A 1,153,433-nucleotide genomic window follows, 5' to 3' on the forward strand; every position below is an offset into this window, starting at 1 on the left:
TACACACTAAAGTAGACAATAGACTTATCTATTGAAAAATGGAAGGGACTTGGCATCATGTTTCGTTCCTGAATAACAGAGCCTCTGCAGTGGAATTTAGAAGCTTTTGGAATTAGAACATTTGTGCAGGAAAACAGGAAAAGAAAGAGGAGAGAGATTAACAAGAACAACAAGAATAATAAGAATTGGACAAAGTTGGAAGTGGGAACATTTGGGACATCCAGATTTGAAAGGTTTAAGAAATAAAATTGGAGTTTTTACTCCCAAGTATATAAAAATCTGGATGGAAAAAATGGGCCTTTTTGAGATAGACTCCTTCCAAGATTGGACATTTAAAATTAAAGAAGACTGGTAAAGGACTATGGTTTAAATAAATGTGGGAGCTCCAGGAAGACATCAGATGTTGATTAATATGGGGAACGCAACCAGGAAAAGGGGGAGGGAAATTTGGAATCCAAAGGGTGTAAAATCATATTTTATTTTATTATATTTTAATCTATTATGTATATTAAAGGGGGGAACGCGCGGAAGGGAATAGGTCGATCTTAGAAGATGGGAAAATATTTTTAAATTGGGTTAATGATAATAAGGTTAAAATTTGGGATAATAAATTGCTGAATTTATTTGTAAGAATTGGAATATAAGAGGGGGAGGGGAGGGGAAGTCCTGGAAAGATGTTACGGAAAATAAGATCTTAAATTTGGATGTTGTTGTTTTTTTTATATTGTTATAATTGGAAACTCTTAATAAATATTATTAAAAAAAAAAAGAAAGAAAGCTTCAGCGGCTTCTTCATCTTCCCACATCTGACCTCCAAAATGAACATTGTGTACTGTTTATTGGAACTGCTTATTACTTCTATTTGGCAGGCAGGAAGACATACTGTATTTTTCCATGTATAAGATGGCCCTATGTATAAGACGCCCCTTATTTTGGGGGACTCCAAATTGAGAAAACACCCCCTCAGCACTACCCGTGTATAAGACAAGCCCCAATTTCAAACCTAATTTTTTCGTTTAAAAAAACCCTAGTCTTATACACGGAAAAATACAGTAATTGAAATCTCTGTGCACTGCAAGCAAGTCTGTTTGGATCTGGGTGCAAACCTGAAATATTTCTGTCTTGAGAAGTTCTCGGTGTATGCAGTAAATTTGTTTACATTTCAGAATTGGCTGAAAAGCTTGGTTGTGTTTCAGGGACTATACACTGATTTCGTGTTGTAATGACTGTCAGCCCACTAGAAGTGGGAATGTGCAGAAGTGTTGCATTAACCAACATGAAATAGGAAAGACCTTTTGCCAGCATACTGTTACTGTCAATGCAAGCAAGCGTCTGGCCTCCCATTGTGCTAGGTGCCTGTCAGCTATAGACCTGCAGCACCTGCTATTGGAATACCTAACAGTGCCTTGCAGTGCATTTGTTCCTTGTACAAGAAGGTGCTGCATCAGAGCTGCAATGCAACCACAGTTTGGAAGCCAGCAACCGAGTGTTCTAATATATAATGCACTTAAAGTTTGGGAGAAACACTGTTAAATTATATATAAGTCTGACCTAATATTACAATGCGGATTAGAAATGTGGCCAGCTATGTAAACAAGTAAAAAGATTACACTTGCCAGCACAGAAATTGATATTAGTGCAGTTGTCACCTAGGATGACCTAATTTTCAGCTGCAATTTAGGAAAGTGCTTATTAGTGGCTGAAATCAGTGGTGTTTATCTGCCTAAATTTAACCTCCTTTTCCTTATCAGCCTGGGTTTTTTTCTTAATTCAGTGCAAGAAAGAGTTACTTGCACCGTGCATGGGCGTCTTAAGACATCTCTCATTTATGCCAAGAACGTGAAATAATGTGCACACTTGGGAGGCATGGTACAGTGGTGCCTCGCAAGACGAAAATAATTCGTTCCGCGAGTCTCTTCGTCTAGCGGTTTTTCGTCTTGCGAAGTACGGCCATTAGCGGCTTAGCAGATTAGCGCTATTAGCGGCTTAGCGGCTATTAGCGGCTTAGCGGCTTAGAAAAAGGGGGAAAAGGGGAAAAAACTCGCAAGAACTCGCAAGACGTTTTTGTCTTGCGAAGCAAGCCCATAGGGAAATTCGTCTTGCGAAGCACCTCGAAAAACAGAAAACCCTTTCGTCTAGCGAGTTTTTCGTCTTGCGAGGCATTCGTCTTGCGGGGCACCACTGTATCAACAAATGAAGATGGCAACATAACTCTGTTGCGCCACTCCTCACTGCGTCAAAATCATCCTTCAATCACCCTTCTGAATTGTCTGACGGTACCTCACATTAGCATCTCTACACAGCATCTCTATGCAGCTAACTAAAGAGTGAAACTTAAGATTGTATTTTGAACCTAGAGATACTTTGGCTACCCCGGAGCTTTCAGGGGAGGAAGAAGGCCCTACCATGGCACTGAAGGGCATGAGATTATCAAAGAAGGATGAGGCGATACATTTCCTGTTGTCAGATCTGTCTGACAACTTCGTCAAGATCTGTGAAAATATTTTACGAGCTGCTGGAGGCCAGAGTTGACCGCAAGGAAACCCAGTTGTCCAAAGTCACTTAAACAGCTAATGAAGCATTGGCGGTTGGCATCAATTACTCAACTAAAATTAAGAAGCTTTCAGATTTGACCAAACAGGTCCAGCTCCGGCTGAAGGGGCAAACAACAATCCCTGTGGCTTGAACACTAAGAGAAGGGGCATTTTGGGGGAAAATTGAGGCCCCAATTCTACTGTGTCATAAAATGATGGTTTCACCAAATTCTACTTGAAACCCCACTAAATGACACAGATTTTTGAGAATCCAAGCAGCAACAATCACCCCAGAGACATAGTAGTAAAATTTTCCCACCTTTCAGTGAAAGAAACCATTTTGAAGAAGCTACACACCTGAGAAAATCTGGAGTGGGAAGGAAACCATGGCATGATTCTGTCTGATTTGTGGCCTGTGGCCCAAAACTGTAGGAGAGGTTTCAAGCTCTATACAGAGCAATTACAGAAGGTGGGAGTCCCTATTCCAGTTACTGGTGACAGTACACTGTTGAAATATGATTATTTCCTTGCTGGTTATAGATGCTGCCACCCCACTCTGCATGGAATTCAGAGCTCACTAGTGAAATTCAATAAAACCATATTTAAAGGCTGGAAAAAGTGCCCTAGTTACTACTTGTTTTTAAAGGAATTTTATGTTTCCCATATAAATATTCTTTTAAGTAGGACTATCCTGAAGTGCATCTGGGCGAGACACATCTGAATACATCAACTGAACAAAATTAATTGGAATTCTAAACAACACAAAAGGAAAGTAATCTCTGCAGCGTTCCTTTGATTTGCATCCATAATTTGCTTTTTCTTCCTCTTTGAATTGCAGCAGGGCACCGGAAAAGATTGAGCAATACATATACTACCTCTGCTTTCATATCACCCCATAAATATTTTTTATTGTTTGTCTTCCTCATTTAATTGATACAGGAGCAAATAAGGACATGGGCAAGACAGGCCCAGGTCAGGTTCACAACAGGCAGATTAGATAGCAGATAGCAGATGAAGCAGAACACTGGTGCAGAGATGGTGTTTCTCTTCCAGCCTAGCATTAAAGTTTTTGAGCTGGAGCTGCTTGACTCAACCCCTGACCTTAGATGACTCCTATCAGCTATCTTCACCCAGAGTTGCCATCTCCCCCTCAGGCTTTGACTTCTTTTGCCTCAGTGCCAGAGGTCAGAATCTCCCTTGGTGCAGACATTCCTTCTTTAGCTTCTTCTGAGAATCCTGGTTCCTCACCCCCATATTGAGCCTAATTCAGGGCTTCATGTAATGATGGGGCCTTCAAGTCGTCCTCTGATGAGGAATCCCTCATCTGGGACGTGGAATAAACTAGTTAAAAGAGTTCTTCCAGACTAGAGCGGTTTCATTGTGCCGGAGGAACACTCCTGTGCAATGAAGTGGAAGCAGCAGCGCTCCTCATGGAATACTTCATAAGAATTGTAGCCCTACAATGTCCTGTGTCCAAGGCAAGGGTTCACATTCTCCACATGGCCTGGTGCAATTGCAGAATGGCCCACTTTTAAACAGATTAACCACTCAGTTTACATTCGCATTAAGGGGGCTAAGCCTCTGCAACAGATAATTACAATAATTATTTTAATTAAATATGAATGAATTGATTGAAATAATAGTTTAAATTAAATAATTAAAACTTCCAATCATCCCCTGCCTCTCAGTGTTATAAAGAAAGCACAGAGTCTGAATGCAAGATACCATATTTGCCATTTGAACTAGAGGGTAAGCAGGGTCTTCTTGTTGGCATCTGTCTGTCTCACAAGACAATGGAAGACTTCAGGGGTGAAGTCAAACGGCTGGAGAGTTACAGCATCTGCTGTGGCTGAAGAGAAGAGAGAAAGCCGGGTAAACCTTGGTTTACTCAACAGCTGCAAGTGTTGCTTTCTCTTCCCACGTTCCTGATATGAACGGGTTACGAAGACATTTGCGTGATTCTGGCTTGGAATGACAAGAGCAGGGGAGTGTTTGGACTATTTCCCAGTAAGGCAACAGGAATGCCCTGGGGCTTGGAGGAGAAGAAGAAAATCAGATGGAAAGTACGTATTCACAGTTTAAATCCTAGCAAAATCGAGAGAGGGTGGGTGGAGAAAGCTGTATGTGGGAAGTAGATTAGTATAACTTTGTCATGAATCATGCCCAAACAGCAATATTTTTATCCCTTGCTGCCCTGTGTGCGAGGCAGAATAACTTGATTGTAAGGCGTTTAAAACTCATGTGCAGTACTTAATACATGAAATGTGGAGCTTTAGTGTGAAGGTCACATTTGACTGAGACTGTGAATGGAAAGGTTATTCCTCCTTTGCTGCAAACAGGTGGCTAGTGCTCTTCAGTGTGTTCATAGAAGCCTTGAATTAATCCATTGAAAGTAGGCATTTCTCATTTGCAGAGGAAAAGCACACAGGCTGCTGCTGTCATCAAAAAACCAAGGAGACACGGAAATACCACGTTCCTTTTCTCCACCTTCCTTGCAAGCAAGGGAATTAAGACAATAGAGAATGTGTCTATCCAGCTGTCTGCTACTGCCAAAGCAATGGTGCCAGAGGTTACTTACTGTAGGGAGAAATGGCATCTGGGAACTGTAATTTGGTGTTGCAGCTGAGAGCATAGAACGCGTAGAATGTAAGGAATCCCAGCCCACATGATTGCTAGCAAGCAGCACTTTTCATCCTTGCAGTAAACAAAGTGCTTCAGTCCATGCTGGCCTTGCCTGTCCTGCTTCTCATGCCAAAGATCCAGAGATAAGCATTTGTAGGATTTTAATTTACATGTTTAGTTAAGGGTGTTACCGGTATATGCTAATATAACTTGGCCCAGTAACAAATCAGCAACCTGTGCAGATCTAAAATATTGGGGGGGGGGCAGGTAAACCCTGCCCCACATAATCAATCGCATTACATGGTGTACACACACCATTTGAATGGCAAGTGCCCATCAACTTTGGGGTGACCTGGCCCCCTCAAATATTTTATGGGGGAACTGAAGCCCCCTCGGTCCCCAGGAGTTTGCTCCTATGCTAACTAGACTTTGGGAAGGAGATTGAGGGACTCTAGGAACCTGCCAAAGCCCTCTTGCCTCCTTCCCAAAGCCCAACTCCTTGCCTTGCTTACCCACACGAGGGCTGCAGGGTGGATGGGAGGCATCAAATGTTGCTGAGGACTGCAAAAAAAAAAAAGGCCTCAAGGGCTGTGTGCGGCCCTCAGGTTGCATACTGGACTGTCTTGCCACGACGACTATTGCCAACATTACAAAATTCCAGCTGTTTTTCTACTCAGTCTTCACCAATAATTTATCAAGCCTTATCCAAGCCTACACCTATGTCTTGAAGGTGCAAGATCCCTCAGTTAGCAGAACCATCTGCTGCAAAGTTTTGCTAAAAAGTACCATCTCAGATTAGAAGTAAAGAAGAGCATGTTTGAATACTCTCTCCTATAAATAGCCTTCTGCATATAGAACACTTGCAAGTTAGGGACACAATTGCTTTTTTAAATTCAGTTGTAGTGGAACAATGGAGACAAGTTTTTCCTACTGTTTGGGGATAGGCAAGTTGTGGTAATATCACAAATTTTATGGTCTTTTTTTTACTATACCAAATATCCTTTGCTTATTAGGGGCCACCCCACATTTTCTTCAAAAAATTGCTTTGCACAGATAACTACCATAGAAAGTGGGGGGGTCTGTGGCTTGGCTTTTGAAAAATAGGGGGTCCTCAATAATTAGCTAATTGGGAGCCACTGGTTTAGAAGATGCTCCAGGTTAGAAAATTAATGGACCTATACATGAGGCTGTCTTTGAAGATTGTCTGGAAACTGTACAGAATGCATGTAAGATGTCATCTTCCCTAAGGACAACAAGTTAGCAGTTACATGGGGAAAATGCAACAGAAAAGAAATAAGTACAGTTTGTTGTAGCACAGCGAGAAGTAGAGTGGGTCTGCTTTTAGCAAAGTTCTAGCAGTGATTTTAGTTTGGCTGTCATTTTGTTTAGGTTGGCTAATGAACTCATTTTGTTCAAGAAAGTCAAGTGTCTTAGAATTTTAGTTTGAGTTAAAGCCACATTGGTGAGAAATGAAGTCACAATCATGGGTCCCAAGTCTGGAAGTTTTGCGGGAGACAAAGGGAAGCAAGTCCAAGCCCAGGTGAGAGTGCTAATCATTTTTATATACAGTGGTACCTTAGGTTAAGTACTTAATTCGTTCCGGAGGTCCGTTCTTAACCTGAAACTGTTCTTAACCTGAAGACCACTTTAGCTAATGGGGCCTCCTGCTGCCGCCGCGCCACCGGAGCACAATTTCTGTTCTTAACCTGAAGCACTATTTCTGGGCTAGCGGAGTCTGTAACCTGAAGCGTATGTAACCTGAAGCGTATGTAACCCGAGGTACCACTGTACACATCTAGACTTCTACTTGTAAAAAAGTTAGTGAATGCATGCTTTTAAAGTCAGTTTTGTTTTCTTCATTGATCTCCCATACATTTCCTAATGTGTTCTAGACTGCAATTTTAAGATTCTCTTCCTTTTTCAGATTCTCTCCTCCCCCCACCCCCTTGTACACATACAGAGAGAGACTGGGTTTTCAAAGGATTCCAGAAAAGGATTCCAGCAAAGCTAATTCAAAACCTCCTTTAGTGACGATTATTTTTCTATGGAAAAACACACATCTTATGAAATACTTCAGCCTAATGAGTCATTGTATTCTGAAAATAATGCTATGGGTTAAAACTACCTGGAGAGTGGAATTTCCAGTGGACTAGATAATTACCCCAATCTTGAAAACTTCACACAGAGCCCTGTGAATAGGAATAACATTGGAACCGACAAAGCAAAACTAATTTCCACAATTGTCCACACACTTCCCTCTTCAAGGGATTTGCTCAGCACACTGAATTTCAGACTCTACCCTGCACATTTTTTTATTTGCAATGGGGTCACAAATCGAAATAAAGCTATTGATCAGTTTATGTTTTTCAGTTGGGTATAACTTGGAGATGTTAACAGCTGAGATCAACATCAGATAATACTGGATTGGGGTTTCTGTGTAGGACAGGGGTGGCAAACCTGTTACCCTCCAGATATTGTTGGACTGCAACTTTCAGCATCCCTGACCATTGGCTATGTTGGCTGCAGTTGATGGCGTTGCAATATGACAATACAGTGGTACATTTAATAAATGTGACCTTTATTAAAGAATCTATTGAGATCCTAACACTCAGCCTGTCTATGCACCTACAGTGGTACCTCAGATTACAGACGCTTCAGGTTACAGACTCCGCTAACCCAGAAATAGTACCTCGGGTTAAGAACTTTGCTTCAGGATGAGAACAGAAATCGTGCTCCGGCGGCGCGGCTAAAGTGGTGCTTCAGGTTAAGAACAGTTTCAGGTGAAGAACAGACCTCCAGAATGAATTAAGTTCTTAACCCGAGGTACCACTGTACCAGAAGGCCACAGGTCAGTCAACCCTGGTGTAGAAAATTAAAAAGGCAGTGGCTGGAAGGGGGTGGAAGCTAAAGTCTAAACATCTGGAGGCCCTCAAGGTAGTAAAGATTCAGTAATGAAAGCAGGAAGGTGAACCAAAGAGGGGGAAGGGAGGGGAAATGGGTTAGATCGAGGATATGAACTCATGAAGAGGCACAACCAATGAGAAGGTAAATTTCTGACTAGCCTGTTCTATACAAAGGGATTGCTGGGAGGCTGGAATCGGCAAAAGCCGACAGGTTCGAGTGAGCCTGCATTCCAATACAGGGCAGGACTGAAAATAAATTGCTCCTGGTACTGGGAAACTTCCAAAGAGGGAAGAGTAGTCTGAAGGTGTCTGATACAATGAACGGTGTGATCAGTGAATATGGAACACATTCTCAGATAGGGAACATCAGCATTGTTGTCTTCTGCTGGTCCAAAACCTGATCCTGGGCCTTTAAAGGATTGTGGCATTTAGTGAAATACATTCCTGACACTTATTCTAAACATGTCTATCATGTCACACTAATGTGCGAAGTGATTCAGAACAGAGTGAGACTGGCTTCCAATAAATGGTGCACAGGATTGCCCTCCTTTGCTGCTCGAATGCTATATATGTGTGGGGAGAAAATGAACCCTGTATTTATGATGCAAGTGAGTTCTGGTATTTCTTTGGACCATGCTTTTTTATCCAAAGCTTTCCATGCCCCCAACTTCCATTGCTAATCATACCTGTGACTGTCAAAAGCTTTCAGACACAAGCAGGAACTGCTCTGGAATGTATATGAAGAGCTATGCATCACTTATACTGTGGATGGTTTTTATTATTCTGTTCAGTTTTGGGTTTAATGCCAAAGAATCCCCTCTGGGGGTGTTGTGGATTCAGCCTGTCAGTTTCTGCCTTTTTTGGCTCCCAGTTTCAATCAAATCTAAATAGAAACCTGAAATGTCCCAAAATGCTTTGCAATTGCTAGGTATGTCTGAAACTAGGAGTCTTCTGTAAATGGGAGGTGTTTTTCTATCTCTCAATGGAAGCGGCAATTTGAAAGGCATCTCCCTGAAATCCAGGTGCCACTGACATTACCTGAGCTTCCAGTGACAAAGCTGGATCTAGAAGCACCTCTGGAGTGCAAGCCTACTCCTGTATAGGGAGCACAAGTCCATCCGAAGGCAAGCAACTGACCAAATTCTTGGACACAGGAACCATTCAGCCACAGTGCCTTTTTCTTACCAGGATTTAAGCTAAGCTTGTTTTCCTCATCCATCTGGCACTTCTGTTTTAAAGGGGTGTTTGCTGCTGTCTCATTGCTTAATTTTGGAATTGGAAGTCTTGTTCTGAAAATCTAACCCTCCTGCTACCAACTTCTGTTCCCTGGAACTGATGTAGGAGAATACCATGGCCAATGTTATCGACAGCTTAAGAGAGATGTACAACTGCAGCAAGGATTTTATATGCGCAGAAGTGGAAGGAAATGGCAATACTCACAAAAGAAGAATGGAGCAACAAACTAATGGACTATGCCAAAATGGCAAAATTACCTGCTAGACTAAGAGCCTCTACCGATGAGGTTTTTTTGTAGAAGAATAGAAACCCTTTTCAGATTACAAGTAAATACTTTTATTTCTTGTCCAATACAAGATGGATTTATATCTCGTGCAACAGAAGAACAAGAATATGTTATTTTCAGGTTTATATTTTTATATTTTATACTTTGTTTCATGTTAGAAACAAGTGGACAGTTCAGACAGTGGAGATATAACGTCTTATTGATATGCGAAGTCACAGAAACATAAGAATGGTAGTGTATGATGTTCTTAATATGTATTATGTGAAAACCCCATAGATGATAGAGAGAGAGAGAGAGAGAGAGATAGATAGATAGATAGATAGATAGATAGATAGATAGATAGATAGGGTTTTCACATAATACATATTATGCATATGTGAGAGAGAGCAGGAGCAACGTTGTCCCGTGTCCCACTCTCTGCAAATGTAATCCATCCAGGGAGCCAAAGCCAACTTAGCCCCATGGCCAGTCCTGAAGCCAGGTTGGAAAGCATCTAAATAATCTCTGCCATCCAATAATGCTTGTAGCTGTCCTATCACAACCCTCTCCACCACCTCCCCCAATAGGGTATTTGCGACAGGTTGATTGTTCCAATCCCAAAGGTCAAAATCCAGTTTATTTGGGAGAGGCCGCACTACAACTTCTTTCAATGGAGCAGGGACCATCCCTTCATACATTGGATTGCTCTGCATCTGTCCCAAGGGTCAAACTACATAGTGTCACGAGTTTGTGGAAGTCCGTTTGGATGATGTTATTGGATCCCTTCCAGGCCAGTGATTCTGTATCCAGCGAGGGTGAGAATCTAGTAGAAGAGGTTGCTGAACCAGTCAGACATTTTTTTTTTGTAAGAAAATGACTTTAACTGCCCACAGAAGGAGTCTCTCTCTCTGTCTCAATTTTTATTGACAGCTTAATTTTTAAATTTTTATTGGAATTTTATTTACAACATAACACAACCCCCCACCCCCAATACACTAATCCACCCTCATTAAACATGAACATAGTGAGCATAACATACGACAATACAAACAACCAAATAAAAGACTTCCTTTATCCTGTATCTGGCCTCCTTATTTACTTCTTATAAACTGTTTCCTTTATGAATAATTATTAAGATTTTTCTAATTATAACTTAAATGTCCACAAAGCCTCCTGCAGACATTAATCGAAACAAGTCCAGGTATGTATTTTAGGTCACTGTTTTGTGAAGTATTCTCTGTATTTCCCCCATGCCTTTTGAAATTCTTATCTAGTGTGATCTCTAATTGCCTCTGTTAATCTAGCCAGTTCAATATACTCTTAACAGTTTATTTTGCCATTCCTTTTTTGTTGGCAGTTTCTTTTTTCCAGTTTTTAGCAATTAGCTAAAAATTGTTAATTGATAAGGGATCTCATCGGGATCTCAAAGAAGGAGATAGGTTGCAGAAGCTGCAGTAAGACAATGGTGCTCTTCAGGAAGAGAGGTGAGGCTTTTCCCCACTCCCCTCGCCTGGACTGATGACACATCACCTTTGGTGGAGAGCAATAGCTGAAACCTGGGCTGGGTAGGAGAGTTGTTGCAGGTGTGAGCTGAAAGCTGGATGCTAGGAGCTGGAGACAGACACATGTCTTGCTCTCATAGAATCATAGAGTTGGAAGAGACCACAAGGGCCATCGAGTCCAACCCCCTGCCAAGCAGGAAACACCATCAGAGCACTCCTGACATATGGTTGTCAAGCCTCTGCTTAAAGACCTCCAAAGAAGGAGACTCCACCACACTCCTTGGCAGCAAATTCCACTGTTGAACAGCTCTTACTGTCAGGAAGTTCTTCCGAATGTTTAGGTGGAATCTTCTTTCTTGTAGTTTGGAACCATTGCTCCGTGTCCGCTTCTCTGCAGCAGCAGAAAACAACCTTTCTCCTTCCTCTATGTGACATCCTGTTATATATTTGAACATGGCTATCATATCACCCCTTAACCTCCTCTTCTCCAGGCTAAACATGCCCAGCTCCCTTAGCCGTTCCTCATAAGGCATTGTTTCCAGGCCTTTGACCATTTTGGTTGCCCTCCTCTGGACACGTTCCAGTTTGTCAGTGTCCTTCTTGAACTGTGGTGCCCAGAACTGGACACAGTACTCCAGGTGAGGTCTGACCAGAGCAGAATACAGTGGCACTATTACTTCCCTTGATCTAGATGCTATACTCCTATTGATGCAGCCCAGAATTGCATTGGCTTTTTTAGCTGCCGCGTCACACTGTTGGCTCATGTCAAGTTTGTGGTCAACCAAGACTCCTAGATCCTTTTCACATGTACTGCTCTCAAGCCAGGTGTCACCCATCTTGTATTTGTGCCTCTCATTTTTTTTGCCCAAGTGCAATACTTTACATTTCTCCCTGTTAAAATTCATCTTATTTGTTTTGGCCCAGTTCTCTAATCTGTCAAGGTCATTTTGAAGTGTGATCCTGTCCTCTGGGGTGTTAGCCACCCCTCCCAGTTTGGTGTCATCTGCAAATTTGATCAGGATGCCCTTGAGTCCATCATCCAAGTCGTTGATAAAGATGTTGAATAAGACTGGGCCCAAGACAGAACCCTGTGGCACCCCACTAGTCACTCTTCTCCAGGATGAAGAGGAACCATTGATGAGCACCCTTTGGGTTCGGTCAGTCAGCCAGTTACAAATCCATTGAGTGGTAGCATAGTCAAGTCCGCATTTTACCAGCTTCTTTACAAGAATATCATGGGGCACCTTGTCAAATGCCTTGCTGAAATCAAGGTAGGCTACATCCACTGTGTTCCCTTCCCAGGCTTGTAATTCTGTCAAAAAACGAGATCAGGTTAGTCTGACATGACTTATTTTTCAGAAATCCATGCTGACTATTGGTGATCACAGCATTCCTTTCTAGGTGCTCACAGACTGTTTGCTTAATGATCTGCTCCAGAATCTTCCCTGGTATTGATGTCAGACTGACTGGGCGGTAATTATTTGGGTCCTCTCTTTTCCCCTTTTTGAAAATAGGGACAACATTTGCCCTCCTCCAGTCTGCCGGGACTTCGCCTGTTCTCCAGGAATTCTCAAAGATGACTGCCAGTGGTTCTGAGATCACATCTGCCAGTTCTTTTAATACTCTTGGATGCAGTTCATCTGGCCCTGGAGACTTGAATACATCTAAACTAGCCAAGTATTCTTGTACTATCTCCTTAGTTATTCCTTAGTTACTCTTCTGAGCATAAGGTGCATCTGTGGCTATCTATTGAAGAAGCAAGATAATCTGGGGTGTGTATGCTGCGAGCTGTTCCACCCAATGCTCAGGTTGTTTATGAAACCATACACCGTATATCTTAAAGACACCACAGTCTCCATTGACCTCCATACCCAGGAAATTGAACCCTGGAGAAAGTGCATGGGTCCTCTGGAATTTCTCACCAGACTGGGCTGGTGTGTAACAATATTATGTGCATACTTTTGTAGAAAGCACACACAGACCCTTTTACAAAAAGTACACTTAAGCTAGCTGCAGTTCAGTGGAAGGAAAAGCAGAAGTGCAGAACCATGATACAGATTAAGTCCCAGGGCTAATTTCCAGCCGAAAGCATCTCTCCTGGCCTGCTATTTCCCAATAAGGGGCTGTTTACAGTAAATGGCAGGACCATGCAGAGGGGAGCCAGGTACACTTGCCCCAGGCCTCATAGGGCTAAGATGGCTGCCCCCCCCCCCAGGACAGGCTGCTTTTTTAATTTGAGTTTATAACTTTATTCTAACAAGACTCTTACCCTGGGCCTCAGACGAGCTCACAGGCCTGGTAAACGGCACCTTAATGGGTAAATACTAGTAATTGGGGCAGGGAATGTTTTAAGTAGGAAACTGTCCAGAGCTTCCTGTGCATTGTGATGGACAGAAAACTTGCTTTAAAAGAATAAGCTGTTACTGTACCGGTGTTGAGTTAAAAGTGTAACTGTGTACGTTTTGATGTCTTTGTTAACTTTGTTAACATATTTCTCTACAGGGAAGTTGCTAGTCTGCTGTTTGTAGAATCAAAAAATTGTAGTGCTGGGAGTGATCCCGAGGGTCTTCTAGTCAAATCCCCTGCAATTCAAAAATCTCAACTAGATCATCCATGACAGATGGCCATCCAACGTGTTGTTAGAGAGAGGAAGTGTTGTGAGTTTGGGGAGTTAGTCTGTATGGTGCCTGAACCCCTTCTAATTCCTGGAGTCCTGGATCCAGCAAGGGTTAAAATCTGTTGTTTTAACTACCAGGAAATTTCTTTGTGAGAGAATAGTGATAGTTGCCACCAAAGGACCTAAGGGCATTAGTATAACAAAATAAGTGATGATGCCCTTACCTGGCTTGTACTTAGAAGGGCAATAACTACTGCAGTTGTGTGTGAGCTGAGCTAGAAGCAGGCAGCAGCTAGAGAGACAGGCGTGCTTAATTTCTGCTTGATTCAAAGGCTGTGACTATGAGAGAAGCAATAATTTCAGGGGTATTAAGGCTGTGAACCTTTCCACCTTGGGCTCAGGTTGTATATATGTGAAAATAAATATTATATCATAAAACACCACCATTTTCACTGTCCCTCATTCCAAAGAAACCAAACACTGGGCAAGCACCTGGAACCCTTGGAATATCCCACCACTCATAGATTGGGGTGGTGTGCAACACTGGTGTTAGAAGTGGGATTTGTGTTTCCTGGAGGAGGACCTGTGAGTGAGGTGTGCCTGAGTTGACCTGGAGGAAGAAAAGGCAACACTCCTGGAACAATTCAGATGGATGCTCCAGCAGCAAAGCCTGCAGCTCATGGAACAGCAGAGCCAGCAATCTAAGTTGTTTGAACAGCAGTTGAATGCTATGTACCAATGAATGGAGCAGCAGTACAAGCAGTTGGATGGCAAGCAGAGTTTGAGTGGCAAGCAGAGGAGTCTAAGACCATCCTTGGAAAGAAAAAGGAGATCCCATGTGAGGAGGTGGGGGCCATGCCTTATCAGATACTACAAGGGGTTGAGGGTTCTCCAGAAGTCCAGCTTCAGAACACCAAGGCTGAAGGGATCCAGGAAATGGATGAGCAGCTGAGAGGCTTGGGCTCCAAAGAGAAGCAGTTGGTAGCTGAAGCAAAGGAGGAAGACAGCTCTTTAGAGAAGAATGGGATGGCTGGGACTGAGGTCCAGCTGCTAATTGATTCCACCAATCCTTGAGTATCAACAGCGGAAGATGAACGGCCAGCGAGGGAAGGAGAAAGTGTTGCAGAGGAGGGTAAGAAGGCTGCAAGTGAAGAGATGCTGCTGATAGACTTCCTCACTCCATGGGAGAGGTGTAGGAGAGGTGCACGAGGCAGACATGCATGGCCAAGAGCAGGGGTCGGTCAGCAACCTTTTTCAGCTGTGGGCCGGTCCACCATCCCTCAGACCATGTGGTGGGCTGGACTATATTTTGAAAAATAAAGAAGAACAAATTCCCTTGCCCCACAAATAACCCAGAGATGCATTTTAAATAAAAGGACACATTCTACTCAGGTAAAAACACGCTGATTCCAGGACTGTCCGTGGGCCAGACTGAGAAGGCGATTGGGCCACATCCAGACCCTGGGCCTTGGGTTTCCTACCCCTGGCCAAGAGCAACCAGGGCTTTTCCCCCAGACAGAACTCACCAGAACTCAGTTCCAGCACCTCTCAGGTGGGCACCATTGCCATGATAAGAGAACAAGGGAGGCGTTCATGTTGAGTTCCGGCACCTCTTTTCCCAGAAAAATAGCACTGAGAGCAACTGGAGCCTGCAGAGAGCTTTTATTTTCATAATATACATCACTGCTTGATTGTAAAAGAAAATCTCAAAGTGGTTTACAAAAAGATAAAAGTATTTTATACATGTTTAAACTAAAGGTCAATATTTACATGTAATACCAGTCCATAAGATTGGGGGGGGGGGCAGAAACTGCTCCTTGTTGTCACAGAACAAATTCTTAGCTAATAAAAGCTCTACAAATTACACACCTGGTAGCCAGTGGTGTAGTGGGGGGGTGCAGGGGGGGCCGGCCGCACCGGCCGCAACATCTGGGGGGGGGCGCTCGCCGCCTCCGGAGTCGCCGAAGAGCCTCGGGAGTAGGCTGTAGCAGAGCCCCATGTCTCACGGAAGCGATGAGCTGTGCACACGTCCGGGCTGAAGGAGTCCAGCAGGCAGCGGCTCTCAGCGTTCGCCGCGGTCCCCACGTGTCAGGGCTGCGAAGGGTGCGCCAGGCAGCCCCTCCTCACAGCCCCGCCACCGCCGCAGCTGCTGGGCCATGTTGCATTTTCCTCGCCTCTCTGCCCTCCTCCTCCTCCGGGCAAGCAGCAACTCGCCTCAGATAACCTGACACGGACCCGCCGCCGTGGCTACCTTACCGTAAATACCCCAGCCCAGGCAGCAGCAAGAAGAAGCTGGCAGCGGCGGCAGGTTAGGGGTTAGGGGCGCAAATTACTTGCCTTGCCCCGGGTGCTGACAACCCACGCTACGCCGCTGCTGGTAGCCAAATTTGCTCTGGCAGCTATGTAGCTCCGTTTCAGCTATGTTAATGCTTTCTAATTATAAAACTATGCTGTAAAAATTTTATGCTGTAAACGTTTAGAGGTTATGTGGTGTAATTTCAGAGGAAAGCTTTGCTCTTCCTCTCTGTTGTTCATTGTAAAGGTCTTTACACAATAATTTGATTGATTGATTGTTGAATTTGTTTTGTGATCAATCAATCAAATGGAAACCAGATAACTGAGAATTATGTATTGGATTCAACCCCTCAAAGTTGCCTATTATGTTCTATGACTTTCTACCAACGACCATGTTGTATTCCACCATCCCTTTAGAGTGAAATGGGAATGGAATATCCAGTGATGGACCAACTCCAGACTTGCCATTGTGACTAGGTGGATAATTTGGTTTTTGTTTTGTGTGACACTTTTTGCATGGTTTCTGGAAAGTGCAATAGCACTGCTAGACCTGGGTCACTCTGGAGGAAGATGTTATTGCGCTATGGAAGGAATAGCCTGGGAAACATTTGCACCAATGTCTTGTGCAACTGGGCATTGCCACTACATGTAATAATAATCCTCCCATCCTGTGCATCCTCTCCAGCAGATAGCTGGTAAGCTCTCATTAGAGTGACACAGTTTGGCCAAAGTAGAAGACAGCTGCATGCCACACATGCCTCCAAATGATGAAGAGATTCCAGGCACTTGTAAAGCAACATGATATTCCCGCCCCCCTCATGGGCTGCCAACAAAGCAAGAAAGCTATGGCCATTATCTTACAAAGGAACTTGTCGGACAAGTTCAGCAATGCGTGGTCTGACAGAGTAGGACAACACCACCTGAAGATGAAGCATTTCCATAACTTTTTTCTTTCTTTTTGCATTGTACTTGCATGCAAACAGCAAAAATTACACCAAAACAAGTATGATTAAGTACTTTTTTTTTCCACAGCAGGCAGCTCTTTTTGGTCCTGAACTCTGAACAATGACAACATTTCCCCCCATTATTTAAACCCCACCCATCTGACTTGCCCCAGACACTCTGGACAGATTCCAACATACATATAAAAAAACATGATAAAACATTTATTATTATTTTTTAACTTTCCTATCCAGGACTGCCTTCAGATGTATTCTAGAGTTACATCTCCTTGGCTCAGGGGGTCCAATAACTCCATACCCTCCAACGTTTCTCAAATGATAATAGGAACGCCCTAAGAAAAAGCGGGACATTCTGGGATCAAATCAGGATGGCTTTTGTAAATCTAGAACAGTCCCTGGAAAACAGGGCACTTGGGGGGGGGGTGTCTGTGGCAACAGGGCCACCGAAGAGGCGAGAGACTGGGCAAGTGTCTGCTGGATATATTTCCCACTGGACCGCAGGGCAGCCCTGAAGCTGGAAAACAGTGTTTTGTTTAACCGTCCGCCACGAGAGACCTAAACAAGCGCGGCGCCCTTGCCGCCCTTTCCTCGGCTCCCCTTCCCGCCCAACCCGGCCCGAGGAGCGGAGTCCGGGCTTCTGGCAGCAGCAGCAGCCGCCGCCGCCGCTTCCCTCAGGTGGGCGCTCGCTCCGCCTCCCGCCCTCCACCTGTCCTGCCTGCTGCTGCGGCCGGGAGGAGGAGAGGAAGGGCCGGTCCCCCAGCGTCACGTGCGGGCGTGTGTACGGCGGCGGCGGCTGGGAGTCAGTGACTCACTGCTTCCTGCGGCCAATCCCACGGGCGGGTTCCGAGGCCGGCCCGGAGGGCGGGCGCAAGGCTGGGCCGCGCCACGCGGGGCGGCACACTGGCAGCCGCTTCCTTTTTCTAGCGCACTCGCTCGTCGGCTGCTGCTGCTGCTGCGGGCGCGAAAGGGAGCTCGGCTCGCTGAAGAGGGTAAGTAAGGCTCTCGTCGCTCCGCGCCTCCCCTCTCCCGCGCGCTTACCCCGGGGAGGAAAGGCCTGTTGAACTCGGGGAGGAGACGGCGCTGGAAACGGCGCGCTCTCCGCCCCGGACCCTCCACTTCCTCGCCAGCGACTTAGGCTCGGAGAGGATGGAGCCGAGGAAGGGACTCTCTGGTGGGGACCGAGGGGTCTTTGAGCGGGGAAAGAGGGCAGTGGAGAAGGAGCGTCCGCTCCCTTAGCGCACCAGCAGTAAGAAGTGAGGTGCGGAGATTTCACTCTGGGACACGGCGGGGAAGGGCTGCTGGGGCTGGTCGTCGTCGTCGTCATAATAGAAAGAGTCATAACAATAGAGGTCAGAGTAGGGCATCCTCCTCTCCAGTGGCGTAGCGTGGGGGGTGCAGGGGGGGCCGGCCGCACCGGGTGCAACATCTGGGGGTTAGGGTTAGGGGGCGCAAATCCACGGGTTAGGGGGCGCAAATCCATGGGTTAGGGGGCGCAAATTACTTGCCTTGCCCCGGGTGCTGACAACCCACGCTACGCCACTGCTCCTCTCACCGTTGCAGTTCCACTGATAACCTTCTTCTAAACCCCCTCAAAAACAAAACACCCAACAGAAACCTTGCGTGGTTCGCTGTGGGGAGTTTCTGGTCCGGCTCATCCTGATCTAATGGTTCTTCCTTCTTTTGAACTAAAGCGATGGCTTGGCTGGTGGAGGACTTGATGTGTTGTGACAGATCGGGGTTGTTTGTGTGTGTGGGGGGGGGGAGCTCTTTTGGGCAGGGCGGGGGACGGCGCGATGCCCTCACCCATCCAGGCTATTTGCATGCGAAGCGCACGCTCCCCCCCCCTCCGAAGAGCAGCTCCGGCTCCCCCTGGGCATAACCCGAGCGCCCTGGGTGGGTGGGCTTTCCTTGGGATCCCTTGAACCGCGGGCACTTTTTCCAGTGGTCCTTGTTGCCGGCGCGGACACGTGGGAAGCGCTGCTCTGGTCGGATTAAGGAGGCAGCGGCTCGAGGCCCAAGGGAAGGGAAGCCAAGGTGTTTCCCGGCCTGACCTACAAAACGGAAGCGGCCTCGGAGCTCGCCCTGCCTGTCTTATTCGCTGGCTTGTGATTTTGCCCGGCCCGGGGGCGGCGAAAAATAGGGATACCGGCGCGGTTTGTTTGCCGGTGGAGCCCTGCTGGGCTCTCGAGCCTCTGTTGAACTTGCAAATCGCGAGCGCTCTCCTCCACCTCTGCGCCGCCTTCCTTCCTGCAAGTGGTGTCCGTGGATGCGCTTGGCCCTTCGGGAGGAGTCCCAGTGCTTTTAGGAGGCTGTGTGCCTCCATCCGTAGTTGGCACCTGAGACACGACTGCAGTCTTCCCTTCCAGGCTGTTGCAATGGGCTGGCATGAGTCGCAACTTGTAAGAACAAGTTAGCACCGAGGATGGAAAACAGGCGATGGGACATCATTTTTCTGCGTTGAGCAAGTGATGGCAATCTGCTGGGAATTGGGTGGTTCTCAGCTGGGTGTCTCCACACCCCTGAAGGGTGTAGGAAGGGGTTTATTCACGCTTGGATAATGCAACTGGAATGGGGTGACTGGATTAAGCATAATTTGCCTTTTGCAAAACGCACTTCGCTCCGAGACCTCTCTCCTGTGTGCCTGTCTTTGTGGCGGCTGCTGGAGAAATCCACCTACTACCAAGGGTTAAGTTTCGGCTCCTTCCCAAGACTCCACCCACTGTGATTAAAAGAGCCTGAAAGCCCGTGAAGACTGGCAGAAACTCTTAACTATTTGATATTAACTGATATGGCCTGACACACCGAATTGGCAGAGAGGGAACACTCATTAAGGAGAGGAGCTTGGGAAAAATTCCACGCTTGCATTTGTCAAACAGTATTTGCAGAAAAAACACATTTGGCCAGCTCTGAACCCAGCCCAGTCCCCAGAAGTATGAATGAATTACTTGCAGCAATATTATTCTTGCAGCAATAGGAATAATAAAACAGTTTGCTAAGTCCTGTTTCTCCAGCTGCTGTTTTTCTTTCCATCCTTTATTTCAACTTTCCTGCGGTAAAATATGGTGCAAGCCATTTTCAAAATCCAACCAGTGTGTTTCTTAAGTTATTTCCTCCCCAGTCCTTTTTTCTAGTTTTACATTTAGATTATCTGATCTCCCTCTGCCTCCAAAAACTTTGCATTCCAGTGGTCTGTGGAGTTGTAAAAGCTGGGTTGACATTTCTTTTTTTTTAAATAATATTTATTAACATTTTAAAGACTGCAAAAGAAAGACAAAGAATTAAACAAAACAATACAATACAAAACAAAAACACCACACAACACCAACCCCCAAACATTAAATTAACAAAACCAAACAAACACAATTTAAAACACATCTAATAAGTTCAATATTTTAACTTTCATTTACTTGTTTCAACGACCTCCTCACACCTCCCTTTTTGTATTCCACTTTAATTAACTGTTTCAGCAATTCCTTTCCATCTTCCTCTGTTTTCTGTCCTGTATTTTATCTTAACATATTCTAACCTTATTTTTTCCCTTTAATATATAATTGTCTTAACATATTTTAACTTTATTTTCCCTTTAATACCCTAATAATCTATTTGTACTTAATTCCTTGTAACATTTCTACTAAAGCCATATAGCTCCTTTCCAACATTTTTCTAACACTCATTAATTTTACAATATTTTTATAAATAGTCTTTAAACTTTTTCCAATCTTCTTCCACCGACTCTTCTCCCTGGTCCCGGATTCTGCCAGTCATATCCGCCAATTCCCTATAGTCCATCAACCTGGTGATCATCTGTCCGATGCTCTTAATTCTTTTCCAAGTCCCTTCTGCGAGTCTTCTTCATATTTATACATGAACAGTGGTGCCTCGCAAGACGAAAAGAATCCGTTCCGCGAGTCTCTTCGTCTTGCGGTTTTTTCGTCTTGTGAAGCAAGCCCATTAGCGGCTTAGCGGATTAGCGCTCTTAGCGGATCAGCTGATAAGCGGCTTAGTGGATCAGCTGTTTAGCGGCTTAGCGGATCAGCTGATAAGCGGCTTAGCGGATCAGCTGATAAGTGGCTTAGCGGCTTAGCGAATCAGCTGATAAGCGGCTTAGCTGCTTAGAAAAAGGGGGGGAGGAAAAAAAACCCGCAGGAACTCGCAAGACATTTTCATCTCGTGAAGCAAGCCCATAGGAAATTCGTTTTGCGAAGCACCTCCAAAACGGAAAACCCTTTCGTCTAGTGGGTTTTCCGTCTTGCAAGGCATTCGTCTTGCGGGGCACCACTGAACTTTACTTTGTCTTCCACTGATCTTATTTTCATTTTCCTTCCTTTGAGGCTAAAGTGTAGATCTCGGGGAAACTCCCACCTAAAGATGATTTTATTCCTTCTCGACAGGGCAACCAAATCTCCGTAGTTAAATCTAAGATCCGAAAGGTATTTCAGGACGTCTTTCAAAATTTCCACTCTTGACTGTTGTTCTTCTAAGTTCCTCTGGTATTTCCAACAGTCTCTTATTTTGTTCTTCTCTTTTTTCCCTCCTCTTCCAAGTCCGAGAGCCCTCACAGTTTTAATCTCTTCTTGACCCAAGTCCCAGTCCCAAAAGTCATCAAATTCCTGTGTAAGGAAATCTATCAAGCTTTCCTTCTCCAGTTCAGGTAGGGCTCTTATCCTCGAAATCTGATTTTCTTTAAATTCAATCATAGCAGGCATCAACTTTTGGTCATCAAATTGCATCTGTAAGGCTGGGACTCTCTCTCTCTCCAATTGTGTTACTTTAGGTTCAACGGCAATAACTTTCTCCCTAGCCTTCTCCGCAGTTTGCCATGTCAAAGTAGATTCCTGTGTCAGTTTCTGAATAGTTTCTATATTGGTGTTCACTTTTTGTCCCAAATTGTCAATTTTGGTAGTTACCACATCCACCTTTTTGTGAAGCTGTTCCAGTGAGTCACTTATCTTACATAATACAACCACTAAGGCCTCTTCTGTCAACATTCTTAACCGATTCAAGGTCCCCAGAATCTCACAGGTTTTTATCTTGCAGCTGGAAATTCCCCCAGCTCAACTCTTGTGACAGTTTCAAAAGCTTCCTCTAGAGGGAAACAGTTCCTCTAGAGGGAAACAGTTTCTATTTGTATTAGTCCTTTTAAACTCAAATCAATAAAGTTAGTTTCAATTTTCTGTTACTTTTACTCCTTTTTAAATGCAGACGGAGACCATGGAAACAATGTATTCCTCTTATTTAACTAACTGTCAGTGAACGTTCTAATCACGGTCAGTCCTGTTGGCAGCCCATTTCCAGGATCGGAGCGGTGGTATATTAACTCTGTTCGCTCTCTCCTGCAGGTATACTCAGTCCAAAACTTTTCCCCCTCTTCTCCTGCCACCAAGGGGGGTTTAGTATTTTTTACTGATGGAAATTTAGTCCTTTCCGAGACTTCAGCTTGCATCCTCATTGCTTCAATCTATTTACAAAAGGGGAAGGTGGACTTCCTGTTTTAGACATCCCCGTTTCGGCACCAAATTAAGACGTTTAAAAATCCAATTCTCCGCTCTACTCACGGGTAGTTGCTTTAAGATCAAATTGTCCACAGGAAAAAGTCAGCGCTCTCCGGCAACAGCTATGCAACTTCACTCCGTGGAAGAAGCAGTCAATTCAAAGCACCGCGCTGCTCACCCCACGTCGTTCCGGATCCCCGAAACTGGATTTCCCCGCGAGTAGGGGAGGCGCAAAAGGTGCCAGCCGAATCCCACGTTCACAAGCTTCGCCCGCCTGTGATTTCTAGTGGGTCTCCGCCTTCGCCGTGGCGGCCAGACCCGGATTCCTACGAAGCAAATTCCTCCCGATCAGAGGAATTCCACCATTACCAGAGGCGCTAACCCGGAGGTCCAGCTGGGTTCACATTTCTGATCAGCCATGAAATTTACTGGCCTCAGGCTGGTCTCTCGCCCTGCAAAATAGGAAAAGCAACAAAAGTGATCAGTCTCATGGAGGTGCTGTTGGGATACACTTGATTATGCTGTAGGTCTAGGTGCCCAAGGTGCATTTTTACAAAGTGCACACCAGCAGTCTTAGATTTGCCACAGGGAATTGCAGTTAATTCAGGCTCTATAATAATTCCAGTACCATACAAGGGTTCTTCACGTGTCTGCTGCATTCACAACTTAAAAATGCATATATGACAAATATGCATGACAAGGCCCTAAACGGCATGTAGGATTCAAAGGTCTAAATGGATTATTCTGGCAATCAGTCTGGCTAATTGCTACATTTAGGATTGGGGAGGTGTTTTCCTTCCACAGGGCAACCTAATTTGAGAAAGATGCTAGGTAATTACTGTTGCCTGTAGCATGTGCTTGACTTGTTCATGGTACTTGACGTGCTCTGTTAGGCACCTTTTGTATGGCCAGCATCGTATTGGCGTTGTGTGTGTCAATCTGGGAGGTGGCTGGTATGTCATTGAGGTGGATAGGTGGACCAGATGGATACAGTATCTCTTATAATGCTCCTATTAAACTCACTGATTGAGGAAGGGAGGAAGCAGGTTAAACCATGGGTTTCACAACCATATCTTATTGCCACAGGGCTGGAAATGATACATTATTTGGCATGCTTATATTGGCAACTATTAGCTACTGTTTCCCCCATTTGTTTTATGCTTTCAGTGTGACAGGCATATGTTCAGAAGGTTTAGTTCAACTTTCCACGGATAGGCAAAAACTGACCTGTTGAACTTCTGCCTCTTACTGCTGTCAAATGCATGGCCTCTGCTATCTCCCCTCACCTCCCACAAGTCCTCTAACCATCTCAGCCCTGAACCCTTCACCTTGGAAGATAGGGTTATCTTGTTCTCTCTCTCTTTATGCTTCTTGCCATGCCTGTGATGTATAGGTTTTATTTAAAAAAACAGAAACAGCTCTCATGGTTTGCCAATGTCTTTAAGAGAAGGGCTGTGCAACATTGGCTGGGTACTAAGTATTTGTATAGACATGACCTTGTGTATTAAGGGATGTAGATGGTTTGGAATATTTACCAAAATTTATTTCAGATGATTTATGAAAGACCTTGCATGTATACAGCTCTGGGATGGAATGCTTCCTGAAATAGTTTTCCTTGTAACCTCCCTGTTGGATCGCTGCAGTGGGGCTATCCCTTGAAGATTGCTTAGAACAGGCATCCCCAACCTGCAGCCCTCCAGATGTTTTGGCCTACAACTCTCATAATTCTAGCTAACAGGACCAGTGGTCAGGGATGATGGGAATTGTAGTCCAAAACATCTGGAGGGCTGAAGGTTGGGGATGCCTGGCTTAGAAGCTTCACTTAGTACAGGATATTGCTGCCAGGATTTAGACTGTGACCTGGTTCGGCCATATCATGCCAATTCTAAAGCAATAAAACACACAGGATTTAAATATGCATTTCAAGTAATGTACTATTTGTTTATTATTGAAGTATTTATAAATGACATTTTCATTAAAAATATTACAAAGTACAATGCTGTCATAAAAGCAAGAATGTCAGACATCAGGAAAAGCTGGTTAGCAAAGAATCTCAGGTTTAAAAGGCCTGCCTGAATTACACAGTTTTTGACCTTCAGAGATGCCTGCATACATCACCTTTATTTACAACATGGAATAAAGGTGGTATAGAAATGTAAAAGGATTAGTTCAATTCATTTATTAGCTAGCCCATTCAAGTAATTCACGTTGACACTGAGCCTAGGGAAAGAACATTTTGCTGCCTGGTCTAGTCCTGTTTTTTGTGTGGGTGTAAATGAGGAGTCTGGATGTGTGGTTTTAAGGAGAAGTGGAAGCTAGCAGGTGCATTTGAGTCTATTCTTGCATTGACAGCAATTGTTTGTGTGCAAGCAGTATTTAGATTTAGTACTCTTTAGTTGGCTGCCCACTTGGGAATTAGTCCTACTGAAATAAGTAGAGCTTACGTCTGAGCAAATGTGCCTAGGTCCAGACTGTTACCTGGTGTGAAAACTGAGATCTTGGAATGAATGTTTTTAACTACCTTATAGGGTGCGGCAGAGCATTGTCTTTGGTGCTATTTAATGAAGCCACTGAGAGTGGTCATTAGGAGTTTTGGGACAAGTTACCATCACTACGCTAATGACACTGAGTTCTTTTCTTCCATAACAACTGAACCAGGAGAGGCCATGCAGGCTCTGCACCAATGCCTGGATGCAGTGGTGAGCAATATTAAAAACTCAGATACATCAGCTAGGTGCCAAATGGCTCCTTAAATCAATGCTACAGTCACCAAAGCAGAATGTCTAGTTGCCATTTGGGGGCCAGACGGCTCAAATGTTATATTTTTCAACATGACTTTTTGGTTCTTGAAATTCATTCTGATTGCGCAGATAAAATATCACAGACAGAATTCTACAGGATGTGTTGTTAGTGTATGAAAACAGGCAAGAACCAAGGATCCCCAGGCATGCAGATGGTGGAGACATCAGGCGCCATCCTGGTGCCCGGGCATCTTCACTTTGTCGCAAGAAGCCAATAGCCACGTAGTCCCCATTTCTGAAAAAATGGTCACTTCGCTATGCTGAATGGAGTCACACTCCCCACTAAAGGAGCAGCTTTGCAGGCTGGATCCAGCTTTGTCAATGGAAGCTCAGGTAGCCTCAGTGACTAGAAGCTGCAACTGGTACCATAGCTCAGACTTTTGCTGGACTGCGAAAACTTGACTGCAGTTGTTCTTGCATTGGTTACTTTAGCATCAGATTACTGCAATGTGCTCTGTGTAGGGGTTCCCTTGTACTTGATCTGGAAGCTGCAGTTCATGCAGACTGCACGTGAGAGCCATCAATTAGCATCTGTCAGCTTATAACACCTTTTCATGCGTTTCTCAATTTGCTACAGGGCCAAGTGCAAGGTGTTATTATCAGCATATAAAACCTTTAACAGTTTGGAAACAGTTTTCTTGTAATATCGCCTTACCCCATATATGCCCACTCAGCTGCTTTGATCTCCAGAACTTACGGTGCTTCAGAGATGCCACAAAATACCTGCTCCAGACTTGTAGGAAATTGATCTTTTCATGTGGCAGCACTTAAATTTTGGAACTCCCTCACCATTGACATCAGGCAGACATGTTCTCGCTGTTTTTGGCAACTCCTTAAAATGATTTTTTGGCTAGCCTCCCCCGACATGTAGAATGTTGGTTTCCAACTTATTGAGGGTTTGTTTGTTTGTTTTTTAAAAATTATGATAATATTTATTAAGTTTTCATTTTTCAACCAAACATTTATATCTTTTCTTCACCTATAATTTGACTCTTTCGAGCCTCTAACTCCCCTCCATCCCCCAAACCGTCTTTCTATCTTCTTTACATAATTTCCTCGCATTTCCAATTCCCCCTATCTACCTACTTTCATTCCTTAAAATTCCTTCTCATTGTAGATAAGTTTCTATTTCTAAACTGCAAAAACCTTTAAATCAGTACTGTTAGTGTTGTCAGAGATTTACAATGTTCTTTCAAATATAAAATAAATTTACTCCGGTCTTTTTCAAACAGTTGGTCTCGCTGGTCATGGATTTTCCCGGACAGTTTTGCCAGTTCTGTGTATTCAATCATCTTAGTTTCCCATTCTTCTACTGTTGGAATTTCTTGCTGCTTCCATTTCTGGGCTAAAATAATCTTTGCCACCGTTGTGGCATAAAGAAATATATTACACTCCTTCTTAGAGATTTCATCACCTAATATGCCCAACAAAAAAGGTTCTGGTTTGTTCTGAAAAGTGTTCTTAAATATTTTCTTAAGCTCATTATATATCATATCCCAATAAATTTTTACCTTAGGACAAGTCCACCACATATGGTAGAAATTCCCTTCTTTTTCTTTACATTTCCAACATAGATTGTCACTTGTACTATACATTTTGGCTAATTTTGTTGGTGTCAAGTACCATCTATACATCATTTTCATTATGTTTTCCTTTAAAGCAGTACAAGCAGTAAATTTTATTCCTTTCTTCCATAAACTTTCCCAGTCCTCTAGTTGTATATTATACCCAAAATCTTTTGCCCATTTTATCATAACACACTTGACTTGCTCATCTTTGGTATGCCATTCTAACAGTAGATTATACATCTTTGATTTAAAAATTTATTATGAAGCGTCTTGTTTCTGTTGGTTGAAAGAGTGGGTTTTATTATAAAATACTGATTTATTGGATTTCGAAGGTTTCGACAACAGATTTGGTTGGCACGTCTGACAAAGTAAAGGCACACAGAAGCTTCCTAAATCATATCATAAGGAAATTAGATGAGGTTTGGAAGAGATAATAGAAATTTGCTGGAATAATAACTCCAACTTCAGGATGTTTTTAAGGAAAATGTTAAAAATAACGGCAACCAAGTAGCATAATTTTTTTGTGAAATAGACTACCTGTTCATTAGCCCAGAGCACCATATAAGCCAATTCAGGGGCAGGCCAAGTTTTGGCCTAAAGAATCTTTCTTTTTGTTTGTTTTTACTGTACCTCAGAGAGTCACCAGCTGGAACCAGGTGCATAATGGTGGCTCAGGTAAGAGGGGCCAACAGGCTTTTATTATTAAGGAATGGGATGCCTCTGAGCATTTGATCATTGCAGAAATTTGTTTTTAGAAGCGGAACTGACCTCACAGTCCTACCACAAAAAATGTCTGTCCTGGTATCCCACTCACACCAGCTTTCTGAAGTTTGGAAGGGGTAGAGTTTCTTGTTAGGGTGATCAGGTGTAAAAGAGGACGGTGCTCCTGTGCCTTTAATGGCTGTATGAAAGAGAAATTTTTAGCAGAAAAATATCCAGAAGTATTAAAAGGTGCAGGAGTCCTATCCTCATCTGCCTCTGCCAACCCTACTATTTGTTGCTGCTGCTTTGATTAAACAGTTGACAGTCAGAATTGTTGCTGGCCCACTGTCAATTTAGTCAAGTTAATAGGATGCTTTTAAGCAGAGGTTGGATGGCCATTAGTCATGGATGCTTCAGTTGGGATCCCTGCATGGCAGGGGGTTGGACTAGATGACCCTTGGGACTCACTTCCTGCTATACAGTTCTTTGATTCTACGACTATATACTACATATAGAAAAAAAAATCTGATTATATAAATATTAAATACAGCAGGTAACTAGCAGATAAAATCATCAAAAAGAAGGGGGGGGATCAAATGATAAAGCAGTATAATCCAGTGATCAACAATTGGAAAATGCCTAAACAAAATTGGGTTTTCAGTAAGGGTTAAAAATATTCTACAGACAGATGGAGCCTCCTGGATGGGTAAGTATTCCAGAGAACAGGCACATTGCACTGAGAGGTGTGCATGTTTGTTATGAGAATGAAGGTAATCCATTACCTCACCTGGTCCTAAGTTCTAATCCAGGGGTCAGCAAACTTTTTCAGCAGGGGGGCTGGTCCACTGTCCCTCAGACCTTGTGGGGGGCCAGACTATATTTTGAAAAAATATATATGAACGAATTCCTATGTTCCACAAATAACCCATAGATGCATTTTAAATAAAAGGACACATTCTACTCATGTAAAAACACACTGGTTCCCAGACCGTCCGCGGGCTGGATTTAGGAGGCGATTGGGCCGGATCCAGCCCCTGGGCCTTAGTTTGCCTACCCATGTTCTACTCAGATCTCCAATACATCCCATTCTGCTTTCTGTTTATACTCCTAATCTAGCACCATGATAGCATTTTCAGCTGGAATAGCTTCCTTCCGACTTGTTCTGGATCCAGCTTTGGAAAAAAGGTACACTGGCTACCGGTTTGTACATGGTGTTTCCATATGTCAACCGACACCTGTTAGATCACTCAAAGGCTCAGCCTCTGAAGCAGCACTGTATGTGCAGTGTTTAAAAAGCGGCTCATTCTGTTACTTAATTGAGTCACATCTGCAATACTTGCTGCTTGATTGCATCGTATATTTACTAGATGCTATCCTCGTGGTGCCTGTCATGATGCATTTCTTAGATCAATTCATTGATCTCTCTGTAATGTTAGGACTAGAAGTGCATGGATTATGTCATCTGAAATGTGGTGTTTGTATTTGGCAAGGTTTTCAGGCACTTACTTGCATTATGTCATTCTGAGATCCAGTGGTGGAGCCAAGAGTGTCTAGTCCATGGCAACTTCAAGGTGCTTAGCTATGAACTATGAATTCCAGACACATTCAGAAGGCTTACTAAGAGAAATTGAAACTGTTTGGCCACTACGCTGTTTCTAGTACTGTTTGCAGAACAGAACAAAAGCAGCTGCAGTATGAATGAATATGATGTCTTTGCTCATGCAAGTTCAAAGTTTAAAATATTGACCTTCAAAGCCAAACATATGGGTGGGGCAAGGGAAGATGCACACTTGTAAATGGCTAGGCCTTAGAGGACTGGGCCCAGTCTAACGATGTGCCCAGAGAGGCTGTGTACATAACTTTCAGCAAACTGCTTAAAAGTTTAAGCAGAAGGTGCTTGCTTAGTGATATTTGCCCCTCTCTTTGAAATCTAAATTGATAATACAGAGGTGAGAATTGTGGCCATCTGGAGGGCATCAAATTGGCTGTCCTTGCATTAAAAAGTAATCTGTACCAAAGTGAAAAATGTCTGTCTACTGTTCACATATTTAGAGAAGTCTGCTCTAGTATTGAAACTGTTCGTTTTATTTGACCACTGCAAATGAACATCATGGCCTTTTGCAGTTTGTTTTATTTCAGTCATATAATTACCATATTTTATTACTTCAAACCATGCAATTTGCGGCACCACATATGATGCCCTAAGTTAGCAGTTGCTGTGATGCCTGTTGTTTTCTTAATTTGTCCTTCCCTGGCCGGTACAGTGTAGAACCAACTACCACCGGGACACTACTGCTAATTTCCTTCTGCCAATTCCTTTGTGCTCTGAACTAAGCCTTTTCTCATTCCTTGTTCATATGCATGGCAGCAAGGGTCTTTCTGCATGTCATGATACAAATTTTCAGAGCACTCCTTTGAGATCTGTGGCTTGAAGCTTAGTCACCAATCCTGAAGAAATCCCATTCAGACTGTTCTTAACTCTGACATTAGGAAAGTTGATTCTGCTTATATAATTGTTTCACTGCAACTCAAAATGTGCAACCAAGTAGCATTTTATACATAGGCAGACACATCCCTGTATCTATTTTTATGGTAGCCTTTCAAAGTCACTTGAATTGCCCTTTCCTTCTATTTTTTGTTCTGCTCTAAAATAATGCCTTTCTCAGAGTGTCATATATTAAAATGGATTTGCTGTATGTGGGTCATTCCACACAGCCAGCTTCTTCTGCAATCTCTTCTACTTTTTTTTTTAGCAAAGTCTGGAAGCCTCAGGGTTTAAATGACCCCCACCTCACATTTCTTTAATACAGCTTCTTGGAAATCCCTTTTAACCCTCCAAATCAGGCATAGGCAAACTGAACCCTCCATATGTTTGGGGACTACAACTCCCACCCTCCCTAGCTAACAGGACCAGTGGTCAGGGATGATGGGAGTTGTAGTCCCAAAACATCTGGAGGGCCGAGTTTGCCTATGCCTGCTCCAAATTCAGAAATTCACCATGCCCATCCCAAAAAAGTATTTAAGAGGTGGCAGTAATTGACTAGTTTGTGGGTTCCTTCTGCTCTTTTTCTTGTGAAATGTCCTGAAGCAGAATCCCAAAAGAGCTTGTGGTTTAAAAACTTGCATGTGCTGAAGCTTGTGGGTTTGATGAGCACATCAGCATATCAGCGCAGGCTTCCTATCTACTGTATGTGAGTAGCAAACATTTAGCAGGGCCTAATGCTTTAATCTCTTATACTTCTCCTGTTGTTGGCATCCGTCTGTCTCAAGAGGCAATGGAGTGCACCTCCAGGGATGAAATCAAACTGCTGCATTAGCAGCACCCAAGTGACCTGCCTGTAACAGTGCGCACAGAGGTCCTGGAATGGCCAGACAACAAGACCCCCCTCTTGGCCTCGCTGACCTGGTCCAAAGGAAAGCATAGCAATATATTTAGCACCAGCTTGGCTGCAGGAGTTGCAGGAATGGGGCGTATGAGGCACCATCCAACCGTCTTAGCGACTCCACTCCCGATTTGTGTGGGCCTTAATCCATAGCTTTCTCCCGAAGACATCCCACAAGGCAGCAGATGACCCAGTATAAAGTAAATCATGTGCCTATAGCAGCTGGTTTGGACACAACTTTTATCTATGCAAAAAAGGGCCTATATTGGGGTATACAGAGAAGGTGTTTTCTTTCTATACCTATAGAAACGCTGTGTGTGTTGATGTTTGGGTTTGGCCTCTGCTACTGTATATCTGACATTCATGAACACCTCTGAAATCATGTCTCAATTTCTCAGCTATTCAGTCACCTGGGAAAAATCATATTCCTAGAAGCCAAAATATGTATTTTTTTTGCCAATTGCATCTGCAACTGAGAACAAATGTTAATTATAACTAACAATAGACTTTGTGTACTGACATAGATCCCAGCCTCAGTATCCCGTAGGCATTTTCTGACATTTGCAGGTCAGATTAGTCTTTTCAGGAGGTCACAAGCTTTAGATACTAAATAGATTATAAATATTTGGTGGAGGGATGCAGAGCCAGAGCCACACTCATTCAGTGCACTCTTAGCATTCACATGGGCTACTTCAAATCAAGTTGGCATGTAGGCCAACAAGTTGGCATACACACTGCATATGTTGAAACTGAGTAGGAAACTTCTCTTTCCCTACCCTGGCAAACTGTTGTTGACATTACTATATTTATTCATTTTACAATGCAAATGACATCTTGGAGAGAGTTGCTTCTCTCTACATTCTTTTGCTTGATGGTTGGTAAACAGAGGTTGGCAAATAGAAACTGTGAATTCCACCCATTGATGGTAGTGTCCATTATCAGTAAATGTTAGTGGGGAAGCAGATAATGGGGTTCTATTGAGCAGTCACCTATTGCTGGAAGAAAACTAGTTTTGTTTGAGAAGATTTGTGAAGCTCCTCTGGATATACAGTCAACTTGACTCACATAGAAGAGGTCGCTCATCACTAGTGCTGTTTTTGACATATAAAACCATAAATGGCTCAGGACCCCAATACCTTAAGGACCACCTCTCCCCATATGAACCAACCCAAACCCTGCAATCATCGTCTGAGGCCCTTCTCCATGTGTCTCATCCACATGGAGGTCCCGTGGCAATGGCTCTCACTTTGTGGAATGCTCTCTGCAGGGAGGCTTACCTGATGCCCCCATTACATATCTTAGGTGCCAGGCAAGAACATATTTCTTTAACCAGGCCTTTGGGTGATTGACATTCTGTGTCCTTTTAAATGTGTTTGTGGGATGGGGGTTATTGGTTTATTTTTGTTCTTGTTTTTATTATTTATTTTGTGTTTTCATCTTGTGTTTTTCTGTTGTGATCCACTCTGCGATCTTTGGATGAAAGGTGGTATACAAATTTAATAAATGAAAATAAAAGCCTCTTTCTGGGCAGACTGACACTGGTTTACTCAAATGGCAGCTGCGCTATAAAGTGAGAAAAAATGTTTCCAAGGTTGAAGCCAGTTCAGAGGCTAAAGCTTGTATACCTTAAGCACATTTTTGCCCACGGTGAAAAGAGCCAGCGTGTCCTACTTTTTGTTTTTTATTAATAGAGGTTGCTTTAATTAGCAAATGTAGGTATACAAGATGGGATAGAGAAAGGGTTCGTTTTAGCCAGAAATTAAGACTTTTCTGTGGCTGTCTTTCTTTCTTTGTGTTTATGAGAGTTATTTAATCCCCACGGCCATCTCTCTCAAATTGGCTAGTGAAACAGGTGTCAAACTGGCAGCCTTTCTAGCTTTTGTGCAGGTCTGGATAGGTAGGTAAGGGCAGGAATCCATAAGCCTGAGATGTATGTTTTGTGCTTTATTGAAAAGCCTTTTCTTTTTAAAAACACAACAACCACAAAACCATCTTTTCATTTTTATGCTGGGCATTGCTTCTGCTATGTTGGTCCTCAAGCCCGGGGAAAAAGAGAGGTTACTTTATTAACCCCTTAATAAGTAGTATTATGTTCATGGTAGTGTGTAATGTGTAGGTCTCACTGTCATAAAAACCATACTCCGAGGTCCAACACCTCCTTGAAGTATGAGCTGCTTTTCTAGGAGTCAAGATAAGAGCAAATAATTGTATTGTTCATGCTGTTTTAGGGCATGCTGCATGCTGCATGTTGCTGGGTGATGGGATTGGTTTTTAAAACACTTGTGTGCAAGTAGTTTAACTTTATAGCAGTTGTCCTCATGCATTCCCCCACTACCTAAACTCGTTGAGTAACTCTCTGTTAGAAACCTGGACTAAAGACCCGAGCTATAGTACACAATGTAAAGAGAATAACTTAAAGCTCCTCTTTTATTTACAAAGAAATTTATGTTCCTAGAACCTCAGTTTATGCAGTAGCTACTCTAACTGTCTTGGCACATAAGTATGGATATTCTTTTAAGGAAGAACCCTGGGTGCATTACGCTGCTTTTGTCTAGGCATTTCTTTTGGGTGTATTCATGAGCACAGCTGTTTTGGTGTCCTAAATATGCCTCATTTTAGGCATGTAAGAAAGCTTTTGATAACTTTGCCAATGACACTTCATTGTGCTGCTTGATAAGATGCCATTTGAAACTCTGGCATTCAGTAGTGGAAAGTGCTGGCGGTAATGGTATGTGTGGTGGCATCTAGCAGTGGATCTTAGTCTCTGCAACCAATAAAGACAAAGGGGCATTTCGGCTTCAGAGTCTGACCACCTGTCATAAATAGTGCTGAAGGGGTTGTGGTTCATCATCTCCTTAGTGGTCTAGCTTTTACTTCATTCTACATTTTCTAGAAAAATGCCTCCCAACATTAAATAAAAAATGTAATCAAGAGGCTGGCGGGGGTGGGCAGGAGAGGTCATCTGTTGCCTGACTACCTACATCCACAGAAGGTGAAACAGGAACAGAACAGGAACAGCTTGTCCTTTTCTTTGTGGAGAGATGGTTGAGATGGAAGCAGCAAAACAGTTGCCCATTAATACCTTTGCAATTGTGTGACTTGCTTTGTGAGCAGCTCACATCTCTGGAGAGGGGTGGTGGTCTTTGTCAGAGAAGAGGGTAACAGTGTGTGTTACTAAGCAGCATGTAAGTCTTCACCACAGACACACATTCCCATCTCTTCCTCTTAAAACTCTTCCACAGTCCCATGACCAAGACGGGATGAGAAGAGGGATTTGTCTGACTTCTGCGGCCTCCAGAAAGGAAATGAATGGATTTTGGATTAAAGGGGAAATGAATTAGAAGGGGACCTGGTGACTCTGTTTTCAAAAGCATTTAAATAGGTGGGAGGCACTGGAATGGTAATTCAGAGTTCACTTCTTGCACCAGAATGTTGCCTCTGTAGAAGGGTGTATCTGGTCACGGTGTTCCATTCAAAGCTTTTTCTAGCCAGGTAGAGTCCAAGGAATAAAGGAAGGTACTGTACTCTAGATGCCAACCTCTGATGAGCGTCCTTGGCAGCTAACGCTTTGAAGATTTCATCTTTGAACATGGTGCTTTCCTTTAGCTATCATAGCCAATATTGCAGCAGATTAGAGGCCTCTTGGGTGGCTGGAGCCAAAAGAAAGAGTCATGAAAATAATGGGAAGTGTGGGAGGGACATTTAGCATCTTGACTTTCTGGAAGCACTGGCTTCCTTTGGCATCAGTTGCAACATGAACCAGTATGTTCACAATAGGCTCAAGTTGACTTTCATCTCTATGATACAGATAGTTGTAGTTTGCAGAAACTGTCCAGCATTTTTTGTGTTGTATTCCAGTTAGCCCACTTTTTAAAAAGTCAAAGAGAACCCTTGTTTTGAGAGCTATTCAGAGGGGTAACTATTAAAAAGAAAAAAATCTATGTACTAAATTCAATAGGGCTTGAATCCTAGGTAAGTGTGCATAGCAGTGCAGTCAAAGTTGGTTGTCTTAACTTCCAGTGCAGTGAGAACATCATTGTAATGGGGAGAGGGGAGTGATTCAGTGTATTCTCCTTTTTATAGACCATTTTAGCTAGCAATGGCTGTGTTTGATCTTTGGGTGTTTTCATGTGTTTAAAACAGAGCATGAACTTGAAAAATCAACATTGGTAGAACACTCTGAATACATCTTAAAATATATTTCTAAGTAGATGGAGGTATATAATTAAGGCCAGCTTGGAAACTTCCAAATTGGTAACTTCCCATGGAAGCAATTAATTTTAAACTCCTTCCTAGTTGTGTGCATATATAAAACCTTTTATATATTTTCCATTTATGTAAATAAAAAGTAGGATGAAGAATGGCAAATGCATTTTGTGTGGGCTTTTTGAGAATATTTTTCTCCCTCCCTCCCTCTCCCCCTCTCCTGAACAATTACCATCCATTATATTAAATATATTGCACCTTCCCTCCTAAGTAATGTGATGGAGCTTTACTTTGATAACCCTCCCCAGATGTCATTAGCTGATTTTGAGTGGTGTTCTATTCCCATTGCGTGCTCTTGCTCTTTACTGCATGCTATTAAAGCAACTGAGCACCAACAGTTTCTGCTTCCCTTCCTTCACCTCCACTTGGCCAGAAATGCCCAATGCCTCATTAGTTTTCATCAGGAATTTGGATGGTTTGAGATCCCTCCAACAACTGAAAGTCTTCTGCTCCCTATGAAAACTCCGCCCTTTCCCCCTTGCTGCCCTGTAGGCCCATCTGCCTCCCACAATATCCCGTGTAATCCTGTATTAGCACTGATGTCTCAGGTGCTGCAGCCCTATTAGTATAATGTAAATCAAACTCAATGCATGGTTGACATGACTATTCTTGGTAGTGTATAGTTCCCTAGTGAATTTCCAGCATAGGGTTGTTTTACTGCATCTTCACCTTTGTGTGCATGGGGGGAGGGAATGCTAATCTTTTTACAGAAATACTTTGATCCATTTTCACTAGCTGATTTACAGCTGAAAATTCCCTGAATAGTTTAGGCAGTCACACCTCATCCCATGTGTGGCTCTGGATTCCTTAGTATTCAAAGCAAATACCTCATTAAGCCTGGGCTCCCTCTTAGAGACAAATCTGCAGTTTCGCTCCTATCCCTAGTCACTTTTTGCACCTCTCGAATTGGATTTTCCCTACTTCAGTTCTTAAAATGTGACCTTTATTAAAGAATCTATTGAGATCCTAACACTCAGCCTGTCTATGCACCTACAGTGGTACCTCGGGTTACAGACGCTTCAGGTTACAGACTCCACTAACCCAGAAATAGTACCTTGGGTTAAGAACTTTGCTTCAGGATGAGAACAGAAATCGTGCGGCAGTGGTGCGGCAGCAGTGGGAGGCCCCATTAGCTAAGGTGGTACCTCAGGTTAAGAACGGACCTCTGGAACGAATTAAGTTCTTAACCTGAGGTACCACTGCACTTCTATCCAAAAGTCCATAGAAAGTTTCCTTCAGCTTACCTGAACTCTCTCCCCCCCCCCCCCAGTTTCATATCTCTTTTGCTCATCCTTTCCTGAAGCCCTGCTAGATGGTCCATTTGCTTCCTGTCACCTTTCCATCAGCTGCCCTTTTTCTCAGCTTCTGTTCCACACCTCTTGGTTCCCCTTTCTTTTATGTTTACTACATGACATTCTTCACCTGCCTCCCCTTTTTCCCATTGGTTTATAGCCCCACCAATATTCCACAACGGACATATTCATCCCAAGTTCTTTGAATGTTCTGAACATTTTGTGCTATCCCAGATGACTGCCGAGAGGAAGAGTCTTTCTGCCAGTTTCTCTTCCATTATGCAATAAATGCTGCCTTAGATTCCTATTTTGAATTTGTCTCAATCAGCATTCAATATTAACCAGGTGCATTTTACACCTGGCTATTGGCCACTTGTGAACAAATTAAGCTGCCCAGGCAGCAGGATAGCTCCTGATGTTTCTACCATATGGCGATGCATGGCTGGGATTATTGGATCTAACCTGTTTTCACACACTAACAGCACATCTTGTAGAATTCTATTTGTGACATTTTATCTGCACAAGCAGAATGAATTTCAGGAACCAAAAAGTCTTATTGAAAAATACGACTTTCGAGCCCCAAAATGGTAACTATACATTATGTTTTAGCGACTGTAACCCTGGTTTAAGGAGTTATTCAGTAGTTACATTCTTGTTCTTGTTCTTTTCTTCTCGCTACCTCTTTTGCCAGATGCCTGGTATTGCATGAAGACATAGTCTTGAGTTCATCATTGGTACAGTACCTTTATAGTACCTTCTGGTATTTAAGTATGTTGTGGTGTAGCATTTAAATGGCATGTATTTAAAGGGGGTGGCTGCTACGTAGACAACAAGCAGCGACCAGTTCCTAGGGCTTTACTACCACCAACTCGAATGCATAGATTATTTTGACTGTCAGGGTGTTTGTCCATGTGATACTAGCTTGAGGCACGGCCATCTTTGTTAGCATGAATTTCAGAACAAGTACTAATTTGTTTCCAGTGTATCTGGTTTATAGTACCGTACATATGTTTAGGATACCAAAACTATCTTTTTAAAGGAACTTTGTGGAGAGACCAGGCATACATTCCATAAAATTGAAAAATACTGCAGCACTTGGAAAGGGGGCACCAATTAAATGGGTTTTCCACAATCTTTGAAAAGGGTGTTTAAAACAATGAGAGGCTGATTCTGTTTCTTTTGCTGACACAGTTTCAAAGTTTGCTTGCTTTTCCCCCTGGGAAAGTGTTCAATTCCTTACATGCTTGAATGTTGCTAGGCAATTGCCTCTTTCATTTTGCTTTGGCTACCATTTGCTTTTCAGAAATTGGCATTGCTCATTTTTGCCATTAACTGTGTGACTAAAGCCAAGGGGGAGATGGTGGATGCAAATGGAGAAACTGCCTGTTCTTCTGGCACTAAAATGAAAATAGGAAAAGTAGATTTTGTTTTCGGGAGTTAGCTGTAGTGTGCCTGTATTTCTTCCACCCATGGGCATGTAAGGTAGCTGAGCTTGCTTTTAAAAACACATAGAAAATAGAAAGCGTTAAACGCCTACTAACTCTTAAGTATTCCCTGCATGGTAAGATATTCCTGCCTGGTTTACGGGTCTGATATTCCTATTCTCTCACCAGCAACTTTTGTTCACTGGAGTGACACTTCTTTACAAATCAGTTGTACAGCCAATTTATTGCTGTTTAGCTGCCAAAGAAAGACAACTTCTGTTCAAAAGTTGCACTGAGGCTAAACTTCAAACTCAACATTTAAGAATTTTGTTAGCTAGAAATTAGGAATGCTACCTGGGGCTGCTGATGGTGTTTGTAGCCTAGAACACTGGAGGGCACCAAGTTGGTGAAGGCTGCCATACAGGCCTGCTTCAGAGTAGACTTGTATAGGATTGCATACTATTTTTTTCTATCATTTAGGTTAATCAGCTAAACCTTTCAGTTTACTAAAAGCTGCTCTGGTCAAGTCAGGTAGCAGTTTTGTAACTTGTACCTGTGTAGCCAGTGTGGGGTCCTCTACATGATGTTGGATTAAAATTTTCTTCTGTTCTGCTGGCATGACCAATTGTGGGAGCTGATTTGAGTTGCAGTTCAGTGACATCTGGGTGGCAGCAGGTTGTCTTCCTCTTGTGTGTGCTTTCTGAGCATATGAGCAATATTGAGAGGATATTGCCCTCTCCATTTGGTGTGAATTTGGCCCAGAGGGAGTGGGGAAGGAAAAGAGCAGCTGCAATACTGTCAAGAAGGTGGATCTAATCAAGGGGGGGGGGTAATATCTAAATAATACATCTTTCTCATGGGCCCCCAAATACGAAGCCAACCCAGTCTACATAAAACAAGGTATCTTGTTTTGCTTTTTACTAATATGCATATTTTATAAGTAAAAACCATATGCTTGATTTAAGGTTTTATTTAGTTGGGGGCCAGCCATTCTAAAAATACATAATAACCCACCCATCACAAAGACTCAGGGCAGGTAAAAAACCAACACCCTGTTTCACCCAGTAACACTGAATAAAGCCAATTGAAATTTTCCTAGCATGTTCCGAGACTCAAACGCCAGCCCCAAAGATAAGCCTTACAACACTTCTTTAAATTAGCAAGGCTTAGGACTGCAATAGAGGGCGTTTCATAGCTGGGAAGAGCTAAGTATCACAGAGATGGTATCACTAAAGCCAGAAGAGAAGTAATAACGAATAGGGATAAGATGGAATCATTGCCTTTGAATACTCATTAATTAGTTTTTATTGTGCTGTCTGTCTCTGGTCAGGTAGGGTTTTAAACAAACAGGTACAGGTTTCCATTCTGTTCACTCCCAAGAGACAACAATCATATTTTGTTGTTGGGTAATGCAGGTTTTTGATATCACTTAACCAGTAGTCCTGTTTATTTGGATTTTTTGTATTTTTAAAACTTTATATCCTGTGTTTTCTTACTGAATGCAAAAATATAGACTACAATAATAATAAAAAATTAAAACAAACACCACAGCAACGAAGTGCATAAAGGGGCCAAAGAAATAAAGAGAAAATTCAAAATGTCCTTGTCCCTAGTAGAAGAGCAGGTCTTCATTGGATGGATCTTAAGTTTTGCAGAACTCATATGAGAGAAGGTATACACTAAAATAATTGGGACTAAAGTTGTTCATGGCTTTAAAGTTAAGGAGCACTTTGAATAGGGCTCAACGCAGATTATATGTCTTCTCAATCTAAATACACCATTCCAAGGTGGTGCTGGTCCTGATGGAGGGTGAAATGAGAGTTAAGGATGTCCGTATGTCTCTCTCTTCTCCACCCTGTCCCAGGACCATCTGTGAGAAATAGTGAATGAGAAAGAGTTACACGACCTTCCTCTAGCATTTCTGATTTAGTTGAGATTGGAGCCTCTCTTCCCCATTATTCTGAGGTTTGATACCCTGCATTATGTCTTTCTTGGCCCAGGGGTCACCAGCCAACCTTTTGGGCCCATTTTTTTTTTTGCCTTGCAATGGCAGCATACACACATTAGCTGACTTTGAGTGTTTTAAGGACACAATATAAGGAGAGATTAAAAAAGAAGCCAGCTGTGTGGCACCTTCTAAGTAGCACCTTCTGTGTGGCACCTTCTAAGTAGCTAAGTACCTCACCAGGCTTGTGAGGTTTGTGGGAGCAGAGGAGAGGCAGTGCCAAGTAAACCCCAGTGTGGTGTAGTGGTTAAGAGTGGTAGACTCGTAATCTGGTGAACTGGGTTCGCGTCTCCGCTCCTCCACATGCAGCTACTGGGTGACCTTGGGCTAGTCACACTTTTCTGAAGTCTCTCAGTCCCACTCACCTCACAGAGTGTTTGTTGTGGGGGAGGAAGGGAAAGGAGAATGTTAGCCGCTTTGAGACTCCTTTGGGTAGTGATAAAGCGGGATATCAAATCCAAACTCTTCTTCTTCCTGAGAAACAGTCACTGTTCTTGGTCTGTTTGAGAGAAAGCTGCTGTGGAGGAGTGGCTGGCTGAGTGAGCAACTGGAACATCTGATCCTAGTTCCCAGTGACTGCTAGGCTGTTGGGTTGGGACAGATAAAAGGAGAGCCAGCTGTTGATGGTGTATAGACCCTGATGGGGAGCTTGTTGGTATGCTATCCACCTCTAGATGTGACCCTGGTGGTGGCAGCCTCTAGTGTGGTGCTGCAGAATCTTAGGACACTATTCTTTGGGGACTTCAATGTCCATGTTGTTTCTGCCTTATCTAGACCAGCCCAGGATTTTGTGTTTGCCATGATAACCATGGGGCTTTTGCAATACATCCATGTGTCAGACACATGCTGCAGGATCTGGAAAAAAATAATACAGTGAATGGGGTGGTGGTGAGTTATCGTGGATGTTGTGGATGGACCGCTCCCTAATGAGGGTTGCCTTGCCTGTGACCCTCCCATCTACCCCCAGAGATTGATGGAAATGGAAGGATTTCCCATGTGGTGCTCCTGCTAAAGCCGTAGGTTCAATTTGGAATAGTGAGACAGGGAAGGCTATTGATGAGATTGCCCTAAGCGCCTTATCCAGCTGCAGAGAGTTTGAGAGGCTCCTTGGCTTTTTGAGAGCACAAGGCAACCAAGCAGGTCAGATGCCACAGGTAAGTCCTGCCCTGAAAATGGCCAGGTTGAGATGCCAAGTTGATTACTACATGGTGGTGGCATCGGCCGAAAGATCATATTTCTCTCAGCCTCTTTCACACCTTTGGTGAATCGCCCAGCACTGCTGCTGAGAGTAGCAAACTGGCTGGTTCAGAACAGGGTTGCATAATAGAAAACGGGCCACTGAGTAGCCTGCTGGGAGGCATCTCTATAAATCACTTTGAGGGCAAAATCATTCAGATCTGCGCTGAACTCGATGCCATGATTGGTTCAGGTCTGTTGCAGGTCCCTAAAGCACTGTCACTTTGTGGGATCAGTTTTTGACTGTTGCAGCCAAAGGATGTGGGCAGGATGCTTGTGGTGGTGAGGCAGACTGTGTGGTCTTTTGATCCCCACTCAGCATGGCTGATAAAATCTAGTAACAGGGACTGACTGTATGGGTCCAAGGATTAGTTAGTGCCTCACTATGAGAGACAGTTGTGCACTGCCTTGAAAGAGGTGGCGATGCAACCTCTCTTGAAGAGGTCACTGCATCCGGAGGTTTTAGAAAACTGTTACCATGTCTGTAATATTCCCTTCCTGGGCAAGGTGATTGAGAGGGTCTTGGCCAGCTAGCTGCTAGTATGCCTGGAGGAAACAGGCTATCTAGTTTCATTACAGTTTGGTTCCAGGCCTGGTTTGGCCACCAAAAAGCCTTGGTCACCCTGATTAATGACCTATATCAGGAGAGAAACATGCAACCCACAGGGGCGGGAGTTGTCATGGTGGCACTAGTCCTGCCTTCAGGCTCACTACCAGAAAGTTGTATTAGGGCTTGATCTAGACATTAACCCCCTCCCCATTTTTTTTTTCAGGAAAACATGTTGTAAAGCTCATAGTGGGAAATCATGTTGCCAAAGGTTCAAACCCTACAGCGCTATCTGGTGTCACAGTGTTATAACGCATTTAAAATGCTTTTTTAAAAATAAAACTAATGTAGCTGAGTCCTAGGAGACATTTGCTTGACTCTGTGGGTTCCCTTAAGGGTCCATTCTGTTTCCTATGCTATTCCACATTCATATAATATCATTGGAAGGTTTCATTCAGGCATTTGTAGCAGCACTCTCTCTTCATTCTGTCTGAATTGGGAAAGGCTGAGAAGGTGTTAGACTAGCGTATGTATATATTCTGAAGAATGATTACAAATTTAGAAACTCGTGGTAGGGGTGGAATATGTTTATCTTTAAATGGGAGCCACTCTCAGTAAGTACTATGTAGACCCAAATGGATGTTTCAGAATTCCAACTGATAAGTTTATATCTGTCGTGTAGGATCAGGCCCCGGGAAAAAATAGTTTCTCCCTGGGAAAGCCAGTATTGATGAGATCACAGCCTTGATCTGGAGTCCTATAAGGGAGAAGAAACCCACAGTGATCTCACCCTGCAATCGCCTATTGATGCTCAAAGGAATTTGATTGCCTAACACTTCTTATCTAAATTGATTAAGGGAAACAAGGCATTGATTGACTTGCACAGCACATAACCAATATTTTGAATACTCTGCAGCAATATGTAAATGCTGTTAATCATGCTATCTGGGTTGACCCAGCTAGATGGGTGGGTATAAATAATAAAATTATGATGCTGATGTTTAAAACTGTGATTGGGATGGTGTTTGTGAAATATTTTAGTTTGCTTCTTTTGATGGCTTGAGCAACCCTTTCTTACATCATGGATTTGTTTTAAGAGCTCATTGTAAAATTCACAGTTCCACTGTACTTATTAATGAATTTGGTCATACTGAACTGTCTTGAAGTTTCAGGATGTTAACTTGGCAGCTCAAAGACTTTGTCCTGAGTTTGAAGCCCTTTCGGCATTGTGGTTGGGAAGCTGCTTTTATAGAGCTGGCAGTAAGATTAAGGGGACAAGAAAAGTAAAAAGGCTTTGCTGTGCAGTGTCATGCTATCATTGCCGTTGACATCTTGGGCATACAGCGCTAGTGGAATTGACCCTGCTTCGCAAATGACTACCCGGTTAGGGTCAACGTTAGATTTAATAAATATTTATATCTCACTTCCTATTACAAAAAGTCTCAAAGCAAATTACAACAAAGTAAAAATATAATAATAAAAATAATGTAAGCATGTTAAAAACATATTCAAGAATGTAGTACTACTGTAAAAGGGTTCTTTTCCAACAAAACCACTCCACCCTATCTAAGATGAACACCAAAATGAGACAAACATAAAAACAAACATGAAAGCAAGATTTCTACTCTAACCTTCCCCTGATAGGTTGGCTTTCCATTTTCAGGGAGATGTAGTCATTGAACTGTGTGCATTCTAGAATTCTTACAACCCTGTTAGAGGAGTTCTACCATTGGTTCCTTGCATATTTTTGATCTGGACCTTGTTTAGACATGAAAGAAGCAGAGAGTTTGGAAAACAAGCTTGGAGGACCAATTTGCATGGCCTCTTGGCATGGTTAGAGGAAAGTGGGGCCAAGAATCAATGCAGTGAGTTCTGTTTGTGTTGCTGCTTGCAGCTGTGTGAAAAACATACCAGCAGGGCAGGTCAACCCAGGTCCATGGAAGCCACGTTCCTGCCACTGATAGAAGCTAAACCACCTGGATAAAGTGGTCCTATGTCAGGAGTTGCTAACCTTTGTTTAGTGTGATAGCTGCTTGGCCAAGTCTCCAGGGTCTGTATGCTAGTAGTGGGTGTGGCCACACCCCATGCTTTCATGCACATGCACACACATACACAGCTCTTCCCTCAGCTTTTCAGTACAGATCACTTGATGAAAGATTATCACCTCCTCTCTGTTCTTAAATTGACCAGTCTGAAGACCAGGGAGGGGGCCATTTGCATTCCAACTTGTTTTCTGGCTTCTGCCCAGCCCATCACTGTCTACTTTCCTCCCCGTTTTTCTGCCACCAGCAGAATCAGTAGGATCTTGGGAGGCAAGCAGAAAATTTGCTCAGGGAGCTCATTAAGGATTAGCCAATCTTGAGCTAGTGGTTAGCTGTGATCTACATGGGTTGAACTGACATTCAGCAGATCTAGGGACACCCAGTATAGTCTGGTCTCATTATTATCTTTGCATTTGTCTACTTCCCCCTCCTAAATCCATACATAATAGGTTTAATGCTTAAGACTGCCCTGCCACTTCAGCAGATGGAAATGGAAAAGAAAAAGCTGAGCGTAACAACAGAGAAGCTTCTTTTTTCCCCACAGCATCTGATTGTAGAGTATTTAAGTTGCACTGGTGAGAATAAGGGCACTCTGATATTATTAAGTTGATCTTCACCATAGTAGTGATCCTGAACACTCTGAAAGCCATGTCCATGAAATCCAGCAGGGCTTTCTTCTGGGTAACCATTTTTACAAGTCAGGCATGTGTGTGTGTGTGTGTGTGTGTGTGTGTGTGTCTGTTTGGGTGTGCAAAGATGAAATTGTGACTGGGGTATGCATTGCATAAAATAGAAAATGAGGCTGATGTTAAATGTCCTTAAACTGTTGCCTAATGTACACTACAATCAACTTGCTTCCCTGCAACAATTTCATTGACAGTTGTGTGAAGACTTCCACTCCCTTTTTTCTTTGCATATTTTAATATGTCCAATTTATTGCCCCTCAGGAGAGATCCTTCTCACCACGGTGGAGATGGCCCTAAACAATCTGACGTTGAAGGCTGCATCGCTTTATGATGAGTGGATTAAAGATGCTGGTAAGTCTTGCTCCACAGTAGTGACTTTCTGTTTTATGGTATTTAACAACAGCTGAAATAGTATTATTAAGAGTATCTATGTAAAACTGAAATGTGCAGTTGTTTGCCAGTAGGTCCTTGGGCACTTGGCTATTCCAGGATACGTGGGCGTATTGGAAGCTTTGGGAAGGAACAAGTCGGGTGTTAATTTGGGATAATTGAAGATGGAACACAAAATGAGTAATCGATTGCACCAGATGTTTAACAAGTGAGAGATTACATGGTATTGACTCACCCATGAGTTGCTTCCAGAGGAACAGGATTTAATTTTATGAGTTACATGTTGCACAATGTTTATCAGTCTTTTCAATGTACAAAAAGGTCATGCATACCATCTTACACGTGTATTACCTAACTGAAAAATGAATAAGCAGGTCTCTGCATCCTGTGATTGCTTGAGAGTGCAGAAAAAGCACAATGCAATACTGTCCAAAGGCCCATCTTGTCCAGAATCCTGTTCGCAGTGACCAGCCAGATGCCTGTGGGAAGCCCACAAGCAAGACCTGAGCGAAATAGCCAAATTATGCATGCTTGTTCACACACAGGGCCTAATGCCACGTTTAGAATACCCCAACAATATGTCAGCAGGATGTACAAATACTAATAAGCTCCACACTAATAAGCATCCTATGAAGACATTAACTGACGGTCCCAAAATTGCTTCTGGCTTTGTTTTGCAAACATTCAGTCAAACATGAATATTGCATGTGAACAATTTGTGCATAATGTTTCCTAATAATGCCTAGGAGGAAAGGAAGATGTTGCACTTGCACACTTCTGCCATTCACAAATATTAATACCTAGAAGGCACTGAGTGCCCTTGCTCTGTGTTTTCGCATTCTTCCACAGAATACCAAGTTGTTTTGTCTCCAAATGAGTCTCCTTTATGAAAGTGTTATGATGCCCACAAAGAATACTTCTTGGATTACTGAATAAACTCAGTGTAAAGAAGACTGTATTATTGGGTATAGGGAGAGACCATAGCTGCTATTTTTAAGCAGTGTAGCAATGAGGTTATTTAGGAATCCCATTTGCTAATGGGGGTAAATTTAGTACCTGTTTTTACGAGTATTGCATTAATGTAAAAGGGAAAAAATGAAATATTCTTAGCAGATTGAGGATACTAATGTATATTATATACCAGGCACGTCCAACTAACAAGAGACTGCGATCTACTCCCACTATAAAAAAACTGGCAGTGATCTACCCATTGGATTGACCAGAGTTGTAGAGTTTTTTCTTGGGAAGCTTCATCAAAGTTGTTTTTAGGGAGGATTGACCAGAGTTGTTGAGCTTTTGGGGGAGGGGAGCAATTGATCAGGGTCCCGCGATTGACCAGGGACACCCAGCGATCGACAGGTAGATTGTGATTGACCGATTGGACATCCCTGTTATATGCCATTAATGATAGGGGTGGGTGTTGGACATTCTTGGTGATGTCCCAGTCATTGGGAGGGATTGGTGGAATATATACATGTCCAAGTTACTTCCTTTTAAATCTTGTAAGTATTTTGCTAGACTAGTCAAGTGGCTCATTGAAGGCTAACACTTTATTCTGTTTTGCCATTTGACAGCAATAAAAATACAGGGAATGAGTAAATCAAAGATCCTTCTGATGATTCTGGATTTCAACTGACCATTGGCTGTGCTGGGTAGTCCAGTAACATCAGGCAAGCCTGAGGTTGGCCACTGCTGAAATAAATGATGCAACTCATCAAACACCAAAATAGTGGCTGCACTAGGTCTCAAATCTAGCCAAAATAGCAAAATTTAATGATGCATTTCAAGAGCGTGTGACTTCTGTTTGTAGTATTCAAGGAAAAAATAACACGGTCATGCCATTGTCAAAGGTTTCTCATTGTTGCAACTTATGGATGCAGGTTTTTGTTTCCTTACGTAAGGTATGCTTTTTGTGTAACGTGGGGAGAAGCTGAGGTAAACAACAAATGTGCCTGTACAGGTGAAAACGTTCGTTCAAATGAACAGCCTATTTTTGCTTAATAATATACTTGATGATTGATTAATCATGGAAGCTGACTGACTTGGTCCCTTTTAAACTAAATCTCTTCCAGATCCACGAGTCGATGGCTACCCGCTTATGGCCTCACCTTTTCCACAGACACTTATTCTTGGAGCATATATCTATTTTGTCACCAACCTGGGACCAAAGTTCATGGAGAACAGGAAACCTTTTGATTTGAGGCAATTGATGGTTTTTTACAACTTCATTGTAGTGGCTCTTTCAATTTATATGACTTATGAAGTAAGTATTGCCTAAGAATAGACTCATTATGCCGATTAGATGTGCACAAAGTTTTTTTTGTTTTTGTTTTCCTAAAAATGTTAATGGGTTTCTGCTGTGGGCCAGATTGCAACACCAAAGTTTAGAAACACTTTCATCAAATCTGAATGCCACGATGTGACCCTTTGTTCCCAGGGAAAATTCATTGTCCCTCTTAGCTTTTTGAAGCTTAGGGACTGCCTTCTAAATCGTATTTCCCTCTACCACAGCCTAGCAGTTGGGAAATGCAGCAAATATTTCTCCCAACACATGAAGCAAATGGATGAGTCCACACTAGGCTTCTATCTCTACTCCTGGGGAAAGTGTGTGTTTGGGGGAGTAAGAATCTTCCTTCCTCCCTTTGTTAACTGTACACAAGTTCGCTCCCATCAACAACATTATCCTAAAAATGACGTGGCTCTGTAATATGTAAAGTCAAAGTTGACTAACCTGTGGGCCCTCCTAAATGGTGGACTTCATCTCTCATCATCTCCGATCGTTGGCCATGCTGGCTGGAGTTAATGCGAGTCTTCACAACATCCAGATGGCCACAGGTTTCCGTTCCTGTTCCATAATATTATTGGGCAGAGTAGAAGGACCTGGAGCAGGCTTTGCAGGCTTCACACACCCAAGTCCCCACAGTGGGACCCCACAGTGACAAGTGAACAAATTAACCAGGTGGCATCTCTGCATCTCTTCTTCGCTTCCCTATATTTATGAGGAGCCAGGTGGGAGAGCCCCATTCCTTATTATTTCTGCTGGGTAAAATCCCTGTATAGTGATGTCACCTCTGTGCCTGGCTTTATATATATATGAGGCAGTAGATGTATGGACAGGGAAGCACAAGGTATATTTTGCCTGTGAATTGGGAACCTAACTGGGAAGTTGTAGGTATAGTTAGGTGAACTATACCTGTAGGTGCAGGCTGTTGAAATAAGAAGCATGACTTCACTGAGCATAGGAAACTGTTTTATACAGAGTTAGACCACTGGTCCATTTGGCTCAGAATCATCTTCTCTGGGTGGCTCTGTACGGAGGAGACCTGTTACATGCAAAACATGTTCTCTGTCACTGAGCTATGCTATGAAACTGCTTTTGTGACTTTATATTTTTTTCTTGGTAGATACTTGAAACAGTCTTTGACTTCTGGGCTGTCTTGTCAATTTTTTCTTCAGTGACGGCACTTGATCCGTGTATCACAAAAATTGCTTTCTTTTGTAATGCTCATGGTGATCTCCATATTATAATTTTTGCAACCTTTTGTTTCAGTAAGATGCTCCTGATTATACAGCCTTGGTAATACGGATCTAAATGTTTGCATACCTAAAAATATATTTAGTAGTTTCCCTGCCAAATGCACCTCTGTAAAAATAATGGACAACAGAAACAACTGGAAAAATAAATAAATCCACTTCCAGTTACTATTAACTTTGCCCGGAACAACCTCTTTGCTGCCCTAGTGACAGGGCGAGTAGCTTTTTACACACCTGTTGTGATAGAAGTAAAAAAACAAAAAAACAAAAAAAAACCCTACTTCTGAACCCTTTAGATATACAAAGTTCATGGTGTTTTCCCCCCCCCCCAATTGCATAATCAATGTTTCATTTTTTTTGACTGAACACTATGTATGTGTATTGGGCCAATCTGTATAATCTAAAACATACACATGGATTGTGTTCAGTACAAAAAAAAAATGAAACATTGATCATGCAGTTGGAAAAAAACACCCCTGAACTTCGTATATCTAAATAAATTATTGTTACTGTTATTGTTATGAATCATTATCTTCTTCCACCTACAGTTCCTTATGTCTGGCTGGGCTACAGGCTATACCTATCGCTGTGACATAGTTGATTACTCCAGGTCACCTATGGCTCTAAGGGTGAGTCATGAAATGACTTTGTCGTGGTTCACAAAGTTCCAGGAATGTGTGCTGTCATTTGACTGCATTGGCTACAACAGAAGAGTTGCAAATAAATGTGTGTATGTATGTGTAATGAAAAGAGCAGCCATGAGAGGCATGGACACCAATGCAGCTTTTTACACACATGCAGAAAAGATTGGCTGTGTGTGTGTGTGTGTGTGTGTGTGTGAGAGAGAGAGAGAGAGAGAGAGAGAGTGTGTGTTTAAGTAGCACCTTCCCATTGCATTGCAGAAGTTTTAAAAAGGTGTTTGTGGGCACTGCATGCTGCTGTGTAGGAAATATACAGAATCTCCACTCTCTGTGTGTACAGTTGTACCTTGGTTTTCGAACGGCTTAGTTGCCGAACAAATTAGTTCCCGAATGCCACAAACTTGGAAGTATTCCGGTTTACGAAAGTTTTTCAGAAGCTGAACGTCCGACGCGACTTCCCCTTGACTGCAGGAAGCTTCTGGAGCCAATCGGAAGCCGCACCTTGGTTTTCGAATGGTTTCAGGAATCGAACGGACTCCCGGAACGGATTAAGTATGAGAACCAAGGTACCACTGTATACCCTCTTTTGTGTTTCCTTGGATTGTATCACCTGGTGAATGGTGATGAGGTGCACCATGAAGCTGTTGCACATAAATTCATCACCGAAAGCTTGAAAAACCTTCATAAAGTTCAACTAAGGTAAGATTTGGGCTCCATTATGTTTTCAGTTTTTAACTCATCTTTTTCTTCTCTGCAGATGGTTCGTGCCTGCTACTTGTATTATTTCTCGAAATTCATTGAATTGCTAGACACGGTAAGCACGATCGTAGAATCTAACAAGTGAATGAGGAGCACCTTTGTATACTTCAGATTGTTCTTTGCGTATTGTATTTCTCCTTCGCCATGAGGTGGGGTTGTGTTAACTCCACTGTGTGGATGTAAACTTTCCACGTGCTGTAATTTATTTGAGTGGTGAGGACACCTGGAGAACCTTTTATTTTTTCTTCCTCATTGAGAGAAGCAGGGAAGTTTGTGTGGGTGGGAAGGCTTCCATAATAATTGCTTCCCATAGTGATGATGTCTGTAGTTTAGTCAACTATGTTTAGCCTTCAAGTTTCTAAGACTTTGTTCATGGAGAATAAGGCTCTCAGTGACTACTAGTCACCATGGCTACATTCTCTTTTTACTATGCCTCAGAATACAGTGGTATCTCAGTTCTCAAACGTCTCTATTGACAAATGTTTCCAAACCTGAACACCAAAGACTCGGAAGTAAATGCTTCCATTTTCAAACACGCCTCGGAAGTCAAACGGCTTCCCCAGCGTGTTTTTCAATTTTCTCAGTTGAATTTGCTGACAGCCCTTTGCACCTCAGTTTTCAAATGTTTCGGAACTTGAACAGTCTTCTGAAATGGATTATATTCGAGAACCGAGGTACCGCTGTACCAGTGGCTGGGAATCATTGGTAGTGTTCTACTCAGATCCTGCTTCTGGGCTTCCCGGGGACATCTGGTTGACTACTGTTAGAACAAGTTTTAGGAGTAGATGGGTACTTCAGCCTGATCCAACAGGGTTCTTCTCAATGTGTTATGATTAGTCTCTAAGAAATCAGTGTAGTGTTTATTGAGCTGATACATAGCTTGCAGTATTGCACCAGACTCTCCACTCCAAAAAATAAAAATAAAAAAACCCAGTAGCAGATGAGCTGTGGCTAGAACAACAGCAGCACAAGGCTGCTTTCCAGACAAACTATGTGAAAGTTGGTATGTCTTTTTAAAATACTGGACACCAGTGCAGCGGCAGAGCAAGCCGATTGGGCGCCTGGGACGGCACATGTGCCTTGTGCCCAGGGCCGGGCCAGTCACCCATGGCGAAGGGCAAGCTGGGGCACTCTGTGGAGCCTCCGAGGAGTCTGCCTGCCTCCTCCCCCTCAGCTGCCCTACAGCTGAGGGGGAGGCAGCAGGCGGACCATTTGGGGCAGCGCGGAGCCTGCAGGTGCCCAAGCCACCACGTCACTCCCAGGAGAGACGTGTGGCTCGGGCGCACTGCAGGCCCCCCATGAGTGCTGCCCAGCATTTTGTCACTCCCCTCAGAGGTGACACTCGGAGCAGCCCGCCCCCACCGCACGCCCTTCGTCCACCCCTGCACCAGTGTGTGTGTGTGGTGGGGAGACACACAGTGCAAGTGACAAATCACAAGGGTGCATTGTGAACAGATTGAGCTGTAGATTGTGTGGAAAAACTGGTGTTCTATTTACTGTACTCCAGTGACTCTGAAACCACCTGCATCTTCTGTAAAACAAAAGCCAACAGATTATTTATTTATTTACTCTAGCAACTATTTGGGGCAGTAGTATGTGTAGTCAGTACTAATAGTCATGGAACGGCAGTGTGAATAAATGCATTTTTATACATGCCATGAAAACATGATGAGCTATTCAGCGCACAGACTGAATTGCGCATGCTGCTGATGTTAAGTGTGACTTGCAGTAATAATACCTCTTTAAATCGTTCCAGATCTTCTTTGTGCTCCGAAAGAAGAATGCCCAAATTACGTTTCTCCATGTATTCCATCACACAATCATGCCTTGGACCTGGTGGTTTGGAGTCAAATTTGCTCCAGGTAGTTCCGATTCTAAATTGAAACTTGCTTTTATAAATAATACAATGTTTCTAAGTGGAAATTTCTTTCTTTCTGCTGCTTTACGTGTGGGGGTTTCCTTAAAATTCTATGCATGCACCCCACCTGCTTTAGAAAGTCATGTATACGTATCAGCTTTTCCCAGGTAGGTGGTGTTGGTATTTCACTCTGCAAATTTTGTCTCTGGCTGGTTCCTGCAACTGGGTAGCTAAACAAAGGACAACTTGCACAAAGCTTTTTGTTTAAAGTGACACAGAGGAAAAGGCGAACAATACAAAGATTCTGAAGCAAGTGTATCATTTAAACCTATTAAGGTTTCTTACTTGACTCAACACATTGACTGGTTCCAGCACAGAATTAGGTGCTCTTAAACATATTGGCTTAAATTAGCATAGGAATCCCAAGCTCTCTGTTGGATTAATAACTTTGTTTTTCTCCCGATTTTAGCTTTGCAGCTTTAGCAGTTTATTGATAGTGGCGTTTGACCAGTAGTTCCATCCGATTTCTAGTTTCTTTTCCCACCCTATTATGTAACCCTTGAATGTTCTCAGGCCCCAAATCCCTAGCAAGCTGCAATCTTTTGGAAGCATTAGCATAGATGCAACAAGTTATTTACTTTGAATTATGCAAACCCCTTTCTTTTGCATGTTGGTTCGCCTTCTCTGCCTTTGAAGGGTGCCTGTCGAAACTGGAAACACCTGGGCAAAAAAAGGAGGTACAGAAAGGAGAGCAGTGGGGCATAGGGAAAACTATATGTTTTCCTAACTTCCTAATGCAAAGACCATGTAAAAATAATAATAATCCCATCTAAAGGTTGCATTGTGCTTTTACAGGCATTCAGAAGGACTATTTTATTTTTAAAAAATTAGAAGACAATTTCTGACCCGTGTTCTATTGCCAGATTACTATTGTTCTCAGATTCATATTAGCTGCATGCTGGGACTTGACACATTTCATAGATAGCGTCTCTTGAAGGGGTGGGGATGGTAGATGGTAATAATCCGGACATCTCATCTAACCTGGGGAGCCTGTGGCACTGTTGCCTTGGGAGAAGCCTGTTAATAACAATGGTAGTAATGATGATGGTAATTATATTATTAATAATATAGTGTCATTAGTTTATTCACTGCCTTCTACACAATTGCCTCAAGGAGATATACAGTGAAACAGCAAAAATAAAGTTATTATCACAGCAGATATATTTAGAACAAGACAAGTTTGGTTTTCATAAATGTGTGCTCTCTTCTTTGGAAGGCTACATTAGATCTTGACAAATGAAATAATGCCCTCTATTATCCCTTGGAAGAGTAGTGATGTATTCCATCCTATTTACTCTTCTTTTTTTGGCTTTTAAAAATGATTAGCTTAATGCTGCCTAATACTAATTTATGTTAATCCAAGTGTTTGCCATGAGGTCTTTTTTAATGGATCTTTCTGTGGACAGAAATTGAGTACTTTTGAGTGAGATGTCCTTGTGTTAATCAGCATTGTGAACCCTCCCAGTTAATGTGCTTTGGGTTTTTTTGCTTTTAAAACTTTTGGCCTTCGTTATAGGATAGTGGTCGTCCAAAATGGCAATAGAATCATCCAAAACATCACAATGGTCCAGTTCCCACACTGCAGTAAACTAGTTAATAGTTTTACCATGAAGCTGCTGATCTGGCCTCCATGCTTAGCACTTAGGAGAAACAAACCTGGCTTAGGTTAGAATTTGAAGTAGCACTAAGGAGATTGTTAACTCATTGCAAGCATTTCTGCTTGTCTAACGGAATGATACCACCTCTCCTTCCTCTTCATGCTGTTCTGGGCTTCTCTCAAATGCCTCTGCCACCAATTTGGGCAGGGGAAAAAGCCACATTGTGCTAGCAGAACTTGTCACACTGCCTCCCAGTAGTTCAACTAGATAGGGGAATCTAGCTCCAAGTGTTATGTCTGAACTAGAAATCTCCCTGCCCACCCCCCCGCCAGAAAAGATGACTATCAGTAAGTCAAGAACGAACTGTGACCAGTTCAGACATAATAATAAGTAAGGAATTATCATTTGCTCTTCCTTGCATGTAGATGGGAGAGAAAGCATCCCAAATGGGTAGCAATTATTTACTGAAGGAGTAGCTAACCTGTGGCCCTCCAAATGCTGTTGGGACCCAGCTCCCATCAGCCCCAGCCAGCCTAGCCAAGGATCAGGAATGGCAGTGGAGTTGAAGTCCAACATCTAGAAGGCCACAGACAAGTCACACCTGGTTTACTACGATGTGAACAAGGTCAATAACTGCTAGTTTGTGGCACAAAGCAGAAATAGTCATCCACGTGCATCCACCTGAATTTTAACTGTAGTCTTAGTTGAGTGCTGCCACAGCCCAGATTGATGTACCCAATAGCAAGAGGTTTTGAAGGAGTGGGTCTTCTGTGGAGTGCATGTCTTATTTCGCTCCTTGGGTTTGATGGGCTTTAGAATAAAGTGAAAAGTGTTTAATAATAAGCAGTTACCAAGAGGAGAACTGCATTTCCCCCCCAGTAGAGAACACAGTGTGTTTAGATCTCATTTGCGAAACGACATTAAAGAACAGGAGATCCTTTCCATACACTTTGCATGTATTGCCCTACTATGCACCTGAAGAAGGCAATTGCCCATAAGAGTTAATGCCACTATAAGCCAGCAGTAAAACATTTAACAATATTCCCTTACACACACACACACCCCTCAAGTTCTGTGTGGGATTATTTGGCAGGCTTCCTTGCTTGAGTAATTTGGATATTCCTGCTAAACTGGCTTCATGAAAATGCAAATCCTTCAGGCACTGTTACATATCAGTAGGTTGCGAGTCTCCATTTTTGGCTTAGGAGAGATTGCTTTTCTGGTTTCTGCATGCGAGTTTTAATTATTCCACAGCACACACAGAGAGAGATGGTTTCTGTCATTGCAGCTTATGTGTGATGGACGTGACTCTTTCTTGTGGTAAGGTTAGGCACTTCAGAAATTAGGAGAATCTTCAAGGCTGCCATCCCAAATACATAAAGCCAACTGCCCTTTATTAACAGAATTTAGTATGCAGTATTTTGCACAAGTCCTATGTGTCAAATGTGGGCCACCCTGCCCATTATGATGAAAACCACCAAATTATATTGTTGCCATTTAAAAGGGGCCAAGTGTCAGTTCTCAGTAAACTAGTTTTGTAATCTGGAAACTGCTTATGACTCTATTCTAGAGCGAGACTTCAGCCTCACTCAGCCATGGGGGAAATGCTTGCTTGTGTTGCACCGACCAGCTACTTTCCCCTGATTTTTTGTTTATTTAAAAATCCTTATTTTAATCTTTTAAATTTCATAATCAAAAGTACACAAAACAATTTTTTATATAAAAAACACATTTATTTCTTGTTTTGATTAACTGCTTTTAGATGTCCTTAATTGCTTTTAAATGTTTTTGATATATTTTTATTTTAATTGTGTTATTTTACTACGATGTTTGGCGCCCTGGGGGAAAATAGTAATTTAATTAATAGTACTTGTTAATAATAATAGACTTTTTAAGCACCACATGCCTTTTGCTCGTACAAGCTGCCCATTTGCTTGTGCTGCAGAGGGAGGAGCAATCAAACCAAGAAGTGCTTCTTCCAAACCAGGACATCTATGGTTGCCACCTTTTGGAACGAGACAGGATATTAAGCCATTTGGTTTAATAGTATGGCTTGTCCCAAAGCTGAAAATGAAATGGGAAACTCTGGTTAATGATACAGTTTCTGGATTTATTGTTTGTACCACAAAGGGTCTGGAAAAGAACTTGTTCATAGTTCTGCTGCAGTTAATCCTTTCTTTCAACTTTTTGTCTGCATCAACTTACTTTTCTCCACTTTTAACTGATGCACCAGTCTGGAACCCGCATGCATTTCCAGAAATGAGAAGTGCTGAACACCTCGAAGTTCATGGTTGTGAGGCAGCCTAAACAGGGGCAGGATGCAGTTAGAATGTGAGTTTGAATATAAACATGAGGGTATGGGAGAGGGAGTTAGGGAAATCTTAAAAATATGGCACAAGATATGTAAGATAGCTGGAAACGAATGCAAAGGTGCTTGGACCTATTCCAAGTGTGCATGTCAAGATTTCCAAAACTGGTTCAAGTTCTTATCGGAAGACAGTAATTTCAGAGTAACATAACTAAAACAAGTGAGGACCTGCAAAATCAAGCTCAGCATTTATTTTGCCTGAACAGGTGCAGATTAGCTGCAATTTAAATACCGTCCATAGGCTGAGGACAGAATTCCCAAATTAGGCCACCATCCTGTGTCTCAGTATTGCAGGGCAGGAGACACCCAGATTGACTGATTATGTTATTGCATGTGAAGATATTGATTGCAGTGTTGAACCTGGATTGGGGATACTAGTGTTTAAACTGTCACTAAACTGCCTTCAGCCCTGAAGGTACACTCTTAAACCATCTTCCGAGACAGTTGACCACTTGCCAGCTCTCAACCTAGCCCAGGAGCAGCTAATTTGGTTCCCTCCCAAGGTTGCTGAACTCCCTTACTCCCAATAGCCCCAACCAGCAAGGATGATTGGTAGGCATGATAGGAGTTGGAAGTCCAGCAGCTCTTGGAGGGCATCACAGTAGCTTATCTCTCAAGGTTATTTTGAGGACAGAGTGGGTGGTATGTGTGCTGCCCTGAGCTCCTGGGCGGAAAGATGAGATATTAATGTCAGGAAAATATATACACAGTATAAAGCATGAAAGTCCGTGGACTTTCCATACATAGGTTTTGATTAGGTACAAGGATATTGCTGTTTCTACTGAAGTACTAGAGCGCTCCAATGCCTGCTTTAATGTGTGCAGAGGGCTTATAAGAGCTGTTGCTTCTCTGTAGTCTCTCCACCCCAGGAAGATGTAGAGCGGGCATAGAGGCTCTGTAACAACAGAGTAGGCATATATGATTAAATCCATAGATACATTTACAGCCACTGCATGAAGCTTCTGCATCACAGAATTATTTCTGTTAATGACAGCCATGCCATTATGGATGCATACAAAGCGATCACAAGGTTACCAGAGACAGCCTCAAGTTTTGCTTTTCTTTGCCTCATATCTCTGATTTGTCCCAGATGATGTACTTTGGATTGGTAGTAGATTGTTTCAAGACTGGATTTTGTTCTACTCACAGGTGGCTTGGGAACATTCCATGGTATGTTGAACTGTGTTGTGCATGTAATCATGTACACCTACTATGGACTCTGTTGCTTGGGACCAGCTTACCACAAATACTTGTGGTGGAAGAAGCATCTGACGACTATACAACTGGTGGGTAACTTCAGAACACATAGGGGAAAGCTAGATTATCTGTTAGGGGTAGGTTGACTTTAGGTAAAGGGACCCCTGACCATTAGCTCCAGCTGTGGATGACTCTGGGATTGCGGCGCTCATCTCGCTTTATTGGCCGAGGGAGCCGGCGTACAGCTTCCAGTTCATGTGGCCAGCATGACTAAGCCACTTCTGGCGAACCAGAGCAGTGCATGCAAACACCATTTACTTTCCCGCCAGAGCAGTACCTATTTATCTACTTGCACTTTGATGTGCTTTTGACCTGCTAGGTTGGCAGGAGCAGGGACCAAGCAACGGGAGCTCACTCCATCGCGGGGATTCGAACTGCCAACCTTCTGATCGGCAAGCCCTAGGCTTTGTAGTTTAGCCCACAGATGCATATGAATGCTGTAAACGGCTGTGAGCTAGCTGAACTCATTGTATGACCTGTGCACCTTGTTTCCTGAACTGCTACCATTTAGCCTGACCTCCCAGAGAAGATTAAAAACTCTTTAACAATGGGGTTTTGGATGCAGCAGATCCAAAGAAACATCCAATTTGGGGGCTGCCAGGAACTCACCACTTGCCTAGCCAAAACTGAGGTCTCTGTCATGGTGAAAACCTTTCAACCATTAGGACTCTTCTCCACCAATAGAGGCCCTCAGAGAGGCACCCTAGCTCCTTCTCCACAATTTATGGGGTGGTGGTAACTAAGTAAAGCAAAGTAAGGTAAAGTAGTTCCAGTAGCCTGCTTTGAGAGCTGAGCATCATAATACCCTTGCCTCCCCATCGCTAAGGATCTAGAACTAGTTCCGCATAACTATCCTTACAGTGGTGCCTCGCAACACGAAAAGAATCCATTCCGTGAGTCTCTTCGTCTTGAGGTTTTTTCGTCTTGCGAAGCAAGCCCATTAGCGGCTTAGCGGCTTAGCGGATCAGCTGATAAGCGGCTTAGCGGATCAGCTGATAAGCGGCTTAGCGGATCAGCTGATAAGCGGCTTAGCGGCTTAGAAAAAGGGGGGGAAAGGAAAAAACCCCGCAGGAACTCGCAAGACATTTTCGTCTTGTGAAGCAAGCCCATAGGAAATTCGTTTTGCGAAGCACCTCCAAAACGGAAAACCCTTTCGTCTAGCGGGTTTTCCGTCTTGCGAGGCATTCGTCTTGCGGAGCACCACTGTACTTACGTTTGATGCTTTACACAGAAAGTTTCCTCCTTCGTCTGCTGCAACTCCCCCACCTCCACTGTGTGATTAAAAAACAAATACCTAATGATTTACTATGTTTTTTTCTGTTTTAGATCCAGTTCATTATGGTTACCGTCCATATAGGACAAATCTACTTTATGGATCATTGCCCATACCAGTATCCAATCTTTATGTTCATCATCTGGCTCTATGGCACTTTGTTTTTAATTCTGTTCATGCACTTTTGGTACCATGCTTACACCAGAGGCAAAAGACCCCCCAAGACTTTACAAAACGGCATTACCAGAAACAAAACTGAATGAAAGATTCTGCCACAAAACATGATTGAATGTTTTGACTTGACAATCAAGATGCATAGGTGTACAGCACACACTTGTTTTATATGTGGTTTTCCAAAACAAAACAAAAAACCTTGTATTTTTACTATAAATTATTTGGGATATAATCTTTATGTGGGAGGGAGGGTTAATCTAATGATTAAGAAGAGGCACTGACCTGAAATTTTCAGCACCAATGTACATATTTTTTAAAAATGTATGAAATAAGTTAATACTGAGTTGCACTCTTGGAGATGCATATGAATATTCATTATGGAAATGAAGTGTGCCTGATAAGTATACAAAAGTACTTTGAACACTGACAAAGATACAATTGTTTTGGGCTGGTGTTGTAAATTACTAAGGTCTAAAGGCTACTCAATGAAATGGAATTCAGCTTATCAACTATAGACCTCATTGTCAAATACAGCTACTGTAAACATTAATGTATTTTATAAAACTGTACCATATGAAATACTATGACTATTTAGTCTTAAAAATGACTTTTGTAATTCTAAGGTGCCTTAGGGTATGAAAGAGGTATTGTTGGAAAGGTTGAACTGGTTGCAACGATAATCTCAAGCCTCTTGTTTGAGGGACAATGGTTGTTGCACCCTGTACCCTGAGCTTAAGCTTGATTTGAACCGAATCGTATGTACTTGAGAATATCAATACCTATGGGTTGCATGTTTCAAGGAAAACTGAAGATGGAGAGAAACTTCCCTTGGATTCTGACCACTACTTAACTTGCAGTGAAAATAATTTGAAGTTTACTGATACTTCCACATGAATGTATGTTAGAATTGGGCTGTAAAATGATACAATGCTTATATCTGTGTATGAAGGACTATGTACTGCACATCTGGAGCTAGTGTAAACTCTAAGTCCCAAAATGTAAAACATCAAGTTAGTTCCTCTTTGGCAGGAGTGGCAATTCTGTGGTGCTACACCTGCTGCTAAAATCAGTCCCAGCCTCCGAGCCCAAGTGTCAGGGATGATGAACAACAGCTGGAGACCACGCAGGTTGGCTACCTCTGTTTTGTAGACATGCATTTATGCAGGTTGAGGTTCATGTTGCAAAAAATAGATCCTATGAGAACTCTGACCTCCACCTCTTTTTGAAAGGCTAACCCTGTCTCCTTAGCAGTAGTTAGAACACATTCTTCACAGGCAAAAAGGGCCTCCCTAGGTTTTGTCCCTGGCATCTCCATTGAAGGAATCCTGTCAAGGGAAGGACTCCTGTTTGAAATCCTAGAGTGCCAATCATTTTTTTTAAAAAAAAATTAATGAGTTTCTTACAAAAAAAAAAAAAAAAAAGAGGAAAAAGGGGCATACACACACATATAATATAAACATACATGTTTTGGTTTAAGGGGGGAGGGAGTAAACAATGAATATTGTATTACATCCTCACCAACTCTCGCATTCCAAAATATAATAAAGATCACCCATCCTTCAACAAACTGTTTTAATATACAATTCATTTTCCGCTCTTTCAACATAGCTCAGTTTATTCCTTCCTCTCCATAGATTGAAATCAACATATTTCCTTCTTTGGGCAGGATAGTAACCATTTCACTGTACACATCCTCTAAATTTAGAAACACAATGCAAGGGCTTTTGGGTTGGTTTCATAACCAGTTGTTTGATATTGTCTAAACCTTGATTCTAAAAGATTTAGATTCTTTCAAGTAATCTGCATGGGGTGCAACACCAACATATATGTTATACATATGAAAACATAAACAGTACTGAAGTAGATGAGCCAAGTAGTTTAGTTTCTGTGTAAGGCAGGAGACAAATTATAGAAACATTCTAGCGGTGCAAGGGTATTGCAAAGTTGTGCCTCCACTGCCACTATCTGCACCTAAAGGTAAAGGTTAAAGTTAAAGGACCCCTGGATGGTTAAGTCCAGTCGAATCATGCACCTAAAGATACTATGGAGCTGGAAGAGGTTGCAACATGGGAACTACAGTGATCAACAGTTGAATGAGAGGAAGATGCGTAAAACAAACCCGAATGGTTTGTTTTGAAAGGTTTTTGTGTGAAATTATGCATGGCTTTTTGCCCTCTTGGTAATAGAATAGGGGCCACCCGGTGGATCTGAATCCCGGGAGATGCATTACAGACGCACGGAATTCGCTGTCCACAAATTGTAGTGCCGGTGGTTTTAAAAAGGGCCTGGCAGGGAATGAGGCTTCCAGCGACTATTTCATGCCCATGATGAGAGGCCGTACCATATGGCTCCGAATACCAATTTGCTGGGAATCGCAAGGAGGGGGCAGTGCTGTTTGCGCTCAGGCCCATAAGCATCGGGTTTAGTCAGTCAGGGTGCAAAAAACAACAGCCCCGCCGCAGGAATGGAACAGCGGCATAAGTGACCTTGGCTGCGCGGGCGGCGGAGGCACAATAACGTGACTTGCCCGCGGTGTAATGGAAAGAAGCGCGCGAGAGAGCCACCCCCGCCGCAGCTGCAGACCCTGGAATTCAGAAGCAGCTCCCGCGGCGCGGCGCTCTCTGGATCCGCTCCAGCAAAACATGCGCAGGGTCGCCTTCCGAGTTTCCAAGAATTCTCAATCAGGGCACGTTCTGCTTCTCCTCTCAGCCCGCCCCCGCTGTTGCCAACCGGTAGTAAGGGAGAGAAAGCCCATTGGCTATCACCCGCCGCTATGCAAAACGAGCCCTTGACGTTTTTGAAGCACAGCCAATCAGTTCTTTGCGTTGTGGGGACGCCGAGAGAACAAGAGGTTATTTACATATATGCGTGTGCGTGTAGAAAAGAGAATGAGACTGAAGGGTTAAGACGCGCCCCTTAAAGTGCCACCCTCCAATCGGGTGCGTCCCGAGTAGCCACGTGATCTCAACACGGCCCAATCAGGATTCGCGCGTCTTTGATTCAAACTTTTTCCCTCGCGGGGGTTGCGTAGTGTGTCGGCTGGTCGCCGTGGAAACGGGCCGGTGAGTACTCTCCTGTCGTGGCGGCCGATGGAGCCTCGACTGGTGGGGCCTGGGCCCTACCGCGCCACCCGGCTGGTAAGTGAACGGCGGCTCAGCGGAGGCCGCGCTTCTTTGCCCGGGGCTCCGGCTTCCCTTTGCTCCCGCGAGCGTGAGCGAGAAACGCACTTTGCACATGCTCAGGGGCGCATTCATCTTCATATTGCCGCTCCTCCAGGGCTGGGCCTATCTCAGACGAAGCCTCGGCACGAATGCATCACTGGAAGTTTGGGGACAAGAGTAATGGGGCTACCAGGTAGCTAGAACTCTAGCCATCCCGTTCTTCGGCGACCAGTCCCCACAATGAACGTGGGGATTCAGGCGCGCTGTGCCACTTACGCAGGAGTTGCCCTTCTAGAAGGACCACAGAGGCAGCTGGCAGCATTTCCTGTTTTCCAGCATTAATCTAGGAAGATGCTCTATGTCAGTCCAGGTCAGACCTTATGGGCCAGCAGTGCTGCTTTTGATTGTTAGTAGGTCTTCTGGGTCTCAGGTAGAAGGTCCTTCCTATCAAAGACTAGGTGATCCTTAGCAGATGAAGCCAGAAGTTAAACCCAGAATCTCCTGCAAGCTAAGCACTGAACGATGGGTCCTCCAGTCTTTGTACATTTGAAGTTTCTCTTCTCCCAGACTTCTACTGATTTATGACTTTATTTATTAAAAACAAAATAAAAAAATTCCTTCCAGTAGCACCTTAAAGACCAACTAAGTTAGTTCTAGGTATGAGCTTTCATGTGCACGCACACTTCTTCAGATAATTTAATTTATTTATTAAATTTGCATACTGCCCTTTATCTGAAGATCTCAGGGCAGCTCACAGCATAAAAATATAAAATAAAAACACAAAATACATAATAAGAACAAAACAAACCAATACCACCTGCCCCAAATACATTTAAAAGGGCATAGAATATTAATCTGCCAAAGGCCTGTTTGAAGAGGAACCTTTTCACCTGGCACCTAAAGGCATAGAATGAAAGTAGAATGAAATAAAAAGTAGATAGAATGAAATAAAAACACAAGTAGATAGAATGAAATAAAAACCTCCCTGAGGAGAGCATTCCAGAAACTTGCAGAAGCAGCTTTTTTTAGCCAACCTACTTGCCCCATTCAGAGATTGGTTCCAGGATACCACTATTTTTGAGTGGGATGTCATCACATACTGATAAATTCAGGTTGCACAATTTTCGTGATAAAGCAAGTGATGGGAAAATATCGTGGAAACTCTGGGATAACACTTGCTTTGATGCAACCATTTAATCTCCCTGCAAACATACAAAGATGCATGCTCAATAAGCAGGTCATGCGGAAGTGCCAAAATTCTCCAGTTTATCTGCTGTTCCCCTGGGCCAGACCAGTGAAGCCTCAGTGGAAAAGACCCTCTTCTTTGCATGCCAGGATTTTGAAATCAAAAGCTGGCCTGTGGGCAAAGGTTCTCTTTGCTTTATTATGTCTCCATCACAACGGAGTTACATTCTCTGCATAACCATACCTTCCATCAAGGCAGTAGATGGTTGGCACAACACACTAAAGAGGTGACACAATTTTGCAGACTTCAGGAAAGAAGCACACAGCCACTTTCCCCCTGCTTGGTACGTTTTGCTGCTGTGCTGTGCTGAGCCAAGTCTTCTCTTGGCTACAGCTTGTGTTTAGTGGCTTGGTGCATTGTGCGAACCAGGCCGTGGTCTACACAGGTGAGTTTTATCTTCTGCCTCTACCACCACCAACCCTACAGAAATTCAGTGTGGAGTACCTAAGTCGGTTGGATGGCACCTTGTACACCTTCCAGCAATTCCTGCAGCCAAGCTGGTACCAAATGTATTGCTCTGCTTGAAGGAGTATTGAAAAATAGGACTTTCAAGCCATCTGGCACCAAAATGGCAACTAGTCATTCAGTTTTGGTGACTGTAATACTGTTTTAAGGAGCTTTTTGCCACCTAGATTACGTATATGAGTTTCTAACATTGCTGTCCACTACACACATACACATATCAGTGTATTTCATTTTGTTTCCCTTCTATCCCCCCCCCCTTTATCTTCTGTTCTTTGGCGATCACTTGTAGCCGAGAAAGATTGTCTTCCATGAACACAATCTTAACAGTAAATCAGTAAGTGACTGTGGAGGCCAATTTTGGATCTACATGCCCTTCCAGAGTGGGGACATAGGTTTCCAGGCGGGAGTTGATCATGGTGAGGGTTTGCCAATCGTGCCTTCCTCTTAGCTCGTTTCTCCCTTTCATCTTTGCTTTCAGCCTACTCAGATTAAAGAGCTTTCCATCTGTTCGATATATTATTTTTACTCTGGTGGGGAGTTTCCTTTGGAAAAAGTGTAGGATCATGGCAATGAAAATGATAAATAGAGATGGGGTGCTAACACAACCTTGTTTAACACCTGATCCCACTGTGAATGGTTCACTTTGAGAGCCATTGTTACCTCTGATTGTTGCTGTCATATTATTGTGGAGGAGCTGAAGGATGTTCACAAATTTATCTGGGCAGCCAATTTTCAGAAGGGCACAGGGCATTGCGATTTACAGTGTCAAAGGCCTTAGGTCAATAAACAGCATTTACAGGGGCTGGTTTTGTTCTCTACATTTTTCTTGCAGCTGTGTTGATTGTCCCCCTAGAAGGTCGAAAACCATATTGGGATTCAGGAAGGGTAGCCTCGGATATTTTTAGAAAACTGTTTGCTAAGATCCTTGCAAAAATTTTGCCGGCTGCCACTAATAAAAAGATGCCTTGATAGTTTCTGCAACCCGTTCTATCACCTTTTTAAAGCAGATTGATAATTTTGGCATCCCTAAAGTCTGCTAGGCTCTCATCTCTCTCCCAGATTTTTTTGATGAGCTTGTGAAGTTGTTGTGTAAGTTCAGTTCCCCCTACTTTGAAGACTTTGGCAGGTATCCCATCAGGTCCGCTGGCTTTGTTGTTTTTCATTTGGTTAATAACTACACAATTCTCCCAGATTTGGAGATACTACAATTACATTGTCTTGTCAGTGTCTGGATAATTAACAATCTCTTTGGAGGTTGTTCAGTTGTATCAGCTTGCAGAGTATTTTGCACCGAAGTATAATTGCTAGTTGAGGGACGCGGGTGGCGCTGTGGGTAAAACCTCAGCGCCTAGGACTTGCCGATCGCATGGTTGGCGGTTCGAATCCCTGCGGCGGGGTGCGCTCCCGTCGTTCGGTCCCAGCGCCTGCCAACCTAGCAGTTCGAAAGCACCTCCGGGTGCAAGTAGATAAATAGGGACCGCTTACCAGCAGGAAGGTAAATGGTGTTCCGTGTGCTGCGCTGGCTTGCCAGATGCAGCTTGTCACGCTGGCCACGTGACCCGGAAGTGTCTTCGGACAGCGCTGGCTCCCGGCCTATAGAGTGAGATGAGCGCACAACCCTAGAGTCTGTCAAGACTCGCCCGTACGGGCAGGGGTACCTTTACCTTTATAATTGCTAGTTTCTGCCTTTGGGGGTAATTTCTTGTAGTTTAAGGAGAAATCCCCCCCAAACCCTTAGCTTTGGGGTATAAGGAAATGACTTTTTTGGTATGTGGAGAAAAACTTGTAGGTCTGGGGGCAATACTTTTCCTGCTTATGAAGCCCTCCACTTCCAAGTAAGTTTTCTTTACCTGCTTCCTTTGACCTTCCCTAGCACTGCCTATGTCTGAGCAAACAAGCACTAGTTTGGTTTTGGGTAAATCTTTTTGTATACTTTGTTGTCTTCTCAGTGGAATGAGACTATTGAGCTCTTCCGAGGTGGGATGCCTTTACGGAAGCACCGCTGTCGCTTCAAAAGCTATGAGCGCTGCTTCACCGCTTCGGAGGCCGTTGACTGGCTACACAGGCTGCTGCAGCACAATCAAAATTTCAGCCCAGAAGTGACTCGCACCCAAACAGTTCAGCTCCTCAAAAAGTTCCTGAGAAACCATGTTATCGAAGATATCAAAGGAAGATGGGGCAAAGAGGATTTTGAGGACAATGGTCACCTATATAGGTAAATAAGTGGATACTATTGTTATTTGGGTTGAAATATGAAAGAGGGAGACAGACTTAACTGCAGGAGATTTTGTAATCTACAGTCATACCTCAGGTTACAGACGCTTCAAGTTGCGTTTTTTCAGGTTACGGATGCTCCAAAACCCAGAAGTACCAGAACGGGTTACTTCCAGGTTTTGGAGGTCACGCATGCTCAGAAGACCAAATCGCAACCCGCACGTGTGCAGATGCGCTGCTGCGGGTTGCGAACGTGCGGGTTGCGAACGTGCATCCTGCACAGATCACATTTGCAACCCGAGCATCCACTGTATTGTGGTTTTGCAGCAGCTTCTTGCAACTTTTATCAAATTAAACTCTTGTTCTTTTTTTTTTTTTAATTTGGTACACATTGTTCACACCTATATTTCAAGTTTGGAAACACATGTTTTCAAGCAGCAATACAAAAAAAGTATCCATGATAAATGCACAATTTCTGAAAAAAATTATGAAAACATCCCTGCTACCTTTACATTTCTAAATACAAAACTGACTACCATATTGTTGGTTCTGTGTAGCAAGAGAAGTTCATTTTCAAAAAAGGTAAAATTCAGTCTTCAGGTGTGAATGGTATGAATGAGAGAGAGCCCCCCTTTTTAATTTCTTAAGTCGTTTTTAGGTGATAAATGGAAGTATAGCAGAAAGGTATCATTACTATATATGTACTTTCTGGTGGGAAAGGTTCCAGTTTGTGCTGTCTGCTTTCTGTCAATCTTCCCACTCAGTGAATAAATTGGGATTCATGGAACTGATACTGGGTACAGCTTCTGGCTGCATATATGCTTGGTGGCAGCCCATGATGAATTCTTACCCCGAAATGCTTTTAAACCTGCCCTAGCTCAAGGCAGTAACTGGAGTTGGTGTTCAGATAACATTTGAAAGCTCAAAGGTTGCTATTTGTAGACTGCAAACATTAAGGCATTAAACACGCCTTCATAAAAAGGAAATGGGTAACAGGTCATGTAGCAAAGGCTTTTAAAACCTTAATCAAATGTTTGACTACACCCAAGGGTTATTTTTACATAAAAATGAAGCAATGTGCAGTATAAACAGCAAATATGGATTGTCCAAGAGTCTTTAATTAAACTGGTATGACCTATTAGTGTTGGATGAGATCCATTGATTAAGAGTACAGTGGTACCTCAGGTTACATACGCTTCAGGTTACAGACTCCGCTAACCCAGAAATAGTGCTTCAGGTTAAGAACTTTGCTTCAGAATGAGAATAGAAATTGTGCTTCAGCGGTGCGACGGCAGCAGGAGGCCCCATTAGCTAAAGCGGTGCTTCAGGTTAAGAACAGTTTCAGGTTAAGAACGGACCTCTGGAATGAATTAAGTACATAACCCGAGGTACCACTGTACATTTATTGGACCCACCAGTTACAATAAATTAGGAGTTTAAAATAATGTGATAATATCCTTGGTCACTGTAGGCAGGAGATTACACGTTTGTGTACCTTGGCAATGATTACTTTCTAGCATGAAGGAAATAATTGGCCGACATTAATATGACTTAGATGTTTCCTGTGTTTTGACATTTGCGATGCATCTTCTTAGCATTTTCTGAAACAATGCAGGCTGGAGTTCCTGCCTTATGACTCTTGCATGCCTGCAACTTGAGCCACGTTAAGAGTCACACGTGTTTATCCCCGTGTGCCGCCATCTTGCATTTTCCTCAACGAAGCAAAGTTCTCTTGTACAATGGTTAAGAATTGTGCAGCTGTAGTATATCTAGTACCTTGTCATGCATGGTAGACTAGTTACAGCCAGACTAGACTACTGTAATATGGTCTGTGTGGGGCTGCCATTGAAGATGACTGAGTGTGCATTTGGGCATGTGGAGTGTTGTGTTATACCTTTTTATCCAATACTGGCATATACCTACAGGATCCCCTCTCCTGGCATGCCCCATGGAGGACCTTAAGGTCCATAAATAGCAACACCCTAGAGGTCCCGGGCCATTAGGAAGGTAGATTAGCCTCAATCAGAGCCAGGGTTCTTTCAACACTGGCTCCGGCCTGGTGGAACGCTCTTTCTCATGAGACCAGGGCCCTGCGGGACCTGATTTCTTTCCCCTGGCCTTTGGCTTAGAATCAGTTTGATTCCCTCCCCCTCTTTTTCCTTTCTCCTCCTGTAAAGAGGCTGCATCTTAATGTTTTAATGTAGCATTTTAATCTTGTTTTTTAAATTGTATTTTAATCAACTTGTTTTTATTATTGGTTGTTAGCTGCCCTGAGCCCGGTATTGGCTGGGGAGGGCAGGGTATAAATAAAATTTATTATTATTATTATTATGTCATTCTAAATTACATTCACACCAGTGGTCATGGTGTGGCTCAAGAATTTGTGTCATTGGACAATGTCGATACTTTCCACACACATGTGCTTCAATCCATCCTTGATTCCCCCATGTAAACAGCTAGAAAGTACTTTATGCTCGTATACCACACCAAATTTTGTCACTTTTCTCCTGTGATTTTCCAGGTTAAGGGGATTGCAAACAGATTTTTTTCCTGGAATAAAAAACAACAACACATGGGAATGGTTGCTAGCCATGCACTATATGCCATTAGTTTTCCGGAAGTGGTCTTTATGTTACGTGTAAACTCAAATATAGTAGAGAAATTAATAGTTAGGGAAATGCTGGGGAAACAGAATAAACTGCTGTGTGAATGCAGCCTGAGAAACCAAAGGTGGTATAGAATGCAACCGCTTGTCATTGGGGCTAGGCAGTCAGAGCTCATACTGGTTCTGTAATAGTTGCACTGGCTTATTTCCATTTGAAAGTACTGGTTTTAAGCTTTAAAGTCCTAAATGGTTTGGGGTGAGCATTATCCTACTAAATGGTTTGGGACGAGCTGCCCCAAGTTGCTGGGGAAACCCAGCCAGGTGGGCGGTGTATTAATAATAATAATAATAATAATAATAATAATAATAATAATAAGTGTCACAGGCTGCTGAGGTTCATTGAGACTTTACAAAGGGCTGAGCCTTGGTAGGCCCTTCCCTGGAGGAATTCTTGCCAAGAGAGGTTCAGCAGGAGCCATCCTTGCTTGTTTTTAGGGGTCTTGTAAAAACTGTACCGTGGCTTTTCAAACCTGAGATTCTCTGCCAGCCAACTTTACCTGATGGGTTTTCCCTCTCCCCACCCCCCTTTCTTTTTTCTTTCTGTTTTCTTCTCCCCCTAATGCCTCAACAAATGAAACGGATTTGTAAAAACGTTACATGGAAGAAGAAGAAGAAAAAAAAACAAAAAACGAGGCACTACACTTCTGTAAAACAAGAAAATCCTTAATAAAAAATATTTTAAAAAAAGAGTTCAGATGTAAACAACAACAATAAAGTTCATAGAGACACTAAAATGGATAGAGAATGAAAGCTGCTCATATAAATATGAAGGAAAACGTTAATACAACCATATATTATGGAAGGAGGCAGGTACAGTTTAGTCTTACAGAGTCTTTGCTTGTGTGCTGGATCAACAGCCACCAGCCTGCCATGAATTTCTTTTGGGTTTCTTGCCCTCTCGCGACACACAGTTTTGAATCAGATTCTCATAAAGTGCTATGTCCAAAACTACATTATATCAATTTTGTTCCTTTGCAGTTCCTAGCTATCATTATTCTTGCTGCCATTAATAAATAACCAATAAGTAAATGTTTCTATAATAATGCTTGGTTGTCTCCATTGAATATACCCAAAATGTTACTTCAGAATTCTTCTTTTATTTACGTTTTTCTTTGGTTTTATGATCAAGGTGTCTCCCCTGCCAGGTAAAAGGCGGAGATTACAAAGCTAGCCATACATAGATTCTTCTTCACAAAGGGCGGCAAATATGTTCCAGCAGCCTTAAGGGTTTTCAACGCAAAGCCCGTTTCCCAACTCCTGTATGCAGCAAACGTCTGGCATAATGGGGACCTGCCAAAGCTAGATGGCTTTCAGGCAAAATTTATACGATCTCTGCTGCAGGTACCTAACTGCGTCCCCAACTCCGTACTTTTGTTGGAAGCTGGTGAATGCCCAATTTCAGCTAGAGCGTGGTGGGCTGCCCTAAGACATTGGCTCAGGATTTCAGTGTTTAATCTAGGGAAGGGTCTGTACCAACATTTGCCCAATGAGGAATTTGTTAGCAAATGGCAGAAAACCATGGCTAAAAAAGCCACCTCTATTGGTCTGTCTCCCCCCCAACTGTATTACCTGGGCTATGAAGGCGCCCAAAAGGCTTTAAAGCAAAGATTATGGGACAATGCACACAGTGACTTGCGATCTCGATCACATGCAGTCTGTAGTCCACTGGCAGCAGGAGTTCAATATGGGTATGTCTTTGAGTTAACATCTTACATCAAAAACCTGACAGTACCTAACTATTGAAGGCTTTTTACCAAGGCCAGACTGAATGTCTTCCCCTCTGCAGTGCTGGATGGTAGGTTGAGAGGAGTTCCCTACCAGGACAGACTTTGCTCGTGTGCTCAAGACATCGATTGCATAAATCATATTTTGTTACATTGTGCGAAGTTTGAGCAGGCCAGGGCTGAATTGATTCTACCTTTGCTGGTGCCTTTCCCGGGAAAGTCAGAGGCTCACTATGTCAGGTTCCTACTGGAAGACCGGACAAAAGCTAGAACTTTGGCAGTGGCAAAGTTTCTATCGGTGGTTGCAAGAACAAATGAGCCCTATATTCCAAACAAAGTGCTTGATTAACCTGAAGGTAGGCTGTATGAACTCTGTATTGATTTGTAATGTTTTGTTGGTCTCTGGACCGTAATAAAGATTGTTGTTGTTTCTTTGGTTTTATTGTAATACTGTGTGTTACAATTTGAATGTTACAATACGAAACACACAGTATACACAGTTTTATATGAAACTATATAATACTGAAACGAATACAGTGGTGCCTCGCAAGATGAAATTAATCCGTTTCGTGAGGCTCTTCGTATAGCGGTTTTTTCATCTTGCGAAGCAAGCCCACTGACAGCTTAACGGATTAGCGCTATTAGCGGTTTAGCAGCTTTTAGCGGATCAGCTGATAAGCGGCTTATCAGCGGATCAGCTGATAAGTGGCCTAGGGCTTAGGAAAAGGGAAAAAAACCCCGCAGGAACTCGCAAGACATTTTCGTCTTGCGAAGCAAGCCCATAGGGAAATTCGTTTTGCGAAGCACCTCCAAAACGGAAAACCCTTTCGTCTAGCGGGTTTTCCGTGTTGCGAGGCGTTCATCTTGCGGGGCACCACTTTAAATAAGTCCCTGCTCACTGGTCTACCTTTAAGACCAATTGGGTATTTGCATTTTTCATAGAATCATAGAATTGGAAGAGACCACAAGGGCCATCGAGTCCAACCCCCTGCCAAGCAGGAAACACCATCAGAGCACTCCTGACATATGGTTGTCAAGCCTCTGCTTAAAGACCTCCAAAGAAGGAGACTCCACCACACTCCTTGGCAGCAAATTCCACTGTTGAACAGCTCTTACTGTCAGGAAGTTCTTCCGAATGTTTAGGTGGAATCTTCTTTCTTGTAGTTTGGAACCATTGCTCCGTGTCCGCTTCTCTGCGCAGCAGAAAACAACCTTTCTCCCTCCTCTATGTGACATGCTTTTATATATTTGAACATGGCTATCATATCACCCCTTAACCTCCTCTTCTCCAGGCTAAACATGCCCAGCTCCCTTAGCCGTTCCTCATAAGGCATCGTTTCCAGGCCTTTGACCATTTTGGTTGCCCTCCTCTGGACACGTTCCAGTTTGTCAGTGTCCTTCTTGAACTGTGGTGCCCAGAACTGGACACAGTACTCCAGGTGAGGTCTGACCAGAGCAGAATACAGTGGCACTATTACAGTGGTGCCTTGCAAGACGAAATTAATTCATTCCGCGAGTTTTTTCGTCTAGCGAATTTTTCGTCTTGTGAAGCACGAAATCCCATAGGAATGCATAGGAATCCCATAGGAACTAGCCTCCTTCTCAGGGGAGTCCCCTGTCTCCTCCTTGGTGGAGACGGTGTGCTCTGTTGCTTCCAAGAAGAGCTCCAGCTCTCTAATTCTTTGGAGCGCAGCTACACGTTCCTCTAGTTGCTGGACTTTGTCTTCTAAGAGGGCAATCAACATGCAATTGCTGCAGGTAAAGCTGCCGGCAACCTTTGGCAAGATGGCAAACACTGCGCAGGAACTGCAGGCGACTGCAGCTGTTCCCTCCCCCTCCATCTTGAGAACGTGTCGTTGGGGGTGGCTACAGCAGTCCTCCATCATAAAAAGCATGAAGACAGGACAAATAACTCCCCTCCAAAAAAACCCTAGGTCTCCCCCAACAAACGTTTGAGACTAGCTCCTCTAAATCTAAAAGATGGATCAAACTGTGCGCGCCGCTGCCCTGCAAGCTCTGATAAGCTCCTCCCACAGCTAATCACCTGCCTCAACAGAAAAGTGAGCAGGGTGCAACTTTTGGAGACCCATGGTTTGGGATGGTGACTGTCCATAGAGCCAAAAATATATTTTGAAGTATTTTTCCTGTACAGTGGTACCTCGGTTTTCGAACGCCTCCATTGACGAACATTTCTGAACTTGAACGCCGTAATCACAGAAGTCAATGCTTCAGTTTTTGAACATACCTTTGATGTCAAACAGGAAACGCAGCTTTTGTATTGAGTTTTCCATATTGAGTTTCCGGTTTTGGAACTCGAATGGTCTTCCGGAACGGATTACGTTCGAAAACCGAGGTACCACTGTATCCCTGTGGTGCTTTCTCCCATAATGTACACGATGCTGAGTAAGCATCTTATCTTTTTATTCTGTGAACTGGTATGAAGGGAGGTATACAAATTTAATAAATAATTGTGTTTCCACTGTATTGTTTTCTCTTTTATTGGACTGTCCTTCCTTCCTTCCTTCCTTCCTTCCTTCCTTCCTTCCTTCCTTCCGTTCCATTTGTCTTCTTGGCATTTGTTCTACCTCCTTCTGTACCAGAATTTGAAACAAATATATATTTTTATAGAATAATGTAAGGCAGGGCAAAGGTAACAATGGGTGGATCAAAATATGTGACTCAAACCTTTGTACATTTGGCTACATTCCAGCCATGCAGAAATCCAGAGGCTTTTGCACACACATGCCTCTCTCCACCTTCCATCAAGGCTCAAGCAAGAAGCATTATCATAGTTCAGCATCACATTCCAGACTGGCAAAACCACTCAAGGAGGATATGGAATAGAGCAGTGAGAAAGCATGGTTCTCAACTAGTTTCCCTTCTTAAAAAAAATGTAAAGGAACTTTCAGATTTCAGCAGTGCTTGGTGTTAATTGTTTAGCAGTCTGGTATTATTTTATCAGTTTATTTATTAAGAATTTTGTATGGCTGTCCCCGTAGAGTGAATTAACTTGCCAGAGATCAATGCAGTAAACTGAAGCTGTGGTTTTGGAGGCCTATATCTTATCTACCAAAGCATGTTGTTCTTCTTAACTTTCAGGACAATGGATATATTTGGAGCACCATCTGGTGGACAATTGCAAACCGTTTTTCTCTCTCTCCCCCCCCACCTGACCTAGTAATTATTGCAGGTGGGAGATTAATTGCTTTTACTTTTGCTGTCTTTATTGTTAAATTGCTTTGGGATGTTTTATGGCGAGTGATTCATAAATGAATAAAATAGCATAGGAACACATAGGGGAAGCTTATTTACACAGCAATCGATGATGCCTAAAGCCTTAATCTTAGCTTTGTTATTTACAGAATAATGGCTTGGGTCAGTTGCCCTTTCTTTTTTTCAAAGACAGAGAAAAGAGAGTAAAAGTTATCAGCTGGGTCTGTGGTTTGACTTGATTTAGGGTCAAAGGATAACACTCCAGCTGATGAGCTGTACTAATTTTGAGCTGCTGTACAATTCTATAAGCAACTTAATGAGAGAAACTGCTCCCTAGAAGAACATACTAGCTCCTGGCTTTTCACCCATCCACTTTCCTCATGTGGGCATTTCCCATTGGCTCCATCTACACTATAGATTTAAAGCAGTATCATACCATTTTAAACAGTCATGCCTTTCCCCAAAGAATCCACTTTCCTCATGTGGGCATTTCCCATTGGCTCCATCTACACTATAGATTTAAAGCAGTATCATACCATTTTAAACAGTCATGCCTTTCCCCAAAGAATCCTGCAAACTGTGGTTTGTTAAGGGTGCTGATGTTGTGAGGCGCTTATTGCTTTTACAGAGCTACAATTCCCAGAGTGGTTTAACAATCAACCCTCTACCCAGGAAATTCTGGGAACTGTAGTTCTGTGAGGGGAACAGGGGTCTCCTAAGAGCTCTCAGTATGCTTAGCAAACTACAGTTCCCAGGATTATTTGGGGGGAAACCAGGACTGTTTAAAGTGGTATGATACTGCTTTAAATCTATAGTGCAGATGAGGCCCATTACTTTTTTCATTAACCAGCCCAGCTCTGGAAAGGGTCCATGTTGATGGAGCAATAGAATATTATTCTGCTGTTTCCATCAACTAAGTCTGTGCATGATATGAAAGAGTTCCAGCCTTTCCTTTTGCACATTGATGACTTCGTTGGATTCATCCCAGAATCAGCTTCTAGGTCAAGAAGGCCAGTGTGTAAACATTTCACATGTGCCTCAAACAATTAGATTGCAACCAGAAGATGTGAGTCCTCTCTCTCTCTCTCTCTCCCTGCCCCTCACAATGTTCACAAGCTGGACTCAGTTGTGGCTTTAACACTTTGTTTTTCATTTTAGATTTCCTCCTTTCTCGCCACTCAAACCATATCCCAAACGATCCCCGTACCGAAAGGAAGTTGTCAAATTCCCAAACTGGAATGATTTTGAAAGAGATACTTTCCGAGAACAGATCCCAGGGAAGCCCCTCATGTTGGTAAGATTTCCATCTGTATGAATATCATTTTGATGCGGAAGATGCTAACTACAAGCTCCTGTTGACTGACATATCTGTGAAAGGCATCTTTTGGTTCCTCCCAAGGGGCGAGTGACAGAGGAGCCAATCAGGCTCTGTGGAGAAGTGTTGCTACACCCAGTTCAGTCCTTGACACCTTTTGGAGCTGACTTCCACCTGGGTGTGGACCAGACAATCCTGGGCTGTGGCTTTGGTATTGCCATCACCAACTTTCCCTTCTTCCCTCTGGGTAGAGAACATAATTGCTATGGACTATGATTAGTCAATAGTTGCAGGAGCTGGAAAAGAATCCTACTCACGACATATGGGGTGGTATGGATTTTGCCTTCCCTACAGCAATTAAGAGCTTATGGTTAATCTTACTATTTATTATTTATTGAATGTATACACTGCCCTATACCCAGAGGTCAGGGCGGTTCACAGGAAAGATCAACAGAAAAACAACAATGTATATAATCAAAATATTTTTTTTTTTAATAAATATTTATTAAGGTTTTTTTTATAAAAGAAATGCACAGATAATAGACAACATTAGTTATGTCATAACAAAATCTCATAACTTTTTTGGACTTCCTCACGTCTCCTGCTCCCACTTACATCGTTGAATAATTTTTTCAAGCAAATTATCATCTTATTTACCATGTATATAATCAAAATAAAGACAGTAACCCAATAACACCCCCCCCCCAAAAAAAAGAGAGCTGCATTTTATAAGGGCATTGGATGTCAATCAGATCAACCAAAGGCTTGGTTAAAAAGGAACATTTTTGCCTGGCACCTAAAGGTGTATAATGAAGGCACCAGATGAACCTCCCTGGGGAGAGCATTCCACAGGCAGGGAGCCACTGCAGAGAGGCCCGTTCTCGTGTTGCCACCCTCTGGACCTCTCGAGGAGGAGGCACACGAAGGAGGGCCTCAGAAGTTGATCTCAGGGTCTGGGTAGGTTCATATGGGAAGAGGTGGTCCTTGAGGTTTAAGGCTTTATAGGTCAAAACCTATAACCTTTGAATTGGGCCTAGAAACCAGTTGGTAGCCAGTGCAGTCAGACCAGGATCGGTGTAAAATGCTCAAACTGTCTTGCTCCGGTGAGCAACCTGGCCGCTGAATTCTGCACTAGCATGTAGGACACATTATCTTCTCTGCACTGTTGCTTAGAAATGTACTGGAGAATTGGCAATTATTTGCAACTAACCTCTCTGGATCGGTGTAGGATTAGGGTCCTTATTAAGGGAAATAATTATTATATACAGTACTAAAACTTGTTATCTTTCTCGTCTCTTGTAGAATTCTGAAATGTGGTTCAAACGTCACAGTATTGCAATTGGAGAAGTACCAACGTGCAAACTCATACATCGCCGACAACTAACAGAATCAAATCTGGAAGATATATGGAGGTCCATGACTCTATCGCAGTAAGTAGATTGCATGAACCTTTCTCTGTCAACCTAAGCTGAGAGTAAGTAGCAGAAAGCAACATGCTGTGCTTTGCATGCATGCATAAATAAATAAATATTCCAACTTGCCACTAAGAAAATACAAAGTCAGCAATTCAGTAATCCATAAACTGAAATTCTTTTGCCTTTTTTCAGCTGGCTTGTTGACTCAAGCCCCTGAACTGCAATGCCCACCTTTTAAAAAATAATAATAATACAGTGGTACCTCGGGTTAAATACTTAATTTGTTCTGGAGGTCCGTTCTTAACCTGAAACTGTTCTAGAGGTACCACTGTTTACTATAGAATATTGCTGGAATGTGGTGCGTGATGCCTTTAGTTATTTTGGTTAGTTATTTTAGTTATTTTGGGTTGTTTCGTTCTCTAGAGCGTGGACACTCTCACTGGTTTTTCCCAACTGGGGGGAGGTTGGCATTTATAAAATGCACTTTGATGGGTAAAAACGGGTTTTCCATTATGACATGCAACCTCAGTATTATAGTCACATGTATCTAAAATATATGGGCGCTGTGTCTGTAAAGTGTTCGTTTTAAACCAGAATGTTGTTTTTTCTATTGGTATTGCAAGCTTTGAGGCGGCTTGTGATGCCTATTAAAACATACTGCATCTGTCTGAACTTTTTGTATTTCAGTAAAAGTACTTCATTGTGATGTGCGGTGCTTCTACAAGTAACTATGCTGCCAGTCTGATAAACCTGTTTGTTTCCCCACCTCCCACCCTCTTACTGCAGCTTGCAAAAGACTTTAGGCTTGGATTCTCTGAATGACATGTTGGACATTAAACTTGTGAATCCAAAGCATATAATTCAGAATGTGTATAATGTTAACAAGCAGGGGGTTGTCATCCTAGAAGATAAATCAAGTAAGTAGAGTAATTTGTTTAGTTTGTTACAGCTTTTCTAGGATTTGTGCTTGATAATATGGTAATTCAGTGGGGAAAGGGGAGGAACATTCTGTAGCTGAATCATAAAGATAGACTTTTCTCCCCAGAAGAAGAAAATTACTATATACCATCAAAGAGTATTGGGGAGTGTCATGTTATTTACAGTTACAGATAGGTAGCCGTGTTGGTCTGCCATGGTCAAAACAAAATAAAAAAATTCCTTCCAGTAGCACCTTAAAGACCAACTGAGTTAGTTCTAGGTATGAGCTTTCGTGTGTATCTGAAGAAGTGTGCATGCACACGAAAGCTCATACCTAGAACTAACTCAGTTGGTCTTTAAGGTGCTACTGGAAGGATTTTTTTTATGTTATTTACATTTATTTAGTTGTTTGTGGGGCTTCTCAAGTTTGGACTATTGTACATTTTTGAATGATTTCTGAGAAGTTATCCACGAATACAACTTCATGTCCTTTCCATAAGACATTCTGAACCAGTAAGAGCATTAGGTGGTAATTGTACACTATTTTTATGGAGGTAAACAAATCCATAATTAAAAGACAGGCTGTTCTTTATTATCATCTAAGTAGATAAGTGGGATGTGGGTGGTGCTGTGGTCTAAACCACAGAGCCTAGGGCTTGTTGATCAGAAGGTCTGTGGTTAAATCCTCTCGATGGGGTGAGCTCCCGTTGCTCAATCCCTGCTCCTGCCAACCTAGCAGTTCGAAAGCACATCATAGTTCAAGTAGATAAATAGGTACCGCTTAGGCAGGAAAGTAAACGGCGTTTCCGTGCGCTGCTCTGGTTCGCCAGAAGCGGCTTAGTCATGCTGGCCACATGACCGGAAGCTGTACTCAGCCAATAAAGCGAGATGAGCGCTGCAACCCCAGAGTCGGCCACGACTGGACCTAACGGTCAGGGGTCCATTTACCTTTAAGAAGATAAGCAGAAGTGTTAAAGTTTCATGATTCAACATCACCTTGCTGAGTAATTTCCTTTTATGTGATGCCAACCTGTTTGAGGCTGATTACACAACCAACAAACATGGCGTAATTGTTTCTTATTAAGGCTGGCTTCCCCCCATGACACATCCTTTGTATGGACATAAACTGTGGGCGTGTAATCTGAAGGCAGCATGAGTTTTGTTTTTCTGCAGTTGTATCTGTTTAGAAGGCTCCCTGTCGCTCCGCAAAATTAAATACTTCCCTGTTTCCAAACTTGACGCATATGTGCACATAGGTCTTTGTTGCACTATGGTGATTCTGCAGCGTATTGTTGTGGAATTCCTTCCTGCGGGAAGCAGTGGTGGCCAGCAGCTTGGATGGCCTTAAAAGAGGATTAGACAACTTCACAGAGGTTAAGGCTGTCAATGGCTAATCTGCCTCCATGGTCAGAGATAGCAATGCTTCTGAATACCAGTTGCTGAAGATGCCAGGAGGGGAGAGGGCTCTCGTTCTCAGGTCTTGTTGTGGGTTTCCCAGAGGCATCTGGTTGGCCACTGTGAGAACAGGATGCTAGACTACATGAGCTAACCTAGGTGATCCTGTGCTGCTGAAGCATTTTGTTGCTATTATTGCGGGCTGCTTAACAGATCGTAATCCACTGCAAATGTTTTTATTATAATGTAGTATTATTTATTTTTAAATTTTATTATTATTGTTATTATTGTTATTAACACACAAAAATGGAGGTCAATTGGAAACCTTTATTGTACAACAAGTGACTAACCTGTAACAACAACAACAACAACAACAATTTTTATACCCTGTCCTCCCCAGCCAAGGCCAGGCTCAGGGCAGCCAACAAGCAACACTAAAAACAAGCTGAATGAATACAACTTTAAAAAAAGATTAAAATACAACAGTAAAATATTGAAACAGTAAAATATTAAAATGCAGCCTCATCACAGGAGGAGAAAGAAAAAAGAAAGAAAGAGGGGGAGGGAATCAAATTGGCTCCAAGCCAAAGGCCAGGCAGAACAACTCTGTCTTACAGGCTCTGCGGAAAGAAATCAGATCCTGCAGGGCCCTGGTCTCATGAGACAGAGCGTTCCACCAGGCTGGAGCCAGTGTTGAGAAAGCCCTGGCTCTGGTTGAAGCTAATCTAACTTCCTTAGGGCCCGGGACCACTAGGGTGTTGCTATTTATGGACCTTAAGGTCCTCCGTGGGTCCTAATAGCACTTGTTCTGCAAAGGTGTTGGGTTGGATCCAATGGCAGACCTACTCAGAGTAGGCCAATTGAAGTTAATGGACATGACTAACTTGGGTTCAATGGGTCTAAGTAGGACATAGTTGTTTCCACCTGTGCCGTATGTGAAGTGGTTCTTGGGATGGAAATGAGCAGCTGCCGCCAATACAAACTGTCCAAAGATATAGAGCAGGGTTTTCCAAACTTGGGTCTCCAGTAGTTTTTTTGGACTACAATTCCTATGATCCCAAACTGCTGGGTTCTGCTAGCTAGGGGTCATGGGAGTTGTAGTCCAAAACCAGCCGGAGACACAAGTTTGAGAAACCCTGACAAAGAGTGACTATGTCTGTCCTCAGAGATAAATGCCGTTCTTTTTTATGGCTCAAGACTGAGGCGGAGACTGTATTGTGTACTTCTCTGATGGAAATCGCTGTCCTAATCACCATCGTCACTACTATTTACCTGCCCTTTCCCCGAAGTTCCCAGGGCGGGTTACATCTATTAAAGCACAGTGTTGAAAACCTTTTAAAACAACTTGCAATCACAGAAATAAGGCGGGTCCTGAAAATATACACCCCAGTTTTCAAAAGCCAGGGTAAACAGAAGAGTCTGCAGGCTTTGTTGAAAGCTGTATAACAAAGATTCCAGATGTACCCCTGTTGGGAGGAAGTTCCAAAACCTGGGTTGCCATAGAGAAAGCCTTCTGCCAGGCTACCACCCTGGAGTTGACTGGGATGACTCTATGGCTGTTGATTTCCTCCTGGATGAGGCTTTCCTGTAGCTTGTAAATCTATTCCTCTGCTTCGTAAAAGTCAGTGTTGATCTATTTAACGATTTTTGAAAATTCTCACATCTCTATTCACTGCAGAGGAGCTGCCTCACTGGGTTCTATCGGCAATGAAGTGTCTGGCAAGTTGTAAGTATCAGTTTGATTTCAGTGTGAATAGGGAAACTCCTCCCCCTTTTCTGTTTTAAGAAAGCCATTTTGACAAGGGCAAATAAGGCTTCATTCATCATTACGAGCCGCAGTGTGAGGCCGTCTGTTTGTCACGGGCTAGTTGGACGCAGAGGAATAGTGGGAGGAACCAGCTGGGGAACCACCAAGGGAAGAAGGCTCAGAGCCCGTGGATTGGTAGTAGGACACCGATGAGTGGTCAGAGGGAGAAAAAGGAGAAGACTGGGAAGAGGACGGGTTGGAAGCTGAAGGCAACAGGGCTTAGGGAGCAGGGAAAGTGTAGCAGAGAGAAGTCGAGAATCAGAGGTGGAATCTGAAGCAGAGAGGAGGGAGGCCAAGAGGCAGAGATGAGTCGGGTTGATGAAGGATCACTGGTGTCTCCCCCTCTTGCTGTGACAAGCTCCCCTCCCGGCATCCCAGGACCAGAAGAAGTATGACGAGGGAGGAGCAGAGACAGGCGTAGTCTCAGATTGCTTGGGAAGACCCCGGGGTAGGGGGAGGATAAGGCAACTGTGGGAAGGCAGAAACCTTCATTCTTAGCAACTGATTCATGTGGGCAAGACCTGCTGGAGAAGAGCCGCTGTGCTCATTTGGCCTGACACTCCTGTGCAGATCCTGTTTTTGCTAATAGAGAGTTAACTCCAACTTGCTCGGTCAATAAGGCTTCATTCATCACCACACGCTGCATAGTGTTGTTCCTTCCCTGTTTGCTCAGTAAAGACAGAAGTCCAAGCTCACATGGGTAGAACTTAGTTCATAGTAGAGTATCCCATTCCTACTACCTTTGCTGTTTGACTTCAAATTTTGTATTACTGGGGAGCCCTAGGAACTGCCCAGTGGATCAAGACGTTCAAGACAACAAGAAAACTGTCTTGCATGGAGTCACAGAGAGCATAATAGGTTAGGATTCTGCTTCAGCATTGACTAAGCCCCAGCTGAGCAGCTTTATAGCCCTACCCCTTCCCCTTCCTCTTCACACGTATAGCTCTGGGATGCTTGGCTGCTTATTTGGAAACATTGGCTGCTCATCAGTTATGGGTATCTTGTGTGGTAGTCCTCATCTTAAATCCTCATGCTGGGCATTGGCCTGCTATGTTGTATCACATGATCAACCATTACCCAGCATTGACTGATATGGGCAGCTACTTCTGTGTGATGGTTCCATCTGAAGCAATCTTTGTGAAGATCTCCCTCCATGTACAATGCTTTCATGGGATGTGAGCCACTAGAAGCCCCTGGGCCAAATCCCCCACCCGCCCACTATGCCAGAGTATATGCCATGTGGTCCTCCTCACATTGCCATCCTGTTAATAATGTCTGTCGGCCAGCACAAGCCATTCATTTCTTCTCTGTCCTTTGCCCCCATCACAATAGGGCCCAGGTGTCCGGATCTGAAACAACCGACATACTCAGGATTTGAAAGAGATGTCTTCAGAACCATAGCGGATTACTATGGCCACATGAAGGAGCCTCTTCTCACTTTCCAGTTTTTTGATCTCTTCGTCAATGTTCTAGGTAAGAACTCTTTCCCTCTGGAGGTCTGTCACTCTTTGACTATTTCCCCCCTGGAACACGTGCAGAGGAGGGCAACCAAGATGGTCAAGGGTCTGGAAGCCAAGCTTTATGAGGAATGGTTGTAGGAGCTGGGTATTTTTAGCTTGGAAAAGAGGATACTGAAAGGAGATATGATTGTTGTTGTTGTTGTTTAGTCGTTTAGTCATGTCCAACTCTTTGTGACCCTATGGACTAGAGCACTCCAGGCACTCCTGTCTTCCACTGCCTCCCGCAGTTTGGTCAAACTCATGTTAGCAGCTTCGAGAACACTGTCCAACCATCTCATCCTCTGTTGTCCCCTTCTCCTTGTGCCCTCCATCTTTCCCAACATCAGGGTCTTTTCCAGGGGGAGATATGATAGCCATCTTCAAATATATTAAGGGCTGTCACGTGGAAGAGGGAGCAAGCTTGTTTTCTCCTTCTCTGGAGGGTAGGACTTAAACCAGTGGCTTCAAGTTGCAAGAAAGGAGATTCTGACTAAACAGCAGGAAGATTTCTGACAATAAGAGTTGTTTTACAGTGGAACGGACTTCATCGGAAGGTGGCCGACTCTCCTTCCTTGAAAGGTTGGGTGGCCACCTGTCATGGATGCTTTAGCTGAGATTCCTGCATGACTGGGGTTGGACTAGATGACCCTTGGGGGGGTTACCTTCCAATTCTGCAATTTTAAGATTCCATAAGCAATCAGGCAATTTCGAGGTGCTTTGGGCCCAAGTTGTTTAGGGCTTTGTGAATTACCACGAGACCCTTTCTCACTCCCAATGCCCCTGGAAGAACACTGCCAGTGCCCCACCAGTGCCAGTGCCCCACTAGGTTTTTCCAGCCACTCTGGGCGGCTTCCAGAGGAATATAAAACACAATAAATCATACGGACGTGAAGGGTGTCAGTCTGTGTGGAGAGGGGGATTGGTTGCCCCAGGTCTCATGTAGGTGTAAAGTTACTCCACTGCTGGAGGCATGACTATGGTTTGAAAGGAAGAACTTTGACCTGGGATTTCTCCCAAGCCTGGAAATGAAACCTCTTTTCAGGGAGGCAGTGCAGATGAGAAGAGCAGAAAGGTTGCAGCTACTGCGGTTTTCTTGAAACTCTAGTAATCTACTTCATCCTAAACATGGTTATGCTAATTCCCGAATGATATAACTATTAAAGTCAGAGTTTACCAGTCTTGAATTATCGTGTTTACTATCTCAGCAGATGTTTTGAAATTCAAGGTTGCAGTGATGTGTGAACTGAATCATTTCGTAGTGATTCAGAGCTGCTGCCATTTGTCTTTGCCTGCAACCGCAAATTTATTTGGTGGTTCGCACTCAGCCCTGGGAGTGAACCCTGAGCTACTGGATTTGTCACGAATGCACAACAATTTTGCCGCCTTCTCCAACACCTGTGCAGGAAGCCAAGCTCCGGCACACCATTTTATTCCAGAACATATGCAGTTATTGCTAATTATCCTTGCAAGGGACCAGGGCAGTTGCCACCACTCCTGGCCAGGTACAGGGCGGCAGTCCATGCACGTAGCTTCTCTCTGGGAGATTGTCAAAAGAGATTAAAACTTTTGCATCGTGTTTTCATTTTTTGCACTGGCTGTGAGCTAGGCAGAATCTACAGCAGGGATGGGGAAATGGTTCATCAGGCAACCATGTGCTGCTCATTCAGTTTGAAATCAAAGGCACAGTGATTTGCAATCCCCATTGATTAGCCCCATGCACAGTACTCTATACAAGCCCCAGCAAGACTCATGCTCTACCATAGTGAGTTCATATATTGCTCAGTTGTAGGGCCAGGGCATTTAGCATGGCCAGAACAATCTTGTGAGCCAAATGAGGAAGCCTGCAACCTTAATTAGGCCGGTTCTGCTGATTTCAAGGTTATAAGTACCTAGAATATGCTAGGCTCGGCGATCTATCAGTGCAGGGCAGCAAGGTTATGGACTGAACCTCAAAACCATTTACCACTGAAAGAAGAGTTTGGATTTGACATCCCGCTTTATCATTACCCAAAGAAGTCTCAAAGCGGTTAACATTCTCCTTTCCCTTCCTCCCTCACAACAAACACTCTGTGAGGTGAGTGGGGCTGAGAGACTTCAGAGAAGTGTGACTAGCCCAAGGTCACCCAGCAGCTGCATGTGGAGGAGCGGAGACGCGAACCCAGTTCACCAGATTACGAGTCTACTGCTCTTAACCACTACACCACACTGGCTCTGGGAGCCACACTGGGCTATAGGAGCGAAAACTTAGGCTTTTTATAGAATTTATTTTATGTTGTCTCTGCTAATATGACTTTGAAACTTCATTATGTTTGACTTGAGTGAGGTTACAGGGAACCAGGCAGAGGGCCTTCTCGGTAGTGGCGCCTGCCCTGTGGAATGCCCTCCCATCAGATGTCAAGTGAATAAACAGCTATCCGACTTTTAGAAGATATATGAAGGCAGCCCTATTTAGGGAAGTTTTTAATGTTTGAAGTTTTATTCTGTTTTTAATGTTCTGTTGAAAGCCACCCAGAGTGGCTGGGGAAACCCAGCCAGATAGGCAGAGTAGAAATAAATTATTATTATTATTATTATTATTATTATTATTATTATTATTATTATTATTATTATTATTATCATCATCATTATTACTATCACTATCACTCTCACTCTCACTATCATTATTATTTCTCATGCAGTTGGCAGAGTTTGGCTTGCATTCTCCATCAATTAGAAGATTTCTGTGTTGAAATAAAAAAAAGATCTATGAAGGATATGTTTGTGAATTGTACATATACTTTTTAGAGGTATATGTACTATATTGGCTGAAATTCATTTCTCCTTTATATAGCTCTCTCTCACACACCCCTTAAAACCTGTTGGATAAGAGTTTGACTGGAAAGCTAAATGGTATGTTTGGAATGGGATGTGAGATTTATGTACATTACTATCTTGAGAATTCTTCATGGTAATTATTATATATAGTAGCATCTATGTGCAAAGAACAGGTGTGTCTAGATCCTGCCCTGAAGGGGCCTACAATCTAAAAGAGGTGCAGGGAAACCACAGAGAAAGGCGGCAACAGAGGGCAATGAAAGCGGGAGATGAATATGTACTTAACTTCTGTGATGGACAGACCTTGGGTCATCTTCCTGCAGACCCAGAAGTGACTGGGTGGAGTGTCAGCCAATCAGGAGGGAGAGAAAAGTTAAGAGAGAGAACCTGTTAGCAAAACTGACAGATAAGGCTTGGTTGGGGCCTAGACTTGACTTGCATGTTGCCCTGAGAGACTTTGGCTTGGAGTAGAAGTGATACTGCTGGTCTCTTATGGTTAGTTCCCTCCCGGCCTTTCAACAATAGATTATTGTTTCTTCTGTGCCCTGCCACTCACTATGGTTAAAGCTAATGAGGTTTCTCACTGCAAATAGCCAGAGCTTGAGCTGATTTCCAAACTATGGTTAACAAGGCGATTCTGGTTTCTGGTAAACATAGAATAGTGTGCCAGTAGATGTAGTGCCTGCAAGAATTAGACTCCCCCCCCCCCCCTTTGGAAAATAAGCTATGAAAAGCGTCCGACATTGAAGTGTGCTCTCCTGCCATGTTCTCCAACCCAGGTCTCCTGCAGAAAGAGAAGCTGGCCATTGAAGCTCTGCGGGTTTGCTGCCTCCTCCTTCCGCCAGCGAACCGCCGAAAGCTGCAGCTGCTGATGACTCTGTTGGCCAGGATTGGCTCAAATAAAGATTTGCCACCCCTCTCAGATACAGTCGGGACGAGAACGCTGGTGAGCGTCTTCTGGGAACTGAGAGACCGAGCTGGGCTTGCAAAATCTTCCTGGAATTGCTTTGGGGGAAAGACTCTCCTTAGTTACAAAAAAGAAAGCAGCAAAGTATTTAACCAAGGGTGTGGCGTGGAAGTTCTCCCTTTCTCTGCTGTGTAACATGAATCACCAGGTTGCAACCTGCAGTAGACGCTGTGTGTTTGACAGAGCTGACAAGAGTTAGCAGCTGTGGGTTCTCCCACCCAGTTCCCATCGCTGCCCTTTTGTCTGTCTGTCTCTCTCCCCACGCATTTCCTGCTGCACAGCATCAGACATACTGTGTGCTGCAAGGAGTGGGAGCTGATAGGGAAGGACAGGGCAGGGGGAGGAATCTCTCCTCCAGTTTTGTTGGTGCTCATTCTCAGGTTGCAGCCTGGCTTTCACCTTGCCTTCTCTAGGAAACCTCTCCCCTCCCCAGTGGCAGCTTCTGTCTTGTTCAGCTGTTGACAATTCCGGAGGCAGGTCTTCAATGGCACCAAAAGTGCTCAGCCATCTTTGAGGGTGGATGGGACCAGGAAGCCCAGGGGTCAGCAGGTGTTTGATGGGGAGCCACTGATGGATCTCTGGCTCATGTACAGTAGGTAGACAAAAATGTCTCAAATTGCTTTTTAAAAAAATGACCCCTAATGCACATTAGGCGGCTGAAATGAAGAAAACTTGGAGGTAGCCAGGAATGTTGTTGTGTGTCAAAGGTCTGTGAGCTGAGATTGGTCCTGAAAGTTGAAACGAATCCCTGGGCTCAGCAGCTGCTCAGAGGCACCCTGCTGTTTAATTCAAAGTGTACATCTTTTGCACCTGGGTCCTGTTGGTGAATTTGGGGGGTTCTAGTCAAGCACAAACTACCTCCTGAAAATCTGAAGTCTGTGCTCCCCTGTTGCAAGCCACTTTGAGAGTGTTTGGTATGGCAAAAATGGGGAGGACCCATGAATAAGAAAGTGTTGTTGTGATAACCAGTCTTCTTTTGTTTCAGATGGTTCAGTCCTTTTCTCGCTGTATTCTTTGCTCCAAGGATGATGTGGACTTGGATGAGCTTCTGGCTGCTAAACTGGTGTCATTCTTGATGGACAAATATCAAGAGATCTTAAGCGTACCTTGTGCCCTGAAAGCTAAAATAGAGGAGCATGTAGCACATCTCCAAAGGGTCCAGGTGAGAGTTGTAGAACAGAAATGTCTTCTCCCCAACTCAGTTCTTTATTACCTTCTTAAAACCAAACCAGTTCTTCTCATGCAACAAATAAAGTGACATGTAGTTATAATCCAATAAGCATTTATCAGGGAGTAAGCACCACTGAATTCAATGGGTCTTGTTTGTTTTGTCCATATCTTCCATTGCCAGACTTTGGCCATTAATGCTTGTGAGCCTCTGGACCATCTGTGGGCAGCAGGCAGCTCTTTCAGGCCTTTCTTATAGCCTGCTACAGATTGCCCAACCAGGGTTCCACTATCAAAATAACCCCATACTAGCATTTCCCCATGGCCTGCCAAACAGCTGGGGGTGGGGGGAAAGGATGAAGGAATCATATTTGCAAGGGACAGCAGAGGCACACGATGGCATAACTAAGATTCCATCCTACGCCTTCCAGTTGCCCAGCTGATATGGTAACGGGAACAACCGGCAGGGCTTGTGCTCCCTCATGCTTCTTGGTTGCTTCCAGTTCAGTCAGTTGGACGTGGGGTGGGAGGTAGGGTACAAGGTTGGACGAGGAGGAAGGGCACATGTGTGACAGTGTGCAGGGGAAAGGCTGTGTGTGAAAGAGAATTGGACCAGGGGTGGAGACCCCACCTTCCAGCGACACATTTAAAATGCCATAGAATGTTAATCAGCCCAAGGCCTGGTTGAATGAAGGCTCCAGGCATCCCTGAGGAGAGCATTCCATGAACTGGGAGCCACCACAGAAAAGGCCCATTCTCATTTTGCTGCCCTCCAGACCTCTTGTGTGAGAGGGACACTTGAAGAAGGGCCTCAGATGATGATGGCAGGGTCCACCCCTCTCCTCATCTTCCCACAACACAAGCGACCCATGCAGGGCTCCCTTTCCCCTGCCCTCGAGTGTGCCCAGAGGAGGGGAACCAGGATAGAACAAAGTTTTGTGAGGATCAGTTGAAAGATTTGGGCCTGTTTAGCTTAGAGAAGGGAAGGCAAAGGGGAGACACAATAGCAGTCTTAAAATATCAGAAGGGCTGCCTCGCAGAAGATGGCGGAGGCATGTTCTCTGTTGCTCCAGACAAGAACCAGTGCATAGAAGTTGGCAGGGAAGCAGGTGCCAGCACCAACACTAATAGCAGAAACTGCTTTAACAGTGGAACAGACTGGCTTCGGAGGTGGTGGTGCACTCTTCTTTGCTGGAGGTATTTAAGCAGAGGTCGAATGGCCATCTGCCAGGGATGCAGTAGCTGTATCCTGTGTTGTGGATCCTGAATTGACCACAAAGTTGCACTGGATGGGGAGCCTCCAGCCTGCAGGCCAGTCTTGGTGTCATAGGCTGGCTGGCTGCAGAGGAGTGGGAGGAGGCACCAGCTTTTGGTGGTGAGATGACAATGAGGGAGCAGACTGGGAGGAGGAGGTTTGGAAGCAGAAGAGGTAACAGGGTTTAGTGAGCAGGGAGAGGCTGTGGCAGAGAGCAGTTTAGATTCCCAGGCTGAAGCGGAGGCTGGGAAGGAGTGGAGTCAGGCTGCTGAAGAATCCAAGAGGTCTCCTCCTCCTGCGACCCCTAAAAAGACAGAGAAATGAAAAGAGCAGAACAGAGATTGGTTGTGCACCAACACAGTTTGCGATTGCTTGGAAAAGACCCCAGAGAGGAGGAGCCTTAAAAAGGGGTGGGATAGTAGGGACCTTCAGTCTTCACAACTGCCTCTTTGGGGCAAGACCTACTGGGAAGTCCCTGGAATCACTAGGCCTGAGCTGTTTTGGATTCTTTGAATAAATAGTAAACTTAGTTTTTTAAAAAAATATTTTAAAATATTTTAATAAATAGTTAACCTTGTTTTTTATTGCTGACTTACGCTTGACTCAGGCTCCTGACACTTGGTGGCCCACCAGCCTTCCCCGTTTGGGGACCATTTGCAAGGCCATTTGGTGCCAAACATAGCCTCTCACCCCTTCACCTGACATCACACAGGTGAAAGCTGGGCTTGCCCAAGGTCTGATCTGTGCAGCTCCCAAAGCACCGGCAGCCAGCTGGTTGTTAGGAGCCTCGGAAGCACCACACAAAGCCGGAACCCAGTGCTAAGCAGGATCACAGCGGGTGGCGCTGTGGTCTAAACCATTGAGCCTCTTGGGTTTGCCGATCCGAAGGTCAGTGGTTAGAATCCCCGCATGCGACGGGGTGAGCTCCCGTTGCTCTGTCCCAGCTCCTGCCAACCTAGCAGTTCGAAAGCACGACAGTGCAAGTAGATTAATCACTGTAGCTGGAAGGTAAACAGCGTTTCCGTGTGCTCTGGCTTCCGTCACGGTGTTCTGTTGCGCCAGAAGCGGTTTAGTCATGCTGGCCACATGACCCGGAAAGTTGTCTGTGGACAAACACCAGCTCCCTCGGCCTGAAAGAGAGATGAGCGCCACGACCCCATAGTTGCCTTCAACTGGACTTAACTGTCCAGGGGTCCTTTACCTTTCTACCTTTACTTACTCTCCTTTCACCTCAGCTGAACTTGCTTAGCGCTGGGCCTTGCCTTATTTATCTTGTGCCCATCAAGTGGTGGGAAGATGGAGGAAACAACTGCTTTGCCAGCCCTCTACTGGAAATTACCATGCAAGGAATTTTGACAGGTGGGTGGCAGTTCTTACCTGTCAACTTTGCCCACAGGGCTGATCCGTAGAGCCAAAAAGTTCTCTCATCCCGGTCCTGGACCTTGGAAGCGCCTTTCTAATCCTTTAATCCTTTGGCATCACCTGCAACACAAGATGAAAATAACTCATCCAGTGGCATCTACCCACAAGCCAAGATGCAAATGTCTTTCTCACACAATTTATTTTTTACTATTACTCCTGCATTTGTGTGCTGCTTTTCAACCGTGTCCCCAAAGCGGCTTACAACATCCGTTCTGAAAAGCTAAGATGAAAGGCGCAGTTAATAAAACGCAGCACAAAAGACAAGGCAATTTCTAAAACGAGCGTAGGTCCCTGTGGAGAGAGGCCTGGCAAAATAAAAATATTTCGCTTCTTCTGCATCTCTCTTGCAAGAGGGAATTTGACAAGCAAGCGATAGCACCTAAAGGTCCTGCAGTGGTGGCTGTGTATATCTCCTGATCTCAAATCATAACCATCGAGAGAGGCATGCACAAAAGATTTTATCCTGGGATACCAAATTTAAGCTCCTTTTCTCAGCATACCTCCCACCTGTTCTAACACAGATAAAATATCCAGGAGCTGATGCAGATTCGACCTTGCCTGCACCATCGTTTTGTCATCAGATCAGCGCAGATGAGTTTGAGCACCAAAGAACAAATGGCTGCCAAGAACCCTTGGTAGGTTTGTTGGAAGAAATTGCGATGAATCGGGAGATGTCCATCAAGGAGAAGAAGAAGAAGTTGAAGCAGGTAAAATAAATGGTCAAAATTTCTCTTTTAAAGCTTTCCTCTTCACATTGTTCCCCACCCCCAAAAAAGGATTTTGATGTGATATTTACTCTTATCTATCATAGGGAATGGTAAATAGTCGTTTTCCGGTCTTCGTTTCTTCCTCTGTCCCTTCTATCTGTCGCCTTTGAATCTGCTTGTGTTGGTTCTGATCCTGTAAACTCGCTGGAAGATTTTCATGGCAATGAGAACATCTGCAAATATTTGTGTGACAAGAGCATACGTATTGCATATGTAAATATTCCCACCAGTGCTACAGAAAAAAAAGCTTGATGTTTGTAAAGGGAAACATTTACAAAGCAGGGGTGGTTTAGGGACCAGGGATCCCCACCCCTGCTCTCTTTACATGAGACCAGGATCCTGGTCCTGGCAGGTTTCCTAGTCATTTTTGAAGCACCTCACCCCCACAACAAACACAGTTCTGTATGTGTGTGGGCCCTGTACGGAATTTAGAATTGTTTTTAAAACCGCTTCTTTATTCCATTTATATCCCACCTTTTTCCTCCAAGGAGCTCAGGGTAGCATACATGCTTTCCACAACAACCCTCCGAGGTAGGATAGACTGTGACTGGCCCAAGGTCACCCAGTGAACTTTATGGCTGAATTGGAACTGGAGCTCTGGTCTTTCAGGCACGGACAGGAATTTTTCTGGCAGGCTAATTTCTCCCTCACACACAGATGAGAAGAATATGTACATTTTGTCTCATATCTCAGCTCTACAAGTGCCAGTTCTTCCGATCTGGGTTTGCCTCCTCCCTTTTGGATGCTTATGCATTGCAGGGCTTGGACTAAGGCAATCAGCTATACAATTCTGTAACTGTTCTCCCAGTCTGACACGCCTAAGTACTACACCGTGCTGGTTCTAATTAATGCATGTAGTTTTGTATCCATAATTAAAATACATCATAAACAGGGCTATTAAAACAGTGTTACAGTTGCAACAACAATAAAAGCAGGAGGTTCAATTCAGGAGATTAGGAAGAGGATAGGTATGTCTTCAAGAGTTGGTGGAATTTCAATACCAAAGTGGTGTGCTTTATTTTAGCAGGGAGAACATTTCACAACACTGGTGCCACCAACCGAAAAAAACCTGCTTCTGTGTCCTCACAAGCCTGATAGCCTTCAGGATGTGGCAAAACCAACTGGGTTCCATTTGTTAACCATAATACCCTTTCTAGACATAATAGGCCTCCTGGTTCACATGACAGTATGGGATGTCATTATCGTAAGGTCCCTAAATATAGGCTTGCCTAGCAGAAATGTTATACCAATTTATGGTTTAAATGCAGTTTGTGTGGTGTTAAATAACACACCGTACTTTCATGGCTGAGACGTCATCAGTTACAAACTTGAGGGTAGTGAAAATGTGGAACTTCTCCAGAATGAGACAGTTTAAAAATGGTTTAATTCCCCTTTTAGGGCTCACAGCCCTCAGAAGGCAGCTTACAGGACTTGAAAATACAGGTGAGAGCCGGAAAGGGTCCACCACCTTTTATGTGGGACAAGGGTTAAGATGCCCCTCTGATAGTATTTTTCTTTTCTTATGCTTTTTCTCTTTGTTTTCTTTCTTTCTTTTATATTTTAGTGTGTTTTGTTTTCTCTTCTATTTTTATTGAACTTCCTGACAGTAAGAGCTGTTCGACAGTGGAATTTGCTGCCAAGGAGTGTGGTGGAGTCTCCTTCTTTGGAGGTCTTTAAGCAGAGGCTTGACAACCATATGTCAGGAGTGCTCTGATGGTGTTTCCTGCTTGGCAGGGGGTTGGACTCGATGGCCCTTGTGGTCTCTTCCAACTCTATGATTCTATGATTCTGTTTAGATTAGTTTGGCTTTTATTATATTGTACGTTGAAAAGTTTCACATTGAATTTTTAAAAAAAAGAAAATACAGTTACAACACACACACACACACACACACACACACACTGAAAAATTAACAGCTAAATGTATTTCTGAGTACAAACTATTTAGCCAAATGCAGACTTGAATAAACATGTTTTAAAGGTTGGTTGGTTGTTTTTTTAAAAAGAGACCAGCAATGGTGAGGCCACACCCCCCTCCCTGGGGAAGGATTTCAAAGGGTGTTGCCATTGAGAAATCCCTATAAGCTCTTGCTGGAGGCCCAGAGAGGAGGCTTTCAGATGCTTGGGCCAGCTCATACAGGTGTACTAGTCCTTCAGATAACATCCCCCAGATGTTATCATTTTAAAGTCAGCACTTTAAAATGGGGGAAAATGGGTGACCAAGTTAACCAGTACACAAGAGGTGAGATAAGATAAGTATGCCCAACTTTTGCAAAGGTTCCCACTACCACATTGCTCCACAGTTTCAGTTTCCAAATCCTCTGCAAGAGCAGCTTCAGGCACAGTATTACTGTAATCTAAGATGGATTTAACCAGGGGGTGGATCACAGTGGCTAGGACTGTTTTTCCGAAACTGGGCTGCACTACTGACCTAGCCCTTGTCAGTCAAAAGCACTCTTGGCAAGCAACACCACCTGCAGCTCCCTAGTACCTATTGTGGGAGTGCTCACAGACTGTAGTGTCACCCCATCAGAATCAGATTCAAATCTCCATGCAGATTAGCAGATTTCCCCAGCTGCAGTACTTTCCTCTTATCTGGATACAGATCCAGCTTTTCGAGTCCTCTTCCATCTCAGTACTGCCCCCAGATGGCTCAAGGTCTCACCTGCCTCCCTAGAATTAAATGATGGAAGTTTAACTGCATGCCATCTGTATACAGTGGTACCTCGGGTTACATACGCTTCAGATTACATGTGCTTCAGGTTACAGCCTCTACTAACCCAGAAATAGTGCTTCAGGTTAAGAACTTTGCTTCAGGATGAGAACAGAAATCATGCTCCGGCAGCGCGGCGGCAGCAGGAGGCCCCATTAGCTAAAGTGGTGCTTCAGGTTAAGAACAGTTTCAGGTTAAGTACGGACCTCCGGAACGAATTAAGTACTTAACCCGAGGTACCACTGTATTGATGAAGCCTCAGCCCAATCCTCTAAATGACTTCTCCCAGCAGCTTTCTGTAGATGTTGAAAGGCACGAGGGGACAAGATGGGACCCCAGATGTTAGTGAGCAAAGAGTGGAACAAAAGCCTCCCAGCACAGCACTGTTATGCAGTAAGTCCCTCTGCCGTAATGTTTGGCAAGAGATGAACGCATTCCCCACCACCCCTTGTAGTCAGAGACTGGACATGTTCTGCTTGAATAAGCAAGTCACTTTCAAATGGCCCGAATAAATTCATTAGCTAATCTTTGCATGCTTCCTTTCTAGTTTCAGAAATCCTATCCTGAGGTGTACAAGGAGCGATTTCCTACTCCTGAAAGTGAAGCGGTTCTGTTTCCAGAAAAAAGCAAACAGAGACCGATGCTGTTGGGGTGGGCGTTTAAAAAGCCTTTCCAGCCTTTTCAAAGAACAAGAAGCTTACGGATGTAAGACTCTGAATGAACTGCATCTCATTAATGACCAGATTTGTGAATCTGGTACAGCTGGAATTTCGTTGACTACTGAATTCACATTGAACGAGGGAAAAGAATTCTGGGCAGCAAACTGCTGTGCTGAGCCATTATCAGTATTTTTCTTTTGTAAATCTACTCAGTTGGAGCCAGACTTAGCTATGCTTAAAGTTGACCCATGGAAAACAAGGGGACAAATTAGTCATGATTTCAATAGGCCTATGGTAATGACTAAAGTCTGGATCCAAGCTTTTGTGTTTCTTTTTTTAAACAATGAGCTGGTTTGATTATCATATCTCAACAACATAAGATTGGAACAAGCTTTTTGTCTGTGCATGCCATCCCTTTGGCTCCTCCCTTCAAACGAGCTATAACCAAACAAGGAAGCCTAATTAACCATAGTTTTCTATTTTATCTGAACTGGGGAGCTGTGGAACTTTGGAAGAGGCTGGGATCTTAAACCAGGGTTTGAAGTTCGCTCAATATCTTGGCTATTTTCAATGATGGTTAATTAAAGACTCCCTGCTTTAATGACACAAAGGGGGAAGAGTGAAGGGGTTGTGTTCATGGGATAAATGCTCATTTATATATCAGTTACTACTTGGAGTGAACTGGTTGACATGACACTAAGCCATACCATGCCTTAGCATGAGCTCATGTGCCTGAGGGTTCCTGGAGAGAAAACTGGCCACTGTCCTTCTCTGGTGCTGCTGCTGCTGCTGCTGCTCTGAGCATGCCATGATTTAGCGTGTCATCTGAACCCAGGTTCATGGTTTGTCTCCTCTAGGCAAACCATGAGCTGGAAACTTAAGAAGAAGCATTGAGTGGTTTGCCTGGAGTGCAGTGGCAGCAATCTCTCTGGAAACCTTCATTCTTACTTTGGAAAGCCTTAAAAGAAGCCTAAACTACTGTGTATATAGGCAATGTCGAATTTCTGAAGGGTGTAAAGTACTGTAATTACTTGAATGAACCTGAAACACTGGATAATTGTACTAGCTGCAGATCAGATAGTTAATTAAACTTTGTACTACTGATTTCAACAACAGGCTTGTGTTCTTGGTCACAGGCATGATGAAGAACAGCCATTTCAGAAAGGGACCTTGAGGTGCAGGATCATGCCTTCAGGTGCTCTGCATGTGATCTTGATTGTAGAGCTAGGCCAACCATGGAGAAATATGTTGGTCTTAGTTGGGGGGGGGGGCAGCGAGCGTTGTGGTGCCGCCTGCCTCTTGCTTGCGCAGCTACTGGTGTGTTTTTTGCCACAGTCTGGAAAGTTTGCCTCCATCGCTTTCTACAGTTTTTGTCTCACAAACTCCTGCGTTCTTTCTCACCCATGTAGGGCTTGTGTGGGTGCTGTCCTTGGGGAGAAGATGGCCACACACTTGAAACAATCCTATTGCTACAGAGACACCCCTTCCAGTTTGTACCTTTTGGTGCAGAAAACCCAACAGGAGCATATCATGATTGATGAATGGGTTCCAGCTCCTCTAAGCTGGCATTCCTAACATAAAGACATGCAGGTTTTATCCTGCTTCCACTCCTCCAAGGTGCTCAGGCCCACAAACTTGTGTCATCCCCCCCCAACCCTTTATCATTGCAACAGCCCTGTGAGGTAGGTTAGGCTGAGAGAGAGAGAGAGAGAGAGAGAGAGAGAGAGAACATACGCAAGCAATAGGTCCAAGGTCACCTAATGAGTTTCATGGTTGAGCACTAACTTGAATGTGGATCCTTCAGCTCTGTCTCTGTGTGTTCATACTGTAAATGTAACACTTTTGAATGTACCCCAAGATGCTGCACTTCTGAAACATTTCAAGGAATAAATCTTCCATGGTTTAAAGGGTTTTTTCTTCAGGCCCATTTTTATCTCACACTTCATGGGAGGGAGAATATCCTGCTGAACTTTGTTGGCTTGCTTAGACAAAACTTGCAGCTGGTCCCCTTCGAGCTGAGCCATGCCTGCACTCCTAAGCACATATTCTAGAAATTAACTCTGTTGATTTACTTCCAGGTAAACTTAGCGCTGAGTTGCAATGGAGGCAGAGGAAGCAACGTCATTTACAATATAGCAATTTTGTGAATAAGTTTTTTTTTTCTTTTTTTGAGAAACCCCTTGCTCGCTGGATAAGGGACTCAAAGCAATTTCTTCAGCCTCTTTTCAGTGTGTCATTGTGTTCAGTAGCTCGAGGCGTGATACCAAAACATTACCCCCTACTCGGCACAAATCCCAACTTGATTTACTGACAAGAGGCACTACAAGAGGGCATGTGCTATTTCATTGAATATTTCTACCTGCTAGAAAACTGACCCACGGCAAAGATCTATTTCCGCTTATTATTGGATGGTTTGCCTCCTCTCTCCCATTCTGTGGTAGGTCACTCATTTTTTCCTGAGAATGAGTCTTCCCTTTAAAGGTCTGTTGCAGGAAGTGAGGAACCTGTGGTCCTCTAGATGTTGCTGGATTCTCAAAATCCGTCAGCTCCAGTCAACACAGCCAATGGTCTGGGATGATAGAAGTTGGGAGTGCAACAGAATCTGGAGGACCACAGGTTCCCTATCTACCATCTAGTCCAGTGTCCCAAACTTGGGTCTCCAGCTGTTTTTGGACTTTAGTTCCCATCGTCCCCGACCACTGATCTTGCTAGCGAGGCATGATGGGAGTTGTACAAAAAATAGCCGGAGACCCAAGTTTGGGAAACACTGATCTAGTCTATCCAACAGTGGCTTAAGACTAGCAGAAAGCCTTCTGCAAGGCAAAAGGGGTGGGGAGAGAGAGAGAGAGAGAGAGAGAGAAATTTATTGTGGCACCTATAATTTCTTGTTGCAGAAGCTTGTTGTCAAAAGACTGTGTCTGACAGCAAACAGGGCACAACCGGCCCTCTGGAATTTGTTTTGCTATGGGTATTAACTTCTATATGAGAGAAACTAGTTTTCTGCTGGCCACTAGGCTTGTCAGGCCCTGCTCATACCAGCACAAGGATGTTGGGACTGGCTGAAGCTCTAGAAGCACCCAATATGGTAGGAGGTAATATTGTAAGTCTCTTTGCATCTGATGTTCTGTTCAGTTCCCCCACCGCCTCCGTCTTTATAATCATTTTGTTTCCAGGTGTGCTAAATGCTGTCCTGGCATTTTTGGCGAACCTAGTGCTAAACGTCATCATGATCTATTGCAAAGATCCATCGTTGGGTTACTTATAATGCTGATGTGTCAAGAAAATTATGTAAGCAGGAGCCGTCACATGGCACTTCCAGTTCATTGATTCAGGGAATAGTTGCTGGCCAGAGGCTCTCTTTACGTGATTAACCTCCTGTGCAATGTCAGTTTTTTTGCCCCAGAATACGTTGGCTGTGAACCTGCATGATTGAACGAGGGAGGATGCTTTTGAAGCTCAATCTCAAATATAGGTATGTATATTTTTGGTTTATTTTGAGGAGTTCTGTTCAGTGCATGAAAACTTACGGTGCAATCAAAACTCTTTCCAGCAGAGGTCAGTCCCGTGGCAGCTCACAGTAGCAACTAAAGTAGAGATGTGCGTGCATAACCTCAATGAAAGAGGTAGAAGCTACATACATAGTGGCATCGCTTAGCTTTCTGATGCCCCGTGCTACTAATATATTGGGTATTTAGAGACTGAAAGTGGAAAAAAATAAAGATATTCTTTGCCACTTGTTTGAGAGTGGTCACTCCTCATTATAACATTTCGGTTTATTTTTAACTTCTTATTTATGTATCACAGAAATAGTCCTAGGCTAAAAAAAAAGCTTTAATTTAAAATAACAAAATATTAACCAGCTGCAGAATAAGTTGTGCCTCAAAATGCAGCTGTGATTCCTGCATTGCAGAGGGTGGGGCTCGATGACCTTTGGAATCCCTTCCAGCTCTTGATGCTATGATGTTTAAAACGATAAATAGAAAAACAGGCTTTCAGGCATTTAGAATGTTATTTATTTATTTATTTGCTTGCTTGCTTGCGGACCTTTTATGTAAAGTGTAAATGATTCTATACATGCTTACTGAGAAGTAAGCCCCACTGAGTTCAATAGGTGTTACTAGAGATAGAGGAGAAAGAAAAATCTGCCTATGTAGGTAACAAAGATAGGTAAAGGTAAAGGTACCCCTGCCCGTACGGGCCAGTCTTGACAGACTCTAGGGTTGTGCGCTCATCTCACCCTATAGGCCGGGAGCCAGCGCTGTCCGCAGACACTTCCGGGTCATGTGGCCAGCCTGACAAGCTGCATCTGGCGAGCCAGCGCAACACACGGAAACGCCGTTTACCTTCCCGCTAGTAAGCAGTCCCTATTTATCTACTTGCACCCGGGGGTGCTTTCGAACTGCTAGGTTGGCAGGTGCTGGGACTGAACGACGGGAGCGCACCCCGCCGCGGGGATTCGAACCGCCGACCATGCGATCGGCAAGTCCTAGGCGCTGAGGTTTTACCCACAGCGCCACCCGCATCCCTGTAACAAAGATATGTAATGTAATGCAAATATGTAATGCATTAATAATGGGTAGACTTACAGATTTTAACACACAAACACCGCATTTTGTTTGTTGCCTCGTCTGCTTTGCATTATTAGGGAAAACACTACTTATAATAAAACAATTCATTTATTTATTCCTGGCTGTTCCACGGATGCAATCAATTTTACGTTGGCCTTGTTGAGAACGCTGTCTCTTGGCCAGCTGTAAACAATGTTCTCAGGGAAGGTGGAAGGTGTTGCAATTTGTTTTGATGCTGAGTACACAAATACTTCCGTTGCTTGTCTTATTAGCACATACGCTCTCGACCTTGCCGTCCTTTCCTCGGGCTATACGGCTCATTAGGATAAGAAGCTTTTTATCAAGTACCTACAGCATCATAAAAACAAGGTCATTGTGGAGATGACATCAATACATAACAACACTCAGATGTAATTGACACTCTTCAAGTTTTGAAGAGGAAATTGGTACGGGCCGATTTGGCGGCAGGGAACCTTCCTCGCATGAAGGTCTGTATCTGAGGTTTACCACCATCTGATTGCTGTGATTATTACAGTGGATTTTATTTCTTTTTTTTGTTTATGTTGTGGAGGGGGTAGTTTGATCCCGAAGAGGACTGGGAAGAGCACAGTTAGCTGGAGCTGGGGAGCATCCTAGCAGAGATTGGGAAAGCATCAGTGGGACATGAACCAAGAAGGGTCAGGGAAGGAGCATGGAGGATGGTGAGTTAGTTCCTGGGGAGGGACCAAGCAGGTTGGCAGAGAAGCATTCTGCTCTAGTGACACGGGACACAGCTAGTCAGATCCCTCCTGTCATAGAACCACCTCCAGCACCCCCCCTTGGGAGGCTGCTGAGATCAAATCTGACGCCAAACAGGCATTGACTCCATCTCCACCTCCTAGGACACAGAGACACCAGAACTGACACAAATGGACCTTGCAAGCTCAGCCCAGCTGTAGTTTCTGTTTGCTTGCCCCGTCTTGGGATTCTGGCTGGCATAAGGAAGGTGCAGGAAGCATGTTATTTGATGGATCAACACCTTAGCTTGCTCCTGGACGTGTATTCTCCTGCACTCCTGCTGTACCTTGTAATTGTGCCTTGCTTATGCACAGCTCTGATTTAAGCATTAAAGTCTTTGGCAGAAACCTTTGGGAGTTTGAGTTCTTCATCTGGCAGTGAGGGCCAGGACAATATTGATTGAATTTACATCCTTTGCTTCCTCCCACAAATCCAAGAGCTTTCCTATCTTCCTAACAGCCCCACAGCTACAGATGAGCTGATCTTCCCTGTTTATTTACTTTGTTGTTCCATGCATATTTTAATGGGGATTTATTGTATTTTAATTGTAAACTGCTGAGGAAATGTGGGGAACTGAATTTAAAATGGAACAGGATGTTCTATCCCATCCTACACCTTGTGTTGAAGGGGGAAATAGTAACAGCGACAGAGGCTGTCTGGTACAAGGAACTCATGGTTAAAGTCAGAATATTTATGACTTGTGCATTCCATCAACGTTTCTTAAGTCCTTACTTATGAGCAGGAAAGCACATCCCTCATCATTCAAAACTGTTCATTGCTCAGACTTACTGACAGTTTGCTTTTGATCACTGCTATTAGCCATTCACTTTACATACAAGAAACCATTTGGAATTCAGCTCTTGAATAATTTGCTGCAGCAACCGGGCTTTGGGACGATTACAAAGAAAATGGTTTGAGAATTGGAGCCTTACGACCCGCCTTATGTGCATTTATTCAAGAGCATGCCCTACTGTTTTCATTGCGATTGCAGTCCTAGGATGACCTGGGTGAGTCCCATTGAAACAAATGGACACTATGTGACATTGATCCCTGGTTGGTTATGATCTTGGAGTATCGATTTTCTCATGGAGTGTGATGGAAATTTGAATCCAGATAAGTACAAAATGTTGAAAATGGTTCTCCCTTTTCGTATATCTAGATTGTGTGGGGTGGAGTGGGGATGGATGTGGGTTGGCCTCTTCAGATGCAGCAATTTATTCCCATAGGCTGACTTCTCATAGAATTGTAGAGTTGGAAGGGGCCATGAGGGTTATCTAGTCCAACCCCCTTCTCAAGTAATCCTGTGATGCTATATGCATAGAAAAGTACATCACATCTTTCACTTAGCTTTGACACTGAGATTTATAAGGATGGGTGAATCTGTCAATTTCAGTTTCTTAAATCCTTTTTTTTTTTTTTTTAGTCCTCATGAAAGCCCTCATGTGATTTTTCTCCCAATATATACATTTTTGTTTGCAATTTTGCATAATCTACAGTTTCCTCATATATAATGCTTTTTCGTCTGTTACTTTCATAAATATATGCATTTTAAGGCATGCTTTATCTAGTATATGCATTTTATTCAATACATTACTTGTTTGGAGAAGTGCAAATTTTGATGGGTGTTTGTGTTCTAGTTTGTATATTGTTTCAGAAAGTGTGTAATAGGTAGATTTGCCTTTAAATGAAAACTGAATCACATTTCTGCCCCAGTTCTAGATTTGAATGGGCTCAGCAAGAATCTCAAAGCCCCTGTGTACATACTCATCTTCAGACCTTTACACTGAAAATCAGTCTTTGTATAACTACTATGTGTCTGTACTTAAAAAGACCACTCTCTGGTGTCTTGTCCACCCCACTTCTCCCCATCCAGCAGCAGGGAGCAAAAACCACACAGAGAGAGTCCTCTGGAATCCTTACCTGTCTCTATTAGCAGGTGAAAGGAAATATCTAGAAATGGAGAGGGATGACTCACATATTGGAGTCCTTGGACAATGCACCCATTGAGACTATTTTTAAAATAATATATAATTTAAAGAAACCCAGCACGGAACCCATCCCATACGTTGTGGAAACGAGACCAAACAAAACAAAACATTATGCAAGAGTCAATCTTGTTCCAGGTCTAGGCTTATTATAATTAAGCATAAATACTTAAAAGGTCAACAGACTTGAATCCTTTCCTCCTTCTTGTCAGATACTTTAACTGAACATTTATTTTAAAGGCAAAAGGGATGGACTGTTCAACTGCAACACCTATAAGGGACAGAGGATGTGGCTGGGATCCAAAGAGAGAGGCCCAAGCACACCTGGACCACTCCTTTCAGATGCAGCAATGATGACTTCAGAGGAAGGGCCGTAGGTAGCTCAGTGGTAGAGCATCAGCCATGTCCCAGGTTCAAGGCTCAGCATCTCTGGAAAAGGCTGAAATGTTGGAGAGCTGTTGCCAGTCAGTGTGGACAACACTGAGCTAGATTGACCAGCAGTATAAGACTGTGAGGAATGTTGAAGCAAGAGTTTTGGTGCCAAACTGGTTTTCAGATGTCATGCAGTACAATCAGATGTTCCTGTTGAAGAAGCTCAGCCTACAACTGAGCAGGACGTAAGGAAAGGCTTACAAAGCAAAACAAAAGCATTATCTTTATTTTAAAATTGCTCCATCAGAAGTTGGCTTAAGGGAAGGCTCTAGACACTTTAAGAATTACCATGCTTTTCCTTTCCTGTTTATAAACGTTTGAGGACTTTAATAAAAATAAATAAATCACCCACCAAAGTATCTTCCTCATGTAAGGAAGAGGTAATAACAGAGGTCTGGTCACATTGACAGTAAGATTACAGAAGAATCCACTGACCCAAGCCTGCAGAACAACCAAAAGTTAACTATTTTGCCACTCCATGATTTCAGTAGGAGAGTTAGGCTGAACTCCTTGCCACGTTTACATGAAAGTATATTCTGCTGGCCACAAGGTGGGTGGGGTTGCTTTCAAGTAATCATGCATGGGATTGCACTGTAAAGCATATTCATTTTATTTGTATGTATTATATGTTTACTTCCCTCCCAGCAACAACATATTGACATTCTTAATCACTTTTTTTTGTTTTTAGTTTTTAAAAAGCTACAGTTCCCCGAGTGGTTTAACAAACAATGCTGCTTCCCAGGGAACTCTGTGAATTATACTATGTGAGAGGAATAGGGGCCTTTTAACAACTCTCAGCACCCTAACAAACTACAGTTCCCAGAATTCTTTGGGGGAAGCCATGGCAGTTTAAAGTGGTATTATAGCATTTTAAATGGATGGTGTGATTGTGGCCTTGTTGGGCCTTCCTTTTCTTCCAAGCCTCTGATTGGTTCTCAGAACCAGAAGTCACCTGTATTCCTTTTCCTTAATTATTACAGCTGCCTCAGCGACTCTAACAAAGAGAACCACCCTGCAGTAACAATATATGCTGTAGTTGAGCCAGAGGGGTTGGCAAGCTTTCAGTAAGAACTGCTACTTAACAAAGGAACTTAATCTTTGCTTTAATAGAAACCAAAACTGAGGCCTAGAGCTTCTAACAGCAGCCAGCCATCCTATCAAATACACAGACAACATCCAGGGGTGACATCTTTCTCTCTTGCCTCTGGAAGGCGGAAGGCCCCTCCTACAGCTATGAACTTGTTCCTTTTCCCTGCACCATTGCATGTGCTTTATCACAACACAGACAATAAACAAATTGACTCCTGCACAGTGAGCATCTTTCTGAAGCAAGCAATTTTCAGAAGAAAAGCAGCAGAAAAGCACAGGTGAACAATTATCCCATCAAGCTCTCATTTTAGCAACTGTCTTCCTTTAACATTTTCCAGGATGTGAAAAGGTGAGTGGGAAAACACCTGAAAAATATAGAATATTGATGAATGAGGAGTGCATTTCTGTGCTTTGCTGATATACACTATTGGATATGCTATTGAAAAAAACAGTGTTGTGTTTTGTCACACATATTTGACTGCCACTTTGATATTGTTCTGTTTGTTTTGCTAGGGTTACATGATAAAATTTTAAACCATAACGCTGTTCTGAGTTTGAGAGGTGGGGTCAGTCTGGATGATACCCTGAGTCCCTTCTAGTTATTGGAATCCTGTATCTGTGAGAGTAGAATGTATAAGAACAAGCTTGCCAAGCCAGTTCCTCTATTAAGGTAATGCTTTTGGTTAGTTAGTTAAGTAGCATAAACAAAGAAGTTGTTCTGTGCCATAGAACAAATGGGTGGGCCTTCCCCCCAACCTCTGCTCATTTAGCAGTTAGGTAGGAGAGCAAAAGCCACTGCTGTTGATATGGGTTGGAAGCAGGCCTGAAACGAGACAGAGACATTCTTGATCTGTACTGGGCTTTGGGGCTCCCCTGGAAGCTTAATGGGGAAGCAAGATCTCCTGGGGTGTTAATGTTTAGAGCCCCTCCATCTTGTTCTCGGGTTGTATATATGTGTAAATAAAACAATATACAGTGGTACCTCGGGTTACATACGCTTCAAGTTACATACGCTTCAGTTTACACACTCCGCTAACCTAGAAATAGTGCTTCAGGTTAAGAACTTTGCTTCAGGATGAGAACAGAAATCGGGCTCCGGCAGCGCGGCAGCAGCAGGAGGCCCCATTAGCTAAAGTGGTGCTTCAGGTTAAGAACAGTTTCAGGTTAAGTATGGACCTCCAGAACAAATTAAGTACTTAACCCGAGGTACCACTGTATCCTAAACACACAACAGAACGAACTTCATTCTAAGGAAACCGAACCCTGGGTAAGCATACCTGGAATCTCTCACTGCTCGGAGATTGGGGCTTTGTTTTGGTTTGCTAGGTTATAAAGTAATGTGTTGTGGTTCTGTATGGCATTGTTCTCAGTTCATCAATAGTCCTTCTTTCATGTCAAAAAAAAAAAGTGCAAGAAGACTAATAAACTTGAAATCAAGGCTGCTGTACGTAGTCGAGGTTTCTGCTAGGGTTTTGCATTATATCTGGTTAGGTGGGGGAGGCTTTGTGGAGCTTGGGGGATGAGAGCATGGAAAAATTGCGTAGCTCCACTTGCTTTTGTGTATTCCACCCCCCTTTCTGTTATGCATCATCTTAGTTGCCATTGTCCCATTGGTGAAAGCTGTTGTATTTGGCAAATCCCAGGGCACTTGGCAAATCAGGCTTACTGAACTTTACACAACTGGTTTTGCTGGCTAGTTCCGTGTCAGTTAAACTCCTTTCTTAGATGCACTTCAGCCTTGACCGTTTTTTAGATTCTGTAAACAACTGAAGTAGCTAATGCGTCCAAATAGTACTTATACACATGTCAGTCTCCCCAGAGACGTGGATCTTGTATGTTGCAATACAGGAGTTCAATTACAATAACAGTAACACAATATCGGTTCTTTTACTTCAGCACTGACATAATCCCAAACCAGTGCCATAGATTGAAAAGGGCCTTATACCAGGAAATTTTGGGGGTGGCAGGTGCCATATTGTGCCAATTCCAGTAGGTCTGACCTTGGTTAGCCTGTTTGATAATTTGACAGTGGTCAAGGTGGTTAGCAAACAGTGTTTCTGTGCAACAGCAGAAGTTAACTTTAGTGAAATGAATACCTGTCCTTGTGGTATTGTTGGGGGTGGCAATTGTAGCAAGGCAGGTGTAGTGGGTGGTTGGCTCCTTCCTGGTTTTGGAGCAGGTGGGAGAGGTTTCTCCCCTCCTTTCTAATCATGGCGAGACTGGGGATGCTCACGAGGCTTTAACAGCCAATCTGAGTGGGAGCTGGCTTGTGCAGGGGCAGGGCTTTGTGGCAGACCAGACGGAAAACTTTCAGATGTAAATAGAGTGGTGATGTGCCCTGCTTTACAGAGGACAGTCCTCTAAATGAAATAGTCATCTGTTTGAAGGCCTGTCCAGTCATAAGCTGAAAGATAAGGAAGAGCAAAGGTCTTCTAGTTGCTGATTCCTGGGCATCAGACCAAGCAGATGCAAAGGTAACCTGGTTGCAGTCTTCTCTGCTATGCTGAGATATCTATTTAGGTTTAAATTATAGCCCTTTTCTTATTTGTTTTTAATCTATCCAGGTACTCTATTAGCTTATGCCAGGCTGGGGGACCTGTGTCCATTCACATGTTGTTGGACTCCCATCATCCTTGATCAGGTTCAGGCTGCCTGGAGAGCTCAGTTGATTAGAGCATGCTGATGATAATGCCAAGGTTGCAGGTTTGATCGCTGTATGAAACAGCTGCCTATTCCTGCATTGCAGGGGGTTGGACTAGATGATCCTCAGAGGATCCCTTCCAACTCTACAATTCTATGTGTCAATATGATGTTGGGAGTCCAACAATATCTGGCTTAGTGAAAATGGTTTGCTCATGTGTTCTCTTTTTGGGGGTGCCGGGTGATGCACAAGTGGCCACCCTAGAAGGGCAAGGTTAGTAAAAACCGTACCGTGGGGGCTCTGTGCTTTGTGCCAATAGGGCTCAGAGGGTTTTTGGGATGTCTGAGTGTATGCAAACAATGGGTGTAAAAGGAAGCTTAGTGGAGAAAGGGGCTTTCATTCCTGAGCGTCTGAAAGTGCACATAACAAGGTAGGTGCTTCTCATGCTGCAATTGCCCAGTTAATCTTTAGGCTACTGGCAGATGCTGTTTTGTTTCTAACCAGAGCAGTCGCTGCTGCGCTGTTATTTTTATAGCCCTGCTCAATTACTTTTTAACAGCAGCCTGCCACATAGAAAATAAGCAGGTATAGCTTTTCCTAGCATAGAAATAAGTAGCGGAAAAAGCTGCAGCTGCATTGCTAACCGTTGGACAGGCTGCTGTTTAAAGCAGAGGAGCAAGACCAGTAAAAATAATGGCACAAGTCATTGAGGAGTGGGGGGGCAGGGGAGGGTCTGGCAGAAGGGAAAAGACCTCAGGAAGTGATTGAAGAGAAAGTTCAACCATGTTGCAGGTATGCAGGGAGTGCTTTAAACCACCTTAGAGTGGAGACCTTTGCAAACTTTTTAGGACATCAGGACCATTGGGGAAAAAAGAGCATAGTTAAGATTGTGCTGTAAGGATGCCTGTCCCATCTCTGTAATGCTGTCCCACATTTGCATTGTAGTGGGGACCCTGCAAAGTCACCTCCGTGATAAAATCCCTGGATGAGATGCAGTACAGAACCACAGTTGCAATTCTGATTCCACCTCATTGTGCAAGGGTACCGTATTTTTCCGTGTATAAGATGATATTTTTTCCTTAGACATAATAGGCAAAAATTGTGGGTTGTCTTGTACAGGGATAGCAGAGGGGGACAGGCGATTGGTAGCAGCAGCCAGCAGGAGATTGGCAGCAGCGATCGGGCGTGTGATTGGTTGCTGCAGCAAGGCCTACTGATGACTGGCTGCGGCTGCGGCAATTGGATGTTGACTTATGACAGCGGCAAGGCATGCGTGCAATCAGCTGTGGTTGCGTCGATTGGGCAGGTGGGCTTTTGGTGGCGAGCGTGCAGACGATTGGTGGCTGCGGCGATGTGTGCGATTTGTAGTGGTGGGCAGGCTGTAGAGTGATTGGCAGCAGTGACCCCCCCCCAAAAAAGCTCAACAACTTTTTTTTTAAAAAAAATATATTTTATTAAAGTTTTTAAACATAAATGCAAAGATAAAAAACAGTATAACATATATCATAACATACTTTCGTAACATCTTTGGACTCCCTCACATCTCCCGCTCCCACTTGCATCATTGTCAATTCTTGCCTGCAATTTATCATCTTGTTTACAATCTTGTGTCACATTCATTTAACTCTAATCTGTTAATTCTCCAATAGGTTTATAATTTTTCCTCAACTTACTTGTCATCTTAATTCCATCTAGTTTAGTGGTGCACAATTATTTACAAATACCTAAGTACAGACATTCCTTTACCCTGGCCAGATTAAACGTTCTGCCCTCTGCCCTGCTGTTAGGCAGATATGAGGGCAAACCATATGAGTCACGTGTTTGCCCATGTGGCTCATCGGAAGTGGAAACAAGTTTGCATGTATTGCTGCACTGTAGCTATTACGAGGATCTACGCCTGACCTTTATTGCCCCAGTTCTACAAAAGCTTAAAAATGAATCAGAACTTCAATGTATGAGAGCCTTGGTAGAAGATAAGGTTCCTGTAATTACGATCAATGTTGCTAAATTCTGTGCAGCCGCTATCAGGCGCAGAAAACAAGAGCTTTCCAATGTCAACATGCAGGCGAAGGCAAATACTTAATCTTATTCATGCTGTCCAATCTTAAATTGTTGTTATGGCCTAATCTGTATTGAAATTGTCCTTTGTTTTTTCTGGTGTTATGTTTCGCTGACTAGCTGTACGAACCAATCTGGTCTGTGACCGTTTAATAAAATTTGATTTGATTTGATTTGATTATTTATGATCTAGCATCCTTTCTTAACATTCAACCAAATTACAATGTTTTTTTAAATAAATCTTAAATTTCTTCCAGTCTTCTTCAACCCTCTCCTCTCCCAGGTCTCGGATTCTGCCAGTCATCTCGGCCAGTTCCATGTAGTCCATCAGTTGCATCTGCCACTCTTCCAGTGTGGGTAGATCTTGAGTTTTCCAGTTCTTAGCGATGAGTATCCTTGCTGCCGTTGTTGCATACATAAAAAATGTTCGGTCCTTCTTTAACACCTTCTGGCCGACAATACCCAGAAGGAAGGCCTCTGGTTTCTTGGTGAAGGTATACTTAAATACCTTTTTCAGCTCATTATATATCATTTCCCAGAAGGCCTTCACCCTAGGGCAAGTCCACCAGAGGTGAAAGAATGTACCTTCATTTTCATTACATTTCCAACATTTATTATAAGACAAATGGTATATCTTGGCAAGTTTAAAAGCTCAACAACTCTGGGCAATCTCTCCCCCCCCCCCGCAAAAGTTGAACAACTTTGGGCAATTCCCCCCCTTTTTTGCGGTCCCAAAAAATAGGGGTCGTCTTATACATGGGGGCGTGTTATACACGGAAAAATATGGTAATTCTTCAGTTGCACAAAACAGCTGGCTCTCAGTTTACATCCAACCCTTGTAGTATGTGCTAGCACCTCCAACCCACCATGGACTGGGACCTTTGCAGGATCAGACTGTCCTTGTGGTCTCAGCAGCATTAAAAAAACACAGTGAGAAAGTTCATGCTCTGTTGGCATTTTGTGTTTCTGTTTCAGAACTGACAGCAAGCAAATCTGGATGCTTGCTTGGAAAACAAACAATCCATATACGTGAATCCAATCCCCAAATCGTATCTTGTAAAGCACAGCTGGTATCCTTACTATCGTCAGAATTAGAGCTCCCTCGGCCAGCATTTGGCACCAGGCTACTAGTCATGCGGAGGGGGAAACCTCTCTGGTGCTTCCTTGTGCTCTCAGCACAAATCCCTACTCACCATTGCATTTCTGTTGTAGTATTCAGATTCTTCTGCATTTGACATTACTCTAGCCTTCATCAACCTGCTGCCCTGGCCATGGTGGCTGGGAATTATGGGAACTGGTGTCCAAAACGTCAGGATGGTATCAGGTTGTGTGAAGGCTGCTGAAGCCATGACATGTCTTAATTCCTCACATACTTTCCTTCCTTCTGTTTTGTGTGTGGAGAGAAGAGTTCTGGCAATCACATAAAGATCTTTTATGTCCTTCAAGCATCTGGCAAAACAGCAGGCTAAATTATTAAGCCTTCTTCACAGCTATTTAACAGCAGTGTATTTCTGCTTCAAGTCCTTTAATGTGGAATTTTTGCTTACAGACACTGTGGGGAAACATTTCGGAAACATTTCCAAGCTTGTCATATATTCAAGAATATCCAATATTTAAACTTGAACGTATTTTGCATAGGGGAAATTAGTGGACTTCAAATGATTCCTGTGTGGTGCTGGATCGTATATGCAATTCTGAGCTGATCTGTGGGCTAATTGTGTAAACCTCTGATGTATTGGCTTCCTGCTGTATCAAATGGACATAAAATTAATTACAATTGAATATTTTGAGACCTTGTATGGCAAACTCAGCAGAAATACAAGGCTAGCATCTGATGGATACTGAGGGATCTGTCTATTTCAGTTTCACATCTGCTCAGTCATAGGTCTGTTCCACCCTGGGTTTTATTGTGTTGGTTTTTTTTTAAAGTATGGAAAATTCATACTTAAATTCTCCTAAAAATAAGCTTTCTCATTGTAATTGAATTTTGTGATGCAGTTTCAGAGAAGTGTGTAATCCAATTTATAGCTGCATTCTGATCTGCATATAAGTCACAGGTTGGTGAATTAATAAGGTTTAAAATGCAGCTGAAACAAATTTCTGATTTGTCCCTACAAATGTTTAGAAAAGCTCATGCCACAATATGTGTGTCTGCAGCACACCACAGCAGCCAGTGTATGAATCTGTCTTATGCTAGGCCAGAGCGTTTGCCCATGTAGACTAGTACTGTCCACTCAGGCTGGCAGCAGGTCGCCAGATCTTTCCCAGACCAACAATTGAGCATTGTTCCTTCAGAACATGCGCTCTGCCGTCCAATTTATTGTGGGTTTTTTTGGGGGGGAGGGGTGTATGTCTGTATGTCAGCCTTATCAGGGACACATCTCTAAACCTCTAAATCACTCAATTATGTGAGTGGAAGCTCCTCATGAGGGTCTTTCGTGCCTCTATGCTAGAGTCATTTTAAAACATATTCCCAGATGATTGTGACCTGTTCACAGTTAAATGGTCCCATGCTTCTTGGAAAACATCTAAAGCCTTTGTGGGGAACCTGTGAATGCTCTCCAGGCATTGCTGAACTAACAACAACTTTACTATTTATACCCTGCCCATCTGGCTAGGTTGCCCCAGCCACTCTAAGATGTCCATCTTCCCTGGCCACTGGCCATGCTTGCTGAGGCTGCTGGGAGTTGTAGTCCAGCAACACTGAGAAAAAAATCAAATAGGCATCTCCCCACCACACACCAAAAAAGCTTTCCTGGATGCAAACTGATAGTGATTTAACAATCCCCAGGTAATGGGGACAGTTTGACTATACAGTGGTACCTCAGGTTAAGTACTTAATTCGTTCCAGAGGTCCGTTCTTAACCTGAAACTGTTCTTAACCCGAAGCACCACTTTAGCTAATGGGGCCTCCCGCTGCTGCCGCGCCGCCGGAGCACAATTTCTGTTATTATTCCGAAGCAAAGTTCTTAACCTGAAGCACTATTTCTGGGTTAGCGGAGTCTGTAACCTGAAGTGTATGTAACCCGAGGTACCACTGTACATGTATTAGGTCACATCCACACCATATGCTTAAAACATATTTATACCTATCACGGCTCCCCCCAAAGAATCCTGGGAACTGTAGTTTAACCATCACAGTGCTTGGATCAGAACCAGGCGCTGCCTTCACTGATGGGAACAGACCCATACTCCCTGACATAGTGCATGTTTGCAATCCCGACATTCCCCCAGGACAAGAGTCTCTTGTGAGTGATGACGCCATGCCTCATCTTTAATGGCTTGGTGGGAAGGTCAGGGAACCTTACTGGGACATATTTGATAATTTCACCCTGAACTGTAATTCCTCAGCTCTGCGTCTGCTACTGAATCTGTACTGTGACCTGCCTGAATAAAGATCTCTTTCTTACTTATGAGTAAGAGCCTCAGTTTGTTTAAAAGCCTTCTGTGTTTAAAAGTTAAAAAAGATAAATTTAACTTAGAAATCTTACCAAGGAGTTCCCTCTGTCCGCAGTTTGCTGGCCAGGTCCACATCTCTCATGGAGAACCTGCCGGCTAGCCTGAAGAACAGCCCCACCTGGGACAAAGTTGTTGAGTTGCCAAGATCAATTGGGAGCAGCCCGCTTGGAAGAAAGGAGGATCGTGCTATATTTTCCCTTCTGTTTTCCTGGAATAGATGCTAAACTAACTGGCCTATAATTTCATGGTTCCCCCTGGATCTCTTACCAATAATTATTTCAGTACTATCATTTAGTGTTTAAGATGCTTCCTGCTTGGATGATTGGAAAGGAAATAAAAACCAATGAAAAATAAATCTATTTTTGCTACGGTATCACCTCCTCCTCCCCAAAGCCCTCCATTTTGCCTATTGTGAAGCATGCTGGTAACATTTTGTCTTCTACTCTTCCTGGGGATTATTACATTTTTTAAAGAAAAGGTGCATGCACACCTTTGTAGTTTGTGCGTGCCTAGAATGGGGGGAAAGTGGGAGAGAGGTTGAATTTCCCACATCATGAATACATTCTGTCAACTTGTGTGGATGGCAAGTGGAGGAATAGCCATTAATATTAAGACTGAAAAATGTGTGGAGGTTAATGTGCCAATTGCACCCACAGGAAAATTGAATCTGTATGGCCCATCTACTGTATGAAGTCCCCATCTGGAAGCACCCTAAATTAACAAAGGACATTGTTAAGTAAGACTCAACTACCAGTTCCTTCGGTTTCTACACGTTGAATGTTGTGCGAGGGAATCATCTCTTCCTTTGCCTCAGGCAGCAAAATGTCTTGGGCTGGTCCTGCTAAAATGTGTAAAATTGGGGCTGCACCTATTTTCATGTTTACTTGGAAGTAACTCCCAATAAGATCCATGTCACTTAGTAGAACAGTAAGGTGAATTGATGTTGACATTGGAAGATACAGATTCTCAGCCTCTAAAGAGTTGGGTGTTTGACATGGGAAAGGATGAGACAGAGAGATGATTCATACAATTTAACTGGCATATTTCAAAGATGGTTTAAGTTCTCATAATGTCTTTGTACCTGATGAAAACTGAACCTGGAGGTTCAGATTCACCATGTAATGTGGCCCCTTGATCATTGTATAGAGTAGCATCTTCCTGTTGCTGGTGGGCAACTTAGGGAAATTCATTTTCCATCCACTATACTTTGGCAATGCTTGGTAGACCAATTAAGTTTCTCACAATCTGAAATGGAGTACAGCATATGTTTCTGCTGTTTGTACTGCTGGAGAATGACTACACTTCAAGATAAAGCACAATCTTTATTGGTATCCACACAGGAAGTTATCAGACCATTGGATCAACTAGTGGTTTGTTTCTTTGTTTTTGCCAACACTGACCAGTAATGACTCTTCAGGGTTTCAGACAGGAGTTTATCCCATCTCTACTGGAGATGCCAAGGATTGAACTTTGTACTTTATGCATGCATAGTATGTGCTGTTCTACTTATATTTCAGGCTGTTCATCCTGCCCCTGTCCCCCTGCATTGAGCAAATTTTAACTTATAGGGATATGGGATACAGAGTCTGTGATGTTCAAACCCCTATAGTTAATCAGGATCTCCTGTACCCAGATGTTCACAACAGATTAGTCTCTCTAATGGAAGTGTGCATCCTCTAATCATCCAGATTACAGACATGACTCAAACAGAAGCAAGAAGAGTGTGCTATATGAAAGGTGCCTGTAGGACAAGGAATTAATTTAACAAGGGAACCCAGATGGCTCAGACAGTGGGCTACAGAAGGGCAGAGATTTTTGGAAATGCAAAAGATGAAAAACTGCTAATCTATAGGTACCTGGGCAGCCAGAAGATATTGACATTATAAGTTTATTTTAAAAGCCTGTGTTTGCAAAGATGTAAGCATGCCTTCAAAATCAAACAGTGGTGGCTTGGGAGGTGGTCCAACTGGCTTTTCTGCAGCTTTCACAAGGAACATTTGTCCACAAGCAAGACTGTTGTACGTCGTTGCTTCTCTGAAAGGTTATGATTCTAAGCTATTTGTGCCAATGCTAACATTCCTTTTATGTCAGTAGAATGCCACGTTTTTGAAACATTGCCCTGATGTAGATGTTGGGATATTCCATCCTTCCTGTCTCATTTGGTGCCAGGGCCGTGAGTTATAGATGGCATTTGTACAAGCGGATCATTTGTGGGGCTTGGATGAAATTGGATCTGTATTGACTGAACATCTAATATTGAGCTTTGAGACTTTTTTTTTTTTGGTACAAACTGAAGGTTGGGAGAAACATATGACGAGGGCTTTTTTCAGCCAGAACTTCCAGCACCTCTCAGGTGGGTGCCATTGCCATTATAAGAGAACAAGGGAGGCATTCATGGTGACTTCTGGCACCTCTTTTTCTAGAAAAATAGCACTGCATATGACTGACTCCTGCTCCACAGACAGTCCTCCTCTGAGAAAACTAACATGTCAGGAGGAAGGCTAAGTAAAAATGTTTCATAAGTGCAGAGATTTCTATAATAATTCAGACCCTCCCAGAAGACACTGATTATCTGTATCCACATCAGTCCAATTTCAGTTTCTGATTTGGCATTAACCTGCTTTGGGTTGGTCACTCTGATAGATGGCTCCCACTGGGAGGACAGTGGGGTGATGAAGCCTACTGATTCCTGGACCTCTGAGAAGCTTTTAAAACCATCAAACATGATCTGGGGAACTTGTCTATGGTGGTGCTTTAGTTGCTGCTGCATTGCTTTTTAGATATTTGTCATTTTATTGGTCCTCTTAAGCCACCTTGAACTTCGTAGGAATGGCGGAGTATCTTTTTCTTAAGCAAAATGGGAAACAGTTAAGCTGAGCAGTTTCCACATCTGTAATCTGATGTGGATAAGTAGCTTTACCACAGGGGTGGGAAAACCTGTGGGCCTCCAGATATTGTTGGACTCCATCAGCCCCAGCTAGCATGATCAATGGTTAGGGGTGATGGGAGTTGCTGTTCAGCATCATTTGGAAGGCTGCTGGTTCTCCATTCTTGCTTTACCACACCAGGCACCATTTTACTAGGCTGGCGGGTATCCTGCTCTTCTGTGTTTAAAATGAATGGTGATTTGGTGGAGCAGAAGAAGAGAAAGGCAGCACGGGAAATGGAACCTACATAAGAGAATGAGTGTTGTCAGGATAGGAACTGGGCTCTCCAAGGCCACATTGCACTTGTTCCTACATGCTCAGTTCTTGTCTAGGCTGAATTTAATTGAGCTTGCCATGGATTTACCCCAGAACCTGTCATCACTGCAAAGATACAGTCTTGGGATATGCAGACATTACTGGTCATTCTCAGCTTTGGTCTGCCTGACCTTCTCTCTGCAACTGTTGGCTACTTATATTTTTGCTTCCTTTGTGATTTCCCCTCTCTTCCATTTCTTGTACATGGCTTTCTAAAACCTCAGTTCATCTGTAAGTTTCTTATGCAACCACAACAGTTTCTTTAGATGCCCCCCACTTGTTGGAATGGTCTGCCTTTGGGACTTCATTATTGAACCTTTAAGAAACACCCATCCATATTGGACTTTCTTCTCTTTCAGTATTTCTGACCATGGGATCTCACCCAATAGTTCTTCAGCTTTTTGAAGAATAGTTCTTCAGCCTTCTTAAAGTCCAGATTACTCTTCCTTACCTTTGTATCATGAAACCCAAGAGCACACAGTCACTTCCTCCCATGGTTCACAGTACTTCCACTTCCACTTGAGGGGCATGGGTGGTGCTGTGGTCTAAACCACTGAACCTCTTGGGCTTGTCAATCAGAAGGTCGGTGGTTTGACTCCCCGCAACGGGGTGACAAAAGCACGCCAGTGCAAGTAGATAAATAGGTACTGCTGCAATGGGAAGGAAAACAGTGTTTCTATGCACTCTGGTTTCTGGCATGGTGTTCTGTTGCACCAGAAGCAGTTTAGTCATATTGGCCACATGACTCAGACAGCTGTTTGTGGACAAATGCCAGCTCCCTCAACCTGAAAATGAGATGAGCACCACAACCCCATAGTTGCCTTTGACTGGACTTAACCTTGACTGGCCTTAATCTTACCTTTTACCTTTATTCCATCAATCAGTTGCCCCCTTTTGGTGAGGGTCAGGTCCAAGATAGATGACCTTGTTGCTTCTTCCACTTTCTGGGAAATGAAATTGTCGCTGAGGCGCTGGAGGAATTTGCTGGGATTTACATTTTTGGCAGAGTTTGAGTTCCAACAGATATTGGGGTAGTTGAAGCCTCCCATAACTACTATATATCTCCTTTTTTGAATATTTGGTAATCTGCCGTAGGAAGGCATCATCAAGGTTGAGCCAGAGCCTTCTGTGCGAATTAAAAATTAAACCACCCTCCTCTTCACAGAATTTAGATTTGACCATCTTCCTGGAAACAAGGGTGCTGAAAAGAGCAGATAACATAATGTGATAATGTGTGTGTGCGTGTGTGTGCGTGTTTTAAAATGGCCAGCAGTACGGCAATTTAGCAAAACATGGATGCTTTGGCTGTTTCTTCTGTAACAGCATACAAAAAGGGAGAGCTGAATATTTGTGGTGGGCTGGAGGAAGGTGAGGGGAGAACAGTACTGCTATGATCCTTCCTTGCACATGTGATTCAAATTAAATCCAGAGCTCAGATTTCCAGCTGTTTTGTTACACGGAAGCAGATCACCTGTTACTCTGTTTTAAAAAGAGAGGGAGAATGGGAGAGACTGCTTCCCTCCCCCACCAGACTCCTGTCACAGAAAGCAATTCCATCCTAAGCAGCTTAGCGTGTGGGATATCGTCTCTTTTTTATTGTTCTGTTGCAGTGCTTTCTGCCCTTCAGAGCCAGTTAGACTTGTTAGGGAGAAGCCAACCGATTGGCTGATTAAACGAGCTCCGTTTCATAAATTATAGTTCGGCATGCACTAGCACGCGTCTTGGGGCTGCCGTAATCCCAGGGGCCCGTCTGTTCCTGACTCCATGCCTGTCGGTTCTGCATCGTACATGATGTTGCACTGGAATTTCCTGTCGTAAGAAAAGCTGGCTGTTGCATCTCCAGGACGACTCTGTGAGTAACTCTGATTTCTTAAACCCTTGCGTTAATTGTACACTTTAAGCAAGAGCTCCTGTAATTGGGCAATGCCACATTAGCATAAGGGACAACTTTAGTGGCTGAGGGGCTGCGTTGCCTCTGAATTAACTTCGCGCTTCTCAGTCCCTAGAGAGTTAAGTCTATCTACTATGTGCAGTTGAACTGCAATCCACGGCTGTATTTATTTTGGAAATGGTGCTGTGTTTGATTCTATGTCTGTGCTCTCTTTCACTTATTAGAAAGGGATGAGATTGCAATATTTGTGACTTTTCCATGCAGATGCTGCTTTGGATCGAAGACACATAAAGTATGTGTTAGGAAGGAACTGTATTTTCTTTTTCTTTATGAGTGCTCATTGAGATTACTGTGGAGAGGGTTCCAGACACCGAATGATTTTTTAAAAGCCACAATAAACACCCCCCTCCCAAGTTTCTTCTTTTAAATATATAGTCTTTACCAGCTAATGGCGAAGCCTTAAGCAACTTTTTTTTATTGAAACGCTACTTTGTGCTCACCCCTTTTTATAGAAAACCAAATGCCACAAGCACTTAAGAATTTGAGCTGCAATTTTATGTGCTCTTCCTTGTGGCTAAGTTCTGTTGAACTTACTTCTGAGAAGCAGACTGCAAGGCTTTTAGATACAGTGGTACCTCGGGTTACAGACGCTTCAGGTTACAGACTCCGCTAACCCAGAAATAGTACTTCAGGTTAAGAATTTTGCTTCAGGATGAGAACAGAAATTGCGTGGCGGTGGCGGCCCCATTAGCTAAAGTGGTACTTCAGGTTAAGAACAGTTTCAAGTTAAGAACGGACCTCCAGAAGGAATTAAGTTCTTAACCCAAGGTACCACTGTAGAACCAATTATTTCATTGTAAACCCACAGGTGAGGCCATGCCTCTTAACTTCTGTATGACACCTAGTATAGTGATCAGCCTGATTTTAAGTAATAAATTAGGAGAAGGAACTTAAAATAATAATTAAAAAACCATGGAAACTGCTGTTTGGGATTTTCAATATATGTCTGAAGTTGCAATCATGTTTACTAGGTAGTAAGTCTAACAGAATACAATGGGGCTCACTTCTTTATAAACCATGCTTAAGAGTGTCCTGCACTTTAATGAAAGCATCCCATAGATTCCTGTATTGGCTTTTGCATATTGCCAGGTGCTGCAGAGATTTTAAGACACTGCAGCAGGCATTTGGCTTCCCTTCCAAACAGTAGAACAGAAAGTGGTCTGGGGTTGTTGTTTTTTGTTGTTGTTGTCTAGGCATGGACAAACTGGGCAATTTCAGTTCTCTAAGGTATTTGGAGGCTGCGTCTTGGTTCACGTGTTCATTCGAGAAGTGCAAACCTGGTAGTTTTTCATTAAAATGCAAACAAAAACAATTTTGTCCTCCATCTCTACTTGTGGCAAATATAGTTGGGCTATGCTATTATTGCAGTTATTCTTTTACGGAATTTTGTATGGAAACCACCAGTGTGTCATGTTCTCACAACCATTACTGTCCAAGAGAAACCAATATTCATAATGCTTTCTAGGAATTTTTAAAACAGGGAAAGTGTCTGTTTGTGTTGCAACTGTGGAACTTTCTGTTAGCATAGATTAGAGTCCGGGCAGTTTCTTGATTAGTGATTCTCTCCCTTTCCACAAACACCTCCCCCAGTGCATTGGTGGAACAGAAAATGTAGCCTGCAACTTGAATTCCTGTGTTCCCAGGTTAGGAGATTTATCTACTTAAGTCCTTCTGCTTTGATGACTGTAAATGGTTGAAAAAGTTTTAGTTCTCTCTTTGCATTTCAAGAGACGTAATTGAGTAAGATTTGTGCTAAATGCTTTTGACCCTTCGGACGAACATCATTTCCTGGTATGATGCGTTGCTTGCACTGCTTTGTATTTCCTTTGCACATTTTTTGCTGTCCAAAATGTTACATTTAATCCTCCGCTTCCAAGGGACAGATGCAAGGGGCAGTTTTCAGCACAAATGTATCAGAAGGGGAGGGAGAGCGCGGCAGACGTAACCCAGTTTTTATTAGATGGGTTACAATATATACAAACTATTCTGCATGCCTTCAAGATAGCTAATGCAGCCGTTTATGAAGCTATGCCTGTAACTCTGTCATTAGAAAGTTTGCAATGGCAGTGAAACGAGCTTTTCAGATAGATGCTATCAGCATGTGCTGTGAATCAGCCAAGCCTGCACCATGATTGATGCTTTTGGGGCTAATCTAGATCACTGGATCGTGCCTTTTGCATTTTACCCTTTCTAGGAAATTTATTTATTTATTGAATTTCTGTCCCACTCTTTCTCCCAAAGGAGCCCAGTGTAGCAAACTGGTGGAAAATGCTATTCAAAACATGTTTAGAACATTTTAAAAGGATTTTTAAAAATCCGAAAACATTTAAAGGCATTAAGAACACCTAAAAACATGTCAAATAATTGCATCACAGTTAATAAATTTAAGATAGCCGGGAACAGTCTCTTTCAGCCACCTAAATACCTAGGTGAACAGGAATGTTTCTTCCTAAAAATTAGTGAGGGAAACAGACCTTTCCCACCAGGGAGGACATTCCACAAACAGGGAATCATCTCTGAGAAAGTCCTGTCACCTGTCAGTGCAACCCAGGCAGCTCCTGGCAGTGGCACCCTGCCCAGAACAGGTTGCTCACTTAATTCCCTCCAGCCAGGGCACCTCCATCATATCAAGATTCAGCCTTATTGGCTATATCCAGTCCTTCACTGCTTCCAGACATTGGACCAACACCTGCACGGTCTCTCCTGAGTCAGATGGAATGGAGAGATAGAGCTGTGTGTCATCAGTATACTGACAACATGGCTTCCCCCCAAAAAATCTTGGGCAGTGCTGGACAACACCATGCTCCAGATCCCTGGACGACAGCTCCCATGGTTTCACATAGATGTTGAATAGCAGAGGAGACAGAAGGGATGCCTGTGGGACCCCCACAACTCAACCACATGTTTGAGCAATATTCACCTAGTGCTGTTTTCTAGTAATGGCCTCATAGGTAGGAGCAGAGCCACCACAATACAGTGCCTTCAACTTCCTCAGTTGCTATCCTGATTAGACATCTTCAAATAGAACCAGATAAAGCAATGAATATACCTTTGTTTCCCAGAGTTTCTTAGGAAAGAGGGATTGGTTGTAGCTCTGAGAATTGTCAGGTACCTCCTGACAACTTTCAGGGCCCTTAAGAAACTAAACTGCCCAAGATTTTTTGGGGGGAAGCCATGGCTGATTAAAGTAGAATAATGCTGCTTTAGTGCGGGTGGGGCCCAGAAGAAAAAAACTGGCCCCATAAAGCTCTGTTGGAGCTTCTAAACCTTCAAAGAAGGGAGGAATGCAAAACCACGCTTTGGTTCATTCATGGTATCCCTTTCGTGATTTGAACTTTGTTGCATACATAGCTATGGTTTTGGCTATGTACTGTGTATCCACATCTGGACTGCCAACTGCAGAGGCCTTTTGGGATACTAGACTAGATAATTGGGTTTGGATAAATGAGATTCTTTTTAAAAAGCATCTCTAGTGTCTCTCTTCAAGGCAAAGTAGAAAATCTAATGCTTTTTCCATCATTAGCATGTTTAGGGTCATGTTCGCAGCACTTATAAACATTGGCAATGTGAGTGTGACATTTTACTGGTTAGAAAATAGATACTCGGACAGAGACTGTTTTGGAAAGTTTTTGCAGGGAATGTTTCTGGTCACAGACACTGAAATCTAACTTTCATTGCTACAGTGCTTCCTATTCAACCTGTTAAACCATTTTGCAACCTCTTCCCCAAGCAGTTATTGCTAGCCTGCCACAGAAACAATTCTTGTTCACAGAGGTGGAGTTAGCTTAAGGTTACCAGATTTTTTTTCAAAGAATCCAGGGACACTTTTTTTTAAAAAAAAAAAAGAGAGAGAAAAAGTTATTTTTAAAAAGTTGTTTGTTTTTTTTTAAAAAAAGAAGTAACATCTTCTCTTCTGTGGTCTCCTCTGTTGCATGGCCTTCCTCTGGGCCCCAGCCTGCTCTCTTGGAGTGCTCTCCTACCTCCCCTACCTCTCCCGGAGTGCTCTCCTACCTCTCCCGGTGCTCTCCTACCTCCCCTCATAGGCGTCAGCGGCAAGTTCAGGGCTCCCCTCTTTTCTCTCCTTCCTTCTCCTTCTCCCTGCGTTGGCTCCAGGCTTCTCCTGGCTCCAGAGCACCGCTGGGCAGTCGGCTGGGTGGCCAAGCGCTCTCGCTCCCGGCTCGATTTGGGTCATGGGGCGGGGGTCAAAGGTTCCCCCAGTTGGCATGCTGGGCATCCCTGGTTCCCCCTCAGCAATGGCAGTGGCAGTCTCAGCAGCCCGGAGCCAGCCTGGTAGTGTAGTTGGCTCTGGCTGGCTTCAGGAGTTGCCTGCTGCCGTGGCGCCCGCCATTTTGCCTCGCCGGAAGTCCCCATATGATGTGTCTTGTGCCGTTGAACCAATCACGCAACATTCATTCCCTACTAATAAATCTGCAACACTTAAAATAAAAATCCGGGGACGTTAAATGAAATCCCGGGACATCCTGGGGATGGATGTTCTCCGGGGACAGATTTTTAAATCCAGGGACTCTCCCCAGGAAATGGGGACGTCTGGTAACCATAAGCTAGCTGCTCCGGCACCCGGAGTGGCGCACATGCTGTGCACCGGTGGGGGCTTGGCGAGACTGCTAGGGGAGCGCCACCCACAGTAAGCATCCCAGGGGGTGGCATGGCAAAGTCACCCCCCTCAGGGATGACACCCGGGGAAGGCTTCACCTACTGCACCCCCTTTCTTTGCCAGTGCTTGTTTAAACAGGTATAGGAATAAATTATACTTTTGGGGGTTATGCAGTCATTGGAAGTTTGCTTCTTGGACTTGGTCTCAAATGGGGATTCTAGGCATTGCTCTGGATCCGGCTTCCTCAACCTCGGCCCTCCAGATGTTTTGAGACTACAATTCCCATCATCTCTGACCAGTGGTCCTGCTAGCTAGGGATCATGGGAGATGTAGGCCAAAAAACATCTGGAGGGCCGAGATGGAGGAAGCCTACTCTGGATGAACTGGAGGAGTGAAAGGCATATGGGTGCCTGCATTGCTTATTACGTGCCTCTTGGTGGGTTTGAGGATTGTACTCAACGCTTTGGTCAAAGCTAACTTTTTGCCCTGTTGCTTGCTCTGCTGTTCCAGGCTTTCCACCTGTGGTGATGGGCTCTGATGATGGTCCATCTTAATAGAATGCAGCATATGCAATGTCTTAGGTTTGCAGGCATTACATCTCTGCAATTGTCACATGACCCCTGCCATTTTTCAGCTATGGTATCCCGCCTGTGTGATACTCCCCCAAGTGCCAAATTTGGTGCACGTTTTTTATTCAAGGTAAATAACTTTTTATTTGTGTAGGCCTCCGGCCTTCTAGCATGTGCCACCGAAGCTGGTTTTAACCAGAAATCAGTACTTTATTTTTACTGTTTTTGCTGCTCAGATATATTTCTGTTGAGTCAATAGAATGCACTGCTGTTTCCACTTTGATTAATTTACCTAAAACATTTTTTTATTAAAAAATTAAGTAAAGCATTTTAATTCTACCCTTTGGCTGAAAAAGATTTCCAGAGTGGTTTACAGATGACCAGATAGTTCCTGGCATCAGCCTTGCCATCTGAAAGGCACAACACAAAAGGAAAAAGGGACTGAAAGTTTCTGTATTTGATATCTGATCTGGAAGTTTTATTAAGCTGGAGGGTTGTTTATAAATGTATTACAAACTCTATAGTGCGGGTAAAGCAAAATCCTATGAAATACTATCCTGTAAACCAACACTTGGTTTGAAATAAAGGCTTGAGGTATGTATATCTGCCTTAAGAGTTTCCACTTAGGCCTGCTTTTTATCTGGAGAAAATTCAGCGTCATTTGCTTCAAATGAGCTCAGCGATCTCTTTCTCTTGAATCCTCTTTCATCTCTTTGCAGCTTAACGCTTTCTTTGGAAAAACACACACACACACACACACACACACACACACACACACACACACACATTAATCACAAATGTATCTGCTTTTTTGTTTATCTCTTTCTGCTTTGGGGAGTATACTTTCTCAGGACAGTCTCTTCTCTGCCAGAAAAATAGCTGGCTGTATTTTCCCTGCTTTGATATAAACAATTTATTGTATAAAGAAAATGTTTTGTCATATTTCATGATATAGTGCTATTAAAGCTATTTCTGGATCTATCCAAAGCCGTCTTGGAGAAACACAAGGCTCTTGTTTTGAAACTTTCACGTTGGCTGCAATTAGGTATCCCATGCTATGATGAAGACAGCCATTGTGGTGATGGTGTTAGCATGGTGACAACAGTCTGGGTTTCAATCCTCACTTAGCCACAAAGCTCAGTATCATAATCTCTCAGCCTCACAGGGTAATTGTGAGGATAAAATGGCGGGGAGGTGGTAGAGGGAAACCTTTGTTGTTGTTTCCAATCTCCTTGGAAGAAGGGCAGGGATAAAAATGTAATAAACAATACCACAATGTAAGCAACTTGCAGTGATTAATTTCCAACACACCACAGCTCAGACTTTCTAGAAGCCACTGAAATACAGTGGTACCTCGGGTTAAGAACTTAATTTGTTCTGGAGGTCCGTTCTTAACCTGAAACTGTTCTTAACCTGAAGCACCACTTTAGCTAATGGGGCCTCCCACTGCCACCATGCCACCGCCACACAATTTCTGTTCTCATCCTGAAGCAAAGTTCTTAACCCGAGGTACTATTTTTGGGTTAGTGGAGTCTGTAACCTGAAGCGTCTGTAACCCGAGGTACCACTGTAATTGCCTCCTTCACACATAACACTAAGTCAAACCCATGGCTTAGTGTGAAAGAACAAGTAGGCTGGTGCACACCGAGAAAATCGTGGCTGATTTGCTCCCTTCACTCAATTCTGTTGCGGTGCTGCCAGGAGATGAGCCATGATTTGGCTCAGTATTGCATCAGAACCTGGGCTCATGAGTTATCTCCCCAAGCCCTAAGTGGCTTTGGCTTTGTATACCTGAAGGCGTGTCACCGCATTGTTCAGCCCAGACACTGAGGTCCAGCTCTGAGGGCCTTCTGATGGTTCCCTCGCTTCGAGAAGTGAAGTTACAGGTGTGAGAGGAGCTTAGCAGGCACACCAAGCCATCGTTTGGTTTTGTGTTACCTGCAGGCCAGGCCAATGTGTGTTGCAGTGCTTTGAATGCTAGAAATGTACAACATGGATGCTGTTTTCCCACAGGTTTTGTGGAAGCCTTTGCACAAATAACTATATGCATGAGGGCTTCTAGGCTACAGTGCTATATTTGTACATGCAGGATCAGGGATGAGGCTGATCAGTGTGGCTGTGCTCATTGATCACATATTGATAAACTTGGGAGCTGTAATGCTATAATATTTCCCGTTATCAGTTCTAGTTGTATAATAATAGTGCTGAGATAGAAAAGTGTTGCCTGTTAAAAGTCCTGCAGGTGGACTGGTATCTAGTGGGGTCAGATTTGGGTCTGTGTTGGCCAGTTCAGATTTCCTCTCTGTCAGATTTCTTTTCTATGATTCTGTTTCGGATTGCTTTTTCTGCCATGCCACTTCACTGAGGAAATTATGAACTTGATGCAGTGCGGGGGAAAATTGAAGGATTTTGTCTCTCACAATCTCTTTGGTGGTACCATACCTTGCAAATACAGTTTTGCATTGTTTGATTACTGATTTAATTGTAGTGTCCTCAGGCTAATGTACTAATCTAATCAAGTAAATTTTTCTTAAAAATTCAAGTAATCCTGGTTCCCAGCTTCTGCCAAGACCTGTTTTAGAATTTAATGGGTCTCTTTTTATTTTTAAATTTTGAAGCTATGACCATGTTTGATATAGAACTATCTCTTGTGTCTGTTTGCAGGTTTAACATTAACCATGAATTAATTAATTAACACACGGTAACCTTCATAAAGAAAAATTATGCAATTTGCCATAGTTACAGTCACTTTTAGAAAAGCCAAGATAAATCCTTTCAATTGATATTCAGGAGGAAAGGACCATGGGATTTTGGAAATTGACCTTTTGAACTTTGCTGTCTTGTTAAACTTAAATTGTTTTAAAACCAAAAAATGAATACCCAGTGCAAAGTGTACATATGTCACTTAGAGCTAGTAGTCTTGTGCCAAGTAGGTGGGCACCTTGTTGGCAGAGAAAAGTTCCCATGCAGTTTGTTTTGCAGCAAATACTATATGGTACAAATATGGTTTACAAGCTATAAGGAACACCATTTCAGATAAAACCACAGCGGACTTTGCCACCAAACTCTGCCAATTTGTCCTTACCCACAACAACTTCAAATTCGGTGATGACCTGTTCCTTCAGATCAGCGGCACAGCAATGGGCACCCGCATGGCCCCACAGTATGCCAACATCTTCATGGCAGATTTAGAACAACGTTTCCTAAACTCCTACCCACTCAAACCTCTCTTGTACCTACGATACATTGACGATATTTTTATCATCTGGACACATGGTCAACAGACCCTGAACACCTTCCACCAGAAATTCAATGATTTTCACCCCACAATCAACCTAACAATGAATCAATCTATGCAAGAAATACATTTTTTGGACACTACTATAAAAATACAGGATGGGCACATAGACACCACCTTATACCGTAAACCAACTGACCGACAAACATATCTACATGCCTCTAGCTACCATCCCAAACATACCAAACAGTCCATTGTATATAGCCAGGCACTACGTTACAGCCGCATCTGTTCCAATTCTACAGACAGAGACTCTCACCTAAGAGATCTACAGCAAACCTTTTAAGAACTAAAATACCCAACAGATGAAGTTAGACAACAGATCAACAGAGCCAGACTGATACCCAGAGAGAACTTGCTGCAAGACAGACCCAAAAAAGAAAATAACAGAACACCTCTAGTCATCACATACAGCTCCCAAGTTAAAACAGTACAACGCATCATCAGAGATCTGCAACCTCTCCTGGACAATGACAGTTCTCTTTCTCAAGCTCTGGGAGGAAGACCTTTCATTGCCTACAGACAGCCACCCAGTCTTAAACAACTCCTAACCCACAATAATACTACAACCAGACCTAACACGGACACTGGCACCAGAGCCTGCAATAAACCCAGATGCCAACTTTGCTGCCACATACACCCGGACAACACCATTACTGGCCCCAACATCATCACACATACCATCTCGGGACTATTTAATTGCTCATCGTCTAACATTGTGTATGCCATAAAATGCCAACAGTGTCCTTCAGCTCTCTATATTGGACAAACAGGCCAGACCTTACGCCAAAGAATAAACGGACATAAATCGGACATCAGGAATCACAAGGCAGAAAAACCAGTAGGAGAACACTTCAATCTCCCAGGACATTCTATACAAGATCTCAAAGTAGCTGTTTTACTACAAAGGAATTTCAGAAATAGACTGGAAAGAGAAGCTGCTGAATTACAACTTATCACCAAACTTAAAACCATGGAGAAACCTGGTCTGAACAAAGACCTTGGATTCTTATCTCATTATACATGACAAAGCCATTTTTCACCTTTTCACCCCTTGCTTTTTCCTGTAAGACCTATTGCAGTCGTTAAGAGTCGTCAACAGGCTCATCACAGCTATCTGCCAATCACCCATTCCCACCACCCTTCTGAGTAATACCCCTCCCCACCTTCTCACTATATAGAAGGGTCTGGAAACTTCTGTTTCAGTGTATCTGAAGAAGTGTGCATGCACACGAAAGCTCATACCTAGAACTGACTTAGTTGGTCTTTAAGGTGCTACTGGAAGGAATTTGTTTTGTTTTGACTATGGCAGACCAACACGGCTACCTATCTGTAACAGCAAATACTATGTTATTCTAAAATGTACATGGTTATTTATGTAATTTACCTAACTTATGAATTTAACATGTTTAAAGATGTAATTCTTTCCACACAATTTCAATGCAAAGGCCATTCAGGAAATGCATTTTAAGTAGGAAAGCTCCCATAATCAGTTATGTATCATTTGCTAACTGAACACACACGCCAGTGAATACTCATCATCAGTATTCACTGGTTTGATTTCCGTTCCAGACATGGGAAGAGTAAGTGAACACCATCAATTTCCATTTCTGTTTCTGTTTTTGTTTTTATGCAGAAGCTATATAAGAAGCAGATAGTTCTATACAAGTCAGTCACTAAATGATTTGAGATTCCCAAGAGAAAGAAATATATTCTGCACACTCTTGTTAATGTGAAATAACCTGAATTAACTAACCTGAATTAACTAAGCCCACTGAAGGACATGGAAGCCTAAACTGTATGTATTCACTTTTTAAAAAAGATACAGTGAAGCTTAGGGTATTTAATCCTTTCATCTCCCCCTCCCTGAACAAAATGCCATGCACGATGTATTAACTTAGCTTGGGCTGATACTTGAACATCTGTGCTTCGTTTTGACAGATGGCTCGTCCTCTAATGTCCCAGACCAAAAGCACAGTGTGCTGTCATTGGTCATTGTGTGTGTTTTAAAAACCTGGCTCAGCTCCAGCCTATTGGTGTATGACATTTGTAGCTGTGTCCTGCCCTGTGCCTGGAGATGTATAATGGAAGCTATCATATGGTCAGATCTTATCCGGGTCTAATTAGGGCAAATGGTTGTAATTTATTGCCCTGGCTATTTACAGATGACATTTTACATAATGGTTATATGGCTGTCGCTTGCAACAACCCATGTAATGTATTGCAATAACAGTTACTTGGGAGCAGTGCTGTAACAGTCAGGGGATGATGTCTTAACAATAATCCCTAACTGAGGTTGATGCTGTATAAAGAAAAATAGGTTCTTCATACAGTTGAAAATACTTGTAAATTTACTAACTTCCATCCATAACCAGTGTTAGGAGTGAGCTGGATATTGTTTTTTAGATAGAGCTGAATTGTTGCTATTATTACTTTAGAAAGTAAGAATTTTCTATCCCAAAGAGTAAATCTCTTCTTGAAAACATCCAGATTTTAAGTTCCTTGAAGTACTGGTCACAGAATCTGTATGCTGCATACATTTTTACAAAATTCCTCTCTCCCATTGCAGTGTGAATAATAAGTGCAACAATAAGTATAAATAATGGGATTTTAAAAAGCAGTAAGGAAAATGGCTGGGGCCCAGACTGCCTGAAAGATAACATTTCCCTATATGAACCTGCCTAGGTGCTAAGATCCTCAGGTGAGCACCTTCTATCGGTCCCATCAACTTCAGAAGCAGTGGTGGTGGTGACACGAGACGGAGCCTTTTCTGTGGCTGCTCCCATATTGTGGCATTCCCTCTAAAGAGAGGTTAGATTGGCTGCCTCTTTGTTATCCTTCCACTAGCAAGCAATGACCGTCCTATTCAGACAGGCCTTTGAAAACTAAGGGGCAGACATTGCAGTTTATGGGGCAGCTGTCAGGACAAACTGTGTTTTAGTTGCTGGTTCTGTATATGTTTTGATATATTTTAACTATTGCTTTTAACTAGTTTGTTTTTCTTAGTTTGCATTATGTGTTTTTAAATGCTGGAATCCCAACTTGAATTCCAGCGTGGGAGAAAGGCAGGATTCAAATACATTAAATATCTAAATATTAAGGAAGATACACTGAATAAAAGATAAATAAGAACAATGGGCTGAGCCATAGGCTGTTGTTGCTGTTTTGCAGGTGTGAGTCAATTGCATACTGGCAAATTCAGGTTGGGCAACAGGAGTGGATTTGGTACTTATGTGCCACAAAGCTATTTGCACACACACACACACAGGCTTTTTGTGGTAAGGAAAGTTTTGGAAAAAATTGCACTGGAAAGTGGGGAATGAAAACTGCAACATGTATAACCTCCCTGCAAACAAATCAAGATGAATGCTCTATAGTTGAGTTATCTGGAAGTGGCCTGAGTGCTCTTGTACATCACTTTTCACCGAGCTCATTTGTAAAAACAGAAATTGCAGGAATCTACATCACAGGGTTGCTGCAAGTATAAGCAAATTAAAATGAAGAGTGCAGTGTCCCTCTGTGTTCATACTAAAAAGAGAAGATGTGGTTGCCACTTGTTTTTACTAGCCCTGCTCTTATCACCTGTTTAGTTTCTGTATGCCCAGCTGCTTTTAAAAGCGCAGGAATGGAGTCAATAAAATCTGGTAACTGCAAGCTCTGATGAAAAGCAGCTATGTCAGACAAAAACAGCCAGCAATCTGATGTTAAGGGTGGTCTATTAGATGATAGTCCTCCATATTAAATTGCTGTAATCGTACAGTGAGAAACAGAATTACCAAAAATCTGAAAAAATAGTAACTGAACATAGGCATAAAATAGATGTCTGCATTTGATTTGATCAAAATATATTAGTGGTTTTTATGCAGAAACATGAATTGATGGTCTTTTTATTAGCAAGGGACTCACTTAAATTGGCAGGCAAAAATGGAATGATTAAAAGGCAGAAATAAATTGGTTTCTACTTTTGGGTGGTGGTGGTGGTGTGGTGTTCTCTCTCTCTCTCTCTCTCTCTCTCTCTCACACACACACACACTCTGTGTGTGTGTGTGTGTGTGTGTGCGCGTGTGTGCGCGCGCGCGCGCTACAGTTTCTAGCCAGGCTCACTTTTAAGTCAGTGGGCTTTTTAAATGAGAGCAATGAGATCTCACCTTGAAATATTTCTGAAAATATTGCCCTTTCATTCCCACTAGAGATCATCAGAGAAGGGAAGAATTGGCCTTGGCATCTTTAAACTTGGATTAGTGAGAGCATTTTTTAAGGATTTGTTCTGGCTTTTTAGAACAGTGGGGAATTCTAATTTTAGGCTTAGAAGGATATTAGGATCTCAGATCAATATCGGGAGAATTTCAAAGTATTAGGAGCGAAATGTTACATAAAGGATGCAATCTGTTGAGTTTCTGGGAGCTGGCATGTTATGGTAACATATCTGCTGAGAAGCAGCCAGGGATTCCAGTGTGTGTAATCCTCTTTATACAGGAACAACGGGAAGCTACTTCATCCTGAGTCAGACTATTGGTCCTTCAAGCTTTGCGTTGTTTACTCTGGGCTCTCAAGGGTTTCAGACAAGGGCGCTTTTCCCTGTCTGAAACCTACTTGGGAGATGCCAAGGACTGAACATGGCATATATATATATATATATATATATATATATATATATATGCAGGTTTTGGTGTCCTCGGGTGTCTTCCCGTGTAAAAGTTGGGGTGTCTAGGCGACGTTTCGACGAGGTCTCACTCGTCATCTTCAGGCTGGTGCTTTCGGCTTCTTGTTACTGGAACAGAGCAGGATCTCAGTGTTTGAGTTCCTATAAATACTGTAGAGGGGGTGTGGTGTATAGCCTCCAATGTTCTGGGCAGAGAGGAAGTTCCCAGGCTAGTGTGCCTTTTCTTCTTTTGTTCCTTAATTACTTGAGAGATATCTTGAGTGATTTCTTGAGTGATATCCTGAGTACCACTTAGGTGGGTCATTAGGTGTGGATTAGTTGTTAAAGTCTTTGTGTCTTGACCTCTTGAACTTTGTGAAGAGTTTTCCTGAGAAGATGGCTGTACTGTACTTAGTTGTGCTCTGGCTTGGCTTCGTGTATAGGGGCGAGCTGTGGTTTTGTGGCTTGTGTCAGCCAGATCTGTGTAGGGATTGCAGGGGGGTGCAGCATCCGGAGGTGCCACCATGGATTGGCTACTGGATGGTGTCTGTAATTCATCTGTGGAGAGGGTCTGGGTTTGGGTCTGGTGTGGTTGATTGGTGTTGGCATTCTGTGTGCCTCTGGATCTGGTGTCAGTTTTTGTGGGGAGGGCTAATTTCCAGATGTCTGGCAAGCGGGATGTGTCGTCACGCTTGTTCATGTTGTGAGGGTGTTTCTCTATCTCGATGGCTTCCATGATTATTCTCTTGTGGTGATGTTCCGTGTTAAAGAGCAATTTGGAATCTGCAAAATTAATTTCGTGTCCTGTTTCTTTCATGTGTTGGAAAAGAGAGGAAGTTTTTTCTTCTTTTTTGACGGCATTCTTGTGTTCTGCGATACGTGCATTTATTCGTCTGTTTGTTTGTCCAATGTACGTGGCTGGGCAGACTTTGCAGGGTATTTCATAGATCCCTTGGTTTTCCAACTGGATTTTATCCTTGGGGTTTCTGAGGATATTGGCTATTTTTTTGGTTGGTGCAAAAGGCTGTTTTGATATTGTGTTTATGGAGGATTTTGCTAATTTTATCTGTAGTGCCCTTGATATAAGGAAGGAGGGCCATGCCATTGTTTTCTTCTGTGTCTTGGTTTTTGGGGGGTGTTTCCTTTTGGATTAGCTTCGTAATCCTGTTTTGCTGGTATCCATTGGCAATTAACACGTTTGAGAGATTCTGTAACTCAGTTGTCAAGTGGTCTTTGTCAGCCAGGCGTTTGGTTCTGGAGATGAGAGTCTTGGCTACGGAGTTTATTTGTGCAGGGTGGTGGTGTGATTGTGCATGTAAGTAGCGGTTGGTGTGTGTTTTTTTTCCGGTAGATAGTGTGTCCTAGGGAGCCATCAGGTTTTTTGTAGATTAGGACGTCAAGGAAGGGAAGTTGGTTGTTGGCTTCTATTTCCATAGTGAATTGTATTTTGGGGTGTAAGTTTCGTATATATACGAAAGCATATATATATATATATATATATATATATATATATATATATATATATATATATTTCCAGTGCATATGGAATAAATTTGCTGTGTTCCAGTAAGGTGACCTACTTGTAAGCAAGCAACAACACCTAGATTGGAGCTTTTCAGTTAGTTTCTCTCTACAGCTCTTATACCAAGGCGCCCCCCCCCCATTTATTTTTTGCTATTGGGGAGCAGGCTGGAGAACAATCAGCTATGTATGTATACAGTGTTGGCTCCAGAATTGAGGGGGGAAGGGGCTCTTGGACAAGATCTACTTCATAGGCCCACCTCCTCACCACTGTTGCTACCATTTGATCTCCACATAAGGTGATCTCTCCATCTTTCATTTTCCAAACCAAGCCAGGCTTCCATCTCCAAAAACTGGCTCCTCCTGATTGCCATCATGTAAGGCCTCGAATTATAATCCACCATTTGCCTCTGTAAGGTTACGGCTCCCCCTTTCATCACTTTAATCACAACAGGTTTCTCCTTCTCAAATTCTTCAATTTGTTCAGTTGGAAGAGGTTCCTGTGCTGAGTTCTTGTCAGCTTCTTTACTAATGCCCACTTTTGTTCCCAAGATTACAAAATTGGTAGCCATAACATTTATCTGGTCTTGCAGCTTTCCCAACAGATAAAATGTCCTGTTCAGTTCACACTCGACTTCCTTCCCGACCGCCATCCTTAAACTGTCCAAGGTCAAAAACTAGTTTCTCAGAGCTTTTATCTTTAAAAGCAATTTCCCAGCTGCATCCTTACGACAATGTCCCAAAGCTCCCTCTAGAGGGACACAAGTTCCTTTTATCACTCCTTCCAGCACGGTCCCAAAGATCCCATACGTAAAATTGCAACAGTTCCTTCCTTCTTTTTAAACGTAAAATTGTAACAGTTCCTTCCTTCTTTTTAAACACAAAAACAGACAGTAGAAACAAAGTCCTTCTTTTGTATCTTGACAACTAGCTTGACAGCTGTCAGATTTAACTATTCACCATCAACGGGCTCTCGCAGACCACTCCCGGGTTTAGGGAAGTGGCGCTTCAATTCCCGAATTTTAACCTTCTAAAAAAAGAGATATTGATAGTAGTTTCAATCAGTGGAATTTAAATCCTTTACGTAAGACTCTCCATGACCTTAGTTAACAAATTCTTTGCTTCAGTATATTTACAGAAAGGGGAGGTGGACTTCCTGTTTAGACCTTCCCCGATCGGTGCCAATTTAAAAATACTTTAAAAGTCCAATTTCCGTTCTACTCACACAATTGAAATCCAATTGTCCACACTAAAAAGTCAGCACTCTCCAGCAACGGCTACGCGGCTTCACTCCGTAAAAGTAGCGGTCGATTCAAAACACTGCGCCGCTCACCCCACGTCACTTCGGAACCCCCAAAAAGGGGTTTCCCTGCGGTGGGGAATCTCAAGTGGGGAGAGTGCTGTGCATATGGGGTGATGATGTGTAGACCCCAGAAATAGTCCTATTGTCTGACTGTATCTGTGTATTTCATTATGCATTTGAATTTGGAATCCCAGTATCACGCCAGACCGTTTTCGTGCCATTTGTACAACACAGTCCCTCCGCCCTTCTTGCGGGGCAGGCGGGGAAAGCATTCTTCATTGATTTTCCTTTTAAAATATGTGTGCCATTGATTTGGGAGGAAAATATTTTCTCAGTCAGAGAGCCGAATGTGTGGGACTCTGACCAAACCTTGAACATTGCCACGTTCACAGGTCCATCACTAGTCTTGGAGATCTGTGAACAGAATGGATGTATATAAAATAAACAAAGAGCACTGAAGCAAAATCTTGTCCTGAGCCAATAAAGAGTAGAGCAAACAAGAAGCGAGAACCCTTGAGCTTGGTGGATATAGTTTCTTTTAATTAACTACATTGATGGAGAGCAGGCTTTTAAAGGTCATTTCCATCAGCAGTGATATTTGATGTCTGTTGACAAATGAATGCTTTCTGCATTTTTCCCATGTCTTTGGCATGCTCTCAAATGGCTGAAGAGCACACAGTCATTGGGAAATGCAGCAACAAAACACTTAACTGTCCTTGTTCCACCATAGGCAAACATCTGAAATTCTTGATCGTGCTGTAGATTAATTTGTTTTTTCCTTCTTAAATGTTTACTCAACACACAGCTTTCTCTTTGCCTGCATATAGATATTTGACAGTAGAAAACTCAGAGTTAGTTGTCTGTTAGCCTGGAAAGAAGTGTAAGATTCCTCCACCAACTACCATACTTCTAAATACATACTTCTAAATACATACTTCTAAATACATACTTCTAAATACATACTTCTAAATACAGTGGTGGTTTGTGCCTATTGGGACAAGTAAGGTGGAAGGTAGGGAGCTAAACAATAGGTGCAGCCAGAACCAATGAAAGGCAGGACTGGATCCAATGGCAGGGAGAACCAACTAATCCTAATTTTGACCCCATTTTCTTCTCTGTTGCGTTCTACAAGGGCAACATGGAGATTAAGGAGGAGCACACACAGAAAGATTGTTCAATTATATTTTAGGATGCAGGCAGGTGGGTTCAGGAGGAAGCTGCTCTTTAGGTATACTGGATGAGAAAGCTATAGCTCTCCAGAAGTTATTGGATTTTATTCCCATAAGCCCTAGCCAGCATGGTCATTGGTCAAGGATATTGAGAGTTTTATTCCAGCAGGATTTGATGGGTCATAGGATCCCTACCTCTGATTCAGGGCTCTCTAGGTCTGTCAGCGCAAAGGTTTCTGTTTGTGCAATGGAACGTTCTCCCACATTGCTCCCTCCAGGTTGCCTAAATCTGTTCTAGGGACTCCCTCAGTCCTCTGGAACTGATTTGTGGGAAGAGATGGGAATTCCTTGGTAGTTGAATACTATGCCAACAGTTTGTAGCATGCCTGTACACATACTGGTAATCATTCCAGGTGTTCTGAAACTGGCAAAAAAAATGTTGCAGCAGTGTTTCTGTGGACATTCTAGATACTGTGTTCTGGACCAAGTAAAGCTTACTGAGACTGCCAAGAAGCAGCCTTGTGAACAGTATGTCACACCAGTCCATTCTTGATGTAACCAAAGCATGTGTCACTATATGATTTCCCCAGAAACAGGTGCTTATGGTGCACCTGCCTCATTCTGGGCACTGCTGTTCTCTGACCACCCAGAAGCAGCTGCCAGGAGTTAAGACCCTGTTATAACTGTGGCATCCAAGTCAGAGCAGATGGAAGCAATTTTATCCACAAAATGTTTAGTAAAACTGTCGCAGCAAGTGACTGGGCATATCCTCTTCTAACAACATAAGGACTTTCATGATGTTACACATTCCTTACGAGTAATTGTTCCACTGGACCACTCTGTGTGAACACAATGATGGCAGAAAAGGAATATTTCTTTCCTGCTATTTCTGCCACAGAACAGGCCCTCAGGTGGGCTCTAGCATGTGTTTCAGTCAGGCATGTCTTTTTTACTCCACTGTTGCATTATTTTCCACTCTTCCCATTTCATTTCCTGACTCCCTGAAAAGGTCAGGCTGACTCTGCCGACAGGAAGAGGATTATTGGGAGTGCTTTTGTATTGTTATAAGAATTTAAGGTCTCAGATATATAGAAGAAGAGGAGGAGGAGTTTGGATTTGATATCCCTCTTTATCACTACCTGAAGGAGTCTCAAAGCGGCTAACGTTCTCCTTTCCCCTCCCTCCCACAACAAGCACTCTGTGAGGTAAGTGAGGCTGAGAGACTTCAGAGAAGTGTGACTGGCCCAAGGTCACCCAGCAGCTGCATGTGGAGGAGCAGGGAATCAAACCTGGTTCACCAGTCCACCGCTCTTAACCACTACACCACACTGGCTCTATAAATTAAATGTTCATAAATTTACAAGGCAAACACATAAATGTACAAGGCAAACACATAAATAAGTATGTAAACCACATGTCTGAAAATAGTACAGGAGAACAACATTTGGGTGGGTGTGATACCACACAGTGGGAGGAGCCCTGATGGGGTCTGTTGTGCCCTTTGAAAGGCCCAACAGAGCCTAGTTGCAGCTGCAAGAGGGTCTAATGGAGCCTGTTGCTGCTGCTGCTGCAGGAGGGTCTGATTGGGCCCAGCCAGCTGTGGAATATTGAGGGGCCCCAGCCCCCTCATTGAAAATAAGTGTCAGGGACATGCCCAGTAGAGAGGAATCTCCAGAGGAAGAGGAATTGGCTGCACCTGAGTCGCCAAGAAGTAGGAGGCGGAGCAAGCGATTAGAGCCGAGGCGGGCCAGCAGGAGGAAGGACGTGGCGTATATCTGGCCTTGGGAGGGGTCAGAAGCCAGTTGAGTCAACTGACTCCGACAGTGAAGGATGAGTTGTGGAAGCTTGGACTGCTGTAAGCCTGTTATTGAGAAATAAACCTCTGCTACTTAAACTGCCAGCGTTCCATGTCTTGTGTGGGGGAAGCGCTAAACATGACAATAAGGGGCACTCCCCCCATAGATGGTGTGCCTGTCCTACAGCCAACATATAAAATGTGTATGACAGATCTGGTAGCCTAGTTTTTGGAGACTCCAGAGAAGTTGAGACCGACCTTGTTAAGCTTGCCAAGAAGCCTGGTAGTCTTGCAACAACATTTTCCTCTAGCACAGGGAACTCTTTAGAAAGTCTGTTTTAATTGCTGGCTGAGAACAAAGGCACACATTGGGAGATTATTGCATTACAAAAGGAGGGGATCAGCCTTAAAACCAGCTGTCTTCTGCTTAGGGCTGCATCAGTGTAGAATAAAATGTCAAGCGTGTTTGTGAAGGCACATTTAAGCCGCATGAAGACTGAAGCCTCTTAGCCAAAAGTGGTCCGGCACAGGAGGGGTGGAAATCCTCCTGGCCTGTGGGTGTAATACTAGCGGCAGGGAGCACCATGATCCATGTAAAGGTGAGGGCTTAGAAAGAAGATGAACTGGTGGCGAATGATAAATGTTTGCATATAAAGCGGAGCCTTGCTTATTTTGATGAGTCAGAGTTGAATGAGGTCACCGAGTACTTGTACATTTTTTATTGGAATATTAATGTCTGAAATTACAGACAGCCTGTCTGTGGCTGTACGCACTTCAGTCCTGATATGATTCTTTTGAAGATTCACTGGAAGTTTTTCAAAAGGGCTGAAATATATAGACTGCAGAAATATATAGAAGACTCTTCTGTTGTGCTAAGTGGGGAGGCAGAGCAGAAGAAGGCCAGCTTACCTTAACTGCCAGCCAGGTAATTTAGGGAATGTGTGGGTTAAACCACAGAGCCTAGGACTTGCTGATCAGAAGGTTGGCGGTTCGAATCCCTGCAATGGGGTGAGCTCCCGTTGCTCGGTCCCTAGCAGTTCAAACCTAGCAGTTCAAAAGCACATCAAAGTGCAAGCAGATAAATAGGTAAACAGCATTTCCGTGCGCTGCTCTGGTTTGCCAGAAGCGGCTTAGACATGCTGGCCACATGACCCAGAAGCTGTATGCCGGCTCCCTCGGCCAACAAAGCGAGATGAGCGCCGCAACCCCAGAGTTGTCTGCGACTGGACCTAAAGGTTAGGGCTCCCTTTACCTTTTTAACAATGCAATAGACAGCCTTGTGCCTTTCTAGGACGCTTTAGTATTTCAGGACCCTTTAATATGCACGCCTCCAGAGACCAGGCGTCCTAACCATGAGCAAAATGGAAGCTGGGTGTCTCCTCTCCTTTTTTCTTTATGTGCAGGAAAGGAGACTTGAGCTTTTATCGCAAGATTTAAGCTTTTGCTCCTCTCCCCTTCAGTGCTGCTGCTTTAGTGGTGCTTGGCCATCTGGAATGAGTCTGCGTGCCACTTCTTCCCACAGTCCCATGGAGAGATAACCTGCAAAGCTGTGTCAGGGGGAAGGCCCTCCTCCCCTTGAGCCTGCAACAGCCTTGCCCAAGGGAGCACTGAACCCAACCAAAGTCTCTTTTCATGATGTTAAACAAGTATTGCCATATATTTCTTAGATTTCTTGGATTTATTTCCCTGCTTTTATTTATCTGCCTTCAGACCCATTTAAGAATTAAACACTCTAAAACAGAAGGCCACAGGCACCAGGCTGTGGTTTTGAAGTTTGATTAAAGACCGGACAAACTTTTCTTCCTTTGCTTATGGTACTAGATGTTCTTCATTTCAAAGAATGCACGACATCTGGCAATTACACTTTCTGACCTCAAGGTTTATTATTTTAACTTTGCAAAAGGGCTGGAGCCTGGGGGGGGGGAAGCCCACTACATACTGAGCACCCAAAGAGGTTTATTCCTGCTCAGCACGTGTTGTCAGCTTTTGAAAGTGCTCATCACCCGTGAGAGTGTAGGAAGCTGCTTCATGCATGGCCCTCCTTCCCAATACGTGATCTCAGGTGACAATGCTATGCATCCATATGAAGTGTGTTGACCAAGCTATAGACACCAGTAGAATGTCTCTCAGAGACAGAGTTCGGGGGAAACACTGTCCTTCCTTGTGTCCAGCAAGATGGATTTGCAGAGTGTGGATTGGTTGGCCCTCAAGGGTCATCATTTGTGTTTCTCAGAGCAGGGCTGATTGGTGGCCCTTGTATTGGTCAGACAGACAGCTCTCAGAGTGGGTTTTTAAATCTGAAAAGACAACCTTGTTAATTAAAATAACAACAGACCAACAAATAACGTTTTGAGCAGATAAAAATGCAAGTGAGGGGCTTGCTTGGGTGTGGCACTGTAAGTCTCCTTCCCTTTATTCTTCCATGGAAAAGGAAGGAGAGGAGGCTTGAAGTTCATCTCAGAGAGATAAAAAGCATGATGCTCATTCCAGTGGCTGTACATGTGTCCCAGAGCAGGTCCTATCATTAGGTAAAGTGAGGTGGCTGCCTCAGGTGGCATTTAAAAACCTAGGAACCTGCTTTATCCCAAATCGTTTGCCTCTTTGTCTACAGCAGGGGTCAGCAACCTTTTTCAGCCGTGGGCCGGTCCACCGTCCCTCAGACCATGTGGTGGACTGGACTATATTTTGAAAAATATATATGAATGAATTCCTATGCCCCACAAATAACCCAGAGATGCATTTTAAATAAAAGGACACATTCTACTCATGTAAAAACATGCTGATTCCCGGACCGTCCACGGGCCAGATTGAGAAGGCGATTGGGCTGTATCTGGCCCCCTGTCATTAGGTTGCCTACCCCTGTTGTACAGTGACTGGCAGCTGCTTTGCAGGATTTCAGACAAGGAACATTTGCAGCCCTGCCTGGAGATGTCGAGAGATACCAAAATTGACAGATTTGCCTATCTGTAGGCACTAGGAAAAACTGGACTGCTCTTATTTTGTTGAGGCCACTAGCATTTCATTTCCCCTCAACTGCTTCTCTTTGTGATTCTTCCTGTGACTTTGAAAGGAAGTAGAAACAGACAGAGACATTTCTATTCAGGCTAGCTTACTTTCACCTGCCACTTTGTCACTGGTTCATGGTGGCTAAAAGGCAAAAGATTTATATGGACAGAGTTCGAGATGGTATACAGAAATGTAGCAACAGAAACCAGACCTCCAGTGTAATGGTCTTGATGTTAGTTAGAAGAGTAGCAATGCAAATAAGAGTGAAGTTCAGAAGATGATGGGAATGCAAATGAAATGAGTGAATGCATCACAGTTTACTTGAATGGTACGCATCATCATCTAACACTATGAACCTATATAGGTCTACTCAGAGGCAAGCCCCATTGAATACAATGGGATTTAGGGATGCGGAAATAAGTACTTCCAGTCTGTATCAGTTTTGCAAGTAATTATTCATAAGTCCGTTCCATCCCATGTTTATCTGCATTTTTTAAATAAAAAAGTATGAACACTTGCATTACTGTTGAATTCCCCCCTCCATGATACACATTGTCTGTATGTCTTATCCCAAAATAGCATTTAAGCACACCTTCTTAGATGTGTGTTGGGTAAGATTTTTGAATCAAGAACTGTATTGCAAAATTTGGAATACTATAAAAATGGAAGGATGACTGTGTTCAGATCTGCCTATTAATCTGGAAACTGCAAATCAGATCAATTCAGTTTAAAATGTGAACTGGATAAAATTCTTGAGTATTCTTAATGGGACTTTCTCTCAGGTAAACATGTATGGGACTGCATCCTAAATCACATATTCATCCAGATCAAAGGCTTCAGAAATGAACAGCTGTTTTCTACATAGGTGGTGTAAATTCAGTACAGTGGGTTGTATCCAGCACATACAGGGAATAGATCCTCAATGCACTTAAGTTAGTAATGTCATTTGATTCCTATTGGCCTACTCCAAGTATGACTTAGTTGGAAGTAACCCAGTGAATTGTCACCCTTTCTTTATACTTGGCACGTTTGATGCAACATGTTTTATTTACTGTACTTGTAATCTGTGAAGTTGCAGCCACAGTATCGTGGCATTGATAAATGGCCGGTTCTCTCAGTTAGGTTTAAGCAGGGTGGTCTCCTTTGCCAAGCCTGACTGGTTGATGATGAGATGGACTTGTCTCAGGTCCTTCCCTTTGGCAGTTGTAGATTGCAGAACACCAGGAGAGGCTGCAGTGGTTCCTGCTTATGGGCTTTCTTATAAGCAAGGCAAAGCGTTTTAAGCAAAGCTCAAGAAAGGCTCAAAGCCTAACATGTGTTGAAGCCCTGAAAATGCAGGAAATCCAGCTCTTCTTGTGTACAGTCAAGAAGGCACTGTTTCTTCTGAAATTGACACATCATCTCTCTCCCCACCACCCACCCCCGTCTTGGATGACGAACTTTCATTAATGTTCCCATGAAAGGAACATTATGTGATTATTGATAGCCTACCCCCCTGATTTTTTTCTTAGTCCAAATATAGTCCAGAACTATAGTTATGCTGTTTGATGTTCCAACACAAGAGCAACTAGCGGGCCCTGTAAAGAGAGCAGCCTGTGATTCACTGTGTTTAGTGTTCGTTTCCTCTTTGTTTTGCCATGCATGCCTGATCCAGCACCCATTTGTTTGAGAAACAAACACAAGGCTTCATATTCTGCTACATTCTCTGTAACCTGTGGGCAGTTTTCTGCATCTCTGATGCAATGAGGATTCCCTTTTGCCTTGTTTGCCCAGCACATGTGAGAAAACCATTTGCATGGCTCTGAAAATTGCCCTTTATTTTTACAATCTGCTCTTTGCATTCTTGCCATTCCCTTTAAGTGAAAATTCACCAGCATTTATAGGAATAATTTCTCCTCATGTACACATTTTTTGAAACATTTCCCCACTCAACATCATGCATTTTGTGTGACGTTTTCGTTAATAGATTCATTTTTACGCAAAATTGTATGTGAATTCCAAAGGATGGCTGTGCTTTGGTTTTTGAAAGTGCAAATTAGGTAGGTTATTGTCTAAATGAATTGCACTTTTTCCTAATTCCTCCATTATGTTCTCTTTACCACTCCAAGTGGGATTTCAGTGTAGAATGTTCCCACTGCTGGGATTTAACTCTCAAGACAGATGACGAGTGAAACTTCTAGCTTCTAAAATAGTTTATTGAAACACACTGTCTATACATACAAATTCTGCAGAGCACTGGAAACAGCTTGCACAAGCTTTCTGCCTTTCTGGTGTGGTGGTGAGAACTGAATGTAAAAGAGGAGTCTCCCTCGTACAGCTGCTGCTAACAAGTTTCTACTCTTCTTCATGGGGCCTAACCTGCCTCCTGTCCAAGACCAAACCACAGAGGCATTTACATATAAGTAAATAAGTAATATTTTATTATAGCAGTCTAATGTTACAAACTCAGCAGCTAGGAAAGAGAAGACTCTAGTCCACGTGTCCTTACAAGGCGAAGGAGTAGCATCAATATATCTGGTGTGAGAGCAAGAAGAGTCCAAGATTAGTAGCAGGACTGCAAAGTTCTATGCAGAGTTCCAGGACTGCACAGGATCAGTGAAGTTGTTCCAACAAGTTTCCCTGTTTACCAGCCAAGCTTTTAAGCAGAGGTAGGGAAAGCTCAGCTGCTCGCGAGTCCCAGCCACACAGAAGTCCCTGGCCTGAAGGTAGACCTAATCCTAGTGGGATTAGTCTCCTTTCTTCTCTTGATGCACTGCCTCTTTCTTGATGCATGCTACTTCCTCTGAACTTTTCCGCTGTGTCACAGCGGTTTGTGCCCAGAGCTCCCCTCATCCTCCACATGCTAGGAAGGCGCAGCCCCTGGGTCTCCTGTTTTGACAGGTCTGGGCCTGCCCTGGGGGTACTGCTGCAAAGCCTCACCCTCTTCATTCTAAGACCTTGTCCTCAAGTGCCTTCCTTTCCTGGCCTGAATCAGAGCACTCAGAGGGACCAGTGCCCTTGCCAGACAGGAAGTAATATCTGTGCAAGCTGTTTCAGACTGAAATGTCAAAAGTTCAGTTTAAAAGATTAAGGTACTTCTTGCATTCTGTTTTTGAAATGAGGCTTTCCAATTACGGGGGTTATCATGATGAGATCCTGCACTTCAAAATCTGCCGCTGCATAACTGACAATAAGCCAAGGAATGGTGTGCTAGCGTGAAGTACTAGCTTAATGTAGCATGAGAGGTTTGCACTGCAGGGAAGGCAAGAGGTGGACACCTTTGGGCCAGGGATTGGGTTTTCACTTTCCCCTCTTAGAACTTATCCCATATGGGTTACCAGCAGGCAAAGGAATCATGGAATTAGTTTTTGTCAAAAATGGATTATTCTGCTTTATGGGAGGTGCTGTCATTTGCCTTTAGATAAATTTCCACCTTTTGTCACATTGGAGTATATTAGCCCACTCATTTGTTAATGAAAGCCGCTGACAATAGGACTCCAAATGGGAACGAAAGTCATGCTATTATAAAATAAAACAGTGTTATGTAGCCAACAAGCACCAATTATAGAGGCTTAACTGCACTTCAAGGAAGTCATATCTTGCACAATGGAAAGCCTTATGTGTTAAACAAATGATCCAACTCAGACCTCCAGCTCAATGCAAATAAAGTACAATTTAACTGTACAGCAAATTTGAATGAAGTAATAAGTTTCCATTCTGGCAATTTTTTTGGTTCCATTAAACTTGGGAAATCAATAGTTAGGTTCTATAAACTAGGAAGCATGTAAAAAAGGAAAAACTTATTCTGAAAAATGCCACTAAGAGGATTTATTTTAGCTCAAAAATGTTTCAGAATACATGTTCCTCCTTCAGTACCAAGTTACAAAAAAATGAAAAATACAGATGTCTACTATTGACAAATGAACAACATTATATACAAGGAAATTTCAAGTGCTTGAAACATTACAAAGAGGTAAAATATGAGCAGTGTTTCAGAGCATGCTATCAAAGTAAGCAGTGGATGAGGCAATTTTTTGAAGAAAAAAATGGTCTACATAACCTGAAACCGTCTGAAAAGATGCTAATTTTTTTTTTTAAAAAAAGATCATGTGTAAAACATTGTTGGGAAATGAAAATAAAACCCAGAGTACAGACCATGGTAGGCTAACTAACATGTACGTCATCACATTGTTTGAAGAAGGCCGAGCGCTCTGGAGAAGCTGACCACTGAAGCCACACTGTGCTTGGCTCCACGTATGGCCTCATCCGCCCCAACAACAAATATTGGAGTCAAAGCAGTGCTGGATTAAATCCTGTGGAGGCCCCTAGGCAGTTGAACTCTCGGGGCGGGGGGGTTGCAGATTATCTCCTAATACGTTTGGTGGGATAGCATTGAACTAAGAAAGCTTGATTGTAATTTTCTTTCAAGATCAAATCAGTATTATTTTGATCCATTGTGTGGACCCCCTAAAAGGTGTGGGGCCCATAGGCTGGTGCCTAAGCTGCCTATTTGGTAACCCAGCACTGGGCCAAAGACACCTCAGCCCCCTAGAGTTGGTATGCCTGGGCAACCCTATAATAGGAGTTTCCTGGGCACTTAGAGGGATTAAAACAAACAACACTATTATAAAATCACAAATCACTTTTAGTGATAAAGTCTACTTTTCCAGCCATTCTTCACAGTGTGGTTAACTTAGAACACAAGGAGGTATATTCACAATGAGAGATGGGATAGATGTTTGATTCAGTTGGCATTTAAAAGCAAGCCTTCCTAATTCACTTTCCAAAACAATATGCAAACCCGGAACGCAGTCATCCTTCAAAATTTGCCCTTCTATTAATTTTGCATTGCAGTTTTCCAGCCAAGTAATATGCTCAAAAATGCATATTCTGGGGTATAGTGTGCATAAAAATAAACACATCTGAGCAAAAAAACATGCACAAATTGATTGCATTAGAAAAGAGTGCTTTGCAAATATTTGCAAATTAGGCAAAATTGTACACAAAGCCTTTCTATTTGGAGAAATTCACTGATGGATATTCATGATTTGAAAAAAATGATCATAAACTGATGCAGAAATGTAGAGAAGTATGGAAAAATGAGAAGCTGAGCGAAACCATAACTGATGGATTTTCCCATCCCTATTGGCAATGTAGTATCATGCAGGAGAATAATAATAATAGTAATAATTTATTATTTATACCCCGACCATCTGGCTGGGTTTCCCCAGCCACTCTGGGCGGCTTCCAACGAAAATATTAAATTACCGTAATACATCAAACATTAAAAGCTTCCCTAAACAGGGCTGCTTTCAGATGTCTTCTAAAAGTCTAGTAGTTGTTGTTCTGTTTGACATCTGGTGGGAGAGCGTTCCACAGGGAGGGCGCCACTACCGAGAATGAAAGGGAAGGGTCAGCATCTGGTAATTTTTTTCTGTGGTAACTGATGGTGTTTGCTTCTAAACTCAAATAACAATGTCAAAAGTGGAGAACCTGTTACTGCAAAAGTTAAGAGTCCTAAGCAATACTCTGTAGCCCAATGTTGTTGTTTTTTCATTTTTCCTTATGGCTTCCTTAAACTAGAAGGTTCTCTACCATCCCTAACTGCAAACAAGTTCTTGCTTTCTTATGAATCCTGTCAAACTGGATACTGTTTACATTACTCTAATCCAAAGATAAGACGCAACTTACTGGGCTGGGGTTTGGGATCCCTGCCCGCTTACGTACCATGCGGAACTTGTATCAATCTTATGTTGACGCTGCCAAATGCCAGCAACATAGTGAAATTGCACACATTTGGAAGCATAGAGTTCTCAAGCTGTGTTTATGTGTGAAGAGAGACAGAGGCTGAGCAGGGGTAAGTGTTTCCCTTTATTTTATGCCTTTATATGAGGGTCTGCATCTCTGGCATCTTTCAGTGTAATATAATCTCATTTGGTGCTGGAGGAGGATGATGGGTGTAAAGAACTTTTGACCAGAAACCGGTCAAGGCTACAGCTTTATTTTTCATCCCGCAGCTTAATGTACAAGCCACTTACAAAATCCAGCAACATCCGAAGCTTAGAGACAACGGGTGAAATGGCACAATTTACTTCATATGGGAAAATTGAACAACTCAACCTGTTTCTCGACCTCCTGCCCCTTAAAAATATATTTGACCATTTCAAAAGTCAACCAGTCAGTAAAAATGGCTGAATAATTTGGTATGAACAAATTACAAATATAGGACCAGATCCTATTGGTTTTAAGTGTGAGAGAGCTAGACATGTGCTTAATTTCCCAATAAAACCAATGGGGCATTGGCACCACTGATTTCAGTGAGACAGCAGCAAAGCACATGTTTCACTCTCCCATTGGAACTAACAGGACTGAAGAATGCTTAGCTCTGGCTGTATTGTGTCCATTGCGTCTTTCTATTCATTTTGCTCCAATCCATTTAGGGTGAGCTGATGCAAATGTCTCTGCCCCCCAAATATTTCAGTAGGTGGCAATGATGTCTGTACCAACCATGAGAATGTACTGTATTTTTTGCTCTATAAGACGCACCAGACCATAAGACGCACTTAGTTTTTAGAGGAGGAAAACAAGGGAAAAAAATTCTGAATCAAATGTTGTTGAAGAGGCTTTGTGCGGCTATCCCTGAAGCCAGAAGAGCAAGAGGGATTGCTGCGCAGCTCTCCCTCTTGCTGTTCTGGCTTCAGCGATAGTTGTGCAGCCTGCATTCGCTCCATAAGACGCACACACATTTCCCCTTACTTTTTAGGAGGGAAAAAGTGCGTCGCATAGAGCGAAAAATATGGTATTTAAAATTTAAAACTGGCAGGTCCTTCCAACCCTACTTACAGCTGAATGTGTGAATGGATTCAAATAAAAAAACATTGTGTTACAGAGGTGATATCAGTTTGCTTGGGTCTTCCTGAATCACTTGGATGTGCACAAACCATCGCTTGATGGTACAGTCATAAAATGATGAACCTGAATACATGGATTGATTGCAAGTCTCTCTTGTAGACAGGCATCATTTTTACCTTTTATTTCCATGGATAATTTATAGTCTATGAGAATGTTTATTCTGTTTTTGTTTTTATACTTTGTATGAATGTTTTTACTACTTTTGTGGTCACTTTGGGTCACTTTGTGAAAAAAGTGACTAATAAATGTTAATAATAAACAAAGGAATAAATAATACAATAATGTTTTTTGGCCTACCCAGAGAGCTGTGAACGTTGCTGCTGTTTTACCTCTTTCTAGAAGCATTTCTGCCCATTATCAGCTGGTTGTATCCACTGCTTCATTTACAGACATATCTTTCAAACCCAGCTCGCAGCCAGTTTTGGAGGATCTCATTTGGCTACTGAAGCAAGAGAAAAGGGCTGACATTTCCACAAATCCCACTGTGCCTCCTTGCCATTTTCTGTACAGCCACATGGTAGAGCTATTGTGTCACTAATCACACAGTTTTTGCTATAAATAAATACTGAAGTTCCATCCCAGAATGAAACTAGTTGAAACCCTAGCCAAATTCTGGACGTTGCCTTTTGATACAATGGAAAGAAGGTAGAGGCAAAGAGCACAGCTGATCAGCAGGAAGTTGCAGTCCCCTATTCAAGTTGCTGGGTGCTTCCTATCCCCTTTCTGATACCTTGTGGCAAGTGTTTTACAGATTTGATAAAACTGCTTCCAAAATATAGTTCTAGGGATTTCTGGGGAAGCCTACCTTCTGTGCCCTTTCACACTTTCTGAGGTGGCTGCGTAGACTGGGGGACTTTTTAATTTTTTTAAGAGGCTGGAAGTTCCCTGCACTCATGATCAGCAAGACCACATCCTCCCCCTAAAACAGTGCTTCTCAAACTTGGGTCCCCAGCTGTTGTTGGACTACAACTCCCATTGTCCTTAGCTAGGAGGACAAGTGGTCAGAGCTGATAGAAACTGTAGTCCAACAACTACACTTGATCTTAGCCAAAAGGCCGAGAAGCGATTTTAAATTTGGAGGTTTATGTATAATATGTTGGTATGGGAAACTGTCGTGTAACGGGCCAATGGCCATAATAAAGATCAATCAATCAATCAAATGTAGTCCAACAACAGCTGGGAACCCAAGTTTGAGAAACATTGGTGCCTGTAATGACTATTCCTTTTCAAGCCATCACCAACCATGGTGGCTCCTGGAAGTTGCTTGCCAACAATGGAGGATAAATCCTGCAGCCTCACCTTACACATGTGTTGCAAGTCTGGATGCTGCTTGGTAATTATGACTACAGTTTTTCCTCCACAGCTGCTTTGAGCTTTTTCAATAGCCATGTGTCCTACAATACCAAGGACAAATCTGTCCTCTATTTCAGTGTTTCCCAACCTTGTGTCTCCAGCTGTTTTTGGACTACAATTCCCATCATCCCTTGCCACTGGTCTTGCTAGTCAGGGATGATGGGAGTTGTAGTTCAAAAACAGCTGGAGGCACAAGGTTGGGAAACACTGCTCTATTTGAAGAACCATCTAGTTCAAAGATCATAGGAAGACAGAGCCTGATGGGTCTTGAATATGTCCACTGACTCTTAGCACCTTGTCAGCAGGCAGAAAGGGCACATAGGTCACCTGGCAAGATGTACTGCATTTTGTTTATAGGTTTGCATCTGTATGTATAGATGAGCTCCTATACTGTAAATCTCTGCCATCTTGCTTAGAATTCCTGCATACTTTCCCCAGTAAATGGAAATTAAAACCACTACCATCATTTGGCCACTAGGGACAACTTTTGGCTTCTCTGGACTTATTGACAAACCTGTCCAAATACTTTATTTTTCTGCCATAGTAGGCAATTTCATTTCAGCCCTGGCTCAGTTAGTTTCACCCCGGTAAGTGACTTGAATTTTGCTCTGGCAACATTAATATTAAGAAATGGATTTGTTCTTGGAACACTTTATTAATTAAGCAAAAAAGAACAGCGTGGATCATAGTTTTCATAGCAGGCTTTATGGCAGTCGAAATATTTTCAGAGTCCTCTTTAAACATGGTGCTCCAGGGCTGCATTAACTAGATGTGCATATGTGTGAAGGTGAGAGTGATGGTGGAAGTAGGCATTATGAGAAATCATGAACTGGCAAGCGAAAATAGAACGGCACTGAGAAAAGTTCACATGCAGGGCAGTCTTCCTCAACCTGCTGTTGTCCAGATGCATCTTTCATCCCTGACAATTGGCTGTGATGGCTGGGGCTGATGTGTCTCATAGTCGAAAACCTCCAGAGGGCACCAAGTTGGGGAAGGCTGTCATAGGTGTCCACCTGTAAATGAAAGTCAAGAAAATTAATTTGGAGCATTTAACACAACACTTGGGAAATTTGAAAATACACCCCCACTTTCTTTAGTGAAATATTGCCTCCTGTGGCTTCTCCAAAAAGGATATGTAGCGCTTAGAATAAAATTATAAAATGTACTGAAGGAATGGAGCCATGCTGTATCAACCCATCACAGGGGACCAATGTAATATATTCTGGGAAATGGAAATGATATTGTCCTCATTTGCACCACCTTAGAATGCAGCATATGATGGACAGCTCCATTTTGCAGACAAAATCAGCAAGTATAATGAATACATTGATGGGCATTGACCTGGGTACAAATCCAAACTTGGTTCTAATGCTCACTGAGTAACTCCTGGCCATTCTTTCCCTCTCAATGCAATCTCAATACAGGCTTGCTGTGAGTGTATTTAAAAGCAAGCAAACAAACCGATGACACCTCATGAGGGCAGACTGAGATTAGTGCCCAATTGACCTAATGAACCAACCTCCTTACAAGCAGCTTGGTGGGCAGATCACGTCCAGAGAATTTAGATAGCTAAGCCAAAGGAAATAGAGGAAACGAAACTACAGTTTTGAATATGGGTAACTAAAACTGCCTACCATCAGGGCTTAGCATTTTGGTGTTATGGAATGCCTTCACCAGCACATGGAAAAACTGAATGTGCCATCTTTACAGTCACATTATATTGGCAACTTGTAACTAGGAATGGAATTTCTCATTTTCCCAGTCACAGGTTCAGTTCAGTTCACATCCTTTTGCTCATTTTTAAAGAAGTCTTCATGAAAATTCATCAGCATTTATAGAAGCATAGAATTGTAGAGTTGGAAGGGACCACAAGGGTCCATCTAGTCCAACCCCCTGCAATACTCACTGCAAATTTCTCCAAATAGACCTGTGTTTGTATGCAATTTTCCCTGGTATACACCATTTTGCAAAGCAATTTCCCCCAATATAATGGATTTTTAAAGATATTTTCATGAATTTATTCACTTTTATGCATGCTTTGTCCATAATTACTTGGCTGGAGAACTGCACTGCAAAATTTGCCAAAATGTGAATTTCGAAGGATGTCTGTGTCCTCATATTGTTTTGGAAAGGGTGAATTAGGTAGGATCAATGTGAACTGAATTAAATTTCTCCCCATCCCTATTTGTATCCATGTTCCAGCCCCTTCCTTTTCTCCGTATTAGTGTTCGTTAGCTCCATTCACTTCTTTATTACCTCAACCCGCTCCATCTCATCTCTTTCCACCCTTCTCCTTCTTCCATCTCTCTTCCCCCCCTTCTTTCTAGCCATCATCCCTTCCCTCTTTGTACACACTTTCTCACTTTCTTCGATGAAAATGTAACATTGCTTACTCTCCGCCTCAGTATAGATGTGTACTTGTTGTTGTTGTTCAGTTGTGTCCGACGCTTCGTGAACACTGTCCAACCATCACATCCTCTGCTGTCCCCTTCTCCTTGTGCCCTCAATTTCCCCCAGCATCAGGGTCTTTTCCAGGGAGTCTTCTCTTTTCATGAGGTGGCCAAAGTATTGGAGCCTCAGCTTCAGGATCTGTCCTTCCAGTGAGCACTCAGGGCTGATTTCCTTCAGAATGGAGAGGTTTGATCTTCTTGCAGTCCATGGGACTCTCAAGAGTCTCCTCCAGCACCATAATTCAAAAGCATCAATTCTTCGGCGATCAGCCTTCTTTATGGTCCAGATCTCTCACTTCCATACATCACTACTGGGAACACCATCGCTTTAACTATAGAGGCCTTTATTAGCAAGGTGATGTCTCTGCTTTTTAAGATGCTGTCTAGGTTTGCCATTGCTTTTCTCCCAATGTGCTTAGACATGTACTTAGAGGACCTAAATTTCTTCCTCAAAGGGGAGAAGCCACATTGTGACTACCTAGTGCTTTTACTGTTCTTTATAAGCAACTCCAGAAACCTTTTGGGTGGAGGAATGTGGCAAAATGTTTCATTTCCCCCCTGTCAGTTGTACAGCATGCAGAATGAAAACCTTCATTCTGAACCTGAAGGGTCTGCAGAGGCTCTTGAAGCACCGAGTTGTGTTTCATAGGTTAGTGATAACAAACAAACAAATCTGGAATAAAGAAGCCAGACGGAAAGGAGCAACCTTTTCTTTGAAAGGTGGGGGGATCATTTTGAATATAAGAGCAGGTCTGCTGGACCATGCCAAACGTCTATCTGGCCCAGCATCCTGCACCCTTCAATGGCTATTGGGTGCATAATGAAGCAGGATTCAAAACCAATAATGTTTTTCGGTTGTTTGCTTCCTTCAGCATATTCAGAGAGAGAGGCTGCTTCTAAGCCTGGAGAAGGAAAGATGCCTATGAGTTGCTTGCTGTATAGAACTTCCAGATTCAGAGTCAATCTGCCTCTGGACATCCTGAAGCTGGTGAAACTCACAACAGGAAAGGGCTTAATAAACCTCCCCCCTTTCTGCAAGCAGCACTTTTGTTTCAACAAAAGCCTCTGGAATTCCCCCCCTCCATCTGACCATCAGTATCAATACACATGTGTTCCGGCATGTGGGTGGTATTCCTACGCAGAGCAGACCCATTGGAGTTAATTGACATAACCAAGGTTCATTAATTTAAGTGGGCTTTAGTCTGAGTAGGACTTAGTTGTATGCAACCCAGGCTGCCTTAAGGTGGACAGACACCCTCGTCACAAAGGATTTCCTATGCATTTCAGCAGAAATTTCCAGACGTCTCTCTTCTTCTCTCCCTTCCCTTTGCAAGTTTCTCTTCCCCACCACCCCCAGATGGTTCTCAATAAGCCCTTTCCCCTCACAAAGGAGAAAAGATGGGCTGCTGAGTTCTGGGCTTTCTCTCTGGTATGCAGGAGGTATAGAGGCATTAATAATAGGTGGCTTAGCTGAAGTGCCTGGAGGATTGCTTGAGAGAGAAAAGAGCATGAAAAAATGAACTCTTAAACAAAGGCTTTCCTTATTAGAATTGTGGGGGGGGACCCCAGATCCCCTGGTTATTGGCCTGAGCAGAATGCTGGATTCTTCCCGTTATTATGTGGATTGTGGGTTACCCTACAATTGCTCTATGCCACAAGTAGGCAGACGTTGCCAAATAAACATCACTGTGTTTGTTCCAGAGCTGGAAACCTGCATAGGTTGGTGTTGGTCAAAGAGCATGCTAAGAGTTCTCTCTCTCTCTTTTTATTGTTCACTTCATTGTACTGTCATACTATAAAGGTGGAAGTGAGAGAGCTATCATTCAATTTGCACTCTCTCTGTGAGCTGCCTTCAGAACTTAGCTTTGCTATTCCTTGCCTGTTAAAGCTTTTGAGCTCTGTGTGGCCTCTTTATGCTTCACAAAGGGTCTCCACTCTGGCTATTGTGTTAGGTAGCTTTTACTTTTGTGGATTACTAGGAAATGAACAAAAGCACACTTCATATCTTCTAAGTCATTTCATTAATGCCGGGCTGGAAAGCTGATTAGGTGATGCTGGAAGAGATATCTGGCAATACGCCTATTCAGTCTGTGTCTACATTCAGCAGCAGAGAGGAATGGTTTACAGTGGTACCTCAGGTTACAGATGATTCAGGTTACAGACTTCGCTATCCCAGAAATAGTACCTCAGGTTAAGAACTTTGCTTCAGGATGAGAACAGAAATCGTGCTCCGGCGGCACAGTGGCAGCAGGAGGCCCCATTAGCTAAAGTGGTGCTTCAGGTTAAGAACAGTTTCAGGTTAAGAACGGACCTCCCAAACGAATTAAGTTCTTAACCCGAGGTACCACTGTATTATTATTATTATTATTATTATTATTATTATTATTATTATTTTATTATTATCAAACCTTTATTAGGCATTATGCAAATAAAACCATAAAAGAGAAAATAACATATAAAAGCCTTGAAATGTATATAAAAAAGGCAGCAGATGGCTACATACATATATATATATATACATATAAAATCAGTGGTTTTCCTTATTATTATTATTATTATTATTATTATTATTATTATTATTATTACTATGGAGCTAAATAGAACTGCTCCATGTCTATATCCCAAAAGGTAGCTCATTCAAATGAAAATCCTCTATGTGTTATTGTTATTTACATTCTGATTTCTAGGGGAAATTAATGAGAAAAGAGGAGTTTCTATTCTTTCCTTCAGCTTCATCTCTGCTCTTCTCAAACTAGGGTTTTAAAAATTCCAGTGAATGTTCTGCTTGCCAAGCGCTTTCTGTGTGAAATACAATATAAAATAAAAATCCTGAGATGCCACATTCATTTTTGCTGTTGCTGTGTTGTTGTTATTTTTTTTTTTTGGGGGGGGGAAGAACAGTAGCTGTGTTAGTCCTTTGCTGCAAAACCAACCAAGAGTCTTGGGGCACTTTAAAGACTAGCACAAACATCTATAACATAGTTCAGTTGGTTAGAGCATGGTATTGGTTGCAGGTTTGATCCATGTACAGGATAGCTGCATATTCCTGCATTGCAGAGGGTTCCTCAGGGTCACTTCCAACTTCATAACTCTATGATTCTAAGGCCTATAGCCTTATGGGATTGGAAGATCTGGGAGCACAGTTAGGGAGCCTTGTAAATGGTTTCCCCTTCTCCTTTAATCCCCACAACAACCCTGTGAGGTAGGTTAGGCTGAGAGGCAGTAAATGACCCAATAGCCCTGAGTGAGGATTTGAACCCTGGTCTCCCAGGTCCTAGTCCAACTTTCTAAATGGTATACCACGCTACAAAGACTCTAAACTTAGTGAATTCATTGACTGGGGTGCAGAAATAAAATGAGTTTTGGAATTAGTGTGTAGGATTATGGAAGTGCTTGAATCCCCCTGAGCTCAAGAGGTCTATCTGGAAGCCCCCTGGCTCTCCTGTTGCTTATTCAGCATTATTTAATATGCAAAGAGATGATGTGGAACGTATTTTCAAACTTTTTTTAAAAAAAGCATATGCAGGAATCAATACCATTATGTTTTCAGAGAATAGCTGCTTTGATTTACTACATAACTACTTATTTATTACGAGTTTCTGTTTTTAATGAGTAAGAAGTACCTAAAAGTGAAACCCATTACATATTCATATATTCTGTGCTTCAGCAGCTATAGTAAAGGCAATGTTCGCTATATATACGGAAGGAGAGGGTTTAAAATAAAACTGCGCTGATCTACGTGACATGCTTGCTTAAGTTATTTCAAGCACATGTGAAACTGCAAACTGTATATAGGCTGTTGGCAGCCTGTTTTGCTGGAAATGGAAAGAGGCACAGCTTCTGAATATTAAAACATGAATCTGTCTTGGTCCCAGATGGTTCAGGGCTGACAATCTGTGCCTGCCACATGTGGGAGACATATAAGTAGGTTTTGGCAACAGTGGTAGGATCCTGATGTGATGGATACTAACTGTTAGGATCCAGTTAACAATGGTTAGGGTCCAAATGGGCTACACAGTGAGTCAGAGCACACATTGAACCAGTATTGAGAAAATAAGTTCAGGTGGGTGGGTGTCATACACCAATATTGTTGCTTCCACTAGCTAGCACTCTTCATATGTGTCATATAAGGACAGGCAGGTGACCTGTGTAGATTGGCTTGATCAAATGGGCTGGGTGAGTGTCAATTTCAAACGAGGAACCTTTCTGAGCTTCCAACAAGCACATCCTGTAAAGAACTATCCCATCTATGCTGAAATGATTTAGAGTAGGTGGTATTCCCTCCCTCCCTATGCTTAGCTTCACCTTCTGATTCCCATTGGCCCCTGATGACATTGACTATCTATATGAGTGTGTCAGGGTCCATTCTGGGCCCTTATTCAGCAGCAGGTAGCCTTTATATGCTTTCTAGCTTTCTCTCCATTTTCCTGTGACTGAACCCTGCGAGGGTTCTGTTAAGTTGTGGGTGAACATATCAGAAGACACAGCGATTCTTCAGACAGCTCTTGTTTATTCACAGGGTTCAGCCAGCCTGCTTATATAGAGCTCCACTACAACGCAACTGTAACAACTTTCTGTAACTATCCAATCACTGAACGTCACTTTCAATCCCTTATTTGCATATGTGGACCTGAGTGAAAACTATCTACAGTATCCCCCTGCTGACCCAGGGTGAGAACTTCAGTACATAACAGGTTCCCCTTTCTTCAGGCTTCCTTGGTCCCTACTGCCTCTTTAGTCTTGCTGTGACTTGTCCATTCCCCAATGGACCATTTCCTCTGGAATTTACTTTGATCTGTATAATGCTGTGAATGGTTGATCCACACTGCATGGTTCCCTGTTCTCTAACAGCTTCCCCAACAAAACTCAGAATTCCAAAGGTACTGCTGCCTGGTCCTGATAAATTTTATTAATCTCTCTATTTAATTTACATCCCACCCTTACGCTGAAAGGAGCCCATGACAGCCCCCAAAGACTGTTCCAAAGCCACTAAAGGAAGTATATTTATATGCTGACCAGTTCTAACATTGTTGTTGTTGTTTAGTCGTTTAGTCGTGTCCGACTCTTCATGACCCCATGGACCAGAGCACGGCAGGCACTCCTGTCTTCCACTGCCTCCCGCAGTTTGGTCAGATTCATGTTTGTAGCTTCGAGAACACTGTCCAACCATCTCGTCCTCTGTCGTCCCCTTCTCCTTGTGCCCTCCATCTTTCCCATCATCAGGGTCTTTTCCAGGGAGTCTTCTCTTCTCATGAGGTGGCCAAAGTATTGGAGCCTCAGCTTCAGGATCTGTCCTTCCAGTGAGCACTCAGGGCTGACTTCCTTCAGAATGGATACGTTTGATCTTCTTGCAGTCCATGGGACTCTCAAGAGTCTCCTCCAGCAGTTCTAACATTAGTGGGGCTATAATTCTATGCACTCACCAGGGAACCATGCCTAATGAGCATAGTAGGACTTACTTCTGAGTAAACATGCATAGGAAGGTGCTTGCAATGTATTGTATGTATAAAGCACCTTTTCTTCTGCAAGGCAATGTACATGTGTATTTATGTGTCTGTGTACACACACACACACACACACACACACACACCAATGGTAAAAAGTCAGCATTTGTAAAACCAATAAATAGATTAAAATTAACAACCAGATTTTTTAAAAAGCAACAGTATACATTTACATTTTTTATATTAAATTTGTGTAAATCTCAATTTAAAATACATTATAAAAAGTACAGGAAAGCTAAAGAAAAGCACAGCCAATTAAAACACAGATTTTTTGAAAAAGCATGATCTTGGTTTCAAAATGCAAATTTGTTTCACATATCCGTACATGAAGTCAGCAGTTTAATGCATTTGAACAAAAGGCTTGTTCTTGTTCACTCCATCTGGCAGGTACACAGATAATTTCTGCACCAGCAGAAGATGGCCGAAGACATGGAATGATGATGCGAGAAGTGCTGATAGGGAAATTTTCTCTGAAGTTGCCTGACTTAAAGGATTTGTGTTGCCTGAACTGACCCTTGAAGGTGCATTGAACAGCCTCACTCACTGCTTGCCATACACACTTAGCTAAGATGAGTGACAAAAAGCAACAGACGCCAATACACAGGGCAGCTCAAAGTAAATTAAAATGCTGGTTTCTTGAGGCTGTACCAGTGGAGGTGTTAGGTTGTCATGCTGATAGTTATTAGTCCCAACATCTTTTAGGGAAGCAGGCACTGCTAGGTTGCAAATGTATTGCACTGATTTCCCTTGCTAACAGTATTCCACAAAGTTAGCCTGGGGCATGAAGTTGTTTTTCTGGGTTTTTTCATGGGAGTGGGGCAGGACACACACACACATATACAGTGTTGTGTGTTTGTGGGGGTTAGTCCTTTCTAATTTCTGGGGTCCTGGATCCAGCAAAGGTTAAAATCTAATGAAGTATTCCATTGCTGAATTAACCAGGTCCTCATTACCACCTACGTATGGTTGCTACATGCCACCTAAGTATGGGCAAAGGAAGTTGCTTTGTGCCAGAGGGCAAATGGGTAGGCCTTCTACCTCACCTGGCTAGTAGTTAGAAGGACAATAGCAAGGGTTGTTGTGTGAGAGAGCTGGGCCAGAAGCAGGCAAAAGCCAAAGAATGAAAGCCATACTGGATTTATGCTGGAATCCAAGGCTGTGGCTATGGGAGAAGCAAGACCGTTTGGGGGTGTTAATGCTGTGAGCACCTCCATCTTGGGCTCAGGTTGTATAGATGTGTAAATAAACCATATATCATAAAGACACCACAGCTGCTGTCTTTCATTCCAAGGAAACCAAAACCCGGGTAAGTGTCTGCATCCCTTGGAATCTCACACTGCTCAGAGATTGGGGTGACATGCATCTAGATCTAGATCTCCTGTTTTTCTTCCATCATGGATTCACCCCCTCCCCCAGGTTCTTCAAATAATCTGAATTGCACAAATTGCAAGCCAACCAACTAATGTGAATACTTCATAAAATGGATATTTCAAGGCTTTGTCCTTGAAATATGCACATTGTACCTCACTCATGGCTTAGTCAATTAATGCATTTGTATAGTGCCATTACCAAATTAATAGATGCAGTCCACACAAACAACAGCTTATTAAACAAGGTGATACAGTGGTACCTCAGGTTACAGACGCTTCAGGTTACAGACACTTCAGGTTACAGACTCCGCTAACCCAGAAATAGTACTGCGGGTTTAGAACTTTGCTTCAGGATGAGAACAGAAATCATGTGGTGGTGGCAGTGGGAGGCCCCATTAGCTAACCTCAGGTTAAGAACAGTTTCAGATTAAGAACAGCCCTCCAGAATGAATTAAGTTCTTAACCTAAGGTACCACTGTATTTTATTTTGAGGGAATGTGAGGGATCCATTTGTCTTCATGTCTAATTTAAGCCCCATTGATTTCAGTGGGTCTACTGTAAGTATAACTAAGCCTGGATCCAACCCAACAAACATAGTTTCACCCCTGCAAAGTACACACAGATCCTTATTAAAAAACAACTTGGGTTATAACTTCCATCGAGCATGCCTGAAGGACTCAAATTTCTCACTTATGACAATTAAGTCTCTGGCGTTTCAGAATGGACAGCGTCAACAGATGTAGTGAACCAGACCAGATGATGTTGTATAGTTGGGCATGGACAAAGGATGTGACTAAAAGGATGTGACTAAAAGGAGCCAAAGCTGAAAACAAAGGATGTTTTGCACAATGATCACAAAGCATGAAAAGCTGGTCTTGGTCCCTCACCATAGTCTACTGAAGTAGCAGAATCAACTATATTTGTTTATTTAAAAATGTATACACCACTTTTTGAGGAACTTCCTGTGCAAAGCAGCTGTTGTTGTTTAGTCGTTTAGTCGTGTCCGACTCTTCATGACCCCATGGACCAGAGCACGCCAGGCACTCCTGTCTTCCACTGCCTCCTGCAGTTTGGTCAGACTCATGTATGTAGCTTCGAGAACACTGCCCAACCATCTCGTCCTCTGTCGTCCCCTTCTCCTTGTGCCCTCCATCTTTCCCAACATCAGGGTCTTTTCCAGGGAGTCTTCTCTTCTCATGAGGTGGCCAAAGTATTGGAGCCTCAGCTTCAGTATCTGTCCTTCCAGTGAGCACTCAGGGCTGATCCTTGAGAATGGATAGGTTTGATCTTCTTGCAGTCCATGGGACTCTCAAGAGTCTCCTCCAGCACCATAATTCAAAAGCATCAATTCTTCGGCCATCAGCCTTCTTTATAGTCCAGCTCTCTGCAAAGCAGCTACCTGCAATTAAAAACAAATCCCCCTGACATTAATATATGAAAATATGAAATGCTGTACAACCAAACAGCATAATAAATGGAGTACAGAAATAAAATATAAAACATAAAAGATTAACTTGAGAAGACCCTGCAGGCTCTAGTCCAATATTCTGTTTTTGGAATGGCCAACTGAGATGCCCACGGGAAACCCACAAGCAGATTGCTTTAGCTCAGGATATTGCTCCTCAGGTTTATTCAGGATTTTCTTTTAGTGTTTCACATTTCAGATCTTGGACTTGAATATAGCATTGATTTGTCATGGCTGTGTTTCTCTTAATGAGGCTAAAATTAAATAAGATTTGTAAGGAATTTTGTATATGAAAACACTAGGGCAGAGCTAGAAGAAAAAGGAAGTAATTTAAATGTTTCAGGCTTAGCAACCTGGCACATTGTATATTATTTTTATTTATATCTTGCTTTTTTCATTACATCTGTGTGTCCGATAGCGAAGGAAGATTACTTAAATAGCAACACAAGAATAAGATGCTTTTAAAAGGCAATGGTGGTGGCCTATGAAGGCTGTGGTGGGATGATGTTGAAGAACGTCCTCTCCTTAGGTCTTAGATCAGGGATGGGAAACCTGCAGCCCTGCAGATGTTGCTAGACTCCACTTTCCATGATCCCAGACCATTGGCCATCCTGGCTGGCCTGATGGAAGGTGGATTCCCCAACATTTGGAGGGTGCATTTGCTGCTGCTGTAGTTGTTTGGACTTTGATGATTCAGTGAAGAACATATGGAAAAATACTGCAATGAGTGCTGTGTAGAAATTCAGGGTCATGGAGTACCACAAGAAAAACGCTCACAGATGACCTAGATTCCTCTGTGCATCACCATCTTTTCTGCAGCCCCCCTGTTCTGTTAATATTTCATCCCTGTATCGGTAGATCGTTTCCATTATACTATGTATGCTGGCATAGCACTGTAATGTTGCCGAATTTCTGCATCAGCTGGCTCAAGAGCCTTTATTGACCTACAATGCACATACTCTGATTGGAAATAAGCAGTGCCAGGTCAAGTGTCCGCTGCTGCTGCCTCTTGCTATTGAGTTGTCACTGCCAGCCTCTTAATGCGACCTTGCACTTCAATTCTCTAGTGAAAATGGGTACCTTGCCATGTCTAGAGGGAAGGTTGTTTATAAATAATATATACTTGCCATGGAGGACAACTTGTTCCAGGAGAACTGGATACGGAGCGGAAGAAATGTATATTTGTAGAGAAGAGAAATTGAGAAACAAAGCATGGAGCGGGGACACACACAACAATTTTCTCATGCTCCTCTAGGCATCTTGTCGGATATCTTATTCCTCCAAGCAAGCAGAAATGCTACTTTGAATACAATCCAATACAGTGGTACCTCGGTTTACGAACTTAATCCATTCCGGAAGTCCGTTCTTAAACCAAAACTGTTCTTAAACCAAGGCGTGCTTTCCCTAATGAGGCCTCCTGCCGCCGGTTCCATTCCACTGTTTGGATTCTGTTCTTAGACCGAGGTAAAGTTCTCAAACCAAGACACTATTTCCAGTTTTGCGGAGTTTGTAAACCAAAATGTTCTTAAACCGGACTGTTCTTAAACCCAGGTACCACTGTATTGTTATTTCCATATATTTTGTGTGCAGCAGTTCATAAGCACACACACACACACAATGACTATTTCAACTTGTAAAATGAGCTCTGTGGTAGACTGTTTTAATTATTAAGCAGACTAGTCTTGTGCAGTAATCCCTAAACTGGTAAAGTAATTAAAAGTATCTTCTGTTTAGATCTTTGCCCTGCCGTGCTAATTCCCTGTTACCATGTAAGGAGAAAAAGCTCAATGTAGATTACTTATTTATTTATTTTTTTAGAAAATGGTGGGGGAGAAGAGAGTAGGGCAAAGAGATGAAAATTCAAGGGATGGAAGAGTACAGCTTGGCATAAACACAGGTTGACGCTCCCATTTCTCTTGTAACTAAGCAGAGACAGTGGAGAATGATTTAAAAAGTGAAGCGAGTTCCTCAGATATGACTCTGACAAGAAGTTGGATCCTGGTTAATATCTCCATCAGATAATTTATCATACGAACATCAATGGCAAAAACTCTAGGCCAAGCAGCATGTAACTTCTGGAAAAGGATGCTTATGTGGAAATAAGACAAGAATAGCAGGCTTAGAGAGGTTTTGGGGGTTTTTTTGTTTTTAAATCAGGGTTATCTGAAGAAGAAGGAGGGAAAAAACCTCCCCAGGTTAACTTTAAAAATTGGGCCTCACAATGGATTTGCTGAAGAGGGCAGGGAGAACTGCTGTCAGTCAATGTGAAGACCAGAAATGGCCTCTGGCCCTCAAAATGTTGGTGGAGCAGGACCAGTCAGCATGCTCAGTGGTCTGGGTGACAATGGAAGCCCAGCAACTTTTGGAGAACCAAAGGTTAGCCAGCCTTGGTGCAAGCAGTGTTTATGCATGAGACCAATGGTCTGTGTGAATCTAAGACAGCTGTTCCTAAAACAGCATGGAGCTAAGATCTGCTTTTCGTTCCGGAATTAAAGTCAGGCAGACTATCCATTCCAGAGAGATGGGATTTTTACTTTTATAGGTGAACAGCATATATGAATGATGTCTGTCTGGCTCCAGCAACAGCTTCTTGCTGTTTTCCAGTTTGTTTCCACCCATGCCTCATCCCCACACTTCTACAGCAGCTTCTCGCTTTTACTGCAACAGGTAGTTAATTAGATTACAGGACAGCTCGGTTCCCTGGAGCCCAGCAGCGGGATAGCCAAGAGGTCTCTGCTTTTGCTTCCTCTCTCCCCCCACTCTGCTGGACTGGCTGGAACTAAAAAGCACTCACCAGATGGCTCTTGATATTTCAAAGGAGCTGTCACAGTAGCTGACAAATGACTCTGCGACTTTCCACAAGGCCATTAAAAAAAGAAAAGAGAACGAAAGAAGGTGCACAGAGACTCGGTCTTTACGGGGGGAAATCCTTCATGCGAAAGCAACGGGGCTTACGTGCCGAAACATTTCCCCCATTAATTGGCAGGGTTGTAAATATGAAATTCCTGTGAGCATCATACTTGAATAGCAAAACAGCAGAGGTCTGCCAAGTTTGAAATGACTGCAATCTCCCTGCAATCCAGAGACAGTGATGACAAGGAGGAGAAGCAGGTGTCTTGTAAATGAATCTTCATTACTGCTAGGGTAAAGGGGAGGACTATTGCCATAGATTATAGACTGTGTACCAGGTTCCTGTGCATTTTATAAGTCCGCCCACAATAGATCAGAGGTGGGGAAACTTTGCCTTGCAGATAAGAATATAAGAGGAGCTGTTCTGGATCTGGGCAAATATCAAATACAGCCAACCAGATGTATATAGGGAAATATTTCCTGTCCCTCTCATTTACTCACATGTTCACTCATAAGTGTGTTCCTTCCCATTTCTGCAACAATCTGCAGTTTTTGCAAAAGGAAATCCTTATAAATTGCATTGAAATTTATTTTCTCTCAAACTTGGCATTTCTAAATCTGTTGTGATACCTTCTTTTGAGTCAGTAACTCTACCGGAAGTTTTCTTAACATATAAGACTTTCTGAATCAAATTATTCTTAACTATGACAGATTTGAGTATGTGTTAGGTATGTGACAGAGGGCAATATGATCAGTTCATGTGCTAACCTCACCCCTGATGCATTCCTGATGCAAATACAATCTTTAACTCATTCTTTGTCAATTAACAAGTAAAGGATTTGCATGTGAATCTTGAAGGTGAGGGTGAGCTTCAATAAAATCCACATGGAATTTGAGTTTTGCTGCTATGCTTACCTTTTTTTCAGGGTGGCCAAGAGGTTGTGTAAATGTCCTTTAATTTTACAACTCTCCAGTGAGAGTTTGCATTTTTCAGCCTTCCTGGGTGTTCACACACTCTTAAAACCTCATGACATCCTTGGATGGGTGTTCCTGTAAGGCTTGAGAAACTAGGCCATCTGCCTGCCATGAGACAAAGCTCTTTGTTGTTGTTGTTGTTGTTGTTGTTGTAACCAAGAGAAGCCTTTTACATTTAAAGAAACCAGTGCAGATATGGGGTTTTTTTTGAAAAATATTTATTAAGTTTTTTATACAGATACAACAGAACCAAAAAAAAAAAAAGACAACATACAGAAAAAGTAAAATTAACAATAATAAGAAAGAAATAAAAACTCCAGCTTTTCAATTCATACTTGAATAACTTTTTTTCCTGACTTCCTCACACCTCCCTTTTTTGTGTTCCTCTTTGCCCAATCAAATACAGCAAATTCTAACCCTCTTTCAGAAATCATTTCTAATTATTAAAATCACTCTATTATATCTCCAATCTTTCCTCCTTATGTTTAAAGACCCTTAACATAATATTTACCTTTGACATAATAGAACTTTTGTCATTCACCTTATTTCTGTTACATTTTTGCATGCTTTTTCACACAGTATCACTAATGCCATATTACAGATATGTAGTAGAGATAAATGGAAGGACTTACCTAAAAATCAAATCAACGAGTGCACTAATTTCAGGTGCTTGGTAGCCAGCTGCCTGCACATCCTGCATTCCAATTAAAGCCCATGGGAAGATGTCATCAGGTGACTCCTCCCATGTGGCTTCTTCAGATCAGGAAGCATGAACAGCCAGGGAGGCTGCAAAGTCTGGGAGAAATGTTTAGTGCAAAGAAAGAAAGAAAGACAGATTGGTCAATGCACAACAATAAGCTCAGGCCCGTACCCACCAACATTCTAAAGAGAATGTTCAGTGAGAATAAGGCAGAGAAATGATTTTATTTCCCCCACAGGGGATGAAACTTTTGAGAAATTGGACAGACTTCAGCACAGCACTAGTTTAGTTATCAAATTACCAATGGTGGTTCACAGCCAGTGCACTACAGATATAATTACCTATAGATAGCCACTATTTGAACATGTGCCCCTTTTTTATAATCCAGGTTTTTGTGCCGAAGCAGGATCTACAGTCATATCTGACGCTTCACTTATTGGTGTGCAGTGGCTCTGGGGGGAACTTTTTAATACTGCTCTGAATTGTGAAAAATGTCAACAAAGAGCTTTATACAGTATCTATTGGGTCAGGCCAGGGGGATGTCATTATTATTTTTTGGAGGGGTGGAACGAAATAATAGGTGCTGAGTTCTGCAACGTCAAATTGCTCCTTGCCATGGCTGAAAGGAGAGTGCATTATAATAGTGCGCCATCTGTGACTTTGAGATAAAATTCCCATTATCAGCTCTTTCTCAGTCTCTAAACATTTCTGTGTTTGTGGACTGGAGCAGTGCTATATAAAAATAATAATCTAGGGCCAATGCACTTTTATTTCTTCAAGTTGCTGGCAATTTTTTTATCCATGTGTCAAAGTATTTCTACAGAGAGATGTTAAAATGCACGGCACTGTCCACATGTGTAGGTTTTCATTTGGTTTTTATATACTAAGCTTTGCATGGTTCTCAACTAAATTTCTTAGAGCTTGTGATTTGTAGTAGCTTTGAAGATGTGCACATAAAATATAAAAGTGATTTTATAGCAGTGTTAGCAGCAATAGCTATGTATTGGAAATTAAAACTTGTTTAAGGACATTCCCTCGCCAGTGGCCCTTGGAGTCACAGGGTCCTTTCTGGGTATGTGTGTAACATTTTTCCCATCTCAGCCTTTCCTGGTGTTTTATCCTATTTTCCCATCACACTCTTCTCCTTCGTTATTCAATTAGGATATTTCTCCCTCCAAGGCAGAAGTAGCTGTATCCCCCTCAAAATGGGGGGGGGGGAGGCAGAAGCCCACCCCTTACCAATGGTGGGGTACTGGGGGGGTCTTTGCTAGTGGTTGAAATTTTCCCCACCCAAGTCTTTACTGGGGATCCATGCTCTTTTTCTCCACCACTACGTATGATTCCTATTTGTACCCATCCCAAAGGTGCACTCGAGTCATCATTCTGAAATTTATCAGGTTCCACCCCCTCTGAATAACCATGCCTGCAAGTTGCATTCGATTCTGGGACAAAATCAAAGAAGTTGTAGATTTACCTTAATAAAATAAAATAAAACTGTAACGGTGCTCTGCACCCCTGCCTACAATTTGGCAAGCTTAATCCAGACTGGGAAGGGCTGCTCAGTTTGCAAATCTCATTCAGTTCCATGAAAAGGGAGGGGGAAAGTTATTGCCATTTTTTTTATTTCCCATTGTAATGAATGGGGAGCGTTTCATTTTCAACAGATCTAATTTGGTACTGAATAACGACTCAAACTGGAAAGATGCCGGTTGGACTGCTTTCCAAGGCTACAGAAACATGTCACTTTTTGTGGGCGGTATACACCTGTAGCATATAGCCTTATAACAATGTGCATCATATTGTTTAGTCTGCACTATGTCTTTTATAAAGCTTTATTGCTGCACATCATTTTGTTAATTCTTTATGAAAAGTGACATGCCATTGTTCTGCTGGCTTTGTAAATGGTTTGAATAGCTTTATTTGTGCTTGAAGCGTTCAGCAACAGTTAAGGTGCACTTCATTTTAATCTTGCATGTAGTAAATCTTTGCCTGTAATAGCCACTTTACAGTTTTTCTCCCTTCAAGAATCATTTACCTATAACGGGCTGCTGATTTCTCTTTGATAGCACTATGCTTCTACCTTTCATAAATCAAAATGCATCCAATGTTCTTCTGATGTATGTAAAATAAATAATTCCCAATGGATTTTAGTCTCTCAGGCCCTGTTTGACCAATACCATCTTGCTCTTGGGGGCAAATTGAGGGCGGATCTAAACTCGTGGTTTATAACATTAGAAATGTGTTATTAAAATGTGACAACAGAGGGCACTGCAGAGCAGCGAGCCACTGACAAAGGGAAACTGCATTAAACATTATAGAATGTTATATTTTATAACGTTTAGAAGATCAGTGTAGATCCAGCCTGAGAACCTCCTTTTCAGTGACTATTGTATAGCACCTTGGAATCTGTTTAGGAGGAAGGGCAGTCTAGAAATCTTTTAGATAAATAAATGAGACAATATGACTCTGGCTTTGTGTTGGAAGGGCTCTGTCTGTAGTCACTTCCAACACTTTGCTTCCGTGGCAGTCATGATATGAACAGAAGACTTGATGATGATAATTCCCTCAAGCAATCAAAGCAACCAAAGAAGCACTCTTCAATATAAATGACACCAATAATTTAAAAAAGTCTTCCATATTGCAAAATCTATTCATTCCATACAATCAGGGCTGGATTGACTATTAGGTTTACAAGGCTGTACCCTCAGGCCCACATTTTCCTGGTTTAGTCTTGAAGCTCACAGGGAGACCTTGGGCCAATTACTGCCTCTCAGCTTTGCCTTCATTAGGGGAGGGAGTTGTGATTGTGAGGACAGAAGGGAAGGGAAATACATCTATGCATGTCATCTTGCGCCCCTTGGAGGAATAGCATCATTCATGGCTTGCTACAGTCAAAGCCAGGAAAATAAATGTTTGAAGAAATGAGTGTAGCGAATGACATATGGCTTTCCCTGAGCTGTAACCCAGTCATTTATGGAAGATCAGTTTTATATTTGATGAAATGTTTTCATTGTTTTAGAGTTTGGGTGATTGGTTTTATTGTTCCAAAGCTTGTTTAATTGATTTTATTGTTCTAAGAGCTTGTGTTTCTGTGTTTTATTCTGTTTCCCCCCTGTACACCATTTCAATGGCTTTATGCCATGAAGCGGTCTACAGTGGTACCTCGGGTTAAGTACTTAATTCATTCCAGAGGTCTGTTCTTAACCTGAAACTGTTCTTAACCTGAAGCACCACTTTAGCTAATGGGGCCTCCTGCTGCTGCCAGAGCACGATATCTGTTCTCATCCTGAAGCAAAGTTCTTAACCTGAAGCACTATTTCTGGGTTAGCGGAGTCTGTAACCTGAAGCGTATGTAACCTGAAGCATATGTAACCCGAGGTACCACTGTACATATTTGATTATGATGATGATGAAACAATTTCGTGAAAGAGAAGGCTAACGAAAGCTACTAGCCATGATGGTTACACTCTGCCTCCACAGTTGGAGGAAGTAATGTTTCTGAATACCAGTTGCTGGGAATCACTGGAGGAAAAAGTGCTTTATTGCTCAAATCCTGCTTGCAGGTTTCCCACAGGCATCTGGTTGGCCACTGTGAGAACAGGATTCTGGAATAGATGGGCCATTGGCTTGATCCACAGGCCCTCCTTATGTACACATCTGCAAGGGAAAGAAACAAACTGAATGAGCTGTTCACTATCTTTATTAAGTTTGCACACTCTGATGTTACTTTGGTTTTTTTGTCTCTCCTATCCCTCCAAGGTGCCATACATAGATCTAATCCAAGGTTGCTGTCAAGGTATCTTTACCCTCTGGAAAGGCAGGCTTAGATACTAACCCGCTGCTGCTATGTGTCTGGGCTTTCTTGTTGCTTTTACCATTTCATTGTTGGAGCCTGGCATTCATAATTATGCCTTATGATCAGGTCACTCTTGTTTCTCTGGCTTTCTCCGTTTGGTCTCATACTAAGCCTCTTGGGTGGTTTTTCTCTCCTGCATCTCTGCATTGCTGCAAAATACCCCAGGTTGGTTGTTAATGCTCTCAACAAAGCATTGCTGGCTTCTGCCCCCTTGTTGTGTCATCAGTGCCCTCCATCTGCAAGAGCACAGTGTCCTGAAGCATTTTCATCCAATTAAGATACAGGGACACTGGCAGCCATTGAGGAGAGTTTAAAATAGGCAAGAATTATAGACATTGCAAAATGATCACACAACAGGCTTAAAAGTAGTTTTCTATCAAACACAGAAGTTGAACTATGTGTATAAATTATCTAGAGGTCAGCCTGAATAGCTCATTGACCACTGCATCTCCTGTGAGTTAGTTTCCCTAGTGTTATACTGCTTGATGTGGGTAGACCATTCCCAGAAGCAGATACTGATGCAAGCCTTCAACAGCCTAGCATCCTCCAGACATTTTGGACCACAACTCACATCAGTCCCAGCCAGCAGTCTGTGCTGGTTGGGCCTGGTGGGGCACCAGGTTGGCAAAGGATGATTGGTAGAATATGTTATAGATATTAGCTTAAAATGGCATGGTTTACACATCAGCAAAGTTTTGTTTCTAGTCAGCCTTCTTATCACAAGACCTATAACCGAAGTGGCCAGTTTGTTGGAGGCAAGGGAGGGCATTGATGAGAGCAGCAATATGGAATTATTTGAAGCAGAAGCTCCATCCTGCAGTACTGAGTACACTCTGCCTATGTACACCATTTATAACTGTATTTGCCAGTGGCGACCAGTGTTGTGTGCTCTAAATGATGTGGATTTCACCTGCCATAATCTCTTGAGCATTGACCATGACAAATGGGGACTAATGGGAGCTGAAGTCCAGCAACATCTGACTACCTCAGCATATGTTGTAGTGCAGGCTTTACGTAGGGCTGCCATACATCTGGAATTTCCCAGACATATCTGGGATTCATCCATCGGAAATAGCGTTCAGACGGAATTTCTGAAAATCAGTAAAACGTCTGGGGAAACCCAGATAGTTGTATGGCAGCCCATGTTGGAAGTGTTGATTTTTATTTTTGTGAATTTCCTAGGAAAAAGCTTAAAAACCTTTTGGAGATTTTACAATAAAAATAAAAATCAACTTCCCTCAGCACCACCTAGCATGGTCAGTCATTCAGGATGATGGGAACTGTAGTACAACATCTGGAAGGCACCAGTTTGGGGAATGCTGTTTTAGTGATAAGGTCTAAAATAGGAGTAGAAACTAGAATATTCAATGGCAAGATGAAACAGAGAAGTACAGAGTCGACTCTTGCGTCAGAGGTAAGTACAGAAAGAGGCTCCCCAGACCTTGAGGAGCTGTTCCTTTGAACTAGCCTTCCTCCAAGAGATGGTTGTTGTGGAGACCAAAAACAGTTAATTATTTTGCTGTAGTAATTCCATTCCTCCTCATGCCATAATTGCATGTTCTGTTGTGAGCCAGTTTCAGATGAACTGGAGGATGGAATGTCCTGATCTCAGTCCACAGCTACAAATAATTTCTTTATCTCTTTCTCTGTTCATGACATTTGCTGAACCCTGTTCAGCGAAAACAAATGAAATAAAAATCCTTTTTAAGGGCTGTGTGGGTGGAAATAACTAAATGTGTGCATCCAGTATTACAAAATGTTGCCACTAAATGTTAATATATATTTTAGAAATAAGATTTATTGAGAGGTGTGTGTGTGGGGGGAATATCTGACTTCTGGAAAGCGTTCCGATGCGGTCATGAGATTTCCTTATTTTGAAGTGTGGCAATTTTGGAATGACAATACATGTTCGCTCCACATGGGTAGGTCATCCTGACCAAGGTGCACCAGAGTCAAAGGAGGGAGCATGACTTGATCCAAACATTCATGACAAACACCAAGGCCAGAGGAGGATGCTGCCATTAAGATGGCTAAGAGAACATGTTGAAAGTAGGAGTGGAACAGATTCATGAATCCCTGGCAAAGGAGTAAAGTAATATAGCCTTCAAAACTGGGTGGGCTGGACATATGGGGATGCGGCATAATCACAAAATTATAAGTTCCCTATGCAGTAAGGCAGTCAAGTCAGGGTCCTCCAAAATCTGGTACAGTGGTACCTCAGTTCTCGAACATCTCTGTTGACGAACATTTCGTAACCCGAATGCTGAAAACCCAGAAGTAAATGCTTCCGTTTTCAAACGCGCCTCGGATGTCGAACGGCTTCTGCTGTGTGTTTTTCAATTTCCTCAACTGAATTTGCAGACAGCCCTTTGTGCCTCAGTTTTCAACGTTTTGGAACTCAAACGGTCTTCTGCAATGGATTACGTTTGAGAACCGAGGTACCACTGTACTAGCAGTGGCCTGGCAGGAACTGATTTGGAGAAGAGGAAGCAATAATGGCAATAGTAAATAGCACAATGACCAACAATTGGGTGTGGGGGGGACACAATGGGAGGAAAACTTTTAGTGATGGCTTGGGAGGCAGGGAGGGTCAAAGCTGGAGGGCCCCTTCCATTGAGCAGAGTGAGGCGACCACTTCCAGTCATGGATACGATGGAGTGGGGTGCAGTAGGGCTCCCCAGCCATTCCCATCCTCCTAAGACAGTGTTTGCTTTCCACTGGCCTCTCTTCCAATGTACTGGTTGGAAAGGCCCCTGAACAAACAAGCATGCAAGCCTAGGCCTTGTGTCGCAGCAGACATTCTTTGCATGCACTCTCTGTTCTGTTCACATGGCACACATTTGTGCCCACCACTGAACATAAGAATATAAGAATATCCTGCTGAATCAGGCCAATGGAGCCTTCCAGTCCAGCATTCTGTTCTCATAGTGGCCAATCAGAGTGGCCAGTGGGAAACCCGCAAGCAAGAGCACTCTTTCCTCCAGTGGTTTCCAGCAACTGGCATTCACTACTTTGCCTAAGCATTTGTTTGAGCAGCAGAGAGCAGGTTCCAGAAGAGGGGCAAGTGCCTGGCAGAGAGGCATTGGATGTTAAGAGTTTTGTAAGCCACAGAGGTTGTTCTGTGCCTCCTAAGCTAGCCTCCTACTCTCAGGCAGAAGACCTGAGTGAAGGGTGGCACCCTTGAACACTTTTCAAAGCTAACCTTTCATGACTTCAGAATCAAAGAGCCAATTTATTAGAGTTTGTATGCTTTTGATAGGATTACAGCTCATTAGACTAATACAATGAAATCTGTTGGATCTAATTATTTACTATTGAGAAAGCTGTAGCTGGCCTGTAAGGAGCTCAGTGAGATTTTTTTTTTTTTTTAATTAACACTTAATTTCTACCTCCTTACAGAATTGATGTAGACACAATCATGGTAGGCAAATTTATATGTAGTTTTATATGCATTTTGAGCTGATGCATCTGAACTGGCAAGTGGCTGCCAAACCTCTCTCTAACATATGTTCATTTTCCCAGAGGAATATGGTGGGATCTTGAAGTACAGTGGTACCTCAGGTTAAGTACTTAATTTGTTCCGGAGGTCTGTTCTTAACCTGAAACTGTTCTTAACCTGAGGTACCACTTTAGCTAATGGGGCCTCCTGCTGCCGCCACGCTGCTGGAGCACGATTTCTGTTCTCATCCTGAAGCAAAGTTCTTAACCTGAAGCACTATTTCTGGGTTAGCAGAGTCTGTAACCTGAAGCGTATGTAACCTGAAGCGTATGTAACCTGAGGTACCACTGTAGTAGGAAAGAATGTTATATTTCAGTCTGCAGAAAGGAGGTACCATTTGTAGATGTGTTGCCATGTTAAAATACCCCACAATAATTTACTCATCAGAGATACGGGTGTTCTAGCTCAATCTACTATGTAAGCTTTCTAATTGCAGGGAAATTTCTTTTTTTATGTTGAAGAGAGTGTTAAAAAATGTTGAAGAGAGTGTTAAAAAATCTTCCACTTGCAGTTTGAAGTGATGCTATTTACTTTACCACTAAATGACCTTCAGGGTCATTTAATGATCCGATGACTAAATGATCAGATGACTCTTGATATCCCTTCCAACTCTACAGTTCTATGATTCTACCCCTTTTTAAAAACAAACAAATAAGCAAAACCCCAATAATAACAGGGCCATATATGTTTCCTGGGGGAGAGAATCTCCCAATTTTTTCCTACTGACAGATAATTCTGCCAGGAGCAGGGGGTGCTGTAAAGTTCTCTCTCAGCATGCACCCTGCCTGTCATAATAGGATATATTTTGCCAGTTGATCTGCTAGGAAGGAAGACTCATAAGAAGGGCCTTGTTGGACTTCATTGGACGAGACCTTACCTTGTTGATTACCCAGTTTGAGAATATTTTGGCTTTGGCTGAGGAACAGGATTAGTAACTGGAGATGGTGTGCATCTTTGTTTAAAAACAACAGCTCTGGCACCAAAACAGCAAGTTGCCACTACACACTCACACTTTCCCTACCCACCTGTTGCAAGACAAAACTAGACCCCTGCTTTTTGCATCAGGTAGAGAAGGGGATAGCTGCTGAATACTCTTGTCTCTTATGGCCTAACAATACATTACATTAGCTGTGTGAATTGCAGACACGTGATTTTTGTTTCTAAACACTCAATAACAGGAACAGTTGGTGTGTGTGTTTTATTGGCACTGCAATATAGAGGGAGGTGGGATTTTAAAAATAAAAATAAAAAAACATTCCCTTTCCAACCACAATCTCAGTGCAGCAATTATCATTAGGACAAAACGTCTTGCCGTGTGAGTGCTTTGCCTTTTTTAAAAACAACAGCAACCTGCGATCACAGGAGGGGTGCCATAAACCTCCCCTCCTTGTGTGTTGTTGTGCTGATGACAACCTCTCCCACCCGCCTGGCATTTTGATTTTTAAATAATAAATCCATAAACAACCCTGTGACATGACTGCAAATCATGCCACTCATGTAACATGTAGCTAGGCCCTAAGAGAAATAAATGGGCACCATCTTCTGGGGTAGATGTGGCATCCCCACAAAGGAAAGATTGTGTGTGTGTGTGTGTGTGTGTGTGTGTGTGTGTGTTGCATTGTCTGGCTGAGGACTGAATAAGCCTGGGAAGTGTCCCTGCTTGTCTGAGAGTTCATGTACAAATCCTCCATTTTTTGTTTGCAGCACATTTGATGTAAAAAGGTTAGGCTTTGTCAAAGCCTTATGGTTTCACGACAGGAGTTTTCTCTTAATTTTCTACATTGTTAACATCCAGCTTTATAGATAAAAGGCCTCCCAAAGGCTCACACTTTCAATTATATTCAAGCTGGAGCATTTTAATTAAAAAAAAAATGAGGGGAAGCCAGTCCCTAGCCATGCAATGGAAAAATTGCTGCTTTGGGGAGAGCAGCAGAATTGCTGCCATTTCATTACCGCGATCCTGTTATTTTCCCAGATAGTTGCACACCCCATCACTCAAATTACATAGTGGAATAGTCTTTGGCAGTCCCTTAACAGAGGCAGAATGGAGTAGAGCTGCGACTTGTAACAATTCTGAAACCTAATTGTGCCTGCTTCACAAGCCCCTTTACCAATCTTTTTTTATAATGGTGTAATAGAAACATAAGAAAAAGCCCTGCTAAATCAAATGGAAGGTCTTTCTAGCCCAGCTGCCGGCTTCCCACAGAAGCCAATTGGGAGCGGGGAACAGAGGGACACATAACGCTGCTTTATACTGGGCCAGACCATTGCCACATATATCTCATTATTGCCTTCACTGGCTGGAAGTGCTTAGGTACATCCATTGAGTTGGGTTGTGGGTTTATCCAGCTCTGGATTGTCCATACTGACTGGGAGCAGGTCTCCAGGATTTCAGACAGGAAGCCTTTTTAAGTCACTGAATCATAGAATTATAGAATCACAGACTTGTAAAGTTACAATGGACCCCAAGGGTCATACATGGAGATGCCTGGGATTGAACCTGGGTCTTTCTGCATTCAGAGCAGATGCTCTGCCTCTGGGCTATGGCTTTTCTCTCTCTTAAAGGTTTCAGAGAGGGGTCTTCCTAAACCCTGCCTGGAGAAGCAGAGGATTGAGCCTGGGGCATTTGGTGTGGAAAGCAAATGCTCAACCTCTGAACAAATCCCTTCCAGCATCTTGTGGCCACTGAGTATAGAGGCTTCATTTAACTACCATGGCTAAAAATTATTTATAGTTCTGCCTTCAATAGAGTTGTGTAAACCTTTTAAAACTCCCACAGTGTTCTCTTTTAAGTAATAATAATAATAATAATAATAATAATAAATAATAATAATAATAATAATAATAATAATAATAATAATAATAAATAATAATAATAATAATAATAATAATAATAATAATAATAATAATAATATATTTATACCTCGTCTTCCCCAGCCAAGGCTGGGCTCAGGGCGGCTAACAACCAATAATAAAAACAACTTAAAAACAACTTAAAAACAAGATTAAAATACATTAAAACATTAAAATGCAGCCTCATCACAGGAGGAGAAAGGAAAAAAGAAAAAGGGGGAGTGAATCAAATTGACTCCAAGCCAAAGGCCAGGCGGAACAACTCTTTCTTACAGGCCCTGTGGAAAGAAATCAGATCCTGGTCTCATGAGACAGAGCGTTCCACCAGGCTGGAGCCAGTGTTGAAAAAGCCCTGGCTCTGGTTGAGGCTAATCTAACTTCCTTAGGGCCCGGGACCTCTATGGTGTTGCTATTTATGGACCTTAAGGTCCTCCGTGGGGCATACTGGGAGATAGCTCCAGCAACATAAATGAGGCATGAATGATACATTGGACAGCTTCATGCAGGGCTGAGCCCGGCAACTCCATCAAAGCAGAGCTCTGATGTTCTTTCAGTGGCAGTCACCCACCAACTGAGCATTAAATAGGAGTTGCAGCACTATCTCATTTTGCTAGCACTGCTCTCCATGGACTTCTAACTTGGAGGAGCCCAGCCTCTGTTTCTCTGATGGAGCTGGAGGACTGTCTAAGTATTCTTTAAGTATTCTGAGCTAGAGTTTTCAGAGTCAGAGAAGGGCAATTGATGTCCTCTGACTGGAAAGGTACTGGCACAAGTTTCCCCTTGCACATTTGCTTCTGGTTGGCCTGGTGGTTATTGGCTCACTGGTGCACCCATGTATTGAAATGCCCTCCTGGCTGAAATACAAGAGGCCCCTCGGTGATGGCATCCCCCCAGCTCTTGAAGACACATCTGTTTAGGCAAGCATTCTCCTGGACAGAACTTGTGATTTTATTGCTTTAACTCTTTTGAAAAACTGTTTTCATTGTTATGCTTCTTAATTATTTGTTTTATTGTATATTAAAATGTTATAATGTTATTGTGTTAATTAGGGATGGATGTTATAGTTGTAAATCACTTAGAAGCCATTGGGCTATATCATCATCATCATCATCATGATCGTCTGGAGCTTGTTTTGAGGGCAGTTTCCTCTCCTGTTTCCACTGTTGCATACCCTTAAAATGTTGTAATTGCACATCTAGAAAGTGTAGTGTGTGAATATGTCTTTAATTGTTTGTCATTCACCTCATGTAGAGTTTCGAATTCTGACTTGGACTGTGCATTGTGAATTAGTTGCTTTGCTGGTAACTTGATTGCATGGTCTTATATTGCAACATCTACATAATGCCATGATTGTTAGTCTTATCACAGTCTCAGTAGTGGCCTAATAAACTGGCATGCCTGAAACAGATAGGTCGAAGTAATGGATGCTCATTCAATGTATCAAAATGTGACTCTGCACCATCCTCAAAGAGGTCTGTTTTATGCTTGAACACATCTGCTTGTCTTCTGGGTGTTGCTTTGCAGGATAGTTTAGTCCTGCATTTGGGAAGCTTCCCCTTCCTTGTTTTCCACTAATCCAAAGTGATTGCTTATGAGCACCACTTATGACTCCCAACAGATGTATAATTAGGGATTGCAGATGGATTTTCAAACTGTAAAGTGTTCAGCTAAATTAAAATATTCGGGTCAGCTATGTGCAAATGGAGTAGCTTCTTTACTTTTGGCCATTACACGAGGAGCCTTACGCCTCCAATAGCAGTGAATCCCATGAAGGATGGGATGGGGGCATCTATGGTGGAGGAACTGCCACTTCCTAGTCTTGCACCAGCCTGGGTGTAAGGTGTGTGTGCGCTTTTTCTTTTTCTTTCCTGCTGAAGTTCCCTCCCACCAATTTCTCTCTTAATGACTTCAGACGGTGGAGTGAGATGACTTATGTCAGCTCCAAGGCTGGCTTAGTTAGCTGCTGTTTTGGTGAATGCTGTGGAGGACTTCAGTTCCTGTGGATCTAAGGCTTCCTCAATTCACCTATGATCCACCCTTTACCCATCTCCTATCACCATCAGAACACCATCAGTAAAGTTTGCAACTGCTACAAAACAAGGTGGCCTCAGGTACTGAGCCTTCTTTCCCGGCCATAGACATCCCGATACAACCAGCGAGGCAGTGCCACAGCTTCCTATGACACCTCATCTTTCCTCCCTCGGAGTTTAGGATTCCTTCTTAGGAGACTTTTCCAGCCATTTGTTCATGACCAGCACCTAGTGAGTGAGATGGAGCTGAGTAAATGAGCTGAATGCTAAAACTTTCAGTAGGGAGCTGCTAACCCAGAAAGAGTCTGGAGAAGACCAAGAGGCTTATATCTGCACTTCAATTTCATTTTCTTCCTCATTAACTGCTGCATTCCTCCTTGTACCCAGTTCTGGGCTCACCACTAGGCATGTTGCCACCTGTGCACTTGAGGCTTGGGGGAAATGAAGAGAGAGAACTGGGGATAGAGGCAGGGATTGGGCTGTGGATGATTGGTGGCAGAACTCAAGTGAGATATCTCTGAGCTCAGGTGCTTCAGATTGCCCTGGGGCTTCTCCCAAGTCCTCAGTTGTACTGGGGGTTCTCTGTGGGGCCCTATGACTCTTCCCCAGAGGAGGTCTGCCTGGGTCTGGGTCACACACTTATATCTTCATATTTCCTTTTTTTTTTTGGGGAAATAATTTTTATTAACAGGCCAATCAAATCACATTAATTCCGAATCACATTAATTCCAAATTACACAGCCAAATTTTAAAATTTTGTGGGGGGTACCCATACTTCGAGCTCAGAAAGGGATCCAAACATCTCTCTTGCTGCTGCTTTAATGTACACAGTTCTGTCAAAATAGTATTCACAGTTCTGTTCAATCTTCTCCTTGTTATTTTCCTCATCTTCTTGTTGTTATCATATATTCCTTTCTTTGTGATCTCTGGTAGTCTCCACAAGCGGGTTGAAAACAAACGTCGTTATATCCTGTGTGGATTTTACACTCCTCCAAGAGCCATATCAAAATAGACAGATGCCATTTCCGTACCTCCGTACAAAACATTCCCAAAGTCTGTCCATTAATTTCCACAGGCCTGCCAGTCTCTCTTCAATTTTCTCAGGGGGCCCTGCCAGGTCAAACTCACAGTCCGATATAATAACAAACCATGGTCCTCCTCCCCCTCAATCTTCCTGTGGCCAGGCCTGTCGTAACAAATCCCTTTTTAACTGCGTCACAAAGAGCTTTCATTCCTTTCCCGATGTTCCCACAAGCCATGTCTTTGATTAGTAATATTTTACACACAGTTCTTAATTATCCTGCTTGTAATCAGTAATTGCAATGATTCTTTATTGGGGGGGGGGTGTTATTAGGTACTCACATAAGATAAAAAAAGAAAAGTTCCCCCCTCCTTTCCAGTCCCGCTCCGACATACCGATCCTTTGATGAATCTTCTTCTTGATTTATTGTTGAGTCCAGCCCGTTGCTCCACTTCACAGAGATCACTTTAATTGGCAGTCTTATCTCCCGATCTTCACTCGAAATATGTGCATTTGCTTCTCTCTAATTGTTTATTTTGAGCTCCTGCAACCAGTACGCGCGATCAGAGACAGCTTCAGGGAGAGCCATCTCCCACAAGGGCTGTGTGCCTTGTGCCCTCACCCCCAAGGCAGTGTTCCCCATTCCCTTGGGGTAACAAGGGAGGCTGCATACTCCCATATCAGCCTCTTAATTACGTCGTGTGAGCCGGAGAGATGTTATTGTCAGCCATCTTTCAATGTGCCCCTAGCGGCCCCCCATATCTTCATATTTCCAAGCCCCAATTTCTGGGCATGGCTTGAGATAAAAAATGCAAGTGGTGCTGAAGGGTGCAGGGATTTTGCAATAGATTTGTGTTATCATTGTTGAATAAAAAAGCATACCTGCCTGGGTGCTAGCATAAACATTCATGAACTCTGTTGTTAAATATGTGAAATCCCAGAAATCTGATCAGTACATTCTAGTGAAAGTGTCTGTAGGACAGGTGCTTGAATTCATTTGTTGCTCCAGTGAAGGTCCAGGCATAAACAGTGTCTGTAGAGTGCCTGCAACCCCCCAAAATAAAATTAAAAAGGCTCAGTTTTTGCTTGCAAATTTTATTTAATTTTATGTGAGTTTTTGAGAATGGCCATTGACAGTGGGAGATCTTCACTCTAGTGCACATCTCCTTTTAGGTGAGGGTCTTTCAGCCAGCCAGCCACTTCTTCTGGGAAAGGAGAACCTAACCACTCTCCTGTTCTGGCCAGCTTACATAAAGCTTTGGTTAGTTTCAGCTCCCCAGAGAGACAATATGTCTTGTATCTGCCTTAGCAGGGGCCCTTAGAACTGTTGAAGGTCCTGTATGGTCTCTGCTTGACTGGGATTCTGTCTGCTTCCCTCACTTGCTGCTGATTTTGCCCTGTAATCTCCCCTCCCAGTCCCTGCATTTGTGTTTAATGCAGTGTGTTAGTGACATGTGCGGGCGATTGTGTGCTGGTATGAGATTTAGTTCTGCCTCAAGGTGCTTGCTTCCCCATTATGGCATTCAGTGTTATACATGACATGCAGTCCACATTGTCACCTCAAGTGGATGTCACAAATCATTTGGCTGATTTGCATTCACATTTTTGCACATTGTCCCAGTCTGTTTCTGAATTCAGATAATTGAAAAATCCGCCCTTCTAGCTGGAATAAGGATGAAGTGGCAATGAAGCTCTGTGGGTCTGGGACCCATGAAATCTAATCAAAGACAGCTGTTTTAATTGGCTTGTGCATTAAAATGCTCTGGCGAAACCAACCTGTCTGACTAGGCAAGGAGGCTCTTACTTTATTGCGGTAAGCTGTAAAACTGTCATTTCAATCTCCATTATTAAATTGGAATTTTAAAGATGCATTTTAGAATGTCAAGTCTCCATGGACGAGCCTTAAAAAAATAAGTGAGATAGCACAGAACTGTCTTTCACCATTCATTCCCCCAAATCTCTCCCACTGCCAGAAGAAATTCCACACACCCCTCTTTTTTACTATGTATTCAAGCTCTTCTTCACGCAACATTTAGTCAATATACTGATACTCTCTAGAAGGCATCTTTATTATTTTTCTTCACTGTAAACTCAATTACATTTTAAATGATTTTTAACTTGCACCAAAGCAGACCATGAAGCATATCAATGAATACAAGTACAACTCTTTTCATGCCTTAATTGTTCTTGTGGTAGTCTGTGCAAACACTGGAGCTCTGACAATGACCTGTGCCTAATCATTTTGTGACCACATAACTGTACCAAAAGGATTCCCTGCGGAACTATTTCCAGGATGAGTTGGTACCCATAATAGGGGCTCCAGAACTGACAATTTGTGATTACATTTTCATTATATGCAACAGAGTCCCTCGCTTTTCAGCTGCAGCCTCTAAGGTAATCATGTATGAATGGCTGTTACACTTCATTTTGCCTTTTTAAATGGCCTTTTAGATTATTCCTTGGGAAAACATGGTTTTGAGTAGCTTTATAATTGCATGCCAAACCACACCAGATAGATTCTCTTTTGACTGGAGTAAAACCCTTGCTTTTCATACATGAGCTTGCATCTGCTTATCTCTGTCCAAAGCAGGAATTGAGCAAGATTCGCAGGAAGCAAATAGGAGGGTAGATCAGTAGTATGTCTGCTGGTGCATCTAATGAAGTAAGCATGCAAGAATGTAAGACGAGCACTGCAGGATCAGACCAAAGGGCCACCTGGTCCAGCATTTTGGGAGAATTGCAATAGCTCATTGATAGCAATTCAAACTGTGAGGGGTTTCTGCTACTGCATTAATCAATACTGTAGGTAATGTTTAGTGTCATAGGCCCTTATTTGCATGGCCTTAAGATTTTGCTGTAAAATATATATGTTGATGCTTTTATTTCTTTTGTTTTCATTTAGCTTTTTATCTTCTCTTTTTCATTTTTTTTATTAAAAAACCCTTTAAATACTGAGAGCCAGTGTGGTGTAGTGGTTAAGAGTGGTAGTCTTGTAATCTGGGGAACCAGGTTCGCGTCTCCGCTCCTCCACAAGCAGCTGCTGGGTGACCTTGGGCTAGTCACACTTCTCTGAAGTCTCTCAGCCCCACTCACCTCACAGAGTGTTTGTTGTGGGGGAGGAAGGGAAAGGAGAATGTTAGCTGCTTTGAGACTCCTTTGGGTAGTGATAAAGCGGGATATCAAATCCAAACTCCTCTTCTATTCTTCTTTATTCCTGAATTAAATTAAGACAACTTTGATGTTAGCAATAACTCATCTCAAGTAGTCTATGAGCTAAAAAATAGATTTGAATTTATAAGATCCAGGTTTGAAATAGATCTATTAAGCAACAAGGTTAAAATATTGTCAAAAATGTGTAAGTTGCTTTTGGAATGGAATACGAAAGATGAAGAAGTAAAATCTGTAATGATACATTGGGCAAAGGATATTGGTTATAACAGAAGAAGATTAGAAGAAGTTAGAAGATTGGGTAAGATTGTGGAAAGATGGAATAAACTTTACCGCATGCAGTTCGCTTAAAGAAAATATAATGAAAATGATGGATAGATGGTATTTAACACCAGTGAAATTAGCAAAAATGTATAGAACAAATAATAAATGTTGGAAATGTAAAGAAAAAGAAGGTACCTTTTACCATATGTGGTGGGTTTGTAAGGAGGTGAAGGTCTTCTGGGAAATGATATATAATGAACTTTTAAAAATGTTGAAATATACGTTTACAAAAAAGCCAGAAGTCTTCCTGCTAGGTATGTAGGTAGAGAAATACATAAATAAGATAAAACTTTGTTTCTCTATGAAACAACTGCAGTGAGAATGTTATTAGCCCACAGATGGAAACAAGAAGATTTACCAATGAAAGAAGAGTGGCAGATGAAATTATTGGACTATGCCAAACTGGCAAAACTGATGGGAAAATTCTGGAACCAGCAGGATCAGACTTTTCTGAAAGACTGGAACAAATTTTTGTTATACTTGAAAGACAATTGTAAAAAATTAACTTTGCTAGTAGGGTTACAAGAAGTTTTGTAAGGTTAAAACTATCACTTACTATTCATTATAGTTAATTTAGTATTTACACAAGATTTAATGATTTAATAGTAATAAGAAATAGAGGAAAATGCAGTATCCAGAGAATAGGTTTGAAAGCCATCAATCAGGGAGGGGAGAAGTCACAGGCTTGGGGAGCCAAATTATTATATATAAAAGTCTACTATGAGCTAAAGATAATTGTACTCTGTTACATTCATTACCTTTTTTGAAAAAAACTTTTTAAAAAACCAAAACACAAACCTGAGGGATGCAAGGGTACATTTGCTGTTTTGTTTTCTGTAAAATACAGTTGTGAAAATTCACTGCATGAGTAACTATCTTTAGATATTTTTTGTGTTTTCCACCGCAGAATATGATTGTTCATCAAGTTGATTCCCCTTGACATTAGTTGGCATGCTTCTATATAATCAGAGTAGTTCATTGAACAGCCTTCACTTCCTGGGTGAATTTCCAGGATAAATGAATTAATAAGTTATGGGTCTGGGCATGGTGCACATGGTGCATGTTTTGAATTGTGCATTGTGGGCATGACCTCTGATCCTTTGGTTTGATCCATTCTGTACTCTGTTTGCTTGTTTAGCTGCCTATTGATTATCAGGCCACAGTCCTGGTTCTGTGCCTAAAGAGTGATTCCATTGAAACGCTTTCTGACCTTATAATGAGAAAACATGGGAATAAGTTCTATGGCTTATAGTTAGAAAAGATCCAGATAGTCATCGTTACAGAAACTACAGCAAGAACCAAAAGAAAGAGAGAATGGGAGAACTCACTATCAACAGGAAACTGCGGGGTAAACAGAAAGGTCTGCAAAGGCACCTTGTTGTCAGTGCTTGCCTGATCTCCATAGGGAGCTCATTCCACAAAATATAAATCTGCATATACGAATTACATGCAAATCTAGAACCTGTTTTTGCCTCCTTTTTGGTTACATGCTTCCTATTTTCTGCGTAAGCAGTCTCCCTACCTGATAGAGCTGGGCAGCCAGTGGAAACCTAGGGTTTGCTAGGGACTCTACTACACTATTTCAGCAAATACTACAAACTTTCTCCAAGCTGAGCATGTCCCTTTAATGGTTGTTGTCTGATGATTTCCTGGCACCTCAAAAATTTCCAAGGTGGTGCTGAGGTTCCCAGAAATTATGGTAACCTTACTCTTTGCCTTCAGCCTACTCAGATTAAAGAGCTTTCCATCTGTTTGATATATGATTTCTACTCGACAAAGTGTAGGATCTGCAAGCTATAAATACGCCTCAGCAGGCTTGGTCTTTTGTTTGAGCGAAGAGCTTGCATGCTGCTGTTCCCTGCCCCATTGTGCGGTGCCTTCCCCCAGAACCTTCTTTCCCTAGTTGACAGGAGCTAGGCCTGACAACCTTATTAAGCAGCTGCGGTCCTCAACATTGTTGCAGCCTGCCACCCTTGCGCTAGTGCCACATTTTATGCAGAGAAATGAGTTGTTGCTACCAGAAAGCTTCTGAGTCTGGACAATAAAGCAGATCCATTGCAAAAGCAGTTTTCCAAAATAGATCTCAACAACCTCTATAATTCTCATGGAACTTTGCAAGGGAAGCAATGAAATCTGCTTCAGAAGGATGAGCTCTGGAATGAGGAACGAGGTCATCCGAACTTGGGCTCACATGTTTCTGCAGCATTATTTCGGGTATCTGTTAGCTAATCTGTATTAGTATGCAGCTCAGAATTTTGTTTTTTAAAAGGTATTAAATGGTTTATAAGCACTTTAAGTAAGCAAATAAATAATAAAGTGCAAAATACCTCTTAATTCTGCATTGTGTATGAGGGCTTGTTTCCTTTCCCTTTTTTAGGAGGAGGAAACTAATTATGTTTGCTGTCAATTGCTTCCCAATTAGTATGGAAGAGAACCTCCTGAAGCAATGGCCTGAGCTACAAGCTGTGTCAGTAGGGATGATTTTCTTCATTATGTGATGCTGGCAATTGAAATTGAAACTGAAGAATGTTGGGGGCCAGTAAGCCAATTCTGGTAGGGCTGTAGGTGTATTTGCATTTTCACGTGGCTCTCTTATCTGCCAGCTGTATTACTAAGTGCCAAGCTGCACATGAACCAGTCATGCAATTAGCAATTGTGTGAATGGCTTTTGGCAAGTGTGTGTGTGTGTGTGTGTGTGTGAAGTGCATTCTGGAACAGACCCTCGCATCAGAATAGAGGAGATTTAGCTTCTTGCGCCCCAGTGCAATCCCAGTTCAGACCAAGTCTTCTGCACCTGGTGCTGCATTGGAAACAAAGCACCTACTGGAGTGAATGGGAGTCCCCCCCCCAATGCAAATTGCAGATGTGGGAGACCCAAACTAAACTGAGACCACAGAAATGGAGGAGGGCCAAATTCCCCCCTATCCTGCCATGCCAGTGTTGCAATTCTGAACTGCGCCCATGAACCTGCACTTTTAAAACGACAGACTTCTGTGAGTGGGAATGGATCTCCTGGTTATCAAGGGCAATGAGGACAGGTTCCTCATCGATGGCACCTGGTTGGGCGACCCAGCGTCAACATCTACCTTGCCACTGGTGGTAGACCCAAGAGCCCAACTGTCTTCACCAAGGTCCCCAGCCGGTGCAGCTGTATTTTAATGAACTGAATAGAATGGAAGTTTTTGAGTCGGGCTGCGTGGAGAACATATGTATGAACTTAACAGTACTTTTTTTAGTTACTATTTTGTTAATGTTGTTTTATAGATTATAAATGCTGTTTTGATTTGATAATCATATAATATGGCTTTTGCTGTAATGTTTAGCTTATCTTTTGTTAGGAGTCTTTTATAGATTGCAGTTGTTTTACTGATGATTTGATGTGCTATTACGCTATTGTCATTTATTGTTTGTAAGCTGCTGTGGAATTCGTTTGAATGGAGAGCGGCTTAGAAATACAACCAATTGATCAAGCAGATTTACACATTTGCAAAACTGGCGTATGAATAGCGCCTCATCTTGTTTGGTCCTAAGGCACAGTGGATGAGCAGATGAAAATGCACCTCTCAGAAAGTTTCAGAAGAGCTTCACTGCAGTAACTGATATCATTTAATGATGATAAAAGAATGTAACAATGGATGGTGCTAAGCAATTTCCTTCCAACCTGGCTCACTTCTGGTATTCCAGCCATGTTGAAAGAAGATGGCTTAAAGAAGGCTGTTTGCTTCCCTGTCCACGTAATGTTCATTTTCATGTAAAAGAACAGACCCGCTTTATATTTGAATGGGCCGCACAAGTGATTGTGTCAGGATGCCCTTTGCACAGTCTGGCCTGTGCAAGTGATCAACTGGGTGTGTTGAAGGGGAAGGCATGAAGCAGTAGCCAGAATGCAGAGCAGCAAAGGAAGGCCAGAAGGGCCAGAGGCTGGTGCATAGTTCAGGCAAGATGGATAGTTCCAAAAGGCAGCTTTCCAGAGGAAAGGAATGCACAGGACTCTCTTGGGCAGCTACTGCATCTAGCAGGATGCTCAGGTGGAAGAACCAACTCTGAAGCAACAGTAACATAATATAGTATATTGTCCTCCAGTTCATATTGTCTGGCTCAGCTGCTGGCCCTCTCTGACCATAATGTGGGTGATGCTGTAGAGCAGCAAAGACCTGGTTTCTTAGAGGGTCAGGCTGGAACACCTTGGGGAAAAGGTGAATCTATGGATCTACCATATACCTCCAAATGAATAAACTAAACACAGATGAAAACAAACAAATTAAATATACATCCTTTTAGAGCTGTTCTGGTGGCATAGAGAGTAGGACATGCAAGGTATCTACCAGATCCCCTGGTGTGAGACCTTTGGTGCTTAACAGGACGGCTACCCCACCATGTCTAGTCATTTCAGGGGTTTTGGTTTTTTAAAGTAATCATATATTTAATTCTCTTCCATTAAAACTATCGAGACATAGAGCTGTTCATCTTTCACTGCAACAGCCCTAAAAGTCCATGTATGAACATTCTCTTTTCTTGTTATTGCCTTTTGCCCTACACCCTACTTTCAGTGAAAATGCAACAATCTCTCTACTTGTCTATCTGACTTATTAAAGTGCGTTCAACGTTGGGACCAAAATAAGTCTTCCTTCCTTCCTTCCTTCCTTCCTTCCTTCCTTCCTTCCTTCCTTCCTTCTCCTCTAAGAGTTTTAAAAAATCTGAGAGAAAGAAACCATAAATGCCTTTCAGGATAATATTTTTTTAAGTCTTTTCTCTCCACCCTTTAAAAACATCATTACCTCAATGCTCATACTAGCAGCCCCAGCGAGAAGATGCTTCTCATTACCAGCTCTCTAGATTCCAATAATATGTGCAGTAAAACAGCATGAAATTAAATTTCTTGCTAATTTTGCCAAACTGCTACTGCAGAATAGGGGTAATCTGTAATAAAAATATGTAAACGCAGTATTGGTCTTCAACACAAGCAGCACGCTTGGGCTTCCTGTCTGTTTTCCTCTCTGCCCCCCATTTCATTTAAGTGGGTTGTTTTCCTTGTTAGTTAATGCAATATGCTAACCCCCAGATGAACTGCCAGACACTGGCAACATATTCAAATGCTGGCAAACACATCTATGCAGGTTCTAGATTCAGGTAGGTAGCCGTGTTGGTCTGACGTAGTCGATATATATCCAGTAGCACCTTAGAGACCAACTAAGGTTGTTGTGCTGGAGGAGACTCTTGAGAGTCCCATGGACTGCAAGAAGATCAAACTTATCCATTCTTAAGGAAATCAGCCCTGAGAGCTCATTGGAAGGACAGATCTTGAAGCTGAGGCTCCAATACTTTGGCTACCTCATGAGAAGAAAAGACTCCCTGGAAAAGACCCTGATGTTGGGAAAGATTGAGGGCACAAGGAGAAGGGGACGACAGAGGACAGATGGTTCTTGAAGCTACCAGCATGAGTTTGACCAAACTGCAGGAAGCAGTGGAAGACAGGAGTGCCTGGCATGCTCTGGTCCATGGGGTCACGAAGAATCGGACACGACTAAACGACTAAACAACAACAACAACAACAACAACAACAACAACAACAACAAGTTTGTTCTTGGTATAAGCTTTTGTGTGCATGCACACTTCTTCAGATAGATATCTATGCAGGGATATCTACAGTCCAATCCTGTGATGTGCCGCAAGCCCTATGTTGGTTGGGTTTATGGGTCCTTTATGAGGTTAGTGACAACTACCGTAGAGGCTGGTCCCCAGTGAGATTGGTGGTAGGGGAAAAGGCAGGGAGGAAAACCACAGGCGGAGTCAGAGCCAATGATAGGCAGAGCCAACTAATTCTGGATTTGTCCTCAACCTTCTCCATGCTGAGCTTTGCAAGGGCAGCGTTGAGCTGGTGGAGCAAGCTGATAGCCCTGGGAATGGTTGTAAGGAAGGAGGCAGCCAGGCAAGCAAGGGCAGAATGAGTTGGTGGGGCAGTGGTCCATTCTTCCAAATGGACCAGCCCACAGTGGGTTTCTATTCCCAGTAACAGGTGAGAAATGACACTTTTATAAAAGATCACATTCTAATCCAGGGCTTTCCAAGTTTCACGGAAGCCTATCATATATCAAGTGGTGCTTTCATGTCAATTTGCCATATGCTTTATCAAAACAAGCCAAAACTGATTTATGGGGATCACATTAGTCCATGGTCAAACTGTACAGAGGGATGTAAAATAAAAAGTATTTGTGCTCTTTCTCTCTCTTTCGCTCTCTCATACAATTTTTCTAACTGGATAAGTTGGGAAAGAAAATCTAATTGAATACAAAGCAAGCTGTCTTGTTCACGGTACTGACACAAAGACACAAAATTGTCTGTGACATAGATGGAATAGGACGGTGTTTTTATGTCTTTTTTTAGTTGATTATCCCCAATGTTTTGTCTGCGAAGGTGGTGTAGTTATGATATGTTTAATATTGTTTTAGGTTATTATCTTTTAATTTTTTGTATATTTTAATCTGCTGTACGACACATGAGTCTTTGTTCTTTTCTGTTCGTTTTTTGAAAGCAGTGTTTAAGAAGTTTATCAGACTAACCTAATGAAGTCATCAAAACAAGGACAGAAAAGCAGGCGCCCCAGTCACTTTCCCAATGGTCACTGCATCTGAAACTTTTCAATGTATAATTAAAGAAATCAAGACAGACACTGATGCTGAACAATCAGACTAGACAGCAGCATCTTCACTTTTTAACACATTGATTAAGCACACACGGGGCCATTCTGAACAAGAAAACTACAAAGAGGTGTGTTTTGTTGTGGTTTTTAGCTTTGATGATGCTTGCTTAAGGGGTCATTTTCTGTTCCTGTTTTGTTTTATGTCTTGGATTCTACAACATGTCTTCTACAACATGTAGGATTGCCGCTAAAATGTGACCCAGTGTGGTGTAGAGGTTGCAGTAGCATATATACTGAGGAGATCTTGGATTATTATGGACCCAGCTATACAGCTGTAAATAAAATGTTTTAAATGTGTTGTAAAGTGCAATATGTCTGTTGTCTTTGGCCATGGAGTTTTCTTGGCAGGGATACTGGAATGGCTTGCCGGTTCCTGCTCCACGTGGATCACTTTTGGTCAAAACTCTCCACTATGATCTGTCCATCTTGGGTGGCCCTGCACGGCATAGCTCATAGCTTCTCTGAGTTATTCAAGCCCCCTCGCCACGGCAAGGCAGTGATCCATGAAGGGGAGAGAGTCTTGAGAGTCCCGGTCGGAGCTAGACATTACAAATTAAGGGCATTTGCAGATGACCTAGTATTGACTTTGCAACAGCCAGACACTAGTACCAAAAGAGTATTAGAACTAATTGAGATATTTGGTCAAGTGGCAGGATTTAAATTGAACAAACAGAAGACGAAAGTGTTGGAGAAAAATTTTACAATGGCTGAAAAAGAGAAGTTTCAGAGTGAAACAGGTTTAGTGATAACGAAAAAAGTGAAATACCTGGGGGTAAATCTAACATCTAAGAATGTGAATTTATTTAAGGACAATTATGATAAATGCTGGACAGAGGTAAAGAAAGATCTAGATATATGGTCAAGGCTGAGACTTTCCTTGTTAGGCCGAATTGCTGTTATTAAGATGAATGTGTTGCCTAGAATGTTATTTTTATTCCAAACGTTGCAGATTTTGGACAAGATGGACTGTTTCAAGAAGTGGCAGAAAGACATATCTAAATTTGTCTGGCAGGGCAAAAAGCCCAGAATAAAATATAAGATCTTAACTGATGCAAAAGAAAGAGGGGGGTTTGCCCTGCCGGACTTAAGACTCTATTATGAATCGGCAGCTTTTTGCTGGTTGAAACAATGGCTGCTTCTTGAGAATACAGACATTTTGGATTTGGAAGGGTTCGACATTAGATTTGGTTGGCATGCATATTTATGGTATGACAACGTAAAAGTACATAAGGGCTTTAAAAATCATATTGTTAGAAAAGCATTATACAATGTTTGGATGCGGTATAAAGATTTGTTAGAAAGTAAAACTCCCAGGTGGTTGTCACCAATGGAAGCTAAAGAGGTGAAAAAGCTTAATATGGAGTCTAAATGGCCAAAATATTGTGAAATTTTAGAACAAGATGGTGAAAAAGTTAAATTACAGAGTTATGAGAAATTAAAGTCTAAAGTACGAGATTGGTTGCATTATCATCAGATAAATGAGGTATTTAAACAGGACAGGAAAATAGGCTTCCAGAAGGAGAGGTCCAAACTAGAAACAGAATTGTTAGAACCCAATACTAAGAACTTGTCAAGAATGTATAATTTGCTGTTGAAATGGAATACACAGGATGAAACGGTGAAATCAGCTATGATTAAATGGGCACAAGACATCGGTCATGACATTATGTTTGCTGACTGGGAACAGTTATGGACCACCGGTGTTAAATTTACGGCATGTAATGCCTTAAAAGAAAACATAATGAAAATGATTTATAGGTGGTACATGACCCAAGCCAAGCTTGCAAAAATTTACCATTTGCCCACTAATAAATGCTGGAAGTGTAATGAGACTGAAGGTACTTTTTATCACCTTTGGTGGACCTGCCCGAGGATTAAGGCCTTTTGGGAAATGATCTATAATGAAATTAAGAAAGTCCTAAAGCGGACGTTTTCTAAGAAACCTGAGGCTTTTCTCCTGGGTATGGTCGGCCAGTTGGTGTTAAAGAAGGATAGGACGTTTTTTATGTATGCGACTATAGCAGCAAGAATTCTTCTCGCAAAGTACTGGAAGACACAAGAACTACCTACTCTGGAAGAATGGCAGACGAAGGTGATTGAATATATGGGAATGGCAGAGATGACCGGCAGAATTCGTGACCAGGGGAAAGAGACAGTGGAAGAAGACTGGAAGAAATTCAAGATATATCTTAAAAATTATTGTAAAATTGAGGAGTGCTAGATGTCAGGGAATAAGAAATAGAGAATTGCAGCTGTAACTAATAAGTTAAAGAAAAAGGATTGTAATGAAAGTGAATTAAATAATTAATTATTGAGAGTTGCTAAAGAAATGTAAAAAATAAGGATGCAGTAAAAGGGAGGTACGGGGAAGTCGGAGAAATAAGGTGTATGAAAACAAGATAACGGAATTATACATGTTTATATGTTTGTATGTTTTTAGTTTGTTTATTGTTTGTTTTTAATTATGTGTTTGGAAAACAAATAAAAATTTATTTATTTTTTAAAAAAGAGACTCTTGAGAGTCCCATGGACTGCAAGAAGATCAAACCTCTCCATTCTGAAGGAAATCAGCCCTGAGTGCTCACTGGAAGGACAGATCCTGAAGCTGAGGCTCCAATACTTTGGCCACCTCATGAGAAGAGAAGACTCCCTGGAAAAGACCCTGATGTTGGGAAAGATGGAGGGCACAAGGAGAAGGGGACGACAGAGGACGGGATGGATACTGTTCTCGAAGCTACCAGCATGAGTTTGACCAAACTGCGGGAGGCAGTGGAAGACAGGAGTGCCTGGCGTACTCCATGGGGTCACGAAGAGTCAGACATGACGACTAAACAACAAAGTGCAATATGCAAATGTGACACCAGATGGCGAGAGTGAGCTATGAGAAATTCAATGTATAAAATAATAATAATAATATCTTACAAAGTTAAGTCAATATTATTACTCTCATATTACTAAGGCTAAAAGATAGAGGCGTTTGCTTAAGGCTGCTAAATGAGTCAATCACAGTGGTGAAATTTGAAGCAGAGACTTGCTGATTCATCGCTCAGAGTCTTAGCAGCTATGTTACACCAGCTCCTCATATATTTAATTATCTTTGAATTATATACATTATTATTTGCCTAAAATTTCAGCTTTTTCTCTCTTGTGACTAAACACTTTGTATGCCAGCAAGGCAGCGTCAATAAAGTAACGCGAAACTGGCTTCCAGTGTGTTGTGTGCTTAGTTTTTGCAATTTGTACAGTGGACGTCTCTCATGATGTTAAGGCACTTGGGCAGAATGTAATATTTAGGGCAGTTCCATTCCTTGATCCAGACCAGGATTCCAGAACATTCTGTGCTAAGCATAGACTACTCCTCCCAGGACTTACAACTAGGCAGATGGGTGAAAGGGAATTCTGGCAGGAAAAAAACCTGCCTGCATATCGCTGTAAGCAAGGAAGGAGCTGCTACCTAATAAGCATCGTATGAGCTCCAAGTTCTCATTCCTAAAGAGTCCCAGGCCTCTGAACACAAAAGGGGATTAGCATTAAACCATAAAACCAAGAATGAGGTTTGTTTTTCTAATGACGGATCTTGAAGATAGCAGCCGATAAGGAATTGGCAGATAAGCATTTTATCAGTTAATGCTAAAAGCAAGCAGGAATGCTGTGTGGTTTTTAATGAAACTTGTATTTATGTGGATGTTGCAAGCTGAGTCAAAATGTGGGAAACTGTTCAAGTAAACAAGTGGCACTCATTAACCTTAGGATTTTGCTGAAACGCCTATAAACCTTGTTACAATCCTATTTACAGCTGACTTCTGAATAATGAAATATAAGAGAGCCTTGGCAAATGGGGAGACACATTTGAACCTGACAGCTAGGGAGCTCATTGGACCCAAAACACAGATGTACAGGGTAGCTTCAGTCAAGGGCTGCTCAATATGTTTTTGCACCTGAGGTCCCAGAGTGTTGGCAAATCCTTGATTTAGCCTGACTCTCCTTTGTTAGCTAGATTCGTGTTTTGTACAGCTGGCCATGTAGGTGTGACCTGCATTTCTATTTCTAGACAGCAACATTTTTGTAAAAAAACAACCTACTACTGGTCATTAAATGAGCTTATTCAAATATCCAAGTATCCAAAAGAGCCTAGAGAGATTTTCAGTCAGCACAACACAAAACCAGTCCGCAAAAATTGTAGCACGTTCCACACCCCCTCTGTTTCAAACTATGTATTACTGCCATTCAGTTGTAATAATATGTATTTTCTAAGTTACAATCTGTTTTATTTTAGCTCTAATAAAATAAGAAGATTAGCCACGCAACTCGGAGATTGTAAAACACATGTTGAAACTGAATTATATCTCCTGTGCAATCAATATGCACTGCCGTGCTAACATGTGGCCTTTTGGCCCCCTCCCCCAGAAGCCATCAGTAACATTTGTAAAAAGAATGAAGACCCATTATTTTGTGTGTGTGTGCCATTCAGTTGTCAAACAAACTTTACCCTAAAGGAAGATGATAAAAGCACCCCCACCTCGCTTAATCTGTCTTCAGTCTGGTCTCTCTTTCTATAATAAGCAACCAATTTCATGCTTAGTTTCTGAAGCATGCAAACAGCTGGTTTCCGTCATGACCGTTTTCAATTGTTGCGACACTGTGTGTGTTTTTTAAAGATCATGAACTCCCTTTCCCTATGGAGAGAGGCATAATTTAAATGCATAATGCTTGCCGTTTATTTTCAATAATATAAACTATACAACAACTTTGGCATAGAAATGGTGTTGCCTTTATAGTCCCTCAGCTTGGATTAGCAATTTGACCTTGACTATCATCGGACTGTGACAAGAATATAAAGCAGGAGATATCTCTGGAGCAAACACTTTGAAGAACCTGCCTAGAATAGCATATTTTCTAGTGATGCACTTCATTAGGGGGGTGGGGGTAGGAAATATATCCTGGCAAACAAGGCCAGGATGTTTTCTTTCCTCCTGCTTTTGCTTTTAGATTTGAGACGACAAAAGTACTCGAATGTGACATGTGGAATTGGAGCACCTTCCAGACTTTTTCTTCTGTTTACAACAAATAAATCTGGTTTTATTGACTAAGCAGTTTGCTTGTAGCCCTGCTCACTTTTTACTTAACATAATTCAGAGCTGGATTTAGATGTTAGTTCCTGCTGCCGGCTATTAATGGGCTGTAATAACAATATGAGTGAGCCCTCATCATTGCTAGAATCTGCAATGGCGTTCGCGTGAGGCAGATCCATTTCTTCCTTTAATAACTCGCTAACTGTATGTTGCGTATGACCAAGACTTTTTCACTTGTAATTTTTATTGGTGTGTAGAACGCTATGATCCTCTCCACCCCTTGCAGCTTGTTCCTGATGTGCTAGAGAAATCAAATGCCTGTAAATGGCATTTCCAGCTGAGATTTAAAGAAAGCATATATCAGATCCTGCCAAACCCAACACTAGTCAATGGATGACTCAGGCAACGCATGTCGAGCAATTTGGAGCAAGTGGTTCTCTCCGTGCCAGTTGCTGCAGAAGAGCTGTGCTTTAAAATTAACAATGTGAAACGACATCCAGCATCTAACCTTAAACGGCAGGCATAAGATGTGGGTGAATTATTCAGCAATGCACAAATAATCTGCCATTCTTGATTGCTGTGTACCTTTTAAAATAATTGAGATGTTTGTCTTCAGTGTGCCTTTGGCCCAGACTCACTGGACTGCTCATAGGCTAAATTGAGCCAACCAGAATGCATTCACTTTGCTTTTGAAGGGGGGATAGTTGGCTATCTGGTCTTTGTGCGGCTTTCATAGTCTACAGATATCCATGAATTCATCCCAGGTTTTTTTATTTTTTTAAAGAAGGATGCTTCATATTCACATACCTGTGAACATGTCCAGTTAATCCTGGCAATTCCACAGTGCATCAGGTTTTGTGTGAACATGCTGGGACATGCATTTACCGAACATTGACCCCGTCTGCATGGTAGAGGAGCCGGTTGTTCCCCTCTCCCACAGTGTATATTTAAAGAAATGCAGGATGTATAATTTCTATTGAAGGCTGGTTCATTAGGACAGTGCCCCACCAAACTCAATCTGTCCTCAGCCAGACCTCCACCTGCCTGCCTTCTTACCTGAATCCAGTCCAGGTGATGCCCTGCCTGTCAGCTTCATTCTCCTTAGTCTCAGTGTTGCCCTTGTAAAACTCAGTAAGAAGGAGGATGGGGACAAAACTACAATTAGTTGGCTCTGCATTAGCTCCGGCTCCAACAGCTGTTGGGATCCCTGTCTTTTGCCTGTCATGGACTGGTTGGATGCAGAGGAATGGTGAGAGGAACCAGCTGAGGAACCACCAAGGGAAGAAGGCTCAGAGCCCAGGGATTGGTGGTGGGAGAATGATGAGTGGTCAGAGGCAGAAGACTGAGAAGAGGAGGTGTCAGAAGCTGAAGGGGTAACAGGGCTTAGTGAGCTGGGAGAGTCTGTGCCAGAGAGAAGTCCAGAATCAGAGGGAGAAGCTTAAGCAGGACAGGAGAGAGGCCAAGAGACACAGATGAATCAGGCTTGTGAAGAGGCAGGGTTGACTATCCCCCCTGCTGCAACAAACTCCTTTCCCCCTCATCTCCCAGAACCAGAAGAGGCATGAAGTGGGAGGAACAAAGATAGAAACGCAGGCACAGTCTCCAATTGCTTGGGGGTGAGGAACCTGCAAGGGAGGAGACTTAGCTGGCTGTGGGGAGACGGGGACTTTTATTCTTGGCATCTGCTTCTTGGGGGCAAGACCTGAGTTGTTGTGCTCATTAGGCCTGAGACTCCTGTGCAGATCCTGTTTTGTTAACAGTCAACTCCAGTTTGCTTGTGTGATTTAGTGCTGGCTTGCTCCTGTCACTGCCCCACCAGTTCTAATGGGCATCAGCCACTGTTGACAATTTCTTCATTTCTGTACCACTGTTCAATCCAAATTTCCCACCCACCAAGTGGTGAACGGCATATAAATACAAAATATACAATAGAGTGCAATAATATGCCACAAGCATATAAAGTAATGTGATATAAGAGAGCAGGATATGGTAGCTCTATGTATCTATGAGACAATTGGTTATCTACAAAATTATGGAATATTGTGAAGTCTTTTCACATACTGCATTAGATCAAAAATAAGCCCACAACTGTAGTTGGGAGTGAAGTTCTAAAGAGAGAGGGGAATGTGAAATTGTCCAAACAAATCTAGGGTAAAGAATACTGTCTAGATTTTTTAGTGACGTATCCACACTTATCAATGTTGAAAGCACCAACGACGCTTATTTGCCATGTGTCTGTTGTCTGTGTGTGGAGATCCTTGCATTCCGAAGGACCTATGGATTGTTGCTCCACCATTGCTTTTGTGCTCTAAGAGAGCACAGCATAATTTTGGGTTGTGTGAAATAACAACAGAATATTTCTCTTCCGTCCGCAGGACTTTGAATGGGCAGGAGACGGAACATCTGCAGATAAAGCCCATTCAGGATCAGCAAGTGCAGCAACATGAGCAAGAACTCAAATACTTTATACGTCAGGAGTAAAAGTGTAAGTGGTTCTGTAATAATCTCTTCTTTATGAATTAATTCAGCTGATTGTGGTTTGAAATAACTTGTGAAAACTCTGTCATGAACAGGATGTCTACAAATCAAACTAAAATTATTTCTTTTGGTTGTTTGTTCTCTTTCACTGTTTTGTGTACCTCCATTTCTTTTTTTCCTGTACAGAAAATAATTTCCGGGGGAGGGGGGGAACCCTCCTATTGATTTATGGAGTGGGATTCAACTAATGAGTCCTGTCAGTGGAAGCTCTGAGCAAGGACTTCCACTTGCACAATGTGGCTTCCCCCCATGACCACTACGCCCCCTGACATTTGGCTTGGGGTTGGGGTTGGAAGGACCCCTGGAATAGCATGCAGCAGGGGGAGAAGGGTGGGGATTGTTCCACCTGGCAAGCCAAAACGCTTGCCCTGATGGAACAATAACCTTAGCATGTTGTTGAATTCTTCCTATGGCACTTAGGCTGAAATCTTAAACTCACTTATTTGGGAGTATGTCCCAATGAGCTCAGTGTGACTTAATTCTGAATTGGATAGGATTGTCCTGTTAATTCCTTGGCATTTTTTGTTGGTCTATACTGAAGCATGTGTGCGGAATGCCTGCAACAAGAATATAGTTTATAGAGGCAATAAAAAGTTTATCGAGACATTCATATGCAAGAAGCATATATACAAACACCTTCTACAGTGGTACCCAACATGGTGCCTTCCCGATATTATGGACTACCAATCCTGCCATCCTTGATGGTTGTATTATTTTAATGGGCCACACATAGTTCAACATCTTACCATTTGGCAAAATATTTCATTACACTTTTGAGATACTGCAAAAGGTATTATCCACACCCTTAGACCCCAGGCAGCCAGAGAATCCCAAACACTTAATCTGCATGCATGGGGTTTCCATTCCATTTCAAATGTCACTGTTATAACAATTATTTTGCTGTGAGAGCAGGACCTTGAAATGTAAAGTAAATGAATGCCTTTAGCTAATTATGGGAGATCAAGGTCAGGATGATTACTCTGACGAGAGGAGAAAATGATTTTGTTTAAATAATAATAATAAAAACACCTTCGCAGTCATGTTCTTTATTGACTCAAAGGTGTTGCCGCAATTCTAGGATTTCAGCTTCATCTGTAGCCCTTCTCTGATTTCATGGGCCTCACAATGTCACTGTGAAGGCATTATTCTCTGCATAAGAGATCTCTGCAGGTGTGTGTTCTGACTCTCAAATTGCCAGGGTTATGCACATCAAAACCAAAGTGAAGCCATTGGTTCTGGCTTCCCTGTTCTTTTGCTTGTGTTCTTTTCATATAAAGGCAACCATGAAAGGTGCTTTAGAGCTTTGCTTCTACTCTCTGTAGCTCTGCAGAATTATGCAAAAATGCTACCATGCCGTTCACTTAGAAGAGAGTGTTTGAAAATGTACCTGGTATATTTTTTTAAAGAGAGAGAAAAACGTAGTGCCTGGTATTGATATGGGGTTGCAGCCAATGCTGATCTTACTCAGAGTAGACTCATTGAAATTAATGGACACAAGTAACTTAGGTCCATTCATTTCAGTGGGTCTACTTTGAGTAGAACTTGCAGTGGGTGCAACCCATGGCTTCAAATCCCAGCCAACCTGATGCCCTCCAGATGTTTTTGTGCTGGCTGGGGTTGGTGTGAGTTGTGCTCATAAATAACTGGAGATCACTGGGTTGGTGAACGGTCGTATGAAAACACCAAGCTGTGGGGCAATTTTCTTCAGCATGTTATCAAGGAAGAGAACTCCGCAAGGGAGGGGACTGCTCTTTTTTGGCAGCAAACTCATGCTTCTTATAACACGTAGTTCTGCTCTGAAGCAAGAACGGCGATCAATTTGTCATGCCTATGTAAACCCTGCATTGGCCAAAATGCTCATTTTCCTTATAAATCACTTTGCCCTTTCTCTTTCCCTGGCACTTTAATGTAAATAGCAAGACAGAAGCTCAACTGCTTCTGAGCGCCATGTATGAAAATGTTCCATTTGATCTTGGATGGTGCCTTGAGACAGAGAGGTGGGTGTAACTCCTTAGGTATTGTTGGGCTTGAAAAACTAAGGGTAGAGCAGGAAAAGGAAGAACAGAAGTCCTGAGTTCCATAGTTCATGTACTGTGCATATTATATTTCCCATTTCTGTGAGACTAAGAATGAGATTTAACTTGGCTTTCTCTCCTATCCTTCCATCTGCTAATTTCTGCTAATCTGTCTCCTGTCTTTCTTTCTCTCTTTTCCCCCTTCAAATTATAGCTGTATTGCTTTAAAAACCATTTCCTTATTAAATTTCTGGCATGATTTCAGCATGGTATAGATTTCTGTGAGATATTATAATTCGAACTAGCAGGGAGGGTTTTACATAGGAGGCAATGCCAAACCTGTCCCAGGTTTGGATTTCCTCCTTTCATGCTAGGGCTTTGAAGGAGTGAAGAGCTAGGCCAGGAGAGGGACAAAGAGGCTGTAGTCTTCCAGAAGTTGTTGGACTTCAACTCCCAGCAGCCCTGGACAGCATAGCCAATGGCCAGGGATAATGGGAGTCCTGTATCTGGAAGACATCACAGAAGCTTCTTCCCTTCCCATGCTGCTGGGATAAATGAGGAGCCATGTTTCCTGAAACTGGGGCAGTGCTGGTGAAGGTAGTGTGTGGCACTACCCACATGGCCTGAAGCCCATAATGTGATTCTGTTGGTGTGTGGAGGAACTGTACTTTACTGGTTTCCATGCCATGGAGGCCCAAAGGATGATAACTACAAGAAAGTTGGCCATTTTCTTTTCTTTATGCCTTCTGTCCTGGGTACAGAAACGTGAGGTAAATATGGATATGGCTCACTTGTGTGAAACAGCTTATTTGGTGGAGTGGAAATGTAAAATTGGTTAATATATATGTGAAGGAGTGGGGAGGGAACCAGCAGTGGAAAAACCGAACAGTAACTTAAATGGCATAATGTTGCAAACTTAGCAGATTAAGTAGAAGCTGCTGCAAAGACAGAAAGAGACAGGGTGGTTTTGTCAACTGCCAGGTGATTGATTACAAGATATGATGCCAAAAAATCAAAAAGGTGCTCAACGTGAAAGCAGAACAGATGTGTGCAGAATGTTCAAAAATTGCTGAAGAAATCCAAGCAGACCTGGATCTTTTCTCTCCCTCCATCTCATCTTTCTGAGCCAGAGTTCATATTCTGGTTCCCTGTTGACTGGGTTTATTTCTTTTTAATTTTTATTTATTAAATTTATATCATGTTCATGGTAGCAGACAAAAAGGTGGCAAAACTTTGAATTAAAAATAAAATAAAACATTCAAAAGCATATAGGATATGTACTCTGCTAGCTAATCATGTCAAGGTTTCCAGGAACTGTATCTTTCAGCCATAAATACCTAGGTGAATGTGAGGGACTGAGAAGACACAACTGCGCAGCAACACCATCAGGGATTTTCCTACAAATTGTAGGGCTCAAGATGGTTGCTACTGAAAAGAGTGCTCTTTCAGGTACTTGGGTCGCAACCCAAGTCATTTAGGGCTTTGCACAGCACTACACACAGTGGGTATTAGGCCTGGTAGCTCACTGGCAGGCAGCCGGTACAACCCTTTCATGGCCGATAGATAATACATGGTCCCGTTGGGTTGTCCCACTTACCAACCTGACAGCTTCATTCTGCACAAGCTGCAGCATCTGTACCATCTTCAAGGGCAACCCCACATAGAGTGCATTACAGTAGTCCAGGCTGGAGGTCATGGACAACTGAGGCCACGTTATCTTGGTCTAGGGATGGCTGGTGAACCAGCCTAAATTGGATCGAAGCACTCCTATCCACAGAAGCCTCAGCAACAATCTGGAACCCAGGAGTAATCCCAGAGTATGGACCTGTCCATTCGGGGAGAGTCCAGCCCTTCTCAAATCATGAGGAAATATAAGGTCAGGAACGAGAAGAGAAGATAAGGCTAAAAATACTATGTAGCCTGGAACTTGCCAGAGACTTGGCATAAGAACATGAGAATCACCTGCTGGATCAAGCCAATGGCTCATCTAGTCCAGCATACTTTTCTCACAGTGGCCAACCAGATACCTGTGGGAAACCCACAAGCAGCACTCTCCCCTCTTGTGGTTTCCAGCAACTGGTATCTAGAAGCATTACTGTGGAGGCAGAGCATAGCCATCATGGCTAGTAGCATACAAGAGATATGGTACCCAGAGGAAAAAAGGAACATCAGAAGCGGGAATGCACACAGACAGTACACCAGGGTCAGGAACTCATGAAGGTGCAGGAATGCAAGAGGCACGGGGCACATGAAGAGACTAGCCACAGCCAGGAACATGAAATAATAGCAGAGACGAGTGAAATATAAGGACTTCAGGAATAAGAGACGGGGGGGAATAATTCCTGTCGCTCAGGCAACTGAACAACCTGCAGCATTGATATATGGGGCAGTCACTCCCAGTTAGGCTTACAGCTGTGCCAGAATGTCTGAAAAATTCTTTTTTGGCCATTCAATGAGTGGGCAGGTGCAGAACAAATCTCTCCTGAAAAATCATAGGGGATGGGAGAAATTTATCTGAAATGTTTGGAAGAGATTGCTGTTTACCTTGCTTAACTTTACAAAATGGCTAAGCCGTTTCCATTTTCTCCAGCTTTTCTACCATACTAATGCCACTCACTACAGTAGAAGGCTCTCTCTCTCTCTCTCTCTCTCTCTCTCTCTCTCTCCCCCCCCCCCCCCACCGTTTTGTGCCATCTGCAGTGCCTGGAATGACTTGGGAGCAACTCCACATTGCACCACATGGCTCCTGACGCATTCTGGGAAGTGTGGCTGTTGGGAAACAATGTGAGGCTTCCCCCCAACCCCTGTCCCTGGCCACACATCCTGGTGAAACCCAGCAGAGGAAGCTGCAACTCTTTAAGAAACCTTGGCAGAAATTTTTGCCACCCAAAAGCAGCAGAAACTGGAGAATTCTAGCCTTATCTAGGATTCCTAAAGGCCAATGAGACTAAATGACACTATGCTGCTTTCAAAGCAATCACTAGAAGAGGACACTTCATGTGAGGTCCATGTATCTGGGAAGCTCAGTGGCCTTGGCTGCAGCAAAAACTTTGAATCCTATTCTTCCAGCTTAGTTTCTCCTTAGTGGCATTTCTACTCATCTCTTCATTATTTCATTTATGTCTTAATTCAGGGCGCTTTCAGATGTGGAAATTATTGCATTAGTTTTCCTGCTTATAATGCAAGGGTTCTACCACAGTTTCTAACATTCCTCGTACACTGCATTACCACTTGCGCAATGGAAATGCAGCTTTTTTATCAATATAGCATCATGTCACACTAAATTTCATTCACATCTGTGGATGGGTTTGACACAACAGCACACGTCACTGGTCATGTCCTCAAAACTACCATCATTTCTGCACATATGCACTTCTCTTCTCCTATGATTCACCCAGGAAAACTCCGGAAACAACTGTATGCTGGAATATCACCTTAATTTCATCCTATGATTTTCCTGACTAGCAGTGCTGCAAGTTCAATAAACTTGTGTCTGAGTACTTCTTGGCATAAACAAGTGTCAGATATGCAGACTGCAAGCAGATTCTGGAGCTGGAGAAAACACTGAAGCAGTGAGATAGTCTTGCATTACAAACTGAACCTTCTAAATGTATTCACAAACATCATTTCAACAAAACTCCCAGTGGTGTTTGGTTAAGATTAGGAGATAGTGACTCTTCCTGACTGGTAGAAAGAGAGATGAAATCGTGCTTGTTGGAGGAAGAGACATAGAATGCATATCTTCAGCGATGTGGTAGCGTAGAGGAAATGGATGTGAAGAGGAGTAGGCAGGAATGAATTGGGCGCATAGAGACCTGCACATGCCACGTAATCACATGCCACGTGGCACATGCCACGTAATTTGATATCTACATCCTTACAGAAGATTGATCCCATCAGCCTCTGTCAATCTATGGGTGGTGACATCATCCCAAAGGAAGGAGTAAGGATGCTTCAGGGTTCCTGGATGCAGCCCGTATTACCACTGTTTGGTATATTATGACAGAAGCATTTGTCTCACCCTGTCTCCTCTGTGATAGTGGACTCACTGGGAAAATAAGAGGGCAAAACGTTTAGAAGCAAGAATAACTAGGCTATTCTGCCATGTTAAAAAGGATGCGCCATCTGCAAAGGATGCAATACAAGGCATTCCAATAGGGGAAAACAGGGAAGAATTATTGTGTATACCTCAGACACTTTTTTATTTTTAATTTGACATCTGTGCCGTTTTGTGTTCCTGAAAAATTGTATATACAGTGGTGCCCCGCAAGACGAATGCCTCACAAGACGAAAAACTCGCTAGACGAAAGAGTTTTCTGTTTTTTGAGGTGCTTCGCAAGACGAATTTCCCTATGGGCTTGCTTCGCAAGACGAAACGTCTTGCGAGTTCTTGTGAGTTTGTTTCCTTTTTCTTAAAGCTGCTAAGCCGCTAATAGCCGCTAAGCTGCTAAGCCATTAATAGCTGCTAAGCCGCTAAGCCGCTAACAGCCGCTAACAGCCGCTAATAGCCGCTAATAGCCGTGCTTCGCAAGACGAAAAAACCGCAAGACGAAGAGACTCGCGGAATGGATTAATTTCGTCTTGCGAGTCACCACTGTATATGAATGGTTCACATAGCCACTGCCCCATTCATGTGAGTAGGCCCGGTACATTTTTGAAATACATCATGCATAGGTAAATGTTACTATGCACTAGGCAGATATTTGACTATGAATGCTAGAGAAAAATGACCACAGAAATGGCTGCTGGTTATATCCATTATAGAGACTGGCTCACACTTCAGTTTCCTCCTGTGATTGTTGTCAGATGAGTTCACAAAGGCTGCTCACCTTACATGTGGGCCATTTCTCATTGCATGCCCACTGTCAAGTTTATTAAATGCCGGGGGGGGGGGGAGCCAGAACACACACAAAGAAATTTATCCTGGAATTCATTTAGTATGGCAGTATATTGCCAGGTTGAACCACAAGTTTGGGGCAAACTTTTTTTGGTTCCAAAAAAGTGTTTTAGAGGTCTCCAAGGTGTTTTGCAACCCAGTTTGCTTCTTTCATGCCTGTATACTACTTTAGCAACAATAAAAATAAAAATTGGGTTTCCTAGTAATACAGTTGCCATTACATAGCTGATCAAATTTAGCTGTAGCAATGATGTAATGAACAGCAAGCAAAAGCTCATGCAACCTTTTAAACATACATACATATATTACTAGGTATGATTTTAACATAAATTCCCACTCAAGTGAGAGCTGACATCTGGCAAAATGCTCTGTGGAAAGCAAGGTAGTTAAGTGAGGAAGGTAGAACCAACATGCTGAGTTAAAAGGGACTTCAGGAAAAGTTCCAGAAAGTGGCTGCTGGGTATCTGGGGTCATGTGCTCCTGGTGCCAGTGAACATGCTCCCACAGGAAGCTGTTAAATGGGAACCAACTGGTGTGAAAAAATGAGGGCGTACTGGGGAAATGCTAGAAGAAAGGAGCACTTCCTCAGAGAGAGAGAACAATCAGTCTCAACACTATGGAGCAGATGGCAGTGGCAGCAGCAAATGTCATGGAGGAATCAAGAGACTGGTGCCTGCCCTGCATGTTCATGTTGGCCCGAGAAATAAGTATCAGGATGGAATTGAAGAGTGTGCATTCATATGCATATTGGTTTTTCATTTGTTTTATACTGAAAACAAATGAGAAAAACAAAACAAAAAAGGAACATGGGAAATAAATGTAATTAAACTTTTACATTTGTTTTCAACTAGCTTGCATTGCAGACATACTGCAGAGGTGAGACAGCTTCATGCAGGACTCTGTCTTGGATAGTGCATGAGAATAAACCTCAGGTTTTGCTTCAGCAGGAGTTACTCTCAAACTGAGCCTTGTTTATGAGCTGTAGCTAGCCCTGCTTAGGGCTTATCCACGCTTCCTTCCCTCTGCTCTTTCCAGGCACAGTCTGTGATTTAAAGCTCATACTCGCCAACATTTTTCTGATGGAAATAGGGATGTCCTAAGGAAAAGCGGGACATTCTGGGATTAAATCAGAAACCAGGATGGCTTCTGTAAATCCAGGACTGTCCCTGGAAAATAGGGACATGGAGGGTCTGAAAACTCATATCCAAATTTCATTTTCTTTTGCTCCAGAGATTTTCCTGTGAAAACCCACTCTCTAAAGTTCAATCAGAGCAAATGTCAATGCACAGAAAACCCGAATAGATGTTTGCTCCAGTTCAGCTTCAAAGAGTGCATTTCTGTTAGGGAAGTTTGGGGCAAAGAAAACAAAACAAGACAACGCGCTCGGACATGAACCGCTGCCTGGAAAAAGTGAGACAAAAGGTAAAGTGGATGAGCGCTGAGAGTTGCTTTTTCATACAAAGGGGCCCAGTCTTTTCAAGGAAATGCTTACTCCAACAGAGTGGGTGAGACTGTGGTTCCACTGGAGATTCTCAAGTGTAGTTTAGAGGAGAGCAACACAATATCCCCAAACCAGAGGAGCACTGGCACCTTAGGCTCTTCCTGTGGATGTGTTTCTGGTAGGCTGAGTGCTTCTGGGATTTGCTCTGAGGACAATTTCTCTTCCCACTCTGAATCCGCAGCATCGGCCCCTGAAGAACTGAAGTCTGACTCCAGGGTCATGCCTAGGACACAAAGTAGAGTTCACAGGAAGGCCATAAAGAAGAGAGAGAGTGAGCAAAACAATACAATATATATCATAGTGGGGAAGACTGCAGCTAGGTGACCTGCATGCCTGCTTGGTCTTCTATCGATCTGCTACTTGTTGATGGGCAACTTCCCTCCTCTCCCTCTCTTTATTGTTGAACTGGAATTGGGCAGAATAGCCATTCAAATAGAGGAATCTTTCAAACACAGAACTAGCAAACAGAGGACTGCCCACTGTAGAGTAGGGCATATGGCCACCCTACACAAAACCCATCACTGTAATAGATCCTAGGGGTTACAAAAGAATGAGTCAATGTGACAAGGGCAATTCTTTTGAACACGAAGCAGAGCCTAGATAATAAATGCAGTAAGATACACCCCCGACATTGCTACTCTTCTGTTTGTCAGTATCATTGAGAGAGATGGAATGAAAGTGATCCAGATATGCGGCACTCTAGTATAAACTCTGATTAAACTATCACACTTATGTCTGAGTACAACTGAGCAAATTTATCAGCAAAGAATCATGTAAAGCTATAATAAGGAGCTGAGAGTGCATCTTCAGGGCCTAATAAACACAAACTGTTCAGAGGAGCCTGGAACAAGGTGACTCAAAGTGAACAACAACAACATGCTGCCACCAACACCATGGAATATGCATGCTCTGTCCCATTTGCAAAAGTCACCTTCTTCTACTGGTAGAGACCCATGAGACCAAAACTAAAGATGGCAGGGGTGATGTGGGGTGATTTTCTTGATCCCCTTGATTATGAGCTCATGTGCCTTGATCAGGTGGTGTTCTGACCATAATAATGGCCTTTTCTCAATGCCTCCAATCTCCAATTTTCGAGTGCAAAATGGTATTCAAAATGGTTGAGAATGACAGGTGCATATTGTAATTTATAGTCTACTCATGTTCATCTTTTTGCGTGTATGTCATCTAAAACAAGGACTTCTTCACAGCATGGACTCCAGCTTGTTCACTTTTCTGTGATCTGGAATTCTATTGTGATCAGGAATTCTATTGTGTTTTTCCCCCAGCCCCAGAGAAACCCATCAAGTCTTCTGCTGTGGTTTATGATTCAGGGGCACACAGGTGGCTGCTGGTTGTCTGGGTCTTTCAAAATATTGAAACCATTAAATAATGTATGCAAACATCCTCCAGTGACTAACGGGAGGCTTTTATAATTTGCATGTGCACTGCAGATAATGTAGAAATATTTTAACCTAACCACCAGTCCTATGTAGACAGCCAAGCCTTACCCAATTCATTTTAGTGATTTTAGGTGTGCCCAACACCACATCAGACTGAACAGATATGTTGATGCTGAACTGAAAATGTAGGTAGATTCCATAAAGTAACATTTACTGGGAAGTGGGGGGAAAATATATGACTGTTTCCTAAGCAGAGGCACTGTTCTTAAAGCTCCTTTATTGCTTCAGTGGGTTTAAGTATGATGTGAATAACAACTGGGCAATATATGTACAGAGGTACCTCGCAAGACGAAATTAATTCGTTCTGCGAGTTTTTTCGTCTTGCGGTTTTTTTCGTCTTGAGAAGCACGGATTTTGGAAAAGCTTGAAAAATCACCAAAGTCTTCAAAAACCTCAAAAAAGGCTACCACACCGCGTGCTATGAGTTGCTCCTCGAAGTCAAGTCGCAACGGCACCCCCCTGAATGCACGGTTTTAAGAAAAAGGAAACAAACTTGCAAGACAAAGGAAACAAACTTGCAAGACGTTTTCATCTTGCGAAGCAAGCCCATAGGGAAATCCGTCTTGCGAAGCAACTCAAAAAATGAAAAACTCTTTCGTCTTGCGAGTTTTTCGTCTTACGAGGCATTCGTCTTGCGAGGTACCACTGTATTAAACTGAGCAAAACCATGAAATGCCGAATTGCAGGCTCTGTCCTTGAACTCCTGGCCCATTCTATTGTTGTTTCTGTGTCAAATAACACATATGCCACCTTCCTTTTACTGGCTGCTTTTGAGCAGAACGTGAGCTTGCATACCAAGTGATGCATAACAGCAAGGTGCGAGGATGAGTACAAGGATGTGTGCTGAATTGTAGCATGCAGAGCATGTAATGCATTCTTATTTATTTTTGTATACTACCATAATAAATCTACTTTGCAAATATTAGGTTTGAATGTATTAATTGATGTATGCCTGTTGTGTTTTATGAGTGGGTGACTGTAGATATAAAATCATCAAAAAATAAAATAAAAACATGACTCAAAAGAGTGCTGGGCAGGGCCTTAACATCTCTGTAATCTTCCCAAGGAGAAATAGGTCTCTATTTTCAGGGAGGCTCAAGGGAGTAAAAGTGTTCAATGCATACTCCCCTTTACTAGTACTTTAGGTAGACAGCAGTGGGGATTTTCCTTTCCAGCAAGGCCTTCTTTTTCCTAGGAACAAGTGACACACTTGTCATGTAGCCTATCAAAGTTGGTGACATTAATGAGAGCTAATAAAACTAATTCAGCGTTTATTTCACTTGACTTAAGTGACAGTGTGCCGTACTCTGAATTAGCTCTACTCACTTTCAGTGCTATTATTACATAGTGAAGTCTGATTGGCTACAAGACCTGAAATCAAGAACTTATTAGAAAGAAAAACTAGCGCCAAAATAGCAGTGGAAGGAGGCTGAATAAACTATTTGAACAGGTGTGAAAGGATATTTGTATTAGATAGACATCCTCAATCTGGTATCCCCCAGCTGTTTTGGATGACATTTCCTGCCAGCCCCAGCCAGCAAAACCGGACTCTCATCAGCCCCAGCATCATGCGTCTATCCTGGCTGGGGCTAATGGGAACTGTAGCTTATAGTTCAAAACAGCTGGAGGGCACTGTGTTGGGGGGAAGGCTAGTGTTAGGGAGCACCCGGGCCTGCCAAAACTCTTCTTTCCCATCTGAATGCTTTGCCTGTGCATGCTCAACTCAGATTTCATTTTAATTGAAAATGGCAAAGATTCATCACCCTCTTCAGCTTTTCATATAGCTTTCTGATCTGCCTTCAGAGACTATGTCCAGACTGGGGAAAATATTAGTAACAATGAATAAACATCATCAGCTTTTAAGATTTGATGGATGTCAGGCTATCTTTTCCTGACTTAAGACATCTTGCCATTGCAAGCCTTGAGAATTTCCCGTGAAATTTCCCCGTGAAACCAAAAACCTTTATCTGTCTCTCACCAAATACTGCAGAAAAACTTAGCAGCTACTAGATAAGAGAATGGGTCTTTATTAAAGCATTTTAAGGTTCTTTTTATATAATCAAATTTTTTTGTAAAGTTTTCAACATAGAATACAATAAAAGCCAAGCTAAACTAGATAAAAACAAAAAGCAAAAACCAAGCCCTCTGTCAAGTTTGTATCTTAACCCTTATCCCACACAAAGTAGGGTCTCACCTGTGAGCTTCCCCCTTTTTAGTATGGGGTGGGGCAAAGATTTCAGCTACACCTGTTCTGTTCAGCGGCACTTAGTTCTGAGAAGACATGCATAGGATTGCACTATCAGGCAGGATACATGATAGAAGTTTACAAAATGTATGCATGGTTTCATATGAGCCAACTTTAGGGGCTGAGGTCCTTTCAGCCCCGCCCCCAATAAAATATTTGAGGGAGCTGCCCCCCAAAAGCTGATGGGTATTGCAAGTGCACGTGCCACATATTATGATCGATTATTCAGGCCAGGGCTTACCTGCCCCTTCCCAATATTTTGTTCAAGTTGGGACCCCCTGCATAGTTTAAAAGAATGGCCAGAGCACCCCCACCAGTAATCCTAGACCACCTGGCTATCCAATGAAATTGATTGTCATTGGGTTACACAAAATATATTTAAAAATATGGAATTGGAGACAAAACTGGAATTGGTTGCCTCTGCATCACATTGACTCTGGCTCCACCTACCATTGGTGTCTCCCTGCCTTCTGGTCCACCAGCCTGTTGATCAGTGGTTATTCCCCATTTTAGCTAAAAGGAATATCCATTTCAGGAGCAGTATGCCATTGAATGCCAGTTGCTGCTGGTCTTCCCATAAGAGCTGGCTGACTGAGGTGGGAAGAAGGAAGCTGGATTAGATTAGACTCTGATGAGTCCAGTAAGGCCTCTTCCTTTCTTCTCAGCTCATCAATAGTATTCCTGAGCTTTCCATGCGACCATTTAAAAACTCAACAGAAGCTAAGAAGCGCCGACCTGATTTCTCTCCTTCCCTGCGTGAGCTTTGCAAATATTTTTATTTAATGTCCAGCTCCTCTTGTTCTAGGGCAGAATGTTTCATATCATTGATCTACCAGCAGGTGGCTATTTCAACATTACACGATGCACGCTGAGAGCCAGAGATTGCATAGCAAAACCTGTGTCGGAGAAAAGGCGAGGAAGCATTTGCACAAGGGGATGGGAGGAGGATAATTTTGCAGCAAAAACCCGAGTGTATGGGCACAGTCTTCAAATTATTTGTCATTCCACAGTCTTCACATTACTTATCACCACTCTCCCTCCTGTCCCATAAAAAAACCACTAACAAAAACAAGCGGGGAGTGGAAACAATAGCCACTTCATGAAAGGAGGAAATACCATTTCTCCCTGGTGTCAATAAATAAATTTCCTGAGTGTAGCTGCCAGGTCAGTCCCTTAAGATATCGAAAGCAAGAGGGGAGATTGACAGCTTTAATTGGAACACTGTCTATTGCTGCAAGCATGCAAGTCTTTAAAACAGAGTCATAAAACTAACAGACTGATCTTTTGCAGTCCTTCTTCCAACTGAAAGGAAGCATGTAGATTTGAATTTACTAGCATTCACCACTTGTTTCTTCGTACACCTCTTTTCTTATTCTTGACATTCAGTACAGTCTGTGGATTCCAAGTACTTTAGAGTAGGGACCTGCCTCAAGAACATAGCATAAAGAATGCCTTTCTGGATCAGACCAAAGGCCTATTTAGGCCAGCATCCTGTTTGCCTCACTGACAGATGGTCATGGAAAATTTACAAGTGGCACTTGCTGGAAGTGCAACACCAGGGATCATTCAGTTTGTAAGTTAAGGGTTAATTTTGTTTGTATTAAAGTCAACTAGCCAAGGAGGAGATGGGTGGAGGTGTTGCTTAGCAACCCGGCATGGGGACATAATCTCTGCTGATGTAGCATGTGTCCTGATTGGCTCTACAGTTCTGAGTGAGTTTTCCTCTGTATGTTTGGTTGAATGACTTCCTGCTATGTACAAGTCCTGAAGTAAGAAAGACAAACCTTGTTTATTTATCCTCAAATTAAATGAAGGAAATGGCCATGAAATTCACCAGAAATTATTGTGTCTGAAGACTTGTTTTGGTAGCACATGATGGTTCACCACATTTAACAGTATATGTTAGGATTTAATGAAATCCTTTACTGGAGATGCTGTGGTTTGAACCTAGAGGTTTAAGCATGCAAAGCATTTTCTAGAAATGCATTATATGCTCCAAATGAATAGACCACTGAATAAAACATAATGAATTATTCATAAACATTCACCTGTTTGGTTTTTGTTTACAACCTGTATTTGAGTGAATTATAACTGTCTTCATTCAGTCTTTTAACCATTTTCATGCAATTAATATTGGATTTGAAGATCCAGGTTGTTTTTCTTTGAACATCCAGTTCACCTGCATTTATCTGTGCTTCTGTGGATAGTGAGATGCTTGAAAAAACAGGTTTTCAGCTTATGTGTGTCCTTGCTTACAAACTCAGAGCCTACTTATTTCTTTTACCTGGAAAATTTCCTTCAAGCTTTTGAACATTTCTCTCAGCTACTACAAACATTAGTCAATTCATTAAAAGCTAATTCTAAATTATAACTTTTGAGATCTCAATGTGCTAACAGACCCCCCAAGTGTCCCTGTTTTCTAGGGACATCCCTGATTTAGAGAAGCTGTCCTGGTTTCTGATTTAATCCTGGAATGTCCCACTTTTCCTTATGATAGCCCTACTTCCATTGGAAAAATGTTGGAGGGTATGGAGTTATCCAATCCCTGAGCCATCTAAAGGCAATCCTGCATAAGGAAGTTTTTTTTTAAAATGTTTAATGTTTTATTATGCTTTTATATATGTTGGAAGCGGTATAAATAGTAAAATTATCATTATGGGGTGGGGTGTTCCTATTTTCATTGGAGAAATGTTGGAGGGTATGTGGCAACCTATATTCTGCAATAGAAAGGCAGTCAGATGTTCATTCATATTATACAAGTTTACTTAAAAGAAGGAGAGCATTATTAAGCCATAAGTGAGAGTTGAATGCATGACTGGACTTGACTATTTAATTTACAAGCTGGACTTTATTTATTAGCTTGCTGAAGAACTAGTTCTGACATTCCTTTCCTGTCCTCCAACTGTGCTTATCATGTACGCAAATAAAATAAAGGAGTAAAATGGCATTTCTTTTTTCAATTAAGTAGTATGATATTCTCATTAGGTGAGTCCCATTCTCAAAACCTTTATGGAACTGAGATTGCAGTTTATGCACTGATAAGTTAACCAAACAGGTTAATTGCTGAATTATATATAGAAACATAGTGATGGTTGTCTGTTAAGAGTGAGTTGGCTGAATTGCATTCCATCATTATAATGAAGAATCAGCTGGGTGGGGTGGGGTGGGGTATAAGTTATAGGGTTTAAGGTTATAAAATGGTTCAGTTGACTGATCTGAAACTTGGCAGTATAGGAAATGAAAGATTGAGGATAGTTGATGGTGAATTTAGGGCTTAAAAAGATAAAAGGTGGCTTCTTTTGAGCAAGTTTTAGAAGACATCTGAAGGCAGAGCTGTATCGGGAAGTTTTTTTTTATGTATAACATATTATTTTTTATATTTTGCTGGAAGCCATTCAGAATGGCTGGGGAAACCCAGCCAGATGGGTGGGGTATAAATATTAAAATTATTATTAAGTTAAATATTTGATGAGTGACTGTCATGAACTAGAGCTATCTAGCCGAAAGTCAGTATGCCAAGTTCAAAGTCGGGGCGGGGGGGGGGAGAGGTTGGTCAAAGGCCAAAGGTCAAGAAGCACAGTTCTGTGTCCATCCAAGTAAGCCAAGTCCAGCAGTCAGGATGCAGTCCAGAGTCAAACCTTAGAGGTCCAGGAGCATCCAAGTCAAAATCCATCAACATAGGCAGTTGAACAGACCCAGCACCTCTGCTTTGCTTCCCTTTTATGCATTGCATGCTGACTGCAGCATCTGGGCTTGATGAAGCATGTGACCCTCACCTGTTCCAAGCCTCCTCTAGCTGAGGAATCACACCTCCTCCCAGAGCTAACGAGCTCCACCCGGCCAGCTGAGAGCTGGGCTGGGAGCCTTTGCCTGCCTCAGCCTTCTGGAGCGCCACTCCTGCTGCTCCCTATACCTCAGAGCCTGCCGTGTTTGTGGGGACAGGGGCCCCTCTGGCTCTGGCAAAGGGTCCTGCTGCTCTGGTTCCTGTGTATTGACCTCCACCCCCTCGCCATCCTACATTACCCTGTGAGTACTTACAACACCAACTTCTCCTTCCGCATCCCCTGCTTGCCCCGGTTTGGCCCAGTCCTAGCTACACCCCTCACTGGGATCCTCTTCCTCCTTCCCATTGTCCTGCCAGTTCACAACACTGGCATTTTAACAGGTGCTGCACATATTATCCCCCATAGGCTTTGCCGGGGTGGTTTCCCCAGGTGAATTTCTTCATTCATACTGCATCTTTTTTGGGAAATGTCTTTTGTTAGGTCAAGGGGAGTATCCGCTGTGTGTTTTCTCTAATAGTAGTGTAACTTGTTTGCAGTTTTTATTTAAAAAGACATTTTTGTGGTCAGTAATAGTCAACGGATTTGTTTGTTCTGTTGTTGCTAGAGAATGGTTTCTGGACTGGCCCGCCTTAGCCTGTGGAAGTATAGAAGTCTGTTGTTGCTAGGCGAGATCATCACAGACCAGGCCTCAGTCTTGAAGAGTTGGCAGTACAGGTAGGGCAAGAGGTTGGAATAGATGAGAAAGGAGACAGGGAAAAGAAACCACAAGAAATGAATAAAAATGCTTCGAGAGGAGTGGAAGGTATCGGTGAGGTGAACAGTGGCTAGATTTCTGACGCACAGGTTTTGAAGGCACAGCACTGCCAGGCTGCACCCTTACTTCCGGAACCCAGTGCTGGAAGTGCGCTCCCAGAAGTACGGTACATTGGCAGCTTCTAGAAGTGCAGCCATAGCGGTCTGCAAAGGCTCCTCCTCCTCCTCCTTCTACGGAGGGGAAGCAGCCTGTGGCCCAAGGCAGCGGGAGGAGCAGAAGTCCAGATGATGTGTGCAACAACATTGTGCATGATGCCCAGACATGACATTGTGAACGACATCAGTCCTCACAAATTCTTTTCCGAGTCTGCATACCTGCTACTGACTGAGCTTATCTGATATGCTTCCAGCACTCGAAATAAATTTAAAAATTGTCCAGTAGCACCTTAGAGACCAACTAAGTTTGTTCTGGGTATAAGCTTTCATGTGCATGCATACATCTTCAGATACACTGAAACAGAAGTCACCAGACCCTTATATATTAGTGGGAGGGTGGGGTGGGTTTTTTCTCAGAAGGATAGTAGGAGATGGGTGATTGACTCAATGGGTATGGTAAATCTGTTGATGACTGTTAACGACTGCAATTAGTCCTACAGGAAAAAGCAAGGCATAGTATGCAGATGACAAGCACTGTGGCTGATTCTCTTCCTAGCCTGCAGCCAGCTATGGACCTTTTGTTGTATTGTAAAGAATATACTGCTGTATTGCAGATTTCTCTTTTTCATTGCAGATGTGCCGCCCTCGCTGTTAGTGGCAGGACAGCAATCAAGACAGGGCTACTGTGTGAACAGGGCAGAGTAATCTTTAGCAGATGGGTCTTGCCATCAAATTCCATAGTTTAAATTACCTTGTCAAAATCTTTAAAATGTCAATTCAATCTTCCTGTAATGTGAGCTAAGATGGCACCTGCAATACAGAAAAGGCATTCTGAGCTTCTTCTCAGTTACAAATGAGGTTTTTCTTACTCAAATGGATGTTTATATGTTGTATGGCTGGTTGAAAAGAATGATTTTTTAATGCCAGAAAGCTTGAGGCCAATGAGTCTCATAGAATGACAATGTCGGGGGGGGGATGTCTGTTTTGGTATCCGCTGTTAAATAATAAAAAGTAGAAATGAGGACTTCTGCAAACTCCATAACCTAAAGCCATAAACTTGATTGATTGAATTTATATACCGCCCTGTACCCACAGGTCTCAGGGTGGTTCACAGAATAAACTCAAAATATAAAACCATAAAATACATAATAAAAAACAACCCAATTACACCCTCCCCCCATTTAAGGGCAAAATGAACCAGGAAGTTCTCCTATGCAAGCCTGTCAGAGAGAGAAAAGAGGAGAGCTGAGCCCTAAAAATAATATTTCCAAATTTGATGAATGGGGATTAAAATGGCAAATGCAATTCAGTGTAAGCAAATGTAAAGCATACCCTCCAACATTTCTCCAGTGACAATAGGGACGTCCCATTCCATAATCATAATTTTACTATTTATACCCTACACAACTTTTTGGGTTGCCCAGCACTCTGGGCAGCTTCTAACATATAAAAAACACAATAACGCCACAAATATTTTTTTTTTTTAAAAAAGAAACTTCCCTATACAGGATTGCCTTCAGATGGCTCGGGGGTTGGATAATTTCATACCCTCCAACATTTCTCCAATGAAAATAGGGACACCCTAAGGGAAAATGGTACATTTTTGGATCATATCAGAAACCAGGAATGGCTTCTCTAAATCAGGGACATCCCTGGAAAATAGGGACACTTGGTGGGTTTCGTGTAAAGTGTTGTGCACTGGGCAGGAAATCCTAATTTCACATATATGCTAATAAAATATGAACTGGTTGTGACTTACTGGGAATGAGTCTTTGCGGACACAATGGTTAGCTCCATTAAGATTGCTGGCCCAGTGTGCAGCTGCTGCGAAGAAAGCAAATTCTATGTTATGGATCACTAGGGAAGTGATTGAAAATAAAGCAGCCAATATCATAATGCCATTACTGCTGTTGTTATACAGTTGACAGCTAAGGGAATTTAACAAATGACCCTTAAAAATAAAAAGTAACCAAGAAGTGATTGGAAAGTTTTGAACTTTAAGATTCTGTGGCAAATTAAGTGTTCCTTGCCTAAATTTCATTTTTGAAATTTGCCAGATAACATTCTGTGTATGAGTAAGAATTAATTTCAGCTTTGCTTGTAACCCTCTGGAGCATATCTTCTTCCCTAGCATTAAGTAGGGACATCCAGACCTCTCTCTAGTGTTGCTAACTTCTGACCGTGTTATGGTGAGCAGCAAGACAAAAGCCTACAATGAGCAAATTTATTGAACAGTGCAATTCTTTTAAATATATATATATATACACACTTTAAAAAAATTAGTTTACAAAAATATGTGCATTGTCTCTTTTTTCAAGCTGTATTTTCTAAGATCCATTTCATTTGTTGTGAGACATTCATGTTGCATGCAGTATTAGGTTGGGAAGAAAAGAGGGGGAGGGGGAATGGTGACTGGGGTGGGGTGGTTATGCTTCTAGTCTTTTCTTTTTTTAAAAAAAAAATTTTTTTTTTAAATTTCCATTTACCAAACCAATCATATCATATTAATTATTCCAAATTATATCAATACATATCACAAAGTCCAAATGTTAAACCGAATGTTAAACCGAATTTTTTGTGGGGGGTACCCATGTTTCGAGTTCGGTAGGAGTCCAATCATCTTATATTTCTGCTGCTTTGATGTTCACAGTCCCATCTTCTCATCTCCTTGTCGTTATCCTTTTTCTTTTTAATAAACTTCGGGTTGTCTCCATAAGTGAGTTAAAAGAAACAGCCTTGTTTATATTTCTGTGTGAACTTTGTAATGCTCTCCCGTAATTCATCTCACATAGATCCAAGAGTCCAAAATTCCTGTTCAAGCAGCAGTCACCATTTTAGTCAGTTCCAGTTCACCCTCCCTAAGACTGCAAATCTTGCAACAAGGTCTGCCTCTTAATGGCGGATCGCTTTGTAACTACGCCACAAGAAAGCTTCCCTTCTTTCCAGATCTTTCACAGAGTAAAACCTTTTGTTAATATTTTTCGTTTCCACACAGTTTATTTTTCAGTCTCACTTGCTATCAGTCATTGTGACGGTTCTTCTAAGGGGGGGGGGGGGTTGTTAGGTAAATCATATTGAAAAAGAAGAAAGTCCCACCCTTCCCGTTCCATTCAACATACCGACATGGCTGTGATCCTCTGTTCATTCCGTCCCATCACTCTATCTTCTCAGTGGTAGATTTATTTAGCAGATAATACACTCCTGACCTTGCTCGAAACATGTGCGTTTACTTCTCCAATTTTTTTGTTTTAAGCAACGCAACTAGTTTCGCTCTTGAAAGAGGCGTCTGGGAGCTTTCCGCCCAGTGCCCCCCCTCCTCCTTTCGGACTCGGGGGTGATTTATGGGCAACTGCGGGTGAGGCAGCATCTTTCCACCCCCTGGGAAGAAGAGGGAGGCTGATATACTCCCCATAATCAGCCTCTAATTACCTCGTGCGAGCTGGATAGATGGTATTGTCGGCCATCTTCCAAGGCGCCCCTAGCGGTCTCCCAGTTATGCTTCTAGTCTTCTGCTTAGTGTAAGTGTGGGGTTTTGTGTCAGTGTCACTTGTGTGGGTTCTCTTTCTATTTGCTTGTTATATTTCCTTGGAGGTGAGAGTGGTTGGGGGTGGCCTAGGGTGTGGTTGGTTGTCTTTGGTTGACTGTAGTGAGATTTGTTTATATGTGTGAGGGGATGGATTTTTGGGTCAGGTAAGCTAGAGCGCTGCTCTGGTTTCGCCAGAAGCGGCTTAGTCATGCTGGCCACATGACCCGGAAGCTGTACGCCGACTTCCTCTGCCAGTAAAGTGAGATGAGTGCCGCAACCCCAGAGTTGTCTGCAACTGGACCTAATGTTCAGGGGTCCCTTTACCTTTAAGCCATATTGATTCGTATGCTGTCAACGAATTCTTGTTGTTGTCTTGTTGGGCTATGTATGTATGTGATAAAGGAGAACCATATTGCGGTGAAGGCATTTTCTCTTTGTCCCTGTGTCAGTTTCAGTTTATTGGTTAGTTTTTCTAGTAAGGTTGTTTCCCATACTATTTGATACCATTGGTTCATACTTACTCCTGACAGGTCTCTCTAGTGTTGGCTATGATGCTTCTGGCTGCTGAGAGTAGGTGGGTTATGAGCTCTTTAAAATGTGAGTGGGCATTATTATCGTGGAAGATGTTCAGTAGGGCCAGTTCTGGGGTGACTTGATTAGTTATAATTAGTGGAGAAAGTTCATAGCTTGAATAGCAAATCCCAGGCTCATTTTCCTGCACTGCTGGGTGCTCTCTCTCTCTCTCTGTGTGTGTGTGTGTGCGCATGTGTGTGAGAGTTATACAGTAAACAGATACAGAAATCACCGAAAGACTGTAAAAGTAGAACCCCATGATGCCATTCATAGCAGTCACTTCCCAGAACAGAACTTCACTTTCAGATACATTTTCTTTCAATGAATTCATTTGAGCAAAAAGCATACAAGAGCATTCTCAGTGTGAATGTTGCTTACAAGGCTTTCAAAGGAACTGTACCATCAAATTAGGTATTTTTGTAATTACCAAAGTGCCTCAACCACATAAACTTTAAAAACGTTTTGGATTCATGCAGTGTCTATACGTTTTTGGCTTCATTTGCCATATTGTGGGATTTATTTGTCAAACTGAAGCGAACAACCAGAGCTTTAGAAATCTATGAAATCAACATTTATTTTTATTTTTTTAAGCTGACCTTCCTTTGCACATGCATCAACTTCAACTATCATCTTTTTTTTTTTTTTTTTGGAGTGGCTGTCATTGCACAGAGAAATTTGAAATTGATGATTTTAAAAATGAGTTTCAAGGTTAGGTTTTGGAATGCTGTGAAGTCAGAAGTCAGGCACAGAAAGAATAGTTGCTCTCTTGAGATCAGCTAATGTACTTTCCTAGTGACAAAGAAGAGAGCAGTGGTGGTGTCAGCATAGACCCAAGGGTCTGCTCCGTCACATTGCAAAACAAACCTGACATTTAGAACAATCTCATTGCTAACATAGGATTGCCCTGTCCAACTTTGCTCTGGAGAGACCTACAAACTAGCAAATGACACGATCTATAACTGATACAGGATCATTTCCATATAGGTGTAGCAGCAGTCTGTTGTGGCAAAGAAAAAGTCTCATGGGCACCTTAAAAACTAACATGTTTTCTTGCCATGTGAGTCTGCAACTTAATCAGATGCCATTCAGATGAAATGGGCTCTAGTCCATGGAACCTTATGCTATAATAAAACTTGCTAGGCTTTAAGACTCTGTATGTGTGTTTGTAATATTTTTAACAGGCATTAATCATCCCTAAAGCAGTAAATGTCATTGTTAAGAAATTTGCTAGAAAGCCAACCATCTCAAAATCTGTGTTCATGGAATATACATAGCTTGCTGTGCCTCTTGTTTTGTGATGGGTATGAACTATATCTGCTCTGTAAGTTTGCTATAAAGGGCTTTCTTGAACAATACAATCAAATTTTCTGGAGACAAACTGATTATCCGATTTTACAGTATTTAGCAGGACTGCTTGAAATTGATTGTCTGATGACCCAAGGAATGTATTCCTATCATCTTGCAATCTGGCATGTTAATTAACCCCATCTTGATTTTTTCTTCTTCTGGCAAGCAGTGTATAAGCTTTTTCTGCTGTATCATAAGCATGTAATGTTGTGGGTGCAGCAGAAATGATCTGAAACATTCCAGCTCTTAAGTAAGAACTACTCTATTGGTTATGAAGCATTTGAAAATTACATGGCAAAAGCTTAAGAATGATGCAGTACAAAACCAGCATATACTTATCTCAGCTTGTCATTTGGGCCTGACACCTGAGTAGTACCTCTTGCAGCATCAAAAACTGTGTGTATACTGTTTGTTTGTTTGTTTGTTTGTTTATATAGTCATGCTTCAGTAAATAGTTCTTGGGTATCTTTCAAATGAACACTGCTTTAAACCCCCCACTCCACAATGAGTGATACCGAGTGTCCCAGAAGTGGACTTCCACACCCTGCCTCATGCAGTTCCCTTTGCCCCTCCCCCCAAAAAACTTCCAGAGGAGCCCCCAACTCTACAGAGCTGTGGGGCACACAGAAGGAGGAGAGGGAGGAGGACTCCTGTTGTGCAGGAGGCACCCCATTCCACTAACAGATGAGCACAGCTGGAAATTGTCCATTATATACTAAAGAAGTTCTGCAAAACTGCACTTGCGTTGCTCGCACTCATATGAATCATTCTGTCCCAAAGCACTTAATTGCTGCTGAAAAATACAGTGAGCCACAACAAATAATGTGTCCACTGTGCTTCTTTATTGTTGCTATGATGGCTGTACCACCCATTAACCACCATTAAGAAACGTTGGGCTGGAACCTCCAGATTAAATTAGTTATACTTCAGGCTTAATGGAGTTAATCAGACTCATGTTCTTCATGACTAACCATATACATTGCTCACTTAGGGAGCAATCAAAACTCAGGATCTGCCAGGATGAGTGGACTTTGGAATTTGCAGATCTCAGACTTAACTGGTCCAGTGGGATATATGCCAGCTGAAGTTGTTCATCCTGGCCCAGCCAGAGATATGCCAGCAAAGGTTCTCCATCCTGGCTTACTCAGAGCTCAGGGGAACATTCCAGGTAGGTGTGTGCCAGAGTGGTGGTGGGCATGGCAGAGGTCTGACAGGGAAGAGGGAAAACTTACCTCTACTCCAGGCTCCGCCTGGCTTAGCCATGCAACTTAACAACCTATAAGAATGTAAGGAGAGCCTGCTGGATCAGGCCAAAGTCCCATCTAGTCCAGCATCCTGTTGTCACAGTGGCCAACCAGATATATGTCGGAAACCCACAAGCAGGATTCAAGCAGAAGAGCACTACCTCTGCCCTGTGGATTCCACCAACTAGTATTTTAGAAGCATTGCTGCCTCCAACTAGGGAGGCACAGAATAGTAGTAGTAGTTCTTCTTCTTCTTCTTCTTCTTCTTCTTCTTCTTCTTCTTCTTCTTCTTCTACTTCTTTATACCCCGCCCATCTGGCTGGGTTTCCCCAGCCACTCTGGCACTGGCACTGGTTTGCTTCCAACAAAAGATTAAAAATAGATTAAAACATCAGTCATTAAAAACTTCCCTAAACAGGGCTGCAACCTATAGCCTTCTCTTCTGTGGTTGGAAGTGGTTACACTGGCAAAGATGGTGATGTAAGTCAAACTCCATTTTGAAGGCTTCTTTTCCATCTGTCGGGCTTGGGCTGGCTGAGCTGGCAATAGCCCCACTCCTGAATAGAGTTTATAATGGGGTGAGTTACACTGGCACTGGTTTCCTCTAGTATGGATTGCTCTGCCTATCTGGATCCAACCCACAGGGCACAATTTTCAGGGATCCGGCACTGTAGGATTAGAGCCTTTCCAAAGGAGGATCATGGTCTTTGCAGGGTTGCGTTTTTGGTGAATCAGGTGGGTACTACATACCTGGGCAGTTTGCACAAAATAAAAGAGCCCACCAGGCATCTGATTTAGGGGATGACTGGAAATCAAGGAAGAGGGCACAAGAAAGTGGTACCCACACAGCTCCAGTAGCTGGATTGAACCTTAGCCTCCATTTGAGTTTTGTATGTTTCACTGTTACTTGTGTCAGTTTGCATTAACCTCTAGTATGTTTATTCCAAATTCTCCCTGTTGAGAAATATTGGGCAAAGATACAGATCTTTTCTGTATAGCTATAGGGGCTGTCATTGATCACAGCATGTGCAATGTCATGATTTATTTAGAGAACGTATAGGTAGTTTGTGGGTGGGGGAATAATGGATGAGACAGCTGGTGGTAATTCCCAATAGCTAATCCCCTGTGCACCTATTTATTTCTCTTTGAGACAGTTTGTAAGCAAACTGTCTGTAGCCTGAAATGTGTAAAGCTTTACAATGCTATCCTTAATATGACTCACTTTCCTTTTATTTATGCAACACTCTAAAAAAAATGTGCCAGGGATTTTGCAGAGCAAATAAATAACATATGATTCCTGGCAACTGGACCTTTTGAAATCTCATTTTAGCAATGGTGTCATCGAATGAAAACAGTGTTTCAGTTTTTCACAAATGCTGAAATTGGAGCTGTGAAGGAGCCATGGTACTGGAATCTTTGCTGCTCGAGCCATTTGAGAAGTCAAGAAGGCAGGTTCCCTTTCCCTGTTTATCCTGTTCTCACAGTGTCCAAACAAATATAATCAATCAATCAATCAATCAATCAATCAATCAATCACCTTTATAGCCCACTATATATTTATAACCTACTATCAAACTGCTAATTTCAAGGTTGCTAGAGACAGAACTTTCAACCGTCAAATGCCTGGGGAAACAGCAATGCTCTTAAATTTATCCTGAACATTAATACTGAGGGAATGCCTATGGGAGATGCCTAAGGGGAGCCTGCAAGCAAAACCTGAGTGCAAGAGCCCTCTCCCCTCCCATAATTTCCAGCAACTGGAAACATACTGATTCTGATCATGGAGGCAGAGCATGGCTATCATGGCTAGTAGCCATGGATATCCCTCACTTCCATGAAATTAATCTAGTCTTCTATAAAACTGTCCCAGTTGGTGGCCATCACTGCCTCTTGTGGGAAAGAGTTCCACAGTTTAATCATGCACTCATAGCTGCCAACTTTTCCCTTTTCTTGCGAGGAATCCTATTCAGAATAAGGGAATTTCCCTTAAAAACAGGAAATGTTGACAGCTATGCATGCACTATGTGATGAATCATGTGTTCTGAATCATGCAGCATTCAGTTTCACTGAGTGTCCATGAATTCTAATGTTATTTTTGTTTATTTATTACAATTCTATACCACCTTTATCTTCCAAGGATCTCAAGCTGGTGCTATGAGAAAGGGAGAAAAACTGTTCTTTATTCAGTTTGTCCATGCAATGCATAGTTTTATACACTTCCGTAATACCACATCTTATTCACATTTTCTCTAAACATAAATGCCCCAAATGCTGTAACCTTTCCTCATTTTGTACAGGCACAGCTTGACGCAGAATGTTCCCCAATGCCTAACAAATCCAAAGCCCTCTTCCCAACATAACCACCTGGAGACATGCCTATCTAGCTGGCCCTGCGCTTGGTAGCATTTCAGAGAATGCTACCTTGGAGGTCCTCTTGTAATACAATGACTTCCACCTGTGCTGTGGGGCTTTCTTTCTCCCCCTCTCCCCCACACTTGGTATATACCCCTGAAATCTTTTCTGGGTCCCCCCCAACCCTCTGGAGCAGACTATTTTTTGGGGCGCAGAAGCTACAGCTTGATAAGTGCCAATGCAATGCCACACTAGTAAACAGGGAGGAAACGGTATTCTTTTTGACTTACTGACAACTTGTTCTTGAAAAAAGGAGAAGGAAATATACTCGAAGGATCAAGGATCTATATTTAATCAATTCCCAAGCCTGCTTCAGTCATGTTTCACACCAAAAAACCTCATTCTCAGCTAAAATATTGACATTTCATGCCTGCTTTCCTTGCTTAAATAAATGTCTCAATTATCTTCAATGGATTATTTTCATTGCTCTCTTATGTAAGATTGCATTATTGGAAAGATATCACACTTGATGAACTGTTACTGTTTTTAGGATCTATGAATCCTGATGGTTAAGCTGTGAATGGCTGTAGGCTTGCCCCACCCTACAAGGGCTCTGAATTCTTGAAAGCAAAACACAGTTTCTATGCTGCTTATGTATGTGTTTGCTGTGTAGTCACAAATGTTTTCCTCTCCAGAATTCTAGTCCAGGCACACACAGGTTGCTTTGGACTAAAGCAATCTGTATTCCCATGGAACATTTTAACATTGGCTAGTGTAGGGCTCCATCTGGTTTTCACATCACTGAGGCAACTGGTCATAAGAGACCACTGAGGGCACTCTTAAGTTAAGACACTTGCAGTCCTCCCGGCCCAAGATGTCCAGTGACACCAGAAGGCAGTGCCCATTGGAAGTGGTAGGCAAATGGTAGGTAGAGCCAGAACCTTCACCTTATTGGTTTGAAGAAAGAAGGCAGGCAAGTGTGGCCCAACTGAGGGTAGACTGAGGTTGGTAAGGAAGGGCCTCTGCTGCCAGAGGGGCATTTTGACACCCTCCTTTTTGGTATAGAGCATGTGGAGATATACGTCAGGTGTGGCCAGGTGCAGGGCAGGCAGTTGAGAGTCAGAACCACAGACAGGTTGGCGTGGAGAACCTCCAGGATCAAGGCAGGCACCAAACTCTCTGAGAAGTAGGAATTGGTGGGAATGGGGACCGACCAGTGTGGTCATGTCTCCTACTTTATAAAGGAGTGTTCTCTGTTTAACAAGGTATCAGAGGACCGTCTTCTATTTGAAGGGGTCTCTTATTTGGTTCAAGCTTAGTTTAAGGATAATGAGCCACAAGAGGGGAGGAGAGGGATACGCCTTGATGTTGCCCATCACCTGGACAGCAAACTAAGCAGGCACAGAGGTCACATTCTTCCTCTTTAATGGTGAGTTGATAGTATTCCTACTATTTCTAAATTTAAATATCTACATTAAATTAGCATATGCAAATTTTATGCATTCATCTTTATCCTCTTTTGGGGATGGGTGATACATTTCCATTTTCTTTGATGATACTCACACTAGAGTGGACTTATTGGTTGGAAGATATCCTGTGGTCTCTGGAAGAGTTCAAACAGGAGGCCTGTACTACTTGCTCCAGAGCTTGTGAAGTAGTGGCTTCTTTTCTTCACACTTGACCAAGCTCAAAAACTCTAGGATTGTTTTTCTCTATATGCCCATTAAATGGCAATATTAATCCATGGAACAGGTTGGTTAAATGAGGGAATGGATGTTCTTTCTTCTCAGATTTCTACTTTCTCTTAACCCAGGGATGGGGAATGTTCAAGGTCTGAGCTGTTTGGCCCTTGAGATGTTATCAGCACAACATTCCTCCCTAGGCCACACACCTCAATGGTCCTGCTCTTCACCCTCAACCACTTTTGCTTGTGTGGAGTGTTCCATTGAATTGTGATAATGTCTCTTGCCTGCCTAAATGGAGGGTGGGGGGGGGTCTGGTGTGTATGTGTGTGTTGAAACCCCTGACTTGTGTTACTGGAATGTATCGTAAAATACAAAAATAAGGAGTGGCATCCATGGCTTTGCCCACTTTTGTCTCTGGTCCCCCTTTTGATTCTAGCTGCAGCCACCACCTGTGGCCCTGAAAGGTTGCCCACAAGGTTGTCCTCATAGGCTGAAGAAAAAGAAGTTCCCTACTCTGTCTTAAATAGTGGGAAAGAATCAAGCTCCATAGTCCTGATCCAAGCATTTGTGTGCTCACTGTCAGGTTGAGCATGTAACATACATTATAGCATGAGAGGAGATATCCTCTACTGACCCATTTGGTAGCCCACCTGGGTAGTTTCTGGCTCAGAAAACTCACCAGGGAAATAAATGAAGTAGCACAGGATTGCAGTATATTTGTAGAGAGCATTAGTTCAATAATTTTGCACATTGACCTTGCTTCTTGGCAGTAACTTGGCACTAGAAGAACCACAATAAATCAAAGAGCAACTCCTCCTACAGGGACTTCCAAGGCTATCAAGTAGCTGATTATGCTGAACAACAGTTCGAAACCTCACTGCTTTGTTCAAAATGGCACATTAAAATACATAAAGGCCTGCAGCTGTAAGTTCTGTGTCCTTTAGCTTTTTCTGCCCAAAATAATGCTGAGTTATTTTTAACATGTATTATGCAAATTCTGAGTAGACCGGACTTCAATTTGCAAATGGAAAAGAAAAAAAAAAAGAAAAATCCCGTTCATAAATGCCACATTAGCTGTTGGGTCATACATTTTCATGACAAGTGCATCGAATCAGCTCTCTGGCCATAAGGAAGGCTATACCTGAATGATTAATCAGTATTTGTGTCAGGGACTGGCAGGATGCTGATGAGTGTGTGCCTTAGGGGAAGGGGAGTTGGAGTCTTACTCAGGAGATAGGGTCAGTGGTTTCTGGCAGCCTGTGCCAGCCAGAAGGCAAGAATCAGGCAGGGGAAGTTTCAGAGGTGGAGGAAGGGGAGGAAGGGGAGGAAGAGGCAGCTTCCCCACCCTCTCATGCACCATTGTCTCCCAGAACCAGGAGAAAGAGCAGAAGGGCAGAGGAAGTTGCCACACAGGAGGAGGCTCTGGCTACGTTTGTGTAGCCCATCATGGGAAGGTACATAAACTGGTGGAGGGGTGGGTGGGTCCCCATTGCTTAAACTGTTCCAAAGGGTATAGGCCAGGGAGCAGTTGTCTAAACGCTAGTTTGGTGTGTGTAGGTATCTAGACCTATAAAAACAACTGTAAGCGTTAGTTTGATCTCTCTGCTGTGTGCATTCTTTTGTCTGGAAGCGCCCTTGACAATATATTAATTAGTGACTACTAAGAAGGACATACAGGTGCTGAATCAGGAAGATTATGGGCATCAAATGATAGGACGGAGTCTCAAAGACGTGCTCTCCCAAGCCCACATTCCCAGCAACTTTACACTCCTGTCTCAGCGACATCTGCACTGGCTTGCTCAGGTCTACAGAATGGAAGATAGCAGAATCCTCATTGTCTCTGACAGTTCATCTCTTTGTAGCAGGATTTTAGCGCTTCACTTAACAACCATTAGAACCTGGAATGTTCGTTTTGCCATAATAAAACAGACCTAGTATTGGAAACATTAATATACTCAACATGACATATTTCTCGTTCCCACTTCCATTTATTCTTTCCATACAGCTATGAAGGAGTAGTGTAAAATAAATGCATGGAAATAGTAAGCTTGTTTCAGTTGTAATACTTTTATTTACATGCTGAGGTTGTGGACAACATCCTTGTCCTTCCTGACTGATTAAAGCAGCCAGAGTAGGCCTGGTGGAATGGGCAAGCAGCATGGTGATTGTCTGATTAGTCTTAAGATCCTATTGTGAGACCTTTGTTGAAAAAGCCCATGCTCTGTGTTGGATCATTTCTGACCAGTCCCAAATTTGCCATAATTGAGCATGGTTCTTGAGCACATAGTAGCATTTCAGTTTCAGGAGTTCTTGGATGAAGTAGATTAGTCCCATTTCAATTTATCATGAAGTCTGGAAGAGCTTTGGTCATCTTGGTTGATGCCATGTTCAGCTCTGATGCTAGAACCTGCAGAACAAAGCAGCAAGGCAGGTCAGAAGTTGCAGGACCATGGACAGCTCTAAGTGAGCCACATGCTCCAACAAAGGTTAAAAGCAGCTTCCTGACACAGAGTTTAATCCATACTTGCAGCTGCTTGCATCCCCTTTTCATTTACATGGTCCACATGATGTTTTCTCCTTCATAGTGGCATCCTGTAGTTTTTGAACAGTAAACCTGGATTTTTCCAGTCTGATGAAACTGTGAAAAAAGAGAGCAGAACCAGATAAAATCTAATGTTACCTGGCTGTGGAAGTGCTGGAGCACATAGCGTGGGGTCATTACAGTTGGTGACCTACACCAGGAGCTGAACTGGGGGTTGGGGTACATCCCTGATGGTTCTGCTGGACCTCTTAGTGGTGTTCAGTGCTATTGGCCACAGTATTCCTCTGGACCACCTGAAAAGGATGGGTTTACAAGTGTTCCAATCTCTCCTTGGGGGTTCCAGAAGGTAGTAGGAGGACTCCTGCTCATCACCTGGTTCATTAGTTTATGGTGTCCCTCATGTTCTTAAACTTTAACATGGAACTGTTGGGAGAGGTTTTCCAGAGATTTGTTCTAAGGAAACTGGATGTTCTGAACCAGTGCCTGGAGGAAGAAATGGAATAGATGAGAGCTAACAAATTAAGGCTTAATCCAGATAAGGCAGAGGTGTTCCTAATTAGGAAGTAGATGGGTTTAGGAATTAGGATCTAGTGTGTTTTGAATGAGATAGTAGTCCCCCTGAAGAATCAGGTGTGAGAACTTGATATGGAGATGCCATCTCCACTGGTACCAAGTTTAGTTCTGCCCTCAAGTGTAGATTGAACATGTAAATCGACTCATAATAACTTTTGAAAGGGCTTTGTCAGGGGAGGAAGGGATGTGTGTAGTATACTTAATGGGAAAATGGACACACATTTACTCATTTATACAAATCAGTGGGTGCTAAATTGTGCCTCGCCTTTGTAATTATGGTTTTCATTTTCATTAATTGAGAGTATTGTTGCAGTGGCTGTGCTACCTTTTTTTATTAGGAGATTGCTTGTTAATGGACCAAAATGACTGGTAGATGTTTCTTTAATGGGATCTAATGGTTGGGACATATGCCAAGATCTCTCATGTTTAGAAGGGAAAACCCATCACAGCTTAAAGAAAATAACACACTTTCCCTCCAGCTGAGGCAAGAGAACTAATGAAGGGGTGTGTGTGTGTTTGGTGTATGGGGGGGAGGGAGAGAAAGGTGTTGGAGTGAAAGGGACAGTTTGAAACAGAAGGAGAAAAAGAAGGATGGAGAGCTAGCTGAAGGCTAAAAATATATTGCAATGACAATATGTCTGTTGCTGGACTTCTGATGTGGGGTTGTGGATCTGATCAGAGCACATACAGAGACTACCACCACGTATGCTTTCTTTATATTTTTGTATATAACCCAAATATTACAAAAACACCACATGCACAATTTTAGAAAAAGGTAAAACCAATTAACCATCATTGGATAAGAATAAGGTCAGGAGTTCTTTCAGCTGGTTCATTTGCACAAATAATTGCCTGTGCAAGCACTGCAATTCTGGAGGTGCAGAAAGCCTCACTCACAGAAGCAGCTGCTGGGTTTTTCCTGGTTTCCTTTTCTGTTGTTGCATAAGGCATTTATGTGAGCAGTTACTTGAACAAAGCAATTAATTCATTTAGACTTTCTGTGCACTTGAAGACTAGCAGTTGCGTGTGTAAAGAATTTCTGTTGAAAAACATTGTGTCTGAGGTGATACCAAAATTCCCTCTGTAGTCTTATATCTGTGGTGGCCCCTATCACATTGCAAACAGTCAACTGATGAATTTGTGTATGTGATCCCACTGTAGGTAAAAATGAAAAGACCAGGGAAAAAATTTGAGAGCAGTCGCTTTAGCACTGAACATCAGATTGCACAGGTCTTCAGAGGAATTAACCAAACAATAATTGAGATAAATATGATGAGGTTTTAATTGCAAGCTAGAAAGATGGATAGATTATAATAGATCACTAAAATTGTAAAGGCTGCAGTGAGTGGTAGATGGTGAGTGATAGATGGGAAATGATTTGTGTTATCCTTGGCACTAAAAATGAATGTGTGCTGCCAAGAATACAAATGAAACTTCTAACTGGGAATTTGCCACTCTGGAGACTAATATAAATATTTTCTGGAATGCTCCTTATAAACAATTGGTGATTCTGTTTGTAAGGTTCTGGTAGCACAGTTTTCTTGGAAGGCCTGAATCTTGGCTGCAGTTGCATCCTTGACTGATCTGATCTGTCAGATTTCTTGGCCAGAAATCAAGAAAGGTTTATACAGGCATGGGGAACCGTGATAGAATTTAAAGCAGGTAGGGGCTTGTCAATTCAGCACTGGGAATTGCTGCAGTTTACATACTTAGTTGGTGCTCATCCAGCAGGTCTGGCAATCTGAGTGGATTCTTGCATTCTAACTAACTGGGGAAAGAGTAAGTATAAGTTATAGGTTCTCTCAGTAAAGTGCTCATCATGAAGAAGAGTTACCAAATTCTTAGTTTTGGAGCATATAGAATAGCTGCTCCTTGGTGTTCATCTTGTGCACTTACTCCAGAGTAACCCTAGGAGCCAATCCTCACTCTGATAGCTCCAATGGGCCCAGAGGGCGAGAAGACTTCTCAGGAGCTAAAAATATCCCCTCTTGTACTGATAGGGTAGTTTTGGGATGCTGGAAATAGGGACACTTGCTGCTGCAGAAATAGTACAGTGGTACCTCAGGTTAAGTACTTAATTTGTTCCGGAGGTCTGTTCTTAACCTGAAACTGTTCTTAACCTGAAGCACCACTTTAGCTAATGGGGCCTCCTGGTGCTGCCGTGCTGCCAGAGCACGATTTCTGTTCTCATCCTGAAGCAAAGTTCTTAACCCGAGGTAATATTTCTGGGTTAGCGGAGTCTGTAACCTGAAGCGTATGTAACCTGAAGCGTATGTAACCCGAGGTACCACTGTAATGGGTCGTCAACCCCCCCCCCCCGACTCTGGACCATTTTTTTTTTTTAATAAATATTTATTAAGGTTTTTAAATATAAAACATAATAAACAATCTTACTTCTTTCACAACAATTTCATCACTTCTTTGGGCTCCCTCACGCCTCCCGCTCCCATTTACATCGTTAAAAAAAAAATTTTTCCAGACAAATTATCAACTTGTTTACAATCTCATGTCCACTCACACATATAATCTAGCGCTTCTTCCAAAAAGTTTTATATTTTCTTTAGTCTCACTTATCATCAAATTTAAATCTAGTTTAGTGGTGACCAGTTTTTTATAATCTAGCATCCTTCTTAACATTCAACCAAATTACAATGTTTTTGTAAATACATCTTGAATTTCTCCCAGTCTTCCTCCAACTTCTCTTCTCCCAGATCACGGATTCTGCCGGTCATCTCGGCCAGTTGCATATAGTCCATCAGCTGCATCTGCCACTCTTCCAGTGTGGGTAGATCTTGAGTTTTCCAGTTTTTTGCGATGAGAATCCTTGCTGCCGTTGTTGCATACATGAAAAATGTTCGATCCTTCTTTAACACCTTCTGGCCGACAATGCCCAGAAGAAAGGCCTCTGGTTTCTTTGTGAAGGTATACTTAAATACCTTTTTCAGCTCATTATATATCATTTCCCAGAAGACCTTCACCTTAGGGCATGTCCACCAGAGGTGAAAAAATGTTCCTTCATTTTCTTTACATTTCCAACATTTATTATCAGACGAATGGTATATTTTGGCAAGCTTAACTGGGGTCATGTACCATCTATATATCATTTTCATAACATTTTCCTTCAGAGCATTACATGCGGTGAAGTTCAGCCCAGTGGTCCACAACCTTTCCCAGTCCTCAAACATAATGTTATGCCCAATGTCCTGTGCCCATTTTATCATAGCCGATTTAACCATTTCGTCTTGTGTATTCCACTTTAGCAGCAAGTTATACATTCTAGATAATACCTTGGTCTTTGGTTCTAACAATTCTGTTTCTAACTTCGATTTCTCCACCTGGAACCCTAACTTTTTGTCATTTTTAAAAACTTCTTTAATCTGAGCATAATGTAACCAGTCTCGCACCTTATCCTTCATTTTCTCCAAACTCTGCAATTTCCAATTGTCTCCATCTTTTTCTAATATTTCCCAATATTTTGGCCATTTGGCCTCCATATTGGGTCTTTTTCGGGCCTTGGCTTCCAGAGGTGAAAGCCACCTTGGAGTTTTATTTTCCAATAAGTCTTTATATTTTGTCCAGACATTAAACACTGCTTTCCTGACAATATGGTTCTTAAAGGCCTTATTGATCTTAACTTTGTCATACCATAAATATGCATGCCAACCAAAAGCATTGTTAAAACCTTCCAGATCCAACACGTCAGTGTCTTCGAGAAGTAGCCAGTCTTTTAGCCAGCAAAAAGCTGCGGCTTCATAGTACAACTTTAAGTCTGGCAGGGCAAAGCCCCCTCTTTCTTTCGCATCTCGACTCTGGACCATTTAGTTTAGTTATAGAGATGACTGGATGCTTCCATGTATTAAAAATGTCCTTACGTTTAACAAATAGGTACCAATGAGAAGGGTTCAGTTTCACCTTCTTTGTGGCATGCAATATCTTTGTGGGTGGGGTGAGATTACTCATGCAGCCAGAGTCCAGAAATGGTACTACCATGTGATGAACTGTTTGGCTAAAAAGACAGTGAAATAGGCTTTTGCTTTACACATTTGTTTAGAATGTTAGAATGCAAGTCCACATATATTTCCCCATGGGGAGTGGTATGTACCCTGGAACATATGGTTCCTTAGTAGCAGAGAGACACACATGCTCAGCCTTGGATGTTCTAAACAAGCGTGGAGAGAGGAGAACTAACTTGTTTGCACTTCCCCTCCATATGGAGGAACTGTAAGCTTCTCAAGCGTATGCAATCAAAGAGTGAAACTGCTGTTTTCGCTCCCATCTTCAGCGTTTAACTTGATTGCATTTGATATTTTGTTGGAACAATAGTAAATTATTCATTATTAGAATAATGGAAGAGATATAAAACTTGCCTGTCTAATCAGTCTTTACAGTCTTTACAATTAATCTTGTGAGATTGCTGATGTGTGCAGTGCACTGGTTTCCCAAAAGGATTCATTTAGATTGGGATGTTCTGCAATGGGGGCGGGGGCGGGGGGAGAGAGAACTGTAGTGTCTTTAAAGTGTCAGCAAGCTCAAAAGCAGTTCATTTGCAGAATGTAACACTTCCCCCTCCTAAATCAATCTAAAGTGAAATCTCTTATGAAAGACAGTGACTTCAATCGAACGTCATAGTCACTGGAGTGCTAGGCAGAGAGCAAAAATAAAAAGAAACATGACATTCTTTAATTTACCAAGGCCATGGATTAATTTGGGGCTGCACATTAGGTAAAAAGAGCCAAATTGTATAATATTACCTAGCAGGGTCCATTGTATTGCCTAGCAAGGAGGTGGACCTCATGCATTTTTTGGATTTTGTAGAAGAAATTTGCCATGATGACTAATTTAAATTCCATTAATTTCAATGTGAACCAAGTTCAACTGATTTATAGTGCAAGCCTGAGCATGTCTACTCAGAAGTAACTCATATTGAATTCAGTGATGCTTACTCCCAGGTAAGTGAGGTTACAACTGCAACCTTTGTTTGGATCCAGCCCATTGTCTCTGTCAATTTGTTACACGCCAAGCAAGTCCTATGGCATCTTTAAGACTAAGTGAGAATCTGAGAACTGAACAATTCTTAGTGATCAGATAATAGAACAATTAGAATCCTTTTCATAAGACAAATTCCTTCCAGTAGCACCTTAAAGACCAACTAAGTCAGTTCTTGGTATGAGCTTTCGTGTGCATGCACACTTCTTCAGATACCTATCTGTATCTGAAGAAGTGTGCATGCACACGAAAGCTCATACCAAGAACTGACTTAGTTGGTCTTTAAGGTGCTACTGGAAGGAATTTGTTTTGTTTTGACTATGGCAGACCAACACGGCTACCTATCTGTAACTTTTCATAAGAGACAGCCCAAATCTATAGATAGTAAGAGTCTTGTGGCACCTTTAAGACTAAGAGATTTATTTTGGCAGGAGCTTTCATGGACACAAACCTGCCCCTATAAGTCAGTAAGGTGCTGTGAGACTTCGTTCTTTTTGTAGCAAGACACTAACATGGTAATCCCTCTGGAATTTGTAAGATGCTAGGCATCTTTAACATGCCAGCTCCAATTTTGGTTTGCTAATTTAATGGACAATGTGAGATGCTTCTCAGCGCAGATTACATTTTCTGCTGACTGCATTTCTCCTTGCTTCCTTCGGTGCATTATGCCTACTGAATGTCAGGGCTCGGTCATGGGAACTGGGAGTCCAGACTAGCAAGGAATCAGAATCAGAGAGCAAATCAAAGGCAGAACCAGAGAACAAGCTGAAGAGCAAGAACAGAAGCTTGGGCAGATCACCTGCTTTGCATGCAAAAAGTCCCGGGTTCAATTCTCAGTGTCTCCAGGCAGGGCTGGGAATTTTCCCTGTCTGAAATCCCAGGGAGCTGCTGCCAGCCAGTGTAGACAATACTGAGTTAGATGGACCAACAGTCTGACTCAGTATAAAGCAGCTTCCTACATTGCTCCTAAACACAAGGCTAAACCTTATCGTCCAAGCAAGGCTCAGCTGTGGCAAGGTGCCAGTTATGTTCTGTTATAAGAATTTTAAGGTCATATGTATATATGTATATATATATATTCATAACTGTATATATAAACCACATATCTGAAACCCCATAGCTTCCTGTCAAGAAACTTGTAGTGGCTAGTGTCATTCCTGCTGTGGAACCTCTTTGCTGAAAAGCTGTCACATGTAGTCCTGTCATTCACCTCAGGAGGCAGCTGCATGCAGTTCTGATATTTCACTGTGAGCATAGGTACCAACTCTGTGGGCAGCCCCCTGAAGGTATGTGGGGCTGGGGCTGGGCCCCACCAATATTGAGGGGCTGGGCCCCCCCCAGGCCTCCCTGTGGAGGCGGAGGGCCCTGCTGGGCCTCCCCGCAGTGGTAGTGAGCCTCGTTGGGCCTCCCAACATGTGTAATATTACACGGGTGTGTTGCACAAGTGATGTCATGCACACACGACAAGACCCCCAATGTCCTGTGGAACTTGGTGCCTCTGACTGTGAGGTTGCTGTTATATGCTCGCCTCATGGCTTGGAAGAGGTGTTCCAGACCCACATTTAGCAGTGACCCAAACATCGAGCTATTGTTTCTTTTCTTCAGTTTTTATATATTTTATAATGTGAGTGGTTTATAAATCTTTAAAAATAGAATGCACAGATAGTTCTCATCTGCAGTGAAGAGGATGAAATGCATGTCTGCGAGAGAATCAGAGAGATTTTCAAGATCTGTAGCTCTTCTGCAAGGGATAACTGAATCTTGTCTCTCCAGTGAACCTCTCTGCTTGGATGGACAGTGTTATGAACAGCACGAGGTTATGTTTTCTCTCCTCCATCTGGTTTTGGCACACTGGGAATCCCTAAGTGTATATCTTTAGTATCTAACATTCATCACTCGCTTTCCTTCTATCTTCCTGCAGACAGACAATAGTTTTAAAGAGGCTTGAGAGTGGTACAATAAAGGCATTGCTACCCACACTGTACACATTATTATTTTAATTATACTGTGAACTCTTGCCCCCATTATCACATCCCCGTTGTATGGATGCTATTGAATTTTGGAAGTGTTAGGTAAATTTAAGGTACAACATTCTTTTAATCTGGCCAACTGGTTGGAACTTAATAACATCATCTGAAGGTTCATCAAAAAGACGTTGCAGAATTTGAGATTTTTTACCTGTTTCCCTCAAAGGAAAATATCATAAGCAACCTTTATGAAATTCACAATTTTTAATTTTCATTCTGAAATTTAATTGCACTGTCAGTTTTTTTTGTTTTGGTTCTCGTTTGTGGTGTAGCTGGATAATGAGTGGCATAATGATAAACAGTGGATTACAAAATGAAGGTGCTGCATAAATAATCCTGATCTTTGCTTAAAGTTAATTATAATTGTAGATAATTTTTCACCACACATCACTGGGACTGCTTCTGTGAAGCTGATACAGAGTTTATTCCATCTATTTTACTGCAGCTCTCACTCGCTTTGTGTACTAGGCACAGTTCACTGACGACCTCTGCTTTTGGTGTTGTTTATGCTGGCATAACCTCCTTCTGCAGTAGTTTCAATAGCACTGAGCTGATTTAAATTTGGAAAACGATCCATGTGTGTGTAGTGGGGGGTGAAAAGGTTTAATTCTCTCTCCACCAGTCCTGCTGCTTGGATCATACTTGGAGCCCACCATTGGTGCTTTTTAGTGGGGGAGGGAAAAGTTAGATTACGGAGTTCTCACTTCATGTCTGCTTCAGCTTCTCTGGGTCTCTGTGTTTTATTGGAGCACAGCTTGACCAAATTGCAACTTTCGCATCAGAATGAGAGAGCAGCCCTCTCTGAATCTGCTGCTGACAGTGAGGTTCCTGTTTCCTATCCCCTGTCCTTAGGAAATGATTGTTCCTATTCTTGTCTTTTGATGACATCATATTTGAACTGTGGCTCGTGTGATTTGTTGATGCTCTTGTCGTTCAGAATCCTGCCCCTTTCCCAAGACTCTGGCAGTGAAATGAGTGAGCAGAATACATATTATTGTCTCTAGCATACTTACATAGGAATATATGCATTTGAAATATAAGGCATTGATGCAGGGCACGGCCTGCTGTTTCGCACAATGCCACCATTGCACCTTCGCACATTCAGCTATTTGTAATGGCGCGTGGTGCTGCTGGTGTCAAAGCTCTCAGCTGCAGCTCCTCTGTGGTCAGGAACCTTCATAAGGCACTCAGCATGGACAGCGGCCTCTACAGACCCAGTCCTCCACCTCCACCAGTTTGCAAAGTTGCAAAATTCCAACCTTTCACTCTGAGCACCCTCTTTGAGAAAAGTTCCTGGCATTTCTTCCCTGCCTCCCAGAATAGGGGGGACACAAGTGCGCCACTATTTTCATCTTTGTGATTGTTGTAGGGTCAGCATGTTGTGAAAAATCTTCCAGTGGAATTGTAGCTGTCTTCTAGTTCTTGGGGTTCCCCCTCTCTTTTCTTTTGAATTACATATTATCTTAACCTTTCATTTGCATTTTATCATTCTTTGTAACACAAAAGACAGGAGATTCATTTTCTCCAGAGTTATGAGTATGGCAAGCACATTTAAAAATAGTCTCAGGGTATTACTAAAATGTGTTCCCATCCACAATGCTTTTATCTTTTGCACCTTTTCCGTTTATATGCTAGACATTAAAGATGAACAGAACTCTAGTTTGTGGTTTGATGGTTCCAAAGAGATATGAAAACAATTGGAACAAATATAGATATAGGTAGGTTGTTTTTCAAATGCACAACATAACCGATGTGCTGTTATTAAAAAAAAAAAGTGAACAGATTAACCCAGCACTTTGAGCCTATATTGCAACATAAAGTACAATATATAAGGAATCCACCACCTGCAGGTTTATTATATTGTTTGTCTGCTTTGTGGGGGGGGGGGGGAATCAAAAGTAAAAGAAGTGAAGAATATTGAATGCATATAACACTATTTTTTCTTGCAGTTCTATTACAAATCACAAAAATAAGTTTACCCTATAGCTGCAGAGTAATGCTAAGTTTACAAGAGCCAGGATCTAAGAAGCAACTCATGCTAACCCTGTAGATTTTTTGACTTTTTGCTTTGAACAGCTGACTCCAATGCCACCAGTGAAAAGCAGTTTGTCAGATGGCTGAGGGCTGCTGTTAGAGAATAGCAAGTCTGAGACTTCCTTGAGCTCATAGAAATAGTTTCACAGTTATTTGTTCTTTGGCTAGAATTTCTGATTGTTGCATTGAGCCATGTCTGATCTAACCGTGATAGATCGGAATCTGTTTGCTTTTCATGTAGCTAGGCTTGGCCTATGGCAACATTTGATAACCTGGTGCCCTTCAGATTTTGTTGACTACAACTCCCATCATCCCCAGGTCGCCCTGTGGACTGGGGTTGAAGGGAGTTGTAGTACAACAACTTCTGGAGGGCATTGGATTAGCAAAGGCTGGCCTATGATCATGTTAACATTTTGAGGCAAGAGATGCATACCCTCCAACATTTTCTCACCCAAAACTGGGCCATGCCCCCACACGATGCCACCCCCCCAACTGCTGCAGCTATCCCCACTTGTTGTCTTACCTTTGCCAGCTCTCTCTCCTCTTCCACTGATGCTACTGCAGCTGCAGCAGCTGGGCCTCAGCCTCCTTGTGCACCTGCTTCCATAAGTGTGCTTCTGGATGTGGTGCGCCTTCCAGGAGTATGGCGGCTGCGGCAGCTGTGGCGGCAGTCACAGAGGTGGAGGCTGTGGTGGAGGCTGCCACAGCCACCATGGAGGTGGTGGTGGCGAGGCAGCAGAAGCAGGACATCTGGGATTTCAAACAGAAGCTGGGTTGGCTTCTGTAAATCCAGTATGTCCTGCTTGAAGCGGGACTGTTGGGTGGTATGGGGGATGATTGGGGGACCAATGACGAAACATCACTGGGACCATGCACATTGTTTTGCTAGCCATTTGGAGTTCTGTGTACATCACATTATTATTCAACACTGAAAAACACTTCTGGCAATCAATAGCACTCTGGTTTGGGAATATGGGTTTTGCTTGTGATTTGACAGCAGTTTTAAGAGCTTGTTGGGAATAAAGAGACTGCAAGCCTTGCATTTTTGGAGCAGTAATGAAGGCAGTCCCCTTAAGAGCAAAAATAAGCAAATAAAATAAAATTGGGGCACAAGTCTATACAACTGTGTCATTGATGCATGTATTATGAAAAATGGGTGGTTTTTGTTAACTATGCATACAATCTATTTCTTGACAAGCTCTTTCTTGAAGACCAGATGCTGAAGCAATGGCACTGTGTGCTGTCTTTCAAAATAAGGACTACGCAGTTGGATCAGAATATATCCGTATCACTGTGAAAAGAGAATGCAGCCGAGTAAAGGGTAGACCATTCCTGTTGCTGTAGGTTGGCTTTTGTTGTTGTTGTTGATAAATGGAATACATTTTCATTAATCTGTGGTATAATTAAAACTGTCAGCTCTGATTATACATTTTCCGCCTGTTCAATTCCTCTTCATCTACAGTGAAGCCCAAAGGATTTCCAGTGCTTGGCATATGCATTGCAAAATATATAGCAGCCAAAATGAAGGGTCTGTTGAAGCTTGGTCTTACCTGAAAGTGTGTTGATGCACTCCCTCTTCTGCTTCTTCACATTTCTCTTCCATCTGCCTTTGACATTTTAGAAATTTAGCAAGATTCCAGGGGGTTCCAGGCACTCACTTAGGCTTTGTGCTCCTTTTTAGCTTTAAGAAATATGGTTTGTTCACCTATTTACACCATCAGTCTTCATGGAGGGAGTCCAAAACCTACAGCATGGTCATCTCAAGAGGGGCTTGTTCCTCACAGCAGTGCAGCCATGGAGTCCAAGGCAGCTTTCCAAGCAGACTGCTAAAAGATGGTTCTCCATCTTTTCCCTCTCCTTTCTTCCCAGCACACCTTCCTCAAGACTCTCTTTTCCTGTCACCTCACACACAGTTACCATGGCAACCTTCCAAATCCCCATTCTCTGTTCACACCTCAGGGCAAGTGGGGAGGACAGTTCTCTTGCATTGCCAACGGCCCTCAGTCGCCCTGTATTGTTCCTAATGGCCCTACCTTGGCCAGGTCATTCTGTATAGGTTAACTCAGGAATTCCTCTGCCATTTGTATTTCTCCTTTCACATTCCAAAAAAACCCTACCATTTATTAATATCTAGGGTTTAGGGAGTCAACCTTCCAATCTGTAACAGTATGTTGGTATGTTGTTCTGCTTCTTCAAATTTCTCTTCAATCCAACTTTGACATTTTAGTAATCTTACAAGGTTTACATCCAGGTGAAACAATTATTTCCGCCATTAATCTTGATCACTTCTTCTGAAAATAGCAGAGATATAAATAAATATTATTAACATTATAATTCTTCATATGTTAGTTGTTTCAGCTGATCCTGATATTTTAAGAGGATATCTTACCTAATTGTCAGGTCTGTTCCTCTATAATGTTGATTTTTGTTACTGTGGGCTTGAGCAAGGGGACTTTCACTGCATACCCATTTTCTGTGATTCTGAAATTGCTCTTGCAGGGGGTCAAGAGGACCCACAGAACATCACCAAGAGGGAGTAGAGAGGGGGCCATTCTGCCTGACAAGCTGAAATGCTTGCATAGGTGGAACATTTGTCATGGTGTGACTTTGAATTTCACCCTTTATTTCTATGTATTTGACTTTTATTTATTTTACTATTGACTTTTATTTGTGATATGTTCTGGATGCTGTCAACCGCTTAGAGATTTTCTTTGAAATATGAAGTGGTATATTCATTTTCAAAATAAATTATATAAGAATTATAATTGATGCATGGAGAAAGTGTTGATTCTGCAGTCTAACATCTTTTAGTAATGCATGGGCCATATATATGTGCCAACCACATCCATCTGCCCCACATCTATGTGACATCAGGTGTTGCGCAAGTGAAGATGCAGCTGCAAAGGAACAGCCAGGAGCTTAAACTGTGCTCCTGCTGGTTCCTTGGCAGGCAGGGCTTGCTGACAGCAACAACCATCCCCGCATCTTAAGACAATAAATTACGTCAATTAACTAAGTGCTATACTTTCTTTTGTCTGCCCTGGCTGAAAGCCAAAAAACAAAGCATAATCTAGGACCAATAAAAGACAATTACATATTTTTCGTTTGTATTTCCAGAGATTGTATGAAAGATCATTGAAACACCACCCTATCGTCTTCTGCTGTTTATGTAAGAACTCATTACAAACCCAGTTAATGGTAAATCAAACTTTATGCACAGAGTAGAAACAAACTTAGCCAGCTGAACCACACCTCTGAGTCAGCTGTCCAGGAGCTGGCCTCCTGGATCATAGCTGCTTCTCCTAAAGGGGGCATATGACAGATATTGAGTTGATTACACCACTGCCAGCCCACAAAGAAGACATTGCCTCTGGCAGCATGCCCCACTTTTAACATTGTTGATCCAAGGGTTAGAGATATCTAGCACACAGCTTAGCACCCAAAGCCTTAACTGAATTCTAACACTTTGCTGGATCTGGAGAATATAGTGGTCTGGCAGTTTCCCAGAATTAGTCGCCTTAGTATTTAACCAAATACTTCCTGATTCCAGGAATTTAGGTACCCACAAACTCATAACAATACTGTGTTTGCCAATAGGCCTTTAAACCCATGTTTGTTCTATGACATGGGATTGTAACGTAGGGACTATGGTATTTCCTGGATAGACAGGGTCCCTGATTTGTGTTCACAGAGCTCTTGGGTGGCAGATGGACTGCCTGCCTGAGCATAGATGCACACACATGAGCACTTTTATCTGTAAGCCCAGAATCTGACATCAACAGCGTGCCAGGAAGGAAGTGGTGGAAATGGGGACACTGATCTGATCAAAGTCTAATAGGCCCTAAGGCTTGGTTTATCCCATCCATACAAACTGATTAAATAACACTGACTAGCTTTAGTGGACATGCTGGTGAGTCTGTTCACTTGAGTGGTTGTTGCCTAATGAAAGAAGACAATGATGGGGGGTGGAGAGAGATTTCCCCAACTCTGCTCGAAACAAGTGTTCCTCCCCTTAACCCATTTCTCTCATATCAATTCACCTCCAGTGCTGTGTCGTACCAAAACTGCCTTGTTCCAGAAGCTGTGTTTACGCCATCTTGGCACTCAAGATAACCCTTCAATTAATTGGAAGTTGCTATGGCTATGAGCTCATACATGTGTATATATGCTTGCTTTGATATACACTAATTGGCCTAGCTTTGAGGGCACTCTTATATGTGAACCTGGGATACTGGGCTCAGAGCCCAGAGAAGAGAAACTGTCTGTAATGTTTTGGGTATTTGCCACCTACAGGGTCAGGTGGCTAATGTAGACTGTATAAAGAATGTGTGTAGTTATGCCTGGGTGCAGAAAAGCCCCTCTCCTAGCTGTAGTGTCTGTCCTGCTTCTATGAAAGAGAAGGTTAGGAGGACTGTTAGGCTGCTTTCCTGTAGGTTTTCGCCTACTTCTAATAAACCACTGGACACGATCACTCTGGTGTTTCTAGCATCCTTCTTTGGACTTCCTGCATCTCCAGACTCTTTCTAATAGGGTGGTATAGGATTTGTCCTTTTCACAATATTTCAGGATGAGCACTTTGTTTCATTTTTTGTAGGATATTTTTTTCAAAGCATATTGTTTTATATTTTTAAGTTGCTCAATACATTTGATGTAGTAAACAATGAATAAATCTTAAGAAAATAATATAAAAACAATACACAACTCCCATCATCCGCAGCCAGTTTAACCAATGGTCTGGAAAATGAGATGATGGTCTGGATAATGGGAGTTGTAGTCCAAAAACATCGAGGGACTTGGGTCTGGAGAACAGTGGATTAGATGGCATTTTCTGTTTTTATTGTTGATGAAGATGTTTAAACATCTGATGATGTTTTGTAGAGGAAGAGGAAAGCCGTAAAGAATTTGGTAGGTACAGACGGAAGAATTATGGCAATGTTTATGAGCTAATGGCCCAGAAGCTTGTAATTAAATACCATAAAAGCAACCAATTCCATATTTTTCCATGGAAACCTTAAAATTGCCTGAGTCATTGCTGTCTTGAGTGTTTCGACATCAGCGAGCATACTTCTGCTCTCATTAAAATCTCGTTCTGTCTAGCACTAAACAGCTTGAAGTTTCCTTTTTAAAGATACACATGTACATTATCACAATCGGCAAGTGAATGACAATTCCCTTTTGACCTGAAAGGGAACAGGATATGAATATCCTTTTTGTTTCCCCTGTATGCTCATACATTCTTAGCAATACTGTTCTGTGATGCAAAGGGGGGGGGAGCTCTCTTGGTGGGCTTGGTGGAGATTGCTTCTCAAAAAAGAGCCTTAATTTAATGAGTAAGTAGTGTAGCAGATCACTTCATGATGTTAGTGTAGCCGTATCTCAAGGTACATCTATGTGTCCTAAGTAGGTCATTTCTCTTTTATTTTTTTTTTAAATATTTTTATTAATTTTACAGAATAAAAAAGAACAAAGAATAAAATACAAAAGTTTCATAAATCATATTTCTTTTACAGAATCTTTTGGACTTCCCCACATCTTCCCGAATCTGCATTATTTATAATACCAATTTCAGCATTTTGTTATCTTATTTCATCACTTATTGTATCTTTCATTTTGTCATGTTACCCATTTCAATATATTTATAACCCAATGTTCATAATACAAAGTCTTCACCTATTTATTATCTTATTTCATTACTTATTGTATCTTTCAGTTCGTTATTGTATCTTTCAATTTCATGTTACCAAAGTCAAAGTTATTGTGACCATGATCTTGTTCTGTGATGCAAAGGGGGGGGGGAGCTCTCTTGGTGGGCTTGGTGGAGATTGCTTCTCAAAAAAGAGCCTTAATTTAATGAGTAAGTAGTGTAGCAGATCACTTCATGATGTTAGTGTAGCCGTATCTCAAGGTACATCTATGTGTCCTAAGTAGGGATGTTGCTCACTTCTGAATTAGTGCTAGGACAGGTTTGGTGCTTATAACTCCCTCCATAAGGTAAAGGTAAAGGGACCCCTGACCATTAGGTCCAGTCATCTCGCTTTATTGGCCAGGGGAGCCAGCATACAGCTTCCGGGTCATGTGGCCAGCATGACTAAGCCGCTTCTGGCAAACCAGAGCAGCAGACGGAAATGCTGTTTGCCTTCCTATCGCAGCGGTACCTATTTATCTACTTGCACTGGCGTGCTTTCGAATTGCTAGGTTGGCAGGAGCAGGGCCATAGCAGATTATAAAGCTATCTTCTAACATGCAATCTGAGCAGGCAAATGTTCCATGCATTGTATATTTCTTGATTTCCAGTCAATTGCTTGGGCTTCTACCCCCCCCCCCTTATTCCACAATAACCCTAGTTCAGACGCTCTGCGGTGTGGATGGCATTTAAACACTGCTGGAATGTTGGGTAAGCAACTGAGAGTGGAACCTGGTACAATGAGGAGGAGAAACAATTTGCAAAACCTTGGCTATGTAGCTTTAAGAGAAAGGATGGCAGGCAGAAGGAGCTGTGTAGACAATTGTAGCTGCAAGGATTTTATTTTCAGTTCACAGAGTTCAAAACACAGGTTGAAATCTAAATGTGCTCTCTAAATTTAAGCCCTCAGCAACCACAGCTATGTGACCTTAAAGGGAACACTAGTGGTTACCATGTGGATTTGCCTCTTGATAGGAACTCAGAAAAATAACACCACTTCACTTGTATGCTGTTAAAGATTGGGGCTACGTTCAAATAAATAAAAGCAACCTGTGCCGGGGTTTAGGTTACTTCTTAATATTCAGGGGTGCTGTCTTCCTCCCATCTCCTTCCCCCCCTCTGCCCAAGGAAATCTGCTCTCAATGAAGTCACAAGGTATATCCCAAAATTCTCTGCACTCCTTATGCAACCTTAAAATGAAGAAATCTAGGCTTCCCTGTAGTTTGTAAGTAAGTACCACTTTCCTCCCCACACTTTGTTTATTACAGTTTTAGCAAGCAGCATAAAAAAATGTAACTGGTGTGAGGTAAATCAATAAAAAAAGGTTAAAATAAATGTTTACCCAATACAATAAAATAATAAAAGTGAAGTAAAATGAATACGGTAAATAAAATAAAGCTGTTAACGACTATTTGTAATTCTTTACCATCTGGATGGATCCAGTAACAGGCAGTCAAACCTTGGAGAGGGAAATTAAAAAAGATGTAACAGGCCTGACAAAATCATACAATTTCCGGTGATCAGTAAACAAAAGGAATTATATCTGAGTGGCTTAGCAATGGTTGAACTTGGGTGATCTTCATGAGTTACAGACAGGAACTAATGGGTCAATTTAAGGATAGCATGGGCACGTGTCCCAAAATGAGCAAAACTGAGATGGGCTCAGTGAGATGTCTGTATGGATTTTCTTCTTCCTTGAACCCATTTCAGAAGTGAAGATGCTGTTGCCTGCATACTAATCCCCACCAAGAATCATGGAGACCCCCAACTCCAATGATCCTTGCTGGGAAATTATGCTGACATTTCCCACGGGAGATTGATTTGTTTGGGGGAGAAGCAGGCTGGTGCTTGCAGCCTAGTGCTTGCCCCATCCCAGTTAATTTTCCCATAAAATATGAATTGCAAATGGCTAATTAGCTAACTGCTGAGCCACAGGTGTGTTATTAGAAAACCACCTAAGCAGGACAGCCTTCACTGTATGCAGTTAACAAATTAGTAGTAAGATACCCGATACAGTGGTACCTCAGGTTAAGTACTTAATTCGTTCCAGAGGTCCGTACTTAACCTGAAACTGTTCTTAACCTGAAGCACCACTTTAGCTAATGGGGCCTTCCACTGCCGGAGCACGATTTCTGTTCTCATCCTGAAGCAAAGTTCTTAACCTGAAGCAATATTTCTGGGTTAGCAGAGTCTGTAACCTGAAGCGTATGTAACCTGAAGCGTATGTAACCTGAAGCGTATGTAACCCGAGGTACCACTGTATATACAATTAATTTAATATTTTCAAAGTTATTTAATAAGTACCATTTGGAACCTCTGGGATAGGGTAATCTGGGGCTTCATTATTCTTTTCCCAGAACTTAATTCCAGAAATCATTCTTTTTCCCAGCTCCACCATAAGTTAACATCACTACTTTTCTGAGTCCTCTTCCATCACTTGTGCAAGTACTTAGGAAGAACATCTCTCTGACTGCAATCCAATACACACATATCCCTGGGAGTAAAGCCCATTGAAAATAGTTAGGTTTAATTCTGAGAACAAAGAATACTCAATCCAGTAAAACCATAGAACAACAATAAACAAAAAATTATAAAAAAGCACCCAGAGCTTCATTAAAAGCTGGTGCTAAAAAAATTAGTGTCCTGAGAATTCTTGAGTAAGGAGGTGTGTTTTTAACAAGTGATGAAATACTAACGTTTTAATTTAGTCTGCAATGTTGCCAAAGGGAGATCATTTGAGAAGGTGACTGTCACCACAGATAAGGCCCTCTTCTGAGTTTTCATAAGATGGATTTCTGCCAGATGTCTTATGGCTACATATATTATAGTACCTTTACACAAAATGTATTGGAGGTGCAGATACTTAACCCATGGCATTACAAACCCATCACTGTGATAGATATATTGGTGGAGCCAGTGTCTCTGTCCAAGTATCCCAAATTATTTAAGATGTTTTTAAAGAAAGACATTAATATTATTAACAAGTTTGTATCCAAAAGGGATAATTCATATTAACAAGTTTATCTGGCTGAGCTCTTGAAGAAAGCAGTGTAACTTCAGTGCATACAGCTTTGATTTCAGCCTTATGCAAGGAGTTTGCTAAATCAATGAGAACACAATTAGTGACCAAACCAGCAACCAGAGCCTTAGATATCATGTCTGCCTTTACTGAAGTGTTAAATTAGCTTCATGTTTGAGCGAAATCTCTGGAGAATAATTCCAGAAGCAATAATCTGTTTTTTGAGGCTTCTCAGGGTGGGTGAAGAAGATTGGTTGTTTTTGTCTTGTACGTGTATAAAAACTGACATAGACAGAGCTAACAAAGCGGGTGCTCTGTTAAACTCCAGGTCCAGAGAAACCCAGCACCAGTGGTCAACCATGGTGGGCACTGGCTGAGTTCATCATGGGCTTGGCCCAACTCAGCTGCTCCACAACTCCCTGCCTGCCCTGCAGGGGCCGCAGACAACCACTGGGGTGATGGGTAGGCACCACTGCCACTTTTGACTGAGAACCAAACTAGGCTTCCATCTTTGGTGGCCTCCTGGCATCTTAATTTACCTGACGTATGGTGCCTTGGCCTACAGATCTGTGTTATGGCACTATCTGAGGGCCTGTTGTAGAGAGTGGTGAATGCTATTGCTGTCACAATAGTTGGTGGCAGGAGGAGAGGGAAGTAGCTGCATGGGGTGGGATGTGTTTGTGGGGGCCAATCAGCAGCACTGTGCAACTGAAGTCTTGTATTGGCCCTGCCTAGAGATCTAATAACATAAGCTCTAAATGTTATAGCCAATGACATTTGCTAGAAGTTTGCTAGAAAATACAGTTTCCATTCTCTTTTACCTCATTTCCTATTGCCGTTAGGATTTAAGATACAGTGGTACCTCGGGTTAAGTACTTAATTCGTTCTGGAGGTCTGTACTTAACCTGAAACTGTTCTTAACCTGAAGCACCACTTTAGTTAATGGGGCCTCCTGCTGCCGCTGTGCCGCCACTGCGCAATTTCTGTTCTCATCCTGAGGAAAAGTTCTTAACCTGAGGTACTACTTCCGGGTTAGTGGAGTCTGTAACCTGAAGCGTATTTAACCCAAGGTACCATTGTACTCTTATCTTCAAAATTGTTAAGAAGCCATACATTCTATTATGGACAACTTAACAGGTCTTCAATTTCCTGGGCAACTTTACTTTCTCCTTCAAAAAATTAAGAGGCTTATGAGCTGCATTTTCTCACCATCTCAAACTCATTAAAATTCTTGCTATTGGGCTTTCAGTTTCTTAAATGGAGTTTATCCAGTCCACTTCACCTTTGCTTATTATGCACCTCAACCTCAGATGTGGTCATTTGCATTCCTATGTGTTCATTCCCTCTGCTATTCTGCCTTTGTGCTCCTTCAATATTATTGTTTTTATTAAAAACCGAGTCAAAGTTTTCAGTAGATTAAAAAAAACCACAAACTTGTCTCAGCAGAGCTTAATTCTACTCTTCCCCTCTTGCACTTCATTTTATTGCATTTTATTTATTTAACAGCCAGTGGGCTCCAGTGCCCTGGTCTTCAGTTAGTGGGCTGCAGCCCATATTGGGTCATGATGGGCTGCCTCACAGTGATCCCATGACTATCTTCTGTAAAAGGGAGAGGAAAGAGAGATGGAGCTGGGCAAGGCAGGAGTGGAGACCAAGAAGAGGAAAAACCTTGCTAGATCTAGGGACATAGATTTACAAAAAAAAAAACAAGTGGTGGTACCAACTACCATGTTTCAAGTTAAAGACTAGTTTTGAGTGTGGAAAAGTTGAAGGCCACTTAGGCTTGGACACTTGAGATGTGTTACTAGAGATGTATTACTTCGGTCATGGACTTAGTGGGTGAACCTAGGTAAATCATTATCATATTCAGTGCCCCAGCTATATTATGGAAATAACACTGGCATACCTCACAAAATCAGTTATTATTATTACTATTATTATAACTTGTACAAATGCCTGATGTAAATGAGGCAAATACGATGGCTTGGACCCAAAGGTGACCTTGCATAAGCAAAAGGTGCTTCTATCTGTGCTCTTGGTGATTCTCCTTTTCTGCTGCAGCCCCAAGCCACATGGCAGTTTGGTCCAAGGGGCATCTACCTCTTATGGAGAGATGGGAATGACAAATGGGGCACAGTAGCTGCAGAGGAAAAAGAAAGATAATGGAAGTTAGGATTGAACCTGTTTCTGGTGGTCAGATGCAAAAGACGTTGTGGCTACTGTCCCCTTAATAGTTGCATAGAAAAGGGCATTTCACTGGGTGTACCTTGTCATGCAAGACACACCTGCTGAAGCCCCTTCTACACAACTATTAAGAGGGGGAGAATGCATGTCTTCTTTTTCCCTTGGCCAGCTTAAAGCCATTGTGTTGTATATTAAAAGTACTGTATAAATTATATATAAACTTACATTCAAGTAAGTTTTATTCAGAGTAGACACACTGAAAATGAACATGACTAAGTTTAAGTTCTTTCTTCTTTCTTTGTTAGTGCCATGAATTTCAGTAGTTCTACTCTGAGTAAAACTGACTTGAACACCACGCAATGTGTCACATTATATAGCCTCTTGAGTTATGCCATTTTTTAAATCCACTTTTATTTTTTGTTTGGATTATGGCTGTTCTCACATTTCCCCAGGATTTCCAGTCTCTCTCCCCCCCTTTGGCTCACTCTTTACTTCTTGCATGCAACCTCTTTTCAATAACCAACTTCTCTAAGCTCAGGCTGAAATAAAATAATGTCTAAATGCAGAAGCGATAAAGCTTGGAAATGCAAGGTTCACCTAATCGTAGCTATCAGAACCATTACAGCAGAAGGCCAGCTTTCCAAACACTTGAAAAGCATCTGCAATCCATTTGTAGAATGCTCTGACTAAACACTTGGCTGTTAATATACCTGCTCAGCCACAGGGATGCTCTCCTCTTCTTCCTAGTCCCCCTTTTGTGTATGTGGTCTGGTGTTTTTTTAAATGCACAATTTACTGGTTGTTAAAAGAATTTTTTGTAGCTATACAAGAAGCAAACATGAACGACAAAAGTGGAGGTGGGAACAGGAGCCTGACGATTCATAATACCATGACACATGAAACAGACATGGCTAAGCTATTTACTGTACTTAACCAAGAAATTGTTTGGACCTTTGTAGCAGTCCCCCTTTTCTGCAGAATCCTACCTTACAGCCATAAAATCACAGGATTGGATGGAACCTTCAAAACCCATTTCCACTAATCCCACACTCAGGGGTGGAGGAAGGGGTGTGTGGTGGGGGTGGACTGCCCTGGTGTCACCACATCTTAAGGCCGCCTGCCTGTTCCTATTTACCTAGGAGTGAGCTACAGTGGACTCAATGAGACTTCTCAGTTGATGTGCACAGATCTGCACTGCTATATCTATCTATCTATCTACTAGCTAGCTAGCTCACATGTTTGAATATTAAAATACACATTCTGGATCTCAAGGTCTTCTGTTCCCACATAGTTCTGCCACATGTATGAGAGCCCAGGGGCTAAGTTGTTCAGTTTCAAGGCTGAGAAACTGTAAGCCTGGAGAGAACGGGGGAGTGCCATTGTTTCACAAATGAAAGCCTGGAATAAAAGTTATGCGACATCCAGCCTCTCAATGCTTTCTAGTTTTAAGATCTGCTTTTCAGTCATGTTTCTGGGCTTGACTGCAGGAGATGAATTTTACAGTTGTTTTGTACAGTCATGTGCCCTTGTTGCTTCTGCAGAGAGGATGTGAGATTGATTCTGCTTTTATGAAGCTATTTTTCCATGGCTGGTGATACGGCTGCTCTTTAGTTGCAATAATGTACACTCAGTAGTAGGATGGAAATATAACAGCACACTTACTGAGCCTTCACCGGAAATTTCTTGCAGCTTTGCCGATCTGCAGAAACTTGAGAACCTGCCCTATCATTTGTTTTTCCTTTCTATAGTATAGAGAGATCACATCATATGCTGGTACATATCTTTGTTTCTCATGTGTGAATTTAGGATTGCCATGTGATCCTAATTTTGAGGAGTGTCTTTTCTATTAAAAGTATTCTGTTAATCTAGAAATTCAATAGCTACCAAAATCAACCAGGCGATGGAGTGACTCCCTTATCAGGAAAAGTTGCAGCATTTAGGACTTTTTAGTTTAAAGAAAAGATGAGTAAAGTAAGAGGTGGCATGATAGAAGTTTATAAAATTATGCAAGGAATGGAGAAAGTGGATAGAGAAAAGCTTTTCTCCCTCTCTCATGACATTAACACTAATGGACATCCAGTGAAGCTGAACGTTGAACCTTATTTTTCTGGCGTTCTGCAGATTCCACTGTTTAGTCTTTTAGGCGTTATGTTAAATGTGTCAAGGTTGGGCATGATCACCCATTTCTGCAAGCACGTTATGATGTCCAGATGGAGTTCAGGACAAACAATACCATTTGATTCTGATGACTGCATATGTTGGCCCAGAAAATGTAGTTCATACTTCTGCATCATGCAGTGGAAATTAGCAGAAAATAACCAAGGTTCCTTGTTCCAAACCGTGCAACTTATTGTTAAAAGTTGGCATGACATCCCTGTCAGGAGCTCATCCTACACTCGAGTAGGACCCTGGCAGAGACACATGCTTGATTGGCATGCTCTCTTCCTCCTGGTCAATCGTTTGGGAGCTTCAAAAGCTTTCTTCTGCCCGAACATCACAACGACTGATGCCAACAGACATCGACACACTTAGGGATCCACAGAGTGTCCGCAGTTTGCATAACAGAACTCAGCAACTCAGCATTTTGGCTAATCTACTTTATGGTACATATAAACACATACGGAGCACTGCAACATGGCTCCCTCTCTCTCTCTAGCATCAGACAGCAAAGGACAATAGTCCCACTTCATGGAACACAATAACACAAACATCCTGTCTCTGTCACTTCCCACTCTGTGGAGTCAAAACATACACCGTCATGTGATAGACAACAATCCCATGACTGCAATCATGGAGCAGGAATTCAACAATCCCTTCTGATAGTTCATCTCCACTCCTCTCTTTCTGTCTGCTCTGTGACAAATATCTGCTACTGCTTTTTAGTGCATGACTCATGGAATGACAGAAATATGAACAATTGCATAAATCAGTGAATGAGGGATGAGCACTGCCTGCTTTCATTGCGGGTACCAAATGCATACTTAGGTGATCTGCTTAGTACAAATCAATGCACCATTTCATTTCAAACTAAAGGAGGTGAAATGATAAAATCATTCCGGAGTTAGGTATAGAAGGACATTTTGCTAGCATCAAGAACAACAACAACAAAAAACTTCCAGTAGTTTGACAGAAAAGAGGCCTGCAGGTAGGAGGTAAGAGTTGTGGGTGGCAGTGGGCCCTTCTGAAGCCCTTGTGGCACAGCAGTTGCCCTGGGATTTTGGGTGCTGCTTCTACTTGATTAACATGTTTAGTATGTACAGATCCCTTTGCTTAAAAAAATCTGGCTGTTCCACATTATGACAATGACAACAAAGAATATAAGGAGTAAACCCTACACAAATCCAGAGTGGAGTCCCTAAGACAGTTGGATGGTGCCTTGTACGCCTCCTTCTGGCAACTCCTGCAATCAAGTAGGTGCTTTCCTTTGGATCACATCCGCGAGCCCGAGAAGGGGGTCTTGTTGTCTGGGCAGCCCAGGAGCTCCATCAGGACTCAGTTGAATCTTGCCCTTAGTTTTTTCCAACTTAATGATCAACACATATCTGGGAGCAAGCTTTAAGCCTTGGTCTTTGTGTGTCCCCATTTCCCCACTCATCAAGATCTGAAATGGTACATAAAGTGAGAAGGGAGAAATAAATGTTTCTGTTCGCCTGCATATTTCCTTGTTTTCTACCATAGAAATGAAGGCTGTTTCAAGTTTTCTCATGCACATTCTCAGTCTGGATTTTTCTTTGGTGAGCAGAAAATATTACATTTGTACTCTTCATATTCTCCCCACCACCAACAGAATCAGTATACTTGTTACTCTGAACAATATTTTTAATGAATCAATCTATGTACTCTTTTTTGTTTCTATTGTTAAGCCTGACAAAATGACTGTCATGCAAATTAATTGATACGAAACATTCCATTAAGACACTGCTTTTCAAGCTTTCATTAAAACAATGTTTTATTTATATTAGTCACCTATTAGCCTAGTCCTCTAGGTGATGTGATGTACAACAGTTTTCTCAGCAAAATTAATGTGCAAATCATCAGCTACATTATCCCTATAGTGGTAAAAAATTGTGTTTTCAAATGCTATCAGAACAGAGACTAAAATAATAAACAACATCTCCTTTAAAATAAATCTTGATGTACAGTGGTACCTTGGGTTAAGTACTTAATTCGTTCCAGAGGTCCGTACTTAACCTGAAACTGTTCTTAACCTGAAGCACCACTTTAGCTAATGGGGCCTCCTGCTGCTGCCGCGCCGCCGGAGCACAATTTCTGTTCTCATCCTGAAGCAAAGTTCTTAACCTGAAGCACTATTTCTGGGTTAGCAGAGTCTGTAACCTGAAGCGTATGTAACCTGAAGCGTATGTAACCCGAGGTACCACTGTATAATATTTTTTAAAAAATAAAAGCTGCTAAGAAAATTTTGAAAGAACTAGATTAACTAAAACATCCTTTTCTGGCACAAAAATGATACCACTGCAGGTGGGCCTTTCTAGGGAGATTGCTTGACAGTTAGGAGCCCCCACCGAAAGGCCCCTTTCTCTCACTGCCACTCTCCATACCACTGAATTCAATGGGACATGCTCTCATATAAGTGTGTATATTAGAGTGGCTAACCTTGGCCTTGCAGCTGTTAGACTCCACCTCCCAACAGCCCCAACCACCATGGTTAATGAGCAGGGATGATAGGACTTGGCAATATCTGGGGGTACTACAGGTTAGTCACCCCTGGCGTAGCCTTAATCTTCCCCCGAGCTTCGCTGTGCACCCCAGCACATTTCCTACATCCTGGTCCTGTTTGTTACCTATACCTGCCACTCTAACAGTGCTACACCATATTTCATTTCCCCACAACCTATGCCTCTCTCTAGTATATATTTCTCTCCTCTGTCTCACACATAGAGCTTCTGAGTCGAGCAGCAGACAGGGACTGCCAGCCTAGCAGAGGCTCAAAGCAGCATCTTGAACAGCTGTTTACTTGGTTGAACTTCCAAGTCCTGCAGGTCTTCACCTTGTTCTCAGTTGACAGCCGAGTCACATCTGCCCGTGACCCTTCTAATTCAGTGCCAATTATGTGTTCCTTGATTTTATAATGAACCCCTGGACTGCTGAGAATAAAGGATGAAGACAGCCTAATTCCAATGACCATCTGTGTAACTTCTCCTGGAAGCAAGAGATAAAAGTCATTATTTAGCTTTCCTGTGAGCATCCATTTAGGTGGCCCAGGAATTCTTGGTGGGGAAGGAAGCAAGGACTCAATTATGCACATTTTAAAAATAAGAGAATGGTAGAGGGAGAGGTGATTGGAGGGTAGTTGCGAAGAGGGGTAGGGGAGAGGGGCGGTGCTATGATGGAAGTGAATGAGCAAGATTCTAGGCTATTAAACAAGCCTGGACTGACAACCTTCAGCACTTGGGCATAAAATTGACTCTGTAGCTTTTCATAGGCATAGCAAGTCATAAAAGAGTTTGCATTCTCCTATCACTTTGAAATCACTTCTGAACAGAAAGCAAAGAGGCCCCTTTTTTGGGGAAGGAGGGAAACAGTTGATGCGTAGCTTCCAAATCCACACTTCTGTGCTTTGCATTCAGGCCTTTTAATAGCAAATATGATCTTTTATTCAAAGGTCCTAGATTTCCAGGTCAGGTCCTAGATTTTGTCTGAGCACCAGTCTGCTTGGCTGTGTACTCAAGCATCTTTGTTTTCTCCCCTTGTCCACCTGCTTCCAGCCTTGGGCTATCTTCTGTTTCCAGTTCCTTGGACAGACTACTCAGCTGTGATCTTGGATTCAATTGATTCTGGCTTCTGTTCTCTCCCTTCCCCCAGTGTAACATTGGGTTCTGTGTGTGGATATTCTTACTTCTTCTGACTCCAGCTCTCATCAGCAGACTCCTAAAATGTGCAAACTTGCGAAAACTTACTTCTGGTGGCCAAACCTTGATCTGGGGGACTTTATTCCAGCACCTACCCTGCATTGTCAAATGCATCATCAGGACCTTTTACCTGGTAGCAGATCATCACCCAGCTCAGGAATTACTTTGCCCTGACCCTTTCTGGCTGTGTACACTTCCAGGCCAACCCCTTATCTAGGTCAGAGTTTGGTAACATGGCATCCTGAGTGAGGACAAAATTTGGAGCCCTCCTTCCGATATTTCTTATGTTCACAATAATTTATTTTGGTATAGTTGCAATTTAAATGGATCTTCTCAGTAGGTACCCATATAAATATAGGTATTATTAATAATAATAATAATAATAATTTGGTGCCTGCTCAGCTTAGCACCCTGTGCAGGAGAACCACCCTCACCACTTTATTTTAATTTTTTAAAAAATGAATTTTATTAGTATTTTCCACACAACAACAACACGAAAGATATCAAAAGATAACAATACACAACACACAAAAATCAACATTCGAAAACTAAAAAAGGAAAAAAGGAAAAAAGACAACAACAACAAAATATTATATTAACTTGTAAGACACCCTCACCACTTTAACTCCAGCACTGCCCTTATTGGAAAACATTTAATATTAATAATAAAAAATACTTGAACAACATGTACTTTGACTGCTTTTTGATCCTTGATTGCTTTTACCTTCTTTAAAACATCTCTTTAAAAACATCTCCTTTCGTGGACATGGGGTTTTACTCAGAATTGGCCTATTGAAATTAATGAACCAAGCTGAGTCATGTTCACTCATTTCAGTGGGACTGCTCTGAGGTAAACTCCATTGAATTGCCACCTGTGGTAAGTGCACAGTTGACCTTAGTGTTAGGCAGAGTGAGGAGAAATATAAACATGCATGTGCAGCCTATGGTGACACTGAAATGTGTTGATGATGTATTTTCTAAATATAAGTTGCTATCTATATTTAAATGTTCATGGAATGCTAAATAGAGCAGTTTATTGGTCTAACAATTCATAGCCTATTTGAAAAGTGCTCCTTCCCCATGTTAAGGCTATAATCCTATACTGGAAGTCATAGGATTGTGTTGTTAGTCTCTTTCTCCCTCTCCCCCTCATTTTTGAAAAAAAACCCCCAGCAATTAGACAAGGCTTACTTAAGTGTCGCATATGCAAATAATCAGTGGGAGATGGGTCGGGGAAGTCTTTGGAACAACCCTGTGAGGTAGGTTAGGCTCAGTCAACACATGTGGAATTGCACATACTTAGAGCATTTTTTAATGTTTGGGGATTTTTTTTTTTTAAAAAGATGGCTAGCAAACTTTTTTTTTGCAATTTGTTGTAAAATATCAGGACAGTGGAAAGTTGCAAAACAGCAGTCCATGTTGGTAACATATGTGCAGAAGCAGGAGTTATTCCCAATGGATTGGCTATGTGGTGTGTGTGTGTGAAATATAAGGGCCCAATCCACTTATAGTGTACAGGCCCCAGGAAATCCTATTAGCACCCGTGCCTGTAAGGCACTTGGCACTGGCTCAGGAATGAAATTGCTAACTGTCGAGACAATTGAGCAGGGGGGACAAAATGCTACTATACATGTAAATAAAATATCAGTATTGTTTCAGTGAAGAAGTGTACAACTAAGGTGATCTGCCACAAACCCGTTCAAAAAACAAACCAGCGAAAATTAGGGAGGTCATTATGCCTATCACCTGTTAGTTATCTGAGGGTATGCCCAGAATATAAATGGGTTTGCCTTCATTAGGAATGCTTTGTGAATATTCATTTCATCTTCTAAAAGCGATTAAAGGATCAGAGGAAGTTTATTGCAAGGCACTTATAATAACTGGGGTGATCTGAAACATGAAAGCAAGTCATCTAAGAGACAGTGTGGTTTATCTTGTTAACAACATCAATTAAATGAAGATGATCAAAGTGTGTAATACCAAGCAGGATCTGAAGGCAGCAGATGGGCAGCTATGGCTTTTAATTTCTTTTAATAAAGGAGTAAGAGGACTTTAAATAAAATGGGAGTAAACCATTAATAAAAAGTAAACCAAGTTCATAATTTAAGCTTTGGCACACAGAATTTAGTTGAAAGGAAACTAAAAATTAAAAAGCCTGATAAAAAAGTAAAATAAGTCAGTAAGGCAAAGCTGTGGGTTTTCCATATGACTCATGACATCTAGACTTGGTAGTATTCAATCAACTTCTTTCACTCCCTGGATTAAATATCTTAAAACTGTTCATCAGTTTGAGCCTTACTTATCTGCCCTGACTTACATTGCTCTTTGACGAACAATCTAAGACTGTGAACTTTCAATCAATGCCATCCAAGGTACTGAAATGTCTGCTATTCTAAGACTGCACCTATCCATCTGTGAACTGAGAGGGTGGTAGTAGAACTTCCTCTATTATTTGCTTAACTGAGCTTTCATTCTGCAGTGATCAGAATGAACTTTTAGAAGCCTTTTTCATATGTTCGCGTGTGCACACAGTTTGCATCCCCTCAAACTGTGCACTTTAAAGGACTTTAAAATTATCAGTGCAATTCCCTATTCTAGCCAATCAGGGATACACTTTGATAACCACCATCTCCTCTCCCCCACTGACATACAAATTACTGAAAGGGAATAATGCTTCCAATTAATATTCAACATAACAGGCGTAGTTTAGATGGATTTGTGAGGCATCAACATTTATTAATAAATAGAATTCTAGCAGTTGTCCTGAGTCAAGGAACTGCAAAAGGCAAAGCAACTATGAATCTTGTATACAATGAATAAAAATGAAACCAGTGGACAGGAGCAAATTCAGTAGCATTAAATGTAAAAATCAGATGTTCTATAGACTTGAGTTTCTGGTAATTGAAGATGGCATTGATATACCACTGCCAGGGCAAAAAGGCATTGCAAGTGATGGATTTCAGTTTATCATTTTGGAGTATCAGCAGCATGAATTGGCTGAGTAAAGAGTCCATGTAGTACAGACAACTTGTAAACTGCTCAGCATCTCACAGGGGCCTGCTGCTTTAAAGAAGGCAGGCTAGTGAGAAGAATAAAAATTGCCTATGTATATATTTAGAGTTGTGAAGTGCCTTTACAGCCACTGTCTTGGCAAAAGGTGTTTATTTGCTTTAGCCTCATCGTGTTGATAAAATAAAAAAGGAAGATAAGTATAATTCTCTATGAAGAATTCTCTATGAATGTCAAATAGGTTTGATGTGACAGTTCAGTTCTATACATGTCAGCTGAAAAGTAAGCCCCACCGAGTTCAGTTGCACTTACTCCCAGGTAAATATATATATATAGGCTTGCAGTCTGCATGCTTATGTAATTTGTGGAATTTATCACACTTCACACTTCATACTTGTGTACTTCAAGGGAGCACTTAACACCTAAGATCATAACAGAACTTGCACATCATTTGTTTTGAAACTGAAGCATCTTCTGTCTTCATTGTTCCTAAATGCTTTGCTTTGGAGCATCAAGAACAACAACTCACTGGTGTTCTTCCTATATGCTCTCTCTGAAGTGACCCTAGGAGCCAATCCTCAGTGGGTTGGCGCACCTTCTTTCAGTCTGATTAGCTCCAATCAGCACAGAGGGTTAAAAGACTTCTCAGTGGCTTCAGAGCTCCCCTTTCATACTGATTGGGTAGCTCTAGGATACTGGAGACAGGGACCCTGCTACAAAAGTAGTGATGGGTCTTCATTCCCCCTACAAGCCAGACTATTACACTTCTGCCAATGACGCTGCAGAAGAGAGCATGGTTGAGGGTGGACACTTCATTTGCAGATGGCACTGGCCGGGCCTGTTCAGAGTCACCATTGCGACGCATGAAACAAGAGTGCAATCTATAACAACACACCCAACACTCCTCTGCAGCTGCACATTGCAGGGGAAATGGTTTTACTATTTTGGACTAGTTCCGCTATATCTGTTTGGTGCAACTAGAAGAACATGATATACAAAGGGAGGAAGCTGCATAGGGAAGATTCACCCACATACACACCTTCCTCCCCATCACAGTCATGCTCCCTTTCATTAAGTAACGTTTGCCATTTATGGGGTGACGGGCATCTGTGGTGAGCCATACTGAAGGCCTGCAAAGGTCACATGCTGCCCTTGGGTTCCCACAGATGTGTGATGGTGTAGTGGTTAAAGAGCAGTAGACTCGCAATCTGGTGAACCGGGTTCGATTCCCTGCTCCTCCACATGCAGCTGCTGGGTGACCTTGGGCTAGTCACACTCCTCTGAAGTCTCTCAGCCCCACTCACCTCACAGAGTGTTTGTTGTGGGGAAGGAGGGGAAAGGAGATTGTTAGCCGCTTTGAGACTCCTTCGGGTAGTGATAAAGCGGGATATCAAATCTAAACTCTTCTTCTAAAACATTGAGGTGCCTGGCTTTCACACTGAATCTAGTCCATCATGCTGTTTTAGTTTTATTTGTCATCTTTTTTTTCTTTTTTTTTAGAGGACTATCACGTAATATGTTTCTTTGGAATGCTCATGAGTATGAAACATGCTGAGAACTTTGAAAATAAAAAGATGACCTCTCTGCACCTCCTATTTGAACAGTACAGTCTTTGAACATTAGCATATCAATGGACTGAAAGCATGTAGCTAACACTGTGTGTTCTGTATCTCTAGCTGACATTTTTGTGGTTGTACAAATTTGTATGTGTGGTTTTCTGTTTTCGTTGCCAGTGGCCTGAGCAATGGAATAAACCTGCAATATTAAAACAAAAACAAAAACTCAACCTCCCCCCCCCCAGCAGTTTCTTGTTTCACGAAACGGAATTGAATTGGGGAAAGTGTTGAGAGTATTGTTTATTGTTCTTTGCAGTTGGGAATGCACGACTGCTTAGCCAGTTAATGTACCATGTGATTTAAGGAAATGACCCTGAAAGAAATATAGTACTCCAGGTGCTTTTAAGAAACTAGCAAATCACTGAAGCCTGAGTAATGCAACAAACAATCAACACCATGGTGGCCTCTGAAACATGCTCCCATGTTAGGTGCATTTCAGAGTGGCAAGGTGCTTGTGTGAACCACATAGTGGCAGCAACTTCCACTTTGCCAACAAAACCCAGTTTTTTTAATGGGGGGAGTGGCATGATTGTTACCACTGCTACTGCTACAAGCAGCAGGCTAAATATAGCTGTACCAACACAGCTGAATTTTAAGCAGCAAACACACTGCTGATGGTATACATGCAAGGAACCTGAATGTACACTGTCTGCCACTTTACATATGCACATTTTGTCTACCATTGACATGAGCACAAAGTGATGACTTTTGTGTGTAAATGAGCCATCAGGTAACAATCACTGCAGACAGTGCTTCAGCGTTAATTCAAAGGCAATATCCTGATGCTGAACAGTGCCTAAAGTCAACAGTAAAATCTCATTCCTGTAAGAAGTGCAAAATATGTCAGAAAGCAGTAGATCAGACTGATATAGCAACACAGTGGTGTTGGGTGCCCATTGAGGCTGGTGGGGAAACAATCAGGGAGGCCAACACACTGTAGGGGGAGCCAGAACTGACAACAGGTGGAGCCATCCAATTCTAGTTTAGTCTCTCTTCTCCTCCCTGCTGTGTTCTACAAGGGCAGCACTTAGTTGCAGCCATTGGTAGCCCTACTCAGAGTAACCTGCTGAAATTAATGGACATGATTAACTGGCCCATTCATTCCAATGGAAGCTGATAGACGGGGCCACTCCTTGGATGAATTTAAGTGAGAAGGCTGGCAATTGGGGCTGGATGAGGGCAGACTGAAGTCTGTGGGGCAGTGCATAATTGACCCTTAACAGACCAGCCTCCAGTATGGCTGGATTGATCACCCCATGGGGATAGCCTAGGTGAAGAGGTGAGTGTTAAACTGGTGTCTAAATGTGAATACTCTAGGTGTATACAATTCTTCCAGGTTGATGTCACTAGGGATTGCTGGGGGTGATTGAACCTGGCGCCTTCTGCATGCAAGGCAGATGCTGTACCCCTGAGTTGTTGTTGTTGTTGGCGGCAGCATCTGTCTGTCTTGAGAGACAATGGAGTTTGCCTCTGGGGATGAAGTCAAACCTCTGTGTTAGCACCTTCCATGGAGTGCATGCCTGGGCAGTGTATATGGGGGTCCTGAGCTGCCCAGGCGACAATACCTTCCTCTCAGCCTGATGTGGTCCAAAGGCAAGCAGAGTAATATGTTTGGCGCCACCTTGGCTACAGGAGTTTCTAGAAGGAGGCATGCAAGGTGCCATCCAGATACCTTAGGGTTGCCACTCCAGATTTGTGTAGGGTTTGCTTCTAAGCCTTTTCTTTCCCCAAAGATGTCCTGCAAGGCCACAGAGGTTTAGAATCAAAGTTTTCCTTCTCCTAGATGGGCTACCTTCCGAGGTTAGCATGCCCCTTCTGCCCCCCACTTCCCTCAACAGCACATGTAGAAATCACCTTCTTGACCACTGGACTCGCTATTGGTTTCATCTGCTCAATCTTCCCTGTAATATAACCTCAGCATTTTAACTTCAGTCTGTAACCCACTGAGGCATTTTAACTTCTTTTTTAAGCAAGCAAGCAAACAAACAAACAAAAACGTATCTTTGCCTTGACCGACTCTAAGTGAAGTTGCTGGTGAAACTGTCAGCACTTGGAACACTTGAGCTCCAAGACGCTCCATCTCACTTATTCCCTGAGTCACATTTTCTAAAAGTACAGGGTTCTTAAGTTAGGCATTGCACAGTAGGGTGCACATCACATCTCAATGCTACACTGTTTTATTTATCATCTGCTATGTTTGCTTCCTGTAAGGCTGAGGTTCTGGAGGGGACTTGTGATGTTTCTAGGAGTTGGTGCTTGAATCTTATCTGGAGAAGTGATATTTATTGGACTGTTGCTTGAGGGATGCATATATCTGCATTCATGTTTGGATTTGTGTGTGTGCATGGTTATCTTCTGTTTTTCTCTCTGCCATTTCTCTTATCAGTATTTTAATTAAATGGAGCGTTTTCTGGTTATAAGCATCCTGAAAGTCTTTCAGATAAATTTTGCTTATAATTCTGTACAAGCCTAAAATTATGTGCTTATGTGGACCTTTTTAATATTCCAGTCTTCAATGAAGTCACACTGCATACTCATTATTTTTATTCAAAGCTATACTTTAACTAAGCTGGGTGCTTGTTTGTTTTTGTTGGCTACTTTTCTTTTTCTGGAACTTTCCCATTCCATTTTTGTCACATCGGCTAACAAAAAATCCTTAATAGATTTAGGATTATCACTGAAAGGAAAAAAGGCTTGGGCCACATTTACACCACACATTTAAAGCACTATGATACCACTTTAACAAACATAGGTAAAGGTAAAGGGACCCCTGACCATTAGGTCCAGTCGTGACCGACTGGGGTTGCAGCGCTCATCTCGCTTTATTGGCCAAGGGAGCCGGTGTTTGTCCGCAGACAGCTTCCAGGTCATGTGGCCAGCATGACTAAGCTGCTTCTGGCAAACCAGAGCAGCGCACGGAAACACCATTTACCTTCCCACCAGAACGGTACCTATTTATCTACTTGCACTTTGAAGTGCTTTCGAACTGCTAGGTGGGCAGGAGCAGGGACCGAGCAACGGGAGCTCACTCCATTGCCGGGAGTGGCTTCCCCCAAAGAATCCTGGGCATGCTTAGAGTTGTTAAAAGCTATAATTCCCAGAGTGGCTTAACAATCATCCCCTCTTCCTAGGGAACTCTGTTCACTATGCTTTTGGACACCTCTTAAGATATTGCAACCAAATTTTGAATTTTCATTCCTGAGATCAAGGAGCAGGTTTTCAGCTGTTGGGATATAATTGGATGCCATTCTGAACCAAGAGGGTAGACTGAACCTTTCAAAACTGTTCTGATTTTCTTAGAATTTTCAAGCAACACCAGGTATAAGAGTGCTAGTATAATTTAAAACAACAAAATCCACCCCCCAAATCCCAGACCAGCAAGAAGGCCCCCTTTTCTGCCTCCATTGCATCTTTAAGTAGCTACCCAGTGCAGCTTTTGTGTTGTCTTGGGACTGTTAGCATCTCCAAGGAATGCAGTTTTAAACCCCTTGGAACCCAGTGTGAATTGTTTACAAGGCACTTTGAAGGTAAAGTGACATGCTTCAAAGCAAGCTTGAAACTATGTATCTCTGCCCCCTGGCTTATTGAAGTTTGCCAAGGGGGTATGACTGAGTGGATCCGCTGGCTAACACAACCTTGTGGGAGGGAGTGGTCTCTACTGTCTTGAAGGAAGCAGTGGCTCAACCAGTTCTTAAAAACAAAAAAAAAGGGGGGGGGGAGGCCACCCTGGACTTTGTGTCAGTTACTGCCTGGTCACAAATACTCGGTTTTTAGGGAAGGTAATTGAGAGGGTTGTAGCACAACAATTGCAAGTACACTTGGATGAACTTGGTTATCTTGACCCATTTCAATGTGGGCTCACGCCTGGTTATGGGACTGAACCAGCCTTGGCCACCCTGATGAATGACCTGCATCAGGAGAAGGGCAGGGGGGAGTGCAACCATGTTATTTTTACTTCTTCTCTCAATAGCCTTTGATATTATTGATCATGGAATCAGAGGTGGATTTAGGGCAGTGCAATTGGTTCCATGGCACTGGGTGCCTAGCCTAGGAGGCGTTGCAAGGCGTCACAATTATGATGTAGTGAACTGATCAGAATGGAGAGTGAGAGGTGGGGTGTGTGTGCCAAATGTTGGCCTTGCACAGGGTGCTGCTGAAATTTGAAAGACCAAAGTCTGCCCCTGAGCCAACTTAGTGAGAAAGATATTTGAGGCACTGCTTTACAGTGGTTCCAAATCTACCTCCAAGGTTGCTTTCAGAAAATAGTATTAGGTGATTGAGGTTTGGCCCCCTGGCAGCTGGGCTGTGGGGTGCCACAGGCTACCACCTTGTCCCCAATGCTGTTTAACATATATTTGAATCTGTTGCGAGTGGTCATTAGGAGATTTGAGGTGATATGCCATCAGTATGCTGATGTCACCCAGCTCTATTTCTCTGTGACATCTGAGTGAGGAGAGGCCAAGCAAGCTTTGGACTGGTGCCTAGACTCAGTGGCAGACTGGATGAGGGCCAACAAACTGATTCTGATTCCTGACAAGACAGAGGCACTATGAGTGGGTGGTTCCCAAGTTTACTGTAGAATAGATAATCGGCTAATTGCCTCCAAGGCCTTGCTCTACTTGGTCTTCTGCATAGGCCATGCAGCTGTGCATACTACTTGTTAAGTTGTGGCTGAACATACAGTGGTGCCCCGCAAGACGAATGCCTCACAAGACGGAAAACCCGCTAGACGAAAGGGTTTTCCGTTTTGGAGGTGCTTCGCAAAACGAATTTCCTATGGGCTTGCTTCGCAAGACGGAAATGTCTTGCGAGTTCCTGCGGGTTTTTTTCCCTCCCCCCCTTTTCTAAGCCGCTAAGCCGCTTATCAGCTGATCCGCTAAGCCGCTAAGCCGCTTAACAGCTGATCCACTAAGCCGCTTATCAGCTTAGCCGCTAAGCCGCTTATCAGCTGATCCGCTAAGCCGCTAATAGCGCTAATCCGCTAATCCGCTAATGGACTTGCTTCGCAAAACGAAAAAACCGCAAGACGAAGAGACTCGCGGAACGGATTCTTTTCGTCTTGCGAGGCAGCACTGTATCAGATGACACAGCAATTCTTCAAACAGCTCTTGTTTATTCAGAAGCCAGAACAGAACTGAACTGAAGAGCTCAGTCAGGCTGCTTATATAGAGCTCCAGAACAACGTAACTGTAGCAACTTTCTAAAACTATCCAATTGCTGAATGTCACTTTTGATCCTTCATTTGCATACAGACTATCCAATCACTGAACGTCACTTTCGATCCTTCATTTGCATAACTATCTACAGTATCCCCCTGCTGGCCCAGGGTGAGAACTTCAGTACATAACACTATTATCTCCCCTTCCCCTTCTCATGAGGTCTCCTGCTTTCATGGAGATGGGCTGTCCAGCCTGTCATCCAAGGGACACAGTTGTTGCTTCTTGTTCCACCACTCTTACTTGTTTTCTCAGAATCTCTCAATGGAAGCGCTTCACCCCTAAACTGAGGTCATGGGAAATGTGTATTCTCATTATATTCTGAGCATTGATGCTGAAATCTGCATATTTTCATAAAGCAAGCAAGTGTTTTTGTCTGGTTTACTGAAAGGAGTGATTTGTAGTAGGAATTGAGTTCCTTTATTGTTCATGAATTACCAACATTTGAATGTTTGGGTAAGATTGTTTTTCCAGTAGTCATAGAGCATGACAATAGTGTGAAAGAAAGAAAGAAATGCACAGTGGGAAGTTGTTGTTTTTGTGTGTAAGCAAACACTATTTATTGCCTGTTGACAACTTACCCATTCACAGACGTTAGCACTAGCTGTGTCATTCAAACTGATGAAGTGTGGTTGTTAATCCATCACTTCCCTACCATTTATCCAAAGGAAAACCCGCCATATCTCCTCCCCCCCCCCCCGCACACCATATTATGCTGAGTTTCGGATAGCTCAGTCGGTGGAGTAGGAGCCTCTTAATCTCAGGGACATGGGTTCAAGCCCCACATTGGGCAAAAGATTCCTTCATTGCAGGGGGTTGAACTAGACAACCCTCATGGCTCCTTCCACCTCTGCAATTCTGTGATTCTATGAATGCATTGTTTTCTACAGTTCTTCCTGGAGGCTGTCCATAATATATTTGGGCCCTGATATGAGGCATTGGGTGCAGACCCTAAGGAGAGCATGCTGGGTAGGTTGGTTGGAAGTGGCACATTAATCTCTCTCATGGGGCTTGCAGCCCACCCAACACAACCTGCTAAAAACTGAAGCTCATTTGAGCATGTTGCAATGGAACAAGAGTCAAACTCAGTATTACAAATAATTCAGAGACAGCGATTAAGAATTAATCACCAGTCTGTGCTGCTGGCCATGTTGGCTGGGGCTGACAGGTTTTCCTGGGGACAGATGAAAATCCTCTCAGACCTGTGCTTGGCAGTCACAGGGCAAATGGAAGAAATCACAACCCCAACAGCAGTGTGGATGAGCCCTCCCTAAGTGTTATGAACTGAGTTGAATAGGATCCAAAATGCAGCAGTCTGATTGGTCCTAGAACAATAGGACCCAGAATGCAGCAGTCTGATTGGTCCACAGGAGCCACCCAATCCAGCTCCAGGAGGAAGTGAATCCGCAACCTGATTGGCCCAGAGGAGAATCCCGGAATTAGCCAATCACGTGGGGCCCATTGTGTAAATAATGTATATAAAGCAGACATTCTGGGGGAACTTCCATTCCTCCTCACCATTATGAGCTGAATAAAGAGCATTAAATCCACTCTCGACTCCGAGTATATTTCACTAAGTGTCTTATGCAGGTTGCAGCTCACAGCCCATTTACTCACCAGGCTGCTGTTAAAATAAGCAGCATGTGAATATAATATCTGGGGACGCCTGAATATTATTGTGAATTGCTTATTACATTTAGTATATTCTGTTGATTCCTATAATATTTTTGAACATTTTAGTTAGGAAAGGTAAAAATGGGTTCTCCCTAACACATATTGCTATTTGCATACTCTCCCTATGATTAAGTGGCCATAAGCTGCGCGCACACACACACACACCTGTGTGAGAGAATGTATTTGATCTGCTACTAAAAACATCATTCCTCTTTTTTCCCCATATATGTCCAGAGCACAGATAAAATAGTTACATCCACTTTTCCTTCCGTTTGTACAGAGTGCTAAAAATAAAACAGAATGGTAATTGAACCACTCTTTCAATGACATAAATAGGCTTTTTCATGGCATTTTCACAGCAATCAATATCTCTGATTCATTTGCTGCCCTCCCAGTGCACCCATAATTCCTATAATTTTCGCATTTCCTTCAGAGTAGCCAAGATATTTGTCATGAGTGCTGAGTTTGGATTGTGTGATCTGTTTAAAAGATAAAAATGTGGAACGCTTAAAACAGATAGGCAGGTTTTTATTTGTCAAATGTGATTTCAATGCATTGCCTAGGAAGCAAGCTGGTCGTCTTATCTGGTTTTTACAGTGTCCCCTATTTAGCCAATCTGTCATAAAGACACCTCTGATTTGAACTGGTCAGACTGACGGAGACAGCCTTCTACACAATTTCCTTGGGATGCTGCCGTCAGCGTGGGGAAGAAGCTATTTGTACAGTTACAAAATAAAGAGCTTGTCAGTGGTCTATGAAGGAGAGATTTATTTAGCAAAATAAATGTTTCCATTTCCAGGAACAATGGGTGATATCTAATTCCTGTACTTATCATTGTAGCAACAGTTGAGGCAGCCATTCATTGAAAATGAGGCGAAGTGATTTTTGCCAATTTCCCCTTGCCCTGGAAGCCCCCATCACTCCCCCAAATCTGCTCTGGGGGATTGGGGGTGGGTTTCAAGAACAGATTTGAGATGTGTATGCTGGAGACTGCTAAAGGGAGGAGGATCAGTAACATCCATCTATTCTGCAGTTCAAAATGCAAATAAGGATAGGAAGTCAGTGGGCTGCTGGGAACTCTCACCAACCTGAAATTGGGTATGAGTTACATCAGAGAAGAGTGAGTTCTGAGGATCTCAGGTACGCAGGGAGAAGTGGATTTCTGCAGTTTTAAACTATACTACCAGTTCCTCTGCGCTGCAGAAATGTGGGAGTACTGCAGAACTTAATCCAGAACAAGATCGTAAGAACAATATTAGGTGTGCCCAGAAGCACGCCTTTAGATTTCCTAAGCAATGAAACTTGAATTATTCTGGTACAAATTAAGGCTCTGCTGGGGATATAGCTCAGTGGCAGAGCATTTGACTGCAAATTAAGGCTCTGTTGTTATTTTTGAATTTCTAAATTACTATCGACACTAAAAGAAAGACTTCAAAAAATGCATTAGAGAGCAGAAGTTTAATTCTATCTGTCTACATCATATGCCTACCAGAGATATCAGAGGTTAGTGTAGATAATTCACTAATGTAATTTCAATAATATATTTTCATTGATCTAAAACGTTTGTTCCCATAAAAAAAAAAATCGTAAGAGGAATTAAAGATGTGTAAATATGACATGATTTCTCATTTCTGACCATCATTCATTTTATCATTAATCAAGGGCAGTCCTGGCTACAGATAGTTCAGTAATGTAGCCTAGAGGATATCGAGTCAAGGATAATGGTCAAGTAGGTCTAAATTAGAGGTGGTGGAGAAACTCATTTCTCCTAATTCACACTTAACCAAAACAGTGCACAAACAGAAGCAAAGCTGGTGCCAAATATATTGCTTTGTTTTCCTTTGGACTACATCACCGAGGCTGAGAGAGGGGTCTTTTAATCAGGGTAGCTCAGGACTTCCATACACACTGCCCAGGCTTTCACCCCAGAAAGGACACTTTGGCCCTGCAAGTGCAGCAAAAAAGCCACAAACAGGGGAGGCAGCAGTGAACTGTGCTGCAAAATTCTGCAGACTTTTGGATTTTGTGATGCAGTACTCCAAAAGGTGTGCATCTGGGGAAAGTGTGAATAAAAACGAATATATTATTGAAAATAGCATACCTTGATACCATTTATTAGACAATGGCTACATGCAATCATTGCTATATTAGGAGAAATGAGCAGTAAAATGGAGATTAATTTTTCTGAGGATTAAGAATTGCAAACTGATGCAGAAATGTAGTGAACTTGAATTTAAGAATGGAAAAATGAGAAGCCAAAATTTTCAGATTTGTCCATCCCTATTCCTGATCATAGTATTTAACAGAAAACCTCCAGAAGGATCCTTATCCTATGAGCTACTGCACCACCCTCCCCAGTTAATGCATAAAAAGCATTTGTTGATGTGTATGTGGTACTGTTCCCTGCTGTTACTGTGGCACAGGTGTGCTTTGCTGCAATATTCCATCTGGACTAGTGTGACCACAGATCCTTATAAGAAGATTTTCATTCTAATGGCCCATCATATAATCCTGCTCTAGCCAGTTGTTAAAGGGCACACATAGGTTCAGAGTTCTTCATTGCTCTATGCATTTAATACTTTTAAAATAAAATATATAGTACACCCAGATTAATGGGTGCAGTTTAGGAAAGAAACTGCAGAGAATTATTAAGGCAATATTTGTTGCTGTTGTTTTTCTAGGTGTCAGAAGAAACACTGTACTCGCACGATGAAGCGGATGGTGCTCCTCAAGGAATGGACCAATATCGTGTCAGGAGACTTTCCTGCCGTAATCTCCAGCTTCCCCCTTTGGCGTTCAGGCAGCTGGAGCAGGCAGATTGGGACAGAAAGGGTGATCCAGAGACGGTGCCGAGGCCCACCAGTCTTCCGCTGAGAACTCTCCCACTAATTGCTATCACAGCTGCAGAGTCTGTCAGGTAAACATTGATTTGGAACCCTGCTTCTGCTTCTGTTCGGCTGCTGAGAGACTGCGTTCTGGCAGCCGATGTCCTGGGTCCCTGTGATTAAAATGTTTGGCTCTTAATCACGGAGCGAATTAAGGCAGCTATAATGGAGAGCATATTGAAGACAGGTTAATAAGATGGCAGTTCTATACCCATTGTTTTCATAGTAGTGGCAGAAAGCATAAGGCAAATGTGTGATGTGAATAGCACAGCTGATACCAAGCAGTCCCTCTGCTAACACAGGGACTGTCCAATCTTATTGGCCGAAAAAGAAGAAGAAGAAGAAAATGTATTTCAGCCTTCTCTCTGTGAGGAAGGCACTGGGGGCATAGTGATTTGGAAGCAATGGAAGGGTTTAAAAGAAGCACATGACTCCACCTTTGAATTGGCAGGTATTCTGGATTTTGATCCTGTAGCTGAATCTAATTCAGTGTTTCCCAAACTTGAATCTCCAGCTGTTGTTGTACTACAACTCCCATCATTCCTAGCTAGCAAGACCAGTGGTCAGGGATGATGGGAGTTGTAGCCCAATAACATCTGGAGACCCAAGTTTGAGAAACACTGATATAATTGGTTGCAAGACTATGAGACATCATGTTGCTTCCGTGATCCCTGATAGGCTGTGATCACCTCAGAGAGAAGAATCTTGGGAGGGACTGTTATAACCACCGATGTGGAGGGTAGGAAGACATCCCACATGCACATACCCACCCACCAGTGCTACTGCTAGCATTCAAGCACCAGAAAACTTAGGGCATAACCTAGAGCTAAATACAGCAAGGCCAGGTAGCTGCTGATGTGGCTACTTCTAGCTAGAAGCTATGCATCTATGGTGGCCTGTTTCCCCCAACACCCATTTATGGACCTGGATATGAGCTGCTGTGGTTGCAGCTATTTTGATAAGTCACAAAAGTGTTGGTGGTTGCTGCAGGAGCTCTAAAAAATGTGAGCTCTGGGCTTCCAGAGCTCAGCATCTTGCATCGGTGCTAGAGGTGGGAGGAAGTGCTTTCAGCACAGCACCGGGAACCTATCCATCATACTGGAAGATTCCTGGAACCATGACATGGATGAGATAGTTTAGATGTGAAAACATTCACCCAGGAAGCTTGATTTCATGCATTACATATGAGGCAGCTGCGTTCTGAAACCGATCAATATAGAGTCGAAATGTCTAAGAAAATGTCATAGATCGACGACAGAAAATATCATGAGTCTCTGACGAGACTCATGCTTGCATCGCATCTGGAAGAGGAGATGTGAAAGTTTGCCTAAAATGTTTCCTAAAGTAATGAAAAAGGGGGTGTTATTGTTAGTAGATATGCTTGCTGGTGCTCGCTGCTGTTTTGTAGGCTTATGTACTGGAATGGGATAGCTGGTGCATGAGAGGTTTCTCACAGCAGGTAGATCTCTGCAAGACATAAAAAAGAACACCATTGTCCTGCCTAACAAGCTTTGTTCAGGCATCATGCTCATTTAATTTGGTTTTGATTTACTAGGAAATAAATTTATAAATGAGATCAAGGGGGGAAAGAAAAGAGGAAAGTAATAATTCTGCATTGCACAAACAAACAACCCAACAGAAGCAATTACTGTTGTGCCTGTTTCTTTTCAAAAGCTATAACCTTTATTTCTTTACTGTGGAAAATTAAATGTTAGATGCATGAATCATCTTTGCACTTGCCACACACACACACACACACACACACACACACACACACTGCATATGCAATATGTACAAGAAGGTATCCTCAGTAGTCCCAATATGCATCTGTAATCTGAAATTCTGTGTGTGGACCACCATCTCAGGAGTCTTGAAAAATCCATGTATTATATGGAAACTTGAAGGCTTTCATAAGGCTACAAAGAGCTTTGTGTCTTTGATGTTGTGAAAGAAAACTTAATGTGAGCATGGGTGAAAAGTTCGCTTAGAAACCTGAAACGCAAAGGGACTGAGCAGTTCCAAGACGAATGCTATCAAGATGATTCACACACCAGTGTTTTTGCTCACACGATAACTGCAACTATAATGCAATAATTTGGTTGAATGAAATAGCTATCAGATCAGTTGTCACTTAGGGAGTTTTCTAGTGTTTTCTAATGATGGAGTTTTCTAATGACCGAGAACCCTGCCAAAAATAAAAATATGTAACACATAGTCTCTCTAGACCGAAGTATCAAATGTGGTACCCTCCAGATATTGCTGGACTCCAACTCCCATCCTCTTGATCATTGTCCATGCTAGCTGGGACTGATCGGAGTTGATGTCCCACAACATATGGAGATCCTCAGATTCCCCAGCCCTGCTCTAGATGATTAGTGATAGTATGAAATGACTCTTTATAAAACAGGAGACACTTTCAATGAATAGATTCTAATAATTACATATTTTGCCTTTTTGTGTAGTCATCACATAGCAATTCCACTGTCTGTCGTTCCCATCAAGTGTTGGGTGCCTTCGTAATGTTACGATCAGTCCACTATTCCAAGCGGTGTGACATTAAAGGTGTGTGCTACTTGCCTGGGTTTGGTTCCTTTTGGAAGAAAGTCGCTGTCGGCTTATCGCCATTGTGGTTGTTTTTAAATATAAAGTACTGGTTGAGCATAGGTGAAAGCAGTTAGATTACACATTCCCACATAGCTAAAGGCTACTGTTTCTGTATAAGACCTTCAGGGAGGCAGCCTGCACATCAAGACACTTAAGACTCAGCTTTCTGTGTCTGTCTTCACTCAGTCTGTCTCAAACCGCAGTATTACCCTCTAGTCCTCTTCACAGATACCTGGCCTTCTCCCTCTGGTTAAGGAAGTGGTGTGGAAGAGGGAGGGCAGGCTGTCATTAAGGTATTTGTGGAAACTTGAGGGAAGTATTTTAACACTGGCTCCCATCAAAGGGTGTGCCAGGTGAAATCTGACTGGCAGGTTTCAGGCCTATTATCCCTCTCTGTCTAGGAGCTGAAGGTGGAATAAACTGCAGAACAATCCCGTGAGGTAGGTTAGGCAGAGAGATTGTGACTGATCCATGGTCACATGGTCAACTAAGAAGGGATTTGAACCTGGAGCTTCCGGGTCCTAATTCAGCCCTCTAACCACAAATCCCATGTTTGCATAGATCCTAGTACCTAGGCCTAGACACACTGGGTCTAAATGGTTTAGGACTTAACAAGTCAAAAGCCTTCACTTCTTCCAGGAAACCAACTGGAAATCAATGCAGCTTCTTAAGCAGTGGTATCATGTACTGCACTTACCCTGGTCAAGGGCGCCACGTTTTATTATATTTCTACTGGGTGGAATTCCCAGGCAGCCTTCGACGGCAGCCCTACCCATAGCACAGAAATCTGGAAGCTGCCTTGCAATGTCTGACAACAACAAAATTGCAGTAAAACGCACACACAATCCCACTTCTTGGCCCCCAGCATCCTGGAGGGATTTTGTTGTTGTTGAAAAATGTAATTAATAAATAAAATCCACTCTTCTTTAGTCCATTCTTTTATCCACAGACAGGTGTTTATCTTTAAAATTTGTTGTTATCTGACCCAACCACCCCTTCAAAATGCTATTTTCAAATTCAGGAGTACAACTGAGATGGGGTGCCACCAGGTTGCTTTCAAAGCCTTTTCCTTGGTGTTGCAATAAGGGCTGTTTTCACAGTGATCTCTCTGCTCAAGCACAGTGTGATTGATTTAATCTGATGTGAAATGTCTCGATAATGAGATGTCAGCTGAAACAACAGGAGAACTTAAAAGTGTGTTTGGAAATAACTGAGATGTGGAGGAAAGCACTTGCATAATTCTTGTATGTTTGGGTGTATTATAAACTCAAGTGGTTTTTTTTTTTATTTGGGTGCCTATCAATAAGCAAATGTTTTAAAAGGATACTTTTAAAGTTGTTTATTTTATTTCTGGCCATTTGTGCCTCGTTTTCTAATGTTACATTTTGGCATTTTTGTTTTGAGGATAACCAAGGCATGAGGAATTTCTGAACAAGGTACCATAACTGGAATGTGAAATAGCTCCCCTTCCTAAATTGCTAAGCATACTATATTGATCACTTACCTAAAAAGTAAACATATTGTTAGTTTAGTCAAGAAAGCTTTAAATTCCATGGGGCAGGTGCAAAGTATCTCTGAACCTGAACCTGAACCTGACTGTACCAGCCAGGAAAACAGTCTTCCCCTTGAGTCATGGCTGTGTTATCCCTCTCTAATAAGAGCCAGCACTGCAAGTTGATAAACTGGGCAATTCTACCCAAGCAGAATCTCTTCAATCATTTTGGATTGCCAGTTCCCTGGAATGCAGCCATTCGCTGGCAGGAAAAGGATGGGGGAAGATTTCAGATTGGTTTGGGACTTAGTTGCTAGAGGATGCTGGGAGTGTTCAAGTTTCTGGAAGCTGATCTAGTTGAATATTGGAGAGCTCCATGCATCTTCATGTTCTCCACTAACATGATTTCCTTTCCCCATAAGCATATGGTTGCAAAGGCAAAAATCTCTTGTGCCCCCTCCTGCAAATCTAAGTGACTCTTCATAGGCTGCCCCATATTGTCTACTACCTAGAGAAAGGAAGTAAGAAGGCAATGCTTTGCTTAGTTGCAAGTGGGCACATTGTGATGCATGATCATGGTACAGGAATAGGCCAATTGCTCTGTTTTTCACAGCTAGGTTTTGGGTTGCCTGTTTCCTGGTTTCTTGCTGGATAAAGCAACAAAGGTACACAGCACCAAAGGCTGTGTGTGCAGACAAGACAATCAGAACCATGGATTTTGTGGGGAATCAAATGAGATGCCCTTGGGGGAATATTTGATTATCTGGTCATTATTTGCCTACCCCTAATTTATATGAACCAGAAGAGAGTGGATGTGTTCAAAAGTACAGTTTGCAAAAGAAATAAATGAATGATATTATTGTTGTATTTTTGGTAAGGTGCTGTTGATGTGCATGACACCCATCAGGGTCCTTGTCCCAAGGAATTTACTGTCTGGAATTGGGCACAGGAGAAGCAGCAGAGGAAGGGGAGGGGAGGGGTCAGCTGAGGTTTCACGTGCTTATCCTGAGCTGCAGCAGGGTATGGGAATGAGAGGGCTGAATGCCTCAAGGAGTGATTTGAAGGAAGGAAGATAGAGATAGGTCTTGACTGGGTTGTATATTGTCTGTAACAGCAGGTAGACCTGCAATTACCACTAAAGCAAATGTAGGAAATGAAAATAATAGAAATATGCAAGCAAATGACACATTTAGCAAGGAGTGTGTGTGTGTGTGTGTTTATATATATATCTATATATATATATCTATATATATCTGATATTTTACAGCTGCAAAGCTTCCCCCTGCCATCATAGTATGCTTCTTCTAACTGTAATTTCCTGTTGCTAATTCTAACTTTCTGTGTCATTCAGGCATTACTCATCTGGCACACATAATCTGTGTGGCAAATTGTCAGTTTGAAGTACTGCTTTCATTTATACATAAATAAATGAAAAGAAAGGTGTTGTGTGGTGTGTGTGGTGTGTATAATATGGAAACAGACAGAAACACCATCAGCTCACATTAACATACACCATTGAGTCAGGATAGATAAATTATTTTTATTCTTAATAAATGAATAAAATAACAGACAAAAGTCACCACAAAGGTCTATGGTTTTTCAAGTTTTCTGACATAACAATTCAGATTTTGGAGTTGGATCCATAGTTGGGGTGGGGAGATGGAGGAGGATAAATATGGGGCTGGGAATGACTTCATGAACTGTCCTAAAAGACCTTACCCATCCTGGAGGAGATAGGATGGTATATATATATATATATATTTCTAAACTGTCCTTAATCCCAAAGGGATCCTAGGGCAATATACAACCAAAAGAAAAACAGTAACCCAACATGTGTATTTAAAACCATAAAACTCTAGATCTTCCAATTAAATAGTCTTGCTGATCAAAACAATTATCAGCCCACCCCTCCCCTGACAGAACAGAATTGCTGTTATCTGGCAAACATGTGGTAGCAAGTGGGACAGTCAAAGGTCTAATGGAAGGGAGTGCCTCAGTGTGACAGCAGAGAAGGCCCTGTCCCAGGCCAGCACATACTGGACCACAGGTGTAAGCATCACCATGAGTAGGGCCTCCCCCAGAGATCTTGTTAGCAGGTTGGTCTGCAGCTCTCATACTGCCATAAGAGCATAAGAAGAACCCGGCTGGATCTGGCCAATGGCCCATCTAATCTAGCCTCCTGCTCTCACAGTGGCCAATCTGATGGGGGAAGGGGAAGAACCTCAGTTTGCTATGTGTTTTTATTGATTTTTATTGATTTAAGGGGGGCAGCTGCCCCTCCCTGCTCCCCCGGCTACGCCTATGTCTGGGGCTCTCCTACACTGCCATCAATAGTGCCAAAAAAGAAAATAAAGAAGGAAGTAAACAAATAGGTTCTATTTTGGCACTGCAAATTGGATGTGGTGGGACACCTGATGCAAAATGGTACCTGGAGTGGAGCCTGTAAAATTCGTTCTCTTTGATTTCTGTACGAGTGCACACATTTTTTAATTAAAATATATATAATACCATTCCCCCATCTTTTCTGTTTGGATCTGCTGTTTCTGAACTGGGTTTACCTTCTTCGTTCTACTGATGCGAGTCATCTCACAAAGTTTCAGTTATACCTATCAAGCTGAGCTTACTTCCCTGTACTAGGAGTTCATGCTCACCTTACTTATTTTCCATTCTCTGTGCATTAGTGTACAGACATCAAAAGGCTTGGATTTTCTGCTCCAACATCTCTCCTGCTGTTTTGTTGTGTGGTTTGCTAGGCATCTCCATATCTTCCTCCATTATCTCCCCAGAACCACTCAGGTGTCTATAGTAATTGCTGACTTTTGTATTAATCTTTAGGCTTTTGCCTGATCCCCTGTAGGATTTCTTTTAGAGCCCCTGTGATCAGGTCCAGCATGCCAAAATGTATGCTCCCCATTGCAGAGGCTGTTCTTGTTTGATACTGCACTGAGCTCAAGGTTCCATGCAACTGGGCAGGAGGAGTCCTTGCTGACTCACAGCTCTAAGCTGGGAGGGAGAATCAGGGCTCATGCTTCTTTTTCTGAGTCTCAGAGATGCTCAGAAAGTAGAGAAAAATTTCAGCCTCTCTTCAAGGTCAAATACAAAAAGGATGGGAAAAGACCCCATTCTCCTGCCTAGTTGCTGAACTCACCAGGTTAAATGATGTGTTTGCCAACTGCAAGATAGCAGTAGTCTTTGATGGTCTTTGCCAAACACATTTCCCCCCAGTCTTCATGAGATGCAGCTCATCTCTTGTCCTTCATTAAGGTTGTTTCACTGGGCAATATTCTTATATTTTACTGCAGAACTTTAAAATAAAGAGAGTTATGGATTTAGGCTTCTTGTTTTAAGTTGCTACTACTTTCTTGCATGGTATACACACTTCTGTTTCTTCTGGAAAGCTTGAGCATAACTCTCAGTGATAGATATGCAGAAATTCAGAAGGCATGTTTGGGCCATAACTGAAATGCTCTGAAAATGAATTCAGGGAGAGAAAGCTGCTCTCTCCTGGTTCATGACTTTGCAGCTCAGCAGGGTAGCCTCTGCACTGAAAATAAGTGGGAACCAAGATGAATATAGTGTTGAAAGTTAAAGATCAGAGAGGCTTGCCATTTGATTTATTTTCAGGCATCGAGGACGTTTCTTGGGACTTGAAGTCTCATCTGTCTCCAACAGCTTCATGCTGATTTGGGTCCTCTCCCCCTTTGGCAGTGATTGTACACACAATGACTCACCAAACAGTAAGAAGGAAAGAACACAGCAATATGTTGATTACCTGGAATGTCTGGGTGTTATTTCCTCTTCATAACAACATTGCCCGCAGAAACACATGAGCTGATTCCCACATTGTTGCTGTCCCCTAAGCTAAAATACCAACAAGCGATTGCCTTCATTTTGTAGGCGAGGGAAATTTTAGTCACTTGCCCAAGGATACATAGCAAAATAATGAGGAACAAATGTGGGAAGTAACATTCAGAGTGCCTTGTTCCTTTTCTACTTCTTTGAATGTGGTCAGCATGGAAGGCTGGCTATGGAAAACGCCTCTTGATATAGTCCTCCTTCTGGAAGTGAAGAAAATGCCTCAGTATAACGTTGAGCTGTGATTAAAATTGAATAATCATTTTAATGTATGTATCTATTTACCTATGAATCTTCATATACTGTTTTCCAGCTTCACAAATTCATATAAAGAATTCAAAGTCATCTCGTAAAACCAATACAGTAACAAGTTTTCATATTATTTTGGTTGTGTTAAAACACCTGGAATGGCAACTTGTAGCATTTGATAAAGATCTGGGTTTAAGACACTCAACACTTTGGCCTTTGATACTTGATATGTATATACTGTATATACTGTATATATTATGACTCAACCTATTCTTGTGATTGTAGTTCGTTTTAAGTCATTTTTAACGTTCTGATTTTAATTGCTGTGATCTTAGGCTGAAAGGAATGTAATATTTAAGAATAAACCTTACACGAATCCAGAGTAGAGTCCCTAAGATGGTTGGATGGTGCCTTGTACGCCTTCTTCCAGCAACTCCAGCAACCAACCGTATTGCTTTCCTTTCCTTCGGACCACATCAGCAAGGCCAAGAGGGGCAGCCAGGACCTCTATACACCCTGCACAGGTTTGCACCCAAGGGAAGTCACTTTGGTGCTGCTAACACAGCTGTTTGACTTCACCCCAAGAGATGTACTCCATTGTCTCTTGAGACAGATGGATGCCAACCACCACAATTATAAATAGTAGTAGTAGTAGTAGTTACAAGAGGGTAGATTTTATATAAACTCCATCAGAATAGTTTGATAATGGAACCTATTTCCTAGAGAGGGAGTGAGCTTTCTGTTGCTGAATATCTTTAGGAAGGTATTAGACAGCCATCCGTTGGGGAGACACTAGCACTGCATTTCCTGAATTGAGCAGTGGGTTAAATTAGATGACCTCCAAGCTCCCTTCCAGCCCTCTTATCTACTGCACATCACAAGGGTTTATCTGAGGAGGAGGAGTGGTTCTTTCATTTTGTGCAGGTGCATGGGAAGAGAGAAACTTGTAAATGGCTTCCTCACTTCTCAGAAGTGCTGTGGAAAGCTAAAGGATTATCGCTTCCACCTTCTCTCTGATGTGCTGCCTCTGTTTTGCTGAACAGCTTTCCTCTTGTTGAGATAGACAGGTGAATATTATTTAGTTGTTCCTGGAACAACTGAAGACATTTTTGTTTCAAAAAGATTTTTGAGCTAGGGGATTGGGAGTTAGATCTCTACATTGCTTATTCATATTGTCTTAAAACCTACCTTTACTTGTGTTTTGTATTGTTTTAAAATCTCTTTTTGTTATTTTGATTGTTTAATTTTAAGTTACCTTGGCACTTTTGTAAATGGTGCAATAATAATAGGATGATGATGATGATGATGATGATGATGATGATGATGATGATGCAATGGATGAAGGTTGAATGGCAATCTCAACACTTTCTTTTTGTCCAAACTGTCAATTTTGCTTTCTCTAAGTTTCCCATTTATTCACTGTTAAGTTTAGTTTTCTACATTTCCACATCAGTTTGCAATTTTAAAAAAGACCTCATGATAGTTCAGAAGCATTTTTCTTTGAATTTATCCTAATGTGCACAGCTTTGTATGCAATTTTGTCTGAATGTACACATTTTTGCAAAGCATTTTCTCCTCACATAGTGTTATTTTCACTAATATATTCATTTTGAATACTCCACACATTTGATAATTGCATGGCAAAATACAGAGAATTGTGAATGCCAAAGGATTACTGCTTTTCAGTTTGCATATTGTTTCAGAAAATATGAAATAGAGATGTTCGCCTATAAATGTGAACTGATTTGAACTTCTTCCCCATCCCTCTATCACATACAATTTCAAGAAATGGGGAAGGGGCACAATTTACTCCACTCTCAAGCTCCCTGTGCCAAATTTTTAAATAAATACTTTTAGTGGGCACTTTCTTTGCCTTATGCCGCTGAAGGAGACAGCAGCAGCTGATTTTTCCACCTCTGGCAGCAAAAAAGGCTTGAGTCAGCTCTGCTGCTTATTTGATTTGATTATGCTTTTAAAACATTTCCATTCCTCCTTTCAGGAAAGCAACTTGCAAGGCGGCAATAATTAAAACAATTAAGTAAAAAACAAAAAAGCAGTAGTGAGAGAACACAAGGCATAAAACAGTCAGCAGCAAACCCATCAATAAATCAGCATGGGTAGCACTGAAAATTTCATCAGCTACAAGCAGTTGCAGCAGGCGCCTATTGGATAGTACTTGTGATGTCACTGGAAACAAGCAGCACACATACACCAATCCCTATTCACCAATTCATTTTCTGTCTCATTTTAAAGCTCTGCTCATCTCCACAGCACAGAAAACTGGGTGATAATGGGCTGTTTTTTACATTTATACAAACACAAGTTTTGAAGAGGTCTCATTAAATAATTTACTTCTGTCTCACAGTTTGGAAGGTGTTGTTTTTTTTCTTTTTTAACCTGGAAGTAGCTATCCTATGAGGTATTAGGATTATTAGGAGAGTGGGCACCATCAGTGGGTCATGGATTTATTGACAAACTCAACATGTTAGTCTTTACATTTTGCATTCATGTATGATGCTCTCCATCTGTTCTACATTGGGTTATTACTCTGGCTTGAATATATTTTGAGTTTTACTGTGAAAGCATGCTGTCTTCAAAGCATTCTTCCTGAGAATTCTCTCTTGAAATCTTACTGCTAATTCCTGTAAGCATACATTAGTTTACTGGCTGGTCATACCATGATAGTTGCTGGTGTCTAGATAAGAAGGCTGCTTACAGATGAAGGATTTATTGAGATGTCAGGAGTGCTGATTTAGCAGAGCAGAGACCTGCAAGCTGCTTGAAGATTGTGCTGGGTGATGATTGAAAAGAAATGAGCGTGGGAGGCACAGTCCAAAACGGGGTCTGCAGCACAACATTTGCATATATAAGTTTGTACATCGGAATAAGGAGAAGCTCTGAATCAGTTTCTGAATGCATTGGTGGACTGGATGAAGGCCAATAAGCTGTACTTGAATCCTTGGAAGACAGGGACTCATTGGGTGGGTAGTAACCCTGTATGGGAGGTAGGCAAGTTACTTGTTCTGGATGTTCTAGATTTGTTGTTGTTGTTGTTTAGTCGTTTAGTCGTGTCCGACTCTTCATGACCCCATGGACCAGAGCACGCCAGGCACTTCTGTCTTCCACTGCCTCCCGGAGTTTAGTCAAACTTATGCTGGTAGCTTCGAGAACACTGTCCAACCATCTCGTCCTCTGTCGTCCCCTTCTCATTGTGCCCTCCATCTTTCCCAACATCAGGGTCTTTTCCAGCGAGTCTTCTCTCTCATGAGGTGGCCAAAGTATTGGAGTCTCAGCTGAGCACTCAGGGCTGATTTCCTTAAGAATGGAGAGGTTTGACCTTCTTGCAGTCCGTGGGACTCTCAAGAGTCTCCTCCAGCACCATAATTCAAAAGCATCAATTCTTCAGCGATCAGCCTTCTTTATGGTCCAGCCCTCACTTCCATACATCACTACTGTGAAAACCATAGCTTTAACTATACGGATTAGTGGTTCCCAATTAGCTAAGTACTGCAGATTCCCTGTGTTTCAAAAGCCAAGCCACGGACTCCCTACTTTTGAAAATCATGATATATCTATGGTAGTTTTAGTTATGTGAATGGTGTCACAGACCCCCTAGGTGGGTTACGCGGACCCTTGGGGTCCGCAGACCACCAGTTGGGAACCACTGTTCTAGATGTTCTGGATGAGGTTGCCTGAGTTGGCGAAGCTCATTTGACTGCAGCAAGAAACAGCATTTAAGACCATCAGTCCTGTATTGTGCAATGTTCTGCCAAATTCAGCAGGTGTTCCAACTTTTAAATGCCTGATGAACACTTTTCAGGGGCTGCACTCCCTCTAAAGGAGCTTGGGGATACTCCTGGATACATCTTAGTCCACGGGTCAGCAAAGTTTTTCAGGAGGGGGCCAGTCCACTGTCCCTCAGACCTTGTGGGGGCCCGGACTATATTTTGAAGGGGGGGAAAATGAACAAATTCCTATGCTCCACAAATAACCCAGAGATGCATTTTAAATAAAAGGACACATTCTACTCAGGTAAAAACATGCTGATTCCCAGACCGTCCGTGAGCCGGATTTAGAAGGCAATTGGGCCGGATTCAGCCCCCGGTCCTTAGTTTTTCTACCCATGTCTTAGTCACTAGAGGCTCAAGTGTCCTCTGTAGCCAGGAGTGCCTTTTATCCTGTTCACCAGGTCAGCCATTCCTGGACACGGATAGTCTGATTGCCATAGTCCCTGTGCTGGTAACCTCAAGGATGGCTTACTGCGGTAAGCTTTATGTGAGGCTGCCCTTGGGCTTGGTTCAAAGGCTCTATCTGGTGGCCAGACTGCTGATAGCTTTTGACACTTGAGATGTCTGTTTTTAGGACCCACCTTATTTTTATGGTTATAAGTTGTTTCTAATGGTTTTAATGCAGTAACCCACCCTGGGAAGTGAAGGGCGGGAAATAAGTTAATAAATGACAACACATGACACTGTTGCTAAAACAGCTGCATTGGGAGTCATCTACTACCGGACCAGGTTCAACATCTTTGTACTAATTTACAACGTCTTTAACGTTCTAGGTCCAAGGTACCTTAGGGACCACATGACCCCTTATATCCTTGCTTGATCACTGAGGTCATTTGCAGGAGTGTTAATGGAAAGGATTGCCTGTAGACTGAATGTAGTTCTTGCCTTTCTGCAGTTACACTTACCGTGAACCTCATTATATGATGCAGCACTGTACCAAGGGTGTGGGACAGTGCCTTGCAGATGTGTACTTGCTGTATTTAATTATAGAAAACAGAGCCATAAGCAGCTGTCAGAGGTGACCCAGGAGTCGGGAATGGAGCCAGGAATCGGAATCAAGGGACCAAGGAGCTTAGGCCGGCATTGGAAGCCCCTGCCCCCAAAATATTTATTTCTTCCAAGAGCTTCCTATTTTTATTTTATTTTGGGATTGTTGTAAACTCTCTCAGATTAGTCATACTTCAAAATGGAAGGTAATATCAACTGAGAGGGCATTCCTTCCACTCCTCATTTGCATTCCAATCTTCCATACGGTTGCAGTTTCCAAATATAAACAAAAAGCCCACGAGTGATACTATTCTATGAAACTGCAGCAGAATAAAGAATGGGGAACGAGGGGAGGAAGAGGAGAGACTACAGCCACTATTACTGCAGTGGGCTTGGTAGGGAAAGCAACTGATATTACTTCCAAAGTTCAGACGCAATAATTCAAAGACACTCTTACGTTTTGCTTGAAGCAATTAATATTCTGCCAGCCTTCAAGTAGAAAAATGTTCTTTCTTAGCGGGATGCAGCTGTTTGCCAGGCTAAAAGTGTGCATAATAAATGTCAGCACTTAACTATACCTGGCCATCACTTTTCTCTTCTAGATGAATGTCTCTTGGGTCCACCAGTTGGGCAGAGATGGGGAATCTGTGGCCCATCCCATTTTTGTTGGATTCCAGCTCCAAGGCTGTCCCAGCCAGCATGACAAGGGGCAGGGATGGTGGGAGCTGTGATCCAGAAACACCTGGAGGGTTATAAGTTTCACATTGCTGGTGTTCCAGCTTTCATAAAAAATCTCTTTATGCAGAACCCCACTTTCAACCTTAAAAAAAAAAAAAAATTGGTTAGAACTTCATCTCCTAGCCTTGTTCCAGAGGAAGGCTTTGCTCAGGCCAAGAGTGCCTGTGAGCAATTGCAGATACCTTTCTGTCCTCTGCAATCTGTCAGAAGGATCTTACTAATGAGCTGTGAATAGGTTAACTCTTCATAGGTGCTTAAGTTAGAAGCTGTGGAGGCCCAAACCAAATGCATTTCAGCACATGTTTTTCAAGCACACATGCCTGGTTCGGTTAATTCGTATATCTCATCTGCAACTTTATTCCACCTCCCAACTCAGTGCAGGTTTACCTCATTCCAAGATGAGACTGTGCTCGTTTTTGTGTTGATGACCTCACCCTAGCTCCACACCACCGATTCAGTGATATATTTGGTTTTTGTTCTTCACCGTCCACATGCCATCACCCTCTGAGACGGGCAGGGGATCTTTCTATACTAGCCTTTTACTTGGAGATGCCAAGGTCCTTCTGCATACACCATTGAACTTACCACCTCTGGAAAAGCTCAGGACAGGCCCAAATAGCTTCTTGCCTGTGGCCAATTTAAAAACAAGAACCCTCCCCCCCCCATATCCACAGTGGGGACTAATCTCAGATTGCCAAATCAAGTGGGCAGATGGGGAGTGGTATAGCTTTGTGCCACTTGGGAGAGGGATCACCACCTTAAATAGGCAGCTAGCAGAGCCTGCTCCTTGTGCTCCATCTCTCAAAGGGATTGAATCAAAATTACTCCTTATTCCTCCACATAAGGAAGGTTGGGGAGCACTGTCGCAAATCTTATTGACTGTTCAGTTTAGGTTGGTCAGTCTCAACACTCAGCTGTCAATTCTCATTCTTCCATGCATATACCACCTTAGCAATATCTTCATGGTTTCTCATTGGCCCTAGACTTCCCATCATGATCTTTGCAGAGCTTGCCAATGCTGCATTGAGATTCCACATGGTTTCCAAAGGAGAATGCCACACTAATAGATCCCAATGGAAAAATGCCCCACTTAACACTAATACATTGTTTTTGTTGCCTTGTTTAGTATAGCCATATGAAAACTGCCATTCCTCTTCTTCACCAGAAAGTGCACATCAGTAGGTTTCCTGAGTAGTCCTGTCTGGTGAAACTTTGTTGGAGAGGCTTTAGTGTTAGGAGGAACTTAATGGGAAGTAGCACTTTTAGAAAGTTATGCCATTAGCCCTTCAAGTTGTGCTCCTTAAACATAAGTGGGTGTGCACAGTTTGCAGTCGCTTAGTGGCACACACTCTCTGCACATCATTAGAAGCACTATTTCCCTGCCCCCCTAATTCCTAAACATGTTCCCAGTTTCATCCTTGATACTGCAGACAGAAGCCAGTGATAATATGCCTTGTGATCTTTTGCTTGAGGCACTCCAGTGAAGTGAAAAGTTCTTGAAGGTCCCGTTTCTTGTTTCATGGTCTGGCAGGGGCAGTGATGTGCTGTGGGGAAACCTGGATGGTAGTATTTTTATATTTTTATTTTACCCTCAAGGCTTCAAGATGTAGGCAGAGAGCATCGCTCTCTACCTGACTTGGTTTCATGATGATGCCTCATCATTCTAGGGAGCCATCATGAAGTCAAATCAGGGTGATGGCAATTCTTTTGGTCTAGAGTGATGGCAATTCTTTCTGTTTGTGTGCAAATGGCTTCTCTTTGTGGACAGTAAACTTGGGGATAACATTTTACTGAATTTACTCAAAGGGAATGATACATTCTACAGCAGTTTATCAGAGGTAGGACTCACCCAAAGTAGCAGAATAGCATCTTTATTTCACCCCTTAAGGTTTTTTCTTTTATTTTGCTGCTGCAGCTGTCTTGGAAGCCTTACTCCACAGTGCCCCAGGCCTAGCATTGTGCTGGATCACATGGCATGGGTTGGGAAATGGCAGCAGCCATAAACTACGATGGAGTATTTTCAGAGAAAATTCTGCAAGGTGACCTTTTTTTCCCAGGGAGAAAGTGAGAAAAAGTAAGATCTGAAATTTGTTCAGAAACTGTCTTCCAAGAAATTAGAACTGAGTCTTATTGCTGCATTCACTCTGGAGTCTTGAATAATAATAACAAGGATAACAATAATAATAATATCTACTAGTTATCAGGAAAACCTTTGTTCCTGCTAGTAAGATCCTATCTGCATTTGTTTGCAGGATTAAGTCTACATCTTCAACTTTTGCCAGCCTCCACTGATGCTACTATAAAAGGCCAGCATTTCCATTTAATTAAAGTATGCATGAATATAATGGTTGAAACACTGTGATCTCTCCAATGAAAGTTAGACTTTTACCTGCATCTGATGCTAACAATTAAGAGCAAATGGATTCCCGCTACTGTTCTGCAGAGGGCAACTTCCAATAAATCTTGTAGATGACCTTGCTGCACCATTTTCTTAGTGTGCAACAAACCATCTTAGCTTAGGCCCTATAAATATTAAATAGTACTTATTTAAAGGTAGCACACATGGCAAATGCAGGTATAGCTAGCTCCAGTTTCCTGATAGTAGCCACTCAGGGCTGATAATTACTGGGATCAAAGCAGGCAGAGAGAAGAAGCCTTAACCCTTTCTTCCACTGATGTGTTCCTGAAGAAAATGCTCTACCTAAGTGGCTATTTACCTTGGGATGAAAGTTCCCATTTAAATCTATAATTTCATAAGTTTAAACTGCTGCAAACTGTGCCACAATACACTGCTAGGCAATATACAAAGGGTACTTCCAGATGGATGTTTATTGCGGGGGTAGGTACTCCTCATCCATGCAATTACTTTGAAGTATCCACACAGCATCACTGACATCAAAATGTCAGTCCATTTTTATTTCCCCCACTTAATCTTGATTTACCCTTTCTGCTGGAAGCCTGATGGTAAAAATATTTTGCCAGTGAGCTGTTTGTGACACCAGAATGACACATTTGCAATAGCAAACCCATCTGGAATCACCCAACATCTGATGGATGATACATGATTCATTTGCACATTAATTCAAGAGGTGTGGATCAAGACATTTTGTGTAGATAGAACTCCTCAGATTTATAAGTCTCAAAACATGGCCTTGCATCTGTTAGCTGTACCAAAAGAGGTTCCCTCTCGAGTTCAGAGGCCACTTTAGTGGAGCTATCCAGCCTTGTCTTGCTTATGATCCCATTATTTGAAGGTAATTGCTTCAGTTAGGTTATAATGCATATAATCTGAAAAAGAAGTAGTGGATCATCCATCCCCTAATTAGTGCCCTCTGGATGTTTGAGCTGCAGCTCCCAATATCCCTGACCATTGATCATGTTGGGTGGTCATGTTTGTAGTCAGGGCTCCGCTCCCCCAGCCGGAACCTGTGGGTGCCATTGCCATTGTAAGAGAACAAGGGAGGCATTCATGGTGAGTTCTGACACCTCTTTTTCTAGAAAAATAGCACTGGTCGTAGTTCAACAGCAGCTTCAGAGCACCAGGTTGGGGAAAGCTGACTGGAAAAGATGGCATCTCAAAGAGTTAGACATACTTATTCTCACTGATTTCAGTGTCCACAAGCTCACCTACTTCTGTCCTATTTTACAGTCTATTTATTTAAGGGAATTAAGATTTCAGTTCTTTTCTGTCAGCTTCTCTCCTTGGAGTTTGTTTGCATCAGTGTGCCTGATATTAAAAATGAATAATTAAAAATGAATACAGGGAAATGATGTCTGCCTGTAAAACAAAGAAAATTTTCATTACAGCTTTTTCTTTTCTTTTTTGAGCCAAATTTGGCTCTATCCACTTTGTTGAATAGGAAGCAAATCCTCCATCTCTCCTAACACGTTCAATCTCTGGTCCTCTTCCAGAAAACAATCCTTGCTATGTGGGAATGTTTCCTGTCGGTAGGCTTCGTTACATGGCAGGTGGAAGATCAGCTCCTATTCATTTGAATTATTAATCAGACCTAGGCAAGAAGTGTCACATTTTCTCGGAGGAGGTATATGAACTGCAATGGAATAGGAAAGGAATAGACACAGCTTGGCTCCAAAGGCAGCAGATGTCCCTTTTATGCCAGATTCAAGTACCAATTGCTTCAGAGCTCTTCGCTTTGGCCGGCCTCCCTGTGAACACTGATCCGCAGTGCCAATGTTTTCAGCAATAGGTGAGAGATCATGCCTTCAATCTGCTTGCATCGAAGGCTGGGCCAAAACCCATCTCCCCAAGTATCCTGAAAATATTCCCCTCCTGGGAAATTTGAGTCAAATTTTCTTCTGCTTTTTTGGGAACAAACAAAACAAACAAAAACAAAGTTCTGTTGAAATTTCCAGAAGGCATTGCTACTTACCTTGCATGTTTAGCCCTTAGTTTGTGGCCTGACATTCCTGACACCTGAATGACAATTCCTTATTAAGACTACAGGTTGATGGTATGAAAAGCCACTGAGAGGTCAAGGGTAATTAACAGGGTTGGAATATAGAAGCCTTTCTGAAAATGCTTTTTTAAAAAGCGTTTTTAAAAATACCTTGAATTTTCCATAAGGCTCACCATCACCATCTATATATACAGTATATACATTGTATATTGCACTTAAAACACACTTAAAACGTTTTATTTGCAGCTGTATAGCTGAGTCCAGGGTCACCTTTCCTCTGTCTTTCTTCCAACAGAGGCCATGATACAAGGCGACCAAAGCAGTTTCTGTGCCAAAACTGGGACTAAACCCCAATTGAAATGGATATAGAAACAAAATTTCCCTGTAGAGTACCTTGATCTGGGTAACAGTAATATAGATTACACTTAAGTTAAAACACTCATAATAATTTATTATAGAAGAAAGCAGAGAGCAGACGCACTGAAACTTGCTTAGGATCTGGCAATAAGCCACAATATATTGATCTTGAAATTTGCCATTTCAAGCTCTTTAAGAACGGTGTGTGACCACACTCAGTGTGGTATAGAAAGGAGAGCATCTCTTGTTAGTGAGACTCCTTGGCAGACATGTCTTTCATGTACCCTTTGGCATGTGAGATGCATATTTTTAGGACCCATCCTGTTCTTGTGATTTTAATTTGTTTCAAACTGTTTTTAGTGTTGTATTTTAAATTGTTGTGACCCACCCTGGGATCTTAGGGTGAAGGACTGGTAAATGATGCAGTTGCTGTATTCTAAGAGTAATGTGCATTGGGATCTTTTGGCAGAAGTGGTAGACTCTTGTGGCAGATTGATTCAGTGATTTACACTCACACAGGTCTTAAAAATGGGTGGTGTTTATTGAACACACACAGAATCAAAATACACACACACACACACACACACACGAGTGCTTTGGCTTGGAAGAATTGGCTAAATAATCCTAACCATGACTATACTAACATACACACAACACACATGCAAGAATCAAACACGCACACAAGGCATAAGGGTCTGAAATAATGATGGAAATAACTTCAGGGTTCAATGCTAGGCAGTGTGGAGGTTTAGGGGGAAAGGTGTGTTCAGCACTGCTTGAAAAGGCAGACTCGGTACTATTATGTACTGCTGAAATGCACCTAGTGGAGTTAGGGCAGGACCAAAATACTTCTTGAAAATGTAGTGATGGCACAGATAGGAAGAGGGAGCAGGCTTGAAGGCTATAATTTGTAGGGTGAGGACCTACAAAAGACAAGATAGAGAGAAAAAGTTACCTTTCCTAGCCCTGATGGGCAATAAAATTGGCATGCATTGGAACTCCTGGGTCAGAGAGAACAGCAAGGAAAGCGAGACAGAAGTAGCCCTGCCTTATTAAACTTTCTAAAGCACCATTTCAGCAAGCAAGGTTCCAGGGAGACAGCAGACTGGAGGCAGTGAAAGAAAACAGGGTTCAGGCAGTAGGCAGAACTGAGCAAACAGAACAATTTGATTGTGAAGCTTGGAGTTTATGTACCCTCCTAAACAAAGGCTTCAAAGCAAGCTCCTAAACTGATTGGATGTAGGAAGGCAATAATCCCTGGGCAGTCTTGCCTTTTCTATACCTGCTGTAGGCCTGCACTTAGTTTCTTTTCTGGAGACCAGTTGTGTTGGTCGCTCCTTAGTTGGCATAATTAAATTTAGACTCTTGTGCGATGGGCCCGTTTCCAGAGGGCTACCTGATTGTAGTGTTGGCATGGTCAGATTTCATTGCCCAAGGACAAAACTTGTGACATCACCTCTGACGAGTTGGCCAATTTCCACCAGGCAAGCTGCCAGCACCTCCTTGCTTTTATTGCAAAGTAAACCATACTGAAGCCATTTGAAATCCTATAGTCAGTTCTGGAGTGGAGTAACTCCCAGGTGCTTATAGCTAGCAGCCTGCCAACACTCTTCCCCTCCAGGCTCTCCTCCCCTCTCCTCACACACACAGAGCACCCATAGAAGCTAGTTTCTGGTGGTGCATTCGCATGGTGCTTTGGTATATGTGTGAATATGGGGATCACATGGGCTAAGATGGTCATGTGAGGGTTTTTCCCTACCCAGCTGAGTTTTTCATCAGAATGCATGTTGTTGTTCTTGTTGTTGTTTATTAAATTTATGTGTTACCAAATTATGCTAGCGTATGCTCAAGCAAAGGGTTCTGTAAGAGAGGATGTCTGCAGATTTGTATCTCTTTCATGTAACTCACAACTACTTGTGTGTCCCATATTCTGCATCAAAATCTACATTTACCATAACGTTGCTTCTGTTGGAGTGAAGCAAATCTCAATCTGTTCATTTTTTGGCAGAAGGCGGGGAGACATCCTGTGTATCAAACCACTCTTCAATAGCAATGATACAACTGATCATTAGTTTGCCTGTCATACCTAGTCTTAAGCTACGGTATATTAGGTTATACATTATAGAGAAAGCTGCATCAGCTTGACCATGATCCAGAGGCCTACTTTAGACACAGCCCAATTGCTTTTGCACATCCAGTGGACATTTGGCTCTTCCCTCTTAGGAAAGTAGACTCCCACATTATAACAGAAATTGCTTCTAAAACTACTCTTTCAAAAAGTGCTTTGACATACTTAGTTGGAAGGCCTGCTGTTCAGGAAACACAAGTCCAAATCCCTACTGGGTGTGTAGAGATAATTGTGTGGTTCTTCAGGGCTCTAATCATTGCCAAAAATAACATCATAATCAGTTTATAACAGCTCAGACTCTGCTTTGATCATTCAGTTTCTGAATGATTTCCATAATCATTCATTTATTTTTGCTCTTTTCTATTACATAATCAATTTGCAAAAGATCACAGGTCCTCTGCTGCAACCTCCTAACCATAGTCATCTTGTCTTCAGTTTTACTTTTTAAAACCTTTCTTGACCACCTTTCCAAGAAGCCCAAGGGGACTTTCACAATGATTAAAATTAGAGCTGATCTGAAATTCCTCAGAAGAGATTTTTTCCCTGAGAATATTTTTGAGAATTTTTCTTCTCACCATTTCTGAAGAGAACCATTGTGCCAAATGTTCTCCAAATGTTCTCCACCATATCATTGAAACTGCTGTGATTTCCTTCAGAACAGTGGCTTCAGGCTAGGCTTCAGAACAGTGGCCAGGCATAGGAATTTCATTTTGGCCCATCCTCCCATAAACTTTCCTCCTACTGATTCTCATCCTCAAAGAGCCAGACCCACCCCTCTGAAATTCAAGCTTAAATCTTCCACCAACAGAAGTTCCTGTCTGAAATCGCTTAAGCCTGGGACCTGTTGGTGAAGGACAGGTAGCAGCAGCAACAACAACACCAACTACCCTTAAGATAGCACAGCTTGGCTTTCCATTTGCTGTAAGTCCCTAAATATACTGCCAGACACTTTTCTGACTATGACTCTGGAGTAGGGATTGGGAAGAAATTTGATTCATTTAAATTTGATTTGAGGGAGAACCCTATCAAATTCACACTTTTCAGATCCTTTGCAAATTTGTGTATATTAGGAAATGTGTATATTGGGAATGCTGATGGGTTTCATGCCAGGGCATACTGCTCAGAAGAAGTGAGAAGTCAGAGAAGGCTCAGGCATGCCCTGGGATGCAACAGATAACCAGGAAAGGAGAGGAGAGGGCTGAGAGAACGTGAAACCTCCCAGTCCCTCCTGGGACTTTGCTTAGAGAACAGCTCCCTAGTAGGCTTCTGCTCACCTTTGCTCCAGATCCAAGTTACTCTCACTTAAGCCCCAGCTTTAGCTCTACGTCTGATTTGTCCTATGCCAAAGAATGGAGAACTGATGATGGATGTACATGTTGCTTTAAGTGGTTAAAGCAACAGTAGGGCTTCTTCTTCTTCTTCTTCTTCTTCTTCTTCTTCTTCTTCTTCTTCTTCTGATGCATATTGGCCTGTAATATAAGAGCTATAGTCTGAATCCAGGTCCTTCACCCTTGATTTTTTTTAAAAAAATATATCCTAGCAAGGGTATTTTTAAAAATAAAAATAAAAATGGATGTTTTAAAAACCAAGCAATGCAATTAAAGTAATGTGCATTTAGGCTCTAATAAAGTTCTGGGCAATCTTGGCTCTACAGCCACTGCTGCTGCTGCTAATCTTGGAAGTAAGAGGTGCCCTCTTCTTGATTCTCCTAGGTGGGGTTAGAGATGGAGAATTCCAACAAAAGAGAAGTGAGGGTGAAAATTGTCAATGTCACTTATTTGTCCTGGGTCCAGAACAGAAATGAATCTAGTGATTATCTATTGGCATTTGTTGTTGCTTTCAGTACTCTCCTCCTCCTCCTCCTTCCTTCTTCTATCCAGTGAGTGAGTTTCAGTATCCAAACAATATGTGATTGATTACATTTCCTCCCACTCCATCCTATTTGCAATGCATTTCTTTTGCATTGAAATTAATGGGGTGGAATAACATAATAGCTGAATTGATCCGCTAATAATAAAGTAAAAAATAATTGATTCGATAAAAACAATTTAATTTAGAACTTGCAGTGGATCATATTCTCAATTTTTAAACTGATCAATTCTGGATCCACTCCTCAATCTAGATCAGTGCTTCACGCATCTAAAAGACTTCTGCAATGCTTGCAAACATGCACATTGAACTAACTGGTCCTGGCCTTCCGTCCATGGCAGCAAATTACCCGTCATATAATGTGAGATTGTTGGGGTGGAAAAACGAAGGCAAGTGTGATAACAGAGGACAGCATTAAGTGCCTGGTGAGTTCTAAAAGGGAAAGATAGGAAATGTCACAAACCCATTGCCTTTTATGATTGCTAAACTGTCACATGTTCTGGTAAACTGCTTCAGGCTGGATTCCTGAAATGCACTCTATGTAGGGCTCGTCTTGACGTTGGTCTGGAAACAGCAGCTGGTGCAAAATGTGGCAGCTCAACTTTTCACTGGAGTAGGGTATCACCAACACAATTCCCTGTGGTTGAAAGAATTGCACTGATCGCCAATTAGGTATTGATCTAAGTTCAAGGTGCTAGTTTTGGTGTATGAAGCCCTATATGGCTTAGGACCAGGATACCTGAAAAATATTCTCAGCCTTTTAAGTTGAGATCTTTTCCACTCTGCAATTGGAATAATTTTAAAGATGCTTTAGGGACGTTTTTGGTGTGTTTTTAAAATTGATGTATAACTTGTTTGCCAATTCTAATAATAATAATAATAATAATAATAATAATAATAATAATAGTTAACCTGAGGTTTTATTTCACATAAACACACTAACTTAATTTGGCTGTATTTAATTTTAATCTTTTAAGAGAACTGTTATTTTGCCTGGTAGCTGAATAGCAATGGTTGCTGCTTAATAAGGCTAATAATTCTATATAATGAGGACACCTACAGATGGCTCAGTGGTGCCTGGGTCGTTAGTGTGCTTTCTTCATATGGCTAGGGTGTTCGCGAGGTCTGAGGCAGGGTGAGGGACCCAGAAGTGGAACAAAGCCTTCCTACTGTGAGCTTCTGGCTGTTATTTTTGCTCTTATTGTGGAAGCTACACAATACTGGAAGTGTCTCTTAACAGCAGCAGGAGAAAGGGGATTGAAATACATTTCTGTCCCTGAATGGAGAATGCTGGTTCCTCTTCCTGTCGAATGCCTTTTCATCATGGGGAGGGGGCCTGTACAGTGTCCTCCCCACTAAACTGTAGATCTAGGAGTCCTACAAATTAACAAGAACAAAAGGCTCTCTACTGAGGCATCCCAATTAAGAGGTTTCTACTGTAGCCCCCATGTAGTTGAAACAACCAGTCCTTTCAACGCTTTGATGAAAAAGGTATGTCAAACATCATTTAATTAAGAGGAAGGCCCCATTAGCACATTTTTCATTACTGTGAGACATTGCTCCCTTTCAATCAATATGATACAGGGACAAGCAGAAGAAAGGAATCCCAGGGTGAGAGTCTTTGTCGGAGCAGGAATTACAAGTGGATTTAGCTGATATCCAGGGATAGGCCTGAGTCTGAAGAAGGAATGAGAATCTTCAGTGTGCAATGAAGTCCAGGACTGGAGTCCTAATTCAGAGAAGGCTTAGGGTACTTGGAAGCTGCCGAAACCTGTGAAACTTCAGAAATGGGTTAGTGCTTAGTATAAGTAGCAGAAATAATAAATTTGTTTTGTTGGTAGCCACATGGGAAAGCCTCTAGGCAACATGCAATAAAGCACAAAATCATAAAAACATTCAACATGACATATAAAATGTACTGCATATGTATTTCTGATGCGCATATAAAATGTTATACAAATTTAATAAATAACATACATTTGTGGGAGAGGGTTAATGATTTGTTTTTACTCTTGTTTTGTTGTGCAGTATATGTTCTCATTTTATATTTTTATGTTGTGACCCGCCCTGGGATCTTCGGATTAAGGGTGGTATATAAATTCAAGAAAGAATAGATGGGCTTAGCAGGGTGGTTCTCTCCCCCCTGGTTTTAATATGTGCTTGAACACAAACATGTTCCCAACTCCCCTGCATTGTACATTGGTCTGCAACTTGCTGTCTTCATATTTTCCTACACATAAAAAGAGCCCTGCTGGATCAAACCAAAGTGTCTTGTAGTCCAGCATTCTGTTTCCAGAGTGGCCAGTCTGGGAAGTCTCTGGGAGACCCACAAACTGGACATGAACACAATATCACTCATGTTTCTTAGTGAATTGCATTCAGAGGTACATTGCCTCTGAAACTGGAGCTAATATAGCCATCAAGACTAGTAGCGACAGCCTTATCCTTGGTGAATATGCCTAATCCCCCTTTAGAGCTGTCCCAAGGGCATTTTTGGAAACTTCTTTGCATAGCAAATGTGGCTTACTTTCCAGACTTTGTGCAGTGGCTTTTGCTTCTTCCACTGTGGATCTACTGTCTCCATGCACTTGTCAGTCAAATTCCCCTAGTAGCATCTGTACAATGTTTAAGGGGTCTTCAGGCAGTATTTATTGCATGTGGTGTGAGTGACATGCAAAAGGGAACCCAAAACAATGGTCCATTACTTCTATCTTCTTCAGTTACATTTGTAATAAAAGCATCCTTTTTAAAATGCCTAAATGGCCTTGGTCCTTTATACATGAAGGAGTGTTTGCACCCCCATCTTTCAGCCCGGACACTGAGACCAGCGCCGAGGGCCTTCTGGCAGTTCCCTCATTGCGAGAAGTGAGGTTACAGGGAACCAGACAGAGGGCCTTATCGGTGGTGGCGCCTGCCCTATGAAATGCCCTCCCTTCAGATGTGAAGGAAATAAGCAGCTATCTTATCTTTAAAAGACATCTGAAGGCAGCCCTATTTAGGGAAGTTTTTAATATTTAATGCTGTATTATTTTTAACACTCGATTGGGAGCTGCCCAGAGTGCCTGGGGAAACTCAGCCAGATGGGCAGGATATAATTTATTTATTTATTTATTATTATTATTATTATTATTATTATTATTATTATTATTATTATTATAAATTGCCACTAAAATTCATAAGACTTTTGTAAAAGATTGTTACATGGTTATGCACAATGAGGACAGCCAGAGCTGCCTCAGTCATTGGGGGTGGGGTGAGGCTGCCACCTCTGGCAACAGAAGCCTCCAATGTGTCGTCCCCATGAGTACGCCGCTGCCTCCACGGGAGAAGTGGTGCTGGCAACAGTGCCAACGATGAGCGAGATGATGCTGATTTCTTGCAAGGTTATCGGTGAAATCACACGAGAAATTGTGACATGTGTGAGATCCCACATGATATTGGGGAGATCTCATTGGAAATGGACACAATCTCGCCCAGAATTGCTGCAGAGGTGGCAGGGTGGGTGGTGCAGGCAGCAGCGGCAGCGGCAGGGTAGCGTGGCTCCTCCCATTTTGCTTCAAGCAGTGAAATGGAGACAGCTGATGGGGCACTGATGGAATGCACCCACCACAAGCAACCTGCATGGATGAAGCACTCCTCTCAAGGGCTGTCATAGAAGATGGAGCACACTTATTTTCCTTTCCTCCAAAAGACAGGACTAGAAGCTGCTTGTGGAATTTTCAGGGAAGCAGGTTTCAGCTCAGCATTGGGAGAAACATCCTAACTGGTAAGAGCTATTTGAAATCCAGCCTCCCACCCAGTCCAATGTTTTGACAAGCGATGCCTAGACATTCATTGTAGGTGGCAGAGGGGGGAGGATCCATTTTGACCCCCCCCCAAAAAAATGCAGGTCTCAAAATATGTGAAAGAAATTTGCAGTCCTTATTTTCACTCTAATTTCTTAGTATGCGAACACATTTTGAGTATAATATACTCTTTGTCAGAGACAATAGCCATGTCTTATCTCCTGAATGAAGAGTTTCTTTTTGAGGGGAGAGCGCAGGGGAGGGAACAGGTCCTCTTTCAGGAAACAAGGCGCGACTATTGTTTTTGACAAAGGGTATATCACACTCAGAGCTCATTAGGAGTATTTAGAAACTGGAGTGCAGATGAAGCACCATCTATATCCAGGGAGCTTGTCTGAGATTGATACTGCTGCCCTCCTTTCCCCCCATGGTGTATGACCGCTTTTTAGGGTCAGTGGGAAGGTAAACGGTGTTTCCGTGCGCTGCTCTGGTTTCACCAGAAGCGGCTTAGTCATGCTGACCACATGACCCAGAAGCTGTCTGCGGACAAATGCCGGCTCCCTCGGCCAATAAAGCGAGATGGGCACCGCAACCCCATAGTTGTCCACGACTGGACCTAACGGTCAGGGGTCCCTTTACCTAGAGATGTGTGGGAACTTGGTGTTGGAATTCCTGAGTTGAAGCACCACGGTGCAGGTGACAAAGGATTAAACCCTGGTCTCCCCACATTGCAGTTGTGATGTAAACTGTGCCATGGTGAGGCCTTAGTCGACACGCCTCTTCCTAAAGAAAACATTCTAAAAAGGAAGTATGTCAGAAGCTCCAAACACTGAACATCCATAACTCATCCCATTTGAATCTTGTTCAAGTAGTACCTCTAGCTTGGAGGTAAATTTGGAAAATCACATACGGAGAGAGGCACATCTACACTGACAGTGAGAAAAGAAACGGCATTGTCATGCTTCATTGAGAAGAAAGGGGCGTTTCAGAAGAACATTCAACTCCTTTCTACCTAGGTCTTTTACAGTCGTACGCATGTTTTATGCAATCTCATGCATGTCTACTCAGAAGAAAGCTCCACTGAGTTAATGTGTACCAGAAGTGTTGCCAACATGGTGCCTTTGGGCACAGTGATGCCCTTGAGATCTTCCCCTGGTGAGGGTGGTTACCTTTTTCTTCCCTGAAAAGTACATAAGTGTGGTAGAAGAATGAGCGACACTTACCCCTATTTCCTCTTTCACTTCTATGTGCTTTCTTATGGATTGGATTCTACTAGAGCCGACTTTTGCCCGGATTCATTGGTAAAGGATGCACACTTTCCCCACTTCTTGTCTCCCAGGGGCTGGCTGAACTGGGGTTGAGGAGCGAACAGAGAACTGGCCTTCGTGGCATTCACTCTGAAGCCCAAATGTGCTCACAGGTACAAAAAGGCTGGTATCCCCTTCCTTGCGTCTCTTCACTTGGCCTTTTCTATCATGGGTCATCAGCCTATGAACTATGATAGTTCAGAAATAGTTCAGAGAGACTCTGTTTGCCATCAGTGGGTGGTTGGTTTCACTTGTGCTGGCCCACCTCCAGCCTGAGGAACCTTCAGAAGGGAGGTGCTGCCATGGACATTATGTGTATGTTTATTTTAATGAGATGAATAGAGTGAAAGATTATGGGTCATGGGGGTGTGGAGAGAGTGTGTGTGAACTGAGCAGGGCTTAGTTTACTTTTTTGGTTGCTATTTTGTTAATGTTGAAATTGTTTTATAGATTATAAATGCTGTGTTGATTTGTTAATTATATAATATGACTTTGGCTTTAATTGTGATGTTTAGCTTATTTTTTAGTCGTTGCTTTGTTAAGAGTGTTTCATGGATTGTACTTGTTTCACTGATGACAGATAGCTCAGTTGGTAGAGCATGAGGCTCTTGATCTCAGGTTGTGGGTTTGAGCCCCACGTTGGGTGAAAGATTCCTGTATTGTGGGGGGTTGGACTAGTTGGCCCTTCTAACTCTAGGAGTCTATGATTCTAATTATTCTGTGTGATTTGTGCTGTATTTGTGATGTTCTATTATGTTCTATCATGTTATTATAATTCATTGTTTGTAAGCCGCTTTGGGATTCATTTAAATGAAGAGCGGAATAGAAATAAAATCAGTCAGTCAGTCAATCAAAACCAAATGGCATGTCAGCAAGCAGGGACCTGCCTGCAGTATTCATGGTGATAGGCAGTAAAGAGGTGCCTTGCATTTTCTAGTAGTGGTAGTGGTTAAGCCATTGCAAGGAGTGTAACATTTTATAATGTTGTGCTTTGATTTGTTTATTGTAACTGCTACTTTATGAATGGGCATATTAATATCCTATTACCTGCCTAAAGCCTTTGGGCATGGATAGAGTGAAAAATCTAAATTAATAAATCTGTGTATTCAGATGGCAAACTAACCAGCCAATATGAAAATGAGATTTCCTGCATAGTTTATTTCCTCCTTTCTTAATCGTCTGCCAAGATTCTTTCCGTTCTTGAATATGAGATATAACAGGACAGTAAAAAAATATAAAAAATTGCTTTAATTCAATTTGTTGATTATAGTGAATGAGTGATAACATATTTGATCAGATAATACACTTTCCTAAGTGCTGTGGTCTTTTGATTGCTTTCTGTTTCGTATAGTTCAGTCATAAAGTCAGATAAATTAGAGATGGGGGTGTGGGAAAACCTTGTCCTTTATCCAGTTAATTCTTTTTATGGTACTGGAAATTGAGACAGAGCACTTGAAATCTTTTCTCGCTCTACATCTCCCAGCCAATGCATTTTCAACCATTTCTTTTGGGAGAAACATCCGTATTTTCAAGGAACCTAAAGACAGACCAGATGCTTCTTGATAACTACCTACATTTTTCCTCATACTGTTTCTTCCGTGTACACTTTTCTTTTGGCTCAGTGTTTTAGTATCTTGGTTGTTGAATATTTATACATGGTCACTGTCAAACTCATGTAGTTTCTTAATCCATTAGCTATATTCAAGGCAGGCCCAAGATACTTCTCTTCTTCCAGTGAAGGTTGAGTAGGTGGTTTCCCCCTATTCTACATACAGAAGCTGATCCAACTGCCGGTTGACTGTTACTCTGAAACTAGTGATGGGACATCATCCTCTACTGTGCCCAAGGGCACCAGACTAGTTTAAGAGTCCACAGGGCCTGCCTCTTGGCTTCTGCTGCCTGAAGTGGCTGCTTCAACCCTAGCTACATTTAGGGACTTATCAAATTAGTCATAGGGAACCATGCAACGGGAACACAGGAAACTACCTATAATGAGTCAGGCCACGGCCCGTCTAGCTAGTATTGTCTCCTAGTGTGGGTGATTCAACCCATCTCACCACCTGAGGCAAAGCGGGAATTGCCACCTCCTGGCCTGCTGAGCTGCATGCACCCCATTTCTGCTATCACCACTGCTCCCTGGCTCTTACCAAACTCAGGGGGAGCCGGGGAGCTGATTGGCTCCCACCACCAGGGGTGTGGAAGACAAGTAGCAAAGCCACATGCTGAAGCGCCTCCCTCTTAGTCCCAACCAGCGTGGCAAGTGGTCAGGGGTGATGGGAGATTGGCAAGATCAACATCTCGGAAGATCACAGGTTCCCTATCCCTGATCTACAACCACTGATAGTGACTCCCCAGGGTTTCCAGCAGGGCATCATGATGATGCTCTTTGCCCCAGTTGTCCCAGGCCACATGGGTGTTTTCATTTTATTTGCTATATGCAAACCATTGAACTTGTTTATATGTAGACCTTTCACTGAAATGAATAGGGGAATCCTTGCCCTTAAAGGGGAAACATTTGGGTAGGCATTGGAGCTCTCATGCTCATAGCTACTGCTGAACAAGGGCTTTTGAAGTCATTGGGTGCCCACCATGGATCTATGGCTATCTTTTCCCAGCCTCATAGCTGACTAAGTATAGTAGGGGTTTGTTTTTGCAATTCTTTGGGCCATTAACATAATAATCTAGTGAGTTTACTAGCAAACATGTTATTTTATGTTTGATTTTCCTGCATGCCTCAAATGACGTTTTCTTTTCCAAAAATAAATCTTACTCATGTTTATATAGCTTCTTTGTATTTTTCCCTTTGGTTAGAGCTGCTGCAGTCACAAAAAGCCTTCACCTGCTTTGAAGTACATTTATTTTCATTTTAATAAAAAGGAGAAGTAATCGGCAGAGTTGTAAAGGCTCCAGAATTAAAAATTTAAAAAGTGGAGGACAGTCAGTTGTTACTACTCATTGCTTTGGAGTCTCGGGAACCCCTATCTGTCTGGTTGTAAACAAAGGGATTATCCAGAGTTTGATGCCTTTGTGAAATCTGATAATCTGACTGCTGATGGTACCCAAATACCATCCTAGAAGAGGCCTTGCCTGTGACAAATGTATAGGTCACCCAGAGCAGTCTGTGGGACATAAACAGATTTTGCTTCTAATATTTCCTTTCAAGATACTGAGGAAATTTTTAGATTCAAAGCCTGAAGCCAGATCCCACAGATGCCATTAAGCAGGAACTATAACTGATTCAATCACTGTTGCTAAAAGCTATCTCAGAGAGTAATTCTGAATCCAAAGGAATCTTGTGGTAGGGGCAGGTTCTCCTTTTAAATGACTATATTGAAAATGGTTTCATAATTAAAAAGACAGAAAATTATTTTAAGATTTATTGTGTCAGATATATGGATCTAGTCCATGTTGAAAGTAGGCTTGAGTTACAACTGATGTGAGAAAGAAAATATTTATTTAAAACTTTGTAATATTTTTCTAGGGTTCCAGACCTTGTAAGAGTTGCTTTTCTAAAAGGCCCAACCAGTGTCTTTAAGGTGTTCACTTTTGATGAGCAGGAAAAGATGGCTTGATTGATGTGCATTTGGTCCACTTACCTACATTAAATCTTACCTTTAAATTTTTAATTTGCTTCTAGTAGTTCCTTTATTTTTCATATTATGGAAGCTTGTATTCTGTGTGGGGCTGCCTCTCATATTTGGTAGACCAGCAGGGCAGTTTTCCTTGCATTTTCCACAGCTTGGACATCTAGGGCAGATGGGAAACCTGTGTCCCTCCAAGGATGGGGAAGAATTACATTTGGTCTTCATCTTTATGTGAATTGACTTAATTCTCATTTCCAGCACTACTACATGTATTGACAATCCTTCAGATTTCACACTCCTTAGAATTTTATGAGACAGTTATTGGATCGTAGAACATACACATTACAAATACAATTCAGAAGGTGTACATTTAAATAAATTTTATATTTTTAGATTCTGATTTTTTGTACTGATCAGTTCATCCTTACTCCATATATTGCTGGGCCCCATCTTCCACTATCTCTGAGCATTTGCTATGCTACTGGGAAAGATGATAGTTGGAATCCACCAGCAACATCTAAAAGGCTCCAGGTTTCCTAAACTAGGAAGATAGCCCTTGACTCAGATCTGCCTTGCTATAGCCTCCGATTCAATCAAACACACCAAACACTCTCTCTTACATGCTGTTCAAATGGTAACTCACAAAATTGCCTTTCATGTTAAACTGCCAGGTTTATCGCAGCTACTTAATCTTAATCCCACGCTCAGTAAACAAACCAACATGGTGGGTTCATTTTATTCCCAACACATTTCCCTTCACTACCAGGTTACTCATTACCATCAGCACCTGAATGCAATAAGCAGGCAACTTATCAATTCAAACCATGAGGACTGTGTAGAGACAATTAAGGTAGCCAGGTGACATAGAGTTTATTTCCTAGAGTTCCTATAAATGATGACAGATACATAAACACCAAGTCCTTCTATTTTCTGGTTTAATTACAGTATATTTATTATTTCTGTATATTGCTCCTCACATTTAAGCCCATGTAGACCTATTAAAAAGCATTTCCAGGAAAATATTGCAGGGACCTTTCAGAGTACCATACGTATAAAATGCAAGGAAATGATGGGGTTGTCTAGGAACTACATTAGACCATTAGTGCATAATGCCATAATATGTTTTAATGAGCACTTGAGTAAATGCATAAGCATTAGCATGGAAGTTCTGTTAGAAGCAATAGCAATAATTATGAAGTTTCCATTTTAAATTCAGAATAATTGCATTTAGGGATGTCCAATAAAAGTATTTGCTGTAATGTAGTTCAGAGAAAATAAACATGGTACAACAGAAAGGGAAGAATCTCACTGATGTGAGTATCTGGATTCTCACAGACTTCAAATCACATTGGAACTCTGTATGCCTGTTCAGCAAGAGCTGTATGCTCAGTACAGAACAATTATGATAGCAAGGAATAATACAATTGTAGAGTTGGAAGGGACCCCGAGGGAAATATATGTTGACATTTAACATGTACTGTTACATGATTTATGTAACTTATAAAGCACTTCACCAAAGTTGTTGAATTGGTCTTCTAAAACTTCACAAAAAGATTTGGGAGAAAATTTGTTTTTGTATCATGGTGGGAACCTCCCTTTTTTAGCCGCAAAATAGCACCCAAATCTACACACATGCACACATCCAAACACATTCTGATCTCAAGAAGAATGATTCCAACAAAGCCACTTATAATTATTTGACTATTGTATCCAGCCAGTTAGGAATCATGTAGCCAAGCAGCATGGTGATTCAGCATGTATCCTAGCCAGACTTGGCTGTATGAAACAACACACAACACAAAGCTATATAAGAGTGAGGGCAATGCTACCTGCTCTCAGTTTGACTGAGAGAACACATTCATCCCATATAGCTCCTCCCTGAACATGTTTTGTAGCAGGTAAGTTTTCCATTAGAACATCCCATCACCATTTTGACTAAGCCGTAATTTTATATATCGGGGAGGGTGTGTGGCTCAGTGGTAGAACATCTGCTTTGCATGCAGAAGGTCCCAGGTTCAATCCCTGGCATCTCCTCATCTCCAGGTAAGGCTGGGAGACAATCCTCTCCGAAACCCTGGAGAGCCACTGCTGGTCAGCATAGACAATGCTGAGTTATATTGACCACTGGTCTGATTTGATGTAAGGCAGCTTCCTATGTTCCATTAAGGCTGTAATTCTAACCCCATGTACTTATTATTTTATTATTTATTAGATTTGTCGGTTGCTTTATCTTGCCTAGGGCAACCCAAAGCAGCTTACAAACAAACAGACAATTAACCCCACATAGATACAGTCAAACCAAGGGGAGAGAGAAATACATTAAAAACACCCTGCCCACTTCTAAAAGGCCACAGATAGTTAAAGCCCAAAGGCCTGGATATAGAGGAGAGTTTTTGCCTGGCACCTAAAGATATATATGTAGTGAAGGCGCCAGGTGAACCTCCCTAGGAAGAGCATTTCACAAACAGGGAGCCATTGCAGAAAAGGCCTGCTCTCATGTTGCCACCCTCTAGACCTCTCATGGACTTCTCTGTTGGCTTTTAACTTCACTAGTCTTCATTATCTCCTTTCCCCCACTCTGCAACAGCCCAGCTATGGCTGCAAGCCTACACACATAAGGTGAGAGGAACGAAATGGGACTTGCTATTTGGTTAAACATACAAAAGGGCTGGACCACATCCTTTTCTTTACAAAACGTGTGTGTTGTGTCTCAACAGCCAGAAACGCAGTGGGGTCCTCTACAACAGAACCTTTCCAAGTTGAGAAATAGAGGGTATGAGCATTTTAAAGTCTTGCGACTAAGCCCCATTGAATTCAATAGGACTTACTTCTAACTAAACATTGTTACGAATGTGCTGCAGAACAGACATAAACACTTTAATTAGCATGTAAAAGGATAGACTGGCGCTGGAAGGAACAAGGTGCAAAATTCATCATTCCAAATCTGTGTTGGGGACCACGAGAAAATAACTCCTTCAAATAAAACTGGGACTTATATAGGATTAGGCAAGTCACTCTACAACATCATGTGTAGCAGGCACAGGTAAAGGGTCGCCCTACAGGTATTTTTGGACTCCAGCTCTCAACATGAACTTCCAAGTTCAGCAACATCTGAAGTTGCCCATCCCTGATGCATAGAGTGTGGAGGAATGGGAGGAAGGACGTCAGTAATAGAGAGTTCTACTAGTATTAGAAATGTCAGCAGAACTTCAGCTTTCATGATTTTTGTCTATTGCCTTTCAAAGACAGATTTGAAAGTGTAAATTAATCCAAAGACAATTTCACATCCTGACTACAATTAAGAAGGACAGCCATCTGGGGCTCTAATTATTCATCAAGGAAACTTAGACACCCCCTTCCCCTCAGCTATTTTTATGACCCCTTAGACAGTGTGCTATTCAAAACATTTTGGGAGGAGCAAATCTTTTGTGTGTCTTCTGACAACTGCTATTTTTGTCATCATCCCATTCCTTTTTACAATGAGCAGTTTGATCCGTGTGTTGCTTACACACACACACACACACACACACACACACACACACACACACACCTCTGCCTGCCCCTTCACTGCCTTTTTGTCCTTGAGACACAATATGCAAATCATTTTTCTCTTGCTTTGAAAGCTATCACAACTCCAGCTTTGCTCCAGTGGGCGGTACCGATGAGATTCGAATAATTTGTCTGATGAATGAGATCCACAATTAATTTTGCTTGACACATCTAACATTTTCAGCTGAGAACACTGATGCTATGCAGAAAACAAACACAAGAACAGTTTCAAATCCAGATTACCATTTTCAAAAAAAAAAAAAAAAAGTCTGGAGAATCCATCTTCTGTGAACACTACTGTAGTTGTATTAGGCAGAGTCAACACAACTTATGAACAGGGTTGGCTCCAGGTTTGAGTGGGGTCCTGATAGTGCATTCTGGTGCCCCCCCCATAAGTGTGTCCACCCACAGCTGTGGTCTTGTTCACAGCTGAGATTGGGTTGCCACCAACCATTTCAACTTTCCCACAGTTTCTCAGACTTGGCTACTGCCAGCAGATGAAATGGAGGGTAGGAACAGGCCAAAGTGATTGCCTGCAGTAATGAATGCAGCTGTCCAAGGTGCCAAGTGAGGATGCCGCCCTCTTTATGATTCTCTAAGCCAAATGTAGTCTTACTACCTAGGAATGGGGGAGGGATGTGTTCAACTGGCAAGCTAATGTGAACCTACCAAATTTTATTTCCTGGAACAATGAGCAAACTGAAACATAGCCAGCCTTTGATACTCAGTGCAGTTCTTCAGCCAAAAAATGGCACAAAATCACATATGTTAAGGGAAATTGCATACACAGAAAATATATCCATGGAGATAACATATAGAAGTGTGTTTTGTTAGAATTTTTGTCTGGATTTTTTTTAAAAAAACCATACAAATTGATGCAGAAAGGGGGCAACTTGAACTTAAGATTGCAAAAATCACAGTCAGTCATCTTTATTATCAGCCATGTACTATGGCCTTCCAGGCACTTGACATCTGCTCTTACAGTCGTGTGCAGGCACAAAACATGAATTTTCCAAACTCTGCTGAGCCACCATAAAATAATATGAGCTTTCTGGATCAGGCCAGTAGCCCATCTAGTCCAGAATCCTATTCTCACAGTGGCCAACCAGATGCCTGTGCAAACCTGCAAGCTGGACATGAATACAACAGTACTCTGCACACCTGTGACTCCCAGCAAGTGGTATTCAGAGGCATGATGCCTCTAACAGTGGAGGTGGAACATAGCGATCATGGCCAGTAGCCATGTGATAGGCTTGTCCTCCACAAATTTGTCTATAAGATATATAGAATCAAGGAATTGTGGAGCTGGAAGGTTCACCAAGCTCATCTAGTCCAGGCATAGGCAAACTCCAGCCCTCCAGATTTTGGGACTACAATTCCCATCATCCCTAGCTAACAGGACCAGTGGTCAGGGATGATGGGAATTGTAGTCCCAAACATCTAGAGGGCCGTAGTTTGCCTATGCCTGATCTAGTTCACCCCCCTGCAATGCAGGACTCACTGCTTATAGGGACATATGAAGACATAGAGACATAAAGATATTGGCTGCATTCTACTTAATGGATTGCAAGTTGTGTAGGCCTGTAAAATGATCAGGCCACGTAAACAAAACTGGTATTGTTGTAGAAAGCATTTGTTTTCCCCTTTGATTCTTTTTTCTTTTCTTACATAAGAAGCATTGTAAGTAGGTTTGAAAGCGCCTCTGAGTTTACAAGTGCACTTTGATTTGCAGCACGGAAAAAGGAGGCAGCTGGTTAGAAAAAATAAGATACAGCCCATTAGGTGTAAGAAGATAGCCATGCATCTTTTGCGTGTTATTTGTATAATATCTCTGCTACATACATTATGGAAATGTGAAATCTGCAAAGGCTGCATGGCTCACATAGCATATGAATTCACTTGCATTGCGTATGGGATTGCACAGGGCTTCTGAGCTAGACCAGGATGCAGATTTTGCCTTTCCCTGGAATAATATTGAATGGCTTTTGGTGGAACTAGCTGAACTGGGTCTATTTTAAGGCATTGCATATTACTTTCTCTGTCAGCTGTTCTCTGTGGAGATATTTTAATATAACTTGGGTTGATCCTGTAGTTTTCTTTTATCAAATCCTCTGTGTCTCTCCAATCTGAAGTGATCCTTCTCAACTGGGAATGTATTGATTAAATAATTATTATTAAAGAATGTGAAGGATTTCAGAAAGCACATACATGTTGTACAATTTGAAACTGAGACAAATCTGGTTAACACAAATTTGTGCCTAAGAAAAAGCTGTAATATGTGTAGGGTTTTTAATGTGAAAAAGTGATCTATCACACTTCTGTATAAAAGAACCGTGGGAGAAGAGGGACCTAGGGCTGAGATTGCATTTGGGGGAAGAGCTTTGCCTCTTCTTCCCATGTTGTTTTCCTGATGAAAGATCCCATTACTTTCCTTTCCCAAAGCTGCTGTTTTCCATATTGGGGAAAATGTATGGATACACATAAGTTTCTCTAATGGGGCAAGTAATAGCTTTTGGGAACAGGGTAATTTGCAGCACAAGCCCAATGTATTTACTCAGAAGTAAATCCCATTGTGATCAGTGAGAATTACTCCCTGGTAAATGTGCATAGGATTGCAGCCTAAATCAGAAAAAAATGTCATGGGGAAAAGGTTAACTCTCTTTAAATCACCATGTTTTGATTTTATCACTAAGCAACTGACTAGAGGAAAAGCGAATGGGGTTTCAATAGCACATTTACTTGGGAGAAAGTCCCATTAAAGTCAGTGAGTTTTATTTCCAAGCATGCATGCGTAGGATTGGTCTGTAAATTGTGTAATCATGTAGGACATTCAGAGACTCTTCAGTGTTAATTTTTCTCTCCCTACCACTGTATATGACTTCAGAAAGCATGTTGAAGTTGACAAATTAATGTTAGCCTTATCTTACATTGCCCCTTTGTTTGAAATGGACGATAAATGCTTTATTTAAATTTATGCTGCAGTATTTGTCTGCTTTGGTAACACTGTCCTCTCTCTCTTACGACATGTGGTTTTCAAATGTATCTGCATCTTTTATTCTTAATCAGGCCTCCGTGATTTAAAAGCCTTGCTTTCTTCTGTTTATTCATTCATGTTTCCAGTGTATTTCTGTAGCGATTATCTGCTGAATTCTTTTTCCACTTTCAGAAGAAGGATGCTGCTGCCGTAAACCAGATACTGTGTGAAAACTGTGCAACTGCAAAATACAGAGCTGGTTTGTCTGAAGTTTTCAATAAATATACCATAGACTTTAGAGAGCTCATTATATAAAGACTGGCTAAGATTTAGATCCCACATTACCAGAGCAGTGCGGCTGCCACTTTCCTGGAGCTGTGTCCCATTGTACTCCCACTCAGGTAACACAGGAATAGAAGAACAATATGGAAGGACAGGGCAGGGCATTGGAGGAATTACATCAGCATTAGAAACCATTTAGTTCTTCCCCTATGATCCTATCCCTCTGAGGTAGTTCCTCCAATCTGATGCTACCAGAGAGGTGTAGGAAGCAACCATAAGAAAACATCAACCACACTTTGTGGTTTAGTAGGAACTAGGCCTTAGTCAATGCCATTCAAGAACTCATTCAATTCCTTAGCAAAATGAGGTCCATTGAAAGTGTATTGGAAAATTCAAGGACGTTGATCTAGGCTGAAAGTCTGTCCAAACTTAGCTGAGAGTAATCCCCATTGAACACAGCAAGATTTACTTTTTAGTAAAGCTGCATAGGATTGCACTGGTAGTGACTGCATCTGTTGGCTCAGGGAGTGGGTGGCCCTGCCATGGGTGTTCCCACCTGATAACTGCTCCTCCCATTCCGCCTGCCCACCTTTTGTCATAGCCTCTGCTAATTTTAGTTAGCCTTTCCTGCACCTTTTCCATTCCTACAATACCCTTTTTGAGATGGAGGGGGGATACTGTGCACAGTATTCAAAATGTGGCTGCACAATAGGTTTGTAGAAAGGCATTGCAATACCGGAGGCTGAATTTTCAGTACTATTCCCCAGTGTGGGTTTTGTCTCTTTCTCAGTTGCCATATACTAGGCTGGTGTTTTCATTGCACCATCAGCCTCGACATCTCTTTCCTGGGTTAATCCACGAGCTCAGATTTCATCAATGTATATGTGAACTTTGAATTCTCTGCCGTTGTGTGATTACTTTGCATTTATTTACCCTGAGCCATGTTCCACTTCTTGTTGCCCATCCACCACTTGGAGTGGCACTCCAAGTCTGCCTGAGTTTTCCATTTCTAGAATCACTGGGTATTATCTATAAATTTGGTTACCACGATGGTCATCACTAACTCTGGATCACTTATGAACAAGTTAAACAGCACTGAATACTATGTAAAGTCTCAGGGGGACCCCATGGCTTACTTCCCTCTATTTCAAGAATTTTTCATTGATTCCTATTCTCTGCTTCCTCTTGTTTAATCATTTACTTGTGCCTTCTGATTCCATGTGTTAAGTTTCTCAGGAACCCTTGCTGATGGCGGTTGGGAAGCTCTACCCTGTGGTCCAAAGTTGGCCCATCACATGTCCTACTTTGGCCCACGAGGCCATTTCCCCCAACCATGACTACTCTACACCTGGTATCAGGTGAAGGGCAGATAGGGATGCATGTAGATTGGCTGCACAACTGAGCATCCCATGAAGAGCTTGATCATGTATACCAAGGTTTCCCAAACTTGGGTCTCTAGCTATTTTTGGACTACAACTCCCATCATCCCTAACTAGCAGGACCAGTGATCAGGAGACCCAAGTTTGGGAAACCCTGGTGTAAACAATCCCTGTAGATGAGTACAGTTGAAGTAACTGCTCATCTCCTGTTGGGCAGTCAGTTCAACCCTGCTGGAATGGCTGTGATCCAAGTATTTACTTGTGTTTTATCCTGTATTTTATTCTCTGAACCACCCTGAGATCTTTTGATGAAGGGCAGTATATACATTTAATTAATTAATTTAATAATAATAATAATAATAATAATAATAATAAAGCAACCTGGTGTACCAGGCCAAAAAGACTTCCCATCTCTTGTTTACCAAATTACCCCATCCACATACTTGATGACACTTTAAAGGAACTCCAAAAGGCTGGTGAGGCAGGACTTCCTTTTCCAGAAGTCATGCTGTGTCTTCCTCAGAAAACTTGTTCTTCTATATGCTTAATAATTCTATCTGTAATAATGCTGTTCACCACTTTATTCAGATGCTAAGCGGTTGCCCTATATTTTTCTTGATCCTTCTGCATGCAGTTAAAAAAACCAGAAACTGGCATTGTATTGGCTAATTTCCAGTTGTCTAGGAAAAAGGCCAAGTTTAGGGACAAGTTGCATATTTTCATTGGGAAGATCAGGAATTTTATATTTGAGTTATTTAAGAAAGCTTGGGTGGGTGCCATCTGGACCAGTGATTTCCTAATTTTTAATTCATTTGCAAAGCTCTAAGACTTCATATCTTGTTATGTCTCTTGAAAAACATGCATGAAGCCCCAGATGCAGGGTATGAAGATTTTAGCATTTTCTGGGCACAGAACCAAAACATTAGGGTAGCATTCCAGCTGTGTGCAAAGCATGGGGTCACTTGACTGGAGCACATTTGTGAAAAATAAAGATGGCAGGCTCACCTCAGTAACCCTCTAATAGTGAAGTGCCCATCCATTTGAAAGTGAAATAGAACCACTTTCAAATATGGTAGTACTTTCTACATGCTGGGGCTAATGGAAGTGGTGGTCCAAAACATCACTGGTGAAGACTACCCTAGGCTGGTCTAGAGGAGTCTTTGGCCAGGTTCAGCAAAACTCTTCTTCTGTGCAATATCTATTTGCCTTGGTTTATGTGGATGTAATCATTGCATGAACTGGTTTAATCATGTGTCTGAATGCCTTCCTGAGCCGGAGACACAAATTCACATTTAGCGTCAAATCTATTATTTGGATAGATTCACGTTTATGAGAGGGTTGTTTTTTTTAGGTTTGTTTGTTTTTAGAGACAGAAAAGAAAAACAGGGCATTTCAGATGCTTTTGTGTTGATCTTGTTCCTATCCCTCATAATAACCTGGGATCTAGATGCTCTCATCGCAGGTAATCTGAAACACAGAGAAGAGGATTCACAGCTGCTGCTCCCTAAAGGAGACCTCTCTCGCCTAGTACTATGAGTTTATTTTAGAATAGTAGCATTTTACTGCTTAAAATAAAATCCACTTTGATTAGCCGGGTCTGTTTTTAAACAGTGGAATCATTTTTTATTTTTATTTTTGTCACGCACAGAGAATCAGCTGCTCAAAGGCATTTTCCCCGGCATTCACAAACTCCTGAAACTGGTGGTTCATAATAATAGAAGAACTTGACCTATCCTTTATTCGTAACGGAAGACGCAGAACTCGTTATAATTAAAGCTCCGCGGTGTTAATTCGCAGCCAGGAGTACTTAGAGAAAGGCGGGGAGAGGAAGGGCTGGGGGAGAGGAGCAGCTTAATATTTCAAGCCTTAAGTGGAGCACTTTGGAGAACGCTGGTGCACGGAGGACCTCTGCCTCCCTCCCCGTTTCGATTGCAAAAAGACACACACAGAGAGAAATAGTTCCCCAAATATATGGATGCGCAAAAGAGGCAATGGGACAGCTTTCGGCTCCCTGTTTCTCCACACCCCCCTCCTTAAACCCAGACTCCCTTTCGCAGCGACGTCGACTTTGTGCAACTTTGCCACCCAAAGTGACTTCTTAAGGGGGGGGCGGGTGGAGAGAGAGCGAGAGAGCGGGGTGGGTCTGTCTAAAAACGAGAAGTGACCGAATGGCAGCCTCGGGGAGGCGAGCGCAGAAAGGCAGCGAGAAGCCCCTTTCCCGGGAGCTCGCAGAGGCGGAGGAGACGCGATTGGAGGCGATGGAGCTGGAGGAAAACTCCGCTTAGGTCAGCGCAGCAGTCTCGGCCGCCGCGCGTCCACGCTGCTCAGCCCCAGGCGCCCACTCCGGTCTATGCCGGCTGCTACGGCGGCGGCGGCTGCTTCCCTGGCTGCAGCCGGGCGCTGCTCTGTCTTCCTCCTCCGGTGCTCTGGGTTCGCGCTGGCTGCCGCCGCCTCCGCCCCTTGGGCAAGTGGCAGCCCTAAGGCCAGGCAACGTCGTCTCCTAGCGGCCGAGTTGGCGAGCAGACGCCGAGGGAGTGCCTTTCTCCGCCGCCTGGCAGCAGCCGGCGCAGGGAGCTGTCCAACTTTTCAGCAGCAGCAGCAGCAGCAGCAGCAGCCCGGTAGTGGCGCAAGGCGGGCTTGAGCAGGCGAGGCGAGGCGAGGGCAGGCGCGCAGGCAGGCAGCCCCGCCGCCGTTGCTTAGCGAGCGCGCCCGGCGATCAGCGAAGGAGCGCGTCTGCAGCTCGGCAAGCGGCAAGGACAGCGGGTGCGCGGCGCTTCTGTTCGCCTTTTGCCCCGTCGGCGGCGGCGGCGGCCCCAGCATGGAGGCTGAGGAGAGCCGCCCCAGCCTGGTCGAAGCGGCGGAGCCCGGCGGCGGCGGCGGCGGCCCCGGCGACGGGAGCCCGGCGGCGCCCAAGCATTTGTGGCGCCACGAGCACCACTGCCGCTACCAGCTCCGCCAGCAGCACCACTTCCTCGTGCACCAGCCGCAGGCGCCCCAGTGCCCGCCGCCGCCGCCGCCGCTTCCCGCGCCGCTGCCGCCCGCCCCTCCTCTCCCTACAGCCGCCCGGGGTCGCGTCGTCGGGGGCAGCGGCGGCGGCAGAGTGAGGCACCGGGGCTATTCGGACACGGAGCGCTACCTGTACAGCCGCGCCATGGACCGCGCGTCGTTCGCCCTGGAGACCGGCCACCGGCCCGGCCTGAAGAAATCCAGGATGTCCTGGCCCTCGTCCTTCCAGGGCTTCAGACGGTACGCGGGAGGGGCGCGGGGAAGGGGCTCTGCGCGCCGAGGGTCATTTCAGCCACCCTCCTCCATCCCACCCCTTCCGACAGGTGAGGGAAGAAGGGAGGAGGATCCTTGGACGGAGCGCGGGGGGGGGCGTTAAGTTGTAGAGAGGGCGTTGGGTGTTTGTGGGGGGAAGTATCCCCCCAGGGGAGGGGAGCTTTAAGGGACGGGGGTCAATAGAAAGAGAGCATGGGGCGGGTGCAAGCATGGGAGAGACGGGAAGCCAGGGGTAATTGACAGGGCCGTAGGGGGAGAGGGCACGGGGGGGTATCGAGGGGGTCATTGGGGGGAGGTGGGGGGATTTGGGAGGCAGGCAGTGAGGGAGGAATGATGAGGCACAAGAGGGCCGCTGGATGTGGTGCTTGGAGTAGTGGGCACTAGCTTGGGCATTGGATGCGAATTAGAGTAGGGGTCTGGTTGATCTGGGCAATCCTTTGAGTTGTCTGTTGACCCCCAGATCTTTCTTGCCCATAGTAGGCCCAGGCTAAAAGGGGGTGGGGTAGAGGTAAGCGGGGTTGAATCCAAGCAAACTAGTTTCCCTTTGCCTTGCAAGTAAGGCAAGTATCTTTTAAAAGACTCAGGAACCAAGCACGTGGGTGAGTTGAGGTGGAACTGTGTAGTAATACTCCCCTGGTATCTGGTGCTGTGAGCAGGTCCACAGCAAAGGATCCATCTATCCTTCTCCATCTTCCCTCCAGTCCCCTCAACCGCTTCATATGCACACATCACTTTATGAAAACATTTCAAGGATAACCTGCTTTTTATTACAGCGAGTCCTCTGGGATTCCAGAGGGGTCTGAAAGGGATGGAGAGGCACAGTTCTGCACTCCCACACATGGTATCAAATTATTGGCGGTTAATTTGGTGGGAGAGCTTCATAAATCGACCCTTGATTAGATGCAGTTAATTGATTTCCAGAAAGAGATATGAAGCGGGGAAAGGGCTGCTGAATTGCTTCCTATGGAGTGAACTATAGGTTGTGTTGTTGTTGCTGCTGTTACATGGTGACTGACAGATCACAGAGTGACATCACTGTTTAAGAACAACTTCCTCTTGCAATCAGTCAGCAGGAGAGCTGCTACTGGCAGGCGACAACAGCTCCATTTATGATCTCTGACTTTGTTTGCAGTAAGCAGGTCCATGCCATTTTCTAGAGTGTACATTACAGAGCAGTAGAATGAGGGAAATGGGATATTAATTTTTCATTGGGGTAGCTGCCTTGATTTATATATAATCTGGGTTAACGTGCTCTTACAGCACTCTGCACAGGAGGCACAAATACCAGAGTTGACATTTCAAATTGCATCGCACGCCGCACACATCTCTGCTACAAACTCGTGACCTTGTTCATGGTGGTGTCATTGTGCCCCTCTGGTAAAGGGGGAAGCATCGCTTGGATAAGGCAATTCCCTAGCACTCTCTTTTTACGTTGCTATAGTCGTTTTTAAGATGAAACATTCAGTGATACAAAGAATCCAGTCCTTGTGGTTATTAGCATTAGTGATATCATGTTGCTGTTATTTCCCTCCTCCCCCAAACTGTAATTTCATATCTACATCACTAGTGTGATCTGTAGTGGGTCAGGGTGTCTGGTGGAAAAACTCTGAGAGAGACTTAACAAAGTCTAAATGCTGAGATTAGGCACACTGCTTAGTGCACACTCACCTAGGAGTAAGCCCTGCTGAACTCTCTGAGCCTCTCTCTTACTTGGAAATCTATGTGCATAGGATCATTCTGAAATAAATAAATGCTTTTATTAGAATTATAATTACATGGAGTTTAAACCTTCTGGGGACAAAAGAAGATTAATTGTGGAAAGCTTGTGACACAGTGCTTTCAAGAATAATCCATATTGGCTCTTAAACCAAGTGCTCAGTATTTTCTGCAGGTATTAATCCTCCAGTTAATGACAGCGTAATAAATTAAAATGTTGATATTTACTGTTTCTTTTGTCTTGTTGGAGTTTTAGAACTCAGTCCCTTTTCCAAATTAGGGCTGCAGGTGTGTTAGCCAGTGTGTGTCATTGACTTCATCTTCCTTTACGGCTCCATCTTTCACCAACTTGTAAAATAATGTTTGTTGTGTATAAAAATGAATTGATATTTATGGAAAACACATTTCAAAGGCAATACTCCTAACTTTGAAATGTAAAATGTACTCGCGCATTCAAGACACTCTATAAATTACACAAAGCTTTTCTCCAAAACTGAGACATTTTAAAAAATAATTTAAAACACACAGCATTTGGACTTCTTCAGATTTCAACCAGCAAAGGCATATTTAGAAGTTTCTTATGAGTCAAGGTGCTTTGTATTTTTTTATATTTTTAGTATAATTTATAACCTTTAATAAAATACCTTACTTTTTTAAAGTTGTACGATCATTTGCAGAAATGATCAGAATATTGTTCACCTTTTTTATGTCCTTCAGGACAAGCTGTTGAGTAGCATAAATTAAAATGGTTGTTTGTTTTGCTATAAATTCGTAAAAGAACAACCACATCCACACTCTGTATATAGTGACCTATAGAAATGACGTAGATTATATAGCTGTTGAAAAAATGCTATATGCTGATGACTTTAATCACTCAGGTGAGACAAGCATTCATTATGCATATAATAGCGAGGGGGAAAACTGGTTATGAGTTATTTTGAGGTCAAATGGAGCCTTCCACACATTTTGAAGAGTGCATCTATGATTTAAGTGTACACCTTAAAAAATCCAAGTGTGACTGTTGCAAACAAGTGTTTGAAAACTTGAGTATCATACTCGTATACTTGTCAGATAACTTAGTTTGGCTACACCATAAGAACTGAGTTAAGGTGGTGGAAAATATTGGTTTGTTTCTGAGAAAAGTGTGAAACAACCTTATAGAACAATTTAAGATGAAGTTGTCTGTGGAATTGTCTCCACCTGTTTGCAGAAAGTTCATTCCTGCACAAAAGCATTCTGCAAAGACACGGAAAGTAAAAGCCAAAAATGTTGAAATCTGAAGCAAATTAAATGGCAACATCTTAATGCATGTGATGACAAGGAGAAAAAATGTTGAACCTCAAATGCTTTAATTTGTTTTCATCACAAACAAGAACCAAGATCACTTCATGGGAGCTCCTTGTCATTAAATGGAATGTCTTGACTAAATAAATGTGCTTGGCATGTGCCCTGCACCCAGAGAGACAACGTTGCTACAGGTGGACTGCAGTCTACAGGCTAGAGGTTACCAGGATGGGAATGCAATGGCTATAGGTCTGTTTCTGATTCTGCTTCACTGGCATACCATCTTGAACTAGCAGATTAATCTCCTCTTGTCTCTTATTTTCTCACTCATAAACTTAAGTGGCTATGCTAAAACACATCCATTTGTAACAGGATGCATGTAGATTGCAAAATATATAATTGCACTTTAGCCTTGGGTAGAACTGGCATTGAAGAGTGTGCATTCTGTGTGCAGATTACTTTCAGTCCTAAACATATACAAAGCAACAGGATGTCTCTGTGTGACCGGGGACTTACTGAAATCTACAAAGCCTGCCTTTCCACATTTCCCCAATTTTGGCCAAATGATGGCGCCCCATAGATTTGTAAAAACAGTAGCTCTCTCCCCCCCCCCCCCCGGTAATTCAAGCACTGGCCATTTTAGTCAGATATATGAAGACACAACCTGGCTCCAAAGTAGTCCTTTCATGCTCTGCAAGCGTTTTTATCCAGCAGAGAGGCTCTTGCTTGTGAAAGGGGAAACAATTCAGCGATTCCCCTTCAGCCTCCTGCCCCAGCCAACTCAGATGCTGTTCTAGAGGGTCCTCAAACCTTCAAGAGCAGATTTGCAAGGGTGCAGAGGCTGTAGGGGACATTGGGGAATATCTGTCTCCCAGCCCCCCGGCAGGAGATTTCCACGAGTAGAACTCTACTCAGGGACTCTCTGGATCCAAACAAGCATTTGCATTATGCTGAACCTCTATCTACTGCAGTTAAAGCAGCTGAAGTTATTCCATGATTATGGGAGTCAACGTGGTACAGTGCTTACTGTGAAACAGGGCCTTGATCAGTGAGAAATAGATTCAAATCTCTGCTCAGTTACAAAGCATATGGGGCAGGGGGAAGGGGAAACCTTGGGCCAGTCACTCTCTCTCAGCCTAACCTACACTACAGGGCTGTTGTCAGAATAAAAGGGGGGAAATAACATGCATTGACCTAAACTCTTGTGAAGAAAATAAGGGATAAAGATTAGATAGGATTTTGTAATGGGCTAAATAAAATGAATACATAAGCTGTAATCCAATTGCACTCATATTTGGAAATAAACCCAGTAGATTTTGCACTGTTTACATGCTTCTGAGAAAAGCCAAACCACTATGCATTTGAATTCTGCATTTATTTTACACGCCAGACTTAGAATTCTGTTACAATGTGGGAGGTGTCAAATAACTCAGGCCCTTTTGATGGGCTTGATGTCTTAAATTCACGGTTTACTTAAGAAAGAATACTTGGTTTTAATAACATTTTGGTCAGACCTTCGTGATCACAGCAGAACAAAAATAATGTGGGAAGAAAATGGGTATATTCTTTGTGTAAAGAAGTCCTGCGTTTGACTCAGATCTAAGAGCCCACTTCGTTAGCAGTGCAGGGAAGGAGTGCTGATTTTCTAAAGCAATTCCTTCTCTGCTCATCGTTTAACCACTTAGGTATAATGCTCAGGTATGATACTGGTATGAGGCTCAGGACTTGGAAGGAGAAGCAAAGGAATGAGCCAGAAGGATAGGGATCCATGAAACTATATGCCTGCACAGAGCAGGAGTATTCTTTAGGGCAGTGATAGCCAACGTGGTGCCTTTGAGATGCTGTTGGATTTCAACTACCAGTGTTGGTGGGCGGGGGGAGGGACATGTCCATTAAGGATGACAGGGCACTTCCTCACCAACCTGAGTTTACCCATGACCAGCCCCCACCTGCCTACCTTTTTACAACCAGTTAAGCTGGATGCAAACTTTGTCCTCCTCGGTCTCAGTTTTGCCCTTGTAGAACTCAGCAGGAAGAAAGATGGGAACAAACCTATAATTAGTTGGCTGCACGTATCACTGGCTCTGGCTCCACCTACAAACTACATTGATAGTTGCAAGTTTCCTAATAACAAACATTTGTTAGTTGGCTTGTCCATCTCCTTCCTATGACCCATTTCCACCAGTAAAATGTTCAAAATCTTCCATGTTTACAAGAACCACCAAGGTAAAGAATAATGCTTTTCTTTGGCACAAGCATTAAGGCAAGGTAGAAATGCTGATGAAAGGACTTAATTTTTGCTTCTTGCTAGAATTCCCAAGGAACGAAAGTGGCATACAAAGATTAGATCAGCATAAATATGTTTGCTCAAGCGTATTCTCTACTGACGGCAGTGCGGATGGCAGTGTAATAATCCATTAAACAAACAGGGAGTCCACTTGATTCTGTTTGTGGTCTAGATAACTGTGTGGCCCAATCCTCTGTGTGTTTATTCAGAAATTAATCCCATTGAGTTGAATGAGTTCCAAGGAAATGTCTACTGATTGTAGCCTTGGTGGCCCTATTGATTGAATTAGTTTTCTTGTAGTACAGTTTCTGTAGTGTCTATTGTATTGTATAGTATTGTAGCATCTATTTCTAAGGGAACAAGAAAGGACGTGTTTCACTGTTTGTTTCTCCTGTTTCTCCTTGTCTCTCTATTGCTTTTCTGGTGGAAACTTGCTGTAAATATCTCCAGAAGCTCTAATGGTTTACAGTTCCTTTTCCATATTTTTACCATTGTTACTGGCACAGGTTCGGGACACAAGCTTAGGTGACATCACCTATGTACATGGGTTTGAAATGGAGCAGTCTTGGCTGCCAGATTCTCTACTCCCTGTGCTACCAAATCTGCTGACTCAAAGAGGGAACTATAAGCATATGTCACCAAGACTGGAATACTGTAGTCCTATATACGGCTGCCTTTAAAAACTATTCAGAAACTTAAACTGGTACAGAATGTAGCTGCCAGAATGCTTGTGGGAGGGGGCCAGTTCAAGCTTACTGATCATATTACACCAATACTTCCTGAAGCCTTGAATTGGTTTGGATCAGGTTATCTGAAGGATTGCCTGCATCTATTATGACCCTCCTCAGTCCCCCAAACTAGCCTTGAAGGTCCTGCTTTCTAGCCCAACATCAAGGTCTATCAGATTGCCACCTTCTCAGTGGCAACCCCACATTTCTGGATGCCCTCCCACCTTAGATATACATATGGCTTTGGGAACATCCTTAACAGCTTTTCCACTTTGTTCATTGTTTTATTAATGTGTGCTGTACATGCTGGCTGTTGGATGCTTAGGTTTCCTCTTCGAGTTTTAGGATTTCTTCAGTTGTATCTACATCATTGGGCTTGTTTTTCTGTTTCTGTAAGTTGCCTTGGGAGGGACTCCCCCCACCCCTTGCTAAAAGGCACTATATTAATTGACTGCCTGACTGCCTGAATGAATGAAGCCAGGTGCCTGCTGCTTTTGAGTGAAATCCAAGCAGGTGTCTGGGATGCAGAAGATAGCTGGTAGCAGGAGCTCTGGGCCAGGAACCAGTGACACAGTGCCTTGTAATGTACTGCTTTAGAAGCCTCCTGCACTCATTAGTCTATCTCTCTGCCTGCCCTTTATCTAGCCTAGCCTAACCCAACCTCATCTCAGAATGCTTACTCAGAAATAACTTTCTATCTTCAGTACCTCCATCTGAGATTAACTGGTTCTCTTGTAATTTACAACTCATCAACTGTATGCTTAGGGAGAGCCTAGACTTCAGTTTTTATGTGAATGGGAGCAGAGTTTTTAGGGACTCTCCTCATGTTCCAGCATTGGTATGCGCTCTCCTTGAGTGGTTTTGCCTGGCTAGAATGTATAATTGAACTCTGATAATGACTCTTACTTACCTGAGTGGGGGATAGAGAGGGGTGCATGAGTATGTGGAGAAACTAGCCTGCCATATGCAAAAATAATAGTTGCTCCATGCACCCACTGGCATGTGGCCCCAAGAAGGCAGTGTACCCCTCAAGTTGAAAAAGGTTCCCAAGTGAACACATGGCCTCCCAGAGATCAAGGCCTCTGCATTCTGCCATGGTCCTCTGTGGCTTAGCCCCAACCAGCATGAGACCAGGAGGACCATGCTGAGAACCTACATAGTGGCCATAAACTCCTCTGAGAACCTGCATGCTCACACCAAGTTTGTTTTGGTTTAATGTCATGTGAGAACTGGGCCTATATTTGTTTGATGCAATGGACGATTTCTATAACCACGATGCACCCTGCGTATTTTGTTTATTTTGAAATTCCTCTTATATCTGCTTTGAACAAGGTCACCTATATTTTAATAACTACCATTGCCACCCATTTAAAGGAAGCCTAATTGATCAATTATGTGTGTTTTAGTTGATTAACCACTCAATTAGATTTAAATAAATATGCACATGAGTAAAAATTGCTTTGAAGCAAAGGGAATAATTGGGGTGTGGGGATTGTATCTAAGGAAGTTATACACAGGGTAGATCCACTGATATTAATGGACCTAATTTAGTCATTTCCAAAGCTCCAGTAGGTCTACTGTGAGCATGACTAACACTGGATAGAAACCCCCACCCTTTGCTTTTTTAGATGAAGCACATGTGTTGGATCAGATATTGTTTTACAAAAGTCATTCCCTCCCCTGTGAGGAAAGAAAAAATCTTTTAAAGCTGATGAATGTCCTCTGCAGTTTTTAGAACTGCTTCCAGGGCTTTTTTCAGCCAGAACTCCCCGGAACTCACTTCTGACACTTGTCAGGTGAGCACCATTGCCATTCTAAGAGAACGAGGGAGGTGTTCATGATGAGTTCCAGCACCTCGTTTTCTAGAAAAATAGCACTGAGTATGCCCGTGACAAATAAGACCACCATCACCCCCCCAAAATAAATCTCCTGGCTGATTAATCAGGGAACCATATATTTTTAAGCCAATTGATCTAACTAATATGGCAAAACTCAGCTAACAATGGCTAAAGCTTTCATACTTCCCTGCTTTGCAGACTAGTTTGAACATTTTATCAAATACTGATAACTGAATTGGTTTGTGGTTTCAGTATGAACACATACTTCATTTCGTTTCACTTTATATATTGATTTACTGCTTAATACCAGAACAGTCTCTAAACAGTTTTCAAATAAATAGCATTTGTTATATGCTATAGTTATATGCTAGTGTATATACAATCTATATCTCAAACAATGAAACTAAAACACAGCAATACCAAGTAGTAGTAGTAGTAGTAGTAGTAGTAGTAGTAGTAGTAGTAGTAATCTTAATCATAATACATTTTGAGTCAGGCAAATAACTCAGTTGCCTGGCCACCAAGTAAGTACCTGTAAGAAGGATAAAAGATATATGTCTCTCGATATATGTCTCTCCCATTTTCCTCCTCCTTTCCTTTATGATGCTCTTCATGCCAAGGCTGGGGTTTTACAGGGCAGTTCACGGAACAATATTATGAAGTGTCTGATCAGCTGCCTTGCCTGGAAACTGTTCTATTGTTTTATGCCTAAATACTGGAGTAAGACATTTAGCCTACCTACTGCCTATGAATGCTTTTCCATTATTTTTTCCAGGACTAATTTATGAATAGTCATGGGGCAACACCCACAATTATTAAAGTAATATACATAAAGATCTTTTTTTATTAACAAAACTCACTGTTATAGTTTGTAGTTTAAGGGGTATGTAATATTTATTGAAGACATTAAAAACTGAAGGGCTATGAATGCTGAAGCAGTCAGTGAAAGAAAAGTTTAAATTAAAAGCAGTAATGTTCTGAAGTATCTGTGTTGGCTGCTTGAATCCTCTTTTATGGGCAGTTGAGTTCATCACATTAATGTCACTGCAACTGTTATTTCCCATCTCAGAAATATAAATGCAGACCTTTGGGGGCCTAATATTGCTTGTCACACAAGATTTTATTAAGGAAATTATTTTTATGGCACCGATTCATACAATGTAACATGGCACTGTGCAATAGTATATACAATAAAATAGTGCAAAATGATTTACAATGACTGTCTGAGCAAAAAATTGAATAGGCTTGTCGACATAAAACTGGCTTCAAGAGAAACCTGAAAATCAAAACTGAGGGTGCCTGCCCAATTTTTACTGGAAGAGTGTTCCACAGCATGGGACCACTAAATGTCTGGCTTTTAGCAGAGGCCAGTCAAGCTACTGAAACAGGATGACCCTTACATCCTCATGGTTCTTCACTGGCTCAGTGGCAGAGAATGATTTGACTCTCTTCCCCCTCCCTCATGGAAACCCTCTTTCTTTCCACCCATTGCCCATTGTGGTAAAAGGGTTCGCTCACCCTCCACCCCAGCGTAGGGCTGGCTGCAAGATACTCTTTGTCACTTACTCTGAGGTAAAACTGCCATTTTTATCCCTTTCTGGAACATGCAGGCAATTCAGGAAAATGGTCTACACTTGGCTTCTTTACAGGGCTTCCTTTACGCTCCATGAAACCAGGCTGATGTGTGCACTGACCTGGGTGAGGGTTGGGTAAAACCTATCAAGATTCACTTCCAGGGTTCCAGTGAAATGCATTTATTTAAGAATCAAGACATTCTGAAGTAGGAGATTGCTTTTTGAAAGAAAAGAAAATACTTAATTACCCAGCTAACCTTTATTTAACAGGAAACCTAAAAATAGAAGAGATTATGTTTCGAAGCACCTTACAAGCAGATGAATGGAAGACACCCTGGGTTTTTGTGGTTTCAGATGTTGGCCTTGACTCTCTGCCAGTCTCACAAAGAACCAAGAGAACTGGGGAATCCCAGACAGAGGGAGAATTCACATGCTTCAATTTGCTTGCAGCGGCCATTTCTTCAGGCTGATTCTGCACACACCCTGATTAACTGAGTCATTGGGGTGGAGAGAAGAGGCATAACTTTGGATGTGGAATGATGAAGAGGTGCAGGCTCATTTTCAGTCAGGATAATTTGTTGTGGGTGCCACACACACTGCACAACAAAATATAGACCATGACCTATTCTACTGGCTACAAAGGAATGCTTTCTTTCAGGGCCAATTTCAGTGAGGGGAGGGGACACTGTGGGTTCCAGAGAAGGTCTCTCCAGGCACATGAGAAAATAAGAGCCTGCTGGATCAGGCCAACAGCCCATTCTGTACCAGTGGTTACTGTGAAAAAAGCTGGTACTGTCACTGATTCTTTTCTCTTCTTTAGAAAGTTTTGTTGGTTTTATAATAAAACTACTTTGTTCAACTTTGGGGGGGAAACTGTAGAATGTTACATGCATACCTCAGTCACATATAAGAAGGCATACTGATCCAGGACACTGAGAATTAACTGAATGTATCACTGAATGTATCACCAGTGCTTTAACTATCCTTGGCATAGCCTCTCCATCAGTAAGTAGCTGGAGGTCTGACAACGACATCACTTCTATTTACCTAGCTAAGTTATGGGAACCATGCATTGTCAAAATGATTGTGTTTAGCATGATCCCCAATAACCCTTCTCTGTTGCGTTAGATGCTCAGAAAGAGCCAAGCTTCCCCTTGCCATCCTGTCAGGGATGGACCTTTGGGGTCTTTGCAGTGAGAAACGATCTCTAAGCAGACTGCAGTAAACAGCACGGCAGTTATGTCTTTCTGTGTAAGAGGAGGGTCTAGATCAGCGTCTAGTGACAGAAGGACCAAAGCAGGGTTTGGGCTCAATGACTTACCAATAATATTAGAAACAACCTCGAAAATACTCGGCCAAAACCCAGGGCTAATTCTGTGGGAGAGTTTCTCCTCTCCATGGATAAACTTGGTGAAATGGTTTGCTGCTCCCCCATTTTGTCTGCCCACAAATAGGCTGGATAATTTCAAGAGGCTGTTTCTGCACAGATCTACTTTAAATCTTCAAAGCAGATTGAATGACTCAGCTCAAAGGAAGGGGTGTTAGCTATACCCTGGATTCTCTGTTGATGACAATGGGAATAGAACTTTCTCTTGATTGTACTCTTATATATTGGCTGATACATGCAATCATATCCAATTGCCTGAATTACTAACCGTGTTGAGAACCCTGCTTGTCTATTGTTCCAGTTTAAATAATAACTTTGCTCAATTTTGTAGTCAAAAAGGAACCAGCAGATAAACTGATTTCGGTTGCTTCTGTTCCTGCCTGAGGCTTCAGCATCATTCATCATTTCCACTCAGTGATGACATTGATGTAAATATACTAACTGAATCACAAGTGAAATCCATAAATCTAGGTCTCGTTTCTCTAATGAGATTTCTATCACACCCTGGTACACTGTAAAATAGGAATGGATGTGAGGGAAAATGTACACTGAAAGGAGGTAAACACACACATAAAAACCCGCAGTTTCTTTGAAAAGTGAAACCTGTTTAACATGGAGAATTGTGTTTTAATCATTCCCTTTTAGTGTGTATAGGGTTGCAGCCTTATTGTATTGGCTCTATTCTTCCGGCATATTAACTGTTCCTTGGCTAGAGATAATTATACTCTGCAAGCTGTTGCATGCAATACATGAAGGGTATTTTGTCTTCTTTTCTTCATGCGGAAACTCCTGCAAACTGAATTGATGACATCACAAACTTTATTCTTGAGACCTGGGAGCCTTCACAGTGTAATGAACAACCTCTCTAGAAAGTCAGCTCTCCAGGAGCTGGCATCCTGGGTCCTACTTTCATCCAAACTAAAGAAGAACAACATCTATAGGTCAGTTTATTACTGTGATGAAGCAGGAAATTAATTGCTCAGTTGCGACAAACTGACCGTATACTCAACATTCTAAACTGAGTGGATTTGCCGGGGTGTGTGTGTAGATAAATTCCATGCTGTAGCCTGAGAAGAACGGGGAACCTTCCTAAATTATAAACTCACCTTTTCATTAATCATTTTTCTGAATTAGATTGCAATCCCAAGACGTTTACTTGAAAGTATTTTTTATTAAAATCAGTAGGACTCACTGCCAAGTAGGTAAATGCACTTAAAATCATGGCGTGAAGCGAATTGATTATTTCAGAAGCCACTTTCCTTTGCTGTGTCCTCAGGATCTGATGTGTCATTAGCATGCTTATACACTCTGTCCTGTCTATTGGCAGAGGATTGGTAGAGGATAGGTAACTTGCAAGAGTATTACCAATTTAATACCATGAATAATCAAAAGAGGAAGCAAAAGGTTTTAGTCTCCTCATGCTGAACCTGAGGAGGAGAGGGCAAGGAGCAGCTAGCAAGCCTGACTCTAGCATAGGCACATTCCAGTCATCACAAACCATCATTTATTATGATGTCTGAATTCAACCAATCTGTCAATATACATTTCATCTCCTTGGGGAATCATTGCTTTGGTGGCTAACGAATGCATCCAAATAGAAGAAATCAATTCTATTCACAGTCAAATAGAAGAGGGCTTTATGCTGAAAGTTTCTCTGGCATCCCTGGAGTCCTTTACAGTCCTTAAGTTCACTTAAGATATGGACTGTGTTTTTAAAAACCCAGTGCATGCTAATAATCTTTAAAAGCTAGCCATGTTTTATTCCTTTTTGTAAAGCACCTCTTCTCATATTTTAAAAGTAGCTGTCATTTGCTAAGCGCTACCCAGCAGTGATGGAACAAGCACAGCAAGTACAGAACTGGCATGCATAGACTACCAGCACAATCAGCTGGTATTAATACAATTCCCCCTCTACCCAATTATAAATCTTAGCCTGCAGGCATATCACACTGGGCAATGAGGCACTCAGATTTCATAGGAGCAATACGCTAAGACTAGGATTGGTTTTACTTGGATAGAAGACCACCAAAAGAGACATATTTAAAGGAATATGCAGTGTGCATGGCTGCACTAAAAATGGGAGGAAATAAAGATTTTAGAACCGTTTCTTTACGTGGGTTTCAAGGGCTTTCCTGTTGATATCAAGCCTAGTGTCTGGACTCAGCATGTACAGGCAAATGCCATGACCCACAGAGACTAGACAGCTCACCATTACTGCTGGCCTCCTTTTTATCCTGCCCCCCCAACAGCCTGGCACAGCAAAAAAGAGGTGCCACATGTGGAGGCTGCAACTGCCACTATCTGAATTTTCACAGCATGTCTCTGGAACCAAGTGTAGGGCCCAGAAGCATTCTGGGAAAATTAGCAAGGCAACCGCTACAGGCATCTCACTCAGTGTTCCTCTTCAGAGCACTGGACTTCACTGCCACACAACCCTCCACTTCCTGGTAAGCTATCTTATTTGAAAGGGAGGCTACTACAGTGGTGTTATGATTATAATTGAAATGATCTCACCACAATAATAATGTATGCATCAGAGTAGTTGTACATAAGAGCTCTTCTGAAACAGATCAAAGACCAAAAGCGGGATAAGAAGGCAGAGTCTTCTCTATTGGTTGCTGTCCAGCAGCTGGTACTCAGAGGCATTCTGTTTCTGAAGTTGGAGACTGTGTGCAACCTTCATGGTTAGTAACCATGTATAGATAATCCTCTATGAGTTCATCTAATTCAGCGTTCACCAATCTGATGGGAATTGTTTGCAGACTGTTTGCATATGCATGTTTGAGTGAATATCAGAAATGTGGTGACTTTCAGCCCTGAAGTTGGTAACCATACTACTAACCAAATTTAACATCATTTTATGACATGCTAAAAAGTAGATAGTGCATGCAATGGCACATCCAACACAGTCTGAAGTATCTAGAACTCAGATTGAGGCTGGAGAGGGCATGTGTGCAGCCATGCTACAGAACTAGTTTACACAACTCTATCTTCTTTTTAAGCAGCTATCTCATGTAATCAAAAGCATCCCGTGAACAAACCACGTTTTGGTTACATTTTTCAAGACTGTATTGTTACAGAATTGTGGTCTGGAGGTTACCTGTTATTTTATATCTGTAAGATGAGATTCTGTAGAAGGAAAGGCAGCTGAAGTGGTGAAGCCAGTCTCCTTGTTAAGTTCATGGCTTATAGCCAAGTTTGACAAGTTATTTGCTTGACTAAAGCATACAAGTGACTGGTTGCCACAGAAACTATTAACTGGAGCTGCTTCTGTTGGATAAAAGAGACCTGATTTGCTCTCTGCACTGAATCCAAAGCTATGCTGTGACAGAAAGCTAGGCTAGACCAGAGTCTGGTGATGCAGTGCAGTGGAATTCCACCAGAGTGGAGTAGCTTAGAAATGCTGAGCTGGAAACCTCATCCTGATCGGCTGTGGGTATACAGCTAGCCAGAGGGGATGAAGACAGCACTTTGGGGGCGGGGGGAACAGCAGAGAGAGTTAGAGAGCTGGGGAAGTTGAGTGTTGGTTCTGGTGTTCAGCTGGTTCTATAGCTCCTGAGCTGTGTGTGTAAAATCTACTCTGAGGAGAAGGAAGCCTCTGAGCTTAGATTGAAAGACAGTGATCGGTGTCTTTTAAGAATATTCAAACAAGAGAAAACTGGAAAGCTGAGTTGGGGACGGGAGAAGTACAGGTGTGAGGAAACACTCTACTTGGGTCTCATTTCAGTCAGAAGGGGAGTGATCTTCTGGAAAGAGAAGAATCTCAAATCAGGACTGTGGAACTGGTGTCCCTCCAGATGTTGGATTTCAGCTACCTTCAGCCCCATGGCCAATGCTCTTGATGATGGGAGTTGCTGTCCAACAACATCTGGAAGGCAACAGGTTCCCCATTCCTTTTCGAAATCAAGGTAATAGATTGGGCAGGGGAATATGTGATTATGCATTGCCAATATTAGTAGTTTTTAATTAATGGTGCTGTTGACTATATATCTAAGAGCACAACCTTTAACTTTAGGCATAGTTGTATAGTTTATGGCTTTCTATTTTGCTGCTTTAAGAAAGTTACGGGTTGCCCAGAGGACATGGTTAATGGGCAGTCTATACATGCAGCATCATCTGAGGCTGCCAATAAAACAAAACAGGTTTTGAGTCAGAAATCAGCCTCTCTTTGTCTGTCTACCAGCTTCTTGGAATCCAGAAAATATAGCTTCTGCTAACTGAAAACTGAAAACCCTTAACATGGCTTTCTATGTTTATAGGATATTTGTCTGCACATCTCTTGACAAGGGCATGACCTGCTTTAGGAACAGTCTCCTGTTCTAGCATATAGGGCAGAGCTTGTCTTATCTATTCCATAGACATGGTTTTGAGGGTGGATCTGCTGACTGAGCCATTGGAAGTTGCAGTCCGAAACATGTTTGTGAAGAGTCTCTGTGGCAGATCTTAATAACCGGGCAGGTATATGTGGGAGGAGGTGATCCTTCAGGCAATCTGGCCACAAGCCATTTCAGGCTTTAAAGGTTAATACCAGCCCTTGGAACTGGGCCCAGGAACAGTCTAAGCTGGAAGTATTTCACTCATTTTATGTCCTTGATTGCAATTCTATATTCTTTGCATTAATTAGCAAACTTACTTTCTTGGTTAAGTAAACTTGTTCATTCTGATCAAGGGGCATTCTAATTCATCCTTTACTTGTCTCCATTTGTTCTTTCAGCCAAGTTAAATGAAGAGTTTTTGTAGGACTGATAGGTGGTTAGAGATTGAAATATTGAAGAATTGTAATAACTTGCTACCTGACCTAGATCTCTCAAATGAAGCAACTGTCCATCTCCATAATGTATTAAGGATCTACTTCTCTTTAACCTAGCAGATGATGGCAGATGCTGCTTTTACCCAATAGCTACAATCTGCTTGTCATCTACACCCATTCTCTCTTCACTTCTCTATGTATAAATGATAACTAATACTCGTATTAAGTTCCTCTAGCACCTGGTGTGGGAAATCTCTAGGGTTGCAAGGGGCCTTTGGCCTAATTGCTGAGGTCCTCTAGAACAGTGTTTCCCAACCTTGTGCCTCCAGCTGTTTTTGAACTACAACTCCCATCATCCCTGACTAGCAAGACCAGTGGCAAGGGATTATGGGAATTGTAGTCCAAAAACAGCTGGAGGCACAAGGTTGGGAAACACTGCTCTAGAACATCAGAGGAGTTCTGTTAGATCAGACTAAAGTTCATTCTAGTCCAACACCCTGTTCTCATAGCAACCAACTAGATGCATAAGGGAAGGCCCCAAGGAGGACCCAAGTACAAAAGCACTCTCCCCACCTGCAAAGATCAATTCAGATCTCTTGAAAGAACAATATGGGTCTCTCCCAGCAAAAGGGCAGGGCAGAAGGACAGACCTTCCAAGTTTTCCTATTTTCCAGGGACAGTCCTGCTTTTCATTAGGACGTTCCTATTTTTCATTGGAGAAATGCTGGAGGGAGAAATGTTGGAGGGGACGTCTCTATTTTCATTGGAGAAATGTTGGCTGATATGGAAAAGACAGAGAGGTGAGGGAGAAAGGAAAGGAAATGCTCTCCTCTGCTCTTAACCTGCTCTAGCCCATCTCTGCTCTAACCTGTATTCATTATTATTGGTTTGTTCTTAGTGCTTTTACTGGACTTGATGTGTGTGGTTTTGTGTTACTGCCGCTTCTTATCTGTTTTTCATATTAGAGATTCATTGTTTTTTAAGCTTATTGCTGTTAATATTTTATATTAATCATTGGAAGTTGCCCAGGGTGGGGTAGGGTTTCCCCCAAAAGGTGGCTTATGGAAAAATAAACACCCTTAGCTTTTATATATGTATATTAGATATATATTTTTGGAAAATTCAATAAGCACATTTTTATATAAATATAAAAGGTATATCTAGTCCTAAAAACAAAGCTGGATCCAACTGGACAGTCATTTAAACCAGATGATCTTCTGGGATACCAGGTTCTAAGAGGAGGAAGGAAAGAGGAATATATAAAGGGCTCCTTGGATGCCACAATTATTTATCCATCTCTCTAGTTCATGCAACTATTGTCTCAACTGTCAAATGCTATCAAGTGTTGACTGCTGCATGTCAAACACTGTTTAGTACTGATTGTTGTGGCATGCCAGCTGTCAGGTACAATAGCAAAAACTGGCATATGCCGATTGCCAAGGCTGAATATCAATTGTTTGCCAAAATTCTGCAGAGCCATAGAAGATTTTTTCAGACATACACTGTTCAGAAAGCAGTTTGCAGGATAGACAATACAAACAAACAAACAAACAAACAAACAAACAAACAAACCCATAACAATACATTACAATACAACATTATCATTTCAACTGTAACAGTTCATTTAAAACAGAGCTTTCCAAACTGTGTGACACGGCATGTTAGTGTGTCAGCTGCAATGTATAGGTGTGTCACGTGAATGCTTCCTGCACTCCTCCTGGGGCTAGAAAGGGGTTAGTTTAACCTCCAGTTTGCTAGTAAAAATGAATTGCTGTGTTGCAAAATGATGCATGTCTAAAAAGTGTGTCACCAGCATGAAAAGTTTGGAAATTTTAAATGAGCATAAAGCACACACAAATAGAGGTCAGTTAACCATATGAGAGGGACACGGGTGGCTCTGTGATCTAAACCACAGAGCCTAGGGCTTGCCGATCAGAAGATCAGCAGTTTGAATCCCCACGACGGGGTGAGCTCCCGTTGCTCGGCCTGTGCTCCTGCCAACCCAGCAGTTCCAAAGCACGTCAAAGTGCAAATAGATAAATAGGTACCGCTCCAGCGGGAAGGTAAACGGCGTTTCTGTGCGCTGCTCTGATTTTCCAGAAGTGGCTTAGTCATGCTGGCCACGACCCCGAAGCTGTACGCCGGCTCCCTCAGACAATAAAGCGAGATGAGCACCACAACTCCAGAGTTGTCTGCGACTGGACCTAATGGTCAGGGTCCCTTTACCTTTTTAACCATATGAGACATACATTAAGAAATCCATTCAACAATTCATAATGAAGAGTTCTTGCAATGAAATATCTTGCCCACAAGGAGCCAACAACAAAAGAGTGTGTGTGTGGGGGGGGTTAAATTAACCATGAGACACTTCAGACAGGCCACCCTTAAGCAGAAAGCGATCCAGGGTTCCAGCTCCTGTGGCAGCAAAGAGGGCCCCCATCCTCATGGCAACTCTCCTTTTACACTGCCTTGAGATTCCAAGAAAGACAAAATGGAAAAATCATCAAACCCTGCAGGGAGAATTTGTGGGGCATTATTTCAGTCAAAGCAACCATTCATGTTGGGCACGTGTCAGATGGGCACATGAAGGGGCTGAGGTTCACAGAGCTTTCCTGTAAAATTTGCTACATTTTACAGGAAAATCTAGCAAATCTGTGAGATCACTTCCTTTGTCTGACTTGGCAGGAAGCTGTAACACTGCATCTGGCCTTCCTTCCTGGGCAGCCTCCTCTTTCTTCATCATGCTTTCAAAGTGACCACAAGTGCATGTCAGAGCTCTGCAGCTCAGGCACCGTTCTTGAACTTACATTTTCTCCTTTTGTAACTTAGATAGTTCTTATAAACCCACCTTCATCTTGTTACTGTAGTTGCTGCTTTGAGATCTAGATTATGTAAGTAAATACTACTTTTATTTCTTCACAAAACAATGTGTATGTGATTGTTGTTTTTATGGGATAGAAAAGGGGTAATACCAGCAGAATCCAGTCTGGCTTAAAACGTCCTGGGCTTTTGCTTCTAGAAGTTTAAATAAACATTGTCTTAACTTCCAAGTTTAAGCTGCAAAGGATGGTACCCTGCAGATCTCACCAACACAAGCAAGGAAGGATAATAACTAAACAATATATCCTCTCCTAGTGTCTAAATCAATTTCTACAGAATTTGGAATGGAAGTGGGATTCACTTCTGCCTTATTCTGTCTATTGAATCTGTGCCCAGGTCCCGATTTCCCTTTCATTTTACCTTTTTCTCTAGCCTCAAGCTAATCAACACTGATTAACCCCAAAGAACTGGACTTGCCCCCCTCCCCTGGCTTGTTTATAACCAAGAATGATCACTAACTTTCACAGCCAGAGAATGACATATCACAAGCCAAGCCCTGGAACATCAGCCCAGCTTTCATTGCACTGTGTACACAAACGTCCTCCCCTCGCAGTTCAAAACTTTAGAAAATGCTTAATCAAATCCTTCATTGACATGTTCAGTATTTGCCATGCTCTGCCAGTTTTGTCAATTTTGCTCATGGGTGGCCACATTTTTAGCCAGACATGCAACAGGATATATTTTCCATCCTAATAGAGGCGAATGATGAAAATACATAGAATTCAATATATATCCTAATGGCCTGAGCACATCAGCAAGGGGGAATGATGCTTACAGAAATTATTTGCACCATCTGTGCCTTTTTGTGTCTTAGTTTTCATTGGAAATCTTTCATTGCCTGTTGCTTAGGCCTATTTGTGTGTGTGTCTGTGCTTCTGCACTACAATGGTGTTTTGTTTTGTTTTGTTTTGTTTTGTTTTTGTTTTCTTTTCTTTTGTATTGTTACGGAAGGGTAATTGCTCAGTGGTGAAGCAAATGTGCTGCATGCAGAAGACCCCAGCTTCCATCCCAGGCATACCTGGGCCAGGTTGAGAAACTTTCCATTGGAAACTCTGGAGAGTTACTGCCAGTCGATCTAGGCCAGCTTTCCTCAACCTGGTGCCTTCCAGAAGTTTTAGACTACAACTCGCACCAGCCCCAGCCAGCACAACCATGGGCGAGACTGGGGAAGGCTGGGACCAGGGAGAAGAGTCAGTGGAAGAAGATTGGAAAAAATTTTAAGTATATCTTCAAAAATATTGTAAAATTAAGGACTGTTAGGAAGATGTTGGAAAAAGAAAATTAGATGGTTTTGGTTGAAATGACACAAAGGACTAAGTAAAGACGAGTTGAGAAATTGATGAAAAGAGAGGATGTTAAATTGTAATATGTTATGTTAAACTACTTAAATGAAAATAAGGTTGGAAGGATTTGCTGAAACAACAATCTGAATTAGAATACAAAATTGGGAGGTGAGAGGAGGTCAAGAAAATAAGTAAAGGAAGAAAGTTATGCAAAGGATTAATTAGTTTTTTCTATTTTTATCTTTCTTTTTTGGTGTTGTTATGTTTTTTTGTATTTTGTATTTTGTAATTTTCTCTTCTTCTTTTTGTTATTTTTAAATTTTGAATAAATATTATTATTAAAAAAGAGAGAGAGAGACTGGGGAAGGCTGATGTAGGCAGCACTGAGTTAGATGGCCCAGTGATCTGACAACAGTAGAAAGCATCTTCCTATGTCACTTCTTTCCACCAGTGCTTGAAACGTCCCTGCATTGATGCATTTTACCACATTGTGAGAAATCCACTCTTCTTTCATCAGAACAGCCTCTTATTGATATTTTACCTCTACTTAACTGCAGCTGTTCATATCCTCGCGACGGGGTGAGCTCCCGTTGCTCAGTCCCTGCTCCTGCCAACCTAGCAGTTCGAAAGCACGTCAAACTGCAAGTAGATAAATAGGTACCACTCCGGTGGGAAGGTAAACGGCGTTTCCGTGCGCTGCTCTGGTTTGCCAGAAGCGGCTTAGTCATGCTGGCCACATGACCCGGAAGCTCCCTCGGCCAATAAAGCAAGATGAGCATCACAACCCCAGAGTCGTCTGTGGCTGGACCTAATGGTCAGGGGCCCCTTTACCTTTAACTAGCAGCAAAGATTTGATGATGAGAATGTAACAGTGAACTGGATGCTTTTTTTGTGGAGGGGAGAGACTGAAGTGATTCTGAACACAAAATGAAAGAGGTTGCTGGGGTCCCCCGACCCCACTTCCATGAGAAAATAAAGAAAAAGCTTAATCATTCTGCTAGTTTCAATTGCTAAGAAATTGATTGTCTCATACATGGTATATAAAACCAACAGCTCTTAAGGATGTTGCTAGGTAGAGTGATTTTGATTGAAAAGGGGAGCATGTTTGTTTGTTAAGCTATATGGATACAGCCCTTCATAGGACAACTTAAAGGAGGCACAGTGGGCGTCAGCAGGATACACATACGCCTGCCCACTCCCACCCCTGCCCTGGCCTGCCTCCTTCTCATGGTGAAAATGGCATGCATATTAGCTGTTGCACATGACTTGAGCATGTGCAAATGGAGAGTTGCCTGTACCATAAAATAAGGCAATATATAAAACCTAAGAACCACTGTGGGTGGTGGTCAGCTAAGTTTTCCTCTGGCCCATTAATTTCAGTGGGTCTACTCTGAGGAGAACTCAGTTGAACACCATGCTATTTATTAACTTTAAATTCCACACAGGGTGGAATTTAACATCGCACTATTAAGTTAACAAATGGACTTGTATGAGAGAGAGAGAGAGAGAGAGAGAGAGAGGGAGATTTGTATCTTTCTAAAATGAGTAACTTCATCTTGTAGTGATGGCTGCTGGTTTTTCTTTTTAATTTTGCTATCACCTGAGATCTGCTCCTCACAGAGCAATTGGGGTTATTCGTCCTATTAATATTAATTCCGGCTTGCAGCTTTACTTGTTTTGGGAGCCTTTGGGAGCCACAAGGTGATGTATGACACATATTTAATCTGGGGACTTATAGTTATTTATTTATTTTAATGCATTATGTCTATTCATGCCCCTCTCCAATCCGGTTTAGGGCCTGATCCAGCACTTCAGAGCAGCCCCAGGCCAGATCCAGCCCTGAACTGAATCAGGGGCCTTGCATAGTCTTTAATTAGGATTTAAAACTCTAATTAAACACTTTGTTAATTAAACATTCAGTTAGGAGGGCAGGGAGAAGGAGACACACACAGGCAGTGTATTCCCCTCCCCCCTATTTTACTCTCACAACTACCCTGTGAGGTAGCTTAGGCTGAGAGATGGTGCCTGGCTCAAAGTCGCTCAGCGAGCTTCATAGCTGAGTGGGGATATGAACTCTGCTCTCTCAGGTCCTGGTGCTGCAGTCTTTTAATGCAATTGGGGGGGGGGGCAGGCGACCCTACTTTCTCTTCTTCCCAACTTCATCAGTGCCATAGCAATATATTGCTACTGGCCACCCCAATTTCTGCTGAGCAGTAGCAAGAGATTCCAGGGGTCTTGACATTTAACCAGGGTTTGTGTTTCCTTGGATAAAATGAATGTAGAGATTGGGGAGGGGGGTGTCTACCCTCCCAAATTCATAACAATATTTTCATGCCATCCTTTGGTCTGACTTGTTTTCTGCAGTTTGGTGGTGTGGAGTCATAGTTTTGCATGAGACCCGTTCTTTCATTTTCTGGTGTAGTCAAATTCATGCAGCTTTAATTCTGAAAAAGAAGTTGCTTCGTGCAGAAAAGAGTTGCGCGCTAGTCATGTTCCTGTTTCTAGATGAGTAATGCAACCCTGCGTTTGCCGCCAGATGTGCTATGATTTCACAGCCTACTGTTAGTTGCTGAGATTAAGGAAGTATCTCCTCCTGGGCTGCTTTGGGATGAAGGGCTGGATATAAATTTCATAAATAAACAATAAATAAATCAGTAGCTCCCTGCTTCCTCAGAACTTCAAGGTAGGATAGCACTCTGTGCCTAGGGATGGGGGAATTTGTCAAGTTCACTCAGTTTCTTATTTTTCCAGTCATCAGTTCTCCACATTCTCATATCAGTTTGCCTTTTAAAAAAATAGTATTCATGAAAATTCATCAGCATTTGTACCCAATTTTGCCTAATATACACATTTTTGCAGACCAATTCCCCCCAAATATTATGCACTGTTTATGTTATTTTCACAATAAATGGGCATTTTATGTTACCCCAGTGGATGCGTTTTTGTACACATTACTTTGCAAAATTTGAAGAAGTGCAAATATATTTCAGGTCATATCTAGTATCAGACAGTGAAAATTAGGTAGGTTTGCTTTTCAGTGTGAACTGAATGGAATTTTGCCCCCCTCCCTGTATCTTGTTTCTTTTAGAAGTGTAAACAGTAAGGGAACAGAGCTGTTCCTCTCCTTAGTGGTGTCTAAACTGTTAAACATTTTATCGATCAAAGCACAACTGTCTATTTTGCTACTGGCTTTTTAGCACTCATTCTAAAAGTCGTTTTTTTCCAAAGGATTTTTTTTCTATTATGTTGGCTCATGTTTCATGAAGTTGCTTTATATTCTGCTGAGACTTACATTTACATTGTGGGAAGAGGTGGGGGAGCTTAATTAGACCTTGTTTCACAAAATTCATTCACAAAATGAATTTTTAACTTCAGCTTTGGGTTTAAAGGGATTATTGCTGTTTTTAAAAATGTAAGTGCTAGCACACTGGCAGAAGACATGAAAAAGCCCCCAACAGAATTTTAAAGGTAATCCCTTTCAGTTCTGTCCCGTTCATTCGTGTTATGTGTATTATCTCTCTCTCTCTCTCTCTCTCTCTCTCTCTCTCTCTCTCTCTCACACACACACACACACACACACAACACACACACACACACACACACACAGCTGCCAACCGAGGATAAAACTTCATGCCTGTGATGAAGTGGATTATGGTCCATGAAAGCTTATACCACAATAAGTTTAAGGTGCCCCAAGACGTTTTGAATGTTTATATCATATAGGTTCACCATGGCAAGGATAGCATGCTGAATCCCAGAGGGCAAATAAGATCCACATTATAAAGGAGTCAGATTAATTAATTTTTGTGCTGCTATGGCTTATATTGCTGCATCAGTACAGTATAAAAGAATGTTGACTGGAAGCAAACACAGCAAAGAGTCTTGTAGCATCGTAAAGGCTAAAACATTTATTGTGGAATTCACTTTCACAGACTAGAGTCCACTTCATCAAGTTTGTACCATCGTAAAGTTGTTCGTCTTTAAGGTAGTCTGCTTTTGCTGCAGCGGAGTAACACAGCTGCCCTGCTAGAGAAAGTGAACTTGTTTGAGAAATGCTAGTTTCTGTGTTTATTTGGAAAAACAATAATCTGTGATATTCTTTCCATTATACAAAATTTTGAGCATCTGTCAGGCAGCACATCTCAGTGGCAATTATGACTCCCCCAACTATATGGTAATATTCTAGAATGTTTCCCCTTAAAACACAGACTTACTGCCCCAAAAGTCAATCCCTCCCTCCCCCTGCCCCCATGTTCACAAAATTATCTTTATTTAGCTATGTGCTGGATTCTAACAAAGCAGCAAAACCCATGCTCACATTCAGATCAAAATGCACATGCTTTGATCTCTTCCACTGCTGGTTTTAATTGCCTTTATATGTTTTTAATTATTTTTCTTGATAATTTCAATATTTCTCCTAAGCTGCTTGGAGGTTTCATTGCAATCAAGTAGCATATAAGTTTTGCTGATCAGTTAATTAAAGTGCTCTTCCTCTGCCTTGCTCTTTTTCAATAGGATGCGCATTTAGGTGTAAGACGGCATCAACCTGGTTGTTACAGCAATGGGGATGCATTCTCTCTTCTGCACAACTTCCACCTGCCCTGTGGGAAGTTTCACAAGGGAAGGGCCATTGTTCAGTGGCAGAGACCATGACTTGCATACAGAAGGTCCCGGGCCCCAATCCTTGGACTCTCCAGTTGCAAAGGTCAGGGAGCAGATGATAAGAGTGGCTAGGGAAAACCAACCAGATGGGCGGGGTATTATTATTATTATTATTATTATTATTATTATTATTATTATTATTCCCCAGGAAATCTACTGCCAGCTGGATGTAGGCAATGGGGTTGGGGCTGGACTATAAATAACTTACCTGGTTTGAGGCAATTTCCTATATTCATTTCTTTGCAAAGGAAAGTGTCAGGGCGGGGGGCGGAAATGTGAAAAGCAGGGAGCTTGTTTTGGCAAAATGCTCATGAAATCAGCCCCCGCCCGCCCCTGTCTCAGCTCAGCAGTAGTTCTATCCCCAAGCAGTCATCTGTGTTTAGGAATCCCAACTGGAGAATATACAAGTTCACATTTGCTCTTATGCATGAATTCACTTTGCCCTCCGGTAGTAACCTCAACACATTTCTCTACAAGTGCTATTCGGTAAAAGGCAAGATGATCAGTGCAGCTTCATTCAGGCACCAGGAAAGAGAGCAGGAAGGGATTTTCAAGGCAAATTTCAAGACAAAGCCAGTTTTTCTTTTGCTTTGTTCTGGATGTGAGCAGGCTGTTCTAGCTGTACCCCAGTGACCTAGTTCTGGGGGACTGATCTAAAGTAATGCTTTCCAGGGGGTAGGATAATGGAAGCAATTTACCCCCTCCCTTGCATTCTTTTACATTTGCTTTCATGGTTTTCTCCCAGCCAGCCATGTAATCTGCCATGTTGCCTGCTTTCCAGCAGTGCCATCCTGATGTTCTTGTACAAGGATGGGATATATATATATATATATATATATATATATATATATATATATATAAATAACCTGGTTTTGATTATTCCAGAGCATCACAAATGAAGACCAGCACTCTAGAAGCTTGTATGGATCTTCATTACTTAATCATCTATATTAGTTTGGACATCATTGAAATGTTCCAGATTTTATCAAGCCTGATGGAGCAGTAGTCTTTTGCTATGCATATTTTTGCCACAGTAAGCAATTTTGCCACTACCCCAGAATCTACAACTGGAATTTTAAGTAACCCAGATGTAGTATTTTAGGATCCAAAGGCTATGTATGTCAGTGATAATACTTCAATTTTCTTTCCAGAATACCTGAGTTATCTTCCCCCAAAGCAAATGTAATAAAGTCTGCTCTTAATGCAATGCATCTCCAACAATTATTATGTGATGTACAGTATATCCTGCTTAGTCCATGTTGCATTAAGTACCATTGTTATTCCATTTTAAGAAAATTTGCTCAATTCATGTTTTCAGTGCTTCTCTCCTAACAACAATTCCCATCAAGCCCAGGAAGTGTGGTCAGTTCTCAGTGTCTATGGTAATTGTTGTCCAACAATGTCTGGGGGAACCTAGGTTGGAGAAGCTCCTTTAGGTATGGAGCAGGGGCTGGCCAGCTACAGTGGTACCTCAGGTTACAGACGCTTCAGGTTACAGACTCCACTAACCCAGAAATAGTACCTCGGGTTAAGAACTTTGCTTCTGGATGAGAACAGAAATTGGGCGGCAGCAGCGGGAGGCTCCATTAGCTAAAGTGGTGCTTCAGGTTAAGAACAGTTTCAGGTTAAGAACGGACCTCCAGAACAAATTAAGTTCTTAACCCGAGGTACCACTGTACTTTTATCCAATATTTACTTCACAAGTAAATCAAACTTCCCTTCGTGGGGGAGCATTCAGAAATTCAGCATACTTCCTGCCGTCTGTTGTGGTACAGTCCAAGACAGGCTTTATCACTTGATTCTCCTGTGTGTGTACACAATCCTGAAGATGAGATTTCACAGCCACTTTTTCTTCAGGTGTCCCCCCCCCCTTTAAACAGAGTGAAAAGATTGTGAGGTATTGTTTTTATTTATCTAATCATATATTAATCCTCTTCCACAGAAATATACAAAATACAATAAAAACAGCTTTTTAAACAAATGTTAAAAACAACACAGAAAATAAAAGCAGATAAATTTAAAAACAGTGCTAGATTGACACCCACGGCAGAGACCTATTCATCTGATTGAGAAAGCTTGTTTGAACAAAAATGTCTTCAATTGTTTTCAGAAAGTGCATGCAGCAGGTGCCTGACAAATGCTATTCTAACGGAACAGGGACAGCCACAGAGTCTGGGTGCCAAAGCATTGATTCTGCATATTTCACCATCTCAAAATGTTATTTAGTTTATTGTCAGTTTGAAAAGGGTGGTGGGTTGGAGAAAAGAGAGAGAGAGAAAGAGAGATCATTATTTGGAACGTATGAGGCAGACTGAATATGAAGTGAACCTGTTTTGATTGCCGAGGATTAGTTCTCTTTAATTAACAAGGGCCAATGTTGCTTCTTAGCATGCAGAACAGACACCCTCAAAGTATTCTCCTTGAACACTGGTGTTTAAATATGCATTTATAGTGCCATTGAGTTATATTCTTTAAAAGAGGTAGATGATTAAAAGAGAGAGGAAGAATGCTTAAAATGCCTACAGATTCTGTAATGCTGTTTATAATGATAGTCAAAATCAGAATAATTGGTCTGAATTACAATAAAAGGAGAGAAAGCACACAGCAACCCAAAAGCTTATGGGCTAGGGCACAGGGAATGCTGTATTCCATCTGTAAGCAGTCACGGCCATCCTGAACCACACATTCTTATGGACAACCACAGTGCGTTAACTGGTGGATAACAGAGATAGCCCGCAGCAAACAAGCAGCAGCAGCAGCAGCAGCCCCTGAAATGTATCTGTGGAGAATAGCTTGTGTTTGCAAATGAAATAATATTGGGCCAAATGACTGGGGGTGGGGTTGAAATCTGCAAGAAGAATCCATCAGGGAAAACTAGGAGATCCAACCAACTCAATATGCTGTCACACTCCAACTCGTTCATCCGGGATTTAAAAACCCCTTGCTTTGAATTTACAGGCATGTCTTGATGTAATTGGACACAAACTTCCAGAAACAGAAGGAGCTGGTGGTGGTGTGATTTCTGTTGGCACTTAGCTAAATTGTGAAATTTGCTCCCACAATGGAGTGCTGGCTGCCAGTTTGGACGGCTTTAAAAGAGGAGTAGACAAATAGGTGGAGGATAACCATGAAGGCCATGTTCGACCTCCACTGCCAGATGCAGGATGCTTCTGAGTACCATTTGCTGGGAATCTCAGGTGGCAAGAGTGGCATTGCACTCAGGTACTTGCAGATTTCCCATAGGCATCTGGCTAGCTGTTGTGAGAACAGAATGATGGGTGAGAGGGGCCTTTGGCGTGATTCAGCAGGGTCCTCCTTATGTTATTAAAGCATAATATCAGACACAGCAGCCAAATTTTAAGAATGGGAAACGTGTATATTGCGTACAATTTCTTTTTGTTTTCTGGTCCTCCCTTTCTAAGCAACTGTGCCTCATGGAACCCTAAAACAATGCCTTGTTTTCCCTTCTTAGTGGTTTTTTTTGGGGGGGGCAGTTCTTTGATGTTACAGGCAAAGCAGCTTCTAGGGAACCTGGAGCATTTACATTTCTGGCTGCACCCGCAGGTGTTTTTGCTTCACAGAGCACGGTTCACTTGGCTTATGAAGATAGCAATCTGAAAATGGTAAAATCTTCCAGTATTCCTAAGGGTCAGAGCATTCTTTTCCTTTAGGCTAGACAAATTTGTTTTTCTAGAATCATCTGTGTCTGCCAGATAATGGCTAACATCTTATTAACACCTTGAAAACTCACAATCGGAGGATTGCTTGCAGATTTATAGAGATTTTCCAGAAATTAAATTCAATATACCTCTTGGAAATGGCCTCAGCCATTTAAAGAGGCAATGGAATCTGCACTCATGACTAAACATTACCGGTATTTACTTGAGTGCAGATTCCATTGCCTCTAGAATTTCAAACATCTTCCACATCCCCTATGTAATATTTCAAAGCAACACTGCACTCAATCCCAAACCTGTGTTAGACATGCATGAAATAGACAATCAAGTTGCTTGCCATTATTTCATTTACCGCTTGAAAGATGAATTTTGCTCGTGTTTGGGATCTAACATAGTTATTTTAGGAGTTGGAGATGTGTTTACCCTCCTCCTGTAAGGTCCCAGCCCAAACCTATCTGCTGTCCCACAGATCAGATTGGTTTTCTGTCTCTTCCCCTCTAGTGAGGCTCAATTCTTGATGTGTTTATATTGTATGTGGATGGAGGTTTTTGTTTTTGCAGCGGAGAGCACTGATTCCTTTTGCTCTGGTACAACATCCTCCACCTCCACTTTAGAGGCTAAGGAGCTCTTACCTTTTCAGATTCCAGCCACTCTTTGTTCTGTCCTGACCTCCAGTGAGCAGCCACGTACTGGGTATGATGGACACCTAAGAGTGGCTTAGTCAGGCAGTGGGACAGCAGATAGGCTTGGGCTGGGACCATACAGGACCTTGGATAGCTCCAGGCATACAATTTGCTCCCATGAGACACTGGCAAATGAGTTACTTTGGGAAATGTGGCTCAAAGGTTACTGTCTCTAGAGGTGTATCTGGCTCAAGAGGCTCAAGGTTTCAGATTCGATCCTCTTATGCATATGCTTGCATTGCAAGGGGTTGGACTAGATCAGCCTTTCTCAACCTGTGAGACCCCAAATGTTGTTGAACTACAACTCCCATCACCCTTAGCTAGAAAGGCCAGAGCTCAGGGATAATGGGAGTTGTAGTCCAACAACATCTGGGGACCCACAGGTTGAGAACCACTGGACTAGATGATCCTCAGGGTCCCTTCCAATTCTACAATTCTTTCGATTCAATTATTCTTTTGTTAGCTGCCTTGAAATGTTTTGTTGAAATGGAAAAGCAGAGTATAAATATAATTTTAAAAAAATAATTCACTTGCCTTAGTCATAGGCTTTAGGGTGGCAATTGTTCTGTGAAACTGTGATCTGGGTTATAGTCATCATTGTGATTTATTAAGCATTTAAAGGTAAAGGGACCCTTGACCATTAGGTCCAGTCGTGATCAACTCTGGGGTTGCGGCGCTCATCTCGCTTTACTGGCCGAGGGAGCCGGTGTACAGCTTCCGGGTCATGTGGCCAGCATGACTAAGCTGCTTCTGGCAAACCAAAGCAGCACACGGAAACACCGTTTACCTTCCCGCCGGAGCGGTACCTATTTATCTACTTGCACTTTGAGGTGCTTTCGAACTGCTAGGTTGGCAGGAGCAGGGACCGATCAACGGGAGCTCACCCCATTGCGGGGATTCGAACCGTTGACCTTCTGATCGGCAAGTCCTAGGCTCTGTGGTTTAACCCACAGTACCACCCGCGTCCCCTATTAAGCACTTACAGCTGTGTAATAGCTACAAGAGAGCTAGGCACTGCCCACTGGCATAAAGTACCGGTACAAGATAAATGAATTTGAAAAGGAGGAGATGCAATGCAAAGAAATCCAACCCTGCAAATTAAAGTAGGAAGAATAAATGCTGAGAGAGATAACATTTAAGGGAGAAAGGGGAATATCAATCACAAACAAAGCTACAAGAAAAAAACAACATGAAAAAGTGTTTGTAAAAATAAGCTTTAATACCGGTACCTTTTCTTTAAAAGCATGGTGTAGTAGTAAGAATGCTGGGCTAGAATGCAGGATAGCAGACCATAAAGAATTTAGGACAGTCAGCAATTTGCAGCCTGGTCTACCTCACTGGATTGCAATGAGGATCATATGGAAAATCATGTACACAAAAAAGGAAGTACGGTACTTCTTCACACAGTGCATATTTAAACTGTGGAACTCATTCTCATAGGATAGCCAGCAACCTAGAATGTTTTAAAATAGGATTAGACAGTTTAAGGGAGGAACAGGCTATTGATGGCTATGGATGGAGTTAACTATGCCTCTGAATACCAATTGCTGGACACCACCAGAGGGGAGAGTGCTCTTGTTCTCAAATCCTCATGTCACAGACTGGCTGGATGCAGAGGTGTGGTGGGAGGCACCAGTTGGGGAACCCCCAAGGGAGGAAGGCTCAGAGATAGGGGATTGGTGGCAGGACAATTATGAGTGGTCAGAGGGAGAAGACTGGGAGGAAGTGGTGTTGGAAGCTGAAGAGGTAACAGGGTTAGTGAGCAGGAAGAGTCTGTGGCAGAAAGCTGTCAGAGTCAGAGTCAGAAGCAGAGGCTGGAGAGGAGGGAGGCCAAGATGCAGAGATGAGTCAGGCTGGTGGAGAAGCCAGAGTGTCTCCCAGAACCAGAAGAGGTATGAAGAGGGAGGTGCAAAGATGGGCACAGGAACAGAGTCTCAGATTGCTAGGGAAACCCCTGGGGGAGGAGACTTAGGCAACTGTGGGGAGGTGGGGACTGAGTTGAACTTGTTTCTTTGAATAAAGAGTTAACCTCACTGATGCCTTGTGATTTATTGCTGGTCTGCTCCTGACACCTGCTTGATCCAGCTGGTTTTTCTAATGCTCTTGTTTACCCTTCCTTTGGAGTGGTGGGGGCGGATTGCTGGTTGGCTTCGTGCTCCCTTATGACTGGACATATCCTGTGATAGGGAATTTAGGAGTCAAAGACAGTCAGCAGAACGGAATTAAAGCTCAGGCCTCATTATTCCAGATGCCTTTCTGCTTATCCTAGCCAGTTATTGGCTGCAGCTGTCACAGTTTGCCCTGACTTCTTTTGGTATCCAAATCTTAATCGCTTACATCTCAAACCAGGAGAGGTCAAAAAGAAAGAAAGAAAGAAAGAAAGAAAGAAAGAAAGAAAGAAAGAAAGAAAGAAACCCTGTTGTGTTAGCATCTTACATCCTGTGTCTGACACGATCTGAAACCTCCTTGAACAGCTCTTATATCAAGCTCCAACTGTCAGGCTTATTAAATCACCCACAGCTTGCTTCAGAATGACATATGGGTGGGAACGCTTCCCCCAAAGTGGGTTTTGCCAGATATTGTGGTTTTGAACCACACAGTTTACAAGTTTGATTTCTTTCCAGCTTGAAAGTCTGACCCTGCAATGTCTTGTTATGAGGCTCTGAGTTGAGCAACAATGGAGGAGGTGATGCTGACGTTTTTACTGTTCCCAACATAACCATTTTTCAAAATCATTTAATCTAACATACTGCATTTGTTTAGACACCTTGATGAATTTTGTATCACGTAATGTTCCATGATGCCAAGAATCTCTGCAAACCTCTACAAGTGAATGACTCTCCTGGTATTGTTCAGATCATAAGCCTAGAATTTGTAATTTATAAATGTCAAGAACCCAAATCTTCCTGGGTAAGATACCTGAAACACACTGCATGGCAATTCCAGTAGAATGAGAACATCTTAGGGAAGAATTGTCTTCCCTCCCCCTGAGACCAGGGAGGGTTTAATGCCCACCAATAACCCCCATTTATCCACAGTGGATTTCAGAGAGTAATAGCATACCCACTAACCCAGTATTCCAATGTGTGAGTGTTGGGGGGGGGGGGAGCTCCAGAGAATCTGTGTCTTTGTTTTAATGATCAAACTGCTTGACAGCGACCTTGGAGCTCATCTATTCCAGCCTCTGCTCAATGCAGGATCTGTACTGCAGAATAATAATAATAATAATAATAATAATAATAATAATAATAATTTATTATTTATACCCCGCCCATCTGGCTGAGTCTCCCCAGCCACTATGGGCGGCTCCCAATCAAGTATTAAAAACAATACAGCATTAAACATTAAAAACTTCCCTGAACAGGGCTGCCTTCAGATGTCTTTTAAAGATAGGACAGCTACTTATTTCCTTCACATCTGAAGGGAGGGTGTTCCACAGGGTGGGCGCCACTACTGAGAAGGCCCTCTGCCTGGTTCCCTGTAACCTTACTTATCGCAATGAGGGAACCGCCAGAAGGCCCTCGGCGCTGGATCTCAGGATATAACTACAGCAGCCCTGACAAGTGGTCAGCACAGCCTCTGCTTAAAAACATCCCCTCCATCTCCTGAAGCAGCCTGTTCCACTATCAAGGAGCTTCTACTATTAGGGAGTTTCTCCTAAAGTTTGGCTGAAATCTACTTTCCTCGTCATTGCTTTGTATGTGGCTTTAGGAAGGGATCAGAAAAAGCCTATTCTGTAGTTCTTTTCTACTGCCCAAATTGGGTTAGTGCCCTCATCTACAGCTCTTTGTGTACAACAGCAAAATGCTATTTTTGGGAGAGGGACACAAAACAGTGTAAGATCAGATGGGAACCCATGTTCAAAACATTTGTGAACAATGACTCAGGAGTATCTCTGATTTTGTGGAGAGCTACATAGGAAAGCTTTTTGAAGTGCATCATATACCCAGTCCTGGCAGCTGCAAAATGAAAAGGGGGGGAAAAGAGAGATTCAATGAAATAAACATTTTATGGCACATTATTCTGAGCAGTAGTGCATTGCACTGGTGCCGCAAGCTGAGCCAGGATATGCCATATAAATGATAATTATGATGACAATGATATTTTTAATGGGTAAAGGACCCCTGGACGATTAAGTCCAGTCAAAGGCAACTATGGGGTTGCAGCGCTCATCTCACTTTCAGGCTGAGGGAGCTGGCGTTGGTCTACAGACAGCTTTGTGGGTCATGTGGCCAGCATGACTAAACCACTTCTGGCACAACAGAACACCACAGCGGTACCTATTTATCTACTCACACTGGTGTGCTTTTGAACTGCTAGATTGGCAGGAGCTGGGATAGAGCAACGGGAGCTCACTCTGTTGCGGGGATTTGAACCACCAACCTTCCGACCTTCTAACCTCTGAGCTCAAGAGGCTCAGTGGTTTAAACCACAGCGCCAATGCTCTTAAGATGTGCTCATTTATTGGGTTTTTTATTTTTGTAATTTAAACTTGAATATATTGAAGAGCAGGTATTTTCTTGCTGTGAATCTTGCCCTCTCTCCAGTGATGCCCCTCCCCCAATCATTTGACAATGCTTGGAGCAGAAGTTATCAATCTTTTGGGACCAGTGGGCACATTGGGAATTTTGAGAAAGTGCTGTTGGCACCAGTCACAAAATGGCTGCCACTAGGGCTTAGCGTAACACAAAATGGCTGGCATAGGCCTGGCATAATGGCAGCTACATATAAAAGAATAGAAAAAGAGGCAAAACCACAAAATAGCATGGGCATATACCATCCAGGAATAAAGAACACAGTATGCACATCAGCCACTGCCATACTCACTCACAGAGAGACTTTTTGCCTCTCTTCTCAGCACCAGCCTTTGTCATCCAGTGAAATGTGGGCATGTTTGAAGTCTCTGTGTTACAAGCAGGAGAGGCTGAGCCAGTGCAAAGAAAAACTGAGCAGGAGCACAATCAGGTAGGTGGGTGAGTTGGAGGCATGGACAAAAGAGCAGGTTCAAGTTCCTCTCTGACTCAGTTTTTAATCAAAGTCATAGAAGAACTTTCAGGATTGCATTATTTACCGCCGAATGAGGCAAATATTACAAGCCCATCTGAATTCACGCCGTGAGCTCTGCTTGGATATTATTCCGATCTATCAAATACTTCTCTCCCTCTTGCCACATGCCCCCTTTCTCTCCTTTAGAGCTTGCAATCCCCTAACATCTTGTACATGCACACCAAGGACTATTTTTTCTGTTCCGTTGTTGAAATAGAACAATATTTTGTCCTAGTCTTTGTGACTGTGGAGGCAGTAGCTGAAAAGAAAGGCAGAGCCAGATTTTCAGAACCAGCTTGGTTGCAGTGAGCTCAGAACCACCAGATCAGTTCTAGTTCAGTGCCATAGGTTGCAATCCTATAGATGAAACAGCAAGCAAGTTGTCTCAGCGCTAGCCTGGAGCAACTGTTAGAGTTTTATCATTTGAACTAGACCAAAGTTCCACCCACTGAGTGCTGCTCCAGTTAGAAGTCCAGCACCTTTTTACATAGCCATTGTTTCCTCCTAGAATGTGGGGTTGAGTTGTGAGGACTTATTTTTTGGAGGCTGTTCAGCATTTTGCTGATCCTCCAAGGAGCCTGAGGTCTATTTATTGGAATTCAGATGCAGAGGTGCCTCCTTGGGAGTTGCTGTGCAGGGCTACTCAGGAAGAATTGGGGAGCAGATCTGTTTTCCTCCTCTGCCCTACTCCTCCTCTGGCCCAGGCGCTCTGTATCCAAGGAGTCCTGGTCCACAGCCATGACATTGATTTGGATTCATTTTCGTAAACAACCCTGCAGACACACTTGTGTGAGAAAGAAATTTGTCTCACAGGGCAGATCACGACACCTGTCTCATCCTGCAAATGGACCACCATTCTACCCATTTCCTCCCTCTGCAAACAGACTAATACATAATCCCCAAATGAGGAGATGATCAGAAAATTCAAACATGGGTGGGTGGAAGTTTGAGTTACCCGTCCAATGACTTTGCTAACTATACAGTCTTGAGAGGGAAGAAAAATATGTAGTACATTCTGGAAATTGATGTGACCTTTCCACAGAAAGATTTTCCTTAATTATGTCTCTGTGCTTAACAGGGCCGATCTGATGCTGATTTCGTAGACATGTCTCTTCTTCTTTTTCCCCCTTCCTTTTTTTTACACATTCATACACAAGCCATTAGAACCAAATTGAGAAATGCAACATCTTAAAAGATCAGCAAGCTATTAAGAAATGTGTTTTATATTATTAGGGAATGAGTTTGTTTGTTTTGGCAACGCACTATTAGACTGAGAAATGGCTAGATTTTCCCTATCTTCTCCCTCATTTTCTTCATTCTGGCCCCACTCCTAGGAGCCCTGCTCACATGAGACATAAGCAGGTGGAAGAAGAAGCAGGGTTGGGCCTGCTTGGAACTAGTTTACTCCGTAAATGCCCCCACTTTGCAGAAATGGCACTGCTACAGGTGTCACATAGTACCCATTCTGCATTTGTATGAAATCAGTCCTTTATTGTTTCAGCACATACACGGTGGAACTCCCTGCCTATTGACACCAAACAGGCACCTTCACTGTACTCTTTTTCAGTGCCTGCTAAAAACATTTTTGTTTAGACAACCATACCTTGATATGTACAATATTGACGTGTGTTTTAATCTGTTTTAAGTTCATTGCTGATTTTATTTCATTTTTTTTAGAATGTTTTAAATAGTTGTTTTTGACTTTTTACCAATAATTCTATTGGGGTTTTTTCTGTTTGTAAACTACTTTGAGGGTTTTTAAAAAACAACTAGCACTGTATAAATTTAAAAAAATGCTTCTCCCTCATTTTCTTCATTCTGACCCCACTTCTAGCAGCTCTGATCTGAACATATAAGCAGGTGGAGGAAGAAGTAGGGTTTTCTTCCTGCCCCTGCCCCCTGGGCCTTCATTTGTTCAGGAGAAACCGTAAACAAGGCCTGTATGCATAGAATTTGTGCAGGCTGCAGCTTTTCTCTGCATCAGAGCAGTGGTGCAATTAGGTAGTTCCCTATACAGGATTGCTGTCAGATGGCTTTGGGGGTGGGGTGGATATCTCCATACCCTCCAACATTTCTTCAGTGAAAATAGGGACATCTTAAGGAAAAGCAGGAACATTCCAGGATCAAATCAGAAACCCGGTCATCTTGTCTAATTTAGGGATGTCCCTGGAAAATAGGGACACTTTGAGGGTCTGGTTGTGGTTTAACTTGTAGCATCTGATTCTCAATAAAAGCCCCTTTACCTTTTGACACCTGAAATGTATATTTTTAGGACCCTCCTTATTTCTGAGATTTTAAGTTGTTTCAAACTGCTTTTAACATGGTGTTTTAATTGCTGCAACCTGCCCTGAGACCCTGGAGCGAAGGGTGGAATAATAATAAAAATAGTAATACAATTTATCTACTCAGCACTTATTAACAGTTTGCATCAATTTGAGTTTCATATCAGAGTACAAATGACACTTGTGTGCTTCAGCACTTTGTTTTTGATACATAGAGATACTTTAGAATCTTTCTATTTTAGTGATGCCTAGTAAATGCCCAGACTCTGTATTTCCCTTCTGAAAGAACACAGACCGTGTGGCTTCTGTGTGATTTGTAAGAAGTGAGCCCCCTCTGCTGTAAGTTAAGAGCAATTGCTACATTTTCAGGAAACATATTCTCCACTCTTTAAAAAGAAGGGCTCTCTTATTGCTCCAACTGCCTCAGTATTGACTACATGAATGGGAGCTGCTCATAGAAGTCATTGCCAGCCATTAAATCACAAGAGCCAGTTTAAAAACACCAAGCAACAAAAGCGTTTTAACACCCACTTAAGAGTCATCAATGAAAGGCGCCACCTGCATTTCCAAGGAGAGAGACTCTCAGATTCTCTTGATTCATACAGGTGGATGTGGGTGAAGGCTGCCCTTCAAGTAACCTCTTCCCAAACAGCTCCTAGCTTCAAATATCGAAACAAGCACCTTAAACTGAGCACAGAAATAAATGCAGCTGGTACACAGCTGGTGCCACATGACTCAAACACTTGGTCTCTAAAGGTATCCTGTCAGCTGCATTCAGTGTCAGCCTTTAAAGGCAGCCCCATGTAGGGAGCATTGCAGTAACATAGCCTAGACCAGAGGTTTTCAACCTTTTCAAAATGGCTCCCTTGACCAAGTACAATCTTTGTGCGGCACCCTTGTGGGGCTCAGGAGCCCAGTTATGTCACCCCTTGTCTGCAGAGCTGGCAGCCTCTCCCCTTTTTTGAACACCCTCCTTTGTGGTGTGTTCCCTCAGCCTCCTCTCCTCTCCCCTCTCCTTGGGATTCCTCTGGGCAGCCACTGCTGCCACCTCTTGTCTCTGAGCTTTCACCTATCAATTGAAAATTGAAATTCACTTTAGAATTTCCCTTTCCAAATTCACTTTGGAAAGGGAATTTGCCTCTCCCCCCCCCCCCCGGTAGTTCCTCCAGCAACTGCTTCACCATGGTTAGAGTGCTTCAGGTGGTAGGGGGCTCTGATTTATCACAGGGGGAGTCATTTTCTTCAGGATGGGGAAGGTCAGAGACTGTGGGAATGCTTTAAGGCAGACTGGTTTCCCCAGGTATTTCCCCCTTTTCTCCTCCTTAAAATAATATTCACACAGTCTTCTAAAAGGTAAAAATAGCATTTCTCACTCAGAGCTTCTGTCACAGAATATCAGATACAGCAGCTTTGTTCAGGCAGGCTTAAAATGGTAATTCAGTTCCATAGACATGCTTAAGTCTAGCTTAAGAAGGAGCACTGATGCTGAGAAGTAGCAGGTGGTTCATTTGTGGCATGGTGATGAGATGAAGAGCAAGAGTGAAGAGAGGCCAAAGAGGACATGCCCAGCCAGGTGAGGAGATTATATATGACTATGCCCTCCCTCTGTCATGGCACAGTGTGAGTGGCTCTCAGAGTTCTCTCTAGTGAACATACAAGAAAACTCTGTGAGTTTCAGTTCCTATCGTGCGCCTATCTAGCAAACACAGATTGTTGGTTTGACTGCCTTGTAAACATCCCACACTCAGGGCTCCCAGAATCAGAGCCTTTGCATACCTGTCGCCAGAGAACAACAGTGGAAGAGACCTGTTGCCCTTCTGGGCTTCTCTGAGGCATCGGCTTGGCCACTGTGAGAAACAGGATTCTGGACTAGGCAGTGGTTGTTTTTTTTATGTTGTTAAAACAGAAGTTTTGTAATGAGTTTCCTACAAAATATTTATACTAGAATCCATTACAGAAATCATGGTGAAAATAATTTAATGACTGGAGAAAGCATTTGTCTTCTACAGTGCTTTTAGGAAGAAAACAATTATGTTCATACATGGCTTTTAGGGAGCAACATGTTTTTAGTCCTTGCACACAAACACATGGAGCCTCATGTGGTGCTTTGTCAGCAACAGTCCCCACCGCCTAAGAGGTAAGCTGATGTTAAATCTCAACAGTGGCTTATCTCTTCAACTGTGAGACTGTGAGCTATGGCTGTGCATTCTCTAGCCTTACAGGTGGGATCCCAGCTTTTATCTTGTCTTGTCATCACCTCCATGAGGTTGGCCTTCCATGTCCCCATTTCACACTTAAGCTCCGTTCACACATAATGCTAAGCCAAGCCATGGCTTGGCGAGAATGCATTGCTCTGAGAGATAAGTAAACCAAGAATAAACCTTGGCTACAGCTTGTGGTTTGGTGCAATGCAAACCACTAGTCTGGATTTGAATAGAACACTAAGCTAAGCCATGCCTTGGTTTACAGCAGTCGCAAGGTCAGGGAGAGGAGCAAAGTGGCTGTGATCTCCTCTCTGGGAAGCTGCATGCTCATACATTCATCCTAAGCCATGCTTTTCCTTAGCACTGTGTGCTAATTGGCTCATTGGGACCTGAGACTGAGAGCCAACTACAGTGGTACCTCGGGTTACAAACACTTCAGGTTATAGACTCCGCTAACCCGGAAGTAGTACCTCGGGTTTAGAACTTTACCTCAGGATGAGAATAGAAATCGTGTGGTGGTGGCGGCGGGAGGCCCCATTAGCTAAAGTGGTACCTCAGGTTAAGAACAGTTTCAGGTTAAGAACGGACCTCCGGAACAAATTAAGTTTGTAACCAGAGGTACCATTGTACTCCCCTAAAGCCACTCAGTGAATCTATGGTGTACGTAGGACCTGAACCCAGGTGTCCGAGATTCAATTTTGTTTATATACATTATCTTGAACATGCAAATGAAACAAGCATTCAACTTGCTAGGATACTGGAACTGGGGTTGCAAGAAGGCAGCAATTTCCATTCCAACCTGCATTTGTAACAATCATAACTGTTACTCTTCCACTGTAGTTTGGTTTCTACCAAACACTACATTGTTTGTCTTGCTATCTAGTGTAAGTTAGCACACAAGCTGGAGCAGTTTCTGCTTCCTCACCTGTCAGACTTCTCCAGCATCCCTTACTGGAAACATATTTGAAGACTTCTACATAGCAGCAGACATTAAGCTTACACCCTGGCGTTTCAGTGGTGGGCAATAACCCAAGCAGGGGTATGACTGTGAACAATAAAGGAAATGCTTTCAGGGGACTTTTAAAATGTCATTACATTTATAAATGTATAAAGCATTATAAATTTATAAAGCTTTATAAATGCTGCCAAATGTCATAATTCCTTTTTCTCTCACCATGCAGTCCTCTCCATTGCAATTTTTGGAGGCACAAACAACTCTTGCAAATCATTTTAGTTTTAAATTACATTGCTGAAATATAATGTAGAGCACGGGTGGCCAGCTCCCAAGAGACCGTGATCTACTCATGGAATTAAAAACTGGCAGGGATCTACCCTCTTTTGGGGGGTTCAGGTAAAAGTTGTTGAACTTTTTTTAGGAAGGAAAGCCCTGTTTTTGGGGGGTGCTGGGAAAAGCTGTTGAGGAAAGCCCCAATTTCTCAAAGGAGAAAGGGGAACAGCCACTCACTAACAGATCGCTGGGGAAACATATAGCTTCACTGAGTAATCTCCGTCTTCCACTCTGTAGATCGTGCAACAGTGGAGGGCGGGACAAGGGGGTGGGGCCGGATTCTGTTTTACCAACGCTAAGGAAAGGGACCCAGCGATCGACCACAAAGTACAAAAACCTCCCAGGGATCTACCAGTAGATCACGATTGACCTGTTGGACATCCCTGATGTAGAGCAATCACTCATTGATTTATTTTTTCCAACATCATTCATCGCCAAAGCTGGGAGTTGTTCACATACAGCTATGAATGCATTTCTTTCCCCTAGGCAAAGGCTGTGTGTTAGGATTCTAGCAATTACTTTCTAAAAATACCTGGTGTTGTTTCATCTGTCACTATTTCACTATATTGTATCCTGCCTTTCTGAAAGCAAACCTCCTAGAAGACTGACACTAATACATAATAAGCATAGTAACGTTATTTTAAAAGGCAGTGGTGATTTGTGAAGGTTTGGGGCGGGGTAAGTGATGCAGGTCGAAAACACTCACCCTCATGTTTTTGTTTTTGCTTTAATGCACAATCAACAACATAGGAATTAAGGAGTCCACTTTCAGCTCTAAAATAAATGTATAATTATTTGATTAATCCCTCCTCAATCTGAATTTACACAAAAAAACTTTGCAGTCTATATTGGCTCCCCAGTACATTTTCGAGCACAATTCAAAGTGTTGGTGCTGACCTTTAAAGCCCTAAATGGCCTCGGTCCTGTATACCTGAAGGAGCATCTCCACTCCCATCGTTCAGCCCGGACACTGAGATCCAGCACCAAGGGCCTTCTGGCAGTTCCCTCACTGCGAGAAGTGAGGTTACAGGGAACCAGGCAGAGGGCCTTCTTGATGGTGGTGCCCGCCCTATGGAATGCCCTCCCATCAGATGTCAAGGAAATAAAAAAACTATCTGACTTTTAGAAGACATCTGAAGGCAGCCCTGTTTAGGGAAGTTTGATGTTTTATCGTGTTTTTAATATTTTGTTGGGAGCCGCCCAGAGTGGCGGGGGGGGGGGACCCAGTCAGATGGGCGGGGTATAAATATGTTGTTGTTGTTATTGTTATATTTCGTCCCAATCTCAATACTTGGTCTTGTACTTCTCATCACCTATTAATCCCTTACTTACTTTCTGTTTGGTTTTCATGTGTTTTATTACTTTGACAGAGTGTCCCAATATCTGCTCAGTTGTCTTTTCCTCTTCTTGTCTTGGGTCCCAACACTTCCACAGACATCAAGGGGTGTATAAGTCAGTTGCGTCTCCCCTGTAGCATTTCTCCCCAATTGTGAAATAGGATTACTGATGGTTTGCTGAACTTTCCCCCCTTTCATTGCCTCTACCCAACTGCCTGTTTCCTTTGGAAGAAGCAGACCGATGTTCAAAATCGTGACACATATAAAGCAAATGTAACATTTGCTAGATATTCCATCTGGTGGAGAATAATTGTGCTTTCTGTCTCGGTCCCAAGCAATGGCCCAGCCACTGATACAGACAACAGTGCTATCACATCTCGGGTCCAGGATAGCAGTGCAGACATCAACCCAGAGAACAAAGGGCCAAAGCTGGTAAGGTGGGGGAGATTCAGGAAGGCTTGTTCTTCACCCAGTATCCAAACTTCCACCTCAAACATCTACAGGACGCTTTCCTCTACCTGGTCAGTTGCTCTTTGCACTGACTTTGTCTCCTGCATTGAACACACACCCTTAAAAATGCCCAACTTTCATTGGCTGCCAGGACTGCATGCCCACCCTCCATTTTGTTCTGAGATGCAAAGTACGTCTCTCTCTGTGTGAGCCCAGTGGTGGCTGATATGTTGCTTTGCCTGTTAATGGGGTGGTTAGTGGTTGATGGAAGGCATGTCCCCATTATTTTATGGTTCTCTCTCTCTTTTTCTGCTTTTTTGGAAGTCACAGCCAGGGACACCAACAGGATTTCCTGGGCCCAGGACAGTGTATATGGACTGCGGCCCCTACACCCTAAAATCTACAATATAATGTCAAAAATAGCTACTTCTTTTTATTATTATATTAACTAGCCATGACGACTATGCTCTGCCTCCACAGTTGGAGGCAGTAATACTTTCAAATCCCAGTTGCTAGAAATTACAGGATGGGAGAGTGCTCTTGTGCATGAATTCTGCTTGTTGTTTTCCCACAGGCATCTACCGTATTTTTCGCCCTATAGGACACACTTTTCCCCCTCCAAAAATGAAGGGGAAATGTGTGTGCATCCTATGGGGCAAATGCAGGCTTTTGCTGAAGCCTGGAGAGCGAGAGGGGTCGGTGCGCACCGACCCCTCTTGCTCTCCAGGCTTCGCGCAGCTCTCCGCAAGCCGTGGGAGCCCGCGCCGGGCTCCCATGGCTTGCGGAGAGTTGCCTGCATGCTGAAGCCTGGGCACGCAGAGCTCAGCGTGCCCAGGCTTCACGCAGCTCTCCACAAGGCGCAGGAGCCTGGTGCCAGGCTCCCACGGCTTGCGGAGAGTTGCCTGTTCTGTGGGCTGGGGTCGGGGAAAGCTCGGGTATTCCCAGACCCGTGCCTGGGGGAAAAATAATTTTCCCCCCTTTATTTCCCCCCCAAAAAACTAGGTGCGCCTTATGGGACGGTGCGTCCTATAGGGCGAAAAATATGGTATTTGGCCACTGTGAGAACAGGATGCTGGACTAGAGGGGCCATGGGCATGATCCCGCAGGCTCTTCTTATGTTACTATGTAAACATTATGTATCAGTGCCATTTGGGGTGGTAAGACTAGAGTGCACATAGCAGTGGCTGGTGGTCCTGCCAGAGCAAAACTGACCCACTCTATTGTGCCCACCCAAATATCTGAGGTAGGCTTACACTGCTACCTACATGATGCTTCAGGTCAGGGATATTCCATGCGCAGAATTTTTTGCTTGCTATCTGGACCACACGTTTCCTAGCTCACAGCCTTTCATAAGATTAGGCCTTTTGGCTGACAGTGGATTGGAAGAATGCCAAGTAGCACATTACCATGCTTCACTGCAGCTTTATTTAATTACCCTAAAATGTATACGCTGCAATGGCTGATCTCCAGCTACTACGAAGAGAAGGGAAATCCCAGTTCAAATGCCTGTTGCAGCGTACCTGGTCCTCTGCTGTTGCATGGGTGAATCCTGAGTTTGTCAAAAATGAGGTTTGGGAGAAGGTTATGTAAGCCATGGGAAATATGCCAAGCCTTCCGTCTTTTTTTAGGAGGTTAAGATGTGTAGGTTCCCTTGTCAAAATATTGTTCATGTGCCATCTGCCTGCAACAGATATGCATGAGAGCCAGTATGGTGGAGCTGGAAGAGTCCAACTTGGAACAAGGAGAGCTGATTGGCTATGAAGCTCACTAGTTAACTTTGGGCTCATCCTGACCCAGGCCATACGGTTGTTGCAAGAACTGAATGGGGAATTGCAGTGTATGGAGGGAGAGGGAGGGGAGAGAAGCCATGTATGCCTTGCTGAGGACCCCTGGCCTACCTGGCAGCAAGTCAGTGTGCCAAGTCCAAAGTTCAAAGTCTGAGGTCAATCCACACAAGTCCAGAGTTCAAATTCCAAAGTCTAAAGGTCAGGAAATGCAGTCCAGGGTCAATCCAAATAGCCAAGTCTGAAGTCCGGCACTCAGGATTCAAACCCAAAGCACAGTCTCATAGAGGTCCAGGAGCATCCAAGTCAAGGTCCTAAAATATGGGCAGTTGAGCAGACACAGCACCTCAGTTCTGCTTCTGTTTTGTACTTTGCACACTGATTTCAGCATCTGGGCTTGATGAGGCATGTGACCCTCACCTGTTCCAAGCCTCCTCCAGCTGAGGAATCACACACCCTCTCCCAGAGCTAGCAAGCCCCAACTGGCCAGCTAGGGAGCCGGGCTGTGGGCTCTTGCCTGCCTCAGGCTTCTAGAAGGCATGCCAGGAAGAACCTTCTGACACTGTGCTGTTTGACAGTCGAACAGTTTGGATGGCCATCTGTCGTGGGTGCTTTTGTTGAGATTCCTGCAATTCAGGTGGTTGGACTAGATGAACCTCAGGTTATGTACAACCCAAATCTGCAATTCTATGATTCCACATCAGCTTCAGGAATAGGAGTTTGGGGTATTTGTGTGTGCGTGCAATACATCCTTATTGTGCTAATTGAAAAGCTAGTCGACTGAAATCAGTGGGGTAAACAACCTCACTGTGTTTTAAGCCACTAATGTGTATATTAGACTAAAAGTTCAGAGCTGAGACCAGAAATGCAGGATCAATTAGACCAGGAGCTTGAGCTCTCCCAGCAGAATCCTTTTTTCATCTAGTAGTGGAGCTGAGACCACCTGCTCAAGAAACAGATGTCCTAAGGATCCTTGGACCCCAAGTGAGTTGTTATTATGAGGCCATTATCATCTCACCCAGTTTTCTTCCTATCACCACCATTTATGATCTATGGGTTCTATAATTTCTGTCTTAATGGGATTTTTGCATCTTATCATCTTGATTTCACCTTGTACAGCCCTGTGTTTCTAGAGACAGACCCTCCTTCTCCAAGCAATATCTCTTCGGAGCACAGCCACTGCATGAATGAAGCAGAAAATTTGCTGCATTAAAGTTTCATTCCCCCCCCCCAGTTGACCGCTAGAGGGAGTATTCCACCTTGCAATACCAACAAATGCATGTGGAAATTTACTTTGCCAAAGTTTCAATTACTAGCTTTTCTCACCTATTGCAGATGGATGCATGACAAATAGTTTTTTGCTTTTCAGTCCTTTAAAGTTGCATGGAGCTATGTAAAACCATCTAGATCTGTGCCTGCAGTTCCGTAGTAGCGCTGCAATAAGTTACTCTCATGTATTATTTCTGTTTATTTATAGATATGGAACCTCCCTAACCTTTGGAACAAGGTGATTGTTATCATTAGTATTCTGGCCCCTACGTGCTGTAAGGTGTTCTAAAAATGTTTCCCCTGAGCATTCCCTGAGTTTTCTCCCTCTTCTGCAAATGTCAGGTTGGTGTTTTATTGAGGCTGTGTTCAACAACATGTACTTGACACAATTATAGTGTTTCTGTGGCAGGCTTATTCTGCTTTGCTAGTTTGTCCTGCAGTGCTTCCCCAATGCTAAGCCATTGTTGCTGTCTGGAGGGGCTATGGGGCAATGGAAGTGGGACAAAACCAAAACAGAAAATTTGTGGCATGAAAAGTTAAGAGGATTTGAGCAGGAAATTCCAGGGTGTGCACTGATTGGAAATGAAGTCATCGCTGCCCCAAAACTTCCATAGGCTCAAATAGTGTTGAAAGCAGGATCACAAGGTGGTATAGTAGTTGATATGTTGGACCAGGGCCTGGGTTCAAATCCCTGCTCAGCTCACTGGGGGCCTTGGGCCAGTCACAGTCTCTCAGCCTAACCCACCTCACAGGGATGTTGTGAAGATAAAATGGGGACAAAGAGAACCATTTGTGTCATCTTGAGCTTCTTGGAAGAATGGAGGGATATAAATGAGAGTTATGATTATCCCAATAGCATCACAATCACAAAAGCATAATAAAAATGATGCCTGGAGGGTCCCTAAGGCTTCTATGGCTGAAAGTATTTTCCCGATGCCTACCTTTTACATTTTTCCAATGCAGCAGGAGATAAAGCAGCTATGGTTGCTCTCACTTGATTCCTCCCCAGTTCTGTCAGAGCCCCCACCTTCACTTGATGTATAACCTGGATATCTGTTTGCCACAGCAAGTAGGGAGTAGCAGGCAGCAGGAACCTCACTCCATGGGGAGGCTTATAGTCTAGCGTCCGGCTTGCAGAGATGATGCAAGTCCAGCCCCAAGCAGCAATAATCTTTTAGCATGTTTCCAGAATGCTGTGCCTGTTGGCTCATGTTCCAGGTGATGCCAGCTCAATACAAGCCATACTGTGAAAACACATCTGGAATCTCTGTGAATGTGGAATATGGACGTTGCAGATTTTTAAAGGCGTTTTTTTTCACCATGCTTTTCCATCAGTAAGGCTCCCGGAACAGCTTATATAAAATCAGGAGAATCATTCATGATGATAAGGTCAATAAAACAATAAAAGCAGAGCAGATAATCATTTAGCAATAAAGCTGTATTAAAACCAAATCAGAAAAGCCTTGGCAAATAAAAAAGGGGTTTGCCTGGCGCCAGAAAGAAAACAAACCCAGTCTGAGCCACCCTGGGGGAGCATTCTGAAGTCTGGGCACCACTTCTACAGAAATCCTGCCTGCAGTTATCACATGCCTGACCTCTGGGCGAGAAATTCATAGAATAACAGGCAGGTTCATGTAAAGGTAAAGGGACCCCTGACCATTAGGTCCACTCGTGACCGACTCTGGGGTTGCGGCACTCATCTCGCTTTATTGGCTGAGGGAGCCAGCGTGCAGCTTCCGGGTCATGTGGCCAGCATGACTGAGCCGCTTCTGGGGAACCAGAGTAGCGCACGGAAATGCAGTTTACCTTCCCGCCCGAACGGTACCTATTTATCTACTCAGTGGCGTAGCGTGGGTTGTCAGCACCCGGGGCAAGGCAAGTGATTTGCGCCCCCTAACCCGTGGATTTGCGCCCCCTAACCCTAACCCCCAGATGTTGCGCCCCCCCTGCACCCCCCACGCTACGCCACTGCGGAGTCGTCCGCCATCCTGAGCCAGCGGACCGACCGATCGCTCGCCCGCCCGGAGCCGCTGCGGCCGGAGAGCTGCGCCCGATCGCTCTGCGCCCTCTGCCCGCCGCTGGCTCTAGGCCAAACCCCGGGCCCGACTCGGGAAGCAAAGACCGCGCATGAGAGGAAAAGATGCGCAAACCCCCGGCGCAGGCGCCCCGCTTGTTGACACGGGAGGGGAGGGGGGGAGAGGAAACGCTGCTGGTGCCGCTGCTCCTCGGCAGCGGCTCCTCCTCTTAGCCCGCCCTGCTTACATTTGCGCCAATCCCCACCCACTAAAGCCTTCGCGCCTCCCAATGGGAAGCCTTGCCGGGCGGCGGCCTCTGCTGCCTGAGAGTTCTAAAGCCACGCCCACTTTCCCAGAGACTGGCTGTTCTGAGGGATCCAGGGCAGGGCCGGCGTGCGCGCGCGCTTCTTGCTGCCCGGGCGCTTGCTCTAATCCCGCCTTCCCTGGGAGGGAGGGACGGCGGTGGCCGCGAGCGTCTGGGGTGGGGCGCGCGCTGGCTCTCCCTGGCGGCCCCCGCGCCTGGCGTTCTATCAGCGCGCCCGCCCGCCTCCTCTCTCTTTCCCCACCCATCCTCCACGTGCTGCGCTCTAACCCGGAGTTAGAAGGGAATTAGAACACGCCCCCCGTGTGGGGTGGTTTTTTTTTTTGCTGCTTCTTCTTTTTTTAGGGCTTTAAAGTTATGCTTAATATCTGCAACACATTGAGTGCTCGTCCAGAAAAGTTGAGACTCACCCTCCAGTGCTATGCTCATGAGGCGCTTTCCTTCTCGTTGCTTAGGACTTCGTAGCAGCGGGGGAACCGCCAAAAAAGCCCCTTCGGGCGCGCGGGAGGAGCGAGCCGCCCGCTTTCCCGCCCTCGCCGGCCTCCTGGGGCGCACGCAGTGCTCGCGCCCTCCGCAGCCCGCCCAAACGCGCGCCAATGCCGGGCGGGCGACGCGCCCCCTCCGGGAAGCGCGATGTAGGCGCCGCTCCTGCACCCGACGGCCTTTTCTGCAGGGCTTCTAGCTGCAAGCGAGTGTGCGCGCAGAAGGCGGCGCCTGGGCTGGGGAGCGCGCAGCCTCGTCCTTTCCATCGCAGCCAGCACTGTGAGAGGGAGAGTGAGCCACCAGGACCAGGTAGGGGCAGAGAGCTCCGAGTGCGCCCCCAAAAATGTTGCGCCCGGTGCGGCTGGCACCCCTTGCACCCCCCACGCTACGCCACTGTATCTACTTGCACTTTGACGTGCTTTTGAACTGCTAGGTTGGCAGGAGCAGGGACTTCCGATCGGCAAGCCCTAGGCTCTGTGGTTTAACCTACAGCTCCGCCCGCGTCCCTGCAGGTTCACGTAAGAGGAGCCTTATGCAAGAAGATAGGAAGGTGTCTTGTACTGAACTGCCCCATTGGTCCACCTACACAGAAAAGCAGCAGCTCTCTGGGATTTCATACCTGCAGATGTCAGGGATCAAACCTGGGATTTTCTGTATATCAGAGCTGTTACCCTTCCTCAGGGCCCTTCTTCAGGTACAACACCTGCCAAGATGATTGCCAGGTGTATGAGAAGCACCCATTTCACAATGAGCAGTCCACAGGGGAGCACCCTCTCTCTGCCAGGAGAGAGACAGGTTGTATCTTGCTATATGGTTGAACTGATGGCTCACAGAGGGCTCCCCCCCTTCCATTGCTCCATCTGTTTCTCCCCACCCTCCATTTTTTATCCTCCTCTCTTTCAGTGCTCCCAGGCTAGGTCAAGGCAGCTATGAGAGGCATTCGGTTTGCTCCAGAAGGGCTCTTCTTCTGTTCACAACAGCTACAGCTTTTCCCACTCACCACGGTGCTCTCCTTTAAGTCGTGACTTTCTTGTAGCTGGGGGGGAAACGCACACTGTGCTTTGCACAGACCTGTGAGTGCAGTTACCCGCTTCAGTGGCATGAAGAGGCAGGCTCCTCTTCCGTTGCCCAGGGAAGTGCATTATTTCCACGGCTGCTCTGTGTGCTTGTCCATTCGGAGCTCAGCGATGAATCATCCTGTGTTTGGGAACGAGGAGATGGCTCTCTTATTTTAGTTGGCTTGTGAGAATTGCCTTTCAACAACAGCGCCAGCTCCATATGCCTCTGAAATAAATGGCATGCAGAGCATGACTTGGGGTCACTGTCTTTTCCTAGCCTTGAAGCTCAGGAAGCTGGGCTTTTGTAGCTCCCTTTCCATGCTGCTGCTTTCACCTTGCCGCGTGTGGTCCAATGACAAGCCCAGGTAACTGAGTCATTGGGTAGCTTTCTCTCTGTGTGCATGTCTTGTTTTCTCTTCCTTGCCCTCAGAAAAATGATTATGTAAAGGCCTTTTGAATCTTCCCCAAAACTCAAGGGCCAAGTGCAATGTCACTTTAGTGCAGTTTCCCATTGGACAGTTAGGCTTCTTCTGATCCCAGCTTAGGCTTCGTGGAGCACAATTACAAAATCAACAACAGATTCTGTATGGTGGTTCATCTCTGAGGCGTTGCTACTGTCGTAATTTACTGAAACGCCGTGGGGCGCCTCTTGTGTTATATAGGGGAGACCTGCAACATTTTGAGTGCTGCTGCTCAGGGTTCCAACAAGCCAGCTGTGCCCTCCATCCCATCCACATTCTTTGCTTCCCTCAACAGCCATTCAGCATTCTGTAGCCACTGAGCATGCTCAGACTTTATTGGACTGTGTTTTGGGGAGAGAGTGTGTATTTGCTGGGCTGGCTATGGCTGATGGGAGTTGTAGCCCAAAATACTTGGAGGGGACCAGTATGGTAAAGGCTGCTGAGGTAGATAGACGGGTAGATATTTGTACACCTGCAAACCTTGGGCTCCCACCCAGTCTGTAGACATCTCCACCTAGTGTGTGTGATGGTTTTAGCTGCATAAGGATCCATATGTGGGAGATCCATTTTGCTATAAGTTTAAGCGATGAAATTCGAAAAGAATGATTAGACATGACAGGGCAACCACATGTATGTTTTATGGGGTGGTCATTTTGTCACATGAATAATAATAATAATAATAATAATAATAATAATAATAATTTATTATTTATACCCCACCCATCTGGCTGGGTTTCCCCAGCCACTCTGGGCGCCTTCCAACAAAACACTAAAATACAATAACCTATTAAACATTAAAAACTTCCCTAAACAGGGCTGCCTTTAGATGTCTTCTAAAGGTTCGGTCGTTATTTTTCTCTTTGACATCTGGTGGGAGGGCTTTCCACAGGGCAGGTGCCATTACCGAGAAGGCCCTCTGCCTGGTTCCCTGTAACTTGGCTTCTCTCAGCGAGGGAACCGCCAGAAGCCCCCCGGTGCTGGACCTCAGTGTTGGGGCAGAACGATGGAGGTGGAGATGCTCCTTCAGGTATACTGGACCGTGGCTGTTTAGGGCTTTAAAGGTCAGCACCAACACTTTGAATTGTGCTCGGAAACGTACTGGGAGCCAGTGTAGGTATTTCAAGACCGGTGCTATATGGTCTCGGCGGCCGCTCCCAGTCACCAGTCTAGCTGGATTAGTCCAATTGCCGCATTGCAGTAGTCCAAGCGAGAGATAACCAGATCATGCACCACTCTGGCAAGACAGTCCGCGGGAATAGGATTGCATAGGGGAGATGCACAAAACCTGTCCCCTCCTCTGCCTTAACTCACAAGCACTCAGTTTGTTTAGGAAGTACACACAAAAGCACACTGTAGACTGGCTCACATTCAGCCCTTGAGCCAGCCAGAAGCAAACTGCACAAAGCAACAAAGCACAACAAACTATGGCAGGGACGGTGGTGTGTTTCATTCCCCACTCCCCTATTTTTTTTTTCATTTAAAGATTGGCCACCCATCCACATGTACACCCACAGCTCCACTCCTGCTTTATATGTGACTTGGGCAGACAGAAACATAGCTTACCCCCATATCTAGTTTCTCCTTTTGCCTGCCATCTGACAAGGCCTTCAATTTATCTTGCACCCAGAAACAGATTTTTGAGATGCTACTGGGGGTGGGAGTGCTCATGATGAAGTCTTGGGCAGTAATTGGCTAGAAGTGCCTTTATGTTAAAGAGAAAAATACAGGAAGTTAGATCAAAGGCCTTTCTACCTAACCCAACATGCTGGACTCACACTGGCCAAATAGATGCCATTGGAAAGCCCCCAAAGAGGACATCGTGTGCAACAGCACTCTCCCATTTGTGTTCCCCAGCAACTGATATTGGAGGTATACATGGTCATCATGACTTAGTAGCTGTTGGCAGCCTTTCCTGCCATTTGTTTTCCATGAAATTGCCTAATCACCTCTTAAAGTCATCCAAGGTGATGGTCATCCATAACCACATCTTGTGTTTGTGAATTCAGTAATTTAACAACGAATAAGTATTTACTTTTGTTTTTTTATATATATAATATTTATTGGTGTTTCAAAAAGTTACAAGAATAAAAAAGAAAGAAAAAGAAAAACAGAAAATACAAAATACAGAAAAAAATAAAAACAATTAAAAACAAATCCATCTTTCCATATCTTATCTGTCATTTGCTTCTTTCCTTGACCTCCTCACACCTCCCTTTTTTGTATTCTAGTTCATTAGTTGTTTCAGCAAATCCTTTCCTTCTTTGTTTTTATCTTACTAATTTATCTTAATATATTGTAACTTTACATTCTGACCTCTTAACAATCCATTTTTACTTAATCCTTTATAACATTACTGCTAAAACCACATAGCTTCATTCCAGCATCCTTCTAACATTCCTTAATTTTACAATGTTTCTGTAGATAAACTTTAAATTCCTTCCAGTCTTCTTCTACCGACTCTTCTCCCTGGTCTCGGATTCTGCCAGTCATTTCCGCCAGTTCCATGTAATCCATTACCTTCATCTGCCATTCTTCCCGGGTGGGTAGAATAAGTATTTACTTTTGTCTACCCTGAAGTTCAGTGTCAGATTGCCACTGGAGCTATAATGAGGAGATTTCTGAAACCAAGTCAAATACGCAAGCATCATTCACAGCTACAAAACAGAGTTGCTTAGTTAAGTAGATTATTTCTTTCAGATACATATTTGGACACCCACCTCTCAATCAGGTGGCATAGTTTTATATTCAAACACAATTGGAAGGGAGGAATAATGCATTGCTAAATGTGCTTTATAACTCTTCTTCCTTCAATGACTCCTTTTTAAAAAATACTCATTAATATTAGTAGCCTAATTTCCCCTCTCTCCCACTTAGAATTTAAAGGAAGTTGCCTTCCTGCTGGAAATACTGTATCTCTAAGTTGTCATCTGGAAATTGAGGCCTATTTATGTTCTATAAATGCCAAATATACATACGACACAGTAGGATCTTTAGATCCTTAAAAAAAAAATTGAAACCAGAGCTGCATAGCTGCGCCCGAGAAAAATGGGACCTTCATGGTAATACACTTTCCACAGAGCAGATTTTAAATGTTAAGTCTAAAAATAGAATTGTCCATGAAAATGACTGATAAACATCTGATTTAAAACTCTAGCTAGGTCTGCAAATAATTAAAACAATTTGATTGGAGAACCAGTGTAGGATAAGACTAGGAATCAGGAAGTTGCTGATTCTAAATCCGCCTCTGCCAATGAGATCACTACGGCACCTCTAAAAGCTATTCTTCCTTGGCCTCAAATTTCCATGCTGCAATGGGGACAACAGCCATACATGTTGCAGTGGGTACAACATGCAAGGCTGTTGCTAGATTCTTAAAGCACAAACCAATAGCACCAATCTGCATAAATGTACAGGGAGCCGATGGGCAAATTAGGATTGTGGTTGGCTGGAGAAGGGATGGAGAAATCTGTCCATTTCAGATTCTGTCTTTTTCTTATTTTTCCAATCATAAATTCGGTTATCCACATTTCCACAGCAATTCACAAATTTCCTCTTGAAAATTCGTCAGCATCCCATGCTAATTTATCATAATAAGCACATTTCCTGGTGCAGTTTTGACTAATATGTGCATTTTTGCAAGCAATTTCCACTAATATAATGCACTTTGGAGGTAATTTTCACCAATCAATGCATTTTTTCACACACTTCCCCCAATATATGCATTTTTGGTACACATTATTTGGTTAGGGATGTGTATTGCAAAATTCAGAGAAGTAGAAACTTCAGAGGATATCTGTGCTTCAGTTTGTATCTTGGTTTGTGAAATATTGAAGTTATTCAATACCATAATTGAATAACTGAATCCCTAGGCTGGGGTCACACTGGTACTGTACCTTTTAGCATCCCTAGCTGTCTCCAAAGCATTAAAAAACAAAAATTAAGTGGGGGAGGCACAGGAGATCTGGGTCCCAATAGACAGGACATTAGGCCACCTCCAACAAACACCCTGTAAATATGAGAGAAGTACTTTGAACAGTGGAAAGCACTATATAAATTATAAGTACTATTCTGGTGAGCATTGATTTGATTAAATAAATATATTTCAAACATTTCCCGAATGCAAGCGTTCTATGTAAATATGTTCATGAGTTTTTATGGTGTATCACGTGGTGCTAGCAATCAGCAAATTACTTTGACCAGCATAAATATACTGGCTGGCATTCCAGTCCTTTGTAACAACCTCCCTGCCTGAAACATTGATCAGCTGATTGACTGACTGGTTTGTGGCCTTAGCCAGTTCCGGGGACTCCTGCTCACAGGATTAAACAAATACACATAATAAAACTATAATCCAGTACAGGATTAAATGCCTTTGCAATGCCTTGTTGCATTCTGGCACATTAGTTGGAATAGTCAGGAAGCAGGCCTCAGTAACATACAGTGTATTATGTGTCTGAATGTTTAATCCATTTCAAAACCTTGCTGTATTCACAAAGCTATTATGCTGGAAAGGAGGGTGTGCTTCCAATCTTCTCTTCAACATGCTGAACAATGTCTGTGGTTCCCACAACAAGTGCTCCATTTGCACCCAGACTGGTGTGGTGATTAGAGTGTTGGACTGGGACCTGGGAGGCCAGAGTCCCTACTCCGCCATGAAGGTTGCTCAGTGACCGTGGGCCACTCTCAGCCTAGCCTACAATACAGAGTTGTTGTGAGGATAAAAAGGGGAGCAGAGAAAACCACATATGTCCCATTCGGGTCTTTGGATATAAATGTAACAATTAAATAAACTTCAGAATCAGAGATCCCATTGAAATCGATGGTAGAAGTTCATCATGCTTTAAATTAATTCAGTGATTTCAGTAGGAATTAAGTTAACTAACTTAGCCAGGATCCATCTTATATTCGCTGACTAAACTACATATACAAAAATGGGGAAAGAGGCATTGTTTTTTGTATTGTTTTGTTAATCAAACTATGCTATGAATATTCTAGTGTATGTTCAGTCATAAGTGAGTTAAAGCAGTTTGTGTTTGCGGGGGCAGAGCCCACAAAATGAAGCTGTGTGAAATTGAAATCCAATCCAATAGTGAAGACTCAGGTCTCTTTGGTGGGGCAAATGGGTAGGTGGGGTTGAAGGGGTGAGTCAATGTGTTCACACACATATTCATAGCATTCACTTTATGATGAGTTTATGACATTGTTTGAAGAAGCCAAGGCACAGATGACCAAAAAGTGGATCATGTAATTCATCTAAGAGCCCAAGATGGTCAGCTGACATTTGAATGTGGCAATGGCTTTTATAAGTCAATAAAAGGCTGAATAAGAGGGTATTAAAATTTTTGTTCTAACCTGGCTGTTCCTTTAGCCTAATTCTGACAGCCCTTGCTGCAGGAAGAAGAGCTAGAGTCAGAGGGGAAGGACATGATCTTGTTGTTGAGATCTAGACACCACCTCCATAACGCATGTGTAAATGTGCAGCGGTCTCATAAAGTGAGTCTCATGAATAAGTTCACTCTGCCTAGTTGCCTAGTCTCTAATAGCTTAGAGAGGGGGGTATGGCAGCTATTGGGACGTCTTCATTGCTTCCATTCAGTTCTGCATCGTTGCCTAGCTCATGACCCTTGGAATCCTGACTTTTGCTCCTAGTGCTTGTTATGAGCCAATACCATTACTGGCTTGAATAAAGTTTTCTTCCTTACTCTCACGTGACTCACACTCTCCACAGCTGGTATTCATGGGGATACTTCCAGTGACAATGGAGGGAGAACATAGGGAGGAATTTGTCTAATCCTTCTTTTAGGCCATCATGACCTCTTGTGGGGCCAAATTCCATAGTTTACTATGCACTGTGTGAAGCAACATTTTGCAGTGATTTTTCCCATCGAGGTCACATTTAACTGGTGCTGCTAACGTGGTAGAGAACCCCACAGCTGTGTGTTCCACCCGCTTGCAGCCTACATGGCTCTTTCTGCATGTGAGCATGTATATGGAATGGAAATGGTTGGCATAAAGAAGCTAGAACGGAAAAATGTCTGTGTGCGCTGAGCTCTTAGGGCAGGGCATGTGGATCTGGAGATGCAGCAGTAAAGAAGCCACATACTGTGCTAATAGCCAAGAAAGTGTTTGTTTTGTAGCAACTGAGCAGAGCCACTGCTGATGACTTAGCCATGTTTGCTTTTTCAGGGGAACAGCAGTCATTTGCATCTGTCTCTTTATGCCCTTAGAAGAAAAAAGGGCGAAAGCTACACAAAGCCCAGGGTGCAATGAATGAATATTATTTTCATTGCAAGGCATGTTTGGCTTGTAAAGGCCAGGGGGGGAAAGTTGCCTACGCAAATCACATTGCAAGGATTTTTTTCAGAGCCTAAGGTAAACATTCTGTGTTTAAATTGTCGATTGCTCATTGTGCAATGCTAGAAGAACTACTTGAAATTCAAGTTAAACTTTCACTTCCTCTTAGGGTGGACACAGCTTAGATCCATAACCCTTTGTCCTGGCAGAAGCCTGCTCTTGTCTCAATTGCTATCTGAGTGAATTTAACTTGGGAGTTTAATGGTATGTTATAAAATTTTCAGCATTGACATGAATAAGTAGATAAGGCTTATGTGTTCGACAGACTTTACAGTTCTTCAGATTTGTGATGATAGGCCACTAATGATTAATGGTGCTGTCATATACAATTGGCTAATATAGCAATATATATATATACTTTCCATGGCTGTGTTATAACATTGTCAGGCTTTTAAATACACCAGCGATGATTTTTAATAAATACCAAGAGGATGTTTGCAATTAAAATTCAAACAAAGGACATTTTCTTCTTTTTCAACTTTGCTTTTTCTGGCAAGTAGATGAGTGCTAATGAAGGAACCTCCAAGCAAAATTGGCTAGGACACGTCTTTCTCTGTTCAGAAATATATATTCTTCTCACCCCAATGAAGACATATTATTTCAATATTTATTTATACTGGAACCTCCCAGTGTAGAATAATAATAATAATAATAATAATAATAATAATAATAATAATAATAATTTCCTTGCTAAACTTCTGCTGCTACTAATTTCCTCTTTCTAGGAAAGGAGCTCTTTAAACATGCCCCCACAACATGCAAGTTGATGGTTTGGTGGCTTGTATGTTGCTGCGTATGGATGGATGGATCCTGCTGCTGGTATGATAGAATGTTTAAGACCTAGTAGCAAGTTGAAGACCAGATCATTCCTTAGGCTAGCGGCACTATCTATGGTGATGTAAACAGCAGCTGACCTCGGGAATTGAAGTAGCTTGCAATGCCTGGCAGACGCCATCACCTGCAGTTCAGCTGAAAAGGCTATGCTTTATGAGGGGGTGAAAGGAGGCCTCATTCCCATCTGCATTTTCACCACCAGAGGCAGTCATGGGATCCAATGATAGGACACGTGTCTGGACAACACTCCCTGATCCTGTGGGAGTTGCTAAGCTCATGTAGTTCACAGAATCAGATTGGAAGCCTTTTCTGGGGCTGGTCCTATCATTAGGCAAAGTGAGATGATTGCCTCAGGTGGCAGATGCTGAAAGAGGGAGACAGCAGAGGAAGCTCCCCCAGCCATTCCCCTCTCTTGGAGAAGAAGATGCACCTTCTTGTCCTCCACCTCAGGAAGCAAACTATACTGGCCTGGCCCTGGCCTTTTCTGTTGCCTTGGCAACATCACTTGCTTGACACTGACTTGGCAACCCACAATACAAGCCTTACTAGTGAGTTGCTTCCAACCAAACCACTTGAGAAATCATAGCCTCAACAAGAAACAAGATGGATTTACTGTAAAATAATAATAATGAAAGAAGAAGCAGCAGCAACTGGTAATTTGTTGAGATTTAAATTTTATTGATCAAATGTCGATTTTCAAGGCAATAGATATCCATGTTCTTTAAGTACTTTGGTACAATAAATAACACATTTTTTGCATTTTTTGAAATACTTGTTATGATTGCAATTGTCTGCATCATTTTCATACAATTTTAATACTAAACTATTATATCCAGTTACAAGAAACAAAATGGCATCTGGAATTTGGTTCTTATTACAAAATAGTTTATGCATGAATTTGATACTGACATGAGGGAGACTGCAGTCCTTTACACACTTACTTAGGAGAAAGTCTCACTGAAATCAATACTCTCAATTGACATGCACAGAATAGGCACTTTCAGGTCTATCTGGTTCAGCACATATAGTCCAGAAAAGTCTGGATCCATAGCAGTAGTAGTAGTAGTAGTAGTAGTAGTAGTGGTAAAGTTAATCTTACATTAAATAAATATCCTCTAGTAAATAATAGTTTGGGAGAACTAAAGGCCAAGTTAGATGTGATTTCAGTAGATCTGTAATCTGATCCCCTCTACAACTTTTGAAAATGATAAGTGCACCTCTTTCATAAATGAAAAGTACTATATAAATACCACTACTGCTGCTGCTGCTGCTGCTCTTGTTGCTAATGATAAACAGCACTTTACATTGATGTAATAAGAAAATGCTGTACATGCTGAGGTTGAAGAGTTGTTAGCTCATGGTTACCTTCACTGACATCCAAAGCAGAAAAGTAATGGTGTTTATAAAAGCTTTTTCCCTTCCTCTGTAGCTAGGCAGCACTGGGTGCAGTTCTGAGAAATGAAGCCCTGAAATTTCATTCAAACTTCTTGCTGAAAAATATACCCATCCATCAAAAGTAGCCAAAAGCAGCTGAAGCGTGCCCTTTATATAATAGCTTTGAGCAAAGATGGATCTCTTGTTCAAAATGAGATCTTAAAGAGGAAGAGACATGGTGATTACATTAACTTAATTACTCTGAGCCATTCTAAAACAATAATTGTAACATTTAAGAAATAGTTAATGGTAACGGGAAGCCACCAGCTTGGGAATTAGCGATATCTAATTAGATGGGTTGTACACCACATCCTGGCTTTTATGTTGGGCTTCTGAGGCACAGCAAGAGTTTCTCCTTTTTTTCTTTTCTGTCTTCAGGAGGCTGACTCAATATATTCTGGTGCTTGAGGTGGAAAACCTGTTGTTCTTTTATTTTGATTGTTCAAGAAAGCTTCCCAGTAGATTTCCCCCCCCCCCATGAGTCAGAGAAGAACGCAAGAAGAGTCTTGCTAAATCAGATGGAGGGTCCGCCTTGTTTCAGAATCCTCAAGTGTCCAGTCCTAGGCATCCCAGAGTTTGAAGGCAGTAGTTGTTCCCTACTGTTGTTGGGTGCTTCAGATTCCTGCCCCCCCTTTCGGTTCTGCGATATCGTTCTTTTAAATGAAGCAACTGGAAATGATCCCAAGCAGTTTCCCAACCCTGCTGTCCTTGATGACACCCCAATAACCCATCTCTTGAGAGGGCTGATTTGACTTCTTTGTGGCAAAGTCAAAAGTGCACTTTGATTAAACTTGGAGTAAGTAGGGACGCGGGTGGCGCTGTGGTCTAAACCACAGAGCCTAGGACTTGCCAATCATAAGGTTGGCTGTTCGAATCCCGGCGATGGGGTGAGCTCCCATTGTTCGGTCCCAGCTCCTGCCAACCTAGCAGTTCAAAAGCACGTCAAAGTGCAAGTAGATAATTAGGTACCGCTCTGGCAGGAAGGTAAACGGTGTTTCGGTGCGCTGCTCTGGTTCGCCAGAAGCGGCTTAGTCATGCTGGCCACATGACCCGGAAGCTGTCTGCGGACAAACGCCAGCTCCCTTGGCCTATAGAGCGAGATGAGCGCCGCAACCCCAGAGTCGGCCACAACTGAACCTAACGGTCAGGAGTACCTTTACCTTTACCTAGTAAGGTAAATTAATCTGGGATGTTGAGCTAATAAGAACAAATTCTGGTTCAGACTAATGGGTCATTGAGTCCCGCATCCTGTTCTCAGAAAAGCCTACCAGATGACTTTGGGAAGGCCACAAGCAGAACATGAGAACAATAGCACTCTCTTCACTTGTGATCCCCAGCAACTGGGGGCCAAAGGCATTCCACCTCTCCCACTGACAGTAATCTACAGCCACCAACTAGTGGTGCTAGTTGGTTAGGGAAAAAAGCCAGGTATCATTAGGGTTAAGAATTATTTGTTCAACTCAACAATGCCTAAAGATGATCACAGTAGAGTGGACCAAAAGGATCAAAAGGATCTGGAAAGGCAAGCCACATTACCATTATTATGGTTTGACAAAATCACAGTAGTATAAATGAACCTGTTACCAAAAATATTATTCTTATTTTTAAATATTCCATTAGAACATGGAAGTGTCGTAATGGACAAATTACAAAATAATATTATGCAATTCATCTGGAATGTCAAGCTCGATATTAGGAGAGAAGAAAAGAGTGGCACAATCCAGACAGATTTATAGAATGGCGAAGTTTGTGAATTACTGTATGGGAATCTACACTTTCAAGATGAGACGCAACCATATGTCTTGTTTTCACAAATTTAAGACTTTAGGATAATAATAATAATAAAGGAAGCATCCCTATTATAACTGTGCTTTGTACATGTACAATACAGTCTGATGTTTTGTTTAAATATCTATAGAGATACACACACGCTCACTTGGACAATTAAAAGCATTATATTTCATCTTGTATTTTTTTCTAATCAAATATTTGTTCGCCTTTGGGAAAGTTGGGGTATGTGGATGCATTTGCTTATTTATTATTTATTTACTATTTGTTGTTTCTTTATTACACTTAATACACACCATCATGCAATAGCTTTAAAACATGAAATGCCAAGATACAGCACTCTAATAAAACAATGTACAATCCCCCAAAAAATGTTCTATCCAGCGCAGCATAATCCCCAGTCATTAACCCAAGCTGCAATGCCATATAAATCACAGGAGCTGAAAACAAGAAGAGCTGAAACAACCAGCAAAATGCAGTAGCTAACCCCCCCGGCCCAAAAAATCTAACCAAAGCTCAGGTACTGTGGGGAGGAGGGTGGGACGGAAGTGCACCCTTGACATCCCCAGCCCCTCCCTTCAGAATGAGCAATAAACAGATGGAAATGATAGCCAAACATAACCAGCGTGCCAATGTTTAAGCCCTCCTCCCGGCCCTTTCTGTGTACATAATCAGGAGTCACTCTAGCAGCTGCAGTGCATTAGTTCCAGCAGTTTGACAGGCAGCCTCATTGCTCTGGCACAGGAGCTGTCGCTCCACGCTCTGCCTTCCTCTCTGTGTTCACTTGCAAGCAGAGCCGGCAGGAGTGAGCGGAGTCCGCCAGAGTGGACTGTCAGAGGAGTGGCAATGCCTACCAGCTTCGGCGGAAGAGTTAGCCTGCTTTCTCCCTTTGCACTTCGTTATCTGGACAGAGACGCTCTGAGCGTAGGCAGAAGCATGCCGAAATCTGAATAGGCTGGATCAGAGTCGAAGCTCTGTATGGTTCCCCAGAACAAAATTAGCAGGAGGAAATACTTCTCCCTCTCTCTTTTAAAAAAGCAACAACTCCAGAGCAGCCAAAACAAATATCACGTTGCATTGTAGAGAGACTTCGCAAATATCAGTTGCTTTGGAAACATGGCTCAGCAAACAAGCCCAGACACCTTGACCGTACCTGAAGTGGATAATCCACATTGTCAAAATCCGTGGCTCAACGAGGATCTTGTGAAGACCCTGAGGGAAAACCTGTTGCAGCATGAGAAGCTCAAGACATCCAGGAAGTCTTCGTCTATTTCTCCTAAGCTGTCGCCTGTCATCTCCCCTCGAAATTCTCCAAGGCTCTTGCGCAGGATGCTTCTGAGCAGCAACATACCGAAACAGCGGCGGTTCACAGTGGCACATACCTGGTAAGAACAGGACTGTACCTGCCTCCTCTCTCCCCTGTCTCCAGGTTTGGAATTGTATCTCATTTTGCATGGGTGGGGAAACATGAGCTGGAATTTTAATGGAAAATCCCTTTTAAAAAATCACAAGCAGAGTCACAGAAGAAGCCATGGGCATGTTTCCATATCTTTAAGAGCAGTAATAGATTAGGCAAGAGACCCAGTTCCCTTATGCTGAAGCTGCTTCTGATATTGATTGAAATGAATGCCATTCCAGATAACAAAAGGAGAAGCCAGCAGGGCTGCACTGACTTTTCTCATTTCTTTTCCCAAGTTCATCCTCGACCCTTCCTCCTTTCTCTGGACAGATTTAAGGGAGGAATGTGTGAAAAGAAAACATGGTCTGATTCACTGCTAAAAGTTGATTTAAATTCTCTTCCCTCTCCCCAGTTGTTGTATTGGGTGTGCATGGGGGAGATGGGGGACCCACATCAGAAGTAGATGGGTGTGGAGATGGTGAGCAAAACTGTACATCTCTCGGTCCTTGTATTGAAATAATTGCTGTGGGAAGTGAGAAAGGAGATATTTTGTTAGTGGAAGAGCCTTTTAGTTGCACTGTGATTATGAAATATGGGGGGGGTATTTGTGCGTGAGTACAGTTGGATTAGAAGCAGACAGATGTTTTGCTCTGTTTTAGCCATCTTTGTGCATTTCTTTCTTTTCTAGTAAAACCTGTTATTTAGGTCTTTCCCTGAGAATAGTCCATTGACTTTTGCACTGATCATTTCTTTCTTCTTTCTTTTTGCATAGTTTTGCTTTTTGTTGGCTACCTGTCATTCAAACATTTTCTTTTGAGGAAAAAAATGAAATAAAATGTGGTGCCAAGCCAAGAATCGTGATGTCATAGAAAAAGAAGAATGACAAGCCTAGAGTAGTTTTTTTTTAATTAATACAAATGTAATCATTTTAATTAAATGAAGAAGAGTGTTTTAGCCTAAAGGGCATGCACTGCTGTTGTATGACAGGTATGCACTGATTAATTACCTGAGGCTGCATGTCCATCTCCAACTTAAGATGGAGATGGAAGAATACTTGTAGAAGCTAAGACTAAACTGCTACTTAATGGAAACATGTATTTCAATGAAGCACAGATTTCAATGAGACATAGGGTTTTACCTTTGAAAGTGTAACTTGGCATGAAGCCAATAGGAAACGATGTGTGGCTTGTGGATAGAAAGCATTTAAGATTCAAGATGCATCAAGGGAAAGACTCAGAACTTACTATCAGGAGCTAACAGGGTTAGAACCCGGACTGCATTGTTCTTCCCACCACAGGTATCCTGTGTGTTGAGTCACCAGGGAACATCTCCCTAGCCAGTAAAGGATTTTCAGGTACTGCGATTTCACCAACCCTAGTTAGTCATTGGCCCACCTCAGCAGGAAGAGTTACAAAGGCTTTTTGTTCAGGATGGGATTTTACTTGGGCAGCGATAAGTCCCCTGCCTTGGCTTGCTCTCTGCCTCAGACTCCCAGCTCTGATTCCTGGCTTCATCCCCACCCCTACACCCCCCTGTTATTTTGATCCCCAACTCCTGCTTCCCGGCTCCAACTCAATGGCTGCCTAAAACTCAATGATGGCACCCACCCATAGGAATATCCAGGGGCTGCCATCACGTGCCTGCAGGTCCGAAAGAACTTTGATATCTTTCACTGGCATCCAAGAGCAGCCAGTAAGGCAGCACAGGTAAGGCCCATTGCTCTCCTGGCTTCCCAACATGGTGGGGTGCTGCTGCTTATTGAGAAAGGGTGCAGAGGGGCAAGGCAGAGGAAGCTGGGCACAGGGTGGTGGTGCACATCAGCAGCAGCATTGGATTGGCTCCACCACACCACAATTCCCCCACGCCTCACCCCTCCACTCTCGGTAAGCAGCAGAGATCATGTTGGGAAGCTTGAAGAGCAATGGAGCCTAGTCTGTATTGCTCACTGTCTGCTTCTGGTACCAAAAAAATCTCTGAGTTTTGGGAGGATGCTGCTGGCATCCATGAAGTCACTTGTTCATGGAAGAAAGGGCTATTGATGGCTACTAACCATAATGGTTATGGGACACGGGTGGCACTGTGGGTTAAACCACAAAACCTAGGACTTGCCGATCAGAAGGTCGGCGGTTCGAATCCCCGTGACAGGGTGAGCTCCCGTTGCTCGGTCCCAGCTCCTGCCAACCTAGCAGTTCAAAAGCACGTCAAAGTGCAAGTAGATAAATAGGTACCGCTCCAGCGGGAAGGTAAACGGCGTTTCCGTGCGCTGCTCTGGTTCACCAGAAGCGGCTTAGTCATGCTGGCCACATGACCCGGAAGCTGTACACTGTCTTCCTCGGCTAATAAAGCGAGATGAGCGCCACAACCCCAGAATAGGTCACGACTGGACCTAATGGTCAGGGGTCCCTTGACCTTTACTTTAACCATAGTGCTTATGCTCTGCCTCCACAGTTGGAGGCAGGAATACTTCTGAATACCAGTTGATGGAAACCATAAGAGGGGACTCTTGTGCTTGAGTCTTGCTTGAGAGTTTCCCACATGCAACCGTTCAGCCACTGTGAGAACAGGATGCTAGACTAGATGAGCTATTGGCCTGATCCAACCAACTCTTCTTATGTTCTTACATTTTAATGAATGTGTTAGAGTAGATGAAATATGTCTCAAGCTGACTGGGGGGGGGGAGAGAAAGCTTGAATCAAATTGGGATCTAAACGTCAAAATTCGCGAAGCATGATAGTATGAACTAGTTTGACACAGCAGCTTTGTATCATGACTATGAACATATTGGAGAGGCATAACTTTTGAATACTCATTTGGAAATATAATACATTACCTTAATTAGAAGTAAACCAAATTCATTTCAGTCACAAGTCATCCTCAGTGGTCTATTATAAACATGCATACACAACATAACATGTACAAAGGATGCATCAATTTGAAGTATGCTGTATAATGAGAACTAAGGGGAAAATAAAGAAATATGAATCACAAAGCCTGCAATTAACATAAATATACTGTAATCATAATGTTATTAAATAACTAAGAATATTAAAACAAGATTAAAATAATATTTTAAATTGGGTTGTTGTTTTTAGTATTAAGTGGAATTAAGCTATTTACAGCTTCTGAATCTGAAGGTCTCATGTTGTCATCTTAAGTAGGAGTCACTGATAAACCTAAAGAAATGTATTGTTGTTGTTGTTTAGTCATTTAGTCGTGTCCGACTCTTCATGACCCCATGGACCAGAGCACGCCAGGCACTCCTGTCTTCCACTGCCTCCCGCAGTTTGGTCAAACTCATGTTGGTAGCTTCGAGAACACTGTCCAACCATCTTGCCCTCTGTCGTCCCCTTCTTCTTGTGCTCCCAATCTTTCCCAACATCAGGGTCTTTTCCAGGGAGTCTTCTCTTCTCTTCTCATGAGGTGGCCAAAGTATTGGAGCCTCAGCTTCACGATCTGTCCTTCCAGTGAGCACTCAGGGCTGATTTTCTTAAGAATGGATAGGTTTGATCTTCTCGCAGTCCATGGGACTCTCAAGAGTCTCCTCCAGCACCATAATTCAAAAGCATCAATTCTTCGGCGAGCAGCCTTCTTTATGGTCCAGCTTTCACTTCCATACATCACTACTTGGAAAACCATAACTTTTACTATATGGACCTTTGTTGGCAAGGCGATGTCTCTACTTTTTAAGATGCTGTCTAGGTTTGTCATTGCTTTTCTCCCAAGAAGCAGGGGTCTTTTAATTTCGTGGCTGCTGTCACAATCTGCAGTGATCATGGAGCCCAAGAAAGTAAAATCTCTCACTGCCTCCATTTCTTCCCCTTCTATTTGCCAGGAGATAATGGGACCAGTGGCCATGATCTTCGTTTTTTTGATGTTGAGTTTCAGACCATATTTTGCAGATGTATTACATGACCCCAAATCCTTGATTATGCAGAGTGAGATTTTTGAATCCACTGAAAAGCATCCCCCCCCCCCCGCCATACCACAAGCTGCTATTGAAATCCCATTGGTTTCAAAAACAGTTTGCCATGTTGCACAGAGATGGGGCAGTGGACATCTGCTTAGGAAACAGAAGCCCAAAATCATACTGGACATGCAGAACAAGCCACACCTCCAGCCAAATTCTTTGGAAGACAATTGGTAATTGCCCCCAATTACCACTTCTATGCTAGGATGGTTTGTTTGGCATAATATGAGAACTGCTTATCATGGACAAAATAGCTGTCAGATTAGAGCTGATTTCAAGGATGATTTCTTGGGAAATTATTCCTGTTCCTGTTATATCTTGACTCTAAAAGTGGGGTGCATAAAGTGCCTGTTAAACTCAGTCCTAAATTATATTGTGATATTGACACTGGCAGACCTCGTGCTTTCACCTGAGCTGAAAATATGTTGGGGAAGAAATTACAAATGTAATACTGCGTGTTATTCTTTCCATGTATTGATCTCTGGTCACTCTGAAAGGAGAATATGAAAGTGAAAATTGCAGTTTGATCGCTGAGATCATCTGGACTGCTGTTAGGCCATATTCACAGCACACATTTAAGGCACTATGATACCACTTTGAACAGTCATGGCTTCCTCCAAAGAATCCTGAGAGCTGTAGTTTGATAAAGGTGCTGGGAAACCCAGCCAGATGGGTGGGGTATAGATAATTTTTTATTTATTTATTTATTTATTTATTTATTTAGAAACCCCCACCCTATTCCCCATTCCAGAATTACAGTTACCAAAATTCCATTGGAAGAGGGATTGATTGTGCTTCGAGCCCCAAAACCCATCCCGAATGGAAATAAAGACACAGTGGAGACAGAATTTAGTTTAAATGTTAATGGGCAAATTTTGGCCACAACTTTATTAAAATACACAAATGTGACTTGTATTGGCTTAGGCATTGGTATCAAACTATATCTGGCTCCTGGCCCACCCTGCAGGAAGTCTGGAAGGGTAAACAACCAGCAGGGGGCTCTCAGTCAGTGTATATTGACTGGTGCTTACCCCTGGGGTCCCCGGGGGTCCTGGCATGGCCCTAGCCCCTCTCCGGGCTTCGGACAAGATCCAGACCCCCATATTCCTTTAACAGAATAGTCATTAAAGGGGCAGGTGATGGCCGCACCGCCCCTCCCCACATTCCCCTAATCCAATGCCTAACTGCCAAACCTTACAAAGTTGTGACGATTGCTAAGAGGCAGGCAAAAACCAAGTGGCCACAGCCAATCCGCCACATTGGAAAAAGTTCCTACCTGGCCCCCATTCCAAAAACAGGCGACCAACCGAAGTCCAAAGCAAGGCCAAACACAACATAATTAATGGGTGGGCGGGCGGGTGTTCGGCAGCGCGAAGCAAAAGGAGGTCCCTACGTCGTGCTGCCAAATAGATACCCCCAACCCCCAACTTTGCCACGCTGCTGATTGGCTAAAGGCCATTGGCATAACTGTGGCACCACCCACAAGCCAGTTAGGGAAGAGTTTCAGGGCTGAGCACAACATAGACCCTCTGTTAGGAGGATCCAACTTGTCAAACTACTCTGGAAACTGTAACTCTGAGAGAGGAATAGGCATCTCCAAACAACTCTAAGCTCCCATAATTCTTTGTGAGAAGTCATGGCTATTTAAAGTGGTATCATAATGTTTTAAATGTGTGGTGTGAATAAGGCCTTAGTTGTCCCCCATATCTCTGAAGCAGAGGGCTCCATCTGCACTATACGTTTAAAGCACTATTATACCACTTTAAATAGACATGGTTTCCTCCAATGGATATTGGGAACTGTAGTTTGTTAAGGGTGCTGAGAGTCGTTAGAAGACCCCTTCCCCCCTCACAGCACTGCAGCTTCCCAGAATGGTAGTTCTGTTACAGGAATAACAATTCTCGGTAGCCTTAACAACCACAGTTTCTGGGATTCTTTGGGGGAAGCCATGAGTGCCTAACGTGGTGTGATGCTGCTTTAAATCTATAGTGCAGATGGGATCTAGAAATTGAGCAATTCGTCACGCCAGTCCCATGTTGCAGAATACACGCTGTGCAATATCGTCCCAGCAGGCACCCTTGCTTTTGACTTTCAGGCATCCCTTGAGGACTTTTTCATCCTGACAGGTTTATTCAGTTGGATATATAGATACAGATCTTCATTCATTTTAGATGAGCCTGTCATTCTTGTGATTATTTTGCATTCTTATACGATATGTTATGATGTGTACCGCCTTGATATTTTAGGTGAGTGGGTGGTATACAAATATGTCTGCAAATAAAAATAAATAGAATTGGTGGTTATGTTGGAAATGAATTGCAAGTGAAATGTTAGTTAAATGAAATGTCTGTTAACGCATTGCTCTTTAGAACTGAAAAATTTCCAAGTAAAGTAATTCTCAGCAAACAAGAATTCTTCTGAGGCTTCCTTTAAAACAGAGGAACAACATCTCCATGACACTTTTATTGCTGGATGCAAGCAGAGGCTGTAACTTCTGCTGTATGAGTTGCTAATGAGTCACAGGATATGCATGGGATTCTTTGTCACGTCTTTTTGAATTAATAAAGATGGTCCTTTTATACTGTTACTTTGGGGCTGCTTCCCTCAAATCACAGTGCTGGTGCAAGACCTGTGGTAGCAAATGAGAACTATATTGCAGCCTTATAAGTGCAACCAACAACAAAACACTGCAGTGTGAAGTGTTCCCACTTTAGCCAGTCAGTTAGCCACGCCATCCTTCCATTCCATTCCATTCCATCCTCCCAACCAGCACTTTCTGTCCAGCCCATCAGTTTTCTGTGGCCACTGAGCATGCTTGGTCTTTCTTGAGTTGTTTTTGATTCTCCCCAGCTATTTTTTTTCTAAAGGGTTTTAATACCAAGGATTTTCCAGAGCCCACCAATACCTGCCTCTTTGATTTGCAAGGCGCCATTTTGGCTACATAAGGAATGATCACTCAGAGAATGAATTTATATTAGTACATAGAGCAAGAGCCAACATTAAGCCCTCAAGAAGTTATTAGACTACAGCTCCCATCAGAGAATGGGAGCTTTGGCCTAGAGAATGTGGCCAAAGGTCAGGGGTGATGGAAGTTATAGTCCAGGACTTCTGGAGGTCATCTTGTTGATGACCTCTGGTATATAAGATAACCTTTTCTCTTCAGCCTTGTCTTCCCATCCTGCTGTGACAATCTTCCCTCCCCCGGTCTCCCATAACCAGGAGAGGCATGAAGAGGGCGAAGAAGTTAGCTTCACACAGACACAAGTCTCAGATTGCTTGGGGGAAACCCTGGAGGGGAGGGAATTGGGCAGCTCTCGGGAGGCAGGGACCTTCAGTCTCAGCAACTGCTTCATGGGGGCAAGAACTGCTGGAGATAAGTTGCTGTGCTGATTTGGCCTGACTCGCCTGTGCAGATCCTGTTTTTGCTAATAAAGAGTGAACTCCATCTTGCTCGGTGCAATTCACAGCTGGCTCACTCCTGTCAGTATACCCCATGGCCATGTGAACACGCTTTGAGTTTAGACATGATGAGCTTTTTAGCAAACCAAGTTATTTATCTCTTTCCCCCTGTCCTTTTTCATAATAGCTGGCAGTGGTTACACATTGTAACTTTATACCAGAAGAACTGTCTTAGTGGATGAAGGCAATGATCTATCCTGCTGGAAATCCTGTTTACAGCTGTGGTCAGTTGGAGATGTTTGAGGAATCTTATTAAAGCACAGGCGTCTGACAGTATACACCAGCCCCTGTCAAATTGCATCCAGCCTCTGGCAATTTAAAATGTAAAGATACTCTGCAACTCTTAGAGAAGGGCTGCTGAAATGTCTGTTTCTTGACAACTTGTCTGGGTCTGAGTTTTAGCTCGTTTATACTGTTGACCATCAATGTCAGACAGAAGGAAGTTCCCACCGATCAATATAGTCATTAACAATGTTTCCCAACTGTGCTCTATCTATATTCTTTTTGAATCAGGGTGGGCTGAACTATACACAAACCTTAGAATGCCAGCACCACTGAATTATACATGGTCCTTTTGATATTCGCTATATTGATTTCCTTCTGAGTCCTAATAATTCTTTCTACCAACTAAAGAGGCTTAAGCTCTATCAAAAATAAATTGCTAGGCTGTTCTTCCATAGCAGCAATAATTAATTCATTACCATCAATTTTGCATTTTTGGATCGTGAATGCCATCTGGCCTTGTAAATATGTCCACTCTCTTTGTGCTACTGGAACATTCTGTAACTCCATCATCCAATGTAGATCCTTTGTTCAGATTCATTGGGCAGAGTTTGGGTAAGTTAAATACCTTGGTAATGCAAACATTAACAACATCAATTCTATCTATCTAACTAGAATACATAGATTTAATATCAGGGTTGGCCCAAGACATTGCGCTGCTTGAGTGAAATGACAAGACAGTGCCCTTTCAATCCATATGCAGAAACCAACCAGACTGATAGTTTGAGAGATGCTGGTAAAGAGGCATCAGGCTAGCTTAAGGGTACCGGGAAGACCACATGTCACACACAACTCTGTTCTTCAGCTCTCCATCACCACTCCCTGTCTCTCAGCACCTGGGAAGTACAACTACTATCTCATGCTGCTTAATGGTAGGGCTGGCCCACTTTAATTTGCTGTGAAATATTTGGAAACAAATCAAAGGCTACTAGACATGGTGCTAATATATTACCTCTGGGATCTGGATAACAGTAGCTGGGGAGCAATAGCAATGGAAGAGGATTGCTGTGTTCATGCTCTGCTTGTGGGCTTTCCATAGGCATTTGGTCAGCCACAGGGGGAAATGGGATGTTAGACTTGATCCAGCAGGGCTCTTCTTAGGTTCTTTAAAATGGCTGGTTACAAAAGAGAAAAAATAATAATGAATGCACAAGACATCCTTTGTAGATTGGAGGAGTTCCATGTGTACCATCAATTAATCTGTGCTGTTCAGAAGCGAAAGCGGTGTGGCCCCATTGTGGTTGCAGCTGTGGCCATGGCATGGGGTAGTTGTCTTCTAATCAAGTCACAGGGCACCTTGATGGCAAGATATTAAGGCTCTGCTAATCACTTTTGAGAAACTCTGCCATTGACCATCCAGTCATTGATGACCAGTGCAGTGGGGAGCAGGATCTTGCTGGTGGGCTGCATCCTGACCACCGATGGACTATTTTGATAAGTGAGCAGGGGCCACCCACCTGTCGGTCACTGACATAACAAAGGCACCAGGTAGCCCAAAGTTGTTGTTTTTTTAATCCTTTGCAGACATAGCTCGATCCAATCCTTCAGAGGAAAATGGTTTGCCCCAGTGGTTTCAGTTCAAAACACAGAAACATTTTCCCTTCCCAGGTGTGTCTCAAGCCGTGGCTGCCCCATTGTTGGCTTGAAATCAAGCCAGTGATTAAAGGAATTTTTGTGCTTGCAACAAGCCCTGCTTGGGAGTTTACTGCATCTGCCATCTCATTTGGGCTTCCTGTAAGCACCAATCAGCTGGTTGGTGTTAACAGCATGGAGCATGTGGAAGTCCCAAATGGGAACTCCGTAGTGCAGCTGATCCCACTGGGGTTTGCTGTCATCCCATATCAGCTGATTGACACTAAGAGCATGCCTCACTTGCCAAGGAACAATTTGGAGCACACTTTAAGGCTGACACGTGATATCAGGTGTGGGGCAGGCAGGTGTGGTTTGCAGAAAATGGCTTAATGGGGCAGATTCTGACCCAGGCCATACCCAGTTTGGCTCTGCAGATCTTGGACAGCCCTCCATCCTACATATATATATATATATATGGTAGGGGAGGGAACTTACCTTTTCAACAAGATCTGCAAGGTGGCTATCGAAAAGAATATTTAGCACTAGGAAGTATTAACAAAATACTACAGTTATTAAACATTTGATTTTTAAGTGAGTGGCCTTTACCTTCTCCTGCTGTTAAGTTTTTAAAATAAATTTTATGCCTCTCTTTTTATGCCACAACTTTAATAATGTAGGAACTGTTTACCGTTACACATAAAAGCTAATATAAGGGCAGAGCAGTTTCATATATACTTTTCCCTTCTTGAGAAGCCCTCTGAGTCTGATCGATGATCAGTGCTGTAAAAATAAGCCTGGCAATCATCACCTGTAAAAAGGTGTTGTCACAATTACTATCTCGTGAACGCTTTTTAAAAGTCTGAGTACACAATATTGCCCAGATGACTAATACCCTCAAAAGCATGTTATTCCATGGCCTCTGCTGAAATTGATCATATTTTAAAAACATAGATATGTTTCCTGAACAAATGAGGCACTGCACCAGCAGATAGGAGAATAAAGTCCAACAATTGCCACAATGGTGTATTATCTAAGCATATGGCACTGTACTGCTGTCAGGAGATTACATGCGACAGACATTGTGTTGGTGCTGCTGCATTGGCAATAACTACTGTGACCATGTACAGCCTAAGCACATTGTTATATGCAGTGGAGATGGTTGTTAAGAATAGGGGAAGAACTGAGTGTGGTACCTGCAGCATCCTACAAGCATTTCTGCTGTCATGGAGGACAGCAGTTGGTGAAAGTCTGTGTACCTGATATTTGCAAGGCAGCTACCAATATTTTGAGTTCTGTCTTTCCTTGTGTTTTTCTTTCTCTTCATACCTTTTCTAAACTTAAGTGTGCAAACTACATTTGAAGAGTTATATTTAAAGGTTATATTTGTAACATTTGTTGATGTGTTGGAAATGATGAATTGGCTAGGTTTATAGTTTGATCATTGTAAATAAACCAGTTGGTGTTTGCTAATGTGGGTGCATTTAATTACCTTTCTGGATCATTGTCTGGATCTTAGCAACAAGCTTCAGATCCACACACTCCCTCCTGTTAAGGGTTGCTAACTTAGGCTCCCACCCTTACTACATCTATCTACTCAGAAGTACTGTATTTTTCGCCCCATAGGACGCACCGGCCCATAGGACGCACCTAGTTTTTTGGGGGGAAATAAAGAAAAAAAAAATTTTTCCCCCCAGGTGCAGGGCGGGGGGGGGGGGGAGCCAGAGCTTCCCCCAACCCCAGCCCCCAGAACAGGCTGCTATCCACTAGCCGTGGGAGAGCTGCGCGAAGTCGCGCGGTTCTCCCACGGCTAGCGGAGCGCTGCGCGAAGCCCGAAGCTTGGGGCGTGCTGAGCTCAGCGTGCCCCAAGCTTCTGGGTGCAGGCAAGCTCTCCGCTAGCCGTGGGAGAGCTGCGTCTCTCACGGCTAGCGGATAGCTTTCTGAAGCCTGCATTCGCCCCATAGGACGCACACACATTTCCCCTTCATTTTTGGAGGGGGAAAAGTGCGTCCTATAGGGCGAAAAATATGGTAAGTTTTATTGAATTCAATAGGGCTTACTCCAAGGTAGGTGGTATTAGGATTTCAGTCTTAGTCTTGAAAACTCTGCTGAATTTCCTAGTTCTATCAAACTACCATACAAAATGTGAAATAACCCAATATATTTCCTAAGTCTACTTAATAGATCAGCACTTAAAAGAGCTGTTAGTTCAGATTTGCTTTATTTTGCAGGAGGAGCCTACATATGTTTTTTTTTAAGCCTTGTGTTTTGGAGATTGGAAGGGGATGGAGGGCAGGAAGTAAGCGGGGAAATAAGTATGCCCTTCCGTAGTACCATAACAACAGTACTTTAGAAATATACAAATGAATAATGAAAAGATAAAGCATGATTCTATTAAAATGGGTTTCATTCCCAAACTTGGGTCTCCAGCTGTTTCTGGACTACAATTCCCATCATCCCTGACCACTGGTTCTGCTAGCTAGGGATGATGGGAGTTGTAGTCCAAAAACAGCAGGAGACCCAAGTTTGGGAAACACTGGAACATTCCTCAGCCACCATGTGCAGGAAAACCATTGGGAACAGACAGCTATGCCTCTTAATAAGGCCAAGGTGCCATTCCAAAGCTATATTTACATGTCCAGACCCATCATCAGGGACTGGCATAGTTGGGCTCCTGCCAAGCCATGCCACTGCTGCCTCATGCCCCACCCCTGTGGATATGTTTAATTAGTGAGTGGCCATGGCAGGGCTCTTGAAAGGGAGCTGAACTCATGGTTGGTTCTCATCTATGATTGCCCCCACTCTAGTATACAGTTGTACCTTGGAAGTTGAACAGCTTAGTTTCCAAACATTTTGGCTCCCGAATGTCACAAACCCAGAAGTGACTGTTCCAGTCTGCAAAGTATTGTTGGAAGCCGAACATCCGACATGGCTTCCGTGGCTTCCGATTGGCTGCTGCAGCCAATCAGAAGCCGCACTTTGGTTTTGAACATTTTGGAAGTCGGATGGACTTCTTGAACAGATTCCGTTTGACTTCCAAGGTACGACTGTATTGCCCAAGATGTAATGCTCCCAAATGATGTCAGGTCAAACATTGCACGTTGGGAACTTCCATGTGATGGGTGGCCACAGTGGATCAGAGCCAAGCAGTTGCTCACCTCACATTCAGAAATGCTGCCACTGGGAAGGGGAATGTAGCAAGTGACCAGCAGCAGAGGAAATGTGCAGTGGTCCCCAACACCACCAAGCAGAGGCCCAGGTTGCCATCAGATGTGAGCCCAGCAGCGGCAATATGCTTAGGGCCAAGTGAATCCTGGCACCAGCCTCATCTCTATCCTTAGAAATAATATTCTACGAGAGACCAACATCAAATCCATTCTATGCCTGTTCTTTTAACTGCCCCTTTTCCTGCTACATTTCCTTAATTCGCTTATTAGATATCTCATCCTGTCTTCCCTGTCTGAAATGTCCTTTCTATTAGTTTTTCTATTCAGCTAACAAAATCAACACTACATAAAGCAATGACACTAAGTCAATTCAAAGCAATAACAATAAAGATGAGGACCCCATGATTACAAGTCAGAATAACCTGACAGGGAAATAGTATGCCTCTTTCTCCCAAGACGAAGATGCTTTCTTTTGTTAGATATATTTATTTTTGTATACATTTGCAGCCACATAAGACCATAAGACAAGCCTGGTGTTTCAGGCCAATGGCCTATGTAGTCTAACATCCCTTTCTCACAGATGCCTATGGGAAACCTGCAAGCAGTATTCAAGCACAAGAGCACTCTCCCCTCCTGTGTTTCCAGAAACTGGTATCAGAAGCATTGCTTATTATACCTTAACTTTTTGATAACATGGGAACTGTGGACCTATAGTGAGATGTCGTTCCACTTGTAGATGGAGCCAACCTTACCATTGGACAAGGTGAGGCAATTGCTTCAGGCAGCAGCCCACCTCCTTAGCCCCTTCACCCTTTCTCTCTATTGGCGATTAGAACTGTGTGTGTCATAGGCCTATCATACACTCCCTAAACTAGCCTGCTGCCTCAGGTGAATGGGAGGATGATGTCCCATTGCCAGTGCTGAAGGAAGGTGGAATTGAGTGTTCAGTCAGTTTCTGTTCATAGAATTGGAGGCCACCATCTTGCCCTCAGGCTCAGGCAGCACAACGACATGGGACAGCCCTGCTTCTATTCTTTTTATTATTAAAACCTATATACCACTCTTTATCCATAGATCTCAGGGCAGTTCACAACATAAAATTACAATATAAAAAACACAAAGTACATAAAAACAAGATTTATACAGGCTCCCATCCACTACCACTTTTTGCTTACTGAAGTTCTTAAGAAGCAAGGCACACATCCTCAGTATGACAGGGCCTGCTCCAGGCTTGAATGGGCCCTTGGCATAGTGCCACTGATGACACTTTCCAGTACTGACTCCGCCTCCAGTGCCTCTGCCCCCATTCCTTCAGACTCCCCAACTTTGCTGCTGCTGGCCTCAGCCACTTGGGCCTTCCAGGATCTGCAGCCACGGGTCATTCAGCTACCAGAACTAGCCTAGTGGTGCTGGGATGGGGGTTGAGAGGCTGTCCAGAGCCAATCCCAGCAGTTTTGTGCCAGCTTTTACTGGGTGAACACCAGGGGGCCTGAGTTGCAGCAGGCACCACCAGCAATGTCATAAGGGCCAGTGTCATCATGAGGCCAAGCAGAGTAGATGTCAGGCTTCATGGGCCTTTCTGTAGAGTATGGGCACCAGCAGCTGCCCCCAACATACCAGATGCTGAAACACTGGACCTGATAATACCCAGCTGGAGCCTATCAAATATTCAGAAGAACCATCCACAGTCACGGCACAAGTGACAGCTGCTCTTGCTAAAAAGGAAGAAGAATCTGTAAAAAATGTTCCTTGAGGCATACTAAGTCTGCTCTCTCTCGAGCAAAGGCAGCATGAAAATATACTGTAAAAAGGGGGGGGGGTTTATAAAAAGAAAAGAAAAGAAATACACAATTGCCAGAGCTAGTGACATGTCATTTCAAGTTAGAAGAACTCTTGTAACATCTAAATAGGGGCGTATAATATGCTCTTCACATTTGTAATGTTTCTGTTTTCCACCATTAATTACTTCTAGGCAGGCAGGCAGGCAGGCAGGCAGGCAGGCAGGTAGGGATGGTACCCAAGTGATGTCACAGTGAACCATTTCATAAGAAAAAGAAACATTTACTACCAGTATTCCAACTTTTAAAACCCTGTGCATTGCATCAAAGAAATTGTTTGAAATTCATTGACCAAAGTGACACTTGGGAATCGTCTGCTAGATCACCATCATTCAGTCATATCAGTCTGACAGTGGTTTTGCCAGTGTTACAAAGAATTATGTATGAGCTAAATTGGAATCTTAGATGGGCAATGTTTAGATCAGCTTCCCCCATTCTGATGCCTTTCAGTTGGAGCATTGCTGCTTCCAACTGTGGAGGTAAAGCACAGCCATCTTAGCCAGTAGCCATTGATAGCCCTCTCCTCCATTAATTTGTCTAAGCCTCTTTTAATGCCATCCAAGTTGGTGACAGGAGTGCCTGGCGTGCTCTGGTCCATGGGGTCACAAAGAGTCGGACACGACTAAAGAACTAGACAACAAAAGTTGGTAGCAATCTCTGGCTCCTGGGTGAGTGAGTTCCATAGCTGGACTATGTGCCACCTGAAGCCGTATTTTCTTTTATCTGTCCTAAATCTTTCAACATTCAGCTTCATTGGATAGCCACAAGTTTTGAGAGTTCTAGCGTTACAAATGAAGTAATACATGCTGCTATATAAAGATGGGGTAAGGTGGGGGAGTAAGGACATTCAGTCTAAAATTGCCGAACTACACCAGTGGGAATGCACAGCCACCTACCCACTCACCATGGTGCTACTGTATATATAAGTATGCATACACATAAGAGATATTTTAGTCTTCTATTACAAGTTTCAAATAATAGTGTTGATGCTGAGCGCTTAGGAAAGGGGTATCCGGCAAGGTGTACCATTTCAGGATGAATTCTAGTGTCAACCCACATCCCCACCCATGGTAAACGTTCTCGCCCTTACTTAAGCAGTAAGATACCAAGGTGATAAGTGCTTGCTAACAAAAAGCTGTTGGTAGGGTGTCTCTTTAATGCTTAGGAATGCAGCCTGCTTAATGACATTGATAAAGTAAGCTGTCACCTACGGACTTTTGCTTACTATACATTGCTCCATACACATACTTGATTCTCACTTCCTAATAAAAACACAGGAGCTGCTATTTATAACCAAATGAAACAGGTTTCAGCAGAAGTTGCTTCCCAAGGCAAAATCTCCTTTCCACTCCAGAAAATATTTCAATATTGGTTTCCAAGATCCAGTGGATTCTAGGCTCAGAAAGGGTAGAAATGTATTTCAGCTCTGTTGTCGAGCAAAAGGAAAATCAAGGAGCATGGGTGTAGCCAGGATTTTTGTTGGGGTGGGCAGACCTTTTGTTGGGGGGCAGAACTCCCATTTGCTATGTATTTTTATTGATTGGGGGGGGGGAACAGCTGCCCCTCCCAATCCCCCCTTGGCTACATCCATGTCTAGGAGTTTGTTCTTCAACAGCCAAAGGGAACAATTGATCCCTGCCTGGAGAGAAAAATCAGAGAAATGCTCAGTGCAGCTCAGGCAGAGTGCATGGTGTCCCTGGAGCTCGCAGGTCTCCAGTGGGCTCCTATACTCCATCTGCATCTGGGAGCTGCCATTTTTGTTTCCCACAATGCCCCAGAGTGATGCTCTGGGGAAATGTGGATGGTTCCCGGGTCCAGCTGTTAGGCATGACCCAGTTAAGCTAGAGAAGGCCCACCCAATGTAAAGTACTTTGCTTGAGGGCCCACAAAAGTGGAGCTGCCCACCCCCCAACTCTTCCTTCCAAAGACCAGCTGGTTGATCATTCAGCCTGATTTGATTGCAGGAAGCTTACATGGAGCTTGGACTATATCTGGCGTTTTCATTTGCACATTTGTGCGATTGGCTTGTAGGGAGGTTATATGACAATGAGAGCATTTGTCCTCCTTTATTTCATACAACTGTACGAGATGGAAGGGATCCCAAGGGTCCTAGGTGCCAACCCCCTGCAATGGAGGAATCACAGTGAAAGAATTCCTGATTGTTTGTTTACTGCATTTATACCCCACAATTTCCCCAAGCAGGTCGAGGTGGCATACATTACTTTTTCTCTCAGTTTTATCCTCACAATAACCCTGTGAGGTAGGTTGGGCAGAGATGTAGTGACTGGCCCAAGGTCACCCAGTGACCTTGGCTGAGCATGGGTTTGAACCCTTGTCTCTCAGATTACCTATTCTGACACTCTAACCGCCACAACACACTGGTTTGAGTCTGCCTATTAATCTTCCCACTGTATGGCATTTCCCTAACCGCAAAAAAAGTTTGTGTTGTTGTTTTTCAGTGCATTTGTTGTGCTACAGCAACTGAGCACTTTATCCAGCTTTAACTACACAAACCTAAAGTTCTGGCTTTCATTCCTCCTGCAAGATAGTGACAGTCTGGAGGCGACCCCAGTCCCTCCCCATCTGGCCTCTGCCTGCATGTGTTGCAGCTGTTGCTTCTCTTCTCCCCAGGGCCACAGACGTGAGCGTGAACCTGAAAACCCAGCCAGGGGAAGCGGGACAGAAGAGAGATCCATTGATATCTCCCCACACCGAATGGGGTGGGGTGGAGGCAGGTGCGATTAGCATCCTATAATAATCGTGGCAGATCCATTCTACACTTTAGACTTCCTCATGGCTGGAAGAGGGGCTTATTTATTCAGATATCCTTCCTGAGATCAGTATCAAATTGTGTTGGGTCTGGTGCAGATCCAAGGGTGCAGGTGAATCATGAATGTCCCGAGAAGGATGAGAAGAAGAGCCCTCGGCTTTCCCATTCTTGTCCCTGCCGCCTGAGAGCTCCCTAAGTTTCCACGTACGAGAGCAGTTTGGAATTACAAAGTGGCAGAAAGAGCGGCTGTTCCCTTAATCGTATCTCAGAGTCACAAAGCGGGTGGGGTGGGGATAAGAACAATAAAAGAAATGCTAAGCTAATCTCCTCCTTTTGTCGTTTCCTCACCAAGCACAGCAAAAGCCTTCCTCATACGTTATTCATGTTTCTGATTTCTTTTATGAATGAGGCGGGGGGAGGGGGCGGAGACAATTCCTTTGATTTTCTTTCGTCTCTGTGCCTTCCAAATGGGTTTTCTGCTTCCCTGAACCTGTGAGAATATTTATCATACTGGATTAAGCAGGCTCGAGATGTGAGGGAGTTCCAGGAGGAGAGCGGTTACTAATTAGCTAGAGGCTCTCCTGCGTTGTTGTTGTTGTTGTTGTTTTCTGTGCCCATTTAATCTCCACGTATCAAGTTGCAAGGCTCTGAAGAATCCGGTTGCATCCTCCAGCTCGTCTTGATCTGCGTCACGCTGCAGCTTTCTTACGTGCCAGCACTGGGTGTTGTATTTGCATAAGAGCCATGTGCGCATGGCCCAGCATGTGCTCTCTCCACCTGGTGCAGCCTGCAAAGCATAATTTAGGGCAGGGGTGGGGAGACATAGGCCCAGGGACCAAACACAACCCTCCAGGCATCTCTATATGGCCCCTGGGCTTCTGTCCAGGACACACACACACCCTCTCCCTTACTAGACCAGCTCCACAACTTCTTTTGAGTGCTTTTGCCTGGCGAGGAAATTTGCATGAATGGTGATTCCTGCTTTCCTAGATGAAGGTTGGAGCAGTGCTTGTCTGCATGTGGTGGGGATGATGATGATGATGATGATGATGGTGTTGGCTTGCCAATAACACACATCTATAAGACTGCATGTGTTGGAACCAAGGTTGCAGGTTTGATCCCTGTATGGGAGAGCTGCATATTCCTGCATTGCAAGGGGGTTGGACTAGATGATCCTCAGTGTCCCTTTTGGCTGTAAAGTTCTATGATTCTGTGACTGTTTCTTCACGTGCAGCATTCATCATGAAAATATATATATATATCTTGGTGGGGAAAAAGTGTTGGGTGGGAAGTAGTCCTAATAGTGGTCCTACAATTCTTTTCTCTTTTATTTTCTTTTGGAATATCTTCTATTTTACACTTCATTAACAAGTAAGATGTATACAGTAATAAAAGAGGAAGTAATCCACCATTTTATGACGGAATAATTCAATCTCACATACATTTCAAAAAATAATAATTCGGGGAGTACACACATTTTAACCTAATTTATTTTGACCAGTGGTGACATTTCTTTTCCCACTTTTCCGTCCCTTAAAACGATGTCACACAGTGTTTCCCTTTTTCCCTTTTTGAAGCTATAATTATGCTTCCCCTCTGTTGTCTTAGGGCCGGCTACAGGTTGTTGTTTTTAAGGGAGTGGTGTACCCTGAACAAGACACCTCCCTCGAGTCTACCCTCATTGCCACTGCTGACCGTTCTTGCTGCTCCTGTTCCTCATGATTGCTAATGCTCACTTGCCAGGCAGAACCAAGGAGCAAGCATGCTCATTGTTCTTTGCTCGCTCATCACCTCTGAGCCAGAGCAATAGAGATGGAAACAAGTCAGTTGCAATGGCCAAGAGGAGGAGCAGTGGCTTTGGGGCTCCTTGCTGAGGTGTAGGCCCACGACAACATTTGACACCAGCCCTGCTGTCACCATCCAAGCTTTGACTGTAATATCATTGGAACCAGGATTCATCTTGGTGGTAGTGGTGTCTTGCTTCATGGAGTGTCATGTGTACTGATAGTCATGTATAAATGATAACCCTCCTCATTGAGAAATGAAACCCCACTACAACATAGCCAGTGGGATCCATAGCTTGCCTGATTCCTTTCTGCTCACAGATCCAATTGATTGCACGAAGCTTTCTGTATATTGTTGTTTTCTGGTTTTGGTCAACACCTATGTTCCCTGCTCATTCTGCACGTGAGAACTGAGCATATGTCACAATGCAAACGAATTACAGTGGCATCTTGGTTTAAGAACAGTCCTGTTTACGAACAATTAGGTTTACGAACTCCGCAAAACCGGAAGTAGTGTCCCGGTTTGCAAACTTTACCTCAGTCTAAGAACGGAATCCGAACGGTGGAAGGGCACCAGTGGTGGGAGGCCTCATTAGGGAAAGCGTGCCTTGGTTTAAGAACGGTTTCGGTTTAAGAATGGACTTCCGGAACGGATTACGTTTGTAAACTGAGGTACCACTGTATTGATATGATGGTTAATTGTATATATTATGGTATTGTTTTAGATTCCCCAGCTGGAGAATGTCATTCTACTACTACTACTACTACTACTACTACTAATAATAATAATAATAATTCTTACATATCCTTTGGTTGATAGATGTCATTGTCAAGCCTTGGGTGAGAGGTTACATGGAAATATCTTGTTAGAAGTACTAGATTTACACAGGGTATCATTATTTTAATTATACAACAAACAAGATGTGGATTGCCAGATTAATCTCTGAGGGAAAACTGAAGCGATTTAAGCAGTTTGTTCAGGGAAGCATGTGTTAAAATGTTTATCTCAGCCTATTGTTGTTGCTTCAGTATTCTTTTTCAGTCTCTCTTTCACCCTTAAGCATAAAATCTACCTTGCTGGGAATAAAGCAATTAGGCTTTGGACGGAAAGGGACTTTTGGCTGTATAAGAATCCATTTGTTTTTCTCATGTGGACATAAAGTAACTCCAGTCCTCCACTTTTGAAAGTATTTGTGACTTTCAACTGTCTAACAACAGCAACAATTAAAAGGCTTTATCCTCCCCTCCTAAATTATGGAAATGTTAAATAACACAAAATGCAAATAGAAAATATCGTATTTAAACAAAAACTCAAATGCAGAGAACCAGAATTGGGGGGGGGGGGATGACGAATGCATCAGTAAAACAGCACACAAAAAACTCCTTAAGGTCCTAAGCTGAAAGCCAAGGGGGGAATAAAATGTCTTCTACCTTGTACCAGGAAGATAAGAGTGGATGTACCAGCCATGCATTCCACAGCCTGAATGCCACTTCAGAAAAAGCCATTTCTTTTTCACTGAACAAATTACAGGGTGAGTCCTTTAAAAGAGGCCCCATGGATACAGAGTACACATGTTCCACCCGGCCTCAAGACTCACCCTGTATATTAGGTGGGAGAACCTAGAAAAGGGCCTAATGTTATGTAAGAAAAGCCCTGCTGCAATAGGCCTTGAGGAACCTCCCTAGACATTTTGGGAGGCATGACAGAACCCAGGTCATATGAAATTCATGCAAAGCAGAATGAAGGTTATTTATAGTACAGCAAGGGTTGATAGAAATCTTTCCCCATCTTTGTGTTTATGCCTCCCAACCCCACTATTGTCCTGAGCACACCAAAAACCCCATCATTTTTCAATTGACTTGCCTAAAATTCAGGACAAAGCGCCCCTTTCAGAAATTCCCCCCAGATGTCAATTTTGCCTTTAAAATCCCAGTAATGTCCAGGAAAATCCAGACATATGGCAGCCCTGCCATTGGGAAGTAAACAGCTAGGAAGAAAGCATGCGGGGGGAGGGGAGAGGGCGAATGCAGCTGACCCTATACTTTATATCAGGGATGGGGAGCCTGTGGCTTTCCAAATGTGCATCCCATAATGTAATACAGTGGTACCTCAGGTTACATACGCTTCAGGTTACAGACTCTGTTAACCCAGAAATATTGCTTTAGGTTAAGAACTTTGCTTCAGCATGAGAACAGAAATCGTGCTCCAGCGGCGCGGCGGCAGCAGGAGGCCCCATTAGCTAAAGTGGTGCTTCAGGTTAAGAACAGTTTCAGGTTAAGTACGGACCTCCGGAACAAATTAAGTACTTAACCCGAGGTACCACTGTAAAAGAATTAAGGTCTTATATATATAATAAATGTACCAACGAAGCACATACATAGATATGTGGACCACACGTCTGGAGCAGCATAGGAAGACCATCCTGAAACCATTTTGACTCCCAAACTGACCAAATGTTTTCTCTACAAGTGAGGGAACCTTCCCATCGTCTCAGGAATTGGGTAATCACCATCTCAAAGGAATGGCCAGACTACCAGGAAAGGCAATCAGATAAGGCATTATCAGATAACCTAGCAGACAAGAAAAACAACAACATTCAAATTTTTGTTGTAGACCACCTTTTCTGTGATGTAGGTATGACGTTTGTGAGGGGTGGTCTTGGGCTCCAGGGCAGGGAATTTAAAATGTCTATATAAGGGCAGGCACACCTTTGTTCTGGGTCCTCCTGCATGTGAGGGGAGCACCCTGTTGCAACAGCTTTAATAAAGATCAGGCTTACTAGCTGTTTTGCTTCTCAATATTCTCTGGTTGGCCTCTGTTATTTTCTCCTACCAATAGGGAACCCACTTAAGGACTCTGAAATATACTCGGACTATACAGGGTCTTGGATACCCCATAAGGGAAGAAGGGCAGATTTTGTTTACAACAATAAATACATAGGTGATATGAGAAAAGAATATAGTCTCTTGTTTTGCTAATTCAGGTTTCAAATATCCTAATTAAAAGTTTTGTGAAATGCATAGGAGCCTGTTAATGGTGCAACATACTGTTCTTGAAATGTTAATGAGCGTCCTCTTGTCTTTTTAAATAGAGCTCTTTTTTCTTTCACTGTCAAAGAATAATTGATTTCTGATGAATAGACTTTTTTGATGAGTGTAATACCAAATTATTTTGCCTGTGGAACAGAGTGACTCATAATTCCTATGCAAAGCTGCACGTAAGCATCACTTTAGTTTTCAAATTAAACATTCTAATGTCTGCTATGTATCCCACTACTTTCTGAGCTACTTTTGGCTGGGATGTGAGGCAGGGCCTTATGTTGTTGTGGCACGTCATTTTTGGTGCTCCTACACTAGAGAATTTACGCTGGCCCCATCTCTCTTATGTTTTTCAGGTGGGTGGCTAAATCATTTTTATTTGGCTAATATCTTATTGTAGACTAAAGTTCCGTTTCCCTGGGTTATACCCAATTAAATCTTGTTAGTGCCAGGACAGCCACCAGCACAATGGGACAATATGTGCTGTCCTGCTTTGAGTTGGGGGGCTTGGAGACATGCAGGGAGAAGGAGAGGAAGTCCCATTGCACAGGTGGAAGTTATTGCACTAATAACATTACCATCCAACATTTCTCCAATGAAAATAGGGACATCCCAACCATAATTATAACTTTACTACTTATACTCCACACATCTTACTGGGTTTCCCCAGCCACTCTGGTCAGCTTCCAACATATAAAAAAAATAAGAAAACATTAAACATTTTTTAAAAACCTTCCCTATACAGGATTGCCTTCAGATGACTTGGGAGTTAGATAACTCCATACCCTCCAACATTGCTCCAATGAAAATAGGGACATCCTAAGGAAAAGTGGGACATTCTGGGATCAAATCAGAAACTGGGACAGCTTCTCTACATCAGGGAAGTCCCTGGAAAATAGGGACACTTGGAGGGTCTGTAATGGGATGACTTTGCAGCTCTGGGTTTATTGTACAAAGAAAAGTTGGGCATAATTTTTAAAGTAAATCAATAGCAATTATATAAGTACAGTAAAAAATATGTCTTATAGATGGTAAATAATATTTGGAGAGAAAAAATAGCAATGAAAATCTTTGTCCCAGAGGGAACTGTGATGACTTTAAAGTAAAGGTAAAGAGACCCCTGACCGTTAGGTCCAGTCTTGGCCGACTCTGGGGTTGCGGCGCTCATCTCGCTTTATTGGCCGAGGGAGCCGGCGTACAGGTTCCGGGTCATGTGGCCAACATGACTAAGCCGCTTCTGGCGAACCAGAGCAGCACACGGAAATGCTGTTTACGGTACCTTCCTGCTGGAGTGGTACCTATTTATCTACTTGCACTTCGTGCTTTGGAACTGTAGGTTGGCAGGAGCAGGGACCGAGCAACGGGAGCTCACCCCGTTCACAGAGATTCGAACTGCCAACCTTCTGGTCAGCAAGTCCTAGGCTCTGTGGTTTAACCCACAGCGCCACCTGCGTCCCTGTGATGACTTTAGGTAGATGCAATAAAATCTTTGACCAACAGGCTAAATTAAAACCTTTTAAAGAAATGAATATGGATGACTCTTCAGTAAAGGTAAAAGTGAAGGACCCCTGGATTGTTAAGTCCAGTCAAAGGCGACTGTGGGGTTCTCGCTTTCAGGCCAAGGGAGCCGGCGTTTGTCCACAGACAGCTTTCTGGGTCATGTGGCCAGCATGACTAAACCGCTTCTGGTGCAACGGAACACCGTGACAGAAACCAGAGCACACAGAAACATTGTTTATCTTCCCTATTTATCTACTTGCACTGGCATACTTTCAAACTGCTAGATTGGCAGGAGCTGGGACAGAGCAATGGGTGCTCACTCCATTGCGGGGATTTGAACTGCCGACCTTTTGATTGGCAAGCCCAAGAGGCTCAGTGGTTTAGACCACAGCGCCACCCGCGTCCTTGTGATTGTATTTCATCACATGATAAGCCTGGTCATCTGTAACATCCTGTAGTGGTGTTTTTTTTAAGAACCAATATTTTGCTTCCTCACATACACACCATGATAAATTACAGTAAGCCGTTGTAGCACCCTGCTTGTGGTTAACGCTTAGCTGGAATGAAATATTCAACGCAGCAATAGAGAAATTAAAATAATAATTTATTTGTCAGACAAATAAATGAGAGGCTCAGTGGTATATGGTTACCAAGCTCTGGCCTGGCCTCCTGCCATTCTGGCCAGCACTTATATTCCCTTAATCCAGCCCCTTTGCTCCTCCTGTGGCTGCCTCTGTCCAATCAGCCTGGTTGAAATTCCTATTGGCTGTTTGGTAGAACCAATCACAAAAGATACACCCACAAAAGATACACCCACTTCCTTGCCCTTATAAGGGAGACAAAGAGCTATATATATGACATATAAGTAATAATATATCTTACATGGAATCTTAATTACCAGCTCACCTCTTGCCCTCCTTGCCCTATTGCCTTCTAAAACAAATGGTTAATCTTACATTTTTATGTTCAACAGATGTCAAGGATCTTGAGTTTCACATCAACGTTGAAAGATTTCCTTCATTTAAGGTTTCTAAACAAATGCCTGACAACTATATATCAAGACTACTTAGATGGCGTCTTCTGTCTGGCAGGGGGGCTAGGCTCATTTGCCCCTCTGGTCTCCTATTGCAATATGACTCTATGAAATAAGAATCTAGCATTTCTTAAATCCTTTGCATAATTACATTTAAGCCAATATATTTAAGCTAATATATTTCATACATTTATCATAGGTAGCCTCTTAAAAGAATAAAGCTTTTCAAAGTAAAAAGGAAGGAACTCAGTAAAACACAGCTTTTAAAAAGAAACCTCTTCAGTGTACACCTCCCCCTTTCCCCCTCCTTTCCCAGCCAGCTAGATGCTTCTCCCATTAGCTCTTCTCAACATTTATTGCCTTTTTAACTCTCTCAGTTTAAGAAACAGCTTTAGAAAAGACTTTTCAAAAATGTTCTCTTTTCTTCTAGCCAAGCCAGTTGCCTTTTTCACTGCTCTTGGCCTTTCAACCTTAGAAAGAAGATCTGGCTCATTTTACTGGGAGGCACATTGGTATTATTTTACTATTTACCCATTCTTAATAGTGTTTTCTCAGCCTTTTTTATCTTCTGTATCATGTAGGATCAGTGTCCTCGCTCTCAGCCTTTAATTTCCTCTTTTTATGACTTTGAGAATTGTTTTTCTACTATAAATCAATGGGGCCCCCTTGTCTTAGGAGAATGGCCAAGGTTTTCTCTGCCTGGCATGAAACATTTGAAAATCTAAGCCCATTTAATTTAGGAACCTGATCAAGATATAAGCCAATATAAGTCTTGATTAAAAATGCAGTCTATATTCAGATGCCACACCGTCACTTCAGAATTTTTCTCCTTATTCACCCTATTACAATCCAGTCCTAACCATGTCTACTGAGAAGTAAGCCCTGTTTAATCCAATGGGGCCTACTCCCAGGTAAGTGTTGGTAGGATTGCAGCCTTACTTAGGTACTTTGTGGCTTGTGAAAATGTCTTACTGCTGTGAATTAAGAAAAGTTTGCATAAAAGTATATCTATTAACTTCAATGTGTAATTTTATTTGTTTGTTTATAAGATTTATATCCCGCCATTCATCGCAAGTGATCTCGGTGGGAGGCATTCAACGAAAAACAATTCTACAAACATACAATAGAATTAATCCATCAAACAATAAAGCCATCTCAAAACCTGATTTGTTTAATAATCACAGTTTACATCAAGGCTTAGTTACTTGCTTGCCATCTGGGTGCACTTAATAAAAGATTACCTGGGGTAGGTACCATAAATGGCCAAATTTGAAATTTCAGGGAAAACACAAATTCACAAACACCTTGCTGAATTCTGAAGCTTATTCAGTGAAATGATGGCCAATATCTGTGGTGGACAAAAGGAACCCCACCTGTATCCGATGCTGCAACCCACCATTTCCTGCATGCAAAATGCTATTTGATTGCTGTTACTGACTTTGTTGAACACTGTTGCTGGGAAACAGGTTAATCCGGTTTGACTCTGGTGAATCCTGACATATGACAATTTCCTGGAGAGGACCTTCATATATCCCTTTTCAGTACTATAAACTTATAATTTTGTCATTCTTTCTGGGCATAAATCAATGTACCCCCCAAACAATAAAACTTTTTAAACGTAGGTTAATTTGTGTCCTGAAATGTATATTGATTCCCCATCCTTCCTCAAGTCATAAGAGCCTAGATATTGATGTAGACTTTTCAGAAACAATGAAGGCACAATTTCAAAAGGCTTTACAGCATGGCTGTGCCCCAAGATACAACTCTAAACATAATGAGGGTTCCTGCAATGCAGCTCAAACACTAAAAGGACCCAGTTGCATATAACATTGTGCATTAAATTCTCATTTAGATGAAATACCTATACATGCATACAATAGGTAACCATGACATACATATATCAATGTCCTGAAAGCACCATGGAGCGCCAGTTAAAATGCTTTTCAACTAAGTGCAGTTTATGCACAATCAAAGTTCTAATTTCTTTTTGAAAGAGATTGTTTTTCTGCTGAGCTCCAATAGGGTTGTTGCCAGCTTGAAATCTTACTCTTCTTTGGAAATAATGATGCCTTCATCCAAGTTTAGTTTATTATTATTATCAGGAACTGAACAGATCACCACCTCCTCTGTCATCAACCCAGGAGCTGCACTCAGTTGAAATGGATTTTAACCAGTGTGCTTTCAGGTCATTAAAATAATAATAATAATAATAATAATAATAATAATAATAATAATAATAATAATAAATTTAAAAAATTATTACACCCTGCCCATCTGACTGGGTTGCCCCAGTATATTAGGATTATCTATTGCATTTATGTATGTATGTATGTATGGGAAGTTAATACAGTGGTACCTCGGGTTACAAACACCTCGGGTTACAAACACTTCGGGTTACATACTCCGCTAACCTGGAAGTAGTACCTTGGGTTAAGAACTTTACCTCAGGATGAGAACAGAAATTGCGTGCTGGCGGCGCGGCGGCAGCAGGAGACCCCACTAGCTAAAGTGGTACCTCAGGTTAAGAATGGTTTCAGGTTAAGAACGGACCTCTGGAACAAATTAAGTTCGTAACCAGAGGTACCATTGTACACACTTCTATATGGAAACGCCGTTTACCTTCCTGCCAGAGTGGTACCTATTTATCTACTTGAACTTTGATGTGCTTTAAAACTGCTAGGTTGGCAGGAGCAGGGACCGAGCAACGGGAGCTCACCCCGTCACAGGGATTCAAACCACCGACCTTCTGATTGGCAAGTCCTAGGTTGTGTGGTTTCACCCACAGCGCCACCCTCGTCCCTTAATAATAATAATAATAACAGCTTACAAATAAAATAAGAACCACAGGGGGGAAATCATTAAAAAGCAATTAATTAATTAGAATTAAAACTGTATACATATATAAAATATATTAAAACCATACCAATAATTATAATAAAAACAGCACCAAGCCTTTCATTAAAAGCAGTCAGTTCCCAAAAGCCTGTTGGAACAATAAAGTCTTCTGCTGGCGGAAGGACAACAAGGAGGGAGTCAGTCTAGCTTCTCTAAGGAGGGAGTTCCAAAGTTTGGGAGCAGCCACTGAGAAGGCCCTCTCCCGCATTCCTTCCAGGCATGCCTGTGAGGGTGGTAGGACTGTGAGAAGTGCCTCTCCGGGAGATCTCAAAACCTGGACAGGTTGGCATGAGAGAATACAGTCTTTCAGATAGCTTGGACATGAAGAGCCATGAAGAGCTTCATAGGTCATAACCAGCAGTTTGAATTGTGCCAGGAAACAGACCAGTAGCCAGTGAAGCTGTCGTAATGTTGACTAGTCCCAGTCAACAATCTGGCTGCAGCTCTTTGAGCCAGTTGAAGTTTCTGAGCACTTTCCAAAGGCAACCGCATCTAGAGTCTGTTACAGCAATTCACATGGGATGTAACTCAGGCACTGGCGGAGGAAGAGGAATGCGGGGGGAGCGCACCGCGCCCGGCAGTGCAATCCCGGCAGGGTGCTATCGTGGCTGCCCCCCACCCACACTGGGTGCCCTGCCCCTGCAGGCGCCCCGCCCCCAGGATGCGTGCCACACCCCCAGGATGCATGCCAGCCCCGCCCCACCTGTTTTCCGCCCTCCAGTGCCAGAGCATGAAGCTCTGCCACTGAACTCAGGCATGTGCCACTGTGACCAAATCAGACATCTCAAGGAACAGGCACAGCTGGTAAACTAGCTGTAACTGTGCAAATGCGCTCCTGGCCACCGCAGAGACCTAGGCATCCATGTTCAGGGCTGAGTCCAGGAGTATGCCCAAATGGCGAACCTGTTGTCTCCTGCCAAAATGAATGGAATTCATGCATTTTAACCATGTGCTGTAAATCCTGTTGATTTGCATCTTGGGCACAATGAACTTCCTTTGCATAAGCAGAGAATCAAGGACCATTGAAATCAGAGATTTCTCACAACTAAGCCATCTTATGTTTCAAGATTCCAGAAGATTTCAGGAAGTAAATACTTTAAGCAGGAACCTGGTTTCATGATTTCAAAATAATCTACAGATACAACTTCGGGTTGCTAGTCTGGGGGGGGGGGGATTTATTTATTTATTTATTTATTTATTTATGTCTCCGACTTGTCTGCAATCAGACTACGAAAATTGCCACCCTTGAAAAAAGAGCCCTAATGGATTATAGGATATGGTCTCTTGGTTCTTGGTAGCTATTGGTGCTGTAGAAGTGCTGTCAAAGTGAGCATTTTGCAGCTGCAGAGCCTGATATGGCTTCTGGGTGGTGGTTGCCACATACAGAAAACTTTGAAGAAGAGATATTACAAGAACCAATATAATTATTATTTCATTGAAGGATGTACTGCAAACATACTTCCAACCAACTGTGTTTTAAGATCTGGATGACAGCTTCCAGTTCACTAAATTGCTTATGAGATTGATCCTTAGTGTGTCTTTTAAAAAGCATAACTAAAAATATTAGAACTATTAGTAAAGAATTTTTTTGATCCTGTAACAGTTTTTCTATGTAAGTGCATTTAGGTTTTCCAAATCCTTCCTCCATAGGGAAAATTTTGATGAAACTATTTTTTTTTTTCATTTAATGAACAGAGAATTAAAATTAGCTTTTCTCTCTTAAAGCAAACTAAAACTATATTTTTTTATTGCCCATGCCAAACATTCTCATTATAGGTAATTTCTAGCCATGTTTAATCACTTTTTAAAAATTACATTATTATTATTATTATTATTAAATTATTTTTGTGGAGCAAAACATCAGAAGGTGGCAATTTTGCCCCAACAGAAATAAGTTCAAGATATGCACCCAACAAAAAATGTTCCAAGTGGGTGAGATAGTTAAATTGCATTTCTCAAAAAGGACCATATCTAGCATAATTTAAAAATTTCATCAGCATATGGCAGACTTTTCATTAGAGTCACCTATTCATGTGTTAAATAGGCTCTTTGAGAAGAAAAGTGTTAATTGGAATTGTAGCCTGGCCTGCGCAGCATAAGCAATTTAGGAAGGAAACGGAATGGCTTACGTAAGCGCATGCTGGCATGGGAGACCATTTAGAGCATGCAATTAAATGTGTAAATCAAATATGGCTATGGGAAAATGTCATATTTCGTTTTTACTGTTAATCAGAAAGGAAATGGCTGAAAAAAGCAAGATCAAGCTGGGCTCAGTCAACGGCTGAGAAATTATTAATATTATTTGACAGAAATAGAGAAAGGCTGCAGAAATATATACATTTTCCCCTCTCTCCTATTCCTCTGAGTTTGACGCTGCTAAAGTATGTGGTAGGTCAGAGTTAATCTCAATGACGCAGTACGGTTTGCGAAGGACTTCAGGGCTGCTGGAGTCAACCAAGTAGTTAATTAGATATTATACGAGTTATCCCCAGGACTGGAAACTTATATATGGTCATTTGTCATGCCCGATGCATGGATCACAAGAGAACTTCATTTTCTGTCGCATTGCTGCATGGAAAACTTGTCTGCTGTGGTTGAAGTTAATATAGCTATGTCTGTGGTAGCAATGGGATATTGGTTATTCATCAGGGAAGGCCTGTTGAGAGGGGAAAGGATTACAGCACCCTACAAGATGCTAGGATTTAGAACATCCAGTCAATTTTTTAAATCAATATAATGTATATCAACCACCTACTCTATAATTATATTTCTATATGACAGGTATTGGCCAGCTGCTCCACACTGTTATAATAATCTATAATTTAGATTTTGCAAAGTGGGAAACAAGAAAGCCTTTTGAAATATGTGCTCCTTCACTTCTTGCCCCCCCCCATTGAAATTAATTTTCCAGACATTTTGCATTTTTGGAGTGAAGACTTAAGTCGGGAGCACATTTTGTGTAACTGTAGTTCACTGGTAATATGAAATCTCTATCCTTGCGTCTTCAAAAAGTACTTATAATGAGAACAGATAATTTTAGGCATGCTCACTGGGCAGCTGCTACTGAAAAGCACATGTGAAAATAACGTCTTAGTTTTGTGGTTGCTATGAACAACCATAGTGTTTATTTGGCCGCTGAAATGGAAAAATGCTGGCAGGCTAAGGACTAAATTGCTACAAGCAGCTGATCTCACAATGACAAGGGAGAGCTAAAGTTCATTGGAATACATTCATAAAGAGGCACAAAGGGTGCTTGGAAGCATGTGGGGGATACTTGAGAGAAAATCACTTTTGACCAGGTTTAATCAAATTTTCTGTCCTTCGTGTGCAATCTCAGATTTTGCCCTCAGCTGATCTGAAAAAGCTCCCCCTCTGCTGTTGCTTTACAATGTACCTCGTACCTGTCTATTCAGAAACAAATGTCACTGAGTTCAGTAGGACTTCTTTCCAGGTACGTACATATGTTTTAGGGATGAACAGAACTCGGACCAAGACTATTTTGCATGTGACCCACAATCTGTTTTGTCCCATTTTCAACGTTATGGACACTTTTTAAAAAATGACACAAAGTTCTCTTCCTCTTTCTTTCTTTCTTGCCTTTATCAATACACAAGGGCAGCCATCTTTCCTACCCCAACTCATACAATGATTGTGTCATATAGGGACAACACCTCTGATGTACCACCACTTCCGGGGTCATTTTCAACATATACTAAAGGCACCACTGCTTATAACCACCTCAAATGGCTAGAAATTGTTAGAGGGAGATAAAAAAGAAGTACAATTTAATTTAACTCCATCATAGTTAACACACCTGGAAAAAGATATAATGAACGCAATGTGGTTTACTCCTGAGTAGACATGCCTAGGATTATACTGCAAGATTCAGTTCTAAACTACAGTACTCATTCAAAACACTTGGCCCAAACAGAGAAACAGCTTTTTGGAAATTTGGAGAGCTTGGTGTTCCTTTATACAGGAGAAGACCAGTGGAAAGCTCCAAGCTTTCCAAAGATTCATAGGGCAGAAACCAGAGAATGGAAGGAATGCCTATACCCCACTGAAATAACCAGAACTGATGTGTACATCTGAGTGCTAATTATCTATTCTTTGGGTGCTTCCAAATGTGTATTTACTGTGGATTGGTGCTACTCAAGCATGCAAGGGTTTTTTTTTTTTTTTTTTTGCAGTACAATATTCACCTGCCATCAAAATCCCAGCCCGTATTCTCTCCCCCTCGCCCCCACATTTAATATGGGTTTATCCCTTTTGGGGAAAATCAGATAACAGTAATGTTTTTAAAAATTGTCACTGATCCATTTATATTTCAACAACCCACTTGAAAATTAAAACCCCCCATCTTGAAGTACCCTGAGCATCGTCCTGAAGTATTATTCCAAATCAAAACAAAACACTCAAGAATCCATCATTATAAGATCTTGCATATGGAGCCACAATGAGCATCCAGATGCACTTGTAAGAATTTCAGAAGATAGCCCCAAAGCAGGGATTGTGCAGAAGCAGTGAGCTTAGAGGTTTGGCTCTAGGGACATGGGTGGCGCTGTGATCTAAACCACTGAGCCTCTTGGGCTTACCGATTGGAAGGTCGGCAGTTCAAATCTGCTCAGTGGGGTGAGCTTCTGTTGCTCTGTCTCAGCTTCTCCCAACCTAGCAGTTTGAAAGCACAGCAGTGCAAGTAGATAAATAGGTACCACTGTGACGGGAAGGTAAATGGCGTTTCCGTGCACTCAGGTTTCCTTCACGATGTCCCATTGTGCCATAAGCAGCTTAGTCATGTTGACCATATGACCCGTAAAGCTGTCTGTGGACAAACGCCGTCTCCCTCGGCCTGAAGCAAGATGAGTGCCACACCCCATAGTCGCCTTTGACTGGACTTAACCATCCAGGGGTCCTTTACCCTTTGTACCAAGAGCTTTGGCTACCGTCTCGTTCACACTCACTGCTTGCACTGGCCAGAGCAGAAGGTCAGGGCGAGGGTGACAAGTTCCTCTTTGCTCCACAAGCTCCTAGGCTGGAGCAGGGTTGTGGGCATCATGTGATAGCACCTGGGCCAGATCTGGATCCAGGGGATCCTGTGGTGGCCCATCAGTTTGGGCATCTCCTAGTGAAGATGCCACTGCTGAGGGCGGCATTGTTTGGGCAGGCACATTGCCATGCTCCTCACCAGCAGATATTCTCTGCTGGCAGTGGTGCCCTTCCCACTGGCTGTGGCTGGTGACTCCATGCAGGGCTTGGTGAAGAGACACCTCTGCATCATCCAGATCTCCTCCAGCACAGCTGGATTGCTCAGCCCACTCATTTCTATATGGAGAAAACAATGTGCTTTATGGACAATATATTTGTTCTCAGTCAGATCCTTGTCTCTATGCGAGGGGAAGAGTCACAGGCCCATCTCTTGCTTAGCAAGAGAAATGGGGAGAATGCAATGCCTGGAGTCGAGAAAGGGCACGTTACAAAAGAGTGTCGACATCCGTAAGCAAAATGGATGGAAAGCACCATTGTCTATTGAGAAGAAATGTGGTCCAATAGATGTGCTGGAGCCAGCAGTGAAAGCAGTGAAATGTGAAATACATTATTGCACATAACAAAAATGTTCGAAACCTTAACACAGCAGCAATCCACTCTGGCAGTACAAAGCCTGTTGTCAGCTGGGCTTAATGTCAGCAATTCACCGAGAACAATTTGAAGTTATTTGATATAGATGCATGTGGGATAAAAGCCTTTTGTGTGTACACTCACCCCCTTCACCTGTGGTTACACAAGGCAAGAGAGTGTGGGAGGAAGCAACACTTAGCCTGGGTACTTGACGGTGGTAACCATGTGGGTAGGGAAAAGCTTGAGGAGAGGTAGTGGGGGCGGGGGTTGTATTGCTTTTGTGTGGTACCCTCCCCAGTTTGAACAGGTGCCCAATCCTTATCACTCCCAGCATCTGTTAGATGCCTTTCTGAAAAATATAGACATAAGTGATCTCAGGTGGTTAACTTTGAATTTTATGCCCTTCCAAATGAACCCAAGAATCTTCATCTAGCTAGATGGTGGGGCTTTGCAGAATCTACCTGATCTAGAGTGGCTGTTACAGTTTAAGGTGAAACTGGCAGAGGAATGAGGAGTTTTAGCAATATTTTAATTTGAAGATACAAAGAGAAAGAGGCGAGGGAGGGCTGCTTGGGCTGAGCTGTAATCTCTAAAAAAGTAAAATTCGCAAACTGAACATCAATATTAGTATATTTGTTCTTGTTTATTTAAACATCTATAGACCACATGTTTCACGAAAATCTAGCAAGGCACTATATAAAATGCAGGATTACGGTAATAAAAGCATCAGTAATAGTATTCAGATAAAGCTGTTGCAATTTTTTCTTTTTCTTTCTTTTCTTTGGTCTGTAATGGCACTGTTTTTGTGTCAGCCCAATGTCTCATGTGCTCTGACAGTGCAGCAATTGTTAATGCCCTTTTCTAGGAACTTGTGGACTGCAACTGGACTTTTTTAAAAAAAAATCACCGCTCTTTCAACAGTGGCTTCTTATTGCCTCAAGCTGAGGAAACCAAATGGTCCAAAAAAAGTTGTTGTTGACAATCTAGTAACGTCAGTGATGTCGCTATTATAGCAAGATTTTTTTGCATTAAGTGCCAGAGGAATATTGTGCGTAATCCAGCTAATATTAAACATTTTAAAATTGTAGTCATTAAACAAGAGGAAAAAAAATAAGCACATAGCTCTTCTAGCACAACCAATAGCCTTAAATGTAGTTAAATGTAGTCTGGATATTTCAAACCATGTATATTGTGCACATTGTATGATATATAAATAAATCCCCTGAAATGAAGTGTTTCATTTTGGATTTGTTTTATTTCTGGAGTTAATGGTTCTTTCTGTCCCAAATAAAAGCAGGCATCCTGTTCATTTCAGGTTTAAAACCTGAAAAAGGAGCCTGGAAAATCAAGAGGAATAATTTTGAACATCTGGCTTTTCCATTCTCTTTTGCCCCATCCTTCTCCTCCATTTCCCCTCCCCTCCCCTTTAATTTCATTGCAGCAATTTTTCTGTTTTCCAGCAAATGAAATTTTGTCTGTATTTTAAGAGTTGTTGTTGTTTAGTCGTTTAGTTGTGTCCAACTCTTCATGACCCCATGGACCAGAGCATGCCAGGCACTCCTGTCTTCCACTGCCTCCCACAGTTTGGTCAGACTCATGCTTGTAGCTTCGAGAACACTGTCCAACCATCTCGTCCTCTGTCGTCCCCTTCTCCTTGTGCCCTCCATCTTTCCCAACATCAGGGTCTTTTCCAGGGAGTCTTCTCTTCTCATGAGGTGGCCAAAGTATTGCAGCCTCAGCTTCAGGATCTGTCCTTCCAGTGAGTACTCAGGGCTGATTTCCTTAAGAATGGAGAGGTCTGATCTTCTTGCAGTCCATGGGTAGACAGACATAAAACAATGCTATAGATAGGTAGGCATAAAACAATCTCCAACAACTTGCAGATTTGTATATACATATGCACACTTAGCGGCAGTGAGGGATGCAGCCTGGGGAGAAGAGATGCTTTTTAAGAGTAAGGACTGCTCAATAATGAAGGCTGCTACCCTAAACTCCCAGTGTTGATGGCTGGGGTGTGTGTGTGTGTGTGTGTGTGTGCACTATATGGGCAGGCCCCTGGGCCGGACTTTGGACATGCCTGCCCTAAGGTCCCAGGGCGAGTTACAACAATTAGAAACATCATTAGTATTAAAACACAATATTGAAAATGGCGTGAAACGACTTAAACGTACCTGCAAGTCATTTCCCCCGATAGGCATTAGGCACTTGCGTCAGAGTAGGGATGCAGCGTAAATCAGTTGCATTGAGCAACAGCCTGCATTTGCAATAATGATCTGCTCTCATCCCCATTGGCTTAGTCATTACACGTTTAACTTTTCCAATTAAGATTGTGCAACTATCATTCCACAGCTCCAGCTGATGAAGGAAGATATCTCCAGTCACATATAACATGAATGCAGCTCTCTGCACGTCATTGGCTGGCTCTTCCACAACAGGTTTTTCTCTTCACCTGGGCGTCTGATGGAATAATAATAATAATAATAATAATTTATTTATACCCCCCATCTGGCTGGGTTTGTGAATGTGAAAAGGTTTACATCTTCATTGTAAGGTCACTTCCAGACAACCTGTTAACTGAGCATTTACCCTGATTTGTTTATGCAGAGATTAGATGACACTGCAGTCTAAGCTTCTAGCACACACTTTCCAGTGCATTTCTCTGCCAGAAAGAAAGAAAAAGGGAGGGAGGGAGGGAGGGAGGGAGCGAGGGAGGGAGGGAGGGAGGGAGAAAGAGAAGTCCTATTGGAATCACTAGGTTTAGTAGTTCACTTCTCCCAAGGAATCATATATAGGATTGCTGCACCATCCATCATCATCGTCATCATCATCACCTTCCGTATTTGTATGTGAACCCGTTTGCATCAGGGAAATTTCAGTTTGTGTTCTGTATTTTGACTCAGATTTCTCATCTGACTCAAATGTAACTTGAGTGTTGCTATCCTTTAGTCACAATACGCCTCCCTTCTCCAACCATTATACTTTGTGGGATTTTATAGAACCCAGAAACAAAACTACCATGTTTCAAAATGAGTCACGGGTTCTTCCTTGCTGACACAGTGGCGTAGCGTGGGTTGTCAGCACCCGGGGCAAGGCAAGTAATTTGCGCCCCCTAACCCATGGATTTGCGCCCCCTAACCTGTGGATTTGCGCCCCCTAACCCTAACCCCCAGATGTTGCGCCTGGTGCGGCTGGCCCCCCCCTGCACCCCCCACGCTACGCCACTGTGCTGACAGCATCTACTGCTTCTCAGTCTACGGGGTTACTCCTACCAAAGAGACCTTATTTGTTGTGAACTAGGCATGACACAGAAGATCCATTAACAGGATTTCTTGAGGTCTTTCAAAAATGATTATTTTAATAGCAATGTGGGCCGAGCAATTCAGATCAAATCCATGGCATGGGTGGGGTGTGTATGGGGAGGGGCGCGCCAGGGGGTCTTAACCCTTTCCATGCACATCATTTCCTCCCCACTCCCCAGATACTGCCGTTTTTCCCATGGAGCGAATTTTCTCTTAATATAGTTAAGCAACTTCAGGAGAGATTTAAACAGGAGGAAATGATGTGGGTGAAAAAGTTCAAATTAAGACTGTGCATTTGCTATTACTATTTAAACAACAACCCTCCCAGTAGATCATTCCTACAGATCTCCCACCCAACGTGGGTTTAAAAGAAGATACTGGTTAAGAGTGTAAGAAGAGCTGCTGGATCAGGCCAATGGCCTATCTAGTCCAGCAATGGCCTATCTAGTCCAGCATCTAGTCCAGCAATGGCCTATCTAGTCCAGCATCTAGTCCAGCAATGGCCTATCTAGTCCAGCATCTAGTCCAGCAATGGCCTATCTAGTCCAGCATCTAGTCCAGCAATGGCCTATCTAGTCCAGCATCTGTCCACTGGGCAGCCAGATGCCTATGGGAAGAAGTCCTGTTTTCTGTCCTGAATCTGCCAACATTCAGCTTCTTTGGATATTCAATAGTTCTAGTTTATTAGTGCAAGAGAAAGACCTTTCTCTATCCACTTCCTCCCTACCATGCATAATCCTATACACCTCTGTCTTGCTTCTTCCTTGCTCCCCTCTTCTCTAACTCAAGAAGTCCCTAAAAAGCCAAATAAGTTTCTTCCATCCCCTTGACTGCCCTTTCACGAACTTTTCCAGCTTCAAATGGTTAGCCTCTTCTTCCCTTCCAGGACAAAGGAGGTGGTCCTTCTGAAGCCGTACTTCAATTTGAAGTTTTCTGTGCAAGGCCCAACTGTTTTGTTTGCATAATTACTTGAAATGCTGCGAGACTCTAGGACAGGACAGAGAAATTTCTATTTATGTCCATCTCAACAGTGCTGCTCCACATTCCATTTCATGCTATTCTGTTTACCCTTTTCTGATTACATGGACCATACTTGAGTTAGGAAACAGAAATCGGACAGCCACCTCCCAGCTACTGTCTGATGGGAGGTTGCTCCTGGCCAAAGCTCAGCCCACTCTCTCCCGTTGAAGAACAACAGCTGCTGTGAGACAGGGATTCATATATTTCCACAAGGCTGCCCCCTCCCCTAACCATCAGCCTCCAAATTCTTACCTTGCCAAATCATGGTTTATTTGAGTGAAACAAAAAAACCATGATCCCAGATTCAGATGCAATTCTGAGGTTGTGGTTTATTGCTCCCCGTCTTGTAAGAGGAGGAGCAAAGTGTAAGCAGCCATGAGCTATGGTTTGCACGGCAGTGGTGTGCAGACTGGGACAAACTGAGCATAGAACTGAGCACCTGGTTATCCTTCATGGCTAAATGTGTATTTGAATAGTTTATAATCCATTGAAAGCTCTGAATGTAAATATTACATTTTCATCTAATGTGCAGTGTTAGTACTGTATCCTGAAGACTGTTTTGCTTACCACTTACATATTTTATTTTTGTTTCTTTTTATAGGTAAGTACCATTACAAACAATACATTTTGGGGTAAGTCGTTTGAATTGAACACATCTCTCTGCTGGACAACATTTTCTGCTACCTTGATGATTTGAATCAATTTCCATCAGTTAACAGGCGGAAGCTGTTGGGCAAGAATAGCCAAAAAGTGACTCTTAGACATGCACAAAGGTCAGCCCTTGAATTGTATGTTTGGTTGCGTTTAACCAAGCGAACTGTGTAACTGTATCTTGAATCTCATTTTGTGGTGCTTTCTCCTTTGAAACAGTCTTCTGCCCTGCAGGAGGCTGGGAAGGAAAGGGTTGCTTTTTTAGATTCCTTTATGTGCTATTATTGGAAGAGCTTGAAGTCCTTTTGTGCAGGCAGGATTTTTTGAAAACCATCTGCATGATTGCTATTTATCTGAACGATGTAACATTATGCTATTTGAATAGCCAGAGATCCAAAAAGACTGAAATTTGTAGTGCTGGATAAGCTGATCCCTAATTACATGTATCAAATTAAGCTATAGTTAGTAACTTCATTCTCTTTGAAGAGTCTTTGGTTTTAATATTCACAGTGCCAAACTCACATTCCTTGTGGTGAAAACTACTGTGCTTATTTATAGGCCCTTTGCTGTCTTGGTAGTCATCAAAAAATGTCATGGTTTTTAATGAAAGTTTAGGTGCTCTGGTCTACCAGCACATCATTATTGCTCTGCCTTGTTTAAGTCCCAATGGAGACTGCCTAGACTGCATTTGGCCTTCTTTTCCATAGGCTGGCCTGGTGACATTAATGAGATGTAAGGAGTCTCTTCTAGAAAAATAAAAACATGGCTGCCTGTGTCCTTCATACTCTTGTGTCCAAGCCATTAGTAGATGTAGAGCATAGCTGTCAACTTACAGATTTGAAAATAAGGGACCAGCAGCCAAAATAAGGGACCTGCAGCCTCACCTGTTCCAGGCACTCCAGTCTTCCTGTCCTTCTGCAGTCTGGTCAAACTCATGCTAGTAGCTTCGAGAACACTGTCCAACCAACTTTGTAACCAGAGGTTCAACTGAATAAAATCTGAATCACATGCACCACAAGGCCTACGCAACCTCAACTTAAGATGGCTCCCCAGCCTGGCTTTGCACTGCAAAGTTTGCAGCAGCACGTGCAACAAAATGGCGTCCAGCATTCAAAAACCCCCTCAGCTTGCATTAACTAGCCACACACAAGGCATGCAAGCTCCACCCCCCAGTCGTTCTTAGACTTCTTATTGGGTGAGCAACACAGCCAAGCAACACAGTTGGAGCCTCCCTCCTCCCTGGCCAGCAGGGAAGGAGGGAGGGAGAGGAGCTGCTTCCTTTGAAATTTAAGGGACATCATTTAAGGGACATTTAAGGGACATCCATCAATAAGGGTCAGCAGCGGGACATGGCGCTGGAATAAGGGACTGTCCCTTCAAATAAGGGACACTTGACAGCTATGATGTAGAGTGTAAAGTGCATTGTTCTTTAAAAGAGCTCTATGACCAAAGTGTGATTGGGCATGTATTATTAATTAATTAATTGCATTTGTATAGCACCCTTCATCCGTAGATCTCAGGATGATATAATGAAATCTGGGGAACGACTGAGTTTTGTGGAGGTTTGGGATATATCTTGCCCATCTTACAAATTCCTTATGCATCCCAGAATTATGTGTTGAGTTTGATCTTGTGTGCATGTTTGTGTAAAGCAAAGAGTATGGAACCTTTTTGAGCTTGAAGACCATACTTGGGCAATCTTCCAGGGGGCGCATGACCATGTTGAGCAGGCCCAGGTGCAAAAGTGGATGGAACAATCAATGTGAATGTTACTTTTGTGCAGTAGGCTGGTTTCTGCATAGCCCCTCTCTCTGCCTTCCATTGAGGTTAGCAAGAGTAATTACCAGATTTCAAGGATACACTCAAGCCAGGCAAAACACCTCCCGGAGGATGCAAAGCAAGCCTCACGAAGGGTATGGCCTAGTGAGAGTTGCAAAGACAAAACATAAAAACAAAAAAACCCCACATCTGCCTTCCACACAGTCTCAAATAAGTTTCTAAATTTGGTTTTCTTTGTAGATTTCATTAAGCCTTCGCCCTGCCACAGACACACATAATTTGAGAATGGGCATACAGTGGCATAGTGGTAAATTCTGAAGGGCAGGTACACTTTGTGGCAACTCCCATAGCTGTTCCCCTGTAGCTATGGTCCTTCTAAGGTAAAGGTAAAGGGACCGCTGACCATCAGGTCCAGTCGTGGCTGACTCTGGGGTTGCGGCGCTCATCTCGCTTTACAGGCCGAGGGAGCCGGCGTACAGCTTCCGGGTCATGTGGCCAGCATGACTAAGCCGCTTCTGGCCAACCAGAGCAGCGCATGGAAACACCGTTTACCCTCCCGCCGGAGCGGTACCTATTTATCTACTTGCACTTTGACGTGCTTTCAAACTGCTAGGTTGGCAGGAGCAGGGACCGAGCAATGGGAGCTCATCCTGTCGCGGGGATTCAAACTGCTGACCTTCCAACCCTAACCCTAACCCATTAACCCACAGCGCCACCCACGTCCCTTCTAAGACTATACAGCAAAAATGTTGGTTTGGGTTTTTTTACTAATGATGAAATTATAGTCCTGATAGCAAACCACCTTTTTCCACCACCCCTCCCCCTTGCTTAATGTTCAGTCTGATCAAATCGCTTGCACACTGTTCTGTGACATTTTAGTTGGGCATAATAAAAGGGGCAGTTTAACCATTAGTGATGCACAGAAGCAGCTCCATTGTAGTTCAACTACTTTTTAACTACACAGCTTAACACCAGGGTTGCAGGTTTGATCCCCATATGGGACAGCAGCATATTCCTGCATTTCAGGGGGTTTGGAGTAGATGTTCTTCAAGGTTCCTTCCAACTCCTATGATTCTAAGTATTTTATATGCTTTCAGCTCTCTGTGTTCTATCAGTGTTTGTTTTAATTTTTGTGAGCCACCTTGAGTCCTGGTTGTGGGAGATAGGTGGGATCTAAATAAATGAACAAGTAAGTACAGTAGTAAGTTAGTAAGTGGAAGTGCTTTGTCCCTCCTAATCTACTGTATCACTGGCTGATGATACAGAAGCATCAGAAATAGTCCTATTCCAATGCAGTTTGAGGCCTCTAGAAATACATGGCTGCAATTTCCTCTCTGATCACTAGATGTCCTCTTTCTTCTTCACAATGCAACTTCTGCTCCTGTAGAAAGCTTGGTTCTTTAGTTTAGACAGCAATCATGGCAGCTGTAGCTGAATGATTTGCATGAGGTAAATCACACTAGGCCTACAAACGGTAAGCTCAGGTTCAAATCCCTGCTGAGCCATGAAGCTTGCAATTACAAGGCACATTCACTCTATTTAAATCTACCTTGCATGGTTGCTGTTGGGCTGAAGTGCTCCTCTGAGCAACTTGGAAGAAAGATAGGATATACATGCAACAAACGAAATAAGCAAATGATTGGGTTGTTTCCAAGAGGAAACAATTCTCTGACCCCATTTGCCAGTGCTAACGTAGTGCTCCTGAAACTAATTTAAAAGATGTATAGGAACCAGAGCTTGACAGTGTCCCCATCCACATACCCATATTTTTCGCTCTATAGGACGCACCCGACCATAGGACGCACCTTGTTTTAGAGGGGGAGAACAAGAAAAAACAAAATTCCCCCCCCCCTGCTCAGCGCCCCTTCAGCGAAATGGCAGGAGAAACGGAGCCCATTCCATTTCTCCTCCCGCTTTGCTGAAGGGGCGCTGCGCAGCTCTCCCTCTCTGCTGAAGCCAGGAGAGTCTTGCTCTCCCAGCTTCAGCAAAAGGAACCCGAAGCCTTCGGAGTGCAGCGCGAGTTCCCACTGCGCTCCGAAGGCTTCGTGTTGCTTTCACTGAAGCCTGGAGAGCGAGAGGGGTCAGTGCGCACTGACCCCTCTCGCTCTCCAGGCTTCAGCGAAAGCAACGCGAAGCCTTTGGAGCGCGGAGGGAGCGCTCCCTCTGCGCTTCGGAGGCTTCGCGTTGCTATCGCTGAAGCCAAGGAGCCTGCTTTCGCTCCATAGGACGCACACACATTTCCCCTTAATTTTTGGAGGGGAAAAAGTCCGTCCTATAGAGCGAAAAATACGGTACCTTCTAATTATTTTGAGCATTAAATGCTAGTTCTCTTCTCTGCCAAGTCATGAGGCTGTTAGTGCTGCTGTTCATGTAGCTTGTGGTTCTAGCAATGTAAGAAGAATTGGATGACTATTTGTGAGCTTTTCCATGCTGCTGTAGACATTGACTCATAGGCAGGAAGATGTCACGGTACGCTTCTGTGTGGAAACAGAGATTCAAGCTTGAAGTAGAATTTTGCAAATTTTTGCCTCATTGGCGTCTTGGAATGCCCACAATGAGTGCAATTTAAATTGATCTAAGTAAACTTCCGAATCCCCCACAGAAGAAGCCCTGAGCCACAGGGGAAGGTTTGCAAAAGCCCTGACTAAAGTTTGCTTTCTTAGCTCAAGGGAATCAAAGCAACTTCTTCCAGAGCATAGTAGCCAAGGGGAAGGAAGGTGGGCCCAAGGCCCAGAAAAGGTGGTTTGAGGCTGGCATCATGTACCCGCCTGCCTACTAGGATGGCCATGTGTCCTACTTTACAGAAGAAGACAGTCCTGTGAAGGGTCATAGCTCGGTGGTAGAGCATCTGCTTTGCATGCAAAAGGTTGCAGGTTCAATCCCTGGCATCTCCAGGTAGGGCTGGGAGAGAACCCTATCTGAAACCATGGAGAGCCACTGCCAATCAGTGTAAACAATACTGATCTAGATGGATCAGGATTCTTACTCAGTACAGTGGTACCTCGGGTTACAGACGCTTCAGGTTACAGATGCTTCAGGTTACAGACTCTGCTAACCCAGAAATAGTACCTCAGGTTAAGAACTATGCTTCAGGATGAGAACAGAAATCGTGCTCCGGCAGCGCGGCAGCAGCAGGAGGCCCCATTAGTTAAAGTGGTGCTTCAGGTTAAGAACAGTTTCAGGTTAAGAACGGACCTCCAGAGTGAATTAAGTCCTTAACCCGAGGTACTATATAAGACAGCTTCTTGTGTCCCTGTGTCTTATATTTGGGCTATGCAGTCCAAATATGGTTTAAAGATTAAAAGACATAAGGAGGGGGAGCATGGGCATGGAAGTCACCCATACATGCAAACTGAGCAGGCAGGTACACAGCTTACCTGGTCGAAGTCTTGTTCCCCACTATGATAATCATAGAATCATAGAATTGTAGAGTTGGAAGGGACCCCAAGGGTCCTCTAGTCCAGCCCCCTGCAGTGCAGGAGCCTCAGCTAAAGCAGTCACAACAGATGGCTATCCAACCTCTGCTTAAGAACCTCCAAGGAAGGAGAGTCCACACCTCCCAAGGGAAATGTATTGTATTCTGCTGCAATACCTTTCTGTTTTATTGCTTCTAAAAGAATCTGTGTGGATAATTTTATGCAAATCCACACCCCCTTTTGCCTCTCTTTTTGGTGACAGGTAACAGGCCCGGTCTCCCTGTGGGTTGTTTTCAACAGGAGCCGCTAAGCAACATCCAAAGACACCAGTTAAACTGTGTGAAATTCAGCATCCTGCTCAAGTCCATTTACATAAATGATTGTTTTCTTTCAGCTTCAATGTGTGACAAATTAGCACCTAATTATGCTTCTTTTGGAAGATGCCAAGAATGAAAAGGTGTGTGTATGTGGGAAGAAAGATACTACTTTTTCTGGAGCCATTTTCTTGTTTCTGTCTTTCTTCCTGACACTGATGGTGTAGCAGCTGCATGAACCCTGGCAAAATGTGAAGGAAAACAGGAACTACCTTATACCAAGTTAGACAGTTGGGATGCCTGGCTCAGGATTGTATACCCTTCCTGGCAGTGGCACTCCAGGCTTTCAGACAGGGGGTGTTCCCTGCCCACCCACAGATGCTGGGGACTTAACCTGGGATCTTCTTCTGTGTGCAAAAGAGATGCACTACGTCAAAGCAAGGATCCTTCCCCAAATACAATGAGGGCTGTATCAAAACCTGTTTCTATAAAGTCTAGAAGGAGACCTCCATGGAGTACTTGGAGACAGTGTTGAGGTCTTCGGAGGCCTCTCTGTGCATTCCAATGTAATACCAGCCTGCTTTAGGGAAACACTAGAAGACCCTTCAGTCTACTAAGGAAATTAAGGCTACAGATTTTGCTTACCGTTCTCGAATGTAGAGAGCAACCTCAGATTTTTCACATTCTGAGGATGTGTCTCACCTGTCATTGTGGTGAGAATGCAATGACAAACTGAGAAACTGTCAAGGCATCTTCAGCCATTCACAGATTTTGGAGCACTACTGAGATAATGAGGAACCACCATGGAAGAAGTGGACAATCAGCCCTTCCTGTTAGCTAGGCCCCTTTACCTGGAGCAAGGCCTGCTAATGTGTAAAGCACTGGCCATGAACAGGAGTCTGCTTGTGGGCAGAGAGAGAAATAGGATATGAATCTTCTCTCCAGTTGATGCTAAAGATGTCCAAAACTCTTTGCTTTCAAGGCACTATTTCCTGGATACGTTCTGTTGGAATTAGGCACAGTATTTACATAACAAATTTCTTTCAATTGGGTTTACAGAGAATAATTTTTTCATGGATTATGACTCTTGTTTTTGAAGTCAGATGGACCTAGTTGTATATCACCCTATAGCATACCCTCCAACATTTCTCCGATGAAAATAGGAACATCCCATTCCATGATTTTACTATTTATACCCCGCACATCTTACTGGGTTGCCCCAGCCACTCTGGGCAGCTTCCAACATATATAAAAACATAATAAAACATCTAACGTTAAAAAACTTCCCTATACAGGGGTCAGATAACTTCATACCCTCCAGCATTTCTCCAATGAAAATAGGGACATCCTAAGGAAAAGCGGGACATTCCGGGATTAAATCAGAAAGCAGGGGGGCTTCTCTAAATCAGTGTTGTCCCTGGAAAATAGGGACACTTGGAGGGTCTGCTATAGTAAGTAGATAAAGATGTTTTATCATAGACCTGGCTTGCCAATCTGAGAATACTGTGGTGGCAGATGTTCGCAGCACCTGATATTCAAATGTGTACTACTGCCTCAGAGAAAAATAGGTGTTGGCTGGTACACAGATTAGAAAGTTAGCTATCCCCTGTAAGCTGAGATGTCTATCAAAACTTTGTATTTATTATTTTGCATATTGAGAGCGAAATGGTTTTGTCTACGTTTTTGCAAATACCTTAAAGAGGAAAAGGAAGTCAAGGCATTTTAACATTATGCTAGCTGATGTTTGTACTTCATCCCAACAGTTGTTGTTTTTTAAAGATACTATTGCAGAACAATTAGGAAACATAGAATCATAGAGTTGCAAGGGACAACATGGGTCATCTAGTCCAACCCCCTGCCATGCAAGAATATTTTGCCCAACGTGGGGCTCGAACCCATCACCTTATGCTCCAGTTAGGAAGAAGCATATCAAGTTGCATCATACTGAATCAGACCATGTCTACAGTAATAGGCAACAGCTCTCTAGATTTTCAGATGGTGAGTCTCTTCAGGTCTATTTCTATACCTGGAGATAAATTTCACAGACTGTAATAATTACAATAAACTCAAAATGAACACCTTTCATCATTTCCCCCCACTATATTTTCTGCAGCAGAACATTAGCAAGTGTTTTGTTCCTTGATGCAGAGCCCACATTAATGGTATATTTTCCACTTGCACTTTATTCCTTATTCTGAAGCTGTTATGATTCCACCTAATCAGCAACAAAGGATCAAAAGCACAGGAAGGAGAGACATAAATATTTAAAACCTTTACTTGCAAGCAGGAAAAGGCTGGCCATTTTTTAAAAAGCAGGCCTGAAGCTCTTCTTGAGATACAAAACTGCTCTGTTGATCTTTGTTTGACATTTTTAGGTTTATATAACATGTGGCTCTAGCTGCTGTATCTCTGGAGCTGATCTGAAGCTTCACACTGTGGGTTGTCAGTATGTTTTTATTTCGGGTGGGGAGAGGGAAGGGAGAGCAAGGACTGCTTAATTCGAGGATGGGGGAAACCTATGACCTTCCAGATGTTGTTGGGACTCCAACTCCCATCAGCCCCAGGAAAGAAGCCAGAGGTGATGGATGTTCAGGTGGAAACTTTTCTATTTAATCATTCAAGGCATGACTTGGAATCTAGCACCACCATGAGTTCAGAAAGTAAAAGGCAGATTGAGTACTTCTTAACTAAAATAGCACTTCATTGTAATTTGTGGGTCTCTTTTGCAATAAGGTTTGATTATCTTTTCTAAACACATATTCACACGAGTAATTCATTCAGCAATCAGGCTGCAAATGTGTCGCTTTAAAAGGTTAATGCTCTACTAACAAACATTGAATAACGATATGCTTTGTAACCTTAACACGATTTTCTTCTTGACACATTTTTATTCTGTGCGCAAATCAACAATCTGTAAGAACAATGGAAATGTTCCGATGGAAATGATCCGGGTTGTGTTGTGAGTTTTAATATGACATTCAGGGCCAGCCCTAAATGGATGCTGGGGTGCGGGGTGAGGAATGACGTAAGAACTGCATGTGTCACAGAGACGGCTTTACACTCCCTAAACTAGCCTGCTGTTCTGTCACCAGTGTTGAAATCAGATTCAACTGGCAGTCTGGTTGGTTTCCAGAAGTGGAATTAGGTGAGAGAGGGCACCATCTGTCTTTCGCCTGATGCAGCAGCATATGACCCTGATCAAATTCCAGTGATCTTATTACCTAACAGACTCAAGCGAACTTTTATTAAATCACCATAAACACTCTGACGCTTGGGCATTGGCTTTATTATGATATGATCTCTGCATTCATTTCAATCCAACTTTTTATTTCTGCTGTAAGCCGGGAGTGTAAAGGCTGTGAATGTTTTGAGATGAGAGTTATATATACAGATGTCTGAAGACCTAGAACAGGATCTGGATTACAAATAAAAACACCAATTTGTATAAGAATTGGAAGGAAATTAAAGGATATTTAGATAAATTGTCTCTATGGGGAAGGAGATCCTTGATAAAAATGTCAATTCTTCCTAAAATGCTCTTTCTTTTCCAGACAGTCCCAATAATTATTGGTACAAAATGTTTTAAAGGCTGGCAAAGGGAGCTTTCTCATTTTATTTGGCAGGGTAAGAACCCAAGTCACACTCAGCTGAACGAAGTTTGTATCCTCCCCTTTACTGGAATCTTGTGCAGTCAAGGTTCCAGTCCACATGAGGATTTTAACCATGTTCAGCTGAATAAGAACATAAGAGCCCTACTGGATCAAGTCAAAGGGTCATCTAGCCCAGCATCTGGTATCCTATTCTCAAAGTGGCCGGTATCATGGCTAGTAGCCATTGGAAGTCTGACCCTGGATTCTTTTGTCTGGTGGCCATCACTACATTCTCCCCATAATATTTTATTAAAGCATATATATGTGTGTGTGTGTGTGTGTGTGTGTGTGTGTGTGTATACACACGCACTACAATAAGATAAGAGAAACTAGTCAAAAAAAAAAAACAGAGAAAGAAATAGAAAAGAAAACACAAAACTCCCTTGTTTGCTTAAAACTTTCTTTGTCTCAAACCATAAAACTGGCTTTTTGTTCTGCCTCCAACCCTTTAACAATTGACTTCCCTTCCCTTCTTCTTGAAAAGCAGCTCTCACACTGAATGGAAATTTCTGGCAGATGGAGAAATCTTACTCAGTTGTAAATCATAACCGTCCCAGAAATAATTAAGAAAGGGAGGCTTTTGCAGATCCCAGGCCCATATAGAGCCCACATAGGGCTCTTAATGTGGCTTTTGAGCGAGCTGCTGATTCCTCAGCTCTCAAGTTGCTTAACCCCATCAGAGCTCTCTTAAGGCAGAAAACTGCTTTATCAGAGCACCAGAGGTTAATCCCCTGTTCACTTGTTTTCCAGAGTGAACTCGATAGCTGAGACTTATGTCTGCTATCAGCAATCACCATGTGATTATCCCTGTCATGTTCTCTACCCCAGAAGTAACCATCGTTGCATTCTGAGCTTACAGTGGAACCTCTATTTTCAAGCATCTCGGAAGCCGAACGTTTCGGAAGCTGAACACCAAAAACCTGGAAGTAATTGCTTCCATTTCCGAACGCGCCTCAGAAACCGAATGGCTTCCGCTGCTTGTTTTTCTTTTTTGCGTGTCGAGGTCCCCAAGCCACCCCCTAAATAAATCACAATCTACACAGAATTTTTGTTTAAGGTTTTTGGCATAATTTTGGCCACAACTTTATTAAAATACATAATGTGAGTGGTTGCTTAGGCATTGGTTATGACTATCTGTCTCCACCAGGGACAGAACTGACTTCCACAACCCTGTGGAAGGAGACCCTCACCTCTCCCCGCATGCTCCCAGGATCTTGTGCAGCCCAAGCCCCTTACCAGGGATCCGGACAAAAGCATGGCAAGCCGCTGGATTCCTTTAACAGAATTCCCTTGCAGCAGCAGCATTGGAGGGGCAGGCACAGCCAATCCTTACCCCTCCACCAACCAGTTTTAACCAATGCCTAACTGCAAGCTTGCAAGTTGTGACGATTTGCTACTCAGTAGGCAAAAACCAAATGGCACCAGCCAATCAGCCAAATGGACAAAATTCCTACCAGGCCCCTGCCCCAAAAGCAGACGACCCCATGACAGGCATAGCAAGGTCAGACACACAAGCCCTAACTTAGGGAGGGTGGGTGCGTGATCCGATGCATGCAGCAAAAGGGAATGTTAAATGCTGCATGCCAAGTGTATAAACCCTCAAGCCATCCCACAAATTGGCAACATCATAATTTGCCCAACAACGCAGAATAGCCAATCACAATCCTGGACATTTAAACAATCCCACCCATCAACCAAGAGGGGGTGTCCTGTTAGACCCCACTGCAACACGTGCTCTCCATGAAGGAGAACATGCTTTCTCAGTGGATTTTGCTGAGTGCCCATTGCTCTTCCTTTTTTTAACATTTTGGAAGTCGAACGGTCTTCCAGAATGGATTACGTTCGAAAACCGAGGTTCCATTGTAGCGAATTCCCTAATTCTTGTGAAGTGCTTGTGAAGAAGTACTTACTTTTGTCTGTCCTGAATCTTCCAACATTCAGCTTTGTTGTATTTTGAGAAACGGAGAAAAACCTGCCTCTCTCCACACACACTGCATAGTTTTATATGACTCCATCATGTCGTTATTCACCTAAACTGAAATGCTCCAATTATTGCAACCCAACCCCTGGACCATTTTGGTTGCCCTTTTTGGAACCTTTTCCAGCTCCATAATATCCGTTTTCGAGGTCAGCCAACCAGAACTATATGCCGTTAGAATTTCCCTGTAGACCTTTCTGCTAAATATGTGAAGGTCAGGCGAGGGGACGGGGCTTTCATCAAGGTTGCATTTGTGTTAAAAAGGGGGAGGCGGAGTGTGCCATTTCAATGAAGGAAAGGTAGAGCGAACCATATATATATGACGGGTGAAATAAAATCAGAGAGGTGATTAAAGCCTTCCTAGCTCTCTGAGGCAGCCTTAGGTAGGAGCTGTCAGAACAGGTCAGCCAGTGAAAGCATCACAATCTGATGCTTGAGTGCGCTTGAATCTGTGCCAGTCTTTACTGTAGATGGAACCTGTTATCTATTAATACATTAATGTGAAAGTCTTCAGGACCTTGTTTTGCTTTACATCAAGGTGAAGCGCCTCAGCAACTATGAATTAAATTCTTAAACGCAATGAATCAATCAAAGCTGTCTGTGTATGCCATCGCTACCAACCTGAAACTCAAGAACTATGACTTTGAAGGGGAAGGGGATGATGATGATGATTTACATTACATTTTAATGAATCATCTTTAGTATTTTGGCAACTCCCTTCATCCTATGGGAGCAAACCTGCTTCTGTAATGCTGCCTGTGGAGCTGTGCACTTCTAGACCCCCAGTACGTTGTCTGTATGTAGGGTCCTCCCTTTGAGGAATGGAAAGGCCCTGGAGGGCATGGAACCTACACCACTCCCTTTCTCAAGAGGAGGAGGCAGAGGCTGAGATGCTGAACTGGGGTGAGGAAGATGGATGGCTTTAAAAGAGGATTGGACAAATTCATGGAGGATAAAGCTATCCATGGCTACTAATCATGATGGCCATGCTCTTTCTTCACGTTTAGAGGCAGTCCTGCTTCTGAATACCACAAGAGAGGAGAGGGTTCTTGTGCTTAGGTCCCCCTTGAGTGATTCCACGGGCATCTGGGTGGCTGGTGGGAGAACAGAATGCCGGATCCATCAGGCTCTTCCATGAAGATGAAATAGGTTGGGCTGACTCACTTCTCTTTCCTCCCTGTCTGCCCCCTTTGGCCTTGTCAATGACAGAGACTTGAGTTTGCATTCATATTAGCAATTGCTCCATTGTTGTTTTTTTTAAAAGGACATTCAGGTAAAAAAATTCAATAGGGTGGTAGTTACTAGATCTTTGAGTGCAACCATGCACAAATTTGCACATACAGTGGTACCTCGGGTTACATATGCTTCAGGTTACATATGCTTCGGGTTACAGACTCCGCTAACCCAGAAATAGTACCTCGAGTTAAGAACTTTGCTTCAGGATGAGAACAGAAATCGTGCTTCAGCAGCACGGCAGCAGCAGGAGGCCCCATTAGCTAAAGTGGGGCTTCAGGTTAAGAACAGTTTCAGGTTAAGTACGGACCTCCGGAACGAATTAAGTACTTAACTCGAGGTACCACTGTATCTTGCACATTTATTGAGTAGTTTTGAGGAGTTAGCAGTACTACTCTTGGAATAGACAATGGCACATTGGCAGTAAGAATGGCATTGGTTCTTGCTTGATTTGGGAAATATAGCATGGACCAAGTGTGTTTGCTCCTTCCAGAAGATCCCAGGTTCAATCTCTGGATTGGGAATGTCCCCCATCTGAAAGAGCTTCTGCCAATCAGTGTAGACAACACTGAGCTAGATGGAAAATTGGTCTGACTTGGTGTAAGGCAGCTTCTTAGGTTCCTATCAAGGGTCCAAGATGCATTATTCTTCCACAGAACAGCTGGTTCTGTTGGGAGGCATTAACTGTTGTCAGCTGATATTGCATGGCCCAGAATCATGGCTGGACAGCTGTCTCTTGTTGCGATGCCCAGACTCTGGATTTCCTGCATCAAGCAGGGGGTTGGGCAGGACTAGAGGGCTTGCAAGCCCTCCCTCCAGCTGTGTGATTCTATGGCTGGCAAAAAACCAATAATCTTCCACCCAGGGTTTCTCCTCTCCCCATAACCCTTCCTAGTCTAATAGGCATATATAAGAGTTAGTTTAAACAAACAAAACCTTCTATTAACATAAATTACATTGGCTCCATGAGAAGATAAGTGTGTGGCTGGGAATAGATTTGCTGAGTAATAAAGGCACCAGGTTACTTCCCCAATAAAACCTGGTGATTAACAAGTCAATTCATTAAGTGTTCCTGCAGACTTCCATTGAGTTCTGTTCTATGGCAGAAGAAAGGCGTTGTACACCATTTCAGTGAAGAGACGTACGGTTAATGAGCTGCCCTTAGCAGACCCCAAGAGCCTATGCAAAATATTCCAGATCTCAGGTGGGAGAGGATTCTCATGGAACTGCACCAATCTATTGCCACACACAAAAGACTCAAGCACTTCTTTGTCAAAACTGCACCTGCTGCAACCCAGGAATGACCTCAGGGGACCCGCCATGCTGCTGTATGAATAGAGAGAAAGGAGAATTAACTTATAAATTAATTCCTTTTTTAAAAAATCTTGGATCTATCTCCTGCTTTTACGGCCTAAGGAAATTCTGGTTTTATTGCAACTTCAGGTAAAGACAAACCTGAATCCCAGACCAACAGTAAAGCCAACCTATAGGAACAGATCATACAAGTTCCATAGCAGTAACAAACTATCCAGCAATTTCCAGGAATAAGTCAAATAGCTTATCGGGTCCCTTCCAACTCTACAATTCTATGATTGCCTCCTTAGAGGTCAGAATACTGTTAACAGAATTTATATACTGCTTGACTGTAGCAAAGTCGCCAAGCAATTTACAGTTTACAAGGAAAACCTGTAAGTGGTTTATTTGTCCACCTGTTCCAATGCAGTTTTCTATTAAGTGTGCTTAAGGATTGTAGCTTTTAGTAAGCAACATATATGACTGGGTAGCTACAGAGAACTATTTCACAGTATTCAAAAGTATTTTGAACTCTGTTTAACCCTGGTATTACTGCACTTTTGACTCAAAGAAATATGTAATCCCGAATGTTTTCCATTTCTGCCTTGGCAATGCAAATCGCAAGGATTTTCCTGAATTTCTTAGTATTAACGAAATCTCCTTGTGATAGTAGATTTGATTATGCAATGAATATTATGCTTAAATGCCATTTTGTGTTTGCCATAGGAAGGATTACCAGGAGTTTGATGTATTTAATGCACTACTTGTATTATACAACAACCCCCATAACAATTGTATGATGAATACCCACTGGGTGTTTGATAGATCCTCCCTCTGCTATAGCTCAGTGGTAGAGCACATGCTAAGCAGGGGTAGGCAACCTAAGGCCCGGGGGCCAGATCCGGACCAATCGCCTTCTCAATCCGGCCCACGGACGGTCCGGGAATCAGCGTGTTTTTACATGAGTAGAATGTGTGCTTTTATTTAAAATGCATCTCTGGGTTATTTGTGGGGCATAGGAATTAGTTCATTTCCCACCCCCACCCCCCCAAAATAGTCCAGCCCACCACATGGTTTGAGGGACGGTGGACCGGCCCACGGCTGGAAAAGGTTGCTGACTCCTATGCTAAGGCATGCTGAACATCCCAGGTTCGATTCCTGACATCTCCTGTTAAACTAAAAAAGACAGACTGAAACACAGGAGAGCTAATTTACGTTCCAACTCTACAATCCTATGATTCTATATACATAATACTGAGCTAGATAGACCAGCAATCTGACTTGGTATAAAACAGTATCCAGTGTTCATGCAACACCTTTGATCCAGTGGGCAGTCTACACAACAGAACACCCTTGCTAAACCTGAGCAGGTGTGGAAGAAAGAGAGGAAAGGAAAATGCTAACTTTGCATTGACTCTAAAATTTTATTTTTGAGTGTGTGTGTTTTTTTTGGGGGGGGGGTTGGATAAGGATAAAGCCAGCTTGAGAGCTTTATTGTAGCCAAATCCACACAACATATAAAAAATGGGATTTCTTACTTATGTTCAATGATGTGTCTAAATTCTAAAAGGATATTACAGTAGGTGCCAGGCAGGCCTCTACAGGGTGGGTATTTCACGTAGGGCTTCTGGGCAGTCTCCCATCCTAGCACGGACTCGATCCAGACCTGATTAACTTCTGCAAGCGAGCTGCTTCATGCACCATTGGACCATGCCCTTTTAAGCTTGTTCAGAATATTTTAGAATGCTACAAACTATCATTTATAGAAGCTTTCATTCATCAAATTCAGCTTCACCTGGAATGAAGGCTGCCTTTGTAGCAGGCTCGGAGAAACTCAATCCCCTGTCTGAAATACTTAAGCTGGCACAAAAATCTTGGTAAACTCCCCCAGTCCTTCAAGGCATTGTGAGGCCATTACCTGCGGGGCTGCAGATTTCACCAGAAGCCTGGAAACATTTTGGAACCATGGTTAGTTCTTGCTGAAGAACTGAATGGTGCTACCTTTAAATCCAGCCTGGAGTGACCTGAAGCGCTTCAGAGAATTACAACTGAAGGCAATGCCTAGGTCAGCCAAGGCAGCTAATTCCTGGGATTCTGCCAAGCATCAGTTCAGGGATATTCTTGTAGCTTCTGCACCTGAGACTATTAATGGCACTGAGCATGGTTTATTTTTTGAGAGCTGAGCAATATGAAGTATCTCTGGATTGCCTTTCTCAATATGTTTCCAGTTGTTGTTTTTAATCCTCCGCAAAGGCCCTGCTGTGCGTTCCTCAGTTGCATGAAGGAGTTGCTATTAATGAGTTCTGCTTTGCCCGACATTAATTCTGATCCCCTTTAATGGAAATATTCTGAACAGAGGCTCTCCCATATTGATGTTGCAAAACATGATGATATTACACCAAAACATGCAGCCTGCCCCTCTCTCTCTTGGATATGCAATCTCTCAAGTCATTTTTAGGAATCCTTAAAAAAAAAAATCATTTTCCCCTACCCTCTAAAGTAGTTTCTAGTCCTCATAATTGCTGAGAGATGTTTGAAAGTACCATGAACGTTACAAAGATTTGAAACAAGGACTGGGACCCGGAAAGGCATATAAAAGGGCTTGTGCATGACCAGCAATACTACTTTTAATTAAAGCTCCCGCCTTGCCCCTACCCTACTAACGTGAAACTTCCTTCAGTTTACTATGTGATTTGGGGTGCAGGTAACAATTTAAGAAACAGTTCTGCAACCTCCCTGAGCAATGAAGAAATAGCTCTGGAGTTTTCTGTATCCTGGCCAAGAAGCTAAAGCCTTATTTACGTTCCCACAGAAAGATTTGTGACAGCGATAGGATTATGGTGCCAAGGAGTCAACGTCTAAACCTCCTTCAATGTTTTTGGTGATATCACCAAAAGCTGTGTTTTGCCCCTGGTCTTTAAGGTGCCCTTTATAAGACTCCATCATGCTAACATGCCCTGTAATTGGAAAACAACAACAGTTTATGATTTAGATTGTCACATGCTCACTCCCGGTCAGACTGCTTTAGATTAAAAGGAGAGCAATAAAAGCTTTGGAGGTTGGGAATATTTGACTCACATTCATTTAATAAATCTCATTAAGGATTTAACAATCAATTCATTATTCAGTGGCAGTTGCAACTTGCGAGTGTATAGAAAGGATATTAGTCAGCTTCTCCACATGACCAACTGTACTTCTTCCCTCTATTTAATTTCTGCATGAATCTGAATGCCCTGAGGCAGGAAACCTTGTCTTCTTCAATATGATCAATGCTTACATCTCTCCACTAGCACAGACGTCACAGGCAGCCAACTATGGCTCTTTCCTAACACCTTCCTTTTCAGTTTCTACTACTGCAAGGATAGGGAACATGAGGCCCTCAAGGTGTTGTTGGATGACAGCTCCCATTAGTATGTGCAATGGCCATGGATGATGGGTTTTGTAGTCTAACAGCATTTGAATGGCACCATCTTGGGTACACGTGGTGTAGGTTAACAGTCATTGAGAGGAAAGGGAGGAGAAAACAACTGGGATAGGCCAGGTCTAAATCCATCCCAAGTAAGGGTGGGCACTGCAATGACATCAGCAGCACTCCTGCCATAGCCTGAAGTGATGTGTGCTTTGCATTATCTTGCTTCCTAATCATGGCCCTTAAAGCTTGCTGTTTTCCCAATGATGGCCGGTGGCCTAACAATCTGCTGGTGTGCAAGAAAGCAAAGGCGGCCCCTGATTTTTACACGCCCACCCACACTAAATAGCTTTAGGAACAATCTGTGCAGAACTATAAGTCGTTTTAGGACTTTAGTCACCAGGAAAAGCACATCACTAACCCAAATATGGCTAGCCAAACAGGGATTTCTATGATGTATCTACTGTTATAAGTTTGGAGGGGGGATCAGTCTAGATCAGAGCTTTCCATACTGTGTGTTGTGACATGTTAGTGTGTGTCAGCTGCAGTGTGTTGGTGTGTCACACAAATGCTCCTTGCGCTCCTCATGGGGCTGGAAAGGGGTTACTTTAACCTCCAGTTTGCTAGTAAAACTGAATTATTGTGTTGTGAAATGATGCATGTCTAAAATTTGTGTCACCAACATGGAAAGTTTGGAAAGCTCTGGTCTGAATGATATCCTGAGTTCTGGGGATTCTGTATCCAGTGAGGGTTAGAATATTAGAGGTTGCTGGACTGAACAGGCAAGTTTCTTCAAAAGACCATAGCTGGCCACTTGCGTGACCCCATCAGCATCTAAAATAATTAGCTAGTTTGCTATAGCTACAGTTAATTGAATGATGGAGAACAATAAGTCAAAGTGGGCTAGACTAGAGAATTGTTGTGTGTGTGTGAGTTGGGCTGAAAGTGGGCGGACCCAGAAACATGTCTTGATCTTATTCTGAATCTAAAACTATGACTAACTAAAGAGCAAGATCTTTTGGGGTGTTAATGCTGTGAGCCCCTCCATCCTATGCTGAGGTTGTATATATGCACATAAAACCTTATGTTCTGTCTCTGTGGACCTTCATTCTACAGAAACTGAACCCTGGAAAAACACTTGAAACCCCTGGAATATTGGGGATGGTGTGTAACAATCCACATAGTATATATTCTAGGCTATTATAATCTATAAATGGATTCAGCATATCACACAGTAGTTGTGGCATATACCCATTTTAGTGAGAATGGCAACTGGGTGAAACTGAAGTACAGTGGTGCCTCGCAAGACGAAATTAATTCGTTCCGCGAGTTTTTTCGTCTTGCGATTTTTTCGTCTTGCGAAGCATGGACTTTGGAAAAGCTTCAAAAATCACCAAAGTCTTCAAAAAAGGCTACCACACCACGTGCTATGAGTTGCTCCTCGAAGTGAATGCACAGTTTTAAGAAAATGGAAACAAACTTGCAAGACAAAGGAAACAAACTTGCAAGACGTTTTCGTCTTGCGAAGCAAGCCCATAGGGAAATCCGTCTTGCAAAGCAACTCAAAAAACGAAAAACTCTTTCGTTTTGCGAGTTTTTCGTCTTACGAGGCATTCGTCTTGCGAGGTACCACTGTACTTAAATTTTCAATGCATTTTTTTAAAAGAAAGAAAGATAGAAAACCCATTGCTTCCTTTTTATAATTTTTGTCCTCTGGCAAGCCTGCAATGATTTTTAAGGAAAATGCTTCTGTTAGGTATCTGACAAAGAATATCAGTTTTGCAAGGTGGGGGGAGGGACACAGGGAGAAATGATACCTTTGATGTTGGTTTCTCCGCATAAATAATTTAAACTTGAGTGCAAATGGTGTATTAGGCAGCCAGTTTCTATTAAACATTAATGACCGTACATTTCATAGTCCATCTTCTCCAGCTCCATCCTCTGTCTAAACCACATCACTGCAGAAAAGACCAAGAGATAGACTATGGATTTGGCAGGTCTAAAACAGACATGAAATATCATCAGGGCAGAAGCATCTATATCCACTCCTGCCTCCTTGCATTCAAGAAGATCAGCCTTTACAATCCAAGCTGATAGCCATTTTTAACTCATTTTAAACAACTTTCTTTAACCCATGTAAGACAATTATTGTACTTTCTCACCTCGAACAGACATTTTTGGCCCAATTACAGTCACATTATGTTGTTGGTTCAGCGTTATCATGTGTGGATTATAGCCACCTTATTGTTGGTCTCCAGAGGGCATCCATACATATTGTCTTTTTCATTTCATTCTCTGTTCTTTTTCAGTTTATAAAATCATTCAGATCATACATACTGTATATAAAATATATATCAATTGCAGATCTTTGATTTCAACAAATCATATCAACAAACTTTTCATTCCAGTATGTTTAAAAAGTGCAAATTCAATCAAGTAGGCACCAAACTGTTGAACTCCAAAAATTGCTTTCTCCAAAACCAAGAATTGGTTTTTTTAAAAAAAATAAAATAAAGCCTTTTTTCATATTTTCTTTATCTAGAAATGTGAATTGATCCAGAGAGTTCCAAGGTCAGAAAACTTTGGAATGCTTTAAGATGAATCTTTCTTTACTCACAATGTTTTCAAAACATGTTATCCTATTCAATAAGGAAGAAAGCGTCCAGCCAAATCTTATGCTTGCTTACATAAATCCTGTGGCCCTACAAATACTGGGACTCCAACTCCCATCAGCCCTGGCCAGCATAACCAGTGATTAGGGATGATGGGCACTGGAGTCCAGCAACATCTGGGATGCCACAAGTTCCCCTCCCCGATATAGAAGTACGGTAAATCTTGCAGTGATCAGTAGGACTAACTCCCAGCAGTCTGCATCCCTAAGCTGCTATCTGAAGAACATTTACTAAGGAAGAAGTCCCACTGAGCAACCTGGGACTTACTTCTGAGTAAGCAGCCTTAGGATTGCACTGTTGATATGCTAGCTGTGCTGACCAACCAGCAAAACTCTCAGAGCTGATCTGAAACCAGACAGCTTGGTAAAATATTTTCTTTGCTTGCTTTTAAACTCTGTTTCAGGGTGAGTTGGAACTGGTGGGATGGCAGTAAAATTTGTCTAATGAGTTAGGCAAAAAAAAGAAAAGCTTCTTCAATATGAATCACTACATGTATATTAAAGGCCTATTTGTTACCATCTTTAAGATTATATATTAACAAGAAATATAAGCCTGTGGACTAACTTCCCCAAGGGAGAAGCTCAGCTAATTTAAAACTGTTGTGAATAAATCATGAGTAAATGTACTAAAAGTGATGATAAGTGAGATTAAAGAAAACATAAACCTTTTGGAGAATTGCTAGATTATATTTAAATGAGTGGATATAAGATCGTAAACAAGTTGATAATTTGCTTGGAAAAACCTTTTAACGATGTAAATGGGAGCGGGAGACGTGAGGGAGTCCAAAGAAGTGATGAAATCATGATATGATATAAGTAAGGTTGTTTATTATTTGTGCATTTGTATCCAAAAATTTTAATATATATATATATATATATATATATAAAGTAAATGTACTAAAAGAACTAGGATTCATTGGCAATGAGAGGACTTTGATAACCCTTGTAGATCTTTTACTTTCCTAAATTTCTTTGAAACAAAAACCACAGCGCCCCAGTGTCTGGCTTTGATTGTAGGACTGACTGCAGACAAGCAGAACATATAACCATTGGTATTTATTTTCTTCTTCTATGGCTGGTTGTAAGCCAAGATGTGAAACAAGGTGGGTCAAAATGAATTTACAAATTGGGGTGTCCACTAACCATAGTTAAGGGTTACACTGAGAAAACCATGGTTAGCACAGATTCCCTGACTCTCCAGGCCAAGGGTAGCTAATGTGGTGCCTCCCAGCTGCTGTTCAACAACAATTCCCATCACCCTAGCCAGTATGGCTAATGGCTAGGGATGATGGGAGTTGTGGCCCAACAGCATCTGGAGGGTGCTAAATTGGCTGTTCTGATCTGGGCTCTTGGCTTGCACTTTGAAAAGCCAGTTTCACTGGGGGATTTCTTGTGCATGGGTGCATGGGGAGGGCTTAGCTTTGCAACCTAAGCCATAGTTGCAGTGTATGTTTGTGATCGTGTCCAGGGTTATGGCAACAAGTTATGGTTAGTGCAAACAAGGGCAGCAAGCAACATTTAACTGATTGAAAAATCCTGGCAGAAGAAAAAAAAGGTATTCCCAATTTATCCCACTGGGCATATGCAAGCAATCATCCAAAGAAACTTCAAGAAATGCAGAAGGAAGGACTTGCACAATGTGTGATTAACCTATACAATTTACTATAGGTACAAGATGTGCTGTTGAACACCAGCTTAGGTAAAGGTAAAGGGACCCCTGACCATTAGGTCCAGTCGTGGACGACTCTGGGGTTGCGGCACTCATCTCACTTTATTGTCTGAGGGAGCTGGCGTACAGCTTCCAGGTCATGTGACCAACATGACTAAGCCGCTTCTGGCGAACCAGAGCAGCGCACGGAAACGCCATTTACCTTCCCGCCGGAGGCTTTCGAACTGCCAGTTTGGCAGGAGCAGGGACCAAGCAACGGGAGCTCACCCCATCGTGGGGATTTGAACCGCCGACCTTCTGATCGGCAATCCTAGGCTAGATAAGTGTTTGCAGTATAATGTTATTAATAGCTATGGTTCTATGCTACCTGTAGGATCAGGGACAGCCTGCCTCTGAATGCCAGTCACTGGGGAACAGTAGGATAAACCTGGGGCCATTGTGTTCTGCTTGTGGATGACCCAGAGGTATCTGGATAGCTGCTGCTGTTGGCAACAGGGCGCTGGATATTTGGTCTGAATCCAGCTGTGCTCGTACGTTCTTTTCAGAGCCTGGTCCATAGGATAAAGATGCTTGCCTTTTAATGATTCTTATCTACACAGTTAATAAGATTTTTTAAAAAATCAGGTGTGCATGTGCCAAATACATGGAAACCCCCTTGGGATGCATTAAGCTCTGCAAGTACTCAGTAACTCTCCAATCTTTGCCATAGTATGAGGAGTGAGTGCACTGCATTTTGAATTAATCACTTTTGGAAAGGTTTTGTTGACTTACATCCCCCCTCTCCTGCACCCAGGATAATATGACATTGCACTAAAGCAATTAGTGACACAGTATTATGCAGAAATAAATTGGTTTGACTGTGTTTCTTGTAATCAGTATAAATAATATCGCACATGGTGAAATGGGATGGAATATTAACAGGTCTGAAATTCAAAATGAGAGGAGTAACAAAGCAACATTTTGGTTTTAAAAACAGCTCTTGGCCATCTTCAAAAGATATATCTGACTGAGCTTTAAATACTTATGCTAATGTTTTATTGCTGATGGATAATAATGAATACATTTTTAATATGGTGCCAATAGTCAAGTGCAATTTTGTTTGCCCAGGCAGGCGCATTATGTGACCCATGAGAGCTGCAAAATAACCAGACGGTACAATGGTGATGGGATAAAATCAGGCCAAATCTTTATTGACAGCAGCAGGCAGGGCAAGGGTTGGCATGGCATTGGGTCCCAGGATCAGTTCATCATTCCACAAACCCCATGCTGATGGAATGGATCCGCTGATAGCCAGACCTCAAAGGTTACATTTACGCCATTTCCTTTACACTCGGCAACATATGATACAAACCTCTGACACGTTGCAGCTACCACACCCACTAGCTGGTGCCGTGTCTGTCTCATTAACTAGTCATTGTGCCAACAGAGTCCGTTTCTAATAATAACAAGGAAAAATAGGACACCAGAGGCCATTAATCTCTCTTGGAATGAGTCTTAATAGCAGTAGAAAGGATGAACCGTTAAACCAGTACTAAGTGTAACTTGGGGCGTGCATGAAAACACTTTATATAATGTAAACATTTTGGTTAATGTCACATAAGAACATAAGAATAGGCAGCTGGCCAAGGTGATAAATTGCTGGCAAAATTTTATTGTGAGGAATGCAGGAGCGGGAGACATGAGGGAGTCCAAAGAAGTTAAGAAATTATGTTAAGATACATGTTATATTGTTTCTTTTTTGTGTATTGTATTCAAAAATTGTTAATAAATATTTATATATATAAAAAAAAGAATAGACAGCTGGATCAGGCTAATGGCCTGTCTAGTACAGTGGTACCTCGGGTTAATAACTTAATTCGTTCTGGAGGTCCGTTCTTAACCTGAAACTGTTCTTAACCTGAAGCCCCACTTTAGCTAATGGGGCCTCCTGCTGCCACCACGCCACTGCCACATGATTTCTGTTCTCATCCTGAAGCAAAGTTCTTAACCTGAGGTACTATTTCTGGGTTAGTGGAGTCTGTAACCTGAAGCGTCTGTAACTCGAGGTACCACTGTACAGCATCCTGTTGGAAACCAGGAAGCAGAACTTGAGAACAAGCACTCTCCCCTCCTGTGATTTCCAGCAATGGACATTCAGAAGCATTGCAGCCTCCCATCTGTGGTGGCGGAGCATAATCACCATGGCCAGTAGCCACTGACAGCTCACTTCCTCTCCCACAGTTAAGACATGGGAAGCATCAGTTGCAGCCTGATCATATTTTTTTTTTTATAATAATTTTTATTCAGTTTTTAAAACACATAATTAAAAGACAAACACATCACAAAATACAGACAAACATAAACAAATCAAACATAAATAAATTCATAATCTTATTTTCTTGTAACTTCTTTCAATCGACTTCCCCATACCTCCCTTTCGCTGCATCCTTATTTCAGAAAGAATTTTTTAGCAACCCTTTAGTCAATTTATCCATTTAGTTCCCTTCATTAAATTCCCATAAATTTGTTGATTACAGCTGTAATTCTCTGCTTCTTACCCCTTGACATCTTAACACTCCTCAATTTTACAACAGTTTTTAAGATATATTTTAAATTTCTTCCAGTCTTCTTCCACTGCCTCTTTCCCCTGGTCACGAATTCTGCCGGTCATCTCTGCCAGTCCCATGAAGTCAATCACCTTTGTCTGCCATTCTTCCAGAGTAGGTAGTTCTTGCATCTTCCAATACTTTGCCAGAAGAATTCTTGCTGCAGTAGTAGCATACATAAAGAAAATCCTATCCTTCTTTGGCACCAATTGGCCAACCATGCCCAAGTTGCAGCCTGATCATAATCATGCTTGCTTAGAAGTGGATTCTGCCAAGTTCAGTGGCAGGTTATTCCTGCATTGCAGGGGGTTGGACTAAATGATCCTCGGGGTCCCTTCCAACTCTACAATTCTATGGTTCTAGGTGCTCTCTAATACGTGTGCATAGGATGAGCAGTTTTTACAGTTGCGTTTGGATGCAGAACAGAATGAAGATGACTTAGGGTGGCCAGCTATACTTCACCAGAAAAGAGGGCACTTGGGTTGTGTACACACCATACAATGAATGCACATCTTCCTCACCCCCCCCCAAAAAAAAGAATCCTGGGAACTGTAGTTTGCACGTCACAAAGTTATAGCTCCCAGCATCCTCCTTAACAAACTATAATTCCCAGTATTCATGAGCAGGTGGGTGAATGTGCTATGGGACTGAATTTTTGCTATGGGACTGAATGCTGGAAGGATGTCTTTGAAAGGTTAATGTGCTGATCCAAGCTGTATTTTCTGTGGTTCATTGGTACACTCATACCAGGCAAACAGAGAGTCTCCTGTCTGCGGTGTAAGCATTTATTTATTATTTTTCACTGAGTGCATTTTGAATGCCCTCCCTTAATCAGTTTTAGTTGTCACCATTTGTGTATGTTAATTGCTGCTTTCCTTTATTTCCTTTTAATTGTTTTATCGCGGAGGGAATTGGTATGAAATCAAAAGGTTAAGAATGAGAGATCAACCATGAAATTCTCCATCTCCTCAGTGAGGGTAGAGAAACTGGGGCAATTAATAGGATATTCAAACCTATTTTATTTATTCCCAATAAATTTTATTTATTGGGAATAAATAAAATAGGCTGAACCTGCAAATAGGGAGGAATAATGCACCATTACTTCAAGGTATGGGAGCCTCAATAGTGAATGCTTGTCTATCCATAGTAGGCCGGTGTTAGGGCTGGAGTCAGATGCAGGTCAGAACAATGAGGCAAAGTCAGCTGTCTGTGAAGTTAACTCTTTATTCAAGAAAACAGCATGCAACTCAGCAATACTTCCCAGTAGGTCTTGCTCCTATGGAGCAGTTGCCAGGACTGAAGGTCCTTCCATACCTCTCTAAGGCTCCTACTCTCCTGGATGTCTCCCAAGCAGTCTCAGACTGCCTCTGCACACCTCTGGTCTCTGTTCTGCCCTCCTCATTCTCCTGTGCATTCATTGAGACCAAGAAAGAGGGGGGGGGGAGCTTGTCACAACAGGAGAGGGAGAGTCCTTGGATTCTACAGCAGCCTCTTAACCCACCTCCTTTGCTTCAGCCTTGGAGTCTGAACTGCTCCTTGCCACTGGCTCTCCCAGCTCACTAAACCCTGTTGCCCCTTCAGCATCCAGCCTCTCCTCCCAACCTTCTCCCTCTGACCTCTCCTCAGTGTCCCACCACTGATGCCCTGGCTCTGAGCCTTCCTCCTCTGGGGTTTCCCTTGGGGGTTCCTTGGCTGGTGTCTCCCTCCACTCCTCTTCGTCCAGCCAGTCCCTGACAGCTGACTGCTGCTGCAATTGCATTTTATTATTAAGAAAGATCTGAAAAAGCACCGGTGGGCAGCATTAAAAAAAAAAAAAGAAGAACGGAAATGCACTGGGCCAATGACAGGATCCCCTAGATGGTCTATAAGAATGGGCTAGCAAGGGTGGTAATTCAGGAGAAAAGGGCTAAGATGAAAACCACTTATGCCTGAAGGTAGGTAAAGGTAAAGGGACCCCTGACCATTAGGTCCAGTCATGACCGACTCTGGGGTTGTGGCACACATCTCGCTTTATTGGCCGAGGGAGCCAGTATACAGCTTCCGGGTCATGTGGCCAGCATGACTAAGCCGCTTCTGGCGAACCAGAGCAGCGCACGGAAACGCCGTTTACCTTCCCGCCAGAGTGGTACCTATTTATCTACTTGTACTTTGACGTGCTTTCGAACTGCTAGGATGGCAGGAGCAGGGACCGAGCAACGGGAGCTCACCCCGTCACGGGGATTCGAACCGTGACCTTCTGATCAGCAAGTCCTAGGCTCTGTGGTTTAACCCACAGTGCCACCCACGTCCCTTATGCCTGAAGGTAGTGCGATACAATAGGGAATATCCTTGCTGAGACTATATCCGAACAACAGCCTCCACACAGCTGACTGAATGACTTACTTCTAAACCACAAGGGCAGGAAGCATTCTTGGGGGATGAAAAAAGAGGTACACAGTGTTGCAGCACTGTGTGCCGTAGTCCCAGGGTAGGCGCTTCTCTGCACTTTGTCACATCTGCTGGCCTTGCTAATTCCCTGCTGTGCTCTTGAGCAACTGGAAATCAGTGCTAAGATCATCACAGCCCCTCTGGGACTGGTAGTGATGAAGCCACAAACATCCTCCATCTGGAAGCACCCTGGCAGATTAAAGAGTTTATAGCAAACAACAAGCCAAACGCAGGTCTACAGTGTGCTGTTGCGACATCCACAACTGGTTTGCATGAACCCGAAGAACGATCTGCAAGTCGAGGGCAACATTCAACATTGCTACTGAGTTTGCAGCTTCTCATACCGCCTTGGAAGCACTGGCTTCAGAAGGATGTTGACAAAATATAAAGCAGCCTCCACCACTGTGGGCAGGGGGCATTGAGACAGAGTTGCTGCTATTGTTGCTTATTAAATTTGTATGCCACCCTTCACCCGAAGATCTCAGGGTGCTTGACAGCATAAAAATACAAGATCAAAACACAAAATACATAATAAAACAAGAACAGGAACCAAAACAAGCAATCAAAAGTGCACATGGAAAAAATGGATCTGTTCCAGCCCACATGCACTCTGGTGTGTTCACAGGATGGTATGATGGATGCAGCTTCTTTTATTCAAGAGGTGAGGCAGAAGCTGCTTTTATTCTGATGAGGCAGATGCTTAATTTTGGAGATGAACTAAAACAGGCATTTGCTGGAGGTGTTTGTATCTTTTGAAGCTGCTGTTTGGGAGATTTTTTTGGAACTCCCAGAGCTGCTATTAGACCCACAGTGGGAAAAATCTCTATTTAGTGGGGTTAGGGTTGCCACCTTTGTTCTGGTCTGGCAAAATACAGGACAAAGCAAGATGGGGCAGCAGTTGGGGGCCGGTTTTTGTTTTCATCTGGTGCTGAAGTGACTTCAAAGCAATCCATTATAATCTATTGCAGCCTAACAGGATGGCCCCTCTGGAATTTGACATACACACACACACACACACACACACATACACACACACACACATTTGTAAATCTTTCTGTGCTTGGCTACCTGGAGGCTACTGCATCTGCTTTAAAAAAGGTCCAGTCGCAGACAACTCTGGGGTTGCGGCGCTCATCTCGCTTTACTGGCCGAGGGAGCCGGTGTTTGTCCGCAGGCAGCTTCTGGGTCATGTGGTCAGCATGACTAAGCCACTTCTGGCAAACCAGAGCAGCGCACAGAAATGCTGTTTACCTTCCCGCCGGAGGAGTACCTATTTATCTACTTGCACTTTGATGTGCTTTGGAACTGCTAGGTTGGCAGGAGCTGGGATAGCAACGGGAGCTCACTCTGTTGCAGGGATTTGAACCGCCGACCTTCTGATCAGCAAGCCCTAGGCTCTGTAGTTTAACCCACAACACCACCCAGCATCTGCTTTAGGCCCTGTCTGAACTATACATTTAAAGCAGAATCACACATGACTTTCCCCAAAGTTTCCTGAGAGTTGTTAGGAGACCCCTGGGTGCTGAAGCAATCAAGGCCTCCTTTCTTGGGAACTCTGGGAATTGTCACACTCTGAGGAGAATAAGGATCACCTAACAACTCTCAGTGCTCTTAATGAACTACCATTCCCAGCACTCTTTGGGGGAAGCTGTGGCTGTCTGAAGGTGTAGGATGTGCAGGGTGCAATGGGAACAAGTATGCTAGCTCCAACCTTCACTGTGAGATGGAGGGCAACTGTCTGAAGCAGGGAAAGACTGTATTTGCTTAAGCAGGACTGCTGGGATGGGACTGTTGTATGCTAACAGCTTCTGCCTCCCTTGTTGCATTATTCACACACAGCCCACCACCACGTAAGATCACACTTTTGAAGGGGTTGGGGAAGTGGTTCCTATGCCATGAAGGCTGCAGTGGCAGAGGAGGACAAATCCAACCCTGACTTCTGACTTCAGAGCAATCTGATCTCTGAGGAAAGCTGAAAGCAGACATGTCAGAACTTCCAATTATGGAAAATATGGCTAATCCAACTAATGAAACACCAAGCCTTCAGCATTAGCAAAGACATCACCACATTTTCCATTTAGAATTGTTTTATTTAATACTCACAACTGCCCTTTCTAATAAAGAAGATTAAAATTCAGATGAATGTTAAACATTTATTTCGCTTACAGAGTTGTATAATGTTATTAAGTATTGAGATCCCAGAGAGACACTGATGGTCAGAGTAGATAATACTTAATAGACAATTCTGGGACAAATAGTTTAACCTGTATGGGCAAGTAGTTTAACCTGGAATAACCTGGTAGGCTCCTATGTTGGAATGTTTTGCTTCCTTTCTTTATGCACTGGCATGGGACTTATCTCTTGATATTGATTTGGCCTTGACAATTCAACACCATATGGGGCACTTCTTAGTGGGCAAGAATGATCAACTCGAAGTTTTTGCATGAAAGCAAGTTTGGGGGATCTTTTGCAGTGAATCCCGGAGCACGTCAGCCATGGTCCAATTCCAGTGGTGCTGTTAGATAATTTTAGACTCTGAACCTAATGGTCTTAAGTGGGTTATAGGGCTCCATAAGTGTTATTTCACTTATTGCAAAACTCTCCTTCTCATCTGCTGAGCGAGGACCTAGACTTTTGTCTCCAAACCCTGACCTTACAGTACCACCATCTATTTATTTCCCCGCCCCCCTCTCTTTCATGCATGCCAATTCATGCACACATGGGGGGGGGGATGATGTGCTAAGAGACAATGCAAAAAAGGGAGCAAACAGACACATGCCAAGCCAATCTCTCAGTAACTTTCATGTCAGGGAGCACAGCAGCAGGTGGAGCCAGAGCCAATGGCAGGCAGAATAATAGAATCACAGAATTGTAGAATTGGAAGGGACCATGAGAATCATCTAGTCCAACCCTCTGCAATGCAGGAACTTTTTGCCCTATGTGGGGCTCAAACCCATGGCCCTGAGATTAAGAGTCTCATGCTCTACCAACTGAGCTATTGCAGCTTGAGAGCCAGCTGGTTTTGTCCCTGTCCTCTTCCCTGCTTAGTTGTACAACACAGAGACTGAGGAGGAGGAAGCTGATAGGCAGTGCCACTTCCTGGAGTAGCTGTAAGAAGGCAGGTGGGTGAGGTTGGTGGGGCCATGCCCCATTTCCCCTAAGGTACCACCAGCCTCCACCAGGGTGGCAGGAGTGCAGCTTATGTGCGTGGTGCTTTCCCCTTCGCCTCTGTCTGGCACTGTCTGTGCATCCTGATCAGACTTGTACAGAGATCTGTGTTACTGGAAGGAGGTTACACACAGGAGCTTGGTTGCATAGGGTGATGAAATGAGAATGTTGCTTCTGGTGTATGATCTGTCATGGCTGTTCTTCCCCATTCATTGCTTCATGCTGCAGTGATCATAGAGTTGGAAGGGATCCCAGGGGTCATCTAGTCCAACCCCTCAATGCAGGAATCACAGCTAAAGAAACCTGTTTAAAAACCTCCAATGAAGGGGAGTCTGCTGCCTTCCAAGGCAGTCCATTCCAAGTGGAGCAGCACTTACCACTAAGTGCCAGGCACGTGTGAACTCATCCTTGCGTGTTTGTATATATTGATATTTTTTACACTCTCCGGCCGGTGGTTGCGTGCTGCGTTTCTTTATTACGCATATTGTTATATGGGGCAGAATCTCCCTCTCTTGTACTGCGCCAAGAACCCAGACGCTTTTAGGCAATCCCAGCGTTTCAGTTTAAAAAAAAGGGGAGGGGAAAAAGGAAGAAAAAAAATAGTGTCGCATCCACGGCGTACAAGACATTCTACAGCAAGATGAGTCATAGCCTTTACCAACAGCTTGGGGAGAGAATGCAGGCTCTGAATGGAATTGGCCAAAGGCTGTGTTCGGCTGAAATGGTGCTTTTCCATTTCATTTTCATTTTGTTTTTTCCATTCCGTGTTTTCTTTCAATGTACTTTGCAGAGGTGTGTGTGTGTGTATTTAACCAACCAACCAACCAACCTGCAGCTCAAACGAGAAAGGAAACTGAATCGCAAACGTTTCTTTGATGGAGGCATTTATTATTTCACTACAGTATTCCTGCATGCTCATCCAACCTGCACCCCGCTTGACCCGTCATGTACTGGAAATGCAGCTGGGTGGGGAGCGGGGGAGAGAGAGAGAGAAGGAAACTTGGAGCAGCGTGACTCGCCTGGCAATCGCCTCGTCGCCACACCCCCTTCTATCTTCCCGGCGCCCCGGTTTCAGCAGCCGGTGGGGGCGGGAAGGAGGAGAGCGCCCGGTCTACCTCCTACCAATCGGCAGCAGCAGCTGCTTTGTTCCTAACAAAGGCACCTTCGCCCCCAAGATCCCTTTAGTCCCCAATAGTTTGCTGCCTGGTTCTCGCTCTCCGATGACCACAGGGCCGCGGGCTCCTTGGAGAGGCGCGCAGCTGCTGCGCGCAGCAGCCCGGCGCGCCGGCGTAGAGGAAATAGGCAGCGCCAAAAGAGCGCGCTCGCGGCGCCTCTTATCGCGGACACTCCTCGGCAAGGAGCCTTTTATGACCGGGCGAGCCGTTTATGGGATTGTTGTCCTTGTGTGTGACGCTCGTCGTACAGGATTTCCTCCCCAAATAGCTGAGTGGGGAGCCTGATCCGTCACGACGGCTGCTTGGGCGATGCAAAGCCCGGGTGGACCTGGTGAGCGTCCCCGCCCCGCTCCCGCCCCTTAGCGAGGGGGGGGGAGAAACAAAAGAGGGAGGTTGAACGTCATGTCATTCCAAAAGAAAGAAAAAAAAGCAAATCTTGCAAAATAGGCTGGTGGAATATTTGGCGTGTTGCTTGCTTTTAAGGAGCAGGGCTCATGGAAGGTAGGCAAGCCTGGTTTTGTGTATTATTTTTAATTTTTTAAAAAGGCACAGCTCTATTTTCTGCCACCCACCTTTTGCTATAACGGAGCGGCGCCCCTCTCGGAGCCGTCGGTGAAAAGCGCCAGAGGAGCCGCGGTGGCAGGATGGAGAACCCACCTAGAGGGGCCCCTTGACGCGAGCACATCCTCTGTCGGGCAGCCGCGCTCGCTGCAGCCTGGAGCTAATTCTGCTGCACAATTCTCGTGGCACAGACTCGCCTGCAAGTGTCCTGAGCCCTTCCGTAAGAAAAGGAGACAAAGGGGGTCGAAGGGGACGCAGGAGGAGGAGACCAGCAACATCCTGCTGCCTGCACAGTTTGGTCCGGAAGGTCTAAGCCTGGTTTTGCCTGAACTTCACGCTCTACCTATCCAAGGATGTGGCCAGACATTCAGGAGTAAGAATAACCGGTGTTGAGAAGCCTATTGCTGGCGGGGGGGAAACTGGAAAAAAAAGAAGAGGAGAAACTCCAGGGAAGGGATTCTTTGATTACTTAGGACTTGAAACTCTCCGCCTAATTCTGCCAAGACGTGAAGGTGCACACAAAGTAGAATATTTAGTTAGAAAACAAGGCTCTGCAGCAAAGGAATCGATCACTTCCATCACGACCGTCGGTGTGTTTACTCAGAAGTAAGCCTCAGTGGTTTTAATGGGACTTATTACCTCCTAAGTGTGTGTGGTATTGCAGCATTAGTCATTTTTTCTTCCAGGTAGAAGACAGCTTTATTATGCGGTTAAATGGCAACTTGGAGTCGGATCATGACAACAACTTCAGTGCATAATGGTATTTCATTGTAGTCTTATCTTATGGAGCAGGAAAATAGCATAACACACTTCCTTAAGGCTTCCTCGGATCAGGCAGAGAGTGGAGAGCCTACATTTCCAGATGAAAAGTTTGCTCTGTATTGGATCAGCCTCCATTCTTTGTCTGGTCTTTCTTGCAAAGAGAGGAAACACAATTAAAGCAACCACTGATGAATATGTGTTTGAGAAGGAAGAAAAAGCAATACTTGTTTCTAAAGGACAGCATGGCAAAACCATGTGAAGTTTTGCATTTCCTCTTAAAAACTGATCTAGCACAGATGGCAAGAAACTCTCTTTTGACTAACCTTTTCCTACTGTCTAAAATGCTGCTGCACAAGAAGATGCTTTAATTTATACCTGGGATTTATCAAGGGGAACCGTTGCCTTCATTTAGGATAAGTTGTTAAACATATATGATTCCTTTTGTGATTTTTAAAAAACGAAATACTAGTGAATTGCATTAATGGATGGACGCATAGCTAGAAAACCTTCTGGAAATTCTGCCCTTGAATCCTGGAGATTCTCACTTATGTGGAATACAATACTTTTTTGCAATAGCCCATGACACTAACTGATGCTGCAGTTGTTGCGGAATGTATCTATGAATTCCGTAACAGATAAAGCTTTTGGACAAGGAAAAGACTGAGGCCGATAGAACCATGAACATGATGCATGTAAACAATTTTCCATTCAGGAGGCATTCGTGGATATGGTGAGTAAACTGCTGCACACTTCATTGTGGAGTTATCCCAATACTTGTTTGCTGTACGCTGTGACAGTCGATTCCTTAGCACCAAGGGATGGCGATGCAAGTGAGGGACTGTAATCGAGAGGTGCATTAAAAATAAATAAATCCCACCCTGGGGATGTAATGCAAGTTTTACAACGCAAGAGAAACCCAGCAGGGAAAATGTGTACATTTTATGATGTCATTCTTGTTTTTCCTTTAATCCAGCACCATGAAAACACATTCCCTCCCCTTTCTGTCGCCTTGTTGAATTTGATGACTTTAACAGAAAATAGAACTTCTGTTTTTGTTTTAACTCTTTCAAGTTAATTCTTAGGTTCAGTGTTTTTCCAGACAAGTCTTTTCCTGCTTCAGTGAAGGGGTATTTGGTGAAAAGGGCTGTTTTTCCTCCCTTGTCCTTTCTGCTTTTCCTCCTCCTCTCCTCCCTCTGCCCCACCCCCTTTTTGCTAAGGGTATGCACCAGAATACGAATGATGCTTTCTCTAAGAAATGCATGCCAAGGGACTATTTCCCCCTCCCTTCTTTTGTGTGCAACGTCAAAGAAACATCAGGGATTAGTTGCATATTTTAATTATTTTTTGCTCCCTTATACAATCCAGGCAGTGTGACTTAATATAACCCTTTCTATTTTGTTATATAATAAGATGGGTTTGCTTACACGGTTGTTAAACAGTATGCTCTAGAAAGTGGATAAATCTGCTTATTCTAGAGCATACTGTTTAACAATGCCTGATAATACATAGGTATGGGAAGATTGATAAAAGAATGACTAGGATTTTATTTATTCTTTAGTGGTGGGAGGAGGCTTGCTTTCAAAAAGGTCCTAGTACCTATGCATTGTCAGGCATGGCAAGATTCCATGTTATTTATTTAAAAGTGGTGCAGAGAGGGAGCCTCTTGGATTGCTGTAACACATAAATTATGAAGATTATAATGGAGTAACAGGAAGAGGGGTTTTTCCAAGTGACCCAATTAATGTGGTGCTTGGTTAAAAGCTTTATTAATTGATGCTTCTTGTCTTGAATACTGCTCTCCTCAGCACCGAAGCAATACATTTAAAGGCATTGGGTGGCAGCATCAGCATCCCTGAAACATCATACGTAACTGTAGAAATCCAAAATTTCCTTTTCTTCTCCAGTGAACATTTCCACCCGCATCCTTATGTCAGTTTTCCTTACATATACCATTTTTAAAAATCTGTCACATATAAAAGAGAGCATATGTGATCAGTAAATGAGTCATTAAAATATCAATATTTTAAAAGTTATTCCCGTCCCCCTGCATTTGAGCTTCATTTTTCTTCTGCCAGCCTTCTAACTTTCCATCTGTGATAATAAAAGTTCTTTGTGTGTGAAACTGAAGCAGGTGGGGAATTTGATGCAATGCCTTGCCACCCTCAGCTCAATTCGGGATCATCCTGGGTCAGTGTTGCAATTGTTGCTGTCTTACCACATTCCGTATTTTTCGCTCTATAACACACACGTAGTTTTTAGAGGAGGAAAATCCGTAGGCATGCCACCCATAGGCATTTCCTCCATAACACGCACAGACATTTCCCCTTACTTTCTAGGAGGAAAAAAGTGAGTGTTATGGTGCAAAAAATACGGTATTTATTTACACGTCATGGAAAAGACCACTCACACCTGACATTGATCCAGTCAAAAGCTGGGCAAAGCCCCTGAAACTTTATGATGGATGTGCTTTGGCCTGGTCCTACTACAAATAAGCAGCTTACCTAAAGGGAAATTGGTAAACCATGGTTTGCCTTACCATTAAAAATGGAGCTTCAGGCAACAGATTCCAGAGAAAGTGCAATTCCCCTCTCTCCATTTTCCATCTGTGTGTGCCATTAAAAAGAAGGAAAAGCTCTAGTTCAGAACAGGTAGGGGTAGCATATTAGCATCCCCATTCATGTGCAAAGACTGTCTAAAGCAAGCATTGGGTAAAGAGAAAAAGAAAAGGAGCTACACTCAAACCTTTGCAGGGGAAGGAAAGTCTTTGTGGATTGAAAAATAAGACCCACAGTGGTGCTTTTAGGGATGGGGAGCTCTTACAATGGTAGTTGAACTACAGCTCCCATCAGACCCAGCCAGCATGGTAAGGGATGAAGGGAGTTGAAGTCCATCAACAGCTGGAGGGTCACAGGTTCCACGTCTCTGCTTTAGCTGAATGATCCCAAAGCCACCTTCAGGCACTGAATGGAAAAGGGCTATGTGGCATTAGCTTGGAAGCATGACACCTCTCAAGAAGAGCCCTGGGACAAAGACTTATCATCCTATGGAAAAGCCCCCAGGCAGGACATGAGCACAATAGCCCTTTCTCAATGTTGTTTTTCAAGTGATTGGTTTCCATAGGCATGCAGCCTCTGATCCTGGATTCAGGCCTGGGTTTGCGATTGGATTGGCGTTGATGGGTTACCTTTATTGGAAGAGAGACAAGGAATGTGACCCTGTTTGTGTTTTTCATATTTGTGGCTTGGGCGTAGAGAGTGGGACACTTTGTTAAAGTGGTTTTGCTTGGATCTTCAGGTCAGTTTCATGTCACAATATTTGTTGACAGTACCTTGGCAGCTTGGCTGTTAGATGGTGAGATGCCACAAGGCTCCATCCTGTCCCTAGTGCTGTTTAACATGTATAAGAACTTGTTGGGAGATTTGGGGCACAGTGGCATCAACAGGCAGGTAACAGAGAAATTGTCACGGTCCGGTTTATGGGCGGTCAAAGTCTTGGTGGAGGACGTCGGGACTGGGGGCAAGACGGTGGGGTGGGAGCAGGAACAGGAGTCCAGAAGCCAAGGGTCCGAGGGTCAGGAAACAAGGAGTCAAGGGTCTGAGGATCAGGAAGCAAGGAGTCAAGAAGCCGAAGGGAGGAAGCGTGTTGCTGTGGCAAAGAGCCAAAGGGAAATGTTGACCTTATATCCCTTCCCGGCTCTTGCCACCAGGTGCTGTGAGTTACCAACTGGCCTCACCTGTGCAGCTGCGCCTTGCCTCTTCAGAACAAACTTAGGAAAGCCCAAGTTCTGCGAAGCCCTACTGGTCACAGGGCCTGCTCCTGCACACACTCCTGGCAGAAATAGGGTGAGATGGTCATGGACCGGATGCCGTGTTGGGCTGAATGATGGCCAGTAAGTTGAAACTGAATCCTGACCTGCAGAAGGCAGGTGTGGTTCCTGGTTCAGGAAATTAGGCTCCAGGGCTGGTTCTTGATATGGTTAGACATGGCCCAGCCTGGCTCATTGGCTGCTCTGCCTTTTTCTAACATTGGCTAGGGTGGCTTTCAAATATCTCTTTTCTGTCTGCTCTCCACATATGCTCTCTACATATGTGTATCATTGATACAGGATGTTCAGACTCGCTTTTAGCAGTATCCAAGTGTCATAGCTCAGCAGCAGAGAATATGCTTTTCCTGCAAAAGGTTCCAGGTTCCAACTCCCAACATTTCCAGCTAGGACTAGGATGGGTTCCCCCCTGAAATTCTGGGGAGCTGCTGCCGGTCAACCGTGGGCAGTGCTGACCTAGATGAATTAATGATCTGACTTGGTCTAAAGAAGTATCCTATGTTTCCAAGATAGTTCTTAGAACATGAGACCGAATGAGGAATGGACTCTATGGGTGGAAGGACAGAATTACTTTAGTAGCAATTGGTAGAAAGAAACGAACTGGTTAACATGGGGCAGGTGTGATGCCTTGGGGGCACTGCCCATCTTGAGACTCCTGGTCTTATAACCCGGTCAGTTGCCATTTCTGAGTGATCTGGCAACAACAACAACAACAACAACAACAACAACAACAACAACAACAACAATTTATTATTTATACCCTGCCTATCTGGCTGAGTTTCCCCAGCCACTCTGGGCTGCTTCCAATCAAGTGTTAAAAACAATACAGCATTAAATATTAAAAACTTCCCTAAACAGGGCTGCCTTCAGATGTCTTTTAAAAAGAAGATAGCTGCTTATTTCCTTCACATCTGAAGGGAGGGCGTTCCACAGGGCGGGTGCCACTACCGAGAAGGCCCTCTGTCTGGTTCCCTGTAACCTCACTTCTCGCAATGAGGGAACTGCCAGAAGGCCCTCAGTGCTGGATCTCAGTGTCTGGGCTGAACGATGGGGGTGGAGACGCTCCTTCAGGTATACAGGACCGAGGCCGTTTAGGGTCAGCACCAACACTTTGAATTGTGCTCGGAAACGTACTGGGAGCCAATGCAGATCTCTCAGGAAATGTGTTATGTGGTCCCGACAGCCACTCCCAGTCACCAGTCTAGCTGCCGCATTCTGGATTAATTGCAGTTTCCGGGGAGCAGAAACCTCTTTGCTCCCTTTACCTCTCCCTCTGGAAGGTTGTGCAGATTGAGTCCAAGAGAAAGAGGCAACTGTTGTGGTTGGGGGTGGGTTGCACTCGGGGGGGGGGGCAACCCCAGCAAAACCTGGAACTGGCACTGATGGTTTGGGATGACACTGTAAGGCAGGGCTGGGGAACCTCCGGTCCTCCAGGTGTTGTTAGACTTCAGCACCTGTCAGCTCCAGCCAGCATGGCCAGTGGTCAGGGATTGATGGTACTTTAGTCCAGTAACATCTGGTTCCCTACCCCTTCCATAAAGAAAAGGCTGTGTTTCTTGGGAGATTTTTAGTAGTAAGGAAGAACACTGTTTTTACTGGGATAAAATCTGTCGAGTTTAGAATGCATTTGTGAAGGATGTTCAGTGTGTGTGTGTGTGTGTGTGTGTGTGTGTGTGTGTGTGTATTCTTTATTTCCAACACCTTCAACACTAACACTAATGATTTCCTCATGCAGCCTTATGTTAATACCAAATCAAATAAAAATAAGCATGCTGCTTAATTACAGGATCTACCTTATAGCCAGATAAGGATTGTAGATCTTTTCCTGGTTCTTAATATAGAAGGTAGGTTGTAATACTTTGTGGTTTTGGATGTGATTGTTTGTTCTTCCCACAGGACAGTGAATAAAAACATTCTATGTATCTTGTACAGCTTTTAGGGGGGAAATGCAGTAAGAATGTGCAGTTCACAATTCACCGGGTTTACACATCTGGGGCTCTGTAGAGCTTTAAGTCGAAACCGCCTTGTCTGAGATGCAGCCCTGTGAGCTACACAAGTCCTTAGGCTCAGCAGCAGAGCATGTGCTTTGCATGTGTGAAAGGTCCTAGATTCGATCCCTGGCATGTCCAATTGAAAAATGTTTACTGGAAGAAGCTATACTTGAGTAAGCTGTACTAGGTTAGACGGACAAACTAGTCCAATATGGAGCAAGGCAACTTCCTATGCTCCTTTGTTTCTCCTTGAGGCGTAACAGAAACTAAAAATGTGCAGCATCATGCTGTACAGTTGTTGGACAGTATGAAGCCTCTGAGTTGGCTAGGCATGGACTCTGGTCACCAGGACCCTGACCACATGCCCTTGCCGTGCCAGGAGGTGTCTTTTGGCTGATTCACCTCCTGTCTTAGGGAATCTGGGATGGGACAGACACACTCCAGCTATTCTTCTGAGCATGACCATCCTCTAGCGTGGACTTGATAAGGTGTTGGGATGTGTAGCTTAAGATCATGGCCCACTTTGTTATGTTGGCCAGTTTAATACTATACCTGGGTTTTGTTTTGTTTTTAAAACTCAGAATAGGTTGGTTTGCTTATGCACAAAGGATTGTTGGAAGATTCAAGATGGATAAAAGAAAGAACTTGTTCACACAATAAATGGTAAAACTATGAAACTTGTTCCCGGGGAGACAGTTCAGACAATTTCATGGAAGAGAGGGCTATTGATGGCTACTAAACACTACACAAGAGGGACGCGGGTGGCGCTGTGGATAAAACCTCAGCGCCTAGGGCTTGCCGATCGCATGGTCGGCGGTTCGAATCCCCGCGGAGGGCTGAGCTCCCATCTTTCCGTCCCAGCTCCTGCCCACCTAGCAGTTCAAAAGCACCCCTAAGTGCAAGTAGATAAATAGGTACTGCTTTCTAGTGGGAAGGTAAACGGCGTTTCCGTGTGCTGCGCTGGTGCTGGCTCGCCAGAGCAGCTTCGTCACACTGGCCACGTGACCCGGAAGTGTCTGCGGACAGCGCTGGCCCCCGGCCTCTTAAGTGAGATGGGCGCACAACCCTAGAGTCGGACATGACTGGCCCGTATGGGCAGGGGTACCTTTACCTTTACCTTTTTTAACACTACACAAATCCGGAGTGGAGTGCCTAAGACAGATGGATGGTGCCATGTATGCCTCCTTCTGGCAACTCCTGCAGCTAAGCTGGTGCCAAATGTATCGCTCTGCTTTCCTTTGGACCACATCAGTGAGTCAGAGAGGGTGGTCTTGTTGTCTGGGCAGCCCAGGATCTCCATATACACTGCCCAGGCTTGCACCCTGGACTTTGGTGCTGCTAATGCAGCAGTTTGACTTCATCCCTGGAGGCACACTCCATTGTCTTTTGAGACAGATGGATGCCAGCCATGCCAACCACAGTTGGAGGCAGCAATGCATCCGAATGCCAGTTTCTGGAAATCACAGCAGGGGAGAGTGCTCTTGTGCTTGGATCCTGCAATCAGGTTTCCCACAGGCATCTGCATGGCCACTGCGAGAACAGGATGCTGGACTAGATCAGCCTGATCCAGCAGCTTCTTCTTACGTTCTTATGATTTTGCACAAAACTTTGTTGCTACTAGGACATGGTGATGACTGCCCGTTTTTTTTCCATGTCCCCCATGTTGCTTCCATCATGCACAGAGGAAGGGCATGGTTTCCAAGCATCAGTAGCAAGGCAATGTGCAGGTGTGTTAGAGAATTGGTTTCATTCATATGAATAATACAATAGTTATCATGTATTGTTAGCAAGACGTTTGACAGTGTTTCACTTGGTATTCACATTGATGGGCATATTTGTAAAACACTCTCCTGAAAATGTTGGCTGAAAAGGCTGCTATAAGAAGAGATATAATGAAATATTAATAGGAAGCATGGTCCTTAATAGGAAATGTGGTCCTTAGGGCATTTTGTTATCCTAATTTTAGTTCTGTTCTGTTTGGCACATTTCTGCATAACTTAGAAAACGTGTTCATGAGATCGGCAGATGTCATGGCACTGAGAGGGATTGCATCTACCTCTGAGCCTCAAATTGTGATGTTAATCTGGACTGTTAGCTTGTAAGTATGCCAGAACCTTATAACGATGAGTGCTAATCCTGGCACATTCTGGGACAAAACAAATGAATATAAGTGAAAAATGGAAATTAATATTAAAGACTAATGGGGAGAGACAGGCGGAGGACTTAAAATGGTCAGTCAGTTGAATGGAACATGAGTCAGCGATGAGTCAGAAGAGGGGAGAAACCTTGTAATTAACGACAGAGAGACAGAGTAGTATCCAAGACATGAGGATTAGTAAAGGTCTACTTCTCACTGCCTTGGCCCCAGCTAAGTACTGTATTTTTTTATTAAGGAAGAAAGCAGTGAAATTAGAGTGAATTGCTATAGACAATAGGACAAAAGGCAGTGGATTCAAAAAGAAGGAAAGTGTATTTTAAAGGAGTTGTATGGTGGTGGGGGAACATAGTAATTGTGAAAATAATTGCCCAGTCAAGCAGGTGATCAGTGGTGTATGGGTAAATGCTGAAGTGCAGGGTCTCATTGTGACAGCCCCCATAGCTCTACCTCAGAGGAAAGCCCAGAATCGAAGACTGCTGCATTCAACTTCTACTTAATCATTATCTTCCTTCTCTGAGCTCACCTATGCTAGTTTGTTATAAACAACAACAGTGAATCTCGAAGGACTTTCTAAAGCAAGGCGAGTCTGTTGTTTACTCTGGCGGACGATTTATTTGTTTATTTATTAACTGCCCTTCACCCCAAGGTCCTAGCGCGGTTTACAACATTAAAACACAATATTAAAAACAGTTTAAAGCAACTCACAGTCACAGAAAAACAAGGTGGGTCCTAAAAACATACACCTCAAGTGTCAAAAGCCGAGGGAAAGAGGTGCATATCTTAAGCATTCTGTGGAAGCTGTACAATGAAGGTGCCACGCAAACCTCTGTGGGGAGGGAGTTCCCCAGTTTGGGGGCCACCACAGAGAATGCCCTCTCCTGGCCACCACTCCTCCCTCCCCAAACATCTGAGGATGGAGGAACTACCAAGAGGGCCCCGTCTGCCAATTTCAGCACCTAAGAGGGTTTGTAGGGAAGGAGAAGGTCCTTCAGACATTTGTGGATTGAAACACCAACATGAGCATGTTAAATTGGGCCTGGGAACGAAATGGCAAACAGCACAGCTGTTTTACAGCTGTTTTAAAGCAGTCAGTAATCTGGCTGCCGCATTTCAGATCAGCTGAAGTTTCCAAGTTGTCTTCCAGTGCAGCCCCATGTAGATGATGTCACTCCTGTTTCACCCCCATGTCCTCCCTCCACTGCACCACTGTGGGAGTAGCTCATTAATAAGGCAAGGTTGATGTACACCAGTGGTTCCCAGACCTTTTTCACGCCGCCACCCCCCACCCTGTTGGTTCCATAGACTCATCCCCATCGCCTCCCACTCTACTCTATAAAAGGCATTACTCAGAATGGCAGTTTGCACAACCCAGTAAGGAAAATAGTAACAGAAAACATTTCAAAATAGCATCAATTAATTGCACATTTGTTCAGAACCCATTCAGAAACTATTCAGTTTAATTATTTCAGCAATTGGATGAACTTGATCCAGCTTTTCCAAGTCTGATAATCATTTGCTTACTTGGTGAGAGATCGTAGAATTGTAGAGTTGGAAGAGTCCACGGGGGTCACCTAGTGGAATCTTTTGCCCAAAGTGAGGCCCCACCCCTGCCATTAAGTGTCTCATGCTCTACCAACTGAGCCATCACTTCTGTTAACTTGCTGGTCTTTTGCAAACTGCATATACAAGCCTGGTCTCTCACCTCCTAGCCCAGCACTAAGCTTTATGTGGAAGTAAGCAGTGTGTGTCATTGCTTTTTTCCTTGGCATTTGATGACTTGGCTAAAAGAGCCCTGGCCAAAGATTTCTGCCTTTTGCCTTGCATGGCCCACAGTCCATCCCCCACCCCTCTAACCAGCTGTTCTTGTTATGCAGGAAACAAGGGTTTGGTGTCTGGCACATGGCCTGAGCCCTGTCTCTGGCAGACACAAGATATAGCGAAGGAGTTCCTTGTTTCAGGCTGGGAATTGGACCTTGCCCATCCATAAAAATAGCCGTTAAAGGCTTGACGAAACCAAATCTAGGCTGGTTAAAAATGTTTGCATGCAGTACTTTTCAGATGGGGCTGGTAAATGAGAAAGGTACGTAATCCCGAGGCTCAATACCAATCTTAATATGCTTCGCGCACTGTTAAGGTCACTGCTCAAATGCAGTACGGCACCTTTTCTGTGTGCAATGGAGCACAATATAATAATAACTAGAGCCAGGGCTTTCTCGGCTGCGGCTCCAATCTGGTGGAACGCTCTGTCACAAGAGACTAGGGCTCTGCGGGACCTGACATCTTTCTGCAGGGCCTGCAAGACAGAGCTGTTCCACCAGGCCTTTGGTCAGGGCGCAGCTTGACTCCCTCCTCTGGCAATCTGCACAGAATTTTGCTTAACGGTTGCCATCAATCTGATTTTAATTAATTTTTATAATGAAATGTTTTTAGAATGTTGGATTATTTGATTGTTGTTAGCCGCCCTGAGCCCGGCTTCGGCTGGGGAGGGCGGGATATAAATAAAAATTATTATTATTATTATTATTATTATTATTATTATTATTTAATAAGCATTCTGAGATAATACTGCTTCTTTTTTCTTCCAATTTTGCTCAAAGAACGTCTCTTATCAGTTCTAGTTACAGGTAGGTAGCCGTGTTGGTCTGCCATAGTCAAAACAAAATAAAAAAATTCCTTCCAGTAGCACCTTGGAGACCAACTAAGTTTGTTATTGGTATGAGCTTTTGTGTGCATGCACACTTCTTCAGATACACTGAAACAGAAGTCATCAGACCTTTATATATAGTGAGAGGGTGGGGAGGGGTATTACTCAGAAGGGTGGTGGGAATGGGTGATTGGCTGATAGGTGTGGTAAACCTGTTGATGACTGTTAAACGACTGCAATAGGTCTCTAAGGTGCTACTGGAAGGAATTTTATTATTATCTTTTCAGCGACAGCTAAAGAACAATTTGCTTTCTAGCAACAGCAGCAGCAGCAATGGATCAACAAGCAAACACTTGTTTCCCCAATGATTCTTACAGGATACTTCCAAACTAACCCCCCCCCCCAACTATTTTGCATGTGAGATTCAGGTGCATTTCAGCAAATTCAGGTTATGCAATGAGAATTAACAACATTAATTTTGCGGTAAGGAAGATGACAGGGCAATGCTTGAGAAGCTGCTTGAGGCAATGTTGTGTAACAGATCAGAATGAATGGTCCAGTGGCAGCCAACGTCATCTAACCACCCTGCAAGCTTTGTGCCAACAAATTTGGATGAACGCTCATCAAATGGATTGTATGAAAGGAACCCTAATAACACACTGCTCTCTTTATAAAGATTTTCATTTGGGCAACAGATATGTGCCCGTAACTAACTTGGTCCAAAGAATGAGTTTACATTGCAGCTGGACGAGCCCATTCCTAGCACAACTCTGCTCCTAGCAAAGTAGGAATAGAGTTTCACAAGAGTATGGTAAAGCAAAGGTAGGGAAACTCCAGGCTTGTGGAACCTACATTGCAGTAGTGCCCTGTTTGCTGAGTGCAGCATGAGCATCGCAGTGGAGTAAATCTGTTGCTCCTGTCAGTATTCTCCTATCCTTGCTGTCATCCTGCCTCTGCCCAGTCCAGGTAAGCTGCAGTGATACAGGTGTTGACTCTGCCCTGCTACTTGGTTTGTTTGTTTGCTTGTTTGTTTACTAGAACCTCGAAATGCACTGACCAGATCAGTGAAAGACATGCATTTAGCATTAAAGAATTCTGAGCCCCAAAATTTATTTGAGTATCGGAACTCGATGAAGCTCGTGGCTCTTCCATTCCCCATCTGACTTCACTTCAACCATAAAATTTCGGAAGAGGGAATATTTTGTTACTGCTGTCATTAAGCAGTCCTTCCTATCTTACCAAGTCACCTGGAAATCTACCCATAGATTGAGAGATCTACGTTCTGCCCATGCTTGTCTGGGAGACAACTCTGCCTCCATCCCAACAAACAAGCACAGATTCCCTTCTGGAGCTTTCACTTTATTTGTTTAAATATTTAATCGGAACATTTTGAGCCCCCCCCCCAAAAAAACCCAACAACAAAACAGTGTAGGGGCCATGTTGGTCCATAAAGGGGGGGGGGAATCTAAAATTACCTAAATGTCAGTGTTGTTATTATGAGCAACCAAATGTCACCAAATACTGAAGACGCTTTCAGGTTCTCCTAGATGGCTAGATGTTAAACAAAGCAGTCAGAGTAGGGGAAAGGGGGGAAAACACACACATTTGGCTTGATGGTGAAGATGCAGAAGTCACAGTCTGAAGATGGAGTTCAGGAAGAGATAGCAGAAGAAATTGGATTAGGCAGGCTTTACTTGGTGCTTTGCAGATTTCAGGTTATACCTATGACTGCACAAACAAAGAAACAAGTATTGGCTGATAACTCTGTTTTTTAAAAAATAACAACAACAATAATAATAAAAATCTGGCTTTTTGTGCTATACCATTCAAAGGCAAATCGCAACATAAAAACTAGATACATTTAAAAACAAAAAACAAAAAACCCAGAGGTGGAAAGAAGACATAGTCCCTACCAGAGAAGAATGGCAGGTTAAATTGATGGATTATGCCGAAATGACAAAAAATGATCGGAAGAATTAGAAACCAGGAAGACCTAAATTTTAATAAGGAATGGGAAAATATATAATTCACCTTAGAAATTGTTGTAAACTATTAAAATTATTAGTAGGATTGGGATGTTACTTGTAGTTGAATGTTAAATTATGGTTGTAATGGAGATTTAATAGATTTGGATTAATAGAGAAGATGCAGGAGGAAAAAAGTTAAGTACCCACAAAGGGGAGGAGGGAAGTCCAGCTGAAGCTATGAGATTCACTTTTTATTTTGGTTGTTTGACACTTGTTTGTAAATTTCAAAATCTGAAAAATTAATTTTTTTAAAAAACCAACAACCCACAAAAGTATTTCTTTGAATTTTTTAAAAGCAGCTTTAAAACCCTGTTTTAAAACCCAGATATTTCCTATAATAAAATTGTATTTGCTACAAGAAATACAACAGCAAAGGGTGCTCTTTTGGGGGGAATGGGAGTTCCTGAGAGTGGCAAAGGCCTTAGCTAACCTGTCCTGCTGTATCTCGGATAGTGCGGGGCTCCTGATCAGAGCGGCAGTAATAGAACTGCAGTATTGACATCTTTTGCCATGTCAGCCTTGCAGCTAGAGCCTGTTCCTGGAGTTCATCTGTGGGCATCATGTGTTGTTTCCTTGCGCTGCAGTCACCTATCGGTCTATTACCTGTAATAAACAAGCCACTTACGTTTGACTAATTAGATCTAAGACAGTAAATGGCTTTGATGCAAGTATTCCCTCTTAATTGAATAAGTCTTCTTTTAACAACACTCAAGTAGGGCATGACTTTCTAAGGACTGTTTTGACTACCATCGAACAACTTGCAGCGCCAGGCTAGAATACAAACGGGATAGCTGTGCAAAGTGATGGCTAATGGAAATTTCGTTTGGCAATGCTCAGATTTTAATTCTCTTACAATGTAGTCATATCTATCTATCTATCTATCTATCTATCTATCTATCTATCCAGAAGTAAGCCACAGTGAGTTCAGCGGGGCTTATTCCCAAGTATAAGTGGGTGCAGGATTTCAGCCTTAAGGGTGTTAATTAAATGCCACCTTTGCCAGTAAGTATATGCTCTTCTCTATCACTTTTGCATTGCTTTTCCCATTCCCTGCCCACCCTCTCCCAAAAACAACAACATGGCAATGATGCACCGTTGATCACATTCTTGACAATTCGCCCTTCTTTGGGATCAAGAGAAGGAAAAAAGCATCGTGCAACAGACTCAAGCCCTGATTGATTGCAGCTCCTTGCTGTTTTCACGACTGGCTGGCTCCATCCTGTTCTTACGTCACATTGTTCTGACAGCCAGGGTGATGTAGTGTTCGCTGCACTTGGAGCAGGGAGAGATCTGTGTTCAGGTCTTCACTTAACCAAACAAAGCTTACTGAACGCTGGGCCAGTTTCACACTCTCAGACCAAGCTGCATCTCAGAATTGATGAAACAAGTAACCACTTGTTGCCTTGAATACTTTGCGGAAAGGTGGAATATAAATAAACAAATAATAATCAAAATTTTAAAAATAACACCTGCAACAGAATCTTGCAGAGTGGAGTGCTGCTGTTTAGGATTCTGGCTACTTCATTCCATTAGACTCCATTCCTTCTCCCATCTTCTGGTTTTCCATCTCTCTCCTGTCCAGCAGTCAGCATTTCTTGGACACTGAATAGGCTCAGTCCTCAATGAATGGTTTTGTGGTGGGTCACTCCTCCCCCTTTCCTAAACTTTCTTTTGTACTTCTCTTGTACTTCTGGTAACTCTGGGATTCTTTTAAATCCTGCTAATATCTCCTCCTGTGTCCGTGGTACTGGTCTGGTCATTTAACCCATGGCACTCAAAACCCACACATTGAAATTAGAGGGAATGACGTGCGTTGTCCTAAATTTCTAGAAGGAATGTTGGAGCGATATAAATACAGTGGTACCTCGGGTTAAGAACTTAATTCATTCTGGAGGTCCGTTCTTAACCTGAAACTGTTCTTAAGCTGAAGTACCACTTTAGCTAATGGGGCCTCCTGCTGCTGCTGTGCTGCCGCTGCACAATTTCTGTTCTCATCTTGAAGCAAAGTTCTTAACCCGAGGTAATATTTCTGGGTTAGTGGAGTCTGCAACCTGAAGTGTATGTAACCTGAAGCGTAGGTAACCCGAGGTACCACTGTAAATTCATGGAGCCACACTTGAAGTTTATGCTAGGAAAAAATAATTCTCTAATGAGCATATAAATGAGTAAATCTTCAGGTAAATATCCACAGCAGAGACCTACCTTTTGGCCAGTACATCAGAGCTGAATTTTTCTCATCTTAATGCAGGCAAGTTGGGTTATTTCTTTCTCTTTTTTCTTTTTTGTATACAGTAAAGGGATTTCTCAAGGTACAGGAAGCCTGTACCATCGTTCTGTTTTGTTTTAAAATCTATATCCCATCCAAATGTTCTCTAAAGGCAGTCTACAAGACAATGTTTTAAAGCATACAATAAAAGAAACGATAAAATCCAAAGTCAGCCATCAGTTAGACATAGTCCCTGGCAGCAGCAAGAGCATTCTAAGGACTTCTGCAGATGACCTACATACTGAGCAGTCAACCTGATTTGCTTACAGAAAGCATATGCAGAGCTTAAGATTACATCGGGTCTTTATTGAGCATTAGTTCCAATTTGCTTATGAAGTATTTTACCGCCCTGTTAATCATTTGTTCGTTCCACACCTTTTCACGCATTTCTCCCATCTCTTTCCTAACCACCCCCCAAAAAAGTACATTTCTTTCTTTAACGTGACATTTGTTGCACCAGGGTGACAGAGCACTTTAATCCACTTTTATGTTTTCCAGACTGAAACTTCACGGTGCACTGTTGAATCCCTCCTGCAAAATAACAACAGTTTGGAGGCACCCTTAGACTGCAAATGCCTGCTTAAGGAACATAAATGCTTTGGCCAACTTCCTGTATTCCAAGACAAGAGCAAACAAATGTGTTGGGAAGAACCCACCTCAGAAATGGTGCTGCTATTGAGAAAGCCCTTTAACTTCTTAACTGCAAAACCTGAGCTATCTCTTAGAGGAGCCTGGAGTGCATGTGGAAGGAGGCAATACAAAGGGTACCTTAATAGCATTCATCATGGTTGCAGCTGATATGAGCTGGTTCGCACATGAAGCTTAGTCAAACAATGGCTGAGTGCAAATGTGTGGGTTCTCAGAGAAGAGATCACAGCTGCCTTGCTCTCCTCCAGTCCTGTTGCTGCTGCAGTGCTGTGAGCTAAGCAATGGTTTGGCATATCATGTCATTTGAAGCTCAGGGTCATGGTTTCCTCTCTCTAAGCAAACCGTGAACTGTAACCAAGGTTTGCTATTTGTTTATGCCTCATGGTTTGTCTGGAGGAGGAAAACCATGAACTTGGGCTCAGCTGACATGCTAAACCAAACAATCGTCTAGCTTGCAGCAGGACCAGAGGAGGTGCAAAGTGGCCACGATCTCATCTCTGGGAGCTTACACATTTGTGCTAAAACCATGGTTTGGCTTAGCATTACGTGTGGGCTGAGCCAAATCCCACCAATGGTGCGGCTTATTTCTTTTTTTGAGAAGCCTGATCTTTATTAAACTGTTGCAACAGGGTCCTCACTCACCACATGCCGGAGGGAGGAGAAACCCAGAACAAAGTTGTGCCCACCCTTATATAGACCTTTTAAATTGCCCACCCTCAAACTCCAGACCACTCCCAGAAACATCATACATACATCACAGAAGGGGTGTATCCCAGGACCACCTCCCCCAATGCATCATACATACATCACAGGGGGCGGTCTAAAACAGAATCCTGAGTGTGTTGTTTATCTCCTGTCTGGCAGGTTACCTGATTGCATTATCTGGATTTTGGCCACTCTTTTGTTTTTTTTTTTTTTAAATGCATTTTTTATTAAAGATTTTCTTAGTTTACAAAAGTATGTGCAGTGTCTCTCTCTCTCTCTCTTTTCCCATCCATGTAACATTTTTTACAAATCAGTTTCATTTGTTGAGACATTAGGAAGAAGAAGGTGAAAGGGGTGGGGGGAAAGATGGGTGGGGGTGGGGTCGGGTGGCGATGTTTCTGTTATACTTAATATATGTGGAGTTTTGTGTCAGCGTCGCTTGTGCAGGTTCTGTGCTATTCACTTGTGTTCCTTTGGTGGTGAGAGAGGTTGGGGTTGGCCCAGGGTGTGGTTGTTTGTTTGTGATTCACTGTGGTGATCTTTGTTTTCATGTGTGAGTGGGGTGGGTGGGTGTTTTGGATCAGATTAGTCATATTGATTTGAGTGCGGCTTACTTATGTACTTTCCAGGGTTCATTGTATTAAATGATGTTCCCTTTGCCCATAGGATTGACAAATTTTAATATCCTGATCCCAAACGCAACAGGTGGAAGCAAGACATATACAAGACATATTCCTTTTTGAGGCAAAATGCAAGATGGTGCCCCCTCTCCTGACAGCCATTCCGTGTACAAAGTCAGGCACCCTGGTGATGGGGCAGCATCCTGAGAGCAGGAGGCTGATTTAGGGGGCTCAGGGTTGGCTGAGATCTCCGTGCCATTCAGTTTCTGCCATCTGAGGGGAGTTTGTGCCCAATGGCAGCGCTGGCTTTTGATGCCTTGTTAGGTTTGAGGTTGCCCATTAAACTGCACTGGAGATAGAATTCCAGTTGAAAAACAAATAGGAATTCTGTATACTCTGAATACTGCAAAAAAATGTATATTGGAAAAGGAGGTGGGAGATATTTGCTGCTTTGCCTCAGGTAGCAAAATATCTGGCCCTATAGATACTCAAAATTGACTTGTGGGGGTTGTCAGCCAAATTGCTCTCCCTGAGGGACACATCTGAACACTTGTCCTTACCTTTAAATCAGAAATATGTGGTGTTACAAAACAGAGACAGTTCTGGATATTGAGCACTTGCATTTTAATAACCACATTGCAAAGAGTTTTGTGCTTTCAGATGGCATGCACAAACATTAAAGGAAACTTTTGTGTTCACCTGTGTTTTCTTTACTTCCTCTCCAGAGGTTTGATCTGCCCTCAGGAGTATCCTTTGGTAGGTTGGAATACAAAAAGGTAGCATATTTCTTTGATCTTCTAGCTGAATAGAGGATTTGAATTTAAGGTACATTTCAACAATAGGTCGTTTCCAGAGAGCAATTTTGCAAGAGGTCTTATGGCAATTCCACACCGTTTTTAAAAAATAAAAGGCTGACATTATTGACTGTGCTGGGCCACAGCTGTGGATCATTTTATGAAATCCCTTTCAGAACGGGAGTATGTTGGGCATGAGAGAAACAGAATGTGTATTTTGTAATTTGCACCTCTCTTTTAAACCATAGCTCCTGTTCAGGTTTCCTGCTAGACTTCTATGTCTTCTTTCAGGATACTCTAAGGTTTTCTCCCCAAAAGGCAGTTCCCACTGAGTGTACCCAGTCTTCATTGGGCAGTTCCCTTCCCCATACTTAGATTCCCACCCACTCTTTTTGGGGGGTAATTCTACAAACTTTGAGATTCCCCAGAACTTACTGATATCTCCTCTTGTTCATGGGTGGTACGTAGAGAGCCGCACTTGGAGAATGAGTTTGCTGTTAGTATATAGGAGTCTCTGAACACAAGAAGAGGCTGCTGGATCAAACCAAAGGGCCTAAGAGTCCAACATCCTGTTTTCACAGTAGCGGAAAGCCTGAAAGCCTGAGTGCCACAACAAATGGTATTCAGCCTCTGGCAGTGGCGGTAGTACACTTGGATAGAGAATGGTATTCCAAGTAGCACATTTCAGGCTCTGCTCTGCTCAGGCAACTGTCAGGCCTGGAGTCATATGCAGGTCAGCACGAAGAGGCAGAGTCAGTTGTCAGTGAAGTTAACTCTTTACTCAAGGAAATGGCCAAAGAACAGCTTAGTTTATGAGCAACTCGCATTAAGAACGCTGCAAACCCGGAAATAGGTGTTTTGGTTTGTGAACTTTGCCTTGGAAACAGAACATGTTTCGTTTCCTGCTGAGTGTAAATTGAATCCCCCGCCACTATGGGAAAGCACATCTTAGTTTAAGAATGCTTTGGTTTAAAAACGGACTTCCGGAACGGATTAAGTTCGTAAACCAAGGTACCACTGTACAACTCCGCAATACTTCCTAGTAGGTCTTGCCTCTATACAGCAGTTGCCAGGATTGAAGGTCCCTGCCTTCCACCGCTTCTAAGGCTCCTCCTCTCCCAGATGTTTCCCAAGCAGTCTCAAACTGCATCTGTGCACCTCTGGTCTTTGTGTTCTGCCGTCATTATTCTGCACATTCTTTGAGATCAAGGGGAGCTTGTCGCAACAGGAGAGGGAGAGTCCTTGGAATCTACAGCAGCCTCTTAACCCACCTCCTTTGCTTCAGCCTTGGAGTCTGATCTGCTCCTTGTCACCAGCTCTTCCAGCTCACTAAACCCTGTTGCCTCTTCAGCATCCAGCCCCTCCTCCCAATCTTCTCCCTCTGACCTCTCCTCAGTGTCCCACCACTGATCCCTTGGCTCTGAGCCTTCCTCCTCTGGGGTTTCCCTGGGGGGTTCCTTGGCTGGTGTCTCCCTCCACTCCTCTTCATTCAACCAGTCCCTGACAGCAACACATGGAGAAAATGTGTGCTGGCTCCTGCCCCAGCCTTCTTGCATTAAATGGGGAGGACCGAAGGGAGCTTCTGAGTTGAATTCAGCTGAATGCATTTAGAAGCCCCCCCCCCCCCCAGTGATTGGGAGTCCTGAGAAGGAACAGCCTCCCAATTGTGTGGTGGCTTCCAGCTACTTTCAGCTGAGTGTGCTTAGAGGGCTTGGCCTTCAGACCCTGGGACTCAACCTGGAAAGGGGGGGGTGACACTGGGGCTAGGGCAGGGGTCCCCAAACTAAGGTCCACAGGCCGGATAAAGCCTGAGGGACTCGTTTATCCGGCCTGCAGCAACCCCTGCCACCCACTGCCACCGCCCACTCTTACTGGCGCTATGCAGCTGCCCACTTCCGGGTTGGAGGAGCACTGGAAACAGCTTGTGCGCATGCGCAAGTGTTATTTGTGCATGTGCAAGCATTATTTCCGGTGCACATCCAGGTTGGAGGAGGCCTATGCACATGCGCACAAGCTATTTCTGGTGCTCCTCCAACACGGAAGTGTGCCGGAAATAGCATGAGTGCATGCGTATGGGCGCACACTCCCCCACCCTCTGGCCCGCCACGCGATCGGCGCTGGAGACACCAGCCTGAGGCGCAGTAAGTTTGCTGACCCCTGGGCTCTGGGCTAGGGTTTGCCTGTGTGATTCTATTGTCCTGTTCACACATTTACTTTAAAGACAGATCCCTTCAAATAAACATTTGCTGTGTGTTTATATAAACTGGGGGCTTGCGTTGTTGGGTGACTCATCCGTATCCTCTGGTAACATATGGGTATATTACCATATAATCTTCATAGCCGTATATCCCATTTCCAGCTTTGCAAAGTCTAGTCCTGATGTAAGGTTTAGTCTGTTTCATCCTGTTATCATGGAGCCAATTTATACACTTTATAATCTGTAAATGGTCACTTTAACCAAAATGGCAAAATGCGATAAGCGCAATTATTTTAGTTCAGATTTATTAAGTGCAGATTTATTGAGCTCACCATCCAACACATTTCTCTTCTGCATGGTTTTTTTAATAGTCTTTTGACCTTCTTAATCAGTTACAGGAAAGGGAGAGGTATGGGCTGGTTTGCACTGTAGGTTTCTCTTCTCATGGTCATAGTAGCCACTGAACTTTCTTACACTCTAAATGCTACACAACATGGGCTCTCTAATTATGGGCACAGCCATTCCATCCATTTCAATCATGTTCAATGCATATTTAAAACCCAAAAGAATCCTGGGAATTGTGGTTTGTTAAAGCTGCCCTGTGAGGGTGAAACCACAGTCCCCAGGATTCTCTGGGGGAGAATCATGCTTTAAGTGCATGATGAGGATCTGCCCTATGAGTCTGGAACACTGGGATGAAGGGAGTTTCAGGGGGAAAGTGAGTGGCAGGGCAAGGGTTAAGCATTCCTTTATCCACTGTCCTGGATGCTATTCTTCCCTCCCAAGAGCACTTTGCATAGGAGAAGTTGCCTCCAGGACTTTGTTGGGCACAGCTGTAGTGCTGTGCATGGTTTGTTACTCATAATAAGCGGAGGAAATGTATTTGGACAAGAGCTGGGTAAGGCAGCCTTTGCCAGATTACAACTCTGTGCTGGCTGATGCAAGTTGCAGGCTAAAGCATTGGTTGGGGGAAGACACCAGGTTGGAAAAGGCTGAATTTCAACAAGTAGAATGGAAAAGAGTTGAGAGATGCAACAGGAGTTACATCATTATTTATTATTAGAATTTATATACCGCCCTATACGTGTGTGTGTGTGTGTGTGTGTGTGTGTGTGTGTGTCTCAGGGTGGTTCACAGAACAAAATCAAAATATAAAACCACAAAATATATAATCAAAATATAAACAACAACAACAACAACAACAACAACAACAACAACAACAACAACAACATAATAAATTTATTATTTATACCCTGCCCATCTGGCTGGGTTTCCCCAGCCACTCTGGGCGGCTTCCAACAAAATATTAAAAATACAATAAAACATCAGACATTAAAAGCTTCCCTAAACAGGGCTGCCTTCAGATGTGCTCTAAATGCCAGATAGTTGTTTATTTCCTTGACACCTGATGGGAAGGCGTCCCCCCACCCCACCCCCAAAAAAACACATTTTAAAAGGGTATAGGATGTCAATCAGGTCAACCAAATGCCTGGTTAAAAAGAAACATTTTTGCCTGGCGCCGAAAGGTGTATAATGAAGGCGCCAGGTGAACTTCCCTGGGGAGAGCATTCTACAGGCGGGGAGACACCACAGAGAAGGTCTGTTCTCAGGGGGGTGGTGAAAATCTCATTTAACAACCAACAAGGATGGAATCCTATACCACGCTTCATAGGATTGCACTGTAAAGTCTGAAATCAAAGCAATAGAGTGAAATAGTAAGGAGTACCAGGAACTGGGAGGAATAATTCCCCTTTTTTCGGGGGTGGATGGAAAGCTTTGCTTTATGGCTGTTCTTCAGGACTAAGTACTCTGAGAATGCTGATCACTCAAGATGGAAGGAGTGCATGATCTTCACTGTCTGTTACTCACACGTTGAGATCAACAATGCTCTTGTCATTATAATTTGCATTAGTGACACTGATATTTATTTTTCAAGAGCCATTCTTTATGCCAAAAGAGACTTTGATTATGTTACGATGCCTAATTCCATGGCAGGTTTGAGTCATCATCTGTCATTGGAGAAGGGCATCAGAGTTCTTTTCCACTTAAAGAGAGAACAAGAGGGGAAAATTTGGACACGATATCCCAATTCCCAAATACCCTGGTGAATAGAAAAATGTGCATCATGATCTTTTTAATGGATTTCTGCACAAATTCCCCCAGCTTTAAGATGAGTGATACAGTAACTCAGGTAAGATTATGACTAGGACTGTGACATTCACGCTTCGCCCTCATATGCATGCAAGTAATGTGGTTTTAAAAATGGTTGAATTCATTCCCCTTCTGTTTTCACGAATTGTAGCATACAGGGACCGTGGTCCCCTGTCTTGAATTTTGTCCCCAGGGAATCTCACCCAACACCTACTTACACAATTTTATGGGCCAGGAAAAGCCTTTTCTCTGCCCTTCTGGCTTATTAGTTGTTTTCAGAAGTTTAGTAGTTTAGGTAGTAGTATCAGTTTTAAGTATTTTAAAGATTACTGTTTTTCAGGGGTGGCTTTAATGTCTAGTATTTTATATTTATTGTCATTTTATATTTAATGTCATTGCTGGGTTTATTGGGATTTGTTGCTGTTGCTTTATGTACGTGTGTTTGTTTAATTTACTTACGTGTATTGTATATTTTGATTTACTTGTAAGTTGCGTAGAGGCAGTTTGCATTAGGTGGCACTTATCTAAACAACAGCAACAACGATATACTGCCCTTTTTTTGCCTAGTTTCAGTGCGGAGATAAATTTTAACTAGCTGCAGTCAGGTGAATGAGTTGTGATAACAGATAACAGAGGAGCTCTTTGGAAAGAACAGACCATGCTTAGAAGTGAGTTGAAAGCAAAATAATGTATCAACCCCTAGTTGGGAAGGGAGCCAATCAGAGGCTCCCTTAAGTGCTAGGCTTGTTTGGTACCCTCCTTCATGCTGCCCTGATTCAATTTCTATTTAAACATTTGTCTTCTGAGCTAAATCAATAAGTAAATAGGGAGCTCTGGGATGAGTATGACCCCCACATGTCCCCATGACCAACTTTCTCTGGCAGAGGGTTTTATCTTCTAGTGTAGGTTTCCTGTGTGATTCAAAGCCGTAATTTCAGGTATATGGTTAACGTTGCAGTAGATGATGAAGAAGAAGAGTTTGGATTTGATATCCCACTTTATCACTACCTGAAGGAGTCTCAAAGGGGCTAACATTCTCCTTTCCCTTCTTCCCCCACAACAAACACTCTGTGAGGTGAGTGGGGCTGAGAGACTTCAAAGAAGTGTGACTGGCCCAAGGTCACCCAGCAGCTGCATGTGGAGGAGCGGAGACGTGAACCCGGTTCCCCAGATTACGAGACTACCGCTCTTAACCACTACACCACACTGGCTCTCACATTGCCTATACTTTGCTTTGAGCCCTTCAGATAATAGGCTATAAATCCCTGTCCTGTTTTCCCATCCAGCTGGATACTCAAGATATAATCTGTTATATACAAAGCCATTATATATTAATAACCCCAATGTGTTAAACTTGCTGCATCTGCCAGTTCTCTTCCTTTCTTTGAGACATGAGCAGCTGCCATTTTCTTCCATGTCTGCCCTTAATGTCATCAGCAGGCTTTCATGTGATGGATCTTCTCTTATTTCCTCCGTATCTACTAGCATCATAAAGTCTGCAACCTGCCAGGCACCTGTTGGTTTGTGACTACTTTCAATGTGCTGCTCATGCCTCGGCCTCCATTGCCCTTGACATTTTTGTAACTTTAAAAAGACTTGCATAAAGCTTCCGAGACCACCCTTTTTGGCATACCAGGATTTGACACCAGTCAGATGAGCACACAGAAAGTTTACAATGTTAATAGCATGCTGTGTTAGGGCTTCCAATGCATCGCAGTACAAGATAAGAAGGATGGCGAGGGGCTAGAGGACTTTTCATAGAGCTAAAAAGTTTTAATATGGAAGAGTTGCATGTTGTTATTATTATTTACTTTGGATGAGGACAGTCTCTAACATTGCAGTCCCATGCAAATCTATGCAATGGGGCAGTCAGCCTAAATCCATCTTGTGGCTATTTATCAGAAAAAGCCAATGTGGTGCCTGTCAGATGGTTGTGGCTTTTTGAGCAACTTTAGCTTTATCTAGCCAGTGTTTGAAATTCTCCAGGTGTCAAACACATTTTGCACCTGACTATCAGTCACTTGCAACCAAGTGAAGATGCCTTGGCGCCGGGATAGCACCTGACATCTCCACCATCTGGAGGTGCAGCCCTGGGGATCCTCGGTTCTTGCCTGTTTTCATACACTAACAACACATCCTGTAGAATTTTATCCGTGTTGTTTTATCTGCACAATCAAAACGAATTTCAGGAACCCAAAAGTCATATTGAAAAATACAACTTTTGAGCCACGTGGCCCAAAAATGTCAACCAGGCATTCCGTTTTGGCAACTATAACCCTGGTTTAAGGAGTCATTTGGTGCCTAGCTTATATATTTGAATTTCTAACACTGTCCCCTGCAATGACCAGAAAAATTGCTCTGGGAAGTTTATGAGCAGGACATGAAGGCCATAGCATTCACTGGTTGTTGCCTAGGAGAGCATTTCCCAACCTTGGGTTTCCATCTGTTTTTGGACTACAACTCCCATCATCCCTTGCTAGGAAGACCAGTGGTCATGGATGATGGGAACTGTGGTCCAAAAACTGCCAAAGACCAAAGGTTGGGAAACACTGGCCTAGGACCTGGTATTCAGATGGTTCGCTCTCTGTGTTTTGTTTGTGCATGTTATCATCATGTCCCCTAGCTCTAAAATACAGTAGGTACATGGTTCCTCCCCAACCCCCCGAAAGATACTTGCAGTCCTGATTGTGTTGCTGTGTGATGGCCTGACATGTGTCGATGATGATGTCTGGCAGCTTTTGAAGTACATTCAAAAGAGCTGTTCATCTATGTTAATATCCTTTTTCTCCCCAGGTGAAGTCCTCTTTATTCCCCCCAAGCCTTTTAGAATGAATGGCTCTGTATTTCGGTCTTTGCAATAAATGAAGTGTTTCAATGATGTTTGTGTTGGTTTTATGCAGATAGCTGTATTGATCTTCTTATAATTTATTTGACTGATTGTTTATATTTGATTTTTTAAAAAGAAAATATTGCACAGAGGTTATTGTTAATGTAGGTGCTATGAATGCCCAAAATAAATAAATAAAATATTTTAAAATACAGAAACAAATGAATAGGGCATCGAAAGTGGACTTTACCCTCTCATCTATCAAGCACCACCTTTTGATTCAATGGACTCTAGTGGTAGGAGTGGTTTAGCAAGGTGGGCAGGACTTATAGCTGTACCAACATTTTGGAAGTGCCAGCCCCCACTTTTTCTGCATCATGAACAATTTATTATCTTATATGCACCGTTCCCCCTAATCAACAACCTTCTACCTTTTCAGCTTTCCTTGTAGTGGGGTCACTCCAGCCCACCACACATTTTGGTTTGCCTGTTCTGCACTTCCCCCAAACTTTATAAACATCCTTTTTTGTGATGCTTTTGAACAGATTATAAGAACCACTGTATAGGTTCTCTTTCCATTGTTGTTGGACTGAATGTTGTAAGGATGTTTGCAATGAGCAGCTGCTGCCTGAAAATATCAAGCCGGTCATTCCTCTTGAGAGCTTGTTGATGAGTACTCAGGAGGAACAGCAGGTAATGATGGCAAGAGCTAAATGGTGGCGTTGTCAAAAGACAGCACAAAGATGCCCTGATCATGAACTATTATAAGAATCCTTGCGTTGAATTAGGGGAGGGGTCCATCCTGCCCGGTGCCTGGCAGTGGCTGTCTAGGGTCTCGGGCAGAGAGGGCTTTTCCCAGCCTGCAAGCTTTTAATTGGATGTGTTAGAGATTGAACTTGAGACCTTGGGCATGGAAAGCATGTGCTCTGCTACTGAGTTCTGGCTCTTCTCTGAGCACAGGGCAATCACTGCGTCACCACTTAAGAAGGTGCTGCCAGTAGTTACGCCGCAGAACAGCTAAGTATATCCCTTTGCACTGTTGCTGGGGGAAGCAAGAGAGCCAGGGAAGGACGAGCATTTGAAATGTGCCTGGCTTTGGAGAAAGAGAGAGAGAGAGAGAGAGATCGGGGTGGGGAGGCAACAGCAAAGAGAAAAATGGAAAGAGAGAGAAAAGAGGGGGAAAACAAAACAAAAACCAAGCTTGGCAGCAGCATGCCTTGTTTCTTTATGAAAACAGTACGGCTTTATTCAGTGTGTGAAAAGACCAAATGGAACTGTAACACTTCCCTCCGCAAAAGGCACACTGTGGTGTGATCTCTTGGGATGAAGAAGGGAAAAGCTTTGTATAAAGACGTTATTTGCGACCATCTCTTTCAAACGAATAATGTGCCGCATGTTGTATTGCCATTATATTCTTTAGTTAAATAAATAGTTCTGAGAAAGACATGTACGAGTGAATGTAAAGCTTTAAAAAACAACAATTTGGAGGAAGAGTTATTCATGTGAGCTGTTAAAATACATACGGTCCACTTTTCTGCACAGTTAAAGCAGTTTATAAGTTATCACAACCATAACACTTAAAATAAAAACACTAAGTGCATTTTAAAAATTCATGCCAGTTTGTTGCATTACCTACTCCCGGAGGCCTGAAAATTACTTATGCGGTTCTTTTTCCAGGCACAAGAACTTCCACCAAACAGTTGGATTGCAGTGCTTTTGCAGAAGAATACGAATTGCAGTTAGTGGTTCTGCCTTGGAGAACTAGCAGAAGCCATAGTTTGGCAGCCAGGGTGAAAGGGCAAACTATGGTTAGCCAGGGAAGAGAAAACTGCAGGAAGGCATGAAAGGAGGAGGGGTGGGGAAGAGAGGCTGCAAAGGACATTGTATGGGGGAAAAAGATGGCTGCCCCAGTGGTAGTTCAGAAGGTAGGGACTGAACATTATGACTGATGGCTTTTCCTGGAGTATTTTAAGAGAGGTGAAGTTGCAAGCTTCTGCAAAGAACTTGCATTTTTTGGGAAAGGAAGATAGAAAAGGGGCAGTCCTTAGGCCACCTGTGAGAGCAGAAAGCCTGACTATGTGGCCTGATGCAGCAGAGTTCTTCTCACATCCTGTAGCAGCCACAGGTTTCACATGGTTGTCCATAAAAACAGCTTCAGTGCTGTTTTTGTGCATGCAATTGGGACAACCATTTGGCCATGTTTTGCAGTTGAATGGTGTGCCCACACATGCATGCTGGAATTCTACAGATAATGGTGCACAGCCATGGGTTGTTTGAGGAAGAGAAGTGATGTTGGGAACATGGCTACAAGTGCAGTCCCACTCCCAAATAAACGTGGGACTGCTCAACATCCAAGTAATGTATCAACAGGGCTTTATTTTTCATGATGGGGCTGTAGGCCATGAGTTTTAGGCCAGCGCTTCTGTGTGAATGACTGTAGCTGGGCAATAAGCATTGCACTTGCCTTCCGTTTTGAGATGAATGTCCTTGCAATGTTAGCTGAGTGTTAAATCACCTATAAAATGGTAACGAGCTGAGGGATTTTGCAGCGGTGGTAAAAGGGGTCTGGGAAGCAATTGGCCAAGAGCATTTTGTGATGCTAAGGGAAGTGCACAAGGCTTGCAGTGAGGGCGAGAGTGGAACTAGGAGCGATAAAATGTTGTAGGCAGGTTAGCTTCTGTGAAGGAAAGTGAAAGGTCGTTGGCAGAGAAAAACCCTCCCAGGAGGAGCAAGGATGAGAAGCGGAATGGAAAGAGGAAAAGGAGGAGAGAGAGAAAAGGAGGGGGAAGGAACTCAGGGAAAGGGTGCAAAGTGAGCAGTAGGCTGAAAAACACCAGCCTCGGTTGGGTACTCTTGTGCGCTGCTTTACTAAAGGTAGTTAGTTCTCTGTTTGAAAAGATGCCAGAGGACCCACCTCTCTTGGATGGGCTTCCTGGTCCAAGTCTGGTATAAAAATAAAGAACTGTAGGAAGGGGTGGCAGGGGCCTTGAAGTTGCCAATCAATAAGCATGGAGTCTTACACTTCAGTTCTCCTGCGGTTTTAATGGGTTCATGCTGTGGTCACCCACTGTGATGCACGCACCTTCCTTCCTCCTTCCTTCCTTCCTTCCTTCCTTCCTTCCTTCCTTCCTTTCCTTGCTGAGAATTTCCTCTCCAGTATTTGGGCATAGAAAGTCATGGCCAGAAGAATGGCAGAATGTGGAGGGAGAGTCATTTAATGAATCATTGGGGGCGGGGGGCGGGATGGGCAAAACCAACATGGTGGTATGGTGGTCGCAATACAATGGGGCAGGTGAGAGCAGTGTGAAAGGAATGTCAGAAAACAGGACAGAAGTGCTAGCCTTATGGTGAGTTAAACTGGTGCAGGAAACCCCATGTGTGAATGCAGCCTCCGTCTCTGCATTGGTGTTAAGTTGTGGGTGAACATATCAGACGACACAGCAATTCTTCAAACAGCTCTTGTTTATTCAGAGGCCAGAACAGAACTGAACTGAAGGGCTCAGTCAGCCTGCATATATAGAGCTCCAGTACAACGTTACTGTAGCAACTTTCTAAAACTATCCAATCCCTGAACGTCACTTTCGATCCTTCATTTGCATAACTATCTACAGTATCCCCCTGCTGGCCCAGGGTGAGAACTTCAGTACATAACATTGCCCTTCTAGAACTCAGCATGAAGATGGATGGGGACAAAAGTAGTGTTTGCTGGTTCTGCCTGTCATTGGTTCTGGTTTCACCAGCTACTGGGCTCCCTGCTTTTCGCCCTACCAGTCCCAGTGAGCACAGGCCACCCCTGGGCAGGAGTTCTGGGAAAGGGTGTGAGTCAAGTGAAAAAGTGAGCTGGAAGAAGGGGACCTAAGGGAACCAGAAACACGAAGCTGAAGAAAGCAGCAGTGGGGGAGAATGTAGGTCAGGGGCGCTACCTGCCGGATGAGTAAGATAACCCACCTGTTTGGTCTCCCATTTCAGCTTTATCTGCAAACAGAAATGAATAAGCATCCATTTCGACGGATGAGTCATTCCTTTTAACTTGCTCCCAATAACATTCATGCTAGTTTCCTTAAGCTCTCGTAGTAGGAGAGCGGCTGTTAGCTTTTGAAAACCAAATGCTGAATGAAAAAATGGTGTGGCGAAAGACTGCCATTTCCTAAGGTCAGAGATTACTGGAACTGCATGTGTAATAGAGCTGATTATCGGGAGCAAAAAACAACACACCCACCCACCGCTGCAATACATAACAGTACGTGGAGAAAAGCAAATTAAAGAACCCCTGTCTTTTAATGAGTTTACAAGACAATGCCAGTAACAACAACAATTACAAAAAAGAGATTAGTGTATGAGGAGGGATGCAGGAGCTCATTATTTTCCCTCCTGCTTCAGTAGGTTTCTCCAACTCACCTTTCTATAGATAAGATATGAAGTATATGCTTTAGTGTAAGTACAACATACAGCTTCTGGTTTCTTTAATTCTCCTTTGCTGGCAGTATGAGACGGTATTTCCAGAATTTCTGCCACCAGCTTGACTGTTGCATCTGGCCCTACTGCACAGCAGTGTTTCTGTCTTGGCGCCTCAAAGATGTGTAGCATATATAATGCTTATAGACCGACATATTCTGAATATGTCACAGATGAGAGCTTTCTGAGTACACTGTTGACTGGCATGTATTCTGGTGTTGCCAGAATTAAACTAAGGCTAAGCTATAGTGTTAGAGTGATAGCATGTTAAAGATGCTTGACACACCGCCTCCCTGGACTAGACTGGAACTGTGGCCTCCAAGAAGGGATCAAGATCTTCCCCTGAAACTGCTATTTGTCCCCAAGGAGGTGACATTTGCAGTCCACAGCATGGGGAGTGGTTGGCAGGAAAGCAGTCCATGGGAAAGAGTTAAATTCTCCACCTGCACCATGGCCTCAATCCCCTGGTGCATCTGTTTTTCTTAGGAAAGAAGTTTGTGCAGTCTTTAGCACACTTAATGGAACCCAAGTTTTGATGACTAGACTCCACGTTGGGTCAAGATCACGCTCCTAGGTCCTTGTGCGTGGTGATGACATCATCAGTCTCCCAGTCTGCTGACATGAAGTGCATGAGTTGCATTATCTGTGGCCTGAGATTCACCTGCAGCATATAGAGCTCCCCAAGTTACTGTGCTTCTTCTAGAAAATAGCACAAAGTGTGGGAGGGACTGACTCCATTCCTTGTCCGAAAGCTGCTGCAGAGTCTTGGGCCCCATCTACACTACACATTTAGAGCTATATCATGCTACTTCAAATAGTTATAGCTTTCCCCAAAGAATCCTGGACATTGTAGTTTGTTATGGGTGCTGAGAGTTGTTAGGAGACCCCCTATTTCCCTCATTCATTCTCTCAGTACCCATAATTCTCTGGGAATAGTGAGTAGACTGTTCTGAGAATTGTAACTCCATGATTTGTGGGGAATCCTAAAAACTTGCAGAACCCTAAACAAGCTGCAGTTCCCAGGATTCTTTGGGGGAAGCCAGGACTATTAAAAGTGGTACAATACTGTTTTGCATGTCTAGTGCAGATGCTGCCTAAGTCTCTAATGCCTGATGCTCTGGCATTGACTTCCAGATCCTCCAAGCGTTCCTCTTTTCCAGGGACAGTCCCGAATTTACAGAAGTTGCCCCGATTTCTGATTTGATCCTGGAATGTCCTGCTTTTCCTTAGGACATCCCTATTTTCCTTGGAGAAATATTGGAGAGTATGGAGTTATGTGAAACAAGGAAACAACTTTTAGAAGACATCTGAAGGCAACTCTGTATAGGGAAGTTTTTTTAAAAAATGTTTAACATTTATTATGTTTTTATATTTCTTGGAAGCCACCTGGAGTGGCTGGGGTAAACCAGTCAGATAGGTGGGGTATTGTTATTATTATTATTGAATAGGCTGTCTCTATTTTTCATTGGATAAATGTTGGAGGGTACGGACTTTTTCACTGCTGTAAATCAAGGCTTAGAAGAGCTCTAATTGAGATTCATTTTAAGACCAGAGATGAACCTCGGAAAGTTTGGGGTCTAATTTGAAATGGATCTGCTTGGGCAATATAACTTTAATCTATAAATGCCCGTGTTAAATGTCTTCTGCCAAATACTAATTGTCTTTCGACAGAGGGTAGGGGAAACTCTGGCCCTCCAGTTACCATCTGCCTTAACCAGCATAGTCAATGGTCAGGAATCATGGGAGTTGTAGTGCAGCCACATCTGAAGGGCTGCAGGTTCCCCATTCCTGGGTTACACCATGACAGCATGTGTAGGAGATCTGCAACATCATACATCCATCTGAAGCTATTAAGGGCTATGCTTAACAGAATGGCAGACTACCCAATACAAGTGGCTCTAATTTGCATAGCATTTTTTCCCAGAAAACATACACCACTGGTGTATTCATATCACATCAGGGTTGTGTGTGTGAGTGTGTATATACTAATGAGCTATAGTGAGACAACCTTATCTAAAGTTAATATGTAAACCCTTGATCTCCTTAGATTTTCATTAAACTTGAAGCTCAGAGACTGTGATCATTAAAACTGATACATAGGACACAAGCCAACGAGGGCCACAGCGACACATTCCACTTGGGTCTTCTCTTCCCTATCAAAGAAGGCTATTGTATGCCACGACAAAACAAAAATGTGTTTGACCAATTGTGTTCTTTTTTTGAAGACGATTGACGGCTGTATAGTTTGCTTGCCAGCATAAATATTATCTTAACTGAGAGGTACGTGAAGGTAGCTTATCACTGAAGGAGAGAGATTGATGGGTGGGTTTTGTCTATGACAAAGATGACTGTATCAACAGTTGACTGAAGTGCATGATTTTAAGTACCAGTTCATCTCACCTAATTCATTTCCTTGAAAATATGACAAGTGCCTGGCATATTCTATGATACAGGATGCCTCATCTGGCATTGATTAAAAATGTGCCATTGAATATTAATTACTAAAAAGCCTGCTCATATTCAGGGATTCACTCAAGAATTGAGATCTGATTTACTTTTATATTACAGTTATGCTAAGAGGAAGGAATAGAAGATTTACCGTAAATACCGGTAACTTCTGCTCAGTATGAGTGTGCATTACACAAGCGGAGACAGGATATTTGGGGTGAGTGGAGAAGTGGGTTGAGATTCACCATGGGTCCTGTTGTTCTACATCTTGGAGGGTTGTTGCACAAACCTGGTGATGCTCCTGAAAATAAACTGATTTTTTAAGTGTTTATTTTGAGCACTAAAAAATCCTGAGGGGGTTTTCAAGTGAGTGATGATATGCACTCAAAAAGGCCATTTTTTGCCTAGATGCTGCTGTCCCTTTCCCCAATTCTGGGAAAGGTGAGTGTGGTAAAGTTGGCAGTGAAGGGTTTTCTTGACGCAGGAATAATCCTCAACAGCAACTGCCGAGCAGTGATGTAGTGACAGACAAACAAGAAACTACCCCAACATTGGTGATGTTCCCTATAACTTCTTTCTCCTCACAATGGGAGAATGAGATTATACCTTCCTGTTCTGCCCAGTGGACACACCTATCTTGCTATCAACAGACAGAGATCCACACACAGAGATGTTAAAATGCAGTATGTTGATTTCTTCCCCGCCCCCTTTTCATCTGGGTAAAAGGTAAAGGGACCCCTGACCATTAGGTCCAGTCGTGGCCGACTCTGGGCTTGCGGCGCTCATCTCGCTTTACTGGCTGAGGGAGCCGGGGTACAGCTTCCGGGTCATGTGGCCAGCATGACTAAGCCGCTTCTGGCGAACCAGAGCAGCGCATGGAAACGCCATTTACCTTCCCGCCGGAGCGGTACCTATTTGTCTACTTGCACTTCATGCTTTTGAACTGCTAGGTTGGCAGGAGCAGGGACCGAGCAACGGGAGCTCACCCCGTCGCAGGGATTCGAACCTCTGACCTTCTGATCGGCAAGTCCTAGGCTCTGTGGTTTAACCCACAGCGCCACCCGCATCCCTTTCATCTGGGTAGTGACCATGTAATTTGAGCCTATCACATTGGATTTGTCTCTCTGTGTGTGCAGCCTTCTCAAACATGCATGTATGCATGTGATGCGCCTAGCATGTTCTAGGCGTTGGCTAGAATTGTCATTGCACAGCACTTTCTCATATGCCAAAGATGCACCTCTTTACCCTGGCCTTCGAAAATTAAGATATTTTGTTTTGTGAGACCCACCTCTTCTTTTGAATTTCTATTACTCTGTTTGATGCAGAATGATTTTACTGGTTTTATGATTGCAATGGCTTTATTTGCAACCCGCCCTGTGAGCTTATGGTGAAGGCTGGGCCAGAAAATTAATTTTAATTAATTAATTGCTGACTTACGGGTGTTTGGGGGCCTCAGAGGTGGGGCAGGGCATTCAAATGAGCAGGGTGGGAATGCTGACATTGTATAGAAGCAAACAAATGTGTGTGCACACACACACTATGTGGAAGAGCCATAGCCTGCTGGTTCAGCCCATGTTTTACATGCCAAAGGTTCCAGGTTCATTGCCTAGAAACTCCCAAGTAGGATTAGGAAAAACCTCTACCTGAAACCTTGGAGGGTTGCTGCCAGTCAGTGCCTGCAGTACCAATCTACATGGATCAATGGTTTGCCTCAGTATCAGGCAGCCTCCTAGGTACCTCTAAAGCAGGCTTTCTCAACCTCGGTTCTCCAGATGTTTCGAGACTACAATTCCCTTCATCCCTGACCACTGGTCCTGCTAGCTAGGGATCATGGGAGTTGTAGGCCAGAAACATCTGGAGGGCCGAGGTTGAGGAAGCCTGCTCTAAGGAGAAAGCAAAGGAGGTCCTCATCCCAACTGGCCACTGCAGACATTACCTTGCAAAACAGCTGAAAGCCCTAAGCGTTGGAACAATTATTGGCCTAATGGTTCTAATTTGTTAAAAGATTATTGGAATAAAAATGATTTATTATACAGTTGTTTAAGTAAGTTAGATTACACATTCTAAAATGCTGAGTGAAGAAAATACTTATTAAGCACGAACTTGGCATCTCCTGATGAAGCATAATCATATTAAAAGGATCAATAGCGAATAATATCTGCTGGTGCCAGCAGTATAATATATTTCATCATGCACCTTGTAGCCCATATTTGTATCGCTGAAAATGGCCTTTCAGCAGATTACATTGGATACCAAAGTGAATTTTCACGGGTCGTATTTAACTCGGCTACTTGCTCCACAAATTCCCTTTTATTCTAACTTGGATAATTGAATGACTAACCATGCTGAGGACTACAAGAAAGTACAGACCCATCAGGCACAGAGAATGAAGGAATGCAGAAATGAACAAGAAACTTCCATTCTAGGACAGATAGGGGATCCAGACACCTTGAAATCAAGGTCTCCTGTAGTCCTTGTCCACTACTTCTAACATGGGTCTGGGTTGACAACTTAATTTCCAGGGTGGGAATGTAATTTAGGAAAGGCTTTTAACCAAAATGCAAGCTCTTCTCGAGAGACTTCCTGTGGGCCAGGATGGGGAACAGGATACAGCAAGTAGGCCAGATCCTGAGATTCACCCGCCCACCCCGCCCACCATGGGCCACTTGGATGAGCGGGCAAGGGTTCAAAGGAACAGTCATATGACTTAACTTCAAAGGAAGGAATTAAAAGTATGTTCCTAATTCGTTCTTTTCTTCCATTGCAGGAACAGTTTGGATTCAGCTTGCATCATTTGCAAAGGGAAGTCCCTGTTGCAATTGGGGCTTGCCTTCAGAGCTGCATTTAAATGCAAGCCCTGCCTGTGGCAGGAATTCTAATTGGGGGCTCCTTAGTGCCACATTTAAATGTTGCCAAATGCGGAGAGCTGGTGTGGTGTAGTGGTTAAGAGCGGTAGACTCGTAATCTGGTGAACTGGGTTCGTGTCTCCGTTCCTCCACATGCAGCTGCTGGGTGACCTTGGGCTGGTCACACTTCTGTGAAGTCTCTCAGCCCCACTCACCTCACAGAGTGTTTGTTGTGGGGGAGGAAGGGAAAGGAGAATGTTAGCAGCTTTGAGACTCCTTCGGGTAGTGATAAAGCGGGATATCAAATCCAAACTCTCAAATCCAAATCCAAACTCTTCTTGGAGATGGGGAAGGAGAGGTTGCTGTAGGAATTACTCATGGGGTGATGGAGGCTGACGAAGGGACTGGGGTCAGTGCGCAGGAACCAGAGCAGCAGGGCCCATCACCATCACTAGAGGGGCCCCTGTCTCCATGACCACAGCGGGCTCTGAGGTATAGGGAGCAGCAGGAGTGGTGCTCTAGGAGGCTGAGGCAGGCAAGGGCCTACAGCCCAGCTCTCTAGCTGGCCAGGTGCAGCTCGCTAGCTGTGGGAGGAGGGGTGTGATTCTTCAGCTGGATTAGGCTTGGAACAGGTGAGGATTACATGCCTCATCAAGCCCAGATGCTGCAGTCAGCAGACAAGGCATAAAGGGGAAGCAGATCTAAGGTGCTGGCTCTGCTCAGCTTCCCATGTTGGTTGGACCATGACTTGGATGTTCCAAGGTGTTCTTTGGGACTGTGGGGGTGGAGAAATGATCTTCAGTTGCCCTGACCCCTGGATCGGCTGAAGCGGTGCAAACTTGGCCTGAGTGGACTTTGAACCTGTTAGGCTGCTGGACTGCACACTAGCATCTGCTGTGAGGATCATGTGTACCCATGAGACTTGTTGCCAGGTACCCTGTGGTTCAGGATGTAGGAGTGCACTCTTGGTTGTTTCATTGTAGCCATGGTTTTACCTGCCCCACACCTGATGTTTAGTGTGATGCGGGTGGGCCTGGCTGGGGGAGAACAGCCTTGTGGACTGAATGATGAACACTGGTGGGTCTGATTTGACCCAGAGGCCAGTGGTACCCCATGCCTGCTTTGGAAGAGCAGAGGTCAGATGTGAATATTGCTTTGCTAGCATAATGCCACTGCTCTTGCTCCGGCCAGCATTGTAAGCAGCCACAGAACAGGAAGGTTACACCAGATCTAGGAGGGTTCAAATGATGATGTCACAAAAAGCTACCATCTACAGATGCAGCATAGCATTACGGTTCAAAATTATTGCGTTGTACAGAAATGGGTGGCAAATTGGAAAAATGATGATTTATCTCTCTTGTTCTCTCTCTTATAATGTCAGTCTTCTAACGAGCTGCCAGTGGAGAACATAATCCCCCTGTGATGCATATATAATTTTGCCATCATGACGCCACTGCTGATATTGATCAGATATATTGGATCAAATGCTTAAGGTTGTGCAGATGCAATCTGATGCTGTGCTTGTATGCAGTTTGGTTTGCTGTATACTGTACCAAGGCTGGGCAGAAAAGAGATTGGGATCTCTGGGTGATATGCAGGTGATCGGCAAGGATTTCTGGTAGTTCAACAGTAAAATGACTTCCCTCCCCAAATTAGACCGCTAGCATAAGGAACATTGTATGTATTGTGTGCAGAAGGATTGTGAGTTCAGCTCCGTTTTGGTACCCAAAACAAATTCCTGTGCTCAGCAGCTTCTCAGAGGCACCCTGTTCTTTAATTCCAGGTGTGTCTCTTTTGCACCTAGTTCTGATTTGTGTATCTCAGGGTTACCTAATACAGTTTATTTATGCCTTGTCTGTGCATTTGCTACAGTTTGCAGCTGTGAATAAGAGACTGTAACAGGTCTGTGTCCTATTGCTATTGCCATATAAAATGGATTTTTGGAGGACATTCGGGCTGTATGTTGGAAGGCCAGATGAAAGATAATTCATATCACTTTGGGCTTTTTGATATTGATAGGATTAATTTCAGATTTCGTTCTGTGAGTGAGTTTGCATATCTGCGCTATTGGCTGGGTCTGGGTCACAATTAAAAAGGTTCCTTGTTTTTCCTTTTCCATGTACAAAATGTGGAGAAGAATATTATGTGTACTTACAAATCCTGTGGTCATTGTTGCCATTGTAGTGGTGATGGAAATCTCTGCATAATGAACCCAGGCACTTCCAGTGTACATGCGATGTTTCTCCAGGAGAAGGAGTCATTTAGAGAACTAGACTGTGAGCAGTATTCAGCTACATAGTTGTGTCAGTGCAAGGATGAGCACCAGCAATGGGACGTCCTCCCTCTCCACACCTCCTGCCACCGTGCACCCCACACTGTCCCAAATTGGCTCTGGAGGCTTCAGGAAAACCCCAGAATAAATTTGGGGTGGGTGGGAGAGGTAGAACATTCTGTCACACAAGAGAAAATATTTGTGTTGAACTCACCTTGGCACTACTTTGAATGCAGTGCAACCCTCTGGTGGTTGTTGTTTGTTAAACAACAACAACAACAACAATGTGAATGAGTCCTTAAAAGGTGTGTGAGTTTTAGAAATGAAACTTCATAGGTGAAATAGCATACTAAAAGAACCCCCTGAAATCTGCATTATTGAATTTGGTTTTGGACAAAAATATGGATATTTACTGGTGGTTGCAGCTATGACTATTGCTACTTTTAGTTTTAACTGAAAAACTCGCACATAAATTAAGGACTGAGGTGAACTAAACACATGGATACATTTGTGGTAGAATGGAGGTATCTTCTTTCTTTTACAAGCAATCCAGACAGCAAAAGGAAGGGCCTTAACATGTACTCGGATATATGGCTGTTGTAATACTTTGGCTTTATTTGATGTGATATTGTGTCTCTGCAAGGTAAGGATCTTCTAGGCTAAGTTGGAGTTTTCCATATGTGATTGATTGATTGCATCTACAACACACCTTTTTCTTCAGAGAGCTCAAGGTGGCATACATGGTTCTCCCCTCTCCTCAGTTAATCCCACAACAACCCCAGTGAGGTAGGTTAGAATGAGAGGCAGTAACCCAGTGGGCTTCTGAGTGGAGATCTGAACCTGATATTCCTAACCACACTGGCTCTTTAGGTTGTTGACTGCGTGGTTTAAGTGACATGTGTCTGTATTTTGGGGGGACGTTTCATCACAGAACGTATGAAACACAGTTAAAAAATGAAAAGAAAAGAAATGGAACTATATTTCACAAACTGAACTCGCACTTTCCAGACCTTTAAAAATAATAATGTATTCAGATGCTTATGGGAAGCCCACAAGCAGGACGGCATAGCAAAAGCCCTCTCCTGTTATTGTTCACTTGTACTTAGAGGCATGCTGCCTCTGAAACTGGGTGCAACGCATAACCGTGGTGATTACTAGCCACTGATAGCCTTTTCCTCCATGATTTCATCCATCCCCCTCCATTAAACCTATCCAAGTTGGTTGTCATCATTACATTTTATGTCAGCGACTTCCATTGTGTAACAATGCACTGCATGAATACGTCCTTTTTGTCTGTTATGAATCATCCAACATTCAGCTTAATTGAGTGGTTCCTGGTTCCAAATGGAGCAAATCCTCTCTCTATCCACTTTCAATCAGGCATAATTTTATATGCCTGTGTCATTTTCCACCTAACTTACCCTTTTTTTCTAAACTAAAGAACCCCCAAACATTGTTAAGTTCCTCATAAGGGAGATAGCTGGATAGCTCAGTTGGTTAGAGCAGGCATAGGCAAACTCAGCCCTCCAGATGTTTTGGGGCTACAATTCCCATCATCCCTGACCACTGGTCCTGTTAGCTAGGGATCATGGGAGTTGTAGTCCCAAAACATCTGGGGGGCTGAGTTTGCCTATGCCTGTTCTACAATATATTTTTCTATGAGTCACTCAAGGCAGCTGATAATTTTGGTTGCCCTGCTTCAGCTCTACAGCATCCCTTTCTCAAAGATAGTCCTGTAGGTGTCTTATTATCTGGACTTTCAGTCTCGATGGGAATCTTTCATTCCCCTACAGAAATTTGAACAGTGCCCCTCTATCCACAATGACGGTCCCTTTCAGTCTGGTCGTGAACTTAGCTCCTGCCTAGTTAGCAAGTGGCAGTTGTTCCAAATCAGGGTGTCTGCCTGGCACTTGAAAGCCCCTCCATCTGGAAGGGCCCTTAGCTGATGAGAAGCCCTTGCTAAAGTATGATTATAAGATGGTTTGATTAGCAGGATCATCTGTTTTGACCTTCGCTTTCGTCATCTTTTCTTCAGTCATTAGTGCAATCCGGAGAACGAAGGCGCAACTTGACCTCTAGGCATCAATCACCTGTTGATTGCCTTAAGAGGGAGCTGAAAGTAGGGATAAAGTAGATGCCCTTAGTAGAAAGGGAGGATTTAAACTGATTATGATAAATGTCATATTTCCAAAGATGCAAACATGCATGCGTATACAGCTCCCTCACCCTGCCCTGTTTTCAGTTTCTGTTTGGCTGGCAGCAATTGGAAGGAGGCATTGGTGGGTAGTTGAAGGGTTAAACATTGCCACTCTCTCCTACTCATTAGTTATCCCCCACAAATGCTTCCTTGCATTAGCATTATGAGGCATATGCAGGGCTGAGAACTCCTTTTTCGCCTTGTAAGGTTCAGTTCTGGAAGCAGAAATTCATCTGTTATGTCTGAGATCAGAATTATACATTGCAAAGCAACATGTGGAAGTAGTCTTACCCCTTTGTAGAATGAAAGGATGATTTGTGGAAAACAGGATTATTTGCAATTAATTAAAATGTTCATGTACCCACAAAGATGTCCCCATGGAGGTTGTCTTGTGAGCTCTAGACCTGAACTCAGTTGGCTTTCTTCAGCACCTTTCCCCCATTCATTTCTTGAGTTTCTGGTACCTTCCAAGGTAACAGTATTCGAGGCATTATAGTATAATTGAACAAAATTATGTATTCAATGGCTTCCTCTAAATTCTGAATACCTAAGCTAAGTGAGCTAAGCAGTCATCTGGAGATCAGGGCTGGGAGGTACTCAGAAACAATCTTCTGTTTAAGAAATTATAAGCCCAGTTTGGGGTAGAAACCGAAGGTGGCCATTGGTGGACCATAACCAAGCAGCAAGACACAGTGGAGACATGCTGCCTTTCAGCCTGAGAATAGCTGGCAGGAGCAGCTCAATTTGACTCACTTTCTCATTATTTTGTGTGGTTAAACAGGCAGCAGATTATATATTTTTTTGTAATATGCTAATGTTTTATTTGGGTCATAATAATGCTTGCAGCTCTTATTGACATTAGTAGCAGCTTCCAGCACACATCTGAGGACAGAATGGACAAGTTTGACATTGCAAATTACTATAGAGATGCAGGGCCTTGATAAGTAAGTGACAGACAGTAAACAAACGATTCTTCAGTTTATTGTTACAAGTATTGGCTGCCATCCTAAGCACATTGACATGGGAGCAGGTCCCATTCATTCCAGTGGGACTTAGTGCCCAGTTAAGTGTGTTTAGGATTACGGCTGCTGTTTCCTTATTAAACATCAAACATTTATTTTGTAATAGGGCCAGACGTGTTGCGTTGAAATTTAACCTGCTATTGTGTGTGGTTTTTGCAATAAGTCATAGGGATGCTTGAGGAATTTGGTGGGCTCGTTTTCTGAAGCAGGCTGTCTTGATGTGAACCTTCCTGACTAAGTCCCCATCTGCATTGTACATTTAAAGCAGTGCCATAGCCCTTTAAACAGCTATATCTTCCCCCAAAGAAACCTGGAAGCTGTAGTTTGCTGAGAACCACTCCCCTACTAGAGCCACACTTTCCCAAGTGGTTTAACTATGGTAATTGTAGCTCTGTGAGGGGAATAGGATAGATGAGTTGCTTTTTAGGGGTGCTTGCATGACATTAGCTCCTCCATTATCTTCTCAAGGAGGAACTTCAGAGGACACCTAGAATGCAATATGAAAGAAAGCCATTGGCCCAAGACACTGGACGAAATGCTTGTACAATTTTGGCATTCTTGATAATGAAAGCATAAGCCAGGAGTTTTAACTCAACCATTTTTAGGGTCTCTTCTTCTATTTTGTTTACACAGATGCAGGGCCAGGTCACACGCTGTTCCACCACCTCAAGAGGCCAGCATAGAGATATTTTATACACAGGAAACCTGGCAGCAGAAGTCCACACAGGCCTTCGCTTGTCCTGTGGGGATAATTGCTCACCTCATAAGGGTGCTGTGACGCTGAACTGCAAAGGACTTTGAACAATACAATGACGTCTTAACGGTTGTGAAGCATTTTATATGTGTTGCTACATCACAAAATAGTTGATAGTAAAAATACTCTTAATAATTTCCCATTATTCCAGAGGTCCCCCCCTCCCCTTTTGGCTCTACTAGTTTCACAACATCTTGCTTATCAGAATGACCTTAGGCCTTCAGTTCTGCCTCTCTGTGTTTTTACTATTGTGTTTTTTTCCTATTTACAGTAGTGACTTACAAAGCCAAATTCCTTTCCCTTTGTAAAACAGTGCAGCTATGGAACAGCAGAAGGGGAGGATTGGGTTCATGAACCATGGAAGGGATAGCCAGCCTCGTTCCCTCCAAATGTTGTTCAGCTCCCATCTGTCCCAGTCAGCATGGCCAACAGCCAGCGAGGATGGAAACTGCAGTTCAACAACATCTTGAAGAATCCAGCTTGGCTATCCAGGATTTGCTGGGAGGCATTAGGATGCCGCTGAAAAGTAGGGAATGAAATCTATAGGTGTAGATGGGACATTTTATAAAATATTTTTTTTTTATATATATAAATATTTATTAAAGTTTTTAAATATAAATGCACAAATAATAAACAGTCTTACTTCTATCACAAACATAATTTCATCACTTCTTTGGGCTCCCTCACGTCTCCCGCTCCCATTTACATCGTTAAAAGTTTTTTCCAAACAAATTATCAACTTGTTTACAATCTCATGTCCACTCATTCAGATATAATCTAGCACTTCTTCCAAAAAATTTTATATTTTCTTTAGTCTCACTTATCATCAAATTTCAAATCTAATTTAGTGGTGGCCAGTTTTTTATAATCTAGCATCCTTCTTAGCATTCAACCAAATTACAATGTTTTTGTAGATACTTCTTGAATTTCTCCCAGTCTTCCTCCATCTTCTCTTCTCCCAGGTCACGGATTCTGCCAGTCATCTCGGCCAGTTGCATATAGTCCATCAGTTGCATCTGCCACTTTTCCAGTGTGGGTAGATCTTGAGTTTTCCAGTTTTTTGCGATGAGTATCCTTGCTGCCGTTGTTGCATACATGAAGAATGTTCGGTCCTTCTTTAACACCTTCTGGCCGACAATACCCAGAAGGAAGGCCTCTGGTTTCTTAATAAAGGTATACTTAAATACCTTTTTCAGCTCATTATATATCATTTCCCAGAAGACCTTCACCTTAGGGCATGTCCACCAGAGGTGAAAGAATGTTCCTTCGGACATTTTATAAAATAAAAGCTGGGATTTTCAGGAGGGGATCTTTGCAGCAGAACACACATCTTGCATGCAAAAGGTCCCAATCCTAAGCATCTCAAGGATCAGCAGGTAAGGGGAAAGATCCCTCTCTGAGGCTTTGGCAGGGTAGACAATACTGTGTTAGACAGAACACTGCTCGTGACTGCATCTTCCTGTGTTCTTGAGATGGATGTTGTTTCACACTACCTCTCTTGGGTACTCCTTGGGGGTGGAAGAGTGGGCGACAGTGGGTGGCACAGACACTCAAATTTAAAGAGGTGCTGATGGGGCTGGGTGAGGTCCCTGTAAGAAATCCTGGAGAGCTGCTGCCAGCCAGTGTGGACGATACTGAGCTAAATGTGCCAATGGCCTGACTTCCAATGCTCTTACGTTGGAAAGTGTCGGGAGAAGGTCTTGATTTATTCCACAAGCTCCGCCCTTAACTTCCCCCAATTTTAGCTGCATTGTGGCCTTTGTCATAGCTAAGGGGACTGGCACAAAACAAAAGGAGGCTGGGGACCCCTCCCAAATATTTGGGCACTCAGCTGCTCTGGGAAATGATACTTATGAAAGGATGACTGCTATGCTAGAGCTGTTGCAAATGGCGGTGTTACGCAGACACCGCAGGACCATTACGGTCGCTCCAGGGCCTGCAGCCAACTACCTGGCTGTTTACGCAGACACCAGTTTTCTTCATGTCAGCAGCTGAATCCTGGCCAAATGCACCAATCTCCCCATTTTAAACACTTCCAGATTTGAGTCACCAGTAAATTTCCCTTAGCCTCTTGCCTCCTTAATTCCCTTCCTTCCTTCCATCCTTCAGTTCCTAGCTGTCTGCTTTTTAAATCTCATTCCTTGGCACCAACCTTTTGGGGCTTGGATGCATATTTGGAAATCCTAATAAACTCCCATGGGCACCACAAAAAATCCATTTTGCAGAATAAAAGAACCTCACCCCCCCCCAAAAGAGGAGATATACATTCACACCCCAAAACAAATAAAACAGGAAAAAAATCAGGCAACTACCTCAAAAGGCAACCCCTCCATAGAACCAAAGAACCACTTTCTCATTGAAGAATTGGTGGTGTAGGGAGCCTTGGGTTCCAAAGGGGAGTGTCTGTGAGGGACCCCATTTTAGGCCCTTTGGCCATCCTACCTCTTAGCCAATCTCTGCCAAGGGCTTCCTTACCACCATGAAACCCAAAAGCACGTTTGCAGTATAGATTGCAGGCAGAAATCCTGAAGGTTCAGATGCCAAACAACAATCCAAAAGGCACTCGGATTGCTTGCTTTGAACTTGCCCTTCTGAAGCAAATGTGAAATGTAATTCAGAAGTAAATGAAATGAACTGTGGATAGCAACATCGGTGCAATTAGCTGTGCCTGTTGATTTCTTGCATCTTCTCTCTAAGTCAGGAACTTTTTGTACCTGATTATTTTTTCATTGAGGCTGGTTAGGCATTTCAAGCAAGCCGCCACCCGCTTCTTTCTCAGATTTGATGTGGAATTTAGCTGTTCCATTCTTGGCTGGAGAAAACAGCCATCCAGTCATAGCTTCTATTTTAATTATTTTCAAAATGTTTTAGATTTCTTCAAATGGTTGAGTAATAACTGTGACCTGGTTCACATGCCATTAAACTATGGTTTAAATGTGATTGTGCAGTGTGCTGCTGCATGCTTCTGAAATTACGGGTGCTTTGCAGCTGCGGAACAAACCATGGTCTGGCTTAGCATAATGTCCTGGACTTGTGGTTTGTTTTCCCCATACAAACCACAAGTGTGACCTAACCTCAGTTACCACTCATGCTTTGTTTGAACACTACCAAGCATTGAGCCTGGGTTCAGACACAACACTAAACCAGACCATGGTTTGTTTCCTGGCAGGGGTGGGAGAGGCGCAAAGTCCCCATGATTTCAGCAGTGTGCACCAGCTTAGTTTTGTTAAATTATGGTTCAAAGCGATGGGCAAACAAGGCCCGTGCATTTTCTTTAACGTTAATATCAGGATCTTTCTCTCTTCTTTCCTGAAATGAGATTGTGCATCGCTGTTTGCTGAATGACACTGAAGAGAAAAGCCTTGGTTAGGTTGAAAGATAGTTGCAGATTGTTCTTCAAGAGGATGGCAGGAGTTGAATAAGCAGGAGTGTTATTTCTGTTTCTTTCTGCTGTGCTTTTTATTGTGCCAATGAAATATAACTTTATGACAGTGGAAATACATTCTGCTGATACTCTGTATGACACAGCTGGCATTGCTGTTTGAAGAAGGTGACAGTTGTTCTTCTGCTGGCTTAATTAATCTGGACAGTAGTTTCTGATCATTTTCTTAGGGCTGTTTCCAAACTGGATAAATCAGTCTGTGCTAAGTTTAGAGGTCTCAATGTCACCAACTTTAACTCTTTGGGGAATACTCTACTGGATTGCTTTATTTCATTGCACCAGCATCCCCTCTTCTAATATATATATATGGATATGAATTTGCCTTATTTATTCTGATGGACCATTGGTTCATCTAGAGTTGCTTTGTCAGGCTCATCAAAAGCACCCGACATGTTATACTTTATCCCTGACCATTAGCCATGTTGACTTTGGCTGATGAGAGTTGTAGTTCAGGAACATCCGAAGGTCTTCACTTGATCTTGGTATACATGCACAGTGCTTGTTGCAGTGCTTCAAAATTGTGTGCTTTTATGGCTTAGGTAAAAATTGTACTGAGTTCTTCCTCTGTCTGGCTTCAGGTTGAGTTTTATTATCTCGGCTATTGTCTGCATGTCAGACTTTCCACTGTTACCTCGGTCAGCTTTTGACCCTGCTTATAAACGCCTTTATTGTTTCCAGCGCACTTCCATATTGTTTCTAGGTTTCCTGTTCTCCTTGTCTAAGCCTTGCCTGGCAACTCTCATAACTGAAGGTCAGTGTGGTTCTTCCCTTCGCTCAGGCCAGCTTGTCTTAGAGCTCCCTCTTCTGTTGACTGTTGAATAGCATAAGAGTGCCTTGCTTGGCTGAGGTCAACCAGCCGTCCATCCATGTTGACTCTGAAATTGGTCAGTTCTGGATGCTGCGACTTGTGCTGGTGGGAGTTACAATCTGTTAGGTTGGGAAAAGCTGGCCTGCTCTCATTCCAGGTTGGTGTGTTAAGGTGTGTGTCTTTCCCTCACAGTGTTGAATGAAGACTTAGCGTTCATTCTGGGCAATGTGGTGTTTAGGATATTCCGCCTGCTTAAGAATGGGAAATAGTTAGCATTCAGCAGTTTAAAGGCTGTCCAATTTTCAGACACAGTTGCCAGTTAAAGCGGAGTCATACCTCAAAACAGGGGCAGGGAGCCTCAGGTCCTGGGCCAAATGCAGCCTTCCAGTCCTCTCTATTTGCCCCCTGGGACTCTCCCAAGGCTACATCCTCAGCCACACCCCTCATTACTCTCCTTTGTATTTTTGCAGGGCTGGCATGTGCAATTGATCGCTGACAATGCTTCTTGCTTGCCTGGATGGAGGATAGAGAGGGTGTCTGAGCTTGTGTAAAGGTAGTCTACAGTACAGGGGACCTCAGGTTAAGAACTTAATTCGTTCTGGAGGTCCGTTCTTAACCTGAAACTGTTCTTAAGCTGAAGTACCACTTTAGCTAATGGGGTATCCTGCTGCCGCTGTGCCACCGCACGATTTCTGTTCTCATCCTGAAGCAAAGTTTTTAACCTGAGGTACTATTTCTGGGTTAGTGGAGTCTGTAACCTGAAGCGTCTGTAACCCAGGGTACCACTGTACTTTTGCCTCTGTACTTTTGCCTCTCATGTACTTCACTTTTGCCTCTGGCCCTGCCTGCCACTGGCATACGGCTCCCAGAAGATTGCTGAGAAGGGAATGGGGCTCCCAGTTTGAAAGACTCCCCACCCCTGCCTTAGAAAAACACATCTCCCATTTCCCCTCATTTGCAAAACCATCCTGCTGTGGTTATGAAATATTTGGAGACATATATATAAATCCACTAATGGGTTTCGCTACAAATATTGTTAGTATCTGGTGTCCGCCTACATAAAATATGCTGTAAGTGGCTAGTCAGGCAAGGGTAGGTGCAAGAGAGGCAATTTCCTGACCCTCTCTCAGAAACGAGTCCTAATAATGCTGCTGGAGCATATGGCAGGAAGAGTGCTGTCACCAAAACAAATTCAGGGTTAGGCAGGTGGACATTTATGAGTATCACTTTTGGACTATGCAAATACTCTCTTCTCTTTTTCCCAAGCTTAATTGTTTTCCTTAATGCTCAGTTCATCTGAAACCTGATGCAAGCACTTGCCAAACTAGGAGAATGCTGGATGGAGGCCAAGAGTAAAACAGATACGCAAAAGCTGAGCACTGTTAGTAGCTGCAGCTGAGATAATTTTTACTTGCTGGGTATGGGTACGTTGGTCCTCGGTGCCTGTGATGTGATCTAGTGTGTCATGTTTTGGGGAGTGCATGGGGCATCTGCCATCCAGTTAGGAGTGAAAACCAGAGTGATTAAGGAAGCAGCGTTGAGTAGACAGGGGGGTGGAGGGCACAGAATCAGCAGAGATTTGCAGAATTAAAGGGAGGTCCTAAGGCAGTGATGAAGTATCTGTGACCCCCCAGATGCTGTTGAACTCCAGCTCTCATCAGCCACATCCAGTTTGGCCAGTGGTCATGGATAATGGGAGTTGTAGTCTAGCAACACCTGGAGGGCAACATATTCTCTATCACTGGCCTAAATACAAGGTGGGCCTGGAAGGAAAGTAAATTCAGAACCTAGCAACAGGAGGTGCTGCGCATTGTGGGCTGAAAGTTGTCTAGTAAAGCATACCCTCCAACATTTCTCTCATGAAAATAGGGACACCCTATTATTATAGAGATATTTATTGGCTGGCTGACTGACTGACTGTTTATACCCTGCCCATATGACTGGGTTGCCCCAGCCACTCTGGGCAGCTTCCAACATATATAAAAGCATAATAAAACATCAAACATTAAAAAACTTCCCTATATAGAGCTGCCTTCAGATAGCTTGGAAGCTGGGTAACTCCATACCCTTCAACATTCCTCCAGTGAAAATAGGGATGTCCTAAAGAAAAAAACTCAAGCTACCAGCATGAGTTTGACCATGCTGCAGGAGGCAGTGGAAGACATGAGTGCCTGGCGTGCTCTGGTCCATGGGGTCACGAAGAGTCGGACACGACTAAACGACTAAACAACAACAACAACAAAGAAAAGTGGGACATTCTGCGATCAAATCAGAAACTGAAATGGCTTCTGTAAATTTGGGACTGTCCCTGGGAAATTGGGACACTTGGAGGGGCTGGTAAAGCTTCTTGATAGTTGGGAGTCCGGTAGTCAGTAACCTAAGGAACATACGGGTAGAATACCAGGACCTTGAGTCAGCTTCCGTATCTTCAACATGCACAGAATGGGAAATTTTCCCAGGTACGAAACGATGATAGCAAAAATCATAACTGGAAAAGTCTTCATTATATTCAACACTCACAAGTACTTTGGGGACTCAGCTACACTGGCAAAAAAAGCGCTTTATATGCGTTGTGTTTGCATTCTAACACTGCAACACCATTTTTGCTAATCCAATCTCTCAGATTTTGCAATGTGTTTAACTGAAACTCTTTTTTGATGTGTCTAATTCCAGCCTGTGTCCGCTCTGGATATTACACACACACACACACACACACACACACACTAGCTTATTATTGTTGGTGTCATTATTGTTAATCGCTTTGAGATGTTTCACAGGAAGTGAGTAATAAAGTGAATTAAATAAATCAGTAACTAAAGTAAGTGGAAACCTTAAGGGGGTGATAAAGCCAAGAGGTGAGGATATGAATGTGATGGAAGGAAGAGAGCAAATCAAATCAAATCCTGGGCCAAACTAGGCCTGGGTTGCTACTGGCAGGGTGTGAGGGATCAATATGGTTGGTGGGAGCACTGAGCCTTGCCATTCTTCCTCGGTGGCTACCTTTCCCCGCCAGCAGCTGAAACTTTCTGTGCTGCTAAGGATAATGGCAAGATGAAGAGAAGTTCCCTGGCCTAGATCAGGCCACACTTCATTATGATCGACCTTCACAGAGACGAGGCACAATTCTGGCCATAGACTTCTAGCCACCATTTTTGTTTGGCCCACCAGTGAAGGATCATTTTTCGAACAGCCATCTACAACTTAGCCTATCTTTTTTCTTCAAATACAGCTTTGTATTTTACATCTACATTTTTCTATTTTGTTGCATTAAAAATAAATGCATATCCTACCCTCGAAATTGCTGTTCATGAAAATTTTCCTTCAACATACTGTCACACACTTGAAAAGTATTTTCTATTTTTACTTGTGTTTGTGTCTTTTTCCTGTGCCTTTCCATGCCCGGAACAGCTTCCTTCCCTCCATTTTCCAATCAATTGTCCTTTCTCAAAAAGTCTTTGCTCTAAGACAATTGTTTGGCAACCGTTTATCTTCCACACTCGTCTTTCATTTAAAATCACCATATGCTTTGAATAATATTTTAAATAATATATGATCATGGAACTTAGGAATTATTTTCTGTGATAGTGTTGTTTTATAGCACAATCTTGTGCATGTTTACTCAGAAGTAACTCCCCTCTTTGTTCAAAGGAGTATACTCCCTGGTAAGCGTGCATCGGATTGCAACCTTTTTCTTTTCTTTTCTTGTTTGCTTATCTATTTTTTATGGAACGAACTGGCTCACACACCCACATTGGGGCTCCCCCCGCCGCCGCCGGAGTTCACTGGAACTCAGCTCTGGCACCTCTCAAATGGGAGCCACTGCTATTCTAAGAAAACAAGAGAAAAGTTCTTGGTGAGCTCTGGCACCTTTTTTTCTAGAAAAATAGCACTGGGTGTAGTGGAGAGGGACTGCAAAGAAGCACAACTGTGGGATTTATTCACAGCAATAGCAATGACATCATCTGACAGGGTAACAGGTGAACTTTCCTTGCTCTAGCAAGTTAATGAGGTGATAATAAGCCTTTCAGGAAAATAACAAAGCAGAGGCTGGGCACTTCGTTCCCTTCCTTTGGTGCGGTTCCTACTTCAAGCTAGGAGTCTAAATTGTAACGTAGCCTTGTGTGCAATAGTTAGCATTCCTGTTTCAAAGCTAACTGGATACATTTCAGCTGACTGAATGCCTTTTGTTAAAGCCTGAGTATATGCAGTGAGAAGTAAGCATCGCTGTCCTGTGAAGATTATTCCCTGGTAACTACTATGCTTAGGATCACCATAAGTGTGTGTGTGTGTGTGTGTGTATTTATACAGTGGTGCCTCGGGTTAAGTACTTAATTTGTTCTGGAGGTACGTTCTTAACCTGAAACTGTTCTTAACCTGAAGCACCACTTTAGCTAATGGGGCCTCCCACTGCCGCCACGCTGCTGCACGATTTCTGTTCTCATCCTGAAGCAAAGTTCTTAACCCGAGGTACTATTTCTGGGTTAGCGGAGTCTGTAACCTGAAGCGTATGTAACCTGAGGTACCACTGTATAGGCATTTATCTTTCACTTTTCAGGCAGATCTCACAAACCCGTTTACGTAACATTATTATAACAAGAAGCACCATTTTTTAAAAATAATAATAATGACAATGTTACAATAAAAGGAAAAGATAACTTGATTGTTTCAGAGGAAACTGCTACTGCTTCTTCTCACTTCTCTCTCCATAGGGGCCACTATGGGAGGTGGATAGTGGCAACTATCCTTTCTTCTCCCCTCCCCTCAGGACAAGATGGTCCTTCACATACTCCTTTGGTGGCAACTAAGGGAGAGAGGGGCCACTGTGGAAGGTGGATGGTAGAAATTTAACGTGTGTGTGTGCTTCATGTTCCGGCACCAGGGGCGGAGAGCAGGCGGGGGCGGGGCTGGCGTGCATCCTGGGGGCGGGGCGCCCAGCACAGGCAGGGGGGAACCGCGATGGCACCCTGGGGATTGCACTGCCAGGGGCGGGGTGCTCCCCCTGCACTCCTCTTCCTCCGTGTGTGTGTGTGTGTGTGTGTGTGTGTGTGTGTGTAAGATCAGCATAGCTGCCTGCAGTTTTGGACTCTCCTTGGGGGTGCATGCTTTTCCTTGAAGCTAAGGGAACTCTCATTATGAGCTCCCACCAGGAGCCAAAACTGAAATAGGATTGTGGAAGAGCAGCAGCTTATTCAGATCACCTCATATGTGAGTTGTGGCCTCCACACAAATTTCCAGTTGCCTGGGGCAGGGGTTCCTAGTCACAACAGTCTTCCCCCTTTAAAGGGAACAAATAGGACACATGATGTTCACATGCAATCAGTCATTTGTGCAAAGGCCCAGCTAACACAGGCAGCTATTGGCTCACTGCTCCCCCACCAAGCTGTTTTAGCTCTGTTCTGGCTGCACGCATGAACCGCAGTTAAATGATTATCTCAAATTTCCTGATGTCCATTGGTTACATGTGCGCTTCCAGACATGGCTTTCCTTTGCCGGATCTCAGTGATTATTTTAGGATTATCTCTCAGTCTAGTTCTTTTGCTCTTCCCAAAACGTTTTCTTTCGTTACCGGCAGCACTTACAACAGTAAAAAATAAATAAATAAAAAATGGTAGCGCTCAGATTCTTCTTTTATTTCTCTAAACAGCTGCAGATGTAAGGTCTATAAAAATGCGTGCGTTCACATCTTTAGGAAGGAGCTGCTCTTTCAGGTGACTTCCCCATCTGCCCAAGGAGTCAGCATTAGGAGCACACAGTATGATTTTACAAACCAGTTTAAAGACTGAAATGTGGTGTTCATTTCACAGTAGCCAATTATGCCTAATAGCTACAGATTGCTGCTAATGCACATGCCACGGTTGATTGATAACAAAACACTCTAATGAGCCAAGGTTTGTTCTTGGCTTCGCAATCATAGTTTGTTTGAGGGAAACAAACCACAATCCATGGGGATTGTGGTTTGTTTCCTCCATGCATTATGGGGAGGAGTTAAATGGGTGTGACTTATTCATTCTTTTGACCACTGTGGCCTTGGTTAAATGTAATTTTCATTATTATGTCCTGTAGCTGATGCAGTTTGAACTCAAGCAAAGAAAGTGTACTTTCGAGTTTGTTTATTTTAATGCACACACACTCTACTGGTTTCCCCCTTGGCAAACACATTTAATTCATTACATAACAGGACACTCCAGTATCTCATCCTTAAGCTCAATGGTCTGCATTTCATCAATCACACTGAAATATTTTGCTGTCAGTGTGTATAAACAGAAGGCTGAAAATGCCTGTTGCCTAATCAGCGAGCTTTGCGATGACGCAGGAAAGTGACGTCCATTCATTGTGAGATATATATTTATATATATATGGAGAGAGAGGGGGGGTCTTATTTACTGTTTTAGAATGAAACTTTGCTGCAATTGGCAGAGGCTGAAACATAATGGAAATTGAACTTGCCCAACTTTTCAGAACAAGTCTTTCCGGATAAATGTTACTCCATTCTGTGTTTACTTTCGCTTCAGGACATGTATGATATAGTGGCAACTGCGGAGCCACACTGTAACAAAGTGTGAATGACAGTATGGCATTGGGTTTGTTTTTTGAAATGAGATGCAAAGGACAAACACAAACTGGATAGAGAGGCTGAGTTTTGCATTGCTGCACAGCTGTACCACATGCTTCTAAGTACCAACCCATGGATAATATAGTGGTTAGATCCACCAGAAAAGTCATCCGACCTACATGCACAAATATCTGTGTTAAATGCATACATTAGTAATAGGTTTGCTTTTCTTATGATTTAGTAATGACAGATCACCTTGCCTGATGCCTGGAATGACGCTACCTTCCAACTTCTTTATAACATATTTTGGGGGTGCATGGGCAGGTTGGAAATGAACTTTGAGCACCGAATGCAGTTTCTGGGTTGTATGGCTCAGGATATCCTAAAATTAGACAGAAGTGTGTGCATGCATGCTCACGAGAAAAAGTATACATACATCTTTTAGGTAACATCACACCTGGTGGCTTCCCTCTTACGATAATCATTTCAATCAACATCTTCCAATATTTTATCTCACAAAAGCAAGCTCTGGTGCATTACGGTCACTGGGTTATCTGTAGGCAACAGCTGGCATGAACCACAAATGTGAGAGCCATGAGGAAATAATTCTGCTTTCAGCCACGTCTCGGCTTACTACTTCAGGAAAATTGGGCAAGGTCTAGTTTACTTGGCTGTCATGGACTTGGGTGTGTTGTTACCTGGGTGCCCTCGAAGCACAGAAAGAAATGTGGTGAAGGGAGTAGGGAATCGAAGAAGGGTTGGATCAGGTTTTATACAGAGGCAAATTCAGCAGCAGTTTCTACGATCGGCTTTCTACACTGAAGCATTTTTGGAGCTTCTCCAGTTATTAAAATTGCTGCTGAGTGTATTGCACGTTCACCTCTTCCATGTATGCTCAAAGATCACCATGCGGCGGAGGGCTTTGTTTGTTTGTTTTTAAATGGTACAGAAATGATATTGTAAACTGTTCCTTAACAGATCCACACTGCTGTGCTGTAATATGGAGAGTGAAAAAACAGGCTTTTCATTGGGTTTTTGAATAGAAAACCTCCTCCTGTTCTTAGTGGTTTTCAGCTGCAGTCCCAAGCCTGGCTTTTTGGGCCAGGAGAGAGGCAGCTGCAAAGGAGGGAGGTTCCTTTTGATTAGCCCCACCCCTGCCCTGAAATTAATGGTGTGTGGGTGTATGCTTGTGTGGAGTGTTTTTAGTTTGGTCCAGAACAGGAAGACAGGAGATATTTGCTAATATTGATGCCTTCTTTTGGTTTTATGGTGATGTAATGGTTAGGATAAGGTCCGTATAGTTAAAGCCATGGTTTTCCCAGTAGTGATGTATGGAAGTGAGAGCTGGACCATAAAGAAGGCTGATCACCGAAGAATTGATGCTTTTGAATTATGGTGCTGGAGGAGACTCCCATGAACTGCAAGAAGATCAAACCTCTCCATTCTTAAGGAAATCAGTCCTGAGTGCTCACTGGAAGGACAGATTGTGAAGCTGAGGCTCCAATACTTTGGCCACCTCATGAGAAGAGAAGACTCCCTGGAAAAGACCCTGATGTTGGGAAAGATTGAAGGCACAAGGAGAAGGGGACGACAGAGGACGAGATGGTTGGACAGTGTTCTCAAAGCTACAAACATGAGTCTGACCAAACTGCGGGAGGCAGTGGAAGACAGGAGTGCCTGGCGTGCTCTGGTCCATGGGGTCATGAAGAGTCGGACACGACTAAACGACTAAACAACAACAACAACAATGGTTAGGATCCAAGGAACCATGCAGTGAGTTCTTTGTGTTTGAGTAGCCCTCCATGCCAAATATTACATCTATATTTAAACTGAGTATGATTTGAAAAGCAGTTTACAATATAGCCTGAGAATGTGCTGCCTGCCCAATACCTTTGGCTAAGATACCGCTAACTATTTGGAGACCTCAGCCTATCACTTAAGTATTATTATTATTATTATTATTATGAAATTATTAAACTAAAGTTGAACATCAGGGCATTAGAAAGTGTTGAAATATCAAAATATGATCGACAAAAAGAAACATTTGCTCCTATCAGGATTTGGATACTGTTTAGTTATTTTTTTAAAAGTTGCTGGACTTGTAAGAAATCCCCTGTATGATAGTGCCAACATTCCTGAAATGCTGTCTGCTCAGCAAAAATCAAAACAATAGGAAGTAAGGTATTAAAATGCCCTTGAATAGCTTAGTCCTTCCCTTGCCACTATGATTAATGTTTAACATTAGCAAGCTATGCTTTGCAAATGAATGTGTTGTATTAGCCAATCCATCACTAGAGGAGCAAAAAACATGTTTCTGAGTGATATGAATGAGCGTGGATGATATAGCAGATAGTAATGAAGACCCACAGGGCTCTTTTCAGATACTGTGTGTCTAAGGCATTGGAGGGGAACTGGATCTGACTGGTGGGTCAGATCCCGCCCCCATACCCCCCCCCAAGTTTGATGGGTGGGTAGGACTGCCCACCTATCACTGTTTTCACAATGACCTCAAGCGACCCATTTTGCCCATGCAGTTTGAAACCCAAGTTTGTGGGTGGAAAAATAAAAGTTGGTGAAATGCTATCCAAGCGCTGACTGTTGCTAGTTCTGAAGCACTGCTTGCAAAGCCCCTTTTGTCCAAGGCCCACCTTTAGCCTCCTCACATCTGACGACATATAGGACAACAGGAATAGGGCATGTGGGGCTGGCTTGGCTGAAACAGATTTGCAGGCCAAACAGGGAGATCTAGTGATGCTAATTAGGCCGTGGCCCAGAGGTTTCCTATCCTGGTCTGAGGCAATCTGTTGACAAATGAGTTGCTACTATAGGAACAGTTAAAAACATTAGATAATTTATTTGGCTTTATTAAGTTAATGGTTACAACAGATAACCATTATTATGCCTATACCTGTTTAGCTATTTTCATTTCCTGATCATACCAGAACAGCTGGGGCTATCCTGCATTCTGTCTGACCACAATTCCCCATCTGACCTCTGAGTCTAGAAATAGATGGCTCTCGCATCCAGCCATGGTTAGTCCCTATTCCTCCAGGCACTGAGTCATCATGCAGTCTATTTTTTGAGATATTAAGCTGCAGTACGGTGTTTCTTGTAATCATTGTGGAGTCAAACTCAGCTTGGTTTTAATGGTGTGTGTTTTTTTAAAAAAGATTATCATCGGCAAGAATTTTGATTCACAAAATACCGTGTTAAGTGCTACAGAGTGCTACCTCAGTTTAAGTCTCAATTAACAGTGTAATCCTAAGAACACTTGCTAGGGAATAAACGACATGGAGCTCAGTGCTTAAAACTGCACTGTGGGGAATCTGGAATCCTTCATGCTTTGTTCCACAAGTGAAAGATTTATAGGTTATGTATGTGCAAAACTGTCCCTGTTTACCAAGGATATTGGTTTACCACTTCATATTTTCTGATTCCCATCTCTGCTTCTCTGTTGCCTTTCGCATTTGTCCTGCCTGTTTCTATTTTACTTTTTGTGTGATTCTTAAAAAAAGAAAAGAAGTTGAACTTAGTGTGGCATGAGGGGAGCTTTAACGCTTTCTCCTTCCATGCTCTAAAATCTGAATTGAGGAATACTGTCGCTGGTATCAATAGAATTGTTTTGTTCTTTGGCAAATAGAAGGTGTGGATTCCTAAGTGCAAGCTTTGATTCCCCCTGCCTAAAAACAACACTACTCCTCAACTATTTCATTGGTCCTCCCATCTCCTGGCCAAGGAAAGAGAAGCAGCAACCTACTTTGAGTTCTCATTTGCACGCTCTTATGAGCTGCTCAGCAACATCACGCACAATGGGGAGAGTCTGAGCTATGTCCAATCCTGTCAGGTCCTTGCCCAGTTTCTTTGCATTGCTGTCTTGTCTTTCATTGCCAGTTTCGTTTGGAAACCTGAAGTGTCGTTGAACCACTGCCACCTGTGTGTGTAGCGGACATTTCTTTTCTGACTTTCAGAGAGATGCGATCATACAACTTTGCTCTCTCTGTGGTTTAAAATTAACCAGACTAAATTCCTAGAAAGGAAGGTGGTCTGGGGAGATGGGGAGGCGTCCTCCAGAACAAAAATGCCTCCCTCCAAAGCCCCTTCCTGCCTGTATTTCTCACAGACGGGAAAAAGGCATTGATCTGTCCTATGAGCTGAACTGGTGTTGCATTCTGAAATCTGATGAATCTCCCCATTTTCTGCATTTGGATCAAGGGGAGTCCAAGGGCAGCTGGGGGAGGGGATGCCTGGGTGTGTGTGCAGCTGATCTATCACAGCACCAGGATACTGCAGTTGCTTACACATTCCTAATTTGCTAAAATTCGGGAAGTTTATGTATCCCCGAGCTCAAAGTTCATATGTCCCTGGGCCCCCAAAGCATTGGGATATCCAGTATCATACACCTGCACAATCACAACAATAATAGTTATTCAAAGTTAGCATGCTTCCACAATACTCATGAATGCATGAGACATCACATAGTCTATACACACACACACACACACACACGAGTTGTATTTATTGATTTGGGCTTTTCTTTTTCCCTCTGGCTTGCCTGAATGCAGTACATAAATTCAAAGATTTCTGTGCATAAAATACTGCAGTTTTGTATGTTTCCTTGAATAACTTTTGCACTTGAGCAGGAGGAAAGGCTCAAGCAGTGATACTGATGTAGAATAGAATAATAGGATCATAGATTTGTAGAGTTGGAAGGGACCCTGAGGATCATCTAGTCCAACCCCCTGCAATGCAGGAATATGCAACTGTCCCATGTGGGGATCAGCACCACGCTCTAACCATCCAGGCATAATGTCCCTCTTTTCATCTGAGGAATGTTGGAGTGTTGCAGTTTTGCTTCTTTCTTTCTTTCTTTCTTTCTTTCTTTCTTTCTTTCTTTTGATCAATCAATCAATCAATCAATCACACAAGGGGATTAGCATCACATCAGGTCTGGCCCTGAGTAGAGGCTAGGTTCATATGGGATATAGTACTCAAGTAAACTCACACAAATTCATCAAAAAAGGCCAGTGCATTAGGTTGCAGTCCAACTGCCTACCATAAAAGCTTATCCAGACAGTAAACATTGCTGAATAACAGCCATTGTATAATAAAAATAGCCATTGTTCTTAAACTTTAACACAGTTATGCTATTTGTTATACAGTTTTCCTAAGCTCAAAGAGCTTGACATCCCAAAAGCAGTATCTAAAGGTGCATGGAATTTAAACACAAAGTACTGTATTTTTCGCTCGATAACATGCACCTGACCATAACACGCACATAGTTTTTAGAGGAGGAAAACAAAAAAAAAACAAAAAAAATTCTGAATGAAACAGTGGATGTATCATTTTTGTGCTTCATGCTGTGGCCACAGACATGTGATTTGACGGTGAGTTTGGGGTAGCCCAATGCAAAAATCCTGAGAATCCATGTGGATCTGTGCTTTGTAACCACGTTTTTGCACCATTGTGGCCCCAGGCAACAGTGGGTGCATGATTTTTTTGGTGCAGGCTGTAGCCATGGACATGTAATGTGATCTGATGGTGAATTGGGGGTGACCCAATGCAAAGATCCTGAGGATCCATGTGGATCCGTGCTTTGTAACCACGTTTTAAGTGGGGAGGGAAGGAAAAACACAGAAGGGACAAGGAGCACGAGAGGGGTGTGCGGAAAAGCAGCTGGCTAACAATGCAGGAGAGGGGTTTAACGGGAGGGAGGAAAGGAAGGCAAAAGTTTCACCCCACCCACCCAAGCCAGCCCCCCCCCTCTCCCCCACCTGCATATTTCTCCTGCATGCGGAGAAGCAGCTGGCTAACAATGCAGGAGAGGGGTTTAACGGGAGGGAGGAAAGGAAGGCAAAAGTTTTCCCCAACCCACCCAAGCCAGCCCTCTCTCTCTCTCTTTCTCTCTCTCTCCCACCTGCTGGACGCAGCAGCGGAGCATGGAGAGGAGGAGGTGGTGGCTGTCAGCTGCACTCCTAGCCAACGGAACCTGAGCTGCGTGGGCTGGAGTTTGAGCAAACACAGCAACCGAAAACAGTGGGCAGTAAGACCCTGAGGCAGAAAGCAGGAAACCTCCTCTCTTTAGCCTTCCCTCCTCCGCGATCTGATTTTTGCCTAATTTTTGCCCCTGTACTCGGGCCAGTCGGCTCCAGGGACCACACATTCGCTCAATAACACACACAGACATTTCCCCTTACTTTTTAGGAGAAAAAATGTGAGTGTTATAGAGAGAAAAATATGGTAATTTGCAATGGGCAATATGAGTTTCTTGGTCTAAGCTTCTCCTCTCTTGACTTTTGTTCGGCTCAGTAATACACCCTATGTTGAAATCAAGCATTTTGGGGTAGAAAATGAGAGGGTTCCAACCATTATTTCAGGGGGAAATTCAGGGTTGGAGCGACAAAAGTCACTGGACCAACACAGAGCTCTCTCCAGATTCTTAAATTTGAAACCAAAAATTCAGTTGGAATAATAATAAATAATTTAATTTATTATTTGTACCCCGCCTATCTGGCTGGGTTTCCCCAGCCACTCTGGGCGGCTTCCAACAGAGATAAAAAATACACTAAAATGTCACATATTAAAAACTTCCCTGAACAGGGCTGCCTTCAGATGTCTTCTGAATGTCAGGTAGTTGTCCATCGCCTTGACATCCGATGGGAGGGCATTCCACAGGGCGGGCGCCACCACCGAGAAGGCCCTCTGCCTGGTTCCCTGCAACTTGGCCTCTCGCAGTGAGGGAACCGCCAGAAGGCCCTCGGAGCTGGACCTCAGTGTCCGGGCAGAACGATGGGGGAGGAGACGCTCCTTCAGATATACTGGACCGAGGCCATTTAGGGCTTTAAAGGTCAGCACCAACACTTTGAATTGTGCTCGGAAACGTACTGGGAGCCAATGTAGGTCTTTCAAGACCGGTGTTATATGGTCTCGGCGGCCGCTCCCAGTCACCAATTTAGCTGCCGCATTCTGGATTAGTTGTAGTTTCCGGGTCACCTTCAAAGGTAGCCCCACGTAGAGCGCATTGCAGTAGTCCAAGCGGGAGATAACCAGAGCATGTACCACTCTGGCGAGACAGACCGCAGGCAGATAGGGTCTCAGCCTAAGTACCAGATGGAGCTGGTAAACAGCTGCCCTGGATACAGATTTGACCTGTGCCTCCATGGACAGCTGTGAGTCCAAAATGACTCCCAGGCTGCGCACCTGGTCCTTCAGGGGCACAGTTACCCCATTCAGGACCAGGGAATCCTCCACACCTGCCCGGTGAATTGGAACAATTCACCATGTTATAGGGTAAGGCAGACAGGTAATTAATAAATAAATGCCCAACTGTACCAGTTGACTTTCTAATTTTGATCCCCCTCCTATAAAGATCCCTGGTGTATTCCCATCCTGGTGCGTCTGTGCTTTAAAAATAAATTAATTCTGAATTCCCGTCCCTTCAGATTACAAGCAGTTAATGATCATTCTCATAAATCCGCATTTTATTTTGAATGCTGCTTTACATCTAAATAGAAACAATGGCTGTTCTGTGCACTGAAACCCTTAATGGCAACTCAGTGCTTACCAGTAATCCATTATCTCTTACTGAGGTTTTGGTGTACGCCTTCTTCACCGCACAATATGGCCTTAATGAAAAGGGACAAAGTATGATTTCCAGGCTCCCTGATGACAGGAAGTTTTTTTTTAATATATACTTGATAGACCTGACAGAGCCCAATTTGAGAAGAGCGTTTACCATGGCCCGTTTCCATTCTATACCCACGGCCTTCCTGCAGGGGATTTATTCTAAGACCCCTATTACTCAGCGTCTATGTCCATGCACAATGAATGAAGTAGAGGACTTCATACATTTCTTTTTCTACTGCCCTATTTATGAGCTAATAAGAACTAAGCTCCTCCGCTTGATCCCGTCCACCATTACATCTAAGGAAGACTGTTTGAAATCGCTTCTTGTGGACGCAAATCCCCAAGCTTCACGTGGGGTGGCAATCTTTATAGTGCAGGCCTTGAAACTCAGGGCTACTCTGACTGGGTAGTGTGTCCTAGACCTGGTCCTGTTTTAATTCTTTCATTACTTTTTAACCTAATGTGCCGAGCCTATTTTGGGGCCATTATATGCTTTATATACATCCGCATTCTTGATTCCCGGCCCCGGCAACTAAATTTTTACATTATTGTCTTAGGGTAATTTAAATGTCATAACCCCAGTAATATCGCTTTGAATTTTGTTTGGTTGCTTGTCTATAGCATTTTTGTTTTATCCTGCTATGGCTGTATGCTAATGCAATAAAGGTTTGATTGTTATATTATTGGAATGCTGCAATACTGAGTACAAGTTTGAAGGCATCATGTTTTTCTGATCTGTTAGCAGCCATGGAAACCTCCCCTCCCCTTTCCTGTTTCCTGCAAGCTGGAAAGGATGCTGAGATAGTGAAAAGAAAATCAGGAGGGCCGAGGAAGAGAACAGGAGAATATGGTTTCCTTGGCAACAGTTGCCATGAAGCAGTCAGAGGTGGCATCTGTCTCATCGTTTGTTAAACCAAACTGGGCTCCCACCGTATCAAACAAATCTCACAGTGGTGGGGAACTACTGCCAGCTATACACACACACACATACACACCCACCCACCCACCCACCCACCCACACACAGAGAGAGACACCAATAAGAAAGTTAGGTGGTGTTTTCATAAATGGCTTCCTTTACTTTAAAAAAATAGATTTTTTTAAATTCTTCTAATACAAAACAATAAATTACAAATGTAACACATTGGGAGGCAGAGGAAAACTGTGCCCTAACCAAAGATAACAATTAAGTAATATTAACAGCACTTGTAATAACTCCAACATAATATGCATATTTCTTTATTAATTTGGGAAGCATTTATAGCCTGCCCATCAATCAATTTCTCAAAAAAATGTAAAGCAATAAAATAGAAAAGGATAAAAATAGGTTAAAAAGAAAATATCAGTACAGATATCGAGACAGAGATACAGTCAGCATATCTTATAAACAAAATATGGAAGCTGTAGGTTGAAAAGTGAAATACCATTGCTGAAAAAAATCACCTTTCAGACATTTTAAAATAAAATAAAATGAACATTCATTGTTATTTTTCCCCTCTTTTGTAACATTCATATCTTGTATTTCCACCAAGATACTCAAAGCAGCATACATGGTTCCCCCAACATCCCGTTTTATCTGCACAACAACCCTGTGAGATAGGTGAAGCTGAGGGAGAGAGTCTGATCTGGATTAGGGTTTTTGAACGGGCTATTACTGCAAGAAAACCCTCTGCACGATTAGTATCATATGTTGATCGGCCCTGCATGAATAGAATTGTAACAGTACAGTGGTATCTCGGGTTACATACGCTTCAGGTTACATGCACTTCAGGTTACAGACTCCGCTAACCCAGAAATAGTGCTTCAGGTTAAGAACTTTACTTCAGGATAAGAACAGAAACCGGGCTCCGGTGGCATGACGGTAGCAGGAGGCCGCATTAGCTAAAGTGGTGCTTCAGATTAAGAACAGTTTCAGGTTAAGAATGGACCTCCGGAACGAATTATGTACTTAACCCGAGGTACCACTGTAAAGGGTTTTTTTCCTTACCTGCCTTGGTCTTCTGGGAGTCTCAACTGGTATGCCATTTTACCCCCCCCCCCCCAATCAGTAGTGGATAACATATTGTAGAAGTAAGAAAATACAAAAGAGTTTTACACAGTGCTATGGAAGATGGAGGTTTTTAGATTAATAAGTGTAATAAATATCCATTATTATGAGTGTTTTGAAGTTACTTTTATGGTATTTAGGTTAGAGTGAGTTTTTAACGCGGCAATCCTTGCGGAGCTCAAGAGAATCAAACAGCTGACATCCCTTGTTATCAACATTTGATATAAATTGACGTCAGAGCTCTGGGAATGCCTGAGGCAACTCCAGAGCCAGCTTCCTCGCGCATTCTCCTGACAATGAATGCGTCTGTGCTTTTAATTGGTTAATGTCAGGGCGAGTTCAGACTTGGAGTAACATGAAAACATGACTATATTTTATTCTTTTCAAAAGCGCATTTACGGAGTTGTTGAATCCCTTTAATGACCTTTGGAGAGAATATGCCTTTTATGAGAAGAAACTGTTGTTGTTTCTTCAGGAAACAGCGCTTGATTAGCACTTCACAACAAGCTCAGCCATATTTTGAAGCAGGCGTCCAGCATGGAATAACTAATACTCCGTGTGTGAGGGCCCCCAAGGTTGCAGGCAGTGGCTTTGGGCCACTTAATGTTAAGGAGTTCATTGTTGTGTATACCCGAAACTCCAGGGGTTCCCAGGCTTTCCTTGGAATGAAGGTCAACAGAAACCCTGGTGCCTTGCAGATAAATGGTTTTATTTACACAACCTGAGTGTAGAACATAGGCGCTCCCATCATTAATGCTTCAATATATTCTCCTCCTCCTTGAGGGTTCTAGGGGAGCCCCAAAGTCCAGATCTGTGTGCCCAGATTCTAGCATTGCTCCACCAACTCTCTCCAATACAGCAGCGTGCACACCCCAACACACACAGCCTGTTGTTCTTCATCCTAGGATGATGAGACATCCCAAACAGGTGAGATGGGGAAAGGCCCACTCACTTGTCTCTGTCACAGCCCCTTGGGGCATGAAAACAGCAGTACAGTGGTACCTCAGGTTAAGTACTTAATTGGTTCCGGAGGTCCGTTCTTAACCTGAAACTGTTCTTAACCTTAACCACCAATTTTGCTAATGGGGCCTCCTGCTGCCGCTGCACCGCCACCACACAATTTCTGTTCTCATCCTGAAGCAAAGTTCTCAACCCGAGGTACTATTTCTGGGTTAGCGGAGTCCGTAACCTGAAGCGTATGTAACACGAGGTACCACTGTACGTAACTGGTCAGCCAAGACCATTAACTTAAGATAGGAACTGGTCTTACTGGTTTACCAGGTTTCCTCTTGTAGGTGTTCGGGGGGGGGGGCTGCAGAGGGTGGAAGGTGAGTAAGGGGAAGTCACATTACACAAGCAAAAGATTCATTCTACTCACACAATGTCGCCCTGTTTGTTCACTCTCCCAAAGCTCAAATAATATATGGTAGTTCCATATGCACCTCAAAGTATATCTTGGAGTGCAGCATATAAAACAATATTCATAATACCAGGGCTGCTATTTCTACCATATTGGTTGAAGGACAGAGAATTGTGTATACCCAGAAGTCTATTTTTTGCAGATAAACTAGGTGAAATATCTCCAGGTTCTTTCTCTAATATTACTTACTTATCATAAATCTGCTGTGTTACTATAACATTTTGGTCCTGCCTTTCTGCCACTTTGGGCCTCCAAGGCAGTTAATGCTTTGATTTAAAAGCATTATAAAATGCCACAAGAAATTCTAATACACTGCAGCCTCCCAAACCTCCCATATTCGGTGGCTGAAATATACTGTTCCTGCCAAGCTTGACATTATTTTGCGGTGGGAATATTTGGATTGTTCATAATCAAATATTGCCCCCACCCCACTCTCAATTTTGTGTTTTCCTGTTTCGTTATTTGCTGTCCTGGGCTTCTTTGGGAGGAAGGGTAAGAAAGAAAGAAAGAAATATGAAATAAAATAAAAATTTGTGCAGATGAACCAGTAGCAGATCAATATAATTTAGTACCAAAGGGCCTGGAAGAACAGAGGCATTTGAAAGTGACACTTATTTCCCCCTACGCAAGAAGGGTTAGTGTGAAAACAACCCCAGTAGCAATGAAAACAATATACACATTTACATGATCAAAAAAGTATATTTTGATTTCAGGACCTACTGTAACAGCACATAATGAAAAACAACGATTGCTTGGCTCATATGTAGCACTAAGCTATTCTCCTTTCCATCTTCAGGCACAATTGTGAAGAGACTGGAAGCTTTTGCTTTGTTTTCTTCTAACTATGATTACTCATTATAACTGAACCTAGACAAGCTGTGATTTAAGGCATTTAAGTAGCCAGAGTTTTGGATTACAGCTCCCATAAGCCCCAGCTAGTATGGTGAATGATCATGGGTGATGAGCGTTGTAGTCAACAACACCTGGAGGGCACCATGTTGACAAGCACGATTTATAAAAAAAGAAGTCCATTTCCATTCATTGTTTATGAACCTCACTGGTTTATGTAAACCATAGTTAGCACTAACCACAGCTCTCCCTTTGGATGACATATTCATCCTCTTTGAGGCCACACTGGAATAACAGAGGGGAGGGCAAGGTTTACCCAGGCTTGTTCCTATTGTGCTAAACTATGGTTTAATGTTATATTTGAAGACAGCCAGTCTTATTTCGCTTGCAAATCGCAACAGTGCCAATACCTCATTTAACTTGAATGATTTCAACCTTGTGCAGTTGAAGGCGGGCTGGTTCAAATTTTGGTTACTTGGCACAGTAAGTGCTTTTAAGCTCCCTGCCTTGCCTGTGGGGGCAATTTCACTCAGCACAGCAGCTGTGGGAGGCTCTCGTGAGATCTTGCACACCCATCCAAGTTCCCGCGATGTCTTGCATGAGCATCTCTGGCCTTCCAGAGGCAGGATGCTGAGCAGGCCTTGTGCAGCAAGCAAAGCTGAGAGCTTAAAAGCTCTTTTTGTGCCAGGTAACCCAAGTGGACCAACTTTGATTCACAGCCGTGAAATCAACACCAGTGCATCAGGACTTATATACTTCAGGCGTCACCTGCATTATAAAGGGGTATTCTAATAATTCTCTGCGCCTTTAACAAACTACAGGTCCCAGAATTCCTTGTTTAAAATGGGAAACCCAGCCAGATGGCCGGAATATTATTATTATTATTATTATTTATTATTATGGTGCTTTAAATGTTTGGTGTGAATGTGACATTAGTTACGCAGACAGATCAAAGCTGTAGGGCTATATACATGTTTAAATATACCTGGGCTAGTTGTAATGCTGTCTTCCCCTACCTGGTGTCTTCCCACTTGGCATTGCTGGCTCAGGCTGATGGGAGTTGTAGTCCAAGCCATTTGAGGAATATTGGGTCAGGAAAGACTACTGCAATGAAAAGCAAAAGTTTCTTCTTCTGCCCAAGGATGGTGCATTTTCCTTTTCCACCTTATTCGTCCGATTTGCCTTTCCTATTTGTCTAGCTCCTCAGTGTGCATGACACCAGCTAACATGCTAAAGACTGCTTAGCAAGGCGGTGAAGCAGAAACTTCATGAGGAGATGACATAAAGCAGGAAGAGAAAAGTGTGTATGTGTGTGTATTAAAGATAACCATCAGTACCTGCAGACTTCTGTTTAGCCGTTACTTCATATTATGCACTTAAATTTTTGTGGGGGTGTATGGGAAGGTGGGAGATGCAAATACCAGGGATTTTGGTTAAAAAACCAAAAAGGCTGCTTTTCTAAGAAAGAACTACACAGTGTTCTTGGTTTGGGGACTGCTTCTGGCCAAATAATTAAAATTAATTCAGGTGTAATCCTGAAACATGCCGGCAGACTTTGAAGGGCTTAAGGGAGCAGCTTGCATGAAGTTTGCCAGCAAAGAGGAATGTCACTGGTGCGGCAGCACTTAACCAGTGAAGGAGTCCCTGGCATTCTTATGAAAGTGCCACTGGCCATGTGCAACTGTAGCAGGCCTTGAAAGGGGGCATGTTGGGGACAGAATGGAACCTTGGTTTCCTGTTGCACCTGAACCAAACGAATGTGTCATGTGGAGTCAGTTACCATGCTGACCTGCAGGGATGCTCATTAAAGGCAGTGGAAGAAGATGAGTCAAAAATTTGAAAGCCCACCTGTTCCTTACATTATTGTTACTAACGGCAGGGCACATGCAAAGGCTCTTTGTAGGTGCAAAGGAAGTTGAACAGTTGCTCCACCACAGTGTGTGTGTGTGTGTGTGTGTGTGTGTCCGTCCCAACTGGGTTTACAGAAGCTTCTCTTGTTTTTTTTTAAAACAATCGCTTAGTATTATTTTCAGTGGCACAGCAATAACCAAAAAACACCCACACAATAATCAGTTCTCCAAGATACAAAGATCTATTACAAACAGGTTGCTCCTAGACAGCCTGTTCATTGAGCATTCATCTTGATTCATTGGCACAGTTTGTGGGGAAGTTGTATGATGCTTCTTATCAATTGAACATTCATTCTCTTTTGTTTGTCGGGAGGCTCTATGACATTATGTTAAGCACTTGTTATCTCAAACTTCCCACTGCATTTTCCTGTCATTTTACTTACCTCAACACCCCCCTTTCCCCTTCTTTTTTGAAATGGGAATCTTTGCACAAGAGCACCAAAACCACTTTTATAACAGAACCTGAATTTGCCATTATGCAGTAGAATCTCACTTGCAATATAGTGACAGTCTGGAAGTGACCACAGATTCTTTCGACTATTCATAAGGGTAGCTTTTTTAGTTCATCAGACCAGGCTTGCAAACAGCTAGAGAATGACACAGAGAGCAGAAGATAGCTGATAGTTTGGGTTTGTTAATTTAGGAGCCCCCTAGATTTTCAGATGAAGACATTAAAGCAATATTTCCTCTTCCTTCGTATTCGTTTTCTTTTGGCATTTAATGGGCATAAATACAGGATGAGCGGAGTGGGAAGCAAGATTGTTTTATCCAATTAATGTGTTGTTGCTATCTTAATCATGAGACTCAGAGTTGATATTTTCCTTGACATGCTAGCTCTTGGGACGATGACGCTCGTCTTAATTTGATTAGTACTGCTTAGATCTGTCTAGGTCTGATAAGGTGAAATTTGGTGAATATCCAGAATCTGCCTGAATGAAGTTCTGTCTTTGGATTTTCCCATGTTCTGTTGTGTAGGCAGCAATTTTTTGGTCAGGGGTCTTAAGCAGACAGGGAATTATTGCAGAATAGTCATAACATAATGTAGCTTTCTTCAAGCTGATGCCTTCCAGATGTTTTCAACTACAATTCCAGACCAACCAAGACATTTTCCAGTGACAGTTCTGGATTTACAGAAGCTGTCCTGGTTTCTGATTTGATCCTGGAATGTCCTGCTTTTCCTTTGGACATGTTGAAGGGTATGGAGTTATACAAACCCCAAGCCAAGGAGATAAGTAACTGTACAACTTTTGGAAGACATCTGAAGGCAGCTGCCTTGTATACAGAAGGTTTTTTATTTTTAGTGCTTTAGTGTGTGTGTGTGTGTGTGTGTGTGTGTGTGTGTGTGTTGGAAGCTGCCCTGAGAGCCTGGGGAAACTCAGTCAGATGGGCGGGGTATAAATAATAAAATTATTATCACCATCATAATAGAATAAGACGCCCCTATTTTCATTGGAGAAATATTGGAGAGTATGCAATTCCACATAAGCAAGCGAGGTCCAAGGTCAGGGATTATGTGAGATGTACTGTAGTCCAAAACATCTGAAGGGCACCAGGTTGTGGAAGGCCAGCCTAGTATGTCTAACATCATCTGCAGAGCAAAGCTACACATGTTTGCTCAGAAGCAAGTCCCACTGAGTTCAATGGTCCTTACTCGCAAATAAAAGGAACATAGATTGCAGCGTTAATCACATGTTTCCCCTTTTATTATCTGTAGATGCATAAAAGTGACTGCCTTGTAGTTACAGCCATGTGAGGAAAGCCTTACAATTCTAATTTAGGTTGTGGGGGGAAAGTTTGCCTGTGTTCAGTATACATTAAGCTTTAGGGGTTTGGCTGTATGGGAAATGAGTCGGGAAAACAAAAAAAACAATATCATTGTTCACAAAACACCTTTAAAAGAAATCGGTGCTATTTTCAAATGTGGGTCCAGTCCTCCAGCACTGTAGAGGGGAGATAAGCTACACTTATAAAGCCAGTGTTTCAAGTGCTTTCCAAGATTTCAAGTCCCCAAGTAATCTTCTGCACAATAGGCACCTTCTAGAGAAAAGCCTTCTATATTTTCTAGACTGCCAGGACACAATTGGGGTTTATTAATACATTGTGTTGATTTCTAGAGTCTTCCTAATATATTCATAAGTGCCCAAAATCAAATCTAACTTTTTCTGCACCGCCATTGTTTTTTTTTATATTAAGTAATTTTACGATTGTAATATTCCCTGGGAGCATCCTATTGATTTTTTGTTCTGTATGATTTCTCGCTCTCATGTATTCCAGTCAGTAAATGGGTCTTTGTCAGTTGTCTGTCCTTTTCTGTCTTGTGCAAACCTTTACTCATTGCTGATGAGGGAGTAACCGCAGAATTCTATTGGGGTATTAATGCTGTGAGCCTGTCTGTCTCATGCTCAGGTTGTATATGTGTGTAAATAAAACTACATATCACAAAGACACATTTCCAGTGACCTCCGTTCTAAAGAAACTGAAACCCACATATGCACTGGAACCCCTGAATTCTCTCTTTGCTTGGAGATTGTAATGTATGTAACAATATAACATTCCCCTTGATATTCTTTCTTATAGTCCTCCTTCAGTTACATCTTGGGTTAGTCCTGCATTTCTTACAATGAGCTCCCTTGTGCTTGCTCTCATCTTCTGACTTTGCATCAGCCATCATCCCTTTGTGATCCTATCCAGAACCATCCCCCGCCCCACAACCTTTCAACAAAAGGAGACTGCCCCTTTCAACAAAAGGAGATGCCCAGGAGTGGAGGAATTGAGCTCTGAGTAGATGTTTCCTCTGAGAGCCCTTTCCCTCCATGAGTTTTCACAGATCCCTGCTTCCTTTTAAGAACAGGAATAGGATGCATATAGACTCTTTCATAAAAATGGGTGGTGCAGTTGTTTTGAAACAGTGTTCTTCAGCTATGCGACCCTTCAGATAACTCTGCATCTGATTTTGTGAGTGTGTGTGTTTATGCCACACCATTTCTCCGCCATTCCCAGCTGAACTCCTTTCTGTTTTGTTGTGGCATTCAAGAAGTGACACAAATTTCAGTACTTGTCTCATCTCATAATGCAGAAATCGGAGAGATAGGGGAGCTGCCCTGTCTGTCGTGACCATAACAAGCACATCCTTGACTGCTGCAGAAAGCTAATAGAGGTTGACTGAGTATTTCAGGAACTGATGCTCCTTTTGAAAACTGGTTTTAGCTTAGCCAAAATATTTATATATTTTGTAACCTCAGGTTACATACTCTTCAGGTTACAGACGCTTCAGGTTACATACTCCGCTAACCCAAATACAGTACCTTGGGTTAAGAACTTTGCTTCGGGATTAGAACAGAAATCATGCTCTGGCGGCGCGACGGCAGTGGGAAGCCCCATTAGCTAAAGTGGTACCTCAGGTTAAGAACAGTTTCAGGCTAAGAATGGACCTCCAGAACCCTATTCTGCCCCTTGAGTAGATGCAGCACTGGCAGGATTCATGTTAGCAGCTATCTATCAGAAGACCCAAAATGGCGTTTATGTGAAATCATATATATATATATATATGAGAAACGCCATTGAAAAAGCCTGCAAACATCCTCTAAACCTCTTGAACCCCCTGAAAACCCCTTTGAAAAACCAGCAGCACTGACCAAACGCCAAACCCCACTACAATCAATCCCTCCAAACCTCCTTGCTCAAAATCCAACTCTCCACAGGCCACATCGGTCAGTGCAAGGGCTTGTGGGATTGCTAGGCACTGTTTGTGAGCAACATGGAAACCAAAACAGTTAATAGTGTTAAATATACCTCTGTTTTCAGAAGCTTGGGTCAAGTGTTCTCTAGTGCCCCCCGCCCTCTCTGGGGGCCCTGCTGGGTTTACCTGGCTGTGGTAGCAGCACTCTGAGCAGTCATGGGGTTCAGGCGCTCCTTTTACTTTCCTGCTGTGCCCCAGACTGACACTTGTTCAGGGGCATTGAGGGGAAATAAGTAGGTCTAGTCACCGAATGCTGTTCAGATAGCTAGGTCAGAAAAATCTTAATGAGGAGGAGGAGAAGGCACAATGGGCCCTGCTAGGTGCTGGGGGCCTGACAGTTGCCCAAGAATGCCAGGTCCTCACACCAGCAGTGCATCCACTTATTTACATTTTTATTCCAGCTCGAAGTCCGCAGAGTATTCAGGGTGCTGTTCCCTTTATTACGTGGTGCTTTCTCAGATCCCAAATAATGCAGAAGGGGGAGGCAGACCCATCAGTCCCTGCAGGATGATGCTCACAAGTCATGTTACGTAATTAGAGATCTAATGCAAATTCCGTATCCCAGTTAATCCATGACATTTGGGTCAGCCAGTTACAGCAGGAGGGGATGCCCTTGTGCTTTGGTACCTTAAGATGTCCTGTTTTGCTTTTTTTAATGGTCAGCGCACCCTTGTTTTTCTCATACCTGCTTTGAAACATTGTCATTGTTTTTCTCTGCGCCCTGAGGGTTTATGTTATATAGACATCAGAAATTTATTACAAAGCAAGTTACCTACGTCATTGAGAAAAAGCCCAAACATGGTTCCATTAACTTCCTTGTAAGTGCTTCTCCTTAATAATTCTGGTGACGTGCAGACTGTATCCTCGTCCCTTTCATGCCAAACCAGGCAGGAGAGATAACTAACAATTTGCAGAGACGGGTGTGCGGGGAGGAGGGGAGAGAAACCCAGAAAGCACATTTGAGCTCTCTGTCCTCCAAAAGGAGCTACTTGACCAAGCTGAGGCAGGCCTTTCTATCTCACAGTAGGTGGCAGTAAACCATTTGATTGTACTGTATCTCAGATTTCCAGAATGCCTGGTTTGTAGGGGAGGCTATTGAAGCATTGATTGTGATAAAAGAGAAGTTTATTTGGCCTGCGACTGTGTGAGAGGTCTTGGGTGACACAACAGTATGTTGATGTGTACAGCTGGTGTAGCAATGATGTAGCCATAGGCATATGTAAAACCCAGATTTTATAGCAAGGAAAAATCTGACCTTAACTATTTTACAGGCCACAGCTGACATGCTGAGAAATTTGTTCATTAGCTTCTTTTACTTTATCCAAGGTATCATCAAAATGCAAGTAGGGTAACGAGATCAGATTGTTAAAAAGAAAGGACTTTGCCTTTCAGTCTGCTCCATTACATTGGAGAATTTGTGGAATGAGAAATTCTAGAGAGATTAGGCTGCATTAAGGGGCAATGCTAAATATGCTTATTAGGGAGTAAGCCCCATTAAAATGGTGGGTCTTACTTCTGAGTAAGCATACACAGAATTGCATACACAGAAGGGAGCGGGTGGTGCTGTGGTCTAAACCACTGAGCCTCTTGGGCTTGCCGATCGGAAGGTCGGCGGTTCGAATCCATGCAATGGGGTGAGCTCCTGTTGCTCTGTCCCAGCTTCTGCCAACCTAGCAGTTTGAAAGCATACCAGTGCAAGTAGATAAATAGGTACCACTGCAGCAGGAAGGTGAATGGCGTTTCTATGCACTCTGGCTTCCATCAGTAATAATAATTTATAATAATAATTTATTATTGCTACCCTGCCCATCTGGCTGGGTTTCCCCAGCCACTCTGGGCGGCTTCCATAGAAACAAAAAATACAGTAAAATATCACACGTTAAAAACCTCCCTGAACAGGGCTGCCTTAAGATGTCTTCTGAATGTCAGGTAGTTGTTTATCGCTTTGACATCTGCTGGAAGGGCATTCTACAGGGCGGGCGCCACTACCGAGAAGACCCTCTGCCTGGTTCCCTGTAGCTTTGCTTCTCGCAATGAGGGAACTGCCAGAAGGCCCTCGGTGCTGGACCTCAGCGTCCGGGCAGAACGATGGGGTTGGAGACGCTCCTTCAGGTATACTGGACCGAGGCCGTTTAGGGCTTTAAAGGTCAGCACCAACACTTTGAATTGTGCTCAGAAACATACTGGGAGCCAATGTAGGTCTTTCAAGACCAGTGTTATATGGTCTCGGCGGCCGCCCCCAGTCACCAGTCTAGCTGCCGCATTCTGGATTAGTTGTAGTTACCGAGTCACCTTCAAAGGTAGCCCCACGTAGAGTGCATTGCAGTAGTCCAAGCGGGAGATAACCAGAGCATGCACCACTCTGGCGAGACAGTCCGCAGGCAGATAGGGTCTTAGCCTACATACCAGATGGAACTGGTAAACAGCTGCCCTGGACACAGATTTGGCCTGTGCCTCCATGGACAGCTGTGAGTACAAAATGACTCCCAGGCTGCGCACCTGGTCCTTCAGGGGCACAGTTACCCCATTCAGGACCAGGGAATCCTCCACACCTGCTTCTGCCCACCTCCTGTCCCCCCAAAACAGTACTTCTGTCTTGTCAGGATTCAACCTCAATCTGTTAGCCGCCATCCATCCTCCAACTGCCTCCAGACACTCACATAGGACCTTCACCGCCTTCACTGGTTCTGATTTAAAAGAGAGGTAGAGCTGGGTATCATCCGCATACTGATGAACACCCAGCCCAAACCTCCTGATGATCTCTCGCAGCGGCTGCATGTAAATGTTGAAAAGCACGGGGGAGAGGATAGAACCCTGAGGCACCCCACAAGTGAGAGCCCAGGGGTCTGAACACTCATCCCCCACCACCACTTTCTGAACACGGCCCAGGAGGAAGGAGGGGTACCACTGTATGACAGTGCCCCCAGCTCCCAGCCCCTCAAGACGGTCCAGAAGGATGTTATTGTCGATGGTATCAAACGCCGCTGAGAGATCCAGCAGAACTAGGAAACAGCAGAACTAGGAAACAGCTCTCACCTTTGTCCCTAGCCCGCCGGAGATCATCAGCCAGTGCGACCAAGGCAGTTTCAGTCCCATGATGAGGCCTGAACCCCGACTGGAAGGGATCCAAATGGTCCACTTCTTCCAGGCGTGCCTGGAGTTGTTCAGCAACCGCTCGCTCAATCACCTTGCCCAAGAATGGAAGATTTGAGACTGGGCGATAGTTGGCCATTGTGGCTGCATCTAAAGATGATTTTTTAAGAAGCGGTTTAATACCCGCCTCTTTCAGCGGGTCTGGGAAGGCTCCCTCATGGAGGGAAGCATTCACCACCCCACGAAGCCCATTGCCCAGTCCTTCCCGGCTAGCTTTTATAAGCCAGGATGGATCCAGGAGACAGGTGGTTGGTTTCACTCGTCCAAGCAGCCTGTCCACATCCTCGGAGGTAACAGATTGGAATTGATCCCACTCAACTTGACTAGACAAAACTCTAGCACTCTCCTACCCCAGCCCTGCTCCCACGGTGGAGTCTACTTCTTCCCGATTCTGAGCGATTTTATCTGCAAAAAACTTTGCAAAATCATTGCAGGAGATCATGTGGCCCCGATGTTGCAGGTGGTTCCGCTAAATTGTGAACCACCTGAAAAAGTCTCCTGCTGCTGTTTTCTGCAGATGCAATAGAGGCGGTGGAGAAATTCTTCTTCGCCGTCGCTATTGCCACTTGGTAGGCTCGACGTTGAGCTCTAACCTGTGTCCGGTCAGATTCGGAATGAGTTATCCGCCACCTGCGCTCTAGCCGTCTCAACGATTGTTTCATTGCCCTCAGATCTGTGGAAAACCACGGGGCTGTCCGGGCTCCATGCAATCGGAGAGGGCGCCTCGGAGCCAAACAGTCAATAGCCCTGGTTAACTCCACATTCCAGCGGGCCACCAGGGAATCAGCTGTAATTTGCTTGACATCTGATGGGAGTGTATTCCACAGGGCAGGCGCCACTACCGAGAAGGCCCTCTGCCTGGTTCCCTGTAACCTCATTTCTCACAGTGAGGGAACCACCAGAAGGCCCTCGGAGCTGAATCTCAGTGTCTGGGATGAACAATGGGGGTGGAGACACTCCTTCAGGGCTTTAAAGGTCAACACCAACACTTTGAATTGTGCTTGGAAACGTACTGGGAGCCAATGTAGGTCTTTCAAGACCAGTGTTACATGGTCTCAGTGGCCACTTCCCGTCTAGCTGCTGCATTCTGGATTAGTTGCAGTTTCCAAGTCACTTTCACAAGTAGCCCCACGTAGAGCGTGCTGCAGTAGTCCAAGCAGGAGATAACTAAAGCATTCACCACTCTGGTGAGACAGTCTGTGGGCAGGTAAGGTCTGCGTAACAAATGGAGCTGTTAACCAGCTGCCCTGTACACAGAATTGACCTGTGCCTCCATGGATAACTGAGAGTCCAAAATGACTCCCAGGCTGCACAGGACCAGGGAGTCCCCTACACCTGCCCTCCCCCAAAAACAGTATTTCTGTCTTGTCAGGATTCAACTTCAATCTGTTAGCCACCATCCATCCTCCAACCCCATCCAGACACTCACACAGGACCTTCACTCTGGATATCATCTACATACTGATGAACACCCCCATCCCAAACCCCCAGTGTCCTGTTGTTCCAGAAGCAGTTTAGTCATGCTGGCCACATGACCCAGAAATATGTCTGTGGACAAATGCCGGCTCCCTTGGCCTGAGAGCCAGATGAGCACTGCACCCCATTGTTGCCTTTGACTGGACTTAACCATCCAGGGGTCCTTTACCTTTTTACCTCTTTGAAACAGAGTTGCATTGTTAGTCTGTTAGAGCACAAAACAAGGGGTCCTGGGCCACCGTCAAGATTTATTGTGACATAAATATTTGTGGACTGGAATCTGCTGTGTCAGATGTTGGTTTATGCCACAAAAAATATGTTTAGGGTGCCACAAGACTGTTATTTATGAAATGAGAGACCTCTCACATTTGTATGAAGTCTTTGGTGGTCAAAAGTGGAAAATGCATGACAAAAATTATAGTTAAATGGGTCTCATATATTTCTTCCCCCATGAACACAGCCCCTTATTCTGCAAATTCACATCGGCTTGCTTTTCTTTAAGAGCAAATTCCTATTCCTCAAGGCTTTCTGCTCCTGCAATATGACTGTGGCTAGAGACAGACAAGCCTGTGTTCTTTTGAACAGCTGAAGGTGGCATGATTGGCGTATTGCGGCAGCGGCTGAGCAAACCTATTTCTTTGTTCCGGCATCACCTCTGATCAGAGAGGCTTGACAGGTTTTTGAGGCACTAGAAAAGATTTGTTGAATTTCTGTGCTTTGCAATTGGCTACCAAGTAACTCTATTGCTATTCAATCAGCCTTTCTACTATGCTGTTGAGAGCAGGGGTAAGGAGTCTGTGGCACTGAGGCATAGTGTCAGAATTGTAGAGTTGGAAAAGGACCGCAAGGGTTATCTAGTCCAACCCCCTGCAATGCAGGAATCTTTCACCCTACATGGGACTTGAACCCATCACCCCAAGGTTAAGAATTTCATGCTCTGACTCACATCTGCCCCAGCCAGTATAGCCAATGGCCAGAGATAATGGGTTTGTGTACTCAAAACTTAGGTAAGGGGTGAGACACAGTTTCCACGCCCCTGATGCAGAGCTATGTAGAGGATAGGCGTCTCAGGAAAAGAATGTAACTCTCATGAGCCGCATCTTTAAGGTAAAACAGATAATGAGATATGACAAATTAGTATGCACACAAATTGATTATAGAACACAGCCTCATATAATAGATATGTGTGGGTTTTATAGCTTCTTTCATTTCAGCCTGCAATTCAGCTCCTAGATGAATTGCTTTAGGCTTTACCTTATATGAATACCCATAGGGGTGGGGAATTAAGCTTAATTCTACCCCACTTGAGTGCTTGTTAATATCTTCCAGATAGCATCTATCACTGTAATAGTATATTCTCTCTGTTAATTATGAACCAACTCATTATAAGAACAATGTCATTTTATGTATCCACGTAATGAATGTGTAACAGAACTCAAAAGAAGACAATTGTAAGCTACTTAGACAAGCGTCTCTAGAAGGCAAAGTGCTGTGGTGAATTTTGCTCTGTTTTGAGTTAACATCTTATAAAAACTTGTTATGCTTATAAGCAAAGTTGAACCCTGATACATATGAAAAAGGCATATGTAGCTTGATATAGAGCTACACTGTTGCATTACATCATTTCCAAATAATAATCTAAAACTATACTAAAGCTCCTACATTGTCAGAGACATGCTCTCAATCAGCAAAGGCATCCTTTAATGCACGCACATAGTGCGTGGCACATTCCCTCCTTTGTAAATTCTTCTATTATGGTATCATAAATGGTTGAGACTTTGAGTGTTATCTGCACAGCTGAGCTTCTTTGTTTGGTGCTGATCTCAGTCTGGGCATGATGATGGTCGCTGTCTTGACCCCACAGTCACTATATTTAACAGCAGCAGCAACAACAACAGCTTCAAAGAGAATTGGAGCTTCAAACTAGAATTTATCAGAAAACAATGGTTCTGCTCATTTAGACCTTAAGACCATGGGTTAAAGCCAATGTTAATTCTGCTCATAACAGGCTTCTTGAAGTTGATGGACATGACTAATGTAGGTCCATACATTTCAATGGAGAGCAGAACTTGGTTGGATACAACCCCATGAATTTCTTTCCCACTGCAAATGTTAAATTAACAAAACCAAAAGGAGGTAGGTTGTGTTACAATTCTAAACCATTGCTGGTTTTGCCAGTTTCCTTTCCCTGTGTCACACAAGGAATCCACTTAAAGTTGCAGGAGACCCCTTCAGTCAGCCCTCAACTGAACGGCTTTGTTTTGCAGCAGAATAGCACACCTCTCCACTCTGGAATCTATTATGATTCTGTTTGTGAACCCACCACAACTGGGATAGGGTTCATGTCTTTGAACTCCATATGCTGAGTTCCTTGGAAGAAAGGGTAGATATTAATGTGACAGGCAAATCAATAAATATTATGTAAAAAACCATGACATTCAAAAAAGAGCCACGAATATAAAATATGCAGTCCAGTGTTTCACATACTAATACATCTTCTCTCTCTTTTTTCTTTTTACAGGTAAGTACTCCATTCTTCTTCTTTAAGCTGACAGAAAATATATTACGGGCCTGAATTGTAACAAATGGTACAAAAGCAAGCTAGTGAACAGGAAGATGGCGTTGCCGACTCATGTAAGGATTTCAGAACAGCTTCAGGATGCCCTTGTTTATTTTTGAAGGTTGGTAACAGAAAGTGACGCCTATTTTGACAGGATTTATTAAGTATAAATATAATATATAGTTGACGTTTGTGAAAGATTAACTTGTGCCTGTTGACTGCCTGTATGGAAAAGTACTGTTGCTGAGTCCTTTGTAAAAAGACCAGCCAGGTTATTAGTTATAATTATAGACACGCTGGGGGTGGTGGTGTTCCATTGTCCGAATGGGATGAAGGAGAAAAATGGTTTGGGGATGTAGTGTTAACTGCATAGTGAAGAAGACCCTGGCCTTGGAATTTTTTTAATACTTGTTCTGTTGGTGATCTTGCCCCATAAATGCACACACACACACACACACACACACACACACACACACCAACCAACCAATAATTCCGAACATTGGATTGGCTGTAGAATCAATTTTCCTGCAGTGGAACTCTGCTAACTGGACATTCCCATGGGCTGAGGGAGATTTTGGTGATTTCTCCTTCCCTCTGCAGCTCCTTAACCACCAACCCCTCAAAATATGCACCAAACGGTTGGTGGCATGCACCCCAGAACAGTGTGGGAGGTGGTGGCTTCAGAGGGCAGAGGAAATGGATAAAAATCCCTCCCTCCCTCTATTGGAAAGCTCCATTTGATCCAACTCCCCCCCCCACCCCGGGAAACGAAGTAGCCCTTTCAAGAACAGTCCTTCCATTTGTGGAAAAGCCTACTGAATACAACTTGTAGAAGCTGTCTTGCGCACATTTAACTTGCATGATTTCAACTATATGCAGTTGGAGGCTGGCTGGTTTAAATCCCTTAAGTTAAATACGGAACCAGTGCACAGAAAAGGCCTTGCTTGGGAAGCAAGGCAGGGAGCTTAAAAGCTCTTTTTTTGCTGGATTTTTCTGGAGCAAAAAAAGAGGTTTTAAGCTTTCTGCCTTGCTTCCCAAGCTAGGCTCTCTCCTCTCACCGGGGTGTGAGATGCTTCCGCAAGAACTCGAAAATACATGTTTTTAAGTATATGCAGAACCCTTGAAACCGAATCCCCGCGTAAGTTGCGATTGTACTGTACTTTACTGCCACAGCGCAGTGAGTTGATGCTGTCAGTCAAACGAAAGATCTCTCTCCTCCAGAGTCAGGAGGCAATTCATTCTCTACCTAATAATAAAAATAATGATGATAATACTATAAAATAACTAACATAAAAAAGACCTAGCTGTGCGCATGCATGCAAATATTGATGTCTGTCACTGTGTGAGTATCACAGGCAAAGGATCTCTCTTTTCCCCCCCTTGTCTCATTATGAGTCTTGATTGGCAAGTGTTATGTGACTAAGGACTATGTGCCTGCTGGGATAAATTTTAAGGAGCTGCGTGATGCTGATCAAAACACAGAAAAGCGGGTTTGCTACAAGGGGAAGGATTATAAAGATTGTGCACTGTTCCAGCACAAAGTTTCAAACAATTGTAACTAGATGTTAATGGAGGATTCAGCACTGCCAATGGAGAACACAGTCCCTTCCCCAATGCCTCCTCTGTACTCCACCATCCATCCCTCTGATAACATAATCAAGCAGTGAGCGCCACAAGGATTGTAGCCAAACCACTGAGAAGCAGGAGCACATCAGCGTGCTTGTGGCCGGGGGGAGAGACCCAGGAGTACACTAGCAGCCAAAATTGGCTCATAACAGCCCCCCATTTTTTAGAATAATAACATAAAATAACGCCATAAAATTATATATCATTAGAAAGATAATCTAATGCAGATTGCAATACAATAAACTGTGTTGAATCATATTTATCGTATCAAAGGTTATATCCAAATAACCAGAAAAGAAAGCACAACTGCCTTATGTAACAAGAAGTGGATTTCCTCAGCTCACAAATGACAAACAGAGTGAAAAATGTTGACGGGTCACCCAGAAAGCAATGCAATAGCCCTGACCTGAACAGAAAATGTGTGGAGCCGTTAGCTCAGTTGGTTAGAGCGTGGTGTTGATTATGCCAAGGTGGCAGGTTTGAACCCCATAGAGGACGCTGCATATTCCTGCATTGCAGGGGGGGATGGACTAGATGATAATAATAATAATAATAATAATAATAATAATAATAATAATTTATTTATACCCCACCCATCTGGCTGGGTTTCCCCAGCCACTCTGGGCGGCTTCCAACAGAACACTAAAATACAATAGCCTATTAAACATTAAAAGCTTCCCTAAACAGGGCTGCCTTCAGATGTCTTCTAAAAGTTTGTTGGTTATTTTTCTCTCTGACATCTGGTGGGAGGGCGTTCCACAGGGTGGGCACCACTACCGAGAAGGCCCTCTGCCTGGTTGCCTGTAACTTGGTTTCCTGTAGTGAGGGAACCGCCAGAAGGCCCTCGGTGCTGGACCTCAGTGTCCAGGCAGAACGATGGAGGTGGAGATGCTCCTTCAGATGATCCTCAGGGTCCCTTCTGACTCTACAATTCTATGATTCAATTCTATGGTCTTGGAGTGATATGCAGCTGTAGGTTAAAAAGTGAGAGGGAACGTCTTTTCATCCTTCTAGGACACCCCAGATGTTTTAGATCACTGCTTCCATTTGCCTCAACTAGCACACCATGCTGCCAGAGATGGGAGTTCATTTCATCTAACTACAATATTTATAGCCCATCCTGTATTCAAAGATCTCAGGGAAAGGAACAATGAAGCTCATTAAACATCACATTCCATGCTCATAAAAAACAGATAAAAATCAATTTCAGGCCATCATTGAACTGCAGCGGTGACCTAATCCAGCTGAATATTATTCGCTCCCCAAAGGCTTGGCTAAATAGCCAGGTTTTTAGCTGGTTCTAAAGACGAGCATTGTAAGTGCTGGCCAAATTTCTAGGAGGAAGGGAGTTGCATAGGTGGGGTGCTATCAGAGAGAAGGCTGATTTGGTGATATGACTTACCTGTTATACTATAGTTGAGACTATAGATTGTAATGTTAAGGGCTGATTTTTCAGGTCAGCAATTCAAGAACCTGGTTCCCTATGTATTTTTATGGTTGTAAGAGATATAATAGGGAAAACATTGGTTCTTGGGTGTGAAGTGCAGAATGAGCCTACAGAGGGCATTGCAATCCTTTTGATGTTGTGTAATCCAGCATTCTGTAGTGAAGTGGACTACTATTCATGGTATTTTTCCATATGTTTCACAGAATAGTTAATTTTGCTATATCCTGCTAATATGCATAAGCAGTAAAAGTACGCATTATGCATCAGTGAGGCAGCTGAGAATTGTGTTTATGGGGATGAGACATGCTGCAGTTCCAGGTGTTGTTTGTGTAGCCTGGAACACAATTAATAGGAGTCATATTTGCCACCTATTAAGATCTAAATGTCCTCAGGGTCTATAGTGGGGGTGGGGGTATCTCCCAACCTAGGTTTTTCTAGATGGTATTTCATACCCCCTCACACCCCCTTGTAGTTAAAGAATATTCCATGGCAAAAACTGTAAAATAAAATGTTACTTGCTAAATATTCCCTTCCATTCAGTAGTATAGCAGGCTGCCAAACTGATTTAAGTGTATATTTACATATAATTTAACATCCTGAACAATCCTATAAAAATAGAATTATGAATTGGAATTATTTTTGGAGGTGTCTTCAATTAAGAAAATTGGGAAAGAACAGTGAAGATAAAGATTTAAAGCAGACCTTAATACCTGAAAACCCAAAAAGATACTAATAAAATTAGTGGACAAAAATTAGAGCCAAGAATAAATCGCAGAAACCTTGGCTGTTGTGGAGTCACAGTATACACCAAATACATTGCAATCAGAAATGTCAGAAGTTGACTTGTTGAGGTAATAAAAAAGCCACGTCTAATGACACTTCTAATTCAACTTCCCATCATAAAGAAAACCAAAATGAAGACACTGATCTAATAAGTTCTATTACAAAAACGCTTGCTAGAAAAACAAAAAACCCTCAGAATAAAGAATAAATAAATTTCTCAAAGAAACAAAAGTTTTCTAACAATACTGATTTTATTCTGTGAACTGCCCTGAGATCCCCAGGTATAGGGCAGGATATAAATAAAATAAAATAAAATAAAATAAAATAAATAAAATAAAATAAAATAAAATAAAATAAAATAAAATAAAATAAAATAAAATAAAATAAAATAAAATAAAATAAAATAAAATAAAATAAAATAAAATAAAATAATATATTGCAAGAAAAAGACAGATTTTTTAAAACATTGTGAAGAAATAGATAACCCCATGAGTTCCTTCCTCCTTTCTCTTTTGCACATTAATTATTTGTTTCCAGGGTTTCTAAAACTACAGTTTCCCATTGTGATGAAAATAAGAAATGGTGGCTTAAGCTCTCATTACAGTTTTAGCTTGTAAACCAGAATCAAGCTATGGTTTGCAATCCTGTTTTGTAGTCAAAGCACAGTTTCCCTGTTTGGACATAATGGACAGCTGTTGTGTAAGGAACTATGCAAATCGTTGAATTAAGTTACAAGGAAGGAGAGGAAAAGGGAATGGATAAGAACAGTACTCATTCTCAGTCTGATAAATCATGGTTTATTAGGCTACAATCACTACATTCAAACTGGGCCTTTATCTAGACATGTTACCATGGAATGGGCAGGTGTCTGTGTAACTTTTTCAAGGCATTTATTTATTTTATTCTCTTCCACCCACCACGAAAATTCAGTAACTTGTATTATTATTTCGATTTGTTTGCTGCCAGTAGAGAATATTGTCCCAAGAAGCCAGTGGCTGTGGTTGGACCAATATTGCCAATAAGCAAGGGTGTGCAACAAACAAGCAATGAGTAAGATTAACCACAGTTTGTCATACCATTTGACATTCTACGGTTAATTAAGCATAGCTTCTTTGCGGCCACACCAGATGCGGAGGGAGAAGCTTGTGAGCCCAGGAGAAAGCTAGGCTTGCCCCCATCATGATACGCCAGAGTTTATTGTGATGTCAGAATGCAGCAAATGTGTCCATTGAAGGTTGTTCAAGATTAAGAAGGGTCCTCTTGGCTGATCTGACTGACTTCCAGGGAAGCTACCACTCTGAATATCAGTTTCTGGGAATCATGTATGAAGAGCGCTGTTCTTCTGTAGTCTTCTCATAGGCACCTGGCTGGCCACTGTGAGAAGAGAATGCTGGACTCCACAGGTCTTTGGTCTGATCCATCTGTGCTGTTTTTATGTTGTTAATGTAGTCAGTAGAATTTTCTGAAAGAGTGAAATGAAGCACTATAAAATTAGAGGTAGGGCCCCCAAAAAACTTCCCTTTTTAAAAACAACACCACAAAACAAAACAAAACCCATGCCCACCTGCCCCACACTTGATGTATAGGGCAGGTGGAGATGCAGCTGGATTGGCTGCTCATATCCCCATACCCTGCAGAAATCCAGGTTGAACTTCCTGCACATTAGTTGATATGCTAATGCTCAGTCCTGCTTGGTCACTGTCTCCCCTCCACCCCCATCGGTCAACATTGATGGGTAGGAGGGACTACGCAACTGTCAAGCTCCTGACATAATTATGACATCAGATAATTCACAGGTATGTGGCCCATTTGTCAAAGTTGGCCCATGACATGCAGGGAGATCTGGCCTGCTTGGCAGAAAAGGTTCCCTAACTGTTTTACAGATCCTTAGAAGAATTAGGAGTTAGGTGATGGAGGAGTGAATGACTTGGTTCTTTTATGAAACTAAGCATTATCCTGTTCACACGAAGTAAGTCAACTGCATTCATTGAGATTTACTCCCAGGCATTAGTGCTTCATTGCAACTTATTCTGACTCTCACCTTGAATCATTAGTTTTTCCAAAATTACCATTTTAAGTCTCCCGTAGAATAGGCAAAGAAGACATCTTCTGCAATGCTAAAATGAAAAAATTAATAATGTCAAAGCTTAGTGAGATTCTTCAGGATAGATTTTTTGAAAAATGGATCCTTGAGGTGTATCTACACAACAACAGAAATCCATATGATGGCTTTGTGTAAGTTTCACTGCAGTGTGATTTGCATTGTACTGTGGATTGGCTATGCATCATCAGGACAAAAACCAACATATACAACAATACATTAAATCAGGGCTGAGGAACTTGAACTACAACTTCCACCATCCTAGCATGATAGAATTTGAACATCTGGAGGGCCTTGGTTTCTCATCCCCGGACTAACTCCTTATAAGTCAACTTTGTACTGCTAACAGCAGTGCAAAGAGAAGTGAAGTACAATACAGTGGAATAAATTTCTGCTGCTTAGGAAAGGCAAGTGAGTCCTAAAGTAACTGGTCTATAGATCAGATTAATCTTTCCACGCTTAGAATTATGAAAGTCCAGTTTGCTCATTCCTCACAATACCTTCCCAAACATTTGCATGGCCAGATAACGTGCAAATGTTTGTATAGCATTTAGGCAAGTACTAGGTTATAGTAATCTCCCTCTTTATCAACTATATTTCTGGACAATGTAAATTATTGACAGGCAAGCATCATCAACAGGTCTTTTATATGTAGTCATCTTCATCATTTTCTCAGGGTACAAAAACATCACATGCTGAAAGGCAGAGTAGAAGATGTACTAACTGAAGCTGTTAACGAAGAATTCACTCCTGATGAGGTTGCAGGCAATGCAATGCCATGTTGGTAGATCAAAACATTGGGTAATGTTAGATTGAAGCACTGGCAATGTCTCTATAGTGACAGAAGTCTAGGTAACAAAATTGTACTAGTAGTTTTATTGGTACAGGGCGAAAGACTCAGATCCCAACATCCAGTCCTTGAGAGGCACTTTGGTTCTGTCGTTCGTTCAAGTGTGAGGGGGAAACTGTTGTTTTGGAATTAGTTATTATCTGTTGTTGCCTTGAATGGTCTGCTTTTTATGACGATGTTTATTTTTGTTGCAACATTTTATGGTTTTCAGTCTTGTATTTCTACGGGGAGAAAAATTGTGGAGTAAAAAATGACATACCTGGTCAAAGCATTTCTATAATACTTTTCATAGATTTATGTTAAGGTTACCCGATATTTTTCAATGAATCCGGGGACACTTTTCAACTTCCTACTAAATAGATGGATTTTGTCTGGGGACTGATTTGTAAATCCAGGGACTGTCCCCGGAAACGGAGATGTCTGGTAACCTTAATTTAGGTTGCCATCCTATAGACACTTGGGAGTACGTCTCTCTGAACTGAGTAGACATGGGTACCACTGCACTTTTAGATGTTTGACTCAAAATTATCTGTCTTCTGGGGAATTGTTTGCCTGGGCTTTATTCAAAATTAACAATTTATAGGTAGAAATCCTTTTTTCCTGTAACTAACCTTCCTGTTAACTAGATGGTGGATGGAGGATTAGTAATAGGAGAAAAGGATGTCAAGCCACCAATTGTTAATTCTGAACATATTTTGTTTCCATTCATATCCATGGTATCCTAAATTAAGAAGTAAAACCACGGAAGCTGATATTGCATGAAGGAAAGAAAGGGACAGCGTGTATACTTAAAAATGAGACAGCCAGTCTCCACAGAGAATGCAAATTAAATTTTCAACAGTTGATACACCATGTGCCACAAAAACTATATACATTAACAATAGGTGGTACCGACCTAACATTTCTAAAATGTCTTTATTTTGCCTATTCAGTGAGAAGCATTTGTGCTACAATCCAGATATTATTCTAAACTTAGCAGCAACAGCTGATATTCACACATTATATTCACCTAGGAAAATGAATAAACACAATTGTTCTGCTATGGAGCTCCAGCAATATGCTGCCCATGTATTTTAATGGGTAACATTATATACAATGGCAGCAATGGGTTGAAATCGTTTTAACTTTTTCTCTTTGAAATGGCTCTGTTGTACAAGTCTGGCTGTTTTATGTGTGATACTTACATATCCTCCCCTTTAATTTAGTTACATTTTTAAAGGATTTTTTAAATTTAAGAATAAGTCCATAATACTTGCTAGATAATTAAAAACATAATCATTAAAGCAACGTCTCCACTAAAGAAATGAAGAAGAAACCATGTGCATCAATAGTCACAAAGGAGTCCTCTTTACAATCCAAAAAATGCAAAATGCATGCACAAAACACCCAAGACCAAAACGATTCCTCCTCAGTTCAAATAATTCAATGAAAACCTTGATTCCTTACATAAAATGTATTATTCGCTGAATAGTTTAAAGGAAACCTGTGATAGAATGATTGTTCTGTTGCCCTTGGCCTCTTCAAACAGGTGTTTTAATATGGATTTATCCTTAACACAATAATAATGCATTTGTGGTGGATTTATTTTGTTTTATTAATGTTTCTCCAATGTTTCCCAAAGCTGCCACATCATTGCTGTCCAGGGCTCTGTAGCAAAGCGAAAGGGGGAGAAAAAGAAACCAGACATTCATGGTATAAAAAGTTACAGAACAGCAGCAAGACGTTATGAGATATTCTCAGACTGGAAACGAAGCAGATGAGAATAGTGCAGAAAGTGGGATTGTGTGTGACTCCTCCAGTAGCATCAGCAGCTTAAGTCATCATGAATAGGCAGCGAAAAGGGTGCCTGGGTGGGCCTCTTCCCGTTTGCTGATAAGTGTATAAGGCGCAATGTCTCATGCAAGGAATCAAGCATATTCATTGCTCCTGCAGGACTAGATTGGCACTTTTTGCTATTCAGAGCATGCAGATCATTCGCTCAGCCGGGTCACCAAGGTCTCTGCATGACAGTATTTAAGCCTATTTTGGCACAAGCAATATGCTTCTCTTCTGTGGAAGTGAGGCCCTCCTAATCGCCTGCCTTTTTTGATGGGGGAGAGGGTTGACCAGCAGGAACGGGTGAGTAGCAACAGGGATAGTATTAATCACGCGCGGGACACGGGTGGTGCTGTGGTCTAAACCACTGAGCCTCTTGGGCTTGCCGATCGGAAGCTCGGTGGTTCGAATTCCTTGCAATGGAATGAGCTCCTGTTTCTCTGTCCAGCTCCTGCCAACCTAGCAGTTCGAAAGCACACCAGTGCAAGTAGATAAATAGGTACTGCTGCAGCGGGAAGGTAAACGGTGTTTCCGTGCACTCTGGTTTCCGTCACGGTGTTCCATTGCACCAGAAGCAGTTTAATCATGTTGGCCACATGACCTGGAAAACTGTATGCAGAAAAACACCAGCTCCCTCAGCCTGAAAGCGAGGTGAGCGCCGCAACTCCATAGTTGCCTTTAACTGGGCGTAACTGTCCAGGGGTTCTTTACCTTTACCTTTTGTATTTACCACATTTTGAGTTGTGGTCATCTCAGAGGGGATGGGATCGATTTTTAACAAGACCACTCTTCTTGATGCTCAAATTTCAAGGTACAGTGGTACCTCGGGTTAAGTACTTAATTTGTTCCGGAGATCCGTACTTAACCTGAAACTGTTCTCAACCTGAAGCACCACTTTAGCTAATGGGGCCTCCTGCTGCTGCCGCACCGCCGGAGCACATTTTCTGTTCTCATCCTGAAGCAAAGTTCTTAACTTGAAGCACTATTTCTGGGTTAGCGGAGTCTGTAACCTGAAGTGTATGTAACCTGAAGCGTATGTAACCTGAGGTACCACTGTAATTTGGCACCATCTCTACTTGCTTTACATGGGAACTTGTAGTTACGGGCCGGGCCTGGCAAGAAGAGCTCTGCTGGATTAGTCCAAAGTCCCATCTAGTCCAGCATCCTATTTCTCACAGTGGCCAGCTGGATGCAGATGGGAAGCCCACAAGCAGGACAGAAGCACACCAGCACTGCCCCACTGCTGCCCCCCAGCAATTGGTATTCAGAGACATGTTGTCTCTGGTCATGGAGGTCACATTTAGCCATCATGGCTAATAGACATAGATAGCTTTATCCTCCATGGTTTTGCCAAATTCCTTTTTAATGTCACCCAGGTTAATGGCCATCACCACATCATGTGGAAGCCTCCATGTTAAAGTAAGCAAAAGCAAGCAGCTTGATGCAGATTTAAAATAGTTTAATTGCTTGAACATCTCTTCAGAAGATGCCTCAGAGGCACAGCCATTGTTCCCTTTTGCCAGGCAGTGTTACCCGGTTGGGGACTTAATTCAATAAAAACCCTGAAGACCCAAGTTCACATTCTCTGTACAGATTTTCCATCACAAAGAGCCCCGTATCCTGTTGCTATTAGGCTTAACAGTACTTTGCTAACCAAACCGGAACATTGGCTCATGAGCCTGCTCAGATACCCATTGGCATTGCTAAGCAGTGGTGAATCTGTATGTCCACTTTCTCTCGAGGTGACTTTGAGCATCTGTGTCTATTATCACGAGCAAATGCTGAGCATTACTATGTAGGTGACCCTGAAATTGTGTGCTGAAATGATTGTGGAGAAAGACACACACATTATATATATATTTTGGGAAATAATATGAAAAATACAAGGGAACCATGCACAGTGGTACCTCAGGTTAAGTACTTAATTCGTTCCGGAGGTCTGTACTTAACCTGAAACTGTTCTTAACCTGAAGCACCACTTTAGCTAATGAGGCTTCCGGCTGCCGCCGCGCTGACAGAGCATGATTTCTGTTCTCATCCTGAAGCAAAGTTCTTAACCTGAGGTACTGTTTCTGGGTTAGCGGAGTCTGTAACCTGAAGCGTATGTAACCCGAGGTACCACTGTACAGCTATGAGGAAGTAAGTATAGATAAGCTGCAAGTAAAAACATGTTTTATTTTTTCCACTGTTGAGTGAACATTTAGGATTGATTTATAAGACCTTTCTTGAAGAAGAAGCAGCTGAAGAAGAAACTAACTTCAAGTCAGATTAGCTTTTTAATTTCTTTTATCTTTGGGGCGATGTGACTAGTTTTCCTAAAATAAAGGCTGGTCACATCCATGTTAATTTTCCAGCCTGCAGTATGTGCAGCTGGAGAGGATCATTTTTTATTCCGGTTCTTGGACAACTGAGACAAACGTTTGGCACCTCTCCTGTCCTGTTATTTCAGTGCTGTTGCCTCCTGCCCCCAACAACTTTCCAAAGCAACTCCCATTGGAACATAAGCAGACTGTTGAATCAGACCAGCTAAAGGTCAACCTAGCCTGTTTCCCGCAGTGACCAATCAGATGCTTATGGGATGCCCACAAGCAGGGCAGGGAAACAATAGCTCTCCACCACAAGCTGCTTTCTAGCAACTGGTATAAAGTGAAATGTTGCCTCTGAACCTGGAGGTTCTGCTGAGCCTTTATTCATTTATTTCTAAGGGGCATGCATAAATATTAAAATGCGTACAGTGGATAAGATAAAATCAATAATAAAAACAGCTTCCTTTAAAATATCTGGTGAAATGGAAAAGTCTTGAGCATCTGAAGTTCAACAAGGACACATTACTTCCCACCAGCCTGCTGGGACTGAGGTTCTAATAATCCAGGCCTTCAGGGCTTGCTCTTGTGTATAGGAAAGCTCCTTATATTTGCAGCAGGAGCCCATGAAGTGAAAAGCCTCCAGCTCATTCACCCTTCTTCACTACAGCTGTCAAAATTGAGAAGAGGCTCCACGCAGGTGCCCGTAGCAGCTTTTCCAGCCACTGGCTGGGATAGACTTCGTACAATGTGGAGCCTTATTCACAGGCTCCAGCATTTTAAAATCTAATCTAGACATCTTGTTTTTAGTTTGCTGGCTGCTGAGTTGTGCCCATGCAATGCGTTGTTGTCGTTTTTACTATAAATATTAACTTCTGAGTTTACATACAATGTGAGATAACTGTATCATTGGTTTTCAGCATATGTACACGGTGTAGACATGTTGCAGAGAGCTGCAGTTGGCCCCAACTCCCTGACCAGTTGGTGTTGCGCGCATGTCGCAGGGGAAATATCTGTCACCCTTTCACACATTAATATGGTGAAACCAGATAGATGAGCTTCTCCAGAAATGTGAAGCAGCCCTAATATATCATCTGCAGTTTTACTGTTCGCCATAGCTTTCGCATGTAGATAGACTGAGCTGAATTTTCAAAAGAGATCTGAAGAAGAGATTTGCAAGAAAAAGCACCGATGAATTTGAATAAGTGATTTCTCTTTCACCAGGGGAGAGCGTCATCTGAGTATAAATAGTCCGTCTCGGCCACCTATTGCTGCACTGTAATTGCAGGGAGCGAGTTTTTAGAGGCTGCATTTGCAGTTGAGCAAGCTGTGCTCAATGTCTGTTGGAAGTGGGGGAGTGGAACTAAGCTCCTGGGAAGCTTTCCATTTTATCGGTTCAACCCGATTGCAACTCGACTCTGAATAAATGCAAGCCACTGCCTGTCTATCAGGGTGAACACAGCAGCCGGAGAGACCAGGACCTTTTACCTTCCAGGCAGCCAGAGCACAAAGCTACACCTGAGCTGCCCACTGGAGTTGAATCCATTTCCCCAGATTTCCCAGGAATGTGTCCGTTTTGCCTTTAGCTTTCCTTTACAGCTTGTACCTGGATAAAATGAGTTTGCCATCCAGCTGTGAGCACCTGACTCTGGAGAAGATGGCCAGGTTTCGAAGTGCCTTCATTCACGGATCACCCTATGCTATAAACAAGCCAATTGATATTAAACAGCAAAGGAGACGGTAACTTGGCGTTTTTTCCTGTTATTTTTAGCAAAATGACACACACCCCTTCCTCCTTTTCAGTTTACTGCTTTGTAATCTTTACTTACAGGGGAAGGGAGGGCTGTGTGTATTTGTGAAGAGAGGCATTGTAGCTACCTCTACTGCATATATTCCTTGATTACTTTTAAAAGCTGAAATTGAAAGTGTATGTGGTTTGAGAAAACAGCGAAAAACCCTCTGTTTTAAATGCACGGGGGTGGCAGTTCTGCTCAAAGTAAATACAAACGATAGGTGCAATCTGGTCATCAGGTATGTGTTACTGATTTGAATGGGATTTATGCATCAGTACTACGAAAAGAGTGGTAGTCAAATGTAATAACTGGTCATTTCTCTCACGCATTGTGCTCACACGTCAGCTTCTTTAATGTGTATTTTTAAAATAAAAGCATTGCCAGGAACCTAGGAGCTGCACAACTAATTCAGCATGCCCCAAGAAGGCTTTTGGCGTAGGATCTTAAAGCAGCACTAATTTTGAAATAGAAGAGACTCTTAAAAGTACTTTGTGATGAATCATTATTATTACTACTATTAGCAGTATTGTTATCACTGTTGTTGGTGCACAAGGCACTTTTCAGTTATGTTAGTGGCATAGGCAGGTCCTGGCTGCCAACAGCCTTGCAATATAAATCAGACTGTGATATAATAAGGGCTGTGCACACATGCATGCCTTGTTCAAAGGGACAAGGGAAACAGGAGAGTCACCAAAGTTGGGTCCACCTGTAGCTATTGCTTCTTGGCCCAGAAATATAAAAATGAAGTCTCCTGTCAAGCAGAAGAATGAGGCAGAAGATGCAAGTCCAAATCAATGAGTCCAATGTTCAACATAGTTAGGAAAGCTGTGAATGTGCTTTGTGCTGTTCTTGGGTCTGATGAGTACTGAATTCAGGGGCACTTTTATAAGACCCATGTAGCCTGGTGAGAAGCCCCTGTCCTTCCTGGAAATAGCAATACGTTAGGAAATGCACACGTTTGCAACCCCGTAGCATGCTTTTTCCTTATGCTTCATCTTCCTGTCGTGTGCTTTGTACCTTGCAAATTGTCTATAGGACAAGGGCACTTTCCCCCCGACATCACTGCTGAATTCACTTCAATTTGGGGAGTGGGTTTACTTTGTTTCCTTTTTAGAAAACCAAGCCAGGCAGGCTCCCCTCTTTGGAGTCTCTAACTTTAAGGCAGGGATGAAGAACCCCAGCCATTACAGCCAATGGCCAGGGATAATGGGAGTTGTAATCTAGCAACTGCGGGTTTAAGGTGTGCTTTAAGCTGTGTACTCCTCAAAAAGAGTTCATGAAGAAACACTTTTGCAAAGAGGTCTGCGTAAGGCCACGGGAACCTGCAAAAGGTGTTCTATAGAGGTTTTCAGGCTACAGTTTTCAACAGCTCCAACCAGGATGGCTAATGGTCAGGGATAGCATGAGTTGTAGTCCAACAATATGTCAAGAGCACTGTGTTGGCTACCCCTCCTGTTAGGGATTTTGTAGGTAGGTTTGTGCAGTGTCAAAGAAAGAACTGTAGGAGAGTCATGCATGATCAGACCGAAGGTCTGTCTAGTCCAGCACTCTTCTAATTTCCAACGGTGCCTTGCTAGGTGCTTGTAAGACATGTTAACCTACCCTAGCCACATCTGCTCTTCAAAAACTGAGGTTCTGGCTAGCTATCAATGACCAGTGTGGTGTGGTTGTTAGAGTGTCAGGCTAGGACCTTTGAGACCAGAGTTCAGATCCCTGCTCAGTCATGACGCCCAGTGGGGCCAGTTTGATTTCTCAGCCTAACCTACCTTACAGGGTTGTTGTGAGCATAAAATGGAGTCATCAAAGCATAAAATTGTTGGAAGGGACCACAGGGGTCATCTAGTCCAACCCCCTGCTGTGCAGGGATTTTTTGCCCAATGTGGGGCTTGAACCCACAATCCTGAGATTAAGAGTCTCATGCTGTACTATGGAGAGTGGAGAGAACCATGTTCACCACCTTTAGCTCCTTGGGGGAAAGGTGGGATAGAAATGTAAATAATAATTAAAATAATAGTTTATAATAACAATGTCCATTGGTGATGTAACCTCCATGAATTTTTCTAATCCCTCTATTAAGCCATCTAAGCCAGTGACTGCCATTAATGGTAATGAATTCTCTAAGCTGGCTATGTGTTGTTTGAAATAGTGCCTCCTTTTGTCCCATTTGTTTGTTTAAAATTTCATATACTGCATTCTCTGCCAAAGACATGCTACTCAAAGGCACTGTACAACATAGCAGAACCAAATGCAATAAAAACATCCCAAAGACACAATAAAAATAGAAGTCAGCCAGCATATAAAGCACAGCTAAAAAGATCCCAGCAGAGGGAAACCACTTTTGAAAGCCATTAACCAGCCCAAAATGTATTCTGGAAGAGCTATATACTAGTCTTCTGGCATTTAGTACCCAGCTGGGCTTCCCTTGGCAAAGTGTACCATGATGTAGGTGCCACCAGGAAGAAGGCATAGCTCCAAATCCTTGCAGTTGTTACTTCTGGAACATGGGACAGAGCACTGCTCTGAACCCACTGTTGTTCTGTTCCATTGAGTGTCCCTGACTTCAACAATTCTATGAAAGGGAAGACAAATTATTTCTGTTCACGCTCTCCATATCATTCATAGTTGTACAAACTTAATTGTAGAAACATAGGTAAAGGGCCTCTGGATGGTTAAGTCCAGTCAAAGGCGACTATGGGGTTGTGGCGCTCATCTTATCTCCATATGGATCACTTTGTTTGCTCAGAAATCTTTTCCTGCTCTACATTTTGTTTTTATGGACATAGGATAGCCAGATCCATTCACAGTATTCCAGATGTAGACCTGCTGTTTATATAATGGCATTAGGATATGACGGACAGTAAGAGTTCTTCAGTCCCTTTCCAAATAATTCCTAACACTGAATTTGCCTTTTCAGCTGTTACCGCACAATGGTTGCATTTGAATGTAACAGTGAACTACTGTGCCATACTAGGGATTACTATGATGATGTATTGAATCTATATACCGCCCTATACCCAGGGGTCTCAGGGCGGCTGACATTTTCGCCCTGAAGGCTGTGTTCACCCTTTGCCACCCTGCGTGCCATTGGTGGTATGGCCAAAAGTGGGTGTGGTCACCCCAGACTTTTGCTTGTGTGCATGTGCACAACTGCACACAACCGCACAAACCCTTCTCGATGCTTGTATGTGTCACAGAAAGCCATAGTTTCGTGTTACACAAAAATCAAGTCACTGTTGATGTTTTCAGGGAACAATCTACTATGACCCCAAGTTCCTTTTTGTGGGTTGTCACAACCAGTGTAGACCTCTTCTATGGCATGGTGGTGGTGTAATAGGAATAAGTTCATTTCAGCAACCTTGAGGAAATGCAGGTGTTCTGCACCATCAAATTAGCTTTTCTTACTTTAAAAAGAGTAAAAATTCCCCGGAAAGCCAGCAGAGGAATGGGACACACCTTTCCGGGGTGAAAGGAGGTGGCAAAATTAGCATTCAAAATGGCAGTTGGGTCTGATACTGAGAAGGGAGGCAGCAGGAATGAGATCAGGGACAGAGAGAGTGGGAGCAAGAGTGGAACCGGAACTCGTAGCAAGGGAGATATTCTGTTCAATTGTAATTACCCACTGATAGCGGTAGAGCAGGCATTCTTCATTTGGCTCATATCATCTGCTATGGCTTTCTTTCATGACCTCAGTGTCTGTGGCTATGAAGAAACAGCACCAGGACCCTTGCCAAGCATATTCATTGCTTAGGAATGTTTTGTGATAAGACCGGTCCCTGTTGAAATATAGCTCAAAATGCTTTGGCCTCAGAGTTCTTCCCAAGTATTCTGTTGAGGTTTTTTACAAAGTTGCATAAAGTGGAAGCTCTTCAACACATGGGTTCCATGAATATACGGAGTGATCAGAAATCTGGATTGACACTCCAGAAGGATTTCAGTGTAATATTTTTTAAAAAATGCTACTGTTCCTGCTTGATGTGTCCAGATCTAACAACTTCAAGATTTTAGGGTGTATTAAGATATTAGATTTTCTGTCTTAGAATCATAGAATTGTAGAGTTGGAAGAAACCCCAAGGGTCCTCTAGCCCAAGCCCTTGCGGTGAAGGAATCTCAACGAAAGCATCCATGACAGATGGCCACCCAACCTCTGCTTAAAAAGCTCCAAGGAAGGAAAGTCCACCACCTCCCAAGGGAATCCGTTCCATGTCAAACAGCTGTTGCCACCAGAAAGTTCTTCCTGATGTTGAGTTGGTATCTCCTTTCTTGTAACATGAAGCCAGTGGTTTGGGTCCTACCCTCTGGAGCGGGAGAAAGCAAGCTGGCTCCATCTTCCAGGTGACAGCCCTTTAACTATTTCAAGATGGCCATCATATCACTTCTAAGTTTCCTCTTATCTAGGCTAAACATTCCTAATTATTTCAACCATTCGTCATAAGGCTGGTTTTTAGACCCTTAATCATCTTGGTTTCCCTCCTCTGCACTTGTTCCAGCTTTTCAATATCCTTCTTAATTTGTGACGCCCAGAACGGGACACGGTATTCCAAGTGTGGTCTGACCAAGGCAGAATAGAGTGGTACTGTTACTTGCTTTAGATGCTATACCCCTGCTGATGCAGCCTAGAATAGTGTTAGTTTTTTTTTTTTTTGTTTTTTTTTTTGCTTCTGCATCTCATGTTAAACTTGTGGTCCACTAACATCCTTAGATCCTTTTCACATGTACTGCTGGCAAGCCAGCCCCCCCGCCCCCCCCAATATTATATCTATGCAGCTGATTCTTCCTGCCTAAGTGCAGAACCTTGCATTTGTCCCTGTTGAAATTCATTTTGCTAGTTTGGGCCCAGTTCTCCAATCTGTTAAGGTAATCTTGAATACCAGTTCTGTCTTCTGTGACGCTGGCTACCCTTTGAAAGTTGCTCTCCTCCGCATTAAAATATTTATTGCAGATAAATGAAAATGCAGTCGCATTAGCAACTTGTATATTATGAGTATCATTTTTAGTCCAGCATCATGCTACAACTTGTCCTTCCTCTCATTATTGTTGAAATAGCAAGTCACACTACTTTAAACAAAAACAAAAACCCACCCTCAGTAACATTTAAGGTTAGAGGATGTGTGTGGACCTGTGTAAATACTGCCGAAGTTGGGGCAATATTGGTCAGGGCTGGTTCAAGTTTAGAGAGGGTGCTTGGCAACAACAACAACAACAACAACAACAACAATTTATTATTTCTACCCCACCCATCTGGCTGAGTTTCCCCAGCCACTCTGGGCAGCTTCCAATGAAAGATTAAAAATACATTAAAACATCAGTCATTAAAAACTTCCCTAAACAGGGCTGCCTTCAGATGTCTTCTAAATGTCATATAGTTATTTATTTGACGTTTGGTGGGAGGGCATTCCACAGGGCGGGCGCCACTACCAAGAACGCCCTCTGCCTGGTTCCCCGTAACTTCCCTTCTCACAGTGAGGGAACCGCCAGAAGGCCCTCGGTGCTGGACCTCAGTGTCTGGGTTCATGGGTGGGGGTGGAGATGCTCCTTCAGATATACAGGACCTAGCAACGTGTCCTCTGTTGGGTCGCATCGCAACCCCCTCCCCAAGTCTGTGAGCCCACCAGTGGGCTTGCACGATAGTGGTGATAGGAAGCAGCAGCTTCCACTCAGGGCTGAACCCAGGCGCTACTGCTATTTTAAATTCCCATTTCACAGGGAGGGGGCAGAGCACATGTCACTAGAGCCTTGGCAGCTGACCAAGGCTTGCCTGCTGATGATGCCAGCATGTGGACAGAGTGCCACAGCCACATTTCACACTAAGTGGCCTGAAAAGGCTTGAGCATGAAGAGCAGCCTTCTATTTTTATTCCATTTTAAAATGTGAAAGTGCTCCTGAATAACAGCAGACTTTCAGAGAAAAGGCCCTGGATACAGTCAGCATTATTTCATGCCATCAGTCTGCTCATTGTCTTGCTCAATTGGTAGCTATGGAAATGAATCAACAGTAATGGCCTATCGGTGAAAGCTAGGACCCAAACTATGGCGTGTCTATTAGTTGTGCCTTAGTGCCTCTAAAAATAGAAAGAGATAACAAATGGGGCCCAACATGCTTCCAGCATGTGCCTGAGCTTGTACATCATGTTCTGAGAAATAAAAATTTAAAAATGGAAGCTCTCAATGACATCAATACAGTTGATTAGAAACAGATTGGGGGAGTTTGTGTTGTTCCAATGCAAGTGCCCTGTCCCCCCCCCCCCCAAATCCCTCTTAGTTTATTAGCTGCAGGGGCAGAAATTTCATATCTTCTCTTGACGGCTATACTGCCTTGTCTTTACCAGTTTTCTTTAGGGGAATGGTAGGAATTTAGGAAAATAATAATAATAATAATAATAATAATAATAATAATAATAATAATAATAATAATTGTACCCCACCCATGTGACTAGGTTGTCCCAGGCACTCTGGGCGGCTTCCTATATAAAAACACAATTGAACATTTAAAAGACATCTCTATATAGACCCCTTGTACTGGACAGGACTGGTCCTACTATTAGGCAGAGTGAGGCAGCCACCTCAGGCAACTGATTTTGATTGTCACAAAAGGGCAGCAAAATGCTCCATTATTTAGCTTATTATCATTGCATTTTTATAGCCAGAGGAAGACAAGTCACTCATGGGATTTTTCTGCCTCAGGTACAAAAATAACTTTGCCTTGGCTACTAAGCACCTTACGTGCTTGGGAGGGAGAACCATTTGCTGCTGTGCCTCAGGCAGCAAAATGCCTTGAGCCATTCTTGAATGCTGAAGGTACAAACTCTTTATCTTTTGAGAAAGATGCCTCAGGTGTATATTTTTGAGACCCAGTGTGTTTTTCTTGTAGTGTGTGCAGTTATTTATATTTGAGAAATTAACAAAATATCTTGACATACATCATCAAAGTCATCATGACCAATTTATTTATATGTTGCCTTTCCGTGAAAAAGAGGGAAAGAAATCATGCTCAAAGTGGCTTAAAACAAGGAGAACAGCAATACACCCCAAAGTCAACAACCACAAAGATCGTTTCAAAATAATGGGTGGGAATACTAAAACAGCAACATACAAAACAGCAACATACCAAACAAGCGTCTCGATACTGTAAATGCAACAACATTATACCTCCTGGCAATACAAAAAATAGCAAGTTAGAAGGAAAATGTTTTTGTTCTATGCCATTGAGAGCCAGTGTATATTATCTGGAGCAGAGTGGTTGTCCCATGTTGCGCCAGATAGCTTTTTTAAAAAAATTGAATATTTATTGTCCTCTTTTAAAATTCAGTAACAGTCCCAAAGTGCGCATGAATAATAATATACTCTCTCCATATTAAACAGAATAATTAAAATCATAAAAGTAGGAGATGGAAATGGCTAAAGATCTAAAAACACAGAGGAAGCAGCTAAAACAACAGATTTAAACTACCCAATTTTATAAGCTGTTGTGTCATTCTGTAAAAAGAGTACTGCTACTAATACTGAAGAGCTTGGGCAAACAGAAAGTTCATACTGTGGCAACTAAAGCTTAATAACGAGGGTGCTTGATGAATCTTCTCAAGAGGAACGTGCCACCTAGGAAAGGCCATTTCCTTGCTGCTGCTCCAAATATGGAAGCCCTCAGAGGAGGTAAAAGGTAAAGGACCCCTGGACAGATATGTCCAGTCAAAGGCGACTATGGGGTTGTGGCACTCATCTCGCTTTCAGGTTGAGGGAGCCGGCGTTTGTCCACAGACAGCTGTTCTGTCACCAGCATGACTAAACCGCTAGTGACACGTGGAGGACTGTGACGAGTGGCACATGGAAACGCCGTTTACCTTCCTGCCGTAGTGGTGTCTATTTATCTACTTGCACTGGCGTGCTTTCGAACTGCTAGGTTGGCAGGAGCTGAGACAGAGCAACAGGAGTTCACCCCGTCATGTGGATTTGAACTACCGACCTTCTGATCGGCAAGCCCAAGAGGCTCCGTGGTTTAGGCCACAGCGCCACCCACATCAGAGGAGGAGATGTGATGAAAATCTCAATTCTCACACAGATTTGTGTAGAAAACGCCATATGTGTCTGCATCTTCCAGTCACACCTGGGCTTGTCAGCATTACCCCAGCCATGTTGGAGATGCCTACCCATGAGCAGCTCCTATGCAGCAACACAGGAGCAATGTTTAAATTGCTCATAGCGTGTTGGCTGATTGCACAGGGCTTTCCCATGAAATTTGTACCTTGAAATGACAGTTCAGTGAGGGAAAAGCCCTGTGATTGACCCTTTCCCATTTCGTTGGGTTGTTGAAACGTGACTCCTGAGTGATGCAGGAGCTTCTCACAGAAAAACAACTCCCACACAGCTAGGGCAACATTTAAAAGGCTCTATTGTTAGAACAGGTTGTATGATTATGTAACACGCTTGCAGCAACCAAACAGTGAGGAAGCAGCAGCAACAATACCATGCTGCCAAGGGTAATGTGGGCCTCTTAGTTTTATAGCCAAGCCATATCCCTTCCTTTAGTTGTTGTGAAGGTGACATCTTCTGTGTGGTAAATGTGGCACAGCTGAACCACTTCAGCCTGCTTGTCTTTCAGATGAATTACGGTACCCTTGTTGCTACTTGACTTCGGAACGGGGAGGGGGGCACTCCATGAGCTTTAGATTGGGCTGCCATTGTTCTCCTAAGGTGGCCACTTCTGCATAGGCAAAGAAGTGGAAATGCAACACATAAAAAGAAGCAAGAGGGGATAGGTTTGCTTATAAACTGAGGCTGGCTCCTGATAAGATGGAGATTCTGTGCATGGGTGGTTCCTGGGTCTGGGAATTAGGTGTAAACCCTGTTCTTGGAGGGCTTGCACTCCCGCCTGAAGGAACCGGCTGACAGTCTGAGTGTACTCTTGGGTTCCACCTTGTCACTGTAGTCTCAAGTGGCGTCCATGTCCAGTATGCCCATCTTAGACTGGTTCACCAGCCATGGGTATTCCTTGGCCTCAGTTGTCCATGCTTTGGTGACCTCTTGCCTGGATTGCTGTAATGTGCTGCATGTGGGGCTGCTGCTAGTGTAGAAGGTGGCTTCTAGTTTGCTTGAACAGTTGGATGCAGTTCAGTGGGACCATGAGTTACTGTCCTGGCTGCCAGAGAGGTACTGGGCCCAGGTCAAGTTATTACTTGAACTTAGGTCTTGTATTAGGCATGCAAGGCCTAAGATAGCTTGGGATCCAAGTACCTAGAAGAGTGCCTTCCCTGTGATTATCAGGGAAGCCATTGTTGGTAGAGACACCTCTGGGGGTTGCCCATTTAATGGAGACTCATGACAGGACCTTCTCGGTGGTGGTCCCCTATTTGTGGAACGTCCTCCCTGGTGAGGTGCATCTGCCTCCCTCATTATTAACATTTAGGAGAAACTTAAAAACATTTCTGTTTATCCAGGCATTTGATGGTTGAAAGTTCTGTCTCTGGCAGCCCTGAAATTACTGGTTTGAGAGTTTTTAGGGTTTTTTAGCTGTTTTTAGAAGGTTCATTTTAACTGTTTTAAGTTTCTAATTGTGTTTGCTTAGTATTGCTATGTTTGCCACCTGGGACTCCTTTGGAGGAAGATGCAATATATATATTTAATAAATAAATTTATGAATATCAAAATTTATATATATATATAGATGCAGTATGTCTCCAAACGCCCATTGCAGAGAATCACAAGTAGCAAGGATGCTACTGGTTTCAGGTCCTACTTTCAGGCTTCCCATATAGAAATCCAGTTGGCCTCTGTGAGAACAGGGCATTAGACTAGTTGGCCCTTTGGCCTGATCCAGTGAAGCTCTTCTTACGCATTTAAGTCATAAAATATAAGAATGAAATTCCCCTTTCCTAGGATCAGTGAAGAAACTCATTGCTGCTGCCAGGTTAAAGTTTCTTAAACTATAGTTTCTTACTGTACCCTTGTGTTTTAAGTGGTGATTTTCCCTTTGGTTGCTGGCATTTAGAAAAAAACCCAGCAGAATCATTTATTTCGATATAAAGAGGAAATACCATTGAGTTTGGTTTTATTGCACGCACGGCAGTTTAATGTGTTGCCTGGGAACTCTTCTTGGATGAAAGATGGCATGGCAAAGAGACATTAAGCTGTTCCTGCTTGTGGTTCTTAGAAGCTTCTATGTGTCTTCATGAACTAGTGGTGGTGAGGATCCATGTACCTTTGTTTCCCCTGTCCATTTCAAAGCTGTCTTTGGACTTCAGGCATGCTGGTTCTTGAAATACAATGTAAATCAATAAAAATAATTCCAAAAGCTGACTTGTTAACTTTGTAAGGTCCATACCTCAAGCATTTTCCCCCTACCACTCCCCTAGACCCCACCAAACTTTGACAGCAGTGGCAATAAGAAAAACTGCTGGGGTGAATGGAGAGTGTAGATTGCGCGCGCGCTCTCTCTCTCTCTCCCTCCCTCCCTCCCTCCCTCCCTCCCTCCCTCCCTCCCTCCCTCTTTCCTTCATCAGATGAGTCATTTGATGAGCTGGGAGAGGGCAATAAGTCTACACTTAATTTGATCATGCCCATTGATAGGCAGCCACCAGAGTGTTGGCCAAAGCTTAGCAACCTTTGAACTGGCTGCTTGAGACGGCCCCTGCAGGTGCTGCCACAGACAGTATCTGACAGTCGAGGTGTGTGAAACCAATATAAATAAACTTAGGCAAAGTGTAAGTACTTATCAGATCCAGCTACTGAGAGTCTCTCAAAACTATTCTTCATTCAGTACAAGGAAATTTATGTTAGGTCCCAGTTTGTAGTTCTGAGCAAACAAGAGCATCATAACTCTGGCATTAAAAACCAAACATATAAATCCTCTCCAAATTAACATGCAAATGTTATCTCGTTTACAAGCTTTCCTTCACTGAGAGTAATGGTCTGGAACCAAGGTCAGGTATATTTCAAACAACCTTTCTGTAAGGAATGCCATTCAAGAATTGCTCAAGAATTATAGGGATTTGCAGATCCTTACCAGAGCAGACCATTAGCTGTGCTAATGAAAATAGTTGAGAGAGAAGTGAAACCTGACAGTGCAGTTGTTATATTATGTTATGTTATTATTTTATCATTAAATTAAAATGCTATTTCTCCTGGGACAGGTCTACCCCAATTCAATTGTTCAGCCTCACTTCATTTTAGAGCTTGACTCTGCCTGAATCTTTATACTCAGAAGTAGGGAGGTTAAGAAATATCCCCCCTTAAGATTGAAATCCTATAGCACGAGTTGACAACATGGTGCCCTCTAATGTTGTTAAGACTATAACTCCCATCACCCCTGGCTAAGACTGATGGGGGCTGGAGTCTAACATCTTTGGGTGGGCATTATGTTGCCTAATCCTGCTATAACACACCTGGGAGTAAGCTCTCTATTGCAAGTGATGAGACTTAACTGCTGAGTAGACATGCATACGATTGGACTGCTGGTGAGCATACTTATCTGACATATCCCAACTTGAGCAGAATGGAAAGAAAGTTAAAGGACTGTTCCATTCACCCAGCATCTAACTGTTCAAGCAAAAAATACATACAAATATAGATTTTTGCTAGTTGGCATATGTTTGAGCCTATTTTTGTTTTCATGGACACAAAGTCACAGTTACGGTAATTTCCTGTCTTCTTGCTGCTAGTGTCACACTGATCTGTACAGGTTAATGAGATTTCCTAAATCCATGAATGAATGTAGATAGATGCTTGTCCCTTAAGAGGCCAATGTGTTTCTTTTCCATTTGAAGATAAATACTCCATGAGATTTTCAAACATGGGATAATGCTTCCCAGCATGAGCACAGTAGCCACACCTGGAGAGTTCCCCATAGGCTGCCCTAGAAGTCTGTCCGCCCACCTGCTCCCAGCACACAGGTGCATGTGGCTCCCCATTTGTGGAATGCTCTCCACAAAGTGACTTTATGTCATTTTAATAAGGCATGTGCCAGCTCTTCTGGTTTTCGTTGATAAATTCAATTTTTACACCTTTCCCTCATGTTCTTTTCAGTACCAATAGTGCCTGCTTTGTGTAAACCAAGATAGCTGCTCTCCCACTGACTGCTTTGTAATGCCTTATATTTGAGACCAAACCACATTAAAATTTAAGGAAGGTTTGATCCATAGAGATTCAGTTCCACTTTGAAGGGATTAGTGCTTTTGGAGTTGAGAATCCTGTACTGAAAGTGGGCAGCGAGCCAATTCTACCTAATTTGATCCTATTTTTGTACTTTTTATTTTCCATCCTGGACTTAACCACCAAATACCCACCATGCACTTTCTAAACTAACCTAGCCTTCAGGTATGAATTGTAGGCAATGTTAATAAATTACTAGGAAGAAGCCTGCTGTTTTAGCCAGCCTTGCCCCTTACTACCTGAAATCGAGCAAAGCCTTGATAAATTACAAGATACATGAATGGCAAGCACAGAATAGCCTTGTCTATCTCCTTAACATCTCATTAATTCTCAATAGAAGCTAGGACAAATAACCATTAGCGAAGGTTATTGGATCTTAAGAATTAACCAACAAATAACTTGCAAAAAGTAAATATTAAGAACCAGCCACAGTGCAACAGATGTTGGCCACAAGATAAGCAATGCAATTGTGTGCTTATTACATCACCATTATTAAACACAAAACCTCCAGTGTTTAGATAGTATTACAGTTATGAGGCAAATCAACAAAAAACAGGAAATTTATGCCTGGGAGTGACGTTTTGGGACGAGGAGAAGGGCTGTTCCTTGCCTGTCCAGGGGAAATATCATAGAATCATATACAGTGGTACCTCGGGTTACAGACGCTTCAGGTTACAGACTCCGCTAACCCAGAAATAGTACCCCAGGTTAAGAACTTTGCTTCAGGATGAGAACAGAAATTGTGCTCTGGCGGCGCAGTGGCAGCAGGAGGCCCCATTAGCTAAAGTGGTGCTTCAGGTTAAGAACAGTTTCAGGTTAAGAACGGACCTCCAGAACGAATTAAGTCCTTAACCCGAGGTACCACTGTAGTTAGAAGGGACCCCCAGGGTCATCTAGTACAACTCCCTGCAATGCAGGAATCTCAGCTAAAGCATCCATGGCACATGGTCATCCATCCTCCACTGATTTAGTTAATGGTTTACTTACTGTAAACACACTGATCTGGGCCACTTTGCTTCTCCTGGCTAGCATGTGGGAGAAACAAACCACCCTCCTTGGGTTAACGTTATGTCAAACCTCAACTACAGATTATGGTTTGTTCTGAGTGGAACAAACCACAATCCCTAGCTCAAAGAAAACACCAAGCCAGGGATTGTCATTTGTTTCTTTCATTTACTAGCAGGGAGGAGCAAAGTGGCCAAAATTTGCATAGTCACACACACACACACACACACACACACAAAACAACAACAACACCAAAGTAGGCCATGGTCTATAAACTCCAGAGACTCATGTTTCATGCCCCTGTTTCCTTTTGCTCTTGGAGAGGATTCTGGGGTCTTTGCACAAAGCATCTCAAGAAGCTTACCCTCTGAGATCTCAGGTTCAGAGGACCCAAAAACCAAGCTACTGTTCTGTTTCTCCTGCCTGCCAACAATGGAAGCATCTGGGAAGGCAAAGGGCAAGTGGTTTTGCAAGTGGCCCAATGCCTAGGTTTCTCTCTCTGTTCTAAATTGTACATCACCCTCTTTTCCAACATCTTACATAAGAACAGGGACGTCGGTGGTCTAAACCACTGAGCCTCTTGGGCTTGCCAATCGGAAGGTCGGCAGTTCGAATCCGTGTGATGGGGTGAGCTCCCGTTGCTCTGTCCCAGTTTCTGCCAAACCTAGCAGTTCGAAATCATACCAGGGCAAGTAGATAAATAGGTACCACTGCGATGGGAAGGTAAACGGCATTTCTGTTTGCTCTGGCTTACGTCACTGTGTTCTGTTGTGCCAGAAGTGGTTTAGTCATGCTGACCACATGACCCGGAAAGCTATCTGTGGACAAACGCTGGTTCCCTCGGCCTGAAAGTGAGATGAGCGCTGCACCCCATAGTTGCCTTTGACTGGACTTAACCACCCAGGGGTCCTTTAACTTTCCTTTTTCGTTCTTCTTCTTTTCTTAAGAACATAAGACAAGCACTGCTGGATCAGAGCAGTGGTCTGTCAAATTAAATGTCCTATTTCTCACAGGGGCCTGTCTGTTGCTTTTGGGGACCATCCAAGCACAATGTTCTTCCATTCCCAGACTTCCAGCCCTTTTATTCTGTGGGAGAAAGTGACTGGGCCTAATTAACAATTTTGAAAATACATGGGAAAGGGTTCAATGATGTTGCACTGGAGATCAGCTCAAAGGACAGTCTTGAAAGGACTCATCAAGTATATCCAGGCTTCTTAAAAAGTATCTACATTTAAGCTACTAGGCACCACCCCTTAAGCCTTCTTAAACACCTCTCAGAAGCATTTAATAACTGATTAAAACACTACTTAATTTACATTAATCTTCTCTAATTTATAAGATTAAATAAGGCAACTGTATGAGGAACTGAACAGTGTAGTTTCAGTTTAAAATGACTTACCGTCACCTAAAAATTCCCAGCTGTGGTTATGAGACTTTGGGCCCCCTGCATATTACACAGAGTGTGCGATTCTTTCATACATTTTTTTTTAAAAGGAATATCACTCACAGGAATCTAGACTACTGAGTGAAGGACAGACATCCTTACATTCATTTACTTGCTTGTAAGCTGCCACCCCACCTGATTTTCCCTGTTGGAAAACATGCTGGAACCCATATCTTTACCCCCCATGGGTGGCATGACACAACAGCAGACAGATGTCTGGCAGGGCAAGAATTACACAGCTGCTCACCTACCATTGGTAATTTGTTAATGCACTCAGCTTCTCTGTGGGTGGGTGGGGAACCTATTATGCAGAGCTATTTTTCTAGAAAAAGGTTCCAGAACTCACCATGAACACCTCCCTTGTTCTCTTAGAATGGCAACTTGAGAGGTGCCAGAACTGAGTTCCTGTGAGTTCCCCCTAAAAAGCCCTGCTATCATGTAAAAGGATCATACTATGTGTAGTTTGGCTCAGGCAGACTGCATGAAAATGGCTCAGTTGACACAAGATGTTCCAGGTAACATGTAACTAATCAGGATATTTCAGAAACACAATAGATTCCACTGAATAATCATAGGAGAAAACCAAAAGTCACTTCTTATTTTTGTGGAGGCAATAACCAAGGAAGCAGCTACATCACCCTCCTGAATTCCCACCCAAGGGGTTACAGATTTGTTTATCTAGCAAGAACATGCAGTATGTGATGGGTAGAAATGGCTCTCAAATCAATCACTTGGAGCCCTTAAGTCAGGGGTAGCCAATAGGATGCCCCCCAGATGTTACTAGACTCAAACTCCCATCAGCCCCAACCAGCATGGCCCATGGCCAAGGATTATGGATGTTGTAACCCAGCAGCATACGGAAGGCAGATGTTGGCTACCACTGACTTATAACTAGAAATTAGCCTCTTGTGCACAGTATTCCCTTTTGCTTTAAATGAACTGCATTGCAACCAAGACCATGGCTTTTGGTTTCTGGCTGTGGTGCATTATGCCTGATTATTCTTTCTGTCCAAATCCTGCATGTGGCAGCAGGCGTGTACCAGGGGCCTGACATGGGCTGGGGAGCCACCAGGCCTGCAAGCTTGCCTCTTGGTCATCATTGCTCAACTGCAGCACAGATCTTGAAAACAGGAATGAGACTAGTACAGCTCTTACTGTCCAGGGACGGTCCATGGCTCAGTGGTACAGCACATTATTTGGATGCTGATGCTGTCCCACAACCTCTGGAGGGCTCAAGGTCCCCCAGTCCTAGCCTACACAGTACCTGCCTTGCTGTTACTTCCTGCTGAGGCCACTGGTTCACAGGCCAGGGGTGTCTGCTTGAGGAAGGGGCATGGAAGACTATGCACTGCTAGGTAGTTGCATCTCAATGGCGAAGTGTATATTTTGTTCATGTTAAAAGTCCTAAATTTAATCCCTGACATCTCAATAGGAAGACCTTTGGTTTGGGACCTTGAAGAGTCATTGCTAGTCAGAGTAAGTCCTTTCTGTGGGTTTCCCAGAGACATCTGTTTCACCATTGGGGGAATAGGGATGCTGAATTGGAAGGACCTTTGGTCTGATCCAGCTGAGCTCTTCTTAGAGCATATCATATGGACCAGTGATGCAGTGGATAGGTTTTAAAAGTCATTTGAGAAGCCAGTGCTGCAAGAATCTATCTATTCCTACTTCCAGCCCCTTTTCTCTAAATAACAAATGCCCATCACTGAATGAGAGTTGACGGCTGAACTCTTCCTTAGGTAAAAGTTGCCTGGTATATCATATCAGTCAATGCCTTTCTATCAGGTTGCTTTCACAAGAGTTAATCATTAATATTTCTTTGGGCTGGGAACATAGTAATGCCAGCTATGCAACAGTTATATAAAAGTGTGCAAATGGTTGTTTCCTGTTGGGCATGATGTAACAATTGCAGATATGGGCAAACTCAAGAAAAACTCTTGTTTCATTTCAAAAAAATTACTATTTCCCCATTCTGATTTTACAAACAAACAAATGTGTTTTTACATGTATCGAGAAGGAAAGAAAAAGAATGAATGAATCCCAACTGAAAAGAATCCCTTATTTTAAGGAACTAGCATGTGTTACAGCCTTATCTTATGCTTCGCTAGTACCCAAATCCACAAAATCTTCCCTGCTGCTGGGTTCAGTATTTTTGTTGCAAGACCATGTAGTATTGAGTAGTGTCATACTTGACGTTAGATTGCTGTGACATGCTCTGTGTAGGTCTGTTTTTGAGAAGCATTTGAGAACTGCAGCTGGTCCAGAATACGGTAGTTAGGATTCTAACTGGAGTTCATTCTGGGGATCATAGACCACAAATGCTTGAAAGCTGCACTGGTAACTGCTTGGATTCTAGGCTCAAGTTAAGTTACTGATCTTGCTAAGTGCTCTGGGTCGAAAGTATGTGAAGGACCACCTCTTCCTCTATATCCTTAGGGAATGTTCAAGATGCTCCATTTCACATCAGTTTTGCATGCATACATCCACACGACTGTTCTGCCTTAATCTGCACATTTTATTTTTTGAAAACGGCACTGGAGTTAATATTGAAGTACATAGTTTTGAATGCATTTTTTCACATTTACTATCTAAAATGTATAACCTTTTGCTAGATTTGGATATGATTGACAAGGAAGTGAAAGAGACAATGATTAAATGGGTGTGAGACTTCAGCCACACAATATTAGAGCAATGGGAGAAACTTTGGCAGGAAGATATAAGATTTACTGCCTGTAGTACAATAAGAGAAAATTTCATCAAAATGTTCTACAGGTGGTATTTAACACCAGTCAAATTAGCAAAAATCTATAAACTGAAATCCAACCTTTGTTGGAAATGCAACAAGGAAGCTGGTACAACAATTCATATTTGGTGGAGTTGCACCCCAATTAAGTACTTCTGGGGAGAAATACATGAGGAGTTGAAAAAAAAAATGCTTAAAATCCCATTAATGAAAAAACCAGAGGCTTACCTACTGGGCATTTTAGAAAAATAAATACCGAAATCGAATAAAAGTATTTTCTTATATGCGACCACCGTGGCTAGGATAGTAATAGCATCTAAATGGGAAGCTAAAGAACTCCCTACCAAGGAGGAATGGATTCTCAAATTAAATGAATATTTAAAATTGGCTAAATTAACAGCATCCATACGACAGCAGACAAATCAAAAACTAAAAAATGAATGTCAATGCTTGGATGATTATATGTCAAAATATTGCTCTAAAAAAGACATGCTAATATGCTTAGATTAAGAATGTAAATGCATCAAAACAATAAATTATCAGTGGCATATGTATGTATATAGAGAAAATAAAAACAATCAGAATTCAATGATAAGGGTAAAATTTCTTCTAGAGAAGATGAGTAGCGGTGGAGGGAAATTAAACAGGGTGGTGGGTTTATTTTATTTTGTTTATGTTTTTCTTTTGCTTTTTTGGATATTGTATAATGATTTAATGTATAATCCTTTAATGTTTCTTTTCTGTTATGTATTATTTTTCTTTTTTTATTAAATTGTATGATGGAAAATCTAAATAAAAATACCAAAAAAAGGAAGAAAAAATAGATGGGAGATTATCAGAATGTGGCACAAGGCTCACCCATTGCAGCACTTTCTTGGTGGGTCGCACAGATTGTTACAGGTTGCGTGGAATTTGCTTAGCTATTGAATCTCCATTCATTTCTACGCCCGAGACGAAACGCATTGCACAAGAGAGAGAGAGACATCTAGTGGTTAAGACAGCCGTCTGCTGCACAGCAAACCTAACCCCGGATGTGTTGTAGAAAAATGTACAGCACACATTCAGTTCCAGTTTTTCCACCAGGATAATGGAATTCATCTACAGCCTCTACCTGAACCCAGTGGAATTCCCTTCAAAATTGCAGAGGCTCAATTTAGGTGTAACATGTAAGAAAGGTATACAGTGGTACCTCGGGTTACAGATGCTTCAGGTTACATTTGCTTCAGGTTACAGACTCTGCTAACCCAGAAATAGTACCTTGGGTTAAGAACTTTGCTTCAGGATGAGCAGCAGCAGGAGGCCCCATTAGCTAAAGTGGTGCTTCAGGTTAAGAACAGTTTCAGGTTAAGAACAGACCTCCGGAATGAATTAAGTACTTAACCTGAGGTACCACTGTAGATGGATCTGCTGCATAATGAAGGATACAAGTACTGCAGTATTTGAATTTCAGATTGGTTGTTTCTCGCAATGAGATTTTGAATACTGTACACATAATTTGATTTTGGGGGAGGTACTCCTGTGCCATTTGTTTATTTCTTTACCTTTCCTTTAATGGAACCAGCATATGGGCTTCTCCACCCCACCCTTTTACCCTTCACAACAACCATGCGAGATGCATTAGGCTGGGTGAGAGTGACTGGCTCAAGGCCACCCAACACTCTCCATGGCTTAGTGGCGGTTTCAACCCAGATCTCCCTAATACCAGTACAGGGTAGCCAGTGTGGTGCTCAGCAGATGTTGTTGAACCCCCAGCTACCCTCGGCCTCAGCCAGCATTACCAGTGCACAGGGATGGTGGGAAATGGGGTCCAACGAGGTATGGAGAGAACCTTGTTGGCTATCCCTATCATAGTCCATTACCAAAAAGTATCCCTTTGTTACACTCATCTGTTCTCCAGGCTAATATTCCCTTTTGTATCTTCTTCAAACTCATGTACAGGGGAAGGGCACCTTCAAAAGGTCTCATGTTCAGTCCCTGGCATCCTCAGGTAGGGCTGTGAATGGAAAACCCTGGAAAGCTGTATAGGTGTTGCTGGATTGGGTGGATCAGTGATCTGACTTTGCATCATCCTCACCGTCATCCTGATAATTTATTATTTATATCCCACCCATCTGGCTGGGTTTCCCCAGCCACTCTGGGCGGCTTCCAACAAAATATTAAAAAATACAATAAAACATCAGACATTAAAAGCTTCCCTAAACAGGGCTGCCTTCATATGTCTTCTGAATGTCATATAGTTGTTTATTTCTTTGACATCTGGTGGGAGGGCGTTCCACAGGGCAGGTGCCACTACCAAGAAGGCCCTCTGCCTGGTTCCCTGTAACTTTGCTTCTCACAGTGAGGGAACTGCCAGAAGGCCCTCGGTGCTGGACCTCAGTGTCCGGGCTGAACGATGGGTCTTAGCGGAATATCTCGATGTTTTATTTTTCATTTTCTAATCGCAGCCCTGATGTCTTCTAAACACCATTCATGGTGCCCGTTTTGATCCTAAAAACACTAGATGGACTCTTAGATGGATGTTTGTAATATACATAAATTGTTTTTCTGCTTTGAAAGTGGTAAATAATACATGAAAACAAGTAAAACATTTAAAAGGTTAGAGATTGCCAACTTGTCTTCCATGCAGCAGGTTGAAACCTGTCCTGCCTTCAGACCACAAAGGGATGCAGGGGGTCATTCTCAATGGCTCTACTCTAGTTAGATTACTCCCTCCCCAGGGAGGCTGGGCAAAGGGTGGGCTAAAGCTTATTTCAAAAGTGCTATATTCTGGTTTGATTAGTTTTTGGCCTTCACTGGTGTTCATTTTGTTACGGGATCTGGACAGATTTTTAATGTATTGAATTTTGTTTTATGCCATTTCACAGTAACAAGAGGGTTGCTGATATCTGAATAATTAAATATGGTTGCCTTTCTTGGAATTTGTGGCATCAGCAAATGTGATAAAAATAAGTTCATTTAGATAGATATTTATATTACAAAGTGGACTTGTTAATATTCATTTATACTTTATGCATTTGGTCTGTGTGAGATACTTACTGATTTCATCAGGTTAGCATGCATCAGTCCCAGCTAATGAGTAAACCATACAAATGGAATTCTTTATATTTTTAGCTGTAGCTGATTGGTTGATTTGGGGGAAAATTGTTTTGATGTACACAGTGATTAAGTGGCCCTGCTGTCTGATGAGATCTCAGTTTATAATCTGCTGACTAAACTGCATCAGCAGTCTGCTCTGTTATGCGCTGTAGAACAACTGTTTTTGGTTCTAAAACAATAACAAACTTCTTTTTCTTTTCAGGTAAGTTCAAAAACATTTATTTCATTGGTTGCAACAAACAGGTAGGACAGTATATTCTGCTCCATTTTCTATGTGACTAAGTCTACATATCTTGAATGCTTAGAGGGTGATATTGGGCATTAGGATGTATGCAAAGTAATGAACTATTTGGATAAAAATCTCTCAGATGTGTGTGTGTGTTTTAGAATTAGTCCTTGTGGTTACTTGGGCTTCCTCTACTCAATCCTTGATGGATAATTTTCAGTTTGTCCCGCCTAAGAAGGTGGGCTAGATTCCTGGATTTGTGAGATCCACCATTTGTACTTAATGATCTTGGCCCATCCTGGTTTGTTCAATCAGAATTAGTAAACTAGATCTCAGGAGGTGGAAGAAGGTGAGTTCTGGTGGTTCTTAAAGAGACTGCTTTGAAATCCCTCCTGTTTTACATTTTTTGATCACGATACTTCAGCATTTGATGGCAAAGCAGCTCCAGTTTTTCTTGGCTGAAATGGATAGCTCACATCTATTTCATGTTAAGTTGTGGGTGAACATATCAGATGACACAGCGATTCTTTAAACAGCTCTTGTTTATTCACAGGCCAGAACAGAACTGAACTGAAGGGTTCAGCCAGCCTGGTTATATAGAGCTCCACTAGAATGCAACAGTAACCATTTTCTGTAACTATCCAATCACTGAACGTCACTTTCAATTCCTTATTTGCATATGTGGATCTGAACTATCTACAGTATCCCTCTGCTGGCCCAGGGTGAGAACTTCAGTATATAACATTTCAGTCTATCTCCTACCTCTATTATCAGACAGGAACTCCCTTAATTGCCTAGCGAAGGGATGGACAAATCTGTCAATTTAAGTTTCTTTCAATTTCTCTACATGTTACACATCAGAGAATCAGTCCCATGAGCCAAGCTGAGGCCAGCTGTGTGCAACCTGTAATAATCCTTGGAACAATTTTATGGATGTAGCTTTTATGAGTTCAGAACAGCCTTCCCCAGCCTAGTGCCCTCACAATCTTTTGGACTGCAGTGGTCATGCTGCTTGAGACTGATCGGTGTTGTACTCCAAACCATCTTAGAAGGGCACACTGGAGGAAATCTGTTGCAGAGCGATTCTGCTTTTGTATTTGAAGCCTCCTGGAAAACAACAGAGAAAGTGTTACAGGAAATATTTGCTGTCCTGTAGCTTACCCTCTTAGACCAAGACCACTTTGAAAGTTTTATCCTGAAACACGTCAAGGTGCCTGCTCATCATTTGCTAAGGCTCTTCTATTCCATCTGAACTAAAATTAGGCTTCCTCTGTGTTTTTTGAGATGCGGATTGTCCTTGGATGATCGCTATCAGCTAAAAACAGAGAGGAAAAAACAGCTTCGTCTTGAGGAGCCATTAATAGGATGCAGAGCAGCAGTTGTGCCCTCTTTCTCACATTTGCCAAAAGATGCTGCTTGCCTGCTAATGTCACGTGAAGCAAACATTGTCAACCATCAGGAGTGAGCAACAGCGATAAAGCTTGTTTATGAAGTTGTTGTGAGACTCTGTGTGTAGATCGGCCATTCCAGCTGCATGTCTTCATGGGTTTGCGGGGAGATGTGTATGTCTTGGGTATACGCGAAGGCCAGTGTTTTGTAGTGGTTAGAGTAGGAATTGGGAGACTCAGGTTTAAATTTCCACTCAACCAAGAAGCTCACCGGGTGGCTTTGCACCACTTGCTGGCCGGGTATGCATATCATGCAAAGCAAGACTGTCATGGCCTCATGTGAACTTGTAGGCTCATTTTGCTACTGTACTGCACTGAGCTAAGCCATGATTTGTCTTTGCATGTTGTTTGAACCTGGGCTTCAGACATCTTGCAAAGTTACATCTCAGGCCTGTAGCACGTAGTGAAATGGGGGATTTCATATCAAATTTCAGTTGCACTCCAAAGCAGTTCACTTGGTGCATCTTTTTTTGCATACTGTCTTTGATTTCATCAGGCTTTCCTTCATCCAAAAGAATTGACTATTTTATGTGTGTGAACCCCTTACTTTGTGTTTTAACTCTTTGGTATCCTTTATATGCCTGTTTTAATGTTTTTAGACTGAATTTTAATGATATATTTTTTAAAAAAAATATGTGCACCATTTTCAAAATATTAACCAATTGATAAATACTCTTAAATAAATAAATAAATAAATAAAATAATTCCAGACAAAGCGTTTACATTTATTTGGCCATAATCTTAATGGTAATAGGTTTTTATTTTCCTTCCACCACATTGAGATTTGTTGTGCTAATTGATTTAAGCACACGTTGGAACAGGAAGGGAAACAGTTGCCGTGGTATAAAAAAATGAAATTAACTTTGTTTGATGCTTTCAAGGTTTGCATTGTTTAGCGAGGCTTGCTAAATTAATTTTGAAAACAAATATATATTGCAAATTGGTGTTGTGATAGCTGACATAGTAATTATATAGCCACTGTGGCTTGAATGCAAAATCTTTTGTTCATATTGGTTTGGTATTCATTCTGTTTAGTTTTATGATAATATGTAAATTAGTGAAATTAATATTGTGAGACTTGGGAGGTAAATAGTGTCTCTAGAAAACAAAAAGATTTCTCTGAAATTAGAAGCACCATTGTTTAGCACCTGTGCAGCAGCGAAATGTTATATAACGACTTAAAATACAATTGAGTTTTATTCAAAAGAAGAAAAGGAATCACCTTGCTCCACCTGCAAATTCCAGGTGCCTAGCTCTGGTGTGTGGAGATGCGTTACTCAAGGAGAAGCTCATTATTGGCAGTGCATGATTTACCACAGAACAAAAGGCAGGTATGCTGAGGAGAACAAGGGTTTAAGACCTGTTTTAAGAGGAAGCGTATTCCTCCAGCAGTTTTCCATCTTGAAGGTGTGGTCTGGTCAGACTTCAGGAGACTCAGAGTTCAGGAGACTCAGTTCCATGACTAGGGCTGTGGCCCATTTAAACTGGCCTGTTTGTTGTGTGTCATTGAATATTTCAAGTGGTAATTGTAGCTGCATTCAAATATGGAAACGTGTGGAGTTTGCTTCCCTCTAGATCAGGGGTAGTGAAACCTCCAATCTCCAGGCCCATACCCTCCAACATTTCTCCAATGAAAATAGGGATGATGGTAGTAGTAGTAGTAGTAGCAGTAGTATTTATTTATTTATTTATTTATTTATACATACATACGTACGTACATACATACATACATACATACAGTGGTACCTCAGGTTACATATGCTTCAGGTTACAGATGCTTCAGGTTACAGACTCCGCTAACCCAAACATAGTACCTCAGGTTAAGAACTTTGCTTCAGGATGAGAACAGAAATCGTGCTCTGGTGGCGCGGCGGCAGCCGGAGGCCCCATTAGCTAAAGTGGTGCTTCAGGTTAAGAACAGTTTCAGGTTAAGAACGGACCTCCGGAATGAATTAAGTTCTTAACCCGAGGTTCCACTGTACATTCACACATACCCCACCCATCTGGCTGGGTTTCCCAACAGAATATTAAAACACAATAAAACATCAAGCATTAAAAACTTTCCTAAACAGGGTTGCCTTCAGATGGCTTCTTCAAGTCAGATAGTTGTTTATTTCCTTGACATCTGAAGGGAGGGCATTCCACAGGGTGGGCACCACTACTGAGAAGGCCCTCTGCCGATGGTTCCCAGCAGCTTCACTTCTCGCAGTGAGGGAACCACCAGAAGGCCCTCAGAGCTGGACCTCAGTGTCAGGGCTAAAGAATGGGGGTGGAGACACTCCTTCAGGTATACTGATGATGATGACGATGATGATGACAACAATACTGTTTATACCCCGCCCATCTGACTGGGTTGCCCCAGCCACTCTGGGCGACTTCCAACAAATTATAAAGCTACAGTAAAACTTCAAACGTGAAAATCTCAGTGGCTCACAAGGCTGTTTTCCTCAAACCACGCCCACTTGGTCCATGTCTGGCATCACATGTGACCTCAGGTGTTGGGCAGGTAAGGGCATGGAACAATCAGGAGCGTAAATTGAGCTCCCAGTGGAATCTTCATTTGCAAGCAGGACTTCCTGACAGTGACTCCTACAGAGACCAGCTGCATGGCGTCCCCCCGCTAGGAACTCCCTAGCGCAACTGAAGGTGCCTCGATGTCAGTGCCGATCCGCTGAGTCCCTTTGATGCTGTCACCCAGCGTCAGTGGCTTTTCAGGGTCTCAGACAGGGATCTTTCCCATCCCCTTCTGCCTGGTTCTTTTAACTAGACATGACAGGTATCGATTTAACGAGGGATTAAACTTGGAATCTTTTGCATGCCAAACATGTGTTCTGCTGCTGAGCTATGGCCTTTCTCCTTTCAAAATTGGTTGCCAATTTTGGACTTCTAAATTTTAATCCTCAAAGTGCAATTACTTTTAATGGCCTACTCTGCGACACTTTTTAAATAATAATAATAAAAGGCAAATGACTATAACATCAGTTCCTTATTTAGCTCTGTCCCTCTAATTCACTGTTTTGCTACAATTTGAATGAAGGACGTTTTATACATGGCACACACGCCTACTTTCAGTCTGATTCCAACCCACCATGACTTGTGTCTGAAAATGCGCTCTGGGCCTTTAAGAACTGGGTTTAAGCATCCCAGAGCCCCATCACTTGCAAAAGGAGAGTGTTTCTTGTATCTAGCTTTGCAGTAAGCTGGGTGGAGTTGTCAAAGTCATTCACTGTAATCAGAGAAAGGCACAAAGGGTTCTGGATGAAAAAGCTGCCAAAAGGGCTGAAAATAATCTACATGTCGGAGACACTCTCTGGAATGGCTGATGCCTCACAAATCATTATGCCCCATAGGAACAGGAGCTGCTTCCTTATGTAAAACGAATGCCTCTTTGAAAATGGAGAGGGGAGCCAGAATTAAGGTGGAGAGAGAAGCAGTTGGTTCCTATGTTTACCAACTAAAAATCATTTACCTGTGGTGGGGGCCATTGGGCTGATGGTGTGAAGCAGCTCCGTTGGCCATACAAAATAATATTTTGAGGAGAGGTGTACACTCACATAGGAAGCTGCCATTCTGAGTCAGATCCTTGGTCGGGCTTAGTACTGGAAGAAGCAAAGATCACTGGAAGAAGCAATGATTCTTCAACATCAACTTCGTTGGACTTGTCATGTTGTGTGGATGTCTTCCAAATCAACTACTCTATTCCGAACTTAAAAATGGAAAGTGTAATGCTGGTGGTCAACAAAAGAGGTATAAAGACTGTCTCAAGGCAAATCTAAAATAATGTAGTATAAACACTGACAACCGGGAAACACTGGCCTGCGAGCGCTCCAGTTGGAGAACAGCTTTTACCAAAGATGTCATGGGCTTTGAAGACACTCGAACTCAGGATGCAAGGGAGAAACGTGCTAAGAGGAAGGCACGCTTGGCAAATCCACACCGTGATCAACTCCCGCCCGGAAACCAATGACCCCACTGTGGAAGGACGTGTGGGTCCAGAATTGGCCTCCACAGTCACTTATGGACTCATTATTAAAACCGTGTTTATGGAAGACAATCTTACTTGGCTCCGAGTGATCGCCAAAGAAGAAGAAGAAGAAGAAGAAGAAGAAGAAGAAGAAGAAGAAGAAGAAGACACTGACTGGCAGCAGCTCTCCAGGGTTTCAGACAGGACAGTCTCTACCCTACCTGGAGAGGCCGAGGATTGAACCTGAAACCTTCTGTGTGCAAAGCGAGCACTTTGCCACTGAGCTGCGGCTAGTCCTCAATCCTTCCATGCATCTTTTAAAGAGAAGCATCAGGCAGGCAGACGGGAGAGTTGTGCACTTTGCATCATATGCAGGGAAAGAAGGAATGGGTTTCTTGGTAATGAATGACTGTCATGTGAGCAAGCTTGAGTTAATTTTATTGAATGAGAGCCACTGTGGGTAGACATTAAAGACGGCTTTCTCGGCCTTGGGTGCCCAGCTGTTCTTGAATTACCGCTCCTATCATCCCTGACCACTGGCCATGCTGGTTAGGATTGATGGGAGTTGTAGTTCAACAACATCTAAGGACCCAAGGTTGAGAGAGGCTGAATTAGACAGCACTGTTTCCCAAACTTGGGTCCTCCAGCTGTTTTTGGACTACAATTCCCATCATCCTTGACCGCTTGTCCTGCTAGCTAGGGATGATGGGAGTTGTAGTCCTAAAACAGCTAGCAACCCAAGTTTGGGAAACCCTGAATTAGAGTGTTAGGCTTGGGAGAATGGGGTTCATATCACCATTCAGCCACGAAGTTTGATGCATGGTGACCTTAGGCCAGTTGTTATCTCTCAAACTGACCCCCCCTCCCTCACAAGGTTGTTGTAAAGATAAAATGGGGAGAGGGACCATACATACCATCCTGCTTTCTTGGAGGAAGTGTGGGGTTTTCTTTTAATGTAATGAATAAATACTAACAATATTTGCCTAGATGCCAACTGGATACTCACTGCATGTTTTTCGCCTTTGCTTGATTTCACCCTGAACACATTCATATGTTATTGAAGGAAAACAGGGGCCATGTAAGTGTATAGTGAGGAACAAAGGGACTGTTAACTACATCGGTGCTTTGCTCCTGCGCTCTGTGTAACTTCTCAGCAACACGCCACTTGCTCCCTCCTAATCGGTGCTATATTTATAAACAGCTTTACTAGGAGAGTTTCTCCCTTCAGTAATGAGATAAGGTCCCTGAATGCAGCCAGTGTTCTTGCTCAGGGCAAGTGTCACGCTGCAGGAAATCCTGGTTATCCTTTCTACCTTGTGCATGCTCTCAGCACTGCCGAAAGCACAGCCCAAGGAAAGGCATTTCGTCAGAGAGCTACAAGTAATTTTCTCATTAGTGTGACGCACCTCCAGCTCTGTGGCCGGGTCTCTCTGCACATTAGCCGGGGATTGTTTGCAGCCTGTAAATGGCCTTTGTCTGGGAACCACTGGGAATAGCTGCCCCTCCAAGGAACAAGAAGAAGAAGTTTCTTTTCTTGAAGTCGTACAGGTATCTGAACTTGCCTGCTGTGGGTTGATGTTGTTGACAGTCCCGTCTATCTATAGTTTTGTCTCAGGCCCGCAGCGCGTAGCGAAATGGGGATTTCTGATCAAATTTCAGTTGCACTCATAGTAAGCATTTCACTCGGTACGTCTTTTGCATGCTAGCCTTTGAATGCTAGCCTTCTAAACGAGCAGATTAAAAGTTTAGGAGATTACTCTGACATAAGTGTATCGCACTTGAATTAACAATTTAGAATGGGGAAGACCTGCATGAACATTTCAAAGCAAAAAAACAAACGCATTTAAATAGAAGCTGGCAAATTGCTGAATTTGCTTATTCAGTGATCTGTGTCAAATGCTGTTTAGTAGCAACTGAATTTGGTGCTTCTGAGACTGGGATTGATTTTGAATTTGTCAGGTTACAGTCAGTGCTTTTTTTCTGGGGGTACGCATACCCCTGAAGATTGTGAATCTTTATATTTTTGTCCATTTACTGTATTTATTTTTCCCAATTTGAACTATAAAATGGTGATTTTCTTGAGTCAAAATGAGAGTACCCCTAAACATTTTTTTAATTAAAAAAAAAGCACTGGTTACAGTTATCCTGAGGAAAGCAATGTGTCTTACTTCCAAGTAAGTGCATAAGTCCTAATTCCACTTACTTGGGAGTAAGCCCCATGGAATCCTATAGGACATGATTAGGATTGCACTATGCACTTTCACGTTGGACAGTAATATTCCTTTCTTTACCTGTGTTCTGCAAGTGAAAGAAAACAAAAGAAAATGCACTACAGCCATTCTTTAGGATGCGGGTGGGAACCCAAATAGCAAAATGTGTCATTAATGGGTATTTGTTGAGACGCTTATTGGTGATAGTTTTCCAGTCTACTTTGTTGGTTTTTAATTCCATCTTATCCTGTAGGAAGCACATTTTTGTGTGTGGAAACATTCGCATAACACAACTTTTTTTCTTTTTTACTTACCTATCCTTTTTTTATTTAATTTGCATGTGTATAGCCCTTTCTTGTTTTGACAATACCATGAAACATGTAAGTTGCAATCCTTTACCTGGGAGGGGCACCCACTGAACTCAGAAGAAGTTATATATTGGGGTTGCACTGTTGGGCTACTGTTTTTTCTCAGCATCAGGCAAGTTTTTAACTTTCCTGCAAATGATTTCCGCACCACCACCCAAAAAGCACACATTATAAATATTATTACAAACGCAGCTCACGTACCACTAAACTCAAGTACAAAATAATAATAATGAAAGTCAGTACCAAAACCATTTATAACATTACGCTCATAGTTGGAAATGGATAATTTACCTGTCAGATGTTTGTATTACTTGTGACCATACACATTAGCCAAATGAATGCACGTTATAATTTTGTAATACAACCTATCTGACGAAAGAAAGGTATTAATCATAATTACTTTTTCCTTGGCTTTTTGTTCTTCTTCCATGATTTAGCAAAACAAATTCAAATTCAATATGTATAATATCAGTCCTTGTTTATTGCAGGTATGAAAGAGTAGGGTGCTTCTCCCCCTTCCCTTTTTTTCTACACTGTCAGACAGGCTTTTCACTTTCATGAAAATGATTTATTTTCAGAAAATATGCTGGCTGATGTGTGTTTAGATACAGAAAAATCCTGTGTACAGTGGTATCTTGGGTTACAGACACTTCAGGTTACATATGCTTCAGGTTACAGACGCTTCAGGTTACAGACTCTGCTAACCCAGAAATAGTACCTCGGGTTAAGAACTTTGCTTCAGGATGAGAACAGAAATTGTGCGATGGCGGCAGCAGGAGGCCCCATTAGCTAAAGTGGTACCTCAGGTTAAGAACAGTTTCAGGTTAAGAATGGACCTCCGGAACGAATTAAGTTCTTAACCCGAGATACCACTGTATTTATCCCAGTCCAGGAATAATGTGCAATATGGAAAGCACTTATTGAAATGGGTTCTTTACAGAAAGAAAAAAAGTAAAAAGCAAACATCACCCAAATCTGTGCAGATTTCTCATTGCTGGATTACAGCTTGTCAGTTTGTTTGGTGCTTTTAGCTGTGACAGCATCACTCAATTGTTTGGATGGCAGGGTTGAGGGAAGAGAGAGCTACCCAGGAGTGCTGACTGGCTAGAAAAACCTGGCATGTAGCAGCAAGCATGCCCCCTGGTGCTGCATGCCGGGATCCCTGGACTCAGCTCAGAGTGTATATTAATGCAACTATTGAGAAATTGCAAAGACAGCACAGTGTAGTATAGTATAGTTGGCATATGACTGAGGGTCAGTATCCATTTGGCCATGAAGCTCACTGGGTGAATCTTGAGCCGGATATAGTCTCTCAGCCTAGCCTACCTCACAGGGTTGTCATGAGGATAAAGCAGGCTGGGGAGAGACTAATCTACATTTCATTGGACTACTTGAAGAAAATACAGAATATGGTAGCTAGGTAAGCAGGCAGGCATAGTTAGAAGATGCCCTCTGGACCAATAATCCAGGCTTTCTCCTCTCCAGAGATTATAGTGTTAAATCACCATTCCTATTCAAATTTGAATTTTATCCTTAACAGTCTATCGCGTATATTTGGGTTTTCTTAGGTTTTCAGACTTTACCAGAGGTGTTGCTTAGGCACGGTGTGGACATAGTGCAGAATTTAGAGATAACTGTATTTCATTAACTGCAAATAGACAAATTATTAAGTGTACTTCATGGCTGAAAATGAGATACAGGAACTGGAACTTTTATATAATTTTGTAGACTCTTTTCTTTCATTCATCCTTTGGGTTATGTTTTGAGATCTGTGGCAGAATATTTTGCTTCCCTGTAACCCAAGAACATTGCCTTCGTCAACTCACAGTTCTCTCCACGTCACTGAAATATCTAATGACAGTGTCAGTATCAATAAACTTCTAAAAATTAACATATCACAATAGTTGGCTTTCGGAGCTGATCTACTTTCCTCTTTTGCTCTGGGGTATTCTGTTACTTGAAAAGAGATTCGAGAGTAAGCAAAAGAGCATCAAGCCTTGCATCTTACAATGCATAAAAGCCTTGCTAAACTCAATGGCAAGAGATACTGGCACTCGTTCTCATACTGAAAAAGTGGGAACTGCAGCAAAATGTTGCTGGGCATCCCCACTCTGAAAGAAGGGTTTATTTCTCATGGCCCCAGTCAGCCTGGAAAGAGAGCCTTGCAGCGCTATTCAGACCTTAGGGGAGAGGGATGGAGGACACAATTTCCTCTCCCTGCGCTCTGAGGTCATTGCCTGCTGAACTGTATATTTATTAGAGGGTTGCCAGCCCCAAATGTGAGCATTTTATAGTGAGATAACTGTGGGAGGCTCCACCCGCTCACAGTACCGCTGATCACCTCCACGAGTTGTGAAGAGGGTAGCCTCCTAATCTTGTATTATTTTTATTTATTGTTGATTTCATTTATATCCCACCATTTTCTCCAAGGAGCTTGAGGTGGCGTATGAGGTTCTCCCCTTCCTCATATATTGTATTATTTTTATTTATTGTGGCGTATGAGGTTCTCCCCTTCCTCATAACAACCCTGTGAGGTTAGGCTGAGAGGCAGCGGCAGGCCCAAGGCCACTCAGTGAGTTTCATGGCTGGATGGGGATTTGAACCCTGGTCTCCCAGGGTGAAATCCAACACTCTAACCACTACACCACACCTCCTCCCCCTCCTCCCCCTCTAGAGGCTCCCTGCATGTTTTGTTGTTGTTGTTGTTTAGTCATTTAGTTGTGTCTGACTCTTCGTGACCCCATGGACCAGAGCAAGCCAGGCACTCCTGTCTTCCACTGCCTCCCACAGTTTAGTCAAACTCATGCTGGTAGCTTCAAGAACACTGTCCAACCATCTCGTCCTCTGTTGTCCCCTTCTCCTTCTGCCCTCCATCTTTCCCAACATCAGGGTCTTTTCCAGGGAGTCTTCTCTTCTCATGAGGTGGCCAAAGTATTGGAGCCTCAGCTTCAGGATCTGTCCTTCCAGTGAGCACTCAGGGCTGATTTCCTTCAGAATGGAGAGGTTTGATCTTCTTGCAGTCCATGGGACTCTCAAGAGTCTCCTCCAGCACCATAATTCAAAAGCAACAATTCTTCGGCGATCAGCCTTCTTTATGGTCCAGCTCTCACTTCCATACATCACTACTGGGAAAACCATAGCTTTAACTATACGGACCTTTGTTGGCAAGGTGATGTCTCTGCTTTTTTAAGATGCATGTTTTAGAACAGTGAAAAGCATAGTTACCATCACCACAATGCCTTGTGTTTTGTTAACTCGTCTAGGGAATGCTTTAAGAGGGCTAGTTCTGGAGACAGGATTATTTGTTTTGAAGTGGAGGGAAGGAGCTTTGAACCTAACAGCAAATCCCTCTCCAATCATACTCTTCCCTCCCAGGATGCTTACTGTAAACTGAGCAGGCCAATTCATGTTCACTCCTTCTCCTCCAAGTTCCTTTTTTGGAGGGAGGGCTGTTTTCTTCTGGCATCTTAACAATCCATTTTCCAGCTGCTCTGAGCCACAGATGTAACTAATGGACTTAAACAATCTGCCTGCTTCAGATTAATTTTGGTCCTTTGCCCCCTCTCTATGGACTCAACTGCCATTAGCAATCTGAAAGCTAAAAGGTTCTTGTCAGGCAGCTTTTTTTTAAGTGGTAGAATTTAGAAATTTCTATATGTCCTTGTTCTCAAAGAGTCTCCCAATCCCAATCAATAGAAAACACTATCTTTGGAGCAGTGGCAGTGGTGGCCTTATTTCATTTCCCAACTGATAGTGGTCATATCCTTGAGAGTTGCTAGAAGACCCCCTCCAGAGGGCTCATTTCATTCTCATGGGTTTCTCATTCCATAGACTCAGACCGGCCAAGTCTCCCTTTTTTCCAGGGATGGTCCTGGATTTGCAGAAGTTGTCCCAGTTTCTGATTTGATACCAAAATGTCCTGCTTCTCCTCAGAACACCCCTATTATCAAAGAAATATTGTAGGGTATGGTAGGATGTCCCTATTTTCTTTGGAAATATGTTGGAGGTTATGGAGTTATGTGACCCATGAGCCAAAGAGATAAGTAACTATACAATCTTGGGAAGACATCTGAAGGCAGCCTTGTATAGAAAAGTTTTTTAAAAAATGTTTAATGTTTTATTATGCTTTTGTATGTTGGAAGCCACCCAGAGTGGCTGGGGCAACCCAGTCAGATAGGCAGGGTATAAATAACAAAATTATAATTATTATGGAATAGGATGTCCCTGCTTTCATTGGAGAAATGTTGGAGGGTATGTAGACTTCTGTTTGCCTACTATGGATTAGGCAAGCCTTTGGTTTGTTTCAGTAGCGCTGCTTCATTCCTAATTTAACTAATACCTAATTAGTACATATTTTCATATTGCAGACCTTATGTTATTTAAATTACAGGTTGCTTTTTCCATCATTACTCCACCGCTTATTGCTTATTGTTGTGATTTCTTGAAGAATTGGTATGGAAACAATCCGCTTTGTGCCAGCTGTGGTACTAAGGTATAGGTATCAGAATTGCACTTAAAACAGAATATGTGAAAACTTCACAGTCAGAGGGAGAAAATCTGTATGTATGCAAAGTTAAGCACAAAAAACTATTTACAGAAACAAGTACTCAATTTATATTGCATTTCCAGTGGAAGAAAACAAGACAAATACTCAGTTCAGACTACACGGTTCCTGACTGGGAACATTTCGTTGGCTCAGGCACTGTCTCATCCCCTCTCAGACAGGGATCCCCTCCCCTTCCCTTTCCCGGTTTGTGTAACCATAGTTTGCTGTGGCATTCAAATTGGGAAACTATAATGAGGACTAACCAAGATTGTTTCCAAACCATGCTTTGCAAACCACATTCAAACCATGGTTTCTAGTTTTATGCTTTAGAGGCAATTTATTCCTAGTGAGTGAAAACCAGAATTTTCCCAATTCACATTTCACAGCAAGCTATAATTGTACAAACCAGAAGGGGAGGAGGGAATCCCTGTGCAAGGTGGAATCCAAACTAGGACAGGAAAGTATAAATAACTTTGTGCATTTGTGGAAAACAAAATTGTATTGCAAATATTCCAGTTCTTAAGGAGTAGGCTGCATAATAATGTTCATCTTGAAAATTTTTTAGCAGTGACACCCAGTTCTTGCACCACATAGTCTGTTTGTGGTGTTCAAAACCTTGGATTTACTTTTTCTTGCTATGCACATACCCCTAATAACAGCCAAGTAAGCATGCATAGATAGGCTTGTGGTGCAGGACTGCAACTTTACGCACTTGTACAAAGCTTTAAGTCCCACTGAACTGGATGGAACTTGCTTCTCAGGCATAAATATTGAGCTGAGGTATAATCAGTGCTTTTTTCTGGGGGGACACAGGGGTACGCATACCCCTAAACATTTTGCGAATCTTTGTACTCTTGTCCATTTACTGTATTTATTTTTCCCGATTTGAAATGGTGATTTTCTTGACTCAAAATGAGAGTACTCCTAAATATTTTTATTTTTTTTAAAGGGACTAGGTATAATCAAATAAGTTTCAGAACTGCGCTCCCTTGCATTCCTCTCCCACTATACCGCTGATTACTATACCTCCATACCTGGGAGAAAGGTTATAGCTCAGTTGAGCAGCACCTGCTTTGCATATAGGTGCAATGCCCATCATCTCCAGGTGTTCTGGAAATGTCTTCAGTCTTCCCCTAGAGAGCTGCTGCCTGTCAGTGTGAGCTAGAGGGAGCCAATGGTCTGATTCCTTTTGGGCACTTTCTTATGTCCAGATAAAGGTAAAGGGACCCCTGACCATTAGGTCCAGTCGTGGCCGACTCTGGGGTTGCGGCACTCATCTCGCTTTATTGGTCGAGGGAGCCGGCGTACAACTTCCGGGTCATGTGGCCAGCATGACTAAACCGCTTCTGGTGAACCAGAGCAGCACACGGAAACGCTGTTTACCTTCCCGCCAGAGTGGTACCTATTTATCTACTTGCACTTTGACGTGCTTTCGAACTGCTAGGTTGGCAGGAGCAGGGACCGAGCAACGGGAGCTCACCTCATCGCGGGGATTCGAACCGCCTACCTTCTGATCGGCAAGCCCTAGACTCTGTGGCTTAACCCACAGCGCCACTTGTGTCCCGGCTTATGTCTAGATATGTCTCCTCTATTCCATTTAAATTAGCAATGCAAACCTCAAGGTATGTAGATAAATTGCCATCTCTTGACACTTTTTGGACGCAGTTGAAAGTGCTAGTGGCCTCTGGCATGTGAGAGGAGGTCCAGCAGTGGCTTGTGAGAAGGTGGCTCAGTTGAAGAGGAGTTCAGCTGAGGGGCGTAGGTGAGGCTCCGGTGAGGGAGGCTGACAGTTTTGTGGGTGAAAGGATTTGGGTAAGCAAGGTATAGTTTGGCAGCAGTCACATTGCTGGTGCCTTTCCTCATCACAACGAGCACAGAGGAGTTTGGTGCAAAATGATGATTGTAGAGCCTTGTGGATGTACCCGGTGAGCAGCTTGGCCCAGTAAGCCATTTGAGCATGATAGCTCTGATTTAGACTGCAATGTTTTCTACTTCCCTCCACCTCCTTGGAAACTGCTTTGCTTTAATTAAAATTGTGCTCACCCCCTAGAAGGATCCTTGGTTGTATTGGCAAGTGTCTGGAATATCTGAAACCCTGAAGAAAACAATCCCTTGCTGCAAGGCAGTTTGCCTCGATGTTACAAAAATGCAAGTGACATTTCAATTAATTTTCCTCTGAGCTGTGATGGCTAAGAAATGTAATCACCTCTTTCCAGCACAATATCTCTACTCAAGGACCATCCATAAACTTTGCTGCACCTCTAGAAATGGGTAGCAGACCTTTGACAAATACGTCGTTGTTTGAAATAGGAGGAAATGTTTGATTGGCAGAAGGACTTTAAAAGGCCTTTTTAAAAAGTATTGTGTGTTTCATGGACAGCCAGCTGTGTGTCTCTTACGGGGGGGGGGGTAAAGATAATAAATGTGGGAATGTGGCAGGAATGTAGTGTGGGAATGGGGCGTTTTTATCTAACATATTTTTATCTACACCTGCTGTTAGGTTCAGTGGCTAGTGTGGATAAAGAACATCAGGGAGGAGCTCTAAAATGTTTGTTGGATCTGATCCCTAAAAGAATAGGTTGATATAACATAATGAAACTCTGGTGCTCTCTTGTGGGACATTTGAGTGTCTTTCAGAATGGATAGGAACCATACAAAGTGCAAAGTACAAACTTGCTTTAGAGAAATAAATGCTGATTGTGATTTTTTCTTTTCACTTTTTCCTCCTACCTTCAAATATTTTTTTGTTTTAAATGTGAAAGCTCTGTTTATGACTTTCACTTCAATAACAAGGCTGCTATAAATAGAGCAAACATCAGGCCTGATACCCAATACATTAGGTAAACATGTTGACACGAGTTCAGCGTGTACTGTAACATAATTTCTAGGGGCTGCGTGGATAAAAGTGGAAAACTGAGTCAACTGGGGTGTTTTTTAATGTTTGGTTAGCACTGGTCATTGTGAAAGTGACCAAAACCATTAAGGCTCCAATCCTGTATCCACTTACCTGGGAGTAAGCTCAATAGAAACTAGTGGGACTTTCTTCTGAGTAAACATGAATGAGATTTCACTGTTGCTTCCCAGCTGCTGGTATACAGTACAGTAGTATAATGCTGATAGAAGTCATTAGTAGCTATTTTCGAGAGGTGCACAGTAAAGGTAAAGGTAAAGGTACCCCTGCCCATACGGGCCAGTCGTGTCCGACTCTAGGGTTGCGTGCTCATCTCGCTATATAGGCCGTGAGCTGGCGCCGTCCGAAGACACTTCCGGGTCACGTGGCCAGCGTGACGAAGCTGCAGCTGGCGAGGTATACAGTACTTGCATTTAAATTGCTGCCTTTCTCAACAAAGCAGCAGTGACCAAGGAGTGTCTGCATTGAAGAACAACTATTTAAACTTGTAGGTACTATTCTTGGTTGATTAAAGCAGCATATATATTAAAAAGGCCCACTCCCAAGTTCCAGATGAATAATGCAGCTGTTTAGCTAAATAAAGACTCAAGAGTTGGTGTAGTGCATTGGTTAAGAGCATGAGCTCAGAGTAACTCTTTAAAATCTCAATTTAGGCATAAATCAGTGGGTAGCCTCAATCCTCTGCTGTTCTGTCTGTAATATGAGGCTCATAATACATTTCTTCCCTGCAGGTGGAGGATCTGGCTGAGATAAGAAATGTGACATGCTTTGAGTGCTTTTTCCACAATGCTTGGTATTACTAGTGATAACAAACATAACAATATGGAATAAGCAACTTTGCAGACTCCTAGCAAAGTCTCCACTCTGCTGTGCTGATCCATAAACTGCATATGTTGCAAACACGGATATCATTTGAAATGAACCAAACTTTTAGCGTGGCAGCACCTACACTTTCGAACTCCCTACTTATTGGTATCAGGCAGGTGCCTTCACTATAATCTTTTGGCGCCTTCTAAAAAACATTTTTGTTTAGACAAGCCTACCCAGATACGCAGAATGCTGTTGTGTGTTTTATTCTTGGTTTATTGCTGATTTTTTTGAATAGTCTAAATAGTTGTTTTTAACTATTTTTACTGATAAGTTTCCTGCCAACCTAGCAGTTCGAAAGCACGTCAAAGTGCAAGTAGATAAATAGGTACCGCTCCGGCAGGAAGGTAAACAGCATTTCTGTGCGCTGCTCTGGTTCGCCAGAAGCGGCTTAGTCGTGCTGGTCACATGACCCGGAAGCTGTACGCCGGCTCCCTCAGCCAATAAAGCGTGATGAGCGCCACAACCCCAAAGTCGTCCACGACTGGACTTAACGGTCAGGGGTCCCTTTACCTTTACCTTTTACTGATAAGTTTATTGTTTTATTCTCTCCGTAAACCAATTTGAGAGGGTTTTCTACAATCAAGTGGTGTATACATTTTATGGAAATAAATAAATGCTGTATAGTGGCAAACTATATGGATCATGTGCATGATGGTGGGGTCCCTCATACAAAACTTTCAAACCAACTTACTTGCATGATGCAAATTGGAGTCCAATAACATCTGCCGGGGTGGAGGGGCAGGGAGGGCAAATGTTTTTTTTTTTTTTAAATATATTTTATTTGGGTTTTTAAACATAAATGCAAAAATAAAGAACAGTATAACAAATATCATAACATCTTTTCATAACATCCTTGGACTCCCTCACGCCTCCCGCTCCCATTTGCATCATTGTCAATTCTTGCCAGCAATTTATCATCTTGTTTACCCCTCTCTGCTGTAAACTAATATGGATTACCTTTTCTGTCTTCCCTTGACATTAGTCCCTGATGGAGTCTGGGCTGGGAACTTCAGGCTTTCCTTTTCTCAACCAGTTTTTGGATGTGGGGGCTTATTGCTTGGAAAATTCCCACCCATGTACCTATTCATTCCTGATGCTAATAGATGCGCCCAAAGGGAGGGGTGAAAGCCTACCCACTCTATACTACCCATCACAGTAAAAAAAATTATTCCAGTAGAACCGGACTGTCCTTGAAACCTACTTGAATTTTTAAAATAATATATTGTCAGAGGAGGGAAGACTGGGCTCAGTGGGCTTATTACTGACATTTGTCAAATCGAAATAAGGCAAAATATTGCTAATTGTTGATGTGCGGGCGTGTTATTTAATATGACACAGATGGTGCATTTACTTCCTCTGTTGCGTTAGCCAAATGGAGCATGCTGTGATCAGATCTCTCTTTCAAAAACACATCCATCCGTTCATGCTGTTGCCAGCCATCTTTTACTGTATGAACCACCAGAGAGCAGGTTCAAGTTTCACTTGAAAGGCTGGTAACTGAAGCTCATCCTGGAGGTACATCTGGCCACAGCCATGTTCTGCCTGCCCCTTGTACCAAAGGTCTCACAATGCTCCAGCGTCGAGAAATAGCACACTCCAGCATTCACTACTCTCGGTGGACAAACAGGCATAGTGAAAGGGAAATGCAGGTTAACACAGCTCCAGGATCTCGCTCCCCCCCCCCCCCAAAGTACCAATGTCATGGACTGGTTAGACACAGAGGAGTGGTGGGAGGAACCGGCTGAGGAACCCCTAAAGGATCAGACCCTCCAAATTTCCCTATTTTCCAGGGACATCCCTGATTTAGAGAAGCCATCCCAGTTTCTGATTTGATCCCAGAATGTCCCACTTTTCCTTAGGATGTCCCTATTTCCATTGAAGAAATGTTGGAAGGTACAGAGTTATTCAACCCCCGAGCTGTCTGAAGGCAATCCTGTATAGGGAAGGTTTTTAAAAATTGTTTAATGTTTTTTTAATTATTATTATTATTATTATTATTATTATTATTATTATTATTATATGTTGGAAGCTGTCCAGAGTGGCTGGGGCAACCTAGTAAGATGTGTGAGGTATAAATAGAAAAATTATCATTATGGAATGGGACGTCCCTATTTTCATTGGAGAAATGTTGGAGGGTATGAAGGATTATGGCTCAGAGAGAGAAGACTTGGGAAGAGCAGCTGAAGGGCTTAGTGAGCTGGGAGAGTCTGTGGCAGAGAGAGGACCAGAATCAGAGGCAGAAGCTGAAGCAGGAGAGGCCAGATGCAAAGTGGCAGAGATGAGTCTGGCTGGTGAAGAAACCAGGGAGTCTTCCCCACCCCATTGGTCTCCCAGAACCAGGAGAGGCATGAAGAGGGTGGAGGAGAAGTTAGCTTCACGCAGGCACAGTCTCAGATTATGGGGGTAGAGGGACGACCCTGGAGAGGAGATGGCTTAGGCAGCTGTAACGCGGTGGGTACCTTCAGTCTCAGCAACTGCTTCATGGGGGCAAGACCTGCCAGAGATGAGTGTTGCGCTCATTAGGCCTGACACTCCTGTGCAGCTTCTGTTTTTGTTAATAAAGAGTTAACGCCAACTGGCTTGGGGTAATTTACTGCTGACTTGTTCCTGATGATGTCCAATGATGTCATCTGCTGGAGAGCCAGGATAACAGATGGATTATCTCTCCTCTGGCAAGTGAATAGGGTCATAATTAAGCATTGATGTTTGTGTCAGATTGACATGGAGCAGCCTTTGCCAATCTGAAGGGTACCAGTTTGGCAAAAGGCTGGCACAGAAGCAGTCAGGTAATAAGGGAAATGATCAAGTATTTTTTTTTAAGATAATTTTTATTAATTTCCAAAACAGAAAACAGAAAACAATAAAAGAAAAGAAAAAACACAGAGAAATAAATAAAATGTGACTTCCCCATACCTCCCCTTCACTGCATCCTTGTTTTGCAATTTTTTAGCAACCCTTCAGTCAATTTTTTCATTTAACTTTTTTGGGTTTTCTCAACTTAAACGATTACAGCTGTAATTCTCTGTTTCTTACCCCTTGACATCTTAACAGTCCGAAATTTTACAACAGTTCTTAAGATATACTTTAAATTTTTTCCAATCCTCCTCCACTGCCTCCTTCCTCTGGTCTCGGATTCTGCCGGTCATCTCTGCCAGTCCCATAAATTCGGTCACCTTCATCTGCCATTCTTCCAGAGTGGGTAGTTCTTGCATCTTCCAATACTTTGCCAAAAGAATTCTTGCTGCTGTAGTTGCATACATAAAGAATATTCTATCCTTCTTTGGTACCAATTGGCCGACCATGCCCAGGAGGAAAGCCTCCGGTTTCTTTACAAATGTCAACTTAAGGATTTTCTTAATTTCATTATAGATCATTTCCCAGTAGGCCTTGATCTTTGGGCAGGTCCACCAAAGGTGATAGAAGGTTCCTTCAGACTCATTACATTTCCAACAATTGTTATTGGGCAGATGGTAGATCTTTGCAAGCTTGACTGGGGTCATGTACCACCTATAGATCATTTTCATTATGTTTTCTTTCAAGGCACTACATGCCGTAAATTTAATACCGGTGGTCCATAACTGTTCCCAGTCAGCAAACATAATATCAGGGAAATGATCAAGTAGGGGCGGGAGCCTTTCTTCTTTTTCTTTGATGGAGTTCTTGCTTCACACCAGCAGCCTAACTGGCAATATTTCTGTGTGAGATAGTTTACATTTCTAATAAAAAGCTAAATGTTGCAATTAAGCTGGCTGAGGATCTTTTGTTAAAGCTCAGTGTGTTTTATAAGTTGAATTTATTCTATAAACATCTATTCTGTGGCTGTTAATTGATCCTAATAAATAGGATATTAGGTTACATGCAGCTGCTGCTGCGTGTATTTGTGTATGTATTGATCAACAGATTTCTTCCCTGCCTCCACCGGACAAAGGTCAGTCAGCATTCACTAAGCAGCCCAGTCCTCATTGGGCAGCCTTCCTTTATTTTTTACAGAAGGAGGTACCTCACACACACATTCTGTAAATCATGGCGCTCCCCTGAACCTGCTGATACCTCTCTCCCACTCTTAGGACTACGTAAGAATCTGCTCAGTGAATGGGCTTGCTATTAGTACATGGGGTTATTTTATATTTTTTAGCCTGTCCTTCCTCTAGCAAGCTCAAGGTGGAGTGCATGGTATGCAATTCTCTCCCCCACTCCCTCGTTCTCACAACAAGCCAGGTTAAGATAGAGAAGAGTCTGGATTTGATATCCCACTTTATCACTACCCGAAGGAGTCTCAAAGCGGCTAACATTCCCCTTTCCCTTCCTCCCCCACAACAAACACTCTGTGAAGTGAGTGAGGCTGAGAGACTTCAGAGAAGTGTGACCAGCCCTAGGTCACCCAGCAGCTGCATGTGGAGGAGTGGGGACACGAACCCGGTTCCCCAGATTACGAGTCTACCGCTCTTAACCACTACACCACACTGGCTCTAAACAGTGAGAGAAAGAGAGATGAGAAACAGTGACTGCCCCAAGGTCATCCGTTAAGCTTTGTGCCTTTGCAAATACTTGTTCCTGCTTTATGTACTCAAAGTATATGCTCTGCCCTTGAACTGTGGCCCCCTCACCAACTGTGTGGTGTTTTGCCTTTTTAAAATTGTAAGAGGCATGTCCCTAGCATTGAGCTCCCTTTCCTGTAGCCTGAGTACCACTGAGGTCAGCCTCAGTTAATTGAATCATGTCTACCACACACACGTAACTCTCATTCACACACAACTTTTTCACAAGATGCTGCAGGCAGTGGGGAAATGGTGGGTGCTGTGGAATTGGACCTCCTGACAGATTTCGTTGGTGCATTCTTGCAAGATTATCAGTTTTGAAATCCTCCCACAGCACGTCTGTGTAGACTGTTCCCACCTGCCTTTCTAAAACCCTCCATTCTCTGCTCCAGGAATTTGGAAGACTTACAGGGCTAGGGATCGCAAGTCGTTCCTTGTTGAACTACAGTGGAACCTCGAGTTGCGGGCGTAATCCGTCCCAAAGGCACGTCCGCAACTCGAAGCGTTTGCATCCAGAAGCACCACATCTGCACACGCACGCGGCGCGATTTAGTGCTTCTGCGCATGTGTGAAGCTTGATTTAGCGCTTCTGCGCATGCACGAGCAGTGAAACCTGGAAATAACCGTTCCGATACTTCCGGGTTGCTGCAGGGTGCAACTTGAAAAACGTAACCTGAAGCGGACGCGGCATGAGGTATGACTGTACTGCTCTCGTTCCCCTTGACCATTGGCCATACTGGAGCTGATGGGGATCCAGCAGGATCTGGAGGGACACAGGTAGGCTACCTGAATGATCATATGTCCCTATACAAACCTGCCCAGGTGCTAAGGTCCTCAGGTGAGCACCTTCTCTCAGTCCCATCACATCAGTAGCACAGTTGTTGGTGACACGAAACTGAGCCTTTTCTGTGGCTGCTCTCAATTTGTGGCATCCCCTCTAAAGTGAGCTTAGGTTGGCTCCTCCTTTGTTTTCTTTCCACTGGCTAAGACCTTCCTCTTCAGACAGACCTTTGAAAGCTAAGATGCAGAGGATGCTTATCACTGGACTGCTGTCAGGGCAAACTGGATTTTAATTGCTGGTTCTTAATGTGTTGATGTATTTTAGCTAGTTTGTTTTTAATACTTTGCATTCTATAATGATGTTTTCTAATAATAATAATAATAATAATAATAATAATAATAATAATAATAATAATAATAATAATTTTATTTATACCCCCTCCCTCCCCAGCTCAGGGCGGCTAACACCAAATATGAATTACAATAAAAGTAATTGAAAACAAACAAACAAACAAAAACAAACAAAGAAACAGTTAATTAAAATACGGCTTAAAATACAGCCTGATTTTAGTAGTATCCCATAAATCAAGACCATAAAGGGAGGAAACATCAGATATTCACCCGAGCCAGCTATCCATGCTGGTCCTACGTGGACCAGCAAAAAAGCCAAGGGAAAATTTATATACCAAATCCCATACAAGGGGTCAGAGTGAGTCTAAGCCGAAGGCCAGGCAGAACAGCTTCTTCTTGCAGGCCCTGCGGAAAGATTGCAAATGTTGGAAGCCAGTTTGAGTCCCAACTTGGAAAAGGCGAGCTATAAATACATTTAATAATAATAATAAAACAATGGTGAAAGCGCTGCTCTAGGGTTAGGCACTTCCTCTAGGGCTCCGCAAATTCGGAGAACTGAGGTGTACAAACGGAGCATTCTCTCGCATATCTTCTGACCTTAGCTGTTCTAGGCAAAGTGAGGATGGCAGCCCCATTGCTTTGGCAGGCCCTTCCTTTGCTGGTCAGGGAGCCCTGGCAGTTGCCCAACCTTGCCAGTCTTGTAAGGTGCACTTCAAACCGTTTTTCCCCCCAGCCAGAACTCTCCAGAACTCAGTTCTGGCTTCTCTTGGGTGGGTGCTATCGTAAGAGAACAAAAGAGGTGTTCAAGGTGAGTTCCAGCACTGTTTTTCCTAGTACAATAGCACTGGCTTGCCTGATACCTTCCGTGTTTCAGGTTCCCCCAAGAATGACCTCATCAACTTGAGCTAGCCTCCTGCTGGCTTCCCATGGTCCTGCTGTTCCGATTCCTCAGCCCCAGTCTCATTCTGGGTGCCCAGAAAACCCACTGTGGGGCCATTCATCTGCAGTAGCTATTCTCAGAGGATGTCAGGGTTCACATCTCACCACAGAAAACTCAACATGATTTTCCAAAGAAAGATCTGGAGCACATTCTTTATACCCCCAAGATGCATGTTCTGCGTTACATTTGTCTTAATCCTTAATTCAAGCTGGCATAACCTCTGCCTGGCTCTTTAGCATAGGTTGCAGTTGGCTGCCCTCTCTGTCTGGCTTTGTCCCTTTGCCAGGGTCAGATTCTCAGGCAAGACTCGCTTGCACTTCAGGAAGACTTCTTTGGCAAAGGGTGGAGGTTAGAAATATAGTCTGAACCATTCTCCAGTTATAAATAACATACATACCAGTTGTGATGAGAAAAGAACATCATTCCTCCTGTCAAGCTTAATTGAACACTCTGCAAATTCGCTGGGTTGTGGCTTGTACTTTTTTCACAGGAAGACAATAGGCGTTGCCATTCCAGTTCAAAAAGCCTTAGTTTGGCCCTTCCAAAGCTGGTGCCCGCCAGATGTAGTTGGACTTGCATCATCCCAAAGGTCAATAAGTATGATGGGGGTTGCAGTTCAGCAACATTTGAATGGCACCACATTTGGGGAGGCAGTCTTAATTGTTTGATTGTATGGCCTTTAGTTAATTCATCAGTTAGTGAAACAGTTGTTCTGAAACAGGAAGGTCAGTTTCCTTGTTTTTAGATGATCTATGTGCATCTTAGAAGAGCCATCTGTCCTATATGACAGGAAACAAAGACTCCCTCTTAAGATGGTGCCTGCCATCTGGTTTTTATAAGAAACTTGTTGAAGAGCAGGGTGGGAATCAAACATGGCAGTCATCTGAACCTCCTTGGTTACCTTCCTGCTCCTTAATTCCTCCTGTGGGGTCCTGGTCAGCAAACTTCTAGCTCATTGTTGAAATTGGCAATTGGTCCGCTAGAACAGGGATGCCTTTGTTATCATCTTCTCCCTCCATGATCCCTAGCTTGGTAATTTCATCCTGGGGCTGCCTCCCCCCTCCCCAATTTATGCATAATATTCTGCTGTTTAGCCCCTGAATGGGCTCAAATGACAACAACAACAACATAGTTTTGATGAAATGAAATAATTGCTTTGTTTAGCTTTAACAAGAAATTGGCAATTGGTCCGCTAGAGCAGGGTCAGGCAACCTAAGGCCCATAGGCCACAAGCGGCCCACGGGGGTCGTTTAACCAGCCCATGAGCCACCCCCAAACTGAGCCGCCCGCTTGGCGAGTCCCCACGTGCAGCGCTAAACCGGCGCAGTGCGGCACGGGGACTCGCTTCTGCACAGACGCAGACACCAGAAATCTTGTCTGCACAAACGCCAGAAATCACGGCTGCACGCACTCATGCGCACACGCGATCCGGCCCACAGACGGATCTCCGCTGGAGTGAACTGGCCCACGTGAGGTAAACCTTGCCGACCCCTGCCCTAGAGCCTGTTCCAGGAAAAGGTTATATTCAAGGCCTATTGCAATGAGATTGAAGTGGTTCTGGCTGCCTTCCTTAACCCCCAGTTATCTATGGGGGACTCACTTCTGAGGAGACATATGTAAGCTTTTAAGTCTCAATGACTTCAGTGGGATTTGTTTGTGACTAGCATTTGCTGGATCCCATCTTTTGCCCTTAAACCCTTTGTGCCTTTTGAGCAGTGTGACTTAGCCTTGGGAGGGGGCGGAAAGAATAGATCACGGCATTCTGATTGAATTCTTGATGCTTCTTGTGTTCCCCGGTATAAGGCAATCGTGGAAGGTTACCCATTATTTGCAGCTGATAAGCAAGACACCGGCATAGCAACAGTCTTCTGCATTGATTTTTCAAGGGCCTTGAGTCTGGAATTCAAACATGTTTAGGTATGTCTCCTAGTTGCATCTTTTAAAAGGGAAGATGTTACCCATTAAAATGGGTTCCTATAGTAACAGCAAAGGGATGTCGTCACAGATGTTTGCGTATACTTTTCCCCACGTAAAGTCTCTGTCTTAGTCTATATTCTTCTGAAAGTTTCAAGCCTTTCACCAGGAAAGGTACAGTTAGATCAGGGGTCAGCGAACTTTTTTAGGAGGGGGCCGATTCACTGCCCCTCAGATCTTGTGGCAGGCCAGACTGCGCACACACGCACACACACACACAGCAGAGGGGGGCTTCTCTCTCTCCTCCAGCCCCTCCCCTCCTCCTGCTTTCCTACTCCTCCGCTGCTCTGCCTCCGCCTCTCCTTTCCGGTCCAGCTTTCCTGGGCACCAGGCATGGGGCCAAGCTCCAGCCAAAGCCCTGTGGTGTGCCCATTACAATTTCCATGGATGGAGAGGCTGGTGGGTGGATTGCGAGTCTGGGCTGCACCTCAGCACGCAGGCGGCGAGGCTTTGGATTGGCTGGCACCAATCAAAGCCCAGCTTCCTTCCTCCGCAGGGCGGGGAGAAGCCAGGAGGAGGGAGGGAACAGGGACGAGGTGCCGCTGCAGTATGTGTGTGAGGGAGGGAGAAAAATGGCTCCCCCAATTTTTTTTTGAAAAAAATAAGGTTGCAGCCCGAATGATAACGCTGATCCAAGCGGCAATTCTAGGACTTTCCACGGGCCAGATGCAGAGGGCAGTTGGGCCTGATCCGGCCTACGGGCCTTAGTTTGCCGACCCATGAGTTAGATGTTAAAGGTCCCTAAAACCTAACACACACACACACCAGGTCTGTTGAGCTATTCAGTGAAAATAGCTCAACAGCTAATTTCAGTCAGTAGTAAAGTAAGATATAAAATGTGATGAAATAAAGCAATATCTCTAAGATACATTGGGCTAAGAAAACTACAGTTTCAACTATTTATACTTTGTATTGGCCTTCCTCTTCTTAGTGTTTATTAGGAATCTTTATTAGGGATGTCAGAGACCTGCTGGATTAGGCCGTAAGTGCATCTAGCCCAGCATTTTGTTGTCAGATTGGCCAACCAGATGCCTTTGGAAAACCCTTAAGCAGAACCTGAGTACAATAGTACTCTCCCTCTTATTGCATTGATCTGCATCATTACCCTCTGAGGAATCATGGTGATATTGTTTGCTTGTTCATTCATTCGTGTACAACCTCTTGCACTGGTTTCATAGAGATGTTGAGACAAAGAAAAGTCCCCCAGCATCAACCATGGGAATCAGCCTTTCAGGGGCAAATGACCAGGGAATTGCAGAATGAAAGGGAATGTCTTGGAAGATGTTTTGGCTGGCTGGAATCTTCAACAGGAGCATTCCACACGGTGAATTAATTTGCTTATTGGTGAAATTACTCTTGGGAAAGTGTATGCAGGATTGGTTAAAAGCAATCTACACTTAACTGTCGTAATCTTGTTGATGTCTTCATTAGAGTTTATGAATTTGTAGTTGTTTTAGTCTGTATTTTCATTTCCTTTGCTTTTTGTATTTGGGTGCCTTTTGAGACTAAAAGGCAGGATACAAACAGGAATGTGTATATTGAGAATTCCACCCAAATTACAGAAGGGAAAGGTCCAGTAGAAACTTTTCCTGTGTAAAATAGGAATGAAATGTGTGATTTTCATTCATTTTTCTGGGAATGAAATGACAGGCTCTCTTCCCCATGGGTGCTACATTCATATCTATGTGTTCTTCTGTGCCTGGGAACTTTTAGAAATTAGAAGTGATCCTTATTCCTTACTTAAAACAAAAAGCAAAATACTGCCACAAACCGTACACAACATCTTTTCTCAAATTACTTTTCTAATTAGAGAAGGCCATTTGAAAAACAGCCTTTCACGGTTGATAGAATAATAATAGGAAAAGGTGAGTTGGCATTGCTGTTTGTTGTGCCTCCTGATCAGCAAGGTCAAAAGCGACTGCTGCTGATTCAAGAAAGAAAGAAAGAAAGAAAGAAAGAAAGAAAGAAAGAAAGAGAAAATGTCTGCTTTTTATTATTATTCATCTACAGGCTAGGCATGGGGGATCATTCAGATATGCAGTTTTATATCAGGAGTCCAAGGTGGCATAAGTCCAGGAAGTTATTTCTGATCATCTGAACCAGTCCTGCTGGCTTTCTGAAAGGGAATCGCCTTACTCCCTATGTAGGTTTGGACATATTGAGACTTCACCCACTTCTGGGTTAAAGGGAGCGCCTTAGTTCTAGCCCAGCCAAGATGGTTCCTTAGATTTTTGTGTGTACCATCTATTAGCTGTTAAGCAACAGCATCTGAGGCTGGGTCAGCACCAAGTTGGGCTGGGCCTTGACACATCCCCATACTCCTAATCTGAACTCCTTGAGAGCAGCATCTTCCCTTTGTGGCAGGTGAGTACAGTAGCAGCAGCAAAAAAAGTGGGGCTAGCCAACAACTGGTCCTTGGCACTTTAATCCCCACAAAATGCCTCTGGGCCTCCAATGTAACATTGCTCTGGGGAAACACTAAGTTGGGAGTTCTAGAGGCATTTTGAAGATTTTAAAGTGGTGGACACCAGTTACCCAGGCAAGAAAAACTGGAGCTGTTTGGATGCAGCCAACTTTTTGGGTGATGGCGCGGTTGGTGGAGGCCTCCTCTGAAGTCCTGAATGATCAACAACTATCCACTATCAAGCCCTGATTTGAGAACACCCCAGACCATAGCAATTGCTACCACTGTGAGTCCAGCAGTTGCAGGTGATTCCAGCATTACTCTTTCTGTTCCCCTTCTACTATAGGTAGGACTTTGCCCGTATGTTTGTTTGGGGGCTGAGAAGGCACCATGAAGCAGATCATCCTTCACCAACCTGGTACTCGCCAATGGCATTCTGGCTGTGGCCAATGAGAGTTGTAGTCAAATAATATCTGGAGAGTACCAGGTTGGCAAAGGATGGTGCAGATGCTAATGATGGGAGAGACTGAGCTCAGCGGTAGGTGAAGCACACAAACGATTCCACGTTCATCCCCTGCCCTCACTAGTTATGAAAAGAATCAAATGGCACTTTACATTTAGTGGAACGTCCTGCCAAATATTTTTGGATGAGATGTGCGTGTTTCCTTGGCAGGCACCATCTTAGGAAAGGAATTCCCTTCAATGTGTGAAAGGCAGGGGAATCTTCATCTAAGATTGTGCCAGTCATCATGGTTTAATTAAATGTGTTAATTTTGGTTTTTTAAAAAACATGCTGCCTGATGAATCAGAACACCTTTTTGATCCATCAGAGCATTTTAATGGATTAATCTAATCAAATAATTGACTAATAGTATAGTCCTGTACAAGCCACTTTCAAGACTTGTGGTGTTTATTGGGACTTACTCCCAAGTTAGTGTGGTTCCCTCCGTGTGAGAAGTGAGGTTTCAGAGAACCAGGCAAAGGGCCTTCTCAGTAGTCATGCCTGCCATGTGGAGCGCCCTCCCATCAGATGTCAAGGAAATAAACTATCTGACTTTTAGAAGGCATCTGAAGGCGGCCCCGTATAGGGAAGTTTTTTATGTTTGATATTTTACTGTGTTTGATGTTTTAAGTTGTTGGAAGTCTCCCAGACTGACTGGGACAACCCAATGAAATGGGTGGCATATAATTTATCATCATTATTATTATTATTTTCTCAGTCCTATAATACAGACTTAGTTGAGAGTGAGCCACATTTAACTCAGTGAGGCTGTTTCTGTGTAAACATGTATACATTTGCTCGATAAATCTTTGCAGTTCTCCCCATCAGTTCATGTCTGTACTCCAGAACTCATAATTGCCCAGATTTCTCTGAACAGTGATTTATGCAAAGGGGGTTGTGGTGGCTGCGAACAATTCACAAATTATCTGAACGTTAAGCACTTACTTTTTCCTGACCTCTTTGCGTCAGGTAATTTTAGACTCTTGATTTAATGGTGTCACAGACTCTAGATTGTGATGCTTATTACTGTACTTTGCTTGCTTCAAAATGTGGCAAGACAGGCCTCCTGCTTCTTTCGCTGAGTGGGACTGTTGACTTCTGCCCCCAAAGTCCTGCCCTGGCAATACCATTGTGAGTTGTTTTTTAAAAAAGTAGCTGCTGAGCAGAGACCATGCAAACTAGGTTACCATAAGGAGCAAATGGCTACTAATATGTTCCACAACCCTGGAAGAGAAGCTAACTAACTCAACAGGGGGTGGAAAATTGCTTGTTGGAAATAGTGATGAGACCTTTGGGCTTATTTCGGTGATTATCACGCTGTGTCAAAAAAAAAAAAAGAAAAAAAAAAAAAAAAGAACAACCCACCAGCAAGAAAGTGTATCTGTTTTCTTCTTCTCCTACAAATTCTATTTTTAATGCATACTATTCTGTGTTTATTTTAAACACACTGGATTTTGGAAACTTTTATGAAACAAACCAGATTTTGCAAGTAGGTGTCCAAATAACTGTCGTAAGCTCCAGAAATGTTTAAAGATAGGTTTTCGCAAGCTACAGTGAAAAATACTGCAAAGCTAGGAGTACAAGGGAGGGGGGAAGACCTTGAAAAAGTGTTGTTATGCTGTGAAAGGTCAAGGTTGGCATCAGTGTAAATAACAGAGTGAGAGGGGTAGTGGGGCAGAGAGAAACCTCTGCTAATTATCTGTAATTAATATGTTGGGTTTATAAACCTTTCAGACAAATTGTTTAAATGCATTTTTCAGTACAAGCATGCTGCATGTGTTCCAAAACTGTACTTTAGAGCTCGAGAGGCTTTGTTGCTCGCACCCTCCTTCATGCCAAATTCTCCCTTCTAGGGAAAACTTCAGTGTTTAGATATTTGGGGCCACACACAGCTGCAGCCAGGCTTCTCACTGGCATATTCCAATCCCTGATCTTCTCATTTGGAAGGATCTGTTCCACTTGCTTGTTGCAATGTGCAAACCTTGAGCTGGGGCAACTTAGTGACTAAAAGACTTGGGCTACCATGCAGGTGGCACTGTGGTCTAAACCACTGAGCATCTTTGGCTTGCCAGTCGGAAGGTCGGTGGTTCGAATCCCCATGACAGAGTGAGCTCCTGTTGTTCGGCCCCAGCTTCTGTCAACCTAGCAGTTCGAAAGCATGCCAGTGCAAGTAGACAAATAGGTACCGCTGCAGCGGGAAGGTAAACGGTGTTTCCGTGCACTCTGGTTTCCATCATGGTGTTCCGTTGCGCTAGAAGTGGTTTAGTCATGCTGGCCACATGTCCCGGAAAGTTGTGGACAAACGCCGGCTCCCTCAGCCTGAAAGCGAGATGAGCGCCACAGCCCCATAGTCGCCTTTGACTGGGCTTAACCTTCCAGAGGTCCTTTACCTTTACCTAAAGTGCTATAAACCACTTTAAACAGCCACGGCTTCCCCCAAAGAATTCTGAGAGCTGTGGTTGTTGTTTGGTAAAGGCGCTCAATTTCCCAGTGTTCCCTGTGAAGAGAAAATGGTTGTTAAACCGGACTGGGAATTGTAGCTCAGGGAGGGAACAACTCCTTTTTTTAAAAAAAAAATATATTTTATTTGGGTTTTAAACATAAATGCAAAAATAAAAATAGCATAACATATATCATAACATCTTTTCTTGACATCTATGGACTCCCTCCCGCCTCCCGCTCTCATTTGCATCATTTTCAATTCTTGCCAGCAATTTATCATCTTGTTTACACTCTTGTGTCAAATTCATTTAAATATAATCTATAAATTCTCCAATAGGTTTATAATTTTTCCTCAAATTTACTTATCATCTTAATTCCTTCTATTTTAGTGGTGCACAATTATTTATGATCTAGCATCCTTTCTTAACATTCAACCAAATTACAGTATTTTTTAAAATAAATCTTGAATTTCTTCCAATCTTCTTCGACCCTCTCCTCTCCCAGGTCTCGGATTCTGCCAGTCATCTCAGCTGGTTCCATATAGTCCATCAGTTGCATCTGCCACTCTTCCAGTGTGGGTAGTTCTTGGGTTTTCCAATTCTTAGCGATGAGTATCCTTGCTGCCGTTGTTGCATACATAAAAAATGTTCTGTCCTTCTTTAACACCTTCTGGCCGACAATGCCCAGAAGGAAGGCCTCTGGTTTCTTGGTAAAGGTATACTTAAATACCTTTTTCAGCTCATTATATATCATTTCCCAGAAGGCCTTCACCTTAGGGCAGGTCCACCAGAGGTGAAAGAATGTTCCTTCATTTTCTTTACATTTCCAACATTTATTATCAGACAAATGGTATATCTTGGCAAGTTTAACTGGGGTCATGTACCATCTATATATCATCTTCATTACATTTTCCTTCAAGGGAGGGAACAACTCCTAACACCTCTCAGCACACTGACTACAACTCCCAGAATTATTTGGGGGAAGCTGTGACTTTCTAAAGTGGTATCCTAGCTCTTTAAATGTATGGTTTGGATGTGGCCTAACAGAACAGTGCTGGAAGGGACCAGGATATGGCAGGAGGGGTGGGGTTCCATTGCAGTGGAGGCCCCTGCTGTCCCACCAAAAGCACAAGTTGTTGACAGGCTACCGCTGGTTGTGTTTAAGCCTATGGTAGCTGGCATAAGGCTCTGGAATTAAGAAGGGGAACCCCTCTCTCCCCTGCCCCTTCCATCCTGACCAGTTCAAGCAGTGGGGCTGCACTGGCACTGGATCCATTTCTCTATTCAGTTGGACTTGCTTCCCATGCTATGAACCACCATGTCTCTGGTTGAAACCTCATCTCTGCTGTGAAATATGCAGTATCTGCTGTGACCATATGCAGTATAAAATAGAGCCCACTGGATCACACCACAAGGCTTGTTTAGCTGAGTGTGGACTGGTTGGCTGCAGAGGAATGGTAGGGGGAATCAGTTGGCGAACCCCTAAAGCAGAGGTTTTCAGCCTTTTGAGCACTTCATTGTGGAGTGTTCCCTCAGACTCATCTCCTCTCTCCTTGGGAGTCCTCTGAGCAACTGCTTCTGCCACCCCTGGTCTCTGAGCTTCCCCCCAGCCCCAAAGGCCCCCCCTGGCCCCTCTTCACATTTCCCCACAGGGGCCTGGGAAGCACCCCTGGCCAGCCCCAGAGAACCCATTTGCCTGGGGCACTGTAGCCAGGGCTGCTGCAACAAACAACTGTACAAGCCTTTGGGAGGCAGAGATGCAAGAGGGCATCAGATGAGGGAGGAAGGAAGGACATTGCCTGTGGCACCCCTGATCATCATTCAACGCACCCCAGTGCCACAAGACACTGGTTGAAAAACACTTCCCTAAAGGAAGAAGGCTCAGAGCCAGAGGACTGGTGGTCAGAGGGAGAAGACTGGGAGGAGTAGGAGTAGGAAGCTGAAGAGATAACAAGGCTTAGTGAGTGGTGGTGGGGAATTTGTGTCAGAATTGAGTCTGGCTGGTGAAGAGTCATGGGTGTTTCCCCTTCCTGCTGTGATGAGCTCCCCTCCTCCCTGGTCTCACAGAACCAGGTGAGGCATGAAGAGGGTAGAGAAAAAGTTAGCTTCATGCAGGCACAGAGTCTGATTGCTTGGGGAAAACCCTGGTGAGGGAGGGAATTAAGCAGCTGTGGGGAGGTAGGGATCTTCACTCTTAGCAACTGCTTCATAGGGGCAAGACCTGCCAGAAATGAGTCGCTGTGCTCATCAGGCCAGACACTCCTGTGCAGGTCCTTTCTCCTTTTGCTAAGAAAGAGTTAACTCCAACGTGTTCAGTGTGATTTACTGCTAGCTTGTTCCTATCACTGAGCATCCTGTGTCTGTAGAGGTCAACTGGAGGCTTTTTGGAATGCTCACAAAAGAGACATGGGGCCAATAACCCTCTCCGACTGTTCTTCCCCAGTTTCTGATCTGGGGAACCATTCCGGCTAATAGCCACTGATAATCTTATTGCCTATGAATTAACCTCACGTTCCCCATCCAAACAAGCAAGGCAAACTATTACATACCAACGCACTTGAGAAGCACATGGATCAGGATCAGTGAGGGGTGTGTCCTGTGGAGGAGGCGTGGCCAAGGCAAGGGTGTGGCCTAGGGAGAGTCCTGGGAGCAAGACTGAGATGCCTGGAGGGCTTCATTTGCCCTAGGCCTTCATTACCTTGCTTGTGGATTAAATAGCTATCTCCCAGCATTTTTAAAACCTTAATTAAACAACAACAGCAAATCCTTTGGGAGAATGCTAACACATCTCCTATTGCACAGGTTCAGGTGTTTCCAAGGCCCCTTGACTATCCCTCTTTTTAACAGTCTATTGTTGGTCCTCCTCTCTTGGAGGCTCTTTGACTAAGAAATGAGGCTCCCCTTTGAAACTCCTAAGCATCGGCCACTAAACATATTATAGAAAATAAAAGCTTGGGAGACAAATGAAGAGAATGCGGAGCATGATGCCTCATTAAAATTCTTTCTGCTGTTATGGAACAATTTGCATACAGATGATTGGCATAAGCCTAGAGGGCAGACAGGATCATTCCTGTCAATGAATAGCATGTACTGACCGTGGTGCATGTTTTTTGGAGCTCTTAAAATAGCAATCAATAACCCTCAGCTGATGTTAGCAGAGATTAATGGGCACCTCTCCAGATACAGATGGAAATCTCATTGTCCACATGTTTTGTTTTTTAACATGTTCTTTAAAAACTAAGGACGCAAGAAGATCATGACACGTCAGTTGAGTTTCGTTCCCAAAACTGCCAGGAGGTTACCCAACCCTTTGTAATACGTAATCGGCTGCTCCTGCACAGAGGAACAGTTCCTCTGCATGTAATCACTTGCTGATGACATTGTTGTCTACATTTTGAAAGCAAATTCCAAAGCATATTCACAACACGGCATTTAAAAATCTCTCCCTGCACGCATCCTCAAATCAGTATGTACATAGCAAGAACGGAACCCCGAAAATGCATATCTTATCTCTTTCACAAAACTGCACATGCCGACACTTAAGAGAATTTCAGATGGAATTTCTTTTAGGCAGGGGGGTTTATGATTAATGGTTGGCTGGGCATGTTAACTGATTGCAAGGGAGAGCCTCTGGGCATCTTGAATGGAGCAGCTCACGTACAGCTCTCTCTCCTTTATGAAACAGGACCTTGGCAGCAATCCTATATGAGCTTTTATTTGAGAGTAAGTCACAATGAAGGGACGTGGGTGGTGCTATGGTCTAAACCACTGAGCCTAGGGCTTGCCAATTGGAAGGTCGGTGGTTCGAATCCCTGCGACGGGGTGAGCTTCCGTTGCTCGTTCCCTGCTGCTGCCAACCTAGCAGTTCGAAAGCACGTCAAAGTGCAAGTAAAAAAATAGGTACCGCTATGGTGGGAAGGTAAATAGCATTTCCGTGCGCTGCTCTGGTTCACCAGAAGTGGCTTAGTCATGCTGGCCACATGACCCGGAAGCTGTACGCTGGCTCCCTCAGCCAGTAAAGCAAGATGAGCGCCGCAACCCCAGAGTCAGCCACGACTGGACCTAATTGTCAGGGGTCCCTTTACCTTTAAGTCACATTGAACTCTGGAATTTGCTTCCAAATAGCATGATTAGGATTGTGCTGTGCATAGTATAAGACCTACACATACACTGTATGTTAAGTGTGAGAGTGAGAAAGAGAAAGGGAGAGAGAGATTGAGATTTATCAGCCCCCAACCATTGTGCATGTATTCCTTTTAGTTTAACTTCCTGTTTAGCATCTCAAGGTGTTTTCTCAACCAGATGTCACTCAGCCCTCAAGCTTTTTGTGTGATTAAGCAGCTGGTTTCCCTTTCTGAAAGCAGTGGGGAGGGAGAGAGGCTGCAAGATATCAGAAGGAAAGAGAGTGAAGAATTATGTTCTCAGGCAGTCCTTGCATTGAACAGGAAGGGGTCATAATGCTCTGTGCTCTTCCATTTACCCTGGCACCTCTGCAAGCGAAGCTTCCCTGGCTACTTCCTGGTGCTCCAGTGGCTCATCTTCATATTTTCCTTCTGCCGCCCATCAACAGTTTTAGCATGTGGCTGACCTTTAAACCTGTTATTATAGGATTGCGAGAGAAAAGCGATCAAGAGGCTCTTTCAGCTGCCTTGCTTCCCATGTGACCTAGATGGAGAATAGATTCAAAATACGGTTCCTCCTCCCCCGGCAATGCAAGGCAGAAGAGAAAAGCACTGTCACTTCCAAACAGTGCTGGCACAAAGGCAGGGAGGAATAAAGCCGAGAAGAGCTCCAGTAGTTTAGGACTCCTCTCAAAGAGGCCGGATTTTTGTTGCAAGGAGTAATGCTTTTGAGAAAGCTCCTGTTCTTGAAGCATGCCTGCTCTTCAGAGGGAATACCGGGGGCAGGAGGAGCGGTGTGAGGACAACTGAAGTTTCACTGCTAGGAACACCTGGGATTTTACTTGCAAGATGAGTATTATTATGAAGCCAAGATCCCGATCTACCAGCTCATTAAGAACTGCAGACGCAACTTGGTAATGTGGCTGTTTTTACCCCCTGCTTTGCTGACACTGCCTGCCTGTCTATATTTGTGCTAATATATTGTGTACATGCTGATTCCACAGATTGGGGTGCAAGGGTATGTCCAATCCAGAGATCACCTTTGTTTCTGTTCTACCTTGTTTAGCATGGGGGTGTATGACAATTTAGCTTTCTTGAACAGAGTGAGAACTTCTGCTGCCTTATTATTATGGACAACTTTTCTGAGTTGGCCTTCTGAAGCTAACTCAAGGTAGTAGCTTCTATTGCTTGTTGGGTTTCTGTTTTGCTTTTCTGGTGACAACTTTCCCCTTATTTTTCTTGCATTCAATAAGTCAAGTGATGACAGATCATAGGAAGTATGGGAAAACACAGACTAAGATCTTGTGATGAGAGATTTTATCTTGTGTACTTTCCCTTAGAAAAAAAAATTAAAGGGGAAAATGCCAGCATGTTCCTCTTCTCTCTTAACCCCCCCGCCCCCGCCCCACAAAGAGGCATGAACCAGGACAACAACCAGTGCATTTTAAAATATTATTTTTAGAGCTGGTGTAGCAGAATGGCTAACACAATTGCCCTGTGCCTGTTTGCTCAGAAGCAAGTCCTATTGTCTTCAATGGGGGTTACTCCTAGGTATGCATGCATAGGATTGCAACCTGAGACTGAGCTATGGGTCAGGAAGTCTGCCGCTCATTTGAATCTCACCTATGCCATAGACTTCCTTGGTAGCCTTAAGGAAGTCACTATCTCCTAGACTTGTTCTGCCCACTTCCTGCATGTGGAGGATAATAATACTGAATTGCCTGAAAAGGTTGTTGTAAGGATTATAACTAGATAATGCACCAGATGCACTTGAAAATGCTATGCATTTTTTTTAGTCAGTATTCTTTTTCTTAAACATTGCTATCCTAGCTTTATTTACTTGAGAACAAGTCCCAGTGATCAAAAGTAGTGTTTTCCTCTGAGTAAAACCTGCAAAGGATCGTACTCTCCATTTCCTAAGCAGTTGCCAAAGTTGTAGCCTCTTCTTTATGATGGATCTATAAATTATAAGGCTTTTCAAGATGTCTGGCCAGGAAAGGGCAGCTTCACTGATACCTATGCCCTCTGGGCACATCCTAGATGTTTATTTCTAGATGTCCTGACATTCTATCATTTTTGCTTATGTCATCTCTGTGCACATAGAGAAGCACTAAGAGATGTGATTTGTTCTACCTCTAGCTCCAATTTTGACATGACGCTTCTTGCAAAATGTATGTTTTTGCTGCAGTCGTTTGACATTCATTATGGATATTCCTGATTGTTGGCTTAGCCTTCTTAGCAGAGTCTTCAAATGTTTTACCTGGGGGGGGGGGCATCAGCTATTTGATGTCATCACAATAGCCCCAGCAACATCATTGCAAGTTATAATGAGATCTACGACAGTGGTTTTGTTTTGTTTTATAAAAATAATAGTAGTAGTATTAGTAGGTCCATAGTAATTTTAATAAAACCAATAACAGTATGAGATTATGGTAAACCATTAATCAAACTTCATTCTTCTTCCATGACGTTGTGAAGAAGCGTTGAATTTTCTCAAGCTACGTCAGCCACATAATACCATATTGCATAGTTGGTAATTTCATGGAAACTGTTGCCAGCTTTCCAGCGTAAAAGCACAAAAGGCAGTGCTTTGAGAAACAGAGACCAAACATTGCAGCCAGACCTTATTCAGGCAAAACCTCAGCTGACGTCACAGATACTTTCTGCTAGGCGGACCAGCACTCTGTAACTGTGAAGTTTCTGTCAGGTTTTATTTTTTTAAAAAACCACTACACCACAGTTTTTCTCTCCTTTTTTAATGTTCATTTTCTTTCTATAGCCCTTTATTGTTTTCCAGCAGCCAGATAATATTCCACAGTTCTTTTGTTTTACTTATTTGCTCAGTTTAACTGTAACTGATAAGCCTGCAGCTATTTTGCAGAAAAGCTTTAAGTGTGGCACGTCCGTCCAAAGTATTTCATCTAGTACCAAGTGGTAGATGGAAGTGAGAAAAAAATGTTGCCACCTGCGGCAAAGAGTCCCCAGTTTCCCTCTAGTATAATCCTGCCCCTGTAATCATAGAATTGTAGAGTTGGAAGGGGCCCCAAGGGCTATCTAGTCCAACCCCTCTGACAGCCACGCCTGGGTGGGCTTGAACCACCGACCTTCTGGTTAGCAGCCAGAAGCACTGAACCAATAGCACCACAGAAAACATAGTGCAATTTAAAAAAAATGAATATTTTGTTAAGTGAGAATGTAGACAAATTTCTTTTCCTAATACAGTATTTCAGTGAATTGTTTATCAGAATAAGTTCCTTATTGCTATTTCCATTGACTCACAAGCGTATCTTCCCCTGATTAGTGTAACCAGTGTAAAAATTTCAGCATGGCTTCCTTCCTTCCTTCCTTCCAGTGTGGTGTAGTGGTTAAGAGCAGTAGACTCGTAATCTGGTGAACCGGGTTCGCGTCTCCGCTCCTCCACATGCAGCTGCTGGGTGACCTTGGGCTAGTCACACTTCTCTGAAGTCTCTCAGCCCCACTCACCTCAAAGTGTGTTTGTTGCGGGGGAGGAAGGGAAAGGAGAATGTTAGCCGCTTTGAGACTCCTTCGGGTAGTAATAAAGTAGGATATCAAATCCAAACTCCTCCTCCTCTTCTCCTTCCTTCCTTCCTTCCTTCCTTCCTTCCTTCCTTCCTTCCTTCCTTCCTTCCACTGCTTTGATCTTCTAGTCTCTTAGGATACTACGGCATCCATTTGCCTGTCTCTGTGGCCTTATTCCTTGCAGAACATTGCAATTATCCAGGCTGTTTGTCTTGAGTTGTGAATTGTGGGACCCAGAATGCCAATTGTGAATGCTTGGTTAATGTGCACCGAGGTGTAAAATGCATGATCACCAGCCGTGTGTTTTTGGACCATGCCACTGAGACTGTGGCCATGATGCTTGAATACTCTCATGTGCGAAATAAACTTCTCCCCGTATTCAAAACTAGAAAGTCCAGAAGACACTGAGGCAGAACTTTCTCCCTAACATGGCAGCTTGATACAGTTTTCAGACCAGCGTTTGCACATGATCTGAAAGATCCTCATTCATAAAAAGAGGTGCAAATGCAGAAGTCCTCTGGTAGGGCAAGGGATGTGTATCTGTGGTATAGTTCATGCTTTGCATGGGAAAGGTCCAAAGGCCATTCTATGGCATTTACAGGTAGGGCTAGGAATGTCTTCTGAATCTCTAGAGCATGGGTAGGCAAACTAAGGCCCGGGGGCCGGATCTGGCCCAATCGCCTTCTAAATCCGGCCTGCGGGTGGTCCGGGAATCAGTGTGTTTTTTACGTGAGTAGAATTGTCCTTTTATTTAAAATGCATCTCTGGGTGATTTGTGGGGCCTGCCTGGTGTTTTTACATGAGTAGAATGTGTGCTTTTATTTAAAATGCATCTCTGGGTTATTTGTGGGGCATAGGAATTCATTCATCCCCCCCCCCATATAGTCCGGCCCCCCACAAGGTCTGAGGGACAGTGGACCGGCCCACAGCTGAAAAAGTTTGCTGACCCCTGCTCGAGAGAGCTGCTTCTGGTTAGAATAGACCAAGCTTGATGGACTTGATTCAGTATAAGAATACCCTGGAGAAGGGAAGAGCACAGACGCAAATATGTATTTTTAATTTTCCATGTCCCTTCACCCCGTTTTGTGTAAATTCTTGTCTTAGGAAGAATTCTCGAGAACTCAAAAGCTTTTCCAAAATTCTACGACATTTTGGGTTTACCTCTGCATTTTAAACATTTTCATTTGCCCTGGTGTACTTCTGGTTACTATGAAGGGTGTGTCAGATTGAGTTAAAGTACAACTGATTTCAGCAGAAGAGACATTAAAGTGCATGCTTAAGTCACCCACTAAAATCGGTAGAGCTTAAAAATTAGCTCGATTACATTCTAAATGGGTGGGGATTTTTGTTGTAAGAAGTCTGATTCAGAGAAAAACTGAGTTACCTATGATACATCTTGGTCAAGGTTGTGTTTATAATTACGGTATATAATATGGCTTCTGCTAGAGGAGGAATAATGTTTTCTGTTGTTATTGCATAGTGTCAATCTGCAGCTGTTTTCTGGCTTCCTTTGGGAGTCAGTTTATGATATTATATGAAGTCTTTTATTAGCATCATTGTGCATTAGCCATTGCCCCTGGAAACATTTTGGTGTGTAGTTGCCATGGAAAGAAGGGGGAATGGAACTATAGATATCTCTTGGTAACACCTTTAGCTAGTGGAGTCAATGTGATACAGTGGACTGTGCTGGCCTTGGATCCATGTCAAATCTTGTCCTGTCTCTGTAAGGCCCCTTGTATGGTAGTGGGCAAGCCATTATCTCCCCCCCCCCATCCATAAAAACGAGGAAGGAGCATATTAGTGACCCACATCACTATGGTGCTCAGGATAAATCGCAGCAAAGTCTGAAAAGCGCATTGTAAATTTAACTGCTTCCTAAATGCTAGCACATATTCAATACCTGGAGAGCCACATTATCCATTTCACATTCCATAACTGTGATGGTAGATATTGGATATATTTTGGATATACAGTGGTACCTCGGTTTAAGAACAGTTTGGTTTAAGAACAATTTGGTTTACGAACTCTGCAAAACCAGAAGAAGTGTCCCGGTTTGTGAACTTCACCTCAATATAAGAACGGAATCCGAATGGTGGAAGGCCACCGGCGGCGGGAGACCTCATTAGAGAAAGCGCGCCTCAGTTTAAGAACAGTTTCAGATTAAGAACGGACCTCCGGAACAGATTAAGTTTGTAAACCGAGGTACCACTGTACAGTGGTACCTCAGGTTAAGTACTTAATTCGTTCCAGAGGTCCGTTCTTAACCTGAAACTGTTCTTAACCTGAAGCACCACTTTAGGTAATGGGGCCTACCGCTGCTGCCGCGCCACCAGAGCACAATTTCTGTTCTTATCCTGAAGCAAAGTTCTTAACCTGAAGCACTATTTCTGGGTTAGCAGAGTCTGTAACCTGAAGTGTATGTAACCTGAAGTGTATGTAACCTGAGGTACCACTGTACTTGAAATCAGTCAGAAAAATATTCACAGGCTTGTATATATTAGGCCTTTGTAATATATTAGGCCTTCGTAAGAGGGCCCACTAGAACCAGCTCAACTAGAAGAAGTCAATAAGCAGATTAACTCCAGCTGTATGTGAACACATTGAACTTGGCAATTTCTCTTTCCCAGTTTTTCCTCTTTCCAACCAGGTTCATAGTCTCCACTATGAGTCACATTTCTCACCCTCTTATCTCCCCACAACACCTCTGTGGCTACATCATTCCCAGAGGAGCCATCACCCTCTATCCAGCAAAAATAGGTGTAATTCACCGACTGACTTTTCAGCAAATGCTGAGAGCTTATTCACCTGCTGGAAAGCGCTGTTCTTGCTTTGGAACACATGCCACGTTAACCCCACTAACCACTTTAGCACAAAATTCAACAGAGGAGGCATCATTTTATTTTCAACTTCAAAGTGAAAAACAGCGCTGGACTCTAATTTTGGCTGTGCAAATCATCCAAGACACAAATCATCTGATGTCTTGAGCTGATTTGGATTCTCTCCAAAGTGACACACATTACCTTAGGTGAAACTCTTTCTTTTAGGGTCTTGGAAATAATGTTTCTATTGATGAAGCTTAGAACAGTGTTGCCTCATGGATTCATAGCCTAGCCAGTTATCTGCCATTGAAACATCTGGTGCTTTGCTTAATAATGTGGTCTCTTCCCAATTTATTACACTTTAATGTCATGTGGTTGGTGTCTGCCAATTTTCTCCATTGAGGTCATTTTGAACTTCTAGCCGACCTCTGAGAAATTTGCAGCACCTCCCAGCTTTGTATCATTCACATCCTTAGTGAAGATACTGATTGGTATGCCTTTCCCAGAGTTGCCTTTCTTTTATTTTTTAAATGGGACAATCATTTTCTTTTCCCCAATCACCTGAAACGCAAGTACGCAATTGCATTAGCTTGTGGTTCTGAGATGTGCCTGGCTAACTCCTGCAACATCCTTCACTGAATGTCACCAGGCTTTGCTGACTTCAATCTATTGTCCCTGTTATTTGGCATGCTTTCTGATTATCTTGCCTTTCCTTCATCATTGTTGCCAGATCTCTCATCACAGCCTTCTCTCAGCCTCTAAGGAGAGAAGCCATGTCAGCTCCAGGTTTGTTTGTTTTTTTTGGGGGGGGGTTCTTGGCCAAGGTTTTTGGGGGAGCTGGTTGGGCCCACCTCTTCCTTGCTGCTATTGCCATTCTCAGTTCACTCTCCCTTTAGGTCCAATCCAGACAGCTGCCCACAGGGGGAGTGCACAAGGCAAGTGAAGGATGCAATCCTGCACCATCTCCTTGCATGTGTCGCTGCTGGAGCTTCTTGGTTTGCCCCAGTGAGCGAGGGTGTGGTGACCAAACAAAACCCAAGAAGCCACAATTCATATGGAAATAATTATTTTAAACATATCAGCAGAAGGGCAGGCAATAATTTCAGTTTACTAAGATTTAAAGATAATAATATTGAAGAGAAATCGAGAGAGAGAGAGAGAGAGATGGGAAAGGATAAATATGTGCAAGTAATGAGTAAATGGAGAGCAAAACAGAATACGAATATGTAGTTTAACTTTTAAACTTAACTCAGAAGAGCGAGATGCAACTTGGCAATTATAAACATTACTTATGACATGAAAAATGTAACATTCTTAATTATTCATTTGCCCCCTAAAATTTCCACCAGTTTAACTTAGTTAAAAACTTTGCTGTGTTACAACACTATAGGTAAAGGTAAAGGTACCCCTGCCCGTACGGGCCAGTCGTGTCCGACTCTGGGGTTGCGCGCCCATCTCACTTAAGAGGCCGGGGGCCAGCGCTGTCCAGAGACACTTCCGGGTCACGTGGCCAGTGTGACGAAGCTGTTTACCTTCCCGCTATAAAGCGGTACCTATTTATCTACTTGCACCTAAGGGTGCTTTCGAACTGCTAGGTGGGCAGGAGCTGGGACCGAACGACGGGAGCTCACCCCGCCGCGGGGATTCGAACCGCCAACCATGCGATCGGCAAGTCCTAGGCGCTGAGGTTTTACCCACAGCGCCACCCGCAGCCCTTTTACAACACTATAGTAACTTCTAAATATTAAGAAAAGACAAAAGAAAGAATATGATAGTTACCTATCCAAGCAGTAACTCAAAGGAACCAGTTTCTGTGGGCCTGGGGAAAAGCTGAGTGGTAAATGCAGGATTCTGCGGGTAGGATCCAGAAAAATCCAGATGAAGGGGAAAGGGTAGAAAAATAGAATAACGAATTAGGAACTGTGCTTGGGAGTAATCAAAAATTGACAGGACAGGTTTAAAGTAGGAAACTCCTCTTTTAAAAAAGCAAACAGAACATGCAAAAGTATAAGAAAAAATTGGAGCTAAGCAAAATTTTAAACAAGCAAAGAAGTGAATTCTAGCACAGAGTGCAGTCTCTTTTTTTTATCCCCATTGCACCTATAATTTTCTCCATCCTGGTTTGTCCCATTTTGTTGCCCCACTTAACCCACTAAAAATTAGTTTTGTAATGTTAAATGGCAGTTCATGGGACAAACACCGGCAGAAAGAGTTATCAATTGTTTTAGGGGTTGATGTGATCCCAAACTTATTGGGCACAGGGAGAGTCAGAAATGTCGCCCAGGGCTGCTAGCCATGTTGAATAACAAATCTTGTACCTTCTTCACAAGGCCTTGTCAGCATTTCTGGTTCTCGCTCTCCAGACAGAAAAGAACCTTTGCCCTCAAGACAAGACATTCCAACCTACTTCTTTCATGAGCATGAGCTTCTTGACCAAAGTTGTTTTCTTCCATTCACCGTTCACGCAGATTTGCCCCCAGAATTGAGCTCAATAACACTTTTTGGATACTCCCAGGCAAACAGGCTGTGGCATCAAAGAGGAGCTGCATGGCCAAGACCCAAGGGGAATCAGGCTCATGCATGGAGCTGGGCCTGGGCCAGGAGAGGGAAACTCTAAAGCAAATGGATTTCAACCTTTTTCTATGTCTTTTCTGTAAGTTTTCCAAAGACCACACTACTGTGCCCTAGCTATAAACAGTCCACTCTGTATACGCTTTATGTGACAAGCTGAGCGAAGTTTTTGTATCCGCCATCACGTGAATGGCAGAGAGGTTTATTAATTCGTTTGAAAAATTATATCCTATCTTTAACTACACATGCTCTCATGGTGGCTGACAGTTAAAACAATCTACAGTAAAACAGCCCAAAGCATAGCAGAACAAAACTTTGGAAGTTACACAGGATTAAGCAACCAGTGCTGGCTGGTTATAGCTCAGTTTAGACAATGCAGAGGCAATGTTGGTGGGTGGTTCATCTGACATAGGAGGTAGCGGGCAGTCTGTTCTGGAGTGGGGTGCTCCCCCTAAAACATAGTTGCCTTGCAAGGAGTGCAGAAACACGTGTGTACATGGGGGGGGGAGAGAGAGAATGTCATTTTAAATGTGTACTCATGATTTGTATTTCTGTTTTCAGTGCTATTTGCAACTGCATAAAAAATGGGGGGGCAGTCATAACAGTTCGTTGTTCTGCTTTTGTTGTGCTGTGGCCCCTCCAGGCAGCAGTAACGTGGCAACATTGGGGAATCATTGCAGATCTTAAGAAAGCAGAATAATCCCACCCCTAATGCACTACTGCTGTGTCAAGAACATACTGCAGAATACACCTGCCACAAAACACCAGTTTGGATGGGCTTAGAGAAAGAGGTTGTCGAAGGAGAGAAAGGGATAGAGAGAAGGGAGTGTCCCCAGCTGCAAGTGACTCCAGGCACACCCATTACCGGTATTCAGCCCCTACTCCTGCCCTAAAAGATCAGACCCTCAGCTTGGGGGATCAGCTGGGTGACTCAGCTGTGTCAACACAGGCCAAGTAGCTTTCGCAGCACATAACATCTAACACCATGGGAGGCTGGTCTGCCAGATCCTACTACCTCTAGGCAGAATACCTTAGTCACAGTTATCTATGACATCCCAGACTTTGATTACCTCAGTGTGTGAAATGTGGGACTGCTCATTGGGACTATGTTTAGTTCCTGCTGCTGCTGTTGGATTGCTAAGTGAGACCTTCTTTTGACTTGATTCTTACTCGTACATCTGATTCTTTAACATCCATTGTTTGTTTTATTACAAGGTTTGGGGGGGGGGTGCATTACTTGCACAAAGGCAACGCAGCCTATAAAATTTCTAATGAGTTAATTTGGGGGGAGGCTGTTGTGAAAGTAGCTTTGTCCTGTGTTTGTTGCAGAAAAGCTACCAAAGAAAGCAATCTAGGCTGAACCTGGTGAAGAGCGTATGAGAGGGGAAGGATGAGTGACTAATTTTTAGTTGCTCCTGCCGCCTTGTTCTGTGCAAAAAGAAGAGGGAGCCTGCAATGGTGTTTGAGGTGCAACAATGTGGAAAAAGGCAGCTCCCCTCTGCCTGTTCTATATCTGTCTACTGCTCAGTTTTACAGCTGTTTCCCAGGGTTCTATTTATTTAGGGGGAGGAGTATAAACCACTTAAGCAGTTCCCAGGTGGTGTACATAAAACAGTATAATACAATTGTTGATAAAACCAACAAAATTTAAAAGCAAGTCCAGCAAACTACATTATATGTCCAGATAGGCATGCTGAATTTTAAAAAAAAGTTTTTTAGCAAGCATCTGAAACAGTATAATGATGGTTGAAGCATAGGTTCTGCTACACTAAAAGTTCCTCCCCCCTCCTTTATTTCATTTGTTTAAACAGCAGTTAATTACAGTAAAGTTGTAGAGGAAGAAAATTGTTTGTTTGTTTAGTGGCAGGATTTCTAGACCACATTTATGCCCTTGTGCATCTCCTGCTTATTTCAGTGGAGCTTATGCAATGAGGATGTTCCAATGGGTTGTTCTTAATAAGCTCTCATAATGCACCACTGGAGGTGGCTGCCTCGTGACTTTTGCAAAGGAATGGCTTCTTCCTCCTCCTAACATTGGGAAATGCTGAATTTTGAGTGTCTTCTTTTATTGGATGGTGCATTTCGCATAGTCTCTGCTGTGCTTGAACGTTAAATGAGCAAAAAGATAGGAAGATGCCTCTTCAATCTTGCAAAGCACTCCAGTACCAACTGCATGCCTCCAGTCTCTTGTGCGTCCATAGATTTATTGAGCTTGACACTAGTGTGTCTGCTGCGTTCTGAATTATTTGTGAGAAGGAGCAACAGTATTTTACAGGCAATGACCTTCTGAATTAAATATGAACATTAAGAAGTCAAAAGGGCTGCAATCACAGTAACAGTGTAAGGGGGGGGGGAGCTGTTTGCCCTATTATTCGAGAACAGGGTAATTCTGCAAATCAAATGCCTGTTATATTCAGGGAGTCAAACCATTAATGTTGTTCTTCTATAGCTAGGGGTTATAGTTCAGATTCAGCTATGAAACTGTTCTGGTTTAGTTCTGGTTCAAAGCCAATAAAAGCACTGTAATTGATAATTGATTCAGCACACTTTCGGAACTGGATCATTTCCAGCTCATGGGAAGCAGAAAGTTAAAGGGTCTAATTTGTTACATATGTCAGCTATCACCTGTAAGTACTATGAAAGATGCACAATAATAACAACAACAATAACTAAAGCACTTAACAGTAAAATGGCAACAAATGTTAATTAAAGTGTATGGCAGCCTTAACCCTCAAAGTCACATGCCTTTGAGATGTCAAGGTATAGAATGACATACTCAGAGTAGGCCCATTGAAATCGATGGATCTATTCTATGCCTAGTTTGATAGATTGGCTTTGCATTCTGAAGATAACATTTGGTTGGGATCATGAAGTGTGTCACTAAATCGGGTTGTTTTTTTGACTCCTTATTTTGTATTAACAACTTGCTCAGGGACATTTGTTTTGGGGAGAAAATAAGGATTTGGTTTTATTCTTGGTATGTTCTATCTTTCTGTTACTGGTTTTTTCTGCATATGCTGCTGAATGAGATGGTTAAATTATTATTATTTATTTAATTGCTTGACTTCTCAGGTAGTAGAGTGGATTGTACCACTTCACACAGTGGAAGAATGCCATTTTTAAAAATTACTTCCCATATTTGTTGTTGTTTTTTAACAAGAAAAATCTCCCTGCAAGTAAAGCATCTAGCATAGAAGGAAGAAATCATCTCATCCAACCCAGTCCTTTCTGTGCTGCTTTTCTACCTGCAGAGTAATTTTGCATAGAAGAGGATTACTGGCTGGAAGTATTCTTTTAAATGTCTGAGTAAGCCACCCTAAAGGTCTTTTGTGAAGAAGGACATACTTCATGTATAACTACATAAATAAATTCAACAGTGTGATTACTGTCTTGCAGTCAGAAATAATGGCACAGTCCACTCTGCTACCTCAGGATTCTTATCACCTCTGGCTTTTGTGTCAAAAGCTCAAGAACTTGACAAAATACATTAACCCTTGTGCTCACTGCATCCTTGATTGGTAAAATTTGAAAATAGAGATTGGGGAGAAATTCCATTCAGGTTGTATTTAAAGGCAAAGCTACCTAATTCACACTTCTAAACCAACATGTGAACCAAAACAAGCCAACAATTTGAAACTTGTGGTTCCCATAACATACATTATTTTATGGGGGATTGTTTGCAGAAATGTGTATATTAGGCAATTGCATATAAACCTATGAATATTATTATTATTATTATTTATATCGGAGGAATTCTCACTAAATCACTGGTGAATTTTCAGGAAGACTTTTTAAAAAAACAACAACAACCCACAACCTAATGTTGAAATATGGAGAACTGAACTTTTAAGAATGGAAAAATGAGAAAATGAAATTGACAGATTCTCCCATCTCTATTTGCATCATAGGTTGTTGTTTTTTAAACCAGAGGACTATATTAGTCACTTCACTTTCCCACATGTGTTCATTTTTGAAATACCAAGAATGAAGCAGAATAAAATAGGACCCAAGAAGGTCACTCAGTAAAGAAATGGAAGAGGACAGGAAGGGGGAGGGGTTGCATTATTTCCATAAACTAAATGGAAATAAAGCCCTTAAGTGATCTTCCTTTGTGTAACCAAGTATGCGATGGTTCCTACCCTGCACCCCCCCGCCTTTTCATTCAGTGATGTAAAAAGCAATGAAGAGAATACAAAAGAGCACTCCATGTTAAAACGATATGAGAAACCATCGCATGTGCAAAGCCATTCAGCATGATCTCTGATTAACCACGAGTGCTAGTGAGATAGCATTTCATAAACTGGAGATGACAGCTTCTAGATTTATATTCCGTTTCTAATATTTCCTTTGTGCCAAGATGAGATCAATGTGACTGCTGAATTATTAATCTGATGCAATTTTCGTTCTGAAATGATCTATTTCTTTGCCCTATATATTTTCAAACATTGTAATTACAAGGAGGGGGATGATCCACCCCACATATGCATAGCCTGCAAATCTGAATTATCACCACCCACGGGGGGGATTTTCCATGCCAGAAGTGTAGAAAGGTGTTCCACAGTCCTTACCAGAAGTCTTGGATTTACCTGTCTTAACTCCAGTGGTTGGGCATAAGAACACATGAAGAGCCTGCTGAATGTTTAATTTTTAATTCAATTTGTATACCTGTAGATCTCAGGGCAGCTCACAACATAAAATAACATTATGAAAAAACAGGAAATTAAAACATAATAAAAAACAAAACAAAGAGAACCCAATTATCAACCCCCCCCCCCTTCCACAACACATTTTATAAGGGCATCGTATGCCAGACAACCAAACGCCTGGTTAAAGAGGAGCATTTTCGCCTAGCACCTAAAGGTGTGCAATGAAGGCACCAGTCGAACTTCCCAGGATCAGGCCAGTGACCCATTTAGTTCAGCATCCTATTCTCAGTCCCCAACCAGATGCCTGTGCGAAACCTGCAAGGAGGACCTGAGCACAAGAGCACTCTCCCCTTCGGCAGTTTTCAACAACTGGTATTCATAACCATGCTGCTTCTGATTGTGGAAAAGGGACGCGGGTGGCACTGTGGGTTAAACCACAGAGCCTAGGACTTGCCGATCAGAAGGTCGGCGGTTCGAATCCCCACGACGGGGTGAGCTTCCATTGCTCGGTCCCAGCTCCTGCCAACCTAGCAGTTCGAAAGTGTGTGCAAGTAGATAAATAGGTACCGCTCAGGCGGGAAGGTAAACGGCGTTTCCGTGCACTGCTCTGGTTCGCCAGAAGCGGCTTAGTCATGCTGGCCACATGACCCGGAAGCTGTACGCCAGCTCCCTTGGCCAATAAAGCGAGATGAGCGCCACAACCCCAGAGTTGTTCGTGACTGGACCTAATGGTCAGGGGTCCCTTTACCTTTACCTATTATTGTGGAGGCAGAGTATAACCCTCATGGCTAGTAGGCATTGTCCTCCATGCAATTGTCCGATTCCCTTTTAAAGTCATCCAAGTTCATGCCCCTCACTGCCTCTTGTGGGAACAAGTTGCATAGTTTAACTGTGCGCTGTGCGAAGAAGTACATTCTTTTATTTGTCTTGAATCTTCCAACATTCAGCTCTGTTGGATGTCCACAATTTCTATTGTTATGAGTGACAGAGGAAAGGGCACTGAGTTTCCACAAGGAGGCACCAGATGGAGGAAGGCATTCCTAAACTGACCCTCGTGAATAAGGCTAAGCTTTGTCCTTCATCCTGAGTTTCTTTTGAGTCCATTCAATTATTTGGCCACTCAGTAGTGGGGTCACTGACTTTTTTCCTTCAAGCAACAGGTTCCAGCGTTGAAATGTGAAGACGGATGCCCCCAACTGAGTTCGGTGAAAGTGTTCTAGGCAAACATTTGCTGCCATGAAAACCCATTCCAGACTTCTGCAGTACTTTGAAAACATTTGTATCGCTTCCTCATTGTTACGTCTGTCTTCGCACTCAAATCACTTCTACAACTCCGCTCTGTTTCAAAAAGTTGTCTGCTATGTTTTGTGAAAGAAAGAGGGCGTAGAGCCCAAAACTGTGTTGGAGCTATCCAGGTGTCCGGAACACAGCCAAGATATACAAGCATAACCACCCATATGCACATTCTGAAGAGTAAATTCTGGTGCTGCAGGTTTTGCTCCGCTATGGCTCAATATCATATGTTCCTCCTAGCCTCAAGGCTTGGTTTCCTGTTAATTAGCTAAGCTCCTAAATACTAATGATAAATGTAGTAGCAGCTACCTTTATGATCCCTTCTTCTGATATATTATTCTCTTTCAAGTATCACTTCCCGCCATACTTAGACATTAAAAAAATGTATTGCACAACTTAACCAAGCATAATTGACTGGTAAGATCATCTCTTCCCAGAAGAGGACGCAACTGCTACAACTTGCAAAGCCAGGGTATCTGCCTGCTGCCACACAGCAAAACTGCCCATCAGTTAAAATCCTTACCTAAGGCCTTTCTCAGAATTCACCTGAAGTGTCAAGGTTGTACAGTTCCCTCTCCTGAAATGTTTGCCTAGAGTCATCTTTGCTGCATTTTAGATGCCAGGCGAAATCCAACCTGTTTGCCCATGCAATTTTGATTGTTAATTAGGTGTTTGCTGCTGCTTTTGCTTTGTTTTGAAATGAATGGACCTCAGTCATGTCCATTGATTTCAATGGATCTGCTCTGAGTATGAGAACATTGGGTGCAGCACATCAGTTTGTATTCAATATTAGTCATAATCGGTGTAAACGCATTGAAATTAACGGGCATGACTAACTGAGGTTTGTTCATTTCAATGGGCCTACTCTAAGTAGAAATGATTTAGAGCCAGCCCATTTTGTTTTGTATTTTATGGTTTCTAAGTTATTCCTCTGTTTTGATAGGAAGCCAATGTAGAGACATTTAAAGTTGGCGAATCAAATCTCAAAATTAAGGGCTACCACTTGTTTCCACAGTGTGGGGCCAAGGTGTAAATGGGGCAGATCCTTTCCAATTCAATGTTTTCAAACAGCCTTTGCCAACCTGATGCCCTCCAGATGTTTGGATTACAGCTCCAGCCAGCATGTTTTGGCTCAGTTGGTAGATCATGAGACTCTTAATCATGGATTTGAGCCCAGCATTGGGTGAAAGATTCCTGTTTGACCCTCCTGGCTCCTTCCAACTCTATGATTCTTTGATCTGGAGGACTCCAGGTTGGTGAAGACTATTTTACAGGTTTAAGTAACTTCTTTTTCTGCCATTACAAATTGTGTTAGAGCACAAAGAGAATCAGCAGTGGAGTAGAGGCTGCAGGGGAAATGTCTTTCAAGGATAGTCAATGGGTTCTCTGAAAATCTTGACTTTTTATGGTTTTGTGTAATAACAGATGGTTGTAGTTTGTAAGCATGGCCTGAAACATTTTATGATCTAAAATCCATATTCAGTAAAGTCAGATCCTTTCATGGCATTTGATCTTTCAAGGCAGTGTTTGTTTTAGTTTATTTCTTATGAAAGATTGTTTAATCTTCTTTAATTGGTGATAACCATGTTGATGGGGTCTTCAGTGTTTTAAACATATCTTGACAACTTTGTTTCTCTCCAGAGTTTGCACAAATGTCTCAGGGTGGTGGAGGGGAAAGACTTGCTGAACAAAGTTCCAGAGTTGAAGAGGCTTCCCATCTTTGGACAGGTTTCTGTTGAGCGGTTGGAGACTTGGAGCTTTGGTCAGAGCTGCATGCAGTCAACTTAATGGGCCCATGTTATTAGTATTCTGTGCTGTGGGTGTGGTCCTCAGACCACAGTTGTGGTGCTTATCAAATAACTACAGTGGTACCTCAGGTTAAGTACCTAATTCGTTCCGGAGGTCCGTTCTTAACCTGAAACTGTTCTTAACCTGAAGCACCACTTTAGCTAATGGGGCCTCCTGCTGCCACCGTGCCACCAGAGCACAATTTCTGTTCTCTTCCTAAAGCAAATTTCTTAACTCGAGGTACTATTTCTGGGTTAGCGGAGTCTGTATCCTGAAGCGTATGTAACCTGAAGCATATGTAACCCGAGGTACCACTGTATGCCTAAGCAACTAGGCAGTATTTTGCACCATACTGAGAGCTTCTTAATCATAATATCATTTTTTTTACTATTGTTGTTTTTGTTTAGTTGTGTCTGTCTCTTCATGACCCCATGGACCAGAGCACGCCAGGCACTCCTGTCTTCCACTGCCTCCCACAGTTTGGTCAAACTCATGCTGGTAGCTTCGAGAACACTGTCCAACCATCTCGTCCTCTGTCATCCCCTTCTCCTTCTGCCCTCCCATCTTTCCCAACATCAGGGTCTTTTCCAGGGAGTCTTCTCTTCTCATGAGGTGGCCAAAGTATTGGAGCCTCAGCTTCACGATCTGTCCTTCCAGTGAGCACTCAGAGCTGATTTCCTTAAGAATGGATCGGTTTGATCTTCTTGCAGTCCATGGGACTCTCAAGAGTCTCCCCCAGCACCATAATTCAAAAGCCATCAATTCTTTGGCGATCAGCCTTCTTTATGGTCTTTATGGTTTTTATTATTAGTTACTACATTTATGTCCCACCTTTTTCTCCAAAGAGTTCAAGGGGATGTACGTGGTTCTCCCCCTCCTCATTGAAGCCCCACAACAACCCTGTGAGGTAGGTTAGGCTGAGAGGCAGAAACTGGTTCATGGCCACCAAGGCAGTGAGCTTCATGGATGAGTGGGGACTTTAACCCTCATCTCTCAGGCCCTAGTCTTGACCTCTAACCACTACATCACACTGGGTCTCCTTATAAAGTACAGGAAACCCCCATTTTAGGCACGACCGATATGTGCATGATTGCACACACGTGAAGTGTGCACAATTGTGCACACATGGCGTGTGCTCTGCTATTCTACCTCTTCTACTGCTGCAGTCCAGTGGAATGACATGCTAGCTGGTGACTTGGCTTGCTGATATAAGATGGAATGGCTGCTAATAGACTACTTGGCAGAACTGTCTTCCTGGAGACTGAACCCTAGACTAAGGAAAGGGCTAAACCTCTCCTCCCCCACTGAGCTGCTGTCACCTGGAAATTACCTCCATGCAGCAATTAGGCTTGAAGAACGCTAATTTGGGCAAGGAGTGTACATGCATGTGTTTGTGCATGTGTATGTCTGACTACACGTGGGAATACAGCCACAACCTTCATTGGCATACAGCCAATGCGCACATAAAAATGCAACCCTCTGGCCATAAGAAAGGTTCTCTATCCCTGCTTTATGAGAAAGAAGGCATAAGAAATGGAAGGTGTTTTAGGTGAGTAATTGAAAGTGCCTGGCTTGATGAACCACGTAAACCCCCAATAAAGATAAAAAGTAGGCCTTTAAGAGTGTGAAGATAATAGACTAAATATAATACCTTACTGTGGAAAATCAGTATGGTCATGGGCATGACTAATGTAAAGCCATTGATTTCAATGGGTATACTCTGAGAAGCTCTTAGATGCAACCCGTTGCTGCTTTGTAAAGTTTTATTATAATATGGCATTGCTGTATTTTTATGTTCACATTCTGTTGCAGCACTTTGGGGGAACTTGTCTCAGAAAGGCGACTTGCAGACATTTTAAAAATGCATTTTGGGTTCGCATAAAGGTCTGGTCTGTGCATATCACTAGGGCAGCCAATGACTAATTGCAAATGTGTGGGGTCCCAGAGAGGAGATTGCTGCTGCTTTGCCCCTCAATTGCTGAGCAATGCCATGGTTTGACTGAGCATGTCGTCTGAACCCAGGTTTGTGTTTTAGCTCTCTAGACAAACCATAAAGAGAGAGCTGGACCATAAAGAAGGCTGATCGCTGAAGAATTGATGCTTTTGAATTATGGTGCTGGAGGAGACACTTGAGAGTCCCATGGACTGCAAGAAGATCAAACCTATCCATTCTCAAGGAAATCAGCCCTGAGTGCTCACTGGAAGGGCAGATCGTGAAGCTGAGGCTCCAATACTTTGGCCACCTCATGAGAAGAGAAGACTCCCTGGAAAAGACCCTGATGTTGGGAAAGATTGAGGGCAGAAGGAGAAGGGGACGACAGAGGACGAGATGGTTGGACAGTGTTTTCGAAGCTACCAGCATGAGTTTGACCAAACTGCGGGAGGCAGTGGAAGACAGGAGTGCCTGTCGTGCTCTGGTCCATGGGGTCACGAAGAGTCAGAAACGACTAAACAACAAAAGACAAACCATGAGGTTATAACTAAGGTTTGCCATATGGTTTACAGCCCTTGGTGTGTCTGAGAGACCAAAGCTTGCAAACCAAGGTTCAGATGACACATGAAGCCAAACCATGGCTCAGCACAGCATGACACAGCTGGCTGTTGAATGACCAGAGGAGAAAAGCTGTCATGATCTCTTCTCCTAGACTCTGCATATTTCCATGTTCATGCTAAGCCATGGTTTGGCTTAGTGCTGGATGTAAATGAGGTCAGAGACATTGTGATTTAAAGACTGGAAAATTGGGAGGATTCCAACACTTGGCCCTATTTGAATTTCATTAAGTTTCAAAGCTGGTGCCAACAAATTCAGGGGGAAACAAAGGTGCTTCCCAAAATGGTGTCAGTGGTTTTGCTGTAGCCCTTGTTAAAATAGCAGTTAGCACGGAAGACGTGATGACTTTTCATCCTATTTCTTAAGTATTTGTAGTTTGAACTGGAAAAAATTCTGAAGAACCATTAAAGTCGGTGGTGGTGGTGACTGATGGTGGAGAACCTAGCAGAGCTGGGCCAGTACAAATACTGCAGTCTTCCAGTAAAATGACTTAATATTGTCATACTACATTCCAAACTGTCTTTGGGAAAAGGTTCCAACGCACATTATGGACCAATAATCCTCCATCTTCTGTGCCCTAAGAAGGAGGGGATCCTCTTGCCATTACTCACAGGTCAAACTTTCTCTAGAGTTACTGCTGGGATTTGCTGGTCATGTTATCATTCTTGTTTTATTATTATTTGTAGACAATAAATATTGTAATTCTTTTTGTCGAGCCAGAGTTTTACAGCTGTGTGGAAATATATTCTTCCTAGGGGAAAAAAACGTCAGGGACGAGTAACAAGGAAATGATGTACTGCATCATTCTTCTCCAAACTGATGCCTTCCAGATATTCTGGACCATATGATAGCTGGGGCCGATGGGAGTTGTGGTCTGAAATATTTGGAGGGCACTAGGCTGGGGAAGGCAGTATGGTAACAGTGAGCATAGCTACCTGAAACCCAAGCTTCCCAAAACCAAGGAAAATTTGCACACACACAGACACACACGTGAGAAAATCAAGTTTGTCTTGTGTTGCCACACTGATTACAGAGGGTATTTTGCTGCCTTGTGATGTGGGAGATCTAGGATTGACGCTGCCTTAAAGAATGGCTTAATATCACTTGTGGGATCCTTTGATTTTGATCAGAGTATCAGAGCTAGTGTTATTGTATTTTAGTGTTCTGTTGGAAGCTGCCCAGAGTGTCTGGGGAAACCCAGCCAGATGGGCGGGGTATAAATAAATAAATAAATAAATAAATAAATAAATAAAATAAATTACTATTATTAATTATTATTAACCCCCCTGTTAGCCTATGCCACTATCTCTGCCAAATCTGTGATGTCCAATGGAGGAAAAGGGTGTTAGCAGTATCTGTTGTTGCTTTGTCAGCAGAGCAAATAGCTGGACAGGGGGAGTGATTTATATGTGGGGAAGGCATGGAGTGAAAGTTCATTCACATCCCTTCCATTTTGTACCGCCCAGAACTCCGACAACCCAGACATCCCATTTTGTGCCTTAACTTTGGGGAGTGCTGACAGTCAAGAGTCTCGGAGGGGAATGTGCTATTTTCAGAATTTTCTTGCAGTTGTGGTGTGTTGGAATGCATGTGAACTGTATTTCTGCTTTCTGTGGGTTGCTGAAGTCCTGTAGCAGTTTTGCTATCCTCATCAGTGTATGCTTCAGTGAAGCCTGAGCACCCGTACTTATAAATGAGTCCGTCCATTCACTGAGGTCATTGCCAGAGGATTTTTTCAGTGTCCCCTTATCTGATGGGTGGTGTCTACCTGCACAAGACAGGGTCTTCTTAGTGGTGGCATCAATTATTGGGATTCAGATGCCAGGTCAAAACAGGGCTGTTTCAGAAAGCTTTTGGTTAAAAACAAATGATTATTTACTTTACTTCTTACTGCTTTGTTCTGTCATTTTTATTCTGTTTTAATCCCCCCCCCCCTTAGCATCCTTGGGTGTTTGTGGGATAGAAATGTTTTAAGACCAACAAATGTAGATAATGATTCTCATGTTATTTGAGACAAATGCTTCATATTGTGCTGCAGATCTTTCTCATCTGGACTAGATTAAACGAGTTGATAAGCGTGCTAAATCTCTTTGGCTAGGGTGATAGGCTGCATTAAAATTATCCACTGCTCAGAACACAATGTCTGTTTCCTTGTTACTGTGGGAGCATTGTCCAGGAAGATTTCCCCACACCCCAGCATAAAATGAGTAAGGCCGCTGTTTAAACTCCAGTTCATTTTAAGTGGTGAATTAGCAAATGACACCCCCCCCCCCGCCCAAAGCTACCCCCCTATCCAGATAGGGATAGCCTGACTTCTGTGGCCTACCCTCTGGTAAACTCTAGGGTGGATTACTGTAATGCGTTATACATGGGGCTGCCTCTGAGGACATTTCAAAAACTTCAGCTGGTGCAAAATTTAATGACCAGATTACTCACAGAACAGGATAGTTTGAACGTATAACACCAGTCCTGGCCCAACTGCACTGGCTGGCAATTAGTTTCCAGGTCCAATTCAAACTGCTGGTGTTGACCTATAAAGCCTTATAGAGCTCATCATCTCATTAAGGACTGCCTCTCACCATACAAACCCACCTGAGGCCCTTCTCTATGTTCCCCATCCCAGAGAGGTTCAGAAGGTGGCAACATGAAAACAGGCCTTTTCTGTGGTGGCTTCACATTTGTTGAATGTTCTCCCCAAGGGGGTTCACTTGACTCCTTCATTGTATGTCTTTAGGTGCCAGGCAAAAACATTCTTTTTTACCCAATCCTTTGGCCATTAAATAATCTATGGTTTGTTAAATGGGGTGTGTGTGTGTTATTATGATTATTTAATGTTGTCTTACTTTTATTATGTTTTTATTATTGACGATCTGTAAAATGTGTTGTTAATGTTGTACACCACCCTTGGGTCTTTTGATAAAGGGCAGTATATAAGTTGAATAAATAATAAATGAATGATAATAATAATAATAAATAAGTACCTGAGACTGGCCAAGTTATTTTGGCACCTAAGGCAGAAAATCCTACAATCATCTCTCTTTGGGAGTAAAAATGCAATAAAACAAAACTTATAATTAATACTTTATTATTCTTCCATGAGGGACGCGGGTGGCGCTGTGGGTTAAACCACAGAGCCTAGGACTTACCGATCAGAAGGTCGGCGGTTCGAATCCCTGTGATGGAGTGAGCTCCCGTTGCTCAGTCCCTGCTCCTGCTACCTAGCAGTTTGAAAGCACATCCAAGTGCAAGTAGATAAATAGGTACCATTCCAGTGGGAAGGTACCAGTGTTTCCATGCACTGCTCTGGTTCATCAGAAGCAGCTTAGTCATGCTGGCCACATGACCCGGAAGCTGTACGCCAGCTCCCTCGGCCAGTAAAACGAGATGAGTGCTGCAATCACAGAGTCGTCCGTGACTGGATCTAACGGTCAGGGGTCCCTTTACCTTTACTTATTCTTCCATGATAGCTCATTCCATGGGCACCTGAGTTTTTGAGGGAAAGCAAGTAGCATTTGGCAAGGTCAGGTCAAGGTAGGCAAGAACAAATCAAGGTATAGCGGGTCTGGTTGGAAGCTCTTTCTGACAGAGGGCAGAGAACAACAGGACTCTGGCAAGGTTTCAGGGTTGGGAGTCATAGCACATGACACCAAAACCCAGCTGCCTAAGGCAGCTGCCTCACTCTGCCCAACTGCAGGGTGCTGTTTCACTCGGGTTGCACTCATGTGAAGCTTGCAGGCTTCTCACAGGACTGAGAGCAGGATGCTGAACTAGATGGGCCATGGCCCTCATCCATCAGGCTTGCCTTGTGTTCTTATGTTGTTAAAGTAAGAAGAAGAAAAGACAATGTTTCTTTAGATCAGTGATGGCGAAACTTGGCCCTCCAGCTGTTTTGGGACTACAACTCCCATCATCCCTAGCTAACAGGACCCAGTGGTCAGGGATGGTGGGAATTGTAGTCCCAAAACAGCTGGAGGACCCAAAACAGCTGGAGGGCCAAGTGTATATTTTGTGTACCAACCCATTTTAAAGTTATAAATTGCAGTAATAGATGCAGTGGGCTTTATCTTGTTGAATCATAGTGCTAAAGAGAAAAATGCATTAAAAATAAAGTCAAATGTATACTTGGATCCTGCTGAGAATGGACAGTAATATCCTCATCTAATGTTAGGTGGTTTTACTATGCATCTGGTGTATTTATAGTAAGCAATATTTTTGTGCTAGAATGCTTGTTTTTCTTTTAAAGGCACTCAAGGGTTTAAAGAATTTGCACGAGAGAAAAATGTTTTTGTTTTAAATTCACACATGGGCAGCGTTATTTGATTTAATGACAGTAAGGCTTTTATTTGAGTCTCTTTCTACTTAAGAAAATGCATCTGAAGTTACATTAAGTACAGGTGGATAGGATAAAATCTCAAGGGTATTCCTTTGTGCATGAAATATTTTGACGTGTGTTCTGTGATTTGCTAGCTTTATCTAGGACAGCCTAGCATTTGCCATTCGCGAAGCAACCCATTATTAAATTATGGTATTCACTGCTACAACATGTAGTTATGGTCACAAGTTTAGACAAATGCATGGAGGTATTATGGCTGTGAATTGCCCATTGTTGGAGGGCAGACGATGGAGGGGAGAGCTGTTGGTTTTGTGGCATGATGTAAGCTTTCTGGTAGCGTCTAGAAGTAGGATGTTGAACTATATGGAGCTGGTCTAGGGGTAGCCAATGTGGGACCCTCCAGATTCTGTTGAACTACAACTCCCATCACGCCTGATCATTGGCCATGCTAAGGCCCTCCTTATGTTCTTGTTCCAACAAAGATTTATTTCTGTGCTTCTTACACTCAGTGGACTGGCTCCTGGCTTGTGGACAGGACTCAGATCCTGCCGAAGCTTTCCTCCGGAGGAAAGGGAGGCGATTTCACCATGGTCTACTTCCTGCTGCAGCTCCTCCCATGATGTTCCCAAGGGTTCTGAAACTGCTTTTTTTTTTAGGAGGCAGAGGAGGTTGCTGGGTGGAGGGGGTTGCCCACTCCCTGCAACCCTGAAACTAACCCGGTGAAACCAGCTCCTGTGAATTTGCAGAATTATTATGAAGCATTTTCTCTATTCAAAGTGTTTCATAGCCCAAGTGCTGTTTAAAGATATAGAGACCTAAAAAGTGAGACTGGAAATAGCCTGAGAGTTACCCATCAATATTTAGCAGCACCTGGGCAGCTACAAAACACACCTGGTCACAGGCTTCCACGCTATGATGTACAGTGGTACCTCGGGTTACATACGCTTCAGGTTACATACGCTTCAGGTTACAGACTCCGCTAACCCAGAAATAGTACCTCGGGTTAAGAACTTTGCTTCAGGATGAGAACAGAAATCGTGCGGCGGCAGTGGGAGGCCCCATTAGCTAAAGTGGTACCTCAGGTTAAGAACAGTTTCAGGTTAAGAATGGACCTCCAGAACGAATTAGTTCTTAACGTGAGGTACCACTGTACTGCATTTCTGTTTAAATTACAGCAATTGTTTCTAAATATCTATACATATTAATTGACATATGCAAATTCTGTACATATCTGCATCCTCTTTTGTGCGCTTTTTTCTGGTGGTAAATAAGTGGCAATCCTTGCATATTCATGTAAAAAATAAAGAAGCAAATAAAGAAGCCCATAGGCCAGAGCAATAAGGAGTTATTCATGTTACTCAGATCAGGACTACAGTCCAGCTGATCCGAACTTTGTGTACATCTATCACTTTTGATAGGGAAGGGCAAGCACACTGTGTCAGAGCACAGGTACCCTCTGAGAGCTGCCGTGATGGAGGGAAAGATGCTTTATCTTGGCCTTTTCCTTGGACTTGCCATAAGTCCCCAACTGTGTGCCTGGACCTCTGTACATATGTCTCTGGCTTGCAGCCCAATATAATTCTCTTTCTCTCTCTTGTCCCCTGGGCGAGTTCTAGGTCCTTTGAATTCCAAGAAAACTTCAAAGCTTATTTTCTAATTTGTGTTTGGACTTGGCAAACAACTCTAATTTCACTTTTTTATTCACTGTTAACTACAGTTAAGCTGGGTCTCATAAAAGCTTTTGGTGAAGGAAACCAGAAGTTGTCATTTCTCATGGGACTTGGCCCGAGAAGTGGTTAATTTTTAATTTATTTATTTTTAAGAGCAGCACTTGGTCAGACGAAAACCTGCTTGTGCCTTAAACACAATGTTCTTTATCTTTGCTCTTGATCAAAACTAAAGTGAATCCGGCACAAGAACATTCAGTGCTGGGTTTTTTTGCATGTACAAATAGCCACAAGCGTCACATTAGAACATAATATTTGAAAGTTCAGTATTGGGGTTTTTGGTTTTTTTTTTTTTTCAAAAATGAAAATAAAATCCTGAACTAATTTGTTGATCATCATGCAATGAATATGTGGATTTAAGTAAACAAAGTATAAATGAATAATCCTTTTCAATGGAACTTACTCCCTGAAGGAATCGCAATTAGCTGCCCCCAGAAAAAGCAACATGTCTTAATGCATAGTAGAAATCCTTTTCACAAGGACTGAGCAAATCTAGATCTATTCCTTTTTATTTCAGTAACATAAATATGTTCCGCTACGTTAGCCTTTTAACAATCATTTGTCATTCAAACTACTCTGAAATATTATATTTGTTAGTTTCTGCATAAGCAGTTGCAGCACACAAATAGGCTAGAGAGAAACAGGAAGACGTAATAGTAATAATAATAATAATAAATAATAATAATAATAATAATAATAATAATAATAATTTATTTTTTATACCCTGCCCATCTGGCTGGGTTTCCCCAGCCACCCTGGGCTGCTTCCAACAAAAGATTAAAAATACATAGGGCCAACACAAGCAGAAGGTGGATTAGGATCTGTCGGAAGATCTCATAATGATTTGAAGTAGCTCACCAGGTATTTCTGATGGATTAGCATTGGCAACAACAAAATGGAGCCCTCCCCCAATACCCAGAATTATCACGCTGAAATCAAGAAGGTGGAAGCAGAGAAAACCAGGAGTGGGTTTTTCCAGGGAAGGGCTATGAACTCAGTTCAGTTCTGGTACTCAGAACAACTCATTGGGCTCAGAATCCTTAGTGGATCTGCTTAGTGGAGCTCTGCTTAGTGGAGCTCAGAGTTCTAGGGAAAAACCAAAGTACGGTACATAAAAACATGAGAAGAGCTTCCAGGACTGAGGGAGTGACTCATCTCATCCAGCATCCTGTTCTCACAGTGACTAGCCAGATTCCTGTGGGAAATCCACAAGAAGGGCCCAAACACAAGAGCCCTCTCCCCTCCTGGGGTTTCGAGCAACTGGTATTCAGAAGCATTGCTGCCTTGGGCTGTGGAGACAGAGCAGAGCCACTATGGCCAGTAGCCATTGATAGCCTTCTCCATAAATGCTCTCCATAAAGTCTAATCCTCTTTTACAACCATCCACGTTGGCAGCCATCCCTGCCACCTGGGGGAGCCAGTTCCATGGTTTGACTGTGTACAGTGGTACCTCGGGTTACAGACGCTTCAGGTTACAGACTCCGCTAACCCAGAAATAGTACCTCGGGTTAAGAACTTTGCTTCAGGATGAGAACAGAAATCACATGGTGGCAGCGGGAGGCCCCATTAGCTAAAATGGTACCTCAGGTTAAGAACAGTTTCAGGTTAAGAACGGACCTCCAGAACAAATTAAGTTCTTAACCTGGGGTACCTCTGTACTGCGTGAAGAAGTGCTTTTAAAAAATAAACAAATAAAATCTGTCCTGAATCTCCCAACATTCAGCTTCCTTAGATGTCTACAGATTCTAGAGTTGTAAGAGAGGGAGAAAAGCTTTTCCCTGTCTTTCTCCATGCCATGGATATTTTTAATAAACTTCTGCCACAGCACCTCTTCCTCGCCTTTTCTCCAAGCTCTGTTGTTGTTTAGTCGTTTAGTCGTGTCCGACTCTTCGTGACCCTATGGCCAGAGCATGCCAGGCACTCCTGTCTTCCACTGCCTCCCGCAGTTTTGTTAAACACATTTTAGTAGCTTCGAGAACACTGTCCAACCATCTCGTCCTCTGTCGTCCCCTTCTCCTTCTGCCCTCCCATCTTTCCCAACATCAGGGTCTTTTCCAGGGAGTCTTCTCTTCTCATGAGGTAGCCAAAGTATTGGAGCCTCAGCTTCAGGATCTGTCCTTCCAGTGAGCACTCAGAGCTGATTTCCTTCAGAATGGAGAGGTTTGATCTTCTTGCAGTCCGTGGGACTCTCAAGAGTCTCCTCCAGCACCATAATTCAAAAGCATCAATTCTTTGGCGATAAGCCTTCTTTATGGTCCAGCTCTCACTTCCATGCATCACTACTGGGAATGCTGCAGCCTTTCTCACCAGGGAGTCGCTCCATCCCCTTGACCATTTTGGTTGCCTTTTTTCAGATCCCACAGACATGAAAGCTAGTCAGGTCTGCTGTAGAAGAAACAGGGAGCCCCACGTTCTGAAAATTTTCTATTATGGGGTGGGGGGGGGAATAAAGAGAGAATTCAAAATAAGCTTGTGTGATGAGTCATGCTCTTCCACACCCCCTTAAATGTGCGTTTTATTCTGCTTGATTGTTTTTATCAAAGTTTTGTCAACTGGCGTGGTTTGTTTTCATTTATTTTAGAGAAACAGATTTTTAAAATCAGCAATAATACAGCCTGAGAACTAGAACTTAGGAAATAACTGTTTTAGCGCATGGCTCCAAGCACTTTAAAGGGAGCCATACCCTTGAAAATGCACCTCAAGAAACTGTCAAGGACTGTCACTGGGCACCAATCTATAAACAAACACTCAGAGGCAAGAGAGAGAGAAATAATAATAATAATAATAATAATAATAATAATAATAATAGGCAACCCCAGCGTTTGGCAAGCAAGAAGAGTCCTGCTACATCAGATCAAAATAGGGGGGGTACACTTATACATCGCCAAAAAAGAAAAAACCAGTCTGCATAGGGTGATGCCTTTTAAAGAAGTAATAATAATAATAATAATAATAATAATAATAATAATAATAATAATGCTGTGATTTAAATACAAATTCAGCACCTCTCACCATAGTGGGGTAGACTACAGGCAATTTGTCTTCTTCCTCAGTCTGCTGGCCAGGTGCTGCTAACTGTAGACAGGCCATTTCAAGGTTCCTGCTGCGCTCGCTCTCTCTCTCTCTCTCTCTCTCTCTCTCTCTCTCTCTCTCTCTCTCTCATGGTTTCTTATCTTTCAAAACAGACTTGGACTGGGCAACCTTCAAATAGAAGACATCTTCAAATAGCAGACAGGCCTTGAAAATAGAGGGTGATTCTCTGTAGAGTAGGGCACGTTGCCACCTTAGACCAAAGGCCTGTCTGGTCCCACATGCTCTTCTCTCAGTGTCAAACTAGATGCCGATGGGAAACCCACAAGTAGGAATTGAGTGCAATTGCTGGAGTTTGCTGCTGTGATTCTTTCCTTTGCTGGTGGCCTCATTAAAAGGCCACTTTCAGAAGCATCATGCAGCATTCTCTTAGGAATCTTTCTGGCATCTGTAAGGAATCTAAAATCACAATTTTGTGTCTCTGTTGCTCAATGGCTCTTAAGCCATTTATTTTGGCAAGATGGGGAATTAAGAGAATTGCAGCACTAAGCTCTGTTTTATCTCATCTTCCGTTCTTTGGGGACTGGCTCTTGGAATGCTGCAGCACTTGCTACTTAGATGTAGCTCAGCAAATTGAATGCTTGTTGTTCATTTGCTTTGGTGATGAGTCTTTCGTTTTGGTAATATGCTTTTGGCGTTTGTGCCTCGCAGCTGAAGACATCGTATGTGTAAGAGGTATAGGTTGGTTGCTTGAGAGCAATCAGGCAATATGCTTCAATAGTCTGTTTTAAAGCTTTCCTATCGGTGATAAAAAAAACCTTTGGAATGCAGAGCGCCTCTATTCCGTGTCTTGCTCACTCACTGGCAGAATCTGAGAGTGGGTGGTCCTTAAACCTTCCCCAGCAGAGTAGTTTCTTGACGCCCAGGCTGCGCCTCCCCTCTCGGCGCAGAAGCCTACTGCGCACAGACGGCTTGGCTTGGGTAAAGGAGGACCTCTCTCCTCCCCGCTTTGCTCAGGCAAGGTGTCCTGGCACTGCCTTGCCTCCTCCGAGCCCTGCATCTCCTCTCCACTGGAGGCGTGGTTACTCTACTCCGCTGAGGAGGTGCTGCTTCCCACAATCTTTGGGGGCTCTCTGTAATCCATCCGGCTTTTCCCCTCTCGCCCCTCAGCCGATGGCAGTTCCCTGACAGTATGCATAGGTTGCTCATGCAAATTGCAGTCATTTTATTAAGTTTTCAGTTCTGCACATGCTTACAAATCACGGTAGCATAGGAAGCTGTCTTATACTGAGCTGGAGCAATGGTCCACCTAGCTCAATGTTTATTATGCTGAATCACGGCACCAGTTCTCCAGGGTTGTGGATGTGGCATCCTATACATAGGATAAGCCCTGCTGAACACAGTGGGACTTAGTTTCAGGTAGATATGCATCGGATTACAATGGGAAAGAGGTGTTTTTCCCCTCTGCCCTTGCTCCTGATCTTTGTGCCTTGAGAGGAAAGAGGAAACATACGAGGGGACTGTGCATGTGACTGGGAACACTAGTTGAGCCAGGGTTTCCAGTCAAATATGCAGAGACTCTTTTTGCATCTAGAGCTGTATGTGAATAGACTCCATTTTCATATCCCAGTCAGTGTGTGAAAGTAGACAGGCAGCACAAGAAGGCACATGCAGGATGAAGGTGGGGCCAAAGGGTAAGATCTATTATCCCTTTACCTGTTCATTGAAGATAGGGATGAGGGCATGGGAAGTAGGCTAAAGTGGGGTCTTTCTCATCTCCTGCAGTTGCCTTGACCCAAGTCCTTACTGCTTCTCTCAACTACTGACAAAGGAAAATATAATCAAAGTAAATTGTGGGTTAAAGTGGAACTTCTAAAGTTGAGAGTACAGTGGTACCTTGGTAGTCAAACAGCTTAGTTGTCAAACAAATCGGCTCCTGGACGTTGCAATCCCGGAAGTGAGTGTTCCGGTTTGCGAATGTACCTTGGAAGCCAAACGTCCTCCACAGCTTCTGATTGGCTGCAGGAAGCTCCTGCAGCCAATCGGAAGCCGTTCCTTGGTTTTTTAACCATTCTGGGAGTCGAACTGATTCAATTCGAGAACCAAGGTACCACTGTTATATTCTTTCGGGATCAGAAATATCCAGTTTTAAATTGGAGCCACACAGGATATTGCCGATTCCAAGAAACAACTTGTGGTGGTTCCTACCTTCCTAGATTTGTTGATAAGTGAGCCCCACCACCTTAGTAAAAGTGAAAGTAAGAAATTACAGGAATTGTCTGGCAGATCTGTCCAGTTCCATCACCAGTCTGCCACATGCCCCTGCTAACAAGCAAGAAGTGACCATCCCTTAACTGCTGTTGCTCCCATTAAAAATAATTAGAAAAAATCTTGAATGACAGTTCTGTTAAAAGCTGTTAGTCATGACAGTTAAATAGAAACTTTGTATTTAGAGGCCACCGCTTAATGGCATATTAAGGTGGGTCACCTTTTCACTGTTGAGGGCTGCATTTCCTCATAATTGGTGGTAAGGTTACACATACTGACACTTTCTTCCACCCCCTTTTCTCGTCACCCCCTTATACTGAGGCAGACCATTGGTTCATCTAGCTCAGTATTGTCCTCAGTGATTGGCAGAGACTCTCCAGGATTTCAGACTGGGAACATTCCCAGCCATACCTGGAGATGCCAGGTATTGAACCAGGAACCTTCTGCACTCAAAGCAGATGCTCTGTGACTGAACTACACCCCTTTCCTTAACCAAAGCCTAATGAGAACCTGTATATTTAGTTTGAAATGAAATAGAGATATCTTAAAACCCCAAACCTATCTAAGCTACAGGTCGTCACTTTATGTTGTATGGAAAAGGGATTCATTTGTTAACTGGATTCCTTCTAGCATTGATGGGAGCAGGGAGTAGGGGAAAAACTCTACCTGCATTGCCAATCATCATTTCATAAACCATTGTCATTATGTTGGAGCAGGAAAAGGCACACAGTCAAATGGGTACCCAGTTTATTGGAAGTAGGTTCAGGACTGACAAAGGAAATACTTCTTCACAAAGGGAAATACGATGGAGAGGATTGTGGAGGATGTGGTATTAACACAGGGAAATGTCATATTCACCACAAGATATGGTGATAACCACGATCCTAGCTCTAGCTCTGAAAAAGCTGCGGAAGGACAGTCAAAATGATCAAGAGATTAGCACTCCTTCCTTTGAAGAAAGGTTAGAGCATTTAAGGCTTTTTTTCTTTTTGCAAAAATAAATAACATGACATTGTCATATCCCCAATTAGTAATTCCCATCAGTATAACTAAACACCTTAACCTTTTCTTCTTTTGAAAGGTGTGAAATTAGTCACAACTGTACACTCTATATCAGGAATAAGGAACATTTTTGGCCCAGCAGGCCAGATCTTTTATCACCCCACAACACCCCAGCCCACCCCTGCAGGCTCGCTTTGACTGATGGGTGAATCTTCTGATGCCACAATGACATCAAATGAATGATTGACACCTTTTTCTCCCGAATGCCTTACAACCAGCTGTTTGTTGGGCATTTGAGAAGTGCTTATCAAAGTGCTTTGTGAGTCCTGGGCTTGGCAATCATGGAACACAGGGCTTGCAAAGCACTTTATGCAGCACTTTCAAAACATCCAATAAACAGCTGGATGTCAGGTGCTTTGGAAACCCTGTGCAAGGGATTGGCAATGCCTGCAAAGCCGCTTTTGGCCAAGCCCCACCCTTACCTTCCCCACACCTGATGGAGGTCAGGTGGGTGTGACTTGGCTGAAATCCAAGTCACAGGATAAATGGGGAGGCCTGGCAGGCTGAATCTGGCTCCCCACAATATGTCACCATTCCAGAGACTTGAAATCTTGCTTCTTATTCTTTGCTGAGCGGAGACCCACAAGCACAACTCTCACTCCCTGAGTGAGATAAGTATACTTTCTTTGCTGTGAAAATATTATGAGGGACTGAAATTGTTTCTGTCTTTTCAGTGGGCAAATTTGATTGAGGGATCTCTGGGGGAAGCAATATTTGTGCATGCAAATGCCATATGGAAAAACAAAACTTTTTTCCCAACTTATATATTTGTAGTTGCATTCCTGTTATAGAAATTGCATTGCAATTCTAAATGTTTGTGACAGTAATCTAGATAAACTGTTTATGAATCCAAACCAGTTTTCAAACTTACTGGCCTTGTTCAGATGCCGTTCAAAATCATGGCTTAGCAAGTCATGCAACAGCAGAAAGGAGCCACCATGAGCTTTGAGTTTGTGTGCTCCATCATTTCTCCTCCTCCTCTCACATGGCCAAGAGGAGGACTTCAGCTACATCTCTCCCCATTTCCTTGGATCTCAGTTTGTTGTGTCATCAGGGCCAGTTTATCGCAAACTATGGTCAGTTTCTAAACAAGGCAACTTCAGACCATGGCATGCAGAGCTGGCCTTTAAACTCGCCAGAGTGAGTGTGCAAAAGTATGGTTCCTGCTCGCTGGACCAGGAAAGGATTTTTATTCTCTAGGATAAGGCTTCTTTGCAAGTTTATGACCGTGCAGGGAGAATAACTGATTTATGTTCAGGCAGGTAAAGCTGATGCCTTTTAGGAATCGACAGAGGGTGTTCAAAATCACCCAGTGTTTTTCGTTTGCTTAGGAGAGGTGCAAGCTTGAATTAATTAATCCATGCAATTAATCAATTAAAGCATTGCTAGGTGATTAAAATCCCCTGCAATCAGTGGAATAATGCACACTCAACTCTGCTGCTGGAGACATGATGGACTGCCCTAGTTTTTAATGTATGGGAAGGCCTTAACTCAGCAGTAGAGCACATGCTTTTCATACAAAAAGTCAAAGGTTCAATAGTTTATCATCTCCAGGGAGATCCCTTGTTTGAAATCTTGGAGAGCTACTGCCAAACTGTATGTAGTTAGATGGAGCCATGGTCTTATTTGGCCTGGGAAAGTTGAGGGCAGGGCATGCCTCCCTGTCATGGAAATGGTGCAACCTTTGCATAAACAAATGCAGATGGTTTGGATTTTAGTGAAAGCTTGTCTCAAACCATTCTGAAACCAAACAGAAATGACTTGCAGGACAAGGCATCAGACTTCCCATACCCCAACCCATATAAATAAGAGACCAGTAAGACTGGGTTTGGGGTAAAAACAGGCCACAACTTTATTGAATACAGATGAAAAATATTTGGCTTGGCCGTGGGGCAATCGAAATACTTCCGGCCCGCCCACCGAAAGTGACGTGTGATCAATCCAGGTGGGGGTTCCTAAGACGTACATCAAATAGGGCAACCCCGCAGGGACTGCTGTCTGGGGGAGTGCCTTCGGCCCTGGCCCCCCTGGGCACACAGACATGGCCACTCCCCCCGGATTCCTTTAAGGGGATACCCCAGCATTTGGAGGGGCAGGTGGGGACTACACCCTCCCCTCCGTCCAAAACAAGGGATTGCCCCAATGCCCAACCAGTTGTGACGAATTGCTGTGAGACAGGCAAAACCACCAGGTAAGAGCCAGTTATCCCGGTGGGCAAATTCCTACCTGACCCCGTAAAGAACAGCAACCACCATAGCCACAGCAAAGTCATTGACTTATCAGCATAAACCATGGGTGGGTGGAATGCGGAAACCCAGTGCAGGAACAAACAGGCTGTGCCCCAGGTGTGGGCTGCTTAAATGGGCAAGTGGCGGGTCCGAGGGAAGACCACTGTCGGCTCCATCAGCTCTGCCCCCTGGCATAGCCCACATCCCATCCTGCATCTCCATTCGCCAATGCAGGGTGCAGGTTAGGATCCAGCTCCTGATAGGTGACGGGGGCTTATGCCCCCACTGCCTATCAGGAAAGGCAGTGCCGTTTGAATTCCACCATCGGGTCCTCAGTGAAGCCTCTTCCGTCCAGCAATGCCACCGCACCAAGAGAGGTGAGCGGACTTCTGTCACCGACCATTTAACCAACCATTTGGCCGGACTCACCAGCCATTTAATGGATATTGTAGTACTTTCCAAGGCATCAGCCAAAATTCCACAAATACGGCTTTCTAAATATCCTCTAAATTGGTGAAAATTGTACAGAATGCAGCTATTCACTGGTCAGAGAAAACATCTCAGTTGGAAGCACACTGGAAAATAAGAAGATGCTTTGTACTGCATCATATCATTAAGCTATCTAGCTCTGTATTGTCTACACTGACTGGCAGTAGCTTTTTAGGGTTTCAAATTGGGGGTGTTCCCAGCCCCACCTGGAGGCACCAGGGATTGAAACTTCTTCCCACAAACCAGTTATTCTACCGCTGAGCTGGAGCTGCCACAAGGTTATATGCTTTCTCACATGTTATGGTAACAAGCATTCCAATATCTTACCAGCCCAGGCCTTATTCAGCAACTGACAAATGGGGTCAGGCATTTAAATCTCAATAACCTGAGAAGTTCTATAGAAATGCTCATTACCTGGCAAGATTTCTTGACCGCATCTGCCCTCCTTGTCACTCTGTGGTATTGCTTTGTTCATAGGTCCTAGAAAACAATGTTTTACATCAGGGCTCTGCATCAATTGGGTGCTTCTCATACATGCATTTGTTTTATCGCAGCATCCACATGACGGTGCCAGCGTCAAAATACTAGCCTGTATCCCTGCTCCCCTTTTAATCCAGATTTATTCCTTCTGAAGAATTAAAAAGTAGTCCCATTTGCCAACAACCTGCTTGCAATATCTGAATGGCCCTTTTACAGTATTAAGCCCCCGTCTGGAAGCAAACCGTATTAAATCAAAATCCGAATGTATCTGCCAGAAGCTAGTTTCCTTGTTTTAGACTCCCATCTAGTGTCCATAGTTTTATACTGCAACAGAAACACCTGGATTACTGGCAAATTGCAGGTGTTCCATGTTGTAGCTTTGTGAAACAAGTGTGTTCATGTCTCAGATTATAAATTGACAACTTTGCAAGTTTTCCTCCACAAGGGTTTACTCTTTCCATGGAAAATTTCATAAGCTAAAACAAAACAAAACCCTAAATCAATTGCCAGTGACACATTTGCAGTACAGTGGTACCTCGGGTTAAGAACTTAATTCATTCTAGAGGTCCGTTCTTAACCTGAAATGGTTCTTAACCTGAGGTGTGCTTTTGCTAATGGAGCCTCCTGCTGCCGCTGCACCACTGACAAACAATTACCATTCTTATCTGGGGGCAACGTTCTTAACAACCACTTCCTGGTTAGCGGAGTTTGTAACCCGAAGCGTCTCTAACCCGAGGTACCACTGTATTAAGCTCACATGAATAGCAGTTTCCCATTTGTTTGGTTTTTAACCTTATTGATAAGATTGGGGGGCATGTAGTTTTAGTTCTGCATTACTTTTAAGCCTGAGCAAAAAATATTATTTGGTGAAATTCCAGGAAAAAAAGAAGCTGTAGCTCAGCCCTCAAGAATGCTTGCATCTTTTCATGCATTACTATAGCAGTGCAGGTGTGGGGAGCTATTTCTCTGGAGTGGGTTCTCTTGCGGTTTGATTGATGCAAATAGTGTGATTGCAACACTCTGGAGAGAGATGGGGGGAGGAAGCTGAGGCCACCTGGCTGGATGTCATTTTGCATGGATTGGGCCTTAGCTGAAAACAAATGACTGTACCTACATAGTACATGGAAGTGTATTTGCTGCAGTTGTCAGTACATAGTATTGATAAGTTTAAAATGTGCTTAGATTGCTCTCCTGTTTCAGCAGCATCGTAAACATCCAAGGCTTACTGTAGCAGCCCTGAGTCAAGTGCATCTAGTGCCCTCTTGTGGGCACAAGGACTCCAATGCGCACATGCATTTTCTACCTGCAATAAGTTCCGTGCTCCTTTCTGTGGATGTGGGCAGCTCTCTGCATGCCTTCCTTTGCACAGGAGTAAGAGGCCACAGCTCAGCAGTCTCAACTTCCTTGTAGAAAGTTGCAGGTCCAACCTCCTGGGATGAAGATTTTGCATCTTCCATGAAAGGAATTATGGGGCAGATGACAAAAGCACTTGTCAGGAGGCTGAAGAAGAAAACTGACTGTCGTCAGTGTTGACCCTGACACTTCCCATTTCCTGAGTCCACGGCAGAAGAGTTGAGGGAGCCAGCTGTGAAACCTCTGGCCTGAGGAGGACGAGACCCTGCTCCCTCTGAACTGTGCTTAAGTCGGGCAGCAGTGGCTCCTTGAAGTGCCAGCAAGACTAGAACAAATACTGCTGTGCTTTGGAAATATGGTTCATTCACCTATTTACACTTTCGGTCTGCATGGAGGGAGTCCAGATCTTACGGCAGTGGTCACCAACCTAAGGCCCGGGGGCTGAATGTGGCCCATTCGTCTTCTCAATCCAGCCCACGGATGGTCCAGGAATTAGTGTGTTTTTACATGAGTAGAATGGGTCCTTATATTTAAAATGCATCTCTGGGTTATTTGTGGGGCCTACCTGGTGTTTTACCATGAGCAGAATGTGTGCTTTTATTTAAAATACATATCTGGGTTATTTGTGGGGCATAGGAATTCATTCATTTCCCCCCCCCCAAAAAAAATATAGTCCGACCCACCACATGGTCTGAGGGACAGTGGACCGGCCCACAGCTGAAAATGTTGCTGACCCCTGTCTTACGGCATACACATTTGCAGAGGCAACCTTCGGGCCTCTTCCCTCAAAGATGGACCTCAGCTCTTTCTCCCATTCTTCTTCCTCCCAGAAAACCCCTTTCTCCCAAATCCACAGTCTCTGTTCACACCTGGGAGCAAGTGGAGAAGTTCCTTTGTACTGTTAATGGCCTCTGTTGTATTATTTATAGCCATAGCTGGACCAGGTTGGTTTGCATAAGCCAGCCCAGGAATTTCCTAAGTTCCCACTCAGGCACAGTTCTGCGCTTAAATCCATATCCCAATCGGTCAAAACCCTGGCGTTTCTTAATTTCTAGGGTTTACCCCCAAATATGTAACAATGTCATTGGCTGGATTCCTGCCAAGATGACCCCCTTGGGCCCTTCCAACTCTACAGCTCTATGATTCTATTCTAGTTTTCTATGCTAGTTTAGAACATCTTTCTTGGGGTGGCATAGCATGCCATCCTGGGAGCCCCCCTTTGCAGTCTGGAGTGGTAACAGTCCCGCCACTGGCTTCCCCTATCATCAACAGTTGGGGAAAAACTAAGTCTCCGTTTCTGCACTGCTGTGATTTCAGCATATTTGTCTGCAGGAAGTACAACTGACAATAAGGGACACTTTATCAAATACAGTACAAGGTTTCCAGTGCTGCCAGCACGTTAGAGGTGCAATTTGCCATGGCATCTTGCTGAGCTAAAGTAAATAAAAATGCTTTCTTCCCATTTGCGAGTTGCACAAAAGGCAGTTGTTATAGCGGTGCCTCCCTTTTGTTTTGTAATTTCTTGTTATCAAGATTTCTAATGTGCTTAGGGACACTGGCCATTAATTGGATGACCAGCTGTGGTTTGGTCCAGGAGGAAGAGATTTCCAAGTAGCAGAAGAGTTCCTTGGTAGTAGCTTTTTTCATGTGTGTGGCTCGCAGATCTGTTAGCTCTGTGGTGTTGAACTTTTCTTCCTTTCTTGCAGTTTCGACGTCGACAATGGCACCTCATCGGGACGGAGTCCCTTGGATCCCATGACAAGCCCCGGATCAGGGCTCATTCTCCAGGCTAACTTTGTTCACAGTCAACGGAGGGAATCCTTCCTCTACCGGTCCGATAGCGACTATGACCTCTCTCCAAAGTCTATGTCCAGGAACTCCTCCATCGCCAGTGATATGTAAGTATTTGACGCTGTGTCTGAAAGGTCTTTCAAATTCACATGGCGTAAGCTTTCGTGGTCTAGAATCTGCTTCATCAGGTGCAAGAAACTCCATCCTTCGTTATCAGGCTTATCTAGGAATCGATAAAAGGTTGAAAGCAGTGGAATCAAGTCAAGGTGCAGGATGTGAAAATACAATTTATTGGTTAAATGTATGCAAAATGAGCAGCGACAGCACAATCAGCCTAGCATAACTAAGCTGATTGACACCTGTAGTGGATTAGGAAGACATTGTCTTTACACAATAAAATTAAAAAGGATTTAGACTAAACATTAGGAAGAGCTTCTAGGATGTAGCAGCTGCTTTTCAGGGGAAGAGACAGATTTTGAAGATGATGGGCTCTCCTTCATTAGTTTTTAAGCAGATGCCATATGGCCACCTTATCCTATAAAGGGATGCTGGGGGGGCGGGGTGTCCCTTGCATTGGCAAGGGGTTAGATGACATACGAAGTACCTTCCAATTCTGTTATTCTACCCTAAGGACGTGCAAAGTTTGTAGGTTCTGTATGTGCAATCTGAGATGCTGCTTATTCATTGGAACACGCAAAACTGAAGCATAAACTCAGTATGGTCTGTATATCGACTGTCAGCAGCTCCTGCCAATTTCAGACAGGTTGTTTACTAGCCTTCTCATAGAGGGGGTTAACTCATAGACTCATAGGGTTAGGAAGGGGTTCCTGAGGATCATTTAGTCCAACGCCCTGCAATGCAGGAATATGCAACTTTCTCTTACGGGGTTGGACTTGCAACCTTGGCATTGTCAGCATCATGCTCTAAGCAACTGAGCTATCCACTTTCTGCATTCAAGGCAGGTGCTTTGCCACCGCAGGGTCCAAATTCAAGGGAATCTCCTTGCTTGTGCAAAGCCTGTGCACACACATATCATATGCTAGTGGGCTTCTTTGCAGATCATGCCAAAGACACAAAGCCAAGGGCTAGTGGGTGTGATCCCACATTATGTTTACGTGTGCTCAAGGGAAAACGGAACAATGCAGCTGTGCTGATTATTATTTATTAGCTTTGTATACCATCCTTCTCCCATAGATCTCAGGGTGGTTCACAGCATTCAAAGGCAAGATAAAAGCACAAAATACATAATAAAAAGCCCGTAACCACCCCCTCCCATGAACACATTTAAAATATATATAGTATGTTAGTCTACAGACTTGAGCATGGTGGATACGCTTTTTAATCTGACCTTTTCAAAACATAGCAAATGAATATTTGTGATATGTATGTGTGGTATGTATATCTATCAATCTTTTTAGAGCAGATATTGAATGGGCATCTATCATGGATGCTTTAGTTGTGATTCCTGGATTGCAGGGGGTTGGACTAGATGACCCTTAGGGTCCCTTCCAGCTCTACAATTCTATGGCTATGCACTCCTGCAGAGCCACTGATATAGATTATATATATATATATATATATATATATATATATATATATATAACCAGCCATCAACACACAAACAGTGAAATCCCCCAGGCGGCTGATACATTGGGTATACAATATTCAATAATATACATATTCAGTAAACTACATATTCAATAATATTCAATAATAACATATTCAAATCAACCATATGCACATTTCTATATACCTTAACACTCCTCCTTCCACGAGGTTTATTTAACTTTTAACATTTTAATTGCCCCAAATTGTTCAAACCTACTCAAATAATTCAATATCTTCTCAAACCAATCCTCCTCTTTTTTCACTGACCTTAAACCCTTTCATTCTATGTAGCCAGTGATACAGATTTAACCCCACCCTCCCACCCATCAGCAGACATCACAAGGGATGTCTGCTAATGGCTGGGGGACCATTGGTTTGGGGAAACTGACCTGGCAGACCAAACTGAATCCCCTGGCAGGCCAAGACTGGCTTGCAGGCTAGAGATTCCCCACCCCTGGTGTAGCTGCTTCCTTTTTTAAAAATAAAGAAAATGATTTGGAGATTTGATGGTGGATCTAGTCTTACCACAGTGTGCACTTGACAGCAGTGACTCCCTGCAGGAGACTGACGAGTGCTGCCTGATTCCCAAGATCAGAGGCAGGCAGGGAGTAGATTGGGATCTGTCAGAAGATGGCTGGATGATTTGCAGGGCAACAGCAAGGGTATCTCTTTACCTATGAGTGTCACTACACTTGGCACTCGCACTTCTCATATAGCTAATTCAGTAGAGCATGAGGTTCCCAATCTCAAGGTCAGGGATTCAAGCGCTACATTGGGCAAAAGATTCCTGCATTGCAGGGAGATGGACTACATGTAGATGACTCTCATGGCGCTTTCCAACTCTACAATTCTCTGACTGGCGACTGTTCCCTAACCAGTGGGCTGGATTAGTCCTACAGACTGATAGTTGCTGCCCTCTCAAATTGAGAGCAGTTAACATGGACTCTTGGGCTTAATAGCCCTTAAATCTCAGCTGATTTGTCATGTCTCTAATAGCCAGTTTGAATGTATGTTTCATAAGACCATTTAAATATTGTATTGCTTCTTCATTGGTGCCAGACTTCCTCTAGCTTGGTGTGGTGATTATAGTGTTAGGGCAATTCATGTGAACATGTTTGTGCCTGCTTAAGAGACAGCGAGGTAGTTCTGGTTTTCTTGTCTTTGTTAGAGGTTTTGATTTTGTTTAGATGTTGAGAGTCTGCCATGTTGGGTCATTTTCCCCTTTCAGCCCTCCCTAGGGTCTCACTTGACTTTACAGAGTCTGGTTTTACATCCCCCTACTTTGAGCACGGAATTATTATGTGGCTTCAAGAAGTCTGTAAAATGGAAAGGAGGTTGACCTATCTCACAGTCTTGCTGTGAGCAGAAACAAGAAGAAAGGTCTGATTTGCTTGTTAAAAGAGCTATTCACATGTCTGCCTCGTTCTCATGATAGAACCAGAGTTTAGTTGTTGCTCCAATGATCCTCTATAGCGTTGAATCTTCTGGGGATGTCTTGCAGAGGCTTGCAGAGCATGTAACGGGGAAAAACAGGACATCAGTGTAAACCGCAACAGCACCATCCTAGGATTGTGTATCAGAAGTTAAGTAGAATCATGTCTTTCATCCTAGATAGCACAAGCAACAGTTCAATTTGCGTTCCTTTATGAGGGTTCTGCTCCCTCGCAGTCAGAGATGGAGCCATAGGCTGCAATCTTATAGTTGGTTACGTCTGGAATTAGCTCTTCACAGAATTGCCACCTTTATCTCTGTTTGGAATCTACCCAAGGCATGTTTTGGCAGGTCTTATTCATATTCAATTATGGGTTGCCGGAGTTTGTGAGAATGTGTTGGAAAGCTTGGCCTGAATGTTTCCCTCTTTGAGAGCATTTCCATTTAAAAAATGAATAAATAATGAGTGATTTTCTATATTATGTAATGTCTCCAGTTGACGTCCTTCTTAGGTTGGCCAATGACCCTAGTAACTTAAGAGGAAAAGACTCATATGTAACCCATGTGCCAACTTTTGTGTTACTCTGCAGTTTTATTTATATGAGAGTGATAAATACTTTGGGCTTGACGGAAGGTGTCCCCCCCCCCCACAAGAGTCTGGGTGACCTCCTTGCTTCCCCCTCCCCCCTCCGGCTAAGAGACGTCACCCTGATAACTTTACTCCTATGGCACAGTGTGATGTGGGTACGGTTGCTCCAGCAACAGCACACTCTCTGTAACACTGAGGGCATGTGAGTCAGTTGAAAAGTTTTACTGGGTTTTTATTAGCCTATGAAACACTTCCCTGTCATCTGCAGTTACTAGCTTGTCGGAACCTCGCAAATGGTTATCCGTTCGTTAACACTTAATGCGACTCACTTTTGGTGTTCCAGTGGGCTGGCCTCTCCAATGAAAAGTAACTGTGGGTGCTACCAGCTGCCAGGGCATGCCTAGCTTGTTTTTTTGGGATGCAGGATTTCCATGAGTTTAAAGGAATGCAACCCTGAGCACTCAATCTTTGCTCATTTATCTGTTCTCTACAGCTGTGTGCAAGTCTTAAAAAAGCCACACTGGAGTCCTAGGTGCTTGTCCACCCCAAAGTTACTTCAGATAGTGCAGCTGGAATGAATCCACGGTGAGAAAGTAGTTGAGGACAAGATGAATAAAGAATCATGTATCATTTTGAACCTGATGGAGGGGAGCAAAGCCATCTGATACTGATTACTTTGCTGTTTGTTTTATTTTTCAGACATGGAGATGACTTGATTGTGACACCGTTTGCTCAGGTAGGCTCCACATACCATGATGTAGCCATATATGAAAGGATCAAACAGGGGAAACTGTTTTCAGGCTTTGAATGAGCTACAGCTTTTGTTATTATTACTATGATGTTCCAAAAATAACATTCTGAAATGGAACCACTTCCATGGCTAACTTGTATTGCTTAGAGGTGCTTAGAAAGAAATCTGATGGTGTCTACCATCTAAATTTTATTTACAATGATACCTTGGTTTATGAACTTAATCCGTTCCGGAAATCTGTTCTTAAACCAAAGCCATTCTTAAACAAAGCGCGTTTTCCCAAATGAGGCCTCCTGCCACCGGTACCCTTCCACCATTCGGATTCAATTCGTAGACCAAGGTAAAGTTCACTAACTGGAACACTACTTCTGGTTTTGCGGAGTTCTTATACCACATAGTTCGCAAACAGGCCTGTTCTTAAACCAAGGTACCACTGTATTTCTTTGCTACATTTGTACCCCACTTTTCCTCTAAGTGGTAGACATGATTCTGCCTCAGATTTTATCCTCACAATAACGCTAAACCAGACTTTCTCAACCTCGGCCCTCCAGATGTTTTGAGACTACAATTCCCATCATCCCTGACCCCTGGTCCTGCTAGCTAGGGATCATGGGAGTTGTAGGCCAAAAAACATCTGGAGGGCCGAGGTTGAGGAAGCCTGCACTAAACTGAGGCTGCATACACACTATACATTTGAAGCACACACCCCTCCCCAGAAAGGGGTCCTGGGAATTGTGATTTGTTAAGGGTGCTGGGAACTGTGGCTCTGTGAGGTGCAAACCACAGTTCCCATGATCCTTTGGAGGGGGATATGCTTTAAGCGCATGGTGTGTCCCCAGCCTGAGAGTTCGGAACCGGCCCAAGATCACTCAGTGAGTTCATGGCTGTGTGGGGATTTGAAGCCAGCTCTCCCTAGTCCTAGTCTGACATGCTAATTGTTATATTAAACTGGCTCTCTAAGGAGCTGCATAGGCTCACACAAAGAACATGCAATAACCCAGTGGAAGGGTGGGTAGGTGGGAGTTTCCTTAAAAAAGAAACTTCTTTTCTTTGAACATCAGACTGCCATGCTGTTCAGTGAACTGATTTTGAAGCACGGTGAGCCCTGAAGGTGCAAATCACCTCTTAATGAGGGTCTGAAGCAAGGGCACACTGTTTGCCATCTCTGCCCCAACACAGGTGATCAGCAGTGCCACACCAGCAATTTATGAATGTGCAAGGTACTAGTGCATTTGAGCTTCTATGCTCCAAACTGTTGCCATTTTAGATCACTAGAAGTACTATTCCAGTCCAGGTACTTCAAGGTGTGCTTCCAATGTTTGTGCATGCGCACACACACACGCACCTGTTTGGTGCCAGCAAATCAGGGTGACGTGGATTTATTTGATAACAACTTTATATGAATGTCAAGTGTGAGAGGATCTTATTGTGCAGTTGTTAACTGCTAGGATAATTCTGGTGCAAATGGCACTGTACATCAGTAGACCATTCTTTTCAAAGCTCTGTAATTTCAGAGAAACAAAGAGTGTTTTATACAGAATTTTTGTCTTCTTTGAACAAGGCTGCTTTTTAAACAAATAATGGCTTCTTTTGTGAGAAGGAAAGCGACAAAATGATTGTTCTTGCATTTCAAAAGCTTCATTGTGAAGTAACGGTCAAAGGCTTCAGACACCAAAATAATCCTGGAAAGTTTTAAGAGATTGTTTAGAAAGCCTTCGGCTTGTTGACCAATGGAGCTGAGAGAGATGGGTAGCACACCTGGTGAAACTGAGAATGAAGCATCCACTTTATTTGCTACAGGTGCTGGCCAGCTTACGTACTGTACGGAATAATTTTGCTGCATTAACCAACCTGCCGGATCGAGCACCTAGCAAGTAAGTGTGGCCTTTTCCTGCTTCCTGACGTTTTGAGTTAATGCTCCCTTCATTTTTGCTTTATTGCTTTTTCCACAAATAATAAACCTAATACAAAATACAATAAGCAACAACCATAGCAGCTAGTCTGTCATTTCTTGGGGAAAAAGCATAACAGCAGCTTGAAGTTAGAACCACTATATAGAACAAGTTTATAATGCACATTTAAGTCTAGTCCAATAAGTCCCTGCAGATGTTTCCAGAGGTCTGAGGAGGTGGTCTCAATTGATCACCCTGTCATATGGAAGATGAATGGATGTCGAGTGTTGTAATAGGATAAAGGACTCCTCTTGCCTTTGGCTGCCCCGACTCGACAGGTCAATTTCTGGGCCAGAGCAATGGACCACACCTGAGCATATTGTGAATCTGTTGACAGGCCTGCTGCAGAATGCCACCGTTTAGCAATTTCTGAATGAGCAGTTACCAGCAGAAATGTCAACATCTCCCTTCGTTTTGTGTCATTACTCAGTTCTACCATGTACACTAGCCTTCCTCCATCTGGTGTCCTTCAGCTGTTCAGACTACAACTCCCATGAGTCTCAGCCAGCATGGCTGTGCTCTGATGTCCACTGATACATAACAGCATAGAGAAAGGTCACTGCAGTGAGCTGGGCTGTACACATGATGAGCCAGCTGCTAGTTCTAGGTTTGGAATGGCTTCTGGTCAAATGCATGTGCATGTCCATGCTAACCTTTTCCCACCAAGTCCAAAATTGCAAGTGGCATCAAATGCATGGCCACAGATGAAATTGCAATCCCTTCCTGATGCCTGTGGCAGCTTAATTCTGTGCTGATGTCATGATCCCCCCCTCCCCCAGAAATCACCAGTGACACTGATAAAAATGGTTTTATGCTGAGGACTTACATTTCCCCCCTCTTTCCTATCAGACGGTCACCCATGTGTAACCAACCATCCATCAACAAAGCGACCATAACAGGTAAGACAACTTAATGTGGCTTGATTTGGTCACACCTTTTCGATGAGATTGTATTGTTTTATAATTCAGTTTTACTAGCAAACCAGAGGTTAAACTAGTCCCTTTCCAGCCCTGGGAGGAGTGTGGGGAGCGTTTACACGACACACCTACACACTGCAGCCGGCACACTAACATGTCGCGACACACGGTTTGGAAAGCTCTGGGCCACACCTTTCTATAGTCTGGATGATACATAGTTGGTTTGTAAAATACTTGTGGACGTGTGTTAACTGAGCACAGTGCCTTGGAGTGGTGCTGCATTGAGGCATTGTGGGAAATTAGCATGATGGGCAACTCGCAGCTGTTATTCCCAGTATGCCTGCTGGTCAGGGCAATAATTTCAGTGGGATTGAACATGACAGGGAGCCCACCTTGCTGAAACTAAGCCAGAGTTGGGCCTGTTTAATGCCTGGATGGGACACCACCTGGAAAACCCTTTGTTCTCTGTCTGTATTTTCACTGAGAAATGAAACCTGGGGTATAAATATTGCAAACAAGGAATGCAGAGCTCCAGGCCTGCTAACGTATAGCTGGGCCTGCTGCCCACAAACATGATGTAAAAGGCCATGGAATGTTTATCAGCCAATGCCTGGTTGCAGAAACGTTTTCACCTGGTGCTTAAAGACATGTTATGAAGGTGGCAAGCAGGCCTCCCTGGGGAGAGCATTCCATGAACAGGGAGCCACCACAGAAAAGGCCCATTCTGTGCTGCCACCCTCCGGACCTCTCATGGGGGAGGCAACTGAAGAAGGCTCTCTGATAATGACCACAAGGTTGCTTGCACATGCGTGGGTGGAGGTGTGGTTATGCGGTTCCTCCAGCAGTCCAGCCCAGAGCACAAGCCTGGGGAGGGAGGGGGTGCCAGCTACTTAATCACAAGAAGCATGTATGTGCAAGTTCTGTTCACCTTTGGAGCTACTGTAAGCACGTGCTTAGTCCATGAAGAACTAGAAACTACCAGCCATTTGCCCTCCTTGTGCTTGGGACACCGCTTTTGAAAACTGCATCGGTTACATGAAGTCATGATGATGGTGATAATCCTCCAACATTCATGGCAGATTGTCGCCCCCATTGTTTTCAGTAGTTGAGACTTCAACTTCTGTTTCAATATGTTAGCTTTGCCTCATTTCACCTACCATGGAATAGAATAGCAATATTTGTGTGAGAGAGGGGTCGCCCCTTTACTCATAGCTGGGAGCGAATTAAGTGATTGCCAGTCTGATGTCTGAACTACGTGCGACACCATTCACACAATTAGGGATGGCCTGAGTGGAGGGTAAGGCTGACTGGATATGCGCCACATCCATGGGCAGAGGCAATATGCTTCTGAGCACCAGTTGCTGGAAAACAACCGGTGGGGAGACGACTCTTGTGCTTAGGTCCTGCAGTCAAGCTTCCCATAGGTTTTTGGTTGGCCACTATGTGAAGAGGATGCTGGACTGAATGGGCCAAGAACCTGGTCTCCTTATGTGGCTTTAAAAAGTAGATTCGTACTGTGTGTGGCTGTACCAGTCCGAATCAGGACCTGGTGAGAGAGGTAGGATGCCTTAACCCTTTGCCGCCACCCCATGTTCTTTCTGTGATTGAGGCATCAATTTCTGCAATTTACTTTTTAAAAGCCCTTTGCTGCCATCACTAATTGTGCGAACAGCATCTCATCTAGCTTGGCCCTCAGTTACTGGAAAAGCCCATCTTTGAAAATGCTATTGTTGCTAAATCAGTGTAGAAAATGCCTTGGTACTTGTCACAGACAGGAACTCTCAGGTTTATGGTTGTGGTTAACTTTTTAAAGGATGCCCTCGTCTGCGCTTACCGCTTAATATTATGCATGATTAAAATTCTGGTCTAGATGAGTCCACAAAGGCGGGTTAATACAGGTGAAGCTACATTTTAGCTTCTTGTCAAACCCCTGAGTTAAAAGATAATTCAGCACCTTCATAATTTACAGAGCAGTGTGAACTGGTGGATGGGGGTGCACCCAGCTCACCTCATCACCCTTGCCTTAAGATGAATATTGCAGAGCTGGGAAAGGTTCAGAAAAGGGCAACCCCAATGATTAAGTGGATGGGGCAACTCCCCTATGAGTATAGATTGCAACATTTTGGAGCTTTTGAGTTTAGAGGAAAGGCATGTAAGAGGAGATGTGATAGAGGGGTATATACCTAGTGTGAGAAAGCTCTACCTGGAGATGCCAGGGCTTGAACCAGGAGCCCTCTCCATGCAAGGCAAGTTCTCCACCACTGTGCTGTGGCCCTTCTCCATAACACTAGTGTGGCAGAATGGTTAGAATGTTGGACCAGGACTTTGGAGAGCAGGGTTCGAATGCCGCTCAGTCATGGAGCTCACTAGGTGACCTTGGGCCAGTCACCATCACTTAGCCTGACCTACCTCAAAGGGTTCCTATGAAGATTAAATGGGGAGGAGGAGAAGACCACCTTGAGATCCTTGGAAGATAAAGGTGGTATAGAAATGTAACAACAACAACAACAACAGTAGTAAAGCCGAATGTTTGAAGATTCAGGACAAACTAATGAAAGTACTTCTTCACACCATTAAATATGCAGCTGGGAGAGGTAGCGATGGTCACCAACTTACATGGTTTTTAAAGAGGATAAGGCAAATTCACAGAGGAGGTAGCTATCAGTAGCTACTGGTCACGGTGGCTATGCTTTGCCTGCACAGTCAGAGGCAGTAATGCTTCTGAAAACCAAATGCTGGGAATCACAGGTGGACAGAGTGCTGTTGGGCTTTTCTTAGGCATCTGGCCAGCAACTGTGAGAATAGGATGTTGGCCTGGATGGGTTGTTGGCCTGATCCAGAAGGCCTGAGTCCAGTATACCTGAAGGAGCGTCTCCACCCCCATCGTTCTGCCCGGACGCTGAGGTCCAGCACCGAGGGCCTAATGGCGGTTCCTTCATTGCAAGAAGCAAAGCTACAGGGAACCAGGCAGAGAGCCTTCTCGGTAGTGGAGCCCGCCCTGTGGAACGCCCTCCCATCAGATGTCAAAGCGATAAACAACTACCTGACATTCAGAAGACATCTTAAGGCAGCCCTGTTCAGGGAAGTTTTTAATGGGTGACATTTTAGTGTATTTTTGGTCTCTGTGGAAGCCGCCCAGAGTGGCTAGGGAAACCCAGCCAGATGGTGGGCGGGGTACAAATAATAAATTATTATTATTATTATTATTATTATTATTATTATTATTATTATTATTATTATTATTATATGTTCTCAGCTTTGTGCCATTCCTATAACAGCTGTACACAGCAAAAACACATAGCCCATGCAGTTATTTTGCTATGCATTTATTGCATGTATCAGTATGAACTGATCTTATGCTTGGCTAGTCTGGGACCACTCATAGTTTATAGTATGGTTGGTATTAATACCTTTCCCACAGCTGTAGCCAGTACTTTTTTCTGGGGGTACACAGGAGGACGCATGCCCCTAAACGTTTTGTGAATCTTTGTCCATTTTTCCATTTACTGTATTTATTTTTCCCCGATTTGAACTATAAAATGGTGTTTTTCTTGAGTCAAAATGAGAGTACCCCTAAACATTTTTTTAAAGGAAAAAAAGCACTGGCTGTAGAACCAAATAGCCGCTGAGGTTTGTTGTGGTCCTTTAAATTAGATACCAGCCTGATATTTTCTCTTTGTTTTAATTCCTTGGAGTCCTCAGCAACTTAAAAGATTTGTGTCCATAAGCAATAAGTGGTTTTTATTGCTGCATTGCAACTGCATTGCAAACTAAAAAGTCCTTTAAGGGACTTTTGGAAAAACTCTTTAAAAGGGGAGGCAGTATGGGACTTAGTACTGATTTTTCTCTGGAAGAATCACGCAGGCCTCTGTAATGCCTTCCTTCACTTCCGTCAGAAAACCTACGAGTTTTACCAGGCCTAGACTTCAAATTAACGGGTGTGCTTTGGTGCCTGAATGGTTTGGCTCCAGCATGCTGAAGGAAATGCGAAGCCAACCCAAAGCTGTGAGATGTACCAGAGGTTTGGCTCAGATGGTCCTTTGCCTGAACTGGTGGGCCCATCCCTAGTCATAATGCTGCATTTGATGTTATAGGTGTTACCATAACAACAGACTGAGTGGCACAAGCATAGAATCTCTCCTCGGGGCACATAAAACCCTGGTAGTTGTGGCAATGCACGTTATATGAAGGCAGAGCGCCAAGGAAGGCAGAAGGGATGGTGCGGGCTTCCCTCCCCTTCCTACACCAATTTAGAAATTTGGCGCCAGCTTTCCTCCTCACAGATTATTGCCAGAGGTGTTTGAAGTGCCGTCTTTTGCTGCTAGTAAGTTTCCCTGCTGTTGCTCTACCTCTGCAGGCCAAGGAACCAGGATAGAGAAACAGCTGTACAGGTGAGGTCTCCGTTTGTCTGAGGCCAGAAGGGCAAAAATTAAGAGCAATGCCCGCCAGGGCCAGGAAAGACAAGAGGGGGAATGATGGGAATAAAGGAAGTCTGGAGCCCTTCATTAGGGAGCCCAGAATAGTGAAACACCTCATGGAACCTGGTAGTATCTCCAGCTAGTATCTGAATTTTGCCTGAGTGTTTTCCATTGGATGTGTGTGCAGAATTGTTACAGAAAAGCTGTAGGCTAAACAAGGCAAAATATTGGGAGATCCATGACTGATTTGTTTATTTTTAGTTCAAATCGGCTGTGGTGGGAGAGGGCTTAGTGCAGGGGAGCTGTACTAAACCCATTCCCCTGAGGGCTTCTCCTGATCTAAATTGCTGCCCTGAAGCTTCTATTTCCACCGCAGACTACCCCGCTGGTGTGCCCAATGGCATTCTCAATCGGGGGGGGGGGGGGTATCCCATTCCTTCCGATCCATGACCACCCCCACTTGCTGACCCCGTTTCCCTCTTCTGTTGTTTGTACTGGTGGTAACTGCAGGCTGTGAATAGCACCTGCCTATTCCACCACGCACAACATGCCCCAGCTGTGTATCTTCTTTAAAATCTTACTGACTTGTCTTCTTTGCTCTCCAGCCAAAAAGGTGTTTCCCCCTTCCAGTGAGTCATAGTTTAGGTTCACCAAAGCGTGCTTATTAAATAAAGCCTTCGGTGGATAATACACGTTGGGCACAGTCCAGCCAGAGTTAAGCACTTTTAAGCCTCATTTGTTCTCAATGGTAGAAATTTAAACACTTGGTTTAACTCTCCCTCCAGACCAATGGGATTCTGATGCTTGACTTTGACTGGATCAGGCCCATGATTTGCATTGAAGCAATAAAACGAAATGCTAAGGCTTAAAGAGGCTTCATTAAAGTTTATTTTTTGTTGGCATTTTCCCAACTGCACTGTGACTTATTGGGTATTTTCTGTGCTCAGCTCCAAGTGCTGATTTTGACCTATAAATTCTTAGGTGGCTCAGGACCCCACTATCTCAATAATAATAACAATAATGACCATTTCCCCCACATGGACCAGCTCAGACTCTGTGATCTTCATCAGATGCCCTTTTCTATGTGCCTCACCTGAGGGAGGTGCTAGGGGTGGATTCAGTTTGTCTCTAATAATAATATTTGTTAGTCCACTATTTTTATTATTTCAAGGCTGTGTAGGCTGTGTTCTTTGCCATCGGGATGGTGCCTAAATGTGGCGTATATCCAGGGAAAATGCCATTCAAATCACTTTTAAAAATTTAAAACATACATCAAAACAAAATGCAGCTTGCCTAAAACCTAGCCAAAGAAAAGATGAAAAAACATGTGCAGCAGCCAGAAAACAAGCATAAAACATTTTTGGGAAAAAGTTGCACTTTGACTAAGCACCGAAAATCCAGCAGGTGAATAGCCAGGCATGTTCTTCTTGGCAGAGTATTGCACTGTGTAGGCCTGTGCTCTTACAGGATGGACTTCTGTACAAAACAGGGCATGGGGCATCACTCCCCACATAGATATAATGGAGCAGGAAGGAGAGGTCCCTAAGGTGCACAGACCCCAGTCAGTATTGATTAATTTAAGCCCCAAGCGATGGCATTGAGCTCGACGGTACCAAGCAACTGAAGCCATCACTTGTGAGTTAAATTCAAGACAAATGATCCCCCGCACACACATACATTTTAATGTGCTCATCAGCTTATCCATACCTGGATATCTGGGCTATCAAGGCGGTTTCTTGTGAAGGGTTCCCTGATCCATTAATTCATACTGTTGCTCTCCACCGCGATCTCTGAGCAGTGCGAGATTCCAAGGGTTGCAGGTGCTTGCCTAGGGTTCATGTTTCCTTTGGAATGAGGGAGAGCAGAGATATTTGGTTTATTTACACATATATGCAACCTGAGCCGACGATGGAGGGGCTCACAGCATTAGCACCCCAAGAGGGTCTTGCTTTTCCCATAGCCACAGCCTTGGATTCAAACAGAAATCAAGCATCGCTCTCGCTCACTCTGGCTTGTGGGCCTGCTGCTTCCAGCTTCTAGCCCCCCAAACTCCTAACAATACAATCATCTTGGCAATGCTGTAAAAGGTATGTCTTTTTTAAAACATGCCTTTAAGCTCTAATGATCAGTGGCTATCATTTCTGTATCTCATTCAATTCCCACCTTTGTATGCACACTAACTAAGGTTTCATCCCTTGCCATCTGATGACAGGGGCTCAAGTCCATGAAAGCTTATGCCATAATACATTTGTTAGTCTTTAAGGTTCCATTGTCTCTCAAGTCTGATGGATGCCAACCAACCTTTAAGGTGCCACAATACTCTTTGTTGTGATTAAAATCAAAAATGGACTGCAGCCCAAAGCATTCTCCAAAGTTAACATGCAGTCACTGTGTGCCTCTTCCATGGCCAAAGATTATCAGTTTAAAGGCTAGGGGAGTGAAATTGCACCACCATTTTCATTTAGGGCCCTCCCAATGAAACCAGCTTCTCCCAGTCGAAAGCAGCTCTGTGGTGTTCTCTTCTTGCTGGGATACTTCCACCACCTCAGACCTCAGTTCAGCAGAAGTAGGAAGAGAGGTTGTAGTTGCGCATAATACTGCCCAGAATAATTGGGAAGGGTGAAAATGGCAAGAACTGCCCTTCCTGCCTCTCCTCTGTCTTCTGTCTTTTTATAAAAATACATTTTTTAACCTTTGTGGTCATGCCAAAAGTCTTGAAAATATGTGCCTGTGCTCAGACCGCAGAGGGCAAACAAAAGTAATGAACAGTTTATTATTATGTCAAAATCTCAGAGGTCTAAGTCATTCTTGTACTTCAGCTTTTCATCAACTGACACAGGCCAGTTTGTTCACAGTCATCTCTTCCTATTTTTGCCCTCTCTTTATTCTCTCTTTTTTCAAATTTATTAATTTTCCAAATTATTACAAATCAAACCAAATTACTTTAATGCTATTTCTAAAAATCAGGTTTCCCATTCCTGTTGCAAACAAATGCCCTCTCTTTATTCTCTTCCCAGTTGTTAAAACTTGGACTTTGAGCTCTTCAGGACTGCCACTGTCCTGTTCTTTATTTCTCTGGCAAATGTAATAATAATAATAATAATAATAATAATAATAATAATAATAATAGGTGGCTTACAACAAAATATTAAAAACACGATAAAACGTCAAACATTAAAAACTTCCCTAAACAGGACTGCCTTCAGATGTCTTCTAAAAGTCAGATAGTTTTTTATTTCCTTGACATCTGGTGGGAGGGCATTCCGCAGGGCAGGTGCCACTACCAAGAAGGCCCTCTGCCTGGTTCCCTGCAGCCTCACTTCTCGCAGCGAGGGAACCGCCAGAAGGCCATCAGAGCTGGAGCTGCTAATGTAGCTGTTTGACTTCACCCCTGGAGGAGCACTCCTTTGTCTCTTGAGACAGATGGATGCCAACAGTATGGCTGCAGTAGAAATTGATTACTTGAGTAAAAGAAGGGCTCTTTCTTTTTGCCTTCTCCACTTACATGGCAAATAGTAAAATACACTTAAAAATCCATAAGAGGGCAGCAGAGAGTAGAAGATGCCTTTCTTGTAGCACTTACAGCTGCTAATTCTGAATTTCTGCAGTTTACTGTGCCTTGACAATAGAAAACTGGAGAGGTTTAGTAGCCCAACATGATTTTAAACAAAGCAGTACTTGTAGGTTCTCCCTCCTCAGTGTCCATCTCCATGTATTTTAAATACAGAAAATAAAACTGCTTTGCAAAATGCATAGGAGCTATCCCACAACCTAAGAATCCTAGGCCCCACTGAAAATTTACTCTCTAAATATCCACACCATCTCTTTCCTGCTGGATAGGCAACTTTTGTGAAATCCAGTTCTGGAGAGGAGCAGCTGAAGAGGTTGCCTTTTCACACACCATCATAGGTGTAGCAGTTATCATGCTTTGAGACCAAGCCATGCATGTGTTATTGCTGATTTAAGTTCCGAAGTGCTATCATTAATTTTATTTATTATTTCACAAGGCTTATATTCTGCTTAACTGTAAGAAAACCTCAGAGCAGTTTACAAAAAGAATAAAGAATAAAACAATACAATTATTGTTTAAAAAAGTCAAAAGGTAATTAAAGTTAACGATAAGCTAAACACCAAATTAAAAACACAGGACGGCTCTTATAATTAAAACATTTTTAGCAGTACAGTGAAGGCACTTGCTTGATGTCTGTCTTGAGAATCACAACTATCAATTCATCAATTTCTCTTTCTCCTCAAACAAACTTTGTTCAGGTGTGTCAGATTCAAAGCTACCGAAGGTTATTTGCTTGTTCGTTTCTTAAAAGGCAAGAGGGCATGAACAGCTATGAAATATGTGGGGATTTCTTGCTCAAAGATAGATAAAAAAGAGGGGTGTGTGATATTTAGTAAAAATAAGAAGAACGCTGGTGGAATAGAGCAATAAACTATTGAGTCCAGCATCCTGTTTTTTGTTGTGACTGTCCAGGTGCATGTGGGAATCCCAGAATTTAGGGGAATTTAGAGAGATCTGGACATTCCCTGTGGCTGTTATCACCACGGATAGACCTGACCCCCATAAATTTGTCTAACCCCACTTTAAATCTATCTAAGCTAGCAGTCATCACTGCATTGTTTGAAGAAGCACTTCTTTTGTCTGCCCTGATGAATGTTAAAGGATTACAGCTGTGTGGGTTTTGTTTCTGTTTGGTTTTTTTGCGAACTTCTTGCTGATTTGGGAAACAGGAAATAACTCAGAGGTCAAATTGTGCAAGGGACTACTAGCTTAGCCTGGCTTCTTAAAATTCCCCTTCACACTAAGCCCTTTTACCAGGAGCCTTTACTGAGTAAATTAGTTCTCTGAAGGTCCACAAAAACTTGACAGGGGGAAAGGGTGGCCTGGAGGGGAAGCCTAGCGTAGTGTGTGCCAAAACAAATGACCGGGAAATTCTCCCAAAAACAGTTTGACATAAACCAAGTTGCACAGCCTGACCAAACATTATTCACGGGGTGTGGAAAGGTCTGACACACAGAGGAGAGAGATCCAGCTGGGACAGGATCCAACCGCGGAGCTGGGAATGCAATGCAATAGGTGGTGCTTTTTTTGTTTTAAAGGGAATGACTGCCGCGAAAGCAAGCGGGACAGAGGAAAGGGAAACTGCCAAAGACATGGGAAGCAGAGAAAAGCGTGACTTATTTTGTTGAGCAAGAAAGAAATATGAAGCACGGCTTCTCCCTTGTATGTAGCAGAGGTTCAGAGAGAAGGTTGTCTGAGGACACCGCAGAGCGGGCAGTCCCCTTGGTCAGACTCCGTTCTGCATCTATCATGTTACCGAGCTGGGCTTTTGATGATGGAACTGTGTGTAATATCCTGGGCCTTTCACTTTGATGGGTAAAATGTTCCAGATGTTGATCCTCATCTACTGCATGAGGACATTCTCTCTCTCTCTCTCCGCCCCCTCCCTGCTGTTTTCCATAGCGCTGGTTTCTCTGCCACAGTTTCTCTGGGTTTGCATTTGCAAGAAAGAAACAGCAGTAAAAGTTTTTGTTTGCTAATTATTTCTATTTGCTTTAATAGCAATGATTGCTCTTTGCTTGCTCATAATTTCCTGCCGTCTGTACGAGCTAGTTTTCCGTGTGAAAATCGGTTTGTTTGTTTAAACTGTATTTGTTTTGTAGGGAAATAATTGAAGTAAAATGCATACTGAAGAGCTGACTCCGCTCACTGTAGGATAACGTGCTAGAGGTTCTGCTCCTGGAAACCCTTCCCAGAACTTTGATATTACTTTTGAGTGTTGTTTCCAGCTTTTGCCAGGGTTCTTTCCTCCATGCCCCGGCCTGACCCTGTTTGAACTGGAACATCTAACAGCTTAGAACTGATGGGCTGCAGTACTCTAGATAAAACTGCTGAGCCACAATATTTTATTTTGCTAGTAAAATGTCATGTGATTTCAAACTTAACGACTCCCATCTGTAGAGCTTGGGTGGCCGGCTGAAAAAGTGGACAGGCCTCGTGCACCTTCATTAATAGGTTGTGCAGAAGAGGGGCATTTCAGCAGGGCAGGAGCGGCTTCTCATATGGCCCACCCAGAGAGTGGCTGGCGATAGGAGCAGGAGCAATCAGATGCCCATGTCAGCAGTATGGTCCAGTATGCCCACCAGAGCTGGTGCTGGTTGCTGCAACCTTATTTCGTATTTTTAGAAGCATTTTGTGGTCAGGGAGTGGCCAGCTGGCTACATACTTCAGGGGTGGATATTTTTTTGGGGGGGGGGAGCTAAGGTCCAGTGTAACCCATGGGCAATCTTCTGAGGGGGCTGCATGTCTCAGTGGGTGTGGCCAAAGGGGGCGTGGCAAGGAATGCTGCTTGCAAGGCTGCCTTTCCAAAGGCTGTTCCGGCAGCTATTTTACACTCTTTTACAGAATTGTTGCCGCTGTTGTTGTTATTTCTTAGTTGCTTGTTACCCCAAGGTCTCAAAACAATTTACAACACATTTACACACACACACACTCTCTCTCTCTCTCTCTCTCTCTCTCTCTCTCTCTCTTACACATATACACACACAGAGCATAGCATTTTTTTAAAAAAGCCATTAATTCAATATAGATGCATGAAAACATGAAAAAAAAAAATCCCCGTAACAGCCCCCTAATACAAAGAATATAATCTCAGTCTATCAAAAAACTGAATAATTATTTTCAGGTTTTTTTAAATTAAAAATTGCAAACTTTTTAAAAAACAAACCACCATCAATTTTTGGACTACAATTCCCAACCATCCATGACCACTGACAAGGCGCATCCCAGTGAGGAACCTTTAGGAAAAATAACGGGGGCACCCTTCAGAAATATTTTAAAAATGAAAAAGGAGGTATTTTGGAGACCCACAATATTTTGGTATCATAGCAGGGACCTGTTGGAGCAGTTAAGGAGGAGGAGGAGGACAAATGCAGGTGGAGGAGTTGAGCCCCCATAAAAGATTCTTGGGGGGGGGGGGCAGACGTGGTTTGGCTTGGCATGAACAAAGGCAAGCGCCTGCAAATCCTCCCATATATATAACATTGCCCCAGGCCATCCCGTATGCCCTGCTGCCACAAAATGGTGTTTCTGGAGCAGTATTTGATGTTTTGGTTCAGGCCTGCACCACCTGTGACTCACCAAGGCAAATGCAGCCCTCCAGCCATGCATGGCAGCTGCTAAAGGGCCGGGAACCTCCTGATTTTGCTACCTGTTGGGGCACACCAAAGAACAACAACAACAAATCCAGGGGAAACTGTATGTCAAGCACCTGGCAAGCCGCAGGACACGCAATGGGTGTGTGTGTGTGTGTGCGCATGTGCAAGTGCGCATCAAAACTCACGGCTGGGATATATCTGATTGCCCTTGATGTAGTCATATAACACAGTAACTTGAATCTGCCCTGTGTAGCTTGTGTACCGCAGCTGGAAACAATACATGCAGGATCGGTTTGGTTTGGTGCATTTATTCTTTAATCCTTTCGTCACCACACCATAGTGGTGAATACTTCAAATTTTTTATTTTGCTCGTAAACATAAGCAGTCGAGCTTTCACCAGCTCTTCTCTGCAACCGAGAGCCAAATATTGGTTGCAATGGAATGTCTTGAGAGAAGTGTGAGAACACATGTCCACGTCAATGCTTGTGCCTAGATTTCAATGTAGAGCTTTCAACTCGAGGAGGAACTTCATCAGCCTAATGGCACATGCATAGAACTGAGCAGGGCCATAGCTCAGGGACAGAACACGTGCTTGGCATGTAGAAGGTCACAGGTTCACTTCCTGGCAGCTCCAGTTCTTTTTTTTTTTTTTAAGGAGGACAGCGGAGACCTCTGGCTGAGATCTTGGAGAGCTGCTGCCAGGGTCCTACCTCACTCTTAAAATTTGGTGGCGTCCAACTAGTCCAACCCCTTGCAATGGAATATGCTGTTGTCCCATACGGGGATCGAACCTGTAACCTTGATGCTATCAGCACCATGCTCCAAGCAACTGAGCTATCTGTGTGTGTTTAGGCTACTGTGCAAAGGTAAAGTTTATGTTTGTTGCTCCACCCACTTTTGCCTCTGGCTCCACCCACCACCGTCTGCTGGAAGGTTGTCCAGTAGGGAATGCAGCCCTTCAGTTGAGCAGGGTCTCCCCACCCCTGCCTTACGTGATCTAACATTCAACGGTTGGGCTTTTGGAACATGCAAGTGGCCGCCTTTGGAGATCCCTGCAGATCTCTTCCTCCAGATTGATGCTCCGTTGAGCATTCCTGGAGAGCAGCCTTGTCCCAAACTTGGGTCTCCGGCTGTTTTTGGACTACAATTCCCAACCATTCTTGACCACTGGTACTGCTAGGCAGGGATGATAGGAGTTGTAGTCGAAAAACAGCTGGAGACCCAAGTTTGGGAAACACTGCTGTGGAGCAAGGATGGGGTGCCTGTGGCCCTCCAGATGTGGTTGGACTCCCAACACCCATCAGAGCTGGCCACCATGGTCAATGATTGGGGTGGAGGATGCTGGAGAAGAAGAAGAGGAGGAGGAGGAGGAGGAGTTTGGACTTGATATCCCACCTTTCACTCCACTTAAGGCGTCTCAAAGCGGCTAACATTCTCCTTTCCCTTCCTCCCCCACAACAAACACTCTGTGAGATGAGTGGGGCTTAGAGACTTCAGAGAAGTGTGACTAGCCCAAGGTCACCCAGCAGCTGCATGTGGAGGAGCGGGGACGCGAACCTGGTTCACCAGATTACGAGGCTACCACTCTTAACCACTACACCACACTGGCAATCCACCCATCTTTGGAAGGGAAGGCATAGGGGAAGGGGAAAACAAATGACCCATTGCACTGGGCCTCCCTTGCCTGAGTTTGTCATTAGGGTTACCATCTTCCATCCAGGCCTCCATACTTAGGAAAGCTTGCTTCCAGAGAGCAGATAAGTAGTTCTTTTGAATCTAAGAGAAGGGTGCTCTCCTTGCTTTTATCACAGTGAAAGAAGTTGAGAGTTAACATAGACCAAGAGGAAAATCCAGCTCAGTTGCTGAGCCTGAGCTTGGTTGCTTCTGGGGTTCCAGTCTGGTCTCGTCACTTGACATCTCCTGTCTGTCCCCTTCGCTCATGGAATAATGAGCCGTAGGCAGTAATGAGTCAGCAAAAACAAGTTAAGATTTTCCAGATGGAGCCTCATTTTGCGAACATGTGGTGTTTTCAGACAAATACTGCCAGCCTGTTATAATTTGTTTAGCCCTTTTTGGTTTCCCTTGCTTTATGAACTTTTAGAATTAAGTGCCAGCTAATTACAGAGGTTGGGCAATCGCAGAACATTGCAGAGGAAAGGCGACAGCTTTCCTGCACAAAATGGTACAGACTGTGGCAGATGGGGAAAAGATCCCCAAGGTGGCAGGCAGGCTTGTTTAAGTCTAATGGATCCTAACATCTACATGCATTTTCCACTAGGGCTGCGATCCTGCCATGCAGGTGTGAGGAATCTCAAGCCTGGGGTGGGAGTATGGGCTGAACGCAACTCTCCAGGCCTCTTTGCCTGGCTCTTCTCAAGTCACTGCCCTCCCAGAACCACCCAGAGTCCTTTGCCTGGCTGAATTGTGCCCTTAACTCCTGATAATGCCCCTTGCTTGCCTGGACAGAGGATGCAGAGGGATGTATGAGTGTGTGCAGAAACTAGCCTGCAGTTCAAAGGAAGTATTTACATGGATTGCTCTGTTAACATTTGCCCCTGGCCCCACCCACCATTGGCATATACCCCTTGAAAAGTTGCCCAAAAGTGACGCTTGGTTCCCCCTTCCAGCTGTAATACTTGGGAGCCAGTCCCCTGGAATTCAGTAGAGTTTACTTTTCTGTGCAGATAGGTTTGCAAAGTGAGTTGGCGATGCTTAGAAGTATGTCCGTGTCCCCTTTGTTCCCCATATAACGCACAGGCTTATCCTGTTCTGTCCTCAAAAACCACCCGGTGAGGTTTCTCGGATAGGGTGGCCGGTCCAGGGTCACCCAGGGAGGTCTTTTGTTGAGGAGGAACTCAAACCCAGATCTTTCCAGCCCCAAGCCAAGCAGTCTATCTGCCTCTCCACATTTCTTCCCACTATTATTAACACAAGTTCAGATTCTTTAACACAAGGTTTTCCAATCTGGGTTGGCAGTCTTCCTTAGAGAAATCAGTGTTTTAACAGCACAGTCTTACGCATGTTTTCTCAGAAGCAACTCCAACAAAGCTCATGGAGAATTAATTCCAAAAAGATGCAAATAATAATAATAATAATAATAATAATAATAATAATAATAATTTATCATTTATACCCCACCCATCTGGCTGGGTTTCCCCAGCCACTCTGGGCGGCTCCCAACAAAATATTAAGAACATGCTAAAACATCAGTCATTAAAAACTCCCCTAAACAGGGCTGCCTTCAGATGTCTTCTAAAAGCCAGATAATTGTTTATTTCCTTAACATCTGATGGGAGGGCGTTCCACAGGGCGGGCGCCACTACCAAGAAGGCCCTCTGTCTGGTTCCCTGTAACCTCACTTCTCTCAATGAGGGAACTGCTAGAAGGCCCTCAGGCGCTGGACCTCAGTGTTGATGGGGGTGGAGACGCTCCTTCAGGTATACTGGGCAGAGGCCATTTAGGGCTTTAAAGGTCAGTACCAACACTTTGAATTACAGCAGGAATTGGGAACATCTGACCCCTTGGGCCCCTCCTTCCACCCCTGAGAATTCCCCTCTGGCCCTTCTCCTTCCCCTCACAACACACTTGCCCCTGCTCTAGGATGAAGAGATTTGGAGGGAGATGTAGAAAACACAATATTTATGTAGCTGGAATATAGCCTTCCATATAAAACAAAGAGCTATTTCCATTGTTCAAGCCACATTTGCATCTGGCACCTTCCACGCACCTCAAAAGGTTAACCAGAAATGAATGTGAGCCACTGGCTGAAAAAAGGCTTCCCAATCCTAGTGTCTACATAGGATTGCCGCCTTAGATGTTAGCAATGCTTTGGAAACAATTGTGGAGAGTGAATGTCACTTTTCCCAGCAGAGTGGAAATATTAATACAGTAACAGAACATCAATTTCTAGTCCATCATCACAGAGAACAGAAATAGAACTGTATTTCCAAGCCAGTGTTTTAGCATGGAAATTCGCCTTCAGATGTCTTTGGGATTTAGAACACTCCTTGAGAAAAATGATGTTTGAGATAGACATTATTTTCTTATTAGATTTTTTTTATCCTGTATTTCAGTGAAATATATTCAAAGAGGTTTGTAACTCCCCCGTCCCCAAAAGTACAGTACACAACGACAACACCCATTCAAAAAATATAAATCACAAACATAAAAACAATTGGTGGTAGTCAATCAAGTTTTCTCAGGGTTGAACCACTGAAATTAATGAACATGTCTGTTATTTTCAATGGGTCTGCGCTGAGTAGAATTTAGCTGAGGGCCACCCAATAGACCCAATTCCTAATGTGTGCCTTGTATAGGAGGCAGAAGATCACTCAAACATTAAAAGCTGGCTTGAATAAATAGGCTCTCAACCTAATGAATTTCCCACAAGCATTTTCCACGGTTTTGGTACCACCATCAACAGTTCCTGTCCTTTGTTATCTGCTCAATGGTAGAGAAGGCTCCCTGCTTCGGACTTCACCCTCCAAATCCTGGAGAGTGACAGGCATAGAAATGCAGGGGGTGGAGCTTAGCACACCAGGGCCGGAACATCTATGGGGCAGACTGAGGCACCTGCCTCAGGCAGCAACATACAAGGGGTGCCTCTCCGCTGCCACTAGAGAAGTGAGGATAAGTGGCTGTGGTGGCTTCTGGGTTCCAACCAGATATTTTGAGAGCCCTGCGAGATCATACTGAGGCCTCCTCGTGAACTCGTGGGGTTCTTGTGAAATCTCGCTGGAAGCTGCAGCCACGTGACCCTGGTAAGGAAGTCTTTAGTGGGGCAGGTGGGCGGCACTTTCCCATTTTGCCTCAGGTGGTGAAACAGGATGAGCTGCCTCTGCCGTGCGCCCTACTCACGTGTCGGCATCACGACCGAATAGGGCGTGGGTCTTTGTTGTGTATAAACTTTGCTGTTTGGTCAAGACGTACATATCCCACCTTTCCTCATAAGGAATTCAAGGCTGCTGAGAACAAAATTGCACCATAATGAAGCCATTTAAAATATCGATGGCACAGCTTTAACTACACCAGTTATTAGGGCACAAAAACAGTGCTAGTAAAGAAATGAACAGTACTCCAGCAGCAGGTATAAGTTATTCTAAATCAGCAGATAAAAACCAATACAACAAAACAGCTGCCTATAAAACCAAAAGCCGCCTTGAAAAGGAATAATGGTTTCATTAGTTTCTGGAAAGCCATGAAAGAAGGCCCAGGACATGCCTCCCTCTGGGCGGAGCCCCAGAGTCTAGGCACAGCCACAGAGCAGGCTTTCTCGCTGCTCCCATCCAAGTACATATTGGGGGGTGTTGGATCAGGACTTGAAACGTCATCGCCAGTACCATGAATTCTGCCCAGAAGCAAATCACAAGCCAGTAGGACTGTTTGAGCGAGGGATTCACATGCTCCCTATATCCTGCCTCCGTTAACAATCTGGCTGAATTCTCGACCAACTGTGGTTTCTAAGTACTCTTCAAAGGCGGCTCTGCATAGGCTGCATTGCAGTAATTCAGGCATCGTACAACGAAGGCATGCGTCGCCATGGCCGGATCTGCACTCTCCAGACCAGGCATAGTTTGCGCACCAGTCTGCCTTGCACCAATTACGCCTGATCTCCTGTGTGCATTTGACCTCTTTGCAAGAAGACTTATTGTAGTAGAGTCCATAAGCGTCACCTCTGGGATAGATCAAAGGGGCTGTTATTACATCAGAACCTGCATAAATTGGGGGTATATAGACGAGCTTCCAGCTGTCACTCCTTTTCATGTGGGATTCAATCACATAGCAGCAAATTCAGGTTGTGTAATTACAGCTGATTGAGAGGTCTTGTGCAACAAACCTGCTTCCCCAGAAATTGGAATTTTTGCGATAAGTGACAGGAAAACGAAGCTGAAAGTTTGGCACAACCCTTGCTTTGATGCAACCGTCACCCAACCTGCCCGCAAACAAATGAGAATGGATGTTCTTTAAATAGCCAACACCATCCAATTTCCCTGCAAACACATCAGGATGACTGCTTTATAAGCAGGTCTTCTGGGTGTGCTCAGGGGTCTTTCATACATACATAGCCCTTGCAGAGAAAACTTATGATTCTCCTGCTGTTTTGCTTTCTGCTTTTTCAAACCCTTGACATTTTGTCACATTCCCGCTTCTAGCTGGAGCCACACAAGAGGGATTTAATTGTGTTAAAGCCTCATGCTGGCTTTGTCCTTTCTGGTCTTACGTGCTGCAGACAGTGCAGTTCCACGTCACATCTCCATCTATGTATATAAACGGCCTTGACCTTTCTCTCTGCGCTGCTAATTCTGAATATGTACTTCCACTTTGAGATAGTTACCCCCACCCCCCGCTACTCTGCCAAGCATTCAGCGGTGCTGCTGTCACACTTGCACAAAACCTGAATGCTGTTGTGCCAGGCATTTTCACAAAACAGCAGTCTCCATATGCACCACTGAAATTAAGTACAGTGGTGGGCGTCTAGAACTGGACCCCAATCTCACTGAAGGTTCTTCAAATCAACTGACTTAAATCTTGTTCTGCAGACACATGTGTGTAGGTTTGCATCTTACCATGAGATAAAGTGCCCTATTTTAAAACCAATAGCTCTGGGCTCAATCAGTTTGCGTTAGTCGTGAATTGAACATGGCTGCAACGTGCTTCTGATATCTGTGTTCAAAGAATGCTAACGTGTATATGTTTGGAGAAGCAACTGTGTTTCGGCTGGCATTTAATGAGTAAATCACATGGGGATAAAGGCATGGCAGTGTCAGACCCTCTGTTTAACAACCCCTTGGAAAGCACAAATGCATTCCATTGCCTGTTCTCTGTCATTTGTTTTCTTAGTTCTAAATGGCATGTATAAATAATAAATCCTCCCATTGACTATGATATTATACAGTTCAGGTGTAAGTCTGGATGCAAGAGAGATGGCTGGGATCTTCACAAACCAATGTTTTAAATTTAATGCATCTTTAGGAAACCACATTCTGGGGGGAAACATCTATAACAACAACCCAAAACAGCAAACGCTCCACGTGCCCCAACGGAGGAAGCTGATTCAACTGCTAAAACTGGGTTGGGGAGTGAGGTTGGGTTTTAAAAGAACACCAAATTAGTGAAAAGAGATAATGAAACTCAACAGAGAGTAGAAATGGATCTCTTTCAATGGAACATGAAAGCAAAATCCAGCATTGCCATGCCAGCATCCAGGCAGGAATTCCTTTTCACTCAGATGAGTGAAAAGGAATTTTCAGATGAGAGGCCTGAGACCTAGAATGTGCTGTAAGAGAAGCTCTGTCACCTGAGAGACAAGCGTGCTGATGCTAAGGAGCTTTAGGAAGGGGAAAGGAAGGCATTATATAAGAGAGAGGGGCTAATTCCCCAGCTAAGGTTATCCCTTTAATTGGGCAGGTTTCTGCACACATCCATATCCTAAACTCTGAGGTCACAGAAATCTAAGCTAACCTGAATGTGCCAATTATGTGTCTACCAGCGTTTGATAAGGTGAGCATTTGCAAATAAGGGCATTTGTGGTCCAGGTGTGGTCATGCCACATTTATGGGGGTTTCAGGACTTACCGGTATATAAAATAGTTCTATATGCCCAATAGAAAGCATTCTGACCCATTTGCCACCGCTGCGTACATTTTAAGCTTCCCCCAAGCCTTTAGATTTCAGAACATCAGGAGTTCAAAACCCACTAGCCCAACTTGCCGAAGCTGATTTTTAGAGAAACAATATTGTGCCAGGTACATTCGAGCTCCAAATTTAGCTCCTCCTGTGTTTGCAGAATCCTGTATATTAGCGACAAAGGCTGGGGGGGGAGGACATTCGTGTTGTAAGTAGCTTATTTCGCTCTTCTTTTTTCAGCCACGCATAAACTGCAGCGGTGTTGCTAATTACAATGATTTCAACAGTGCTTTTTTTAAAAAAAGAAAAAAGATGATTCTCTGTATGTAACCCTTTAAAAAAAAGCGAGCGCCCCTGCTTCTTTAGACTCCAGCAGCCTGGCCACCCCTTCCACTGGAAGGATCCAGTCCGGAGATTAGCAGAAGCACGAGCCCTCTGAACAAGAGTAGCCTCTGAGGGTTTGGTTTCTGATGTCGCGCTAAGCATGATAAGAATGCCATTGACGTCAGCAGAGGCATCAGCAGGGAGAATAGCACCCCTGCTCTTCAAACCACACCAGGCAATTGCAGCGCTTTTGAAAATTAAAAGCCGCTGCTCGCAGGAGGGGAGGGGCGCTCCGGCTCCAGCTGAACTCTCCAGTTGCTTCTGCATTTCCTGTAAATAAAGCCAGAGAGGGGGAAAAGCTGCAGTGTATTGATGAAGGCACTTAAAATCCGGGGGAGAGGCGGTGAAGCAAAGGGGGAGAAAAATAATTTGATATATATATATTTGTAAGCCCTTTGTTGTTGTTTTCTAGGAAAAACGCAAGCTGTGCCACCCATGTGGGTTGCTGGCTGTAGCTGCTTGGCCACTAAACAAAGCAAATTTCAAATTCCCCTGAGTAGTAAATGGGTTGGGGTTGAGTCAGAAAGATGTCAAAGGCAGGCATGTGCTGGAAGCTATCTGGAGTCCCCTGCACCCCGTTCCACTTTTGAAAAGGTCTCGAAAAAATGGTGCAGTGGATGGTATGCGCTCTCTCTCTCCCCCCCCCCCCAAGCCTTTATTCTTGTTCGCTGCACAATAAAATAAAATGCCTGGAATCCAGGGAGAATAGAAACTGTGACCATTTCTTGAAATGACCTTGGTGGTTGTTGTTGTTTAGTTGTATCCGACTTTTCGCGACCCCATGGACCAGAGCACACCAGGCATTCCTGTCTTCCACTGCCTCCCGCAGTTTGCCCACGTTTATTCCACAGAACGGGGATGCGGGTGGCTCTGTGGGTTAAACCACAGAGCCTAGGACTTGCCGATCAGAAGGTTGGCAGTTTGAATCCCCGCGACCGAGTGAGCTCCCATTGCTCGGTCCCTGCTCCTGCCAACCTAGCAGTTCAAAAGCACGTGAAAGTGCAAGTAGATAAATAGGTACCACTCCGGCAGGAAGGTAAACGGCGTTTCCGTGCGCTGCTCTGGTTCACCAGAAGCAGCTTAGTCATGCTTGCCACATGACCCGGAAGCTGTACGCTGCCTCCCTTGGCCAACACTGTAAAGCGAGATGTGCGTCGCAACCCCAGAGTCGGTCACGACTGGACCTAATGGTCAGGGGTCCCTTTACCTTTTATTCCACAGAACTAAAGGCAAAGTGCATAGTTCTCTTCTCCCCCATTCTTTCAATCACCAACAACAACCCTGCGAGGGAGCTTAGGCAGGAAAGTAGTGAGCTAGGCACTGAAAAGCCACCCAGGACTCAGTTTGTAAGGTTATTTTTCTGTTTCTGCATGTGCTGTAGAGGGAAGTGAGGGGCAGATGGGGCTCATCAACCTGGGCAGGGAGCCTATCTAGGAGAAGGAAAACTCTGATCCTAAACCTCCACTGCCTTGTGGGATATCTTTGGAAGAAGAAATGCTAAGGGGTGAACCCTAGACAAATCTGAAGTGGTGTCCCTAAGATGGTTGCCCAGCGCCTTGTGCGCCTCCTTCCAGAAACTCCTGCAGCCAAGCTGGTGCTGAATATCTTGCTATGCTTTCCTTTGGACCACATCAGTGAGGTCGAGATGGGGGTCTTGTTGTCTGGACAGCCCAGGACCTCTATACACACTTGCACCCTGGGGAGATCACTTCAGTGCTGCAAATGCAGAAATTTGATTTTACCCCCAGAGGCACACTCCATTGTCTCTCAAGACAGGCAGATGCCAACAAAGGCCATACATAACAAACTTGGTTGCCTAGTGAGTTTGATGGCTGAGTGGGGCTCTGATTTTGCATCCTCCTAATCTGACGCACTGCACTAGCCGCTATAACAGGAGTACAGGGTGTGTGACATGAGAGCCGACCACAGTGGTCAGAGTGATATGACCGCCCCAGTGATGGGGCAGAGGATGAGATTGGCAGTTGATCAGCTTATGGGCTCAAAAAGAGACCGTGTCATGAAAGCACCACCTTATCCACCCAAAACAATCCGGATAATGCACACGTTTTTAAGAGTTCTTAATGCTCTAGGAGTTCTTAATGTTGCTCTTTGTTTTTGTAGTCAGTGGGGCTGCAACAAATAAGAGCAGCATGAAACTGACTTAAGCATCAAGGCCAGAAAATATACTTCAAAGGCAGCACTAATGCATCTAATACTTAACTCCAAAGCGGCAACTGAAGGCTAGAATCATACCTTTCTGAATCACCTTAGGAGAAAGAGCAGGGTTGGGGTCATGGGCATAGCCAGGGAGCAGCTGCCCCCCCATCAAGTAAATAAATAAAAAGACTTAACCAAACTACAATTGCATTGTAGATAACTTGGTCCTGCCCCCCCCCCCAAAAAAACCCATATTGTGAATACAGCAGGGTGATTCCCATAATAAACAAAGCCACTTCCGGACCTGGCCAGGAGGTGGGGTTGCGGGCTTCACGCCCACCCCACGTGAGCGGGGGCTGGTTTCAGCCCCCCGCGAGAGCAGGGGAATCCTGGCCGCGTTGTCTGCCCAGCCAGCCAATCGGGTGGGCCGGGGCTTGCCCTCTTTTGCCGGCTAGCCCCCACGTTTTTCCCACCTTCCCTCCCTTTAGGTAGGGTTCTGACTTTGCTATGGACTTTGGTCTGTCGCCGCAAGGGGCATGGTAGGAATTTTTCCCAATTGGCGATTTGCGGCCATTTGGTTTTTCGCCTACCTCGTAGCAACTCGTCACAACTCCTCGACATTGGCAGTTAGGCATTGGTAATAAGGGGTTAAGAGGATGTGGGGGGGGAGGAACACCATCACCTCCCCCCAGAGAGCGAAGGGTGGTCCGATAAAGGACTCTGGGGGGCGTGGCCCTGTCCGAAGCCTATGGAGGTGTGGGCCAAAGGCACGCCCCCGAGCGGTGACCCGGGGGAGTTCCTAGTTGATGTGCCTCAGCAGGAGACTCCCCCTCTATGGTGTTAACCCTTCCCGGTCTTCAGCAAATGGGCTGAAGCCGGATAGTCGATAGGACCAATGCCTAAGCCAATGCCTCTCATTCCTGAATTCAATAAAGTTGTGGCCTAATTCGCCCATTTAACCTTAATTCTGGCGTCCGGTGTCTTTATTTATCCTTGGTGGGGGGCGGGAACTCGCCACGCAATTAATATGTTAGTGGTAACCACATGTTGCCTGAATTGGATGTAAAACTCCAGGCAACATGTGGCCAAACTCCCTCAACCATGGTTCTAATAACCATCACTTTGGATGCCCAACCACACAAAGGTTATTTTATATGGTGGGTTACTTTTCTCCAGAAAGGAAGCACCTCTGGGTTGTTTTCAGCATGCATTGGGAAAACCCACATGTATCGGTCTCACTCCCCCTCTCCCTCCTTCCTGTCTACCATACCTCATAGGAGTGTTGTAAGGATACAGTGGGGAAATTCAAGATACAGTGGTACCTTGGGTTACAGATGCTTCAGGTTACAGACTCCACTAACTCAGAAAGAGTACCTCGGGTTAAGAACTTTGCTTCAGGATGAGAACAGAAATCGTGCTCCAGCGGCGGGAGGCCCCATTAGCTAAAGTGGTACCTCAGGTTAAGAACAGTTTCAGGTTAAGAACAGACCTCCAGAATGAATTTAGTTCTTAACCTGTATGCCACTGTAAACTCCATGGAGGAACTATACCAATGTAATAAAAGATATGTGGGGAAATCTAAATTGGACTTTTGCTCTGTGGCAGAAGCAAGGCGTACAACACCATTCAGGTGATTGTTATTGCCATTTTGGTTCAGATTTCCCAAAGACTTTGCCATCTGGACTTATCCCCTCGTAAGTCTGGGTCGCTTCCTGTGTTTTCCTGCCTTTGCGCTCTGACCTCACACCTTCCTTGCTTCGTCTCTCCCTCCCTCTCGCTCTCTTTTCTGCCATCTGTCTAGATTTCCCTTTTCCTGACATTGCTGCCGTATGCAGAATACCGTCACGTGGTATCTCCGCTATCCAGAATTCTTTCAGCTGTGCAGTACGTGCTCAGTGTCATCCTTTCGAAACCTCAACTCATTTTTCAAGTGGTGTCTCATAAACATATCCCCTTTGTGCCTTAACAATAGCGCATTTGTTGGTTCTTTCACTGCTTGACCCCCTGGCTGAAAAGAGAGAGGGAAAGCCAAGCATTTTTCTTCACCAAGATGTTCCCTTGCCTGCACAGGTTTGCACATGTTCAGCGAAGGAGGCAATGCTTATTTCACAGTGTTGTCAGTTGCTTTGTGAGTTTTGTCGATTTGGGGCCGGGAATGGGGGTGCACCAGGGCTTCGTCTTTTATTGGTTATAATTATCTTGAAAAACGCTCAGTATGCCTTATAATCGTTATGAAATAAAACTGCAGATCTAGAAGATGTGATGTACAGGGAGAGAAATCAGCTGAGCAATTCTATATAGGCCTGCTCAATTGTAAACCCCACTGAGTTCAGTGAGGTGTACTCCCAGCCTAGCAGTGCAATCTCTTATTTATGTCTTCCCAGACATATTAAGTCCTATTAAGTTTAATGGGGATTACTATGAGATTACTGGATTTAGGATTGCAACCTAGAAGTAGCAAGTTTTCCCATCATCTCTGACTTTCCTTTCTGGGTTTTTGCTAAGCACTGTTGTTCTGTGTTTGACGTCAGATCATTTCTTGAATGCCTTCACTGTAAACATGCAAGAACGAGAGAGCGAAAGAGAGCGCTGTGTTGGTACCTAAACCAGATATATTTCATTATTTTAAAATGCTAAAATATTGCATCATTTAATGACACAAATTTAATTGTAAACCTCACTGAAACCAGCAGTGTTAAGCCTTTATATGATGAGAAAGATGTGCGAACAAAAGCACTTGTGCACTCCGGTCATCTTTCCAATAACAGTAAATGGGATATGCCTGGAATTGTTGCTTGACTCAATAGGCAGGATATGACAAAGATTATTATGGGGAGCATAATAGTTGTTTACAAGGTCTGCTAGCACTCTGGATAGTGTTCACGGTGCAGGTTTAATGTTCCGACTAGATTAAAAGATATTAATTTACTTGGTTTTATATTAAGCAATGGAGAAATTAAAACATTTTGTCATCATTTTTAATAGGGAAAAGTGCACTTCCATTATTTTTTTTAAAAAAGGTTGCCTGTCAGTACATAAATATTTTACTTATCATGAAGGCCTGTGATTTTCAAGAGGAAACATGTGCAGAAGCCTCTTGTGTTGACACGACCCAGTTCCATCTTTGTACCATATTGGTACAGCATATTTTTCATAGCTTTGACCTCTATGGGTCAGTGAAGCCTCCTTAGAAGACACTGGGCACTATACAAAGGCAGACTGCCTGACCATCTGACCCTTTATTGCCTGGTCTGAAAGCCCCTTCAATCAGGCTCTCAGAAGAACATAAGGAGAACCTGCTAGATGAGGCCCCATGGAGTCCAGCATCCTGTTCTCACAGTGGCCAACCAGAAGGAAACCAGCAAGTAGGACCCAAGCACAACAGCAATCTCCCTTCCTGTGGTTTTCAGCAGCTAGTATTCAGAAGCATTACTGCCTCTGACCACGGAGGCAGAGGATAGCCATCATGGCTAGTAGACATTGATAGCCTTATCTTCCATGAATTAATTTGTCTAATCCTGGTGGCAGGTCATAACCATCCTGGCCAGTGGTGTACTGGAGGGGAAATACCTGGCTGAAGGATGCGACAATGAGGTTTTCAGGTCCTTTCCTCTGAATGGATTTCTGCTTCAGGTTAGCAACATAAATGTTAGCACTGCTTTGCAAGATTGTTTGCACTCCTGATTAAAAGCTTAGGTTACATTTCAGCTGGCTGAAGACCTTTTGCTAATGCGCAATGTGTTTTGCGCAATGTGTTTTGCGAGCTTGCAGTCAGAAATAAGAACCGCTGAATTCATTGGCGCTCACTTCCAGATAAGTGCAGACAGCCATGCTACAAGAGAGTTTAATCCAGGGGTCAGCAAACTTTTTCAGCAGGGGGCCGGTCCACTGTCCCTCAGACCTTATGGGGGGCTGGACTATATTTTTTTGTGGGGGGATGAACGAATTCCTTTGCCCCACAAATAACCCAGAGATGCATTTAAAATAAAAACACACATTCTGCTCATGTAAAAACACCCGGCAGGCCCCACAAATAACCCAGAGATGCATTTTAAATAAAAGGACACATTATACTCATGTAATACTCACGCTGCTTCCTGGACCATCCGCGGGCCGGATTGAGAAGGCGATTGGACCGGATCCAGCCCCCGGGACTTAGTTTGCCTACCCATGGTTTAGTCTTTATGATACCAAAGGTCCCTTCCTTGAAAGACCAGTCATGCTTCCTTTGTTTGCATAGTAAAATGTCTTTACACACAGCTGCCTAGATTTTTGCATTCTGGCTTGGTTGTGGGTGCTGTCAAGCAGATCTCCTGCCCTCCAAAATCACACCACTGATCACAACTAGATAAGATATTCCCAGTAGTTTGTGCCACATATTATGAAGTCCTTTGCTAATCACGTGGTGAGTTGTTTGGTGGAATTAATTTTAACTTGCTTCTTATGGGCAGCTTATTTGGAAACACTGAAGCTTTGCTGCAGCTTGCGGAATCACAGGGAAATGTGCATTGGTCTTGAGAATTTTCTCCCAGAGTTTATTTTCTTAGTACCATTTTACTGGTAAGGGATGCGGGTGACACTGTGGTTTAAACCACTAAGCCTCTTGGGCTTGCTGATCAGAAGGTCGGCGGTTCAAATCTGCACGATGGGCTGAGCTCCTGTTGCTCTGTCCCAACTTCTGCCAACCTAGCAGTTCAAAATCATACCAGTGCAAGTAGATAAATAGGTACCGCTGCAGCGGGAAGGCAAATGGCATTTCTGTGCGCTCTGGCTTCCATCACATTGTTCTGTTGCACCAGAAGCGGTTTAGTCATGCTGGCCACATGACCCGGAAAACTGTCTGCAGACAAACACCGGCTCCCTCGGCCTGAAAGTGAGATGAGCGCCACAACCCTACAGTCACCTTTGACTGGACTTAACCGTCCAAGGGTCCTTTACCTTTACTGGTAAAGACTTTTTGCTGCTTTGGGTGCCACAGTATCAGCTGAAGAAGTAGTGGCATGCAGTCAATGAACTTGGGAGACTAGACTAGTCCCCTAAATGTTCCCTTGGTGCCTCCTTCCCAAAGCCTGGGAAGCTTCTGCCCAGTTTAGGGAGGGAGGTGCGATGCTCACACAATGTTGCAATGTCCCAGTCGCCCTCATAAGCTGATGCCTCTGGCCCTAAATGTTCCCCTTCAAATAATTTCACTTCATGCCACTGTAAAGAAGTGTGGTTGAAAGTTTGGCAAAAGTAGACGTTCATGTGCAGTCATTATTTGTGAAGGGACAAATCTTCTTGACTATCCTCATTGCTTTGGTAATGTTCAGTTTAATGAATCAAATGTTTAAAATGTAATGACAGGAAAGTGACTCAGTGGGAGCTCCATTTGGACATGCATAGAATTGTTCTATAAATGCTCTAATAGGGCCTTCTCTAAAATCTCCCAGAATCACTTATAAGATCAGTAGCAAGACAGTCCCTGCCCTTGAGACATGGGAATGGAGCCAGTCCCCAAGGTTTGCTGGGACCAAGCCTTAAAAAGCTCCATCAGTCATAAGAAACACCATGAGTTGCATGTGCAGAAGCTACCCAGATACCAGGACAGAGGCAGGAGTACTAATGAAATGCCCACCTGGTGGAAACCCTCACACATATGGTTCTTAATTGTAAACTATATGCTGATCTCCGTCAGCAATTTCTAGATCAACTATGTATCCCCAAATGGAAACCATAGTTGGAGGTCATACATTTTCTGTTACTGGGGAATGATCAGGAGCTCACCAAGTTAGTGGCTAAATATCTCTCTTTGTTGTTTTTGTTGTTGTTGTCGAAATACACTGCAGACGTCTGATCTCCCTTGAGACCTAGAGATGTGACGATAGACTGCTCTGCCTCCTTTCCTTTAGCAAATGTTTTGTGCCACTGGGGAAGTGGTAATTCTGTATTGATTTGTTTTGGCTGTTTGTATGTGGTGCCAATAAAAGGTTTGATGATGATGATGATGACGATGACTAATGAAGTGTTCTCCCAGAGCCCATCCCCACCAGGAGATGAGCCAGAATTATCCTGCCTATGACTGAACCTTCTGAAGAGCCATTGAGAGCAGCTGCTTGTCGAGAGCATTACATTAACCTAGCTTGTGGTCCCAGTGTGGCAGACAGGAAGATAACCACCACTTCCTTGGCTTCTTGGGATGGAATGGAACCTCCTGTCCCAAGGAAACCCCCCCTCCAGGACCCCAATAACTTGAGGTCTACCCACTTCTGATGCCACTGTTTTTAGTGGTATACAACAAACCTTAAAAAGAACTCCCCAGCAGAAAATAATGCTCAGGAAACTAATGCTCAGATTTGGCTCTTTTCTTTTTCTGTGCAATCTATTGCTGCATTATTTCTTCACGTTTATGAAAATCCATCTCGAGCCTTCTTCACTGGTGATGGTTAGTGGCCAATCCTGGGCTGACTGTTGAACCATCGTTCTTTCCTGTTGCAGTGATAACACCTCTGAGCAGATGAATGACGGCCTGTTTATTCTAAACGTTCTGTTCACCACAAGCCCTTTCTCCCGCCCCAACCGCCCCCACATACTTTACTTTCATCTGCAAGGGATTTATGGAATTTATGACTTGGTTCGTTTGATGTGGCACAGTTCCACATGTGAGTGATGGCGAGCTGGAAAGCACGCTGGGAGTTCATGCCAAGAATAATTGGCTTCTGCATTGTGGAACAGCTCAAATATTGTGAGCATCACAGTATGTAATTTGGGTGTGCGCATTGCCCATAGTTCAAAGCATTTTGCTCACCCACAGTCGCACACTGAGTTTCCTGTTGGTTGGCTTTGTGTGTGTTTATGAAACAGGCCGAGCGCCATGCTAGAGAAGCCAGCAGTCAGACCTTGCAGCTCTTCAGACTCGATGGATGTTTGCATTCTGCTCACTCCCAGATGCAAGCTCCCAAATTTGATGTGCCCTCCACATTGGTCTGGTAGCTTTGTTAAGCAGAAGGCAAGAGTAACTACCAGCAACACAGCAAGGATTAATGAAAAGGTTTAGGGATTAAGCAATGGATGCTTCCAATAAACATTTATTCATGCCATGTGAAAGGAAGTACACTCCTGATGTAAACAAAGTACTAATCTTGAAGGTGCACGTGCCTCAGAACTAAGGGTTGGACATGTGTCCTAGGTACTCGTGTGTATGTAAACCACACTCAGAGGTCACACCTGCACCCCAGTCCTCAAATACAGTTCATCTAGAAGCCAGTACAGTGGTGCCTCGCAAGACGAAAATAATCTGTTCCGCGAGTCTCTTCGTCTAGCGGTCTTTTCGTCTTGCGAAGCATCCCTATTAGCGGCTTAGCGGATTAGTGCTATTAGCGGCTTAGCGGCTATTAGTGGTTTAGCGGCTTGGAAAAAGGGGGGGGGAAACTCGCAAGACTCCAAGACGTTTTCGTCTTGCGAAGCAAGCCCATAGGGAAATTCGTCTTGCGAAGCGCCTCGAAAAACGGAAAACCCTTTCGTCTAGCGGGTTTTTTGTCTTGCAAGGCATTCGTCTTGAGGGCACCACTGTATATGATTTTACTGGTAGTTCCTTGTAAAAGGCACTGTAGCTGCCCAGAGTCAGGTGGCACCTACAGTTTGCGTGGGCTAATTTATATGTATTAAATGGGTTGCCATATTCTGAAGAACAAAAAAGAACGCTATGACAACTCTCACTTTAAATACCCCTACTATATGTAGGCTATAGAAGCTGTGATATATTACTGAGGGGGGGGGGCAGGAGAAGGGAAGAGGAAAACAAGTCTTCAACCACCAGTTTATGTCTATGTCTCATCCAGAAAGTATAGCCAGAGACATTTTGGCAAATTTTAAAAAAATCCACCCAGACAGAAATTTTACCCCTGAAAAAGAGAACATGTCCTGGGGAAAAATAGGACACATGGCAACCCTAAAGATGCAAACACAGAAATAATTTCTATAATTTAAGTGTAACACATTTCACCATAGTGGGGAAGATTGTCACCAGGTGACACCCTTTGTGCCTGTACAGGAGAGGTGTGCCTATGGGAAGGTCAGGGCCGTCTTTACCTGGGGGTGCAAGGGGTGTGGGGCACCTGGGCGGTGAATTCTGGGGTGCGCCCAGCGCCCGCTGCTGAAGCTGCCTAAGCTCTTAACTATCTACCTGTTATGAAACAATAAATAATTTTGATCAAGCTAGAAAAACAAAATACATATATACCTAGGTATTACCGAAATGTAAACCTCCTGTTTCACTAAAGGACTCATTTACCAAAGATGCGCCGCAGGCAGCCTCTGTGGTGCCAGCGCCCCTCTCCTCGTCCCTCTCCTGATCCTGCTCCAGGCGGCCTGACCCACAAAGGTGAGAAGCTCCTCGAGGCGCCCCCTCCCAGCCCGGGACCCTCCTCTCGCTCCCCCGATGCCGCACTCCAGTGAGCCAGCTTGAGCACCAACGGAGAGCTGTGCCAGGGAAGGGGAAACGCGCATGGATGCCTGCCCTTCCTGGACCCCGAGACAGAGCGGGACAGGATGCCTCTTGGCCGGCTTCGGGGCTGGCGGGCTGAGGGTTGCTTCTGCTCATAGGCATGGCAAAAAAGAAGAAGGTTTTTTTCCCACTTTGGCGAAGTTCTCTGCCCCCTGCCCTAAGTAGTAAGTGTCGTGTCTGATATAAGCATAATAAAAGTTAATTTTGGGGCTAAACTAAATTTGGGGGTGCTGGGCAGATCTTTGCACCCCGGTGGCACATATGCTAAAGACGGCCCTGTGGAAGGTAGTCAAATGACTGGGATTAACCTGAGAGTTCCAACTTGCCAGTTGCTACATTCCAGCCACACAAAAGTCAGAAATTTGTACACCTACACCCCTCCAGGAAAGTAAGAGGCGTTATCATAGTTCAAAGAGCCATGCAAAAGTACTAATTGAGGATTCAATGAAGGGTTTGTAGTCTGGAGGGAGCGGAGGCGACCTTTGGAGAGTCCTTAGCTCCAGATAGAGACTGGAAAGACTGGGATAGAGGCATTTAGGGCCTGATATTCTACACTCCTGATCTGCACACAAAGAGGTATAAGCAAGCTTGGGTTTACAGGTTTACAGAAGCATGAATAATATTTAGGGGGGAAACCTAAAGAGAGGAAATAGACCCAGAAACATGCTGACTATTGGAAGGACAGGCTGACTGACTATTGGAGAGACAGACAGAAAATTGGTGGGAAAGAGCGTGAGATGTTCCATCTGTCATGGAGGAAGCCATGGCTGGCTGACAGGAACAGGGAACAGGAGCCATCATCCACGCTGCAGTGTTTTGTTGCAGGTCCCACTTGTATTACATAATATCCTACAGTACAGAGGGTTTTCCATATTGCTGGGAGGTGGAAAGTGGTGATAAAACAAATGTTTGGCTGTTTGTAGCCAAGGTTACTGCCCCATGGGGATGCTAGATAGAGAATGGTTTGAAATGATATCATACAATATACTTCGCCAAAGTTGAATCATTGTTAATAAGCTGCCAGAAATAATGAGAAAACAGAGGATGCTGAATGAAACCACAGTGGCCTACTAGTCTATTGCTTGGGAAAGATGCCCGGTTGGTCTTGCTATGCGCCTCTGCTGCTTTACATTTGGCAAATACCTTTGGGTACTTCGAATTCAGTGGCTGGTGAAACTGGAACACTTCCTACACTTTGTATGTTTACGCGGAAGCAAGCCTTGTTGATTTCAAGAGGGCTTGCTTCTAAGTAAGCAAGTTTGGATTGCAGCCTTGCTGTGCATACCAGAAGCCGGTTTCAGTGTGTGCAATGGGATTTACTCTCTAGTAAAAGTGTTTAGGATGGGAGTCTTATAGTGCAGTCTTATGCATGTATATTCAGAAGCAATTCAGTAGGATTATGGTCCACATGTACTAAATGTGCACACTGTGGAAGTTATCTTTTATAATGGTAATGCCTGAAAACATGTGACAATTTGTATACAGTGGTGCCTCGGATTACATACGTTTCAGGTTACAGACTCTGCTAACCCAGAAATATTACCTCGGGTTAAGAACTTTGCTTCAGGATGAGAATAGAAATTGTGCTCCGGCGGCACGACAGCAGCAGGCGGCCCCATTAGCTAAGGTGGTGCTTCAGGTTAAGAACAATTTCAGGTTAAGAACGGACCTCCTTAACCCACGGTACCACTGTATAATGCCAGTAAGGAACAAAGTTTTGTGTTAGGGGCTGAAGGACACGTCATGGGGAACAAGGAGCTGCCAGTGAAGAGGGTGTCCTTATGTTCAGTTCTTTCGCTCCTTCTTTGTAAAGTGTAGTAAAGCGCACCCTAGTTTGTTGCTCTCTAACAAGCCACGGTTTCTAATTCACGGCTTCTAATTCTAAATCCATGGTTAGTTGTTGGCTTGCTGACTTCTTCAGGAGCAACAAACCATGGTTCAGATATAAACGTGATGCCAAGGCTTCCGGGTTTGTTTAACCTGCTTGCACCAGGGGAAGAGAGAAGAAAAAGCAATTGGACACCAACCTGCTGCTCATTCCTGATAAACCACAATAAGCAAGAAAGCCTTGCCTGGGAATGCAACCATTGTTTCCAGGAATGCAGAGGCAAGGACAACTCTCCCAAAACACTACTACTTAAACTTGGGTTGGACTCGATGGCCCTTGTGGTCTCTTCCAACTCTATGATTCTATGATTCTATGATTCAGTCCTAGTTGTATTGCCATTTTTTTTTTTTTTTTTTTTTGCCAGCTAGCATTGGCCTCTGGCCCTTTGTCTCATACTATTCCTGCGTTGTCTTCCACAAACTGACCAGCTGGCTGCAGTATTGGTACAAGGGGTTAAAATATTTCCCTCATTTCTCAACATATATAACTTTATTCATTCTGTGACCAAGTGGAGTTTGGAACAGACCTCAGTCATCTCTGTAATTCCAGCAGGAGACAAAGGGCATGAGCCCTACCGAAGTGTAATAATGGTTCACAGAACAGTGTTCAATGTATTGTGCACAAAGTCTATTGAGATAAAGGCAGGATCAAATTAATTCCATTACTTTATGTTGGAGTGGTTAAGAAAGCCTGCTTTATAATCACTCATTGATTTCCAATATTTCATAGGGAGTAGGGGAATGCAGCCACTTTATCCAGGCCAGTTGTGCAGTTTTACTCCTCCCCCCCCCAATTAAATATTTTTGTTAAAACGGTCAGTTTCCTCCTGTCTTAAGACCTTGAAACTTTATTCCTAAATATTCCTTTTCATTTCTTTTGATGGGGGGGGGGAGAAAGAAAGATTGTGCTGGTGTCAACTAATTGTGGTTTTAATGTGCATAAAATTTGCCAAAACAACAGTTGCAAAAAGATACAATTTCAGGTGGCAGTTCTGTACCCACTTACCTGGGAGCAAACCCTGTGGGAATTACTTCTGAGTTAATATGTATAGCTCTGTTGGATATAAAAATATCTAGACATGAAATATAGGTTTACAATGGCTACAGTGTTACTCTTTGGCTGTAATGGTCCCTGTGACTCTAATGTCAGTAGCTTTTATATTGACTGGTTTCTGTCCTGAACATACAAAAGATTCTCTTAAGCCACACTGTTTTGTAAGTGTTATTGAGCTCTGAAGGCAAATGCCTAGCTTTCTTTTATTGCATTTATAAACCCATCTTTTCTCCAAGCAGCTCGAGGGGGTGGTGTACATGACTCTCCCCCTCCTCATATAATCCCCAAACAACCCGGTGAGGTAGATTAGGCCAAGAGGCAGTGGCCGGTCCAAGTGAGCTTCATAGCTGGCCAGATTCTTGTGGATTCCACAAAGTGAACTGGGCTTTTGAGGTTCACTTCCTCAAAGCATATCAGCACCAAGCCTAGCTCATTGTATATCTGAACCTCTGACATCTCTCCAAAGTCCTGGATTTTCATCCACATTGTCAACTATTTATGTTTAATTGAGGATAGACTAGCACTCTAAATGTTGTAACTAACAAGTGGGGTGTGTTGTGTTTTTTTTTTTAGCCTATTCATTTCCATTGAGCAATATCATTTTAAACAAATGTTTGTGTACGTAGGTGATCAGCTGTAATAAAAAAACCTTTTTTTCTCTCACTTTCAAAATTTTGCTATCTGCATGCAGCCCTCCACCCTGTGCTCTGGCTGAAGTGAAGTAAATGTTAGAATCAGAGTAGATCCAATTAAATTAAACTTAAGTTAATAATGGCCACTGACTGGCATTGCACAAAACCCTTAATGCCTCCCTTCTTTAGGTGGCAAGATGTATTATAACACTTACTTAAAAATGATGTATTATAACACTTCCTGCATTTGGGGGTCTTCCTATTCATTCTGCTGAGTGGAGCCCTAGACTTTTGCCCTAAAGTCCTATGCTGACAGCACCACCAGTGTTTTTTCTAGAATGAACACAGTTTTGTTAAGCTCTTTACCAGGTGTTTGGTGCAAATTTATGGGGCAAGCCTTTTTCAGATTGTAAGAAAGGTAGAGAGAGTAATTAATCTGACAGCTCTCTCATTTATTTTACTACCTAGCCTATATAAAATGTGCTGTTTCCTGACCTTGCACATAATTTATAATGGTATTGTAGTTTAATTCTGGCACACACAAAAAGGGCTTTTAAACATAGACTCTCTAACAATTGTATTTACCTTACACAGTGGCAAAAGCAGTTATTATACAGGAAATAAATTGTCCAGCTTATTCCTTGCATGGGTAGTGCCGAACATTTCCATGAATTCACAGTACTGCAGTATATAAGGGAAAAGGATATCATATACCAACTTTTAATTCTATGCTGTATGGGGGGGGGAGGGAAAGAGGGTGTGATCCTATATTTAACAATTGATCAAACAGAGCAGTATATTCACAGCTGTCAAAGAGAAGTCCATTTAAATCACCTTTCAGTGACCTTGCTTTATTTCCTTGCAGCTAAGCAAGTGTGGGCATTTAACCCTTAAGATGTATGAGTGCTAGACAGCTTCTATTTCCAATAGCAGTCTTCTCTGGCTGTCAGTCACCTGTTGGCCCACAATACAGATCCTGACTATGCACTGGCAGTATCAGGGCCCTGTGTTCTTGGTGCTATGAACCTCCAGGAGCAGCTTGCTGGGAGGTCCAAAAGCCTTGCAATTAAGATGGTCAGAAGGTTGCTCACTGGCCAAGGTTACCTTCTGCAGTGACCGGAAGCCACACAAACCAAAGCTCAACTGTAGCTCTGTGGTTGAGCCCATAATTTGCATGCATAAGATCTCAGGTTCAATCCATGGCACTTAAAACGTTCTCAGGAAGCTGGGTCAGGAAGTGCTTCTAATGCCACATTCCAAGATGCTGAGCGAGATGGACCAATGGGCCAGGCAGCTTCATATGTGGGATGAAAGAAGGCAACCTGTGGGCATAGGAAGATGCATTACATATATTGATCCATCTGGTCCATCTGCCTCAGTCCTGCTGACACCTGCTTTATACTACATGGCTCCCTCCAGATGTTTTGAACTGCAGCTCCCATCAGTCCCAGCCAGCATGGTCATTGATCATGAATGATGGGAGGTGTAGTCCAAAATATCTGGAGGGAACCAGATCAGGAGGGAAAGGGTTGAATCTGGGACTTTCTGCATGCAAAGCATATTCCCTGGTGAGCTGTGGACTGACGTGTAGAGGAGAGAATTAGGCTGAAGGAAAGCTCACCTCTGAGAGGAGAAAGTGGCAAGGCCAGCTCTGGATAATGGCAAGGCAAAGTCTCAGACTCAGGGGTGTGTGGCTATCTTGGAGACTTGAGATAAGAATATAAATTTTGTCCGCCTCCACCAAACACACACGTCTGCCCACTGCTGCCTTTCTTTCTCTTCTATTTTCATTTCTCCAGAGGTTTTGGGGTTGTTTTTTTTAATGGAAAGGGTTATGTATTGAACTGGTGACAAAACTGTCGATTCAGTTTCCTTTAAATTGCTTATCTGGGGCTGTGTCATAAAAGGACATTAACCTATGAATGTCTTCTGTCTTTTAATAATTTTGGAGAAGAGCCTTATTTTAGCAAGGTCAACTAATCAAGCAGGGCATAAGGAAGGTTATAGTTGCTGGAAATCCTGTCTCTCTCTCTCTCTCTCTCTCTCTCTCCCCCCCCCCCCCATTTTTAATAGTAGCCTCTCAGACATTTGTGACTCTATCCCCTTAAATTTGGTTTCCTGTAGCCCTCATAACATGCAAGTGTGAAGCAGCGTACAGTGGTACCTCGGGTTACATACGCTTCAGGTTACATACACTTCAGGTTACACACCCCACTAATCCAGAAATAGTGCTTCAGGTTAAGAACTTTGCTTCAGGATAAGAACAGAAATTGGGCTCCGGCGGCGCAGCAGCAGCAGGAGACCCCATTAGCTAAAGTGGTGCTTCAGGTTAAGAACAGTTTCAGGTTAAGAACAGACCTCCGGAACGAATTAAGTACTTAACCCGAGGTACCACTGTACTCATGTTTTTATTTTTTCAGTAGCCTCAGTCTTCTTCAAGGGTGTATGTAGCAGAATCATTCAGTCAACTCTTAGCTAAAGCAAAGCCCTTGCATGATACTTGGTGGAAATCTTTGATTGATCCAGACAGATTCAGAGGTTGTGCAAGGATACTTGATTTATGAGTAACATGGGCCTGTGAAAAACTACTGCGTACACTTTGCCTCAAGTAGCCGGCATGTGAGAACCACAACTTCATGTCTGACACAGGCATACCTGAAAGCTCCATCCCTTTCTCAGAAATGGGGAAAGAATACTGCCAGAGTATGCTTTTCCCCTCTTCTACTTCTTCTTCAGAGAAGTAGTCAGGCTGCCTAAACGACTATTGTGAAAGAACCAAAATTTGGTTTGGACACAAGGAATGAGAGGATTTCTCAAGCTTTTATTCCTGACGCACAGAAGGAGCAGGTTGATTCCTTTTGTGGTTTTATTCCATGACGTGGGTCGGCGGCCTACCTGTCCTGTAAAACAAACCATTCCCATCTGGCCCTTTCTCAACATTTTATCAGCTGACCAAAAACTGAAACTTGTGGTGACTTCTCGCTGTTTTTTAGCCTCAAGGCTAATTTCTTGAGGCAATAGTAGAAGGAAATGTAGCGAAGCCAACATGTTGACTCACAAGCATGCTGGCCATCAACACAGATGAAATATCTGACTAATAAAAGTGCAGAGTCCTTAAAGCACTCTTTCATGTCTCTCACATCAGGTGGTTATCTTTGTGGATGGTGTGCAGCATAACCACAAGAATGATTGCACTGCTGTGTAGAAAGTGCGGTCGGGAGCTACAAAGAAAGGACCCGCTCCGTTTTACGATTATGCAGCCACTTAAATACCAGGAATGGAAATGGACCAAAAGCCCCTAAGACTTAACACAAAAAAAATAGGACTGTGCAGGTCACAGGCTGTTAGCTGAAATTTCGCTCTACCAGCACACTATTCCACAATCAGGTTATTTGGGGGACATCCTGATGGGTGGCAACTTTTATTTCCTCTGTTCTTGCCCTAATAATTGCTGCAATGCTGTAGAACAACAAACAAAGACTATGTGATGTTCCAAACTATCCTTTGTGTAGGGAGCAGGCTCTTGTTTCCCCGTTTTCCTCTTGTGTCTCCCCCCCCCTTTGAAAAACGTCTCACATTATATAGCAGCAGCAGCAGCAGGATTCAGAGTAGCACCCGTAGTCCACCCTTTAGAAATCCAGGACTCTTCTTTTCAGTAAAGCAAGCTTATGAATCAATCAGTAAGGGGAACCAGTGACTCTTTAGATGTTGTTGGAGTCCAACTCCTATTAGCCCTAACCAGAATGGCCAGTAGCCATTGACCAGGGATCATGGGCTCTGGAGTCCAACAACATCTCAAGGGCCACAGGTTCACCATCCCTGGAGCACATTAGGCATTCCTTTCTGCTACTTGCCTCAGATGGTATGGTGCAATTAAAGTAGCAGCCTAAGATGCAGCACCAATGGGTTGGATTAAGAGCCCTGCATTTGACATAGGGCTGCTAACGTCTTTAACTCTACACGATTGACAATCTGAGAAGTTTGCATGGGGTTAAAACAGATAGAGAGGGGAACCTCCAGTTTGCTAAACTGTCAAATTACCCTTGTTCTTTATGCTGACCCTTCTCCAACTGATATTCTAGGGTTGCAGTTTCCTCACTTCAGCCTTCTCTATTGGACCTCAGGGGAGAGGTCATTTTGTACCTGTCTCTGCCAAGAGCAAAGGAGCAAGCAAGGCTTCCTTGGACTCCACCACAGTTAGACTAGGAAACTGTTCTATCCAATAATGAAAGTAAGAGTTCTTATTTTCCAGTTTAAAGTCTCTATGTGTTTGCTTTCCAAGACTTTCCTGCAGTGCAAAAGTTCAAGTGTGTGTTGATGCATATAAACGGAATATGCTATCAGAACCTTACTTTAACATTGGCAGTGGGACAACATACCTCACTGCACCCAAGAGCAGAACGAAATGCAGGCTGTGTGACACACACAGCTTAGGAAATGCAGGGCAGGATATGTGACGCAGACAGCTCTGTCTTCCGACACCTTGCTGCTGTTCTGTGGCTCCACTTCGTCTGAGGCATCTGCCTCACTACATCTAATGAAAGGACTGGGTCTGGCACCCTGGAACTCAGAACAGGAGCACTCCATGCCGTAACTCTTTGTTGCAAGTCCCACCTGCACTTAGCTGATCTTCAGCTTACCGGAAAAGGTCCCTTTTCACATGCCATTTGTGGATCTATCTCTACAATGCTTCACTAAATCAACCCATGTCTGTATAAAAATGCAGCCTTCAGCCATATAAAATAGGAGATCCTGGCAGTGTGGCAACTCTTGCAAAAGAGGGGCAGCTACTCCTCTTGCCCTTGAGGTGATTACATTTTCTTCGGGACAAGAGGGAGCTGTTTTGACATACTCTGCTAAAGTCATGGGCAGAACTTAAGGTGATGTGTCAAGGGAATCTTGTATGTCGTCATATGCACACACACACACACACACACACACACAAATCCCACCTTGTTTCTGGTACAAAGATGATAGCTGTTAAGTTGTGGGTGAACATATCAGACGACACAGCGATTCTTCAAACAGCTCTTGTTTATTCACAGGCCAGAACTGAACTGAACTGAAGGGTTCAGTCAGCCTGCTTATATAGAGCTCCAGTACAATGTAACTGTAACAATTTTCTAAAACTATCCAATCACTGAACGTCACTTTCGATCCCTTATTTGCATAACTATCTACAGTATCCCCCTGCTGGCCCAGGGTGAGAACTTCAGTACATAACAGTAGCCGTGCTGGAAGTGGTGCTCTAAAACCTCTGAAGACCACCAGTTTCCGGACAGTTAGCGTAGCAGGACTTGAAGAAAGCTCAATGAAACAGTCAGGTCTCAAAGCAAAAGTGGGTACACCCACTTTGCCTGTGTCCCTTTGCCTGTGTCGGGTTTTCAAGCCAACCAAAATCAAGTCCTTCAGAAAAGAAGTGTGCTGCTTCTTCTGTTACTTCAGTCTCCACTGCCAGTTATCCCTGAGCCCCTCCATGTTAAACTGCCCCTCGCTCTGGAAAGCTTGGACTGGATATTTCCTTTTAGCTTTTTGGGACTACAGAAGGGAAGCTGAAACACTGCTGCTTCTCTGCTAAGCCCCTGTGAAAAGGCAGTGCCTCCAGATCTTCTTTGTCAATTCCATTATCATAGGCTTACCTACACTGGAAACAAACTGGGTTAACAGCCGTTCCTTCTCTCTAGTAAATTGCATCTCTGTGAGTGGGGGTAGGGATTTGCACCTAAACTGCAATTCCTTGTGTTCTTGGGTAACGTTGTTCCAAAACAGGATATTTCTAGTTTAGGTAAACCTTTAGAGTTACTGTTCAAAACCAGTGAGCAAATGAGCAAATTATGACCATGATTTTACCTCTACATTTTGCTAAAGTGATACAGAACTTTTCTTTAGTTTGCAGTTGCCAACAGCAACAAAAGGCAAAGAAAGAGAGAAAGATGAGAGTGGAAGAGGATTGGGTATCTGGAGCGGAGAAGGGGGGGGTCCCTTGTGCCCATCCCCTGGCTGCCATTTTCCCTCCGCAATCCCTCCCCTTCGACAGCAAGTATATTTGCCTCCCAATGAGAAGTTCCCCTATTGCCTAAAGTGAGAGATGGGCAGGAAGAGAGCTGGTTTCGGTATCACAAAACATGTTAAGGAAGAATAAATTGCCTTGAAACAATAGAGCTTTCAGATGTTCAGAGCAGCTAAAAGGCATTGTCTGGTTGCAGGCCTTACAACAATTGCGTAAGGTGTGTGTGGGGGGGTACCCTTTTCAACCTTGTTGGCATCCTCAGTCTCGAGAGACAATGGAGTGTGCCTCCAAGGGTGAAGTCAAGCTGCATTTCCCTCTGGACAACCTTCTGAGAACCTCATGCTGGTGGTGGGCGGGGCCAGAGGCAAAGTGGGTGGAGCCACAAATGTTAATTATACCTTAGGTGCAGTAGGCTAGTTTCACTCTCTCCACACACCTCTCTCTGTCCTCCACCCAGTCCATCAAAAGGCATCAGAGTTCAAGGGCAAGCAAAAAAGAAAGAGTAGTTTTCCTAAAGCGCAAAATATGTCCATCCCTTAGGTGATAGGAGATCCAAGGAGTTCTTGATTTGAAGCCCGTGCTGTGGATCCTCAGTGCCTAGGACTTGCCGATTGTATGGCCAGAGGTTCGAATCCCTGTGGTGGGGTGAGCTCCCGTCTTTTGGTCCCTGCTCCTGCCCACCTAGCAGTTCAAAAGCACCCCTAAATGTAAGTAGATAAATAGGTACCGCTTTATAGCGGGAAGGTAAACGGTGTTTCCGTGTGCTGCGCTGGTGCTGGCTCGCCAGAGCAGCTTTGTCACGCTGGCCACGTGACCCGGAAGTGTCTCCGGACAGCGCTGGCCCCCGGCCTCTTAAGTGAGATGGGCGCACAACCCTAGAGTCGGACACGGGCAGGGGTACCTTTACCTTTTTACCTTAGGCTGCAATTCTGGGCACCCTTTCCTGAAAGTAAGATCCATTGCACACAATGAGTGTAGACATGTCCAGGATCGAACTGTTGGCCCCCGTGCTATACCAGCACTGCAGGGCAGACAGAAAATGTAACCCATTGCTAAATTGTGGGGTAGGAGCAGTGATGACGTCTGTTTGAAGAATTATACCAGAGAGGGAGGTGGTATTATTTTTGAAACATTTAAACAAACGCCTAGTCTTTTAATTGCTTGAGGGGTCTTGATTAGATAAATCCAGTGTATTTCTGAACTGCGTATCTTCTGAAACTTTATTATCGAAAAAGGACAACTGTTACGGAAGCCCTGTCCTTTTGATAAGTAATAGGTTTCTTTTTCTCAATAAATCTGCCGCTAAAACAGGATAGTGAATCTAGGGCCCACCAGATGTTGCTGGACTGCATCAATCACCTCATCATTGGCCATAGGAGGCTGTATTTTTAAGCTCAGTTTTCTTTCACTTTGTGGTCAGTTTGTCCTGCTTTGCTTTTGCTTTTAATATCAGAGTGTATTATAAAGTGGCTTTAAACAACAACAAGACAACAGCCTTTTAAAGTTGAGGTAGTTTAAATCTTCTTTAGTGCTTTAACTTTTGTATGTTTTCAAGTAGGGTTATAAATTTTTGTTTTATCCTTTCGAGGTTTTTTTGTTTGTTTTACAATCAAGCAGTGTATACATTTTATGAAATAAATAAATTTTGTAGGATGAGGACTACCATGGGAAGGAATTGTAACAGCTCTACCTCTTTCTAGATATTGCAGCATGGAGCCCTACCCTGAGGATAGATCAGGATCAAACCCTAAGGCTTGCACACTTTCTCCCTCTCTCTTCTGTGTCTTAATGCAGGGAACATTTTAAAATGCAGTCCGTTTTACCATCTCATTCTGCTCCTTGTTTCCGCTCCAAGGATAAACAAATCACAGACACTTCAGTCGAACAAATTTCTTGGAAGCAAGTTTCCTTGAACTCTGTGGAACTGATAGTGGCTTTACATATTCATGTGCCTCTCTAATGACTTGCAATGTAATAGGAAAACTGACTCCACTGAAGAACACTTCATTGGAAGTGACGTGAGGTGATACAGAAATTCTGTCTTTGACTCTGGTCCTCGATGCCTCCTTCACACACATGCAAGTCAAGACTGGATGTTTAGGTCATCAAGGAATAAGCATGCATGGTCAACTTGCCCTCAGTTCCACCGAATTTGGTGAACAAACAAGTTTAAGATTGCAGCCCTCTGTCATATGATTAAGAGTGAAGTTGGCTGCCGCTGCTCTTTTGATTCATAAACTCTCAGAAAAGTCCCAGCTTTAAATTATCACAGGGCATTTTATTTTATCTTTTGGCGCACCTTTCTATTCCAGAGAAGTGAGCAACTTGGACTGTTGTTAATGCTGTAATGAAAATGATACTGGAGACATAGTAAAATGGTCTCAGCTTGGCAACTCACACGCATCATTTTTGTTAATACATTTCTACCCCAGCTCCGAGTTGCTCTGCAACATTTGGCAGTCCCTTTGTAACATGGACAAGCATTTATTGTTCCTATGGACTGAAGCATTTTCTTGGTTATTATGTAAGGATTGTATAGTTGAAATGATGTACAAACCCAGCAAAATGTGCATTAATATGCCATGGCAGCTTGCCAAAACTGTACATTCCTTAAAAGTGGCCTAATGTTTTGGTGAGTGCATTAAATGTCATCTAGAAAAAATTAGAAAGGGTATTTTTAGGTAGCGTTAACTTTTGTTCAGTTCCACAACTTGGTTCCTGCAGCCAGTCAGTCCATTGTGGCAGTGGGGATGGAGGAGAGATTCAAAATATACAGTACTTCTTTCAAACATTTCAAGCTTGAGGTCTAAAACGATTGCCTCAAGTCCACAGCTAGTATCATTTATGGACTGTGATGCAATCGACCCTTGACAGTTTCTGAAGGCTATGTGGCTGGGAAAAACAAAAGCTTAATTTCTTATAGCAAAACGTTTTGGGCCAGATTCAGCTACCCCGTTCCCTTAGTGGAAGACAGCACAAGGATTCCAGCTGGAGCAATGGGGCCTTGCCTCTCCCTGCCACCCAGTGCACCCACCTCAGCTACCCCCAAACCACTCGGAAGGTTTGATCGATCCCCGAGAACAGTGAGCCAGCAGTGGGGAGAGGGGAGGGAAGATAATTCTATCCGCAAGCAAATGCTGGCACTGACTGAACTATTGCATTCGTGCTAAGTTGAACTCCACCCTCCTGCCTCCTTCAGCTGCCTGCTGTGAATCTAAAGGTGGTGTAGCCAAGGTGGCTCAGAAAATGAAATATTCCAAAGAATTGCAACTAGTTGAATCATAGGTCTGGTATTACCCTCCAAGTTTAGGTTATGTGGTGTTAAGGTATCAGGTCTATAGATTCAGAGGTTTTCTGTTGTTTCCAATTTTCTTGGATCAGACACAATCTCGGTTGAATAATTGATAAATACTGTATAGATAAATAATAATGTCACTGGTAAATAAGTGGTGCAGAGCAAACTTATATATGCAGTAACAAAGTACTTAGCCAACTCTCAACACCTTTGTATTACCAAGTTGTTATTATTTTTGAGAAATTAAGAACATAAACATCAGAGCCTTGCTGGATTGGGTTATACTCCCTCTCTGAAGGAGCTGGTATGAAGCTTGGGGGTACCTCTGGATCCTTTGCTGTCACTTGAGGCTCAGGTGCCTTCTACCAACTTTGGTTGGTGGCCCAGCTGCTCCCTTATCTGGACAGGGACAGCCTAACTACTGTTGTCTATGCTCTGGTAACATCAAGGTTAGATTACTGCAATGCATTATAGAAGAATAAGAATAAGAGTTTGGATTTGATATCCCACTTTATCACTACCCGAAGGAGTCTCAAAGCGGCTAGCATTCTCCTTTCCCTTCCTCCCCCACAACAAACACTCTGTGAGGTGAGTGGGGCTGAGAGACTTCAGAGAAGTGTGACTGGCCCAAGGTCACCCAGCAGCTGCATGTGGAGGAGCGGAGACGCGAACCCGGTTCCCCAGATTACAAGTCTACCACTCCTAACCACTACACCACACTGTAGGGCTGGCTCTGAAGATGGTTCAGGAACTTCAGCTGGTGCAGAATTCGGTGGACAGGTTGCTCACTGGGGCAAGACAGTTTGAACATATTACACTGATCCTGGCCTGACTGCGCTGGCTGCCAGTTTCTGGGCCCAATTCAAAGTGCTGGTTTTGACCTATATGGCTCAGGACTGCAATACCTCAAGGACTGCTTCTCCCCATATACACCGACCTGGACCCTGAGATCTTCCTCTGAGGCCTTTCTTCATGTGTCTAGAGGTCTGGAGGGTGGCAACACAAGAATGGGCCTTTTCTGCAGTGGCTCCCCACTTGTGGAATGGTCTCCCCAGGGAAGTCCATTTATACACCTTTAGGTGCCAGGTGAAAACGTTTCATTTCAACCAGGCTGATTAATAACCTATATCCTTTTAAATATGTTTATGGGAGAGAGGATTATTGGGTTGCATTGTTGTTGTTTTATTATTATGTATTTTGTGTTTCTTTCTTGTACTTTTATGCTGTGAACCGCCCTGAGATCTACAGATGAAGGGCGATATACAAATTTAATGAGCCATCATCATCTTGGCCAGCATCCAGTTCTCCCAAGATGCATCTGGAGAATCCCACCAGTGGGGATATCTTCAGCCAGTTTCTTTGCGCATTTAAAAATATGTCCGTAGGAGTGCCGATAGCTTGTATCTTCCTCCGCCAACAATGGTGCAAATTTCAAAAATGAACGTTGGCTATGTAGCTAAAGCCTGCTGGGTTACAGTGCCCATAATATTGGAGTCCTGTGTCTCTCGCCAAATGTCATGGGGCAGACTGCGTTACTCAGTGATGAAAAATGCCGCACATACTCAAAGTCAGGAGTGCCAGCTTTGCCCTGCGATCATGGGTGCCTGGGGCCGCGGATGCCAGGCAGCATGCATGGCCCTGGCACTGAACTTTGTGGGTGCCCGGCCCCTTCATGGGGAATTTTGTGGGTGCTTGGGCATCTATGCTCAGAGTCACTTTATAATCTCATTCTATATTTTCCAGAGTTAAGGCCCTGCACTGGAAATAAGACCTGGGACTTGGTCCTTGGAAATCCTGGCTTAGATTCTTCCCTGTCGCCTAGGCTTCCTCTCCCTCAGTTGCCAGGTGACACCTGGGGGTGGAGGAAGCAGAATCAAATAAACCCCAGTTGATATTGAGTCTCTGAGGTAAACTTTTGGAAGAGATTCCCGCCGCCCCTCCTTCTCCCAAAGCAAACTTTGTGATGAACACGTCATTCACACACCTTCCGTCGGGGATTTGGTTTAAAGTAAACACACTGCAGTATTTGAAAATGCCTTTGCTGCTAAATCTTTGGCTAGACTGACTTATATACATTGCATTGAAACTGACTGTGCAAATATTATCTGTAATTCTCAGGACGTATGATGGTTACCTAAAGAAAATACGGGATATAAGCTGTAAAGAGAGCTAGTGTCGTCTGGTAGACTCAGGGAGAGAGAGATATGAAAGGCTCAGGTCCACACATCATACCTCCACTATGGATCCATTTGGGTGACCTCAGTTCCCTCCATGAAATGTGAGAATGCATCATCCCTCCCTCCACGAGTTGTGCTGAGGCCAAAAGAGATTATAGGCATGATCCAGCAAAAGTTACGCACACAAGTGAGCCGTATTGATTTCAGAGGGGCATTTAATGACGTGCTTAGCCCTCTTCCTCCACTGAAGCCAAAAGGGACTTAATAGCACTTATCTTGGGCTGGATTGTATCCAGAGATGGTAAAATACTTTATCTATTAAGTGTGCTATATATGCGATTAGTAGCGATAGCAGCATCAGATAAGAAGCGGAGAACAGAACACTTAACAACACAATGTTCTGTGATCTGAAGAGGGCTGGAGCAGCTAGGAAATGGAGGAAGGCAAATAGGGGCCAGTCAATGCATCTCTTAGTCCAGAGCTTTCCAAACTGTGCGTTGCAACACGTTAGTGTGTCGGTGTGTCGCACGAATCCTCCTCCCGGGGCTGAAAAGGGGTTAGTTTAACCTCCGGTTTGCTAATAAAACTGAATTACTGTGTCGTGAAATGATGCAAAACTGAATTACTGTGTCATGAAATGATGAGTGTCTAAAAAGTGTGTCACCAACATGAAAAGTTTGGGAAGCTCTGGCTTAGTCCACATAGAACAGAAACTCCCCTGGTAGTTTATAGACCAGGAAGTTCCTGGACTTTGAAAACCACAGACAGAAGCTTCCTCAAGGCCCTTGGGCATATACTGGCCATGTGTTTGAATAGGCAGTGCCATTGGGGGGGGGTACAGATGTCTCTCCCCCACCCCCCAGAGAAACAGCTTATCCTCCACCTGCCCCTCCCATTGCTGGAACCTCATGGTTACTCTAAAGAAAGGCAGTTTTTAAATGCTCCCCCCTTCCATGCTCTTTGCACCCTCTTTCCCATGCTTGTCAGAGTCTGAGAGGGTACACAGGGGAATAAAGACCCTGGAAGTTTCCTGCCCATGGTGGGCAGGTCTCATGCATCTGTTACTGTGTGCAGTCCAGTTTGTGGCATATCACTAAAAAGGCTGGAGACAAGGCCCTGGGAGAAGAAAGCCAAAACTTGTATCCTATGCGAAGCAGCAGGCGAATGTGACTGCCTCTCCTTACGGAACAAGAGTCGCAGTGTGCCCAGGCTTTGCTTTGAGGGCTGGGCGAACCGACTGCCTCTTTCGGCCGGCCTGTATGTCCATGGAGAAGAGGTCATCTTGAGTGCTCCACCAAGGCCCTGTGAGAAAGCAGCGTGACCCCTTTGCCAAGGGCACGCAGGCTTTGTGTGGAGAAGGGGAGGGTCAGCAGCTCCATGGCAGAGCATGCAGAGACCCCCCCCTTTAGTCCCCAGCATCTGTAGCCCAACCACAACTGGGGGCCCAACGTTTTTTTTTTTTTTTAATTGAAGGATTTTCATAGAGAACAAGGGTATAAATGTCTCCGCTCTCAGTTCATAGAGTCAGTTGCATTCTGTGTGAGACACTGCTGTCATAGAAATTGTGAGGGTGGGGGGGGGAGGGTAATGATTTTCCGTTCTTTTGCTTAATGTACACGTAGGGTTTTTGTGTCAGCATCACTAGGATAGGTTATTTGTCCGGTTACATAGGCAGGGCTGTGTGCATGCGCAGAATCTGGATGCATAAGTTGGCACTGGAAGCGCATCAGTTTCATGCCCAGTTACCCGTGATCTGGTCACCTCCAGTTTGGATCACTGCAGCAGGTTGAAGCAGCGTTTGGAAATGGTCTGGGAACTCCTCTCAGGTGCAAGGGACGGGATGATTTTTATCATATTGCACCAGTGCTGCTTTATCATGTGTAGGGACCCAAGGCTGAACGCTAAGCAGATGAACCGCTGGTCCGACTCAGTGCCAGAAGGCAGCGCCCTCTTCTCCTAAGAGGCCTTCTCCAGCAGAGACATGTTGTATCCCTGGGCCCAAGCTGCTCTAGTTGAGCTCTTCCCCTCTGCTTTGGCCATCTGGGCGCACGTTGCACGCCAAGGAGCTCAAGGTTACGATGTGTCTTTAATCTTGTTTATGTCTCTCCTCCTCCTCCTCCTCCAGGCCCAGGACAGCGGCTGCGGCGCTGGCCGGGGCGATCGCTTGTGGTTATATAATGAGCTCACTGTCTGAGGGCGGGGAAGGGCGGGGGCGGGGGTGGGAGAGAGGGGGATTTCTTGGCCACGTCACGGCCCTCGCCTCCCCGCCCCCCGCAGGTGGCCGCAGCCTGTGCGCAGCGAGCTGCAGGAGGCTCCACGTGCGCGCCGCCCGAGCCGACTTGCAAAAGGGGAGGGGGGCGCAGGCAATGCAAGCCTTGCGCTCCCTCCCGTGCCGAGTTCTCTCTTTCTCTTCCCCCAACCCAGAACTGCAAACGGGGGCAAAACACTTCCCGCTGCGCCAAACGCCCCAAAACTCCGCCGGCGGCAGCAGCTCAAAGGCAGGAGCGCCCAAGGCGCGCTCTCCTCCCCTTCCTAGCAGAACTTATCAAAAGAGGGAAAGGGGGGGTTGCTTAAGAGCCTCGGAGACTCCTCTCCGCAGGGGGAGGGAAGGAGGGGGCTCGTGAAAGAAACGGGCTTCCCCGAGAGTCGAAAGCAGCCGCCGCCGCCGCCGCCAGCCTGGCTTCCCCCCGCCCCCTTCCCGCTTGCGCTGTGCAAAGAGAGAAGTTGAGCAAACAGGAAACGCGGCGGCCGCGCACCCGGCAGCCTCCGCCACCGCTCTGATTCACTGGGGCTTGCAGCTTTCCCGAAGAGGGAGGGGGGGCGAGGAGGTGTTGCCCGCCCTCTTCCAGCCCCGGGGAAGGAAAGCGCCGGGCTGCGTGTCGCCCCAAGTCTCTGGCTGGCGGGAGAAAGAGCAGCAGCCCCAGCCAGAGAGACGCGGCTCCGCGCGCCCGCCTCCGCCCTGCGCTCCGCCAGCTGAGAGGCTGCGCCGCGTCTCTCTCCTTCTCCGAGGACTCCGCGCCGCGCCTCCGGCTCCTTTGCCCCGCTCAGTCGCCACCAGCGCGGCGCGCGCCCTGCGGAGCTCTCTCGCCAGGGAAGAGAGGAGCGAGAGAGAGAGAGAAAGAGAAAAGTGCCTTTTGCCCGGACTGGCTAAGGAAAGGCTGGAGCCGCTCTCGTTCCTTCGTGGTTCCCGCCGGAGCCGCAAGCCCGCCTTTCTCCTCCATTGCTGGGGCTGAGCAATATGAAGGAGCAGCACTCATGTGTGGGCACTGGGCATCCCCCCATGGCTGGGTATGGCAGGATGGCCCCGCTGGAGCTCGCTGGTAGCCCTGTGAAACGCTTGCGAACTGAGTACTCCTTTCCCTATCTCTTCGCAGAGGAGGCCTACCAAAAACTGGCCAGCGAGACCCTGGAGGAGCTCGACTGGTGCCTGGACCAGCTGGAAACCTTGCAGACCAGGCACTCCGTCAGCGAAATGGCCTCGAACAAGGTAGGACAAAAACCTCCACCCCGATCCCACCTGCTTCCCCAACGCCTTCGCCTTGCCGGTGTTTTTGCCTCCCCGCCAGCAAAGTGGCCGGCGATCTCGAGCGCTGGAGTTTGCTTCCAGCCCCGGGGCCTGAATGTTGCAAAGGGATACCGCAAACAGGACATTAGCAACAGTTTCCACCACCCACCCAGCTTAACTTCTCGGACTTCCCCCAGAAATGGTAAATTCTGGTTAACTGGGAAAAGAGAAAAATGCTGGCTGGCATTTCGATGCCCGGGACCACGCGGATGTTGCAGAAAACTTGCATGCATGAGCAGCCCTAATCCTGCAATAGCCCATCTGGGAGCATCCGTGATATTAGGCAGCTGCTGCTGTTGTGCCGAGAAAACTTGCATGCGTTCTTGGCTGTGGAGGAAGCTAGTAACTTGTACGCATTCATGTTTGCAAACTTAAAAGGTGCATGGAGCACAGTGTTACTGCAATGTGTCTCTCGGTGTGTTATCTAACTTAGGTGAATCAGATCTAAATGCAAGCCTCCTTCAGGCTTCTACTCGGGTGTAGTTCTTGATAAACTCCATGGGACTTTGGGGGGTCAGACTTAAAAGTTGGATTCTTGCATTCTCTGTTTATCAGCATCACTCCATCCTATGCATGCTTACTCTGGAAGTTAAGTTCAATAAAGACTTACTGTACTTTTTGGTTGAGTCAGCAGAGAACTGCAAAACTTTGCAGGGGTTTAAAATCATAGAATCATAGAGTTGGAAGAGACCACAAGGGCCATCAGATCCCCTTTTTTATAAAATCGTATCTATGCATGAATCAGATGGCAGAATTGAAAAGTCCTGCATACATTTGAGATGGGCAGGTCCATCATTTTGACCTTTGCAGTTGTATAATAAAGTTGGAGAGGGGGCAGCAAAACTGGCCTGGCTGGGGGTGGGCCGGTCAAAAGAGGTGGTGTAGTTTGGGTTTCAAAGCTTCACATGCCATTTAAAGGTTGTGCGTAATCACTGATCAGTGTGCTGCCATTTTAAAACAGGATGGGGTAAGATGCGCACACACAACATTTACATGCGCACTTTGCTGTAAATGTCAACCACTAAAGGTAGTAGGAGATGTGGTTACAACTTGTTGTAAATACCGAGGAACAGAGAAAAGCAAGCAAAGCCATGTGCCTGGTGGAAACAGATTTGTTTTACACTTTTTGGTGTAAGTGATTCTTGTGCACACTGACCGAAAGCAATTTCCATTGATTTCACGGGAGCATACTTTTGAGAAAACACGATTAGGTTTGAGAAACAAGTTTTCATTGTGGAACTAAAATCACCAAGAATGCTGACACACACCTTGCTCACTCAACAGAAAAAGTTCCCCACTTTTTCGGCTCTTGGTGAAGCTGCTCACTTGGTGACCTTGGGCCCCTCACTGTCTCTCAGCCTAACCTACCTCATAGAGTTGTTGTGAGGGAGAGAGCCATGATCTTTTTGGAGGAATGGTGCAGTATAAATGCAATGGCAAATCTAAAACTTGATCTACACAGGCAGGGGGAAGAGGTAGGGAAGCCTCCGACTATTGCAAGCTCCTTGAGCTTTTGATTGTGCAATGTAACACATGGATTCAGGAGTCACAAGTCCGTGGATTCTTTCCCATGCTTTCCTCTTCTTGAGATACCATTTATGCTCCTGCAATAAAAGTGTCACATATTGTTTATGCTGTTAACACGTCTCTATCTAATATGTGTGGATGTTTTCTGTGGCTCTTGGCGTTCGACTGCTATGAACCCAGATTTGATTCTTGCGATCAAACTTAAGGATTTGATCCTGCACCTTCATAGACATGTGCCAAGCAGGGCAGCTTAGCACATTGTGCAATAGCGGTGGCTGGTTTGCCACCAAGTGTATATTCAAGAGAGAGATGCAGCCGGGAAGGCTCCTTGGTGAATATCACACACATTAGCAAGCAGATATTTATTCACTGCTTTTGAACAAGGCTTGCTGCATAGAATTAAAAAATTGCATGTGGATTTTAATTATTGGTGAAAGCAAAAGAGCAAATGTTTGAAGCAAAATGCAGTCTCATTTGCAAGCAAGTGCAATGGGTTTTCTGAATTGTTTATTTGGGCAACAGCTTGTTTCCTATATCAGAATGTGGCTGTTTTTCATATTAGGGTTATGTTTAACTAACAGTAATAATAGTAAGTGTGTGATATTTTTATGCTCATAGAAGATAGGTTTGTTTTCAGTAAATATATATATATAAAAGGTACACTATAAACATTACAGTAGTTTATTTCCTTGCAAACATTGCTTAGCAATGGTGTTGCTGCCTACCTTGTAGTTAGCTTGTAGAGATTTTTTGTTGTTGTTGTTTTAAAAAATAGATAGGCATTTGCAAAGGAGTTGTTGTATTTTGGATGTGTTCAGTAGTAGAAACTCCAAATACAGTGGGTAAAAAAGCATTTCATAAGAAATCTGCTCCTCCTATTGCTTCAGAAAATTGATCATACAGCCAAGGTTTCCTGTATGAGATGTACAAGAAGCTGAGTTGCTATAGCCACTCTGAAGGTCAGCCTGAATGATGGCATTCCTTACATCAGCACTGAAAATTTATATTGCAGGCATACAATTACTTGGTTTTATTTTGTCCATAAAATGGGAAATGTGGGTGTTTTAGGCCACAATCCCACCTGGGAGCACATCTGACAGAACTCTGGGAGGCTTACGTCTGAGTACATATGTATAGGATTGCACTGCTCATTTCTTTCCTGCCAATTAAACGCTATGTGACAATATCCCAAGCCGCGCTAACTAGCGCACTTCTATGCATATTTATTCAGGAATAAGTCCCACCATGTAGGTGTGTTTGGTTTTTTTTGAGATTGCAGCCCAAGCGTCAGTGTTAGCTCAATAAACCCCTATTACCAAGGGCTACTTTTTATTTGCACACCACAAAAGGAAGTTCTTGGCCACCACCAGCACCATTTTTAAGGCTTCTAGTCCTGTACAAGTCTGCTTTCTAGAAACCCATGACTTCTACTGCTCTGTACAGGAGAAATTGACTCTAAAAAGCACTGTGTGTGTGTGTGTGTGTGTGTGTGTGTGTGTGTGTCCCCTGCACAGTTCATTTCCCTTTGTTGAGAAGGCAGTGTTGGCACAGGGTCTCTCTGCATGGTATCTTTGGTTGAAGGTGCCCGCCATTCGAAATAATCCTAAGTAGGTTTTATGCGTTGATAGGAGATAATGCTGTTTAGGGCTTAGTCACACTGTGTGCTTTAGTTCATGGACAGATGTGGGTGCATGTGGATGTGGGTGCATGCATAAGTCAGATATCTTCTACACACATACACAGCGCATAAAAAATACTCAAGTGCTTTTGACTTATAAAAAACAGCCACGTAAATAGACGCAGTTCATATTTGGGTAGCCAGGGATAATTTTTTTTGAGAAAGGCTGCCCTTCTAAGCAACTTTTTCTCAGGGCATAAAGATGTCAGTGGCAAGCATTTCACAGTGGCAGGATAAGCAAGAGAAGTTTTTCCAGTGTGGAAGGGGGAGCAATCTATTGCGGTCCATTACATGAAATATATTTCTGCATCACACCCAACTTTTTAAGCTACAGGCAGAGATCTCAAAAAAAGTGCGGAGAATGCGCCACAGTGCCTGCTCCCCCTTAAATACATTGCAGCCAGCCCTGCCTAGTTATTCCATAACGCTAGCTTGAGAATTTATTAGGGTGGAGATCTTAAGCATTTAATAGATCACATATGTGATGCGCAGAGAAATAGGAGGATGCCACTGGATGCACTGGCAAAGTCATAATGTGTTTGCAGTATGTTTGCATATTTCAAAAAGTAAAAACCAGGACACCCTCAGCTTTTTCAAAAGTTGTTGAGCTTTTTTAAACTAAAAAAAACTATGGTTTTTCGATTGACGTATGTAAGCTCTGCATTTATATGTACATGCATTACACAAATATAAACATACAAAATACAGACAAACATACCCGCATGGCTAACTAAGCATGGAAAATTGTGCTGTGGCTTGCAAAGAATGCACTGCATTTACTGCTGGGGAGAGTAAACATTGTAGAAAGAAGGTTGTTGTCCTCCAGCACAGTATTCCTTTAAATCTTTCAGCTGTATGAATTATCACCTTGGGTATTATTGACATACGCAAACAATAGCAAGGGGTAACAGTAATGTCGTATTTTTCGGCTGCCCGTGGAATGAAAGACACAAATAAGCAACACCTTTGAGATCTTTGAATAAAAGCAAAAGCGAAAAACTCTCCCTTGCAAATTACTCTTTTTGTAGGCATACTTCCAAATTTGGCTTTTTCACAAAGGGGTACTGCCCAGCAGGCCATCCCTGTTAGGCTGTGTTGATCTTGCTGGCTATAGCTGCTGTTGTCAAGGTCATCGTCCAAATACTAAAGTTAATGTTACTATCTATATGTGCCAGTACAAACACACCCTCCCTAGACCACCAGATGGTTGCACTGGTAGGGCTGTTTAGCAGGGTTGTAACCATAGGAGGGTCATCACTGGCCCCAAAGAGCAGCACTGTACATGCCCATGAATGTTACTGGGAGAGATGTGGTGAGGGGCAGGGGAAGGTTTTGCACCTGCCTACATCTGTCTAGGATTGTGCTCTTAATCTCATTTTTTGGAAGAATCTCACACCAGATCAGAAAGAAATAGCAGTTCCCCCTTCTGCACACAGCCAGCCACACACACACACACACACACCCTACCTGAAAAGCTACAGCTGCTGCCAAATTGCTGTGTTGCACCCGTAGGGCAAATTGAAGATTCTGGAGTAGAATTGCAAATATAAATGTGAAAGAAGGAATAGCAACCAGGCTCCCCATTTCAGATAATATATACAGTCGTGAGTCAGTGGGTCTGAATTAAATGGTGGCGTTGAGGGAATTTCCTCTTTCCAGTAAGGTGGAACTTGCTTCCACCACTGTTTTAGAAGGTGAGGCATAAGAGGATCCTCCACATTTTTGCAAGAGATGACTGGGAAGATTGTTCTCATCACAAGGAGAGTTTCCTCCCCACCTTCCACCAGCTGCTGCTAGGAGAGCCTGACGGGGGAAGAGTCTCCATGCAATGTGTCCTGCTATTGGGATCCATTATTTCACATTATGTCTTCTGCTTGCAGTAGCCGTCATGCAGATGTGTTTTCAAACATTTTATGCATGGGTTGCAATATGTATACCAGCCCTTTGTACAAGCTTTAACGTAGCAGCACGATTTCACCAGTGTTTTAAACTCCTATCACAATGTTAGATTAGAGCAACCTGTTTCCAATTAGAGAGGAAGGATAATGCTGTCACATCCAATTTAAAAGGATTTACTTATTGGCCAGTCTCTTGCATTTCCATCATTACAAATAATAAAACAGCAAAACGGGAATTTACTGATCTAGCAAATTCATTCAAAGAAGACAGGTGACCTGTTGATAATTTTAAGGTCAAAAAGCTGATAACGGGGTCCCAAAACATCTGCAGCTCATTATATGACTGCATTTTTACATAATGTCTGGCTGTGTGATGACTTTTGGCTAACTGATTTCATAGTTTAGTTGGATTTAGGTGTTTCCTTGTCTTCCTGGGGTGGGGGGGGGAGTCTGATGTACCCTTAACTTTGGGATATATTTGCTAATTAAACATAATTTTTCTGATGACCATAAAAGTTCTCTGGCCACTGGTCCATCTAGCCAAGTATGGCCTACTCTGGGTTTGTAGTGGCTGCATAGGATCTTGGGCAGGAATCCTTTTTTAATTACCTGCTGCCTAATCCTGGGTTCTTCATTCACAGCATGTGCTCTTGTTTTGAACTATATGGTCACTTCTCACTTTTTCAAGCACGCTCTTTGATAAATACCAGCTAAACCTGTGTTGTATATTCAATTTTTGTAAGTGCCCATGAGCTTTAGAACAAGTGGCTTCTATCCAGCACAGCACTAAGTAAACATCCTGTTGGTGCAAGGAATCCCACCTGCACAATAGGATTTCACACCCACACACCCCATCTACTCCAGAGCATTGGGGGTGGGGGGGCAGGACTACAACTCTAGAACAGATTTAGGGAGCATATTTGAGGGGTAGGAGTCCAATTGCTCAAGCAGGAACCCTTGAAGTAAAGCCAAAGTTTGCATCTAAGGTGTATTTTGAGAAATGCCATCTTATTAGATTAGAAAGCAGTTGTTAGGTATTTGGAATATAAACAGAAGACAATGAGTAGTTGCAAATAGAATGGTGAAAGGCATTGCTTTGATTTTGTTCCTTAGTTATGGCCAGTTAGAATTTAGGAAACCTCCTTTTCCTCATGGCATTTTTTCCCCACCTTCCCGAAGCATTGAGCTAGACAGAGAGCCACTGAGAATATTGGAGGCTTGTGTTAGGCAGAGTCAGTAAAGTAGTCTCACTTGGGGATTCAGATCCCAAAGATGTCCCTTTGTTCTGCTCATAATTCTCACCTTAGGAGAGGATGTCATTTTGACTTCTTCCATTCAGACGTGCAAATCTCCAAGCAAGGCTAACGTTGCTTTTGGAGAGCCTCGGCGCATAGCTTTGGCTTAATCATATGACTCTCACTTGATCACAAGAGCTGGAACAGGAAAGTAACTTCTTCCAGATGAGGTTGGATTATGACCCTGGAGCAGTCTCTGCCCCCTTCTTTTAAGCAATTTCGCTCATTCACGTGAGCAATTTAGACAGCTTTCCTAGACTGCTTTCTTGAATTGTTCAGGCTTCCCTAGTGCAAACCGCATCTTGCTGGCTGGCTGCTTTTGGTATGGTCTGTAAGGGTGAATGGCATGGGTTAATTGGATGTGGGCTGGTTCATAGGCAATCAGAGCAGAATGTGATTGGGTCTCAGGCAGCCTTCGGACCCTGTGCAATGTTGCCTTGAAGGCTGTGAAATAACCATGGCTTGCAGGATGGAATGAAACAGTGTGGTGAAACATTTCTTCATGTGTGTTCAAATGATTGTATTTAGCATATTAATTAAGTAGTAGCTTTCTCTGTGTTGCGCATCACCTTCCCTTTATGCTGCTGCCATGAGATAGAAGATTATTGAGTCTTTGTTCTGCAATGGAGAAGGAGTGCCTCCTGTTTGAACTGTACTAGCTCTAGGTAGTGCTTCCCTACACTCAGGTAGCCATGGAGATGGACGTGGGTGGGATGGGCAAACATCATTCTCCCTTGTATGAAAAGATTTGAAAGGAGCAAGGACAAAGTGTGAAAAGCAACTTGCTGAAGAGTTTACCCCGTGTAAAAAGCCTTGTTTGCTCTTTCAATGACTTTCCACACAACTTCCGCAGAACCTCACAAAGGGGAAGGGAATCTTGACCACTTTTCTTGAGAAAAGCATATGAAGAAGGAGGCTGGCAGAGAAAGGCAAAAGTGTAATTTCTGGGAAAGTCCTGCCAGGGGAGCAGGTTGCACTTGCAAATATAAACAAATATGCCACTGGTGCTTCAGATGGAGGAGTCTCTCTGTAGATCTGAGCCAGACAGGCCCCAACGCCATTTGGAGTGTGACTCTGCAAGTTGGTAGGAGTTATTTATTGTTTGTGACTACTTTTGTTGTGTTGTGGTTTATGTATTTTTTTCATGTTGTAAGCCACCTTGCCAGGGACGCGGGTGGTGCTGTGGGCCTAGGGCTTGCTGATCAGAAGGTCAGCGGTTCGAATCCCCGCAACAGGGTGAGCTCCCGTTGCTCGGTCCCAGCTCCTGCCAACCTAGCAGTTTGAAAGCATGTCAAAGTGCAAGTAGATAAATAGGTACGGCTCCGGCGGGAAGGTAAACGGCGTTTCCATGCACTGCTCTGGTTCGCCATGCTGGTCACATGACCTGGAAGCTGTAAACCGGCTCCCTCAGCCAATAAAGCGAGATGAGCGCCGCAACCCCAGAGTCATCCGCAGCTGGACCTAATGGTCAGGGGTCCCTTTACCTTTACCTTTAAGCCTCCTTGGCATGGTTTGAACTGTGGAAAGGTGGCATACAGATAAAATTATGTGTGTTAAGTCTTTGTCGCACCAGCAGGCAGAATAATTAACAGTCACCCTTGTGATTCAGAAAATCACAAATTAGGAAGGAAAATGCACATAACATTCGTGAATCAGTCACACCCAGCATCCCCATACCTTGCTCACATATAGACAGAAATCATTTCTGTTGTAATATTTTACTAATGGGGGAGTGATTTCTAGGTGTGAGTCCCTGAATTAACACCTCCTGGTTCTAATAACACCTCCGCCCAAAGCCCTGACAGTTGATCCCACAAGCCGAAGGTTTGCCCATCCATGCTGCAACTCATGAGAGCATGGGAAAAATACAGTTAGGCACATTTTCACGTGGAAAACTGCCTCTGGCTCCGAGTCCTTCTAATTGCAGAATTTCCAGTCTCAGGACTAGGAAAAGACTGCGGCCAACTGAGGGGTGTTTCAGAGTTTATTAGAAGACAAATGTCCCTATGTCCATCGTACAAAACAACTTCCACCCCCCCCCCACACAGGTATTTTTGTAACCCCTCTCTAATAGACAGGAATTGTTCCTCTCAGTTGCGTGAAGTAGTTGTTGTTTTTTAGGTTAAAACCTTTCTTTTCCCACCTTCTGGTTCATAGCAGCAAAAGACACCTTGTCCTTATTTTCCTTTCTGCTGCAGTTGCTTTTGATGAGTTCATGATGTTCCTTTTCCCATAACTGTCCCCACTCCATGTCCCAAACCATGAAGTCCTTTTTTGAGTCATATATCTGACACAGAGGCAAATGCACATTTGCATCTGCGTAATTTTATTCTATGAAGTCACATTAGTATCGGACACATTTTTAATTGACCGAACCCCTAAATTGGAAATACCCCTCATTTGTGGAGCAGGTTATTGTCAGTGAGAGTTTATGACACAGTAAACATGGGGTTGGATAGATCCATATAGAGGCTGCAGTCTTGAAACACACTAGGGAGTAAACCCCATTGAACACAGCAGGACATACTTCTGAGTATTGCATGGGATAGGTCAGTGGGACAAGTTAGTGAGGTCAAACCAGGGCTAAAGCAACACTAATTTAACCTGGATCTAGCTATATTGTTTAGAAGCCCAAAACACTAAAACACGTGTACAATAAATGTACACACTGTAGAGAACTATCCGTATGCCATAGCATGAAGCCTTGTGGGGAAGTGTATTTTCCTGCTGTATTATGTGAAGCAGGTTGAAATCAAGCAGTCTCCAAAGCCATCTTCGACATAACATCTTTCAGTCAAGCAATAGTCCAGTTTTGCCCGTTTCTTCATTTTGGGCACCTCTAGGATCCACTGGTTTTGCCTCTCTGCTTCTAAAATACTGTATGGTCTGATCATCTCATATATACTACTGTAATTTTCCTTCCTTGCCATGTTATTTTTCTGCAGCTGATTTGCCAGGTTATCTTTCCCCCAGTAAGCACTTAGTTTCTAAAATACCCAGGCTCAAGTCTCCCCACTACACACACAATTTGTTTGTGGGTTTGTATCTGGTTGTGGGTGATGACGGTTTATGATTGTTGAAGGCCAAACACTTTCTATATGTGCTGAGATATCTTACAGACATAATTAAAGGACACATTCTAGGTAAAGACAATGGCTGTAGAGCTGCTTCCTGGAATCCGCTTCAGTGAGCGTATGCCATGACAACTGTGATAAAAGTATGTGGGAGAAAAATCAAGGGGGAAATGGCTTTCCCGAACATTCATAATCCCATCTTACCTGCTTCCATCCTGACTTTTCAGTTAGCCCTACCTTATTCTTTCTCCCCATCACCACACCCCATCCAAGTTTTGTCGTTCCCATATATCCTTGCAGTTACTTCTACACCTATTGTGCTTTTGGTTCTCATTAAATGTGGAGTAGCAGCAGTAAGTGGCCAAGGACATGCCCCATTTTTTTTTTTTTTAGATGATTGTTAAAGAGTTGCTAGAAAAAAATCAGCTGAAATTTCAGCCCTGCCTCATCCTTCCTAAGGACCATTGGTACTATTTGTTTTGTGCCTTCCTTATTATTTTGCAGTAGCTCTAAGTTAGGGTTGGGGGACCTGTACATGTCAGGTGGCTGATGGGAGCCCAACAACATCTGGAGAACCACAGGTTCTGCATTGCAGGGGGTTGGACTAGATGACCCTTAGGATCCCTTCAAGCTCTACAATTCTATGATTCTGTAGGTTCTCCATCTCTGCTCTTCATTATAGACTTTTTTTTTTTTTTTTTGCAGCCAGATAAGTTTTATCTTCCCCAAGAGGTATATAGGTTTGGTGAGATGTTTTTACACATTCATGTACCATTGCCACAAAACTCCCCTGATGATCATGATCTCTCTGCCAAATAGCTATGTTAGGAAAACATTTGTCATTTGTAACACTGGAGACACAATTCTGCGTGTGTTCCTCTATTTTAATAATTAAAGCAAGATTCTTGGGATTCAGGTGCCATGCCTACCCCTAGCTAAAATGTTCTGTCTTTCTGAGAAATTGGAAAATAAAAAGTGAGACCTTTTTCTTTTTGACTGCTCAAAGATTAGATCAAGGAATCCTATTTTGTTTTATAGTGTTTTCCTATCTTGCAGAACCCAATCTTTCATTTGTGGCAGCCTCTAAAACATAATGTAAAGTCATTACTAAATATCAACACAAACTTTCTTTTGTTGTTAGCCAGCCATTGTACAATAGGTGTACAAATAAAATTTTTTATAGAGTTCTATGCAAGCTTCAAAAAACCATGAAAAGAAGGCTTTTATTTTGAATTGCGCTTTCCCAATCACTCTTATCAGGGTGCTGACAGGTCTTGCAGACGTCTGCTGATTCTGTGGTTGCTCAATAATTGCAAGCATTGGGCATTCTCGTGGATTTCAAAATGGTCAGTGATGCAACAGCCTCTGCTTCTGCTAAGGATTTACATAGCAGGAGCTGTCTGGAAACTGGAAATGCCATTATTTGTGTTATCTCCAAATTTATAGTGAATGAGCCCAGATATATCAGTATGAGCTAAGCCTTGTCTCATCCAAGCAAGTGAGGTCATTTGGCAAGGTGACTCGACTAAGTGGATGTTGTGTTAGTTGGACTGGCAGTGGTGGCAGATGGGAGCTCTGAGATTTGCCATGTCTTCCTTCTGGGTTATGTCTCCCTCGTCCCTGAGGGCAGTCTCCCATCAGGTCCACTGGAGAAGCAAAACAGACTATCTCCTGCAGCTGTGGGGAAAAAGGAGGTTCATTTCTAAAGTTGAAAAGCGAGAGTCACAAAGGAATGAGTAATAGTTTTGCGAACCACGCAGCAGTGCTGAGACTTGGGGACCCAGCTGCTGTCGTCAGCTCGATTTTCCACAGAAGCTGGGATGGCAACAAATGACAGTGCTAAATTTCCAGAGGTCAATTTGCCTTGTTCCTTAAAACGGTCCACTGCCAGGATTTCCCAATCACTAGTAGCAGCAGTGTGACTGTATTTAAACTTCACCCACCCACCCCCACCGCTAGTAACTGCAAGACAGTATCTGGCAAAAATCAGGCTCTGTGATTTGTATGCTGCTTAACCGTGATTGAAGTTGCCCGTTCTATGCAGAGTTGCAGAGAGCATGCTCAGATTCCTCAGCATCTCTGTCCTCTGCTGCATGCTGATCACCTCAGCGGCTGCCGCGGGCTCTCATTACTGGCAAATAGCATGCTGTGCTGATGCAGGCACCATAATAGGAAGCACCTAGGCCTGTCATAAACAAACAGGTCTGGGGGGGAAAAAGTGCAGGTCTGACGTATGGCGTGTCCATAGCAACGAGGAGAGATGAGGTTGCCATTTTGGAGTATATGCAGGCTAGTATAGCTCTCTACAAGAAGCCAGAAAGTACCTGACAGGATTCAAAAGCTGTCTCTATGTGTACATCTGGGGTTTCGTGAGGGATGCTGTTTGCAGGAAGCCGCTTGCAATGCCAGCAGCTTGATATACAAACTTTTAGGGCATTTTAGAGCTTTATTTGAACTGTTTGGTGTGGTTTTTTCCTCCCTCCAAGTGCAATAGAAAGTTTTGTTGGAGAATGCTAGTGCTTTTACTCCTAAGAAATGTTGATCTGACTACTCAAGGCAGCCTGCGTATATCGGTGGATGCTTAGCCATTTAAACTGAGAGGATACAAATTTTATGAGTAAGATGACTGTGAGTTCCTTACATTATGAAGTATGGCCAAAGTTTTTTGCACCTGAATTTTGGATCCAGGTAAGATTCCATTTAATGTTGCTGTCTCTCCTTCATATTATTTCCTGCACTACTTAAATTAGGCTGCAACCCTACCCATGCTTCCCTGAGAGTAAATGTCACTGAACTTAATGGGGCTTATTTATTTATGATGGGAATATATTTTTATAATTTGTAGAAAGAGTAGATCGGCAGCAGTTTTGTTCTGGTGTTGGAGACTATGGCTTAAATGGCTGTTGGTTCTGTTGCAATGTGTAAAATGATCCTGTCTTATGCATGCGCTGGGAATTTCTTTGGGCTGGGTATAGTAAATCTGTGTTTACCATATTCCACTTTCTTCAGTGAAATCACTGCATTGAAAAGTATTTCAAGTACTGAAAATTAGGAATGTACAAGGAACTGTCCACAGAGCTGAGTAGTTTTATGATAGGATGATTTTTTAAAAAAATACAAACCCCTATGTAACCTTTCCCCCTTCTTTCCTTGCTTTTCTATCTGAGTAATTGTAGCTCTTTTCAGTTACTCATATTTACAGAGCTTACAAGAAAGATCAGCTAATAGGAGCAACGGCTTGGCAATAAAATTGAACTTACATGGTGGTTACAAGGCACAGCAGTAGAAGGCAAGCATGCTTCAACCAGTTTTCTTGTTATTTTGGTTGAACTTCTAAAAGATTTTAGTTTTTCTTAAGGAAGAGAGGAGAACTCGTGGTTGCAATATGACTGTTGACTAAAGTAGATCTCTTTGTTTGTGTGCCTACATCCACAAATGAGAGGAATTTTTTAGTTGAATAGTGAAGAATCACTGAATGAACGTAGAGAACTAAGCCATATATGAATGTACTGAGAAAAAAGTAGGCTCTTCACTTCAGCACTCCAGGAGCAGAATGAACTATTAAATGTTGTAAGCCAAACCTTTTTCTCCCCCTTCAAGTGTTTGATATTAGCCCCTGGACACAGGAGTATCTTCTTTTCTATCATAGTAGTAAGGATTCTGTATTTTCCCTATAAAGCAGAAAACAGTCTAGTTGCATAGTCTCTATTCTCTTTTTGTCCACCAGTGGGTTTTGTGGTTTTGCTTTGGGCTTGCTTTTATAGGGAAGAGATTTTGTTCTGCTTTTTGCGTAGTACAGAGACAAGGGTTCAACAAATCCCAATTTGGGGGTTAGTGGTGGTGGGTTGTCAGTGCTTCCTCAAGCAAACCACTTCTTGCAATTGTGGGTGTGTCTTGCTTTGTGGGCCATATTCTTCCAAGCTTTATTGCCGCTTCTTCTGAATGGCATAGAACAGTAGCAAGATTTTGCACCAGTTCCCTCGTGTAGAATCAGTGGCACTTTCTGTTGAAAATTCCATTATTACGACACTTCTCTTTCATTGCCCTGTAGGTGAAATGGAAAGAAGGATAGTTTCAGGAACAACTTAAAGCCTCTGGGTTTTTTGTTATTATTATTAAATTAAATTGGGACCAAACATGAAGGGCTCTAAAACAGTATTGCAAAAGCAGAATTGCCTGCAGCAAAGCAGGTGGCATTAGATGGCGGCAAATGCTGTAAGAGTGGAAATTCCCAGCTAGAAGAGGAATTGAAAAGTTGGGAGAAATATTTCCAAGGTTGGAACTCCTGACCTGCGCTGACTTTTCAGGCCAGGCAAATTGCTGCAGAAGGGAGAAAGGGAAGAAGAAGGGATTTGCAGTCTCGGACTGAAATCTGTCTTTGAGGACCTTTCCAGATGAAGATTCTTTCCTCCGGCGATAACACAGCTGTCACGAACACTATGCTAGTATTCTCTCAGTCCAGTGAGGTTCTCGTGCAGTGGTAGGTGGCTGTACACAAGGACCACCTGTCACAGGAAAACACCCATGATCGTTTCACTTCCTTTAGACAGAATTGTAGTTCACAAGTGGCTAGGGTTCAGCAGTTCAAGTGCTGGTAAAAAGCGATACTACAGTCGGAGGACTTGCTGGTTGATATCATCTTTGGTACTAAAAACTGAAATGCAGCTATCCTTCGCTCTCAGTACTCCAGCAAATTGGATGGAGGAGATGGAACAGTCTGGTTGTGGAAGAATTCGCCCTGCGTTAAAATATTAGCCTGCTCCAGTTTCATCTACTCTGGAGTGGTCAAACAGCCACTAGGGAAGAGGAAAAGGAGGATGTTTCATGAATGTTCGTTTCTGTGGTTTATTTTCAGCTTGTACTTGAAACCTTACTGCCACAGTTAATACTTGCACATTTCTGAGAGTTTTGCAGATCCTGCCAGCTATCAGTAATTTGGTTGTAGAGCCTCATTTGGAACTTTGGGACGTTTTATCATGATTCTTTTTCCATGTGATGCAAATACTCATAGCAAACAACAGGGTTCCTTCCATCTTTCTCGAGTGCTGAATATATGAAGATGTAGCCGTATCCAACATGAGCTCTTATATTGATGGAGCTAGAGGAATTTGCTCTGGACAACAGGTGTCTGTTGTTTAGGTAATACTGTGATATATTGTCTCAATCAAATATCTGTTCAGTCCAATGCTTTAATCTAGAATTGTCCTTCCGAAGAAGGAAACCAGTTGAACCTCCTGGTTTTTGTTTGATTCTCCCACCCACCTACCCCATACAACTCATTTCATCATGACTCATTGTTTGGATTCAATTATGACTTAGTTCTTGCCAATGAGGACCCTGTTCTTAGTCATTGAAATGAGTTTGGGCTGAGCATACGTCTACTCTTTTTACATCTTTATCAAGCCAGTATTGGTATATTTTTGAGTAGTGGTGATTTCATACATCTTATCCCCCCACCTATAAAGCTATGAGCTGCTGCAGGGGGAAGCCCTGAATACTTAAATATATATATATATTTGAAAACCTTTCTAGATCACCTACTATTTAAATGACTTTGAGATCTGGCTGTAATAGAACAGATCCTATGTGGCTCTATATTTTGCATTCAACAGAAGACAAAGACGCTGTGTAAACTACATACTTTTAAAGCACATTTGAAGACATACCCCCATGTGCTTTAAAATTATAGTGTGTCTGAAGTCCGAGAATAATGGGTTCTGGCCAAATATATACCTAATGGAAGTGTGGACACCCCTTTCCCCACCCAACATACAAGTTTCATTTTCCTCTGAACTGCAGATTTCTGAGACAATAAAAGGTTACATGAAGATGTTTTTTATGCTTTTGTTTGTTTAAAAGAAGGTCTAAAATGCTTGGTGTTTTCAAAATCTCTGAACAGTGTACAGTATGAAAACAATATCCATTGACCCAAGCAAAAATGCATCCTAAAATCAATACAATGGTATCAAAACATAAAAGCAAATAAAGGTATTCAGTGGATTCATACACGTACATCAGAGTCCAATCTTATGGGTCAGGGAAAGTGGGCAAAAAGGTAAGAAATTTGAAGCTGCTGATGGTTGCCTTGGTTTACAAGTACTACCATCTATAACCAGGGCAGTCGTGATGGTACTCGTAGGGGCTAACATCTGGAGGGCAGCAAATTAGCAAAGGCTGGTATAGCATGTTCAGGACAAAGAATTGTAAAGCTTTAAGGACCAATGGATTTATTGTTGTGTATGTCTTAAGTTGTTCAGAGCCCATATTGTCAGATACGTAGTGTGTTCATTTTATAGATATATGTGCATATCTTTGGTGATATACAGAGAGGGAAACAAATGTAAGCCCAAGGGTCTTGAACGGTGTTAGAAACTGAGATATGAGAGCTAGGAGCTCTGAAATCTTAGGTGCAGTACTGCGCCCAGAGCTCAGAAACTGCTCATGTTAATGAAATTCCCTGTCGCAAAATGCGCCTAGAACAATGGGAGTTTTGAACGCTGATCATGGAATGCAAGAGAGTCAGTAGGTCCGGGACATTTCTGGGCAAAGCTCAAACTTATGGTAGATAAGCACTATGCTCGATTTTGGTGATAACACAGCTGTTGTAGTTTTGGGTAGCTAATTTAATGCCTGTAGCAGGGAAAGAACCCATAGGCTCTGTGAAGACCTAAGAAGTCTCCCATTTTTGCAGTTCCACACTATACTCTTATCTCTGACATTTCTGTATTGCAAAATGGTGACTTTCAGGACCACTGCAACCTGGGAGAATGGTATGTTCTTGCCCTAGTTTTTGAACATTGCCAATTTTTTTATTATTAAATTTGTGCCCACCTGTTCTTTTCACTCACCATTTTTTCCTAGTCAGACAGCAAGTGATGTCATGTATGACACTGGAAGATCGATAGATCTACAAGCCTTTTGTGGTATGGCTTAGGTCCTGAATGACTCTAGAGAGAACGGTGCATCTAAGTTTGGTGTAAAACCAGGATTCCTGCCTAAAATTGACAGCATTGTCCAGGATGGGCTGTATATCTTTGATAATAATGGAGTTCTGTGAGGAGCAGTAAGTGTCAACATACTGCATTTCTCTTCTGCCATTATAGTACTGCAGGCTCATTTGCACACTCTTATCACCTGCCAACATTTCCTCTTTTGATGTCTGCATAGGATAACAGGGTCATTTGTGATGTAAAAGAATAAATGGGCCCAAATCTGACTTCAAAAAAAACCCAAAGAGGCAATGTTTAGAAACCAGAGCTGGAACATTTTCAGCCTCCCAGGACATGTCCTGCTGACTCGAAAGTCAACAAAAACTTCAAAAGAATACTCCATTGAGAAAGAATTTATCAGGGCATTTGACTTTATTCATTTGGTTATTAAGTGAGTTTATGGATTCCTCCCCTGCTCTTGATACAAAATTAGCATAGCAAAGGTAGGACTGTTGTATTAAGCTACTTACTGCTGCTTGTGAATGGCCGTACTTCATTTGAACTTCACTTAAAAATGTCCTAGGCCTGTTGATTCTCCTGCATTTCCTGGCCTTATGTCCCTTCCCCCTGCCCCAGAAAAAAAAGTGTGTGTGTGGCATATATATGACAAATGGCTTTAGGCCCACAAATCCTTCTGCCACAATGCATCTATTAACCTTTAAAGTGCCAGGAGACTTCATTGGTTTTTCTGCCACAACAGCCTGTCACGTTTAGGGTTGTATTTTAAACAGAGAGAGAAAGTTCAGTAATGGAAGAAGGCACAGAGTGTCAGGCGTGTTTTAATTGATTTGATTCCCCCACCCCCCCCCCCCGTGTTAAAATTCCAGCAAATATCATGTCACAAAATAGAGAGTTGGTTTAACTTAGTGGTTAAGTCTGCAATTCTCCCTGTGCACTTACCTGTGAGTACCTCGAACTCAACTGAGGCATCTCTGTGTAATTTTGCTGTGAATCTGGAAGACACTGGTTTTAATTGCACTTCTGCCATTAACTTGCTTGGTGGACTTGGCTACTTGTACTGTCTCTCAGCTCTGTCCTATCCTCTACCTGAAACCGTAGCCCCTTGTCTTTAAGCAGTGGCCAGCAAGCCAGGTTCCCTGTGTCAGATCCAATCATTTGGTGGCCAACAAAACACTCGCCATCAAATGGTAGCGCTCAAGTCTTTCTGGTCTGAAGGCATATGATGCCGCCACCTAGCTGAGCCTTAAGCAGATCTGAGTCTGGCAAGGGGAAAGGTCTAGGTGGAAGGCTACTTGGAGACCTAATGTATGTGTTAAGTTGTGGGTGAACATATCAGACGACACAGTGATTCTTGAAACTGCTCTTGTTTATTCATAGGCCAGAACAGAACTGAACTGAAGGGTTCAGCCAGCCTGCTTATATAGAGCTCCACTACAACGCAACAGTAACCATTTTCTGTAACTATCCAATCACTGAACGTCACCTTCAATCCCTTATTTGCATATGTGGACCTGAACTATCTCCAGTATCCCCCTGCTGGCCCAGGGTGAGAACTTCAGTATATAACATGTATGCTGCCTCAAGTTCCATGACGAAAGAAAAACAAAATATGAATTACAGTATTTACATTAAATTAAAGTGCTACCCAACCCTATCAGCCCCAAACAAAATTTCTTACAAAGACTTGCCTAGTCCCTGAAAAAGAGCTTTCCAGTTACATAGACCCATTGCCTATCATTTTGGCTGCTTTGGCTGTGAATCCCAAGGAGCTGTGCACATCAATGGCCAGTGAATTGTCTGCAAAGGAAGCCTGTGGCAGTCCACTTCTGTCCAGTATGAATGAACAAAGTTTTGTTCAAAGACAAGCAGGAATTCAGCTCCATGTTAACACCAGCGGCTTCCTGACACAAAGGCTAACAAAAAACTACATATGCGTAACGATAAATTCTTGCTCCGAAACATAATGGTGGATTTTATAAAAGACATCTTTTCTAGGAAACAGAATTATTTGTTAGGTTATAGAAACAGAGCCATTGACTTTTCCTGTGTAAAGGAACACATTTACATTTGGATCACTCTCTGTATGTGTAGATGGCACACAAACAGCTTTAATCCGTTTGGGAGCTTAGAATAATACAGAATTGAAGAGTTGGAAGGGACCACGAGGGTCATCTAGTCCAACCCCCTGCAGTGCAGTAATCTTATATTGCAAGCCTTTTTATATTGAGAAAATATAAAATATCTGCGTCCAAAGCAGAACAAATCTCTGCTGAAATAGTAATATTGCCCTGCTACCCTTTTCAGGAAGGGGGATGATAGCAGTGCTTCAACAGCAACTGAAGCTTGAGTCAACAAGTCTGTGTGGAGCAGCTTGCAATGTGCCTTTGAAATTCTGCTATCTAGTCAGGGTGATTTATAGGCTCTTGCTCTGGCATGTACATGCTGGGGCCCTACTGGGCTTGTTTGTTTTTGTGTTAGCTCGGTTACCTAGCACTCCACCGAGTGGTGGCTCTTTCCTTTTTTCTTTTTTTAAGTGACACACAAAGAATTTAGCAGGAATACATCTTCAGAGTGAAGGGGTAAGGTGGCAGGCAGCTGGGGACAGGAAGGGGGTGGGAGAGAGAGAGAGAGATCCTTCTCTCCAAGCTTTTATTTTAAATTCCCTTCTGCACAGAAACATTTTGCGTTTGGGGTTAACATGCCTTTTAGTTTCTTCATCTCATTTATGGCAAGCTATACAAGTAACGTTCATAGGAAACCAGGAAAGGGCTCATGAGCAATATTTGGGCTTGGGGCATGGCCTTGAAGATACATGATGCAGGAACCTTGCTGAAGCTAAGCAGAATCTTGGGCTGGTTGGTCCTTAGACAGGAGGAAACCTGTGCGTGTTGCTTTGCACTCCATGATGGAAGGAACATGTGTTGGAAATGTAGTAAGGAAATAAATTGTACCTATGAAGACCTAGAAAAGTGTTAACTTTAGTATCGAAAGGATCAGTTGATCAGTCTTCCTTTTATTTCAAGATGATTTTTAGAAACAGAATTGTAGAGATGACCCTGCCCATTGCAATGCAGGAATCACAATCAAAGATGGTCATCTAACCTCTGCTTAAAAACCTCCAATGAAGGAGAGTCCACACCCTCCCGAGGGAGTCTGTTATACTTTCAAACAGCTCTTACCATCAGAAAGTTTTTCTTTATGTTTAGTCAGAATCGTCTTTCTTGTAACTTGAAGACATTAGTTCACATCCCACCCTCTGGAGCAGCAGAAAACAAGTTTGCTCCATCTTCTATGTGACCGCCCTTTAGATATTTGAAGACAACTATCATATCTCCTCTCAGTTTTCTCTTATTCAGGCTAAACATACTCAGCTCCCTCAACTATTCCTCATAAGGCTTGGTTTCCAGACCCTTGGTTGTATTGGTTGTCCTCCTCTGTACACGTTCCAGCTTATCAATATCCTCCTTAAATTGTGGTGCCCAGAACTGGACACGGTACACCAGGTGTGGTCTGACCAAGGCAGAAGAGAGCAGTACCGTTACTTCCCTTGATCTGGACACTAGAATTCTGTTGATGCAGCCTAGAATCTCATTAGCATTTTTTTGCTGCTTCTTCACACAGTTGACTCATGTTAAGTTTGTGGTCTATTAAGACCCCTAGATCCTTTTCACATATACTACTACTGCCAAGTCAGGTGCCCCCCCCCCAAAAAAAATCTTATATTTGTGCAGCCAGTTCTTTCTGCCTAAGCGTAGAACCTCACATTTGTCCCTATTGAATTGTTAGTTTGGAACCAGTTCTCCAACCTTGAATCCTAGTTCAGTCTTCTGCATCATTAGCTACCCATCCCAGTTTGGTGTCACCTGCAAATTTGATGAGCGTTCCCTCAATTCCTTTGTCCAAGTCGTTTATAAAGACTTTGAACAACAACTGGCCCAGGACCAAACCCTGTAGCACCCCACCTGCCACTTTTTTTCCAGAATGACGAGGAACCATTAATGAGTACTCTTTGGGTTTGGTCAGTCAACCAGCTACAAACCCATCTAACAGAATATCATGGGCGGGGGGGGGGGGGGCTTTGTCAGAAGCCTTACTGTAATCAAGATACTTTATGTCTGTAGCATTCCCCTGATCCACCAGGCTTGCAACTCTCTCAAAAGGAAAAAGGAAAGAAATGAGACCCGTTTGGCATGACTTGCTTTTGAGAAACCCATGTAAATGGCATATCATTGCAGGACACATTCCTGCAGTGCGTTCTTCGGCGCAGATATCACTGATATGAATGGAATTTCCACAAGAGCGTTGTCCGTGCTCTTGAGCTGCAACCACTTGTTGTACTGAGGGTTATGCCAGGAGGTCTTTCCTCTGGCTTTTGTCCAAGGCAAGGAGATCTTATGCCCCATTTGCCCTTCAGAATTCTCAAAGCATTATCCTTCCTTGGGGACAAATCTTAGAAGCGGGTAGAAGAAGAAAAAAGAATTACACAGCTCCTACCCACGTCTCTCTTCCTTAGTTGCTGTTTTTTTGGGGGGGTAGGGAGACAGGGATGAGTTTGCCTTGTCTGTGGTATTGCTGAGGTATTCATCTCAGAAACAACCATTTTCCCAGACTCCACACGGATCTCAGGTGTGTGCTTGTAAATAAGAAACAATCCGTGCAAAGCCCTGTAATGTTGCACTTACTGCTGGGCTTCTTCCAGCTGTTGTGTTTAAACCGTGCTAGAAAGCTCTGCTGTGATACTTCCCACTTCTGCAACTGCATGCTTCAAGGAAACGTCTTTTGTAGAAAAAATATATATAGACCTGCAACTAAATGTTGCAGTGTGAAAAGTTTGTGTTTTCTGTTCCGCCCCCACCTGGTTTTCAGTCCAACCAGGATTCATTGGGCTGTTTGTGGCTCCCACCCCACCCCACCTACCCTTAAGATTTTAGAATGTCTGCAAAGCTTGGTGTTTCCCTGAACTTACTGATATCCCCGTCATGTACATGGGTGATGCTGTTTTAGCTACTTAAGGCAGTGGCACCAACCTCTGAACATAGGAAATGGAGGGAGCAATATGATGGGAGACTCTTAGTGGTTCAACCAGAGGAGTCTGAACAGTGCTATCCCTATCAATTCCAGCATCTAACTAAGAATGCCAACACCACAATCACTTTTCACTGTCCTCAGACTCAGCAGTAGCAGTGTGATTGTGCTTTGGGCTCAGGAGTAAGAACTGGAGAGAGAATATCAACTTGATAGACGGCTTTACTGCTTTGTAATCTCTTCTCCATGCTCCACTCCTCTGGTTTGCCCCATAAAGCTTTCTAAAACAAGCTCTGGCATAAGAGCAAATGAAACAAAAGGTGTTTTTGTGTTGAACTGATATTTGAACGTATCTGAGCAGTCCACCTGCAGCAGTCCCTGCTAATGGTTCTGTCAGGAATGCCAAAAAGCGACATTTTTGTTTGTCTCTTTGTGTTTGTTTAAGAGAGGCCATGTTTAGACAAAGACTAAGATGTACTCAAACTGCTCATAAGCACTTTCAGTCATTTCCTAATTGTCCATTATAAAATGTTTTCAGGTTGAAATGACAAGATTCAACTTTGTGCCATTTCATATATATATAAGAAAGTCAATTTCAATGCATGCTCACCCAGAGGTAAGCTCATTGCATTCAGTGGCGTTTAAGCTTCAGTCTTGCTCACACTTACCTGGGAGTATTGAACACTGGTGCTTACAGCAGAGAAAACATGCCTATGATTGCACTTAGTTATGTCTTGTCTCTGGGTATATTCCCCCTCTGACCTCTCCATCTAAGAAACCTTGGTTTTGCCACGGGAGGCTACCCAGATTTTTGTTCAGTTAAGTTCCTGAACTTGGTCCTTGGTCTACAAACTGCATGGGTCATTGGAGCCTTGAACGGTGGTTTCAGGGCTTCCTGCAGATCTCCCTGTGAGCCAAGACTTGGATAGAAAAATAGCCAACCAGCTTGCTTTTGCGTAATTTGTTTGCTCTTTGATGAGCAATATAAGGCAACATAAACATAACATAAAATGGAAACCGGCAGCTAACTTTTTGATTATCATATTCCTTTCCACCATGCGCAAGGCTCTGCTAGTATTTCTAGAAAGATGTGTACGCCTGGTTAGCTCAGTTGGTTAGAGCATGGTGCTGATAATGCCAAGGTTGCAGGTTCGATCCCCGTCTGGGGCAGCTGCATATTCCTGCATTGCAGAGTGTTGCACAAGATGTTCTTCAGAGTCCCTTCCATCTCTACAATGATTCCATTTATGACTGGGTGTTGGGTTATGGGCCCGTGTCAAGGTTTGATTTGATATGGCAGGATGACAACTCCTGATTTCCTCAGACATTTAGAAATTGGGGGCACAATATAACCAAAATAGAGGGGTTAGTTAAGTAAGCACATACTCATGTGTCACCCATTGAAATGGATGGAACTTTGGCTGGATCTTTTGCTGTTCGGAATACAGCCTTTTATGCATCCGAGTACACAAAGAACTGTGGATTAGTTAGAACAGTGATAACTTCACTGCTACCCACAGCAGGTGAGAAGAACAAATGTTTCCTAAATATTCACCTATTAGTTTTCGTTGTCACTGAGATATTTTTAAATATTCCCAAGTAATTGGACTTTGATGTTTGCTTGCACCTCATTCCTTCCCTTTCTTTCCGACTGGTACTGCTGTTTTATCGTTCTACGTGGGTTACAAATCTCTCTTGAGGGTGCTGGCCTTCTCCCGTCAAGGTCTGCCGTCACTCAATTCCACACAGGCTACTTCATCATCTGTTTCTGTTCACATGCTCCTACACGCTGCTTTGGGACAAACATCATCAGCACTTCACAGTCTTGACCCTAAATGCCCCCTCCCCTCGCCTTAGGAAGTTGTTCCTCACATTTCTGGTTTCCTGCGTTTTTAGCTTGCTGACTTTATCCTATGTGTCAGCTTTGCCCATGTTCATTTCACTTCCTCTGATAAAAGCAGGCTTGCATGATGCTTCACCGATATCTGAATTTTTGTGGCAACCAGCAGTATCTTTTCCTAACTGTGACGCATCAGCTCATTGATAAAAGTTACTTATGGGGGAAAAAACACACCTCTGAAAGAGGCTGGATGAAACAGATTCTGTTAGAAAAATAAGTATAGCTTCCTTTTATCTCTTTCTCGCTGCTTCTTTTTTTTAATAGTTTTTTTATTCAAAATTAAAACAAGACATATTATCCAAAAACATATCATCCTTGTCCCCCCCCCCATTTTTCTTCCCCCCCCCAAAAAACCCACCCCCACCCCACCCCACCCGACTTCCCTCAGTTCCAGTCTTGGGTTTCTCTGAAACTGCTGTTTTCTGCATGTTACAAAGTTGTATAGATCCTCAAATTATTTAGCTGATTATTATCAATAAAAAGTTTGTGAATGTTTATTCAAAACCTGCCAAGGAGTCCAGTTTGCTTTTTTGCGTCTTCAGATACTTTGTAAAGGGTTCCCATTCATCCTTAAAGTCACAGTTATCCTTGTCCCGTAGCTTATATGTCAGTTTTACCAGTTCTGCATAGTCTGTCAATTTTTTTTGGCCATGATTCTTTAGTTGGGGTTTCTTCAGTCTTCCATCCTTGCGCTACCAAAACTCTCGCGGCCGTTGTCGCATACATGAATATGTTTTCCAGATTTTTTGGCAGGTCTTTCCCTACAATCCCCAGCAAAAATGCCTTGGGTTTTTTAACAAATGTTAAATGGAACATTTTTCAATTCATTGTATATCATTTCCCAATTTTTTTTATCTTTCTCGCTTCTTCTAATGAGAGGCATTGACGCAGTTCACATGTAGCATACGAAGCCAAACTATGGCTTTGCATGAATGAGCAAACATACAGTTATACCTTGGTTCTCGAACAGCTTAGTTGATGAACAAAGCGGCTCCCGAATGCCAAAAACCCAGAAGTGTGTGTTCCGGTTTTTGAATGTTTTTGCAGAACCTGAACGTCTGATGTGGCTTCCACTTGAGTGCAGGAAGCTCATGCAGCCAATTGGAAGCTGTTCCTTGGTTTTCGAACAGTTTTCGGAGTCGAACGGACTTCCAGAATGGATTAAGTTCGAGAACCAAGGTATGACTGTATACAGGTTCTGGAGCAAAGACAGCAACTACTGCGCTCCCCTCCTGAACCTGCTTCTGCACATCCTGGGGCGAAGCTACTGTTGGGCTTAGCATTGCATCCAAACTCAGGCCCCACACAGGCGATAACAATGATTTTTCCAGATTTGACTGTTTTAGCTGGGGCTGGTGGGAGCTTGGGTTCCTTGGAGGCAAGGCATTGCCTAGTATTTATCACCACTTCCTTTACCATAAGAAGCAGAGAAGCACATATTGGGGCTGCATCCTTTCACTATGTATAGTGGTACCTCGGGTTACATACGCTTCAGGTTACACACTCCGCTAACCCAGAAATAGTGCTTCAGGTTAAGAACTTTGCTTCAGGATGAGAACAGAAATCATGTTCCGGCGGCGCAGCGGCAGCAGGAGGCCCCATTAGCTAAAGTGGTGCTTCAGGTTAAGAACAGTTTCAGGTTAAGAACGGACCTCCAGAACGAATTAAGTACTTAAACTGAAGTACCACTGTAATATTTTCTGTGCAATTCGTTTTTTCTTATTGTGCTCTAAACAGAGTCTCGGTATTTCTATTGCTGCTTACAATCTAAAACCTAAATGAGCCTGGTTGCTCTGCAGCGAAAAGGACATTTGTTGTCAGAAGCTGACTTAAGATTAAAAGAACATTTATAGGCAATAAACCAGAAACATAATCTCTCTCTATCTCTCTCACACGCACACACTTTTTCACTCACTCACTCACTCACTCACTCACTCACTCACTCACTGTGTAATAACATCATCCTGGCAAGTGTTGTGCAGCCCATAAGCCTTACAAAACCCACCCTGAAAGCAGTAGGCAGACAAGGATAGTGTTGTGGAGTGTGGCCCTCTGGTGGTGCCATTTGTAGTTTCACCTTTCTGGCCTTGTTTTGAAATCTTAGCCTGGAACAGGATAGCTGTGTTAGAAATGCCATCAAGTGAACATACTAAATGGTTCGAGCCTTGCTTGAGTAAACGTTTGATTGTATTTTATTGTTACTTTTTAAATTACTGTAACCCACGTATAAGTGGAAAGTCTGGATAGAAGTTTTTAAAATAAATAAGCGCTCTGTGCTTTGCAAAAAAAAATCCTCTGCGCCATCCTTCCCAACACTTTGCATACGTGTGGTGCTGAAACGTGGCTCTGTTTCCAACAATATAGATTTTTTGTTTATGCTGACGGTGTGATGACATTCGTGTCGAGAACTTCCTGCCCCCACACCTGACACACATATCCAGTTCTTTTGTCCCTCTCGCAGTGGAATTCCAAGCCAGCCTTGGTGAAATTCAGGCAGGTTTGGAGGCAACTTTGACAACGATTCGCCCAATCTTTACTTTTTTAATAACTTTTTATAACAGTCAGTACAAAATAAAACAATACAGTGCAGAGCAGCCATGCAGTCAATGTCAATTACATATACCATTGGCCCAATCATGTAGCAGAATAAAAATAAAGTGCTGATTGTGATATAAGTTAGGCATAGCTTCATAAGATAAATATTCTTAACACTGCTTAGGGTGATGATATGAACAGCTCCTGTATAGGTTGTTGATAGGTAGGTGTACACATTGTCCAGAATGAAGAAATTTATAAATAAGGACTATAATTTAAACATAAATACAATACTCAACATAGCGGGGGAGATTGGGATGAGGTAACCTGCCTATGGTTCTTAAACTGGATTTAAACCAGAGAACTCTTCAAAGAAATCATGAACCACTCTTCGTTTACATACAGGTAAATTTATTTCCACGGTTTGGTAACATTTAAGAAGTCATGCAAAGCCACACTTTGAAGGCCTGAGCCTGTCTCTTAGTAGAGTAACATGGCACCTTCCAGATGTTGTTGGATTAGTTGGTAGTCCGGCCACATCTGGAGGGCACCAGACAGGTGAAGGCTTTAGCTGGTACAATGAGTAAAAGTCATTTCTGATTTCCAACTTCTCTACAAACGGCTGTATATAAACACACAAACCCAAGAATATCGTTAACAGAAATATTTTACTCTACCTATTAATGTTCGGAATGCAGTAGTAATTGTACCTTAGTTTTCAAAACTTTTAAACAGCCTTATTCACAGCTGCAGACATACAAGCTGTAGTTGACTGCAGTGACTGAGCAAAGTTTGCTAGGTAGTCTGCAGTACAACAACGCTTAGAAAAAACAAAATAGCTGCTTTAAGATACTGTTTATTATCAGTAGAGGGCAGTATATGCAAACAGAATTGAACAGAGCTGTGTAGTGTGCACAAATGCCAAAACTTTATACAGTACATTGTAAAAGTAATTATTACAAGTTTAATGCTGTCGCAAAATCTAGTAGATCAGACCATCCTATTTTTAGCTTTCTTGCTTCTATCAGTTTAGGCTTCAGATGGATCTAAAAAGAAATTGAAACATGGAATTTTAGAACCTAATTCAAACAGTTTCTCTGGTCTTCACTATCCAACAGATTCAGCCTTAGTTTCATTGCCACCCTGTCGTAAGGGTGCACAAGTTGACATTGTAAGGGTGCTGAAGTAAATCTGCCAAGTTTACAAGTGTGTTGTGCAAGACATGGTTAAGATACATCAGCTGAAAAAATCTTTGTAACACATAAATTTCAACATGACCCTTGTGCATCCAGAGCGTTGGTGCTGGTGTAATTGAATCACTGATTGAGCCCCTCCTTCAGCTAAAACCAATTCATGTTTTTAATATAAATGTACTCTTGGGATTGTTTTCTTTCACTCTACATGCTGTTGTGTGTAGTATCTAGGTCAGAGCCACAGAAAAGCATTTCTGAGGAGATTAAAGCTGGGCACCTCTAGCTGCCTACTGTCTGCTCATTTCAGTTTTCCTCTGCATACTATGTAATTCTGTCTCTACAGTCATACCTCGGGTTACAGCCGCTTCAGGTTGCATTTTTCGGGTTGCGGACCACCGAAACCCGGAAGTACTGGAACAGGTTACTTCTGAGTTTCGGTGGTCGCGCAGAAGCACGAAATCACACTTTGCGCATGCGCAGAAGTGCCACATCGCAACCCGCGTGTGCGAACACGTGCAGCCCACACGGATCACGTTCGCAACCCGAGCATTCACTGTATTAGCAAAATCAGATATCCTCTTCTGCCCTCTTTCCTATCACTACAACGGGAAAAATGTGCACAGGGAACATCTGAGTCTTATGCTAACCTAACTTCTGGAAAGTGCCTGCTTGCATAAAGAATTTTGCACATATGCTTTGTCTGTGTGGTCAAGGACCTGGTCTTTACACAAAGGAAGGTAAATAAATTCCACAAGTGCAGCAGAGCACATACTGCCTGGTGGCTGAGCTCTTCTCTTAATTCACTGGCTCTTGATTAGGACAAGAAATCCAAATTCTTTGGAAAAAGCTTTTCGGGAGAGTTGTGGTCCCCAAAATACTGGCTCAGTTCTGCAGTTGATGAGAGTTCAATCAGGACTGAGCTATGTTCATGCTGCTGTGAGTGTACTGCAAATCAGGGGCTCTGAGTCACCATCTCTGCAATTTCTAATCACTAATGGTGACCAAGATCCCTGTAAGTGACAATCCTGCATTTTGCAGGGTATCGGAATCTGAATTTATTTGACTTTCACATCCCCAAAATGTTTAAATTCATGCAGAAGGAAAGTGTGGCAATTGGAGAAGCTGCTTCCTTTAATAAGTCAAGGAACCCTCAGTGACATGTCATATTCCTCCTCTAAGACTGAAATCAGACAATAGCTTCCGTCCGCCGGTAGTATATGCACTTACCACACCGTTACTTCAATAGATTTTTTGCCATATTTTGCAAGTGCTTCAGAACCTACAAAATCACTTTGACTAGGACTACTCTTCAGTCGTTGTCCAGATGTTGTTCTTCAATAGAAAACTACATCTCACATAAATAATAAAAATTCCTGTTATTCAAATTACCTGGTCTGGGTTATCAGTGTGAAAATAATAGACAGATTAATTACCCAAGTAGGTCAGGCCAGCAGACAATCTAAAGTGACTATTGTTGCTGTGGTTTGCTTAAACCTTCTGAATGTGATAGCAACCCTGGAATTAGGTTACTCTACTCTGTTCAAGGAACAGTCCCTTAGGACGATGGTCTCTGAGCATCCTATTCCCCGTATTATACATAAATGCATCTTAAGAGATCCTCAGTTTTTGCTGCTTGCTGGCCTTTTCTGTTTAGTTCATCAGTGTCGTGTTGATATTAGCCCTGGTTTATTATTTTAATCCTGAGCCTCACATGTTTTGGGGGTTTGTTAAAGCACCAAAGTATAGTATACCTGGAACTATTTTGAGAATTCTAATGCAAAATTTAGATTGCGGTACAGTGCACAGTTTCAGAGAGTGGAGCAGGCCCTACCCAACCAGACGTCACCTTGGTGTAAAATCATGTGCTAGGATATGATGCCTGGATTAGAGGTAAAATGGACCGGGCAAATTGACTTTACTTCATTTGATTAAAGTCAACTTTCATTTTGAAAGCTGGGGATAGCTGAGTTGGTAGAGCATGAGACACTTAATCTCAAGGTGATGAGTTCGAGCCCCATGTTGGGCAAAAGATTCCTGCATTGCAGGGGGTTGGACTAGATGGCCCTCATGGTCCCTTCCAACTCTACAAATCTGTGATTCCCTGCGGAAAAGTCCTATTAAATTCAGTAGGACTAACTTCTCATCCGTTATGACCAGGAGGAGGACTTCTGCTGTGATTACAGTGAATCTCAGTTTAGCATTGCATGCAAGGAAGGAATCCCAGTTTAAAATGAACAATGGTTAAACAAACCAGCCTCATAAACCATGGTCTGAGGCTGGCTTGTTTATCAGCTAACCATTGTTTGTTTTAAAACAGAATTCATGGGTTGACTAGGAGAGGGGCGGGCAGGGAGACTGCAAGTCAGAAGTGCTGCTTGGGACAACCAAGCCCTGTATAGGTAGAGCTCAGTCTAAAGTGCAGCTCATTGCATAGAGAAGCTTGAAGATGGAATTTCACAGAACTTTAAATCCCAGAATACAGTGGTACCTCGAGTTAAGAACTTAATTTGTTCTGGAGGTCTGTTTTCAACCTGAAACTGTTCTTAACCTGAGGTACCACTTTAGCTAATGGGGCCTCCTACTGCCGCTGTGCCGCCAGAGCACGGTTTCTGTTCTCATCCTGAAGCAAAGTTCTTAACCCGAGGTACCACTGTAATATTTAATCAGGGCATGTACAGGTTATGGGGGGAGGGGATAAACCCAAGGCTCACTTGTATATCATGGTCTGGCATTGTGTGTTAACCAGCACACTGAATTTTTTCTTGAGGGAGATGCAAACTTTCTTTGATTGTGCATGGCAACGTTTTCATTTTTGGGAATTACAGACAACGCCCCCCCCCCACTTAGGTGGGGGTTACGTTCTGGGACCCCACGTGCATAAGTGAAATCGTGTAAAGTGCGTCGTTCCACCCTTAATAAGGAGGGCACGCAAAGGGGGGGGGGGAGAGAGACTTAACCTGAAAATTTCTTGGGGCCTTTGCCTGCCTGCCTGAGGGAAGCCAGTTCATGTGGCAGTGGCAGCAGCTGGTCATGGAAGGCCAAGAAGGGCGCCCAGCAGAATTTGTGCCAGGATAGGGTTGTGGGTGCGAGGTGGAGAGCAAGGTAGAGGCAAAGGTGTCTCCCACTCTTCACCACTGGTCAGTCGAAGGCTGCCTTCCCTTGCTTGGGCAGCAGCCCTGAGCAAGAGAAGGCCTATTTATTTATTTAGCAACAACATGTATAAGCATGGACACGTGTAAGTGGGGTGGGTGGGTGCCTGTATAGGCCTTTTTTGAATACCAGATGGCTGTGTAATTCAACTATATGAAGGTACTCAATGAAACACGTTAAAGCTGGTGTGGTTTAGGGCATAGCTATAGATTCACTTAAAGCTTCACTTAATTGAGCAGCCCCAATCTTTCATCCTTGACACCCTATCTGTAATTTGGGGAAAACAGTAGTGGCTTACTTTGCTTGGTGGTTTACTGAGGTAACCTATGTGAAACACTTTTAGTAATTAGGGAAAGTGCTACACAAATACTAAATACTAAATGTTTAATTGAGCAAAACGTGTTTTCGAAAGAAGTATAACTCTTGCAGCGCGTTTCATTCTCACTAGATGTTTCACAAATGGAGATTGCCGTTTGATCTTTGGCCTAATTTCAGTGGACAATAGTAACACACATATAAAAATCCCTCAAGGATGGTTTCATAAATTGGTAACACTGAAGTTAATGCTTCGTTCAGCTGATGGAACGAGATACAGTCTCTGAGATCTTACGACGCAATGAAGAAGTTGGTCTTTAAGGTGTTGCCGGATTCTGTGCCGAGTTCCCTGCAGCACACTGACAACGGCCATCCCTCTGTAAATTGATTCTGTTTGTGATGACGCAAAGAGGGGAAGCTGCAGCACTACGGCAACTCTTTTGTTGACTCTGGTTTCTTTGTTCATACTGCTTCACGAAATGCTTGCACCTGGTTTGAAATGTAGTACAGTGTTGATACTCATAACTGCTCCTATCTAATTTCCCCCTCTTTTTGGGACACTACCAGGCTGACCAGAGGCTGTGTGTACACACCTAACAATGCAATATGGATGCTGTCAGATTGAAATGCAGTAGAATTGCTGCACTGGAGACTTAGCTAAACAGTTTTGCAAGGGTTTTCATCACGTTTGGCTGTTTAAAAATAAATAAATAAAGTGCTCTAGAAAATGTGCTGCTTTTAAAATAAAAAATGCAGTGAGCTAATAAGCCAATGACATTTAGCCTGAGCTGAGCAGTCACTTCTGCCTCGTTGAATGGGTGCAATGAGCCCCTCTCACTGAGCTAGAAAATGCTACTGACACACACACACACACACACAAGTTCAGCTAATTAATCATGTCTGCACAGAGGTAATGCTGCAGGGAAGCCATTATTAAATGGCATTTAGTGCAAAAGAAGAGAACTACCCTTTCCCCAAGAGATTCACCTATGCTGCCCAATCAGAAACTAGCACACACATGTCATGGCTTTTTCTTCTGCTTTTATATATTTCGGCAGGGACGTGATTGGCTCTTAGCTGAGATTAATGGGAGGGATTACTTGACACTGGTTGTAGCTTCCCTGCAGATTCTTATTTGGTAGGCTGTTGATATAGAACAAGTCTCTTTCAGCAGCTGAGCATCTTGGCATACATAATTCATTAAGTCGTGGTGTTCTGGAAATATGCAGATCTCTTTCCGCTCTTCAGATTTCTCTTCAGCTGGTGAAATATGTCTTTCCAACCAAGTCCTTGAATTTTACTGCACTTTGGAATTTTGCAAATGGCTCTTATATAACCAGAAGATCTCACAACTGGAATGCCAGTTAGATGTTCTCTTGTGTACCTAATCGCAGGGAATCAATAGATCAACAAAACAAACAAACTGAAAAGCAAAATTCATTTAAAAGAACCCTAGCATACTTTCCCCTGTTATCTCAATAACAGCAGAGGACTGGAAAATTCTGTTTTAAATTGGTAACCCTAAAAAAAATCAAAAATGCCCGAAGCAAACTATTTACTCTCAGTGTCTTGGGGCTACATAAAGGTAGGAATGTCTTCTTCTTTTTTACTTTTTAACCATTCTTGTCTGATTTGAAAGCATAATTATGAAAAAACAAGATTGTGGAAATAATCATTTGAAAGCTGTGGTTGTTTTTCTTTGCATTATAGACTGAGACTGTATTGATATATTAGAATAGCTTGTAATATCTAGCTGGTAGCAGTGGAAAGAGATCCTTCATTTTTCAGTCATGCCTGATTATGCCTATAATAAAGTTGAAGTCTGCTTTTTGGCGAATATCAGATTGGAACTATTGTGCCATATTCCATTAACCAAGGGGAACTTAGTTAAATAGATTGTGTGACTAATAATGGCTGAATGCATGCATTCATAATGCTTTCTGATCACAACGTAGATCTCTGTTTCCAAGGATGTGTTTTAATAGCATATTCTGGTTTCCTGTGTGTGACACACAGCTTCTGTTGATTAAATCTCATCTGAAATGATGGGAGGTGGAAAATGGTCTTCCCTGAATGTTGACCTGTCTTACAATTTATACATGCTGAAAATCAGTCTTGATTTACAAAGCTTCTATAGAAGAAAGCCAAATAGGCTTTTCTCTCTCTTCACACTAGCAGGTATACTGATTTATTCATCACATGCAGCATAAAATGCTGTGTTAGATTCCCGGAGTAAATCACGGGGTAGGGTGGGGGGACATATATCTTCTCTGGGTTGTTCCTTAATTATATGCCCATGTAATACTTCCACGTTATCCTCTTTTCCTTAATATTCATACAGTGTGTTCTTTAATGGTCCAGTAAAATAAAATCAGTGAGCTTCAGTTAAATGCATCATAGTGTTAAATCAATTGCAGTATTGGCTTAGGACCAACAAAGATGTCTTAGAATGCTCAACTTGGATATAAGCTATTTAGGTCATCAGGTACTTTGGTTCTAAAGCAAACCACACTCACCTCAACCCAATATTTTTTGTTTCCAGAATTTTGAACAGTTGTCTTTTCAAGAACTGGTTTTCCCATATGCCGGATAACTTGTTTTCAAATATTACAAGTGCTCTGTTTATGTTATATTGTTAGAGGTGCCTTCTACTTTGCTGAGGACCCTGAGGGTTCTGTCTTCCAAGTACTCGCAATACTTTGCCCCCAAGGAACGATGCCATTCTCACTTGGTCAAGAAGAGATGAATATCCCGAGTCAGCAAGGAGAATTCTGTGTGCAAAAGAAATCAGGCTTTCACACATGGATTTCCCAGCAAAAGGCTGCTCTGTGTAGAATTCCCCATTCAGCAACCTGTCGTGTGCATGCAGTGCTTCTGCATTCAATGCCGAACAGCAGATAGTTGGTTAGCCCTGTGTATCAAGTAGTACAGATAGCCTATGTGGTTCGGGCTGCTGGATTTGGACTAGGAAAGCTTTCTCCAACCAGATGCCCTCCAGATATTTTGAACCACCACCCCCATTGTCCCTGACCATTGGCCACACTGGCTGAGGCTGATGAGGTTTGGTGTCAGAAACTATCAGGAAGGCGGGCACGAGGTTGGAGAAGACTCTGCTAGGGAAGCCTGGGTTCTCATAATCCCTACTCTTCTTTGAAGGTCACTGGGTGGCCTTGGGAAGTTCACCTGCTTGGGCAAGCCACCAAAATGGGATAATCCGCAAGTATGCTGCCCTGAGCTCTGTGGATATACAGATTTGATAGAACCAGCGGTGGGTGGGGTAACCAGCTGCAAGCAACCCATCCCCCCCACCCCCACCCAAAAAACAGGGGGGGTATTCAACACTCCCTATTGTGATACTGAAGTTTGTTCTGGCCAGTCACCCCACATGTAGTTTGCAGTTATACACACTGACATTTATTGTGGCACTGAGTTTTCAAGTGCATGCACTATTGTTAATTAAATCTTAGCAAGCAGAGTAAGAACCTCAAGTGATGAGACAGTTTAATATATGTGTTCAGTAATATACTGTTGTACTGGTGTTTGGTTTTGTTGGTGATTTTTGCTTCAGAGATTACACACCTACACACACACTTTTCTCTGCTTTATTTTTCCAAGCTTAGTGCATGAGTTTTGCTGGCTTGCAGGTAGAGGGAATCTTTTTATCTGTGCAGGCTTTTTTGCCGAATCATTAAAAAAAATGTAAGCAGTTGATTTTCCAATGGATCAGTTTTGCATCATTGTGTTTGACAACCAATGCATTTTACATCTGGAGAGAAAGGGATTGAATCCTTTTTAAAATTTGCTATAGATGCAAAGTCCCATTGAAGTAGGTAGGAGTTAAGCAGTTACTTGGAAGTACATCCTGCCGAATTCAACGAGGCTTAGATAAATGTGCAAAGGATTGTAGCCTTACAGCACAATCCTACGCTTGCCTACTTGAGAAATAGTATCATTGAGTTCAATAGGGATTACTTCCAGGAGAGGTTCTATAGGATTGCAGTATTGTGCTGAGTAGGCCCCATACATTTAAAGCACAAGTAATTTTCTCTCTCAAAAAATCCTGGGAACTATAGTTTACCTCTCACAGCTACAGTTCCCAGTGCCCTTAGGTGCCATTGCCCAGCACCCTGAGAGGTCCACTACTGATGCTTGCCCCGGGGCCCCGTGTCATCATTTCCCCGCCTGGCTCAGCACTCTGAGGAGGGCCAGCAGCTGGATTGACCAACCATATTTATATCCCACAATGCCCCCTTTAATAAGAAATCAAAGGTAGTGTAACATGCATATGTCCGCCCTTGCTCAGAGCTAAAGACCCCTTGTTGCCATCTGCTGCTGGGGATAGTTCCCCAGTTGCAGAGAGAAATTTGTATGTGCCAGTCCTTGAATGGAACGTTTCTGAGGTCCTTTATGGATGTGCCTTCGGGAAAACACCAGGGATCAAAACAAACCGCTGCTGTCATGAAATAACCAGTGATAGGGACCCTCTCCTACCTTGTGCATTTGCACAAAGAGGGACATACATATCAAATAAGCGCTGCCCAGGAAACAGGTAGATATGCTCCTCATTTGCAGGCTTAACTGTCTAAAGCAAACATGACAAATGAAAGAAGCAGAGACATGTAAATTTAAAAGAGCAAATGAGAGTGGCTGAGCAAAAAGAAAGGAAGGGCGTGGACTGCTTTCAAAGCATGTACCCTGCCCCATTTTCTCCCATTTTCCCCACATAATTTTTCCTTATTTTGTTTTCAAGTTATGCAGTTTGTATGGTAAAATGGATATCAGAGAGAAGTGGTAGACAAGGAGTTTGAGAAAACATGCTCCATGTTCTTTGGAGACAGCGTTGGAGGGAGGGGCATTTGCAGTGCAAATGTGCATTTTGGCCAGTCCAGGTTTTCCATTCATAACCTGATGAGCTGTTTCCAAGCATCATGTGTGAAAACACCCCTAGGAACAGGGAAAAGGCGCACATCCTGTTTTATGTCACATGGGGGAGCAGCCCCTCGCTGCCAGGTGGAAATGGAAAAGCACAAATGGCCCGTTTCTATTAAGTGTGATCGCTGTTTTTGCTGCCTATGGAAATGTTTTGTGATTTATTAATTCATAGAATAGTAGAGTTGGGACCACAAGGATTATGTAGTCTAACCCCCTGCAATGCAGGAATATTTTGCCAGGCTCAAACCCACAACCCCTGAGATTAAGAGTCTCATTCTCTACCAACTGAGCTATCCAAGCCAGCGTCCATTTCCCTAATGGCCTAGCAAACATGTTTGTCCACCTAGAAACCACAGTATGGAATTTTTCTCCCCATTCCCTGCGCTAGTCTTTCTCTCTTCTTCTGTTCATGCCCCCCAGATCATAGAATTGGACCCACGGATTCCTGTGCCCTTGTTTAAGTAGCTAGGAGTTGGCCTTATTGTGCCCTCTCCACATCATCTAACCAGCAGCTAACATTAATGCCATTTCAAGTCAGAAGGGACTGCCGAAGGGAACTTCCTTGGAGCATGAATCATGTCAGCTCTCCCTGGACCCTTGTGCCTATATTAAGATTCTGGAGGCTTGGAACTCTTTATTCCAGTGCACTGTGCTGCTGGAGAACTTCAGCCTGGGGAAAGCTGAGCTAGGGGGTTGCAGAAATGGATTTTCTCCCTTGCAGTAAGGGTAACTGTTGCAGCACAAGCTGCTATATCAACCTAGCTCCCAAATACTGTAGTCTTCAAAATTACACAAACATGAGATTGCAAACCCGTTACCAAAGCACGAAATAAAGTTTTGCGGCTCAGGATAATAATAATAAAATATTGCATATGAGCTTAGTAGGCAGAACATCACAGGAATATAAACTGGAGGGCTTTGTCAGCTGATGCTTGGAGTGGGCTGTTGTATCTCCAGTTTCATGATCTTGTTTTTAAAATGCCAGAGATGCTCTGTTTTTTGTGAGAAAGCTATATCCACAAACAAAAAATGAAGAGTGCTCCAGTTTCCATAGCATGGGGGGGGGCTGGATGCTTAGCTTTAGATACACATACGTATTTTTAGTGAGCAGATGAGAGCTTTTGATCTTTTTCATACTCTTTCCAACAAGGATACTTGAAATCGTGCAGGGTTGACATTTTTCAATTTATGTGATGGCTTTTTGAAAAGTGCACTTCATATCAAAATACAAAAATATGGCCTAGGAATATGAGAAGCCAAGAATATTGTTTTCTTCCTTCTGTAGGACAAAAGTGGGTGTGGGTGTGTATAAACTTTTGAATGGCAGTAATCCCCCTCCCCCCAAAATTAAAATCTAGTACATTTGCAGTGTTATTGATCTGTCTGCCATCGTTCCCACAGTTTGTTTTCAGCATCTGTTTATATAACATTAAGTAGAATAATGTATTTCTCCTGGAAATACCATTTGACTCTGCATTATGCCCATTGAAGTGAGCTGGTTTGCTGAATTAAATGTTTGAATATGCCTAATATTAAAAGAAGACTGAATTTTCTCATTGCAAGGACTTCAATTCTTGCCTATTGACGTGTCCTGTTTTTGCTTTTCTTTGCAGTTTAAAAGAATGCTCAACCGGGAGCTAACCCACTTATCTGAAATGAGCCGATCGGGCAATCAGGTCTCTGAATATATATCCAACACCTTTTTAGGTAAGCTTACGATTATGGACACTAGTACTCTTTGTGCTGTTCTTTGTGCTTTTCCTTCCTCTCCACCACCCACCAGTAACATCCAGATGGAAAGTTTATGAAAATTCATATCCTGTGGTGTTGGTTTAACTGCAATATTTTTCAAACGTATGCATATAAATCACTATTGGTTAAATAAAATGCAGTGCCCTGTTTTATTTTCCCACATACTCTTTCCTTTACATTGAATATGGCCCTGTTGTGTTCAGAAAGTTCAGTTGGACAGAGTTCTCAAATACTGTTCCCTTTCACACTAAAATAGAGCATTGTGACGTATTATTTGACAGTCTGTGTTCAAAAGCATCATTGCTTATCATGGCACTCTCACACACAACAGCAATCTTGGGTACCCCAAGGTTTGCAGAAGTACAGAAATATTTAGATGTCTCTATCTCCTTCCCACAAAGCCCCACTGAGTGTACTCATTGGCCACTGAATCCTGACTGGCTGTTTTGAGAGTAAGGTGGAAATGGAATGGAACATCCTGGAGGGAAACCCTGCAACATTTTCTTGCGGGTGCTACATGTTTAATATAGTCCCATTTGCTAAATACTCCCTATCTATCTAAGCATCTATCTAAAGACAAATTAAACACGGCAGCTGCAAGCCTAAACTCTCTTACCATGGTGTAAATCCCATTGAACAGTAAGTAGGACTTACTTCTGAGTAAGCAGGGTCCAACTGACCAATTCTGATAGTACTTTATACCTCCAGCTGATGTTGATACTGCTGCAGTTCCCACTGCTGGAAAGACATACTGCTGTTCAGTTTTTAAAATGGCTTACCATTTTAGCAGAGGGAAGTTGCAGCATCGAGCAAAACTCTGTATGCACAATTCTGCCCCCCCCCCCCAGTCTTGTTTCTTGGGATTTCGGCCTAAATCTTTTGGCACAGTCATGGTTTTTCTCTAAAGTATTACTTGCATTCTGTGGTTTGGTAAAGAAGTATAAATTGATATACCCCCTTCAGTCTTTGGGTTGTGTCCAGTGGTTGCTTTGAACGAGCAGAATTGCTTACAGTCCTGCAAAGCAGAACAAATCTCCCCACCCTACTGCAGCCCTCTGCATTATATCTCATACTGTTCCATAGAATTTCCCACCCCCGAGAAGCAACTTGGGGGAACACAAGGAGGTTATTCTGTGTAGAGGAGAGATACATAAACCAGGTGCCCTGTTTTATGGAAGTGCTTTCCATTGTTGGATGCATCTGTAGGTACAACGCATTGCTTGTTATTAATTCTTCTTTATTTAATTTCCCATAAACAGATATTAATGTGTAATAATACCACTGCAGCCAATATCGCCATTCCACACTTGGCAAATGGGACACAGCTATCCACCCACATGGTACATGTGATCATGCTTGTGTCATGCTAGTTCACACTCATGCCAACAAAAGAAGAAGGCATTGTTGCTCCAGGACCTTACTGAGGACCATTAAGCCTGCACAGTGCCCTGCTCTTCCTACATCACTCACTTTTGTGCCAGAGCACTGGTGCAAGAGGTCAGCTGACACTTGTGCTCCAGAGATAAGGGCTTGCACTCAACCTAATGGGCAGCCTGGTGTGCTTTCCTGCAGCTTATATAACCATTGCCTGACACAGCTGGCCAACTTAAAATTATGTTGATTATTAGGGAAACGTGAAGAGGGAGACCATTTTGCGTCCGAATTTGCTAGACCAGAACTTGGTTCTGTTCGCTGTGGCTTAAAAACTAAATACCTTTTCCTATTTAGTCTAGATACACCCGAAACAAATCCTTTATAAAACAAAACTTGGCTCTAAGCCTATGAAAAATGCAGATGATCTCTAAAACTGAATTTAAGGAACCCTGTGTCATGAAATTCTACTGAATATTGATCCAATGTATAGTTAGCAGAGTAAAACTTAAATGTGTTGCAGGATTCCCCAAAAAATAGACCAGAGGCAATTAATATTTCATCCAGCAGAGCTTTACTGCTACTGAAGGCAAATGAGCATAATGGTCACAAATCCAATATATTCAGGATTGGCACTGTCCATAAGAAACCCAGTTGCAGCAGACTTAACTTAAACTTACAATAAAACTAAACCTTAACTCTATATACAGAACACCACACCAGAAGGAAAAGAGATAGAAGGGGAAAGGGAAACCCAGGCTCCTTCTGGCCTTACTTTTATAGTCAGCATGACCTTGACCAGTGGTTCTCAACCTGTGGGTCCCCAGATGTTGTTGGACTACAACTCCCGTCATCCCTGAGCTCTGGCCTTTCTAGCTAGGGGTGATGGGAGTTGTAGTTCAACAACATCTGGGAACCCACAGGTTGAGAAAGGCTGACCTTGACTAAAGGAGAAAACAGAACCAGTTTAAATCAGCTGTACTCAGCTTCTCTGAAGGAATAACCCAAACACCATGAACTTTCTGCTTGTTTCACACAGAGAAGATCCCAGAACCCTCTTGAATTAATTAGAATAGGAAAGATCACACATCACATCAATACTTTCTGTACTAAGAAATGCAAACTGACGCCCTGGAGAAGGAAGGGATAAGTTTAGTTTCAGAAACTCTGGGGGGGGAAAAGCTGGAATAAGATTGCCAGCAGAGATGACCTACATAGGAGGATTTTCTCGCTATGACTCACTGAAGAACCCAAGACTTCACTGTCTGCTTGTGTTTCTGTGGCAGCGAGGGAGATGCATACCCTAAGGAAATGTGTCCACCACAGACATATAAATTGAACTATCCTGTAAGCAGGACTCCATCCTGTGTTACGTTAAGCAACACAGATCCATTGTTAGACCAGCTTGTTTAAATAGCAGGACTGAAGTTTTGGATCTAATCCAAAGGATCTCGTGCCTATATCATTTCAGAATCCCAAGTGGGGAGCAGTCACTTATTTCAAAGTGTTCCCATTGTAGCCTCTTCTCCTGGCCTGTTATATGCATATGCGGCCATCAATCAGATTGCGGGGAGAGGGTTGAACAATCAATTGGTTGCATGCACTCTTAAGGTGTCACAATCATGCAACGGACAATACCATGGTATCTCTCCCTCCCCACCGACCAATAGTTTGTATCTGACTTTTGGAGCCTGATGAACATTTCTCATTTCTTCAGCTTTTAATGAGCCTTTATAGCTGGGGTTGGAAGCCTGTTCCATATGTTCTTGAGCATCTCCTCTCATCATTGCTGATGATTGGCTCTGCTAGCTGGAGCTGATGGGAGCTGGAAAACAACCATATCTGAGAGCTGCACATTCTGTATCCCAGTCTTAAAGACTTGTGCAGCATTATCCTTAAAGCTGTGACTCTCTCTCTTTACGGTTCTGGGTCACATTGCATTCATTTCCTAATTTTCAGTGCAATGAGCTTTGCTTCCTTTGGGAAAAGGGGTATGATAGGAGCCCTTAAACTATTTTGCAATCCTTTCTTAAAAGAAGAATTTTGTGTTTAAGGAATGCAGGGAGGGGAAGGGAGAAATATTTTCCAGGCTGCAGAACAGAGCCCAGCACAGATAGTGTTAGTTGCTTGCTCACTTTGAACAAAACCTTAGGAAAACCCATGGAATTCCATGCCCCATCTAAAATCTTCCGGACAGACACTTCCTTTCACTTGAGTTCATCTGACAGTTCGCTTTACGATCCTCCCTCATGATCGTCCTAAACTTTGTGCATATGACTGAAGCCATAAACATCAAGGCAGGCACACGAGTCACTGCTCTTCAGCTACTGTTGGTTTGTGCCAGTCAAGTGCTCTTCCTTTCCTCTGTGTTTTATTTAATTGGTGATCAAGAGAGGAGCAGTACAGGGGGAAGGAATGGATGCCCACGGCTAAAAGTTGGTGACATTTTCACTTCTTTGCAGAGATTCTCTGCTGTTCCAGTAAGTGCTAGTCTGCTCGGAAAGGTTACAGAAAAAGAGAGCGACAGAGATAAGAGAAAACAAGCATGCTAAATAAAACACAAATATAGCCGTGGTCATATTGCATCCCTTTGCATTAATGTTGGTTGTTAGGTGGAGCAAATAGTATGCATACGCTTCTTTAATGCTCTTGACCCCCACATAGTTATTTCTTGTTTTTATTTTGGGGAAAGATGAGATCAATGACAAGAATCTCAAAACAAAGGTGATAATTTTACTGAAACAGCTTAATTACAATGCTGTTGTGAGCCCGGTTGTGCTAGCTGGAGTGCTTGCACTGGCTTCCACTAATGGAACTGGGTAGTTGTATCCAACACAGAATACTTTTTTTATCAGTATTGCTTTTCTCACAACTCTTGAGTGGCCATTGCTGTTCCTCCTGTTGTACAGATGGCAACAAAGCCTTGCATTTAAGCACTTACCTATTAGGCAACAACAAATTGCATGTGGTCAAGTACATGGAATTTCAAGAGAGTGAGTGATGGAAGAAAGATGGAGCATTTTATCCTTCCTATGTGCTCAGCATATAAACCAAGTGAGCTGCTAGGAGAGAACAGAATTATTCGTCTCTTCTATGCCAGTCCCTACCAGGCTAGTATTTTGGCGTGGTGGTAAGCAGGCTAGTAACTTTTGCAAGTTTATTTACAAGGCTGTTGTAAAATTAGACTGATGAGAATAAATGATCTGTTTAAAGCCATAGCAAATCCATTGCTAATCTTGGATTTGAAGCCATCTTTTATGAAGTCAACTGTACTGGCTGATTTCGCTGTTCCTGTTTTTTTTTTTAATATCTATGAGTCATAAATCTACTGTAGGGATGTTTTGTGAAAGGCTGACTTTGGTTCAGAGCTGAACTTTTACAAGACAGTTCTAATATACAAACAGATTAACAATTTTCTTTTGCCCTCCCTCCTTTCATAGATAAACAGCATGAAGTGGAAATCCCATCTCCTACACAGAAAGAGAAAGAGAAGAAGAAACTGCCGATGTCTCAGATCAGTGGAGTGAAGAAACTGATGCACAGCTCCAGCCTAACCAATTCGAGCATCCCAAAATTTGGAGTCAAAACTGACCAAGAAGATATTCTGGCCAAGGTAAGGGCAATGCTGCTCTCTAGCTGGTTTTCTCACTTATGGTGGAGCGATGTGACAGGCCAGTAAATCACATCCACAAGTTTGCCCACATTAGTATTTATTTACACTTCACTGCATGTCCACTCTAGACATGGCAATTTGCATTGAGGAGAGTTGTCATTGGAACTACATTAGTGGACAAGTAAAATTAAAAAAGGAATGGAAAAATGAGACCTGCAGTATTTATGGTAGACTTCTGCATCTATAGTATTTCAACAGAAAATTGGTTGGTACGCTTATACCAAAAGAGCTTCAGGCAAGGGATGTAACATGCAGACAGCTCCAGGTTCATTCCCCATCACCTCCAGGTAGGGGTGGGATGCTGAAACCCTGGAGAGCTGCTGTCAGTCAGTGTTGACAGTACTGAGCTAGATGGATCAACAGTCTTGGGTGTTCCTAAGCTTTCCCCACTTGGACCATTATGGTGCTCAGAACATCCAAAAGCACTGAGAATAGCAATAAGAGTGTAGCATTTCTGAACGCTTTCCTACTGATCCCTCTTATTACTGGGCATCAGTGTACTAGTGAAACAATTCCATTCCATTTCTCTCTCTGAAACAAGATACTCCCTCCCTGTTTTAAGTCTTGAAAACTGGTAGCTGACACACCGAGAATGACTGGGATTGGTAACAGCAATCCAGTGTTGCGGTTTTGCATAAACCTCATTGAAAAACCCGGTATAGATTCTGTTTTCTGCTCGGTTTCATTTTAGGAACTAGAAGATGTAAACAAATGGGGCCTCCAGGTGTTTAAAATAGCTGAATTATCTGCGAACCGACCTTTGACTGTCATCATGTACACTATTTTCCAGGTATGTGTAACAAAAGGAGACTTTCCCATTTTCCATTTTCATCCTTTGCATGTATTGTAAAGGCAGCCATCTTTTCTCTCTTCCATTCCAGGAGCGGGAATTACTAAAAACATTTAAAATTCAACCAGACATGTTAATAACTTACTTGATGACACTGGAGGACCATTACCATGCAGATGTGGCATATCACAACAACATACATGCTGCAGATGTTGTACAGTCTACGCATGTGCTGTTGTCCACCCCAGCTCTGGAGGTAAGTTCACAGAAACAGAAGCTTTGTGTCACGGAATCCACAGACATCAAATCTTCCCCTTGCTTTTTTGCAGAAATCCTGCAGCATCGGTTTGCAAGATACTCTAGTCAGTTCAGTGGAGCAAAAAATACTTCCATTATTTGTTATTTATCTACATCTGCCATTTGTATGCTGCCTCATAACATAAAGTTCTCTAGGCAGCTTGAGAGACACAGACTTTGTTTCTGTTTTGTTTGCTTTTCTCTGAACTGAAGTGTAAAAGGCATGTTTTACAGAAGCTGTGAAATGTCCCAATTGTATTTCAGCATCAGCTTTTCAGTTCAGCCTTGGTGTTGCAGCTGTCAACTTGCAGAGGGGCCTTCTCTTCGTTTGTCACCCCTCTCCCACCTACAGCCTCCCAAATCTGCCCCAAACTTTCTGCAGCAGATTTGGGGGGCAGGGCACGTGGGAGGTTACAGAGCAGGGAAGAGAAAATGCAAGTCCCATTGTGCAAGTTGATGTCTATATTGTGCTAGCTTTTATGACTTGCTGGCTGCTGCCACCAGCAGGGATCCCAACAGCACCGTGTGTGTGTGCATACACAAATTCGCCAGCCACATGTATTTTATCAAAAAGTGTTTCTCTCCATTTACTCTGTTTTTCCTTCCCCCTCAGGCGGTGTTCACGGACCTGGAGATTCTGGCTGCTATTTTTGCCAGTGCAATACATGATGTAGATCATCCTGGGGTTTCAAACCAGTTTCTTATCAACACAAGTAAGTGTGGTCTATTTCTGGTAAAACTTGCTCAGTTCACGCATCACATTAAAGCCGTAGGATTTTTTGATTTATTTTTTAAACTGTGGCTTTAGGTAAATGAGCAGCACTCTGAAAACCGCTGCTGGAAAGATCCTGGGGGTGCTCCTCCTGTGGCCGTGCCACCTCAAGCAAAACAAACCATAGTTTGGCTTTTTGTGTCCTCCAAACCCAGGCTTGTGGTTTTCCCCAAACCAACCACAAGTGGTAAGCCAAGAACAAGCCTCAGTAACCACTTGTGGTTTGTTTGAAGGAAACATACCCAGAGCCTTTGTTTGTACAAAATAACAAGCCAGAATGGCTCATTTTGTCCAGGATCAGGAGTGCCACAGGTATTTAAGAGCACCATGCACCAACTTATGCCTGCTTGTTTATGTGAAAGTAGGAGTATTGTGTTTTTGAAGTATTAATGTATGTGACCTAGTTCTTCTCATTTATTAAATTTGTATACCGCAGGTCTCGGGGTGCTTCACAACATAAAAATGCAATGTAAACGCACAAAATACATTAAACCCTCTCCAGAAACGAATTAACACACCGACCCCTACCAAACTATCAATTGCGTATTGTTTCTTGTTTCTGTTAATTAATAATAATTTGTTACTTGTATGCCACCCATCTGACTGGGTTGTCCCAGCCACTCTGGGCAGCTCCCAATAAAATAAAAAAAGCAAAAACACAATACAATACCACACACTAAAAACTTCATTGTTTCTTTGCTGCTGCTGTGCTTACTAAAAGCCACAGAGGTGGCAGTCTAAGGTGGGCGATTGAAGGAACGTTGGCTTCCTTAACTCTTCCTCCACAGTGGTGCAGTTTGTTAATTTCAGATTCTGGACTTACGGTCTTACGGCTTGCAATGAAGGCTATGGCGGCCTGATCCAACTTCACAAACAATGCTATACATCTGTAGGGCAGATGTTGCTAAGTTGGTTGGTGTGGGGATGGGAATGCTCTGGCCCTCATTCAATAATAGGAACCTAATAATTTTTCGCTCCAACCCACTGATCACCGCTTGGGGAAGGGTCGTTGCTCAGTTGCAGAGCACAAGCCTTGCGGGTGGAAGGTCCACGGTTCAGTCCCCCCATCTCCAGGTAGGGCTGTGAGAGATCCTGCCCACAATCTGGAGAGCCACTGGCAATCATTGAATTAGATTTGGAAGAGACCAACTCCTGCAATGCAGGAATCTGAGATTAAGAGTCTCATACTCTTCCAAGTGAGCTATCCCAGCTGGCAGCATAGACAACACTGAGTGAGGGGAATCAATGGCCAGACTTTTATTAAGTCACCCCAGTATACTTTTTCACCCAAGCATTGCCATGGACTTCCCTACTGGGCCACTAAAACAGATGGTGCATAAAGTGTATTACGTTTAAGGGTGGGTAGGTGAGAAACACTGGATTATATTATGAGTTCAGAGAGTTGCTCCTCAGCTGCAATTTTTAGAAACATGGTTTTCCACTAATATACAAGTAAGCTATTCCCTGCCACGCAGAGAGGTCTTGGTCATAAAGCAGTGCATGCCACTCATAAAATGCTAATGTGTTCAAAAAATTGTTTTGCGTACTGTTCCTGAGAATTACAGGCATCTTGCCACATCACGACAACTGGATAATTATTAGACTCCAAAAAACCCTCTTGCTTCCCTCATTTAAAATACATTTCTTTAAATGCAGAGCACTAAAAGCTTGAGGATTTTATGAATTAGTCATTCACTGTGGGAGGTTACTGTTCTACAAAGTGCAACTCTTTTTGGTTTTGATTCTTAAACCTTTCACATGTGACTATGAGATAAATGGAGAATTCATTGGCAAAACAAGGTCTCCCTCCCCACTTTCTGTCAAGTTATGCCTCTGGGAGAAAAAGAGCGAGAGGGAAGATTCCTTGGCTCACGTGTTTGGTACAGGAGAGCGAGACTGCGGGAAAATAAATTGGAGCTCAAGAGCTTCAGCATGCGGTCCTGTTGAGCTGCAGGGATTTTTCAGCCAAACTTTACAAAAAAACAAACCACAGAACCCTAAACAAAGCGACAGTCAGTAAAACAGACTGATGCTCAGCTAGCTTTAGGATATGGAAACTGTAATAAGCAGAAATTAATGTCAACCAATGACAAGCAGTGTGTTTCACGGGTCTTGTATCTAGAAGCATCTAGGCTGAATAGAGGGAACGAAACGCATCGTTCCCTCGTGCCTCGTTAGGGGAGTTGTAAATAAATGCAAGTTGACTGGTTTTTGTTTTTCTTACCACAAATGTTTGTGCGTGAACTTCACTTGATTTCGTCATGTACAGACCGAGATAGAGGTTTGCATTTGGAGAGCATAGGACATCCCTCTGCAGTTTTTGGTAGCAGTGAGGAGGAGGAAGCCAGGAATTTCAAACCAATGCAAGGAAAGGATATATGCGCACTTGGTACAAGAATAGGCTCTTCATGGGGGGAAAAGGGACAAAAAGGCAGTGAAAGTGAGAAACTGCTTACAAGGAGGTAATTACTGTGCAGTTTAAATCCTGAAACCGTTCTAAAGGTGTAAGACATATATTCTACATGTCTCAAATATTCAGTGACAGAAGTGGCAGGAGGAGGACTCTGTGCCCAATGTGACCTGATAATACACGAAAAGGAGCGTTTGGGGGACAAAATTCGTATTGATATTCACTGAGCACTTATTAATGCAGAGTAAGCCTTTGCTGCAAGATTTGATCATGATTGTTATGGTTTCCTCTTCTGAAATTTTGCAAAGCCTTCAGAAGAAAGTTGTTTTTCAAAATTCCAAGAGCAGGAGGAAATCAGTGATCGTGATCAGATCTTGCAGCAAACACACCCTCTGCATAATGCAAGCATTTAGTGGTCTCCAGAACAGTGGAGCCAGTTGTAGCTGAAGAAAGGTCTGTTGTCAAATATTGTTACCTGCAGCGTTCTGAGCCCAGTTCTGGTTTGGGTTCATTGGTTTGGCTTTCTACACACAACATCTGTCAACTTTGCAGAACAAGACTCTGAGCCTGCTCAAGAGAAGCAATGTGATGTTCCAGCCATGTAAATTATAAATTGTTCTTTTTGGATACCTTACAACTGTGAGAAGTCAGAAAGAAAAGTTGTGGACAGGTAGGAAAGGGATTTAGGCTTTCTTAACGTTCTACCTTGTGAATGTCTTGCAGACTCTGAACTTGCCTTGATGTACAACGATTCATCAGTCCTGGAAAACCATCATTTAGCTGTGGGCTTCAAGTTACTGCAGGAAGAAAATTGTGACATTTTCCAGAACTTGACAAAAAAGCAAAGGCAATCATTGAGGAAGATGGTCATTGACATAGTGAGTTGCCATTTGAATGTTCCTATCTATCTTTGTACTTCCTTGTACTTTTCTGGTAGGATTTAAAACCTAAAATTGCACACAAGGTGCTTTTTCCTAGAGCATTTTAAACTTTCTTTTAACAGAGCAGATTCTCAGTAGCTTGTTTAGTCGTACTCATAATTATTTTGAATTTACCCACCTGTTCTGAAAAAAATACCCTGCTGCTGAGTTATGAGTGATTATGAACTGTTCCGCACAAAGTGGTTCTCCCTGGGTTTTGCTGTTCGTGGGAACACTCAGAAAATATTTATTCTGCACCCACAAAACCTCTCCGAATTGGTGTCGGTATAGATTATAGCTAGGTATTTAGTATAAGATGCTGCCACTATGCCAGATTAAATTCCCCACATCATCATCATCATCATCATTTTATTTGTATGCTGCTTTTCCCACAGTTAAAAACAATGCTCAAGGCAGCTTACAACATGACAAGATTTACATAATTACAAAAGTCATAAACAATAAATAAACCACATCAAAAAAATACACAACCAAATGGAAAACAATTTCCACATAAATCAAAATCTAAAACTAAGAATACAGCATTAATATCACAGTTTAAAATGGCATAGGTAAAAAATAACAGCAATTTAAAAACAAAAACAGAGCCCTCTCTGCCCGGCAGCAGTCCTTTGTGGAGCCTAGGTCAGGTGGTGAGTGGCAGGACTCAGGCGCTCGGCAGGGGAGTCCTCCTAGAATAAATTTGAAGATAATTTTAGTAATCCATTGCTTTCTCTTCTCCTCCAAGGTGCTTGCAACAGATATGTCTAAGCATATGAATCTTTTGGCTGATCTGAAAACGATGGTTGAAACTAAGAAAGTGACTAGCTCTGGAGTTCTGCTGCTTGATAACTATTCAGACAGGATTCAGGTAAGAGAGATATGCTGCTGTGTGCAATATAAACCTGGATTACCTCTCATCTTCCCATCGTGTGTATTCCAGTAGACGTACATTGTCTTGCTTTCTTAACTGGTTGTCATTCCTACCTGCAAAAAAACATTGGTTGTGTCTGCTAAATATGCTTTGCATAGACCACTGTGAGTCGCTGAAATCTTCCCCTATGGTTGAAAGCAGCCAAGTTGCATAGCTTGATTAAGTTTGCCTAAGGGGCCACTCTCCTTTGAAACGGATCAGTCTTGCACTTACAGCATTTTTGGCCTTTTAATACAGGCAGAAGCTGCAGATGTGAGATAATTGGAAGGCTATTAATGTCAGTGTGAAAAACACACAGCCCACCACCCCTTTGCTGTTCAGAATAAACCTTGCACTCGGTGTATTTTTGAGATTCTGTTTTCACGCCCGTCAAATGTGCAAATGGAAAAAAAGGGCTCTGTCTCCACAGGTTTCTCTAGAGAAATGTGTTTTCTGTCTGCTTTAGGTTCTGCAAAATATGGTACACTGTGCAGATTTGAGCAATCCGACAAAGCCACTCCAGCTATATCGCCAGTGGACAGATAGAATAATGGAAGAGTTCTTTCGGCAGGGAGATCGAGAACGAGAGAGGGGGATGGAAATCAGCCCCATGTGTGATAAGCACAATGCATCAGTAGAAAAATCACAGGTAATCTGTCAGAAGGGAGCAAAATGCAATGTGGTTGATAGAACATTATATAACTTTTAGTTGGGAAATGTTAACTCTTTTGCGTAGGTTTGCTTTTTAAAAAAATTAAAAATCATGATTTAAAACGGGGCTTTTCCCTTAGGGGTCACATGCCAGCCAAAGCCGGTGATTAGTGGAGCTACTAAATTGTTTTGGATAAACACTTTCATTACCTATCTTTACGTGCCAGGCATTCGGCTGATTAATGTTCTATGGCTTTTAAAACTTTTTGGGGGGGGGGTGTTACTGCTTTGTTTTTGTTTTTGCATTTTATATTTCTCTGTTGTGAACTGCCCTTGGGATCTTCAGATGAATGGTGGTATACAAATTTAATAATATTAACAATGATCTGCAATTAAAAACATGCTGCTTCAGTTTTCACCATGGCTTCCTCAGATTATAATCCCCAATCCTCTGCCCAGTTTATTCAGAGTTAAGACCACTGGGCTTGATGGAGTTACTCCCAAATAAGTATACACAGGGGGGGTTTTTTAACTAAAGGAGCTACAGCTCTGAGTGTGATATGCAAATATGTACACAAAAGTCTACCAACTAGAATTTGAGGCACTTTACCCCTTAGTACATTGCTTGCTCTTGTCAGAGCACAGAATTATGGCGAAGAGTAAAGACAGCCTGGAACGACTTCTGAAGCTGCACTGAGGCTCAGAGTCACTTGGAGAACCATGAAAATATTTTCTGGTTTTGAATAGTTAAATGGGAGCTTACCCCCACCCCAGCGCATTAAACCTTTATCTCCTCAGCTATGGGCTGGAGCTTATAACTCCAAATAGTTGTGCTGATCTCAAGCTCAGTGTAGTATCGGAATGATCCCTCCCCTTGGAGAACGAAATTATGGCAGGCTACAAAGTTGATCCATGACAAGGATCCTCTGCAAGATAGGATGCAGGAGACAGAAGGGAGATTGCAGAATCTAGTAGAGGAAATTGGTCAAGGTAACTACATTCCTCCTTTGGAAATAACCTCTCCCCCCTAATTTTGCATTACAACAGGTGGGTTTTATAGACTACATTGTTCATCCTCTCTGGGAGACCTGGGCAGACCTTGTACACCCAGACGCCCAAGACATCTTGGACACGCTGGAAGACAATCGCGAATGGTACCAGAGCACAATCCCTCAGAGTCCGTCTCCTGCCCCGGACGACCAAGAGGAGGGGAGACAGGGCCAAACAGATAAATTCCAGTTTGAGCTAACGCTGGAGGAAGATGGTGAATCGGACACAGAGAAGGACAGTGGGAGTCAAGTAGAAGAAGACACCAGCTGCAGTGACTCCAAGACTCTTTGCACCCAAGACTCAGAGTCCACTGAAATCCCACTTGACGAACAAGTTGGAGAGGAAGTGGTGGAGGAGGAGAGCCAGACAGAACCTTGTGTGCTAGAAGAACGTTCTCCTGACACGTAACGGTGCGCCGGCTCTGCCGCTCCCTCTGCTTTCTCTCTCTCCTACTCTCTTTTCAAGAATCAAAAATGGTTTCCAAAGTGCATGTCACTCGGCACAGCCATGGTCACGCCTCACTGTCATCTGCAAGAGATGTTCGCTGATCAAAAACTGACCTTGATTACCCTGTTTGGCACTCAGGAATATTGTAACCAGAAATGTTCATTGTTCATAGCATCCAGAGAGCAAAAGGAAGGGAAACACCTGCAAAAAGAACAGTTTCAACTTGGCAGATACAATCAGAGAGAGTGTCTACTCCAAGCTGTTTTCAAAAGGAGTAACGACGGCTGGTCCAAAGCTTGTGTGTGCGTGTGTGTTTTGTATTGGTTTTTAGTTTCTTGAGAAGAGGCATTAGTAGCATACATCACCAGAATATACAGAAGGCGACCGGCGAGTGAACAAAAGGTTATTAGCGGAAAGCGATTGAGCTCAAATAATGGGGACACAACACGAATCTGTTACCAAGTAGGAAGATGAAGCTGTGGAAGTCACATAATTTTCTAATTTCAAGTCTTCCTAACACATGACTGAAAAAAAAAGTGTAACTCAGTGGGTTGCACTGACGTCTGCATTTTGTATTATATGTAAAATGGAAATCTTTTTGTAGAGTTTACTTTTATTATTAAATGTATTGAGGTATTATATTTAAAAGAATGCAACACTCTCAGAACTTCATCTGCCACTGATTCTTTCTCCTCCCCCCCCCCAAAAAAAAGAGTAACTTGCAAGTTTTCAGTACAAATATGAGCTACACTGGATAAATCCAATTTTATATTTGTTTGCACTTAAGATTTTCATACCAATTCATTCAGCTGTTGTAAAACAACTCTGTGTTCTAGACCAATGACAGCTATCAAACGCTCATTTTCCCCCTCCCATGTTGCAGAAAACTTGTTTGTTGGCATTAATTTCTGGCTTTTCTTACTGTAATTTCCCCAAAGCAGCAATATTTCATGCGTGAAAAATGTCCTCAGAGATGGCTTGGTTGCTGCAGACCCAGCTTTTATTGCTGTGGGCTTACTATAAAATTTCTAAAATCTAATGGACCGTTGCAGTAGCAGTTCCCCAAAATTGGGATTGCCACCCACTGCTGGATGGCAGCAGCCTTGAGTATTGAGCACCAAACTCCTTACCGTGGGGTCCAGAGGGTGGAGGACTCCAACAAAGAATAGGGTTAGCAGGGGAGATCCCGAGGAAGCTCCAAAACAAAGATGAAACTCCATTAGCAGCTCCTAAGAAAGAAAAGTTGGGGGGACACTCCTATTAGAGTTGGGATTTGCAAATCTACAGCTAGCATGAATGTGACTCTTGCTATAAATACAAACCTTTTCTTTGCTAATTACATCATTCCCACAAGGCTGCTCCTAGTTGTGTATGCAAAGATTTGCTGTACCAGCAAATAATAATACTTAGGGTGAGGACATATGGACTGCTGTGACAACACAGTGCTACAGACTGTGCCTGTTTAAAGAGTACTTACAATTTGTAGTGGAATCTTTGCTGCTTCAGAAACAGACTGAGGCACCCTATTAATCCCCCTTAGTAGCTTTTTGCAAAGACGGCTGGGAATATAATGTAAAAGGTCACCGATAAATCAGCCCCTTTAAAAATAAGACAAAATCAGCTTTTGACCTTGAATATGGCAAGAAATATATAATAGTCTTTTAAAAAAAATCTGCAGAAAGGATCTTGCATTTTTGTCCACTCGGTGACTTTCGTTTTGCTCCTTTTGCTGTCCTACTGAGAGGTCACGTTGAATGAATAAATGTCTAGGATGGAATCGTAAAGGTTATGTTAGGGGCTAGAAATGCATGACCCTATAAAATAACAGAGCATTTGCAGAATGAAGTGTAGCCTGTAATGCACCACAGAATTAAATGTCATCAAAGCTATTGATTTTAATGGGTTTGTGTACATTTAACTCTGTCTCTCATTGTGCCCAGCCTGCAACCAGTATGTGATGAAAACTCTGCAGGGTGGCGGAGATGGTGGGTGTGAATTCACATCTGCCTCTGACCTGCGCTGCGACTGTGTTGCAGTGGGTGTTGGGGGCATAAATATGACTAGAGTCATGTTTGTGACCATGCATGATAACATCTGCTGCCTTATCAACATGGGGCGTTCAATTGCCTGCACCCCTCCCTCCATACCCAGCATAGACCAGCTCTTCTATGCAGGGTCCCTCCTGCATAGATTTGGCTTGAACGACGAGGCTGTTTTGACCCAATGAAAACAGTGGATTGGAGGTAGACCAGTTGAGATCACAACTCTTGAGTCCCATTGATTTCAATAGATTGACCTTTTACGTCTTGATACAACCCACAGATTATACTTGGTTGACTAAACCAAGGAAAGTTTGGGACACTGCTAAATATCCGATTTTAAATGAAAGCACTGACTGATGGGGATTTTTTAAAAAGTGCATTTTAATGTGTCTCGTCTACCTTTTAGCTCTTGATGGCTTTTACTGAAGAAGGAAAAACTGGAGAAGTTGATGAAAGAATTTCACCATGTTGTTGTCAGCCTAGGCTCCTGTCCTCCCCTCACTACGTCAACATTTGTTAGTCCCCAAGAGTGCCTGGAATCTTAACGAATAAAGCAATATCAATTCCAAAAATCAATATATATCGGGAAGGGTATTTTATCTGCACTAAAGGTTTAATCCTACAAACGGGTAAACTCTAGCTGGAGCCGGCCAGAGACTTAAGTATTGGGGAAAGGCCAGCGTCTAATGCTGAGCAGGGCAAGGGGCTTGTCTGGCCTCTTGAATAACATTTTTTTAATGGTTATTCTCAGATGCTCAGTTTTAAGGAGGTTCATGTCTGTTGATAGTTCTGGTTAGTGTATACCCTGTAAGATTAAACTGTCAAAGAAAAAGGAGAGGTAATGAAAAAACCACCATATTGTGTAAAATACACACCCATATACATGGACAATCAAGTGGCAGGAAACATAATAATGTTTAGAGGCAGGGATCGAATGCACTGTACAATCTTCGTTTGTTTGTTTGTTTTACTTTGCCAAAGTGTGCTTTAGCGCCAGCACACTACTCTAAAAACAACAACACAATACTATTGAAAAAGTGTTTTAACGTGTTTTCTTTGTGTTTCTGTTTTGTTTGTTTTTTTGCCATAAGAGAAATGCAATGAAGTCGATTGAGGATTGTGTAGAGGGGGGGGGGGGGAGACAGAAAGAGGAATCTGAATTTGCATCTATACTTTAGCTTGCAAGTTGCTTTTCTCAGTAATACTGTGTCTGCTCCTTTTTAATTTCTGGTTTTACACCGTTCTTCTAAAAACAAAACCTTTAAAAAAGATCAGGCAAAATAGGTAGAACAAATCACATTCAAAAGGTTGGGGTTTTTTATATTAAAAAAAAACTTGAGGATGAAATGAATTTTACAGGCCGCTTTGACAATTCTTTTAAAACCCATTTATTTATTTTTTATTTGTGCCATGCATATTTTTTTCCTCACCAAATGACCTTACTTGTAATAAGTCTTGTTTGTCTCTGTTTACAACCATGTATTTATTGTAATGTATATATTGTAATGTTAATTGTAAATTATAAGTTCTTATTATAACATCATCCTTGCCAGGGTGGTATTGCTATATTTGGAAACTCTTGGTGAGAGAATTAATATTGTGTATACATACTCCCCCACCCCCACCCCCCTTGTACATTCTGTAATATATATCCTATATCACCTTAGAGCTTGTTTATGGAAGAGTTGAGAAAAATTATAAAGTACATAGTTATATAAATTAAAAAGCTGCAGGTCTTTGGTCCCAGGGCTGTGCCTTAACTTTAAACAACATTTTCTTCTGTTTTGCTGCATTTGAAAGAAAGGTCGTTGTGGAACATCGGCTGGGCATATCTCCACCGCCCTTCCTCCCCTCTCCCCCAAGGGACACTGGTCCTGGCCTCTCTGGGATGCTCTGCATTCCAACGGGGATTTATCTAGCTTCCTATTGGAAGCCCAAATGCTAACCTTGGGCATCAATCGCACCTGCCTGATAAGAGTGCTTTCCCCTTTTCAAAATGTATCTTAAGGGCATCACTTTATCCCAGCCTTTATCAAAATCCAGCTGTGTTGTGACGACCACTCCCATCAATCCTGGATAGCATAGTTGTACTGGCTGGGGATGATGGGAGTTGGGGTCCAAAATGTCTGAAGGACACTAGGTTGGTGTAGGCTGCTGTGTCTTGCCCTTTAAAACAACAACAAGCAAACCAAAAAACACAACCGCCCTTTAATCAACCAGGCTGGGGCACCGTTCATCAACAACCCCACTGAAACGTGGAAGTTGCCTCCTATGCACTTCAAGGAAGAAATGTCCCGAGTCTGGGATGTGCCCTTTTCTTACCAATACAACAACTCTCACAATTATACCTAATTTTATACTGCGTAGTAAATATACAACACTGACCCTGAACTCCCCCCCCCCCCAACACTACTAGCAAGCACTGCAAGCAGCCAGAGCTCAGTCCCGTATAAATGGCTCTGTGGGTGCATGTATAGCGTAGGTGTAAAGAATGACTGTAGCCTTTTAGACGGTTGAAACACTTCTCATTTCTACTTTTATTTTTGCAGAGTTTGCCGTGTCTTGAAGGTGTTGTCTTGCTGCTGTTCTTGATCATGTAATTTCGTAGTATCTGATACCTCGTCACCATTCCAATAATGCCCAGCCCTTGTAGCATGTGACTGTTCAGTGAAAGGAGAGATTCTTTTTCAAGGAAAAAAAATAGCCTCCTTTTTGACACAAACTGTAGATTTTAGCAGCCCTGGCCCAAAGGAATAAGATTGCTTTTGTTTTAAACAGTATAAAAGGGACACTATAACAACAGAATTACTGAACAATATTTTTGTTGTTTTCAATTTGGTTTGTTTCCTTTGGGTATGTCTTTAGAGTGGCACATTGTGTGAACATTGCAATTAATTCAATGGTTTCTTAGCCGCTCTTACAGCCTATGGGATAGTACTGTACGTCAAATACCTTCATATGAAATTTTTATATGCAATGGAAATAAAAGCATGGGTTGATTCTGCCTAGATACTGTACTTGACCATCTTTTTGCAAATAAATTTATCTTACACTGTTGACTGCTCATCTGTAATAAGATCTATTTTTTTAATGTTTGCTTGCCCAACCCAAAAAGATACTGCATATGTCTAATGCAACTTCATAACTATCTCATCTGTAGCAAAAAGTTGCAGAAAGCAACTGCCTACCCTCCTTTTGGGTGAAGACATCAGAAAGAAAGGAACATTTGGAGTCCATTGTCCAGCCTACCACAATTGAACATAGCAGTCTCCCAGATCCAGCTAGAGACCACACATGGGTGGGAGCAGACCTTTACATATACCGGTTATACCCTTCACTGGATGAAGAATCATACATACAAATTATTGCTGGAATGTGGCCCACCTGTGATCCATGCCCAGTCTCAGCTTTGACTAGCACCACTAAGTTATGTTGAACAACATCAAGTATGTTTAATAGTAAGAGCGATATGCTGGATGGCATGTGACCAGAAGTTCTAGGTTTCTTTGTTGAGTTTTATGCAATCAAGTGTTGCTTGTTTGCATCCATAGACTTGAACCAGGGTCCTTGTCTACAATATTTGCTCATCATTTTCCCCAGCGCTCTTTCTATAGCTCAGCCTCCATATGTTTTTTAATCTTTCCCCCCAATAAATTTTATTAAAGTTTGAAAGAAAATAGACAAAGGTTGATAAATATCCAGCATCTTATGATTAAAGATAAAAAACAAATTTTTTTAAAAAACCAAAAGAAGGAAAATAAAAAAGATAACTTAAACAATTCTTCTGTCAGCTATCTAGAAAATTAATCAAAACATCCACTCCAAGATAACACACAACAATTCTACTTTCTAGAAACCAACATTTCCTTCAATCCTCAACCCCAGATATCATAAGTTCATTTTCTTCACAAAAAAATCTACACAGGCGCAGGGGTTACATTCCGTGTGCATTGGCAGGGCCCTCATAAAGCGTTCTACCCTGTCCCCATTCTACCCCTTTAGTGACTTTTTAGGTCACTTCCGGATTTGGTACCGTGTACGATCACGTGTCAATTGGACATGCTTAAATCGGTGGTTGCCTGTTACGAGTTCCCAGTCATTAGTAAATACTGACAATGACATTTCTCTGATTGGCCTTGTTCACTAGTATAAATCAAGCAGCTATTATCCCCGAGGACTGGGGTTTAGCCATCATCATTCCAATATTCAAGAAAGGAAACAGAACTGAGCCAGCTAACTACAGACCAATCAGTCTATTAAGTATTATTAGTAAACTGTACGCTGCTCATTTATGTGAATAATTAGTGGAGTGGATGGAAAGAGAGCATATTCTATCAGAAGCTCAAGCTGGCCTTAGAGCAAAGCGTTCAACTATAGACCAGGCCCTTATCCTTCAACACCTGGCAGATAAATACTCTAGAAAAGGGGGGTCTTTATATGCAGCTTTCGTCGATTTTAAATCGGCTTTTGATCTAATACCAAGGTATAGACTCTGGGAAAACCTTGGCGCTACAAACATAGATAAACGCTTATTACGCCTTATTCGTGGTCTATACGAAAACACCAGGGTGAGGGTAAGATGCGATCGGTCAGGCCATCTAACTAAAGAAATTCAAACACACTATGGGGTTAAACAAGGATGTGTCCTCGCGCCAACGCTATTTAATTTCTACATCAACTCTCTAGCAGTAAATATGGCGAAAGAAAATGCCCACCCTCCCAAACTGGCAGGTTTGCCCATCCCGGTGCTTCTGTATGCGGACGACGCAGTCCTACTCTCCTTTTCCTGCGTTGGCTTGAGGAAGCTTTTGAGATCACTTGCTGACTATTGTCAAGAGGAACAACTTTCAATAAATTACAGCAAATCTAAAATTATGGTGTTTTCAAAAAAAAGAAGGAAACACAAATGGAGAATAAGTGGTCAACCTATTGACCAGGTAGCAACTTTCAAATACCTGGGAATAACTTTTCAGGAAAGGGTCTCGTGGCACCAACAGATGAAAAACGCCATTGCCAACGCAGGAAGGGCCAATAAAGCCCTTACAAGATTTTTTCACTGGAAAGGGGGGAAATACGTTCCGGCAGCCTCCCAGGTTTTTGCTGCAAAAATACTCCCACAACTCACTTATGGATCCCAGGTTTGCAGTTTTAAAAATTTTGTGCCTATGGAGGCATTTCAAACAAAATTCTATCGGTGTCTATTGGGGACCCCCCCCCCCGTGTATCTAATATAGCTGTCCGCTTAGAAGTTGGACAACCACCCGTTAACGCACGGTTGTGGATTCTAAAGATACACTATTGGTTAAAACTTATTTTTTCCCCGGCCGGTTTGGCTCCTTTAACACTCTTAGACACCTTTCATTCTACCTGGAAAGCTTCCCTGTTTGAAAAGATAAGAAGCTTAGGATTCTCCCCGCAGATCTTGATAGCGGCAGGATATGAGAGAGCCAAAAGTCAAGTGCTTCAATGCATTAGGGACATAGAGTTGCAATGTCATATGGGCAAAATGGATAAACATGCCACAATTAGAGACTTTGGGAGAGGGTTTTCACCCGCAAATTATCTGGCTAATTTACAAATACCTAAGTACAGACACTCCTTTACCCTGGCCAGATTCAACGTTCTGCCCTCTGCCCTGCTGCTAGGCAGATATGAGGGCAAACCATATGAGTCACGTGTTTGCCCATGTGGCTCATCGGAAGTGGAAACAAGTCTGCATGTATTGCTGCACTGTAGTTACTACGAGGATTTACGCCTGACCTTTATTGCCCCAGTTCTACAAAAGCTTAAAAATGAACCAGAACTCCAACGTATGAGAGCCTTGGTAGAAGATAAGGTTCCTGAAATTACAATCAACGTTGCCAAATTCTGTGTAGCCGCTATTAGGCGTAGGAAACAAGAGCTTTCCAATGTCAATATGCAGGTGAAGGCAAATACTTAATTTTATTTATGCTGTCTAATTTTAATTTGCTGTTATGGCCTAATCTGTATTGAAATTGTCCTTTGTCCTTTGTTTTTTTCCGGTGTTATGCCTCGCTGACTAGCTGTACGAGTTAATCTGGTCTGTGACCGTTTAATAAAATTTGATTTGATTTGATTTGATTTCTCTGATTGAACACATCAACTTTGCCATCTCAGCTAAGTTCAATAATTTTAACAACCATTCCTCCCCGGTAGGCAATGATTAAAACTTTCAACCTTTGTGCATATAAAAGTCTTGCCGCTGTAATCATGTATTGATATAATGTTCCTTTTCTAACTGTATATCCATTATCCCCAGCAGAAAAAGTTCTGGCTTCAACTGAATGCAGATGTTTTAAACTGCAATTCCCACGTCCATGCAGGCTGGACTGATTGCAGTCAAAAACATTTGGAGAGCACCAAGTTCACGTTTGCTACCAGAGCTAATAAAAATCCAGTGCATGTGCTTAAATCTCCCCCATTGAAACCAACAGACCTTAAGAGTGCCTGACTTTAGCTGAATCATTTTGCCCAAGTTTTATGCAAAATTACCAATCAGTTATTTGTGAACTTTACCACGGTAGGAGCATATGGTGTGCAGCTTAAAAAAATTTCTGTATGCATTCTCTGCTGTTGACTATGATGTGAAGGATACAGATGGCCACATGGAGCACTTGAGATCTAATTTGAGGTCTTGGTGCAATCTAGAACCCTGGAAAAACCGGAGCTCCAAAATTCACAGCCTTCAAGAGCAGAAAAGGCTCTCTGCTTCAGAAGTTACCCAACTCATGGAGGACGATGGGCAGGGCAACATGGTGTAAAGCTAACACACACAACATCATTGTCTCCCACCCCACTCCCCAAGGATGGGAGACTATACAAAATCCTATAGGTGTGGCTCTGAACTGAGACCTGTGGTGAAGGGAGGTATATAAATTCAATAAAATAAAAACTTCAGAGGAATATTCGACATCTCCATTAAAAACAAACAAACAAAAATCAGATAGTAGGATGTGGAAAAGAATCCTCTCTGCCTGAGACCCTGTACAGCAGCTGCGACTGAGGGAAGCCAATACTGGCCTAGAGAGACAAACAGTCTGATTTGATAAGCAGTTTGCTGTGCTCCTCAGAATGGGTGTGTGAGTACAATGACATGAGCACCAACCACGCTTTTCAAGGATGCTGAACTCCGAAGGCTGAGCAGCGCAACAGAACCAGAGGGAGGATTGTGTGGGAGATGCAAACTCCCAAAGGAGAACACAGTGAACCTGATAAAGCTGCCATCCCTCTGAGCTTCCCAGTGGCAATGCCATACGGCCATGTGGCTTGGGACACTTCTGCAAGGCACTTGGGCAAAGCACATGTTGCCAAGGTGACCGTGGAACTGCTGTGGAAAAGCCGTTGAGAAAAACATAGGGAATATCTCTGACCAGATTAGCAAGCAGTGCCAGCACGGATAATACCCAACACTTATTTTGTGTGCGTGTGCTGAATCCCGGCACTGCTCCATCCCAACAGATGATGTTGTCTCTAACATTGGCAGCCGACCATCCTCTGGCTGGCAGGGTCAGCGCCATGCAGGCAGCAGCATGTGAGTAGGAGAGAAAAGCGCTGGATTTGTGTAGCTCTTCTGAAGGTGCTCTCTGTGCCTGCGACAACATCCTCTATTTGCATCCTTATTAAAGAACGCTCTGGATCAAGTGAGCAGAACCCATACGGTATTCTCCTCAACTGCAGACCAGGTCTCTCAGCCTGCTGTTTGACCCCAATACTAAACTGCCGAATCGTTTACTGATTGTTCACATTCTCCAGGGTGGCCATGTGTTAAAAGAGCATGTGGCACATGCGCCAGCAGTGCTCTGTGCAGGCCTGACTGGCCCAGGACCCACCATTGTGGGGGGGAGCACATCTGTGCACACCAGGATGCACCAGGCTCCCTTCTCCATCTTACTGACTGTGTAGCTAGTGCGGGGGGGGGGGGGCTGAGGTCTCCACAAATGCATGGGGCAGGGTGAAGCAGGGTCACCAGACACTGTGCTACTCCCCTCTCAATGCCTGCTGGGTGGGTTTTTTTCCTGAACATCCCTGGCATAAAGTCTTCCAGCTCCTGTGGCAGAATCCCCAGTATGTGTCCCTCATTTCATCACACCCAGAAGGATGTAAGAGATGATGAAGGAGGCTTTTTAAACAAGTAGTCTGCCACTCAGCTGAGAGGTGCAATATTTCACTCCCTTCCCTTCCCTCAAGCACATAGGTTTAAATGAGGATGGTGGTGTGCCCTATTATATACAGAACAGTCCTCTATTTTGAAGGCTGCCCAGTACATGTCTGTGGTTTAAAGACAACCATAAAAGGGGAAGGAAGGAGCTCTGAATCTGCCCCTCAGGCACACACGGCATCTGCTACCACCTGCACTACGGTGAGATGGATTGTATTTCTATTTAATGTGTAAATGATTACTTCAAAATCCCCATCTATACGTATTATCGTATGCAAATTTTATACTAAACAGTGTCCTCTCTTTGGGGCAGATGATGTTAATCCTCTTTTTTTCGGCAACACAAAACTATCCCACCTCATTACAGTGGTACCTCAGGTTAAGAACTTAATTCGTTCTGGAGGTCCGTTTTTAACCTGAAACTGTTCTTAACCTGAAGCACCACTTTAGCTAATGGGGCCTCCCGCTGCCACCGCGCTGCTGGAGCATGATTTCTGTTCTCATCCTGAAGCAAAGTTCTTAACCCGAGGTACTATTTCTGGGTTAGCGGAGTCTGTAACATGAAGCGTATGTAACCTGAAGTGTATGTAACCCATGGTACCACTGTATTTATATCCACCTTTTTACTCCCAAGGGCTGTTTGCAAATAAAAAATGATGCCAAGGAAAGGAAAGAGGTTCTACAAGTATTGTCATGTGATCAAAATCAGCAACGAATGGCTGCTTTAAGGTGAAAAAACAAACTGCCTGCATTCTCACTGCAGACCCTTCTTGTCTTGTGCCATTTGGCATTTACTTGCCATATAGAGAGGTTCCTATTCTGCTTTGATTGCCTGGCAAAACCACAAGACGTGCAGACATCTTACTTTTTCATACACTGGGGGAGAGGTAGTTCTGTAATGACTTCATTTCCCCTCAGATGAGTTGAGAGCTCAGTCTGATGCCTTGGCAGCCCCCGAAATATGTGTCGTTTAAAGATTAGTTTTCTTTCCCCTTCCTCTGAAATGTTAGTAAGAGAGAGAGGGGGTTTATTGAGAAATACCAAAGCATTTTCTAGCCAAAGGGCTCTGAGGGCTTTATTTTTATGAACGGATCTATTTTAAGACAAAGCTCAAACAGAGCACATTGTCTGTCCTATTACTTTCCCATGTGCTGGCACGTGGGGGGGGGGGGTCAGCAGGGAAGCAAAGGATGTTGTTAGGTTAAAAAGCTCACCTTGGCAGACATGTGCAGAGCTTTTCTTCTACAACATCATCCTGTTTAACGCCCGCCCCCCTGAAGGGACTTAGGAGCCATTTGGCATGAAAGCAAGGAGTCAGCTCAGTGTTTATCATTGTATTGTGATGTGCAGGCACCGCTAATTCTGTGTCACTCTACATTAGCGTCATATCTAGCAGGTTTTTATTCTCAGCTTAAATTAGAGTAGAAATCAGAGTGCACTTGATTCACGTGCCTTGGCCATATATGAATGAAGCACCATTCAACCTTTCACGAAAGTGGAACAATGTGATGTGCAAGCTGAATGAGCCCAGGAATTCTGCCTCCTGCCTCTTTTCCAACATGCTGCTCTCCAATTTAAGTGAATGGCATAAGTCTCAATGGGTTAGCAAGGCTCTCTGCATTTTATAAGGGATTAAACACGTGCCAATTTTTATGAAAGAGCTGCTCTGGATTTGTGGATGTTTTATGAATGGAAGCCTAGGATCATCTCGAATGCAGCCATGGGCATATTCTCTTTTGTCCCTGAACTGTGAAGAGCAAGTCAATTTTATGAATAAACAGAAGGATATTCCTTTCCTTCCGATACATTGGCTAATGGACCTGACTTTGAGGGACTTGCCAATGTTTGTCTGAAGATCTACCATGGATGTCTGTAAAGGGCTGCTAAATCCTCTCAGGATTTCAGGACTCATGTTTGCGATGCATGGTTTTGCCGGAAACTCATAGACTTCCTACAACAAAACTTAGTTCATGTCTTATGGGAGCAATGTCCGTCCACAGTAAAGTCTGGAATAGTCCATGCTGCATTTGTGGGTTTTCTCAAAGCACTCGCTATTCCTGTGAATGTAATATGCTTGAACTGTTTTTAATTCTGAACTTGAAAACTGTGGTAACTCACCTTTTGACCTGCTAGTGAATACATTTAATAATAATAATAATAATAATAATAATAATAATAATAATAATACTTTGCACAGAGGCACCATCAGTGGAAGATGCAAGGACAGCAGAGAGAGCTTTGCTTGGGGGATCAGGCTTAGGAGCTAGAAGGAATTGAGTGGGTTGCACACATGTTGTGTGGGTGGAGCGGAATGGGCATAAGAATCGTCAGCCTGCACCACCACATTAAAAAGTGGGAGGCTGGGATGGAGACAGAATGCTTTGTGCATTTGTGCCATGCAGAGGGAAAGGAAACCAGACCGCTGGGCTGGGCTGATCAGATGTAAGCGGCGCAGGAACAAGTGAATCACTGCTAACCTCTAGTTTCAAACATTCTGATAATGAAAGGGTTGGGGCTTTTGTGACTGCCTTTTAATTCATACATAAACATGAAACTGAAAGAGATCTAATAATAGTAATGAAGGGATGCTACTGGCAGCAGTTTTCGTGGCACAATTGCCCCACTGGCAGAGCAAAAGGCAGCATCTCTCCGGCTTTTTCTTAGCTGCATAAAAGGCCCAGTGGAATGAGGATCGGCTATTGCTAACTTAACAGAGAGAGCAGCTGTGGCTTTAGATTCCTGCCATTAAGATACCCGTTTGTAGTATGGAAGAGCTTACAGCCATTGCACATGTTACTGTAGTTGTCCATTGGCACCAAAAGTGGCGACGGTAGGATTTAGGGGGAAACATTTTAGAACATTTGCAGAGCTTTGAAACTGCCAGCAGGACAAAGTTAGCCTCACAGATTTGAGTCTTTAGTGGGCTTATTATACAGGTACAGGATAAAATTGCACATCCCTGCTACAATGAGGGCTATGAGCTCTCTATTGAAGACGGGCACCAGCCCTTCAATGTGAGAAGAGGAGGCTGTATGAGATGGGCCTTTGGCCTAATCCAGCACAGCTCTTCTTAAGACACTATACATTTCAAGCAGATGGTTTCCTCCATAATCTTGGGAGCTGTAGTTTGTTACAGGTGCTGGAAATTGCCATTCTGGAGGCAAACTACAGTTCTCAAAATTCTTTCTGGGAAGCCATGAGTTTGAAATGTATGGCATGGATGTGACCAGTGCTGGCAATTGGTACAATTTAGTTTTCAGCCACGGTCAGGGCCATTCCCAGCTCTCCTGACTTCTTTGTTGCTGTGCTTTACTAGAATTATCATTTAAACTTGTAAGTTGCTTGCTAGCCAAAAGATCCCCAGACAACTTACAACCTATTTGAAACTTGAAAATAAATTTTAAAGTGCATGTTATACAAACACCATCTCACAAAAAGTCACCATCTCACAAAAAGTCAAGCATGCAGTTCATGAAAAACACACGCACACCCAGCAGCAGAATACTAAACTTCAGCAGCGTACCAACAACAGACAATATCATTGCAGCCCATCAAGAGTCAACATAGTCCATAAATTCATAGAATCAGAGTTGGAAGGGACCCCAAGGGCCATCTGGTCCAGCCCCTTGTGATGCAGGAATCATGGCTAAAGAATTCCTGACAGATGGCCAACCAACCTCTGTTTAAAAAGCCTCCAAAGAAGGAGAGCCCTTTCCGCTGTTGAGCAGCTCTTGCCATCACTAGGGAGAACATTCCACAAATGGGAAGCTGCAACTGAAAAGGGATGGTGCTCAGTTATATAAGGAAAGCTGCAGAGTTGCAGATGTTCTGCAAGAAGTTGTTTATGACAAAAGGCACACCCCGAATAAAAGCATTTACATGAAAAATGGAACGGAGAAAACTGCAAAATGCAGCTGAGTGAGAGCAACCAGGGGGTCTTTCTTTCCTTCTTTCTATCACATTTAAAGTACACATGTGCTCCCAAAGATGCAGGGAAACTGTAGTTTACCCCCCCAGAGCTACAACTCCCAGCACCCTCCACAAACTAGAGTTCCCAGGATGTGTGTGTTTTATATGCGCTTTAAATGTATGGTGCGTGCACAGCTGAAACAGCCAGCAGAGCTTTGCTTGACCTTGTTATGTGGTCCAGAAATCTATTTCTTCTTCTATCACACTCTCCATAAAATCTGCATTATGCGCCTGACTTTGAAAAGGTCAGTTTGATCAAAGGTAATAACGGCAGGTGCTCATGTTGGTACGCAGATGCCAAAAGCGATTACTGCCTTCTGCAAGATAATAGGGAGCAGCTTTCCCCCCATCATTTGTAGCAGGTTCTGTTAAATTACTGGCTTCTTGTATCTTGTCTCAGCTGGCCTTAAACCCCGAGTCTGACTGTGTGGAACTACTTTTTCTCCCCCTGCTTCCGTTCTTGGGCTTCTGCCAGCCTTGTACTTGGAGCTGCTGGGTCACTGAGCAGTTTCCCTGTGGGACAACTGCTGGTAGGTTTCCCAATCATCATTCTGTCCAGATGGGCTGCTGGCAGAGGTTCCTATAGCAGGTCTCCAAGCCTGGGTTTCTCCCAGGTGTGTCATGCTTTGCCAGCTGGTAAAAAGTACAAGCTCGTTATGACTTAGGCCCCCTCCAACCTGATCCTTTGCCGGTTTGTTTGATAGTAAGATGAGTTCCGGACTGCCACTGTTTTGCAGGAATGATTGCAAGCACGTGCCAGAATTTAGGTGTGTGCAATTCAAGCGGAATATGACAAACCTACACAGCATCTTAAAAAGCAGAGACATCACCTTGCCAACAAAGGTCCATATAGTTAAAGCTATGGTTTTCCCAGTAGTGATGTATGGAAGAATTATGGTGCTGGAGGAGACTCTTGAGAGTCCCATGGACTGCAAGAAGATCAAACCTATCCATTCTTAAAGAAAGCAGCCCTGAGTGCTCACTGGAAGGACAGATCCTGAAGCTGAGACTCCAATATTTTGGCCACCTCATGAGAAGAGAAGACTCCCTGGAAAAGACCCTGATGTTGGGAAAGATGGAGGGCACAAGGAGAAGGGGACGACAGAGGACGAGATGGTTGGATAGTGTTCTCGAAGCTACAAACATGAGTCTGACCAAACTGCAGGAGGCAGTGGAAGACAGGAGTGCCTGGTGTGCTCTGGTCCATGGGGTCACGAAGAGTCGGACACGACTAAACGACTAAACAACAAAGTGCAACAAATCCACTTGAAAAAAGATAAAAGCATGGCTTTTTGCAGTTAGGGAAGTGACAGAGAAATGCATTGAAAAGTGTGGGATTAATGGGAAGACATATAAACATCCCACAAGAAATTCATTGATATATTGCAAACAATTCAGAATGAATGCTCAGTAGGACTTCCGGGTTAGCGCGATCGGCTAATGGCGGATTCCCTCCGAGCTCCGGAGGGAATCTGCTCAGCGGGGGCTGGGTCTTGCCATGCCGGCGACACGGGGACCCTTAAAAACCTCGGGCGTGAATGACCGGGGACGTGGTGACTCGGCGGGCACCGCTAGCGCCCTCCCGACCCGCGAAGGAGCCTTTTTAAAGGCTACGGAACGGGTGCCGGGGAGCGGCGTGGTGCTGTGAGTCCTCTGCTTCCCCCGCTGAGTGAAGCCGCATGCCATTTGCCGGACAGCGCTGACTTCTTCCGTCTAAAATTCGGACTTAAATTTAAGAGCAACAACCCGTGAGTAATCTGGAACCGAACTTTTGAAATTATTTACATATAGATTTGGTACGAGCGGGGGTAGGTGAAAAGAGGAAGTCCGCCTCACCCCCATTGTAAACAGCTTAACAGCAAGGATTTGTCAACTAAGGTTGTGAGAAGAGTCGTCGCTTATTTTTTAGTGATCGGATAAAGATATTAACTCCACGGATTTTAAAAGATTAAGTTATCGTGCTGGAGGGCAAGAGTTTAGATATTTGGATCAAGTACCACTTTTCTAAAGACTGGGAGTAACTTGTGAAAGAGCCTGCGGTGGACTTACAAGCCTTTGACAGCTGTCAGATTAGCTGTCAAGGTCTGGGAATAACTGAAAGTTTTAACTCTTAGCCGATTATCTGGATATAAAGTAATTTAAAGTAAAGGAAAATTGATACAAATAACATTGACTTTTGGGTCGGAAGTGAAAGGAATACTAAGTAACAAGAATCCCTCTAGAGGGGATCCATGGACATTACAAGATGGAAATATGTCGGGAAATACGAGCAGAGCTGCAAGAGCTGGTTGTTCTCATGAGAAAGCTGCAAGAGACGTACGAGCAAGGTCATGTTTGGTCTACAAGCCCATCAAAGCTGAAACCAAAAGAAAATATAATCACTGAGATGGAAAAGGGCCTGATACTCAAAACACCAGCAGCTGGACAAGAAAGGAAACTAAAGAAAGAAGAGGAGGAAAAGACATTTGTCAAACAAGGGACGGCCGAAGTGATACAGAAGACAAATGAGAGCCAAGGACCTATCAAGATGACTTCAAACCCGACCAGAGTGAAAGCTGGACTAGCTGGGATGTATGAACTTAAGAAACAAAGACAGAGTTTCACACTTAAACAACTTGACTTGGTTGGAAAAATCACTGACAGTATTGGGAAAGTACTTTTTCGAGTTTGGGTATTTAATATAAAAGATTTTCAAAAAAGCCGGCTGAGAGGGACTGAAGGGGACTTGAGAGCCTCGGACGTTAGGGCACCGGGTTAAAAAGATAGACTCATGGACCTAGGTTTGGGGTGAAAACTGGGGATGGAAAAGGAGGGTTTGGGAGCCCAAAGGGGACCTGATTTTCACTATGCAGTGTAAAAATTCTTTTTTCTTTTTTTTATCTTATTTTTTAGTAATAAAATGGGGAATTCGTGGACGGGAACCAGGGACAACCTTAGGAAAAATATTTTTATTTTTATTTTCTATTCTCTCTGCTCTTCTATCCTGTTTATATATGAACAAGATATATAGTTTAAGTGTCTTTGATTAGATTAAAGCAAATACAATATTGAAATAATGGTTAAAACAAGTGATGATATTAAGGTTAAAACTTGCTGAACAAATATGGGAAATGGAATACAAGAAGGGGAGGCGTGGGGAAGTCCAGAAAAGAAGTTACTGAAAATGGGATTTAAAAGGTGGAATTTTTATCTTTTCTTTCTTCTTTCTCCTTTCTTTTTCTTTTCTTTCCTTTTTTTCTTTAATTTCTCATTATGTATGCACTTTTGTTATTTGTATTTTTCAAAAATGATAATAAATATTATTTAAAAAAAAAAAACAGAATGAATGCTCAGTAAAGGCTGGAGATGATCTAAACTCTGCATAAGCTTTGTGCAAGCAAATCAAGACGAATGCTCAATAAGCAGGCTGTCTGGAGGAGCCCATTGTCTCACCAAGTTCACTCCCATTTAAGCAAACGCAATAGGGCTGCAGCCTGCAACGAATTTTCCTTCCCAATATAACAGCATGAACGTAATGTTCTGATGGGAGAAGCACCTTCTGATGGGGGAAGTGCTGTAGCCTTGACTACAGTGATCAAATGCAAAAGGGGTGAAGAATCCAGCATCTTTAATAATGGCACTCACTTGCGTATGGTCAAAATTCCAAAGAAGATGCAACAAATGCATTCTCAACATGCTCAGATGCAAGTGCTGTTTCAGTTCTATATGCTAACCATATTAGGTCATGGAACTCAAGGCCAAAGAATAATGTGGCCAAGCCTATGTTTCAGGCTGAAAACACCTCCATTTTTTAGCTGCCTTTGTGAACTGAAATCTGTCTCCTTGCCGCCTCCTTTTACCCTGCTGGCATGTTTTCTTCCTTAACAAATTCTGCTGGTTAAAAGGCATCAGTGGTGCAGTTAAGTCATTTAAGGCTCTGGTCTGAAGGAGGTGAGGGTGGAGGCTCCTTAGATGGCCTTGTGTGTTGCTTCAACATGGGAGCCCAACCCTGTTGCATCAGGGCATCCCTTTGGACCTTGTCCTGAATGCAGCCTCAGATTTCTGCCCCCAAATTGCTCCTTGACAGCACCACTGAAAGGAACGTCTGACTTCCTGAGAGGATAATTTGTGTGAAATCCAGGTCCTACTCCAACACTCCCAACTACAGTACAATAACCACACTGGCCAACTTGAATTGGGGGGGCCCAGGTAAGCCCTGCCATACATAATCACTCACAAGATGTAGCGCCCCCCCCATTTGAATGGCAATGCCCATCAACTTTGGTGGAGGGCAGCCCCTCACATATTTTATGGGGGGCACAAAGGGACCTCAGTCACTTTGAGTTTGCTACTACGACACAGGCTATTGTGCTGTTGTAAACCACAGAGCCTAGGGCTTGCGGATCAGAAGGTCGACGGTTCAAATCCCTGAGTTCCCGTTGCTCGGCCCCTGCTCCTGCCAACCTAGCAGTTCGAAAGCATGTCAAAGTGCAAGTAGATAAATAGGTAATGCTCCAGCGGGAAGGTAAACGGCATTTCCATGCGCTGCTCTGGTTCACCAGAAGTGGCTTAGTCATGCTCGCCACATGACCCAGAATCTACGCCGGCTCTCTCAGCCAATAAAGTGAGATGAGCGCCGTAACCCCAGAGTCAGCCATGACTGGACCTAATGGTCAGGGTCCCTCTACCTTTTTACTCTTAAAATACATCACACACCCCAAGCCCTTTGGCACTGAAGGTTTACAAATTAAAGGGAATCAAGGAATTGGAGAGGGGAGGGGAGGAAACACAGGCACTGATGTAAGAGGCCCCAAACCCACTTCATCAGACTTGCACCCAGTCAGTCCATCCCTCCCACAAATGAGCTTGCTTCGATCGCCCTTCAGATTCTTGCCTGCCACTCCACATGAAAATCGTTATATTTCTAAATCCCCTAAGTACAGGGCAAGGCCTCATGCCTACTTCAAACAAATCACTGGGTTTAAAAGCAGGATTGGGGGTGGGGGGTGGGGGTTTCATTGTAAATATAGCCAATCAATCCGAAAGTGTGAACCGCCTGTCGCAATGCCTGCACAATAGCGGTGGTGAATCAGTCTCTCCCCCCCCCCCGCTCCTCCTTCATGCGTATCTTCAAGCTGAACTGCACTTTATCGGAATTCATTAATAATTTATGTCGGGGGGGTGGGGGAGAGATTGTGTGATCTTCCAGCTTTGTCTTTGGTGACAAAGGCAGAGCAAAGGATGCTTTTTAGATCTTCACAACCTACGCTGCACTGGGGATTCTTGAAAAGGAGATGAGATCTTTGGGGAGATGAAAATAAAATTTAAAAGGAGGAGGAGGAGGAGGAGGAGGAGGAGAGCCCCTCCTTCCTTTCCCCCCTTCAATGATTATTTGGAGCAGCTAAACTAGGCAGAGCGTGCCAAGCATCAAGGTGAAATGGAGAGGGGGCTTTTTTGCCCTAAAATTCAGGGCCAGAGGAGAAACATCTTCATTAAACAAGGATGAGGATTGAGGGATCAGGAAGCAAGGTATCTGAGCTGCCCCACTGGTGCCAGTCACCATAGACTTTCCACAGACCACTGTGCTGAACCACATTCACCCCCAATCTGGGCCAGGTATAATGCTACTTCTAACTTGATTGCAACCTAATACATGTATAATCCCACTTTCCCGCCATTTCTGGAAGTTTACAACCTGTTGAACTGAGCTATACCTCAAGGTTTCAGCTGCCACGGGACCGTCTACAGGCCCACAAAATAAGCTGGAATTATGTTAATTGCTACCAGTATAACTTTGCCAAGAAATTGGAAATCAGTCCCTCCTGATACCTAGTATCAGTGACTGGCGGAACAAAACCCAGAACATTCTGTTACATGAATAAAGTGACTAATTAGAGACAAATCCTGTCCAGAGGTAAAATGAGGCTGCCGGAGAACTACTTGCCAGATGCTGGGATTTAATGTGCATGGAATACAAGACTGCAATCCTGTGCACACCTCTACAGGAGCAAGCCCTGTTGAACACCATAGGACTTCTGTCATGCATATAATTCCACCCCACGGTACTTGAGATTGTGCTGTCCTTGTGGTGCACTCTCTACTTCATGCTATTTCACTCAACTGCAAATGCATTCATAATATCACAGCTTCAACATCATATATACCAGGCGTTGCCAACCTTTTTCAGCTGCTGGGCACATTTCTTATGGGCACTTCATACTTCACAGCCAAGCACACACCACAACCTATTCTACTGACTACAATAGAATGCTTATTCTGAACCTGATTCCAGCAAGGGAGAGACCCATTGAGGGCCAGGGAAGGCCTCTCTGCACACATGTGTGCCCATGGGCACCAGGTTGCCAATCCCTGACATATACCAATAACAAATTCTAGTGGCCAAGTGCCTAAGTGAAGACTAGATACTATATCGACCTTTGCACCCGTCTTTTGGATGTCCTAGGAATGCAGAAGAATAGCTAAAGGTAAAGGGACCCCTGACCATTAGGTCCAGTCGTGACCAACTCTGGGGTTGTGGCGCTCATCTCACTTTATTGGCCAAGGGAGCCGCCGTTTGTCCGCAGACAGCTTCCAGGTCATATGGCCAGCATTACTAAGCTGCTTCTGGCAAAAACAGAGCAGTGCATGGAAACGTCATTTACCTTCCCGCACTTTGACGTGCTTTCAAACTGCTAGGTTGGCAGGAGCAGGGACCGAGCAACAGGAGCTCACCCCGTCGTGGGGATTCGAACTGCTGACCTTCTAGGCTCGGTGGTTTAACCCACAGCGCCACCCGCGTCCCTCATGCAGAAGAATATGAGTCTGTAAATTAAAAGGAAAAGGAAAACCAAACTGACAAGGACCCGAGAGCTTCCACAATGCGGAATATTGAGAGAGATGGAAGGAAGGAGGCTCCCTTTTCAACACAGCTATTGAAGGGGCTGGAACCCAGCCCTCTTTTTGACCACCTTATCCGAAACAAAGATGAACTACTTTGGGCAGGAGACCCTGCAGAAGTGGAGCCATCTGGTTCCACTTCATGTTTCCACGGAACTCAACCAGCCCAGCTATCTGTAGCAAAGCCCACATCCTTTCTCCTATCACTCAGGCCAACATTTGAAGAGGTCTTGCTGCATCATCCAGGCACCAAATCCTGCCTTTCTCATCCTCATAGTGCTGCCTGAACTGGGCAGCTGCTTCTCCCTTCTACAGATGAAACAGTGAAGAATCCCAGAGACAGACTTGGAGAAAAGCCATACAGAATGGCAATGCTCCACAGCATTTTTTTCTACCGATTACATTCTCCTCACCACAGTCTTCAAGCACCTCTGTCAAAATAACTCATTCATTCCAATGATGGTTTTCCAGCAACAAAGGGGGAAATACCCTTTGTTTTTCCTAACTGAACCACTGAACCAGAGCCTGAGACAGGGGCAAGCATAAGTGGTACATTAATCAAAGCTAGATTGATCGGCCCCAGATGGGTGAGAATGGGTGCCCCTGGCTGCACCCAATGCATGTGTCCACATACACAAAAGCGTGCGTGCGCGCACACACACACACTCCATACAGCAAAAGACAAGAGCGTTCAATAAACTGGTACACTATCACAACCCTTTCACTGAGGCTGAATAAAAAGAGTAAGAAGAGCTGTGCCAGATTGCTTCTGCCCCAAAATATTGCAAACATCAGCTGCCATCACTCCTAATGCAATCACCTTTCCAGTGACATTCTCATTGCCACCTTCTGCGTTTTCTGTTCAGGTGCAATTCTAACAAGAAGCAGAACTAATAGCTCCTCTCTAGGTGAGCTGCACAGATGACCTTTGAAGAGATAATGAGGAAGATCCCCGGTTTCCACAGAACTGTAAAAACAAATTTTGTTCTTCTGCTGAAGGCTATAATCCCTTAAGGACTTATTTGGTCATGGATTGAAATTTGTGAGCTGTGACAGTTCTCTGCTTGCACAGCTCATCAAACTTCAGCAAACTTCTGGCTGACACAGTACTTGTGAGAAGTGTAAGTACTGAGTCAACAAGATATATGTATGTAGGCCTGATCTCCTTTATTGGTTTTGAGGCCCTCATAGTGGTTTTTCATCTTTTCTCATATCTTGTGGGGTTTGCATTCATACTGTAACTGATGAAGTATTGAAAGAAATGGAGACGATTTATTTTATTCATTACTAGTAAAGAAACAAATGCCAGAGACAGAACATGAGATCATCGTAAGAGCCTGATGGATCTGATGGTGCACCTAGTTTGGCATCTTGTTCTCACAGCGGACAGACAGATGTCTGTGGAAGACCTACAAGCAGGATTTGAGCACAATATCATTCTCACTTCCTATGGTTTCCAGCAACTGGTATCCAGAAGCTTTATTGCTTCTGACCATAGAAGCAGAGCATAGCCATCACGGCTAGCAGCCATTGATAAAACTTATCCTCCATAATAATAATAATAATAATAATTTATTATTTATATCCCGCCCATCTGGCTGGGCTTCCCCAGCCACTCTGGGCGGCTTCCAAAATAATATTAAAATACTGTAATACATCAAACATTAAAAGCTTCCCTAAACAGGGCTGCCTTCAGATGTCTTCTAAAAGTCTGGTAGTTGTTCTCTTTGACATCTGGTGGGAGGGCGTTCCACAGGGAGGGCGCCACTACCGAGAAGGCCCTCTGCCTGGTTCCCTGTAACTTGGATTCTTGCAGTGAGGGAACCACCAGAAGGCCCTTGGTGCTGAACCTCATTGTCCGGGTAGAACGATGGGGGTGGAGACGCTCCTTCAGATATACTGGATCGAGGTCATTTAGGGCTTTAACGGTCAGCACCAACACTTTGAATTGTGCTTGGAAATGTACTGGGAACCTGAACATGAATTTGTTCAATCCTCTTTTCAAGCCATCTAATCTGGTGGCCATCGCTGCCTCTTGTGGGAGTGAGTTCCATAGTTTAACTATGTGCTGTGCGAACTTACAATCCACAACATCTGGCAAGCACCACATTGTCTACCTGTGGATTCATCAGTTCAGCTAATCAGCAAAACAATTGAGCCCCGCAAAGGAATCAAAAGCTTGTGCAGTCAAATACCCCTATGTGTTAAAAACAAAAAAGCTGGGGTAGGGGAAGCCTGCGAAAAATATGAGAGCACACTTTGCGACATGTGAATTTTACCTCATAAAAATGATATAAAAAGAAAAGGAGGAGTTGGGAGGGATGTAAAATGAAAGAATCCGTGTTTTTATCAATAATTGCTCAATTGTGGCTCTGGCAATAGTGGGCTGAGTTATCATTCCCAGAAACACGCCATTAGTAAAATGTTTTGATTGAATCCAAGTCACAGTTTGGGGTTCTAAGAATCCACAGCGGTTCCAACATGCAGGAATAGAATCCAGGGGGAAATGATTCATAAGGTTTCTTTGGGACCTTGTCAAGGGGTTTTTGGTGTTTTTTTTACATGCCATGGAAAATGCTTTGCTGAGCAGCAGGTGAATCATAAGTGCCTGTTTTAAATGTAAGTTCTTGCTAGCCTGTCACATATAAATGAGAAAGTGTGAATTAAGAGGTGAGAGGAAGGGAATGGCAAGGAGAGATGGAGGGATCAACACTCTGGAAAAAAACAGCAGATGACTTGTTGGAGCAGAGAGAGAGAGAGAGAGCAAGAGAAAAGGGGGCTTGGAAGGAAATGCTTCAAGAGCTCAGTATTGTTCAGAGTTTGGGGAAGTAGTCTGTATGCAAGATCTAATCCCCAGATCCAGCATATTAGCCAGGCTAGTTTCCTGACGAGGTGATCGCCTAAGTGATGGGTCATTAAGAGAACGAAGGAAACGGGCTCTGTGTGAGACGACAAATGGCTGGTGGTCCTCCTTCAGCTTATGGTTGGTTAGAAGGAACAGCCAGAGTTGAGTTGCAGTGATGTGGGTCAGAAGAAAAGCAGGAAACTGGAGAGAGAGAGAGCTATGTTTCATTTCTGTTTGAATCAAAGGCTATGAGAGAAACAAGACCCTTTTGGGGCATTAATACTGTGAACCCCTCCATCATAGGCTCAGGTTGTATGTGTAAATAAACCATGTACAGCCATACCTCGGGTTACAGATGCTTCAGGTTGTGTGATTTCAGGTTGCGCTCTACGCCGAACCAGGAAGTACTGGAACGGGTTACTTCTGGGTTTGGGCGCTTGCGCAAGCGCCAAATTGCGACCCGTGTGTGCGCAGACGTGGTGCTGCGGGTTGCAAACGTGCTTCCCGCACGGATCCCGTTCGCAACCTGAGCATCCACTGTATCATGAAGATACCATAGTCTCTGCTGTGTCTCATTCCAACAGGAAACACGAACTCTAGAATTCTGGAGTTCTGGAATCTTGCACCACTCAGAGATTGGGGTGGAATGCAATAGTATTCAGAAGCGTCCCTAAAATCCCCAAAACAATGGACAGCCAATGGCCTGCATACAGGTGCAAGGGCTGTGGTTCAGGGGCAGAGCATCCACTTTGCACACAGAAGGTCCCAGATTCAATCCCAGTCCTCTCCAGATAGACATGGAAGAGATCCCAGTCTGAAACCCTGGAGAGGCATGTGACCAACCCAAAGTCAGGTGAGCATCACAGTTCTACCAAACCATCTGCTACTACCAGGTTCAATGCCTCGTAGCTTTAGCTAAAAGGTCTGGTAGCATGTGGTAGAGGAAATTCTGGTGTAATGCTACCTGTTAAAGGGCGGCAGCGGCAAACAGTCTGACCTGGTATATTGCAGCTTTGAGAACATAAGAAGAGCCCTGCTGGAACAAGGCAAAAGCCTCGAGACCAGATGCCTACGAGAGGCCTGCAGGCAGGACCTGGGTGCAACACCACTCTCCCCACCTGCGATTCCCAGCAAAAGGTGTTCAAAGGCATACTGCCTCCAACAGTGGAGACAGAATATGACCATTGTGGCTGGTAGCCATTGGTGGGCTGACCTTTTCTATGCTCCTAAGACATGTGGGCAAACCATAGGCATATGGGGAAGGACGATGACATGATTCATGAGGGAGCAGGCTCACTGCTTCCTGGATGAGCTCATCCTTTTCTCATCTTGTGCTAAATAACTCCCAACAGCTTGTTCTCTACACCTCTATTTATACACATCATATTCTTTCCCCTGCTTCGGATCCTTTGCCTTTATCTGCCCAACATCTTACAGGAGCTAATAATATTCTGCATTGTTCCTTCGGTTCATTTCTGCTTTTAAAAAAGGGCAAAACAATAGCTGCATTTAAAAATAAAAAACTTACAGAACGCCAACATAGCTTGTACTTTTTCTCTTTCTTTTGTCAATAAATGATTTTAACAGGAAGGTTTCAATGGAAATGTCATTCTAAAACCCTTTTAAAAAAAATATGGGGAATTTACTAGACTTACAGTGCAATCCTATACATGTCTACTCAGAAGCAAATATCCTAAGAAGACATATACCTGTCTACTTGGAAGTAAGTTGTTTTCAATGGGGCTAACTTCTAAGAGACCAGCTTCCACATACAGTGATACCTTGGGTTAATTACTTAATTTGTTCCGGAGGTCCGTTCTTAACCTGAAACTGTTCTTAACCTGAAGCACCACTTTAGCTAATGGGGCCTCCTGCTGCTGCCGCACCGCCAGAGCACAATTTCTGTTCTCATCCTGAAGCAAAGTTCTTAACCCAAGGTAATATTTCTGTAACCTGAAGTGTATGTAACCTGAAGCGTATGTAACCTGAGATACCACTGTACACATTTAAGCCTCATTTAATTCAATGGGGCTTACATCCAAATGTGGAGGTACAAGATTGTGCTCTTATAGAATCTAAAGTTAGAAGAATGCTATTGCCCATCAAGCCCAGAATTGCTTTCTGACCCCAACAACTGTGACCCAGAAGAAGCCCTTGAATCAGCTGCAGCAGAGGGAGGGGAGGAGTTCTACTCTACTGGCTCAAATGAAAGACCTGAAACTTTTGGCTCCTCCTCTTTTTTAACCATTTCCATTCCAGAGCTTAATTATAAGAACTTTGTAAATAAAAACTTAAGTGCTTGAGTCGGCCTCACCCCCTCCTGCTTCCTGTCTTTTAAAGAAATTTTAAAATATTCCTGTTTACCCAGGCATTTCGACACTGTTCCTGGCAAACCTGAGTTCCCTGGTTGAGAATTTTTTAAACCATTATTTTTAAAGGATGTCTAAAAACTGGTTTTAGTTGTTGCTGCTGTTTTACCATTGCTGTATCTGCTGCCCTGGGCTCCTTCAGGAGGAAGAACAGGATATAAATCAAATAAACAAAAATAAAATGAATACATTCTGCCTCTGCAGTCTCCTAATCCACAGCACTGTACCTTCTGAGCTGCTCTTAAGACCCAACCCGTCTCCCAAATTCATCTATAATAGCTCAGAGTTAGATGCAGCAGAGCTCCAGGCCCCTCATAGCCTGGCACTGATGACGGGGCTTATTTTTGGCTTCTACGAGATGAAGAGTTCCACAGCTCCTAAGCTTTTAGCAGGAAATAGTTCCAATTGCCCAAACAACACCTCCCATTTTCTGAAATAATACTTCTATGAGGAACAAGGGAGCATTCTTGACAGCTCTGGAAGAACAATGTTCTCCAATTTCTCCCTCATCGTTTCTCAATTACACTTTATTGGCGGTATGTGTAGCATAATCGTGACAGGTAGCATCTCTAGGAGAGGTCAGGCTCTGAGCAAAAGAAATTGGATGGGCCCTGGAAACTGTGTACTTCAGCTTTTCCTCCTTCTTTGACACTTAGAACCGAGTGGCTGCAAACTTTCACATCCTGCTCTGTACCTGACACTTTCTGCTTCTCACACACCTCTCCCTCACCAGGAGTGCTGGGTAAGTGATACTGTCTGCTGACTACTCCCCTTGGGCACTTCGATGAAGGTTGGGGTTTTCTCCGAGTATTTGGTCTCAGCCTTTCTGGCAAGGCCTCTCAGTCTGGGTGCTCTTGCCCCCCAAATCCTGACATCCGCTGGACAGGCAAAGGATTGCCTCTAGAATCATAGAATTCTAAAGTTGGAAAGGCTCTCAAGGGCATCTAGTTGAACCCCCTGCAATGCAGGAATCACAGCTAAATCATTCCTTGGAGGTGGCCACCCAACCTCTCCAATGAAGAAGAATCTACCATCTTCAGAAGCCGTCTGTTCAACTGTTGAACAGCTATTGAGGCATCTAATCATAAGCCTGCATTTTTATCAAAGCTTCTATATATTTCAATCAAGGCTTGTATTTAAAAATGAGCTTAAAAAAAGGATTTTCAAATGTTTCATGCCAGGCAAAAGACCAGCTGCCTAAAAGAACCTTGGCAAGATGTTTTTCCTCCTAAGACAAGAAGGGCCCCATTGATTTATAGTAGAAAAACAATTCTCAAAGTCATAAAAAGGGAGAATTACATATGCTGCCCCAAGGCTGAGAAAACACCATTAGGAATGGGGAAAGATAATACTAATGTGCCTCCCAGTAAAATGAGCCAGATCTTCTTTCTAAGGTTGAAAGGCCAGGAGCAAATGGAAGGAAAAACATTTAGCTAGAAAGAAAGAGAGCATTTTTGGGGAAGTCTCTTCTAAAGCTGTTTCTTAAACTGAGAGAGTTAAAAAGGTTAAAATGTGTTAAATGTTGGAAAGGCAACTGGCTTGGCAGAAGAAGCAGCTTCTTCCTATTTTATTTTGAGGCTGGAGAGGAGGGGGAAAGGGGGAGGTGCAAACTGAAGAGGCTTCTTTTAAAAGCTGTGTTTTATTGAGTTCCTTCCTTTTCACTTTGAGAAGCTTTATTCTTTTAAGAGGCTACCTATGATAAATGTATGAAATATATTAGCTTAAATATATTGGCTTAAATGTAATTATGCAAAGGATTTAAGGAATGCTAGATTCTTATTTCATATGGTTGTAAGAGTTGTATTTATCCTGAAATTAAGTCAGCCACCAGCCCCCCCCCCCTGCCAGACAGAAGACGCCATCCAAGCAGTCTTGATATATAGTTGTCAGGCATTTTGTTTAGAAACATTAAATGAAGGAAATCTTTCAATGTTGATGTGAAACTCAAGATCCTTGACATCTGTTGAACATAAAAATGTAAGATTAAACATCTGTTTTAGAAGGCAATAGGGCAAGAAGGGCAAGAGGTGAGCTGGTAATTAAGATTCCATGTAAGATATATTATTACTTATATGTCATATATATAGCTCTTTGTCTCCCTTATAAGGGCAAGGAAATGGGTGTATCTTTTGTGGGTGTATCTTTTGTGATTGGCTCTAGCAAACAGCCAATAGGAATTTCAACCAGGCTGATTGGACAGAGGCAGCCACAGGAGGAGCAAAGGGGGCTGGATTAAGGGAATATAAGTGCTGGCCAGAATGGCAGGAGGCCAGGCCAGAGCTTGGTAACCACGTACCACTGAGCCTCTTATTTATTTGTCTGACAAATAAATTACTATTTTAATTTCTCTATTGCTGCGTTGAATATTTCATTCCAGCTAAGCGTTAACCACAAGCAGGGTGCTACACTATTACCGGCAGAAAACTCTTCCTAAGCTGGAATCTCCTTTCTTGTAATTGGAATCCATTGGTTTGGGTCAGGCATCCCCAAACTTGGCCCTCCAGATGTTTTGGGACTACAATTCCCATCATCTCTGACCATTGGTCCTGTTAGCCAGGGAGGGACAGGTTTGGGGGTGCCTGGTTTGGGTCCTACCCTCTGGAGCAGCAGAAAACAAGCTTGCTCCATCTTTCATGTGACAGCCCTTTGGCTATGGCTATCCTATCTCCTCTCAGTCTCCTCTTTACCAGGCTAAACATACCCAGTTCCCTTAACTGTTCCTCATAAGGCTTGGTTTCCAGACCTTTGATCATCTTAGTTGCCCTCCATCTGCACATCTTTCAGCTTGTCAATATCTTTCTTAAATTGTGGCACCCAGAAGTGGACACAGTACTCCATGTGTGTCCTGAGCAAGGCAGAATAGAAGAGTACTATAGACTCAGTGTTTTTTTCTGTTGGTACTCACCAGTACATACTACCAGCACCTTCCCCCTTTCCCTTGGAGATGGGTGTCACCAGAAGTAGGTTCCGAGGTGGGGGGGGGAGGCGTGTGACATCATGACATCATGCCACATGTGACATCACATGCACTGGACATCCATAACCTGGGGCCCAAGTTGGCTCCCCTGATAGGAACTCAAGTGCGGCTGGTGAGAGCCATGCGGTTGAGCTGGAGCAACTAGCTCAAACCTCTTCATTGAGGGCAAACAATTGGCTTGATTGCCAATTTCCTCTCAAGGTAAGGGGAAGTGACATAGCTCAGCCTGGCAGGGCAGCTTGCTCTATGGTTTTAAATACTTAAGACTTAAGCACGTCGGTTATATGAGGCTGATTATCCTACAAATGGTAAGGAATATTAGTTGCTTGCGTGGCCTCGTTCACCCAGGAAATATAAATGCTCTGTATGAGTGCTTGCCACTAAGCAAGGTGGGATGATTACGTACACTGGGGCCCTTCTCTGCTTAAAAGCCTTGGGGAGGTGGAATCACATGTTGTTCTAGCAAGTCTGGAATAGCATAAAATCAGGCATTCTGCAACATATTAGCCTTTAAAAATGAGATCTTTTAATTTAAACCACAGTGAGTCTTCTACCATGCGTATATCATTTCTGAGAAATACTTTTACACGTTTGGGGCGGGGGAGGGAGGTTAAAAAGGGACAAAATAAACTCCTGCGTCAACAGATTAGATTTTATTTCCCCCAGGGAGCCATCTGGTGGTGATCCTTAGCCAATGCTTAGTATATGTTTCTCTCAATGGAAAAGGATAGGTGTTTTTTTTTAAGGCAATCGATGCCTCTTTATAAGCATTTAGACTATGCTGCCTGTACAATGTCAAGTCAACAGGAAGATGTAAATTAAGCTTCTCTTGTACAAATGTGTGATATAGTTATTAGCCAGGTAGTGCAGAAAGCATAATACCTAAGCGATGAAGGGATTTATTTTTGTTGCTGCTGCTTCTGCTGGCTGGCTCAGTTTTTCATCTCCTGCTGTGATCTGACTCAGGGTCTCTCTATGGTTTGCTTTAATGGACACACAATGTACTCCGGCAAATAGCTCAGAGCAAGGTCATCTACAAAAATAGGAGCCCGATTCCTGGGATGCAGGGAAACTAAATTACAGCAGTTTGATTCCCATTGGAGCGCTGCTTTTAGGAACAAAACTGAACACTAGTTTTTTAGGGTTTGAAGAGAAATTCTGCTATGATTCCGAACACTAACTTATTCAATTAATTATGCAATTATTATTATTTTTTATCTAAAGTTTTTAAATGTATCAGTTGCTTTTTTGCCACAGCGACTCAAAGCAACTTGCAATATTTTAAGCAAAACAAAAACATATATACAAACCACTGTAAAAAAATATATCTAAAATATAATTCCATTTAAAGGAGAATATAGAGAGCTCCAGATGAAAAGGGAGGCTGTATGTACTGCATTTCATGAGTGGATTTCTTTTGTAAGCTACATTCTGGGCAAGCAGAACACCAGTTTCTGAAGGGGTAGCTAATTTGGTGCCCTCCAGAATGTGTTGGACTCCAGTGCCCATCAGCCCCAGTGGTCAGAGCTGGCAGGAGCTGGAGCCTGGCAACACCTGGAGATGATCACACTGGCTATTCCTGCTGTAGAGTGTTCCCTGTGATCCATGTACATTGCTTTATTTATTTATCTAGGCATTTTTTAACTACCACCCAGGAAACTGTGTCCACTGAGCAGTTCACAATTGTAAATCAATTAAGTTCAAATACAAACGACAGTGCCAAAAAATACCAGGCAACTTACAAAAGCAACAGGAACACAGAATTCACAAAGTCCAGCCTAGAACTGTACAGCCGCATAACATCAGTAAAGGAGATATATACCCCACCCCTTCGCTCTGCAAATGTAGGGTGCTTGTAAGTCTTGGCCTTAATTTGCAAGCAGGCAGGACATTGAGATATCACAGGTGAGTCATTGGGAACAGGTTGGTTGGTTGGTTGGTTTTTAAAACAGCTTTTCATATTTCCCTCCAGTGTAAATCTGGATTCCAGATGGTGGTGGTGGATATGGACTGTGATTTTGGGTCAGAAGCACCAATCTCATCGATCCTACTATAAACAACCTGTTTGGAAATCTCTCCCCCCCCCCCGCTGCACATGCTGTTCTGGGGGTACTTCTCCACCCCCAGCCAATGTGGGGGGCATAGAAGGAAGAAGGGTGAAGCCCTTTTGCGCTCACAGAAGTCTTTTCATAGACTTCCATTAGTGGGACTGGTTACTTGAATCTGGCCCCTAGTGAACATTGATGTGGGGTTTTATTTCTGGTGTTGCCAGTTGACTTTTGTTTGTGCTTTTAAAATCTGACTGTACTTTTAAAGTCTGTTTACTTTTATAATTTGATGCTATGATGCTTTCGTTTGTTTTTATATTTCTTGTGCGATGAACTGTTTCAAAGACTTACACCTATTATTTTTATAAAATGAAAAATAGCAACGACAATCTGCCCACATCCACCCCCTTCCTTTGCTGAACAAAGAATGTGAAACTCCCAACCCAACACCATAGCTATTGACCATTATTCCCACCCCTCATCCAGCAAACTTTTTATGCTGGATGGACAATTTCACACATTACATAAAAGCTAAACCAGGTTTGCCACAGAAGGTGGGCTTGCCCGCAACACTTAGCCAAACTACCACTCAGCATGGTTGGTCCATAGTTTACAGTTTGTTTTTGGGCTGCGTACACACTATCAGCTGAAAACACTACTATTTTCTTAATTCAGACAAACTGGGTGGGGGTGGGGGAGCGGGATACATCAAAACACAGCATGCCATTAGGAAAGACAGGGTAGATACAGGATAGATCTGTCATGGGTATACTGCTTCCGAAATCAGTAGTGGGAGCATACTGGATGCAGTACACAGCTATTGTCTGGAAAAACTAAACCAGAGGCTAAACCACCAGGTTCAGACAAGAGACTAGGCCAAGGCATAGCCTCAGCTCAGTGCAACAGCAGAATGACTGCTGAGGAGCAAAGCAGCCATGATTTGCTCCCCAGCAGCCCACTCATTTGCACTGAGCCAATGGTTTCACTTAGCGTTAAATGTGAAACAAGGAGAAAGTGTACATTCAACAGGATGTGGCAGCCAGTCACATAGGAATTCCTCCTTCCCCATACTGAGACATGGTCAAACATACACCAGTTTCCAGATGCAAAGATAGTCTTGACCTAGTTAGCTTGGGCTGGCAGCTGTATCAGCCAACTGCATTGTCTTCAGCGAAAGGGTAAATCTATTCCTGACAAATCTCAGTAAGATGTATGAAAGCCAAATTTGTTTCTTTCCCTGGAAACAAACCACCAGCAATGTTTTTGCACAACAGATGTTTCTTAGCAAGTATGTTAAAATAACTTCCCGCCCCCCCCAAAAGAATATATTTACATCCTGCGTCAGCAGCCTCCCAAAAAAAACAACAAAAAAACCCACAGCATTGCCAAAATCAGACAATACTTCGTGAGGTGAACCAAGGGTCCTAGTATATGGCTGTTTCCTATGATGGTGAGGGGGGGGGTGTCCTTCTAGGTAGCTTTTTCCAAAGTGAATGTGCAGGTGGCAGGGACATGGCTAGGAGATGTGGTGGCAGTAGGGCTTGCTCAGGGGGTCATGAGTCACAAACTGGCAGGACAACAAGGAAGGGGAGGCCCATGATTGATACGCACTGGGGCAAACTGAAGATGGGGAAGGGAAGGTTGGGGGCTTAGAAGGTACTCACAGAATATTGGAGGACATCAGGAGGGCAGCAGACAGTTCACAGGTGCCAGGGGGAAGGAGACACAGAACCAGAGGTGCCCCCATCTCTGCAGACATGGTAGGCTGTGAGGCATCGGGAGCAACACGAAGTGCACTCCAGGAGACTGAGGGAGGCAAGGAAACAGAGCCCAGCTTACTAATAGTCCAGGTGTAGATCATGGAATGCATTAGACCTGGGAGGAGGCTGTGGTCATGCAGCTGAATCAGGCTCAGGGCAGGTGAGGGTCATCTGCCTCGTCAAGTAGAGAGGACAATTGCTCAACTGGAGCAAACTCAGGTGCAGGAATCAAGACTGTGAAGGATAGAAGGGAAGCAAGGCAGAGACTGTGTCTGCTCAGCTTTCTCTGTTAATAGACCATGGCTTGGCTGTTTTGGGAATGCCACCAGACTATGACTTTAGGGCTGACCCTGTGTGTTTCAACCCTGGATCTTCTGCAGAGGCAGAAACCTGACCTTGCAGATTGACTTTGGACCTTGCTTGTTGTATTGGACCATTTGGACTGTCTGACTGCTCTCTAATGTTACACTTGGGACTGTGTGCACGGTCAGGACTTAGCTCCAGGCACACTGGGGTTCAGGATATCCTGTAACAGACCCTTGAACATGTGTGTATGGGGGAGGGTTATTTAACTAGAGGGTCCTTTCATAAATCCTTTTTATTGTGCATCATGATAATTTTGCTCATGATAGTATTGGGGTGGTTATACGCAATCCCACTATCTATGCTGTTTGCCCCTGAAATGTTGGACATACTGCTTTGTTTCCAGTTTGTGCTTGTCCAGTAATTTCCCCTTCATGCAGTCAATTACTCAGTTGTCACATGCCAAGGCCCTGTGACCCTGTTGCTCCCTAAGAGATGAAAACCAAACCAGAAAGCAACATATAAGTTGGGTTCAAATAGGCCACAACTTTATTGATTACAGATGTGAATGGTTTGGCATAGAAATCAGGTAAGGCCATTTATTTCACTCCAGCCTGTCTGCTTGGGAGTGTATATAAGGGTAAACCACAAGGGGGCCCCAATGACTTAAATAGGTGTACCTCCCAAGGGGTCCCTGTTGTAGAAGTGCTATGGCCCTAGCCCTAGCCCCTACCTGGGCATCTGGACAGAAGCAGCTCCTTGTGGATCCCTTTAACGGGATACCCTTATCAAGGATTGGCAGGCAAGGGCTACAACCTCCCCTCCAGCCAAGACCCTATGCTTACCCTATGCCTAATCAAACAAAGGTGTGACAATTGCTATGAGGTAGGTGAAAACCAAATGGCCGGTGCCAGTTTGCTAAGTGAGAATATGGCAGCCAACAAAGTCCAGAACAAGGTCCTAAAAGGTAAAGGTAAAGGGACCCCTGACCATTAGGTCCAGTTGTGGCCGACTCTGGGGTTGCGGTGCTCATCTCGCTTTATTGGCCGAGGTACAGCTTCTGGGTCATGTGGCCAGCATGTCTAAGCCACTTCTGGAGAACCAGAGCAGTGCATGGAAATGCCGTTTACCTTCTCGCTGGAGCAGTACCTATTTATCTACTTGCACTTTGACATGCTTTCAAACTGCTAGGATGGCAGGAGCTGGGACCGAGCAACGGGAGCTCACCCTGTCGCGGGGATATCGAACCGCCGACCTTCTGATCAGCAAGTCCTAGGCTCTGTGGTTTAACCCACAGCGCCACCCACGTCCCTTGAGAATATGGCAGCCAACAAAGTCCAGAACAAGGTCCTAGTAGGATAGTAAAACACAGGGGAAAGGGAGGCATCTGAAGGCAGCCCTGTTTAGGGAAGCTTTTAATGTTTAATAGACTATTGTATTTTAATACAGTGGTACCTCGGGTTACATATGCTTCAGGTTACAGATGCATCAGTTTACAGACTCCGCTAACCCAGAAATAGTCTCTCGGGTTAAGAACTTTGCTTCAGGATGAGAACAGAAATCGTGCTCCGGCGGCGCAGTGGCAGCAGCAGGAGCCCTCATTAGCTAAAGTGGTGCTTCAGGCTAAGAACAGTTTCAGGTTAAGAATGGATCTCCGGAACAAATTAAGTACTTAACACGAGGTACCACTGTATTCTGTTGGACGCCGCCCAGAGTGGGTGGGGAAACCCAGCCAGATGGGCGCATAGCCCTTTTTTTGAGGGAAATTCCCTTATTTCAGCACCGTTTCCTGCTGCTTCCCACTGCTGTCCCGGATTGTTAGATATCCAGTAGAATGTCCCCGGGACAGGTGAGGCTGCTGATACCCTTATTTTCAAATCTGAAAGTTGACAGCTATGGATGGATGGGATGATGATAATAATAATAATAATAATAATAGTAGTAATAATATTGGCAGGGTGGGAGGTCCGGCAATGAGCTGGGGAGGAGGGCTGAGCAGGCTGCAATTAATTCCCCTGGGAGCTAACCCAAGCTACAGTCAGGGGAAGGCCCAACCGGCCAGTCTTCTCCAGCTGGCTGCCAGATTGCGGGCAAGGCCATGGCCGCGAGGCCGCAACACCTCTTGACTGTTAAAGGTAAGTGAAGATACTCCAACACGAGACACTAGAATGACAGAATGGCCTGGAAACTAACTACATCTGCAAGAACTGTTGGCATAAAACTCCCCCGGGTACATAAGACAGTGATGATGGATTAACTCATCAGCTACGCACTTCCTTGATTGAATTCCCCTTTGCTTGTGTGTTTCTCTAAACTGAAGCAGCAGTCCTGAAGTATTACCCAAAGGCACCCTCTGGCGTTCACTTAAAGCAATTACCATCAAGCAACTTGCCAGATACAGTATACTGTGACATATGCTGCTCCTTGTTTATGATGATATTTAGAGAGTATTGTCTTCAGCCTATCCATTCGGCTGCCTTTCTTGAGACTTTTTTCCATGCACAGCTATTGTTGTCCACATTGTTTGGGTGTCAAAGGCTTAGAATACTATACAGCAGTCTTCCCCAACCTGGTGCCTGTTGGATGTTTCAGACTGCAGTTCCCATCAGCCACAGACAGTGTGCCCAATGGTCATGGAAGATGAGAATTTTAATCCAAACCACCTGGAGAGACGTGGGGTTTTATAAGAGGATTAGAGGCCGAGCGAACATTTCAGCCTTAGCACTGATGAGAAGAAGGGCCATTAGGATAGCGGAGTTCTTCTTCGATGAAAAGGAAGGTGCTGGGTGGTCGTACCTTTCTGTGCAATTAAGGATTTAATGCTCCCCGGGAACAATGTGTATAGGCATCCTCCCACTTACTGTACATATGATTGACTCATGAGTAACTGCGTATACGTCTGGTGCCAGTAGATCAATTCAAGCCTGGAAATGGTGGGGGAGAGCTGGAAAGTCCTTGTAGCTCATGAGAAGACCCCCCCGCAGACCCCAAAGAGATTTTAAAGGTGTTATGTACTGAAGTTCTCACCCTGGGCCAGCAGGGGGATACTGTAGATAGTTATGCAAATAAGGGATCAAAAGTGACGTTCAGTGATTGGATAGTTTGAGAAAATTGTTACAGTTACATTGTACTGGAGCTCTATATAAGCAGGCTGACTGAACCCTTCAGTTCAGTTCTGTTCTGGCCTGTGAATAAACAAGAGCTGTTTGAAGAATTGCTGTGTCGTCTGATATGTTCACCCACAACTTAACAAAAGGCTTTTTTTAAAAAAAGAATTTATGGATTCCAAAATGGCACACAGGAGCTCTCATCCCCCACTCAACAGCTGTTGGGCAGGAAGCTGCATTGCAACAGGCTTGGACACGCTGCTCCCTGCCCTTTCTGGCAATCTGGAAACAAAGGTACTGTATAAAAGAAAAGAAAAAACAGGTGTTTAGAAGCTTTTGAGAGGGTGCCCCGCACTTTACACCATTTACCTCATGCGTGCAGGAGCCTAGAACGTAAACCCCCACATAAGTGGGGAGTTGCCTGTACTTTCCTTAGCATTTAGTACTTTCAATAAAACAGAGAGAGAGCTAGCAAAGCCGATTCTGGAATTAGGTTGGGAAAGTTGACTCTGCAAGCCCCAGCAACACCTCTAATACTTGTCTCCGAATCAAGATGGACAGATTATTTCTAAACATCCTGAATTTAGCAGAAGTGTTTGCGGGGAGAGGGTGGTTGCAGGATTAGACTTCATAGGCACAAACTCTGGCAGTTATGCTGGTGCAAAATACTGTGCCGTATTGAAATGAGCTGCATTTGCTATGGATGTGCATTAGAGGGCAGCCTACTGCAAATACAGAAAGTCCACTACCGTACTTTACTGAAAACACACAGCTTATTTTGCTATTCTACTTAGTAGCTTAAATGAAGGGTGATGCGGAAGCCCATCTCCCCTTGCTGAACAATCCCCAATCAAGACAGGGTTTCCAAGAAAAGTTCTGCAGTTTTCTGCATTTAAGAAAAGTGCACTGGAGACGATTGGGAGAGTTAAATGGCTCAGGATGGCATAAGGAAAGACAATGTAATTTTGCCCAATACCAGCTGAATGAATATGAATGTTAATCTGCCAACAGACTTCATTTTCAACTCTCTACAAAAGGAGCAGCAGGGAAACAACTTGACCTGCATGGAGGTGTGTACAAAACATCAATGCCCTTTTTGCACAGGAGCCTATAAATGGGTCTGAATTGCATACTGAATACCCCTGATACCAGCAGGAAAATCAAAATATGAGTTAGGACAGGGGTCAGCAGACCCTTTCAGCAGGGGGCCGGTCCACTGTCCCTCAGACCTTGTGGGGGGCCAGACTATATGTTGATTATGACCCACATTTTTGGCACCCTTATTGGTACCAACCCCAACTTTGCCCAGATGTGATTTTTTTGGGGGGGGGGGAAGGATGTTCCCTCATACACCCGTGCTGCTTCCTTTGCGTTTTACACATTGACAATTATCATTTCTCTCGTAAGGCGGGGTGGGGGGCCAAGGTAAGTGTGCCATTCCTGTCAGCCCTGGGGGGCATGTGCGCATGTGTAAGGTAAAGGTAAAGGGACCCCTGACCATTAGGTCCAGTCGTGGCCGAGTCTGGGGTTGCGGCGCTCATCTCGCTTTATTGGTCGAGGGAGCCGGTGTACAGCTTCCGGGTCATGTGGCCAGCATGACTAAGCCGCTTCTGGCGAAGCAGAGCAGCACATGGAAACGCCGTTTACCTTCCCGCCGGAGCGGTACCTATTTATCTACTTGGACTCTGATGTGCTTTTGAACTGCTAGGTTGGCAGGAGCAGGGACCGAGCAATGGGAGCTCACCCCGTCGCGGGGATTCAAACCGCCGACCTGCTGATCAGCAAGTCCTAGGCTCTGCGGTTTAACCCACAGCGCCACCCACATCCCGTGCGCATGTGTGGGTGAAGGGAAAAGCCGCTGGCCACACTAAGTCAGGCCAGTGCTGCTCAAGCAAAAACATTCTTTTCCCCATGTGAGGGAAGAGGAGGTGGCAGCGGCCATTTACCTTTCCATGGCTCGCACCGTGTAGCTAAGAAGCAGACTCCCCAACAGAGTGCAGAACTGTTTTGGAGTGCAGCCACACAGGAGCTCCCCGTTTCCTCTGGCGGGGAGCACTGCTGCCACAGACACCAGTTGGCATCGCTCCCGACGCATCTCTGAGCCCCTGCCATCACAGCTGCCCTTTCTGAGGTCACTCACTGGCAGCTCCATGGTGGATATCTGAACTGTGGCTCCTTTTCCCTCTTCCCCACCCCCCACCCTGGAAGAAAAGATTGCTGCGCGCACATAACAGACGGAGAAGGGGCTTGCCTCCAGCAGCCGCCCGCCTCACTTTTGACCCCCAAGCCTGGCTGACTCACAAAAACTATCATGCATGCACACTATGCTGGCTGCCTGAATTCCCGGACCATCCGCCAGCCGGACCTTGAAGGCAATTGGGCCTGATCCAGCCCACGGGCCTTACTTTGCTAACCCATGAGTTAGGACCTGCTAACTAAGTGTCATGGCTTTTTGCAGTTTTATTTGATTTTATTTTCATATATGGGAACATCCTCTTATTATTGTTGCTGGATTAGGAGCATTGCACAGGGCAGGTGCCTCTTTGTGGATCTTTGCTACTACAGAGCCTGCAGTCACCTGCAGCTGGGTGGTCACTGAATTCTGTGCTTCCCAGGGCACCATAGTAATCCATCTTATGTGCATTTGATGTGCAGGATTTCAGCCATACGTGGTTGAAGGCGGACTGCTTGAAAGTGTGCACGTCCCAAGCAAGGCAGAGAACTTAACATCTCTTTTCATGCCAGGTAACCCAAGTGGAACCAGCACGAAAAGAGCCTTGAAGCTCTGCGCCTTGCTTGTGGGGGCAAGGACTGCTCAGTGCAGAGGCTCTGGAAGCTCTGAGGCTGCTCCCTCTACCCCCTTCTAACCATGGGGCTGCTCCAAGTATTTGACTATACAATATTTTCACATATAAGATGTAACCCTTGAAGCCAAACCCCCATGTAAGCGGATGGGTTACTGTACCATTATCATTGGTGCCTTTGGGCAGCCGCCTCAGACTCATACCTTGTTTTTAAGGAAGTCTATGGCCCTCCTAGAAAGAAAGTTATGGGGCAAAATGTGTAGGTGTCTTCTAAGCAACTTCTGTGAAATTAAGAGTAAGTGTGATGTGTCCACCTTGTTTATATTTCCTGGTAGTGTTGTTCTTAGACAACAGCAGCATCTCTCTCTCTCTCTCTGTGTGTAATCAATGTGGTGTAATCTCCTCAAATGGGAGCAGCAGGAATATAGTTGACTTCCCATGGTAACAATAAAGTTGTCAGAGCTTGTTGTCTCTTTAATTATATGTCCTGTGGCACTCCCCATGGCAGCCATTTTATGTTATACCAAGCCCTGTAGCAGCCATTTTGTGCTATGCCACCACCACCACAACCACCCGCCCTGTGGCAGCCATTTTGTGCTATGCGACCCCCACCGCCCTGTGGCAGCCATTTTGTGCCTAGCACCCCCCAGGGCTCTTTCAGAACTTGAAATGTGCCCGCTGGTTCCAAAAAATTGGTACCCCTTAGTGTAGCAGTTATGCTGAACAATGCTAAAAATGAGCAGCAAGCTTTTAGGCAACCTAAATGAACCTGGAAAACATTTAAGTGCTTTGTTTTGTTTTTTAGAAACTTGAAAACACAAGGTGAGGCGTAAACTGAAGGCGATTAGCCCCTTTCTGAAGTAGGAAAAAAACAAACACTTCTTGCTGTTATGTACTGAGTCGAATAGGATCCAAACTGCAGCAGTCTGATTGGTCCTAGAACAATAGGATCCAAAAGGCAGCAGTCTGATTGGTCCTAGAACAATAGGATTCAGAATGCAGCAGTCTGATTGGTCCTAGAACAATGCAGCAGTATGATTGGTTGGCAGGAACCACCCAATCATGCTCCAGATTGAAGTGAATCCACAACCTGATTGGTTTACAGTACAATTCCGGAATTAGCCAATCATGTGCAGCCCATTGTGTAAATAATGTATATAAGGCAGATACTTTGAGGGGACTTTCATTCATTCCTCCTCACCACTATGAGCTGAATAAAGAGCATGAAATCACTTTGCGACTCCGAGTATATTTCACTGGCGACGAAGGTGGGATCCCGCTGAGCTGACTGCCACACACAGCACCGCAGCACCGCCACCTGCCGCACCGCTGCCTCGCACCGTGTATCCAGGCTTCAGCTCCGGGACACAAGGAACTCAGAATGGCAACTGACAGCAACTTCTCGCCGTTCAACCCAGCATCTGGAGACTGGGAAGCATACGCCTCCCGTTTCACCTTCCTCCTAGAAGCCAAAGGGGTCACCGATGATGAAGACGCCAAGAAGAGGGCAATATTCTTCAGCGTCTGCGGAGAGGAGACATTTGAAATCGCCCGGGCTCTCCTTGCGCCTGAAGACGTTGCTACTGTTCCATACAAAACAATAATGGAACAGCTGAAGGGGCACTTTTCGCCACAGCCCTCAGTGGTGGCTCGTCGAAATGCCTTCTACGCAAAGCGGCAAGCCCCTGGGGAAACCATAACTGGGTTTGTGACCTCTCTCCGCCAAGCCGCCCGGTTCTGCAACTTCTCAGAGCTGGAGAACATGCTTCGTGACCGCCTCGTCGGTGGCCTGAGGGATGAGAAGCTGCAACGACGCCTCTACGCTAAGAAGAACCTAACGTTCCAGGTCGCTCTGGAGGAGGCCCTGGCAACGGAAGCTGCCGAGAGGTCGACACAAGAGGCACGGCCGAGCCAGCCGTCCCAACCGAGGGTCCACCATGAAGACCTCACCGACGACTCAGGATCTGACAGGGAGGAGGTGCACCGAGTACAGCAGCGCACTCAAGCAGCCCACATACCACAGCTGCCTCGACGAGAAGGAGGGAACTGCGCAAGCTGTGGAGAAAGTCATGAGAGGAGGACCTGCCGTTTCCGCAATGCAGAGTGCAGACAGTGCAGAAAATCGGGACACATCGCCCGGGTGTGTCGGGCTCGGCCCACCCGACACCAGGCATCAGACGACCAATCCAAGAACCCCAGGTCCCGGGGCCCAACGCACCAAGGCAACTCGACAGAGCTCACGGACTTCCAGGTATACCAGTTGCCCCACCCCAACATAAAGAAAATTTATGTAGAGGTACAGATAGAGGGGGCCCCATGCCGCATGGAGCTTGACACGGGTTCAACTCTATCCATAATCTCGGCAAGGACCTTAAGGAAACTGTGTCCTACTGGGGGTCCCAAACTCAGGCCGGCCCCATTCACCCTCCGGGACTTCCAGAAACGTAAGGTCCCCACAATGGGGGTGGGGACCTTCAGGGTGCAATACCGAGGGCGGACGCGGCAACTGGACTTGCTTGTGGTCAAGGGCCCCTACATTAGCTTACTGGGATTGGCATGGTTTGGACCACTGGGGCTAGCTGTCACCGGGGTGAACCACACTAGCTTACAAGTGGACGTGGACGCCATATGCAAGGAATTTCCGGGGGTTTTCGATGGGAAATTGGGACAGTATACGGGCCCCCCCATTGCTCTACAGCTTGACCCCGCAGTACGACCAGTCAGGCTCAAGGCCCGCCGGGTCCCGTTCGCTCTGAAACCCCGTATAGACGAGGAATTGGACCGGCTCGTGGAGCAAGGAGTGCTGGAACCGGTACCTAATGCCCCCTGGGAAACCCCAATCGTCACACCTGTCAAGCCTAATGGCTCAGTCCGCATCTGCGCAGACTACAAATGTACCATAAACAAGGCCCTCACGGCCCATGCATACCCAGTGCCAGTGGTCAGCCATGTCCTTGCCACCCTGGCTGGGTCGAAAATTTTTGGCAAGCTGGACTTGGCCCAAGCATATCAACAGCTGCCAGTAGATGAGGCAACAGCAGAGGCACAGACGATTGTGACACACAGAGGAGCATTCAGGGTAAAGCGGCTGCAATTCGGTGTCAGCGTGGCACCAGGCATATTCCAGAATCTAATGGACTCTCTCCTTAAAGGGATTCCTGGCGTCACCCCCTTCTTCGATGGTGTGTTGATTGCCGGGCCCACACCAGAGGAGTTTGAGGACCGCCTCCGCACCGTTCTGCACCGTTTCCAGACAGCGGGTCTCAAGGTAAAGCGGGAAAAATGTCTACTAGGAGTGCCCCAGGTGGACTTTCTGGGATTCATGGTGGACGCAGAAGGGGTCCACCCGACTGGGGACAAGGTACGGGCCATTTGTGATGCCCCAGCGCCCAGGAACAAGACTGAACTTCAGGCCTTCTTGGGACTATTGAACTTTTACCATTCCTTCCTTCCCCACAAGGCGGCGGTAGCGGAGCCCCTACACAGACTCCTGGACAAGCGGGCCCCTTGGGTGTGGGGCCATCGCCAGGAGGCCGCATTCCAGGCAGTCAAGGACTTGCTTGTCTCAAACTCGGTCTTGGCACACTTCGACGAGAGGCTGCCGGTGGTGCTAGCATGCGACGCCTCACCCTATGGCATTGGCGCTGTCCTGGGACACCAACTCCCAGATGGAAGAGAGGTACCGGTGGCATACTTTTCCCAGACACTCAACGCAACCGAGCGGAACTACTCACAAATCGACAAGGAGGGCCTGGCAATCGTGAAGGGAGTAAAAAAATTCCATGATTTCTTGTATGGGCGGCCCTTCACCGTGGTGACTGACCACAAACCGTTGCTTGGCTTGTTTGCCCCCGAAAAGCAGACCCCCCAAGTGCTGTCTCCTCGTGTCCTCAGGTGGTCAATTTTCCTTGCCAGCTACCAGTATGCACTGATTCACCGCCCTGGGAAGGCGATGGGCCATGCGGACGCCCTCAGCAGGCTACCACTACCAGAAACAGGCCCCGACCCGGCACCTGCACAAGAGGTTATGAGCCTGGAGCTGCTTCCCGACCGCCCCATTCAGGCACAAGAAGTTGCACACCATTCCAAGAAAGATAGGGTCATCTCCCGGGTCCTGGACTGGGTGTGGAGGGGATGGCCCAGCAGCAGCCCCGGGCCAGAATTCGCCAGCTACACAACCCGCAAACATGAACTGTCGGCCCACAAGGGGTGCCTGTTATGGGGAAGCAGGGTCGTTGTTCCCCAGCCTCTCCACAAAAGGGTCCTCACAGCCCTACACGAGACACACCCAGGGGTAGTAAGAATGAAGGCCCTTGCCAGGAGTTATGTGTGGTGGCCGGGGATCGACGGAGAGATAGAGGCCTGGGTCAAACACTGCCAGGCCTGCCAAGAATCCCGCCCAGATCCCCCAAGGGCCCCAGTCCAGTCCTGGGAGTCTGCCCGAGCACCATGGTCACGCCTGCATGTGGACTTCGCTGGCCCCTTTCAGGGGAAAACATTCTTCATAGTGGTGGACTCCTACACCAAATGGCTGGAAGTCGCACTGGTACCATCCACTTCTACATCCGCAGCCATCCGGGTACTACGCAGGCTGTTTGCAACGCACGGGCTCCCTGACACTCTCGTCTCAGACAACGGGACTGCATTTACGTCAGGAGAATTCCAAACCTTCACAGTGCAGAACGCCATCCGCCACATCCGTTCGGCGCCATTCCACCCTGCCACCAATGGCCAAGCAGAACGCATGGTGCGGACCACCAAGGACACCCTTCGCCGCATGACGCAAGGGGATTGGGAGTACCGCCTTGCCACATTCCTTCTAGCACAGCACAGCACCCCCAGCTCAACGACTGGCCGGAGCCCCGCTGAACTACTAATGGGTCGGCGCCTTGCAATCAGATTGGACCGCCTTCACCCCGATAGAGCTCAGGATGAGGTAGGGGTGGGGGAAGGCAGGAACCCCCGGACCTTCGAGGCCCAGGACCCAGTGTACGCAAAGAATTTTGGGGCAGGCCCTGCATGGGTACCCGCCACAGTCACCAGGGTCACTGGCCCCGTGTCGTACGAGGTGCTAACGGATGGGGGGCAATGCTGGCGCCGCCACTGTGACCAGATACGGCGACGATTCCCGGGAGAAAACCAGGAGGAGGAGGACAGGTCAGAGGAGTCCCAGGGGAACAGTGGGGCAGTGAGGCCCATAGAGCAGCAGGGGCCAGCAGGAGAGGCAGAACCAGTAAATACAGAGAGGTCCCGGGAGGCCGAAAGGACACCGGAACCAGAACCACGACTGAGCGAGCCGGTTGCGCCAGACCAAACAGCCCCATCACAGCCAGCATCCTTGGAACACGAGCCAGAACCAGAACCCCGGACCAGGGAACACCCCAGGCCGCAACGCACACGTAGGCCGCCAGCGTACCTTGAGGACTATGAATGCGACCTCCCGGGCAGGACTGGAACTTAGAGGGGAGGGGTGTTATGTACTGAGTCGAATAGGATCCAAACTGCAGCAGTCTGATTGGTCCTAGAACAATAGGATCCAAAAGGCAGCAGTCTGATTGGTCCTAGAACAATAGGATTCAGAATGCAGCAGTCTGATTGGTCCTAGAACAATGCAGCAGTATGATTGGTTGGCAGGAACCACCCAATCATGCTCCAGATTGAAGTGAATCCACAACCTGATTGGTTTACAGTACAATTCCGGAATTAGCCAATCATGTGCAGCCCATTGTGTAAATAATGTATATAAGGCAGATACTTTGAGGGGACTTTCATTCATTCCTCCTCACCACTATGAGCTGAATAAAGAGCATGAAATCACTTTGCGACTCCGAGTATATTTCACTTGCCTTTAACAAAGAACAGACACATGTTAACAGAACCAGATGAAACTTTTTGCGATGGAGAGGCAGCCTAATGGATGCCTGATCTTTAAATTCCACTGGGGATCTATGGCGGGGGGTGAATTGGTTGCAGATGGGCAGTTTTCTGTAACAGAAGTAAACAGGCTTTGAGTAAATGCAGATTTTATTGGGTGTGCGTGCATATATCATAACCCTTTATTGTGCTTTTTTCCCTTTCCTTTTTTTTTTACATTAAAAACTTAGGTGAGCATACCAGTGAGGAATGTTGATTAACATTTCCATTTAGCAATATTAAAGCCCCAATGATTTTTTTTAAAAAAACCTCATAAATACCAAACCAACTCCCCTTTGAAGGAGGTGAGGACAGGTGACCCCACCTAGGCCCAAAGTCACCCCCCCCCAAAGCAGGCTCAAACACCAGAGGGCAAAGCCTCATAACGCTACACCTTGTCAGAATGAAGAAAATAAAGGTTTCTTTTGCCCAGCCCTCCCCAGTCTCATGCCCTCCAGGTGTTTTGGACTATAATTCCCATCATCCCTACACTTTGGTCATGCTGGCTGTGGCTGATGGAATTATAGTCCAAAACACCTGGAGGGTACCCGGTTGGGGGAAGGCTGCTTTAGCCAGAGTGGATAGGAAGCAAAAATCATAAGGACTGACACTTTGGTGGTGGTGGGTAGTTTTCATAAGGATTTTGTTAAGTTGTGGGCGAACATAGCAGACGACACAGCGATTTCTCCAGAGCAGCTCTTTATTTGTAAGCTGGACAGAACTGAACAGCAAACAGCTCAGCCGGCCTGCTTTTATAGGCAGCCGGCTGCCAACATTGTAGCAACAACAACCCAGGGTTTCCCGCCTAAAATAACTGACGTGGACCTGAGTGAAAACTATCTACAGTATCCCCCTGCTGGCCCAGGGTGAGAACTTCAGTACATAACACATTTAACCGGTGCAATTTGTCTACAAAAAGAGGTGTCAGAACTCACTATGAATGCCTCATAATGGCAACTGCACCCACCTGAGAGGTGCCAGAACTGAGTTCCAGCGAGTTCTGGCAGAAAAAGCCCTGCATTTACCAGTTTCATGGTGGGCAGAATTGCAGCAGGTGTATCTGCCCCTAACAATAAATCTGCAAGCCTGCTGAATTTCCTGAGAAACAGTTGTGCAGCCAAGCGCACACCACAACCTCCTCCATTGCCTACAACTTAATGTTTCTTTCAAGGGTAATTTCAGTGGGGAGGGACCCTGTGAGCAACAGGGAAGACCTCTGAGGGAGCTTGCGTGCCTAAGGGCGGCATATCGGTCACCCCTGGAATCATCAGAAATGAAGTTAAGGAAGGACAAGGGATGTTTTACGCGGCATGTTGACATGCAGCCTGCAAGGAAAGACATGGAACTTTCCAAAATATAGCAGAATGTTAGGAAGTCATGGCTTTTTTTCCAGACAGTGTAGCCTTTTTAGCCTCGGGTGAGAAGAGCTCTGTACCCGGGAGAGGGAAATGGGAGTCAACAGACACTCAAGGAATAGTTTCAGAGAAAAAGCTTTATTTCTACCATCCGGCTGGTAGAAGGAGCAAGTGTGATAACTCACAAAACAAGTACGGGTTCACAGTCATTTGCACAGAGCATATATTCCCATTCCAGTTCCCTCCCCTTTCTCCTCCTCCTCAAGAGTCCTGCCCCAAGTTGAGTTTCCTGAGCATGAACAGAAAGCTCCTGTCTTGGGACTCTTGTGGACTCTTCCCAGGAAAAGGGGGGTGAGAAGCCTTGCGTTCAGCATGTCCAAGATGTTTCTTTTCTCTTGCACTATTGGCACAGTTCTTGGAAAGAAAAGTTGCAAGTTGAATGTACTGTTTGACAAGGTCAACTAGCCTGTGACGCAACCTTTGTTACAGCAGAGCGAAATGCTTCTGATGCTTAGCTAATGCCTTTTAGCTGCTGAGAAAATGATTTTGAAAAGCTTTGAGAAGCTTTGATCCTGCTTGGGGGGGGGGTGACTTCAGGCCTAGGTGGGGTCACCTGTCCCCACCTCCTTCAACAGAAATTTTCGGAACTCAGTTCCAGCACCTCTCAGGTGGGCGCCATTGCTACTCTAAGAAAGCGAGGGAGGTGTTTATGGAGAGTTCCAGCACCTCTTCCTCTAGAAAAATAGCTGGAGGAAGTTACGATTTGTAGGATCTTGCATGCATTCAGAACATCACAGCTTGACAGAAAATGTTGCTGTCTGTTTTACAACCTCAATTGTGTGCTCCTTATTTTTGGAGGTTTGATAAGTTGATATCTTTTGAGAATATAACCTGTTTGCAGGGAGAAAAGGCATCTTAAAAGAAGAAGCTGTGAACTGCTCGCTTCGACTTGAGGGCAGCAGCACCACCTTCCTATTTGCTGCAGGAGTTGCATGGCATAGCCACAAACAGGCCAGCTGTTCCCTTGACCCACAGGGTGACATGATGGTCCAGTTGAACTTCAGATGTGTTAAGAAAAATATGTAACCCTCATTGGGTTGCAGTGTGTCAGTTTGCTTGCAGTGTTTCATTGCTTGCAGGGATTAGTAGAAAATTACCTCAACACGTCTTTAATTCATGAGTAGAGTCTCTGAAATATTTATTATGTTTACAGATCTGACAAAATAAGACAAGTGCACTCGTTATACAGAACGCGTATCAACGAAAATGTCCAATGACTGACACGTAGGGTTTACTTCCACATAGAATTAAGAAGTCTGCACATGGGTAATACTGGCACATCACACACCTGAACACAAAGTCCTGCGGGCATAATAAAGGATATTTGCCACAACACAGATCACCCAGCAGCACAATAAAGTTTTTTTATTATTATTATTTTTAGAAGTGCAATCAGTATAGGGTGAGATGAATGGGCTTCCAGCAGTTTCCCTGGATGTTTGATAAGTTTGTAGAAAACTGCCTTATCCAGGATCAGCCCATCTAGTTCAATAATGTCTAAACTAACTGGCAGCTGTTCTCCAGGGTTTCAGGCAGGAGTCTTTTTCTGGAATCATAGAATTGTAGAGTTGGAAGGGACCACGGGGGTCATCTAGTCCAACCCCTGCAAGCCCAACATGGGGACTGAACTCACAACCCTGAGATTAAGAGTCTGTCGCTTTACCAACTGAGCTATGGAGATGCCAGGGATCTCCTTTTGCGCGCAAAACATGAGCTCTGCCACTGAGCGACATACCTACTGTTCAGTTTACAAGCTGACTGAGGAAAAGCCACGCATTCATTTTTGGTATTTGACTAACATTTTATGTGCCTCTCTGTAAGTGTTGAAGGACTGCAGCCTTAAATTATGCACGGCTTATTCATTGGTTTCAATGGGATTCATGTCCAAAGTAACTGTAGCATGGCATGGGGAAACCAGTTTGGCCAAAGAGATTTAGTTCAGGCCTTATACAAGAGTGCATAATGGATATTGAAATATATATATTTGGGTGTTTGTTTTATGGATTTGTAAAGCCTTGATTTAAAAGGGTTCATCACTCAGTGCCCCACCCCTTGATGTTTTGGACCCCATTTTCCACCAGCACCTGCTGGCACAGCCCTGTTCCCCCCCACCCCGCACACATGTGACTGCGATTGTGTAGAAGGGAACACTTGAAGAGTCAACACAAGTTTCACATCTCTTTAGTAAAGCAGGGTTTAAGGGGAGTTCCACAGCATTTAAAGCACATGACTTCCCCCCAAAGTATCCTGGGAACTGTAGTTTCTCCACAGAGACTTAACACTTCCTAATACCCATATCAAACTACAGGTCCCAGGGTTATTTGGGGGAAGTCATGTCCTTTAAATGTGAGTTGGATATGCTTTAAATGTATGGTACAGATCTGCCCTAAGGCCCTCTTCTCTCCTTCCTAGTGTAGTTCATTCTCCTGTGATTCCTAACAATTTAGTACAATGGGCCTGTGTCTTCTAGGTTATGAAGAGATACTTCCCCAGCCCTATTCCAGACAAGTGTGTGTGTTAGGAAAGGGGAAAACAAAAGGGGGAAACTCCCTGTATCATTCAGTTTTTCTACTAACCATGCCCTACTTTTTCCAAACATCAGACGTGGTAAATCATTTTCTGGACTGGACCACCTGAGGGTGCAGTCTGTTTCCCCTAAATCCCTACATATGGAAAACTAGATTCCACACAGAATGGTTCTCATTTATATTTCTTCTTGACAACCTACTTTGCTATTTGCATGTGTGTGGAGGTGCATTCTGTCATGAAAATCCCACCTGCTATCTAAAAGTCCAGAAACAGGGTTGCTAAGTCTCCGAATCAAACTAGATGTTAAGTGGGAGATCCATGACTGAGTTGGCAATGTTTTCTGTTCTTCGGGGGGTGGGGAACAAACCCCCACATTTAAAATAGGTGCAGGCAGTTGCATGTTTGTATGCAGCATGGGTGTGCTGGAGGTGTTGAACTGTTTTCACCCTGTGCAATTTTCCCAATCTGAATAGCTCTCCTAACTAACTCTATTCACCCTGCAGGAGAGGGAATACTGTCACCAGCTGCTGGGTCAATGTTCTCCCCACTCCTAGAACTAACAGCAAATGTGCAGGGAGGGGCAATTTAGAACGGGGAAACAGCAGTGGAGAAAGTGTTAAACGTCCCCTCCCCTGGGTGGAATTTTCTGATCAAATTCAGGACCCCCCCCCAAATATGTTTTAAAATGAATTAAATAGAATGACCCTCCCACACATCAGTGATTTGTTCCCCAGTCTGTGAAATACCTCTACATAGATCCTTCTAATCAGTGTTCTATAGCCTACCTGAATTCAAAAGAATCCCTTGCCCCTAGGCTAGACAGTGAACAATCTCCTATGGGTGTTTTCTTTCTTTCTTTCTTTTTTGGTAACACATAAACCAGACCTCAAACTACTGGAAAATGACTGCATTTTTAGATACTTCCCTGCAGTTGCTTAGAAGCTGGTATCATGGCCATTAGCAGGACACAGTGAGGCAGCAAATATTGTGGGGCGGGGGGGGGGTATGGGGTCATATGGCTTGCTCAACTTCCCCACCCTCAGGTGTGGAGGGGGATACTGCCCTGCTAACTGTCATTCTGGTTTGCTTTTGTCTCTAGCACCAAAATGTATTGGGTCAGCCCTGTAAACAAGTAGATTAGGCAGCAATCTTATGCAAACTTCTTCTTGTTGTTGTTGTTGTTGTTGTTGTTTAGTCGTTTAGTCGTGTCCGACTCTTCGTGACCCCATGGACCAGAGCACACCAGGCACTCCTGTCCTCCACTGCCTCCCGCAGTTTGATCAAACTCATGCTGGTAGCTTCAAGAACACCATCCAACCATCTCATCTGACATCCCCTTCTCCTTGTGCCCTCCATTTTCCTCAACATCAGGGTCTTTTCCAGGGAGTCTTCTCTTCTCATGAGGTGGCCAAAGTATTGGAGCCTCAGCTTCAGGATCTGTCCTTCCAGTGAGCACTCAGGGCTGATTTCCTTAAGAATGGAGAGGCTTGATCTTCTTGCAGTCCATGGGACTCTCAAGAGTCTCCTCCAGCACCATAATTCAAAAGCATCAATTCTTCGGCAATCAGCCTTCTTTATGGTCCAGCTCTCACTTCCTGGGGACTAAGTCCTCTTTAGTACCATGGGAGTCACTTCTGAGGAAACATGCATAGGCTCACACTGTGGGGCTCTCATAAAACTGCAGGTTTACTGGGGAGTAAGTCCTATGGAGCTCAGTGCCACTTATTTCTGAGCAAGGCATGCTTAGGCTCCCATTGCTAAATCTCTTTGTGTGCTTTCCAGAGGCTCACATTTCATGTGCAAGACCACCCTTCCTATAGAGTGACCCAGGTAAGCACTGCTAAAAATGAGGCTTTGTGTCACCAAAAAAGAAAAGAAAAGAAAAAGCGGGCACCTTTGCATTAAAAAAATTGCATGTGGTATATGTATAGATGTAAATTTAGAAATAATGACTATAATTTAGAAATACAGTACTGTACATCACACTATAGTGGAGAAGACACCCTGTAAGTTGTGTGTTTGCTGTAGTATTAGCAGTTGAAGGACAACTTCATGGCTCCTGCTCTCCCTCCTCTGTGGTTCTTTATCTTTAAACTAGATCTGGACCCCTAAGAGATGACAGCTTCAAACAGAAGACTGTTTTCGGACAGCCCTCCAGAATAAAGAACCAAAGGAGGGCGCAACAGACTTTCCTATACCCACTGGTGAATGCTGTAATGTTTAACGGAGAGATGTATTTGCACACATGTGCAAAGCATGTGCCAGGAGCCCACAACGACTTATGTTCCCAACTGCATATCCTTGTAGATTTACAAACAATTATCTGTCTCGTGAAAGAGCCATCAGGTGTACCGGCCCTCTTTTCTGCAGTGGTCTTGTATAGCTACAAAGGAATCCAGCTTTCTACTACTTTAGGCCCCCATTGCAGGAGGTTGCACCCTTCTCTGTCCCCCACCCCAGCACATACTGATGTCGAAGCAAGGGAAACATTGCCCTGTGTCTCCTTAGCATTCAAGTTATTACTGTGGTCTGAGCTATGATGCCTGTATTCTAGAATGTAGAGATATCTAGAACATACATTCCATTATGGTGACCTAACCTGGCAGAGTCTACAACTAATGACCACTGAGAAGAAATGGGAGTCAGTCTACTACATGATGCATTTTTATAGAACATGCCTCTGAAATGTGTACAAACTGAGAAACGCCTAAGATCTTTTGACTGAAAATAAGTTTCTTCATTGTTTTATTTATAGCATAATCTTTTGGTGTTGTTTTTTTAAAGACACAGTTCTAGAAGTAAAATTGACATGCACTTGCAAGGAAACATATGGATATGTTTTTTTATAATCATCTCATATAGGAAAAATAATTAATTTAACAGAATCAGGAATAGAATATTCTTGTACGACACTGTTAAAAGCATTTATACGATATAAACGTGACTATCGGACACTTAAAACAGCTACTAGAAATTGTTTAAATAAGCCACACAGTCTTCAACTAGCAGCAGGAATTTCACACATCCACAACACTTCTCTCTTCCACACAAGTTTATATACACTTAATAAGTCGTTAAATATTGCACTTATTGGCCCATGATCCCTCCGGTTAGAGGTGTTCAAAAATAGAAAACAAATCTATTTTTTTAAATAACATTTTCATGCCACATTTAAGACACTTCAGTTCCACAAACACTATTAAATAGTATACACATTCTGACAGTTCCAACTGAATCACGACACAGTGGACATTTACCAACAATATATTGAACGGGAATTACAGCACGCTTTCCATTTAACACTAGTTTGCAAGGTACATGTCAGAATTACCCATTTCTGTCAATTTCATCCTGGTAAGTCCTAGTATCTCTTTCCTATGTTTAGGGAAGGATGTAGGATAGCTGGGAGGTCTGGGTGTGTTCTCTCCCCCTTAAAATTCCAGGGGGCTGTGTCCATCTGTTCCACTGCAAAACTAAATATGAGCTCTATAGCTTGTGAAATTACCACAGGCACTTCCTAGCGATAAGGTGAATTTCTTGGCAAATCCCACAAAGTGGGGTATGAGGATGGGGGGGGGGGAGAGATATAAGGAAAAGGATTGTAAATGATTTAGATTTTGTCGTGGCTAAACCAGTGTATGGAATGAGTTGGCATGAGACGTGCAAGAGATATTTGGTCAAGTAAGGCGAAAGATTTACACGATCTGAAGAGAAACCAGAGTATTGACTGACTGATTGATTGATTGATTGATTTGGTCAAGTGACTTATTAAGCAGTTTGATAGAATAAGTGTTAACAGAGACTTTTTTTTATAAAAAAAACCGAAAACACCACCACCACACTATATACTTGACTTGTGAAGAAAAATAATTTACAAATATTAAAGCTGACTTGTATTTTGAATTTGTCAGTGGGATGCTCGATAGAACCAAGTTCTAGTTGGGTATGAAAGAAACAGAAAATCCTGTAACTGAACTAATTATCTGACAGGTGTAAATAAGCAAGGATTGGTCTGCGGTAGTTATGGGGATTCTGCTATGAATCCAGCTCTGTCATAACTTTTCTGATTCCCAGAAGAGTTAGTCCAAAGGTACTTGGTCCACTCTAAACTGTGTATTGATGTAGACCAACTGGTAGTTTATTAAAGAAAACGACCTATACTTTGAATGATGCCTCAAAGCTACCTGAGATACGCTTTTTGGACTTTCTAACATAAAAAAATCATGTATGACAATCTGCCTGTATCTCAGGGAATCACTTCCCTTAAGAAGACCCTTCATTTCCTGTCACTCATAACTGTACTGGCTTGACAAAATGAATAAGGATGGCACAGGCTTCTGTGGAAAACAAACAAAAAACAAAACACAAGCATCTTCACAATCCAGTATTAACTGCAGATTTCTCCAACATAATCTGGGTGGAATATATGCAAACCTTGCCATGGAAGGAACAGTTACAGTGTTTTGATTCAGGAAAAGTGGATGTGCATCAGTACCCTCAGGAAAAAGGACCCCCTATTCAACAAGACCCCCCATTTACACGGTGCCATCACAAAACATGCTCATTGAAAACTAGCTCTAGCAACTGTCTGTGACTGACAAAACTGCTATCAACAGACATAAATCTTGCACCACTGTTAAGTCTCCTAGAAAACACAACATTCCGACAATTCCACACATTAGGATCAAACTCCAATGAACACAGTGCACCGTTAAATAGCACTTTATTCTTAAAATAAATAAGGTGCAGGCAGTACAGCTGGACATAGCAGAGCTGAGCTGACTGGGAAGAAACTCTATAATAATCTTTCAGACTCAAGCTCTGGAAAGGCCACACAGATTGAGCTGCTCAGGTCGTTTCTCTATGCAATATACCAAGGGCTTATTCCAGTTCACCAGCAATAGTGCAATGACCAATACATATAGAATGGAGGAGAATAAATATAGACAGCCCAGGGTTGTGGTTTGTTTTTTAAATGACTGAATGATGTACTCCAGCACAAACTGGAGAGGAATGCTCAAACTGCAAAGAGGGTCTAACAAGAAGAGATGAAACTGATTTGTTTCAACCATCAAAGTCCAAAGTCCTAGTCTATTAAGCTTGTCAATGACCCCCATGAGTCTCAAAGCAAATTCTGAATGGGAGAGTGGGAGAGTTTGAGCTTAAGACAGCTATACCTCCTCTCTCAAAGTTGAGCATTCATGTCAGGGTGACCAAATGGGGCAACAGGACAACGCTGTTGCTATCATTTGTGGCATCACAGGCTCTAGCCCAGGCATAGGCAAACTCGGCCCTCCAGATGTTTTGGGACTACAACTCCCATCATCCCTAGCTAACAGGACCAGTGATCAGGGATGATGGGAATCGTAGTCCCAAAAATGTCTTGAGGGCCAAGTTTGCCTATGCCTTCTCTAGCCAATTGGAGTTGTTGACACTCAAACAGAAGCACTCCAAAAGGAAACAGTCTTTCTAGCTGGGGGAGGCATCTTTTATTTCACCAGCAACAATATATTGCTCTGAGCGCTGGGAAAATACAATATCTGAAACGCTTTCATGAGTAAAAATGTTTGCATCCAGCACGAGACGTTGAACAACTGTACCTCCGTTGCATTATCAGCTGATCGCTTGGGAAAGCCCTGAGTATAAGCACAAAGGAACAAATGGTTCCAGTAACAGTCACATATATTTGCAGCTGAGGGAGAAGGGGAAAAAGCCATTTCGACAGAAAGGACAGGCCAGCTATTCCATATCTCAGACACCAAACAACCAGATTTGAAAACAAGCGAGGGTGGGGAATGCCATTTTGAATTAACGGCATAAAAGGGATAGGCACATTTGCTGTATTGTAGAGCGAGTTGTTATACACAAACTGAAACATAAGCTTGCTGCTCCATTGCTTGTATGCGCTTGCAGGCATTGTAACATTCAGCTCATGCCTCTGTGTTCCAGTTGCCAATATGCAAAACTTCATTAGAAATATTTTGCCCATGTGCAAAGGAAAGAACTGCTTGAGCAAGAAGGCAATTCACCCATGCAAGGAGTTGTCCAACTAGCAGTCTGGCTATTTTTGTATATGGTGTGATGTACTGGTTAAAGTGTCAGACTAGGACCTGGGAGACCAGGGTTCAAGTCTCCACTCAGCCATGAAGCTCACTGAGTGACCTTGGGTCTGTCACGGCCTCTCAGCCTAACCTACCTCACAGGGTTGTCGTGGGGAATCAGTGAGGATGGGGACAGTGGCGTAGCGTGGGGGGTGCAGGGGGGCCGTCCGCAACATCTGGGGGGGGTGCGCTCGCACTCGCAGCTCTCTGCCCCTACCGGGTTAGGGGGCGCAAATTACTTGCCTTGCCCCAGGTGCTGACAACCCACGCTACGCCACTGGATGGGGAGACCCATGTATGCCACCTTCAGAAGTTGGGCTATAAAGGGAAAAAATAAAATAAATTCAAAAATATCCCAGTGTAGTTACAGTTTAGCTGGGCTCTCAGGAATCAGACTAGCCTCTAGAAAGTATTTTTATTCATTCAAGACTAGCAGAGAATAAAGTTTACATTGGTAACAAGCAATAACCCAGAATAAAACAATGCAATAAATTAGGATTGCCTAATTTGGGGGGGGGGGAGAGTTTTTAGACTTTTATAAGGATTTTTGAAGCATTTCTTAAACGCCCTAATTGCCATATGTTTGGGTTTTCCTGGACATTTTGCCAATTTGGCAAAAACCCTGCCGGAAGCCATTTGCAGAGTCCGATTACTGGACATGTCTGGGAAAACCCGGACATATGGCAGCCCTACAATACATAAACCTCTCTTATTTGAACATGTGCATTAATTGAACCTGCACACTACAGGGATGCTAGAATTTCTTCAGTATTTTTCACTCTGTGTTTTTTTGCATCAAAATGCTTTCCCCCCCCCCCCACCTAAGAGGGGCAGTTATATCCAATGAAGTTGTCAAGTTAGCACAAAGACTTCCACCTATGCGATGGGAATTCATTTCTATCTCCTTGCACACCTCTGTACCCCCCTCATCGGCTCTAGAGAGTTGGGGAACCCCCCAAAATATTCTTGTGGGTGAGGAGCAGGAAGACAAGAGAACAGGGAGTCCCACTGCACAAGCAGAAGTCATTGAGCTGATGGAATGTCATTAAGATACAACCCAGAATTTCCTTGATTGGATTTCTACCAAATTCTCTTTTACTGGTGGTATATATTGACTTCAACCGTTTTCTTTTTTTTGCTGTTCCCCACCTCTGCTGTTTTTTTTTGGTTGGTGACAAGAAAAGACTGACTGCTATCTAGTTTTCTGCCTCATATCCTCCTCCGCAAATTGGCAACTTTTTTGGGGTGGGGGTTTAATTCAGCAGAAACAAAGGAACAAAATTAAACCTATGTGTGTGTGCGCATGCTGCTAGCTCATTTATATTGTGAGGCATTTGGATGTGGGGAGATGAGTGCCTCAAAAGCTCTTAAAATATGCTCTTAAAATATGGCCTCTCCCCGCCCCAGCTCAGCTCCAGCACCTCACAGGTGGGAGCCATTGCCATTCTAAGAGAACACGGGAGGTGTTCATGGTGAGCTCTGGCACCCCAATTTTATCCAAGCGTAGGTTTTAGCTTATTTTTGCTCTCCTCAGCTCCCACACATCTGAAAAGGTGTCTTAGGAGTACATTTCAACACCTATTTAAAACATTTTTCTTTAGGTGAGCCTATCTAGACACGCAGGTGTTATTATCTTTTAGCTTCTTTCACTATTAATTTTAATTGTTTCTATAATATTTTAAACAGCTTTTTACTGATAATTTTAATATTTTTCAGACTGCTTAGAGGTTTTACCAGTCAAGCGGTATATAAATTTTGTTAAGGAAAATAAAATAATTATGGCTCACAGTTGGGAGCGAGGTCTTAGCTTTCCTATGTGGTAATTACAGTGAAACACAGTAATCCTGTGGTCAGGTGTGCCTTTTAACAATTCTCTAGACACCCACCTTTCACCCTCCTTCCTTCCGTCATTTCTGCCGCAACCCTGCTGCAAAACATCTACCTGGTATTAAAAGATGATGCAAATAAGAGCTGTGAACATTTTATACTTCTCCAATAATTAGAAGAACTTCGTCACTGTGACCCAGCTAGAGGAGTCGAGATGGAATACTGCAGGGTGAAGAGGTGCCTCCAATTATCAGAGAGGGAATTTACTGAGAAACAAATATCTCTATGTGGGGAAATACAGTGGCTAAAACACTTGCCATGCTGCTTGCTTATTTTTCACAGTCTTTCTGTGAGTTTATAATCAATTTGCATGGTTTGTTTCCTGAAACCGTAGAAGTTCTTCTTTAAAAAATCAATGTAGCTATATTTTCCTGTGGGGCTTCCAGAAACACCATCAAATTCTGACTTTTTTGTGAAAAGCTATAAGGTGGTCATCATCAGCTAGCAAGTCTGAGGCAAGATGTGTTTCAGAAGTAATGACCCAGATCTGTCCTCACGGGCAATTCTCCCTGTTATTAATGAGAGTGGCACTGGAGAGGAGAAATAAAAGTTTCATAGCAAAGAAAGAAGAAAAAGTTATCTGATGGTATATAACAGGGGTGGGGAGCCCTTCTTTCTGCCAAGGTGAATCTGTTAAGGGTCACATGCTAGAAGTGGGTGGGGCTAAAATAAGTGTGGGTGGGGCCAGAGCTAAAATAGGTGGAGTCACACCTTTTCCTTTCTACCACACCTTTCTTTCTCTCTCTCTCCCTCTCTTTCTGACACTCTCTTCTCTCACTTTCCCACTCAATCAAGCAAGTTGCTTGTGGACGGAAAGATTGTTCTTCTTGCCAGAGGACGGAACTGATCACTCCAAGAAGACTTATGAAATTTAGGTCAAGGGTTGTTGTATGAAATTGCACCAAAAGACCACATGAGAACATGTGTGGCCCATGCCAGGTATATAATAACATTCACACTTAACCATCCTTTGTAGGAATCAGAGGTTCAATTCTTCAAAAACGGAGCTTCTAGAATAACCTGGCACTTAAAAACAAACAAACCCAAATGCGTTTCATAAAATGGTAAGGCTGGTTCATATATGCATGCAGATCGGTTGATTTCTTGATCTTGATCTGCAGGCATAAGCTGCTTCCGTTGAAAAATGCTCTACTTGAGTTGATGAAGGGATAAATCTGCAATGTCCCATTCATTCATGCAAGTCATCATCTGGTCCGACCGTCAGCCAGTGTAGAGTACACATGTGTGAACTAGCCTCAATGATTTCAGAGAGCTGCTGCTCCATGCAAAGGGTACCTACAAAGCTATGCAGATCTTCACGGCATCATACAGACACCCATGGGTGCAAAGGGCATCCTTTTCATGTATATGTAGTAGAATGCCTGGCACATGTAATGGGAAGCTTCACTGAGCACCTACAGGGTTCCCATTCTGTCCAGGAGGAGGAGGAAACTCCTGTCAAGATGGAGCTATGCATATGCAACCGAAGCACTGGAAGTCAACCTTTTGGGGGTGCTGTAGTGGGACTCCTGCACCACTGGGGGTTGGACCAGATGACCTTTGAGGTCTCTTCCAACTTGTCTATATTGAGGATCAGGGTGCCAATAAATTTTGGCTAAGAATAACTTGACCAAAAATTATATATTTTCACTGGTGTTACTATCAGGAGTTTAGTACATCCAATAAGGACAGCAAGAGGAATGCACTTTGGAGATCAGCGTTCCCATGCATGTAGAACTGAGAACAGGCCTGCAACCCAATTACTCTTGTTATATTTCTTACTGTTTCACGTTGCCTCTCTTTGCCCTTCTTCATTCTGTAACATTTCTTCACTCATTTCTTGTACATGCTTTTGACAATTAGAGAAGAATAAATTTCTTTCCACTGGCCTCCAATGACTTCACTAATATATCTATCTATATTCAAAGCTCTGAATTCTTGGAACTTCCATCTCTGTCCGTATGAAAATAAGTGTGTTAGTTGTAGTGGGAGTTATTTTTGGCTCTACTTTCTGTAGTGGAAGTAACTGTATTCTCTGTGGTGCACTGAGATACCCTGGGAAGGACAAATCCTACACCTTGGCTGCTTACACCATAAACAATTGAAGTGCATTGCTCCACTTTAAAAAACAGCCCATACTCCAGTCCCTTCCTCATTTTTAACTGCCCACTGAGTGTGACCGATACAAAAGTGAAAGTGTTAAGAATTTACAGTGGTTTTATTATTATTAAACTGAAATTAAAGTTTGCGTGAATATGGTCTGAAGTTTGGAAAAGTATCCCTCAAGATAAGCAATGCTCGAGTGAAGGAAAACCAAAAACCCAGAAATACTTGGTAAACAATCCGACTGCAAGGCCTATGGCTGAAAGCCAGGGAACTGTGTCTTGGTTCTGAATGTAGGACACCCTTCCCAATGAAGGCTGTCTGAGAGGCAGGTAGCCCTGATCTGGGAGATCTAAATTCTCCATCCCTGTCGCTGGTTAATAGGACACCTGTGGTTTTGCTAATGGGCCCCAGCCACCTTGAAGCATGGACCTCTCTGGAGAATGCAGACTGGCAAGTTACCTGGAAGGTGCAGCTGTGCTGGCATGATTAGACTGCTACCTTTCTGCAGTGCTAGTATTGATTTGGAGTGCCAAGGAGCGGGAGTCCTATTTCTGACTTGCTGGATCATCAACCTAGAAGAGTCAATAGCATTAACCGGAAAGGGGATGAAGGAAGAGAAAAATCCAGACAAAATGTGGACCTGAGGTCACAGCACCAGCTAAAGGTGGAACGGGCATAAAAGTGAACATAAAGAGCGCAGATGAACAGTTATCTATGTGCAGAGGCCAAATGCTGAGAAATCAGAGGGCCCTGTCCTTACACATTTGCGATCTGTTTTGCAAAGCAACTCTATGCACATACTGTACCAGCAGTGGGCGTTAAAGAAGACATATTTCCCCCAAAATGAACCGGTAAGACGTTATAAATAAAGGCATATAGACCCTATGTAAATACTCTATTGGCAAAAGAACACGCTGGAGCCGCCTCTGTCGACAATGACTCTATTAACAGCCACAGTTGGGTTGCTGTGGAGGAGGGCTGTCCTTTAGTCTTGTGTTCTGTTTACCGGCAGCAATGGCAGGATCTGCCTCCAGACTTTCTGACATTTTGTCGCAGATGATATCCACAAGCCGTTCAAAGGTCTGCTTGACGTTGACGTTGTCCTTGGCACTTGTTTCAAAGAATTCAAAACCTGGTAGAAACAGACAGACTTGCAATCATTCAGAAACAGCACTTGCAACCATTCAACATTATATTTACCTTCTTCAGGCACTGACTAGACGGCACTTTGGGGTAGACCAGCAAAGGAGCAACTGGGCTCAGTAGGACAGGGGTGAGGAACCTTCAGCCCTTCAGATGTTGTTGGACCCCCCCCCAACTCCCATCATCCTTGGCAAGTGGCCATGCTCTCTGGGGCTGATGGGAGTTGGGAGTACAAGAACATCTAGATGGGTGAAAGATTGCTGGCCTTGCTTTATGGGATAGAGTGATAGCTCAGCAATAGAGTACATGCTTAGCATACAAAAAGGTGTCTTCGTGTAGGACTGGGAAAGACTCTTGCCTGAAACCCTGGAAAGCCGCAGCCAATCAGTTTCAATGGTACTGAGCTAGGTGGACCAATGGCCCGACTTGGTATAATGCAGCTTCTTATCTTCTCATGACTCCAATGCCCATTAGCCCATGTTGGGAGCTGTAGTCTAACAAGATTTGGTTAACCATGGATTCTCCATGGCTGCAGTATGAATTTAGGGCTTAAGTTTAAACTGGACTAATCCTAGAGCAAATGCTTCTGCGCCACCATTGCACAAGAAAGAGAGAAGAGTGACTGTTCTAGGAGACCACACAAGGGCTCAGCCCTTTGCCCGATGAACCAGATGGCCAAAGGTATTCATCTCCATCTGTTAGGGACGTTAGCCTGGTTGTGCCTTTTGTTAAAACAGATTACTGCCTAATGGAGGGGTCAGCAAGGTTTACCTTGCCTGGGCTGGTTCACTCCAGTGGAGATCCCTCTGTGGGCTGGATCGCCCGCCCCGCTGTTTTCAGTGTCTGCACAGACGCGATTTCTGGCGCCACTGAAGCGAGTCCCTGCACTGCGCCGGTTTAGCACAGCACGCGGGGACTCACTGAGCGGGCGGCTCGGTTCAGGGGCGGCTCATGGGCTGGCTAAACGACCCCCGTGGGCCGCTTGTGGCCAACCCCTGGCCTAATGGCTCAGGGCCAGACAAATGTCTCTTAATGGGAGCCAACAGCCATGACATGGCAGGCATTTCCCAAAAATTTGAAGCCTACCAGAACTGGGGTGGGAAGAAATAGGTAGCATATCTTTTCCCTTCCTAGCTAAGGGTGATAATGTAGGTATAATCTGTTTCTAAAGGAAAAACAGGAAGTGCTGTTTGAGCAAGACAGAGAAAGAAACAGAAAGGAGGGTGTTCTGGAGTGTGGACGTATGTAACAATATACTAGTATTATTTTGGACATATAAATTGTGTATTGCGCGTATGCAATAAGAAAGTTTAATTTAACAAAAACAAAACAAGGAAGCTGGAGGCAAGGTGCTGTGTTTTTGCATTGTAGCCAAGAGGGACAATGTCTGCTTATTAAGAACAGAAGATTTGTAAATGCTAACTCAGACCACAGAGCTCATCTGGTCCTCATTCTGTTTCTAACAGTGGCCAGCAGAGGACAGGTATGCAGAAGTCCCTTTAGTTGTTGCTGGACTGCTGCTCCCATCATCCTTGACCACTGGGCCATGCTGATCAGGGATGAAAGTTGGACTCCAACATCATCTGGAGGGTACCAGTGCCCCATCCTAGTGCTAAGGACATCTGACAAGACAAGTTGGGCCATTGGCCTGATCCAACAGGCACTTATTATGTTCTTATGACACTATTAGAGAACTGTTAGAGAACAGAGAACTGATATTCCTTCCCAAGGAGACTCAAAAGCTGAATATGATGAAAACAGCACCTCACTGTTGTTTGTGACATTTTAGTCTTCCTAACAAAGGTATTGCCTTAATAAGCTTTTTGGGATGTTTTTACATAGTGGAAACAGAAATATTTCAATAATCATCATCATAACAAAATCATCAGACTTCTGACCTATTTTCTTTCCAGCCATATTAACTGGATATTTTGAAGGCTAGACAGGAAGCCTGGATAAGTCTATATGCATCAATTTCCCCCCAGATAGCCACTTAATGGAAATGTGTCTAAACTACTAGAAACAGAACCCTTTGGGGGCTGTGATTATACTGGCTATTAACACAGGTGTTTGGGAGTGCTTGCTCCACTGGGAAAGGGGCTCAAACATTTGGTGTAAAAAATAATAATTGCAGTATGGATTTTCCAAGCTTTGAAGATTATTATATGAGGTTGTGTTTGACACAGAGTAAACAGCTACTGTCTATGAAGCGACACCAGCCAAAATTTGCAACTGATTCGATTTGGGCATAAGAAGTAACTGTGCGGATAATGGTGAGCACGTTTCTATGTAAACTCAGGGCATTTTTACACCTGTGGCTTCAACTGCCTTTTTGTATATTCTATAATGCAAACGTACAACATATTTTATTGGCTTGAATTAATCTTCTATTTTAAAATGGATCCCTTCCATGTTTTGTCCTGCATTCCCAGTTTCGCACAAAGCTGATGAGAGAGAGAGAGAGAGAGAAAGAGAGAGAAGCTAAAAGGCACTGATGTCACATGTGAAAATTGTCTTTGTGGGTTATGATCCACTCCAGTTGACTTACAAAGGCCCTAAGTGTAAATTATAACACACACAACTACCTGGACAGTTTTAATAAGCAGGGAGGAAGGCTCCAAACACATCTGTGCCTATTCAGTTCTCAAAAAATTAAAACTCTGCATGCAGACAATCCAAGTGTCCCTGCATATAAGTTTTCAAACACAAATTTGTTGCATTGGCACATTTACTATTTAAAAAAAACTTCATAGGGGCATGCAAAAAAAGAAAAGAAGGAAAAATGCAGTGTGAATCCCAAGATGCAAGAACTTTTTGATGAATGGAACAGGGTCTCCCTTCCCCATTCTATAATGACCATTTGGCTAGAGCTAGATTCGCAACAGGGACACCTCTTAATATGCTGCTGAAGCACTGTTGATAGCTCTGATAAAAAAGAAAGAGCCACTTATAGAAAGCAGAACCTGCAAATGCTCTGAACGGATTTCCAACCCAACTTCTTTAATGAGTTATTTCGCAGAGCTGTCTTTCCCAGCTAAGCGGCGTTTTTTTTTCCAGGTTGCCCAAGAGATTTTGCCGTCTCATTTTCTAATCCTCTGCTCATGCTTGTTTCCTTGGTTTACTGGAGAAGAAAAGGGCTTTGCATCCATGCCCACTCCCCTAGTCCTGCTCACAAAAATAGCAAAGACTCAGGAAACAGTCACTTCTGATGTTCTTTTAGGGCTGAACAAGATGCTATGCACATACGTGTATTAAAACGATGAGGCTGCTTTTAATAAGGAAACGCAGTTTCAGAAAAAGGGCAGTTTTCAAGGGTGCTTAACCATTTCTTTACCTGCTCTTTCTATCTCCTCTTTAGGTCCATGATGGAGGGGGGGGGGGAGAGAATGGATGATCCCAAGGCTCGTCATTTAACATTATGTCTCAAGCCAGTCAATGTGCAATTAAGCCCTTAGAGGAGAAGTGGAGGAAGAGATGCAGAGCACAGAATCACAAAACTCCCCAATCAAACTAAGATTAGTGGGTGTGAAGGAGTTGAGGCAGCAGCTGGCGATATGAAAAGTAGGTAGAAACCCTAGTTAGCCTTTTTCTCCAGTTATGTTTTATTTCCTGTGTTTATCAGAAGCTAAATTCCTACTGTAGGTTCGTTAAGAAATAAAGGTGGAATCTCCCTGCCTTAATCGGGGAAGAAATTCAGTTTGGTTTGCATTTTTATGTGACTCTACCTACAGTGGTGCCCCGCAAGACGAATGCCTCGCAAGACGAAAAACCCACTAGACGAAAGGGTTTTTCGTTTTGGAGGCGCTTCGCAAAACGAATTTCCTATGGGCTTGCTTCACAAGACGAAAATGTCTTGCGAGTTTTTCCGACTTTTTTTCCCTCCCCCCCCTTTTTCTAAGCCGCTAAGCCGCTTATCTGCTTATCCGCTAAGCCGCTAAACTGCTAAAAGCCGCTAAGCCGCTAATAGCGCTAATCCGCTAAGCCATCAATGGGCTTGCTTTGCAAGACGAAAAAACCGCTAGACGAAGAGAATCGCGGAACGGATTCTTTTCGTCTTGCAAGGCACCACTGTAATTTGCACTTCCTGAAACAATATGCGAATCCAAACACGTTTTAAAAAACCACACTCCTCCAGATTTTGCGATGCAATTCTCCAACCAAAACATGTGTTCAAAAATGTGTACGTTAGGCAAAAGTGTGCATAAAAATACATATATTCCTGAAAATAACAGCCCCCAAAATGCATTATATTAGGGGGAATTGCATTCAAATGTGACTATATTAGGAGAACTGTGTGTCAAGATGCTGATGAATTTCTAAGAGGATTGGGCAAATTCACGGAGGATAAGACTATCATTGGCTACTAAGCCACAATAGCTCTGTTCTGTCTCCACGGTTGAAGGCAGTAAATGCTTCTGAATACCAGTCTCTGGAAACTGCTGGAGGGGAGAGTGCTCTTGTGTTTGGGTCCTGTTTGCATCTGGTTGGTCTCTGTACAAAGTGGATGCTGGACGACATGGGCCGTCAGTCTGGTCCAGCAGGCTCTTCTCGTGTTCTTATGAGACAACTTTAAAAAACAGAAGCAACAGCTTTGCAAACAGATGCGGAATTGTTGCAAACTGAATTTAAAATGGGGAAAGAAATTCGAAACTGAGAAAAAGCAAAACTGACAGATTCGCTCATCCCTACTGGCCACTAACTGCATTTGCTGGAGGAACCACTTGAGAAAGGAGAATCTGCCTTGCCAGTTGAGCACGTTTCTCATTTCACACTATGCATTGGTTACCTCGGGTTAAGAACTTAATTTGTTCTGGAGGTCTGTTCTTAACCTGAAACTGTTCTTAACCTGAAGCACCACTTTAGTTAATGGGGGCCTCCTGCTGCCGCCGCGCCGCTGCTGCACGATTTCTGTTCTCATCCTGAAGTAAAGTTCTTAACCCGAGGTACTATTTCTGGGTTAGCGGAGTCTGAATGTAACCTGAAGCGTATGTAACCCGAGTTACCACTGTACTCCCTTTTGCGCTGAGCAACTGGGAAAGTGACGGGCAGTCAATATGCGCAAGCCCCTGTCAGAAGTTCCTGTGGCATGCAAACAGATGGAATGGACCACAACAAACAACAGAGGCCCCTTCTGCAGGCTACATTTAAATAAGTGCCATGCCACTTTAAACCATCATAGCTTCCTCCAAAGAATTCTGGGAAGTGCACTTTGTTAAGGGTGCTGAGCGTTGTTAGGAAACCCCTGCTCCCCTCAAAGAGCTGCAATTCCCAGAGTGGCTTAATAATCAGTCCCTCTCTGCAGCTCTGTGAGAAGAATGGTGGTCTCTCAAGAACTCTCAGCATCCTTAACAAACCACAGTCCCTGGATTCTTTAGGGGAAGTCATGACGGTTTCAAGTGGTCAGACAACTGCTTTAAATGTACGGTGCAGATGGAGCTCAAGTTCTCTTTTTTTGTATATAAATTCTCTTCTTACCAAGTTGTTCTGCTAAATGTTTCCCTCTGTCGGTGGAGATTACCCGTTCTTCTTCCATGTCGCATTTATTACCGACCAAAATAACCTGGGCATTATCCCAGGAATAAGTTTTTATTTGGGTTGACCTTAGGAGAGAGAGAGAGAGAGAAAGAGAGAGAGAGAGATCAGTCAAAAGAACAAGGTAATTAGACTGGCACTACCTGTAGGCTGGATGAGCTGGCTTGCCTCAAGAGAGCAGGTTTTTGCATATAATTAAACAGCAGTGTTGGGTTGGGTGTTTGTTCTTTTAATTCAGTCAAGGGATTTGTATTACAGCAACCAATTTATACAGTAATGTGGATCATGAAGTAATATTTTTGGCTTTGCATTGCTATTTGTGCATTCAACCGGATATCAGATTGCACTCCCCATTTTTCTTCTTTACAAAAGCAGCCGCTAAAATGTCTGCTTCATGCAGCATGGTCGCATGACTAAAGGCTTATCCACACGTACCTTTCCTCTGCTCTTTCCAGACACGCTCCACGATTTAAAGCTTCAAGTCTGTTGCTCCAGAGCTTTCTCCATGAAAACCTGCTCTTTAGAGCTCAATCAGAGCAAACACTAATCCACGGGAAACCCGAATTGACATTTGCTCCAATTCAGCTTTAAAGAGCAGCGAAAGCTCAGGGCAAAATAAAAAAATTTAAAAGTGCTCGGACATGGAGCATTAAAGTGCAGGCCTCTGCCTGGAAAAAGCAGAGCAAAAGGTAAGTGGCTAAGCCCTAAGATAAGACACAGAGACTGGAATTTCATTAATATTAAAGGGAAGGGAAGAAAGCACCAGTGCTTTTGAAGTCCAGGGTCACAGAGATGTGGGGGGTTTTTTGGGGGGGGAGCAGAGGGAAGCATGCTGAGTTCTTTAGGAATGTGTAGTTTATCAGAATATGATAAACGGCTTTCATAAAAGATGCGCCAGTTACCATGGCAACCTTGCAAATGGCAGTAACTCAGACTTCTTACCGTGCCAGCCCATTAGCGACTCAAAATGATTTCATTTTTTGATCAGCTGTTAGTCAGGGCCCATTGACATAACTATATTTCATTAACAAATGGAAGCTGTTTTAAAACCTGTAAAACAGCTAGAGGAAGAATTATGATTTTTCTATCTTACAGCCATACACATAGGGAAATGGTTACTTTGCAATAAGAAAAATGCTTCTGTTATCAAAGTTCTTTTGTGTCTTACATATAGCCTTAGGGAGATGCATGCATTCTAATTCCCCTTCCCAACTTTTTAAAAATTACAATTTTATTAAAGTTATATTACTACAATGTGTAGCCAAAATCATTATACATCAAATATCCTTGCTTCTCAACCCCAGCTTTTAAGAAGGGATTGTTGAGAAATTAAATCTTTGCAAATTCCAGTAGGAATGACCTGATCTGTATCTTCGGGACTAATGTGTGGATTGAAATGTAAGATGCAATCCTATACACACTTGTCAGGGAATAAACGTTAAAGGATGCAATGGGACTTTCTTCCAAGTAAACATGTCTAGAACTGCTCTGTTAGTTACCCAATGGCTTTTGCTCTTCCTGAATGTTCCGACACAGTTCTTGGCGAAAAAATAAAATGAAAATTTAAAAATGACCAAAATACATTTTACCACACATATTTTGAGGAGAAATAACGTTTGTATTTCAATAAGATTTGTGGTGCGGATTACGGTATTTGCAGATTAACGCAGAAAACAGGGCAGAAAAAGTGACATGGCACAATGAGTCAGCACACCAATCTCTTCTCATTTGTAAACTGCCTTGTGATCCTTGGAAGGATCAGTACAGAAAATAAATAACAAACAAACATCTCCAGAAATGATATACAATGATGTAGCTTTTATAAAAAACAGCAACCCCAGAAGCTTTTCTTTTGGGAATTATAGGGACAGAACTATCTAAATGACCGCTCCCCACATCAAATGGGGGAGTGCCTTTTGCGTGGTCGTGCGCAGCCCCCCAGATCCCAGTGCGACTCCCGGTAGTTTGGGCTGGCTTCATCCTCCCCAGGCTGGATACCTGGAGGTCTCCGCCTACCTCAGCCAATCGCCCAATCCCGCCTGGGGAGGCATTCTCAGGAGATCGGCCAGGTAAGGGGAGGGACTGCCCTGCCCACACAATAGAAGATGAATCTTACCTGTGAAGTGTCAGTTGGCTCCAGAGCTTCTCCCACCCTGCCCTCCCTCAGTTAAGTCTTCTTTTGCAAGTTAACCTCTTCTCCACAGGTACGTAAGCGCTGTTGGAAAACAAGCCTTAACGGGAGAGACTGGCCCCTCTCCCTGCGATGTTCTCATATCGTAACAGGCGCTGCTACGTCAGGATCACTGTTGAAGTGCTGGAAAGGAATTTTCCTGCATTGGCAGGTTTTGCCTTTCCCGTAGCAAAACATCACAACTTTGGCGGTTTCAGGCCTTGGGCGGAATCCTTTAGTCTATCTTCCTAAATGGGGGGGGGGGCGGTGAACCCCCCTTGCAGCGGTGATCCCAGGGTTCCCCATTAAAGGGGTTTTGAGGGGGAGGCATTGGCCATATGCCGAGAGGTTATCATTGCTCTCCCCTGCGATGGCGGTGAAATGGGGGGCGGGCTCTCTGCTTGAACATATGTTCTCCAGAGCCAGCCCAATCCCCACACATTCTGGATAACCCTGATGTCTCCCAGATCCCCGGCTGGGGACTGAGAAGGATAAACGGCCAATGCCTGAGCCAAGGTCTCCCTACATCTGAAACTTAATAAAGTTGTGGCCAATTTTAATCCCACAGCACGTTGTCTTGAGTCATTATTCCGCTCAGGGGTCGCTTGGGGTTGGGGGGTCTCTGCCTGTCCACACAATTGTATAGAAATTTATTTATGTATGCTACTACAATAGCAAGAATGCTACCTGCCCCAAAGTGGAAAGAAGCAGAAGTCCCAGCAAAGGAAGAATGGATACAAAAACTTATGGAATATGAAGAAATGGTGGAACTTACCGGAAGAAAAAGAAATCAAGATAACAAACTTTTTATAAAAGAATGGAAATGGTCTCTTGAATATTTACAGATAAATTGCAAGCAGATAAAAACATTAGCAGGATTATTGTAATAACCTGCAGTTTCATAAGAGTATATATTTAAAGTAGATAATAAATTGAGCAAATTAAATGAATTTGGATTTGCAGAAGATATTTTAAAAAATAAATTTAAGGAACCGCAGAAAGAGGGGGGAAGGAAGTCAAATTTTGAAAGTTAAATTGATTGTAAAACTAATGAAATGTATAAACTTGAAAAGTATAAATAAAATAAAATAAAACTTTTAAAAGAACGGGAAAAAGAAAACATCTCTGGAAGACACCAGGAAGTCAAAAGCAAGGATGCCTGCCCAATCTCAGCTGGAAAAGTGTTCCACAGCATGGGAATAGCGACAACCCAATGCCCGACTTCTAGGGCATTGTGGCCTCTGAAACATGTGGAACAACTAACAGTGTTCCTCCAGATGATCATCCTCCAGATGATCAAGAACGCTTCCCTTCTCTCCCTCTCGTGTAGCCAGACAGAATGGCTACTGCCAGGTGTAGGAGAGAAACCTGAAGGAAGATGGCTTCTCAGTACAACTGTGGGTGACTTTGCCTGCTTCTCCCCCTTGAGACTTCAGCAATTTCTCTGTAATAGCCAGCTTTCACACAGGTTTTTTCTTCTCATGGGTGAGGGACACAAATGAATAGGGCTTAACACTGAGAGAAAAGCTTGCAGATCAACTTTTCCCATGTAAATCGGAGGAAGAGCATTTGAACGGAAGTTTCCCCAATGACAAAGATGTGTTTCACTTACTCAATAAATCTGAGTTAGCTTGTAATATATAGCATAGGAAAGCTTACTTCCCTGTGGGTTGATGACGTCTTTAGGCAAGTCTCTGAGATGCTCAAATTCCTTATGTGACAACTGTCGTCAGTGAGGATGAGTTGGGAATTCTCAAATATCCTCCCAACTTTGCAGGAGGCATTGGTGTTTCGGTGCAGGTGTCATTGATCAAATCACCCTAATTCTTTCCCAAGAAATGTTTGTTTGTTTCAAATTCCAGTGCCCTCCCTACCTTCTCTCTGCCAGCGAGAAAGATAGAATCTTAAGCGAAGTATTAAAGCATTTTATCCTGGAAAGGGCATCTCTGGCTTCCGCACAGTTGAACCACAAAGACTCAGTGGCGTAGCGTGGGGGTGCAGGGGGGGCCGGCCGCACCGGGTGCAACATCTGGGATTAGGGCAAATCCATGGGTTAGGGGGCGCAAATCCACGGGTTGAGGGCGCAAATCCATGGGTTAGGGGGCGCAAATTACTTGCCTTGCCCCGGGTGCTGACAACCCACGCTACGCCACTGCAAAGACTTAAACAGGAGGCTGAGGCTGTCTGAAGATTATATTGCTGCAGATATAGCCAGTACTAACTGGAGTGCAGAATGCAGGAGCTGAACAATATTACTGCAGTAGTTGGTGCAGAGAAGGTGTTCCACAGCCCTCCAAGATGGCTGCCGAGAAGGGAAATGGAAGCCTGCATTGTTCTGTGCTTCCACCTTCTGCAAGATTTACAGGGCAGGATTCTATTGACCGAGGGCAGGTCAAGCAGAGTGCTGTCATCAATCTGCTGAGAACAACAGCTCTGCCTTTTCACAGCTTTCGTCTCTTTAAGGTTGATCCCCCTTCCAGGAAAAAAAGAAAACTCAGGCACCAATTCTTAGTTACAGTGTCTTTCTGCATGACCACCTGGAATGGTCTAAAAAGTGTATGTCGGAACATAATCAGACCACCAACAGGGTGCAAGCGAAGCCCTTTACCCTTCTCGGCTTGCTATGGGAAGAAAGAAGTTGTTTCTAGACAGACTCATAATTCAGCTGTTGATCTGCCAAAGATCACACTAGACCAGTGTTTCCCAAACTTGGGTCCAGCTGTTTCCGGCCTACAACTCCCATCATCCCTAGTTAGCAGGACCAGCGGTCAGGGATAATGGGAATTGTAGTTCAAAAACAGCTGGAGACCCAAGTTTTGGAAACGCTGGACTAGACCAAAGGGGATTGCGTTGTCAAAAAAACAGATACCACTTTAAAACTTTAAACATTTAATTTTTATTTTTACAGTTAGTAGCCTGAATGATGATCTGTATCTTTATTTATTTTTTAAGATGGTGCTCTGTGTTTTCACATTGTACACTGCCCTGATTTTCTATGATACAGTGGTGCCTCGCAAGACGAAATTAATCCATTCCGTGAGGCTCTTCGTATAGTGGTTTTTTCGTCTTGCAAAGCAAGCCCATTGACAGCTTAGCGGATTAGCGCTATTGGCGGTTTAGCGGCTTTTAGCGATCAGCTGTTAAGCGGCTTATCAGCGGATCAGCTGATAAGCAGCTTAGCGGCTTAGGAAAAGGGGGGGAGGGGAAAAAACCCGCAGGAACTCGCAAGACATTTTCGTCTTGCGAAGCAAGCCCATAGGGAAATTCGTTTTGCGAAGTGCCTCCAAAACGGAAAACCCTTTCGTCTAGCGGGTTTTCTGTCTTGCGAGGCGTTCGTCTTGCGGGGCACCACTGTATGATGGTATAGAAATACTTTCATAAGTAAGTAAGTAAGTAATTAAGTAAGTGAAGCAGGGCCACTTCATTGGCTTTTCCTCTCCCTTACCAGTCAGCAGCCATTCCATCAGAGTGTAGCAGAGGGAGAGAAAGGAATCAAGGCTGCTCTATCAACTGAGACGCCAGCAATTTTCTCCTCCTCCTCTCCTTAAACTGTTTCTATTCCATGTGGTCATGCAGAAGGAATATGTACTATGTAACTAAGTGCCTGAGTTTTCTTTTTTCTGCCTTCACTCCCATTCTTACCCCCCTTTCTCATGCCACCTTTTCTAGATTACAAATCTGAGGGCAGAGACTGTCTTACTATTGAAAAAAAGGTAAAGGACCCCTGGAAGGTTAAGTCCAGTCAAAGGAGACTATGGGGTTGTGGTGCTCATCTCGCTTTCAGGCCAAGGGAGCTGGCGTTTGTCCACAGACAGCTTTCCGGATCATGTGGCCAGAATGACTAAACCGCTTATGGCACAATGGGACAAGTGACAGAAACAAGAGCGCACGGAAATGCTGTTTACCTTCCCGCCTCAGCGATACCGATTTATCTACTTGCACTGGCATGCTTTCAAACTGCTAGGTTGGCAGAAGTTGGGACAGAGCAACAGGAGCTCACTCCATCATGGGGATTCGAACCACTGACCTTCCAATCAGTAAGCCCAAGAGGCTCAGTGGTTTAGACTACAGCGCCACCCATGTCTCATCATCTTGTAAAACATGTTTGGCTGGAGTGTGAGGTAAAAATGCTTCAACTAAAGAAAAAACCGACAAGATTTGGATTTCTCATCCCCACCCACCACCAGTAGGAAAATGTTAAAAGTGGCGGTTAGAAGTGGCGGTTCCAAATGAAAAACATAGGGAACTGCCTTCTTTCAAATCACAGCCCATTGGTCCATCTAGCTCAGTGCTTTCTACACTGATTGGTAGCAGCTTTCCATGGTTTCAGGCTAGGGACGTTACCAGCCCTACCCGGAGATGACAGGGCTTGAACCTGGGACCTTCTGCCCCCAAAACAGTTGCTCTACCATGGAGGTGTGGCCCTCCCCCAAAGAAATGCAGCTGGCTTTCCCAGGATGTAGCCAATAAGAATGGTGCAAGAGTTACATGAAAAATGGTGACCAAAACACTTTATTTAGAACAAACACAAACACACATTAGTCATGACAAAAGCCCACCGAACGTCTACAGTCCTCAGCTGCTTCAGGCCCTAGTCCCCTGAGCTTTGTGTAAAACCGGGACTGGAACAGCTGCGGACTGTGGTGCACTGGAACCCATCAAACCCAAACTGGATCTCCTTAACATTAAAATTGGCGGTTTGCCAAGTAGAGAAGCCTAGAAAGTTCCATCCGAATCTATGAACGTCATCCTAAAATGGGGAGAGCATTCCCAGAAGTGAAGCTTTTGGCTGCTGGAAGCTGTATTCATATGAGCTCACAAAACCCATTACTACAATGCTCTCAACCACCATGAGTTCTAACATTATAATTAAAATTTTCAGGATTCGACTAGTTGCAAACGTCTTCCAAGATAATGGCAAAAATAAGCCCAACACTAACCTCACAATATCTTTCTGTTCTCTCTGTATCAACAATGTCTGTGTACACACCATGCATTTAAAGCACACTGCTTCCTCCAAAGGGGGTGAGTGGCTTATTGCGTTTTTGATTATGCATTTTCTGGTTTTATATTTTGATTTTATTCTATGAACCGCCCTGAGACCTGTGGGTATAGGGCAGTATATAAATTCTATAAATAAAATAAATCCAGGGAGTTTACCCACACAGAGCAAATATTCCCAGCACCCTTTACATACTACAGTTACTGGGATTATTGGGATGGGCGGGGGAAGCGTGTGCTTTAAATGTATGGCGTGTACACACCTGATACCTCTATATCCTCTGAACTGTTTATTTCTCCCTGCCTTCCTTATGACTCTAAAGTAAATGCTCTGCACTAAGAGGAGAACACCTAAAATCAAAATCAATCTCCATTGCTGTTGTGGTAAACTTCAGCCCATGTTTTTCCCTTTTCTCTTTTCCTTTGGAAACTGCCGATTTCTGTATGTCTGTGCTCCCCCCCCCCGCCCCCACCAGCATGATGTTCCAAGGAAATTAAATCAAGGCTGCTCCTGTTTCAGATTAGTCATGTTTATACTAAGTCAGATACAGAACTCTTGCCAGATGAACACACTCTCCCATTAACAGATCTGTTGAGAGTCTGAGAGTACATTTTATGGAGAACAGATCTGCGTGCGTGTGTGAGTTTGTGTATAGATATATCTATAGGCCAATATATTCTAAAGGGATGCATTTAAGCATCTGGATTTTGCTGTTTAAGAGATGGACGTCTCGCAAATCACATGCACTCTAGCTAAAGTCCCCCTACAGACCATGTTCTTGCGGGTGGGGGCAGGTTCATGCATCCTCTTTTCCTCCACACATTTCTGGGAACACGCTGTACTCTCGGTGTGCTAGATCAAGGCAGGAGCAGGCAATTAACTAGAGTGCCGTTTCCTGCCATTGCTGCTAACTCCTAATGATTCACCCCATTCCATTCTAAAATGCCATCCTTTAAGTGGGACTTCTAGCCACTTCCCAGTCCCATGAATCATGCAAGACATGTCAAGTTGTTTCTCATGTGAACTGTGGAGTGAGGATGGATGCTGTAGAAACAGCTACAATTTGCAGGTAGTAAGCCATCTGGTCACTCTTTCCTTAGATAAAGGCAGGTGTGGGGAAGAACAACAACAGGACATGAAAAAAGAGGCAGCTGCTAGCAAGGACAGAATACAAGTTGTTGTTTCCCCCCCTGGAAAACCCAAGTACATCCATTTTTTTTTTTTTTTGTTAAAAGGGAAGGGCTTTTTTTTATTTGTGACAATCAACATTTTTCACCGCAAAGGCAATGTCAAGCTCTACAAACAACCCTGCCACATACAATTGCCTCCTTAAGCAGGTATAAACCTTGAAATGCAGCAAGCAAGTGGCCACCCCAATTTTGGATTATGCTCCTAGATAGAAAAAAAAATGGTTTTAACTGTTACAGCAACCAGTTAGCATGAATACAGTGGTACCTCGGGTGAAGAACTTAATTCGTTCTGGAGGTCCGTTCTTAACCTGAAGCACCACTTTAGCTAATGGGGCCTCCTGCTGCCACTGCCCAATTTCTGTTCTCATCCTGAAGCAAAGTTCTTAACCCGAGGTACTATTTCTGGGTTAGCGGAGTCTGTAACCTGAAGCGTCTGTAAGCTGAGGTACCACTGTACTTGTTCTGGAAAGAGATAAATTAGAAACCCTCCTTGAGTGTTTTTTGTCTGGTGGCAATGTGGCCTTGACCTCCACTAACGCCTTTTGCTTCCCTGGAAGGAGGGTGGTGGGGTGTGTCCGTATGGAGTAAGGTCACATGGTTGGAATGTAGCCTACTGTATGTGGGTACAATTCACATCCATTGCTCTGGCCACTTTTGCACCCGTACCTACCCACAACTGGCCCACAATTTGGACCCTGGAAGGATGCACATGAGAGAATGCAGCCACTGGGCTACAAAACATTCCCCACACCTGGGTAGAAAGAATAATTGTGGGGGGGGGGGGGATGCAAATGACTGTGTGTCACGACTGCTTTGAATCTGAAAAATCTGGGATGAAATGGAGGTAAGAATTTCCTCATCATGGGATGGCAGTCAGCTAGCTGACTAAGCTCCCATTTCCTGGTTTCAAGAACACATTATCATGAGAACGTGAACCTAGCTGCTAACCTCTCATTTCACAGAGATTTTAATTTAGTGCCTCGAAAAGCAGTTTAAAAAGTTTAAAGGGAAAGAATGTCATCATTGTGGAGGTTTCGTGACAAATTAACGCACTTCTATGAGTTAATTGCACTCCATTATCACAATAAAATGTGTGCTCAAGCTAGTGTGGTAAAGCCGACTATTACTGTTGGGAGTGTTCAATTAATGTAGCACACTGAGAACAGGTATTGGCACAGTACTATGCTTAAGTACACAGATTCTGTTGTTATAGTTATCAAGCACCCTCAAAATCTTTGTAACAGTCATTTCCTCCCTCTTCTAGCTCATTCTCATCAACCTATAAATACAGTTGTGTGTGTGTGTGTGTGTGTGTGTGTGTGTGTGTATCCATGTATCCTTAGCCTAAGCCCCACATTTACCATATGGGATATCATCACTAGTTTACCTTGAGGGACTGATATGCATGTTATTGAGAGCCAAACTACACATTGCATGAAGTGTGTGATTCTACTGAATGTGGGCTTCCTTTTGTTTTCTTTTAAACAGCAGTCCTACGGGAGATAAACGTCACATCCACACTATACATTTAAAGCACTATGGTTAGGGTGGTTTAGCAATCAATCTCTCTTTCCAGAGAACACTGCCCACTACTAGGAACATAAGAAGAGCCTGATGGATCAAGGCCAATGCGCCATCTAGTCCAGCATCCTCTCCAGACCACTGGTCCTGAAAGATCTTCATTGGCTCCCAGTACATTTCCGAGCACAATTCAAAGTGTTGGTGCTGACCTTTAAAGCCCTAAACGGCCTCGGCCCAGCATATCTGAAGGAGTGTCTCCATCCCCATCATCTAGCCCGGACACTGAGGTCCAGCACCGAGGGCCTTCTGGCAGTTCCCTTGTTGCGAGAAGTGAGGTTACAAGGAACCAGGCAGAGGGCCTTCTCGGTAGTGGCGCCTGCCCTGTGGAATGCCCTCCCAGCAGATGTCAAGGCAATAAACAACTATTTTACTTTTAAAAGACAACTGAAAGCGGCCCTGTTTAGGGAAGTTTTTAATGTCTGATGCTGATGTTTTTAATATTCAGTTGGAAGCTGCCCAGAGTGGCTGGGGAAACCCAGCCAGATGGGTGGGGTATATATTATTATTATTATTATTATTATTATTATTATTATTATTATTATTATTATCATCACAGTGGCCAACCAGACGCCTGTGGGACCTGAGCACAAGAGCCCTCTCCCCTCCACAGGTTTCCAGCATCTGGAATTCAGATGCATCACTGCCTCCAACCATAGAGGCAGAGAATCATGGCTAGAAGCTACTGATAGCCTTTATCCTCTACTGATCCTCTTTTAAAGCCATCCAAATTGGTGGCTGTTATGTACTGAGTTGAATAGGATCCAAACTGCAGCAGTCTGATTGGTCCTAGAACAATAGGCTCCAAAAGGCAGCAGTCTGATTGGTCCTAGAACAATAGGATTCAGAATGCAGCAGTCTGATTGGTCCTAGAACAATGCAGCAGTATGATTGGTTAGCAGGAACCACCCAATCATGCTCCAGATAGAAGTGAATCCACAACCTGATTGGCCTACAGTAGAATCCTGGAATTAGCCAATCATGTGCAGCCCATTGTGTAAATAATGTATATAAAGCAGATACTTTGAGGGGACATTCATTCATTCCTCCTCACCACTATGAGCTGAATAAAGAGCATGAAATCACTTTGCGACTCTGAGTATATTTCACTGGCGACGAGGATGGGATCCCGCTGAGCTGACTGCCACACACAGCACCGCAGCACCGCCACCTGCCGCACCGCTGCCTCGCACCGTGTATCCAGGCTTCAGCTCCGGGACACAAGGAACTCAGAATGGCAACTGACAGCAGCTTCTCGCCATTCAACCCAGCATCTGGAGACTGGGAAGCGTACGCCCCCCGTTTCACCTTCCTCCTAGAAGCCAAAGGGGTCACCGATGAAGAAGACGCCAAGAAGAGGGCAATATTCTTCAGCGTCTGCGGAGAGGAGACATTTGAAATCGCCCGGGCTCTCCTTGCGCCTGAAGACGTCGCTACTGTTCCATACAAAACAATAATGGAACAGCTGAAGGGGCACTTTTCGCCACAGCCCTCAGTGGTGGCTCGTCGAAATGCCTTCTACGCAAAGCGGCAAGCCCCTGGGGAAACCATAACTGGGTTTGTGACCTCTCTCCGCCAAGCTGCCCGGTTCTGCAACTTCTCAGAGCTGGAGAACATGCTTCGTGACCGCCTCGTCGGTGGCCTGAAGGATGAGAAGCTGCAACGACGCCTCTACGCTAAGAAGAACCTAACGTTCCAGGTCGCTCTGGAGGAGGCCCTGGCAACGGAAGCTGCTGAGAGGTCGACGCAAGAGGCACGGCTGAGCCAGCCGTCCCAACCGAGGGTCCACCACGAAGACCTCACCAACGACTCGGGATCCGACAGGGAGGAGGTGCACCGAGTACAGCAGCGCACTCAAGCAGCCCACATACCACAGCTGCCTCGACGAGAAGGAGGGAACTGCGCAAGCTGTGGAGAAAGTCACGAGAGGAGGACCTGCCGTTTCCGCAACGCAGAGTGCAGGCAATGCAGAAAATTGGGACACATCGCCCGGGTGTGTCGGGCTCGGCCCACCCGAAGCCAGGCATCAGATGACCAATCCAAGAGCCCCAGGTCCCGGGGCCCAATGCACCAAGGCAACTCGACGGAGCTCACAGACTTCCAGGTATACCAGTTGCCCCACCCCAACGTAGAGAAAATTTATGTAGAGGTACAGATAGAGGGGGCCCCATGCCGCATGGAGCTTGACACGGGTTCAACTCTATCCATAATCTCGGCAAGGACCTTAAGAAAACTGTGTCCTACTGGGGGTCCCAAACTCAGGCCGGCCCCATTCACCCTCCGGGACTTCCAGAAACGTAAGGTCCCCACAATGGGGGTGGGGACCTTCAGGGTGCAATACCGAGGGCGGACGCGGCAACTGGACTTGCTTGTGGTCAAGGGCCCCTACATTAGCTTACTGGGGTTGGCATGGTTTGGACCACTGGGACTAGCCATCACCGGGGTGAACCACATGAGCTTACAAGTGGACATGGACGCCATATGCAAGGAGTTTCCGGGGGTTTTCGATGGGAAATTGGGACAGTATACGGGCCCCCCCATTGCTCTACAGCTTGACCCCGCAGTACGACCAGTCAGGCTCAAGGCCCGCCGGGTCCCATTCGCCCTGAAACCCCGTATAGACGAGGAATTGGACCGACTCGTGGAGCAAGGAGTGCTGGAGCCGGTGCCTAATGCCCCCTGGGAAACCCCAATCGTCACACCCGTCAAGCCTAATGGTTCGGTCCGCATCTGCGCAGACTACAAATGTACCATAAACAAGGCCCTCATGGCCCATGCATACCCAGTGCCAGTGGTCAGCCATGTCCTTGCCACCCTGGCTGGGTCGAAAATTTTTGGCAAGCTGGACTTGGCCCAAGCATATCAACAGCTGCCAGTAGATGAGGCCACAGCAGAGGCACAGACGATTGTGACGCACAGAGGAGCGTTCAGGGTAAAGCGGCTGCAATTCGGGGTCAGTGTGGCACCAGGCATATTCCAGAATCTAATGGACTCTCTCCTTAAAGGGATTCCTGGTGTCACCCCCTTCTTTGATGATGTGTTGATTGCCGGGCCCACACCAGAGGAGTTTGAGGACCGCCTCCGCACTGTTCTGCACCGTTTCCAGATGGCGGGTCTCAAGGTGAAGCGGGAAAAATGTCTACTAGGAGTGCCTCAAGTGGACTTTCTGGGATTTATGGTGGATGCAGAAGGGGTTCACCCGACTGGGGACAAGGTACGGGCCATTTGTGATGCCCCAGCGCCCAAGAACAAGACTGAACTTCAGGCCTTCTTGGGATTATTGAACTTTTACCATTCCTTCCTTCCCCACAAGGCGGCGGTAGCGGAGCCCCTACACAGACTCCTGGACAAGCGGGCCCCTTGGGTGTGGGGCCATCGCCAGGAGGCCGCATTCCAGGCAGTCAAGGACTTGCTTGTCTCAAACTCGGTCTTGGCACACTTCGACGAGAGGCTGCCGGTGGTGCTAGCATGCGACGCCTCGCCCTATGGCATCGGCGCTGTCCTGGGACACCAACTCCCGGATGGAAGAGAGGTACCGGTAGCATACTTTTCCCAGACACTCAACGAAACCGAGCGGAACTACTCGCAAATCGACAAGGAGGGTCTGGCAATCGTGAAGGGAGTAAAAAAATTCCATGATTTCTTGTACGGGCGGCCCTTCACCGTGGTGACTGACCACAAGCCGTTGCTTGGCTTGTTTGCCCCCGAAAAGCAGACCCCCCAAGTGCTGTCTCCTCGCGTCCTCAGGTGGTCAATTTTCCTTGCCAGCTACCAGTATGCACTGATTCACCGCCCTGGAAAGGCGATGGGCCATGCAGACGCCCTCAGCAGGCTACCACTACCGGAAACAGGCCCCGACCCAGCACCTGCACAAGAGGTTATGAGCCTGGAGCTGCTTCCTGACCGCCCCATTCAGGCACAAGAAGTTGCACACCATTCCAAGAAAGATAGGGTCATCTCCCGGGTCCTGGACTGGGTGTGGAGGGGATGGCCCAGCCGCAGCCCCGGGCCAGAATTCGCCGGCTACACAACCCGCAAACATGAACTGTCAGCCCACAAGGGGTGCCTGTTATGGGGAAGCAGGGTCGTTGTTCCCCAGCCCCTCCGCAAAAGGGTCCTCACAGCCCTACACGAGACACACCCAGGGGTAGTAAGAATGAAGGCCCTTGCCAGGAGTTATGTGTGGTGGCCGGGGATCGACGGAGAGATAGAGGCCTGGGTCAAACACTGCCAGGCCTGCCAGGAATCCCGCCCAGATCCCCCAAGGGCCCCAGTCCAGTCCTGGGAGTCCGCCCGAGCACCATGGTCACGCCTGCATGTGGACTTCGCTGGCCCCTTTCAGGGGAAAACATTCTTCATAGTGGTGGACTCCTACACCAAATGGCTGGAAGTCGCACTGGTACCGTCCACTTCTACGTCCGCAGCCATCCGGGTACTACGCAGGCTGTTTGCAACCCACGGGCTCCCTGACACTCTCGTCTCAGACAACGGGACTGCATTTACATCAGGAGAATTTCAAACCTTCACAGTGCAGAACGCCATCCGCCACATCCGTTCGGCGCCATTCCACCCTGCCACCAATGGCCAAGCAGAACGCATGGTGCGGACCACCAAGGACACCCTTCGCCGCATGACGCAAGGGGATTGGGAGTACCGCCTTGCCACATTCCTTCTAGCACAGCACAGCACCCCCAGCTCAACGACTGGCCGGAGCCCCGCTGAACTACTAATGGGTCGGCGCCTTGCAATCAGATTGGACCGCCTTCACCCCGATAGAGCTCAGGATGAGGTAGTGGTGGGGGAAGGCAGGAACCCCCGGACCTTCGAGGCCCAGGACCCAGTGTACGCAAAGAATTTTGGGGCAGGCCCTGCATGGGTACCTGCCACAGTCACCAGGGTCACGGGCCCCGTGTCGTACGAGGTGCTAACAGATGGGGGGCAATGCTGGCGCCGCCACTGCGACCAGATACGGCGACGATTCCCGGGAGAAAACCAGGAGGAGGAGGACAGGTCAGAGGAGTCCCAAGGGAACAGTGGGGCAGTGAGGCCCATAGAGCAGCAGGGGCAAGCAGGAGAGGCAGAATCAGTAAATACAGAGAGGACCCGCGAGGCCGAAAGGACACCGGAACCAGAACCACGACTGAGCGAGCCGGTTGCGCCAGACCAAACAGCCCCATCCTTGGAACACGAGCCAGAACCTGAACCCCGGACCAGGGAACACCCCAGGCCGCAACGCACACGTAGGCCACCGGCGTACCTTGAGGACTATGAATGCGACCTTCCGGGCAGGACTGGAACTTAGAGGGGAGGGGTGTTATGTACTGAGTTGAATAGGATCCAAACTGCAGCAGTCTGATTGGTCCTAGAACAATAGGCTCCAAAAGGCAGCAGTCTGATTGGTCCTAGAACAATAGGATTCAGAATGCAGCAGTCTGATTGGTCCTAGAACAATGCAGCAGTATGATTGGTTAGCAGGAACCACCCAATCATGCTCCAGATAGAAGTGAATCCACAACCTGATTGGCCTACAGTAGAATCCTGGAATTAGCCAATCATGTGCAGCCCATTGTGTAAATAATGTATATAAAGCAGATACTTTGAGGGGACATTCATTCATTCCTCCTCACCACTATGAGCTGAATAAAGAGCATGAAATCACTTTGCGACTCTGAGTATATTTCAGTGGCCGTCCTTGCCTCCTGTGGGTGCAAATTCTGTAGTTTAACTATATGCTGCGTGAAGAATTACCTCTCAAAAAATCTGTCCTGGATCTTCCAACATTGAGCTTCATTAGATGTACACAAATGCTAGTGTTATGAGACAAAAACTTTTCTTTATCCACTTTCTTCATTCCATAATTGTGACAGACTGTACAAAACACAAGGAAGCCCCCACATCCCTGCTGGATTCAACCTGCATGGTGGTTTTTGTAGTTAAAGTTACTTTATTCAGAATTTAAGTTTTTATTTCGCTCAAGGAGAGGAGGGACAGAGTGTTGTGCCCTGGGCCTCCTGTCCTTGCTGCCAAGCTTGTATGTCTGTTTTCTCTCTGGAACAACTTGGGAGAGTTTCTCATTTTTCCAGTCTTAAATTCCGTTCCTCACATTCGGTTGCATTAAAAAGGAAGAGGTCCTTGTGAAGATTTATCAGTGAATTTCTCTCAATATGCACAGCTGTATGCATTTTCCCTAATATACATATTTTTGCAAAGCAATTTCCCCATACCTAACAAACTGGTAATGCTATTTTCACTAATATATGCATTTTATGCATCCTTTATCACGGTATATGAATTTTTGTCCAAATTACTTGGCTGGAGAACCACATTGCAAAATTCGGAAAAGTGCAAATTTCAAATGATGGTTGTGATTTTTGCTCATGTATTGTTCCAGAAAGGATGAATTAGGCAGATTTGCCTTTAAATGCGAACTGAATTTCTCCCCCTTCCTTATTCCACACCCACCAGCTCCATTGAAGTCAACAGGACTTTCCTACCATGTAACTAACTGGACCTTTACACCTTTAGTTTATGCTGCCTGGGAGCATAAGGGCCAAAGGAGGGTGACATATGAATAGCCTCATTTAAACACATTTGCCACCATGGGGTATAACAAAAATGCATGTTAATTGAGAGTTCATATGTCACACACAATGCTGCTTGCTATGCCCAACTGTGAAAAGTGATTTAATGGCTCGTGGTTAGAAGAAGTCTGTACATTTTAATCTTCTCCCTGTAGAGATACCTGCCATTAAATTATGAGCCTTCAAGGTTTCCAGTACAAATGCACAGCATGACCCATCACCAAAGATTAGGGTTTTAAAGGAGAAAAGAGGTATTGGGGGGCAGGGGAAACCTACCATAATGTTCATGAAGGACCATTTGCAACTAAACAATAATTTCTTGTTGTGCTATTTGATTACCTTGTTTCTTATGCTTTCAGTTCAGTCTTTATTGATCTGAGTATAAACAAAACTCCCTTAATTTCACATTCCCAGGTGTGCTCCCAAAAGCAAAGAATGAGTTGTAGGTTGTCCCTCTAACATCTTTCCCAGTGCAACTGGAAACCCTGCATTTTTAAAGCCGTAGTTCAATCACATATCTGCAAATTCAGGTTGCGCAATGAACTCGCTTCCCCAAAAGATCAATTTTTGTGTGTGACTGGGGAAGTGATAGGAAAATGCAGGGGAAAGTGTGAGTTAATACTCACTTTGGGCTCAACATCATCTAACCTCCCCACAAACAGAGTGAATGCTCAGTAAATCTGGATGCACCCTTGATGTGAAAAGGTAGCAGAGAAATGACTTTAAAAAATAATACAGTAAAAATACTCATTTGCCACCTCTGCAAGTAGAGGATCCTGGAAAGCTGCTACCAGTTAGTGCAAACATTACTGAATTATAATGGACCAATGGTCTGACTCAGTTTAATGCAGCTTCCCAAGTTCCTATGATATTTCCGGTATTCCTTCAGGAACTGCTGTCTTCTTCTCTTGGGGCCAAATCAAGACCCATGTGTACATTAAACATGCATGTGCTTAATCATTTGCCAAGGTGTCTTCCCCTTTTCCAATTGACTCCCAAGCAACTTTCCTCACCCTGCCCACCACTCAAAGTTGGCCCACACATGGCTGAGGAGCTAAGGATGTGGACCACTAGCTAAATCAGTTCCCTGCTCTTAACCACTACACCACGCTGCTTTCTTTGCTATCGTTATCCTGGGCATAGGTTGCTCTCCTGGTGCACGATGTAAAAACACAAGAAAGAGGAGGAGATAAACAGATGTCTGAAAATCAAGGCAGAAATGCCCCAATACCACAGCACCAGTGACATGCTATGAGCGGGGCAATTGGGAAAGGGATGGGGGACACACACTCGCTGATACTCCTCCAGTCGGAACTGAGCTGGGAGGCCCAACCTTTTCCAAACGCCCCTTGGAATGACACTTCACACCACAGTGCAGCAATATTCCAGAGCACTTTCTTTTTGGGAGATGGGGGGTAATACAGTGGAATCATAGATGACAGGTGCCTGCCGAATGAGGTCCAAGGAAGAGTCAGTGCATGTCACTCCATCCCTCAAATTCATCCTCCAGCCTTCTGAAAATGTGAAAGAAGGGAAGGAGTTCTGCCCTATGCCACCCCAACCCTCAATTTCAACACTAGATTCTTATGCTCTTTGACACTTGGCAGATTAGAATAGGAACATTCTGATGTAATTATTACACCTATACACCAAGAGGACCAGAAAGTCACCACTATCTCTGGTAAACAGGGACAACTGATGACTATGTAATGTTAATAATAATAATAATAATAATAATAATAATAATAATAATAATAATAGTTTTTATTAAAGTTTTTTGTGTTACACAAAAACAAACAGATAAAGAGGGAAAGGTACACCTATTGTCTATGCAATGTCTGCAAGAAGAGGAGATCAGCATTATTTGATTTACAGCACAATCCTATCTGCATTTTTTACTCAGAAGTAAATTTCCCTAAGCTATGGTTTTCCCAGTAGTGATGTATGGAAGTGAGAGCTGGACCATAAAGAAGGCTGATCGCCGAAGAATTGATGCTTTTGAATTATGGTGCTGGAGGAGACTCTTGAGAGTCCCATGGACTGCAAGAAGATGAAACCTCTCCATTCTGAAGGAAATCAGCCCTGAGTGCTCACTGGAAGGACAGATCCTGAAGCTGAGGCTCCAATACTTTGGCCACCTCATGAGAAGAGAAGACTCCCTGGAAAAGACCCTGATGTTGGGAAAGATGGAGGGCACAAGGAGAAGGGGATGACAGAGGACAAGATGGTTGGATGGTGTTCTCGAAGCTACAAACATGAGCCTGACCAAACTGCGGGAGGCAGTGGAAGACAGGAGTGCCTGGCGTGCTCTGGTCCATGGGGTCACGAAGAGTCGGACACAACTAAACGACTAAACAGCAGCAACAACAAAATTCCCTAAATCCAACGGGACTCTCTCACTAGTTAGTGGTAAGAATGCTGGATTTGGACCTGGGTTCAAATCCTTGCTGAGCCATGAAACTCACTGGGTGACCTTGGGCCGATCACTGTCTCTCAGCCTAACCTACCTCACAGGGTTGTGGTTTGGGAGACCCATGAAGGCCACCTTGAGCTCCTTGGTGGAAAAGTGGAATATAAATTCAATAAATACATAAATACATAGTGTGTTTAGGACTGCAGCCCGAGAGAACTAAAAACAATACAAGATATTTGATTCAAAGACAGAAATGCTGCATTGCGTACTTCCTTTCTATGATTCCAGCTTACACTTGTTTGTTTGTGAGGATTTCTTCTCCTTAGCCTTATTTTTTCCAGTATAAAGATAAACACTGCTGTACCAGGCTTCACTGGGACCCAGGCAGCTGTTTTTTAAAGAGACACCCTCCCTCACCAAATGCTGCCTTGTATGTTTAATTGGCAGTCCTGATTGTGAAGTCTGATAATGACAAATGAAGTCCAAAAGGCTGAATGACTGACCCCTAACACTGTGCCATTATTTTTCAGGAGCCCGTAATGAGATTTGCCAAACCGTAATTACATTAACTGCACTTGTGATATTGATGAGTCAGTGTGGCACTCAAAAGACAGGGGGAGTGAAACAATGAAAAATAACAATATATTCCCCCCAAAAGTGTTTGCTTGATCTCAAAGGCCATTTTGCTTTGATAACTGCATGAATAGGCAAACATCAAAAGCTCAGGGGTGGCGGATTATTAATTAATAATAGGAAACAAGATGGTTCACTTGCATTTACATATCAATCCATGTATGTGTGCTCTGCAGGAAGTTGCATCAAGGGCCTCTTTGTAAATGGCACATAGCGGTTTAGTAAAGTGGGGGGGGGGGAGAGAAATCAGTAGGAACTGCAACTAAATGTTGCAGTACTCCTGTTTCAGCCCTTCAGCTCTCTTCAAAGATACCCTTTCCTCCAATAGGATTCCTTTTTTCCTGAGATTCTTTTTTTTGTTCTGCCACACATCTTGGAGTTAGTGGTGGTATCTAGGCCAGAGTGCAGGGCACGGGTTTGGGGCCTAAATCCCAGCCCCCCCCCCCCCGAGGCAGGAGCAAGCCACTGGCCCACACTAGAAGAGCAACGCTGTGCCGACATATGAGGCAACAGTAAAGTGCCTATCTTTTAAATTTCAATCCTTTTCCTGGGGCTAGAGTCTGGTAGGGAGCTCAGCCAATCAGATGTCGCCTTTGAGGTCGTGGGGCACCAGAGCAGTAAAGGGCTGAGTTGAGCCCCGTCTGTCCTCTCCCTCCCCAACTCTAAACCAAAGAGGGTCCCACTCTGTGCCAGCAGGCTCTCGCTCTGCAGCTTATGAGCAACTTTACACCTTTCAACTGCATGCTCCCCCCTGAGTGATGTGAATCGTTGTCCACAAGCATCTGCAGCAAAAACCTCTCACCCTCTTTTGACAACAGCAACAGAGTATAAAACATACCCAAAAAAAAGAAAGAGATGGGGGGCACCCCTCCCCTGCTGGAGACCCCAACGGAGTGACCTCAAAGGAGCAACACCTTCCCTCTCCCTCTGGAAAGCCTATCATACTGGGGCAGTGTTCCTTAAATATTATAGCTCCCTCTCAATCACCAAAGCACTACGCCAATAATAATAAAAAGAAAGCTCTTTACAGAGCTCAAGAGGAAGGGAGCTGCTTTAGTTAGTATTGTTAATATAGCTTGCTAACACAAAGTGAACATATAATGGAAATGTTTTTTCGAAATTCAATGCAATTACCTGACCTAAAATAAAGCGTTTTGAACCAGAGTAGTAGTAGTAGTAGTCCTACTACTAGTAATAATAATAATAGTAATTCATACCCTGCACATCTGGTTGGGTTTCCCCAGCCACTCTGGGTGGCTCCCAACAGAATCAAAAGCACAATAAAACATCAAACATTAAAAACTTCCCTAAACAGAGCATATTAGGTTTTATGAGGACTTTTCTCTCAAGGAATTTGATTCGTATTTAATGTTCATATAATTCTTGTCAGGACCCAAATGTTACTTTCTTTAAGGGTAACATCACACAGTTTGGTAAACACAAGCAGCATGTAGTTTGCTTAGCCATTAGAATGTGAGAACTTTTCTGTAAGAAGCAAACAGCAACATTATGGCATGTTATGGTTTTAAAGTTGTTATTGATTTTACACTGTGGATTCCTAAGTTGGGGGCTACCTTGGAAGGCTTTGACTCTAGAATGCGGCCTATAATTTAACAGCAAAGAAACAATAGAAGGCATTTCCATTAAGAGCATGCAATTATTTGGGTAGGTTTTAATGTTGTGGATAGAACTATAGAATTGTATAGTCGGAAGAGACCCTGAGGGTCATCTAGTCTAACCTTCTGCAATGGTTGCTTCTCAAGGGCCAGAAATGAATAGTAGAGGCCCCAGGAAGAAAGCAGATAAGCTGCCCACATGGAACACATCCAGACTGTTAAAGATTTAGGATGGAATCCAACAAACAGGGTTTAATAATGGTTGAATCATCAATCCTTCTCAAGAATTCTGGGAATTGTAGCTCTGTGAGAGGAGGGAAAGGGGTCTCCTAAGAACTCACAGCACCCTGAACAAACTACAGTTCCCAATAGTCTTTGGGAGAAGCCATGACTGTTTAAAGTGGTATGATACTGCTTTAAACGTATAGTGCAGATGCACCGCTCCACCTGTCAAGACATGTGCACAACAAATGAACTTTGCAATAAGGAGACACTTGGAATCTCCTTGTCCTCTTGTTTTTAAAGACATGGGTGAGGCCAGGAAGCTCAGCCCCCTGTTCCTCCCTTGCTTGCCCAGGCTCTGTCCTGCCCTGCCTCCCCGCCTCCACTCCAATTTTGGGTGTTTGAAACTTAGCAGCCCTGGCAACCTTAAAGCAGAGCCAATGAGGCAATCCTGGGCTATCTCCACACCACTTAGCATAAACTCGGGGTGTGGTGGGGAGGGAAAGCAGTATTCTGTGCTCCTATTATTAACATGAGCATGAGCAGCACAGCACAGCTTCCCAAACAGCCTCTCTTGAAGCATCTAGCTGTATTTGTTTTCATTCATACAAATACAGCCCTAGTCCATGGCCATTTTGGAAGGATAAGGTGAAGGCATAAAAACACAGAGGAATAGCACGCTCGGGTGGAAATAACACAAAAGGTGCCATTGAAAGATTGCACATTATGCCGTCTATCTGTACACAATGCACAAGCATGCATGAACCCACACACTGAGCCCTCCACAGCAGAAATGCTCATGGAAACTGCAACAAAGGTAGAGATCTCCTTTTACACTGCAAATGCCGGGCAAAGCATAGTTTCTATATTCCCATGAATTCACATAATCCTGAGTGTTAGTGTAGAAGTCTGAAAAACCACACGAAGAATTCACCTTAGGATTCACCTACGATGCATGCTGAAGCAGAAATTCAAGCAGCATTTTCTTTCTCTCTCTCACACACACACTTTTAAGGAAAAGACATTTGTCCCTGTTATATATCTATCCATATTTTAAAATAGCCAAGCAAAGCAGAACTCCGCTGATTCACTTCCTCCCTTCACCTAGGGAGGGGAAACCCAGCCCACCCCCTCCATCAGTAACCACAGGCACATTAAATAAAGAGAATCCTCCGGAGATATGCAGAAAGAACCTGAATATAACTTACCTGAAGGGAGATGCACATGAAGGGAAGCAGCTGGCATGCTGCAAGCCGGGAAGGAGTGAGGCCTACAGCACAGAGATGGAATATGCAACAAAGCCATCTTTGGCTGTTTTCAGAGGAGGCTGCGGGAAGATGCCACAGAATCCTTATATGGCAAGGAGAGGATAGCGTGGAGCAGCATGCAAAGCAGGGTGAATTAAGTGTGCAGATTAAAACGAACAGCTTGTTTTTTGCACCTCGGTGAAGTCCGAAGCCTCTCAGCCAGCTACTCTCTGGACAGACCAGGTACTACTGGAAATAAAACAATGACTTTCGCTACAAAGCTGTCATGCAGCGAAAGGAAATGGTGTTTAATATAACATTAATCTTTTTATTCGCATTGCTCTTCTTTTGTTATGGCCCAGAGAGAGAGAGAGAGAGGAGGAATCAATATTATACTTCGCTCTGCACATGCTACCAATGTGGAAAATCAGTTTAAGGGCATCATCGTGTGTTGCTACTGGCTTGTTGCTTTTTAAGAAGTGATGCTCAGTGCCAAAAAAATGCAACAAGGCAAGGCTTGCTAACATAAAGCTTCAGAGAGAAAATTTAGCACTTAACCACTAATCAGCTCCCCTTTTATATTAATCCGCTTGGACAGCAGGTTGTCTGCTCCCAAACGTGTGCTAAAATACATTAGCCTTGTGATATGGTCATTTCTAAACCTTTGCTATATTACAGGGATGGGGGATTTTTTTCCATGCCAATGGATGCATTCCCCTATGGGGAACCTTCTGGAGACCACATGGCAGTGGTGGGCGGGGCCAGAGGCAAAAGTGGGTGGGGCAACAGATATGATTTTTTTTTAGAGTGGGCTACATTGCAGCCATGCAGTAGTCTGTAGGCTACATTCTAGCCCATCACACACACAACTCTGCCTTTCTCTATCCAGGCAAGCAAGGGGGCATTACTGCCTTTGAAGGACACATTTCAGCCAGGCAAAAGCAGTCAAGGAGCTTGTGGAACATGGTCAATGAGGGGAGCTCCTGAGGATTGGACAGAGAGGTCTGGAGAGCTACAATTGTCTCTGGACCTGAAGTTCCCAACCACTGCTACAGGAAGCCTCTTTAGATACTATTCGGACTTTTGGGGTGCCTGGTGCCCTGACCCAGGGGTCAGCAACCTAAGGCCCATGGGCCGGAAGCAGCCTGTAGAGGTCGTTTGACCGGCCCCCAAGCCGCCCCAAAACTGAGCCGCTCACCCCTGTGCTAAACTGGCGCCGCGCAGCGTGGGGACTCACTCCAGCAGCGCCGAAAATCATGTCTGCACAGATGCAGATGCCAAAAATTGTGGGGGCACGTGTGTGTCCCATGGAGGGATCTCTGCGGATCCGATCCGCCCAGGCAAGATAAACCTTGCTGACCCCTGCCTGACCTATGGAGATTGATACTCTGAGCACTCTTTTCTTCAACAGTGCCCTTCCCAATGGCCAAGATAATTCTATAACGTTTAGCCATAAACTGACCCCATTCAACAACAGTCTTTTCAATGTTAAAAGTTTTCTGTCTGTATATCCTGGTGGTGAATTTATTTATTACATTTATACCCTGATTTTCCTGGAAGGAGTTCAATTCTCCTGCTCCAATTTTATACCGACAACGTTCCTGTTGGGTAGATCAGGCTAAGAGCCCCAAAATCACCCAGAAAGATGATTCAAGGCTCAGTGAGGAATCTGGGTCTTCCTAATTTTAGCAACCCACTCACAGCAGCAAGAGTGATGAATGGCTCCTTAACTGTCCCTTGAGTTAGTTCTCTCAATTGCTTCGCCATCTGTTTCCCTTTATTTTAATCTGTATTGTGAAAGAGTACTGCTTCACTATTAAAAGGTGAAAAGGGAAATAAAAATAAAAATTAGAAGGAAACTGTAAATTAAATAGCGGAAACTGCCATTAAGGCAATAATACCCAGCCTCAATCAACCAGAAGCAATAAAACAGTAAGGAACTGCTAGCAGAAAACTTTTAATTAAAGGTACAGGAGCCCTGAATAGCTTTAACAGATTTTGCCCTTTGACGCTTGGTAGGCTGCATTTTATTTTATTTGCATTTTATTGCTGGGGGGTGAGCAGAAATCAGGTCTGAAAAAAACACAGGAAGACAACCCAGAAAACACTGGATAAAGACTATTTCTTAACAAGGATGTTTGGAATTTCTGTAAACAGAAAGTGAACAAAGGGTGGAAGTTCTAGAGAAAAGAGTGTGTTTGGGAGCAACCTCTGTTGTTTACAATGTTTGTAATTATTTTTGCCTTACACAGAGATATTCCTCTCCCCCCCCCACCTCTGCCCTTTTCAGTTGATCCCCAGGAGCCTCAATCTCTGCTTAATTTCTCTATAAACCATTCGTATGGCTGGCAATGGTGGCTGTTTCTGACTCCCAAACACTGCACTTGTTGCTCTGGGGCAATCACATTTCCCAGCTTGCAAAACCAGCAAATATGGTACTGTCAAGGTGGTAGTCAGACACAGGTCAGCTCAAAGAGGCAGAGGCAGTTGTCAGTGAAACTAACACTTTATTCAAGGAAACAGCATGCAACTCAGCAACACTTCCCAGTAGAACAGTTGCCAGGACTGAAGGTCCCTGCCTTTAACCCCTTCTAAGGCTCATCCTCTTCTATATGTTTCTCAAGCAGGCTCTAACTGCATCTGCACACCTCTGGTCTCTGTTCTGCTCTCTTCATTATTCTGTGCATTCTTGTAGATTGGGGGGCGGGGGAGGAGAGGAGCTTGTTGCAGCAGGAGAGGGAGACTCCCTGGATTCTTCAGCAGTCTCTTGACTCCTTCCTTTTGCTTCATCCTCGGAGTCTGAACTGCTCCCTGTCACAGGTTCCTCCTGCGCACTAAACCCTGTTGTCCTTTCAGTATCTAGCATCTCTTCCCAAGCTCCCCCCTCTGACTTCTCCTTAGTGTCCTACCACCAATCCCTGGGCCTTGAACCTTCTACCTCTGGGATCTCCCTTGCAGTTTGCAGGCAAAGGCAAACTCGGCCCTCCAGATGTTTTGGGACTACAACTCCCATCATCCCTAGCTAACAGGACCAGCGGTCAGGGATGATGGGAGTTGTAGTCCCAAAACATCTGGAGGGCCGAGTTTGCCTTTGCCTGCCCTTGGGGGTTCCCTGGCTGGCTCTCATCATCCAGGCAGCCCGTCCCTGACAGGGAGGTATGGTAGTGATTAGAAGCACACAGTACAATAAATACATGGTTAGGATGGGGGAGAGCAGGCTGTGATGGTTGTTTTTTTAAAAAATCTGTGCTTACACTGAATGTACACATACTATTTGAGCATTATTTTCCCTTCCCAAACCAAACTGGGTTAGCAATGCCCCACTAGGGGTCTGGATATAGTTGCATCTACATTAGTTAATTTTTATGTGCAAAAAATAAATAAATTCTTGTTTGGAATAATGAGACAGATTATGCCTTAGGAGTTCATGACATGTTTGAGGCAAAATAAAACCACGAGAGCCAGACTCCCAAGGAGATGAAAGGCTTAATGTCCTTGGTTTTGAAAAGGAAACACGATATGAAAGAAAGGATGGTTAATCTCGGTCTTTTATGTTCATGCTTGCTATGTTCTAAAGCAGGTGGCATTATGCTACATCTTCAGGGGGAGGAAAACAAAAACACTGTGCATATAATAATAACAAGAGCCAAGATCTCAAATTAGATTGTTTTCTGAAAAACACAACCTTGAAAAAGTCAAGTTTACTTTCCATTTCTAAAAAAATCAGATGGGTAACATAATTCACACAATGAACAGTAATTAAAGTTTTTTTAAAAACCTATGTTGTTATGAGGTGAGAGGCAAAGTGTCACAGAAAGATGCCAAATGTAGCAAAACCCCATCAATATTTACAGTTGCTAAGCAGTAATAAATTAAGGCAATAAATGTTCCCAGTGGTGCAGATCACTGTTGGGAGTGTGAACTGACTTGTTCTTATCTCATAAACTGAGCTGTATTGGAGTGGCCATGCTTCCCCAGCTCTGGGTCCTAGAGGCCACCTAATACACCAAGTGTAGCAGGTGAAACGTATGGCTGTAATGACAAAAGACCAGGGTGCCACAAGAAGGAAATTCCATGTGGTGCCCCACTCCCAACACCATCCTGGAGCCAATCCTTTCAAAAGGGTCACTACACTTCCTTCAGATGTCCTTTCATTCACTGATTAGCTTCTATCTCATAGAATTTATACACAATTTATAAAAGAAAACACCTCAAAGCTCTGGGTTGGATTACAACAATGCGTTATACTTGGGCCTGCCTCAGAAGACAGTTTGGGAAACTTCAGCTGGGGCAGAATTCAGTGGCCAGGTTGCTCATGGGGGCACGATGGTTTGAGCTATAGTGCCAATCTTGCCCTGGCCCAATTCAGGTGCTGGTTTTGACCTAGAAAGCCTTAAATGGCTCAGGGCCACAATACCTAATGACATCATGGAAATAATGATTGGAAGAGAGGAAAATAACAAGAATACCAAACACCTCATTTACATCAAAAACAAGGGTCCATGGGCCCTACCAGTTTGCCAAAACTTCCCTACCCACAGCTGATGTGGTCCCAGGCTCCAACCGTTTTGGAGGTGGGGAGATAACCTTTGGTGGGTGGGATCCGACTGGTGGACCACATACTGCCTCACCTTACTTTAAAGCTGGGATGGGGAAGCTGTGGCCTTCCAGATGTTGGTGGCCCACAAAGAGGGCCAGGGTGGTGTAGTGTTTAGAGTACTGGACTAGGACCTGGGAGACCCACGTTCAAATTCCCACTCAGCCGTGAAGCTTCCTGGGTGACCTTGGGCCAGTCACTATATCTCAGCCTAACCTAACTCACAAAGCTGTTGTGAGGATAAAATCATAGAATCATAGATTCGGAAAGGGATTCTCAAGAGTCCTCTAGTCCAACAGCCTTCAATGCAGGAATCTCAGCCAAAGCATCCATGACAGATGACCATCCAACTTCTGCTTAAAAAACCTCCAAAGAAGGAGCATCCACAGCCTCCTGAGGGAGACCATTCCACTGTCAAACAAATGGGGATAGGAAGAATAACAGATGCCACATTGAGCTTCTTGGAGGAAAAGAGGAGTATAAATGTAATAATAAATAAATGAGCACCCATTATCCCTGACGATTGGTCATGTTGGCTGGGGCTGTTGGAGTTGAATGTCTGGAGGTCCACAGATTCTCCATCTGTTATTGGAGTCACAGAAAACTAACTTCAATGTTTGGGGTGGGGAGGAAGCTTAAATATGTACTACTAACCTGTGGTATTGAATGCCATTCATTCTTTATTGATAGAACCTCATTATTCCTCCTGAAATGCTACTGCTTTCTCCTCCAGCCACAGAAAAGCAGAACAAAGGAAGCCATTGTAAGCCAGAGAGTAGACAGGAATACAGCCAGCGTTAATCTACCTTTCCTAGAAGAGCAATTTGTTTAAGTGCTAGTCATCATCGCCAACAATGGCCTGTGAGAACGCTGCACTGTGGCGGCTGCATTTAATCGTTTAAATATTAACTACCTCATGTTTACTTTTGTCTTGGAACAGGACAAGCAAAGTTAGAAATGTAAATTGTTTTATTTCTTTCTCCTTTTTAATGGTGAAACGTTTCCAAGAGGTCGGGAAAGGAGGCCTTAAGTGAAAACAGGTGGAACCAAGGCAGGGGTTTCTAAAAGATGAGATTGGTTACCTTGGAAACAGGCTTGGAATCTTTCATCAAATAACGATATGCAGGATGTTGGCCTATTTCAAACCCCCACACGCATGCTGTAGTCTTACAAAGATTTAAGGTGGCATTTTTGCAGGGCAGAGGGACTTTGTGTGAAAAGCTTTTGCATTTATTTTTCCTTCCATCCCCTTACTATCTTAATTACTCAGATTGCTTTGAAGAGAGAAATTCATGCTGACAAAAGTGTGGAAGTTTGCTATCTTGTTCTCTGCAAATAACCAGTTACAAATATGCAAATATTAAAGATCCAAGACCCTGAGTCCCAGAAATAACCTAAATCTAGATCCAGAGGGCAAGCAGACAGTGGTGCCGACTGAGGAGACCCTGAACCCCAGGCCCAACTTCCCTGAGCAATGGCCTCAGCTATACAGGGATCTCACCCAAGGTAGGAGTTCAGGTTTGGGCAAACAAAGTGAGGTACAGTGGTACCTCGGGTTACATACACTTCAGGTTACATACGCTTCAGGTTACAGACTCCGCTAACCCAGAAATAGTGCTTCAGGTTAAGAACTTTGCTTCAGGATGAGAATAGAAATCATGCTCCGGTGGCGCGGCAGCAGCAGGAGGCCCCATTAGCTAAAGTGGTGCTTCAGGTTAAGAACAGTTTCAGGTTAAGTACGGACCTCCGGAATGAATTAAATACTTAACCCGAGATACCACTGTATTATGCTACAAAGTAGGGTGAGGTCAAGGTAAAGCAAAGATTTCAGGAACCAGAGGCACCCTGGACAGCTCCATTTTGGAGCTCAGGCTGGAAACATCCTAAGATGAATTTTGCATGGATATCTTTCTTCAAGAGCAGGACTGGATCATGACCTGAAACTGGGGTATGTCCAGATCTGATTGGTTCACTGCACCAGCACCATTTTCTTTCTTTATTTATTTTAGATTCTGGTTGAATCTCTATGACCTGGGCCTGTTCATATTTGCTTAAAAGAAGGAGAGAGACTGAAGGGAGAGTAGGAAACAGGAAAAAACCCAAAGAAAGAGAAAGTGTTCATGCAAAGGAGGTGTCGTCTGCCCCAAGTAGAGAGGCACAGCATGAGTTAGGAAGCAGCCAGCAGCAGGAAAGCTTTCATTTATCTCAGACAGTTGGGAGCAGTCAGCTGTCTACTTCCCATACTGAAAGGAATGCAGATAAGACGCTAGCAGAGGGCGGGATGGAGAAAAGAGGGGGCAATTCATCCTATGATCCCAAGGAGTAGACGTATGGGAAAGGTATTAGACAGGAAACAAAACCAGAAACGTAAGGGTCATAGGTTCAGGATCTTCTGCAGAAGCAGGAAGAACTCCTCAGAAGGGTCAACTAAATCATAAGGTACGGAAGCTCCAATAGAACGTCCGAGGCCAACTGTTTTGCAATACATCTTCAATTATGACTTGTGTGCTGTGCTGTCAAGACGGCAGCCTGGGCTCCTGATGGGAGGAGGACATGTGATTAAAGAGAGAGATGTGTCCCATACTCTAAGCTAAAGTCTAAAGGTCTGGAGTCTTAAGGAGGATGGGGATTATGGGTCTCACAGATACCAGTATGTATTTTTATATTTTTCTAACCCATCAATCATTCCTAACAAACCAACAAACTCCTTTTAGATACACGGGAAACTAAGAATACCACAATCAAGAAAGGAATAGACTTGATTTTGGTCTGCTGAGAATACCTATTTTTACACAAACATCTGACCCATCCATATCAAAGCCATCGCTTTCCCTCCCCTTTCCTTTGGGAAGTCACAGTTTTCTCCTTCTAACGATATTGTTGCCAGGCTATTCTTCCAGACCTGGCAGTGACTCACCCGGATTGTGTGACTGGGTTTGCTGCATCCGGAGGGCAGCTTCTCACAATCTAAGTCACACTTTGTGATATTTGATGAGATCTAAGTTGGAGATGAACAGTAGGAGTTGAAGGCGGGACGGATGATATATCCATCAGTAGCCATGATATACTTACATGGTTTTTGTCCCACTGTCATCTCCAGGCAAAATGGTTTTGCAGTGCTTCAATAACCTGCCAACTCTGCCTTATTAGAGACAATTGTGGAATAAAAGAAATGTCTGCACACACCATGGGCAATGCCAATGGTTCTTTCAAGCCCTTTCATCTCTCTTACAAATTATTGTCCGTCTAAAGCTAAAGAATTCATCATTCCCCAAAGTTCTCCCTTTTTACTCACCTTTCCTTACCTTTCCTTACTGTTTTTGCTTTTAAAAATGAGAGTTAAACACTGCTGTAAAGCAGGAAATGCTCGTCAGCAACGTGTTAGAAAATGCTGCTAATTGGAAAATGCTCAATAAGCTTCCTCCAAAACATGTAGAGCTTTTTCAGCTGCTTAATTGGAAGCCATTTTCTGAAATCATCTATGATGAACATCAACCCATTATGTAGCCAAAAAAAGAAGAGGAGGAGGAAGTCAAAGCTATCGAAGCTATATTTTACGAGACACTTATTCAAGACACTCAACATGGATTTGCATCCATAGATGCCTGGTTTGCATCTCATAGGGGCTACAGGCACAAAACCGGAATTTATACTTTTAAACTAAAGTTCCCTCAGGAAAACTAAGTATCCTGGCCAATGCAGAATTTACATTTCCATAATGGAATGAACATAATGATGATAATGGCAATGATGCTGAGGAAGTGGTTTAAAGCTCATATGTAAAAACATTCTAACTGTTCAATCCAGAGTTCTGTGTTACTGGGCAGCCGTTAGAAATTCCAGTTATCAACAGAAACAATAACATCAGAAACAACAGTAATGCATGTCTGCTCAAAAGTAAGTTCCATTGAATTCAGTGGGCTTACTCTGAAGTAAACGACTGTAGCCTTAATATCTCAGTCTGTATTCATCGGAAAAGGAAAGAAAGCAAAAGTCTTATACTACCCTTCACACATTCAATGTCCATGTCCGTTCCAGAAATGAAACCTGTGAAATGGCCTTCATACCTTTCCTTTGTCTTTAAGGTGCAGTCATGTGGTTCAGTTATTTTCTCCAGGTTTGCCCTGATCCCTTTCAGCAAACCGCTCTGACTACAGAAGACCAGTCCTTTAAAATCCCCATTTAAATTTGCCTTTTACCGCTGTTCCCAGGATAACCTTGACTGTCGATGGGGAAATCGCTCTGAGCAGCCGTTTATGCTTGTGGTCAAAACTGCTGTTTATGATGACAGTTTTATGTGGGTCTGAAAATCTTCTCAGAGACCCATGAAATATTTCAAAACATAGCTCCTGTTTCATCTAACAGTTTCCAGAAGTGCACCACTTTTATTGGGAAGGTATCTCCAGAAGCAATTTTGGAAGAATGTAAAATGATTTCAAAAACCTCTTCAGTAACACAGGCTTAGCGCTAATCTCAAAATCACACTTGGCCACTCCCTACAGGGTTCTCCAACATCACAGAATTGGAGTGTGCGAGGACTGGAGGGCCACATTTGGTTCCTGGGTCTGAGGAATACCAAATAAGGGGAGGAGCAACATTTTTGTGATGTTAATGTAGGACTGCAGCCCCCAATCTTTTAATGGTTCTTGGGACATCACCATACTGCTTTAACAGCACCTACTTGACATGCCACACCATCAACCGAACTAGCAACAGGGCCTGGGCAGAACTGCCTGTTCCCTGCAGCTTTATTCAAGATATTCAGTGGTAGAGCACAATATGGAGCAGGACAGAGAACTTATCTCCAACTCCGATCAGCCCCAGCCAACGTGGCCAATGGCCAGAGAGGATAGTCTAACAACATGTGGCTACAGGTTCCCCGTCCCTGATATAAATAATATAAAGTGTCATAATTCTTGTGTCATAACTGGACCTGAAAAGAAATCCAGCTAAAGGTTTTCTGCTCTGTAGGTCAATGGACATATATTTTAAATTAGAGCGCAACAGATGACACATCTGTGCCAGCCCAACTTTCAGGGGTCTTAAATAATGTTTAATATTAAATTTCTTCTTCCTCTGAGGTCTGATCCTTTTACGCTGCTGAATTTGCTGCCTTCCCTTCTCTTCGTTAGGTTGAATATTAAAGTTAAAACCTTAAAGACACCTGCCATTTTCCAACACTGTCTCCTCCACTACCATCATTAACAGCTGGTCAGTGCTCCTTGCCCGCTGAACATGATCAGTCCCCACTGAGCTCTGTAGTTGGGAGGGGTTGTTCTCCCCCCCAAAAAATATTTTTGTACTTCCGCAAATCTTGGGGTTTCCTGAGCACACCAATACCTCTCACTTGGCCATGTGGCTACATAAGGACTGACACTCAGAGAACAGAGACCATTGTTTATGTGTAGCAGGGGTCACCAATGTCCTTCCTTCCAGGTGTTGTTAAGACTACAGTTCCCATTGCCCCTATTGACCACACTGGCTGTGGCTGATGGGAATTGTAGTCTATAATATCTGGAAAGTGTCGTGTTGAGTAGTTCTGTGATATATGATAAGCCCTGAGCATTAGACCTTTGAGTGCTAGCAACCCATAGAGGGTCCTTGAGGAAAGACAGGAGACTTAAATGAATTGAACTAATAAAAATAAGCTCCCCCCCCCCCGTGTTCTCTTTAGCTCTGCTATAGCCCACGGGGTACCTACCTACTCTTCAGACATTCAGCAGCCGAATGTGTAGAAAGCAGCTAAAGCACATTTTTACCCTCTTTTATATATTTTGAGATAAACTCTGTGGTGTTTTTTTTTTTTAAAAAAATGGTAACTTTATTGTGAAATAATACGGTTGAAATGTTCCCTGGAGACACAGTGTAATCTGTAATGAGAAAGATGTGTGGTACAGAAGGGAGAGGAAATGTGTGGTGAGGGGATCACCTAAACAAAACTGCACAACCCAAATATACTGCACAACCTCTCATGTTTATATTTAGACTAACTGCAGTGGCAGCCTGACAGAAAGGGTCTCCATGGTGACCGAAGAGCCATTTTAAGGATTTCTGAGTGACAGCCTCCGGAAAATGTACAGTTCAGTGAGAAAAGCTGTAGGTGTGTGCTGTGCTAATTCTTTGCTAATATTTATTATAGTACGTTACTCACTTTACGTTACTCACTTCCATCATACTAATGAATCGAGACTATACACCAGTCACTGTATAATTAGGATAAATTTAACCCGGGGGAATTATCCTATTTTTCATTGAAATACAGGGTTTAAAAGAAGATACAAGATTTTCCTGTGTTCCAGCTATGCCAAACTGGGGAGCTTTAGGATTCTGATTAAATCCCCTGCACTGGCGGGTTATGGAGGTGAACTTCTGCCAGGGCTCCACACCAGCTAATTGCCAGGGATTCATTTGGCTCAGGGGGTAGAAACAGTCTAGGGGAGAAGTCAGCAGAGAGCCAAAACCCACTGACTCCACTTCCTCCTTCCTCTGCAAAATCACAATGAGGCATGGGATTCTAACTAACTCTGCAGCCAGGTGATGATAGGTGGGCAGAGCTGTCTACCTGCCAGGTCACCTGGCATAGTTATGATAGGCAAATGCTTCCCTTTGAAGCCCTGTTGGATGGAACTTCACTGTAAACCACAGAGCTTTCAAACAGGTTTGATTTTGAAAGCTGTCCACAGAGATAAGGCCAGTGCTTTTTCTCTGGGGAGGGGGGACGACGAAGCAGGGGTACACATACCCCAAAACATTTTGTGAATCTAAGTTTGGCCTCACTGAGGGGCAGTACAGTGGTACCTCAGGATACAGATGCTTCAGGTTACAGACACTTCAGGTTACAGACTCTGCTAACCCAGAAATAGTACCTCAGGTTAAGAACTTTGCTTCAGGATGAGAACAGAACTCGAGCGGTGGCGGCAGCGGGAGGCCCCATTAGCTAAAGTGGTACCTCAAGTTAAGAATGGACCTTCAGAACGAATTAAGTTCTTAGCCCAAGGTACCACTGTATTTCAATATGAGTAGGAAAATGAGAGTACCCTTAAACATTTTTTAAGAAAAAAAGAGCACAGGATAAGGCTATCAAATACTCTTTGCTGCGCGTTCCAAGTACGGATAGGGGTATGCACCCAGGTCCTGTTTGCAGGCGGATTCCCAAAGGCATCTAGTTGGCCACTTTTGTCAGGTGGCAGAGGAATCACCCCCCACAGCAGGTTGCCAGGAATGGATAAGACAAGGGAAAGTTCTTACCATCTGCTTTTTATTCAATATTTACAGAGAGAGGCTTGAGAATGCAGCCTCTTGGAATAATGGTGTTGTCCTGAGAAAATCTCCACCCCGCTTTTCCTCCCACTACCTCATTTGTCAGCAGCAGCACCCTCTTTACAGTTGCTGCTTCGGGCCATCTGCCTCCAAGCTCTTTGCTCTCCTACTTTTAAGGCTCGCCGGGTTCTGGGAGATGGTGGGTCTGGAATGCTTTCTAGTGATAACGCGTCAGCCAGCTGCTCTAGCTCTGCCTCCTCCCCCTCTCCCATTATTTCCCAACTTTCCCCCCATCTTGCTCTGAAATGTGACTCTCTTCTTCTCTGCTGGGGAGGCAGTCTCCACCATTAATCCTCTGCCCAGTCCCTGACATCTATGATACCAGGATGTTGGGTGGCCCTTTGGCCTGATCTATCAGGGCTCATCTTATGCTCCTACGTCCTCACAGAGGCAAGAAAAAGTGTAAACAATTTAAATACAGTGGTACCTCGGGTCACGGACGCTTCAGGTTACAGACTCCACTAACCCAGAAATAGTACCTCGGGTTAAGAACTTTGCTTCAGGATGAGAACAGAAATTGTGCGGTGGCAGCGGGAGGCTCCATTAGCTAAAGTGGTACCTCAGGTTAAGAACAGTTTCAGGCTAAGAACAGACCTCCAGAACAAATTAACTTCTTAATCTGAGGTACCACTGTAATTCCATTAAAAGTAACCCCCGTTCTCTGAAAAGAATAGGCCCACTAGTAAAGAGCTACAGGTGATTCTGTGGTTCATGGGGAAATCCAGTATGGTTAAACTGATTTCAGACCCCTTTCGAACTGATTTAAATAAAGGCGTACCCTTGAATCCAAGGAACAACCACTGGTAGCCAGATTACATCCACTGCATTATTAACTTTTCATATCAAAACAATGTATTTAATTATCATATGTTACAGTGCTCTGTTATATTAACTCATTTTCTGTGCTGCAAAGGCTTCCTCTTCTACATTTATAGAGTCTAAGGAGCAAAAGTGATTTTTAGCTGTAAAATGACCTACGGGTCATTATCGTAGCATTTCCATCATTTAAGTGTATCTAGTTATTAATATAATTCAGTCAGTAGTAAAGCTGCATTCAATTTCCTGAAGGCAGAGGTTTCATTCAGAAATGCCTAATGATAATGTTACCTTTGTCATCACACAAAGACAGCAGAATATGAAGAGAAAGCCTTGGCCACTGCTCACCCCCCCCCCAATATGTCATTTGGCAATATTGCTATTGATAGCAACGTTTTGTGGCTGGGTAATAAAATAACACTTTTGAATATACCAGCCATTATCTGTACCCTATGGCAAATAACAGGGAGAGTAAAAACCCACACATTTTGTACATTTGCTTAATAGGAGGGGGTATCATATAGGGATGGGTGAATCTAATGGTTTTGGTTTTTCTCAATTTCTTATCTGTGCAATTGTAAGTGGGGTTTTCTACATTTCCACACAGGTTTTTGATTTTTATTTTTTTTAAAAAGAAAATACTCCTCATGAAAATCCACCAGCATTTTAGTGTTGATTTCTCAGAATATACACATTCTTAAATGCAATTTTGCCTAAACAAAATAAACAAATTCCTTCCAGTAGCACCTTAAAGACCAACTGAGTTAGTTCTAGGTATGAGCTTTCGTGTGCATGCACACTTCTTCAGATAGGTATTCTTCAGATAGGTATCTGAAGAAGTGTGCATGCACACGAAAGCTCATACCTAGAACTAACTCAGTTGGTCTTTAAGGTGCTACTGGAAGGAATTTGTTTATTTTGTTTTGACCATGGCAGACCAACACGGCTACCTATCTGTAACTGGAATTTTGCCTAATATACACATTTTTGGAAATATTATTTCCCATAATATAAATGAATTTCTGTAGGTTATTTTCACTGTTATATGCAATTTTATGCACATGTCGTCCTGGCATATGCAGGAGAACTTTATTGCAAAATTCAAAGAAGTGCAATTTCCAAACAGCAGCTGTGTTTTGATTTGTGTATTGTTTCCAAAAGTGTGGGTGTGGCAGGTTCATCTTTAAACGTGAACTGAATCAAAGTTTGTACTCATCCCTAGTCAGGAAGCACAGCTCATTCATTCATTAGCCACTACCTGCATTCTATCCAAGTGCATGTACCCATAGGCATAGCTGGGGGCAGTTGCACCCCACCTAAATACAGTGGTACCTCTGGTTGCAAATGGGATCCATTCCAAAGGCCTGTTCACAACATGAAAGGAACGCAACCTGCGTCTGCGCACGCACGGGTCGCAATTCATTGCTTCTGCGCATGCGCGTGACGTCATTTTGTGCGTCTGCGCATGCGCGAGCGGCGAAACCCGGAAGTAATGCTTTCCAGTACTTCCGGGTCACCGCAGGACGCAACCTGAATAAAGTAAGATGAAGCGAACGTAACAAGAGGTATGACTGTAAAGTCAATAAATAAAAATACTTAACTAAAAGTAGAAATTGTAGAAAGATTTTGAAAGCTTTACCTGGGCATCTGGGGTCAAAAGAAAGTCTTGCCTCTCTCCCCCTTCCCCCAACACAACATAAAGCCTGGCTACACCCATGTTTATACCCCATACATGTGAAAGCCTTACTCACTGACAGATGCCAGTGTTGCTATGATGTGACCATCTGAAAACAAACCAGATTGTTCCAGCCCAGATTATGGCATCTCCTAGGAATACAAAAGCTGGTCGCCTCTGATGAATGTAGGCTTTTTCTGTTAGCATTAGTGTATGGCTGAAAATCCCAATCACTACTGCTACCTTTGTTGTACCATATTTGTGTGTGTGTACCTTCTGCCACTTTAGAGAGAGGGAGGAAAATTCAGCACATTTTCAGGGACAAAATGCAGTGGGAGCAGTTCCTTTAAGGTGAAGGGGGGGGCACCGTCCCACCAACCTAAGTCTGGCCTAAGCCAGCCCTCACCTACTGGTCTCCTTAACTAAAACACTGCCTGTCAGCTTCTTCCACCTTAGTCTCCATGTTGCCACCAGGAAGGAGGATGGGGAGAAAACTAGAGTTAGTTGGCTTTGGCTGTCACTGGCTCTGGCTCCACCTGCTTATAGCTTCCCTGCTTTCTGAACCCACCAAGCTCAATGGGCACCAGCCACTACTGGGCAAATGGGCTTACCTATAATGATACAAGATGGTTTCCTTAAGGCATTCTTTTAGACAACCACACGAGAAACATTAGCCACCGCTAGAGCCTTTTATCCTACAGAAAGCCCCAATGGTAATGATGCTATGTCCAGACACAGTCTTGTTCCTAGGGAGATTGGTGTTTTCGTTTTTTTAAAAAGAAGATTCTTCCTTCTGCCTCCATTGGCACAGTGGCTGTTTCTTTCTCTTTTTTTATAATATTTTTATTAAGTTTCTTTTCTTATAGTCACAGTGGCTGTTTCTACCAGTACTGCAAATGGCCAGTGCCAGCCTAAGGCATGCGGCTGCCTGTAATGAACCAGACGCCACCCATTTCACATTCTACATGTGGAAGCTAACTGAACTGGCAGCTGAATCTTACTTCAACACTGTTGATGGGATGGCACCCTCCTATGTACCAGAATCAGGGGACCTAGGACAGGCTGTGTGGCAACAATGGTGAATGGCTCAGGAGGAACAGCTGAGGGCTGGGACAGCTGCCCCAACCTCAGAGGCTTGAGGCAGTTGCCTCACTCTGCCTAACAGTTGGACTGACCCTGAAGACTACTGATTGGCCTTCCAGTGACAAACCTTTCTTGCCCTTAAGGAAGAAAAACTTATGGATAACCTCTGCTTCCCAGTACAGTGGTACCTTGGGTTAAAAACTTAATTCGTTCTGGAGGTTCGTTCTTAACCTGAAACTGTTCTTAACCTGAGGTACCACTTTAGCTAATGGGTTCTCCTGTTGCCGCTTCTGTTCTCATCCTGAAGCAAAGTTCTTAACCCGAGGTACTATTTCTGGGTTAGCTGAGTCTGTAACCTGAAGCGTCCGTAACCTGAAGCATCTGTAACCCGAGGTACCACTATATCATACTGACTAAGCTTTGACTGGTCTGAAAATGAACTGAATTGCTTCCTCATCCAGAAACTACAACAAGAAGGCTTTAGATACATTTCCCTCTTCCTGCATTAAAAAACAACAACCACCACCCTGATCTGGATACCTCTAGTTTGTAAATAGAACTGTACAAGTGGTACACCCTCCCTTCCTACTCAAGCTCCTCAATATTTCAGTCCATTCCCTCTACAATTGATCTGTGATATTTTCTAATATGAAATCATAAATATCAAGGCACAGAAGCTTTCAGTGCACTGTGCTGAGCATACAAATCAAGCCTACATGCTGCTGTGCACAACGGCTCGATAAATAAAAGGATCACATTCAATATCCACAACTTGGAACAGATACGGATTAGCCAAGAGTCAAAGCAGACAGCCATTCCTGCAAAGTGGTAATTTCCCTTCTGGCATAGTTGTGGTTGTACGAACGTCCATAAACTGCCATTTTGTGGGAAACAGCAAGAGTTAAGTTAGAGGGGAAAGCAAATGGAAGAGAGCTTTCAAGGTTAGAACGTAAGTAGGCTTTTGAATAACACTGTGCAAAACCTTAAATGGATCAGGACCCAAGCACTTAAAGAAGGACCTCTCCTAATGCCAACTGTTTCATGCTCTGAGATTGGCTGGGGAGTCGTGGCTTGTGATCATGCCAATAGACATGGCCCAGGGGTGTGGTGACTTGAGACAGGGTCTTCTCAGTGGCAGCACCCTGGCAATGGAACTCCTTTTTGGGTGAAGTGGGATCATAAGGAAATAGGATGAGCCTGCTGGATCAGACCAATGGCCCACCTAGTCCAGCATCCTGTTTTCACAGTCACCACCCAGATGTCTGTGAGAAACACTCAAGCAGAACATGAGCACAAGACCACTCTCACCTCCTGTGCTTTTCAGCAAATGGATCATCCTCTATAATGCTGCATTTCAGTTGTCAACTAAAAAACAGGTTTCGTTTGCCTGGGTTTATGGAACATGATTTTTGCCATGCAAAGCAATTATTTTAGCTGTACTTCTTTGAAAATATACTTAATTAGTCAATACAATTCCTGTTCTTGTTAATATATACTGCCCTGGACTTCATCAAGAGGGAAAGAAGTCTATAAATATAATAAGTACCGGTGACAGAGAAATGTATAAGTTTGGGATTGCGATGTGAAAGGTTTGTACTACCCCTATCTGGACAGAGGTAGCCTAACATTTGTTGTCTATGCACTGGCAACTTCTAGGTTAGATTATTGCAATGAGTTGCATGCAGGGCTTCCTCTGGAGCTGGTTCAGAAACTTCAGCTGCTGCAGAATTTGGTGGCTAGGCTGCTCACCAGGGCAAAAAGGTTTGAACATATAATGCCAATGCTGGCCTGACTGCACTGGTGGCCAATTAGCTTTTGGGCCCAATTTGAAGTGCTGGTTTTGACAGATAAAGCCTTTAAACGGCTCAAGACCCAGCCTTTGGCTCTTCCTTACCTCTGGCCTTCTTGAGTGGGTAGGCCTTTTAAAAAGTGGATTGTCTTTTAATTTTTTGTTTTATGCTAGCTTTAAGGTACACATTTGTTTCTTTATATATTGTAAGTTTCTCTGGGTACTTTGGTTTTTTAAAAAACAACCAATAATTTTAATTAATTAATTAATATTATTGTTATTAATAATAATAAGAAAATTTACAAGAACCAGCTTTTGATGAGCCACTTCACAATTCTCTTTTGGAGATGTTGCATTACAGTGGTACCTCGGGTTAAGTACTTAATTCGTTCCGGAGGTCTGTACTTAACCTGAAACTGTTCTTAACCTGAAGCACCACTTTAGCTAATGGGGCCTCCTGCTGCCACCGTGCCGCCCTAGCACGATTTCTGTTCTTATCCTGAAGCAAAGTTCTTAACCTGAGGTAATATTTCTGGGTTAGCGGAGTCTGTAATCTGAAGCATGTGTAACCCGAGGTACCACTGTAGTACCCTAAAAGCAGAATCCTGCACGCTGCAATAAATAATACACAGCTGGGTTGTTACAGGCTGAGAACCAACACTGGTAGATTTTTCTCTTCTTGGCTATCACATGTTCAATGGTTTATTTTTTTATTCATTTATTCCCTTATATTTATATTCCACATTTATTCCATCAGAGAACCCAAGGCACCATACACAGGAGATGACCCATCCAGGAACTGACCAGACCCTGTCCTGCTTTAACAAGGTGCTGGCTTCATATGCCTTCAGGCCAAGCCCTGGGGCAGGCCCATGACTCAGAGTTGCTACTTCAAATATGCTGAGTTGCCCTGTTTATCCACAAAAGCCATAGGCTAGATTTTCTTCAAGATGGCACAAATGGCAGGCAAGTACACACAGCACTAGGGCCATATAATAGACGAGTGAACAGCGACCACTGTAATCTTTTTCAGAACTAATTCAATAACATGCACAAAAGCAGCATGAAACGGCTCTTGGCATTCATTTACTTCTTGTTTGAATTTGGTAAAGGTAATTAGTTACAATAAATTAAATCCAGCAGCCTCAATTATATGGTTCTCGTAGATGCTGCGTGCAGGATTCAGCGGTATGACAGTCTGCAGTTTGAACTGCGAACTGGGCCACAGTCTGCAAGAAGTCTGTTAAGCCATTCTCATTCTCCACAGTCACTTGAGTGACAAATAAATAAATAAATAAATAAAGGGAGGGAGGGATGGATGGAAAATATTCCACTTTCAACATGCCTTCCAAAACCTTTATCCCAGTTGCTATGCATCTTGGATTTGAATTGATTTCATGTATGTGCTATGTTGTTTTAAACTGTTCTTATATTTACAGTTTAAAAAAAGAGATGATTTTATATATGTAATAGTTTTAACTGTTTTATATATGTAACTATTTTAGTGCTTTAAAACATGCATTTTGGGGTGCCGTGCCTGAAAGAAGTTTTTCGAAGGGAGAAAAAATGTTGTGAATTCATGCGAGACCATGGCAACCAAAATGGCCGCCATGCTCTCATGGTAAAAAACGGGAAGATGGCGTCTGGGAAGACGGTGTGTCAGATTTTGGCTTCAAAGCGTTGGAGGAGATGGTTACAGTTCCCAGAGTGGTTTAACCACCAGTTAATTCCTCTTCTAATGGAGCTCTGGAAATTGCAACTCTGTGGGGGGACTAGGGGCTTCCTAACAACCCTCAGCATACATAACAAACTACAGTTCCCAGGATTCTTTGGGGGAAGTCATGACTGCTAAAGTGGTATCACAGTGCTTTGAACATATGGTGCAGATGTGGCCTGGTGTAAACCAGTTAATAACAATTCCTTCCCCCAAAGGAATCCTGGAAAACATACTTTTGTGAGAGAGGCTGGGGATCTCTAAAAGAACTCCGCAGATCATCAGCATATTACAATCTGATATATAACTGATATATAACTGATATATGTCTGCAGTGTGGCTATGATCTATGAGTGCAGAATGAGGAAGAAGTTCAGTGTCTTCAAGGGATACATCCGATAATCAGCCCTGCAAATCTCTCCTGGAACCTTGGAGCCTAGTTGTGATTTATATTATGGCAAGCTCTGCTGTGACTGTTCTCAGATCGGCTCTGTTTAACTTCACTTGGGAAAAGAACATGGGGAAATAAATATTTTATTGCAAGAGGTTCTGCTCTGCCTGAATTCTGTCAATGTTAGGAGGTTTGAAAGCAGGCAAGTTCCAATAAGCTCTGCTGAAGCACTGGAGGGCATTGCTGTCATGTGCTTTGGTAAACAAGATTTTGGAAGTCATATCAGCTGTGAAGAGAAGTCTCTCTGTAAAGCAATGCGGTTAGATCTCTTTGGAATTGTGTTGTCATTTATTTATTTATTTTTGCAGAATGTTTATAGCTCTTGTGCTAAGAAGAAGAGTTTTCGAGAGATTTCATTTGGAGAGAGGTTGGGGCAGGGGGAGAAGTAGTTTGTTTTCCTGAACTGAAATAACCTTAGTAGTAGTAGGGATCTGGCCTTGTATCATTTCCCCATCTACCGTACTTTTCCATCTACAAGACGCACCCTTGTATAAGACACCCCCCCTATTCAATTTTAAGAAAATGAGGGGAGATGGCCCGAAGTTGTTGAGCCTCTCCCCCCACAACGCTGTGGGTGAGAAACACTCCCTAGATCATTTATGGCACACAGCAGCATCGGGTGAATTTGTGCCCCACCAGCCATTTGGTTTGAGGGAGCGCAACCTCCCCTGGAAGGACAGTTTCTGAAGCTGAGACTCCAATACTTTGGCCACCTCATGAGAAGAGAAGATTACCTGGAAAAGACCCTGATGTTGGGAACTATGGAGGGCACAAGGAGAAGGGGACGACAGAGGACGAGATGGTTGGACAGTGTTCTCGAAGCTACCAGCATGAGTTTGACCAAACTGCGGGAGGCAGTGGAAGACAGGAGTGCCTGGTGTGCTCTGGTCCATGGGGTCACGAAGAGTCGGACACGACTAAACAACAACAACAACCTCCCCTGATGCTACTGCGTGTGGGAAACGATCCAGGGAGTGCTTCCCGCATGCAGTGGCATCAGGGGAAGCTGTGCTCCCGCCACACGAATGGCTGGCACCACGTTGCTTATACCCCCCCATGCCACTATCCGTGTATTGGACGACCCCAGTTTTTTGACGTGATTTTTGAGTCAAAAAACCCTCGTCCAATACACAGAAAAATACAGTATTTGGCTTGTATTTGTTGATATTAAAGCCTATGTGGCTTTTTGACATGGCTGCCCAAAATCTGACCTAGGAATATATGAACCTCTCTCAAACCAGTCTGACATTCATTTGCACTTTCAGCTGGTATTTTCTTTTCCTCTTTGACTGGTTTATCTTGCACAAGTCTTTTCTTTGTTTCATCAGCCTAACTGATAAATTGAGGGCTTTAAACTGGCCTCCCCAACTTTAAACAGAGCATTTTTCACAAATAGGTACATAATTGCAACAATCGGCAGACATAATCCAGCCAAAGCCAGTAAGTCCCACCAAATTTACATCAAAAGGGCTTAACTCTGGGCAGATCGTCCCCATTTTCTTCTTCCTGCACATAGTGGCACAGGGTGAACAGGCATGTGTGGTACACATGTTGGATGTGATCCACTGGGTACACAGAGGAACTGGCAAAATAATCCCCCTGCGCTTTGGGTGAATGCATTTTAAAGCTCTGGCAGAGATTTATTTGCACTTTCTGCACTTCGACAGTGCAGCGTTGCCATTGGGAGGGTTCGTTAACTTTAAAGATTGTCACAGATATCAGCAGCAGTTGTACGTCTTCCAGTGTGGGAGCCTCGGCTCATTGAAAACAATTACTGGCAGTGAAATGGAAGCAATAAAGTGAAGAAGCACAGAAGCAGAGTGTGTGTGTGTGTGTGTGTAATTAACTTCTCCTGACATGTGGCATCAAGCCAGCTACACTATCACTCAGAGTATTGATCAGTTCCATATTTGCCCCATGTGTCCACTAAACCATCCTCTATCATTTCCAAAAGTGAGCCCAGACATGGCAGTAATGGCCAGTTCTGATGTAACCAACTAAGCTTACAATGATTCCTGTTATGAATTCTGGGCTGTACCATTTAAACTGGTGCAGAATGCAGCTGGGGGTGGGATGACAGTGATCATATTTTTAATGGTTCTTGCACGTGTAGCAAATTAGAAGAAGTACTTCCATTTGCCTATCTTCCAGCATTCAGTTTCATTAGATAACCCTTGGTTCTAGTCAGTGCTTTTTTCTGGGGGGAACAGGGGTACGCATACCCCTAAACATTTTGTGAATCTAAGTTTGGCCTAATTGAGGGGCAGTATTTCAATATGAGTAGGAAAATGACAATACGCCTAAACATTTTTTAAGGAAAAAAAATCACTGGTTCTAGTAATATGACAGAGGGAGCAAAGCCTCTACTACTTTCTCCACAACTTGCATCTCTATCATGTATGCCCCTTATTTATTTATTTTTTCTAAATTAAGAAACCCAAATTAAAATATGAAATCCAATCCCAATTATTATTTTGCTTGCTTGACCTGATTTTACAATATTCGTTTTGAGGTGCAGCAACAAGAGTTGAGCACAATATCCTATGTGCACTTTGATATTATGATACTGACCACTTTTAAAAACCTAAGTGCACAGCATGAAATGGATCTACCATAGCCACATGCTTATTGACACTCTCAAATGAGAAGCGGAGCCTCTCTATGTGTGATATGTCTCTCTTCTGAGAGGGGAAAAGGTGGTGGTTTAAAACAAGCGGGAAAAGGTTGGTAAAGCAGGAATGGAAAGATACTGAGAGGAAGATGCCATTTTTAAACAATGACAGAGGTTTGAAGAAAGCAGGAGCAGAAGGACACAGGTTTTTAAACAAGCAAGCAAGCAAACAAACAAACAAACTCCAGTTTTAACAATGAGAAATAGCAGAGACAGCTGCAACACAAAGGTAGTGGTACCTCTGATTAAGAACTTAATTCATTCCAGATGTCAGTTCTTAACCTGAAACTGTTCTTAACCTGAGGTACCAGTTTAGCTAATGGGGCCTCCTGTCGCCGCCGAACAATTTCTGTTCTCATCCTGAAGCAAAGTTCTTAACCTGAGGTACTATTTATGGGCTCTTCCCAACCCCCTTCCTGTTGTACTCAAACCTCGCTTTAAACCACCACTTTCCCTCAGTGCTCCTCTGCTTGCTCTATTCAAACTTCTGCAACTATCTACACTGCCATTTCCTCTCATTGTTTTTTCATTCCTGCTTAATTCAGACTTTTGCACAAGCAAAAGAGCCCTCTCCTCTCCTATGGTTACAGCAACTGATATTCAGAGGTATTACTGCCTCAACCATGAAAGAAGAGCATAGCCATCATGGATGGTTATGAGCCACTGATAGCCTTACTCTCTGTGTATTTGTCCAATCCTCTTTTCAATTCATCCAAGTTAGTGGCCATCACTGCTTTCTATGGGAGCAAGTTCCATAGTTTAACAATGCGCTGCCTGCGCTACCACCTGAGTCTACCATGTGCCCAATTTTCAAAATGGCTGCAAAATCCATTCTGCAGGGCAGCTATTGAGGAAACTACACACGTGATGTACTCTGCTGAAATGTCCACGAAACTATATGATGTATTTTGCTGAAATGCTTTCACAGGTTTCCACACCCACAGGAAAAAAGTGGCTAAAGATATCCCACAAACGAATACAACAGGAAAACTGGTTCTTTCAGTGCTTTGCAAATTATGTATTTTTCATCTTTACTCTGCAAGGTTCTCTCTCACAGCAGGTAGCACAGATATTGTTAAGTGGGGCATGCAAAACTGACAAACGTACCAGGGAAAAGCAATTGAGCAAGGAAGCATAAACAATAAAACAATAATATTGTTATAGTTTTGCACCTAACTGTTAAAATGCCTTTCGTGCAAAGAAGTTGAGCACTGCAGAACAGGAAATGGCTTGAATCTGATACCACCCTTGGGAACTGACAATTACCATTTCCATTTTATAAACATGGGCAATTTGTTGCGTTTGTATTCCTTTGTAAATGTTCAAATATCCAGGTATGCACCAGACATTTCCCTACAAAGAAATATAAAAAAAGGTCTTTGACCTCATAATTACGTCCCTGCACTGAATCTTTGTCTTGGTGCTGAGTTTTTAATGGCTAGTTAGTGGGTGTAAGTACTCCTCTGCTTTTTGTTTATGTGCAGTTAATGTTTTCTATCACTGTTGTCAGGGTTTCTGGGAGAAGTGAGGAGATGGCAGAGGAGACGGAAAGCGAGTGGGAGGAGGGAGAGAGAGACGAGGAAGAAGATGACGGAATTCGAAGGGAATCTATGAGCCTAAGCAGTGAGTCAGAGGATTCCCAAAAGGGAGCTAGCATGATCAGGCGAAAAGCAGGAGAAGAGAGAAGCTGTGAAAAGTCAGGGAAGGAGGGGAGAAAGCCCAGTGAAGCACAGACGCTGTCAGAGGGGTCTCAGCCGGAACGGAGTAAAGGGGGTGGAGTTGTCAGCCTCTCGGAGGGAGGAGGAACAGGAGAAAACAGAGAGAGGGGGTTGGAGCAAGGTGTTCAGCCGGAAAGGGTAGAGAGTGGAACAGGGGGCAGTATAGAGGACGAAGGAAAGGTCAAAAGCAACGTACGCGCGCCAAGTTCAAACATAGGGGCGCGCGGAAGTGGGGAAAGCTCAGAGGAGGAGCCCGGCCCCAAAGCCAGAAGGAGGGGGCAGGAGGCGGCAGAGGATTCAGCCTCAGGCGAATCCCGGAAAGAGAGAACCCAGGGGGGCAGAAAGACCCTGCGGAAAAGAAAGGAGAGGAAGAGGTGGTCTAGAGCCAGGCTATTAAGTTGGTGTGGAGGAGGGGAGGAGTCAGAGGGGGACTTCGGCGGTCTAACGTGACAGACGTACAGCCACAATGCTGAACTGTGAAAGAAGCAATTATCTTCAATAAACTTTTCCTGTAAGTAAACTACAACGGAGTAAGGTCTCTCGTGAGCTGGGACCCACCTGGGTGGCTGTGACAGAAAGTCCCCCTCCCTCTGAAAGCAAAAATTTTTTTTTGCGAAGCTCACGAACGGGGCAGCCATGAGTGCTGAGGAACAGCTGGCTGCACTCCGGGATCAGATTACCACTCTCACGACGGCAGTCATTGCTTCGCAGAAGAAGAATGCTGACTTGGAGAAAGCCTGCCAGGATTTGCAAGCAAGGTGGGAAAATGCGGACAAGGCGGGGACCCCGGGCTCCAGAGCGGAGGGCATTGCGCTTGGAAGGAGGGGGGGTGCCCTAGTTTCGCATTTTAATGGCAACTTGCAAGACTATCCCAACTTCAGGGCAGATGTCGTGTATGCACTGCATTTACTCCGTCATGATTTTAGAGATGAGGAGGAGAGAGTGGGATTTATTGTTTCGCACCTGCATGGGGAGGCCAGGGCTTGGCTACGCAATCTGTGGCGCGAAGATGGACCAGCCCGTCGCAATGCAGATGCGTTTATCAAGGCAATGGATGCTTGTTTTCAATCCTCTGTGGATAAGGACATTGCGCGCCGGCAGATGCACGGGCTGAGGCAGGGGAGAGCCACTGTACGCCAATATCATTCTAAATTTTTTGCATTGCTCACCGCCTTAGATTGGCCGAAGGACAGTCTACCGGTCAGGGATCTTTTTTGGGAGGGATTGAGCCCCTCCGTCAAGGATGAGATCGCAAGGGGGGACAGACCCCAGACCCTGGAAGACGTGGTGCAACGGGCTTTGGCTATAGGAATTCGACATGAGGGACGTCCGTGGCACGAGGAGGGGGGGCCCCAAGCGCGCGCGCAAGCAAAAGCTCTCCCTTTTGTGCACAGGGATTTCAGCCGTGCGCACCCCTCACCAATGGGGAAGGAAGGCGAAGAGCCAATGGAGATTGGTGGTGCTAGGGCTCAAAAGCCATCCCAGAGCCCCATCCCTGCTGCAGCCAAAGCGAAGCCTCCTAGAGGGACCAGGAAGTGTTACATCTGCGACAGTGCACACCATATGGCGAAAGAGTGCCCCCAGAGGCTCCAGAAGCACACTGCAGCACTAGCAACTGTGACAGCAGAGGTGCAATCAGAGGAGCAGCTTCAGGGAAACTGCAGTGCCTGGCTGGAAGCAGAGCTACTGGGGCTCAGCCAGGCGGATCTGTAGAGAAGTCCCCAGCATCCTTGCACCGCATGGACCCTTTACCTCCCAAACCAGCAGTTTTACTCACAGCAACACTCCAGCTGCCTGATGGGCGACTTCTCGAGGTTCCAACAACCATCGATTCGGGAAGCAACGCCGATTTCGTGGGATTACAGTTCGTCAAGCAGCATAACATAGCGCTCCTGCCTGCAACGACGCCTCTGAACGTGGTCACGGTAGACGGCAGGAAGTTGCTGGGGGGGCAAGTGGTGCAGCAAACCCCTCCCATGATGATGCAAATTGGAGACCATCGAGAGCTTATTAGTTTCAATGTCACCCACTTATCGGACACGCCCATCGTGTTGGGCATGAGTTGGCTGGACAGGCACAGTCCCGCGGTTGCTTGGTACCAGAGGCAGATCACCTTTTGTTCATCGTATTGCGCCCAGAATTGCATCCAAACCGATCAAGGAGGAGAAGCCGAACAGCAGCTGCATCTGAGTATGGTGCAAGCGGTTCCTCACAAGTACGCGGAGTTCTTGGAGGTTTTCTGCGAAAAGGAAGCTGACAAATTGCCGCCTCACAGACCTTACGACTGCGCGATTGACTTAGTGCCAGGCGCGCAGTTGCCAACTGCCAAGCTGTACTCCATGTCGGAAGACGAGCTGCAAGAGCTTCGGGAGTTCATAGAACACAACCTCAAGCGCGGATTCATCCAGGAATCTAAAGCAGCGGGAGGCAGTCCTGTTTTCTTTGTGAAAAAGAAAGACACGCCCCAGAAGAGGCTCATTGTGGACTACCGGTTCATAAACAGACTAACTAAGCCCAAGGCCTTCCCCATGCCCAAAATTGACGACCTTTTGGCTACAGTCAGGAGGGGGAAGATTTTTACCAAGCTGGATTTACGTGGAGCTTACAACCTCATCCGCATCAGGAAGGGCGACGAGTGGAAGACGGCCATGTTCACTCCTTTGGGCACGTACGAATACAGAGTTATGCCCTTCGGTCTACAAAATGGCAGCCATGTTTTCCAAGCATTCATGCATCACGTCCTGGCAGGTCTCCTCTACAAGAAGTGTGTCTGTTTTCTCGACGATATCCTGATTTTCTCGGAATCGCCAGAGGATCACGATAAGGACGTGAAGGAAGTTCTGCAGAGGCTGAAGGAACACAGGCTGTACGCCAAGTTGGAGAAGTGCCAGTTTGATGTGAGAGAGGTAGATTTCCTTGGCTACAAGCTGTCCGACGAGGGACTGGCCATGGACAAGACTAAAGTCCAAGCGCTGTTGGACTGGAAAAGCCCTCGAAATCGGAAGGAGGTCCAGAGGTTCATCGGCTTTGCCAATTTTTATCGCAAGTTTATTAAAGGTTTTGCAAACGCGACGGCGGCAATCACTGACACCCTCAGTTCCAAGAAGAAGAAGTTCGTCTGGACCGAACAAGCAGAGCGATCCTTTCGGAAGCTTAAAAGCCTTTTCGCCTCCGAGGAGCAGCTGCTGCACGTGAATCCTGGCAGGCCCATGCGGGTAGAGACAGATGCATCAGACAGAGCAGTTGGGGCCGTCCTCTTGCAAGAGGATTCGCAAGGCAACTGGAGACCGGGTGCATTCTACTCCCGGAAGCTCAGCAAGACGGAGCGCAACTACACCATATGGGACAGGGAGTTGTTGGCCATTCATGCAGCTTTCAAAGCGTGGCGACACTTCTTGATAGGAGCCAAGCACACGGTGCAGGTCCGCACGGATCACAAGAACTTGGAGTATTGGCGGACGGCTAAATTGCAAACCCAACGACACATGCGCTGGGCGGAATTCTTTGCGGATTTCGATTTCAAAATAGAATACATCCCTGGAGACTCCAATGTTATAGCGGACGCGCTGTCCCGAAAGCCTCAATACCTGGAGGAAGTAGCTCCAATCGCAGCGAAGTACATTTTCGCACCGCAGGCGTGGACGTGCGCTACCATCGCAGTCGACCTGGACGCGGTGCGACGCGCGCTGCAAGAGGATCAGTTTGCACAATCCAAGATGGAGGAGCTCCGCAGAGGGTCGCCTGACAACAATGAGTTTCAGTTGCAGGATGGACTTTTGACTCGCAAGGGCGCCCTTTACGTACCCACCGACGAGCTTCGCGCCACGGTTTTGCAACAATTGCACGATGCCCCGAGTGCGGGCCATTTCGGCAAAGAGAAGACGATGGAGTTGGTGGCAAGGGACTTTTGGTGGCCCCAGATGAGAGGAGAGGTGGCGGACTACGTAGCCAGGTGCGATATCTGCCAGAGGTCCAAACCAGTGCATCAGAAGCAGGCGGGATTGTTAGAACCGCTGGAGACACCGCAGCAACCGTGGGAGAGGGTAGCGTTGGACTTTGTTACAGACCTGCCCAGCTCCAGAGGTAAGACGGCGGTGTTAGTGGTTGTGGACTTGTTCACCAAGATGGCGCACTTCATTCCTTGTGCCAAGGTGGCGACGGCAGAACAGACCGCAAAGCTCTTCATCGATCACGTCTTCAGAGTGCATGGACTACCGCAGTCCGTCTTGTCCGACAGGGGGCGCCAATTTGTTTCCACTTTCTGGCGGAAGCTTCTGGGTATCTTGCACGTCAAGATCAACCTGACGTCGGCGAGGCATCCACAGACCAACGGTCAAGCGGAGAGGGTCAACGCGATCATGCAGCAGTACCTACGGTGTTACGCCAACCAGCGACCCGCGGCGTGGGTGGACTACCTGCCGATGGCTGAGTTCGCCTACAACAACACGAAGCACGCATCCACCGGGGTGACGCCTTTCTTCGCGAACTATGGACGTCATCCCAGAACCTTCCCGAGCTTTACAGCACCTGAAGGGGGGGGGACCTCAAAATGCCGACCAGTTTGCAGCAGAGTTGCAAGAGGTGCACGAGGAGCTGCGGAGACATTTGGAGCTGGCAAAGCAGGCGTATAAGGTGCAAGCCGACAAACACAGAAGGGCGGGGGAAGACATTCAGGTTGGGGACTGGGTATGGTTAGCAGCCCACGCGATGCCGGCCAGGTCGTTGGCCAAAAAGAAGTTAGAACACAGGCAGCTAGGACCATATCAAGTTGAGGCTAAGATCAATCCGGTGGCTTTTCGCCTAGCCCTTCCGGAGGGCTCCAGGGTGCACCCGGTCTTTCATAGGTCGGTGCTCACTCCCTACAAAGCCCCACACAGGTTTCAAGAGTCAGGAGCACCTCCAGAGCCACGTAGAAGGGCGCCTGAGAGAGGGGAGTCGCCAAGACCAGAACCTCTTAATGAGGTCACAGAGATACTGGATTCACGATGGGGGGAGGAGGGAGTTGAATATTTTCTCGCCAGGGAAGGCACTCCAGTCTCTGCAAATAGCTGGGTGCCGGGTTACGCTTTGGACGAACCCCTGTTGAAGGAGGAGTTTCATGCAATTTTTCCGCACAAACCCATGCCCGAGGAGTATTTTGATGATTGGCTTTTCACGCCCACTTTGTCGGGCAGCACGTTCGGGGGTTTCTCCTCGCCCGAGGGCTCTACGCCCAAAACAAGCCCGACCAGGGATCCCCGCCTGGGGGGGGGAGAGACAAACCCTTATTGGTGGGTGGATCAGCCAAGGGAGGTATGGAGTCAGAGGTGGATGATAGGTCCTTGGCAGGCAGCGCCAGGAGAAGCAGTGAGGGAGGAAGAGACTGTGATGCCTTCAGGGGGGGAACCCGAGTTCGAACACACGTATACGGAGCTGCCAGAGGAGAAGATTGACGTGGACACCCGGTATCCTGAACCGACCCAGGAAGAACCACATTTCCCTCAACCTGCACCCAGCGACCGGGAGGGGGGAAGGGGGGGCTTCGAGGGGGGGATGGATGTCAGGGTTTCTGGGAGAAGTGAGGAGATGGCAGAGGAGACGGAAAGCGAGTGGGAGGAGGGAGAGAGAGACGAGGAAGAAGATGACGGAATTCGAAGGGAATCTATGAGCCTAAGCAGTGAGTCAGAGGATTCCCAAAAGGGAGCTAGCATGATCAGGCGAAAAGCAGGAGAAGAGAGAAGCTGTGAAAAGTCAGGGAAGGAGGGGAGAAAGCCCAGTGAAGCACAGACGCTGTCAGAGGGGTCTCAGCCGGAACGGAGTAAAGGGGGTGGAGTTGTCAGCCTCTCGGAGGGAGGAGGAACAGGAGAAAACAGAGAGAGGGGGTTGGAGCAAGGTGTTCAGCCGGAAAGGGTAGAGAGTGGAACAGGGGGCAGTATAGAGGACGAAGGAAAGGTCAAAAGCAACGTACGCGCGCCAAGTTCAAACATAGGGGCGCGCGGAAGTGGGGAAAGCTCAGAGGAGGAGCCCGGCCCCAAAGCCAGAAGGAGGGGGCAGGAGGCGGCAGAGGATTCAGCCTCAGGCGAATCCCGGAAAGAGAGAACCCAGGGGGGCAGAAAGACCCTGCGGAAAAGAAAGGAGAGGAAGAGGTGGTCTAGAGCCAGGCTATTAAGTTGGTGTGGAGGAGGGGAGGAGTCAGAGGGGGACTTCGGCGGTCTAACGTGACAGACGTACAGCCACAATGCTGAACTGTGAAAGAAGCAATTATCTTCAATAAACTTTTCCTGTAAGTAAACTACAACGGAGTAAGGTCTCTCGTGAGCTGGGACCCACCTGGGTGGCTGTGACAACTGTTATGGGGGAAAGTGTTTTGTTTTTGACCATCACTCATCTGAAGTCAGAGGTGGTACAGGCCAGAATTAATGTAAGGGACATAAGAAGAGCCTGCTGGATCAGGCCAATGGACCATCTTGTCTAGCATGCTGTCCTCACAGCGGTTAACCAGATGCCTATGAGAATCCTACCAGCAGGACCTGAGCACATCAGCCCTCTCCCCCTGCTGTCATTTCCAGAAACTGGTTGTCATGGTCCGGTTCACGGGCAATCGAAGTCCCGGCAGGGGATGTCAGGACCGGGGGCAAGATGGCGGGGTGGGAGCAGGAATGGGGGTCCAGAAGCCATGAGTCAGGAAGCCAAGAGTCCAAGGGTCAGAGAATTGGGAGTTACAAAGCCAAGGGTCTGAGGATCAAGAAGCAAGGAGTCAAGGGTCCAAGGATCACAAAACAGGGAGTCAAGAAGCCGAGGTTCAAGGATCAGGAAGCAAGAAGCCAAAGGCAGGAAGCGTGTTGCTGTGGCAAAGAGCCAAAGGGAAATGCTGATCTTATATCCCTTCCCAGCTCTTGCCACCAGGTGCTGTGAGTTACCAATCGGCCTCACCTGTGAGCCCATGCCTTGCCTCTTCAGAACAAACTTAGCAAGGCCCCAGTCCTGCAAAATCCTATTGGTCACAGGGGCTGGCTCCTGCACACACACCTGACACTGGTATTCAGAGGCATACTGCCTTCGGCCGTGGTGCAGAGTACAGCTATCATGGTTAGTAGGCTCCATAAATTTGTATAATCCTCTTTTAAAGTCATTCATGTCGGTGGCCATTGCTACCTCTCATGGGAGTGAATTCCATAGCTTAACTATTGTTTAACGAAGGTGAAGTGGAAATATCTCCTTTTTCAACCAGGCTCATCCTGTCAGAACAGGCTCGCTGAAAGTCTTCAGGCAGTGGACACTGAACAGCCACCTGTTGCTCTAGCTATGGAACTCCAGCATTGACTAGAACATTGGGCTAGATAACCTCCAAGGCTCCCTCCAACTCTCATGTGATGTGTGATTGTGAGAAATATGCAAAACTGAGAAAGAAGCACACGCTCAGAACTGGCAGGATAGTTTTAATCAGAGCTGCCACATCGCAACAAGCTTTGATGTAGAAGTCATGGATAGGCAAACTAAGGCCCAGGGGCCGGATCCAGCCCAATCGCCTTCTAAATCCGGCCTGTGGATGGTCCAGGAATCAGCGTGTTTTTACATGCGTAGAATGTGTGCTTTTATTTAAAATGCATCTCTGGGTTATTTGTGGGGCATAGGAATTCATTCATTCCCCCCCCCATATAGTCCGCCCCCCCCCAAGGTCTGAGGGGACAGTGGACCGGCCCCCTGCTGAAAAAGTTTGCTGACCCCTGGTGTAGCTCCTCTCAGCCTTTGCTCTGTGCTAGCAGAGCACTGGATTTAATTCTATAAATGATCGATGGGAAGCAAAAGTGCAAACGTTGAAACATTAATGAGACAGAGTGCCCAATGAATGATAGGTAGCAGAGCTGAAAAGCACATCTTTTCCCAGCATTGGAATGATGCCACTGGGGACACAGAAGAATTTGATAAAATGGGAGGAGAAGCCTTCATCGAATCAAGGCTCAATGCACCCAGCGCAGCTCGCCTGCAATTGACCAAGGTTGCTTGGGTAGCCAAGCGGGCAAGAGTGAGCTGCGACTGAAGAGGTTCCTGGTTCAAATTCTGCCTTTGCCACAAGCTCTCTGATTGGCAATTGTTAAGCCATTTATAGGTGATCCTGGTGACCACCTGCGGTGCCTGTCACAAGGGGTCACGTGTCACGGGTTTTTCTACTCAGCTATCCACACAATAGCTGAAGCAAATAATGCAAGCTATTCATATTGAATGAAAGTACAGATTAAGGAGCCTAGCACTTATTAGGCTATATGACGTGGATAAAACATACATGCAAAACATACAGTAGTACCTCGGGTTAAGTACTTAATTCATTCCGGAGGTCCGTACTTAACCTGAAACTGTTTTTAACCTGAAGCACCACTTTAGCTAATGGGGTCTCCTGCTGCTGCCGCGCCGCCGGAGCACGATTTCTGTTCTCATCCTGAAGCAAAGTTCTTAACCTGAAGCACTATTTCTGGGTTAGCACTATTTCTGGGTTAGCAGTGGTACCCGAGGTACCACTGTATACCGAAGTCTGATAATGCAGGGTTCCTGATCACGCAGAGGCTTCTAGCTGATTTCAGATGGTCATGATTAGAAGGACTCTTCAGACCTTCAGACTAAACTAGTGAAGGTCTGGGGAGGAGGGAACATAGCTGGCACACAGGGGGTATTGTGGCAGAACCAGCATAAACACTGGGCTGTCTACACATGCATTTAATCCTCCGTGATGAAGCTGAATGTCTGAAGAGGGCTAGAGAGACAACCCCTCTCCATAATCGTTCGAGCATCTGTTTAACTAAGTTTTGAGATTCTTGACTTGACTTATTTTCTTGCCCACTCTGAATCCCTAATTCTAGGGAATTCCAGGAAATGGACTTAAGTCTGACATAGGCTGCACTTATTCTGTTCTCCCAGCGTTTCTCTAATTGCCATATTATATTCACGCTTTCACATGATGTAAAACCTGCATACAGAAATATAGCGGAATATAGTGCACATATAGCATTCTTTTCTGCATTGTTTGCTTCTGGAAAGGTATCTGTTTGCAAATAACATGAAAAGGAATGCTCCGCAATACCCAGCTATATTTCTGGAATGGACTTTTACAAATTAACAGAGAAACATCAGGAAAATGCAACAAACTGCCATGAGAATACAGCCTTAGAGTGGAATCCTTGCTTTGAGCACTCTTTTTCTTCATTCTGACTCTCACTGGACTCCACCTTAATAAAGCCTTCCTTTCTATTTATCTTTTTTGTTGGATTTATATTGACAGTAAGGATCTCCATGCCTACCTCTGATATTTGGACAAAGCATAAAGAAGGAAATGTATAAATCTTCATTCTGTCTTCTCTCTCTCTCACACACAGTACCTTTTTAATTAGACCTACAATTCCCACACCTTTGCCCTTCTCAGAGTCTGAAGTCTCTCCCTCATCTCTAGAGCTGCCTTTGCAATTATCAACCAATTTTCCATTTGTTATATTTTCTTAAGAAATATAAATTTCTGGGAAAGCTCTGACTGTGTCTCTGTTGCTCCAAGAACACATTATAAGAGCACTCGGCTACCTAGATTAAACAATCTGAAGTTAATTGTGTCATTCTGTTTTGTATTTGGAAAACATGCGTTTTTAACGGGCAACCTCTACTAGACAGACAGCAGTCTGTCCTGTGCTGCCAACTAACAGAATAGAGCTAAGATTACATTGGGAAATGGTTCTCATAGCTAGCACATTTGAGCAAATTTCTGCAATCTCCTTTGTGTTTCATAAGGCCTTATTCCCTGAAGATGGAGAGACAGTGTTCAGATGTATAGAGTCCCAAACAAACCCCATCCATTGGTTAAAGAAGATGCATCTACTAGGAGCTTGTTTTCCCTTTTCCTGCCAGAAACAGTATTCAACTTCAACTTCCACTTGCCCTGGAACTGCAGAAGCAAGGGGAAAGGGGACCCTCTGGCCCCATCCATCAGCCAAGAGCTACCAATTGCGATTCAAGCAAGAACACCAACAAGGGAAGACCAGCCTGGCCTGAACTTGATTAAATTGCTTGTAGCTCATCACTTTGTTTTGGCCCTGAAGACTTGATCCTTCATTCCCTTTTGTGTCATTTCATTTTAGCTTGTAAGTCTGGTGGCAGGGCCTGTCTCTCTCTCTAATTGATGTGAGTCACTTAGGGAGACCATAACTGTCTGAAGTGCATGAGAGAAATAGAGAAAATAAAAAAGATAAATAAAAATCTGCACAAGAGGGATATTAAATCACACTGCTTTGTCATACAATGGCATTGCAAGAAATTGAGAACATGTAATGAGGAGCCTTCTCAAATCAGAGTGCAATGGAAATTTCCCCTGATGAAGAGTCGAATTTTGCTTGAAAAGTGTTTGGCATTAAAACAGCACTTTCTAGAATAAATATGCTCTGTGAACACTGCTTCTGACTGCTGGTATTCTGCCCTGTGTTGATTGAGTGTGACAACTGCATCACTGACGAGTAAAATCAACCCTCCTTCCTTGTTTCACACTTTTCATGATAATTTCAGAAATGCAAGATTGTGGCAACTATCCTCATTTAGGAATGATGCATTACCCAGAGTGCAATGTCCTGTAGAGAACATAAAATTACTCCATCCCTACCCAGAAGACTTATAAGCTGGCATTAGACAGGGATGAAAGGAGAGTTAGAGATTAGGGAGAATCATATAGGAGGGGAGCATCAGCAAGCAAGGGGAGACAAGAGAGGTTGAGATAAAAACTTTGCTGAAGAAATCAATTTTGGGAAGGTCAGTGAAGCAGAAAGGGGGGGGTCCTCCAATTTGTATAAAACCAGTGGCCATTCCAGATACAGGAAGAAGCAGAACCATCGGACTAGAGATTGGCAAAGGTACAAAGGTCCCTTCTCAAAATTCAACTTTTCCAGGAAGCCTTTCAATCATCTCTCTAGTGCCTGTTGTACTAAGCAGAAGCACGGTGATTGAAGCCATCACATGTTCTTTCCTTGGCTACCCAGGTCTCCATTTCACTCCTCCTTCTGTTGTTTCTGAATTTCGATTTTAGATTTCAAGTCCCTTGGTGCTGCTTTCTACCTGCTCTTTGTGAAACATCAAGTGCATAGGTGGCGCCCTCTAAATAAATAATAACAATGACACAAGTTTTCTGTGTGGCACGCAGAAGAAAGGCAGCAATTAAAATGCGGTATAGAACAATAAAATTATTAAAACTTAAAAAAATACGATTCAAACATTGATTTTTTTTTGCTGCTACCAAAATATTCTTAACACAGTCTCTGTTCTGAATACGAATTACACCATCAAGGTATCCCAGTAAACGAACCTTAGAATCACACAACATTCAATGCCTGGTTATCTCAAATATATTCAGAAGTCAAGTACTTCTTGCCAACTTCATTTGTACCCCACAGGAATTACGAAGTAATATACTGACACATTCCCAAACATTCTTAAGCTTAATCACATCAAACCTGGCAATTTATAATGGATTCATTATGTGACCACAGCACAGAGACGGTCACTCAAGTTGGCTTGTAGTGAGTGGGGTTGAAGCTTTTAATGTGAGAATTAGAAACCTGACACTGATATCAACAGAAAAATGCAAAATATTCTCAAAATCAAATTCATGATGGCAAGACAGAATTTGTTAGGAAAGTTGCATCTGTTCCTACAGACCAAGTCTCTGAGATATTTCATAATCACAACAAGAATCTGGCTGCCAAATTCACTATCCATATCTCCCATTTGTTTCTATCCCAAATTTGACTTACCAGTCTTGCACAGCGTTGAAGGATTCCTCATTGGTGATGTCATACATTAAAATGAAGCCCATTGCACCCCGATAGTAGGCTGTCGTAATTGTCCTATATCTCTCTTGACCGGCTGTGTCCTAAAACAATTAAATATAGACAGTTGTGGCTACAAGTTGTCAAAAGTCTTGTGTTTTGTTTTGTTTTTTTAAAAAGCAGCAATCATACTTCCCGCCTAGAAGCACCATTTTGGCAAGTAAGCAGTAAGCAATTATATTTTATATAAATCAGGCGCCTGATTTCATAATGACAGTGAAAATTGGAGATTCAAAGAGTTGTGTAGGCCTGTTTAAAAAGGCCTATACCACCACTGCTGTTTGAACTTCTGGTTTACAGCAGTTCAAAGAGCTACAATGGGAAGGAGAGATGGTTTCCACTGAATGGAAACCCCCTCATTGAGCAAGTGGGAGCTCACTTTAAGCTTCCAAATGTTCTTTTGAAGCCCCACTTACCTGCCCCATGTATGACCTCAGTTGTAGGGCAGTGGGTGTGGTTCCCCCAAAATGGACTCCTGGCCAAATGAGGAGGCTTGGCCCACAAGTTCAAGGTCTCTGCACCTCATGTCAGTTTACATATACTGTGAACAAACAGCTTTGTGAACCATATGCCTTTATATCAAACCCATTCTCTGTCCCTCCCTCCATTACTTGTGTTCACTCTCAAAAATTGTTACATAGGTATAATAAAGGAAGGAAATTCTCAGCATTACCCATAGTTCTGCAGCTCACATCAAAAAGAAAAAAATATTTCAGTTGGTTGTTGGCACAGGAAATCTTCCTGGTGGATTTTACCCATATGTACTGATCCAGAGAATGTTAACAGGGTGCTTAAGCTTCATTTATTGTGACAGTTGTTAAATAAACCTCAGTTCTCTTTGGATTGTTTCCAAACACATTCAAACTCTATAATATTTTGTTTCAAGAAGGATCGCCGTGTTAGTCTGTTGCTGCAAATACCACAGTCCTGTGGCAGCTTAAAGACTAATTTAAGCACAAGTTTTATAAGCAAGAGCTATTGTGGCTTTAGTCTTTATGGTGCCACAAGACTCTCTAAAGTATTTAATATCACTAAAGATGGCTTCAGTTAATAATGTGCTAATATTTCCCTGAACCATCTTTCTGTTGCTTTCATTATGCCTGACTTTTATGCAAATGAAAAGCATGGGATAATCCATTTCCATATTTCATTTACATTTCTTGCTGTAAAACAATGCTAGCGTTCCTCATTAAACTGCAATTTGAGCCTCTATGTAAAAACCAGTTCGTTTATCAATTCAATCTTGCTTGCTCACTGGTCCTAATTTACCCACTGATCAGATTAGCTTTAAATCCAAAATGTAATGGTCTGTCTTTTAGCCCAGAGTCACTTTCTAAGCAAAATCTAACAGAACAAGCCTGACGAATATTGATAAAAACTTGACCTATTGTTCCATGATGGTGTTACCATGGCAATCCATCTTCTTCCTGGATGAACAGGGGAAAATACATAAAGATTTTCGATGGAGCCTTTTCATTTGCTCTAGTACCAGCTAGAAATATATGAAATAATTTCAAGTATGCTTGCACTATGGTGGCTGTTTGACAGATATCCTTTAGTAATGATCCATGCACATCCAGGGTAGTAACAAACACATATTTATAGTCAGACATAATAGTGTTTACTCAAAAGCAAGTCCCACTGTGTTCAGTGGTGATCACTTCCTTCTACAGTGGACATTCGGGTTGCGATTGTGATCCGTGCAGGAGGCATGTTTGCAACCCGCAGTGCTGCGTCTGCGCACACGTGGGTTGCGATTTGGCGCTTCTGCACATGCGCAAAGGGTGATTTAGTGCTTCTGCACATGCACGAGCATCAAAACCTGGAAGTAACCCGTTCTGGTACTTCCAGGTTCGGCGCGGTGTGCAACCCAAAAACGCGCAACCTTAAGCGTCTGTAACCCGAGGTATGACTGTATATGTGCATTGGATTACGGTCCGGAAAGCCGATCCCATGAATGCTTACTTAGGAGCAAGTTGTCCAAGTTTAATAAACATCACAACCCACCTACTTTCAGCAAACAGAAACAGCACAACAAGACACTGGAGAGACCTGTCAGGAGTAAGCATGGACCAATGGTACCAAATAGTATGGGAAACAGCCTCACTAGAAAAATTAACCAATAAACTGAAACTGACACGGGGACAAATAGAAGATGCTTTCACCCAAATATGGTTCCCCTTTATCACATACACAGCCCAACAAGAATCCACCAACAGCATACGAATCAATATGGCTATCCTGATTCAAAAACACCCACCCACGCCACTCACACATGAAAACAAAGTTCACCACAGCCAATCACAAACAACCAACCACACCCTGGGCCAAACCCAACCTCTCTCACCACCAAAGGAACACAAGGGAATGGCAAAGAGAACCTGCACAAACAATGCTGACACAAAACCCCACACATACATTACGTAAAATAGAAACATCGCCACCTGACCCCACCCCCACGGCCCCCTTCACCTCACCTCTTCCCCCCCTTTTCTTCCTAATGTAATGCTAATGTCTCAGCAAATGAAACTGACCCGTAGAAAATGTAACTTGAAAAAAGAGACATTGCACATACTTCTGTAAACCAAGAAATCTTTAATAAAAAATACATTTTTTTAAAAAAAGAGAGTAAACTAGGTGACACTTGTGTCTCTTCGAACTCTTATGATTCTATGAAATGTGCACAGGACTGTTGCCTTGGTGGGACTGTGAATCCACCTGATTTGCACAGGTTGCCAGATCTGAATCAGCCTGCAATTTGCATGTTTTCTCATGACATTGTCCTAAAATCAGAGCTGGAGGGGGCTGCATTCACATGGCAGTTTATTTTGTTTCCCTGACATTTCCCCATTGATTTCCATATTGTATTTGAGTGATCATGTGACACAAAAGGATTTCTAAAGAAACAAGAGGATAGATGTGTATTGTGGCTACTGTTGTGTGTACATGCCAGTGGTGGGAATGCACTGGATACAGAGTGAAGGGGTGCGTGTGCCGATGTTCCTGCATGCTAAAAGAAAGATCCACAGAGAACTAGCTTGTCCATAAGAAGGTCATCCTAAATCCCTTCTCCTGGATAAAGTACTTACACCTGTTTCGTATGGAGGAATAACCAATCATGTGAACCCCCAGCAGTTGGTAGTAGTACATGTAAAATACAGGTTCATTTGCTGTACTGTGGTACCTCGGGTTACATATGCTTCAGGTTACATACGCTTCAGGTTACACACTCCATTAACCCAGAAATAGTGCTTCAGGTTAAGAACTTTGCTTCAGGATAAGAACAGAAATCGGGCTCCGGTAGCGCGGTGGCAGCAGGAGGCCCCATTAGCTAAAGTGGTGCTTCAGGTTAAGAACAGTTTCAGGTTAAGAACGGACCTCCGGAACGAATTAAGTACTTAACCCGAGGTACCACTGTACTAGCCTTTAGCACCATGGGGCATGTGCTCCATGAAGTGCCTGCAAAATGAAAATAATTGAGTAGTTTTTCTTCTCTGCTCCTCCGATCATGCCAGCAACAGCACAAATCCAGCAAAAAACCCAAAGGCCACAAAATCCCTTTATTTTAACACACAGCATGTTTTGAAGTGAAAAGCATAAGGAAAAAAATGGGTTTAATAAAGGAAACAAGATTAGCAAACGCTAGAACTGGCAGTTCTGTATTTTATATTGTTGGGTGCCAGCCCACTCTCTGCCAAGCAGTAGCAATATTCTAGGGGTTCCTTTGGAGAACTGAAGTTGCAGTAGAGACTGTTGTAGCTTTAAGAAATATGCTTTATTCACCTATTTACACCTTCAGCCTGCATGAAGGGAATCCAGATCTTACAGCAGGCTTCCTCAACCTCGGTTTGAGACTACAATTCCCACCATCCCTGACCACTGGTCCTGCTAGCTAGGCATCATGGGAGTTGTAGGCCAAAACCATCTGGAGGGCCCAACTTGAGGAAGCCTGTTTTACAGCATGGTCACCTCAAGTTGGGCTTGTTCCCCATAGCAGTGCAGCACTGGAGTCCAAGGCATCTCTCCCAGCCAGCCTTCAGCCAGCCTGCTCAATATGAATCTTTTTTTCTTTTTACTCCCTTCTTCTTCCCTGCACACCTTGCTAAAGACTCTCTTTTCCTGCCACTTCACACACAGTTACCATGGCAACCTTCTGTCTGCTTAGCCCTAGGCCCAAGATTCCTCTCAGATGGGCCATCAACACTGTTGGTCATGTCAATGTCTCTATCCTAGACAGGCCCTCTGGCTTGCCCCCAGGACTGTGGGTGTCTGAGGCTGTGTTTGCTGGCGTGCATGCCATCACATGCGCTTGTCAGTGGGTGTGCAGTGGCCCCGGCCACACTTTTGAGACGGGGCACGACCAGGTGCCTCCCTCCCACAGGCTCCCTCATTGGAGCCTGGCTCCTTGTTCCAGCAGCTGCGCTCTCGGATCAGGCCTGAATGGAGGAGAGGCATCAGCAGCAGGGTTGCCACCCCTCTCCTGCACTGGGCTGCGCACCCAAGGCAGCAGCCAGCTCCCTCACACCCAGCCTCAGCTCTGCTCAGGCGAAGAGGAGAGTCGTGGCAGCAGCAGCATCATGTCGGCGCCCCCTCTCCTACACTGGGCAGAGAGGAGGAGGAGAAGAGGCAGAGCCAGCTGCGTTGCCACAGCGCTGCCGCACTCCTGTACAGGGCTGTGTGTGCAAGGGAGCTGCCAGCTCCCTCATTCCCAGCTGCAGCTCCACTCCTGGGTCAGGTCTGACCTGGGAGGGGGAGAGGAGGAGGAGTGTTAAGTTGTGGGTGAACATATCAGATGACGCAGCGATTCTTCAAACAGCTCTTGTTTATTCTCAGGCCCAGAACAGAACTGGGCTGAAGGGTTCAGCCAACCTGCTTATGTAGAGCTCAACTACAAAGCAACAGCAACAACTTTCTGTAACTATCCAATCACTGAACGTCACTTTCAATTACTTATTTGCATATGTAGAGCTCAACTACAAAGCAACAGCAACAACTTTCTGTAACTATCCAATCACTGAACGTCACTTTCAATTCCTTATTTGCATATGTGGACCTGAGTGAAAACTATCTACAGTACCTCCCTGCTGGCCCAGGGTGAGAACTTCAGTACATAACAAGGAGAGCCACAGTAGCATGTGCGCACGGCCCCGGCACAAAAATCTTTGGGTGCCTGGCCCCTCCATGGGGACTGTTGTGGGGGCTGGAGCACCCAGGGGCCCCCGTACCAGCACCTATAATCCCAGGTGAGGCCCTGGCTTGGAAAGGAAGCATAGCTTGTCCTTTGCCATGGACCTGCAATCTTCCCTTCAAAACTCTAAATAATAAAAATCCTACAATTTGTTAATTTCTAGGGTTTAGCTCCCATCCCTCAATATATAATGGCTTCAAGTCATTGGTTCACCTTGCTTCAGTGATGTCAACTCTGGGACTATGCTGTTTTAAGTCTCAATGCCGTGGGTAGGAAAAGGAGGTTGCAATTATTTTGCATACTTGACTAGTATTGCCTGTCCTTTTTTGCATTCCAATGCTATTTAATTCCACTCTTTATAACACTTGTAATTTTTTCCTCTATACCAAATTATATATAAAGCTGCCAACTGGGGAATAGTCTTTCAAGCATCTTGTGAAGTGCACTCTAGTCCATGAAAGCTTTTGCCATAAAAAAAAACCCCAATGCAATTATTATTACAGGAACTCATAACCCCTTTTTAACTCGCCGTGTATACAAAAATTCTAGAAGGACTATAGCTGCATCTTAACTCAGATATTCTCAATAATCTCCAGAATGATAACTATGGTAGGTCACATCCACGCCGTGGATAAGGGGCACTCTTAAACTATTTACTGCCATGCCCCCCTGGAAAGCATCCTGGGAACTGTAGCTAAGGGTGCTGGGAATTATAGCTCTGTGATGGGGTCTCCTAACAGGCCTCACAGCACCTTTCACAAACTAGTTTCCAGGATTCTTTGTGGGAAGCCAGGACTGCTCAAGTGGCATAAGAGTGCTTTATAATGCATAATGTGGATGTGTGACCCTATTGTAGGAAAAATATTTAAAAGTTTTGTGGCATTTTAAAGAAGAACGAGTTTATTCCAGAATGGAATAAGAACTCATAGTTTCAAAAGTATATACCCTGTGGCTCATTCCACAATAAATATATTAATCTTTAAGATCACAGAATCATAGAATTGTAGAGTTGGAAGGGACCATCTAGTCCATGGGTAGGCAAACTAAGGCCCGGGGGCTGGATCCGGCCCAATCGCCTTCTAAATCCAGCCTGCGGACAGTCCGGGAATCATCTTGTTTTTACATGAGTAGAATGTGTCCTTTTATTTAAAATGCATCTCTGGGTTATTTGTGGGGCATAGGAATTCCTTCATTAAAAAAAAAAAAAAGTCCGACCCCCCATAAGGTCTGAGGGACAGTGGACCGGCCCCCTGCTGAAAAAGTTTGCTGACCCCTGTCCAACCCTCTTGCAATGCAGGAATCTCTTTGTCCACCATGGGGCCTGAACCCACAACCCTAAGATCCTTATTAGTCTTGAGAATAAAAATGCTGTCATCTGTGAAATGTGAAGTTGACCTGGAAGGTCATGCTTAAAATGTTGCTTTGCTCAGTTTTAACTGTAGAATTCTCTCTCTCCCTCCCTTCCTCCCTTCTTTTTTACCTCCTCCCCGCAAAGGTTATTATGTCCTATAAGAGAGCCAACATCCAATGAGTGCGCCGCTCTTGTTGTTTGGCTTTGGTGACCTCAAAAGGTTCTTGCAATTTGATGGGAGTTTCTAATATTGGCTCTTCCGCCCGCAGAACACTTGAGAACCCAAAAATAGATGTGTTCTTGCCATACAGGAGGGCTGGGGTTTTATTTTCCTTCACAGATGTGCTGAATGCCTTTGGTTTTCTCGCCTGATCTCTCACCTTCTCCTCAAAGTAAGTCTGGCAGGGGCTCAGCTTCCCTTCCGTGAGGCAATTTTAGCAGCTGCTCCAGACTTTGTGTTAAGAAAATAAAATAAAAGAGGATGGGCATAATTAATGATATAATTGCATGGGGGCACCAGGAAGCAATATAATGAGGATGGCCAGGGGTACTCAGGCACAATGGTCAAGGGTGCTGTTACTGTTACCTTCTCTCCCTCTGCCTAATGATACAGCCAAACCAGAATGTTGTCTAGAAATTCTTGATTTACAAAGGTCAATGGAAAGGCTCAAAGTGGATCCAAGAGAAAGTCTTAACTAGGTATTATCCAAATGCTGGATCTCTCTGAAGTCAATGTCACAGCTTCTGTTAATTTCTAAAGAACTGGCATTTGGAGTGTGTGAAAATTGAGAAAGGATGAAAATTCATAACGTGACTCGACCGAATACTGCATGGGGTAAGTGGTCATGATAGCAGTCCTGAAATATCTGAAGGACTGTCATGGGGAAGATGGATCAGACTTGTTCTCTGTTGATCCAGAAGGCAGGAGGCCAGGACTAAAACAAACGGGCAGAAATTCCAATGGAGGTGCTTTGGGCTAATCATTTTGAAACTCTTCCTAGCAGTAAGAACTATTCAACATGGTAAGAGTGATTAAATCATTGTTTCTCAAACTCAGGTCTCCAGCTGTTGTTGGACTACAATTCCCATCCTCCCTGACCGCTGGTCCTGCTAGCTAGGAATGATGGGAGTTGTAGTCCAACAGCAGCTAGAGACCCAATACAGAAATCCTGTATTGAACAAACTGCCTCAGAATACAGGATGGGGGAGAAAGTAGCTCAGTTTTCTTTTTAATATGAACTTCCTTAATTCATAGTTCAAAACTGTGTACATGGTAACATGAGCCAAAATGTCTACTGATCTATTTATTTTAAGCTACAAATGAATGAGGAAATGGGGCAAACTGAATTTAAGAATGGATAAATGAGGAAATGGAGAAAAACTGAAATTGATAGATTCATCTATCCCAAGAGAGAAGGTGGTTGGCTGTCCTTCTCAGGAGGAACTTAACCAGAATCTGAGTGGCCATCTGTCAGGGATGCTGAGTTTGAATCCTGCACTGGTTTGGACTAGATAACCTCCAAGATCTCTTCCAATTTAACCCCCCTCCCCGATACTAGATTATTTGGAGAAGCTACAAGCTCTGAAAGTATTTTTATCCAAGCCAGAAATGACATATTTTTTATCCAAGCCAGAAATGACATATTTTTTCAGATAATTGCTAGTATAATTTGAATTCTGATGAAATGTTAGCTATGGACATGCTGACATTTTTGTCACATGCATTATATTTCAGTTATCTTAGCTGTAATGTTCCTATTTTCTGCCCCATTTTGTGAGTCAGAAAAGCAGAAAACCTCACTGAATCATTCCCTTAAATTTTTTCCGACACTGCAGCAAATACATGGAATATTAAAGAAGTTGTTAGTGTATAGTAAGCTATAAATCATTCATTCATTGGTTATTATGATTCATCCAATAATGATGCTCTGGTGGTTTAAGCAACGTGTTTTGAGAAACGAACTTGGTTTGTCAGGTACAGATATTAACTTTGGCAGAGACACCTCTTCCTCCTTAAGTCTGTCCTTACTAATAATCAAATGATGTAGATATGACTCCTTGTGTGTTGCTGTGTCAAGAAGACAATCCATTCGTCCAGATTTGCCTTACCGATCAATTCTCAAATGATTCATTGGCCTGTATGCATGTGTAATCTGTGCATCTTCCATTACTCTTCTGGCCTCAAATATTTCACACCATGTCACCTTCAGGATCAATGAAGATGTGTGCCATCGTTAATGGCTGGATAGGCTGCAGTTGTGGTTTTGGCTTGTAACATAGGGACACTTGCAGTGCAGAAAAACAGAAATGGCATCCATGTATAGCAGCAAGTTCTGTCCTTATACTCAAACACAAGAACAGGATGGAGCACAAGTCGCCGGAGGCTCCATTTATGTCTGAGAATGGATATGGAAGGAGGTCCAGGCAGGGACCTTTATCTGCCTCCAATCCACTGCTACCTACTGTTGCCTTCAGTAAACTATCACTTCCAATCCCTTTCCAGGCCCAACTGAAAATGCTAGTCTCAGGTCATTTATAAAAAGGTAAAGGGACCCCTGACCATTAGGTCCAGTCGTGGCCGACTCTGGGGTTGCGGAGCTCATCTCGCTTTATTGGCCGAGGGAGCTGGCGTACAGCTTTTGGTTATGTGGCCAGCATGACTAAGCCACTTCTGGCGAACCAGAGCAGCACATGGAAACGCTGTTTGCCTTCCCTCCGGAGCGGTACCTATTTATCTACTTGCACTTTGACGTGCTTTCGAACTGCTAGGTTGGTAGGAGCAAGGACCGAGCAACGGGAGCTCACCTCATTGTGGGGATTCGAACCGCCAACCTTCTGGGTTTAACCCACAGCGCCACCCGCGTCCCACAGGTCATTTATAGTCCTAAACTAAAGAATTTCCTCTTCCTAATGTACCTATCTAGACCAAGATAATATTGTCAGAGGTTCTTCTCTTGGAGCTCCCACCAAAGGAGATGCAATGGGTGGCTATCTCCTTCCTAGTGGTTGTTCTCAGCTACGGAAAATCATCTTCAGACAGGTTCACCTGATTTGTGGTCTTTTGGGTGGCAGTTTATTTTTAATTAAAAAAAAAAAAAGAATTCCAGGCTTTTGAATTATGAATGTTCAAATCCACTGAAGTTTTAGATTTGCGGCATCATTTTATTCCTGCTGCATATTTAAAATAAATGTAATTTCTGAAATAAATATTTCTCTGTTCCTTTTTACTCCCTGTTACTGAAATTTATATGTTGAAATGTAATGTTGAACTTTGTTTACTGATTTTTTTATTATTTTTTTGCTTTGCAGCAATTATTGTATTATACGGTATCGTGATGCTTTATTGTTTATAAGTCTCCCAGACAACACTGTGACTGTGATCAGACAGCATAATAAATGCTGTTAAATAATGAACTAACTAAAAGAAAGATCCTCCTCACTGGAGGAAGCACAGTTACAATTTTCAGAAGGAAGCAGCTAAATTCACCACACAATTCATTCAGAAATCTACTTTTAGATTATGCAAAACTAAATCTTCATCATCCAGCAAAAGATGATGTATTTTAAAAGCATATATTGTGGTTACATATAATAGTAATATTCCAATTTCTTTCTTACCCTTCATTATAAGGTCCTAAGGTAAAGGAATAGGGACCCCTGACCATTAGGTCCAGTCGCAGGCAACTCTGGGGTTGTGGCGCTCATCTCGCTTTAGTGGCTGAGGGAGCTTCTGGATCATGTGGCCAGCATGACTAAGTCGCTTCTGGTGAACCAGAGCAGCACATAGAAATGCTGTTTACCTTCCCGCCAGAGCAGTACCTATTTATCTATTTGCACTTTGACATGCTTTTGAACTGCTAGGTTGGCAGGAGCAGGGACCGAGCAACGGGAGCTCACCCCGTCGCAGGGATTCAAACCACCAATGGGGATTCAATCCCAGCCTGGTTAGCCCCTAAAAACTCTGATACCCGATAACTGAATACAATATACTCACATAAAGACTACCTTACACTGCATTTAAAACCAAAATCGGGGCTCACCCGGTCGCGGGGATTTGAACTGCCGACCTTCTGATTAGCAAGCCCTAGGCTCAGTGGTTTAACCTAGGGCAGGTTAAAACCATTTAAAGTTACATTATTCACAGTTTAAAAGAAATCAGTTGCAAGATTATGGTGGATCCTAAAAACATGTATTTTAGATGTCAAAGGCCAGGATACAGAGACATGTCTTCAGCATAAAGCCATACAATGAAGATGCCAGAAGATCCCTCCCTCTATGGGGAGGGAATCCTGCTACTCAGAGGCTGCTAGAGATAATTCCTTCTCCCGGGCTGCCACTTTCCCCTCCGCAAGTGAGGGTGGTAGAATTACCAACAGGTAGTTTGTATGGCTTAATAACAAAACCATAGGCTGCTACCAACCCCAGAAAAATAGTCACATGCAGATTGAGATCACAGATTCCATTCTACCCTCCCTAAATATCACAACTGAATGTGGGTTTTGGCACACACAACAAAGCGAGACACCTCCAATGTGTCAATCGCCTTTCCTGCTCAAGTAGGAGGATAACTCCCCCCACCATTTTCTCATGTTCATTTGCTCACTGAAATCTCGGCGTTAACACTTCTGTATGAATGAATGTGGAACTGACAGAAACCACCATTTCATGAATGAGTAGCAGACTTCTCCAAGGCCCAAATATTTCTTTTCAGAGGGCACCGTAACTGGCAAGGTGACAAATTTTCTCTCAGGAATTCAGGTGTGCCAACTTGGCACACAGGTCTGCCAAACTGCCATGACACCAAACAGATGTGTTTTATTGAAATACGTTGATATTTCCCCTTGTCTGACTACAAACATGATTCTTTTGACAGCAAGCAGGCATATTTCTCCAGCCTAGTTTTCTCTGATAAGAGAAAAGGTTGTGCATTTACAGTACTGATGTTCTTCTTATCAGTCTAAAGCAGCAGGTGCAGCAATGGATTGTGGGATATGAATTATAAGTTTGCTCTTTTTAAAAAAGGAAGCAGAAGCCTGTTAAAGGGACGTTTTATGGTTCTCTTGCTCAGGTAATTGCATTATAACCAAACCTGTTCTTTCCGACTTTTTTCTGCACAGAAATGAGTTCTCTGGATTGTCTCCCCATTGTGAATTGTGAGATAGATATAGTTTGTGCAGTAGTTAATTCTGAAACATGTAAAGGAAATTGTGCATGGGATTGAAAAATAGAAAGAGATATGCAAAACTAGGGAAGAAAGAGGAAAATGTGGGGGACGGGACTAATAATGGAGGACGTTGTGCTTACATTTATGCTTACTAATATTAAAGACCAAGCAAGGCATTTGATGGAATGGAAGGTCTAGATCACAAATGAAAATCTGAAAAGTGGTGAGGAGAGGGTGTGATTTAGAGCAGGGCTGGCTAATCTGTGACCCTAGATGTTGCTGGATGACAATTTACATCACTCTGACCATTGGCCATGCCGGCTAGGGCAGAAGGGACATAGTTAAGGATGGGTTAACCTTCCTTTTTGGCCAAGGCACAATCTGACCCCCTCCTTTGGTAATCCTCACAGAACTCTAGCCCAATGGTTGCCATTAATTTGATGTTGAATTGATTTTAGAATGAATTGATTTTAGAATGCTGTGTTACTTTTATTCTTGTTAGTCACTCTGAGCCCGGCTTTGGCTGGGGAGGGCGGGATATAAATTAAAAATTATTATTATTATTATTTTCTCATTTTTACAATCTTAAATTCAATTCTCCACATCAGACTGTGATTTAAAAAGCACACACACAACAAAACATCATTACAAATATCAGCATTTTAGTTCACATTCCTCCTAATGTACACAGCTTTGTTTGCAATTCTGCCCAATAGGCGTTTTGCAAAGCAATTTCCTCTAACTTAATGCAATTGTCACTAGTTATGTGCATTTTTGTACACATTGCTTAGCTGAAGAACGGTATCACAAAGTTTGGAGAATGTGAAATCTTGAAGGGCGGCTATGTGTTAGCTCAGATAGAGTTTTTAAAAATGCAATTTAAGTAGCCTCTCTTTTAAATGTGAACTGAATTGATTTCGCCCCATCCGTTGTAGTTCAGCAACATCTGGAGGGCCACAGGGTAGAGTCACCCCTGCTTTAGAAGGTAAGTGAACAGGCTAGGAGAGCTCAGCCCTTCCTCACCTGCCGCTTCTTAATTAATTCCCTTTTCTTAACCATGTTTGCAGCAGCTGGGAGAAGAATGGGTAAGGAGAAGCAGATGAGGATTAAGAACCCCCTCCTATCTTCATTGCTCTCAAAATTGTGACAGTGGAGACTTGGGTTCCCAGACATCAGTCTCTGCTGAACATCTGGTTTGTGGGGAATGGCGCTGGAAATGGCACGAGGTGAAAACTGCACAAAGTATGAGTAGGATATACCAGAAAGAGAAACATGGAGATGGTTCTATGAGGACATATGTTTAGAAATGGAGCTTGGAATTCAGAGCTGACACTCTTTTCACGGCAGTTTTCAAAAACACCAGGCCTTGATGAGTTGAACATTTGTCTGCAGTCAACTTGTGGGTGAAATTCATCTATCTAAGGTTAGTCTTAAGCATATGCTTGTGTGTTTGGCTACAGCTCCATCCCCTGACTGTGCTTCTGTTTCCTACAAAGCTGTCCAGATGTTGTTTCTTTGGATATAATGCGTTATCTAGAAACACATTGATGTAAAATTGCATTATCACTCCTTTGATCTTAGGGTTTTATTTTTTATTGTGTTGTGTGTTTTTTTAAAGGAAATATCATTTTGTTCATGATCTGATTATGGCATATGTTCCCCTGCTCAGGAAATTAATGTGAATTATGGACCTACTAGTCAGATTTATGAGGTAGGTCAGTTGGTTATTCAGCTTATCTCTTTGATTTAGTTTAAGGGTGAGTTATGGGACAAAATCCTGTGTTCACAGAACGTTCAGACACCTGACTGGCGGTGGGAATGCTGTGCATGTGAGGAAACTCAGATGAAGGGCTTTGCATGCAACCAGCTGGACTTTCATCTCTCCTTCCCTCTCCCTCCTGCACCCCACTTCTAAAAGTTCCTCATATTTAAGAAACATGTATGATGGATGTGGGGTGGAGTGTTTGTCAGCACACGATTCCTATTGAGAAGAGATGACTTAAAACAAAGGCATATGGAGAGTGATCTGTAGCTAGCAAGGGGCAGCAAGAGATGATTCTCCTAGTTTTTCAGACCATTGTGGAGGTGTAACATAGAAGCCTTTACAAGTATCAAGTACTAGTTCCTCAGACCTATTGCTGCAATACAGGGCTCAACCAAATTGATCATTTGTCAGCCTTTTCACCCACTTCAGAATCAACCATTCTGTTTCAGCTATATTTCAGGGCTTAGGTGAAATTCTTATAGGGAAAGGGTATTGGAATGACCACCATTTTGTTTTTTCTTAGAAAGCCCTGTTCTAAGCCGCCTTTTGAATCTTGGGAAATTCAGTTTAAAAAAGGGGCTGCCTCTTTGCCATTCACCAGGGACTGCCATTATACTGGATGGCAGCTGAATATATAAAGAGTGTGAACAATATTTCTCAAGTAGCTCATTTTATTGGTGAAGAATTAAATCCCCCCTCCAAATAGAGGGCAGTGGTTGAAAGAGGTTTCTGAAACGCACAGTCACAGCAGGACATTCTAGGCAACACTATTTTTAAATAAGGTGAACTAGGTAAGATTCCTTTTCACATTTGGATTTCCTTTCTTTTTAAAATGAGAATGTCTTGCAAAAACCTAAAGGAGATGCTTTATTTGAAAGCAGGCTCAAAGGTTTAAAAGGCGGGCCATGGCATCTTTATCGGTGGTGGAGGAGGAAATCAGATGTTAAACGTGGAGTCCTGTAATCAGGAGAAAGAACTACTGAGTCTAATGGGACTTCATCTTAAGTAAACTTGGTGATGATTCAGCAAAGAGGGAAGTGAGGAACAATTTTATGAAAAGGTATCTCCTTGAATTACTGGGTGTGTTTCAAGAACTGTTTGCCAAATAAGCTGTTTCTCACCAACTCTAGTACAACGAAGCTTTATTGATGGCTGGACTCCTGGTACTTCCCTTCTTTGGCCAGGGCTGGGTGGCAGTGCGGGGCAGAATCCCCATTTGAAATCCCACAGGGTTTTTTCTTTATGACCTAATGAAGACTCAAGTCCATTAAGGAATGGGCAACATCTTCTCCCAACTGGTGGAGCTGGTTACATGATTCTCTTGACTATGATTAGAAGCCAGGATGAAAGGAACTGTCAGTTTTGATTCTATCAGTTCCTCATTTTTCCAATCTTAAATTCAGCTCCCCACATTTCCAATGCAATTTGAGAATCATTTTTTTAAAAAAAGATCCTCATGGAAATTCAGCAGCATTTTAGTGCGAATTTCCCCTGATAAACAAGTTTTTGTATGCAATTTTTCACTAAGGTGCATACTTTTGCCCACAATTTCTCCAAATAGAATACATTTTTGTATGTTTGTTTTTACAAGTACATTAATGTTTATGTAAACTTTCACTTGATATATATATTTTTTTTTTGAAAAAAGAGCATTTTTTTAGAGAAGTGCATCACAAAATTCAGCTAATTGCAAATTTCAAAGAGTGGCTGTGCTTTGATTCTCATATCATTTCAGAAAGTGCGGATTTGAAAGATTTGGTTTTAAGTGCGTACTGAATTGGATTTCTCTCCCACTACTAACCAGGAGGCTTCCCAAATCCAGAATACAGGGAACATTATGGGACAACCTGGTGAAGGGTAGATAAGAAAGGGAAATAATAACGACAGCCGCAGCCATTAAACCTAAGCTGCCAATTGCCCATCAACATTTGCTGTCATTTTATATGGCACCATCAGCAAGGGAGACTCACAATGATGGACCATATGCAGCCCGTGAATGAAAACATGCCCTTGCAAAATATAGGCAAATTATTAATGGATTGCTTTATGCTTTGCAAATGAATATACTGTAATAAACAGCTCTTTCCCTTCAAAGTCCTTTTAATGTATGCAGCCAATTTTGCCTTCTAATAAAATAGAACCAAAAATTATTCTAGCTACAGTCTTTAACGAGGCAACACTTTCATTGCCATCGAAAAGAATTATCTGAAGTTAAGAATGGTAATCAATTCAATAGTGCATTTCAGTGATGATGAAGACAATTTTTCTCTCTCTTCTTGCATTCAGTCTTAAAATTTACATTTTTTCAAATTAATTCCACTAGAAAGCTACTATTCAATAAATTCCATTTTAAAGATACCTAAGCTCTCAGGAGCCTCCCCAGGCAGGTGGATAAAGGCAACAATCACAATTTTAGTGGAAGACTGTAGTGGCAGGGTATATGCTTTATATACAAAAACCCCCAGCTTAAATCCCTAAAATCTACAGGTGCCACATACCGTAATACCCACTCAACACTTGTAAGAACCCAGTTTTTTAGTGCGGCAGGGCTTGCCCTTTGGAACTCTCTGCCTATTGAGATCAAGCAGGTCCCTTCACTGTACTCTTTTTGGCACCTGCTAAAAACATTCTTGTTTAGACAAGCCTATCCAGATGCTTATAAAGATGAGGCAGTTTTAATCTGTTTTAGTATTTTAACTTTTGTATGTTTTAAAGTATGGCTATGATCTCTCCCCCCCCCCCCGATTTTATTGTTGTATCTTTTTTTGTAAATCGCTTTGAGCTTGTTGGTTTCATTTTCACTATAAATCAGTGCGTACATTTCATGAATTAATTAATTAATTTTTTTTTTTAAAAAAAAAAAAACATCTGCAGGTAGGGACTTGGGAAAATACTTCTATTTGAAACTCTGGAGACTTGCTGTCGAGTTAGTAGACCACAGATTGGGCTAAAAGAATGAATGGTCTAAGGCAGCCTCCCCTGTTCCTTTGATGCACCCATAATTAAGTACCAAGAAAGTATGGGTAACTCGCAGCCTACGTGCATTTTACGTAGCGGATTCAGCTTTACATGCTCGGCAATTTAAAAAAAAAAAATGAAAAGGGAGTGGGAAGGGGGCAGTAAACCAAGAAGAAAGACTTTGGGAATCCCATCCCCCCTGGGCATTGTGGACCAGAGAGTACATAAGAAAGATAGAACTTTTTTTATGTATGCTACCACAGCAGCAAGGATCCTGATTGCTAAGCATTGGAAGACACAAGATTTACCCACGCTGGAGGAATGGCAGACGCAGTTGATGGACTACATGGAACTGGCCGAAATGACTGGCAGAATCCGAGACTTGGGAGAAGAAACAATCGAGGAAGACTGGGAAAAATTTAAAGACTATTTGAAAAAACATTATAAGTTGTATGAATGTTAAAAAATGCACTTTTTAGGAAACTCTAGCTTCAGCAATTGTAAATTAATGAAATGGAAATTAAGGTATAAGAAGTCAGAGGTGGAATAATGAAATAACTTTATTATGTTTAAGCTAAAACGTATAAGATGTGGGTTACAACACTTTCGAAACTAGATAACATGATAAAATGAAAGATACAATAAGTTTTGAAATAAGTTAACAAATTGCTGATGTTTTGTATCACAGAGAACGCAGGGTTTGGAGGATGCGGGGAAGTCCATTGGATTTGCTGAAAAAAAGGATTATGGAAATTTGTAACTTCTCTATTTTATTTTCTATATCTGTCTTTTATTCTTTTTTCTGTATTTCATAAACTTTATAAAAATATTATAAAAAAAAAGAATACAATGTGTTTTGACCATATGTTATCTTGGCTTTACACACCCTGGAATGAAAACCCGACGTAAGTTGAGAGTCGCCTGTATCCATATCCCACAAGTATGCCAGAAAAAAGGGGCACCCCATTTTCTTGTACAAGAGCACAATTGCCCTTTGGGGTGCCATGATCTTGCACAAATTTGCACTGAGATCTCACCTCGGGGTGTGGGAAGCAATTGTGGGGAGGTCGCAACCCCCCCCCCCAAAGTGCATCTTTTGGGCTCCGTGATCTTGCACAGGTCATGTGACTCACACAGGAGGATGGGCAGGAAGGCACATATCCCAGATTTGGGACTCCAGATGTTGGTGTACCTGCTGTATCTGCATCAGTCGGGATCTTAGTGGCAACAACAGGTCACCTCCTCCATTTCAGTGCTGTTTACACTCTAAGATGAAAAGTACATAAATGATGTTTTGGTGATAATTCTAATGGAAGAAGCCCATGGCTTCCAGCCTTTGCAAAACACCTCCAGGATCCACCTTACAAATCACATTAGCATGGAGGAGGTCATTTAAATGGCACTGATAAGAAGCTGCATTCTATTTAGATTCAAACTGGTCCATGATGTAGCCAGCCCCGTTCAGTCAACCCTGACTAACAGCAGCTTGCTGAGATCTTTGGCAGATGTTGGACCCTGAAGGCCTGTTTGCACTTGCAGAAAGGGCCAGCAAGCAGATGCTTAAGTTGCTCACATCCCCACTTCTGGGACACTTGGGGGTGATGTACGAAAACGGAATTTACACTTTTGCTCTATGGCGAGAGACTTGGGTTTAGGGATGGGGAGAAAATTGTTGACTTCACGCTTCAATGCAAAAGTATCGATTTCACACTTTGACTGGAGCAAACCGAAGTACAATTTTTTGTGATGCAGTGAAAATAACATACAAAACTACATTATATTAGAAAACCTTTCATGCAAAAATACATATATTATTATTATTACAGTGGTACCTCAGGTTACAGACGCTTCAGGTTACACACTCCGCTAACCCAGAAATAGTACCTCGGGTTAAGAACTTCGCTTCAGGATGAGAACAGAAATCGTGCTCCGGCGGCAACGGGAGGCCCCATTAGCTAAAGTGGTACCTCAGGTTAAGAACAGTTTCAGTTTAAGAACAGACCTCTAGAATGAATTAAGTTCTTAACCCGAGGTACCACTGTATTTGATTTCTTATCCACCCAGAAAATCAAGGCTACCTTAAGCTTAAGAATCTGAGTCATGTAAAGCTTATATCCTACCAGTGTACTCTTAATAAAGCCATGCAAATGGGTTGTGTAGTGTTGTCAGCTGCATCTAGCTCCAGATAGGATGGATGGAGATGCAACTGCTGCCTCATGTGGCTAACCGTTATGGATATGATGGCCACAGTTAGAGAAAGCATGATGCTTCTGAACACCAGTTGTTGGCAACCACAGGAAGGAAGAATGCTGTTGTCCTCAGGCCTGGTTTATAGGCTTCCCACTGCCATCCAGCTGGCCGCTGTGAGAACAGGATGCTGAAACTAGATGGGCCACTGATCCAGCAGCCTCATCTTATGTTCTTATGTGCTTGTTTCTTCCATTTTAGTTCACCTGTCTCTAGCCCTGGGGAAAAGAAATGCTGCTGTCTCCAAACTATTCCTCTTCCATTTGCCTTTCTTCAAAGCAAGAAGGCTTGAGAAATGTCACTCCATTCCCCATGCCCCTCAATTTGGCCAGGCTCAAATAGCTGCTTTCCTCTTTAGTTCAAAACATTGCATCCAATTTGTTGCTGCATTTTTTTGCACCCAATTTAAAAACTCGTAGATGTGAAAACGACTCAATCAATCAAAGCCTTAAAAATAAGCAGCGTATTGATTAAGAACACGGAAAGACTTTCAGCATAATCCACAAAACCCAGAATGAGTAATTGAACTGGGGCCTTTCCTTTGACCTTGTTTAAGCAGAGACTAATGTTGTCATTTGCCGCGGAGAATGTCAGGACTGCAAAATTCAGAGAGTGCTGCTCAAAATATTCCGGATGTTGGTTCAGAGTGATCATGCTGCCTTTCTTTTGATGATCTAGTCATTTCAATGCTCTTGGATTGTAAAGTAAATTAGCAAGGGTAATTCCCTGGTGAAATACTCTCTTCCCCCCTGCAAACCCCCCCCCCCCGTCTTGAGCACTTGGCTTTCCTCCCATACTACTTTGGTGAGAGTTCTGCTTGTTTGCCAGCTCGGACAAAAATCTTTTAAGAAAATATCTGAACCAAACTTTGAAAGAAATGCAAAACTGCCAAGCTCCACCTCATCCCAAAACAATCTTTCTTGAGGTATTTTCCAGTGGGGAAATTTCCAGTTGACGACTATAAGCTAGAAAGCTAACTCATACGTGACCTGGATTTTACCATTCCATTCACACAACGGACCCAGCTTTCTAAGGCCCTTGAAATGTGGAAAAAATATTAGGAAAGAATCTCTCAGAATATGATGATCATTTCCCCTGTGTTTCTTCAGGACAGATATCCCTGTCATAATGTGTGTATCTGGGTCTGAAAGGACAGTCAAAAGATCTACTACTGTGGAACCTTTGGGAAACTTACAAAGTTTCCCCCTGAATTGTTGCTGGAAGCTGGGGAAGAACAACCCCCACTTCAGAGCTCCAATTCCTCTAAAAAGCAATATTGAGGAAGCTGCTTGCTCCACATCAGACCACTGGTCCAACTAGCTCAGGACTGTCAAAAGTAGGAGTCAGCAATGTGGTGCCCATGGTCTCAGTGGCTCCATTGAGGTCTTTTTCTGGTGTTCATGATTCTTCCAAGGAACACTCACTGACCCCTTAAGTCTTGAGGGTGGAGTTATCTTTTCTTTTAAGATGTACAGAGGGCTTATGGGGGAAGCAGGAAGTTTCTCTGTTCTAAACCCACACATACCCTGGCAGATTTCTAAGAATGGTTTAGGGTCCTTCTATCTGAGATCATTTTAAGTGGAGATGCCCAGCCAAACTTTGATCTTCTCCAAGCATGAACTCTACACACTCCCCTTTATTCTGCATCCAGTGTGTTCCCATGGATGGTTTGGTAAGTGGTGTGCACATGGCATTTGCCACAATCCACATCTAGCCTGTCATTTCTTATGACATGTTGCGCTTCCCCCTAAACCAGCTTCGATCCAAGATTAGAAATAGAATGACCTAGTTGTGTTCTAAACTGGGAATGTGTCAGTCTTCATCATCATTTAGTCTTGGGAAGTATTCACATTTAACTTAAGACGAAAACATTGCTATTATTTATTGATGCTATCTTTAAACACTCAAGAATGAATCTGTCAAAAATCCCTTTCCAAAGCTTTCTTCAAAAAGAAGCACACATCATTGCTCGGGATGGGAAACCTTGCCACAAAATGAGATACGGATGGGATTATTACTAGATTTAGCCACCAAGGAAATTTAGCCATCTGCAGGTAAGACTAGGAGAGTGCCTGGCCTGGAGAGCTGCTGGCAGTCAATGTCGACAATTCTCAGCTGGGCAGGCCAGCGCTGGTCTGCTTCCTATTCTATTCTTATGTACAGAATAGTGGGAGTGTCTGAGAGGGCAGGCGGGGAGCAAGAAGGCTGTGACTTGTCATAAGCAAAACTAAAATTCAATAAAATGTCGACATGAATATTTTTCCTTTATAAAGCCACCTTCGTATCTGGTCAATTAACCGATGGCATCGTTTGTAGGACACTGCACTGCTTGGGACCAGCTGCAACAATTATTTTCAAGGGTAAGCAGGGTAAACAATTGATTTCACGATGGTGTGACACAGTAAGTAGTTTCATGTTTTCCACGGGTAGAGCGGAAACTGTGTCCTAGATACTCACTATTGAACACTTGCAGATCTATCCAAATCCAGCATGTTTGCAATAACTATTAATTAGAAAGAAAGAAACTGAATCACCAACCAACCAATCCAGCTTTCATTGTGAGAGTCAAAGCAACGGTATTAAAAGCAGGAATTGTTCCTTAGATTTCTAGGGCCCTTGAGCACTGAATCTGTTCCGTCTACTTGTGTGCCCTGATCATCAAGAAATGCTGAACACAATGGGACTTACTTCTGAGTAAGCATGCCTAGGATTGCACAGTTAGCTGCCAACGCGTATGTCATTATTTGCACAGCAGAAGTTTCAAAGGACCAAGGTGGAAAGCATCCAAGTCTCGAAGCTATAAAAGGCAAGCATGTAGCAACTCACGATATCTATCCTGTTCACTAAAAAGAACAAACCCTAAAACTGTGATGTTGTGATGGGCTGACATCTCCCATTGGCGTGCTACCCAGATCGGGGGGGGGGGGGGAGCTTAGAAGGAAATGATCCAGAGAAGACCTGCATAATTTATCAGTGTTTAATCTGAAATGGGGTTTCTCCTGCAGACTTGCTCCAGTTTCAGCTTGTTCCGTTTGTAGTTCTTTTAGCGTCCTTTGATTTCCAAAATCTACCCCTTGGAGACAGCAGGGATTTCCTAATGCTAACTAAGCAGCAGCATTTCAGAGTGCATTACTGATAGGGCAAACTAGCACAGCACGCTAGCTGCCAATTCAAATGGAGAAAAACAACATGGATGATTGAAAAAGTAGCTGGCTGAGGATACAACACACTCTGGCCGCCCCCCCCCAACTTTTAAGTAGGGGAGAGAGGAACCCAGAGATTTCCAATGCAAGAGTCAAATGTCCTTGATACATATTACATCAGCCTTTCCCAACCTGAGGTGCATCCAGACATGAGCAGCGCTGGCCTGCCCATGAGGTGGACTGCAGTGGTGGCAGAATCCTACCAGGAGGTGCTGCCATGTGGGCCCTGCCTGCCCCTGCTGCCGCCTCAGCCACATGATGACAATGGCTTCTGGCAAAGTGGGAGCAGCTACAATCACAGCACCCTTGTGTGGCGATCACACAGGGTCCTCGGACGTTTCACTGTCTGTTGATCCCTGTGCCACCACTTTATTTCTCACTACCACCACCCAGGCCCTACGTGGTACAATACTGAGTTCAGTCAGGGTTAAATTGGAACATAAACTCACTCACTAAACCACCTCTCAGATATTTACTTGTCTCCTAGCCCCTAACTGATCCTGACTCAGCTTATTTCGCTACACTAACTCAACCTACCCACAGACTCTATCCCAGTTCACTCCCACTCCAACCAACCTCCCAACGAACTCTTCCCTTCGCCCCTCCCAGAGCTGGTTTTATAGTCCCTCTGACTCCACCCCCCCGAGTTCTGATTGGGTAACTTGTTTAACTATTTCACCTCCAGCACTCTCATATGTTAACGTCACACCTTGTAAGTGAGTCCTTGGCCTGGGGGTGAAAAGCGACAATTTCACATTTCGCCTCAGGCAGCAAAAAAAAAAAAAAAGGGCCACCCCTGAATGTGGGAAGTATTTCATTAGCTTTACATATTACCTGTACTGTTGTGTTGTGGAACAGATGCTTTTGGAGTGATATACCAGCATACCACCACACCAGTGGCTGCAGTATGACACGATGACCATCACTGGACAATGTTACTACTCCTGCCATCCCTAACCGTCGGCCATGTTGGCTGGGACTGATGAGAGTTGGACTCCCAACAACACCTGGACCTTTTGTCAGCCTGTGCATGGTCACCAGTGGGCTGACAACCCGGGAGGGGTGTCCCCTCCCAGTAGTATGAATGGGTGCATCATACTTGGCATGGGCTGCTGGTCCCACAGCTGTTATACTTTATGAAATCACAGCAGCTTAAAAAATAGCTGCCTGTGTGTGTGTGTGTGTGTGTGTGTGTGTATACACTATTTCATTTATAAATATACTTGCACTTCGTTCTACAGGAAAGACATCCCACTTAAGTCTGATATCCAGGCATTATTGTGAATTCTCCTGTCACTATTTTAACATAAGGAATTTAGACGGAATGCATTTACCGCTTAGGAAATGCATTGCCATTGGGTCAAAATCACGCTGGTGAGATGCCATCCATATTGTTATTAATTGTATTTGTTCTGAACTCATGGTGGGGTCATCCTCTGTTGGGGAATATTTCATTATTCCCTCATTCACCTACTTATCTATGAGGGCTTCAACTCTATACATTCACATGGCTTCATAGGGGAAATTCCAAGGGCCCCACTTGTCTGAAACCCTGAAGAGCTCTTGCCTGCCAGTCCAAACCATACTGACCTAGACAGATCAACGATCTGACTTGATATAAGCAACTATCTGTGATGTTTCTGCTGCAGCCACAGTCCTGAGTGCCCTCTTCCAGCCTGAAGCTCCTCCTCTGCAGCCTGCAGATCACACCTTTTCCATCCCAGTCTGCCCAGATAAGCAGTGGCTGGGCTTCAGAGATGGGAAGTTCAGGCAGTTTTCTTTCTCCTCTAGAATCAAAGGGTGCAATTTGTGCACGTGAGAACACACACACACATCCAAAGTCGGCACCCTACAACATTTTGGGAACAGCCGCTCCTCACTAGAATAGGATCTCATCACTTCCTCTCAAATGGAATTAGCAATTTTTAGCAGAGTCAGTCACTTGCTGTGGATGATAAGCCTAGCAGCCGTGCTCCATCAAGAGAATAAAAGTAATTATTCCCATTGCAGCAAGTGGGCAGAACAAAGAGAGAACAGCGGATATTGGAAGCTGCCAGCTAAAGGCCTGAGTCATATCCGTGCATTGTCATCTGTCTCAAATGCACTTGTGTGAGGAGTGACTAAGTAAATACTGGAAGGATAACTGCTCTGGCGATTCTGGCTAGGGCCGGCCCTATCATAAGGCAGGGTGAGGCAGACAATTCTGGAGAGAGTGAGCCTCCTTGGGCATTTCTTCTGAACCTCTCTGGTTGTCCCAGCTATTCCCAACCTCCTGAGCTGGCACATGAACAGTAGAAGAAGATGAAGAGTTTGGATTTGATATCCCACTTTATCACTACCCGAAGGAGTCTCAAAGCGGCTAACATTCTCCTTTCCCTTCCTCCCCCACAACAAACACTCTGTGAGGTGAGTGGGGCTGAGAGACTTCAAAGAAGTGTGACTGGCCCAAGGTCACCCAGAAGCTGCATGTGGAGGAGCGGAGACGCGAACCCAGTTCCCCAGATTACCGCTCTTAACCACTACACCACACTGGCTTGCTTGCTGCTGGTCTGGCTTGGCTTACTATCTCACCAAGGCACCTTCTCCCAACACATAGCAAACAGTGCCATTAGGAAAGGCCCCTGATAGAGCAAGCAGGCAAAGAGGCAGCCAGCTCAAGCCATGTACTACAGTGGGTGCCATACCTGTGGATGTGTTGGTCGTGTGATGCATGCTGGCACTGTCAATGCTGCATTTTTGAGTGGGTGGCATGAGCAGGTGCCTGGAAGAGTAGTGAGGTTAAGAACAGAGTTGTGGGTGTCATGTAGGCTGCCCTGCACCTCCTAAGTCAGGCTGCTGCCCTCAGGCGTAGTAGAGATAGTGTTGCACCAAAATCTGCCCTCCAATTTCATGAAGCTTTCTCTCCCTGAGAAAACAGACTGCAAACAACATACATGGGATGTATTGCAATGCCATTGACAATGCAAGCCTATACATGTCTACTCAAAAGCAAGCCCAATTGAGTTCAATGAGAGTTACTCTCAGGTAAATGTGTACAAAATTGGAGCCTCAACAGTCTTATGGGGCAGCCACTTTTAGAATGCTCTGTCCAGTTATGGCCACCTCTTCTCAGTAGGGCTGGGCAATACAGTGGTGCCTCGCAAGACGAAAAGAATCCGTTCCGCGAGTCTCTTCGTCTAGCGGTTTTCTCGTCTTGCGAAGCAAGCCCATTGACGGCTTAGCGGATTAGCACTATTAGAGGTTTAGTGGCTTTTAGCGGCTTAGCGGATAAGCGGCTTAGAAAAAGGGGGGGGAGGAAAAAATCCCGCAGGAACTCGCAAGACATTTTCGTCTTGCGAAGCAAGCCCATAGGAAATTCGTTTTGCGAAGCACCTCCAAAACGGAAAACTCTTTCGTCTAGCGAGTTTTCCGTCTTGCGAGGCATTCGTCTTGCGGGGCACCACTGTATCTGGTTTTCAACATTGTGATTTATCACCAGCTAAACATCGCAATATACTGATATATCACAATGTCTGAAATAAGGATGGAGCTATGTAGAAGCATTGGTTGGCTTCATGGTTTCCCCCACATTGTGATTTTTGCATGGCACACACACATCATGATTCCCAATATATTGCCAGGTCAAAAATTATGAAACCAATATCACAAATGAACTTCAAACCAGTTTTGATATATCACCCAGCCCTACTTCTCAGAAAGGCTTTGTAGAGCTGGAAACATACAGGTGGTTGACACTAATTCTGGGAACTGAATCATTTTCCCTACATCTAGTTCTCTTTTCTAATATGATTGGGATTGTAGTTCCATTTGTGTTTCATAAGCTGATCTCGACCGTAATAAATAAATTCAATTCAATAATATGAAAAATCCTAAGGAGTGGGGGCATAAGAAGCTTATAACACTACAATATTGGAAAAATGGAGAAAACCTGACTTGAAACTTTTTTTTAATGAGGTGAGAAGGCTAGTTCCTGTTTCCAAAAAAACCTGTCAAGATCGTGAAGTTTTCTCACTTTTTACAAAGTCTCCATAAAACATCCTTTTGAGCTCCTGTAATTCTTTGGCATCTGCAATAGATCTTAATTAGCTCTCCAAACTGCTGACAGTGACTTAACTGTTGGTTTTATTTTTCTTCCACAATATTTATATCTAAAGTAGCAAGTGGTTAATTTGAAACCTTTACAAATTGCTACGCCAAGATGGATGTACTTGCTATAGGAAAGATTTATGACTGCCGGAACACAGCATGGATGCATTGCCATCTAGACTCATGTCACAGAAGGGAACATTGAACATTGCCTTCAACCAGGTGAAGGCCTTTGCTGACAGACACTGACCTGGCGGGAAAATACTTTCCCCCCACAACAGTAAAATTAAAAAGAAAGAAATGTCAGACTCCTCTCATACTCTTTGCTTACAGGGATGGGGACTTCCGTTCCCATAAGACCCAGTCGGGGATTTATAACCCAGCAATACCTGCAGGGCCACAGGTATCACCATCTCATCTTTGTTGGAAAGGCAGACATCCGGGGAGCTGCAGGTAGGGTGATCTCCAACTAAGCCATACTCATCGTGCATAAAGGTAAAGGTAAAGGGACCCCTGACCATTAGGTCCAGTCGTGGCCAACTCTGGGGTTGCAGCGCTCATCTTGCTTTATTGGCTGAGGGAGCCGGCGTACAGCTTCCGGGTCATGTGGCCAGCATGACTAAGCCACTTCTGGCGAACCAGAGCAGCGCATGGAAACGCCGTTTACCTTCCCGCCAGAGCAGTACTTATTTATCTACTTGCACTTTGACTTGCTTTCAAACTGCTAGGTTGGCAGGAGCAGGGACCGAGCAATGGGAGCTCACCCCGTTGTGGGGATTCAAACCACCGACCTTCTGATCAGCAAGTCCTAGGCTCTGTGGTTTAACCCACAGCGCCACCCGTGTCCCACTCATCGTACATACACCCACTGAAATCTGTGGCCTCAAGTAACAAATCCCTTGATTTCAGGGGGTCTGCTCTGTGTATAACTAACACTGGATATCAACCATAATAAGTAGAGCAGCAAGTTTTAATCAGTGTATTCTTTTCAGTCTCAACCCTTTTTATTGCACAGCATTGCGGGGGGTTGGACTACATAAATAATTAATAATAATAATTTTATTTATACCCTCCCCTCCCTGGCCAGATCCGGGCTCAGGGCGGCTAACACCAGTAAAATTACAATAGAAACATAATTTGGGGGGGGGGGGAGAGGGAAAAAAACCCAATTTAAAATACAGGTTAAAATGCAATTTAAAATGCAGCCTCATTTTAAAAGTAGCCCATAGATCAAAACCGTAAGGGGAAGGAAGACATAAGGGTCAGACTGAGTCCAAACCAAAGGCCAGGTTGAACAGCTCTGTCTTGCAGTCTCTTGTGACAGAGCGTTCCACCAAGTAGGGGCCAGTACTGAAAAGGCCCTGCCCCTAGTTGAGACCAATCTAACCACCTTGCGACTTGGGACCTCCAAGGTGTTGTCATTTGTGGACCTTAAGGTCCTCCGCGGGGCATACCAGGAGAGGTGGTCCTGTAGGTACATGGGACCTAGGCCACATAGGGCTTTAAAGGTCAAAACCAGCACTTTAAATGTGACTCTGTTCTCCACCGGGAGCCAGTGCAGTTGGTAAAGCACTGGATGAATGTGATCCCGTGGCAAGGACACTGAAAGGAGCCTCGCCGCGGCATTCTGCACTTCCGACTCTACAAGTCTACGATTCCGTTTGTCCAGGTGTTTTAGATTGGTTTTATTGCTCTTAATTTTATTGTATGGTTGGCTGCATTATCGTGTGTGTGGTTTTTTGGTTTTTTTGCAATTTAAAACTTCTCTTTGTATAAAGCACTGAATAAAGGGATTATTATACAAATGCTGGGATAGATCTGTCGGTAGAGCACGAGTCTCTTAATCTCAGGGTCTTGGGTTCGAGACCCATGTCGGGCAAAAAATCGGACTGCAGGGGATCGGACTAGATGACCGGCGTGGTCCTTTCCTAAACCACTCTCTTTCACTCCTTCACCCCGCACTTAAGGAGATTAGTTTACAAGGCAAAGTCAGGCCCTGTCCTCCAGCATTTCTGTTGGAGGCAGACTGGACTCGTTCCGTTTCAGAGCCATGATTGTTCTGAAGCTAGAGCCAGCCAAAGACTGTCCTGTGAACCTGCAGCATTTCTAGCCTCAACCAAGCCTTGCCCATTTGCACTCTAGACCATGTAATCATTACGATACGATAATCTTTATTGACATTGCCCCATACAGAACAACGAAATAGAAAAAATCTACATCAGACATTCAAAAACCCACAAGCCAGCTATCCCAGCTATCCCAGCCTGTAAAGGTAAAGGTAAAGGGACCCCTGACCATTAGGTCCAGTCGTGGCCAACTCTGGGGTTGTGGCGCTCATCTCGCTTTATTGGCTGAGGGAGCCGGCATACAGCTTCCAGGTCATGTGGCCAGCATGACTAAGCCGCTTCTGGCGAACCAGAGCAGCACACAGAAACGCCGTTTAGCTTCCCGCCGGAGCGGTACCTATTTATCTACTTGCAGTTTGATGTGCTATCGAACTGCTAGGTTGGCAGGAGCAGGGACCGAGCAACGGGAGCTCACCCCATTGCGGGGATTCAAACCGCCAATGGGGATTCAATCCCAGCCTGGTTAGCCCCTAAAAACTCTGATACCCGATAACTGAATACAATATACTCACATAAAGACTACCTTACACTGCGTTTAAAACCAAAATCGCATTTGGATAGAAATTGTTTCTCAGGCGGCTAGTCCTAGTCTTTATAACCCTGTACCTTCTTCCAGAAGGCAGAAGCTGAAAGAGATCATTTCCGGGGTGCACACTATCCTGCGCTATCTCTGCAGCTTTCTTATGACACCTGGAAGCATAGATTTGATCCAAGGTGGGAAGAGTGCACCCAATTATTCTCTCCGCAGTCTTTACAACCCTGGACAGAATTGTTTTTCCCCTGACCTAATCATACCCCATCAAAAACAACTGGCAAAACTCCAGTCAATATTAATGCGGCAGTTTTATTATCTCTTTCCGAACTGTGTATGAACAGACTTGACATGGTATAATTTGTTCCCCTTTCCCCCTTCCTAGGAAAGGGCCAGTATGAATGCCACCCACTGTTTGTAGTGGGCAAGGTCCGGTTCTGAACGTTTTGTTGACTGATCTGTATTTGTCCCTCCCTCTCCCCACCCCCACCCTGCCATGGAAACCAACTTTTGAATCTCAGAATGAGTCATTGCGGCTCCAGACAATCGCAGCTTCCAAAGGCCAGGCTCTCCAAGGTTCATTAGAAATTTCCTAATGAATGTGGCAGATCTTAATGAGTCAGAGTGCACTAGGAGTGTTAGGATACTGGCAAGTCAGTGACAGGCAGCACTTCCAATATTAACCTGCCTGCTCGTGACTTGCCTCACTGGATTCTCCATGGGACTCTGTCAGGTTCATATGCATCTTCTGAAAGACCCAAAGGCATCATGGGATGCAACACATTGGAGCAGGCAGAGTTAAGCATACAGCATGTGGGCCAGAGACAACAATTCTCAGCTCCTCTGAACAGACAACTAAAAATGTTGACAATCTATTTTTAGGTTACTTAATACTTCCAGCCTAAAGGCAGCACGTGGTAAAGTTATTTTAAATCACCCAAGAGACATAAAACCCTTTGTTATGGTAGATAATAAACAATATAGTGGTACCTCGGGTTAAGAACTTAATTCGTTCTGGAAGTCTGTTCTTAACCTGAAACTGTTCTTAACCTGAAGCACCACTTTAGCTAATGGGACCTCCTGCTGCCGCCGCACCGCCACTGTGCGATTTCTGTTCCCATCCTGAAGCAAAGTTCTTAACCCGAGGTACTATTTCTGGGTTAGGAGAGTCTGTAACCTGAAGCGTCTGTAACCTGAAGCATCTGTAACCTGAGGTACCACTGTACTATCAGAATATGAAAGTCAGTCATCTCTGGCTTAATCACATTCCTGAACATGATTTGAACTGTGTAATTACTACTTACACTAGGTGGAAGAATGGATAAATGTGTCACTTTCTAGGTTTTCCGGGTTCTTGTTTTTCCAACATTAAGCTGAGTTCACCCCATTTCTGCATCAGTTCATGAACACGTGTTTATGTCTTCATGAAAAAGTCCTGTTTCCGTGCACTCCTAACATACAGATCTATGAAGACAATTTCCTCTTCTAGAATGCGTTTCGGTACACTATTTCCACCAATATGCACATTTGCATAGACACATTTTCCTAATATTAGGGTTGCCATATGTCCGAGATATCTGTAATACTGCAGTCAGCATGTATGGCAGCCCATGTTGGCAGTGGCGTTTTTGCCAATTTGCCATAAAAATAGCTCAAAAATGGCATATATATTTTTGCAATTTTGCCAAGAAAAAGTTCAACAACTTTGGGCAGAACTGAAAAAAAACACCCTCTCAACAACCTTTCTGTTGAAATATGGCAACCCTACCTAATATACCTATTTATTTTGCTTGGAGAACTATACCCCAAAATTTGGAGAGGTCTGAATTTCGAAGGAAAGCTGCTTTTTGGTTCATTCAGGAGTTGTGAATTAGGCCAGTTTACGTTAAAATTTACAAAAAGAGCAAACTTCTCCTCCATTCCTGGGTTTGTCAGTTTCTCCTTGCTTTAGAACCTGCCATGTCACAGGAACACAGGGAGTTAGTTGCCTTATAAGAGGCCAGACAAATAATCTCTATAGAGCATTATTGCCTATTCTTACTGGCAGCAGCTCTTCAGCGACTCTGCAAAATATGCGTCCCATCACCTGGTCCTTTTTTTAAAATGCCAAGGCTTGAACCTGGGATCATCTGCATGTAAAACATGTTTGTTACTATGACACTATGGTCTCTCTCCAGTGCAAACACAGTCTCATCAATGTGCAACTGTTGTGATGCCACAAAGAATAACTTTGTGCCAACACAAGGAATTCACCTTTTGCAAAGCAATGGAGATAGGTTTGCCCTGCAATACAGACAGTTAGTTAGCTCTTGGCTGCAATGCCATCAGAAGAAACGTTAAATGTATCAAGTCTGTAGACCTACAATGGAGGAGACAATCAAGAGACTGAAAGACCTTTGAGGATGGAGCATGGAAAATTAACTCCAGGCTTCCACATGTCTTGATCCTACTACAAGAATTTTTTTTCAGCTGCTTACTAACTTAGTGCATGTTGTGGGTGTACACACATGCACACACACACACCATAGACACATCTGTTTTACATCAGTTCAGTGGTGAGGGCTTATTCCAAAGAAGCATGGGAAGTGTAGTTTCATGAAGATGATGATAATTACCTGATACGGATACCACCTCCAGAACTGTTGTTTCCAGTATAATTAGTCTGTGGCACGAAACGCCCTCAGAGGCCTACCCTCAGGAGCCTTCAGAGGTGAGTGGAAACAGTTCCTAGCTGGTTCTACATATCACTGTTCATTAGGCAGCTCAAAACCACAGCTGGTGGAGAAGGTAATTGGAGAGCAATCTGGTGACGGGGGAATGCTTCTAACACAGGGAAGATTTATGGTTGTGTACAGGAGCTGGGCAGTCGTCCCCACTGCTTCTTCCCAGCTGACAAGAAGAACTTACTCCTACATAAGCGAGTGTAGCAATGCAGCATGAATCGTCCTTCACAAGAGACTTGACAGAATCATAGAGCTGGCGACAGCAGCGCAGATACTTTTGGCCCAGAGATGGAAAGAAGATAAAGTCCCAACCAGAGAAGAGTGGTTGACAAAGATGATGGACTATGCCAAAATAGTGAAAATGACCGGGAAGATTAGAAACCAAGAAGATAGAAACTTTAATGGGGGAAAAATTATAAGTTACCTTGGAAAACACTGTAAACAACTGAAAACTTTGGCAGGAATGTAGAAACACTTGTAATGTAACAGGAACTATGGTTAAAAAGGGGGGGGGTTTAAGAAAGAATGGAGAATATTATAAGATGCAGTTGAAAACAGATTAATAACGGAAGCCATGGAGGGGTGGATTCAAGGAATCCTATATGTGTAAGGTTATGATTACTAATTGAATACAAATGTAAATTGTAAAGCTGGGGGAAAAGTATCATAGAAGTGGAAGGAACGCCATGAATCATCCAGTCCAACCCCTTCCAATGCAGGAATATGCATCAACGCAGGGATTGAACCCATGACGTTCACATTGCCAGCACCACACTCTAACTAACTGAGCTAACCAGCAAGGCTGACTTGCTTTTCTCCTACTGCACAGTTTCTACAACATGAAATTGCTAAAATGTGAAATCCAGCCCAGAACCAGCCGTCAGCCAGACCAGGCACTGGTCAGGGGCCTCTGGCACTTAGAAGGGCCCCTCACTAGCTTGACCCGGCTGTGCTGCCCCTCTATGTTCACCTCCCTGCTGAACACCCCAGTGGCATCACAGCAATGGGTGGGTGCCGCTGACAGGGGCATAGGAAGGGGGGCGGTGGAGGCGGATCACCCCGGGTGCCCTCACTGAGGGGGGTGACATTCAGCGTGCCATCTGCCCACGACTCCCAAGCCTACCTCAAGCTGTCAGGGTAAGGGGGAGCTGTGCCGCTTTGCCGGTGGCATTTCCCCCTCCCTTCCTCTTTTGTTTTGATAGCTTGGGGGAGGTTTGGAAGTTGCGGGCAGGCGGTGCGCCGAATGTCCGCCATGGGCAGCTTGCTCCACCCCTGGTGGCAGGGCGCGCGGACCACTCTGGGCACCCGAGCGGCTATCCCACACCTGGGAGGGCACCTTTCGGGCCATGCCCCCCTTGAGAGCGTGCCCACCCTGGACAGCGTGGGCATATGTTCCACTGCTGGCCATTGATGCTTTGAATGGGCCCTAAAGCTCTCTTATATTGCTCTATAGAAATCTATAGATTCCACAGATCTGTTGTATTGGGGTAAACTAAGATGCTGAGAGCCAAGGCTCAGGGCTGGATTAACCATTAAGCAAAATAAGCATATGCTTAGGGCAGTGTTTCCCAACCTTTGGTCTCTAGCTGTTTTCAGACTACATTCCCCACCATCCCTGACCACTGGTATTGCTAGCTAGGGATGATGGGAGTTGTAGTCCAAAAGCGGCTGGAGACCCAAGGTTGGGAAACACTGGTTTAGGGTATCAAGGCAAGGGGGGCACCACAGAAATTTCCCATTGCTGGATTTTTAACATTAATGGTCGCAAACCGCTCAAGCTGAGCATTCATTTTCTCAGTTGAAGTATATTAAAAATCCCAAGAGAACAACTCTGCAACAAGGCAGGCTGGATTGCCTTATCTCTACTAAGTATAGAGGCAGATGTCTCATGAAAGATTAGTTTCAAGGATCTGATCAAAGACTCTGCAATTAGAAAAAAGCAGGAGAACTTTTTTCAAATATAAATAAAGTGGAAGTTTACAAAAATAAGCATTCTTTTCCATCTTACTGTAGTTTTCAAAAAATATAATTTTAACTTACGGTTTATTATTGTTTATATATTGAAGTAGATATATATGGGGGCAGTAAAATCGTTTAAGTGCTTGGGGCCTCTAAAGGTCTTAATCCAGCCCTGCCAAGTCTGGCCCCTACACAGAAGTGGCACTACCTCACCTGGGTGGCAGGTAATGCTGGCGGTGAGAGGGGGTTGCCTTTGACCCATGCTGTGTGGTTGCATGCAGGGGATGGGTGCTGGGTGGGCATCAGTGCCACTGTACCAGGAGCCCCCTGAAGTCCAGCACCAGCCATGCATCAGACGCACCAATTCTGCTGCTGCTTCTTTTGTGGTGACTCTCTCCAGGGCTGATAAGAATGTGATAAAAGACCCAAGAAAATTTGTTCCAAGAATATCCTGTAGGTACTGAATTTGTGTTGAGTCATTTGGCCCTCTGTGAAGACTTGTGGGGGAAAATGACAATTGGACGCCTCGGATAATTAACAAGAGAAAAACAACAGCAGGTATTGCACAGGGTACTTTGAAAATTAACACAAATTGGACAGAAAGGAAACCAGAGAAGACCAGGGAAGAGAATTCGCCACAGGGGAAATTAACTACCAGACCCTTTTCTCTTAAGCTGCAGTTATGAAATTTCATTTTGGGTTCGTGCTTTCCTTGTGGAGAAAAAGATAGAGAGGAAAAACAGGAAGTTACTGTCAGTTCTTTTTTCCATTTTCATTCCCCTAGTAATTGATTCAGGGTACCTATCTAGCAGGTAAGATTTAAGTAGACCCAATGCTTCATGACCAGGTGAGGGGATAAGGAACACCTTAATGAATAACCCAAAGAGTTTAAAGGACACCGCTGCTATAGCGGTTATCTTTAAAAATAATAATTAAAAAACCAACCCAAAATATAATTAAATTTCACTCAATATAATGTTGAAATATAATTAACTCACAACCAAACCAGTTGTGATGGTGCAGGAAATCTGCCATTGGGATCTCCTGCTGTTTTTGTTTTGCTAATTAGAAGGCCTTCTGGGTTGCTTTGAAGACCAGGAAATGGTGGGGGTTAACCCTCTCCTTCCACTCCCAAGCTACTAATTCTGCAGTATTTGTGTGGGGGAGGAAGGGAGTCAGAAACACAGTACCTATCTTTTCACCCACACACTCTGCCAATGCTAATAGCATGGGGGGGGGGTTACATTGGAGAAAAGACATGTGATGAAAGAGTTAAACACCCTCATCCAGACCACCCCCTTCTCCCCAGTCATCAAAGCAGTCCCACAAGGCTGCCTGTTACCAAAGCAATGCCTAAGGGATATGGATAGGCAGTTCTGTCCATTGCAGTTTCCCACAGCTTCTCATTTTTCCAGTCATGGGTTGAGTTTCCCACTTTTCCCGCATCATTTTTTAAAAATATAAAAGTAATCACACAAAAAATGAATTTCTCCAATCCACACATTTTATGCAGTTCTACATGAAGCAATTTCCTCTTATATAATGCATTCTTAAAATGTTTTTTTTCATTAATATATGCAATATAGTGCACAGCTTTAGTGCATAACGTTTGTACAGATTGCCTGGCTGGAGAACTGCATTGCACAATTTGGAGGTGTGCAAGTTTTGATATTAGTGCTTCGGTTCACACGCTTTCAGAAGTGCTATTTGGGCAGTTTTGTCTTCGCATGCAAACTGAATCGAATTTCTTCCACTATCCCTACAAAAAAGGAGAGACAGAGAGAGAGAGAGAGAGAGAGAGGGAGAGAGAGAGAGAGAGAACAAACCACCCCTGGTTTGGACCTTAGCTTTTCACTTGCCAGCTCAGGGGGCAAGCATCACTTGTTTGCAGGCAGGACTCCAAGTGGGAAATAAAATGCCCCTTCCCCTTCTTACATTATGTACCGTATTTTTTGCTCTGTAAGATGCACCAGACCACAAGACGCACCTAGTTTTTGGAGGAGGAAAACAAGGAAAAAAATATTCTGAATCTCAGAAGTCAGAACAGCAAGAGGGATTGCTGCGCAGTGAGAGCAGCAATCCCTCTTGCTGTTCTGGCTTCTGGGATAGCTGCACAGCCTGCATTCGCTCCTTCCAGTAGCACCTTAAAGACCAACTAAGTTAGTTCTTGGTATGAGCTTTCGTGTGCATGCACACTTCTTCAGATACCTGGTATCTTTGGTATCTGAAGAAGTGTGCATGCACACGAAAGCTCATACCAAGAACTAACTTAGTTGGTCTTTAAGGTGCTACTGGAAGGAATTTTTTTATTTTGTTTTGACTATGGCAGACCAACACGGCTACCTATCTGTAACTGCATTCGCTCCATAAGACACACACACATTTCCCCTTACTTTTTAGGAGGGAAAAAGTGAGTCTTACAGAGCAAAAAGTACAGTATTTACTTACTACCCTTCGATGCCACCTTTCTGCCAAAGAACTCAAGGCAGTTGAAGTTAATGGCTTGTCATCGAAGCCATGATACAAATGTGGAGGGAGAGGAATGAATCTGAGCCAACAAGAAGAAAATAAGCAATGCCAGATATCAACTCCGGGGGCTTCCAGATGCAGATGATTTCGCAGCACTCAAACAGTGCTGTTCTGCTTAAAGCTGGAAGTGGAAGAGCAACTCTGGTTTATTGAGCATTTTGTTTGCAGAGCGGTTTAAGATGGTGATTGCTATTTATTGAGCATTTGTTCCAAGCTGTTTAGGTAACATTTAGAGGGTGCACTCATTACACTATAGTACCCCTCCAGACAGCAATAATGCCATAACATTAGGGGAACATTGTAGAACAACTAACAACGCAGGATGCTACATGGATAAAAAGGTAAAGGAACCCTTGACCATTAGGTCCAGTCGTGACCGACTCTGGGGTTGCGGCACTCATCTCGCTTTATTGGCCGAGGGAGCTTCTGAGTCATTTGGCCAGCATGACTAAGCCACTTCTGGCGAACCAGAGCAGCGCACGGAAATGCCATTTACCTTCCCGCTGGAGCGGTACCTATTTATCTACTTGCACTTTGACGTGCTTTCGAACTGCTAGGTTGGCAGGAGCTGGGTCCGAGCAACGGGAGCTCACCCTGTCGCGGGGATTCGAACTGCCCACCTTCTGATCAGCAAGTCCTAGGCTCTGTGGTTTAACCCACAGACCACCCGCGTCCCTTGCTACATGGATAGTGAAGTATAAATCCACCGCCAAGACACTATTATTGCATCAATGAAAAGTTGCATAATACACCTCCCTCAAAAAACCCTTTAGTCTGGAAGAGCCCCAATGTAGCTCAGTGAGCTCAGAATGTTGATTTACTCTTGGGGCAGGGAATGGCATAGCCTGGGAAAGAATATGGCTGGCTGGCCACATGTTGTTACACATGATATAAAGAAATAATGTCTATGCTTTCCAGAGTGCAAAGATTGTCAAGTGTGACATTCATCCTGCTACACCATGCAAGGCATCTATCACCTCTCATCAGTCTCTGCCCACACTGTCTGAAGAAATTCTTTCTTCGCTCCTCAAAAAAGTTTGGGCTTTCTTAACCAAATCAAAAGCTGAGGAATCCTCTGCCAAATGATGTCCTTGAGAAAGGACTCTAGTGGCAACTGGCCTTTATCTGCTGCTAGTCTCCTCCTGTTTTTTAAAGAAATAATTTTGTATTGGTGCTTTATTTTCCATTTCTCTCTATTATAAGGCATGGAAAGAGCCATGCTGATATTTAAATTTCATTACTGGCTTAAATAGGAATGCTCAATTATCAAAGCTGAGAGTCTCCGCAGAGTTATTTCAAAGCAGCAAGCATAGCACTGCTTGCAAAAGAGTCTTCCATATCTTCAAATTAAGACCCAGAAACGGAGAGCTGTGTGTCAACTCAATTCCTGGGTTAACTCATTCCAAAATGGCTCACCCAAGTGATCAAAGAGAGTCCACCCCAGAGCCTTTGATCATTTCTTTAAACTCCCTCCTGAGAAGTTGATGAGTTTTATGCCAGGGATTAGAGGGGCCAATGCAAATCAAGGCGCAGAGGCAATTGTAACATGTTCTCCACTGCAATGGAAAGTGAGTAAGGACGTCTGCAAAACATTACAAAACACTGTAAACCCCAATGTATGGTGTTTTCTGATGGAGTTGCTTAACAGTGCATTTGTACCAGGGGTGGGGGACATGATGCAGCCAAATAACTAGACCTAAAACCCTCTGCAAGTGGACCACCTGCCAAGCTCCTGATGTCAGAGGTAATCAGGTTATTCAAATTGAAAGCTATAAATTATTATTAGGTTATTTATTTATACCCCGCCCATCTAGCTGAGTTTCCCCAGCCACTCTGGGCAGCTCCCAACAGAATTAAAAGCACAATAGAACATCAAACATTAAAAACTTCCCTAAACAGGGCTGCATGCTAAGTGTACTTCCAGTTCATCCTTTCACAGAGAGCTGTCCCACACCAATACAGACCATTGATCCATCTACCTCAGTACTGCCTGCACTGACTGGCTGTCAGGGACTGGGCAGAGGAGGAATGGTGGAGACCGCCTCCCCATCCTGACCCTTCCAGGGAGGAGGAAGAGGAAGAGGAAGACAGTACAGATTTACAACAGGAGGTTGAGGGAGGTAGCAGCTCAGAGGCAGATGAGGGGGAAAGCTGGGAAATCACAGGACAGCCAGAGCAACACCCAGCTGACAAGCATTCCAGACCCTCCATCTTCTGGTACCCGGCGAGCCTTAAAAGTAGGAGAGCAAAGAGCTCAAAGACAGAGGGCACGTAGCAGCACCCGTAGAGGAGATGATGAGAATGACGAATGAGGAAGTGGGAGAGACAGGGAGTGGAGATTCACTCGGGGCAACGCCATTATCCAAGAGGCTGGGTTCTATAGCCTCTCTCTATAAAGATTGAAATAAAAAAAGGACAGTAAGAAACTTTTTCTTGTTTTTATACTTTCCAGGGCAACCAGCCGCTGACAGCATCCTGACCCTAGCAGCAGCTCTCCAGAATTCGAGACAGGGAACTTTCCCAGCCCTACCTGGCCAGGGTTGAATATGGAACCTTCTGCATGCACAACTGATGCTCCATGCCTGAACTACCACCCTTTCCTCCTCTGCAGCCCTGGTTTGAATTCAAGCCGCAGCTGCAAAGGAACACCCTCTCATTACGTTCCCAACCCTTCATTTCCAGCTTGAATACAGTGCTTTTAAAGCTGGATGCGTTTTCCTGTCACCATGCAGAGTGAGGGGAAAGGTGTCTATTTCAAAAAGTGCCAAATCTTCCCCCACATGCTGTGCGTCAAGGTAAAGAAGTACCTTAGGCCAACTCAGTTATTTTGGCACCTGGAGCAGAAAAACAACACCAGAACCTCTCCTCCTTGCTGGCAGTAAAAACACAACAATATATATATTTTAATAATCTAACAGTTTGCTGCCCTTTCGTGGCATCCAGAATCCTTGAGGTGGCCACCTCACTAAGTAGCTGGTAGGCCTTGCTCTTCAGAGATAGGAGAGCTAAGAGATGAAATTTCACTGTGAATGTGCCATCATTTCTGATAAAGAAGATAACAGGGAAGCCTCTGCTCAGGTAGAGCTCATGGATGTGTCCCTAGGCTAGGTCTTAAGAGTGTAACAACCAATATATTGGATCAGATCTGCAGTACTTCTGACCAGGGCCAACCTCAGACATTTTACTGCCTGAGGCAAAGGACAAACTGATGCATCTTTTCCATCCAACAGCCAAATGCTAATAAGAATCACAGTTGAATCTACACCAGCGATGGTGGCAGGCTAGTTTAGGGAGCCCAGGAATTCACAGGTCTCCCAACAGACAGGAAAGGAAAGGGAGGTTAAGTGGAACTGCTTGGTAGGTAAACTGCTGCTGTCCCTTCAGCTTCTGCTGCCAGAGGTGGTTGCCTGTCCAATGGTAGGGCCGGCCCTGAGTCCACCAGATATACCAGCCAGAAGCTCACAACCGGAAAATCAGAGAGAGAGTCTTCCTTGTTGGTTTGCTCCTAGCATCTGGCAGTCCAGGCCATGCTTGCCTCTAAGTTGGCCACTTACGCATCGCCACAAAAGGAGAAATGAATGCATTGTTAAAACAGAGGCTATGGGTTTGCATAAAAGCTGCAGATGTAGAAATAATGACTGTAATTTAAACAGAAAAGCAACACATCTCACCATAGCAGGGAAAATTATGTCCAGCTGAGCTGTGTGCCAGCTACAGCTTGCTGCTCAGGTGCTGCTGATGGGCAATGCTAAAAATCCTTGCTCTCCCCCTCCTATGCTTCTTTATCTTTACACTGAACTAGATAGTCCTCCCAACAGAGGACACCTTCCAACAGAGGATGCCTGATAGCCTCTCAAAGAGCCTGAATAGTAGAACAGATGGCCACCAAAGCTGTCTCTTTCCAACTTCACCTCCTCCCACAAATACAGTGGAACCTCGGTTTGTCAACTGAGGTGGAATGGGCGGTCAGCAATTTCAATCGAGAAAATGGAGAAACGCACCTCAGAAGCTGTTCGATTTCTGAGGCATGGTCGAAAACGGAAGCATTCACTTCTGGGTTTTCGACGTTAGGGTTCTGAATCATTCAGCTTCCAAGACCTTGAAAACAGAGGTTCCACTGTACATCCTAAAACATCTCTACACCCCCTGTATGCTTGCAATTCTTTAAACCTAGGAACACAGAAGAACAGGGAAAGCTGCCTTCCTCTAAGTCAGGCCACTGGTGCAACCATCTCAGGATAAACTCTGGCAGTGGTTCTCTGAGGCAGGGGTCTCTCATAGCCCTATCTGGAGATACTAGGGATTGAACCTGGGACCTTTGGGATACAAAGCATACACTCTCTCACTGTATTATGGTCCTTCTCCTATAAAGCTGTGATGAATGAATGAAAAGAAGGTATGTCTCTCCTCATAGTGGGCTATCACATGATCATATCCAACAATTCTGCAAATGTTAATTTCAGCAGCAACTAGTAGAAATAGTGGGGAATGGAAACATATACTGTACTTTGAATAAACACAATTGCATGATATGCCAAGGAAATTACAGACCCTGAATTGTATCCAGTGCTACTCAGAGTAAACCCACCAAAAGGAATGAATTTGTTAGTCATGTCCATTTATTTCAGTGATCTACTCTGGGTAGGACAAAACATTGGATACAGTCCCCTTTCACTTACTAGTCCACACTTAGAACACAATTACAAAATCATCATCATCATCATCATCAAACATCCAAAGCAGTTGGATGAAAGCAATACAGTGGAAGGATACTATGATCTTGCAGACATGGGGCCTACACACTTATAATAATGCAGCTGTCACTGCAAGTTATGCAATGAGGGGAACACGTTCAATTGATTTAAAATCAATTCACAGAGCAACTTTCACAAGATTCATATCTTATTTCATTAGCAGCCCTGGGGGTACTGCAGTCATATCATTTTACTTTAGCCTTAAGTGCAGCACAAAGTACGGAATGCAAAAACACTAAATCAAATGCAGCAGTCAGAAGGGAAATTCATTTTGCAATGGCAAGACTTCTTGGGGAGACAGTCATGAAAGAATTCACCAAGTCTTGTCCCTGAAGACAGTGAGGTTTAGCATGTATAGGAGGACACTGGGGATCAGTTGACCTTCACTCACCACTAGTGCAAAGTTGACCCTCACTAGTTGTGCAAAGATTCATCTGCTGTGTGAAAATTCTCTTACCTCCCTCCCTCTCACTTGCTCCCAATGGCCATTGTTAAGACTCTTTTCTGGCGGCTTGCATGTTTCCCTTGGGAAGTAAACAACATCTTGCAAGAGTGGTTTAATACTGGTGCCTTACCTTGCAGGTGCACAAAATTGCATAACAGCACTTTGGTGGGTGCAGAGAATAAGCCCTTCCTTTTCCTGGGTCTGGGGCCTTTTGAGGGCCACTCCTCCCATTAGATGAGGTGAGGCAGTCAATTTTAGGGCACCATTAGAATGTAAGAAGCACCCTGCTGGATCAGATCAAGTCCAGCCTCCTGTTTCCCACAGTGGCCAGGGCCCCACACACAGATGATAAAGCGAGTTTGGCTTGGCTTGGCTTAATGCTGTCTTTTTGTCCTCTTGTCACCCATCTGAATCCCTGGCTGCTGTACCAAAATGTTTGGCAGCTGCTGCTTGAAGAGCTAGGCAGCTCAGCTGGAGAGGGAAATGTGCAGGTCAAGGAACCTGTTGCCAGCTGAGGGGAGGAGAGAGAGTGAGAGAAGGAGACAGAGAGAGAGAGAGAGAGAGAAAGGAAGGAAGGAAGGAAGGAAGGAAGAAGAGCAGCAGGAGAAGGGCATGGCAACACATTACGATTAAGCCAAGGTACCCACTTCAGATTTAACAATAAACCACAAACCATTATTTTTAAGAGTGCAAATATGGAGACCTGTCTATGATGGTCATTACACAAGCTTCTAAAGAAGAAAAGGATTTGTGTCTCCCCCCCCCCATTTTTCTTACCCAAATCTGCAGCTTAATTCTTTTTTCGTTTTTGAAAACCGTCTTGACTTTGAAATCGATCCCAACGGTGCTGACAAAAGCCGAGGTAAAAGAATCGTCGGCATAACGGAACAAAAAAGAGGTTTTCCCAACGCTGCTGTTTCCAATGATGAGCAGTTTGAACATGTAATCAAAGTTCTGGTCTGATGTGTCCTTCTGGCCAAACCTGGCGTCTTGCGTAGAGGCCATCTGTAATAATTTTCAGAAAGATGGTGCGGGGGAAGGGGAAGAAAGAGGGTTATTTTTTTGTGATTTATCCTTTAGGTTCACATCATGTAAGTCCAAAGTGCTTGCATTTAATTGAGCTCCTCAGTGTTGCATACCATAATATTAGAGGACAAATTTAATGAGGTCCTAAACTATTCCCCAACCCTCCTGGTAATCCAGCTATAAACTTAAGTGCTGACCAGTGCTGAAAATGTCTCCGAAAGAGCACCATCATGACTCACTTAGCACAGTATGAAACTAGCTCCCCATTCGCAGAAATGTTAAAGAACCTTCCCTCAAGTGGCAGCACTGCAGTCAAAATTAATAGCTGTGGAAAGCATTACAGGCCCTCGTAATTCAAGTCAGGGGAGGATGAAATGGAAAAGCACTTCAGGGGTTAAAAAAAATTAGGTAGGGTGGAAGGTAGGAAGCAAAATGTTTTTTTCTCATTAGCTTTGTGTTGCAAAACTAATCCAGTTTCAGGTCTATGGGTTAACTACTGGCCTTGCTGACAAACAGCGCTGCTTTTTAATAACACAGTGTTCTACAACATTTGTATCCTGTCCTTCCTCCAAGGATCCTGGGGACAGCTTACAACGATTTTCCTCCATGGCCACTGTGAAGTAGGTTAATTTGAGAGGTTGTGAGTGGCTGAAGCTCGCCTAGTGGACTTTGTGGGTGAAAGAGGATTTGAATCCAAGATTTCCCCAGTCCTAGTCCAACATTCTGATGATTAGAAAGTTAGACGACTACATTCCCGCCACTACACAATAATGCAATTATTTCAAATAATTTGCTGGTATCCTTTTTATTACTAAATCGTATCTCTGCAGCTCTATGTAGAACGAAAATTGTGAAGGCTCAGGCTGCATGGCGGCTACAGTCCTGAGCACAATTACTGGAGGGGGGTGGGAAGTCCCATTGAACTCATTGAAGCTGACTTTCAAGTAGATGTGTACAAGGTCAGGCCGCCAGAAAAATTCTTGACCTGGTCTCATGCTGTTTGGCATCTTCTTGCCTCATCCTCTGGAGCCAGTATAGTGCCTGGAGTGATGGATTCAGACATGGGAGACTTTTCAGTCTAATTTAAAACTATTTATTTCAGTCACAACAACACAACATTAGTTCTAATGTTGTCAGCAGGAAATTAAACTTGGTTCTATGGGCCGGACCCAGACTAAGTTAGTTGCACTTAGGCTGCAGTCCTAACCCCACTTACCCGGGGCTTAAGTTACATCAAGATTTAACTTGTTCCATCTATTTCAATGGAAACAATCAAGTCTGAGAATGTATTTCATCACAGCACACACTGTATTTTCTTGCATTACACTAAAATACAAATTATACAGGCTAAGCTAGAACAGGTACCAAGTGGTGTGGAGGGCACTTGCGGAGGAGATATTGGGGTTGGGTGTTTTTTCAAGTGTTCTCTCCAGCCTTTCAATTCTGCTTGAATGCATAATGAGCCTTATCCTCCTTTTAAAAGTACAGCTTGTCTGATATTTCATATAGAGGGTGGGGAGTTTGGATCACTGGCTGGTGTTACGAGACAAATGAATTGAAGAACACTTCAAAGAATGGAGTTGCAGTGTGTGTGTATATATAAAAAAATTATTCATGACAGTCTCTGATTCAGGAATTCCTGCTGCTATCACTACACGGAAGCAGACTCCCACTCATCTCTTTGATTAAACATAACCACTCCCATCTGAAGGCTTGCTATGCTTCCTTTTACTTTTCCTCAATTACGAAGAACCTGGTGTGTTCAGAGGCATCATAAAGGCCTCCCAGTCCCGTCACTTGGCAGTAACTGCCAATTTCATTTCCTTGTGCTATTCTTCTTACTAAAATCTTCTGCACATTATGGTCAGATGGAGAGGCAGGACTGAGTAGCCCCAATGAGTGGATGAGATGGTGGAAGGTGTGGTTTTAAAGGACAGCACAAAATTAGAGGGTGGAATGTAGAGAATGAGTGGAATGTGGTTATCTCTGAGTGTAAATTCTATAAGAAGGACTGGGAGGGGTGTACTAGATGCAGTATTACTCAGCAAGTGAATGAGAACATAGAGCCAAACAAGCCTGTAATTCCGAATGAGACAGGCAGACTCCTCCACAGAATCATTCTGGGCTCCAAAAGTAATTTAGTACTGGGGACATACTATCCCCAGCTCTACTGAACAAAATGCCTAGGGTGATCTTAAGGTAGAGTGTGGGGAGGGGGGGGGCATCCAAAGGAGAGCATCTTGTGGCAAACGGTAGCTTCAATTACCCTCATATTGACTGGGTAAATATTCTGGTCACTACAAAAGGGTGACATTTCTAGATACCCTAAAATGACTGTGCCCAAGAAGAGTTGGTCGTGGAACCAATCAAAGGGGAGATGGACTTGAGCTCAATTCTAAGAAGGCAACCCAACTGTGTGTGAGATGTACATGTGAACCAAATGATGTCCAGTTCTGGGCACCACAGTTTAAGAAGGGTATTGACAAGTTGGAGCGTGTGCAGAGGAGGGTGACCATGATGATCAAGAGTCAGAACACCAAGCTTCATGAGGGAGTTGGGTATGTTTAGCCTGGATAAGAGGAGACTGAGAGAAGATATGATAGCCATCTTCAGATATTTAAAGAGCTGTCACATGGAAGATGGAGCAACCAATAGATTCAAATTAAAAGGAGAGAGATGCCGATGGAACATCATATAAAAATTTCTGGCAGTAAGAGCTGTTTGACTACCTTGGAAGGTGATGGAATCCCCTTCACTGGAGGTTTTAAAACAGAGGCTGGATGGCCATCTGTCAGAGATTATTTAGCTTGGATTCCTGCATTGCAGGCAGTTGGACTAGTTGACACTTGGGGTCCCTTCCAAGTTTACAATTCTATGATTCTATGACAAAAAAGTCAGAGCATTCTGAATTAAGCTGAACACAGGACACATTGATTTTCCTTGCCCCATAAAAGGAATGAGGCCACCACCTACCCCGCCCCTTGTAGGGTATTCCGTTAAAGGAATCCGGTGGTCGTGGATCCTGTCCAATGCCCTGCCGGCGGCTAGGGCCATGGCACAACCCCTGGTGACATCAGGGGAAGCTTCCAGTTGTATTTGCATCAACAAGCTCCTCCCACTGTTTGTTAACCTTCAAAGACCCCGGCTGCACAGTTGGGGTCAAATATAGGTTGTTTGACCCAATGCCTAAGCCAATACCACTCACATGCTGTAACCAATAAAAGTTGTGGCCTACTTTAGCCTGTTAACCTAAAATACATGTGTCTTTGTGTCTTATTTTACCACTACGCAGGTGGGGGGTCCTCGACTCACAAAAGGAATGACCAAGAGCCTGCTTTAAGCCACTAATTTTTCCTTTGAAGCCCCACTCTTATCTGCCCCACCACACCTGACATCATGTTTGGTGTAAAGTGTGGGGTGGGTGGCTGTAGCTTCTCAAAACAGCCTGGTGTGCCAAGTTTCAGTTGTTCCCATCCCTGATACTGAAGAACAAGACTTTGCTGAAGAGGAATCATAGCTGCTAAGGTAAGTCATAGCTAATAACCTTTTAAGAGTCCTTTAACAATGTCATTAAGTATGTGGATAAGCTGATCAAGTAAATATTGTGTACTTAGATTTTCAGAAAGCTTTTGAAAAAGTCTGTCACCAAAGACACATAAGTTTAGCAGTCATGAGATAAGAAAACAAGGTCAGTAACCTGGTAAAGATTAGGCAGCATAGTAGGAAGAAATGGATAGATCTAGCAATGCTGGGATGAATTGAATTGAATTTTTTATTATTACAGTCACAGACCAATTCCAGCTCACTTACAATATCAGGAAAATCATAAAACACATAGGGGGATGTATTAAAGGGGTTTGCCAAAGATCTGCATTGGGACAAGTACTTTTTAACTTGTTCTCAAATGGCCTGCAGCTAGGAGTGAACAGTGTGGGGGCCAAGTTTGCTGATGATATCAAATTGTTCAGGGTGATTAAAACAAAAAGGAATTGTGAAAAGCTCCAAAAAGAACTCTCCCAGCCTGGTGAATGGGCATTAAAATGGAAAACATGATTCAATGTCAGCAAATTGAAAGGGATGCTAATCACATTTGCACTAATCAGGTCTGAATTGGTAGTGACTGACCGGGAAAGTCATCTTGGGATCACGGTGGATAGCTGGATAGAAATGTTGACTCAGTCTTTTGGATGCCACAAATAAGAAAGAGTATATGCTCTGTATCATACCATTAGTGATGGCTCTGTTGGATTCAGTTTTTCCCCCTCCTCTGGATTTTAATGTGTGCAGGGTCCATGTCAGATGTTTCATCTCCAAACAAAGAAGCCCCAACTACCCTCTAGGTAAACTTGGTTATGTGAGAGCAGTTAAGATGAGGGAATCTTTTCTGATTCCAGGGATTCTTTTATGACATCACAGATGGTTCTTTCTACCAACTACCATCACTTGGATTCCAGCCACCACATTTCAGCTCCCAGTAAATGAGCAATCGATTTCTGAATGATGACTCACCCTGCCCCTTTTCTGGGCATGGGATGGACACAAGGGGGTGGGGTAGAAATCCTAAGCTCAACTTACCATCGATGGCCTGCATGTGCAAATGGACTGTTACACATCAAACACTACAGAAGGAGCTGCTCTGTCCCACACACAATGGTTTCCATGAAGGAAACTCACATGTTCATCTGAAAGTTGTCAAGCCCAGTAAACACATGTATATGTAAATAGGCCTGTCATCAACCAGTGAAGAAATGTCCTGGGAAAATAAGATCATATCCTCACTTTTCATTTAAAGCACAATATCACTTTCTCAGTTATGGCTTCTCCCAAAGCATCCTGGGAACTGTAGGTACTGAGAATTGTTAGGAGATTCCCCTTACAGAACTACAATTCCCTGAGTTCCCTGAAAATAAATATTGGCTGTTCAACCACTCCGAGAACTGCAACTCAGTGAGAAGAGGGATCTTCTAACAACTCTCAGCATCCTGGGTTCCTGGGATTCTTTGGGGGAAACCATGACTGCTAAAGTGGTATAACAGTGTATTAAATGTATGGTGTGGTTGTGACCTAAGACAGATTGTTTTCTATCTCTAAGATTCCGAGGTGCTTTGAACAGCCCATGTCGTGTCCTACCTATGGTGACACATTGCTGAGACAAGCGAAAGGGCTTTCTCAGTGGCCACACCTAAATTGTGGCATACTTGCCCCATGAAGCTGAAGTAGTTTGTTGCCTTCTGCCAAATAGCAAATAGGCTTTTTATTATTATTCTGGCAGGCGTTTTCCTTGCTGTGCAGAATACTGTGTTCATCTGTTATGCCTCCCTTTATAGAATTTTGTTTGACGTGGTTGTTTTATTGCAAATTTAATTGTCGCAAGCCACCCTGAGTGATGTGTGTGTAATCAAAGGGTGGGTAAAATTCCTTCTAATGAGGAAAAGAAAGGAAATGTTGCTTCCAGAGAAAACGAGGGCAGGCAAAGCATCAGTGCAGTCTGAGTCAGCTAATAAGGCCAGAAGTGCAGGAATCTGAAACGGTGAGAAATAGAACCCAGCCAGCCAATCTTTGGGATTTGGGCGCTTCCTAACATTGGCTTTCCCCATCTGACTGCACTGCTTTGGCAGGTGTTTAACACTAACTGCGTGAATGGGGAATGTGATGTGTGGAAGTACCTCAAATCCATTAGCATGTACATTGGTTGTGAAATCCACTGTAGTGTAGTGGTTAGAGTGTGAGGATAGGAACTGGAAGGCCTGGGTTCAAATCGCCACTGAGCCACAAAGCTTACTGGGTGACCTTGGGCCAGTCACTCACACTCAGTCTCTTACACCACAGGATTCTTGAGAGGATAAAACGCAGGAGAGGAAAGATGCCACCCTGAGCTTCTTGAAGGAAAGGTGGGGTATAAATGATATAAACAGGTATTTTCAATTTAATTCCACAAGCCATATACATCTATGGAACAGAGAATTGATTGTCTCTGTAACAAAAAGCATTTTTGGGGGGCCAGGGATAGTAGGCAACTAAGGTTGCAGTCTTATACTCACTTACCTGGAAATAAGCCCCAGTGAAATAAATTGTGCTTATATCTGAGTAGACACGCATAGGATCCCACAGTCAAAGCTTCTTTTCACTAACAAATTAAAATGAGCCTAAGGAGATAACTAGTTTAACTAACCCTACAGCCTCTTCTGCAAAGACTGCAACACTCAGTCAGAAAAGAAAATCCATCAGAAACTTCCAAACCACCAGAGAACAAAAGAATGGAACCTGGACTCGCTTAAAGGTTTATTCAGAATTATTCTAGACATATTCAGCAGGAGGGAGGGGGAGGAGGAAACATTTTTATTTGTGGACTTTAAATGCTAATCTGAAGTACTCTGCTTGATTGCATTTTCATATCTCAGAGAATCCTTGATGCTCTGTAATTATAATTATGGAGGAGACATGGGAAAAAATACATTAGTAGTCCACCTCAATGCTGCCGCCCCTCACAGCTTTGTTTTTGACAGCTTTGCTGCTACCTTTACATATATATAATTAGCTCTTTTACTGCTTAGGGAAGGGGGGGGGAGCAGATCTTTCCATCTTGAAATGTCAAATTAAGATTATAACATCCATACATAATATCCAAACAGAATAGATGCTAAGGCAATGCAAAATAAAATATTTCAGCCCAATTTTCTTTATCTGTACTACCTTACAACCACAGTTCTGTTTGTACAAACCTATGCAGCCCAATCTTATACTTTGTTACTCAGAAGTAAGTTCAGTTGAATTCAATATGATCTACATTCAAGTAACAGTGTATGGTTGCAGTCCTGCTGCCCTATCCTATGCATGGTTCCCAAAATAAGTCCGACTGAGTTTACCGAGTCTTATTCCTAAGTAAGTTTTCTCAACAGACAAAACCTGCATAACTAATCCTGCAGCAAACTCACCTTTAATTCTGATTTAAAACATATTTACTCTTTCAACAAATAAGCAAGGTTTTTAGTTTTGTCAGGACACAGGATGAAATGTTTAAAATACAATGATATAGCAGAGATAATGAGATGTCAGCATGTAACATGATATGGGCTAGTGATTCGGACGAGATGGTTATTCACCTTTCATAATCAAGCACGCCCAACCATTTACAGAGGTGCTGTATAAGGGAACACTGAGATTTTGGTTTTTTTTTTTTAAGATTTCACTTTATTTTGCAATTGGAAAGAATAAATGTTAAAACCTGCATTACAGAAGGGGAAAACACACTTGCTAAATCAATGTATTGCAAAAACCCAACAGCTCAGAATGAAAGTGTAAAGATCTGGTGGCCAGATTTCTAATACCAAGATGATGGATGTTTATCAGTTTGAGTATTGTAGAGTTGCCATTCAAATGACAGTCGTAATAATGGTCATTTAGTATAACTCAACAAATGGGAGTAAATTATTGTGACTCAATAAAAAATGCATACCTTTGTACATTACAAACACTTGAACTTTATTTTGTTTCTTCAGTCTGGATAGTAAGAGCTTCCACATAAAAGCATTTTCAAGAGTGATACTCTCTGTTTCTTCTGAGCTACATATCATTCTTTGTTCCAGAATGACAATATTCCCATAACTGCTATTTCCCCCTTCTAAGACTCATTACATATTAACTTATGGTTATTACTACTATTTTCTTACCTTGATGTGCCTTTGATCAGAGACTCATTGCTTTCAAAACTTACACTATGCAAAAGAATTTAGGGATCACAGGTTTACATGATCCCTCAGGCAAAATATATATCACATCATCAAAAGCAACTTAACAGAAGCTCTAACATTAAGGCTTCAATTGGGTACCTAACTTTTGAGTAAACCTGCACAGGACTGCACTGTTAGCTAGCACAAAGAACAAACCTGTGTATCTTTACTCATGAGTAAGTCCTGCTATGCTCAGTGTGTGAGGAGGGGAAGGATTACTCCCTAGTAAATGTGTTTAGGATTGCACCCCTAATGCTGGAGATTTAGTGTGCTCTTAAGAAAATAACCCATCATACAAAACTGCAATAACAGAAACCCATTTCCCCCTGGTGTTATTATGCTAATACCAGGGGGGAATGGGCTTATGTTGGGTTGCTGCTGCTGCTTCTTTTCTTTTCACGAAACCTCCAACATTACGGCTGCTCTGTGTGCTCTGCTGTCGCCCTGGATCTTTAACACTCACCCTCTTGGAAGAGGAAATGGTGTTGTCAGGGGAAAGGCGTTTGCTAGCTGGCTTGGATTCACTCAGTAAGCGATGCTTGAGTTGACGCCTCGCCTTTCCTCCCTGCCCAGTGAAGGAACAACCAAGATCCGTGTGACCAGAGATTTATTTTGGGGTGTGTGTCTGAGTGTGTGTTAAATAACAACATATGACAATCTGTGCCTAGTGCAGCACCCCTCCCTCTTCGAAAGAAACAACAACCCATCTAAAGATGACCAGCAGCGATCGCACAACAACCGAGTGACTTTAGGAGAGGGGCGCGCGCTCTGCCTGTCTCTCGTGCGCGTACCCGCCATCTCACCCCCCCCCCCCGGTAGCCACTACCCTTTCCCTGAGAGCGCGCGCAGAGTTCGTTCGCGGTTCCCCTTCGGTCTGTTGTCACTCACCTGCACAGGAGCTTCGTGCCTCATGGTTCAGCCGCGCGCCCTGTCCTTTCCCCTCGGCCACTGGGGTCTCACAGGCAAGCGGGAGAAGCAGCAGCAGCAGACGAAGCAGCAGCAGTCGTGGCCAACCCCGTCTACACGCCACGCACACAAGCACAGAGAGACACACGCGCCCGGCGCGTCAGCAGCAGCAGCAACAACACGCTCGCCTCGCAGCCCAGCAGACAATTCAGCACCGCGGAGCTGTCCACCCGGCCTCCCCTGCCGCGCCTTGGCCCAGCGCCCCTCGCGGCGGCCGGTGGGAGCTGTAGTGCCAGCCGCCGCGCGTCCCAGGCCCGGGTCCAATGGAAAGCGGAGGGAGCCAGGACTACATGTCCCAGGGAGCCTCGCTTCCGCCGCCGCCTCCCGGAGCTCCACCCCCTCCCTCGAGGAGGCGGCTCCATGGAAACGGGGCGCAGGGAGGGAGGGCGGCTCTGCGGCCGCGAATTTGCGCGCTGTTGGGCGAAAGTTTCTGCGCTTTCTCTAGGCGATGCTCGGAGAACCCAGAGAAGGCAAATAGGCAAGAAATGCAATTCCCACCTCACAAACAGAGACAGGAGAAAATGCAAAGCCCGCCTCGCCCATTTAAGGCCACCTTTCCCTTGTTTTAACTACTGTTTCTCAAAGAAAAGGGAAGCGGGCAGCTTCCAAGATGTTTGCTATATATACAGTATATTTTTTTCCTGGTGTCGCGGTTGGAACTCATTTGCTAGGACGGCAGAGAGCGAGAGATCAGGCCGGTTGGGTGTTTTGCTTTGGACTCCATACTGGCGAGTCCTTTTCGTTAAAGGCGAAGAAGCTTGTCAGCTGCTTTCAAGGAAGTATTTGAAAAGAGGGGCGTGGAGGAGCCCACAGCGCTCTTACCTTGCCGTAGATTTCCATCGAGATCTCGCCCAGGCGACGTAGCACCAGCCGGAGAAAGAGACACGTCCACACACAGAGAGCAGGCGAGGGAGACCCTCGTGGGGGAAGCGACGGCCCCTGAGACGGCTGGTGGCGTCGGGAGGCCAGGCGGAGAGCGCGCTTGCTTTGCCTTCTTCCCCCGCCCCACCGCCCGGCAGGTGGAGGAAGCGTTATTAAGCGATGCCCAACGCAGAGCTGAGTTTCCTAGCAGCGCTATTAACGCGCGCGCGCGATCCGCCTGAGCCTCCCTTTGGGCACTTTTGGAAATTTCGCATTAATTAACTCTGATCCAGAAGAACAGCAGGTGAAGGAGGCCGAGGGAGGAGCGTGGCGTGTGTGTGTGTGTGGCAGAAGCAACCAAGTTATATAAAATGCCTAGCAAAACAAAGCAGTGCAGCAGAGACGAGGCTGGCGAATTAATTAAGCCCGTCTCTGGCTGATCTGGTTGCAAAGCAGGCTTGGAAGTCAGTCTCGTGGGTGGGTGTTTCTGGGACCCGTTAGACAAGCGGTAGGAAGACATTGTAGGGGGTTGGACTAGATGATCCTTGGGGGACCTTCCAACCCCACAATTCTATTTTTCTATATTCCATGTTGAAAACATTTTTGTGGTGGATACCTATCTAGACAGCTGGAGGGCTTATATTTCTTTATCTGGTTAACAAGAGGTATGCATTGGTGGTTACTGTATCTGTAATACGAACTGATAGTGGGTATTTTTGTTGTTATTAGTATTATTTAGATATTTTTTATTTTTGTTTTATTGTCCCCATCATTTTTCTTCCACCTTCCTTTGATAAATTTAATAATGGTAATGGTAATAATGCACCTGTTTAGACTTGATTGACTGCAAATCCCTAGCATATGTCCTAGCGTATGTTCACTGTTTGTTGAAGGATGCTCACCTGCCACTCACTCTTTGTATACTGAATGTGTTGGGCTAGAGATGGCATAGAGAAAAGTGTGTGAGTGAAAGATACAGGCAGGGTCACAGGTGTATATACTGGTCAACACTCGCATAGAAAAAAACAAGTTCTGTGTAAAAACTTGTTCTTACAGCTATGCTGTAAGATAAGAGAAACCGAAGCTGGAACAGGAATGTCACCTGGCACTAGGCCGTCTTCCTTTACCATCATGGGTGGGTGAGCTGAATTTTTTTAAAAAACGAGTTCTTCTTTAAAGGGGTTCTGCTTTGTCATTTCTAAGGCTGGTGCTCTCAAAACTGTGATATCATGCTTTCTGATAGTTATGAGCCAGCCAAGGGGAGGGGAGAACCATCTGCGTAAGAAATTCTGGATGTCCTTTACCAACCGGAATTGGTGCTAGCAGGTGATATGGACCAGTGGTGTGACATCCGTTTCTTCTAATGACAAACTCAAGTTGCTCTGTGCCAATCTGCTTTGGAACAGGTTGTTAGCCTTTTTGGGGGAGGGGGGCTTTTAACTCTTCAGGGTCCACATGCCAGGGATGAGTGTGTGGCTCTCATGCCCCCCTACTCAGCTGATCCATGCATATTGAGTTATTGTCCCTACCCTGGCTCATCAAATGATCAATCTGATGAGCAGGGAGGTAGAAACTGGCATCTCCATGCTGCTGGTCTACATGGAGAGGTTTAAACCCAAATCGGACCGCTAGGGGTGGGAATCATGCAGAGCATGGAGAAAATGGAACCCAGGGTCGTGCAACAAAGCTTAGTGGTGGATGATTGGGGAGAGATTAAAGGAAGGACTTCCTCACACAGAACACAGTTAAACTCTGGGATTTGTTTGCACAAGACATAATGATAGCCACCTGTTATGTACTGAGTGTAATAGGATCCAAAATGCAGCAGTCTGATTGGTCCTAGAACAATGCAGCAGTATGATTGGTCTGCAGGAGCCACCCAATCCAGCTCCAGGTGGAAGTGAATCCACAACCTGATTGGCCTATAGGAGAATCCTGGAACTAGCCAATCACGTGTAGCCCATTGTGTAAATACAGTGGTGCCTCGCAAGACGAAATTAATCCATTCCACGAGTCTAGCGGTTTTTTCGTCTTGCGAAGCAAGCCCATTGATGGTTTAGCGGATTAGCGCTATTAGCGGCTTTTAGTGGCTTATCGGCTTAGCGGATAAGCAGATAAGCGGCTTAGCGGCTTAGAAAAAGGGGGGGGGAACCCCGCAGGAACTCGCAAGACATTTTCGTCTTGCGAAGCAAGCCCATAGGAAATTCGTTTTGCGAAGCACCTCCAAAACGGAAAACCCTTTCGTCTAGCGGGTTTTCCGTCTTGCGAGGCATTCGTCTTGCGGGGCACCACTGTAATGTATATAAAGCAGATATTGTGGGGGAACTTCCATTTCCTCCTCACCACTATGAGCTGAATAAAGAGCATGAAATCCACTCTCAACTCAGAGTATATTTCACCACCAAAAAAGCAGCTCAGCTAAAATCATGGAGGATGAGGCTGTTAGAGAATCACATGGGGAGAGTGTTATTGTGCTTGCAGGCTTCCGATTGGCAACTGGTTGGCCATGTGAGAAGGAGATACTACACTAGGTGGGCCTTTGGTCTGATCCAGACTTCAGCATTTTGTCACAGCTTCCATGTGCTACTTCCATTCTGCTCATGGGCTCATCTTCGAAGAGCTATGTGGGATAGCTAACCCACTCCGAGGCAATTTTTTTTTTTTTTTGCAAGGAAGATGTTTTTCACAGGATGAAAAGTCACCCCACAAGTACCAGATGTTAATTCTGGAATCACTCCAGGCTCTACCAGAGCAGATCCTTCCAGTCCACTACCCTGGAAAAGGGTGCCAGAATAGGCTGCAAATGTCAAAAATAGATAGATGTTGTGATGTCTGCCTTGTGTTCTTCAATGCACAGAAACCAGTGTGTTACTTGTGACAGCCTCACTGCAATTCCCCTCCCCTTTTACTCCCTAGCTTAAATTGCATTTCCCTCAGGGAACAAAACTAAAAGGTTTTAGTTGTTGACAAGACCATCATACGGCTTCTTCTTTTTTTACCCCCGTTCAGATGACACTCTATCAGTGTGTTATTATCTGCAGCAATGACATGGAAAATAGCTTGGAAGATGACAGCTGGGATTTGCTAGAGACCAAGACTATGAGCCTAGAGCACAAGGCTTTGAGAGCAAGCAAAATGTTTTCTTCTAGCGCCATGTTGAAATGCCTTGCCTTCATATTGTTCAAAGAACTGCATTTGGGGACTGTTTTAAAGGGCATGGGGCTGGGGGAAAGTATGAAAAGGTATTGAGGGCATAAATCTTCATTTTGATAGACCAAGCATTGTGTAATTTAACCAATTGTTCACATTACATCAACACGTAAGAGTCATTCTTATCTGGCCATCTATTCTCAAGATCAACACATAAATCCTAGTAGGGGTTCCTTATAATCCTGGCTCACCGAAGCAGGAAGTAAGGTGGCAGCTCTGTTCTGCAACTGGCTGTAACACTTTGGAATATAGGTGGAAGGTCACATGTGGCAATGCTTCCCCACCGGGGAGAAAGGAAATCGCTGCACTTACAAAACTAGAAGATGCAGGGCTGAGGCAGGTGCCTCAAGGGGTGGAAGCCCCAAGAGGAGGAACCTCTACAGGCGACCCACCCACCCTGCTGCCTCCTCTGCTGGCAGAAAAGCGGTGGTGGCTGATTGGGACTTTCCTCCTGAGTATGGAAAACTAGATGGTCTTTCGCAGCAAACACTCTTTAACATTCTGGATGAAAGAAAATATGATGTGACTCTGACTGAACTCCTTCGGGGTCTTAGGACCAACAAAGAGGACTACCAACATAGTTGGCAGAGAGGGACTGACAGAGAATCAGACGCCTCGGACGTGAGGAATCCGGGCTAAGAACTATTTTTTGTTTGTTTTTTTGGACATTTGTCTGGGAAGGGACAGAAACCGGGGCAGGGGGGGGAGAGAATAGAACTATAAAATGTTATGTTTTGTTTTACTTGGTCAATGTGACCTATAATTAATATAATAAAGGGAAAATTTGTGGAGGGGAAGTTAGATCGACCTTAAAAAAAAAAGAAATTAATGATTATAAGAGAATTGGATAAGTTGAATATAGATAAACAAAAAGAATTTAATTTTTAAAAATAATATGAATATCTTTAAGAGGTTAGGTAAGAACTTGCTGAATTAATTTTGGAACTGGGATGTAAGAGGAGGGGGTGGGGGGAAGTCAATGAAAGTGGGTAAAGAAAATTAGGGTATGTAATTGTATTTGTGTGTTTGTGTGTTCTTGTCTTTGTGTGTGTGTTTGTTGTTATAAAATGTGAAAACCCAATAAAAATTATTAAAAAAAAAAAGAAAGAAAGAAAAGCGGTGGTGGCAACGGCTTCCAGCAATATGAGAGCCAGTGTGGTGTAGTGGTTAAGAGTGGTAGTCTCGTAATCTGGGGAACCGGGTTCGCGTCCCCGCTCCTCCACATGCAGCTGCTGGGTGACCTTGGGCCAGTCACACTTCTTTGAAGTCTCTCAGCCCCACTCACCTCACAGAGTGTTTGTTGTGGGGGAGGAAGGGAAAGGAGAACGTTAGCTGCTTTGTGACTCCTTAAAGGGAGTGAAAGGCGGGATATCAAATCCAAACTACTACTACTACTACTACTACTACTCTTCTTCTTCTTCTTCTTCTTCTTCTTCTTCTTCTTCTTCTTCTTCTTCTTCAATATCTCATGTGATCTTGCTGAAATCTCACAAGATCTTGTGCACTCTGTGGGCGTGGCCACACAACCCAGGTAAAAGAGGCTTTGGGGGACAGGGGCTGCTTCAGCGGCAAGGCAGCACCTCCCTATTTTACTTCTGATGGTGAAATGTGATGTACCACGCCCAGAGTACATGACAGAGAAGAGTAGGCTAGAACCCTGCAGTTTGAAGTGGTGCAGTCTAGGAGTATAAATGATGCGGTCACATACCTGAATGCCGCCTTACCTGTACAAAAAGTGCACCAAACGCTATTTCTTCATTTAGGCCCAAATGTACCTAGATAAATGGTTTGACGAGGGTGGGTTGAGTATATCTGGCCTCCAAACAGGCTAATCAGGAAAATTTTATACAAAGGCTCTATGATTGTGTTAAAATAATCTTTTAGCCTGCCAGAGACCTTGCAGTGCATTAATATGTAAATTGGGGTGAAGTGTTATATCAAGAGTACTCTGCAGTCATCTATTTTTGCGCATCTGATTTATGCCTCTTTTTGAATGAGCCACTTTGTCTTTCAGCCATTTAATGCAAAAGGAGAGCAAATGCCATCTATAATTCCTGCAATAGGCAGCGATACAAATTGAAAACAAGCTTCCAATGACATGGAAAACCCATATTGTTATATCGAAGGATGGTTATATAGAAGCCATTACTTAACGTCTGTGTTGATTTCGATCAAACACAAATGACCTGTAAGACAGTTTGTTCTGATCACAGTCTCTATTATATATTTGTTCACAAAAGAAACCGGATGGAACAAAGATTGATTGTACCCTGTCAAAATTATTTTCCAGGTAAATTTCCATGGGGATATTCAACTGACAAAATCATTGCAAGGAATTTCCTCTCTGAAAATGGTCCTAGCTTTAAGTTTTAAACAAAACCAGTCAGATTACTGGAGAGAATATTGAATTTATTATGAAACACTTTCTACAATTGAATTTCATTTTCTATTTGTTCCTGTAAGCTGTGACAGGCAGCCCATCTCAGCCTTCATTCCTTAGAGGCGGACAGCCAACGTAGATCAGCTAAGCCCCCTCCCTACTGCACAAGTTGAGGGAAGATTTGCCATCTTATAGGGGAGACGGGGAAGCTCTGGAGGTAGCTCACACCTTGACAGGTTCATCTCCCAACTTCTTCAAGGTGTCAAGATCCCTTCCTTACAGTACGGGGCCCACCCTATGATTGCCTGGGCCTGTCGCTCAAAGTCACCTGGGCATGAAAGACCATAAAGGTAAAGGGACCCCGGACCATTAGGTCCAGTCGTGACTGACTCTGGGGTTGCAGCGCTCATCTCGCTTTAATGGCCAAGGGAGCCGGCGTACAGCTACCGGGTCATGTGGCCAGCATGACTAAGCAGCTTCTGGCAAACCAGAGCAGCACAAGGAAACGCCATTTACCTCCCCACCAGAGCGGTACCTATTTATCTACTTGCACTTTGATGTGGTTTTGAACTGCTTGGTTGGCAGGAGCTCGGACCGAGCAATGGGAGCTCACCCCGTTGCGGGGATTCGAACCGACGACCTTCTGATTGGCAAGTCCTAGGCTCTGTGGTTTAACCCACAGCGCCACCTGTGTCCCTATGAAAGACCATAAACATCAACAAATGTGGCTCTCTGGACCATTCTCTCTCTGGTCCTCTGAACTCTGCCCACTTTCACCCATGGCAACACCCACCATTGTTTGCGGCCCCTGGAAGGTGGCTCTTGGGCTGGAAAGGTTCCCTGTCTCTGTTTTAGCAGGAGGATGGTATAAAATATTTCAAACCCATCGATACTTGGGGCCCTCCTCTGCCCCTCCCCAATGATAGGCAAGTAGCTGCTTTGCAGGGAAGATGCACCTGAGTGTCTCTGTATCTGTCAGTCAAGCTATTCTACCTGCCATCTGCAGTGCGCTGTGCACAGCTCAGGGAACAGGGACTTTGCGTAGCTTTTCCCTTGGATTCCGTATCTCTGTGAACAGGGACATGGCAGAATAATGTAAATTATCAGCATCCTGTTTCTGACTGGGAAAAGCATTCAAATAACCTATCGTCACAGCACTGTGGTTGCCATGGCTACTAGGTCACCATGCTAGAAATTCACCCAGTCTAACCATATGTAATGATCTGCCATGACCGCCCAGTGTGGTGGGGATGGTGGCTGTTCAATATTGTCTTTTACTTTGCCACTGTGGTGGATTTCTTTAAAGCTAAACGATGCCCATTTTTGAGCTTCTTAGGTGCGGTTTGCCAACTGGCCAGCAGAAATGGCCTAGTCTACTCCTGAGCCTTCAAGAGGAGGTGGATCTGTAGAAATGAGCAGGTAAAGCTCGGAGGGTTTTTTTGTTTTGCTGCATGAAGGTCAGTGTTATTACCTGCTGATCTCAGCAGATCAAGCTGCTGTTGAAATCACACAAACAGGGCAAACCTTGTTCTCATGGTGCATGTCCCTCCTTATAGCAGCCAAAAATAATTCCATCAAATTGCATGAATGTCAGGAATTGCTCTTCACTTGAGACTCTCTGCCAGTGGTGGATTGATGGCTGTGCAGCACACACACTGAGCTGAGGGGGCACAGTCTCAAAGCCAAGTTAGCACTTTCCCAGTTTTCGGAAGGAGGTGGGAGGGCTCTAGGACCCTGCCAGGGCCCTTGCGCCACCTTCTCAAAGTTGGGTGCCTCCTTACCTGCCTTTGGGTGAGGCGCCAAATTTTGGTCTTGCACAGGGAACCATAGTACCCAAGTCCGCCACTGCTGTCTGCCCTATCTTCGAAGACACTGGAAGATGCCTTAGGGTAGTTTCAGACTATTTGTCTAGCTCTCCAAGTATTGTCCATTCAACTTGGCTGGGCTCTGACTGAGGTCTTCCCTGCTGTCTTCTGTCCAATGCTCTTTCTAAACACACTGTCTACATAAGAACATAAAAAGAGACTGCTGGATCAGGCCAGTGGCCCATCTAGTCCAACATCCTGTTCTCACAGTGGCCAACCATATACAGTGGTACCTCGGGTTACACACGCTTCAGGTTACAGACTCTGCTAACCCAGAAATAGTACCTTGGGTTAAGAACTTTGCTTCAGGGTGAGAACAGAAATCATGCTGTGGTGGCGCAGTGGCAGCTGGAGGCCCCATTAGCTACAGTGGTGCTTCAGGTTAAGAATGGACCTCCAGAATGAATTAAGTACTTAACCCAAGGTACCACTGTACATGTCAGGGACTGGGCAGAGGAGGAATGGTGAAGACCTCCTCCCCATCCTGACCCTTCCAGGGAGGAGGAGGAGGAGGAAGAAGAAGAAGACAAAGACAGTATAGATTTACAACAGGGGTTTGAGGGAGGTTGCAGCTCAGATGCAGATGAGGGGGAAAGCTGCGAAATCACGGGAACCACACCCAGCTGACACGTTGTCATTAGAAAGCATTCCAGGTACTCCATCTCCTGGTACCCGGTGAGCCTTAAAAGTAGGAGAGCAAAGAGCTCCAAGACAGAGGGCAAGTAGCAGCACCCGTAGAGGAGACGATGAGAATGATGAGTGAGGAAGTGGGAGAGACAGGGAGTGGAGATTCACTCGAGAGAGACAACACCATTATCCAAAAGGCTGGGTTCTATAGCCTCTCTCTGTAAAGACTGAAATAAAAAAGGATGGTAGGAAACTTTTCCTTGTCTCTATACTTTCCTGGACAACCAGCCGGGAGTCGCTGACAGCATCCTGACAATACCTGAGGGAAACCAGCAAACAGGACATGAGCACAAAAACACTGTCCCTTCTCATGGCTTCCAGTAACTGGTATTCAGAGGCATACTGTCTCTGATAGTGAAGATAGGCCATAAATTGTCATTTACTCACTTCTTTTGTCAAACTGCCTCTTTCTGCAAAGCTAAAGTTCCCTGCTGTCTTTGGCTCAACCCTCCTTTAAAAGGAAAAAGGAGCAGGGAAATGGGTGTTGCAGCCTCCTTATTCTTTTCTGTCACTGTAATGAACTACCACAGAACAAAAGCTCCCACTAAGACAGGGGTGGGGAACCTGTGGCCCTCCAGATGTTGGCCTCAAACTCCGCCCCCCAGCCCCCAGCCAATATGGCCTATGGCTAGGGATGTGCATCTAGTTTGCCTCAGGCTCTGACAACAAAGTACTTCTGTACAGAAGTAAAGGGTCCCCTCTGAAAGAATCTCAATAAAAGTACCAGGCAATGTTTTGCTTATGTTCATGTGAATACAGACACTGCCTTCAGTTGCTTTGCTGATGAAGATGCATAGTCCCCCCCCCTTCTTCTGTGAAGCATTGTGCAATCTCTCCTGTGAATCAGCCCTATCAGCTCCTCCTGTTTACATTGTCCTTTGAAGCTCTTGCAAGAGGTTTCACAAGGGATTTGCTGTACCCATATACCTCCTGCAGTGGCTTAGCACAAGGGCTGCACAGAAATCCCTGCATGCATCAAAAGGAGGAGGGGGGAAAACAACATTCTGTGTTTGGAAGGCTGGTAGACTCAGGCTCAAAGCTCATTATCTAACTTGTTTACTCTGTGAAAAGGAATCACATGTCAAAGCAAAAGCTTAATCTCCCCCCCCCAACCCTCTTTCCAGTGCAAGTCTATGCATGTTTACTCAGAAGTAAGTCTTGCTGCGTACAGGGGGGACTTACTTCCCAGTAAGCATTTTGAGGATTGCCATATGCGAATGTATTTTTCGACCCCATTTTAATTAATTAGGAAATGCATTCTCTTAAGGGCGCAGATTCCAGAAATCCATTCCAAACTCAATTTAAGAAGAAAGCATAATTAATTGCCACTCACCCACTGCCAATATCATCTGTAAATCTAGATACATTAATAATCTGAACCTTCCCCCACTGCTGATACCTAGACCACAGCCTAGGACTCACAGTCATATACCATTGCTACATTTTTGGTAGCCCTCAAAGAAAATATTGTTTAAATGCTCTGCAAATCCTTGATTGGTAAGATGTTCCAGATGTGGTGTTTATCAGAGTTTTGATTTCCCTTTGGGAAAGAGATTGTTTTTAGTGGAGAGAGATGTGTTATTTTGATATGTTTGGTTTAAGCATTATGTTTTGGTTTTAGAAACATTTTTACCCTGCTCTTCAGCTGAAGAAGACTCTGGGGGGGGGGCCTGCCCCTACTCTCAGGATTACAACGCAAAAGACATGACACAAAAGGAAAAGGGCTTGGTAAGGCAAATGCAAATGCTAGTTATTTGTACCTGTTGTAAACAAAAATTGCCCTTTTCCCTTATGGGGTATCCAAGAGCCCATATAGAGTCCTTACATAGGTTCCCTATTGGTAGGAGAAGATAACAGAGGCCAACCAGAGAATATTGAGAAGTAAAGCAGCTAGTAAGCTTGATCTTTATTGATCTGTTGCAACAGGGTGCTCCCCTCACCTGCAGGAGAGGAGGAACCCAGAAAAATGGCACGCTAGGACTTATAAAGACTTTGAAATTGCCACCCTGTAGATCAAGACCACCCCCAGAAACATCATACATACATCACAGAAGGGGTGTAACCTAAGACCGCCCCTCAGATACATCACACCTACTTCACAGAAAAGGCGGTCTAAAACAGAAATTTTGAATGTTGTTTTTCTCCTGTCGTTGTTTATCTCCTGTCTGGCAGGTTACTCGATTGGATTTCCTGGGGAGCCTGGCCAGTCTTTTGTAATGATAAATTCTTTGTTCCTGGGCCAAGTCACAGGCTCACACCCTATTCATATCTTAAATGTGACCTTAAGACAGGATTTGTGAGGAAAGAGACAATGGGGAGGTTTCCCACTTTAACCTTGCAGAGAAAACATTTGCTCAGTTTAGGAGTCAAAATGGTTCCAGGTCGGTCTTCCTGTGCTGATCTATGTACGTGCTTGGTTGGTATGCTTATGAACATTACCATATATCTAAGACCTCAAAATTTCTATCACATACCTCACACAATAACCAACTGGAATGGAAACAGTTCAAACCTTTGCTGAGGAACTTGATTGTTATGGGGCATTGTTGCATATTTATTAGCATGAGCCCACTCTGGGAGCAGTTACTGCAGTAAAAGGGTATATAAATAAAACTTGATTTGACTAGGCCAACATTGCCCATTCCAACTAGCAGCATCTTTTGTCTTGAGTCAAGGTTTTTCTCAGACCAGTAACCTGAGTTCCTTTTACTGGTGATGCTAGAGACGACCTTATTAATGCAAAGCATGTACCACTGAACTATGGGCCCTCCCTTCAGAAGACAAGAACTGCTGACCATCTGAGCACAATCAAACCCTCTCAACAACCAGTTCGGCAGCAAGTCAGTACTTTTAAGAAAATGGGTAGATAGCTGGGAGGGACTGTCTGTTTCTATCCACTGTATGGGCTAGTTCAGGACTGCACATTGCAACATCTATCTCTGTGACATTGACTCTATGACCAACTCTTCAGTTCCTACTAACTTGGCTCTTTCCTTGTGGACATTTCTCTCTGCACTTCTGATCTCCTGGAAAAAGGTTTGGTGGCATTTAAGTCTCTCACCTTTGTGTTCCTATCTGGAGCAATAAAACAGCACAACCAACACTTGAGAACTAGCTGCTTGGCCTCACCTTCTTTCCCTCCACACTAATCTCTCTGACTCTTGACAACTAAATCAGCAGCAATTCCAGTCCCAAGTCTCTAAAAGAGACAAACTCTTATCACTAGCAAGTGCAAAACGGAATGGAAAACCTGGAGAAAGGAATCTGGTGCACAGCTAAATTTCTCTGGGCCCCTTCACACATTACATGTTTAGGTATGCTGTAAACTGCTGAGAGATTCTCTCCCCTCTCAAAAAGAATTATAAAGTGATGATATATCATCATTATCATCATCATCTAAATAAATGAATATTTCATTGTGGATTGTTTTCTCAAAGGTATTCAGTGTTAATGAAGGCAGCTGTCCATAGACCTAGTTATACTATGTGGCAGTCCCACCCTCAGCAGATGGCTGTATCTTCTATACTGTACTAATCACAGGTTTTCTTTTCGTGTGTCGCTGGGGGAAAAACCCCATCATTTAATAGGGCCCTCTGGGATAGAACTACCTATCAGGTAACCAACACGCAGAACCTGAACAAATCTCTTCAGAACATCAGTTTCTAATTGCATCCTCAGTCACAGCACACATCTCTCTTCCATTTCCAAGTACTAAGGCTACAATCCTAACTCTACTTACTTGGGAGTAGCCCCATTGAATTGAATAGGACATACGTGAATACACATGGTTAGGGTTGTGCTGTAGTCAAACATATCCATTTCAAGTCAGTGTAGAGCAGCTGGAAGTTACACATTTCCTATTCCGGCAGAACAAAAATATAAGGATTTTGATATTAACATGGGTTGCTATGTATTCTACCTATTTTTAAAAAATATCCAGTTGTGGATTGTATTCTTCCATTCATTTTAATACAGCCAGTGTGAGGTTCTTGCATTGAAATGAGCAGAAGATGCACAGAATACTTTGCCTGGTTACTTGCACCCAGGGATAACAGCAAAAGCAATCTGTTGCTTTTGAAAATCACAAACAATTTCTCTTTCTCCTGCCCATCTTGTTTCTAAGCAACTGCAAACATGACCCCATTTGCTTGGCAGGTACTGTTGATCATTAGGTATTTTGCCCTTCAATTCATTCTCAATTGCTCATTAACTATAATCGTTAATGGGCCACTCAATTTCACTCCTACTTTATCCAGGAAGATTAAGCACTCTCACATGCAAAATGTTTGTTGTTCAGCAAACTATTTTTACTCACTCTAGATTTCGATGCGTTTGAGAAGAAAGGTAAAAACAACCAAAGAAAAGTGTATATAAAAGTGATTGATTACCCCAATTTTTTATTTTTTATTTTAAAAACCATTAAGCAATCTGGAAGATCAGGCGATGACAGGTAAGAGTGATGATCTGTGTTGCTTTCATCTAGCTTAGCAACTTCCCTGGAGATGCAGGTCAGAAGTGTGTAAATAAAGCCTCTGTCTTCCTTCCTTTCCCACAAAGAATCACATTTCACTTGCATAGACTCCTCAAGAGTTTGGAATTAAACTTAAAAAAAAAAAATGGTCCCTTACATTTTAAGGTTTTGAGAAAAAGGAAATCTGTAAAGCAGATTTTTAAAAAAAACAATTTATGGGGAAGCTTGTTTTGAGGTAAACAACTTTCCCCTTTTTTGTGTGTATTGCAGAATCAGTTGCAAAATATTTTCTTGACTTTAAGCAAAATACGAAGTTTTAAAAGAAGAACAGATTCTTGGGAGACTATAATACAAATAACCTGTTCACCATTACAGAATAATATGACAGACAAGCTGGACCAGGTAAATAGTTCTGATTTAGATTTTCACCAATAACTTAGTTGCGTCTGTGCAATCTTGAGTCATGCCCATTAGTTGGCAGCCACTTATATTTTGCAGAACAAAGCAAAAATACAGAAAAAGAGAAAGGGGACGGAAAAGAGGGGTTACTTGCTTACAAATGCCAAGCTGCATTATAAACCACTCTTCCATGTGTTGCAGCATTTGTATAATCAATAAAGCTATACCCAATGGCAACCTTTAGAATATATTTGCTAGGCAATTGTGTTCTCTGTGTTGAACTCTAGTGTTCATGTGGTGTGTGGTTTAACCGCAAGAGCAAGGAGACATACATACCACTAAGTAGCGGGGACTGGGCCATTAGGGTGAAGGAGGCATTGCCCCACCAACCTCAGCAAGCTAGAACTTGCTTTCTTACTTACTTAAAACCAGGGATTGGAACTGCCTGACAGCTTCCTGCTCCTTAATCTTTGTGTTGTCATAGAACACAGCAGGGCTGATGATGAGAGCAAAACTAGAATTAGTTGGCTGTGCCTGCTTCTGGCTCCACCTGGTGTTAAGCTCCTTGCCTTCCACTGCTTCATAGAATCACAGAATCACAGAATCGTAAAGTTGGAATCTCAACTAAAGCACACAGGATAGATGACCATTCAACTTCTGCTTTACACCCTCCATGGAAGAAGAGTCCACAACATCCTGAGGGGGACTGTCCCACTGTCAAACAGCTCTTCCTGTCAGAAAGTTCTTCCTGATGTTTAGACGGAATCTCCTTTCTTATAACTTGAAGCCATTGGTTTGAGTCCTACCCTCCATAGAAGGAGAAAACAAGCTCCCTACATCTTCCATGTGGCAGCCCTTCAAATATTTGAAGATGGCTATCATATCTCTGGTGGGACGCGGGTGGCACTGTGGGTTAAACCACAGAGCCTAGGACTTGCTGATCAGAAGGTCAGCGGTTCGAATCCCAGCGACAGGGTGAGCTCCCATTGCTCGGTGCCAGCTCCTGCCAACCTAGCAGTTCGAAAGCATGTCTAAGTGCAAGTAGATAAATAGGTACTACTCCGGCGGGAAGGTAAACGGCGTTTCCGTGCGCTGCTCTGGTTCGCCAGAAGCGGCTTAGTCATGCTGGCCATATGACCCGGAAGCTTTAGGCCGGCTCCCTCGGCCAATAAAGTGAGATGAGCGCCGCAACCCCAGAGTTGGCCACGACTGGACCTAATGGTCAGGGTCCCTTTACCTTTTTATCATATCTCTTCTTAGTCCTCCCGGCTAAACATACCCAGCTCCCTCAACCATTCCTCATAAGGTTTGGTTTCCAGACCCTTGATCATCTTGGTCGCTCTCCTCTGCACATGTTCCAGCTTGTCAATATCCTTCTTAAATTGTGGTGCCCAGAACTGGGCACCTTATTCTAGGTGTGGTCTGACCATCAGTCTCAGACGCCAGCCACCACTGCTAGCAAGCTGAACATCAGTTGAGTCTGGCCACACAATTGATGGACCATGCACCATTTTGCTTTAAAAGTGGCATATGTGCACTTATTGATCATTTAAACATTCATCCTTCTGGGTTTCTTTTTTAAAACACTGAAAATATTGAAAAATAAGTAAATTAAAATGGCCACAAAACATTTGAGGGGATTGAAGGAGAGGTGTTAATAATGTCACTATTGGCACTGGTCAGTTGAGGTCTTCCACATCCAACAGGCTCAGTTCTACTGAACCCTATTGCAAACTTGCAAAGATGGGCTTTCAGAGATTACAAATGGCAGAGCTGGGTTTATACCAGAGGTGAAGAACGCGTTGCGGTTTCTCCTTAAACTCTTCCTTCCACCCCAAAAACAGATCAAAGGCTCAGTGGCCATCCCAAATTAATTACCAAGTAAGAATTGTTGCTGCTTTCCCCAGTTTTTGCATCAGCACTCCTGGTGTCCAATTAAGTGCTAGTCTGAGGCCACACATCCATTTCTCACAGGTTAGCAAGCAGCTGTGAGATGACAACTTCTGGACATTAAACAACTTGGCTTGGATTTGATCTGACGCCTCCCAGGTAGAAAGCTTTATATGTCATTACTGCTGCCAAAGCTCAGTCAAATGAAATGAGAGGGTGTTTTAGGGTGACAGAATATAATGATCTATCACCCAATTTCACCAGCTTCCCCGAAGTTCTGTTTCAGTATTTCCAGACAGCAGAGAGCTTTCTATCTTTTAAAACCAAGGTAGCCATAGCTTTGAATGCTATTTTCTTGGAGAGGCAATATTATTGCTCTATAAATGTGAGATTTGATGAAGGAGATGATGCAATCACAAAAGTGTTTTCCTCATGGGGAGAAGAGGGCTTATCTACACCTATATTTATGCATATTCTCCAAACCAGGGATGGGAAACCTCTGTCTCATGAGCTAGATGAACCCTACAGGACCTCCCCTTCCAATCTGCCCCCTACCCTATTTTCCCAGCTGCTGAGTTGTAACTTCCCATCAGCATGGGGAGCAAACTCTATTCTCTATGCTACCCGGCTGATCAGAGGTAACAGTTTGCCCACTGCTGAGCTGTACTCTCTGATCAGCTCAGCAGTATAGAGAACGAGGCATCACAGGAAGGACAGATTATAGCTCAGCAAAGGGCTTGCTGTGTTTCCAGGCTACAAGACGAGAAAGAGAGGCTCATTTCACCATGCCACATTATTATTATTTTTGTTATTATTATTTATTAAAATTGCAGACCACCCTTCATAGGAAGATCCCAGGGCAGTTCACAACAGAAAAATACAACATGAGAATATAAAATACATAATAAAACAAAAACAAACCAATAACCGCCCCCCTACATACACACATTTTAAAAAGCCATAGAACATTAATCAGCCAAAGGCCTGGGTGTCCTCGCTTGGCGCCTAAAGATATGCAATGAAGGTGCCAGGTGAGATTCCCTGGGGAGGGCATTCAATAGGCAGGGAGCCACCGCAGAAAAGGCCCATTATCATGTTGTCACCCTCCAGACTTTAAGTGCAGGAGGCAGACGAAGAAAGGCGGCAGATGATGAGCACAGGGGAGAGAATGCTTGAGGCTCTGTGGTCCTGAGCCGTTTCAGGCATGGTGGGAAGCTTCTGTGACCTTTAGCCAAGGTCCATTTCCACTTAGCACAGAGTGTTAACTCCTTGAAGCTCACAACATTCTAAAAGTCTTATGTGTCTGTTACCTGTTGTATTTTCTGCGGTGCCCCCCCCCCCCCGTGTGTCGAATGTGTTATGTACTGAAGTTCTCACCCTGGGCCAGTAGGGGGATACTGTAGATAGTTTTCACTCAGGTCCACATACGCAAATAAGCAATTGAAAGTGACGTTCAGTGATTGGGTGCCGTATTTTTCGCCCCATAGGACGCACCGCCCTATAGGACGCACCTAGATTTTGGGGGGGGGAAATAAAGAAAAAAATTATCCCCCCCCCGGCATGGGGCTGGGGCGGGGGAAGCCCGAGCTTCCGCCAACCCCAGCCCCCAGAACAGGCAGCTCTGGGAGCTTGCGGGGCAGGGGGAGGGGGAAGCCCGAGCTTCCCGCTCCCCCAGAACGGGTCCCAGAGCGATGCCGAAGCTGCGCGCAGCTTCGGCATCGCTCTGGCAGCTTTCGTGGCTGGGGGAGGGGGAAGCCCGAGCTTCCCCCAGGCCCCAGAACGGACCCCGGGAGGGCAGGCAGCTCTGCGCGACCCTCCGGAGGCCGGCGCGGCTTCAGTGAAAGCCTGTATTCGCCCCATAGGACGCACCCACATTTCCCCTTCATTTTTGGAGGCGGAAAAGTGCGTCCTATAGGGTGAAAAATACGGTAGTTACAGAAAATTGTTACTGATGCCTTGTAGTTGAGCTCTATATAAGTAGGTTCTATTCCGGACTGTGAATAAACAAGAGCTCTTTGAAGAACCACTGTGTCGTCTGATATGTTCACCCACAACTTAACAGAATGCTTTCCCCAGAGAGGCCCCATCATTACATGTTTTTAGGTCCCAGGTGAAAACATTCCTTTTTACCCAGGCCTTTGGCCATTAAGTAATCTTTGGCCTGTTAAATGTGTGAGGAGCAGGGATGGACTGTTATTATGATTATTACGCTGTGTACAGGCAAACCCCCCCACCCCGATAATGTGCATTCAAAATATGTGTGATTGTGCCGAACCTGGAAGTGACCCGAAAATGTGACAAAAACATCACAAAAAGGGCTGTAACAGGACAGGGGCGGAACAGGGTGTTTGCAGGACTTTTCACTGGTGTTTCAAATATATGTGGTTTTGCTTAAACACATGGTGTCTTGGAACATAATCCCTGCGTAAACTGGGAGTTATGTTTTTACTACGATACTGCATTTTTGTTCTTAATGTTGTACACCGCCCTGGGATCTTTGGACAAAGGGGGTATATAAATTGAATAAATAATAATAATATTACTGTATACCACTTTGGTAGCTTTCGGCTGTGGTTTATAAAGCTGCAAAATAATGACGACAGCTCTTTTCTTATCAGATATTCCACTCTTCTTTGTTCTCTGCTTCTGAGCCATTCAAATGCAGCTTTCTACGCATTATTTCTCATGTTTCCACCTGTGTCTTAACTATTAAACACAATTAGGGGACAACATTGTCTGCATTTCAGAACGTGGTGGAAGGCTGATCTATAATAGTCAGTCTGCATCTTTCATTAAGCGCTGCTCAGTCTTTCAAATAGGCTCAGGAAGATGTATAGGCCTCCTGGTTTTATGATTTTGCTGGTGTTTCAGTTTGCATTACTCTTCCAAGCCCCCCACCCCCCTTTTAAAGGCTTTGACGATTACTCTTTTGAGGAGTGGAAAAATCAATTGAGTTCCTTCAAGCTCCAGAGATTTTTCCCTGCCCTAAAAAACTCACTTTAATAAAAGGCATCTCCCAAGCTGCACTGCTGAAGAATCCAGAGTGAAAGATAGGAAGGGAAACCCATCCTTTTCAGGGGGTGATTATAAAACTGGAGCCTAATGCAGCAAAGAGGGAAGAAAAAAAAGCCCCCAGGATTTCAACTAGAGGCATTAAACAGAAGGTTGGGGTGTGTGCAAATATATCACCGCCTGTCCCTGACTCATGGGAAATCTCCAAGTGATTTTTTAAAAAATAAGGGCCAAAGTTAAGTGTTGCCTGAATGATTTCAATGGGAGCATTAAGCATGTGCTTAATTTACTCACATCGATACAAAAGGGACTTAAAAGTGATTAACCCTGCTTGGCTTAAAAGAGATCAATAGGTGGTTTGCCTAGCACTATATCTTCATAGGTGCTCTGGTTCTGCACTACTAGGAAATACGATGGAGGGGCTCACAGCATTAACACCCCAAGAGAGTCTTGCTTGTCCCATAGCCACAGACTTGGATTCCAGCAAAAGTCAGGCATGGTTCTGTCTCTCAGCTGCCCGGCCTGCAGCCTGTGTCTCGTAGCTCTCACATATCTCTACTCCGGCCTTTTGTCTTTCTAACTACCAGTGAGTTGAGGGAGGAGCCCCTACCCATTTGAAATCTGTCTCAGAGCCACTTCCTTTGTTACCTTAATGGCCCGTGCTTAGAGGGCCCGTGCTTAGAGGGCCAAGAAGCTAGCCTGGCTGTTCCAGGAACTGAATGTGCTGGATGCAGGAATTAGAAGGGGGGTCAGGCATATAGCCTACCCTCCCAAATTCACAGCAATATAATGCATGGGGAGTTGCATTGTTGCAGGGAGTGCAGAAGTCTGCATTCCCTGCTTCAAAACAAAGCACAGCAAATGTGCATTCTTCAGTTGGTTGGACAGGCTTCAATGAAGTAATATATATATATATATATATATATATATATATATATATATATATAGCAAAAGGTTAATAAACTGGCATAGGTGGAGGTCTTGTGGCTGTTTTGTTGCTTTTTTTTATTATTAAAGGGTTAGAATGGACCCCACATTTTCCCAAGGGTGAAATATTGCAATCAGAGTGTTTGAGAGAATGTGATAGCCCTGGGATAGATAGACTCCTTCACTTTGGGAGGACACCTAGACTCTGCAGAAACAAATGATTAACAGCTGCACAGCTGCTGTGTAAAAATCCAACCATCTGAATTTTGGAGAGCCCTGCTGTTTACAAATCAGGATGAGAATTATTATTTCAGCTGAGAATATATCAGAAGGTTTCTTGGATGTCTTTTTAAATGGTCTAATTTTAACAAGACATAACCAGTGTGATAATAGTGCTTAGTGTGTATATACTTTAGCACTTAAAATTGTTCATGCTTTAAAAAATCGGTTCACCTATATCATCTCTACAATCCTTTTAGGAACCTTGCAAGGTGCGTATGTGACCCGGCTTCTTCCCAACAGAAGCAGACAGAGGCTCTTACTTGTAAGTAACAAAGAGGTACAGATTTAGCAGCAGACTCAGTGCTCACGAGTCGCCATTCAGGAGTTCAAGAGCGTAACAAGACTTTCAGAACTGGATGGAAGCAATCAAGATGTCCCCACAAGTAGCTGGTGTTGGGATTTGTACAGTATTTGTTAGAACGTTTATTTTACAAAGAATAAATTGTATTGGTCCCGTCCACCCTGAAAATCTATGTAATGGAATGTAACATCTGCAAAATCTTGTGACTCCAATTAAGGTCACAGAAATGCCGAATCATTGTCTCATCAGTTTGTTAACTCCCTTTTAAAGTGAGCATGTGTGTGTCTTAGGTAGAGATAGGAGAGGGTGGGAGCTGGAGGTTGGCTGTTTCACTGTTGTTTTGCTGAGGGTGAAGACGCTGTGTCTGGAGGACTTGGTGAGGACAGACAAGCTATAATTTAGGGACTGCTTCAAATGAGTTTTAGCAGCAAGAACCAAGAAGACCCTCTCTTGGGCTCAAGAGAATGAAAAGCATTGCACTGGACTCGGTATATATGTACGATACTGTTTGTAATAGTTGGCATTCTGCAAGCAAAGACTCATCTTCAAAGTCTTGTGTGTGGAGTCTACTTCTTCCCTAGGATTTCGAGGGTGAAAGCGCTGCATGACTCCGGAAAACAGCCAACAGCTGGAATGGAAGGAGGCACCACCGCAGGTGACTAACGGCCCAGCCCTGAAGGCTGTGATGCTAGACAACAATAGTTGAAAGAGGGCACATATTAAGCTGCTTTTTGCCTGATTAGGAATCCAGGAAGCTGTCTTACTTGAGTCAGACTGTTGGTCCATCTAGCTCCATACTGTTTACACTGACTGGCAGCTGCTCTCCAGGATTTAAGAGGGACATCTATCCCAGCCCTACCTGGAGTTGCCAGGGATTGAACCTTCTGCAAGCAAACCACTTGGCCACTGAGCTATGGCCCTCTGCCTAACTCAGCCAGATACTGATTTTCATCTGTACCTCTAAAATGACCCCACCTTTTCTGATCCAGTAGGAGTTGCCATTAATAGCATCTTTAGTCTGGAATTCTAAGCACACTGAGTAAAAGTATATTTATCTAAATTGAGGCTGTTTCTAAGTAAACACAGGAGTGGACTGCAGGTGTATGGTTGTAAAATCTTCACTGCTTACTCAATTGATATGAAAATTGTGGGGAAAAACAGCTTTTGCTTCTCTCGTCCATTGCATTTGCCTGGGATGGCAAAAAAATGAAGTCATTACTGATTATTTTCAAAAGTAAAGAAATCATTGCTACTTTCTTTATAGGCTCCATTCTACTTTAATGGGCCTTGTCCTGGGGGGGGGGGAGGGGAATGCTTTGAATGCAGGTTCTGCCATTCTCTTCATTTTCACTTGCCTCTATTCTTAATGTTCAATGCGATAAGGAAATTATCTCCCATTTTTCACAGACATGGCAAACTAGCAGATGGCTGTTTCTTTAACCCTCCCCAGTCCAGTCAAACTGCAAGCAAGGCCAAGGCGACGGAGCATCTGTTGCAGCAGATAAATTCTTTTCATTTAATTGGCTATTCAGGCATCTTTCCGAAGGGCCCTGACACCATCTCCTTGCTGTGCACTTGGCTACTTTATGAATGTTCTCAAAGGAAAGTAATGATGTGCAGACACAATGGTCCACCTTTGGAACTCAGGCAGGATCCTGAGCTCCTTGCTGGGTCTCATGCTATGACATCTGCCACTCCTGTGTCTTCCCTGAAGCCTTTGCAGTTCATTCGCTGAGGCTTATCCCTTCTAGCGTTTTTCATTCTCACTGCAGTGTTCTGAACAACATGGATTATGCTAACAAAAACTAAAAGGGGAGAGCTTAAATGTTCCCCCATGCAACAAAATGTGGGGCAGTATTCTGGTTGCATGGTTTTCTAGGTTTAACAGGGTTGCAGATTGACCCCCCCCGCAAGCAATTATTAACAGGGAAATTAAGCACTGAACTCTCACATCCAAATATCTGCAGTGTGTGGAAGTGGTCTGACTTGGGTAAGTCATTACACAATATTACCACCATCTGACAAATTGGAATATTATGGATGAATTTTGCAGCATCCTTGGGAATGTAGATTAATGTGCAGGTGGTAAAATGTACTGCCTAGTGAATAGCGCTCCTTGGAGGAAAGGAAGACTGAATATAATCATGATAAAAATAAATAAAATTAAGTAACTGAGTGTAGCCATTTCTGCTAGAGCTGTGCAAGCAACTCTCAATTTGGCAATGCAGACTGGGCTTTGATCAGGGCCAGACCAACCTATCCCGAACCTGGCCCCTGAACTAAATTGGGGACCTTGCACAGCCCTAATGTTTAATTAGGAATTTAAAGCCTAATTAAACATTGCAAGAGTGGTGATGAGAGGCAGGAAAGAAGTGCAGGCGAGAATCTCTGTCTGCGTAGTCTCCTTCTCCTCTCCCTTACTGCCCCTCCTTTGGACAGCCCTGAATTGCACAGGGTGGACCCAACCCGAGGTGATCTGGGGCTGCCCTGACACACTCTGGACAAACTCCAGATTGACCTGATTTGGTTCAGGATCAAGGATTTGGCTCAGGCCAGATGTACAGCTCTTAAACTTCTGACGCCTTCTTTTGAGGGGGAAAGAAAGTTGCAGCGTGCTCAGGAATGTTTTGTATTAAAACGTAGTTACAAAACTGCATAAGTACAATTTGAAAATATCAGGCACCGTAAACCTTTAAAAAATCAAATGGCAATATATTTGGAGTGAGGTACAGATGGAACAGTTCAATTTAAATACAGTGTAGTACAGCAGGCTGAAGAGATATCATTATGTGAGTCGGCCGCCAGGGGGAGCTACAAGACAGCTTATTGATAAATGTACCTGAAACCAGCTGTTCTGAACAAGGAAAGCAAGGGTGGTTGCCTTGAATAAGGGCTCCTCCACACTTCTCTTCTCCCGTGCCTAGAAAGCGTGGGTGTGAGTGGTTTTCCACTTGGCCCACATTTTCTAGGCATCAGTCTGAGCGATTTCCCCCTTGTCTAATAAAAGGTGTAATTTCATTCTCCGTTTATTTCCAACTTTTCACTGTATAGGCACCCTCTTCTCAAAAAAAACCCAACAAAAAACAGGGACAATGAGACAATGCTAACATATACAAACCACAGGAGGCTAGGAAAGCACTTATCTGAGCTTCAAAAGAAAGAAACTTTTCAGAAAACGTGTCGGAAAATTCTTTCCGCAAGGAACGACTTCCCAGCTGCACGAGAATTCCAGAAAGATGTGCTCAAAAAATAGTAGAACTGTCCAAAGTTGTGTCCACCTGTGGAAGAGCTGAATACAAAGGCCTCATGAGTAAAGGAACAGCACACACAGGATTAGGTGGCACAGAAAACGTGGTAAGAAGCTTTGGTGCCAGAGCCGAGAACAGAACATTGGGGAACTTGCTCAACATCACTTAGAATGGATTAGTTCAGGGGTCAGTAAACTTTTTCAGCAGGGGGCTGGTCTACTGTCCCTCAGACCTTGTGGGGGGCCGGACTATATTTTTGTGTAGAAATGATGCAAGAGCACCACGAGCCCCAGTGGCTGCTTACCTGTTTCTTGTGAGCAGCAGGGGTTGGCGCAGGATGATTAGTGGCGCGCGAAAGGGCTCCAGAGAGGGGCTGCTTAAAATGGCGGCTGCTCGAGCATTGCTGCTGCTGGCAGCAACAAAGCCCAGCCCCCTTCCTCCTCTAGGCAGGGCAGTGAGAAGATAGGAGGAGGGAGGGAGGAGGCTCCGCCGCCACCGTGTGAGGGAGAGGGAGGGAGAGGGAAAGAACGTGCGTGCTGGCAATCCATGTGGCGATTCCCAGACCGTCCACGGGCCAGATCCAGAAGGCAATTGGGCCTGATCCAGCTCGTGGGCCTTAGTTTGCCTACCCATGGATTAGTTACTCCTTAATATGTGTTAAGCACCTTCCTGCATCTCCAAGCTGGGCAGCAGGCTGTGTTCTACTTCCATGTCAGAGGCAGAAGTGCCACTGTATACCCCTTGCTAGAAAACAGAGGAGAGGAGACTGCCCATAGGTATCTGTTTGGCCAATTTGGTAACAGCATACTTGTCTAAATAGGCCACTGGCCTGATCCAGAAGGCTCTTCTTATGTCCCCCTGATTTTAGTCCTTCCTTCCTTCCTTCCTTCCTTCCTTCCTTCCTTCCTTCCTTCCTTCCTTCCTTTCTTTCTTTCTCTCTCTCTCTCTCGTTCTAGTTTGAACATTGTGGGACATATGACTTGTTACTTATTTGCTTAGGATTGGCAATCTTAAAACACTCGATGCATGAGGATTGTGCGTTCTTAACTTCAGGATTCTCCTTTCTCGTTGCACTTAATGATTTTCCCCCTATGGTAGCATTAGCCGGAAATAGAGATCACCTTCTTGTAAACTGCCGCAGTGAGTGAATGGGTCCATTGGAATGGATGGGTATGTAACTTTCAACACACCACTGTACATTCTGGAAATTCACCCATGTGCCTTATATATGCTCCAGTACATCAGTCTAAGGACATATGCAAAAATGCCTTCCAGTGTGATTAAAAATTACATGGCACAACAGCATATATGTATCTCCTAGCTAACATGTTTCCGTTCCGGGTTGCTAACTTCCAGCCAGCCATGCCCTCTCCCGGAACACTCCATTACACTTCCTCCTTTTCTCTGCCCCGCCCCCTTTAACCAATTGACACCCAACATCTCATGTCCTCATTGGCTGTTTAGTTGTGCAAGCAAGGAGGAGGCTGCATCCTTAGGCTTTATTTTTTTAAAAAAAGATTTTTGTACTTCTGAAAATCCAGGGGTTTCCCCAACAAGCAAATTAGCCATCAGCACTCACTGGTTCAGTGCACTGTTAGGGGATATTCTGATAAGAGGGAGATACTATGCAATGTTTGGCTGATATCAGTGAAAAGACATTTAACACTTTCTGTGTTTAAAATGTACAGGCAACTCACCTTAAATTGTGGTTACGTTCTAGGAGTAGCACATACAGGCAAAATTATTCATAACCAAAACAAATTGGGTTCAATGATGGGTGGGATTGCTGAAGTCGTTTTTTCCTGGGCACTCATCCCCTTTAAACAATTTTAAAAATACTTTTGGATGCTGACGTAAAGCTGAAGACACACATTAAACGTGTGTAAGCTGCGAGTTACCGTACCTCTCTTCATTTTAAAAAACTTATATCTAGCACTTGAATCTTCAACACACATGTGAGGATAAGCCAAACTGATCACACCGAACATATTTCTAAGGAAATCTTAGTAGAACGGCCATATCAGCCATACAAAGTTTCCTGCTGCGTCTTGGAGCTAATTTGCATGATGCAGAAGGAATAAGCGTCATTGCTTTCATCCCAGTCCTGCTTGTAGGGAACTTGACATGGGGCCAAGATTAGGCAAACCGCACTTACCTTTTTGATCTGCCGATTCTGGTAGTTCAGCTCTGGAACTTACAGGGATCACTGTGTATTTGGAAAGAAGGATCACATACCTCTCTGTTGACATCACAGAGAAAGAGGTATTAGTAATGTCATCATCATTCGTGATGGCCCAATTCTGGAATTCTGAATGGAGTTCACGTCTCTGGTACATGACTCTCATCTTGTAACTCTGCAAATCCAGGGTTTCCCTCATGGGTGTAGAATTCCCAGAGGAAAAGGGATTGATTGTTAAACCAGTCTGAGAACTGTGGCTCTGGAAGGAGAGCAGGGGTTTCCAAACAAACTCTCAGCAACCTTAACCAACCACAGAACCCAGGATTCTTTTAGGGAAGTCATGCCTGTATAAAGCAGCATGATACTGCTTAAATTTTTTAGCGCAGACAGATCCCCATCAATGTAGTTTAAGCTAAGAGATCAGCCACATATATGTGTTACTTGTGTGCAGGGCCCTCTCATGCATTGCATCCACACCACTGGCCATGCCTCCAACCAATGTTGTATCCCTGGACTAGCCCTTTCACATGTTAAGCATGGAGGTGTGTCTGCAATGGAAACTCTATGCACATGAGAAGCTAGCCTAAGGATGCAACATCAGGGCCAGCAGTTCCTGCCACAACACATGAAGGAGCCAAGATCAGCCACTGAAATTCATGTCTAAGTCAGAATTGGAACTTGATCAAGTCACAGAATCATAGAATTGCAGAATTTGGAAGGGACCACAAGGGCACAACCCTCTCCAGTCCTAGCCGAACTTCTGCCTCTTCCTTCCTCCTCCCATAACCACTGTCTCTTTGTCCTAGAGTCCGGCAGCTCTCGCTCCTTATCTCAGCGCATATGTATACTCGCAACAGATACCCTGGTGCATCACCACTAAAGCAACATGGCGGCCACATTCTGCATGCCACATGAGTTGGGTTGCCAAGTTCCCATGAGAAGTGAGAACTCCCAATTTGAGTACTTCGTTAATTGAGCAATGCCGATTTACATAATTCAGGTGTGCAAGCTGGGTTTCCACCTGCTTGGACCAAAGATTAAAAATAAACTTCCATGTTGCCTAGTCATCCAACCTACAGTGTCGGTGGCTGGGAAGCAAGGGCAAGGGTTGGGTTTTATTTTTTTTCACATGTAGATCCTTGCAAGATCGAGAGCAAATAAGTAGCAATTATCATGCCACAGTTGGTAATTTGGCCTCTTGGCTTTGCCAGGCCATTAGATCATATCATCCAGTTTCCCAGGACGCTGCTGCCCTGACTAGCATGTGTACTAAACAGCACATGCCGCTAGAGGTCACTGCCGGTTTTTTCCAAACCTGAAAGAAGCGCTGGCTTCATCCCAGATATGCAGCAGGTAACCCACTTAGCAACAGCTAGATCTTTAAGCTCGGGGACTGCTGATTGGCAGAGCTTCTGCAGCCAAGAGACTGAGTCCAGGAGATCTGTCAGTAAGACACAAGACAGAGACAGAGCGCAGAAGGTGATTCTGCTGCACTTGGTCTCTATTAAGCCGCTGCTTTGCCAGGCTGAACCCCTGCTATTGTTTCACCTCTCTGCAGTTTAAGCCCCGTCCCCAGTGACATCCAGTTATATTACCAAGTCCTGAGGAGATGGCTGATTTTGCATGGGGCGATTTTAATAGAAGAACTGTGACCTGTCTGATTCCAAAGAGAAAAGGGATGCTCTTTTTTTAAGGAAAGGGCTGAATTTGCTGGGTGTGCGGGGGGGGGGGGGGTTACATCTCTCTTAGCATGTGGCATTTCCACCCGTCACCTCCATTTTCATGCTTGAAGGGAAATGTGAATATTCCACTTTTGATTATTATTTTTTTTAAAAAACTGCCTTTTCGGTGCCACTGCCAATGTCCTTCCTTGTCATCGTACAAGAGGGAGGAAGTGCCTGGTCCAAGAGGAAGGACCACCAGGCTGGGTTTGTCCTTGAATGACCTTGGCTTGATTAGCGTAGGGCATGGATACCAGGCTGCTCTTCTCTGTATCCCAAATCGCAATCAGTGCTGCAAGGCTCAGGCACGTTAATTTGGGCCTCGTAAGCCTGGCATGTGTTCACCACATGGGCTGTTCATCAGAAAGCCAGATGGAGAGAAAATGAGGGAAGCGAATGAAGGCATCTTGTCTCTCTCTCGGCACCTGGGATGTTAATCCTGGAGTTTATCCCTCGGTGTTGCAGCTGTTGCCCTTCCTTGGTGTGATGAAGGGCACCTTCAGTACACAAACAAGCTCCTGGCCTGCACAGAGTGTATCTTGGCTTAACATCCGCACTGTCCATTGAAGACTAGGGATACCATGTGTGGCCCCCCCCCCCCGCCATTAAACGTGTACGCAAGGAGGCCCATTTTAATGGGTTGGCTCACGGACAGGTATCGTTCGAAGGAAGGAATGACATATACACGTAAGGTCAATGGCGCAATCAGGACCGGGAGTCCAGGGTCTCCCATTCAGTAGAGACGAGGAAGAAGGGGAGAGCAGGACTGGCTTAACACATTCACCAACCTGGTACCTTCCACTTGATTTGGACTACAATTCCCATAAGCCCCAGCCACTGGCGCTCTCAGGTCCCACTTGCTGGTTTCCCACATGTGTCTGGTTGGCCACTGTGAGGACACGTAGCTGGGTTATACAGCTGCTACCAGGGCTATTCTTGTATTTCTTTGGGAGCTGTATTCTAAAACAAGTGAAGGGAGGAATTGCAAGGAAAGCTAATGAGAGAGAGGGGGGGAGGGGCTGTGGGGCGGGGCTCAGGGTAATCCCTCCCCTACCCCTGTTGAAACGTCACTCAAACCTACCTAAGCCATTGTTCCATATAGGGAGCTGATGACTTCTCCCCACTGGCCTTGAGGCGGCTTGCAGGGGCCATGGCAGGCAAGGTGCCGGCTTGGACTTTTGCTACGCAGCTTTTCAAAGGAACAAAGGGACCAGGGGCCGTTGTGGCTGGGGGTCCCCATTTCTCTATCCGGTGGCTGCGTTGTCATTTGCCGGGCCGACATTAAAGGGTTATACAGGAGCAGACCGGCCTTGGCGCGGCTGGGTTGTACTGTGGCTCACCCACCGCAGTGAAAACCTGGAGTGTTTCCTCTGAAAGAGGTCCGGCGGCGTGGCTTACTCCTAAGGAAGCGCGCGTTGACTGGGAAGGGGCGTCGTTCGAGGTTGCAGTTACGCGAGGGCCTCTTTTCCCCAGGGGCGTGTTGCTCTGAAGGCTCTGGCGGGCGCGCGTTCCCAAGTGCTGCTTAACGCGCGTCGCTGCCAGCGTTCCATCGGGTCTCCCGCGCGGCCAGCCGGACAACGCTCTGCCCGCCGTAGGCCGCTTTGCGCTTCGGAAGGCGGAGCATTGTGACGTCGGGGCTCGCGGGGCGGGGCGCCTGCCCGCGGTATAAAAGGCCGTGGAGGCGGTCGCCGTTTCGCAGAGCGAGCGTTCGGCGCAGCGGCGGCGGAGCTTGGGAGCGGGCTGGGAACTGGAGCGGGGTTTGTTTCGCTGGGACAAGCCTGCCGACGGGGCTATGGATTTATTGAGGACTATCGCTTACCAGCCGGGCAGTACAGCAGCCGGCAGCGGCGGCGGCGGCAGCAAGATGGGCGAGCAGGCGCTGGGCAAGTCTTGCAATGGGGAATCGCGAAGGAAGAAAGCGGCGGAGTCGGCAGCCGAGCAGCATCACCACCACCCGCACTCGGCCACCGAGATCTCTCGGATTATTACCGACCCCACCACGGGAAGGCGATACTGCCGCGGCAAGGTGCTGGGAAAGGTAAATGCCCGGCGGCGGCGGCGGCGGCGGCAGTTTTAGGGACCCGTCTCGTGGATCTGTCACTGGTGTGCAGAGCTGGTTGTAACGTCGGGGTGGGGTCGGGGGGCGCATAGATTCCCACCCAACATCGATTTATTTTGATTTTGTGTGGGAGGTTTTTGCCAGTGCCTTTTGGCATTTCTGGCACGCAGGCGCCCTCCCTAATCTGAGCCTGTCGATCTGATCTGCCCCCCATTCTGTACCTGGGGCAACCCAGCCAAATGGGTGGGGTATAAATAATAATAATTTATAATTAATAGCATTTCTCCCCCCCCCCCGCTCCTCCCGGTCCATCTATCGTGCCTTTTCATTTCCCTTCCTTTGCAAAATTCCAACTATATTTGCTTCTCAGAAAGAGGGCATTTTAAATCCAGTGTTCCATTCATCGGGGCTGTGCTGCACTATCTCGAGTCCTTATGTCCTGCTGGCTTTATTTGCAGCCCCTTGTGTTTTTATCGTTTGTGTTTTATCACCTCTACGGCACCTGTCGAAGTAGGCTGTTACCTGTGGAGGCTCGTGCATGCATAAGCTGCCAGCCTTAAAGGGCTGCTAAACAAAAGAGGAGAAGGCTCCACACGGATAGCTGCATGGAGAGGGAGGGCAGCTATCCTGTGTGATTAATGTACATGTCTGTCAGCTGTTCTTCTCCCAATTACATGCAGTAGAAAACTGTTGGTTGCTGTGCCTTTCATCTTGAGCGCTTGTGGCAAAAATGGATAAATGTGTGTGCATTGGTCACAAAATAAAAATCTGTAGGAGAATTGCCTGCTTCACCCATGAGGCGGTTGGGGAGGGTTTTGTCCTCTTGCTACAGGTTTAAGCTGCAAGTCCTCAAGCATTTTATAGTCATTTGTCTGTACCTTTGTTGCATATTTTTGACTGCTGGTTGAGAGAGCTTGCGGGGGGGGGGCTCTCTTTAGCATCCAAGGCGTTGCATTAATTTGATTAGCAAAGAGTGAGAATTGAGAGCACACTGCAGACTGTCCTTTGGCTGCAGACTGTCACCGGTTTTTTATTTTGCAGTCATGGCCCCATGGTAGTTCCAATTTTACCTGCTTGACCTGGGCTCCCTGAAGAGGGAGGCGGAGGGGAGTTTCTCTGCTGTCTCGTCTAATGTTCTTCTTCTGCTCTGCCTTGTCTCTTCAGGGCGGCTTTGCAAAATGCTACGAGATGACGGATCTGACCACAAACAAAGTCTATGCTGCAAAGATCATTCCTCACAGCCGAGTAGCCAAACCTCATCAAAGGGAAAAGGTGTGTATGTGTTGTGACGCTCCTTTCAGGAATCTCTTTATGTGCTTGGGTGGCCCTTCCCTTTCTCCCTCTGCAGTGGCTTGCTGGCATACAAGCCCTGCCTCTTCCCACGGAGGTGGCATGTGGATACTGAGGTGCCAGTAATAACCTGCTTCTCGTTTGTGTGTGCCCTTTTCTCCTCTTCCAGATTGATAAAGAGATCGAGTTGCACAAGATGCTCAATCACAGGCACATTGTGCAGTTCTACCACTACTTTGAGGACAAAGAGAACATTTACATTCTGTTGGAGTATTGCAGCCGAAGGGTGAGCATCCATGGGGAGAAATCCGGTATTCCCTTAAATGGAATCGGCCAATAGTGTAAAAATGTTTAAAGTGTAAAAGGTATTGTCCATAGTTTCTTGAGGCAGCCCTTAATTCCTTGCCTTTGACCCCCACCCCTCAGCTTTTTTTATGATGCTAATGCTTATGGTGTGGTTTCAGCTGAGTGACCTTGCCTGTGGGTTTTTTCTCTTTTCTTCCTCTCACCAGTCTATGGCTCACATATTGAAAGCAAGGAAGGTGTTGACGGCACCAGAAGTGCGATACTACCTCAGGCAGATTGTGTCGGGATTAAAATACCTTCACGAACAGGAGATTTTACACAGAGACCTGAAGCTAGGTATGTTGATCTCCCAAGAGACTGGGCTTATAAGATGTTGAAAGAGCAGTTTCCTTTCTCATAGACCTAACTGCTAGTTGAAAACTGCAATTCATGGGGATTAATGAATAGGATCAGCTTGTCTGGCGGTGGAGTCTTGGAGTGCTTGAGTAATAGCGCTAGGTATTCATTCATAAAAACAAAAGCACCAGCTATGTGCTGGCCTTCTTTAGATGCGAGTCAGCACTTGTCTAACACGTCATGACATTGAATTGGACTCACCATGTTTCCTCTTCCTCTCTGCCTTGCATCTGCAGGTAATTTTTTCATTAACGATTCCATGGACTTGAAAGTGGGTGACTTTGGGTTGGCAGCAAGACTGGAACCGCTGGAGCACAGGAGAAGGTAAGGACCTGAGAAGGAAAGAGGGCAGCAACCTAAATACAGCAGAACTGCCTTGGGATTTGTAATCTCTAGTTATGTATAGCAGTGAGGGATGCTGGCTCTCATAATGCGTTTAAATCGTTGGCTTGCAAGCCAGGATATCTGACAGCTGATCAATGTTCTTAATGACCTTTTTTGTAACAGTTTAGTGGGTCAGCTTCTTCTGCCTGTGAACAGCCCCCATTATTTTCAGGCCCATGCACATTTGGGGGGGGGGGAGGTCTTATATAGCTAATGGTGCGTTGCCACCATGGGACATAGGAAGCTTTCTTATACTGAATCAGACTACTGGTCTAAGTAATTCCCTGTTGTCTGCACTGGCTGGCAGCAGCTGTCCAGGGGTTCATGCAGGGGTTTCACACAGCCTCACCTGGAGATGCCAGGGATTAAACTTGGAGCCTTCTGTACGCAAGGCAGATACAGGCTGTTTGCATATAGCAAAGAATTAAGGTGGAACCTGTACAGTATTTAACAAAAACATATAGCTTTGGAGGCCAAACTAATGCTCTATTTAAAATGCACTGACTTGGGATTGGATTGCATTGGTTTCACTAAAATGTATGACAAACATTGAAACATTGAACTGATAGCTAATTGTTTTAACTCCTCATTCAATTGTCTTTTCCAGAACCATCTGTGGCACACCAAATTACCTCTCTCCAGAAGTTCTGAACAAACAAGGGCATGGCTGTGAATCTGACATTTGGGCCTTGGGCTGTGTCATGTGAGTATTTAGCTGGTTTTTGGTCCTGTCTGCAACTGTGTAACTAGTGGGTGGGCTTTGCCTTTCTCAAGATCTTCAAGCAGACCTTCAGCACATCTCTTTGAGCAATTGCACTGAGCAGGAGGTTAGACTATGTAATCTACAAGGACCTTACCCAAGTTGCTCTCCTGTGACCTGTAATTATTCAGATTATGCAGAACTCTGGAGATTTGGCTTATTTTGCACAATAAGCTTTGTTTTTGCTAGTTGTATATGGGGGCAAAAAACAATGCAAGGTATTGTGAAGCCTCACCTTCTAACCTCATCCCCTCCTTTTGAAATCACATTAAACACACTCTCCAGCAGTCTCACCAGGAGATATTATTGCATGTGTGGGCAGTCGTCTTAGACTGAGTCAAACCAGTCTAAGGTCCACCTTCAGCCTGGTGATGTCATGCCCATCTAGTTGGCAGGCTCCTCAAAGGCTTTGGATAGCATGCCTTTCCCAGAGACCTTCTGCATGCAGAGTCTTTAACAGTTCCACTGATGAGCTATGGGCCTTTCCAGCACCACTTCCCACTCCTTGCAGCCTCTTGATATTGGGATGCTTAATCTGCATTGGTTACCAAACCCACACATCCTTGGGCCTTGTACAGACCTGTGGCATGTTCTTGATCTCAGTTCAGCCCCTTCTTACAAAACTTAGCTGACATAACCTTTTCCAGTACTAGTAATGGTCAGTGGTGGTGATGCTTTTGCTTAAAGACTACTTAAATTGAGGCCCTTCTTATAAACATTTTTATTATTATTATTCTTGGCAATGATTCAAATAATGAATCATATACTTCCTCTTCCAACAGGTATACAATGCTACTCGGAAGGCCTCCATTTGAAACAACCAATCTGAAGGAAACTTACAGGTGTATAAGGGAAGCGAGATATTCCTTGCCATCGTCTTTGTTGCCTCCTGCAAAGCACTTGATTGCAAGCATGTTGTCGAAAAACCCGGAAGACCGCCCCAGCTTAGATGACATTGTTCAACACGACTTCTTCTTGCTGGTTTGTAGCATTCTTGTTCTTGGTTTGTTTCGCTTCTGTTCAGAGCTACAGCTGACAGCCAGCTGACAGCCCGTTTTTCTACATCTTGTTTCCTCAGGGCTTCACTCCAGAGAGGCTTCCAGCTAGTTGTTGTCATACAGTTCCTGACTTCAATTTGTCAAGCCCGGCTAAGAATTTCTTCAAGAAGGCAGCTGCAGCTCTCTTTGGGGGCAAGAAGGAAAAAGCAAGATATTTTGACGCACACAGTAAGCAGATATATTCATACCTGGCTACTATCTATGCACTACAGTAGGCAGACTTCAGGCTGGAATGATCAATTTAGTTTCTTACTAAGCCATCAGTGCAAAAGAACACATCTTTTATGAGAGGGAAGCCCTTTTTGTTGTTGCTGTATCATTAAGTAATCCAGAATCCAAAAACTTGCTGATCTATCTTACGAATCACCCAGAGATCTATGAGTAGAGCCCAATCCATCCTCCGACCATCTGTAACAAATATTTACTGCTGATCTCTTGCCACCTCTAAAAGCATCACATTTTGTGTATACACACTGCTAAACTTTTTAATGCAGTGCTGCTAAAGCATCACTGTTGGTTTTTTAAGCCAGACTGTTATTGGCAGTTCCTGGTCTGCCGACTCTTTCTGTAATACAAGATCCATGTTCAGCTCTGTGAGATCAGGCACATATAAAGGAAGCAACACTCCAGGAAGAGACTGCATGTCTCGTCAAGGCAGGAAGTATTGTGTACTAGACAGTCATGTGCACTTGGATAGGAAAACCCCCTCTAAATTTTCTGTGGCTTTCTTCTCCCTTCCAGATCGGCTTGCTAAAGAAGATGAAGAAATATACAAGCTTAGACATGACTTGAAAAAGACCTCAATAACCCAGCAACCCCTGAAACACAGACCAGAGGAGGTATGTATTTTGGTTGGTTGGGCTTTTCTTTGTAACAGGGTAGCCTGTATTGCTGAACACAAGTAAAAACGAGTGGCTAGCGAAATCCTTGAGAGCTCAGGAAGCTTAGCGTAATCTTGTGACATGGCTGTCATAGCCTTTGACATTTGTGCAGGATCTCTATGACTCCAGGACTCATTAGTGCAAATCATCCAGCATCTGTGTGTCTCTGTACCGCATAATCCTGAGATGCTGTCAGCTGCCCCTCCTCTTCCTTAGGAAGACTCTTAGCTCAGGATAAGCCAGCAGTTCTGAAACTTCAGTTGCATTTGCAATCTCCAGCATGTTTGGGAGCTGAAGCAGGCCTGGTGTGTGTGCAGACACAGGCAGAGTGATGAGACGTAACCAAATAAAAATGTAGAACAAACAGCATGAGAAGCTCTTCCAAGCCTTGTTAAGAAAACATCTTTCCATTGTTCAAGAAATGGGATCCAGTTTGCAACCAAGAAGAATTTTGATTTTTGGTCGTTCAAGTTGCCAAAAGGACAGAACAAGTTTGAAATCTTCCCCAATGGTTTATCACAGCCTCTTCCTAGATACATAAGTGAAGGAAAATCAAAGCTTGCTATCACGGGGGAAATGAATTCAGGTCCTATCTGCCTTCCACCTCCTGATGCTAGGTGACCTTGCCTTCCCTGAAAGGGAACTCGAAGGCAGTTCGTGTGGCATGTACAGTACACACTGCATCATTGTGGGCAATAACAAAAGCCCTTTGCATGTATCCTGTTCATCACAGTGATAAGCACCTTGCTAGTGAGGCCTAGCTACCAGGGTACCTGCAAAACGGAATCTGAAACATGATCATGAATTGCGCAAGAATCTGTCCTTGATGGTCCTTGGCAACAACATGGTATTTTCTGCCTTTTCAGGAGATCCAGCCTTCCAGCACCACTGTAGCCAAACCTGGCATGCTAGCAGAAACCAAACAAATCGGAGATGCTATCCGGATGATAGTTCGGGGGACGTTGGGAAGCTGTAGCAGCAGCAGCGAATGTAAGTATGATGCACATGGCGTTAAGTAGACGGTTCCGTGTTTAGTCTGTACTTCAAGCAAGAATGTAAGATTTAAGGCCTGGAAAGAAACATTCTTCCTCCCATGTCAAACTGGCCAAGCAAATAATCTAGAGTAAAAACCTACAAATTTGGTTGGCAAGTGTGTGGGACTGTCATGTCTTCCCTCCCCACAAAGAACTGCAAGAATTGATGGGAGTGCAGATAAATCCCCAAGCCCTTTTAAAACCTAGTTTTTACAGCTTCTCTTTCTGTTGGAAACTCTGAGAACATCAGTACAAATTCTGTAGCAGAAATTGCCAAACCGCCTTTTAGGGGCATAATCTGAGATGATAGGTCAATGAATAATGTACAGGAGGTAGGCTCATTGACATCTCTGCATGTGGTTTCTGTAACGTTCCCTCCTCTTTGCCCTCACCCAGGCCTTGAAGATAGTACTATGGGAAGCGTGGCTGACACTGTGGCTAGAGTGTTGCGCGGTTGTCTGGAGAACATGCCAGAATCTGACCACATTCCCAAAGAACAACTGGCTGCATCTTTCCAGTGGGTCACGAAATGGGTGGACTACTCAAATAAATACGGCTTCGGTTACCAGCTGTCGGATCACACAGTGGGCGTTCTCTTCAACAATGGTGCTCACATGAGTCTTCTTCCAGACAAAAAGTAAGTGGCTGGCCCAATGTACAACAAAGTTGTCACGTGACGCTTCTGTGTCTACTTGAACTTAATATTCTTCTTCTTCTTACCTTCAGAACAGTCCATTACTATGCAGAGCTTGGTCAGTGCTCCGTGTTTTCCGCTCCTGATGCCCCTGAACAGTTCATCAGTCAAGTAACTGTTTTGAAGTACTTCTCTCACTACATGGAGGAGAATCTCATGGATGTAAGTGATGTGGATGAAAAGGCTTGGAATCCTTTGCTTGTTAAAAGCCTGTGTGTTGATGAACTCTGCTCTAACCAAGACTGTGTGTTCTCCTTTTCAGGGAGGAGATCTGCCCAGTATAACAGATGTCCGTAGGCCCAGACTTTACCTCTTACAGTGGTTGAAATCTGACAAGGCATTGATGATGCTCTTCAATGATGGCACCTTCCAGGTAGAGTTTCTTCTCTCTCTTCTCCCTCCGCCCACCCACACATGCAGCTTGCTCAAAACAATGTAGGGGCTTGTTATCTGGAATCAGTGGGGATTAGATCTTAAGATGGCAAGTGTACTATTTTTACAGTGTGTTATCAACTTGATGACAATAGTAACTTATCATAAATAGTGTTAATAAGCTATTCAGCTGACTCCATGAAAGATGAGGAGCCCAATGGCTTGAAGGGCCAAACGTGCTACTTTCACAAATCCCAAGGCCAAAAGTGAAGTGTACCCAGATGCAAAATGGGCTTTCTACAAGTTACATGATATTGTATCATCTGTAATACTTGGTTTATTCTATTATGCGGAGGGGGGCCTGTTGGGTTTGGAGCAGCAAGACATCATAGGCACACTATGACAGGCATAGGCAAACTTTTGGGACTATAACTCCCATCATCCCTGACCACTGGTCCTGTTAGCTAGGGATGATGGGAGTTGTTGTCCCAAAACATCTGGAGGGCCGAGTTTGCCTATGCCTGCACTAGGATCCAGTGAGAGGTTGGTGAACCTGTGGGCTTCCAGATGTGATTAGACTACAGCAGCAATCCTTTACTTTGACCATCTTAGCTGGGGCTGATGGGCATTTTAGTCAAACACACCTGGATGGCCACAGGTTAACAGTCTGTGGTTTAACAGAGATCTTCCAATACATCACCAGAACCTTCTGTGTTCCTCTGCTCTCAAGCTACCTGAGGTGATTTTAGTTCTCAAATTCTGGACACAAGCCTCTACCAACTAAAGATGAACAATACCTTTATTCCTTAAGGGGTGTTTTTGGATACATAACAGCTTCATCCTTTAAATGTGTTATGCAGAAGTAAATTCTGCTTCAAGGAGACTTGCTTCCAAAATTGTGTTGCCATTTCATAAATTAAGGCTTGCAATCTTTGTCTTCAAGCAGGTGGTCTTGATTAAGACCCTATTGAGCTTAGTCAGAGATGCTTTGTCTTTTAGGCATTTAATATTCTGCAGCACATGAGCAAAGGCTTTTTTATTATGCTTGTAATCTAAGCTGTAAAGGAAGGCTCTGTCCACAAAATACTTGCAGAGCACTGCCAAAAACTGAAAGCAGTGCCCTGAAATGTGCATTGAGAGGTTGGAACAATTGCATTAAACAGCACCTCTTAATTCCTTGGCAGGTGAACTTCTACCATGACCACACAAAAATCATCATATGCAACCAAAATGAGGAATATTTGCTTACTTATATCAATGAAGATAGGCTATCGACAACGTTTCGCTTGACGACCCTTCTGATGTCTGGGTGTTCCCTGGATCTAAAGCAGCGAATGGAATATGCGTTGAATATGCTGTTGCAAAGATGCAATTAAATTAAAAAGAACTCTTCTAAAACCAAAAGGACTTCTCTCACTGAAGTCTACAGTGGAGGCAGTTGGAAAAAGCTAGTATGTTGATGGATGAGTGAGGAGTAGGGACTGGTACGAACAAATATCTTATGTGCTGGGCTGGTACCAGACATGGAGCCTACTGCAGCCGTCTTTGGTGGATTAATGGTGTGACAAGGAATTCTTTTGGAGTGTAGCTTTCCTTGGTTCACTCCCTTTTGAAAGATATGAGTTGGACTTGAAGCTCTGCAGAGAACAGTTCTGATGGAGGACTTTAAAACTGTGAATAACACTTGAGGAATTGGGAGGGAGGGCAATCTCATTGTTGTCGAATAACTATTTGGGGCAGCTTGTGGCTGCTTAACTGTGAACTATGGCCATACATTTTTTCTTATTTCTTCCAAGAACTGATCACACTTGTGGCTGGCAAAGTGCATTCCTTGTTAATATTTTTTTTTATTTATTACAGCCTAAAGTGAAGTATTTATTACATACATTTTTTTGCAACCGTGATTTTAAATATACATTTGTTGGCAATAAAGAGTGGGAAAAACCTGAAGCACTGGTTTCAGTATATGCCTTTTTTTCCCTCTGAGCTCTGCATTCTAACCGGTAAAAGTAACATGCAAGATAGAAGAAGTTCAAGGTCAATTGATTTCTCATTCTGATGAGGTGGAATGGGCCTCCATCAGCGTTTACAGTGGTTTATTTTCTACCTGCAGGAGCCTGCAATTTGCCTGGATAAGAGCCAAGCTTTTGCACAATTTATACAAACCATGGTGGATGTGGCTCGTAGATTAACCTGACACTGTTAAAAACTGATGCTGTTCACCACAGACCATGGCTGCAATCTTAATACTTGGTTACATGGGAGTGGGTCTATTGTACTCAGTAGGGTCAAATTCTGAGTAGATAATAGGATTGCATTGAATATTATTTAAATGTCTGCCTTAGTGTTATCTTCAGAGTTTAAATTGGCTTTTTTTTTTTTTTAATATACAAGGTTGAGGGCCTCTAAATTTTCTTATGATATCCAAGTCTACCTTGGTCTCTGCAGCATGAAAACCAATCTTCTTTCTACTACTTTGGCTTGAAGGAGAATCTCTTGCTTGTAAACTCTTGCAGACACCTGACCATTGTACTCAAGCAAGTGTTATTCTCCCATCAGCCTTCCAACAAAGCATAGGTGTTTTGTAATGGTTCTGTTCAGCCTTTTTTTGGGTGGGGGGTGACTGATGTCAGCTCATCTCTAGGTAAACTTGGATCAGCATGAAAATTAGCCATGTGGCAAAACCTTGAATTCACCTTGCTTCCTGAAAATGTCAAGATGGCGAACGGAGAGTTTAGCCAGACTTCTGCCAAAAGGAAGGCTACTCAGTTTTAGTAGTCTTTGAAGCAGGCACATCGAAAGTGGCGACACTTGTATTCTGTTTGTATATATTCATGATAAGCACTGTTGGAACTCTCTAAAACTCCACTCCTTTTGTATACTTTCAATAGCTATGAATCGGTACTTTGCGGTGGGGGGAGTGTAACTTTATAAAATCTGTGTTTTGTGGAATCTGCATTCCATGAATGCTGATGGAGAAGCTGAAGGCACAATGTTCGTTGCTTACCTAGATTCACAAAGTCGTGACACACAAAAGATGGAGACATACCATGTTTCCCAAAGGGGCCTTTCTACTGCCTAATGGGATGCAACCAAAATTAGGTTACTGGATTAACCTTAATTGGGGGGGGGGTGCGCCTCAAACGTTCTACTTCCCAGGGGCTACTTGAGAAGGCTGGAAGTTACAAAGCCCACCAGTCACAAAATGACAGCAAATGGAGATGGTTTGACATAAATGGCTGGCAACAGAATCTAATCCCTCTTGGAAATTGCTAAATTCTTTGCCTCAGTGATTTTCTTATGTCAAGGAGTTCCACAGTTAACTTGAAGAGAACGTTATGGATATCAGAGTATTATAAGTCTATTTTAGGTAGAATCTGTTGGAAGCTCACAAGTGGAGATGGCTTTTTATTTGCAATCCTCCTCATGTGCCTCTCAGCATTCTTATTCCATTGCCTCCCATTTTCTTTTCCTCTATTCTATTTTTCATCCCAGCTCTTTCTATATACATTTGCTGCTTCTGTAAAAGCACCACTCTTTTTCTCACCTTCCTCTCTATTCCAGTTTATTAGTTGTGGCAGTAAAGTACCAACCACTGGTTCTTTCCCCTCAAGAGGAAGACCCTAATAAATGTCTCCCATCTCCCAGCCACCTTTCCTAAGCTCCACTTTCTCTCCTCTGCCCCCCCCCAAAAAACAGGTGCAAACAATATATGTACAAACAATCACATAGTCTGCCTGATTTCTGTATGAAGGAATCCCATTCCAAACATGACCTCAGTGGGGGCACTGCAAAAACAAAGACTCTTACTTTATCCCACAGTCCTCATTTGGCTCCTGTGTTTGCTATTTATTTTTGTGGGGGTGGGGGGAATCAGGCTATTAATGAAAAAGCTCCATGACCAGAAACATTGCATGTAGTTGGGCCCTATGAGGGCTCCAAAGTCCATCTGATTGAGCAAGCTTGGAATAAAAGGATCTTGGGCTCTTCCTGGCTGTGCCAGGGCTGTACAAAATGGCTCCATCAAAACAGCTAAACCTGCAGGTGGAAATTCTGTCTCTCCCTCCCCAAAGTGGCCATCATTCCTGTGCTCCTCTAAGGCATGGAGATCAGTCCGTGATAATGTGTCAACAGAAGAGGGGAAGGACTGGCGAAGGGGTTGATGGTGTGGGTGCCTTGAAGTCAAGTTAGGTAGGTTGGTTTACTCTTTAAGTCTGCAAGGAAGCTTTATTTTGGACCTGAGGGTGGGAGGGTTAAGACCTTGGGCATTCTCTCCCTCAGTGTGGTGTAGTGGTTAAGAGCGGTAGACTTGTAATCTGGTGGACCGGGTTCGCATCTCCGCTCCTCCACATGCAGCTGCTGGGTGACCTTGGGCTAGTCACACTTCTTTGAAGTCTCTCAGCCCCACTCACCTCACAGAGTGTTTGTTGTGGGGGAGGGAGGGAAAGGAGAATGTTAGCCACTTTGAGACTCCTTCAGGTAGTGATAAAGTGGGATATCAAATCCAAACTCTTCTCCCTCACCCTATCGCTGCCATGCTGGCATAGTGTTGCCCTTTGCCAACAGAATCTGACAACTGTAATTCTTTGGGCTCCTCCAGACGACCCAATTATTCGGCATTTGTCCTGATTTTCTTGCGCAAAGCTTACTTTGTGTCCAGTCGAGCATTCATTCTGATTTGTTTATGAGGCACTTATATGACAATGAGCGTTCATCCTGATTTGCTTGCAGGGTGTTTGCACATCTGCCTGTTAATTAATTACTCATTCATCCAACACTTTTGAAGGCATTTTCCCATCAGTTTTCAAACCACAATGTGTTTTTTAAAAATAAAAATTTTGGATTTGTTGCTTCAAGATGACAGAACTCGTCAATCCACTTTGAATGCACAAACCTAATGTTCCGGTGTGCACTTGCATCCCTCCTGCCAACTATTGTCAGTTTGGAGGCACCCTTTTTGCCTCTTATACTAGGGAAGCTGCTACACCCTGCAAATTTTGTTGTGTCATGGCGACCCAGCTCATTCTACACTGGCAAGGATATATGCAGAGGAGCGAGATGGCAAAAGCTATTTTTAACAGCTTGTTTTAATGAGGTAAGGCAAACATAGTTCTCCAAGGGCTCATTCCGACTTCCTTTTGTGTTGGGTTGCCCAAAGTTGTTCAGCTTTCCCCCCCTTTTTTGTGCAAAGTTTTGAATGAAAAGTTTTCCAGCTATTTTTAAGGAATAGACTTCCAGCACAGGTTGCCATTACATCAATTATACATGTTTTTCCCCTTACAGTTTCCTCAAAGTGTGGATGGAAAAAAAGATAGCTTTAAGACCTGTGCAGAAAAGAACATATAGGGCCAGATTCAATTAATGAGTCCCATTAGCAAAAGCCAAAGCAAAATACAGCAACCTCAGCTAGCACAATAGGTCTGCCCCCCAAATTGGCTTGGAGGACTGGGAGAAACCCCAGAATAGTGCATTGTGGGAAGAGAGGGGAGTTTATATGGCAGTGCTTGCGTTGATGGAACAATCTCCTTAGCCACAACACTTATTTCCTCTGAAAATGGGGCGAGGGAGGGGAAGCATTCCAAATGATGGGATTGGAACAACTGTACCAAATGAATGTTATCTGGAAAACCATCTACCAGTCATTACCTAACCACCAAAACATCTGTAATTTCAAACAAAGCTGCTCTGCAACATCCCATCCTTTCCATGAAACGCTTGGCTTTCTAAATTATTTTATTTAACATTCATTTCAGACATTATTATTATTTTATGTAAAACCTATCTTACTTGTAGAGCGTTTGAGATTCTCTGGTGGTGCTTGCAAAGGATCCATTACTGTGAATGGTTGAAGGTTAGACCTATGATTGACATTCACAGAACACTACATATTTAATCTGATTCAGTGGTAATTTGTTGTCCCCTGGATACTGAAAAACAATTATTTCAACTGGGTGCCATCCAACACTGTGTCAGTGGACTTCCTCTCATGCAGTGGGACTTCTGTTTCTTCTCTTCCTCACTGCAGTCTCTCCCACTCATCCCAAATCTACTCCGATGGGCTTCCCAACCCCACAGACCAGACCAGAGAGTGCTGAGGAGCTGTAGGGGGAGAAAGGGAAAGTCCCCTTCCACGCTTGGTCTGAGACTGCTGGATGTTAGCCATTGTAAATGCACGGCCATAATATCAAAGAAAAGGTGGGATTTGTGTACTTTCTCTTTGGCAAGAACCCCTCAGTGCTATTCATTTCAGTTCCAAAAGTGCCTGTGCTTAATCTGATTTTTATCAAAGACTAAACCCATCAAAGGATGATCTGTACCGCAGTTTACAATACTTCACAATACTATGAATCTATACAGTGGTACCTCGGGTTAAGTACTTAATTCGTTCTGGAGGTCCATTCTTAACCTGAAACTGTTTTTAACCTGAAGCACCACTTTAGCTAATGGGGCCTCCCTGCTGCGCCACCGCTGCACAATTTCTGTTCTCATCCTGAAGCAAAGTTCTTAACCCGAGGTACTATTTCTGGGTTAGCAGAGTCTGTAACCTGAAGCGTCTGTAACCTGAAGCGTATGTAACCCGAGGTACCACTGTATTCCAAATGTAAGTCTCTGAAATTTGTTGATTCATTTGGTAAATTAAAAATAAGAATTGTTTTAACAAAAGAGAGAGAGAAAGAGATGTGTATTATTTCAGCTGGGAAATTCTACAGCCTCCACTAAAGATCCTCAATATATCTCTTCTAGTGAGATAATAGTATATTTTAATTGGTTCATTAATCATTTAGTTTTAAGGAAACATGGTAAATGACAAACAACTTTTATTAGCAGAGAGAGAGTCCTGGACAGGGTGCAGCGACCATCAACAAATGTACAGTAAATGCCTGCATCCCAGAGGGAGCTTTGAGCTAAATGACTGCTTATAAAACCCAATTCTAACTTCTCCAGCTTGCTACAGATGTAATCTTGTGCTCGTAATCTGCAGCTTCCTGTGTGCTTTCATGCTTTTTATGCCTTATTAAGTTCTGTGGTGGCAAACATCCCTCTGATTGAATTGCTACTGCTTAATTAGACCGATACATTCAAATTAAGATGTTAAATGCCATTTAAATATATGGTGTTGAAATCTAATATCATGGTTCATCAATGTTTGGAATTTACTTTAATAGAACATAAGGATTTGGCCTTTGGGATTTATTCTTTTTAATTTTGTTTTCAGTGTGAAACTGTCCCCCCGCCCTGCAACGGCTTTGATGAATTCAGGCATATCAGACATGAGCACTTACAACGATGTTCAACACAGCAAATATATGGTGTCAGGCTTGGTGGGAGGTTTGCGGGGGGATGAGCTTCTGTAAAACAGAACTGCTTTGTAGGATCACTTCCTGGATTGTGTTATGGAACGGAACTAAATGCAGAGAAAGGAAGAATGTGATAGGCTGTGGCTCATGGAGGAATTCTGAGCCAGCAGTTTGAGGATAGGGACTGAGTCATGGTGAATATTTCTTGAGTTTTGGGTCACTGGTTCAAACCGGGCTCGTGCTAGTAATTACAGAGGGCTATTCCTCTTTGCCGATTGCTCAATTTGCCTGTGCAAATAGGACAGTGAATTAGGTATAATATTAAGTGGACAGTCTACTGAGCAAAACAGCAATCACCTCTTAGCTAATGACTGTGTTACAGTTCAGTTTGGTCACATAGCAAACCCTCCCTATTTTCCAGGGACAGCCCTGGATTTACAGAAGTCGTCCCGGTTTCTGATTTGATCCCGGAATGTCTCGCTTTTCTGTGTTGTTGTTTAGTCGTTTAGTCGTGACCGACTCTTCGTGACCCCATGGACCAGAGCACGCCAGGCACTTCTGTCTTCCACTGCCTCCTGCAGTTTAGTCAAACTCCTGCTGGTAGCTTTGAGAACACTGTCCAACCATCTCGTCCTCTTTCGTCCCCTTCTCCTTGTGCCCTCCATCTTTCCCAACATCAGGGTCTTTTCCAGGGAGTCTTCTCTTCTCATGAGGTGGCCAAAGGATTGGAGCCTCAGCTTCAGGATCTGTGCTTCCAGTGAGCACTCAGGGCTGATTTCCTTCAGAATGGAGAGGTTTGATCTTCTTGCAGTCCATGGGCCTCTCTGGCATCTCTTCCAGCACCATAATTCAAAAGCATCAATTCTTTGGCGATCAGCCTTCTTTATGGTCCAGCTCTCACTTCCATACATCACTACTGAGAAAACCATAGCTTTAACTATACGGACCTTTGTTGGCAAGCGCTTTTCTTTAGGATGCCCCTATTTTTTATCAGAGAAATGTTAGAGGGTATGGTAGGATGTCCCTATTTTCTCCAGAGAAGTATTGGAGGGTATGGAGTTATGTGACCCCCCAAGCCTAGGATATAAGTAACTATACAACCTTAGAAGACATCTGAAGGCAGCCCTGTGTAGGGAAGTTTTGAAATGTTTAATATTTTATTGTGTATTTACATATATTGGAAGCCACTCAGAGTGGCTGGGGCAACCCATTCAGATGACTGGGATATAAATAATAAAGTGATGATGGTGATGACCATCCCTATTTTCATAGGAGAAATGTTGGAGGGTATGATATAGGCCTGAAGTAGATACTGGGAGGCACAATATCTTTCAGCATATAAATGAACAGTCCGGATTAGCTACCCTCCCGCTCAGCCCACATATTTGCTGGACCCATCATGTGACCGCTGAAAGCGCTTGTTCGTTGATACCTGTGGAATGTGGTATTGCACCAGGCTCTGGCAGACTCTTTTGATAAATATGCCTCAGCTGCCAAGTCCAGCTGCTGCTCTCTGCTTAACTAGCTAGATAATGTTCAAAGGCACTTTGAAAGGGGTAGAGAGGAAGTATGGAAAACCTGGGCTGAGTTCTGTTTGAGAGTACTTTTATTATTCCAGGTCGTGATGGTTCAGTTGTGTAAACAGGATGCAGCCAATCAGCGCTAGGCCAAATTAAATGTAAATCCACGACGTGCCAAGCATTTAGCTTCGTCATCTTATCAATCCAGCCTTGCCATTGTGTTCCCAAAGCCTCATAGGCTTTGCTTTGAAGCAGATTTAAACTTTCCTCATGCTTTAAATCTTCCACAATATTTTTGGGTGATTGCTCTGTGGCTTGCTCGAGACAGCTTCTTCTTCACTGCTTCTTCAGTTATTCCAGATCAGTTTTCCCAGGGGAACCAAGGATAGGAGGATGGGGCAGAAAATAGTGCTGAAAACATAGTATTGTGAGACTTTAGTTTCATCTGAAGAGCATGTGCAATGAATTACGGGAGAGGGGGGCGGATATTTGATAGGACTATGTATGGTTGAGAAAATACAGTAGTACCTCAGGTTAAAAACATAATTCATTCTGGAGGTCCGTTCTTAACCTGAAACTGTTCTTAACCTGAGGTACCACTTTAGCTAATGGGGACTCCCGCTGCTGCCATGCCGCCATTGCGTGATTTCTGTTCTCATCCTGAAGCAAAGTTCTTAACCTGAGGTACTATTTCTGGGTTAGCAGATTCTGTAACCTGAAGCATCTGTAACCCGAGGTACCACTGTAACCTGATCTACAGAGAAGCTGAGTTGAAACCAGCCCCTTTGGCTGGGTTGGGCAGCCTGTGGCCCACAGGCTTAATTAAACCCAACAGGCCTTTCTGTTTGGCCCACTTTGGCCAAGCAATGCCAATTGCCATGCACCTGATGTTATATATGGGTCTGTGGACGAGGGTGTCCTTTTTCGGGAGGCTGAAAGAATAACAGCCATGTACAAATAATACTAACAGTAGACCACCATCAGTTCCCACTGCAGATTATTTGTATATTATAATTTCCCCCTGTATTTCCCCCTTTTGTCTCTCTCGCTCTTGTTTAATTTTATTTCTTCTTTTCTTTTTTCTTCCCTTGTTAAATCTGCAAAGAAAAAGAAAAAATTAAACAAAAATATAGCAAAATAACATTGAGATGAAAGGTAAGTGAGACAGATCACTGAGGTCACTTGCCATAAAATGCTATGGGAGGGGAAGAGTTAAGCGTTGCTTCTTACTTCAAATTCTTCCAGTGCTGCAGAGCCATGCTCTGAAACTTTTATTACCCACATTTGAATGTAATGGTAGTACTTCAACACCTCTTTAATATTTACATGATCAAATGGCAACACATGCACTGTTTTAATTTGCAGCGCTGCATCCAAACCCACCCTATTCTTTTTGTCCATTTTCTGTGGCTTGGAGCCAAAAGAGAGCGAAAGAAATGGAAATGCCCCAGGCATGTTTTATTGCCGGTAAATGGCAGCGCCTGCAGTGGATACCAACATCTTTAGCGTGACCGGTATTATTGGTGTTAATAACTTCAGCATGTTGCCCTGATTGTATCATCACCTTTGAAGCTGTTTACACGACCCATTTAAGAATAACTAGCACTGGTGATATTTCAGTGTCATTGAAGATATGTTGTTGTACGCTGGAGGTGTGATAGTCACTCTGCCGGCCCGCATGAAAAACTCAAGAACGGTCTGCTTCATCGGTTCACATCTGGAATGATTAACTGTGTCACCCAAGTGCCCATAAACCTATATAAGTGTGCAACCAATGTTAATAACATAAACCTTTGTCACCGGAGCGTTAAATCTAAACGGCAGATGAAAAGCCTCCCTCGGGGATTATAGCGAGGGTCCATAACTGCAGCCTGTTGGGATAATGTATGTTGGCAGTGTTGAAAGTGAGTGATCATGGCAGGAGCAGAGGCCAGTTTATTTATTTATTCCATTCATATTCTGCCCTTTCCTCCTCAAGGAGTCCAGTGGTGGTGATAGGAGAGTACCAGCGTAAGCTGTAAGCTTAAAAGCTTCCCCCCTCCAAAATTTATTCAGTGTTGTCTGCATTCAAGGGAAGCACGTGCAGTGTCTGCTTTTTAAGCAGACGTGCTAGGGCTCAGGACTATATATGGAAATTCTGCCATCTTGCCCTAGATGTAGCCCTTCAAGTGCTGTTGGACTATAACTTCCATCATTCCTGGTCATTGGCCATGCTGGCAGGAGCTGATGGGAGTTGGAGTCCAATGACACACAAGCATAGAATCGTAGAAGTTGGAGGGGACCCCAAGGGTCATTCAATATCCCCATCTCTGCTCCCTCCAGTGATCCATGCCCAGTAAAAAGTGGGCTATACCCTGCTCCTTAGGTGAGAACCTCAGCAAATACATGCTCCCAAGCCTATATCCCCCCATAACATGAATATTGCCAAGGCAGGATACATACTTGCAGGAGAGAATCAATGGGAGACATAGGGATGCTTAACCCTCTCCCTGCTTACTGATCTGCACCTACATATTCTTCTAGCTGTTCCTCCTGAGGCAGGTATTCTCCAAATAGCCCAGCTTGGGGGTGGGGATGCAAAATCATATTGGGGAGGGGGACTTGCAAGGGAGACTCAGCAGGTAGGTGAAGAGGCTTAAGCATTCCCCTTCAAGCCAACTGATTCTCTAGTAGTGGACTTGCCTCCCTCTTCCTCAATTAGTGTTGTTGTTGTTGTTTAGTCGTGTCCGACTCTTCATGGACCAGAGCACGCCAGGCACTCCTGTCTTCCACTGCCTCCGGCAGTTTGGTCAAACTTTGAGAACACCGTCCAACCATCTCGTCCTCTGTCGTCCCCTTCTCCTTGTGCCCTCCATCTTTCCCAACATCAGGGTCTTTTCCAGGGAGTCTTCTCTTCTCATGAGGTTGCCAAAGTTTTGGAGCCTCAGCTTCAGGATCTGTCCTTCCAGTGAGCACTCAGGGCTGATTTCCTTCAGAATGGATAGGTTTGATCTTTTTGCAGTCCATGGGACTCTCAAGAGTCTCCTCCAGAACCATAATTCAAAAGCATCAATTCTTCGGCGATCAGCCTTCTTTATGGTCCAGCTCTCACTTCCTTACATCACTATCAATGAGTGTTACAAAGCATTACAAAGCAACACAGGTGAGGAACTCGGGTTCCCCCCTCCCTGCAGTGGTACAAATCAGTTTTAACATTTGCTGTCCTTTTAAAAACTAGATATAGACAGACACAAATGTGAAATCTCTGACATTTGATGGATGGAAATTAGTTTTCTGCTAGGAGAAGGAGCAGGTGACCATGTTGTTTGACAGGTTGTCTATTCTGTGGGGAGGAATGTGACTGGAAGAAGCTAAAGGACCAAGCTGCAAGCAAGCAGACAGCCTGCTTTGTGACTGACAAGGTCAACCGCTTGCTTGCTGCTGCTTTCAGGTTGAGTTCTACTGCAAGATATTATTCATTCTCATATCTAAGAAGCGAAGAGGGCTGCTTCCATACAAGCAAAGGTCGCACACTTTTGAAACAAGTCTTTCAGCAGCTGCCACCTGTGATGGCGCTGCTCTGCATCTGTGGCCGGAGAAGCAGAGAGGGCTCTTGTGCTTGGGTCCTGCTCGCAAGTTTCCTACAGTGAGAATAGGATACTGGGCTAGAGGGACCATTGGCTTGACCCAGCAGGCTTTCCTTATATCCTTATGATGTGACATAGGAATCTTTGCAACAGCCATGTGAGGTAGGCTAGGTTAAGTTCATATACGTACATAAGCAACCATGCTTGCCATTCAGTTGATGGAGGTTTGGCTGAGAATTGGTAGTTCAGACACCAAATCTGTGAAATTTTACTTATGTAGAATATTATTTTCTTGTTATTTATCAGGGTTGGCAATCCTTTTACTGATGTTTTGGTATTTTGCGGTACATATCAGGAGTATGAAACATTGCCATTACAGCGAGGTGGGTCTGCTTTCACGACATTCTGTATTTTTATTTTCATGATATGTGAATGACATTATATGTTTGCATCCTGATTTTCCTCCCAGAAGCTCAAGGTTGTGTATGTTTTCCTCTCCTCCAGGGTTTTTATCTTTGCAACAATGCTGTGAGATAGGCTAGGCTAAGTTAATATATGTTCCTAAGCAGCCATTCTTGCCAAGAGATTGGTGGGTGGCAGCAGGGAGAGGCAGGGCCCTAGGCCACATTGCAGCAGGTCCTGTGCCTAACCCTTGCCTCCCTTTCCCTATATGAAATCTCTCTCTCTCTCTCTCTCTCTCTCTCTCTCTCTCTCTCTCTCTCTCTCTCTCTCTCTCACACACACACACACACACACACACAATCTGCTTCATGTCTACACAGTGTTATAGACTTAAGGTAAACCCTAGAAATTAATAAATGTTTGGCTATCTGTGATATGAAGGGAGAATGCAAGCTGCAAAGGAGTTCCTGGGCTAGTTTATGCAGAACAATCTGGCTGAGCTACAGCCAGAAAAACTGAGGGACATTAAAAATAGGAGCAAACTCCTTCCCCCTTGCCCCAGGTGACAGTGACTGGGGATTTGGAAGGTTGCCAGGGTAACTGCTCTTTGGGGGAGGGAGTAAGGGTTGCTGGGAGGAAGGAGGGGAAAGAGTGGAGATCCATGTTTGGAGAAGGCTGTCTGCAGCCTGCGCTGCTGCGTCTTGAAATGACCATGCCATAACATCTGGACTCCCTCCATGCAGACTGAAGGTGTAAATAGGTGAATAAACCATATTTCTTAAAGCCATGACAGTCTCCACTGTGTCTTAAATTCTCCAAAGGAGCACAGACCCTGTGTGAGTGCCATGGTCTCTTGCCACCGCTTGGCAGAGAGAGGGGCAGGCACCTGACTTTTTAAAAAACAATATACAGATATAATCCAGACCACTTCCATTCTCTATTCCCCCTACAGTCATACCTCGGGTTACAGCCGCTTCAGGTTGTGTTTTTTCAGGTTACACGTCCACCAAAATCCGGAAGTACTGGAATGGGTTACTTCTGGGTTTTGGCGGCCGTGCATGTGCAGAAGCGCTAAATCACACTTTGTGCATGCGCAGAATCACAACCCATGTGTGCACAGACGTGCCGCTGCAGGTTGCGAATGTGCATCCCTCACAGATCACATTTGCAACCTGAGTGTCCACTGTACTCCCACTGCCCATCCAACAGAACCTTGCAGAGTTTCCAACATGGTGGTGGGAGCCTGTGGTTAGTGCATGTTGTGTTGCTGAGAGAGCAAGACTCCGCCCAATTTTTCCCCTTGGGAGACTTTCAAATCCCACTGAAAGCAGTGAAGAACCCTCGGTGCTTAGCAGTTATGGAAATGAAGTAAAAGGTCTTAGTCTTGCTGGCTAGGGTTGCCATGAAGCACCTTGAAGCCTAATACATTTGTTACGGGGTGGTGGTGGTAAAGTTTGTGGGTCAGAGATGCATGAAGTGTTTCCCTAAGTTGGCAGCTGTAGAGATGCATGAGGAGAGAGAGAGAGAGAGAGAGAGAGAGAGAATGTAAGCAGTGAGGTCAAGGGGAAATGAGATGAGCAATAAATAAATAAAAAACCAGACTGTGATTGTTATGCTAAAAGCACAAATGCATGCAAATGAGGCACAGTGTCCATGCACAGAGCAGGGTAGACAATAACACAAACAGAGAAGAAGGAAACAAATGGAGCTGTAAATTGCTGGGGTTCCCTCCCACGTACACCTTGCAATTGCTTATGTAGAGAAAGAGGTACTTCTAATGATAAGGAGGCATCTATAGATCAATTCAGGGGTAGATTATCTACCACTCTTAATAATCCCTGAGTTCACAACAAATCGCGGTTGTCAAAGAGTGTTGAAAGATTGCAGCCACTTTGGTCCCCTTTCACATATTGTTGAACTACAGCTCCCATCATTCCTGGTCGTTGGCCATGTTTGTTGAGGCTGATGGGAGTTGGAGTCCACAGCATCAGAGGGCACCGTGATTGCCACCCCTGCCTGAGTGTGTTTAACAACAGCACTGATGGCAGCTATGTGCTTGGCATGTAGGTCATCAACCCATTCCTGGCACACTGGTCCGGGGTCCTCCTCCCCCCCCCATTCCCAACTGGATATTGCACCATCATACAAATCCTGTCCTCCTCCTGCTAGATCCTGGTTGCCCTGGTAGGGAAGAGGAGATGGAGGAACTGAGAAGAAAGATGTTATGTGGCAAAGCTTTACACTGGTCCCCAAGGTGGAATATGGGCTGTGGAAGTGGCAGGAGGAAGAACTGGAAAGTCAGAATGCTACGTGGGAAGAAAACCCAGAGCTGAGGTGACAGGAAAAAGAGGGACATCAACTGGGAGCTGTGATGCCGTGGCATGAATTTCATCCATTGATACAAGCAGCCATGATTTTGGCTCCATGAAGGGCTCCTATTTATTCATTTTTATAAAGGATTTCAGAAGAATATAGCACACCTTAATATGGAAGTAAATGTAATTTGTTGGAATGAACGAGGGAGACATCTGAAATATTTTCACAATGAGAAATAACCCGTTTCCCTCCTCCGTGTGGGTATGATGCAAAATTGGTTCATGCCTTTTCCGTGAGTAACAGCCGCCACCTTTGAAAATTGCAAAGCATTTGTACAAACTGGCAGCTTTCCTGGGAATTTTTGGCGCTGGTCCCTCTTACCACCACAGCTTGATTTCTAGAAAAGAGAGGCATTGGCACTCAAGGTCTGTCTCCCTCTGAAGGATCTGATTGAACGAGGTCCTATGCCAGGGGAATCTCTGGCCCCACAGATTAGGGAAAGGGGGAGAAATTAGATTCAGTTTGCATTTAAATGTGAACCTGAAACAACACACAAACCAAAACATCACTGTCCTCTAAAGCATTCACTTCTCTGAATTGCACAGTGCAGTTCTATAGCCAAGTCATGAGTGAAAAATGAATATATTTGGGTAAAATGTGCATATTATTGGAAAAAATACAAAAATGTATTATATAGGGAACACTGATTTGCAAAATTGTGTACGTATTAAGCAAAATTGCATACAATATTAGGATAAAATTGTTCTAATACGCTGCTAAATTTTCATGAGGAATTCTTAAAAACAAGCACATTTACAACAGAGAAATATAGCACATTTCACATTAACTAGTTCCCATGCAAAACCTGGTTGTTTTTCTGAAGAAAGGCCTATTGATTTTGATGCAGACATCAAAGTCCTCTTCCTCAGCTATTCTATTAACAACAAACACAGGTGAACTGATACACAGGCAGGCAGATAATAAAGACACTCCAAGTATGTGAAAAGTGCCTTTCTTTCAAGGGGGTCCAGGAATTGGGGAGAGAGTGGGGGGGGGGGTCAGTTATTTGTTAGAGAGGCACTGGACCCAATTGCCCATCCCTTCTAGCACCACATAGTATGGACCTTCCATCCTGGAGCTCTGCTACAGAGCTGCATATAACCTTATAAATAAAATCAGTTAAGTAACTAAAACCTGTTGTGCAGAGCCTGAATTCAATCAGCAAGGTTCAAGAGACAACACAGGGAGCCTATTAAGGTTTGGCGTATAAGGGTGATGTCAGCAGATCCACCCTTCCTGCTGGGAAGAATGCCAGGCAGCCCTGAGCAGATAATGAATCAAGCTCCCTGAAAACCGAGTCTACCTGTGGCATACCTCGCTTTCCTCTAGAGTTGGGATGAGGAATCTGTGGTCCCTCCAGATGTTGCTCAACCACAACTCCCATCATCCCTTGTTGTTAGCAACGCTGGCTGAGGCTGATGGGAGTTGGGAGTCCAAAAGCGTCTGGAGAGCCACAGGTTCCTGGTCCCAACTCTAGAACCTTGGACCAAGCTTACACAATATGTAGCCCACCCCTCCACACTAGTTCTAAATGACTATTGCCTGCAAAAACAGAGAAATAATAATAATAAAAATAATAATACCTCACCCATCTGGCTGGGTTGCATTGTCCAGCAGAAACACGTTATTTGGTTGATGGACTGGGTTGGATTTGTTTTTAAAAAACCATCCAGGGATCCTTTACCTTTTTAAGTTCAGTCAAAGGCGATTATGGAGTTGCGGCACTCATCTCGCTTTCAGGCCGAAGAAGCCAGTGTTTGTCCACAGACAGCTTTCCGGGTCATGTGACCAGCATAACTAAACTGCTTCAGGTGCAACGGAACACCAAGATGGAAAGCAGAGCGCACGGAAACACTGTTTACCTTCCTGTCACAGTGGTACCTATTTATCTACTTGCACTGGCATACTTTCAAACTGCTAGGTTGGCAGGAGCTGGGACAGAGCAGCGGGAGCTCACCCCATCGTGGGGGATTCGAACCACCGACCTTCTGATCGGCAAGCCCAAGAGGCTCAGTGGTTTAAACCACAACGCCACTCGTTTCCCTTCACTGAGTTGGATTTAGTGGGTCACTAGCTGTGCAGGATTGTGTTACCGTCATAAAGAATGTGTTCCCCACAGAACTGCTGGAGTAATGCCTGTGTCATCTTCCCTGGGTGGGGCTGTTTAAGAATGTTCTGTGTGACCTGGGGGACAGGGCAGACCAGGGGGATGCACACCAACCAAAACATTATTGACCAAGAGCAGCTCTAACAGCCCGGCAGAGATTTAAGCTTGAGTTGTTCAAACAGGACTGCCCTGGAGCCTAGTTTCCCCTTCCTTTCCCCAGGGTTCCACTTCATTTCTCTTAAAGGGCCAGTTATTAACAATCCATAAAAACAGAGCATAAGGCAGACTCTAAATTAACAGAAGATTAAGGAAGACACTAATTACTTTCCACACCTGCTCTTGTGCTAGCCTGTGTTCTGCTGCTGTGACTTGCTTCCTCGAGGAGAAATCTTCCAAGACCCAGGGTGCCTGTTCTTTGTAGCGTCTATTGCAGTTTTTGTGCAGGTTGAGGAGGATGCTGTCTCTGGAATTCATGCTTTCTGACTCAGCACCACAATCTAAACGTCATACGGACCAGAGCTTAGCTACACCACAAAGTGGCTTAAGCAAGCATTGGAAAAGATCTTCATGCCACTATAACCACCAATAACCTTGTGAATTGCACAAGGTGGTACATCCTGTACACGTAATAACTCCTGTATGGCCATATCAGAGAATCAAAGAATTGTAGAATTGGAAGGGACCACAAGGCTCATATAGTCCAACCCCCTGCAATGCAGGAATCTTTTGCCGAATGTGGAGCTTGAACCCGTGATCCTAAGATTAAGAGTCTCCTGCTCTACCAACTGAGCTACCAAGGCTGAAGGTCTTGTGCTGGTCTCGGGGGGAAGGTTACCGTTGGTGTGGTCAAAGTCCAGTCCTGGGTCACGAGCCTGGAAACAGTTCACAAAGAGCGAGGCGGGGTCCGAAGCAGGAAGCCGGGCGGGGACGGGAACTCTGGAAGGACAGGTCTGGGTCTGGGCAGAAGCAGGTATTCAACGACGTTGCTCCCGCAACCTGGGACCGGGCTGACTGGCCTTTATCTTCTCTGAGGCCAGGGGCGGTCCCGGCCCCCAGGAGACCCGCCTCTCCTGGCCTTAAGGCGAGCACTCCTTCTGGGAGAAACCAGTTCCCTTCGCCTCTCTGCCCTGAGCCTCTGCAGCTCAGGAGAGGCTGGAGGGTTACTGGACCCAGGGGGAGACTCACCTTCCCCTAACAGGGCTGGGAGAGGCGCACCTGTAGGCAATGGGTCCTCAATCACCTCCGGAGCCAGAGCGGATTCATCTGGTTCCTGCTCCTGAGGATCCGGCACAGGTGCAGGCGCTTCAGATCCAAGGCCCTGCCCCAGCTCAGCCGGTCCTGGAGGCGGGGACTCCTGTGCAGACTCGGGTTCCTCCGGTTCAGCATCTGAATCGGATTCCCAGGCCATCACAGGTCTGTTGAAATTAAGCATTAGGTGATATTAGGGGACATCAGATAACATGAAAGTTTTGCCTGTGGTGTTAGATCTTTCATAAAAAGTCATAGCTCAGTTACAGAGTGCTTCAGAATGTTTCAGGCTCAATCCCCATCATCTCCAGTTAGGGCTGAGAGAAATTCCTGTCTGAAAACCTGGAAAGTCAATCGGTATAGGCAAATTTCAGCTAGATAGACCTGTGCCTGGCCCAGTATAAAGTGAGTTTCTATGTTCCTATATGCAAATCACTACCTGATGCTACAAACATCAAGTTTTGGGGCTTCAACCATTCTTAATCTGGTTGCCAGGTTTACTTGAAAAGTTTTGGTGCAATGGTGCTGTGCTCTCGCACGAGTGAGTTGGCTCCCACCAGAGCGCAGCACCAAAAGACATGTGTTCCTATTTTCAACAGCGGTATGTCAGAAGGAATGCCAGTGGAGGGAGATGTCAGCCATGTTGAGGCCTCAAGGCCTCGGCATTGCACAGCCATGATATAGTATTGTTAGATAGGAAGGACCTTGCCTTTGCACAAGCTGTTGGCCAAAATGACTTTCATGTTCCTTCAAGCTCAGCAGTGTTTCTTGTAATTCTATTCTTGGTCCCATTCTTATGTGCACAGTCCTAATGTAATCACTTAACAATGCAGGGAGAGAATCAATGGCTGCTAAGCCAATTTAGAACGTTTCATTCTTTTCAATTTTTGTAAATCCCATTTCAGTCGCATTGAACTCTCTTGTTCCTTCTAAATCTGTCCAACAAAATCATTTGCTAATGGTGTTTTCTAAACTCAGAGGCTGCAAAAAAAGGAGAAGGAAGACTTTCTATGGATCTAGGTGATTCTTTCTGTCTTTCCTTTTTTCAGTTTTGATAGCAACATGTGACAGTCAATGAGGAAACATTCCTGCAATGCCATTTGTTTGCAATAAGGAAATAGGAGAGGACCAGAAAAGGAAATGTTCAACTTTCACATAGTTCATTTGTTGACTTTGCATCATGCAGCATCTTTGCAACAGAGTCAGGTGGGAAACTTGTTACATGAATTAATCAAGTGACAGCAAGTTATAGTTGAAGGTCATTCATTTTGGCTTCAAGCATTTTCTTGGTGTTTGAGCTTTTGCAATTTAAACAGAGTGAAATCCATGTTGTCTTATGTGTTGATCACACTTATTATCAGAGAAGGTTGCCTGGAGATTATAAGGAAAAGGAGATTTGTTCCAAATGTAAACACACATGTCCTGCATCTGACAGCTACCACACTCGCAGTATGAAACATAATGGTGGCGTTCTTCAGACATGGAGGTAATCACATATTTATTTACCTACAGATTATGTCCACCCAAGACAATAGTCTGTGGACTTCAAGGAGACCTCTGATTTTTGTTTCTATCTCTGCCTGCATAGCTGCCAGGGATAATTCACACATAACAAATTTTCTGTACAAAAAAAGATATAATCTGTCAGTGAACAGATACAAAATACTATAAATATATACGGCGATGATTAAGGTTCCTGATTGTTCCTTACTCTGGGATGTTGCTGTGCCACTGGGTTTCACATTGTGTGACTTAATCTCCACATTCAGGGGTTGCATGTGCCGGATGGGAAGCTGCCAGCAATTGCAGTGCCTCAGTGTTTATATTTACATCAATTTTACACATATTGTTGTGAGGCTCAGAGTCTGTATAGAAGAGTGTCAAGTTCTGGTGGAAACTCTCTTAAGGAGTCCTGGTAGAGTTGCACACAAACCCATTTTTTGTTGGGGAGGTGACTGGCTCAATGGCTAGGGAGTACAGTGGTACCTCAGGTTACATACGCTTCAGGTTACATACGCTTCAGGTTACAGACTCCGCTAACACAGAAATAGTGCTTCAGGTTAAGAACTTTGCTTCAGGTTGAGAAGAGAAATCGTGCTCCGGCGGTAGCAGGAGGCCCCATTAGCTAAAGTGGTGCTTCATGCTAAGAACAGTTTCAGGTTAAGTACAGACCTCCGGAACGAATTAAGTACTTAACCCGAGGTACCACTGTACGTGCTTCCCCCCACTCCTAGATATGAATCATGAACTTCAAGAGCACAAGATAAACTGGGTATATGCATTGATGGGAGGAGTCTCAAGGGCCTGATAGAGAGGTGTTGAGGGCCACAATCACCACCAGGCCCTGAGGTTCCCAACCCCTGACCTTGTGCGCATGACACACGTGCAAGGATTGACCTTGATGTGCCCGAGCTGTATGGATAAGCCCAATAGAGAATGGAAAGAGCCAGCCTATCCAGTATTAGCTCAAAGTGAACAGATGTAAAATAATCCTTCAAGCAGCTAAATCTTCTAAATCTCATAGTTTCAAGAATGCTTATAAACATAGATTATATGGCCAGAGAGGAAAAGCAGGGAGGATATATAATAATTATAATCTGGTCGTGACAGTGACAAAACGCTCAAAATATATTTAGCAACGATCTGTTCCCTCTTTAGAACCTGGTTATGCCCCCCCTTTTTTTAGCCTGTTGTAGTTCCCTGTTTCTGCACAGTTAAAGGCCTTTTTATGCGTCACTTGTTCTGTATTATTGCATCTCCTTTTATCGTTAACAATTGTTTGGCATTAACGTAAGAAATCCAGGGAAGGCGAAATATCATTATGTCACCCCTGGCTGGGAGACTTGTGCCCCTTCCAACATTGTTGGGCTGCAACTCCCCAGCATGGCCAACTTTTCAGGGATGAGAGGAATTGCAGTCCATCAACATCTGGAGGACCATATGTTCTCTACTACTGCCCTAGGCGCTTTAATCTTACGGCAGGTGACACGACAGTGTCCTGCACTAACCTGAGGGTAACAGGCTTGCTTAGAGGTTGCAGGGCAGGCTATGTGGCATGAAAAGCTGCTTTTCCAACTCACTGCCATCTCCCTGCATCTACTGCATACCCTCCAACTGTCCCTATTTTCTTATTTCCCCTGCCAGTGCCAGTGCCAGTGCCAGTGCCAATAAGCTTGGGGAGGAGATGAGCCAGTACAGTGGCTGCTGCGAGGGAGCATCCTGTGGTCTCTCTATGGCCATCACCCCTTGGGCAGCTTGTAGTAGCTGCTGGAGAGCGGGCGAGGAGAACAAGAGGCTGCCACTGCTGAGGCCCAGCCTCACATGACACACCAGCCCTGAGGTGCAGGAAGAAGGCAGGGCCAGCCTGGGCAGGAAGAAAGGGGGTGCGGTGGAGTGGAGCGCAAGGAATCTTATTTTTTTTTAATTAAAAAATGCTTTGTGCATCAGCGTCTAATCTTGCCCCTTTCAAAAAATAAATAAATATTGGTGTATGTTTTTCTTTTTGTAAATCTTCCATAGAATAAAATAAAACTGGGATTAAGGGGTTTTCTCAGGACGGTAGAGGGTGTATTTGCTGTGGCACCACTTGCCCTTTGGTCCGCTTGGGGGCGGGACAAAAATGGGTGGTCAAGGAGCATCAGTTGGGGGGTTGTGTGTGAGAAATGTCCTTATTGTCATCTGAGGAATGTTGGAGGGTATACTGCTCCCTGAGGCAGACACCTCACTCTGCCTAACAGTAGGGCCACTGATGTAGTGGTTAAGAGCAGTGGACTCATAATCTAGTGAACCAGGTTTGATTCCCTGCTCCTCCACATGCAGCTGCTGGGTGACCTTGGGCCAGTCACACTTCTCTGAAGTCTCTCAGCCTCACTCTCCTCACAGAGTGTTTGTTGTGGGGGAGGAAGGGAAAAGGAGATTGTTAGCCGCTTTGAGACTCCTTAGGGTAGTGATAAAGTGGGATATCAAATCCAAACTACTCCTCCTCCTCCTCCTCCTCCTCCTCCTCTTCTTCTTCTTCTTCTTCTTCTTCTTCTTCTTCTTCTTCTTCTTCTTCAGGCCAACAGAGCAGTTTGTTCTGCATTCTGCACTCCCAGCTAAGGCTACTGTCCTTGGGGACCATGAGTTGGGGAGAAGCTCTTTAGGCCAGAATTTAAATGTGGCCGTCCACAGCTCCTGAAAAATGTCAGTAGTTTCCTCTTGTGCTTTATTATGTAACACAGGTTAATAATACCTGGGATTTCATTTACTGAAGTTTTGCATAGCACTTTTGTAACCCACCTTGAGTGGAGGCAGGTCCCATCACAACATGTTCCTCTGAGCATGTAATCACTCTCAAACCTCCTCACGCCACTCCTGATCAGACCCTCAGATCATCTGTGACCTTAAATTGAAGCAGGGAATGGACAATACTGCACAAAGGTCAGAACAGAGTAGTTTCCAAGGGAATCCAAGCTTGGAAAATCTGAGATAGAATTGTTTCTGTAACATCCCTACATATATTAGCATATTTTGCACATTGCACACAAGTAGCAGTTTGTGTGTGTGTTTCAGTGAAGGAATATTAAGGAGATGCAAAAAGCCTTATGTTATGCTACAGGTTTTTTGAACAGATAACACATTTGACAGTCCCACTGTGTCAAGTTAATGACAGCATGAATAATGCAGCGGATCTCACTGAGGTAATCCTCTCCATTGCAATCAAGATTCTTTTCCCTACCTCTCCTGACCCATATATCATCGCTACCCTCCTGTGTTGTGCTATAATCATGGACCACAGTCAAGCAGGCAATATGTGTCACGCACAGAGACACTGCTTAATATTTCATGCTTTGGGGAAGGGAAAAGTTCTTGTGATCTGGTATGAATGCTGTTGCGTGGAGGGTACACACCAGCTTTCCACACTTCTCCCTTGATGTGTCATAGTCAGCTTAAAGGACACATCAGTCTAGGAACTTGATGACAACTTCAATGTCTCTCCCTGGCAAGAGCAGAACAGGAAGAAACTTCTGACTACAACGGGATACGAATAAGTCCAGTGCTACCTAATGGACATAATGACACTATTCACACACTAACTGAAAAGGGTCAACATTTCATGTGCCTGCACAAACTGAAAACACACCTAAGAGAAGCCATATTAAAAGGTAAAAATAGTACATTGGCAGTAAACAGTTCTCACGTGAAAGCATTTCTGTTAAACCTCAAGTCTGCAGAGCATCCTGACCTTGATTCCTGATGGATATTAGGCTGGAATTCAGCCTGTGAACCAGCTCTGAGCAAAAGTGAGGCCAGATAAACAAAGGAATCTCTTAACAAATAAACCAGATAAACAAAGGAATCATATGCATGACCCCCTCTTTATAGACCAGCTGATCAGAATCATTTACCTGTGGCTTGGATTTTAGAGGTCAGGCTGGTCTGTAATTTAAAAAAGCTGGTCTGAGCAGCAAGCCAACTGTGAGAGCCCACCATATGTCTCAGCCTTGATTGGGAACAAAGAAGCATTCCCTCTGATTTAAGCATTCCCTCTGATTTGCTTCCACAAAGTTTACACAGAGGCTAGAATATAACAGGCACATGTTTCAGTGCGTTTCCCCATCACTTTTGAAACCACAAGAAGTCCCGTTCCATTTAAAAAACAAACAAACAACCCACATACATTTGTTTCATTATAGTACAATATGTTTCATTAGTACCATATCTGTTGATGAAGCTGAATCTAGCCCTGATGGGACGGGGGTTTGAAATGCGATGTGGTCTATTCAATAGCAGCGAAGCAGCAGCCTGGACAAAACTGAGCTGCTCTAAAACATTTGCCGGTTGGTACATAGGCACTTTTAAAGCACCAAATTGCACACATGTTTTATCTCTACTGAGCACCATGGCAAAAGGTTTTGGTTGAAGTGGCAGAGTCTCCCTTTAGGAAAATTGCTAGTGAGGATTTCGTTTCATTTGCATTCATTTATTCCTGGCTAATGAGTCCTAAGTCTTGTTTTAAAGTATAATGATATATATGCAAATACGTTCTTTGTTCCCGCCACAAGTAATTGAACATTTCATTGCTGAGCACCGGGGGCCGATGCAGTGTGCATATCTAATGTGAGGAGATCATACTCTCCCCCCCCCAACTTTTCTAATTTAGCAATGCACAGAACTGATACTGCCCATTAGAAATTCAACTAGGTAACTCAGTCGTTGGGCTGTTTGTTTCCTTGCCTGTCCACAGTACTCCTTGTCCTTTGTTTGGAACTGTGCCCAATTTCTGATAGTCAAGCAAATGCTTTGTATCCGAAGAGCCATCCCATCTGAGCAGACATCAGTTCTGCTTGTGTATACAGGTGAGTGAGAGGTCCATTGATTCCTACACACTGTCTTCAGATTTCATGGCTCCTTCAAGGGAGACATTTTCTGGACTATGGGGAGTTGCAAATGCGGTGAATCAACAACATACACCCAAGACATGTGAAAACTTCTTCACTCTACTTGCAGGGTAGGATCTCTGGATCCAATCATTCTAAACTGCTAGATAACTCTTGAAATAGATGGTTTCATAGAATCTATAGAATCCTAAAATTGTAGAGATGGAAGAGACCCTTGCAGCCCTCTGCATCCATGGCAGATGGCCATCTAACTTCTACTTAAAACCCTCCAGGGAAGGAAAGTTCACAATCTCCTGAGAGAGTCCATTCCACTGTTGAACTGCTCTCACTGTCAAAAAGTTCTTCCTGATGTTTATTGGAATCTCCTTTCTTGTAACTTGACTCCATTGGTTTGGTCCTCCCCTCCAGAGCAGGAGAAAACAAGATTGCTCCATCTTCCATGTAACAGCCCATATTTGAAGATGGCTTTCATATCTCCTCTCAGTCTCCTTTCCCCCCCCCCCCCAGGTAACACAAACCCAGCTCCTTCAACCGTTCCTCATGAGGCTGGGTTTCCAGACCCTTGATCATCTTGGGTCCCCTGCTCTGCACACGGTGGGCTTGCATGCAGGGGCAGTAGGTTTGCAAGCAGTGAGGTTCGAGGAAAATTGACTACAACAAGTACTGGAAGTTCCCATTCAATTAGAGCTAGATTGTATGCAAAGCAGCCCTTTACAACAACAGTGGTACGTAAGGAACAATCAACTTGAGAATGCTGAGTTAATGAACACCAGTAGCGGTGGTGGGACAGGAAGCTATTGTCCTTGTTCAGACCCAAATAGACAGAAATGAATTTCTGAAGACATTCATATGAAAAGGTTGCATTGCAGTCTTTCCCCCCAGGTTCTTGCTTTTTAAAGCATGTTGTTTCCATCAGGTTTGAAGGCATGATTTCTAGTATGATTGGGAAGGTTGTGAGACACTCTTGTTTCTCCAGCATTGCATGTTCTGAAATTTATATATTTATTTCATAAAACGTATATATTGCCTGATTGTTAAAACAACAACCGTAGAAGCCGAAATGGAATCGTTTTTCAAGTTTCAACTCTCTCCCTTCCCTTCCTTTATGCATTCATGGGCACCGCATGGAATGTTTACACTTTGAAGAGAAGAAGAAATGGTAAGGGGGGGAGGAAGTAGATGCTGGTATGGAAGGTTGACACCTTCCTTCCTACTCCTCAGAAATAAATAACTGTCCCATTCCAAACAGTAGCCACCGCCATGGGATTTGGTGAAGGACAGAGCCCTGTGTAACCTCAAAAAAGCCTGAATAGAAGTACCTGGGCAGAGCTGTCCTAAGACATAATTCTGCCCAAAGTGAAGGAGAAGGTGCCATCCCCTGTTTCATGTACAAAACCTGACAAGACTAGCAGTTGAAACTTATTTCACCACTGGGACCACATCCTCTTAAGGGCAGCAGCCTATTTTAATGGGTGCAGGTAGGCTTCTTGACCTATGTAGCTGTCTGGCACCTTGCTGCTGCTCTCCACCATCCAGCTCTGCACTCGCTAAAGTGGCTGCCTCTCCTTGCCTAACAGAGGGGCCGGCCCCGACACTGTATTATGCTGTGTCTTTTAGAAAGCCACCTGGAATATGTTGTCCTATCTGTTTGCCTTATATTCAGATTAGAGATCAATGCTAAAGGGAATAGGGATGGGTTGCATTGTGACTGACTGGTCAACAATAAGTGACATGTCCACTTCTTACAGCAATTCACTTAGCTCCTAGCCGACTGTTGTGAACCTTTCAGTACTCAGTCAGCACTGAGATAGTTTTTGTGGCTTCCAGCAAGAGGACTCTATCTGTTTCTAGGTCAGCCATACGATCATGTTCCAGTTCATATATCGGAGAGTTTCCAAAGTTGGAAACATTTCTTTGAAGGCTGTAAGGTGAGCATATCTTGCATTAATTATAAATTCTCAATGCTGATACCGTCTGTGGATTTGGAAAGGGAAGACATAGGCATCGTCTCTTAAGTTGTTTTTGCACTTAGCAAAAGGGTATCTACAGGGCTCTAACACCAGAGTTCTATACAGCATCAAGAAACCTGCTGAAACAGATTGAAATTTATAGCCTTCGATCTTCAGAAATGAATTCCAATTTTACAACAATCAGCCTATTATGACTCAGACGTTTTCAGAACATGTTTTATCATGCTGTCATTATAACCGCCCACTGATGACGATTTGAAATGCAAAGCTCATTTGTGCTCAGGTCATAAGTTTCTTATATCCGTAGCCCAGCCCAGGCTTCCTCAACCTGGTGGCTTTCAGATGTTTTGTATCACAGATCCCATCATCCCTGACAGTTGCCCATGTTGGCTGGGGCTGGTGGAGGTTGGAGCACAAAGCATCTGGAGACATCCAGCTGGAGATGGCTGCTATGGACACTGTATGTAGAAGCAGCAACCACAGATTCAGAAGAACTATGCAGATCTGCTGTGCACTAAAATATTTTTTAAAAATGTATAACAACAGCGGACGAAGAGAAATAAGAAAGACCTGCATAAAATAAATGAGTTGCTATAGAACAGAAAATACCAGATAAATGTGTGAATAAATGTCAGAATGGATTGAGGGACATTCTTATTTCCCTTGAAGGAGACCCCACAACCTTCCGAGGCAATTGGTTCTAAATCCCCTTTGTTGTAATTTGAACCCATTGCTTTGGGTCCTATCCAGATTTCTTCTCCTTTGGGAATTATAGATCATAGAATCATATAATTGTAGAGTTGGAAGGGACTACGAGGATCATCTGGTCCAACCCCCTGCAATGCAGGAATCTTTTTGCACATTGTGGGGTTCGAACCCCTGACCCTGAGGTTAAGAGTCTCATGCTCTACTGACTGAGCATGTATTTATAAATTTTGTGTATCTGTAAAATTTACATATTGCTTAATATTAAAATAAATCTTTAAGCAGAATGCCTGTTTCTGAGTTCCCTGGCACTTTTGCTCAGCCTCTGTAGAAACCACTAGATTGTGGGCATGTTGTAGGCATATTCTCTATGGCAGGTTCTTGTGACTGATCAAGCAGAATCTAAAATCCACCAGTGAATTCTGCGTTGTATGGAATTGGGAAATATCATAGTCCTTTGGTATGAAGCCTCTCCCCACACTACCTTCACAGACTGTGAGTCCTTTTTTAATAATATTTTTAAAATTAATTTTTCAACAAAAATAACAAAAATAAAAAACAAACAACAACAAAGTAAAAATATACATTAAAAAAATCAAATCCATAAAATGGGATTCTCCAAATTCTGTGACTTCCCTCCCCCACAAATTATTTTTCTACCTAAATTTCTTACATTATTTCTAAAATTGCTAGTGTTCTTAAAATCCTATCAACATACTAACCTGTTTACAATACTTTTGTAAGTACATAATAAACATTTCCCATTCTTTTTAAAATTTCTTTTAATCTTCATTTCTGAGCTTTCCAGTTAATTTAGCCATTTCAACGCAGTCCATTAACTTGGTTTGCCGATCTTCTTTGGTCGGTACAAACCGAGAGTCCTAACTGTTTTTGCTGCATCTGATTCCAAAACAAAGTGCCATGCAGATGCCACTTAAAGCTCCAGTGTCCACTTCCTTTGAATATCTATGGCTTCTGTCTTCCCATACAAAGGTTACTTACCGAATTTTTTGCTCTATAAGACTCACTTTTTCCCTCCTAAAAAGTAAGGGGAAATGTGTGTGCGTCTTATGGAGCGAATGCAGGCTGCACAGCTATCACAGAAGCTAGAGCAGCAAGAGGGATCGCTGCTTTCACTGTGCAGCGATCCCTCTTGCTGTTCTAGCTTCTAAGATTCAGAATATTTTTTTTCTTGTTTTCCTCCTCCAAAAACTAGGTGCGTCTTGTGGTCTGGTGCGTCTTATAGAGCGAAAAATACGCATAGTTACCGCGTAACAGAACTGTACTTCAAATGGAGTTCAGCACAGAGGTTGCTTTTCATTAAATGGGGATCGATTTCTGAAGCAGCTGAGAAATTTAGCAGAATCTGCAAGTCTTCATCCTGGCAGTACTGCTGCGTGTTCTTCATCCAGGTGGTGCTTTCATGTTTTCTATATACTTGTGCAATACAAATCAGTGTGTTTCCACTCCAACGCCCAACGTTCTGTTCACTACACTGCATTGTGTCCCAGGTTTTGGCCCATTTCCACTGAACTCCCATTTAGACCAGGGCACCAAAAGGAAAATTCCAAACTTCCTGGCAGACACACCTTTGATTTAGGCTGATGTGGCTGGAAATCATTATGGGCAGAGGGTTTGTATTTTCATGTTTAGCCACCATGTGTTTTAACTGGCCGTGAGACTGGGCACTCACTCGAGAAATGGGGAAGGAATGGCAATAGCACAAAAAGAATCCTTCTCTTTCGCAGAGCTGCAGTATGGAATTAACACAACTAGAGATTCCAAGCACAGTCCACTTGGCACTTGATCAAACACCACCTTAAATGGGGAAATATCCCCTCTTGCCAGAGCTCCAGATCTGATGATGAAGATCTGGGTAACTAAGCAAGCAAAAGTACAATTGCTCACAGGCTGTTTAAAAAGGGTGCCAAGTTTTCAATAAATGTTTGTCTGTTTATTTATTTTGTAAAATTTAGATACTTGATTGTAGAAAAAACCCTCAAAGTGGTTTACAAAAAAGGTCCAGTTTTCTCTGTAATGAAAAGAGTCAGAATGTAAGATTTCAGGGAATCAGATTCCTCCTGCCATTTTGGCAGTAAATAAGCAGAACAAAGGAAAAGGAGTCTTCTTACCAGTTAGAAACTTTAATAATCACAGCGAGAGAACAAAGAACATGTCTCCTAGAAATGGCGGTGCTTCCAATTAAGGATTTCCCCCTCTGTCCCTATTAATCCATGTCACTCCTACATCTTGTCATCTGAGTTTGGAGCCTCTGTGTTTTCTGTTCTGAGGTTTTCAGGACTTTGGGGGAGGGGGTGGATACTATCCAGAGACTGGGAATATGTTAACTCTCTCTTTTCTAGTGTTTCTTCTGCTAGCTGTTCCCCATCCAATATTTCCCAGCTTCTGCCTTCTGAACTATGCCCCTCTGTAAACCACTGTTCCAAATCTATACTGTCTTCCTGCTCCTGAGAAGATTCAGGATCAGGAGGAGGAGGAAGGGGTGGCTACCACCATTCCTCCTCTGTGCAGCCTTCTTCAGCATGGTCCCTGGCACAGAAATAAACCATGCCGACCAGTGTAGTGTAGTGTAGTGTTTGTTGTATTTCCACGCAAGCTCCAGCCACATCCATACCATACATTTAAAGCACATCAAAGCACATGACTCCCACTGAAGAATCCTGGGAACCATGAGGATTAAGCTACAATTCTCATGAATCTGTGGGGAAAGCCATGACCATTAAAGTAATAAACATGTGCTTTAAATGCATGTTGTGAATGTAATCTATATTGAAAGGAATAGTGATTGTATGGCCATGTTTGTACAACTCAAGTTGCAAGCTGGAAAAAAGGAGGGGGGGGGAGATATGTGCTTATGTCAACAGAGATAAATGTCCTTCCCAAGGAGAGAGGAAAACAGGAAGAGACCTATTTGGTGGTGGGAAGGTTTTCCTGAATTTTCAAAGCAACATTAGGAGCTGTTCAATGCAATATAATTACTACTTTTAATTTTCCTTATTAAAATGTGACCTTATGATAGGGGTTGATTCCCATACAGATTCTGCTTCCAATGCAAAAAACTATTTCCTGTTCATGCTTATCGGCATTTCATTTACACATCAAAAGACTCATGTACTTACACCAGCTCATACATAGCTTCTTCTTTTTTTTAATTACCTCATAAGAGCACATTGTAACACTGTGCTAGAAACACTGGCCTCCTGTACCACTTACCTAATCCTGTTAATGTGATCATTATAGACCTAGTTCTCATAAAGAACTGATGAGGAAGCAAACCTGTTTGAGGGCCTTACCTGTAGAGGTAGAAGTTTGCATTAATGGATGAGGATGCTGCTGCTTTATGCAAAATAATCTCCTATACATCGAAAACTGTCTCCTCTAGGGCGGCCTTCTCCTTGAATACCTCTTTCCTGCACGCAAGGAACTCTTTTATGGAGGAACACTCAATCACGGTAGAAAGATGCCGCCCACAATAAAATTCACCTCTTCTCCTGCTCTTTTGGGGGCATTAGTCTTGAGCAATATAAGCTTATATTGTTATGGGTTTCCTATCATACCTACCTAGAAATACATATTTTAGCTATCAATATTTCTTTTGTAAAAGTTTTATTGATTGTATCTGTTTTATTTAGAATTATTTTAGTTATACTTGTTTTTATTGATTTTAATCTCTGTGTTTTTTTGATAATTTTATTGCATATACTGCTTGGGGAGTATAAATCTAAACAAATAGATAAAATAAATATGAAGGTATTTTGTTATCTGTTAAAATCAATCCATGTAGGGGTGGGGCAAGGGGTTTCACACTCCTTACCAGCCCTCCAAGTCTCAGTCCCTTCTAGCTTCACATGGGGTCTCAGATCACAGGACTGCTGCTCATCACACTGATCTGAGCATGCTTAGGCGTCCCCTTCAGACCTTTGTGGGACTGGGAGTTAAGCTGATGGGGAAGCTGTGTGTGTGTCAGCTTGCGCACCCCTGTACCACTATTTCAACACAGTTGACATAACACCTGACCAGGATTCCAGAGAGCTGGAATTCAGCTCTGTAACTGCCTTAGGAGGCTGTCTGTCCCCCTTGAGATCTGATGTGGGAGCAATGGACTTTGTTCAAGTGTTTAGGCTGTGCCTCTACCTACTCTCAACCTGTATATTCGCAAATAAATGCAAACATCACAAAACCCTAATAAGTCTCCAGTGACCTCCTTCCAAAGGGAGCTAATCGCAGGTTAAGCACTGCACCCCCGGAACTCCTTTGCCAACCAGATAAGTGGGCTGAGTGCAATATGTTAATTCCCCATGGCAGGAGCACAACACGGAGGCAGCTCCCCTGTCTGTCATTGCTCCTCTTCAGCAGACACTGCATATAAGGACATACCTTCTGAAAAAACAACAACCCTGAAACAATTAGTTTAATTACTTCACACCCTGAGGCTGCCACAGTTGCATTCATTTACAATTAAATGTAATTTTTTGTTACATAATCATTTTTATCTGGGGAAGCTGCTCCTTTTGGCACAATGCCCTCAAGAAATGTCTAACTTGCAGCTCTCACTGTAACGTTTGAAGGGAAAACTGCTTTGATTTTATTATTACTTCTCACCTAGCACTCTGGGCAGAAAAAACCCCAATCCAATGCCACATTAGACAAATTTGGTTTGAATGAATAAGGTCAATAATGTAGGATATTCAAACAACCCCACAGTCAGAAATTACCTCTTGAGGGTCTAGTTAACTAAGCAACGGCTGTTAACAATGCAAGCATGATGAAAAATGGACAGTTTGGCACACCAATTCTAAACTATATATATCTCCAGTGTTTTTGCTTTCGTAGATTTTCACGGGTACAGGAATGCAGGTTTTGGTGTCCTCGGGTGTCTACCCGTGTAAAAGTTGGGGTGTCTAGGCGACGTTTCGACGAGGTCGAAACGTCGAAACGTCGAAACGTCGCCTAGACACCCCAACTTTTACACGGGAAGACACCCGAAGACACCAAAACCTCGTCGAAACGTCGCCTAGACACCCCAACTTTTACACGGGAAGACACCCGAGGACACCAAAACCTGCATCTCCAGTGTTTTGTGTATATATCCACTTCAAAGAGCCATAACATTAGGATATTAAGAAATAGTCCAAGACAAGAAATCAGTCAGGAGAAATCAGCCAATTCTGGTATTGATTTGCTTTTTGCCAGAATTATACTGAATGTCAAGCTAGATGTGATGGCGTTCAGGTGTATCAGAGCAGCTGCAAAAAATTGAGACAGAAATATAGTTTTAAGAGCAAAAGAGGTATATGGGGTGAGGCCACAGGTAGCAACAGAAGGGGAAAATGAGTGGCTCCATTCCTAGGCCCCAGTGCAGGTCACATACAAATTAAAACTTTCTGTTGTGACTGATTAATGTATAAGCATGCAGATGTCATCATGTCTAGTTTGGTCCTGGGATCGAATGATCATTAAGGGCAGAAGTAGAGCTCTACACTACACTACCTTCCATGCAGGAAATCACTGTTGCTATCTGGGAAGAAGAGGTGGAGGCGGTAGTGAGGTCATCGTGGTGCAAACACATCAACAGAGCCAGTCAGGTGCTCCTGTTAGTGTGCTGCCTCAACAGGGACCCACCGGCTGGGAAGCTACCTTAGCAACTCTACCCAACCCAGAGGGCTCCTTCTGGCTTTGGGTGTCATACATGGTTCCTGTGCTTATTTCTAGAGTTCCTTCCATCTATCCAGATGTCACAGCGTTACTCACAAGATCAGCATAAGGCGCCAAGAAAGCAGTGCAGAGGAAATGACTCAACAAATTCTTCTGTAAGCTCATGTGGTGGAAATGGATTCAACACCCTCCCATTCCAGGGGCATACCCTGTAGGCACAAAATGCTTGAATGCATTATTTCCAGGCTCAGTTCCTCATATAGGAAGAAGTGACATCAGACACCATGGGCCACCTCCAGGAAAACAGGAAGTTGTGTCTTCTCCTCACAGACACCAGTCACTCCTCTCTTCTTTCCTCCATTGTGTTTGGGTTGTAATGAAGTAATAGTTTCAAGGGTGACCTCATGCAATAGGAAAGTCCAATGGAAATTGGGCAGGAGAAGGAAAGGGAATCAGCATTTTATGCAACCAACATTAACAAGTAAGCTACAATGCTAAGGTCTTTGTGACCTACTCAGTTAAGAAGCTATAGATCTACCGAAGCTTTTGTGGGGCAAAGTGGTCTTACACCATTGAACCTAAGATCAGAAGAGGAGCCTACAGGGGCCAACCAGATGCCTGTGGGAAGCCAGAAGAGCACTCTCCCGTCCTGTGGTTTCCAGCAAGTGGTATTCAGAAATATTTCTGGCTCCCGCTGTGAAGGTAGAGCATCACATAGCCATCATGGCTAGCAGTGACCGATAGCTTTATCCTCCATAAATTTGTCTAATTCTCTTTTAAAGCCATCTATGTCACTGCTGCCTTATGTGGGAGTGAGTTCCATAGTTCAACAATACGCTGCATGAAGAACTACCCCACCCCAGCCTGATATAAACAGTTGGATTATTAACAGCATCCTGTCTGTTTGTAAAGCACAGCATTTCTATTTATGTATGGTCATTTTTATTAGTTTTCAATTACAACAACCCAATAAAAGCCTCGTTGTCAATAGCAAATTATAATACCAAATTATAATACAATCAATAATGCCAATTGTTCAGAAGCCAAATTATATTATTTTGTTGGCCCCCTGCATGCTAGACTTGATGATTAGATAATTTACTTTCTCTGCATTCCAAAAACTTATAAATTCCAATTACATACCAGTCAGAATAGCAAACCCTTATATTGCAGCTGCAGTTTTAACGACTTCCATTCGCATTAACACATCAAATAATTTACAGTCCTACAGGCGAAGCCTTCAAACTCTCTCTTTGTTCTTCTTGTGTGTGGCTATTATTCAGTATTTCTTAGAAGGGTGAATGGGGCCTTTTTGAACAAATTGCAAGTAGCTGGTAGGGAGAAGGGAACCTATGTTGCCACACTTCCAACACTAGAGTTGCTGCTTTTTGTTGGTTCAGAGCTGTGTGGGCAGAAGCGATCAAGCAAATCAGCTGGTGCGCCCATGCAGCCCCGATCTCACTGCTGCTAAGCCACACCATGCTATTCCAGGGATGCCACTGTTGGGAGGGCAACATGGCGACACCACAGCAGCACACCCACTCCTGGATCAAATGCTCTCCCTTTAACTTCAGAAAGTTTTTTTTTAGCATTAATGTCGCACCACCAGTTCTTCCCATGTGACCTCTTTCCTTCACTCCTTTTATTGGCACAATTTATGTGTTTGGTTTACCTGCGTATAATTTATAAGTAGGCTGGAGAGAGCTGGCTTCATTTCCTGTTTTGTTCCTATATAATGGTACTTAAAATTCAGCAAATTATCTGTGTGGGGGTGTCTGTGGGTATTTTATTAAAGAAAAGTTTGGACACTCTGAAGTTTACCTAGGCTCGGCAAGAGATATCAGTTCTATAGTTTTCACTTATTTGTTATTTGTGCAATCATTTAAAGGTTAAATTGGTAAAGGGTTAAACCACAGAGCCTAGGACTTGCCAATCAGAAGGTCGGTGGTTTGAATCCCCGCGACGGGGTGAGCTCCCATTGCTCGGTCCTTGCTCCTGCCAACCTGGCAGTTCAAAAGCACATCAAAGTGCAAGTAGATAAATAGGTACCGCTCCTGCGGGAAGGTAAATGGCATTTCCATGCGCTGTTCTGGTTCGCCAGAAGTGGCTTAGTCATGCTGGCCACATGACCCGGAAACTGGCTCCCTCGGCCAATAAAGCAAGATGAGCACCGCAACCCCAGAGTCAGTCACAACTGGACCTAATGGTCAGGGGTCCCTTTACCTTTATTCCACTCTGCAGCTAAAAAGGCTCCCTGGGCAGCTTGTGTAAGATTGGTAAAAGCAAGACAGTCCCTGCCTGCAGATGTAACCATTTAAAAAGGAGTAACACAAAAGGGAAGTGAGGAGGAGGCAGCTTTGCCCATCTTGGCATGTTGAAACAGCTGTAATTTTCAGTTGCTCAGGGGTAAAATTTCAGTATGTCTGGTCCCATTCCCTACAGCCCAGGTATGGGCCTTCTTCAGCTTGCATTGTTAGGTCCACATGACTAACAGGAAAAGACAAAAGTAGTAGTTCAGTGGTCAAGCACATGTTTTGCATGAAAATGATCCAAGGTTCAGTTTCTGACATTTCCAAGCAGGACTGGGAAAGACCCCTGTCTGGATTCCTGGAGAGGCTCAGCTGTGTCAACAAGACGGAGCCAAAATGGACCTTGCTGTGAGAATGACCGCTCCCCGCTTAAAACGGGGAGTGCCCTTTGCGTGGACGCGCGCAGCCCTAGATCTGGAGCTGCCCCGTCAGCATAGGCTTGGCTTTGCCTTCCCTCAGGTGGGATACCTGGAGGTCTCCGCCTACCTCAGTCAGTTGTCCAATCCCACCTGGGGGAAGCGTTGCCAAGGAGACCAGGCCAGGTAGGGGAGGGATTACCTGCCCACACAATAGAGGGAGGATCTTACCTGAGAATCCTCACTTGGCTCCAGAGCTTTCCTGTGAGAAAGCTTTCAGAGTTCCACTTCACAGAGAGATTTCGCCATGCTCCTTGTGCAAATGTGCTGGGGCAAAGTGTCTATTTGTGGCTCTGCCATTTGAGAAATGTTGTACCTAGTCATGACCCTGGAGTTTGTAGCTGAGATCTGTGGGTGAAGCTAAACACTGAAAAAGATGGTTGTTTGAACATCTCCCCACTTGCTAAAATAAAAGGTCTTGTGGAACAGAGGTGGGAAACCTTTTTGGGCAAAGCGTCTAAACTTTGACAAGTGTGTTCGGCCAACTCAACTGTCAGTCACGCAACAGGATTATGAGACCAGATGACTGACAGCAGGGTTGTCGCATCTGCCTATCAAATTCCCTTGTACGGTAGTCTGCAAGTGCTTTATCAGTGTCATAATATTCTGTGTTTCTCACCTTACCATTGTCAGCTGCTGCTGGAAGGGAAAATGCAGAATATTATCACAGAACGACAGAAATAAGTTCTGTGAGGCACTGAGGAAGAGGAGGGGGGAGAGAGCTAAACATGCCAGCTGATTTTGTGGCAGTGGGTGGATATCTAGTTTAATCTTAGGGTCGGGAGCACATTACTTCCAGGTTTCGCGGAAGCGTCGAAACATGACCCGCGCATGCGCAGACGTGCTGTCATGTCTTACATTCTGTTCAGGATGTGAACGGGGCTCCGGAACGGATCCCATACGCATCATGAGGTACCACTGTACTGTATATGCTCTCAATATAGTAGGAAGGTCAGTATCCCATGTGTAGGTGTGTTTCGAGCCAAAATCGGGCAGAGTCTTTGCTTGCAGAAAAATGCTGTGAAGTTAGAAGAACCTCATACCCTCCAACATTCCTCAGATGAAAATAGGGACATTTCTCACACTCCCCCCCTCGAGCATTTCCACTCCCACTGCACCAACAGGACCTAGCACACACACTGAAAAAAAACTCTTAATCCCCATTTTATTTTATTCTTTGGTAGATTTACAAAAAGAAAAACATGCACGAATAAATAAATTTTAGAAAGGGGCAAGATTAAACGTGGACACACAAAGCATTTATTTTTTCATGGTGAGATCATGCCCCCCCCCCGAGCTCCTCCCCCCCGCCTCAAAATTTTGTGTTTTTGGGCTCTGTGATCTTGCGTGGGTCATGTGACTTGAGCAGGAACACTGACGGGAAGATGAGCATCCCAATTTTGGGACTTAACATGTTGGAGGATATGACATTTATATACTTATAAATGAGGATGTGCTAACTTTATGCAAATCTTTATCATCTGTGGTCCTCTTTCTATCAGGATGCATTTAACCTTTTTGACAATGCACAAGTGGCTATTTCTCTGTGTGTGTGTGTGAGAGAGAGAGTGTATTTGGGGCAGGGAAAGGCAAAGAGACAGAGCAATTGAGGCCAATTCACAGAGAAAGGTGTTCTTTGTGGCCATTCCCTTTGTGCAATTTGCGCAGGTTCCCTGCTTGGGTGTCAGGATGTTCTGCTGTACATTAAACTGTTCAGGTTTACACGTTCTACTCACTCAAGCATGGATAGAGATTATGTTGGCTGATACATGCAGCTGAATAATACAACGGATGTTTAGGCACGCCTGCACGCATTGTTATGAAACCGCAGCCCAAGGTGGCAACTTGTGAACAGAGGATCTAACCTTTCCACCAGGGTTCAGTGACGTAAAACCATATCCTAGCCTGGCAAGGGAAGCATGACCCAACAGCAACTTCGAATGCCAATGCCGTTCTCTTTGCCCTTTCTTTCCTTTCCAGCAATCTCCAATTTCATACAAATGATGTGGTTTCCTTTCTGTCATTTACCGAGCATCGGTGTTCATCTTGCAAAATATGATGACCTACATAACTAGGAGCTTGTTCTGCACAGGCAAAATGCAAATCAAAATCCGTCAGTGCTGTAAAGCTGTGCTCATATCCCAAATCCAGCTGCTCTGCTGAGAAAGCTGCATTGGCAATAGCCATGCCAGAGAGTTTAGCAACTCATTATGCCTGAAGACTCCAGTGGTTTCCTTTCATCCTGGAGGTGATACCTTAGGAACTGGTCTGATAGATGCAAAAATTTAAAATAAATAAACCTGGAGCTGCAGAACCAATTATGCCCCAGAAAGCCCCTTTTTAAAGAACTGAGTGGAAGAGCTCATCCATGTGTCATGTGTCAGACAGAAGAAACTAGGGATATATCAGTCTATTTCTGGTCTGTCAGTTTCACGTGCTCATACATAATTCTGTTCCATCCTGTTGCTACATCCATCTTTTTTTTAAAAAAAATGTATTTGCATCATTTTCTGAATGTATTTCCCCCCAGAAAATACATTTTTCTATGCATTTTATTCTAATATATGCATTTCTGTATGCAGGTTACCCTAAAATACATATTTTTGTACCCATTTTAACCTAATACGATAATTTGCACCTGCATTTTAGTGAGTCACACAAAAGCTGAAGGATAGCTGTGCTCCAGGCCAAATATTAGAATGGGATGTCCAAACTGGGAGGGCTTGCTTAAAAATACAGGCCGAACGAAATCCCTGAGCATCTCTAGTGTAACCTGTAAATGGCCATTCTTGGTTGCTTCCGCACAACTAAAAATCTCCTATGTGGCTGAAATGAAAATGTCTTGCCGAAGCATTGCAGCATTTCTTTTTTCCTCCTCCTTCTCTGCCCCCTTTTTTATTTTAAAGGTTGTTTCCCTGAACCTGGTACTAAACCATCATGACATGTACATCTTGTTTTGAAAGAATGCCTAAAGCAATACTACGTCAGGGGAATTGTGGGAAATCAAAATGGCGCTGCTCATGTTCTTTGAAGTGTTGGTGGTACAATTTTAAAAAGGAGGGATTTCAAAGCAGGCATCAGCAGTGATCCTGTAGCTTCCCAGAGATGCTGTGTGCTGATGCCAAACATGGGCATCTCCCATCCAGACACCTTACAAGGCCATACCTGCTTAGCTTTGGCTACTGAACTGTCAGATGTCTTAAGATACCCAGTGCTTGGCCAGACAACCTTGGTAGTCTGGTTCTTGGTTGTTTTCATTCTCACCTTGAGACCCCCAATTTATGTTTGACATCTTGTTTAGACTGTTACTCCGATCCAGACCTTGGCCTGGAATGACCTCTGCCTGTATATTGATTATAGCCGCCCAAGCACCAGCCTATTATTATCCTGGGCTTTGTGTCTCTTGAACTTCATACTACAGCTTTGACGTCTATGGCAGGTGAAGTGTTACTGACTTGCGTCACTTCATATCCAGGCACAATCATTTGAAGGGGTGTGTCCCACCCCATATATCTTAACCTTGAATTTAGGTGAGCTTTGAAGTTTAATAAGGCAACTCAGCATGTTCAGTTACACAACACATTGCAATTTCATTGCAGGCTGTATTAACTTTCAACTGCTAAATTGGCTGCCACTCAATGCAACGATGAACATCAATTTACAGTAGATAGCTTTGAGCAGGAATTAGACAGTTCACAGAGGGTAAGGCTAACAACAGCTTCTAGTAATCACGAGGCCTATAAACTACTTCTGGTATCAGAGCTGCCTCTGAATACCAATTTCTTCAACAGAAGAGGCTGTGTCTTATGTCTTGTTTGTGGTCTTCCTATAATCAACCATCTGGTTGCCTACCTTGGGAAATGGGATGCTAGGTTAGATGGGCCTTTGACCTGATCCAGCAGAGCTCATCTTGTGTTCCTATCCATTGCCTATTCCCATATATCTGGTTTGTAGTGTTTTCTGTGAATTTAAATCCAGTCGCAGGAGCCAGTACAGTGCAGACTAGCAAAGCACTGCGGACTCACCATGTAGAACAGGCTACCCATAATGCAATTTGCAATGTGGTTGGTGAAGACAGTGACATAAGGTGCCCATTTCAGAAGTTCCCCTGAATGGAACTGAGTATAGGACTGCATGCTTGAGCTAGTAATGGCTAGCATATTCCATTTCTTTGCATGCAGCCTAACCTTGGCTGAACTGGGGAATCTATTATACTCTCTCCAAACAGTTCAGTGGAGCTGATGTATGGCTGCCGGTCAATCTCCTATCAAGGCAGTTTCCCACAGGGCCAGATCTGCCTTGCTTCAGCAGTAGACCACAGTTCCACATAGCTTTCTGTATGCATATCTACTTATACATTAATATCAGCGGACAAAAATAAAACATTTTCGTGTATAAAGATAGCAAGAAAGCTAGCGGCACCTTTCTCAACAATCAACTTTATGACGCCAGAAGCTTTTGTGAGCCATCTGATGAAGCAAGCTCTGGCTCATGAAAGCTTCTCCCACAACAAATGTGTTTGTTTTTTCAAGATGCCGCCTTGATATTTATAGAATTTAGAGATGCACGCAAATGGTCTCTGGAAATTGTCCACGCTATTAGTGGTCAGAGAAATTGGGGGGGGGGCAATTTCACCACATTTCTCCAGAGGGAAGAGAAATTCTACAACAGTTCTTTGGCTGTGGGGCTCACTGTTAGCTGTGGCAGTAGCATGGCTTCACTCATTCTCTCCCCCCCCCCTAAGATGTTATGTGATATTATCAGCAACTGTGCTGGCAGCCTGGCCACCATTTTGCATTCTCCATAATATGTTGTTTAAGGGCATTATGGAGGTTATGTGAAATTGGTGGCCACCACAAAAAAAATGGTGGAGAATATTCAAAGATAATTCTGTAAAGTGGCCAGCTTTATTGCGAAGTAAAGTAAAGAAAATAAATATATATTCTGAGAAATTTAAGTAATAGTGCCACTGTATTCTGCTCTGGTCAGACCTCACCTGGAGTACTGTGTCCAGTTCTGGGCACCACAGTTCAAGAAGGACACTGACAAACTGGAACGTGTCCAGAGGAGGGCAGCCATGATGGTCAAAGGCCTGGAAACGATGCCTTATGAGGAATGGCTACGGGAGCTGGGCATGTTTAGCCTGGAGAAGAGGAGGTTAAGGGGTGATATGATAGCCATGTTCAAATATATAAAAGGATGTCACATAGAGGAGGGAGAAAGGTTGTTTTCTGCTGCTCCAGAGAAGCGGACACGGAACAATGGTTCCAAACTACAAGAAAAAAGATTCCACCAAAACATTAGGAAGAACTTCCTGACAGTAAGAGCTGTTCGACAGTGGAATTTGCTGCCAAGGAGTGTGGTGGAGTCTCCTTCTTTGGAGGTCTTTAAGCAGAGGCTTGACAACCATATGTCAGGAGTGCTCTGATGGTGTTTCCTGCTTGGCAGGGGGTTGGACTCGATGGCCCTTGTGGTCTCTTCCAACTCTATGATTCTATGATTCTATTCTATGATTCTATGATTCTACACAGGTCTTGATTGCAGAGGTCTAGATCAGTGTGCATTTATTATACAATGACTTTGACCTTATTGTAACCCATGAAATTATATTCCATAAAGAGTTAAGTGTTGGAGTTTCTTCCCTTAGTGACTTTTAGGAGTGATAGGCTCTGACATGCCACCAGACACCTATCTTCCTTAGGAGAGAAAATGGTGCCAAATTCACACACCTGAGCTATACTTTATTCTTCTTACAAGTTGTGCCAAGTGCTATATAACAGGGTGCTGTGCCAAACCCTTTTTGAATTTTTTTATTTACCAAGCTATTAAACTGAAGGCATGTTGAAAAGATACTTTTCAATGTTTAAAGCGTAGACTAAGATATCATCTTAAGAGCTTTCCTGTCATCAAAAATAGATTTAGAAAGCTCTGCTGCCCTCAGCTCAGAAAACTTCCTTCTATTTCTCCCTTAAAGAACAGCCCATCATAATAAACGCCATTAAGCTGCAAGCATCCCTTAACTTAATTTCCCATGCCTTTTGAAAATGAGTTGACACCCAGCTTGCATAGAATCGTCTTAAATGTTGAGCTCTGAGGCTAACTTGGGTGTCACCAAATTTGTCTCAAGGTTTGAAATTTAGTTTCTGTTTTAAAGAGCTGTGCTGGAGGAATTGTAGCTGAAGAAATCCTGTGGATACACCGTTCCTAATCCAGAGTTTTCAAGAAATAAACATGCAAAGAGAGGCTTTTGAACAACTCAGCCCAAGTGCAATGAGATAAACATGAGCAAATGAACTTGCATGAGGCATGTATCTGCGATTTAGTTTGCTTTTGATTGTTGTGGATTAGGCTAAGGATATAATTTGTGGAACAGCAGGGGTAGCATTGTTTTGATAGTCGGTGCCTTATTCTGGTTTCTGTTTGTATATTTACATTATTTTGTACTGACTCTGCTTGATATATTATATGCCATTATGGGTTTTTTAGTTGAATTGAAGGGCAGGATATAAAATCACTAAATGAATGTTTTCTTAAGAAGCCGAATGACAGCAAAAGCAAGAGCTGGCCAACTTGAAAACGCTGTCAGAGACAGAATATAATGGAGGAGTCTCATCCTTTCTGTGGATTATAGCTGTTTAAGATAGCAAAGCCTTGGGCTAATTCCAGTGCCACTGTCTTCCTGTTTTCTTTCCCACCCATAATGGGTTGCTAGAAATATAAGTGCGAACTTGTCTGTTTTATCTTTTTACACTCTCACAACAAATGCCGTAGCTCAGCCTTCCCCAACCTGCTGCCCTCCAAATGCTTTGGCCTACAACTCCCACCAGCCTCTACTAGCCTGTTCAGGAATCATAGAATTGCAGAGTTGGAAGGGACCCTGAGGATCACCCAGTCCAACCCCCTGCTGTGCAGGAATATAAAGCTGTCCCATGCTGGGATCAAACCTGCAACCTTGGCGTAATCAGCACCACACTCTAACCAACTGAGCTATCCAGGTAGGAGAAGGATGTTGTAAGGGAAGTGTGGTGAGTGCAGGCTGCTTCCTTGTGACATCTCAGCCAGTCTGACAGGACATGGGGGTGCCTGGACCAGAAGTGAGGCTGCATGAGAATGATGACCTTAGAGATACTACAATGCATCCATGGCACCTAGAAACATTACAGGTAGGTTCCAATGGGGAGGAGATGGAGGAGCGGGTGGAAGACATGGGTGTGAATATTGGCCACCAGGACAACACAAACAGGTGTGCTTCCTCATCTAGCAAAGGGTAGTTTGGATAGTTCCTGTCATGCTCTGACATGCTCTTTGCATATCCTAGAATTCTCTAGAAGAATTCCTTATCCAAAGTGTTTCTCTGGCAGGACTTGTTAGCTGCAGATAATTGTGATCGTGTCATGGGACCAATTGCTGTGGGAGGTTGGAGCAAATGCCTTGATAATGTTCCACATTATACCAGAGTTATAGTTATCTCTACTACTTGATTCTAGCAAGAAAACAGCCCCCCAAAAGTATTAGTAGCAAAGAAAAGAGAAATAAAGTTAATGGATTGAAGGTATGGGCCCAGATTTTGCTTGTAACATTCTTTGGGACAAGCTCAGTCATTTGATCCCAAAGGCTTAAATTTAACGATAGTTCCTAGATCAACATAGTTGTAGGTTATGTTGCCCCCCCTCTCTCCCCCCCCTTTTAATGACAATGCACACAAACCCCAGTCTTTTCATAGTTCATAGCGATGCTAAAAATAAACAGAGGCAAACCTTTTCAGTCAACTTGTTCCACTGGTTTATATGACAATACCCTAGATTAGATAAACTCTGAGATGCTGCACAGCACACAGTAGTTAAAGTTAACAGGGAGTGAAGTAGAGACACAGCACATACATCTAAAATAGGTCACGTTGTAGGATCCATTGCTGAAATCATTTTGCTTGGCTTCGCTTGACACGAGACAGTAAGATACTGGGGTGGAATTCAGGCCTCCTTGCTTAGTTATTCCAAGACCAGCATTGGCACACAAAAAATGTACAGTATATTGATAGTAAAGTGTCAAGCACAACATCTGCAATAGCCCTCTTCCCCAAGTTCTTCAACATGTAACTTGAAATTAACCTATGGGATTCACTGTCACTCACTTAGATGGTTTCAGAGTGGGGTCAACAGCTGTTAGCCATGGTACTTTCCTCAACCTGGTGCCTCTCAGATGGTGTTGGACTCCAACTGCACCAGCCCCCACCCAGCATGACCAGTGGCCAGGGATCATGGGAGTGATAGTCCAACAACATCTGGAAGGCATAAGGTTAGGGAAGGCAATGGAACCTCTATATGCCTTTAAACATTACCATATGCTATGGACAAACAATGGGGGACTATGCCCTTTTTATAGACTATCTGGAAATATTTGGCTGGCTGGACCAGAGGGACTCTTAGGCTCATCCAGCAGGGCTGTTCTTACGAAGCCAAAGAGCACCTACTCCAAGCTGCCATCTTAGAACCATGAGAAATGTCCCATTCATCTAAAGGTCCATCAAGCCTAGCATTTTGCCTCTGACAGTGGTCATATTGATGCTTTGTTTATAGTTGTCCTCTGGTGCATGTCTTCTGCTTCTGACAAGGAAAGGTATGCACAGGCAACAATTATAGTTGATTTGAATGTGCAAAAATTGTATGTGGTATAATAGTCCTTGCTGAATTGTACCACCTGAGACTGTAGGTGGTTGAGGCACATATTGGAATGCTCCTCTCTTGTCCCTTCCCAAGTCTGTATCAACAACAAGGACTAGGAACCTCTGAGTCTCAATGTTCAGGTTTCTGAGGAAAAACCACCACAGTGTTTATCGTGATGAATAAAAGGAGAAGAGTTGGCAATCCTGCCTTTCAGAGAACTAGGCCCAATGTTTTACCATTTGGAGAAACCTGAGAATAAGATGGAGATAATAAGGCCAGGAAACTCCAGGTGTTTCTGGCTCCCATCAGCCTCAGCCAGCATGGCCAGTGATCAGGAATGGTGGGAGTTGTGGTCCAACAAGATCTGAAGGCCCAGAGATTCTATATGCATGATGTAGGTGAACAACAGATAAAGACTGATAGCTCTTTCCTTTTAAAATGTCTAGTTAAATTTGAAAACCTTGGTAATGGTATTCACAGATTTAATAACCACAGATAACCTTTTCAGTATTTGAAATTGTTATTGCCCAGCCCAGCCATGCTAACTATTTGTGTGCTTTCTCAATTGCATCATCTTTTAAGCTGGGAGGTAAAAATAAAATAAAAATTATAAGGGATAGAAGATGAGTCTTCCTAACACTGAGTGATTGTTGAATTGCATTGATTCAAGTAAAGTGTGCTTTAAAAGGGCACAAGATGGGAGCAAGCAAGAATGACTGGATTTGAAGCAGACTCGCTAGAATATTTGACATTAGCTCACCAGTGAAGTGGGCTGTTTCTGTCTTACCCAGCTGTCAGCCTGCATAGCTTAATTTCACAAGTTATTCCTAAACCTTCTATTCCAGGAGTGCACCACCAGATGAACTTTGATCCTGAGGCAATTACTTAGTCTCAGATCCAGCCTGGGTACGACATATCCACTGACACCTTATATTCTGCGTTATCTCCAACATTTACTGCTGGCAGGCTGGTGATTCACCCACGAAGCTCCTTCAAACCTAGAGGTCAGTGGAACTGAAGGAAATTTAAAGGAGGGAAGGAGAACTCCGGTCACACAGCAGTTCCTGTTAATGTGACATGCACATGCCTCTAACAAAAATAACTGCTGTTGGGTTTTGAACAAGTGAAAGCTGTGTATAATCCTTTCCCTGGCAGCATATGCACAATGCATCCGTGTGTCTGGCTGTTAACCAGAAGGTTGGTGGTTCGAGCCCACCCAGGGATGGCTGTGGGCAGGATGGCCCCTGGGGTCCCTTCCAACTCTACATTTCTGTGATTTTATGCCTTGCCTACTCCAGTTCCCCTAGTTGAATTAGGAACAAAGGAACACAGGAAGCTGCCAAGGCTGCATTCAGACATGGGGAATATTGCACTGGTTTTCCTGATTGCAATGGGAAAACCCATTTTCTAATGTTCCTTTCACACTGCAATGCTTGTTAGACCACACAACGTCCCTTCCCCTTATTTCTCTTTCAACATAAAAGCTGCACCATACAGTTTGAGCACATTTCCTCACCCTCCTGGGAATAGTAATTTGGTTAGGGTGCTGGGAATTGTCGCTACATAAGGGGTAAACTGTAGGTGCACCTGCAGCCTTAGGTGGTTGAGCCTACTGTTTGCCAAGGCTCCATCCCTGCCCACAATCTTCATTCCCCATCAAACCTGGTAGCCCTGCTTTACTCCTCTCCCCTTTTGATACCTTGGCATTGCAAACCCAGCAGGGCTTAGAGGGAAGAATGTGAGCCACAGGAAAGAATGCTTCGAAATGAAGGCTGTAGCAGGCAAGTGGTGTTCAGCCATAATGCTGTGCAAAAATCCCTTCTTAAAGAATTAGTTCCCGCCCCAGGAACAATGGGGTGCTTTCATGAATGCTAAGCAGAGGACATCCTAGAATCCGCGGTGTATGCCCAAGACATAGCCACAATTTTCTCATGTTAAGCTCTAAATGGAACCCGAACTCTCTTTCCCCATTGATTTGTGTGTGTCCCCTCCACCCAGTCGCTTGACAGCATGTTGCACACACATGGAGCCATTATCTGGGCATTGTGAATAACTCTCTGTTCGCGAAGCTACAGCTAGATCAATGGAGACTTGGAGCAGTAGATTAATCTATCAATGGAACTATTCTGAGAACTTCCCCAAAGTATCAAGGACCATATTTATCGCTGCCCTTGTTCTACAGCCCTTCGTGTAGAAATGCATATGCTAGGGATTCTATTATGCTGATCTAGAAATGGTTGCTCCCCCCTTCTCTCTCTCTCTCTCTCTCTCTCTCTCAGCTGTACTTAAAAGTTCAGGTCAGGGTGACAGCCAGCTGAAGTATGCAATGCACAACATGGAGCATTCATAAGCAGAGAGGGAAATCTGCACCCACATGCCTCAATTAAGGGCGACATTGCTTAGATATTATTCTCCCTCTGAGGCAAGTCCAGACACAAATTAAAATATTCGAACTGTGCCAGCTTTTTATTAAGCAGTTCAATCAACAGAGGTCTTTGCACGTCTTTATGTGGCCTCCCAGATCTGAAGGCTTTCTATTGTGTGGCAAGAATGCTGGTGAGTTGCTCTAAGTGCATTGTAACTGTAAATGCAGTAATGCTGTCGGGCCATGTGCACTCAGTGTCACTTAACTCACAGATCGTAGGATCCCGAGGTTGGAATGGCAAAGCTCTGCAAGGGAGGGCAGTGTGGAGTAGTGGCTAGAGGGTTGATTTCAGATGCAGAAGAAGTCAGTTACGGTTAGTTTGTTAGCTGCTTACACTTCTTATTTCTAAAGAAGAAGAAGATGACTCAAGGCATATTAGGTAAAGGTAAAGGGAGCCCTGACCATTAGGTCCAGTCGTGACTAACTCTGGGGTTGCGGCACTCATCTCGCTTTATTGGCCGAGGGAGCCAGCGTACAGCTTCCAGGTCATGTGGCCAGCATGACTAAGCCGCTTCTGGCGAACCAGAGCAGTGCACAGAAATGCTGTTTACCTTCCTGACGGAACGGTACCTATTTATCTACTTGCACTTTGCGGTGCTTTCAAACTGCTAGGTTGGCAGGAGCAGGGACCGAGCAACGGGAGCTGACCCCGTCGCGGGGATTCGAACCGCCGACCTTCTGATTGGCAAGTCCTAGGTTCTGTGATTTAACCCACAGCGCCACCCACATCCCTCCTCAAGGCATATTACAGCAGATTAAAGAGTAAAAACAGTAATACAGAATTATAAGCAATAACACAAACACTTCACCCCGGCAGGCAAACCATCAAGGCTAATCAGTGTTTTCTTAAGGCATGGATGCAGGTCTCCCATCGCATCAAATGCTTTGGAGTGGAGGAAGGTATTGATTTGGTGCTGGGTTCAAATCTCTGCTCACGCAGGAAGCTTGCTGGGCACTCTAGGGTGCAACTAGGTCAAAACAAGGGTCATGGTCAATCTCCAAAAAGGAGAGAGATCTGCTTTATACTGAGTCAGAAGAAGAACAACGGTATACCACCCTAAATTTCGTTCTGCAATCACATGCATTTTGCTTTTCTTTTTTTCTTTCCCTTTCCCTTTCCTTTCCCTTTCTGGAGTGCTCATTTATTTCCAATTTACTCTTCACCCAGACTGGAGGCAGTTTAGTCCCTTTCGCTGAGGGGTGGTGGACATATTTTGAAAGAAAGATAGCAATTTGCAGCTGCCTCCTAATGAAGTGAAATCTAAGCTTCCCACATCTGAGTTTTCATGTACTACTTGCCAAACAAACTACCCTTGCTGAAGAGAGATCCAACAGCTTGAGCCAAACCTCATTCACCATAGTGACTGCGTTTGTGTTTTGTGCTGATTTCTTCTCCAAATCATGGGTATATCTGTCTCCTTCTGGCTGAGCAGCTCCCCCTTCAAATAATACAGTCTGTAAAACCACCAGCAGCAAACTGGTTTGAATAATGAGCTGCTATTAATGCAGGTCAAACACCAGCTGATAGGATTCCCTTATGTACATAACATAGGAGTTAAAATCCAAAATGCCTTATGCCTGCTGGCAGGGATTGTGGGGTGGGGAACCTATTTTTTAAAGGTAGTTTCTGTAGCACTGATTGCCATTTCAAACATGGCATGAATAAAAAGCGTTCCCTGATGTAGAAATGGTGGGATTTGGGCAATGGAGCTGGATCTGGGGAAAGTGAAAGACAAGTAGACCGCCAAGGACCCCTCAGGACTGGTGTTTTGTGGCTGTATTCTGCAACATGCCACTAATGCAAAAAAAAGAGGAGTCCACATATCATTCTACATTATTCATTGTTCTGTGATGCTTCTGCAATCTTGTTGCATTATTGCCATCGGGAGGGGCACTCTTGCACTATGGCATGACCAAAAAACAAACAAATGTGGAGCATTTGTGGTAGTACAAGTTACAAGGTTTCAGCAGGAAACTAAAGGACATGCACTGATTGCAAACGAAGCAATTTTGCATGTGCAAACAGTATTGAAGTCAGTGGCAACTTGAATAAAATATTGGGGGGGGGGGGCAGATAAGCCCTGCACCGCATAATCGATCACATGACATGGTGCATGCCATGGTGCATGTGAATGGAAATACCCATCAACTTTGGGGGGAGCTAGGCCCCCTCAAATATTTTATGGGGAGGGCAAAGACCAGTCAGCCCCTAGGAGTTGGTTCCTATGGTCAGGATCACATACAAACTGCTCCGATCCCATAATGAATGCACAATAAAAAGGCTTCGGGCAAATTTTCCAGGGATAGTCAAGGTCCAACAAGTCAAAGGAAGCAAGGCTAAAGAAGACAGTGACGCAGGTGATCTGTGAACAGAAATTCCAGCCTTTAAGTTTTTCTTCTTACGGCTCAGTGATCACTTTTTTTTGTGGCTAACTTTCTGACACACACACAGGCATGCACATCTACATAACTTGCCACAAAACAGGCATTTCCATTCTCACACATGGTGCCTGCAGTGTCATTCATTAATTTCACGCACACAGAGATTCTCTCTCTTTCTCTGGAGCTTTTCCCATAAGCCTAATCGCCAAAGCAGGCAATCTACATGGGGATCCTTGTTGGAGATGGGAAAGAAATTTGATTCAGCTCACATTTAAAGAGGAACCTCCCTTATTCAGACTTTCTGAAACAAGACAATAACTGAACCATCACTATCCTTCAAGATTCGCACTTCTCCGAATTTTGCAACACTTTTCTCCAATCAAGTAATGTGCATTTGGATACAGCAGGATAAAGTGTTCACAAAAATAGTGGAAAAGACATTAAAGTCAGTGAAAATAACACTGGAACCTGCATTATATTTGGGGAAACTGCTTTGCAAAAAATGGACACATTTGGCACAAATGGGTATGTTAGGAAAAAAATCATTGCTGAAATTTCATGAGGATTTCATAAAGAAAAATTTGCAAGCTGGTATGAAAAAGTGATAAACTGAACATAAGAATGGGGAAATTAAAAACTGAAAGAAACTGAAATTTAACAGATTTGACCATCCCTAACAGAGAGGCAAGAATCAGCCACCCCCATCCTATGGGTTGCAACATCCTCTGAAAATTCCACCTACTTTTCATGGTAAAGCCGAATTTCTGTGCAGGGGCTTCTCCACCATTACATAAATACTATAAAATGTAGCATTATTATCCCCTTAGTTAACGTAGAACCTTTTTAAGGAAAACCCACAGATGATGCATTCCCCATAATAAAAAAAAGTCACACAAGAGAAGGCATCTGAGTCACAGCATAAGGATATCTTTGTGGAATCTCCCGTCTCTGAGCTCATTTGACATTCCCCTGTAGACAAATAGCCAGAGAGTCAATGCAAGGTATGCTTTATCTATCCAACACAGTGACACTTTCCTTTCTGCCTGAGATATTACCTTACACCCCCCCTGGTTTCAGTTGGTTCCATTCCTCTCTCAGTGCATTGTAATTACGTTTTCCACAGAATGACCCTTAATGGCAAAAACAGCAAGCTGGAGGCTTTTGTCTTGAGTGGGTTGGCTGGTTGTTTTCCTGGCATGCGACTCCATTCCTTTCTTACCTGTTATTATTACTCTTAATATTTCTTCTTTTTAACGGTCTGCTCTTCAACATTCCTGGCGGTTGTTCTTCTGCGGCATATTTTCAGGACCGGCATGTGCCGGTTCAGATGGTCCAGATAAAATACCAAGGTCGAGGCAGAGTAGCTTAATTTTTGACATATTTTCAAGGCATTGTCCACTCTCCTCACGTTCACCCCCCCACCAACGTATTTGAATTGCATGGAATTCAATTGTATTGCGTCACACTCCACATGGTATCCTACCAAGGCATTTCACAACCTGATGTCCTTCTAGTGTTTGGGACTACAACTCCCATTAGTCCCAGCCAGCTCAGCCGTCCATGTACAGTGGTACCTCGGGTTACATACGCTTCAGGTTACATATGCTTCAGGTTACACACTCTGCTAACCCAGAAATAGTACCTCGGGTTAAGAACTTTGCTTCAGGATGACAACAGAAATCGTGTTCCGTCAGCACGGCAGCAGCGGGAGACCCCATTAGCTAAAGTGGTGCTTCAGGTTAAGTACAGTTTCAGGTTAAGAACGGACCTCCGGAACAAATTAAGTACTTAACCCGAGGTACCACTGTATAGTTGATAATCATTATTACATTGACACAAAAGTGCCCAGTTCTGTTGACATATCTGAGTTGACTTTTCTCTCTCGTAACTGCATGGATTTAGTAAATTTTTTTCATTACTATGATCTCCCATATTTTTCTCAACCACTGGTTGATGTCTTCTCAGACTGCTACACCTCAGCTACCTTAATTTGGGCCCCTATTAGCACCCGTGAAACCAAACTTTTCAGAAATCTCCATATCTGATACTTTGCATAGCCCAAGAGCACAGAGACGGGATTCATTTGTAATTCAAATTCCAAAATTTCTCCAGTTATTTGATTAACCTTTTCTCAATAGTCTTCTATTAAACAGCAATCCCAGAATATGTGACAAAAGTGCCTCAAGCTTTTTTAATATCTCCATCATGGTTGGAAATAATTTAGATAATTCCTAATGGTGTATAATACCATCCTCTATATTATTATTACTTTTTAAAATAAAAAAACCAACCTCTTAAACTTTACATGCATATATTTCCAAAAGAACTTAATGAGAAAATTACATATTATGCATGCTCTGTGTTTTTATTTATGATTAAGAAAAGCAGCTTTGGGTGCTGAGATTTTGAGTGGAGGAGCAGCAGGGGAGCGTGTGCTTAACCCTTTACTGGCTGACTGCATTTCTTTTACTCCAAATTCTTCTTCCAGATGCTTCCGAGTTCATGCTTGTTTGTTTCCACTAGCATGCTGCTGGGACTGTTATGGAAAGAAAAAGCAGCTTTGGGAGTTGATGAAAGATTTGGAAGGCAAATCATATGAAGAAAGCCCGAGAGAGCTCAAAACAAGCATAAACGCTTTCTTAAAGGGATTAAGTTCCCTCAGCCTTTCTACATTTGCATCCTCTCTTGTTGCTCCTTTCTGCCTGGAGGTGCCTTTTAGAAAGCCTTTGTAAGGCCACATCTATTACCTAGTTCTAATCCTTCCTCTTTTCCATCAAGCCTTTGGGAGGGGAGAGGGGAAACATACACCAGTCTTCGTACCCTACTGTAAGCAAGCATGAAAGAGCAATACTATACCCACATTACACCAAGACTAGAGATGCACTACCTTCTTCTTTGGCGATCACTCGTAGTCGAGTAAGATTGTTTTCCATAAACACGGTTTTAACAATGAGTCCGTAAGTGACTGTGGAGGCCAATTCTGGACCCACACGTCCTTCCACAGTGGGGACATTGGTTCCTGGGCGGGAGTTGATCACGGTGTGGATTTGCCAAGTGTGCCTTCCTCTTAGCACGTTTCTTCCTTGCGTCCTGAGTTTGAGTGTCTTCAAAGCCCATGACACCCCTGTGCTAGAGGAAGCAGCACCAGATCCAATGGATGCTCAGTCCAACTCCTAGAGGATGAAAACACGCAACAGAAAATGACAGTCACCTCACGGTTTCCCTGGAAACACCAACCCTACCCACAAGTCAGGGATTGTGGCGGTGACAACACTCAATTGGTACCCATAAACAGAGGACTCACAGTGAAGGTACATGACCCCAGCATACTCCCTGCCTTGCCAGAACATCCCCGCACACTACATCAGCCCCAGAAGCACAGCCAGCAGGCATCTTGCTACTGTTGGTCCTCAAGAACATCCCTCCAGGTAGGGGTACAACAGCAGATCTATGTATCTGGACTGCTCTATATGAGAGTCTCATGGACTGCAAGAAGATCAAACCTATCCATTCTTAAGGAAATCAGCCCTGAGTGCTCACTGGAAGGACAGATCCTGAAGCTGAGGCTCCAATACTTTGGCCACCTCATGAGAAGAGAAGACTCCCTGGAAAAGACCCTGATGTTGGGAAAGATGGAGGGCACAAGGAGAAGGGGACGACAGAGAACGAGATGGTTGGATATTGTTCTCGAAGCTGCCAGCATGAGTTTGACCAAGCTGTGGGAGGCAGTGGAAGACAGGAGTGCCTGGCGTGCTCTGGTCCATGGGGTCACAAAGAGTCGGACACAACTAAACGACTAAACAACAAATATATCCAGGTGTCACAGGAGCCAATAATCACACAGTTCAGAGTTGGAGTTAATTCTTTAGTGACTATTTCCCACCCCCAATTCAAGGGAAATTCTCCACTCCAGTTCTGCGGCAACATTTCTCAGTTGCTGGGGACAAGGCCACAATTTCAGGAGATTCAGCAAGCACAGCCCATGTTTGACCCTCCAGATTTTGTTAGATTACAATTTCCCATCAGGCATAGGCAGGGATGAAGGGCATTACAGCCCCATCTGGATGGCAGCATGCAAGCTATTCCCAGGATAGAGGATTTCACAGTATTGTGGAGTTGAGGAGGTTCTTAAGGGTCATCTAGTCTGCCCCCTCTCGGTGCAGGAAATCTATTCCTGGTAGGTGACTAGCCGGCCTCTGCTTAAAAACATAAAAGAAAGGAGTGTTTGCCACTCAAAGGCTGTCTGTTTCATTGCTGAACAGATTGTCTGTCTTGTTGCTGTTTAGTAGTCTAAATCCTTTTACTTGTAATTAGGTTCAAATCCCGACATCTGGAACAACAGAAAACAAATTTGCTCCATCGTCTATGTGACAGCCCTTCAAATATTCGAAGACAGCTCCCATATTGCTTGGCCATCATCCCTTCTCTGGCAATTGCTAGTATCTTTTCATGGTAATATTGGAACTATTCTCAATTGTATAGACTCAACTTAAATTATGCTACCTCTTCAAGAGGAACAAAGGAATCCTTTGATTTCTAGCTTTTATTTATTTTTTTATTTTCTGTTAGTGTAGCAGAAGCCTTAAGGCAAAGTAGGAACAACCCTAAAAGGCCTATTTTCACAGTCGGCCACAAAAGTCTTTTTGTCTTGCAGCTTAATGGAGATTCTATACAGATGTTAACATAGACAAAGATGCTAGTATTCTGAAGGCAGAGCCCTGCCTTTGCCTGATTGGAGCAGGGAAATATAGAGTACAACATTCTGGGGTGAGTTTTTGTTCCTATTTCCAGTGCCTTTCATAAGACAAGAAGATCCATGTTAAAAATGGCATATACAATACATATGGATCACATTGATATGTTTCACGTTTGGGAATGATTTGGCTATCTTGCAGTCTCTGTGAAGCTAGACTGCTTACAAGTGTCTCAGTTTTAAAACCGTTAATAAAACAAGATGAGATCCTAGATTGAAATTCTATATTTATTGTTTACTCTTCATTCAGTGATCTGACAGAGGAAAAGAAACTCTTAGGGCCAGACAAGACGCAATGTTAAATGTGTTCATAATCAGTGCGGATACTTAGTGGATTGTAGCAAATGCCTTTGGGGCAGATTAACCTTTTTCCCAGTAGTGATGTATGGAAGTGAGAGCTGGACCATAAAGAAGGCTGATCACTGAAGAATTGATGCTTTTGAATTATGGTGCTGGAGGAGACTCTTGAGAGTCCCATGGACTGCAAGAAGATCAAACCTATCCATTCTGAAGGAAATCAACCCTGAGTGCTCACTGGAAGGACAGATCCTGAAGCTGAGGCTCCAATACTTTGGCCACCTCATGAGAAGAAAAGACTCCCTGGAAAAGACCCTGATGTTGGGAAACATTGAGAGCACAAGGAGAAGGGGACGACAGAGGGCAAGATGGCTGGACAGTATTCTCAAAGCTACCAGCATGCGTTTGACCAAGCTGCGGGAGGCAGTGGAAGACAGGAGTGCCTGTCGTGCTCTGGTCCATGGGGTCATGAAGAGTCAGACACGACTAAACAACTAAACAACAACCTTTGCTATCCTGCTGTGGCCCTGTTGAAAATAGCTTCTTTGAAGCTGCTCTAAGTATTGCAACAAAATTACTCCATTGAAATCAATGGGGGATTTCTTCCGAATGTAAGCAGCAGCTTCAGAAGAGTGGCTTTCACCAAGAGTTAAATTTCCTTTCCCCAAATTCTTCAATCCAATAATTTTCACCCCCAGCAACACACACACACACTGCATAGCTGGAAAGCATTCTAATAAGCAAATAGCCAACAGGTGCAGTTGCAGAAGGAAAGCCTTCCTGCTCTGCTCCCCACAATTTTCCTTCCTTTTTGTGTATTTGGGGAGGTGGGGAATACAAAAAAAAATAATAAATAACATTAGTATGATCACCCAATGTAAGAACTAAAGACCAATGCTATATGTTGAGAAAGGAAGCTCTTTCATTTCAGAAGAAAGGTTGTCTGAACTTCCTTTCAGACATAGGTTTGCTGGTGTTAAGTGCGGGGGGGGGGGGAACCACCTGCCTCAGAGTACAAAGAGGGCCTCTGGGTAAAGGCATACTTCTGGTGCTATTTACAAAATACTTCATTATTATCTATTATCTGCTCTGCTAAAAATAAAGCACATCTTAGAGAAGTGAACTTTCACAGAAATCTGGAGTTGAGCATTGCAAGAATCCAGAATAGTAGCTTCTGGTACAAAGCTATCTGTGGTGTGTGAAACTGGGATTTTATCCTCTCTCTTTTTGGGTGGTTTTAGGCTTTGAATATAATGTTCTCCAAGGAGGAGTGATGTGGATGAGGGATGTAAAGAATGCCACTGATCTGGCCCGTGCAGGCTCCAAGCATAGGATTGGGATGAGCACCCTTTGTTAGGAGCCAAACGACTTGGCTTGAAGGTCAAATGGAGTTATTATTTATATACTAGTGCTCCGGCAAATACCTGTAGTTACTAGCTCCCCCCCCCCCCGCTCAAGCTTTCCTCTGTATATTTAATCAATACATGGAGGGCAGGAGGATCAAACTGGTCGGCCCAGCCCATATCATCCATCCACTTCCTTCAAAAGTTACTGGAGCAGATGCATCACTCAGGTACACGGGAAGACACCCGAGGACACCAAAACCTGCATTCCTGTACCCGTGAAAATCTACGAAAGCAAATATATATATATATGACTAGAACTCCCAATGGAGTGGAAATGTGGGAAGATTCAGGACAGATAGAAGAAAGTACTTTTTCATGCAGAATGGAATTAAATGATGCAACTTTCTCCCACAGGAGGCAGGGATGACCACCAATTTGGATGGCTTTAAAAGAGAATTAGACAAATTCAGGAAGCAAAAAGCTACTGATGGCTACTAGCCACAAGGGCTACACTCTGCCTCCATGGGTGGAGAAAAGACCCTTCTGAATTCTGGAATCTTCAGGAAGGAAGAGTGTTCTTGTGCTCAAATCTTGCTTGTTTGTTTCCCACAGGCAGTTGCTTGACCACTGTAAGAACAGAATGCTGGACGAGATGAGCCAATCTTCTTCAAGCATTTTGCACAAATGCTTCACACTCTAGGCCAGTGTTTCCCAACCTTGTGCCTCCAGCTGTTTTTGGACTACAATTCCCATCATCCCTTGCCACTGGTCTTGCTAGTCAGGGATGATGGGAGTTGTAGTTCAAAAACAGCTGGAGGCACAAGGTTGGGAAACACTGCTCTAGGCCTTGTGAATGAACTAGAAACAGACTCGTCTTCCAAGCCTACCAACTGCTATTGATTTAAAGTCTGCTTTTCCAAAGGCGTGAGTAGCCAGCCTTGCTTTTATTATTATTGTTGTTGTCAACAAAGCTGAAATTTCCCTTCAAACAATTCCGCCAGAAAGAGGAAAGTTGTGGCTTCGGACTGTCACTGCTCAAAGGAAGCTTCAAAGTTTTGTCTGCTCCAACTGCTTTAGCTTTCTGAAGTTCAAAGGTAAGGAGCATGTTTGAAATAATTTGCCCTCTTTGGGTTTCTTTTCATGTTTTTAAGGAGAAAAAACACCACCCTAAATAGTCCTTTTAAACTGTTGCAGTGATTTATGTAAGGTAATAACAATACCACGATGTTTGATAACATTTATAAAAACCCACACGGAGGCCAGGTTAAGTAAGGTTAGAATGCTATGCGGACTATTACAGTGGTACCTCGGGTTACAGATGCTTCGGGTTACAGACGCTTCAGGTTACATACTCCGCTAACCCAGAAATAGTAACTCGGGTTAAGAACTTTGCTTCAGGATGAGAACAGAAATCATACTCCGGTGGCACCGGGAGGCCCCATTAGCTAAAGTGTTACCTCAGGTTAAGAACAGTTTCAGATTAAGAATGGACCTCCAGAACGAATTAAGTTCTTAACCCGAGGTACCACTGTACTTTGCTTGGAAGACTGAAATGAGCTGTCTTTTGTGTGATGGTTGATCTCAAAGGCAAAACTAATAGAACACGTCTAAGTGAACCTCGAAGACAATGCCTCTTTGCAATAATTTCTTGTTAAAGAATGGATTGGAGTTATTAGCAGTTACTTACAAAAAGCAGGGCTGGCATCAGGAATTGATTGATTGATTGACACTACTAAGTATTTCTAAGCATTGTATTCCAGTTAACAGGAACTAAAGCACTTCTTTCAGCCTGACACTTTACTACAGGGGTGCGAAAACGCTCTCTCTCTCTCTCCCTTTGTCAAGGGCCACATTCCATCACAGATAATTTGTCAGAGGTTTTTAACTATGATGTAAAACCACCAAGCATTAAGCCCTCATAGACTGCAATTAAATAAGTATACAGTTTTGTTCCAGAAGTACTTCTTCATACCTTGAACCTCTGAGTGGGGAGCCTTCACAAACCTTGCTGCTGTTAAACATAAACACTACTGCAAACAGTTAATTATAGACCGTTGCTGTGTGAATACAGGCAGAGGGTGCCCATCCTGCTAGGATGTCCATTATTGGGCTTTATCTGTGGCCAGCAGGCAGGATACAAAAAAAGGGCCCTTCCAGGTAGCCACTGGCGGAGGAAGAGGAGTGCGGGGGGAGCGCACCGCCCCCGGCAGCATGATCCTGGTGGGGTGCCATTGAGGCTGCCCTCCTGCCCGCGCTGGGCACCACGCCCCTGCAGACGGTGTGCCCCGCCCCCAGGAAGCATGCCACACCCCTGCTGGCAGCACGCCCCACCCCCAGGATGTGCACCAGCCCCGCCCCCACCTGCTCTCCGCTCCCTGGTGCCAGAGCATGAAGCTCCGCCACTGCAGGTAGCCAATGATATTGTGGAGATAGAGCGTGCTGCTAATAATGCCAGTGTCATAGGTTCGATCCCCGTACGGGACAGCTGGATTCCCCAGTGGTGGCTTGTTCCCATTCGGACTAGTAGAGAAGAAGACAGAGAGACAAGTGTAAGTAGAGCCAGAGCCAATGGCAGGCAGATTCAAATCATTCTAGTCTCCTCCCTGTTCTACAGAGATTAAAGATAAGGATGGTGCTGGCCTGCCCCATGCCCTGGACTGCTTATGAGTCAGAAGGCAGGCAGATGGGGGCTGACTGAAGGCAGATTGAGGTAGTGCCCCATTCACTGCAGCAGATCAACATCCTCTGTAACTCCCATCATTCCTTCAGGCAAGTGAGTATGGGTTTGCAGCCTAAGTGACTAAGGCTAGGAGGAGGTGGTGGAGGAGGAGGAGGAGGAGGAGGAGGAGGAGGAAGAGGAGGAGGCGGCGGCGGCGTAGTTTGGATTTGATATCCCGCTTTATCTCTACCCGAAGGAGTCTCAAAGCAGCTAACATTCTCCTTTCCCTTCCTCCCCCACAACAAACACTCTGTGAGGTGAGTGGGGCTGAGAGACTTCAGAGAAGTGTGACTGGCCCAAGGTCACCCAGCAGCTGCATGTGGAGGAGCGGAGACGAGAACCTGGTTCACCAGATTACGAGTCTACAGCTCTTAAGCACTACACCACACTGGCTTGTTGAAATCAACTGGTCATGCTGATTAACTTCATAAATGATGTAGTTGAAGTTATGAAAACATGTGGAGTATAAGAAATGCTACTATTACCTGCTCCATTTTGTTTCTGAGTTCCTCTTGCAGCACCGATGGGAACTCCCAGTCAGGGCACCTCCGCTAATGGAGAACAGTGCAATCCTGTGCATGTTGTTTCCTGGCTCTGCTGGATCTCTCAGTGGCCTTTGATACAATCGACCATAACATCCTTCTGGACCGTCTAGAGGGGCTGGGAGCTGGGGGCACTGTTATACAATGGTTTCGCTCCTTCCTCCTGGGCCGTGTTCAGAAAGTGGTGGTGGGGAATGAGTGTTCAGACCCCTGGGCCCTCACATGTGGGGTGCCTCAGGGTTCCGTCCTCTCCCCCATGCTTTTTAACATCTATATGAAGCCGCTGGGAGACATCATCAGGGGGTTTGGACTGGGTGTCCATAAGTATGCAGATGATACCCAGCTCTACCTCTCTTTCAAATCAGAACCAGCGAAGGCGGTGAAGGTCCTGTGTGAGTGCCTGGAGGCAGTTGGAGGATGGATGGCGGCTAATGGATTGAGGTTGAATCCTGACAAGACAGAAGTACTGTTTTGGGGGGACAGGGGGCGGGCTGGTGTGGAGGATTCCCTGGTCCTGAATGGGGTAACTGTGCTCCTGAAGGACCAGGTGCACAGCCTGGGAGTCATTTTGAATTCACAGCTGTCCATGGAGGCACAGGTCAATTCTGTATCCAGGGCAGCTGTCTACCAACTCCACCTGGTATGCAGGCTGAGACCCTACCTGCCCGTGGACTGTCTCGCCAGAGTGGTGCATGCTCTAGTTATCTCCTGCTTGGACTACTGCAATGCGCTCTATGTGGGGCTACCTTTGAAGGTGACTCGGAAACTACAACTAATCCAGAATGTGGCAGCTAGACTGGTGACTGGGGGCAGCTGCCGAGACCACATAACACCGGTCTTGAAAGACCTACATTGGCTCCCAGTACGTTTCCGAGCACAATTCAAAGAGCTGGTGTTGACCTTTAAAGCCCTAAACGGCCTCGGCCCAGTATACCTGAAGGAGCGTCTCCACCCCCATCGTTCTGCCCGGACGCTGAGGTCCGGCGCCGAGGGCCTTCTGGCGGTTCCCTCATTGCGAGAAGCAAAGCTACAGGGAACCAGGCAGAGGGCTTCTCGGTAGTGGCGCCCACCCTGTGGAACGCCCTCCCATCAGATGTCAAAGCGATAAATAACTACCTGACATTCAGAAGACATCTTAAGGCAGCCCTGTTCAGGGAAGTTTTTAATCTCTGATATTTTACTGTATTTTTGGTTTCTATGGAAGCCGCCCAGAGTGGCTGGGGAAACCCAGCCAGATGGGCGGGGTAAAAATAAATTATTATTATTATTATTATTATTATTATTATTATTATTATTATTATTATGTCTACTCATAGGTAAGCCATTGAGCTCAATGAGACTTATTAAGTGAGTATAGGCTTGCAGGCACGTTTTCTATGCCTGGGAGTTAGCCTCGCTGAGTAGACACATATGTGATTGCTCTGTAAAACTGTGACTTGTGCAGAGTGACTATGGATTCAGGAGTCAAAGTATTGCTCTGGGAGAGGTTTCACAGTTGTGCCTGTTTTGCCGAATCCCAGGTTGCTACACTCTTTGCCACTGCTTTTGAAATCCATAAATTATAGAAATAAATCTTTTGCCAATTGAAAAATGATAAAATCAGTAGGAGAAATTAGGAAAGACTTCTAAGCATGCATTATTTAAGAGCATTACCTGTGCCAGGAACTCAGGTATTTGGCATGTTCAGTGCGTGACCTCATTACCAGAATTATTTATTCTGTTTGACGACACTCTTTGGCCACAAATGAATACATAGATCTGTTTTCACCTGCTATAATTCATTTTAAAGAATTTTCAGGTGTAAAATTGTAGAACACTAAAAGTCCATTTTTGCACATGCCCACTCAGTAGTGCCACTGAAGTGAATGGGATATTTCTCTCAGGTAAATGTGTTTATTTATTTTTTACAACCCCATAGAATCATACAATTGTAGAGTTGGAAGGGGCCATGAGAGTCATCTAGTCCAACCCCCTGGCATTCCAAGGGCATTACCCAATGTAAGGTTCAAACCCACAACCCTGAGATTAAGAATCTCACGCTCTACCAACTGAGCTATGGGCTATAATTCATGCATCTTATTCTCATGGGGAAATCTTTTCTGTTATTTTATAGCAGGGGCATCTGTGGTCATCCAGATGTTGCTGATTACAGTTCCCATTATCTCTGACCACTATCCCTGCTGGCTGGGATTGATGGGTGTTGGAGTTCAGCAACATCTGGGAAGACACAGGTTCCTTATCCCTGGCTTATAGAAAGGTTCATGAACGGACAACAATACAGTTCATTCCCTTAGTGCCAAACAGGCATTACATCACATGCAGTTTCAATTAGCTGCCTCTTCTGAAGCTCTTAAGGTTAAGATGTTTCGCCTAGATTGTTATCATCTCATTGTGTCATGGGGTCGGAAAAGGTCAAAGAGGAGGTCACCGCGCCCAGTCCTTTGCTGTAAGTCTCCCTCCCCTCCTCCCACAGTCCTTCCCTGCAGAACAGCTTACACAAGTACAGTCACAAGCAGAGAGCAGGAGAGCGAAGAAAGTGAACTGCAGTAAGTTTTCTGCAGAACAAAGAACTCCATGTGGCTCAAGCAAGTGAGTCATGCCATGAACTAAAGGGAAGGGAAAGTGCCAGGGTCAGCTGGACTTAAAAGAGGGATTCTTTCCCAACCTCCATATGACAATCAAACTCTGAGCATAAGCAAAAATCCACCCACAGAGGGCTCAGCCACACGTCCACTAGTCCCCTGCCTAGAAAACACAGGTCCAAGCAGTTTACTCCTTGCCTCACTCCTTTCCCAGTGAAAAAACACTCTTTAGCTCTGAATCAGAACAAATGGCAATCTGTGAAAAACCCTTTTGCCATTTCCTCCAATTGAGTGCTAAAGAGAGGTTTTCCCTGGGAGAAAGCAGCGACAAGAGGAAGTGTGATCAAGCCCAGAGTTCTCTTAAGGGGAATTTTATTGGGGCAGAAATTCACCAGTAGGTCCATGGAAGTTCAAAACAGCCCCATCAGCGCCCTTGGAAATTACCAGAACTCTTCCAACCATTATCTGTAGCCTGAAAAGGAAGAGCTACAGCTTAGCATGCAAAAAAGTCTTGAGTTCAATCTCTGGCATTTTGAAGCAGCTCTGGGGGGAAACCCCTGCCTGAAACCCAAGACACTCGCTGCCTATTTGTTAGAGCAGAGCAACACTGAGCTGGATGTTAGGCCCATTGCCTGACTGGGATGGCATCTGTTCCTAAAGAGCCAGGAAAGACTAACAGCTAACAGATCTCAGAGAAGCCCTAGAGAGAAACATGTTTTGCAATCCAGAGTGACCTGCGTGTTATGTTGAGGGGGAAAGGAGAGCTGCACTGGGGAGTGTGGAGAGACGGAGAAACCATTTATTAAAATTCCTCCACCATTTGAAGGGAGGATGAGGGGATTTCCCTGCTTTTAATGGCATCCATCCATCTCTGGAAACAGTTCAATCCTCCTTGTCAGATAGACCTTATGCCCAAGGCTCAAAAGAGAGTTTTCTTCTATTCCTCCACCCCTATTCTTACCCCCTTTCTCTCCTGAATTACATTACGCCAGAGGTTCTTTTGTTGTTATCCACACAGAAGACGAATACCACCCAGCTGCTGTGAGATTTCTATCCTCCTCAATCTGCTGTCCTTCCCTGCAGCAGATGGAGGGGGTGGAGAAGGCATTATTGCACATCCTTCCCCAGCTCCAGCCAGCAGAGCTGATGGGATTTGTAGCCCCAAGCATCCCGAGGGCACCAGGCTGGGGAAGTCTGCTTTATTTGTTACAGAAGAGCTTCTGAATTCCCTTGTTGATTTTCAACGAGGTCTCTCTAGCTCAGCATTTTTTCTGATGCCCCAGGAGCAAGTCATGGGTGATGAAGATACACAGGAAGAGCTTTGTGTTTGTCCTTAGGGTCTGCTAATTGGAGGCATACCACCTCTGAATGTGGAAGTTCGCTAAATCTCTGTTTATTAATTGTATGGAGAAAGCGGATAGAGGGGAAAAATTCACAGCAGAAAGGGACATCCACTTAGTTGACCTATAGAATCTTCTCCCCCCCAAAAGGCAGTAATGTACACCATCTCAGATATTCATGGAGGACAATGGCTGCTCACCACGATGGCTACATTCTCCCACCACTGCTGCAATGCTTCTGAATGCAATTCGCTGGAAACCATGGGAGTGGAAAGTGCTCTTGGGCTCAGGTCCTGCGTTCGTGCTTCCCACAGGCATCCAGCTGGCCACTGTGAGAACAGGATGCTGGCCTAGAAGGGCCATTGGCCTGATCCAGCAGACTCTAATAATGCTTTAAGTCCAGTTTTGAGTAGCATTGCCAGGGCCATATTTAGCATATGTGACGCCGGGGTGCAAAGATCCGCCCAGCGCCCCTTTTTTTGGAGGGAGCAAACTCAAAGTTGTTGAGTTTTTTTGTAGGAGGGGGAAGCCAAAGTTGTTGACTTCTTGGAGGGGGGACCGCTCACCTGTAGCAAGGATACAGTGGGAAAAACTGCTTTTGTTTGATGCTACAGAGTAACAGAGTAATGGAGGAGGGGGAGCGAGGACTTTCGCTCCATTGCTTTTCACTGTCGCCAATCGAGAGGGACTGGTATGCAGTAGGTAAACATTTGGCGCCCCCCAGAATTTGGTGCCCGGGTGCACCGCACCCCTTGCACCCCCAGGTAAAGACGGCCCTGAGCATTGCTAATAGCCACTGATGGACTTTGCAGTATCTGCCATGAATTTATCAAGTTCATCACCACGTCCTTGTGCAGATGGGTTGGCCCTGCCATTAGGCAAGGTGAGGTGGCCACCTCTGGCATGATCTGGGGGAATCATGAAAGGGAAGCAAATGCTTAGTTATTAAATTCATTCTTGTAGCATTTTATACTGCTGTGAGAAGGGTAGAGAGGTGCTTATGGGGTTTTCTGTTTCAGATGCCAGCATAATTTGGCTGTCCTTGAGCACTATGGATTTTGAATTAGGGGGAGCAAAATGTCTTGGGCTGGTCCTGTTGGCTGGGCCACAGGGAATCCCAAAGTGCTTTAACATCACAATTAATCCTTCTGTTTAAACCCAGGCATATCTCCATTTTTCCATGCCTATAAATGGGAAAATATGTGTGGCCTTACTGACAAACTGTAGATTAAAGGTTTGTTAGCTATATAATGCTGCCGCTTTGCTCCTTTGATTACTTTTGGATTTTGTTAACTGAAGTCCTATTTGAAAGATCTGAAGTGTGCCCAGATCTTCATTTTGCTTTTCTGCAAACAAAGGCACCTGGCTTGAGCCACCCAGCACTTTAGGGGATGTTTGTGCCAGTTCCCCTTGAAAATAGTAGCAACATGTTCCTGCAGCAGCATGTTCCTGCGCTGTCAAAGTACTGTTTGGGAAATTCCCAATGCATGTTTTCCCTAGCCTGAATGGATTCCTTCCTTCTATAGCTTTTGGTTGGTAAGGAATGTGAGGCGATTGTTTTCAAAAGGAAACACCCACTCTATAAAATTGTATAATGCATGTAGGGGGTCTGTGGAACCTCTATACATGTGTGCATTTACTATGTATCCTTCACGTACACACTTTTACCCTTGTGTTCTTGTAATTAGCCAAGTAGGCTTTGCATAACACCACATTGTGGTACATGCAGTGCTTTTTTTCCTGGGGGGATGCAGGGGGACGCATACCCCTAAACATTTTGTGAATCTTTGTACTTTTGTCCAATTACTGTATTTATTTCCCCCGATTTGAACTATAAAATAGTGATTTTCTTGAGTCAAAATGAGAGTATCCCTAAACATGTTTTTTAAGAAAAAAAGCACCGGGTACATGCCACCACTTTCCAATAGGGATGAAGGAAACACTCATTCAATTTTCATTTTAATGCATTCATACCTAATCTGCAGACCATAATATAAAACAGAATTTCCTCAAAACCATCAGTTTAAAAGAACAACATCTCAGCCAAGGAAGAAGTCCCTCTTGCATAGGCCACCTGAAATAACTAGGCCTTCCAAGTTTGAATGTGGTGTTGTTGTTCTGGGGCTTATTTTATAAATGAATTCAAGAACCATAGATTTTCTGTCTGGATTGTGGACCTGTGAAGCCACTTTTTCCTTTTTCTTTTCTTTTTAAAAAGTGGCTATGGCTAAGCATACGTTTTATGTTCTTATGATAAGACATAGCTTGATCCAAAGAGGCCTCTGCTAGAAAGAAGACAGGTGCACAGACACTGTACTGCTTCCCCTCTGAAAAGCCCACGAGGTGGACCAAAAATGACCATGGAGACAGAAATGCCCAGTTGGCTTTATTCAAGCTACCTGCTTTTACAGAAGGTTTTAGTAGCTCATATAGAAACAGACCTCAACCATATAAGGTGCATGTTGACAGCGCTGGGAAACTGGCCGCTTAAACATACAAGATTCATTGGAGAATCATGGCCTATTGGGGTGTTAAGATGGTCCTGTGAAGGGAAAAAAACACTGGATGTGGGAACTGCAATAGGACATGGGGAAACTGCTGGATGAGCCTCAGACTGTAGAAAGAATGAAATGAAAAACTATCTTGAACTATGCTACAATAGCAATGGTGCCATGTATGAAATAAATAGGTCTACATTTTCTGAAACAAGAAGCCCCAAATGTATTTGAGTTGTTTTTCCCACTGACCGTTTTTATACTTTTTGTGCACTATTAATAAAGCCCTTAATCACAAAATGTACTTAATCTTCTGTGACAACCTCCATAGCACAGACTCAATGGGCATAGCAAACACAGTTGACCCGTTCCCTCAGAATTGGGCTAATCCCCATCAATCTCCTTAATTCCCTCCTCATGAACTCCAAATTCTTGTACAATTACTGCCATTGAGCGGATGAGGGCTAGAACAAGCAGAGACATTCTGGTCACAGAGATGACGGATAGATCAACAGACAAACTATCAGACAAGCAAAAACATAATTCCAAACAAACAAACAAACAAACAAACAAACAAACAAACGTCTTAATTAGAATTTCAGTCCACTGTAGCCAAGTCAGATTTGCAGAATACTGTAAATCTATGGTTAGAACGTTCTTTTGCTAATAGAACACACCCAAGTCTTCAGACAAATGACCACCCTGTTTATCAACCCCCAAACTGGTTGGTGAAACAGGGATCACTCGTGATCTAAGCTACAGAACAAGCACTACAAGGCATGGGTGTGCATATGAATTTCATAGGCTCTTCAAACGATAGAATCTTAGGTTTTATTTTATTTTATTTTATTTTTTAAAGTGGAATCTGCAAATTATACCTTACTCTTTCTTCCACCTGCAGACATCCATGCATAAGTGAAAATGCTACGCTAAAACCCTTCGCCATAATATCTAATATTTTATGTGCAATGATTATTTTAAAATAGAATTGTCTAAATGTAATTCTCTGTTTTTTTTAAAAAAATCTATTATTTTCATAGTGTAAAGAGTCATCTTACAAAAATGTGAATATTTCATACATGAATTCACAACCAATATGCATATAAATAGACAGTGATAAAACTGATTAAATCATTCATATTTCATAAACACCACTGTCCTAAATTGACTATTAAATAAGCAAAGATGAACCCCCTCCGTTTCTAGTTATTCCTAACTCTTTTTCTAAGGATTTTTAAGGAGTGGTTGGCGTTGAGGTCTAAACCACTGAGTCTCTTGGGCTTGCTGATTGGAGGGTCTGCAGTTCAGATGCACATGACAGGGTGGGCTCCTCTTGCTCTGTCCTAGCTCCTGCCAACCTAGCAGTTCGAAAGCACACCAGTGCAAGTAAATAAATAGGTACCACTGCAACGGGAAGGTAAACAGCATTTCTGTGCACTCTGGCACTCATCACGGTGTTCCATTGCACCAGAAATGGTTTAGTCATACTGGCCACAAGACCTAGAAAGCTGTGGACAAACACCATCTCACTTGGCCTAAAGCGAGATGAGTGCCACACCTCATAGTTGCCTTTGACTGGACTTAACCGTCCAGGGGTCCTTTACCCTTTACCTATTCCTGACTCTTTCACTAAGGATTTTTTAAATGGGGAAACCCCTGCAATCTGGAGTAGTATAGTCCAGCTATAGGTTTGCCACTCGTTTTTTGTTTGTAAGAACTAGGCCAGATTTTCACTTGTGAAACATTGCAGAGTAAGAACATGTGACCTCAATTACGTCACACATTCCTTGATATTGCAGGCTTTTTGGATTTGTATTGTTTACCTTTCTAGATAATTTGTGGCAGGGAAGAAAACATACCGAAATGGTAATGTCATTACTTCATTCAGGGAAGAAGAAAGAAGCATCTGAAGGTCATAAATTATGGCTAGTAGCTTGTTTTCTTTAGATACAGGGCAGCCAGTGCTTAATAAAAGTATATGCTGATGATATGAGACTGAGTTATGACCTGTTATGAATCTGTGACCTGATTGTGATACCAAACTGAAACTACTCAGAAACATTCAGCTATCAGAGGAGGAAATGGAAAATAGTCAAAACAAACTGTCATGTGTTTCGGATGTACAAAAACTTTTTTCCTTGCAGTGACTCAGATGAAAGGCAAACTATGCAGCAAAATTTGTGCTCCCCTATGTGTGTGTTGGATTTTTGGTTGTTTGGAAGAACATTTGCACTGATGACAAGCTTGAAGTTTTCATTGACTGGACCGGCAAGATGTAAAAGAAAAGTCAGTATTTTAGGTACTACTACTACTATTATGGTCATTGTGGTTATTACTATTCAATGTCAAAATAGGCTTCTGAGTACAAAAACCAATTATATAAGCAAGAAAATATAAACATCCATAATTAAAATACAAAATAAAACAATCCCACCGAAACAGCAAAATAATTTAAACAGGTGATTCAGCTTGAGAGATCATGAGCTGACAAAATGCCAATATAGATGGCATCTCTTGTATTTCAGCAGGGAGTGGATTGCATAATAGGTAAAAGGAAAAGGTAAAGGACCCCTGGACAGTTAATAATAATATCAGTGCATAACACCAGGGGTTTTTTAGTAGTGGTGGGAACTTTCATGGGCCAGACTTCAAAAGGGGCAGCCTATCAGTCTGTCAAAGCAACATGGCTCTTAGGATTCTTATTAGGCAAGCATACCCAGTTTTTTAGAACTTTGTATGGGTTTTCATTTGTTTTAGTCTTTTCTATTGCGGTTTTAATCTTCTGTATATTTTAAATTATGCTTGTAAAAAAAAATTGTGACAATTTTATTGTTTTCTCATTTTTGTAAACCGGGTCTAGGCTTTTTCAACAATCAAGCAGGACATAATTTTAATGAGATAAAATAAATCTACTCCAGCTTAGACCTTGAACTGACTCCACCCACCCTGGCTGGCCCTTGAAACCTTCTAGAAATAAGAGGGCTTCCTGTGCCAGTTGAGCAACAACTTGCTTGAGCAACAAGGTGCTTTTGAGCTCTGGTGTGTTCCTGTATCCTTTGGCCTCGACTTCAAGTTTTCTCCTGGATGCTGCCTCCAGCTTTGTGTTTTCTTTCTGCTTTGTTCCTTACCCACAGCTTCTGGCCCCCAGTTCCTGGTTCACCACAGGGCTCTGACCCAGCCCTGACAACACCTAATGAAGCTCTTTAGTCTTCTGCAAAGGAGTTCCTGTGTCAGCCCCCAAAGACAGAACTGGGAAAATCAGGTAAGAGAAGAAGCGGTGGCACTCCTGATCTAGTCTCATGCAAGAGGAAGCATCCTAGCCTGCTGTGGAACAGGGGTAGAGAGGAAGTGCATTGTGGCATGCTTGCAGACATCAGGGTTTTCCTGCTAAAAGAAACGTATTTGATCCTGGTTTCATTTCCTGGTTAGTACACTGGGATTAAACTACAGTTTCCTGGTTTGTATGCAGAAGGAAGCTGTGGGTTAAACAAAACATGGAAGTTGGTGCATGAGTAGAACAGGGATGTGGAAGGTAAGGGGGAAGTATATGGCACAACTCTCATTCTCAGCTGGGAATGGTTTACTATGTGGAGAGCATTCCATGTGAATCACCTGTATGAGTCTGTGACTTCTAGGCATGAAGATAAAACTCCACTATGCTGAGCTCCTTGGAGAAAAGTTACGAACTTTCCCTAGCATTCAAACCACAATTTGAGGTTTCTGGGGAAATGTAATTCATCTCCAGCTACTGCTCTCTCTTGTGCCCTTTTTCTACATCAACCAAGATGATGGCTAACTGCTATTTGAGCACAAAAGCACCCTCTCCTCTTGCAGTTTCCAGCTAATGATATTCAGAAGCATTACTGCCTCTGGCAGTGGAGGAAGAGCCTAGCCGTCATGGCTAATAGGTAAAGGTAAGGTAAGGTAAAGGACCCCTGGATCCTCTGGTCCAGTCAAAGGTGACTATGGGGTGCAGCGCTCATCCCGCTTTCAGGCCGAGGGAGCCAATGTTTGTTCACAGACAACTTTCTGGGTCATGTGGCCGGCATGACTAAACTGCTTCTGGCTCAACGGAACACCGTGTGCTGGTGTGCTTTCAAACTGCTAGTTTGGCAGAAGCTGGGATAGAGCAACAGGGGCTCACCCCATTGTGCAGATTCAAACCGCCTACCTTCTGATCAGCAAGCCCAAGAGGCTCAGTGGTTTAGACCACAGCACCACCCACTCCCATTTACCTATCATGGCTAATAGCTAGAAGTCAATCCTAGCACACTGTGCCTGGAAACTGACAAACTTGCCAGTGCAATTGCAATAGCACAGTGCCTATGTAGTTAAGCTAGCCTGCTTTTGGCACTAAATGAGCCACAGCATTCTGCACAAAAATGAAGTTAATAAGCTCTCATGGACATCCCACCCTCCTGCTCCCAACCCATTACAGTAGCTGATCGCTGAGGTTCCCAAAGGACAGGTGATTTTGGCTGAGTCCTTCCATATCCAGGTGCAGAAAGCCAAATGCACCTGCATTCCTGAGCATAACTGCTCACCTGCAATTTCAGCCACAAAGCAAGAGGTATTCCTTTCCCATGGCTCTACCCCAAAGGAAGACAAAGCTTCCCATCAGAGCCCAGCAGTTTTTCAGCTTGAGAAATGGAAGCTGTGCCCGAGTGCTTGGGGATACAGCAAGTGATGTTCTTCACATTTTGGAAATTCACAGGAATGCAGTTAGCAATTATGTGATGGCTGCTTGACTAATAATAACCCTGCTTCCTTGGTGCTTAGCCATCTGTTATATTGCAAGAGCTTTTCATGGAAAGATGCTCTAAGGAGGCATTGCAAAAGATAAAATCAGCACATTGCTTTGTTCTAAAAGACCTCTCCAATGAAAACATTTGTGGGTTTTATCATACCGCCAGGTGTCCATGTAGGGTCACAATGTGCCCTACTTGAAGAGGACAGTCCTCTATTTGAAGGACTCCTCTGTTTGGTGGGTTGTGTGGCTTGTGATAAAGCGCTATAAGGAGGGAGGGCAGGGGTCTTGTGATGCCCATGAAGGGCACTTGGGCAGAAGACTGATCAGGCACACAGGTCACGAGATCATAATCTTCTCCACTATGGTGGGCTGTATTTCAGTTCAATTTTACAAAAAAGGACATAGATTTGTGCGCACCAATTTACATGTATAAATGCAAATTTAGAAATAATTAAAATTTAAATTGCATATATATGCACATCTCTGCCCTCTTTTGCCCCTCCTCTTCAGGAAAGCATGTCAGAGTGAAACACAGTAAGGAGGACAGGAGTCTCACAGCATAATCCAGGCATAGGCAAACTCCGGCCCTCCAGATGTTTGGGACTACAATTCCCATCATCACTGGTCCTGTTAGCTAGGGATGATGGGAATTGTAGTCCCAAACATCTGGAGGGGGAGTTTGCCTATGCCTGGCATAATCCTACACCTGTCTACTCAGAAGTAAATCCCATCGATATTTGGGAGGCTTTCTACCAGGTAAGTGGGTCTCGGATTCCAGCCTTAAAATCTTACAGCAAAGATAGGGATCCTGTTTCTCTCCAGATGTTTTTGGACTCCAACTCCCATCATGCCTGACCCTTTGCCATGCTGGCTGGCATTGATAGGAGTTGTAGTCCAGCAACATCTGGAGGTCACAGATTCTCCACCCCATCTTAGAGTGCCAATTGCCAAAAGAAATATCATCATCTTTATTTATTTTATTTATGAATAGTTTCCTGTGAGGCATCCCAAAGCCATTCCTAATATAATAACATATATAAAACAAGCTACAAAGTATAAAAACAGTTAAAACAAATGCACAAATAAAACCTTTTTAAAAGAAGTATAATGATAAAAACAGTTTAAAACAGCAACAGTGCCACACATTTAGCACAGTGCAAGGACATCCACATCAAGAATTGGAGGAAAGGATAGCTCAGTCAGTAGAGCACTTCACTCTTAATATCAGGGTTGTGGGTTCAAGCCCTGCATTGGGAAAAAAGATTCTATGATTCTAAGAACTGGTTAGTTATAAAACCATTACAAGCCCGGTTTGAACTGCCCTGGAGTTGTGGGCTCAGCTTTAAGTGTTTTTTTTAACATTTTATGTGTGCATTTGTGAATTCAGCATTATATATCTCGGTTGGAAGCCTTGGATGCCTTCACAAACAACAGTTGTAAATAGAAGAAGCAATTAATCTTCCTCTTATCACTCGAAAGTTCTTAGTAATATATCCTTAGTGTGCACCTTCTTTTAAATAGCTATGCACTGAGCACAACTATTGCACACCCAGCAAAGCAGCCCTTCAGTTGCCCATACCAGCCCTTCTGCTCTGGTTATCCCTATGTCAAGTGCAAAGCAATATACAGTGGTACCTCAGTTTTTGAGCATCTCGAAAGCTGGATGTTTCGGTTTTTGAACGCCGAAAACCCAGAAGTAATTGCTTCCATTTTCGAATGCGCCTTGGAAGTCGAATGGTTTCTGCTGCGTTTTTGGGTCCCCCCCCCCCCCCAGTTTTCTCCACTGACTTTGGAGACAGCCCTTTGCGCCTCAGTTGTCAAGTGTTTCGGAAGTCGAACTGTCTTCTGGAACTGATTACGTTCGACAGCTGAGGTACCACTGTAAATGGCAATTGCATTTAAACCCAATGTATCCTGTATTCTTGATAAGTATACTTGTAAGTATATACTGTACTTCATTGCTCTGCAAATCTATTGTCCGGTTGCATCATTTGCAGAACACAGTAAGGACAATTCAATATCCTCTCTCTTGTAACCTATAAAGAACTGATTTGGGGGCATCTGAGATATAGGCTGGTCTGACTGCTGCCTCAATGTGACACATGGCGAAGCTGCATTTCTCATTCTAGGAGAGGGGGCAAGACTAGAAACCTCTTGGGTCAGTGATCACAAAGCTAATAGGATCTGCTCACATTTGAAGCAGCGCTTTCCATTTATTCAGAAATACCCTAGAAGACACAGAATCCAATTTCATGCCTTTTTTGTATCTGTGGAGCTTTGGCAGAAAAAAAAAAAATCTATTGTATGCCAGTCTCAGAGAATACAATACTGTATCCCTATTACTGCAGGATAACAGAAACAGAACACATGCATTTTGGACTTCAAACAAAAGGGAAAGCAGAGCAGTCTGGGACTTTGTCCCTATATAGGATTTGAAGTCAGTCAGTAATACCACACAGAGCTTTGTGCAATCAGCCTCTCAAAATTCTCCATCTTATTTGCAGGCAGGGAAACTGGAGAAATCAATTTCAGAAGGAGGAGAATATCTCCAAGTGTTTCTTGGGAATGGATCTCACCATTATCAAGGTTTTTTTTCAGCTGGAACTCCCCGGAACTCAATTCCAACACCTCCCAGGTGGGCGCCATTGCCATTGTAAGAGAACAATGGAGGTGTTCATGGTGAGTTCCGGCACCTCTCTTTCTAGAAAAATAGCACTGACTACACTTATGTTATCCTTGGCATAGGCCATCCTTGCTGGGGCTATTAAACGGCCTTGGTCCAGTATACCTGAATGAGCGTCTCCACCCCCATTGTTCTGCCCGGACACTGAGGTCCAGCACCGAGGGCCTTCTGGCGGTTCCCTCATTGCGAGAAGCCAAGTTACAGGGAACCAGGCAGAGGGCCTTCTTGGTAGTGGCACCCACCCTGTGGAACGCCCTCCCACCAGATGTCAAAGAGAAGAACAACTATCAGACTTTTAGAAGACATCTGAAGGCAGCCCTCTTTAGGGAAGCTTTTAGTGTTTAATACACTACTGTATTTTAATATTTCGTTGGAAGCCACCCAGAATGGCTGGGGAAACCCAGCCAGATGGGTGGGGTATAAATAAATTATTATTATTATTATTATTATTATTATTATTATTATTATTGACAGCTGGAGTCAGTGGCGAAACTAGCCGCTCAGGTTCCCAGTGCAGCACATGCGTCCTGCAGTGGGAGGGTGGGGTGGAGCACGCCACCCATGGGGGCAGGGCAAGCTGTCCATGGGGGTTAGCCAAGGCAGGGCACGCTGCGTGGAGTCTCTCCGCAGCCTCCCCCTCAGCTGTAGGGCAGCTGAGGCGGTGGGCAGACGCAAGCCCCGCGCTGCTCGAAAAACCAGCATGGAGCTTGCAGGAAGACTCCCCCTCAGATGCATGGCTCAGGCATGCTGCAGGCCCTACAGCCAGTGCCCCCACCCGCCTCACCTAGCTACCAGTGGCATCGGAAGTGGGTGCGGGGGGAGTGCATGAATTATTTTTTCAAAAAAAAGTGTTGTGAGCCCATTTTTTTAAAAAAGCACACACACACATATTTTTTTGCCATTTTGTCACCCCCTTCAGTGATGACACCCACACACAATGCACCCCCCCCTTCCTACACCCCTGGCTGGAGTCCAACCTCTTCCAGAGGGCTCCCGGCTCCCCACCCTTGCAGTAAGATATGTGAGTGTTGCATGGACAGGATAGTTTGTGATGTAGCAATGATGTAGCTCAGCAAATGATATCTGATGTGCCTTTATATTTGACAGTAGACAGGCCTGGGCTTTGCAGGGTGGGAGACTGAGATCCCCATATCTGCTGCTCTATGTAAGGAGGGTAGGATACGAGGAAAAGGAAGCTTATAGTGCAGTTTTGTGCCAGCATGCCAACAACTTAATCAGTCTTAGTAGAAACGACGTCGCACCGGTACCATCCAATAGAGATGGTATCTTGTGCATCACAGTCTTTGGAGGAGATTACTAGTAGGACAGGCCCAGGGGTTTATATTTAGACCGAATGTGATTACCTGGAAGTGAGGAAGTTCTCTAAAAGGAAGAACCAAGTAGTAATAGTAATAAACCAAGATTTATGAAAGGTACAGTCTGCTGCAGTAGTAAATGGCTGATTTCAACAACCTAGTCATTTGCCAGGGTAGCATGAAGTGGGAGGGCTGGATCAATATAGGGCTAAATCAATAAGGACAAAAGGACAGTAGGGGAGAAAATGGAAAGTAAAAAAATCAATAGGTTTCCTCTCCATCATGCCCCCAGAGGTCTGTTGAGTTTCTCTTTTTCAAATAATCTTGTCTCCTTGTTTTACAAGAGAAAGGGGTCGGCTTGTTTCACAAGGGAAGGGGGTCAACTTGTTTGACCCTGGCTCTGCAGGTCTCCTGAGTTCTGCTCTGATCTCGAGGGCCATGGCTCAGCCTTACGCTACAGGAGCAGTGTATCGGGGCAAATTTTTCTTCCTCTTCCCGTTATTCTGTTGCAATGTGCAAAAAAATAAAAAATTTAAAATATTTATTTATTTACTGAAGGCATTTTGCCCTGGGGAAAAAGACTGTCAGAGTTCCTTACAGATATCTCAAATATTAAGACAGCCCCTGCCCTAAAGGCTTACGATCTAAAAGACATGGCACAAAAGCAGGGGGAAAGGTATTGTGAGGGAGGAGGAAAAATGCAAATCCAGGAGTTCTTTGAGTTCTTGAAGTTCCCCAAAGAACCAGCCGGAATGGTAAAAATTCAAGCAGGCAAAAGGTGATGGTCTCTCAGCTGAGCCAAACAAGGCCTGCAGTCCATTTTCTCCTACTGCTACTGCTAGGCAACAGCTGAGGGAGCACTGGACATTATGCACCCCCCTCCTTGTAGATACACAAGTTTATTTTCACATTCGAAGCTTGAAAACCTATCTGCCACAGGAAATACATGTCAGTTCTCCTTTACAAATTATCACACAAGTGTGAAGAGAGGAAGCACAAGCCATTCCTGTGCCCCATGTTGTCGCTTCCTGTAAGGCCAGAGATAACTTTCCAGATTATAATTCAGATTTGGCGGTGGAGGAGACACATGCCTAGATGCCGAATGTGATTTGCCAACCATCAGGATGCCCTGCCCCCATGTCATTATCTCTCTCTAGGTCATGTCACCGGTCCTATGATCATATCTAGGCCCATGCAGAGCTTGTCTGAGGCAAGGCGGGGCAGGGTTCTTGGCAGCCTCCCATTGGCTGGCTTACCCTTCCAAGGCCCAGGGCAATACCCGGCTACCTAGTCATATCCTTCACTAGACCTGCACGTACCTTTCTTAAGTGTGTCCCAGGGTCTGTTCACCTCCCAAAATAGACTACTGCAATGCGCTTTACAGGGGCTGCCCTTGAAAATGGTTCAGAAGCTGCAGCTGGTGCAGAAAGCAGCTGCAAGGTTACTGGTGGAGACGGCTGAATGGTTGTATACCACCCATGCTCTGAAGCAGCTTGTACTGCTTGCCTGTGAGCTTCAGACACTCAAGAATTATTATTATTATGGTTATAATAATAATATTGCCAACCTAGCAGTTCAAAAGCATGCCAGTGCAAGTAGATAAATAGGTACTGCTGTGGCGGGAAGGTAAATGGCATTTCCGTGCATTCTAGTTTCTGTCACAGTGTTCTGTCACGCCAGAAGCGGTTTAATCAGGCTGGCCACATGACTCAGAAAGCTGTCTGTGGACAAACGGCGGCTCCCTTGGCCTGAAAGCGAGATGAGCGCCGCAACCCCACAGCTGCCTTTGACTGGACTTAACCGTCCAGGGGTACTTTACCTTTACCTTTCACCTAATAATAATAATATTTATTTATATCCTGCCTTTTCCCCAGTCAGGTTGGTTTACACCACGGGTGTCAAACACAAGGCCCGCAGGCCGAATTCGGCCCGCCAGACCTCGTCATGTGGCCCGTGGCATTAAGGGCGAGGAAGCGAGCTTCTCGTCCTTTTTACTGGTCCCGACCCAGATTTTAGGGTCCGCACTCCGGCGGAGGCTCTCTGCCTTTCTAAAAAGCAGAGCAGCCTTCCCTGCCTGCTTGCAGACAGGGCTCCAACCGACACACCCCGTCGGCGCTGCCTACCGGCCGGTCCCACAACTTTCGCCTGCCTCACGGGCCGGGCAAAGAGGCTTTCTGCTCGCTCGGTCCAGTCCGGGGCTCGCTGCAGAGGAGGCGGTCCCGCGAAGCCGAGCTCGGAGCCGGCTGCCTCCGCCCCTCGGAGGCTCCCAGGCGTGGCTGCTCGAGGGGGCGGGTCGCGCGCGCGGCAACTTTTGGAGCCCGAGAGAGCCGTGGAGGCTGGCAGCGAGGGCAGGGAGTGAAAGCCACGCTTGGGATGCCGCTCACTCACTCGCTCGGGCCGCAAGAGGAGGCCACTGCGGCGCTGCAGCTGGTGAGGAGATGGCCAGGGGTGCGGATGGCGGGGCCAGGGGCTGGCTGGGGGTCGACCTGGTGGGTAAGTAGCGGGGCCAGCAGGCGGGGAAGGGAACGGCGGAGGCGAGTGGAGAGCGGGGACCCGGCGCAGGTCCTGCCGCAGGCGGCGCGCCCCGCTGGGCTGGGAGAGGCGAAGCTGCTGCCGGTTCAGCTGCGCAGAGTGGGGTGGAGGGAGCCGGGCGGGCGGGCGGTGTGCCACACTGCAAAGCAGGGGCGCCTCCCACCCCGAACAGGACCGCGCTGGCATCTGGGCGGCTGGAGCAAAGTGGGAGCCTGCCAGCAACTTGGCTGCGGGAGCCTGGCTACGAAACACCGCCCCACGCCAACACATCGGCTTTCTCCGGGCCGGAGGACTTGGCGGATAGCCCCCTCCCTGGGTGCAACTGCAGCAGCTCGGGGCCCCAGCAGGACATCCTGGCCACCCGCACCCGCAGTGCCGCTGGGGCTCCCTTGCAAGGAAGAAACTGCTGCTGTCCAAACTGCAGCTCTGTATCCTCCGACTTCTGAGTGCGGCGGCAGGGCGGGGGGAGGCAACATTTGCTTCTGCTCTGCTCTGTTGGGACAGGCTTCTGTCTCCTCCCCGTTGGAGCTCCAGTCTGCCTGGAAGCCCATCTCGTCATCTTTTTAAAAAATCATTATTATTTCTTCTTCTATTCTTATTTAAAATTGTACTGGAATAGGTATATTAAATAGTGTATAGGTTCAAGACAACACACACCAGTGCCTAAGGAAAAATAACTTTGATAAAGTCCTACAGATACAACCGGCCCTTTGAGGGTGACCAAACTGCTGATGCGGCCCCCGATGAATTTGAGTTTGACACCCCTGGTTTACACAAATTAAAACGACACAGATAAAATTCAAAAAGCTAAAAATGTATACAAGATAATGTATCGTTAAAAAGTAATTTAATAGGATGTAAACAATAGAAAAAAAATCTATTAAAATACAGGTAATAAAAACAGTGCAGCACTATTAAAAGCCCCTTCGTTGTTGTTGTTGTTTAAAAAAACCTGTCAGTTCCCAAAGGCCTGTTGCAATAAAAGATTATTCACCTGCCAGTGAAAGGACAACAAGGAGGGAACCAGTCTAGCTCCAGGTTTGGGAGCATCCACTGAGAAGGCCCTCTTCTGCACCCTACCAAGCGTGTCTGTGAGGGTGGCGAGACTGAGAAAAGGGCTTCCCCCAAAGATCTTAAAGCATACCCTCCAACATTTCTCTGATGAAAATAGGGAGTCGGTGGAGGAAGATTGGAAAAAAATTAAAAATTATTTACAGAAATACTGTAAAATTAAGGAGCTTTAGAAAAAAGGTGGAATAAAGTTATATGGCTTTGGCAGAAATGTTAGAAGGAACTAGGTATAGATAGATTGTTAATGCATTAAAAGGGGGAAAAACTAGGTTACAATATGTTAAAATTAACTATAAGACAGAAAATAGATGAAGATGGAAAGGACTTGCTGAAATAGTTAATTGAAGTGGAATACAAAAAGGGAGGCGTTGAGGAAGTCAATGAAACAAGTGTATGAAAGTTAAGATCAAAAATATTGGAAGTGTTTTTAATTGTTTTTGTTTTGTTTTGTTTTGTTAATTTAATGTTTTATGTAGTGTTTTTGTTTTTGTTTCTGTTTTTCTGTTTAACTTTTCTTTTTTCTTTTTGTAATTTCCAAAATCTTAATAAATATTATTTTTAAAAAAATATTACGTAATAATAATATTAATAATAATTTTCTTATTTATACCCCACCTATCTGACTGGGGTGCCTCAGACACCCTGGGCGGCTTCCGCAATATATAAAAGCATAATAAAACATTAAACATTTAAAAATCTTCCCTATCCAGGGTTGCCTTCAAATGTCTACTAAAGGCTGTGCCTATCTCCTTGGCTTGGGGAGTCACATAACTCCACACCCTCCAACATTTCTCAGATGAAAATAGGGACGTCCTGAGAATAAGCAGGACATTCTGGGTTCAGTCAGAAAACAGGACGGCTTCTAGTACTGTCCCTGGAAAATAGGGAGACTTGGGAGAGTCTGAAAAACCCAGGCAGTTTTGTATGAGAGAATAGCCTGGACCTAAGCTGTATAGGGCTTTATAGGTCATAACCAGCACTTTGAATTGTGCCCACAAACAGAAGGCCGCAGAGTGCAAACCACCAAAGAGATGTTTTACAGAATGAAAGGAAGGGCACTCAAAAACACCCTGCAGCTACCTTGGAAGTAAGCGAAGCTCAACAACAATACCTGCACCTCACCCGTGAGACTTCCATGAAAATTTTTGCTCCCCTCGAACCATTTTCAAATGCATTTTCTTTGTTCATTAATTGGTGGGGAAGGCGAGGCAAAATGCAGGATAAATGTTCAACACAGCACGAAAAAAATGCTATGCTAATTTTCTCTCAGAGCTAGCTACATGAAGTCTCCTCTGAAACAGGAAACAAAATAAAACCCATTTTTTACCTTTAAGGCATTTGTATAGATGTGTCAGAATTTGTCAATATTCTGTTTCTTTCATCTGGAAACCAATTATTTAGAAAAAATGGCAGAAGACGCAAAGAAAGCTTTTATCTATACAGCGGGGCTTTTCTAGCATGTTGATGGTTGAAGGCATTTGTTGGTACATTTTGAAATAATGTGTGCTATCTCAGAAAATCAATAAACAGACAGCCCTTGAGATGCCATTGCCTGCTTAGGCTGCAGGCGGGAAAGTCCCACTGTGATAATAAAGTACAAAGTGCGTTTTCTGGATTGAAGGCTTGTTATATGAGGCAGTGTGATCAAAACTTTGCAAGGTAAAAGGTGACAGAAGATGGTCTGGAATATTTTCTAGAATGCATCTTTTACACAAAGATAGGACGAGTCCTCCCTTCCCTAGTTGTAGAAGCCAAATGTGCAGTTTCAGGAACATAGCTGTCAACTTACAGATTTGAAAATAAGGGACCAGCAGCCTTGAAAATAAGGGACCAGCAGCCAAAATAAGGGACCTGCAGCCTCACCTGTTCCAGGCACTCCAGTCTTCCTGTCCTTCTGCAGTCAGGTCAAACTCATGCTGGGTAGCTTCGAGAACACTGTCCAACCAACTTTGTAACCAGAGGTTCAACTGAATAGAATCTGAATCACATGCACCACAAGGCCTATGCAGCCTCAAGTCAAGTCAAGTTAGTTTTATTGCAGCAAAAGCCAGCAACACAGAACACCACAAGATCAAACAAAAGGAAATCAACAACAACATCAAAAAAAAAAAATTACACAAGGGAACTTAGCAGTGTGCCATTCAACAAAAGAGATTTACACTTCCTGATTGCTAAAGTGCAAAATTTGGCCACCTCATATGATATTGAGCTTGAGGAATCTTCCAGCCTCAACTTAAGATGGCTCCCCGGCCTGGCTTTGCACTACAAAGTTTGCAGCAGCACGTGCAACAAAATGGCGTCCAGCATTCAAAAAACCCCTCAGCTTGCATTAACCAGCCACACACAAGGCATGCAAGCTTCACCCCCCAGTCGTTCTTAGACTTCTTATTGGGTGAGCAACACAGCCAAGCAACACAGTTGGAGCCTCCCTCCTCCCTGGCCGGCAGGGAGGGAGGGAGAGGAGCTGCTTCGTTTGAAATTTAAGGGACATCATTTAAGGGACATTTAAGGGACATCCATCAATAAGGGACAGCAGCGGGACATGGCGCTGGAATAAGGGACTGTCCCTTCAAATAAGGGACACTTGACAGCTATGTTCAGGAATTTTGGCCAGAATTCTCTTCACTTAATATCAAATTTTCAGTGTGTTTGGTGCCATTTCCCTCATTTTTTAAAATTCCATTGTAGTTCTCATGACAGAAGGAAGGAGAGTTCTGGACAGTATGTCGTTCTTCATTCTCAATATGAACCTACCGTAATACCTCATGCCCATTCACGTGAGATGGAGATTTCAGGAACTCTGAGTTTAGAGCTGAGTAAAGAATATCCTGAGAAATTCACTTGAGAAGTCCCTTGATCGGTGCTCCCTCCTATCTGCAATGCTGTAGGATAGTGGTTCCCAATTAGCTAAGTTTTTGTTTTCAAAAGTCAAGCCATGGACCCCCTATTTTTGAAAATTTTTATGGTATTTTTGTTATGTGGATGGTGCCACGGACTCCCTGCGTTGGTTGTTCGGACCTGCTGGGGTCTGCAGACCACCAATTTGGAACCACTGCTGTAGGAGAATTCTGGGATCCACTGGATAATATTCAAAACCCTTCCACTTTCTCAACCTGTCTAATAGAGGATTTCAAGTATACCCAACCCAGTATAGTTTAATATTGTTGACCTTGGCATCTGCGCCTTCCAGTCTTGCTCTCTTAGCACTTTGCATCCTTGCATAACTAGTGTGCTTCAGTTAACATTAGGAGAACCAACATTCTCAGAAGATATTTTTCTGAGAATAAATCTCTGAGAACTTCCTTAACAGCTGGAGAATCTCACCACATTCTCGCTGCCCACAAAGAGGATGGATAATTTTCTGAGGTCATTTTTACTCAGCCCCACAATATAGGTAGAAAAGTTTCAAAGAGCCATGTGAAACTGTTGGATATTGACTGCTCTCCTCAATTGGGGGGGGGGGCAAGCCAGAGCACCCGGTGAGGATTATTGTATGGGAAAGTTTGTTTCTTGAATTAGACATCTATGAATGCCAGAGGTTAGTCACCCATGTGGTACCTACCATCCAAATGTTAGGAGATAGGAATGTGCATTGTCATGGTGATGTAATCCTTAAACTGCACTGACATGATGAGATCATAAGATCATCACATTCCCTCTGGAATTCAACAGTCCTCGTGAGCTTCTCTGCTGAATAAATACTGTTTGTTGATGTTCCATGAGATGATAGCCTATCTGGATGTGCATCTGTAAACTTCCTCTCGGTTTGTACCTTTCAAATGGTTACTGATTCACTTCAGACGGTATTGCAGTTCGTCCCATCATCGCTTGAAAATCATTGACCAATGGTGCGAAAGGTCTCATGCATCTTATCACTTCATTTGGCATGTTTGTGTCTATTTTTAAAATGTTTTTGCTAACGGTCAGTGAATGAATAACCAGACTCAGAAAGCGGAAGATTGTTCATTTGCACTGGAAGCAAGTGGCAACATCCAAATGGAATTGGGGGTAGGAATTCATTGCATTTCAAACTCAAAACTGAACGTGCTGGAGGTATTGAATTAATACACTGTGGGCATCCTCTTAAACATGCAGGGGCTTGCTTGGAAATCCTTTGTCTTGAGCCAGAATGAAATGTTCTGTGCTACGGTATTGAAGAACAAGTAAAAAGCTTATCGCTAGAGAATTGAACTTCAAAAAGATCCCAGCGGACTTTTTGTTAATTTCCCAGAGGGAAGGCGATCAACTGAAACCTAATTGCTACTCATTTTCTCTCACTTTCACTTTATCCCTTGGATTAAAATCCTGCTGCTTTCAACTTACCTTCAGTCTGTTGGACAAGTACAGTTTCCTGATAGCAGTGCTCAGAAAGACTAAGGGCTCACAGCAAGATTTCCAACTTGGCTTTCTTTAACACAGTTGCATTAGAGAAATGCCGAGGCAGCTTTAAAAGTTAGTGTTTTAAAATAGGTTCTCATGTCTCCTCTTCTTTCTATTCAGCTTTCACCAACTATGACTGTATACACACACTCCGTGACCTGATGTGGAACTCCAGATCAGCCCTGAGCTAGAAATCCAGTTTGGATTGGCTGAAGCCTGATTCTGCCTGAAACAAGCTGGGGTGGAGAGACACAATGGTAGCTTCCTGGCAGCCTGGCCACTGCAGTTTAATGGAAGGGCAAAAGGCAACATGGCAGGGAGGGCACCGCAGTGTGGACCCACCAATGGGAGCACAGGATTGGCTCCTCCTTGTAGGTAAGTGGCAGTGTGACCCCACTGCTATGAATCTAGCATTGTGGCTCAAGCTGGATGAGCTGCTTCTGATCAGGAGCCCAGTGGGACAAAAGAAGCACCCCATTGAAATATATTTATAGTATGGAGGAAGGAAGAAAAACAGTTTATAGAAAGCTTGGGTTTGGTATCAGATAGACTGGAAGCAGTTGAAGGGAGACTGTGTGCACATTTACCTATACCGGGATTAGCAAAAGTGTTCCCTGCTTCAGAAGTCTAATTGCTTCTGCCATGTTCTGCTTATATATTTATAATCAAAACAGATATTATGAAGAGGCTATAAGCCCTTCTTATTCTGTCTCATCTGAAGGAAAAGTAAACTAATCCCCACTGTCACTGGAACTCTCTCTGCACGGAGAACTGGCGAGCGCTTAACTTTATAAATAAAAATTTAAAAAATTGAAGGCATCCTTCTGATCTCCTTATTCCCCTCCAAGCGTGTGACTTCAAATTTAGAACCTTAATGACCTAGGCATCTCTTGCTTTCAACCATCTGGACAAGTTACGTCAGATGAGGAAATGCAGTGTGGGAGCTAAGGAAATCAGGAAGATCCCGTCTCTGCAGAACGAAAATCCCCTTGGATGATGTTAATTGCTACAAAGCAAGCCTGGCTTTTCCTCTTCCTTTCTTCTCCTTTGGAAGTTTCTGACATGTGCAACACTTCTGACAAGAACAACACTTAGCGCATCTGAAAGCCAATGAATTTCTTAAGAAAACATTAGGGTGATTTAAGAAAGGCATCTGGATTGATTCCCGAAAGGAGGAGGCGCGGAAGAGTCACCGTTTACATTGCTAAGAGAAATGGAGTCTTGAGGTGTTTAAGCTATAAATGGAAAGGCACACCCTGAGAGCAAGATTAAAGAGCTTTCGGGAAAATCCATTACTCTCATAATTCTAGTTGAAAGGAGACAAATCCAGAGGCCATTAACAATGCATGCAAAGGCTGCATGCACACACCAGGCATGTAAAGCACCTTGAAAACACATGACTTCCCTCTAAAACATCCTGGGAACTGCAGTTTTTAGGGCTGCTGAGAACTGGAGTTCTGAAAGGGCTAAACTACAATTCCCAGCATTCTTTGAGGGAAGCCATGTGCTCCAAATGTATGGCGTTTATGCAGCCAAGGTGTTGGTTATTTGCTAATGAGCTGATGCTACACACAAACACAAGAACTGTAGGAAGGAAGAAGACTGGACCATAGCTGTCAACCGTCCCTTATTTGGCGGGAAAGTCCCTTATCCCAGCTCTGTGTCCCACTGTGTCCCACTATTGATGATGTCCCTTAAATTTCCCAGGTTTCAAAGGAAGCAGCTCCTCTCCCTCCCTCCCTGCCGGCCAGGAAGGAGGGAGGCTCCAACTTAGGAGTCTAAGAACGACTGGGGGGGTGGAGCTTGCATGCCTTGTGCCGATCAAATCGGCCACGTTGCCTGGGGACTCGCCTTTGCTCAGCGGAGAGGTGATGGTGATGGTGATTTCCTTTGCTGCATCCCCTTTGCTGGGTTGCTGCGCTGTGGGAATCACCGCTTGAGGCTTTGTTTGGCTGCTGGCTGGGCTTTCTGCCTTTGGCTCGGAGGGGCTCAGAAGCTGAACATACCTGTGCTTGGAAAATCCCTTAATTTGGCTGCAGATCCCTTATTTTCGAAGCTGCTGGTCCCTTATTTTCAAATCTGTAAGTTGACAGCTATGGACTGGACCAATGCCTGCTGTTTTGCTCTCCAAGGCAAATTGCGTCTTAATATGCGTTCCCACTTTCTCGTTCAGCTCTATGTGCTTTTCAGGGCTCAGATTAATTCTGCTGCGTCCGACTTTTACCCGGATCCCCTGTGCAAAATAAACCAGTTGCGGCAGAATGGAAAATACCAGAGGAAAGTGCAAATCAATATCGTAACAGACTGAGACATGTTCATACACCACTACAGAGACCCAGAGAAGCACTGACTAGCAGTGGGTGGGATGTCAAATGGTGACTTCATAAGTCCACACGTTTTCTTATTTTCATTGCTGGTGTCTGCTGGCGTATCTGTGCCCAAGGTGGTTGGTGGAGAGCAGGACGTTCTTGCTCATATCTCTTGGGATGCAGGAGATATTCCCCCCTCCCCACAGATGAGTGTTCTCTGTGTACCTCTTCTGGAAGTTCAAGCTGTGACTCACTCTTCCAAAGACTGGCATAAGGCAGATCCACACCATACATTTACAGCAAATTCAGCACACATTTAAAGCATACAGATTTCCCCCAAGAACCCTGGCAGCTGTGGTTTGTTAAGGGTGCTGCTTTGTGGGGGGGGACTACAGTTCCCGGGACTCTTTGAGGGAAGTCATGTGCTTTAAATATGCATTGGATATACTTTAAATGTATAGCATGGATCTGCTGATAGCTGAAACAGAAGTTGCTGGCATCGGCTGCCTCTCACCCTCTCTGAGTTATTGGCTTCTTCTGCCCTTTTGCCAGTTTCATCAAGCACACTCTGTTTTGCAAATCCTTCCTGAGATTAAAAAAAAACCCCAAACAAACCCCAGAAGTGCATGCCTCTGGTCTTGTTGACATCAGATTTCTAAAAGCCAGCTGTGTGGCTGCCATTGTTTGGTTTCAATGCTTTTTATAAAGCGCATGGAAACTAATTTCCTCTTTGCCTGGGTTGAAGGATATACTAAGTGACAAGGCTTCCCTCCTCTTCCCCTCCCCTCCCACAAACCGCACAGATCTCTGTGTTCTGCTAGATGACCTGATAAATAGCCTCCTATCTGTGTGTGAAAGGAAGAGAAGCAGGAATTCCGTTAGGAAGGCAGACAATAATCTTAGCCATCCCAATGCTGGGTCTGGGCAGATGTTGCTGGCACAGATCTGCAGATGCGCCTCTTGGGGCTGGGATGTGTAACACACATAAATGAAAGCGTTTGCTTGTATTTTGGCTCTTAGTTAAATCAAACATTGATTTGGCTTTTTATTTTTTTAAAAAAAAATAACCTTGTATACAAACATAAGGAGCGCCCTGAACATGCCAAGGGGTGGCATTTCCAAATGGGCGTTTATTGGGGGATGGGTGCTTTTGTGCATGTAATTTTTTTTTTTTGCAAAAACCGCCTAAGAAAAGCAAAAAGGGTAAAGGACATCTGGAGGGTTAAGTCCAATCAAAGGCGACTATGGGGTTGCGGCGCTCATCTCACTGAGGGAGCCGGCGTTTGTCCACAGACATATGGCCAGAATGACTAAACCGCTTCTGGTGCAACGAAACACCGTGATGGAAACCAGAGCTCATGGAAATGCCGTTTACCTTCCCACCACAGCAGTACCTATTTATCTACTTGCACTGGTGTGATTTCGAACTGCTAGGTTGGCAGAAGCTGGGACAGAGCAACGGGAGCTCACCCCCTCATGCGGATTCGAACCGCCAACCTTCTGATCGGCAAGACCAAGGTGCTCAGTGGTTTAGACCACAGTGTCCCCTACCAACAACCTGACATCATTGGCACCAAAATGCCAGCACTCCCCCACATCCATTTAATCTGGATTTGCCCTGTCAAGGGGAATGATGTGATCTGATGTTTTAAAATGCCCCTCTCATCAGTGACCGCTTTTTATGACAACTGAATGAACTGTGTACAATATTAAGACCTTGTCTTAAACCACCAACCTATGAATCAACCTGTCGCCCTCAGCTATGATTAATAGGTTCTTGCATCAAGAGGATGTGATCCCAGTGCTGCTTCTAGCACAGCTCTGCTGGGTTTAAAGCAGCAGGACCCCTCCTTACAAGTCCACACACACTGGAGTGGGCATGGTACTGTGGGAAAGGGCTGTAGCTCACTGTAGCTGAGTGGCAGAGCATCAGCTGACCATCGTGCAGAAGGTCCCAGGTTCAATCCTCGGCAGCTCCCAGTAGGGCTGGGAGAGAGACCGCTGTGCAAAATCCTGGAAAATCACTGCCAGTCCGTGTAAACAAGATGAACCGTTGGCTTGACCCAGTGTAAGGTAGCTTCCAAAGTTCCAATTATTCATTTGAAATCCTTTATTTCAGTATTAGATCATTTAGATCCTGCTCTTCATTCTAAGCAATTTCAGGGCAGGTTAAAAGTTAAAATGTATTTTTCCTGTTGGCATCCATCTGTCTTGAGAGACAATGGAGTGCGTCTCCAGGGGTGAAGTCAAACCGCTGGAGAATCACAACGCCTGCTGTGGCTGCGGAGACCAGTAACTTACAACTCCTGCCTCCCACATTGTTTTTGCTGCATTAGCAGCACTGAAGTGACCTCTCCAGGGAACAAGCCTGAGCAGTGTATATGCAGGTCCTGTAATGGCCAGATGACAAGACGCCCCCCTCTTAGCCTTGCTGATATGGTCTAACGGAAAGCAGAGCAATACATTTAGCACCAACTTGCCTGCAGGAGTTGCCAGAAGGAGACCTACAACTGTCTCAGGGACTCCAGATTTGTGTAGGGTTTACTCCTTAGCCATTCCTTCTCCCGAAGATGTCCTGCAAGGCAGCGGATACAGATTTTTCTCCAGAAGCCTTTCTCACAAATGAGTATAGCCGCAAGGCAGTGGAAGTTTAGGATCAAAGTTTTCCTTCTCCTAAAGCATCATGCGTTCTTATAAAGCATACAGCAAAGACTGGGGCAAAAAGCAAAATCTTTCACTGGGGCAGAAAGCTCAACAGCCTTTGCATTAGTCAAATTTGAGGCACAACCACTAAGAAGCCTCCCCTCCATGTCACTGCCAAATGGACCACTGTAAATAATGCCTCTCAAAAGTGTACATTTGGGGAAGGATTTTGCATTCATGGGATAAATTGGGGTGGAGGTTGTGGATGCCTTCCTTTAAATCCTGCATTAAAAACCAGCTTTTTCCATGATGCATTTGGCATAGTGTCTTAGAACCTCTTTATAGACCTTCTATTATCAGTGCAGTTGCTGTTCTTCTCAGTCTTTGCTCCCACACCAGCAACAGAAGACTTCTGCCCACATGGGTTGCTGTGACGACGAGGTTCACAATCACAGTGGCGATGTACCTCCCACTGGGCCAGGTGCTGCCTGTGTGGAGACGCTTTTGATTCATCAGTAGCATAAGCTTGCTTCAAGAACAGAATGGAAATGGCAGACATGCAATCTGAGATGCCAGAAGGAAATAAACAGAAGGTTGTCCCATGGCCATCCAGCCTCTGCTTAAAAACCTCCAAAGAAGGAGACTCCACAACCTCCTAAGGGAGACCGTTCCAAACATAGTTTTGGGAGGTGTGAAAGCCACCTCCAAAAGGTCCCTTCTTCTGTTGTCACCCTTAGGACCTCTCATGGAGAAGGCACGCGAAGAAGGGCCTCAGATGATGATCTCAGGGTCTGGGTCGGTTCATATGGGGGAGGCAGTCCTTGAGTTATTGCAGTCTTGAGCTGTTTAAGGCATTATAGGTCAAAACCAGCACTTTGAATTGGGCACACAAACTAAATGGCAGCCAGTACAGTTGAGCCAGGATTGGTGTAATATGCCCAAAGTGTCTTGTCCTGGTGAGAAACCTAGTCACCAAATTCTGCACCAGCTACAGTTTCTGGGCTGTCTTCAGAGGCAGCCCTACATATAACACAGTGCAGTAATCTAACCTAGTACAATCTGGCAACCCATGCCATTACCTCCATCACCCCTTGCAGCCTATATATCTTGCAAAATATACTCTATGCTAGCTTTCTCTTTCAATCAAAACATGCTTTATCCACACCATTACGCTAATCATGAAGAAGGGAACCTGTGACCCACCAGATAGACTACAGCTCCCATCACCCCTGACCACTGGACACAGTGGCTGGAAGGGACTGGTGGGAGTTGAGTCCAACAACATCTGGAGGGACACAGGTTCCTCAGGCTTGCTCAAAATCAAAATCCTTTCCAATGGGACCAAATAGGTAGCTTGGGAAGATATTAGTTCCACTAAAAATGTGCAAACAGGAAATAAAGACTTTGTTTCAAACCTATTAGAACCTGGGAGGTGTTGGTCGTGGCACTGTTTAGAGGTAGGGAGTGGGAACTATGGTGCTAGACATAGTCTGAAAATATACTGTTCAGATGATGATGATGATTTCTCTAGGCATTAAACTTACTGCCTGGGTGGGGCAGTCTGTTAAGCGAGTAATAAACCTGCTACCAAGTATCATATGGCGCAAAAGAGACTCTAGGATAGGATATTGCAGTTTCCATGATAGAACAGCTGTAGGCAAAGTACTGAGTCTCCAAAGAAATAGTTTAAGCAAATGCAAGAAATTGGCAGAGATACCAGCAAAAGCTTTACAGTTAATGAGTCTAAACAAACAAATTAACTTGCATGTGTAATTTGATGTGAATATTCTTCTGAACTGCATAGGTCGTCAGTGCTTTTGACAAGATGAGAAGCCGAGCCTGGAAATCAAACTGGGGAGTAGGAGACAGAAATTATCCACATTATGGGTTTATATAAATTTCACAACACTATTTGCTGCGTGGGATCTCCTGGGGAACAGAATATTATTTATATTTATATAGAATCATCAAACTGTAGAGCTGGAAGGGACCCCGGTGCCATCTAGAAGAAGAGAAGAGTTTGGATTTGATATCCCGCTTTATCACTACCCTAAGGAGTCTCAATGCAGCTAACATTCTCCTTTCCCTTCCTCCCCCACAACAAACACTCTGTGAGGTGAATGAGACTGAGAAACTTCAAAGAAGTGTGACTAGCCCAAGGTCACCCAGCAGCTGCATATGGAGGAGCAGAGACACGAACCCAGTTCACCAGATTACAAAACTACACCACACTGGCTCTCAATCTAGTCCAACCATCTGCAATGCAGGAATCTCAGCTAAAGCATCCAAAACAGGTGGCCACCCAACCACTTCTTAAAAACCTCAAAGGAAGGAGAGTCCACCACCTTCTGAAGGAGTCAGTTCTGCTGTTTAACTGCTCTTACTATATACAATCTATCTATAGTAATTGCACAAAAGGTTGGAAGTACGGCTGCATGTACGCACACACATACACATGCTCACAATCAGCTGTGGAATGGACCCAAAGGCTGCTAAATATTGTAAACATGCCTGACCACCAATCCACACATTTGCTCTCAGTCCATTGCCAATCTCTTGTTTCATTTTGTCCTGGGAATATGCACTCTCCCTTCAGCTCGCTCCACCCTGCTGGCAACACTCCTCGACGTTCATGCATTGAAGCTCTGAAGGGGGTGTGTGGCAATGTAGTTTTTAAAAAACCACACAGAGTCAGGGATGTGTTAACCCATCCAGCTGCTGCAGAACTACAGTTCCCACTGCCCCCGATCATTGCTCATGCTAGCTAGGGCACATGGGAATTGGAGTCCAACAGCATTCAGAGATGATCCATCCCATGTCTGAGTTCTTTTTAAAATGGCTAAATTCTGTGCTTTTTCTCTAGAAAAATAGAGAAAGTTGTTACAGTAAGTTGCTGGGCAACTTGGGGGGCTATTTTGACTTGAAATATTTGTTTTGACTTCTCAGAAGTAAGTACAGTCATACGTCAGGTTACAGGCGCTTCAGGTGGCGTCTTTTCGGATTGCAGACCGCTGAAACCCGGAAGTACCGGAACGGGTTACTTCCAGGTTTCGGTGATCGCGCATGCACAGAAACGCCAAACTGCAACCCGCGTATGCGCAGACATGGGTTGTGAACCCAGCGGGTTGCGAACATGCATCCCACACGGATCATGTTCACAACCCGAGCGTCCACTGTAAAGGCAAAAAGCGGGTGGGGGAGAGCCTGCAATGGTATCCACCTGAGAGGTACCAGAAGTGCACTCTGGTGTGCTCTGGCTGGGGGTGGGGGAAAGCACTGGCTAAATTGGATGGTAAGCAAAGTGTCTTTGGGTGTATCATATGGAAGGTTTAACGGGGGGCAGGAAAGCTAGGCGGAGGGAAAGTGCAAGATTTTTTGTTCATTCTGTCGGGGGTAAAACAGAAGTCACCTTAGCACATTTGTGAAGTGAAAGTGTGAGTGTGAATGATGAGAGGAAGCGGTTATGAGACCCAAGCAACTGCACAAATGAAAGCTTAGCTAAGTTACAGCAGAGAGGCCAAAGTGATTAGGAAACAGACTTCAAGAATGACGCAGAGGAAACTTGGTGGAGTTGCTTCACATATCACTCAGCAAAGGGCCACAGAAGCCACATGGGATGCTGTTGGTAGGCCTCTCTCTTTTACAACTTTTCTACTAGCATATTGCACATAGAAGGTCTGCTTCATCTCTCTGAAGTGCACCTTGGCAGATGAGGAAGCAAAGGGAGTTTCGCTGCAAAGCCAGTGGATTTTCAGATAATTAACTGTCCACTCTTTACAGTACTCAGCAAAGAAGCTTGTCAGTACAAAACTATTGTGGGAGAGCACTGGAGGACATGACACAGGGCAGCAATGATGGCTGTAAAAAATATCTTAGAGGAGAACATGGAAGGCCCTGTAATAAAATGCTGCTTGGGTGCAAGGCATGCTGGGAGGGGAGCCTTTGAAATCACAGATTGGGTTGGTTGTTCCCCAGCCTGGTCTGCACCTTCAATGGCCACCCCCCACTGGCAAAGAGGCTGTGTGGAGTGAGAAAACCTCCCCACATGAGAAGGGATGGTTGCACAGCGTGGGTGGTGCTATGGTCTAAACCACTGAGCCTCTTGGGCTTGCTGATCAGAAGGTTGACGATTTGAATCCTGGTGACGGAGTGAGCTCCCATTGCTCTGTCTCAGCCCCTGCCAACCTAGCAGTTTGAAAGCATCCAAGTGCAAGTAGATAAATAGGTGCCGCTGTGATGGGAAGGTAAATGGCATTTCCGTGCGCTCTGGTTTCCGTCACGGTGTTCCATAGCAGCAGAAGTGGTTTAGTCATGCTGGCCACATGATCCAGAAAGCTGTCTGTGGACAAACGCTGGCTGCCTCGGCCTGAAAAGATGAGTGCCACACCCCATAGTTGCCTTTGACTGGTCTTAACCATCCAGGGGTCCTATACCCTTTACCAATATACAGTGGTACCTTGGGTTAAGAACTTAATTCATTCTGGAGGTCCATTCTTAACCTGAAACTGTTCTTAACCTGAAGCACCCCTTTAGCTAATGGGGCCTCCTGCTGCCGCTGCGCCACCGCTGCACGATTTTTGTTCTCATCCTGAAGCAAAGTTCTTAACCCGAGGTAATATTTCTGGGTTAGCGGAGTCTGTAACCTGAAGCGTATGTAACCTGAAGCATATGTAACCTGAGGTACCACTGTACTTTTCCTTCTCTCCTTACAGCCATGTGACTGCATACATTTCCTTTTCCTTTTGGGAATGTGTATGTGTGCCCCTTACATTTAAAAAAATCTAACACTGTGTACCACTGTGACTGAACCCTGGAAGGGAATGACAGCTAGTTCAGTTCTTTAAAACTCTGTTTCCAAATACCCTTTAGAGAGATACTCGCTGTACATTGTTCCATTGAGCCAGCAAATAAAGCTCTAAAAGTCCTCAGCTGCAAGGCAAACCAGCAATTCCAGACACTCAAGCCGAGCTCTTAAGAGTCAAAACATTCGCTCCTTTCTACCTCGTGGCAGATAAATAAATGTTCTCCAGGCTAAATGACACCCTGCTAACATCTGGGAGGTGTTGCAGATTTTCAGAGGAGAGTGGCGGCCATCCTGCTTTTGAGGATGTGCTGGTTCTGCAGCACTACAAATTTGCCATCGTCAGTACAGCCAGCCTTAATGAAGAAGCACAGCTGAGATCTACTTCTCCAGCTTTTTGATGTTGTTCTCAGTGGAAGGCCTAGCCAACTCATTGTGCAACTGGCGGGAGATCAGACTCCACAAGCAGTGACCACTGTTCCCTCTTTTGCCCATGTCAATAGTTTACTCCTGGTTCAAACTAATGAACTCCAAATAACATTTCTGACAAGGAAGACGCTTTTGAAATTAAGCTTACAAAATATCAAATGTTTCCTGATTCTTCCTGATTTATGGTTGTTTTTTTAAATGAACCTTTTTTTAAAAAAGTTCTATATGAGTTCACAATTGGACTTAAAAATCTTTTCACAGGAAATGGATGGTTTTAATTTTCAATAGCTCTTCACTGATATTACAACATATGCTATTACAGTGGTATTTCAGTTTTTTAATATCTCCATTGCCGAACATTTTGGTTTTCGAATGCTGTAAACCTGGAAGTAAATGCTTTGGTTTTCAAAAGCACCTCGGATGTTGAACCAGAAACTCGTCTTCTGTATTGAGTTTTCTGTTTTGAGGCTTCCATGCTGATTTTTCAGTTTTTGAACATTTCAAACTCGTATGGTCTTCCGGAACAGATTACGTTTGAAAACCGAGGTACCAGTGTATATTGCATCTGTGCTTCGGCTCAGGGATGGATAAATCTGTCCATGTTGGTCTCTTTCAGTTTCCTATTTTTCCAGTCTTAAGTTTATTTCTCCATACTTCTACATCAGCTTGCATTAAAAAAAAGTCAATGTGAAAATTCACCAGCAGTGTCTCTCCTAAGACACACATTTTTGTATGCAATTTTGCCTAAATATACACTTTTTGCTACCAATTCCCCTGTTAGAATGCATTATTGTATGTTGTTGTAACTAATATATTATTTTTTATGCACACACCTTCCTAATATGTGCATTTTTGTGCACATATTTTTGTGAGAGAACTGTGTCGCAAAATTGGGAGAAATTCAAATTTCAAAGGATAACTGTATTTTGATTCCTGCATTATGAAAATTAGGTAGATTTGCATTAAACAGAATTTCTACACCACTCCTTGCTCAGACATATGGGAGCTGGAGCCCTGCAACATCTGGGGAACCTTGGGTTCCCCACCCCTGTGACAGAGCCGTGCTCATTTAGTGCAGTGCTACCATGCGCTTGATTTGCTGATGGCCCATGCTGAAAAGACATTACAAGGATGTTTTGCTGGGAAAACCTACCCTCTTTAGCGTATGCGTGCATTTCTTTCCATTATAAGAGCTCTTTGTTTTGGGGTGTACGCTTAATGCTTTATGTTGAAAATCTTGCCAAAGTTGGGCATAGCTAGACATGCACCTTTCTATACATTGCTAATTGTGTCCATCTTTTCCTGCAGAAATAAGTGCTACCCTAGTTGCATCACCAAAACAGTGATGTCAGCATGATACTCATCTGCTCCGCATGATATCTAACTTCTACTGTCTTCCCAGGCTCTTTTGACATATATATGACATCTATATATGGGTTGAACTTTGTGTTGAGCAATTGCCTGATTGCTTCACCACAAATTTAACTCAACATAGATCTGCACAAAATGCATGCAACTTTTTTTTTCCAAAAAAAGGTCAAGGGGTGAACTTTGAAAACATAAGAAAAGCCTGCTAAATCTAGTCTAGCGTCCTCTTGTCATGGTGACCACCCAGATGCATGTGGGAATTCCACAAGCAGGACCTGGGCCCCAGAGCACTCTCTTGTTCTGCAGGTTCTAGCAACTGGCATTCAGAAGCATTACTGCCTCTGACCGTGGAGACAGAGCAAATGAATTTGACCAGTCCTCTTATTTTATTTTTTATTGGTTTTCCAAATCATTACAAATCAGACCCAATTGTTGTTGTAGTTGTTTAGTTGTTGTGTCCGACTCTTCGTGACCCTATGGCCAGAGCATGCCAGGCACTTCTGTCTTCCACTGCCTCCCGCGGTTTGGTCAAACTCATGCTGGTAGCTTCGCAAACACTGTCCAACCATCTCGTCCTCTGTCATCTCCTTCTCCGTGTGCCCTCCATCTTTCCCAAAATCAGGGTCTTTTCCAGGGAGTCTTTTCTTCTCATGAGGTGGCCAAAGTATTGGAGCCTCAGCTTCAGGATCTGTCCTTCCAGTGAACACTCAGGGCTGATTTCCTTCAGAATGGATAGGTTTGATCTTCCTGCAGTCCATGGGACTCTCAAGAGTCTCCTCCAGCACCACAATTCAAAAGCATCAATTCTTCGGCGATCAGCCTTCTTTATGGTCCAGCTTTCACTTCCATACATCACTACTGGGAAAACCATAGCTTTTACTATACGGACCTTTGTTGGCAAGGTGATGTCTCTACTTTTTAAGATGCTGTCTAGGTTTACTTTAATTTACTTTAATTTAATTTAATACAATTGCATAAAATCTGGTTTCCCATTCCTGTTGCAAACATATGACCATCACTTCTTCTTGTAGCCACTTCAAAGCTTCTTTAATATCCATTTAAACGTTCACATGTTAGTCCCTTCTCACAGCTGGCCATAATTCTTTCCTTACATACAGCTGACTAGTCCTCGTTTAAAGCCATCTGAGTTAGTGACCATCACTGCCTCCTACGGGGGGCAAGTTTCAGTTTAACTATGCATTGTTTCAAGATGTGCTTTCTTCTCTGTTTCCCGCATCTTCCAAGATTAGGCATCATTTGGTGTCCATGAGCTCTAATGTTATGAGAAGTCCTCTTCTCTATCCCCTTTCTCAATGTCGTGTACAATTCCAGAAACGTCTATCATGTTACCTCCTACTTGCCTTTTCTCTAAACTAAAAAGTCCCAACCTTTCCTCATTATCTCTGTACAGGATTGCCAAACAGGCAAGTTTATGGTAATGTGAGGAGAGGGGAGAAGGAAGACTGAAACAAGTCTCTTATTACTTATTTGCATGGCACACTGGCTCCAAGGATCTCTCTGAGCAGTAAATGTAGCCTTACAACAAGTTTGTCAGGCCCTCCAAGTGGGCTTCATTGCTGCACAGCAGGAGTAGTCAACATAGGGCCCCACCAGATTTTGTTGAATTATAACACCCATCGTCCCCATTGGCCATGCTGGCTGATGGAAGCTGGACTCCCACAACACCTGGTGGGTACCACCCTGGCTGCACAAGGATTTTAAACTGGTTTTCCTACATCTGTGGTCAGCCCTTTAAGCTGATAGATATAGATATAGATCACCCATGTGGGATAATTAATAAAAGAATTGGCTGGATCCCTAGATCCTGAGTGTGGGGCTAAACACACTATCCAGCAGGAGAGAGCCCCAGCAGAGTTTATAATCACAAGAAACAAGGTGAACAGAATGCAAGGGGTGGTGGTAGAGACGCTTGTTGCAGGGCTGCCATATTTAGTGGTAGCTTTGGATTTATTGTAGCATGCTCTTTTCACAGAATCTTAGAATTGCAAAGTTGGAAGGGACCTCTGGGGGTCATCTGGTTCAATCTCCTGCAATACAGGAGGTGGGCGCAATACAGGAGGTGGGTGATTACCTGGTGGGTAATCAAATTCCCTGCACTGGCATCTCTTGCAGTGTAGCTACCAATTTTGGAAAGATTTTGTGCTGAAATGCTAGAAGGGACTGGTTGAATCTCTATAGGAGATGCCCACAGTAATGAGCCGAACAATGTCCTCCTTATTAAGAGACTTGGTTTTGAAAATTATGTGAGATGTAAGTATGTTGCTGTCATTCAACAAACCCAACTGGTTTTTCAAGCAAAAAAACCCAAAACCCTTTAAAAAAAATAATTCTGGAATTTCCTGTGGAGCTAAACAGTTGAGTAAGAAGGCACAGATTTTATAAAATCTCATTTCACACTCAAGCCATGCTTCAAGCAAAGTGGGGATTTTCCTCCCTCCTCTCTGCCTGCTCTCCATTACTCAATCTTCCTCTATTACCTTCTCTCTCTCTCTCTCTCTTACATGTGTGCTTATATATGTCTCAAATAGCCCCATTGCTATGGAAACCAGTTTAGATGTGTTACAAGAATTCAAACAGCAAAGTTGCCCCCCTCCTCTTCCACATTTGGTTTATTTTTATTCAAAGGACGGAGGAGGGTGGATTATTTCTGATAAAAGTGGAGTCTTACAGTGCCTCTGCGTTACCGAATCCAGTATGCTGGGAAGATGTGAAATGCAATTTTCATTCCATGCCATTGGTATGCCAAGGGATGTTCCCCCTATATTCATGCTAGGTACCTGGGGTACCAGTTTTGGTAGTCAAAATGGGCCCCTTGTATAGCATTTGTTTCTTTGTTTAGTGGGTTGGCTGATTGGTTTCTAGAGAACCTACAGTAAGGGCACTGAATGTAAAAAAAAAAAAAAGAAAGACACACATGCTCTTCCCTCAGCTTTACAATCTGTAAGATCCATCACAAAAGGCATAGGGAAGGGAGATGGTTGAGAAGTGGGTATGAATTTGCATATTATCTGTTCTAATAACAAGTTTGACAGGGGGATGGTTCAGGATGTCACAATAGAATTGCATGATATAGGGGAAATAATTAAGCAAAAAACCCAACAGTCCTTTGTTCTGATTGCAACAGAAAGGAATAATCAAAATGGTACCCATGCTCTGGATTGGATTGATTTTATTTTTAAAAATGATATGCAGAAGCTCTATACAGACATTCTAAATGCACAGAATGAAAACACATAGTGGCTAGAGTGGGTCCTGCCCCCAACAGTGTGCTCCCTGTGAGTGCAGAAATTCTCTAAGATTGTACAAACTGCAAACACAAACTGTAAGTGGTTCATGTGTAGTTGGAATTGCTACAAAAAGGAAGTTCTTTGACTGTACATACAAACTGCATGATATAGTATGATACATCATATAATGATACCATTCCCCCTCCATGAGAGCTTACTCTACAAACTTTGAGTGGCTGTGTAGGGCTATTAATGGAAAGAGGAAAATAGGGATCCCTAGGACTGAGGAGACCTATGTGATGGCCTTCATATCCAGTAGGACAACAGTTCCCATTGCTCCTGGCCACTGGCCATGCTGGCTGGGGTTGATGGGCGTTTGAGTCCAACAACATCTGGAGGATGCCCCATTAGCTCTCCCGGCTCTAGGGATTTGTTGTCCAAAGCAGACTGCTTCATGTCACTTCATTTAAGGTAAAACCATTGACATGGCATTCTTCACTTTTTAGGGTTGAAGGTTTTCAGGAAGGGAATGTAGTGTTTGAAACACATGCCTTGTGTACCCAAAGTCCCAGGTTCCATTTCTGGGTTTTCCCCAGTTAGAAGGTTCATAGGTACAAGGGCTTGGTAAGATCTCTTGCTGAGACACTGGGACTGATGAGGGTTGTAGTCCAAAACATCTCGGTTGCACCAGGTTGGGGAAGGCTGAATTAAAGAGTGCTGGAATGGTTTGATATAAATGGCTCAGCTTCATGTGTTCATATGTGTGGACAACTTGGAGTGAATGTGCCACAAGGGAATGGAAGACCTCTAGAGTCCCATTCTGCTCCTTCATTGCAGCAGCCTTTCTGGATGCTGTTTGTACAGCAGCATTTTAATGAAACTTAACAGGTTTCTGAAGGTGTTTTGTGCCTGGCCTGGTCCCTTCCTCTCTATCTCTCGCTAGCTGACTAGCAGGTAAAGGGACCGTTTTTGATGGCATTCCACTTGAGTTGGTTAAAGAGAAGATGAGAATAATAGGAAGAGAAATAGCAGAGCCAGCAGATGCGTTTGTTTGTCTGGGGCCCTGATATCAAAGTGTGACAGATGAAAAGAGAACTTGGAATAGTACAGACTATATTCGGGAGACGACACAGGATTTAGAAATATAAAATCATATATGTGTGTGTGTGTGTGTGTGTGTGTGTGTGTGTGCCAAACTGTGGTGCCCTTGCATTGCTTAATACCATGTGAAGGATAAGTGAATAAGGTAAAAAGGTAAAGGACCTCTGGTGTCAGCATCGCCCTTGAGCCAGTGCACCAACTGGACTCATGCACTTCAACCCCGACTGGGCTAGGCGAGCTGGGTAGCACTGCCAGAGGCCACCTTTCTCACAGGAACAGGTCACAGTGCTGTGGACTCACAGCTTAGAGCTGAGAGCACCGGATTCACTTGCTCAATAATACAGTCATTGCGCAGCAGAGTTTTGCAGAGTCTTGCAGAGTATAAACCACTCGGAGAGCAGCTCTGTAAAATATCTTCCTTTTATTCTGTAACTACAACTATGATACAAAACTATATACAGAGCTAAATATTCTGAGCATAAATCAATGCTACTCTGAGAGTGCAGCTGCTCTTAGCAGCAACCTTATCTCTAGACACGATCTCTAGCACTCACTCTCTCTCCGACACACTGACTGACTCTCTCTCACACACACATGTGGTGCTGGGCAGAATAAGTAGATAGCAGGACACGCCTCCTCCTCTCTGGAGAATCAGCAGGCTCCTCAGGAGATTCTTGAGTATGGGAGGGGTGAAATCTCCTCACCTGGATGGTTATGTCCAGTCAAAGGTGACTATGGGGTTGCAGCACTCATCTCAGTTTTCAGGCTGAGGGAGCCAGTGTTTGTCCACAGCCAGCATGACCAAACCACTTCTGGTGCAATGGACCACCTTGACGGAAACCAGAGCACATGGAAACACCGTTTACCTTCCCCGCTGCAATGTGCTTTCGAACTGCTAGGTTGGCAGGAGTTGGGACGGAGCAACGGGAGCTCACCTCGTCACAGGGATTCGAACCACCGACTTTCTGATCAGCAAGCCCAAGAGGCTCAGTGGTTTAGACCACAATGCCACCTGCGTCCCTATATGTGAATAGTGAAATGAGGACATAAAGAATCAACTCAAAAGACAGCAGTGAGCCAAAAAAGATTGAAAGGTTACAGAAATAGGAGCATAAGAAGAGCATGGAAGCCGTCTTACATGGAGTCAGAGTATTTGCCAATATGACTCAGATGGAGAGTGGTCAAGGTCCAGTGTGGTTCTATCTTAACATGCCATGGATTGAACCTGAAACCTTCAGCATCTAAAACAGGAGCACAGGAAGCTGCCTTGCACCAAGTCAGACCATTGGTACATCTAGTTCAATATTGTCTACACTCCCCAGAAGTGGAAGGCAGGGATCTTGCCCTACCGAAAGATATCAGAGGTAGATCCTGGGACCTTCTGCATGCAAAGGTCTACCATTGAGCTATGGCTCTTCTTCTTTTTACCATGTTTGCACGGATGGAAAGAAGAACAGTGGGACAAAAACATTGTTAGAATGACACTTAGGGCTCGTTCACTGATGTTTGCACATCACTCACGTAATGCCTCCTCTCTTGATAACTCTTGTTATGAAAGAGTGACTTGACTCCAATGAAAAGCGTTGTTTCTGAGATGACATGAAAGGGCTGTCTTTCTAGTGTTCCACCTGTGATGTGCACAGATGCAAATCTATTCAAATTTTTATAGCCAAAGCTCCACCAGGCTGCTGGAGGGGGGAAAAACATTGCCAACAGCAAAACAAAACTATTAATCAGTAGCATACCAAACCCAGGCCAGAAACAAGCTTAGCAGGAGAAGAATACATTTTAAAATACTCAGCAGAACTTGGCAACATATGCAGAAGGATGGCCAGCTCAAATTCACAGAGCCTCTCAAGTGTGCTTAAAGAGATTCATTTTGGCCTGGCATCAGAACACCAGCAACAAGGAGGCAGAGCAGTATGTTTCTGAAAAACACTTACTGGAAACTGCTGGAGGGGAGAGTGCTGTTGTGCTCAGGTCTTGCTTGTGGGTTTCCCATAGACATCTGGTTGGTGACTGTGAGAGCAGGATACAGAATTAGATGTCCATTGGCCGGATCCAGTAGGCCCTTCCTAAAGGTAAAGGTAAAGGTAAAGGTAAAGGTAAAGGTAAAGGTGAAGGTGAAGGTAAAGGTAAAGGTAAAGGGACCCCTGACCATTAGGTCCAGTTGTGGCCGACTCTGGGGTTGTGGCGCTCATCTCGCTTTATTGGCCGAGGGAGCTGGCATACAGCTTCCGGGTCATGTGGCCAGCATGATTAAGCCACTTCTGGCAAACCAGAGCAGCGCACAGAAATGCTGTTTACCTTCCCGCCAGAGCGGTACCTATTTATCTACTTGCACTTCGATGTGCTTTCGAACTGTTAGGTTGGCAGGAGCAGGGACCGAGCAACGGGAGCTCACCCCATTGCGGGGATCCGAACTGCCAACCTTCTGATCGGCAAGTCCTAGGCTCTGTGGTTTAACCCACAGCACCATCTGCATCCCTTAGGCCCTTCCTGTGTTCTTATATTTAAACATCTCCCAGAAGAGAGTTCTCTAGTCTTGGTGCCAGGCAGGCATATATCATACTTTATGGAGGCCATTCCTATTTTTGAGGGTGTATGTCTTCTATTTCAACTGCTGCCTGGTCCTAATATGGTTTAATAGTAAAGAACCATAAGAAATGAATGCAGAGACCTTGAAGTTGCCCATAGGCACCTGAGCAGACTCAACAGACAGAACAGGCACACAGGGCAGCCATTCAAGTCTTCCCCACTATGGTGAGATGTGTGTTCAGCTATACAAGTTGGAAATAAGTGAAGCTCTATGAAGTCCATGCTGTTCTTCTGCCAGGAGGGTAGAAAGGGAAACTACTGGTTTGAGGCTCAACTATTGCTTCAGTACATAAAAGAGGCAACCTGTCTATGTTAGCAGTTAGAGCCATCTCAGAACAATCTTCTATAGTTTCTTAGAATTGGTTGCAGTATATCAACTTGTTTAGTTAATGTGCAGTTGCTGTGGCTTGACCCAAGGAGATTCTGAACAATGAGTAGCATCTCACCTCACATCCTTTCCTTGGGCCTTTATACCAACTTTTCCTAGAGTCCTGATGCTCTTTATTCAGAAACTGGTGGCAGCTAACAATCCATTGCTCTAGGTTATTATGGGTTTAATCCTAGTGATAAAAGTGGGGAACTTAGCCAGGTTTAGTTTTCTTAGGGTACCCCAAGGGGTGCCAAGGTACAGAGTACTCTCTTAAGGACCTTGGGTATATATATATATATATATTATTTCATAAAATTTATACGCCGCTTGATTGTAAAAAATGAAAAAAGAATCCCTCAAAGATGTTTACAAAAAGATAAAACAGGAGAATCAAGTAAAACTCTCAACCCTACTTTAAAGCATACAAAAGTTAAAATACAAAAACAGATTAAAATTCACACTGGCTGTTCTAACTACCTGGATAGCCTTGTCTAAACAAGAATGGTTCCAGCAGGCACCAGAAAGAATACAGAGAAGGGACCTGCTTGATATCAATAGGCAGGGAGTTCCGAAGTGTAGGCACTGCCACACTAAACAATTGAGTTCTTACAAATGCAGAATGAGTATTATGGGGCACCTGTTATAGTGCCAATTCTGCTGACTGAAGCAGACAAGTGCGGACGTGTGGTGTGAGGCATACTGCTTAACCATCCTGATTTGAGCGGGACACCCCAGAATTACATATTTCATCCCAGAATGTCCCATTTTTGGTGCCACGCTGAACAAGCTCTTGCTTCCCTCTCTCTAAGACATATATATCTATCAGGGATTCATTGCCAACCCATGATACAGGTCAAGGGACCCCTGACCATTAGGTGCAGTTGTGGCCAACTCTGGGGTTGCGGTGCTCATCTCAGTTTAATGGCCGAGGGAGCCGGTGTACAACTTCCGGTCATGTGGCCAGCATGACTAAGCTGCTTCTGGTGAACCAGAGCAACGCACAGAAACGCCGTTTACCTTTGACATGCTTTCAAACTGCTAGGTTGGCAGGAGCTGGGCCTGACAATGGGAGCTCAGCCTGTCGCTGGGATTCGAACCGCTGACCTTCTGATCAGCAAGTCCTAGGCTCTGTGGTTTAACCCACAGCGCCACCCGCGTCCCTATGATACAAAGTACATCAGTTTAATTCCACCTGCTGTTCATTTTCTTGAACTCTGGAGAGACGGCATATGACTCACTAGTCACCCTTTGACCACCCCTAGTTTAGACACTTATTTTCAACCAAACGGAAGACAGTGTTCTGACTTGAGCTGACCCACCTTGATTGTTTAATGTTTCGTTGAAATTCTATTGGGTCAAAGGAAAAATGCAAACCGTTACCATTACATGGGAACAGTAAATATTTATCGCTGGGTTTCCATAGGTTAATAGTTAATTAAGGAGACAGCAAGCTTAAAGTTTCGCTTCCTGGCATGCAATGTGTTCAGCCGCCCACTGAATTATTTAATCATCATTGCCACCATCACCACCACCATCTCAGTTTACTAAGAGGATAGGCACGTGCCTTACTTTAGAGCTGGGCTGGCAATCCTCTATTTGAAGGGCAATCGGAGGAGAGTCCTCTGTTGGAAGGTATCCAAGCCTGGTGTGACAATAAAGAACCATAGGAAGAGAGAGCAGGGACCTTGAAGTTACTTGTCAGCAACTGGGCAGCAGACTGAGCACACACAAAGTCAAGGTAGCCTATAAAGGGTAATACAAATTTTATTTCCATGCACTATTTCCTTTGAAACGATTGCTTCCTAAGATAACAATGGCCAATGGCTATATCGCCATTCACAATACACATTAATATTAATGTGCATTGTGCTTGACCTCAGCTTGTGGAGGCTAAACTGCATCTTGAACTCTGTTGTCTTGGGTAAGTGTTTTACTAAAAAGGCTTTTACCACCTGGGACTGAGCTCTGAGCTCCTGAGGGCACCTGCTGGAGATTAACAGTGCTATATCTCAGTATATTCTAGGAAATGTGTCTAACACTTTAAGAGAAGGAAGAGTTCTCTCACACAGGAAATGAAGACTAAATAAATGACTGAACAGCGTGTTCAAGAAAATCATGCCAGCATTTGAAGTGGCTAAAGGTGTCTTCGCCACCTGTATAATAGCGGTGTAAAAAGCAATAGAACGTTTCCCGGCACCAGACAAGAAAAAGGAAACCAACAGGCTTAAGATGAAAAAGACTGTCTTGCTTTAGACAACAGGAGAGATATACCGTAGGTGTCATTTCCCAAATTCTAAGATAGCCGCCATCTTGTAGAAGCAAGGCATCTCCCAACCGTGTATTAATTTCCTGTTTCATAAAAACAAGTCTACAAGTGGGGAAAGTCTGTAATGCCATTTTAAATGCATGTTCTAGCCCAGTGGTTCCCACACTTTTGGGGGCCATTGTGTCCTTGGTTCCATAAACTCATATCCAGTGGCCCGTACCCTACAAAAAGCATTTTTCAGAGTAGTGGTCTGGTGATGGGCCTGCTAGTGTCAGTTTTTTTCCATGTTCTGGTCATAGCAGCTTCTTTTGTGGTGCATTCAACTTCGTTTTTAGACAATGGGTGCAAGCGATTTCCAGATGGCAGTGGACTGCAAAGTATAACAGAGTGATGGAATCTGTCACAGGGATTGGCTTGAAGCCAATTTATTTGCCTTTAAAAACTGGGCCTGCTGTTTCTATGGCAACACATACATTTTTTTTTATTTTTAAAAAACAGAAATTTAAAACCCAAGGGTACCACCTTGCCTGATTTTTCAGTGCTGGAGTTTAGTGAAGCAAGAAATTTGCAGGCTTGATGCATTAAGCCTGTCCAAAGGATAAAGAATACTAATAGGTTTAATGTGAGACACTTGAACAGCCAAAGCTACATTATCATAAATATGAGAAGACATCCATTCACAAACACAGCCGACTTCTCATCCTTTGCTAGAAAAAAAATGCTAGAAAGAAACGCCCAAGCACACTCTTGCCTTGGAATATGACCAGTTGCTAAGGAACCCATGGTACAAATGGAACCTATGGTGCCATGATCTATATGTTCTCTGTGTTGGTCTGCATACAACAATTTGTGTCTAGCGAGTGAGGTGGACTTAATAAAGAAAACAGGGATGCTTCCTTCCCATTGCCTGAGATCAGGTCAACCTCGGACTTCCGGTCGGCGCCAGAGCTTGATGGCGGTCCTAGCCTCGAGCTCCGAGGCAGGACTGCTCCGTAAGTTCGGGTCTCACCCGCTACGGCAAGCGGGGGACCCCTAAAATCACAGGCGCTGAAGCCTGTGAGCAAGGAGATTCGGTGGGCACCTTTGCGCCCCCCCGGCATCGTGAAAGAGCCTTTTTAAAGGCTCCGGAGCGGCATCGGGGTGAGCGCGGTGCTGAGGATCGCTACCCAGCTTACGGAGTGAAGCCGCGTCGCCATTAACGGAGAGCGCCGATTCCTTTCTGAAATCAACGATTGGCAACAACAATACCCGTGAGTAAGATCGCAAAAGTAAAACGGGACTTAAAAAATTTAGAAGATTTGGCTGAAAACGGGAAGGCAAAAATTAAGGAAGTCAGCCTCCCGGAACTGCATGATTAACGGAGCAATGAAAAGACTAAGCTGTGTTTAAATGGACTTTCCTTTTAACTCTTATTAAACCAGACATCGAAAGGATCTCCCCCCTGTTGTGCAGGAGAAGGGGGGGAGGAAACAGAATTAATTTAACCTGCAAAAGAAAGGGATAAGGAATAAAAAACCTCTGCTGCCGATACTTCTGGCCAGGCTGCCGGAGCAGCGATCGCCTGAAAAAAGGAACTGTCAAGTGAGCTGTCAAAGGACAGCGGCTACAAAATAAGACTTATTTTGAAACATACTCGGGACTTTGGTGGATTACAATTCTAACAGTAAAGTGCTACAAACTAAAGACTTTTAATGGGACTTTTGCCTTTGGACTTTCTGTTTCTTTGTTCTGGGTGCCTTTGGATGGTTACAATTTCCTCCTCTAGAGGGCTTTAGTTACATTACGGTGTATCCAGTGGGATTTTCCACTTGCAACTTTCCTGTGTGAATGACCTTGAGTTATGAGCAACCCGCCAGAAGAGATTTCAACAAGAAGTAAAACAAAGCAGGCTCAAAAACAAGCTCAAAAAAGAGGCTCCTTATCAGGAGCAGCAGCTGCACAAGAAAAAATAACAGCAGCATCAATGGAGTCAATGACACAGGCCCTGCTTAAAATAAATCAGTCACTAGAAGTACTTACTAAGCAATCTGCAGAACTTACTAAACAGTCTACAGAGAACTCTAAGAAACTGACGGAGTTGACAACAAGACTAGACTTGAATACAACAACAATTTCATCTAATACAGATTCTATAAACCGTTTGGTTCAAGAATCTACGGAAACAAGGAGAATAGCTGAGAGTGCTAGGTCCACTGCTGAAGAAACCAAAGGAAAGTTTGCGCCTATTGTAAAAAAAGTACATGAACATGATTCAGCATTAGCCCTACTAGAACTGGAAAGGAAAAGTAAGAATCTGAAATTAAGACTGGTTCCAGAAGAGGAAGAGGACAAGCTCGGGGAATTCCTCACAGATAAATTTCAAGACTTCTGGAATGATGAGCTAGATGGAGAGGAAGATGAATTTATGATAACCTCAGCCTTTCGGATTGGCAGGAAGCAAGGGAAGAAGCCAAGAGATTGTTTAATTACCTTAGGATCAAAGGAACAAAGAGACAAAATATTGAACCTACACTTCCAGAAGGCCTTGGTCATTAAAAATTCTCAGATTCAAATCTTCAAGGATATTCCCAAATATTTTTTGGAGGTTAGATCTCAATTTAAAGAACTAGTTGATCTACTTAAGAAGAATAATATCCCATTCAGGTGGGAATTTCCACAAGGGCTGTCCTTTAGCTTCAAAGGGAAGAAAATTAAAATAAAAACAAACCAGGATAAAGAGTTCTTTTTGGAAAGAAATCAAGAGGATCTTCAGAAAGGAACTGTCAGTGAGGAGGAAGTACCGGACATCTCAAATCTATCATTTGGACTGAACCGAGCACCGACCGAGGAGGAACAACAACTTGGTGCAGTCGGTGGAAGATCTACCCAGTAACCAAAATGTCTCTGCAACTCTTCAGTTGGAACTGCAATGGTTTGAATCACCCTCGAAAAAGGGGCCAAGTATTTCATTTATTAAAGAAGGAACATCTAGATGTAATCTGTTTACAAGAAACCCACATTGCCAGGATACATAGAAAACTCTTAACAAACAAGAGATTAGGACAAGAATTTATATCATCAGATAGAGTCAAGAAAAGAGGAGTTGTGATTTATGTCAAGGAAAAATTTGAACCAAAATTGATCTTTAAGGATGACCAAGGAAGATACCTGGCAGTGGAAATCCAAATTCATGGAGAAAAAATATTGATTGTTGGAGTTTATGCACCAAATGAGGGGAAGGCTGAATTCTTCAAGAAGTTGCATGAGACTTTAATGGACTTTTTGGACTTTAAAATTATAATGATGGGTGACATGAATGGAGTCGTCTCTACAAATATGGATAAGGCCCAAAGACAAACAATATCTAATGATGGAAGATTACCAAAGACTTTTTTTGACCTGACTGACACTATGGATCTGATTGATATTTGGAGAACTAGGAACCCTCTGGAAAGGGAGGGGACCTTCTTCTCTGAAGCAAAAATGACATGGACTAGAATTGATCAAATATGGATTTCTAGTAATCTGGCATCAAAGGTTAAAAAAACAGAAATCTGCCCAAAGACCTGCTCTGACCACAATGCTGTCAAGATGGAAATGAAACTGACAACAGCTGGAACCTTTAGATGGAGAATGAATGACACCCTCTTTGGAGATGAGGAAATTTGCAAAAAGGCCCAAAAAACACTTAAAGACTACTTCGAGATCAATTTGAGATCAGACACAGAAAAAAGAATCATTTGGGACGCAAGTAAAGCCGTGATGCGTGGCTTCCTAATACAACAGAATTCAATAAAGAGGAAAAAACAGAATGAGAAGAAAGAGAAAATTTGGAATCTAATAAAAGAAGGGGAGAAGAAACTGAGATCTAAGCCTAAATCCCAGGAGATATTAAGAGAAATAAAATTCTATCAAACACAATATATGGAATTGATGAACCAGGAAATAGAATGGAAAATTAAACAAATGAGACAAAAGACTTTTGAGTCTGCAGATAAATGTGGGAAGCTACTGTCTTGGCAACTGAAAAAGAGACAAAAACTGAATACAGTGACATCACTCGAAGTAGATGGGAAGTCTATTAATAAACCAAATGAGATAAGTAATTGTTTTCAAAGTTTCTTTAAGAAATTATACAAACAAGGGCCAAAAAATGAACAGGAGATAGAAGAATTTATTGGAAAATACGGACTATCAAAAATCTCTGAAAACAACAGAAGGAGTTTAAATGAGAAAATTACAGATCAAGAAATAGAGAGTGCCATCCAGGATATGAAGCTGGGAAAATCACCAGGACCAGATGGACTAACTGCGAGATATTATAAAGTATTGAAGGATTGGTTAATACAACCACTGAAAGAAGTCTGCAATCAAATTTTGGAGGGGAAAAAGGCTCCCGAATCGTGGAAGGAAGCATTCATCTCACTTATACCAAAGACAGAAACTGAGAAACATCAAGTTAAGAATTACCGCCCTATATCACTTTTGAATGTGGATTATAAAATTTTTGCAGACATTCTAGCAAAAAGATTCAAAAAAGTTCTGTTAGAGGAGATTCACAGGGACCAAACAGGCTTTCTACCAGGCAGGCAATTGTCAGACAATGTGAGGAATATTATAGATATTCTAGAACTTTTGGAAACTGACATAAATAGAAAAGCTGTTTTGATTTTTGTGGATGCAGAGAAAGCCTTTGACAATATTTGTTGGAGCTTTATGAAGAGGAATCTCCAAGGAATGGGGGTAGGCAAGAACTTTGAAAATGGTATAAGTGCAATTTATTCTGAGCAAAAGGCCAAACTTATTGTAAATGGTATGGTTATGGATGAAATTCCAATAGAGAAAGGGACACGACAGGGATGCCCAATTTCCCCTCTATTGTTTATATCGGTACTGGAGGTTTTCCTTAATATGATTAGAAGAGACCAGCTGGTTAAAGGTATACAGGTCGGAACTAAACATTATAAGCTAAGAGCATTTGCAGATGACTTAGTTTTGACATTACAACAGCCAGAAACTAGTACAAAAAGAGTTCTGGAACTTATTGAAATATTTGGTCAGGTAGCAGGTTTTAAATTGAATAAACACAAGACAAAGGTGTTGGAAAAAAATCTTACGGTGGGGGAAAAAGACAGTTTTCAAAGAGAAACTGGTTTGGAAATTACTAAAAAGGTAAAATATCTGGGGGTGAATTTAACATCTAAGAATGTGAACCTATTTAAAGATAACTATGAGAAATGCTGGGCTGAAGTGAAGAAAGATTTCGATATATGGTCAAGATTGAGACTTTCCTTGTTAGGCCGAATTGCTGTAATTAAGATGAATGTATTGCCGAGATTGTTGTTTTTGTTCCAGACATTGCAAATTTTAGATAAGACGGACTGTTTCAAGAAGTGGCAGAAAGATATATCTAAATTTGTCTGGCAGGGCAAAAAACCCAGAATTAAATTTAAGATTTTGACTGATGCAAAGGATAGAGGGGGCTTTGCCCTGCCGGACTTAAAACTTTATTATGAAGCAGCAGCTTTTTGCTGGCTGAAACCATGGCTACTTCTTGAGAATACAGACATTCTGGACCTGGAAGGTTATGATAATAGTTTTGGTTGGCATGCATATTTATGGTATGACAAGGTAAAGGTACATAGAAATTTTAAAAATCATATTATTAGGAAAGCATTGTATAATGTATGGAATCGATATAAAGATTTGTTTGAAAGTAAAACCCCCAGGTGGCTGTCACCAATGGAAGCTAAGGCGGTAAAAAGATTGAACATGGATACAGACTGGCCAAAATATTGTGAAATTATAGAATATGATGGTGAAAAGTTGAAACTACAGAGTTTTGAGAAATTGAAACCTAAAGTCCGAGATTGGTTACATTACTACCAGATTAATGAAACTTTTAAGCAGGACAGAAAACTAGGATTTCAGAAGGAGAGGTCAAAGTTAGAAACAGAATTGCTAGAACCCAATACTAAGAATTTGTCTAGAATGTATAATCTGCTGCTAAAATGGAACACACAAGATGAAACGGTTAAATCAGCCATGATTAAGTGGGCACAAGATATTGGTCATGATATTATGTTTGCTGACTGGGAGCAGTTATGGACCACAGGTATTAAATTTACGGCATGTAGTGCCCTGAAAGAGAACATAATGAAAATGATCTATAGGTGGTACATGACCCCAGTCAAGCTTGCAAAGATATATCATTTGACCAATGACAATTGCTGGAAGTGTAATGAATGTGAAGGAACCTTTTATCACCTTTGGTGGACCTGCCCAAAGATTAAGGCCTACTGGGAAATGATCTATAATGAAATTAAGAAAATCCTTAAGTGGACATTTGTAAAGAAACCGGAGGCTTTTCTCCTGGGCATGGTCGGCCAATTGGTACCAAAGAAAGATAGGACCTTTTTTATGTACGCAACAACAGCAGCAAGAATCCTTTTGGCGAAGTATTGGAAGACTAAAGAATTACCTACTCTGGAAGAATGGCAGACCAAGGTGACTGAATTTATGGGACTGGCAGAGATGACCGGCAGAATCCGTGACCAGAGGAAAGAGACAGTGGAGGAGGACTGGAAAAAATTTAAAATCTATCTTAAAAATTGTTGTAAAATTTCGGAATGTTAAGATGTCAGGGGATTGGACACTAAGAATTACAGCTATAAATCGAAATTTATAAAGCAGAAACTCTTTTTAAAGAGAATTAAATATAAAAATGGGATGAAGAATTGCTAAAAATTTTGAAATTTGGATGCAGTGAAGGGGAGGTTTGGGGAAGTCGCATTATGTTTGTTTGTTTTTTGTTTATGTTGTAAAATCAATAAAAATTATTATTAAAAAAAAAAAAAAAAAGATCAGGTCAACCTGAGAAGTAGCTCTGCAAACACCCCCATTTGTGTGTTTCCTGTGTGAGCAGACATGATCAATGCTAATTGGATTGCAATGCTCTGCAAAGAATATTGCTATACTAATGTAATGTCTAGAGGTAATGCCAAAGAATTAATATAGCCGGGACTGCAGAATTTGTTCCCTGCTAACTCAGCAGGCAAACATACTACATGAAATGAGGTAGTTATTGCTGTGACGGGCTGAGAAAAAGGCACCCTGAAAGGCTTTGCAGCAGAAAGAGGTAATATATAGAGCTAATGTGGTGTCGTGATTAAAGTGTTTGACTAAGACCTGAGAGAGGATGGTTGAAATATCCATTAAGCCATGGAGCTCACATGATGACCTTGGGCCAGTCATTGTCTCTTACTCTAGACTACCTCACAGGGTCGTTGTGAGGAAAATCTGAGGAAGAACCACGTATGCCACCTTGAGCTCCTTGAAATATTCAATATATATATATATATATATATATATATATATATATATATTGAATATTTCAAGGAGCTTGGAGTGCTTGGAGATATATATATATATATATATATATATATATATATATATGCAGGTTTTGGTGTCCTCGGGTGTCTTCCCGTGTAAAAGTTGGGGTGTCTAGGCGACGTTTCGACGAGGTCTCACTCGTCATCTTCAGGCTGGTGCTTTCGGCTTCTTGTTACTGGAACAGAGAAGAAGCCGAAAAAGAAGCCGAAAGCACCAGCCTGAAGATGACGAGTGAGACCTCGTCGAAACGTCGCCTAGACACCCCAACTTTTACACGGGAAGACACCCGAGGACACCAAAACCTGCATTCCTGTACCCGTGAAAATCTACGAAAGCATATATATATATATATATATATATGCAGGTTTTGGTGTCCTCGGGTGTCTTCCCGTGTAAAAGTTGGGGTGTCTAGGCGACGTTTCGACGAGGTCTCACTCGTCATCTTCAATTTGCTTTCGTAGATTTTCACGGGTACAGGAATGCAGGTTTTGGTGTCCTCGGGTGTCTTCCCGTGTAAAAGTTGGGGTGTCTAGGCGACGTTTCGACGAGGTCTCACTCGTCATCTTCAGAGACCTCGTCGAAACGTCGCCTAGACACCCCAACTTTTACACGGGAAGACACCCGAGGACACCAAAACCTGCATTCCTGTACCCGTGAAAATCTACGAAAGCATATATATATATATATATATATATATATATATATATATATATCTCCAAGCACTGTGAAACTATGCACTGCTGTTGTATTTCTATGTCTGGGTGACATTAAGAGATGAGATTATTACGAGGTTACTCTCATTATTATAAATTGTGGCGCCATGCTGAGGTCTGCAGACTTTCTATTGTTAATGTTTTATTATCTATTTTGCACTGGCGGTTATGGTTTGTGCTGTTATCAGTGGAATATTTAAAATGTCTCTGTATTTTTACTTTGTGTCGTGAGCCGCTTTGCATAGCATGCACTGAAAAAGCAATTTGCAAATCTTTTCTATAAATGAAATAATATGGTTTTCTTTCTTTAAAAGCATTTCTAAACTGCTTACCATTTCAAAAATCTCCAAGCAGTGTGTGCTATGTACAGTATCAAAACAATATCCATTAAAGTGCAAATGCAACCTCAAACCAATAAAACTGCATGAAAACATAAAAGCAAATAAAACAAAAATTCAGGGGATTCATAAACATAAATCAGGTTCCAATCTTACAGGTCAGGGAAAGTTTGGGCAAAAAGGTAAGACTTTATAAGGCATCTAAAGCAACTGATGGTTGCTCCATCGTGTATGGCAGAGGAAAGGGGATTCCACAATATCCTGCTCTTACTTTGCTAGAGCTTAGCCATTGAATAAAATTTTGGCCGAAGACTTGTACTTCATTAAGTCTGGGCTCCATCTATCTTGTCTTCATCCTTTGTAAAAGTACAACCCATCTTTGCATGCAGAGTTTCTGCATGTTAGAGAACTCCTTGCCCATTCTACCAAGAAGACTCTAATGATGTAGTTTGTCTTGATTTCAATAAAGCTTTTGACAAAGTCCCCTATGATATTCTTGCAGAGAAACTGGTAAAATGTGGTCTGGGTGAGGTAACTGTTGGGTGGATTTATAGCTGGTTGACTTCAAAATGGAGATTTGCACATGGATACCTTAATCACCTGTTCTAAGGTTAAACACTCTCGTGAATTCTAGCAGAGAACACCAACAGTTAATTATCAACTCAGCTAGAGGCCCAGGGAGCTCTCGTCTAGCTTAGTGTACTCCAATTGAATTTTTCTGTATCAAAACCCTTCAGTAATATACATACAGGCACCTTCCATTTTCAATGTGCAATCAAGCAATTATACTTAACACATTACCCAAGTCATTTCAGGTGATGGGGCCACCTGATCATGATATCCCTGTATGGGCAGGCTCATGTTGGAAAAGCCCATTCTGAACTTTGTTCCTGACCATGAGCCATGCTGGCTGAGGATGATGGGATTTGGGGGCAAACAAATGAAGGCCCACAGGTTCTCCATACCTGGCATAAAGTCACCAAACTGCTGTAAGGATAATGATGAGGGGGAAGAGGAATCCTGCGCACCATCCCTGTGCACAATCCTTCACATTTATTACTTGTTTTCCGTCTGAGAAACCAAGTCCTATGGCTCCTTTTCAATTAAAATGCTTCTTGTACACTCTAAATATAAGATAAGCTTGCCATTTGATGTATTGACATAGTTGGGGCTTGGCTATCTCTCTTATACTTTCTGCTTTCAGCTGTTTTTCATTTGCAGCGTGCAATTATCAGAATGAATACTGTCCATGTTGCAATTTGCATTAGCTTTTGTGCATGTGGTTTCAGACACAATAGGGGAGAGAGAGGTCAGTGTTCATGTGGGATACAGCGCCGATGTCATCCCCCTGCTGAGCATTCGATTTTGACATTTGACAGCCTCGCACTGCAGAGAGAGCTAAGCGTTGAACTGCCGTTGATCCTTGGTACCTACAGATTAGCATTCCTGCAGATTGGTGCTTAGCGTGCATATTTTCTCTCTAAACAGAAACTTGGAGATCATCCAGCACCAGCGGAAGCTACCCATTGGAACAGGAAGGTTTGGGACAATAAAGAGAGGGAAAAAAGTTAAGCTAAATGATTCATGATTGTTTGCAGACCATAAATCTATGTTGCGAGCACAAAACGCGCGCACACATTTGAACAGCTGCAGACTGTTGATATTTTCTCCACCCACAGAAAAGTGGGTTTCAGTGCTAAATGTTTAACGGAAAGGTTTTGGGGTTCAAAACTTTCTTAGAAGCCCCCACCCCAGAATGTGTGGAGACTAAGTTGTGGCATTCCCTCCCCACAGAGGTGAGTCTGGCACCTTTGCTACACAGTTTTCAATGAAGGCTGAAAAGGCACCACTCTCCCTGCCCCCATAATTTGTACTGAGTTTTTAAATTGTAAGAAAAGAAAAGAAATTACAGAAGGAAAAATAACGAAGAGAGAGATAATACTAGAAAAAGACAAAGAAAAGCATCAGTGCAGAACATGAGTATAGCAGAACATGAGTTTTAACAAATACTTCTGCATGTTTGAAAAAGAAAATGCTGCAGTAATTACCAATATGTTGAAGTCAGAGTGGATCAAACAAAATTGTTAGTCTTAATTCCCTTGCTTTCTTATCATGTGTGCACCATATGAATGGAGATATAGTAAGAGTAAAATAAAATAAAAGAGCATAGGTGTGTTGTATGAAGGCACACCTCTTTACTCTGGGCTTGAGATGTGTGTCTTCAGGGCCCACCCTATTCCTGTGACTGTACCCCGTTTCAACTGTTTTTAATTTCTGGATTTTAAAATGGTTGTAACCTGCTCTGGGACCTGCAATAAACCAGCAAAATCCCTATTCTGTCCTGATTACATCAAGAACAAATGCTCTAGATCCCCCCCACAAACTGAACAGTGAGCCTGGAGAAAGAGAATCTCTATAAATCACAGAAGCTCCCCATCCATGAGCCTCAAGTCTGCCCAGATGCTGCATTGAGTACCCAGATGGGTGAGACCAACTCCACCCAGGTCACCCACCCAGGTCTCAGTGATACAGATCAGCCTCCTCATTCACAACCAGATCATGGAAGAAGATCTTATTCAGGACCAACCTGGCATTTGGCAGCAGCAGCAGGCGCAGACCCAACGGCTGACTGATAAGACCACAATTCCTCAGGTTGGAGGAGGGGCTGGCATAATATCAAAGAGTCCAATAAATCTTTTGTGCAACTTTTGGTGGGGCAGAAATAACACAAGGCCCTTGTGGCAGTTTAAAAAGGTTTAAAATGGATTGAAGCACTCCATTACCCTAGCACAAGAAGTTCATTTTAATTCCCAGCGTGGTTTAAGAATCAATCCCTCTTCCCAGGGAACTCTGAGAATTGCAGCTCTGTGGGGGGAATAGGGGTCTTCTAACACTTTTCAGCACCCTGAACAAACGGAATTCTTTGCGGAAAGCCATGTATTTTTCAAGTGATATCACAGTACTTTAAATGTACAGCGGTACCTCGGTTTTCGAATGTAATCTGTTCCAGAAGACCGTTTGAGTTCCGAAACGTTTGAAAACTGAAAACTCAATATGGAAACCTCAATATGGAAAACTCAATATAGAAGCCGCATGACATGTTCGACTTCCGAGGCGTGTTTGAAAACCGAAGCATTTACTTCCGGGTTTATGGCGTTCGAAAACTGAAATGTTCGTCAATGGAGAAAACTGAGGTACCACTGTATTGTGTGAATGTGGCCCTAGAGATGCTAGGGATTGAATCTGGGACATGTGGTGAGCTGCGCCATGTAGTGAGAACATATTATTATGCATGGATAATTGTGTTTTGTTTTCCCTTGTCTTGCTTCATTTCAAATTCCACATTAGCTATTTTGCTCGAGATTACAAAATATCACAACAAAACTGCTTCCACTCTGATTAACACTCGAGGTTTGTTTGGTTGGGTTGGATTTTCCACCCTTCTTTTTTTGCAAATCACCTCTTTTGCTAATCATAGTTCTCAGGAGACGACAAAACATTGTCAGACAACAAAAACAGGAGGTAAACAAATGTATTAGAAAATACAAGGTAATAAGATACCCCCCTCCCCTGCCCCCAGAGAAACTGCACAAATGCTAATTAAACAGCGATGCAAATAAAAACTCTTGTTGAAAACCATTTTCCAAAAAACAGCAGGATTGATTCTTTTTTATAATTGAACATCGGTTGGCTGAATGAAGAACAATTTGTGTTGATAGTAAAGGGGTTTCTGAGACGAAAAATGTGGTTTCTTGTCTCAGTGAATCTGCTCACAAAGTCCAGACCTTTTAAATATACACTGTCGGAACAATTATGGGCTTGAAGCCAAAGTGCTCCATTGTGGATGACTAGAGGGATTTGTTGAGGCTTTTAAAAATTTTATTTCTGAATAGCAGCCTTCCCATATCAGATCCCCAAATGCTTTTGAATCTCCCCTCTTTAAAAGCTACTGGTCACAATGCCTGTGCCCTCCCTCCACAGTCAGAGACAGTGATGCTTCTGAATAGTAGTTGCTGGAATTTAGGTATGTTTAAATTTAAATGTAAAAAAAATTGGATTCCACTACAACCACCCCACCCCAGCTGAACTACTTGGTTCTTTGGATCCTAGACTTGGTGTCCGAAGAGACCAAAAAGTCTTCCGATTGTTGTTGTTGTTTAGTCGTTTAGTCATGTCCGACTCTTCGTGAACCCATGGACCAGAGCACGCCAGGCACTCCTGTCTTCCACTGCCTCCCGCAGTTTGGTCAGACTCATGTTTGTAGCTTTGAGAACACTGTCCAACCATCTCGTCCTCTGTCGTCCCCTTCTCCTTGTGCCTTCAATCTTTCCCAACATCAGGGTCTTTTCCAGGGAATCTTCTCTTCTCATGAGGTGGCCGAAGTATTGGAGCCTCAGCTTCAGGATCTGTCCTTCCAGTGAGCACTCAGGGCTGATTTCCTTCAGAATGGATCGGTTTGATCTTCTTGCAGTCCATGGGACTCTCAAGAGTCTCCTTCAGCACCATAATTCAAAAGCATCAATTCTTCAGTGATCAGCCTTCTTTATGGTCCAGCTCTCACTTCCATACATGACTACTGGGAAAACCATAGCTTTAACTATACGGACCTTTGTTGGCAAGGTGACATCTCTGCTTTTTAAGATGCTGTCTAGGTTGTCATTGCTTTTCTCCCAAGAAGCAGCCATCTTTTAATTTTGTGACTGCTGTCACGTGATTGCTGTGATGGACTTGGTGTCTGAAGAGACCAAAAAGTCTTCCTATTAGCCTAACTCAGTCCAAACTAAAAGCAAATCCAAAAAACTCCAAAATAGAACATAAAGTGCAAGGAGCCACAGGATTCGGGGAAATCAGTTACTTGGCAGGCTATCTACTCAACAGATGACATTAAAATTCATTTTCTATGATATAAATTGTAAAGCTGTCAACAATGGTCAGTGTTGTATTAATTTTTATAATTATTAAGAGGAACGTGTACAACATCTGCATCCACTGATCAAGTGGCAATTGTGTGAATGATTGTGATCAGATCTACATGTACAATCTTATTGTCAGCAACTGAGAGCAAAGAGCAACCATGCATAGGAACTGTATTCTATAAATTCAACTAAAAGTATACTATTAAAATGATACAGGAATGCTCTGCAGTTGCTAACATCTGCACTTCTGGAAGCTCATAAGCAAGGAGATTCTGTGCTCATCCTTCACAATGCCTATGCACAATCACCCTTGGCAAGAGAATTGTAAATAAAGGAAGCTGTTCTGTCCTGTCAGTGGAGCTGAATCACCACTCTCGCACACTTCTTAAGCATAGGGCTGTATCCACTTGCGCAACAGAACCTCTGCCTCCTCCTTTCTCTCCTGCAGCCCTTTCTGCTCAAAATCTGCTCCAGAGTGTTGGGGAACCCTCTGGAACAGATTGGGGGGCACATAGAGAGAGGGGAGAAGAAGGGGAAGTCCTGTTGTGTGAGTGGAATACTGCTTCTGCAGCATTGGGTACCACTCATTGTTTTCTTACCTCTGAGACCCAGTGTTTCTCTCAACCCTAAAACAGATAATAGTAATCATTATAGATGTCTTCATAACAAATCATAGACTCAGGTGTCATTGAAGTGCACAGAATTATTCTTCCTTTATCATTGAAATTGCTCTTTTATCATTTAAATTGCTCTTCTTTTATCGCTGCTAAAAGTGAGGTGCTCTCTCATTTGGTGCTTCAGATTAATTTGAATCTCTGTTGCCTCCTGGGTAATAATTGTCTGCATGATGAAGGATGGTTGAATGGCAGAAGGGCAGCTTGCTCTTTACAGCTGAGCAAATTGCATTTTCTTTCTTCTGGCACAAAAGCATGTTTTGACATTTTCAGAGCTAACAATTTATGGAGGGGGAAAGAAAGAACATGAGTAATTCTTCCTTGTACATTCATGTGTTGTGGGTGTTGGTTAGTGGACTCATGAAGTGGAAGTAGGGCGCAATCATGTTCCGATCATGCAACTATAAAAAATTCTGTAAGTGGGATTTTTAATTTTTAAATTCCATCTGCTTGAGTCACAGATTTGCTTTTGTTTTGGTCGCATCTTCTGTGATTAATCACCACAGTTTGGTATGCAATTTCCTTATGAGATCATAGGTGAGGGTACTCTGGTTGCTTGCCAAAGCTTCCATACTAGTCCCATGAATGTATGTATTTACATGAAAATAAGAATACAAGAAGATCTTGTTGGATGAGACAAAAGGCCCATCAAGTCTAGCATCCAGCTTCCATAGCGGCCAACCAAATGCCTATGGCAAGTTTCTAAGGAAGACATGAGCACTAAAGCTTCATCTTGCTTTCAGAGGCATAACACTCCCGACACTTGAGGGAGCACCCAGCCATTATGGCTAGGAACCATTGATAACCTCCATGAATTTGTCTAAACCCACTCTTAAAGTTGTCCAAGTTGTCAGGCATTACTGCATCTCATGGTAGCAAATGTATTGTGTGAAGAAGTTGCAAATCTCCCAACATTCAGCTTTGTTGGATGTTCCTGGTACATTGAATTATTCTCACCATCTTAACTGGGTGTAAAACATGTACTTCAGGCATGTCTAAAGTCTGGCCCACGGTCCAGTTGCATCCCATGTCCCGGTTTAAAATGGCCCCATAGAAGGCTGGCGAGAACTTGGCATTGGGAGTAGTTGGGCATGCTCTCTCGAAGTACCCACCTCTGGCTGCGCAAGACCCGCTGCACAGGATCCACCGCCACACGCCCTGGCACACTCGCCCTCAGCCTGCAGGGTGCAGGCGTTAGCCAAGGCGGCAGCAGCTGTGGGGAGGAAGAGGAGGAAGAGGAGGAAGAGGAGGAAGAGGAGGAAGAGCCAAGCCAACCTCCTTCCCTTCGGCTCTCGAGTCCATTTCCCCAGCTCAAGTGACACAGACACACCAGGCGAGTGCCACCGCTGCCCAACCCAGGATCTTACAAACCCCTCTCTGCCACTGCCACTGCCACTGCCACTGCCACTGCCTTAGCCTTCGCCTTCCCTGCTCCTGGCCCGTCTTTTTGCAGCCGTGCCAAGTACCTGGACCGATCCCCTCCCTGGGGGCTGCACTGAAAGAAGCGCATGGGGAAACTCCAGCTTGCAAGCAAGGCAAGGGGACAGGGAGGGGCACGACACCAGCTTCCTGCTTTCAAAGAAGGGGGTGGGGGGAGAGAAGATGATGAAAAAGGGAGGAGAAGAGGATGGCATGTTTCTGAGGATCCTCTTTGGGGAAGGGTGGTGGTAGTTTCCTTCCTTCCTTCACGTTCCCGCCCCCCCCTCTCCCAGCTATCTCCACCCTGCGCTCCCTGTCCCATCGCAGCTGTTCCTGTCACTGCCAATGTTGCAAATCTAAAGTAGATGTGCAGCAGTGGTGAGGGGAAAGGTGGAACAGCCCCCCCCTTTCCATATAAGGATATTTTTTTGGTCTCTGGAATCTTGTGGAGCACAATGTTTTCTCATCTCACTTCCAACCCGCCCCCCTTCCCGTTTAATGTCATCACTTATCTTCTCCACCCCACATCTTCTCTCCTCCCCCATCGGGTTTGGACTATATATATATATATATATATATATATATATATATATATGCGTGCCATGTGTGTGTGTGTGTGTGTGTGTGTGTGTGTCATGCACATGCAGACACATATATACTGTATTTTCCCCAGCACTGGAGAGGAGAGTGCTTGTAAGGAGAGACGGAAGAAAAAGGGGGAGACACACACACACACACACACACACACACACACTTCCTTTAACTTTTTTTTGCTGGTTTGTTTCCTACCCTCATCAAGAGGTTTGTGCTAACTTGGTGTTATGTTCCTGTCCATATTTTTTGAACTTAATGTTCAAAATTTTGAACAATGTTCCTGACATATATTTCAGCTTCCTGGATTATTTTTTTAATCTGGCTTTCAGATATGAAAGGCAGAGTGATTTAGCACCTGTTTAGGTTTGTCATCCATGTGACGAAATGAAAATATGTCATTTGCAATAAACTTTGCATAAAATAGTTAATTTGCATTTAATTTTAATGGTTCAAAGAATGTCAGGCAAAATGGTCGGCCCTCACGCGTGTTCACTTCATCAAATCTGGCCCTCTTTGGAAAACGTTTGGACACTCCTGATGTACTTCCTTGCATAGTAGATGTTCATTGAGAGAATGGACAGACTACAAGTCATTTAAGGAATGGGAATCTGGAAATAGTTGACATTTACAGGTTGCCGCTATTTAGTTATATAACCAAGAAACTTGCAAGAACTAAAGCTGAAAAATTGTGATTTTTGTTAATACATACATAGAGTTTGGATTTGATGATCATTCAGCCCTGAGGCAGAAAGCTGCTATTGGTCTGGCTTATTTTCATTAAAAAAACCACACACTATAGCGAAACCAGTTTCAAAACAGTACATTGGCAGGAGAGCCTTTTCTTTTAAAATATGCTTTGTTATGAGTTTGATGGAATGATCTGAAATGGAATGGACTTTTAATAAAACAAAATAAGAGAAGAGATGAGGAGGTTATAGAACAGGGGGGAGGAACTGGATTCTTTCCCCACCCTTACCTCCCATAGGCCTAATTTGTAGGTGGGCGGGGCTTCCCACCCACCAATCACCTGACATTATGATGACACCAGGTGACAACTTGATAGGGATCACGTTTGAAGCCCATTTGCAAGTGGTTTCAATATAGACTGTTTGGAAACGGGCTTAAAACCTGATGTCTCTCAGGACCGATCGCCTCAAATAGGCACAGGAAGTATTCAGTAAGGCAGCAAGTCCTCTAAACTAAACTCCTCCTGTTAACAAATGAAATATATAGCCTAACATATTACAGAAAATGGCTGCTTGCCTTGCACGCATGGAAAGTCTTTATTAATTCTCCCCCACTGATTTCCAGCCGTTTGGTTAATGAGCTTCCCAGCCTTGTTGCATGCTGCCAAATGACTAGCTTGTGGCTCTTCTTCTTCTTCTGTCTATGCCAGAGGTGTGGGATCACGGTTGCCATCATCCCTGACCATTGAGCATGCTCCTTAGGGCTGATGGGAGTTGTAGTCCAGCAACATCTGAAAGGCAACAGGTGTCCCGGCCCCAGCACACCAGTCCTGCTGACAGTAGGTAGTGGTGAAACTGTTTTACAATAACTTGAATTTTAATACTATTGAAAACAAACTACAAAACTAGAAAGGCATCAATATATTTCCCCTGGTGTATAGGTTTATACATTGTAAGTTCTTATAGTATTATTGAAGGCAATTTACAAATGTTGTTTTATTTTCTTTCAACTTATTGCTGCAACTTATTACAAAGCATGTTCTCAATTAAAGGAGAGCGTGTGTTGCGGATGGGGCCAGGCAAGACACCCCGTAGTTGCCAGGCAGGATAGGTTGAAGGGGCCCGGCCCGGCTCGGATTGGTGAATGGTGTTGCTGGGGTGAAATTGATGTTGCCAATTTGGAGGTGGGAACAGAGGTTATTTAAGCAATGCTCACAGCAATCTGCTTTCTCTTTTGCTGTGGGCACCGGATCACCCACCCGCCCTCCCTTGTGCTTTGACCTTGCTATGCCTGTCATGGGGTCGTCTGCCTTGGTGCAGGGCCTGGTAGGAATATTGCCATTTGGCTGATTAGTGTGTGCCATTTGGATTTTGCCTACTGCGTAGCAAATCGTCACAACTTCTAAGGTTGGCAGTTAGGCATTGGTTTAAATTGGTTGGAGGAGGGGTATGGATTGGCTGGGCCTGCCCCTCCAATGCTGCTGCTGCACGGGAATTCCGTTAAAGGAATTCAGGGGCTTACCATTCTTTCGTCCAAACCCCTGGAATCGGGTTTGGGCCGCGTAAGCCCCTGGGAGCATGCGGGGAGAAGCTGAGGGTCTGTGCCGCAGCTCCAGTTATCATCCCTGATCTTGTTCCTCCACACTGGCTTTCGCTGGAATCCGGGAGTCAGTGCTGTCCCCGAGGTGGGGGGGGGGGACAGATAGTCATAACCAATGCCTAAGCAACCACTCACAATTTGTGTGTTCAATAAAGTTGTGGCCAAAATTATGCCAAAAACCTTAAACAAAAATTATGAGTGATGTGTGAGTTATTGGGGTAGGGGTGTTTTGGGGGACCTCAGCACGCAACTTATCACTGAACTGAAAACTACGGAGAGACCTGGTCTTAATAGAGATACTGGATTCCTGTCTCATTACATATGCTAATCATCTGCAGACTATCCCTTGCTTTTTCCAGACTATCCCTTGCTTTTTCCAGTAGGACTAATTGCAGTTGTTAACAGTCGTCAACAGGTTTACCATACCCATTGAGTCAATCACCCATCTCCTACTACCCTCCTGAGAAAAACCTACTTCACCCTCCCACTATATACAGTGGTGCCTCGCAAGACGAAATTAATCCGTTCCGTGAGGCTCTTCGTATAGCGGTCTTTTCGTCTTGCGAAGCAAGCCCATTGACAGCTTAGCGGATTAGCGCTATTAGCGGTTTAGCGGCTTTTAGCGGATCAGCTGATAAGCGGCTTAGGGCTTAGGAAAAGGGGGGGGAAGGGGAAAAACCCCGCAGGAACTTGCAAGACATTTTCGTCTTGCGAAGCAAGCCCATAGGGAAATTCATTTTGCGAAGCGCCTCCAAAACGGAAAACCCTTTCGTCTAGCGGGTTTTCCATCTTGCGAGGCGTTCGTCTTGCGGGGCACCACTGTATAAGGGTCTGGTGACTTCTGTTTCAGTGTATCTGAAGAAGTGTGCATGCACATGAAAGCTTATACCCAGAACAAACTTAGTTGGCCTCTAAGGTGCTACTGGACAAATATATATATATATATATATATATATAATCTCGACTGCGTCAGACCAACATGGCTACCTACCTGAATCTATTTTCTTTCAGTATGAGATGAATATTACACTTTTATACTAATGATCCCATTTCCAACGTATATTGTTTGTGTATTTATTATGTCCCCCAAGGAAGAATTTGTTCTGAAACACATGAAAACTGGAATAAATTTCCAGCACCTGCTCCTTCTTCTCCACCTTTTAACACAAGTGAACAAGTACTTGAGGGGGTCAGGATAACTGACCTGTTACCGGATTTGGCTTGGATACTTCTTATTTACTGAAGGATCATTGCCTATGAACTTGGAAATGTATTTAACTTCCATGATTTTAGTTAGCTGGCAGACCACTGACTGTATCAAAGCCTTAATTTTCTTTGCTGTTCTACTTTGAAGATTTTCCCTTCTTCCGTCACAGTCGCTTCTCCATTAACTTACTGGCCAACCTTTGCCACATTATCCAACATCTGATGTCTCTCCCAACTTCCTGCTGCAATCAATCACAGAGTTGACATTTCCATCCTGCCATATGCCATCCTATATCCCACTGGGGTCTGTTTCTTCAACTTCTTCAACTTCTCAACCTGATTAAGGGATCTCACCCGGCAGATAAAATTCCTGTCATTGCTCTTCCTTTGTTGGTATAGATGAGGATAATTCTGCCACTTTTTTTAAAAAAAAAAAAGATCAGAAGTGATATCTGGACCGTACACAATTTTAAGGAGCGCTTGCTGTGAAGACCTTTCTCGTCTTCAGTAACCAGTCTCCCAAGCTGATGGTGAATCTTTTCATTAACTGCTTCTTATACATCCCTGTTTTAAGGTGCCCTGAAGGTTAGATTCTTTGGTTTGCATGGATTTGCAGGGTGAGTAAAAACAATCCATACATTAGAACCGTTTATTTTTTAAATTTAATTTATATGCCACCATTTGTCTGCAAATCACTGGATGGTTTACAGCATAAAAATACAAAATGAAAACACAGAATACATACCTTAAAAGCAACAACAAAGTAACTCACAAACACATATAAAAGAACATTGCTTGTTTAATCAGCCAAAGGCCTTGTTGTAGAGGAATGTTTTTGCCTGGTGAGGAATGTTTTTGCCTGGTACCAGCTGAGCTTCCCTGGGCAGAGCATTCCACAATTAGGGAGCCACTGCAGAAAAGGCCCGTTCTCATGCTGCCATCTTCCGAAGCTCTTGTGGAAGAGGCACATGAAGAAGGGGCTCAGACGATGATTGCAGGGTATGGGTTGGTTCATATGGGGAGAGGCGGTCCTTGAGGTATTGCGATCTTGAACTGTTTAAGGCTTTGCAGGTCAAAAACAGGACTTTGAATTGGACCTGGAAACTAATTGGCAGGTACACAAACATGCTTCTTTTTCTTGCTAAAAGCAATGTCTTGTAGGGATGAGAGTAAAAGTGAAATAATAAAGCAGCAATTCAGTTCACTGGCATTTCAACACATGAAGTCCATTACACTTTTAAAAAATTTGGAATTTGGAATCAAGGCGGAAAAAAATAAATACTTAGGCATATGGCTTACACCAAAAAATATAAATTTAATCCAGGACAATTACTCGGTAACATGGAAAGAAATTAAAAAAAATTTAGAGGTTTGGGACAGAATTAAAATTTCATGGATGGGTAGGATGGAGGCAATAAAAATGATTGTTCTCCCAAAAATGTTGTTTTTATTCCAGAACATCCCAGTAATCAGAGGGCTTAAAATATTTAGGGATTGGCAGAGAACCCTCTCAAGATTCATATGGCAGGGGAGAAGGCCGAGGATTAGATTCAAATTATTAACGGACAAAAAAGAGAGAGGAGGCTTTGGAGTCCCAAATTTAAGATTATATTACGAGGCGGCCTGCCTATGTTGGATTAAGGACTGGATAACCCTAGAGAATACAGACCTACTAGATTTGGAAGGGGCAGACAACAGGTTTGGATGGCATGCCTACCTGTGGTCAAACAAAGAGAGGGCCCATAAAGGGTTCTCAAGTCATATCATTAGGGGCCCATTGCTTGAAGTTTGGGGAAAAAATAAAAAGCTGTTAGAGTGGAGAACACCTTGGTGGCTATCCCCAACCGATATCCTAATAATCAAAAAGATAAATATGGAAGAGGAAAGATTGACATATGAGGATTTACTGATAAGATCTGAAGACAGCTGGAAACTAAGACCGTATGAGGAGCTGAGAGGAAGATTAACAGGTTGGATCCAATACCATCAAATAAATGCAATATGGACAAGGGATAAAAAAAATGGAATGAATGAAAAGAAATCCAAGTTCCAGATCGAAATAATCGAAAGTAAAACTAAGTTACTATCTAAAATGTACGATATCTTACTAGAATGGGAAACAAAAGACGAAGAAATCAAAGAGGCTATGGTCAAATGGGCGATTGATCTGGGGCATAATATAGAATATGAAAAATGGTCAAAACTGTGGAAGGAGGGACTAAACTTTACAGCAAGCGTCGCAATTAGAGAAAACCTAGCGAAGATGATATATAGGTGGTATATTACACCAGAAAAACTAAGTAAGATGTATAAGACTGGAAATAAGGCCTGCTGGAAATGCAAATTAAAAGAAGGCAATTTTATACATATGTGGTGGGGATGTGAGGAAGTCAAAAAGTTTTGGAATTTGATATATAACGAATTAAAAAAAATTCTTAGATACACATTCCCCAAAAAACCAGAGGCCTTCTTATTAGGTATTATTGGAGAAGAAATCAAAAAAGAAGATAAAACTTTATTCCAATATGCAACAGCAGCGGCCAGAATGTTAATCGCGCAGAGTTGGAAAAGTACAAATATACCAACAGTGAGGGACTGGCAAACTAAATTATTTGAATTTGTCGAACTGGCAAAAATGACCCAGAGAATTAGGAACCAGAAAAATACAAAGTCAAAGAATGATTGGAGTAAATTTATGATCTATATTGGAGGCATTTATAGAAACTTAACAACTATAGCAGGTATGCTGTAAATCTTTCGATGTATAAACTAATAACCAATACCAGCTGTTAAAAATGAAGGTTTATTTAAAATTAGAAATCCGAAATCAGCAGGGAAGGAAGTCAGTCGGTGTATTTTGGTGTATGTATTAGTTTGTTGTTGTTGTTGTTGTTTTTGTTTTTTTCTGTTTGTTTTGCTTCTTTTCTCTTTTTCTTGGAGTATTCTTTGTTTAACTGTCTTTGTTTTGTGTTGTACCGAAAATGAAACTTAATAAAAAAGAATAATAATAATAATAAAAAAAAAATTGCAGAAAAAAGAAGAAATAAATAAAAAGATGAACAAAACATGTATCAACTCTAAACGCGCGCACACACTTTCCTTAACATGCAGGTATTCTTGAATAACAGAAGTCTTTCATTGCAAAGAGGCTAAAACATTAGCAGGATTCTAAATACACTTGTAATAGAAAGTACAGTTAACTTAGGAAGATGAAAAATTGGAGAAGTGTTGATATGCAGTTGAAAATAGAATTAAGAGGACCCATGGATGGGATGGGGGGGGGGAGTCAGGAGATGGAGAGCAATCTCAATACAGTGGTCCCTCGGGTTACAGACGCTTCAGGTTACAGACTCCATTAACCCAGAAATAGTACCTCGGGTTAAGAACTTTGCTTCAGGATGAGTACAGAAATTGTTCGGTGGCGGCGCAGCAGCAGCAGGAGGCCCCATTAGCTAAAGTGGTACCTCAGGTTAAGAACAGTTCCAGGTTAAGAACGGACCTCCAGAACGAATTAAGTACTTAACTCGAGGTACCACTGTATGTGGAATTTGTATTATCTTTTGATGTAACCTTATTCTTTTCCTTTCTTTCTCTTTCTCTTTCTCTTCTTCCTTTCTTTTCTCTATTTTGGAAAATCAAATAAAAAAAGATATAAAAAAAGAATAATAGAAGCCTTAATAATTTTCCTCTACACTTTTTTTTTTTTTTTTGCATTTTTGGAAATCAGCATCAGATTAGCTACTAAAACAATTTTGGCCTAGTTTATTATTTAATGAACGCAACACTATATCTTATTCCCCAAGGGCACTCTGGCATTTATTGTGCTATTTATCTCATTGTGCTGTAAGGACTTACGGAAGTGCAATGAAGTACAGAAATCTTTGTATTGTTCATAAGCCTCAATCCAGGGTGGTGTCACTCCACAGGCAGGAGTTGATGGAGATGAACAGGACAGGCAGAAGGAGAGTTTCACCAGGCTAACAAGACCCTCCGCCACTGCCCAACACAAAAGAGGGAGAGACTGGATTGCTCCACAAGCATCTGAGCCATGAATCAAAACCTCCTAAATTTGACTGTCTCCTTATACATGGCCTTACATATTCTCTCTCTCTCAGCTTCAACACTCCCATCTGCAATATGGGGCATAATGACTTGCCTCGCAAGGGTTGTTGTTGTTGTTGTTGTTGTTGTTGTTGTTGTTGTTGTTGTTAATATTACAACTGGATAATGCATGTGAAGCCATTTGAACACTTGAAAGCATGGTACAAATGTTAATATATATATTTTTAAAAACCACCCACCATCTTAAGCTCTGCAAGAGTTAGATATATTAGGTGGAAAATATATCATCTGATACATGTTAATAGTCATTGTTTTCAATTTTATGAGGAGCAGAACAGCCTCAAATTTTATTTTAGCCTCAAATTTAGTACATATTTTGGCAAGGTCAGCCTGAAGGCTGTGGCCTTTCCTCCTGAGCTTGCTCACAATAATTACCTCATTTATAAAAACTGTCTTCCCCTAAAGCTCAGCAAAAGAACAGAGTAGAAATAAAACCTGCCTTTCTTCTGTGTGTGTGGTTCCACTTTTCTTTACAACACCACCCGATAAAGGATGGGGGAGGAATTCAGTTCAGTTCCCTTTTAAAGGTGAACCCAAACAGAAACACGACACTCAAATTTCAGTCCTCCAAATATTATAGTGCAGTTCTCCAGCCAAGTCATATGCACAAAAATGCATAGATTGGGGCAGAGTGTGCATAAGAATGAATACAAAATGGCAACAACGTGAAAAATAACATAACAAAAAATAACATAGAAAATGCTTTATAATCAGGAAATGTGTAGGTAATGCAAAACTCAGTACAAAAATGGGCATTGTAGGAGAAGCGTCTGAAGGAGCGTCTCCAACCCCAAGCACTGAGGGCCTTCTGGCGGTTCCCTCACTGTGAGAAGCAAAGTTACAGGGAACCAGGCAGAGGGCCTTCTCGGTAGAGGTGCCTGCCCTGTGGAATGCCCTCCCATCAGATGTCAATGAAATAAACAACTATATGACATTTAGAAGACATCTGAAGGCAGCCCAGTTTTTAATGACTGGTGTTTTAATGTATTTTTAATCTTCTGTTGGAAGCCGCCCAGAGTGGCTGGGGAAATCCTGTTGGTGTTTCACAACTTTGACCTGTTGCAGGACCTTAGCCAGACCTTAGCAGAACATACACAGAGTTCCAGAAAGCAGTCAGTTGCAGGCAGGATGGACGAAGCATGAACCAGATGCTACTACTAGTAACTTGGTAGTGGTGAGAAAGAAATCTCTAGTACTGACCATCTGAGCTGTTTTTAGCTGCTGTTGGCTGAAATACTCAGATCCTGGAAAGGGAACAGGGGAGAGAAAAGAGTCTGCAGGAGGGATAGAAGAAGCCGTGGCCTTTGAAAGGAAGATGCAGGAACCAAAGAAGGCAGCAGGCCAAGGAAACTGCAGCCACTGTAGGATTGGGGTCTGGAAAGGAGAGTGGTCCAGAGGAGAGAGAAGAGGAGAGAACTATTGAAAAAAGGTACCAGTAGATGCAAAGATGAGGTGTCATAGATTGATTGGAATGGAATAGCCAGGTAGATGTGTGAATGCAAGCCCCTAAACCTCATGAAAGGCACAATTTGTGTTGGTAAAGACAATGACATTTTATCATATTGCCTGATAAATTGATATAATAATAAAAAAGAGAAAACAAGCTCAAGGAGCATTATTGGGTGCACAGTCTTTTTCCACATCTGTTTTGTTACATTAACTTCCATGGCCATATATATTTATTTTATTTTTTGAAGGAAAGAGAACTGGCCCTTTAGTACCTCAGTTGTGCAATGGAGAAAACACACAGTTATGTTTTTTACAGTATGAGGGGAAATAAATCTCTGGCATAAGATGGGATTCAAAATGAAAGTTTCCATATGTCGGGAAGGGAAAATGATGTTTGACAAACACACACACACACACACACACACACACACACACACACACACCCAAGTAGTGTAATGTTTCCCCACCCTCCTTTTGGGCTATATAAAGTTCCTGCCGTTTCTGGTATGCATCCTCCAAACTGTCCAATTTGGAACTGAGCAGGGGAATTCTCTCTAGGCTTCCAGGCAGAATTTCATTATTATTTGAATGTTCCGTTTCCCTTGCCTAAGCCATGCAGCCAGCAGAGGAGACATAATTCATCACCAGCCCTTTGAAGCAGACCACAGCAAACGGTCTTTCGGTGAAACAGCCGTTGATGGGCATTCATACTGTGAACAACACTGTAGTGGTTTTGGAGGCAGCAGGAGATTTTAAAGATGACTGGAACATCTCGCTCAGCTGTCAATAGCCAAAGTGCATCACAGGGAAACTTAACACTTGCAGGCAAGAGAATAAGAAGGAGGAGGAGGAGGAGGAGGAGGAGGAGGAGGAGAAAAGGATTAGGGTCACTCAGGTTTGAGAATGGTTCACATCCTGTAGTACTTAGTACTGAGAATAACTTAACGATGAAACCCAAAAGACAATTGTTGACCCCTTTTCCATTTTGGAAGCCATTTCAGGTTTCCACAGTCTAGGGCGAGATTTGCAGCAAAGCTCAAGGGCCTCCTCTTGGAGGTGTTCAAGAGGAAATAGGCAAAATACAATGTATTTCTACAATGTTGTAGTTACTGGGAGGAGGGCTTACCACCTAGCGTGAACACTGACGCATCATCTCCAACAGAGGAAATAGAGGACTGTCAGGGACTGGACTGATGGGGGCGTCCTCCCTTCCTGAGGACAGGAGGACAGCATAGATTTAGAACAGTGGTTTGCAGATGGTCATAGTTCGGAGGCTGCAGAGGAGAAAAGCTGGGAAATACTGGAAGAGGAACAGCAGGAAGAGGAAACACCAGGGGAGAGACAGCTGACAGACTTAGTGTCTTTGGAAAGCATTCCTGACCCAAGCCCCTCTCCTAAGACTAAGCAGTATAGGTAAAGGGACCCCTGACCATTAGGTCCAGTCGTGACTGACTCTGGGGTTGCGGCATTCATCTCACTTTATTGGCCAAGGGAGCCGGTGTACAGCTTCCAGGTCATGTGGCCAGTATGGCTAAGCCGCTTCTGGCGAACCAGAGCAGCGCACGGAAACACCATTTACCTTCCTGCCGGAGCGGTACCTATTGCATTTTGACATGCTTTTGAACTGCTAGGTTGGCAGGAGCAGGGACCGAGTAACGGGAGCTCACCCCGTCGCGGGGATTCGAACCGCCGACCTTTTGATCGGCAAGTCCTAGGCTCTGTGGTTTAACCCACAGCACCACCTGCAGAAAGCTCAGATTAGCCAACATAGGAGTGATGTGAGGGGGTGGGACTTTACTTGGAGCAACACCATTTCAAGAGAGAGAGAGAGAGAGACATTCCTTTGTCTCTCGCTGTGATTATTGAATAAACTAACTGGTAAGAACTTTTCTTTTCTTTTATCTGCTTCTTTGCTGCCACCAGGGGAGGGATCTGATTCCCTGGAGCCTGACAAGAACAAATAGATGACACCACTTTCCCTACAGTGAAACCACTGGTGGCATGTCACCCCTGACTGTTTCTGCCTCTGCCATACTACTGGCTCATTCATAAACACACATAGGTTGTTCTAGGGGTTGGTGAGCTAGTGACTGAGTCTTGGCTTGTGGCCCAGGAATTGGCACTTCTCCTTCTATTATCTTTGGACAGATCCATACCACACATCCAAAGCACATTTAAAGCACTTCACTTTCCCCAAAGAATCCCAGGAACTGTAGTCTCCCTCTCACAGAGCTATGGTTCTCAGCATCCTTAACCAACTATAGGGCCCAGGACTCTATGGAGAACCTCACATGCTTTATATGTGTGTTGGATGTGCTTTAAATATATGGTGTGGGTCAACAATGCCAGCGAAATACACACAGAAACACGATTATCCTGCTACATCTTTGCTTGTCCTGTTTTAACTTCCATTATACAGTACAGTGGTACCTCAGGTTAAGAACTTAATTCGTTCTGGAGGTCTGTTCTTAACCTGAAACTGTTCTTAACCTGAAGCACCACTTTAGCTAATGGGGCCTCCTGCTGCCGCCGCGCTGCTGCCGCGCGATTTCTGTTCTCATTCTGAAGCAAAGTTCTTAACCCGAGGTAATATTTCTGGGTTAATGGAGTCTGCAAAATGAAGCATATGTAACCCAAGGTACCACTGTATCTCAGAACAGATTATTGCAGGGATTTGTTTTTCCAGAAATTGCAAGAAATAGCAATAAAGCAAAATATGTATGAAATAGGTTCACATAAACCAGGGGGAAAGGATGCTTTGGGGACAAATCTAGCCTGTAGACTTCATTTGTTGAAAATGAGATATACATTTCCCACCCACCCCATTCAATCACAAATACCCAGTGGGTTGGTTGGTTCCCTATTATCCCTATTGTACAGATAGAAAAACTGAACCTGGAAGAGAGTGGGGAGACTTTGCTTGAGGCCATCCCTGAGTCCATTGCTGTATTGGGTTTTAAAACCCGTATTCACAGATCACCAATGACTCTTGGCATAAAATCCATTGCCTTTAATTGTTATTCCCACACTAAGCTTATTGGCATCTCACTTTTGCACGTCCTCTGGTTTGTTTGTAGCTGTTTTCTTTTTCCTTCAGTGAGTTAACTATAAATTGCAAGGGAGAATTAATTCAGTTACAGCTATAACAACAGGCTATTTGTACTTATGCTTGGTTTGTTTCCCATATAGTTGTACAGATTTTTCAAAAACAAGTTTAATTCATCCAAGCAGTAATCTGTGGTGCAGAGCAATGATAGAATAGGGTAAAATTATAATTTAAATATTTGAATGCTCTTTCTTTCTTTCAACAGTACCAGAGCCTATAATGTATGGAAATCTGCACGCATTTGCATTGCAAATGAGACTGGGAAACTGCCTGTGTTTAAACCACTGGTGAAAGCTACTTTTTGGCATTTTCTAGTAATGTCTTGCTGTCTGCAGCCATGCAAAAATCTAATCAAATCCAGATTTGTTTAGTCTCTTGGCACTGTGCCTCGGTTTCCCTTGAGGGAGAGGGGTTGATTAGCACTTCTTCTTTCTTCCCTCCCTATTCTATTTCTCTCAAGTAAGGCTGCCAGACCTTCTCCAAACGTGGCAATACTCATGCAATTAATAGTTGGATGTTAACAGAAATAGTAGCTGTGAGCAGAGACCATGGTGGGTGGGGCAAGAAGGGATTTTATGCTGCCATTGCCCTGCTCTGAATCAGCCCACACAAAACTGCTGTTTGCACTAAGGAGAAAGCAAAGATTATCATTTTGTTATTATTGCCACCATTTTAATTATTGTATATTGTTTTGTTTTATGTTGTTAACAGTCCTGGGCACCCTTTGGGGAGGAAGTGAAATATATAAATCATGGATGGATGGACAGACAGACAAAAATCCCTTATCTCCCCTCACCCTCCCTTAAGTGTTATATAAACAAGACAGCGAATAACAGAGGGAGGCAGAAGGAAGTTAAACCTGAACCTGGCAAGGGTTTGAGTTTCCCACAAAACCTTGAACACCTGCAAATCATCAAAGCCACCACACTCCCCACGCTGATTGCGTGGAGATAATTTACTGCAGATTGTTTGCTTCAAGTGTATCCCCCGGGAGTAGAACATTTTTTAAAGTCAGGGAAATGTCCCCTCAACAAGCATGTTAATGCAGCTCAAGTGCTGTGCTACTGAGTGATGTACGTATTCTTGTCAAGGACATTGCTCTCCTTGCTTCACTGTCAGTTGCGGCTGAGGAGGAATGTATGGATGTGTCAATTTTGGTTTCTCTTAGTTTCTCATTTATTTTCAGTCACCTATCCAATGGTCAAGAAGGCAGATTCTGCATGTGCTGTAGGGGGAAGTGAGGAGCAGAAGAAGCTTGTCAACCTGGGAAGGTTGCCCATCTAGGAGAAGGAAAACTCTGGTCGTAAACCTCTGCTGCCTTGTGGGATGTCTTCAGGAGGAGGAAAGGCTAGGAAGTAAACCCTACTCAAATCCAGAGTGGAGTCCCTAAGACAGTTGGATGGTGCCTTGTATGCCTCCTTCCGGCAACTCCTGCAGCCAAGCTGGTGCCAAACACATTGTTCTGCTTTCCTTTAGACCACATCAGTGAGGTCAGGGGCAGGGGGATGTTGTCTGAGCATCCCTGGACCTCCATACACACTGCCCCCGCTTGTGCCCCAGGGAGATCACTTCAGTGCTGCTAATGCGGTGGTTCAACTTTATCCCCAGAGGTGCCCTCCATTCTCCCTTGAGACAGATGAACGCCAACAACAACAGATAACCAGAATGATCCAGGAGTACTGCAAGCCGCTCCATCATTCTCTCAATCACTTTCCCAAGAAAAAGAGTGTTATCTATGAGACAGTAGTTATTGCACAGCTCTTGGTCCCTGGTATGACTCTTGAAGTGTGGCCATTGCCTCTTTAAGGGTGGCAGATACTGCTCATCCAACAATGAAGCTTTCACAATAACCTGGACCCCTCCACCAACCTACTGCAGATAGCTTTAATAAGCATTCAGTTTTCAGGCACCTGGATGACTGATCCAAATACCACCTTGCTCCTTCTGAATTTCAACACGTAAGCATAGAATTAACGGAAATAGTTCACATAAAGTACCTTCCATTATAATGAAGGCGGTGCAAAACTAAAGAAAACTGGGGCATAATGAGTGTGTAATTGCTGTATCAAGTTACAAAGGAGAACAGAAAACATTTCATTTAGAGTCAGTTTCATAACACTTGCAATTATGTCGATATCTGCCACTTTGAAAGTTGAGGGTGTGTCTCAAAGACAATGCTTCTGTGTAGATGCTGTTTTAGGACACATGGGAAATCTTATACCGCAGAGTGAAATTCAACATTGTGTAAGCAGACATCCCCTTCCTCTCTTCCGCAAGCCTCTGGAGCAGTTTTTGGGTGCTTGCAGGACTGCAGGAGAATTGGGAGAGAATGGAAGGTGTGTTGCAGAAGTGCAAATACACATGGGCACTACTGAATTCAACCACAGTATTTACTCAGTGACTTGGGTCGTTGGTCATCGAAACACCATTTTCAGCCATGTTTGTTTACCATTCTTACTTTATTTTTCAGAACCATGTACCCAATTGGTTTTTACAAAAACAAATAGTTCTCCATTAGACTAATATGAAATATCACTTCCTGCATTAGCACATTATCACAGTAGCTAGCAGTGGTAATGCAATAAAAAGTTGTATCATTCATGGTAACATTTTTATTAGACTAATATCATGCAATCTTTGAAGCAAAAATACTTTAAAATGATGCATTGCTTGTTCCTAATGTACTGATTAAAATTTCTGCAATATCTTTTTTTAAAATGAAGCTCTTGGACAAGTATTTCATAATATTAGACATCTGCAGGGTGAAAATGAGACCAGCCCACAAGTTTTCAGAATTACTCTCCTAAGCAGATTGTCAGTGCAATCAGCATATGTCTCTCTTTCTTTGTATATGGGGGTCTCTGTGATGCGGTCAGCAAAAGAGGTTAGCTGAACTGTTGCTGAAGAAATGCAATTTTCGCTGAACAACTGATCTATCCAGTTAATGAAGAAGACCTGCTTTGTTGCCTCTAATTTCAGTAGTTTTGCAAGTTTTGTCAAATCACTGAACAAGAACAGCAATTAAAGAACCATTCCCTCCACGCTGTCCATTCTACTTACATGAAAATAAATTGCTGAATTTAGCAAAAATCTATCCTAAACCTGAACTCCTCATTAAATACACATGAAATAGTAAAGGGTGATGATGAATTTGGTCAGCAGAAAAACTGCCCAAAGCAGGGATCAGCAACTTCCATGTATCAGGGCCAAATCTGCCCCCCAGCTGCCTTTCCCTGCTCTATTATCAAGCTGAACTGGGAGGTATGTGGAAGGAATGGTTGTGACACTTGGATTTGCTCTTGGCTGTCTACTTTGAGGTCAGTTCTGTTGGCCCACAACACTTCATGCCTTCCTCAAAGCAATCCTCCTATGAAACCACTTGTGGCCTGCACGGTCACCACCCTTAGCAGTATTGTGGGGACAGAACTGCTTGGTGGTGATGCCAGAGTTGTGCAGATGCATTGATGGCTCTACCAGACTGCCTCTGCCAGTGCAGCCATGCAGAGGTGGATCTGCTATGAAACTAAGGAAGCTTAAGCTTCAGGGCCACCGAAGCAACTTTAGTGCACATTGCTTGCACTAAATGGGTCTAGTAGACCCAATTTCATCTGGGCTCAATACTACCACCTTTGGGATCTGACAAACCTGAGAAAGTGATACCACCGTCAAAAGAGGAAGAACTGTTGGGAGCAGTAGGAGGGAAATAAAACTATTGCATCATGTCTCTGCAACTGTTGAGGCAAAAGACAACAGAGGCAACAGATGAGGCAAAAGACATTTGAATCGGCTAATAAATGTGGCAAACTGCTAGCTTGGCAGTTGAAAAAAGACAGAAGTTAAATACTATTACAAACCTTGAGATAGAAGGGAAAAACATTCAGAATCCTGTGGAGATTAGAAGATGTTTCCAGAGATATTTTAAACAACTTTATACACAAGGGCCACAGAAAGAGACTGATATAGACCAATTTTTAAGATCCAATGGACTACAAAAAATATCTCAAGAAAAAAAGATAATGTTGAATCATGCAATTACAGAACAGGAGATTGAAGGTGCCATTCAGAACATGCAGCTGGGCAAGTCTGCAGGGCTGGACGGGCTTACCTCCAAGTATTATAAAATTTTGAAAGACTACTTAATTCAACCATTAAAGGAGGTTTGTAACGAAATCATGGAGGGGAAGAAGGCGCCGGAGTCGTGGAAAGAAGCTTTTATCACACTTATACCGAAATTAGAGTCTGAAAAGACACAACTCAAGAACTACCGTCCCATATCCCTTTTAAATGTGGATTACAAAATTTTTGCTGACATTTTAGCTAACAGATTAAAAAAAGTACTAGTAGAAGAGATTCACAAGGACCAGGCAGGCTTTCTCCCAGGTAGACACTTGTCTGACAATACAAGGAATATAATTGATATTTTGGAGATACTACAAGTGAATATTAACACAAAAGCTGTTTTAATTTTTATTGATGCGGAGAAGGCCTTTGATAATATTTCTTGGAATTTTATGAAGAAAAATCTTAAGGGAATGGGGGTGGGACAAGGGTTTGAAAATGGTATAAGTGCAATTTATTCAGAACAAAAAGCTAAATTGATAGTTAACAATGTGGTGACTGAAGAATTCAAGATAGAAAAAGGAACACGACAGGGTTGCCCTATCTCTCCATTACTGTTTATTTCGGTCCTGGAGGTACTGCTGAGTATGATTAGAAGGGACCGTCTGATTAAAGGAATTCAGGTCGGAGCCAAACAATATAAATTGAAGGGTTTTGCAGATGACTTAGTTTTGACATTACAGGAGCCAGAATCTAGTACGAAAAGGGTATTAGAACTGATTCAAGAATTTGGTCATGTGGCAGGATTTAAACTGAACAAGTCAAAAACTAAGGTTTTAGAGAAAAATTTAACACAGATTGAAAAAGAAATAATAATAATAATAATAATAATAATAATAATAATATTTTGCACGAAGGAAAATAGAAAGTTCCAAAGGCACCACATCTAATTCTAAAGGGACTCTGAGCAAGAGCCTCTGAGAAAGATCTCAGTGGTCCAACAGGCTTAAACTGGAGTCAGTGGTCCTTCAATATATCTGTGTTGAGGTTGTTTTGATCTGAAAAGTTAATGGCCTTTCTACGTGGAAATGCTGTTGTGTCCACCTTCATCCTCTCAGTGAGTCTCCACTAAGCAGCAAACACTTTCCACTTTCTTCTAGCTATTATGCGTTAGTCAAAATGGCAGCATTTGGACAAAAAAAATTTTTTGCTGTAGCTTGGCCTAGAGAATGTGTTTTAAATAGGTGTTCAATATCTGGCTCAATATCTATCTAAGGTGATCAAAGATAGATGAACTTGTAAATCATTTGCTTTCCTATATAGCTGAAAATAGCTGGTTCTTTCCCCATCTTTAGTTCAGTGTAAAAGTCTTTCCCCATAAACTTTATTAATGTTCATTTGATAATGTGAATTGGTTGGATTTTTATTTTATTTTTTCAGAATTTGATTTGAGCTGTATTGATCCAAACAACCATTCACATTTCACTAGTGTCTTCTAGCAAGAAAGCATGAGCCCATTAAAGTAAGCCTTGCAGGCCCTTTGGCAGAATTGGTATCTATGATTAGCCTTCATTTATTGAAGATGAAACTGAAGCACGCAAACAATTACTCAGCAAGTCCTACAGCTTGTTAAGTGCTGTAAAATCCAGCCCTTGATCTCCTGCCCAGAGATTCAACAAAAGATAATGTTCAATAGTCAAAGAGATAGGAGAGATGACCTAATAGGATTTTCCACCTCGCCTTGATAGTTCCAGAGAGTATGTTTGCCAAATCTGTAATAACACTGACTTATGTGGCATTTTGATTAAAATAAGAGCAATGAATTACAGAGGAGTGGGGAAGCTTATAGCTCAATTTTATACGCGACTACTTGGAAGTAAACCTCACTGTTTTCAGTGAAGCTTACACCAAGGTAGAGATGGGGAAGAAATTCTTCTTCTCCTTTTTATTTTAAGTAGAAACTATCCAATGTGCACTTCTCAAACCAATACGTAAAGCAGAAAAAAACTACCCTTCCAAAGTTGCACTTCTCTGAATTTTGCGGTGCCATTCTTCATCCAAGTAATATGTACAAATACACATATACTAGGATAAAGTATGCATATATTAGAGGAAATAACATAAAATGCTTTATATTAGGGAGCATTGCTTTGAAAAGAATATGTATACAAGGCTAAATTCCACAAAAGCATGTATATATTAGGAAATGTTTGCACTAAAGTTCTGATGAAATCTCATGAGAGCTTTAACACACACACACACACACAGAGAGAGAGACAGACAGACAGACAGACAGACAGACAGACAGACAGACAGACAAACTGATGTGAAAATGTGAAGAAATGAATTTAGGATTGGGAAAATAAGAAATCAAAACCAACAGATTCTCCTACCATTCAGCAAAAGTGATTGCACCAGCTTTGAAAAGGTACTTGAACTGCAAAGGCTCTAGATAATGATGTACTTGTGAAATTTCTAGCTAAAGGGCTTTTGTTTTGTTTTTTGTGCTGCACGTAGCTACAGCAAGCACAGACCAGACTATTAAACTCATTCAGATTTTATTTCTCCTTTTAATGCAGCATCTTTTAAAGTGCAGTGTACTTTTAAATTTTGTTCTCAGAATTAAGGCTTCCTATGAAACAAAATGGTCAGAGGACTGAAATTGAACCATGGTTGGTTGCTTAAAATAAAATAAAAACTGCTTAGCTTGGCTTATCCTTTAAGTGGGAAGAATAATATTGGCCTTGTATGGAGAAAATAAATGAAAAGGAACTATTAACTATTCAGAAGACATCTTAAGGCAGCCCTGTTCAGGGAAGTTTTTAACGTGTGATATTTTACTGTATTTTTGGTTTCTATGGAAGCTGCCCAGAGTGGCTGGGGAGGCCCAGCCAGGTGGGCGGGGTATAAATAATAAATAATAATAATAATAATAATAATAATAATAATTATTATTAAAGTATTGTCACTTCATATCTAGAGATTATATAGGCGATCATATGACCTGTGGGAACTTGTCATATTAGGTGATAGGTCAGTCACAGCATCTACGTATATTAGGAGTGGGGAGTTATGGAGTTGGGAGTTGGAGCTCAATAACATCTGGAGAGCCAGAAGTCCCCATCCCTGTGCTAGGAACATAGATATACACATGAAGCTGTCTAAACCAAGTCAGAACATGGGCCCATCGAGAGCTGACAAGGACTGGAAGCAGCTCTGAGGGTATTAGGCAGGAGTATTTTTCCAGCTCTACTTGGAGATATAAGAGATTTAAAGTGCAAGAACATAAGACAAGCTGGATCAAGCCAATGGCCCATCCGGAATCCAGTTCCCACACTGGCCACCCAAACACCTGTGGGGAATCTGCAAGCTGGGCATGCGCACAACTGCACTCAGCTCACCTGTGATTTCCAGCAACTGGTATTTAGAGCTATAATGCCTCTTACAGTGGGGGCAGGACATATGCACGATGGATAGTAGCACAGAGAGCCTTATCATCTAAGAATATGTCTAATCCTCTTTTAAAGCCATCCAGGTTGGCAGCTGTCAAATGGCAATGGTGGTTGCTCGTGAGTAACCAGTCAGGACTCCGACCTGTCTTTTACAGGTTTTATTTTGGTGCAAAACTATTTACAGTGCAGAGCCACAAGTTCCTGTCTGCCTCAATCGCTAGCAGAATCCAGGAGTGGTCGTTTCCGGGTCCCCTCCCAACATAAAAGCTTAGTCACCCCCAGCCTTTTCCTTCCCTCCTTGCGCTTTAGACTTCTGTGCACAGGGTGGGCGACAGAAGAGGCGTGCTTCCCTCCTGGCCAGCTTGGCCAGGAGCGGTGCTGAGGCTCTCAGCAGCATCCTCTGGTCCCTTCCCCTCTTCCCCACCACAGGAAGAAAAACTGCTTCGCAAGATTTTCGGAGATTCCCTGTAACCCAACTGCCCCTCTGCTTCCCTACCCTGTTCCGATGGCGTACCCTGACAGCGGCCATCATAGCCTCCCATGGGAACAAGTTCCACAGTTTAACTATGGGCTGCATGAAAAAGTATTTAATTTTATCTGTCCTGAATCTTCCAACATTCAGCTTCGTTGGATGCCAGTGTTACGATGCCAGGCCTAATTTTATAAACTTCTTTCATGTCACCTCTCACTATCATTTTCTCTAAACTAAAAAAACCGAAAGGCTGCTGTTTTTCCTCATAGGGGAGTTTCTCCATTAAGCCAGAGACCTTTTGCATATAAAAGCTACCACCAACTTTTGGATTTTTTCAGTGGGTGAAATGTTTTAACCCTGGCTTTTAAAAAGATGGTTGCATTTCAGATTTCCCTTTGTTTCACTTTATGTTGGTTTTAATGGAGGTGCTTGTTTATCGTTGAAAGTTGCTTTGAGTTTTGTTTGTAGAAAAAAGTGATTAACAAGTTTAAAGCAGAAGAATATTAACAATAGCCCATTCTCTACCATCAGCTAGCTTATGCTTCCTATTTTGTGAAAATGGAACAAACATATAGGTAAATCTTAGGGGGGAAAACCCTCCTCCTATTAAGAATGCAGGAGAGAATAAGCTGATTGTTTTTGTAGAAAGTTTTGAAATGTGTTCATTTTTACTTCCAGGAATCCCCAGAGATCTTTACAATATGAGCAATAAGGGGAAGGCTCTGGCTTGCTTAACTTCACATACGAAGATGGTTGTGCTTTCTTCCTTGAAACTCTCAGAAGGAAAATAATCTCATCTCACTGAAATCTCCAGGGTATGTTATCTTCAAAAGAAATTGCAAAGATGACTGATAGCAAGCCACTAAGAGTATTTGCATTGTTGGCATTCTCTCTCTATGGCTTCAAGGATCCAGGTGCCCTATATTTGCAGCGCACTTTAGGGAGGAGGTTGTGCCACCTCTTCCTAGATGTATTGCTTCCACGCTCCACTAATTCTGTCTCAATGCCACACACAAAAAGAAGAAATTTTCACCCACTGATGACAAAGTTTCTGTTACATTCTCTGCAAATTTTGCCTCCCAGCCACAACCAAATTGGTAAGGGAGCATAGAAAATGAAGCAAAGAAGTCAATATCCTTTTTATTTTAAGAATTGCAGATTTTACACACACACACACACACACACACACACACACAACCTTTCTCCCCAATGCACAGTAGTGGATGACATGGGGAGGTAGATGGAAACACTTACCTGAGATGCCTGAGGCGCAGTGCAAGAGCAAGATGGGCTCTTCTAGTGCATTATCAAAACGTTGCAGTGCAGTTCTCCAGAAAAATAGTATGTACCAAAATGCATATGCATGCATGTAAATGTATATATTAGTGAAGATAACATTTCAAAATGCATTCTATTAGAGGGACATTGATTTGCACAAAAGAACCATGGAAAGGGAACAGCAGGAGCCTTGAGGTTGTGCATCGACATTTAGCCCCTGAACAACAACCTGATCTTAGAATAATAGAAATATAGAATGTAGAGTTGGAAGGGACCCCAAGGGTCATCTAGTCCAAGCCCGTGCAACACAGAAATCTCAACTAAAGCATCCATGACAGATGGCTGTCCAACTTCTGCTTACAAACCCTAAATGAAGAAGAGTGTATCACCCTCTGAGGGAGTCCATTCCACTTGTTGAACAGCTCTTCCTGTCAGAAAGTTCTTCCTGGTGTTTAGTCAGAATCTCCTTTCTTGTAACTTGAGTCCTACCTTCAAAAGCAGGAGAAAACAAGCTTGTTCCATCTTCCAGAGCCAGTGTAGTGTAGTGGTTAAGAGCAGTGGACTTGTAATCTGGTGATCCGGGTTCGCGTCTCCGCTCCTCCACATGCAGCTGCTGGGTGACCTTGGGCTAGTCACACTTCTCTGAAGTCTCTCAGCCCCACTCACCTCACAGAGTGTTTGTTGTGGGGGAGGAAGGGAAAGGAGAATGTTAGCCGCTTTGAGACTCCTTAAAGGGAGTGAAAGGCGGGATATCAAATCCAAACTCTTCTTCTCTTCTTCTTCTTCTTCTTCTTCTTCTTCTTCTTCTTCTTCTTCATCCATGTGACAGCCCTTCAGATATTTGAAGATGGCTATCATATCTCCTCTCAGTCTCTTCTTCTCCAGGCTAAAGCTCCCTCAACTGTTTCTCATAAGGCATGGTTTCCAGATCCTTTATCATCTTGGCTACCGTCCTCTACACAAGTTCCAGCTTATAAATATCCTTCTAAAACTGTGGTGCCCAAAACTAGACACATTATTCCAGGTGTGGCCTGACCAAGGCAGAATAGAGTGGTACTATGACTTCCCTTGAACAGTGGTGGAGCTTCATGCTCTGGACTCGGGGGGCAGAGAGCATGCGGGGACGGGGCTGGTTCGCATCCTGGGAGCGTGGTGTGCCGCCCACAGGGACGTGGTGCATGTCCTGGGGGCGTGGTGCCCAGCACAGGCGGGGGGGGCAACCGTGATGGCACCCCACCAGGATTGTACTGCTGGGGGCAGTGCACTCCCTCCGCACTCCTCTTCCTCCGCTAGTGCCCTTGAAGTCAGGCACATGGATCACCCAGCCAGTCTTTTCCACTGTGGTGAGATGGACTGCATTTAAATTTAAATAACAGTCATCATTTCTAAATTCATATCTATGCAGATAACTTAGCACATGCAAATTTAATACAAATCTGTGTCTCCTTTTGTCCTCTTTTCTAGTGATGCATTTCCTTCCCCCACCCCAGCCAGTGTGGTGTAGTGGTTAAGAGCAGTGGACTCATAATCTGGTGAACAGGGTTCGTGTCCCCGCTCCTCCACATGCAGCTGCTGGGTGACCTTGGGCTAGTCACACTTCTCTGAAGTTTCTCAGCCTTGCTCACCTCACTCTATGAGGTTTGTTGTGGGGGAGGAGGGGAAAGGAGAATGTTAGCCGCTTTGAGACTCCTTCGGGTAGTGATAAAGTGGGATATCAAATCCAAACTCCTCCTCCTCCTCTTCTCTTAATGCACACGGCCAACCATACAATAAGCCATTGGCTAAGAATGCTCTCTTCTTCTTTTCTTACCGCATACCAAATAAAATTGGTTGTAACAAGCCAAATTCCATTAGCCTGGGCTTTAGCCCCACATGATAGACCCTAGGGTGTGCTGTCCCAGTCTGTTAGCTTTTATTACTGCAGGTGTCCTCAGTTCCTTCCAGGGCCACCCAGAAGGAAAATGAGTAGGGGAAAAGTGCTTTCTGGCCAGCCCAGAACTTACTTAGTTCCAGCACAGCAGGTAAGGAAGCAAAACCGAATGACATTGCAATCCTACATATATAGGGTTATGGTTGTATTTACTTATGGGGAACCTGTGTCACTCTAGATGTTGTTGCACTACAACTTCCACCAGCTTCAGGGTGTATAGCCGGTGGCCAGGGATGGGTTTTTCACCCAGCCCAGTTGGTTACAATACTGTAGGTTTAGGAAGTCCCCTGTGTTTGGAAGGAACTTAATTGTTGTTTGGGAGTTTACTGCATTGGCTAAATTTCTACTGGCAAGTGCTGAACACAGCTCAAAAGCATTGCAGCATTGAACAAAAGCAAGAGCAAAGCACAAAACCGGCACATTCCTCACTTTACAGTCTTAGTACGATATTATCTATGAGTTCAGCAGTGACCTTGGAGTGCCAATGACAGCGGAAAATGCTGCAAAGGGGCAGGCAATTGGTTTCTAAGGTAAATATTGGATACAAACAATTCTTTGTTTGACAAGATGTATTGGGGGATATTATGCTTTCAGTGCAAGCCTGTGTGACCTAATGAGCAGCTTTCCCAGCATGCATCAGGTCAGATACTCTCATTTCTGAACTCACGCAGCTTTGAAAACTCTCTTTACATTGTACTTGGCATTTTACATCCAGGTCCTTAAAAAAAAAATAAAAAAATCTGGGCTAGAGCAGAAATGAGTATTTGCAAACTATTCAATACTTGGCTAAACTTTCCAATTTATCTGTTCATATTTGAATCCAACGTTTGCATCAACATTTTTAATGTGATTTTTTTAAAAAATCCCTCTAGTATCCAAATACTCTGAGTTTACCAGTATCTATCGATCACTGCATGCTATGGTAAGAAGGAGAACTTGATGCAAGCCCTTTGATTTGAACTGTTTCCAGAACCAACATGTTTCCCAAGCTTTTACAGCAAAGGAATGGGAAACATATGGCCTTTCAGATATTGTTGGATTGCAACTCCCATCATCCCTGATCACTGGCCACAACTGGCTGGAACTGATGATAGAGAGACTTGCTTTAAACATATAGTGTTAGGAGGCTACCAGTGAAGGTTTGTGAAAGTGGCTGTATCAAAACAACACATTCAGTGGACATTAGAGGTAACAAGGACCAAGGACACTGTCAGGCTCCTATCCCAAAGCACAACCGCGGCAACTCTTACTTGAAACTAAGGAATGCCACCGGCAAAGCGGCGCAGCTCCCTCCCTTCCCCCGACGGCTCGGGGTAGGCTGGGTGGGTGGTGTGGGTGGCACGCCAAATGTCACCCCCCTCAGTGAAGACACCCGGGGCGGTCCACCCCCCACCGCACCCCCTTCCCCCACCCCTGCTATGAAATAAGAACAGATACATAGGTGAAACATGGCCTACTCTAATTTAAGTACACCAGTGTACATTCTTGTGTTGAGAAGGCCTAAGGCATGTTGCAAGCATCAGGAAATGGATGGTGCCTTTTGGGAATGTGAGCAGCTTGCAAAATTGCCAAACGGTTTTTTGAAGTTTTTGTTCAGGAGACATCTTGGCCTGAGAGGAACATGGTGCGGCAGACTAGGATTAAGCTCTGTGGTTTAGCAGTGTTGTGTAATTCACACTACCATTTCCTCAGCCTTGGTTCATTTTAGGCTGAGTGGTGATAACTTCATACACAAGGAAATAAAGAGAGAGAAATCTTCTTCTTTATTTAGAAAAAGAAAAAGGCAGAGGAAAGCTAGGTAAAGCATGCAGCGTTTGTTTTGTGCATCTGCCCTTCAGCCCCAATAAGGAACTGCAGACAGGCTCATTTAATGCCCGTCTAGACTAGATTTTGCAAGCCTGCAGGTTAATTGCAAAAAATAGCTGTCTAAGAGCAATTAAAGTTGATATCACTGTCAGGTGAACACCTTGGCCTATTTATAAACCTACTTATGGTTATCAGATTCTGGAAAAGCAACTTGATCTCATTCCACATGGACGGTATTGTTCCTGAGTCCCCACACATCACAAACGCTGAAGTCGGCCTGCATGTATGTGCAAAGAACATTCCTTCCTCTTTGTAATAATCATGTCACAACCAAAGCCAGGAAACAGATTTTCTTGCTGGTACTAATTAGGCATATTACCCATGAATCCTGGCAAACATAAACACAAACTGTAACGATTTGTCAACAGATGACTCCAATTTGCATTCTGATAGATTCCACCACCACCAGCCGCCCCAACAAGCAGGATGCATAATCAGCTCTCTCCTGAGTCTTATTTTTTTGGTTTAAGAATGATAGTTTGAGAGAAATAAAATTAAGTACAACCCACTATGCTCACGGTTCCTATGGGATGGCCATTCACTTTTTGGATGATAATGCAGGAGATCATTTTATGGCTAACTGCAGGCCACAGCATGAGGTTCAATAATTCTCAAATGAGGACTTCCAGCCTTCAGGCTGTGGTAGAGGGGTAACCCCCCGCTGATGTTACAATAATAATAATCCCTGACTATTGGCCATGTTGGCTGGGGCTTATGGGAATTGGAGTCCAGTGACATCTGGAGGGTACCACATTGGCCACCCCTAGCCTAACATCGGACACCTTGCCTCCCCAGTGCCTCAGCCTCACTGCATGCCAGTCAAACATCAATTTGCTCCTAAGAGCACTTTTTATGTGAGCTGTCCTTCCTCAGAATGATTTCATTTCAGCCTTTGCTATACTCCATCATCTTGCCATTGTCTTAATAAACAGAGCAGGCTGGCAATTGTCACCTCTAGTGGGAGAAGCTGGCTGCCTCGTCTCAGGTTCCTGTAAAATATTGTCAAAGCCCGCAACTATTGCAAAATAAACGAATTTTGCATAGCCCTGTAATGCTTTGTGCACTGGTGGCGAAGGCCTATTTTTATATTTTAATTATTATTATTGTGAACACAAGTGTCACTCGTCTGGAGCTGGACACTGGGTGGAGATTCAGAGGTCTGCACTCTGACTTTCCCAGGGATCTGGAGGAAGGTAGGAGCCCAGCCAGAGCAATTTTGTAACAGCACCACCCAACTCTGAAAATATTGCTGGAATTGCTTCAACGGCAGCTTGTTTGTTTTGCAACAATGAAAATAGTTAGGTCACAGACATTAACATTCCTTCACTTAGGTTGGTTCTGTTCAGTGACTAAACAAGTGAGGTCATTAAAATAATCCTTGCTGGGTTGGTGTTTCACCAGCCTCACTAAACAAATGCTACATTCCTGGGGGGGGGGGAAAGGAGTGGGATCTTTTTTCACCCCAATGACCAAATCCCCTTGGAGAGGGAATCTGTGTTGAGGAATACATGCCAGTGGTAGGTGGGGCTGGAACCAAATATTGGGTATGGCCAGACCCCAAAGTGGGCAGGGCCAGAACCTCCCCATGCATCTTTCCATTTTGACATAAAAAAATAGGCACCCCATTCATCCACCATCCTTCTATTCTGTCATTAAAGGTAAAGGGTAAAAGGACCCCTGACCATTAGGTTCAGACTCTGGGGTTGCGGCACTCATCTCGCTTTATTGGCCAAGGGAGCCTGCATACAGCTTCCGGGTATGTGGCCAGCATGACTAAGCCGCTTCTGACGAACCAGACCAGCGCACGGAAACGCCGTTTACCTTCCCTCTGGAGCGGTACCTATTTATCTACTTGCACTTTGATGTGCTTTTGAACTGCTAGGTTGGCAGGAGCAGGGAGCGAGCAACGAGAGCTCACCCCGTCGCGGGGATTCGAACCGCCGACCTTCTGATCGGCAAGTCCTAGACTCTGTGGTTTAACCCACAGCACCACCCGCGTCCCTATTCTGTCATTGTTAGGCATATTAATGTATTCATATGTCTGCCCATCACTATACTATCTCTGAGCGCCTAGCTATTAGCATCACAAAGTATAAAGTACAATTTTTTAATTTAAAAAACCCAGTAATTAAATTGCAACAGAAACTATGAACAGTTGAGAACCCATACATTTTCCCTCTTTCTCTTTAAGTGCATGTTAGTTAAAAGATCTGCGGGATTAAAAACAGTAGCATCTGGCAGGGCTGCATGGGCAGAGGATCGCTGCTCATCTTGCCGAACAAAACCACATGGGCATAGTGGAGAGAGTGTTTGATTGGCTCCAGTGCTGTGCCAATAAGACACCAAGCTCCTCACTGCCATATCTCCCTTCTGATAACTGGCAGTGCCACATAGCATTGGGAAGCCAGGTAAACAACAACACCCCGCCTGTGTCACCATCTTCTACTGCTTAAACTGCTTTTCACCTGGTATCAAAAAGGTGAGCTTCTCTAGGATGCCACCACTGAAAAGGTTCTCACCTAGTAGCCACCATACCACATTTCATTTTGCAAGGGTACATGGAGAGTGCCCGAAGATCTGCGAAGGCATATCCAGGGAGGGTATATGAGGGAGAAACTGATCTTTCAAGTATCTTGCTCTCAAGTCATCCACATCCTTGGCCTCTGATTTATTTCCCCACCACCACCACTCCATTTTGCATGCAAAGACACACACTGAACCTGCCTTTCAGTTCCAGCAAACAAGATCAATGGTGGAACACATTGTTTTCAAGGAAAAGGTCTTGTGTTCAATCCCAATCATGTCCAGGTAAGACTAGGGAAGAGTCCTGTCTTAAACACTAGAGAATTGCTGCTAGCCTGTGTAGACAACACTGTATATTCAGTATAATATAGCTATCTGAAACCTGTAAATAGACATGCTAACGAAGGGTGTCATCTCTTTACAGCTGAAATTTTCAGTTTTCTGAAAGCAGTTGGCACACATAAAAATATACAGTTTTCTACAAAATCTATTACACATTCAGAGTTATAGGATCTTTTCATACCACAGCAACAGGCCTGTGAACAGTATTTTAGCCCTAGTTCACCAGTTATGTGTTCATTCAGTGGTAAGACTACAAAACCAATGATGCAGTGCGACTGTGAATAAACCACACGGTCATGAAAACACTGAGGGTGTTTACCTGCACAATCTGTGATGTAGTGGAACAACGAATGACACACAGGCACATCCAGAATTGTTACTTGCATCAAGCAACAGTCTTAAGACACCCATGATGAAGTGTGACTCTAAGTGGAAACATCCACCCAAAACAACTCCTGAATCATTTAGAGGAAATAAAGTAGTGAAGAATGGCACTATATATCAAAGCATAAGTGCCCTGCTGCAAAAGCTTGCCTAGTCTGGCACTTTCTCCTCACAATAGCCAACCAGATGTGCGTGGGTAGCTTGCAAGAAACACCTCAAAGTAACAGCGCTCTCTCTACCTGTGGCTTCCAGCAATTGGTATTCACCGCCTCTGACACTGGAGGCAGGTCATAGGCCTCATGGCCATTGATAGCCTTATTCCTCATGGATTTGTCTAATCCTCTTTTAATAAGAACTTAATGGAATAGAATAAAGTATAATGAGCAGATGGGTTTCTGCAGAAGATCACAGGTCATGAGGGAAAGTAAAATTGAAAAACAGAGCCCCTTCCATGGGTCTTACGCACCTTTGCATATTATTTCTCATGGGAAATGTGGAAATTTTCAAAAAAGCATATGGGATAGATGCTTAGTTCTGTCGTAGAGCATCTGATTCCAGCAGTCCATGTGTTTTGAGGTCTCCACTGCTTCCTCACCCAGCCATATGGCTGATAGGAATGATTATGGGGAAAGTAGGTTCTAGGATCAGTGTTCTTCAGTTAGGGTTCTGTGCATCACTTAGATTCTACTGAAGGACTTGCATTACTCACTTCAAGTGTTTCACTTAGCCCACTTTCTCCTGTGTTGGTCTCTACAGCCAGAATAGGTGCTGTAACCTTCTAACAGTTTGACTTCACTCCCAAAGGAGCACTCCTCCATTGTCTCCCAAGTTTTTAGTATATGTGCTGCCGAAGCGAGCACTCCTCCATTGTCTCCCAAGACAGCCAAACGCCAGCAACATCAAGAAATCAGACTATAAGATACTAGAACCCACAGGTGGGTTTTGTTTTGTTTTGTTTTACAAAGATAAGTAAGGTAAAATAAATATGTAGGGTGACATTCAACTAAGTTTTGCTCGGAACGGACCCACTAAAATTAATGAACGTGGCTAACTATGTCAATTAATCTTAAGGGTTCTACTCTGAGTAATGTCAGCTGTAGCATTCAAAAGCTACACTAGCAGTGATAAAAGCCATAGGAAGGCCTGCACCTTGGCACACTGGACAGGATAAAAGGTTTGCATTTTAAGATCAGAGCATTTCCATAAAATGGGTTTCAGAGAAAGAGAGTCAGAAAGGGGGAGTAAAAATGAAAGAGGAAGAGAGCAAACTTCTCACCAGGGAAAAATTGTTATTATCCTTCAGAAAGGTCAGAAGGACGTCTCTCTGGAGAGTTTTATAGTGATGGTCACCTGCCTTGAGAAGCTAGGCCTGCTTTTTTGGTGCTAAGTGAAACCCTTTTTATTTGCCGAGGCTTTTAAATGGGGAAACTGTGGCACTCCATAAATTGCTGAACCACATCTCCCATCATGCTTGACTATTGGCTTGAATTGCTGGGAGTTGAAGTGCAACAACATCTGGAATGTTTTAGATGCTGCACATTGTCTTCAATCCAGCTTTTATCATTTCTCTGCAACTTCTATTTTCTTTTGTATTTTTATGCATTATGCTGTGGTTATTATCTCTTATAGGTGCTCTGTTGCTTGAAGAGTGGAATAGACTTTTTTTAAAATGTACTGTCTGCATTGTTACAGTAACAACTCTCGATATGTAGTGGCGTGTTCTCCCATCTCTCTCCTGCTTTACATAATTGGCTTTCTGCACTAGCGCTATCCATAGGAGTTGCTGTGCTGATGACTAACTCTATTTATGTCTGGTGGGGATTCCCAGGATCAAGCTGCCCTTTTGCCGACAGTAGCAGGCACATGTTGGGTGCAATCACACCACTCCCCAAATATTTGTGTGTGGGTTGTGTGTTCTTTACCACTGGCCTATGACAATGGCTTTGTTGTTGTAGTCATTAGCACTGAGTGGTTTGGTTTCATAAGAATGCAATTGCAGATGTCCAAGGGTGTAGAACTTGGCATGCCAAAAATGAGAGTTTTGGTATAAATAAAAACATAAGAGATGAGAGAGAGAGAGAGAGAGAGAGGGAGGGAGGGAGGGAGGGAGGGAGAATATGAAGGAGAGGGCACATTTCTAGCACTTGTAGTTACAGATAAAAGCATCCAAAAGAACAAGGCAGATTTCCTTTTGCTGAGTTATGGCGGACCCAGACACAACACCATAGCATTAGTTCTCTTGGATTGTATCCAATGCTAGTCCTACACATACATACATACATACATACATACATACATACATAGTTTTATTTGTATGCCCCCTTTCCACAGTTCAAAGCATGCTCAAGGCAGCTCACAACATGAAAAATGCACAATTACAACATGAAAAAATGCATAACTACCACATAACAAAAGCAGTAATAAATAAAGCATTACAAAAATGCAACCAAATTGAACAATTTCCATATAAATCACAAGGTCTAAAAGAGAGATACATAAAACCAACAGCAAGAACCTCTCCAACAAAACCCTCTAACCAACACCTTGGCCCAAGGGTCTTCCATCCCAGTGGAAGACATGTCCAATGAAAACCCCTTGAGATTTGTTTAGACAATGCTATATAAAAACTAGTTTTGAAGCTCATCTCAATTTCAAGAAACATTTTCCAGGCACCCAGAGCAGACCTATGGAAATAAAAGGGCCCAAGTTAGTCGTGTCCATTAATTTCAATGAGTCTACTCTGAGTAGGACGAGCATTGCTTACAACCCAGTGTCCATAGTAGGACTGCTGAAGGCTAAGTGAAAGGCAGCTTACCAGAAGAAAGGGGGGCATCACAGCAGGGAGCAGGGCAGGGGAGACTTTTCAGCATGGATACAAGCAAAGAGATAACAAGTTCTTAGAACTATGGAACCCAGCCATGCTGGTACTGGAGAGTGGGGCTCTGGGCATGGCCTAACCCCCAGTATCAGACATGCTGGTTGGCCCTGTCACTAATGCAGCATACCCCTTAACTGTCCCAATTAAATTGGGACATCCCATTTTTTGGCACTGTACTCTCTGCAAAATGCAGGAGATCACAACCTCGCACAAGATCACGGAGCCCAGGATCCACCTTGAGATGTTGTGATGAAGGGTGCTATAGAAATCTAATAAATAAATAAAATAAGCATGCATTTTGGGGCTCCACAATCTCGCAGTATGTACGCATGGATGTGTTCATTATACATGATGTTCCACATGTGGGGGCACACATCATTTTCTTCTCAGAAGTGACAACCCTTTTCTAAACAAAGTTGTCAGCAGGAGACTGGACCTCTCTCTCATCCTGTTGCTTCACATCAGAACCCCTGCTGCTCAGGTATTCACACAAACCTCTTGCGCATCCCAGTGCAGGTACCTGATCTGCATAGGTAAATTAGTGCATTTGTAGATCAATTCGCTCCACTGCCATGAATGAGATAACCATTGGGATGGGAAGTCCCTCTGTGCACAGCAGAGAATAATTAAATCATTCAATTAACTTGGGAATTAAGAAGAAATGAATTGCACTGGGGAACAGAATGTTCCCTGGTCAGGACTTATTTTCTTTTAAAAAACGAGAAGTTTAACTTGGATGCAAAACACTTAGTTGTGTTCCATTTATTATAGTTTAAAATCTTCTTAGCTAGTGTATTTGCCAGGGTTAATGTCAAAGGTATTCTGTAGGCTTCCCAAGATCTGGGATAGCATGTAGATCAGAAGATGAGAGTCCAGTGCTTCTGGCTTTTAATGCCTGCTTGGTGACACATTTAACCCCATTCGTTCTCTCTGCCTCTGTTTATCCCACTGCAATATCAGTTAATTGCATCATCCATCTAGTGCCTAAGTGTTTTGTGATACTTAATTAATTGATGTTTATACGGCACATTGTGACCTTTGGCGGTGCAAGGAGATATAATTAATTCCATAAAAACAAATGTAGCAGATCTTGTTCCCAGAGAGAAAGAAATACAAAACAGGCAACTTTTGGTGTGATTCAAACACTTGCAGGCTCCTGCACCGACAGAACTCTTCATCAGCAGAAAAGAAATAAGTGGGGCACAGTTGGTTTAGATCAGTGGCCAATCGCTTGTCCAGAAAGGTGTAAATCACTAGAATTCACCCATGTACAACTAATAGAAGATTTCAACAGAAGAAACATGCCTTTTTTTCTCATTAAACACAGGTAGTACAACAAAAGTGGGAGATGAAAGAAGAGTTTCAGGGTGGAGATGCAAATACCTGGCTGTTAGTTTGTTTTTCATCTATGACACTCTTGAATATATTTATTGAGTTGCTGCAACACATTAACAAGCAGAAAAATAGAACAATGCTAGAGCCAAACTAAATGTGGCGTTGGATGCAATCTTCTACTCCAACTGAGGGGCAATAGGATGTGACAGAAACCCAGGGCCGGATTTAGATGAAGAGAGGCCCTAGATGAAGAGAAGGCCTTCCCCATCCCCCACCCTCACAACTAAAAGAAAATGGAAGAATGTTATAAACTAAATTGAGTGAAGCCAAGAATGATGACAGGTATTTAAAATTCTACAATTCACAATTTCTCCTCTAAAGGACATAAGATATTATTGTTAAATACCATGGTGATTATAAAAATTGCATAAAATTAACACTGAAAAACTTTTGCAATAACTGAACTTTGTAGACCTTTTGTGGCCTGGGCAGGCCTTGAACTAGTTCCCATGTCTTGTTCCTCTCTAAGGAATCAAGTTCAGCCTTCATGGCATTTAACCATGGCTCAGCATCCTCTGAGGTTAAACTTTGGATCTCTTGGAAGCTTGAAGGTTCCCAAACCTTCTCTGAGTTACTAACAGCAGCTGTATCTGCTATGACTGTTTTAGCAAACTCTTCAGCGTACCTTTTGTGTGGTTTACCCTTTGTGGCCCTTTCAGATCTGCATACTATACACAAGTCTTCCATGTTAGGCTTCTCCTCTTTAGGAGAATGGTGGGCAGGCCGGGTCATCCTCTTATATACCTGCTGGGATGGACAAGGCACCTGACCCTCACCTGAATCTCATATCTCTCATGTCATGTGCATGGAAGTTGCCAAACCAATTAACCAACTAGAAGGGTTACTGTTAATAGCACCAATTTTCCTATACATGATATTGCTAGACTTAGAGGCCCGAGTTGCCCTGCCCTCGCATGAAGTCTTGGGTTTGCAATTTTGGGAGAGGGCAGACTGCCTGCTGGGGAGCGGGAGGGCTGGCGAGGCCCCCGAGATTTATTTATTTTTTTAAAATGGTATTTATTAAGTTTTACAGAAAAATTAACAGGCCACAAAAATCACAAAAATCACAAAAACAACAAACATCAGAAATACAAACAAAACAAGGAATCATAAAGAAAGAGAAGAAAAAGAAAAAGAAAAACATAAAAAAGATTTAACATAGTAATAAAAAAGTAAAAAAAAAAACTCTTTTTCAATTTAATAACCTTCAAAACCTTATTTTCCTTACTTCCACCCGCCTTCTCTTCTTGTATTCCAAGAATTCCAAATTATTTCAGCAAGCTCATTCATATTCGTTTTCATCCTTTATCCTTCCCTTTATACTCTTATTTATCTTAATCACTAGAACCCCTTCATTTCATTTACAATGCCCTTAGCATTCATAAATTTTACAGTGTTTTTGTAGATAAGCTTTAAACTTCTTCCAGTCTTCTTCCACCTGCTCTTCTCCTTGATCTCGGATTCTGCCGGTCATTTCTGCCAGTTCCATATAGTCTATTACTTGCATCTGCCATTCTTCCAGGGTGGGTAGATCTTGTGTCTTCCAGTGTTTTGCGATGAGTATTTTTGCTGCTGCAGTAGCATACATAAAAAAGGTTCTATCCTTCTTTGGCACCAATTGGCCGACCATGCCCAGGAGAAAGGCCTCTGGTTTCTTTAGGAAAGTATATTTAAATACCTTTTTCAGTTCATTATAGATCATTTCCCAGAAAGCCTTAATCCTTGGGCAGGCCCACCAAAGGTGAAAGAATGTCCCTTCAGTTTCTTTACATTTCCAACATTTATTGTCGGGCAAGTGATAAATTTTTGCTAGCTTCACTGGGGTCATGTACCACTTATAGATCATTTTCATAATATTCTCTCTTAAGGCATTACATGCCGTGAATTTCAAACCGGTGGTCCACAACCGTTCCCAGTCAGCAAACATAATGTTATGACCAATATCTTGTGCCCATTTTATCATAGCAGATTTAACCATTTCATCCACAGTATTCCATTTCAACAGCAGGTTATACATTCTCGACAATACCTTAGCACTGGGTTCTAGCAATTCTGTTTCCAGCTTCGATTTTTCCACCTGGAAGCCATTTTTCCTGTCCAAGTTATAGGCCTCTCTTACTTGAAAGTAATGTAACCAATCACGCACCTTATCTTTAAGTTTCTCATAGCTCTGCAATTTCAATTTATCTCCCTCCTGCTCCAAAATTTCACAATATTTTGGCCAGTTAGATTCCATATTAAGTTTTTTCAAGGCCTTAGCCTCCATTGGAGAGAGCCACCTTGGGGTTTTATTCTCCAAAAGATCTTTATATCTGACCCAGACATTAAACAACGCTTTCCTGACAATATGGTTTTTGAACGACTTTTGTACTTTATCCTTACCATACCACAAATATGCATGCCATCCAAAAGCGTTATCATATCCTTCCAAATCAAGGATGTCTGTGTTCTCAAGAAGTAGCCATTCCTTCAGCCAGCAGAAAGCTGCCGCCTCGTAATATAGTTTAAAGTCCGGCAGGGCAAACCCCCCTCTCTCCTTCGCATCAGTAAGAATTTTATATTTAATTCTGGGCTTTTTGCCCTGCCAGACAAATCTAGAAATTTCTTTTTGCCACTTCTTGAAACAATCCATCTTGTCAATTATCTGTAACGATTGAAACAGAAACAATAATCTTGGCAATACATTCATTTTGATAACTGCTATTCTACCCAGTAAGGATAACTTTAAGTTTGTCCACATTTCCAGATCTTTTTTTCACTTCAGACCAACACTTTTCATAGTTATCTTTAAATAAGTTAACATTCTTTGAAGTCATGTTCACCCCTAGGTATTTTGTTTTTTTTTCACCACTGTTAAACCTGTTTCTCCCTGAAACCTTTCCTTCTCCATTTGTGTTAAATTCTTCTCTAAAACCATAGTTTTTAATTTATTAAGTTTAAACCCTGCCACCTGACCAAACTCTTGTATTAATTCCAAAGCTCTTCTAGTACTAGGGATTGGCTCCTGTAATGTCAAAACTAGGTCATCTGCATAGGCTTTTAGTTTGTAATGTTTAGCTCCGACCTGTATACCCTGAATCAGTTGGTCCCTTCTAATCATGTTCAGCAATACCTCCAGGACTGAAATAAAAAGTAAAGGGGAAATTGGGCAGCCTTGTCGTGTCCCTTTCTCTATCTTAACTTCTTCTGTAACTGCATTGTTCACTATTAATTTTGCCTTTTGTTCCGAATAAATCGCCCCTATACCGTTTCCAAACATTTCTCCCGCCCCCATCCCTTGCAGGTTTTTCTTCATGAAACTCCAAGAAATATTGTCAAAGGCTTTCTCAGCATCAATAAATATCAATACTACTTTTGTATTGATATTAACTTGTAGTTTTTCCAAGATATCAATTAAGTTCCTTGTGTTATTTGACATATGTCTACCTGGGCAGCGGCGTAGCGTGGGTTGTCAGCACCCGGGGCAAGGCAAGTAATTTGCGCCCCATAACCCGGGGCAAGGCAAGTAATTTGCGCCCCTAACCCCTAACCTGCCGCCGCTGCCAGCTTCTTGCTGCTGCCTGGGCTGGGGTATTCACAGTTCTACAAATCTTTGGCGCTGGCTTGCTCCATTAGTTTAACTTGGGGGGGGGGGAGAGAGAGATTGCAATCGTGCTATGTGCACCGAGAGGGGGGGGGGCACGGTTGCAACGCAGTGTGGGGAAGAGAAGAAGAGAAACTAGCAGGAGAACCTTGATTTCCCTCTGCAGCTCTGTGGGGAAGGAGGGCGCAGATTGGGCTCCTTCCTCGCCACAAGATCCTGGCTGCGGGGCGCAATTCGGGAGGCTCGGCTGGCCGGGCCCAGGCCCCACGGGGCTCCTCCGCGCTCCCCTCCCCCGGCCGGGCGGCGCCTGCAAAGGCTGCGGGTTCCGCTGCGCCTCCGTCTCTCTTTCCACTGGTAGCGAGAGCGGGTGGGAGGAGGCCACCTGGGAGCCGGAATCGGGCGCCAAATAAGGAGAGCGGGGCGGGCCTGGATCCTGGCCTTGTTTGGCGCTTCCCCTCGGCCGGCGGCCCAGCCAAGCCCGCGGCGGCGGCGCGGCGATGCCCGCGCAGGGGGGCGCCCACCCCTCGGCCCCCGCCCAGCGCTGCCGCCCCAGCACCTGCCCGCTCCTCCCAAGGGGCCTCCTCTCCCTCCCGCCTCTTCGCAGCAGTCCTCGCGGGGGGGACAGGCTCGACTCTCCCCTCCCTCTTGCGCCCCGTCCTGCGCGCGATCCTGGCCAGGCTCCGGCTCCGGCTCTGGACCTCCTTGCTGGCGCCTGCTGCTCCCCCTGGTCGCCCAGCCCGACCCCTCCTCCCAAAGGAGCTGAGCCCCGAGGCTCTTCGGCGACTCTGGAGGCGGCGAGTGCGCCCCCCCAGATGTTGCGCCCGGTGCGGCCGGCACCCCTTGCACCCCCCACGCTACGCCACTGTACCTGGGAGGCCCCCGAGATTTAGAGGCCCTAGGCTTCACCCTACTTAGTTAAAGGTAAAGGGACCCCTGACCATTAGGTCCAGTCGTGACCGACTCTGGGGTTGCAGCGCTCATCTCACTTTATTGGCTGAGGGAGCCGGCGTACAGCTTCTGGGTCATGTGGCCAGCATGACTAAGCCACTTCTGGCAAACCAGAGCAGTGCATGGAAACCGAAGTGGTACCTATTTATCTACTTGCACTTGACGTGCTTTCAAACTGCTAGGTTGGCAGGAGCAGGGACCGAGCAATGGGAGCTCACCCCGTTGCAGGGATTTGAACCGCCAACCTTCTGATCGGCAAATCCTAGGTTCTGTAGTTTAACCCACAGTGCCACCTGCGTCCTTCACCCTACTTAGCCTATACATAAATCCGTCACTGCAGAAACTCCATTATTCCAGTTCAACACTATTGTTGGTTAAATGCCCTTTTGATCTCGCAGGATCAGACCCTAGATGCCTACAGCAGAACAAATTGGTCTTGCCCACGCAAAGTTCCACTCCAACCCCCAAGGGGGGTATCTCCTTGCCAACAGGGGTGGCTGTGGGAGAGAACTCAGGTGGCAGCAATACTTCTGAATCCCAGTTGCTGGAAACCACAGGAAGGGAGAGCGCTCTTGTCCTGGAATCCTGCTTGCCGGTTTCCCACAGGCATCTGGTTGGCCAGGATTCTGGACAACACGGGCCATTGGCCTGATCCAGCAGGCTCTTCTTATGTTCCTAGGCTCTTATGGATCTGAGTAAAAGTCAGACTCACTAGGATTAATCTGAGCCTGTACAGCACATAGAGCTGAAAGAGGAAGTGGTCTAGAGAGTTGTGCTTGCAACTTCCTCCTTCAGCTCTATGGACTTTTTAAAGGAAGGTAAAGTAGACACCCTCACCACCTCATGACAAAATGAGCAGTGAATGTGGGGGGTGGACACTTTTTAGGGTGATGTTAGGGGAGGACTTCAACAGCATCATTGTGCCCATGGACACTATGTTGACGAGTGCTGGACCACATATGCACTAGAATGTCACTGTCCTACTGTTCAACATTAATTTGCAGAATGCTTGCAACAACAAAAAAGGCAATTTAAGTATTTCTATATTCCCCCACAGGACCTTGGTTTCAAAAAAAACACACCCCAGGCTTGCTAAAGAATAAGCCATCAGAGCTGGAGCTCACATCTTTTCATTTACTTACAAAGTCACTTTCACCCTCATTTCCGCTAAGATGACATCTTTTTGCAGTTCATAGGATGCCAGCTGCCAGAGTCAGAGGTTAGCATCTTCAAAGGTGTGGGTTTGGAAGCAATTTTGCATGCAGTGTGCCTCTTGTGATTCTATTTCTAGCAGCTCTTCCGACAGCAGCTGTTAAAAAAATCAAATCAGACCTGAAGGGTGTAGGTGGAAGGAATGATCAAGCTCCAGTATCATTTGAAGGGCTGACAATCTTGCAACTTGATCAGGAATTTGTACTCAATTGGGTGCCGTGCTCAGTGGCGTAGCGTGGGTTGTCAGCACCCGGGGCAAGGCAAGTAATTTGTGCCCCCTAACCCGTGGATTTGCGCCCCCTAACCCTAACCCCCAGATGTTGCGCCCGGTGCGGCCGGGACCCCCGGAACCCCCCACGCTACGCCACTGGCCGTGCTTGATGCTCGTTTGAAAGATGAGGGCTTCATGTTTTATTGGATATTTTAAAAATCAGCTTAAACAATGGGTTGACCATCAATTTTAGAGCGTATTGAATATTAGATATGATCAATGGTGATATTTAGAAACTTTGGGGAGAATTTGAATATATCCATTTGTTTGTCGCCTGCAGATTTAGTTACATGCTTAGAAGAATGAGCGTCCTCCAATGTGATATAGACATGAATGATGTTTGTAAGGATTCAGCTATTATGGTTATATTCTTATATAGGGATGTGTATATTTTCTTTCATGTTCCATTTCACATCTGTTCAGTCGTAAATCTATTTCAACCTATTTTCAGTGACTCAAAATGACCTTAAGAGATTGAAGAACTGGGCCCAAACTAGCAAAATGAATTTCAATAGGGACAAATGTAAGGTTCTAAACTTAGGCAGGAAGAACCAGCTGCACAGATATAAGATGGGGGACACCTGGCTTGCCAGTAGTACATGTGAAAAAGATCTAGGGGTTTTAGTAAGCCAAACACGTAACATGAGTCAACGATGTGATTCAGCAGCAATAAAAGCTAATGCAATTCTAGGCTGCGTCAACAGAAGTCTAGTGCCAAGATCAAGGGAAGCAATAGTACTGCTCTATTCTGCCTTGATCAGACCACACCTAGAATACTGTATCCAGTTCTGGGCACCACAATTAAAGAAGGGTATTGATAAGCTGAAACGTGTGCAGAGGAAGGCAAGATGACCAAGGGTCTAGAAACCAAGTCTTTTGAGGAACAGTTGAGGGAGTTGCGTATGTTTAGCCTGCAGAAGAGAAGACTGAATGGATGTATGATAGCCACCTTCAATTACCTAAAGGGCTGTCATACAGAAAAGGGAACAAGCTTACTTTTTCCTGCTCTGGAGGGTAGGACCCAAACCACTGACTTCAAGTTATAGGAAAGGAGATTCTGACTAAACATCAGGAAGAACTTTCTGACAGGAAAAGCTGTTCAGCAGTGGAATGGACTCTCTTGGAAGGTGATGGACTCTTCTTCATTTAGGGTTTGTAAGCAGATGTTGGACGGCCCTCTGTCATGGATGCTTTAGTTGAGATTCCTGCATTGAAGGTGGTTGAACTGGATTACCCTTGGGGTCCCTTCCAACTCTACTATTTTATGATTTACCTGGGCAGGGGAGGGAAAGAGCACAGGCAGCATTCATAGTCAACCTAACTGCAGCAATAATCAAAGTATGTGCAAACTGCATTTTCCCCCACATTCATCTTTTGTTTCCTTTGCCTCCGCAGCCCCATCTCTCGATCCTCCCTGTTGCCCTCCCTTGTTTTGCAAGTCCTTTGGTACAGAGACCCGTGTTTCTCTGCCTTGTGCTACAGCAAAGCAACGCTGATGGGCTGCATAAATAAATAATACAAAATAATTTCCTCCTCAGCCCTCACTGATGAGTTTTCTAAATGAATGTGCCATTCCACATGGTGAAATAAATGAGTTAATTATGTGCCCAGGAATGTAAGTTTTCAATCATGGCCAGGGACATCGTTTCGTATTCATAAGAAATTGTGCATCCCTTGTGATGGGGATCTGTCATCTCGTGGGAGTGTTCCCATGTCCAAAATAGTTGTATACTGTAAAGTCAGAATCTGAGTGCTGCATAACTGGTCTGTTGGGTGGACTTTAAAGAGGAAGTTTGTAGTATGTAGCAGAGCAGCCCTGGAAATGTACGAACCCAGGACACTGTTGGAATGTGCATAAGAAATGTAGCCTACATCTATTTACCTTCAGATTATCCACATTTTGGAAGTGCGTGTTTATGAGTTCAGCCTCCCACTCTTTTTTCCTCCCCATGACAGCATAAACCTGAACAGGCTTGTTTATTTTTAACACGGTCGGTACTCACAGCCATACGCTGTTAAGCCTGCTAATACTTCCAAACGGGTGGAAGAGATCTTCAAAAGGAACAGTGCCACCTATCTTTGCGAAGCAGCTATGAATCGCCTAGAAAGCCAAGGGAAAATCCATATACAAATCAGGATTCACAGAAATGGCTCCTTTAATGAAACGAATCACCTAACCCACCGCACGTTCTCTGTTTGCCTTGGCTCAGTATTATAGATAATGTCTGGAGGAACATAAGATACAGGACCACAGGTTCCTTCCAGTAGCACCTTAAAGACCAACTAAGTTAGTTCTTGGTATGAGCTTTCGTGTGCATGCACACTTCTTCAGATACGAAAGCTCATACCAAGAACTAACTTAGTTGGTCTTTAAGGTGCTACTGGAAGGAATTTTTTTATTTTGTTTTGACTATGGCAGACCAACACGGCTACCTATCTGTAACAGGACCACAGGTGTTGGCTTAAGACCCAAAGGAAAAGATACAATATTAAAATATACTGGCAGCTGAATCTTAAATCAGTGCTGGTATCAAGACATCACCATTCACTGCACATGAGGGCAGCAGACTAGCAGGTGACTGCATGGCACACCGAACCCCATCCTCCAACACATTTCTGCCGCCTCCCAGTACTGCCACCTGAGGCAATTGCCTCTGCCTAACAGTATGGCTGGACGTAGATGACCTTCTGCAGTTGCTTCCTAAATTATCCAAATCACCTGGTCTTGTTCCTAAAGTGGGACTCATACATTACATCTCCTGCTTTAAAAAGTAAATAAATCTGACTATTGTAGCAAGTAATCAGCATGCACAATAGTTGTTGCTTGTTTGTTATTATTAAATTTATTACCTGCCCTTCATCAGCAGGTCCCGGGGGGGGGGTTACAACAATTTAAAATTCAGAATTAAAGACTGCTAAAACAGATTATAGTCACAGGAATAGGGTGGGCCCTGAAAACACGCATCTCAGATATCAAAGGTCATTGAATTATTATTATTATTATTATTATTATTATTATTATTTTATATACCGCTCTTCATCTAAGAATCACAAGGCAGTTTACAATATAAAAACACAAAAGTACATACCACAGTAACCATATGGTGCCTAGAAAAATGTAATGAAGGTGCCAGGCAAGCATCTCTGGGGAGTGCATTCCACAAATGGGGAGCCACCGCAAAAAAGGCCCATTCTCATGTTGTCACCTTCCAGAGCTCTTGTAGAGGAGACACACGAAGAAGGGCCTCAGATGATGATTGCAGGGTTTGGGTCAGTTCATATGGGGAGAGGCAGTCCTTGACGTATTGTGGTCCTAAGCCATTTAAGGCTTTATAAGTCAAAACCAGGACTTTGAATTGGTAAAGGTGAAGAGGTTTGATGTGGCCTTCGGTTCCTTCAGTTCACCTGCCTTTTCTCTTCCTCTCCCAAATGGTAGAGCATAAGGTCCCTGTATCTCTATTTAAGGTTGGGAATGTTCCCTGCTTGATACCCCAGAAAGACACTCTGCACAATCCCTGGAGGTGCCCCTTTTAACATCTTTTAAAATCCTTACTATGGAGCCAGTTCAGCATGCAACTTAACAGCATATCAGGCTGGAGAGTTGAGCAATCCATGTGGCAAACAACTCAACACTGACAATTGCCCCTTACCCAAACACTCAACTAAAGAAGGCCGGGAACCCCTAAGGACTCGTTGAGTAACACATACTTTTCTTCATGAGCTAATAGCCCTTGTGCCAACGTGCTTTGCGTGGAATAATTATCTCCCACTGTGTGGTAAGAGTTCCCTGTTTTTGCAGCCCTAATTGTGGAATGTCCTATGCCTGGATGAATCCTTTCTCTAGACCCCCATTCAACTCTAAAAACTGCGTCAGGGCTGAAAGCAAAAAAAGAAGAAGTGTAGTTTCGCTGGAAAGGTTTCTGAATGTCATAGCCATTCATATAATTAAAGTATTTTGCATATGAAAAGTGAGCACTCAGCACAGGTTGTACTTCTACAAAATCTGCCGTGTGGGGTGGGGAATGCCGCACACTTTTATATCGGTCCTTCAGAATGTTTTCATTTAGTTTTTGGCAAACAAATGTTAATTTTGCTTTCCAGTTCTGCGCCCGTTGCAGGGGAGGGTTTCCAGCCAAAAGTTCCCGGCCTTCTCTGCCCATAACAAACAGCCGCTGTGCCTGGCGCTCTGTGTAATGAGTCCCTCTTGCCAATGTGCTCTTTCCCCCTTTTGTGTTGCACTGATGCAGGAGAAGGATAGCCAGGGCCAGAGGCAATCATCCTTTCAGGTTATTCGATTCAGCCCTGCCAGCTTGCCCACACACAGACCCTGGTTGCTGTGAGACTCTGGCTGTGCCCAGCAGTTGACAGTGGACTAAAGGTTAAGTGGCCTGAACCCTGTAGCATCATAGCAGATTGGAGAACTGGGCCCAAACGAACAAAATGAATTTCAATAGGGACAAATGTAAGGTTCTGCACTTAGGCAGGGAAAAAAGCCAGCAGCACAAATATAGGATAGAGGAATCATAGAATTATAGAATCATAGAATCATAGAGTTGGAAGAGACCACAAGGGCCATCGAGTCCAACCCCCTGCCAAGCAGGAAACACCATCAGAGCACTCCTGACATATGGTTGTCAAGCCTCTGCTTAAAGACCTCCAAAGAAGGAGACTCCACCACACACCTTGGCAGCAAATTCCACTGTCGAACAGCTCTTACTGTCAGGAAGTTCTTCCTAATGTTTAGAGCCAGTGTGGTGTAGTGGTTAAGAGCGATAGACTCATAATCTGGGGAGCCGGGTTCGCGTCTCCGCTCCTCCACATGCAGCTGCTGGGTGACCTTGGGCCAGTCACACTTCTTTGAAGTCTCTCAGCCCCACTCACCTCACAGTGTTTGTTGTGGGGGAGGAAGGGAAAGGAGAATGTTAGCCGCTTTGAGACTCCTTCGGGTAGTGATAAAGCGGGATATCAAATCCAAACTCTTCTCTTCTTCTTTTAGGTGGAATCTTCTTTCTTGCAGTTTGGATCCATTGCTCCGTGTCCGCTTCTCTGGAGCAGCAGAAAACAACCTTTATCCCTCCTCTATGTGACATCCTTTTAAATATTTGAACATGGCTATCATATCACCCCTTAACCCCCTCTTCTCCAGGCTAAACATGCCCAGCTCCCTTAGCCGTTCCTCATAAGGCATCGTTTCCAGGCCTTTGACCATTTTGGTTGCCCTCCTCTGGACACGTTCCAGTTTGTCCGTGTCCTTCTTGAACTGTGGTGCCCAGAACTGGACACAGTACTCCAGGTGAGGTCTGACCAGAGCAGAATACAGTGGCACTATTACTTCCCTTGATCTAGATGCTATACTCCTATTGATGCAGCCCAGAATTGCATTGGCTTTTTTAGCTGCCGCGTCACACTGTTGGCTCATGTCAAGTTTGTGGTCAACCAAGACTCCTAGATCCTTTTCACATGTACTGCTCTCAAGCCAGGTGTCACCCATCTTGTATTTGTGCCTCTCATTTTTTTTTGCCCAAGTGCAATACTTTACATTTCTCCCTGTTAAAATTCATCTTGTTTGTTTTGGCCCAGTTCTCTAATCTGTCAAGGTCGTTTTGAAGTGTGATCCTGTCCTCTGGGGTGTTAGCCACCCCTCCCAGTTTGGTGTCATCTGCAAATTTGATCAGGATGCCCTTGAGTCCATCATCCAAGTCGTTGATAAAGATGTTGAATAAGACAACCCTGTGGCACCCCACTAGTCACTCTTCTCCAGGATGAAGAGGAACCATTGATGAGCACCCTTTGGGTTCGGTCAGTCAGCCAGTTACAAATCCACTGAGTGGTAGCATAGTCAAGACTGCATTTTACCAGCTTCTTTACAAGAATATCATGGGGCACCTTGTCAAATGCCTTGCTGAAATCAAGGTAGGCTACATCCACTGCATTCCCTTCATCTACCAGGGTTGTAATTCTGTCAAAAAACAAAATCAGGTTAGTCTGACATGACTTATTTTTCAGAAATCCATGCTGACTATTGGTGATCACAGCATTCCTTTCTAAGTGCTCACAGACTGTTTGCTTAATGATCTGCTCCAGAATCTTCCCTGGTATTGATGTCAGACTGACTGGGCGGTAATTATTTGGGTCCTCTCTTTTCCCCTTTTTGAAAATAGGGACAACATTTGCCCTCCTCCAGTCTGCCGGGACTTCGCCTGTTCTCCAGGAATTCTCAAAGATGAGTGCCAGTGGTTCTGAGATCACATCTGCCAGTTCTTTTAATACTCTTGGATGCAGTTCATCTGGCCCTGGAGACTTGAATACATCTAAACTAGCCAAGTATTCTTGTACTATCTCCTTAGTTATTCTGGGCTGTGTTTCCTCTGCTGAATCATTTGCTCCAAATTCTTCAGGTCGGGCATTGTTTTCTTTATCGGAGAAGACTGAGGCAAAGAAGGCATTGAGGAGTTCAGCCCTTTCTGTGTCCCCTGTTTGCATTTCACCATCTTCTCCTCTGAGTGACCCCACTGTTTCTTTGTTCTTCCTTTTGCTACGAACATACCCATAAAAGCCTTTTTTGTTGCTTTTAACCTCTCTAGCAAGCCTGAGTTCATTCTGTGCTTTAGCTCTTCTGACTTTGTGTCTACACGTGCTGGCTATTTGTTTGAATTCCTCTTTGGTGGTTTCCCCCCTTTTCCATTTTTTGTACACATCCTTTTTTAATCTTAACTCAGTTAAAAGTTCTTTAGATAGCCACCCTGGCTTCTTTAGGCACCTTCCATGTTTCCGTCTCATTGGTATTGCCTGAAGTTGTGCTTTTACTATCTCCCTCTTAACAAACTCCCAGCCATCATGAACTCCCTTTCCTTTTAGTATTACTGTCCATGGGATCTCACCCAGCACTTCCCTAAGTTTTATGAAGTCGGCTTTCTTAAAGTCAAGAAATTGAGTCCTAGTATGCTTGGCTGCTCCTTTCCGCTGTATAGTAAACTTCAGAAGAGCATGATCACTCGCGCCTAATGATCCTTCCACTTCTACCCCACTAACCAGGTCATCAACATTGGTTAGGACCAGATCTAAAATGGCTGTTCCTCTTGTTGCTTCTCCCACTTTCTGGACAATGAAGTTGTCTGCAAGGCCAGTGAGGAATCTGTTTGACCTTATGCTCTTGGCTGAGTTTGACATCCAGCAAATATCCGGGTAATTGAAGTCCCCCATTACTACTATCTCCCTTCCTTTTGCATGCTTGGCCATCTGTTCCAGGAAGGCATCATCTATGTCCTCCGTTTGGCTTGGGGATCTATAGTAAACTCCCACAATGAGGTCACTGTTATTCTTCTCTCCCTTAATTTTGACCCAAATGCTCTCACTTTGGCTTTGAGGTTCTAAATCTTGGATCTCTTCACAGGTATACACATCCCTGACATATAACGCCACTCCTCCTCCTTTCTTGTCTGGTCTGTTTCTCTGAAATAGATTGTATCCCTCCATTATTACATTCCAATCGTGGGACTTATCCCACCAGGTTTCAGTGATGCCTATTATGTCATATTTAGTTTGCTGTACCAAGAGCTCAAGCTCATCTTGTTTATTACCCATGCTTTGCGCATTAGTGTACAGACATTGAAGTCCATTAATCATTCCCCCGTGTCTCTTATTTAAGGATTTTTTCCTCCCACCACTAGGTCTGTGTGCTGTTTGCTCCATTTGGTCTATGATATTTGGATGATCATCTTCATCAATTGATAGACTCCTACCTTCAGGAGCACTGTCTCCCTCCCCCACATTAGTCAGTTTAAAGCCCTCCAATATACCAGGATACCTAGCTTGCTTGTGAAAAGGATCTAGGGGTCTAAGTACACCACAAGCTTAACACGAGTCAACGGTATGATGCTGAAGCAAAGAAAGCTAATGCTATGCTAGGCTGCAGCAACAGAAGTCTAATGTCCAGATCAAGGGAAGTAATAGTACCACTCTATTCTGTCTTGGCCATACCACATCTGTGTCCAGTTTTTGGTGCCACCATTTAAGGATATTGACAAGCTGGAATGTGTGCAGAAGAGGACAACCAAGATGGTCAAGGGTCTGGAAACCAAGCTTTAATGGTTAAAGGAGCTGGGTATGTTTAGCATGGGAAAAAAGGAGGTGGAGAGGAGATAGCCATCTTCAAGTATCTAAAGTGCTGTCACATGGAAGATGGATCAAGCTTGTTTTCTTCTGCTTCAAGGGGTAGGACTCAAACCGCTGACTTCAAGTTACAAGAAATGAGATTTTGATTAAACATCATGAAGAACTTTCTGATGGGAAGAGCCGTTCAACAGTGGAATGGACTTCCTCAGAAGGTGATGGACTCTTCTTCACTGAGAGTTTTAAAGCAGATGTTGGATGGCCATCTGTCATCAATGCTTTAGCCGAGATTCCTGCATTGCAGGGAGTTGGACTAGATGGCCTTGGGGACCCTTCCAACTCTACAGCTCTCCAATTCTTTGAGTCTATGACAGAGGATTCCACAGTGACCCTCAATGTGATAAGCCTAATCATGGCTTCACCCAAAGAATACTGGGAAGTGTAGTTTCTTAAGCGTGCTGAGATCTCTTAGGCGACCTTGATTTCTCTCCCAGAGATACTAGTTTCAGTGTGATTTAACAACCTGAACTCTGGGAATTGTAGTTCTGTTTTAATACTTGTATTTTTTTATTTTGTACAGTATCATTACGTTAATTTGTTGCACACTACCCTGAAATCCACAAGTCCACTCCCCAACTGGTGATGAAAAAAATAAGGAACAACCAGCAGACAGCTCTCAGGGCCCTCAGTAATGAACTTTATTACCACAGCTGAGAGATTTAAGGCCACTCAAGAAGCTTTACTTTTCAATTAATCTCCCTCATCTTAGCTGATAGAAGCAAAACATTGTGTCAGCAGAGATGTAAATATGTCACAACTGGATGAAAAGCTGATGATTAAACAGTTCTACTTACAGGAAATGCAAACTATACATTTTTAAATTATGAATTAGCATCCTAATCAATTTTGGTCACTGTATGCTATGTATGAGCCATGTGTTTACGCTGTTTGTACCTGAAAAACTTTTGCACTAAAAAATGTAGTTGGGGGCCACAATCCTGCGCAGAGTTAAGGATGCTTAGGCCCAATATGCTTGACTCCAACTTGGATTGTGTTGGATCACAGCCAGATAATTTATTATTGTTGTTGTTTCAATAGGTCTACACTGAATAAAATACCACTCTTACCTCTTCTCTTTTCTTTTGGTGGGGTGATGTTATGGATTGACTGGATACATGGGAGTGGTGGGAGAGGCACCAGTCGGGGAACCCTGTAGGCAACACTCAGGGAAAGAAGGCTCAGAGCCAGGGGACTGGTAGTGGGATGGCGATGAGTGGTCAGAGGGAGAAGGAGCAGGCTGGGAGGAGGAGGTGTCAGGAGCAGAAGAAGTGACAGTGTTTAGTGAACAGGAAGAGGCTGCGGCAGAGCACAGGAGTTATGTACTAAGCTTGGATTCTAGAACAATAGGCAGGTAGGATCCTAGAATGCAACAACTGATGGGCTTGCAGGAGAAGACCAATCAGGCTCCAGGAGGAAGTTAATCAGTACAGGAGGCGGGCTGGTGTGGAGGACTCCCTGGTCCTGAGTGGGGTAACTGTGCTCCTGTAGGACCAGGTGAGCAGCCTGGGAGTCATTTTGGACTCACAGCTACCCATGGAGATGCAGGTCAATTCTGTGTCCAGGGCAGCTGTTTACCAGCTCCATCTGATCTGCAGGCTGAAACCCCATCTGCCTGCGGACTGTCTTGCCGGAGTGGTGCATGCTCTAGTTATCTCTCGCTTGGATTACTGCAATGCGCTCTATGTGGGGCTAGCTTTGAAGGTAACCCAGAAACTACAACTAATCCAGAATGCGGCAGCTAGACTGGTGACTGGGAGTGGCAGCCGAGACCACATAACACCAGTCTTGAAAGATCTACATTGGCTCCCAGTACATTTCTGAGCACAATTCAAAGTGTAGGTGCTGACCTTTAAAGCCCTAGACGGCCTCGGTCCAGTATACCTGAAGGAGCATCTCCACCCGCATCGTTCTGCCAGGACACTGAGGTCCAGCAGGAGAATCATAACCTGCAGGAGAAGACCAATCAGGCTCCAGGAGGGAGGCAGAATCAGCCAATCAGATGGGACTCATTGTATAAAGAATGTATATAAAAGCCTGAGGTTTGGGAGAAAATTCAACCACTGTTTTACAAGCTGCAATAAAGAGCATGAAATCACTGCAGGTCTCTGAGTATATTTCAGCAGTCCAGACTCCGAGGCAGAAGCAGAGGTGGGCCAAGAGGCAGCAGTGAAGCAGGCTGGTGAAGAATCCAGGGAGTCTCCCACTCCTGCTGTAACCAGCTCATCTCCTCTCTGGTCTCCCAGAACACACAGAGAAATGAAGAGGGCAGAGCAAAGAGAGACAAGGCAATGGAGCCTTAGGCTGCTGGGGAAGGAACCGGGGGGCGGGAGCCTTAGAGAGCAGTGGGAAGGTGGGGGGCCTTCTGTCCTCACAACTGCTTCACTGGGGCAAGACCTACTGGGAAGAGTTGCTGTGATCACTAGACCTGGGCTGTTTGGGGTTGATTTTTCAAATAAAGAACTAACTTTGCCAACACTGATATTGTTGTTGTTTTTGCTGACCTACTCCTTACTCTGACTTCTGACAGGTAGACACATTTGTGTCAACCCAAACTACCATACATTAAAATTGTTCATTTCTCTATTGCTGTCTATGAGCAGCTCTCTCTTCTGTCGCTTTGGTAAGTTCGGGAGACTAACTGTGGAGGTAGAAGAAGAAACAGTTTATCGTATGAAATTGGCCTAGTAAAGGTAAAGGGACCCCTGACCATTAGGTCCAGTCGTGGCCGATTCTGGGGTTGCGGCGCTCATCTTGCTTTATTGGCCGAGGGAGCCGGCGTACAGCTTCCGGGTTATGTGGCCAGCATGACTAAGCCGTTTCTGGCGAACTAGAGCAGTGCACAGAAACGCCGTTTACCTTCCCGCCGGAGCGGTACCTTTTTATCTACTTGCACTTTGACGTGCTTTCAAACTGCTAGGTTGGCAGGAGCAGGGGCCGAGCAACGGAAGCTCACCCCGTCGCAGGGATTCGAACCGCCGACCTTCTGATCGGCAAGTCCTAGGCTCTGTGGTTTAACCCACAGCGCCACCCGCCTCCCATTGGCCTACTTATGTTCAATTTCATGTTTTCAAATGCTGTGGTCTTGGGTAGATGTCCAAGGATGTTGAAGGGAGCTCAGCATACTGGGTGGGTGGGAAAGGCAGGCTCACTCTTGCTTGCTTCACAGTTCAGTTCCTTATATTTTTCTCATTTGTTCTTTGAACATTAAGCAATCTCTTTCCCGCTTGATCAACAGATTTCCCAATCATCCCTCCCTTGCCATACACCCCGAATGTTGGAAAGACTATAACCTCATACGGTAAACACTTGAACAGTAAGAGTGGTTTCCAAATATTGTGACACCTTAAAGAATGGGAAAACTGCCTGGATATGTGGAGATAAATATTAACAACATATCTGGTTCATTAAATGGCTTTCAAAACTCCTGAGAATAGAACTCCCAAGATCAATAGGTGATGCAGGCCAGAGATACAGGTTTTGACAAAGCAAATATTTGCTTAATCTGCTGGGGCTTTGGTAGTTCAGTGCCCTCTTCTTCTAAATGTACCTGCTTACACCTGAGTAGACTATTAGATGCTGTTCTCAGCTGAAGAATATTTGACACGAAGGTATCATAGTTATAACTGCTGGAAACTCTGAAAATGAATCCCACCCCATCCCCAGTATTTTTATGAGTATTACTCATAGCACAATAGTAGTACAACCCCTGGGCTGAAAAAGGTTCCCTGCCCCAAAATGTTAAAGGGAATGTTAAATCAGTTCATCAATTGATTGAATAATCCATTAAATCTGAATACATCTGCATGAGATTAAACAAATAGTTTCAAAGAAAAAAGTTTATTTTTATAAGGTACGAAGGTACTTGTATTAAATATGATTCACATTTGAAAAATGCGTTGCCTAATATATTGGGGGCTGCCTTCTTAGCCTATTAGAAAATGTTTTAATGAGTTAATCTAATTAATTAATGTAATCAAGTATTAATGTGTTAAAGCTTGCCTGCAACCCTTATTTTCAAATCAAAAAGGTAAAGGCATTGCTGTTTTTCATTTTTCTCAAGAGGGAGAAAAAATGCATAGGAGACAAAATGTTAACTGAAAGCATTTCTGAAGGCCGTTGCTCAAGAGGGGCGGATATGTGGGGGATTGACTTAATGAGGCAGGCTCCTTCATCAGAAGTAGCTGTGGAATAAATCTCTACTCCCAAGAAGAGTTGATGCATGAAAAAATAAATGGGAAGGTACTTAGGCTAGGACTACCTGCGAGACTGAGATACGTTTTGGCAGAAGCAAGCTGAACTTTTTAGAGGCATATTTACCTCTAGAACATGGAAATAAATAGCTTTCTAAATTGTTGAAACCTTAAACCAAATCCAATCAATGGCCTCTTGGGGAGTGTTCTGAGAAATGGTTTTGTGGAATCATTAATGCGGCCTTTTGGAAGGAGCCCGAATTCTGGTGGTATCACATCGCACTATAATGAGCATGATGTGAATCTGAGCTACAAAGCTGAAGCAACCTCCTATCTGAGCCAACAAAGTGTATGTGCGCTCTCTCGCTCTCTCTCTGACAGAAGCATATTTTTTAAAAAATGATTTAAAAATTGCTACTGCAGAGGACATTTTTAAATATATCTTCTAAACTGTGCATTGTTGTGAGTTGGAGGTGGGGTTAAGCTGTATGATGCTTCCATTCTTTGCCAGTGTAGCTATGGTCAAGGTCTTAAAGAGCTCTTGCTCCTTACGGTCTAAAACAATATGCCAGGCATAGGCAAACTCGGCCCTCCAGATGTTTGGGGACTACAATTCCCATCATCCCTGACCACTGGTCCTGTTAGCTTGGGATGATGGGAGTTGTAGTCCCAAAACATCTGGAGGGCTGAGTTTGCCTATGCCTGCAATATGCATTACCAGGTGTTGATCTCTTGCTGCTCATAATTTTATGCATCCGGGGTAACATAGTCAATGTGATGATTCTGCAGCACTCAAAAGAAACAGGTGGGGGGAAGCACCAGAGGCACCAACTTGAGCCCCAGACCGTGGGTGTACTACGACTTGATGTGATGACATTATATTGTGGGGTGACGCAACGTGATGATGTCATGTGCAACACAGCATGATGTGATGATGTGATGACACCACAGCACAGTGCATGGCGCTACTGCTGCTCTCTGACACTGCCTGACAGAGGCCCCACAACAGAGGCAGGAGCCCTGGCCCAGTCGCTGCCATGGCACTGGAAAGCTGGAGGTAAGGCAGCAGGTGGCAGGTGATGGCTGGGCACCCACAGTGAAAATTTTGTGGGTGCTCAGGCCCCCCCAGGGCCCCCTGGAGTTTGGTGTGAGTGGGAAGCACTATGTATTACCAACGGTGAGCCTATAGCAAGAGGCGTGTCTCCTGAGTGATTTAATGTAACAGATCGGAAAAGATATACAGTGGTACCTCGGGTTAAGTACTTAATTCATTTTGGAGGTCCGTACTTAACCTGAAACTGTTCTTAACCTGAAGCACCACTTTAGCTAATGGGGCCTCCTGCTGCTGCTGTGCCGCCACTGCACGATTTCTGTTCTCATCCTGAAGCAAAGTTCTTAACCCGAGGCAATATTTCTGGGTTAGCGGAGTCTGTAACCTGAAGTGTATGTATCCTGAAGCGTATGTAACCCGAGGTACCACTGTATTAACAAAGGATCAGGACTAGCAGTTACCTTGACCGGATGACTCTCCCAGATCACCCTTGGCTTGTTTTGTTCACTGGTTTGTTCACTTAGCCTTCCTCGCTGCATATCCCTCTCCTGCACTGTGCTAGCTTCTGTATTGCCATTAACTCAAAGTAACCTCTCCCTCCTTTCCCACATTTTCTACAAACACCATTACACTGAAGTGGTTGTCTCACAGAGCTATTCAGCTCACTCCAGAGCTCCAGAGTATGATTTGTAGGATGTCATTGAAGACGTTTCCGTTCTCTGCATTTGCTTGCATCCAGAAATTAAATAGACGGGGTGTTATTCACGGATAAATCCCTGCAGTGGTTATTTGGCTGGCATAAGAATGAAGACCACACTATACAGGTGGAAAGGTTATATTGTGCTGTGAAATGTAATAGGAAGCTGCCTCAGACCCTTAGTCCATCTAGCTCAGTATTGTCAACACTGACTGGCAGCGACCCTCTAGGATTTCAGGCAGGGAATCTCTCCCAGCCCTGCCTGGATATGCTGGGAATTGCTCTACCACTGAGTTCTAGGCTCTTCCCTAATCACACTTAAAGATAAAGGTAAAGGGACCCCTGACCATTAGGTCCAGTCATGACCGACTCTGGGGTTGTGGCGCTCATCTCACTTTATTGGCCAAGGGAGCCGAAGTACAGCTTCCGGGTCATGTGGCCAGTATGACTAAACCACTTCTGGAGAACCAGAGCAGTGCACAGAAATGCTGTTTACCTTCCCGCTGGAGTGGTACCTTTTTATCTACTTGCCCTTTGACGTGCTTTCAAACTGTTAGGTTGGCAGGAAATCACACTTACATACAAATAATTAAAAAAAGAAAGGGGTGGTCCATATACTACTCTCATAATAAGTAATCAGTAATAAGAGAATTAAGTCTCACTCTGCCTGTTTTGGCCTTCAAGAGAAAGGAATCAATACAGGCAGCTTGGGAGAGGCAACCAAACGACAGAGGTGGTTTTAAGGTAGCACAACCGGTTGGGCCGCACTGGGCACCATGCTGCAGGGGACGCCACAACAATGCTGTAGAAGAGAGCGCAAGAAGCAGAGGGTGCTGGATTTTAGTGCCGCATGGGGCAACACTGAAATATGAAAGTCCAAAGTCTGCCATTGCAAGATCACTTGCTGTGCTGAAGCTGATGTGAAATGAAGTGCCCCCTACTTGAGGAGGAAGATCACTGACAGAGACAGATTTAGGGGAGTGCAATTGGGTCACCTGCACTGGGTGCTGAGCCACGAGGGCGTTGCAGGGAGTGCTGCAACAATGACGGACCACAGAAGGCAAGGGGGGGGTGCCAAACGTTGGCATTGCACAGGGCGCCATTGAAATTTTAAAGCCCAAAGTCCGCAACTGTCGCCAAATGCAGAAGGCAAACACCTGGAGGAATGTGACACACAGAAGCAGGACTCTCGGGAACCATGCTGCATCTTTGGAGCCCAGTCAATTCCAGGCCCATCCCCACTAGGGGGCGGATTGGAAGATGGCCGACAATACCATCTCTCCGACCCACACAGGGTAATTAAGAGGCTGTTATGGGAGTAGGCAGCCTCCCTTGTTGCCCCAAGGAAATAGGGAACACTGCCCTTGCCTGCTGTGCCCATAAATCACCCCCTAGTTCGAAAGAAGGGGGTGAGGGCCCTAGGCAGAATGCCCCCGTGTGGACCTCGGCTCTCCTGGACGCTGTCTCTGATTGCGCACTAGTTGCAGCAATTTGGAATAATTAATTACAAAAGAAGCAAATGCACATATTTCAAGTGAAGAAGGGGAGTGAAGTCTGCTAATTTAAGTGACCTCTGTGAAAGAAGACGACGGGCTGGAGAAACAGGAATATTTTACGATGAAGATACACCAAAGGCGGGGTATGTTGACAACGGGGCTGAATGGGGGGGGGAACCTTTTTTACTTTCCTTCTATGTGATTTACAAGAACCCCTCCTCATTAGAACCGTCGGTTAAGCTGACCCAAGCAAGATGATTAAGGTCTGTGTGGAGATAAACTTTAACCAAAAGTATGCTTTATGGAGACCGAGAAGCAATAAGAGCTTTTGGGAATGGTGCAGCAATTAATTCGGAGTCGCCATCTTGCCAAAGGATTTATACCCGGGAGGAAGAACGGATTTGTTTTCAGACTGCATTCCTAGTGAATCTGCTCAGAGGTTTTGAGAAAGGAGGCAGATTGGTGAAGATTAATGACGCTAAGACTGTTTTGATGTATGGAAGTGATGTTTATATGGAAAACGTCTGGATATGGCTACTGGATAAAAAAAAAAATATCCACGCAGGATTACAAACTGTTCTAACCAGCTTGCGGAGACTATCAGAGGTCACAAAGAGAAAGGAAAAATATATGAAAATAACAACAAGAGACGTGGAAAAATAATAAGAAAGGACTGGATAGTACTGTGAACATCATAAGGTTAGATTTGTGGACATTAAAACAGCAGTAAGAAGCAAGAAGTTGATCGGATCCCTTCGGAACTTGAAATATGGGTAGCCCCAACAAAAATTTAAAATTCGGCTGTGTAATTTGGAATTTATGTAATTTGGTTTGATTTGATGTGATTGGTCAGTTAATAAAAAATTATTCTTAAAAAAATAAAATTCCAGGCCCATCCCTTGGACACTGATTCTGGGCCAGAGGAACAAGGACAGCAGTCGCAGTTCTCAGAGTGCTGTAGGAGGTGCTGCTTACAGGAGAACTCCTGACACTTCCCAGAGGGCTGAGGATACTTCTCTGGTGGGTAGAGGGGGATTTGATCATTAGCAACATAGTAAGTTAGGTGCACTGTGGGCATACAGACCACAGGGTGAAGTGCTCACCAGACACAAAGGTTGCAGATGTTGCCCATTGCCCAGGCAGCCTGGTGGATAGTGTAGAGGAGGAGTAAGCAGTCATGGTGCATGTTGGCACCAATGACAAGGGGAAATGTAGTTACAAGATACCAGAAATCAGATTTAGGTTGCTAGGTAGGATGCTGAAGGTCAGGACCTCCAAGGTAGCCAGCTGCCTCTGAAATGCTGTTGGTTAATGAATTTTTTTCCATGAGAACTACAATTAGACAAGTTGGCATGAAAATGGCATTAACATCTCTCCCTTATAATCACAGTCTCAAATGGGGAAACTTCATGAGCGCAGAAGACACTAACTTGGGAGACATTAGCCCTCCAGCATGTGGAGGGCAGTGATGCTGGTGTCAGGGGGGAGTGGACAGAGCAAAAAAAAATACCCAATATGTTGTGGGAGGGGATGGAGGGCTTATTAGTTTGGTTTTTGTTCTTGCTGTTCTGCCAAGGGCAGGGTTCTTTCCAGATCTGGAGCCAATAAGCACACCAGTGAATGAAGAATAAGTAATGCTTTATTTGCATAAGTTTAACAGATAGCAGCAAGCATACAAAACACAAATTATAGCGTACCAGGCAGAAGTCACACACAATCTCCCCTTCAGCTGCCCAGAGCTCCAGGTAGAGCAGTGAGAGAGACCCCAGCCAACAGTCTCACAGCATCTGGTACCTCAATTTGTGAAGGAGTTCCCTGAGCCCCTTCAACCTACAGCTCTTATAGCCAACTTTGATTGACTGCACCTGGTTAGCAAGCATCACTCATAATCAGCCCGGGACAAGGGGTGTGACTCAGCAGGAATGCGGAGCAGCTGAGAGTCTCCAACCCAATTCACTACACCTGGGTATCCTCCCCACTAGCCAATCAGTACTTAGAACACAGGAGACCCAGGAAACTCCTGACACAGATGTGTGAAAAACCAGTTATACCATCATGAATCGGCAAGCCTTAAACCAGGGATGTAAAAGGGAAAGAGACATGTCATCTAAGTCCTCGAAATTACAATGGTCTTCCGAGTTTCCCCTACACTTGCTATGTATTTTGTGTTTTTTACCTTGTATTTTTATGTTCTGAACTGTCCTGAGATTTACAGACGAAAGGCAGTATATAAATTTAATGAATGAATTAATAAAATAAAGGTAATCACATGGGGAACACGAAGACCTGAACAGAATCAACATCTTTATCAACGACTTGGATGATGGACTCAAGGGCCTCCTGATCAAATTTGCAGATGACACCAAACTGGGAGGGGTGGCTAACACCCCAGAGGACAGGATCACACTTCAAAACGACCTTGACAGATTAGAGAACTGGGCCAAAACAAACAAGATGAATTTTAACAGGGAGAAATGTAAAGTATTGCACTTGGGCAAAAAAAATGAGAGGCACAAATACAAGATGGGTGACACCTGGCTTGAGAGCAGTACATGTGAAAAGGATCTAGGAGTCTTGGTTGACCACAAACTTGACATGAGCCAACAGTGTGACGCGGCAGCTAAAAAAGCCAATGCAATTCTGGGCTGCGTCAATAGGAGTATTGCATCTAGATCAAGGGAAGTAATAGTGCCACTGTATTCTGCTCTGGTCAGACCTCACCTGGAGTACTGTGTCCAGTTCTGGGCACCACAGTTCAAGAAGGACACTGACAAACTGGAACGTGTCCAGAGGAGGGCAACCAAAATGGTCAAAGGCCTGGAAACGATGCCTTATGAAGAACGGCTAAGGGAGCTGGGCATGTTTAGCCTGGAGAAGAGGAGGTTAAGGGGTGATATGATAGCCATGTTCAAATATATAAAAGGATGTCACATAGAGGAGGGAGAAAGGTTGTTTTCTGCTGCTCCAGAGAAGTGGACACGGAGAAATGGTTCCAAACTACAAGAAAAAAGATTCTACCTAAACATTAGGAAGAACTTCCTGACAGTAAGAGCTGTTCGACAGTGGAATTTGCTGCCAAGGAGTGTGGTGGAGTCTCCTTCTTTGGAGGTCTTTAAGCAGAGGCTTGACAACCATATGTCAGGAGTGCTCTGATGGTGTTTCCTGCTTGGCAGGGGGTTGGACTCGATGGCCCTTGTGGTCTCTTCCAACTCTATGATTCTATGATTCTATGATTCTAGGGTTTCTGTGAGCATGCAAACCTCTTGCAGGCTTGGATACTGTCAAAGAAATGGGAATTTGGGGGAGGGGCTGAAACTATTAAAGCAACGAGATTCCTTCAATACCATTTTTAATTAGTTTTGATAAAAACGGAGCCATCTGTATGATTTTTTTTTTTAAATGTTGCCACAGCAACTTCAAGTGAGGTTGACAAGTTGGGGGCTTCTAATTGGCATGCAGTGCAAGTCTCTCATCCACCTGCTAGTATCTCTATGGCAACGTGACTGTCTCTTCACTGTGATAACACAGGGACACCATATTTATAGTCTTCTCCCCCGTTCCGCTAGATCTTTTTCTTTGTGGAATGGAGTTTAATAGTAATAACACAGCCCAAAATAACGAAAGAATAATGGGGATGTGAAGGACTGTCGTATGTGTGTGTTTACTCAGATGTTGTTCCCACTATGTTCAGTGGAGCTTACTCCCAGGTAAGTGCTCAGGACTGTAGCCCGAAGCTACAGTTGTGCTTCCTTCGGCTCCAAAAGGAAAACACCGGCACACGTATATGCAATATTTTATTGTGTGCCTTTCAGATTTTGGAAGGGGCTCAAAATCAGACCATATGCCATGGTTTGGGAGAAGAGGTAGATGGGAGGAAATGACTCCTATGCCTTTTATAGTTGTGTGGCTGAGGGAACTTCTGCTGGTGTGGCTTGCATGGCGGCAGCACAACTGTTAAAGGTGCAGCAGCCAAGATATCACCTGAGCACCCTGATTCAAAGCATCTGAAAAAAGATGCAAGCTTGTGCATTTAGAGTGTCAAAGCACTTGGTTCAGATCTTCCCTTGACCTGTTTGTGAAGGAATAATAATATGAAACTAAGGTTAGTTTTTCCACTGAATTGTTTTATCCATTTTTAAAAATTTATTTTATATATTAAAAAAAAATTCATCCCCCATCCCAGATGCTGCAATGTTTTAAATTTGCCATAATTTACAGATGGATAAAATATGTTGATTTCAGTTTCTCCCACTTTCTCATTTTTCCAATCAGAAGTTCAGTTAGCTCTATTTCTACATCTGTTGGCCATTTTTTTAAAGGTTAAAAACCAAAATTCATGCTGACCTCCAAGTACTATAAGACATTGAAAGATTATTTGATACAACCACTGATGGAGGTTAGCAATGAAACTATGGAGGGGAAGAAGGCGCCGGAAACGTGGAAAGAAGCTTTTATCACATTGATACCAAAATCGGAAACTGAAAAGACACAACTCAAGAACTACCGTCCCATCTCTCTCTTAAATGGGGATTACAAAATATTTGCAGACATTTTGGCAAGTAGACTGAAAAAAGTTTTAAATGAAGTAATTCACAAGGACCAGGCAGGCTTTCTCCCAGGTAGACATTTGTTTGCTAACACAAGGAACATTATTGATATCTTGGAACTCTTGCAAACAAATATCAATACAAAAGCAGTGCTAATTTTTATAGACGCGGAGAAGGCCTTTGATAATATTTCTTGGAAATTTATGAAGGGAAATTTAGAAGGGATGGGAGTGGGATGGGGTTTTGAAAATGGGATTGACGCAATTTATTCAGAACAAAAGGCTAAATTGATAGTTAATAATGTGGTTACAGAAGAGTTCAAAATTGAAAAAGGAACACAACAAGGTTGTCCTATCTCCCCATTGTTATTTATCTCGGTTCTGGAGGTGCTCTTGAATATGATTAGAGGGGACCAGTTGGTGGAAGGAATTCAGGTCGGAGCGAAACAATATAAACTTAAAGCTTTTGCAGATGACCTAGTTTTGACCCTGCAGGAGCCAGAATCTAGTACGAAAAGAGTACTACAATTGATTCAAGACTTTGGTCGGGTGGCGGGATTTAAATTAAACAAACAGAAAACTAAGGTATTGGAAAAAAATTTGACAGATACAGAGTCAGAACGGTTTCAGAGAGAGACAGAACTAAATGTGGTTAAAAAAGTAAAGTACCTAGGGGTAAACATAACAGCAAAAAATCTGAGTCTATTTAAGGATAATTATGAAAAATGCTGGTCAGAAATTAAGAAAGACTTAGACAGCTGGACAAAATTGAAACTTTCTTTGTTAGGCCGAATTGCTGCTATCAAGATGAATGTATTGCCAGAAATGCTGTTTTTGTTTCAAACACTACAGATTGTGGACAAAACAGAGTGCTTCCGGAAGTGGCAGAGAGACATTTCCAAGTTTGTCTGGCAGGGCAAAAAGCCCAGAATTAAGTTTAAGATATTAACTGATGCGAAAGAAAGAGGGGGCTTTGCCCTGCCAGACTTAAGGTTGTATTATGAGTCAGCAGCTTTCTGCTGGCTAAAAGACTGGCTACTTCTCGAAGACACTGACGTATTGGATTTGGAAGGTTTTAACAATGCTTTTGGTTGGCATGCATACTTATGGTATGACAAGGTTAAGATCAATAAGGCCTTTAAGAACCATATTGTCAGAAAAGCAGTGTTTAATGTCTGGACAAAATACAAAGACTTATTGGAAAATAAAACTCCAAGGTGGCTCTCACCTTTGGAAGCTAAGGCCCGAAAAAGACTCAATATGGAGGCCAAATGGCCAAAATATTGGGAGATATTAGAAAAAGATGGAGACAATTGGAAATTGCAGAGTTTGGAGAAAATGAAGGATAAAGTGCGAGACTGGTTACATTACGCTCAGATTAAAGAAGTTTTTAAAAATGACAAAAAGTTAGGGTTCCAGGTGGAGAAATCGAAGTTGGAAACAGAACTGTTAGAACCTAGGACTAAGGTACTCTCAAGAATGTATAACTTGCTGTTAAAATGGAACACACAAGATGAAACGGTCAAATCGGCTATGATAAAATGGGCACAGGATATTGGGCATAATATTATGTTCGAGGACTGGGAAAGGTTGTGGACCACTGGGTTGAATTTCACTGCATGTAATGCTTTGAAAGAAAATGTTATGAAAATGATGTATAGATGGTACATGACCCCAGTCAAACTTGCAAAAATATACCATGTGTCTGATAATAAATGTTGGAAATGCAAAGAGAATGAAGGAACATTCTTTCACCTCTGGTGGACCTGTCCTAAAGTGAAGGCCTTTTGGGAAATGATATATAATGAGCTGAAAAAGGTATTTAAGTATACCTTCCTTAAGAAACCAGAGGCCTTCCTTTTGGGCATTGTCGGTCAGAGGGTGACAAAGAAGGACCGAACTTTTTTTCTGTATGCAACAACGGCAGCAAGGATACTCATCGCTAAATATTGGAAAACCCAAGATCTACCCACACTGGAAGAATGGCAGACGCAACTGAGAGGCTACATGGAACTGGCCGAGATGACTGGCAGAATCCAAGACCTGGGAGAGGAGAGGATGGAAGAAGACTGGAAGAAATTTAAGACTTATTTGCAAAAACATTGTAACTTGGTTGAATGTTAAGAAGGATGCTGGATCATAAATAATTTGGCACCACTAAACTAGAATGGAGTTATGAGGATAAGCTACTTAAGAATTTAATTTTTTTTGAACAATTACTAGATTATATTTAATCTACTAAGATTTGGTCATAGGGTGTTGGAGATTAGAAAGTTAGATAATAAGAGTGGAATTAAGATGATAAATTGCTGGCAAAATTTTATTGGAATGAAGGTAGGAGCGGGAGATGAGAGGAAGTCCAAAGAAGTGGTGAAACTATGTTGAGATATATGTTATACTGTTTTATTTTTATGTATTGTATTAAAAAAAGCCTTAATAAATATCATAAAAAAAACCAAAATTCATACCCATTTTTAGGTGTAGTTTGTATGTAATTTTTGTGTAATGCACACCTTTCTTTTTTTTTTTTTCAAACAACTTCTACTATAATGCATTTTTTGACATTGTTTTAATTAACCTATGCATTTGTGTGTGCCCTTTCCCCTAATATGCACACTTTTGCATCCATTTTTTGGATTGGAGAACTACATTCAGGAAATCTGAATTAAGCAGGGTGTTTTTTTAACTAACTGGCATTCATGGGTTAGTCACCAACTAAGTAGACCTGCTGCAATTAATAGACCTAAGTGAGTCATCTCCATTAATTTCAACAATTCTACTCTGAGTAAATGGGTTTTTACTCTGCGTATGACTAATATTGACTACAACCTCATACTTATTGCTTCTGAAGTAGAGTACCTTCGAAAGAGTAGGTTTGCTCATACACTGGCATTTGGCACAGCACAGCATAATGATACCAGCAGGAAAACTAACATCCCTGTGTAATCCATGGCAACCCACTGTCAGGTAAATAAAAGCAAAGCCTATACGCATTCATCCTTATTAGGCCATCATGGTGATCACTGTGGCTGGAGGCTAGGTCCCCACTTTGGCAGTAAACATCCCAAAGGACTCAGTCCCAGCAGTGCTTGCATTTGGTGTCAAATGGGAAATGTTCTGAATACAAGCCCCACTTGTGAAGGAGCAATCGGGATTTCTCTACATCTATGTCACATATGACGTCAAGCGTGGGACATGTGGGCATGCATTGGGGAAAATCTCTAGGTTATATTACTGCAATGCATTATACATGGGGCTGCCTCTGAAGACAGATCGGTGCAGAATTCAGTGGCCAGGTTGCTCATCGGCGCAAGTCGGTTTCTGGGCCCAATTCAAAGTTCTGGCATTGACCTATAAAGCTTCAAACAGCTCAGGACCACAATATACAATACTGCTCCCCATATGAACTCACTTAGACCCTGCAGTCATCATTTCAGGCACTTCTTTGTGTGCCTCCTCCATGAGAGTTTGGGGGAGATAGCAACACAAGAATGGGTCTTTTCTGTGGTGGTTCCCTGTTTGCAGAATACTTGCCCCAGGGCAGCTCACCTTGCACCTTCGTTTTGTGTGTTTAGGTACCAGGTGAAAACATTTCTCTTCAGCCAGGCATTTGGCTGATTAAACAATCTATAACCTTTCAGATGTGTTGGGGATATTGGTGTTGTTGTTGTTAGGTTATGTATTTCATGCTTGTGTTTTTGTTTTTTTATATTGTAAAGCCCCCTGTGATGTTCAGATAAAAGGTGGTATATAAATTTAATAAATAATAAATAAAATTCCCTCGTGAGCCATATTAGGATCCTTGCTGTGGTGAATTAGGTTCACTGCAGGTAAGTGTGCAAAGGATTCCAGCTTACAACTATTATTATTAACTCTTTCTGTATCACCACTGTGTAGTATCAGCCCCTGGATAAAATTAACAATTACGTTGCCCAGGGACAATGTGACTTTGAAATACGGTGAAATAAACTATCCTCAGTAATTCCTCTACTCATTTTATGGTTGGGGAAATCTCTGTGCCTCTGTTTAGATGGAAAGGTAGCACTGGGAGGAGGACAATAGCAAAATAAAACAGATAAAATTTAGCAAATAGTTGCACACTTCACTATTTCCTAAAATCTGTTGTGTTGCTGATTACTGCTTCTTTTGGAAAGGAAAGTAACAGGCTGCACTAAATCATATAAATATGTTATTGGCACCATTTTAATGAAATAAACAGTCAAATCCTATGCATATTTTCTTGGCAATAATTCTTTCTGTGTTCAGTGGGGCTTAGTCCCAGGGAAATGAGAACATCATTGGGCTGTAAACTTATGAAGATGCTAATCTGAACATTGTGGCAAATGAGATAATACAAATACCAAACACACCAGTCAATAACGCATCAGATTTCACTTTCCAGTTATTGTATCTGACATTGCAGTATATTTAGTTTCAAACAAAGATGTCTCTGGAATATTTCCTCCAGGAAGTAATTTCAAAGATTATAGTTCATTACCATGCTTTTGTGAGCAAAGCATAAACTGTCACTCATGGGTCTTTTAACTCCCCCCCCCCTTTTTTTTTTTTTTACATTTAGTTTTTGCTCTTAACAGACCTGGCTGCCAGCATCAGATTTTCTAGTGGCATGAATGATGTAGTAGAAGTGTAGCTGAATGATCCTCTGTGTCATCTGGAAAAGAGAAACAGGATTTAAATAAATATATTCAGTGAATGAAAACTTCCAGCAAGGCTGCTGGTAAAAATGGTGTCAAAATGCAAAACAACAGCAGCCCCGCCCCCCATCTTCAAAATCACCCAAATGACATCAAAAGGACTGCAGAAGTAAGAGGTATCTGGGTTCAAACTAAGAGGCATCCCAGCATATTATCTGGCATCAACGTTCCTCATGTTTTAATCTCGCTCTCTGTTTATTTTTAACTAGAAGCATACCTGGAGTTCTTCCTTGACAAATGTTTTCTTTTGTACTCCTCCTCTGTAACTCGCCACACCCTAGGCAATGTGTTTAGCAGAATTATATCGGAAATATTTGTGGCTTGGATACATGAGAAGAGCTTGTTGACTTAAACAAGCCAGGTACACCTTTATGCGGCCACAATAGAACAGGAAGACCACAGCTGAGCTCTCAGCAATGCGGATTTTGTCTGGGCAGCTCAAGAATGTTATCCACAGAGAGTATCTTTTTTTTCTTTCTAACAAGGATGGGATTTTGTCCTGAACAATTTTTGTGGTTGTCTGTTTAAACTTGGTTGTGGTTATCACCTGGGACAGTTGACCAAAGACATGCCTGAGGTTTCATGTTAAGACAAAATGGTCTTGGCAGAATAACTGTCAGAGAAAACTATCAAATGATGTGGCCCATTATATATTATATTTTCAGCCCTACTGCCATTTGAATTCCTTCCCCCCACCCAAAACCCCAAAACCCTCATTACACAATAAACACAATTACTTCCACACAGTTGGTGCCCCATAGCACTAATTGCTATGGTTGCAATTGTTTGTTACCAAGCAGGAAAAAGTAAATAGTTAAATGTGGGGAAACAAGAGCCCTGTGCAAGTGTTACTCACGAGAAGAGGCAAAGCCATGTGGCTTTGAAGGTTGGGCTAAGAATATGACGTCACTTGCCTTTTTTTTTTTTTACCCCACCAGCTCTCTTCACACAAAAAACACCTGCAGACTGCCAATGCCTAGAAATATCATATCCCCGAGACTAAAGCTGGGTTGAATCTTCCCTCCCTCCTTTCACAGCTCAACTTTTGAGAAGTGGACACATTTTTAGAATTTAGAGAAGTTTTACCATTAAAGAGCAGGTGATCAAGGGTTCTCTCCCTTTCCCCCGCTTTTTATCTAAAATCCTGGGACAGAATGCCACATGGGAACAATGCTGACATAGACACTGAACACACTTGCTTGGGAAATTTAGTTTAAATAGAAAGGGGAAGAGACTTGTACCCCCTGGTTTGACTGTCTTGAATTGGTAATAGACAATTAAAAATATGAAAGTTTTCCCTAGCAAGATAGGAGAAAAGTACCAGTTTGATCTAGAAATGTTTTCCCCACTTTTACTCCCTGAGCCAAGTATTACACTTTGCTGCGATTTCCTAATAAATCTTAAGTTGAAACCTGGAACTTGTCCTATGTCTGCATTTGAACGACTTGAGGTGATGCACACTGCTTCTTAGAGGTGTTCTTTCGGTCATGGCGCCATGACATTGCAATACCTTTTGAGGGAAGGTTGGCCTTGGTGAATCATTGGCCTGGTTGAATCACTACTTTTGCCTTTATGGAAACATGACTGTGCATAAGGACTTCTGGGACAAGTTCAGACCAATATTATACTGCTGCTAGATTTTTTAAAATATGATGTTCATCTTTCTTTCAGTGGTTTCTTTCTTTTTGGATGCTGCTATTTTGCAGCCTGTATTTTTATAATTGTGTTAATTGCTTTAGTTCCACATTCTAGGAAAGATAAACAATTTTAGAACTGTTTGCAAGCTGTCTTAGGACCAAACCCAGCCATCCTCTGAAATCCACCCTTCTCCAGATTTTGAATGCAGTGCTCCAGCCAAGTCATGTGTACAAAATTGAATAGTGTGTGTATAAAAATGGATTAATTTTAAATGCACTGAAGATCATCCTATAACCTAAAAAAGGGAAGTTAGACAAGAAGTCTTCACTCAGAGCTGAATTCCATGCAAAATCTTAGCAATTCATTTAGAAGCTCATAGGCAGATATATGTTTGAACAGGTACAATTAAAAAATCCTGCAACTTTCTAGTGCTGGCACAAAGGAACCGTTCTCAGAAGTTCACACATTATGTAGAAAAGAAGCTCCTAAATCTTGAGTCACAGTACAAAGCTTCCTCCAAGGACAATCTTCATAAATTCACAAATATTGACTAATGCACGAATAGCCTGTCCAGTCATTCCTGACCTTTGGCTATGTTGGCTGGGGCAGATGGGAGTTGCAGCCCATAAAACCTGTAGGGCGCCATATTGGCCACCCTTGAACTGAAGAGTTTGTCCCTTGAAGTAATTGATTGTCATGGCTTTTGATGCTTTGCGAAATGTTTAAAATCTTGATGAGCCTTTCAAAAATTAGAATTCCCTTTATATCATCTGACCTTTCATAAGATGCCCTAAAGTGGCTATTCTTTTCAAAGGCATTAATGTTTTCTTACATTAGCTCCTCAGCCAGAACACCCTACATCATTCCCTCTTCTGCAATTTCCTGATTCTCCATTATACATGCTCTTTAATGATGCAGTATTTAATAGAAGCCTGGGGCCAAACCTGTCTGCAAATGCTTTCTGAGAATATCCAGGACATAACAAAGAAAACTGAGGACAGTGAATTTGTTTCATTTCCAACAATATTTAATTGCATGCTGAGTAATAAAAATAAATGAAGCTCCAAAAGATAACTCTCTGCGTGGTTACTGGCCAAGTTAGCTGATTCTCAGTTTGACATTTACTTGTCCACTAGGTAGATGTCAGCCATGTTTGGAAGAAACAGCAAGCTATTCACGCACAGGTAACTACGGCATGCCACAGGGTACTGCAGGTACCACCAGAGTGAAATGTCTGTCCTAAGATTTCATGTGATCAGTGATAATGGATCATTACTTTTTAATCATATAAGGACAACGCTAGAAGCTAAGCTGGGTGGTGATGGCTACCCATAAAAATGGATATCACTCACCAGAAGGTGAACTAGTGAGCTGTGGAAAATTCAATACATTTTTACAAAGCATTTTCACAATTTTTTTATATGTGTGTAGATTCTACCTCTGTCTCGAATGAAGAAGGGCTGGCCAGACTTGCTGATCTAGCACCACAGAGAGACAGGTCCTGGAAACCAAACCAACCCCAGCATCATGACCAGGTCCAAGTCCATCAGATTGGGGGGCCTTTATTCAGGGACCCCTGAATCTAAACCTTCAGTGACTGTACTTTGAGAGCCTGCAACCCCTCTCAGTTTGGTGGTGATGGCAAAAGAGAGAAGAAAACGTAAATATTGTGCCCTTACTAGGATGCCCTCTCTGGTCATCTGATTAATCATTTGACAAGCGGAGAGGGAATAATAAACTCCCCTTCTCAGCTGATCTGCTTGGGTGGTGTGTGTGAATGTGAGAGTGTGCATGAGAGAGTATGGGGTAGCCATACCCACTGCTGGCATGGATGACCAAGTGATGAAGGTGGCTATTGGGCCAAAATAACTTTAGCCACCCTTGCATTAGACTCTGGAAATGATGAGTTATAAATAAAAAGGCCAGCTGGCATAATACCACAATAGTAGCAGTGTTGACACAATGTTTCTGAGGGTCAATATGGTGAAATATACGTAAGTAAACAAGGAACAAAATGGCTATAAATTGCTGGGTTCAATATTCAGTCCTTGCCAGGTTGGTTGTATTGACAGATCCAAACACAACGTTTTAACAAGTGAAAATATAATTTTTTAGCTATTATGTATATAGAGGGACCAAGGCGACCAACCACCCCATCGGCATATAATATTTTGGGCATGACTGTTCCCTGGAAATCGGTCATTGCTTGCATTTCTTTCGCAATGTTAGAGATGTACTGTATTTCTCGTAACTCCTTACCTGGTGAAATTGTCCTTCGTAACTGCCACTTGTAACTCGGTATATAAATAATTGGAGTGCATTCCTTTTTGACTTGGCAGCCAGGTGAATAATCTCCAAGGACCAGACTTCAGACAGCGCCCACTAATTAGCTGCATTTTTGTGGTGTGCCCTGGCTACCTAGAACCTGCTGAGGCACAGAAAGTGCCTTGGCACACTGATCTGAAACTGCTTCTGACATCATATGGTTCTCACATTGTCTGAGAGCAGCTCTTCGCAACCAGTACGCCAGTATGATCTGTGAAATTCTGGGATTTAGAGGAGGCAAGTAGGTATGGAGATTGTGCCTTTTTCCGGGATACGGAACCATTTATGCAGGAATGGCATCTCCCATTACTCTGTTTCAGCTACACAGCTATAGGATGAGAAACCATTTCTACATAATGGAGTTATTTAAGTGTCCAGCATTAGGAGCTGGCGATCCTGATTATGTCACTTGTGATGTTTGTTCCATGCTGGCATCCTTCTGTCTCAGAAAACAATGGAGGAGTGCGCCTTTGGGTGTGAGGTCAAGCTGTTGGAAGGTTGCAGCACCAGCTGTGCCTGTAGAGACTGATGCAGGAGAGACATGTTTTGCTGCAGACATCTTTGTAATGCAGAGTTGGTCTCGTTCTGGAAGCCAGTTCCCCGTAGAGCATATCCTAGGGGATTCTGCCATCTTCTGTTCTGTGGACATGACCAAGCGTAGACATCACTAAGACAGGAGTGTGAACATACTGGGAATGTGGGCTTGAGAGGGCACATCTTTGTTTGAATTCTGACCTGCCATTTGATACCCAAACTCTTTCTGATGTAGCGCATTTTCCAACTTCATCAATAACAGTAACTGCAGTATCTTCCACTATTTTCCCTCTGCACATATTTTATTATCAACTTTGTTCTTTTCTTTTCGTAAGGTTCTGCAAAGAACAGGAACTCCTGCTGCAGCTGTTTGCATTTTCACAAACTCCCTTTCTTTTATTTTCTGACACTACAGTGCTGCATATTCTGTTCCTCTTTTTGCCTCTGAAAAACCACATGTATTTAGAAGATAGTCTGCTTCCATCTTACCTTTCACCTTAAAGAGTTTAGGAAGAGTTCAGAAAAAATCTCGTGTCTGCCAAAAAAACCAACATCATAAATTATGACACCTTGTTTGAAGGACATATATCTCATGAACGTCTGCATGTTTACTTGGAAGAAAGTCCCACCATATCCAAAGGGATTGAACCCATCAAAGGGTCTTGCTCATGGCTTTGCTGCATTTGACCCTCAGGCATGAAGCAGTATTTATATTCCCCCAGCCACCTTATATTTATCTGTGGTATTGACCTCTCAGTTCACATTGCCAGCAATCACAGCACCTCTAATGGAACTTGTGTAAAATTAAAGAGATAAAGCTTTTATCTTTTATACTACCCTTCCTGTGGGGGAAAATTGTACCATCATCACTCAGGAAAGGAGCAAGCCTATTCAATGGAGACCTCCGATACGACAGATCTGGAAGCTAAAGTGCAGATATAATCAATTTGTATAGGCTGATTTGTTTTAAGCCTCGTTAAGTTTGCCACCAAATTATTTGCTAAAAGCAAATCTACCAATGTGTACAATGAGTCAGAGAACTGCTCCCTCCCAATTAATCACCCTGGGCTTATTTCATGCAAGACAACCATTGCTTTATCACCGTAATCAGAACCTCCTTGGATAAATTTATTTAATTAAGAGTATAAATAACATAAAGCCACATGGGAGACATCGCAGGGCCACGGGGACAAGGAAAGCAGATTCTGCCACCAATGTGTCTGTTTTATCTGGATTTGGTTGGCATAATGTTTTTATATGTAGGTAGGCTAAAGATGCAAGCCTAAGGTCCCAGGGCGGGTTGCAACAATGTAAAATACAATTTAGAACAGACTTAACAACTAAAAATACAATCACAAAAGAATGGGTGAGTCCTAAACTGGTAAGACAGCTACAGCTATTCTTGGACTGTGATAGCTTGACCACATTGATAACCTCACCGCTGGATTACTGCTGTGCACTCCATGTGGGGCCATTCTTGCAGTTGGTCTGGAAGCTGCAGCTGGTGGAAAATGAAGTGGCTAGATTACTTGTGTGAGCAAGCTACCATCAATATACACCACCCTGCTTGCGAGATTTGCACTGCCTGCCAGTCTGCTACCAAACCAAGTTCAAGATGTTGATGTTGTCATAGAAGGTTGTATACAACTCAGGACCAGGTTACCTGAGAGACCACCTTAAACCTGAGATCTGTGGAAGAGTTCTCCTGCAAGTTCCAAAGATCTCAGAAGCTTTTAGCCTCTGTTCTGTTGAGAGATGACAGTTGCCTGCCTTTTGCACTTTCCAGAAACAATTTGAAGATCCATAAATGCTGGGCCAATGGGTCTGTGCCTTGAGTGTCTGGCTTTAGTTTTGTTTTAAATGCATCTTCTGGTTTTGTTGTTTTTCTTATTGTGCATCACCTTAAGGCAATTGTATAGAGAATGATATTAATAAATTGTTATTACTAATATTGATTCTGATTTGGGTATGAATTTTAGGAATCAATTAAAGCACATCCATTCAGTATCTGGGATTCTCCACTTCTGCCATACAGATAAGTGGGAGATCAGAGCAGGCTATACAGGAATGTTGTGGGGGGTTTTGCAGGTCTTAAGTGTTCCTCCACGTGAACTTCACACGTGCTTTTCTATTTCAGTCTGTGGGATCAGCCCATCCATGCTTACTTTCTAAGTTGCCAATTGCATTTGACTCCAGCAAGTGAGAGTCAAGGTGATTGTGGGAGGACTGATGTTTGAATAGCTGGAGTTGCTCTTCCTATACAGAAAGAATTTCCATGAATGGATGGGACTCTGGCAGGAAACAAGCACTGGTGAATGATGACATTCCATCAAACCACAACTTATTTACTCTTCTGGCATTGCCTGTTTATATGCAGCTCACTGGGCATTCATTATTAACAAACTCTGAGAGAGAGAAAGAGATCAAGGATCCAATTTGTGACTGCTGGAATTCCATATGACAGCCATTAATCTTTTGTGTACACTTGCCACTTCCTAATATAAGCTTGACGGCAATTAAATATGCATCTCTTTTCATGACTGAGAGTTCAACCAGTGTTTAAAAAAGGGAGATATTATCTTGGCCTGATTTACTTCAGAGTAGACTCATTTGATTCAAGGATGCTACTTTTAGATATGTGATGGTGGGGCCTTATAACATGAAATGGTGGCATTCCTGTGGTATGTCAGTGTTAAGCTTCCTAACACAATACACATCTTCATCAAAACGGTTCACATACAAAGCTGAATAGCTTTCTGATTAGCCTTATGTTTGCTGTGGGATCGTTTGCACTAAGTGCCACCTGATTGTATTGATAGGTTAAGATGTACAGCTATTATAACCGTTCTTTGGAAGCCTAGGGCTTTCTTGGAAGAGATGTTAACATAACATGTCTGTAATTACATTAATTTTCCTAGGATCCTTAAAAAAGGGTGTGTGTGTGGTTCTAACTTAGAGACAAACTGAATATTGTATTGAAAAGATCAGCAACTTCACATGTGAGCACTTTCAGGTATCTCAGGAGAACACCAGTTGGGCCCAGTGTTGTGCAAATTGCCAATATGGCCCCAGTGATTTGTTCATTTGTAATTTGTCAATGTGGGCTGGAATGTTGTCACTTGTCACCACTATTTGCCACAGTTCCTCAGACTACCTGAGAAAGTTAGTTTGGATACAGGGTTTTGCAAAGAATACATTCTGCTTTTGCACAATCTCCTTTTCCTCTTTTAGCACACCCCTGACATCCATGCTGTCCAAAGGTCCAAGAGCCTTCCTAACCCATTTCCTGCTTCAGATACATCTAAATAATATTTTATTGTTGGTTTTAATGTTTTTATGCTCCTCAAATTCATCCTCACATTCCTGTGTTGAAAGACTCTTAGGCCACATACACGCCATACATTTAAAACACTTCCCCTGAACCTGGTAACTGGAGTTTACCCCCCAAAGAGCTACAATTTCCAGTACCTCTAACAAACCACAGTTGCCACGATTCTTGCTGGGCTGTGTGCTTTAAATGTAAGACATGTAAGCAGCCTTAGTCTCATTCAGGAGTACAATGAAACAAGACCAAGCAGGATATGAACCTTAGTACCTTCCTTCTGAATTCTCATGTAATGTGAAAGTTGTTGAGTGCAATCTAGGTAAGAACATCAGGCTCACATGGTCTGAGGAAATAAGTGACCTTCAATTGCTTATTATTCCACCCTACCCTGAAGTCTTCAAGTGGATTAGAATATAAAACCAGAAGCATAAAAGAGTAAGTACATTTATAGCAACGCTAAACTAGGCAGTTAGTCCCTATTGAGTCAAATGGGAGTTAAGTGTGCCTCTTATTCCCTCTCAATTCTGCATCAAGATTGCTTTGAATTACCCCTGCATTGGAAATGGCAATACTGGGTGCACAATACATATTTCCTTGCAGAGATTACATAATGTTGCTGGCCGAGCCTATCTGCAACTGAGGTCATTTCCTCCTATCCATTCTTCTGGTTTGTTTTGAAGGGCTCATTGTACTACTTTGAGTTAGTTCAATTCACATAATTCTTTTTTGTTTGTTTGTTTTGGATTAGCTCAGAAAGGGTATTGTGCATGCAGATTTGCATGTATGCACATGTGAGAGCTAGAATAGGAGCCAGGTATGACACTAGCTAGGGCAATTTCAGACAAGTGCTGCAGAAGATTCTTCTACGGCCCAGCCTTACCCAGTCTGGTGCTCTCCTGATGTTTGGGATAGGAATGGTGTGAGCTACAGTCCAAAACCTCCCATTAGGTGTGAGGATCCCACAGGGTCCTCGCCGTGGGAGCACATTCACCCAGTGCTATACCAGCTGCACTGGCTCCCAGTGGAGTACAGGGTCAGGTTTAAGGTGCTTGTTTTAACCTTTAATGCCCTATATGGCCTAGGACCCTCGTACCTACGGGACCGCCTCTCCTGGTATGCCCCATGGAGGACCTTAAGGTCTGCAAATAATAACACCCTGAAGATCCCATGCCTCAGGGAGATTAGACTGGCCTTGAATAGAGCCAGGGCCTTTTTGGCCGTGGCCCTGGCTTGGTGGAATGCTCTCTCACAAGAGACCAGGGCCCTGCGAGATTTGACATCTTTCCACAGGGCCTGCAAGATGGAACTATTCCGCCAGGCCTTTGGTGGGGGTCAGGGTGATTCTTTTCTTTCTGTATAAGAACAAGCATTAAAGAGGCCTCCTGGCCCACTCACAGGTCCTTCATAAGACCAGTGGTAACAGTTGGCCCTAGAGAATATTAACCACTCTCAATTTTACCCTGTGGACTGCCATCTGTCCAGATTTTAATTTGCTCTGAACTAATTTTAAGATGTATTTTAATTAATTGATTGCCTGTTTTATGTTCCTTATGGTCTTTGTATACTGTGTTAGTTTGATGAGGTTATCTGCCCTGAGCCCAGCTCCAGCCGGGGAGGGCTGGGTATAAATAAATAAAAATATTATTATTATGAATTACCCAACAAAAACATCAGAAGAGCTCAGGTGGGTCAGAGCAAGCATCTGCCTACACCAAATCAAGAGCTGATGGTATATAGGGCCTATTTAGGGGGGGGCTGTTGGAAGAATGAGGAGGGGTGCGAATTCTGGGGATCCTTGGCCACCCTGGAGGTCTCTAGTTGTATAAGTGCAGATCTTCCTCTCTGCCAGTGGAGCAACCCTTGTGTCCCCTTTGGCTGGCTTTAGGATTGCTCTATTTTCAAACCAGGTTCACCCAAACCGAGTAACTGTTCTGCCCTGAAAGTATTGCATAATCTGCGCTCCAAATTCTCTTCATAATGAGCTTTTAGAAGATATTTATAAGTAGGCTGTCAGCTTAACAGGATGTACCAAATCCCGTAGCTTCAAAAGCCATTCCTTTTTTTTGAGGGGCTTCTTAGGGCTTTCCGATCCCTGCCAAATGTTAATCATGCAGCTGCCAACACACTTATTATTATTGCACGCATATCTTTGATGTTATGTTGAGGGTGAGCTCCAGGTTTGAGAGGTAAAATTAGAGCACCCTTTCAGCAGTGGGATTATCCCACAATCCAGGGATGGGTGGCTAACCTGTAGTCTACCAGATGTTGTTGACTACAGCCGGCATGCGGTTGGAGATGATGGGAGTTTGTAGTCCAACAACTTGGACTACAAGGTTCCACGGAAGACCACAGGTTCTCCATGAAATTCTGCTCTAAGCCTTTGTTCCTTATCTATATCCATTGTGTCAGAGTGTGACACAAAGACCTTGAAGGAATTCTTCTTACAAGCAGGATTTTGTTGCTTCAGCAAATGGTGTAAATGGTCCAGCTGGTAACCTGCCTGCCTTTGGTATTTGTTTGAGTAACTCACATGACATGCCAGCCACTATATTAGAGCAATATATCCTTAAGATGTCATTCGGTAGCGTCCAGATATAATGGCTGTTGAGTGCGCAATATACATTTCTGACACATGTTGAGGTACCGTTTGCGCTAAGCGTGTCCTTCATCCTTCGGTAAGGTCACATCTAAAGGAGGTGAGGGAAGTGAAATCAGTCTCCTGAGCAGTTGATATGAAGTCAGCATATTATCAACACACCAGCCGCTGTACGTGACAAGGCTGGTGTCGGAGGGAAATACAGGAGCCAAAAATAGTCTGGAAAACATGAGATATAACTTTAAAGGGACAGAATCCAACAATCTGAAGCCAAAATGGGTTTTGTTTCCCCTGATGTATAACTGCCTTATGTGGAACACCCTTCAGCTTCTAAAATTTATCTGATCCTAATAAATTCATAATTAGTAACTGCTTTCCTCTTGCCTCTTAAAAAAAAGGACCTGTTTCTGATCAGATCTGTAAGCCTGCCTGCCTTCTCTCAGAAGGATGGGGGTGGGTTTCTTGGGTTGGGGGAGAAACCTAAATCATATTTTCTGGGGGAAATATACAAACTGAAACATAGCCATCCTTTGAAAATTCACAAATTCCCTGAATTTTGCAAAAATCCCCGAATTTTGCAATGCAGTTCTCCAACCAAGAAATGTGTACAATAATGCATATACTAGGATAAAAATGTATATGTCAGTGAAAAGAATTATACAAGTGTATTATATTAGGGAGCACTGCTTGGCAAAAATGTGCGTGTTAGGCAAAATTAACATACTATTTAAAAAATAGCACAATGAGGATGAACTGTTATGAGGACTTACTTTTTTAAAAAATGGAAATGTAGAGAACTGGATTTCAGATAGTTAAAAAATGAAAATGCAAAGTTGACATATTTGCCCCTCTGTATTGGGGGACAGGGGCTATGGTTACTCATTGTAACAGGTAGCAAAGAGTTTTTGTTTTAATGTATCTATAATGTGTGGCTTTTGGCTTTGTTGCTGTTTAGTACGTTGCTTTGAGTTGTCTTTGGCAAGAGGAAACAACAACAACAACAACAACAACAACTGAACAATTCTCCCAATGGAGAGATTCGGAAAGTAGAGTCCACCACTTTGGGGCTTTTTGGTTTGTGATCTAGAGTTTTTCACTGGAGATGCCAGGGACTGATTCTGCGACCTTCTTGCAGTGCAGATGCCAAGTGCTGTTCTTCCAATGTGGCAGGGAAAGTAAGTTATATGCTGCTTCTCTTCTGTTTTTGATGCTTAAGTGTAAGGGACAAAATGGAAATTTAGCCTTTGTCTCGAGCTCCCACATCTCACCGTGTGGGAGAGATATATGAGTTGCCACATATCTTGAGTGGAGTGACATGAAGCTTGAGAAGAGGAAGTGCAAAGAGGAAGTACTTCCTTCCCCCTCGTCCCATATAGCAGCCTAAGAATCTGCCTCTTCTTCACCATTTATTACAACCAATATGCCTAGCAATGTGGCTTGGTCCACACATGCAGCACAATAAGGTGCTTCTGAGGTGGCGAATGGTGGGATCTTTCACTTCAGACTGCAGGCCTTGTAAGGATAAATGTCACTATACTTTAAGGTCACCATGCATATCTTGTTTGGGATGTTAGGCCCAAGCAGAAGGCAAGGCTAGAAGCAGAGTGAGAAAGCAACTAAAAGAGTGAAGACCTGTTGTATATATAGTTCTATTTCTTGTTTAGCTCCTCTGACCTGCTCATTGTTTGGCAGAGAACATTACAGGCTCTGGCTCATATTTGTGAATGTTTCCCTTTTTAAAAACAACAATACCAATATCACACACCTGTGAACTGCCCCAGAAAAAAAAGGGGACATCCCATTTTTTCTTGCAGGTGGACAGTGGCCAAAATGGCCACCACAATCTCACATTATTTTGGACACTGTGTCCAAAAAGCAGGGGTTTGGGGGCAGGGAATGCGATCTCATGCAAGTCACGAGACTCATGCAGGAGTGTGGACCTGGAATATGCCTTCCTGGATTTGGGCCGTGTCATGTTGGAAGGTATTATCTCAGTCAGCAAGTACATAGCAACCTTTATCTGTTGGGGGTGTTTTTACTTTTAGTGAGTTCTTTAAAGGGAATAAATATGCAAAAAGGGGGGTTATCTTACCTGTAGACTAATGTAGTGCAGTCCACTCTACCACCTCATCCATTCTGCTGCTTGTGAAGATTAGGCCTGTGATGGATGGGCTGCGGTGAGGAAACTCCTAAAGGTCTGTTTATTGCAAAGACCCCTTCGAGGCTACAATTCAACAGAACACGGAGAGACATTGTACTCCTGAGGTGGATGAACGATGGACCTCTGCACAAAGGGCTGGCTAAAGACATATTGCTACCTGAGGTGGAGCAGCAAATGGGTCATGCCCCGCTCTCCCCAAAATCAAGGTGTATAGCACCCTAGGGCCAAGCAAGTTATTTTGGCACTTGAGGCAGAATATCTTGTAAGAGCTTCTCCCCTTCTCCGGCAGGAAAATACAAGAACAATTAATCAAATAACTGTTTGCAGACCTTTCATGGCATACCAAATCAGCTGCCTGAGGCTGTCATCTCATTCCGCCTAATAGCAGGGCTGGCCCTGTTTGTGTGTCAGAGCTGAAGGGCAGGTTTTCTGCTGTTGGTTTGCAGGACCACTGTAAAATGGAGAGGGTGGAAAGTAGGTTTCAGCCATACATCCGTGCAAGCAGACAACTGAACAACAAGCATATCACCCTGCACTTGTTACCTGGTTATGCTACACAGAATGTGTTAATCAGAACTCAGTTCCGTAAAGATGGAAATAGTCTACAAGGACATCATGAGAATAATGGGAGACACAGATTGCATACCTTACAACTTTTTCTATCCCAAATCCAGAACATGCCACCACTTCCCCGCCCACCCAAGCCTCCTTGCCCTGCCACCACCTGCCAACTTACCTTCGCCAGTTCTTCTCTCCTCCGCAGCTGCATCAAGGCATCTACTGCTGCAGCAGGTCCTCTGCTCCCGTTGCAAGACCTCCACCACCATTAGGCCTCCACCACTTCCACTGCTGCCTTGATAAGGCTGAGACCTCTGCTGCCACAGTGAGGGCTCCTCCACCTCAAGGCCTCCCAAGGCCACTGACGTACTTCTAGAAGCTGGTGCTTCTATGCTTCTGGAAATGCACTTCCAAAGTACAGCCCGGCTTCCTGGCGTACGTCAGTGGCCGTGGCAGAGGCAGCAAAGGAAGAAACAGAACATCCAGGATTGATATCAGGAGCCAGGGCAGCTTCTGTCAATCCAGGATGTCCTGCTTAAAGTGGGATGATTAGCAGGTATGAGAATGGCTGCCCCAAGTTTGCCACCCACCGAGATATGTGTGTGTGTGTGTGTGTGTGTGTGTGTGTGTGTGTCCATTTCAGGGATTCCTATTCAGGAGAGGGTGTGTGTTTTTTAATGTAATGGGGACAGGCTTCTTAGTGATTTTTCTTTTTTTTAATGTTTGCGTGGCTTTAAAATAAAATAAAGCTGCTTGCAAAGCCCAGTTAAAATATGCTTCCCCCCACAACGACCCAAAAAGAAAATGTATTTGGGAAAGGAAAGCATGACAGTGGTGACAAGTAGACCAGTCCTAGAGGGTATTTGGTTCATCCATGAATTGAACACCTCTTTACCCAGCAATTTCAAACAATTAAAGAGAAACATCCATTTGAGACGTAAGGGTTCTTTAATCACACTCACACAGAGAGAGAAATATGCATCTTTTAGCTCTGCAAATTCAGCAGCTCGTGCAGCATATGCAAAGCTTTTATTATCCAGCCTACATAGTAAAAACAATATTCTCAACAGCAGATGGAATGAAATAAAAATGCCACAGTGCAAATGGTCCCCGCGGGGTGGGGGGGGCATTGATTCACTCCTGGACCTCATACAAAAGCCATTCTGCATCTTGTAGGATAGGCTGTTGCAACACCAAGGCTTTGTTTTCTTCCCCGGCTTCCTCCCGTCTATGTACATACAAATAATTCACGGCTAAAATAGGCTCTCTGAGGCTTCCTCATCCTGAACTTAGCCATTAGCTTTCTACTCCTTGCATTCATAAATAGCCTGAGAGTTTTCATGGCTCGGGAGGTCGGCACGTTTCACACCATTGTTCTTTATGGAGTTACGTGAAGGTTATTTCATTGCGGCGGGCGGGAGGGGCAGGTTTTAAGTCTTTCTCAGCATTGAAGGACTATCTCTGTGACTACAATAGCTACAAGGTGATCTAGGCTGACCTTGGCAAGTGTTCGAGTTGCAAATCAGTCTTGGCAATTGGTCTAAATTCTCCCTAGCATTATTATGCCACTTGACATGAATTCTCAAGTAGTGAGCGGAGCCAGGGCCAGATAATAATACCTCTTAAGAATGGGAAGGTATTATTGATAATATGGACCAAACGATACTGTATTGACTCAAGTCTAATGCACCATTGAATCTAATGCGCACCTCAATTTTCAGAACCTTGAAACCAAAAAAAGTATTTGCTGGCAAATGTTAATGTGCTATTGAAACTAATGGGCAGCTTAATTTTCACAACATAATTTGGCTAAAAAGGGTGAGCATTAGATTCAAGTAAATACGGTACATTTTACAGAGAGATTATTGTTGTAAGCATACCTTCCAACATTTCTCCAGTGAAAATAGGGATGTCCCATTCCATAACGTTAATGTTACTATTTATAGCCCACCCATCTTACTGGGTTTCCCCAGCCACTTTGGGTGGCTTCCAACATATATAAAAATAAACATTTCTAAAAAAACGTCCCTATACAGGATTGGCTTCAGACAACTCGGGGAGTCAGAAACTCCATACCCTCTGCCATTTCTCAAATGAAAATAGGGAAATCCTAAGAAAATGTGGGGTATTCTGGGATCAAATCACAAACTGGGATGGCTTCTATAAATCAGGGACATCCCTAGAAAATAGGGACACTTGGAGGGTCTGTTGTAAAGTTATAAATCTTGACACTGGGAGCACTGGACAGGGCTTGGGTAGGGCAGGACCGTGATGAGGTTGATGGGAATATTGGGACACCAGTAAGACCACAAGCAGCAGCCCAGCACTCTTGCCGGTGCATCTGCTTGACCCAACCTTGCCACATTACTACTGCTTAAGAATTCAAGCCTAGTGCAACACTGTTCCCTTTACGCCACCATTTTGAAGAGGATGAGAGGAAGAAAGCAGGTTTTCTTTACCGCATCGCCCTCCTGCAAGTCTAATCAAATCGGTGCACTTTTCTGTTTGCCTCAAGTTGTGGGTTTCTGAGAAACTGCAACCTTAAGCTGCAAAGTACAAACTTTATTAGCATTCCTTGTCTCTAGGCTGCCAAATGGGCCAGGAATGATACATTTGCAGCATATACACCCAGCTCACCATTCTAAATTGCTATATTTATAGTCTCTTCCTGTGAGTCAGTTATTTCCTATGCCTTCTACATTATTCTTGTAATATGATGTGCTACGGATTCATGCGTGGGCTTTAAATGGGTATGAGGGATATTCATAGGTATTGAGACTTTCTGCATTAGCTTTCTAGCCGTAGAGCAGGAAACCTGTCTCAGCCTCAGGATAACATCCTCTCATGGGCAAACTCCAGGGGCACACACAAACACCCCTCTCTCTATCCTCCTTCTAGGCAAGCAGGAAGAGGTGCCATCACAGTTCAGGGACACCTTCCAGCCAGGCAGGATAACCAGAGAAAGGCACAGAGTAGGTGCAGTGAGGGACATGGCCGGGGAAGAGTCCTGAGGATGAGACAGAGAGGTCTGGAGGCTACAGTCAGTGTTCAGGCCTGAAGCTTCCCATTTCTGTTCTAGGCCAAGTCAACATCTCCTCTCCCTCATTCCATTTCTCCATCTGCTTTGAATGAGCTCATTGCTATTAACTTCCATAATTTATTTCACCCCTGTTCACCCTCCTTCTTCCTCCTTCTGTCTGCAAGAGCATCTGATATTCTATAGGAACCACTGTTTGTGATCTTCAATCTTCTAGCTCCACCAACCTCTGCCATCCAAATGTCTCCTGCTCCTTTGCTGTCTCGTATGTATGTCTCATACGCGAGTGGTGCTGTGGTCTAAACCACAGAGCCTAGGGCTTGCCAATCAGAAGGTTGGCGGTTCGAATCCCCGCGACGGGGTGAGCTCCCATTGCTCGGTCCCAGCTCCTGCCCACCTAGCAGTTTGAAAGCATGCAGTGCAAGTAGATAAATAGGTACCGCTCCGGCGGGAAGATAAACGGCATTTCCGTGCACTGCTCTGGTTTGCCAGAGGTGGCTTAGTCATGCTGGCCACATGACCTGGAAGCTGTAAAGTGAGATGAGCACCGCAACCCCAGAGTCGTCCGTGACTGGACCTAATGGTCAGGGGTCCCTTTACCTTTATGCTTGACCTCCCAGGATTCCATTCATTTTCTGTGGAGCCTTTGGCTCAACCAGCTAGTTCCCATGCCCTACTGCAGGGGCACAGAACCCTTTCTGGCCCAAGGGCCACACTCCATTCTTGGAAACCTTCCAAGGGCCGCATGCCAATAGTGAGCAAGGTCTGAGGCAAAAGTGGACAGAGCAACAAATCTTTGTACAGTAGGTGTCCACTTAAGCACATACAACTGAAATAACCACCTATTGCTTCCATGTTTACCCAGCTTCCTCTGTTGTTTCCTCTCTGTTGAAGTGAGTTTAGATTGTAAACTCCTCAGGGCAGAGACTTGTCCTATTGCATCCCTGTAAAGCACCATGAACATCAACGTTGCTACGTATAAATGCACATTTTCTCCTCAAAACCCATTTCTTTTCTTCTTTATGCATTTATTGAGCTAGTTGCTTAACCATATTTTGTGCTTCCTACATGGTTATTTTGCCTTTCCCAATCCTCGTGTTTCCCTCATGATGCCATTGAGCTGTGCACTTTCTATAAAGCCTGACACAAAATAAATGATGTGTGTGTCAGGGAGGGAAGGAGATATTAATTCACTAAAACTGTCTACTGAACAGCAGAGGGAAACTAATTTAGTGCTTTGTTTTGCTTTGTTTGGGGACTAGTTGCCAAAAAGGCAATGACCAAGACTGGGGTTTTCTTTAGTCACACTAACTGAGACCGATGGGAGTTATAGTCCAAAATATCTGGAGGGCACCAGGTTGGGAACATCAGCTCTAGGCCATAGGTAATAGACTTTTCTTTAGGTCCATGTCATATGCCAGGGGCAGCTAATATAGTGACTTCAAACTGTTCTCATCATCCCCCTGCCCATTGGGACTTGCTATCTGAGACTGATGGGAATTGCAGTGCAACCAAAATTGGAGTGCATCACACCGGCTACCTCAGCCATCAGTAATAGACTGCTTTTGCACTGGCTTCCATCCCTGACTTTGCCTTAACTTTTGGGTTGCATCAACAAAATCTGTTTAGGTATGAATTCTTAAGAGATGTGAGTGGTGAGTGGGCCTGCTCAAACATATGTGCGTGGAGAGCATTTCCCTTCTTGGTGTATTTTCAGGATATTGCTTCTGAAGGGTGATTTGAGGATTCTTATGAATATAAAAGGCCTGAAAATAGAAATAACCTTTTATCTGATGGGATTAAAAAAAGGCTTCATGCTATGTTAAAATGCGACTCTAGTGTTCCTGTGCACAAGTCCAGAAGCCTCAGGTTATGTGGTTGATATTACTATGACGTGGGTTTGCAGGGGGGGGGCTGTATGCCTGAGCCCCCCTCCCTTCTAATTCCTGGATCCAGCAGGATTCCGATGTTGTAATAGCCAGGCCAGCCGGGTGATGACTTACTAAAGATGGGTTGTTAAGGGACCTCAACTGTTAGTTAGAAAGTGGAGGGTTGAGTGATATGAGCTAGAAACTGCATGCAGGTTGGAAAGGCAGAGAGAGAGAGCCATGGCTGATTTCTGCTGGAATACAAGACTGCAGTTATGGGTGAAAGAAGACTCTCTTGCAGTGTTAATGCTGTGAACCCTTCCATCGTAGGCTCAGGTTGTATATATGTGTAAATAAACCATATCTCATACAGACACCACAGTCTCTGTTATGCCTCATTCCCAAAGGAAACACAAACCCTGGGTAAGATCCTAGAATCCCTGGAATCTCAGAGATTGGGATGACATGCAACAATATACACAGATCGAGGGAGGTAACCTTTTCTCAGGCCATGAACTGTGGCTTTTGGATTCGCTCACATGCATGTCTTCTAGCATCTAGGCAATAGACCTTTGATTTTATATATTCTTCATCTCTCTTCCCTTCCTCGGCTGATTTCTGTCTTTCTGGAAAAGTTCATTCAAGATAATTATAAATCATACTGGGGTTCCTGTTATCTTGGACCCTGTTCCTTGTTTTTTGTAATGTCCTCGGGCGTCAAGGATGCCATCCTGGATCTTTGCCGAGTCCTGTAATCAAATCTGCCATCCCATTTCCCAAAGGTTTTCTTCCACTGTAAAATGTTCATAGAATCATAGAATCATAGAATCATAGAATCATAGAGTTGGAAGAGACCACAAGGGCCATCGAGTCCAACCCCCTGCCAAGCAGGAAACACCATCAGAGCACTCCTGACATATGGTTGTCAAGCCTCTGCTTAAAGACCTCCAAAGAAGGAGACTCCACCACACTCCTTGGCAGCAAATTCCACTGTCGAACAGCTCTTACTGTCAGGAAGTTCTTCCTAATGTTTAGGTGGAATCTTTTTTCTTGTAGTTTGGAACCATTGCTCCGTGTCCACTTCTCTGGAGCAGCAGAAAACAACCTTTCTCCCTCCTCTATGTGACATCCTTTTATATATTTGAACATGGCTATCATATCACCCCTTAACCTCCTCTTCTCCAGGCTAAACATGCCCAGCTCCCTTAGCCGTTCTTCATAAGGCATCGTTTCCAGGCCTTTGACCATTTTGGTTGCCCTCCTCTGGACACGTTCCAGTTTGTCAGTGTCCTTCTTGAACTGTGGTGCCCAGAACTGGACACAGTACTCCAGGTGAGGTCTGACCAGAGCAGAATACAGTGGCACTATTACTTCCCTTGATCTAGATGCAATACTCCTATTGATGCAGCCCAGAATTGCATTGGCTTTTTTAGCTGCCGCGTCACACTGTTGGCTCATGTCAAGTTTGTGGTCCACCAAGACTCCTAGATCCTTTTCACATGTACTGCTCTCAAGCCACGTGTCACCCATCTTGTATTTGTGCCTCTCATTTTTTTTGCCCAAGTGCAATACTTTACATTTCTCCCTATTAAAATTCATCTTGTTTGTTTTGGCCCAGTTCTCTAATGTGTCAAGGTCGTTTTGAAGTGTGATCCTGTCCTCTGGGGTGTTAGCCACCCCTCCCAGTTTGGTGTCATCTGCAAATTTGATCAGGATGCCCTTGAGTCCATCATCCAAGTCGTTGATAAAGATGTTGAATAAGACCGGGCCCAAGACAGAACCCTGTGGCACCCCACTAGTCACTCTTCTCCAGGATGAAGAGGAACCATTGATGAGCACCCTTTGGGTTCGGTCAGTCAGCCAGTTACAAATCCACTGAGTGGTAGCATAGTCAAGACCGCATTTTACCAGCTTCTTTACAAGAATATCATGGGGCACCTTGTCAAATGCCTTGCTGAAATCAAGGTAGGCTACATCCACTGCATTCCCTTCATCTACCAGGGTTGTAATTCTGTCAAAAAACAAGATCAGGTTAGTCTGACATGACTTATTTTTCAGAAATCCATGCTGACTATTGGTGATCACAGCATTCCTTTCTAGGTGCTCACAGACTGTTTGCTTAATGATCTGCTCCAGAATCTTCCCTGGTATTGATGTCAGACTGACTGGGCGGTAATTATTTGGGTCCTCTCTTTTCCCCTTTTTGAAAATAGGGACAACATTTGCCCTCCTCCAGTCTGCCGGGACTTCGCCTGTTCTCCAGGAATTCTCAAAGATGACTGCCAGTGGTTCTGAGATCACATCTGCCAGTTCTTTTAATACTCTTGGATGCAGCTCATCTGGCCCTGGAGACTTGAATACATCTAAACTAGCCAAGTATTCTTGTACTATCTCCTTAGTTATTCTGGGCTGTGTTTCCTCTGCTGAATCATTTGCTCCAAATTCTTCAGGTCGGGCATTGTTTTCTTTATCGGAGAAGACTGAGGCAAAGAAGGCATTGAGGAGTTCAGCCCTTTCTGTGTCCCCTGTTTGCATTTCACCATCTTCTCCTCTGAGTGACCCCACTGTTTCTTTGTTCTTCCTTTTGCTACGAACATACCCATAAAAGCCTTTTTTGTTGCTTTTAACCTCTCTAGCAAGCCTGAGTTCATTCTGTGCTTTAGCTTTTCTGACTTTGTGTCTACACGTGCTGGCTATTTGTTTGAATTCCTCTTTGGTGGTTTCCCCCCTTTTCCATTTTTTGTACACATCCTTTTTTAATCTTAACTCAGTTAAAAGTTCTTTAGATAGCCACCCTGGCTTCTTTAGGCACCTTCCATGTTTCCGTCTCATTGGTATTGCCTGAAGTTGTGCTTTTACTATCTCCCTCTTAACAAACTCCCAGCCATCATGAACTCCCTTTCCTTTTAATATTACTGTCCATGGGATCTCACCCAGCACTTCCCTAAGTTTTATAAAGTCGGCTTTCTTAAAGTCAAGAAATTGAGTCCTAGTATGCTTGGCTGCTCCTTTCCGCTGTATAGTAAACTTCAGAAGAGCATGATCACTCGCGCCTAATGATCCTTCCACTTCTACCCCACTAACCAGGTCATCAACATTGGTTAGGACCAGATCTAAAATGGCTGTTCCTCTTGTTGCTTCTCCCACTTTCTGGACAATGAAGTTGTCTGCAAGGCCAGTGAGGAATCTGTTTGACCTTATGCTCTTGGCTGAGTTTGACATCCAGCAAATATCCGGGTAATTGAAGTCCCCCATTACTACTATCTCCCTTCCTTTTGCATGCTTGGCCATCTGTTCCAGGAAGGCATCATCTATGTCCTCCGTTTGGCTTGGGGATCTATAGTAAACTCCCACAATGAGGTCCCTGTTATTCTTTTCTCCCTTAATTTTGACCCAAATGCTCTCACTTTGGCTTTGAGGTTCTAAATCTTGGATTTCTTCACAGGTATACACATCCCTGACATATAACACCACTCCTCCTCCTTTCTTGTCTGGTCTGTTTCTCTGAAATAGATTGTAACCCTCCATTATTACATTCCAGTCGTGGGACTTATCCCACCAGGTTTCAGTGATGCCTATTATGTCATATTTAGTTTGCTGTACCAAGAGCTCAAGCTCACCTTGTTTATTACCCATGCTTTGCGCATTAGTGTACAGACATTGAAGTCCATTAATCATTCCCCCGTGTCTCTTATTTAAGGATTTTTTCCTCCCACCACTAGGTCTGCGTGCTGTTTGCTCCATTTGGTCTATGACATTTGGATGATCATCTTCATCAATTGATAGACTCCTACCTTCAGGAGCACTGTCTTCCTCCCCCACATTAGTCAGTTTAAAGCCCTCCTGATGAGGTTTCTGAGATTTTTGGCAAAAACATTCCTCCCAACCGTTGTGAGGTGCAGCCCATCTCTTGCCAGAAGTCCATCTTCAAGAAACTGCAGTCCGTGATCTAAGAATCCAAACCGTTCCTGTTTACACCATTTGCGAAGCCAGCTGTTCACTTTCACTATTTTTCTCTCTCTCCCTGGGCCACGTCGTTCAACTGGGAGGACAGATGAGATGACAATTTGTGCATTTAATTGCTTCAATTTCCTGCCCAGAGCCTCATAGTCTCTTTTGATCTTCTGGAGGCTATTGCTTGCAGTGTCATTGGTTCCCACATGAACCAAGAGAAAGGGGTATTTGTCAGTGGGTTTTATGATTCCTTGCAGTCGTTCAGTTACATCTTGGATCTTAGCCCCGGGGAGACAGCACACTTCCCGAGACATCTTGTGAGGCCCACAGATCACTGCTTCTGTTCCCCTCAGTAGGGAATCCCCTATCACCACTACACGCCTCCTCTTAGGTTTGGTCGGGGTTCTTCCGTGATCTGTCCGTTCCAAGGTCGCCTGCACATTCCCTGAGGACTGACTTTGTTGCTCATCTTCATATACCTGATCGACTGTAACGAGGGAGAGATCCTCAAATGGAGTCTGCTCTTCGTCTTCCATTCTAGGGGAGAGGACCTCAAAGCGATTGTGTATTTCTAAACAATGTTGTTTTCCATTTTCCTGTATCATTCTCAGGGAATTCAGAGTTGTTGTTTTTTTTAATTTTTAATAAATTTTTATTCAATACAAGTTAAAATATATACCGGTACATAATCACAATAAAAGAAAATACAAAAGAGAAAAACAAATACATCTATCCAAGGAAAAGGAATTAGAGAATATTTTGTCTCTTTTCATATTTACAGTTATTTATACCTCTATAAAATGCTATTCATGATAACACAGTGAAATGAAATGTAAGATATCAGAATAAAGAAAAAGGGGACAAAAAGAGAATAAAAAAGTTAAAAAAAATCATATATGAAATTTTTTTAAAAGTAGGTAAGCACTCACAATACATAGCCATTTCCCATCTATATTTACATTCAATTGTATAATCCCGTCTTGTCCTTATCTACCTTGAACAAATTGTTTATTTTGAAAGAAAAAAGAAAAAACAGAAAAAAGGGGGGAAAGGAAAGAAAAGAAAAGAAAAACGACTTCCACCGTTTACCTCACACGTTTTTAATAATCCATTCTTCAGAGCCTCTGTTCTTCATATTTTCCCTTTGGGTTTCCTTAATGTCTTACTTTGTATTTTTTTTTATATTACGCACAAGATTATTCTAAACACAACCAGATTTTTGTAGTTGAGCCCTGGTTTTGTAAATAATCATTTAAACACTCCCATTGCTTCATAACCATAGTTTTGGATTTTCTCCTTATTATATCTGTCAATTTCTTTAGCATTCCTCTGTGCATGCAGTTTTGAGCTTAGCTCACAATTGTGCCATGGGCAGTATAACATTTTTCTAGCACCCTGCAGTCTCCACTGGCTCCCTGGTCTGAAAAAGGAATGTGGGAGGAGCTACTACAGGATTCTGTTTGGTACAAGCACCCAGGTAGGCTGCTGGGTGCAGACAACTGGTGCAATTTTTTGTAGAATGGAAACCCACAAAAACCCCTTGTCCACCTCAAAAGTACAAAGTGCAAAGACAAAAACCTTGCACGCCACCCATTAACATTTCACCCACATTGTCTCCCCCCTTTGATAATTTTTGAGTGCAGTTTTTTTCCTCATTGATTGAGGGAGACCAGTCAAAAGAAAATATGGGAGAGTTTTTCAGCACAGCACCATCTTCGCCTTGTTTGGATTAGCATGCAGCTTTTGCTATAGCTGTGGAAATTATTTGCTCAAATAAGCAAATGGGAAAGTGTTGGCTCAGTGACAACAATCTATTCTAAATGCTCAATTTCATTATCTACCCAAATGCACTGTCCATTTCATTATTCAGTCCCCTATGACCTCAGCAGATGTATTGGGCATGTACCGCTAAGCCATGTTTTCCCATGGAATTACAATAAAATCCATTAATTTTGTTTATTTCTATTCATAACATTTTATTTGTTTGTTTTAAACTGCCTAATATTGTTGTGAGTTTGTGGGGGGGGGGGGAATTAAATTTGACGATGCCTTCTAATCCCTTTGAATCCTGGATCCAGCAAGGGTTAACATCTAATGGAGGATTCAATTGTTGAAGTAGCCAAGCCAGTTTCTTCATAATGGACCTAAGCATAGTCCTTAGCTTGACAAAGGATGTTGCTCCTTCACCTGGCTGGTAGTGAGGAGGACAATAACCAGAGTGGAGTGTGTGAGAGCTGAGCTAGAAGCAAGCAGAAGCCAGAGACTGAGAGGCATGCTTGATTTTTGCTTGATTCCAAGGCTGTGACTATGGGAGAAGCAAGACCTTCTTGGGTGTTAATGCTGTGAGTCCCTCCATTGTAGGCTCAGGTTGTATATGTGTAAATAAAGATGCCACAGTCTCTACTGTCCCTCATTCCAAAGAAATGGAACCCTGGTTAAGTGTCTGAAACTCCTGGAATCTCGCACCGCTCAGAGATCGAGATGGCGTCCAACAATATTTTTAAAACCTCTAAGCAATGCATCACCTTGCCAACAAAGGTCCGTATAGTTAAAGCTATGGTTTTCCCAGTAGTGATGTATGCAAGTGAGAGCTGGACCATAAAGAAGGCTGATCGCCGAAGAATTGATGCTTTTGAATTATGGTGCTGGAGGAGACTCTTGAGAGTCCCATGGACTGCAAGAAGATCAAACCTATCCATTCTTCAGGAAATCAACCCTGAGTGCTCACTGGAAGGACAGATCGTGAAGCTGAGGCTCCAATACTTTGGCCACCTCATGAGAAGAAAAGACTCCCAGGAAAAGACCCTGATGTTGGGAAAGATGGAGGGCACAAGGAGAAGGGGACGACAGAGGACAAGATGGTTGGACAGTGTTCTTGAAGCTACCAGCATGAGTTTGACCAAACTGCGGGAGGCAGTGGAAGACAGGAGTGCCTGGAGTGCTCTGGTCCATGGGGTCATGAAGAGTCGGACACGACTAAACGACTAAACAACAACAACAAAGCAATGCATACAACATAATGAAAGAAACAATATAATTTAAATAAATATGCAACATAAAACTAGGGAAACAGTAGTAAAGAAACACACACAAACAAATAAAAACAAATTCAGGGAATTCAAGCAAATAAAAACAGGACCTTATCTTAGGGGTGGGTGAAAGCCTGGGCAAAAAAATGTTTTTAGAAGACATCTGAAGTAACTGATGGTTCTGCTTCATGTATGGCTGAGGGAAGGGGTGTTCTGTATCAGAAGATACGTGTTTTCAAGTCACAACCCTAGGTATGTACAAGTAGAATTTCCCCAGGTGTTCTAAGTGATCCATCCATGCTTTAAAAATAAATAGACAGACAGGCAGTCTGTGTACATACCATATATTTGAAACGTATCTAAAGAACATCCCCCACCCCCTCCAAGAATGCTAGAAACTGTAGTTTACCCATCCCAGGGTAAGTCCATCTATAAATTCCGTATGAATGGTGTCTGCTTCCTCAAAACTGGAGGGTTTGTGGACCAGCCCCCTGACATCAGTTGGCTAACAGCCAATCACTAGCTTTGTTTTTCTAACAGGTTCAAAAGCCTATGCAAATCTGGGTCCCAGCTAATCAAATGGAGCCTCCTGCAACCCTGCGTCCAGCTGAGTATTCTAATTAATGTACAGAAGTCTAGGAAATTGGAAAAGTGATCCAATTTTGGGCTCGGTAGGGGGCTAGGAAATCCGTTTATCTCAATCCAACCTGGAGACCAGGAAGTTTCCCTATCTGTGTAACATGCAGGTTCTCATCTACAGAAGCCCACACCATGACTAAGAATTGACTTTTGCATACAAATAAAGCACTTTGATATGGAAGGGATCAATAAGTACCAAGAGTTTTCCTTCTGGTCCAAGCCCCCCCCCCCAAAGGCAAGTTTTTAATATAGAGCAGTGGTTCCCAAAGTTTTTCAGACCACTTCCACCTTGGTTCCATAAACTCATCCCCTACCTTATAAGAAGGATTATTCAGAATAGTGGTTTGCATGATCCACAAAGGAAGATGATGACACAATTCAAGTTGCAACACTAACAAATTGCAAATTTATTCAAAGTCAAATTGAAACGGCTTCATTTAATCAATTCAACAAAATTGATGAACCTAGGTAATCCCACTTCCCCTGAGCAGGTGGTCCCACCCTCTTTGGGAACCACTGCTATAGAGCATTTGTAGTTCGTACAGCATAATTGGGAAAACATTATTATCACACCCATGATAACTCTAGTTTCAGCAAAACATTTACATTTAAGCAAAACATTCAGCAAAACATTGTAATTTCATATATATATATATATATATATATATATATATATATATATATAAAGTTCTAAACCTGGAAGTCCTCCTCTACTCCAGTCCTAGATGTAGAAGATCACAGTTTTGTGGTCGGTGAAAAGGAATCATCACCCACTGCTGCATTTAATGCGTGTATGCATCCCATAGAACCAAATTAGCTAGAGAAGTGGCCAGCTGTCCCTTACTTCAAGTAGGGGCTGGGCAGGCATCTCTTGGGGTTGCTCTACATCTGGATTTCCTGCAACGAGTAGGAAACTAGACTAGATGGCATACAAGGTTCGTCCCAGCTCTTTGACTCCATGATTCATTCCTTCATCTACCACTTAACATGTTACCATAGAAACATGAGCACTCTACTGCTCTATTCAGTGGTGAGTTGCAGAGGCAGTGTGGGGGAAGTCGTCCCTACATTTAAGCATTTGTGGATGTATGAATATTGTAGCAAAATGGATCCTAGACATAGGTATTTGCGTCTAAAGATTTCAAGAGAATACATTTCACATGTTTTGGATGATGGTGCACAGGAAGTAGATATGAGGGTGAAAAGCTATGCGGAAGATGTGTGGGCTGAAGGACGCAGCACAGCTTTGTATGATTGGAGATGAGGGGAAACCAAAAACAATTCAGAGTCAAGGAGCATTTGTCATATGCAGTGAGAAATGTATGATGAGCGATTACTTAATGAACGGGTTTTGAATGGATTCACATGGCACTGGCTGGTTCCTTCCGTGACATGAGGGCTTTGTGACATCAAATGTATGTAAAAGCTCATGTTTCCCCCTCAGTTGTTGATTCATTCTCCATTCATTATTTACAAAATGCACTGTGTGGAAGATGAGGCACAAGAGTTGAGAAGTGAATCATATACATTGGTCGGGACTGTGACAAACTTGTAACAGAAAAATAGCCTCCCCTTCCCACCTGCCCACTCCATCCAAACAGAGTGAAACAGCATATGCCTCAGGAATATTGAGCATTGAACAACTGAACAACTGAAACTAAAGGACACAATGTTCAAAAGAGCAGAGCAGAGAAGGCAGAGCCTGGAAAGAGGATGACAGGGACAAACTTAGCTAAAGAGTTTATGAAATGGGGGGGGGGAGCCAAACAGGCCAAGGAGAGGGTCATGGGCAGAGAACAGCAATGTTTATTCTGACATTTGAGCAGCAGGAGTCAGTACATTACTCTGAACAGGTAGAAGAGAATCTCAGTCAACTTTCTTCAGTGCCAACTCTCCCATTGCTCCTTACGACCCCTCTTTTACTACTTTAAGTAAAATCCCTGGCTTTATCACACCATAAAAACATATACCTGTGAACTTGAAGGAGTGTCTCCACCCTCATTGTTCAGCCTGAGGTACAGTTGTTCAACTGAGGTACAGCTCTGAGGACCTTCTGGAAGTTCCCCCATTGTGAGAAGTGAAGTTACAGGGAACCAGGAAGAGGGGCTTCTTCTCAGCAGTGGCACCCACTCTGTGGAACACCCTCTCATCATATGTCAAGGAAATAAGCAACTATCTGACTTTTAAAAGAGATCTGAAGGGAAGTTTTTAATGGTTGGTTTTTACTGCATTTGATATTTTAATTTGGAGGAAGCTGCCCAGAGCAGCTGGGGCAACCAAGTCAGATGGGAGGTATATGAATATGTGGTGGTGTTTGTACCAATATACAGGCTTAGAGATATGAAGATGTGTTGTGGAAAACACAGTAAAAATGTGTGTATGTAATTTCTTCCAGCACCAGAGCCTTCCCAGCATGTTTTGCTACTTGAGGGAACCTATGGGTCTCTAGATATTGTTGGACTCTAGTTTCTGTTGACTGCATCCAGCATGGCCAATGGTTACAGAAGATGAAGGTTTGGGTTTAGTTTATTTATATGCTGCTTTTCCACAGTGGATGATACCCAAGATGACTCACAATACAACATTGTTACCCCTACAAAGGCCCATTCTTATGTTTCCACCCTTCACATCTTCCTTAGGGAGGCACATGGAAAAGAATCTGTGATGAAGAGTGAAAGGTCCAGGTTCATGTGGGGAGATGTGGTCCTTGTGGTTTTGGTGTTCCAAGCTGTGTAAAGGTCTATAGATTTAAAACCAGCGCTTTGGAATGAGCCTGGAAACCAGATGGTAGCCAATGTACTCAGGTCAGAAACAAAGTAATCTGCTCAGATGTTCTGGTCCAATCAGTAAACAAACTGCTGAATTCTGCTCTAGCTGTACTCTTCAAAGGCAGCCCCACATATAATGCATTGCAGGAACCTAGAGATTACCAAAGCATAGACATTTGAAATGAAGTCATCCCTGTCCCGACAGCATTGCAGCTGAGCCACCAGCAGAAGTTGATGGAAGGCACTCCATGCCACGGAGGCCTCTTGTGCCTCCAGTGACAGCATTGGAACCATAAGTACCCCCAACCTTCTCTTTTAGGGAGAGCGCAATCCCTTCCAAACAGATTCATTGCACATGAGAAACCACACAGGACCACCCCCCTGCCCCATTCTAAATAATGTGAAAGTAATGCAGTAGCAAAACGATAGATTCCAGGGAGAAGTTACTAACTACTCCAGCCAGACAAAGGCCAAGAGTGGTGTTAACATCTGGCAATCTCTTACACTACATCTGAAGAGCACAACATCACCATTCTGAAGCCAGAATAAGCAATGCCTTGATTCACAAATTCCAAAGGGGAAATGACTAAGTAAGTGGCTCAGCAAAAGTAATTGTTAGAGCCAACATCTCCTCAGTTTCAGTTCCAGCTTCTTTTGCTGTCTTCTGTTTTGATTAGATAATAATTTTCTAACCACATTTCAACTTCCTGTTTGTTTTGTCAGTCTCAGGCTCTCTGATAATCCCACACAAGGACTCCTGCTAATGCAATGGGGCTTTCCCTCCCTCCCTCTCCTTTCCCCTACCCCCTGCCCAATGGGCTCTGGTGGGGTCAGGAGAACACCCAGAACAGCATGAGGCAGGTGGAAAGGGCAGGTCCTACCTTTTGGCAAGCTGAAATGGCAGAACAGTTGCTTCAACTCTCCCATAGGGGGGTAGTTGCTTCAGCACTCCTGTCTTCCACTGCCTCCTGCAGCTTGGTCAAACGCATGTTCGTAGCTTTGAGAACACTGTCCAACCATCTTGTCCTCTGTCATCCCCTTCTCCTTGTGCCCTCCATCTTTCCCAACATCAGGGTCTTTTCCAGGGAGTCTTCTCTTCTCATGAGGTGGCCAAAGTATTGGAGCCTCAGCTTCACGACCCGTCAGGGCTGATTTCCTTCAGGATGGATAGGTTTGATCTTCTTGCAGTCCATGGGGCTCTCAAGAGTCTCCTCCAGCACCATAATTCAAAAGCATCAATTCTTCAGCGATCAGCCTTCTTTATGGTCCAGCTCTCACTTCCATACATCACTACTGGGAAAACCATAGCTTTAACTATACGCACCTTTGTTGGCAAGGTAATGTCTCTGCTTTTTAAGATGATGTCTAGGTTTGTCAAGCTTAGTTGACTCCCATCTATCAGTGTGCTTAAATGTTTCTGACTCATCTGCATCGACTTGCCAGTTCTCAGCCTTGGCACTTCTACACATATATCACTTATTTTAGGGTTCAGAGAGGCGCCTACTGCTGGAGAAGCCAATTGCATATTCAATATCAACTAAGAAATGATCTCTGGCTGCAGTGATTTTACTTCCCCAACTGGCTTAAGCACTTTTTGAAGTTTCTCTATTTGCCGTCACCCGCTAAGAAATCCCACACATTTTCCAGCAGCTGCCTCTACTTCTTTTGCCCACTGCAGTAATTACAGTGGGAGTTCTCTGGTTCAACCTAACAAACCCCGATTAACATTTCTAAGAAGTGTTGGAAGTACCGAGGGAAGAGAGTTTGAAACGGTGATGTTAAAAAAAAGTTTATTCCTGATTTATATTTTACCATGTAGCAAGACTCTTCTTTTCTTCTTTTAACAAGACTTTGTATATGGTTTCATATATTGACTGGGCTTAAAAATTAGTGGGCAGGCATCTGATGGCTTTTATTCTCATATGCCCATATTTCTTCATTCATACTGCATACATGTACCACTCCGCTCTATCTGTATTTCTGCATAGGGGAATTTCTCTCATTTTCTTATTTTTCTAATCTTAAACTCAGTTCTCTACAGAAAAATCCTCATGAAAATTCACCAGCATTTTAGCGTGAATTTCTCCTAATACAGTATGAGCTGAGAATTATGTTCTGCGGATAGCATGTATATGCAAAAACATGTACACTCGAAACCTCCACCTGGAACCACACCCACACGAGCATAAATGACCTTCTAGAGCTGGCACACCAAGTGGTGCTTGCTCCCCACCCAAGCGAGGTGGACCAGGCAAGTCCTGCTCAGAGCATGGGCTCTGGGGTCATCTCATGAGACCACCCAAGCTCCCACAACCCTGCATGCTGAGTGGGACTTGGCCCACAAGCAAGGCAGAGAGCTTAAAAGTTCTTTCCATGCCAGGAAAGCCCGGCACAACATGACCTTTTAACTTCACCTTGTCCAGAGTTCACATGCAGAATTTCAACCAGCCGGCTTTCAACCACACTAGGTTGAACTCACCCAAGTTAATTGCTCGCGAGTTGAGATCGTACTGTATACGTTTTGTGTGTGTGCCCAACCTACAAATTTTCCCAAAGCAATTTCCCCCGAGAAAATGCATTTTTATTTGCTGTTTGCACAAATGCATGCATTCATAAGCACCGTTTACCCCGGCATTTGCATGTTTCTGGTTGGAGAACTGCACTGCAAAATTCAGAGAAGTGGAAATTTATGAGAATGGCTCCTTTTCAGTTTCACATATTATTTTAGGAGAGCCAGTTAGGCAGGTTCACCTTTAAATGTGAACTCAATCAAATTTCAACCCTCTCCCTAGAATTTAAGCAACCTCTGATGAGGTGGGAGGTTTAGCGGCAGTAAAAAAAAGAAAATATCCCTCCACACCCTTCTAGTAACTTTAAGGTGAACGGACAAGATACAGGAGATGGTTAGCTCTTAATAGATGCCAGCGTGGGGTGGAATTTTGGTCTGCAGGAGTTCTTCTCCCCCATAACACACTTGAATAGGCCTTGGGATTAATAGCCAAGAATGTGTATTTATGCTTATAGAATTCAATATGAATTTGCATGTAATTACATAGCCGGAAGGGTTTTTTGAAAGGCCCTCTTTTCCAGGTATGCATATCCACCAATTTCACAGGATGAGAAGTGTCTTTAATATTCTGCAGTGCTGCTGAGCAAACTGATCTGTCCCCTTGATCACTTAGGGATAACAGCACTGCTCGTGCTCTCATTGTTAGCTGACGGAAGGTTAAATCCACACTGCCGTTTATGAGCAGACACTACTTAGTATGGATGGATGCTAAGGCAGAGAGGTGCTTTAAAGGACAACCACAGTAACTGTACCGCATTTCACGTTGGGCTATTATTAAGTTGCATCACTTTAGTTTATTAGCAGATGACAAATGCTGACCTTGAAATTTCCTGTAAATCCATTTAGAAAGGATTCCTCCCCATACCAGTTAGGGTCACCTGACTGGAATTAAGTGAAATTAAGCAGCGGCATTAGAATGTCACTGCCATGAAAATAAACTCACAGGAACAATGCAGCTACTATAGTTAAGGTGGGAGAAACTGCTTCAACCAACTGCCTTCAGCCCACCTAGGCTCATGGGGGGTTAATTAATGGCATAACAGTTTTCTTTTAAATAATGAGATCTTATGCTAGAAAAAGAACAAAATAGCAATGAACCCCCCTCTGATAACCCAGTGGTAGAACTCCAAATTCCAGCAATGTCTTCCCACTCACCCCAATCAATTTACTTTATGGTTCCCCACTTTATGTTACCAGAAAGTCACAATGCTTGCAAGATAGAGGTGATGCACAAGTACCCCACTTCTGCTCCCCAAAGAGAAGAGAGTGCTATTGTTCAAATATATAAAAGGATGTCACATAGAGGAGGGAGAAAGGTTGTTTTCTGCTGCTCCAGAGAAGCGGACACGGAGCAATGGATCCAAACTACAAGAAAGAAGATTCCACCTAAACATTAGGAAGAACTTCCTGACAGTAAGAGCTGTTCGACAGTGGAATTTGCTGCCAAGGAGTGTGGTGGAGTCTTCTTCTTTGGAGGTCTTTAAGCAGAGGCTTGACAACCATATGTCAGGAGTGCTCTGATGGTGTTTCCTGCTTGGCAGGGGGTTGGACTCGATGGCCCTTGTGGTCTCTTCCAACTCTATGATTCTATGATTCTATGTGCTCAGGTTCTGCTTTCATGAATCCTATAGGCACACGGCCAGCCACTGTGAGAACCTAGTGCTGAAATGGATGGACCTTTGGCCTGATCCAGCTACACAGGGCACTTCTTATAAGGCCGAGTCCCTGAAAGTGGATGCAGGTAAAGGCTCGAGATTCAGTGCAAGCCCTTGCAAAATATGCATTGTGTACTGGCAAACTGCTTGCCTCCACCTCCACCAGGATAGTGCAAAGAAAGGCAGTGTTTGAGCCTCCCAGGGGGACTGGGGCTCCTCCTCCCTGAGCTCTGTGTTAGCAGTCCATTAGTAGGAAGAGTTATAGGATTACAGTTTCACCTGATATGAGCCAGGGAAAGGAGGTTTCAGTTTGTAAGCAGCGGCAAGCTGGAGAAAGCAAAGGGTGAATACAATGTGGGCAGTTTGACTCCAAATGGGAGAAATGAGAGAAATAGAACCCTCTTGGAGTGTAATGCTCAGGTTGTATATATGTGTAAATAAACCATATATCATAAAGACACTACAGTTTCCACTGTGCCACATTTCCAAAGAAGGCTTAATCTTGCACTGCTGGGGAGATTGGAGTGGCCTGCACCATTATTATATTTATTAAATTTATTACTCGCTCTTTTAAAAAAACAAAGTGACAAAGTGACTTACAATATTTAAACAAACACATACATTGGAAAAACCCCAAAGACAAATCTAAATAACAACCCTCTATTTAAAAGGCAGGATTGAAACATCCCATCCCCTTGAGTCCACAGATCATCAAGAACTAATGATTCCACTTGCAGATCACCCTATCGAGTTGAGGAAACAAGATCCAGGCGATGGGCCAATGACATGTTGGGAGAGCCCCATGGTTGTCATGGCAGCCATGGAATCTTCAGCCACTCCAGAAGGAATGGCCTTGGCATGGATGTTGAAGTCCCACAAACCCAGACTATTGTTACCTTCTCCTTCCTGAGTTCTAACATAGGTTTCTAGTCCCTTGGGACAGGGAGAATAGGAGGAAGAAGCTCAAATATTGAGATGAGCAACTGCTTACAAATACCTAAGTGGGTTTCACATACTAAGGGGGACTTCTGGTACATTGAACCTGGGCAGTAACTTTCATGTATGTAAAGGCACACATCATAACCTGAGAACCTAATGTGAACATAGATTATGCTCAACCACTCAACGCTGTGAAACGCCCTGAGACCTCTGGGTATAGGGCGATATATAAACTCAGTAAACAACAACAACAACAGTATGCAGCTGCTCTACAATTCTTCCTTCCCAATGTACTCTTCATGCACATGGCTGTTAATTCCAGTCATGTTGTTTAAAAGCTGAAGACCACACCTGTCTATCACCCTTGCAAAAGATTATCGCATGTGTCTTATTTAAGGTTCTGTAAGTACGTAAGAGCATTTCAACTTAAAAATAACTTCTTATTTATGTGCTTCCGATGCTAACAACTCATAAAATAACCACAGACAGATGCTTGGGCTCAGTATCAGAAATATTCAAAAGAAGTTTCATTCTCTTATAAGAAAGCCATTTTTCCATCAGTCTG

The 1,153,433-nt window shown here is 43.5% G+C and overlaps 5 protein-coding genes and 5 long non-coding RNA genes across 26 annotated transcripts; 5 read left to right on the forward strand and 5 right to left on the reverse strand.

Moving 5' to 3' along the window:
* Window positions 1-17,779: 17,779 nt before the first annotated feature.
* Window positions 17,780-59,859, forward strand: ELOVL7 (ELOVL fatty acid elongase 7). Its single transcript, XM_081880791.1, has 8 exons — window positions 17,780-17,925; window positions 44,642-44,731; window positions 46,843-47,033; window positions 48,853-48,933; window positions 49,703-49,759; window positions 51,461-51,566; window positions 56,738-56,874; window positions 58,172-59,859. Exons 2-8 carry the CDS (start codon window positions 44,668-44,670, stop codon window positions 58,379-58,381), a joined length of 846 nt encoding a protein of 281 aa, XP_081736917.1. The 5' UTR covers window positions 17,780-17,925; window positions 44,642-44,667; the 3' UTR covers window positions 58,382-59,859.
* Window positions 51,577-58,163, reverse strand: LOC309352371. Its single transcript, XR_014161256.1, has 3 exons — window positions 58,050-58,163; window positions 57,455-57,699; window positions 51,577-55,523 (listed from the first exon to the last, which is right to left on the reverse strand). It is a non-coding gene; the product is annotated as an uncharacterized lncRNA (long non-coding RNA).
* Window positions 59,860-61,300: 1,441 nt separating the features above from the next.
* On the forward strand, window positions 61,301-94,999 carry DEPDC1B (DEP domain containing 1B). 2 transcript variants are annotated; one of them, XM_081880771.1, is made up of 11 exons: window positions 61,301-61,429; window positions 65,114-65,379; window positions 74,139-74,274; window positions 75,598-75,725; window positions 76,497-76,627; window positions 79,702-79,749; window positions 81,163-81,303; window positions 84,923-85,089; window positions 86,096-86,272; window positions 89,476-89,661; window positions 92,981-94,999. In XM_081880771.1, exons 1-11 carry the CDS (start codon window positions 61,382-61,384, stop codon window positions 93,140-93,142), a joined length of 1,590 nt encoding a protein of 529 aa, XP_081736897.1. In that variant the 5' UTR covers window positions 61,301-61,381; the 3' UTR covers window positions 93,143-94,999. The 2 variants fall into 2 exon arrangements, with proteins under 2 accessions (XP_081736897.1, XP_081736896.1); XM_081880770.1 differs by lacking the exon at window positions 61,301-61,429 and adding an exon at window positions 64,919-64,999.
* A 7,212-nt stretch (window positions 95,000-102,211) lies between these two features.
* PDE4D (phosphodiesterase 4D) lies at window positions 102,212-729,695 on the forward strand. Of its 10 annotated transcripts, none has more exons than XM_081880733.1 (17): window positions 102,212-102,292; window positions 191,669-191,778; window positions 262,485-262,720; window positions 617,893-618,084; window positions 622,305-622,341; window positions 624,157-624,230; window positions 625,158-625,207; window positions 673,888-674,000; window positions 711,164-711,257; window positions 716,114-716,286; window positions 717,038-717,136; window positions 717,228-717,392; window positions 718,047-718,146; window positions 721,339-721,493; window positions 722,284-722,406; window positions 722,915-723,097; window positions 724,147-729,695. In XM_081880733.1, the coding sequence occupies exons 2-17, from the start codon at window positions 191,737-191,739 to the stop codon at window positions 724,555-724,557; spliced, it is 2,247 nt and encodes a 748-aa protein (XP_081736859.1). In that variant the 5' UTR covers window positions 102,212-102,292; window positions 191,669-191,736; the 3' UTR covers window positions 724,558-729,695. The 10 variants fall into 10 exon arrangements, with proteins under 10 accessions (XP_081736859.1, XP_081736861.1, XP_081736867.1 ...); XM_081880735.1 differs by lacking the exon at window positions 102,212-102,292 and adding an exon at window positions 115,093-115,195; XM_081880741.1 differs by lacking the exons at window positions 102,212-102,292; window positions 191,669-191,778; window positions 262,485-262,720 and adding an exon at window positions 304,688-305,279.
* Window positions 517,305-517,846, reverse strand: LOC309352287. Its single transcript, XR_014161231.1, has 2 exons — window positions 517,758-517,846; window positions 517,305-517,589 (listed from the first exon to the last, which is right to left on the reverse strand). It is a non-coding gene; the product is annotated as an uncharacterized lncRNA (long non-coding RNA).
* Window positions 729,696-784,753: 55,058 nt separating the features above from the next.
* RAB3C (RAB3C, member RAS oncogene family) lies at window positions 784,754-900,520 on the reverse strand. 4 transcript variants are annotated; one of them, XM_081880798.1, is made up of 5 exons: window positions 900,393-900,520; window positions 890,626-890,853; window positions 848,744-848,862; window positions 790,445-790,569; window positions 784,754-784,958 (listed from the first exon to the last, which is right to left on the reverse strand). In XM_081880798.1, exons 1-5 carry the CDS (start codon window positions 900,408-900,410, stop codon window positions 784,771-784,773), a joined length of 678 nt encoding a protein of 225 aa, XP_081736924.1. In that variant the 5' UTR covers window positions 900,411-900,520; the 3' UTR covers window positions 784,754-784,770. The 4 variants fall into 4 exon arrangements, with proteins under 4 accessions (XP_081736924.1, XP_081736923.1, XP_081736922.1 ...); XM_081880797.1 differs by lacking the exon at window positions 900,393-900,520 and adding an exon at window positions 899,493-899,781; XM_081880796.1 differs by lacking the exon at window positions 900,393-900,520 and adding an exon at window positions 895,000-895,247.
* Window positions 900,521-917,296: 16,776 nt separating this feature from the next.
* Window positions 917,297-928,480, reverse strand: LOC309352374. Of its 4 annotated transcripts, none has more exons than XR_014161261.1 (3): window positions 928,085-928,480; window positions 925,259-925,342; window positions 917,297-917,327 (listed from the first exon to the last, which is right to left on the reverse strand). It is a non-coding gene; the product is annotated as an uncharacterized lncRNA (long non-coding RNA). The 4 variants fall into 4 exon arrangements; XR_014161262.1 differs by lacking the exon at window positions 917,297-917,327 and adding an exon at window positions 919,298-922,775; XR_014161263.1 differs by lacking the exon at window positions 917,297-917,327 and adding an exon at window positions 924,023-924,920.
* A 159-nt stretch (window positions 928,481-928,639) lies between these two features.
* Window positions 928,640-938,187, forward strand: PLK2 (polo like kinase 2). The gene is made up of 14 exons (XM_081880753.1): window positions 928,640-929,041; window positions 930,227-930,334; window positions 930,522-930,638; window positions 930,865-930,994; window positions 931,291-931,378; window positions 932,046-932,141; window positions 932,981-933,179; window positions 933,277-933,424; window positions 933,998-934,095; window positions 935,004-935,127; window positions 935,568-935,808; window positions 935,898-936,027; window positions 936,128-936,238; window positions 937,422-938,187. Exons 1-14 carry the CDS (start codon window positions 928,796-928,798, stop codon window positions 937,611-937,613), a joined length of 2,028 nt encoding a protein of 675 aa, XP_081736879.1. The 5' UTR covers window positions 928,640-928,795; the 3' UTR covers window positions 937,614-938,187.
* A 79,755-nt stretch (window positions 938,188-1,017,942) lies between these two features.
* On the forward strand, window positions 1,017,943-1,019,305 carry LOC309352381. Its single transcript, XR_014161281.1, has 2 exons — window positions 1,017,943-1,018,114; window positions 1,018,607-1,019,305. It is a non-coding gene; the product is annotated as an uncharacterized lncRNA (long non-coding RNA).
* Window positions 1,019,306-1,119,155: 99,850 nt separating this feature from the next.
* LOC309352390 lies at window positions 1,119,156-1,131,836 on the reverse strand. The gene is made up of 3 exons (XR_014161291.1): window positions 1,131,784-1,131,836; window positions 1,129,740-1,129,910; window positions 1,119,156-1,119,230 (listed from the first exon to the last, which is right to left on the reverse strand). It is a non-coding gene; the product is annotated as an uncharacterized lncRNA (long non-coding RNA).
* Window positions 1,131,837-1,153,433: the final 21,597 nt, after the last annotated feature.

This window comes from Podarcis erhardii (assembly GCF_964252035.2).
Source record: "Podarcis erhardii genome assembly, chromosome: 11".
Lineage (NCBI taxonomy): Eukaryota > Metazoa > Chordata > Lepidosauria > Squamata > Lacertidae > Podarcis > Podarcis erhardii.

Bases quoted from the DNA above. Each gene is read 5' to 3' on its own strand.
- ELOVL7 (XM_081880791.1), top strand. From the start codon at position 44,668: ATGGCCCTAAACAATCTGACGTTGAAGGCTGCATCGCTTTATGATGAG. The intron at 49,760-51,460 runs GTAAGCACGATC...AAATCGTTCCAG, and splicing joins TCATTGAATTGCTAGACACG to ATCTTCTTTGTGCTCCGAAA. The intron at 56,875-58,171 runs GTGGGTAACTTC...TTTCTGTTTTAG, and splicing joins ATCTGACGACTATACAACTG to ATCCAGTTCATTATGGTTAC.
- DEPDC1B (XM_081880770.1), top strand. From the start codon at position 64,934: ATGTGGAGAAAAACTTGTAGGTCTGGGGGCAATACTTTTCCTGCTTAT. The intron at 76,628-79,701 runs GTAAGTAGAGTA...TATTCACTGCAG, and splicing joins CATCCTAGAAGATAAATCAA to AGGAGCTGCCTCACTGGGTT. The intron at 81,304-84,922 runs GTAAGAACTCTT...TCTCCAACCCAG, and splicing joins TCTCTTCGTCAATGTTCTAG to GTCTCCTGCAGAAAGAGAAG.
- PDE4D (XM_081880741.1), top strand. From the start codon at position 304,852: ATGGAGGCTGAGGAGAGCCGCCCCAGCCTGGTCGAAGCGGCGGAGCCC. The intron at 717,393-718,046 runs GTAAGTTCACAG...CTTCCCCCTCAG, and splicing joins TGTCCACCCCAGCTCTGGAG to GCGGTGTTCACGGACCTGGA. The intron at 722,407-722,914 runs GTAAGAGAGATA...TGTCTGCTTTAG, and splicing joins ACTATTCAGACAGGATTCAG to GTTCTGCAAAATATGGTACA.
- RAB3C (XM_081880796.1), bottom strand. From the start codon at position 895,182: ATGAAACATCTGACATGGACCCTGCACACATTAAAATCCAGAGGAGGG. The intron at 848,863-890,625 runs GTAAGAAAAATG...TAATTGTTTTAG, and splicing joins GAATTAAGCTGCAGATTTGG to GACACAGCCGGTCAAGAGAG. The intron at 784,959-790,444 runs GTAAGAAGAGAA...TGTTTCTACCAG, and splicing joins ACATTTAGCAGAACAACTTG to GTTTTGAATTCTTTGAAACA.
- PLK2 (XM_081880753.1), top strand. From the start codon at position 928,796: ATGGATTTATTGAGGACTATCGCTTACCAGCCGGGCAGTACAGCAGCC. The intron at 935,128-935,567 runs GTAAGTATGATG...GCCCTCACCCAG, and splicing joins CTGTAGCAGCAGCAGCGAAT to GCCTTGAAGATAGTACTATG. The intron at 935,809-935,897 runs GTAAGTGGCTGG...TCTTACCTTCAG, and splicing joins AGTCTTCTTCCAGACAAAAA to AACAGTCCATTACTATGCAG.